The following is a 1,059,046-nucleotide window of genomic DNA, read 5'->3' on the forward strand; positions in this document are numbered from 1 at the left end:
CAAAACTTGGGGAATTATTCCGACGCGTTCGCCTCTGTTAATTTTCGGTTGCACGCGCGTACCTTAGGTAAATTTTTTGGCGCGTCATCGATTATTCGTGCCCTGAATCCGGCCACGGTTCGCACAAAACACGCAATCACCGTGAAAATAGCCTTTAAACGCGGTAAACTCTGATAACGTCTCGTGCCATGGGAATTCAACGAATTGTCACTGTAGCGGGTGTCGTAGACAGTCACAGATATTACTTCGCCAGAAATTGCGATTCGCGTCGTCTCGACATGCCGGCAGGAACGAGAAAATTCTTACGCAGGAAATTTGCGACTTTCGAATACAACAATAAGACTATTCCAGACGCTTGTTGCTCCCGGAGCAATTTTCAACCGTGTACGTGGGAAACGCGTGTTTACGTGGGCGTTCGTTGGTTAAACACCAAAAGCGAATCACGTTTTCGATGTTGGTAAACGACGGATTTCGCTCAGATGTAAATATTAATTGCTTGCAAACTATTACGCGAAAGGAACGCGCCTCTTTTAGTGAAAGTGAAAATGCCACGAAACACGAAAGGTCATTCGACACCAAATTAATCATTTCTTGCGCTCGATGACGAGCGTGCTTCTTAGACACAGGCTAAACGCGTTTTTAAAAAAAATTATTTAAAAAAATTTAAATAATATTTTAATTTGATTTCGTTTTAAACGTTCGACGAAACGAAGCCCCGACATCGCGTGCAGAAGCGATCGATTTGGTGGTAGACGCTTCAAAGTTCAATAAGGCGAAATACTAATTGAAATACGAATAACCGTTTAACGAACTCGGTTAATGGCACGAGTTTCGCTCGATTGCGATGCAAGTGTACTTGTTCCATCTGCGACCTTATCAATTAAGCTGTGCGATCCATCTGACGTCTTGCGATTTCAATTAAAGTAAGTCTTGACTCATTTTTGTTTGGCGTGGATGCAAGAAGAAATTCTATTGTCGAGTAAATATGTTCGTGAAACGCGTTGTATCGCAGGTGTTCGTTTAAACCGAACGGTATTTACTATTTCATTCGATTATATTCAAACTGTTAAGTGCTTTTTAAAAGTCGTCGAGAGAGTTAGATTTCAACGATGGGCCGAAAGAAAAATCGAAAATCATTTGTCAATCAACACGTTCGAGCTTGAGTTCGACATTCTCGATGATTAGGTTCCGAATGTTCATGCACTTGAGACACGCAAAGAATATTTACGAACGTAAAAAAGTATGAAAATATGCTAAATATTCAAGTGATATGTGGAATATACATTTACGTTATCCAAACTATTGTCACAATTTATCAAACGGTGATAAATATTTTATTCGATCTACTTTTGAATTCTAAAGTACTGTAAAATCAAAACAGTCAAGTTTACTCAAGCTTTAAGATATTATCTTATATTATAATCTGTTCTGAATATTGTGTGAAAGTTTGGTTCGTATCCATTAAGTCCATCAGGAGTTTCAAAGCTTTGAATAAAGAAGCTTGAGAAATATGAATACAGAACGAGATGAAACGGCTTAAAATGTACGAATAACATGCTTCCTTTCATTTACATAATTCGCATTTATTACACTATATATGTATATTAAAATTTAATATAAATTTGATTTTCTAATTAAATTTTTAATGAATTTTTTTAATTTAAAAATGGACTTTCTTAATACGAATTGAATGTAATATTCGTATTTCGATAAACAGTGAGTCATTTTTCTAAATTTGATGCGTTTGTTGACATTTATCCGTTAATATTCATTTATACGTTGAATATGAATGTCCTTCCATATTCTCACCGTTCAAACTGCTCGCGATTTCTACATTTTACTGGAGTTAAATATGCGACATATCGATGAAATATGCAACATCTTTGTGCATAAGTTATTTAACTGAAACATGTAAAATGTATGTATTGTGCAAAATATGAAATTAAAAAATAACTTTCCTATTCGTTTTTTAGTTAAATATGTATTTGCATGAACATCCGCAATGCGTTAATAACGAAGATGTGTCGTAAACCTCGATTCATTTAGTATTAAATAATTTCCTATATTTTCATAAGGCTAGTTCGAAATTTATCGTGTGCATGTTAGGGAATTATATGTCATAACCATTACAACCGAAATCTACGCTTTTGGATCGAGATCTGTTAAAAAAATGTTATCTAATTCTCGTTAAGAAATGTTAAATAATTCTTAACACAGCCATACTTTATTGTTTCGTACTTTTAATCGCCAAACTGCTATCGATTTCGAACTTTGCTGCTGGTCGTACCGGTCTCTCATTATACCTATTAAATTGCGATATAATTTCCTGGGCATTTGAATAATCTCCACCTGCTTCGTTAGTAATACGCTGTTTACTTTGCAATTAATATTGTCCGACTGCAAACTGCAAGAACATCCATCAATAAAGTTTGTTCAAGAATTATTAAAATTTTAATATCATTTTTCATGTGAATGGTCAAGTTCCGTTCCATAGTTTTTTAAAAATTTTGTTATCCTCGGGACGAATAGAAATCGACGATTGCCAATTGGCCTATAATGGCACATACTTTGTTTACGTCCTTGATAAAAAGATTTTTACCGTTTCAAAATCTCTGGGAAGACTTTTTCCTTTTTGATTTATCGTTATGCGTAGAATCGATTGTCCACGATTCGCGGGACACCCTGTACATTAGTATAGATTACACAAGTGTTGCTTCGCGTAGCGACGCTAACCGTACCTGAGCTATTTAACCTAACGTGTTACAACCCTCTGACCGCTCCAAAGCCAAAGAGTTTCGACTCAGAATTAGAATCAATCTTCTTAACGCTATTATCGAGGAAAGGTACTCAATCGACGCCATCCTTACCATTTTCATTCTGCCCTGTGTCTATTCGACTTTCGTCGTGCATTTCAGGAAACAGAAAAAACCTGAACGATACGGAAGTATACTTAACGTATATTTATTTTCGCTGCGCCCGCTTATACAGACACAGCCAAATCGTTGCTCGGTAGTAACAGTTTCGATGTCAGCGTCGAGAGTACGCTGGAAATTCTATACAGGAACAATTTCGTTTTATTCGTCGCGCGTCGTTCTACGGTTCATTGAACGCCCCGGACACGTAAAACTTTCAGTTTCTAAACGAATTCTGCGGTACGTTCGATGGTACGAGGACCTTTCGTCGCCACGCAGACCGGATCAGATCAAGTAACGTTCACGCGAGTGGTCTGGTCTGGTCTGGTGATGGTTCTCGTTGGTCGTGGGCTATCTTGTATCGAGCTCGAGCGGACCAACGAGCTCTGGGGATGATTCGTGTTCGCGCAGTGCTCGTGTCGCGTGGCTGTGTCTCCTCCGGTGCAGCCCATTGCCAGGCTGACGGTGTGCCCTCTAGAACTCTTGCAGGCTAAAAGTTCTCTCATTCCCTTCTGAAAGTTACGGGACAGGAAAGCGTAGAGCAAGGGATTCAGGCAGGAATTCGTGTATGAGATTAGGAACGTCGATAAAGTCAGGAGAGTGCTGAAGTCCGACGTCCGATCGTAATTCGAGCCCCAACGACGCCAGACGATTCGTGCTTGTTGCGGTAAATTGCAGACGGCGAACATTGTCACCACGGCGATCAACATTCTGCAAACATTTTGTTCTCCTCTATACAGGGTGTTTGGCCACCTCTGGGAAAAATTTTAATGGGTGATTCCAGAGACCAAAATAAGACAAAAATGAAGAATACAAATTTGGTGATCGAGGCTTTGTTAAAAAGTTATTAACGTTTAAAGTTCCTGTAGAATGATAATCTGTCTGAGTGAGAACCACTATTCTACAGATGGAACTTTAAACGTTAACAACTTTTTAACGAAGCTTCAATCAACAAATTCGTATTCTTGATTTTCGTCTTATTTTGGTCTCTAAAATCTCCCATTAAAATTTTGTATGTCGGATAATTGGACTATATCTACATACGAAGTGATGAAAACGAGGAATATAATCACAAATCTCTGGTCACACATTATATTTTTGGTAAAGAATTTTTTTCTCGAAAGTCCATAGGATTTCGAGGGTACGTGTATTCATAAAAAATGATTGTAATTGACCCCCGCAACCGAAAGTAATATTTCCAGAACATGAAATGTAGACAGCGTTTGTTTTTATTTTTTTCCAGCAGAGAACGCTTTCTAATCTATAGAATAAGTAGTACGTTGTCGTACAATTTATTTCTGATAGAAAGAGTTTATTAAAGTTTTTATCATGTTGGAAATTCATACTAACAATTTTCCCCGAGATCTATTGAACGAGAATAATTAGTTTGGAGATTGTTTCGTGACGGTAGATTCGCGTTGCTCCTACACTGTTTTTCCTCGGTAACGTTTTCGACCAACGTTTTCTTTTTATGGTAGAAAAAGCTATTTTCAGATTAAATACAGTTTATAATAAAAGACTTATGGAAATAGCGTAATGACACATGTACGTACATACCTTATGACGCCCCGTCTGGATCGAAGAACGTTTCTGCTGGTCCCGGCTGTCAGGCCTGGTCCGCCGAGGGTGGTGCCGCTTCTCCATAAACCGATGGCGATCCTCGAGTACAGACAGGACATCAGCACGAGGGGAACGATGTAAAGAAAAATGAGATTCACCAGGTCGAGAACGTTTTTGTTGTGCTTCTTGATATTGGCTAGACAAATAATGTCTACGTCGCCCGTGATTAGGCGGTTTTTCATCGTTTCGACGTAGAGAAACCTCGGCGAGGCGTAAATGGCGGCGATCAACCAAACGAGACCGACGACGAGCCTCAGACGACTTCTCGTCAGCACCGATCTGCACTTGATTGGATGAACAATGGCCAAGTAACGTTCCACGCAAACCACCACCAATATCAGCACGCTGGCCGCGTACGAGAGCGCGTGAACGAACATGTAAACTTTGCAAAGGAAATCACCTAGCTGCCAGCTGTTCGTTAAATAATTCGTAAGCGTTTGGTACACGCAGAATATGCCGACGCAGAAGTCGGCTACCGCCAGATTCGCCAGAAAGAAGTTCGTGATACTGCGCAGACGACGGGAGAAACTCACCACGAAGATCACCAACAGATTCCCTGAAACAACCGAGGGATAAATAACGATGGTTATTACTCGGATACTTTCTGCTCTTCGCAACGTATGGCATCGAAGTTCCTTCGAAACTTTGCGAGTTTCGACCGAAACTTCGCGTAACGCTCGTGTTTCGTACTTTTAATAGGAGGAGTGGGGGGGGGGGGGATCGAGAATGCTAACTGTACACGCTCGAATCGGGAGTTTGAGAGCGATCGAATGAATAGGTTAAGGATGCACGTCCTCTGTTGTTAAAATACATTGTAAACCAAAATGAAGCACACGAGAATGCTAGGATCATTGTTACGAAGCATTGTAAATGTAGAAATACCATAACAAGCGTACGAAATAAAACTTGCACCTAAACAAATATAATAAGTTGAATGGATGGACTTTGCACTGTCCTGCAAAGTCATGACTTCAATCTCCTCTAATTTCGTATGAACTACAAGGTACGTCGGTTTCGTAAAAATCCTTGACCTAAAGTGCAGAAAGTGATCGATTTGGCATGAAATGACCTGTATGCACTACAGGAAACATTTACTGCATTACCCACAAAACCACATAATGCCCATACGTCTCGGAGTTATATAATGAGTAAATTGGCCAATACCCAATTTGTATCAATCTACGTATCAAGTTATATAATTTTAATAAGACATTTTATATTAATTTAATTATTTGTAATCGAATTGGAATTAAGCTTTCACAGAGAAGTATAAAGAAAAGTTTAATTTTATATGAAATTATAAATATGAAATATTCAAATTTTATATAACAAGAATGGGAATCTTCGAACATCTCTCTCTCTCTCTGAGATTAAATTTGGGATTGTCTGAAAAGATTATTACTTGTCCCCTCGTTCATTCGGTCCAGTCAGCATATTCTCAATCCAACCGTAAGCGAAGTTTCTTCATTTTCTTTCTTAAAAGTGATTTTTCCTAGGCCTTCTGGCATTTAGACCCTATTCGAACGAGCTTATTCTCAACGAAACATTATACACACAAAGGTTCTACCAACTTGCGTTTTAACTTCTCTGCAGTTAGGCGTCTACTTCGTAATCAAACTTTACAATTCCTTTTTTCTGATCTATTCGAACTTTTTGTCCCTTCGTTGAGAAAAACACGTTTCAAGAGTTACTGATCACGTTTGGCCATTAAATAAATAAATTTGTTTAATGTGCTCATATACACTGATTGAACTAATTTCAATGAAACATATTTGAGTTCTATAAAAGATCTAATTCGATTTTGAGCGTGCTCTTTGGTTTTTCTTACATATATTCGTCGTTTATTAACATTTTTAAAAGTCTTTAAATAAATATTAGAGAGAATTATACTTTGCGTAGACCATTAAACAAACATTTCTCTTATTTTTTCTAATAATGAAAATATTAAATGAAATAGTACTAGAGTGTCAAAAAATATTATAACGTATTTGTTTTGTTAATGTTTTCTTAACAATCTTGATACAGTTTGATTGATTCAATGTAACCATTGCTGTAATTACACCTGTAGAAAGACTAACTGCAGCCAAGCCAACCATGATGCTTGAATTACATAGCGTTAATTCAATAACGTTGTCTATTTTGTAGTACCTGCCTCTCTAAAGTTTAACTACGGAATTATACGATACTGAATTCAACCGTAAATTTGACGAAGTTGATACAGTAGTACAGCTTTGTTACGTTAAACAGCAACAGTCTGTTGAATACCTAATCAACGATAAAGCAATAATATTTCCCCAATACTAATACGTGGTCGTAAACTAAGTGATAACATATTGAATATTCAAACAAAAAGATAAATATTTCTAATACCGTACGTTGTTATAGACAACATATTCTCCATTTAAAGAATGCGCAAAATAAGATTTGCACGTAAATTACAGTCTACAACTTGATAATTTAATAAAGATATATTCACTTTAAAGTATTTATGGATTCATACATACGTTATTCTACATAATTTTTGCTCAACACCGTATTATGCTTGGGAATCCAGGCAACTGTTAAATAGAATATTTCCCAATCGTTTGATTCTAACGTCATTCAATTATTTCCTTCGCGGAGCACTAAAAAATGAAGTTTATCAGAGGCCATCGACGACGGTCGAAAATATACAAGAGCGTATTATTAGTACACGTGTTGCAATAATTACAGAAACGTATGAAAAAGTTTCTCGTTCGCTTATTATTCGATTATCCAATTAATACATCGATTGTAACGAACAATGCTTCGAATACTGCTCCTATTTCCAGAACCGTTGTCACAGCAATTATTAGAAGCATTTGTAACCGCTAAATTGTCCATAGATTCCTTCAACGAATTAATAAAATCCTGGATGTTGCGTTTTAAAAAAACTACACCGCGTCCCCTCGATGTCACAATACTTTTGTGTACGACGCTGCTTCTTTTTATTAAAATAGAAACGATACTAATGCGGTCTGCTATTTCTAGCGGGACACTTATTACAACGCATGAGCGACACTGTATACCGCCATGTTTACATGGACTTAAAAGAGCCTCAGTGCACATTTAGCATCCTAATTATCGTAGAAGGCAGTCGACTTGATTTACGAGTCGTATAATCCTCCTTGAATTTTTGGTCTCGTTAAACCGTGAAGGACGGTGGAATGGATTTAAGAAATATGGATATGCATCCCCATATACATGTATGTATGTACGTATATCCCAGATTTTTCCATAGAAACTTCACCAGTTTGTTCTACAGGTAAAACTAAAACTAAAATGTATAATGAAAAAATGCTTTATTAAGAAGTTGTTTCGAAAATATGAAACGTAAACAATACAAAGCAAGACGAGATACGTAACGTTTATATTACATATTGATACAGGGTATATTTACTGTCCTTGTGTACTGATACTGCACGCCAGCCATTTTTAATGTTTTTAATAAATGATTTTCCGACGTTGTTGGCAGACTTTGTCGTCTATTAAAATAATTGGTTACAATTAAACGAGCCTGCGAGACGAGTTTGTAATACACAAAAATAAAAAAAAAAAGAAACGAGTTCCAAAGTCGGGATTTAACTTATGGAAAATGTGGAGAAACGTCGCGAAGCAAAAGTTCAAAGAACGTGCCGAAGTATTTCGAAAGAAATGATGCAATCGATGAGATCTTGGATTAAAGGAATTCTTGAGAGATAAAGGTAGACGAGCATTCGAATTCGCTATTGGACATCTTCCAAAAGATCCCAAGTTGCACGATGGACGCGTCGAAGGAACTCAAAAGGTATCTCATAGTTGTCGCAGAAACCGTATGTATACCACGTGCATACCCACGCGATATAGTTATGTCACTTCGTACGATGAATGTTTCGTTACGTTTCTGCTTTCGTCCAACAACAAATGCATTTCCATCGAATATTCTTTCAAACGCAGTCTTCGAAACAAAGATGAAACGTCACGTTTGTCACGACACGACGAAAGCTTGCGACAACTACTTTAAATCGAGAGCTGTGACATAAAGATATTGGAGATATAGCATTAAAAATTGTATACATTTTAGGATTTATACTGTTTTCACTTTACGTATAATTCGAAGCATGAAACTTAGCTTATTGTATGGGGTATTTATAAAATAAATAATACTCCGTTTTCGTTGTTTCTGAAATGAACTATTACCAACTGGTAACCAAATGTACTCTAGATACGACAATCACGTGCAAAAAAGGTTGGCGACTGCATTCAATGAATTATTAAGGAATGCACTTTATATTCTAATCGATATTTGGCAGCACAAGACAATACCTACAAAAATAAATGGGAATCTGTTAGAAAGAAATTTGGCTCCTCACACGAGGGTCGTGTGCACGGGAAGATTAACGAGTCTGGCTTCAAAAAATGGTAAAAAATCTCTGCTTTCGGGTGATATACAGGTTTCCACGGATCACCGTTATTTTACACGATTCGTAGCCATTATTTCAGTTTATCGACCAGACGTAATTCGTATTAATCGTTACAGAAAAATATTTACTCCTCATTAATAAATTATGTATACGAATTATACCTTGCCAAACGCTGTTCCAGTTGCCGTAAATGCATTCGCGAAGTTACATGCGAGGATTTATTAAGCAAGAAACGATGTAAATTGTGCATTTAAATAAAATGGAAACATTAACATTATAATACTGCCTCTTCGAGTGAATTTTTTGCAGTAAATTTTCTTTCGTGGAAAATGATAATTCAACAATTTTGCAAATGTACCAAATAACGTCGTAATTTAGATTTATCACGATTAAAATGTAAATTTGTTTTGGAGTCGTGCTGTGACTTCAGTTTTGATTTTATTACGACTAGACGTTGCATGCATAATAATTAATGTGACAAGTCTTCTGTGCTAATACAAAAGTTAGATTTGCCTCGTTACGCATGGTCGATTATTTACGATATTGCCAGTGACACTTGTTAACTTTCCGTAAATGTATATTTTTTATACAATTATACAAATTTTTTATTCAATAATTTCAAGGTTCTCTTAATTAAGTTCTTCAGATATTTCACGCATGACGTGCGAAACATCTAATTATTTTAATGGGACGATTTGGCTGTTAATTTAGTCGATTGCTCAATTCGCTGTGCTCTTATACCAGTAGTTTCACTCTGCGTCACTGAATAATTTTGCCGTTAATTGAATGAGAACCAGAAACAAAGTATTCGATCGATTCGATTTCCATTCATATTTTTGTCGAGAAATTAGTCGAGTGCGACGTAACAGAAAACGATGCAAAATTGAATTAATTTTTTATTTCATATTGATTGATCGATGGTATTATGAACGAGATTATATGATGTTTTAATGGAAACACATCTATAGAAAATTGAGATACGCATTCTAATACAGATAGATACCGATCTGAATTAATAACATCCTTTCAGGTCATAATAAATATCAATATGCAATGCAATATCGAATAGAGATTGTAGATCCAATAATTACAAAAATTAACCTAATTTTCTTTTCTTATGTTCTGTTCATACCAATAACAGTGTTTCGAAAACAGAATAATTTGTTGAACATTTTAAAGTATTATTGCATTTCATTTAGGAATGTAAAAACTTTCATACGTACTTCGAAACATTTAGAATACTAAATTCTGCTTTGCATATCTATTTTCATCTTAACATAAGATTTTAAGCTTAAAATTCTAACCGATAGGTAGATGAAATTCCATATCGGCAGTGAATTGAGAGAAACTGATGGTCATTTAAGTTAAAATAAACCCGCATTTTCCATATTTGATACGCAGCTGAACGAACAGTTCGTATCAACTTGCTTTGTGTTTTCGATAAAATAATTCGATCTAGAGGTAATGCGGGTTGTGCGGTTACGATGAAAGGACTGGGTACAAAAATGGAAAAATCAAAATAAATTCGATGCGTTTCCCAATGCAAAACAACTATTAGATTTGGAATGCACAAGCACGGAGTATGTCGCAGAGCTAATGGTCGCTCGATAAAAACGAAACTGTTAAACAGCATATTAACGTCTGATTATTCAAAACGTTTATTTCGTTGCACGAAATCTGCCGGACATAATTGAAACAAACTCACGTTGGACGCAATAGGATTCGCAATTAGCGTAATCGAACTCGAAATCCCGAGAGAAGTGGAATTCTTTCTGTTCGATAAAGTCTACAATTTTCAACTGTTTGTTCTTTGTATTTCCATTCTGCCTCCTCGAAAACCAGGCCAATTGTAGTAATACTCAGGTCGATACGAAATATTTTGTTGGAATTTAAACATGATCGGAGAGGAGAATAGGTGGACAGACGGTGGGAATCGATAAAGTTTTTTTAAAACAGTTGTTATGCGTTTAAATTCTATTTACTGTAATAAATTTGTACTGTAATAAATTCGAATCCAACAAAACGATGACTTAACTGAACCTTCCGTAATTTTACGTTGGGCTATATCGTATTTCAATTTCGATAAAATCCCTAACATCTGCAAAAAAGTGATTTATCGCCAAATAGGGTGTGCTCGGTCACATTTATTTCTGGTAAGCACTATCGAGTTGGACGAAGGATGTTCTCTATTTCCAAATGAAAATTAAACTAGTACACACGAAATGCAATCAATATTCACACGTCTTATAAATGTATTTGATAACTGTCGATTATTACGTATGCAAGCGCAAAGTTAAAAATATTCAGATTTTTCTTTCCCAATAAAAAATATCAAAACGAAAGGAAAGTGTCCAATATGTCATGTTTTATAAGTGGATATTTAGACACTCTGTCGTTTAATATTATATAAATTAGTACGATTTAAAGGTCATTATATAAGAAATACTTGAAATGGAATAAAAATTAAAGATTTATATCAACCTTGCGACATTGCGTCGTAAGATCAGGTAAATGTGGAAAAATCTTCTACGACATTTGGTCGACGGGCGCGTGTATATTTTCCATTGAAACCAATCTATCGTTCACGAGAAAATATGAAAACTTAGTCACACTTGAACGATTTACGTTATTTTGACGGTGAATAGCAGTCGTCTAAACAATACAAACAACCTCAGTTCCATTTCCATCTAGTGTAATTACCTCATATTCGAACGCAACCCTATTACATTAAATTAATGACTGTTAATCATGGCTCATCGCTATGAAGTCGACCACGTTACGCTACGAATGTTCGTAGCGGAAACGGATCTAATTTATATTCTGATTCAATCATTTTAACGAGAATATCCCATTGCTTAGAATTATAAAATAGAACGGCTGCTTGGTACGTTGAAAAAGCAATTCTATTAAATTTCTAAAATAGAAATTAAGTGCAGTGAATACTCGATGCATTATTTTTTTTACGAATTACTTTTTGAATGGGAGCATTTCATATTGTAATGTAATATTCAAAAGTTCTTACAAAATCATATTAAAACTTGTATTCCAGCCTTTACATTATCTTCTTCAATTTAACAGATGCGACCTTTACAGTATATAGTTGAAAGCATACCAGAGATAATGAACTCATGTCGTCGCATGGTACACTATGCACAGGTCGTTGAGTAAATTTACGACATTCTATTCGAAGCGATGTTCAAGAATCGACCAAGTTGCAAAGAATCACAGTTACGTAGAAACGCCAGGGTTTAATCGAGGAGGATCCTCCGCGAGAGTTAGGATATTTTGCAGAAAACCAACATCCGCCGCTACGTTTTTCATTTTTTTCGCATTTTGGGGGACAATTTAAAACTTCTCGCGTCTTCGTTTGTTTTTTCAAAGTAACGCGCCGCATCGATTCGCGTAGAAGCTGGTTATACTAATTTCATTTTAAAGCGACTTTCGTTCGGGGAACGCAAACGTTCCGACATTTCAAGTAAACACTTCTACGGTGAAACGAGATTACGAAGTCGGAGAGCACAGCTGGGAAGCTATATGTCACGACACTCGGCGCAGGGAGGAGGGGAAAAAAGTGAGCGAAAGGTAGTGAAATGAATTTGCGTGACAAGGGTGGAACTTTTAAAAAAAGATCGCCGTTGTGAATCGACTACCTTCGACTCTATTGAAACGTATACGAAAAGGGGTGTTTACAAAAAAAAAATATTTTCTTGGACAAATATCAGGGAGGTTACAAACATATGCACCATAAATGTCGTACGCACGCGTGAACGTACAAACTTTTTACGGAGTTGGTTACCAGGGTCTTAATATAGTGGATTAACACCCCTTTTATTGCAAGCTATTGCCCACAACCCCATTAACCCATCAACGGGACTTTATGTTCCGTTCTCTTATTACTGCGTCCGTGGTTTTGAATAATTCTGGTTGGTTCTGCAACCATCATTCACCCTCGACTCCTTCCGTTGAACGTCGGTACTACGTTTCGCTTTCCGTTACACGTGTATCACGTATCATGCTTGTATACTATCCCCTTAATTTAGTAAACATGGGAAATTCGCATGTTTCTACCGAGTATTCGATCACGAGTAACCCCAGATTTTTCTTTTGATAGCAAAGAATTTTTTTCTCAAAAGTGCGTAAGATTTCGGGGGTATGTCTATTCACCAAAAATGATTGTAATTGACCCCCGCAATCGAAAATAATTTTTTCAGAACGATTTGAAAAAATTGTTTTTTGCCGAAAAATTTAGGCACCTACCCCCAGACGATTTTTCTTAAAAATTCATTTTTAATTTTTAGTATTTTTGTTTGATGCCCTACAGAAAAATTGTCTAATACTTTTTAGTAGGTATCTATGAGCTCTACTTTAGAAAAAAGTTTCATTGAAATATATTCGCTATCGTAGGAGTTACGGCTGTTTGAAAATTTGACCATTTTTATGGGGTTTTTCACATTTTTCGGGGTCAAGGAAGAACTTTTCGAGTATTTTTAAAATTTCTACATATTCTACACTAAAATACGCGTCGTTTGCTTTTTTGAAAATTAAAATCGTCCAATCCGTTCAGAAGTTATGACGTTTTAAAGATTCGCATGAAAATTCGGGCAGACATTTCTGGCCTGAAATTAGATTTTCGGTAAGGAATTTTTTTCTCGAAACTGAGTAGGATTTCGGGGGTATGTCTGTTGACCAAAAATGCTTACAATTGACCCCTACAATCGAAAATAATTTTTTTAGAACGATTTGAAAAATTTTTTTTTCCCTCGAAAAATTTAATTTCTTCTCGAATTTTTGTCTCGAAACTGTGTAAGATTTCGGGGGTATGTCTATTCACCAAAAATGATTGTAATTGCCCCCCGCAACCGAAAATAATTTTTTCAGAATTAATTAAAAATTTTTTTTTTCGTCGAAAAATTTAGGCACCTACCCTTGTCGATTTTCCTTAAAAATTCGTTTTTGATTTTTAGTAATTTTATTTGACGCCCTACAGAAAAGTTGTCTAATACTTTTCTGTAGGTACCCATGAGCTCTACTTCAGAAAAAAGTTTCATTGAAATATATTCACAATTGTAGGAGTTATGGCTGTTTGAAAATTAGACCATTTTTATAGGGTTTTTTTCATTTTGCGGGGTCAAGGACCAACTTTTCGAATATTTTTGCAATTTGTACATAGTCTCTACCAAAATACGCGTAGTTTGCTTTTTTAAACATTAAAATCGTCCAATTCGTTCAGAAGTTATGGCGTTTTAAAGATTCGCATGAAAATTCGGGCAGACATTTCTGGCCAGAAATTATATTTTCGTTAAGGAATTTTTTTCTCGAAAATGCGTAGGAATTCGGGGGTATGTGTAATGATAAAAAATGATTGTAATTGACCCCCACAACCGAAAATAATTTTTTTAGAACGATTTGAAAAATTTGTTTTTCGCCGAAAAATTTCAACACCTACCCGAATTTTTTTCTCGAAACTGAGTAGGATTTCGGGGGTATGTCTGTTGACCAAAAATGCTTACAGTTGACCCGTACAATCGAAAATAATTTTTTCAGAATGATTTGAAATTTTTTAATTTCACCGAAATTTTTACTCCTACATCTTTGTGAACAAACTTTATTTTCGCGCTGTGGAAAAGGAGAATCGCTTATACGGAAATACCGATCGATTATTTTCAAAGTAGCCGATGTTATTCTATGGGAAAAAGAAACCCACGTATTATTTCAATTTTGTCCGCCATGCGCGTCACTGAATATATGCATCTACGTGCTGAATTATTCAACTTCGATTGATGGTTTCTGGGCCATTTCTCGAGGTGTAACGGTCCACATAGCGAAGACACAATTTTTCCCCCTCTCGTTGTGCGTCAACGTGTACCGGCTTTTCGTTCGTACTTCTACTTTCCCTTTAAAAAAAAATTCACCGAGAGTAGAACATTTTTGAAAGGAATGGAACAAGACGAGTCCCCGTGGTCTCGAAACTTTCCACGAGTTCGAGGTATCGTTAATAGAATCGCATTTAAAGTATTCCTCTTCCCAATCTGTCTCCCCGGCTGCCGCGTTCCTCAACTTCCAGCGTCGGTATTGCTCCGAACTCGAGTATTGTTATGGGTCGCGGTGGCTTTTTTTTGCCCGAGGTCTAATTGAATTTTTATTCAATTTTTACGCCGTTCCCTCCGAGAAAACGAAATTTAATGTCCAAAGTAATTTCCCGCGGCGTCGGTACTCACCACTCGTCTCTCGTTTTTCCATCGTCGCGAAACGTCCGCCCGATATTCAAAACATCGAATGTTTATCCTTGGCGTCGATCAGAAGCAGGAAATCCGCGGCCTTAAAAGCGACTAGTCGAACGTGGTATTTTGAATATATCGATCTTTCTTCATTTTCCTCGTAGTTTCAGGTCCTTTCGATAAACGTAAAAATAGCGGAGCTCTTTTCTTTCTTTCGAAATTCCAATTTTACGCTTCTAAAACCAGGAGAACTAATTGAACACACGTTTGGTTTGCTTCGACCAGATGTTACGCGAGTCCAGACGCCTTGTGTGCTTACGTCTTACTAAACAAGCTTTGAGGACTATGCGGAATTTCCATGTGGCTGCGACGAGAGGAAACTGCGAACCGTGGTCCGAGTTTCTCATTTATTTTTGCAAAGTTTCGTCGACGGAAAGACACGTTATGCGACGTATTGATCGCGTTTAGATTATTAATCTTTTGATGTTCAATTAACTGAGGAAGTCAATTTGTTGAAAGTCAAATTCAGAGACTTGTTTATTCTGTACCAGTTCTTGGTACGCGGACACGATTAAAAAAATTGAAAAAGCTCTTCACAGAAACGCGGGTAAACTTCGTGTCGAAACGTGGATAACAGAGATTGTTTTTAATAAGACTACCTTTTACCTTTTATAAATTTGGACTTCGTTTCATTTGCCATTTTAACGTTTCCTTCGGAATTTATTTCTCGAAAACGATAGAGCTCTTTCTACTTTTTGAGGTTGCTCTGTGTCCATTGTCCTTCGATTAAAAAAAAAACAAAAAAAAAAAAAAATACATAAAAAACTCGGACTACGGTTCGTGGTTTTCCCTCGTGAGTGTTCCTAACTCATATATCTAACTCGGGGTTTGGCAGACTACAACTCCACAAGCAAGAATGATTCTTTTAACGAATTCCATAGGAGATTCACGAAATTGCCGCTTCTGTAGTCGTAAAGTAGTATGAATGCGACGTAGTCGTGCCCATTTGTTCACGTGAATTGTCGTAAATACATTTACGCGCCTAGATGAGTGGTAATTTACTATAACGAAACACTTGAAAATCTTGTTACTGACCAAGTATATTCATTGAGCGTCGACGATCGATTTTAATAATCGTAAACGTTAACTTTGAACACTGAAAGTAATCTTAATTTAATTTCAGTTAAACTTGAAGAACTCAATTTAAAGAACTGTAATTGTAGAAAAAAATGTAAATAAATCGTGACATTCGAGAAAATTGGCCATTCTACGCCAGCAGTGTATGCAATCCAGAATTTGGAATTTTTTGTAGTCGACAAACAAAGTTACTTTTAAAATCAAAAGTTAGTTATTAACTGCCAATCAATACAATTGCAAGATAAGAAAGTTACTCGTGCGAACATTTTAATTAACAAGTTATTAACTCGCTATGTTTCAGATTACATTTTATATCAAACTCATTTCTTGCTGGTATGATTATTGCGATGCTCTTGTGTAGTTTGCAGTTATTACTCATGGTAAATTAAATTAGTCTGGAATAATAGCAAAACTTGAAAGGAAAAGGGGAGCAGGAAGATAATTATATTATAGTAGAGCTTTTGTTGGACTTGATAAAGAACATTGGGAAATTAAAAATAATGTTAAAAGAATATGTATGAACAGAGTCGTTCACCCGTAATGCAAAATCAGTTTTTCATTATTCCCAATTATTACACGAGGGAAATCGAATGATGATAGCAATGAATTTTCATGAAATTGTTCCATGAAATTATTTTAAGATCACACAACGCAAGCTGCTTTTTTACTTTACCGATGAATTTCTATAAATCGAACGCATTGGTAAAATGGCCGTACTGCCTGTAATTCGTCGGTGCTCTTGTATCGTCAAATAACTGCGGATCAATGATTCGCATTCTTTTAATAGGTCGTGCATATGAAATTGTTGATATTTGACAAATTGAAGATTGACCAGGATTAATAAAGCTATCCATCGTGTTATGTAGTATTCATAACTGTATTCTTCTCTCCAATTTTATTCGTTTATCGAGTCGTTTACTTTTCTTCGCTCAAAAAATTTCATTTATATTACGCTTACTATTAAAATTACATTTATGTTTGCATGTCGCTTTCCAATTAAAAATTCTTAGAACGTGGACTTGATGAGCTAGCTTTCCGGTCTTTATAAATTTAACTTTCGAAATTTTACCCTTATCACTTCCAACCAGAAAATAATTCTACGAATTGCAGGCTAGTGTAAAAGACAAGTCATACAATTCTCTGAGTGACGAAGGTTAATTAAGAGGTAGGATGGAAGTTAACTTTCACAACTTTCAAACAACAATCCACAACTTCGTAATGATTTCACGACGTACGATCATAATAAGGAATATACATATAAGAATTAGACTTAATTTGAAATATAATTTTAATTGTCAAACCTCTTTACGATTGTTTCTATAAACGAGAATTATGTAACTAAATAATATTTGTAAAAAAAGTAACAAAGTATAAAGAAAAAGATTACTAAGCATCTTTAAGGAGTTTCTGAACATTTTCGTTTATTTGTGCATCGAATTGATCGACTTCTTTTTGGTGTCATGTCCAACATCGTTTCCCGGGCTTGGAATAGCCTGTTCCAGCTATTGGGTGGACGAATACTGGCGTTCATTATCGTAAATTCTTCGCGTCATTAGTCCCCACACATTTTCGATCCAGTTAATGTCAGGCGATATCACTCTGGTTGCTCTAATGCTGGGATATCCGCTTCTTCCACCCACGATTTTGTTGACTTGCTTGTTTTAATTGTCGCATTATTTGCGCTCGAACGCTAGATTCGCAGCTTTGAAACGATGGAAATTAGGTTGTAAATGGTTTTCCAAAATGGCTTTGCAATCAACCTTATTCGATCGATGGGATATTACAGTTAGATCGACTTTACCAAAGCCACTGAAAACAGTTCAAATCCTTAGAGAGCCATCTCCGAAGTCAAAGGTAACATTTTACTGTCCAATCAATAAGAAAGAACAGTATTCCAATCCAAAAGAATTTAGAGAACATGGTTTTTTTCAAAAAACATATTTTAACAAAGGAAAGTTTAATTCTTTTTATCGTACATGTAGACTTTCATTTATAAATTCCTCTTTCCACTTCTTATATCGTATTTAATTTCGATCGTGCACGTTTATTTTCGAAGGGAAACTTCGTCGACGACTGTCTAATGATTTGGACTGCATTCAATGGTTTCGATAAAGTCGGTCTTACTGTAATATCTCATCGATTGAGGAAGGTCGATTACGAAGCAGTTCTGGAAAATCACATCCAACCTTATTTCCATCGTTTTAAAGCTGCATATTTGATGCACATGCACGGATAATCTGACAATCGAATGCAGCAGTCAACAAAATTGTGGCTGAAAACACGAATATCTTTACATTAAAGTAGCCAGACGGTATCGTACGATAGCAACACGATCAAAAATGTGTGGAGACTAATGGCGCGAGGAATTTACGACGATGAAAGTCAATATTCCTTCGTCCAAGATCTGGAGGGAGCTATTTAAACGAGGTAAAATGGTGTTAGGCGAGACAGCTTCAAAAATTTGATGAACTCCATACCGAAGCAAATAAAAAATTAATAGTAAATAATTCTTGTTGCCGTGAAAAATCAATTACCGTAAAAGAAGCTAAAAATAAAATTAAAAATAAGATAGAAATGTTTAATCGTATTTTAGCGCGTTTGTAAATGACAACCGAAAAAACCATACATTTTTAGACTAGGTTACTTCACTATATTCGCACCACATTCTAGGTATCTCCTTTAGCAACTAACTGAATCTTCTTTAGCATAAATTACGACCTGTAATGCGCTTAGGCATTGACCAAATTACTAACTAGGTCCTTGTGTTGGCGCGACTGCTCCCAATTTGGTCCCAAGTACCTCTTGTAATACATCTACCGACGATATATTTCTTCTTCTCACTTTCTAATCGAAGAGCTCCTATACTTTCTCCTTAGAGTTCAGATCCAGCTATTCGAACGGATTTATTGGTGTAATTTGTAACATTGTTTGACCCCTTAAAGCTCACACTTCTTTTCGACCTCGTCCGCTAAACGTGATGAGTTTCTTTCCATTGACTTTGTTTCTTCGTCGTTCGTTATTTTAGTCGGTTAAAATATTATTTTTCGAAAATAGAATGTTTTCACGTTGAGCTATGGAAACAGCAATTTCATACGTTACGATTTAACGTTACGTTCTTTAATTTCAAACACAAGTGGCTGATTGTAACACGCCTCGTGCAATCGAATCAATTGCTATGCATTCGAATGACAAAAGAGCAGCTGGCACGTAAGCTTATGTAGTCGGATCAATTGTTAAAATGCCGTGTAATAAATTTCATACTTTCATAAAATGTTTTACGAAATTTATTGTGTAAGGTAAAGACTTATTTCTGCTTTGATAGACTTTGTTCCAATATAAACGAGAAAAGAAAATTTAATTTTCTTCTTCCGGGAAACGTTTACAATTTTAATTACAAAATAACGTTAAAGAGTTTAGTGAAATATCGGTATGAGATTCTAAAAACAAAGTTTTCATTTTTATTCAAATTTAATAGCGTACTTTACGTTTTTTCGATTTCAATTTTGTAATTTGTTAAAATAAAAGTGGTTTGTAACGACACTTTCAATTTTGTACACGTTGTAAGGAATGCTCAGCTACGTGGGCTGCCTACGCGAAGGGACAACTACTTAAAAACGATTCGGTCATGAGCGTATTGAAGTTACGATCGACGACGCTGTTATGCACAGTAACTGGAGTAAACAAATAACATCTACGAAAGTGTCATAAAGTGGTGTGTCGTCTGCATTCATTGCTCTTTCTTCTGTTGTAAGATTTCAAAACAAATAACTGTGTCCGTTAAATTTTCATTTGTTTAATTTCCTCGCGCAAGGGAAAATTTTAATTAAAATCAGTACGTGCTTGGAAAGAAGCATTAAATTCCGTTTTGTATTAAGTTCTCGGGGTACGACCTAATTTGAAGTAGGATCTCGATTAAATACATTTTTACCGACCAATTCCTCGAGTTTACGTTCAACGGATCTTTGTCCGCCTACACTATTTATTTTAAAGCGAATCGACGAACTTTTCGATTTTTTAACGCTTTATTCTACGTTATAAAAAAAAAAAAAAATAAGAGAACATCCAAACGAGATCCAGGTGAAACAATCGAACTGTATTGTCTAAATATCGACTCGTTCGTTCATCAGTGAGAAAATATATGTTACTGTGGTGCAATCGACTCGAAACGTTAAGTCGGCTTTTATTGCGTTCACTTTCTTCTCGCGTCTGTACGTACAAATAACACGTAATTGCGACTGTTTCTATGAAATTTGAAGCTAATATACAAAGCGTTACAACTAAATTAGTAGCAATGTTGTAAAAGTTACGTCCGCCCACCGTATCAATTATTTATATTTTTCTACAGTAAAAATATTCTCCGATATTTCAAAATAAAAACGTGTATCAGTGAACGACAAAATACAGCTTTGGTAATATAGCTAGTCGCGAATAAACCATGACAGATTCCGCGTTTCTGTGGTTTGCTCTTCACGTTATAAGATTCGATATTGTCTTTACAGTCCCGAATGGTAATTCACTCAACATTGTTGAAAAACTATTCCAGCAGGTAAGTTGTCAAATTAAAGTCAAAGGATGAGTACAATTGAATTAAATTGGTGAACTTACCGAAAAAACATGAGACGAAGACGATGGTGTAGAGCGTAATAAAGATCACCTTTACACCGGTCCTGTCGAATATGTACTCCTCGTTCGAGGATATATTGTACAGAAAAGTTTCGTTGTCGACGAAGCTTTTGTTGTCATAGGTCTCGTAAACGATTGCCTCGCGGTCGTCGATCATTCTGTAAAACGGAAATATTATACATCAATTTTAACTTGGAATAAGGATTTAACCGGACAGAAAAGAAGGAAATGGGTCCTAATCGTCGCTAATGACCCGTAGGTTGCAACGACGTAAAACCCGAAAAATTCGTTTCTTTTTTAGACTGTCACCTTCGACAAAGAATCTTCCGATCTTTTTTCTTGTTCAATTCATTTGTCAAATTAATCAGTTTAATTGATCGATTCTTTACTGTTCTAGTTTTATAAAGGTTTCGAGTTGAGATTGGTTGTTAACTGCGTTAAGTGGCACGCTCGATCGCAATTATCGTAGCGAATCGTTGAATAATTTGACATGGTTGCACGCGTACAAGGGTGTACATATGTGCCTTCGAGCGCGGTAAACGTTCACTGGTGTCCAACTTGTCTAAACGGATCGACACCTATTATTTATCACGCATTATTCACGGTGTCTTTAACAAACGCACGTAGAACAACGTTCGTAGTCGCTGAGAGACTACTATCGTTATTAAGATTTCATGGAAAGCACGTATTCAATATCTCGGAGGCTTCAGATTTAGATTCAGATATCAGTTTTAAATTAACATATTTACATGAAAAATTTAAATCCCGTTCTATAATCGATCTTCGATATATCTGTCACGTATGAAAGTTTATCGTTGGTTAAGCCTCGTAAAAACCCCAGAAAAGTACTCGATTTATCGATACTCGTGTCAGTTAGGTTAATCCCTTACGTCAGAACATGTGCTCACACCTAAATACCTCGCGTACTTTAAGTTTCGATCGTTCCTCAAATAACCTGATGATTTCTCCCTGGATATTCTCGATAAAATTAAAGTTCTCAATTTCGAATCTGGGGGGGATTAAGATTTTATCTTGGTCGGTGACAATGGATTTTGATCGTAACTAATTAATTGATTCGATCTTTTATCACGAATAACACTCGAAGAAGCGAAATAAGAAATTTAACGAATCCTGGACTGATTAATTACCGCAATAGTCAAGCGGCATTCGTTTTCGCATCGTAATTATGCTCTTCACGTTGCCGCGCAAAGCAAACCGTAAATTTTATTTAAAATTCAATTAAGCCCACCGTTTTCGAATGTTCATTCCCGTCACGGACGGTTGCTCCGAGTCTGGTATATACATTTATCGAATTAAGTTGCCCATAGTGGAATTTATAGTATAGTGTGTGGAACAAATACAGCAACATAGTTCAGGCATACTCGAACGGATTCGTTAAACGATAACCTTGTTATGTGCAAGTCGCCAAACGTGTCGTTTTCTACTGGAAGGCTTAAGAGGATGTTCACTTGTTTCAAGAAGAAAGAATTTTTGTTTGTTTTTGTCCGGAATATATGTGTAAAATATAATAAAGCACAGAGTGTTTCTTGCATCTTGTTTACCAAGTAAACAGATGCTTGAAGTAGCTTGCACGGAGATAAAAATTTACTTGCCTTTGAATCACATACGAATGAAGTGAAAAGAAAAGAAATAAAATGTATGTTTTACTGAAAAATTCACAAGAACATATGGTAACAATTTTTGTATAATATAGCAGTGCAGTGCAGATGATAACATAAAAAAATTAAAAACTGGAATTCGTCAGATTAATAAGGTATGTCTATTTAAATAATTATACATAAGATCCATTCTGTGCGTAGAGTCGGATATTTAAAAACCATTTTGGAACGAACGAGCGTCCCGTGCGACCATTCGTGCCACAAAAGTTCACGCAGCTGTCGTAGACTTAATGGATATGACATTTAGCTAGATTGAGCTTAACTTTTTTGTCCGGAAACTTCCTTTTTTCGCAATTTTAACCCACTGCTATCTTAGGGAGAACAAATAATCAGTTTCGTATTGAAGCTAATGTGGTACTATGAGCGAGTAGAATGTGGAGTCGAGTTGTTTTTGCTCAGCTGCAAGCCTAGTAAAAGCACACAAACACGTTTGACCTACTAGAACTCTCGATTTCTTTCAGAACTGATCTTTCATAAACATTGAATGTAATATATTAATTCATTTATTTTATTTAATATCTGCGAGGGAATTCCAACTGATACAAACCAATTTTGATAAAACTTTGGAAGAATTAAATCTACTTACGAATTTAGTCTAAAAAAGTTCTTACTAAAGTGATCATTTATTGTAACTCTAGTATTTACATAGTTGGTACTTTATTGTTTTGGAAATGTGTATCTTTCGTAAATAAAATTATTGAAAAATTTACAGCTGCCTTTCGCGTTATTTGTACGATACGAATGTCGAAATTCATGTACGTGACATTTAGGTTTAGCAAGAACGATTTCTCAAAAGATTTAGTCGAATTTCTAGCCAGAAATTGATATCAGAGCTGAATTTATGAATCTCTCCGTAAAAGTTGCATACAACCGTAGCAAGTTTGCAACGTCAGATGTTGACCTAACACAAATACAGTTTCTAGAACAAGTCTTCTGGGAACAGCGGAAAGTGTCTGAAAAATATGCGCGATGTGAGTTGTGTAAAGTAGAAGAGTGAAATCTGACCCACAGTACAGTAGTAGTATATAAATTAAACATTACATTGTTATTTCTGATAACTGTTACGACAAAACTACTGAAATTTTATAGAATATCTCGTCCAATGTGTGATCGATTTATAATTTCCTTCGTCAAGTTTGTTAAATTATTTTTTCCTTTGCATAATTCTTTTTTCTCCATAGACGAAATAAAGTACATTATTTTTTTCTTTCTCTCACATTATACAAACTAGATTTTAGTAATTATGCAGGACAATTGTATAAATTATTAGTAAACTATTAAAAGTTAATATAGGATTTAAGAAAGATCCCGTAATAGCATTCTTATGTTTATTAATATGAAACTATGATGGCGGTAGTCCGACGACGAGAATGAATGCACGGAGTTAATGAAATATTCAATAATTATTTGTTACCGTTTATTAATGAGAATAGAGCTGTAAATTGAGCATTCTGCCAAGATAAAGCTGCTGTTCATACCATTCAAGTAATAATAATAATAGCGCACCTTGACGCGTCAAAATGGCTAGCATGTAACCCGGACCGAAATCTGATTGAAAACATGTGGAGTATTATTGTTCAAATTATCCGCATTCATAACAAATAATATCACAACATAACCAAGTTAAAAACTGCAATTGTAACAATCTGGATCGAGGTACAAAGCATAACATTTTAACAGAAAAGATTGAAAGTATGAAAAATCGAGTAACTGAAATTGTTATAACTTATTGAAATTAAAAGGAGATTCAAGTTTTATTGTTCGATCAAGAATAAAATTGCAATTATAACGATATTGGGCCGTGATTAAAAATAAACAATGGACAATTCAGAATACAAAATTATGAACGAGAACGTTATTGTATCATCAATTCTTGTTATAGAGAGTATTGACATAGATGAAGAAATAGCGAGACCATCTATTATTTTATTCTATTACGAAGATGGAAATGGATGTTGCATTAATCTTAATTGGTGAAATTTCGAAAAGGAAAACCATTCAAATATTTGTATCGAAACTAGAAATTCAGCTTCATCGATGAATGATAAGTCTTTTATAGCACTTCTTTTTATGACATGCATCGGTATGCAATACGTGCTATTATTATTATTTTTATATGTTTATCATATGCTTCTTTACGGAATAAAATTGCATTCTATACAATCGTAAAAAAGCAGAATTTACTCATTTGATAAAACAAAAGAATAACTTCAATCTTTGAAGCAAACTTGGAATCAAATCCAGGTAATTTTAAAGCTTTTTCTGAAAGCTTTAAAATCCTACAAAATACGATTATTACAAGAAAGAAATGTTTTTTTCTTAGTTTTTACAGATACATATATAAATATATACTTTTTTTAGAAAAATTTGGATCACTATGCATTTGGTTAGAGGTTCCGAGAAGTTGTAAGAGTAGTTGATCGGTAAGAGAAAGATATAAATATAGTTTTATTTTCTTGAAGGCTTTCTAAAATATTGGAACGTGTAACGTACTCTGCGTAATGTGTAATCATCCTCTCGAATAATAAATTGGATATTTCCTTCACATTTCATGTTTCTAATATTTCTCAGGCGCATATGAAACGTAATAACTCTTCTGAGACTTTTGAACAGAAGTATACCTGCTCGATTGTCGTTTTACTCCGAGTACGCGCTTCCATAAAGTAGCTACGTCTTCCTTACTTTCTAAATTTTCGCATAAATCTTTCTGCGCAATATTTCTAGGGCTATATGGAATCTAACCTTACGATGACTTCCGTAAAGTTTGACTTCTGGATTCGTTCGAGACTTCTCTCGCATTTAAATTTCATCACGACTGCGTTCTGCGAATTTGTAATATTTATGAAACGGGAATATCACTGCAAAATATATTCTGCACATTTAAATTACTGTATACTAAAAATAATTCTGTGCAAAGAAAATAGAAGTTTTTCTTAAGAACATGGCAGAAACAATGAAATTTATTAAAAATTCATTTTTATGCTAATACTATGTTATTTACTTGAATGACACATTACAATCCGTTTTTTTTAGTCGAAAATTTACTATTAAGATAGTTATAGTAAATGAAAACTATAGACAATCTAATAATGTATGTTATCAGAGCCAGAAATCCTTATAGGGTTAAAAGGCGGCTCACTCCTTGAGTAATAAATTAAAATACGTTTCTTTATTTTTCGAAAATTTACGAACTGTCAAGATAGTTATAGTAAATTTAAACTATAGACAATCTGAAAATGTATGTTATCAGACCCAGGAATTCTCATAGGGTTAAAAGGCGATAAAAGAAATTTTTTTTACTCTTTCACACGAGTACATCCCTTTAAAAGTCCAACTCGAAAATACAAAACTTGTTACGTTCTGCGCTCGAGTACACCTCCTCTTTCTAAAAATTTCACTAGAGCGTTTGTCCCACACACTATACGCCTACACCGAGGAAAATGTTTTGTCGTCTTACCTGGACGATTCTTGGCTAAAGAAGTCTACTGCCGGATGGGGCATCTTCTAACAACGTCTTCTACGTTTCGGCAAGGTTCTCACAGTAAGCTTCGTTTCTTACAACATCGTGCACACAAATCGTCGTTCGTCGCAGCACACCCAAAGAACAATTACGAACATATCGTAGTTTAAAACGTAGAACGGTTACAAAGAGCGAAACGTTAAAGTTTTCTTTCTCGTCGAGTGTTTGTTGGTTAACATTTTTCGACGCTTTAACGCGAAAGAACAAATGTTTCTTCTCTTACCGCGACACACCGTTTATGTAATTAGGTCGCGTTTCATCGGGATTGAATTGTCCGAGACCGCAGTCGTACAATCGACTCCGTGTATGCTTTTCATTTTTAATCGATTAAATCTCTTGATTCGAGCGCGACAGCAATTTTGGCCGCGAAACGCGATTTATAATTCAACCATTTCCGACGTGGCTGGTACAGATATACGCCTACGTAATTACGAATCGACGGATTCGAATACTTGTGTATATTTGCGATTACTAAGCTCTTTCTACATTTTTTACTTTTACGGTTTAACTGTTCGACACTGCTCCACCAATATGCATTATTGAAATATTATTATAAAGTTAAAATTAACTTAAAGAATTTTCTTTATACGTCTCGTAACATTTTTACGGGAGGGGGGATGATACGATCGTAAGTCACCGTGAACGAGAAAGAATATGCGTGAAGTTTGGAAAACGTTAATTGTTTTCGTGGAGATTGTAGGGAAAAGGTCCTGGACATCACAGTCTTTAAAATAGCTTTTGTTTGATATTGTAAAGTAACGTCAATGGACGGAAGTTTGTTTTTTTTTTTTTTTAATTAAAGACTGAATTGCAGTACCGATGGTACAGCGAGATATAACTATCCCGGAATGTGGCAAAGTGTGGTAGCAACGACGCTGTCGCTGTCCCGCGCGATACTGAAAGCTTCGAGGTTCGAGCTTTCATTCATAGTCGCCAGCCCGTGAGCAGTACGAGATATCCGGGTTTCGCGCAGGCGTTACATCCACTTCCGTCGGTTCCTTTTCGTCTTAGAAATGCCAATGAAACAAGGGGAACGTTTTCTTATACAGCACGATCTCGTTTCAATTCGCGAATCGATGCTTCTTGAATTAATAACCGACTGCTGCGTTATCGAAAGTGTAAATTGCTGCGTTCATCTTAACGTATTAACCGCCTCGTCTATTCTGTGAAAATTTATTGGTAAAAGCACCGAAAAGAAAACGTCATATAGTAAAATGAGCGATGTGACTTTTCACTAAGAAGCTAAAAAAATTAACTCCCAAGATTGGATGTTAAAAAAAATAAATCTAGACAAGACTCCTGAAAACAAAGTTTCGTTTTCGTGGACGACTTGTGATAAAATTTCTCTGGCATTCTAGACTGCGTCCTGATTAATGTCGTACATAATTGACACGTACTGTGCAACTATGAACGTTAGTTTGTTACTTGTCTATATGAAGATGTATAATTTCACAGTTATTGATTTTTGAAGAACATAAACGAACTATTGCATGGAATAAGACGCGTGTACACATATGTATATGCGTATACTTGTTTGTTCATGACATAAATTGACTATGTAATTGTTTTCCAAAACTTCTGAAACTTTCGTAATCAGTGCTATTAGTTACTAAGTCACGATCGTAGTATCGAGCAGCTGCAACATATAATAAGCCTGGGACTATCGTACCGTTGCAGGTGATTGTGGGCAACCCAAATTCGTACACGAAACAAGAATCCGATATAGGAATACGTTGAAGCTGTAATTAAGATAATTTACAAGGATATTAGTTCGGATAAATTATCGAAGTGCTGCAAAAATACTAATTAGGAGCCAATACTTTGACTTTATACAATTGTAAACTACATGAACTATAATTTGTCTTAGCATTTACTTTCGTAATCAAACTAAAATTTATGAATCCTATTAAAATCTATCTTCTTGAACATTACAACCTGAGAATTCATTGCTTCGGTTCCATTGTAGCGACGTTCTTTGTGAAATAAACGTTTTTTAATTGTTAGAGTGCTGCTTTTATTGGTATTAAATGCATTTTCTGTTCCGTTGTTTTTTTACAAGAGATTTTATATTGTTCGAACGATACATAACTAGGAAATAAAAGAATAAATGTTAATCGGTACAATAAGACATACATACACACAATTTAGGGTTATACTTACTACCGGATACTGAATCCATTAGGTGAAAGGTCTACTCGTATACCTCGTCTGTGCTTTGACAATGGAATACACGAAGGTAATTGCGTTCTCGATACGTGGAACGAGACTGTTAAGGTTTGACATTATTATATTATTGAATCCACACGATAAAGAGGCGAGTAAGAGGATGTAAATAATGTTTTGCTCCAACTTTGATCTACACGTATCCTCTTGAATAGAACATCAAGATAACACTTTCAATCCCTAAGATAAAAGGTAACGATAATCGAGTGGACAAAAATTCATTCGATACTCGCCCGCGATTAGTACTAATCCTCGAAATTACAAAAAATCAAATTCCGAATTAATAAACAAGCACGGCACTAAATCCACCTTAAATTTCTACAGAAAACTAACACAAACGCAAAAACATTTTGTCGAGTCTAACAATTTGTACGCTCAAATGTTTTACAGTATTCATTCTTTCTGACATACCGTTCTTGTCTCTTAAACGGTCTTCCTTGTCCAAAGCTTAAATAACAACCGAAAAGAACGTTCCAGCGTCTAAGAACGAAACGTTCCCCTCTCAACCGTTAATTTAAATTATTCACTAAATAATCCACGCACAAATTCGACTAAACTTCAATTTTCCCCACAACTGTAAACAATCCCAGAGAAGCAATTCGACCTGAACTTTGTTGATAACTATATTTCCGTTGCCTGACCACTTGATTGTTTTCACAACTGTATTCGTGTGGATAGAGACAAATCTTGTGGTAAAAATGTCCCCAAACAAAGTACCTAGCTTCTTCGTCGTTGATATTTCCAAAGTAGAGTGCCCCCCTTGAGGTCGATGGGTTAAATCTCGGATGAAATCGCGCGAATGCTATTGGCATCCATCGTTACGATTACACTGAGCCGTCGAGGCGGATCGAAGTGGGGCGGCGTTGATAAATACGTACCGGCGAGGCTTCGGTGCTTCAACGATTTATCGAATGTATACGGAGCCACGATCTTCGTTAAACCGGAACGTCGAGAGAATCGAATCCGTGACTGGTGCAGAGCTCGCCTCGTGTCTGTGTCGCGTCAACGGTTTAAAGCGTTTTCGAATTGTTTCGAAACCTGACGCGACGATGCGTGCTCGCGTCGAGTTGCAACGAAAGCGCACAGTGGTCTAAGCGTTTCTCGCGATGTCGATTTCGCTGCTCGTACGAGAGAAAAGATTATCGTTTCGCAAGACGGTCGAAAATATGATACAAACGGCGCGATCCTGTCTGTGAACGTGCGCAACAAATAATTTAAGGTGTTCGAGGAGAAACCGTTCGTTCGTGCTTCGCGTCGGTATAACAACAGTTTTAAGAATGTCTGAAAAAGTGAGGACCATAATCCGAGAGAAAAGTGAGTTCTGTGGTTGTTCAATTATTTGTTAAAGGGTAAATTCGTGCGTGTTGTTATTAAGTTATTGTATCGACGTAGATTTTTAATTTTGTTGTTTCGTTTTTGATTTTTGATTAAATAGAAAAAATTTTTTGGTTTAGAGACATTTACGCCAGTAACTTAAATGATAAATTGGTTTGCTAACTTTTGGAGTTGAAATGTACTCTCGAGTCGTCCAAGTTTGTGAATTTGGAAATGTTTGTTCCAACTTCTCGGTTTCGTCTATCGGATCCAGAAACATTGACTTAACTTGGGTCTGCAAATGTGACATCGTTTACTGTTGCTCCACAGAAACAAACTGTTCGACAAATATTGATATTTCCCAGTGATTTACTTTATTTATGCATGGATTTTTACGAATCACTCTATCATTTCTCAATCACTTTCTTTCAATGGTAAGCGGATTATTGTATAGGGTATCGCAGTCGGGAGAAGCTGTATCTAAAAAGCGATTAAAGATGGATAAAAGTGCCCATAATTTAAATATAATTGAAAGATAATCTGTAAATGATTTCATGCATTCTTCATTCATTCATACACCTGGAAAATGCAGTTGCACCTTTTCTTAAAATAGATCTTTGTAGTTTTTACTCGTGTATTTATTTTAATAGGCGATTTAAAAATAACAGAAAAATAAAATAACTGAAATATACAGTAGTTTTTAGGTCACTCTAATACCGACTGAATTTGTTTTTCCTTTTTCTCGATGAGAACAAGTGGTTGAGTATCATTTTTGGCTTTACTTCTCGTTCTCTCTATTTATACTTTTAATACGAACGTATTTTTTGTGCCATACCTCTTGAAAAAAACAGGCGCATACACGAGCGAAGCTTATATTTACAAACGATAGTGAGCAATTTGGTCGATTTTTTAGGAACGAATAATTAGACATTTAGTAACTAAATATATCTTACGATTTTACCATCCAAAGTAAGTGTTTCAAATCCCAATAAACCATCGAAATAATTGATAATGGTTAATTTCTGCTGTCACGCACAATTTCTTTTTTACATTGTAATTCAATTTTTTTTCAACCCTCGATACGTCAGTCACGCGAAACGATACTCGCGAGTCTCTTTCGAGAATTAACAAAATCGCTTGCGTTGTTGTATTTTAAGTGTCTCGGTGCAACAAAGACACTTGCTATGCGTACGTGAAACAAAAGCTACCGGTTCTCGCGTGGTCGACGGCCTATAAACTCGCATGGCTGCCTCAGGACGCGCTGGCAGGTTTCACGGTCGGCCTGACCGCCATTCCTCAAGGCATTGCTTACGGTATCGTCGCTGGATTAAGTCCAGAGGTAAGTTCGAGAGAAACAACGATTACTCGACAACATGGATTCATGTCATAATCACCCTGCCGTTCAAAAGTTTTAAGACAGTTACTATATTTCATGCAAGTCTCAATAAAATCATGTAAAATATTATACAAAGTTCACCAAGCAATAAATACTTTCATTTTTTCATGTACTAATTCTATAATCTTATAATCTGTAGAACAGTCAATTATTATGGCAGCACTCTCGAGTCGTAAGTCTCAAAAAATTCAGTGATTCATGAAGTGACCATAAAGGAAGCTTAAATGTACTTGTCATCGGGCTAAAGAAAATCTATACATTATTCTTCGATCCAATCATCAATTAAAATTCAATATAAATGTATAGGCACGGACTTTACCAGTTTTATACTTATAACATGCTAGTTTTTAAAAGGAAAAAAAAATAAATCAATTCTATTTACTTTCAAAATCGATGTGTATTATCTCTAAAAATCCTGGAATATTTAAATCAATTTTAACGCCAGGAGAAAATTTGTTCTTCGAATAAAACGCTGATGCATAATAGTTCAAGGGGATAAAATCGAGGTTTGAGAAACACTGTCTTAAAATATTATACCTAGCATTAGTAAGTCTCTACTTGGAACATACACCGACTATTTGGTCCCCCTCCACATCGAAATATATTATACTCTTGGAGAGAGTGCCACATAAGTTTCTGAGGGTAGCAGCTTGCAGATTAGGTCAACATATGTCTATACTTGACCATAATTATGGGCCATTACTCAGCACGCTTAACCTAGTTGATTAATTGTTATATAACTGGCAGTGGTGGCAAGTTTCACCGGTACCAAAAACTAAAAAATTTCGAAGAATTTACTTTTTCAAAGAAATAACGAACATCTATCTAAAAAGAAAACGGAACTTTATTTTAATTCGTAAATAAAAATAAAAACACGATTCACGTATATTTATTGTGTGTACATATGTTCCATTAAAAAAATAATGTTTATACGTTATATACCCCTATGAAACCATTAAACTTCTTGTCTCAAACATTTTTTATCGTCACCGTTTCGAAGATACAATGTGACTAAATCAGATTTGATATAAACGAGATTATTTACCAAGCGCATAGACGATGACAAAGTATTAATAACCTAACAATAATTAATAATAATAATTATTATTCGTAGTAAGTTATACGCTTGTCGTTCACACGAAACTTCTTGTGTTTTGTTGTCAGTATGGGTTGTACGCGTCGTTCATGGCTTCGTTCGTATACATTATCTTCGGTTCGTGCGACAGCATTACCATCGGACCTACAGCTATCATGGCAACAATGGTGCAGCCATTGGTGACGAATTACGGTCCCGATATAGCCGTGTTACTTTCCTTTTTGAAAGGCTGCATCATCGCGGCACTCGGGCTGCTTCACTTGGGTGAGTGGACTCAATCGACAGATTTATTTTGGATGATTTTCTCTTATCGATCGACGAAACGAATAGCGACTCGAACCGTGGATTTCAGGTTTTCTGTTAGATTTCATTTCGTTGCCCGTGATCGTGGGCTTTACGACGGCCGCGGCGATCAACATAGCCGCCTCGCAGATCAACCCGTTATTAGGAATATCCATTAGAAGCGAAGATCTCGTGGACGCCTTATACAAGATGTCTTCGAATCTCGATAAAATCAGATATCAAGACACAGTGCTGAGCATCGGAACGATAGTGGTCTTAGCTTTACTCAAGGTATTGTACTATCTCTTTAATCGAGTAATCGCGATCATAAGATTGACCAAATCGGCCCAAAAATGTTTTACGCTCGATGCAGGTTGAAAGATCTCGGGAAAACACGAAATAAGTAAACTAGGGTAGATAGCTGTAGTGTATAGGGAAGGAATTGAAATTCATTTTTAAATCTGTTGGTAATGTTGCGAGTAAGACGAAAATGGTAATGGGGTTTCGAGAGCCCAGAAAAATAGAAAAATAGTCTGTGACAATACTCTAGAATCTTTGATGAATCAATGAGAATCAAAACTAACCTAACGAAAAAGCTCTATATTTATGATGACCTATGCAAGGCGGATCGCAGCCAATTTGCTAATGTTATTTAGTTTTTAATTAATAATTGCATTACCCAGCTAAGAGTATTACGATTATTAATTAAACGCTAAATAATATTACCCAGGTCTCACCACGTGGAGGTTGCTGCGAATGGAGACCCGCCCTAACCGAATCCCAACCACCCTTCTTCATTAATAAAAATCTTCTGTGACCAACGATCGTTGATCGAAGATGAAACAAATGAAAGTGCAACCAACGAAAGAAGCAACCAACGAAAGGTGCAACCAATGAAAGAGCAGAGTTTTCGAAAAAATTTGCCATGAATAGCAATTGAAGATCGAAACGTTAATCACGATCGACTACTCAATTTTTGGCGAGCAACGTTAACGTTTCTCTTACTTCGTGATACTTCCGGTCGTCTAATGTTTCTATTAAATTTGCCACAAGAATTTACCTGGTCGTCGAAATGGCACGTGGCAGCAAAAGGTTGCATGGGCCCTTATTCTAGCGCGTAACGCTTTAGTGGTTGTCGCAGGAGCTACCATGGCGTATATTTTTCAACTGAACGGACAAGAACCCTTTAAACTAACTGGTGAGATTATATCGACTCAGAAAATTCCGTTCTGCGCCGTCGCTAATCGTTGAGAATTGATGAAAAAGAGTTGTAACAATTTTTAGGAACGATGGGTGAAGGGTTACCACCGTTCGGCCCACCGCCCTTCTCTATCACTGCCAACAATCGTACGTACGATTTCCTAGAAACGGTATCGACAATGGGAACAACGCTTTTCTCCGTTCCAGTGGTATCTACAATCGAGCACATGGCGATAGCGAAAGCTTTTGGTACGCTTTACGTTTGATCTACACAGTTGGCGAAACAAATCTAGCGAACTACTTACGTAAGACATTTCGAGAAACCTGTTAAGCGGTACCCTTGATGCTTATAAACCACTGGATACATTTTCCCTTTACGATTGCAGTCTGTTTGCTACAAGATTCATACTTGTTAATGATGCAAATAAGTTAATAGCTTAACGATCTCGAATGCACTAAATCATTCAACAAAATATATTTTGCTCGTCTCCGACAAACTACATGTACCAACGCTGAAGCTCTTAACCGTTTAGCTTTAAATTTTTTTCACAGAATTTAGTCACAAAATAGTTATGTATTTTTATTTCTTCTGTAGCTTTAATAACAAGAAACAGTTTTGTAAATATTATTTATATTGTTCATGGAAAATATACGAACAAAATCTGGGAAATAAATACCATAAATATTTACCGTAACAAATTACTGAAAAAGTTTCATACGAAAAACGGTTAAATATAATTAGAAATAACCAGAATGTTTCGTTTTATTACTGTTGGATATCGAGTATTTGCTCTGCGCAGATATTACTTTGACTGAGAATAATATTTACAAGTTCGTCATTAAAATAAAAGCTAAAGCAATCTGCTGGATTTGTATAATGTTCAATCACATTATTTTATTCACTGTGAACGTAAAATTAAAGCCAAGTGGATAAATAGTTTTCGAGAAGAGTTAAACACGAGTTTGAAAAATTCGATTTCGTGAAAACTGCGTTTAAAGTTTAACGAGGATCGATCAGTCTGGGACGCAAAATTGACGAGGCTGGAACACGCTCCGGAGGAAACGTTTTATTTTTGTCAAAGTTTCGAATTTCGTCTTGAAATTTTAGGACCGTAATCTCAAAATATGTAATATTGCGACAACGCAAAATTAAAAATATCCTTTGAGCTTTGGCGTTGAAAACAAAATTACTAAATCAGCCCCTGAATTTTTAACGCGCTGCAGTCAGAGATGCTACAGCCTTGGCACCCTGCAGTTCATACAAGATCGCTATATTTGTTTCACCATGAATACGATATCTCAGAACATGCGGGTAGCCAGAAGTGTAAGTCGGAATGAGCTTCGAATGTAAAGCAGGATCCCGATTCTTGCGAGAATCCCGAATGCAAACTGAGAACCCGATTCTTTCGAGAATCTCGAATGTAAACACTGATCTCGCTTCTTTCAAGCCGCTCACCTTTTTCAAGCTGCTCGTGTATAATAGAAATGCGATACTATGGGTTTTTTCCTGACATGCTATTCTATTGAACAGCTTCGGTGCGTTTCGAACGGTTAAAATGTTTCCAACAGCTTTCTGATAAAACGGTGAAGTTAGATTCCTATTGTAAATTACTGTTCTCGTTGCACGCTATTGTTCCCGTTACGTCAGTGTTTTTATCGAATTCGAATTTTGCCAAACAAAAGGATTTGATTGTCACACATTTAAAAAATACACACGAATGGATCGAAGAAAATGGAATCTGGAATGGAGTTTAATTCGTGATTCTCCCAAGAGTCTTAATCATTTGAGACGAGATTTTTCTACCACGTTTTTACCGAAGCTCGAACAACTCAGTTGATTGAATGGTCAAGCGCGGACGTTTGATAAAAAAATAGTTAATCGACGCGATTTGAGTTTAGCGATGGGGAAAACTTTGGACGCTACGCAAGAAATGTTCGCGTTGGGAGTGTGCAACGTCTTTGGATCCTTCGTTCGATCGATGCCAGTTACTGGTTCATTTACCCGAACGGCCGTCAATCATACATCCGGAGTCAAAACAACATTCGGAGGCTTGTTTACGGGTTAGTGAAAATGTAAATTTATGATTACATTCTCTCCTGTTTAATACGTTGGTTATCGAATGGAGAAACAAACCTTGTTTCGCGCCTCGTGGCACTGTGCAAATAATGTAAACACGATAAGCATGATCGTACTAATTGTAAACCACTTTTACGCGATGTTATTTTGTAATTTCTCTATGCAATATTATTGAAGAACGAAGAAATGTTTTCTTTTCTTTTTAATTTCGCTGTTTCTCGTCTCGATCGAATATCCCGAAAATGATGGTTGTTGTTTTCAGGTTGTTTGGTGCTGCTCGCGGCCGGTCTGTTGACCACTACTTTTCGTTTTATTCCGAAAGCCACGTTAGCCGGAATTATTATCAGCGCCATGTACTATTTGATCGATTTTACGACATTCGCTTTGTTGTGGCGTGCCAAGAGTGAGTAAACGTTTAATATTTGACTACTACAATTATTTACGTAATCATAAGTTGCGATTAAAGACTCGTTATAAATGCAATTCTTTGTTTAACTCTCCGCAGATCGATATAGATTGACTATTGTTTTAATTACATTAAAAGAAACTGAATGAACGACTTAAGAAAAGTTAAAATATGTCTTTCAAACATTTTCTAATATTTTTGCGTATATGAATGTTTGAAGATGTTTCCGCGAATGTTAATGCCATTCAGAAACGCGGATATCTTCCAGAGACTGACTTCCTCTTGATGGTTATTACTCTACTATTTTGCGTATTTCTAAAACTGGAATGGGGAATCATTATTGGCATTGGCTTGAATCTACTGCTATTATTGTACTTCTCCACACGACCCTCCGTCGACACCGCGACCGAGCAGGTATTCAATGAGAATCCTCCATTCTGTTTCGTTATTTCCAATACGCCAGAGATGGGCAGAATTCTATTCAAACAATAGAACATGAACAGAAACTCCGTATAACGATTTAATCGCAACAGTTACTCGGATAAAATGTTATTTCGTTCAAAGTGAAACATACGTAATTGTATAATTTGGCTTGTAACTTTTGTTGAACAAACGGAAGATCGAAAGTTGTTAATCTTCTATCTACTATTCGAAATTTGTTACTCAGACGGGAATTTTACCCATCTTTGCGATAAAATTCTTGCCAAAAGTTAAGAAACATGTTATAGAAGCGTTTTAAAATGTTTAATGTCTTTTCACACGCACGGACATCACGCAGAACTTTGTAAATGTTACTAGTTTCATTATTTAAGAACATAGACGGTCCCATGCTATTCGTATCGTGGTAGTGTGATGTCAATGAGCTCTTTGCTTTAATAACAGCTTGGCATTTAGACAGCGTCCCAAGCTGAAGTACTACTGTCCCCTGGAGAATATACTCGACGTCACTTTGCCTCCACTATCACGTGTGTACGTATGACGTTTCAACTCCCAACCGGTAGAATACATGTCACCAATGTCATCCTACCAATTGAAAGCCTCTATGATAGTATGCACAAATTTTGTTTCATCGTGAGTATATCTCTAAGGGACAAATATCTCAGCTCGACACGTGGCATTGAATCGACTAACTTTAGTACAGTGGGCCATACTAGAAACCACATGTTCGTGATTTATCGCGATAATTAATTTTTATTATTCGATGGCCGCGAAATCAAACATTTTTTTATCTTACGATACATTTAAATAACACTTGCATTCCTTTGTAAATACGTGATTTTTAAAATGGAAAATAAACAAAAATAGTTTACAAAAAATAAAAGTTTGTCAAAGTATTCACATAAAAAGAAAGTGTTTTTCTACGATATCGTGTTGAAGTTGAAGATTCGTGAATCTTCATGGTATTTTGCCGTATAATTTGTACAGTTGTTTTCTTCAATGAATTACGCGTAATTGTTCGTTCAACCTTCCCGGCCATGTTAGAAGCGAATTTAAGTTGAGTATATCCTTCGCAAACTATAATTAATTTTCCATTGCATAATGTCTGTCGTCTGAAGCTCAGTAAATTGAATCCTTACAAAGTTTACTCAGGAAATTTGTATTTTATAAATTTTAAAAAGTAAAACCCATATACAGAATTAAAGTTATAAAATTCGTGATTTATTTATCATTGATATAGCGAATATCAATTATAACGAGGAATATTTGTCGCTCCTCTGGTGCTCGTTCCGAGTTTGACTGTAATTTCATTTAGAGAGAATTCCTTACGACAACTCGAGTAAATCTAAAGTTTCTTAACTTTCGTTCGTAAGTGTATGTTTAAAGTGTTGTTATCTTTGGATGTACGTCTGTGAAGAATTGTTCTCTGCACAGGTAGGAGATGAAACCGTGATACGAGTTACGCCTGAAGAGTCTATTGCCTTTCCAGCAGCGGAGACCTTCCGAGCTACCATTATGAAGCTAACGGAAAAGAATCAGTGCAATGTTCTCCTCGACTGTAAGAACTTAAAGAGGATCGACGTTACGGTCGCAAAGGTATTTAAATACCGACATCTCTGCCAACTAAACCAATGCTTCGAACGAAACTGTAAACTTTTAGAAATAGAAGTTGTTCGGTGAATTTTTAGCATTTAAATTGATAATAATTTACTTGTAAGACATCGTCGTAGTAAGTACGTTGTAACGTGAAAAATGTTTTCTACGTCGAAACGATTGTTATCTTCTAGAACCTGAAACTGTTGGGCAACGATTTGCAGCTTCGTGGACGAACCATTGCTTGCGTGAACTGTTCGAAGGACGTCGAAGCTGTCTTGAAGGCCGTCGCCCCAAACCTATGAACCTCACCGAAAACAATGAAAATGCGTACGACTGTCACAAAACTCAAGACAATACGTTACACGTGTCTGTACAGCGTTCAAACGTGGTGTGGATCCAATTCAATTCATCCTTTTATCGAGATTCAATAACATTCCGATATACCTGTCTCGTGCTACTGAACGACTTATTGCTTTCGCGTAGTTCTGGTCCCTCGAGCTGATCGTGAACTTAATATCATTCTTTTCGAATCGATTTTCCATTCGATGTATCATGTTCAAAAATAATAATACATCCCAAGAAAACATTCCAGCTCTTCGACTCCCCTTGTCCATTTTACGTTTACACAGAGATATTAAAATTACACTGTCCAATACAAATTCTGTCTTGTAATACCCACTGGGTGGTTCTGACAATTCCTCGATCCAAACAAGAATCCGAAAACCGAATCGCTCCCTCAGTCTTCGAAAAAACACGATCGTTCTTGGCTTTAAACAATTTCATTGTAGAGTATTTAAGGCACGAGTACGAAATACGTGCTTCACAACGTTGTTGAAGAATAGATAATAAAGAATAAAAATTGATTAAACTAATAAGATGTTTTTCAGACAAAATAAATACGCATATACGAAATATAGAATTTTATTCATAAATTATTCGGATATTTTTACTCGTAACAATTCTATTAAATGTTTTGCGACGTTACCGGCAATGATTAGTTCGTGAAATTTCGTTTGCCCCGATCATCTGTTAGCCTTTATTTAACAAGACCAACGCGATTTCAACTAAGACTGTTAAATGAGCTGTCGAAATTTGGATATACAGTCAACGAGAGCTAATCGGCTTTGCGGATGCGGACTAAGTACAAATTACGATCGATACTTGACCACGATATCCTCACATTTATATCTACATTTTATTAGAATTCCTGTCCTTCTAATATATGTAACTCTCCAACCTATAATTCATGCAAAAGTGCCGCGAAAGTTTTTGTTTCATGATTACTACTGTCTCTAGATTGTCTCCATTTCATTTATTACTTACTTTATAACAGCATTTTTAGTCGAATCTCGTTGCTTACGCATATACATATTTTAATTACATTTTATTTTCATAGATATTTCGGTAGATATTTTCATGAGTACGTAATTAAAATGTTTAATAATAAAAGTATGTTACAGGTATTCAACGTATGTCGTATAGGAGCGCGCAGCATTCACTAGGAAATTAATAACGTATAATCCGTAATCATCCCAGACCATAAACGTACAATTTTTTACCGAGCGTATTAAATTTCAAACGTTATTGCAGTCGTAAATGTTTCGATCGATAATAAGCGACAATTTTGACTCGCGTAAAGCATTAAATTGATCACGCTTGCAAACATTAGAATTTAGAGAAAGAGAAAAGAAAAAATCACCATTGCTTAGCGTTAAATTATTTTCGGGACATTAAACAGGAAATCGGTAGATCGGTACACTGAAATCTTGGCACGGAAGCCAACACACAGGTTAGACGTTCGTTGTAATACCTAAATCGATTGGGTGTACACTTTCGATGTGATCGTCCATCGTTTCGTTCTCCAACAGTATCCAGTAACAGTACTTGCAATATCTTCGACGATGAAACTTGACGTGTGTCGATAGCGATAGCAAAGTGGCAATTTGCTCGTGACAGAAATTGCACTCGAATCCCAATGGCCGCTGCTCTGAAAGCTAACATTCAAACGTTCGCCTATTTAGATTGAACTTGGGAAAATAGCGCGACTGTACAAAAGTATATACGATGTCTTTTTAAACCTATTCCTTATCTATTGTGAGAATATTAAATACTTGTTTCATACATATGGTAGGCAGAAACATTAATATCATACATAATAGAGAAAAAGAATGAATGAAAAGTAACTGACACCTGGACCCTTGGAAATTTACTTACGCATACAATTTTACTCATTAGTAACTGCTGTAATTGCAACAAAATTACTTACGTTCGTGGCGTCGCCGCTACTTCTGTAGTTGTTCTTTTCCGAAATCACGGTGTACTGTGGTATTTTTGAGTCGAGACTTTGTTTACGTCGCAGCTGTAGCGGTAACACGATTGGCAATTTACCTTCTTCCAACTAGAATTACGTTTTTTTATTTATTCTACGTATTTGTAGCAAAACACTGATTCTCATTGTCAGAGGAAAAACAGCTACACTTCGTAGATGCGTGAAAAGACGTACAGTAATGTAACGCATAATGTCTCAGATCGAAACCGTACCGGAACATTTTACAAACATTAGCCGTCGTTATACGGATCGTTTGCTTTTGTACGTATCAGAAACGAGAATGAAAACTGTAAGAGCGAGTGAGACACATTTAAGGACAACCATAGTACAGAATAAAAAGTATCGAAAATTTCTTCTCACATTTTTAAAAAGTTTAATTATGTAAACTTATATTCTTCAAATTTTATTTTGAGATTCAAAAACGTAATGAAATTATAGAATATTTTCGAGACATTTTTCAAAATGATTGTCAAGATTTCTTGAAACGAAACTACTTTAAATTTTGAAAGTATATTCGTAGATATACTGTTTTCTTTAATTTTGTTATTTATTTTTATTTTATGTTATTAAAACTAAAATATGTCTCGTTAAGAGTAGGTCTTTCAATGTTAAATAACTACTGAAGTTTTAATTTATAAAGATTATATGTATATAAATTGATTATTATGTAAGATTGTTTTAACTAAACTGCATAAAATATTATTACTCCGTTAACAATTTCGCGATATTTAAAATTAAAATAAGTTATCGGTTCAAGAATTAAACTACTTTTTATTAGTGAAATATGTAATATTTCAAATAATGTTATTTGAAAACTCCCGCGGTCTTTTATATTTAACGCGGAGTAATACACATGTCACGCAGAAAGTAGTGCGAGTTCCGATAGTTAAAGAAACATAAGATTGTAATGAATTTAAATTAATTATTACATAAAATATTTGTAAAAAATTATATACGAGTAAAAATTACTTCAAATTAATAAATTTTATTTACACAAGTACATTTATTGTCAACTCAAACGATTTTAGCGTGCTACGACAGATATACGAAAAGCGCGAACCGTGTCCTGGCTCGTGATTGGTAGAACGCATATTGCGAAACTCATTCTACCCAATCGTAGGTCTGGTACTTACCGCGCATTCGCAATATGGACAGTTCGTTCAAGCTAGGCATTTCAAGAGCGTCTTTTCGTTTCAAACGTTCCAGTATACGGTTCTTATCTTTCTCATAAAATAGAAATAGAAGTGCAGGCTTAGTCGTTGAACAAGTTAAGATCTCTCGTATCACAAATTTAACGTGATTTACTAAATTTCATGAGATTCGTTTCGCTATTCACCATAAATTTTTCGCGGGTATACGTGACGCCATGTTAATTTCTTGTACCGGTATCGTGAGCTTCGTTTCAAATGTCCCATTCCTATTACTACATACATACGTATTTGTCAGTGCTATTCATTTTGGCTGATCTTTATACAAATTCACGATTAAAACAAGCAAGAGGAAGTGCTTTATACAAACTTCATAAATACGTAAGAAGAAAGGCAACGAGCAAGAATGAAGACTACCACACATACCTTTCTAGAACTTTGAATCGGTGGACGGATGTCGTATACGAAATCTTTCTTCGTCATCTTTTCACTGATGTTTCGATTACATCGCAGATTATACTTCGTCGCATCCCCTGACATCGAATCTGCCAATGAATTTCTGTAGCCCTGGTGAGTGTTCATACTTTACAAATACTACCATTTGTTTTTCAGTCATATTCTGCGTTTAGATGCTCATTTGCTAAACCGCGGATAGAATTGTATTTAAAACTACATGTTCAGATCTTTGTGCACATCTGAACAAAAAATTTTGCAAGTATATTATGAAACGTATTTATTTGCTATAATGATAAATTACAGATAACCCTTAAATTATTATTAATAATAATAATAGTCCTCTTCATAGAATCATGTAGATACAAGATTTTCCTAGCAAAAACTAGGTTCTTATTTATTTTTGTTACGCGTTACTTTGTTTAAAAATCATTAAGGTATGAGTCGTAGTCGCTTAATGCCGATAAAAATCGACAATTATACGAGTTATTGCACAACGAAAGTTGCATATAACAAAGAATAAACACGAGCTAAATCGTTCCTAACTTATGCCTCGTGATAATTCGCAAGTTTTTCGAGTAGAATAAAATTTGCTCTCGAGGTCGCTAGCTGCACCATGTTAATGTGAAGAATATGGAAATTCGCGTATGTACAGACGATTTCTCGCGTGCCTTAACTGTTAACGTCCATCCACCGTGTTTATCGAGTAACTACATTTAACAAATAAATAATCGTTTATGCTATGGCGCGCGATTAATTTCATGTGACTAGAGAATCGTGGCGTTGGAAACTAAAGTTGACATTACCATATATAAAGATTCGTATTTTACAATTAAACGCAAGAATATCCCTTTTCAGTTGTGCCCTAAATAATTTACATAGCTCGTTCACCTTTTGCAACGCATAAATAACGTTTCGAAAGAAAGCAATTTTCCATTGTAAATTTCAGGCAGGAAGGATTAGTTTCGATTTTTACGATAGATGGTTTCCATAGTGCTAATGCTAACGTTATCCAAAACAAATGTTCTGAGAATTTTTTGCTCATAAACGTAGACGTTTCTCGCATAAAATATATTTGTATTTAGGCCGTCGACGTTAGAATAGGCATTCTTCGAAATAGCTGACCTTTCTACGCGAGTCTAGTCAAGCAACATTTCGATATTGTATTTACATCGATAACACAGATTCTTAAACGTTGGAGCTATACCCTTGATAGTAAAATAAATCACGAGGTCGTCATAATTGTAAAGCGGATAAAAACATTTTATTCTCTTAAAGGTGATGATATCACTGCACGAATTATTCAGATGCCATTCAAATGAGCGTTCAAGTAATATTTCGATTATTGACTGTTTCTTATAGAACAGTCTTGATGTAACAGTAACGGAGCTCTTTCTTGTCTGACTTCAGGAAGCGTAGCAAGCTCTTGAACAGGGCTTCGTTGCCATATACTTCTCGTGGCCACTTCTTGATAGCCTCTCTTTTTAATCTGTAATTTTAACAAACGCAACATTTACGAGTCTCTTTGATATCAAGAATAGAAACTGTTTGTTGAAAAAAGTAATGTCAAGCGTCGTACTTGTATGTGATGAAGTTCATGCAGGTACAACGTAGACAAAGATATATCGGTAGCAGTAAATTCCACCGGTACAGACAAATCTGTAGACAATTCGTAGCCTGATCCAAAGACAGAAGCGCCTAGCGATTGATTGGATATTCCTTGTTGCAATCCAAAAAAAACTCCTTTATCATTGTATGCTGGACCCTCTGCTCTGCTTAAATTGCGTCGAACCGCATGCGATAGAAAGTCCGATTTGGTATTTAACGAGTTATGTGTCACAACCGAAGCAGCCGAAGTACCACGTTGATTCACGAATACGTTGTTCGCATTTGGCATGCTTAATTGATTCACCATTGTGCTTCGAATGGTGTTCGATACTATGTCATTATACTGAAATGGCAAAAAAATTAAATTTTATATATCTCATCGAAACTTCTTCTTCGACATGATACTTACACCAGGTCCCAGACCAGACAAGCTACTTAAACTTGTCAAAAGGGGATTTATTACGCTATTTCCGTCTTTCTTAGCTCTTTCTCTTAAAGCGAATATAAAATTTTCAGCGTGACTCGGCAGTTCCCATTCAGGATTTGTTAAAGTAAAATGTATCAGGGATAATTCCGTTTTTCCGTCTTCCGCTTGCGTATACTGATTTGACGTAGGAATATGAAGTGTTTCCGGGTCTACGCCATACCGATTATCATACCCGGTACTGTGATCTTCGACAGGGCTTTGTATCACTGTTTGCCACATTGGATTTCCATGTTTTCGCACGTCCATTTGCGCGAAGCTACAAACGTCGCCTACTCCTGTAACTTCGATCGTAAAATTTCGATAAAAATCGACGATATCTATGGCTCGCTGCCTCATGTGGAAGCATAAAATGAATGGTGTAAGTAGAGGAGAAATTAATTCTTCTAAAAGATGAACTGCACGATACTGAAACAGTTGTGCCACTTGCGCTCTCGTGGTTTGAGTATGAGCATGGCCACGCCAGCTATCCGGCCTATAGTGTGTATGCGCTAGGACAGCGGTTAAAAGAGTCTCTGGACACCAAACTAAATTTTCATCGGGTATAAATGCCCTTGCTCCTGCAACCATTGCACCTAGTATGGTCATGGTAGTCAACACGTGTTCCACTGTTAGCACATCTTCATCATATACAGTCAATATTAATAAAACTGCTAATATACTTCCAGCCACGAAAGTAACGTTCTTTGCAATAACAACCATAATAGGGGATGTAAATATACTCATGTATTTTGAAGCTGGACGGTACGCACGATTTAACCGCGCGTTCAATTCATGATCGAGTTCATTGAAGTGTCGAAGATACAATCTACCATACAAAGACCACGTTCTCGAACCTAGAGTTCCTGGCTCTCGCTTGATGATCTATGATCGAGACAGAGATTATTTCTGATCTGATTATACCTGTGACGATTAATACGTTAACCGTCACGCTATTTACGGTATCGACTGGCACGAATGGAAAGTTAAGTAAAAATAGCGTGACAGTTAACGCGTTAATAATAACGAGTGAGATATTTGTTGGAGAAAGATTGAAGTACTCACCTCTCCGTAATTAAAAAAGGAATAAAGTATCTGCCACAGTAGAATTAATGGACAAAATAGGAAGTTCGCTATTCCAACCCATAAGATATGTTTGGACAGCGTTTTTGCAAGTTCCTGTCTTTTGTTCAGCTTTTTGTAATCTCCTTTGAGGTGCCAATTGTTTTCAAACGGAGACCACGGGCCCCCTATGTGAAAACAGTTGACGGTGAGGAGCGAGAATTATTTTTAATCGATGCGTATCTGAATGTCTAAAAGCTTACAAAATAGAAGTAATTCCATATTGTATTTTAAACCTCTCGTCATGAAAATAACTTCTCCAATAATAGGGACTTTGAGTCGTACAGGTAGCAAGGATTTATTAATCATAGCCACCATGTAATTTTTAAATCTTAATATTCTATGGTATATATCTAATTCGGTAAGCTCTCTTTTGTGAATACACATCTCTTGTTCTTTCTGTACTTCTCTGACACGTTTTTGGACTTCATGCCAGGTCAAATTATCCAAATCGCAATCATCGATTTTGAGAGCGGTATTAAAAAATTGCTTTATATCCCAAAACTGCGTGAGATGGTACAAAACTTTCACCAAACGTAAAATCCAAAATATTGCGGCTACTAAAATACAAGTCCATGTGATCAGATTCATAGACGCTGTACACTCGCCAGTTGATAATATGGCGTCGTTTATCGACGTTTTGTGCGAGGTGCTATTGGTTACTTTATTCCTAAAATATAAACGAATTGCGTTTCAATGAGTAATCGTTCCTAGCACTACTTGTATCACGTTTTCGGCAAAACCTTACTTAAATAGCACGGAGTAATCGATGCAATGAAAGAGAAAAGTTGAAAATGTAACTACGAAAATGAATTGTCCTAATTCCAGCATTTCTTGTAACATCATACAGACGAATCCATGCTTTTGATGATAATGGTACATTCTTGTAAAAAAAGAATCCAAATCTTCTATGTGATTCCATCTAGCTTTGTTCCCTTCTGGTACTACATGAATCATAACACCAGACTCCTGAGGTGTTTCTTCATGATCGTCATCTTCCCCCTCTTCCTCCTCACCTTCATATGGCTCCATGCGTTGATAGCTGCCATCCAATACCGTTGTCATCTACAAACACAGTTTACTTTTAAATTTGTTGATTTCTAAATTTCATAAATATCCAATTGAAACTAATATTTGCCATCGATGACAACAAATTGGAAGTCCAATTAATGCATAGAAAACCTTCTAAAACATAGACTTACTGTTTTTGCTCGTCGGTTTGGCTCTACACAGGTAATGACAGTTTCTCGTTTCATTCTTTCATGTCATTAAGATTAATTAACTACCGGTTGATGGTTGCTCTATAAGCATCTAAAACATAAACAACCACTACATGAATTCACTGATGCAACTTAAGATATAATTGGATATATCTACTAGCCGATCTATTACATCTTAATTACAGTTAGGAAAAACAAAACTTTTGCGAACCCTTCTTTGTCTATGTTTTCCTCGGATCATAAAAAACTCTTTTGACATTCTTATCTGAAGATTAAATAAAGATGTTTCCCAATCGATTACAAATCCATCGATGGGTTATTCTCATCTACTTGTTTTCTCTGTATATGTATGAAATTAATATTTTCGAATATACTTTCTGAACCAATATGTTTTAAAACGCAGTTAGAAATATACATGCATACGAAATTACCATATGAAAATCACTGAAAGATTGTTCGCAACGTCGTATGAATAACGCATTACTCACAATATTAAGTACATCGATAATTTCGAAAAATACGAAACACGACGTACGAATAATATTTATAATAGCTGGATGAAATGGATCAAGAACTAAGTCGGTCAACAAATGACAAAAAATTAAATCGACTTTGATAGGAGGATGTGTTTCACTTTATATATGTATATATATTTTTTTGAAATCTAGTAGACTCATTGGATATATTAAAAATGTCCAGCTTACGACGTATCGTTCGTGCGTCGAGCGTCGAACGTCGCTTTGTCTTTGCTTTAGGCTGACCTTTATTCGCCGAAAATAGAAGCGTCGTAGACGCAGCAGCGAAAGCGATACGAATGTTTGGTAACACAGCTGATCTCCATAAACAAAGCATCCTGCCGTACCTTCGTTTTTCGCGACTTTTGTCCCACTCTTCAAATTGAAGCGCACTTATTCCTAACAGCTGCAAACTTATGAATCCTCACTCACATATTGGTCGCAACGGGGAAGATTACTCACTACAAATTTAGACATTAAATCATTACAAGCGCTTGACTAGTCGTTCGTGTCTCACCATCTTTGCTGAATATTACTTCTATTTGTAGTTCACCTTATTCTGCTTGTCACGAACCGCACGTTGACTGTAGGAAGTACTACCTGTGTCATTTACTTTTGTACAGTTGATAACGAAGGTTTCATTGTTAACATTCATCGATTATTCATTCCATTGCGAGTTTATAAAAATAGTTATAAACATCGCAAGTTATATAAATACACAGACGAGGCATACGAGAAAACCTTGCACCTCTCATAGATGGCGGTGGAATTACGAATTATTCACGTTTCTTTGTCCAGTTGAAATTGTAAATAATTTGCATTAGTAATAATTTATTATATAATAGAAAAAAAATGTTCATAGGCAGTTTGCATATTTTAAAATACATCTGTGTATTTAAATGTGCATTCAAATTTGTAAATGTATTATTCATGCTTCTCCAAAAGTAAAGTTAGTTGCAATCTTCGAAGGAAAACAAAAATTCTTACGTTAAATAAATAACCCAATTTTCTGGGGCTCTAGAGCCCCATTACCATTTTCGTGCCACTCGCAACATTACCAACAGGTTACACAAATGAACACAAGCGGAAGTGAGACAGAAAATAAAATTACAGAAACGTTCCTGGCCACGCATTATATTTTCGGTAAAGAATTTGTCTTTCAAAAGTGCGTAGAATTTCGGGAGTATGTGTACTTACCAAAAATTACTGTAATTGACCTCCGCAACCAAAAATAATTTTTTTTAGAACGATTTGAATTTTTGCTTGCAAGGATCGATTCGTATTCCCGAATTCTCAAGATGTGCGAAGATAATAAATCATTCGTAAATTAAATCGTAACTTAAAATCGTTGATCGTTCGCGTAATGCACTGGAATCTCGAGTTTACGCTTAAGTTTTATTTTGGACGGAGTCTCCTAAAAGATAGTAGGGTGCCACATGCCGAAAAGGCCTGGACAAATAGTCTCGAGAGAGGGTTGCAACAAATGGCTCTCCATCTTCGGATGGGGAGTCATTCCTGTTACTACTTTATCACTGTACTCGCCTGTAGTAGAAGTACTTTGTTCGCTCCTCGGTTGATGTTATGCACCTACAATATGTTGGCCTCTTATCCATTACACGTACCACAACATATTGGCCTCTTATTCAGTTTTATTGGACATATCGCGGTTTGTATTACCATCATAAAATATGAATGCTAATCGCGTTTGCTTCCAAGACAGCGTTGTAAATAATATGATCGCGATTAAATTTAGCGTGACGAAATGTAAATACTACTCGCGTTCGCTGTCCGAGAATAGCGTTGAGAATAATAAGCATTGATCTTGATTGGTTTTAAAATTGCCAATTACGAATATTATTCGTATTTACTCTGAGGGTAGTGTCGAAAATGAGCACCGACAGCAATTGCCTTTATTGTTGTATACAATGAATATTTATCGCGTTGACTTGAATTAATGTTGCGTTATTATGTCTATTTTCATTCACTGTTCCAACATATAAAGCACCAAAAATTTGATTCTTGGTCCAAAATAACAGTTACAAACTATAGTTTTCGTCAGCGTGATGTAGTTACATTGAGTTATTAGGGTTAGTGTCGCGCATTATTTAACATAATTGCGCATAATTTTATTAATTTTGTGAATAATGAAGCGCTCTGTTTGGCTGTACACGAGAGCTTCCTCGTGTCATATTTTATCAATTAATGTTGCGAATAATGACTTACCACTTAGGTAACTTACACGAAGAGAAAACAATACAGTGTTGAATTATGTGCATTAGCCATTACGTTAAAAATGTTACTTATATTTAAATACGTCCGTTCAATTAAGTAGGAATAATTAATATCGAGTTGGTATTTCTACGAAGTCTTTTCACTGATGGATCTTCGAATAACGTTGAGCATTTTGTAAACATATGTTCAAAGAATATGGACGAAAGGTATTAAAATTCTGTATAAAAGGAGGGTGCCCACTATATGGATTTGCGGATCTCTATAGACAATAACTTCCACATAACGAGACCTGGATAATCGATATTATTTACTGTGTAATTAGTAATTATATCACGGGCAACATCATAGTATAATAATTAATAATTACATGGTAAATAATATGACCAAACTGGCTGCAAGCTGGCTCGTATAATATTTTATGCGCGCTCTTCATGAAAATTAAATGAAGGAAGGGATGCACTAAGAAATTTCAAATTGTAGGTTTTATAAAGGATAGTAGCGACAGAAAACAGATACAATTATAGAAATTGTAACGATAGGATTAATGGCAAAAGGCTACTTCTTTTCGGAAAAACCACATATTTCAATCTGACTAAATCCGCGCCGCGTTTTAGCCACGTTGTGAGAATAAATGGACGCTGCCATTAATTTTACATACGTTTAATTGCAATATCATATTTACAGTGTATCGTGGAACATTGTAATTACAAAATTATTATTACGATACGACACATGTCGTACTTGGCTGTATAAGTACGCAACTCGAGGGGATACGTATCGTCGATCGCTTCAGCAATGGCATAGCGCTGTGACTTTCCGTGGTCGTTGTCGCCTAGCTATTAAATAAAGATGACGAATCGTATTGTCGTTTCCAATTGCGGTTGCCGCGCACGTTGTCTTGAAAATTCGAAAACGAAATCGTTGGGTGCGCGCCGACGGTTACGATTTCGACCATCGCGATAATATCCGCGGATCGTTGCAAAAAAATTTACTATGTACATCGACTTTTTAGTTTGCGTTCGCATAATAGGAAATGTGTACATACGCGGTTCTCTCGTGCCTGAATTCGGAAAACATAATAATAATAGCACGTTCCGACCTCCCCCCTCCGTCGTTCAACGTTACGATCGTTCGTTCTCGATGGACTTGCAACGGTACTTTGGAGCGTGATTTAACAAGGTTCGTCAATTATCTGAGAAACGTACATATATCTGTCGCGAAACTTAATTCCACCGAGTTTTATTTTCATCTATCACGCTCCCGTCGATCGGCCGTTACGTTTCCATCTCCGACGAGACTCTCTCGTATCTGTGATTTCTATAACGCCATCATCGACTCGTCAAGCCGTGTACTGAGTCACCCGAGTCGTCTTGGATCTCGTCGCGATGAGGATTCTCGCCAAGTGTCTCGATGGATGGAACTATTTTTTTTCGTTCATCCTCGTGCACCGAGTCCTCGTTCGCGAGAAGCGCGCGTCTCAGGTTTATTCACGGGGCACGATCTGCCCGGGGCGTCGCGGCGCTATCCTGCGCCTGGGCGCCAAAAGTCCCCCGAGTCCTCTGGTCTCCTCGTGTCGCGTGCTCGCGGCTGTGCTGGTCTCCGCGGATGTCGCCTCGGTGGTTTCCGTCTCGCCGGAGGTTTCCGGTTCCTCCGACCCCTCCTCCTGGCTGGTCTGCTGAACCGGCGACTCGGTCACTTTGCGACGCGGCAGCAACGGCGATCTTCTGGAGGCCAACGGCACCGGCGACCTGGTGGTCGTTTTCGGATGGACCTGCAGTCTGTTTCTGTTGCGCAATTTGTTCAGAGGGTTCACCGTGGTCGAACGCGTCGGCGGCGGGCTGGTTTCTGCGGGGGCCTGGACAGAAAAATTACGGTTTATCGCTTAAGGGGGGATTGGCGCCAGAGTATGCCGGACCCCGTGACATTTCGCGAAAGGCCATTCGGTGAAAGCGAGGAGGGAACTTTGACGAACGATCTGCCGCCTCTAATTGTAAGACTCGTCTACCGAGATAATTGAACCGAGGAATTTCCTTTACCACTGCATCGAATATTCGAATCGGTGTATATTGCTCTGGGAAGCTTGTGAAAATATTTCAACTATGTTATTGCCGCTGTTGTGAATGTCGTATTGGTATTATGTTATCACGAGACGATAAAATCTTAATAATTAAGTGAAAATGACTCGAACCATAGAACCGAAAAAATTTTATAATAAAATAGATATATGTATATTATACTTTGTTTTGGTAGATAGTTTAACCCTTAAGTGGATTCACAATCTCGACTGAATTATTTTACTTAATGTTGATTTTCACCAAATTGGTAAATGGGAGTCAACTTTCCTTTAAAGCATTTAAAAAATAAGGAACTAATGGAGGATTACATAAATTTTCAAATAATTACATCGACATATGTTAAATAATTATTAGTTTAAACTTGCAGAGGCCTGTAGCGGCCCCCAATAATTCACTGAAGGGTTAAAGATTGTGGTAGGTAATGTGGTATGTAAAACCAAGTAATATTTTCTAGGAAAGTCCATTAAACATCAAATTTTTCATGAGTCGATATTTCATATAACTGTTTTTAGATACATCAATATCCATCGATTCGTTTTGCTTCACGTTTAATTGTCCAAGTGCTTGTGCGGTTAGATATAAAATCAGTCTCCGGATGATGGGATAAATTCCTTTTATACGAGGTTTCGTTTCCCGAAAAAAAGAATAACTTCAAACGTTGATTGAGTACGCGTGCACATGACTGAAACATGGCGTAACGGATTCCGCTACAGGCTACTCGTACGGTTTCTTTTGTACGCGAGTCAACTGATCGTTTCCTGATAACGAACAAGCTGTTGCGGTGTACCATGTATAGAACACATAACAGCGAAATTCGTTACGTCAAACTTTAATTGAGTGCACGCGTATTCGATGCAATTTTAAGGTCATATTTTTAGAAAACCAAGTGTCCAAGGATCATCCTCAAAAACTTAACGAATAGTCAGTCTGCAATTTGATCGATTAGCTTTACAAGTTTCGTTGCAAACCGTGTAATATTTAGAAATCACCGTTTAACACATTCACTGCCAGATTAAAAACGTACAATATTCTGCAAGACCAAAATTTTAATTTCAGACCATTCTAAACTAAATAACCCAAAATTTGTTCCAGTACTTATTTTTGTAACCTCGCTAAAATCCACAAATCCTATCCAAATTTATTACCCTCGAACGACATCTCAACTCGAGTCAAGTTCATTTCAGAGTGTTAAATATATTATATCGTTGTTCAACAAACGGTTCAAGAGTTAAACAACGCTTCCATCGCTAGTTTAAAGCGGAATCCTCACCTCGTGAGTCTCCTCCTCCGTTCCTTCTCCGGCTGGTTCGTCGATAGACGCCTCGTCCGAGGCATCCGCCGGAAGCGGGATCGTCGTGGTCGTGGTGGTCGTCGATTGACCTGGTTTCGGTCTGAGATTCACTCGAACGCCACCCGGTTTAATGACGGGTCTCGCTCCGGGCGAAGGAAGCCTCGAACGGACGTTCGATTTCGGTGCAGCTGTAACCGGTTCCTGCGAGGTTTCCTTCGCCGTTTCCGAACGCGTGGATTCTTGGCTCTCCTCGCTGGCGTTCGGTGTCGCGGTGGTGGGTCTGACACGACGCCGATTGCCGTTCAGTTTGTTGAACGACGGCCTCGATATACCGGACAATCCGTTGGACGAGGCGGTCGAGCCACCGTTGGACACGGAAGATGGCGTCGTGGAGACGGCCGATCTCGTTGAACCGGTGCCTCTGAACCTGCCACGAGTGGTGCTGGACGGTCGTTCCGCGTGAACGGAACTCGAACTCTCCTTCTGCACCGCGTCCTCTTCGACGGGTTGCTTGTGGCCGGGTCGAGGTCTCTTGAAACCACCGCCGTTCGATCCGTTCCCGCCAAAACGTCCTCGGGTGCGTTGCGTCGGTTCCGCGGAAGCCTCGGTAGTTGTTGTGCTACCACCTCCGTTCGACTTGAATCTAAACGAAACGATTATGAACGTGAAATTCAATGCAGGAAGCATCTCGTGTGCTTTAAAACAGAGTATAAACCGTTATTGTATTTTAAATTTGACCGTTACCAGTCAAAAGTTTTTATAAAAGTTCTGCAAACAAGTGAAACATATTCCATATTGAGGAACTGACCCTACGTGTGTACCAACTATACAGAAAACTCTCTGTTGCAGTTAGTGATCAGAATTTTTCAGAAACGTTACTATCGATGAGAATTTTGTATCGTGTAAACTAATAACAAATATTATTACTGTCACGGAAACACAATTTATAGGCTGAAAGGTTGCCCGAAATTTGGCTCGCGGAAAACGTTATTTAATTTTACCGAAAACGTTGAATATTTCTATGCGTTGGTTACGCGTTACGCACCGAAATACAAATGTTTTTGTTCGACTTTGGAGTAATTCGTGAATTTGTAAAATTCGTTAACGTTCGTTTGGAACTTGCCTATTTCGAGAGCTCGAAGTTCCTCCGATGCCTGGCCTTCGGAACTTTCCTCTTCCAGCGGGTGCCTGGGTCGTTGTCGTGGGTGGTTCCGTGGTTGTAGTCGTGGTGGTGGTCGTAGTGGTGGTCGTAGTTGTGGTGGTTGTCGGCTCCGTGGTAGTGGTCGTGGTAGTGGGTTCGAGGGTCACCGTGGTGGCTGACAATTCCGTCGAGTTTGCGAGATCAGTAGTGGTTTCGTCGTCCGTGGGGGTGGTTCCGTCCGAGGATAAGGTCGATTCGCTGCTGGACGCGTCCACCAAGTTATTTTGACCTTGCTGCACGAAAGCGTATAGATCTAGAGCGACCTTGTCCATCGACGACGGATATTCGGTGGTGGGACTGTCGGTAATAGACGAGGCGGTGCTCGCGGAAATCGAAGAAGAATCCAATTCCTCGGAGTCTTGCTTCGACTCGGAAGACGATTTGTCTTTGACTTTATCTAGGGACAGAGGAGACGTGTCTTCTTTGTCGCTCTCTCCGGAGGATTCGCTGCTAGACGAGTCGGATTCGACCTGAAAGACACGCGTGTGTGATCGTATTGCTCGTAGAAAGGCTCGCAGAAATTATTCTGTGCACCATAAATAGTCCACGAATGAAAGAAATCTAATTGGAATTCTATATGGAAGCTTGCGATAGAACGTTGCTAACAAGAAGTTTTTTTAATGACATCTATTGTGCATTTCATATCTTTCAATTTTTATCCCAAATTTTTTTTCCATATGGCTGTAACACCCAGTATCTATTTTTACTTCGTTAGGTTGAAGATGACTCGAACTTGAGTCGAAACGTATTGAATTTTAATTTTAAATTTGATATCTTTAATTTACGTGTGGCGAATCTAATTGGGTCCACTCGAGGCAGTGTTTTTATTCCAATACTCGACCTTTTTCGCTTATCGATTGAAACCAAGACTGGGACGTATTGTATACAGAAAGAAACATCGGTTGCAGAATGAGTGGAATGTGGTACTACCAGTAAAAGGAATGCGGACAATGTCGAGCAATTTTTGCTTAGTCGCGGGGACCAGTAAACGAAATAGAACAACAGCTACTGAAAATGTAATATTTTTATGGTTTTTGCTATATATAATTACTAAAAGTTTACCTTTAATTTAATCATGTTTTCCCGATGAAAACGAGGCCAAACATGACCTCGTTCCGACTGTAATTAATTATACGCGATTGAAAGTTTGCCAAAACAATTCGAACAACGTGTAATTACAAATATATTAAACGTGGACGAGTTTGGGTTCATTGTCGCCAAACCGTTGATAATACTCTCGCATAGATACAATTACCGATAATAAAAACAGTAAATTTCATTAATGGATGGAATTAAATCTCGTATGCTGCTGTCTGTATGAATTCACGGGTCCCTTACGCCGAATAAACAAATAGGGATGAATTTGTTTCATCGAACCGGAGTTAAATCGTTTCTTCCATTCGGGGAATACCGTATTTCGTGATAAGATCGATCGATTACTTCGGGCGCGGGGGTGCTCAGTGGCCTCCTTCTGGTCGTGGGAGCTGGCGCTTCCTCGACTTCCTCTTCGACGGGAGCTGGTTCCTGAACTCTCTGGGGCCTACCACGCCCTCTGGTCGTTGCTTTATCATCGGTGTCCTCGTTCGGAGTGACTCCTAGAAATCTCAATGGTCCCTTCGGTAAAACCTGAGGGAATTCCGGGCCCTCTTGGTGCGTACGGAAACTGCTGGAGTCGACGAGGTCCAAACTCGGTCTGGGACGATTTCCACGTGTTCGAGACGGTTCTGTAGTTCCCGTGTTGTGGTTCGATCGCGATCTGTCGATATAAAGTTTGTTCATATTTATTTATTTATTTACGGGATTAAATACCCATTAGTACAGAAAGAGATACAAGTATGGAAGATAGATACATAAAAAAGATAAACAGAAAAACAAATTTGAATATTTTAAAGTGTGAGACTGACTGAACAGAATTGAACGGTTAAAAGCATCGATCAAACCATGTGCAGTATTCGCGTGGATGAACAAATGATTATAAGGATTGTAGAAGCCATAAAGTGTTCGATGGTGGTCTATGTGAAATAATTCAGAATGACGTAGTAGTCTGGAAGGAACATTAAATCTAAACATTTCAATGATATTCGAACACGAGATCAGACCATTACCCTGTTAACAAAGAGTAAGTCAGTTACTTTTCTGAGGTGTTCAAACGTGGCCAAATTTAATTTGGTTAGAATCGTAAGTAGTCGTAATTATGAGAATATCTAGGCATAGGATTACCACTATAATAAGCAGCCAAGCGTAAAAATTTCTGTTGCGGTTCTTCAAGATCGTGTATGTAGGTATTATAGTAAGGACATGGATATTCCAAGATTGGTCTAACCATATTTCCATAGAAGCGACAATGGTAGTGTGCAGTATTGTATGGGATAGAACAAAATGGTTCGAGCAAATGTTATTCGGTTCAATGACAAAAAATTAATCTTTCAATTGCTTCTCGAAAAACGTGTTAAGAACTAAAAGGACTTGGACCGATTAATTTAAAAAGAAACGAAGTCGATATTTGGTGTGATATGACTAGCATAGGGATACGATCTGAATCTGGCGAAGATACAATGATGAATGTAAAAAATTCGCATGTGTCTCATTTCTCGCCTAAACAGTGGTGAGGATGATTTCGTTTTAGTTATCCAGAGTGTATTCGATTCGACGGTAAGAGGCGTTAAGGTTGCGAGCCATCGACGATTTCTTCTCTCGAAAATCTCGCGAACGACCCGTAATGGCCGCCGTTTACTGTTAAAAGCGAAGGAAAACGAGTCACGGTCGCGGCCAGGACACTCACCTCGGTGGAAATCTGGTATTCGTCGGGAGTCTCTCCTCAGAGACGTCCTCGGCGTCGACCAATTGCCTGCCTCTGTTCCCGTTTCTATTCGGTATTACTTCGTTGCTGGCAGGCTCCACGGTACTCGACCTTTCCGCGCTACTGTACTTGTTTTTGTTGTTGCTGGACGATCCGCCGCGCCTAGGCGCGGACGTCGTTCTAGAAGGAACGTCGTAAGAATTGGTGACGGCCGAGTCCGTTGAACCCGCCTTATTCTCATCCTCCTCGTCATAGTAATAATATACGTACTCGTATTCGTAGTCCTTCCCGTTTGGCCCTTTCTTTACCTGTCGCAACAGCAGCGAAACATCTCAACGTTAAAATGCCGATTAACCCTTCTCGTAGGTTCTCGCGTTTAATTAAGGTTTGCTCACCTGGATTCGCGAGTTCGTGCCCGCTGGCACTAAACTGACGTCGCTGAAATCGCCGAAGTTTCGATCGCGGAACGACGTCTCCTTGCCATCGTCGCGAATGATGTTGACGGGGACAAAGTCGAAGCCACGAGCTTCGCGCGGTGTCGTCAACACCGGGATCATGGTAGTTGGATATTCGTCGCTGAGGAGCGAGAGACATTGCAAATTTATTCCCGTTTTTCAAGGCCGCGTTCAAAGGTAACGTAACATGCGACACGAGTGGCTAAATCGTTCCTCGACTTAGCTGTTGGATCGCATGTTGAGTCGCATTTATCCGCGGTCTAATCCTCCAACGTTGGGATCTTAGATCCCTGTTGGAGTCGAGACTCGAGCGACACAATCCCTTAATGTTCACTTTAGAGATAACATTGCCTCCGAGAACCGAAACAACGCGTTCTGCGAACGGTATATCAACACCCGCTTAATTGTCACCCGTTTAAACGTAACGAAATCATCTCTACCACTGTTTATGTTTCCTTGGCGTGTGCGACCTGTCGACTCGCACCTGGGATCGAATTTTATCGACTAATAAGTATTGAAATTCTCAGATTCGTCGCCATGCGAGATTAAGAGAGTATCCTAAACGAATCGGCGAGGTTTTTGCGACGAAAATGAGCCTAAACGGGGCACTATTAGAATTCATTTTTATTGGGAAATCCTTGCCAATTTATTGTACTCTCACGACGATAGTTAAAAGTATAAATATTTCAGTTCTCGTGCTTTAAATTACTAATTAGTAATAGATATGCTCGATGTACCAGCAGCGTTGCTTTGAAGTTACAGATCAATCTTTGATTATTATTATATCTCGCTTATTCTCGATGTATCTCTTTTCGTTGGACATTACACGTGGATTTCGACAGTCCAGGATTAGAAAATAAAACGTTCCCCGAATAAATGTGAACAAGTGGACCCGTTTGGTAACAATTAAGCGGAGTTTAAGTTAAGTTTCTATTTTTTGCATTCGATCAGTGAGAGACTAATTACTTTTTAAAATAAACATACTACGTTTCACCTATTGCTTTCTAAGCTTTTCAGGTACTAAGATCTGCAACTTCGAGTCGGGTAATTCGTCCCTTGTCAACAATAGTTTGCTTTACGATTGCATTCGATATCATTGATGTTTCTTTTTCATTTGTTTATTACCTGACGTGGACTCCGGGAATCACGGAGTCCCTCTGATTTTCCGCCCGCGATCTGTACGAATCCGATCTTCGAACTCCTGCCTCCTGGAGGACACCGGTGTCGCTAAAGTTTTCGAGCTCGACGCGAACTTGTCGCTTCGCGGGGTTACCGTCCGTTTTGTCATCGTCGCCGGAATCGAAACGTCTGACGGGGTCGAGATTGGCCGACTTCTTATCGAAACTTTCGAGCCGTTGAATAACTTTCTTCGTGTGCTTTCCGTCCTTCGTGAACGCTTTCCTCTCCACGTCGACAACGTCGTCGTCCTCGTCCTCGTCGTTGTCGTCGTACTCCGACGGTCTCGCGATACTCTCCGGCAATTTGTGTGACGTTACGAATTCTACGAACAACATTCATTGTTATTAAGCGTATTCTTCCGGGATGGGGTTGAAGGAGAGGGTTGACGACCGTAGAAACGTTAAAGGGCAAGACAAATGCCATTCGTTTGAAAATACTGTTGCATTTTCGTTCAATCGTTACAGTAATATTCAAACAATTTAGAGATTTGGTATAACGCGAAGAAAATTGTTATTAATATATATAAATTCAGTAGTTCAGATACTTGAATCATCATGGCATCCCATTACAAGAATGAAAATTACTACAATTAGCTTGTTTTATCAAAATAAATTAAATCATAAATCGTAATAATCGTAACGAACATTTACAACAGTACATTTTTAATTATGGCGTTTTCGACCTTCCATTTTAAGTCATCATTAATACAGAATGAATTTGGCGATCTACAAAATAAATAATGCTTTGTATATATTTTGAAATTAATATTATGCATGTGATATTTACGAAGGGTTCACAATATTAGATGAAAGTATACAAAATTAAAATATTATGTACAATATATGTATACATTATTATTACACTACCCTGGCGTTAAACGAGGCAAATTCCATTTGTGGATTATCGAATTTAAATTGTACCGATGATGACCTAAAATGCAAAGTTGGCAACGTTTTAATTAAAACAATACTGCTTGCGCAGGTTATGATTTACAAGTTATTTTACGTTACGCGAATATGAATAAATTGCAGAACGGTTTAACGAATTAAATTAAATCGAAAAATGCAAAAGAATATTTCTAGATACAGTAGTGCCAATATTGATACAATTTAATCGAAAAACCCTCAAAGAACGTAGATTGATAGCTGACCTTACATTCTTATTTACAGTAATCAACGCTTCGATCAACAGCGCACCCCTTTTAGAATCAATTAAACTTTACGTTCTACCTAGATCGTTCAGGAGTCTCAGTTTTACAATACTAAACTTTTATCTCATTATGGCTTTTGAGATCTAATTAATCGTATCGGTGTATTTGCAACTTCCTACGATAGCGGATTCTTTCTGGATCACTTTTATCATTTATTTGCGTAGGATGACAAACTCCTACGTTAAGTTCAACTATTACGACAAGTATTTAAGTTACTTTAGATGTTAATAATAACAATATATTCAACAACGCTTGTAAACTAAGGTTTTTGATGCCGTACTTTTAAAGATCTTCAGGATCCGGGTACATAGAAACTAATGTACAACACATTAGTAATTCCCAAGTGGAAGAAATTCAACATAAATTTTGCCGCACCCAGCGTTGTATTAATTATGTCAATTCCCATTATGTGCACTCTTAAACAACGCAGAGAAATTGCAAACGGTACCCTTGAGAATTATAAAGTCTAAAACTGGCTGTCTATTTATATTAATTCGCATTTCCTTTAACGTTTCTCCGAGGCATTTACGTCATCTTTGTGTGCGTTTTCTATTGGTATAACCAACTATGCTAACAATTGACTCCTCGGTACGTTACCTATCACAGTAAATAAACCCGACAACGGTGTTTATTTCTTCTTGCACACTCTTTTATGTCTGTCTCAAAAAATATTGCACAATTTTACGGCGTTTCTTGTTACTTTTAAACCGTCTATCGAAACAATGCATTTTAATGCATCAGTGGAAAATATCAAAATATTCATTTCTTTACATTTTTTGCAATTGCATAATCGAAACTATAATTCAGTCAGCGTGTAATCTAGACGTTGCTTCATCGCCTCTTTCGAGCAATGGTTCACTTTTTGAGCAATAGACGAAGTAACAGTAACAGAACAACAACTAAAAACCATAGATTATCATACTTGAATTGTAATTTACTAAATTAACATTTTGAAATGCACAGTATTTTCTGAGACACCCTAACAATACAAACCAAAGAAACACCCTCGTACAAGTCAGATCTTAGCAATCGTATAGACTAAAGTGGACATCTCGTTAAATAAATAAATAAATAAAAAGGACACTGCACCTTCGACGGTTACGGCCTTGCTTCGAGGCGCATCGTCCGCGAGCGTGCACGCGATGATGCAACATATCCTTAAACAGAGAAAAAAAAAGCGAAATTAATCGATTTATCGCGGATGGAACGTGTTCGATTAGCCAAGTCGCGGTTCGTCGCCGATCAGGAGGATATCGACCGACTGTAAAATGCAATTGCAGCAAGATGAAACCGCGTTGCACCGCGAAACGCGTACAAACTGCAGGACAACGCTCGACGCGGTGAAAGTTCGCGGCTGCTCGCTGAGCTGGAAGCTGCAACCGGTCGACTTGACTTGTTCTCTTTGGACCGGTATTCGATCTTTAATACTCGACAAGTTGGCGTTAAAGTTGAACAGCAATGTTGAAAAAGCGTCGTCGTTGACCCGTATATTCGTATTTTTGTCGTGTACGTTCACAGATCGCGAAAACAGTTGGCCATTTTCGTCTTGGTGTTCGAAGCTATCATTGGGGATCAAATAATTTTCTCCATAGTACTGTAAATGAACGATCGTTCGAACCGATTGGTACTTTACAGATCGCAAAAACAGTTGACCATTTTCGTCTTAGCAGCTGAGAATTAGCAATAAAATAATTCTCTATAGATGAACGATAACGAAGAGTGATAGAACGAGTGTAACCAACGAGTAAATCGATAGGTATCTGGGTCGTCTATGGACAAAATCGTTTCCACCGATCGGTGCTCGACTCTAAGCCGCTAATGGTGGACACTCGCGAAACAGAATTTAGAATTGGATTTCCGTATTGGAAACGCGTGGTTCGTCGGCGACGTAGTTTGTTCTCGTTTGCAGGAAGATCGAGTTTCGCGACCACCAAATAATTTAATCGAAAGAAAAAGTGAAGGCCGTCTAGTAGCGTGCCTGGGGATACGAGCGCGACCTCGTCCTCCTTTGACTCAAGGTTGCACGACCAGGTTCGCGAACGGATCCGAAATTTGGAGAAAATCGAAAGCCCGTCGAAACGCGGCAACTTAACGTTCGTGCGTCGCGACGCACGTAGAACGTGGTCGAGAGCATGCACGTTGGCGCGAGAGCGTGCAAATCAGGTTGACCGGAAATCCATAAATCTCCCAGAGACAGAGCAAGGGGGAGGAGTTGCGAGAGACAATCACCGCGTTAGCGAAAAAAGTAAAAGTGCAACCGGCGATAAGATACGCCAGGCCTGTCGATTTCGTTGCGTGCATCCGCAAGGTCGATCGGTTACGATCGATTACCTCTGCGGACGAAGGAGAGCGACTTGCAAAATTATGGAGAATATCAAGGACATCTGGTCCGCTCGCATAATCGTCCCCTTTTTTCGCGACTACGACTTTTTGAATTTCGACGAAACGGAGAAGGTCGAACGGTTTACGGCGCGAAAGACACGCGCGATCTTTTCCTCTCGTTCGCTAGAAAGTAGTCGATGACTTCGTAGAGCCGTGTCGCGACATTTACGAACTCGATCGAAAGGAACGATATACGTATGCACACGTATCCTGTTCGTTGAGCGTAGGAACGCTCGACACCGACGGCATTCGGTTAGGATAAAAAGTTATTTATTCGATTCGAAATTTCTGAAAAGCCGCGAATCTGGTTTCCACGGAGTTTGTCGGCGATAATCGTAATCCCATACTTGGGAGAAACTCGCGTTGCACATCCGGAATCGGAGGTTCGAGGGTGTCGATCGATTAAAAGAGATTTTTGCAAGGAGAATTCGAGACGCGGGTCTAGCTGGAGGAATTCATTGCGATTCCATATGGAGAAAGCTGAGCTCGGTTACAAGCGTATCTACGTAAGCATACAACGTACGTATTTACGTGGGTATCTCCAGTGGCACGAGACACTCCGTGTTACGTAACTCATAACATTACCGCGAAAGCCTGTTGTAAATCCGTAAATATTTTCTCGCGTCGACTGCGAAACGTAATTTCGCGAACGGCGCTAACCAGCTTCGTAAATAATCGAAGATGCAACCGCGAGGAGACTTTCTATTTAACGCGTACTCGCGCGAACGATTCTGTAAACGTGCGCCGGCGTTTCGTATTAACTTAAACAGTTGGATACGGTCGCGCGAAAACGCGAAAGTCGAGCGTGGAGCTTCGATACTCGCGCGTCTTTTTCTGCCGGTACGAATCCGTCGACGATGTTTTCTCGATCAAACCGCAGGAGAGAGTCGAGATTGGCTGCCGGCGAACGGTCGGGTTACGATTTAATAACGGTGGAACCGATTTTCAGCGAGTATTCCGGATCGTGTAAAGATTCCTTTCGAATCCGAGCGTCGAGATCGTCTTCGAGAACAGAGGAAAGCCACTTTCTTTCGCGTCGATTGTCGCTAATATTTACGAGCGTCGACGCACGCGACGTCGATTTGGCCGTCTCGCCAAATCTCTCGGTTTCGTTCAACGTCTCGGGCGATTACGGGAAACGGCGAAAGAAGTTCGGAGGGAAAATTACGACCGAACGTTCCACTCTTTTTTCCTTTCTTTTTTTAGAGCAGCACTCGTACATTAATTAGCATTCCCCCGAGACGTCGTTAACCGGCGAAAACTCGTCCGAAACGAAAACGAGAGCGCGATAACGCGTCTTCGGGCCATTGATCGTTCTCCGGAGCGAAACGAGTTGCGAAGTAATTTTTAATTGGACTCTCGTTGAAACGGTATCGCGGAACAATCCGCTCTCGGCTTATCGAGACGGATCTCTGTAAATCGTGCTGGTCGTTAGGGTACTCGTTACTCACAGGAGCGCCGCTTTCGGCCACATGTCGACTGCTCTCGGTGGTTCCCTCGAGGTTTCCTCCTATTTATCCTGGTCGAGGACGCGTTGGCGGACGTCTCCTCTGTTGGCACCGGGTCGAAACGCGAAATACGCGTACACTGTTGTAAGATAGATCGGTTATACGATCGCTCGCGCGACGCGACAACTCGAGGGTACTGCGAACGAGGACACGTATCGTCACCGGACACTCGCGACCATCGTTGCCCTCTCTTCGAGGCGACGCTCGTCTTCCAGCTGCGCCGAACCGACCGCGGGAAGGACCGCTTTCTGACACCGTGGATACGCCTCGACGAGTTTTCGCGTACCTCTGCCCCCGGGGAACGATAATGTCTGTTTGGCTCACGCCCACGCTCTCTTTCTCCCTCCGTCTCTTTCCAGCGACTCGCGGTTCTCGGCAACGAACGGCACCCGAGATAACAGAGAGGAAAAAGGAGAGAAAAAGAAGCGGAAAAAAGCCGCGCGCGGAGTAAAAGTAAGAGGTAGTCGAAGGACGTGGTGAGGGTATGAGAACGGCGGCGAATGCAGGCCTCTACTTATACGCCACCCACCACGGCCACCTGGAGTACACCCCACCAGCCCATGAAAACTGGACACCACGTAGTCGAACTCGACTCGATATACGCGTGTTGTCGGGACTTGAGAGATCCCAACTGTTTGGTTGGTTGCTCGCTCGCTCGATCGCGCTGACTCCTAGCTCGCCTAGTTCGACGTCCATTCCGACGCGAAACTTCCTACGCTTCGAGACCGATCGCACCCACCGACCCTCCTCTTCTTTTTATTCCTCTTCTTCTTCCGTGTCCTGATCTTGGAACGTTACCCCCCGCCTCGCTTTCGATTACAATTCGCGTTTCTCGCTTGCCCTTTCGCCGACCCATCTTCTCCTCCGATCTCGAGGATCGTCGCGTTACGCGTCCCCGGAATTCCAAGAAGGTTTCGAATCGTTTTGCGTTCGACGCAACCGCTTTCACGAGCCGCGTGGATCACATGGCGCCGTTAATAGACGATTCTTTTTGCCACCGTCGACGTCCAACCATGTTTGAAATTTCGACCGTTTCCGAGCTACGATCGACCGGCGCGTCCCGATCGTCATCGTAGGTGTCAAGGCCCGGTAAAAGCGCGAGTTCCGTAATCATATAAACTATCCAGCCCCCGAAGCACCGCGTCGAGAACCAGAAGGTAGCTGCGGCGTTAAAGGTCTTTACGTCTCGTTGCGCAAGAAGAATGTCGATCCATTAGGACCAGGCCAGGCCAGGCCAGGCCAGGCCAAGCCAGCCCGCGGCATGGTAATCCGCGACCGACTGTCAAGAATATCCAATGCTTGCATTGACACAAATTTCTTCTTTTCTTTTGTTTCCATTTTACCCGAAAAGGTCTCGAAAGGGAGGATCGGGACAGGTGTTCCCGCCATGGGTATAGACCGTAGATTCTCGAGCGATCGAGTCGGGCTGGTCGGTTCGTTAGTATGCGGAGGAAGACGAACGCAACCTTGTTCCTCGCGACGCTCCAGTCTAGACCGCTGTGACGTGGAATTTTGATCAGATCGCGAAGCAAGCCTTTCGTTCGCTATTACTGCTATATTCGAAGACTATAACGGCAATCTTCTGACGATCATGGCATATTATTTCGCGCGAGCATCAAAGGACAAAGTCTGTCGTTAGTTTTAATTCTAGCGATAAAAGCTTAGCATCTACCCCTTTTCATAGTTGATTGTCCTCTTACTATCATCACTTATCCAAAAACAAAAAAGTCCATTTCATTCAAGGTTCTAGAGTAGAATAAGCACTGTGCGTCCGCGAGAAGTTGAGTGACGGAAAGAATGCGGGTCTGATTGGTTCCCCACTCTAAGTGGGAGTAGACGGAGCAAGCAAGAGTCCCCTGTTCCCTTTACCGTCCCGGTAGCCAACTTCTCGCGGACGCACAGTACGTATCGATACACCCACAGAGCCTACACAGATGTATATATGTATCTACGAGACTTTCTCTCGACAAGGAGAGCACTCGTGCGCGCCCCTTTGCCGAGCCAAGCACGCGAAACGACACAGAACAATATCTTCTCTGGCGCGTTATTATAGCACAATGCGCGACTCGGTTGGCATAACTCGAGCAGCTAGGGTTCGCCCGTCGGTCCCGACTCGTTCGAGTCATAAAGTCCGCGCCTCTGTTACGATTACCGTGATCGTATATGGACGATGAATTAGCCTGAGTCGATTACCATTCAGCCTGGCGCTTACTATATCCGTTTGTCCGCGACCCGCTGCACCACGGACCTTCTGCGTGCGAATCGAAGGCTAAATACGGCCGGCCATTGACTGTGCGCGCCCGTGAACACAGGTGCACCGTGTGTCAGAAAATTACGGCTGCGCAACGGCGCGTCTCGAACGGGAACGGCGGTGTCTCTGGTCGGAACCGTACGTCTCCGTCGTTTCAACGAAATTACGTTTCGCTCGAAACTTTTTCTCCGCCTCTGCAGGACGATCGAATCTTTTCGCAACAGCGTTTAAGTTTTTTTCGCGTACGTACCGTACGCAAAACGGTTGCAAAACGCATCGCGAGGAATGCCGCGTGACGCATCTAGAAAACAGCTTCACGTGGGCACGCGTTTCGTCTGTTCGAACGACAGGATAACGGGAGACGTCGGACTGAAAAAGGCCAACGAGAGGAAGAATGTGGAGGTTCGACGCCGGTATCTTCCAATCTTTCGAAACGCGATCGCGTTTGTATTTCAAACCTTGTCTGACCAACCGTGGGTCGAGACTCGCTTACCTTAAAATACCAACACGAACATAACAGTTTTTTTTTTTGGATGCGTGGCGATCGGTTTACGAACAGACCTATAATTAACAACGCGATGTACCGGATCGTTTTGAAAAAGGTTACGGGCGGAAGACATTTTGGTATCGGAAGATTCACAGATGGATATTCTAATTTTATTAACATATGAAGATATGCTTACCTCAGGTATAAATTAATGTTCTGTTGAATGATTTTTTAATTTACATTCTTTATCACGGACGAAGGAACACAAAGGACGACGCGTCATCCGTGGAACAATGGATAAAGCAATGGGAGCGGTTAACTTCTGAATATTGTGCTCTAGTAACGATTTTTTGAGAATGCACGATAATAAAAAGAATATAACAAAATCAAGGGTGAAACGTCATCCGAGGCCGTTTTCGATTGGAAGCCTACGAAGCCAGAGATTTCACTGGCTCACACGTAATATTTCAATCAGTATTTACGTTAGAGAGTTGGAGCGAATAGCTTGGTTCGAAGAAACTCATTTTAAAGTCGTATTCAGTGCGTCGCGTGGAAGAAAAGACGCATATTCATCTAAAACAGCCTTTGCCAAGCTATAGTTTGCAGTCCATCGATGACTAACGTTTGCATTCTCTCAGAATTATTTCTTCTTCGAGAATCTCAGGGACTTAAAAGATGAAATAATTTCAATTACGATCACGAATTCTAAACTTCGATGAAAGATAATTGTGTCCCACGGAAAGAATTGTACAGGGTGTTCGGCCACCCCTGGGAAAAATTTTAATGGGAGATTCTAGAGGCCAAAATAAGACGAAAATCAAGAATACCAATTTGTTGATGGTGGCTTCGTTAAGAAGTTATTAATGTTTAAAGTTCCGCCAATACTGAATTTTTTTCTCGAAAGTGGGTAAGATTTCGGGAGTATGTCTATTCACCGAAAATGATTAGAATTGACCCCCGCAACCGAAAATAATTTTTTCAGAACGATTTGAAACTTTTCAATTTCGCCGAAAAATTTAGGCACCTACCCCCTGTCAATTTTTCTTAAAAATTACTTTTTCATTTTTAGTAATTTTATTTGACGCCCTACAGAAAATTTGTCTAATACTTTTTTGTAGGTACCTATGGGCTCTACTTCAGAAAAAAGTTTCATTGAAATATATTCACAATTGTAGGAGTTATGGCTGTTTGAAAATTGGACCATTTGTATGGGGTTTTTCTCATTTTGCGGGGTCAAGGAACAACTTTTCGAATATTTTTAGAATTTCTGCAGATTCTACATTAAAATACGCGTCGTTTGCTTTTTTAAACTTCAAAATCGTCCAATCCGTTCAGAAGTTATGACATTTTAAAGATTCGCGTGAAATTTTCGGGCAACGTTTCTGGCATCACATCAGATTTTTGGTAAGGAATTTTTTTCTCGAAAATGAGTAGGATTTCGGGGGTATGTCTATTGGCCAAAAATGATTGTAATTGACCCCCGCAACTGAAAATAATTTTTCCAGAACGATTTGAAATTTTTTTTTTCGTCGAAAAATTTAGGCACCCACCCCCTGTCGATTTTCTTTAAAAATTCGTTTTTGATTTTTAGTAATTTTGTTTGACGCCCTACAGAAAAGTTGTCTAATACTTTTTTGTAGGTACCCATGAGCTCTACTTCAGAAAAAAGTTTCATTGAAATATATTCACTATCGTAGGAGTTATGGCTGTGTGAAAATTGGACCATTTTTATGGGGTTTTTATAATTTTTTGGGGTCAAGGAACAACTTTTCGAATATTTTTAGAATTTCTGCAGATTCTACATTAAAATACGCGTCGTTTGCTTTTTTAAACATTGAAATCGTCCAATCCGTTCAGAAGTTATGACATTTTAAAGATTCGCATGAAATTTTCGGGCAACGTTTCTGGCCTCACATCAGATTTTTGGTAAGGAATTTTTCTCTCGAAAATGGTTAGGATTTCGAGGGTATGTCTATTGACCAAAAATGCTTGCAATTGACCCCTGCAACTAAAAATAATTTTTCCAAAACGATTTGAAATTTTTTTTTTCCGTCGAAAAATTTCACACCTTCTCGAATTTTTTTCTAGAAAGTGGGTAGGATTTCGGGGGTATGTCTATTGACCAAAAATTATTATAATTGGTCCCTGCAATCAAAAATAATTTTTTTAGAGCGATTTAAAATTTTTTAATTTTGTTGAAAAATTTCACACCTTCTCGAATTTTTTTCTCCAAACTGGGTAGGATTTCCGATATATATCTATTCATCAAAAATGATTATAATCGACTCTTGCCATCGGAAATAATTTTTCCAAAACGATTTGAAATTTTTTAATTTAATTGTTAATAACTTTTCAACGAAGCCTCCATCAACAAATTGGTATTCTTGATTTTCGTCTTATTTTGGCCTCTAGAATCTCCCATTAAAATTTTTCCCAGGGGTGGCCGAACACCCTGTATATTTTTCACTAGTTTCCCAAAACTCGTATTATAAATGTAAATACAAGAGTTTACAAATTTTGTTATGAAAAATAGCACGACTGAAAGCTATTGAATTTTTTTTCGGTTGCTCTCTCGGTTATTCGCATACATTTTCCCGCGCGTTTCGAACCAGAAAATATGGATGCGCGCGCAACTGGATACCCGCGAAGAGCAGAGAGAACCTTGACTGCACTTTCGCGGGACTCGAGCCGCATTTCAATCGACCTTTATGGTTCACGCGATTTCTCGATACACTTTCGAGGAGCGGCGAACTTTTAAGAAAATCAGCGAGAAAATTTGCGCGATACGATCGATGGAAAGGACGTCGGGAGAACCGGGCGAAATACTTCCGTGTTTCGTGCTCGAAAAACGCGCGAATTCGTCGGACTTTCGGATCGGAATTCCGACCACGGGCGCTGATTTAACGTTAAAAGTCAACACCTTCTCGATGGGTGTTTACGCCGTGGTCGGATTCGAAGTTTGACTTTCTCCGTGTTCGCGTTCTAGGTGGTATGTGTAACTATGCTTGCGAACGCGTTCGTATCGTCGCGTCATGGCTGCGTATTTAACGCGCGCGTCATCGTTCTTCAGGAGCAGCGTTTCCCAAATGCAGGACTTTCCATTTATTTAAAATCTATTATGCACGTTAACCTAAGTTTTCGGCGAGTTAGAGTCGCGAAAAGTTCCTTGTGAACGACGAGCAATCGAGAAATTAGGATTTTCGTATTATATCGTTTTATATTTTGATTAAATATAGAATTAATATTAATTCTTTCTTCATTTTTAATAGCACTCCATTTAACTTATTTATTTAGTACATAATATCGTAAGGAAGACAGATGTCCTGACTTCTGTACCCCAAAATTGTTACATCTATATATTTTAATTTTTGTGATTAAAATTAAAAGTGCACGCGTACAGATTTAAAATTGAAATGGTATTTTACGTAAGACAGATTGTAAAGGAAGTTGGGGTAATATAGGCACTGTTATTTAAATGCCCCGTGAATTGCGGAAGAGAAGTTTTCTATCCCTGTTTTTATGTTTGTCATAACTGTTGACAGCTGATGATGATCACGTAGTTTTCTTACTACTAGCTTCTCGTTGAGCTCGCATTACGGTAAAAATCTATTACTTTCACTGCTCCCAAGGTAGAGTTAGTTTACTCTTACTCGTACACTACTCACGCACAATTATGGTATATTTATGATAATGAGACTACAAATCAGACCTCTTAAGATCAATAGCGGCAATTATTCGCAATCTTTATCGTTATTTTAATATGACAAACAATACAGTGTTTGGTATTACGAAGACTATGTCGAGTACGGTTATCTACACTTAATTCGTTTAAAATACGATAATGTAACATAGTAAATTAAATATATGTAGGTGCGGATAAGTGTACAGGCAGTAAACAAATAATGATAGGCAAATTTATGCCACATTAGGTTTACGTTCAAATATAATTAAATTCATGCTGCCCATGTAATTCCACCACGTGGAACGTACGAGCACTCGTGAGTATACATTGCCATATTTCTTCTCGCTGCAGCTGTGCGTACGAATGAAATTGTATGAAAAGGTACGTAAAATTTTAGCACACGTAAACAAGAGTATTGTACACCTGTTACTTTTCCATTATGGAAAATGAACTTGACTATTTACACTCAAACCCTCGTCTCCCAACCCCTAGTACAAACAATAAGGGAACGTTTTATGAGAAAGAAATGAAGTTAAAGTCTAGAATTTAATTTTGCCCTACGAGGCTTTGTTTTCTAGAAAGTCAATTTTGGGAAAGACCTATAACACTATATAATTGTTATATTTTGTACACAGATACAGTAAAGGGGAAGGGGGCTGATCGAACGTTTACACATTTACGAACAAACAAAAATCATAAAATTTCAGCAAGCAGTCGACCGAGAACGATGAGATTCGTATATTAGCTTTCGTACCCTTCAAGGTTGGCAACCACTGGCTTAGATCCTCGCGTGTAAATCGTAGCTCGATCGCGACGCAAGAAGAACGCGATTGCACCAATCGATTTCAAATTTTCCGTTACTCGACGTTCCCGTTTACGAGACGGAATACGCGCGTGCTCGATTTTTTAACTCGTCGATGAAATTCTCGTGACCTAGCCAGCGTTTCGACCCAACATAACTCTGGTTCCACGATCGGAAAACGATTCGAAACGTGAAAGGTAAACGTACCGTGTGTTTTCGAAAGGCAATTGAAAATTGTTCAAAATTAAAATGTGAATAAAATATAGTTCCAGAATGGGCAGCGATGAGGGTGGTAGAAACGTATCTCGATTAACCAGTTACCACTTTGTAAACAGGCTAAGTTTCGAACTTCCATCGAATAACGTTCTGTACACTTCCGATCCATTAAAATTTACGTAAATTGCGATCGAATAGAGAGGACGCTGATCCACGGAAGGATAACACGATCGGAATAGAAAGCGAGCGTGTTTCGAGAACTACGGAGCATCGCTGCGAACCGTGCAACGCAACGCGATAGGTTACACGAGTAATTGCATACGTTTAGAAAAAGAAAAAAAAAAACAGCGACAGCTCGGCGAGAAGAGTCTGCGAGCGGCGTGAAGATACGGTACGTTCCGTTTCTACTTCAGATTCGCTTTTACGAAGTTCACTTTCTCTGGCACGGGCGTGTTCGATGCTCGGAGCATCGGTAGGACGTGATCGTGATCATTATTGGTGATTCGTACGCGCGAATGTTCCATTTACAGAACACGACGCGCAAAATGGCATTTAAACCGGTAGTCCGACTCGCGCCGTGTCGCACAGTAGTCGAAATCACGAATAAGACAAAATGTCGAGGCACCTTTTGATTGGCGTGAACATTTTCAGATCAGACGTTACGAAAAGCGTGTCTCGTACTTCCGAGATTGTTGAAATTCTTTGATTCCGTTCAATATCTACTGTATAATAGGCGAACGAGATTATGGGACTCAAAAAAATTGAAGACGATCATTGCTAGTTACGAGAAAAAAATGTATGGATAATCGAGTATAGGTTGACGAACAGAAGATTGTTCTAATTGTAAAAATTACCTGCTAGTCTATTAATATCTAATATCCAACTATAGGAGGAATATTTTGTCATTTCCTTTTTTTTAATTCACACCTAATTTCAAGATTGTTTACTTTAATAATAAGTAATTTTACCAAATTTTGTGTTTCTTCTGAAAATTAAATGGATTTCTGTAATTCTAAAAAATTCCATACGTCGACTTTGTCTAGATAAATTTATAAAATTGCCCACAGTGCGACGTTTTGTTTCCCTTTATAGAAATGGCGGAGAAATGGTCCGGTCGGACCAATTCCGAGCGTAGAAAGGACATTACGCGCACGTATACGCTTTCGATATCGATGTTCGTTAACGCGACGGACATGGTTTCAGTGTCCGGCGAGAATGCAGAGTATCGAAGTGAAATCTCAAAGTTGCAAAACATCCTCTCGACGTAAGGTCGAACACGACCAGCCCGTTCAATGTTAAGGACAGCCGAGAACCGGAATCTAAGATACCCGAGTAAATATCACCGATGACTTTCGTTCTCGAAAACAATAGCTTTTTTGGATCCTCGAAGTCGACGAAGATCGTTTCTTTCTTTCTTCGCGACAACGTTCGGGGCAAACGGTTTACCATTTCCATCCCACCGTAATTACAAAATAACATTATTATTATCAGCAGTTGATTGCAAATAGTGTACGTGATTTCTGATAACCTGTCTATCGTCCGATTTAGAATCTTTCTGTTCGATTGAAAATTAAAATACCGTATAAATTTCGCTTGTATGTTCAAATTTTTAATACGCCCCTTTTTATATCTACCTTTGACCGATTTAGATGCTGTCACAGTTCGTTGGTACGAGTTATAATGAATACAATAAAAATTTACATTAGTACGACACAACTTCTGATAAATTTCTAGACCGAAGACGAGAAAAAACGTTCTCATTATGCGTACGAACTTTTCATGCAAATTGTCGCATACATTTGCAATACAATTAATAGAAGAAACGTTTTAAAATATGTAAATGTCATTGGTCGGTTGTTTGTCACATGATATACACACATAGTACGAACAAATATCTTTTTATGGCTTTTAAAAAATTTGAAAACGAAAGGGTGCAATCCGATGACTAATTTTTGGTCGACAAAAAGTGTTTTGTTTATTACCGACGCGATGATGTAGTACAGAGAGGCATGATGTTTTTCGAAAACGACATCGTAAAGATCGCCGTGAAACCATCTAGGGCCGTTATAGATGATTGTTACTCGGAGGAATGCATCGGCTATAATGGTTTTCGATTTCGTTGAAAACCCGCGATGACGAAACCCGTCGAGGCGCCTTAAGGAATTTCATGGAAAGCGCCTCCCATCGTCATCGATTCTGCCTCCCACCGGTCTGTTGGCTAACCGGTCCGGATACTTTTTTCCCCTTTATGTTTGGCCAACCGGGACGGTTAAATTGTCATCAAAAGCTAATTCGGGGGGAAGATGGACATTGAATTCGATAGCTTCGTGATCTCGCTAAATGTAGTGTAACCAAGCAGGAGACAATCTTTTAAAACAGTTTCGAAAAAATCGATTTTGCAAATATACCAAGCATTCGTGCGCTCGACCCCTAGATAATGACTTGGTCTGTACTTTCTGTAGAATGTACTATTTTATTAGAAATATTTTGTAAATAATAATAACAAGTTTTGCGCGGAAAGAAGACACTTCAAGTAAAGGTACGATATTTCAGTACAAAGATACAGTTACACTTTTATTTTATTATCCTAATAATTGTGAACTCTTACTAGGTACAATTTGAAATACAATTACAATCCTTCGCATAAATTCCCAGTGCTCGTTTCAAATAGACAACAGATTTGTAGTTGATACATTTGCAAAATTGATTTTCTCGAAAACGAAACAATTCTGTTCTTTATTTTCGGTTTGCTTCGTCGCGTAGAATTTCACTCCCCTCGTGCTTTGCTGGACATCCTGCGCCAAGGACTCGTTCTTCACGCGATGCTGTTTTATCCTGCTAATAATGGAAACGGTTTTACGAGAAGGGGAATCACTTTTCGATCGTTTGTAGCCACCGTGCGACGCGGCGAACGATTCTGCGGGCAGATAATCCGGTTTCGCAAAACCGGACATCAACTTGACCCACATTGCGTGTCGCCAATCACCGAAGCGCTACTATACAATTTCGTTACGTTCGTGGATGGAACGACCTTAACATTGGCACACGTGTGTCACGCGTTGCTCGAAACGATCGAGTCCGATATCTTGTCGGGCGAAGAAAAATTAGGCGCCATCGCGTCGTCGACGCCTCGCATCGAAAGCAAGAAGGACGTAAGCCTCGCGTGGACGGAGATACGAGAAATACATTTCGATAATTTATACGTCGATATTTTCTCGCGCGAATTTTCAGGTAGTCCTTAACGAATCCTTGGCGACTCGCGCGCCTGAACACATACACGATATCAGGGAAAGCGAATAAGGATTCCTGTTCGAGAGAAAGTCCTTTCCTCTTCCTTCTCCTTCTCCTCTTCGTTTTATTTTCGATCGGTGTTATCGCGTGTTATTCGGAACGTGATCGGTCTGTTCGAAGATTCCGGACAACAAACTCGCGCCGCTTCGTTCCGTCCACTGCCAGATCGTGGAAGCTTGAACTTGTGTTTATAAATGCATATACTTCGTATAAATGCGTAGTCTTCGAAATAATACGTATGGAAAATTGGGGATGTAAATTTTAACGGATTAACCATTTTTTCGAGCTTTACGATTGTAAGAAATTAAGATGTCAAAGAATTGAATGCATCAAACATATTGCCTCAATATATTTATCTCGTGATCGTTAAAGTAGCAGAGAGAAAAAATAATTATTATAAATGATCTTTCGCGCAAAAGTTGCTCGAGACAGCCCACTAATTTTTGTGGATCTGATATTTTCAAATTGCCGTGTTAAAGATTATTATAATGTAATTATTTTATTTATCATGCAGGAATATTCTTTACGATATAACGTCATCGAAGAAATATAAGTAGTAATTACTAGCAGCGTTGAAAATTCGCATAAAGGGGTCACTTTCTTCTCCTTTCGAGACGCATTGCACAAGTATAATAATGAGAATTTGCATAACGATTTCGAGGGTGCGTTTAAATATAACTGGCATAGAACGGGAGGGCAAACAATTTTACCAATGAGACATCGGATATTAATCTTGGATCGCTCAGCGTTGGCATTTCTAGGAGCCATAGGTTCATTATAGTTGTCAAGAGACATCGGCTAGCCCCATTTGTACTCCGCATAACGCAAAAAAATTGGCGCTCTATTCCCTCGAGAAGTTCCTTTTGCTTCAAGTTGATGACCAGATAACAGATCCGTATTCGAGATACGGATTTACGAGCGCAAAGTAGAGCGCTCTAGGACGAAAGGACCGTTAAAATCAATCTTAATTCAGCGTAAAATTCAAAGAAATTTATTAACCTGGCCGAGAATATACGTTATTCGATTCAGTACGAATTTGAAATACCAACTCGTTGAATGCGAATTAAATTGAAAAGCTTGCTCAAAGAGTATCGATACGTTTAAAAATATATTTCCCTCTTTTGCACATTCGAACTCTGGTAAAAACAATTCATCAAATTATCGAGAACCCAGAACGGTTGAATTATTAACAGCGTCGTTCTACGAGAACGTAATCCAAATAAGTTTGAAATCGTCCGCAGGAAAGAGAAATTTATTTTTCCACAACGACGTTCGCGATGCATCATGGCGAGCGGGGGAGGGCTCCGGGCTTCGGTAGGAACAATAAATTCGGTTATCTCTTTCCAGCTCGCGAGCTCCCGAGCACGGGCAAATGAAGTACAATTATGAGTTATTCTCATAAATCCCGGAGACGTATTTCCTTGGGGGACACGCGACGGGGCGAACAACGGAGCACGCCAAAGCACGTTATAGTTTGTGCAATATAATGAGAAGTAATACCATCGCGCGTCGCATTTCTATAATCGTTTCCTCGTTTCGTAATAACTTTCCGTTTGCGACAGCGACCGCGTTGTCTTCGCTGGATGATTCCCGAGAATGGAATTACAAATGCTCTCGTGACTGACTCCCTGTCGTCCGCACGCGTCTTCGAAAACGAGACGACAGCTTTTCGGCGGCGCGCGAAACGAGTTGCTTGGAAACTTTCTAAAATTTTAGACGAGCTTCGATGAACGTTTTACGCAAGTTCTTCCGGCCACGGTAACACTTTCGATCAGTTTGCTTCGTCTCGAGATCGATAAGCGACCGGATCGAGGCCTACCGACCTCAACGTTTCGTAGTTACCTCGATAGATTTCAAACGATCGTTTAAAAACTTAGTAATCTGGTATCTGTCAGTGCATTATACTCTGTTTTAAGTATTTTCATCTTCGAGAGGGTATTTACATTTGAAAAGACATTCTCTGCTTGACAAGCATAAGTAGTTTCGAGGAAAATGTATGTTTCCAGTAGTGTATAACTGCAACTTTTTTTAAATCTTGATATAATGTTTGGGGAATATGTTTTAAAAATTTTAACAACTGCTTGCAAGATCCACGTCCCGTTAATTTACATTTTCAGAAGGTTAAAAATATCCATTCAAAGTAATCAAACGAATTTTCTCGTCGTTCAGCATAATATTTTATATTACAGAACCATTGAAATCACAATACTTGACGGGACATTTCATATTTCATGTTGGGATATTACTTTACCACGGCAGGTTTTCAAGCGTTTCACTGTGAACGTTTTAAACATTTTATTACTCGCTTCCTCACATATTTCGTTACATTCTTAAGTTGTGTAATGGATAGATTCGCGCAATTAGTGTGAATTTTAACTTTCATACCAACGATTTAAATAACACCCGTACAATTTATCTTTCGAACAAATCTACGAGAAATATCGAACGAGTTCGAATTAGGCTAACGAAGCTACCAATGTGTAGCACTTGGAAACGAAGTTATGGAGATGCAATGAAATTTGATAACTGTATGGTTAATATGGACACAGTTAATAAGCAAAATGAAGGCGCCAATCTATCGCGAACCGAATGAAATATGTCCATAAATTGCATTGTTTACCCGACACCTGCAATCACGGTCATCAGCGTTGCGTGATCTAGCGCGATACAATTCCAACGCGAAGATCGAGCTATCGAATGCGAACATAAAACATGAAATATCTCGAAGTATTTTCAACGTGACACTTTTCAATGCACACGAAAAAGCACCGATTCGAGTACGGAAAAATACACGTTTCGATTCAAAAACCAAATGCATATGGCGAACGAATTGTGTATTCAAAACATCCGCACGATGCGACTGTTTGGTTCATGAATTTTTATATCTTCCGTTCGAAAAAAGCTACAGCTTGTCTCAGCTTCTGGAATCATTTTGTGTACCTAGGGCTCAGTAACTTATCTAAGAAGATTTCTTATCGAACTGTAGTATATTTGCGCGGACTGGACGGCTAAGTTTTGCAAATTTCGAATACGTAGAGGCAGAATTCTTTGGAATTCTTTGGATCGCGGACGCTCGAGGAGGAGTAAGCGGGTACGATTGGGCTCGGGAGAAGGCGCCACGTAGACAGAGAGAAAGCATCGTCGTCATTATCGTTGCATCGGCCGTCGACATCGACGACATTATCCAAAAGGTCAGCGTAGGACTTGGCCAGCCGTCTCCAGACGCGAATCACGAATACACATCCACGACGTGGTGCGCTTTTAAAAATCATTATAAGCGGCTCGCGATGCGCTGCTCGGGTCACGTAGATATATCGCGATACAGGGTGTTTCTAAAATGAGCGGCCAAACTGCAGGAACGTACTGTTATCGTTATTACGATAAAAAAGAATATGCAAACAAACACTCGAACCGAAACGTATTTCTACAATCATGTCGAGTCCACGAAATTTTTTATTTTCTCAATCTTTTGTTTCATGTTCGAAATCATGGAATCGATCAATTAATTAATGTATATTGTATATTTGAGGCACGGTTGTGTTCTGGAAATTTTTAACGAGGATTTCGAAGGTGTATTCCCAATACAAATACCGATGATTGTTGGGCAAGAGTTATTTAGCGTAACGAATAAATTTATTCGTGTACAGTAATTATGTAAAAACTGTAATTTTATAAGTTAAACCGGGGCATAATTCAGGCATTCCTCCGGCCAACTATCACTTTTTTTTCCGAGCGACAGTACAGTTTTCAAGTAAGAGGTGAGTCAATAATGCTGACGACATCAAATGTGGTTGAATAAAGTTTTTTTTTTCAATTCTGAGAACCAGCATGATATCGCAAGGTAATAAAATTGATTTCAAAACGATAGCGAGACCATAAATCGTACTTGAAACTATTACTCGCAACAGTTATGATTTAATAAATTTAAGTTTCCGAATGTACAATATTTTGTGACAGTTATTACTGTACAGTAAATACTTTCGTTTTTCAATAAACATTTCTGTTTGCAATTTACGTAAAATAAAATTCTTGTTTAAGAAAAAGGTGATTTACCATAAATATCAGAATTTTTATCGATGATCTTGGCAATACTATGCGGAAAGATAAGAAGTTGAATGGACTGAAATGGAAAAAATAGATTGTTGCGACATAGACAGCAATAAAGAACAAGTCTCTTATAAAACGATTAGTCTTCGACCGTCCACGCTAATCCGACGTCGATGTAAATTATGTGCTGATAGTACGGCTACACTAAAATGCGAAACATGTACTCCCGTTCGTACGCAGAAAACATTGTAAGACAACAATAACACGTTGTCCTTGCTCGGAGACCGCTGAAAAGTAACGTTCGTCGTCACTTACCAATGAACAAACTGTTCTCATACATTTTTTGTTTATATACTTACCATACTTTTTTATTTTGAGTAGTTTCTTTCTCACAAATATTTAAAGACACTACCTGTTTCAGTGTACTCAAACATAAAGTCACCCTTAACTCTGGGGCATAGAAAAATATTGTTTTACACTTCTCGATACATTTCATAATTTATTCCTGGTATATTGGAATAGTTAAAAATCAGAGCACTGGTTAAGCTTCGTCTCCTCGTTCGAAGAGCACACATAAAACTTCCTCTAACTTGCAACTTTAAAATACTTTAGCTAGAAAGGAAACCTTTCTGAGACGTATATACGTGAATATGGCATTCTTGTACCGTTACTATGCGTAGAATATTCAATTGATTTAACTCTCCTTACAATGCAACCTTTCCTCAAGAATCTTGAGCGTAGCGATTGATTTATCTTGATATTTTAACCATCATGTTGCTACGTTCAGCTTTTTCACGTTCACCACTTCTACATCCATCTCGTCATCTATTATCAACACACTGAAAACAGTACCTCAATCTTTGGTAGTTTCCTCGTTTGATTATTACGATGTGCTTTATGGTTCCTGTCTCTCTACTCGATCATCCTCTCGTATTCGATGGATCTAAAATTCCTCTCTTCGTTTCTCTACTACCCTCATACGCTCTGCCATATTATTTCTCTGTTTATTCTTGCCGAATGTGCGTTAAAGATTCCTCATGCTTACTGTCTTCTTTGCAAGATTCTTCCTATTTGCTTGCTTAGTTTACTTCTTGCGCAAGTCGAAATTTCTATCTTGTTTTTGTAAAAGAATCCTTGACATTATAATCACTCGATTAAATTTTCAACGCGCTGACTTTTTTTTCTGTTATAAAGTCGTCGAATATTTATTTATTTCCAAAGTTTGGCCTGGGGTTTCGCGAGCATCCTGTACATCCGATCTCGTAATTGGCCGCGTAATTCGGCGGGCGAACGGCGCCTAATTAATTAGCTTTCGGCGCAACGTCCGTTAATCGTAACCCAACAGGTGCGAGAGGTTGGGCACGAGAACCACGGAGAAGATCTCCTCGCTGTTCGCTTTCTGTTGTAAACCGTTGCGAAACAACCCACATCCCGGCAGTTTGCGAGGAAACCGTGGCATAACCTTTAGCATAATAATAGCAGGAACGTGTGCTCGAGCAGCGTTCGTGGTTAATCCGTGGACCCGAGCTAACAGGATTTCCAGTCGCTGCATCGACCTCTCTGTCGCGATTAATGGATCTACCGTGAAAAATCCTAATAAAAGAGAGCGATCGAAACGGGCGACATTCGTCGAGCAGAGCCGAGTCGCAATCGCGATAGAGGTCGAGAGAAACGGGAAATTCTTGATGGAATGCCGCCTCCGTCAAGGATGACCGGTGAATAGAACACCAATCGTTTCCGATCCGTAATTAAAATCTCATCCAACTAACAAACTAGGACTCCCTTTGGTTCGACGATCCTATCGCGTTCCGTTCTTCTTCGCATTTTCGCTGCAACGAGAGTCAAGGGACTCTGATCGAAAACAAATAACCATCCACGAAGCCGCGTACAGACCGATCAGGGAAGACAAACGCTCGCGAACAAGTAACCCGTGTGCACAAACGACGAGCATCGGTTCTGCCAAATTTGTTCAAGTTTCCACGCGCGTTCATGCGGGTTTTGATCGCAGTCTTGGTCAACGTTTATCACTCGATCGGTCGAAATTACGGATATTTGACGTACAGTGGAAAATGTCAAGCGACAAAGATGTAATTTTACCGTTGATTTTATAATATTTGCGTGCAGTCAGGCGTTCAGGGGTTACGTCATTTTGGTGACGTCATAGTCAACATTTTTATGGCAATACTATACACTAAAAATTTACTTTTTGCTATAAATAATGTTGTTGGAAATCAAAAGATGAGCAACGTTTTTTAAAGTACGGTATCTATTATGATGTAGAGAATTAACATAATTTTTAAATAATAGGAATTACGGTATTTAACGCAAAGTTATTTTGAACAGTTAAATTGAAGAGAAATTAATTTTCATCAACAGTATTTGAGTTACTATTATTACGATTCTTTTAGCGAGACTTATTTTATATTTATAAAAAAATGTCAGTTTTTGTTTCGTCGCAAGTTGTTGGCGTAACCACTTAAGAAAGAAAAAGAGAAAATCACAACGCTGATGGACGACATCGCTATTTCAAAACAGAAGTGTATCTATTAGAAAATGATATATGAAATACATTTTCACAGTGGTTACTTTTGCTAACCATTGTTTTCCTTTTTAAATTTCAAAAATACAAAACAGCATTTTTAACAATATAAATTGTTAAGAAGAATTTCATTACTATAATATTTAAACTTTTATATAGAAACTCTTGATATCATATAAAATATCCCTACCATCGTTAGCTCATATTTTCCGTGCAAAACAAAAGTGACGATTATTGCTTTTGTGCTATTACTGTCACTATGTCGTATTTTCTATTTCGTATCGTCTAATAAGAGCGTAGATACTTTCTATATCTTTGAAGAACATCCTTATCACAGTCCAATTGGTATCTATGTATTTATCGATTCATGAAACCAATAATTTGTACACAGCCACGGTTGGTACAACCTGTTGTATAACCTGTTGTACTAAGGAACCTCGCGTTGGCAGCATAACGTTGCCATACGATCATCGTAACGACTTATCGTACAATAAATCGCCGCGTCTACGTCTCCTTATAGACCGTCGAGGCGAAAAGAATAATCCGTCGTCTTCCTTCTCTTTGTTTTCCTTTCTTGGCTCGCCGAGTTTGCCTCGACGTGTTATCAGGATCGTGACGCGACTCGGATGGTCTTTGCGAGTGAAATGTTCCTTGCGAAGGCTTCAAGGCCGACGAGATACTGCCTCCTCTCACTTTCGTACCTCTCGCGAGCGTACTCGTACCGGTCCACGTCCACCAGTCCGCCTTTCTCCTCCCTCCATTTTGCTTTTTCTTCTTCGTTTCATTCTTTCTTGTCCACTAGCATGCCGCTAGCTCGTGCTCTCCCGACTCGTTCGTTTTCCTCGCCAACGCTCTCGACCAACCAGGGAACACTGCCAACCGTCAGATTTTTACAAAACCTTGCACGAATCTTCGTCGCTACGACCTATGAACTCTGCCCTTTTCCATTCTTGCAATTTCTGGACTATCTCGAGGAAAGCATCCCTTATCTATTTCTACCTTTTAAATTGTGAAAGACTCTGCGCTCCTCTGAACGAGAAATCCAAGTTCTCACGGAAAGGACGGAAATTAAATTTTAGGAAGAAGACATTTTTTCTGATCTAAAAAACGGTACAATTTTCGTTCGAAGCTTAACGCTAATTTAGTTGTTTCGAATCGCAAACTTAGCGTCAGAGAACTCGTGAACGTCTAGTAATTAATATCTTTTATAATTCGAGAGTCACGTAGATACAAATAAACTGAATAACCCCCCAGTAAGAGGTGCTTTCTCCTTCGAAGCAAGAAAGTAGCAACACGATGTAGTTCTCAGGTCGAACCAACGAACGTTTGTGCAAAGTTTCGTAAAACAAGCGGCGTCTGAGGTCTTTTGTAAGCGTTTGCATAGGTTGCTTTCCGATCCGCCTGTCGCCTTTGATAGACGAGGAGAGGCTGTTCGCCAGTTTGTCGCGGTTGGAAATTTGAATGGTCACGTTCGAGCACGGCGGAAAGACGCGAAAAGCATATGCCGTTGCTTGTTCGCCGGGGCGACGAGGCGACAAAGTGGGACGGGGTGAGCGTGGTAGGAACGCTTCAAAAGTTTTTTGGGAGTGGTTGATGCGCGCGCGTTTCTTCGCCGCGAGATGTATAAAAGATGAGAATGCGAGAGTGCAGATGGAGCACGCCCTCGACATTCCAAAGCAGTCTGGAATTTCTCTTGCGTCCTACGATGCTCGTCGCGCGTATGCAAATACGCTTCGAGAAAAGTAATTTACGAGATAACGATCGACGCGCAACGATTCCTAGACTGGTCTAGTCAAGGTTAGCGTATCGAGGACACACACGGGTTGGCGTGGATGCCGGATGAAAACTTCTGTAAAATTTTACGTGGTACGAACGAACGTCTGAACCTTATTTTTCGCAAATTTTATTGTCGTATTAATTTACATTTGTACAGCAAGTACCTCGAGAGTGTTCTGTGAGCGGCAGAGTCTTCTTCTATATACATGTAGTATTTTTCAGAGAGTGCTTTTCGATAAGGCAAACGATGTTGCGATCGACGCGATCCCGATTCAATGCCTTTTCGCGCGAAGACCGAGGGGGGAGAGACGTTTCTAGTAATTACCGCGTTATTCGTGTAAGGGGGGGGGGGGAGGGAAGGAAATTCGTGTCGCTTCGACGGGATATCAACGAATTGGGGCATCGATCGCCGGAGCTGCGTTCGATTTATTTATTCCACGTGGTTTAAAAGAAGCTGGGAAATTCGCGTTTCCCCGCGAACGATCTATCCTCTACGATAGGGCTTGGGTTTCACTTGGACCTCTTCCCGTTGGGTCTCCTCGACCTCCTCCTGCACTGGCTTGCTACCCCTGGTTCCACCGAACCTGCCGCGTCCCGACGACTTCGATTCCGTCGCGGTGCTGCTTTTGCTGCGACCGTTTGTAGTCGATCTAAAAGAAAGCAACGAATCGTTCGTTAAAGTACCTCGTCCTTTCTGTGATCGCGTTCGTGCATGAGACTGTTCGATTACTTGGGTTTGGACGTCGTCGATTCCGGGGCGGATTGGCTGCCTGACGATTCTCGATGATTGTTCCCGACCTGAGCTCTCTTCTTCTTCAACGCGTCCAACAGATCCTGATTCGATCTAGGGCAAAACATTTCTCTTTCACGAGTCCCATCTTTACGGACGTTAAACTATAGGGGCATCGAGGCGCAGTTACCTGAAAGGTCTGACCCCGCCGCGAACTTTCTTGGACGATTCCGTGGTGGTGGTGGGAACGTCTTCTTGCTGGTCCTGGTTTTCATCGAGCTCCTCCTCGCCCTCTTCTTCGTCTAGCGGCTGCTCGACGGGCTTCGCCGTGGTCGATTGCGTCTGCAATTAACGGGACATCGTTTCGATTTCGTTACTTGCTACGTACATACACGGTGAACGCTTAAGTCGATCCATACACGCACTCGTTAGATAATCACTTGTGTATTTGGTACTTTCCGATAAAATATATCTTTGCGTGTATGAATCGTCAGAGAGGGCAATTTAGTCTTTATGTACTTCTAGTTTACCCTACAGGTATCAAGTATGATACAAACGTTTGAAGGTATAATAGAAAGCAGTACTGAAAATGAAACCATATGACGAAGATATCATTGTTAACGCTGTTGTCGCGAACAGATTACACAAAAAGACGATTTACCAAATATGCGATAATTCTTCGTATAGACTGCTTTGCGGGTCATTTATTAAAAATTTAATCGCGTATTTCAGGCAAACCTTTAATGTCATTTACAACGATATTCTAGTCTAGTAATTTTAAAAGATCTTTGATTAAAATTCATAATAATAATAGAGCTATAAGAGTTTTATAGCTCTATTAAAAGGTAGCGCCATTAAATTTTTTCTAAATTTGCTGACGGTGAAACCATATAACAAGGATATCACAATTAAATGACCCATTCATAGTCGAAGTTTATTGGACGCTTATCTACAACTTTGGTCTACTGCCTTCTTTACGACAAACATCAGAAAGAATAGTGCTTAATCTAATCTGCAGGCAAACTCTCGATAATCTTTTAGGGATCATTTATTAAAGACTTAACCGTGTGTTAATTGGCGTGATCAAACCTTTAGTGAACCTCTGCATGCATAGGTTATTTTAAACGATGATATAATCTATCATTTTTGAAAAATAAATTTGTATATTGCATCGTTTGTTATGCAGCTTTAAAAATATGCTTTCGGAAGGTTTGATTAAAATTCGGAAAATTATGGAGTCATAAATACTTTACGTAGGCATCGATTACGTAGATAGCAACAGTAAGACATTCTAAGCTATCTGGAAAGTAAAATTATATGGCGAGGACATCACTGTTAGGCGGTCCATTCATGTTTGAGGTTTACTGGAGCCTTGCTTACAAGTTTAATCCATTATCTCGTTCACGATAGATGGTTGATCGAATCTGCGGATAAATCTTCCAATAATCCTTTGCGTGTATAGGCTGCCTCAAAGGTTATTTATTGAAGGTTTACCCGCATGGCCGAACACCTTGCATAGTTGTAAGGTATATTAACTATGATTTTATATTGTTCAAATGAATTTTTCGAACACTGTGCACGTATAGTTTGATGAAACGATCGACTACATTCACCGTACTTAATGTCTGATAATTTAAATTGGATCTCTACTAACGTAAGCTATAAAATCGATGTCACACGTCCAAAAACAGTTACTACAAAGGCAAGCGTAACGCATAATGATTAAACGTTACTTCTTTATTGCAACGAACAGCGACGATCAAATACTTTCAAACCGTTTCGTACTTAACAAAATAAACATGATTCGTAATTTTAACTTTTTGCATATCATGCTTAAGAATTACATAATTAGTATTATTCGAAGCAGCTCGAATGTGTCTGCTATGTTATCGCTTCCAGATAATAATCTACCGAGACAAATAGAACGGCACAAGTTTATTCTAACAAGTATCAGAGCAGCAGGGTTAAACGGTTTACGCGCGCTGGTCTTTTTCCACGAGTAAGATAGTCGATCAAACGTAGGCAAACTTCCAACAAACTTCGACCGTGTGTGGTCCGTTTAAGCGACCCATGCACGCGGAGATTTACGACTTGTTTGCTACGATTTCGTTCGACCCTCGCGAGTCCTCTTCACGAGAAAGACACTGGATCAAAGCTACGGGCTACTATCTCCATTAAATCTCGACTGTGTTCGAGTTGCTCTAGGACTCACCGTGGCTGCACCCGCACCGCCTGTCGGTTTTCTCCCGACGTTCACTCGTCCTCTCGAAGATGACAATAGCCCACCCAGTCTTCCGGAAGCTGGTCTAGCCGGGGCCGGGGTCACCGGTGCTGCTGGCTCTTCCTCGTAATCGTACTCCTCCTCCGCTGATTTAGCCAGGGCTATCAGGCAACCGGCCGCCACCAATCTGCAACCAGCGAACACATTTTTGTTACGCGAACTAGTTCGTTCCGCGCACGTGTACCCATAGAGTGAAAGAAACATCGGGCTTAACAAGAATCGAAAGTCGTATCGGGCGTTTAAGTCACGTCTTGTGTATGGTCTGTGATTTAGAAATAATTACCGAACGCTGTCCGCGTTCACCTTAATCCGTGATCTTTCTTGCTCTCTACTAAGTGTAAAATAACTAGATAGCATCCAGCACAAGTTCAACGATCCTTGATTCAATTTCAAAAAAAAAGACACCGCGTAAAACTTGGTCCAGTGTAGATCGATAGGTCAATTCGCCTCAACTATTCTACAAACTTATAGTTTATAAATAGAAAATTAAAATTTTATTTATATGTATAGTTATTTCAACATTATCGTCATTTATTGTCGTCAAACTATCGCAAACCAAAGACTGATCAATTACATTTCTTTCGCATTATTTTACCAATATTCTTTCTCTCTAATTAGAAATGAAGACAATAAACAAACAGTTTTATGCATCAATTTAATTTAAAAGTCGGTTTCACACTCCAATACAAGTTTCGTCATTATGCAATAGTCCCGGGGGTTTACAAAGGCTAAGTAGAAATTGTTCGATGCTGGTTGCGTTTTACTTGCTCCCGGTAGACATTTCCCCTAATCCGGCGTCGATCTTTCTTTCGCTGTACAATACACGTATTCTCATTTTCGTTGTACCGTTGCACGCAGAATCAACGAGGTCGAAAAGCGAAGATTTCGAGCGATAGTGAAAGGCAGTCGTGCACGCAAAGGATCGCTGCCAGCTAGGAAACACTTTCCTCCACAATTAATGCCAGCGGACCGAATAATCGACGGCAACAGGAAGTACGCGACAACGTCGGTCGGTTTCTCGGTCGAGGCGCGAACGAGTTTGTTTGGAGAAACGATCGTTGCACGAGAAGCTACGAAAGTATCGTGACTGCAACGCGCGAAGATGCATCCGTTTACATCCGTGTACGTTACGTGGATGGGATCAGACAATAACGCGTATTCGTGGCAATTTTGTTCCACGAATAATAATCTCATATGCACAGGAAGTGAACTTAATTATAAAAAAACGCGGAAATAACTAGAACATGGCTGTAACGATTGCAATTTACGCGACTAGAAACAGCATTAAATGTATATAGAAATTTTTTAATGTGCAAAGAATATATGAATTACTGATTAAACAACTTGTTGCTCGTAAAAACAACTGGAAACACGAACGATTTAAATACCTCGTGAGTGATTTGCTAGACGGAGAAATGTTTCGAACGACTATTGTATAGTTTCCTGAGTGACGTACGATACTGACAGACATTTCGGTTGCTTTGACTTTTTATCGAAATACAAAAGTCGCTTTCAGCTTTTTTTTTTATGCATCACACCAAATAGGGTTTAATCAAAGTGGATTTCTCAAATATCAATTTTAAAATTCGTTAATAAAAATTCTAATTAAAATTATTTTTAACGGATTAGCATTGCTTTGGGCTTAGTACTGCTTTTTATTGAACAGAGATAAATTACATTTTGCATCAAGTGCATTCGTAGGAGAATAAATTCGTTGTCAACAGTTAAAAACGAAGCAAATAGTGATTATGATCGTCTATGATCTGTTATCAAAATTCAAGGAACACGTGTAGCGTAATCGTTATCCATATTTGGAGATGATAAGAAAAGAACTAAACTTAACTTCAGAAAGGAACTGTTAATCTTGGCTTTTTCAAACACTGAAAATATCGAGGGACTGTAAATTTAAATTTAAATTTAAATTAATTAAATTCCCCTTTATTTATTCACATTTATGCATTACTTTTCAGATGATCCACGTAACACCATCTAGCGTTATGGCTGCGCGACCACTAGAAGCTTATTGGGAAAGAGAAAGGAATATGTTTAGCATGCTGTGTTTCTTTCTACGTGATAATATGTAAGTGTAACATTCGTTTAATTGTTAATAGAGTAGCACGACATATTACATACAAAAATAATACTATTTTGTTCGAGGAAGTGTCCGAAACAAACAATTCTAGATACATTGTTCAAACAGTAAATACAAATTTCATAATTGATTTAATGGCGAATACAATCGAGGCACAATATTGAAAGAAGATTCAAAGTGTGATCGTTCGTGATATTTAAGTACCTCAAACTATTTATGATTTCTAATTTCTTCGTGCTACTTTTACTTGCAACCAGTAACAAAACCTCATTTATCGAGGCAATTGCTAAATTCTAACGAAATTTTGAAATTTTAATAGTTTGAAGAACTCCGACGTTAGAACATTCTATTGCCCGATTTATAGTTCTTACACGTAGCTTTACAGAAGCATTTTAAAATTTTCTAGCATAAAATTAATTAGCACGAAACTCCGAATTCTTTATTGGTCTAATTCAGAGTGTAAATATTGGTGGGGGGGAACGAGGCTGGAGAGGGACATTCTAGCTCGGTGTCGTGGAAAGCGTCGAGAGGGCTGATAATTCTGGGTCATGGCCCCTGGTGTGGTGCAGCCAGGGTGTAGATTCCCTGCTTATGCGATCTTTGGAACCTCGTGATTATAGGTCTCTGTGACGTCTACAGTGACGTTGCAATCAGCCTTTACTTGTACCTTTTCCCATAAATCGTGAATGTTCAAGCCCAAACTTTCGAACGGTGGTGTGTATGGTAAAATATACAAGTTGTTTTGTGAAATATTGCAATCGGTTCGAGCGTATGGCGAAACGCGCGTATCGCGCTCGCGTGCTGCCGCGAGGATCAAGATAGAAAACACTTTTCCTAACGGTGGAAGGCAACGAACCGGAGTATCTCGCAGCCGGCAAGAAATCCGTGTAATTCACTCTGCGAAATATTAGCTCGAGCGGAAGGGAGAGAATCGTCCGCAAAAAAAGAAAAAAAAGGATAAGCTTGCGAGTCGATGCGACACGGGACAAGCAAAACTCGTTTCCGATCGAGGGAAGGTCCGCGCGCCATTGCGAGCGACCGAGTTCCCGAAATACTTGTCTCCGAAAGGTACGATTCGAGCTCGATTCCGACGCTTACGAGTGCAGTGTCGATTGCAGGACACTCCAATACACACATATATATAGGATGTAACTGAAAGGCATGATCGAACTTTGGGGAAACATTCCTTGCACTTGCAAGAGCAGCGTTTCTGCAGCGTTAATAAATCGTTTTCACAGTTTAAATATCGAAAGGTGCAACGAATGTTTGATAGGGTACGTATACCAGGAAGAACAATCGATTAATTATCAGGGAATACTTTTGTAATTGGATACACAGGTATGGAAATGTATGCTAAACGTTTTTGGATATGTGCAACTATGCAAAATGAAATATGTATGTTCTGGTATTAATTTATTTAAAAAAAATTCTGCACGTGTTGTACACATGTTTTCCATATTAGCGTTCGCCATGATTGCGCCAAATTCGTAGTCTAATAACCATAATCATTGATTGCCATTAGTGATTATAATATACATTTGTAATTTGCTATTTAAAATCAATACCTTGTGAAATTCAATGAAAAATAATCATTTCGTGATTGTTGATTAATGAATGAGACGTATATGACGATTACGCGATCTTTAATTGTTTGGTTCATTCATTAATTCTGATCACTGATTGCCGAATAATCGTTATCATTAATCATTGGTTCGATTAGACGGTAATTGATATCGTTGAACATTAATCAGATTACATTTTGCTCATCACCCATACACAGATATACAAGTTATTGGATGAGGCAGATGAATTTATCGACTCTCTTTTATACTTAATACTCCTGCCAATAGTTTTGAAAAAATGTAGCCTGAAACAATGAACGTTTGATTTACGATAATAAATCTAAGTCTTAATTTTAATTATTAAGGGCAATTAATAATTTTGTTTCTACTATTCTTGACGAAGACCAGCAACTAGACTCGGTTCATCGAGTAACGTTCTTAAAATCAAATTATTTAACTTGATTAAGTAACATTTAACGAACATCAGGTGATTATAATTAGAAACAATTTATTCGACAAAACGCAAGCGATATCTGCTGTTTATCGAGACTTGTATCAGAGCCGTTACCTTTTATAATTCGTATCAATGACCTTGAATCCATTATACATATAGTTACACATTTACGTCATGCAAATGACTTAAAACTATTTTTACGAGATGAAGGACGTCGTAGAAGTTAATATGCTCCAAACTAATTTCAATAGACTTTCAACGCGGTATGCAAACAGTAGCACGTTCTTAACATTTCCAAGTGCCGACGAGAGCCACTCGTTGCTGTCACATTTACATACACTCTTATCTACTCGATACATGGTTATCGAAAATAATGAGACAAAGCATTTTCGATAAACGCGTTTTCGTAAAATTGATCGACACAGACAAGAATTACGGTTTTCGTTTCTTTTTTTCATTTTCAATAAGTAACAGAAACTGTATAATACTAAGAATTATAACTAAAATAGATACTTGAAGACATTTCGATGATGTTATTTTTCTTCTTTGAGTGAATATCATATGCAGTCATATAAATTGTCTATACTATCAGAATTAATTTATTTGACGTTATTTATTAAAAGATTTTCTCTTTTGTTCCGGAAACCAAATTTCAGAACTAGCCTTTTTTGTACCAATCCTGCTAATAGATTACATAATTTTGCTGATAATCACTCTAATTGTCTTGATTTTCTCTTCGATGTTTCGTCGGCCCGTTAATTTTTGCAAACTCTCTATCTACAAGGCTATCGTTTCTTAACGTATTAATATTCAGATACTACCTATGTTGTCATGGAATTTTCGACACTATATTTTATTATTTAGGAAAATGTAGAATAAAGTTCTTTCAAAATTCCTAAACATCCTACTATATCGAGATAATCAACTTTGTTGGGTGTTGACAGATATAATATCTGTTTGTCGTATACGTGGATTGGATTAATTAGTAAGACCCGATCTAGTGGATTTTTATATGCAGAGTATCTAATTATCATAGTTTCGTAAATAAGAATAAGACAGCTACCTTTTACGATTGATTTTATTCAAGAAATTGATTAATATGCTGCACATGTTGCTACTTACAGGACTGTGCTCGAGACTTACACTTAATGAAATGCACGCATATCGTTTACCGTAACGCAAAATGTTATTTCTCTCGATAATTAAAAGGTTACAGAAACCGATTTTATTGTATATTTTCCATTCATTTTTGTACTCATTTCTAAAATCAAAATTCCAGCTAAAGTAATCTAAGAATTAAATAAAGTTACGTTGCATAGTAGGTATCTGAAATATACATTTATTTAAGCTGCGATAGATCGAATAGAAAGGTGATTTAAATAATTCGATTCGAATTAATAGGCGCAATAATTTGGTTAAAGAGCTACAGGTTGATGTCCACTACCCTATACGTGAAGCTCTAATTTCGTGAACGTTCATAATTAAGTAGTTAAACATACATATATCTTTCGTTCGAAATAATTCAAAGTAATTCAAGCTTTCTTATGACCAGTACAAGAACAAACAAATTAAAAAGGAATGAAATAATACACTTATTTCTAATGAAATCGTACGACAAGGAATAAATGTGTATAATTTCTGAGTTAATTAGCCTTCTAACTTGAAAGTTAAATCGAGACGAATGGTATTTTTGATCGTACCTTCCATTTCTATTAGAAATTTGCTACTTCAATCCCGTCAAGAATTGTTTCATGGTCAAAATATCGCCATCCCCTAGCACAACACGCTTCCAGATACAAATAGCTTGTCATAATGTAGATCGTTCTTATTTACACTACATTCTATAGAATACTCTATGCAATTTTATTTATTTTTTTTCAAATATCCAGTGAACATTGACTCTGGATAATAGAATTTATCTCTTACGTCCCTGTATCTTGTTGCAAGCATAGTGTAGAAAACTATAATCAGAATTCTTTTTTAAATAAAAGATATCGTTACAGTAGCGAAGGTTTAATAATTTTAATTTTGAAATCGATTGAATATGTAAAATTTATTAAATCTGTTGCACGCGAGGGGTTGGATGGCTAGTTTGGCGAGTAACGGTTTAAAATCCTTGGATGAGAAACGTCTTCGCGCATGGAGGAGGCGGGATTCGTATAATCACGGACCGATAATTACGTAGAATCGGCAGGCAAACCGGCATGCACCGGACAGCGAGCGTTACTCGCGCGTTTGCCGTTGTAGATCCGCGTATACCGGCTGGATTTTGACCTGTGACATTCACGTACGAAACTCACTTTCTCTGCTTGGCTCGTGCAACGCTACTCCCGGGATTGGCCGCGGCGATCCGTTACGACGGACGTCGGTCGTATATACGCGAATACGTGACGCGGCTAACAAATGTCACGAAAACTAGCCAGAACCCTCGATCCGTCGTCGCGGAATCGACGAATTCAAATTTTTCGAGCGCCTCGTTGTCGTTGAAACTTGTCGGCCTCGCCCCAACGTTCCCCGGAACAATCGCGTTCGACAAGCGATTTCGAAACTCGGATTTTCCTCGTACGATCGACCAAGCTGAAATCGCTCGACGGATTCCACGGTCAACGGAATTGTTTCTTCTTGCTTTCTCGCGGCTGGCCTTTGCCGGTTTCCTAACGCAATTTCGTCTCGACGCGCGACCGCAATCGCGATTGTGTCATGGCGTCGCCACCATTATTCGTTTTCGTGGTTATCGAGAAAAAAGAAAGAAATCGACGCAAGAACGCGTTTTAACCCTTCAAGACGGAATACTCGAGTCGCGAACTCTGTCGATCGCAACAACAAGTTATAAATGCGATCCTTTTAAAACGACAATTGCTAACTTAAATAATAATTGCAGTAAACGAATGATCAAAGCGAAGAAAGGATTAAAACGGCGTTGCGTAAGTCGATCCTGGCGATTGTTTTCGCGTGTCTTTCGTCGGTTTGGTCCCCGAGTGGTTGCCGCGGCGCGACTCGCGACCGACTCGCGCTAGCATGTTGTCGGAATAATGTCAAGGAAAAGCAACGGTAACGGAGAAGGCGTCGCGACGTAATCAGTATTTTTCATCGGTGTCGATTAATTTCAACGCCGTTCGCGAAGTGGACGGTCGTCCGGTGCTGTTGGCTGCGTTTTCTAATCAATTTCCTGGTTGGGAACCGGGAACGGACGCCTGGCCAACAGCTACCAGGTTTGCATAACGCGCCTTTCTGCATCCTGTTATTACACGGCCCGTTCGCCAGGCGCTCGCTTTTGCTCGCTTTTACGCCCCAGCATCTCTCTTCGAGTTCTTCGTTCGAACGAAATTTCCAACGATCCGGTTATGGAACGGCTTGCGACAGACACCACCGCTTGTAACGTTAGATAGAGTAAATACACCTTTCGATCGCGTACGAGGCCCCGATTGGCCTTGGATAGAGCAAAACGGTCACCGACTGTGCTCACTGGGACTGTGTCCGTCGGTCACTCGCGGATCTATCGGGAAATATGCTACGTTAGATCGAAATCTTGCCCTAGGGGGAACTCGTGCGATCGATAAGGACGATGGCCGATGCGTAATCGAGGGACGAAACGTGTAAGATACTCACGCGAAGAGTGCGAACTTCATGGCGTGCGTTGAATGGCCGTGGACGTGGTGGGTGGTGTCGGTAGGCTTGCGGACGGAAACCTCTCGTCGCGGAAGCTGCCCTTCTGTGGCTGCAACGTGCAGTTGGAAACGGATCGGCGGCCGACTGTTACCACGGGCGCGAACCCGCGAAGAATGAATATCGAGCGGTTGTAGAAGGAACCGAAAGCACACCACTGCAATCGCGGAGGCTGTGTACTTTGGAGTGCCGAGTCGAGTTTCCCCTTCTCTCTATATATATGGCACTCTCACTCTGCCAGCAACCACCCGTGCCTGAGAACCCATCCACCTATCGTACGTGTGTGACTTTGATATATCCTTCGCGATACCCACCGTACGCCACGCGATACCCGGCGCCATTGTTCCCGTTCGCGGAATTCCGACCGAGCGAATCTTCAATTTCTCGTAACCGTTTACTTCGAGACTTCCAATCCCACTTCTATCCAACGGTGGCCTCCGTTTTCGATCCCGAGGGAAAATCCCTTGGTCGAGCAACTTTACCGCGAATTGCGCGCGCGCGCGATCTACGTCCTTCGCGCAAAAAGTTGCGCGATCGCGTGCCAACGGTTCGCTAAAATCGGCGCGTCGGGTTTTAGAAAAGGGAATCGTCGGACGTTCTCTTTTTCCCCCTTTTCTTTTTTATTATCTTTTACGAACGACTCCTCCTTTCCTTTTCGTTTCTCCCTTTTTTTTCTCTCCGTCACTGCTCGTCGTTGATATTTCGCGAAATTTACGACGCCATTAGGACCCGCGAGCCGTCTCCGGGACGTCTCCGTCGCGGCGCCGGTTAAATCATTGACCGAATTACAGGTTTCCCGCGTGTGGGTTTCGACCCGAGACGATCGAACCGATGCAAATTTCATGCTCGCGACTGGGTCGAATTTCGAGGCCGATCGATAACGCGCGCCCGACTGAACGAATCGAATCGAGCGAGCCGTCGATTCGATTCGATACCCCGGTCCCCCGAAACGACGCGAAACGCTCCGCTTTGGACGTGTTTTATAGTTAGATCGAGCGTAAGCGGTGAAAGTAAACGACGCGGATCTGGTACCTGACTGTGGGCAAGAATGCCAAGCACCCTGGCTGGCCAACGTCTTGTCCTATCCTTGCCTCGATCCGTGAGACCGAACGACTAATCCCGAAAAATGGCCAACGTTTCCTCTCCTCGATAGATATATCTTTTTCTATTATTTTACGACACTTACGATTCTCATATTTTACCACGTTCCACGAGCCCAGCAAGACTCGCGTGTGTTAGTATGTAAAATTGATAACTTCACTTATTTGTAAACATCGTCAAAAATTAACAACGATTGGTATCATTTAACGCGTTGACTGCCAGATTAAAACTTTGATTATGAACAATTGTAAACTACATACCTTACAAGACGTGATATTTATGAGTCCTATTCAAATTTATTTTCTTTAAAATTTCAACCTGAGAATTGTTTTAGTTCCATAGCGAAAAGTCTAGTCAAAGTGTTAAATGATAGAACGTCTGGGCTGTGGGGGTCGCGAACGTCTTAACATTGAGTTTGAGTCTAGTATGGTGTTACTTGGGCATCGTCCGGACATAAGTAGTCCTCTCTCCTTGCTTGTAGCGGAACTGGATGGATAGAGTAGTCTAGCCCTCGCAAAGATCGGCAATATGTTTCCTGCGACGTGCAGACGCGAACGAATCAGTTCTTTCTTTCCAGTTTAATGTTGAATATAACAAAAAATACAGCTATTATTATTTCCTGGAATTTGGAAACGCAGAAGAACCCGTTAAAAAATTTCTTAATGTCATTGTATAGACCTATCTGTAAAGTTCTAAGAAACCTGCACTTTGTCTATTTTGCTTTTCTGCAATATGCACTCGGTGGACATCTTGACTCTTACAGTATTTATAAGCCTGTACATCAATTTTAATGTCCACCAGCCATCACGGTGTATAGTAATGAAGTATCGCCATCATCGAAAGTACGTGTCGTAATGTCTGCAGCAATTTCGACGAGTTTTACGCCACTCGAAAGCGTTTTTTCGGCGTTATCTTCCACGCAAGAGAGTTGTAACTTTCATTATTGCTTTGATTATACACATCGATGCTACGCTCAAGTAATTCCTTCCTGGAGAGTTCTTCAAAAACAGGCACGATCGTTGCAGCTACGTTTTTCGCACGAATGTTTTTTCACAATAAATATTCCACGGTCGTTCGTACGTTGCCAAGTGTACCCATGAATCAGAGCTCTGGATTTCATTCCCAGAAATTTTATAAGAAATGCAGCCAAAGTTTTTCATTCTTTATAAAATCACTATTACGACAAATACCAAGATCATAATATGAGATCAGTCGATCGATCGAAGCACCTGTACGTTTGAATCGCCATCCCTGGATGACAAAGTAAGAATCTATGTTCTTCGTAAAATAAAAATTCTCGTTGAGGGTTGGTTTTAGTTTTGAAGTTGTACACAAGAATAGTTTTAATGGTATACGAGCTTATAGGACGAGTATAGCGAAGTTTTATGCTGACATTGAAAACGAAACTATAATTCACTCATTCGATAGTTCAGACTTTTCTCTGACTATCACTTTTTCCGAGTGACAGCATACTCTTCTCGCAAGAGGTGATTCAACAATGATGACGACATCAAACATAGTAATGCGAAGGTTTTTGCGTTCAAGGAACTTTTGGTCTCATTTGTCACGTAGTATATAATTAAAAAATTTATGCACCTTCCTTTAATCACCTTGTACGTTCTGTTTAGATCGCAACATTACTCTTTCCGTTTAAATTCATTAATGGGAAGATGTTCACTTTTATCAAGCCATTTTAGAAGAACTCTAACTTTTCATTATCCAAGTTTAACTTAAAGAAGCGAGTGTGAACCTTGTGATACAAATAAATATATCGTTTCTGCTGACAGTTATTGTAAGAATCGTTCGAATTTCTTGTTCGGTTTTATGCAATCGTTCGGGGGCGAATTACACTCAATTCTCTTTTCGCATGGTTGATACATTAGAATGAACATCGCGTAAAAAACACCGTGTAAAAAGAGACATATTTCTCGTGGCAAAATAGAGGATTTGTTCCGTAACTTTCAGAAACTGGGTAAAAAGTAAGGACCGTTTACAAAAGGACGAGTTCCATTACTAAACAACCTAAAATTTACATTTCAAAGCAACCCTGAACTAAACCACAAACCCGATTTGTCACACTCAGCCTTTCAAGGAAACATATGTAAATGAGACAACTCTCGTTGCAACGTCGAGAAGCCAGAGAATACAAAGTATCGGCAAGTCATCGGTATTTCTTTAGTAAATTGACGTGGGAGGTGGGATTCCAGCTTCGTTGGCTCCCTTGTATCCGTCACTGATATATAAAATTGCCAATCGGTCTCTATAAACGTGTTAATGTTTTCTATTTGGTTATTTTACATGCAATATACTGTTTGTCTATTTACGTAGAAAATAGTGAAACGTCAAATTACGTATTTGAAAGGTTCGGTAGCTGGTTTTCGGTTGTTGCCTTATTATGCTGTCTGTTATACTAACCGATCACAACTTTTGAACGGTCTGCATGGTTGGCTGCACAGTTTCTTAACCGTTTAGCGTATAAATTGTTAAACTAACGTCCTCTATAAATCGATATATCTCATACCTTGTATCTTAATGTAGCGCTATTTTATTTCATTTTTAAGATACCAGAACCAATACCCGAAGAACTCCCAACGTGCGAAAACCTTAATATGCAGGCTATAATACGGCTTTTTGTTCACATTAACACCGTTAATAACGACCATTTTTATATTTTGTTCGCGCGTCTAAGTTAAGATCTATCAAAATGCCCAAAAGTCCATTAGCCCATACAAGATGGCGCGCAATAATTTGTGTTCTTAATACCAAAGTAGGTATACATGTATATTTATACAATTTCTGATAAAGTTTTCTCGGAATCTTCCCCGCGAGCGCCGCGTTAAAAGTCAATAAATTTCCAGAAGGCTAAGAAAAGCGTTTCTCGATGGTTTTGTTCCCTAGTTGGAACGATTATCCTTGAAATTCCGCCGCATCGTCCGGAGAGGTAAAAGCCAACGTCGAGAAAAATTATTAAGGGGAAGGAGAAACCTACGAAGAGATGTTTATTCGGAGCCGCTCGGCCCGTCGCGCGATATAAAGAAACACCGTGTGTCTCTTTGTTCTCGGCGTCGAAACGAACTACGGGAGAATTTATTAGATACCTCGAAGCAGCTTTTTGCCGTCGATTAAGTCGGTGACGGGATAATAATGGCCGGCAAATAAAGCGTTGCGCTCCATTCAGATCCGATAGAAAAAAGAATATCCGCGTGGTCGTCTATGTGATTTGTGCAACAGCCTGTACAACCGTGAACGACCGTTTGACCGAATGCTAATCGACGCACGTCGTACTTGCATTGCTCGCATTGCTCAGAAAAAAATCTGGCCAATCTGGATGCACGGTGCCCGCTATCGAAGGGAATGCAATATTTGAAAATGCAAAATTTTTAGAACTGAGCTTCCTTTGGGGTAAAATTCAACCCTTCTGTTTAGTTCGAGTCTGAACGACATGACAATCTTTCTAAGTTTTTGATATATTTAAAAATTTTCTTAAGCAAATTAATTTTCTACCTGTCGATCAGAAGTTATTGAAATTTCACAAGTCTGGAAATTAGTGGAAAATATCGAAGCACAGCGTTGAAAATCATTCGACTTAGTATGGTTTTCTTACTGAAAATTTCGACAGTACTTTTTGACCAACCTAGTACAGTCGAAATAAAATGTTTCAAATAGAAAACGAAATTTCGACGGATAAAAGAGTTTTAAAAATATAAATATGTTTGATTACATATTTGAATAAAATAGTTTATCCATTTAGATAAATATTATGTGTTGAAATGTTGGGACTTGTCCAAGTATTGGGCATTTTACTTGACATACGTAGGATCGCGCTTGCCTTCCTTCCTTTGGTTCGTGAACGTAAGGACCACTTTGTTTACCGATAAAATCAATTCCAGGCAGGTCGCTCTTCGAGCTCCTCTCCAAGTCGTCGCGCTTGGAATGATATTCAGGATCTTCCGTGTGTAAATGTCAAGAGGTATTGCGGCAAGTACGATTACGCGTTGCACGTTTCAGCGCGCGATCGTCGCCCTGGGGTATCGGTGACTCTGTTGTATTGCGCGAAACAAATAATGCGAGATTCCCACCAGCGTTTAAGGGACACCCACGCTCGAGGGATCTTCTCGATTTTTACAGTGAAAAAATTAAGTTATCTTAGGATTTTATTTTTACAAAAAATTATTCGATATATCATTCTTATCTTCGCAATAAGTAATATTTATTCATGTTCAATCCTTGTGTCAATACCCTTTTTCATGTTTCGCTGAGCAATTTTGATGTTAGTGAAATATTGCGAAATCTCTCGGGATATTCAATTTGCGCTTTAAAAATGGGAACTTTTGACTACAAGGCCTTCAGTATATTTATATGTTACTCAAATAATACAATTTTAATTCTGTCGGATCGAAGATGGTCGTGTTCAACTTGTTCAGATTGATCAAAGTCGCGTGATCTCGTCTCGGAGGATCCACCAAGCGTTACGTACCCATTTCGAAAAATCGGTTGACTTCGCGATTGTTAACGCGATCTAAACGCTGGTAAAACTCGTGCTGTCACCTCTCGGCGATCTACAGCAACGCTCGAAAGGATCTTTCTTGTCACGGATTTACCATCGCCGTAGGATCGATCTTTAGATCGAACCGCCAGCGCTCGCTTCGTTTTTCGTATTCTTTGGGAGTTCGTAAATTGCCTCACATTAAATTCACCTGATTTTGGCATCTTCACTGTCGTGATCGAAAATAACCCCTTGTAAAAATTACTTTACAAATTTCGACCACTCCTACTCTTCTTGAAATATAACATAAAACGAGTCGAGGAGAAAGAATACAATGGTTGTATACAAAGCTTCGTTTTGAAATGATATTCAATCGTGGTCGATCGAGGTTCAATTTGCGTTTGAAATACACGTAACATGTAGGAAATAAGCTATAAAATAAACAGTAAAATTAATAATAGAAAATAGAAGTTTAAAAATAATGGGAGTTATATTATCATATACTAAAGGGAAATAGTTGTTGTGCGACGGATATGTGTAGACAAGTAAATGTAATAGGGATCGAGTGAAATGGGTGTTAGTAGAATGGTACCAGAGCTTAGTACGGATTAAGGTACGCGTATAGGTATAGAGGTAAGTGAGTGAATAGTGTTTTGTATACAAGCCCACAGAGGTGGATTATTCGTTTAGGTTTCATAGATTTAGCAAACAAAAGAGACATACGATCTTATTTTTAAGTAAGAGAAACGATAGAAATAATAGGAGAAAAGGAACATAGGACATCAGATAACAGATTAGGAATGCAACGACAGAGAGTAGAAGTTTTTGATCAGAGGAGAGAAGGTTTCTTTCCGACAGAAAAATACAGCATACTGTGCAGTGTACATTACGAGTCTCAGTTGCTGTTGGCGAATCTTTTAGAGAGGTTGAGTGGATTGCGTTTTTTTAATCTATGGTTATGATTACTCATATCCATCAAGCTTACTGCGTGCGGGTTCTTGTGGTTCGTGAGACGTGTATAATATTGCTTGCTATACTTGGTAATTTCTTCCTTTGCTGTTAGCGTTCCTAGATCGTGGTGACTATATATTTCGAAGTGTACGAAGAAATATCAAAGACGAGTCTAGGTGATTTTTACTGAAAGCTCTGTAGAATTTTAATATTTGAGGTACTGTCTAAGTCATTGGTAATTTATTTCTAATTTTAGTTGAGAATGTTTGTAAAATTTTATGCTCCAGTATAAATTTACATTCCAAGTTGGAGAATAAAATTTTCTAAAGCCATTTGGTAAATTGTTGCTCGATCCTTCGCACGTACAACCACCTGTACATTTTTATGACGAATAAACATATTATCCATTTGTCTCATACACCGACAAATTTTTCTGTTCTTTGAGGTATGAAAATAATAGTGTAATCCATTTAAATTAAAGCGTTTCTCGTCAGAAATTACGATTCTCTTTCTTTTACCGTTTATTTCAGTTTGTTTTGCAAAATCTAATGTCTGAGATTAGTTCTTAACGATAGTTTCTTCAAAAATTGTACTTCTTTTTATATGTTTGAAACTAGACAATACTATTTTGTTTAAATACGGAGCTTTAGTACAAAATAAAGTAGTTGAATATAATTTATAAATAGTAATTTTCACCGTTACTCATGGGCTTGATATAATTACTTAACTTTCTATCTTTTTCATTCTATGAAATTTTTCTTACACATATTTCAAGCTCAATATAAATACCAAGAAGGAAACATAATTCACCATTCTCTCGATTATCCATATTTTCAATACAAAATGTTTCAAAACAAAAGAACGGTAGCTAAAAATTAATATTGAACATAATACTAAACACCCGGACAAGAACAGTTCAATTTTCAATCGATATCTTTTACGTTATTTCATAACCCCAAACTAGGTAACCTAGAAAACATACATTTTATATGTATTCGATTGTTTTCCTTTTAATTCGTTCGAACCGCTAAATTTCAAATCTGGCCCACCGTTTGGCGGGCCGAAGGTTTGTTGTTGGTTTCTGCCGAGCACTAGCGCCGCCCAGCGAGGTAGTCGAGAAGAGAACTAACCTAGCCGAGAAGCTTGTCTGTCACTTGTTGCATCGCCGTCGTCGGCCTGACGTTCCTCGCTCGCTCGTTCGTTCGCTCCGGGCCCGGCGTGCTGTGTTCCTGTCGCCTTGGTCCACACGCTCGCGATTTTTCGCTTTCTTCGTTACGTTTTACTCGCGTCTCGGCCCGGTCTTCGAATCGTTTCGGTCGATCTTGGCGCAGGCTGCTCGGGAGAAAGATTGTGCGCGCTGCAGGACTCGCTGAAATCAGTGTTTTTCGTGTCGTTGGACCGCAAGATCCTTGATCCTCGGAAGTTCCTCGTGATTTCCAGCCGCCCTGGTCCTGCGTCTCGCACAGCTCTTCACGATGGTGAGTACATTATCCAAGATCCTATCGAGTAGAAAGAACATCGAGGAGAATTGAAATTTGATCGGGTACGTCGAATATTATTCCCGACGCTCGTTCGATTCGTCACGGCGTTACGTCTGGCGGGTAATTTTGAATCGCTCGGCGTGTTTTAATTCGCGATGCCACGCTCGAGTTTCCTAGCGACCGTCTCTCGGTCCCATTCGATGCAAGCTCGTTGGTTCGCGCTGAAAGATAAAAGAATGCCGGATGATACGACAGGTTGATCGTATTCGCGGTAAAACCCGTTGCTCTTCTCGCGACGCCGCGTAGTAGAAATACAATGGCTGCGTGCATAAGAGAGGTGCAAGCGCGCGTGCGTGTGTGTGTGTGTGTGTGCGCTCCTGCGAAAGAAATTCGGCTCTCTCGGCGTGCTTATCCTTATCGTTCCTTCTTATCGACGAAAAATTCGTGAGAAGAATACTCGTCGGAGACGATACCAACGGAATTTCGTCGCGTTCTCTCGCGCGAACGAAATTCTCCTCGATACCCCAGCTACTCGCCCAACTCGTGTCTCCTTATCTATCGGCGATTCCGAGTTTCTCTCGACGGTCCTTTGTTTCCTGGTCTCGCTCCGCGAACGCGATGGACGATGCCCGGGCTCCGGACCACGTCCATTTCTCGCTCTCCCTTTCTCTCGCCATTATAGCTTCTTCTCGTTCTGCTCCTTCTCCGTTTCCGTCTCGAGCGTTCTCTCGAAAACCAGTTTCCAGCTGTCAGCGTCCAGTTTCTCGTACGCCGCGATATACGTGCACGTATACAAGCGCACACGTCCGCGAGGATATATGCAATAATTTTTCGCTTCTCTCGTGCGCACGATCGCCGCGGTCCCGGCTGACCCACGGTAACCTCGTGCCACCATTCGCAATTGCATTTGTAATATTCCTCTCCTTTTTCGATATCTTTCGGTATTTTTGCCCGCCGTACGAATTTCGTCGGTCCCAAGGACGATCGATCGTCGCCGCCGGTTCTCCGTGACCGTAAAACTGTCGTTGATCGTACGAAATGAAATAGAACAGGAGCCGTACAGTTTACGCCTGGAGAAAAAAGAAACCCGCCTTCGACCGAAATAATTTTCTCCCCTAACGAAAGCAGAAGGGCGCGCGTCTGGACGAAAATAGTCGGATGCGAGACACGCAGTAAAGCCAAGGCGGTCCCGATGCTTTGCGTTACCGAATTCATTCATAGAACAGAGACGGACGAACCGCCGACAGGAAGAGATTCGTGAGCGAGCGAGAGGGTGGGCCGATTCAAGCGTCGAGGCTTAAATTCGTCGTCGTCGCGGTTCCACTACGAGATTTTCCACGGCTATCTACGATCCTCGTGTTTACTCGTGTCTGTTTGGTTTTCTTCGTTGGAAAGGGATCCTTCACGGGTTCCTCGGAATCGGGAAAATAAATGGATCGACTCGGTACAGTGGCGTACTCGGAAATTTAAGGGACCATTCCATGACCTTAAAATAATTTTTTTTAACAAAGAAAATTTTTATCAAAATTCCAACACGTACATTAAATGCGAAATTGGAAAGTTTCAAATCACTCTGGAAGAATTAGTTTCGATTACTGGGGTCAATTACAATCATTTTTGGTGAATAGACATACAACGACCTTAAAATAATTTTTTTATCAAAACGCCAACACGTATAGTTTGCCTAAATATGATCATGTTTGGAATCATTTTTATCGTAAGAACCACATCTGTCTGTTAATATTATTCCCATGATATTTTTTTTTCTATTTCATTTTTCGTAAACGTTGTTGTTTTTGAACCGAACGATAATCTAACTTATTCAATTGTATAATCGACGTTGTCATAGTAAACGAAACGTTACGAAAAGGTGATTTTTTTTGTAGAATACACTCGATATTCCTGCTTTACGAGATACGAGGATTATGTATTCCGAGAAACTTTTGTTCTCCTTTCTGTTTGACTGTCCGCCGTTCTTTGCTCGATAACACGATTCCGATGAATGACCAAAGGACGGCGACTTCTTTTATCTAAAAATTTCCATGAACGAGCGGGACGAAATTCTTATCGACTGCGCGAAGGAGAAACGCGACGACGTTTTCCTGGCGCGGTCTTTGCCAGCGATAAAAACTAATTTTCCAACTTCGGTGCTCGAAATGCAGCAGGTTATTATGTGTTTCGTTTGAACGACTGAACTTTGCCAGATTTTATTTTCGAAGAGAGCAAAGGAACGACGTAAATTTTTCGGGCGAAAATAAATTTAATACAAAACTTAAACGTATGACCTATTTAAACGCGACGTTATTAATTTATGAAATTAAGTACGATGGGGAAAATGTACGTTTGTCCTGTTACGTGTACAAAAATTTGAATGCTTTAAAATTGTTTGTATTTCCGGGTGGGGGTGGGAGTGGAATTGCTCCTGTGCACCTTTCCCTTTCATTGCTTTGAGAAGACCTCGGTCGAGGGGTGCTCTTTCACCTTTTGCTGCCTCGACCAACAGTTTGCAGACATTCGATGAAAGTAGCGATGGCATCGAAAACGTTGCAACGAATTTTCAAAGTGCTATTTCGACGAAACGAATCTTAGCACGTTAAATTCATTATGCATGGAAGGTCAAGCTTATATAAAAATAAAATATAAATAAATTGTAGTTTCTACTTCAGCTATTGATTTTGAGTAATTAACTCATTCAGGTATTATAGAGCTAGGATAACCGAGTGTATTATTCTGAACTGTTTGTATAAAATGTTCCATAACCGAGAAGTTCACGCATTAATATTGTTATTATTTGCTTTACTCGCACGATTCCTCGGTCAAGTTGTCTACAACGACTTAGTGTAAATATATGCACAGGGATAACTGATGATAATGTAGGCGGACCTGTTTTCTATGATGGGAGATTAACAGGATCAGTGCTATGTTAATTTCTTGAGTAATTAATTGGACGAGTTATTGAGAGAAGTTTTCTTTAGACGTGCAGACTTGCACGAGGATTCAAGGTGTCCAAGCATTTCCCGAGAAGGTGAACAAGTGCACCTTACTTGGGTTCAAAAATGGCTATAACTCCGGAACAAGGTCAAACACAGCACATGTTTATGAGAACATTTTTCATTGCTTGCCCCCAATCCCTGAAGTTTACCCCACGTGTTACGATACAGTCCACGTCATGGATTCTCAAAGTGTAGGTCACGGTCCCACTGATGGATCGCAGGTCACTTTAAATATTAATATTAAACGATATCGTTCCTTCAAACCTTCGTTTAAAGCAAAACTACAATATTAAAATACTCGCGTATACCCTAAACTTAATAGTTTCGATACCTTGCATAGATTTGTAAATAATATATAAGCTGCTAACAATAAATGTTATCGACGAAAAATAGAACGAGGTCTATGACAACGTTATTCGATTGATTTGAAGTTAAGAAACGTTTCGAATACTTCGCTAGAAGCGGTTCAAACGGTAGGTGTTAGGTAGGAAGTGCGGATTATCGTCCCAGAAACTTCTTCCCTTAGCGTTGATTTTAGAAAATCGTCGGCTCGTTACGAGGAACTGCGCTCTTTTGGGAAAAGTATGCGAAGAAGCAGATGGTCGTAGGCGCGTGGGATCAGGTCAAATTCTCGTGGGACCGGGGTTTTGCCCTAAACTGCAGGCACGTCGATTCCCTCGAGGGACATTCCTCCGCAGGTATTGACTGGGAAATATCCGTGTATACCTGCGTGTCTTCTTCGCGTTTGCCCTTCGCAGAATTTACGATGCTTTTACCGTGGATGGTCGTGTTCAAGTTCTGCTCGACGTCGAAAGCTTTCTCGTCACACCGAGTTTCCGTGAAAAATACGAGCTCGTGAAAACTCTCGCGAACATTTACACGGTACCTCCATAATTAACTGGTCGAGCAGTTTCGTGGAAGATTAATAATATAATGAACTTATCTCTGATATCAAACTATTATAATGTTTGGCATTTAAAACACTTGGACGATATTTTCAAAAATATTGAAGAATATTCGAGGCGAACGTTTAGGGGTTACAAGGTCCCTTAGTTTTTCATTGAGGATCGTTTCGAGATCATTTTGTTTTCTAATAGTGTCTTGATGCACTGCAATTTGAAAACGTTGTACTTCAGAGATCTTCGAACGTGTACGTTTGTACGTTTTCTTATAATTACGACGAGCAGGATATATTTCTGAAGTTTGTCCGTTTATTTTAAGAACACTTCTTGTATCTATAAGGGAACACGAAACTCGACATCGAGAAGAAACAGAAGGGGCGAGCGCATACCCGAGCCAGGGACACGCGTTACGACGTGCATTATGCAACGAACGTTTTTTCCCGCGTAATTGCACATTTTAACTCCATAAATATTAATGAAGAGGCGAAGAAACGAAGCTCGTCTAGACAACCGTGCCCCGAACCGTTAATCGGGACACCCGGAGAAACTCGCCAGCGACTTATCCATTTTCGTTTTCCCGCTCGAATCGACAATCAGAGGCTATTGGCCAGGACTATCGCTCGAAAGGAACCGCGGTTAATTAGGGATGATTTATCGATAACGTGCTACCTCATCGACCTCGAGCCTCGCGATCCATCCATATCTACGCAATAGTTCCATTTGGTATTCGTCGAACGATAAATATTTGTCTTTTTGCAATATATTTATCAAACTCGTTAGAAACAAAGCTTGAGTTGTATCAAAATCAATAATATCTGGCGTGGACGTGACAAACATTTATTATTCGTTATCGACGTTTATCGATCATCTTCGAAACTATCGAAAGGGACTGATCCAAATTCACGAAATAAGTTACAATTGACAGAAATATTATAATAATGCATGTTACAAACGAGAAAGTAGAAGTCTATTAAAAGAAGATAACAGTATTGATTAATGACGATTCCGAAAATGACATTGTCCCGCGAACGTAGCATAAATTCATACACGAGTTCTTTATGCGAGCATTATCGCCATTTTCAAACTACACAGAACGTTATTCAAATGTACGTACGTATTGATCAAAGATACTATTCGCTGTTCGTCGAATGTTCGTGCGCTTTGATGTGTAATCGTTTATCGACAGCGTACGGGAAATAATCGTAGTTCGGAGAATGTCGAATATTCGCCATTAATCATTCGTCTGCACTACTAGGTATCTGTATTTGCCAACTGATGAACGTTTGTTATTCGTCATTCGGCCAATATCGAATACGCGGCACCGGATTAAAACGATCGACGATCGGTCGTGAGAAACGTTTTGATTTGTATAAGTTACGGTTCGGAAATGACTACTTTTCAAGTGGACAGACCTCGTGCAAGCTAATATGCTTTCAATTTACTTTAACGAGCTCCTGATACGATGTCTAAACGATAGATAAAATGTTATCGTTTCCAAGTATCGCGTAATAAGTGAATATTGTACAGTTTGATGAAAATAGTAAGAAAATCAATAAGACTTTGTCTTAGCAAATAAAGAACGAATGAATGGTGTTTAACATAAATTCTTCGAATTTACAAGTCATAGAGTGCCTCGTTTTTTATTATGAATATACAGGGTGTTCGGCCACCCCTGGGAAAAATTTTAATGGGAGATTCTAGAGGCCAAAATAAGACGAAAATCAGGAATACCAATTTGTTGATAGACGCTTCGTTAAAAAGTTATTAACAATTAAATTCAAAAATTTCAAATCGTTTTGGAAAAATTATTTTCGGTTACAGGGGTTAATTATAATAATTTTTGGTCATTAGACATACCCTCGAAATCCTATTCACTTTCTAGAAAAAAATTCGAGAAGGTGTGAAATTATTCGACGGAAAAAAAAAATTTCAAATCGTTTTGGAAAAATTATTTTCAGTTGCAGGGGTCGAATACAGTCAGTTTTGGTCAATAGACATACCCTCGAATTCCTAACCGTTTTCGAGAAAAAAATTCCTTACCGAAAACATAATTTCTGGCCAGAAATGTTTGTCCGAATTTTCATACGAATCTTTAAAACGTCATAATTTCTGAACGGATTGGACGATTTTAATGTTTAAAAAAGCAAACTACGCGTATTTTGATGGAGAATATGTACAAATTGCAAAAATATTCGAAAAGTTGGTCCTTGAGCCCGCAAAATGAGAAAAACCCCATACAAATGGTCCAATTTTCAAACAGCCATAACTCCTACAATTGTGAATATATTTCAATGAAACTTTTTTCTGAAGTAGAGCCCATAGGTACCTACAAAAAAGTATTAGACAAATTTTCTGTAGGGCGTCAAATAAAATTACTAAAAATGAAAAAGTAATTTTTAAGAAAAATTGACAGGGGGTAGGTGCCTAAATTTTTCGACGAAAAAAAAAATTTTTAATTAATTCTGAAAAAATTATTTTCGGTTGCGGGGGTCAATTACAATCATTTTTGGTCAACAGACTAACCCCCGAAATCTTACCCACTTTCGAGAAAAAAATTCAGTATTGGCGGAACTGTAAACGTTAATAACTTCTTAACGAAGCCACCATCAACAAATTGGTATTCTTGATTTTCGTTTTATTTTGGCCTCTAGAATCTCCCATTAAAATTTTTCCCAGGGGTGGCCGAACACCCTGTATGTACTCCTCAATTAATTTAACAGCCCTATCTACCATATTGTTGACCACTTTTAATTTCTTTACCATCTGTCTTTATAATTATTATTATCAATAGGTTCACTAATAGAGATACTCATTACCAATGAAAGTATAACAAAAAAATATCTCCAGGCTACTAAACAACTCTATTTCTACCCTAGGGGCCACCCTAGTGTACGTGTATGATGCATGGGGATACGTGTAGATAATTAAAAATTGATGAATTTTCTTATGCATTTTTTTTTCTTTGCGCGAACGAGTGGGTTCCAAACATCTAAACAGCGATCTCCGTGCGTCGATCGATGAATATTTGCAAAGTCCTAGGCGTTGTCGTTGATAACGAGCGTCGGAATTCCAGAGAAGTGGTATTCGAGGAACGTCGCTTTCTTTCGCTTTCGTTTTCTATCGAACGATCGAAATAATGTGCCGGTGGATTACCGCACCGATACTCTCTTACGTTCCCGTCGCGCGTTACACAAGCAGTCGTTTACCTTGCAGCAAAATCTCGCTACGGTTGCTCGATGCTCGATGTATACGTACACGCGTACCGTAATCGTATTGTATTCGGCCATGCGATTCGACTCGGACGAGACAAAAGTCGGTGAACGGAACGATCGAAGGCGGCTGGCGATCTTTTCGCGGGATACATTTTGCTCTCGCGATGTCGAGAAACGATATACATATCCGTGTCGAGGTCGGTAGGGACTCGTTTTAAACGCGAAAGGTTATTTAATCAGAGAATTCGAGACGATCGGGGGGAGGGAATCAGCGGCCCCGTCGATCGCTAGATCTCGAGAGAACGATATCTCTAGGTTGCATCGATATCGTGCAAAGTTTCCTTTCGAAGAGCGCCGAATCGAAAACGTTCGTTTATTAAATTAATAAACACCTTGCTACAACAAAAGCAAACGAACGTGAATGTTTCTAACTTTTGAGTAGATTTTTCTATAGCTCGATGTTAGCTATAATTGTTAAACTTGGACTATCAATGTACTGGTAGAAGGAAATGTTTAGGTTAATCCCTTGTTTCTAGGTGATCTTTTAGATACTATTGTATACAGGGTGTTCGGGAACCCCTGGGAAAAATTTTAATGGGAGATTCTTGAGGCCCAAATAAGACGAAAATCAAGAATATCAATTCCTTGATTGAGGCTTTATTAAAGAGTTATTAAAAAATTTCAAATCATTTTGGAAAAATTATTTTCAGTTGCGGGGGCCACTTATAATCATTTTTGGTGAGGAGACACACCCCCGAAATCTTACGAACTTTCGAGAAAAAAATTCGAGTAGGTGTGAAATTTTACGACGGAAAAAAAAATTTTTCAAATCGTTTTAAAAAAATATTTTTCGTTTGCAAGAGTCGCTCGCAATCATTTTTGGTCATTACACATATCCCCGAAATCCTACTCAGTTTCGAGAAAAAAATTCCTTACCGAAAATCTAATTTCTGGCCAGGAATGTCTGCCCGAATTTTCATGCGAATCTTCAAAACGTCATAACTTCTGAACGGATTGGACGATTTTCATGTTTAAAAAAGCGAACTACGCGTATTTTGGTGGAGAATATGTACAAATCGCAAAAATATTCGAAAAGTTGGTCCTTGATCCCGGAAAATGAGAAAAACCCCATAGAAATGATCCAATTTTCATACAGCCATAACTCTTACAATAGTGAATATATTTCGATGAAACTTTTTTTTGAAGCAGAGTTCATGGGTACCTACAAAAAAGTATTAGACAACTTTTCTGTAGGGCGCCAAACAAAAATACTAAAAATGTAAAAGGAATTTTTAAGAAAAATCGACAGGGGGTAGGTGCTGAAATTTTTCGGTGGAAAAAAAATTTTTCAAATCGTTCTAAAAAAATTATTTTTTGTTGTATGGGTAAATTACAATCATTTTTGGTGAATACACATACCTCCGAAATCCTACCCACTTTTTAGAAAAAAATTCGAGAAGGTGTGAAATTTTACGACGGAAAAAAAAATTTTTCAAATTGTTCTAAAAAAATTATCTTCGGTTGCGGGGATCAGTTACAATCATATTTGGTCATTACACATACCCTTGAAATCCCACGTACTTTCGAGAAAAAAATTCCTTACCGAAAATCTAATTTCTGGCTAAGAAATGTTTGCCCGAATTTTCATGCGAATCTTCAAAACGTCATAACTTCCGAACGGATTGGACGATTTTCATGTTTAAAAAAGCAAACTACGCGTATTTTAATGTAGAATCTGCAGAAATTCTAAAAATATTCGAAAAGTTGTTCCTTGACCCTGGAAAATGAGAAAAACCCCATAAAAATGGTCCAATTTTCAAACAGCCATAACTCTTACAATAGTGAATATATTTCGATGAAACTTTTTTCTGAAGCAGAGCTCATGGGTACCTACAAAAAAGTATTAGACAACTTTTCTGTAGGGCGTCAAACAAAAATACTAAAAATGTAAAAGTAATTTTTAAGAAAAATCGATGGGGGGGGGGTAGGTGCTGAAATTTTTCGGCAAAAAACAATTTTTTCAAATTGTTCTAAAAAAATTATTTTCGGTTGCGGGGATCAGTTACAATCATATTTGGTCATTACACATACCCTTGAAATCCCACGCACTTTCGAGAAAAAAATTCCTTACCGAAAATCTAATTTCTGGCCAGGAATGTCTGCCCGAATTTTCATGGGAATCTTCAAAACGTCATAACTTCTGAACGGATTGGACGATTTTCATGTTTAAAAAAGCAAACTACGCGTATTTTAATGTAGAATCTGCAGAAATTCTAAAAATATTCGAAAAGTTGGTCTTTGACTCCGAAAAATTAGAAAAACCCCATAAAAATGGTCAAATTTTCAAACAGCCATAACTCCTACAATAGTGAATAAATTTCAACGAAACTTTTTTCTGAAGTAGAGCTCATGGGTACCTGCAGAAAAGTATTAGACAACTTTTTCGTAGAACGTCAGACAAAATTATTATAAATGAAAAACGAATTTTTATAGGAAATCGACAAGGGGGTAGGTGCCTAAATTTTTCGGCGAAATTGGAAAGTTTCAAACCACTCTGGAAAAATTATTTTCGGTTGCAGGGGTCAATTGCAATCATTTTTGGTGAATAGACATACCTCCGAAATCCTACTCAGTTTCGAGAAAAAAATTCCTTACCGAAAATATACTGTGTGGCCAGAAATATTTCCTCGAAATTTCATGCGTATGTTGCAAAATCATAACTTCTGGACGGGTTGAAGGATATTAACGATTCAAAATCCAAACAATATTTTGTAACTTAAAATCTGTAATTTCAAACCTGACGAATATGCGACTTTCGTAAATCCAGCGTGATAAAGACCTAAGCCAGACCTAAACTGCGAAGCGGTTGTAAGGATTAAGAACCACTGACCCAAGCGATGTCTACGGGGACGATCGTCGAGACGCGACGTATGCGCGATCAGAGTAGAGAGCCACTGACGAGAGATACGACGATGCGTCATGAGTAAACACACGGTGCGTACCTGTAACTCGTTATCAGCGTTTACTCACGGTCTCGCCTAGGAGCACGAGCGTCGTTCTATTCGCTGAAAAGAGAGAATCGGTTCTGGCCTGTAACTCTCGTTCGCGATCATGCACGTACCCACGAATCCATTCTCTGTTCGTTATTCCCGGCCCGTCTTGCTCTTTCTCGCCTTCTATCCCCCACCTTCTATTTCTCTCGCTCTGCGCGCATTACGCGAACGACTCGCAGTCAGTCAGCACAGAGGCATCGTTGACGCCGTCTCGTCCCTCCTTTTCCCACTCTTTCTTTCCCTTCGCGATTTCCTTTCGTCCTCCCCGCGATTAATACCTCTATCGTTCCGTTGTTCTTCGCGATGTCCCGTAGATCACGGACCGACGATACCCCCGGTCGCGTCGACCCGATCATCGGTTCGTGTTTACGTCCGCGGTGAAGTTTAGTCGATAGTACGCGTCGAAAGATCGAACGACGCGCGATCCTACCAAGTGACCAGTGATATTGTGACTTTGTCGAACGTACACGATGCCGCGCGAAGGACAAAGAAACCACCGAAACCTTCGACAATTAACGTTTCGATCGAACCAACGTATGAGAATTTACTCGTGATATTTATAGATCAAATTGTCATTTGCTCGTTTCGATCGTTAAATTTTTATTCGTATACGAGTTTTACTCATCTTTGCTCGCGCGACGAGACGCGAAGACCTCGAATCCACGACGAACGCCGATGCATTAATCGCCACTATTATCGATGACGTCTCGCGCGCGTTTTATCGCGGAGCTTCTCCTCTCTCGGGCGTTTTAACTGGAAAGGTGACAGTATCGATGGATAGTTGAAACACTTCGGTATGTACACGGACTAACTTTTGTAACGGTTCGTAGCGTTACACGCCGTTGTTAAACTCATCGTTCTGGTGGTTCCAAACTCGTCTCCCCGTTTCGAGGCGCAGTCGAGTGCTCGATACTTATCGCGTCGAGTGCTCCTCGTGGTAGTACACAGCGATAGTAGTACGAGTACCGTGCGCACGCGTAGCACGGGTGAGTACGTCTCTTTGAGTAAACTTGAGTAAAAAAAGAAATGTTCACTTCGTCGTGATGTTAAACGGTCCGTCCTTTTATCGAGGATGCGAGCCTTTGTTATCGAACGTAATCCGTTATTAAGCACTTTTCCAATTAATTTGGCTATTTACAGAAATTTGGCCCCTCTCTATATAGTACTGAAAACAAATAATAATAATATAAAAAATACATATAAGCACAAATGACAAACGATGAGATATAATAACGTTATAAAGATAGACGATTATCAGTTAGATCATTCTTTATCTTTTCCGACACAGTTTCTTGTCGTCAACGATTATATGCCATTTCTTTTGCTCTTTTTTTAATTTACGTATTCGTTCAAATTGGTGGTAATAAACTCTGTTGTAATCGTTGCAATCACACCAAATAGTAACACGCTGTTTGGATGTAGATAATCTTCGTTTAAAATTGTATCATGAAGACCATATATTCGAATTAAATTCCACCAGCGACTGCAACGCGTCAAAGATAGTCGAAAGTCATTCTTCATCTTTGATGCACTGTCACGAGCGTCGCAAATTTTGCCGCATAGATGCAATTGTTGGATTAAAATCCGGGCACGAAAATGAAACAGTTTACAGCGTCGCGTCAGCTCTTTCCACGACACAAACTCAGCCATTTTATCGCTGGGCAATAAAAGTCTGTTTGTTTGGTTCAACGTAATGAATTTACGCTAACTTCCGGAACGAAACACTCGCAAAACACACGTCTTTCTTCGTCTACGGTTAACGTTGGACTACCGGGGGACAAACCAGTTGAAAGTAATTGACGACTTATCGGTACACCCAATATGTAACTTGATGCGGTGACCGTACGGGCGCACGAATAGATTTTAATCTACGACTTCTCGGTCCGTCGATCGTTTCTAGCGAATTATTATCGAACGGTACGCGTCGAGGTTGAAATTAATATTTTATATCGATCTCGTTTTATTTATTTTTTTTTCTCCGACCGTCGAGAGTTTCGTAACGTTTCTGGATGGAATGTCCCTGTCGGTGCTTCTCGCTTACGTAAGTGCTTCGAGTCGCGATTACGCGCGGTCAGAAACGCGCAAACTTTTATGTATTTGAGTAACGGATAACGCGTAAGAACAATGTACGAGAGAGTGGAACGATGCATTGAATTAATGTCAACCGATGTCATAAGCACAGCCCAACGATACACCTCTTTATTGCCTAATCGACAAGACATTAATATTTATTAATAGTACAGCTTAAGCGCTGGAAGTGCAATCAGAAATTAAAAATTTAATTTTGTTGACAATGTAAACAATTATTTTTTTACTTGATGATAGAAATTTAGATAGAAATCTTCAAAACAAAACAAAAATTGATCGTAGACAAGTTTCTGTATTGAAATAAATATAGGTCAGATTTTAAAAACAGCTATTTTAACGATAAAATATTATTTTTATGAAATGAAACATTTTTTATTTCAGACCACTGTGCATCGTTTTTTTTATAATAAAAACACCGGGTTTGTTTCCTCAGCAATGAATCATGTATAGAAAATATGATCCAGCGCGTAAAATGTGGATTACGAGTTCATGAAAGTTGTAGGGGAATACAAGGAAATCATAAAATCTAGTATTGTCCCAACTGTGAATTATAAAATAAAGATTAATAATTTCGAAACATATGTTGGGTTTCTCTTTCGGAATTACAAAACTGGTTAATATTAACATACTCAACCAAACTTAATTATTATTGCATATTGGATATTTTCCATTAATTCATTGATAAAATATTTATTAGTTAAATAGTTCATTTGTTCTTGATAAGAGGTGTCTTATCTCTAAACCTACTGAGGTGGGGATTATGTACCATACTCGAGTAATCCTAGAGTTTATAAGTGAATTTATATAATAATTATTTGTATTTCGATCACATTACAATCGAACGTCCATGATCCTTTCCAGTCTAATACAAACTCTATAAACTCGTCGATCTTAGAATCAAAAATTTGCTGAAATCGAAGCAATTCAATGAAAAGAGAAAGCTAAGAATCATTGCTATGGATATTTTCGAGCGTGTGTACTCGTCTAAATAAATGAAATATTAATAAATTTCGAATTCTGCAAAATAAGTTTACGTTTACGTTTACGTGGCCGCTCCGAACAGACCTTCCGGATACGCCTACGCACGGTTGAAATATCGTTTGTAGTCTCTTGGTCGTTGATCGAAATTAGTTGTCCAGGTAAGAATTTCACCTGACCCTTTGATCGCAGGATGCGTTGGAACGTAGACAGACGCAGGTTGGAAACGCTCCAGGCGCGCCTGGCGTGCCACGAGTCGTTGCAACTCTCGTACTCATCCTGGTGAAAACCGACGGTCGGCAATCGGCAAAGGAGTTCGTTCGACCTCGCGATAGTATCTAACGACGATAATGGGATAACGAGACTCGCGATAATTAACCGAGTACGCTGGTACTCGTTGAACCAACTACCACGCCGGCCCTGTCAATTATTAACTTGACTGGGACGTTCGTTTCGGATTAGACACGCTCTCACTCCTCTTCTATCCCGTTGGCTCTTCTTTGGACAGCTATTACCGGCCGATTCGACGACCTGGTACGTTCGCGCAAATTTACGATGCTCTCCGTACACTCTTTCCGATGAATTTATGCTTCCCTTGGAGCTCGAGACGGACAAATTATATTCCCGCCTAACGGATACGTATTTTAGATTTATTCGTAAATTAGCTTCCGTTTACGTTTCGTTGGTAAACTCGTTCGCGGATTGAAATCCGTTTATGAATTTATTTTCAACGACGTCCGGGCGTATCTAGCATTTTTATTCCCCGTTCGCGAATAAAATCTCGACTCGGTTCAGCGTAGCTTCGAAATATGAATTTATTGGAATTTCTCCCTTTGGAAACAGTTTCTCTTTACCGTACCGATTTTTCACAGCTACGGGAGAAAAATGATCCGTTTTGTCGCGAGTAATTTGCCCTTTAGAGCGTTTCCTGCACGTGAAAAGAGAATTTAGCGTACGGTAATTTCTTTCGACGACGCGAAGTTATCCTCGCCATTTCCTGGAACTGCTGGCTTGGAATGAGACTTGGCGTTATCTTCGACACGCGACCGACGGTGTTCCACACTGTGGTACTAATGAGCTATCGAAGTAAAAAAGTAAAGTCATTGTATCGTTCACTTTATCGTTGCAAAAGTGCTTGATTCGTATCGACGGGGTCCTTGCGACGAAAATGATACCAAACACGATTATATTCGAACAATTTTGAGTTAAGAAGGAGGGGGGGGGGGGTAGGTCATTTGATAAAATAGAGCATTTTTGGGAATGTATTTCTAAGCGACAAAAATATTTCTTTCGATTAAATATACAAAACTTCTCTTTGCAATTTTTCTTTAAAAAATAAATATGGAAACATGTAATGCCGAACAGTGATCTAATTTCTGATGGGGATGACTCCGAAACAAAATTTGAATAAATCTAAATTGTCTATAATTCGAATTCTAGTTTGTATTCAACCCATAACGAGATCAACTGTTTTTATCCCATTCGTTATTTAAGCGATTATTTTACATTTTGTACCATCGTAGAAATTATTTTTTGATATATTAGGGTCATTCCAGAGTGGCTGAGAGATCAAGAAAATTTGTAAAATGATTTGCAAATATTTATATAGCTAACGTTCGTAGTACAGAGTTAGATTACACGCGCACACAAATTCCTTCTTCTTCGTGTCGATCGAATCGACGTCAGATGCAAAGTTGTTACCGGTATTTAATAGCATGTCAATTTCCCGCTGTAGCCGCAACGTCGATGGCCAGCTAGCTGTCTCCAGCGAAAGGTAGATTTTCAGCTTTTACACGGTTTTCGACGTGCGTCGAGAATCTCGCGAATCATTTTACTTTCCCAGCCGTTATTAAATATAATAGAGGGAAAGTATTGCTATTAATAAAAATTTAATCACGATTTCTCGAATTTAAAATCTAGAAAAGAAAATACTCCAAAAATTATTTCTATATCTCGGAAACCCTTGTGCCTGAAAAATTGGGGTATTCGTTTTTCTATCTATCTCTGAAAGGAGAATACTGCCTTGTTCACTTGTAAAAAATCAAATTTATTTGTTTTCTCCTTTGTTCGTCAATCCTCTTCTACGAATGCAATCGTAAAATATGAAATCCCCGCAATAGTAGAGAAGAAAAAATAACACTTTTTATAAAACGTGTCTGAACATTCCAGTAAGCTGCTTAATGGGTAAAGCACTTTAATCTGTTTCGTGCTGTTGAATAACTGCCACGTGGAGACAGTGCAAATATCGTGAATAAAATGCATCGATCGTGTTTAAAACCGAGTCGAAAGAAGAAAAAAAAATTGTTATCCCATTAAAAGCAATAGAATTTTAATTTTAGACAAGAACCAAACATTCAACATACGAAACCTTCAGAAATCCATATTAAATCAGACATTACGTCTCTCATCCCGAAATACAACGTGTATTTGACTTCTTATTCCAATTGCGACCCATGTGTGGGTCACGGGACGTATGGATTAGGTTTATGGTATACTGACCCAAATACAAGTCGGCGGTTTGCGAACGCGTTCAAAGCGAGAACATTCGATACGTTCTAAAACTAATACCGGAAGGGTTCTGTAACAACGCCGCTTTTTTTCTTTTCTTTTCTTTCTTTTTCGTGTTCTTACTCCATCCACGCGTGCGGAAGCATTACACCGCCAAGCTACGATAGGAGCATAGTTTACGTAATCGATGGCGACAGCGTATATTTTTATAATCGTTCGCGTTGTAAGTCAACACCGACGTATTAATTTCAGTAGCCAATATTGCGTTTCTCGCGCGTTTTTCGTTCCACCGATCGCTCGCATCTTTCAACTTTTTCTCGAGCGATCGAGAGACAGTATTCGAACGCGGTGTTTGAGAAGACATTAATTACTGGAAAAGTTTCTCACGTTACCATTAACTGTGATAAAGATAACTATAATGTTTGCTCCTATATTCTTAGCAGTAAATAATGATCTATATAAAACTTGCGGTTATTGATTCGGTTATGATCCTTACTGTACATCCAGTTCAAGATTTAATTCAGTTTCCGTCGCAGGAATGAATTTTAACAAAGCTGTGGAACTTTGAAGTCGAGCTATTTTTCAATATTATTCTTCGAGCGACGAGATATATTTTTCCAGCAGGGCGGATGGGGGATGAAAAATTTTGGCTGAAACGAACTGAATATTCGTAAAAATTCCGAGACGCTCGCAAAAACGTCGTCGATCGTTTCTGGTTTTAAGAAAGAGTCAAACTGTCGAGGAAGGGAAAAATCTTGGTTCGTAACGCGCGAAAAAGGGTTGGCGTTGACCCGACTGTTCTTCGATTCGCGAAAACGTTTGCCGCGCGACTCGCGAGCGAAACGGAAGGTAACGGGACCGGGAAAACCGCGCTAAAAACCGAACGAACCGTCCAGCGTGTTGGGAATCTGTGTTACGGTCGTTGCTCTTGGCAACATTACGCCCGTCGGTTCTCTGACTTAGTTTACACTCTACTCTTTTTTGATACGCGGACTAAAATAATGCGCATTAAGCGTTTAATTCGTCTGCGTTCGCAACGAGCGTATCAAGTTTATAAAAGTAACGAATAAAGTGCACAGATAAAAAATCCGTTACAGTGCTGGAGAAAAATACACGATACTGGTCATATTTTCATACTTTGTACGCTCAAAGAAAGAAATACGTTTTCAATTCGAAGAGAACACGATCCAAAAATTGGAGAAAAAAATGTAAAAATTACAAGACAGTGTATTTCTCATTCTTACGATTTCCATCGAATATTAGCGCATTTCTTTAAAAGGAAATCGAGTGGTCATTATTTTCAAAACTATTTAAATTTAATTTCTGTTTTCATCCGTTGGATCAGGAAATGGACCTTTCGCGAGTGGAAATTTGGCAATTATTACGTTGCGAATTCGCGAGAGGTGTAAAGGCCGTGGAAGAGCCGCCATAAATATCAGCGATGCTTACGGACTCAACTACTAAACGAAAATTGAGGGTTCGTTCAACAGTTAAATTGAAATAAAATGTACGCGTCGGCTAAATTAATTTTCTCGTACGCGTTACTTTCCTACAATCCCCCGACGTTTCGTGCTCGAAAATGGTCGTATGTAGAGGGTTAAACGCTAAACGTGTAAACTAGTTCCCTTTCGTTTCAGTCGTAAAGACAATGACCGGCGCGCCGGCTTGAAAGATCATGGCTCTGTGCCGTTTAGGTTACGAGTTTAGACTGCTTCTCGCGGTTGTTTGGGCATACGTAAACGTAAACGTAAACGTAAACGTAAACGTAAACGTAAATCGCGCGTGCGTTTTCGTGACGAACACGTGGGAGACCTACGGGTCGCTCGACGCAACACAGAGAAATAGGAAACCGAACGAGCGTGACATTCTTTCGGTAATAACGAGGCACGAGTCACGTAATATGGAAGTTGAGATGAACGCACGCACGGCTTAGATCGGTTTCTGGTTATCAAAGTAACGCGATATCGCTTGCAAACCACGTCAGATATTATCCTGGCGCCTGCATAGCGTGTCGTCGACGCGGGCCTTTCGCTTTGGGCCCAAAACCGTTCTGTTCGCGGCTGGTTAACGCGTCGAACGCAGAAACTTTGCTAACCAGTTTCGTACCGAACGAATTAAAGTTAGCTGTCGTTGCGCAAACTTATCTTCTCGCGGGATACAGCAACGATTCTTAAAATGAACCCCGCGCGTGATTCGTAAGTTGAACATTTTTATTTAGAAAGACGACGATTCATATAATAATTATATTGACAAACAGTTTGTTTCGGTTTCTTTTAAAGCGAACGCTGAATTTCTCTCGTAAACTTGGATTGTTCGTCTCTGCGTCCAACGTTTATTTTTAAATGAAAAGTTAAAAAATTTCCTGCAGACCAGGAGTTTGTTTCAATGATAAAAGAGTAAATCCTGGATTTGCGACGTGGTGGACTTACGCAAAGAGAAATTACAAGTATCTTGAGAAGATTAAAGCACGAAAACTGCGCGTGGACTTTTAAAGTTTTCATTTACTGTCGTAAGGATTAATTTAAAGAAAGTTTCGCTAATTGAATTTAATAATTTAATGGGTAGTTCGTCGCGTCGAGTATAACGGAATCGAATTATTTTTTAAACTCTAATTGTATTGTTCCCGTAAAGCAAAATATGATACGTTTCACGTCAAAGGGAAATATTTTGTTATAAAAGTAGTATTTTCCACCGTTAATATCGATTCCAAATACATACGTATATTGTGCACAGTTCCTTTCTGCCATATAAACGTGATTTTTATCATTCGATACACTTTAGCTGCAGCTCGTCTTCTTTGCATATTTTAACTTGTAATTGGTACACCTGGGTCCTGAAGACTCTACTGCAGAGGAATGGGTTATTTTACTGACTTGGCCTATTTGGTATTCCCTTAACTCTCAGTTGGCTTTGAGCCTGTGATGCTATTGTTTGCATAGATCATTTAGCTTTCGATCGATAAGAGTCTTCTGGTCTTATGGATTCGAGTATACCGTTAGTACACAATTTATTTTAATATCATGGCATTTGGTTCTTTTGATTTATTATTTGGAGCTCCTTTACTGTTCTTTTGGCGGTTACGGCATTGCTGCTACTTTTGCAGTTTACATCTCTAGTCATTTTTTTTATAATGAAATAGTGTGATTAATTATTGAACGTCAAATAGGACTATATTCTAATTTCTTATATCATAAAATGTTGAATAAATACATTATTGTTTTCAAATCAATTTGTTTAGTAGTTATAAGCATTTGTACCACCGCAACCATGATGTGCCAATACTTATGTTCAACACTATATATTTCACTATGTATTAATTAAACTGCAGATATACCAAAAGTATAGATACGATCCATTAAATTAATAAAAAATGTATAAAATATAACACGATTGATTGTTTGTATTTTAGGCGCCGTTGAGCGGTGATTCGCTGAACGCCAAAGATGGAGGCGACGAAGGAAGTCGACGGTGAAGATCCTTCGAGGACGAACGTGCAGGCTGGGAAGAAGGAGGTGCCCGAGAGGCTTCGAGTCCTCTCGGTCGATAAGCTTACCGTCGAAAAGATCGTCTTAGAGTCCTCGACTGGATCACGAGAAGTGCTCCTGACGAAAAATGAGAGTTCCAGGAAGCTATCGATAAAATCAGAGCCTGGAAAGACAATTCCGACGCAATCCAAGGACGAACAGAGGGAGTCCACGGACGTCAAGTATCGCGCCTCGCTTTCTGAAGACGCGTTCGTCTACGTACCGAGCAACGACGTTTCCGTTAACGAAGTGGTCTCGAAGACTTCCGGGGCCAACGACGTACCCGCGCCGAACGTCGAGAGGAGGATCAAGCCCATCAAATTGACCAAGAGTCCTTCGATCGGTAGCATTGTAGTTGCCGGCTTGAAGTCCGCGTGTAAAATTCCGCCCAAGGTGCCCGAGAAACCAGCCGCCGCGAGCCTAGCGATCTCGTTACGAAACGGAAGGGAATCCTCGGATACGAACGTTTCGAGATCGGCTAACAAGTTAATCGGTATAATAGAGGAGGGGCAGGACGAAAAGTCGAGTGCTTCGGAGTCTGTCGGAGACGGCAGGAAAATCGAGAAGGAGAAGGAACAAAACGAGAAAGACGAGATCGTGAACGAGGACCAGCAGAAGCTAGAAGGGAATGGCGTCGAGATCGACGCGAAAGATCGTTTAGAGAAGAGTCGGTCGAAGATCGGGGTTCTGCAGCAAAATTTGGGCACTCAGATAGACGCGAACACGGCCGAGAATTACAAGAGAAAGCTGCTGGAATTGCGTACGTGCTACGCGCTGAAGCTGCCCGTTGTCGTCGACTCGAACGCGAACGAGAAGTTCGTCGGCGAGGTCGCGTTTGACAAAGAGTTTCTACGGAAGCACAACCTCGACAAGAGGCTGAAGATCGAGGAGAACAGTGCGCTGGAAACCGATCCGGATCGCGTCTCTAACGGGGAACGAATCGACGAGGAGTCGAACGAAAGGATCGTGACCGAAAGGAGCGCCAGGCCCAGTTACAGCAAGAAGGTGTCCGAGGTGGAGAAGAGGTGGTCCGGGGAGTTCCTGGAGAATCGTTTGGAGCGTCACTCATCCGGGTCGTCCAAGTCCTCGTACGTCGAGGAGTTCGACAGCGTTTCGTCGAGGGAGAGCGTGGGCGAGGAGCATAGATCCGACGCGTTGTTTATCGAGCAGGGTACACGGCAAGTGGACTTGGAAGAGGGCAGTGGACTGTCGATCGACGTCTCCGGAAGGCAAACTTCGGAGGAAGTTCTCGCGGACAGCACCGACGTTAGCACGGTCGACTCAGACTCGTGTCTCGAGGATAGAATCAAGGCGGTCGAGGAGGACATCGACGAAGCAGCGAATAAGACGCGGTTACCTAGCGATGACGGAGCTGATCGACGTCAAGAGGAATTCGAACGAGCCAATCGGTGGATAGAGTCGATCATCCCGACGAATGACAGGTTTCAGGAACGAAGAGACGAATCTCAGAGAGTGTTAAGCTTCTATCCGGACGCTGGACTCGGCTCGACGGATTCCATAGATTCTACGTTCGTCGATCGAAGTCGATCGGGTAGAGACGGATACGCGAAACTCATAAGGGAATTCACCATGGAGACGACTTCTGTGGCGGCTGGCTCGTCTCGAGCGAAGAAAGAGGTTCGTATAATCAAATAGCGCACGGTTTAACCCTTAAGTGGACTCTCAATCTCAACTGAATTATTTTACTTAATGCAAATCAACTTTCCTTTAAAGCATTTAAAAAATAATGAACTAGTGGAGGATTACATAAATTTCCAAATAATCACGTTGACATATTAAACTTGTCGAGGGCCCTAATAATCCACTTAAGGGTTAATTTTATTACATTTCAACAGTAGCGAAATTCTTGCGTGTCTGGTGGATTTTTCCTTTCAGTTTTTCAGAAAATATTTCTCTGTTCTTTCCTTCAACGACTACAGTAATGATTCGTAAAATGAACTCTGTGATTCCGTAAGTCGAACATTATTATCCCTTCCAGCTGGGAGGATGTCCCTTGGAGCCAGCGAAGCGCGAAAGACGATATTTGAAACTCGATACGAGCTGTGTATACATATGTAACCATCTGTTGGTGTCGAATTTCGTCTCCGGTGTACGAAAGATGAACGTGCCAATCCCGGAGCGTTGTTCATTTTGAGAATCATTACTGTAACAATTTCTTGGATTTCAGAATCGTCTACTGGTATTTGCCTCGAAATTTTTACTCCGATTTGCTTGTTTTTATCAGCCTTTCAAAACTGTACCATATCAGTATCGCTTTCTAAATTATAATCGTCCTTGGAAACGTCACTGTTCCAATTCACCAATTCCAATCAGTTCTCGTTCTGCTTCTTGAAATACGTTTCCATCGATAGGCGATCTATTTTTGTCTCTCAGGATATTGCTAAATTTGTCAGATGAACGACGAGTATATTACGAACTCCTGAACTTTGTGTTTGCTATTACGAGAACGTTGTTGAGCAATGAAGATATACTACCAAAGCTTAGAAATCACATCTGTGTACACTTAATTCTATCAGCGCGTGTAACTGATATTTTTATTCAAAAAAAAAATGTAAAATCTATTTTTGCAATGAATACATCACGGAATATGTACGTAAAAAAGTAGATTTAATAGTCCTCGAACGTTGGATCTCGCCCATTACATTGCACATTTATGTTGATTTATACTGCACATCAAAGTTTAACGTAATATTCAAATAAAATAGAAAATACAAATATTAATCTTAAAATATTCAAATATTAATATTCAAATAAAAATAATGCTTTATTGTAACACGTATAGGAGTTACAAAGGGTGAATGTTTGCGAAATATTTCATTAGCAATAAAAAATTAAATTTAAAAATAGCTCCCGCACGATCATACTTGGTGGACCGAGTTGAACGCAACTCGCAGGTCAAATCACTCTCTTTACTTGGTTTCTCAATTCGACTAATGCTCATTTGCAATCAGACCGTTTCATCGACTGAACGACTCTCGATTCTCAATTGGTCTGCACTCTTATCCTCTCTCGCACACTCTCGTGCGATGCGTTGCTAAACACTGAACTACAAAAGTCCACGTGTATTTTAAGAACTCATTCGCTCTTCTCTCGCCAATAACCAATAACCGAGGGTAAACATCCTCCGTTACACCATCTCAAACACTCTTCATTCGCACCTACCAGCTGCTCGATTCATTCACTTAAAAGGTACATTGACCTTTGCTTGATATTTTCTTACTACTCCAACGTTTCAACGAATCAACAAAAAAGTATACATGTATACGTACCAGAGTCGAGTAAATTTTCTTCGTGAATCACAAATTTTTCACTCGTTCCTAACCCAACTTCCAATTTACATTTAACTCATAAATTTTTTAAACATTAGTAAATTAAAATAGTTGAATTTCTAATTAGTATTCCTTATTCGTGGATAAAGTATATCCAACTCTGATACATACAATGTTTTCAACGCTCTATACGCATTTTTTATCGCGATAAACCTATCATTATCCTTATTGTCATTAAGCAGAAGAAGAAGCTCGGGCTTCGTCGACTTCTACCGGGTTTCTTCTCGCCGAAGGACTCTCGGAAGGACTACAAAAAGAAAGAATCGAAAGAGCGTAAGAGACAGGATGACCGACACTTTGCACGCTATCAACAGAACGGAAATTACACCAGGTCCCCGGACACGATGAACCTGAACGAAGACATCAAGAGAAACGTCAAGTTGGACAACAGTTTGAACGGATCCATAATCGAAGAAAGACTGGACGAGATCAAACGCGAACTGTTCCCGGATCAGGGCCCCATAACCAGCACTCCCGATCACTTTACACGAGACGACGATCAGAGTCTTCTGCGCGATCGAGCCGGACCGCCTCGATCCTACACCACCGATTCCAGTCTGAGCTCGATCGCTCCCGACGAGAGATGGATCGAGAGGAACAACGCTCACCTTGGCATATCACCTGACATTAGGAAGTTCGAGCAACGTCAGAAGCGCGAGGAATTCGGCCAGAGATACGGCCAGCTCGAGCGCAAGCACAGCTTGCAAGAACCGAACCACGCGACACGATCTTATTTTTTTCATAGAAATCACGGGCCATCGGGCAGGATCTCGGCCCCGCCTAGCGAGAGATACTTCGTGCGACCCAGGGCGATCCATCCCATCGACAGACCTCTACCAGCGATCCCCCATTCGCGAACGGAGTTGTCCAACTACGAGAACTACCTGGAGGAGCAGGAAGAGATGCCAACGCAAACGACCAGGTATGGGAAGAGCCCGTACGCGTACTCCTTCGCGCCCGACAAGTCCAATTACTCGAACGAGCCGGGTCTCTACGAGAACGACAACGCGTCCGGTCTGATTCTGAAGTCGGTTTCCGCTCAGGTGAAGATCACGCGTCAGCCGATCGTCAATCAGAATCACAGAGCTCCTCTGGTGGGCAGATCGCCCAAGTATCCATCGTCCGGGAGCAGTCAGAAGTCCGGTGATTACGCGGACTCCAGTTGCACGCCGAACTCCAGCCAGAAGAGCGAGTTCTCCCCGTCCAGCTCGAAGAGCGGCGAATATTACCTGCACTCCCCGCGAAACAGCGGCTCGCCAACGGGCAGGGACCTGGACGAGGACTGTCGCAGAGAGGGCATTTACGAGAACGAGAAATCGCCCTCGAGATCGTCTACTCGTTGCATGGACGAGCGCATATACGACGAGAACCCACCTTCCGGTTGCGAGGATCGCTCCTCTACCCCCACTAATTCCAAGCAACTGGACCGCTCGATGGAGGGCTCTCTGGAGAAAAGGGACACGCCGTCGAACCGTAGTCCCACAAAGAGTTTGCAAATCGCCGAAAAGCCGGACGACGATCAAAGGCACGAGCAGTCGACAAGCCAAGCGGTAGGTAGCAGCCCAGCGGGTTCACCGAGTCAAGGGAAGACGGTTTCGTCGCCGACTGCGCGCGCTCCGCCGCCCTCGAGGAGGGCTCAGCCCAACGAGCAGATCCTGATAGCCTCGCCGAAGAGGGAAACGCCGTACGAGACGCGTATACCGCGTCCGTCGAACGAGTCCAGGCGATATGCCGTGGAGTCGCCCGTTCACATAACGAATTCCCCGCGTAGGCTTCAAGCGGGCAACTCTCTCGAGCCACGGTCTCAAGATCACGCGGAGAATCCACGCGAGGATCAGTCGTTTCGCGGCTCGAGGATGGCCAATTTCGCGGGACAGGGCTCGACCGCGAACCTGACCGCGGAACTGCCGCGACCGGAACCTATTTATGGGCACAGAGGTCAACCGATTCCCAGCCAACGTTCATCCTATCGGTCGAACGTGCAGAAGAAGGATTGTGAAGATAGAGTGGCTTGGGTCCAAGGACGAGCCTCCTCGCCCGCCAAGAATTCACAGAAACGCGTCGAGTCCGAAAGGAGCAGCCCGAGAACGGAGAAATGCAGCAGGTCGCTCGAACTACGGTCAACGGAGGGTCAACGTCGAGAGAATCATGCTGTTCAGTCGCAGCATCCTGCATCGCCGCACGTCGAACTTCAGAGGCCCAGGATTCCCTCTCAAGAGAAAACGCAACAGTCTTCGAACGCAGGTCCTCCTCCTCAACAACAACAACAGTTGCTGCAACTACGATCCCTCGAGGAGCCCGTGTATTTGCAGAGAGTCTCGGAACCGGTGTACGGACAAAGAGGCACTAGCGGCGGTGCTCTATCCCCGTCGAAGCAAGAAACTCGACAACAATTGGAGGCGTTCTACTGGCAACAGAAGGCGCTCGAGGCGCGCAGGAAGTCATTCGCGACCCCGGTGACCGCCAGCCCCAGGCAGGCCGGTCGAAAAATTGATCTGCCGGAGGTCAGAGAAGCGGTGTACTGGCAGCAGCTCAAGAAACTGGACGAGGAGCAACAGAGGCGCATCTACGAGCAGAATCTGGCAGAGGAGAGGTCGCGAGGTAGATCGAAGAGTCCTGGAAGACCAACGACCTCCAGGCAAGGGACTCCACGAGGTCCCGTGACGACCGATCTCTCGATATCCACCGCGTACGCGGACCCCTCTGCCTGGACGGACGATCGTCGTCGTACGAAAGGGAACCCCACCGGGAAACCACCGTTGATGCAGAAGGGTCAGAATCAACCTGTGCTGATCGTCAGGCCCCAACAGGCGATTCGGGACCGTCGAGAAGCGCCTAGCAAGCCACTGGACCCGACCAGGCTCGAGATGCAACGATCGAAAAGCGCGTCCCCGCATTTCCATCGAGGCGACACGCAGTCGATCCCGCGGAAAGTCGATACTCGTTCGATTTACGAGGAGGACGTGAACGACGCTGACGGGAAAACCGCGCCTCCGCCGATATTTAAGAGGGGCAGCTTGATCGGCGGCGACCCCGCGGAATACGGGACCGCTGGTGGCGCGAAGAGAGTCAGCTTCTCGAACCAGTCAGCTTTAGGGCCCGATTTGGCCAGCGGAAGTTGGCCGACGAAACACGGAACGGCCCCGGAACCGCCGACTCGTAGACACAGGAGCGAGGACAGCGCTTCGGACAGCGATTCGGTGTTCTCTCATCAAGACCGTCGTGACGTCGGTCACTGTCTGGACGCCGCGGAGTACGACGCCGACAGACCGTTGCCGCCATTGCCCAAAGACTCGCCTGGCAACGCGACGAGGCCCGGAGCCGCGAGGAACAACGTGTACGGGGACCTTGGATGGAATTCGGGCCCCGATCCTAGAAGGACCAGTCCCAACGCCATCGCGGACCAGATGCAGCGCGTGCTACGCCAGAAGGGTGAGTGGTTTTGTATTTATTTATTTATTTTGGTATTTATTACATTTTGATAACGTTTATTAATTGCAATTTTGTCCTTCGTCGAGCATTTTCTTAAAGCCCTGCTCATGTGGGAGACATGTACGGGGTAACGTCGAAATGATTAATTTGGCAGTAAATAATATTATCTTATCTTAAGTATACAGAGTGTTCGACCACCCCTGGTACAAATAAGACGAAAATCAAGAATAATAATTTGTTGATAGAGACTTAGTTAAAAAGTTATTTACGTTTAAGGTTCCGACTGTAGAACGGCAATCTGCGTACAGCTGCGTGTATGTCATAGTGGTTCTCACTCAGAAAACAGTTTTACAGTTTCTCCTGCTGAGTGAGAACCACTCTTTTGTTTTTAATTTGAACTCTTAAATATCCTAATATATGAAGAAATGAACTTGAACCAGTTTCATAAACAGTTGAGAAACAACGAAGAATGTCTTCGGCTCCGAATTTCTCGTGGAACAAGATGAATAATTCGTGGACCCTTTCACCGATCGTCGAAGTTGCTCGCGGGCCCCTTTCTGCTATTTCCTCGCCCCATGCTCCTAGCAGATCGTAATTTTATCCGGACAAGGTGCGAACCGCGCCTTGCCGAGCAGTGTATGACCGTGCATTTCGATGAGACCCTTAAGGCAAACCAAGAGCAGCATCGCATCGCGTCGCGTGCAAGCACGTTCCTTCGCGCGGCAGACAAATCTCGCTCTTACGTCTTAAGCCTCTTTTAGACTCAACGGTACTACGGTTTCACGTACTCGTGTACGCGTCCTGGTCCTTTCTCCAGCAAACGATTTCGCGGAACCACGAAAATCTCCTGCTTGTTCCGTTTGTTCCATCTATCAATGCAATCGTTAAGGTCACAGACGTGAACGTTAATTTCAGAGCATATTATATCGTTGAAACATCCCTATTAGATACATGTATCTATGAAACGTGAAACAAGAAGCACGTACATTCCGGTGACGTGAGAAACACGTAGTGTTGCAAGCTGAGATGTTGCGGACGATCGCGATTGGCTGCAGCGCGGTAGATCTATAGCAATAATTATTCTTTCCAAAGAAGTAATATTTTTAACAAATTTGATATTTAACACGTTCGCTGATGAAACCCGTATAATATTCTGCAAGACCAAAATTTCGATCGTACACCATTGCAAACTACATAACTTGAAATTTGTTTCGGTGCTTATTTTCGTATCCAACTAAATTTATATCCCTCAACATCTCAACTGGAGAATTAATTTTTCTAGTTCTATAGTGGTAAATCCTGTCATCCATATAATAGGGTGGTCAAATTAGATGGGGTACGTTGTACGAGGTAAAATAAATTAAACAATGATTTTTGCAACCCTTTCCTATCATTCACGGATGCATTTGAACTATAGGAGTCGTTTCGGTTGCATTTGAGCGGGGAAACACTGTTTTTGCGTAGAGATTGGCGTTCGAGGTCAAGATTTCCTTAATCCCACGATACGTGGGTAGGGTTGCGTCATCCGATGAGGCGGTTACTTGGCGAGTCGAGACGACGCGACGCGACTCGACGCAGAGTAGGTACGGCGGTCATGATTATACACGGTTGCCCTTCTAGTCAGTCTCGAGGAAGGTCGCTGACCTTGCGACTCGATGAAACTCTCGACACATCGATGCGTGCTTGCACCCACCGTTTCTCAAACGCCCACGCGTCTCGCAATACTACTTCGTCAAGTCACCTGATAATTTCGCGAAATCGATGTTCAAAGCTACGACTTGGCACTGAATATTGTACAACCGGTATCGAAAGACCACCCAATAAGTGGGAACTACGCCAATGCTCCTCAGATTGTCTAACTGCTTAACATTTAGTTCCCAGTCAATTGAGAAGTATATTATTTAGAGAATCCTATCCTTTTCTAAACCATTTCTTTCAATTACTATTCAATATTTCACTTTGCAATATTTTTCCCCGTGGTTTCGTTGTCTTCTAATCGATTGGCAATGGCAGATTAGATGTTCGTTTCAACGCGTAAATTCAACGCCTGACTATGGCACACACGATCTTAAATTAACCCGTAAGTCAGCGTACTGGGGTATAGTAGACCCCCACTGGGATAAATTATGTGCTGTTGCCTGATATAGGTTGTTTATTCCGATGAGGTCATGCGAGGATATATGTACCTTTCTGTATCTGTCGATTTTCTGCCAGTTGACACTGTGTTCTACTATATTAAATTACTGATTTATATTTTTATTTTCCAAGACTGTATAAACAATATACAATTTCCTTTTTAGTGTTAACATTTTGATTGTATTATATTTTAAATTTAAAACAAGAAGCGTTTATTAGTATTATCGTGTGCTCCTAGAAATTAATTTTCCACTTCTTCAAGTTAATTGTTCGTTTTAAAGATTATACAATTTAAGCAAATTCGATCAACATTATAAATATGTACCTAATATAAAAGGTAACGATCAATTAAATTAAACATAAATTAAGTATATTTTTACTTGTATGACAGAGATCGGGAAAATATTGTTTTGTATCGAAAAAATTCTATACTAAAACATAGTAAGGCAAGAGATTAATGAACCTAAATTTGAATCTAAATTTTCTCGAACTGCATTCTATTGTGTTTGAAAGTTACTAACGAAGCCCTCTTCTCTGCACTGTTTTACGTTTTACCATTAGTGGACTTTCCCTGGGGAAGGAACAAATAAACTCACTGTTGTTTCGTTGACAAGTTCGGCGCCACGGTGACGAGTGGAGATTTCTGTTTTCCAGTACGACCACTTCAACCAACCCTAAATATTTAGCCACCATAGATCGAGTGAAGTATGCTGTGACCCGTCTAAAGCTCCCTTTTTGGTCTCGACGACTGGCATGGCGACAGTAGAGTCGCGTGTGGTCCTTTTGTTTAGAAATTTCACCCTCTGCAGTCCCCAAAACTCACAAGGGAAGGATCTATGGCGAATACAAGATGGGGGGGAGGGAGGCTACAAGGACTTGAGACTGACCAAAAAAATCTATTATCTGAATTTTAATAGCTTCAAACGATTTCAGGGGGTAGTGAAATGTCAGGCATAGTTACTTAATAGAAGAACAGAGAAAATGATCTTAACTAAAAACTTGAAATATAAAACAATTAACTAACGATATCCAATTGTTAATATTTTTCAGCTTTTCAATCACATTGAACGTATTGAAATATTTATTTTCTTTAGTTTACTGCACCAGATACTTAACAAATGTGTTATGTTTTTGTCTCGGAATATACATTAAAAATTTTTTAAACTGTCGAATAGCTACGCCATTGAAAATCTGTATATCAAAAAAAAAATTCATTGAAATCGAAGTTGAAGAGTTTTGGTCCTTCCCTGTGTCAGATTCCTGCCTAATCTTCATAGTCGAAGATGCTTCTCGAGCGTCGCGTCGATATTCACGCGTCGCGTTTTTTTAAATCCGCGGGCTCGTTCGACGATGCAGCGAAATTAAAATGAATCGCCACGGTTTCAGTAAAAGCGACGACCGAGAAAAGTGTACGCAGAGGACGGGGTTAGGGTTGCATCGAGTCCCAAAGCGCCTTTCCGGCTCGTTCGTGCAAAGTCAAACGGGCAACCTTCCTGCGCGACATTAAAGTTACATAATTTCGGAAGCTTCTGTTGCGTCCTGCCTTGTGTCTCTTCTATCGTTGACTCCGAACACGATGCTTTGACCAAGTTTATTAGTGTGTTGTGTACGCTGAGTCCAAGTATACGTGGATGAATTTATAGAATACCAAAGTCTGACACGATTTTGGAATCGTGTATTTTTCAGGAGTTCGGTAACGATTCTGTTTTAACGCTAGAAAAACTGAGAGCTGTTTGTCGAGTCCAGCAATCGAGAAATCTTAGCATAATCCTCAAATCTTCAACACGCGTTTCACGTGCCATATATGCACGCGTGCTTTAGTAGACGTCGAAAACCGGGATCTCTGCCATAAACGTTGCTGCAATCAAATTTAGGACACCTCCGGTGTGGAACGACCCATACGCGAAAGTTACGAGGGACACAGAGTCGAAAAGCCTCTTAATCTAACCGATCGAGCGGTTTCTGACGTCGTGAATACAATAAGGGATCGAACAATAAAATTTCGGGACGGAATAATTTCGCACATCCTTCCTCGCGTCGCCAGAACTCAAGACTTTACGCCCTCGCGTGAAACTATTGGTATTTCATTCGGAAAGGATTGAAAGTCTGTCTCCGCGCCTGGAATCGACGCGACGACGTAGGTATTATTGGAATTCTAGAAAGAAACTCGTAGACAGTCGATGGATAACGATATACAATATTTTTCGACGATAGTTTCCAAATATCGGATATTTTGCAACAAGATTTCAAAGTTGAGGAATGATAAGTCGCGTCGTTTGTACGAATTTCTTTCAACAAAGAGCAATAGGTCATGAATCTTTCTTTGTACCCTTTATCACCCACCCAAAGTTAAGACATTTTCACTGGTTCGCTGACTTTAATGTCAACTTAATTGTTGCCCAACGATGGCCATAAGCCAACCATTGTTGACAGTTATTAATGATAGTTGTCAGAAACTAAGTTCTCGAGTCTAAAATCCATATTTAATGATTTTACATCGCATCGTACTTGGAACAAGTTATTTGTAAACAGTGCAATCAATATATATTTTCTTCCAAGTACTCGCGTAGATTGAATCAGGCTTGCCAAGGCACGCGTAGAAACGATGAAACTTCATAGCGATACTACGGGACGTAAACTGAGTACTCGGAGAATTCAAACTGCATTTCTCTCTCTCGCTCTCTGGATACATTTTCTGAGTTCCATGCGTACTAAGGTATTTAATGGAGAGGGGATGACCCTAATCTTTGGAGACTACGCAGAAATCGGACTTTGCGCGAAACCGATTTTAACTGTAGAAAGTGCACTGCGTCGAATAATATGTTTCAAAGATATGGAGATTTCCATCTATTCCGACGGAAGAGCTTAGTAGAACTCGGGATGAATAAAACAGGAAACAGGAGGCTGGCCCGTTCGACGGTATTTTGTCAGTTGTCTTCAACTTCCGCGTACGAGAAGGACAAACAGATACCTGGGGGGGGGGGGGGGCCGATAAAGAAGCGACATGATTCCGTAAAATTTCGGCTGGTCGATGCACCCGTTCAATATGTATGCAAATTAGCGGGCTTCACAGACGAGAATGCAGATACGAATGGCCGATATTTGGAAACGAGAATCGTGCCAACGATTCACGGGGACGGAACGCGACGTGAATAGGGAGGAATGTCTGAGCAATTCGAATCGCGCGTCTTCCGCGCCGTCGGTTTAAATGATTACCGATTACGCGTATCGGTGATCTGGCTCGTTCAAGGTACGACCAGAAATCAACAATCGAGATGCATACAGAATTCCAGTAATTCCTTGATGAAAGAAAACAAATTTTACAGCCCCTATCGTTTACGAACATTTCGATGCAAAATTATTTTATCCAGGTTACCAGTCTCGCAATTTTGACTAAATCGATCCAAGAATTGTCGAAGAAAGTTTTCTTTTTCAAAAATTACTTGGCTATGACATTTCAATTGTAACAAGAATCTCGTTTAAATACGCGTACTAGAACGCATGTATGATTTTATTACAACATAAGTTGCCTTACAATTGAATCGAGTCTAGTTGGACACAAAATGTCTGCCCGTAACTGTCACTGATAAAGGGTTAAATTTAATTAAATTGAATTGATAAACGACATTCTCTCGAAAATAAGTAGAATCAAGGTTTGAAACCGTCATCAAGTAAATGAACTATTTTCAAGTTATTAATATAATAATACGTGGCAATGTATCGAACATGACTACGCTTATACTTTCATGCTATAAATCCATAAAATATGCAAACACATAAAGTGGAGCATGTAATCCCTCGTGATTTTCGCTGGAATTCTCTGGGGTCGTTCGGTGCAGAAGGTTCAAGATATTCTACAGACTGTTACGTTGAATCAGTGTCAACGAACGTCACGGAACAATCGATAGGTCGTACAGCACATAATGAGAAGCGAGGGTGCAATACAAGTAGAATAAGAGACGTTGGAACGGACACAGTGAAACAAAGCTAGAGTCAGGGGAAACGGCGAGAGAGTTATAATTGTTAAACTGCTAATGGGAAGCACAAACTTTAATTCCGTTAAACTAAGCAAGGGATAAATAAACGTAATACGCAATTTGATCGATCACAGTTACTTCGCTTTTTACATAAAACAGATACACGCAATGCATTGAAACGACCAAGAAAAGCAATACATCGTTCGTTAGTCCGTATAAAATTGATGATGAAGTATTATTATACATGGTAACTTCAATGCAAAGCTGGAAGTTATATGCAACTTCTATCTCAACTTCGAAGAACATATTCCACAAAAGGCCCTTAAAACTCTGAGTTTTATTCAAAGAGGAACCGTGGATTTGAAGAAGCCGCAAGTTTTCAGAACTCTCTCTCTCTCTTTGCGTAGTGCCAGCTTCACCTCGCCTCTAGAGTGCATAAATATACGTCCATAGACTGCACGCCTCGATATAGAAATTCTGATTCGCTAGAAAGAGCGCAGCTTTAGTTTTTGCAAGTCCTGCGCGCTCGAAATCGATCAACGGGTGGATTGCAATTTTATAATTTTATCGCGATCGTAAAGAAATTTAAAAATAATCATTTCAAGCATTCAAAGGCGAAATATTATAATTTCCAACCGTTAGTTTCTTCAAAACTAATTGGCCATCTGGATGGCTTCCTTTGTGAGAATCGATACTCCTGGGCACAGAGAAACGTTCTCGAACCTGATCCTCTTACATGAAATTTTGAACAGTTGGATCATTTACTCCGAGTGGCACAAAAGTACATAAACGCATCTGCAAGATTAGTTAGATCCGCTCTTCCGTTCAGGCTACCCATATACAGAAACTAAGCTTTTCATTAACAGGATTTGCGATCTAGCAAACAGCCGTGAGTCAAAGTGTGAACTTTTTCTCTGGACGGATGTGCTCTTTTCAACACTGTATCGACAAGTTTGACGAAAGTCCAGGGAAAATGCATACGTAGTCACTTTTTTTTTATAAAAAGTGTACATCACAACGAATTTGAAATTTATCATTTTAACGATATACTGTTTCAATATTTTATACAAAACAAAACCTTGATAAATGTTACTCCGATCAAAACATCGTGATGCGTTGGAAACAGGCTCTTCAAATAAATCAGAATGGGTTCGTTGACGTCTGACGGTTCGGTCGAAAAAATAGTATCAAACGAGTTATTAAAACACAGTTGAGTTCGGGGGTATGTGTATTCACCAAACATGATTGTAATCAACCCCCGCAACTGAAAATAATTTTTCCCGAATGATTTGAAATTTTTTAATAACTTTTTAATAAAGCCTCAATCAAGAAATTGATATTCTTATTTTGGCTTCTAGCATCTTCCATTAAAATTGTTCCAAGAGGTGGCTGAACACCCTCTATATTGCTAAATATTGACAAAATTGTTTCTCTATTCATATGCTCGCCACTGTATGCTCAAGATAAGATTGTTTCGACGTTTCTTGGATAAAAACGTTCAACTTCTGAATCGCGTTTGACGTCTGTCCGTATAATACGAACAATAATGGCAATTTGTCGATCGTTCGAACGAAAGAATTCGGGCAGGCGAGACCGCTTGTTATCCCCTGAGCGTTGCGAAACGCGGCCACGCAGGCACGCATCCCTCCATGTTCGTGGCGTAGGTGTGGATATATGGAGGTCGTGGGAAACGGAGAGAGGTCGGGAAAGGTCGTGAAACGGTCGAATGTTTTCGGGGCGGCGAGTAGCAGGGGCATTTGGGAGGATGCGTTAGCGAGGTGGGCGTTCAGGGATCGATCCCCGACTCCATTCCCGTGACGTCACGAGAAGGGAAGATAGAGAAGGAGAGCGCTCGTCGAGGTAACTGCGATCGAAAAGGAGGGAGCACAGGCTCGCTAGGGGTAGGAACGAACGACGAAAAGGAGGGGAAGGTGTACGGAGAAGGGTAGCGGTAGAGGGGAGGGTGTCGTAGTGCCGGGACTCGGGCAGATCCCGGCGACGACGTTCCGTTCGGCGGGTTTTCGACGGTGGTGCCGCTGCTGCTGGTGCTACCGGCGTTGGCGCACCCTGTAAAACGACGCGTAGGTAGTGGTCGTCGCGGTAGTGGTGGCGGTGGTCGGTGGTGGTGGAGTGACGCGACGATGGTGGTGGTGGTGCAACGCCGCCTGCGGTGGTGGTGGTCGTAGTTGTGGTTGTATCTTATTTTCGAGGTTCGGCGGATCTTGTAAGACGGTTCGAGGTCTCTTTTCGAGGAGGTTACGATCGATCGCGACCTTCGACGACGCGTGTTTCGCGAGGGAGGAGCACGCACCGGTGCCAGTGCGGTGTATCGCGTTGGAGGAGCGACGCTCCTCGCGGCGGGTCGGCGAAAACGCGGATAAACGAACGGTTGTCGGGTATCCTCGAGGGTGGCGGTGCTGCCGTAGAGCCGGTTGCCCGTGAAACGACGCGTAGTCGGTGCTCGTGTCTTTCTCGCCGCGGTCCACGATATTTTTACCCCCGACGAGGAAACGTCTTGGTCGCTCGACTCCCCCGGGGAATTCCTGAATATCGACAGCGGTGGATAACCTGGCTGCTCCGCGGCTGGATCTCTTCCGTGTACATACGCCGAGGTCGACGCACCTCGGGATAAGATAGCAAGATTTCAATGGAATCTCCGCTCGAATCTCCTCTCCAGGGTTTAGTTTTCGCGGAAAAATAGTTTCGGACGATATCGCGCGGGTAAAGGAAGGAATTTCCGTCGACGGTGTGTGCTCGTTCTCGAAGTACGATGAACCGATGCTGTAATTGGCTCAACCTCGGTCGCGACCTTCGCCGTGCAATCGACTTGGAAGCGAAAAGTTCGTGGGTGCTGCGGCGCGGATCGAGGGGACGTGTTTCGGTTTATTAACTCGGAAAATAGGTCCGGATAAACGGATCCTCTTGTGTTCGGTGTTATTAAAATACATTCACGTCGCGAATAGAAATTTTCGCGGGACTGTGGATTCTTCTTGCTCTCCCTCTCTCTCTCTTTGTCGCGAGGAACGATCGATCGTGACCTTTATTCCTTGGCGTTTGCGTTTTCGTTTCGTTTATCGTTTCTTCGGAATCGGTAAAGTAATTCGAAATCGAGTCGCACGAGCCTCAAGGTACGATGCGACAACCATCATGAGCACGATACACTTGATAATATTCCTTGTATTCTTCTTCTTGATAGTCTTCTTCTCCCTGTTGCTCTTCTCCTTCTTTTTCCGAGTTATACTCTGACTGTTCACGAACGCACGGAATCCGCCCCTTTCTCTTTCAATCTTTAAAAGTTTTCTAGCGTTATCGGTTGTGCGTCGCGAATCCTGTGTGTCGATGTCGAGGAATCCGTGTCGTTGCTCTTCTCGATCGAAACGACTCGGTCGAGTCCTGCGCTCTCAAAAGATGCCTTCGATCGAGCTCGAAATGCAAGACAGAGGTCGCGCTTTTCCCGCGACCGATCAAAAATTTGCTGTTTGGACGTTGACGCACGGCGACCGTACGCGTCCGTAGCTCGTTTCGGTGGTTTCGCACGGAGCAACCCTCGAAAAGGGTTAGCGTTCCTTTGACCCAGTGATCCGATTCGGTCCGCGACACGCTCGGAGTCCGCCCACCCTCTGCGACCGGAAGATGGCGACGTCACAGATGCCGCGATTGTTGCGTTCGTTTCTCTCAACGACGTTCGCGTATCGTCCAGAGCCTTAATAATCGTGGTCCAAGCTTCGACATTGGCGTGTTTTGGTTTCTCGTCGACGGGCTCAGAACGTTTTTTTTGACGGTGTGGCTGATTTTCCACGTTCTTCCGCAGAGTTACGCGACGTGCGCGAGTTGTTAGGTGATCCCGTGGACGAAACGAGACGCGAACGGAGACGACACGCGTCGTCGTCTGTGATGAACGAAGCGAGGAGGCGGCGAGACCGCGCGGACACGCGCCCGACGTTTTTCGATCGCGCGAATCGCTCGTCGCGATCGAGCCCGAACCGCGAGTCTTGAAGGCGCGTGCGCGCGCGATTCTCGCGAATCACGCGAATGACGCGGTCTGGCCTACGTTCAAAACGTTGAAGCGCTTGAGAAGCATGTTGACGCGCTGGAAGAGCAAAGACAAGGGCTCCGGCAAGAACACGTCGGCCGGTACCGGTCTTGGCAAGAAGAAACGAAAATTTGGCAGAGAAGGTAAGAGGCCATAGACCCTACGCTCGATTTTCACCGATTTATTCGTCTACGGGTCGCTTCCGACCCGAACCGCGCGTACTCGAGGGAGTATTCTACTCTGGAACCTTAAACAAAAGGGATTTTTATTTATTTACTTATTTTATGGCCAATAAACCCATTGAATTTCTATTATAATTATAAAAATTGTAGACCATACTGAGAGAGTACAATATAAACAAATAGAAATAACGATTAATGCAGTTGAAACAGTTGTTGGTCATCTGTGATTTTCTTCGTCATCAAACAATTATTTTGAAATTCATTGAGTAAGATTGTCTGTAGCATGAAAAACAAGTCTCAGTCAGGCCACGTAGGGACTTTTCAGCCAGCAAGAAGTGCCCTTGATAACATTTTTCCGAATCAGTGGATAGAACACGGGAGGGGGGGGGGGGGGATCAGTTTGTTCACTGAACTAAATATCGCTCGATTCTTTCCTCAGGGGAAAATTAGGAATTCTGAAACGTGACACGACGGTTGAAAAATTGCAATTTTACACGAATATATTTTTTCGAATATCCACCATTCTCCCGTAACCTTAGACGACGTTGTTTCATAGTTCATCAAAATTGTTTTAGCGAGATATAAGAAAAGTATAAAGAAAAGTCCTTGCACGGTACAACTTTCCGTATACAATTTTTTATACCTGAAAATAATGAGAATATTTCAAGGAAATAGAGTTTTTTTACCCACCTTGTATAGTTTCGGCAGTCATCGTTCGAGTGACCGTTCGAGGCGGGGTCATAGGTGACCCAGGTTCGCCATTCGAAGGTTAAAATTTTACTTGATCGCGCGGTGCTCTTCATTTTGTTCCCGTTGCTCCCTTTTCGTGTTCTCGATCGATTCGGTTATTTGTCAACGTTGAAACGCCAGAGAACTGATCGCGGTAAAACGTTCCCGTGAGAACAGCATCGATTTTCGATAACCGATTCTATGGACGCGATGCGACAAGGTCGTGCCGTCCGCTCGTTTTTTCGGAGGGGTTCAAGTTAATTAAAAACCCGAACGATCGGAGCCTTTTCCATCGTTGCGTTCCTTTCGTTGGTTCTCGGCCTCCTTTCGATCTCTTTTCCTTCCGGATACGATAGGCGTCCAAGGAAAAACGCGATCGCACGAATGTTACTCTTCGGTTGTGCCGATAGGGCCTCGACCCATATACAAGGTGTTTCGTAACATTATGATTGGAATCTAAGTCAAGGTATATTATCTTTTTCTCCTCTGCTTACGATCACGTACGAGAATTTAGCAACTAAGATAATTTCGCAAAATTTCTATTGTAGCGATTTGGTAGATGGCATCGCAATGAAAAATGAATAATTATCGTTTAATGATAACTAACTAGAACCGTGGAATTGTTCGATGCTTTGTTTATTCGTTCAAAATATCAATGCGATACGTACCAAACTAATTAATGAATTGGACGTTACAACACTCGAGAGTATTATTTTATACTTCAGCGGATATATAATTTACGTAATAATTAAAAGTGCAACGTCAAAACAAATTTATTCGTTTGATTATTATATTGGCCCCGCATCTAGATTCTATTTATAACAAATTATATAATATTTGATACACGTATAAGGTAGAATTGTAAAAGCAATAATTGTAATAAAAATAAGGACGAGACGGGTACAGAATTATACGAAAGGTTTTGAGATGAATAACCTAGATTGAGATTATCGGGGAATAATACGTACGTCGAATCATTATAGTATCGTATTAATAGATAAATGAAACTGGACCATACATATTTCAACCTAATTGCACAATTTAAATCACGCGCTTAGTCGCGTCGTTTGATATTACTGCGCATCTCCATAACACCTGTGTTTCAGTTCTTGTTCCGTTGCCACATGTGTCACCCATTTAAGTTTCCACTTTCGACGTAGTTGCCGATCAGTGACTACGAACCTAACGCATAAGGAAGAAAATATTTATATTTTCGCATACACGCTTAAAAAATGTTTAATTACACAGCTAATGGCCACTCTAATCGCTCAACACGAACAAGTGTAAACGAAATGATGGGGTGAATCCGTTGCAAGTATCCGTGACCCAGATTGATGCACGAAGCGAGGCAATACTGTAATATTTTATTTGTATACATTATCATCGGGGAAATTCGATCGATCCATTGATAATGCTTTCATGAATACTATCTCAACAATGTCGCCTGGGATCTTCGTCGATCTCACTAGTCGACCGTTCGATTTTGTTACTTGAAATCGGGGTAAAGATCGTCGCTTGAAAACTATACATTACTGTACACGCGGAATAAAAATGGCTATAACTCGAATGGAACTATTTCAATATCTTTACGTTCACTAATTACTCTCGAAGCGGGGTGTAACATTTTACGAGACGCCTTATATCGTGAAGTAAATACGAATAATTTCAAAACGAAGGTTTTGTACGTAGATGAATAAATTGAAATCGTTAAACGAGGAAATTTTAAGACCACGCGGACGTTTCTCGTTCCGGAGCTTCTCCGATTGGTCGTTTTTTCTCGCAACAATGGAAAACTGGATTTCCGGAGAAATTTTTGCTCGCAAACGTTTCCACGAAATTGATAATCGAGCAAAGTGCGCGACCAACCGAACGAAAGGCGCGCGGATTGATTTTCTTCCGGTGCGTCGTTTCCTTTCATCCTCGATATCCACGACATTTTTCATTTGTACGATCGCATCGGTAGCTCTCTTAATAATCACCGTCGCACGTACCTCCTGTTAAATACGGGAAAATGAACGGGGACCGTTTTCTCTAAGTAATTTCCACTTCGGAAAATATTCACGTAGCAGCAAAGAAATACGACCATCGCAGTTTTCTTTGTATCCGCATGGTACGTGTCCGTTTGCATAGTATTTATCAAAAGGCAATTATTCGTCTTAAATATTTAATATAGAGAGTGTGACATGGAACTGTCAAAAAAATGGTCCCAACAAAACTAAAACAATTTTTCATGAGCTTACGATGCTCTTGTTCTTAGAAATTTCGATTTAATCGGTCGAAATATTAATATGGTGATCTTTAGTAGAGAAATTCGACATTTCAATATCCAGTAATCTATTATTTGTAACAACAATGAAAACGAAAGTGTGCAAACAAGTTACGTTGATGTTTTCTCTTTTGCAGTTCTATATTTGTATATAATATTTTTTCCACTGTTAGTATTTTATGAAAACAAATATACCCGTGGAACATTAAAGGCAATTTCTCTTTCGTATACATAACGAAACACGAGGCGCGTTGCAAATGTTTTGGCGTAGTTAATACGAGAACAATAGAATACAAATTACGATATATAAATAGTAGCGAGGGCACAGTACCTGAGAGAAACAAGAATCGTCAATTCACACCGATTAAACGCTTTGTAATTATGTATCCAATTGTCCCTACTCTTGAATAATGCGAACGTTGTCTATAAAACGAACATAGATCAAATCGATGTAACGGAAACGTGGTAGAACGAACGTGCAAGAGCACATAGTCAAGCTATTTAAACCCACGAACAAATATTTACAGAATGAATGAAAAGGAACAAATTTTTTATACTTAAGTAGTTATCTATATTACTAGGTAGAGGCATTGAAGAAAGTATGCGAAAAAATAGAAAAGAAAATCATGGCTAGTTGAACGAACTTTAAAATACTTTACAGGGTCAACTTTAGTCGTAAAAATTTTCATCAATCATTGTTTCTTTATATATACCATAATAACTAGTTAACTATGTTATAGTAGTTAATTTATTTCCATCCTTATTATTATCCTCATATGCCCCGGAAGTCCGTTTCTCGTATGCTTCCACACATTCCTTTTCGTTAATGATTGTAGTTTCTTTTTACCGGATTGAATTGAAAATAGTCGAGAGTAGGTTTTCAAATCTCCGTCTCTAATGTAATTGATATATTACGAGCACTCGAGGAAGCTCGACCCCTTTTCGCTTATATCATTCGATAACTTCATCACTTTTCAAGATGCAGTCTTAAAATTTTTAATTTGTTCCCTCAATTTGTTGTTATAGATTTAATAGTTTCCCTAGATTTTGTAAGAATTGACAGTAAAAATACTGTCGTAAAATTTTAAAGCAGTCGTCTGAGGTCCAGGATCAGATTACAGTAATGATTCTTAAGATGAGCATTGCTCGTCTTTCGTGCAGCGGAGGTGAAATTCGACACCGGCAGTCGAGCTAGCGAGAAAATGAGTAAAAAAGCTTTGTCTTTTATACAAATCGGCGCCGACTCCCCCGCTCGTATATCGTATTTCAAATATCGTATTTCGCGCTTCGCTGTCTCCAAGAAGAATCCCCTCGAATGGGAGGGATAGAAGTGTTCAACTTACGAATCATCACTGCTAATCCATTTGCTACTAATTCCTACGGGTAAAATAGTTTCGATTTGCGGAACGTTTCTATTTACGACGACCTTCGGGACCCGTGCACGTTTGAAAAGTTGCTCGTAATTAAATCGTACGATCGGGGGATTAGAGCTACGCTGGTCCCGTAAAAGGTTAATGCCGTCGAGGAGGGGGATGGTCCCTACGCGAATTTCATTTCGCGGGAACATCGATAGATGTCTTCCGTTTCGCAGGAGGGTAAAGTGGAACGGGCCAAGCAGCGATTAAAAAGAGTAACGATGACGCGACATCGCGGTGTTCTCGATTGCCTCGGGTTTTCCGATCGTCGCGAGCATGTTCGCCGATAAAGAGATAGCCTAACGCGCGTCGCGAGAGACGAGTAAGAATGGAGGGTGTCGCCGGGTCTTGGAGGACGATAAGATAGGTGTCGTCGGAACGTACGACACCGTCCTGTAAGGATAAAGGCGGCGAAGCCAGGCTTTCTCACCTGTCTCGGGTACGGGAGCGTGCATCTCAGGGAAGCAGGTTGACAGCTAGAGCGCGGCTACACCCTGTGACGGGTTCCTCGACGCTTGCGCGCAGGTTGCACACCCCCGTTCCTCCTTCTTTGCACCTCTGCCACCCCCCGCGGCACCGTTCGCTGCCTCTCCGTAACGGCAGTTCCCTCCTCGCCTCTCCTCGCCACGCCACTCCTCTCTACTTTCGTTCCTCTTCTTCGTCGCTGCATTCTCTCGTCTCCTCTTACTCGGTTGTGTCCCGGGTGTGTGCACGGGCCGCGCGCGCTTCCGCTATCGGCGGTAGTTACGATACCACCGCTGGTGCTATCGGTGCCACCTCCGCCAGCGGCTGCAGTCTCCGATCGGGACGATCACCGCGTCCCACCCTCTCTGGAACCGTCGACAGTATCCCCGCGTCGTTCCGTCGCGCGAGATCTCCGAGAGATGAAACGATCGTGCGCGATGATCGAGGCGAGAACGTTACCTCCGAGGGATCGCTTTCTACCGTTGTGCGCGTAGAAACGATGACGAATACGACCGCCTCCACCGAGCCCTCGAGGCGTCTCGAGCCCCGCGAAACGCTACGGGTGCCCGTGATCCTAGAGATCGAAGACTGAACATCGCGAATCGATAGTTTTGGGATGCCCTCCTGCGACGTGCGGACCATCGAGCGCGAGATCTACGTTTAACGCGAACCAATCGAATAATCGAGATGCGTATTTTCGCCTGGAGACATTGCGTGTCGTTGGACGGTAAGGATCCCGACAGTCTACTTGATAACTGCGAAGTTTTCGCCCAATAATGGCGAGACCCTTTCGTCCTGGGTCCTCGGTCGTTTGGATCGTAGTTTCAAACGATACGGATTCACGAAAACGAGCGTAACGTTCTTCTTAGCCGATCTGTAACGTGGACGTCGCGGAATATACGGAGATATTCGATGAGGGTGCCATTATTGCGCAAAACTCCCGCCCCTCTTTTCACCTGCACCCTCTCGCTTCGCCGACCGAGCTGCTGCTCCCCGTATTACGCCGCCAGCTGTTTTCTTCCGCCTGAAAACGCGAAGAGCTTCGCGATCTAGATCGACGATAGAATTCCTCCGGAGCTTCGACTCGTACTACGCGCGATAATATGCGAGCGAATAGTTGCAAATCATCGTAACGGGTGTATATTTCGAGTACAGGGCGACGCAGCAAAGCGCCGCGTTAACAATTGCACGCAAGCACGTTGTTTCCAGACGCTTTATGTCGCCCGCGACGCAACCGTTTTACATCGTTTGCGAAATCCTCTGCTGGAACTGCGTCGCGCTGTGCCGCGTCATCCTGTAAATGGGCAAACTTCTTACGCGGATGCAAATTTTTCAATGACAGAAGGTAAATAACTGCTTACTCTTTATATCAAAATTAGAATTTAAATTATAAAGTGAAATGTTTTGTAACGAACAAACATTTAAGTCGTGTTTGAACGTTAGGATTAAATTGTTGCACGTTGGCCGAACTTCTCACGTAGATACAAATTTTAATTTAGAGTAGATGGAAATTATGGAGTGAAATATTTTGTAACGAACGAAAATGTAAGCGCTCGATCGTGTTTGAACGTCACGATTACATCGTTGAGTAAGAGAGATCAATAAGAGTTTGCATATTTCAAAAATACAAATATAATGAAAGAAGCGTACAAAAAAGTAACCTAAGACTTTGTTCGTATTTTGATAGTATACTTCGAGAGTAACTAACTTCTTCAATGCCCTATAATCTGGAGACTTCTGAAATCTCATATCCAGTATCTGTATTTTCAAGTATCTGAATTATTCGTTCTAATTAATCGCGTTTTCTTCCCCTTAGACAAGCGAAACGTTTAACTTGATTAAGTTTAACTTTCCAGTTAGCATAACTTGTACATATTCATTACTTCACCGTGATAAGTTGAAAATAACACTCTCACGTATATAAAACATGTTCTCGTGTTTAAGTCGAAAGTAACATTCGTTTTCACTTCGATCGTACTGCAAAGAACTTGAACTTGAAGTCAAAACGTTTATAGAGAAATAAACTGTGCTTGTTAACACATTCACTGCCACATCGAAACCGTACAATATTCTGCAAGACTAAAATTTTGATTTTGAATTTATCCAAATTTATTCCTCTTGGCATCTCAACCATTGCCATCCATCAAACCATTATACAAACTATACATGTAATTGCCATCCATCAAACCATTATACAAACTATACATGGGGAAACCACTTTTATTTCGCGAACAAACGCTATTTTTAAAACTTCGTTTGAAAACTGACTATTGATATATGATTTACCTATATATTTACTTAAATCTCAGGATGTGATTAGCACAGTATGTGATTTTGAGTTACATACAGAAATTTAACAGTTGATTCCACAAATAAATTTTTATAGGAATTACATTTTACCTGACACCCATTACCAAAACTTGCATCTCTTGAATTTGTTCTAACAAGGATCCTAATCGTACAAAAAATGTCCATAAAATGTCGCTCGATCGAAAAGGCGGAGGATTCGCCGAGGAGGCGGTGGTGGTATTAATAAAATAAACGGACGTATTTCTGAAAGAATAATTTTCTCAGCGGTCCAGTGTCCGCTAAAAGGATTATCCGTTTGTGGATCTGTTCGTCTCAGGATCGGGAACGAAAAAGCTCGTTAACCCGCTCGCGGAGTTACTTTATTTTACGCCCGATACGTATGCGCCATTCGCGTCGAAATTACACGACAGCGACAGTTACTTTACGACAACGACCGGAACGGAAGAGGATGCACTTTGCGTTTACTAGGTAAACGGCCATTTGTAGCGTACGTCGCTCCGCATCCTGCTGACCCAGTTACCGTGCGCGAACTTGGACCGTGACTCGACTGGCGTCGAAGATCGAAACGCAGCTCGTTTCTCCTGATCGAACGAGAATTTCTAATATGCGGTTCTTATTTATCTCCTTGCATTCCCTCCTGCATGCAACGCGTCCAAATCTCGAGTCTTCGTTGCTCCAACCGTGTCCGTAAACGCGATCGCGTTCGTCCTATACAGGGTGTCCGGCCACCCCTGGGAAAAATTTTAATAAAGGATTCTAGAGATCAAAATAAGACGAAAATCAAGAATACCAATTTGTCGATGGAGGCTTCGTTAAAAAGTTATTAGCAATTAAATTCAAAAATTTCAACTCATTCTGGAAAAATTATTTTCGATTGCGGGGGTCAATTACAATCATTTTTGGTGAATACACATACTTCCGAAATTCTACCCACTTTCGAGAAAAAAATTCGAGTATGTGCTGAAAGTTTTGGGTGAAAAAAAAGACTTTCGAATCACCTTGGAAAAATTATTTTTAGTTGCAAGGGTCAATTGCAAGCATTTTCGGTCAACAGACATATCCCCGAAATCCTACTCAGTTTCGAGAAAAAAATTCCTTACCGAAAATATAATTTCTGGCCAGAAATGACTGCCCGAATTTTCATGCGAATCTTTAAAACGTCATAACTTCTGAACGGATTGGACGATTTTGAAGTTTAAAAAAGCAAACGACGCGTATTTTAATGTAGAATCTGCAGAAATTCTAAAAATATTCGAAAAGTTGTTCCTTGACCCCGCAAAATGAGAAAAACCCCATAAAAATGGTCAAATTTTCAAACAGCTATAACTCCTACAATTATGAATATATTTCAGTGAAACTTTTTTCTGAAGTAGAGCTCATGGGTACCTACAAAAGAGTATTAGACAACTTTTCTGTAGAGAGTCAAACAAAATTACTAAACATGAAAAAGGAATTTTTAGGAAAAATCGACAGGGGGTAGTGCCTAAATTTTTCGACGGAAAAAAAAAATTTCAAATCGTTCTAGAAAAATTATTTTCGGTTCCGGGGGTCAATTACAACCATTTTTGATGAATACACATACCCACGAAATCCTACCCAGTTTCTAGAAAAAAATTCGTGAAGATGTGAAATTTTTCGACGGAAAAAAAAAAATTTCAAATCGTTTTAGAAAAATTATTTTCGGTTCCGGGGGTCAATTACAACCATTTTTGGTGAATACACATACCCCCGAAATCCTACCTACTTTCTAGAAAAAAATTCGAGAAGATGTGAAATTTTTCGACGAAAAAAAAAATTTCAAATCGTTTTGGAAAAATTATTTTCGGTTCCGGGAGTCAATTACAATCATTTTTGGTCAATAGACATACCCCCGAAATCTTGCGCATTTTCGAGAAAAAAATTTAATACGGTCGGAACTCTAAACGTTAATAACTGTTTAACGAAGCCTTCATCAACAAATTGGTATTCTTGATTTTCGTCTTATTTTGGCCTCTAGAATCCCCAATTAAAATGTTTCCCAGGGGTGGCCGAACACCCTGTATAGAAAAATGTCTTTAAAGTAGAATGGAGTAAAAATTGCAATTGGTGGTTTCTAATTTTTCATTCGTTTCGTAGACTATTTTCAATATTTTGCAAAGCGAAGCGTTTTGTGTACCCCAAGTTGTTACGAGTTTAATTTTAAAAAATTTTTGGTAATTGCTACGAGTCGAGTAAATTAGTAATTCTAATAATAATTCATCGATTTATTTGGGTAAACAGAAATGGCTCGATAGTATGTAAGAAGTGATTAATGTTTCAACACCGCTTCAAAGTGGTATTACGGGTTTCTACGGAGATTATAATTCAGTAGGAGAATTCGTGGCAATGGGCTACACGAGCAGTAGAACCAATGGGAAATACATGGATAGATGGATAGATTATGTACTAAATGTACTGGAATAGTATTCCCTAAAAGCATTAAGCTGCACTATGGAGTGTTACATGCTTAATCAGAGTACACGTTTTGCCAAAGCGAGAGTATAGAAACTTGTTTGGTGGAAAAATATTATGGACGGATAAAATTAAAAATAGTATGGACTATCGTTATTATACGCGGGATAGGACCGAATGGAGCAACGATTACCACTTGAGAGAAATTATTTAAATATCGGTGTCGTTTGAAATTATTTTATTTTTCAATTTGGTACAGTGTAACAAAGCGTTCGTTTTGCATTTATTTTAAAACGAAAAAGAAAGCTATTACGATCAATGACATCCACTTGTACGGGGTCAGGTCAATCAGAGTGCGGGTCACAACGATCAAGGTGGGGTCACGACGATCAGTTCTATTTTATGTGAGCAATCATGGATGTGGGTCATGGCGTTCACTTGCACGTGATTAATTTAAGAACGTGAAATATTTTGTTTATTTATGCTTTTACCAGCGAGGATTTTGCACTGACAATGCTGGTAAAAGTAGTCTCATTGGTAAACAGTATTAAAGAGATGAAACTCGCAGCTGCTTTTGAGCTCGTAAAATCTACCACGATTCGCATAATCCATGCCGTGTAATTTTTGGAGAAGGCTAATATGGCGGGGATATTTGTGATAAGGTAGAATTCGTAATACACTATTTTTGCTGACTCCGGATTCGCGCTCAATTTGACGTAAACTAAGGATTATGACATACCGTAATGAAAGTAGTAGAACGAATATTCAAATGTCTTGGAAACGATAAATTATAGTTAATGGTTATCGAGGTTCGACTGTATAAGATATTCCGATTCGATCAATATTATTTGTTAGCAATTAACATTGAGTTTGATCTCGACTTCATAAAATGAACAACTACGTATTATTATAGCCATCGATGTAACGAGTTAAACCTTAAAACTTCCATTCGTGTAACATTTTCCCTCATCGTTTGAAGTAATCAAGTGGACAGAGGTTCGCTTCTGTGGAACAGCTCGAAACATTTTCGAAACTTCTTCAAACCCTCTGTAAATTACTATGGCCTAGGAACGTCCGACTCGAGCGAACCTATTTCCCGACTACGAACAGCCTCCGGTGAAATTACGTTACGATGTTTCGCCCGCGTCTGTTATCCCAGGATACGGGGGAGATTTATCAGGGCGCTTCCGCTCGGGATAGACGTTCGCGTCGTGACCCGGTTGCGACTGACGGTTCGATCACGACCCCGACGAACCTTACCAAACCAACCGTCGCGTTCGTCGTTACCGGCGAACAGCGTCTCGAACGTTCCACGTTTACGCGCTGACCTAATTATCGCGACAAATCCTCCACATTCCAGGATGCTCTCGACTATCGACCGCTCGTTTCGACGAATGCCTCGACCCCATCGACGATTCGAACTCGTCGACTTAAGATTCGCGTCGGCGTTAATTCGTCCGATTATTTTTATTTTTTTTTTTTATTCACGGAACGGTTGTTCTTTCTTCGGTGTAATCGAGTCACGGCTCCGCGTTCCCCGACGATGGGTCGCACGTCGAGCGAAATAACGAACAATCTCGAAATTAATTTCACCCCCGACGCGAGCGTACGTCGGTCTGACCCAGTTGCGGCAGATCAAGCGAGTTTCGATCTTGCTGGATAAATTGCGTTTATTCTGCGCTACGCACGGCCCTCCCAATTTATGCAACGCAGCTTCGGGGCTTTTGGCCGAGGTCCGTGCCACCACGCTCGTCGCATTCGATTTCTCGTCGATAATAACGACAAGCGGTCGATGATGGTGAAAGGGACCACCGAATCTACGTATTTCAATCAACGATGTTTTAATTATCGTGAAATGAACTTTTCAAATACCATCAGAATGGTGTTATAAACGTGTCTTTTGGGTCGTTTGTTTGCTTATTTAACGAAACGATAGCGAAAACGTAGTGCTTCCTGCAACATAAAACTACAAGTTGTAGATATTGGTTTCATTTTTGTATAAATTAAATGGTCCAGGGAGGGCCTGACTTGACCTTTCATATACAACAAATTCTTTTCGAGCAACTGTTGGGTTTTTTTTTCTTGCGTTATTTGCATACTGGATCACTCCATCTCACGGATCGATTTTGCTCAAAATTTAGAACTTGATATGAGAATATTTATTTATTTATTCATAGAATTAAATACCCATTAATACAGAAAGAGATACAAGTATAGAAGATAGTTACATAACAAAGATAAACAGAAATACAAAATTGAATGTATGAGACTGACTGTGAATAATTACAAGGAGATGCCAAGTAAAGAACGTTTAAAAACATCGATCAAACCATGCGCAGTATAAAAACGGGTTATAAAAGCCATAAAACTTAAGCATAAAATTTGAGACACAATCGCGTTAACAGAGACGTACGTACACTTTTTGTTACAATTCAATTATCGAATAAAAAAATTGTTTCCGTGAAAGAAAAGAAATTTTCAACATTTTCCACGATAACGATACTTCCCCCCCGCGTAGATCGAAAAGTAAAAAGTCGCAAAATACGACGCTCGCATAGTCCATCCGTTCGAATCGAACTGTCACCGAGCTTGAAAAACGTCCTGCTACCCGTGTATGGGTACCCGAAAATGTCAGGACGGATTGGTTCCCTGAAAATATCTCGCGACACATGTAAATGCGTAGGAATACCCGAGCTCTCGAATTCTCGAAGGACGTTTCCGAATGTATTTTGTTTGACACTGTCGGACGTTGAAATTTTTTTCAATTGTTTTCTCTATGGTTAGTTTTGAAACGAGCTTTAAAATTGTCAATACAAAAGTAAAGCCAATTCGGTATCTAAAAAAACAAATAAACAAAAACAAAATTTGTAATGCAAACGAATATAAATGTTTATCAATGCATTAATCATGGAAGCATCTTAACAACCGTAGGATTATATTTTTCTCATATCGTTTTGAACCTTTCAACTTGTGTCAAAAACAAAACTTTTCTTTTACCTCGTGGACTGCCATTTTATTTTTGGACACTTGAAAACTAGTTGATCCAATATCGACCTTATTGAAATTCTCTGCCATCTGTATCGACCTATTAAAGGGTTCAACGAGGGTGGAGTAACTTTTAAAAAGTTGAGAAACCGCTGTCCCAGCGATTTGCTACCGGAAAACGTAACGCGTTTCACGCTATTCGCTTTTAATTCGCCCGTATTGACGGATGACGTGGGCCAAGAAAATATCGAACACTCGAGTATGTATCCTCGCCTCGCAACGTCGAGCTTTCCCAAACAATCCATCGAGGTTAAAAGCGTACTTCCTTGATCCGCGATTTCTTCTTTCTTGCGCAACAATTGTGTGTATCTCTCAACGTGCAACGGAAACTGCATTTTTGCTCAGAAATTGTCGGGGGGATCCATACAATCGTCGAGTTTGCGAACAAACATTCTGTTCCGAGTCGTAGGCGATTACGCAAACCTTTGTTACGCGCTCGTTTACGTTTCGGTTGTTGCTCTTTCCGAGCGGAGGCCTCGAGTTTCTCCTAATCGCAAGAAATCCGAAGCGTGCTCGTCGCTATTCTCTACGAATCTAACGAGGTGTACGCCTCTTATTACAATTAGCTAAATTCACGGCGTAACTCTTGGTTCGAACACAGGTTGCACGATAAATCTGTTCTCATCGATATTATTATTCATTTTCACACCTATATATACGCTCAATTTTAAATCTTCGCTAACTTTAGGGATATATTTGTCTAACGTAGTTTTGAATCTATTACTTATTTCGAGAAATGTTTTCTTTTTTCTTTGAAAAAGCACGCCACGATGGTTTACTGTTTAATTCGGATCGCGACATTTAGTTTGGAAGGAGTCCCAACGGGGAATGCATGGAAGCATAAACGGGAGAGGCTTGTACCACGAAAAAGCAAACGTGGAAGGAGAACAGAAGAGATCGATGCCGCGGAAAGCGCTTAGATCCGTTTTCCTTTCCTCGTATGTTTTCCCTGTCCTTTTCCCCCTCGTATCCTGCCTTTCTTTGAGCGCCGAGTTACGTGCTTAGAAGACACGAACGGCTCGAACGCCTGCAGCTTTCCGTTCCTTCGTTCTGATCCCAAGAGAAGAGGAGGCTTTCCTATTTTCCTGGTTTCCCCTTTCCTTTCCAATGACAAAGGACGTACAACCGGTTTAAGTCCGCGTACAGTAACGAAAATTTTCCGACATCGAAGTATAACTGGCTTTATTATCCCGTGATTCAATTATATTCGAAACGTTTTCGTTTTCGTTCTTTTCTACGAAATTATTCCGCGTGTATAAACTGTTTAAATTAAGTAAGATTTTTATCGACGCCATTAATCGATAACAAAGAATAGCAGTTTTTCACACGAAGCTTCGTTTCCGAGAAAATTTGAAAATGTATACGAAGTACGGAGTTCGACTTGGATATCGGTAAAAGTAGAAACAGTCTGTAATGGACAGACACGCCGGACAAGTCATATTCGATAGAGCACGACGTTGGACATTGATAAAAATAGTCTGTAATGGACAGACGCGCCAAGCAAGTTCTATTTGATCGTCCAAGTTTTGTTTCCAAGAAAATTTGAAAATGTACGTGAAGTACACATGTAATAGAGTTTGACTTGGACATCGGTAGAAGTAGAAACAGTCTGTAATGGGCGGACGCGCCAGGCAACTGGTATTCGATCGTCGAAGCTTCGTATGAAAATATTTTATTCCTTCTTTTGGAGTTAGTTTTTTACGTGGAATTCGTTACAAATATTTAAAATACAGGGTGTTCGGCCACCCCTGGGAAAAATTTTAATGGGCCATTCTAGAGGCCAAAATAAGACGAAAATCAAGAATATCAATTTCATGACTGAGGCTTCGTTAAAAAGTTATTAACGTTTCAAGTTTCACCAGTATTGAATTTTCTTCTCGAAAATGCGCAGGATTTTGGGGATATGTCTATTCACCAAAAATGATTGTAATTGACCCTCACAATCGAACATAATTTTTCCAAAACGATTTGAAATTTTTTTTCCGTCGAAAAATTTCCCTGTCGATTTTCTTTAAAAATTAGTTTTTCATTTTTAATAATTTTGTTTGACATCCTACAGAAAAGTTGTCTAATACTTTTTTATAGGTACTCATGAGCTCTACTTCAGAAAAAAGTTTCATTGAATTATATTCACTATTGTAGGAGTTATGGCTGTTTGAAAATTGGACCATTTTTATGAGGTTTTTCTCATTTTCCGGGGTCAAGGAACAACTTTTCGAATATTTTTAGAATTTCTACATATTCTACACTAAAATACGCGTCGTTTGCTTTTTTAAACATTAAAATCGTCCAATCCGTTCAGAAATTATGGTGTTTTAAAGATTCGCATGAAATTTTAGGGAACTGGCCAGAAATTATATTTTCGGTAAAGAATTTTTTTCTCGAAAGTCGATAGGATTTCGGGGGTATATTTATTGACCAAAAATAATTGTAATTGACCCCCGTAACCGAAAATAATTTTTTTAGAACGACTTGAAAAAATTTTTTTTGGTCGAAAAATTTCAGCACCTACCCCCTGTCGATTTTCTTTAAAAATTAGTTTTTCATTTTTAATAATTTTGTTTGACATCCTACAGAAAAGTTGTCTAATACTTTTTTGTAGGTATCCATGAGCTCTACTTCAGAAAAAACTTTCATTGAATTATATTCACTATTGTAGAAGTTATGGCTGTTTGAAAATTGGACCATTTTTATGAGGTTTTTCTCATTTTCCGGGGTCAAGGAACAACTTTTCGAATATTTTTGCAATTTGTACATAGTCTACACTAAAATACGCGTCGTTTGCTTTTTTAAACATTAAAATCGTCCAATCCGTTCAGAAGTTATGACGTTTTAAAGATTCGCATGAAAATTCGGGCAGACATTTCTGGCCAGAAATTATATTTTCGGTAAGGAATTTTTTTCTCGAATCTGAGTAGGATTTCGGGGGTATGTATAATGACCAAAAATGATTGTAATTACCTACTGTAACTAAATATAATTTTTTTAGTATGATTTGAAATTTTTTAATTTCGTCTAAAAATTTCAATACCTATTCGAATTTTTTTCTCGAAAGTGGGTAGGATTTCGTAGGTATGTGTATTCACCAAAAATGATTGTAATTGACACCCGCAACCGAAAATAATTTTTCCAGAACGATTTGAAATTTTTGAATTTAATTGTTAATAACTTTTTTACGAAGCTTCCATCAACAAATTGGTATTCTTGATTTTTGTCTTATTTTGGCCTCTAGAACCCCCCATTAAAATTTTTCCCAGGGGTGGTCGAACACCCTGTATATCATGTTAATCCTACTCGAAGGGATTTGCCAAAAGTTTTGAGAAATATGGGAGTTGGAAGAAAATCAGTATAATATCTGCATTTATTAGGTTTTGTGAATTTCGATATTATTAAGGTTTCGAGTCCCAGGTCGAGTTGTGTATTTCCGTTAAACTCAAACTAACAAGAAAATGGTCGATTATTCCGGAGAAGGAGGAGAGCAAAAAGGAGGAAGAATTTTTCCTTCCGGTTTGATCCTCGAAGGTTTTTGATATTTCATGGAAACGTTGCGACCTACCTCGGGGGTACCACAAAGCCTAGTTATTCGAGCGAAATAGGTCGAGTGTACCGCGACCTGTGGACCTGCTCGTAACTTTGTTTGGAAATAAATCATCTCGGTTCGCGATATTTACCCACGGCAGCTGTTTTTTCTCATTCGCTTTGACTATGTACTTTGCGATCCACTTTCGTGAAACGACGCGCCTAATAACAATTCGAACGAAGGTTCCTCGTTTCTTTTTTCATTTTTTGAAAAAGCCTCTCCCATCGAAGAATTTTCCCTCCGTTTCGTCGCGATTGGCGTCGCTTCCATCTGTCGTGGGAAAAATTGATTCTCGGCTAACGCGGCGTCGAATTTGTTCGGCGACGAGGCGTCGGACAAACGATCTCGTTCATAATTGACAACGTCGACAGTTGAAATATGGATGGTCGCGGCGAGAGACAAACAAGCATTTTCGTCCTCCTATTCTTTTCGGTGATACGGCTTTTCTCGGCGACCAACCGACTCGTTCCGCGTCGAGTCGAGACCACGGAAAGGTCAACGAGGTTGTGTATTTTTAATATTAAGAATAATTGTACTCGAAAACGGAACCACCGATCGAAACGTTCTATACAAACAAGCAATACATTTTTAGATCTAAATAACATTACCAGTTCAACTCGTCTTATCTATTTGAAAAAATTCTCAAGTTCAAACGGAATTGTTGAAAACTAATTCGATTTTCAATTACGTGATAATAAATTGTGATTTTCTATGTATATCGTTTAAAAACTTAGTCGTTACGTTCTATAATACGTAGTTGAAAAGTAATGTAAATTTAATAATTACAAAAGCAAACCCCAAGCCTGTATGGTGAAGATGTAGATCGATTTTAATTATGGAAACAGTCGACTGTCGAACGTAGAACGTACATCATTTACGCCGTAGATCGGTTCGAGCATACATCGAACGTCCACTGTGTTCTAAGAAAAAATTGTTGCAGTTAGAGAACACACTGTAATTGGTGGATGACACGTAGAACAGTCTTAATTTTCTGATAACGAACACTGATATCCATGACCCAGTTACATTTTCGCGACGAGGTTACAGAGCGCGAACTTTGCATACAGATTCGTTTACGTTCGTCAAAGTTTCCGTTCCGCGGATAACAGCAACGGTCTCTCGGTAAACCGATGCACAGTCGTATCCCCCGGAGGGGTTGTCGTTTGTTTTACAAAGCGCCCCGGACAAATTACGTCGACGAATCGACGAGTCTCGCGAGAGGGGAGACGAGAAAAGGCGAAAAGGTGACGACAAAACGACGGAGGGGGTAGAAAACGGTTTCGTTCTTTATTCTCTACGTGCGAGTTTCTCGATGCAGTCGCGCGCCCGTTCACAACTCGACGACATCCTGCCAATTCCTGCTCTCGTTGTCCTCCTATCTCGAAACTTTCGTAGAAAATTGTTCGCCGGCCGGAGGAGTTACCAAACTTTGACTCTTGTCTTTTCTTTCGCGCGACGTCGCGATTCGAAAAGTTTCGCGCGGCGTACATATTGGAAGTTTAGGGGAGGAAATATATTCACGCGTTACACGTTGAAGGACGATAAAAAATGTGGAACGAACGAAGTTCCGTCGATCGTCCGTCGCGAAGCCTAGAACTCGAGCGACGTGTCTCCCTTGCAGCGAATTTTTATGAAATTTTTCCGAAATATTCATCGATACGATTCAAACTTAGCCATTTTTTTATACCCAGAGTATGTCGAGCGATTCGTCTGACTTATGTACTATGCTTACGCGAAAAGTAGACATGTAGCCTTCTTTTCGCGTACGCACAGTACATTCTTTGGCTAACAAAGATATACCTTCTTGTTACTTCATCCTTTTCGTAAGTGCAGCTATGCATCTGCAAAGTGCAGGTGCGCTTAAAAAAATAACAGCGACGCATATCCTATTATGTAAATCGATTCTTTATAACATTCGGCCTGTAAAAATATAAAGGCTCTTTATAGTAATTATTTTATTGTAGTAAGAAATATTGAAAACATTTTTATTTAGTCATAGGAACACTAATTATTATCGTTCGTACAATGTAAAATCAGACCTGGGCACTTTTAAACTAACAATATTATATGAAATATTATTTCAGATAACATGTTATTTTATTTTCTAATTATTTGAAATAATTATGAAATTCTTATTTGTAAATAAAGGTCTAAAATAAATTATTCCAAATAGAAAAAAATGAATTCTAAAACTCGACGAGATACTGATTCTTCTTTTGGAAGATGAAAAACAGAAAAGAAGCGTAAAACTGTATTTTTCAATAACACGATACAGCAGTCCATGATCCTTGTTTTACAAAAAGAATGGTTTCGTCAAAAGGAAATAACGTTGACGGAGTGGTCCGCGCATTTTCTCGACCTGAATCCGATTGGAAACCTACGGGGAGTTCTAGTCTAGTAAATTTACAGAAATAACAAGCAGTGTAATAACATTCTGGACCTTAAACTCGCAAAAAAACAAAGGATAGAAACTGACATTTTATGCAAATATTAATTTCCTGTACATCAAACGTCTTCGGAGGTTTAAATACTGCGTATTAATATTTCGTTATAATATGAAAAATGTGTATTAGCGAGTTGTAACTGTTAAAAAAAGGAGGCGATACTACAAAAATTCTTGCGAATTTGTTGTTTCTAGAATTGGCACGAGTCCATTTTCTTAAGCATAGTTTAAACAAATTAAAAACTAAAGTAGATGGTCACGTTGAAACGACCTAAAAGCAGTTCAAAAAGCTCTGAAAAAAATATTGCAATCGCTACAATATTTTGGAGCAGGGAATCCAGTAGGTTTATCTCTTAAATAGGAACTGCATCTGACTGATAGGCACAAAAATATAGTGCAATGAAACGGTGTAGATATGTTTGCGTCTGTAAATAAAACTCTTTTTGAATTCTAAATTTTGGTTCTCACTGCTTGAGAAAACATCACGTATTATTAATTTATATATCCTTTCTTCTCTACCGGTTTTTGAATTATGCATTACTTGCCTATTATATAAAAACTATATAAAAAGACTACAAATAGAAGCAACACAGTGTATCACCATTACGAGTGGGAGTAACTCTGTGTATGTTTTAGAAAAACGGCAATTTAATATTCCAGAATTTGTTTACGATAATCGTGACCCATTTTCATCGATGCTTGCCCGAAACCCGACCTAATCTGGCAAATCGCGAACCTTGCGGGAGGGCTGCCTAAAATGTTTGACCCGACACGACTGCGAAATTCTCTTGGAGACATCTTTCTTTCCGGTATCGATAGGATCGGAGAGAAACGCGATGTCCATTCGCGGCGGATGCGTGAAGGCGTTCATCGGTAGGTTATCGCGTCGGAGGCGAGAAGAGGGGGAGGAAAAAGGGGTGGGTCGGTGACTCTGGTGGGGTTGAGGGGTCAAACCGAGGTCGGGGTCGGGGTCGGGGCTTGTGGGGCAGGAGAGATGAGGAAGGACCGCACCCACCCCGGTTTATATCGACCGGGTTACACCCTTTGCCGACGTTCTCGCAAATTCTCCACCCTCTCCTTACATTTTCCTTTCCTTTTTCCTTTCGTTTCCGTTCGTTGCACGCTTTGCCAATGCACGCGTATCCTGGCACACCGATCGTCGAACGCTTTTGTCTTCTCGTTGATCCCTTCGTTTCTCGATGGTTCTTTTCGGGGATCCTTTCCTTGCTTCACTGTGGCTATCGTGACCAAACGCGCGCAACTTCTTCATACACAAAAAATCGGTAACGTATCGTACTGTTTCAAGAAAAGCGATGCCACTCAAAACATAACTTTTCACAAAAGAGAGGAAAAGTAGATCAGAACTTTTCGGTATCTTGTTCGTGTAACGTTTGAACAGTCCGGGAAAAATTTTAAGCTAGGTACTTCGTGGAATCTCAAAGTTGCGTTCTTTGTAACTTTGGTAGGTAACAATTTGTTACTTTGTTTATAAGGCTGGTGCCTGGTGTGTAATATTTTGTATAACAATATACACGCGAAATTCTTGCTAATTAATGGTGCGTGGATATTTTTAATATTCTCGATTATTCGTTCAAGTTAATAATAACGTGGTTTTAATGAGTCTGCGTTAAAGTGTTAGCTATATTAAAAGGAAAGAGAACGTTCCTGGATTAAGCGGAACGTAGTACTACGAGAAAATAGAATGTGAATAGCATCAAGTAATCTTGCCTCGCGAAGACTGACTGTGTAACGGTTTACTCGCGGAATACGTGGGTGTGTAATGAAGGATCTGAAAATTCAGTTTAGCTCGAGGGTCCGTCGGTGTTTGTTTCCTGGTCCTTGTTTTTCTCGCGAGATCGACTCTAATTGGCGGAGGAGTTGCAGGAAAATATTGGGTGTGGTCAGGACAGGATCAGAGGCTGAGATCTGCAGGAGGTTGTGGAAAAAGTGGCGTCGAATGCGGGGTAATGTCCTGGAAAGGACAGTGAAAGTGACAAAGTCGAGAAAAAAAATAAACGAAAAGTGGTTGCTGGGGATTAAATAAGTATTCACGATGTCCGCCGCGTCTCTTGATTTATGGTCGTTCAGAGGTTTCGCGTATAATTTAGGTATTTCGAAAATTTCACCGATAGTTCATACCGAAGTCTGGTTCGGTTGATAACACATTTCCAATGGTTATATAATCCGACGATCGAACATTTTTGAATGGTGTCAGATTAAATTTGGAATAACTTGATACTTGAAACGATATTTTATTTAAATCGAATGAATCGGTGCACGGTGCTTTTTATTCGTCGTCTATCTATTGAAAAAGTTTTTTCCTTTTTTGGTATTCCACGCTGTCCAATGTCAGACAGGGACATAATAGTTTCGTGGAGACGTAATACGAAAACGTTAGCGCTGTATCATCTCTTGATACGATACACATGTAACCCCTCGGGCTGTCAGAATCGTCCGAATTAACACGTCCGCCACCATGCGACGCATATGTGACGCATCAATTTTCGTGAAAGACCAACGTCACCTATATGCGACAGCAATGATATTTCATTTTATAATGCCAGCATAAACAATTGAAAGGTGCGTACGCGTGACACGTTATACGGGATATTCAGTTAGCGTGTTTAATAAATTTTATCCGTACGTATACGTTGAATGTAATTACTAGAAATTTAGCGTGGTTCGCGATGGGCTGTTTTCCAAACTCGATTACGGGCAACGGATGCGTTGAACTTTGTCGAATCGTAAAATACAATCCCATTTTTGACACCATTAGAAGTTTTTGCGATGAAAATAATGACGAACATATTCGCTGTGCGTGGCTTAATTAACCATCCAATTAAATTGGCGGTTCATAGCTCGGCTAATTATATTCGCGACGACCAATGTTGGGTTTTTAGAATCTACAAGATTCGATCAGAAACTTGTATAGTTACTTCACGACAATGCAAGATAATTGAAAAACTTACGACACCGAAGCACATTCTCAAACATTATGATTTATTAATTTAAATACAGAAGTAAGTCCTATGAACGAATTGGGTAACTTATTATTCAAAGAGATTAAATAATTCCTTTCTACCCTCCAGGGAGGACATCATCCTGAGGTTTTACATATCAATTTCTTTCCTAACGTTTTGTAAGAATACTGGAATATCAGAGTGAAATTCAAATTCAATTCGAACGATAATTTTGCAAACGTACAGACCGTGTCTTTTCCACCCGCTTAATCGTTTTATTTCGTAGGATATTTCAGAAATACTCGTTAACATTTAGAAATGAATTCTTAAAAATTATCTTGTTTCTCCTACGATACATCTTCTAAATTTTCATCCATTCCCCACGTAGCTTTGCTTCGGCATCACAGACGTATCGAAAGGTTTTCGAACAATCGAAGTAAAAAAAAGGCTGATACAATGTCTCTGGAACTGGTGCCATACAACAAATATTAATGAATGAAAATTTCACGAAGATATCGATCAGTGCACAAATACTTTCTGCACCCATTGTTTACCTCGAACGCCATAAAATTCCCAAAGGGTTGGAAAGGAATGTTTGTTACGCGGTGGTTCTGGGGCCCGAATTCAGAAGGGCTTGTCTTCGTGAACCGCGACGAACGAAAAGGAAACAAAAGAGGGAGGCTCGAGCGAGTGGCAAACACTCTTGTTTCTGGAAAAATACTATACACACCCCTTGGTACGTTCCTCCGTGGCTCTAAACGATCCACGCTCCGCGACGATCGACGATGAAAACGAACGGGGAAGGACTCGCGACCAAGAACGCAAAGAGTATCGCGGAAAAGGGTAACCCGTTTCGCGCGCAAGGATTCAGCGGAAAGGATGGAAATTTATCGTTGAACACTCCCCCACTCGCGCCACGCCTTTCGGAAGCGTCAATTTCGTGATAATTTACTCCTTTCTGGCGCGACGATTCGTTGGAAGCTGGTACACGTTTCCGCGCCTTGTTTCTGACCCAATTCCTCCGTAAACATTTTGCAAAGCGCTCGACGAGCGTCGACGTTTTTCGTACGCAACGCGTAAAAAATAGCGACACTCGATCACGCTCGACTCGCTGGGACATTAGATCCTACAGGACGCTCCACATTTGTACAAACCTTCGCCACCGCCACGGGAATAGAAAGAGAGAGACCAAAATATTACGTGAAAAATGCAGGGTGTTCGACCACCATTGGGAAAAATTTTAATGGCAGATTCTAGAGACCAAAATAATCAATTTGTCTTTTTACTTTTACTTTTAGAACTTCGTAAAGCTCTTCTATGCATTTGGAGGGTTAAAAGACCATTTGGAATTATTGCAACCAAATAACGACACTACTATATCGCGTATAAACCGTGACCAATTCGAAAAATGACCAGGATTAACGATTAGACACAAGCGATAAAGAGTGCAGAAGAAAAGGAATGGTGTTTTGTTTAATTTGTGAATTTGATTAAACAGTTTACGTCGATAGCGTGCGCGTAGACGTATGGGGTCGTCGGTCGAGGGAAACCAGCAACCATCGAGTCTGGATCTTCCGTGTCGCGCGACCAGCCAGCGGAAGCTGCGCGCTATCGAACCGAATCTTGGATTCTCGCCAACGTTCCTGCTAGCTAGAAGCTGGCTCTTTTCAGTCCTTTGTCCTCGTTCCCCGAGGTCCTTCGAGAATATGATCTCCGACGTGCCTCGCCACGCCACGCCTCGGTCTCGCCAGGAGACCGCGTGGATGGAGAGAGACGCGAAATAAAATACTGGTTGCAGGTTTGGACGCCTGGTGGTCGTGTTGGTTGCCGCAGACTTCCGTGTCGCTCCTATTCTCGCGCGGGGACCACGCGAAGTGTTACGATTTCAATGAAACTTCGTACGCAGACACGAGGAATATAATAATATTAATAATGCGTCACTGTGTTGAACCGACATCGAGAAATTGGAATTGAACGGGAATAAATTTTTTACGATGTTCGGAAAGCAAACTGAAAAATTCAATAGTCTAAGGAGAACTTTCACACTTTAGAAAACAATTTTATTCCAACAGGTGTTCAGTCTATGCATTTCCTTAGAGTTTGCACACGCAGAGATAGTAAAATGTAAAATGTGAAGAATATAGCCTCGGTTCGGCATCGAACCTTTTCTTCTGCTAATTGGAAAAAGTTTCTAAAGCCTCGAAATGTTCGCGTACTCGCTCTGGGGGGGGAAAATTGCAACGGAAAAACAAAATAGTGGGTGCAAAAGAAGCTTACGAGATTTTATTTTCCGCATAAATTTAAGCAGACCGCAGGAACAAAATTCTAACGCGACGAGAGTTGAGCTCGTATCGCATGCTTCAACGAAACTTGCTTTTTTTTTGAAGTTTCGAATAACGCAATTTTTATCGATCGATATCCTATAAACTGGTTAACGTTACGATAAACGACGGAGCATGGGTCGAATAATTGTTAGTTATTTGTCTAGCTATGGAGTTCCATGAAAATCTGCGCGTAAAGACGGCTGAAAAACGATGAGTGACGAATGTTTGTAATTCGGCAAATATGTACCTAGCAGCGCGGACGGATGATTGATGGCGAATGTTCGGTATTCCCAGAACTTCGATTACTTTCCGTTCGTTGTCGGTAAACAACTGCACATCAAACCATATGAGTATTCGATGAATAGCAAATACCACGTTCGATCCATAAACTCGAGCATTTCAACGGCGTGTCTTGTTATTTTAAATGGTGTTAAGGCGTTAAAGATCACGCGTTTATTGTTACGCTATGAAAAGAATAAGAATCTTTTTAAAAATCCCTTATATCGAGGTTTCCGGGATAGCTGATCGCGAATATAATGTCGATAACAAGCCAGTCTTTTAATGAAAAAGTAAGTTTCAACATCGTCGATCACGAACACGTCATTTGAAGGTTTTCAATTTTCTTTTAGTATATTAACATCGTTGAAAAAAGATAAATACAAGGCTATCGATAAGCAAAGATTGAAATGTCATTTGCATTTGTTTACTTCGGTTAAACGTTATCGTCCACCGTTTTCTTTCCATAGGCATCTTCATTTTCGTCCTTAACGCGCGTGCACTAGTCATAATTATAAATCGCTGCAATTTGTGGACTGGGATTATTCACCGTGTCTACATCCTTGTTTGCACGAACCACTAAATTTTCGACGAACAGACGTACACGTGTAGTTACATGGTCGTCATTTCTCAGTTTGACAAATAGTTTACAAAGAGCCGAATATTCGTCGTTCGACAAATATCGAACGTGTGTATTTGCATTTACCATTTCGCGAGATTTCCTTGCAAGCACGATTTCGCTATAACCATTAAACCTCTACGTCCGAATTAACTAAGCTAATCCATACTTTGCAATACAATAAAAAGTAAAATGTTTGAAGGAATACAAAATTTAGAATAGAAATTGTTAAAACAGACTACTTAAAACTTCATATGATTATCCATTTTTCAACGCTATATGTATAATGATACATTTTTTAACACTCTAGACCACAAGTTAAGAATCGTCGGCGAATAAAAATGAGTAAAACTAGGGAACAAGGTGAAACACGCATTTATATCAATTTTTTTATTCTCGAAGTAGGTGTCGTGTGTTAGGAATCGCTCTGTACGCTGTGGAGAAAATGTAAAATGTGAAATGACTCGTGAAATTGCCTTACGCTTTGTTCTCGAGCACACGAAATTCAATGTGCTAATTTCAACACGTCGTTAGAGAAAGGGTTAAGGACGGGGTACGAAGAAGCGAAACGCCGAGGACGACGACGCGTCTGACTGTAATCTCTGAAACGGGAGGAGAGGAAACAAATCCTTGCGGTCGTTTCCGTTCGGTTTTGAATTTCTCGGCCTAGGCGTCGAGGGTGAGACAATAGCGAGAAAGAAAGAGGGGCGCGACAGATAGGCGGATGCATAAATCGAAGGTAAAGCCTCGTCAGCGTTGCTCGCGAGGAACAACGAACGCAACCAACGAGATAAAAGACAAGGAACCGATTATTTCCCTACCCCACGGGTTATGAAACGACCGGCTGAACGAGCTTCCGTTCGCTGGCGAAAGTAAAACGAAGATGATTCAATTGCGACGCAGTTGACGCCAATTGTTGCCGCGTACGAGAATCTACGCACATGCGTGCCTCAAGACTACCAAACTAGCGACGAAAAACGACACGAGGGATTCGAACGGTACCTGATTTTCGAAGTCAAACATTTTTCTTAATAAATACTTTTTTTTTGAAAACTAAAACTTGTGCTAATTAATATACATAGATACGAGGGGAATCGATGAATTTTTTCATGAAATTTACTTAAATAATGAACGATGTAATGTGTAAGCTTTTATTGAATTTGGTAGTATGTGTAAATTTTATTGAGGTTGGTGTGTCAGTCACATAATTTACTGTTATAAATGTTTTTATACTGCGACACCAAAGTGATATGTATATTATTATAATTTTCACTGTTTATTTCAGAAGTCTTTTTTATTATTTACCGTATCTGTTGAAATGATAAGATAGTTCTTAAGGAATGATTCATTTTTACAAAACCTATTGGAGATGCAGTTTTCAACTTGATAATTGCATTCTAGAGTAGAATACTTCCCTAACGCGTTGACTGCCAGCCCCAACCGTCTAAAATTGTCCAAGAAAACGAAACTTCGTTTTTACATACACACACAATTTGTCCGTAGAACGCATTTTTATAGCCCCCTTAAAGTTCAAGAGCCTTCAGATTTATTTTCTTTAGCACGTAATCTTTTTTAGTTCCATAGTGAAAAATCGTGTCGCCCGTATGTGTGGGGGGTGACGCTGGCAGTCACTGCACTAAGCTCGGGAAAGAGAAGCGTCGTTCGAAGCTCGAAGCGACGAGCAAACTGGAGAATGGTAATCCGGTAAAAGAGATTCGACCTGGAGAACGCGAAATAGAGGAAGAGCACGGTCGTGGCGTCGGATGCGGAAAGAGAAGAGACAGAATAAGGGTGATTGGACAGCTACGTGCGCCAGCGGAGGACGCTGGGCGCGCAGCGCGAGTCGGGAGGGAACAGCGAAGCGCGGAACGCCGCGAAGACGGGTGGTGGGGGGAGAAGAGGGTTCGCGGTGCAAGCTTCTAGGGAGCGTCGGTGTCAGTGTGCATGCGGACGCCGAGTCGGTTGGGCTCTGCATCGTCGCGTCGCGGTTCTACGATCGAATAAAAACCAACGAGCATCCACAGCGCGAGTTTCGAACCGGTCCTACGCGTGATCGATCGAACCGATCCGCGGGCCGCGGTTCGCGTTTCGATTCCGAAAGACCCCGAAGTGAGTGCGCCGCGTCGTTTAATACGATGCGAGAAAAGTTTCTTTTCGCAGCGAACGCGCCGGAGTGCCTCGTTCCCGCGCCAAGATATTTCCGGACAGGATTCTTTCGAGACCGATAATCGATAGGAGACGCGTATTTTCGGACGGCTTTCGAGGACGCGCGTCGTAAAACGCTGGAAAATGTAACTAGACGACGGACCGTTATCGCGGTCCAAAACAGGTTCTGCTCTTGCGACTCCGCCTTCCGTCTTCCGCTGGCCTCCCTGCCAACTTTCATCCTCCCCCCGCGGGGTATTCCATTAAATAATAGCGCGTGCAACTCGCCAAGTTTTCTACCCGACCGTCGCTCTACGCTCGCTCTTTGTGCGTTTCTACGACTCTTCTCGTCGTCTCGAGCTGTCGGGGGAGCACGGTCGCCCTCCTCGATCGCGATCGGTGGACCGTTTTCGAATTTGGCGCGCTCGCGTTCGCGTACACGCAGGCGTCGCGCAGTGTGACCACTATATGGAAGTTCGGGACTATATTAATAACGCCTAAACCATTCAATTTTTTATATAAGGCCTCTCATACTTTTTTAAAGAGAATACAAAGATGCAATAGATCGATGAAAATTAAGGTAATCTTAATGTTTTAATGTTTGAAAAAATCGAATTAATCGCTGGAGTACATACAATATAGGCTCAAAGGATACAGAATTAATACTTATTTGAATTTTTTAAATCAATTAGATATCATATTATACCTACATCTGAATCAGAGTCAGTATTCGTATCTGATCGAAGACGCGATTCATCTGTTATTATATATTGTTTAATGTCGTTGCTTTTGACTACTTCCTTCGATTTGAGCAAGTTTATTATGCCACCAATCAGTGTGCAAACAATCACAAAAGTACTTTGATTTTGTGCTCGTGCTGCTACTTAATTGTTCCGCTATCTTGTCGAGTGTTAAACGAGATTCCGCCTCAATTATAACTTTTAATCCTTCAATGGCAAAGGTTTTCATTAGCTGATCGTATCTTAATTTACTGAAAAAATTTCTTTGATCCTCTCTCTCTCTCTCTCGCTTGAAACGTCTTCTCCGTGCTCGTCATAAATATTTTTAGCGGTATCTTTGTACCGTACTGTCTTTCTTTAAATGAATTTCGTCGACTCGTTTCTTCTCCAATGAATTCAATCGAAATAAAATAAGAGTAATATCTATTATTGCATCTAAAGTCTCCCAGTCTCGTTACTGGGTGATTTACCTAATGAAGATATAATCCCGATTCGGAAAGAATTGACTTGGTAATACTTTTCCACTCTTAATCTGTTAGTATAGATCGTTCAAGGGGTAAATTGACTACCTAGGAAGTAGGCTATCCAGAAAATCTGACAAATGATAAAACAAGAAACGTGGTGCGATACGTGCTATTCGCTAATGGGAATAATGACAGCTAATCTGTTTAACCCATTCGCACTCGTAATATATCTCGCGACACATCGCCGATCATCTGATTACGAATTATTTCGAATGGCCCAATTCTACTTTGTCGATGATCAAAATAATCGCAGATATTTAAACTGCCGTATTTTTACATTTCTTTCATAATTTTAAAAATGTAAAATAAACAGACACAGTGAAATTTCCCGGAAATCGTATTCTGTTTCAGATACAAAATCGAGTATGTAAAAATGCAGCAGTTTAATTATCTTCGACAGGAATTATACAAACGGAATCTGTTCCAGAAATATGTGATTATATTTCAGTTTTTACACAAGCAAAAGATATTCCCTATGTTTATGAAATTTAATAATTTAAATTCATGTGTTTCGACCTTTGTTCGGTGAGTTCATTAATTAAAATGAGATAAAGAGCGATTACAATTTATGCAATTAGTGTGTTTTATTCTCATATTCTTTGGATGACGTTATTTCCCAAAGTAATTACTCAGGGAATTGTTCAGAAAGTCTGTGGATGGGGTATTTAGCAAAACAGGGAAATTGTAAGGCTACTGTTACAGGGGAGTAACACTAATACCTGGTTCGCTGAGGTACCACCTGCTCGCAATATTGGAAGATTGCTTTAATTACTTGTTGGAAAAGAAAAATGTTTACATAACGTGCGTCTGTGCGTTCCAAGAAATTAGAATACAATACTCATTTAAACAAAATGTTTTCCAATTTATCGACGCTTCGAAGCAGCAATCCCAGAAATTTCCAAACGAATGATGTTTAGTAGCGAAATAATTATTCAAAAATCAGTGGGAGGTTGATAACAAATACAATAAAAAAGCCCCTATAAACCTATATTTATTTTGTGACATCAAATTCAGATTTACTTTCGTCCAATAATGTATAAAAGAAATATTTCACGGTATTAACTGAACTTTAATAACACTTCTGATGAACATATTTCTTCCTCGACAAGTATCTATAGCAGTAATTCTCATACCTTGGCGAACAGGATACTAATCGTACTTCCTCGTAGCGAAAGTTTTACTATTTCTTGGTTTAACCAGATACACGATCTTCCACGGAGTTTCTGAATAATTACTTCGGGAACAGAACATCAACCAAAGAATAGAACACATTAGTTGAGCTGCCCTCGTTATAAATTCTAATGTTTGCACGTGTTTATTACAACTTTCTCGTAGCGTTTTGATTAATCTTCTGGCAAGCTCTCTATGTGTTTAATGAAAGATAATTAAATACGGACGATAAATAAATTTGCTAAATTTGTAAATAGTTGAACCGAAATGTAAACGAAATTGACGATCCATCCTCTTTATTTTTCGATCAAATTAATTCTGCATCGAAAACGGAAATGATAGATAAAACGTATTATAAATGGCGTAGAAATATTGAAAAATTGAATAAAAATAATACGCCTATTCGATGAAATTTATACGTTAAACCATACCAGTGGCATATAGCGGATTCCACGGTGATTTCATAAACTCATTATTTCAATCCCTGATGCATACCAAAGCGGAAGCGCGGTCCATTCGATTGTTAGCTCCATATACATTTTCCTGGTAGTAGTAGAAACGCAAGCATCACTGTTTACGAACAATATAAACACAAGAGGACAGACTAGGCTTCATTGGACCCCAGATTCAACCCTCATGCATCTCTGATGCGAGACATTCATTATCTACATTGTCAAAGTCCGATTTAATTCTTTCATCGGTATGATATTCGGTTGATATTCAACGAAGAAACTAGTTAAAACATCTATTATATTAATTACCATTTCTGACACTATGATGGATACAGTTAGAAGGTTTCGTTTATCAAACTTTTCCTTCCTATTTATCAGGGGCCTCAGAAAATACTACAACATTTCGAAACTCTCGTTTATTAAATCATAACTGCAACAAAAAGTAACTTGGAGCACGTTGACGTACGGTTTTCTGCCGTCTCAGCAACGCTGATTCTCTGAATGCAAGGCACACGATGTCGCCATCATTATTGAATCAAAAGGTGTACCATTACTCGGTATATACATGCGTATTGTAGTCTCAATTATAGAATTATAGTTTTATCTTGACGACGAAACAGCATCGAAAGTTTGACATTTTTCCAACCTCTTTTAAAAATAAATGTAAACGAATGATATATTTTCTTAACCGACGCGAAAACAAGATTCCAATAATGTATATCGTGTAATAAGTCCGTTCGAGTTTCTTTGTAAAATTATTAAATACCGTCAATTTTGTATGGAACTTGTACGATCAATATGCCGTTTTCTTCTATGATCTTCTGCCATCTTTAACAAAATTTAAATATTTCTTTACGATAAAGCTCGTCGCTTATTCTCCATCGATACGCGATAAATGACGTTTGGAGTAAAACATTCTTTGAACATCTATGGAATTGCATCGCTCCTTTCATACATTTTATTTCGATAAACAGTTCGAAGATAACAGAAATTACCAAAATGGCGCTGTACTTGTTGGAACAACCTATCGTATCTCGTCGCGAATGTCTATCCTATTGTATAATACGTTCAGAAGTAAAATATAATTTAAGTTAGAAACGGTTAAATGCTCTCGTGAAAATGTCGGACGGGATTCGACGAGCGTCCTTGACCCGACGAGCTCATCGGTAAATGCTCGGCGTCTCGTGTCAGTTCTCGTCGAACGAACGCTTCTCTCGCCCGTTGCTCTGGCGCAATTAGCGCGTTAGGGATCCGAAACAAATTCGAACGCGTCAAGTTAATTGCGGAAACCGGGGCAAACAGCTCTCAGCTTTTACTTTTCGACGACTATTAACCATTCGACGCCTAAAGCCAAAGTTTGTTAAACGTTACACGAGGAGGGTCAGCGATAGTAAAAATAAAACTTTCAGAAAAACTGACGAATGAGTTTTCAAAAAATTTAATTTCTTTAAGGAAATAAATATCGTTTGGTAAATCCTGTAACTTGAGCAAACTGATTTACTGAAAAATATAGGACGGTATAACGTTCCTTGTTTATCATATTCCTGCAGATTCGAAGTCTTCCACTCACCTTCTCACAGGTTACGTTTCGTTATCACAGTTACATAAGAGTGCCGTATTCTTTACATATGTAATATAAATCACGTTTTACTTATTCGTGCAGAAAATTTTCGATTGTAAAAGACTCTAGTGTGTGATTCTTAACCGTTCGATCGGCTTTCTAAGAACAGCTGTGCCTCGCCTTTTATTGTTCTATTCTCACGAGATGTATCGGTTTATTTACGTAATATGGACGTTACGGTAACGATAATAATAATAATTTACGTCAGGGAAGAGTTCAGTGGAAAAAGAAGAACGCGGACCAACGGCCGATCGGCGTCTCGAGCGTTGCGTGCCAGTGTAGCATACACATCGAAACTTTTTACCCCTAGAAACTCACACGGACGGGTTATTAGCGTAAAAATAAACTTTTTCTCCGCCTGGTGAGCGATGCGACGCGTTACGATTGTCCTTGACCCGTGGAAAGCGCATTCGGGTGGACGCGAACGGAGCAGACTAGCGCGTTCCTTCACGCTCCAAAAGTTCGCTGTACCCGGCCAGCTCTATTAAAAAAAGAACGCATCGCGTAGGAGAAACAAGACGAGAATAACCGAGACGAATCGCCGATTTCCGAGAAACTCAATATCTTCGATACTTTTGAAGAAAAAGGATAGGATCATTTTTAAAAATTCTAATTCCATCAAAACGTCCCAGTCGGAAAGAAAATGTTAAAGAATCAATAATTAATCTCGACCGAACGAATTTGAAATCTCGTCGACGCGCGAGCAAGTAAGCTCAATGGCTAATAAGGACTACACTCTTACGCCACACCTTCAAACACTGTCAAACGCTTCTGCGACTTCAAGTATCTCGTAAATTATTAACTGGAAGCGCACAAAATTGTATATCGTTCTCTTCGGTATTTCAAGCTCTACCGTTGTACGGAATCTCGTTTAAATAACCCATCGTGGAAGTTCCCTCATGACAGTCAAACACTGTCAAACGCCTCTGCAACTTCAACTTTAAATATCTCGTAAATTATTAAACGGAAGCGCACAAAACCGTATATCGTTCTGCAGTGTTTCAAGCTCTACTGTTGTGCAGAGGCTCGTTTAAATAACCCATTACGAAAGTTCCCTCACAACAGTCAACACTGTCATACGAGGGATACGAGTGGTCTTTACACCTTATGGACTTTCGTGACCCAATGTCACTGCCATACCAAACGAAATTGAAAAATTTCAAATCGTCCTAAAAAAATTATTTTTGGTTGCAGGGATCCATTATAATCATTTTTGGCCAATAGACATACCACCGAAATCCTAACCATATTCGAGAAAAAAATTCAGGAAGATGTACAGATTTTTCGGCGAAATTAAAAAATTTCAAATCATTTTGGAAAAATTATATTTGGTTGCGGGGGTTAACTACAATCATTTTTGGTGAATAGACATACCCTCGAAATCCCACGCACTTTCGAGAAAAAAATTCTGTAGCGAAAATACAACGTCTGACCATGATCGAACGATTCCCCTGAAATTTCATGCGTGTTAATGGGGCATTAACTTTAAATATCTTGTAAATTATTAACAGGAAGCGCACAAAACCGTACATCGTTCTCTTAAACATTCCAAGCTCTATATTGTGCAGAAGCTCGTTTAAATAACCTATCGCGGAAGTTCCTCACGACCGTCAAACACTGTCAAACGCCTCTGCAACTTTAACTTTAGATATCTCGTAAATTATTAACCGGAAGCGCACGTAGCCGTGTATCGTTCTCTTCGGCGTTTCGAGCTCTAGCATTATACAGAAGCTCGTTATATAACGGGTGAACCCATTGGTGAAGTTCCCTTACGGTCCGAATCGACCACGATTGACCCAGAATACGAGATACCATTATCCCCGGCGTCTAGGCGTTCTTCTCCGGAGATGCTCCATCAAAGAGGGAGGGACGCGCGTTCCCCTTTCGCTTCGGAAATTAATTAGGCGGCGCGAGAAGCAGAAGGATTGCTCGTATCATCGTGATAGAAACGAACGGGCGACGAATTGTCGCGCGTTACGGGATGATGTCTATCGCGGGAGCTGGTTTTGAGCGATGTCGAGCGACAGGGTTGTTAATTACCGCCGCAGCCGTCGCCAGCGGCGTGTTTTTCTCGTTGGTTGCGCCTCGATTCGACGAAAGAGTAAACGGCGTAACGCTCTGTCGTGGTTAAAGAGCGTCGCGAGCGTCGATTCGAATTTTATGGAAAGGGACTGGCAACGAGCGTACCCGCGGTAGAGAGTAAATGAATGGCAAAAAAGAGACGACAGAGGAGACGCGCTTTCCACGGAGGCACGGGACGGGTGTATATAAAAAGAGTCGCGGCGGCGACGACGACGCCCGGCGTCGCGCGTCTACCGACGCGATCGACGGGATCGACACGCTTACCAAAGAGAGCGGAAACGAAAGCTTTTCACAACTGAGGCAGAAGGTCCACCGTTTTCGTCCCCGAGATGCAATCATTACCAATATTTATGTAATTGTACACGTTAATCGTATTACCCTTCGGCACGAGATTACAAAATATGTTTGCAAAATTGAAAAATGATTAATTCTGGGGAAATCAATTTTAATGTTTTCGTTAAAATATTGTTCAATTGGAGACTGAATTGTTGTTGGGATTCATAATATATTACAAATTTTTGAGATAAGTGAATTGTATCTGGCGAGTCTGATCATTATTCGCTATTTTCTTGTAGGTATCCATAAGTTCTACTTCCAAACTAAATTTCAACGAAATCCATTAACTATTATAGGAGTTACGGTCGTTTGAAAATTAGACCATTTGTATGGGGGTTTTCTCACTTTATAGGGTCAGGAACAAGTTTTTGAACATTCTTGAAATTTCACCATATTCTTCACCAAAATACGCGTTATTTGCCTTTCGAAACATTAAAGTCTTCCAATCCGTTCAGGAGTTATGATTTTTTAAACATACGCATGAAATTTCAGGGGAATCGGAATGTCAAGATCAGACATTGTATTTTCAGTAAAGAATTTTTTTCTCGAAACTGCGTAGGATTTCGGTGGTATGTCTGTTGACCAAAAATGATTGTCATCGACCCCCGCAACCAAAAATAATTTTTTCAGAACGATTTGATATTTTTTAATTTCGTCGAAAAATTCTATATTTTTATCGAAATCTTTGTACGTGGAATCAATCGTAAGTTTAAATCCGTCGCTGGATACGAGGGTTAACGACGTCTCCGGACAATGCGACACAATTTGACATACTCGACACTGTCGCAAAATCGAAAGTTTTTGGTTGTCAGCGATAGCACGCGACGCTTCTGGTTGTTGGATCTTCCCCGTCGCCTGTCCATGCCCGGTGCTGTTCGTCCGGTGCATTCAGCGGCGTTAACGATCTCTTCTAAACTACTCGTAGAATCCCACGAGTAGCCAAGGCGCGTCGCGAAAGACAAAAAGTATAGCTGCGTCGCGAACGAGAAAGAACGACAGCCGGTAAGCGGGAGTGGTCTCCCGTCTCATTTTGCTCTTACCGCCTCTATCCTTTCCTTCTCTTCCGCTCCTGTCGTTGTCCCTTTTTCCTCTCGTCGTGCCTCGTCTGGCCCTGGCTAGGGCTTTTGTCCCTCGCGTTCCTTCGAGACTCGACTCGAACCCGCGGAACGTCGTTGTCCCTTCCCCGGCTCGGATGTTTTTCCCAAAGAACGGGTTAACGGGTTAACTCATTGGCATCAACGGCCCGTCCGCGAGACGATTGCAGCGGTTAGGTTCATTCATCATCGTCCTCTCAGACGGTCGCGATGTCATTATTATTCCTTAACTATTATATTCCCTCGTCGAGCACGACAGACAGCCACGGTTTGCGTAAGACGTTTTTCTCACAAGGAGAGCTCGAGACCTTCGAGCCACCCATTTAACTGAAACTTTGACGTTGTTAGATTCTTACAACCTCTTTGCGAAAACCATTATGGGTCAGAGACTCAATGTTTCTCCAGTTATTTACGTTTAAAGCTTTTTAATAGGTTTAAGAATATTGTCGATGGAACGAATCGACGATTAATATTGTGGTTTAAGGATAGGACTCTTAAATTCTACGGTGTAGGCGTTCGAGTCTCTCCGTTAACGAATTTATTAATTTGATTATGCCATAAAATAATTAATATTCTCGACGCCTCTGCTTGAAGTCAGAAAAACGTCACAATTTCTGCCTCGTCCTCTTCTACCTCAAAAAATGAACGAGTTATTCGGTTGACCTTAAACACGGTAGTGCATAGAATGTAAGCCATAAGTGAGTTGGCGTGTTCACGGTAGTATGACCCCTCCGGGGTGGGGTCAGTGAATGATGCTCTCATTTGCCTGTGTGAATCACCGGGTAGGTCATTGCTTTGTGTCTATCTGTTGACGCGTGTTACGGGTGGGTCAAGGTAAACGAAACGTTTAGTACAGTGTTCCTCAACCTTTTATGGGTCGCGACTCCCTCTCGCAATAGCCAAATAATCACCAAACAAAACTTCGTTCGGAAGAATATTTCGTAGGATGCAGAAAATGCATTAAAAATATATATTTCAATTAATCAATTTAATGTCATGGTTTAAAGTTATTTTAACTTAGTAGATGCACCGTGTATGCGACAGTGACCTATCCAAATCACATATAACCGACGAAGATCGGGAAATCGAAAGAGACGAAGAAAGAGAAGGACGAAAAGAAATTTTCCTCGGTCGTTTCACGGCGGACGGGTTAATTTCGTGATCTCGTTACATCCGTGGGAAAAGCGAGACGGCCTGTCGGTTGTAAGAACGACTAAAAAGACTCGTGGAAGTGGCACGAGCAGGCGTAAGAGGCGGCAACGAAGTTAAGCTCGAGGAAAGCCTCGTCTCCAATTATCCAAAGTCTCGAGCATCGTATACGTACCGCACGTACGTGTGTACACTCGGCATCGGGTTCGTGGCACCGAAGACGATGCCAATCCCGCCACCTAATTGTCTCCGGAAGAGACTCTTTGATATCAATTTCCAATCTCGTCCAGTTCCCACTTGCCCCGCGCCCTACTTGAAACCTTCGCCATCTTATTCCGAGGCGGGATCTCGCCGCGTAACAACGAAACTCGATTCCACAGTGTTCCGTTGCATAGAAAATTAGTCTTTGTACCGTGGCCCATCGTACGTTCCAACGCACGTTGGTCTCGACAAACATAACCCAGTTTAGATACTCGAGAAAACGGAAAATTATTATTCTTTTCATTAGTGTTTATACACTTCAAATGAATCTAGAATTTCTGCCTTAGACAATGGTCAGTCGAGGATATGTACACATAGACGGTCGAGTGCTTGTGAGAAAGGTGTGGAGCGTAGCCCTCTGCCGGCGAGTGCGGGAAGTGTCGCGACTGCAAATAAATCCAGAATTCTTACTTGTTACTCGTGAACAAGATTCGCCTAACTTCGATGCACTGTACGTGTTAGGGATTCAGAAAATATTAGTAGTATAATTTCAATAGGACAATAAAGGCAATGGAAAGCTTGAGTGCTCGTTCGAAGAGTAAATACATTATACAAACGTTAAATTTTTGTTCCAATGTTTTACATCGAAGCTTGTCTTGTACAAATAAGAATAGTTTCTTCGATGTAGTTTGGTTGTAAACGGTGGTCGTTCGATGCAGCCGCGTTGAATGTACGGCGGTGCCGCGCGATTATGGCTGCGACTCGACGTACGACTCGTCGTAGAATAAATCGTTATGTCTATAGCCTTACGATACGACCGGCGTTGCAATTCTACGTACGACTCGTGGCACGATAAATCGTTACGTGTATGGTCGCTGTTACGGTAGCGTGCGCGGAATTTCAATCGTTCGCCTCGAGGAGCACAGCTGTATCGATTGCTATGGGAAAGAAAAACCGAAGAGAGTAAAACGATACGTCGCAGGATCGGTACAAAGACCGTTTTGTCATTGCTCGGAGGGGAAGTGCTTTCGAGTCGAGTAAAGGAAAAGCGTCTTCTGATGGTCGATAGGCACGCGCGGCTACCGGAAGTGCAGGAGGCTCGCGTCCTGCCTCGCCGGATCTACATGGGAAGCCGACGAATCAGGCTGCATTCACGTCGAGCGTTGCGTCATCGATCATACAATGGCCATAAAAAGCATTCATACAACGACTGACTCGAAACAAACGTTTATGCAATCGCGTTTATCGATACATTTTAATCGAAACGAACGATTCGCACGTATTCATGGACATTCTTGGAATTAATTCTGCGCAAGATGGTTACTCGGAACAGTAACTGTATAATCGTATACACTTTAAATCGATTTCGTTTCGTTAGCCAATTATATCGAAAATAATATATTAAAACAGTAATTCCGACGTATTTACTTTGTTGTACTTTTAATTTTATAAATGTCGTTCAAATTCCGAGCTTCTCGTTTGGCTATTTGAGACGTTATTTGTTTATTTATTCACGGGATTAACTACCCATTAGTAAAGATAAAGATACAAGTATAGAAGATAACATAACAAATGTAGCCTTAAAATACAAAATTTTACATATTCGAATCCGATGACAGTGGTCCACGCGTGCTTATCCATCGATTCAGGAAACGAACTTTCACGAGGCAGTGATCTTATTGCAACCACATTTTTCTTCCAATTCCAAGTGGAACCTTTTTCTCAGTACAAAAATATTTTTTTCCCTCCGTGACATATATTGGTATATCCGAGTATCGATCTACCATTCCGCACCACGCGTACGAAGTAGACCTACGGTACATCTGACATTTTTTATTCAGAATGGCTTGCTGGACACGTGGACGAAGTTTTCTGAATACCTTATTGGACACGAAAATACGCGTGTTACTTTTGCGAGAACGTCGAGTTGAAAATATCGGGTTTCATAAACGCATTGTTCGAAGTTTAGATTCGAATTGACCGAATAAAATACGCGGCAAACGTAACCCGATGTAGGACCACAACTTGGCCCAATTACTAGGATAATTATGTGTATTCGTGCACGCCTACGCGCGGAATGCGCGCGCGGGAGAAATTAATAACATATCCAGTTCGATCGGAATCGGATATTAGCAAGGCTGTTTCGAAATCTCGCGCAACGCCAAACCACCGAATAATATCTCGGATAATTCCAGCCTGACCAGTTAATTACTGTCCCCGTTCGTGTTACGCGTAAGAACGTTTCCAAAGGGTCCGCTATTAGCCTGCAATTAATATTATCGCTGGCAAACAGGGGTTCGCGGTAATTACCGGACTGATGAAACGGTACGGCGTACTATATGACATCGTGTTTCTGTTTCTTGGAATGGTCCGTCGCGAATCGTGTTCGCGATAAAGTCGGTCAGTTTCCGTCGATGGCTCGCGCGACGAAGTTGAGTTTGCTCTCCTCCCGTTTCACCCTTTAGCCTCTTGGTCGATTCGAACGCAGAAAGTCGCTGACTCGAGCAAAGACGTCGGTTGTTCTCTGCTATTGTCGCGAACTCGAGCTTAATCGCCACTTAAGGATCACGTGATCGCGCTTCGTTGCGGAATTTCTTCCCGTTCGTCCTCTTCTCCAGACGTTAACGAACTGCCCTTGTAATTGCGCGAATCTTGTAAATTGGTCGTCCCAAAAGCATTATGATTTTTCACGTCGGAAGGATGGCGTTTCGACGACTTTGACGATTTAGGCTCCTATGAGCCCTCATTCAAATAATATAAGAAATGTTTGTCCATTATTTATTATATAAGAAAAATGTAAACTACAGCATGGAAATATTTTGTAACGTTCAGAGAAAAAGTGTCGGATCTATTATCTTGAAGGGATTTCTTCATTCGTTGGTAAATTTTAAACAGTTAGTAAAACTGTAATATTTCTATTTTTATTTCTAATTTCTGCTGTCAGGATTTTCGAATCCGCAAAATCACGAAATCTTTTGTTAGCCTATGCCTTTGAGCTCTTCCGAATCCGCCCCACTGTGTATGATGTATTGCACGACGCCGCCATATTGGATATCAATACGGTGATCTGACACGACTATCATTAAAGCTCAGCGTACGATTCATAGTACAATTACCGGTTAGATCGATGACAACTTCTTTATGACCCCTATTACGCGTTCGTGGTCTCGAGATGGATTTAGAGTGTATCTGCAGGGACATCCAATTAGTGTGGTCTCGAGAAGTAATCGCAATTAACGTTCTAATAACTAGAGTTTCTATCTACCTCAAAAGACTTGACGGGTCATTTCAACCCACGATTATTTCTTTTTCTTAATTCATCTTATTCGTTACTGTTATTTTTACAATTTTTCATATATTAAACTGAGCGTAACTTTGAGCATAAAATACTTACCTGAATGAGCAAAAACTTATAATAGAGTAAAAGACACATATTAAAATAAAATGTACCTTTGTAAATACGAAAAAGAAATTCTTCTAGAAACGCTATGTACTTTATTTATTTTTGTTTCTTAAAATTTAATTTTAATTCTTCTCGTTTTGGCAAGTTCATATAAGTACTTCCACTGTAGAAATTAAAATACTTCCGTGAATATTTCTCATAGTGCCAAGTCGTTTAATCTTTCTTCGCTAATAGTATTTTTTCAAGTACGTTTTAAATCGCCTCTGAGTAGAAAATGATCGTTTCCGCACTGCAGCCGTTACTAGTAAAGTAATTGCTATCTGTCAAAGAGTGTGTACGGTAGGAAATGTAATTCTATCGCCTGATAAAAATGCCTCTTGACAATTTTCCGGTACAGTGCCAACGTTTTCAATGCATTTGTGGTACAATTTAATTTCTAAAATGCCTCGTGCAGTGCTACAATTAATTAAACGTTCAGAATTATGTATTTTGCGATATTTTCATTATTAAATGTATCTCTTTGTTATAACGACAAAAGGCACACATACTTTCCAAAATAGGTTGACACTGTTTGGTAAAGAATTTCAAAGTGCATCGACTGATGCAACAAAAACATACGATGTACCATTTTAAAAAACGTTAATAACCTTCGTATGTTTTCTACACGTCCACGTCCAGACTTCCACTGTATAAAATATGAACATGCCAAACCCTGAGATATGTTCATTTTAAGAATCGTTAAAATGTGCTCCCCTCGAAACCATTCAACTTCACCTGAAACACTTTTCGCTACGCGTAATAATAACAACGCAAATCTAGATGACGATATGTACCACCCAGTACAGTAATTATTCCTAAAATCAGACGTAATTCGTAAATTGAACATTTCTACCTCTGTCAACTTGACGATGCACTCAACGCCTCTACGATAAGAAAAGTGAACCAACCCTGAAATGACGTTCATTTTAAGAATCATTACTGTATACCAAAGGGCACTCCAACGTTAAACAAATAAATAAATTATTCTCGAACTCGGGAAGCCTCCAGAGGGGGCAGCGTCCAGGGGCCCTTCGGTGGCCGCTGATTTAGAGTACTCTCGAGCGCAACGGTTAAAAGGTTAAAGGTCGAGCGGCCGTTATGGTGGTCGATGGTAGCCACGGACGCGCGCTTAACCCAGTTTCAAGACGAATTTCGGTCTACCGTCTATGGAAATGCCGCGTGGATGCGTAGTCGCGCGAATTCCAGGAACCGAATTACATCGAATTTGAGGTGGCGAGGGGTTGCAAACGTCATCGCCACCCTCCGCCCCTCCCCTCAAAGCCCGAACTCCGGATTGGTCTCCGTCGGTTGTAGGCTGCCAGTCCCGCGAAATGCCAACTCGCGTAATTGCGAAATTGCCATCGTTGCGTTCGCCGATCGATTTCCGTGAGAGACCGAGCGATTCTCGTTGTTCCTACGCCGGGGAGTGGACTGCTAGTTAATTTCACGTTGCCCGCGACGGGATCGTATTACGTGGCCGTAACAACGTTTCTATCCTCGATCCGAGGTTGTCCGATATTTCTGAATTTCGTTTACCCAGATGCGATTAACTCGGATTTTACTTTGCGCCGCGGCCCCCCGTTCGGTTTATTTGCACGACCGTCCAACCCCCTCACCCTCTCGCTGCCTCTTCCCATTTCGGTTTAATTATTTTCCTACGTCGAAAACGAAACCGAGCGACAGCCCTCGACCCCGTTGCCTCGCGGCTTGACTCCAACGCGACCATTGCTCGCTGACTAGCGGGAATTGTGTTTCTCGATATCGAAACAAATCTGGCGGGTTTGCCTTTGGCCTCTTTCGCGGTTAACGGAAACGACAAGGGCCAAAGATACACGCCTTTACACCGACGATCCCCCCCGCGGTTCCGTGTCCCTTTGCTTTCGCAAATTGTTCCTCGGGGTTTCAGATCGTGGCTGAACGTAAACGAGGCCCCCGTAGAGACAATTTAGTTTGCGCATCAGCGAATTTAAGGAGTCCTCGTCGTAATTACTGGCGACGTATGGCTCTTTACGGCTCCATCGGCCCGTTTCGAGAGCCTCTTCGATCGAATCGCTTTCGAAGTCGTAATTTCTACCAATTAGACGGTTTAACGTCGAGCACGTTGCTCGGTACCGATCGAACTTGCTCGAAGGCACGTCGTTCGTTTGTTCATCGTATCTTCTAAATCTTTGAAGCTTGAAAATTGTATCTCGCAACATTTTTTTACGATATTCGAAGATTCAACAAAGTAGTAACTTAAAAATGTTAAGCTACTTTCTCGATCTCTAACGCTGACAAAATTTCGAGGAAAATATGTTTGTTTCTGGTTGGTACTAGATTTGTTTTTTTCTGAAAAGAATTGCCCGACAAATTGTTGTTTGCTTGTTTAGAACGCGAGCACAGAAATGATTACGGTCCAGTTAATACCATTTGTCAAATGTCATATTACACACGAAGCACCGTAATTGTTTGAACTTTTACATTCTATTCTTCAAGAAGGAATTAAAAAAGATTTAAAAGTGGTCAGGATGTGGTAACCCCGAACATTTTAAAACAGGAGGAAATTCTTAATTAATTTAACAGTTCTTTTGTACCTTGTTTATACAGAAAAATTCAAAAGATCTTTCTTGCTTTCTCAACCAGACTAATATAAACTAGACGTTTCAAGCTATTATTTGAGAGAAAGAAGTTGATAAACGTCCAATTTATTCACTAATTTTTGCACGGAAAGTCGTAATTACCATAGGATACCTTCGACTTTCATTCGCATTGAAAATATTGAAAAAGTGTCCGATTCGTTGCTCGGAAACGACAGTTCTGAATTACTATAACGCTCTATCCCCTCTCCTCCCGAAGTGGCCGGCGGCAGGCGAAAGGTTTCACCCGAAATGAGCGGACGGTTCAGTAGTAAGGCGCACTCAGACTATCGACTACCGTTCGAGAGTTCGGTCGAGGACCACCCTTTTACCGAAAAGGCATGCGCGCATAGTTGGTTTATCTCTCCTCGCCGACAGAACGATGCTTTTTACCAGGGAAGGGACGCTCGAAACCTCAAAATCCCTCGAAACTCGAAACTTTGCGCTGCTTTTGTGATTCGAAACTCCCGGTAAACAATAGTGAAATAAACGCTAACGTCAACCCTTCGTTGTTTCATAAAACCGTTTTCTTGTTTACAACTCGTGCATTCAATAATTTAGCATTCTAATGTTACCCGGTTCGTACATTAAGATTTAGACATTTTTGTCGCGATTAAATTTAAATTACATTTATTTTAAAATGTAGATTCTCCGTCAAGATAAACACTCCGAGTTTCGAGAGTTTCGCGAGCATGGAAATCAGGTTTCGTTCAACCTCTGCCGACTCTCGCGCGACGACCAGTCGATGATCGAGCGTGCCGTCGATCGCATCGCGTTGTTTCTATTCCCGAGCGCGGAAACACTTTGATTTTCGTGGCGCGTCTGGCAGGCCGAATTCGCTGGGAAAGTAAACGTCGTTTTCTATCAGTTTGACCGGGTTTCGAAGGTGACGGAGGAAACGGAGGTGCGGTGGTGGCTTCGATCGGCCGTCGAAATCCCTGGTCGCGTCGATGGTCGATCGTTCCGGCCGGTGTGGCGGGCAACGAGCATCCTGACGATCGTCGATAGAGAACAAAGTGGCGAAGACTCGTTTTCGGAAGGTTTGCGTGAATATCGCGAACGGGACAAAATGTGCAGCAAGTGCAGTGAGTGTTGCCAAGGATCTAGACACAGTGTGGACGCTAGCCCCACGTCAGGATCAGATTCCGAGGCCTCAGGTAACCGTAGCGGCTTTTTAACGATCTCTCGCGGCTTAACCGACCATCGTTGCCCGGCTTCTTCGTACGCGCGGCTCCGTTGCTCCCCTTTCGTTCGCTATAAAATAAAAAAGAACTTGTTCCTCGCGAATCGAGCCTTTGTTTTTCAAGCTGGTGCAAGTTTTTCGTACATTCGGGCGTTTAAGTTATAATATCGGGCTATAAAACGGACATTGTCGTCCGATCATCCAAGTGCAACATCATTGGGCGCGGTCAGTACTATGATGGATGACCGCTTATATTATTTATATCTCTATATCGGTCTTGTAATTGGGCATTCATGTTAATATGAAAAAGAAAAGAAAACTACTTTGTAAATAGAAGTAATACAGATGTATAGGGTTATCCAAATTGAGTGTCACATCTTTAAATTTAAATAAATGACAAACTATTTGAGATATTTCTGGTTTCTTTAATATAAAGTTCACTTCGTAATATTAACGCGTTCATTGTCCAGTTTCTCAGCGGAGTATCCAATAGCATAGTGATGTGACCCATATACGAGTTCATGGACAGTGAACGTGTTATAATCGTGGGACACAATGTCATTCAAATGATCGCCTCTACCCAATTTTCTATTACACTATTACATAATTGGGGTTCTATTACATTAATAGTGGCTATAATATTGTCTTTTAACTCCAAGTTGTTACGTACCACGTGTTACATTACGTACTGTTCTCTCAGAAAGTCGATTACTTTCGCGAAGTGCGCCAAAACAAGCTCGAACAGAACTTGAATGTTTCTAATAATTTTCAACAGTTTGTACACGTTGTTGCACAGCATAGCGTTCCATAACAATTTGTTTGTTTAGTGATGGCACGTGTGAAATATAACAAATACAACAATCAAACTGTTTAGCAGTGTCGTCTGTTGAAATTTGGATAACCCTATAATAAACCACAAGTATTCGCAAGAAATAAGTTTCTTTTCATTTTTAGCGAATCACCATTGTAGCGTACGATTACGAGTGGGGAACGAACGATACTTTCATAAGAATTTGTACGCGAATTGTTTCCTCTTCCGGGTAAAGGAACACCTCGTCATCTTCGTATTGCCTGAGAAAAGATTTCTAGACGATCGAGAACAGTCTTCGTTTCGAAAAGCTCGCGAAACGTCATTTATCGACTCACAGTCTCGAAATTGGCGTATTACAGGATTACGGGTGCGCGACAAAGAACATACCGGAGGCTCGTTTTGGTTTTTCGGGTTCTCGTCGACCGGTTACCGTTCCAGCTCGTTTGGAACTTCTCTGGCTTTCGTCGAAGGGAAAAACCCCCGGCTCCGTGAGACGTCTCGAAACGCGAGGATTTGAAAGCGTATCTCGCGCGCCCACTTGATCTCCGTTTAACTCTTTTCATTCGGACGTTCTTCTTCCGGTGTAATCTGTGCCCGGGATCCCCGCGGAGAAGAAACGCGCGTCTCGTTCTTTTCCCGCGGGATTAACTAACGCGATACTTTTTCTCTCTTTCTTTCTCGTTACTCCCGTAACTCCAACAGTCTAGAAATGAACTTTTAATCTCTTGGTTCGAGCTCACCGGCTGCACCGTCTATTTAAGTTAGCCCCTCTGCGAGCCTCGGTTATCTCTATGCGACTTGAAAACACGGTGTATCTATAGCCCTCCTATTATTCTTTCGTAAGAATAGTCCGGGGCTGAAAGTCCACAGGACGAACCGCGGTATTCGTCGAGGAAGTTAACACTTTGACGGTCCGCGTCGTGCATTTGGCGCTTAGCCAGTCACCGTGCAGCTATTATTCTACATCGATACGCCTTTCTTCGAGAAAGGTATACGTTGACCCCTAAAATACAACGCACAAGGCTGAAAAACGTTCAAAAAAATTTTTTTAATTATTCGAACATTTTTGTGATCCTCCATTAGTTCATTGTTTTTTAAATGCTTCGAAGAAAAGTGATTTCCATTTACCAATGTGTTAAAAGTCAACGTTAAGTATTAATTATCATTTGATAATACTTCAAACTATTTTTACTAATTCGAACGATGTATAAGTATAAAGATGATATTTTCGTTTATCTTTACACTTTGAAACATTTTTCCCAAATGTAAATTATAAAATTCACATCTAATTCTCTCGTAATTGGCTCGATATCTACGGCTAAAATTCTAGATACGTTCATCTAGAGCCACGTGTGATGCTCGTACTATTAATCGAACTCGTACACCATCGTTTTGTCGAACGTTGAAAGGGTTAAACGTAGTAGTAATCGGTCGCGCAAGAGCAAACGCGTGAACCGTTTACCGTCGACCGATAAGCGGAACCGGGTTGGTAAAACAGCGACGCGCGACTTCCTCTTCCGGCACCGCCTCGATCCTGCCCGTGACGAGGCTGTTCGTGGCGCGTGTATGTACGCCAGGAACGAAAGAGGCTCGTTGAGGCGTCACGAAAACATCAACGTCGCTGTAAACAAGGTTAGGCAGAGAAGAGACCAGGCTGCCAGGGTTTGGTTGAAAGGAGAGGAGTAAAAAAAATGCTCGAAGCGCTGCGGCACACGCCACGCCTGGCCTCGAGCGTAATTTTCCCGCTTTCCCTTCGCCGATCGCTGTTTGTAAATACACGGACCTTTTGACTTTTAGATGCCGGACTTTGAAGGCAGTTTATCCGGGAGAGTATTTTCGCGCGCGATGTTTGTCATGGAAATGAACCAGGGCGTAAGGCGAGGAGCCCGATGGCCGACCGGACGGTTTTTATTAAATCGTTAGTTGGCGTCGACTCGTCGACGTGTAACATTCGATATCGCGATGGTACAGGTGGAAACGTTGACGAGTTCGAAGGTCTCGAAAGTGGGTCGACAGGGCGTAAATTTAAATTCATACCTCCCGCGTGGCTGAGAATGCGGAAGTACCCGGCCGCGACGCGACACGGTGGATATCCTTATAAATTTACGCGGCGCATAGTCCGCTCTGGCTCGTGCAAGACCAGGAGCGCCCCGTTTGCGCTCGTGAAATATGCAGGATACATGTACGTGCACGTATCGCTACCTACGCTTTGCCAAGGCTCTTTGTGTTCTCGCGGAATCGAGTGCACGTTCTCCCCGGAGTTTTCGGAGGCTTCGTTGCAGCGTCAGTTCGCAAACAACGACTAATTTGCCAAAGGAGCTGGAATTACGAACTTATCGTTACACTGTTGGATTCTCCTCACCGATTTCTATGATTCTCAAGTATGTTATAGAACTCGATATTCCGAACGAATTTTTATTATACGTATAAACTCCATTCCGTGTTACTTTCCGAGATGTTTGCAAAATTGTCCGGCTTCGTACATTGATGAAGTTTGCAAATATCTCGTAAAGTAAAGCCGAGCGGGGCTTATATGTCTAAGAAAAACTTGTTCATATTTGAAAATAATTATTCAAAATTTGTTATAAAAATCACACAAGTTCGATAAATTCCGGAGAATGAACGTAGCAGATTTCTATCGAGTAAATTTTCTCAAAAGCCAAGCTTCTGCGACTTCATAATAAATAAGTAACGACCCAAACGATGGAAACGTTAAGGTAATTATGTGCCACGAGCACAAGTATTCAATAGGTACAGACTGTAATCAAGACATTGATTGTCGATTACAATTAAAACGGTTAATCGTTAGTTGTCACACATTATCGACAAACGATTTAGCGGCCAATCGCCTTCGACTATTGAATGTCACGGACAAATTGATGATCGGGAAACTCATTAATGGTTTAAGTTTAACGTATTTATGGTTTGCACGACACATTAAAATTAAGTAAGTGTCATTTTTAGCATCTTAATGCCAATTCAATAAATAATCTTCATTTCTTATTCAATGTTTTCTCTCTTCGGGATTAAATAACTAGCGTTGAAACGATTGAAAAAAAGAGACCTTCTTTCGCCAGATTTCACGTAACGCTTCGGGTGCCCCATCTCCGGGTCGAAACTTGGAGACACTGGTTCCAGAAGTTTCCAAAACTCGGAAGAAGGAATTACATGTCTCGGAGAAGTTCGTTGACGCGCGCTTAGCAATTTAATTTCGAATTCGGTTCGCATCGCGACGCGGAATTTGCATTTGTGAGCGATCGTGAATGACCTAAATAAATAATTATAAAAAACTTAAGGGGCAAATGGGAGCAGCTGATTCTTGTGTGATCTTTTGCAACTTACATGCACAAAGATTTTCAGCCAGAATTATGGAGAAGTATCGTGGAGTATTTTAAGAAAAGTCTGATCAAAGTTCGGAAAAATGTATAACTTCGAATTGTAAATAGAATTTGAAGGAAACGTAAAGGATTCTTTTATCTTTACCTTATTTATACGATATGTGACAACTAAAATTTCTGTTAGTCAAAAAACTCCTCCTAAAACAATCGACGACTCATTCGTTTTACTAACACATATTCTCATCCTAATACTATCTAACAACGTGTCTATGAATTGCATTATTGCCTTACGTAAGCAAATCGATTCTTTTTATTTTTTGTACCTCTTTGACGCACCGTGGATCGGGGATAATCGGAGTCGGAGTCGGAGTCGTTCGTCTTTTCGTTCGTTTTCGCGCGCAGCAGCTTGTTTCTCGCCCGATGGCTTCGATGATGCTAATGGATGCGTATCTCCTTTTTCTTGTTGCAGAGGAAGAGTGGAATCCGGATGGCAAGGGTCGACAGTCCAACGACACCGGTGAGTTTTCACGTTTCGCGCGATTCCCCTTTGAGAACCGCTCCTCCTCTCGTTCGTCGATTCTTCTCGTTTCCGTTTTCATTTTCGAGATTTATTACGCGCACGGTGACCCTTTGCAGCTCCAATCTCTTCTTCCTCTCGCTGGTCGCTCAAGTAGACGCGTCACAAGCTTAACTTAACCCCTGGAATCGGCGTGGCGTCTGTTGGGTTTCCCCGGTTCGTGTTTCAGCACCGACATATTCTCCCTTTCGGCTGCTCTTCGACGCGTGAAAGCGATACGACAACCGCCCTCCCCCAACCTTGCTTCCTGCTGTCGCGTTAACTTCACCCTCGGCCACGCGTGTGGGATTCCAGCCACCCCCTCGACCTCTCTTTCCTCTTCGCATTTTTCCTCTGACGGTTCGCCTCGCGCCTCTAGGCCGATTTTTGGACGCCAATTCCTGTCCACTTGACAATTTTACGCTCGAGAATCGCCATTCAGAATAATACGGTTTCGATTTCTGGAGCCACTGTCCGAAAGTAACGTTCTCTAATGATAAATTGCAACGCTCTGCTCACGATTCCTCCAATAAATGCGAAAAGTACGTTTTCGATCCTCCCTTTAAATCGTAGAGTCTTACATTCCTTCCTTTTAACCCTTTCTCAAACTTAGTTTTCTCAAACTGAAAGAAAACTAGAAATTTTTTTTCTTTTTATACACGTGTTTAATTTGCTTGCAGAACTTTTATAAAAACTTAAATAGTATGAATTTATAGGAAATTTAACAGTCAAATTTAAAACATAATAACGGTTTAGGAAATGTTTACTTTTTTTACTGAGATCCTCATTTTCCATATTAGGCTCATCTCGTAATATGGAATACTATGCAGGGTGTTCGGCCACTCCTGGGAAAAATTTTAATGGGAGATTCTAGAGGCCAAAATAAAACGAAAATCAAGAATACCAATTTGTTCATTGGTGCTTCGTTAAAAAGTTATTAACGTTTAAAGTTTTAACCGTACTGAATTTTTTTCTCGAAAATGCGCAAGATTTCGGGGATATGTGTATTCACCAAAAATGATTGCAATTGACCCCCGGAACCGAAAATAATTTTTTTAGAATTAATTAAAAATTTTTTTTTTCGTCGAAAAATTTAGGCACTACCCCCCGTCGATATTTCTTAAAAATTCATTTTTTATTTTTAGTAATTTTATTTGACGCCCTACAGAAAAGTTGTCTAATACTTTTTTGTAGGTACCCATGAGCTCTACTTCAGAAAAAAGTTTCATTGAAATATATTCACAATTGTAGGAGTTATGGCTGTTTGAAAATTGGACCATTTTTATGGGGTTTTTCTCATTTTGCGAGGTGAAGGACCAACTTTTCGAATATTTTTGCGATTTGTACATATTCTCCATCAAAATACGCGTAGTTTGCTTTTTTAAACATTAAAATCGTCCAATCCGTTCAGAAGTTATGACGTTTTAAAGATTCGCATGAAATTTCGGGGAACGATTTCTGGCCTGAAATTAGATTTTCGGTAAGGATTTTTTTTCTCGAAACTGAGTAGGATTTCGGGGGTATGTCTGTTGACCAAAAATGCTTGCAATTGACCCCTGCAACTAAAAATAATTTTTCCAAGACGATTCGAAAGTTTTTTTTTTCACCCAAAACTTTCAGCACTTACTCGAATTTTTTTCTCGAAAGTGGGTAAGATTTCAGGGATATGTCTATTCACCAAAAATGCTTATAATTGACCCCTGCAACCAAAAATAATTTTTCCAGAACGATTTGAAATTTTTGAATTTAATTGTTAATAACTTTTTAACTGATCCTCAATCAAGAAATATTCTTGATTTTCGTCTTATTTTGGCCTCTAGAATCCCCCATTAAAATTTTTCCCAGGGGTGGCCGAACTCCCTGTATGTGTCTAATATGGAATTGCATAACATTTAGTAGAACTGGATCATTTTTGGAAGGCTTAACGTGTTCTACAAAATGTTTAAACCAATTAGTAGGAGCACCATTTTTCAATTAATTTTTCATGTTTTTACGAGGAAATATTATTATTGGAGGCACATAAATTCCACTAGCACTCATACAAACTACCGTGGTAACTAGACCTCCCCTTTCTGCTGATATAAGTGAACCAATCTGTTTTTTCCTTTCGTTGCTAGAATTTTTCGATAGTTAGACCTGTTTCATCACAATAGAATAATCTATTGTTAAGTATAGTATAGTCTATTTTATATAAATCAAAAAAAAAAATCTCATCGAATTACCAAATACAGAATAACTGATAAAAAAATATCGAAAACAGTTCACTATCGAAGAAACGAATTACACTGATTTGTTTCGAAAACACTTTGCTCTTCCTCTACCATTTTTGAAAGCAATGTTAGGGGATGAAACTTTGGAGGGTAGTTTGGCACGTGGAACTCGAGATTTCGTAGCTAAACAAGTACACCGTACCCAGTTTTCTTAGCTACTGTACGAATACGAAACGCTATACAGGGTGTCCCGTAGCCTGTATATCGTTATATAGAATATACAATATTCTAGAAAAAAAATTGTATAAATTTTTATGAAAATCGACTACGAGTCTTTCTACGAGTTGCTTGGACGCGATTCGAAATTTCCGAACGGCGCAACGCGACAGCGCGATCGCGTTTCCATTATGCGTGTGTAATTCGAGCGGCACTCCGATCCAATAATCGAATCGGACGCCCTTAATTCCGAAAAGCGGATTTCAAACGGAGGTACGCGATCGCACGATCGTGTCTACGCTCCCGTTGCTAGATCTCCGTCGGAAAATTTCATCGACGGAGCTCCAAGCTTCCGCCTTCTGTCCAAATTCGATGATTCGAACGGTGATTGACGATCACAGACGGTTGACCAAACCATCCGTGTAGCCATTTTGCATTGTACTTGCCTTAAAATGTTGCACGATCGACTATCGAATAATAGAACGACGCGTTAAAATGTTTCTTTTTATGAGTATAGCGTTATCAAGGGGGGAAACCATTGTGACGAATACAAAGGCAATTTTCAAGAATTTTTTGGGCTATGAAGCTTTTTCTGATAAATGTTTAATATTTTCGAAAGTACATTTCTTGAACTACTTGTCAAAATTTCGTATAAAAATATTAGTTATTATAGCCATAATAGGAACCAGCCTGAGAAGCCTCCAAAAATTTGTTAGAAACAAGCGGACGTGTAATTTTTCACTGCAAGTTGTAAAACAAGAAATCATGCGATTTTCTTAAACTATAAGACAGTTGAAAAGATATCAAGAAAAATATTTCGATTTTTTCAATCCGTCACAGTGGTTTTCATCCTTAAATCTAACCCTGATTAACGAAAATGGATTACCAAAATTGATATTATTCTCGATCAGAATTTAAAGTTAAAAAAATATGCTTGGGATATTCAACAACCGTGCACGTAATTGTCGTTCGAAGGAAGTGGAACGATTTAACGCGTGGGCGTCCATTAGAGCTCGACAAGCAATCATTTTACGAAGCAGTCGAAAGTCTCGACGAAACTGCGTGAAAAGTTTCGACCATTGAGACAGCAGGAGTATTTAAACGCGGTCGAATCGTCGAAGATACATTTCTCGAGAACGGGAGCGTATTATCGATGCATTTGTTCACGCGAATTCTGAAGTTACCTTCTGGCGCGGTTCGAAGCGAAATTGGTCTAATCTAATTGCGAGCAGGCGAATACGATTCGATTCGGAATGTAAGATTACTGTTCAAAGTTCTCCGTCGGTTATTACAGTATTTCTCAAACTTTACCTCCCCGCGGAACGCCTCAATAAAGGAAAACTTCTGTCGGGGAATCTCTGAATCTCTGTAAAATTAAATTATCGCGTTTTGATATACTTTAACATAGTTATTTCAGGAAATACGTTTATCCTTTATCGTTTTAACAATTTTGAATGCTGTTTAAACATCCCTCGTTCGTGGCTTACAGTTTTATTATATCGTTGCTTTTATTGTTAACAACAGAAGCAGAATAAAAAGTGACGAAAAATTGTTCACAAATTTGAAACATTTCAATTTCCAGTTTCTTTTTGCACGTTTTTGCTACAGACAACAGAAAACTTTTCAACGGTGTTTTTAATAAGTATAAAATACTACGGGAAGCATTCTTTTTATTCCATTATACGATACTCCTCTTTTTATCTGCCGAGAGCTCGCGGACCTGCGCCAGACTTCGAACCCCCCAGGGATTCTGCGTGCAACAGTTTGAGAAACACTGGGCTATTGTACAGCGAGCGTCTCGTTATTCATGTCAATTCGAGACCCTAACAAGACCATAAACTTTTCTTACCGATTCCTCTTGCCCGGAATAGCCCCTGCGGCTCGGAATTTCTCGTAATTATCAAAGTGAAAAAGTGCACAACTATCTAACAGGCTGTCGCGATGTTTGTCCATCAAATTGTCACGTACAGTTGACGACAAAAAAGATAGCACACACTATGAAATCAATGTGTTCGTCGTTTCTGCGTAATATATTAATTCACGTTTTATTTTTCAAGAGTTTTCAAAATCATCGAAGAAGTCATTTGTTTTCAAAATTACTCAAAAAGCTGTAAACCAGCGAAACGAAGAAATCATAGAACTGTTGTTATAAGTGAACGACAACTATTATACGTTTCGTCGAGATAGAAAATAATTACTCTTCCAAAAAAAAATTAAATTTGTTACGAAACTGAAAAATAACTAGTGACGTTCACATAGATGAAATAAACTGTCGTATAATACGGTTTCGTGTAAAGTGGCGAACAAATTGCTAGAATTCTCGTATAACATGGTGAATTACGTTTGTATAACATGGTAGTCCCCTTTAAGTGCAGCGCCAACACACGACGATTCCGAGTAGTGTAAACACTTTGCCACGGATACGTACGTTTTTACGCAGTGATTTTATGGAATCGAATTTGCTCGGTTGCTTTTAGCACGAATTGATCAAATTGTTGGTTTTTTTATAATGAACACCGTAATTCTTCGATAAAACGGCAATACATGTACTTTTTTTGCTCTCGATATATGTGTAAACAATGTAGAATAATCGTTTTCAAACTTTTTGAAATGTACATTCCTAATTAAAAAAAAGAGAATATTTGCGCTTGAAAATTATCGATAAACAATTATTTCTTTATTTACTTACATTAATTGACAATTTAACTGTTTTTATTTTATTGGTTCATTAAATCGTTGAATATAAATAAATTTTGTTCACAACAAGTTGAAAATGTTAAATACGATTTAGATGACGCGTCTATTCATTACTCACTGTTTCTATTTACTCTACATGCAATCCCATATATTTTCGAACTCGATTTTCTTGAAAACGAAGCTTTCAAATCGTTCTAAAAAAAATTATTTTTGATCGCAGGGAAATTACAATCATTTTTGGTCAATACACATACCCCCGAAATACCCCTTGAGAATAAAATTCTTTACCGACAGTACAATGTCTGACCATGAATGAATGATTCCTCTGAAGCTTCATGCGTCTGTTTAAAAAATGATAATTCCCGAATGGATTGGAGGATTTTAATGTTTCAAAATGCAACAGTGTGCAACTACTATCGCTCGTACGCAGCTGTTTGCAGATTCTCGTTCTACGGGCGGAACCATAAACATTAATAACTTTTTAACGAAGCCTCGATCAAGAAATTGATATTCTTGATTTTCGTCTTATTTTGGTCTCTAGAAACTCCCATTAAAGTTTAAAGTTTAAAGACGTATACATTAAATTCGTTTTTTCAAATCATCATATTTTTATATGAAACGAATAGTCGCAGCTCCATTACAGACTGCATTTGTCGATGACAGGAAAGCAATGAAGAATCTCGTAGGATATCAGGCTCGAATGATAAAGCATACGTAGTTCACTCGGTCGGTGCTAGGAGGTTCGAGTTTCGACGCGCGCGAGGAGTTCGGACGATACACGCCCGTTTCGTGCGAAGGCGTCTCCCGGTCGTCGTCGACAAGATGGCGCGACGGGACGCGTTTAGGACGCGTGCAGGCGACGACGGACGGCGTCGCGATGGTCGCGGGGTCGTCGTTGGCGCCCCCGCCGTCGGTGGACGCCGGTCGAAGCGAATCGCGTGCCAATCTTTTGAAACGTTCTCTCTCGCCACACCCTACCGGCCAGTTTACGAGTAAAAAACGTGCGGCGCGCGCGATCCTGCCACGCGGTGCGTTCTTTCCCTCCCGTGAATCGTCGAATCCGTAATCCCGTCAGTGAGAGCAACGTGCCTTCCCCGAGAATCGAGAACGCCGAAACTACCGCGTCCTTGTCTCGTGGTCGCGTGGTGGTAGTTCGCGTCTGCCGATTTCCGGAGGTTCACGCGCTCGTTGTTTCGTCTTCTTTTGCTTTTCTTTCTTTCCTTTTTTTTATCGTTTCCTTCGCCTTCTGTGCGCGCGGGACGATGCACTTGGACATCGAGTACTCTAACGCGGAACGATGACGCTATTTCGAAGGATGACTCACCGCGATCTATCCGTAACGAAGGAACGAGCTAGGGATGCGGATCGAGGACGACCACCATTCTGGAGGTGCGATCCGACGGTCCTAATAGTAAGAGACAATCGCGGAAATTCGACCGTCCTTAGCCATGTGCCGGTCGGGCATCGTTCGAGTCTCGAGTGAACCGTGTCTTTGACTATTTAGTGTGCATATCTTAGAAATTATCGTCGATCACTCAGGACCATTAAATCGGACAACGTGCATCTCGTAGCGTCTCTCGGTTCCTAGAAACGATCGCTACCGGTGTTTTCGGTCTCCATTCTTCTCTAGGCGTCGAACAGCGACGCTCCGCGGATCCTCGGGCAACTAATATTGATTATAGAAGCGGCGGTGACGGTAGCGACGGTGGTGGCGGCGGCGGCAGTGGCAGCGACGATGATGGTGGCGGTGCTTTCATTCGACGCGGTTATCCTTCCGCCAGCCGGCCCACCGGCAGTAGTGCACGCGCCTCGGAAACAATAGTGCCGTTCGCGAGTTCTCGCGAGTTTACGCCTTTGATACACGGTCGCGTGTCCCCGACGACTATACTGACCGCGCTGACCGACGACGAAATGTAAGTAAGCGGGAATTACTGTCCGGCGACGCTGCTGGAGGTTCGGCGAGTGCAAGCTCGCGATATTTAGTCGTCTTTCGGGGTGAGTTTTCTTGGGCCACTCGGTAAGTAACCGACTCTGAAAGATCGCGAGGGGTCCAGGTCGCTTACCTCTCACACTCCCCCGCATATACGTTCAAAAGACACGGAGTATATTTAAAAATAACGTTTTCTTAAGTAATATTTTACGAGGAACATTAGTACGTCTTGTCTCGGATTAGCTACGCGAACTAATGGGCGATGCTTATCCAGTAGATTCCACCTCAGGCGAGACGCTATTAATCGCTCGAACGATCGCCGGCTTAGGCGGTAGTTTCTCGGTACATAATTAATTTTGACAGATTACTCGAACGACTCGTAACATTCCATCCGAGACAGGATCTATGTGGGAAGCCTTGGGTCGCAGTTGTCCAGCTTGTAGATACGAGACGTTAGAATATTTATAAAAAAATTCTTAAATATTTATTTTACTGTCCCACCCTGCGACAATATTTGGTAACCGATTTCTTTACCGATCGTATTGCCGCGCATCGGTTTCCACGAGAAACCGCTGCACGTAGACTGCAAACAGGTAGTCGCAGCGATAACGTTGTTCGGGACGATATGGTTTATCGTTTAGGAGCCGGGCAACGGTCTCCATGCGATTCGAGCACCGATCGATGATCGGAGGTTCTCTCGTTCTCTCGCAGGCTACCCGATTCGGATTTGTCTCGCGACGGGAAGTAGCGGGTTGGACGATAACGAAATACGTGCGAGACGAGTGTTTGGAGACACGTGGACGTTAGTACTAACGGGGAGCCCCGAGTGCGCCGTGCACGCTAAATAATAACGCGGAGGCGCGTCGTCCTCGCGCACGCACGTGCACGTGCCCGTGGATGTTTCCTCGTCCCCTCTTTCCCCCCCTCTACCCCCCCGGAAGGCATTCTCCGACTTCGAAAGCGATATAGATTTTTTTTCCACCCGGCACGCGCTCGATTCAGAGCCGAGCACGCACGCTCGCTCGGACGCATGCGTACGCGGGTCGTTCGCTATGGTGCACCTACCGTTCTCTTGCAGCTACTTGCATCGAGGTTGGAGGGGGTGAAATTAAGGGAACGGTGAGTGTGTACCACCCCATACCCCCAGACACTCCTCCCTTTTCATTGCTCTTCTCTCGCCTCTGGGTCTCGCTCTCCATCTGTCTCCGGACCTCCTTCGGTCTTTCGTCCTTTTTTCCTCTCCGCGATTAATGCGAGCATTGTTCGCGAAAGAGGGAACCCCGTAATTGCTTGGTCGCGCGCGGTTAATCGCGACTCGCGGGACCGCGTCGCCATTTTTGAATCGGTAATGGGAAATCTGAAAATGTCTTTCGATACTTTTGACTACTCTGTCCACTTGAAAATCTTGATTATCTCGAGCAATATAAGAAAATGTTACGAGTGCAAAGGTTTGAGAACACGACTTGCCTGGCATGTCTGTCCATAACTTGCTGTTTCTACTTGCGCTGGTGTCTAAGTCGTATTCCATTGCACCGCGTATCTCATGGATGTTCAAAGTCGATTTTTTTGAAACCAAAGACTCGTATGAAAAAATATTCTGTATTTTCGATTTATTTTATTGACGTTAGAATCACGCCCTTTTTGGCTGTACCACGATTTTAAATGTATTGCAATCTTAGGAGGAATAATGGATGAAATTTTGTTTTACTATTTGTTTCATTCCAATCTTCTTGTAATATTTTCTATCAGACCTTTGATTTTATACGTCCGTTGTAAAATTTATACTAGAGTGGTAGCTCAAAATGAAATAATAAGATGGTTTTGAAAAAGTTTCGTTCCTAAAGTATATTTCCTCATAAAGAGGCAGTTCCAGCCAGCTTTTTGCTGTTCCCATCTGCTGGTGTGTTATCGCGTCTCCAGTCCCGTTTCAAACCTCGAACAATTACTGTTAATTAACGCGCGTCGTGGCCAGTTCCATCGGTTCGCTGAACTTTCGTCCAAACGAATCGCAACTCTCAAGGATGAGAATTATTGGTTCTCTCCGACGCAATCCGGTTCGCGTCGTTCAGAGATTTTTGGCAGCACGGTACCCTAATGATTCTTAAGATGAACATCTGGGTTGGCACGTTCAACTTTCGTACAGCGGAGGCGAAATTCGACACCAACGTCGAATTTATACGCAGCGATATCGTCGAGCCGCGAAGTAATCTTCAATTTACGAATCACATCTGGGGTTCATTTTAAGAATCGTTACTGTATCTTGGTTATGGTTATAGTTAAACAAAAATATCAGAAGGGAAAATTGTTAGAAGAGATAGAAACGTTCAGTTTACGAATCACGCCTGGGATTCATTTTAAGAATCGTTACTGTATCTTGGTTATGGTTATAGTTAAACAAAAATATCAGGAGGGAAAATTGAATGGTTTCAAAGGAGCCACAGATTAAGAGAGATACAAATGTTCAACTTACGAACGTCTGTGGTTCATTTTAAGAATCATTACTATATTTTGGAAAATTTAATGATTTCGAAAGGTACACAAATTGGGAGAGATAGAAACGTTCAACTTACGAATTACGTTTGGAGTTCATTTTAAGAATCATTACTGTAATCTCTGCGCTTCGATGGCGACGGAAACTGAACGTTTGCTCGGTCGATCGGGGATATTCGAATTCGAGATTCTCGGGTCGAGTAACAAGTACCGAAAGACGAGGGGTCGCGAGGGGCACGGAGAACGGAGAGGAGTCACAGAAGCGCACTTTCGTGCGTATTTTTGGCCAACGATAATCGATAAACGGCCAACAGGCTCTGCGGAGAAATTATTGTCTATAAGACCGAACCAACCGATACATACTGGGTGTCCCGTGATAAGCGGTACCGCGTGGTGATTCTGGACGCAAAAGCAAGTCGAGAACGTGGGAATGAGAATTTTCTCCGCGAGACGTTCGTTTCTGTGAAAATCGACGTTGCTCGGGGTACGCGCGTGTTTTGCCAACATTCGGTTTAATGGATCTCGCTGTAGATGTTTATCATGTTTGTTCAGAATTTGTGGGAGTAATCATTCTTTTTATCAGAGATTTTATTTCGTTCTGCTTAACAGTGCACGCTGCGCGAATAAATACGAGAGAAACACGCCAGAGGGATTTGCGACGTCGAAGGGTACGAGTCGAACGCGCGTAATTTCTAAATCGATTTCCTTTTTATTTCCTGTTTATTCGAATAATTATTTCACGCGTTGACACAGAAACAAGCGTGTCAATTTCTTATGTAAACGATTAATACTGTTACTTAAAAAGTAACTCGATATATCCGTTGTATTAAATAATAAAATAGCTTTGTTACTGTTATTTCTTTTATTCGCTGGAACGAAACACTGGAACTTCGTTTTAAATTAAATTCACGCGGGTTTGGTAATTTGTTATCTAGATGAAAATGTATTGGTATCTGGTATCGTATCGCGCGGACGGTCAAACTGATTTTCTCGTCGTCGAGGCGAACAGATAGAGGCCCCTTATCCTGTCCAGATACGTTCGCTTTACGGTATTTCTTTTATTTTACAACGAAAATTTCATTCTCCCGTCGCGGGTACGTATTAATTCTACACCGGGAACGTTGAACGTGGAAAATTGAATGAATAATCGAGGCGGGTTCGATTTTATCGGGGAAACTCTGCGCGGTGGCGTTTGCTGACATAAACAGTTTCTGAGCTGCTATATGGCTCGAATAGGCGGTCCAGAAAACCCGAGTCAAAACTTTTGCTCGTTTAATCGACGCCGCTCTCGTCGGACAGATTAATACGCGGCGCCAGCTCCTGTTTAGTTATGACACAGCTCATCCTCGTTGCCCCCGGACGCGTGGCCTCTCTCCATCGTAGCAAATTTAGGTCTAACTTACGATCGGGTCGAAGTCAGTCGAGAATTTTTTGCGTTGAACGGCATTTTAAAAGTTTGGAACGCAGTGTAACGACACGTAGAAAAACGCTCGTCAAACGACGTCCAACGTGACCAAATTTGTTCAAACACGACACACAGACTGACCGTATTTTTCTGTTTTATACCATACTCAGAATTCTGAACGAAGTAACTGTATATGTATAAAAATTTATTTTTATCACTCGTGAGTTTGACCATTCGTTTAAAAATCTACGACACTACGGTTGGTTTTGGATCAGTTTCAACTCATCGACGATCGTTTGATTCAGGTTTGCGGAAGGAATGGGTGAATTATGTATTTCACAAACCACCATACAGTCATCAGGAACCTTCGTTAACCGCAGTAATGGTTTCGTTGTATGTTTGGGAGTTTGACCAACGTTCAATCATTGTCCAAATTGCTCTCGACTGGCGTACGGTAATCATTGCTCGTCGCGGGTAACGAATCTCACTGAAAATTTCTGTTTGCTGTTTCGAATTTTAAACCACGAGCATACTTCCGACCGTTTTGTCGATTGTTTGTCGATCGATGTGTCACTTGTTTGTCCAATCTCTTTCGTTGCTGTGGCCAGGTATCGAGAAACTGTCACGTTGGGAACGATAAAGTCTGCTGGAAGACCTTAAGCTGTTGTTCGTGGGTTAAATACCCTCGTAAGTCTTTAGATCTCCTTCCAAACTCATTCCTCGCGTCTCAAATCCCAAAAATGTAATTTACCCAACCACCATAATGCCTTGTCCAAAGGGCTAAATTATTGTTTCTAATATCTCAGGTTAAATTCGTATAAAAAGATTATTTCCGATTCTTCGATCGACACTCTGTAATCTTCTGTTTGGAAAGAAACTAAACACCAAAATATAGCAAAACAAGTGCAGTCTTATTCTTTATTTTGCGTTTGTTTTTATCACATCGAATTTTTACTGTTGTCAATGATGTCGGTTCTAGAACGTTATCAACGCGATTCAACGACTCGTTTCGAAGTGTGCAACAGTTGAATCCGAGGTCAAGGAACGAAAATGACTCGCGTCAGCCGAGCAACTATGTTCCGTCGTGTGTAATTGAAATCGATCGATCCACGTGCACACACGTGGGGGAATCTTAATCGCGCAGGATCGATGGTCCTACGGATCGTGCTCGATCGATCGATCAAAGGCCCCGATGGACGCCTCGACGGTTCGTACGGAATCAACGTCAAAGTCTCCGACAAATTTGTTTCGTCAAAGCGACCGCGTTGCGCAAATGCACGTTCTGCAACGATTCTCTTCCCACGCTCGAGTTTTTCGACGTTTCGTCGTTGCTCTGCATAGTCGTTTCCACGACAGATCATTTTTGCGTTCTCTATAATTAAACCCGGTCACTGTTTTCGCGCGGGCGACCGTCTAGTCGAAAGGGAACGTTGAACTTGTAAATACACAGGCCGAGAATCGCAACGAGCGACGCGGTTATTTTCGTTGGGCTTATCGAGACGAATTTACTCGGTCGTCCCAGTTATTTCGGGTAGGAAAAGCGGCGTGCCCCAATTCTCGGTGCTCGACACGATTAAGAAAAACGTACGCTTTCGATGGGAAACAATGAAGTTTGTCGAGCACTTCGTCTTACAAAGGATCCCGCCGTGAACTGTGACGCTGGGATTTTAACGGGAGCTCGTGGGCGGACAGAAATTTAAAAAAAAATCATCGACCCTCCGTTTCAACTATCGATGACCAATCTCTATCCTACATTTCTCCAATTTACCTCGCGAAAATCTTTGTAGTCGAAGCTGAAAGTAAATGAAAATTCACTGGAAAAGTAATTATAAATTTACAATCGTAAAGCAAATGAATTTGTTTTTTTTCTTTCAAGTTATTTTCTCAATGAAATTATTCGACTATTCAAAACACACATATTCGTACGCAAATTAATCGAGTCGAAGAAATCTTGGATAAATTTCACATTAGTAGAACATTTCGATTTTGATGAGTGTTAGATCCAAAAAAGAATTTTTGATAATGTGAGAATAAATCAATGGTTCGGTAAACTACTGATCGTCGACGCTTCAAGTCGAGTATAGCTTAAATGTTTATTGGAATAAGGATATATGGTATAAAAGATCTGCGTATAAGAATCTAAGCACCCGATAAAGGAATATTGAAACTAAACATGGAAACTGACATACGAAAGTCGATCGATTCAGCCGCGCGAACGAAAGGATATCGTCGTCGGCCGTGGACGACGATACGAGGCGATTCAGATAATCGAAATCTTATCAGCGGTGACAAATTATCGAATATCCGAACGTTAGATTAGATTTCTCGAGCATCGGTGGAACAGAGGGCCAGTCTCTCGTTGCCGGCACGTTGGTCGGCCGGACACTCGTCGCTATTCTGAAAATAAACGCGTTCGAGGATCTCGCGGCGTCGCGGTTGTGCCAGTGCTGTTCGCGTAGTCGCGCGCGACACTTGGAGTTTTATCGAACCGGTCGATTTACGGGGATTTTCGTGTATCGTACAGTGACGAAGACTCGGAAAAATTGCACCTGAATGAAATTCAGATTCTGTGAAATTTTCTCGAAAAAGTTTGCAGTAGGTATTGGTCTCGGAATTCCAGCCCTTTGCGACCCTAATTTCAGGGAAGTGAAACAGCCGAGCTTTGATTTTTCTTGCTTCTATAAAATGTAGTAATTCTTCTATGTACATTTTATTTTTTTAATATCCATCCACATCGATAGAATTTTATGTATTATAATTTAGATTTTATTAAGGAAACGTTTGAGAAGCCAGTTTCTTTTCGATTTTGTTTGCACAGATGTCTGAACGTGTTTACGAACCTTGTAATCGAAACGTCAGGAGTATCGACTGGTACTGTCTGTTTTGTGTTTCGAACTATAGTTTTGGAATTAGTCTCGAACACTGTGAGCACAAATTGTGATTAATCAGAAATTATGCGATGAAATATAGACATCCAATAATTATAGAAATAAAAAAATAAAACAAGTGATGATTTATGTTGGTAAAAACATTTCTAAATGAAGAAATCTATTTTTAATTAAATATTGTAGCCGAAAGTAATCGTACTCAGGTTCTGAAGCATGTTTATATTAAAAATAAAATGAATTTAATAAGCTAAAAAAATAATATTATAGTACAACCACACTCTGGTTGCGTCATCGTAGATTTTACTTCGCGTGTAAATTTATCGAGCAAAGGATAGAAATAAATGATAGATCTCAGTGAACAGTAAAATTTTAGGAAAATATTATCGTAACGGACAGAAGAAAAATTAACATTTCGAAACTGCATATCACATAGCGGTGCATTTCCTCTTGACACTTTGTCCATGAATTTTCTACGCCACGGTCCGATGGATTAATAAAATCAGTATCATTAAAATGCATTTTACGGTCGAAGGGATGAATTTCCGTCGTATCGTATCGCTCGGAGGCAATCTTCATAGCGGTGTACAGGTTTCGTATCGTCGATAGCTTCTCCCCCAATGGCGTGTCGTTGGCTCGATGCTACGCGTGTCTTTTTTCCCGCGGTGTAAACGCTTCCGTTCCGTGATTTCGAGGGAGGACGGGGAAAATCAATTTTCGCTGGTTCGAGAGTCACGGGGTAAGGGGTTAACGGAATTGGATCGGCAAGGCTTGTCGCGAATCGATTTTCTCTCGCGGAACCCGTCTAGTTTAATTTTGAACGGTTGTTTCGAGCGGATCCAGGCATCGGTTATAAAATTTTGCTCGTGACGATAATGGATTTCGTTGAAAAGTCGCGTCTTCGCGAGGCTCGTCCGTGGGAGATAAGTCGACGAACGACGTTTCAATTTTCAAACCGTCGCTGGAAGGGTGTTTCGCTTGTCGATAAACGAGCAAGGAAAAATAATTGATAGGTAAAAACGGTGACGCGTCACCGGAGGATCGATGGACCTCTTCTGGTCGGGAAAAATCATTAAGGAAAGAAAGAGAGGGTTCGTGTTATCTCGAATCATAGATTACTCGCTGTAAATTCGAGCGACAAAAAATTACACTCTTGTGCTGTACCGTTCGTGTATTTATTTATTTATTAGAGCAAGTCTGGGACGACGAGTAAAATTTAATTTTGCTCTAATCAGTGCAAACTGAATATCGTAAACGCGAAGTACGATCATTGATTGCCGTTTAAATAAACGGGAAACAATATTTATTATTATCGTTAAATAATCCGCAATGGAGAATTTACGAATTTGATGGACTCTCGCTCGGATTAAACGATCAGCGAAAAATACTTGTCGATCAAACCCGTGGTTGAATCTCTGATAATCCGCCGCGCGTATAGGCTGCTTTATTCGCATGATTTGGTTTATTTAAAAAATATATTCGACGTGTTACGTCGCGTCTGCTTTGATCGACACGTTGCCCAGTATAGTTTCCATCGACTTTTCTGAAGCTTCTGGTATCGTAGACCGGCAGCCTATTAACAGCCGAACTTAAAATTGGCATAACCGGTGCTTCCCAATCTTGGATCTCGTCCAACCTATCTCATAGAGAACTCAGGTCATGACTCGAGACATCATTTCTTCTTTCGTTTGTTCTGTCTCGTGCAGCGTTCTCTACCTTATGGCCCTTATTGTTCAGTATTTAGATAGCTCAATTACTCTAGGCCATTATTCTTCCTCCCGCGTGCACGCTGATGGTATGCAACTCGTTAACATTTACCATCCGACGCTTCTTCTGCTAAACGCGAAATTGAATATGATCTAAATAATGTTGCAAAGCGGTCTGCGGCGCATAATTTGAACCTCGACTCCGCGAAAACCTCCCTTCATCGTGTCGGATTCACCATTATCCTATCGTAACTAAACTTATTTAGCGTTAATCTAACTTCTGATGCTATTTCTTCGCGGTTCGACCTTAAAACTGATTATTCTCTCGTGAATTTCATATTATAACTAACTTCAGAATCCCTTGCTCCAATTTGAAAATATCTAATCGGGAAACTTGCTCGATTATTTTCGCGTCGCAAACGAAATCATAGGGCGCCTTATCTTCGTCCCGCCGGATGTATTTTGCGCTTTGATGTCGAATTGCTTAAAAAATTAACAGCGTTTCCCTGTCTAACATTCGCTGCATAGGAACGTTATCGAGGGAGATACTACATTCTTGGATCTTCGTTAAATACAGGGTGTTCGGCCACCCCTGGGAAAAATTTTAATGGAAGATTCTAGATACCAAAATAAGACGAAAATCAAGAATACTAATTTCTTGATGGAGGCTTCGTTAAAAAGTTATTAACAATTAAATTCAAAAATTTCAAATCGTTCTGGAAAAATTATTTTCGGTTGCGGGGGTCAATTACAATCATTTTTGGTCATTACACATACCTTCGAAATCCTACCCACTTTCGAGAAAAAAATTCGAGTAAGTGCTGAAAGTTTTAGGTGAAAAAAAAAACTTTCGAATCCTCTTGGAAAAATTATTTTTAGTTGCAGGGGTCAATTGCAAGCATTTTTGGTCAACTGACATACCCCCGAAATCCTACTCAGTTTCGAGAAAAAAATTCCTTACCGAAAATATAATTTCTAGCCAAGAATGTCTGCCCGAATTTTCATGCGAATCTTTAAAACGTCATAACTTCTGAACGGATTGGACGATTTTAATGTTTGAAAAAGCAAACTACGCGTATTTTGGTGGAGAATATGTACAAATCGCAAAAATATTCGAAAAGTTGGTCGTTGACCCCGCAAAATGAGAAAAACCCCATAAAACTGGTCCAATTTTCAAACAGCCATAACTCCTACAATTGTGAATATATTTCAATGAAACTTTTTTCCGAAGTAGAGCTCATGGGTACCTACAAAAAAGTATTAGACAACTTTTCTGTAGGGCGTCAGACAAAATTACTAAAAATGAAAAAGGAATTTTTAAGAAAAATCGACAGGGGGTGCCTAAATTTTTCGACGAAAAAAAAAAATTTCAAATCGTTCTGGAAAAATTATTTTCGCTTGCGAGGGTCAATTACAATCATTTTTGGTCATTATATAAACCCCCGAAATCCTACCCATTTTCTAGAAAAAAATTCGAGAATGTGTGAAATTTTTCGACGGAAAAAAAAATTGCAAATCGTTCTAAAAAAATTATTTTCGGTTTCAGGGATCAATTATAATCATTTTTGGTGAATAGACATACCCCCGAAATCTTGCGCATTTTCGAGAAAAAAATTCAGTACAGTCGGAACTTTAAACGTTAATAACTGTTTAACGAAGCCTTCATCAACAAATTGGTATTCTTGATTTTCGTCTTATTTTGGCCTCTAGAATCCCACATTAAAATTTTTCCCAGGGGTGGCCGAACACCCTGTATATTAAACCTACATGAGTCAATCAGTCGCTCTAGATAATGTAAACAATAAATTGTTGGTATTATTATGAGCCCTTTCTAACGTTCTTTGACTAGGATCGTTATCGAGGGAGGTACTACATTCTTGAAACTGCAAACTGCAAACATTTTTGTTATCTTAAAGTGAAAAACAGCGAGAGTCAGTGAAGTAGAGAGAAACGTTCAACTTATGATTCACATGTAGGTTCATCTTAAGAACCATGTGACCTCCTAATGCCTATTCGAGAGCTAATGAAGCTGCTAAATTATAGTAACTTGATTCTGTGAACTCAAACTAATCCAACAAGGAGAATACAGAACCTCCGTGTCATCAATTTTATTGAGAGTTTGACCACTGATAGATCTTGCTACCTCATTTACCAATATATACCATTATAAGATTAGATACCCAACATTTTTCGAGATATTTACAATTAAAAAGCTTCGATACTCCTTAAAAAGTGCCTGAACGAACGCTAATAAGCCAATAAGAGGCGTGGACCAGGTATTACGTGTCAGACTGCTGATCGGACAAGTCAGAGTTCGATTTCCCATACATACAATGTTTCTTAATTCTTTTCTCTTTCCTTGCTGAGTTTGTATGTAGAAAATTGCAAGTCCAAAGATGTGCAGGTCGAGAAATCGTCGTGGATTCTCGTAAAGCAATGTGTTCTAGATATTTTCGAAGGATTCGTGTTTCTGAAGCGAATGGCGGAGCTTCTCTAATCACGACCCCGCGTCAGAACGCGCAACCCTTCGGGTCCGCTCGTCAGGCTGAAAATCATCGTGTAGGCGCGGCGGGGACGAATGCTTGCGTACGTTTGCTCGCGTACCGGAATTCGAGGCTCGTCATTAATTGGACGTCGACGAGCAGCGACCGTTCGCCGACCCACTTTTGCCTCGCGAGCATCCAACGTCGTCGTTCCGATTAAACGCGCCAGCTTCGTTGTTCAGCTTCCACGGCGGAATTGCGTGCCATCCGAATTGCGGACGCATACGTTACGCGTTGATCGCCGCCACGGAAATGGTTCCTTACTAGATACGCGTACTCCAGGAATACCTACGCTGGTAAATCTCTCGGTCGCGTATTTACAGTCAACGATGGTTTTGCACGCGTCGAGCATCAAAGCGACTGAGAAGCCTCCTCCGCCTTCCGGCGAGGGGGAGGGGACAGGAAGAGATTCGGTTCCGGTAAATAGAATACCTCGGGCCTCGAGGGGCGGTTCCTCCTAACTCATCTGCGGGACGACGAACGCGAAATCCGCGTGGCCACCACTTTCCTGGCGCCTGGGTGATTGCACGTGCTGCTCTCGAAACTATTTCCGGCCACTTCCGCGAACCCCGTTATTTTCAACCGAGTTTACACCCAACTTTATGCCAAATGGGTCGATCTCTGTCAAAACATTATTATTGTTATTGTTATTATTAAACTGTGATGCCTCCTGAAGTTTATTCTCCGGGCGTATGTAGGACTTGAAAGGGTGGATTTGAATTTTTATAAGAAATTTTGAGTAATTGGAATAGAGGGACTCCTTGTGGCGCTGCTTCGCTGCGGGTTGGAACTCGTGAGAATCGCAAAATTCCATCGATGCTACTACGTTGAACTGTAACTGTACATGCACGTTCATGGCGAAACATGTTCCAAAGCTATAAAGAAAAGAGAAACGGTAATAGTGTAATGATAAATAGATTAGACCAATGTAGAAAATACGAATGTATTAAAGAAACTGTGCCGAGATAAAAGCCTCGGTACCGAGGTATAAGTTAATGCCTTTAGCATAGCACGTGACACGTAACACGTAACACGTAACACGTGCCCCTTATCGTAAACTTCGTTTCACGCGAGTCATATTTTATTCAACCTTAGATCCAAGGCTGTATCCGCGTCCGAAAAAAAGTTTACTTATTTTCGTGGTTGTGCCAGATACGAAGGTGAAATGAAAATGCGATTTTTTGTTGTTATTTGTTTCAGGTGGGTCCGGCCGGGGGGAGGGTGAGCCAGGTTCGAACGAAATTCCGATCGGGAGGAGGGGCGGCGGTGGCGGTGGCGGTGGGGGCGTTGGAGGAGGTAGCGTGTTGGGTGTTGGCGGAGGTGGCGGAAGCGGAAGCATCGGGGGAGGCTCGGTGAGCAGAAGCGGGTCCGGGGGTGGCGGCCGATCGAGGGACGAGCCGAGGAGGCACACCCTCGGCGGCGATCACCAGCCGTCCCTACATCATCAGCAGTTCAACGCGGCCCAACAACTGCACCCCCTTCATCCCCATCATCCCCATCATCTGCCGCCGCCACACGGCCAGTACGGTACACCGCCCACGCGTCACACCACCATGGATCTCGAGGTGAATCTTTGCTACCGCAACATGTAAATACACACATATTGACTCTTACTGTTTGCGCTCTGTCTGGTCACACTGTTCTTTCTCGAGCCCTATGTGTCGGTTACCCACTTGGACGTGTCCCCCGAGAATGATTTTAATCGATACACGATTTGGAAATTAACCCTTTCCACTCGGAGACTTTTCTTCCATCTACTAATTCAAGCACACTTTCTTACGAAATAGACAGTAAATGCTCCGAGCAAACACATCTTTTTTTACATTCTTTGCTTATGTATTTTGTCCTATTTAATCACTTTAAAAAAATAATGTCGTCTGGGTCCCGTAGAGGGTACATCCTAATGCTTTGCTGGGATGTCCCTTCGAACAGGACAGCCGAGTGCAAAGGGTTGAATATCTGGCCTCTCCGAACGTAAAAGAAACTCGTATCGGGTAGCCAAGCATTTACTGATCTAGTACATTGTGGCCCTGTTCGGTATAATTTTCTATGAGTTCGCAGGAAAATTAAGTAAAGGGGGAACAATAGGTGATTTTAAATCTTCAACAGATGCTTGCTGACTATCTAATACGGGTTTATTTTACACGATAGGAAAGTCTCGACGATTCCGGTCAGTTAGACTGTTTATAACCATAATACTTGCAATATTTATTAGGAGTCATAATCGTAAGTTGTTATGTATAGTTAGTGGAACAAATATTAGCAATCTACATAAATTGCTTTCTCAAAGCGTCATTAATCCGTTGCATTTATAAATGCAGAAAGATGGACAAAATTATTATATAAATAAAACTTTCGTATAACAAACGAAACGTAAATAATTTTTTATTCGTTACGTATTATTCGAGTAAATTTTTCCTCGACTCTTTCTTTTTTCTCTGACAGAATTAACATTCTTGTCACTTTGTAGCTTTATCATCTTATTCCAGCAAACTTCATGAAATTGCTATATTTATGACACTATGTATAATCAGTATCATCGATACGACTGTTTGAACGATACAGTAATCTACAGATAACTGGCACGATTTTTTCTTGGGTAACTGAAATGAAATTACAGTCCTCCACTATGAAAATCATAATTTTTATATTCGTTGTTATATCCTCATAAAGTCACTGGCAATGTTAATGTTTTCCCTACGAAAATAAGTCGAGAAGGTATAAAAGTGGTCAAAATTTATTTTCGTAATTAATATTGGCTTTGCATTATCGTTATCAACCTATAAATGATGGAGTCGCACAGATCTTTTCGTACGAATCGATAGAGTGTATTACAAGGCTCGCAAAAATGTAATTTAATTTAATAATTTAGTAAAATATTTTTAAATAAATACAAAAAACGTCCCTTCGTGTGAAAATATATTCGATAGCGATCTATCGATACGTGGGGTTCTTTTTTCCTCTTCCAAACTAGTTCTTAACACCATTTTCAAATCACAAAAAGAAATTCGAATATTGTTGGTTGGATTACTATTTATTACTAAAAAGGACAAGAAGTCTGTGCAGAACATTCATTAAAATTATTCGCTCCATGGTTCGAAACATAAATTCGAAAGAGGTTACACAAGGAAAGCGGCGTTTCATCCAGGTTATGCTGGTGGCCTCATTATGCATCTAATTTCTTACTTAATTTTAATACAAGTTTAAGGCAAGGTTTGCCGGGTCAGTCTCACCGACGACTACTTGCTCTGCATAATTACCAGCATAACTTCACCGAAACGCTACTCGTTTCTATAACCATTTTCGAATACATTTGTTTTTTCCCTCCAAGAAACGCGTAAATTTAACGGATACTCTGCAGAGGCTTTCCTTTATATTTTGATGATCCTTATGCCTCTTCACGCAGAAAGATATGTGCGACTCGAACGAAATTTTACCTTCCTTAAATGCCAATAACTTCGAAAAGTCGGTTTCCCCCCCCAGTTATCCATAGATTATTGCATTTCTATTCCTCGTGGAGTCGTACGCGACGGCCATATTGGATAACGACGGTGGCGCCACCGTACAATTCTTCCATTTCTTCGTACTATACGATAAATTCTTACGACTATGACCCCTTTATAACAGAAAATGCTCGGTCCCGAATCGTCGAAACTCTGCCTTCGGAGTTTTTATATCTATACTCCTCTCGTTTTTCTTTTTCTTAACTATATATATATATATACATATATTCTCCCCGTTTCTCGTATTCGTCGAACCGCGGGGGCTGAGAAGCACGTTCGGGACGTTCGACGTCATTCCAAAGAAAATTATTCAACGGAGCCGTGGGAATCGAAAAGGAAGAGTCTCGCGGGATGCAAGAAACTTTCTGTAAATCTCGTTACTCTCTTCCGTGTCTGTAATACAAATTAGCGGATCGCGTGCGACGATTACGTAAGGGACGATCTTCGACGGAGCATCCGGCGACGGTGAATGGCTTTAACGGATATTCCGAGGTCAAGAACCGAGCGTAACGAAGGGAAGAGGTTAATTAAGCCGCATCCACCTACGCCGTCCTCGTTTCTCGATTCTCGTCTCCTGTCGACGCCCCGAGAGCGGGCCGCTCGTTGAACGCGACTATTTCGAGACACGCATCCATCCATATTCGGCGTATGGAGGTTTGGCGATAGCTCGTTATCCATCTCGCCATCGGGAGGTGGTCGAACTCGGGGTTTCGTCGGTGTAAATTCGCGATAGAGTCGGGGGTGTGGGATCCCGCGTCAACGTTCGACGATATTGTTGCTGCCTAAATTAAGTCAGAGGCAGTGACCGCCAACGCGTACCTCGAATCATTTCCAAGTACAGTGAAATATCTCTGAACGGGTCGAAGCTACGAAAAATACGTTTATGCAAAAAAGTAGCATTGACAATTTTTTCATCGATCTAATTGCGAGGGACATTTCAAGATCAAGTTGATCTTTTTAATCAGACCATACATTTTTTTTATTCGTCCTACAACAGCTGGTTTCAATACGAATTCAACGACCTACAGTGTTGTATCATTTCTAAATTTCAGTTTCAGTGAATCGATTGATAATACAGTGTTATTGCTAAATCAAATATTAGAAATTTTAGACTTTTCAGCACACTGTATATAGATTTTACCCTTTTTATATTCAGAACTAAATTTTTACGCACTTGCATATATTCGAATTTATCCCCGAATTATGATCAAAGGTACGCAGAAAAATTACCCTCGTGCGATGAACTATGTAGAGATTTTTGGAAACACTCAAATTTTTAATACTAATTGTGTACACAACTTGGGAGAAACATCTCGATTAAAATGCCACGCAACCAGAGAGACGTTACGAAAACTTTGTTGAGAGTATCGGCAGGACGAGATAAAAATATCGTGAAAATTCAAGTTTTTCCCACTTCGTTAGAACCGCCCGTACACTTCTGTACCTTGCTAGGTTGGCGACCCCTGGTTCCCAAGCTATGGTCCGGATTTCCAAAGTACTCGCAAATATTCGGACCAATCTGGGCGCCATTAATTTGAAGAAGACAACCGATATCGTTGCGGTAACGGGCAGCGAGATTTACGAGGTTGAAAAATCCGTGAAAAATCGCGTTGCGCGGGTGTCGGCGCGGACCATCGTTCCGAGTTTACGCTCCAATTTTTATCCCGCGGCTAACCGCGAAGAAAATCCTCGCAACGAACAAAGCGTACGGTCCCGTCAGCCCCTGCGCGTGCGTACGTTTCTTATTGTGTGCCCAGCTTTATCGCGTACACGTGGCGGCTCTACGACCGTTCTATATATTATCGTTCACCGACACGCCCTTTTGCTCGTTTCTCTCCTTCCACGATTTTTATTCTGCTCGTTTCTCTTCTTCTGGCTTCGCGAGTACGTCGCGACTCGAAAGCGTTACCGAGATCGTTCCAGGCCGTATGCCACGCCTGTTCGCCGATAACGCGATCGTCAACTTTGCAGAGTTTTCGCAACAGCGGCCACGATCGTCGATTCCGCGTAAAAATAACGTGGCAAAGCTGATGATCGCGTGTGGATCAAGGGTGGGGAACGTTTTGGCATTGAAAGACAGCATGTCGCTTCACAGAGTCCTTACAAGTCCACAAGTGTTGCTGAAACTATGAAAGGGACACTGGTGTCTCGATATATGACCAACGATCGTGTCTGCTTATACGAGTCACAGCCAAAATCGTACACCACGTATCAGAAAATTTGGAAAAAAGATTTAATGGATATACATAGTAAATGTATATCTATATGTATTACGTAGTACTCTAAAAACAAATAAACCTTCCTAAGTAGTAAAAAAAACAGAGTTGTTAGGATTCAGCCTGGAAAACGTCTCACATTTGAAATCGTACACTATCAAAATCCCCATTATTTTTCGCGAACAACTCCTGGAAACAAAGAAAAATTATGAAACGCGTTGGCAGGCAATAGAGCTCGTGATACTACAGTTATGACTCATCATTAATCAACTAATTCTAAATCACTTGGTTTCATTTTAAAGAATTATAAACAACGCCCGTAGCGTTGGTAGGGATAGATCGTGGTCATATAAGCGGACGGATCCGTTGTCATATATCCGGACACTACTATACTACGTTTACACGATCCGGATTTACTCCTGAAAGAATTAATGATCCCCGGTACATGTATAATTTTAGAAATTCATAAACGAGTAAAATGATTTTTTAACCAAGGGGTTTTCCCTTCCACGTTTCGTCGACGAATGAAAAGAACAGACCGTTAACTTTTTAGCATTATTAATTGAAATACACCGCGTTTGGGGATGTATAATTTTTTAAGAAAGACACGTAATCGAGAAAATATGCTAAAAGGTCTCGCTGGACAGCTCGAAAGGCCGCAGGTTCCCCATCTCTGGTGTAAAGACTTTTACAGGACTCACCCTCTAATCCGAGCTTGGCCATATGGATCGAAGACGCCGGAATCGATCGATCGCATCGTTTCTCTCTTACCTCACGAAACTACATCTCCATCGAAATCCCTTTTTTTCTGTTCCATGCATATATACATCTAACTGGTTTACTTGTGTGTGTGTGTTTCCGTGTACGTGCCGCCGCTAACAGATGGGGACCAAGTCTCGCCAGAGAAAGGTAATTTTTCGATACTTCACCTTTCCTACGACGCCTTGTACCGTTTCGAATAGCACGAGAGCATGCGACTATTTTTCATCGTCTCTCGTCGTTGCCGTTATTTTACCTCTTAGGCGAGTTTACGATAAGGACGAACGCTTTTCGACGCTTTTTATTTTTAATCGAGTACGACTTTGAACTAGAGATCATGGAGTGGTACAGTAAAAATACACGTGCTTAAATTTCTTAATTTTAAGGCATTCATATCACTTTGGATATCATCGTCGTTTCACAATTTTATTTTCGTGGAAATTTATATTTCGTTTCTGATTTGATAGAAAATTATTGAAATATACACTAATAAATATTGAATTACGAGTTTCATCTATTCTTGAAAAGTTTCTCATTTCTTTGAACCTAGAATATTAATATTAGCGTTCTGATAATTCGTTAGGAAATTAAAGATAAAGAAACAAGAATAACATTTGATCCTTCGAAGCTTCGTTTTCGAGATAATTGAGTTTGAAAATTTTTTGAACACGCGTGCGACTGAAGACGATTTTCGACTTTACACGCATAGCCAATAAATTTTCAAACTCAGTTTTCTCAAAAACGAAAAAATCTACTTTTTCAATTTATTCCCACGTGTAGAACCGTTTCCTGTATTATAAACAAGTTATAGTTTAAACAAATTTTATTTCCAATCATGATAATTTTATGGGGATATAGATCGATTCGAATATTACCCACTTTACTGGCGTCGAGTCTGACACAAAATTTCGCAGCAGAGATAATTACGTGTGAAACATGGGCTCGCACGAACATTCAAGGAATATCAATAGTCGTAAACAATATGGTATTTGTCCAGGGATTTTGTAACTCTGCATTGTTTTGGAGGCTTTATTTACAGTGCTCTGCGCTTGCCACAGTACATATTTACTTTAGCTTGCCGCGAGTTTTCGAAAATGCATCGAAAACGATTAACCTGGGATTGTTTCGCTTCTTCGTAAATTCTAGGCACGGTTGACAGAAAAAGTTAAAAATAACTAAACATTACAGATTTCTAACATTTCTATACTAAGGATACAAATCTTTAAATAACATAAACTCAAGGTACTCCTAAAATATAATATTAAATTTATCTCGACTTCATACTCCGCCCTAAGATTGGTAATTACTAATTAAGTTATTCAGCTAAAAATCTACCAAATCATTCGAGGTGTAACGCAAATCAAAGGAAATCAATACTTTGGTAATTAATTTTCAAATGAATTTTCTGTAAACTCATCACGATTAAGAAATCCCTAAGACTTTATAGTTTGTTCGTATACGTTTTGAAAAGCGTTTCTCCGGATGGTAAAGGCTCCCTGCATTCGATTCGACAATATTCACCGTCGAGGCCACAATGGAGGACGCTGAGGAACGTAAGCTGATCGGAATATTTTGTATTTTCAGTCGCCTCTCCCGCGCGGTTTTCCACCTCCCTCCTCGACGATGTTGTTCGATGACGACCCGGGCATCATGTCCGAGGTGGAGACATCTAGCACCGGATTCCGACGGGGTGGCAAACAAAGAAGCAGCCTCCCCGTCGTACGGACCCCCAGCAAGACTCTGGAGCGATCATTAGGTAACTCACGACCCGCAATAGAATTAGGAGCGTCATGTTGCTGCCTCGCTGCTCCATGCCCTTGTCGGACATACCTGACGAAACGATGCGTTTCTGTGGACGATCCCTTAGGTCTAGTGTTCCTGCAGTATAGGAACGAGACGAAACGGACGCTTCTGCCCAACGAAATCACGAGCATAGACACCGTCAAGGCTCTCTTTGTCAGAAGCTTCCCGAAGCAACTTACCATGGAATATCTAGACAGTCCGCACGTCAAGGTTTACATACACGACAGCAACAAGAACATGTTCTACGAACTCGAGGATCTTAGGTACTAATTTACCACCACCTAACACCGCTCTACGTCTTTATTTAGCCACCTCAGGGACGCGTTACTTCGTTTTTAAATAAATACTAATTTTATCCGATGTTATACAATTCGAATATAAGCAATTTATAAATTAAACTCACGCGTACGTGTGCCTAGAGTATTCCTGAAGGGGTTAAATTTCATTCCATTCGAACTTTTCATTTTTTTTTTTTTTTCTTGAGACGATACGCGATAACTGTACGAAGTATTTAATTAAAAATTTCGAGGACAAAATGAATTTTACGATAGTACTTTTTAAACAAATCTTAGGAGTAATCATTCTTGGTACTCGTCTTCTGTACAAGGTGAAATTAGAATTGCCAGACTCGCTCTATATACATGTAGATACTATCGGGGGACAATAGTTATTTAATTGACACGAGATGACAGGTTTATAATAAACACGTCTAAGTGTCGGAATATCATAGCGGATACTGCTAACCTACTTAATGTGTTTCGTTATCGACTTCGTCGATGGCCTAAATGCGAAGCAGTTGCTCAGTAAAATCTACAGAAATATTTGGAGGGACTAATGAAATGGAGTACTCGATACGCTTAGTATACTAAAATTACTATAAAAAACTTGCTTTAGTTTCTTCGAGACAGGTCTTGAAGAAGAATAAACTAGTTCTATTGTTCTGTCATTTCAATCGTCCAAATTAATTTTCCAATCTTTATCGTTTACGATTACATATATCATTTACTTTAATAACTCAATTTTGCACAACTTTACCCTTCGCATTTATATTGTTTCGAAATATATTCAGAAGCTAGTAAATTATTTAAATGACGTAAATTTATTTAACAGTTTTACGAGTACTCCATTCTCCTAAACTTTAGACGTTCGTATCACTACTCTCCCATCGTCGATTAAATAACTATCGTTCCTCGAGCAATGCCCTTATATCCTAAGAACAAAACTGATCGTACGATCGAATCGTTACACGATGGTAGCCGAGATTTCTTCCCCCTTTTCGCGAACACGTATCGACGAAGGCGCGTCAATTTTGATTTCAGATCTCATTTGAAAGACATTCGAGACCGCAGCGTCTTGAGACTTTTCGAGAGCACCGACGGCGTGACGGGGATGCCAGGACCGTTGGAAATACCCGGAAACGCGCCTCTGGGACTACCCCCGCACTGGGAAGACCAAAGCTACTTCAGCGAGCCAGAGTTCGACAGCGAGTACCAGCATCAGCACATCCACAAGAGCAAGGTGAGTTTCGTAACGTTGTTGGAAAAATTTCTTCGTCGTGGCGTCCTCCCGTTGCTTTATTCCCCTCGATTTTTCGATACATAATACTGTTACTCGTAGCACGTTGCGGATGTTACGTAACGACGGACCTATCCTATGAAAATAAATACGATTCGTACGCGTTTCTAAGCGCGATCCTCTCGGTGTAATCGACACCGATCCCCGGCGAGCGAGCAATCGCGTAATCGAGCTAATGTCCAGGATTCGATGACCACGAGCACGCGAACGCGTAGGAGTGATCCTGTGTAAGCGATAGCCGTCGAGACCCGTCGATGAACGTAAATCGTTGGGGTCGATGACGAGCAAATCCCGGGATTTGGCTGACCGGAAACTGCGATACGCGTCTCCACTTTCAGTCGGTTGCTCGTCGTTAAAACGCCTTGCACGCCTGCTTGGCTGGAAGATGCAGAGCGCCGGAGTACAGTTTCTTAGGCACCGATCTCCAAGCCATGATCAACACCTTAGCGAACGGATCCTCGGCACAACCGTCGCATATGTCCATTATCATCCTGACCTCCGCCTCCGCGGGTTCCCTTTCGTCGTCCTTGTTCTCATATTTTGGTAATTGGAGACCAAAGTTCGTCAATCCCGAGAAATACTCGTTGTCCAGACCCTGGGAGATATATCCGTCGTCCACGATCAGTCCGTCGCCCAGCTGCACCAATCCTCTCTTCTTCTTATCGGAATCTCGTTTCTCCAGTTTCTTATCGCTCTCGGAACTCTCCGAATTCGTCTCCGACACGAACGTCACCTGAAAATGCACGTACGTTAGAAGCGGCAAAGCTTCACCTTTTACCCTTGTCACTCTAAGAACTTTATAAAGTGATTTGTAGCCAATTTAAGGTTGACAGCATTCCTGCCGGTTGGAGTGATGAGGGTTCAAATGGCTTTAGTTTCGTGTCGATCGGATTTTCCGTTTTGGAAATATCGTCGTGTAAAGGAAAGTGTGATTTTTTAAATTCTAGTATCTCTGTCCCCGTTTAACGCGTCGGAACTCTCTCTCGCTCTCACATCTGCCTACTTGAAACACGTAACCAGTCGAATAACGCGTATTAAAATTACTAAAAACTTTAAATGCGTACAGTTCCGAAGATACTCAACTTCGATGCATAATTGAGCCACTGTTAGAAGCGGCAAAGCTTCCCCTTTAAAATGGTTTTTGGTTTTTGACGATCGGACTTTCCGTTTTCGAGATATCGTAATTTATGTAAAAGGTAATTTTCTGAATTCTACTATCTCTGTCTCCGTCTTACGCTCGGACCTCGCTCTCGCTCTCACGTCTCGCTAGTCTACCCCAAGCGCGCGACCAGTCCACGAACGCGTATTGAAATTCCTAAAACTTTACACGCTCGCAGTTCCGGAACTACTCATGTTTTCTACATAATTAAGCCTTTGTTAGAAGCGGCAAAGCTTCCCCTTTAAAATGGTTTTTTGTTTTTGACGATCGGACTTCCCGTTTTCGAGATATCGTCGTGTAAAGGGAAGTGTAATTTTTTAAATTCTATTATCTCTGTCTCCGTCTTACGCTAGGGCCTCTCTCTCGCTCGCGCGTCGTGCTGACCTACCCCAAGATCGTGACCGGGGAACTCGTAGTATTTCCACGAATTTACTATCTACTACGAGTGCGTAACGGTTCTGAGAATTTCGTCGAGCCTAGCGGGGTCAATGAAGAATACGCAAATGCTCCGGAGCCTCGTATCTCCGGAACTAACCGCGCGATCGACTCGAAACAAAAATCGCTATATCTCCGGAACTAATAACGCTATCAACTTGTACAAACGCTCATTTTAAAGGGCATTTCATCCTCTATCCAATGACTATACCAACTACTATATTTTATGCTGTCTTCTATGTTTATTTTGACATTTACTTCGACGTTACATACCCAAAGAAGTTTCAGCAATTCCTATCGATCATACGACCCGAGCGCGATAAGACTGGATTATAAATTGTTTATTTAATTGAAAATTAATTTAAATCTGCATACAGGGTTTTTGCATAATTACTGTACCATTTTTTCGTAAATAATTGTTTTCTCCGGAAATAACTACGGTATCGACTTGATACAAAATTCGTTTCATCCTCTATTCGATGAAAATTAGACAATTTTTACGTAGATTGTAAATTTTCTGCTCGAAGTTAAAGTACTGATCTCTTATACTGTTTTCTATGTTTATTTTTAAATTTACTTCGACGTTATACAGGGTGTTCGGCCAAACCTGGGAAAAATTTTAATGAGAGATTCTAGAGGCCACAATAAGACGAAAGTCAAGAATACCAATTTGTTCATTGAGGCTTCGTTAACAAGTTATTAACGTTTAAAGTTCCAACCGTACTGAATTTTTTTCTCGAAACTGCATAAGATTTCGGGGGTATGTCTATTCACCAAAAATGATTGTAATTCACCCCTGCAATCGAAAATAATTTTTCCAAAACGATTTGAAATTTTTGTTTTCCGTCGAAAAATTTCACACCTCGAATTTTTTTCTAGACAGTGGCTAGGATTTCGGGGGTATGTCTATTCACCAAAAGTTATTGTAATTGACCCCCGCAACTGAAAATAATTTTTTTAGAACGATTTGAAAAAATTTTTTTTCGCCGAAAAAATTCAGCACCTACTTGTCGATTTTTCTTAAAAATTCGTTTTTGATTTTTAGTAATTTCATTTGACGCCCTACAGAAAAGTTGTCTAATACTTTTTTGTAGGTACCCATGAGCTCTACTTCAGAAAAAAGTTTCATTAAAATATGTTCACAATTGTAGGAATTATGGCTGTTTGAAAATTGGACCATTTTTATGGGGTTTTTCTCATTTTCCGGGATTAAGGACCAACTTTTCGAATATTTTTACGATTTGTACATATTCTCCATCAAAATACGCGTAGTTTGCTTTCTTAAACATTAAAATCGTCCAATCTGTTCAGAAGTTATGACGTTTCAAAGATTCGCATGAAAATTTGGGCAGACATTTCTGGCCAGAAATTATACTTTCGGTAAGGAATTTTTTTCTCGAAACTGAGTAGGATTTCGGGGGTATACCTGTTGACCAAAAATGCTTGCAATTGACCCTTGTAACTAAAAATAATTTTTCCAAGACGATTCGAAAGTCTTTTTTTTCACCCAAAACTTTCATCACTTACTCGAATTTTTTTTCTAGAAAATGGGTAGGATTTCGGGGGTATATATAATGATCAAAAATGACTGTAATTGACCCTCGCAACCGAAAATAATTTTTTCAAGAACGATCTGAAATTTTTGAATTTAATTGTTAATAACTTTTTAACGAAGCCTCAGGCAAGAAATTGATATTCTTGATTTTCGTCTTATTTTGGCCTCTAGAATTTCCTATTAAAATTTTTCCCATGGGTGGCCGAGCACCCTGTATACGCAGTGACGTTTCAGAAATTCCTATTAATTATAGTAGAAATTAATTGCTTCGTAGAAAGCAACGTTCTCCTCTATGCAGGACTTTTTAACGATAAATAAATACAAACGAAATTTTTTTAAGATATAAATATGACATCTCGATAACCTTTCGACTCACAAAACAAACATTAATTAATTGCCTCTCTTTTTTTAAAAATATTCGATATATGACGGTGTACAAAGTACATAGTGAACAGAAATTGGCTAGCTTTCAACCTAGCTAGCAACGAGACCTTACAAGTCTACGGCGATTCGACGACAATAAATAAAAATCCGTCTTGGATTTTCCATTTATCGTCGTCTTCGATCGTCTCGGAGGCTCAAATCCGCTTAATTGCGTGGTAATAATGTCTGGAGGATCGTCGAGTCGTTGGAATTGAACGTTCCTGTTGGACGATTCGCTTACCTTGCCGTCCGATCGTTCGCCAACGGTGGCCTCTTGCGTTTCTCTCTTCTTCGTCGGGACCTCGAGGCTCGCGTCCAATTCTCCGCCCGTACTTTCATCTCTCGACGAATCCTTCTCCCTCTTGAAGAGATTGCGGTAGGGACCGTCCGCGAAGCTCGCCCCCGCGTCGGTTAGTCCATTCGTCGAATGCAGGCCCGCGGCGGGCTGCAGGCTGCCAAAGAATTGCGAAGATTGCAAGGGGAACGCGGACGAGATGGATTCGGGATTCACGGGCGGAAGCGGCTGCGGAGGCGGGTTCCGGGGAACCAGGCTAGGATGTCGCAAAGTGACTCCGCCCTGAACGATCTGCAACGGCGTCCCGGGGTTCAGTTTCACCTGAAAATCAACCGACTCTCAGCATTTTCGAGGTCCCTTCGACCAACAGTTCGACAAACGTCTCAATAATAAGAAAAATGTACTCTTTGAGCAGCAGGACGTTCATTCGAAAACTTTAAATCTAAATATCTCAACACATTGGGAAAAATGTTAAAAGTTTCAAATACTTCGTTTCGGAAAGGAAAGACACGAATATTTTACTTTTTTTGTTTAATTTTAATCTCAATTTTTTTTAAATGAGAAGCTAGTTTTATTTACATATTAAATATTTGATAAAATAGAAAATCTGTCGTTCTTCGTCTTCGGTTAATGCTTGATACATTTGCATTTTGTACGGGTGAAACCTATTTAATTTTAGCGTTTTTTATGAATCGATGCATCAGTAGCACCTGACACGATGTATGTTGAATTATTTGGATATCCTGCAAAGCTCAGAATTTCGATTTTAGTTGATTCGTTTAGGCACATGAGATATCAACCCTTTGCCCTACAATGACGAGTCTGACTCGTCACAAGTTCTCGATATCAAGTTTCATACATTGAAATCATCACATTTTTATTCGTATTCGTAAAACAAATCGGTTCCTTTTTGTGGTCATTCCTCGTACGAACAAATTTAAGCAAAATTAAATAGTGTACGTTTGAAAAATTATTTGGAATTAAATCGTACGTCAAGGGGTTAATAAGACGTATTGAAGTATATCTTACCTGTGTATTAATTTGTCCTCCGGTGAGGAAAGGATGGGGTGGAGGCGGCGTCGCGGGTGGACGAGGCATTGGTCTGGGCGTATTATTGCTCGTATCGTGTTCATAATGATGAGCGTGATGATGTTTATGATCTTTATGAGCCTTTCCGGCAGTTAGAGCAACACTGTATAGTTGAAGCATGGTCACTTCTCCTAGATAACCACCGGCTCCTACAAAGCGATATTCATTTCTTTTCTACGCCTTTCGTAGTAAACTTGATAAATTTAATAAACCCGATAAACTTGCGAGAACGTACTAAATATATATAGACCTTTTGCAGTCAAAGTGATAAAATATGAAGAGACGAGTTAAAGGTATCCCATTTTCTTTCGTCTTTTCGATGTAACTTTCTAGCAAGTTATTCATTTATTAATCATTGAATTAAAGGTACAGAAATTCCAGTAGCAAACACGAAGTAATTGTCAAAGTAACGACGGTTATGGAAAAGGTATACTCGTGTAACGATTGTAACAGGGACATTCTGTCGATCCTTTGGAGCTCGTACTTATAAGGCCACCCAAGAAACCTGACACGAACTTTGCAATACTGCGGTTAACGACGTGCAGACAAACGAGTAATTATAGAACAGCTATCTTACCCTTAGGTGCTCCGTCTCCCTCCAAAAAGCCACCGCCCAGTTGTCGTTGTTCTTGTCCAGTGATTGCTATTCCACCGCCTTTGATGACGTGACCGACCAGCTGACACGAAAGTAAACGTGAGCGAAATTAATTGTTCATAGCGGTCGAGCCGCTGGCGCTGTCGGTGCTTACATGCACTCGATATCCAAGAATTTTGATTAGTTTCATGCACAAACATTCGTCTCTACGTCGAGCAAAAAATTAGGTCGGCCTGCTGCTTGTCATTTTCGATGCATTTTTTCAACGCGCGAAATATATTTCTACCAATTTCGTACGGAGAAAGAGAGATCTAATCTGTGGAAGGGACCGCGAAAAAAATTACTTAACGCCTGTCACTCCGCTTATTTAATAATAATTATAACTTTTGGACGATTAAATTAATGAAAGAAGTATCGCGTTTTGTCCGAAATACGTACGGATATAATTCGTAACCGAGCAAATTGAACGTATTAACGCGAGATTGATAATTCTTTCTCGTAACGGTACGTCGACGGATCCATGGACCAAATAATATTTTAATAACGTCGTATCGCGTTCGTTTCGGGAGATATTCCCGTTTTTCGTCGCGTCGAATCGATTTTTTCCTTCGCGAGACGCGGGGAGGAGAACCTATCGAAATAAAATTCCTTTCGCCGTGCATTCTCTCCTTCGATTACGTTTATCCATTTATCGCTCGACGCGAGGCTGCCGATTCCACTCTCGTTTCAACGTTTTTCGATAACCGCTGAAACCAATAACGGAGACGAAATCCTGCCGCGAATGGGTTCCCCTATCGATGCCTCGACGGATTCGGTTTGAAGCAAGTATTCGGTCTGTAGCAGGAAATCCGCGTGGATTTTACAAATCGAGTTCTTTGAAAATCATTATTCGTTTTTATAGATATCTACTTTCTTTTTTAACGAATTTAATAATTATTTAATTCATTTGTATTATACAGTGACTGATGTGTCACTTACAAAAAATCGTGTCGATTACAGGCTCGAATATTACATCTGAAGTTGGTCTTACCCGTGACGCCAATATGGCGGGAAAATGTTGGATTTGAACAAATGTTCCACGCGATTTAATTTGTAGTGCTCGATATACCGTTTTCTTTCTCGTAAATGTCTAATTCCCAGTAACAAATAAACAAATCGTGCCCATGATCACCGTATTCACGGTTTTCCAGCTCTGTGATTGTGCAAAGCCTCGTTGTCGAGTCAGACGCGCGGCCTTGTTGAATGACTTCTGCGCGAAACGGCAGTCGTAAAGTTCCGGAAAGCAATCTAGCCAACAAACAGCCTCAGCGAGAGAATTCCTCGAGTGATTTGCATCGCTCTGGCAAAGACAGGGGATCTTACGCAAGAAACAGGTCGGGTTCGAACGATTGGCGGAGAAATGCGTCGACCGTGTGTACGTGGAATCGGCCTCGAACCGAGCACCGCTTCCGAAGATCGCTTTCTACTCGACCGCGGTCTGACAAGCTGTACGGGGCCGACTTTCGAGAACGCGACGCGAAAACGATAAACGCGATACATATATCTGGGAAACCCTGGCATTGGTTGTTTATCGAGGACAAGCGTGATCCGCAATCGTAACGTAACGTCGAGAAAGCGCGTTCCATGTAAGACGCCGCGCCGGAAATCCTCCGCGGTGAATCCTCTGGCGCGCTACGAAAATTTATCCGGATGCTCGCGATCTTTTTCCCAAGAACGTCATCGCGGAGGAATTTAGAACGCGACGCGCAAAAAGCAAACTTCGTTCCTTTCGCGTTGCTCAACGCGCCTTTTCATTTTCCGCGAACGACGTCGCACTTTCACGGTCACCGTTCCACGAGAACGCAACTCGAAACTGGAACTCGTCTCGTGTAATGAACGGTTCGCGGTAATGATTCTTAAAATGAACATCGCTGTACGCTTTGTACGCAGCGATATCATCGAGCCCCGGAATTGTCTTTATATTCTGGCATCTCAGTAACGTTTTTTAAATCGACTTACAAATCACGTATAGGGTTCATTTTACGAATCATCGATGTATCTTGGAGTTGGAGTTAGAGAAGAATATCAGAGGGGAATATTGAGAGGTTTCGAATGGAGTTATAAGTTGGGAGAGATACAAATGTTTAGCTTACAAATCACGTATAGGGTTCATTTTAAGAATCATCGATGTATCTTGGCTATGGTTGAAGTTAGAAAAGAATATCACAGGGAAATATTGTGTGGTCTCAAATGGAGCTATAAGTTGGGAGAGGTACAAATATTCAACTTACAAATCACGTATAGGATTCATTTTACGAATCATCGATGTATCTTGGAGTTGGAGTTAGAGAAGAATATCAGAGGGGAATATTGAGAGGTTTCGAATGGAGTCACAAGTTGGAAGAGATACGAATGTTTAGCTTACAAATCACGTATAGGGTTCATTTTAAGAATCATCGTTGTATCTTGGCTATGAAGTTAGAAAAAATATCACAGGGAAATATTGTGTGGTCTCAAATGGAGCTATAAATTGGGAGAGGTACAAATATTCAACTTAAAAATCACGTATAGGGTTCATTTTACGAATCATCGATGTATCTTGGAGTGGGAGTTAGAGAAGAATATCAGAGGGGAATATTGAGAGGTTTCGAATGGAGTCACAAGTTGGAAGAGATACGAATGTTTAGCTTACAAATCACGTATAGGGTTCATTTCATGAATCATCGATGTGTCTTGGCTATGGTTGAAGTTAGAAAAGAATATCACAGGGAAATATTGTGTGGTCTCAAATGGAGCTATAAGTTGGGAGAGGTACAAATATTCAACTTAAAAATCACGTATAGGGTTCATTTTACGAATCATCGATGTATCTTGGAGTTGGAGTTAGAAAAGAATATCAGAGGGGAATATTGAGAGGTTTCGAATGGAGTCACAAGTTGGAAGAGATACGAATGTTTAGCTTACAAATCACGTATAGGGTTCATTTTAAGAATCATCGATGTGTCTTGGCTATGGTTGAAGTTAGAAAAGAATATCACAGGGAAATATTGTGTGGTCTCAAATGGAGCTATAAGTTGGGAGAGGTACAAATATTCAACTTAAAAATCACGTATAGGGTTCATTTTACGAATCATCGATGTATCTTGGAGTTGGAGTTAGAAAAGAATATCAGAGGGGAATATTGAGAGGTTTCGAATGGAGTCACAAGTTGGAAGAGATACGAATGTTTAGCTTACAAATCACGTATAGGGTTCATTTTAAGAATCATCGATGTGTCTTGGCTATGGTTGAAGTTAGAAAAGAATATCACAGGGAAATATTGTGTGGTCTCAAATGGAGCTATAAGTTGGGAGAGGTACAAATATTCAACTTAAAAATCACGTATAGGGTTCATTTTACGAATCATCGATGTATCTTGAGTGGGAGTTAGAAAAGAATATCAGAGGGGAATATTGAGAGGTTTCGAATGGAGTCACAAGTTGGAAGAGATACGAATGTTTAGCTTACAAATCACGTATAGGGTTCATTTCATGAATCATCGATGTGTCTTGGCTATGGTTGAAGTTAGAAAAGAATATCACAGGGAAATATTGTGTGGTCTCAAATGGAGCTATAAGTTGGGAGAGGTACAAATATTCAACTTAAAAATCACGTATAGGGTTCATTTTACGAATCATCGATGTATCTTGGAGTTGGAGTTAGAAAAGAATATCAGAGGGGAATATTGAGAGGTTTCGAATGGAGTCAAAAGTTGGAAGAGATACGAATGTTTAGCTTACAAATCACGTATAGGGTTCATTTCATGAATCATCGATGTGTCTTGGCTATGGTTGAAGTTACAAAAGAATATCACAGGGAAATATTGTGTGGTCTCAAATGGAGTTATAAGTTGGGAGAGATACAAATGTTCAACTTACAAATCACGTATGGGGTTCATTTTACGAATCATCGATGTATCTTGGAGTTGGAGTTAGAGAAGAATATCAGAGGGGAATATTGAGAGGTTTCGAATGGAGTCACAAGTTGGAAGAGATACGAATGTTTAGCTTACAATTCACGTATAGGATTCATTTTAAGAATCATCGATGTATCTTGGCTATGGTTGAAGTTAGAAAAGAATATCACAGGGAAATATTGTGTGGTCTCAAATGGAGTTATAAGTTGGGAGAGATACAAATGTTCAACTTACAAATCACGTATAGGGTTCATTTTACGAATCATCGATGTATCTTTGAGTGGGAGTTAGAGAAGAATATCAGAGGGGAATATTGAGAGGTTTCGAATGGAGTCACAAGTTGGAAGAGATACGAATGTTTAGCTTACAAATCACGTATAGGGTTCATTTTAAGAATCATCGATGTGTCTTGGCTATGGTTGAAGTTAGAAAAGAATATCACAGGGAAATATCGTGTGGTTTCGAATAAAGCCATAAATTGGAAGAGATATCGTTACACAATAAGATACCACCGATTGTAATAACCTACCCCCCTCTCCTCCAAAGTTATTTGGTTCAGCCTATACATTTTGCCACGCCTATATGCGTTTAACGTCGCGAGTGTAGTGATCGACGGTGCGTATGTAAGTACCCGCAGCAACCAAACGATTAAGATGAATAGAGACCGGTGGTGCGCGCTTACCCTGTTGTTGAACCCGCGACCTACGCGCTCGTCGTTGACCCAGATCTGCCACTCTCCTGTACGGCCGTTCCAGCTTTGGCAGGAGTGATACCACTTGTTCAATCGCAGCGGATAATTCAATCTGTACAAGTTGTGGCCGTCGATGTTCATCATGTAGTAGGAGCTCCTGGCAGTGTTAGCCACCCATGAGAGTATCCCTCGCGGTTGATCGCCGACTTGTGAAACCGAACGTGAGAAAATTAAGTCGAAATCGGGCGCATATCGTTGAGTCAGAAATCAGAACGCTGGAAGGGAAAGGGGAGATGGCCGTTCGAGGTGAATTAACGCGATTGCGTCGCGATATTCACCGGTTTTCTTCGCGAAACTCGCGTTCCGAGAATATTTATGGAAATTCAACGATAATTAACGGTTACGCGATCACGGGGAATTCCGAATAAATGTTCGAATTAGGAGCAGAGATCGCGAACGCGTTGCAGCGACCAGAGACTGGAACACAGGGATGCACGACATACGATTCACCGAATAATTTAACGCGACCTTTGACCCGATTTGAGAACGTAACACGATCGAGTATTTCTGATTTTGATGGAAATTGGCACGGGAATAAATCGTTTATGATTGGACGGGGTTTTGTTTCCATTGATTTGGAATATTCGTGTTTAAACGATGAAAACTACCCCTGGAACTTGGGGATGAAAAACAGAGTTTGACGGTGGGGGAAAAGAACGTCGAGTATGAAAATATTTGGATTTTCGACGAGCTAATCGAAAGGTCTAAATAACAATTGAGGAATTGGGTGAAAAAAGGGCCTCGTTTCTTTAAATAATTTCGTCGATAACTTGGAGGGTAGTTTTCACCTTTTAAACACGGATATCAGTGGAAAAAAGCACGAAACTTGATAAAATATTATTGAAAATAACAATTGTGTGTGATATGTCTTGTAAGTCTGGGATAAAAAGATAGTCATCAACTTTAAAATAAATATTTCTGTTAACAATGAAGTAACGATTGCCTTTAGAACGTACCTTTGACAAAAGAAAAACAGTATGCTGCCACGTTTAAAGAAAAAAGAAAGCAATCGCGTGTATTTAATCATTTACCTCTTTGTTCCAGTCATGGCGAATATCATGTCTGTTATTAGTCTGTTATTTCGAATATCACGTCTGTTGTTAAACATGGGTAAAAAGAAATGAAAAATTCACTTTAAATACGAACAGTTCAAAAGAGAATGGATGTACAAGTATTGCTCCGTTGAATTTGAAAATAAATTTGTTGTTATGTATGTCGTAACATGATTTGAATGTTATCGTTTTGGTCTTGCTTCGTATAAATATTATTTTTCCTCGGAAAAAAAATCAAGTTTCAAAAGCTATGACCCACTCAATCCTCCATTGCATTATTTTATTTTGTCTCTTGATAGGTATTTTGTCCTTGTTCGTACGTTCAATTGGAATTAACAAACATTTGTTTGGAAAAATAATGAAACTACCAAAAAATGAAGCTATTTTATCAATTCCACTTCGAATGTAGCATCTGTGGCAATCGAGAAGCAGTAGATGATAGTATATACCATCGTGATAAAACTATTAGTCTTTTTCCCCTTTTTAGAAAGATAATAATCTTGATCGTTATCGTTACGATCATCCCATAATCGTTATTCGTTAACATAAAAGACCGTGCGTTCAACGACTTAATCTCACGCTTGGGATACATGGCCAATTGTTTCGAAACACAGTATGTCGGACTTGCACCACTATAGTTCTCTCTTTCGAGCGTCGAACAGAGGTGTTGCTATTTCTCTGCAAAGAGTGAACTTACAATTTACTTTAAAAGATAGAATTAACTTAAATTATGAAAATATTCAGTTCCATTCTCAACTATTTACAACCGTGCCAGTGTAATACTCGAATTAAATGTGGATTTCATTTTTGCTGCCGTCCCACGCGGTGAATCACACTGATCGAAAAATCCGAGCAGCTTTCGCTTCCTCGATTCCCATTCTCACATGCGAGGGGTAAAAAGAAAAATCAACGATAGGTGAAAGGAAAAAGTAACAGTCGCTCGATCCTTACCTGCGTACGAAAATATAGGATGGTCGTTCGTGTGGTTGTTGAATTTGGTCCACGCGCACAGAGTGAACTCCTTCATGCTAGGCAGGTCGATCTTGTACTGAATGTACTGCGGAACAAAAACGACATACGTTACATAACGGTGCTCGAAAGTAAAAAATTAGAACATCGCGCTTCGTCATTAAATACTACGTTGGTACATTGAAACGTCGGATAGTCTGAAGAAAACTTGAAACTACTTTTAAAAAACAAATTTCTATTAATCAAAATAACTTTCAATTATTTTATTTGGTGTGGATTTTATAAAGAAAATTAAAAACTAGTTTTACGTGATTATAGACACATCTGTACACGTCTTGAAACTTTATGTTTGTCCTGTCATTTAGATGTTCTATTACGAAATATAAACGCAAAAAATTAGACCAGGATCTGGTGGAATCCAATTTGCTATTACAGAGTAGTTAATCGCCAACTTTTTAACGAGATAATTGATCGCGACGTCGATTACCGATCTTCCAAACGTGGCTCGTTTAAATTACTCGTCATTTACTTGCACGTGATTCTTTTCGTTGAGCGTGTTCGATCAAAGATGCCCGTGAAAGGCAACCCAACGACTGGCGCCTCGAGTTCCTTTTACATGCGTTAACTTCTTTTACCGTTCCGTCGATGCATTACTCTCCCCTTCTAACGATAGCAAATTATCTATTTCATCGTTGGTTTGACATTTCGATGCAGCGAATATGTCGGTTAATAAAAAAAGATTACGAAGCAACTGGGAGTATTCTGTTTACGGCGGCCACGACATTTGTCGAAACGTTTACGTGTTACTTAATAATACGAGGATCGAACTGCGAGTCTGCTAAATTTTATTGCAACACTTCGATTTGTGTGAAAGTTGAGACTAATCGAGTAGAGGGTTTCCGCCTGGACGAGAAAGTATCTGATCGTCGCGTGATACGAAAAAAAAACAAGGAAGTTTTGTAATCGGCGTTAATGTCATTATCCTGAAAAGTGAGAAACAAAAACCAACATATTCGAAATTAAAAGAAAAAGGTCACTTTTATTTTCTCTGTGGGTTAATTAATAAATAGAAGCATTCAATATTTTTGGTAAACGCTTTCTCCGTAACATATTCAAAATTCAAATTCACGTTGTTCAAGTACGTTTCTTTCAAGACTCGAGTATTTAAGTGACGTTTTACGAACATGGAAAAGGATTTATCACGCTCGTGATAAAATTAATTTCATTCTGCTTTACCGTTTAATGATATTTTTTTTGTTTAATATTCGAAGCATTCTAGTCACAAACCCGTCGTGTTTCGATCGATTGGATGTTTATCGCAGGATGCAATAAACACGAGTCGCGAGATTGCAGTGGTTAAACGTCCCGATAGAAATTAACAGCTTTCCAATTACGCGAAGACAGAGTAGGATCTCCCAGTCTGTCGATCGGATGTTACACAGTCGCGAGCAAAAAACCAGACAGTCTTAATCGATTCCCATTTCAGAAGTGATTTCCGTTTTTCAGACTCGTTGCGCAACCTTCGAGTTTCACGCAACGATCCTGTCCGATCGCGAACGACGTTCGATCTCTCGCGACGTTTACCGATTTCGTTGGAACAAGGTCTTTGCCGTAATTTCCTACTCGATGGTGATTACGCGTTATACAACGTCGATCGAACCGGTGTGACAATATGGCGCGAAAGCAACGGGAAACATCGTCGCTCCATACAGGGATCATTGTCCCCGTAATACGAGAAAAAGCTCGATTTTCATCCAGGAACGATTACACAAACGCACGTGATGCGGTAATTAAGAATACCGATTAAATTTTTCCGTACGAGTTCTCCACTTACGCGATTCGTTAGCATCGGAGCTTTCCTCGTTTTTCCAAATCGACTCAGGAAAGCAACAACTAGAGGAAGTATTCTATTTATTTGGAGAGAATGCAGAAATACGAGTTAAATACATTTTGTTGCATCGATAAGGGTATTTAGATGCAAATGTATTCCATTTTGCAGAGACGAATCGGGAAGGGAAACGAAATCTGTTACAACACTCTACGACATATAAGAACATTTCTGACTCTCGAACGTGATTTCTATATACAGGGTGTTCGGCCACCCTTGGGAAAAATTTTAATAGAGGATTCTAGAGGCCAAAATAAGAGGAAAATCAAGAATACCAATTTGTTGATGAAGGCTTCGTTAAAAAGTTATTAACAATTAAATTCAAAAATTTCAAATCGTTTTGGAAAAATTATTTTCGGTTGCGGGGGTCAATTACAATCATTTTTGGTGAATACACATACTTCCGAAATCCTACCCACTTTCTAGAAAAAAATTCGAATAAGTGCTGAAAGTTTTGGGTGAAAAAAAAAACTTTCGAATCGTTTTGGAAAAATTATTTTTAGTTACAGGGATCAATTGTAAGCATTTTTGGTCAACAGACATACCCCCGAAATCCTACTCAGTTTCGAGAAAAAAATTCCTTACCGAAAATATAATCTGAGGCCTGAAATGACTGCCCGAATTTTCATGTGAATCTTTAAAACGTCATAACTTCTGAACGGATTGGACGATTTGAATGTTTAAAAAAGCAAACTACGCGTATTTTGAAGGAGAATATGTACAAATCGTAAAAATATTCGAAAAGTTGGTCTTTGACCCCGCAAAATGAGAAAAACCCTATAAAAATGGTCCAATTTTCAAACAGCCATAACTCCTACAATAGCGAATATATTTCAATGAAACTTTTTTCTGAAGTAGAGCTCATGGGTACCTACAAAAAAGTATTAGACAACTTTTCTGTAAGGCGTCAAACAAAATTACTAAAAATGAAAAAGGAATTTTTAAGGAAAATCGACAGGGGGTAGGTGCCTAAATTTTTCGACTAAAAAAAAAAATTTCAAATCGTTCTGGAAAAATTATTTTCGTTTGCAGAGGTCAATTACAATCATTTTTGGTCATTACACATACCTCCGAAATCCTACTCAGTTTCGAGAAAAAAATTCAGTACGGTTGGAACTTTAAACGTTAATAACTTTGTAACAAAGCCTCCATCAACAAATTGGTATTCTTGATTTTCGTCTTATTTTGGTCTCTAGAATACCCCATTAAAACTTTTCCCAGGGGTGGCCAAACACCCTGTATAACATTCTATTATAGCGATTGATTTTGCAAAATGAAATGCATTTCACGTCTATACACATCTGTTAATGCAATAGAATGTCTATTTCTATTTGTGCAGTGTTGACAGAATTGTTTGAATCGAATGTATCGTATGGAGAAAGAAAGAGGTCCTGAAAGGAATGCTAGTCGTACTAATCAAACACTACTCGACATTGTGCGAGTTCCTTTTACTCGTAGTAGTGCATTACCCACCGATACGAAACTGATTTTTCTTTCTCTCTGCGTTACACAGATTTCAATGAAACTGTACCACCACGAACGCGTAAGTACGCATCGACTTCCGATTGGTAGGCTGCATTTGAATGCGCAATTTCATTGGCAACGAGTCTACTTCTGGTAGCATGATTTAGATCTTTTCAAATCGATCTGCGTTAGCAGTCACGTCTACTAACGAAAAAACTGCTGAGTTCATTGTATCCTACTTTCAAACACACGATAGTTGTTCACACAAATTAGTCTGTTGGGGGATATGGCAATGACCGCGTTGTGGCTAGGGAATGCCGAAGAAAGGGAAAGTAAAAGGCGAAGATTATGTTTGTTTGTTTGTATGATGATGTCGAAGTTAAGATCCGAAAAGTAACATTCTCTTAATAAAGAAAGAATATCAACAAAAATCGAAACCTAAAATTAACCAGACGAAATCAGGGACACCTTGAAATTAAAAAATGAGTTTATTGGATCAATTATAGTCTCCGCAATTGGAATAATTTCATGTACAACGTCTAGACAAGTATAGAAGTGAAACACAAGTTTTGCTTCAACTCGATAAAAATGAAAAGAGGTTTCACTGTTTTCACCAATTACTATGTGTGACGTAACCTGCACTGTAAATAAATAGTGCAGAGTTATGTTTACATTCCTAGTCGCATGATCGACCAAGACCAGGGTAAAGGAACGAGTCCGTAGCAACAGATAGTTTGATATAAGAATCTTGCTATGCCAAGTGTCCGTGACGGGTACTATAGAGGCCATGGACGTAACGAATTTTCATACTATTTTATACTATTATCTCTGACATAATAGTTTGAACGATAACTGCACAGGTTGTGCATTTATCGTTGCATCTCGACCTATTATTAATCATCCCCAAAAATTTATATTTGGAATTGAATTAATGAAAAATTTGTAAAATTAGATCACCAGATTTTGTGTTGCGCGAAACGGAAAATTATAACGATTGAGCTAACGGCCAGAATTATATTCGCACAGCGTATTTCTCGTAAATATATTTCCCATTTCGAATCAGAAAAATTTGTTTCACATGTTCGTTCGGCATCGAATTGAATTTAAATTATTATTATTGTATTATCACCGCAACGCTAAAATAAATTAACAACGTAGCTTGCGGTGATTGTAATCGATATGAAACTCGTACTTTATCTGTTAATTTAACGAACGTTGTATCAAAATTATTAAATTAAAAATGAAAAATACAATTTTTGGTTAGTCCAGCCATTACTTTGGTCAATGTTTTAAAATGTAAGGCGACTAAAAGATTATTTTCTGTCTGAGATCCGTGCTACGGAAAAAGCTGACGATTCTCGATGACTCGATACTCGTCGAGCGCGAGCATCCCTCGAGCACTTGCGAGAATCAACTATAATGGACCGAACGATCCATCGAAAGAGACACTCAAAGGGTGTCGATTATCGATGGATAATGGTCGATTTTTACTATCGTCCGAGGTACTCGACGCTCACGTTGAACAGAAAAATTATAATACTTTTCTTTCGCGACATTCTCCGGGCGTCGTTGAAGCGTAAGCGCCGCGCAAAGTCCGCTCTTATTTCCATCCAGCGTTTTACAGTGCTTTTTCAGCATTGTGGATTGAATATAATAAAAATAATTCATACTTTCTCCGTTCTTGCAACAATGTCTCGAAATCTGATTGCCTAATTTCTCAAGTCGACTCCAATCTCGTGCGTCTGGTCGTTCGAAAGTATCTAGACACTTGTTTTATGGTCAATTTAACCATTTATATTTAGAGCTTAACCATTTCGATGATGCAAGATACTGTCACTGTCTGATATAAATTTGATTCGTGACAAATATTTTTATTTTCTTTGACAAAACCGAGTAGCAAACACTGTAAGGAACCTTTGTTGAAATGATCGTCCTTGTCGAAAAAGAGTGAACAATATCGAATACATTCTATGGTGAATCATAGAGATAAATTTTTTAATTATTTCGTAACGTGTACAGTCTCCAGTGAGTGTTATGTAGATTGCGAAAGTAAATGGAATAGATACGTAGTCTCCGGGCGAACAATCGTCTCGAACAGTGTCGATGTTCTCGAGGTGGAATCGAGCTTTGATCGCGCCATGAAAATGGATTCGATCCGTAACGGATGGGACGGACGCTCTCCTGGGAGGAATAATCGGCCCACGGTGGTAGAAAGCGATTCCTATCCCGCGATTTCGCGACAGCTCGGTGCACTTGAACGTGGGTTGCATTCCGCCCGATGCGATAAGATCTTGCGGACGCGGTTCGACGCAGCTCCCCCGAGAATGTCTTCATTCGTTTCCGTTAACCTTGATCGATGAGCAAAGTCGGTCGATCCCGTCGTGCGAAACGCCGCGAGAAGTCACTCGCGTGGCGTACTCGCGCGCGACTCGTTCGCGTTTTCTCCTGCTTTCGTTGCGACGCCCGCGATTCGTGTCATTTTACACGCGACGTCTAATCGAGCTCTCTCGACCGTGACGCCGCACAGTGGTTCGAGCGAGGAAAAAAGTCGATTTTTGCAATGTTGTATAACCAAATTCTGTTTATTATAATTGCGAATGAAGATGATTGAAATATTAGAATCAACAAAGATTTCTGTAAATACCCACCTGATTGCAAAGATATTATAACATGGAAGTTAGCAAATAGGGAATCGGCTATTTTGGACTACAAGTGCACCTACAAATAAACGCAGTTACAAGTATTTGAAAAATGTAAGAAAAAATACAATTATGTAATTTGATTGTGTTGACAATAAGTAAGTAAATTACATAAATAAAGTTAATGACAATCTCATTTATTTCAATAGGACATATGTTGAACAAAACCGCATTTTTAAGAATAGAATTGAAGTTTAATTAGACATAACTTTTTTGCGTCAGCTAGCGTCAAAATGAGACTTAATGCTAATTGTGCACTATATTTTAAAGTTTATATCCAAATAGGTTTCAGCTGCGTAAATCTGCGATTTCGATATTGGGAGCATTTTTTCTGTAATGTTGATCAATGTCTGAAATATCTCGCTTTCATTTTGGGTCATTGATATTGTCTTAAATGGAGTCATATATTTTTTAACTTATTATTTCATTGTATTTGTTATTTTCTACAAAAAAGTACTAACATATTTATATTGGGAGATCATTAGTTTTAATTTAATGACTTAATATTAATATTCAAAAGTCTCCGAAAGTAATAGTTTTTTGACATAAATATGTTAATACTTTTTCGTAGAGAATAATACATTTAAATGTATATGATTCCATCTAGTCAGGTCTAGTCACTTGATTGGTAATCTTTGCTGAACCAATCAAGTGACAAGTGCGGAGTAAGCAGTACCAATGGGGGTGGAAGGCAAGACAAAGATGATTTTGCAATGTGATGGAATTTCCGCCAGGCTTGGGCCCCTGGACGTGACCTGGTCAGTGGCCATTAGGTCCAATCTCGGGGCCCTTTGGAAATTCACGTTTATGATACATGCAATTAGCCGTTGAAGACGACAAAATTTTAACAGATACAATTCAGAGGATTAAAAAATAAACAGATTCTCAGAAAGGGCTGTACTGAAAAAATCGGTTGAAATACTCGAGAAAATGTTCTCGGATATGCACCAATGAAGATACGATGCACATGCTTCTAGCTTCTTCCGATCCGTACATAAATAGTTTACGAACAGTGCCTAAGAAAAAGATGTTTGAACTCGACAACGATGTGATGGCTTTACTTGCAGAAGACAATGGTTAGGTAATTACAAGATAATAATTACATAAATATAACTATCCCTGTTTTTCATATTTAATTTATAACGTATTTTTCTTTAGAAATCAGTAAACTATTTGTTACATTTATAAAAATGTGATATACTTTGCAACGAGAAAAACATTTCTCAATTTTTCGTCATTTACCACAAATTATTACTTCATTTTGGATCAGCCATTTCGTTTTTTGCAATTTTGACTTCAGATTTATAATTAGCAACCTCAAAAACATGGGAATTCCAATTTTTACGCAAATTGAATCTGTCACATTGATGCTATTGTATTTTTTCCTAAATATTGGTAGTTCGAACCAATGTGCGCCGCGTGCAAAACAGGAAACGCATCCCGAGCGAGAAGCGTTGTCCTCGAATCCGTACAGTGTAGAAACGAGGAAAATACTTGGACGAAGTACACATTTTTTTTTTTGAAGGACACGAACTGTTCGACTTGGATTTTAATGTGCTTTTGCAGAGTGATAGTAGAGTGGTCCCTTTGGTTGTATGTAAAATGTTAGGCGTAGATACCCAATAATTTTTGAAATATAAATAATTAAATATACCTTGATATGCACTTGAAATGTCGTGATATGAAATTCGTGGTTCAAGATCGTCGTGGTGAAGTAATATAAACGTAGAACTATATAATAAATGCATTTCATCGAACGCATTAAAATGATAATTGATAAAATGATACTATTATAATACACACTACTTATGTAAAGAATTTTTTCCCTCTGGAAAAGGAGATTTTGGTACAATCTTGTGCATCAATTTATATCTTAAAAACTGTTGGGTATCTACCTCAGAAAGGGTCAGTCTACTACCACCCTGCGAAAGCACATTGAAATCGAAGTCGAACAATTCGTCTATCCCTTGGATGTCAAATTGATACTTTTACAAATAATTCAGTATGTATAAATTGTTAATATTTAAGTATTCGACTGTTACTGTTCAAGTAAGAAAGTCTTTATTTAGACTGAGTACCATCTTGTCATCGGTCCATTATCCAGTCACACATGTGGTGCACTATTGCGGCGAGTGAAATCGATGATTCTTAGAAAGTGATCAATAATCTTAAGTTTACATGAACGTGTGTAAATACGTGTACACAACCACATGAAAAGCTGTAGATGATGTTGTATACTGTAGTTTTACATCGCGTAAATCAATCATTAATAGCAGTACTGGTATGAAAGTGCAATTTAGAGATGAATAGCCGAATTTTTAAGGGACTGCACGATACGTTATTCCAGAACATTAACGAGACTTTGTAGATAAATTAACTTTTTAATCGTATATAACAACGCTATTCTTTCATAAGAAAACAGAGAAATCGATCCTAGATCAAGAAGAATATGGTACTACGAATAGATAGAATGTGAAACAACTTGACAGCTTAGTTGCAAGTCTCGCGAATTAGCAAAGAATTCGTCGTAAGTACTTAACGAAGCAACGACGAATTGTATAATCTTAGTTGCACGATATCTCATTAACGTCGTTCCCTCGTTAGAACGTTTCTCTAAGCTGCTTTAGTTTCGATCTCGTCGATCATACCTCGAAGTACAGTTGCTGGTTCATGGAGACCTTGTAGAGGGCGCATCTGTCGCGCTGGCCCAGAAAAGACGAGGCGTCGAGGTCGTACAGAAATTGCCCCGGGCCAGTCGCGTAAATGGGACCGTCGTGATGCGGCCCGCTGCTCGCTGGCGCTGCGTACGCTGGTCGCCAGGCGGTAGAAATCGCCTGCACCCTGGTCCAGGCGAGCAGGACGAACAAATACAACGAAACCATCGTTGTCTCGCTCTCCTCGACCGGTCTGTAACAGCACGAGATCCTCGTAAATCGCGGAGGAACGATCGCGAAACGATAACGTGCCGACGCAGCAGGAAGCTGGCAGGTTGATCGCGTTTCGTTAAACGTTACCATTGTTTGCGCGCCCGTGGTATACGGTATTGCGAAATTTAATTCACGGCGGCGGAACGATATAGCCCGCGGACGTGATAAAAATCAACATTTCCATCGATCGAGCCGGTGAAAATCGCGAGTGTGCCAATCGTACGAAGCAATCGCGGAAGCTCGGGAATTGGCGATCGAATCGAAAGTATATCGATGCTGCCCGTGGAATTCTCGATCTTTGCGATTGTTCTTCAACTTGGGACCTGAATCGTTGGAAAACCAAATATACTTGGAGAATAGGGAATAAATAATAAATCGATCGGATAAACGGGAGAAAAAATTTTTTAGAGCAGAGACAGTATTTTTAGTTATTTGGTAGACAAGACGCATCTTTAACCCTTTGAGTGCTGAATTTTAATGGGAACTCTGTTGATTGATCATACAAGGCCCAACTAAGTTACTTGGAAATTTAGAAAAATATATGAAATACTTAGAGTACATTTAGGGGTTGAGACAACCCTCTACGAGGTTCTTCTATCGATAAAAATACCAATTTGTATAAGGATCCGTCTAGCCATAAACGTAATTCTATCAACGAATTATTTTATTGGAAAATTTGAAACGTGCCCGTCCTTAGAACTCAAAGGGTTGAAACGAGAAGATTATTTCACGTAAATTGATGATCGATCGTGAAAAGACATTCTATGGGAAAGATGGATGAATCTTTCTAGCTCCCTGTGATTGGAAAGCTTACCGCGATCGAGGAAAATCCTTTTCTCAGCGTTCACCGTCCCCTGACCAGTCTCAGCGAAGAATCCCAACGTTGACGAGTAACGTTTCCCAGGTGGATGTCGGGAAGCAACGATTAAAACGTTTGTATTATCTTAACCCTTCGTCACAGTCGACGAAATTTCGAAGGGGTTCGTGAAACGAGTGTGTCGATCACCGATGAATTCCGCGCGTTAGAGGGAAGCAGATCCTCGCTGTCTCGAAACAGAAAGGTAACTGTCCGCTCGTTCTGCTCGACGTAGGCCTCGTAAACTCGTAAGAGGTGTGCACACCTCCTACCCGCTTCGAATCGCCTTCTTCTCTTTCTCTCGTCCACTTGCCTTTCATGCTCGAGACGTCCTACGATCCTCGCGTCCGCAGGATGCACCCGTGAGTTTCTCGATTTAGCGGGTCAGTCTGTCGGCTACCCTCCCAGCTTTTGTTTGTTTGTTTATTCGATGGGAGAACATCCGTTTAATAGATAAAGTTCCAGTAGAAAGTGGAAATGGAATCAGCGGTCGGTATTAATGGCAGAAAGTAAATGTGAGGATCGTTTGGAAAGTTTGCTGCCTCCGATAGGAAAACGCTGTTTATTCGTTTATTTGTTGTCCCATTCTTTTCGACATTATTTCCCTTGACTCTTCGACCGATGCACTAGGTTTTAACGCATTATATTAGTTTCTAGGTTTCTGTAAAATTCAAAGTAAATATTTTGAAATAACGTTCAATAATTGTTTTGTTAACGCTAGGAAGTACCACAGTGAATATGGAACTATATACGGGCTCGTAAACGGAGTTCATATCAAATATTCAACTGCGGGAAACATAACAATGGAGGATTAGTTCACCCAGTGTGGAGATTGCTGTTCGGGCCATCGTTACATTTTCAGAATTAATTTATGGCGCACTTAAAAAGGGAAAGCGACGACGAAGAGTCTTCCTAGGCTTTCCCCTCGAAGTCTGCCATGATCGAAATCGAAAAATAGTAGGGAAACGACGTCCAACTGAAACCCCCCGTTGTCAAAAATGAAACTTCGTATCAAAGGATATTTTTCTTTCTTTTCTACTTACTTTCCCATGACCGGCTGTGCTACTAACGTGACATGAATAATAGGTTCTACGATCAACGTTCGAAACTGCAAACTTTAAAAATGCATCGAGAGTAATTGTTCTTAGGAAAGAACATAAATTCAATCGTTGGTAATTTGAAAATATTGTCGATTAATGTTCGTGCTCATGAAATACATATTATCGAAATGATTTTATACCGGTGTCGTAATAGTGATCGTTCTTGTCCATTGCAGTACCCAATTAAAGGCCGTAAAACGCAGGAAATTTATGTTAAGCTCCGTCGAGTAAGAAATGGTATTTAGCTTGGCGCAATGACCATAACACATTAGCATATTACAAGTGCGAATCAAAGAGCAGTACGAAATACACGGCCTTACAAAATCGACAACGTAACTTTTAATAAGGCCCATGTTTTTAAAAGAGTCGCTAGACATTTAACTATGACAACAGAAACCCTCGCAAAGTTTTTCAAACAAGCTTCAAACACGACCAATATTCGCTAAGTTTCTCTTAAATATCTGCTTTCTATTTTCCTTCGACTCAGGTATTTTCCATATTCTTCGTGCACAGCTCCACGCGTTGTATTTCATATTTTTCAATGATATTTGTTTGAAGAGAAGTTTGTGTGCTATAGTAATTGTGTAACGATTACGTGAATGTATCATTATGTAGCACTAGGAACAGTCGAGATGCTGTGTAATGGAATGTGTTATAGTCACAGCAGGCTACCAATTTGCTCGAATCCACTTGCAACAAGCATGTAAGTGCTTCAATTTTTATTGTGACGAATGGTTACATCGAAATAACCGTAGTTGTTAAGTACAGAAGGAACTATTGTTATCTAAAAAACGTTCTTCGTTGATACTCTGTTCAAGTTTAGTTGACATTTGAGTAAACATTTGAGTTGAAAATTAGCTCAAAGAATATTTTAAATAAATCCAGTTGATCTCGTTGCAAATATTTTATTAAAATTGCTCGCGAGGTACGAAATTTTCTCGAGTCGAACAAAGTGAAAGAATCACCGAGGAAAAGTGTTACAACAACATTCCAGGCGTTCAAATAACAAAAAGAAACATTAAGTTATCTGTGTTTCGTTATCTTTTTAAAGTTTGGTTATTTATACGACGTGTATTGTAAAATACTGATGCAGAAAAGATTGCTTGCCAAGTCGTTCATGAAAATAATGAACAATGTCGTTGCCAGGTGTTAGGGTTGAGGAACTCAAGAGGTAACATTGATTCTGGAACAGAGATAGTTGCGCGCGTTAACTGATCGAGATCTATTGCTTACATAACTCCATAACTAGGATAGAAAGTTACCAGGAAAGCCAAATGGGCATAGTTTTTTGGCACGGATACAGCAGTCAACAGTGTCAAAGGTGTTATTAAAATCCACGGATGTTACATGAACTTGCCGACTCGTTCAACTAGAGCACGTGCAATTCAATTATTAATAAAAATCTAGATTTCTCTTGTATCACTTTTATATCAATTTTCATGGTGGATAATCTTTTCGTACGTTTTAAAGAATACGTTGATAATTAAAATCGGTCTATCTTTAATTCCAACTTGAATTTTATTTATCTTCGATCTCAACAGTGTAACATTAAACTTCTATGCAATCGTAATAATGCAAATTAAGTGAAATCACAGTTATTTTTCAGAAATAATATTTCGTAAACTAACATTCCAAACTTTGCATGTTCAAACATAGTGAATATAATTTTTTTTAAGACACTGTATACTTTTAATCTGCTTTTCGATTCTTCTTTTGTTCTCTGCGAGTGTCGTTCTCCTCGTGCTTCCGTTTAAATTATCCGTTTATGGATATCAAGGATATATGGAGCATTTTGTGATTCACCGTAGTTTGATCGTAATCTGTTTTCTAGAATTCATAGTTGTTCCGTAGTTGTTCGATGTTGCAGCGCGTAGAAAGTTCGCGCAAGTTGGGATAAAACGATTGCGAAATTTCGCTCGGAATGTCCGGCTATAAATCTAGATTGGATGCCCGAAGGTTCGTCCAAGTGGTTCGAGGTCGACGTCTGAAAAGTTCTTTTTCGGAGCTGGCGTTGCCCGATCGAGTCAACCGGTGTCTCGATGTAGCAACACGTTCCTTTTATTTATTCCGCGTCGTTTGCGCCGTTCTTGCAGTTAACGAGGAGAAAATCAGAGCAAACGGTCCGTTTACGGCTTCTCACGAAGGCTGTTTCCTCCGATCGACCCCAATCGAAGGCTGGATCTTGAACTCCGACCCGACGATCAAGGGTCAAAAGCTTCGTTTGCACTTTCACTCGTTCGTCTATCGTTTGCTTCCTCTTTAAAAGCAACGGGGTATCAAGTTTCGCGTAATCCTCGATATTAATATTCGATGTACTCAAACCGTGTCTCGTGCACCCATTTAAATTTGTACGGGAATTCAAGAAAACGAGTCGATTAAACGTTACGAAAAATAGAACTTTTGCTCCTCGATATCGTTCCTTGATGTTAACTATAAATAGAACCTATCCAGGAAATGATTCAGACAAGAATGACGGCGACAAATACGAATGTGCAGAATTTTTTCTCGATGAAACTCGTACTATTGTAGAGGAGCACAATAGCTTTCAGAACAATGATAAATGTCGCATAGATCAACGGATTTGATATTATTTTTCTGTCGTAGTTGCAGTTTAACGAAACAAAAGTATTTAAATGCTATGTTTTCTAGGACACCTCAATAAAAAAAAAAAACATACTTTATTAATTCATTGAGCCACCGTTGAGGGACCGTGGTATTTAATCCGACGCGTTATGCCGATGCACGCTTGTGGATGCTGAATAATGAATTTCTTAAAAACTATTGGAGACCCAAATCCAAAACTCTATTTTTAAAGCAAGATATCCGTGCCATGAGTCAAACTCGTTATTTCGGGTTAAAAGGTCAATGACCAACTTCGAGGTAAAATTTCAATTTTAGTTTTTATTCGTAACATCTGTTTCCATCGATACAAAGTTATCTAAGAAAAAGAGGTAATTTTTCTTTAAAATACACTTTTAAATTTTCCATTTCTATCACCTTAAAAACAGGTTTAGTATCAACGTAAACTTTAAGAGAATTGTTTGCTTTCCAACAAGATTCTACATCAACAATAATAACAATTCTTTATTCAACGTATGTAATCGAAAAAGCCACCAAAATATTCAAATTTAATTCAAGATTATTGTGAACTAAATAACCTAAAATTTGTAACCCACATATGGATGACATGGCAGTCGAAAGTATTAAACAATATTTTTAAATGTGCTATATTAGCTGTGAGGGGTTTCCCAGCTCAAAGGTTCGTTTCTACCTATATGTGTTCGGTGTACCTATATCTAAAAAATTTAAGGTATGATATTAGGGGCCAAAGCGAGACGAAAATTAAAAATAATAATTCGTTAATTGAGACTTCGTTTAAAAGTTACTAACATTTAATGATCCTGTATATATCCATCAAATCATTTTTTTAATTATTCCCAAAGCCTTGCACGAGACGAAACATTTTCTAATTTCTGGCATACGAGAATCCTCCCTTGATACGTTGGGAAAAGTTGCTCGGGGAGGGTTGATAGAAGGCTCCTTTTGATCATTCTTTTCGTCCACGTCGCGTCTTTCGAACGCTGACGAGCGTTATGGCGTCTAAGAGGCGGCACGCGTCGAAGAAGACAATACGCGATGGTATCGGAAGTTTCGAGAGAGATTTGAGAGAAGAAAGTATCGGTCGAGTAAACGGATACGCGTCAACTTGCCAAGCTGCAGACCCCCGTCTTTGTGCGTCGTCCGTACCGAAAAAATGCGCATCTCTTGGTCGCTCAGCGACCACGCGACGAGACGCCTTTCTCTCCCTCCGACTTTCAGGCGCGACTGTCTTCGTCTCGCGCGTCTTTGCGGTCTTTGTTCACCGTCCCGACGTTTCCTTTCTCCGTTCAGGGCAGGAAGGAAGGAAGAAAGGAAGGAAGGAGCGTCGGGACCCGGCGAAGTCGTCCTTTCGCCCTGGAAAATGAAAGTTGATTCGACGCGTAATTGCCGCGACGCTACAGAAATGCAATTGCGTCGCAGCCAAGCGAGGTTCGGGCGTCGAAAAAACAGCGACGTCTCTGAAATTTATGATTAACAAACCCCTGGAAACGCTCCGTTTTCAAGTACAGTCGACGACGCAAGTATTCCAACGACTATTAATAAACGAGACGCCCGCGAATCTCGTTTGTTGACAATTTTGCTAGCGAGCGTTCGAATACTTTCGCGAACGAGCGTACCATTAAAAATATTCTGCGAATCAGCGGACCTCAATGTTATTATTTTTTTTTTTTTTTTATATATATATATCTCCATATACTGTTTGTACTCTTTGTTTGTCCTGGAAAAATATCGACGAATCGTAAAAATAACTCGTGCACGAAAACTTTAATTCGAAATTCGTGTTGTAAAGCATTTTTAACGAAATTGAAAAGTTTCGAGTTTTTTAACTTTCGAGTTTCGTGTTTGTTTGATATAATATCGCGTATCCGTAGAGCAAATGGTAGGAGTTATAAGATACTAATAATCACGATTTGTATCTTTTAAAAATTTTTTATTTATTTCTTTCTGTTTTTTCTACGGTTATAACTTTTGTTGTACACTGTGGCTTGAAGCCATATTTGCAGTTTAGATTTTCATGAAAATTAGCATATAATAAATTTTGAGACTGTTGATTACCTATCTTCTATCAGAATTCCAGAATTCAAAATGGCTGATCGAATATGCATCGCAATACGGTGTGATTCGACGTACGTACTGATCGTGAATTGTATTTTGATTGTGAATGTAATTTCTGTATCGCTGAAGCGACTTTTCCGTGAGTAACTGAAACTAAAGTATCCCCGTCGATGTTCACAATCTGACACGCGAGTGCATACCCACGATATCTTCGCGAAAATTACCGGGGTATGTTTAAAACGTTATTATGCGCTTGTTTAATAATGGGTCCAGTCGCCACCATTAACGATTATGGCATATTATGGCATGGCGACGTCTTGGCATACTTTCTACAAATTTTTCTGCATACAAGCAAGGTAACGACCTCCATACATAACCAATGTGATGCGTTAGTAATTTTCATTATAAAACTTGTTTCCATCGGAGCTGGTTTTTTATGAACGACGATTAGACTTTTGATAAAGTTAGTATCAGGGGATCGATATCGTTCATCCTACGTAACGATGTCGTTTTTCGAGAATTTATCTCAAGTGAATCCATCTATTTTTTTTTTATATTAGTACTTCTTTATAGTACGTCATGTGGTATCGTATTTGTCGTATATTCTTCGTTGTTAATTAGATACACTCTTATTCCCATCTTCTGCCTCGTCTCGTTATACAAAGTATACTATCAAGATAAGTATAAAAAATAAAGTTCTGTAATTTCGTTTCCAAAAACGGGAGGCGTTATGTCACGATCCAGTCGTTATAATATTGTACAGCAACTTACGTCACGACACATGATTCTAATCGTTAAAAAGAAATTTCTTTTAGAATGTATCGACGGTTAAAAAAATAGCAACCTGTGCGCGGATCGATTCGTTAAAGGTTATCGATCACTATACCTGGAGGCAATCTGCGTTCATTTTTAACCCAGATACGCTCCGCGTTGACACGCGTTACTTCTCGATTCGTACCGTCCAGCATCTAGTTCTTTGATCGATACTCTCGAGTTGTTCGCAATTTGCGCGCGCTTTTTAACGAGCGGCTGCCCCGCGTTCGATAATTGTCGCGCGATCTATGGTCGTTGCACAAACCGATGCTCTAGATATTTCATAAAAATTCGCCTTGGGTCACCACTTCCTTAAAAACTCGTATTTCCTGATCGTACTCGATGGACAGAAATTAAACACGGCACTTTCGAGTCTAGAAATCACACACGAAAACCTAAAGCTTTGCTATTTCCTATTACCAGCGAAAATTTCTAAATATCCCAAAGGTTTTCATACTCTCTCCTCGCCCTGTACAACGATATTGAAATTCACAGCATAGGATCAAATTTCTTTTCAACAACTGCACTTGTGCTTTCATCAGACACGAGATACATTTTTTATTCATACCCGCTTTTCTTGTATTCTATCTTGGCCTCGATTTTCTATTACTCCACCCGTATTATGTGCATATAATTAATATTTTTTAAATTTCTGGCCGTCGAATAAAACGTGAATTACGAGCGTGTAATTACGTTTTCCTCTCAATTGTAATTTTTTTCGTCGTTGTTGCGACGCATCGATCGTTTCCGTGTAAATCGGATCCAGTTAACACGGGACAGGAATCCGCGCGAGACAGGAAGTTCCGTATTAAGTCGATTAACCGGTTAACGAATGTCTTTTCTTGCGTCGCTGTAAAACGACACCAGAACCGTAACGTTAAACTCGTTTCAAGCCCTAACGCGAAGTCGTTCGGATCCCTGGGCGAGATTTATCGAGCGCGTTGGGCGTTTCCTGGGGTGAAACAACGCCGTCGCGCCGCTCGTTGCATTATCGCCGGGGTTACGTGACGAAGGCCGTTAAAAGGGCCGAGGTTGTAAAACCTGACCACGCGATTTTCGGTGAAAGTGAAAGCAATTCGACGAACCGACGTCCAGGGGCCAGCGAAACCAAAGTTCTCTTTCGTGGCAGCTCCGAGAGGATCGATTCTCGTAGCTGCCATGAACCTCTTGCAATTTGTCTGCTCTCTCGGGCCTGACGACTCGCTTTTATATTTAAAACCCTCGGTAACAAGGAATATAGTATTCATATTTACAATGTAAGTATTCATTTATTTAGAGGTAATTTGGAGCAGCGATACTGCAACTTTCACTTTAGAAAATTAAGAAAATTGGGCGATAATTAAATTATTTTCTCCTAAGATCTTATCTGAACTTTGGTATTTCAAATATGCTTCCTCTAACGAAGGAAATTTTTTAACAATTTCATTTAACATTACAGATATATTTAATCGATACTAGAAGTATTCTAAGTATTAAAGAAAATTTTAGATTCACGCTTGAAATACTAAAGTTCAAGAAAATGTAATAAAGATATGAATCATTTCACTTTTATTAGATAAAAACGCCTCCCTAAAGGCTGAATTCTATTTCGAGGCTGTAGTGGTACTACTGGAAATCTTTCCAAACTGCCATTCGTCTATCCTGCAGTACGGCAATTTTAGTTGATACCATAGAGGTAACGACTTACGTTACGATGAGTAGCATGCCAAATTGTAATGACAGTTGTGCAACCACAGCGTGCCGCAATATAGGCGCCAGAGACGTATAGATTTATCGCAAGATAAGTTATACAACTACGAACGATACGACTGTTTGGACGATAACTATAAAGTGCGTGGGATTGTAAATGCAACTTGTACCGGCACGGTTCTGTTGGGTCGCAATACCAAAACTACCGTAAATTCTCTCGTATTACCGATTCGACGAGCGACAGGTTGAAAAGCGTATATGGCCATTTAACGACAAGTTGGAAAGATGCTCTGCACGATTGCAGAGCCACGAAAGTAAAATGTAAACTGAAAGCTACATAGTCACCGTTTCATTTTATGCCCTTGTAAATCAAGTTACAGAGCAATTAACGTTAATAGCTGTATCGTAGGCAATCACACTTCATTTATACTATCAATGTCAAGGTACGTAAATATCGTTGAATGCGCCCTGTTTTGACATTTAAAAATAATAATAATGGTCGATGCCGCCATGTTTAAAAATTTGAATTCTCACACGCTTATGGGACGATTTAATAATAATATTTCAAAGAAATGTGGATTATCAGCCACTAGTGTAACAGAGCCCAGGATAAAAGCTTCTCCTGTTCATTCTTCGAGGTACATTACAAGCATGATCGAATTTCACGGTCGACATCGGTATGTTAGACGTCCAAGGGCCTCACGATGCTCCAATACAGTCGACTGGTTGTTCCGATCTTGTAATATCGAGTTGCGAAATATTCTCCGAGCGGTGAAAGTTTCGAATACATCCTGGTCAAACCAGAGGGACACCGACGGATGTAGCCATTTCTTTCGGTTGCGCAACAACGCTCATCCGTTACACGAAACCGTTTGTATCCACTAACATGAGACGCATTACACAGTCCGGCGTTAATAGTTGTGTCACAGCTCTAGGGACGTTTATCGCTCCCGGAATACGCTTCGACGACGTTCGAAATTAATCCCCTGAGTGGCCTACGGGACGCGGGGTCTATTATTAGGAAATCTCCGCCCGGTACCACAGAATTTTCGATCAATAGATTAATCTTGCCGCGTATGATCTACGCGGGAACAGGAGATTACGACGCGATCGTATTATCGGCCCTTTCTAGATTCTACGTATAATACTAGGTATAGAAACTTTTCGGCGAAAAAAAGAATTTCTAATCGTTCTGGAAAAATTATTTTCGATTGCAGAGGTCAATTACAATCATTTTTGGTCAATACACATGCCTCTGAAATCCTACGCACTTTCGAGAAAAAAATTCGAGTAGGTGGACAAATTTTTGGATAAAATTAAAAAATTACAAATCGTTCTGGAAAAATTATTTTTAGTTGCAGGGGTCAATTGCAAGCATTTTTGGTCAAGAGGCATACCCCCGAAATCCTACTCAGTTTCGAGAAAAAAATTCCTTACCGAAAATATAATTTCTGGCTAGAAATGTCTGCCCGAATTTTCATGCGAATCTTTAAAACGTCATAACTTCTGAACGGATTGGACGATTTTAATGTTTAAAAAAGCAAACTACGCGTATTTTGGTGGAGAATCTGTACAAATCGTAAAAATATTCGAAAACTTGTTCCTTGACCCCCTAAAATGAGAAAAACCCCATAAAAATGGTCCAATTTTCAAACAGCAATAACTCCTACAATTGTGAATATATTTTAATGAAACTTTTTTCTGAAGTAGAGGTCATGGGTACCTACAAAAAAGTATTAGACAACTTTTCCGTAGGACGTCAAACAAAATTATTAAAAATGAAAAACGAATTTTTAAGAAAAATCGACCGGGGGTAGGTGCCTAAATTTTTCGACGAAATTGGAAAGTTTCAAATCACCCTGGAAAAATTATTTTCGGTTGCAGGGATCAATTGCAATTATTTTTGGTCAATACACATGCCGCTGAAATCCTACGTATTTTCGAGAAAAAAATTCGCGTAGGTGGACAAATTTTTGGACAAAATTAAAAAATTTCAAATCGTTCTGGAAAAATTAGTTTTAGTTGCAGGGGTCAATTACAATCATTTTTGGTCAATACACATACCCCTGAAATCCTACGCATTTTTGAGAAAAAAATTCATTACCGAAAATATAATTTGTGGCCAGAAATGTCTGCCCGAATTTTCATGCGAATCTTTAAAACGTCGTAACTTCTGAACGGATTGGACGATTTTAATGTTTAAAAAAGCAAACTACGCGTATTTTAATGGAGAATATGTACAAATCATAAAAATATTCGAAAACTTGTTCCTTGACCCCCTAAAATAAGAAAAACCCCATAAAAATGGGTTAATTTTCAAACAGCCATAACTCCTACAATTGTGAATATATTTCAATGAAACTTTTTTCTGAAGTAGAGCTCATGGGTACCTACAAAAAATTATTAGACAACTTTTCTGTAGGGTGTCAAACACAATTACTAAAAATGAAAAAGTAATTTTTAAGAAAAATCGACAGGGGGTAGGTGCCTATATTTTTCGACGAAAAAAAAAATTTTTAATTAATTCTGAAAAAATTATTTTCGGTTGCAGGGGTCAATTGCAATTATTTTTGGTCAATACACATGCCTCTGAAATCCTACGTATTTTCGAGAAAAAAATTCGCGTAGGTGGACAAATTTTTGGACAAAATTAAAAAATTTCAAATCGTTCTGGAAAAATTATTTTCGATTGCGGGAGTCAATTACAATCATTTTTGGTCAATACACATACCCCTGAAATCCTACGCACTTTCGAGAAAAAAAATTCCTTACCGAACATGTAATGTCTGACCACAGAAATATTCTACTGAAATTTAATGCGTACGTTTGAAACATCATAACTTCTAAACGGATTGGACGATTTTAATGTTTCAAAATGCAGACGACGCGTATTTATGCTATTAAGCAACTTTTTATACTCGACGTCAACAGGAAATTACCTTCTTCTGCTCTGACGTTTTTCACATAACATAAAACGCGATTGAAAAATTTATCTCCTTTCCTACAGTGAATGTACCTTCGCGAAGCAGACGGTGATCTTTCGTAGCGTAAAAACAGAAACCGGCGTTGTTTGCGACTTCTCGTGGTATCCTGCAGCTTACGGAGCAGTCGCCAAGTTTCGTAATTTGCGCTCCGAGAAAAAATAGCCTACATAATCCATGCTCGGAACCATGCGTTATCTCGGCGAAGTCGGCGAAATCGCTCCGCGGGAATGTGTCCTGGGTACGGGGCACGCGTACAGCGAAAAGGAAACACACTTGCCCTAGATGGGCGTAGCGGCTCGTTTGCGCTTAATCCGTGAGAATCATTGCAAAACTCTTGTCGCGGATCGACGGCGCGTGGTGTTGTGCCGCGTCGCGGCGCCGACGTAACGACGCGTGGCATTGTGTTCCTTCGCTGCTTTCCGCGTCAACCGGCGAAAGTGCTCGCGAACATTAACCACTTCCCTGGCCAAGTTTCTTTCGGTACGGTCGGTCAAAGAAACGTAACAGTTTTTTTTACACCATTTTCTAAACGCTTGGGAAGTAGTTAAGAAAAGGTAAATAAGCATGCCTCCGCTCGGAACGTGCGACTTCGCCGAATACGACGACCAGAACTCGCCCAGGTCGACTCGGGAACGACGAACGGACGGTTAATTAGTAAGGATTCTCGTCGAGAAAGCGATTACTTAAGTAATCATGGACACTTTTTCAACCAGGGACCTTTAACGAATAAGAATGCAAGCTTTTGTATTTGTAAATTGTACGAATTAACAGGTTCGTAAGTTGCTATTGCTCTAAGCAAGAGTTTGGGTTATTTAAATGTGTAAAAGGATCTGGACCAAAGTAGAGACAATGAGGAGCATGTAGACGCCATGTTATAAAAAAATTGCTTCACCTCTTGCAATTTAAAATAATCGAATTTCCTATTTTGTTGTTTTCTCGCTGATAGATAATACACACAGTGAAAATAGCTTTATCTATTCGAAGCTTTCAACTCGTCAATTTACATTAATTTATAACAATGATAAAATTCTACGTTTTACAAAGAATCAAGGAGTTAATATAGAAACAGACCACGAGTCGTGAAAAAAAACGAAAGATTTGTTTTAAATAACTAAGTTTATTCGCTTCTTAACATTCATTGTACATTTCCAACCTGTTTGAATCCATGTAACATATTGGCGACCCATAACGAACATACTCGTTTCTTCTTTGCTTTCGAACATTATTTTAGTGTCATATTCAAATAAAAAGAGTTTCGTTCAAATATATATGTATATTAATAATATATTTTAGCATTAACGGTCGTCAATATATCAACGATTCGCGGCTCTATTTCCCATTCAACGTGACCACTCGCGCGTACTTAACTTCCCGCGAATACATTTGCGCTGCAAAGAGGGCACTCTCGAGACGTTCTTGTGCTCTCGCGCCTCGATACCGATTTGTCCTCGGTTTTGTCCGAGTTTTTCCAAAGAGATTGCGTCGCGCTGTTGCGCGAACGAATCGGTACACGTAGATTTTTATCGTCAAGGGAACCGAGATTGAACAACGCCTTTTGTCGGCAAATTACGACCGACACGGTTGTCCAATAACCATTCAATTGACGCCGAGATACCCTGGACCTTGTAAGGGACGAATTGTTCGCTGGACCAATAGAGTTTCTTAGCTTTTCCCGTCTAATGGCGGCCATATACCGAAACTCGTCGAACGTTTTCCACGTTTTGGTTTGGCGATCTCGTCGTTCGTCACCGATTCGCGAAGCCTTGGAACGTGCTTCTTTGGCCGTTCCTCAGAAGTTCCCGCAGTCGCTGTTGACGTTCTTCAAAATGGCGCCGCCGAACACGCGAACGGGGGTCCTGGTCCACGAGATCAGCATCAAAGGGCCGCCTAAAAATGGGCTTCCTCTGCCGATCTCGCAGCGGACGTACGACAATTTCACTAATTGCAACCCGAGGGGCGGGACTTCCGGTTTGGGTCTGACTATTCTAGCGGACAGCCGGGAATCGATCGATCTCGAGGTAGTCCTCGATCGTAAGGACGCGTCGTCATCGTCGTTGTCTGCGAGTCGGCGAACCCGTGAACCGTAGATCGGTAAAACCGCATAGATCGTTCGCATTCCGTAATCGCTGCTGCGTTGCGTCACTTTCGTCGGAATTCTGGCAAAAACGGGGATCGTGGCATGACTGGAAGGCTGCGGAATCGTATCGCGGAAGGATTCTCGCGCATAATCCTTGGCCTGGAGATCGAAGGCCGACGCTAGAAGGAGATTGAAGCCCAACACGGAGCCCTCGATGCCGTCCTCGAGCCCTTTGTCGAAGTCCGTGTACTCTTGGCCGACCACGATGTCGCCTCCGCTGGGAATCGAGTGACCTATCGTCTGGAAATAAGAGCAGGTGGATCTGAAATTCTCGCCAGGAACGTTAGAAATGGTAAATTGAAGCGATAGTCGCGCGCGATAAGGAGATAAATCTTTAGAAGAAATTAAAGATTCATAGGGGCCAGCGTTGACGGGATTGTTCTTTCGAGAAAATTTAAACGAAGTATCTTTAATGAGAAAGGATGGTCCCCGTGTAGGAAAAGCTATTTCGTCCTGTTGGTGAATTCATTAGTAAGGCTGATCCAATAGCATATTGCCTCAGACGCAATTACGCGCGTTCGAAAAGAGCTCCTATATAGAAGTCAAATGCCTAATGAACTTGCGAGAACAAAGAGTTGTGGGGTAATAGGCTGTCGGATCAGCCTCGCTGATGAGTCTACCAACAGTCTAGGACAAAACGCCTTTTTCTGTCGGGGAACCTCATTTCCCATTAAAAATACTTCTTTTAAACTTTCTTAAAAGAAGAATCGCGCAATATTTCGTTTATTAATTTAAGTGGTTTGCTCCGAAACTTGGTAGCCATTTTTTAGCCGTAAAGAGCAAACAGTAAAATGACATTTGATAAAGTATTTTTAATAGATAAACGACCGTCGGATACTCTCAAACTCAGTGCAATAGTAGCACAAGTATTTTGCAAATATCTCGAACACTAAAGTCGAGCGGGGGTTGCATGTATAAGTAAAACTTATTCGAAATGTCGAGTTCTGTAACATCGGTGAGGAGACCCCTATTCTAAATAGTTACTGTTTTCACATTCGTTACTTAAAAATAAGCTGCACGTGATTAAATAATAGTAATAAAGCAATAAAGTTCTTAATATTAAATTTGATTAGCTAGAATCACTGAATCACACTGCTCATTAGTAAAGTGCTTAATTCATTATCCGAATCGTGGCGACTGTAATTCGAATCTATTAAGATTTCTGTATATTACGCAAGTTTACGAACCTCTTCCGAGCGACCTTGAACCCACAACTGTCCATTGACCCACAAAGCGTAAAGACCGGCCTGATTCTCCCAGCTCTGACACACGTGGTACCAGCGATTCTCGTGAATGTCCGCTGGTGTCGCGAACACCATCCTTCCACCGATTTCCAGATGAACGCTCCTCCCATGTGACGATATCCACGCTCGAACTAGACGGTCGCGTTCGTTTTCTGTCAGGAGAAATCAACGTTAACACGAGAAGTTCGACTCAAAAAGAAAAACAGTATTTTTCGACAATACTTACTCGAGTAGGAGAATATGGAATGGGGGTGAGTGAGGTCGTTGGACTGCAGCCACAGGCAGAACGTAAACTCTGTCAGTTCTGGCACAGGCAGCTCCCATCTTAGGAACTGCGAACACATTAATTCTCGGTAACGATCCCAGATGCTACTTGTCGATTTTAGTCGCGTGCTTTCAATCGATGCAATACTCGAAAAGGGCTTTCGCTTAACCAAAATATTGATCTAACATTTTCTTGCAACTTATGGAGTGTTAAAAATATTTTTCTTAGCTAATTTCTCTGTACAAGTTTATTAAAAGCATATCAATATTTCACTCTGGAATTAAATCACTTAATTTTTACTTTCACCGTTGAAATATTTATAAAGACTATATAAAAGCGAATGACCCGACGCGATTCAAAGACGATTACTGGAAACGGAAGAATGCATACGATTCGCTGTATACATTATAGGAAAATTACACTCCGGTTCCGTTCGTTTGTTCGTTGAATATAAACGCGTCTCGCGAATTACGTTGAAGAGCCTCTAATAAATAGCTATTACACGCGAACAGAGTCGAACAATTCTGCGCTTTGCATATTCTATGGTCGTCGGAGACGAACGAAAGTATCGAAAGTAGGTAGACGTTCATTGCCAACTCTGTTTCGAGGTCGCGGGCACTGCAATCGCCAACGAGGTGTCGTTTCCTGTTCCGAAGTCGCTTGGCTGGGATTTATTATCGTAAAAACGAAAGCAATTTGGAAAAGATCTCGGCGAAACAATGTTCGAAGAAAAGAGAAAAGTTAAGTAGGACTAGAAGCATTGAAAATAGAGAGATCCTTTTTGCTGAGAAATAATTTCAGTTGGTGAGATTTCGAGAATTTAAGAGAAGAAAGTAACAATGTAGAAATAGTTTTACGGGAAAGAGGCTTGAAAATACAGTATTAAACGTAGCATAGTAAAATTTAGAGTGCATGATTATATGGTACATTAGATTTGATAGGTTTTATAAAGTAAGAAAATTAACATATGTGATTTTAAAGCAGCAGCGTGATTTAAGATCGCTATACAACTATTTTAGAATATTTCATACTAGGATGGTTTCGTTTGAAAATTTGTGTTTATTGAAATTTACCTTTCAATTTATTTCTCGTCGTTAGTGTCTATCAATGGTCGTGTTGTATAATTTTGTTCGTAGGCCAAATATACTTTGTGTTATAAGGAGTTAACTATCTGTGGAAAGACGGCAACGATGGAGAACAGAGATCAGCGGCTAAAGCAAGGCTTAGGAATTTCGAGGAAGAGAACAGATATTGATTGAGCGAGGATAAGAGAGCGTGCAGTATGTGGTCGGATATAGCACGCTGAAACATTTAGTGGAAGAGTGGAATAGAACAGGGTATAGTGGAAGGAGGAATGAAGGGAATAAATAAAGAAAATACAAAGATAAAACCGAGAATATTAAAAAAAAAAATAGAATAAGCTAATGCATACGAGTGGACAATTTTTAAATAAAATTTACTTTGTCACATAAAAAACTTGCGAACGTGATCGACTTGTCAGGATGTGAGAGAGCCAATTGACTCGTCGACAACTTTCGATCTGTGCATAGTAGATTCACTGTCCATAAGTCATCGGACGTTTTACTCGTTTGTCTTGGAAAATGCAAATTAAATTAAAATAAATATGCAATAAGTAAAATTGTTCGACGAAGCAAATTATGAAGATCAAAGGGTTTGAAATCGAAAAAGGACTCGTGGACAGTATTACAAAAAGACTAAAAAACAATTGTCGATAGAATTCTACCACTAATTAGAAGGATCGTTTTCAAACGAGGCTTGATACACTCTCGAAACGAAAATTTCGAATCGTTCTTGATTTTTATCTTATTTTATTGAAACTTCAGAACTTCACACTTCGTGTTTAACCGCAGATGAGCAACGATAACTAATAAAATAGGTTTCTAAGTAATTAAAAGTAGCAATTCAGAAAACTAGACCGTTCGGATATATTTGGAGCGTTCGAATCGCGTGCGCGTTTTGTCGATTTCGCGCGCAGCAAAGCAACAACCGGCTTTCTAAGCTTTCTTCGCCTTGTAGCGCTACGATCTCACCTGTATGTATCCCTTCTGAGTGAGCTGGACCTTGTGCATGGGTGTTCCACGTTGCTTGTACCGATCCTGATCTGTCAAAGTCGAGGATCCCCGACACGGGAATATCGCCAAACCGATGAGAATCAAACTTAGAGGAACGGAGAGACTGCATCGATGAGTAATCGTCGACTTCTCCATCTCGATTTGATCATCCCTTTCCTCCACTTTTGCTTCGACTTCGTTTTGTGATCCTCCTGTTTTGTTCTGAATTTCTATAGTAAGCACATCAACTCGTTGAAAATGGATGAAAGACGATCAATTGAAAAATAACAAATAAAAGGTATTTGATCTCGAATACTTCGTCCCAATTACACGTCGCTAAACATCGATTGGTTTGCTGGTATATGCGAACTGAAAACCTTCGCGAGCATTAATTTTCGGGGTATCAGTTTCCCGAGGCATCCGATAATCGTTTTTTTTTCACTCGAGTAATACCCATGGGTAAATTAACTTTCAATTAACCGATTATCGTATTTTTTTTGTTTTTTTTTCAAATCGTACTGTACTTGTCTGAAAATTATCAACGTTCACTTGGATACAAAATAGTTAAATGGTTTGTTCAACACTACGAAAAAATACAGAGATTATAACGAATGTTTTTCGTGTAAAATAAAAAAAAAGGACGTCTATCGTTCTCATTGAAATCTGCACCTTCAGTTAAGAAATGCTTATTATCGTTTCTGAGCAAAAATAATGCTGTAAAATTACAAAAAATTGATCGATTGCTGTTTTTCTCGGTTACGTGTCTTTCGTCGGTTTTCAACGAATAAAAACCACTTTTCACAGTGCGTTAATTTACTCACCGACGCGATCGTATTTCTTCTTCTGTGTCAGGTGCGCGCGCGCCCTTTCCCTATGTTTGTCAGCTGTCTCTCGATGAATGGGCCATTATTCACCCCCGATCGTTAGTCGATGGACATTCGGTGTTTCAGTTTAAACGAGTCCCTCGAAGAGAAATGGTACCGGTGTGGCGAACCGTTCGCGCGAGTAAACAACACTAAGTAAGTCCCGTGGCGGGAGCGAGCCGAGTTCGGGCCCCGTTACGAGTGGGCACAACCGAATCGCCGATGGAAGGGTTGAGGAGAAAAAGGAGGCGGAGAACCTTGCTTCGAATGTCGCTTGGCAAAGCGCGGTCGTTTAACTCTAAACCTGTAATTTTCTCGATTTCCATGTCACTGCACGCCAGATTCCCGGAAGCTCCGACAAAACGGAAGGAATTGCGGTAGACACGACGCATTCTGCGAGTCTGCTATCAATATCCATGCACGCGACCGCTTTTATAATAACCTTTCGATATCTTAGTCTTTCGTTAAGGAAGTGGCGTAAGTCAATTTTTGTAAAAAAAACCATTCCAAACCGTCCTGAACTCATTCTATACACTGAAAATTTGTTGTATAGAATCTGATATAGTAAACAATCGAGTTTCTGTTTGATGAAAGTACGCCCATAACACGTCGACTGCCAGATCGAAATCGTAAAATTTTTTACGAGACCGAAATTTTAATTTTAAACAATTCGTAAATTACATAACGTGAAATTTGTCTTGGTTATTTTTGTAACCTCGGTAAGATTCACGTACTCGAATTTAGTTTCTTTAACATTTCAATTCGGTATTTATTTTCATAGCGAAAAGTCACCCATGACGTCTAATCAAATTTTTTTGGTAATCGACTCACTTTGTTCAAAGTACTCGAAATTTCCGCCTTCTTGAACTCTGTCGTAGTCTGTTATTATCGTCTAACGTAATAGCGTTCCGCCTCGTTATGCGCTAGTAACAGCGAAGAGGCAGCTCAGCACTAATCGATGAATCGATCATGGTAGATTAACAAATTGGGTATTTAGTGCTCGAGATTTAACGTCGCTATTTTTGATCGTACCATTTATAATTTCACAGAAGGTAAAGAGCATCAAACCGCACCCATTCGCCTAATCGTTTCACATCAGACTACAACAGTGTCTAACAGTTGCTAAATGACGGAAATTTCGACCTAATCCTTCGAATAAAATGAGTAGCAATCAACTTGATTTACACGTTTCAATAATCTCTTCTTTCCTGTAATTTTGTAATGCTTTAGAATTTTCTGGAAGTAATAGTTGTCTTTCGTGTTTAGTATGTATTTTATTTTTCTTTATTAAATGCGTGGATTCCGTGCTGGTTTACGTAAATAAAGACCGATTTTACACAATAGGCGGCTACTATTATACTTTTACCACTGTTATCTAACCGACACTCGTTTTAATTTACATTGCACAGTAAAATGAATTCTCCTTGCTGCAATTAAATTACAAAATTGTTTTGCTCCCGCAGTTCCATCGATAAGTGGAGGCGTTTATCATTGGAATTGCTTCCGCGAAACCAAGCATTCGGTCATTTTATTATCCTGGTGATGCTATCGCGAAAAAAAAGAATTGCTCGGGTGTTGAAAGGGGCAAAAGTGGAATCACGAACGCAATTATGTAATTTCGACGCGGGACACGCGCGTTAGATAATACAGAACATCCGAAATAAAAAGAACAACTATCATTTACGACGAGAATCCACTTTCGAATTTGCGTAATAGGATATAAAATCAACGACTATTTTAATAGGAATTTTTTTTTTTTTAAATTAATGAACCCCAAATAAGTATGAAAATTTTTGATCCTACGATTTTGTACGCGACACTTATATTTTTAATCTGGGGGGGGGTGACTAAACGCGTGTTTTTCACTACAAATATTTGTCTCGTTCGCGAAAGTAACTCGTTTACGAAAATGGGCGTTGCAAGTGATGCGCACCACTGACAAATTAAGTAAATCTTTTATGTAATTTCTGATTCTTAAAGCGAACCTTGCGTCAGCGCGAAACGATGGTGCCTGGTTTATAAATCGTAAAATTACCGTAAAATCCGTAGGCTCCGTTCGCCGGTGACTTCATAGCTTCCGTAAAATTTGGACGAGACGCGAAGATAAAATTAAAATACTACGCCTCGATGTATATCGCTTTCGTTGCCATCCGTCGAAACGACACGGTGCTGCGATCCTCGCCTTTCTCGGTGCGTTTTCACATGTCTGGATTCTTGCAGACGCGTTATTATTCGTTTATTTTATCCAGACACGAACGACGAGTTAATACATGTAGGATTTGAAATAATTATTAACGACAGGAGAAACTGGAGAAACGCAATAAGATTTTTTTAACGGTTTGATGGCGCGAAAGGAACAATTTTCACTTCAACGCATCGAATACTATACAGAGTGTTCAGCTACCCCTGGGAAAAATTTTAATGTGGGATTCTAGAGGCCAAAATAAGACGAAAATCAAGAATACCAATTTGTTGATGGAGGCTTCGTTAGAAAGTTATTAACGTTTAAAGTTCCGACTGTACTGAATTTTTTTCTCGAAAGTGGTTAGGATTTCGAGGGTATGTCTATTCACCAAAAATGCTTGCAATTGACCCCCGCAACCGAAAATAATTTTTTCAGAATTAATTAAAAATTTTTTTTTTCGTCGAAAAATTTAGGCACCTACCCCCTGTCGATTTTCTTTAAAAATTCGTTTTTCATTTTTAGTAATTTTATTTGACACTCTACAGAAAAGTTGTCTAATACTTTTTTGTAGGTGCCCATGAGCTCTACTTCAGAAAAAAGTTTCACTGAAATATATTCACAATTGTAGGAGTTATGGCTGTTTGAAAATTGGACCATTTTTATGGGGTTTTTCTCATTTCCCGGGGTCAAGGACGAACTTTTCGAATATTTTTGCGATTTATACGTATTCTCCACCAAAATACGCGTAGTTTGCTTTTTTAAACATGAAAATCGTCCAATCCGTTCAGAAGTTATGACGTTTTAAAGATTCGCATGAAAATTCGGGCAGACATTTCTAGCCAGAAATTATATTTTCGGTAAGGAATTTTTTTCTCGAAACTGAGTAGGAATTCGGGGGTATGTCTGTTGACAAAAAATGCTTGCAATTAACCCCTGCAACTAAAAATAATTTTTCCAAGACGATTCGAAAGTCTTTTTTTTCACCCTAAACTTTCAGCACTTACTCGAATTTTTTTCTGGAAAGTGGTTAGGATTTCGAGGGTATGTCTATTGACCAAAAATGCTTGCAATTGACCCCCGCAACCGAAAATAATTTTTTTAGAACGATTTGAAAAAATTGTTTTACGCCGAAAAATTTAGGCACCTACCCCCTGTCGATTTTTCTTAAAAATTACTTTTTCATTTTTAGTAATTGTGTTTTTCGCCCTACAGAAAAGTTGTCTAATACTTTTTTGTAGGTACCCATGAGCTCTACTTCAGAAAAAAGTTTCATTGAAATATATTCACAATTGTGGGAATTATGGCTGTTTGAAAATTGGACCATTTTTATGGGGTTTTTCTCATTTTCCGGGGTCAAGAACCAACTTTTCGAATATTTTTGCGATTTGTACATATTCTCCGCCAAAACACGCGTAGTTTGCTTTTTTAAACATGGAAATCGTCCAATCTGTTCAGAAGTTATGACGTTTTAAAGATTCACATGAAAATTCGGACAGACATTTCTGGCCAGAAATTAGATTTTCGGTAAGGAATTTTTTTCTCGAAACTGAGTAGGAATTCGGGGGTATGTCTGTTGACAAAAAATGCTTGCAATTGACCCCTGCAACTAAAAATAATTTTTCCAGAACGATTTGAAATTTTTGAATTTAATTGTTAACAACTTTTTAACGAAGCCTCAGTCAAGAAATTGATATTCTTGATTTTCGTCTTATTTTGGCCTCTAGAATCCTCTATTAAAATTTTTCCCAGGGGTGGCCAAACACCCTGTATAACTTCTCTTTCAGCATTATAAAAGAATTATAAAAATACGAATTCAAAGTATTATTTTGGAGTAATCCAAAAGACAAAAGTCACAGAAATGCAGCAAATTCTCTTACGTTACTTGTAAACATTTTAATTTCAATTATAAAATAAAATGTTCCGCCTAAAGAAGAATGTATAGCACACATAAATCCAGTACAAGTGGATTTTACGTCGTGTATTATTCGACAACGAATAAAATTTTATCCATCTATACGTTGCAAATGACTGCATTTATTTGGCCGTTGACTATTTGCAATTTAGAACCGTAATTAGTGAAAATCCGTCGATTGCTTGAGAAGGAGGAACACCAAGTGTCGCTATTAGCATTAGATCAATCTTGAAAGGAATTAAATACTGAAAGTCGTATTGGGTCAGACGTTTTAGTCAGCGATCGTAAGACCTGGTACTGCAAACATTACTCGACACTGACCATATTCTACTTACTAATTACGCACATACATAGGATTCTACAGAGGGAACAAGACCTTACGGAGTCATACTGGGTCAGACTTCGTAACACAAAATTGCTCAACTATATTCTACTTAATCGGAGTGTCACATTCCCCTTAATCAGGAACTGTTTTTTTCTCTGTCTCCTTTTAATACCACATTCTTCTAAACTCCGGGTCTTTCCCTTTCCTTATAATACCGCGTGACAACTAACCTTTTTACGAGCTGCTTTTATAGCACCATTCGTCACACTGTAGATTCAACAGTTCCGCGTTTATCGATGATATATTAGAGTATTATTAGTATCGTTCGAGTCCTGTAATAACTGTAACTAATTTCACTCACATTTCAATATCTCGTAGAAATTTGTAGCTAACATGTCCCTTCGCGACAAAGAAGCTGTTCTTACGGATCAAATTGTTTTTCCTATCACTTTCTACGAAGCATTCTTGCTGTTTTCGATTACATCAGTTACATATAATTCGATAGAGATTCAATTCCCGTTTTCTTCTCAAGTTTTTGCCCAAATATCCAAGATAATCGACATTCTCTTTTCGTTTATACATCGATGAGTCTTTATCTCTTGTCAAAATTGTACTGTGGTGCCACAGTGTTGAATGGTTCATCGAGGAGTGTATATACAGGGTGTTCGACCACTCCTGGGAAAAATTTTAATTGGGGATTTTAGAGGCCAAAATAAGACGAAAATCAAGAATACCAATTTGTTGATCGAGGCTTCGTTAAAAAATTATTAACATTTAAAGTTCCACCCATAATGAATTTTTTTCTAGAAAATGCGCAAGATTTCGAGGGTATGTGTAATGACCAAAAATTATTGTAATTGACCCCTGCAACTAAAAATATTTTTTTCAAAACGATTTGGAATTTTTTTTTTCCGTCGAAAAATTTCACACATTCTCGAATTTTTTTCTCGAAAGTGGGTAGAATTCCGGAGGTATGTCTAATGACCAAAAATTATTGTAATTGACCCCTGCAACTAAAAATATTTTTTCCAGAACGTTTTGAAATTTTTTTTTTTCGTCGAAAAATTTAAGCGCCAAATTAGATTTTCGGTAAGGAATTTTTTTCTCGATAGTGCGTAGGATTTCGAGGGTACGTATAATGACCAAAAATGATTGTAATTGACCCCCGCAACCGAAAATAATTTTTTTAGAACGATTTGAAAAATTTTTTTTTCGTCGAAAAACTTCAACACCTTCTCGAATTTTTTTCTCGAAAGTGGGTAGGATTTCGGGGGTATATGTAATGACCAAAAATGATTGTAATTGACCCCCGCAGCTGAAAATAATTTTTTCAGAACGATTTGAAATTGTTGAATTTAATTGTTAATAACTTTTTAACGAAGCCTCCATCAACAAATTTGTATTCTTGATTTTCGTCTTATTTTGGCCTCTAGAATCCCTCATTAAAATTTTTCCCAAGGGTGGCCGAACACCCTGTATAGGAATAGGTGGAACACTTGTGAGAAAGGTGTTGAGCGTAGCCCTCTGGCGACGAACGCGAGAAGCGTACGCCTAAGGGGACAACGTATACGGTTGGAAATACTCGAGCTATGTCATTTTGAATAACGATTCGATATGTTTTCTGATTCAGACGGCGAAGAACTCGACATCGGGAAGCAGCGGCTACTACGTCGGGGGCAGCAGCACTCTGCCACGAGGGGGCCAGTTGATGAGGGCGTACAGTCCAGCAGCGTCGTCAGTGGTCGGCGGGCCAACCGCAACTCCCACGCAGCCCAAGCCTCTCGCTACTCCAGGTACACGAAAAGTCACGAACACTCGACGTTCGCTTAAACGAGGGCCAGGGCAGTCGACGCGAAACGGGATTACGAAAGTCGAGCAATTTGGAATTTAGCAAATTCAAAGATTCGGTTGCTACCTGTACATCATCCACCCCCCAATGCTTGTCCATGCTCGCCCCCCCCCCCACACGCTGTCCCCCGTAGATTCAAACCCCGAAACGCATCGACGAGAATCGTTATTTGTCCAGTAACCCTTCGAATGTTGCCTATACGATCGCAAAAACGTAGCGAATTCTAGCATCGCGGCGACCCTTTGCTCCCTACGATCTCGCACGCTAACTGTTTCGTCGAAACGGTATCGAAAGGCTGATCGTCCTGACCTGCTGCACACACGCTTCTCCTCGATTAATCTCCAACCCTCGCTTGCCGTATCGTTCTTTTCCTTCGATCGAACGAGTCACGATTCCTGCAAACATTGTCGAATCCTAAAGCAGGCATTCCCAACTGGACTCTCTGCCAGTACGGTGACTTTGCAAAGCTACGGGGCAATTACGTCATAGCAAGAAATAACGATTGGAGATCAACTGTAGTAGTGGAAGCAAATATGGCGGTCTCGTAGAAACTGCAGGTTGCAAAGATCCCGTAAGTTGCTAGATCTACTGCAATATTACACATACAGGATGTTACACCACCTCGGGGAAAAATTTTGATGGGAGCACATGAAATTTCGGGGAACCATTTCTGGCCATACGTTATATTTTCGATTAGGAATTTTTTTCTCGAAAATGGTTAGGGTTTTGAGGGTATGTCTGTTGACCAAAAATGATTGTAATTGACCCCCACAATCGAAAATATTTTTTTTAGAACGATTTGAAATTTTTATTTTTTCCCCCGAGGTGGTCAACCTGTATACCAGCATTCAGTTTTTATTGACATTGCCTTTGCAATCTTACGAACTTTTTACTTCTGTTAATATTTCGATGTTAACTATCGCAGTAAAGTACAGTACTGGCCAAAAATATAAGGCGCTCATATCACTTATATATTTTGCACGTATAGAGGAAATACATCGTAGATTTTATGCATCCTGTATATTGCATATTAACAGCGGTTGTATAGAGTGGTATTACTTAATTTTTACAACTCTCCCCAACATTTAACGAACAACGTTCGTCCAATTTAAAAACTGATAAGATGATGGCGCGGGGAACGTGTTGGGCATGCCTGACCCTGGAGCGACGCAGTCGTACACGTTCGAACGCTTGATGCAACTAAACAATCCAAAGCTTTCAAGGCCTACGCGAATGCAAGCTCTTCTTGCCCTCCTTACTGCATCATCGGGCCGTACGATCCTCCTCTTAACGCCACATCCGTTCGATCGGCGATCGCGGAGGGTCGTTCTGCTTTTCGAATGCGATCAAGTCGAAAATCGGCGACGGTCCGTGCTCGTGTGTTTGCTAGAACGCGACGGAAGAGTGCATATAGGCGCTCGAGTTGACGGTGCAGTTTCGTTCGCCTTGAATCGGCGACCTAGAATTGTTGTGACTTTCGCCGTCGGGGTTTGTTCTATTACCACTCACCTCTGCGAACGCGCTCGATGAAAGACTACAAACGTGGCCAAATTGATACGTTCACTCGGGGAAATCGAAGAAAATTAATAATATTCGGTATTTTGATAATTATGGATAGTGTCTTATGGCTTCTTGGTGGAGGACTCCTTTTCTGTTGGGTGCGGTATTCGTCTTCGATTGCTTCAATTTGGAACAACGCTTGATGAGAAGTATGGCGTCATCTCCCGTACTCGTCACCAGAGGGCTACGCTCTTAACTCTCTTGCAAGCGTTTGACTGACCCGTCCGTTTCAGGACTAGGATTGCTTTATTAATTTCTTTCTCTACCTTCCTACGATCTTTCTCACTTCCTCCACCTAGCAGAAGCAGCACCACGGAAGTAACGGGTTTGATTAGATTCGTCACCGGCAAACTTCTTTCTGTTACCCCGTCCCAAACGAGCACTCGACGCTTCGATGTATAATTGCAAAATGGCGGGAAAAGCTGAAGATAATTCTCACGGGGCATACTTCGAAGGCTTTTAAATGATTTATAAACAATATAGAGTTTCGAAACTTTACGCGCCTCGTATTTTATAGGTTAGAAACGGGTACTTCCCATTGAAAAAAATGTCGGTGAACCCAATAGTATTAGAATGCCAAAAATTTGGTTCAAGATTTTCAATTATTATCGGTGAAAAAATAGGTAAAAAGAGGGAGTTTTGAGTTAGACCCGCTATAGTCCGAATATAGAGACCAATGGTGAGCGTGTTAATTTGGCCACGTCTGTATGGATCGCTGGTGCACTTTTAACAAGCGAATTAGCAAGGAACAAACTGGGGGAGAAACGCGACGTGCTCCGGAACAGCTGGGTACATTGGTTTTTGTTTGGTTTTTCCGGATGGTTGGATAGGTGGTGGCGGGGTGCCGCCGGCCAAGCCGCTTCGCAGCTACCAGTGCAGTAAGAGTCCCCTTGGAAGCCTCGGGGGCTCGGCTCGCTTCTCTAGAGACAGCTCGGTCTCCCTCTATAGTATAGCAGGTCAGTAGAATCCTTACACATCCCTCGGAAAAGCTCATTCGGTACTCCGTCTCTCCGATTCTTCGACTCTAATCGCGACTCTAAATGCCTGGTTGTCCACTGGAAAGATTAACTCTCGAGAGTCGTCAACGAGCAGAAGAGTCTCCGTGCTACGCTCAGAATTGCCCAAATTTATTCGCGAATGACGAATGAAAATTTTTAAATCGACATCCAGGCGAGCAAAAGCTTGTCTACGAACGAATATAAAATTTTGATTCTTTATTTGCGAATAAAATTTACCCAACTCTGAAACGAATTTTGCTCTTGATGAGCACTGTTTGAGAGCAGAACTCTCGAGTGGGCTCTCAGCACGAGGCTAAGGACACGATCTCTATTTTCCGTAGCACGAGAAAAAGCATGGATCCTACAACGAGTGACAAAATTATTAATCACGCGTGGTGAAAGTATTTTCTGACCGATTCGAAGCTACTGTTTAATGAATTTAGAGTATTCTTAGCGAAGCAAATTTTTACACCATTTAAAAATGCCCGTTTTATCCATTTTTAACGTGTCCGATACGATTACCTAAATTAACTTCAACTGGTGTATTTGTTTAAATTGCCTGTCGACTACGTCTTTATTTCCAAGTTATCAATTCCCATTGGATATCAGAAATAATAATAATTTGGTTGTCCATGCGTTTTGCCATCCCTGGTAGATTGTCGTGCAACGGGAAGTCGATAGTATGTTTCCAGTCTAACCCTTCTCGCATCTTTCGGAGACCCTTGAAAGTTCTCGCTCGAGCTCGAGGAGACTTCGAACGGATGATCCTATGTTTCTCTCTTTCTTACGACCACTTAGGACGGAGAGTAGAGCAAAGTTCTGCGAACACTGGTAACTCGTTCGAAGGCTGAGCCAAAGAAAAGAGATAGGAGATTGCCGACGAGGCATTCAGATCAATTTCGAGACTCTGAAATTAACTGGCGTTTGAGATTAATTCGCCCGACAGAAACGCAAACAGGAGAAATACTTGTTCAAATCCATTCGCAACAATCGCTACGCGCACGTTGAGCCCCGTGGCACTTGAACAACGCCACGAATGTGAAAAGCAAACACTCCGTGGAAACTCATTGACTGACGATATTATCAATTCTCAAATATTGCGTTCAAGTATCAAACAGGTATCAATATAATCAGTTGGTATTAGTAGGATGAATTTCTCGATATATTTCTTGTGATATCGATACAAGTCAAATATCAAATGTTATTGAGATCTCGACGAGGTGTAACTCGCCTGGAATCATAGATGAGGATGTTGGATTAGATCAACACACTTCAAAATTTAATATGTTCAATCACGACACTCATGGGTTACTACAGAAATAAAAGCATTTTGAATTCTCAATATGGCCGCTATTTTTTAATAACACGACACAGTGCCTCGTCCGTTGCGAATGGGTTGAACGATCGAACCGTTCCATCGAGGCGATAGTTGCGTATTCGTCGGGCCAAATATTCGATCGAACGGGCCGTCGCGACACCTTCGAAGACATTAAGTATCTTGCGATGTACACGTAACCTCCCACATGTGGCATTCAGTAATTACAGTAGAGCAGTGGTTTTCAAACTTCTTGGAAGGCGCCCCTCCCCCTGAAGAAAAAATGTTCACGCGCCCGAATACGAGTGGAAAGTTTACAATCGATACGAGAAAAATATACCCGTGGTTATTAAACATCCGTGATTAAAATATTAGTGGAAAGAAACGTTTGAAACTTTCTTACGCGCCTCTTCTGGATCGCGAGACGCCCTCTAGAGGACGCGCCCGCCATTTTGGAAAACACTGCAGTAGAGCATCGCCGTCAACCCTGACGTATCGTGTCCGCTCCCACCGTCGCTGCAAAATTTGTAGAACTGTTTGGTACCCCGTAAAGCACGCTCGAAACATACCTATTGTCTTTTTTCGGCTCTAACAACAGCGACAAACGTGCCCGCGTCGGTTGGTCGTCGTACGCCAGTGGCGCCCTCTGTCCGCCCTTGGGCCAAACAAAATGGAGTGTCCCGTGGGTCAAAAGTTAACGCGCTACAGAACTTATTTTTTACTTTTGGGAACTGTTTTCATAGTGAAATTAAGATCATTTTATCTTATTATATTGTAAGAGACGTCCAGACGAAACATTTAGCTTTTCGTCGAACTTCTCTTTTGGACAGTGACGATTGTAACTATAATCTAAAGCCAAATATATTAAGGGGCACAGTAAGATAAGGAGTGACCTAATACTTTAAACTTGCTATCATTGGCCCGCAGGGCGGACTTTACGCACCCCTGTCGTACGCCAACAGTATAGATAGACTCGAATCCAAAATGAAAGACGATTATGATTCTCAGTGACGATCTTAGGCAGAGATAGATGCTCGGTGGCAAATTGCAGTAACATTTGCAATTCTACAGATCGATTGCACGGGGAAAGTGGTTACATGAGCAGCCCCGAAAGAAGCGGAGGCGTTGGCTCCGGGACCGGAAGATACCCCCCTGGACCGTACAGCGCCGGAAGCAGCTACGAGGACCCGTACTACTCGCAGTACTCGGGAACCGTCACGCCCGTCATCGACGAGGAGGCCAGGTAACCGGTGTTCCACGATAAGCACGTTCATTCGCACGTTTGCGCGCGCGTTTGCCACATAAACACGTAATCTACCCAGATTCGACGGTAATCGACCGATTCGCAGCGAGCGAGTCCCTCTCTCGGCAACGATTTCACGCCTTGACGAATTTCCTCGCGAACAGTCTCTTTCGACGGCCATTCAACGACCCGTGGCTTATCCACGAAAGAGAGGAGTGCTCTATCGAGAAAATCGGGTCACAGAAATTCGATTAAATCGCAATCGCGAGACGATGTTGACGCTCCGTCGATTGAATTCCTTCGACTATACCGCGAATGGCTTGATCCCACGAATACAGGATGCTGCTTCTAACGTGACGCACGATAGATTTGAAAAAATTATACTTAAAAAGTAAGAAAACAGTTCTTATGGTATATTCGTTTCACGAAGATCGGTCAGCGTTTCTTAATTTGCTTAATTCTTCGTTGCGTCGAAGTAAACCGAGAATACGTTTAACCGTTCGAGCGTCCAGGTTGTCAGTTTAGTTTAATACTTGTTGCTGTCGATGTAGAAGCGTGAGAATCGGTTTGCAAAAACGAAGTGAAAGTAAAAGAATTGTATTTTATATTTTTATTTGACTCAACTGTTTCGTTTAGAATATATTCTCGAACTTTTATTTTGAAATTTGTGGAGTAATTAAATATTTTCAAAAATGTTGACGCATTTACTTTTATTGGATCGAAGTAAAGAAATAATTAGCAAAATATGATCTGATATCCTATGATAGTCATCCCCGTGGCGTTTGACGACATAGGTGCGCAAAATCATTATTCCGCCGATTTTTAATGTGTAATGAATCCACGAATTATACTATATCTTCATAACTTCTAAAAATGTACTTTCGGAGGCACACGCTCAACCCTTATGTCTTATTTTGGTAAAATACGACCCTTAAAATATTGCCCACTAATAAATAAACCCATCGATCCATCGGGCGTCCTTACGTCAGACTTTCACGAAAAACAGATGGTGTTTTAAAACTTTTGAGCGTAAGTGTATATTAAATTCGCATCGGACCTCGTGGTCGCACCTGCGTCGAACTCATTAGCAACTTTGTTAAAAACAGCGTTAGAAAGGAGAACAACGAGGCTGAAAACGTGCATACAGTCCAGACATTTTGTTTGTTGCCACTGGAACGTGCCGCTCGAACGTTATGCAACGTAGAACGAAGAAACGCGTCGGTGAGAGCGTCAACCGGGCGAAACTGTCGCGTTTTCGCGCTCGACTCGCTGCCGCGTGTATCCGTGGATGGCTGATATCGCGGATACGTGTATCTCTGTTGTGGGTGGTGCAGCGATACGGAGCTGTTGGAGGAATCGTACAGCCTATACGGCGTGAAACCAGGCCGTCCGCCGTCCGGTCCACCGCGATCTCCGTTTCCTCCAGGGGCGCCACCTTTACCACCCGGTGGTCAGAGCTACGACGCTACTCGGTACCGAGCAAACCTTGTATTCACTTCGATAGAGCCGCGACAACCAACCGTAGTGCTCCGCCAACGATCCGGGCTGCTACAATGCGTTCACCGGGAGGCGTTGAATTTCTGTCGTACGCGAGAAACGCAGCGTGCCAAACTCTTACCATCCTTGATCAACCTCTAACAAAGAGAGGACCCCGAGACCTGAAACTCACATTTTAATGAGCTTTTGTTCAATGATAGATATTGAGCTACAGAATCGAATGGGACCCGGTTTTGGGCGTAGACGACTTACAGTTTTTGAGATATTTAACCCTTTGCACTCGGCTGTCCCCTCTGAAGGGACGAAGAATTTGAATGTACCCTCTAAGGATACACAACGATATTACTGCTTTAAAGTGATTATATAGGACAAAGAATGTAAGAAAAGATATATTTGCTTGGAGTATTTACTATCTACTTCGTAAGAAAATGTGTTTGAGTTAGTAGTATGTTAAATATCTCAAAAACTATAAGTCGTCTACGTCCAAAACCGAGTGCAATTCGATCAAGTAGCTTACTATCTATCATTGAGTGAGATCTGATCAAAAATTGAGAGTCTGATCTCCTTGCAAGTTGTAGCAAACCTCGGTATCGTTTTCACATGTTTGCAACGAAGTCGTCTTTAATGAAATTACAAAGCAGTTTAGCTTCGATTTTAGATAAAGGATTGTTCATCCGTTGCTCTGAATGGAGAGATTCCTAATGAATCAATTGAAAGGCAATACCGAGGTTTCCCTCATAGAATACTGGATGATCTTACTAAAACTATGCAGCGTAGATGTGCAAGAACATTGTGCCGTAAAACATCTAATAGAACGAAGCAAACCTAATTTGGACTAGACCAGCTAGGTAGACTTAACCTCCTTGGGCAATTGCATGCCGAATATAAAAATTCGTTAACAAAAAGATCTTACATTGATACTTAATCCAACACTTAGGCTATTAATATTTATTATACGCACATTCGAATCCTGTCATTCTTGAAATTATAGAAAATTAAAAATGGGAAATGGTTGCGTCAAATTGAACTAGTTTCGCTGAATTTTATTCAATGACGATTCGAATGACATTTCATAGCGATTCATGCAACATTACGCGCATTAAATATTTCGGCGGCATAGTGATCTTTCGCTCCTACATAGCGCAGTAACGCCATCTAGTATGTCAGTGGCGAAGCAAATATGCACTATACACACGTGAGTTGTTGTTCTATCTGCCAACGAGTTGAAACGACACAGAGGAAAGGAGAATCGTTTGGTATTTCCTGGGTTTTCGTTATTTATTTCGTTTCCTTGTTAGACTTCTATACGCGATGGACTCGACGAATAAAGACAATGTGTTTAAATAGGGACGCCGGTGTTATGTTGCAACCACTCGGTCAAGCGCAGCGAGTGTATGGTTCCCCCTTTCCCTGTGCCCTGTCAGCTTGTGGGCAATGTGTCAACATCTCACGAGTCTACAATAGAAGCTTGTGACAGAGAAGGGGATGTGTTTGGCGCGTTATCTTCTCTTCAAACGTCACGAATTAACGCCGCCCGTTGTTCAAGTCACAGGACAGCACGTAAACAAAACCACGTGACTACGACAGGCCTGAAATGGCAGGGCTACCATCTCAAATACGTACAAATACGATAGAAATTATTCAAGTCACCATTTATAATTACACGTAGCAGTGTACAATTTTATTGGTTTTCAGTGGAAAGGTAAACAAGACGGTGTTCAATTTTATTTTGATCATCAAGCTATTTTTGTTACTGCCTACTTTTGTACAGAAAAAAAACAATATAGATAAAAAACATCGACGAATTTGTACCGAGGTATAATATAGCTAGATTTTTTAGAGAATTATTAATTCACAATGTTTAACGCGAATTGTTTAACGAATACGGTCAATTCCTTTTAAAGGTTCCATTTACGATTTGGTAAAGACAGCCACGAATCTTTTAACCTTCGAGGACCAATGAGATTTTCTCGCAGTCAGGGTTTTGTTTACGCAAGGTCCTTCTGTGAGTTGAAAGGACCATAGATCGAATGCGCTTGCGAATGAGTCGTTCATAGAATTCCACGGCTACCGTTCGCGGGGAGTTCCGAGAAGGATGGAACCGATACGGTGGAGAATTCACATCGCGAGGAACGAACGTTTGATCACGAAAGAGAAACGATCGCCTCGTATAATATGTCGACGGAAAGTGAAAAGCGTGTGCCAGCTTCCCTCGGGTCAGTTTACGTTCTTCGAAGCTCCCTTGGATCTGGGTTATTTATATTCGTCCGTGCATCGACACGACTCCGTGCGGCTGTGCGGATAATATCTCGCGTTTCGAGTTCATCGATCGACGTGTTCCCGTCGATTCCATTGACCCGGGGGAAGCTCGTGCTCTCGCCTCGCGACGCGAATACATCGGACCCGTTCGTTCGCGACCGATCGAAAAATCGAACTCTCCCCGGAACGCGAGTCGTCCGTTCAATGCATGCATAGCAAAGATGGGGAAAAATTTTATTCGAATAATAGATAATCAACAAAACCAACCTACATCACAGATTCAATCTGCACACGTTCTATGCTATTATATTTGATCCCGTAATTGGAATTTGTGCATTCGTAAGAATTTTGCCCATCTCTGAAGTATAGTTGAGCGTCGAAGCATGCACAGAGGTTACCGTTTTCGAAACGGAAACGCCAAAATTCCCCGGGGCACGGGCAAGAAATAGTCGAGCTCGTAAAATCGAAGCAATGGTTATCATTTCTCTCTAGAAATCAGAATTATGAATTTCCTTTTAGAGGAAGGTTGAAATTGTGTATTTCCTTATTTTAGTGAATATTTTTGCTATAACATTTTCACTCGTTGTTAATGAATAAATTTTGCTCGACTACTGAACGATCATCGTTGAAATCCACCGTATAAAAACGTAGCGTAGGCCGCCATTACGCCTATGACGATGTCGGAGTCCTCTTGTTTTGCTATACTCGAGCCGCCAGTAACCTTAAATAAGAAATCGGTGGAATGCAGCATGCCGATTAGCGATCGTAAAGTGAATGCATATCGAGCGCTTATTGTGTACAACGTCCTGCCGTACGTAGGTTTAGACTATGATGCCGCGAGTTATGCGAAACCGACCTTTTGCACGCGAATTCCAAACGTTGGCGTTGTCATTGTTAACGTAGTAAGTGCATCGTGCATCCTGTGGAACATCATCCTGCTTCGTCTTGATGATAAATTAGCTACGAATTAGTTGTAGAGCGTAAACGACAGAGATGTCGCGACGTTCGCCATTAACGACTGGTTCTTCCCGTTCGTTGCTTTAGGATAAGGGTAGAGCACATGGAGAGACAGCTGGCCAACCTGACGGGACTGGTGCAGAAGGCTCTGACCCACGCGCCCCACACGAGCCCGTCGCCGCGAGATTATTTGCAAGTTCCCGCGACTCGCGATCCGTACGCGAGAGGGCCAGGTACGTTCTCGCCTCGATTCCTATCACTCTATACTCTATATTTCCACAGTTAGACGCGCTGTCTCCGGTTTCTCTCTTCTCTGCGAAAGGAACTCTGCCCCCTTGGTTTCCGCCGCGCAGTTTTACTTTGCCGCCGTCCTCCGACCCTACCTCCCCACCCACCGCCTCGCCACCCGTTTCTTCTCCAAGTCTGTTGAGTTTCCGTCTTCCGGTTCGTCTCGACGCGGGAAGAACGCGAGCCTGGAACGGCCTGTTATTCCTCCGTTAGCCACAGAACTGACACGATACGTACTGATGATATGATACACTCGAAGGTAGGTTAGACCGTTAAATATCGATCTAACCGTCTCGAATGCGTACACTCGAGGTTAGGTTAGACGTTGAATATCGATCTATCTCGAATGCATACATTTGAGGTTAGGTTAGACGCTAAATATCGATCTAACTGTCTCGAATGCATATATTTGAGGTTAAGCATCGATGCAACCGTCTCGAATGCATACGTTTGAGGTTAGGTTAGACGCTAGATATCGATCTGACTGTATCGAATGCACGTTGTAGACTGCCGCGAGAAGAGCGCTCTATAAGAAGTTTCTATAAACGTACCGCCGAGATTCGATTCAAGTGTCTAAATGTAAAACGATTGACGACATTACTTATATGGGATGACACGAGACATCGATGTTTGTAGGTAAACTACTTGCTCCTATAAATGGACGAAACGGGTTCTTATCGTTTCTAGGAGAAAGTCACCAATTTCAATCACCAATCGTGACAACTTACTTGGTTGGTGCCGGGAGCTGGTGACTTTCTCCTACAAATAACAAGAACCTATTTGGCCCATTCTACTACTTATTCATTGACAGAGACTGGCATTTACAGCATATAACAAAATAAAATTATCGAGTCTGTACCTAATGTTTTACACGCTCCAACGGATACCTGTATTCTACCTTTCTGCAAAAGGATAGAAACGTGTGAACAGATTGGACTCTGCTATTGTTAGTAGTGCGTATCTATCGAAAGGTAACCTGTGTTAATTTTCAAATGATATTTCAAACTTTACATACTGTACAGGGTGTCCCAGAATTGACGGTACAACCGAGAAGGGTGTGGTTCTACGTAAAAATATATTAAGAATAAAGAATTTTATTTGTGCTTCGTTATCAGACATCAGTTGTGTCGTTACAGTGATTGCTCCCGATCGCAACTAGTCGGTCCCGTCGAGACGGACGTGCGCATTTGTTTTTCGATTCGACCTTTCGTCGCACTTAGACGCATTAGAAGCGTTAGCTCGTTTCGTTGAAAAGATTTCTTCTGCGACGCTTTACCGCCTCTCTGTCCCGTCTCTATGCGTGAATGTTCGTCCGTCCACCCTTTGCTTTTCTACTTCGTCGTACGAATCGTCCGTTCGTGGCCCCCCCCAGAAAAAAGAACCCCACGTTTCTCATACACCGCCGCTCTCTTCTGCTCGTCTTTTAGATACTTACGTTTTAGGTGATCGATCGGTTTTGCTCGCGGTCGAAGGGAGCAACAGACAGCCACCGATCGGGCGTCGTTTCTCGTAGACGCTCTTGGCTGCCTAGGTGCGCCATTCTCGAGTCGCGTATCTGCGCCTCGATTAGATGTAATCATACGTTTTATGCCGCGGGCTACGCGGTAGCAGCGGTACGACCGTCCTCTTTCCGTTGAACAGAAACGTGTTGCCCTAATTAAACGATAAACTCGCCCGTCTTGATCCAATTTACGCTGTTTCGCGTACGAAAAACCGCCAATGTAGAGGGCGCTTTTCGACGCGACGCGGCGCTGCGTACCGTTGCTACGTGCCGTAACGCGGTTTGAAATTTCCTGAAAACCCTGCTGTACAACTGCTTTGTTATTCCGACTGATGCGCACACCAGGCGCCGGGGACGAGTTCGACAAACATTCTAGCTCCAGCTCTGCCTCATTGCCAGGTGTGTCTCTTCATCTTCTATCTTCTATATTCTATTTTCCTTCGAATCACTGTGACCAGTCTAAACATATGTTATACATGTTATACGTATACAGGCTGCATCGAAACGCGTGGGCACGTCATGGCGATCTTGATATACGAAATATTGGATGTTCGTACGAATACTTATCTCGTTAGGCTTTGTTCCCGAATCACAGGCATTCTTATATTTCAATATTAATAATTGTTATTAGTATTTGAGATTTTAACTGCGTTTTTATTTTCTATTCGACCATACATGTGGACCAAATAGGCGCACTTTTAATTTTTCGTCTACACTCTACTGTCAATTACATAAACTAAATAAAAACAAATAATATAGGTAAATAATAATTATAATTATCGCTATCGTACGCTTTCTCTTAATCTGCACAGCAAAGACGTTGTGATAATGATAATCATTATCACTGTGATAGTAATTATTATAATGCCTTTGTTATGTATATTAAGAGAAATTATACGTGTCATAACAGACCGAGTGAAGGATTGTGTAATGGCGACACACAGCCAGAAATTACTTTTAAACCTAACCTCGATTCTTGTTATAAACTGAGCTTGCGTAATTGATCCCACTCAACTGTTTACTATCAGCATCTCATGTGGCTTACGAATTTTAAACAGTTTCGTAATATTTTTCTTCCATCTTCGGGCAGTGAATTTCTCAGAGGGACACGTAAGTGGAAGTACATTGTACAATATTTCATCTCTCTTATCTTCAGCCTTCTTCGTTTGTAATATCAAGAAAACAACCAGAAGATTGAATCGAATCTAATATAGTTTGTAACGAGAAAATATTAAAATACAAGAATGCCTATAACTCGAAAAAAAGATCAAATAGGATAATTATTTATACGAGTTCATTGTTTCGTGTATCTAATTCAACATGTTATGCTCGCATGTTTTGATACATCCTGTACAGATAAAGGTGTCCCATTTTAATCTTTCCATGCAATAACGTTCAAAGTACTGATTATTCGAACGTATGTTGTAGATGAAATTTACTTTGTTCCACGATATTAATCATTATTTATGTACGTGTTATTTACATAAGACATAATCTTTCTTCCTTTAATTTGCTGTGAACACTACTTTAATATATACATGAACATAAAAAATAATTATTTACGTTACATGTCGATACATATTTTTTCCATCTGTCCATGTGTTTATTATGTCAATCAATGTGTAGTGGTTAAACGGTTACTGGATGCTAGAAGCATCAGGAAACTTTAAATAAATATATCGTTCTCTACGGATGAAAGAACCTTACAGTTATGTATAAAATTGGTATATAAGAAAGAAAAAAAATCACGTTTAAAAATAGAATATAATCTCGTTAAAAATAAAAAGGGGCGAAGTACCTATAATCCAAATGAAAATCGTCCTGGCCACAAGATGTCTTCAAAATGGAGTAACTTTCATCTTAAACGTTTCATTGAATAAGCAATAGGTTTGGAGATGTACACGCTGTATGATTAAAACAGGACACTCCGTGTATCCAGAGAGTCTCGAGAAATGTAATACTAGCGGCCAACGTGACGATTCTCTATAAACAGAGTAAATGGAAAATGTAATATAAAATTTTGTTGCACGAGATTCCGTATCCGAGGAAATTAATTTTTAATATTCACGAGTACGCCTGCGAATCACTGTTCGTTACTCATTGTTTCTACTTCTTTAAATATTTGTAAACGCGTACGATATTATTTCTATTGATATCACTAAAACCGATTCGACAACAACGCAAGTAGAAACAATAAGTAATGGCCAGACGTGCAATCGAGCATCAAACGAATCGTTCGTATGGCTTTCCTCGGGAACGAAGTCTCGCGGAGAACAATGTTCCGCATTTTCGATTTATTCTCGCGCGAAAGATCACCGTTGACCGCTCAGGAACACTAATTATACTTATATATAGTACATATCATTACTACTTTTATGCATAACATTTTATAATAGTGCCCTACGTTTTACCACTGTGATTAAAACGGCTCTCCTTTGTAAAATTTAAGTGTCTCAACCTGCCGTTACAGATGACTCGTACTTAAGGACTGACGTAAAACCACCAAAATTAGGCAAAGGTGCGGTTCACAAGATATACACGTATTTCCTTTACACGTACACCAGCGTATCGCCGCCGCCTCTTTGCATTAGTTAGACATTATTGTGGCCATTGTTGTCCGCACTGCACGCAGCTCTCCCATTCTTCCTTCGTTTCTCTGTCTCTCGTCTCGCTTATTTTTTCTCTCCTCCCCCCCTCCCCAGCCTCACCCCTTTCTCTCCGTATTCTTTGCCTCTTTCATTTTTGCATCTTACTTGCACACAATACGCGCATCTTCTAACAGCACTTGGCCGGCGTCGACCCCGTTACTTTCGACGCTTTTATCCGTTTCAGCATCGGTCGAACGCTTTCGACGATATTTTTTTTTATCGCTCGACAATCCCCCTCAACCCCCCACCCACACATCCCCGACGACTCAATGCAGTTTAACCAAAAATTGATTCGCCGTTTGTACGGTGAAACATATCTCGTCTTTTCTCTTTCCTTTTCTTTTCTTTTTTTTCACTCACTCTCACTCTCTCTCTTTCTATCTCTGTCTCTATTTTCGTCACCACCTTTACTGCTGGATCTTTCGTTCTGCACACAGCTCGGTGCATCTTCGCGCACCGATCGAGCCTGGACGTTTAGCACCTTCCGTTTTAATTTTTTGGAAACTTTGTCCGCGCGCGCACGCTCTCTATGCTTCACGAAACCCCCTAAGCGGCACCGAATCACAAAAATACGCTGATCAACGTTTATTACAGACAAGTCGGTGTCGTTCGAAAAATCAGTGTCCTTCAGCGACGAGCCGCCGGACATGAACTCTCCTAAACAGCACTCACCGCAGCACACAGGTAACGATCCTCATGCCCATTGACAATCTACGACGATGCTAAGCACGCTCCTTTCGGAGAGAGAATTGAACTACCTAGTGCCATTAGAAATCGTACGAAAGAGAAAAAAGAAAAGAAAATAAAAGAAGAACGATGGAGCGCGTTCGTTGCCTCTCCTAGCTCTCATCAATTCGATCGACCCGTACAATAACGATTCGTAGAATGAACACCAGTGATTTGCAAATTGAACGTTTCTATCCATCCTCCCGTGGAGTCAGTGAAGCGTAAAAGGCAGCATTTAAAAAAGATGAACGTGCCAACCCCGGAGCGGCGTTCATTTTAAGAATCATTACTGTATTGCTTCCGAACGGCAATTTTCAGCGGAAAATTATCATCGAGATTACGCGTCCAGTCGTTCCGGTTAAACGACGTTCTTAATTTTAACCTCCGGTTTGCCTGCCAATCGTGCAACCAAATTACGAGCAATAACTTTGCATCGGTAACTGGAAGTTGATTGGCAACGATCTCGTAAACCGAGACCGTCGGCTCCACCGTTTTTTTCGACGAGACGTATTTGAAGCCTAACGAGCGATAAAAACACCTCGTCGGAATGGTCTTATACTAACGCAATAATCTCTAACGACTTCTCCGTGCAATGCTTTCCACGACCAGCGGACACAAAACCAACGAAACCGGCGATCAAATCCTCCACGTTGCCGAGGATGTCTTCGCAAGGTAAAACTACCTCGTGTTTTTACGCTTCTTTGTACCATTTTGTGTCGCGTCGCCACCCCACCCCCTCGATCCATTATTTGTAATTGCATCGGTTAATCCTGTCTGTCGTCCAACACCCGGTTCCCCTTCATTTGTTTCGTTCGGTTTTTGGTCCGCAATTGCGTTCACGTACAGTTACTGTGTATAACCGTCGTCCGTTTTCTTTCTAATTGTTCGTAACAACACCTTTTAACCATCCCCGAAGCACTCGAATGCGCCAACCTTACACTGTCTTGGGAAAGCGCGATCGCGTCGAGGAACGCGCGAATCGTCGTTACATAAAATTACGTAAAAATGGCGTGTTACACGAACAGAATTCCGAGTAGCTCGTGTCCCCGTTACGAAACCACGTCTGACATTTTTCGACGCTTCCCTCGACACGGTCCTGCTATTTGTATGCGTGTGTACAAGTACCATAAACGAAGATTTCTCTGGGACAAAGGATAATTCGGAGGTAAAAAACAAACCGTTCAAAACCACAGACGCATGATCGTTGTCGTTCAATGACGTTCGCATTCATCTGCCCGTTCATCCGTTTCGTTCATCGTCTTTCTTCCTGCCGCGACCTCATCATCGAGCCAATAAAATGATAAAAACTGACAGCGAAATTATACTTACTCCTCGCCCCTGCGACCTCTCGCGCACATACACCCTCGCCCTTTGATCGTGCGAAAGGCGTCGCATTAAACTACATAGTAACGAGTGGCGTCAGCCACCGGATTCGGCCGGTCGACACCAACCTTTCGAGTCCTTAATAGAGTCGTTGTCCACGGAGTTTGCGTTGTCAACGAACCGCGACGATCTCCTCGAATCGTCCAATTAATAACCTAACCCCCGCCCCTCTGTTCCGGTCACTTTTTGTACACAACGTTAATAAGAATTTGGTAATTATTTACTTTAGGGGGCCTCAAATCTCGGAAACTAAGTCCGTGTGGCGATTATAAGTATAGGAAAAAGTTGTTCAGAATCTTATCTTCTATAACATATTTCGAAATCATCAAAATCGGAGTTGGGGCCCCTAAAGTAAATAGTTACCAAGAATTTTAACGCATAATTTACGAGGTATCGAAGTTGGGGCACGTTAGATGCCTCACTCTGCGTAGCAAGGAGACGAGTATCAGACTGTTTTTACGATAAACGGATCAACGGGCGGAAGTCCCAATGCTTTTTAACCGTACATGTGGGCAAAATGTGTATAAGAGAAATGGACGTTGGTCGTTTGAACTCCCTCGAATATTTTCAGAGAGAGACAGGCACAAGCCGACTCCGCCGCCGAAACCGGCGGCGCTGGTTGCGGGTCAGTACGTCTACAGAGACCTGGCTCTGACGCCAGAGATGTATAATCAGCTGCGATGTCTGCAGAAGAAGGCGAAGGATCTCAGACAGGAAGTTAGAAATCTGAGGCGCATGTCTCAGGCCCAGGCGCACACGGTGCGCGAGACCATCCGGGACACGTTCATCACGATCAGGTGCGCCGGAAATAGCATCTCGAATCTAAAAAGATTTCCCAAACTCTCTTCGAATTGTGACGCCATTAATGGAGTACACTGTAGAACGCAATTTTTTAGCGGTTCTTTGAAATTTTTTAGGGCGAACGGTGAAATATTTTTGTATTCAGTTTCAACGCGTATATTTAGAACTATATCTGAGGAATATCCACAATTTTTTCCGTATAAAAATATTCAATATTTTAGAAGTTACGATAGCCTTAGTAAAGGTCTCTCAAATAAAGGTGCTTCCATGGTTTTGGTTGTCAAAAATAGAAATATCAAAAAGCATGTTATTCAGTGTGGACGTGGTTATTAGAATAAACAAAAAATATTAAAAACCAGACATTGACAACACTTTAAATTGAAAGAGTAGGATAACATATTCGTAAGGTCTCCTACGCGTGACAACGACCGTCAGTGTGTTAAAAAAATTTATTAATATTTATCTTGAATCATTGGCGATGCGTTACAGGGCCATGTTGCTGTCTGGTGGAGACGCAGCCTGGACTGGCGGAGATGCGGAGAAAATTCGACTGAGCCGCGAGGAAGACCTCTACAAGCAAGAGATGTTAAGGCTGGAAAAAGATCTGACGTAGGTTTCATACTTTGACAAATGTTTATACTCAGTAGTTTCCTAAAACTTATTGTCTATGTCTCTAAAGATCAATCAAATCCCTAAAATGATCCTTTTTTCTAGAATTTTCTCAACCTCATACACCTAGCAATGTATTTATTAAAATCCTCATAGAAGTGTATCAGCCTAAACTGAATTAAGTAACCTCGTAATAATCATCTGCTGGTCATTTTCAATTGGCAAACGTGATTCTTCGGGCTGTAGTCATCGCGTCCTTGTATACATTTTCACAGAATCTATTCACGAAATCTTTACATGCGAATTTCAACAATTTCAGCGAGCTAGAGAGCACGGTGGAGGAACTCCGTGGCAACGTCATCAACAGGAAAACGAGAGTCAATATGTCGGATGTGGAGAGTATGGCCTTGATATTGAGCAAATCGAGGTGAGCAAAAGGGGTGCAGATCCTCCTGCGGTCTTCCGAAGGATCGAATGAACCTGTCTTGAACATGGCCGTGCGCCATTTTTTTCTTCTAGCAAAACGGTGGCAGATCTGAAGGTACGGTTTCCGAGTCTCCAGGAGGGCATGAAGGGGTTGCTGAGCTCGGAAATGGAGAAGGTGGTGCGCGAGGAGAAGTTCCTCAAGGAGGAACCCGAACGATTGGAGTCCGCGTTGAGACGTTGCAAAAAGCTTACCGGTACTCTCGTGACGCTCAAACGGTACGTAAAATTTGATCCTTTCTAACACTCAAGATACATATCGCTCAAGCAATCATTACTCATGCTCACAAAACATGCACATTTGCAATTCTATTTGAAAGCTCATCAGTTTCGATCCTCGTTCGATTTCGTCTACGCCAACATTGTACAAGGGTGTCGTAGTAATCATTGTACAACCGTGAAGGTGGTGATTTTACGTGGAAAAACTAAACATTAATATTTATCAGCTATGAACTACTCACACTTTAAATAATCCTACATTATAGCCTTTGAAAAAATACCATGTCTCTTTCCTCATTTTTATGTCTTTGATATATTTTTGATCGTTACAAATGAAATCTAAATATAGATACTTATAAAGGCTAAAGAGTTATTCTTCATCTCTTTTCTATTACGAATTATATACCTTCTAAAAGACTTGGTGACCCAAAAATGACAACAGCACGAACACCAAAATAAAACTGAAAGCTGTACGAAAAGAATGAAATTACCAAGGGAACGCACATAGAACAAAGTTATTGAAATCGAAGTCGAAAATGTTGTACAATGTGTATTTCTAAAATGAAACGCGTAATTCAACATCTAAAATAAAGAGATCGCTAGCAATGAGCTTGTTGGGTGTGGCACGCGAGTGTCACGAGCGTTTACCTTAATTACAGTAATTAGAAAATGGGAAACGCCAGTTCACATGTTGCTTTGATAAATTAATATATTTACGCGAGAAATACATGTTCCCATAGAATGTCTACAAAATAAATGTGTAAAAATTGTATTCGTGAATAGATTAGAAGCAACGAAATTGACAACGTTGCGTATGCTGTTGCTTTAATTGGCTAATAAATTACGAAATATTCCTCGCGACTACTTCACGCAGGATTCGATTCGAACCAAGGTACGGTTGCATTTGATCTCATCGACGTTCTCCATCAAAAAACGACGAATTTCGTGTTTAAAGGAGGAACGTTGCTTGTATGTTTCACAGCTTGGCATCGGTGCAAGAGCAGCGATTACCAAACGCGACGAGCGTAGACGCCGACGAGACACCGCCTATAACACCCACGTCAGCCCAACATTCCAAGGTAACGCTTCATTTGCCCCGCTCGCTCGCTCGCTCACTCGCTCGCTGTCTTCTCTTTTTTTCCTCCCCTTTCAGTTTCTCACTATTTCTCTCGTCTATCCATCTATCTTATCTATCTGTCTGTCTATTTATTTATTTGTCCGTTCTCCTCCTCACTCGACGTCCGATTCAACTGATCCCCCCCTCTCCGAGTACTTCCTAAGCTACTTCCGCTCCAAAAGTACTTGCCCGATGCATGGAACACCTCCAGATCGTAACCCAGAACGATCCCTCTCCCATTTATCGCGCTTTGAAAATCTCTGTCCCTTCCGTGAAGGAAGAAACGAAAAAAAATAATAATAATAATTAAAGGTCGCACCTCGTTTAAAAATTGTCCTTCAACGATAATCGCGTATCTTGGTATTCTTTACGCGGGAACGGTAGATCGTTCGAATCGAAAGTCTACGACGCACAGATGGGTAAAATTCTTAACTAGATAAATAACGATTGATCGCTAACGTTGTATTTTTATTTTAAAAAGTTAAATATACTTTAGTAGTTGCGAAATTCTCCAAGTATAACGATCATTATTAATCGACTTGACGATGAATAATTGCTTGCTCCGCCTTAAGAGTCATCGTTTCCACGTGTTTTGGTTAATCTATTGTTCGAAGAAAATTTAGCCCATCTCTGCCATAGCGCGAACGCGAGTCTCTCGAAACAGTCGCCGTGTCTCCGTCGTTTCGTTTCCCACGCGAATTTCGGGACAGCGAAAGCTCTGCCGTCCCCCGGCGAAGTAGACAACGTCGAAGACACCAATCCACGCTTTGTAGATCTCTCTTGGCCTAACCGAGTAAAACGATGTGTGGTATTTTGCAGTGACGTGTATCAAGTCCGACCACCGCTTACCCCGTATCCTATTATGCTAAAGAGCGCATGCAACGAGTGATATAGAATTTTGTCTACTATATAACATATACTTAACCTTTTTGTATTCGTGTACACGTACTCGTATACTTTGTATGCGTACTGTATATACATACGTGTGTCCGTGCGTGCACTCGTGGTTTTTCGCGCCGAGGTAAACAGATACACGACGTCGAAAATATCAATTTGAGCTAGGAACGTACTGTTCGTTCGCGAGAAGTTGGCTGGCGAAAGGAACGCGGGTCCGATTGGCGCCTGGGATCCACGCATATCGTCGCCATTGGCCGAGACAACGAAAATGGAGGGGAATAGGCGGAGCAAGCGACTCTGCTGCCACCTGTGTCCTCCTGCTAGCCAACTTCTCGCGCACGCACGATACTATTAGAGTTTTCGTCCCTCGACAGTTTGCTCGAGGCGATAAAAAGCATACTCTTCTATAGGCTTGTGCCTTTTACCATCTCGATCAAACTCAGAGCAACGAAAATTCAAACAGTATCTTCCTAGCCTCGTACTAGGCGTCCGCTTGAAAATTTTACTCTCAAGCAGACCCCCCCAGCATTGCGCTGTTAATTTCAAAATTGCTCGTGTTTCGCGCGTAAAGGCTTACCGGGCGCGTCCATAGTAATCGGATCGTTTCTTTCGTCCTTGTAATTGGCACAAACGGCATCCTATATACACCCCGTTATTCAAAGCTTTCAAAATTTCCCAGTCTCGCGGGTCATACACGTTCTCTGCGTTTCGGAAGTTAGCTTCTCTTGGCAGTCGGATCCATATCGATCGACGATACAGCCACGTTCTTGACCCTTGGTCGGCGCTCTCCGAGTTGCGATCCTTATCGTTCCTCGGTACACGAAATCTAATGTAAACCTTTCCTCGACACGAGACGACCAGCTCTCACGGGAGCGCAAGTGCGTGACTCGTTTCGAAAGCGGGCTCTCGTCCCTCGAAATTTGTCGCAATCTTGCTTATTTTGTTGCAAAAAAAAGAAAGGAATTGGGGGGTGGGGACGATACGAGGCCTCGTTCGACTTGCGCGACTCTTTGACTCTCCCTTCTCCGGAACGAAAGAAAGATTATGAAAACGAAATAAAAAAAAAAAGATAGAATAAAGAGATGTAGGAAAAGAAAAGCGACTTGGACGCGTTTCTTAGACGAACCGCGTCCAGCGAAATGGTGTCGGCGTCGCGAAAACTTTCCTCCAACATGTGTCTCTGTGTGACATGGACCCCTCCACCCTGATCAACCCCCACAACCAATATTTTCAGTGTTTGCTGTGTCCCGATAGTATAGATATTTTTTATACATTTAGCGTGTATGGTGTGACAAAACCGGACCAACGGTCGTCGACGCTCGGAAGGGGAGGACGGTGGATCGCGAGTGTCGGCGACCATGTTTTTTGTCATACCATTCTCAGTGTTAGCTGTGACTTAAGGATTAAAAACGACAATCTGCGTCGCGACGAGAGATCGTTGACGAGCCAGTTTTTTTGTTCCCTTTTTATGCTTGTTCGCGAGAGAGAGTCTCTCGCCTCTCTGTCTCTCTTGTTTTCGATGATACGAGCGAAGCGAGAGGTCTTGTTTCCGATTCTAACGATTGCTCCGGAGTCGCTCTCCTCTATCCTGTACGCGGGTTACGCAAAAAAGAAAAAAAAAGCTCTGTCAAATCAATCGTCGAACTTGTCAATTCGAGAAATATATATATATTTATCTCTCTCTCTGTCTCTCTCTATATTTGTCTCTCTAAATTGTTTCCTTTTTATAATGAAATCTATAAACGCAGGTTACAGGCTACAGAGTAGTGAAAATGATATTAATTTTCTAGTATGGCTGGAAGTGGAGTACTAACTTCAAGGAGGCCATACAGACCAGTCACGAGTAATTTTTTAATGATTCATATTTATAAATTATTAATTACTATTATTATTATTAATATTTCTACTTATTATCATTACCATTATTATTATTATTATTATTCTGTACTATTTTATATACTATATATATCTATATATATTCACCCATGCGCCCATCGTATCACACGTTACACATCTACACACATACATATGTTTATATATATATATACATGTACATATATATATATATATATACCTTTTTTTTATCGGTATGATGTCTGCCGCACAAATCGTCATACTGTTTACGTCTGTTTGTCCCTCGCGATCCTCGAAGCATTCCGGCAATTTTCGAAAAAACGAAAAAAGTATGAAATGCATCGCGAAACGTTTGACGGAATTCTTCGAGGGACTCGCAGCGAGGAGTCCTGCTGTCGTTAACAACTTTTGACACACTCTACCTGTATATCACCATACTCTCGACGCGTGCTTGTTTCCCGAGTTCGATTTTCATTTCCGTTGCAAAGTGCAAAAAAGAAAAAAAAAAAGAAAAGACACACCGATCAGAATGATTTCTCTCGACGGCGGGCGAATTGCGTTTCCAATGATCGCCTCGGGACTCGTCGCACGGAAAACAGCCGAACGAAGAAACGCGTTCAACGCGTAACAAGCAACCTACCACAACGAACGAAACTTTTGTGCCGCGTTGTCTTACGTTGTTTTGCATCTTACCGGCCACCTAGAGCTTGATCGTTTGTCCCGCTACTCTCCCAGCGCTTCTGAGATGTATCCGACACACGTTTACGACCAAAAAAAAAAAAAAAAAAAAGACGCACGAAAACTTGTCACGAAAAAAATGGTTTGACGAAAGCGCGCAAAACATCCTCCGCTCTGTGCTACGCGGCTACGCGCTCTCACTTGGCCTTCTCGCAAACTTCCTTACTCACTGTACTTGTACTTTGCAGAGTTTTTATCCTCTTTCTCTATCTCTCTCTAGATGCATACAATTTTTGCGACTTGCGATAGTTTTGTTTGATCCGTCGGCCCCGTTTCGACGACGAACGTCTCGTTCGCGGGCAAAGGATAACGATTCGTTTCCTGTAAACGACGACAGAAATTAGGGCCGCGAGCTGGAGCATCTCGCGGCCTTAATCCGAGACCGCGTAAACGAACGGAAGGAAAGAAAGTAGCTTGCGATCTCGCCTCGTCAGACACGCTCGTTCCAATCCAATTTCTTATAGTAAGGTGCAGCACCCCCCCCCCCCCCCAAAAAAAAAAAAACCCCGTCTGTTCTCGATACACAAGGTTTACATTGGATTTCCCACCCCGAGACTTTAAGATTCACGGCCACGACGACGAAATTGCACGCGATCGTCGTCGATAGCGCAACAGCTCACCACCCCCTGAATCCTAGACCCTCAACCATTGTCGTCACCATACGGAATCTACGGGGAGAGATTAAACCGAGAATCTCCGGATGACACGCGCGATCGATCGATCGAATCACTGTTCGCGTCACGATCTATACTTCGCTCGGCGGAACTTGACGTTCGATCGAATAAAATCCACAATTGTTCGTACACGTACGCTGCAATGGTGATTCGCTATAAGCGAAAAGAAATTTGTTTATCGAGTTCTTTCCATTTTTTTTTTGTCAAACGTTGTTTCGTCACACTGTTCTTACTTCGTTTTATTTACAAAGCAGTTTTTTTTTTTACTTTTTTAGTATCAACAGGCCAGCGATGGTCAATTACAAGCACTACAGAGAGGTATAAAAATCAACAGTGGTGTTTTCAACGTGACACGAGCGTTGGCAAGTTTTCTTTTTAATTTATTCGAATACAAACCTTTAAATATGGATTTATACCAGTTTCGAAAATAACAAAATCGTAAGAAACGAGTTTCTTTTCGTTGCGAATCGCCATTACAGCGGGTGTAACTATATCCATATACAAATATCTGCTTTCGTAGTTGCGCGGTTTCGCCTAATTCCAAGCGTCTCATCTTGTTGAACGAAGTATAGAACTTTGAGTCTGGAAACTGGGACAACGGGCTGCAGCGCTTCTACGAGTAGAGAAAACGGTCCAACGACGAGGATTGTGTCTTTCGCTCAATATGATTTCTCGATTGATCGTACACTGGCTTCGAAGAAACTTCTCCAAATTAATGCGGGCGCACGAACGTTCCTAACGAAGAAGCTACTGTCGAGAGAAAGAAAGAACCTAGGTAGGAAGGAATAGAACAAGTAAAAGTGGACGTCGAGCAATTTTTGCACAGTCCCAAACCTTATAAAACTTTCTTTCTTTCTATAGTAGACGAGCAAAAACATTGCCATCGTCTTGCAACGCATTGTTCTCCACAATAATAAGTTGTTCGAGGCTTTCACTAAGTTTCTGTAAGTTGATGCTGTTCTCCAGGAATCAAATGACACTCTGACCTATGTCGTTCGACTCCTGGAGAAGCTGAATACTTGCTTCAAAGGAGACGATTTACACCCGGAAGCCTCTGCACGTCGCGTGCTTAAAAACAGCAGATTGCTTCTTCGCTAACAACACTCGTGCATCCGTACCATTGTGGACGATTTTTTTCATAAGCCAGTCTCATGGAAACCACAGACGTAACGGTTTTTCCTGCAACAATTTGCACGAACGGTAATTCGAAACTACAGTCTATCAGCTACACGACTATAGTTACAACTCGAAGTTTTATCCGACAACTTTAACCCTTAAGTGGACTCTCAATCTCAACTGAATTATCCTACTTAACGTTGATCTTTACCAAATTGGTAAATCAACTTTTCTTTGAAGCATTTAAAAAATAATAAACTAACGAAGGATTGCATAAATTTTCAAATAATCACATTGGCGTACAATTATTCAGTCCACTTAAGGGTTAATAGATTCCTCGAAGGGGAAACTATCAACCTAGCTATCGTATATCGTCCGAAATTGTTTAAAAGAATCAAATTTATGGAAGAATGACAAAGATCCACGGTTGCAATATTGCAACCCGAACAAACCGTTATGTCTATAGTTCCTATCAAAGAAATCGTGTCGTTTCTCTGTTTTCGGGCAAGAATCATAGTTTCTCTAATTTCTGGAACCGTCCCACGTATACATTTACGTGCACGCGCGACGGAAATCGGTTGCAATGTTTCACACGCAGGACATCTATTTTTCTTTTTCTTTTTTTTTTTTTTAATTCGAACGTTCGGAAGAAACTCCGAATTTGTAGAATTTCGCCAGCCCATACCCGGAATGTCCCCACTGTGCTTGGCACGCGCGTTGCTGTGATCGTCGCCACCCACGTAATTTTTACCCTTTGTTTTTTTTTCTTTTATCCCCCGACATTTCGAGTCGTCGCATTGTTTTCGATCCTTGTGGAATTGGCTCGGAAACTGTTGTTACACCCACCCCTTGCTTCCACGTCAACGTCTTCAAATTTTCGGTTCGCTCATCCGTCCCCCGTCGGGGCGGCCATGGATCGATTCGGCGCGTCCTTCCGGTACTTTGTACGATACACATGTTTGTATACACACGCTCCTTTCTCTGTTTCTCTTCCTTCCTGTCTTTCTGTCTCTCACACTCTGTGTCTATCTTTTCTGTCTGTCTGTACTCTCTGTCTGTATACCGTGTATATACACGCGCGTACGTATTGCTCGACAACTTAGAAAAGATCCCTGCGGTGGGGGAACGCTGGTACCGCCCACGCATCCACGTAGACTCGATTTCTCGTTCTTAACGATAGGATTTCATTGTTTTGTTTTAGTTCGAATTCCACGAATTTCTTCTTTTTTTTTTTAATGCACATAATCTGGAGGTGAATCAATCTTTGTCAATCCTTTGACTGCCCTTCGAAACGATAGTCACGAGTCGCTGAAACGAAACTATAGTATCACTTTATTAAAAATAATATAACATCCAAACATCTCGTCGATATTTATTTTAACAATAGATTGGTTTTAATTAACTTTCATTATTAATAATTGTCATACGCGAACAAAATTTACTAGATGTATATACAGTATGCCGTGCTCTTGTTTGACTGGAGGTAGAAACAAAGTTGGGTGGTACAAGATCTATATTTCTACGCAGTTTTACATTGTTTTAAATTCTTTAATAAAGTATACGTCTCGACGAAAACGTGAAATCTGTCAACTTTGTCTTCTGGAACATTGTTCTATCTCTAGCCAGACGAAGTACACAAATCGGTCGAAAATCAGTTGCGAGTACTTTGGCAGTCAAAGGATCTTCTACTTCAAAGAGTTTTGGATACATTAACGGTTAAAATTTAAGATGGCTAACGTTCAATGTCTTTAAAACTGTTCGAGCTGGAAGAAAAAGTACTTTGTAGAAAAATCACACACAATACTGCGTTATTCGTCCCCACCATTCATCCCATCGCATTCGGTCACTCCCTCGAAAATTTTTTCTAAGTTGTCAAGCTATACACGCGTCTGTCTGACTCTCAAGTCCGTCGTAAATATACTGCCTTACTATAAGGATTGGACCGGAGGTTTTGACTGTGAACCTTTGATTGGCCACTTATCCATATATATGTACCTCTTTTGTTTTCGACGATAATAAGTCGCCTATACTCGAGCATGTTTTTTCTTCCGTGTATATACGTAAAGAAACGTGTGCGTACTATATGTAGCGATGAGACTCACACCGTATAGATACTGTCGATAGCAAATAACCAAGTATTATTTTATACAAAACTCCTTTAACGTATGCACGAAAGTACCGATACGTATCGCCTGACAACAGTATCAATTTCGAATTCTGATCCTTTTATAAGTAATACCGATCGATACCGCGCAAACCAAGTACCCATACTCGTAAAAGTTCTCGAAATAAGAATCAAAGTCTTATGTTATATGGAAAACAGATCGTAACTTCAAGTAATTACATTTATCGATTGGATTTTATAATTATCCGAAGCACGACTTATTTGGTAAAGATTAGAATTCTCGTTTTCAGTTTTGATACATTTCGATCGATATTAAATACAAAAAAATCGGTAACGAAAATTGATACACGTACAATGGCTTCGGGAAAAAAGCTTCTCCATACTACTACAAATCTGCAAGCACGCTTCCGATAGAACATTCCTGGATGCACAAATTGATTGGCAATGTATCCAGTGCAATTGTAGCAGTATGAATAAGTTTTCTTGAAACCAGTATACCTGAAATGATCTGTATATACATGGTCGAGATTTCGGGAAAAACTTTAATGGGCGATTCTGGAGGCCAAAATAAGACGAAAATCAAGAATACCAATATCAAGGCTTCGTTAAAAAGTTATTAACGTTTAAAGTTCCGCCTCCTCGCAAAACTGTAAAACTGTCGATACGTCAGTAAGTAGAGTTCCTCACGCTGAGTGAGAACCATTATAGAGTGCACGCAGCTGTTCACAGATGGCGGTTATACAGGTGGAACTGTAGGGACAGTGGTCTTCCCTCTCACTCTAGCTGCGAGGGTAGGGAAAGCGGCCATGTTGCGCTCGGCGTTAAGCCGCCTGGTGAGCCACCCTTTGTTCAAGTCAGGGCGTGCAGACGTGTCCTCGCGTTCTACTTATTTTCAATAAACAGTTCCTTCGTTACCGTTACGCTGGACGCATTCATTCATTCTCCTGAGTCCCCTTCCTGGAGCCTGGAGATACGTGGATGACAATTTCCCACAGAACTTTAAACGTTAATAACATTTTAACGAAGCCTCAATCAACAAATTGATATTCTTGATTTTCGTCTTATTTTGCCCTCTAGAATCTTCCATTAAAATTGTTCCCAGAGATAGCCGAACATTCTATATACTCAGGCAAACCTCGACCATGTATGAGCTTGAGGTTTCGATACGTTCGAATACTATCTGGTCGAGTACTTTCCTATCGAATTGCTTAAATATCGTGAATATAGTATCATGGTAATGTCAGTCCCATCGTTGATAGTACGTATACGAAGCATGCGGCATGTATATGTATGTACCTACGTAAACACGTATGCTGTACATGCGTATAGGTTATGTAAGTTTGCCGTGCACGTTCGACTTAGCGTTTAGCCATTGCATGCCCGTTTTCAAGCCTTGTTTCTACCGAAAAAAAGACCGGTGTCGATGTTTCGGGTATCGACGAGAATCGGGAACTTAGGACAGCAACGACGACGACGACGACGATGACAATGGCAGCGAACCCCTTATCTCAATGTTTGGTTTCGTTGATGCCTGCGACGCGTGCAATTTTCTTTTCTCGAAATTGAATATGGATGATAGAAAATCGCGTGACGGCCGTAAACGCGACGACGCGACGCCGGGCGTCGTCAACAATCACCAGAGCAGCGTCGTCGTCCGCGTTTCGTCCCCCCGTTTTAGGGCCCGTTCGCGCGAACGCGAACAACCGACACCGGCGATAGCGGTCGAACGGCGCAATCTCTTGATTTTGGATTTTTGATTTTTGGTTTCTCTGTTTCTTTTTTTAAGTTGACTAATACTGGACAACAGTCGATGCCAAACGTAAAAGAGCCCCAAACGAGTACTGACTTGTAACACGCACAACGCACACACAAAACGCTATAACACCCGACCGCAGGTAACTATCTAACGGAAGTAATTACATACGTATATTTAAAAAAAAAAAAAAAAAAAAAAAAAAAACGTCATTGATTCGTCTGTTTCTCCGCGCATCACGACTCACAATTAATCGACTCGCATCGTTCGATCGATTTGCTTCTTCATTCGGCCCTCTTTTCTCGCCTCTTTTTCACGTTTTTTTTTCTCTCACTCTCACGCTCTTGTAACCCCACCACCAACCAAACCCAACCAGCCACCCCCCACCCCCAATCAGCCGCTCACCATGTTGTTTCACTGGCATCTTGCATGCGAACACATCGCGCACATTTTATTATTATCAGCATGACGTAGACGATAAGCGAACGATCGTATTTCGCGACCAACCGTCGCTCGACGACGGTGCGTCCGGGTTCGTAAACGATTCGAAAGCGTAGTCCACTTTTGTAAAAACAGACAAAATAAATGAAAAGAGATTTGCATATGACGCACCGTTCTTGACGACGCGCTCCAAGACTTCGTCAGAAGCGATATCGTTTCAAACGCGTGCAGATGCTTTTGTACTTTTACCACTTCGTTAACGCGATCGAACTTCTGACGAACAGTCGATGCTCCGAGGACGCGACGGCGGGCAAACTCGGGCAGAGACTTGCCCGGCGGCGCGTCCCAGGGGCGAGAGGTAACCACGCGTACCAGGTCGCGTTCGTACGATGGATAAGCTTGGTAACCGGAAACGTAAACGTGTCGAACGCAGGCAGCTGCCTCTGTGCCAGCGGAACGCACTGTCGTGGGGTCAGCGAGCATCATCGGGGGAGGGTCCCACCCTCACGAACCACCCGCCACCCATCAGCAGCGTCCGGAGAACGCACTCGACGCTCTGCTAGACGAGTTGCAGACCTTCTCGAGGCCGAGCTCGCAGCTCGGTCACGTTCCCGGTTCCTCGACGATCCTCTCCGACCTGGGCAGATCGGGAAGCAGAGAGGCCGGCGTAGTACCGCCCGCCACCGGTACGTCGGGTCGAGCTCCGTGCATTTCCGACATAGGAAGGAAAGGCAGCGTGGACTCGTCGAGCGGAATATTGAGCGGCGCTGCGGTCGCGGTAGGAGCACAGAACGCGGGTGGAACGCTCCGCAGGTTGCATTCTTATCCGTCTAGCTCGGATACGGACACCTCGCCACCCATAGCGAGACTGCAGGTATCACTGCAGGAGCAACCGAGCTTGCCGGTGCTACCGCAAGGATTCGTGCCGGGTCAGAAGCCGCCGGTGCCCGAGAGGAACGCGGAATTGTTGCAACTAGCCAGCGCGAGAAGAGTTCCGCCTCCTCCGCCACCCCGCACCAGCTCCAGATCCCCGTTGGCCAGCCCTACGAGCCCCCAGCTGCCACCCAGGAATCACTCTTGCAACTTGCAGAGCGGTAATTCGACGCTACGCAGGCCACCAGCGCGCTCCAACATGCCGGTGAAGGAGGGCAAGCCACCGATGGCCCTTCCGGTGGATGCTACCAATGCGGTGGTACCTGCCTTGGAGCAATCGACGGTGACCACGGTGCTCCATAACTCCTCGTCCTCCCAGTCGTCGATCATCCTGTCCGCTAGCAATTCCAGCTCCTGCGAGAGCGTCAACTCGCAGGAAGGCCTGCAGAGCAAGAAGGGCAGGCAGGAGCAGCTGGAGCAACGGCACCAGGAGCTGTTGCGCAAGCAAAAGGCTCTGCAAGAACAGTACGCGCGGCTCCAGCAGCTGCAACGAAACACGGCGGGTCTGACCACCGTCCCGCCGGCGCCGCCGGACCTTCTGAAGAAAACAGGCTCCGAGAGCAACCTGCTGGCCAAGATGGGCCTCGGGCTGAGCGCCGCCAGCTCCGGATCTCTCACCAGCCTGACCGCGAAGCTAGCTGCCTCGCACGAGACCTCCGTGGACGGTCATCAGCCGCGACAGGAAGAGCCCAATGATCACCAGCAGCAAATCGAGACCACGACCGGCAAGATCGTCGTCAACTCGACGTCCAGCGCGGTGACCACCGCTCAGACTGTGAATCAGACTCCTTCGAGCGAATCAAACGGTCAACCGTCGTCCATCGTGAACGCAGGTTGCCCCAGCTCCACGACCGTTTCAACGGTGGCGCCAATCGCGAACGCGACCACCACGACAACTAGCAAGATCTACGAAACGGATATTCTGTGACCGAGAAGCCGCTCCCTGATTGGCCACAGCGTCAGCGTGGCTGCCGAAGTCGTGCTCGCGAGTTAACGCGCTCAATTTCAAACGGTCCTCGATCTTTCCCTCGAGAAACAGGAGGGATATATAATTTATACTTGATCCAGACCAAAATGCACCGTGTCCAGCGACTGGAGCCGGAAAGTGATGCCGTTGGTGCGTATCACTGACCACTACAAAGCGGCTGGGAGTCTTTGTCGCCGAAACGAGGAACGAATCAACGACCGTGAAACGCGTATCAGTATTAACAGAATCTGTGAGCCAACAATGGACGCGAGAGACGGTTGTTGCTACCGTGGAAGATCGATGGTTCGGATTGACGGCCATCGGTGTTGCCTCGATCGGAAAGTAGAGTTACAGCGTAGAGAACTTAGCGAGTCACACGTAATTTATAATATCGATTATCGTAATTAACGGATATAGTATTAATAATCGTAACGAAAAACTGCGATCCAAACGCGTAATAGAGACGTCTCGGTTGAGAAAAGACGCGCGAGCGTCTCGCACACAGTTTCGATTTTAAGCGGCCCGTACACGCTCGTGATTTACTGGAGATTTTATTCACACAGGTTTGATCAACCGTCTTTCTACAGAAAAGGGCCAGCGTGAAAGGCGATCAACCAAACTCGAATGTAAACCATAAATGTCTGCGTGTATGGGAAATTTACATTACAAATAAGAAAACGAGGCGCGTACATTAGGAGGCAGTAATTTCTGCCGTTTGATGAGAACGCGGCACACTGAAATTGTTTCCTCTTCTCTTCTCAGACAAGCTTCTAATTGTCGCGCGGTTGAAACGCTGGGCGACGTTTATAAAATGACTCTGTCGCCGATCACGCGGATATTTCCATAATTTAAAAAAGGAAAATATTTAGTTCGCTCTCTGATAAATTTCGCGAAGATTGGTTTATTTATTTAGTGTCGAAAAATTAAACACGACCTTAACATGTTACCTTATTCGTCTTACCTTAACCTTTTGACGTATGAGAAACGAATAAACGTAACGCATCTTCCGATGAACGAGAACTCTTGTCGACAATGACCCGATATTACTTTCATAATAAAACAGGGTAAATTTGAAATAGATATACTAATTTAATAAAGTATTATTTTAATACCTCGAAGGGTTGAAGTCGTATCAATGTCATCTAACAATTTCATCCACGCAGCAACTAGAAGTCATTTTGGAAAAGAGAAGGGATTGGTTTGAGATGTTACAGTCCTTTCGAATAACAGAAATTAATGTTTTCCAACGTAGTTTGTGCCGGAGATCGAGTTTCAATCCAAAAGATCGAGACAACTCGAACAATCTTTCGTAACGATTGTGCCAAAAAGAAAATATAAAGAAGATGAGCATAAGTTACAGATTCCACGTCAACGACCACGAATCATCGTGTTTCCTCCGCATTTTCGACTCGTGACTACGGATAAGCCTCGGCCCAATCGCGAACGCGGTCGTCAAAGTATTACACATACATACGAGTACATTTACTATATCTAGGAGGGAGGAGCGAGATATTTCTATATACGAAGCAAGAGTAAGGAGAAGTTTATATTTAAACGAATATTTAAGCGGATAGTTAGGTAGATAGACCGAGCAGACGCACGAAAGTATGCTCTTTATAGTACGCGTTAATCATCGTTAAAGTCGATTACTTACGAAACATTCGCGATCCACGAGGACGAGAAATTTTATCGTGTCTAGAAAGTATCGTCCCTCTTGCGCCTGGTGTATGTAGGTATGTACATACGCACAATGTGCAGCACGGCGAAGGAACGATCGATAACCGGAAGAAGGACGGGAAAAAACCTTGGTCGAAACGCGAGGTATCGATAGTGGATAATGGCGTGAAAATCCCGGTCGCGTTCCTCTCTGTATTTTTCCTGTAACCTAGCGATATGAAAGGTTCGTATGTTTCTAGGTAGCTTTAATTAAAAGTAACAAGAAAAAGAAAAGTGTGTAAAACAAGAATTAAAGCAGTTGATCGACGTAATTGAGAATAAACTCGAGCGAAAATGCGAAGGAAGCGAGCGAAGAAAGGAAGAAGAGGGAGGGTTTAATCGTTGCTTCGAGGAAATCCCGAGAATCAATATCGATTCGTCTCAATTTTTCGACGGACAGAGGCGAAGATTGAAAGGAACATTGCTCAATATTTACTGATTGAAATGCAACAGCGAGGGTCGCGACGCGTACGGTCGCGACGTTCCAAGACCGCTCGTCGATTCGTTCCAAGACGCATGCGCTCTCCGCCTCGACGTCGATGGACGCGCGCGCCACAATCGAGCCCAGTTCCTTGCTTCGCGAATTTACAACCCTTCTCTTTAAGTCGACCATCGGGTATCGAATTACTGCGCGACGCGGCGCCTTGGAACGGATCGACGAACGCCACGGCGCTTCGCGCTATAGAGATTCATTCATTCCTAATTCGCTTAGCCGATTAAATTGATTCGCTTGGATCGCCACATCAGTTCGTTGATAGAATGTTGCGATTATCAGGCGCGAGCAATCCCAAGTTTCTGTCACCCTTCGCGATCCGCGCACCATCACGCGGCGAATGCCACAAACACGACCTGTAGAAAGAGAAAGAAGAAATCGACACCATCGTGTCGAGAATTCTCGCGACGAGACCTCCGTGCACGTCGTCGAGAAAGTTCTGTTCTATCCTAAGAAGGACGCACAAGATCGGCGCAGCAGCGCATCGGTTCGCCGCGATCGGAAAGAAAAGAAGGGTGTCCGTGCTTCCCAACGCTCGACAGAAATCCGAGATATACCTATATAATCTATACACGCATACTTTGCTTCGAGAGGCCTAATAGCCAATAGATCCAAATCCGTGCTTTCCCTACGTTTCCCCTTTCGTTAGTTCGCGTATGAACACGCCCGCGATTTACCTTTCTTTGACCGCCTTCTCGATAGTATAATAGTGGATTAGTAAGGTTTTCGTCCGCCACGCGAATAATCGTGCTCTTATTTGTTTTCTACGTACAGCCACGAAACGCATCTATATGGAAGTAATAATTAAATATTTAACGATAAGAATAATACGAGTAAGAATATGGGTAATACCGAGATGATCATCGATCGCAAATACATATTCAGTTCAGCGAGTGTTTATCAAGCGAGCAATTAACGAGACGAGGACGGTACACGATCCAAACGTACAAGAAACATTTCACGTTCGATCGTTCGTTCGGTCGAACTTGTATATTGTTCCATTCACGACAGTAGGTACTTACACGCGATCTCCAACCGCATTGCTTTTGTACAAAGCTGCTTTTCTCTTATCGATGCACCTTACGTTTCACATCGCTTCGACGCCTCTCTTCGTTCATTCGTTTATTTATTTCAAGGGAGTCCGCGTTGCCACCTTATTTTACACGCGTCCATCCCCCCACAGCCTCCCACCTCCCACCACCCGAGTAACAAGTTTCCTCGAGAGGTGCGAAAAGTACACACCACACCACCAGTCGACCGCGCGACACAAAGCGGGACCCGAATCGATTCAGTTTCATCCGTAACGTTAGCCGACATTGTCGATACGTAATGTTTTCCGACGATCCTGTACGCCAAATCGAATTGACTTGTTACATTTGTAAATGTTTGTAAGTACTATCACGTAATAAAAATAATCTATACAAATAATACTCAATTACGATTCTATGACCTGTTTCGCTCGCGTGAACATTAAACGTGAGGGATTATTAATCATATTTGTAAAACATAAAACATCATAATCGATTTATTCTCCATCCAAATGACAAATTATTTATTTTCGATAATTATATTAGACATTTGCGCATATGTATAGGTATAAAAAAAAAGACGTATGTACGAGCAGAAGATTTAATTTGGTTGTGATTCCGGTTGATTCTTGTCGGTGTTAAAACCATGCGCTGTTTTTATACCCTCCTGCACTTCTTTCTCTGTGTTTCGTAACTTTTCGTACATTAAAATGGCGTGCTCTATATCTCTTCGTTTCGTCGCATCTAATTTGGTATAACATTTTATTAAGTCCATTTCGTCTTCACCCTGTACTTCAACTGCCGATTTGGCATCAGGATGAATTATATGGTAAAGTCGTATTAATGATGCCGCTTCATCTATCCTTTTACTTTTAAGCACGTCTATCAATAAATCATCGATATTCTTGTTCCAAGCGAGGATGAACGCTAACGAACCAAAGTGCCTAGTAGATCGTAAACTATTGAATTTATTCGTTGAATTTACGTAAAAGCACACTTCGTTAACAATCCTTTGATACTCCGAATCGTCTGGTTCAAACTGTATGCAAGCGCGATCCAAAATGAACTCGAACTCTTCTCTATCCAATAGATCCTGTACAAATATAAACGATTCGGATAAACTACGTAACTATAATTCTGTATACAACAATACTGGGATAACTGAAAGAAACACGAGACTGAAGTCTCGCAATTATCTCCGTTTAATTCTGAGAAGTAACCATGTCCACTTGAACGACACTTAAGTGGGCACTACTGTAATAACACTCATCCAAACGAAAATGACTCGCAGTTATCCTAGCATTACTGTACAAAGAACTATTTGAAACAATACCATTTTCTTACTTTGAAGTAAGGATCGTAAAACATCTTTGGTGTATGTATTTCCCTGTGTTCAACAGAATAGTACACCTGAGACATTCGATTCCTTTCATTCGTATTTGCGTGTCTCAATGTACCATCAGGATCACGAACAACTATTAATCTGTCTCTAGTATTAATTCCATAACTTATGTCAGTGAACACAAACTTTGATTGGTCATAGCCTCTTAAAGCAGCATCTGCAGATAGTATTTCAACTGTATCCGAGCGTGCCTTTACCACAGGTGGTATTTGCAAAACAACATCCAGTTTGGACTGAATTTTATCCTGTGCTTCCTGAAGCTCCTTGTCTGTCATAAACACGAACTTTGGAGGTAAAAGAGAACTTCCGTCTTTGCGTTTTCTGAAAGCTTTTTCATAATTGACACGTGTCAATTTTCTCAATAGCTTCTGCACATCTGAATTAAAAAACAATGGCGCCGGATCGTCTAACTCTGTAAAAAAAAATAATAGAAATAGATTTACTAGTCTATTAAATACAAAAAAAATATAGTAAAAATAGATTTATTAGTCTATTATATTACGATTAAAATAATAGTAATAGATTTTGTTCAATTCTCAATAACATTATTGCAAGTGAAATAATACACAATAATGTTATTTCAATGTTATTTCTTTTGTATCTTTTTACAGTAAAAATAACCTATAAACTGAAGAAAAATATTGTAGTATGAAGACGTTCTTAAAGAATCAATTGTACGTACCTGCTTTTTTAGAAACCGAAGAACATAACCGATGACAAGTCATGCGACTGCAAGTCGACCGTTTATAAAGATGTCGCAAAAACAAACTCATTTTATTAGACATCATCATTGGCGTTTACATCAAACACAGCTATAACAACACTGTGTCTGCAGACTGCACCAGAGATGCCAGATTGAGCACCCGGTGCACTACTCACCCTATGCCAGATTGCGCGTATGTGAGCTCCTAGAGTTTCGACCGCCTCGTGGGAGTCCAGAGAGCCGCCCACGTTTGTCGTGTAATAGTTCGCTATTTTCTACGATAGATGGCGCTTATTTTTCGACCTCAAACCCTCTGGTGCTAAAACGTCCAAGTTTGTCGTGGAATAGTTCGTTACCTTCAACGCTAGATGGCGCTTATTTACCGATCTCAAGCCCTCTGGTGCTAAAAGGCCCAAGCTTGTCGAGAAATCCATCTAGCGTGGACGATACAAACTATTCCACGACAAACTTGGGCGTTTTAGCACCAGAGGGTTTGAGGTCGATAAATAAGCGCCATCTATCGTTGAAGGTAACGAACTATTTCACGACAAACTTTGACGTTTTACCATTCGGATTCCCAAAGTGCCCGGAACATTTCCTAGTTGCTGACGGACTTGCGAACAGGTCGCATGGCATAGCTAAGGGAATAATGGGGAGAGAAATTACTTGGGGCAGCTTCAGAGAATCGAGAAAGGGGACATGTGTCAGTTTGCCTTTGTCGACTCTCCGAAACTACGAGCTCGCATACGCGTGATCTGGCATAGTATGAGAAGGTAGAACAAAGTCTGAGATGCCAAACGGAGCCTCGGGTGCACCGTGGACACCTCATTCTATTTTCTCACACATGCCAGATCACGCGTACGTGAGCTCGTAGAATTTTGAAGAGTCGACAAAGGCAAACTGACACATACCCTCCTTCTCGATTGTCCGAAGCTGCCCGAAGTAATTTCGGGCTGTTTCATGGGAGTCAAGAGAGAAAGGCTAACATTTGCCTTCTCGTTCTTGAACAACTGAAATTCAACCTCACGTCAACGGTATACGATTCGATATCTCGACGGCTCAGGCATTTTTACTTTCCGACCTATGTAGGCGCACATAAGCAAAGTACCGTCATCAAAAAAAATTTTGTAAATTTTATTTATTACTCCTATGTATCAGCGTACATATGTATGTACATTATTAATACAATTGAGTATAAATAAATAACTGAATGAATTTAACTGCAGGTCCACTGCATGTGATAGCCTCTGATGACCAGTGGTGACAAAAGTAGAGAACTCCTGACGACTTTGGACACCATACAGCGACTGTTACTGACTGCTCCTGATTACTGCTTGCCTCTGCTGGACTCTGCTGACCATCGCTTATATTTCTGACAACGTATAACGATTACTACTGACTTCTGCCAGCCTCTGTTGGTCTTTGCTAATCTCTGCCAGCGTGTACTTGTCTCTGCTGAACTTTCCTGGCCTCTGCCGAATGCTACTGACCACTGCAGGTATTTCTGATAATGTATAACGATTAATACTTACTACTGCATGCCCTTACAAGTCTCTGCTTGCCTTTGCAGGTTTCTGCTTGCCTGTGCATGCCTTTACTGGCCTCTGCTGAACACTGCTGACCACCCCTGATGCTTCTGGCATCGTATAACAATTACTACATGCTACTGTTCGCCCCTGCTAATCTCTGCTGGCCTCTACTGACCGCCGCTTATATTTCTGACAACGTATAACGATTACTACTGACTTCTGCCTGCCTCCGCTGGCCTCTGCTGGCCTCTACTGACCGCCGCTTATATTTCTGACAACGTATAACAATTACTACTGACTTCTGCCTGCCTCCGCTGGCCTCTGCTGGCCTCTGCTGACCACTCCTGTTACTTCTGACAACGTATAACGATTACGACTGGCTACTGTCAGCCTCGCCCAGCCGCTGCTGACCTCTGTTGACCACCCCTGATGCTTCTGGCAACGTATAACGATTACAACTTGCTACTGCTTGCCCCTGCTAGTCTCTGCATGCCTCTGCATCCCTCTGCTGACCTCTGCTGGCCCCTGCTGACCACGCTGACCTTTGTTAACAACTTCTAACATGATGTACATGTATTAAAACTTTGTATAATGTAAATCTATGACAATAAATGATATAATTTCAAAGAATTCTATGTGTTCTCATCACTTTTACCTTTCTTTTCCTCTCCCCATTATTCCTTTAGTTATAAGAAACCGTTTCTCTACTTAAAACTGGAATTCCAAAGTGCCCGGAGCGTTTTCTAAAATGCCGGTGACCTTGACCCACTTTCGAAACTGGGTCAAGGCCAAATCCTGATTCCCAAAGCGGCCGGAATTTTTCTAAGATTCGATGGCCTTGACCCACTTTCGAAATTGGGTCAAGGCCATCCGGATTTCCAAGTTGGCCCGAAGATTTCTAAAATTTCGAATGGCCTTGACCTACTTTCGAAATTGGGTCAAGGCCATCCGGATTTCCAAGTTGGTCCGAAGATTTCTAAAATTTCGAATGGCCTTGACCTACTTTCGAAATTGGGTCAAGGCCATCCGGATTTCCAAAGCGCCCGGAATTTTTCTAAGATTCGAATGGCCTTGACCCACTTTCGAAATTGGGTCAAGGCCATCCGGATTTCCAAGTTGGCCCGAAGATTTCTAAAATTTCGAATGGCCTTGACCTACTTTCGAAATTGGGCCAAGGCCATCCGGATTTTCGAAGCGCCCGGAATTTTTCTAAGATTCGAATGGCCTTGACCCATTTTCGAAACTGGGTCAAGGTCAAGGTCAAATTCGGATTTCCAAAGTTCCCGGAACATTTCTAAAATGCTGGTGAACTTGCGAAGAAGGTGGTACGCATCTTATAGGTAAGAGAATGATTTGGAGAGGAAAAGGACGGTAAAAAATGATGAGAATATATAGAATTCTTTAAAATTATATCATTTATTGTCATAGATTTACATTATACAAAACTTTAATACATATAAACATATTATATTATATTACATCGTGCCACAAGTTGTCAGCAACGGTCAGCAGTGGTCAGCGATGGTCAGCTGACGTCGGGAGATGTTGGCAGAGGCCAGCTTAGGTCGGGAGATGCTGGCAGAGGTCAGCAGAGGCTGGCAGTAGCCAGTAGTAATCGTTGTACGTTGCCAGAAATATAAGCGGTGGTCAGCAGTGGTCAGCAGCGGTCAGCAGAGGCCAACGGAGGCCAGCAGAGGCATGCAGAGGCAAGTAGAGTCCAGCAGGGGCAAGCAGTAACAAGTAGTAATCGTTATACGTTGTCGGAAGAATCAGGGGTGGTCAGCTGTGGTCAGCAGAGGCTAGCAGTGGCAAGCAGTGGCAAGCAGAGTCCAGCAGGGGCAGGCAGTAGCAAATTGTAATCGTTATACGTTGTCAGAAGTATCAGGAGTGGTCAGTAGCGGTCAGCAGAGTCCAGCGGAGGCAGGCAGAAGTCAGTAGTAATCGTTATACGTTGTCAGAAATATAAGCGGTGGTCAGCAGCGACCAGCAGAGGCTGGGAGAGGCTAACAGTAGCCAGTCGTAATCGTTATACGTTGTCAGAAGTAACAGGAGTGGTCAGTAGCGGTCAGCAGAGTCCAGCGGAGGCAGGCAGAAGTCAGTAGTAATCGTTATACGCTGTCAGAAATTCCAGGAGTGGTCAGCAGCGGTCAGCAGAGGCTGGGAGAGACTAACAGTAGCCAGTCGTAATCGTTATACGTTGTCAGAAATTCCAGGAGTGGTCAGCAGCGGTCAGCAGACGCCAGTCGTACAGCAGACCTGTTGACGGGAGGATATTAGTTGTTGAAGAGCGAGAAGGCAAGTGTTAGCCTTTCTCTCTCGGCTCCCATGAAACAACCCAAAATTACTTTGGGCAGCTTCGGACAATCGTGAAGGAGGGTATGTGTCAGTTTGCCTTTGTCGACTCTCCAAAATTCTACAAGCTCACATACGCGTGATCTGGCATGTGTGAGAAAATAGAATGAGGTGTCCACGGTGCACCCGAGGCTGCGTTTGGCATCTCAGACCTTGTTCCACTTTCTCATACTATGCCAGATCACGCGTATGCGAGCTCGTAGTTTCGGAGAGTCGACAAAGGCAGACTGACACATGTCCCCTTTCTCGATTCTCTGAAGCTGCTCGAAGTAATTTCTCTCCCCATTATTCCCTTAGCTATGCCATGCGATCTCTTCGCGAGTCCGTCAGCAACTAGGAAATGTTCCGGGCACTTTGGGAATCCGAATGGCAAAACGTCAAAGTTTGTCGTGGAATAGTTCGTTATTTTTAACGATAGATGGCGCTTATTTTCGACCTCAAACCCTCTGGTGTTAAAACGCCCAAGTTTGTCGTGGAATAGTTCGTTATTTTCAACGATAGATGGCGGCTTTTTATCGACCTCGTGCCCTCTGGTGCTAAAACGTCCAAGTTTGTCGTGGAATAGTTTGTATCGTCCACGCTAGATGGATTTCTCGACAAGCTTGGGCCTTTTAGCACCAGAGGGCTTGAGGTCGAAAATAAGCGCCATCTATCGTAGAAAATAGCGAACTATTCCACGACAAACGTGGGCGGCTCTCTCGACTCCCACGAGGCGGTTCGAAACTCTACGAGCATGTTACTCTCTGAAACTCTACGAGCTAACGTACGTGTGAACTGGCATAGTGTGAGAGAATGGAATGAGGTGTCCACGGTGCACCCGGGGCTCCGTCTAGCATCTCTCTCATTCAAAAAACATTGTCATTTCATAACACATGCGTCCTATCTTATATAGGTTACACGTATCGAAATTAATACTTTATACTAAATATAAGTAATAAATAACGATTATATCTTTGAATTGATTAGCTGTTTAAAAATTTTTGTATCGCAATGCATTGACAGAATATTATACATATGTTAACATTGGTATATTATAGCAAAATTTATTTTTCTATCCGTGTTACATATATTTAATAATTATTAGTTTCACCCTTAGAGTAACTATTTATTCACCATCAAAATGAGCAATAATTGTTATAGCCACCTAGTGGTTACATATTGAACTGAGATAACCCTTGGAAATAAGTTATTATGGAAGCGATACTACCCTGCATCAGAGCCTGTATCGCGTTATAATATTAAAGATTTAGAAAATATATACGAATTGTAATTAAAAATTGTTCCCATCAGTGTTATTGTGTTTCGTATAACAGTATGCTAAAAAACTATTCGATATAAAGGCGGAGAGGTTCAAATAAAAATCGGAAGGCGTAGTTTTAAGGCGTAAGAATAGGTACCCTTCTTGTATGGCCACTAGGTGGCTATTGCATTTGTCGGTTCATAAAATGAACAATCTTTGACATAGCAAGGATCGAATATTTTTTTACGATGGCCGATAGTTTAGCAAGAGTCTTTACAACTGAGGATTTTAATCCAGAAAAATGTAAGTAAAATTTCTGAAGCAAACGAAACACTTGTGGTTTCAAAAATCTAATCTTTTGGCTATCTTTCAGTTGTGAAGGAACTCAGTGCACAATGCGTCGGTGCAGACGAATTGAGGCAACAACGAGCCAAAATTCAAGAACTTGCAAATAATACGTCTGCACAACTAAAGCGTAATGTTTACCAGAATTATATGCAATTTATAGAAACTGCTAAAGAGATCTCACATTTGGAAAGTGAAATGTACCAGTTGTCTCAGTTACTAAGCGAACAACGTTCATTGTTAAGTACATTAGGATCCACCAGAACTACTGGTGTTATTTTTGAAGATTTATCTGAATCTCAAGTGGAAGATGCTAATGATTCTACCTCCAAAGAAGAGGAACAGAAACAGAAACTGATGCAACTGCTAGAAAATGTGGAAGGTGCTATGGTGAGTCAATGAAACCTTCGGTTCTCTTAGATAGAGACAAAAAATAATAATACAGTCTTGACTTGGTTTCGCAGAGTTTAGCAGAAACACCTGGTCGCATGTGCTTACACGAAGGTTCTTTGCTAGAGTTAGATTCTATAGAGGGAACACCGTTAAAAAGAGTTCATGCATACTTATTTAATGATATTTTACTGATTGCCTCTTGGCTGGCAAATGGCAGCAGAAGAGGACCACCCAAATATAAAATGCAAGCAGTTTATAATCTTGAAAGTTTAGCTGTTGTTAATGTCAGAGACCTTGGAACTGTAAAATTGGCATTCAAACTGTTAGCATTCTCTGATACAAGAGTATTCCAGTGTGCAACTGCAACAAGTAAAGTTAGTGTGTTACAAAATTAATACTTCGAAAATTTGAGAAAGGAAGATCTGAATTATGCTTTACCTTGTAGAAAGAATGGCTAGATAAATGTGAGCAAGCAAAGAAAATGAAATTGGCAGAAGATAATCCAACTGATGGTGCATCAGTTAATAATAAACCACAGAAAGAAGAAAAAACGGCACCTTCTCGATCCATGTCTCTTGACTCTAACACCTTGGGTATGTTTAGTAATCGTAAAATCGTAGTATTGAATGAAATTACGTTAAAATAAATTAAATTAAATTAAATTTTTCAGTCGTTCTTTTGTAGGTATAGACGATGAAGATTCGGAATATCATGAACCTCCGCCGGAGTGGATGCTAGAAGTTGCAGAAGATCTGGATTCTTGTATAGCTCAACGTCACTTTGAGGAAGCTTACAGTCTTTTGGAGAGGGCAAAAGCTTATTTAAAGGATGCTGAGACAACCCCACTTTTACTCGAGACTCAATCGAAAGTAAATGATAGAGGACGGTCGCTCGTTGACGTTTTAACGAAAGAACTTGAATTAAGCGCAGAAGCAAAATCGCTTCAAGGTGGCGGTTTAAGAAGCGCGCGACGTGTGGTAAGACTCTTGATACAATTAAATAGAAGCGCTCAAGCGTGTCAATTGTATTTACGGCTCTGCAGTGCTGTGCTAAAGGCACGTTTGAAAAGAGTCAAAAAAGAAGGACCTATCGCACCCTATGTGAAGCAACTTAGTGCGATTGCCTTTAGCAATATCGTGGAAATCGCAAAAGAATTTTTGAAAATTTTTCCACAATCTACAAATTGCACATCTGGTAATTAAGAAATAACGTAACTGAATACAGTAGTGCCCACTTTAGTGTCCCGCGGTTATCCCCATCGATTCTTGGAAGTCAAGCGGCTTCGAACATTGTATATATGTAGGTATATGGATTCGGGTGCCAGCTATTATATCTCACTCGCACTTGTCCTCTTTCCTTATCTCCGTTGAATTCTGAGAACTAACCATGCCCATTTGAGTGACCGCGACCGGTCCCGAGCGCGGACATTTAAGTGGGCACTACTGTACTATCCGATACTAAAATTCATTTATATTCTATTTTTACTTGCTTTCTTTTTATGTTCATATTCAGGTTTAGTTGTCTGGTGCAGCCAAGAAGTTAAACATTTGACGACGCATTTGACCAAGCAACTTTTTATTCCGCAAGTGTCCTTGAGTACCTTGGTGGAGTGTATAGTCTCTGTTCGAAGTCATTGCGATCAGGTATGGCATTTATGTAATTTCTAACTCTGAAATATCAATTTTGATGAAACATTGTCTAACATATAAGGATTGTTATATTCAAGTGTCGTTTGATTTTCAGTTGACTCAATTAGGAATGGATTTTCGTTATCAGTTAGACGGCCAGCTTAGATCTCCGTTAGCGAAAGCTATACAAGAAGCAGGCGAGAAATACGTCGATACCGTAAAGGTGCATATAGCCGAAGACACTTGGCGGCCAACTAATTTAGAAAGCAGCAAGAATGTTCAAAAATTATTATCCGAACTGGATGACCTCGGGATAACTGTACCATCATCTTACATAACAAACGATCGCTGGATAACGTTGACCGATAATACATTAGCTTTCTCAAAGATTTACGTCAGTCTTCTAGAGGACTGTCTCAGCGTCGCTACACCGGAACTTATGGCTACGATAGATGGAGTTTTAGTATCCGTGATGCGAACTCAAGTACAGCACATAACTTTGTCACTTACAAATCCGAAATTAAAGCAAGAGGTAACAAACTTTTTCTCTTTCTTCTTACATTATGATTTATAAAAGTTTCCTGCGACTACAGTAATGCCCATTTAAGTGACTGCACTTTTACCCACTTAAACGAGCGCGGACACTTAAGTGGGCACTACAGTATTTTCTCGTTATCATTTTTGCATAAATAAAAATGTTCCTTTTTCTTTGCCATGGTTTTAGAAACAGTTGGTTCACGATAATGCAACCTATGTCCGGGACGTTATAATTATGCGAGGACTAGAGCTATATAAATCAGTAACAAATCAAACCTTCAAGAAATTATTAGCGCTGAAAGAGCAGATCGTATTTGACTCATTGTCTCCAGCAAAGCCAAAACCGGCTCCTAGAACTTCGATACCAAAGTATTCGACCACGGAATACATTTAACTGAATCGGAATATATAGACTGTACTGTATATAGAGATGTATACAAGAAATGGAAATGCAAGAAAAAATAGAACGTTTCAATTCGCCTTGTACGACGAATGTATTATATTGTACATATAAGTCGGTTCTACCTTTTTAGTAAATACATGTACTGAATTGGAAAAGTAAAACTTCTTTTCCGTTTCCATCGCAGGTACATAAATAATACTAATGTCGAACAAATGGATAACCGTGCTACAACCAAAAAAATATGAACAGCTTTATGAAAACGCTTGACACAACTTGTACATACATTGTCATACGTGTCTAACACGAAATATTTACAATTTAGAATTAAAAGTAATATTGAATGCTTATTAAATGTTATAACGTGCCTCACTATTTTGTACTTTTATCTTTACAATTCGACGCGTTAGTATCTTCATTTAATTTTCTTTTTTTCGCGCGTATATCCGCCAATGTCTGCTCTATACTTCTCTGGTCCTTTTTATTTTCACTCGGAACTAAAAATTTATTTTTCGATTAATGACAAAAGTATCTTGCCGACAAAAAAGAAAAATTATAGGATTACTTACCACAACCGTAACTACTATTAGCTTCTGTTTTTTTGGCTGCTTCTAGAGCAGCTTCCTTTCCTATTAAATGTTGATACTTATCCTTGTAATAACTATTTGGTACAAAATTATCTTTTCGTTTTTTAGATTTAGCGGTTTCTATTTCTTCTTTGGCTTGTCTTTCCCTTTCTTCGACTAGCCTCTTTGCTATCTCTTCATTCCATTCTTCTCCTCTGCGTAACACATTCAATTGATCTTCCGACGGGGCATATTCTCTCTTAAAAATCATGATGTGCCGATCGATGCCTTCCTCGCCAAAGGAATATGCCCATACATTTGCCACTTCAGCAACGTCGTGTCTACAATACAAAAACGTACTGAATGTTGCGTATCATTTCGTATATAATTTAAATAACAATTTTTTCCTATGTACATTATACTTCTATGGATTTGATCCATCGGAGGGAATTTATATTCCTTTGCAACGTCATCCTGAAGGAATTTATTAATTTTTCCTTCCACCTAATAAAACAACACAACAGCGATGATACGCGTATAACCTATTTTGATGAAAATAAAATGACAGATAAAAAAATATAGACCTTCTCTCGAAAAACTTTTAACATTTCAGCTTCCGCTCTTTGATGCTTCTGATACTCCTCTTTTTGTTCTGCATAGACAAAATTGTTTTCATGAATACTAAAACGAAAACCCGCTTGGAAAATATATGATATAGGTTAACTTGTAACTAACTTTTCATTAACGCTTTTTGCTTATCACTAATTGTAGGAGGCTTGTCCATTGAATTTAAAATAGATCCCAGCAAATCCATAATTTTACTTAATATTACTCCTACAACTGCCACTGAGATATTTTATAGCTCCGAAGGATTTCTATAAGACGCAACTTCAAAATACAACTTATGACAGTTATCGTATTTAGTCATACGGATCAATTGCAAAGCATTAAGGATATCTATCATACATATATCTTACATATCATGATTCATAGATAATTACATAATTGCTGATTACTCAAAATATCTACTGTTAATTAGATTAATACTGCATTAATATAATTGTATGCATATTTATACGAGCACGTATTCCCAAGTACGTTAATATCAGAAATAAACATGAACTAATACCACAGACGAGGTATACGAATAGACCTTTCACCACAGACGAGGTATACGAGTAGACCTATCACCTAATGTATTTTTTCGGCCCGATTCTCTGGGGCTCTAGAGCCCCATTACCATTTCCGTGTCACTCGCAACGTTACCAACAGATTTAGAAATGAACACAAGAGGAAGTGAGAGAGAAAATGAAATTTCAGAAATTTTATTATTTTTTAACGAAATGAAAGCTGTACGGTCCATAATTGGACATTAATCGATTAATTTCATTGGAGTAATCAATCGATTAAGGTTATTTAAAAATTTCAAGAAAATTTGAATTTTTTCTCGAAAGTGGTTAGGATTTCAGAAGTATGTGTATTCACCAAAAATGATTGCAATTGACCCCCGGAACTAAAAATAATTTTTTTAGGAATAATTAAAAATTTTTTTTTTCGTCGAAAAATTTAAGCACCACCCCCCTGTCGATTTTTCTTAAAAATTCCTTTCTCATTTTTAGTAATTTTGTTTGACGCCCTACAGAAAAGTTGTCTAATACTTTTTTATAGTACACACTACAGCTGTCAGTCCATCAATACTAATTCAGTGCATAGTTTGTCATCGGACCACCATCCGTGAGAAGAGGGCGCTAAAATCACCCCTGAATTTTCAGGTCGGTATGGCAGTCAGATTGGGCCACGAAAGTCCATAAGGTGTAAGGTCTATTCGTATACATCGTCTGTGCTTTCACCTTATGGACTTTCGCGGCCGAATCTGACTGCCATACCGACCTGAAAATTCGGAGCTGATTTCAGCGACCTCTTCTCATGGATAGTGGTCAGTTGAGAAACTATTCACTGAAGTAGTATTAATGGGCAGCAAATTCTCATTTCCGTTCATTTTATTACGGTGAAAAATTAGATTTTTCCTCGTTGAAAGAATGTCGAAAAGTCTTACACCGTCATATTTATTTGTTACGATAATCTAATTTTAGTTCTTTCAAATTTTTGCCGAAAATTGTAAATTTTATTAGATAAAAAACAATTGTAAAAGAATATGAATGACCTAAGCAGCTTTTAGTAACGTTATTACAAATAAATATTTGAACAGCAATTTACGATATTTTTTAGAATTCTTTTGTCACTGAACAAAGATACATTGAGAATGAATAATGCGTGCCATTTATTAGTTTGGTTTTTTCGGAATTAAAGAAGACAAGGGGCGAAAAACTTAATAGCAGTTCTGTGAAATAAATGCGACCGCAAAAACAAACGATAAATATTTATTGTAAGGATACTTCCTTAGACGTAAAGTTTTGTGAAAATATCATTACCAATAATCAAACATTATATATGTACATATATATTTAAAAATTCGAGTATATTTTGATTAGTTGAACACTAGCTTCATCACAATATATGTTTTTACGAACGATAAGCAACTTAAATAAGTTGCAGGGTGAACAGAAATTGAAGCAGTGAATCGTAGATGTTATTATACAATAAAAGGAAATTAATTACACGTGTAAAATGAAGCATATACAAAAAGCAGTTTTGTAAAATTGAATTGAACGTAATACGATAATCACAGAAATTCACACTGTCCTAGCGTGAGAATCAAGATGCTGCTTATAGTCAGCAGTAGACAAAGATACCTGCCCGTGATCGGAACTCTGAAAAGCCTGGCGCACATTTTTAATGACGATGTGTACAGAAGTATAGTGTCAAGATCCTCGCCAGGCGTGCATTGATAAACGAATGGTCGAATGCGTACTTCGTGTCCGATATTTTGAATCATGGAACAGGCAGTAGTCAAACGAGCGGCCTATTAGAAAACAAGACAATCAATCTGAACTTGTTTTTTTTTCTCTTCAAAGTTCACTTTACGCTTGTCCCACTGTTTCATGATAAGCGTATTCGCAAAAACATGACTGAGTCAATCTGAGCTTTAATTACATGTTTCGATCGATATACAGGGTGTCCCGCCAGCCCTGGGAAAAATTTTAATGGGAGATTCCGTAGATCAAAATAAGACGAAAATGAAGAATGCCAATTTGTCGATCGAGACTTCGTTAAAAAGTTATCAACGTTTAAAGTTTCGCCTGTAGAACAGCAGTCTGCGAACAGCTGCGTACACGCGATAGTAGTTCTCACTCAGAAAACTGTGAGGCTGTCCATACGTCACTAAGTAGAGTTTCTCATGCTGATTGAGAACCACTACTACAGGCGGATCTTTAAACGTTAATAACTTTTTAACAAAGCCTCAATCAACAAATTGGTATTCTTGATTTTCGTCTTATTTTGGCCTCTAGAAGCTCTCATTAAAATTTTTCCCAGGGGTGGCCAAACATGTTTCTTGACAGAGATTACAGAAAATTTCAAAAAATTTGAGAAATACGACACAAAAGTTAACGTTTATTGCATTCTCATTAACAAACGTACCTGAATAAAAGGAGCTATTGATATTAAAATCCACAGAAGGACGTTTATTATTGCAACCCAAGTAACAGGATTATTTTGCGCGTTGTTATTATCGTATCGAAGTAACCAAATCGTCCCCGCGGTTGCCCACGATAAATTTACAACCGTATAGATACAGACAGCTGGACCCAGTTCATCATTAAAATATTTTAACAATTTTTTGAATTCACAAATTTCCTACAATGCACAAAAATACGTAAATTATGATTTCGGTTTCTTCGGCGATGAAATAAAAAGGAAGAATTTCGTAGCAGTTATTTTACAAACCCTCATCCAATCCATAACAGGTAAAGTATGATGAAGTAATTTTCCGCGAAGAAAGTACAGATGTGCCAATAAAAGTTGCCCTTGTAAGCAATAACTGGTTATTATTGTTCCTTGAACCATATCGTGCCATAATGTGCATACGATTAAAAATACTTTCAATGTTATTTTTATTTGATATGGACTGTGCAGAAAATAAATTTGAAAGGCGTGCAAAGTAACATAACGAGAAATATAAATAGATGAAATATAGTACTAAACATGATAATTCGACGATAAGAACGAACAAAATTAATTACTATGGATAATGAAAAATAAACTTAAAACATATAAATGACATGTGTCAAGAAACTTACCTGTGTTCTAACCATTGAAATACGATATTGCCTCTGGCCATCAAAACATTTACTGTAATCAATGCCATAATTATCCATACGATGCTTAATGCTATAAATAACCACAAAATTTGTACAAGTTTCCTTTGATTTCCGCGATTTGCAGGATTAGAAGAGAGAAGGAATGCTCTCTCCATTAAATTTTGCAGTTGCTCATTTTCTTTAACACGAAATAGATATACTGTATACAAATATGCTACCAAGTGCAATGAACTAGGTATAAAGTAGCTAAATACAATATTTCCAAAGCAAGGCATTTCATGTACATGCTCTTTGCTTGTATTTGATGCAACTTTAAATGCTACCGGTAATATCTCGTAGCAAAATCCTCTGTCTCTTCTGAGGATATAAGTGTACTTAATTGCAGTTAAATTGTAATTAAATAAAAATTGTATTATAAACTTAATATATGGTTCTCTTACCTGAAGCATGCCATATATTGTAAAATATACCCAATGCACATAAATATTGTGACTTGAAAAGTATGAAAATTTACAAAAATGCTGTAACAAGAGTTACGATCAGAATCATCACTGCTTATGGGTCTCAAACCCATTACTCCTAATAATCTCAAATAAGGCCTTAATATTTTATGTTTGCAGTAATGAAGTACTGCAGATGTACTGAGCATCTCAAAATCTGGCATTTCTGTGATTTCACCTACCTGTTTTTAAGAAACTTATATTAACTAACTGTGTAATTAGTTGTATCAAGGAGAAGTTGTAAAAAATTATGTATTCTTACTTCTGTACTTTGCATTTGTAAATCGGATAATCCAGACATTGTAGATGCTTGTGTTGTATCTTCATGATTTGGCTGAAGAGGATCTTTCCCATTTTTTGATTCATTGTTAGAACTGACCTATAAAATATAACACAGACAACGTTGCATAAAATATATTTTACCGAGCTTGTTTTTGAACTTTGTAAAATGATATACGATATACTAAAATTGTTTTGTAACAACTATTTAATGCCGTTACATTATCGTTAATATAAATTTTACGATCCATCAAAAACGAGAAGAAAAAAGAAATCACGAAATATGAATCTGTAAGTTTTGGAATTAATTTCTACATTATTAACAGACCTTTTAAATCAAAATAAACAGTGATTGGTATGATCAAAAGTATCACCTTGGATCTCTGTCCAATTATAACGACCGAATGTTGCTAAGATTTAAATTCAATACTAGCACATTTATACGATAAAAGAAATGGTTTCCCCACAGATCGTAACGTGATTGCGAAAACGAAGATTAAATGAAATAATTAGAAGACTCACCAATGTCATTTTTCTCGTCTGACGAGTACAATGCTTTTGAACTTGAAAAGAAAACATTTGTATCGGCACCTCGTGTGATTCACCCTAACGTATGAATTTAATTATATCAGTCTTTTGAGATGACACTTCACCTCTGTCAAGATATACATATACATCGCGACGAAACAAATTACTTTACTCGTGCCACAGACAACAACTTCTAATATGGGATATTGGGAAAGAGGAGGTCACCGTTCCCTATACTAACGCAACGAAAAGAACGCAGAAAAATATTTACTTTACAAAATAAAATTGTTTACTATTTAAAAAAAAACTAAATACAACAATAAATATTAACGTTTCTTCCTGTACAGGTTTTGTGCTGGTCTCAAAAGATGTTTATATTCTTTTCCGTGCCTTTTTACTTGGAATTTTGCGCGTCCAGTTTGTTTCTTCTGTAAATAAATATACGATGTACCTATATATACGGAATAATCAAATTTTGTTTAACGATTTGGTAGAAAAATACCTTTCCAACAACAAAAGTCATTTCTCTGTTACCACGGAAACCAGAAATTTTAATACCATGAGCTTCTTGATTTTTTAGTCTGTTTTCCAAGCTAGCCCTAAAGAACACGAAAAAAATTTTGTATTAACTTAATTTAATACTGTTATTGTTTCGTACTCTATCGCGTAGTAATTTATACATACTTATTTAGCTTCCTTGCTATCGGTTTTGCATCTCTGAATTCCACGTGCTCCTTGATTTCATAAAGTCGAGAATTATTTCTTAATCTTTGATCGTTATCTTTCTCGCTTTCATCCTCCTCCTCATTTTGTCTTTCATTTTTCTTTATCAATCGATATTGTTTTTTTACTTCCTTCACCCATGGTTTTTCATCTTCTGAACTACTATCGTCATGAATGAAGCTCTCATCCGAACTATTGTCTAAAAATATGAATTTTGTAATTGAAACTATCTAATAACGACATGAAAATATAATGTTTTATGTTGCATCAAAAACCTTGGTTTTCATCGTCCTCACGATCAATCTCCATTTTCTGTTGTGCCTCTTCTTCGGCTATTTTAGCTTTTAACTTCTTTGCTCTGCTTTTGTCAAGCTGAGAAATAACGGGATTTAACAACGAATACTCTTCCGAGTTTTTATCCACTTGGAAGTCTGGATTACTGAACAGTGCTTTAAAACGATCGTCTTTTAGAAGATTAGAAGAGCTCTTCTTCTTTTTCTTTATATTCGTTTCATCTTCCATTAATTTAAATGCAAGCTCTTTATTTACACTCGGTAATTTTTGAACCTACAAATACATGCAAGTGCGAACCAAAAAATATTGCATATTGTATACTGTAAAGTGCTTTACACAATATTAAAATACGATACCTGTACTCTGCTACCGCAGGTTTCTTGTATCTTCTGCTGTATTCTCTTTTTCTTATATTCTTCAAATTCGAAAGGTTTCATCACATCTCTCGCCTTTCTATACAATCGGATATCCATGAAATACCCGTGCATATAAGCTCTAAGAAGTTTAGTGCCCTTTAAATGCGACAAACCTAATTCATCTAACTCCTTTTCAGTAACAAATTTATAATCATCGTAAATCGTTTCGTAATCTAATTCCTCCAATTCTTCTGTCAGATTGTCCAAAAAGCTACACCAATAAGGAGCCGGCCCAAGACTGGGGATATAATAAGTTTGCATTTTCGTATTTTCATTTGCAATTACAAACATTCCAGTATTTGGTATAACACACATATCATTAAAATCATTTCGAGTTTCTACAGATGTATACAATTTACCCTGAAAAATACAATTTTTTATTGCAAAATTTTAATTCGTTTTACAGTAGTGCCCACTTAAATGTCCGCGGTTATCCCCACCAATTCTTGGAAGCCAAGCGGCTTCGAACATCGAGCATATCGATACTTGACGCCGACTGTTATCGATACATTGTATATATGGTTTTGGGTGCCAGCTATTGTATCTCACTCGCATTTATTCTCTTTCCTTATCTCCGTTGAATTTTCAGAAGTAACCATGCCCATCTGAATGACCGCGGACATTTAAATGGGCACTACTATATTTGTTTTAAGATTTTATCTATGCATATAATAATCTAACTTACGTTATTTCTCTCCCATATTTTCACAATAGAACTATCCATAGAATAAACCATATCCATTTTCTGATGGAACTCTATATTTCTGATTGGTAATCCATACATATGATCTTTTACCAAGAAAGGTTTGCTAGAACGAATATCATACAACAATATCTGTCCAGTTGATGTACCCACACCAAATGTCAAACCTCCTTGAAATTTTAAACTAGTAATTGCTGGAACTGCTGCTATCCTATATAGCATCAAAATGGACATTGTATTTATAGGCAAATAAAATGCTTGTTCGAGCATTGCACATTACAACATGTTATCTTACTTATTGTCTTGCCCAACACAGTACAAAGCACAGTCTAAGGTACCCACTTTATTTCTTGTTCGAGGATCCCATGCTTCAATTTTACCTTCTTGTGTACCAATGGCTAGAAGATGATGTACTGGATTTATTTCACATTTATTTATTGATGTTGATTCTGTTATGAAAGACTGCAAAAATTGTCCTCTCTCAAGATTTAATCTATAAATCTCATTACTGTAATACAATATCAGCTATTATAGATAGACTTTAAACATTATTTTAAATGATGCTTAATGCTGAAAGATTATTAAATAACAAACCTATCTCCCACTACAAAAAGATCACAAGATGGATAATGATACTTTATATCTCTTCCAAAACGTGGTATTCTGAGCCTGTAATACTTGCCATGGGCAACATGAAATTCAATGTATCTATCACAATGTAAAAATACCAACTGTAACATAATAGAAAAGTTTGGTAATTATCTTGACTATCAATAGAACAAATGCATATAACACAAATATATATATATATATACATACCTTACTATAATCATCTGATAATATTTCAAAAGTAACAACCTCAGAATCAAAACATCTTTCAAATTTTAAAGACAAATTTTTTACATCAAAACACTTTACACGTGGTTTATATATTCCTGTTGCTAAAATATATTGTCCATCCTTCGAAACTTTAATGGAAGTGCTAATTCCAGGCATATCAAAGTCCTGGATAAGTTCAATACGTCGCCGTATATCTGTCAAAATGTCATAATCGTATATTGCTTTCAAATGATCGTACACTTGGTAAACAACTTCACTTACCGACATTCTTTTTTAATAAGCTTCGTCGTTTGCGTTCCGATAACCACTAACAAAATAAAAATTACAGATCAAAATCATTAAAATTGGAACGATGATAAAATGAGTAATAAACGTAACGAATAATGCTTTACCTCTGGAATAGATTTTCCAGCACTCAAATTGTAAATTTTTACATTGTTTGGACAAGAAACTTGCATCGTGGCAAAATATCTACGCAAACTCTAAAATCTGTCAAACCTGTCGTTCATATCGTCTGAAAAAGTAAAACCTAAACGAGAAAGCACGTGGAGTGTTATTATGGTAAGAGAGTACATATATTCTTTATCTCTATAGAAAGGGTTGCCACAACGTACATCGCAATACGAAAATCACTAAAAAATATAATTGATGAAACTTGATTGACTAATAATTGTGCATATTTTTGTTTCATTGGTAGGAGAGTATCTACTTCAGGATATATAATACACCGTTTCCATGTTAAACATTTACGCAATCTATAAGGAGCAAGATTATTATATTTAGAAGAGTAAAGAGTCATAGAGTTAAATATTTCAGGATTACGTGTACGGTTTAAACGTGAATGAGTTGGTAGCACGAAACGATAACTAAAATGTTTACATTAAATTGAAAGAAGAAAGAAAAATAATATTTGAAATTATCAATCGTTTCTCGACGGATAATAAGAGATAAGATAAATAAGAAGAAAAGAAAGAAAAATAATATTTGAAATTATCGACTGTTTCTCGATAGATAATAACCGACATACTCGATATCTCGAATATTGCGTTCAAGGGTTGGTAGAACTGATCGGTAGTCAATTACCGTCCGGCTATGGGGAGTGGGGTGAACGCGATCCCCTGACAGAGGGGGCTTTGGGGAGTGAGGGGACCTAAGAGGGGCCAAGAGGGGCTGCGAATAACCGCGAAGGGATAAGGAGGGGTAAAAGAGAAGTGTGACCGGCGTTCAGCGCATATAGGTAGTCGTGAGAGGAATCAGTCGGTGACGGGTTGTGTCTCTAGTGCTGTAGTGAACAGTTCGGTCGAGCCGCTTGTGTTAAAAAATGAGCTGGCAGGATTACGTTGACAAGCAGCTGCTCGCGTCTAGGTGTGTTACCAAAGCTGCGATCGCGGGACACGATGGCAACGTTTGGGCGAAGTCTGAAGGCTTCGAAGTGAGTAATCGTTGTATCTCGATCGACTGACGCTTCGGAGGCTTATTATTACTACTACCATTATCATTACCATTATTATTGTTAGCCGACCGACAAGAGGGAAAGTAAGCGCTGGTCGCACGTCAAAAAAATCTAATCGCATCATAGCCTTTCGCGTTTCTCGTCTTCTCTCCGCCTTCTTTCTTTGTTGATCGTTGCGGTCGGTCGACACCATCGAACGTCTTTCTTCGTTTCTTTGCCGCGACTATATATCTAATACATACGTACATACATACATGCATGCATGCATTCATGCATATATATACATGTACATGTACAAATAAAAATTTTGTTCGTTGAACGATCGACCGAGTTCATCGGATCGAAACGGCATCTTCCGATACATTCCTCGATAGTCGAAATTGAAATGAGTTTTATGAGCAACGACGAGTACCGATCTCATCGTCAAAAATATGGTGCCACGTAGCCATTCGCGCGTCTTACTTTCCTCGAGCATAGATAAATCCTCGTATCCGTCGAAATCATTAAAATCCTTCGGAAAGTTCCGCGTGTTGACCCGGCATAATCGTACCTCGTGCTACCTACGCCGCCGATTAGACCGGAAAGCATACGAAAGGCTAAGCCGGCTGAATATATTTTCGATTCATCATCGACCAATCGGTCGCGACCTTCCCTTTGTCGAAAAGTCTCAAGGAATTTTGTCCACCGCCCAAATGTGTCTGCGGAACCGGCCATCGCAGATCCATCGCATAAATTGCTTAGCCGGTTGAAAAGATCATCGCTTGATAAGCAAATTGATTTCATTCTTTCAAGATTTTTCGAGAAATCGATTTCGCTCGATCAGTCCTGCGCGAGATTGGGTGTGGCGATATTCATCGCAGAAAATTTTGCCTGGTCGAACTTGAACCGTTTTCGACTAAGTTTAACATGGCTGCCTGCCGGGCACGTTGTCGCTGTTGCTCATGGAAATGGTGGCTCCTATTCTTTTCGGCAAAACCGGGTGGGTTCGCAAAATTTATGATCACGTTCGGACCGTGGTGCTAGATACTAGATACTAAATACTAGATATTAGATACCAGATACTCGATATTCGATAACAGTTTGATGAAAATTACAAATTTCATCGTGACGAAGGATGACTCATTTCTTCGGAAGCGGTTCTCCGCTATCGAGAGAGACGCGTAAACCCGCCTACGTACGACGTGTACAGTTTCGGAGCGTATAGGTTAAATTTTTTGCATGTGTGACGAAACGTAGATGATAATAGTGAGATAAATCGTACTGCATGCCTACAATTCGGATATCGATGGAGATGCCCGAATACAGGCATTTGGACAATTTAGTGTATTTGAGTAGCGGATGAAATTCATTTTGTTCCTCTGCTTTTGCCAAACGGTCAATGGCAAGATCGTTTAAAATTGCAAAACCGTCAGTTCCAGAAAGGTTGAGCTCGACCGGTGCGCCATCCGCGTTGCATTTAAAAAGCTCTTGCGAATCCTGTCGGTAAATTCTGAGCCTCGACTCGGCGTGTTAGCGAAACGAGTGTAGGAACTATTGGGAAAATCGAATGAGTGGGCGGGTGCAGAATACGAAAGCGAATTTTTCTTTGGTCGATCGTGCTAGGTTTCCTCGATAAAAAGATATGTATATATAAGCCCGATCGTACGTCCAGTATTTTTTTTTTCGAAACGCGTATTTTCTGTGGTTTCTCTCTTGGGAAATGCGATATCGCAACGTACGATATAATTTGTCAACCGTGTACGGTGATGTAAATCCGTTCCAAAATCTAAAAATAGCTGCGAAACGCATTCCTAGCGAATACGATGTTTTTGAGAAAGAACGATGCAAGAGAAACGCGTTCGGTCACGAGGCGGAGCGCCGTTCTTTCTTGGATTCGACGAAAGCTTTTATGCGGACGGTGAAACGCAGAGAGATAAAGGTCGCCAGCTGCAGAGCATGGCCTCGCGCGCACACTTTCCGGTTACGAATGCCAAAATGGCGATGCCGGCCGGCCGGCAACCTCCCACAGTGCCGTGACTTGAATCATAAAGAGGGTGTCTCGATGCCCGGACGAGCTAATAAACTTTTTTTTCCACTTTGTTTCGTGCTTTAATATTCATTGTTCGATACCGCCTTGTTTATATTTCAGTAGTTAATCTTCAATGCCTCGTAGCGTTTCGCAATCCCAAAAAGCAGTATCTCTGCATAAAATTATATTCCCCCCAACGAAGTTACATTGAATGGTCGTGTCGAGTTCTTTGAAAGTTACGCCTTTATAATCGCGACGTTCGAACTTTCCAAAAAGAGTTTTGATTGTCAGGGGCTATCTACGTTGGTTTTTTACGTCATTTTCGGCGCGATAACGTATTCTGTATCGAGAATTATTTAAATGTTTTTTTCGGAAATATGTCGATCTAAATTTGGCACGATGTTTATTTTATCGTTTTATCACACAACCAGTTCATGGATATACGATCAGCTGCATTGTGGCTTAATTCATGGCATATTCAATCACTCAGGGTTGTACGTCCCTCGTAAAACGTTTCAGCTTACTGTTAATGAAAAGTCTCGTCAATTTGCAAGTTCGTACTTGAAATTAGTGAGTCATGATTTCTATGTGACCTTGGTTGCGTTAGCCGTTAATGGCGTTCTTTGCGCTTTCGTCTACGTAAAGATTTGTTGTCAAGTTACATATTCCGAATACTCGATCGATACACGAGGCTGACAACGTACCGTTATCATCGTCGTCCAACGTATCCTTTCTAGCACATTGCAGAGTGTCGGGTAATCTGAACGTAGGTATTTCAATTTGTTAATAAGATAATTGAACGCGATCTTGAACTATGAAAAATATTATCGGTTTATAAGCGCTCAACACGCGCGACTCCTGTCGTCGTTCTTCCTTATCGGTAATACTTTTACGCGCGAGGTTCTAGGGATATTTTGCACGCACGCGTACACACCGTCGTTCGTTATTTACAAACTACATACGTAGATGTTTCTTCTCAATAGAAAGAACTACGAAAGAAAGGCTCGTTGCATATCGTTGGAAAATTTTAATCAAACTGGTCTTGAGTCGGTAGTGATCACCGTCTTGAGAGCAGAGATTCTTGATCTTTTTCTCTTCGTTCTCCGTCTGACCGTTACACTCCGTAGAAAGGAGGTCACGCTGGAGTTGTCTCTGCGAGGACCTGTACGGTTCTCGCAGTCGGCAAGATCGTGATTTTCTATGGCGGACCTATCGTACCGATATTTTAAGGGTCGACGTTCATAAAGGTGCTGTCGATACAAAAATGTTGCGCGAAATAGATGCACTTGTGTACGCCATTTGATAAATGAGCGTGTCAAATACGTGCGACAGATTGCGCTACTAGGGGCTTTTGCGTAACTACACCTCTTCTTATTTGTCCCCACGAGTTCTATAATAAGTAGCAAAACATGCTTAGTTTCGTTAGCCTTTTTCTCACGTGCAACAGTTCTATTAAAAATTTATCTTTTTTCTTACTTCATACATTAAATCTGGAGATATTGGAACTCTTCTTTAATCCCTTAACTGTAATATTCAAATTTATACGAACGAACAAACACACTGCTCAAGCGTAATACTCGCTTGTTTGGCGAAGTTCTCGATTACCTGTTCCCTCCCTAGTTTCAATGATTTTTAAGTAAGTTATAAAGGGTGAACTGAACTCGTTCACCTGCTATTTCAAATACATAGTGTGTAGGGGGCAAATAATCGAGAATTTCACCCATTTTCCTTGTAAATTATTATACTATACTGGGTGTTCGGTCACCCCTGGGAAAAACTTTAATGGAGGATTCTAGAGGCCAAAACAAGACGAAAATCAAGAATACCAATTTGTTGATGGAGGCTTCGTTGAAAAGTTATTAACAATTAAATTCCAAAATTTCAAATCGTTCTGGAAAAATTATTTTCGGTCGCGGAGGTCAATTACAATTATTTTTGGTCATTATACATACCTCCGAAATCCTATCCACTTTCTAGAAAAAAAATTCGGGAAGGTGTGAAATTTTTCGACGGAAAAAAAAATTTCAAATCATTTTGGAAAAATTATTTTTGGTCGCGGGGGTCAATTACAATTATTTTTGGTCATTACACATACCTCCGAAATCCTATCCACTTTCTAGAAAAAAATTCGGGAAGGTGTGAAATTTTTCGACGGAAAAAAAAAATTTCAAATCGTTTTGGAAAAATTATTTTCGGTTGCGGGGGTCAATTACAATCATTTTTGGTGAATAGACATACCCCCGAAATCTTGCGCATTTTCCAGGAAAAAATTCAACAAATTAGTATTCTTGATTTTCGACATATTTTGGCCTCTAGAATCCCCCATTAAAATTTTTCCCAGGGGTGTCCGAACACCCTGTATACAATCCTTGTCTTTCGGCTTAGAACGGTTTCATTTATCTTTTAAACTTTTATTTCACTATTTCTATACAATTTTAAAACCACTTTACGTTCTGTTATTGTAATATACTATGTTAGTTGACTGCAGTTATACTTCTTTTATAATTTAATTACTACTGTTGCATTTACTCTTTCAATGCCTGTGTATGTACCAATTATATCGAAGGGGAGATCTGTTATGCAAAGCAGATTAGGTATTATGTTAAAAATCATTCCTCGTACCTCGCAATAATAATATCAATTATTGCATAATTTCATATCGCAACTAAAGAGTTAATAAGCCTTGGTGCAAATATCGTAAGGAGTATTTTTACTATAACGAGCACCTAGATTTCATTTATATTATCATATCGGAAACGTTTAAAAAAAAAATTTCAGATAGAACATACGGAAGACAGATAAACGCAAAAAGCGTAACGCGATGGAATTAAACGTTTCGAACGCGGAAATGCGTGAATAAAAAACGGATCGTTAACGTACGATTACATTCACGGTTTACACGATGCACGTGTCGCCAGTTTCTTACAAAAGAGCACAGTTAATTGTCAAACGCCAATTTCGATAAAACATTGCATACATAAGTGTTTATTGGTCCACTCAAAGAGCCACGTGTTTTGTTGCCGCCTCTTTTCAATTTTAAAGAAGAAACCTACTTATTATTTCAGAACCACCGGTTTCATTTATGCCTATATAACTTTTTTAATCCTCCTAATACCGGGATTTCGCAGTCTGTGCCGGAGTCATTTCTGACTCACGTCGATATTTCACTAATACAAATATATTTCCTCTTGCTCGAACCTCGAGCTCACGTATATGTATGTATCGACATTGACGCTCGCTCGAGACTCGATTATTCCGAATAGTATGTTTCGCATACGTTTTCCTTCGAACGTTTTAGAGGAGTGGGGCCATTTGGAAACACTTATAAATAAGTAACAGGGGACACTGTTTTCTGTTTTTTTGTTTGTCAAATTAATCAAGGTAGATAACAAGTGAAAAACAAAGGGCTCCGTGAAAAGACTTTGGTCTTAAACACAAGACAGATGTACTATCCAGTGATGATTTGTTGGCTAGGCACCTACAAACTAAACGGTGCAAGGGCAAAGAGAGTAGGGTCTGCATAGTAGTAAGGTCTCCATAACCACGAGAGATACATTTTTCTCTTATTCACGACTAGTATTTTGAGCGTACGGTTACGCCAGTGCCTCTCAGTCTTGTCTTATCCTACTTTGTCCCTATACGTTTCGTTCACGTCCTTCGTCACTCGATGGAATTGCAGCTGCGAGCGGCTCAGCCAATAACGACAATGCGCGTGAGAGCAGGCGTCGCTATTACGCTACGGCCAATCAGCGCGCCTAGCCAACAAGTCATCACTGAATAGTACATACGCACGCAATGATCCCCGTTGCAATAGCGAAACTTACAGAGTCCGTATCTCGAGGAACGCGACGAGTCAAAAATGACTCCCCGGCACAGTGCCCCGGAGTATTTCGATCCAGATCTGAATTCTATTATTTTATATTCCAGCGCGAGATATAATTTCTCCGTTGTCGCATTCGTAAATTCTTCGTTTACGAATATAGTTAATTTTACAAATTCGCTTGGTATTGATGTTACCATTGTTATTTATTAAAAAAAAAAACGTTCGAACACGGTGGACCAACGCAACGACCCAGGGTCAACGGATTGAAACTTTCTCCCGATATCGCAAAAGTGTAATTTCCCACGCTAGAACTTTTAAAACTTCTACGAATTACCGGGCCCCAGTGTTTGCTCCGAGTATTTCAGAGATATTTGTGCGCGAAACTAGTGAGTGACGACTGCCCCGCCTTCCGTCTTCGGTGCAGATTTGTGAAGCTTCGATACACTCGGAACGATAATTAAAAATAAAGAGAAACGTACTATAGTTTTATCGGACTGTTTATAATCGTATTAATGAAATGCATCGAAAGTGTCGATGACTGGGTTAGTGTGGAAATTAAGTGCGCTTACCTTGCGCGATGTTTGCCGGTTCACGGTCTGCTGATTATTTTCCCTTTCCGTTCGTTGTCTTTACGCGAAAGCGAACGCGTGTCACGTGTCGTTTATGTGCGCAGGTAAGTAAAGAGGAGCTGGCGAAATTGGTCCAGGGATTCGAGGAACAGGATATTCTGACGTCGTCGGGCGTCACCTTGGCCGGCAACAGGTACATTTACCTGTCGGGCACGGATCGAGTAATAAGGGCAAAACTCGGCAAGGTCGGCGTCCACTGCATGAAGACGACGCAAGCCGTAGTCGTCTCCCTCTACGAAGACCCCATACAGCCACAGCAAGCCGCGTCGGTCGTTGAAAAACTCGGCGACTACCTCGTGTCCTGCGGCTATTAGGTTGGTATACCGCTAAATATACATAAACGATCTCTCCCGAAAGTTTCCGAACTCGAATTGAATTAACAACGATCTTTCATTGGCGATTACTGGGAAATACAATACAGGGTGTTCGGCCAACCCTGGGAAAAATTTTAATGCGGGATTCTAGAGGCCAAAATAAGACGAAAATCAAGAATACCGATTTGTTGATGGAGGCTTCCTTAAACAGTTATTAACGTTTAAAGTTCCGACTGTTCTGAATTTTTTTCTCGAAAATGCGCAAGATTTCGGGGGTATGTCTATTCACCAAAAAGTATTGTAATTGACCCCCATAGGTAACAATATTTTTTTCAGAACGATTTGAAATATTTTAATTTCGTCGAAAAATTTCACACCTTCTCGAATTTTTATCCAGAAAATGGGTAGGATTTTGGGGGTATGTCTATTCACCAAAAGTGATTATAATTGACCCCCACAGCTAACAATATTTTTTTCAGAATGATTTGAAATATTTTAATTTCGTCGAAAAGTTTCACACCTTCTCGAATTTTTATCCAGAAAATGGGTAGAATTTTGGGGATATGTCTATTCGCCAAAAATGATTGTAATTGACCCCCATAGGTAACAATATTTTTTTCAGAACGATTTGAAATATTTTAATTTCGTTGAAAAATTTCACACCTTCTCGAATTTTTATCCAGAAAATGGGTAGAATTTCGGGGGTATCTATAATCACCAAAAATGATTGCAATTGACCCCCACAGCTAACAATATTTTTTTCAGAACGATTTGAAATATTTTAATTTCGTCGAAAAATTTCACACCTTCTCGAATTTTTATTCAGAAAATGGGTAGGATTTTGGGGGTATGTCTATTCACCAAAAAGTATTGTAATTGACCCCCATAGGTAACAATATTTTTTTCAGAACGATTTGAAATATTTTAATTTCGTCGAAAAATTTCACACGTTCTCGAATTTTTATCCAGAAAATGGGTAGGATTTTGGGGGTATGTCTATTCACCAAAAATGATTGCAATTGACCCCCACAGCTAACAATATTTTTTTCAGAACGATTTGAAATATTTTAATTTCGTCGAAAAATTTCACACCTTCTCGAATTTTTTTCCAGAAAATGGGTAGGATTTTGGGGGTATGTCTATTCACCAAAAATGATTGCAATTGACCCCCACAGGTAACAATATTTTTTTCAGAACGATTTGAAATATTTTAATTTCGTCGAAAAATTTCACACCTTCTCGAATTTTTTTCCAGAAAATGGGTAGAATTTCGGGGGTATCTATAATCACCAAAAATGATTGTAATTGACCCCCACAGCTAACAATATTTTTTTCAGAACGATTTGAAATATTTTAATTTCGTCGAAAAATTTCACACCTTCTCGAATTTTTATCCAGAAAATGGGTAGGATTTTGGGGGTATGTCTATTCACCAAAAATTATTGTAATTGACCCCCACAGGTAACAATATTTTTTTCAGAACGATTTGAAATATTTTAATTTCGTCGAAAAATTTCACACCTTCTCGAATTTTTTTCCAGAAAATGGGTAGAATTTCGGGGGTATCTATAATGACCAAAAATGATTGTAATTGACCCCCACAGCTAACAATATTTTTTTCAGAACGATTTGAAATATTTTAATTTCGTCGAAGAATTTTACACCTTCTCGAATTTTTTTCCAGAAAATGGGTAGGATTTCGGGGGTATGTCTATTCACCAAAAATGCTTGCAATTGACCCCTGCAACTAAAAATAATTTTTTCAGAACGATTTGAAATATTTTAATTTCGTCGAAGAATTTCACACCTTCTCGAATTTTTTTCCAGAAAATGGGTAGAATTTCGGGGGTATCTATAATGACCAAAAATGATTGTAATTGCCCCCTGCAACAGAAAATAATTTTTCCAGAACGATATGAAATTTTTCGTTTTCGTCGAAAAATTTAGGCACCTAGATTTTCGATAAGGAATTTTTTTCTCGAAAGTGCGTAGGAATTCGAGGGTATGTATAATGACCAAAAATGATTGCAATTGACCCCCACAGATAACAATATTTTTTTCAGAACGATTTGAAATATTTTAATTTCGTCGAAAAATTTCACACCTTCTCGAATTTTTTTCCAGAAAATGGATAGAATTTTGGGGGTATGTATAATGACCAAAAATGATTGTAATTGCCCCCTGCAACCGAAAATAATTTTTCCAGAACGATTTGAAATTTTTGAATTTAATTGTTAATATCTTTTTAACGAGGCGTCCATCAACAAATTGGTATTTTTGATTTTCGTCTTATTTTGGCCTCTAGAATCCCCCATTAAAATTTCTCCCAGGGGTGGCCGAACACCCTGTATAGGATGTTAAAAATTTTAAGGGTTTTTAGTAGTCAGAGAGAGTAAAAAAAAAAGTTAATCAATTTAGATTCTAAATGTAACTGTTTCCACATAAAATCCATTCTTTGTATTTATGAACATTCCATATTGTGATAAGTGATCTTTCGCAATACAGTAAAAGTTAACGATGGTAGTGATTTAGATTTTCAAGTACGATAGTTGTAATTTGTCAACACAAGATTAGCTTTGATATCGAAACGATACGGAATCAATAGAAAGTCGATGTAGTAAGAAGTTAAAATTGAAACTGATATACGATATCTTCACTCGTAACAGTTATCACATAATTTCGGTTACCATAATCGATAGTAGATAGATTTTGCTGTTCCTTTGTTTCAGCACTACCACTTATTTCAATTGAAATAGAAAAAATTCCGAACTTTTCGAAACTTAGAAATTATCTATATTCCCGTAAATGATACTACGTATTTTTATCATTATGGCATAACGGTCGATGTCAAGACCAATTTAATAATCCGTGATAGCACGACCTTCGTGTGATTCGGAGTACAAAAAATCTAGGAATCAATTAATGGAAAAGATTAGCGAAGAATATTAATTTTTATCGAACGAATAACGGAGTAAAGCTTGTCTGTATGTTTTTCGTAATTTCGAGTTTCGCTCGTCTCTGCTGGTAAAACGTTTTCTACGAAAAAAAAAACTACTTGCAAAGTACGGTGGTTTTATTCGCAACCATAGTGGTTGCGTGTTTGCTGGGCCGAAACAGCAAATGGGCAGACACAACGGGTCGAGTGAAAAAAACTCGGTCGAGACTCGAACCGCTATACTGTAACGCGGCATGCAATCTAGTAATTTTTTTCAACGTTGAATGATTTCGATATCCCACCGTTTCCTGTAAACTTATGAATGTTCAGTTCACGCTATTAATCCTCGGTTGTTTTTCTCGCGAATAGTAGATCAAACACATAAATTGAAAAGGCAATAGTTTCGCTGCTCGCGTACGATACGAACGATAAATTTTCAGTTTCTAGAACGTGAATAGCTTTTCTACGCTAAGGTACGGTTTTGACGTACCGGTACGTCATCGGTGAAAATTACCAGTGAGGCCATGATGCACCAGTGCATTATCGGTGAAAGTGGTCAGGAAAGTTATGACGCACCAGTAACGTCATCGGTGAAAGTGGCCAGTGAAGCTATGACGCACCAGCCCGTTATAGGTTGCAAGTGGACGAAGGAATTATCTTGCAAGTTTCTTTTGCTATGGAATATAAGAAAAAATATTTTAGTTAAATATTAGAAACGATGGGAGCTGTTCAGAATTAGAAAAGTTTGTATGGTATTCCATTGAAAAAATTGTAGGGGCCCAAACGGTGACATTTGCGAACAGATTTCGGTGTAAAAAGTCACTTTTTACGGCCAATACTTTCTCAAAAAATAGTTTGCAACGTCCTAGAGGGGACACCCTGTATAAGTAGGTCTCTTTTGAAGCATTATGATACAATATTTAGGGGTGGACATTTTGGAGCATGAACACTATACCAGAAGAGGATGGTTTTGAAAAATTACTTTGTCCAGTGTTAAAATTTCATAATGAGACTTTGTAAAATTCAGTAAAATTCATAATGATGAAAAGATTGCAGAGGAATTGGAGAAATAAGAAACGCTCTATAAACGTTTCTGTTTCGATTTTTTTTTTTACGATTATTTTAACGTTAAACCCTCTTTAAAATATATATTTTAATTTATTTTACCCCTGGGATAAATTTTAATGAGGGATTCTAGAGGCCAAACTAAGACGAAAATCAAGAATACCAATTTGTTGATGGAGGCTTCGTTAAAAAGTTATTAACGTTTAAAGTTCCGACCGTACTGAATTTTTTTCTCGAAAATGCGCAGGATATCGGGGGTATGTTTATTCACCAAAAATTATTGTAATTGACCCCCGCAACCGAAAATAATTTTTTTAAAACGATTTGAAATTTTTTTTTTTTCGTCGAAAAATTTAGGCACCTACCCTTGTCGATTTTCCTTAAAAATTCGTTTTTGATTTTTAATAATTTCGCTTGACGTCCTACAGAAAAGTTATTTAATACTTTTTTGTAGGTACCCATGAGCTCTACTTCAGAAAAAAGTTTCATTGAAATATATTCACTATTGTAGGAGTTATGGCTGTTTGAAAATTGGACCATTTTTATGGGGTTTTTCTCATTTTGCGGGGTCAAGGACCAACTTTTCGAATATTTTTGCGATTTGTACATATTCTCCACCAAAATACGCGTAATTTCCTTTTTTGAAAATTAAAATCGTCCAATCCGTTCAGAAGTTATGACGTTTTAAAGATTCGCATGAAAATTCGGGCAGACATTTCTGACCAGAAATTAGATTTTCGGTAAGGAATTTTTTTCTCGAAACTGAGTAGGATTTTGGGGGTATGTCTGTTGACCAAAAATGCTTGCAATTGATCCCTGCAACTAAAAATAATTTTTCCAAAACGATTCGAAAGTCTTTTTTTTCACCCAAAACTTTCAGCACTTACTCGAATTTTTTTCTGGAAAGTGAGTAGGATTTCGGGGGTATGTCTATTCACCAAAAATGATTGTAATTGGCCCCTGCAATGGAAAATAATTTTTTTAGAAAGATTTTAAAATTTTTTTTTTCGTCGAAAAATTTAGGCACCTACCCGATTTTTTTTCTCAAAAGTGGATAGGATTTCGAAGGTATGTCTAATGACCAGAAATAATTGGAATTGACCCCTGTAACCGAAAATAATTTTTCCAGAACGATTTGAAATTTTTGAATTTAATTGTTAATAACTTTTTAACGAAGCCTCCATCAACAAATTGGTATTCTTGATTTTCGTCTTATTTTGGCCTCTAGAATCCTCTATTAAAATTATTCCCGAGGGTGACCGAACACTCTGTATAATTATATCATTACACTGATGTTAGTTTTACTTTCATGGTTCATAGCTTACTTGTTTGAACGAACATAAAATAAAAAAATTAACGTGACGTTTGTTTCTCACAAAAATCAACGCGTCATAGATACATAAATGACACATGGTAACGAACGCGTTGATATATACAATGACACATAGGAAAGTGACTCATATTAAAAGTTATTTGTCCATTTTGTTGATTGTCTTATCCAAAATATGTATAGTTAAAAAACTAACGTTTTCAGCCCCCCTTTTTTAGGGTAAAAAATGATTCAAAACGAAAGGTTGACTAAATTGAATTTTCCATTCGCTAATAATAATTATTCTTTCATATTTTGCCACAGATGACGATATGTGGGCCTGATCTGACCCATAGTAACTTTACTATACTCGTCTTAGAAGAAAACTGTGTTTTTTTTAATAAACTTGGTCAAAGAAACCTGGCGATTATTTATTACTATTACTATCAACCAGAGAATCCTTTAGTACAGAATGCATAATATAAAGAAAAGTATGTACAAAGCAAATGAAATATAATAATAGTAACTTTTGATTTAGACGTGGAGTTCTAAGAAAGATCGATAGTGTTGTTGCACTTATTAGTTAATATACTCAATCGATTAATACTATTACAAATGTAATTGATCGCCAGTAGCGGAGAAGATGGAATATTTGAAAATTGGATATCCACTCAACTGGATACTCGCACACTTTTTTTTTTTATAAAATAATATTCGAATATTTTTAATATACAAATACAATAATTTTATTTGCACCTTTCCTTAACACTTTAATGGCTGCATGTTTCACGTGAAGACCGTTGTCCGTCACCACTAATATTGCAGACCAAAGTGAGATACACGAAAGTGCCAGGAATATTATTATAAGGAATTATAAATCTAACCTCAACAAACGTAGTAAGTTGAATGTACGATGAGATGTGGTGACCGATACAGTAGATCACGCACACGTGACAGCGGCCGTCAAAGTGTTAAGTATCGCGGCCAGGTATTTTTCGACCAGGTATATTAATTTTAGAATCAGCAGTGCGCCCTCTGGGCCCGATAAGACTCGCACGTCACTGGGCAAAGGTTGATCGTCGTCGATTGGTTGCTTCATTGTACTGCATAATCGCAAACGTTTCTTACGACACGAAAAAAGAAACGAAGCAATAAAAAATGAAAGAATCTATCAGTTTTCATTGCGATCATGGGATCATGTCAATGTTTACAACATGTCGAATAAAAATTTTCATACGGCTTACCAATGATTCAGCAGTTCAAAGGTTAACGCGAAAGCGCAAACATTTCATTTAAATAATCGAAATGCAAATTTAGATCTGACCCGTAGGTTGAGGAGCACTGCAATTAAACAAGAAATTCATTTACTCGATTCGAATACCAACCAAAAATTTGTTATTCCCTGTTCTTTTCATAAATCGTTCACGTTTGACGAGATTAATAAAATAATTAAGAAAAATTTCTCTTTCGAAAGACTCTAGAACGCAACAGAGTGTTGAGCAATAAACTTTGGTTTCGTCTCTGGGCTTCGGCTCGGTTACCGCAAAATTACTATCCTCGTGTTTCATTTCACGATCCTCCGCTGCGTTTATTGCACGGTTCGTCACCCGCGGTCGGCGGTCGTTCCTCGCGCGAGTCTCAAAGTCGAGCATCGAGCAATCGAATCATAAAGACGTCGTCTCGCGCCTACGAATCGTCGCGTACAAGTGAATCACTCGACGCATAATTCCAGTCGACCGCATTGGCCCGATACATCGGTTAGCCGCGATGACTAATCGCTAGGCGATACGCTCGCACGCCGCAAATCGCGAATCGGGAACAAATGTTTATCTTCGGTAGCCTTCGTGACAAGAATACAAACGTGCAAACGATCGTTCGTCCTCTGTTTTGCCACTGCTGAACCACCGATACCGTTTTCTGCTTTTCGAAGCAGGTCGTCTCCGTAGGCCAGGCATTCTTAAACTTTAATCTCCGATGGCTTCGATTTCACATTTACGTTCCCAAGGACGCCATTTTGAACATCTTTTTCCGATTTTATAACCCCGAAGATTTTAATTACTCTTAAGAAAAATGAAATATCGTTGAAGTTTTTGTATTTTGTTTATTCGTGACAAGGTCAGGCATTCTTAAACTTTAAAAAACAAACTTTGATAATTATTTAATCGCGAGAACGCTCCGATGGCTTCGATTTCTCATTTACGTTCCCAAGGACGCCATTTTGAACAACTTTTTCCGATTTTATAACCCCAAAGATTTTAATTACCCTTAAGAAAAATAAAATATCGTAGAAGTTTTTGTATTTTGTTTATTCGTGACAAGGCTGGCTATCTTAAACTTCAAAAAACAAACTTTGGTAATTATTTAATCGCGAGAGCGCTCCGATGGCTTCGATTTCATATTTACGTTCCCAAGGACGCCATTTTGAACAACTTTTTCCGATTTTATAACCCCGAAGATTTTAATTATTCGTAATAAAAATAAAATATCGTTGAAGTTTTTGTATTTTGTTTATTCGTGACAAGGCTGACTATCTTAAACTTCAAAAAACAAACTTTGGTAATTATTTAATCGCGAGAGCGCTCCGATGGCTTCGATTTCACATTTACGTTCCCAAGGACGCCATTTTGAACAACTTTTTCCGATTTTATAACCCCGAAGATTTTAATTACTCTTAAGAAAAATAAAATATCGTAAAAGTATTTTGTTTATTAGATGATATAAAATTTTGTAAGTTCCCGTACCTCAATCTGGGGAAAGCATATTATGATTAAGTTAATTTTGTCTATCAAAAAGTGTGTGCCAACGAGGTAAAGTTTTTTTTACGGCCGTGCCGACTGAAATACAGTTGTTAAACGGAATGAGAAAGGCATTCATTATGGACATGGTGTAATTCCATGGACACGAATGTTCTTCTATGTTCTTACAACAGTAACGTTACGCTCTTAAGCCAGTGGTGTACAAAAAACAGGCTCTTTTCGTTATACAAATGAAAAATTTAATTATACTTTGACGCTTTTTCCTATTTAAAGTACATATTTATATTATAATTTTTCAGAATTTGATTGACTATTATACTAAGGGGAAGAGGCATTGAGCAGGGGCACGATCCAAAAAAAATTGAGAAACACCGGTTTAAAGGAATTCAATTTCTATTTAAAGAACGTAGGAAATTGTGCACCTGTTTCTCTGGCCTAAAGGAACCATTAGTGGGAGTACTTTCGAAATTCTGTAATTATGGAAGTTGTGTAAGTCCATTTGTGGTCATCAAAAACATATTGTTTTTAGGCAATGTTTACATTCTTTATATCTGATAAAAATTCTATATATCTGATAAATTTGCTTATCGGCGATCACTAGAAGCCAGCCGATTAGGGATTATCTGTGTTCTTCGGTCGTTTAAAGTGCAATATCTTATATTTCGAAATGAATATAAATTGGCTTTTCAGTGGAATCCATTTTCATAACGAACGGTTTATATTTTATGTTAATTCTGATGCGAGGAAGACACCTTCCAGTAGCGTCGATATTTCTTAATTTCTTTACAGGGAGATAATTTTGCAAACTCTAGAATAAGCAATTATCCAATGAATTTCCAAAAAAATAAATATCGAGCTTTAGTGCGATGGAGAAAGCAGGCTTTTGTTAAGTACATTAGGCTAACATTTTTCTCAATGCTATTTGCAGTCGTTCCAATAACTGATAAACATCGAATGTTTATGCAAGTGCATTTTTTATAATAACATTCTCGATATTATAATAATTTATATTACTGCCTCTCTGTATACAGGGTGTTCGGCCACCCTTGGGAAAAATTTTAATGGGGGATTCTAGAGGCCAAACTAAGACGAAAATCAAGAATACCAATTTGTTGATGGAGGCTTCGTTAAAAAGTTATTAACGTTTAAAGTTCCAACCGTACCGAATTTTTTTCTCGAAAATGTGCAGGATTTCGGGGGTATGTCTATTCACCAAAAATTATTGTAATTGACCCCTGCAACTAAAAATAATTTTTTTAAAACGATTTGAAATTTTTTTTTTTCGTCGAAAAATTTAGGCACCTACCCTTGTCGATTTTCCTTAAAAATTCGTTTTTGATTTTTAGTAATTTTATTTGACGCCCTACAGAAAAGTTGTCTAATACTTTTCTGTAGGTACCCATGAGCTCTACTTCAGAAAAAAGTTTCATTGAAATATATTCACAATTGTAGGAGTTATGGCTGTTTGAAAATTAGACCATTTTTATAGGGTTTTTTTCATTTTGCGGGGTCAAGGACCAACTTTTCGAATATTTTTACGATTTGTACATATTCTACACTAAAATGCGCGTAGTTTGCTTTTTTAAACATTAAAATCGTCCAATCCGTTCAGAAGTTATAACGTTTTAAAGATCTGCATGAAAATTCGAACAGACATTTCTATCCAGAAATTAGATTTTCGGTAAGGAATTTTTTTCTCGAAACTGAGTAGGATTTTGGGGGTATGTCTGTTGACCAAAAATGCTTGCAATTAACCCCTGCAACTAAAAATAATTTTTCCAAAACGATTCGAAAGTCTTTTTTCACCCAAAACTTTCAGCACTTACTCGAATTCTTTTCTAGAAAGTGGGTAGGATTTCAGGGGTATGTCTATTCACCAAAAATGCTTGCAATTGACCCCTGCAACTAAAAATAATTTTTTTAAAACGATTTGAAATTTTTTTTTTTCGTCGAAAAATTTAAGCCTCTACCCCCTGTCGATTTTCCTTAAAAATTCGTTTTTGATTTTTAATAATTTCGCTTGACGTCCTACAGAAAAGTTGTTTAATACTTTTTTGTAGGTACCCATGAGCTCTACTTTAGAAAAAAGTTTCATTGAAATATATTCACTATTGTAGGAGTTATGGCTGTTTGAAAATTGGACCATTTTTATGGGGTTTTTCTAACATTACGGTGCCAAGGAACAACCTTTCCAATATTTTTATAATTGTTACATATTCTACACTAAAATACGCGGCGTTTGGCTTTTTGAAAATTAAAATCGTCCAATCCGTTCAGGAGTTATGACGTTTTAAAGATTCGCATGAAAATTCGGGCAGACATTTCTGGCCAGAAATTATATTTTCGGTAAGGAATTTTTTTCTCGAAACTGAGTAGGATTTCGGGGGTATGTCTGTTGACCAAAAATGCTTGCAATTGACCCCTGCAACTAAAAATAATTTTTCCAAAACGATTTAAAAATTTTTTTTTCCGTCGGAAAATTTCACACCTTCTCGAATTTTTTTCTAGAAAATGGGTAGGATTTCGGGGGTATGTCTGTTCACCAAAAATGATTGTAATTGGCCCCTGCAATGGGAAATAATTTTTTTAGAAAGATTTGAAAATTTTTTTTTTCGTCGAAAAATTTAGGCACCTACCCGATTTTTTTTCTCAAAAGTGGATAGGATTTCGAAGGTATGTGTATTCACCAAAAATGATTGTAATTGACCCCCGCAACCGAAAATAATTTTTCCAGAACGAATTGAAATTTTTGAATTTAATTGTTAATAACTTTTTAACGAAACCTCCATCAACAAATTGGTATTCTTGATTTTCGTCTTATTTTAGCCTCTAGAATCCTCCATTAAAATTTTTCCTAGGGGTCGCCGAACATCCTGTATAAGTCCAAAATGGCAATTAAAATTGTCTTCTATAATATTTTAATTTGCACTGTCTCGACCCATATAGTGTTCTCTCCAAAATGTGATAACTATTATTCTACGTATTTGCATCAAAAACCGTCATGTTGACAGTCGTCGCTAAAATACGATTTCTCATTTAATCTAGATATATTTTTTCTCATTAAATTCGACGTAAATTGCTAGCAAACAATATCTATGATTTCCAAACGTTAAGCTTACGAAAGATGCAATTAAAAAAAAAAAAAACTCTATTTTTCATTGCAAGAAACGAAAACCCTGCCTTAAAGTCGATCGGATCGATCGCACGGACGATACTAACGAGGGACGTGTTCCGGTTTTTCTGTTTCAGTAACCTCTGGGACCCAACACAAATATCTAATATTAATACTAAACGATACGATCGATTATTTTACTGAACAGCGAATGGAATGCGTCATGCCGCACGAGTCGCGCCGGAACTGCCGCAAGCTTGCCGCGCGACACTCGATGAGAAGCAACAACAACCACAACAGCAACAGCTATCATACTCCAGTCGTCGTTCTCTCCTCTTCGATTTGACGCGACATTCGGGAACAAACGCGCGCGCGATCTCTGGAACAGTTGTAATACGCACACAAGCAACACACCGGCACACGTACACACACGCGCGTCACACGCATCGTCGATAGATTCGCGATACACGGCCAAAACGCGAATAAATTGTGCGCGCGTACCACGGATCGATGGACCGGATATAACGTTCGTTTCTTTGTTTCCGCTTCTTCTTCTTCTTTTCCGTTCGCGCGTGTTACCCGCGAGCGAAACGGTATCGGCGACATCATCGATAACAACATTTCGAAGAGGATTTCAATTACGCTCGGCAGTTTCGCAAGCCCACGCGCACACAAATCGCTCGCACGACAGGGATAAAAACGACGGACTCAATTTTTTTTTTTGTTTTTTAACGCGAGCAAGGGAGGACCGAGCGTCGGTTCGTCGATACGATGGGACAACAAACATACACACACGAACACACACGAAGCATGCATTAAACATAAGAAATAACGATAATAAGTAATAGTAAACTATTGCGTTTAGATTTACAGTCTTTTTTTGTAGAGAACGAAAGGATGGGTGAAAGACAGCGAGCGCCAGAAATAGCGAGTAATCGAGAAAAAAAAAAAAAATGGAAGTCAAAGACAGAAAAAAGGGCGTAAAAGTGGAAACGAGTGTGCTCGAGGGAGTGAACCGGCGAGTTTGTGCGGGAGGGAGAGAGAGAAAGAGAGCGAGCGAAAGAGCGAGGGGGAGGCAGAGAGGAGCAGCGAGAAAAAAAAAAGAAACGAAGCGTCGACGAACCGCGTTGGAGGAAGAGAGTCGATTCTAAGGATTTAAACGAGAGGGGATGAAGAAAAGAAGAGATAAGAGGGTTGTCTGGAAGGTGTGCAAGAGTGCGCGGGTAGAGGGATGATGGACGCCGACGACAAAGAGCAAAAGAGGATGGTCGCGAAGGCGGCCGGAACGGCGTTGATAACGACACTACGGACGACGATGACGGATTATAAACGATGCAGGCGAGCGTGCGGCAGCGGGTGAAACGGGACGGATTGGCCGCAGTCCTTTGGCCGCCTCCCCTCCCCCCGAAATCGATACAGTCCTTTTAGCTATTTACTGTCTTTATTATTGCTATGTGTAAGAAGAATAAAAACGACGAACGATGTGTCATAATTGCTGAGACTTTTATCGATAAGAGGGAGAAACAGAAAATGAAAAAAAAAAAAAAACGGGAGGGGCGTGATAAGAGGGATGAGAGGGGTCGCGAAAGGCGTACGTCAGAATGGTATACGCGAGCGCGCGCGACACGCATACAAAGACAACAACACATCTACACGGAATTGCGAAAGTCGAAAGACGAAACGTGTGTGTTTCTGCACGGTGGCACGATTCTCTCTCTCTCTTGGTACGTATATCTGTTCGATTCGGCCCGCGAAAACCCTTTCAAATTCACGCGCAATTGGCCGTTCATTACCGATTCTCATTTTCCTGGTTCGTTAACGAAAGAATTTTGTTGTTTCCGGTAAGCGTATCGCGCGATCGCGAAACGTAAACGCGAAAACGGTTCCGAAACGACACCCGTGCCCGACGGAACGAAGAAACCGAAAATATTTTCGAAGAAGCAACAACAAACGGGGAGAATCGTTCGCGGCCGCGCGGACGTTTCTCGTTCGACTTGCGCAGCCTCGTTACACGTTACAAACCGAGAGACACACACCACGATAGTCGCACACCCATACACACGACACGACACGATACCGCTACCACTTATTATTACTATAATACTACTGCTACTACTATTACTATAATTGGTTGCTTGTCGATTCGTCTGGCGTCAAGCAGCAACCCAAACTACTATGTAACGATTTTTATTGATAACAAAGAAAGGAATAAACATTGAAATAATAATTATAATCAAAGGTAACCCCCCAGGCGTCGTCCAAACTATTCGCATCGGTCTCGCTTTTTTTTAGGTTTTTCTTGGATTCCTTTCCGTGAACGTATTCATATATACATATATATATATATTAATCCCCCCCCATCGTGTTCCGTTCGACGGATCGCAGTTTTCTCGCGGATCGACCACGTAAACCAGACCGGCGAAACACGGGAAAGAATAAACGAGAGTTAGACGCGAACGGGAACGAAAACGAAAACGAAAAGTGGAAGCAAGCAATAGAACGGATACGAGACATGACACAGTTCATATAACGCGCGAGAGAACTACTGCCTCTGAAACGCGAAGAAGGGGGTCAACGGGGAAGCTCCCGGGAAGATGGAAGGCGAAAGGGGGAAATTGAAGGCGTAAGAGAGAACGAGAGAGTGCGAGAGAATGAGGAGAGTACACTTGTGTCGGTTAAAATATTAGATATAACATTGTAAAACCGATATACAACACCTTATTCTCGAGGTTCTTTTGCATACGTCGACAACAAGTTTCGTAACCGTAACAACATTAATGTTTAAGAGAATAATAAATTTGTATAAAGCGGTGCAAATAAGTCGTTTTGTTTTCATTCGAATTAGCGCGCGTAGATAGAGATAGTAGTGAAACTCCTTGCTTTACCACCGGATGTCGCGGTCATGTCGAACTTTCGATAAACGCAATGCTTCTTCCGTTCGCAGGCGCGATTAAACCGTGGTACTCGTTCAACTTTTGCCGCTCGAAAAGCGACCATACAAGTGCAACGCGGGGGATGTTCAAACTCCTTCGAAATGTCGCATTAACGAGCATACTTCAGGTAAGGAGGCCAATTTTCTGTGACCTTTTTTTAATTTCTAGGAAAATGGCTAATGGAAAAAAAAAATATTTGTTAACGCTAGAACCATTAAAGAATCACGCTGAAGATTACACGACGCTTTCCAAGTATAATTTTATTAAATTACTCGAAATATCGTCACGTTCCAACGCGCAAAGCCGTGCCTGTAAAACACGATTAGTCACGCGCGCCACATCCTGCAGATTTTCAAAGTTGTTTCCCTCGATAATGGAAGGTATTACAAAAAAATTTTACTCCGCATTTTCGATTTGTTTTTTGCATGAAAATTCACTTGCTTTCCAGTTGTACCACGATTACTGGGATACTCTTTATAGAGAGCCCTGCGGAACGAAACATTGAGGAATCGCCGCCATCTTGAAAACTAGGTAAAGTTTTACGAGTTTGTTTCCAAATACCTTGCAAACCTATTGATTTTACTATTTAAACATCACGAAAATTTCTGAAAAAAATCCTATTTTGCGAAATTGTTAAGTATCCGTTTATTTAGGTCGATCGAATAATCGTGAAATTCGTGGCAGAATTCGCGCGCAATTTGATTCGTTACTGCAGTATTTAAGTTTCACGTATATCTGTAAGTATAATAAAATTATTCAAAAATGTAAAACAAATACGGAAGACAAAACTTAATACCTGCCCTACGAGATTTTATAGATAAAAAGAAGTAAAAAAAATAATCCTCCAAGATCTCCAATAAATTTATTATAATTTTTCACTTACCTGATACGCGTCGTAAGTTCCTCCCTACACGCGCGAGAAAACATGGACAAACGTTACCGAATCGATGTACATCGTTGTCCAACACACATACAAATATACAGTGCCGTCTACTTTATTTTATAAACTTTTATTTAATTTATTGGTAGATTAAAACGTCAAATAAAACTTTTTACAAAATTACGGAGAAGATTTACATAAAAATCGCTCTCGCTTACTCGCAGATCGATTCCATTCTAAAAAGTGTTATCTCAAAAGGTCGCGAACGAAATGTTCATTTCTCGTATTTTCTATCGATCAACGTATCTTACGTCCGCCATTCGAATCGTTCTCGGTTCGCACGAAACAAACTCATCGATTCTCGAGACCATCCCGCGTTCGACCAGAACCAGAATCGAGCAAATTTTATTCGCGAATAACGAGCACAAATGTTTTATTCGTTCAAACAAAAAATCGCGAAGAAAATAGAAATAAAAATATTAAAGTCTCGATGGTTGAGTTTAGGACTCTGTTGTCCCACTTGCATCAAATTACAATGAGTCGAAATATATTTAAAGTATATCGATCGAATAATTTGCCAAAGTATTTTAAATATTTCCTTTTTGTTTCACGAACGATTCGAAAATTTTTACTCGTTCGGGAATGAAATTTGCCCGACGCCGGGCCGGAAGTCGCGAATCTTCGCGCGGGAAACGAAACACCTCGGACAAAAAGAGGGAACGACACGACACGCGCGTTCCAACGAACCAAATGGCACATATCCAAAACGTTTAACTTTATCGACAGAATTTCGATGTAGCTTTGGATTACGAATCGATCGAAACGCGATACAGTCTTACAAAAGTTGATCGTTTTCTCCCGTTCCCTCTACTTTCAAGCGGTAAAGCTATCAATTTTGTACTAAACCTTTCCCGTTCCTCGAATCGACTCGTCGGTCGCCATTCGCCCCTTCAGGGACGAATCATTACGTCGGAAGTGAGAGAAAAAGTAACTGAAACCAATATTGCACCCGTAACAAACTACACAAATATTGCAACGACGTGTCCGTGTTATATCATTGGGAAAATTTAATTACGAATATTTATTCACAATACTAGATGGTTATTTCCATGTTACAATATTTAAAATAACTTACGAACTAAATGTACACATGTGTGCCGGTATCCCTGAAGAGGTAAGCTTTACCCTCACGCTCTCGATTCTACCCGTAAAATCGTTAAACTATGCGAAGTTTCGATCGAATCTCCGTCTATGACTCCTCTTCTCCGGTTCACTTTCGTCCACGCGTCGTTCTTCTTCTTGCAATCGGTATTAGGCTTAAGACGTCGCATGCAAACTAGCCCTAAGCGAGCAGCAAATCGGTTAAGAGCACGTGCGATAAAAGCTATCGTCTTGATTCTTCCACCCTTAACATAACGCGGTGTTAAAAGTCAACTAAAACGTATCGGTAAAGAGTCTAAAATAAGAAAATCACAATCACGAAGTGTCCAAGGAACAAGAGAAAATGGTGTATACGTTCGAGTCTTGCATTTTAGCTGATATCCTAGCATTCACTGGGATGAAGTCTACGAAAACCACTCCCAAAACACAAGCAGAAGGAGCTACGTTGGAGGAAAATCTTCAACAGGATGTGCAAAGGTGGATCGAGCAACAACTTCGAGGCCTGAGTCAGAAACTTGCCCGAGTTTGGATCTCGATAATTTATGGACTGATGATCCTCGGTATGATCTAAAGCATAGACGATAAAATAACATCTAGCTAGCTTCAAACAAGCCCCAATAGGCGATACATCGCGATCGATGTCCATAAAATAAAAAGAGGGGGGATTTAACATCCTGTTGTAGATGAAACAGTCCCTGCAAAGGATTCCAGGAGTGTACTGGCCTAATTTTGATATTAAAAATAAAATAGAGCAATGTGAAACTTGCACAAATACCGTAATCTGAATCAAAAACAGCCTTTGTTGTCGCATGATATACCGTGGTTACGAACACTGCAAACGAGAGTAGACTACTGTTTAGGGTTCATTGGAATAGCATTAGTAAATAATAAATTCCCTTGGAGCTAGTTTTAGATGGGGATCCACCAAAGAGTTGAGACATAAATCATACTAATCTGTATAATCTGAGAAGCATTTACTTAATGGAAAGAATTGTACAAACTATAAAAAATAAATTGCCTTGCTGGAATATAGAACAACTAAAGAAAATTTAAATCCACCTAGTGCGTGGAAATTATTAGGTAAAATCGACAACATAATTAGAAGGGTAAGCAAAGATGCGACAGAAACGTGAAAACACTTACTAAACTAGAGATAGGAGATGAAAAAGCAACCTTCAGGTATCTATACAAAAGCGTTATTGAGAAGAAAAATCAAGAACCTTGCTCATATACAGGGTGTTCGGCCACACCTGGGAAAAATTTTAATAGAGGATTCTAGAGGTCAAAATAAGACGAAAATCAAGAATACCAATTTGTTGATGGAGGCTTCGTTAAAAAGTTATTAACAATTAAATTCAAAAATTTCAAATCGTTCTGGAAAAATTATTTTCGGTTGCGGGGGTCAATTATAATCATTTTTGATGAATAGATATACTTCCGAAATCCTACCCATTTTCGAGAAAAAAATTCGAGTAAGTGTTGAAAGTTTTGGGTGAAAAAAAAGACTTTCGAATCGTTTTGGAAAAATTATTTTTAGTTGCAGGGGTCAATTGCAAGCATTTTTTGTCGATAGACATACCCCCGAAATCCTGCTCAGTTTCGAGAAAAAAATTCCTTACCGAAAATATAATTTCTGGCCAGAAATGTCTGCCCGAATTTTCATGCGAATCTTTAAAACGTCATAACTCTTGAACGGATTGGACGATTTTAATTTTCAAAAAAGCAAACTACGCGTATTTTGGTGGAGAATATGTAGAAATTCTAAAAATATTCGAGAAGTTGTTCCTTGACCCCGCAAAATGAGAAACACCCCATAAAAATGGTCCAATATTTAAACAGCCATAACTCCTACAATAGTGAATATATTTCAATGAAACTTTTTTCTGAAGTAGAGCTCATGGGTACCTACAAAAAAGTATTAGACAACTTTTCTGTAGGGCGTCAAATAAAATTATCAGAAATGAAAAAGGAATTTTTAAGGAAAATCGACAGGGGGTGCCTAAATTTTTCGATGAAAAAAAAAATTTTAAATCGTTCTGGAAAAATTATTTTAGGTTGCGGGGATCAATTACAATCATTTTTGGTGAATAGATATATCTCCGAAATCTTGCGCATTTTCGAGAAAAAAATTCAGTACAGTCAGATCTTTAAACGTTAATAACTGTTTAACGAAGCCTCCATCAACAAATTGGTATTCTTGATTTTCGTCTTATTTTGGTCTCTAGAATCCCCCATTAAAATTTTTCCCAAGGTTGACCGAACACCCTGTATAGTTAGTGACGGATAGACCATAATAATAACAATAATTCTAAAAGCATGGCTGAAGTACCGGATTCCCAACAGTCAGACTTAAATGAAAGGTAACAAAGAGCTTAAACGAAAATAACAATAGTCAGTCTCTTAACATTAAAAAATCTAATCTAACGGGAGCAGTTAGACAAGTTGGAGTATCGAAAAAAAGAAGGTTAATAATATTAGTTATTGTCAATGTAACCCTTGCAGGTAAATATTGCAAACGATAGATCAAGCAATTCAATTAGTACGTATCCACAACTAGATTTATAGAACGAGTAAGTCACACGTAAAATATCTTTGTAACAAGTTATTCAAAAAAAAAAAAGAAGAGGAAATGTGTTGTAATGGTGCCAGATATTGTAAACTAGCCCTAAGTGAGCAGGAACAGGACGTCGCGGGAGTTTTGGGAGCACGTGCAATAAAATCGCCTCGATCCTTCCACTCTTAACACAACGCTTCTTTTATCTCTTTTTGTCATTTTTTTTTTGTTTAAAAGGAAAAACGTATAAAAGATGCGCCCAACGATCCAACGATCCGGCTTGTTACAACATCGACCTGCAGCGACGCGTACGAATCGTGTCGTTCGAGAGGGGGGGCTTTAATAAAAGATAAAATTAAAAACGTTACATCGTACTCTTTTAAGTAGACTGCTGGTGATAATTCAAGCGCATCAGGAAGATGGAACGCGTCGCGTGAAAATGCCTCCAAACCGTTTTGTGCCACGAACCTGTAACGCGCAGGGAACGACTAGGATTAAAAAAATAAATTACATGGCGACAAATCTGAAACAACAATCGTGCGTTTCGTTTCGACTGTCTCGATCGACGTCGAGACGTTGACGAATCGAGCGTAACTTCATCCGTTGATTGTCGACATTCTTTTCCCGACGGTTGAAACGTTCTCTTCTCTGAAAAAGGCATCTCTCTCTCTCTCTCTTTCTCTTTCTCTCTTTCACTCGATCATTCACTTCACCCCGCTCCGTAGTCGCACTCTCGATCGTGCACTCGTCATTTGGAGTCACCTTCACCGTATTACTTTTTAGAAGACACGTGGTCTGTACGTATATGGATCCCGGTGTATTCTACGAATCCCGCGTTCCGTTTCAATCTTCTCGAAGAAAAGCCTCCTCTCGTGTGTGACGAACGGTCAGCTGGCCGTCCTCAAACCGTGGATTCTTCTTGTATAAGGCATACGGTTTGGCGCTTAGCTTCTACTTATCTACGATCTCCGAACTCGTTACGTATTAATCGCATCGTTAATGTCCTGCTTGTGTCGTCGTCCTTACGAAACGTTTCGACCAACTTCCCATCCCCTCACCGTTCCTCGAGTGCCAACTGTCGGGCGACGAATCCTCTCTATCCGACGTCGAACGAAACGGCTCGTCGTTTCGCTTCCCAAAAACGAGAGACACCGGGAAGAAACACAGTAATGATTCTCGAGACGAGGCATCGTCTTTCGTACAGCTGTGGGTGAAATTCGACACCAGCGGACATTTGCACACAGCGGTGTATCGTCGAGCCTCCGAGTCGCCTTTGTCTTTTGCCGACGCTCCTGGTCGACAACCGAAGAAAAGGACTAGCGAGGAACGAACGGGAAAAAAAAAGTCATTGTCTTTCATACGAATACGTCACCGGTCCTCCAGCTCTTATCGTTTTTTAAATGTCGTCTTTCACGCTTCGCTGGCCTACAAGGGGGGTAGGGGAGGCTATATCCCCCGGAATCATTACTGCACGACGATCCGCGTGTCTGTTTCCCGACGAACTCGACCACGAGAAAGAAAGAAATCGGGAAGACTGTTCGCGATGGGTGCGTGTTTTAGGTGTTGCGCGTAAAAATGAGATACCACCTTCGGCGAATGTTGCTTTACGAACGTTCGTTTAATTGGCATTAAATTTTAGTAGCATTAATGTTTATTAAACTACCTTTAACTAAGAGTCTTATCAGGTAGATGTCGCGTACCAACGGATGTACGACAAAGCGGACCAAATTCTCGTGGCTCCGTAGCTCTCGTTGCGCGGCGTTGGCCGCCATTACCTCTCGAATGCCCATTCTCGCCGTCCCGATGCCATCTTCGATCGAACGATGATCGCGGAACAACTCGTCTATCCTTTTTCGCGTTCTTTTACGTATCACCACGCAATCGTTATTTACAGGACTCACTGTACACACGCTGTAGCAAGACCATAACGCGCGCTACACCATAATAAAATCGCAATTGGAATAAAGCAACGATCGCGTTTACGCGAAACTATCTTCTGCGATCGACCGACGTTCCTCGTTCTTATTTTCATCCGCCTACCGTACAGTTTTCCGTCGACTTCTAAACGCGTAAACTACACCGGTATTCCCAGCTTCTATGCAACAAATTCTGTCCTCGTTTGTGTATTAGGTTGGTCCATACGTTCCGTGCTGTTTTCATTTTATATTCAACGTAACTCATTTATCTATTGACTATATATTATACGCACAAGTTGCTTTTAGACACAGTTTCGTCCGGAAAATATTAAGAGGTAGTAAAAAAATATGTAAATTTTGATTTTCATCGATGGCTGATTTAGTTTGTTATCTCGTATCCTCTATTATTTATTCTTGGTCCAAAACACAAAAGATCGATGCCTGTAAAGCCGTCTCCGACTCCGTGCGTGTAACCGGTACCAATATCGTTGCACTTAAGCGGGGAATACTGTTCCCCGTCGGATGCGAACGGAGAAAGTGAATGGAAAGAATCGAACGAACGAGACCGAAAATCGCTCGTATGCGTTGTCGATCGATTCGCGGTAGAAAAATTGTGAAAAAGGGGGGAGGGGGAAAAAACGAGAAACGTTTGTCCGACTCGTCGCTAAACGTGCACGAGCACGTACTGGTCCGACGGACCGTAGAATATCGCAATTATAGATCGGTCAATCTATCTAACGAACAGCAAGAAACGATAAATATATTTCTGTACAGGTCGAGCTCGACACGCCGCGAGACAGTCTTTGGCATTCAAGCGACTCTCCGTACGATCGACTTTGTCAAAAATCCGAGGAGAACGTGCTACGTCGAATCCAAAATTATTCTAAATATAACTTTGTAGTTTACCGTTATTATCGCCACCATTCGTTATATTATTAGCTATATGATCTCAGTTGTCTATATATATTATTAATAATAATACCGATTACCAATAATAGTAATTAATTCATTCGTTAATTCGTAATAATAGTTGTTATCGTTTCGTAATGATAATTCGTTATCGTGCGCACGTATTGGCGTGTAACTGCGTTTCTGCGTACGTATATAATGCTTCTGGTAGTAGTACCACGGTATCGATAATGATGATAATAATGATCGTAATAACAACAACAACGGTACTGATGATGATGATAATAAATAATAATAAATAATAATAATGATGATGACGACAGTAGAGATAGTGATAATAGCGATAGGGGATGTAAGAAAAATAATATTCTCCGTAATAGCGGTACTGGTACTAGTAACATGCATTAGGTTGTGCAACAAGTCCGTTCATAATCGGCCATACTAAAGAAACGACCATCGGCTCGTGTTCCCCAAAAATGTTGTTTTCCGCCACGATCGTGTCTCGAATAATGCGACAAAAATTATTGCAATTTGGTCGTTTCATTATCTGATCTTCGACTATCCGATTTTTAACTATTTCGTTCATTGTAAAATTTTAAAATAAATAAATTTACATACGTCTGAATTTTTTATTAAGAAGAAACCAAGTTCCATAAAACATTACCAGTAACGAGACTCATGACACAACCTAATAGTTCCGACGATGATGATAATAGTAATAATAATACGAAGAAGTATATTACTATCGGTAATAATAATAGCAATAATAATAATTATAATAGTAACAACAACAATAACAGCGCTGGCGTAATGAAAATAATATGAATACAGTAACGCGTTAACGTTTCCGGGAAATTACAATTCTATCGATAATAATTTTTTTTTTTTTTTTTTTGTTCGTCGCGATTGCATTCGCGCGCGCGCATTTTTTACGTGTTTCCTACGCCCTTCTCCCCGTTGCTGGTGTCGTCACACGCCGCCTAACGCAAGTGTATATGAAATATTCCAATACTTTGAATACAGGATATTTTATATTTTATTACTCACTCTCTAGAACGTATTTCGTCGCGCGTTAAATACAAAAATCAATACGAAAAGGAAACGCTTAGAGCTCGGGTGCTCGCGATCGCGTCGGTCGGTCGGGAATCGATCGATCGATCGACCGGCCGCGACCGCCGTCAAGAAAGCCGATTATTGCATTTTCTATTCATTTTTTTTTTTTCCCCTTCTTCCATGTTTTGGCGTTGCTAAATCGAGTAGCCGCCCGTTCCAATCGACTGATCTAACCTTCCACGTTCCGATGAGATTAGTTACGAGCCTGACCGGTGACTCTCGACAAAGCAAAAGCTCCGTTGAATCGAGACCCGGTCGAGCCTCGGAGCCGAGGGAAAAGAAAAACGTACGAAAGTCTCGATGCTTGGCGCTCGACGCGAACGTTCATCGAGCATTCGCCGAGCAGCGAACACCGTTCGCCGCGAAATCAAGCGGAAACTAGGAGTATGGGTGATTAAAGAAACGTAAACGAAGAGAAAGGTGAAACGAAGTGAAACGTAAAATAGGCAAAAATGATTTACCCCACGGGCTCTGTCGTACTTGTTGCTTGGACTCGGGGTCGCCGCCGTCGTCGTCGTCGTCGTCGTCGTCGTTGTCCCCGTCGTGATTGCCGATCTGGCGGACTAAAAAGGTCGACGAGATTGGACGAAGGAACGCGAGCGAACGCTGTTTGCCCTGCCGTCTGCCGGTTGTTCCTGGTTCCGTCTCGAACCTGACACACCTGGGGCTTTACTGGACGATGCAGCAGTAATTGCTGTTCGCCAGAGCGCTCGTAGCGATGCGTTGCTGCCGACAAGGGTGCTGTTGTCTCGGCGCGTGTCTCTGTCGTTGGTGGCGCATCACCCTACCACACCTGGGCTATTGGTTTTCCAGCGAGTAATGGCGCGACCTCTTCCAGAAACCCTTGAAGAATCCTTTCTTCTTCGGCGCGTCCCCGCATTCGGCCGCTGAAACCGATAAAAGTCACCAAATTCTTTTTAAGGGGGGGAAACCACTTTGACAGATTCAAAGTCGAAATTTCTATCTCTTTTCGATGCTCGGGGTTTTCAAAATGGCCCCTTAAAATATTAAACTAACATTTGCAAAAATTACGAAGTTACGGAAGATTTAGTAGATGTCAAACTATAGAGAAGTTTGCATTTTTATGGGCTTTTGGGGGGCCAAGCATGCAGGGGTAAGACCTCGGTAAAGCCCATACGAGAGCCATCAATTTCGGTTCTTCAATTTCGATGAAACTTTCAGGACACATAGCAGGGTATCCTCCTCTTTATAAATCACACACTGGGGGGTAGATATTCGAAATTTTTCGTGTTATTTGCGTTTGAAAAACTCTGTGACGACGTTATTGTTACTTTACTGTTGCTACTTTGCACTTCTTTTTTTTTACTTTCTCACTTTATTACTGTTACTTTATAGAGTGTTCGAGGAATGTAAATACTTAAGAAGTTGAATCTGTGGACTAAAGTAATGAGAAAGTGCCCTATACGTCTTACTTTTCGAGTTGTGGATGAATAAAGAAAATTGCCTCAACGCCAGGGGTTGAAAATAGCTATAATATCAGTTTCAGTTCTTGAAACTGTTTTTCACTCTTTTGATGTATAATTTTGTCCGTGACAAAGAATAAAGCAATTAATCAACGAGCGTAGTTAATATAAACGTAAAGCTTATTTACTTAATTTACAACGTTTCTCGTAAAATAAATCTCGAACGACGCCGACGTCTAATTTTGTCATTGCTTTAATATTCGGCCACTTGGGTGCACGGCACTTTGCAGGGCTTCTAATATCAATTTTATATGAACGTCACGTATGTTTAGAAACACAGAGCTCGACGTATGCCTCGCGACAATAGCTTTGTTTCAGTACTTTACAAATTGCAAAGATGGCAAAAACCAAAAATACTTGGAAATAAAATATAATAAATTTGGCAACGAATTAGCCAATAGTAAAAATAAAAAAAGAATTAACCCTAGGTTCTCGACCGTGTTTCTGACGGCGTCTGAGGAACGTATTCTCGATACAGCAAGATTTAAGCAAAACGCGAGAAAAAAGATTAATCGATCTTCTCGACTGTCCGAATGCGAATACCCGTTTAAACTACAGTCATCTTAGTCATTAAACCGTCGAAGCTACACCAAGGGCTGTCACGTATTTCAGCCACGTTTTTACTCTCGCTATATGTTAATAGGGGAAGCGTTGGCAATTGTCTGCTGCCTGCATAATAATCGACGGTCTTTCCGGCCACTTCGAATCGACGGACGTCGGTGCCACGATCGACGGCGTCGCGATCCATGCCCGATTCGATGAAATTGCCTTCCGCCCGGTTCGGATCGTTCCTTTGCGTGGCGATGGACTCTTTTACACGTCGAAGACGACCAGCGTAACCCTTCGAGTGCTCCTAGCGCCGTGCATGCGATCAGCGAAAAAAAAACGACCAATCGAGCGATCGAGGCTCGCGTTACAGGAGGTTTATCCGCACGTTTCATCTGCTGTCTTTCACGCGAACGTTTTTCTAAAGAAGTTTTCAAAGATTTGCATCGTTGGCGTCGATCGCAACACGTACAAAACGTTTTGATTTCTTGATCGATTACTGTTGAATATTTATTTGTTAAATAAATACAACAGCAGGTTTAATCTAAGATATATTTTAAGTAGGGTATAACAGTTTTATAAAAACGGAAGTGCTGTTCACAGTTCAAGGGTTTACAGCTGACTGAGGTATACTGACCTTAGCAAGGAAGGGGGCCGCACCACTGATACAAACTTTCCATTAAAAGTATACGAATAAAATGCTTATTCTCAACAATTACGAACAGTATTATCATATTATGCGAAAGGTCCTAAAGTCTTTTGGCTTTAAGAACTGCTGAGACTATTAGAATCAACGAAATTTATACGAAGCGCCAGAACTCGTGTACAAGGACGTCAAAATCACCTCCGAATTTTCAAGTCGGTATGTCAGTCAAATTGGGTCCCGAAAGTCCATAAAGTGTACGATCTATTCGTATACCTCGTCTGTGTTCCTACTATCTTTCTACAACCAGCAAAGCAACGCCACACGATCATCCAGCCTGACCTGGTACAGAGTTGCCTAATGAAGGAGAACCAAGGAAAAAGGAAGATCAAAGAGAGAACGTCCTTGCAATGTATACTTCAAGTGAAGATGCTCGATACTCAAGTAGCTTTCTTAAGTAATGACTCTTAAAATGCACCTCAGACGTGATTCGTAAGTTGAACATTTTTTTCCCTTCCAACCGGAGGGATCCCCCTTCTATCTAGCGAAGCGTGATACTAGCTGCTTATTTCGAGGAATATCGTTAAGATCCAGTCCTTTAACTGCATTACTACCTCGATCATGTACGATTTGAGATCTTTCTCGCGAGGAAAACAGTCAGTTTCCAGTAGAACTCCATGGTGCATGGACTGTACGATCGAAACACGGTCAAGGGATTCTTTCGAAGAACGGTCCACGTTGCTCGACTATTCACGCTAGACGCCGCTTGGCCGTGACTCGGCCCTGACACGGCGACAGTATGCCAAGGCGATCGTGACGATCGTGCATCGCTTCTAACTGTTGCTGAACACGCACACCGTCCACCGGCACCTACACTCGCGCCGATCCAAGACACCGGGTACAGTATTTCACAGAGAAATTGTCGCGAGTTCTCCCCGAGAAGTTGTCACGTAATTTTTTTCACCCTCCCGTGTTAACTGTACCTCGCTGGCTCGCACTGTCCATCGTTATTGACCCCGACTCTTACGCAAGACGAGTCGCCTAACTCCCACACCTCGACACATTGCCAATCAATCGGGAAAATATCCCCCTTTGTGCCATATTGTATTGTATCTTATCGAGTACGAAAATAAATGGACAGGTATTGAAAAAAATGGCGATTAATCAAAGTAATACTATCGTTACGTAGGTACATTTTGTTTGTTAGGTATCTGTATGGCATACAGATTATTTGATAAAGAAGTGAACATATTTTTATTTTTACCGAATTGCTTTTGTATCCCGATAAAAATGCAAGATAGCAAAAAAGTGATTATCACGCTGGCTTCCGCAAAATTTTTTCTTGTGTAAACAGTTGTGTAATTTTTAGGGTGTCGGGATAGGTGACTCACCCTGCACACAAAGGTGGACGGCCGGAAAGATAACTGCGATGAAATTTGACTACCTTCTCTGAAAAAGCGACGAGCCGTGACAGCTTCTCACGGAACGCTGCGCAGGGTGTTCGGCTACTAATTGCAATTCTTTTAGGGGCGTTTCTATTAGTAAAAAGTAAGGCGAAGAAGAAAAATAACGCAACTAAAACTAAGTATATTGCGATCGAAATTTCGAAGAAAATCTTGTGCGAAAACATATGTTTCGAAACTGCTTCGTCAAGTTTTCGTTATTAAAATATATACAGGGTGTTGTGCCACCCCTGGGAAACATTTTAATGGGGGATTCTAGAGGCCAAAATAAGACGAAAATCAAGAATACCAATCTGTCGATGGAGGCTTCGTTAAAAAGTTATTAACGTTTAAAGTAAAAATTTTTCTAAAACGATTTGAAATATTTTTTTTCTGCCAAAAAATTTCAACATCTACCCGATTTTTTTTCTCGAAAGTGGGTAGGATTTCGAGGGTATGTCTAATGACCAAAAATGATTGTAATTGACCCCCACAACCGAAAATAATTTTTTAAGAATGATTTGAAAATTTTTTTTTTATCGAACAATTTCAGCACCTACCCGATTTTTTTTCTCGAAAGTGGGTAGGATTTCGAGGGTATGTCTAATGACCAAAAATGATTGTAATTGACCCCTACAACCGAAAATAATTTTTTAAGAATAATTTGAAAATTTTTTTTTTCATCGAAAAATTTCAGCACCTACCCGATTTTTTTTCTCAAAAGTGGGTAGGATTTCGAGGGTATGTGTAATGATCAAAAACAATTGTAATTGACTCCTGCAGCTGAAAATAATTTTTCCAGAACGATTTGAAATTTTTGAATTTAATTGTTAATAACTTTTTAACGAAGCCTCCATCGACAAGTTAGTATTCTTGATTTTCGTCTTATTTTGGCCTCTAGAATCCCCCATTAAAATTCTTCTCAGGGATGGTCGAACATCCTGTACAAATATTTGTTCAATGTTTAATCGATGTTGCAATATTCTCGTTATTTTACTAAAATGATAAGCGTTCGCTCTCGTACGGACGCGACGTGTCTACCATTCGTACACATAGTCAACTTTCTTTTTCCAACGCCGTCTCTCCAGACGCCATTTTTCCCTAACCTTCCTTACGCGTCTTAAGCTTCATTCTCAACAACGCTATTGCATCTAAAACTCATTCTATACTTAAAAATTAAGTGTCTTAACTCTTTACTCAACGTATATCTGAAAATTAACTAATTCTATTTCAGTTCAACGAATTGTTACCTACGTATAAATTTCGATGGTAAAAATATCTCGTCTGCCCATATATGGCAGGATTTACCATTACGATAGTAGAAAAATGAATTCTAAAGTTACGACGTCGAGGGAAATAAATTTGAATAGAATTTGTGAATGTTAACAAGGTTACGAAAATAACTACTGAAACAAATTTTAGGTTACGTAGCTTGCAATGGTCTAAAATCAAAATTTTACTGTTACAGAATATTATACAATTTTGATTTGGCAGTGAACCCTGTTGAAGAACACCGGCGGTCCCGATTCTTGGTCTTGAAACGAGGAATTACAGTACGTACATCTATTCTATCGTTCGTAGGATCGATTTTGTCTGTTCCCGTGGAATGCAGGAACGTTCGAACCTTGTAGTAACAGAGTTCGTATCGGGGTATTCGCCAAGACTAACGAACGGATGCGGAAGCGACAGATGGACGGACGGACGGAAGGAAGGAAGGAGGGAAGACAGACCCGCGGAGAGATGTAAAGCGAGTGAGAACGAGAGAACGATGCGTACGGATCAATACCAATAGCGTGCGGCTATACAATGTTTAGTAGACGCAGATACTTGGGTGTGTCTGATCTCTGCCGCGCAGCTTCCTATTGGCTATCCCGGAACTTGAACTTTCGATGTTTCCGGTATCGTAAAAACACTACCTTCCAAACGACTGCTAGTTTTCGAGTGCCCGCTTTCAAGTGAATATTTTTGCACAGGATCCGAGCGACGGGGAATCATCCCCCACCACTGTTTACATTTATTGGACGTGAACGACCCCGTGGTCTCGAGCGGTCGATGGACCCAGGCGAGAGTGATAAGATACGTACGATCGAATTTGACAATAACAAGAACAATAGACGTATTTATTTTATCGAATTTGTATCCATCGATCAGGCGACTTTTAATCTTTAATAATAGGATACAACTTTCTACCTAATTTCCAATTACTTTTAGAGGAGTTATATCGAAATTAAACGTTGAAATTTCATTCACAAATATAAAAGAAAACGAATGCAAAAGCATGGGGTAAAGAAATAAAAAACCAGATACAATTGTATATAATCAGTCTGATCTAGAATTTCATTTACTAATGGAAATTAAAATTTTTATATTTTTTACTGCATTTTCGTAACAATGTTACCAATAAATTGGAGAAGTTTTTCCGATAAAAATGAGTCTAAACACAACCTTGTTCGTAATACTTTTAATACTATGTAAAACTACCGGGGGTCGGAAAAGTATGACCGTTCGCGAGGTAAAAATGATTTGTAAACGAATCTTATGGCAAAATCACGAAATTACCGTTTCGGTATTTATAGACTATTATTATTAACGTGACGCAGCCATGCACATTCGTTAATGTATATTACTTTTAATATATGACACTATCTACCTGGATTGAAAGAAAAACTTATCCGACGTGCATTTGTACGTCCAGTGAGGCAAGAATGATTTTTAAACGAACATCATGACAGAATCACAAAATGGCTACTTTGGTATTCATAGAGTACCATTAATACGATACAGGTTCATTCGTTTACGAATTACGTTGAATCCATTTACGTGAAATGATTATAATATTCGGTAGTAGCTAGCGTTTTATCGAGGGAAAGTGTTTCGACGCGATCGACGGAACATGCTCGCGTTGTAAACAGGGTTTGATCTCTGCATCCCTGTCTCGGTAAGCGGTAGTTTCCAAAAATAATTAGGGTATATTAATAGACCCGTTAGATACAAGCACAAGGCGAGGCGGACACTAACTAAACCCTAGCGCCAATGGAGAGGGATCGGGTATTTTCGAACGCTATGACTCTATAGTTATGTTACGCGTAGCGGTGCACGCGCGTCCACTAAATTCGGTCGCGGAGACAGAGAACTTGGCAGAGAGACTGGAAGGTAAAGCGATCGTTCGTAATTAAGAACCGACGACTGACCAGGTAACCCTATAAAGCGCCATTAGACCAACATTTGGTAGCAGTCGATTAATAACAGTAACTACGACAATTATAATGATTAATCATCGATTACACAATTTCTGTTTTACACTCCAAATCCCCTATTTCCGTTTTATACCTTGCACCTTGCTATTCGAACCTCTTAGCAGCTTATGTCCGCTTACAGCTATATTTTCCTTGAAACACATGGATAATATCTTCGTCGTGAATCATCCCTCTCTATCGAAACCTAACTTCCTTTATACAAGTCTGTGCATTTTCAACGCCCACAATACTCATGTACTTTTTCATTCTTGCAATCTTTATATCGTTTTTACTTCTTTTCGTTATTCAATTAAAACAATTATTTAATACAAATTTAAAGCTTAGTTGACCATTCGAAGTCAACAAGAGGAAGGGTACGAATTTTTCTGTGACTGTGTATGAATTGTTAAAATCTGAAGCATTGGAAATGGTCAGGATCGGACTAAATCAGGATACTGAGAAAACCATCGTCGCCAAGGTCGCGCAATATGTTTCCTAGCAGCGTTGTTGCATCGCAACCTAAACCTACCGACCATACGTTCGAAGCGATTCAACTTATTCTGGTCCTTGGTCGTGGGTCGTCGTTGACAATATTTCGACCGTTTCTTAACGCCAGCTTGGCCAACCGAAGTTTATAAATATCCATTAGCTGTGTCTCCCTCCTGGAAACCGAGTCCTTCCAAGCTACCGCGCGACAGTTGGTTCGAACCGAGTACGAAACGAGGCGAGAACTTGCTCAACACCCGGTGTACGTCGGCGATATTCACGCACGACTCGTCGAACCAAATTGTCGTTTACGCTAAATTTTTTACGGAGCTGTTCAAGGTCCTGATAAAACGAGACAATTTACGATGGCCGGCGAAAACATTCGAACGCTCGCTATTCAAATTTTAAACGATAAACGTATGCAAATATATTTTATATTAATATTTAATCGGGCCTCCTTAGATTATGGCTTCGATACGTACGCTGCGTACTAACTTTCGTTTTTGTTCTTTTCATTTCGCTTTCTTTCCCGTTAATTTCTCTCACTGTTTGTCTTCGTCGTTCAGATAAATAAATCGACGAATAAAAATTAACTCACCGGCGTAGGGACCGCACGGCGACGCGTTGTCCTTTCCACTTTTGCTGTCCTTGCTTCCGCTTCCTGAAACACAGCAAAAGGTTCGAATTGTGATCGTTCGTTTCACGAAACAGACGTTTCCACGGTAAAGCCGGCAAGGACGCTTCGAACGAAACAGCCAACAATGTTCTACTGGCGAGCAACGATAACGAACGCTATTAAAGTAAGCAATAAAAATGCGCCCGGTACGATATGCAAAGGTAGAACGATCGAGTCTGCGGGGCACGAACGCAACAGTTAAAAGGTTACGTACGAGTGCGCGCGAGTTCCTTTTGGTACGTTGCCAAACAAAAGATTGAACGTCTGCTGTGAACCAGGTAACTATCACGCGATTCGTCCCAACGAGCATCGTTTCGATGCAAATTACCGTGCATCTCGGTCTGGATGAAGGAAATTCTAATTCAACGAAAAGCAACCGAGAAGTTAGTCAAGTTTTTATTTTTATTTCGACTCGATCGTTCGGCAGACAGCAGTTTGACGAACAAAGCTTTAGTTTCTTTTTTGTTTTTTGTTGTTCTTTTTTCGACGGCGAAACATCAAAGATGAATAGATATAAAAAGAGACTGAACGAGAAAGAAGAGAAAGCGTTAAGTGTCAGTTTGTACAAACGCCGATAAACTGAAACGCGACAAACAGATAGAAAGAAGAATGGGCGGCGCAACGTTGGCACGTGCAATAGCAAAGAACTGGACAATGGCTTTTTCCCTCGTTCAAGATCGGTGGCGACGATAAACTTTGCCAAAGACCTTTATTATATTCCCGGCGAGTTTATTCCGCCACCAGTGACTTCCACGTTCGCGAGCCTATTTCAGGAAAGATATTAATAAACCCCATCCCGTTTCACCGGCTGGCATAGCGTAGTATGGAATGACTAAACTCGCTCCCTTTGCGAACAGAGTTTCGAATCTTCTCTAGGAATCGTACATCTTTCAAGGTTTTTTCATATTTCAGGGTAAAATCGACGTTGTTCGCTTTTAAAATGCTTGGTCGGGGGATGGAAACGAATATATACGTGGCCAGAACAAATACAACGATCCATTTAAGTTAATTTTACTTTCGTTTGTTTTCCATTAGAAATTCTGTATTTTTAAGTTTTCTTTCTTGTCGAAAAATTTTATACATTATAGTAAAATTTTTACAATATTGTACATCAGTATTACGTACAGGGTGTTCGGCCATCACTGGGAAAAATTTTAATGGGGGATTCTAGAGGTCAAAATAAGACGAAAATCAAGAGTACCAATTTATTGATGGAGGCTTCGTGAAAAAGTTATTAACAATTAAATTCAAAAATTTCAAATCGTTCTGAAAAAATTATTTTCGGTTGCAGGGGTCAATTGCAAGCATTTTTGGTCAACAGACATACCCCCGAAATCCTACCCACTTTCCAGAAAAAAATTCGAGTAAGTGCTGAAAGTTTTGGGTGAAAAAAAAAGACTTTCGAATCGTCTTGGAAAAATTATATTTAGTTGCAGGGGTCAACTGTAAGCATTTTTGGTCAACAGACATACCCCCGAAATCCTACTCAGTTTCGAGAAAAAAATTCCTCACCGGAAATATAATTTCTGGCCAGAAATGGCGGCCCAAATTTTCATGCGAATTTTTAACACGTCATAACTTCTGAACGGATTGGGCGATTTTAATGTTTAAAAAAGCAAACTACGCGTATTTTGATGAAGAATATGTAGAAATCGTAAAAATATTCGAAAAGTTGGTCCTTGACCCCGCAAAATGAGAAAAACCCCATAAAAATGGTTCAATTTTCAAACAACCATAACTCCTACAATTGTGAATATATTTCAATGAAACTTTTTTCTGAAATAGAGTTCATTGGTACCTACAAAAAAGTATTAGACAACTTTTCTGTAGGGCGTCAAACAAAATTACTAAAAATGAAAAAGGACTTTTTAAGAAAAATCGACAGGGGGTAGGTGCCTAAATTTTGCGACGACAAAAAAAATTTTTAATTAATTCTGAAAAAATTATTTTCGGTTGCGGGGGCCACATACAATCATTTTTGGTGAACAGACATACCCCCGAAATCCTGCGCACTTTCGAGAAAAAAATTCATTACCGAAAATATAATTTCAGGCTAGAAATGTCTCTCCGAAATTGCATGCGTATCTTTAAAACGTCATAACTTCTGAACGGATTGGGCAATTTTAATGTTTAAAAAAGCAAACTACGCGTATTTTGGTGGAGAATATGTAGAAATCGCAAAAATATTCGAAAAGTTGGTCCTTGACCCCGCAAAATGAGAAAAACCCCATAAAAATGGTCCAATTTTCAAACAGCCATAACTCCTACAATTGTGAATATATTTTAATGAAATTTTTTTCTGAAATAGAGTTCATTGGTACCTACAAAAAAGTATTAGACAACTTTTCTGTAGGGCGTCAAACAAAATTACTAAAAATGAAAAAGGACTTTTTAAGAAAAATCAAAGGGGGTAGGTGCCTAAATTTTTCGACGAAAAAAAAAAATTTCAAATCGTTTTAAAAAAATTATTTTTAGTTGCGGGGGTCAATTGCAAGCATTTTTGGTGAACAGACATACCCCCGAAATCCTACCCACTTTCCAGAAAAAAATTCGAGGTGTGAAATTTTTCGACGGAAAACAAAAATTTCAAATCGTTTTGAAAAAATTATTTTCGGTTGTGGGTGTCGATTACAATAATTTTTGGTGAATAGACATATCCCCGAAATCTTGCGCATTTTCGAGAAAAAAAATTCAATACAGTCGGAACTTTAAACGTTAATAACTGTTTAACGAAGCCTTCATCCACAAATTAGTATTCTTGATTTTCGTCATATTTTGGCCTCTAGAATTCCCCATTAAAATGTTTCCCAGTGGTGGCCGAACATCCTGTATATACTGATATTCATGAAACATGTAGAAAATTTGTATAAAACGAAATATAATAATCGAAGATTTTATATATTTTAGAACGCAGACAACAAAAGTTGTCTCTTGGTTTCTACGATTTCAGCCATTTTACACGTATTGAAATAAAAAGTAAGAATAGGTTCTTAAAAATAGTTTACTGATTTACTTAAAGCTTTGCATATACATATACAAGGTACACGTCCCTCTTGTTCTACTTATCCTTTAAAAAAATCACTATGGCCTACCGTCCAAGCCAAAACAAATAGATTAACTCGAAAAGAGAACAAAAAAAAATGACAGCAAACTTACGAAACAGTTACCATGTGTCTTACATAAAGAATTATATTTATCTCAAAACCAACACGTCGCGTGGGAAGATATTTTCCAGATTGTGTACCAAATTCAACGTTATAATCTTTGGAAGTTGAAGTAAAATAATCTATGATTATCATTTTTATTTTTTACTCAACGAGCAATAGATAAGAATTTTGTCCATGTTTGGTCGACAGGGGTTTTCAGTGCCAAAAAACAGAACCTTTAGTCCGACACTTGGCATCTTGGAGTCAAAGACGCTATCATTTTGGCACACTGCAGTTTTTACGAGATTGGTATAATTGTTTCGCCAAATATACGCATTCGTTTCCCGGTAACAATGGACCATCTAATACGTCATCTTTATCGATGTAGAGATTGGAACGTTGAAAACTCGTACGCGTAAAAGTCATTCTGCTCGCAACGTTTTTTTTTTCTCGCTGAACGGGAAACAATGAACGCACGACGCGCAAATATCGATGGTATTTAAGGGTGAAGAGAAAGGAAAATGAACTCCGCAAGTATTACAGAGACGTCTATGCACGAATATATCGTAATAGAACAGAAAGATTCGTTCAAACATATCCTAAATATTCGTCACATTTTTTATGCATTACTGTAAATAGTTTTTAAAGGACGTACCAGCATTTCGATTTCATTTAAACAAATAATTAAATGAAGAACAAAGGCAAGTAAATCCCGCTTTCAAGTGACAAAATTGGTGATCGGTTGAAAAAGGGATATGTAGCTATTTCAATCTCAAGCGAATGCAAAGCACTACGTGTACTATCTGACGAGGAAAGCGAATGCGAGAGAGCGAGCGAGACATTGCAACAGCGAACGTGTCTTGCATTATGTCTGTTCGACGATCGAAACTTCCAAGCTACATTTCCTTCGAAAATTAAATTTCAATTCCTATAATTTCGTTAATACTTCGAATTTCAATTTTATAACTTGGGAACATACACGGTGATTATTTAGGATAGGGGACACCTCACCGATTTCGATGATTCTTAAATACATTATAGAACTCAACATTCTGAAAAAGGTTTGCAAATAACTCAGAAACAAAAAACGTTGAGTTCTACGACATATTTAAGAATCATCGATATATCGGTGAGGTGCCCCCCATTTCTAAATAATTATCCTAAAAACTTCGAGAAAAAAAGTTGCATAGTGGAAGCTCCCCTTTCAAAAATGTTTAAAAAAAAATCGAACACGTAGTTCAAAAGCTTTCGATTAGTTTGGTGACCCACTGCAGGCTTTCTATTCAGCGCCATTGCACGACGATTGCCCTCCTCGCAGCGATTCACGAAGGGCCCGATCGATGGAATCACCGATGTGTAAAAAAAATGTGTCATCGTTTGGTTAAACGTATCGCGGCGGTGTCGACTCGTTAACGAACGAAACGAATTCGTAGAATCGAACGGAAAACGTGTCAACGACGAAGATCGGTCCGCAATGGACGGGGCATCGTGCACGATTTTGCAAAGCCAGCTCGCGCTGCACTAGGGTTTGAAGATAGCGAGAGCGGTCGAGAACAATGACGCGTGTGCTCCGACGTTCGTTGTTAGGGAGTGATTGTTCACCCTCGAATAAATCAATAAGTTCCTGGAACAACCGGTGCACGGCCTTTACAACGGTAGCCAAACCATCGTCTGAAGTTCATTTTCGAGAATTGATTGGCGATCAATCTCTCCTGGATACATTCAATTTATCGAAACGTGTCTCAATCGTTAAGGATTCCGTGCCACGACTCACAGGCGACGCACAGTGGATTACGTGGCCAAAATCCAATTTTTCAACTTTCTTTTTTTGTAAACTAGCAACACATCAAAGCTTCGAAATCTATACGTATTTATTTTTTCAGATGATCTTGTGATTGTTTTAATTACTTATTATAAAATATCAAAATATAGGTTTTTTATATTTCGATCATCTATATGCGTCATAAGCATGTTTTAAACCATAAACGAAGAGCGCAGAGTTTTTAACGATTTAAACTTTGGGAATGCTTATGAAAAAATTTTTGAAAAGTGTTACACGTCAGACTTTTTTTTTTTAAAAGAAATTATTCATTCTATAAATTACCCAGTCTCCGATGCTTTCTGCCCACTGTGTGACGCGAGGAATCTCTTTCTTCCCGCTTCTCAACGTCTTCGTCCCTTCGTAGATAAGCAACCATTTCCGTCCGCGCGATAAGTCGAGTCCAAATCGAGTTTCTTTTGTTTCGAAGATAGTTACGTTTACTGATACGAAACGATTCTCGGAATAGTACACATCCCTCTGTAACGGTCGCGTCGCGGACCCCGAGCCGGCGACCGTTAGAGAGGGACGCGTGACGCGCACGCCATCCTCGTTTTTCGTGGATCGCGCGAATACTTTTTCCTCCCCTGTGACCGTGAAAGTGAAACTCAAACGCGTCACGGAGCCATCGATTGTTCGAAACGCGAAACTGATTCGTTCGAAACGATGCTCTTTCGCTGTGAGCTGATACATCTTGCTCTAAATCAGGGCTGATGAACTTCTTACGGGCCACACAAATTTCATCCTCGGTTAACCGGATCTCCCACTATCAGCATGTTACCCACCATTCGTTCCACTGATTTTTCTGTGGGAGTCGAGGAGTCAAACGATCGTAGAGTTTGGCTTCTTTATGGCTCTGCTGGCCAAATAAATGTGGCCTGCGGGCCACCAGTTCGTCACCCCCACTCGAAACGAGAACCGTAGCACGTCGGTAAATTAATTAGAAACCCGTTTTCATAAACGAACAAAAATTAATTTCGTTAACGCGTACGTAACCATTTATTAAATTGGAGTAAAATTAATTTAAAATGTCTGAAAATCCAGAATACTTAGGACCTTTGCTCAATTTAAAAAACTCGACCGTAATCGTACTATTTACGATACGCGTACATATTTGGTTGACAAAATTATTTAGACGTTGAACGTTTTATTTGGAAATACGTAACGTTGGGAACAGCGAACGAAGCGCAATGCTGCACCGTCGCTATCGCGCGAGACGAGAGTAGGATTACGTTGTAGCGTTGCGCCAAACGCGTGACGTTGCAAAGCAAACTTCAGACCACGCGCCATTTCTTAACACGACTGCAGGTATACATAGCCATTCACAGTGAAAATCGTACAGCTTGTATCGCGAATAGTGCTGCCTCGACACGGTCGCGAGATAAGAAATTCGGTTGAAAAACAAATTATTCCGCAAACTAATAATTAGTAATTGTTCGCGTAAAAAATAAAAAGTTAAACGTTATTCTTCATCGACGAAAAAAGGAACGATTATCGTATCGTATTTCTTTAAAGAAATACTACACAATGTTTTTTTAGAACACCCGGTAAATACGCGTGTTTCAACGGTGCACGCCTATCGTCATAGTGTAACGCAATCCGGACAAAGTGCAACGACGCAGTTATAATTAGAAATATGTCGCCTAGAATGTTTGTGGCCCACGAAAAATGTTCGTTCGCTGCGTGGGCGTACGAGGCACCGAAACGACGACTTCGACTCGGACCGGATATCGTTATCGATGGACACGTCGCGACGCTAATTATAAGCCGAAACCAGTCGCAATGACGAGACTAATTACAATCCTCCGACCTCCTCGTCTCTACACCTGAATGCAGCGATTACAAACAAAAATATAATCGAAATTGGTCTCACGGATTGGTCAAACGAAGAAATTATGTGATCGAAGATGGCCCCAAACGGGAGATTCAAAACTTTTTCCTATAGGAATTTGCGCTATTCGATAATTAGTAGTAGTATCTATCGTTACACTGTAGTCAGAAATTTATTATTCACATTGTGTGTCAAGGAATTCCTTGCACAATTTCGTAGTTAGAAGTCGTTACAAAATACCATTGTGGCTCGATATTTATGCACGTCATTGTATACAGGATAACGAAGACTGGAATTTAATTGTACGATAATGGGGAGAAGAAAGTTTCCCCACTTTATGCATCGCACTGCTAATAAGGTCTATAATTTATTACATCATACGCAACCACTGACTTAATTACTGATTTTACCAGATAGATTTTCCAACAAGAACCCATAATTATTGTGCAAGAGATACGTTGTGGCACAAGGGACGTACACACGTCTAAATATACCCTAACCAGGTCTGCTATCAAACGACCGACCTTAGCAGTGATTATCATAATGCATCGAAAATGGAAGAACACATGTAGCCTGCTGGGAGTCAACCTAGAATGTTATACAGGGCGAGACGCTTAAAATAGAACACACAAATAACAAATTTACATTTGATTTAATTTTTTTATGAATACGCTACTCTTCGTTACGAAACGGTGTAGTACGGTCAGGTTTCACGGCGGAAAAGTAAACGTGATAGTATTCGTAAGAAACGATGAAACGTGTATTTTACTTGGGAAACTGAAACGTGCTACTTTACGTAACGCGCGTCGATATGAAGGTCAACTCTGTTATTCCAAATACAATATGTTTGTTTATGTATCTTATATTCGAGATTGTCAAAATACGTACAATGACTGTTCGAAGGTATTCAAGGCCGTTAAAGGTCAATTACGACTGGAGATATTAGACCGCGAGGAACAGATCGAACACTTGGGTATTTTATTTAAATACATAATGTTGACACAAGTGCTAAAATGCTGACGTTTAACATGCTCTAAAGTGATCCGATACGGAAAATACTGCACGCTGTTCGTATCCCTAAAAGCATGAACGTACCGTTTGTCTCATATTTAGGCTACATTTACCACGACTAAAAACTCTCCGGGATCATAGATTCCAGTTGTAAGAAAACGCAACCCATCCCAGCGAGACCATCAGGATTTCATAGTCGTGTCGGCGAAAGCAACGACGACGGTCGATATTTCTTTTTATCGTCCAAGACGCACGAAGCGCGAGAGAACCAGTCGAAAGGGAAAGCATGGAAGAGGGAAAATGAGAGAAGGGATACGGGCGTTGGTTCCCGTTGGAGGAAAATGATAAAACCGGGCGGCTGGGATAAGAGAATTCGTAAAGTACGGTAAACGTAGACCGGTATTTTCCAACGGGTCGTGAGACTCTCGCGGTGAACGATCGACCGTGATGCAACCGGCTTTGGTAGGGGCGGCGCGTTCGGTCGGCTGGAGGGTTGCTAGTTTGCTAGACGGACTAGCAGACGGGAGTAACGATTGCCAGGCCACCCCCTCCCGCCCTTGTGTGCGACGAGCTAGTCACCCCTTCCGGCTTCCCACGTCACTGCTCTGCTACCAACCCGCCGCGACCAAACCGACAACTTACTAACCGACCCGAAAACATCCCCTAGCTGGTCAATCGCCTTCGTCTCGTGACACAACGATACATTTCCCCTACGCCCTCGCATTCACGCACGCTCTTCCTCTCTCTCTCTCTTTCTCCAACATCTTAGCCGATTCAGCACCGTCGGTTCCGTCCCTTCGACTCCCCCTCCATCCCTCTCCCTTTCATCGTTCGTCCATTCGATCGATTATTTTTAACATCCACGCTCCGAACGTCGACTTTTCCGTTCGGGCTTTTCCTTTCGACGAGCGGCGCTCGTCCGAACGGAACGCGGGACCCGAATCGAACCGAGTCCGACCGAGTCGCGAAGAGCCATCTCGCGCTTGCGCCCTCGTCGCGTAGCGTGTGTCGCTTTCGAAGGCGTTTCGGTCCACCTTTTCCTATCGTTTATCGTCACCCTATCTTCGCGAGCGATACGACTTTCGCACTGCATTCTCGCTGTTTCGTAGGATCGGAGATCGATGGAAACACGATCAGAAAAAGTCTTAAGGACGTGCGTCGCGCTGTCGCGCGAAAGCTCATTTTTTCGCACCGATGCAGCGCCGTTCTATAAATAACCGACAGCGATAAGGCTCGACGCACAGGGTCGCGCGCGCATTGTCCTCGCGTTTCGTTCGCTCGATCGGTCGGACGAAAGAACAAAAAGAAACGCGAATGCCACGCGATAGCGTTTCTCCGATAGAACGTAGACGTAAATCGACAGCCGATCGATCTGTAAGTTGACAGTCGATCTTTATCGGCGATCAAACGTCGATGCGACGATTTCGCAAATCGAATCGAGTCTCGTCGGCGATTCCGTGAAATCCCAGGAAGCGACGGAGCAGCTAGAGCGAACGACGCTGTCTCTACGCGCGGATAAGTATTGATCCAAGCGCACGGTCGCGCCGCGCCGTCTTCTCCACCGACGCGAATCGTTTGCTCGCATAGCTTCGCGAAATTAACGGTGGTCGTTGCGAACGATCGATAAGCGTTCCTTCGGCTGGCATACGTATAGAATCGGGGAGTAAACTTTTTTTTTTTCTCGCACGACGGCTAATCGATAACGTAAACGTGTTCCTTGCACGAAAAATCGTAACGCATTCCACCGCCTAGTCTAAACGAGGATTCGGTCCTCCAATGTCGCTGGTTTTCTAGCGAACGTTCAACGTTTATCTTTCTCAGTATGTATACCGGTTCTTCGACTGCCCCGACCGCCGCGGCGGTGCGACGTTGCGCTATTCGAAAGGAGAAGAGCACCGCGCGCACATTTCGTCCGCGTTGCAAGACTCGAATAATCGATGGACGAGGGAGGGGGACGCGTTTGTCCTGTAACGACGAAAGAAATAATAGCAACTTTGTTAAAAGTCGAGAACGAAGGACTATATTTTAAGAATGCCTCGAAGGAAACTGAGAGCGACGAGATGCTCGTTCGGAGGAGGAAGCAACGGAAGCGAATGGCGGCGCGTGGAAATGTACGGAACGAGCTGCGGCGTGTAACGCGGAGGAGGTCTTGTTTCTCTATACTTCTTGCGTCGTTCGTTGAGGTTTCAAGGTCGGTTACTTCGGTGGTATGAACAAATACATAGTTGCAATAGTTGCGCCAGGTGGCGACACTGCACAGGCAAGTGGTAACACGTGGCTAGATGGAAACTGACCTTCGTTGTCGCGAGGGACCGCCACCTCTCGTAAAGATAAAACTTTTTCGTTTCTTTCGCATTGATATCTGAAAAAACCGGCCTAAAGATTCTTTCGAATACCTCTTACGCATCGTATGTTCTTTGAACGTTCGTCGCGATACGATACAAGAAAGTTCGTCGATGCATTTTCAAACGGCTCGGTACCCGTGAATCGCGACGCCATCTATTCGCAGCACTACGAACGTCGATATCATCCATTCTTTACGCGTACATGGCGACAACTACTAACGCCATTTTGAGAAATTAATATCATTTAAATTTCATGGCTTCTAGGTCTTTTGCAAGGATACTGTTTGACATTGGATTCTCGACAACTATGGCTCACGATCGCAACTCGCGATTACGGTTGCACGTAAAGAATTCTACCGGGTCCGTCTTTTGAATTTCAAATTGCTCTACAAGCTTGCCAAGCCATTTTAAAATAGCAACAGAAGACACCTCGTATAAACAAAACTAACGAGCGATAAGAGAAAAATAACTTGCGTAAATGTTTGCATAAAGGAACGTCGTAGGAAAGAAACTGATTTTCGTCTCAGGTCGGTAAAAAAATATGTTTGACAGACTGTAGCAGTTTCTTTCTTACGATTTTACGGGAAAACATCGAACAAGTCAATAGAAAACCATACAAATATTCAAACAGATCCGCTACCCAAGGAGTACGATAGCCAGAATTAATTTGGTGGCGCTCAAGTGCCACGAAAGGTCACGCAGGAAACAAGTCGGAGAAATTTTACGTGCGTTACGTTACGAGAGATTACAGGTGGTTATCCGTAAAGGTCGTTGCCGCCCGAAAACTCGATGCGGATGGTTTTTTAAATGACGACACGATAGGGGATCAGCGATTCGATTTCCACGATTGAATGACGTCATCGGCTTTGGCGACCGTTCAACCGCCATAAATGCAACGCGTGTCAGAAACGAAGGGACACGAAGCTCTATTTTGCGCTCGTATAAAATTTTACTGTTCGTTGAGAATCGTGCTTGCGTGGAAAGCGATACCCGACAAACTTAGACGGGATACTTCAGCCTCTATTGCATGAATCTTATTTTATCTTACGTAAAAATAAATTATTTCAAGGTTATTTATGTACTTATGAATTCAATAATGCTAAACGACAAGTGGCTGAATCTGCGGAGAAATTAGACGATTTTATAAGTAAACATCACACGGAAATTCTGCAACGTTTCTTCGATAAATTTCACAGAGGATTATTTTTATGGTGTTTACGATCTACCGTATTATACAATAGAGGGTTAGGGTTGACATCGAATCGGCGAAACAATTTATCGATCGTCATTTTTAAAACCGCTTCGCGGCAATGCTCGGTTCGCGAACGTGTTTGGATTGCGAAATGCCACTTCTTGGTCCACGTTTACTTCGCGTTGTTTGCAATATTTCAGTGCAATATCGTGCTCCGACAGGACCAGAAAATGTCGTTCGCAAAAACAAACATGGCTCGCTCGAAACCGAGCTGGCCTGGCGAGGCACATCGCGTCTTCCAGAGGCCGCGATCGCGATCGCGTTCGCTGTTGCGACCGCGGGCCCTCGTAATAGCGCAAATTCCAGCGCTTACCTTTCTTGATGAGCAAGCTAGTGACCCTCCGTAGCGCCTCGCGAGTGCTGGAGGCGGAGCTGTGCTTACTTTGGCCGAAGTATTTGTTCGGTGTGATGTTCGTGGGCAAAGTCAACGGTTTTCTCTGGTCCCCGGTGCCTGCTAACCGTGCGTCGTACGCGTTGTTCAACCGTTCCAAATGTTCGATCGACGCTGGACGTGGTTGATTCGCTTTCCTCGTGGGGTACCATCCGCGATTCGGGCCACCAGCCAATCTCAGCAACTCCGTACCGATTATCGCCTGCTCCAGTCCAGGATTATTTCTTCGATATCTGCTTGCACGAAATATTTCTCATTAACAAATCTACTGCCACGTCGTTTTTGCTTGACTAACATAGGGGAGCGTCTTTTAACAAAATACCAGTAACATTTTGTAAACCACATCTCTGCGTGTAACTTGCTTTAATAAATTGTATTACTTTTACTTAATAAAGCAAAAAATAACCTATAACCTATACCTATAACCAGTCCACGGTTAACTCTTTTGCTACGGCAGATACTACCAAAAGTTCCATTATATTGTATACACAGTTGAAGAATACAAGTACAAAGGAGCTAACATATCTTTTAAGTTTCCTGTTTTGGAATTTGAAATATTGTTTAAATCTCCTTTAAACGATAGACGATAGTCTTCGTAACGAGGACCCCAGTGTTTGCAGTGATTAAAAGTAAAAACTTAAGAATCTGTATTTATAGCAATGATGGCAAATGAAGAATCTTCAGTGTGCCAAAGCAGAAGGATATCATTTTGAAAAGAGATTTTAAGAATAGTACAACATAGAATATAGTTTGTAATTCTTTCTTAGACGATAAAAAACATTTCACTACATGGACCAAATAAAGCCGATCAACCTCCTATGTGCTGAGGCAGAAAACATGTTACTTATTCTATTTGTTCGATATTTGTTTCTAACTCTAAAACAAAGTGCTTATTCATAAACTTTATATAACGTTTCTTTCTTTTTTTGACATTTCTGAAGTTGCTTTTAGGAAAAGAGCAAAAAAATGTTCAATGAGAAAACAGTGTTAAACATTCTGTGTGTAACTATGGTCCCATTGTCCTTTTCTAGGAATACGTTTATCTCGTATTTAACTATTTTGATATTTCTACTCAACAATTATTATTTTGAAAATCATTCTCTAAATAAAACATTACTTCAAATAAATATATTTCGAAAATAATCGTTTATATTTGCAGATCGTCGTCCTTTGTAGCGAAAGAGTTAACTTTAACATACAGAGAACAGTCGATTGTTTATTATGGTATTTGTTTCTTTTAAGAACGTTTCCGCAGATTAATTATGATTATAATGACGTGTCGATAACGTTATAATTTACCTTTGAGAGATACTGAACCGTAGCGAAGCTAAGTACTAACACGATCACTGTCACGAGATTGAATGAACAGCAGACGCGATCGTGATTAAAGCGGGAACGCATACGACGCGACGCCATGTTCGCGCATGCGCGTGACATCATTTTCAAAGCGCCTCGATTTGAACTTTATTCCGAATGCAGTAACGTCGTTATTTTTTTTTTATTTATATATTCTCTCGTAAAATACGAATCCGTCGATGGCTAATCCATTGCTATCCTCGTTCGGATTATGCGAATTATCATTTCTCTTGCTATTTTCAACGAAATACGATCGTTGCGATCCAAGATGAGAGTCAATACTAGGTGAGGTTTTCAGATTGTTCTCCATTGCAAGTAGCTTTTCTAGGAGTCAAAGGACACGCAATATCAGTGTGTCGTGTCAGTCTCGATCAGTATCAACTGTCAGATCTCGGGTCGTTGGGACTATCAAATATTTGATCCAAGACGAGTCCTTTATGATCTTACCCAGTGGTAGCCGTGGTTGGGGCGTACCAACCAGGTTGGCGACGCGTTTGCGTCGGATTGCTCGCATGCTGCGGTGTCCTGGGGATGTCGCTTCCTCTGGCGAAAACTGGAGTTTCGGGAAGCGAGCAGGAGGTCTGCATTCCGGAACCAGTCGACACGTTACCGGTGGTTCCACTGCCACCGCTACAAGCACCGTTGCTAGTTCCGTTTCCAGCAACGCTGCCACTACAGCCGCTGCCGTTTCCACCGGTGGAGCATGGTTCCGCCGAAGGCGAGTGTCGTTTGGTGAACGGTCGTCGTCGCGATGGTCCAGGTAGATCCGTGGGAAGGGTTCGTCGTTCCACGGGTATTTGCTGCAAACGAACAAACGGTTAGATACAACAACAACGAGACGTCGATAATTATAAACGGAGAATCACAATAGTCGATTGGTAAACGATGGAAAAACGAACCATCGAGATTCGCGAAGTTTGGAACGTTCGTCATTTGTCGACGTCCTGCTGAAATGCTCGTTAAGTAAAATAATTTGGGTTAAATTGTATGACAATTTTATTCGTCGAACCTCGTTCTATCGTCCCGGTCGATACAATTCTTTTAGGTACATTTACTTTTTACTTAGCGAGAAAGTCGTTAAATATTACACAGAGTGTTTCAGAAGTGCATGTAAATGCTCGATGCGTGGCGTTATTGTTTCGAAAACGTTCAAATCGTTCGCGGAATAACTTAACTTTTAATCTTTCGTTCATAACAATAATAAAAGTAAGAATAACTTCAGGATTCTATGATAGAATTCATCTTTCTTCCCGGGAGATTAATTATCGAGCTTCTTCAACGAACGCAAATTGGACGACAAGATAACAATGCGTTACGGTCCGTTTCTCTTTAGTTGGAAGTTCTCGAAACGTCTCTTCTTGGTTACCTTGTAACCATTAATTGGACCCTTACTCTTCGTCCGTTTTATATTTCGTATACCAGACGGTTTCCGATTAAATCGTATCGTCTGTCGAACGTGTTCTTTTACAATAACGTTTATCGAATCGACGGTATTTTTTTCCTGTTTCGCGGTATCGTTCTGTCCCGATGTTGCGAGCTAGGCTGTTAAAATTCTACGAAAAATCGAACCAATCTCTACGGCTTCACGGATACGATTTCAGCTTTCATTTTGCTCTCGAACAACGGCTGACGATCTCAAGAACCGATTGTTGAAACAAAATTGCCAATATTTGCGACACCGATACATACCCATCGATCGAACCTCGCGCGTCCTTTCTCCTACCGTTTTCCGCAATCCCGCCTTTTTCCGTGACTCTACTCTTCGCCGTGAAAAATGCAGACGTCAATAGTTCGGAAATTTTGTTCGTTCCGTCGAACGACCACGTCTGGTTTCGAATACACACCCGGTTCGTTCCGACCGAATCTCGTCTTTTCCGGCGCAAATGATTGAAGTTTATTGAACGGAAAAACGTCATTCGGAGTCACGACTGTCATCAAAGCCATCTCAATTAAAGAATACCGTCAATCGTCGTAACGAATGAGAAATAAACCCGTTCTATTGTCACACGTTTATTCATAAAGTGACTAATTTTGTCATTATTATACACAAGGGATATTTCTGGCACAAAATAACCAGTCAGCAAAGTGTTTAAATATAGTTTTTGGACCATCAGTCTTCCCAGCAGGCCCTGTCTTAGACGCGTATACATACGAATGGAAGAGCACGAGAGGTGTCCCTACAACTTCCTTTCTTTGCAATCCAGAAAGTACAAAGGAGCTATCGAGTCAGTCTGGTAATTTCTGTATCGCGCGGGAATTGGTATTTAGACAGTGACGTGAATGCGTTGGCGTTAACGGTGCAGAAGCAGGCAATGCAAGCGGATGAGTTACCATCGAGCAATTACCACGGCGCGAAAAATCGAATAAACTTCCCGGCGAGTAATGACCAGTAAGAGGAAGAAAGACGAGTGGTAGGAAGGCGGAGGAGGGAGAACAGCCGGCGTTTATCGAGCCAATACGAACCGTCTCGAGACGGTTGTGCCGCGTCGATGAGCGGTCGACCGACACTAACCCGTCAAACCGAATAGGTTTGAAGAATGCTTCGCAGACGTCTCGACGACTAGCTTTAATTGCGCTCCGTCGATAGAACCGGCCCGCCAAATCGAGTCGAATCGCTCGACGCCTTTGCTGCAAAGCACAACTATTTAGGAGAAACCGACACAAGCAAGAGGGATCTCGAACAGTTCTGTTTTTGAAAGGTGGTTCGAAACTTTGCAGAGGCCAGTGGTACGGTAATCTACGGACAAACGGTTCGAAATCGAGCCACTAGCGTTTCACAGACTTAACAGTAAAGCGGATGCTAATTTGCAAAGGTTTCTTTTTACTTTCAACGCGTTTAGCGCCAAACGTAGCGACGGAAAGTGAAACGTTTGGTATTTATTTAGAACAGGCGACTCCTCACCGATTTCGATGACTTTCAAATATGTTGTAGAACTCAATGTTCTGAACAAGTTTTTCTTATTACGTTATTTTATTTCATGAAATAATTTTTCAAGTAATAGTTGTGTAGTCAGAAGAATGAAATATTGGAAAAAATAAAAAAGACACAACTTCAAAATATTATTAACTTTTCCGTTCAAAAGTAATTAACTTTTCATTTGCACACGCGAACATGAGTTTATATTTCAATAAAAGTTTATTCGGATGAAGTTTTATTTAAATGAAACCAATAATGTATACGATTTATTTAATACATTAGCGTTTATACTAATTATATTGAATCTTTTGTTGCCGTATGGAATGTTTGAAATGCAATTTGTACTAAAGAGAAATTACATTCCTGCACTTGTCTCATGTTACGCTGGTTTCCATTTCAAAATTAGTTAATTTGCCCATTCACAAAGCTAATGTAATAAGCATGTATTTATAAGTAACTGTTGAATCTCATTATTAACGTTTCGATTCAATTGTGATAAAAAATGTAACCATTTTGTGATAATTAACGAGTTAATCAGTTATGATAACATTTGTTTTAATTACTCGCGTTAGTCACTGATTAATCAGTAATCATCAGTTCAGACACGTCGCATCGACGAAAAGACAGAAATATCAAATTATTATATTTTGCTAGTTTTCATTATATTTTCATGACAAAATAAACAATGAATATAACAAAAAATACTACGTAATTATTAATTATACGTTAGTCAAATCATTTTTTAAAGACATTAAACTATATTTCTTAATGATACTGTAATAAATATATAATATATAAATAAGTCTCTATATTTACGATATTTTAAAAAAATTCTATTTTAAATACCACCGCTATATAGGGTGAACCAATCAACTAGAGCGTATGACGTAAGAATAATTTGCTATTGTTTAACGTCGAAAGGAAAGCGTAATTAAAATTTCATATTTAATTAACGACACCGAATTGCGAGTGGAAGCACGTGACCTAGAAATCACTGTTACTCGACTGTCTCGTTTTGCAGCATATTTCTAGTGTATAAAGAATGCTGCTTCTAAAGCTCTGCAGCTTTATTATCCGACACTCTGCTGATTTTAATCGCCCTCAGACTTTCAAAACTTTGCATACCTCATTAGTTCTTCCGCATGTTGAATATGCACCCTAGATTCGAAACCCTTTGCAACTATGTCATACTAAGCTGCTTGAAAGTATTCAGAACAAATTTCTAGGGTACATCTAGAGGGTAAAGAAAACCAAACACGCTAAAATCATTTTGGGCAGACTATTTAAAAGACACGCGAAGTTTCTACCGACATCCTAAAGTGCTCAACTACATTTATAACAATTTTAAATTACTTTGAACCTGTTCCACATTTATATCACTTTACTAGGTGCCACTTATCGATGTCTAAAAATAACGTACCAACGTCGTTTTCGTTTTAAAATTATAATAACGTTGTCTTGTTGTTCTCTTTCGATAATTTTAATCGTACAAATGAATGTATCTCTTTCTGTATTTCTATTTACTCAAAGCAAACGTCGAATGTCCACCGTTAGGGGAGCTTCCCCCAACCAGTTCTACAAAGCTAATACACGCGAGAGCGTGTCAATACTTTTCTGGTCCACTGTGCATTGTCGGGGCACCCGACTCGCCATTGACAAAAATGATTTTAAGATTTCAACGAGGGGCTCTGCTTTCAACGACCTGTCCAATCTTCGAGGGTAATTTCTATGCAATGGCGTCGGGCGTCGGCGTCACCGTCGTCGGGGGGGCACGACAGCGCCGACGAGACTGGAAAAATTCCAACAACGAGGGTATTCCAGATTCGTTTGAAGCGTAACCGCTCTTTCGAACGAACCGAATACTTTTGAAACTGAAACTCCGAAAGGGACGCCGTGGATGTGTTCGTGCGTCGCACCGCGAACACTTGAATACCAAACGAGTCTCAACGAACCTAGGATACGTGATACGAGCATACGTACAGGTACGCGGCGCTACCCTAGCTCGAATCCGTTTCCGTTTTTACTTCCCGTTTCGAGTATTCGTCAGTTTTATCTCGGAACGTCGTTTACGCGGATTTATACCGCGTACGCGTATTAACCTCTGGATCAGCGTTTCTCAAACCGGGGTTCTTGGATCCCTGGGGGGTGGCAAGTTGCTGGGGAGGCTGTAACCTCGCTCGGGGAAAAAGCACATCGATACGAGAAAAAAATGTTTATCGCGATATTTTAATCTTATTAAAAGGGTCTTCTGATCATTAATCGAGTTTCAAACGAATAATATTCGCGAGTTCTGTAACGTTAAATGTGAATTTAAGAAACGACGATTTCTAAGTTTTATTTACTTTTCTGCGCCCTTCGCGTGGTCGTTGTAATCGCAAGATTAGAAAATTAATGAAAAATAAGAAACTGCTCGTTTCGAGAGTTACACGCAACGCGATCGGTAGGACGTTACTCTATCGGAGAAAGACCACGAGCAAGTTATATTTTCTTTATCGCGCGAGTTCGCCGTAGTCCTTCGTTCAGGGACGCCCTTTTTGTTCTACTCTTAACCAGTCGTGCGTCCCCTGTATTCCTCCCTTGCGCGGCGACCAGCAGCAGCTCTTCGCGAAGGGGTAGATACGCGATACGAGTACACGTTAGAGGCTGCACGTCACGCGCGACAAAACGATGGGAAGCAATCCTCCCGCTTTCATCCTCTATTCTACTCTTTTCATTTGTTTTCTCCGCATCCCCCGTGCCCGTTCTCTTATTTTTTTTCAACGCTGTTGGCTGAATCCGATACGTCGAGGGATCCTGGCGCGCGCAAACGCGTTCCTCGCGGTAGGATGGAACTATGCGGCGAAACAGAAAAACTCCTATGCAGAGACAGACCCCCAGACCGCATCCGATACCAGACGCGCGAAACGACTTGTTGAAAGCCAACAGATGATACCAGGTTCCCGACTCGTAGGGGGAGTTTCCCTAAAACCGGACCTAGTACCGGACAGTAGCGATGTCTTTAAACCGTGAAACCCTACGCGATCGTTATTTCGCATAAACAATAGCAGGGATAGAATAAATGCGCGTGCACAGCTAAAAAGATCAGTTGACTGTCGCGTCTAATTAGAAGCTAGTGTATCGTACAAATTGATAAACTACTCTCATAAAAGACGCGTGAGTGGTATTGTTATGTATTTTTTGTTTTTATAAAAGAAATTTAAGAAATTCGAATAAATGTTGGTATAAAATACCAAAAATAATATTATTATTATTTCTGTCTACCAATGGTTCTGTTCTACGGCAGTGTTCGCGTGTTTTGATGTACGCTGCACGAAAAGTGAAATTCTTTTCTATACCCGAAGGTGCACCAGCGAACAATGAAAGAAAAGCCGGTTGGAAAACCCACCTCTCGTCTGGAATTGCTGGTGACGGGCGTGCGTCTACCCCGAGAGAATCCAGCGTCCATAGATCTGGTGTTCAGAGACGTTTGATGATCCTTGGAATCCGAGGAAAGACTGGCTGGTCCGCGATGCGGTGGCACCCTGGGTCTGTATTCCATCGTCCGGTTGCTGTTGTGAGCTTTCGGTTTCGTGGTGATCGCGGCGCTCTGACCGACGTCTGAGCTTTCCTCGTCGGCCTCCTCCACGGGGGAAGGTGGTAACGGAGGAAACTCGAGAACCTCCACGCTTACCTGCAACCATTTACCCATCGATCGCCATGGACCATCGTCGTAGGTTCGAACCATCGCGATAACTCAAAAAATATTTGAATCCATTAACACACTGACTGCCATATATGGGTGACATAATTTTTCATTGAAGAGTCAAATAAATTAATCTTCAAGATTACATGTTAGAGAAAGTAAATCTAGATAGGACATAGAATATGCTAGTTTACAATTGTCTAAAGACAACGTTTCGTTTTTGTGAACAATTTGAGGGGTTTGGTCTGGCAATCAACGTGTTGATAGATTCCGTTGGTTATTCTCCTACAGAAAAATATTAAGAAATATCTTAGAAAATATTTCAACTTGCAAGTTATTTCTATCAATCGCTGCTCGAGTTAAACAAACGTTTAAAACAGTTGTTCGGTTTTAAAAATTACTTAGCTATCGAATCGATTACATTTGTCCTCTCCAAATTCCTTCTATATTTTGCTTTCCATTTCCAAACAATGCTTCACTTGTTTGTACTTTTTAAAATGTACATTATTGGCGTGATAGAACACCTCGTTGCTTTATCGCGATGAATCAACAACGCAAGTGGAAGGAAAACGTTTGGTTATTTTCAACGATACCATTATTGGGCCACGCTTTATAAAATGTAATCAAAACAGACCTGTATGTGCAAAATTTCAGTCTGGTACTCTTCCCACACTTTTGAAAGAGTTGACATTGCAAATAATATTGAGGTTCTTGTTGTGAAACTACACGATGCCTGATATTACCAATTCGAGACAAATATTTCACCCAATTGTGATTTTTAAAGCAAATAGAAGCTCAAGCATAGTTCGTCTACAATAACTGCGGTTCGTTCTGAATTTTTGTGTAAAATATAAATCGAGAGATAATTATTATACGGAGATCAGACAATAGAACAGTATTCTAAACGCGAAAGGACTAACTTAAGATGAACTACATTTCTGTGGAGAATAACTGCATAATAAAATATATGTTTCCATTTAAAAAACACACAAAGTTGACTTTTCGACATACTTCATGCGTCGAAACATTTTTTTTCTATTATCAAAAACAACCAAATTATTTCAGGTGCGTGCTGCCAACGAAAAATTTTATCAAGGTATGATTCTATATCTTCTAAAGAATATGAAATATATAATTATTTATCCGGGAAATGATATATTGAGTTCATACGACGCATAGTACTATTATAAACAAAATGTCGTTCGATTTTTTATTCTAGAATTAAGAACCGCAAGCCGATCAACGCTATCGATATATGGAATAACATTTATTATTTTATCCAAAGTCGATAAAACGTAAGGAAAAAAAAAATATTTGTATCCTGAAATGCTAAAGAATATATGCGGAAAGCGGCGAAAAATTTCATCAAACCCCTATGCTGTAAAAAAATTGTCAAATATCGCTTCTCATTTTACCATTTTACATGGGTCTCCCCCCTTAAGCGGATTATTGGGACCCGATGCTGTAATCCTCCATTAGTACATTATTTTTTAAATGCTTTAAAGGAAAATAATAAATATAAAATAAAATAATTCGAGTATACTTATAGACTTTCAATTCCTCACCTGAAATTCCGGATTTTTCGAATCCTCTAGAATAGCGTCGATCACGTTCTCGATCTGTTTCTGATCGTTCTTGTGGCTCTCGACGCCATTCTGCCGCGATCTCCTCCCCGACGAGTAGACGCCGTCGGTCCCGTTTGTTCTTCTGCCGTCAAAGTCCGTCTCCGGGCTGGTTTTCGAGGCGTCGGAGTCGACGTCCGAATCGTGGCGTTTCCTCGGGCGCGAGTCCGCTAGGCCGTCGAGTATCTTTCGTTCGTTCGGTTCGTTCTCGAGGCTGTTCCTCTTACCCATCAGTTTCGCGTCGCCGTTTCTCCAACGTTTGCTCTCCGAGTACGATTCGCTGTTCTTCACGCTCTCGATCTCCTTGATGGCGTCGCTGACTTTCTCGAGTTGTCGACGGTTCTCCTTCAGAGCCTTCTTCACGATCTGGTCCTCGATCAACAAATTTACCGGGATCTTCGACACCAATCGATCGTTCCCAACGCTCGGATTCGAATTCGCATTCGTATTTGGCGACTTCCTCGGAACGCCGCTCGGTTCTTCGACGATCTTCCCGCCGACGCCGGCCACGACGAGGCCGGAGCTGTTCGAGCCGGATTTCGAAAACGAAAGAGAAACCCCGTTACATTCGTTGGCTCTGCCATGGTCGACGTTCGCTCGACGTTGCTCCACGGTGGACGGCGATAACGGCACCGAGAACGACACGGACACCGTGGCCGGGGCTACGGGCGACACTCGAACCAGCTGAACGTCCTCCCGCGTCTTATCCTTGTCCGATACGTCCGACGTCTCTTCCTCCTCCACCGTCACCTCCAACTGTCCGCGATTTCCGGTCTCGTCGTTGATGGCCGGAAGCGACACGACCCTCACCAGGTCGGGCGGAACGGGCGCCGCGAATTCCGCCGGTGGCTCGTTCATCGGTTCCAGTTTCCCTTCTCTGAGCAAGCTTCGGATGTTGTCGAACGTGCTCGAGTATCGTTTCACGTCCGACAATCGATTCTCCTCGCCGTTCTCGAACGACAAACTTCTGGTTTTCGTGGGCGCTTTCGGCAATCCTACCCGCTCCTTCTTCCGGCCGCGTCGTATCACGTAGGTGCCGTTCTTCGTCAAGTCCTGCGGCCGTATTTGATCGAGGTCGTTCGTCGAGGAGTCCGAGTACGGGGACACCAGGTCGTCGTCGGTGGTCGAGAGCCGTTGATCCTGCCAGTCGTCGAAGTCGCGGAGCTTCGACGCGGATCCGACGCCTGGAAACATCGGTACTCACAAGACGGTCACCTTACAATCTTGGGCATTGTTTTCGAAAAGATAGCAGATGCAACTTATAGTGTACAGGGACAAAAACTTAAGGTCACTGTCATATTTTTAAATGAAACTAGGTATTTTTAACTGCATAGTATCGTAGGCGACGTCGAGACGAATTCGACGACCTGCTACTAAATATTCCATTTACTAAAAAAATTCTTTTAATTTTTAATAAATAATTTGTTTCACTTTCAATGAAATTTAGTGTTTTTACATAAACAAACCTGTTACGGCACGTCTTTCTGTTATTCAATCGACTTGATTTTTTGTAGAAAATACTTTCCCCCAAAATGGAATAATTTGGAGGAGTCGAGATTCTGAAAAATATTGTTGACTAAGAGTAACCAAGGTCCACCCTATTGTGCACTAATATAGAACTTCTCTGTACATTACGCGGTATTCAGAAATCGCGAAGGACTGCCAATGTATGTTATTTAGAATCGAAATATAAAATTACTTACTGGAGACGTCGCTGCTCTTGCGTCGCCTCCTGCCGATCACTTTGGTGCTCCCCGGAGCGTACAAGGGATCGTCTTCCAGAGACACCTCCCATGCGATCGAGTGCCTCTTGCTGATCGGCGGCGGTGGAGGCAGAAGCTCCTCCAGCGAGTCGTCGGAGAACCGTTCCTCCTCGGATTGCGTCCTGAAGTCGGTGGAGTTTCGCGTGGAGAAGTCCGAGTTTCGCGTGGAGAACATGTCGGAGTAATGTTCCTCGGAGCATCTGTCCGAGGTAGGCGCAGAGAATCTCTCGCTGGAGTCGGCACGCGCGGGCAACGAGAACGAAACGAAATCGAGATTTCGGATCGAGTACGGGTCGGAGGTCGGCACGGATACGCGGTCGTTCGAGCTGGCGCTGGCTACGGCTATCGAGAAGTCCGAGTGAAACCTTTCGTTCGAGTTCGACGTCGAGTTCGCGCGCGAGAAGTCCGACGAGTCGCATGTGGCTCTCATCGAGAACCTCTCGACGCTGACGGAGCTCGATCGCGGAATGGAGGATCTCTCTGATTCCGAGTTACGGGAGAATCTGCCCTCGCTGGAGTCCGAGTCGTTCCTTCTCCTGGCGTTCTGCTCGGATCGGTCGTGATTCATCAGGAGTCTGTCCTCCACGCTGCTGGACTTCATCATCTCGCTCTGACGTTGCTTCCGCAGATGCGACGTACGATCGTTCTCGAAGCTCTGCCGATGGGTCTTGCTCTCCCGTTCCGGGCCCTCGACGCCCTCCTCGTCCGAGGAACGACGCCGGACCTCGCGATGCCTCTCGATGGCCGTCGGGTTGGTCCTCGGCGGGATCCAACCGAACGACACCTTCCCGTCGTACGGCAGGCTGGCGAACTTGCTCGGAGGACTCGGGGGCTGCGTCATCTTCAGGGGATCGGGGTTGTTGCCGTTCTCCCAACCGTACGGTCTCTGGTGTCGAGTTTTCGGCTGCGCGAAAAATAGTTTTCCACACTATTGAATCGCGATCAAAGTTAAGGAGGGAGATCACTGGGACGGATTGAACAAATCGAAATTATTTTTTATCTCTTACCAATGCCTGGGCTTTTAAGAATTACCCCCTAAAATATTCAAGTAAAAGTCGCGAAAATGACAAAGTTCCATCATCTTATAATAGATAATTATTTTTAAACATCGTTTCGAGGTCGTCGCGTAAGCCTTTTATTGTTATGTGTTTGAGAGTGTTTCGAGCTATTAAATATCCCATTGAGGCCTCACTGCCTCGGGAGAACCTGTTGAAACTTGAGTCTTGGTACTTGATGAACAGTCTGTTAAAAAATATCTATAAATGCAAATTTATCCGATTCCATCCCGGTAAACTTTAAGTAACTTTCGATTATTGTTTCAGCGGTGTTAGATTGACTTTTGTTTCTGGGATACCTGACCTTGGCATATCGGATCCCACTTTTTCCGATCATATTAAAGAGACTGCTTCTACCACCTATAAAACTTTGTATTCGATTCACAGAACGTTCAGATATTTCAGAAACAACCTTGAGATTAGTCTACTATTATGTGAATATTAAACTGGTCTCCATTTTATAATTATCAATGCAATACTATTGAACAAACTTCTACAGTTGATATTTTCCCACTCCAATTCATCTGCCACATCTCTCACTTGCAAATAGTAACAGCAAAAACGAAAAAGTAAGACTGAAATAGCAAAAATCAATATATTGGGTGTACAAAATAGTCCTATTCTAAAATTCAACTCCTATTAGTTAAAATAATCTCTCTTACTTTCGACGACCTTCCTCCATCTATCAGACAATCGACAAAAATATCGTTGTTAAAAAAAGAATTAAACGGTTTCGAATCGATGCAGTCGATGCATTTTTTAATTGTACTAAGAAACGTTGCAACGACAGAAAAAGATGAAAATAATCACACGCTTTATTACTGTATATTAATAAAAAGTTAATAACGGGGGACACGTAGAATGTTGGGCAATTCTTTTTCAGTCGAGCTTTATACGAAAGCCAGGCTAAAGCGTCTCGGCCAATATAACTCGCGATCCCTCTCCGGGCTGATCTTTCTTTCCCCGTGCAATACACGTATGTACTTACGAGCGTCGTTTGAGTGGTAACCGCGCTACCGTTTCCGTGTCGTATGCTGTCTTCCATGGCCATCATCCATTGTTGCCGTCCGCTTCGACGATCCGAGGAATGGCTGCTCCTTTTCGAAGAGTTTCCTGGCGATACCCTGACAACACACGCGCGCACACACACACCGTGATTGTTGCTTCGAGTCATCGTTTGTGTACGCGGGACGGCAAACGTCACGGGATCCGCGGAAACGCGAATCGATCGTCTCCGTGAGCGAACTCGGCTCGTCCGAGCACGAGAACACGTCCGAGGGAGTTCGAGACGCGTAGAAAAAAAAGAAAAATGCACGGGTCGAGGGGATCGAGAACGCTCGAATCGACCGATCGACCGGTTCTCGACTTCCGTTCTATCAGCATTCCATCGACGACGAATCGAACGAACGAGGGGAGCATCGCGCGTCGACTTTTTTTCGCATCGATCGCTACGATGAGATCGATATTTCTGCCGATGGCGGCGGTCACTCGCAAGAAAAGAGGCTGCTTCGTGACGAAACAGAAGCTGTTACCCCCTCGACCTGGCGTCGAGATTCGAACGAGACCGTCGTCCGCGTAGGAATCGGATCGATTGCCGTTTAACCCTCGCTTTTCAAATTCAACTCACGAGGGGAACATTTCGGCGGTTGAAAAGAAAAATAAGACACGTTCACTGTCCATGACCCGTACATGGGTCATATCATCGTGCTATTGGATACGACGCTGAGAAATCGGACAGCGAGCGCGTTAGAAACATTTGCGTATCGCGATTCGAGTATGAATCGAAGTATTACTTTCGCGGAGCTAGACAGGAGAATTTTAATGCACGAAATGCTCCATCCTCTCGTAGGATGATGCGAGTAAACAACAATAGCCAGAATTTTGTATTGTCATCGAAAGTGTGCATCGTCGGAAAATATGTCGATAATTTAATGGCGAGACCGTTTGTGTTGGACGGGTCTGGGCTCCGGAGCGTTCCGTCACAGAGATAAACTTACATCGGCAACAGAGTGGAAATGATCCGCTCCGCTTCTTCCGGCGGCGGTGGAAACTCTTGCGTGGCCATTCCCGCGGGATCCTGCGGCTCTGGACAGTCTGGAACTGGACGCAGCGCTACCAGGGCCATTTTTGCTTTTCGACCATTCATGCTCATGTAACCGTCGTCCTCGGATTGGTGTCCTGTCAACACGTCATACGATTTCACGGTGGTCTCCCATTAATGGGACGCGACGCAAACGCTCGATGAAGAAAAGAAAAACACCAAATTAAATCCATGTACAGGGTGTTCGGTCAACCCTGGGAAAAATTTTAATGGGGGATTCTAGAGGCCAAAATAAGACGAAAATCAAGAATATCAATTTCTTGATTGAGGCTTCGTTAAAAAGTTATTGACAATTAAATTCAAAAATTTCAAATCGTTCTGGAAAAATTATGTTTGGTTGCAGGAGTCAACTATAAGCATTTTTGGTGAATAGACATATCCCTGAAATCCTACCCACTTTCGAGAAAAAAAATCGGTTAGGTATTAAAATTTTTCGACAAAATTAAAATTTTTCAAATCGTTTTAAAAAAATTATTTTCGGTTGCAAGAGTCGATCGCAATCATTTTTGGTCATTACACATACCCCCAAAATCCTACGCATTTTCGAGAAAAAAATTCCTTACCGAAAATCTAATTTCAGGCCAGAAATCGTTCCCCGAAATTTCATGTAAATCTTTAAAACGTCATAACTTCTGAACGGATTGAACGATTTTAATGTTTAAAAAAGCAAACTACGCGTATTTTGATGGAGAATATGCACAAATCGCAAAAATATTCGAAAAGTTGATCCTTGACCCCGCAAAATGAGAAAAACCCCATAAAAATGGTCCAATTTTCAAACAGCCATAATTCCCACAATTGTGAATATATTTCAATGAAACTTTTTTTTGAAGTAGAGCTCATGGGTACCTACAAAAAAGTATTAAACAACTTTTCTGTAGGACGTCAAGCGAAATTATTAAAAATCAAAAACGAATTTTTAAGGAAAATCGAAGGGGGTAGGGTGCTTAAATTTTTCGACGAAAAAAAAAAATTTCAAATCGTTTTAAAAAAATTATTTTTAGTTGCAGGGGTCAATTGCAAGCATTTTTGGTGAATAGACATACCCCCGAAATCCTACCCACTTTCCAGAAAAAAATTCGACTATGTGCTGAAAGTTTTGGGTGAAAAAAAAGATTTTCGAATCGTTTTGGAAAAATTATGTTTGGTTGCGGGGGTCAATTACAAGCATTTTTGGTCAACAGACATACCCCCGAAATCCTATTCAGTTTCGAGAAAAAAAATCGGTTCGGTGCTCAAATTTTTCGGCGAAAAAAAATTTTTCAAATCGTTCTAAAAAAATTATTCTCGGTTGCGGGGGTCAATTACAATCATTTTTGGTCATTACACATACCCCCAAAATTCTACGCGTTTTCGAGAAAAAAATTCCTTACCGAAAATTTAATTAGGTGACTAACAAAAAAAAAAAAAAAAATTTCAAATCGTTCTGAAAAAATTATTTATGGTTGCGGGGGTCAATCACAATCATTTTTGGTCATTACACATACCCTCAAAATCCTACCCATTTTCTAGAAAAAAATTCTTTTCTGAAAATATAATGTAAAAATTAAAGATATCGGAGAAAAGTTAAATACAAAACGTTATAGTTTCTAATGCTCTGAAATAACTATCCCTAATGGGAATTCCCTTTTAATTGTCGTGAAATAGCGACAAACTTTGTTTCTTATTTTCTTCGAGTCAGACCAGAATGCAACCATCTTCGTCCCATACTTTATCTTCCTCTGTTTGAATTTAACAAGCACAATCGTTGCTAAATCCTAATTAGTACGTTTACCGAGCATAATTATCGTTGTAAATATATCTTCTCGCTAAATGGTTGCTAATTTACAACGGGACGCACGGATTCTTACGACCTACGGGCAAGTGGCCAACACTATTCTTTTCCCTTCTCGACACGCATCTCGGTTCTTTTTCTCGATAAAAAGTCGAGACCACAAATTTACATAACAACCAAATTCTGTATAATATTGTAGCAAATTAGTGATATATCGTAGAATAAATAGAATCGTATTTAACTGGTATACGGAACGCGAAAAGAATATTTATGCCACGTTTAGAGATGAATCGATCATCAGAAATTTGTTAGGAAGCCCGTTGGAAAATTCATTTTCACCATTAATATCAGCGCGAATTTTTATTAGTACTCGTGCATATTCCACTCGATAAAAGGATTCCAAGTTCAAAAGGAACTGCGCGATGCAAATAATCGGTTTTCTAGCAACAGATTGTTAAAGTTTCAGCCATTGCGCGCCCTACAAACACAATATCGCGCGGGGACTAGGACAAAGTTGACGAAGGGACCCAACCTGTGGACGACACTAGTCATACATAGTAATGGGAGACAAAGTGAACGAATCGCGTCACGCCCACGGGCAACTCCGCGCACTTTAATTGGCTAAAGCTTTAATTACCTTTAGCGAGAACACCGATCGTACGCGATCCATGGTTCCCTTCGTCGACTGGAACACGCAGACACGGAAGAAAAAATTACCTTGATCCTTAAGACTAATCCTTTGATCGAGTAATTTCAAATTGATCGCAAGAAACTGGTAAAATAAATTTTTTTTCCGTAACCAAAATAATTCTATATCATGCACCGGCAAAGTTCACCAGAAATTACTGTTGCTGCGTAAACGATCTAATCTTGTACGTTCGAATTTTAGAAAAAAACATAAATTTCTTTCGTTTATATTGTTATCATTTCACAGCGTGTCGCTTATATTTTGAATCGTATTTCATCGTTGTCTATGAGTTCCCTGTTGCGACCAACAAATCTTTCGATTGCTATTGTCTCTCTCGATCTCTGCCGGTGAAACGAGTTAACAATAAAAACGTCGGGTGGTTTCGCGTTGAACCGAGCGTGATTCTCGAGCGTGAGCTCTGGCAAAGTGCTCCATTTCGCGAGGTCCTTACCTTGGTACCTCGAGCAAACTGGCCCGCCGCGTTACGAAAAATAGAAGGCCAATTAGCGAAATAATTACGCGCAAATGGGTCAAACACGGTGTCGTTGTTTGCGTTTCGACGGTGAAACGGCAGATAAAAGCAACGTCGGGGAACGATGCTTTTCCGTGGCGCTCTGTGGGCCGGTTCCCTGGAAGAAATACGCCTCGAATGTTCATTTTTAAAGGGATCGCTCGATAGGATCGAGGAACGAATCTTCGTGCACGGTTCGTTCCGAGTTTTTGGCACCTTTCGGGGCGAATCAACAGCCGCGCGGACCGCGAGCGACGATTACGCGGCACGCGCGCCAGAGCGAGACGCTAAAGTGAAAAAGCAAAAGAGCGAACGCCGGGGAAAGGAATAAAGCGGGACTAGGAGAAAAAGAAAGGTGGGAGGAGGGCCAAAAAAATACCTAAGGACGGACTCTCGTCGTCGGGCGTGAGACCAATACTCGGTTCCGTGCTGCTTCCACAATCCCCGACGTCTCCGCCGCCCCTGCCTCCTCCACCGCCGCCGCCGCCACCGCCGCCACCGCCGACGCCGACGCCGACGCCGCCGCCACCGTCGACTTCGCCGACGCCGCCCTCACCCTCTGTTTCGTGCTCGTCGTACTCTGAGAGCACTTTGTCCAGCAGCTCGATCGATCGTTGCACATCGTCACCTCTGGAACAAACGTATCGTTCGATTCTATAGTGATTACGCGTAAAAATCAGGTAACGTCGTTAATCGAACCGCTCGAATCGCGCGATTTTTCCCTACGATTATCTGCATCCTCGATACGCTTTCGCGTGACGCGTGGCTAACGATCTAGAGGCCCCGTGCTGTCGATATATATCGATAATATCGAAATCTTATCGACAAGGGTATTGCACCGCAGGGCAAGGTCGATTAGAAACTCGATGAGAAGAATGGGGAGCGTTAAGGTTTGGGCGCTGCACGACCACATACGGTTTCAAACTGTCGTACATTAAACCCGCAGTGCGACTGGTTTTATGGCAGCATCAACCACTCGACATGACCGCCCTGCACGACAAGTTGCACAACATCGGACACGTCGCATTTATCGCTCTAACCGTGGCAGAAACCATGATAATTACGGGCAACAATTAACGTGCAACTTGTCGTACGCCTGTGGTTCTTTCCGTTTGAAATTGATACTCGTGTATCGAAGCTGAAACAGCGTTAATCAATTACAATTTTAATCGGTCGATCCAGTAGAAAGATGCAATTGACGATAGACTGACGATTCCAATTACATTTTGATTAATATTGTCCTGAAAAATGTCTTTAAATGATTTCACGATTGCACGGTGACTAGTCTGTCGGTATCGATCAATTGTGTTAAGTCTCGCGCCTGTTTAATTACATCTGCAATCCATCGGAAACAAAAGGAGCAATTAACTCGAACGTCGAACGTAACTCGTAACTTTTTAAGAATAGCATTCAACGAATAGTTAATAGTGACGAATCAAAAAAATTACCTTCACGATAATATTAACATTAAATCATGGTATTTTAAATAATTGTATTCGTCACTGTTGAAAAGAGATATTAGTCAAGTGAATAGTAAAGAAAACTATTTATAGAATGAATTTTACGCTTTATCAAGATTTGCAAACCAATGGGAATGGTCAGAACAAAAGAGTTACACCATTTCCAAACAAGTGGTGCAAATCAGGGTTTGAAAAGGTTCAAACTATAACTGCTTCAAATTGAAACAGTTCTAAAATCGATGCATCCATAACAGATATAACATCATCGACACTAGAACTGTTTTCAACCCCTATAACTATCGATACTGTAACTGTTTTCAATCCCCGGTCGAAATATCGGTGTAACGCCGGTATTTAGTGTTTCGGTGGGAGTTTCTGGTCCGATCGGTAGTGGCGGTGGCGATGGCGACGGTGGAGAACGCAACGTGCAAGTCGAGGAAAGGCGAATAGAGGGAGGAAGATTGCCTGCCTCGACTAGAAGGTGCCAGAAGGGGCAGAGAATCGAGAATTCGCAGAGGTCAGGGGAAGCTAGAAGGGGTAGCAGATGGCGGGAGGAGAACGAGTGTGGTGGTGGTGGAGACGGAAAGCAAGGACGAGGGGGGTGTCTCGACGAGGAAAGTTGCGAGGCGGCACCGACAAACCACCCTGCGCGTACTGACGCAATGCGGTCTTTGGTCGGCCGAGACGTAATCGCGATTGTTAATTACCGCGGAAACGCGACCGTCGACTTTCGTCATCGAGACGAGTGGAAAAAAACGCGCGTTTTGTCCCGAATGCCCACCGATTACGGTTCCTTTTCCATCGAGAATCGTATACAGGGTGAGACACGAACTAGTCCCCACGATTTTTCAGCCCCTTTCGACGATCTAACAAAAAAATGTTTCTTATCGAATCGGCGTTTGACTGACAAGAAATTGCAGTTGCTTAAATTTAAAAACATATTCAACTATCTAAAACATTCTTCGCTACGCGTAATAATAGTTTAATGATAAACTTATATTTCTTTAATTTACGTGAGATTTTTTACGAAATTAATTTTTTCCAAGGCATGCTTCTTACTGAGATGAATTTAATCGTTGTCGATGAAACGAGCATCGTTGCCGATATTTGAAATAGAAAATAAAAATAAAAACACGTGCACCGTTAAGATAAAAAATTGCATGTCAATTTCTCGTTTATCGTAAAAAACTGAAAGTGTCTCAGACTGGTTTAAAACTGAAAATAGACGATAAAGCGATTTCTTACTGACATTATAAAGAAATATGAAGAGTCGATAAAGTATCATTTGTCTTGGTTAATCCTCATTGAGGCACAAAGTCTGAAACTTGGAACGCAGCGACGACCCGTCTAGAAATACAGGATGTACCAGAAAATACATTGTTCGCGTCAGAATGAATTGTGATGTCGTTGGTTCGCGAAACAATGCGAACAATCGGTAGAAGAACGGATCGCTTCAGCGAAAGAATAGCTGTTGTGGGTAATCGCTAGGAGCAACGTTTCAGAATCGAGCGCCTAGCTACGTGCAGCGCTCAACCAAGCTATTCAAGACTCATCAAGGCTTTCAAGACCCATCAAGACTTTCAAGACTTTCCAAGACTTTCAAGAACTTCTGCCTTCGAATAATATTCGGAGCGATTCGAAGCTTCATAGTCCCGAATGTTTCGAATCTTTTCGAGACTAAGATTCAAACAGGCTTTTACTCAAATACACCAGAATTACGCATTTTAATTTATGGAAACTTTATACAGAATAATCATGGTAACGTAAAAAAGAATTTCATCGTAACATCTTTCAAGAAATAACAATTTACAGTGTGATGATGTATTAATGAAATATTAAAAAAAAATACTTTATTATTTTTGATTTTATGCATTTAGATAATTAAGTACATTCGGAATAGTACCTCGAAACATTACCAAATGTACGAGTAAACAGAATTTCCTGCAAAATAATTCTGTTACAACACGAGACTTTGTCAGCAATTTTCTGCTCAAAATTATACACGTGTCTCCAACACATAATCAAAATTTATGCGAACACTTTCCATATTTAGAAACGTTATTTTAGGCGATCCGCGCGTATCCCCTAGGACAGTGTTTCTCACGTTGTGAAGCCACAGAGAAAAATAAATATTCCATTTCACCGCCTCTTTTATCAAATTTAAGTTTCTCCAATTTCCAGCACAATTTTATCAAAATTGTTTTATACCAACTGGTAATTTGAATGTTTCGGACAGTTTCACCGGAGAATCGAATAAAGAGGTAAAGTTTGAGAAACACTGGTCCAGGAAACAACGGTACGAAAGTTAGACGCGTCGACTATTTTGTAATTACAGCAGACTGCGGGCACACACGTTTCTCACTCCGTTTCTCTCATTGAACAAGTTCGATCCGACGTACCTGATCGGAACGACGGGAGAACGCGTAAAATGGTAAGAACGACGCGAATGGACGGATACGCGCGTACAAGTAGGAAAACAGGGGTTGTGCAACAACGAAACGTGTGAATAAATAAGCACGATCCCGTCGACGGAGACCGAGAGAGGGAGGGAACGAATTCGAGGACAGACCCTTTCAGGAGTTTGCCCAAAGCAAAATGTTCTAGCCGCGAAACAAAGCACGGAAATCCATCCCCCGTTTCATTCTTTTCCTTCGTTCCCGCTTCGCTCGCTTTCCTCTGTCGCTTCCGTGTTCGGCTTTTCAACGGCGGCACGGAACAGGTCCGTTGTCAGACTCGTTAACGTTTGATTCATTATTCAAGATCGTAATTGGCCGAAAGCTAAGCGAGATAAGGATCGCGGAATATTTTTCTTCTCTTTCCACGTCGGACCATCCTTACTGTCTTCTCGATCCTTTCTTTTCGCGCTTCAAACTCCGTCCTGCACCGGTGCATTCTTCCTGCGACTGGTCTCTTCCTTCCAGACGTTCTCAACAAGTCGTTTTTCATCCTTGGACGGGGCTCGTCGTCGAGCAAACCGAAAGTTTTTTGCTTTGATATAGGAATTTAAAAAAAAAAAGAGTTTTAAAAATCAAGATTATTTAAAAAACGTACAGAAACGAATGCACAAACGGTCAGGACGTAGAAGAATTTCGAAATAAATAGTAGTCATTTGTAAGTGCATCAGCTTTGTGTTAGCTCGCTTATGTCTTCAAATATTAATATAAATATAGTATTCCATATTACGAGCACTATGAGCTTAATATGGAATATGAGAACCTCAGTAAAAAAAAAGTAAATTATAAAATTTCCTAAAAATTTATAATATTTAAGTTTTTATAAAAGTTCTACAAGCAAGTGAAACGTGCGTATAAAAAAAAGTATTCCATATTAGGGCAACTGTCTCTAAATAATAAATGCATTTTGTTTTGACAGTCCAAAAACTGAAGAGCAAATAAAATAAAACGAAAATCGATTTTTTATTTTACTCGTTCCATAACAGTTGTTTTATTTTATTTTTTTACTCATTAATTACGATTTTAGAATCTGGAAAACGTTTTTCTGTAGTTTGTATGATTATGGTTCGTGCGATTTTTTGAACGGTAATTGTATAGCGAATGTGACAATGATTCGTACCGTGTGAGGGGCATATGGCTGTGTTCGTGTTACTCCTTCTTCGCCGGACGCTTTTAAAATCAGACAAACGAAAGAATCGACTCGAAAGACCTCCCACCAGTTGCCTTATTGAGGGAAACTCTTCCACCCCTTACTGCTTCGACCAACAGCTCAGACGCTGAGAGTTTAACAGGATTCAATGAAAGTACTGATAGGATCGAATACGTCGCAACGAATCTTTGTTTTTAAACGTATTATTTTTTTTTTTTTTTTAATTAATCCTGAGAAAACCACCACAGTCCAGACGTGTTATTATTTAAACACGATCGTTAGTTCTTGTATTAAAGTAGTAATAATGAAATAATGAGAATAATACCAACAGTAAGGAATATTTTTAACGAAAAGTTGAATACACTAGGTGACGACGTGGAACAATTAGAAAATTACGAAAACGTGAAATGTTTCGAGCGCTTCGACTGGTCGAATACTTCGCTAAAAGCGATCGAGACGGTAGGAATTAGGTAGTGTGGGAGTTCTCATCCCTCGTGCTTCTTCCCCTAGCCAAGTCGATTCTTTTATTTACCCGACCTTACTTGTCGCGTATCCTACTATACGACTATCGTTGGAACTCGACATGCGACTCATCGTACGATAAATCGTTACGTCAATGGCCCCTATTACTCCTGCCGCCCAGAATATTTTAGCGAAGTGCTCGAAACATTTTGCTTCACGGTTGTCAAACAATCACGTCAGTCATGTCGTTCTTTTAAAAAATTATCGATGTTAAAACAAACGATAACTGCAATTATCTGCATAGAAACTTTACTGGATCAAAACGAATATGTATCGACAATGGAAATAGAAAACTGTTTGTAAGACTACAAAAAGTTCAGTTATTGATTTAAATATTTGACAACAAAAAGAATACAAATTTAGTCGAATAAATTTCTATCTGTTGGTCTTTTTGAGATTTATATCTTATCAATAAATAATTACCGAGTGATCGTTGCATCAATATCGATCATAACAAATGCAAAGTGCAATAAAAAAGTGCTGACACGTTACGAAAATGAGTTCACGTTAAAATACTATATTCTTTAACGAATATAATAAACTCGTTAGAACAAGGATTCGCTGCGATGGACTCGATTCCATCGCTACTTGCATCGAACGCTACCGAACTCTGAGTACCTAAGCCATCGACCAGGGTAGCAAGGAAGGGAGGAAATACCCTTAAGGGAATATTTTGGTCTGGATGGCCATACTCGAGCCAATCTTTTCATTGCACTATTATGCGCATACTTAATTCATTCCATCCAATTTTTTTTTTCGATTGTCATTTTAATGTACGAAACGACGTTCCATCGCCATAACACAGTTTCTGATATTTTCATGTTTTGCATTTCTTTTTATTCAAGAGACTTCAAACATTTCAAGATTAACCCTTTGCTGTACAATGACGAGTCTGATAAGTTCTTGATATCAAGTTTTACAATTAATCAAGTCTTATACAGGGCGTTCGGCCAGCCCTGGGAAAAATTTTAATGGGGGATTCTAGAGGCCAAAATAAGACGAAAATCAAGAATATCAATTTCTTGACTGAGGCTTCGTTAGTAAGTTATTAACAATTAAATTCAAAAATTTCAAATCGTTCTGGAAAAATTATGTTTGGTTGCAGGAGTCAATTATAAGCATTTTTGGTGAATAGACATATCCCCGAAATCCTACCCACTTTCGAGAAAAAAATTCGAGTAAGTGCTGAAAATTTTGGGTGAAAAAAAAGACTTTCGAATCGTCTTGGAAAAATTATTTTTAGTTGCAGGGGTCAATTACAATCATTTTTGGTCAATGCACATACCCTCGAAATCCTACGCATTTTCGAGAAAAAAATTCCTTACCGAAAATCTAATTTCAAGCCAGAAATGACTGCCCGAATTTTCATGCGAATCTTTAAAACGTCATAACTTCTGAACGGATTGGACGATTTCAATGTTTAAAAAAGCAAACTACACGTATTTTGGCGGAGAATATGTACAAATTGCAAAAATATTCGAAAAGTTGGTCCTTGACCCCGAAAAATGAGAAAAACCCCATAGAAATGGTCCAATTTTCAAACAGCCATAACTCCTACAATAGTGAATATATTTCAATGAAACTTTTTTCTGAAGTAGAGCTCATGGGTACCTACAAAAAAGTATTAGACAACTTTTCTGTAGGACGTCAAACAAAGTTATTAAAAATCAAAAACGAATTTTTAAGAAAAATCGACAGGGGGTAGGTGCCTAAATTTTTCGGCGAAAAAAAAAAATTTCAAATCGTCCTAAAAAAATTATTTTCAATTTCAGGGGTCAATTTCAATTATTTTTGGTCAATAGACATACCCCCGAAAGCCACGTATTTTCGAGAAAAAAATTCAGGAAGGCGGACAAATTTTTCAGCGAAATTGAAAATTTTCAAATCGATCTACAAAAATTATTTTTCTAACTAGTTTCGAGAAATAAATTCGAAAAGGTGTGAAATTTTTGTACGAACAGTTTTAAACGATATTAGATAGCGTACGTTGAAAATTTGTTTGCAATTAAATCGCACGTTCAGGGGTTAATTGCAGCACGCCAAAATCGATATTTTCGTTGATTCCTATCGCAGACTCGTTATTGCCAGTCTACTTCGCGTGAACTTTTAACAGTGTCCGTAACTTTTCGAACTTTTCGACCAACTATTCGCGCTCTAATCATTTTTGCGCATTGGTTTCGGTTTCCCATACTCTCGCCTGAAAAGTTGACCGACGAAAGCTGCGCGGAACTATCTAAAATAATTTTCGCGGTTAACCGTCATGCCAACGACGAAACAACGGCCGACACAGTTACTGGTGACCCTGTTCGAAACGAATAGAATATCAAATGTTTGTATTCTAGTTGTATTTATAGAATACAATGAGTGTCACGAATATACCAACCCTCAAAGTTTCAATGTTCCCCGACTTCCTGCAGAGGGCTACAATAAAGTTTTCTATTCATACGTAATTCCAATCTGTTTAAAAAAAATTTACATCATTTTATAATTTTCAGTTACTAACGATTAATTCTTTTCTCACGTGAATTTCAATTCTCTTCGACGTTTATTTAGAAGATTTTGTTTAAATCTCAAGTTTCGTCAAAATTTATTTAGCAATTTGAACGAGATCGTGTCAAAAGACATACGGTCTTCAACAAAATATTTTCGTTTTTGTGGTCGGAGCGTATTGTATGGAAAATTTGAAAATTAGAATTTCAAATGCAGAGTAAAGTTCTATTTCGCGTTGGGCAAGCGAAACCGCGCTCGAACAACGACTCGATCGAGTAAACGTAACCGATAAATTGCTGTGCATTGTTTCACGTTGGTTTCCATTGGTCGAATGAAATTTTACTCGTCTCTGCAGAGGACTCGTAAACGTCATCTACGTTAGTTGGCGTACGCGTGGAAACACGGGACGATAATTGAATGCAGCCAGGTAGGTGGATAGCTAAGTATCTATCTAGTTATATTATACAGGGTGTTCGGCTATTCCTGGGAAAAATTTTAATGGGAGATTCTAGAGGCCAAAATAAGATGAAAATCAAGAATACTAATTTGTTGATGGAGATTTCGTTAAAAAGTTATTAACGTTTAAAGTTCCGACCGTACTGAATTTTTTTCTAGAAAGTGGGTAGAATTTCGAGGGTAGGTCTATTCATAAAAAATTATTGTAATTGACACCCACAACCGAAAATAATTTTTCCAGAACGATTTGAAATTTTTTAATTTTGTCGAAAAATTTCACACCTCGAATTTTTTTCTAGGAAATGAGTAGGATTTCGGGGATATAACTCTTCACCAAAAATGACTGTAATTGACCCCTACAGCCAAAAATATTTTTTTAGAACGATTTAAAATTTTTTAATTTCACTGAAAAATTTCTGCAGCTATTGAATTTTTTTCTCGATACTGCGTAGGGTTTCAAGGGTATGTGTAATGACCAAAAATGATTGTAATTGACCCCCGCAACCGAAAATAATTTTTCCAGAACGATTTGAAACTTTTCAATTTCGCCGAAAAATTTAGGCACCCCCTGTCGATTTTTCTTAAAAATTCGTTTTTGATTTTTAGTAATTTTATTTGACTCCCTACAGAAAAGTTGTGTAATACTTTTTTGTAGGTACTCATGAGCTCTACTTCAGAAAAAAGTTTCATTGAAATATATTCATTATTGCAGGAGTTATGGCTGTTTGAAAATTGGACCACTTTTATGGGGTTTTTCTCATTTTCCGAGGTCAAGGAACAACTTTTCGAATATTTTTGCGATTTGTACATATTCTCCATCAAAATACGCGTAGTTTGCTTTTTTAAACATTAAAATCGTCCAATCCGTTCAGAAGTTATGACGTTTTAAAGATTCGCATGAAATTTCGGGGAACGATTTCTGGCCTGAAATTAGATTTTCGGTAAGGAATTTTTTTCTCGAAAATGCGTAGGATTTTGGGGGTATGTGTAATAACCAAAAATGATTGTGATCGACTCTTGCAACAGAAAATAATTTTTTTAAAACGATTTGAAAAATTTTAATTTTGTCGAAAAATTTCAACACCTACCCGATTTTTTTTTTCGAAAGTGGGTAGGATTTCAGGGATATGTCTATTCACCAGAAATGCTTATAGTTGTCTCCTGCAACCAAACATAATTTTTCCAGAACGATTTGAAATTTTTAAATTTAATTGTTAATAACTTACTAACGAAGCCTCAGTCAAGAAATTGATATTCTTGATTTTCGTCTTATTTTGGCCTATAGAATCCCCCTTTAAAATTTTTCCCAGGGTTGACCGAACACCCTGTATATACAGACTGGCTACGTAGCAACGCGATTGCGTGCTTCGACATTGCCAACTATGATCGCCGCGGATGCTAATAACGTCCCACCTTCTTTCCTCCTGAACGTAATCGCGCATTAGCTTGCCAGAAAAGAATTTCCGTTGCGATCTCCCTTCTCGAATCGAGGAAGTATTCGAGGGGAGGGGATCGAAAAATCAATTTTTTAATTATTGCACAGCGTTAAAGTTGCGTCGATATATATGCACGCCTTCTATAAATAGAATTGAATAGCGGTAGCCGTGGCGAGCAAGTTTAATACGATAATTTCAACCCACGCATTTTTTACGCTATTATTAACATAGATTTTACCTCCCATTGTGTCCGTTTACTAGAAGACAACGTCCAAACTACTTCGAGATATCGAATCAAGTTAATTCCGTTTGTTTTTAAATTTAATTGCAATGCATTTTCTTCGATAAAATTGAACGAAATTACGAATCTACGAAAGTGAGAAACAGAAACTTAAGAAACTTAGAAAAAGCACAGGCAGACAGTACTGTAATATATTTCCAGCGTTTCAGTTCTAGTTTCTCTTTACTTGTTAGTATATAGCGATTGTTTAGCCCGATAACGTGATAATTGTAGCTAATATGGTAAGGAGAGAAAAGGTAAACTCGTGATTACGAGGGCGATAAGCGAGAGCGCTAATTTACATTTGTATTTTATTTTTTCGTTTGCAATCAAATTTTATGCGGATTGCATTGATTTTTGTTTTGCCCCCAAAGTTCGTCTCGATAGCGATCGTCTAGACGAGACTATTCCCTTGAAGCGTATTTCAGCGTGAATTAACCCGAACCGTCGATCGACGTTGATCTCGTAAGTGTGCTCGGCGCGATCAACGATCGAAACGAGATTGCTTTGACACAGCGACACAGCGAGAACCGAACTCTGCTAATCAGAGAACGCGAAAGAGGACGAAGAGGCACATTTTTCAACTAGACCGTTAAATTTCATCAATTATCGAATCATCAATTATCTTTGCAAACGAACCGATCGATTCCGTACGAAATGCAGTTAACAACGCGTCTCGCCACCTCTTCCCTAGTCTGAAATTCATTCTACGGAAAATCATCACGTCCCGGAGAGACGCGCTGTTCCTAGATTGCCTTGCAATTAGGACTGTTTACGAACGGGGCTAGGTGCCGTTTTCGATTAATCAAATCCAACATCCTCGGTGCAAATTCAATCCTACGACCCCCACTGCTTGGTGTCAGCAGCTTTTCTCCACGATCCAATCGGTATTCGTCGTCGACCGTGCGCGAAACCGAATAGGAAATTGTTTGAACATCTGTGTTGAGCGTCGTTCGATCAGCGAACTCTACAAGGGACGAGAAAAATTTCCCAAAAAATAATTATATACAGGATATTGGAAAAAGAGGCTTGTAATTCGAACCCATTTCAAACGGGACCAATATGTACACTTACAAAATAAACATTTTATATCGACCGCTAATATTTTCGTAAATTCTACGACGTACAGGAATTCAAGCAAAATTCAAGAACAGTGGCAACAAATATTTCCAGATTATTGCAGAAAATTAACAGAAGGTATACGGAAGGGAATTAGTGCAATTTTACAAGCAAAGAAGATCTGGACAAAATATCAAAAATAAATAACGTATTAAACACTGCCAAGTATTGGACGTGGCGCAAAGATATTAACTTCTGTGATCAAAATAAGTTATTTCTTAGTATTCTGTCATACCCTTAGTAATAAACAATGATTTATACAAAACTTGTGATTATTAGTCCAGTTATGCACCTTACCCTTACACAATGACAAAGGAAAATACATACTATAGTCGAATGCAATGATTTTTTTCATACCAGAGGAAAACACAAATTTATATTTTTCAGAAGAAAAGACACGAAAAATCTAAAGTCCTACAGATGTAGTGCTCTCTTGCATTTTTTCGTAAACGCATTAATAACAGTTTTATGACCTGAAACAGTTTGCACGGACCATCTTGTACGTTTTTATTCGTTTAATATAAATAAATTCCTCGCTGAAACTGTTCTCTCATAAAACATGGCAATGAAACAATTTTCGACCTGGCCTGCGACTAATTTGCACCGCAACAGATAAATTCTAATTCTTGGTTCGGTGTCTCTTGAACGACGCGATCGACCGTCCCTCAGCTTCTGTCCAACAGCGAAATCAGACTGCGGAAGATTGCGAGATTACGCTCGGTTGCCAGGCCAGAGAAGATTCTCTTGGACAGAGTTAGTTTTCTCCGCGGAGAAGGATGAAGATCGGGAAGTTAGTTTTCACGGCTTATCGACTTGGCTCCGAGTCGAGTTTTCTCCCTTCCCTCGCCCCTCTCCCCCTTCCGGAAAAAGGAGGGGAGACAGAAAGTCTCTCACGCTTATCCCCCGCGATGCGATGACCTCGGAGATGCTTACCTCCGCGTGTACCATCGAGGGATTACTCGAGAGATCAGATCGTGCCGTATCTCCTAACGCGGAATAGACAAAAACGAGTCCAAGTTACAACTATCCTAAGATAATCGAGCAAACGTCGTTTCGTCGGTCAACGAAAGCTGCACTCGAGGGTTTCCGGTTTTTGGGGACGAAGGACACTTTTTATTCTCAAGAAGTTGACGCCTACGCACGTGTTCTGAGAGTGCTTGCAATTTTTTTTCGATAAAAAAAATAGCAATAATTGTCTTAACGAATATGATTGATTTTACTTTAAATTGCATGAAGTATTTGTTGAAATTAAAACTTTTGATAGAAGACGAACGAAAACGCCTAAATATTACCCGTTATTATCGCCACTAAATAGGAAGGGGCTCATCTGCGCTGACGAGTCAACTTCATTGTTCTTGCCACAATAAATATTTAAGTATTCTTTTGTACGCGAGTATAGTACACACCCCTGTTTCAGCGAGTTAACACGAGCCAAAATTGTGTGTATTGTGCTCGAGATTTAAATATACGTCGACCATTTTGGAGACTCCACACTTTAATCCAGTTGTTCTTAATCTTTTCAAGCGCGTGGCACAGTTTAACTTTACGATTTAAAGCGAAGTCTTTTCAAGCTCGGGGTACAATTTAAAGGGAAACAAACCAGACACAGTTCCCCGTCTTCTGCAATTATGCTAACGAAGATTCACTAAATCGTTTATAACGTGCAAAGATTAAAACAAGTATATAACTAAATTATTGTAAAAATAAATTGTCACGACAGTTTAGAATAAACAAGTTTAACATACACAAGTTTTTATATTCGAGTTCTTGGTGGTTCTAAACTCCATTTTGTTTTTAAACATTTTTTCGAGCGATGTTTGAAAAACACGTTGCTTTTGCATACTAAGAAACTGCAGTGTCACCGAAATAAAATTTCTCTTATTTTACTTTTCAAGTTGCATTATCAGAAATGATTCAAACAACGTATCCAAGACTTTTATTATACTTTCGACTGACGTTCGTGAATTTACCCTGTTTAATTTAATCTGAAGCTAATGCAGAAAGTAGGAATTAAGGTTACAGACTTTGTATTGTTTCAAATTCGTGTGCGTTTCCGGGGAACAAGTGCGTGTCTACCTTATTTGGTTTGTCTTTAAAGAACAATGGCGGCCACGAACAAGGGCGCGAGACTCGAGTCAGCGACCGGAAAACCCAGAGACGTTCTTTATCTAAATAAAAATTACAAATAACGAATAAAGATACGAACCATTTGCTCGTCAGTCGTCAAATTAAAATATAAATTTCTAGGACGAAATATTTCGCAACGAGTGAATTAAGATTTTGTTTATTTCATTATTAATTATGGAGCATAACTTCAGCCAATTCCTGTCGTTTGTTTGATAGTTCTCGATTGAATTTACTCTTGTCTCTCTAGTTTCAAAGTATCCCGCTCTTTTCCTCGTCCGGTGGCACGTGCGAAGCTCGACTTCGATAGAAAAAAAGGATTTGAACGATAGAAACGATAGAAACGATACTCTTTCCAGTTATATGAAATCGATCGCACTCGATCGAGTTTCTTCCATCTGGATACTATGCCATATAACATTTTGATACTACAAGGAATCGCTTATAAAGCGGAAACGACATACTGTAGTATCTTCGACAGTTGGAGGGCAGTCTACAGAAAATATTCGTATCTCTGACGAATAAAGCGTGTCATAAAAACCTATGCACGTTACCATTTCTCGTTCGATACTGCTTGATACCGACGGTTTCAACGAAAATCGTAAAGCATATGGCTATTCACACGATTTGTCGTATAACGAAACGAAAGCTGCCATAAATCTTGACAAAGAACGATCGATTGGGAAACCAGGCAGTGTGCAGAGATCGAAAGTTGCCAAGTATACACAAAACCCTTCTTGCACAAAGGCGATGGGGGTTTAAGGTTTCTCACTCTCCATAATTCCCTCTAGAAATCCCTGGGTGTGTTTACATTCTCACGGATCACTTTGACTCGACGTTTCTTCTTTGCGACCTTCGTCACGCGATATACTTGGGACTAGAGGTAGTACGAGGTTAATTTGATTCGTTGGTAACTTACGATGTTTGCATAGTATACATGGGAGGAATGGTAAGCCAGAAAAGAAAGACGCCAGGATATCGAATAGTCGGTCGAGCGCTTGCGAGAGAGACGAGAACGTAGCCCTCTGGTGGCGAGTGCTAAATCTGTCGCCACAGGTACATTTAACGGCTAGTACGAAGAGTTTGTGAAATATTAACGTTAAACTGATACAGTTGATACTATATTTAGAACAATAAATTTCTTTTGATATTACAATTTTGGTTGAGATTCGCTGTAGGTCGTGCAGAAACTTATCAGGACTTTTGTTGCGGCTTCTATTACTTCTCGTAGGAGAAACGGTGACGCGTATGGGCCGTTTCAGTAACGAAGACAGCGTTCGTCCAATCGATGGAGCCAAGTTATCGAAGGGTCATGCTCGCGTGAGCGGGAAAACGTAGAAGGGAGACGGAAAAAGAGGAGAAAAATTTGAAAGATCGATAACGCGCCATCAACGAGGATTACGCTAAGCTTGAATTTCATTTCGACGCCCCCGACGTTGCGGGTACCTTGACAGCGACTCCTGACAACGATATTAGTCTCGACCCGATAATCTGCTCGAGCCACTAATTTCAGCAGCGTCTACAGCGCGAAATTGTTCCTTGCAGGCGCGGCCCAAGTTTACGTGGAGGAGCGTCGGGACGCTTATCGACAACCGCGGCTACTTCGAAGCGTTTAGCAACCCACTTCCCGACGTACGATCGTCGAGATTAAGCAGAAACGCTCGTCCTCGTTTCCAAGCTTCCCGTTTAACTTGTGCATCCGACTATGTAACGCGTTCTACGAAATAATACGTGTTATTCCAACGATTAACAATAATAACGTCTTTAATACACCGTGGAGGCAAGGTGCGCGCGAATAGAGCGACGCTTCGAGCGAAGTTCACCATCGCTGCTATTAAAAGCGACCCAGGGGGCGGAGGGGGGAACCTTTTTACGCTGGGAGGCCACAATTTATTTAAGCGAGGCCCTATTAGGCTGCGCGCTGAGAATTTAACATACAAAGTGATTCTAAAAACTGGGACAAGTCGCGGCTCTGTTCCACGCGAAGATGCGAAAAAATTGATACGGGGCGAAATGTATGCCATAACGAGTCGGAGTGCAACGGCGAAAAGCGCAATATGCACCGTGCACTTTTTCCTTCAAACGATACCACTGATAACGTTAACGGAAGAGATCTTTTTTACGCAAGAACTTTTATCCCGAGGAGAGAATTTAAACATTTTTAAATTTCATGTATCAGTTTGACGTGAAAATGATTAATGGATTAGGTCGTCTCGTAAGTTCGTGATGAGTTTTGTACCCAGAACTGAAACAAACAACCCTCTACTTTGGAAAATTCAATTCGAACTAGAATCTTTATTTCCAAGAATTTTTATCGATTCTCGACGAAACTTGCAACGTAACTTTTTTAAAAGAAAGTTCCATCGAAATTATTTAAGTGAAACTTGTTAGGGAAGTTTCGTAACTGTTTCGAGCCACGCATTAAAGTATCAAAGTATAGCCATTGAAAGTGGAATGCTTTAAGAGGTTTATTATTGCACGTTGTTCTTCTATTTCTTCCAACATTTTAGTTACGTTCGAGCAATTTGTTTCAATTCCACCTTTCACAACTGTAATTGTAAAGCTATTACGATAATACTTTGCGTTTTAGTAAATCGTTGCATCTCCGGTTCCTATAAATTTGTCACACGTCGGTTATGTATGCTAACTTAATGCGACTGGATGTTTACGTTGTCTTTGTTTATGTGAACTGTTTATCGTCCATCCGAAGATGTATCTAGGTATGTACAATTTATGCAACGTTACGTAAGAGATCATGTTTTATTCACAATTGCAGAAGAACGATTCGAAAACATTTCCGTTTCAAATTTTTATCCTTCTTGCAGGAAGAGGTCTCCAAGATGGCTACTTTTTAACGAGTTTCCACGTAGTAGAGTTTCCCTAGTACCGGTTTAAGGTTTAAGGTTTTCTTTAAATCGTTAGAAAAATATAATATTGTACGCTTTCTATACTGTTTTATTTATTTCTTTTTCAGTGCATTGACGTTTCACAGTAGAGTCTCGATTATTGCGTAAGAGCCTCGTGTATCGAGGGTATCGACAAATAGAGGGCGATGGTCGCTAAGCAACAAGTAAGCTTGAAGACGCTACTCACGAGTCATAAGTAGCGTCGTGGGCGGCTGTTTCTCGTGCGATTGGTTACCTTGATTACCACACAAATTTTCAGCCTCGATTTCCTCCAATAATCGAGGTTCTACCGTATATCTAGAGTAAATGTGATTCGCCAACGGGGAGCGTTGGATTACCAGCGTCCGAGGCTCGCAATCCACTGGGATAAAGCACGCACGCGGGATTAGTCTTCCACCATTGAAAATGAAATTTTCGATATTCTCCGTCGTGTCGCCGTGACAGTATTATCGAGCGACAAATGACATTTTTTTAACGATAATCGGTATAAATATTACCAAACTCGGGATATTTTTGAATGGTAACCCATAATTTGCATTACAATTTTTAACCCCTTGACGTACGACTTAATTCGAAATAACATTTCAACGTGTACTATTCAATTTTATTTAAATCCGTCCTCGTCTAAATCGTCCTAAATTTTACCTCTTGAATGTAAAAATGCGTTGATTTTAATATATAAGATTTGATGATGTGTAGCCTCACACGATCGTGAAACTTGACATTAAGTACTTGTAACAAGTCAGACTCGTAATTGCACGGCAAGGGGTTAAGTAATAACACATGATAAATAAATAATAAAGGTCTCGTCGGGAAAGTCCACGGACAAATTGATCAAGGAGCTTTTAGCGTCTTCTACGGAGTAGCACTTAGAAATAAATAATTAAGACACGGGAACGATCCCCCAAAAGCATTTAGCTGACGTGGGTGGAGAAAAGCTGTAGCAAGTGGCATACTTGCGGAGTACCAACATGAACCAGCTTTAGATGCTCGTGTCACAGACGCCATTGTACATGAAAATTTAAATAACGCTGATCCTTGTCGAGAGTTGCTTGGATATCGTCGAAACAATCACAAGGAATCCTCTTGAGAATAGTCAAAATAATATTTCGAAATTCGAAAAATTACAATTTTCTTTATCGTCGCGACCACGAGCAAAAGCACCTGGGAAAAATTTTAATGGGAGATTGTAGAGGCCAAAATAAGACGAAAATCAAGAATACTAATTTGTTGATTGAGGCTTCGTTAAAAAGTTATTAACGTTTAAAGTTTCACCAGTACTGAATTTTTTTCTCGAAAATGCGCAGGATTTCGGGGGTATGTCTATTCACCAAAAATGATTGTAATTGACCACCGCAACCGAAAATAATTTTTCCAAAATGATTTGAAATTTTCTTTTTCCCCCGAAAAATTTCGCACCTTTTCGAATTTTTTTCTCGAAAGTGGGTAAGATTTCGAGGATATGTCTAATGACCAAAAATGATTGTAATTGACTCACGCGACCGAAAATAATTTTTCCAGAACGATTTGAAATTTTTGAATTTAATTGTTAATAACTTTTTAACGAAGCCTCCATCAACGAATTGGTATTCTTGATTTTCGACTCAATTTGGCCTCTAGAATCCCCCATTAAAATTTCCCCCAGGGTTGGCCGAACACCCTGTGTATCTTACGAGACTCAAGAGCGAATACGAACGCGTGAGTGTCGACGATCGTCGAAGGGTTCGAACGACTCTAGAAACTGGAAGGAGACTCGAGATCAAAGACTGGAACGAACAGGCGCAAGTGTACAGAGTCCGAGTACGGAGTGCACAAACAACGACCTTGAGCTTCCCAGACGTCGACTCATCGAGAGGTCGATCGACTCTCCTTCGCTTACCCTTCGAAAAGGAAAACGGAAAGGCCTCTGCGCGCGAAGGGAACGAGCCAAATGCGTGGTTACGTTGCTAGCAACGTAACCAGGATAATAAACCGTACGTACGTTTGATGCGCGCGCGCACGCGCTCGTTGTGCGTGAAAAGCTGAAAGCAAAGGGAGAAAGAGAGAGTGAGAGAGTTATCTCTCTGTGGCGGCGTTGTGTATTATCTAATTCAGCGAATCGGCGAGTATCGAACGGCGCAGTCGTTTCCGTATGTGGGTCAGTGGTCGATACGCGTGTCCAGCGTCGCACGGCACTGTGCGGCGAAGCGAGGCGAGGTGCGCGTATATAGGTTACAGGCGCATAAGTGTATACCCGCGTAGGCGTTACACGTACCACCAGGGGATAGTTTACCACTACGATATTTCACTAATATTCGAACGTTTCAAACGTCACGAACGACGTTCGAGTATCTAGTGGCTGTCAAAAGTATCTGTTAGATTTATGATTTTTAAATCCCCGAACGTGCACGTTAAATCGAAGCGGTTGAAACAATATGGCGTCTGGGACTAGCGGGAAGTTCCAAGATCGTACCACTCTTGATTAAAATTTATTTTGATATTTGACGTGTATTTAAATATTACGAGTGAAATTTGAATATCCATAGTGACTGTCAAAAGTATCTGTTAGATTTATGATTTTTAGATCCTCGAACGTGCACGTTAAATCGAAGCGGTTGAAACAATATGGCGTCTGGGACTAGCGGGAAGTTCCAAGATCGTACTACTCTTGATTAAAATTTATTCTAATATTTGACGCGTATTTAAATATTACGAATGAAATTTGAATATCCATAGTGACTGTCAAAAGTATCTGTTAGATTTATGATTTTTAGATCCCCGAACGTGCACGTTAAATCGAAGCGGTTGAAACAATATGGCGTCTGGGACAAGCGGGAAGTTCCAAGATCGTACTACTCTTGATTAAAATTTATTTTGATATTTGATGCGTATTTAAATATTACGAGTGGAAATTGAATATCCATAGTGGCTGTCAAAAGTATCTGTTAGATTTATGATTTTTAGATCCACGAACGTGCACGTTAAATCGAAGCGGTTGAAACAATATGGCGTCTGGGACTAGCGGGAAGTTCCAAGATCGTACTACTCTTGATTAAAATCTATTTTGATATTTGACGTGGACTTAAATATTACGAGTGAAATTTGAATATCCATAGTGACTCGAAAGTATCTGTTAGATTTATGATTTTTAGATCCTCGAACGTGCACGTTAAATCGAAGCGGTTGAAACAATATGGCGTCTGGGACTAGCGGGAAGTTCCAAGATCGTACTATTCTTGATTAAAATTTATTCTGATATTTGACGCGTATTTAAATATTACGAGTGAAATTTTAATATCCATAGTGACTCAAAAGTATCTGTTAGATTTATGATTTTTAGATCCTCGAACGTGCACGTTAAATCGAAGCGGTTGAAACAATATGGCGTCTGGGACTAGCGGGAAGTTCCAAGATCGTACTACTCTTGATTAAAATTTATTCTGATATTTGACGCGTATTTAAATATTACGAGTGAAAATTGAATATCCATAGTGACTGTCAAAAGTATCTGTTAGATTTATGATTTTTAGATCCTCGAACGTGCACGTTAAATCGAAGCGGTTGAAACAATATGGCGTCTGGGACTAGCGGAAAGTTCCAAGATCGTACTACTCTTGATTAAAATTTATTTTGATATTTGACGTGTATTTAAATATTACGAGTGAAATTTGAATATCCATAGTGACTGTCAAAAGTATCTGTTAGATTTATGATTTTTAGATCCCCGAACGTGCGCGTTAAATCGAAGCGGTTGAAACAATATGGCGTCTAGGACTAGCGGGAAGTTCCAAGATCGTACTACTCTTGATTAAAATTTATTCTGATATTTGACGTGTATTTAAATATTACGAGTGAAATTTGAATATCCATAGTGACTGTCAAAAGTATCTGTTAGATTTATGATTTTTAGATCCTCGAACGTGCATGTTAAATCGAAGCGGTTGAGACAATATGGCGTCTGGGACTAGCGGGAAGTTCCAAGATCGTACCACTCTTGATTAAAATTTATTCTGATATTTGACGTGTATTTAAATATTACGAGTGAAATTTGAATATCCATAGTGACTGTCAAAAGTATCTGTTAGATTTATGATTTTTAGATCCCCGTACGTGCGCGTTAAATCGAAGCGGTTGAAACAATATGGCGTCTGGGACTAGCGGGAAGTTCCAAGATCGTACCACTCTTGATTAAAATTTATTTTGATATTTGACGCGTATTTAAATATTACGAGTGAAATTTGAATATCCATAGTGACTGTCAAAAGTATCTGTTAGATTTATGATTTTTAAATCCTCGAACGTGCACGTTAAATCGAAGCGGTTGAGACAATATGGCGTCTGGGACAAGCGGGAAGTTTCAAGATCGTACTACTCTTGATTAAAATTTATTCTGATATTTGACGTGTATTTAAATATTACGAGTGAAATTTGAATATCCATAGTGACTGTCAAAAGTATCTGTTAGATTTATGATTTTTAGATCCCCGAACGTGCACGTTAAATCGAAGCGGTTGAAACAATATGGCGTCTGGGACAAGCGGAAAGTTTCAAGATCGTACTACTCTTGATTAAAATTTATTTTGATATTTGACGTGTATTTAAATATTACGAATGAAATTTGAATATCCATAGTGACTCAAAAGTATCGCGATGCTTAAAATTATTGGGCGATACATAACACTGACGTAAACAAATGAACGTAAACATTACGAGTGCTTATTTATTCAACTTCAGAACTTAACGCAGAAAATAAAAGGAAAATTTATACGAAATGTGGAGAAATGGACAAAGAAGTCGTCTAATTGAAGCTACACATAAGACTGTATTACAAAGAATAGAACTTTACGTTGCAGAAGGTAGAATGCAGTTCGAACATTTAATTTAATTATTAATTATATCGTAATCGCACTACTCCGATGAAAAAGTTACGAAACCAATGAATCCATGAATCAACGACCAATCGAAATGATTCTGTACAAAATTTCAGTTTTGAAACAGAGTCGTTGAGGATAAGTTTTGATGAGATTTCTCGAACGATTCGGTCGGGTCGTTACATCAGCGGGGAAAAGGGACGAAGCTATCGTATGATAAATCGTTACGTCTTCGCGCTCCTATTACGCATTTCATGCCATGAATATTGGACCATCTCCTACTGCAAAGAGCTATAAAGCATGTCTCTGAGTAATGTTCACGATGTGAGAGAAATCCATCTTTCCGCCCATAAATCGCGTTTTCATGATAGTAATAGTATTATCGGAGAGTATACGCGACACGAAATCCCAGCCAATAGCGAAATAAGCTTTTCATAAAATTCTGATCGTTAAATTCTATCCAGAGACATTCTTACGTACGCTATCGTTGCATAAGTCAATGGCTACAGTGATGTTGAATTATGGCATTATAATGGAGAACCAAGTTCGAGAGATAATTGAAATTACTTAGTCGCTTAAAGCAACGCAGTACTTGCTCATTTAATAATTCACGAGCGTGTAAAGAATCAAAACGTAACTTCTTTTTTCAAAGATGAGATAAAACCGATAAAACAGAGGATTAATAAGTTATCTCGTATTTCACATCGTTTCGTAATATCGCTTCGTCCTTGTCTTCCGTTTATTAAGCGTTTCAGATTATTTAAATAATCGTTGAAAGGATTAAAACTTTTTCAGCTCTTTGAATCGCATTGAAATTTTCTTCCTTTTCTATCGTAACTTTCTATGCGCAGGAACTTTGATACAGATTCGGACAGTCTATTTTACGGGGAATTTATGTAGCAGTTCAACTCGCAGACCTCTTGGTGAACCAATTACGATAAATTCTCTAAAGAATTCCGTGCCGAAACTTAGAGAGGCAATGGTCTCCGTCTGCTATCCAAGATCCTCGTACTCGCGGTCCCTAGCGACCTCGACTTACCTCTTTCTCCGTAAATGGAAACACTGAAAGGAGCCAACTTTTTATTTATTGACCCGAATTTGCTACGTTTTTATTGCCAGGAAAGAAAACGCGACGTTCGAGACTAGCTCGCGAACATTTCGTAACCCGGCGAACTTCGACGCAACCTCCACGATTTACATTTTATTTTCTAAAATCTAAAATGACGGTGGAAAGTTTATTTTTCAATGTCACGATTTCTTAAAAAAAAACAAACAAACAAACTGAATACGAAGAATAAAATTGTTTCATCCGGGAATTCGTTTTTCAAAAAATCGACTTCAACCCTTTGCGTGTCGAGCGTGGCTCGATATCAGTTTTTATCTCAGGAGCTCCTTTGTCGAGTCCCACTCGACATATTTTCAAGTCCAAACCAATAGACAACAAGTGATAAACACGATCGTTTAGATGGAGAGCCTCGTTTCATCTTCGTGCATCCCGAAGGGAAACACAAGGACAGAAAAATACCTGGAGGTAGAAGAGAAACGAATTTTTGTTTGCGAAACGTGCGAAAGGAAACCAGGATTGCATCCTGGAAATTGTTTCGTACGCTTGAAAATTACAAAATACAACAGTAGTGTGGATAAAACAGATATTTGATTGAGTTTGTTTAAATTGCTCTATTTTTTAGTTTACGTAAATTTCAAATAAAACGCTTAAAAGCTGCTGGTAACAAAATTCAAATATAATACGGAATGCAAAGGGTTAAACGTTCATCGCGTATGCATGTGATAGAGTGCAGAGTTGGGACTCCAGCGCAAGTAGAAACAGTCAATAGTGGACAGACACGTAACAGCCACTCGAATCCGACAAGTTTTCAAAACTTCAAATACGGTGTGATTTTATTTAATTCCAATATTTTTGTTAGCTTGCGTCCAAATTAACGTTATACAAATAAATAATAATAGATCAACATCCAAATAACAAACGGATTCGTGTAAAAGTTGGTGCTTCGTTTTGTTGTATACTAATTATTAACGAACGTACGAACGTTATATTTTAGAGCCCTCCATCGTTTTATTTATTTATTTATTTATTCACGGGATTAAATAGCCATTAGTACGGAAAGAAATACAAGTATAGAAGATAGCTACATAACAAAGACAAACAGAATTAAGAGTTACGAAGTATGAAACTGACTGTGAATAATTACAAGGGGATGCCAAGTAAAGAACATTTAAATGATAGAACTGAATGGTTAAAAGCATCGATCAAAACCATCTGCAGTATTCGCGTGAATGAACAAATGATTATAAGGGTTATAGAAGCCATAAAGTGTTCGATGGTGTTCTATGTGAAATAATTCAGAACGAATATTCTGGAAGGAACACTGAATCGAAACATTTCAATGATATTCGGACACGAAATCAGACCATTAAGTACCCTGTTAGCAAAGAGTAAGTAATCACCGACTGTCTTACCCTTTCCATTCGTTCAGACTGTCAAAGTTGGTGCTTCGTTTCGTCGTATATTAATTTTCAACGAACGTGGGAACGTTCGTTTCGAAATATCTCGAGGCACCTCGTCGTTTGATACGTTTTGCGTATATTTTAATCGACGAACGTAAATATTCGGCTCGCCCAAGGTTAACGGGCGCGTAAAAGCGTAAGTCTATTAAGCGATAAGCGATACAACCGTTAAAATAATAGCGCGGTGTAACGAGTCGAGGCGAGGTCGTCGAACCAAATCGCAACGTCGATCGATTAAAAGGATGCGCGATTGATCGAACAGTTCTTCGCGAGTGCATTAGCATGGGCGGGGTATGGGTGTGTCGAGTCATACCGTACCATACCTTCGTCCATTATCGATGACCGCGTTACATCGGTGCTCTCGCGACCACCACACCGCGTTTACTATAACGCAAAACCTGCTGAACGGAGCCCGTGAAACGAAACGATCGCTCGGGACGATACGCGTTAATAAAAAAATTTCGCGTAGCAGCCGGTTGTAACCCAATCGCGGAATATACTCTTCTTCGGGCGTATCGCGATCGAATTACCATTTATCATCGACTCTCTCACGCTCGAGCGAAACGAATCTTACGCCCCGCGTTTCACCATCGAAATAACCTCCGCTTAATCCGTCGTGTAATAAGGTCGCAGCCCTTCCGGCGAACTAAGTAAATCGCGTTAACGAGTCAGCCAATGTCCTAATCGTATCCAGACGCAACTCTGGGAACTCTTCATCGAGTTACCCGGTGACGAGACTCGGTAACAAGGACGCACAGACACCTCGGTTCGACAAACTGAATTATTCAATTTTTACCCATTCGTGTATCCTTGCGTGCGTGTACCACAGAACGCCTCTTGATCGTCACAACGTCTGTTATTCTCGCGTAAAAATATAAAATTTAACTATTGAAAGAGTTCGTTAACTGGGTACTCGAGAAAGTTTATAAAATACAATATAGAGTATTTGCTTCCTTCTGTCGCAGCCAGTAACCAAAACAAATTTTCTGTGTAATATTTCAGTATAAAATTATTAAGAGACTGAAAACTATCTAACAAAGTTAGCAGATGAATATGACGTTGGTAAATCAAGGATTACTAATATCGAAAACAACGTCTGTTTCTAGGACCCATCTTTCGAGATTCGATCTATACATGGATCTTTCGTGTGAAATCGCGCGAAACTAGTCGTTGTTTTGTATTCCCCAGATGAGAGGCAATTATTCGTTCCTTTCGTTCTGTACCACGAAGTCTATAGTAGCCTAGTTCCGAGCCAAGGATCGGGCGTCTCAGTGAAAGCCATCCTACAGGTAAAAATCAATTCTGCCTTACGGTCGTTTTGTACCTCTAGTACTTTCTTTCGATATCGGTGCTCTCCACTGCTCCGGCAACGTGCATCAAAGCGATCGCTTTTTTCCTCAATTTTGATGGCATTCGATGCCTCTCGATATCACGAACTTTAAAAAAGACGCTCTACTTCAGTGATTCGAAAACTCGACGATTTTATCGTCTGGTAGACACCGGGACAAAATTTCTTAAGATTTTCTGTGAAACAGGAAACTCATATCTATGTAATATCGTCTTTCCCGTGGTTCGTAATCGAGGCATTTCGTGAAAATCAATTTCACAGTTTTCTTTAACACATAAATATTATTTGTTAGCAATTTATGTTGAATTGAATTGATGTAACGATATGGATGTATACTCTAATTAAAAGAAAAAATTGCATTTCAATGCAACTGTCAACGTAGCGAATTATAATAAAAATATGCGTGACTGACAACTTTTTCTGATAAATGATTAATGTTTTCGAAAGTAAATTTCTTGAACTACTTGTAAAAATTTCGTATAAAAATATTAATTATAAAATCGATCAGCCACAGCGGTTTCTTACGGCGTTATTTAACGAAAAGTAATTCGACGATGGCACGTGTTGATTTTATAATATTTTTCAGACCTTAAATTGTAGGTGAACGAAAGGAAAAAGCGAACGGAATTTCGTTCTGAGATTGGACAGATTGCAAGACGGAATACGGAATTTCCTGCAATTTTTCGGACGTCTAGAAACTGTAGAAATTAGGCGTGCATAACGAAAACCAGTCGGAAAATTATCTGATACGCTTTCAGGCCCGAGGGTGAACACGTAAACTAATACTGTCGTGGAACACCGCGTGCTGCCGCCATTACGCCCGATGCCAGTTTACCGCGATAGAAAGTTTGTAATCGGTACCGCGGTAGCGTTGACAGAAATACATGGCTTGCTTGTTTCTACGCGTATTTTTATTTACAACCACACCGAACCGTACGTAAAAACCTAAACCACCGACGGGATCGGCTTCAACCGCGATATTTTTCGTCGCGTTTAGCGGTGCTCTGGTACGAGATCGTTTTGCTATGGATATCGTTCCTACTCTCTCCTCCACTCTTTTTTGTTCACGTATTAATTATTGTACAACCTTAACGTTTCACGCGTCGAAACCAGATCCGAGATTGGGCGTACAATTTTCGCGCATTCGAACAATTTTCAATATTCAAACGTCGCGCTCCGTTTCATTTTTACGATAATGCACTAAAAATTATATTTTATTGCGACGTTCGAAAGTAATTTGAAAATAATTGTTCATATATAATTGTTTAACGAAATTGTACATTCGACTTTGATTCGTTTCGTATTTATAATGTACTTACAAAAAGACAATGAAAGCGGAATTTTAATGTTTCCCTATTGTACTTAGCCAGGTAAAAGAATAGTAAAATAAATAACAATTTCCAAATTTCTCGATGGATAATGCTAAAAAATAGACGTCTAGACTTTCGAATTTTGTTTTTCACGATGATAACAGCTCGTGTCATTAAATAGTCGATTTCACCGCGAAAATTACGGAGCTTGTTTTCGTCCAAGAAAAATTATTCGCTAATGTGCATTTATGAGCTCGATAAAATCATAGTCTTGTATAGTTCGTAAAAGTTACTGTAATAATAGATTCTATTGACTTTCACGTGGTTTGCGCGGTTCTAACCCGACTCGTGTATTAAATTTGAAACTTCATCTAATATGCATAGTTTACTGCCGTAGTTGTTACGTACAATGCAGAAGAAAGTGAAACCGACGAAGAAAAATTTTTATTACCGCTTACGAATGTAAATTATGTGTTTTAACAGCGTGAAAAATGAAATATTATTTATTCCTTTAAATTCGTAAGGAAAGCGTCGGTGATTCTAAACGATTTTAATAAAATTTGGCAATTAGCACGAAGAAAGTAAAAGCAAAGAAAAAAAAATATTTATTACTGCTCATAAATGTAAATTATGTGTTTTAACAGCGTGAAAAATGAAATATTATTTATTCCTTTAAATTCGTAAGGAAAGCGTCGGTGATTCTAAACGATTTTAATAAAATTTGGCAATTAGCACGAAGAAAGTAAAAGCAAAGAAAAGAAATATTTATTACTGCTTATAAATGTAAATTATGTGTTTTAACAGCGTGAAAAATGAAATATTATTTATTCCTTTAAATTCGTAAGGAAAGCGTCGGTGATTCTAAACGATTTTAATAAAATTTGGCAATTAGCACGAAGAAAGTAAAAGCAAAGAAAAAAAATATTTATTACTGCTCATAAATGTAAATTATGTGTTTTAACAGCGTGAAAAATGAAATATTATTTATTCCTTTAAATTCGTAAGGAAAGCGTCGGTGATTCTAAACGATTTTAATAAAATTTGGCAATTAGCACGAAGAAAGTAAAAGCAAAGAAAAAAAATATTTATTACTGATTATAAATACGAATTATGTGTTTTAACAGCGTAAAAAATGAAATATTATTTATTCCTTTAAATTCGTAAGGAAAGCGTCGGTGATTCTAAACGATTTTAATAAAATTTGGCAATTAGCACGAAGAAAGTAAAAGCAAAGAAAAAAAATATTTATTACTGCTCATAAATGTAAATTATGTGTTTTAACAGCGTGAAAAATGAAATATTATTTATTCCTTTAAATTCGTAAGGAAAGCGTCGGTGATTCTAAACGATTTTAATAAAATTTGGCAATTAGCACGAAGAAAGTAAAAGCAAAGAAAAAAAATATTTATTACTGCTTATAAATGTAAATTATGTGTTTTAACAGCGTGAAAAATGAAATATTATTTATTCCTTTAAATTCGTAAGGAAAGTGTCGGTGATTCTAAACGATTTTAATAAAATTTGGCAATTAGCACGAAGAAAGTAAAAGCAAAGAAAAAAAATATTTATTACTGCTTATAAATGTAAATTATGTGTTTTAACAGCGTGAAAAATGAAATATTATTTATTCCTTTAAATTCGTAAGGAAAGCGTCGGTGATTCTAAACGATTTTAATAAAATTTGGCAATTAGCACGAAGAAAGTAAAAGCAAAGAAAAAAAATATTTATTACTGCTCATAAATGTAAATTATGTGTTTTAACAGCGTGAAAAATGAAATATTATTTATTCTTTTAAATTCGTAAGGAAAGCGTCGGTGATTCTAAACGATTTTAATAAAATTTGGCAATTAGCACGAAGAAAGTAAAAGCAAAGAAAAAAAATATTTATTACTGCTTATAAATATGAATTATGTGTTTTAACAGCGTGAAAAATGAAATATTATTTATTCCTTTAAATTCGTAAGGAAAACGTCGGTGATTCTAAACGATTTTAATAAAATTTGTCAATTGGCACGAAGAATGTGAATCCGAAAAATATATTTATAACTGAAATATTACAATAAAATAAAAAATATTTATTACAAATATTTAATAGCAAATATTTGTTTAAATTCGTACGGAAGCCTCAGATTTTAACCGATTTTAATGAAATTTGGCAGTGTGATGGATCAATATCTACGATACGAGTAACCGTAATTATAGCCGCGGATAATCAGCCAATTTTCGCTGACAACAGTATATATAATAGTTGGAGGAAACCGCGTAGTCAGACATATTCATGCAATGGAACGAACAGTCGTCCTGGCGTAGCAATTATACGCCCACGAACTTTTTGTCTTGGATTCAAATCCCTGCGCGGGGATTTTATACAATATTTACAGTACGTTAATTATTTTGTTTTAATCATTACAAACAAACCAACCCACGTAGAAATAAATATATATTTTTACATTTTGAAATGCATGCATTGTATCCGACGAATACGTCTGACTGCCTGGTTTTCCCAAACTTATATACACATTGAGTTCGTACGAATGCTCGTTGCGGTTTCCGGTTGGTGACTTTTGATGACGCGTATTTTTTCTAGTCTGGGTGAAACAAAAAAGACACGTTCAGATATTCCGAAATATTATGTTCCAACGTGCTCCTCTTTACAATTAATTATTAAATTTTACTTAATCTAAAATGATATAATAAAATAATCAGAATGGGGATTTATTTACAACCTATTGAGAGGATTTTCTTCTAAAAATTACCCTATAATGGAAGAAACCATGGGCAATCTTTTCAAAATTTGTTGTTATCGGAACGTAAAAATTCTAAGTAAAATTTGATTTTCAATTTCACCCTATTTTTCACCGGAATATTTATAATAATATTTAAGTCTAAAAATTACCCTATAATAGAAGCTTCGAGCAACCTTTTTAAAATTTATTTGTTACTCTCTATCGAGTAAGATTTGATTTTTAATTTTACCCTATTTTCCACGTGATTATACGAAGTGAAGAGTGATTAAATCGCAGAAGGACGAAGTTCAAAATTTGTTGCTCTTAACCTCCCCTCCAATCTCGTCTCTTATTTTTCCAGTTTCGCGAACGCGACGAAATTAGTTGGCGCGAAATCCGGTCGGACGTTTCCTTCTCCGGAGAGTAATGCTCCTTATCTAGTATTCGGATTATGTACAATATAGTTACGAAGGCTAGCGAGCGCCGAGGATGGACGTAATATTAACGGCGAAGCTTTCCGAGATAATGCAATTTCTAGCGTCTGACAAGATTTTCGGTGCTGTCAATTATCGAATAAAGCGACACCGGGGCACTACCTGTCCTAAGTACGCGCACCTCCGGAGGACGTTCAACCTTGCTCGATAGATAGACCACGGTTCACGTGAATTTCGACATCGCGACGGATTTTCGTTCGTCGTTTCCCGCGCGTTGAAATCTGTCACTTGAAATCTATCCGCCGCCGTCGTTCTGTCGCGTATACGACCGACGAACTCGCGAACGTCGAAATTGCAATAATTTCGATTCCGCTTAATTTCCGGTCGATAGTCCAATTTCTAATTAAGCGTATGGATTCCCGAACTCTACGCATTGCGGCCGGTCGATCGATACCCCTCATAATCGGGCAAGTTCAATTTCGATGGGGGATATTGGTCGTTGGTCGTTCGACGGAATTTCTGTCACGGATCGATCGACGAACTAATAACGGTAACGACCCGCGGCGGTCGTTTCGTCCAGAAAAGAAATTCGCCAACTTCGGATCCACCCCTCGCGATATTAGGGCGAAATTGTACGTAATATCGAACGAATTATCGTTCTGAAGCTTCGATGGACGGTTCTGGTACTTCCGGGAGGATTAGGTATCATTTTTACTCACGGTACATCGACTGCCAAAAATGTTTAGTTGGAATGTTTGATGGGGAACACGAGAAAGAAACTCGTAATTTTTGGTATCTCCATATCCGTAAATACAGTAAAGTAAATTGTAAATTATAATTTATGAAGTAATAATATTACCCGCGTATATTTAGAATTACTTGCTCATTTTCATTTTATTTCCAGGTATAGAAGAAGAGATATAGCAATTTGTAATTTATAATTTGCTGTAATAAAATTGTAACTAATATTCGAAAATAAGTATGCTATGGGGGGAACTTTTTTTTACAATCTTTCATCACAGTCATGTAGGACATTAGGGACTGTAACGTTTTGTACTTGACTTTCTCAACGTGTCAACAAATCAGAATACCTTCGAAGGGGTGAAAACACCCCTAGAACTGTTTTTAGGTCAAAATGAAAAATAGCGATGCGATTAGTTTCGTAAGTATTTGATTCGTACAAAATTACAGATCTTTTGAAGCGTATCAATTGCCAAACTTTAATAATAATAAAACAATTGGATATTGATTAAACGTACAGTCTCTTATTCAATATTAAAATACATCCGTATCAATAATTCCTATCTTCACTCATTTGTCTTAGTTTCATTTTCATGAAAGATAATATTAATAACGATATTTCATTTCGTATTTTTGTCTTCATTTAATAAATTTTTTACATTGATAATTATTTACGATAAAAATTATTGGAATATGTATCGTTGTAATTTTCTGCAATTTCTTCTATATTTCTGACACCGTTTCTAAAAGTGAGCACTGCAATGTTAAATATACACTATTGAGGTTAGGTTTCGAAACGAGTAGCTGCATCTTAATATTCACAAATTTATATATAGTATCGTTTAAACTATATTTGTGCAGTTTGCAGTATAATGAAGTTGTTTTAATACATACGTATACAGGGTGTTCGGCCACCCCTGGGAAAAATTTTAATGGGGGATTCTAGAGGTCAAAATAAGACAAAAATCAAGAATACCAATTTGTTGATGGAGGCTTCGTTAAAAAGTTATTAACAATTAAATTCAAAAATTTCAAATCGTTCTGGAAAAATTATTATCGGTTGCGGGGGTCAATTACAATCATTTTTTATCATTAGACATACCCCCGAAATCCTACCCACTTTCTAGAAAAAAATTTGAGAAGGTGTGAAATTTTTCGACGGAAAAAAAAAATTTCAAATCGTTTTGGAAAAATTATTTTCGGTTACGGGGGTCAATTACAATCATTTTTGGTCATTAGACATATCCTAGAAATCCTACCCACTTTCTAGAAAAAAATTCGAGAAGGTGTGAAATTTTTCGACTGAAAAAGAAATTTTCAAATCATTTTGGAAAAATTATTTTCGGTTGCGGGGATCAATTACAATCATTTTTGGTCATTAGACATACCCCCGAAATCCTACCCACTTTCTAGAAAAAAATTCGAGAAGGTGTGAAATTTTTCGACGGAAAAAAAAAATTTCAAATCGTTTTGGAAAAATTATTTTTGGTTACGGGGGTCAATTACAATCATTTTTGGTCATTAGACATATCCTAGAAATCCTACCCACTTTCGAGAAAAAAATTCGAGAAGGTGTGAAATTTTTCGACGGAAAAAGAAATTTTCAAATCGTTTTGGAAAAATTATTTTCGGCTGCGGGGATCAATTACAATCATTTCTGGTGAATAGACATACCCCCGAAATCTTGCGCATTTTCGAGAAAAAAATTCAGTACAGTCGAAACTTTAAACGTTAATGACTTTTTAACGAAGTCTCCATCGACAAATTGGTATTCTTGATTTTCGTTTTAATTTGGCCTCTAGAATCCATTAAAATTTTTCCCACGGGTGGCCGAACATTCTGTATGTGTGATTTGTATTGTTGTCATGAACAAAATTTTAATCTCGAGTTACTCGAAAGAAAACCAGAGTAAAAAGGAAAAGAAACAAAATTATCAAATTATTAACTATGAGACGTGCAATTAATCATCCAGATAAAAGTCTAATTAGAAACGTTTCCATAAAGCTATCTAAAAGTAATACTATTCTATGAATAACAAACGAAGTATCAAGTAGAGAATTTCATTTTTTAATTACGTCTGTTTGCACACCCTTCTTATCACCAAACTCTATGCATTACTAATTTCTTATAACCGTGTCAGTTACGTCGTCCGCTAAATTATCGATGCGATTCTTTCAAAACTGGTAACAAGACCCCCGACGATACGGCAGTAAGGAGGCAGAGTTTATCTGTTCCTGAGCGTTTCCTCGTCTTCCAAAGGAATAAAGACGCCGAAACGAAAAGGCTTTCAGCGATATTTCACAGTCTTTATTCGCCAAGCGATTAAATTGAAATATGCGACCGTTGACGAATAGAACGAACCGGGGAAACGTATCGAACGACGGAACCCGCCTTTTCTGCGAGATTACGTTCCTTCGAGTCGGCAAATGAACAAATCCATTGGGTATCGAAATAAAAAGCCGGTTCTGCGGAGCTCTTCACCCCTGCTGTTCCTCCGTCCGTTTGTCTATTTATCCGTCGCGATGGAACAAGATCTTTTCGCGTCAATAGATGATAGACACGATCCCCGCAAGGACGATCGGCAACTGACCGGGGCCTGAAAAGAATCTAAAGAGCGGATGCAGACCCGCGTATCTACCTGTTTCATAGATTCTACGCACGGTATATCGGTTGGTACGCAGCCACGACTAGAAGAGTTATTCACCCCGAATCGATCCGACTGATTGTCGAGCCGATGAAAGCCGCCCTAAGTAGTTAATTGGTCTGCTGCCCCATACAGGCTACCCTCCGCCACTCTTTTCCGCGTTCCCGTTTCCATTCCCATTCTCGTGCCCGTTTCCTCTCCGTGAAGAGCAATAACTGATAATTAATCCGTACCCGTTGCATCGCGCATTAATCGGATCACGGAAACGGAAGAACCCTATTCTTTTCGTCTGTTCGCTTTCTTCGAGGTCGCGATAGACGAGACGAAACGCGTCGCGATCAAAGCATTTGCCGTTAACGAGACGTTTCAACGCCTGGTGCCTTGCATACAGACGTTGGAACAATGGGTGGAACGACCTTAACACCAAACCTATCGACACTTCGCGTATACCCATTCCTACCATAACCGGTCAAACGACGAGTCCTTCTTTTTCTCTTTCACTAGGCGACGTACTTCTAATTTTTGCATTATGCGCATAGAAAGTTGTGTGTTGACATTTATTCGTAAGAGATCAGTAGTTTAACTTCGTGCAGAAAATTTACAAACTACGTTGAAATTTTTTTAATTTTCGGATAGAGGATAAAATGTCCTTGGGAACGATATCAAGTCGATATCGTAGTTAATTCCGGAGAAAACAATTATTTACGAAAAAAAATAGCATGGTAATTATGCAAACACCCTGTATACGCATTTAAATTAATTTTCAATTAAATAAACAATTTACAATTCAGTTTTATCGCACACCAGTCGTACGATCGATAGGAATTGTTGAAACTTCTTTGGGTATGTAACGTCAAAGTAAATGTCAAAATAAACATAGAAGGCAGCATAAAATGTAGTAGTTGATATAATCATTGGATAGAGGATGAAATGCCCTTTAAAACGAGCGTTTGTACAAGTTGATAGCGTTATTAGTTCCGGAGATATAGCGATTTTTGTTTCGAGTCGATGCGGTGGCTAGTTCCGGAGATACATCGGTTCGAAGCGTTTGTTTACGTTTCATTGACGCGAGGCGAATGAGCGCGCGCGCGTAAAATAGTAAACAGTGCGTAGTACATTCTTGGAAATACTACGACTTCCTGGTCACGACTGTCTCGACTAACGTGCGAGAGGAAGGTCCGACGCGACGCGTCAGACGAAGACAGAGATAGTCGAATTAAAAGAATTACCTTTTACATAAATTACGATATCTCGAGAACGAAAAGTCGGATCGACAAAAACCAAAAACCATTTTAAAAAGGAAGGTTTGCCGCCGCTAACAGTGGCTCGATTATGGTAAAAACACTAGTACTTTCGGAACTGTACGCGTCTAAAGTTTTAGTATCTTTAATACGCATTGTTAGACTGTTTTAAGACAGTGGAAACTGAAAATTCTCTTCTTTCATCTTTAACCAGAATTTGCTAACGATGTTTTCCGACAATAAGAATAGAAGTGAATATTGTAAAATTCATTGTACGTATACTATAAGAGAAGTCAAGTTAAATGGCACTAAAATCATATTGTGTGTTAGAAATTCTAAACGAAATTTTAAAAACGGTCGCGGTAGGTTTAATGTTAAGGGTCGTCTAGACTGGAGAACGAAAATGCTTTTTTTCTAGATTGACCCTTTGCCGTTCGACTCGACGTCGTAAGCTGCTCTGCATATTTGCAAACAATCCTTGGATTTTTCAAGTTTAAGGCGACGCGTGATATCGTAACGAGTAAAGAAGAGTGAAATTTTTCTATTCGATGTATCGAGTTGAAGTGAATACGAATATCAATGATAATCAACATCGAAATTAAATGTTTAAATTTTATTTAGAAATATTTATAAAGTGAAGAGCAACTGTATTTCTTGTCTCAAATGAAACTGTATAATAAATCGATCGATGTATGCAAACAACTAAGAAAACTGAAGTATTATTCGCTTTTCGACTATCTAAGCAATAAGAGAGAAATTGTATACTTCCGATTTAACAATTACATTAACGTAGAAAAATGTCTGAAACTAATAGAAAAGTGCAGTTTATATTACATTTAAATTTTACTGCAAAAATGTTGTTACGTCTGCAATCGTATCGAAGATACAACCCCGCCCACGCGAGTGAAATACTGTACGTCTGAGAAAGCGTATCGTCCTGACTGTATTACGGTTATAGTAAAATATGACGGTGGAAGTTTCACGGTTTGAGGCAGCATCAGAAGTTGTAGGAGCGTTTATACGTGGTAGTCGAATGAATAGGGAATCGTATACAAACATGTTGGAAGAAGTTCCGGAGCCATCGATCCATAACGTGTTTGAATCGGAATATAAGGTCTATATATTTCAACAAGACAATGCTTCGTGCCATACTTCGAAGACTAAGGAGTGGTTGGCTATGAATACACAATATGCATATACATATGTTCGATAATTTTGAACACGTTTCTAGGTAGTAAAATTGTTCTTCGTTCGATCATGGAAGATCTTTTAGAGAACACGAAATCTATACGTCTTGAAATTTTCCGTTCCCAAAAATGATTAATACAATATTTATATCACCTTAAAATCTTTTATTACACAGTTGCAACTTTACCTCTGATTATTGTTCCTGTTGAAAGGTTAAAGATAGCGCGAGCTATTTATTTGTCTGGCAAATAGATCTTGCTCGAGAGGGTGTCAAATATATTGACGAATCAGACTCGTCTAACCCGTGACAAATCTTTCGAGTTCCCGTCTCAGGCTCGCTCTGAGCTCAGGATAAAGAAAAAAAAATGATCAATCCTGAGAGGGGGGGGTAAACGGTACTCTCTCGTATAACGGATCACGAGCGAATCCGATTTGCGATCTCCGCGTACGATAGCATAACGTACCGATTCGTCCTTTCCAACCAACGAAGACACCGACCACGGATGCACGGGGTTCTATCCATTATAGTACAACGCTGCTTACGAGGCAAATTTCCTCAGACACGGGTCCTCGATTATTCATAATCAGAATCACGACAGCGCATCCAATCGAGACCGTCTTTGATCAAAGATGCTTCCGTCTGACAAGACTTCAGTCTTCCGTGTTCGGATCGATCCCGAAAGGTGGGCGCGGACGGTGCTCGATGCCAGCCTATCCATCGATTATCGCGATCGCCGGCAAGAACTCGCCGTTCTGCTGCTCTTTCGTTTTTAACGCGTCTCTAAACGGCTCCCGATCGAACCGACGTCGGCCCCAAGATGGCCGTCGTTTCTTCGACCTCGGTAACCGCGCAAGAAACGATAATCGTTCGGATCGGCCGTGACAGTTAGAAATCGAGAAAACGGACCGCGCGAGAGATGCGTTCTTGCTGGGAATCTACTTACTCTGGAGCAGGATTTCTCCAGCGTTGCGTTCCAAACCACGCCATCAGGCATCGACCGCCCCTGGCCTGAAACATGCGAAGTGCTCTATGAAATTTCGGTTCTTGGCGGTCTTCGGCGGGAATGGTGAAAGCGTATAAGCGGGCACGCGAAAAAGCGAGACACGCGGAAGCGGACAGGACGGTCCCGGCAATTTGGCACGTTTCGTCGCGGGCCAATTCGATCGCGTCCCTCGAGACGGACGTTTACACTTATTATTATGTAAGCAGCGAGATGGCACCGCTAACTCCTGCCTAGATCGTGCATATTTCAGCAAAGTGCTGCCACTCGAGACTCGCTTGCGTTTTTTCCCCAGCTGAATCCCTTCAACTACACTTACCCAATGCTGGAGAGTCGCCGAGCTCATTCCACCCCCGTCCCCCCACCCTCCTCCTCGCCCTGTCGTTACTTGCCTCAACGCAAAACAACGGGTTATATTCTTTACCTTTTTTCCTGTTTATCTGTTTCGACCAATGCGCAGCTGTTTCCTCGCTACTTCAACGCAAAGCTCGACGAACGACGCGATTCGTTGCGAGAACGCTGCACCAGTGCGACGAGCAATGGATAAAAATCAAGAAACTTAAGTCTAAAATTCGTAGCTTGTTGTACCTTGAAATACTAGCAAAGGAACGTAGATTTTAATATCACACACGATTTGTAGTGAATTTTCCAATTTGTTGTCAAAAATAATGCTTGAAATTTATCCCAGTCTTTGGTGCATTTTTTTAAACACGCGCCACTTGCCGTATGTTTATCCGATTAATTTGATTTCTGTAAGCTACGTCTAGTATTAGAAGACCTTTCAAAATTAACAATTTGTAACCAATTTTTTATGTTAAATTTTTATCAACTTTTTTTTTTCTTCGTCAATCGATGCATCCTCTTTAAAAAGGTATTAGAGGCCTTAGGTCGAAAATTGAATAGTTTGGGAGTTATTAATTTTGTCCTGAACTCCCATATACTCGTCACACTGTGCGCCGCGTGGATAAAATACGGATTGGTTCGGTGCACCGATCTATTGCGTAGACGCTGAGATGTTGATACGCGAAGAGTAAAGAGTATTTTCAGGATACTCGACCCCGCCTGTAAATTACGGTACAGCGACCTCCACGTATACCTGGCTTAGTATACTATGTATGCAGTTTCGTATCAAAACCCAACAGGGGAGTACTTCGCTTTACAACGCGCAATAATGCATATTTGCATTAATTCAGTTTTCCGCCAACTTCACATTACGGGTACGTCGAGCCGCGCGCGGACAGTGGTTCCACATTTATCAATTATTCGCAAATTATTTATATATAACATCATCAATCATGCCTCGACAGGTTGGGTTACATTATTTAAAGATTAAATATAAATCTAAATATAGCTTTCTAAATTTTCCATAATGTCATCTCTCAACTTATTCATTTTTAAGATTAACTTACACGACCAATTTGTTTCTAAATCTAGCGTTCACGTTGCTGGTCAGATTAAAATGTGGTGGGAGTATTATCAATGCATTGGCGAGATTCTCCCGATGAAAATGAATCCAAACACGACCTGGTTCGGACTACTTTTAATTTCGACCGACTCAAATTAGCTTTGAAAAGTTGCCAACTATGCATAATTAAAAATTATCCGAAAGGTGTCGTGTTTGGACTCGTTTTCATCGGGAGAATCTCGCCAATACATTGATAATACTCTCACCTCATTTCAGCAATGAATGTTTGAACTCCTCGCCAATCTCATCTATTCTGCTCTTTCGTGTTCCAATTATTGCATAATACTTTTTTCCATATTTATATTTATTTTTCTGCATTTTGTTCGATCTACTTGTTTTACGATCGTTTAACTTATCAATATTATTTTCCACGTACGTTTCAATTAATCATCGAATAAACCATTAAAAATAATACAGCCAGGAGAATGTTGAAATACATAATATAATGAATTTTTTAAATTTCCACGTTGAATTTGTGCTTAAGTCAGCCCATGTAAATGTTTCAAAGGCGACGCCTGTACGGCGCATGATAGTAGCCGAGCTCTCGACTCGCTACATCTAGAACGGTGCGTGCCACGGGTCTTTAATAACTCAATGTCATATAAATTTTGAAATATGCAAGTTGGGATTCATTACCATTCCGGCATAAATTTATTTCTCCTATTGCAAAGCGGAAACTTTCTAGAATCCACATTTTTTAACGATTTTAATAACATTTCAAAAATTTCATCGCGAATTCGAGAATCCAATTCCTACAAATTAATAGAAATAAAAACGTTAAAGATTCGATGATCTATGTTTTATTAATTTTTAGTCGCGATCCCCTTGTTAGACTTTTAAACGCGTTGCTGGTATCTGTATCGATTCGAGGTATACGAGAGACTGTAATTCACGTTCCTTCCAGATATCAACTTCTCGGTTCCACGCAATAGGTCTCGCGTCGTATGGTACAGACGCTGGCTGGTCGCGTATTAATACGCGCATATATGGGTCTCGCGAAAGAAGAGCCACGAAATCACAACGGTAGATCGGTTAGTTATGAAAATTTTTTGCGAACGCAGCAGAGAGAATCGGGAGAGGGACACGCAGCTTCAGCAGTATTACGGGGTGCTGCTCCTCGAAACGCGTGGAGGGTGGTACCAGAAGCTTTTCCTTTTCCTTTTTTCGTCTCATTCTCTCCCCCTCTTTCTCTTTCACCGCCCCCTCCCCCGCCCCACCCCTCTCGACAGTATCTGTCTGTATTCGCGCTTCTGCTTCTACTCCCAACGTCGCTATCATCCCTCCCGCGCCATTCTTTCCCACTTTCCCCTTTCCCTTTTCCACGTTTCACTTCACAACCACGCTCGCCCCCTCCCCCCATCCCCCACCATGCTCGCCTCCGTCTATCTGTCGCTCCCTCTCCTTTGCCCAAACTCTCCTTCTCCCACTCGTTCTCCGTGTTTCTGACCTTTTCTATTCTAGAGACGTGATTGCAGCTTGCATATTTTACGAGACCAACCTCGAGCCGTGCTCTCATCTCTATCCATCCATCCATCCATCCACGATGGATCCGTCTGTCCGTCGTCGGCACAACCTAACCTAGCACTTTCCATTCGACTGCCAAGATTCACTCTCCATCTCTTTCCCGCGACCAAAGTTCTTATCGTTCGTTCCAACGAAATATCAAACGGACATCCACGATGTAAACAAACTTTCTATCGATACCAATTCTTGTTAAAAAATAACACCTGGTGTCGAGGTTACACATTTTACGCTTGTATCGCAAAAATTTTTACTCGAAATTAGAAACAAACGTCGATGAAAACAGAAGAATCAAAGTACTTCCTGAATATTCTCTTACGATCCCTCGTGCAATGGCGACGAACAGAAATATATATCGAGTGACTTCGTTAATTTTCCTGCCATTATCGTACCATTGTTTTGCATACTCAAATTGTTTATATACTTAGTATTATCGTCCCCAGGGCAACGAATGCCCAATCCAGCCATTTGTAAAAATGTTTACTCAAAATTAGAAACAAACGTCGATGAAAACAGAAGAATCAAAGTACTTCCTGAATATTTTCTTACGATCCCTCGTGCAATGGCGACGAACAGAAATATATATCGAGTGACTTCGTTAATTTTCCTGCCATTATCGTACCATTGTTTTTCATACTCAAATTGTTTATATACTTAGTATTATCGTCACCAGGGCAACGAATGCCCAATCCAGCCATTTGCTATCGTTGCTCGCGTTTCTTTGGTCATTTATTATCGTATCGTTGCACATTGCGGTGGCCGCGAAGCGAATTTTACCGCTTCGAGCGTCGCCTTCGGGTTTTGTTCAACGATCGATACCCCGGGCGCTCGTAACAGACGATTCTCCTCGAAACTATAACGAATCGATGCCGCTTTCGCATACCGTTTAGAGCCCGTGGCATCCGGTATTTCCATTTTCACGGAAAAAGAGCTTCCCAAGGACGTTGGCGCTACCGTGCTCGCGCAATATTTAGCGATCGAATCGCCGCCAACCACCCGTTCCCCGAGGGTCGATAGACGAGCGAGCTAGCAAACTCGTTCGAAACATTCCGTCAGGGGAAATCACGTGGTCAAAAATCTAGTTGGCAGTTTACGAAGCGACGTCGATACCTGACAGCTTGCTAGTAGGTCGCTGGCTGCTTCCGTTTCAATCAATTTCCGGTCGACCGTCCGACGCGCGGTGAAATCAATTTGTCGTGCCTCGAGAGAAAAAAAAAAAAAGAAGTGCGAGTCACTGTCAGCGATATAAAATGAAGCACGACAGAGGGAATTTTCATAGTCTCGCATTATAATTTTTTATTCGAAAAATTAGCTTCTCGTCGACCTCAAAATTAAATAAATTCTTCGCCTTGGATATTTTCTCAGCCTCTGGGGCAATAAACTATTGTCCAAACATGTATCTAAATTATTGCAAATATAGTAGTTGAGGGAATTGCATGAATTTCATATTCATTGAACAAAGTAACGAGAAACTTTGTAGAAGAAATTTGAACAATTATATTTATTAATCCTCGTATGCAAAAGTAAATTTAAACTTTCTTCTTTATTTGTGCTAGAAAAGACCGATGAAACTATAGAAATTTCGCTGGCTGTTTGAGCTAAGCAATGTTTTCAAAGCGAAGAATACACCGAGGGTAACTCGTAATGGAGTTTTCTCTGCATTTCCGTGAATACCGTAATCGGGATACGCAGGATTTCCTAGCTTTCCAGCAAGGGGTGGAATTCCTTGCTTTTTCCCTTCGTAAACACTGTATTTGTTCAACCGATAGCTTTCCCTTAAACAGTTAATTTTTCGAAAGCATTGCGCGTTGCTGTTTTCATACTTTCTATCTAAAGGGTATCCCAGCAATCGTGGAAAAGATAAATTAAAAATATATTTTCTTCGCATAATGTTAGTAAGATAGTTGAATCTGAAAATCTGTCGAATACGAGCGCGATTGAATATGATTTTCCTGTCCATTACTCACTATTTCTTGGGGTCCAAGTTGTACTCTGTTGCAATATCGAAGATTTAATACTTGTCAATGTCAAACGACTTTTTTAACAACATAATTTGTTTCTATAGCTTTAATAAATTATATATTATTACTACACTGCAGATGTTTATACCAATAAAACATATATCAAAATACTTTTCTCCATTGCTATTTACAATGGAACTAACCTGGTATTAAAATGGACTTTTGTTCCTGTTACAATTAAACATGTTCTCCATTATAACATACAATGGATATGTAATACTTGTACTGCGGATGTTTATGCATTTATGCAAATATATAAGAAATAAATAAAGTAAGATACGAATAATTATATTTAGGGTTTGAGACGACCCCCTACAAAGCTACCGTTTCATTAATTCTATTAATAACAATACGAATTTGCATAAAGATCCATAGTTTAGCGATAATATATGATTTATTAAAAATATAAAAAAAAATTATAGCATAATCACTCTTTGCGAGTGAAAAGTCTAATTTCTTCTCAAATACGACTTTCGAATGGTATTCTAAACTATGTCAGCATTTTATTATTTTACTTTGATTACGAAACAGGGAACGTACGCTATAAATTATCTATCGATGCTGGGAGTTCAATCAGCCATAAAGTACGACGACGAAGCGGAGAATTTCGAATTACGACGGTGACCAAATGCACTCGTTCGCAACCGGGCGTAAAATTAACGGAACGCTTAATGTTTCCCGCGGGAGGACACGAGCGTGCAAGAGTTAACGGGAATCGACTGCGTCGGGTAGCGTCTGGGAGGATGATAGCGTCGCGGCGCCGTCACGTACGCTTCGTCTGCGAAAGATTCGTCGAGTTAGGCAGGAAAATGAGACGGAAAGCGAAAACGACGGGTCGCGGAGGTAAATCGGATTTCGAACGGCATCTGCAATATCGAAAATTCCACTCCGGCTAATCCGAAGATGGGAAGTCGTTGGTTGCGAAACGCGTTCCCGCGGGGAAATAATCTCCCCGCGATCCGCTCCTACTACGGGGCGGCCATCTTACTCGAACAGTATAAGGTTGCTCCCACAGCACATTTAACCATTTTTCTCCACTTTCAAATACTCTAAATTACATTTATATACATTCAGTGCTCCGAAACGTAAACTTTCGCGTCGCGTTTCGTATTTCAGAAACGACCGCGAAATAACTAAACCATAAAATTGATGAACGAATACACCAAATAATTTACTCTCGAGTTTTTACAAACATTGTTTCTAGGAGTGCGTGAGGTCTCGAAAAGGAGGACTCGAGTTGAGATCGAAAATTCAAAGAGTTTGAATGAATGATAACCGGAATATAGGAAATAAATGTCAGGTATGTAATTAACTATATTTGAGCATATAATGATTCATTTAAAAGATATCAGTCACATAACACGTTTCGATATTTTCGAGATCTTGTAAAGCTTTTAAAAATCGACACTATTTTATTTCGAAGATTCGAATGTGTGCGATATGTCGAAGATTGAGAAACTCGTGTGACAAAGCGTCCGTTGTACCGTATTTGGGCCGAAGGTGGCCTTTTCGAGTACTTCCTGTGAAGGTAAGCAACTACGCATTACCGGGAGCACAAAAAATGACTGTGACTGGAGAACAAGGTCAACTGGGGCACATATTTACGGCGAGCTTCTTTCATTGTTTTTGTGTCCCCGATCGACCGTTGAAGTGGGTCCCACATATTAGGATACACCTGGTACGTGTAGTTGTACCCGTAACAAAACACTGTCAAGTTAGCACTGTGATAACGATGAGAGTTCCGTTGGAAAACAATACAACGTACTGTACCGTCGACAAACTCTTTTCGTCGTCCGTGCTCACAGTACTGCCGTCCAGCGCCTAAATGGCGTATCTCAAGTGCTTGTTTCTTTAGCTTTTTCCTCGGAATTGCCTAGGTTTCCCTTTGATCCTCCATTAAAAAAAAAACGTTCGTAGCAAACAGGCGAGTAAAACTAATGTTTACGTCAATAGCCAAGTACCAGATTTTCGTTTTAAAAATGAAAATTTATGGAAAAACTATCGAGTACGATAAGACAATCTAAGGAAATTCTTATATCTTATAAACGTATTTTGATTACTGACACGAGGATTAACTGCATTAATTGAGTTTATAACGAGAATTACCAAAATAGAAAACTAACTGTTAGCTCGTAAACGGAGCGAATCTTTACGTAAACTTCTCTCGTCACTTTTAAGCACAAAACTGTGCCAGGAACGAAATTTGCAACGACGACCGATTTCCATGCTTCTTAAAGCTCTCGATCGAACAACCGTCTTTCTTGGTTACCGTCTAAAATCTTCGAGGGTAGCGTCGTGTCTTGCACGACCTACTTTCTACCATTTCCACAGCGCCTACGTGCCAGCCTTCGTGGATAACTTTGCTCGTGCATTCGTTCGTTCCTATCGACGATAATTTTAGCGTCCGCAAAAAAATTCATTCCCTGAAAAACCGAGCGCGTTTGATCGATAACGAGCTAGGACGACTGGCTCTCGGTATGATTGATTCGGTACGCGCGACAACGGAAACAGCGAGAGAAAAATGGCAATAGAACAAGTACGGGATAAACAAGGGGAAACCAGGCGACGAGTACAATGACAGAAAAGCAGACAGCTGGGATCAAGAGCTAAATACCGAGAGGGGAAAGGGTGAGATGGATAGTGAGAAAGAGAAAGCCATGGGGAAGCGATGGGAATCTGGATTCCAGGGCGTCACTATGGAGACTTCCAAGTTTGAACGTGCAACCTGGCGTTTGGGTTTCCCTCGCAACGCTCGCGAACTCGTCTATCTCGATTCTCGTTGCCATACCACTCGTCCCAATACTGTAGCCTCTACGGTACAGCAAGATCGTACAATATGCAAAAACGTCCCGCAAAATGTTCAAATTCAATACCAAAGTTTAACCAAAGTTTCAGTTAACTATCATAATAATATTATTTGTTTTGTTGATTTATATTAATTTCTAATATTGTTAAATTATAAATGAAACAGTATAGAAGGTATCAAATGTTATATTTTTTTGATGATTTAAAAAAAGCTTTAAATGTTCGATATTAGGGGAACTCCCCCTAAACATACGATTTGAAATTTGTATTCGTCGATTGTGAATCAAATTCGCCAAATTCTGGCAAGCCTCTTTACTGTACGATACGTACGATGCACCTCGAAAGACACTGGCATTGCGTTGGCATATGCAGAGTGAGTCACTTGCAGGGTACACAGAAGCTTGTGCATCAGGTGCCACGCATTTAGTAGCTATTGTATAAAGCTATATTTGCCGACTGGGGTCTCTGAAACCCCACCAAAGTACTCGAGGGTTAATTGGACTCGTCGCCTTGTCTTCCTGGTCTTAAATTAAATTCCAACATTCCCTTCTTTGTTTTAAATTTTTATCGCCAGATGGCTGCCGTTGAGATTCCTTCTCAGCGCTGTGTCTGAATTCCCTACACCTCTTGAATAAATTAACGTTAAAAAACAATTCTGCTTCGAATTATTCTCAGAAATTAGTTTTCGATAATTGTATTAGCAAATATGAAAATTAAACGAGGATGTACGTAATCTTGGAAGAATACTACTGATATTTTTGTTTGAAATAACATTGGTAGCCACAGTTGAATGGTTAGAGATTGGAAAATACTAATATTTAAAAAACAATTCAATGCTTGTCTTTTTATACGTATCCCATACGATTGATGAATTTATTTACAAATCAACGTAATCAACATGTCGACGAGTCTGACCAACAGATTCACGGCAAAACACCTAAATATAGATGTTTTCACCAGAATATTATTCGCTGTTATTATGAAAGAACTGCATCGATCGGATAAATGAAACAATGATGGAGAAAGTATTGGCCATCGAGGCGTAACGAGAGCAGCACCGATACGACGATCGATGTTCATAGACGAGCAAACGAATAAATTCCCTTCATCGTCGTCCTATATCCGAAGGCACGTTTCGCATGCAAAAACCGACGCGACGGACCGAATAACCGAAAAGAGCGTTTAAAAAACTTCGGGCCATTCTGTCCCTGTCGAGGATCGATATGTGCTTCGAAACGAACTCGAACGAGAAGCGATAGTTTTCGGAGGAACATCGATATGGCCTTCCTCATCCGCGAACCGTGACACAGTATCGCCAGAGAAATTGTCACAGGCTCGGGATCGGAGTCCTGAAGTGAAAATTGATCGTTGTTAACTATTAACGGTCGTCTATAGGTATAGGGTGACTCTACAAACTGGGACGAATTGTAAATCTTTTCTAACCGAACTTGCAACAAATTCATAGAGGAAAACGATGAATGCCTTTTGTACTGCGCAATATAAATTAAATTGAACTCTTCATTCTGATGGCAAAAACGAGATCAGTGATAAATATCCCTGTCATTAAGAAAATGGATTTTCTAACACCTTTTTTAAACAAGGTATGGTACTATTTTTGGTAATCCAACATACTTATTAGGACATGTTTATTCATTGTACTTATAATTAATACTGCAGACTAATGAATGTGAAGCGTACTATCAAAATGCATAATTATCGTTGGCATATTCATAGTTGGCTATATTTATCTTACTATTGTAATATCTATTATTCATTGTCTCTTGTACATAAATGCATGTCACTCGTTGTCGAGACGCGAACCGTTTATAAGTATACAAAGACAGGATATTGAAATTATTATGGTTATCATAAATATTGATATTCTCCCTCAGGGGCATTAAAGACGCTAGGAAGGAAACGAAATTACGAACAATGATCCTAGGGAAACAAATTATCAATTAAATTTCTACGAGGATTACAAGCGTTCAGGAATCTTGTTCCTCGAATATTACGTGCATACTATTATATAAATTAGTTTGGCTGTGTGTTATCTGTATGCGTGTATGTTTGAATACGATGAACTCGAGAACCACTGTACCGATTTAAATATGTAAAACTTTCACTGTTAGATACCTTATTCTTCCACTTTGAGCGTAGGCTATCTAACATCACCTTACCGTAACGACGATCGAATTAATAAATGAAACTGCAAACCAAGTCTGAAACTATAAGAGATACAACTCGACAAAAAAAACGTGATCATGCTTTAAATTTTTATGTTCTTAAAGCGGAAGTGATAAGATACGTATTATAAGAACTATAAAAAAATGTCCCTGAGCGATGTTTATAACCCGAAGGAAGTTCGACTTTTCGCCTATAAATTTTCATGATAGCAATACTACTAAAAATTCTGATCAATAGTAAAATGACCTTCGTCGAAAATTCTAAATGAATCCAAATTCAGAGTCAATCGATTGAAATAATTTTTTCGATAAAAAATCTATCTGACAGCCATCACTTGGACTACAGTTATAATTACCCATTGTTAAACTGTTACGTTCGAACCACCAAAGAATCTGGCGGCAACAGTTACTTCAAAACATATTATTCATCCCTCCACTGAACTTTGGTCGCTCCAACTTCCTCTAGTTGATCTTGTAGAAGCACCTAGCTGGCAAACTACCGAAAAACAGGACCGAATCATCAGACACCTCCATCCCTTACTCAAGGCCTAAGCCGCGACCGACTAGTCTGAGTTCGAAATCTGAAGACAAGATTGTAACTTCTGTCTGACAAGTTGTTTCGTAATACACACGGTACAATTTCCGTCTAAGCTAATTTGTTGGGACCACAATTGAATATTACTTACGTACAACTTAGCGAATAAGGTTATTCGTATCGTAGAAAATGATTTGAATAATCAATTAAAAATAGACTGAGACGCGTGACGTTTGAATTAATTTTCATCGAGAAAATCTCGCAAATTCTCATTATTACATGCCGAGAAACATGAACATTTTAAGTTTCACTATTGGGATGATTCATCTCGCGTATCTTATCACTGTGTATGCACTGTGAACCGTCAGACACCGATACTCTTACTCTTGCTGATAAACTATCTCTATCGCTATCAGTGAATCCCATTCACTCCTCTCATTGGGTGACATATCTAGATAGAAAAGGTCAATGCCAAGAAAAAGTGGCTGCTAGTATGGAAACGAGTGAAACTGTCATCTCTCGTACTCGCCACTAGAGGGCTACGCCTTTGTCTCTCTCGCAAGCGCTCATAAAACCACTCAGTTTTGAGGTTTTCATTTGATACTTGTGATTTGTATATAAAAACTAGAGTAAAGAATAGGAGAAAAGAGGACGATGAGCAAAAATCTTAATTAAGAAAACATATATAATGCAATAAGTCGACGAAGCCAAAGCAAATAAATGATAGAGTTAAAAATAAATTTAGCAGTAAATAGAAACAGGAAATGATTTTATACACAAGTTCATATAAACACTAAAAAATCTGTAATGTTGTACAATGTAAGAAAAAATGTAAACCTGAAAAGTAGTGTGAGAGTTCCGAACGTAAGAAACTATGCACCGAATAAAGAAAAAACTAACTAAACTTGAGGTCTTCGTAAAAAAATGTACTAATTACAAATTTACTGCGTTGTTTTCTCTCGCCATCGTACGTATGATTCCAAATGCTTAATAAAAAAAAAGCAACAACAGTCAGATTCGCGTTCTATTGCCTAGCCTACTTCTCCAAACATACCGAAACATACGTATGTAGGGTACATATCTGAGCGACACGTCGTAACCTCACGAGCTGTCAAAGCTGTTACTCCTCAAATGCCACCAAGATACGTGTCCGATCGAATTCGAATTCCATCCCTTCACCCACATAACCGAGACATATTCTTTGACATGGTCGTGTATCGTATCCATCGATCGATCCTGAAGAAATTGATCAAAAGGGACGCACTGGCTTACCTGAAATTTGTTTCAGCGCGTTCAAATTGCATAAATATTTAACCGTTTGCACGTGTTCGGGCATTATTGGCTGTGTCGATTTACGAATTCAACCGTGATTGGTCACTTTCGCGTCTATTTAACCCTCGTGCATTGTTCGAGCGATTGTAGCACCGAAGCAACTTGGATCTACTTGACCCGAATGGGAAAAGTATTACAATATTTAAATAAACCTGATATCCATTTATAATAAACGATTTAGAGAACAAATAATAGCATACAATTTACATACTACAATTACATAAAGAAGGAAGAATTCTTTTATGTTACGATTTTCCTTTTATAAGCTAATAAGAGACCAGTGATTCTTAACCTTTTTAAGCTTACGACGCGGTACAAAAGATTTCAAGAACTCGCAGAACAAAACCTGCCACAGTCTCTTATCATGAATAATCAGAATAAAAAATACTCCCTTTTGGTGTGGGTTGAATATAGTAAAGAATAAACGTTAATGCAAAAAAAAAGAGGTATTTAACACGACACGAAGTCGTGAGGTTTGAAATCAAATTTATTGCCCAAACATTCGCTGCACCGCAACGTAATGATTAAGAGTTACTGGTGTAGACTGTACACATATCGCATACATAAATCAATCTGATTGATCATGAAACACGCAAGCAATACTGTTTGGAATCCACTGTATTGTAGAAAATGAACATGAATGAAAAAAAGAACCGATTCTAAAAATACACACCGTCGACCATACAAGTGTTAAGCCTCAACCCTTCGAGCACGTTAGGCTGAACACTAAACGGTCCAATGAACCTTTGGCCAGCGGTCGACGTGTGTAATCTACTTATATTCTCGCATCTATGAATGAAACCTCGTCTACTTTGCAACGAAAATAGCAATTTTTTAAAAGATTTTCTTTATACTTTCGAAAGTTAATCCTCAAAAAAAAAAGAACAGGAAATTTGCAATAGGATAATATGGAAGTAGATATTTGTTGTATCGTATAGTTAAAAAAGAACATTTTCCATATTTATTACCCAAAAACTATATCGAATATAAAATATTTGCGTATCGCGAGTGTATTTAAAATACGAGACCCGGCGAGTAAAATTACATTTACATGCGAATATTTTTACGATCAGTATATTCCGAGACACCGTAATATAAATCGCCGTGGCCACGGCGGCTCTTCGAATGCTCGTCGGCGGAACGAAGCGAAAACTTGAGAATCACGCCTGAGACGTTAATGCCGCTCGGTCTCTGACAGTAACAAGCATTCAATTTCCCGATAAGCGCCACTTTTTCCACGCCGACGAACGATCGCTTACGTTTCAATAACGCGAAACGCATTTGTGATCGATCAGCGTCAAACGACTATCGTCGGTACCGACGTGCGTTCGAATCCGTCCCATTTCGCACTCGATGCGCGACTGAAGGAAATTACTGTGCGCAGTAAGGAATTTCGCGGTTCTCGCGCAGACGACGCACGACGCATTTGCGTTCCATTACGATCGAGGACGTGCACGCGTAATCGTTGCACGCTCCACGTCAAAATCGGGGAATCGTACGAAAGCGTAAAACCAATGCATACGTGGACGGTATCTACTAGCGCATTTACGCCGTTGCTCTCGCTTGTTGTCGCTGTCGCCGGTTTACAGTGGTATAAATTTCATTCACTGTTGCTCCGCGAACGCGTTCGTAACAATTCGCCGCTGTCGATTCTGTTGCTCCGCCGACAACGCCCGATACATCAAGTTCCCACGAACATCGAACGAACGGTGCAATAGGAGACAAAATACATGCTCCGTGTTGCCTTTTAAACAAGAATCTCGACTCGAAAGGTTTCCCGCTCGCCGCGAACGAATTTCCACGAGGAATGCCTTCGGTTTCAGGATAGACGACTCCTCTCGCCGACGGGATACGTGAAGCGTAACCGTTACGTAACAACGCCGATAGAGAAAGTACGAAATCAAAGTAGCCACCGACGAGATGAATTCTTTTGCGAATTCCGTATCAAAGGTGTACCGTATCGTCGAAGGGTCTGCGATGCTTTTGCGTTTATCTATGTTTACCTGATGGCGATCGATCTGCGTTTTATAGGAATAGAGGAAACGCGGTGAAATGGCAAAGTTTATTATATACAGGGTGTTCGGTCACCCCTGGAAAAAATTTTAATGGGGGATTCCAGAGGCAAAAATAAGACGAAAATCAAGAATACCAATTTGTTGATGGAGGCTTCATTAATCAGTTATTAATGTTTAAAGTTCCGACCGTCCGGATTTTTTTTCTCGAAAATGCGCAAGATTTCGGGGGTATGTCTATTGACCAAAAATGCTTGCAATTGACCCCTGCAACCGAAAATAATTTTTCCAAAACGATTTGAAATTTTTTTTTTCCGTCGAAAAATTTCAAACCTTCTCGAATTTTTTTCTAGAAAGTGGGTAGGATTTCGAGGGTATGTCTATTGACCAAAAATGATTGTAATTGACTCCCGTAACCGAAAATAATTTTTTCAGAATTAATTAAAAATTTTTTTTTTCGTCGAAGGCACTTACCCCCTGTCGATTTTTCTTAAAAATTCCTTTTTCATTTTTAGTAATTTTGTTTGACGCCCTACAGAAAAGTTGTCTAATACTTTTTTGTAGGTACCCATGAGCTCTACTTCAGAAAAAAGTTTCTTTGAAATATATTCACTATTGTAGGAGTTATGGCTGTTTGAAAATTGAACCATTTTTATGGGGTTTTTCTCATTTTGTGGGGTCAGGGACCAACTTTTCGAATATTTTTGCAATTTGTACATATGCTCCGCCAAAATACGCGTAGTTTGCTTTTTTAAACATTAAAATTGTCCAATTCGTTCAGAAGTTATGACGTTTTAAAGATTCGCATGAAAATTTGGGCAAACATTTCTGGTCTCGCATTGGATTTTCGATAAGGAATTTTTTTCTCGAAAGCGCGTAGGATTTCGGGGGTATGTCCTATGACCAAAAATGATTATAATTGACTCCCGCAACCGAAAATAATTTTTTCATAATTAATTAAAAATTTTTTTTGTCGTCGAAAAATTTAGGCACCTACCCCCTGTCGATTTTTCTTAAAAATTACTTTTTCATTTTTAGTAATTTTGTTTGACGCCCTACAGAAAAGTTGTCTAATACTTTTTTATAGGTACCCATGAGCTCTACTTCAGAAAAAAGTTTCATTGAAATATATTCACTATTGTAGAAGTTATGGACTTTTGAAAATTGGACCATTTTTATTGGGTTTTTCTCATTTTCCGGAGTCAAGGACCAACTTTTCGAATATTTTTGCGATTTGTACATATTCTCCACCAAAATACGCGTAGTTTGCTTTTTTAAACATTAAAATTGTCCAATCCGTTCAGAAGTTATGACGTTTTAAATATTCGCATGAAAATTCGGGCAGACATTTCTGGCCAGAAATTATATTTTCGGCAAGGAATTTTTTTCTCGAAAATGGTTAGGATTTCGAGGGTATGTCTAATGACCAAAAATGCTTGCAATTGACCCCTGCAACCGAAAATAATTTTTTTAGAACGATTTGAAATTTTTTTTTTCGACGAAAAATTTCAGTAGAATATCGTATTTCATATTCGACGTATCGTCAGACAGAGAATATATCATTTCTTTTTTTAAATTCCTAATCTTTAAAAATATTTCAAACCTTCATAAAAGTTAGAAACCTTTTAGAAATTTACAAAAATTATGTACTTATAGATGATTTATAATAAATAATTTATCATTTTCGTGAACATTTCTAAATTTATGGAATCATATAGCATTTCGTTAATTTCTATTTCTAAGTATTTAATGCATACTAAAAGCTCTTTAATCAATGAGATTCACAATTCAACGAATGCATGTATGCAGAATTGATACATTTGCAAATCTCGTACGAAAAAATTAATGAACAACTAAATTTCAAAATTTACAAAATGCATACAAAATAACATATAATCGTCCCGATAAAAATTTATTTGCGGCTTACGTATTCATTATTCATTACCTGGAGAATGTACTGAATAATGAAACCGAATAAAATATTCCCGGCTTACATCTTCAGCTACTGAATATGAATGCTAATATATTCCACATTTACCGAGCAGCAGTTAATTACAATATACCTGTGTACCTCATACTCAGCGACGAAACAAATGAAGAGCTTGCATTCAATTGCATAACTATTGAATACATCGTGCGTATACCTATTATTAAACGTTCGACTACAAAATACAAATTACGTACTAAGATATTCCTCGTTCGAATGCTTATTCAAACACCATCCCTTTGCCCGTCCCAAACTACAATGTATTATGGTCCGTTTTCAATTTCTATTAGTAAATTTTCCAACATTCTATTTGTGTCTTTCGTACAAGATAAACAATTAGTTTCTGCTAATTCGCGTTAATCTCCTGCCACATACTGTAGGAGTCGCGTTTCTTTTTGCCGCAGCTCCGTTGGTCCGTGCCTACGCTAAATTCGAGATTGACGTAAGCGAGGCGAAAAGAATAGCTAACGCAAGAACGGATACGAGGCGAGCGGATATCTCATCGGTTAATATTTTCAACGTTGTGCTTTCTCTTTCTCCGTCGAAATCTACGCACGAACGCGCGTGCGTAAGAAACCACAGTGGCTACGATACACGACCTCCGACGAGGGCGAGGAAAAAGGTTTAACAGAATAAAGTTTCTGTCGGAAGATAGGGGGAGAAAGGTAGAGCGAATCAAACGACTTATCTCGCGAAAAAAAGAAAAACACCGAGCATCGAAAGGCAGACGAGAAATACGGGCCACGGCGTTCCCACATCTAGCATTCGAGCGAGTGTACGCGAGAACGGGGCGGCAACATCCGCATCTCACAGTCTCGTTCGCCATCGATGCCTTCCACTCGCAAGCAGAACCGATCTTCATCGATTTCAATAAAATTTGCCAGGTTTATAGACTTACGTGCACAACAATCGTAACTGGATTTATAGCCGTAGATAGACGACCAGTTATGAGAAAACTAAATGTAAAATTTGGGAGCTCGAGCAGCGAGCGTCCCAAACAATTTTAATTGCGACTCTGAATCTCGTGATTTTTTCAATAAATCTATTCTACTATTCGAATATACCTTATTAAAAAGGTTTCTAAAATTTTACATTTCTTTTATTCGTAATTGACTGGTCGTACGTGGTTCTAATTCCGGTTACGGTTGTTGTACACGCGAACTTGGTCGGCCATCTTCGAGCAATTTTATTCTCAATTTCTTATTTTTACCGCGAACGTACAAATTTTTCTGGGCTACTCGGTCATGTAACTTATTATTTCATAAACTCCGTTTTATATTCTCAGAGAGAATATTTTTATTTGGATATTCTTTTACTCGCACGGTAAGTTTTAAGTGCACTTATAAACAAGATCTGTTTTCGCTGGGTGCCAAACCATTCGTCGTGCATATTTAAAAACTTTACGGAACTTATTCCCGCTTTATTAAAAATGAGATATTCTTCGAAGCTTTTCATAATATATTGCATCCTAGTACGAGTTTTATTCGCCATTTGTGCAATGTATCCTTGACTTTTACAGTTTTTTAAGTGGAAAAGCAAGTTGGGCTCCTCTATTAAAACTTGCTTTTTCCTTGTTTTCACCATAGTTTATTTGAATTAAAAGAGCAGCATGACTTTTGCAATTTCTTTAACGGAGATTCAATAAATAATGTTTCCTTATTAAAGTTTGCTCTTTCCTTGTTTCCATTGTAGACTATTTTAATTACAAATTTTGTCTCGATGTTCATAGGTAATGCGTGGCTAAGTAAAACATTCGAATCAATATTTTCGATCGACGAGTACCCGCGAATAATTTTTTAAATTCCATTTCAGCCGAAACTCTGATAAAAGAAGAATGAACGCGAATTACTTCGCGCGTGTACTGTTCGTCCGCGAGAAGAAGGTTAACGTATTATCGCCATTGGTCGAGGACAGTGACGAAGATCGCCAATTGGTGACCTCTGCCAATAGCGACAATGAGTGTAATGGTAGGGGAGCCAGTAGTTTGCAAATTAAAGTGGGGATATAAACACTCGTTAGCCTTTTCCTCGTGGACAGGCAATACTTGTATAGTTAATCAGTGCAGTTAAGGATTAACGCATGCAAAAATATTGGCGTCTGCTGAGGATATTTCCTCGATCATAATAAAATATCAGTCTCGAATGCGTTAAAACTTGTTATCTCGGTAAAAAAAGAATAATATTTTTCTCGATTACAACAATTAAGAGTAAAAACTCTTGATCAAATATATTTAATGCATACTGTGCTGAGCATATAAAGGAATTTTGAAATGGTCCGTACGTCGAGGAAAAAATTAAATAAATAAAACGTTGGTAAGTTTCCAGGCTCGTCTGCGGAAACACTCGACACTATTCAAGTGTAAACAAAAGTCGGCGGTATCGCGGCTGCGAAAGGTTCCTCCAGGCTCCGTGCTCGCAAACCGCTATTCGATATATGTATGTATAAACGTATGTGCGCTAACCATGCATCGAAAAAGCTTGTTCGTTTCCACTCGCGCGCATTAACTCGACGCAAACGCGACTCTATTCATTAAATGCGTGAGCAGACTGCACCGTATATGTACATACATCCAACAAATGCGCCGCGGTTGCCTTCGTTAAGAGTATTTTGTTTCTTCTTCTTTTCCTCCAATCACCAGCCAATCCCACCCACCACCTCTTCGCGCGACCACTCGTATCCCAAACTCGTGATTCTCCTTGATTCGACGAACCAACGACTCTCTCGCTATCTTCAATACGGACGAAACTCTACCACTAGTGGCAAACAACTTCGAAAACAAAGAAAATACAAACTATTTGTCTAGAAAAAATTCTGATTTTCCTTCGCTCAATCCATTCGATTGCCTCGAACGAACAGAACGATTGCAAGTTGAGCACTCGTGCTCGATGTATCGCGAGGTCGACTATCGATACGTAGAGAGTCAAATAAAATCACCCGACCACGACGAATCAAAACGTAGTTCTAGATCTCACGAACCCGCTATCTCAACTTTTTGCATAATTCCGTACTCTCGTTACGACGCGATAAGAATGTTACTATTATTATTATTACTATTTGTTTAGAAATCTCTGCACTTTAATCGATAAGGAAGTAAAGTATTCAATCTTTTAATAAACATATTTTAAAAAAAAGTGAAACTTTTTTGCACTCGGGGCAAATTATTCCCATATCACGTGTTGTTATATATCTTTTTTTGTCGAATTATGTAAAACTTTCGTTGCCGTTTAGAACGTATCGTCGGAGAAATCGAATCATCAGACGATGGGCTTTAGAACATCATACAAATTACTTGCATTTTATCAGATAATGGTGAATTATGAAAGAGTACTTCCTTAATCTCGACACTCTATCGAAGCCCCAACAGTTTCCAAGTTCGCGCGCCGGAACGTTCATAACCGCCGTTACATCATCAAATTTTTTTTCTTTACATCGACTACAATATGTTACATACATACTCTACAGAAAACAAATCGAACAATACATTAAAAAAACATCGATTTTTTTTTTTTAAGCGTCTATAACAAAGAAATTCCTTAATTTTGCAAACATCTCTCTACAGCGAACCATTCAAAGCTACATCTCTCTTATGCCAGAATCGCGCACGTGAAAACTTTCTCTTTTTATTTTTACGTCACACAGCAATGGTAATTATACTCTAAGCTTGATTTATGAATACAAGTTACCATCCAGTTTATTACTGAATTGCACGTTCGTGGTTCTGGCGTAAGAAAAATTCGGTCCATTTCCTTTGTCCGAATTTTAAGAATGCGTATTAAGCAATGCAAGTGTATTCTGTTGCGTACACCGCAACGTTTCGCAATGGCGTAGCGTTATTACGAGTTGGAAGTTGAAGTATTTAATCGTAGAAACAGAGTAATCTGCATCTTTATCATGCCAGATTACAGCTACCATTCCTCTATTATATAATCTCTTCCGGAATACTGGCACGTACGCGTACGTTTAGTTCTTAAGTTATTTTGCAGTATTCTAACACAGAACGAACGACTAAATTTATTAACAGGACGTCCCAGTAGATATTACATCGTTTTGCATCCTTTTATTTTCAAACCGTCCACCGAAACAAAGCGCACGTAATAAAACATTGTCGGGGATTACTCGTTACGCTAATTACAAAAATTTCCGTTTATTCGTGTTTCCCGTTGATGGAAGCGACTTAATATTGACGACTGTAGAAGTTTTAATATACATTAATGAAACAAACTTTTACTAAGATGCAGAGTTAACGCGACACCGCTATCAAAAGACTGATGGACGCTAGGGGTCAATATCAGTTTGACATTTTATTTGTTTCGAGCAAACTAATTTGTCCGTGAATTAGCAACATGCAACGCGATAATAGACGGTAAGTAAATGAATCGGAAGTATCGACCGTACGTTGGAGCACACGCAAATGAATCACAGTTAACCGTCGCTTGCAAATGGCTCTACGGAGTAGAAAATGGAGCGAGCATCGACTGCATCCCCGTCGTTTCGATTTAATTCTTTCGGAAATGTACCCGCGAATACACGGATACGAAGTGAAAATAAACAGGAGAAGCGGTAGGAGAGAACAATTTCCAGTACGGGAGAACCCGTCCTAATAATAACTCGTGCTCGAAATCTTCTCCATCCATCGTTCCACGTTGCACTAGTTCATCGAGTCGACCTAATGACCCAATGGCAACTGACGATTCTTAATCAACCGTAGCGTACAATAATAACGTAACTCGTTCTCGTTTAAGAGAGTTCATCTACAAATCAATCGGGTAAATTTAATTCGCGTAACCATCGACGAAAACACCGTTCAAACCGTTCATTTATATTAAACTTTTTTCGTTAATTTGATAAATGAACATTAAAAAGATCGATTGATTGACAAAAATTATTGGTTAAATTATGGTCGAAACGATCGTTCGAACGATAGTTGTAAAACGTATGGAGGTTATTGTACAATCTCTCGCACAGCGCCGCCATATTGGATGGCAGTACGACGCTGCCATATCATTATGATTGCAACTCTACGACTCGTCGTGCAATAAATTGTTACCGTCTATGGCCTCTATTATTAGACGCCTCTATACATTGCGATCGATGCACATTTTTATTACACATTGTACTTTTATTTCTTACCTTAACTGATCCACGCAGCTTTGATCGTAGGATCCATCGTCGCTTCGAATAACGTCGTTCTGGAACAGACGAAAGATAGAAGAACTTTGTGAGTAGCTTGCTAAATTTAGCGAAAATCGAAGCACGTGTACGCGCGTACGGTAACACGGAAAGTTATTTTAAAATTATTCTACACGCAGGACCATTAATTCCAACCGTTCGAGGGAAACACGAAACACCAAACGCCATCGCCCTCTTCCTCTTTTCGACAAGCTTACGCGCGACAGGAACGATAAATGGCACGTATCGTTTTGTTATGAAATCTGATACGCGTAACCTAAATGCGAGTCCATGAAATCAGAACTTTATAAACAGTTCGATATTTAAAGATTACAACAATATTTACGCGTATGTAAACGCAAACTTTGCGCAACGAAGACAAATGATGGAATATAAAATGCTATTATCCTCGTTATTGGACGTATCTCTGAATGCAAATTACAGAAATAATTAACATTCCATATTCGAACACGAATGTGCATCGAATACAAGTTAATTTATAGTTATTTGAATAACACGAGCATTATTCGACGTTGCTCGAGGTTGTTTCTTTCTGGTTGCAACTAGACGCTCGCGAGGTAAAATGGCGCGAGATTGCCGCGCGTCATTTCGCTCAAACGGCAAGAATTAATGGGCCCGAGTGCGCGTATAGGAGGGAAAAAAAAAAAATAACTGAGAAAAGAACTGCCGAGCGTTTCACGGATAACGCAACAGAAAAGTTTAACGAGCGTTGCTGCGGGCAACGGGAACAACGTACGTGCAATAACAATTAGGCACCGAGGGGTAACAGATGTTAGACGGACGCACGGGGTGCGTGCTCAAGGACTAGGGTCTGGGGACTTTTTGTTCTCGATGCGCCAAACACTTCGCAGGGGTTCTATTTGTCTCTCGTTAAACGAACACGTCGCAGACAGTATTTACCCGACGTGTCGAGATCAAAACGTCACCGTCCCACCAAGAAATCTCGCCAAATACAAACGATCGAGCGTGCTTAATGCAAAGTCGGACATTGTCGGGGTCGAATTAAGCAAAAGTTTTTCTTTTAAGAATCTAAAACAATGCACAGAGTGTAACCTGACATATGGTTGCGGTTTCAACGGTGAAAATAGTTGGCGTAAACATATGTTTGACTTCGTTCCCGAGTTGCTGTCCCAGATGCTTAATTTCGCAGGAAGTGCACGAAATGGCCAAAGGGCCTTGTTACAACGTTTTTTGTTATTTCACGCTTTCCAGATATTTCATCGAATTCGTTGGAACTGCTGGAAGTTTTCTCACATATACGTGCGTTACCAAAGTATTTCGACGCTGGCAACGGGCGTTGAATAAACAATGTTTTTAAGTGGATCCGAAAATAAAAATCCAGCCGAGTTAAATCTGGGGAACCAGCAGGCCAGGCAATAAGTCCTGCACGACCCATCCATCCGTTAGAAGATCGTTTAAGAACTGGCTACTCGTGTATAAATAACATGCAACATTCGATAGAACGGCTAATTTATCGCTCTAGAAATTATAAATTAATTTTCCATCAAGGGAAATTCTTTAGGCTATTATACTAGCTAAATTATATGGCGAAACCTAGCTACTGATCTAGACAGTTTCTTTATTTGTTTGGTGATCCAGCCGCCTGCAAAATAAGTTCAAAGTTCGTTCGATCGAAAATAAAGCCTCGTAGGAAGTACATACGTACTTCGTATTCTATATTTACGATTTAATTTAATTTGTAAAATAGCTTGGTGTCTGAAATTCGTTGTGTAAAAGAAACGATTTCACGAGGACGCGTTGGAAGAAGTAGAAGCAAAAGGATTTTGCGATAGCACGTGCCTGTCGGCCGACCGAACACGTTTTCCACACGACTAATTTTATCCGCTTTTCTTCGGTCCGCACATAACTCTATTGGCATCTAATTCGTCTTTATGTTCGCGTTACGCTAACGGTATCATCGACGATTTAGCTTTCGGAGCAAATCGTTTGAAAAACAAATTTCGATAGCCCGGAAAATCGGCCGAAGCAAACAAACAAAGCGAATGAAATTTCGTCTTTGCACGAAACTTTATTTATTTAATATAATGCACATAAGCTGTACATTTTATAAAAATAATGGGGGTATAAAAACGGTAAACAAGAATTAACGCAATAGCTTGCGTTCACTGTTTGGTCCGCGTCGATGGTTCACTATCTTTGGTTCACGTTTTCGTTCGCTGTTCTAATCTTGGTCACGCTAGAGTAACAATGCTACATAGCCTACATTCAAACTGAGGGAATACGCTTCCTAGCAGTGAAAGTTTTATCTAAATCGGTCCAGTGACTCTTGAGTTTATCGCGTACGAATACCCACAACATCCAAACCAACTAATTTGTAAGATACTACATAGAATCCATATTACAGACTAACGGAACAGAAGAGGAATTAACGGATCGCGCTAATATTATTTTAATTGAATAATTACATAAAGGAAACTAGGTTTTCATATATTATTAATCGTATAACGACTGTTATCAATGCGATTTGAATATGCGTGGACGAAAATGTGATTAATATCGCCCTTTGTTATAAAAGATATAGGTGCATGTAAATTTTTCATGTATAATTGAATTCTCTTCGTGCTTCAAGGATAAATTTCAAATTCCCGCGATAATTTCAACGTTTCATCCGGTCGTCGAAAAATTTAATCAGATAGAGCGAAAAAGCGAAATTCCGAGACAAAAGACGTCGCCGATTTAAAGAATGGTTACCCCATGGGACAGAGTCTCGTCTTTTTCGCACCTACGATTAGATCAAGTTAATTAAGAAGAAATCCTTTTCTTGTACGACTTTCTCGAGTGTCCGTTCTCGAGACGCGAACCGCAAGATCAAAGCGCGAATTTCCGATTGTTCGCCGGCTTGTATCGAAGCCAGGCAATCTCATAGGGGCAATTGACACAATGATTTATTGTACGATAATTCGTGGATCGAGTTGAAACGATAGCGGCATTAACAGCGACGTCGTGTATCCAACAAACGTTTCACAATTATCATTATATTACTGTACGATTATTATCATTTATTCTACAGATAACACGATAAGCGGCGTTGCTCAAAAAGTTCATTTAAAGAAAACTCAAGCTTCCAGTGTTGCTTAAAAGTTATTTAGAATAACGAATAAATTCGATTTATTAGTAATTTAAGACCTGTGAGTGAATTAATGTAATTCGTTATATTTCTTATTAAAAATTTCCAAGTGAAAAAAGAATTATATATTATACAGGGAAAAATTTTTATGGAAGATTCTAGAGGCCAATTTGTTGATGGAGGCTTCGTTAAAAAGTTATTAACAATTAAATTAAAAAATTTCAAATCGTTTTGGAAAAATTATTTTCGGTTGCGGGAGTCAATTACAATCATTTTTTATGAATAGATATACCCCCGAAATCCTACCCAGTTTCGAGAAAAAAATTCGAGATGTGTAATTTTTCGGCGAAAAAAAAAATTTCAAATCGTTCTAAAAAAATTATTTCCGTTTGCAAGGGTCGATTATAATCATTTTTGATGAATAGATATACCCCCGAAATCCTACCCAGTTTCGAGAAAAAAATTCGAGAAGGTGTGTAATTTTTCGACAAAATTAAAAAATTTCAAATCGTTCTAAAAAAATTATTTTTGATTGCAGGGACCAATTATAATCATTTTTGGTCAATAGACATACCCTCGAAATCCTACGCGCTTTCGAGAAAAAAATTCCTTATCGAAAATCCAATGCGAGACCAGAAATGTTTGCCCAAATTTTCATGCGAATCTTTAAAACGTCATAACTTCTGAACGGATTAGACGATTTTAATGTTTAAAAAAGCAAACTACGCGTATTTTGATAGAGAATATGTACAAATTGCAAAAATATTCGAAAAGTTGGTCCTTGACTCCGCAAAATCAGAAAAACCCTATAAAAATGGTCCAATTTTCAAACAACCATAACTCCTACAATTGTGAATATATTTCAATGAAACTTTTTTCTGAAGTAGAGCTCATGGATACCTACAAAAAAATATTAGACAACTTTTCTGTAGAGCGTCAAACAAAATTACTAAAAATGAAAAAGTAATTTTTAAGAAAAATCGACAGGGGGTAGGTGCCTAAATTTTTCGACGAAAAAAAAAATTTTTAATTAATTATGAAAAAATTATTTTCGTTTGCGGGGGTCAATTACAATCATTTGTGGTGAATAGATATACCCCCGAAATCCTACCCACTTTCTAGAAAAAAATTCAGTACTGTCGGAACTTTAAACGTTAATAACTTTTTAACGAAGCCTCCATCAACAAACTAGTATTCTTGATTTTCGTCTTATTTTGGCCTCTAAAATCCCCCATTAAAATTTTTCCCAGGGGTGGCCGAACACCCTGTATACAACAGTGACCATAGAAAATTCACTACCTTAAGAATATTAAAAATGCAATGAATAAGTGTTATTTACATTGAAGAAAACGTGTACTAATTTTTAATAGAAAATTCTCTCCGTGTACGAGGCAATACAGTCCGAATGAACCGATTTTGCAAAGTGATTCGCGAGTGAAAGATCCATCGAAAGTGCCAGAATGGACCAATCGATCTCTATGTAAAGGTGTATGAAAGATTCATAGATATTCTATCGGCGATCTGCGTAAATTTTTGATATAAAAACTACCCCGGGAGATTAAAAAGTTTGGGAAACGCTAATCCACAGACGCTGTACAGATGCGAATCGTACCGACACCGGATTGGTAGGACGTACGTCGCCAATTACGTTGTACCAATCGGAAACTGCGCCTTTCGTTTGCCCGCTACAGTGTGGGTGAAATCGTTTAGAACGTGTGTACGTATACAGACGGTTTTAAACGCCCGCCCGCGCCCAAGAATAGCCCGAGTGAATCGGGTCACGTTCAATGCTTGCGTGTTCTTTTTTCGCGCGAGTACGGGAGTTATTCGAGACGAAGAAAAACATCCGTGCTAAATTTTACGTTTGCGTTGTTTACGATTTTGTTGTCGTACCGTCGCGAGCACGACGCCTCTCGTCAGAAATTCAGAAAATGGCGGAATCCGCGTGTCGATACAGGCTGCCCTCAGGTTTCAATGACCAAACTTTGTCAGTATATTCTGTGGTTTTAAATAAAGCTTCGTGGAAAAGTTACGACACGAATACCGATACGAATACGAACCTATTTTTACGAGCTGTGTTTATTAGATCTAGAAAAGTAACGCGATGTTTTCAGTGCTTCTACAAATAATAGAAATTCTATTTGAAACCGACAATCCCGATACGCGATCCGTCTTTTCCGTCGGACGATTCATAACTTATTCATACTATCGGTGTTTAGTTGAAAACTCGGACTCTCTATTGCTTTCTCTCGGTCACTCGATTTCATTTACATTAATCGTCGTACGGATAAACGAAATCAAAATTTCTTCCTCGGGCTACGACAACTACGAGGTCTGTTCAAAAAGTAAACGAACTTTATTTTTCTACTTTTTTTGATGAACTATATTGGACCTTTCAAAGTATTCTCCTCCCCCACTGGATACACTTATCCCAGTTGTATTTCCACTTACGGAAACAAGCCTCGTAAGCAGTTTGTGGGATGTCTCTCAGAGTCTGTCGAATTCTTTTTAAGCCCATACGTAAGCCCAAATAAAATAATTATAGTTTAAAATACTTTAAATATTTTATGCACAATAATTATATATTTGTACCGAATATTTTGTACGAGGAAATAGTTTTGAGAAAAGATAGTGTTGTTCTTGGAATCCAATTAACGTTCTCCAGGGAGACCAAACAGACAACGTAAATAGGAAGAGGGCGCAGAGAAAATGGTATTTCGCAACGGATAGCGACAGCAAAAATGAGAAAGCATACTCGTCGAGAAATCGGATGCAACAGGACTTTAAACATACTACAATACGACTCTTTACGTTAGTTGCGAAACAATCGCGACCGGAGCAGACGATCGCGTACATTTCGAACGCGAGAAAGGTGAATCACCACGATTACGATGATGGTGTCACACGACTTGCACGTAATTGGATTACGTAAGTCTGTGCATAGCTCAGAGCTGTATCTACGACTGACAGCTGGTAGAACAATCGTGGCGACAAGACCGATTGTCGAAGATGTTCTTTTTTATTTCGCGTTCTTCGCCAACCCCAACTTCTCCAAACCTCCATCTACTTTCAACCGATCAAACTCACAACTCCCAAGAATCTATGAAGACATTCGAAGAAAGTGATTAAACGTACGATATCGTGCACGGTTTGATCGCATTTGATGACTCTTTTAATCTCTAACTTTTAAACATGCAAAAATCGCCAGTCTTCGACGATCAGATTTATTACAGGATGTTCGGCCAACCCTGGGGAAAATTTTAATGGGGGATTCTAGAGGCCAAAATAAGTCGAAAATCAAGAATACCAATTTGTTGACGGAGTCTTCGTTAAAAAGTTATTAACAATTAAATTCAAAAATTTCAAATCATTCTGGAAAAATTATTTTTGGTTGCGGGGGTCAATTACAATCATTTTTGGTCATTAGATATACCCTAGAAATCCTACCCACTTTCGAGAAAAAAATTCGAAAAGATGTGAAATTTTTCGACGAAATTAAAATATTTCAAATCGTTCTTAAAAAAATATTGTTAGCTGTGAGGGTCAATTACAATCATTTTTGGTCATTAGACATACCCTAGAAATCCTACTCACTTTCGAGAAAAAAATTCGAAAAGGTGTGAAATTTTTCGACGGAAAAAGAAATTTTCAAATCGTTTTGGAAAAATTATTTTCGGTTGTGAGGGTCAATTACAATCATTTTTGGTCATTAGACATACCCTAGAAATCTTACCCACTTTCGAGAAAAAAATTCAGTAAGGGTGAAATTTTAAACGTTAATAACTTTTTAACGAAGCCTCAATCAACAAATTGGTATTCTTGATTTTCATCTTATTTTGGCCTCTAGAATCTCCCATTAAAATTTTTCGCAGGGGTGGCCGAACACCCTGTATGTATAATTTCGTATGCGTTCTGAAAAAAATTTTGAACAAATTACAAAAAATCATTACTCTCGTTATAAAAACAAAGAAAAGATACAAAGGAATTGCAAACAAAGTTAAATAAAACTTGTTTAAGTACAGTTCTACTAAAAAAAGTCACGTGCAACGATTGTCCATTTCGACTCATATTTACGATAGAACGATCGAGTACACATCGTTCACCGCACTCTAATTGGCCGATCAGTAGAGTACCTATTGTTTAAAAATCTGTTCCTCCCGAATTTATTATACCTACGCGTGACCTCGCAAATACTATACCGAAGAACCATATAATTCCAACCATAAAAACGAGTACAAATAAAATTTAAATGGTTGATAACAATAGTTTTCTTAATATGAAATTATTGTCATCTAAATACTGAATTACAAATAAATCCATGGCAAACATAAGTATTAAGGTTGAAATGCACCCTAAAACCATGAGACTTTCACCATGGTGACTCACGGTTGGTTAAATGTTTTTCCTTCAAAGTTTTCAGTCGAGTTTATACCACATCATTTTTCATATCTCAGATCCAAAGACATTCAGTGTACTTTCGCTTACAAATATGGCATCATTCCACCGCGTTTGTTCCTCGGAAACAATATGTTTGCCAAACATTAATCTTTCCTCGCGATTCACTTCATTTATCTACGACTTTTTACGATCCACTCTGCAGTTGTAAACGCTTTCTTTCAACGCTCAGCGAACTGTATCCGGATATAGAAACTTTCTAATTTCCTCGAACGATTTCATAGTTAATTTTTTAGCACTTAATCCGAGACATATTTTTATCATCTTAATAACGTTACGTTTATCGAACGGATACGATCTTTCTTTACGAGAAATTAAATCGTTTCGATTCTCATGGAATATACATTCGTATAATGCCCGCTACTGTACTCTTGTTCCAGTTTAATAAATTGCTGATTTCTTGATATGACTTTCCTTTATACAGATGGTAAATAACAAGTTATCGAGTATCAAAGGCATCATTATCGGTTTCACGACCTATTTCTCCTGTTAATACGCTCGACGACAACGAATTTTCGAACTGTACCATCCGAAATACATATCGACGACTTACAATTCATAAGTTGTATGTTTGTTTACGCTGTATAAATATTATACCTTCGCGTATTATTTATTGTGTGTTTCTGAATTAAATATTTTATCTGCACAAACGTTGTACGTCCATGCCAAGCTACATAAAATAGTTGCATACAAAACTTTTGGCCACATAAACAACACTGCGTGTAAAAAATAACCCCTATAAAATTTCAACTCGATCGGTGTACGAGAAAATGTGCTGCTTAAGTTTTCATGCAAAACTCCAAAGTTCTACGAAGCATGTTTCTTTTTCTTACCCAAACGAGCTAGTATTTCATACGAAGTATTTTCTTATGCATTGTAACCATCTTGGTAAGCGACACCAACGAAAACTCAAAAAAGAAATTTCAATTATCTAGAATTTCGGAGTACTCCAATATTACATAGTCTGTAATCATTCACAGGTGTATAACCGAGTATGTTGCGACTATCTTGGTCACGCAAGTCTCGAACCATTGAAAAAAAAACAAACGTAAGCGACGATTGTTGACATCCTCTCAACGACATCGCTCTAGATCGATCAGGGAAATGAGAAAACCAGCGGCAGATTTTTCTCACCTCCGATCCATTCAATGGAGAATACTCGTAAGAAAGATAACGCCAGCTCGTTATATTTAGTCGCCACTTCCCTCTGGTCGATTCATCGTGGCGTAAAATTATTTAGTAAATACGAGTTCACGAACCTTGACACGAATTAATATTTTATAATCGCACCGAAACGGAATATTCCTCGTTATTCGAATTACGAGGCGCGTTGTCGCGTGAATATTGTATGTAGTTTACAAAGGTAATATCGTACAATTCCGTTACCAATTTGTTTTACGATTCACTCGTACGACCGACCAAGCGAAATAACTAATAGAACACGAGAGCCATTTCTCGACGTGGTCTCAAAATCTTTCGAACGCCAAACGACTGTTATTTTGAAATCGAAACGATACACCAACCGCGATTCACGGTACGTATATGATCCGTCGACGCGTTTGTTCGAGCCGACACAACGTGACAATACTATTACCGCATTCCCCGAAGGTTAACTGTAGATCATAAATCGAGAAAAATCGTAAACACAACATACCTTTTCAACGCGACACTCGCGCCTGTACAACCCTTAAGACACGATGCGATAATCCAATATGGCAGAACACACACATGTCAAAACAAATCACCGAATGGCGCGGAATGACGCGACGCCGCTACACAACTTTACACAGGCACACGTTCGTATTCACTTCACCTAAACGTCGGATCGATAATGTTTCGGAAGGATTTTTGGTATACTCGGGTATGTTGTTATTTGAATTCCCGTACTTGACGCAACACAGTTCTGCGATACTGTTTTCCGGCGTGTCAGAACTACAACTACAATTGCAATAGCAATCGTAAACGTTAAAGGGCGCACGGTTGCGACAGTGAACCGCGTCCAAAAAAGACACTCGTGCAACGAAGCCTTGTCGGTGACTGGCAACGCGAGTCGCGTCTCGTCTCGGCGCGCCACTCGTCGGCAACTTCGTTGCGAAAATAACCGAACGCTTCCGAACCGACATCTAACCAACCCGAAGAGAGGCGCTGCCCTCGCCGACGGCGTTTATCGAAGCCTCAGTGACGCTCAATTCGAAAGGTTGTTTCTTTTCTCATATTTCACAACGATTATATTTCTTTCCTTCCTGCTTATTCCATATATTCTGCTCTTCCTTACTTCGAACAGTAAACTGGTCCTTCCTAGGTTCACTCGATCGCCACAAAACTTTGTCGCTTAACGAAATTTCGAGCACTTTTACCGACACACAATTCGATCGAACAAAGATTTATGTTTTATCGCGAACGCGCCTGAAATGCAGAGTGGTTTTTTACGCTCTTAACTTTTATAAGGAATTAACCTAATTTTTGATAGCATAAAATATATAAATACTATCAGAAATAATCCCAATGGATAGATTGTGTTTCCTTAACTTCCGATTAGAGAAATATAGACTGTTATACGTAAGAAAATATATGAACAATAAAATACGTAAAATGCGAATCGTATTCGACAATGTAATTACAGAAATAGTTTTCAAATAATTTTCTTTCGCTAAAAATACTTGGATATTTGTCGACGAAATAAATCGGTCGATTTAACCCGATTCGATCTTTGTTGCTCCCGCAGAACAAGGCAAGTTGGCTTTCGGAACAAATTGTCGTCACGAAGAATGCAAAAAAGAAGGGAATAAAACGGTAGTGCAGCGTCGAAAATGCGGTAAACTCGACAATTTTGAGTGAAATGGTCGTAAAGCCGCAAAGCCACTAGTGTGCGGGTTACCCGATGAAACGGGTCACTCGAGGTTAGACGGCCTCTTAACCTTCAAAGGAACCATCCCACTATATAGATATACGCGATGAATATTTCGAAAGTATATGTATACCTCCGTAGTTCTCGTACATTAAGGCTCGTTTTTCTTATTTGTACTCGACGATCCGTAAACTGAAATCTCCAACCGACATATCGTGCTTTGAAGAAATTAAAGGAGCACGTAAGTAACCAAACGAAATTTTAATCTGCGCAACCGATATGAATCATCGACGCGCGAGAAGTTTCAGAAGAGAATAAAACCGTCATGGTCACGAATGAGTCAGATACATACTTGTAAATGCGTGGTAAGTTGTACAAAGATGAATTTTGCTCGCACGTTCTCGATACCGATCTCTCTAACAATACTCTTTGACAATGGCATCATCAAGAAGTAAATCATGTAGGGCAGCGTTTCCCAACAAGACGTGTCGTAACAAGACTGTCGGTGTGTCGCAAACAAATTTGATTTTCATTACAAACTAGCTACCATCGCTTCAAGATACTGCACTAAGAAATTAAAAATAGACGGACAACAAAAATTTGTTCTAAATAAATAGCCCGTGTTATAAGAGAACGTTCAAAGATAAAGGAAACATACGGTTCTCCGTAACTCACTTAGGTGAAAATGGGATTAAACCTAAGAAACTGTAGGTGTTACTAACCTTTAATGCTAAGTGCCGCAGTTACGACTTCACCGCGACTCTTCACTTACGACAACGCGTTTTAAACTGAGGCACGTACGCTAACAGCGCTAAAAATGCTCGGAAACGGTGGTCATGTATAGAATTAATAACATTATATTGCCCCATAAAGCTCGCAATAGTCGCCAAATGCACTCTATTCCCGTAGTATCAAGAAAAAATATTACCAAGGGTCTGATTACTGTACAGCAGAGATTTGCATGAAATTTTTAGTACCCACTGGGAAATATTATCCCGAATCGAGTGCGCTCGTGTGTATTGCCTACGTTTCCTTATCCATTTAGCAGCCGGTCCGTTCGTTTCGACTGTTCTTATCGTAAAGGCGCACACGCAAAGCAGAACAAAACAAAACGATGACCGAAAGAAACGGAAACTTTCGCGCGGACTTTCTGCCTACGCGGATGGCTGATGGAACTTTGCTTCTTCGGTTCAAGAACAATTTTTCCGTGAAACTTCCCTCGAGATGCATCTCGTATCATTGCCAATGCGATACAACTGCGTTATCGATTCCTTAATCTTCTTTTCTACGCGATCCGCTTGGGAAACACAATGCAAAAGGAACACCTCTCTGGATTGTATCGAACGTACGTAGTACCGTATTACAGAACGCGTCGAGTGGAATACTTCGAAGCTAAATGATCTTAAAATGTATAACAACGCGTGCCGTATATGGGATCGCTGGAAAAAGATCAGCGTCGTTTCTAACCGAGCAATTAATCATTCGTAGACTATCATCCGGCTGGACACAGCGTTTCCTTCGTCTACCTACGCAACATCCAGTACTCGCCATACTTCCGTATAGTCGAGTGAAACGACTTTCGTTGTCTCTCGCAGGACGATGACTTTTCGCCAATCTCTTTTTATACCGCAAAATGATTATCGTAAGAGATTTCAAACAAGCTGACATCGCGATTCGCGCGAGCACTACCTACGAAATAACTACGATGATCTCAAACGTAAGACTTGCAAATTGGCATTGCACATCGGACAGTGTCGTCTAATCCGCTCGGCGATAAACTTGACGTTTATTACTTAGGTTTCCTTCCGTCTAAAAATAGAAATAAATATTCTCACGGACGCGTGATGATGTGCGCAAAAAACAAGAAAAACACGTCATCATCGTCCATTGTGTCAAAAAAAGATCAGCTTTATGCGTAGAAAAGTGTTTTAAAAATCATCGTTGCGAACTGTATTAGTTTTATGTGGTTGATAAGTTTTAAAGAGTTATTTTATCCATATTTCTAACGCTCCCTATTCAGTATTTACATCTGTTACAAATATATTCACGCTGAGAACAAGTCCGCCTTCGAGAGATACCACGTAGACGGCATCCGATGACAGATTGTCACCTACGAGTCAACCCGTAGGCGGTACGTGTTAACATACACATACGCAAAGTCCCCATAAAAGCCCTGATATTGACAGCACCTCGCCAGTTTAGGTCCTGCAACTTTATATTATTTTATAACCCTCGTGCATATTTCGAATAATTTCTACGCTCGAGTCGTTTAGAAAAATGCGGTAACCTTCGTCGAAACAATTGATTACAGATACGGAACAATTATTTCGATCGTGTATTTTGTTGAAAAATTATTCAACGCCGAAAATTCCAGCAGTGCAACAGGGTTAATCTTGTCTCGTATTATTTTTTAGATACATCTCTAGACAGGAGTTTTCCGTCAGACCGGAAAACTAATCGAATAACATCTATATTTAAGTTAGACGGTGAGTCAGATGTGAGAAATTACACATCTGTTTGCGTTAGTAATGTCGCGTCCAAAGTTCTGGGAAACATTACAACTACGCAAATTAATCTAACACTTTTTGCCATTATATGTATAACGGAGCAATACGATTTCGCATTCTATAGCTTCTAAATTAACAATTTTTTTGTGACTACAAAACTTCCTCCTTAGAGTGTAATTCGCGAGTACGTACCATTCTGACTGATTTTGGGAAACGATTCGATTTTACTGTCTAAATTATTTGCTATAGAACGCGTAGGAAACTTGTTATAGTGATTCGAAGGTTGGCAAATCGTTTACAGAATAAATCATTAGCATTTTTAAACCTTGATCGTCTCCCATCAAAGACTCTTTCGGTGTTCGCCAAGGTTCTCGCCTCGAACCGCTTCTTTCCTGTACATTCATAAATGACCTAACTGATTCTCACACCTACAGAAAGTTTCTTTGCGAACGACCTTAGAATACATATGAATATATTACATCGTAACGATGCATGTAAATTGCAAACCAATTTTTTTATATTTAATGTGCGATGCGCAGAGAATAAAATCAGATCAAATCTTACGAGCACCGAAGGAGTCATTGACTTTGGAGTTCTTGTTGTAAGTGCTACGCTTGTATTAGTATAATTATAACATTATAAAGTGTTATATCGAGCAAGCACAGTGCGTTTGCGCTAAGCGTGTGCTCAAAGTCTTCGATAAACGGGCAGTCGTAATTATAGACACGTGAGCTTTCCCCCACCATTTGATCCCACGAGCGGAGGGTCCCGAATTCGTACAAAAACATATAGGGCCGCGACCCAAAGGAAATTAGAGAATTTGTATAAGTGCTTTGGTAAGTTTAAACTAGTCACCAACTTTTAGCCCTGTTTAACCAGCTCCTTAGTCATCTCTCCAAGGTAACTTTATCAGCTTCTTCCCTAAAAACTACTATATCGCAACTTTATATTATTTTCGCTACCTCGCTTTCGGTTAATTTGCCACCGAGAAGAACAGTCGTGGGGGTGTCTCGGCACGCCGAGGAAGAAAATGACTAATTCCCTCTAAGACCGAAACGCAACGTTGGCCATAATGAAAATAAACACCATAAAGTTTTAATCGCGAAACCATGTACTCGACTGTCTGGTGCTCTTGGCTCGTTCCGTCCTGTCTCGCCGTGTACCTTTTTCCCTTCTTCTCGAGGCTCCTCTTCGAGGACTCATACGTGACTGTAATTTTGATAAGTCAACAAAATGTACCCCATGCGATTTACCCCTTCGTAACGTTCTCCTGTTTCACCGTGAAGGATCCAGCATGGTCGAAACGTCACGTCGCCTCTGTTTCTACCTGTGACGGCGCGTGTCGTTTCGTCGATGTAGAATCGCGTTGCACCGATATTTAAGTACACAAACTTAACGGTTGCAGCGGTGTTTGGCTATCGGTTTATTCGCCGTCGATATTCTCGCAGGCCAAAGAACTCTATCGTCTTCCTCTCGAAATGCACGGACAAAACCGGCGACGGTCGACAAACGTAACGACACGAACGAGTAGCCGGAAAATCAGAAAACAATGTCGGTCTCGAGAGTCTTCCTTGCCAGGCAACCTTCCCAACAACCTGGTGACGTTGCAATATTCCTGCACCACGCACCTTCGACCATACACAAAAGAGTTATTGTCTAACTCTAGACAGCCGTAGGGTTTAACGGTCCTACGACGTATCTACCGAGTTCGTTGCATGGTGTAGGCATGGTTTACACACGAATCCGTTAATTCTTACTGTGCGAGGGAGACACGGCGCGCCAAACTCGCGTCTATCTCCTTTACAACAAGATTCTAGTTACCCCGCGGTCGAAACTAAAAATGATATTTCCAAAATCCATTTCAGTCCATTTATTTAAATACCATGCAAAGAGATCATATTAAGGAACACGAAAGTTAAATTAAAATGCTTAAAACATGGATAGATTCTTTAAAAATCAATTGTAAAATATATTATCTGGACAGTTTTCCAGTGATCCAGCGTCCCAGCCACGCGGCAACTACAATAAAAGTTTACGCGTTTCTCTCTAACAACAAGGATTAATGGACTCCGGTGTGTACGTACAAGGAAAATAATAACGAACCAGCTGTTTGCAGAGAATGTATAGTATCGATGAGAAAAACCAAAAACGGATGGGAATAGCAATCGCGAGCAAACGGTATCAGCGCGCGATGTGGAAATGCCCGCGTAGGGAGTCGATCGATCGAATCGAAGAAGGAGCGAATCTAAGAGTCGATCGAAAATCGAAAAGCAGGATACCGGAGGTGAACGAGCGGCGAACCCTTTAATCAGTTGCCGGTGGTACGTTAGCAGCTCGCCTTGAAGACGCGTAGCCAGGAATATCGACCGAACTGACCCGACCCGACCCGACCCGACCTGACCCGACCCAACACGACTCGAGTCGAATCGACTCGACTCGATTCAACGCGACTCAACCTTTCTCCGTCTGCCGCTTCCCGTGTTCCTACCGACCGTGAGTCTCGACGACCCCGTACCCACCTCCCGTTCTCAGTCTTCAAGTTTTTTGCCACCGTCTGGTTTACCTCCACTCGCTTCTCGCACCCCCAACTCTCTGCTGTCGTTTCGACGTAAATACCGCGCCAGTCAAATCTACAAACTCTACATGTATCGAGTTGATCAACGTCGTCGGCACGCTTAACCTTTCCAACGTCGATGGCTCGATACCAGCTGTCGCGTCGCCATTGACTCTCCGCCATTGTTTCTTCTTGATTGAAAAACCTGGTAATCCGAATCGAGACAGAGATCTAAATCGAGGAAAGCATCCCTCGAACGCGAACTCGGAGAAGACGGAGGATGGACGCAAATTGCCTTTGGTCGGTTGTTTAGTTTTTTAATTAGCCCCGAGCTTACGACGAGAGAATTTGTTTGAAACCCACCAGTTTAACATGGAAGATATAATAAACCTCTACTCTGTATGAACTAAAAATCCGTAGAGTAAGATATTCGTCTGAAAAAATGTAAATTAGGATATAAAAACAATTTTTCAAATTTATGAAACGTTCGATCGATCGTACGAGCGATTACGGTTTAGAAATTTTATTCCGGTAAAAATTCCAGGTGAAATATCAAATGGAGGATACCGGTGAAAAGAAATATAGCGAAGCGTACGGTTAAACGAATGGACAAACGTGTAGATAGCAGTTAGGTAGGTATTATGGAAAGACAGAAATAGAAACGTAGATCGACGATGGAATAAAAGGGAACAGGAGAGGTAGAGAAAACGAACCTGGTTACATCACTGCGACGAGCTTGGCAAGCTTGCGTGCGCCCTACATGAGTCACCATGGAAACAGAAAGGATGCTACAACCCAAGAAATACTCTCAAGGAAAGCTCGGCACGGTTCTGCGCTTACAGGATGTTTCTAAACTCGCTCCGTTACGGCTTTACGCGGATCTTGCGGGAGAATTAAAACAAATTCGACATGGACACGAACACACGGTCATTCCCATTGAAAATTATCTATTACTTTCGCTTTCTATTCATTTTTACAATCGAACAATATAGGATAGACCTCGACAATCTCAACCTCGAATTTTGGGATGATTTATATTTATTAAATAAAATTTTTATTAGTTACTCGCGACTCTGATCCTAACAACTCTATAAATAGTAAAATTAAATCCTTAATTAATGCCTCTGTGAAAAAACCCCTAAACGTAAAAAGGGTTACATCTGAAAGGAGATAAGTGGGTGGTGGTAATTACCTCGGTGGAAATGATGATAAACGAGAAAGTAGGGTGTTTCCGACCACCTGCTAGGATATATACGTCTACTGTCACCAACAAACCAATATTATTGTGAGAATAACCATCTCGTGCTTCAACTGAAATACTGTTTTAATGATAGCAGGTATTCGATGGCCAAGATCATTCTGGCAAATAAAAAGTACACAATATTAATACGAAATTCCTCTACCGCTAATTTTACACACTATTAATTCGTACGATAAATAGAACGATTACATCCGCGGCCACCGCAGAATTAAAACCCGTCGTAAGCGCCGGATGACTACGCCTATGTCGTTGAATCCGTCCCTAGCCCCTGGCTATTGGAAGCACCAAGCCTGACGACGATGTTTTCAAAATCGTATTACGGGACCAGACAACCGGAATCACGCGGATTAACCCCAAAGCGACACGGATTTTCTTCGTTCGTTTGCCTTTTCTAAATCGTTCTCCCGGGTTAGCAGATTTAATCGCCCGGCAGAATTCGAACGCGATTGAAAACAAACGCGAGACGCGCGGTTCTTCGAAGGTTACGATCCACGATCGATCGCAGACATTGCGTAACGAAATCTTTTCGCGCGAGACAGATTTGCTTTTCCGGGTCCCGTCGGAAAATCCCTTCGGCTCTCGGGATCTGAACGAACGGGTCTGCGTCGCGAAAAAATCGCTGACCGAGGATGCGGCGAAAATAACCAAGTTGTTGGATTACGCCTGGCATCGACTCGGCGGAAAACTGTCGACGTTTCGCAAAATACGCGTAACGGCGCGGACGCAGCAAAGGGGTTGGACGTCCGCTCTCGGTCGACCTCGAGCGTCTCGACGGAACCCCGCTGTTCACTTGTCTCGCGGTTCGAATTCCGACGGATCGTTCGCGTTTTCGATTCGTTTCCGCGGGGGAACGATAACAAGAGAGGGCAAATAAAGCACGAGAAGGGTGCGGAATTAGATAATTTAGCGGCAAGGGGAGGACGACGAGGATCAGAAGAGGCACGCTGGATACGCGCGAGAAGGGGGGTAAGGTGGGCGGCAGAACGAGACGCAAAGAACGATTTTTTTCGAGCAAGTATGGAGAGTAGAGGAACGACGGATGACGAGTGCAAGAAAACTCTCCAGTTACAATACAGCCACGTCACACCCTACTCGTGGACGCGGCTCGTGCTTCCCCTTCATGGTTTCGCGACTCTTCAACCCCTTTGCACAGCCTCTTGTTACACGGTTACCCTGCCCTTCCCTCTTTAAGGCTTCGTTTAGGATGGGGTTACCGGTCGTTACGGCCAGTTTCGAGGGTACTCTTCCCACGCGCACGACACGAAACACGGCCCCGTACGCTAAGTAGGCGCATCAAAAGAAGAAAACCCCTTTTCGCTAGTTCTTTGCTTTCTAACCTCGTCTTCCTTGTTCTCTATTCCCCTCTCTCTCTCTCTCTCTCTCTGCCCCTCGCTATTTCTCCCTCTCCTTCTTACCGGCTCCCTTTTCCCTCCTATACAAATCCAAATTGTTAACCCTTTCGCTACGGCAAAACTGGCCGTAAAGCTACCACCTTTGCAAGGACGAACGAGCTCCGAGTCTACGTTCTGCCCTAGACGGGATTTTGTGGCAGACAATATTGTCGAAGACAAAGTTGTGTATTTAAATATTTTTCTTCTGCATTCGTTTGCATTTTAAAAATAAAAATTTATGGAAAAACTATTAAGTACAGGGACTTGAGATATATGCACTTATACGCTTGTTGAATAGTCATCTTGTTTGTTTAAAAATACTAAATTGATCGACTTGATGCATACAATATCGTCGTATTTTACGCAAGCCATATAAGGTACAGTCATACTGCTCATAGACGAATACTGTACAAAATGCAATAGCAAAAGTGCAAAGTTAATAACAAAGTTAAGCAACAATCCCATATTATACGTCGACTGTACTCCGTCCGCCATGGGATCAGATAAATGCACGTGGTTTCGATGTAGTTACGTACTACATGGTAACTTATTCTGGCCACATCGGCGCTTAGGGCGCATATAGACGGGTTAATGCAACGCCTAAAGCCAGGTATACATCGAAAGCAAAGTTTTAACAATCCATCGATATCCCTCCTCCTGCTTTCGACGTAAGCCACGCTCTAGGCGTTACATCACACTTATTAATGGGGCAAATCCAATAACGTACTCGTTAATACTGCATCCATTCTCAAATATTACATCGAGTTCGTAAGTTGTCTTTGGTATCAGTACGGTGTACTCGTTAATTCTGGTGCTATTCAGCGTTTAATCGCAACACATAAATTTGAATAACAGTGAAAAATGTTTCTCAAAATGTCCTCTAAATACACATCTACTAATATGAGTTAAAAGAACCGGAAGTAAAACATGGAAACGAGCAATGGGACGATCTTGAAAAAGGAGTCGCGCGATAGGGAGCGACTATAGGCATTGCATGCATTTTCGACGAGACGAACAGGGAGGACGATGACGATTTTAAACGGCGCTTTTCCGTGAAAAGTCACCGCGTACCTTCAACTCCGCAAAAGCGCTCCATCAAAGAAACTTGGCGAATTTCCAAACTCGAAAAAAGATTCCTGTTGCTTCGGCTTTATCGCTTCCGCAACGACGATTCGCTCAAGTTCAAGGGCGTCCAGCTAATTATTTTATGACGTCCTCCTTCTCGTAAGCAAGGACCATATTTTCAAACTACTTTAAATAAATACACGTTTTCTTACGTAAAAAGAAAGGCAACATATTATTCGATACTACGTACGAACTGAACGTTATGCAATTGGAGGAAGGTTTACATAAATTAAATCATTCAAACTATAGAAATTGCAAAATGCACAGTGCATATTTTTCTTGCATACTTTTGTTAATTAGTATTTGTGAAAACTGTTCACAAAAATAATTATAATGTGTTATTTCACTTTCATTAGTCTTTTCAATCTTATTTTCTTCTTACTATGCTATAGTTTCTAATTTTATTATCATATCCAAATGCAATATGCGTACGTTACTTATAAGAATAAAAATATACCAAAAAATCGATGAAAATCGTCAAATTTGGTCAGCGTGAATCGTTGGAACGCGAATTTGTCAAATTTTCTTTCCGACGGTTCGAACGACGATTCGAAAAACGATCGACGCGCGTAGTTTGGCTCGGTCGATCGGGAACGAGTCTAGAAAAAATACGGACCGCGACGACGGCCGATTTATAATTAACCAAACCTAGTTAGCCGCGCAAAATAGTTTATCCTGACAGTGTTTGCACGCTGTCATTATTTGATGGTCGTCTCGCGACACGGCCGCCCGGATGAATTGACCGGCGCGGCGCATTGCGACAGTTTGCCGTGAACCAGCTGGCAGATATATGTAAATTGTCCTGAAATAACGTCCACGCCTCATTCACCTCGTGTCAGCGTTACTCCTTATCGAAACAATTGTTACAATTCATTTCCCTCGAGAATGGTATTTCAGCAAGAAACGAACGATTTCTTTCGGTCGCACCTGCTAAAAGCTTTGCCTAGTTCGATCAGCAAAATATTCCGCGTTATTTCGTTTTTAGAAAAAAGAAATTCAAAACGAATATTCATTTGTGTATTGCTAAGCCACGAGAATTGAAATGATTTACATAGTAATATAACTTATCGTTTAAACCAAAATGAACGAAAAAGACGTTAAAAATTATTTTGCCAAACAAAATCGTCTGCAAAATTGAATGCACCTACGTAAAAGTAAAAGAATGTTCACCAATTTATATTTCGTAGTTTTAATTTTGTTTCAATTCGCTGTCGTTCTTATTGGAAAATCCTACGTTTAAAATGAGTCTCACTGTTATAGCAAAACTTATATCGTTCGAAACCGTGTCCTGTATTCGTGAAATATTAAATTTTAAGAAAACGTAATAAAAATGGATACTGTTGGACCGTCGAGATGACGACCCCCTCTTAATTGAATGCGTTTGTTTCCCGATTGAATGGAAGGCGTGCACTGCTACGATACAAGCTATACTAAACTTACTCAATGTCAGGATTAACGTTACAGGTCTACAGCTATGTCACTACCGTGATCATTACCGTTTCGTATTCGCTGTCTAACGTATTGTCTGTACCACCTCGACCACGTTGTTAGAACAAACACGAGCCAGACGAGATCTTTGTTACCGTAGTAAATCGCTTGCCTGGCAGTTTCCATCGGTTTACTTCGCATTACTACGATAAATTTTACAATTGTATTCTTATACAATACAATGTATTTTGCTCAGAATTTGAATACTTTGTACTCGTAGATAATTTCAAACGATCTAGTCGAAATGTTGATCGATGAATTGCATTTATTTTGTACGACATGCTTCTCTAATGTACTCGATCGATATCGCCAAATTGCGAGTGGAAAGGTTTGGGTGAAACTTTGTTCTATGAATTGGTCGAACTCAAACTGGACGTTCAGATGAGTTTTTAATTACATAGCTGCCGGCCACTCGAGTCGACGATCGCTCGAGCTGAAGTAACATAAACAGCGGTTTGGGTAATTCCGTCGCAAGCATCCCTAACGCAAAATCGTACGAAAAAGGAGGCGATATCATAAAAGTAATATTTAAATAAAGCGAGACCCATTTACATTAAGCACCATTTCTTTATTTAAACGCGACGATAAAAAATGAAATATCTTTTTAGATCAAGTTTCTTATTTAATTATCCAAAGTATGAGGATTCAGATACGTTTCACGATATTTCGTCAAGAACGTGAAAACTGTTTGAACGGAGTATGGCAGGAGGGTTAATTATTAGACTTTAATTACTCGTGCAAGGTGAGTTCAACACGACGCGAAAAGTAAAAGTTTACGATTCGAACGTAACGCGTGGGCGGCAGGCGAATCGAAATGATTTTTGCGAGAATAGAGAACGGACGCGTTGAAGGCACACCACGCGGGACGTGGCCATAAAAGCGGAAGGTACAAAAGTAGAAATATTCCTCGCCTTCCCGTCAATTTTCGACAGGATGCATGCGAGTGCTGCTCGCAAACCTCGACGAGTCCATTAGCCGCACACGGCTCGGTCTACGAAATACCTGTCGCTGTCTTTTACCGTTTCGATATCTGCATTTTAGGGAAAACCAACTTCCTCGGAACCGGAGACGAGCAAACTGTTATGCGAATAACAGATAACGAAGAGAAACAACCTACATTGTGCGTTTTCATTCGTGAAAATAAAATTTCATTCTGCGATTCAAACTCTAATTTTTATTTAACGTATAACGCACGAGATTTATCTTTTATTCGTTTAAAAAATTTTTAATCAAACAGTAAGAATATTCTTCCATTGCAATAGCAACATGCTCGTCGCTTCTTTCAACGCGTTAGAATACGTCGATCAACAACGGAACTATTAAGGGAGTATTGCTGTCTAGGCTGTCGTTTCTCCGGCCTTTTTTTGTGATTTTTTTTTTAACGACAGGTAGGTTGTTTTGTAGTGACATTTTACGGATATATTTATTTGTCTTATAGGTATGTATAGTATTTTTTTCATAAAAAAATATTAAAAATTGCGAGAGTTATAGCTTCTTGTTTAAAAAAACGCATTTAAACTGGCTTACATGATATTTCAAGATCTAGCAAACCGATTGACTTCAAATTTGGAGAGAATATTCAGCAGAGACGCCTTCATAGCTGGAACTAGAGATTTAAAAAAATATTGAGTTTTACTATTTTTTTTGATACGCTAAAGACAAAAGAACGATTAATAAATAGAAATTCGAAACTTGAAGCGTCGCCATTTCTTTGTTTATCAGGATTTTGACTTCTCCCTGGTTCCTGCTATAACTACAACCTTCCTTATGAAAATACTTTAACCCTCTCCTGGAAGCCATTGGAGCACCTTTTCCAAAAGAGCCATTAAATAGGAAGTTATAATTCCCACGATTTTTAATATTTTTTCGTAAAAAAAATATTGTACATGCTTATAAGATGAATAAATATATCTACAAAGTCTCAGTACAAAACAGCCTATCTATTATTAAACAAAAAAATCACAAAAAGGGCCGTGAAATTGACAGTCTAGACAGCAATACCTCCTTAACTTCGAATTCGTCTCGTAAGTTAAATAAGAAATTTTAATAATTTCCATCCGTCGAGCAACCGCGTATGCCTTTATGCCGACTCGAAGGGCACTATAGAGTATAAGCGTCACTGGAACAAATAACAAATATGGCGGCTATATCGAACGGAGGTTATATCGCTCATATTGGAAAACCCTATATTACCTTATATGTTTGGTCAATTTCTAACCTGTCGAATAATCTTAGGGAAGAAGGATGGAATGGAGAGGGTGCGAAAAACGAAAATGCAAGCAAACGTGAATTCGAGTTGCGTTACCGTCGCGGTGTCGATACTCCCACCCCCCGAAGCCCAGCCGCCCAGCGCGAACGAATACGGCGAAGGTGGGTGTTGACGCTGGTCGCGGTAACTACGGTGGATGTGTCGGTGCACGGAAAAGGATCAATGAGCAGGTTCAATAACCTGAAATCCACTTGACGTCCGACTACCTATTCGTACGAATGACTGCGTCGCTTCAACAACCAAAATAGATATTCATTTTCCAAGAGTGCTATTTTCCCAGCCAGACACAAATCCAATACCGCTGATTTAAGTGCACCGTTCGGGTCTTTGACCCGGGCGCCCGGCACATGCTCGAATTGCTCTACGCGCGTTCTGCCTGAAACCGCGTTACAATGTCCGCGCGAAATGATCCGAACAACCTCGGAACCGATCCGCGCTTTCTCCGTTGCGTTTTCAACTTCGACCGTTTTACGAGACAGGGGATCCAGCTAGGCGAACCGGTAAATGGCCGACTCTGTCGGGAACAACGAACGGTTAGGGAGAAACGAGCATACGAACGAGAAAGATGGAAAAGATAGCGATGCGTACCTCTCTCGCGGACGGGGATGAAAAGGTTAGCGCACTTGGCTCGCGCGTGCGCTGTACACGCTCGGGAAGCGCGCCGATTTATTCGCGGTTAGAATGGAAATAACGATATCGAGAATGTCGTATCGAGAGACAAAGAGATATCGAGAATCGACGATTTTCTAGGCCATCCGATAGAGTTTCGCGCCGTCTAGGACGCAGACGATTCGAATCGCAAACAATCGCGTAGTCGAGACGAGCTTGATGTTACTGATACGATTAGGGACAATGCGGGCACGCGAAAATATGGATCTCGAAGTTCTAGTACCCGTGTTTTTCGGATAAAATTTGGAACACGTAACTCTAAGCGGTGGTTGAAACTTAAGCGCGGTAAGGAATTTTTTTCTCGAAAGTGCGTAGGATTTCGGGGGTATGTCTATTGACCAAAAATGATTGCAATTGACCCTTGCAACCAAAAATAAATTTTTTAGAACGATTTGATATTTGTTAATTTTTTCGACAAAGTCCACATTCCTGAATTTTTTTCTCGAAAATGCGTAGAATTTCGGGTGTGTGTCTATTGACCAAAAATGATTGTAATTGACCCCCGCAACCGAAAATAATTTTTTCATAATTAATTAAAAATTTTTTTTTTCGTCGAAAAATTTAGGCACCTACCCCCTGTCGATTTTTCTTAAAAATTCCTTTTTCATTTTTAGTAATTTTGTTTGCCGCCCTACAGAAAAGTTGTCTAATACTTTTTTGTAGGTACCCATGAGTTCTACTTCAGAAAAAAGTTTCATTGAAATATATTCACTATTGTAGAAGTTATGGACTTTTGAAAATTGGACCATTTTTATTGGGTTTTTCTCATTTTGCGGGGTCAAGGACCAACTTTTCGAATATTTTTGCGGTTTGTACATATTCTCCACCAAAATACGCGTAGTTTGCTTTTTTAAACATTAAAATCGTCCAATCCGTTCAGAAGTTATAACGTTTTAAAGATTCGCATGAAAATTCGGGCAGACATTTCTGGCCAGAAATTATATTTTCGGTAAGGAATTTTTTTCTCGAAACTGAGTAGGATTTCGGGGGTATGTCTATTGACCAAAAATGATTATAATTGACCCCTGCAACTAAAAATAATTTTTCCAGAACGATTTGAAAGTTTTTTTTTTCGCCGAAAATTTATCCCGGCAAGAGCAAAGCCGTGAAAGGGTTAAATGGGCCAAGAGGCAGCTGAAGAGCCAAGAAGAGTCTTAGAGGGACTACGAGGTGTCAAGAAATACCGAAAAGGGGCAAAATGATAAGCGTCGAAGTAAAGGGAATCGAAAATGCACTAAGACGGTGATGAAAGGGAATAGACGACAATTTTACCTGCACGCTCGAACAACGAATTAACGCGGATCATCGATCGTTAGGATGTTCCTTAGTAGAATCTAAGATAAGAGCTCCTATCGTATTCGGAAAGGAAGACGAAGCGGAGTCTGGAAATGCACCGCAGCGAATCGATCGTAAGAAATCGTAATAAATTGTTCTTGTTCAGCGTTACGTTCCAATCGATTCTTCTAATCAACGTTTCGCTATTCATCGAAACGTTTCTGCGCATCGATCTTGCCCTCAACGACTACCGGTGCTTGCACGAAAGAAGCAAGTGCCCATTCGGGTAGCAGGTCCTAACGGTCAATCGCGTTTCTCTGGTGGTACGATTCAAGGAATCAGACGGTTCTTTGGTCGATGTGCACGGCAATTCTGTCGTACGGAAGTTCTCGACTCCAGGATCTCTCTCTTTGTTAACCGTCCCGAGTCGGGTTCATTGGCTCCCAAGAGTATGCTAAATTCCTTCTTTCATAATACCTTATAATCGCTCTAAATGTTGCTCGAATCTAGTTAATTTCTAATCAAATTACTCGACAAATTTTTCTACGCATTTTTCATGTAATTAATCAGTTATAAACAACTATTGGAAACGATAGTTTTCTCATTCGGCGTTTAAAATATCCATATCGTACCATACTACGCCATCTGCAAATTGGGATTCGAACTACTGAAAATTACCAGGAGCGCAGAACAGGAAAAGAGGCGTCGACGAACGAGACTAGAAAGAGAGAATATAAGATCGCCATTTGATTATTCACTAATTACTCTTTTCCTGTGAATAAAATATGAACTTTCAGAGTTTAATATTGCAGTATAAATTGGCAATATTAGAGAAGTTCTTTCTCGTGAATAGCGAATTTTAAATAGTTATTGTACTCTTAAAGTGAGGTTACATAGTACATGCGACGCCCTCGTTTTAATTTGTAAGCAACTACTTCTCTATTCCTCTGTTAGAAACCGATATCTAAAACGCGGCCACGTACGAGATTCAGGGTGAATGGTACATTCAATGAAATTTTCTGTTACATAATTCGAGGGGTTACAAAAATCTCTTTACTATTTTTGTACTAATTTTTCGTATCCATTATTGATTCAGAGTGGAACAAGATCTCAACGCTATTGGCGACACGAATTAAAACTAAGTTACACATTTAAAAACGATTGATATTCAGAATGACTTAAATCTGGTTGCTATGTTGGATCTATATATTAATAAAATATGTTTTTCGATCGTTACGTCCAAAACATTTGACATACTTTACAATCGAGCTTTATAATAAATTACGCGAAGATTGTAACCTATTTGCTGATATCGTGTACCATATAATTAATCATTGTATGAAGCTGCTGCAGGTGATACAATTAGTTGCATACTAAATATTATCGATTCTCGAGGTCTCTTCGCTTCGTGGTCGCTACGTATAGAGACCCGCCCTAACCACATGCTTTCCTTTTACACGGAATTTGAATACCTTCTATCCACATTCTCTTAACATACGTTTGCAAAGCTATCGAGAAAACAGAACAATAAAGGAAATTTTCAAAAGACTCTGCCTGAAACAAAAGTTAACTATAACAAGATTTAATTCTGTTTGAGATATCATATGTTTCTCATAAATTAAATAAGAATCTACGATACAATACGTCCTTAAGTAATAATTACCCCTACTTTCTTAACGAAATGATATTAGATTTTTCCAAAGTGCAAGATTAGAATACCGTCTTAATTTTTCACAAAATCTGTACTTCAGTTTCTGCGACACCAACTCCCAGTAAATATCTACTCTACCTCTATCTCGCGTGTGCCTACACTTCGTCGGTTCGTATACCTCGGCTGTGGTCGCAAACTAAGTGAAGTATCGACCTCGGGAAACATCAATGATATTCCAGGGCACTCTGCGTTTAAGTACGACACCGAGAATCACGATCAACCCAACTAACGAAATAATAAATGCAGAAACTCCAAACCGTCCATCGATCATAACAATCTGAGAATATATTTTACGAATAACGTTTGCGAAAAGGTTAATGGCGTCTGTCCGAGGGAACCTGTCAATATCAAACAAAACAATCGAATTAAAACATAACCTGAACCCCAACGGTACGCGTAATATTTCGTTATCAAATATCAAGAGGAGTATGTTCGAAAGAGAAAGAGAACAGTTGTATTTGCTGTTATAGACGGCGAATCGTATACACGGAGAACAAATTCGTTGAACAATTGTGTCGATTTAAAGTGTAATATGAACGTAAACAGTCCTTGGACGAATACTGGTTAAGCCTGCGAGAGGAACTCGTCCGCATAAAGATTCGCGTCGAAAGAAAAAGCCCTCGAGAACGAAACAAAGATAGAAACCCGAGATGTTTGGAGGCAGAGACGTGAGGGACAGAGACGAAAGAGACAGAGAGGAGAAAGACATAGACGAAGATACCACGTGTTGTCATCTAATGGCGTTCATCCATCCCGCTGTACGAAATATCATCGTAACGACCCCAATTGTAAACAAGTGGGGAATTCATTTGACATGGGCGAATCTGTTCTGGACGGCTACCAGTATAGGATTAGTGGTACTCGGTTGGCTGGTCTTATTTTTAATATTAGGCGACACGATGATCCCGAGAAACGAAGGTTTCGGTTTGTACTTTCTCGCAGTGTTCTCTTACGCGCTCGGTTGGAGCTTGTCGTACATACCTTATTTGAATCTCCCGCCGGTGTTCGGGATGCTGCTCGCCGGTCTGATCGTCCGCAACACCGGACTGTACAATATTCGCGCGGACCTCGGTCTCACCGCGACCGCCAAGATCAGAACGTTTTGCCTGTCCTTTATCATGATACGAGCGGGACTTCAATTGTCGACCACGTCTTTGAAGAAACATCCGATCTTCCTACTGACCTTGGGCCTGATTCCTTGCTCGGTAGAAATGTTCATTGTAACCATGTGCTGCAGAGGCATTCTGCTGTACTCCTGGGACTGGTCCTTCATGACTGGGTGAGTCTGATTGTCGAAAGTACACGGTTCGACGTTCGTTTCTCCTTAAATTATCAACGTTTCTCTGCCACGAGAAAGCACAGCGTGTTTGTATCCTTACTCTTGCTGTAGTTCACTGATTGGCCGTCGCCGATCTTCGCCACCGTTTTCGACCAATCACTGTGAGTCAGCGGACTGCAAGAGGAGTGGGGATGTAAACGCGCAGTGCCTTCTTCTCGTGAAAGAATGGTACTATTTAACGTAAACAATGAACTATGAATATAGATGTCGTTTCTAAGGCACTTGCACAGGACAAATTGTAGAGTGTCTGAATATTAATTTGATTCGCGTATCAGGAGAAATATTTAATCTAGTTCTCACCTTGTCGGTGATCAATTTTCCCTCTAACATAGCATAAGGTTGTTGAAATCGGTGAGGTCGTCGACACCGCATGCATACGTGAAATGTGGTTTCTTCTTCATTTCCTCTCGTTCCTTCTCTGGTTTATCCTTCGTTCTTCCCTATCGAAGGTCGATACTCGCCTGCATGTCTCCGGTGCTAACCCTCAACGGTATCTTAGCTCTGGCTGAACATGGCTACGGCGAAGACAAGGGACTGGCAACTATACTTTGCACCGCTGCCTGTATCGACGACGTCCATATTGTCTCTGTTTTCGCTGTCTGCTTCTCGATCGTTTTCGCGAACGGTAAGCGCGCCGTCGTTGCCAAGCCTTCAACAGAGATTGACACGTTTCATTCGAACAATAGATAACTAAACACGTACGGGTAGTTTTTCAATTTTTTAGCGGCCCTATTAAGATCGATTTATAATATCTGTATATAATCTTTATTTATAAAGTATGTATATATCTTTTTTCTTTTCACCAACAGCATAATATAAATCAAGCATTAAAAGAACGAAAGAAAATTTTTATCTAAATAAGAAACTTGCTCATCTCTGACAATTACGAATAATTAATAAGAAAGTAAAATTCGAGCTTTTCAGAAGAAAACAGAACCGCGTGGTGGTTTTACATACCCGTCGGTCTTCGAGACTTTATACTGGGCATTCTAATGGGATCCATCTTGGGAATTTGGTTCACTTTTTTCCCTCATCGCAGTCACGTAAGTACCCGTCCTTGTTTCAATTTTTTTTCTTTTTTTTTTTTGTCGAATACAGGATGTTTTTACCTCCGCTCCCCCAATCTGTCATTTTCTTCGTTTATTCCGCTACGAACTAGGAATACGCGACCTGTTTCCGTATGATCGGGTTGGTGCTTGGATCCCTGATGTGCACCGCCTTCACGGCGACCATTGCCATATCCGGTGGCGGATTCCTTGCCTGCGTTATCATGTCGTTCGTCGCGATCACCGGTTGGAGAATCTTGTCAACATCTTTCGACGTTAGTATTTCCACGCGACGTTACGTTCGATTCTGTAGGATAAACCAGGGTAATACGCCTCACCTAACATTACCGTAAAATAGCGGATTTGTCTTGAACTGGACTATGACGATATAATGCTATGATATAATGCAAATATGCCTTATTAATTGACTACTAAACCAACGCAAATAAATGAAAAACGATTGTTGCACTTTATGGTATTATTAAGTATCAAATAAATCAATAAAGTAAACGTCAACGAACTTATAAATATTACCACCATCACCATCTTCTTTTAATGTAAATGTTTCATTTAGACACTTTTCCTGTGCCTCTCTGTGCTCATTGATCATTATTCATACAAATTGTCGATAATGCTATACGTGTAACGAGACATATTACTCTGTCTTATCCTATAAACGAGAGACAGGCTAGGAAATCTCTATCTTTATACCTGCACATAATTCTTTCGATAGTCAGCACCTTTCCGACATGTGTCATATGTTCTGTGGCACGTGGTACAACCGATTTTGGCCGGTGTTATCGGCGCCGATATCGACTTCACGAATTGGTGTGTATCCAGACTCTTTCTTCATCTGTTATGTATCTTTATAGGATTGACCGTAAGTTGTTTCCGAATAGGGATTCGATCTGATGCGGTTCCTTCGTTTACAATAAATCTCTTCTCTGTCATACAAAACAGGCACGAAGTATCGCTACCTATTTAACGACTCTCAATACCTCGTTCACGTGGAAGGAACGATTGTTCGTTGTTGGAGCTTGGTTACCAAAAGGCACACTACAGGTATACGTAAATACTTGACTCCTCGATACAGTACTGCCTCTCTTTCTGCAATAAAATCGAACATGTTGTCAAATAAAAATAAAAATAAATGGAATAATATGGAGATAATTGATCGATTCAAACTTCAAGGCAGGCCTGGGACCGTTGGCGTTCGAACGTGTACGCAATGGACCGGATCTCGAGAAAATCGAAATGGCTCTTGACATTATTAGACTATCCGTGGTTACAGTGTTGATCCTGGCACCGCTCGGTGCCTTCCTCATAGCTTACACAGGACCGATTCTGCTCAACAAGATAACCATCGAAGAGCATGAAAGACAACGCGAATTAAGTTACTTGCGCATACTTAGTCTTCAACCTGATCCAATACCTGCAAAAAAAGGAAAGAATCCAGTTTAGTTTACACTCGCATAAACCGTTTCAATGCGTTATTAGAGTACTGTTATTATTTAAGCATTCTATTCGCAATAATGTATTTACAAAGAAATAAATATAATTTAATCTAGTTAAATTTACGCATCTACGCAACGTCTTTAGTTCTTGCGAGTCGTTGAATATTACGATCGCGAATTAAAGTCTGCACGTCGATCCCGATTGAAATTATGTTTAAAATAATTGACGATCGCTAAATTCAATTATAATTCCTCCCGTTTAGCGCTGCGGTCTTATTCTTTTCTGGATTGATAATGTCGCGTATGAGTATTTCCACAGACGAGGTATACGAGTAGGCCTTTCACCACAGACCAGGTACATATATGAGTAGACCTTTCACCACAGACCAGGTATACGAGTAGACCTTTCACCTTATGGACTTTCCTGGCCCAATCTGACTGCCATACCGACCTGAAAATTCGGAGATGATTTTAGCGTCCTCTTCTCATGGATGGCGATCAGTTGAGAGACTATTCACTGAATTAGTATTGATAGGCAAACAGCTGTAGTGTTTGCGTAAATACATGTTAGTTGACTATGGAAGGGATTAAAATTAATTTCTGAATCTGTTAGTAACGTTGCGAATGACACGAAAATAGTAATGGGGTTTCGAGTCCCATAAAATTAAATTGGATGAAAGGTCTACTCGTATACCTCGTCTGTGGTATTTCCAATAAAATCACAAAAATATTGGCGCAAGGTAACGCGCGATTTACTATCCTGTGGTAAACTAGAATAATGCGATAATTCGATCACAGGCAAGAAAATTATTTAATTTGACGAAACAACAGAACAACTATCAAATTCACGCTCGACCATATTCAGAGTGTCTATAAAAGAGGCGTATATAGAGGAATTACGTGCTTAGATACGAGCAAACAGTCTGTTACAATAGCAGTTTAATGTCACTCGCCGACATCGTGCAAACGAAGATGAAAAAAATTTTTATTTCGACGAACCGTTGAATAGAACAAATTATAAATATAAAAACGAATAAAACATGGTCGAGGGAGAAGAAGAAGAAGGAGGAAACGAGCGTAAAGACAATTTGTTGCTCGTGTTGACGTTCTTTAAAATCTACTGGAAAATAGTGTTCGCCATAGTGTGGGCAATTTTTTTGCTAGCGTTCCTTTTGGCTTACAATTTTCCGGTACGTAATTAATTAACAAAAAGAAAAAGAAGAAAAATGTCCAAACATGATGAATGATAAAACATTGACTCGCGATATTCTTAGGAAGTTAGATGCGCGTTCGTAGTACTACTAATGGGTGGATATTGGATCACCGAATGTTTCCCCATGGCAGTCACCTCCCTTATCCCGCTGGTGTTATTTCCGATATTAGGAGTACTGAGCACGGCGGACACATGCAGCTGTTACATGAACGATACCATAATGGTTTTCATAGGGGGCCTGATTCTTGCGGTAGCCATAGAACATAGCAGCCTGCATCTACGAATCGCTCTCGGAGTAATGAAGATGGTTGGCTGTACTCACGCAAAATTACTCGCCGGTTTTTGCGTTGTGACGACTTTCATATCTATGTGGGTTTCGAATACAGCAGCCACCGCCATGATGGTACCAATCATATTTGCTGTTCTCCACGAATTAGAGCAGGTTTAACATTGCAATCATCACGGCGAATTAATTTAAACATATGCATCAAAGCAACTTGTCTAATTGAGTCGTTCTCCACGCCATAGGCTGGACTTTGTAAAATCTTTGACAAAATGCCGGTGGACCCGGAACACCCGCAAGTAGAACCGTGAGTATATAAAAAAAAGACTAATAGAAAGGTATCGATAAACAAGAAAATACGCCGTTCTTACTGTAAATCACAGAGAAATGAAACCGACGAAGGTGACGAAGGCCTACTTAATGGCTGCCGCGTATTGCTCGACCTTTGGCGGAACAGGGACCATCGTGGGAACGGGCACCAACCTTACGTTTAAGGGAATATACGAAAGCACTTTCCCTACCGCCGAGGGCATCAACTTTACGCAGTGGATGGCCGCCAATATCCCCCAAATGGTCATTAATTCGTTTATAACGTGGCTTTATCTTCGTATAACTTTCATGGGATATCTCAGACCGCAAAGCAAAGACGCAAAAGAAGCAACTATCGGTGAGGAAGGAGAGGCAATTACTAACCGGGTAACAAACAGTATAAATACAGTATTACCGGAAGCAATTCTTTAATCTTAATCCTATTTTCCGACCTAACAGACGTCGGTTAATTTTCGTAGCAATTTACTCTAGTTATTTATTCCAGGTGATACAGGAGAGATACAAGGAACTAGGTATTATTTCGTTTCACGAAGCAGCAGTCGCCATCCTTTTCGTGATCTGTATATTTCTTTGGATATTCCGGAAACCCGGCTTTGTGCGCGGATGGTCCGAGGCGATTACGGATATGTGAAATATTTTTTTATCTGTGATTTCAAACTTCCATTTTTTAATTTTTTTTCCTTTCGTCTTGAAATTGTCCTCTCATCGATCGCACGGTATCGTTAAACTGGTGAACGCGAATTTACTTACAGAGACATCCGGGATTCGACGCCAGTTATATTGGTCTCTATCCTGATGTTCTTTATTCCGAAAGACCCAAGTTTTATCTACAGCTTCAGTAAAGATCGTAAGAAACAAGTTGTATCAGTTTTCTTTTCTTTATCGTAAATCAATTTTCGATAAAGAAAAGAATACGACACATTTTTTTCATACGTCTATTCGTGTTCATAGCTGCTAAAAGACCCGAGAAACCTTCAGAGGGATTGATTACGTGGGAGGTGATTCAATCAAAAATGCCTTGGAGTTTGATGTTCCTGTTGGGCGGTGGATTCGCGATATCCAAAGGCAGCATCGCTTCCTGTTTGGCCAAAAGAATCGGAGATGCCTTGGTACCGTTACGGTCCTTGCCCTCTGAACTGATCCTTATTCTCATTTGCATATTTAATGGCACTATCACGGAATTTACTTCGAACGTCGGCATCGCGAACATCACTTTACCTGTTATCGCTCAAATGGTAAGCCATAATTTCCGAAACAATAGCGCGTGACCATCGTTACCCCTTTCACGGGTATTTCACTTTGTTTTTTACAGTGTGTAGCGATGAAGATACATCCGATATACTTAATGATACCGGCAACTATAATGTGCTCGTATTCCTTTCGGTTACCGGTTGGAACACCACCAAACGCGATCATAACGATCGTCGGTCGGATTCCAACTAAATGGCTAATGGCAGCTGGCTGCGGCCCTTCTGTTTACTCTATCATAGTGCAATGTACTTGTTTCATCGTTTGGGGTACTTTCATTTACGATATCAAAGGATTCCCAGCGTGGGCTGAAAATATTCAACAGACTGGCACACAAGGGAAATGCGACTGATTCGTGAAACGAACGACCAAAATATTTTCGTACGCCCATTTCTGTTTCGTACTATTCCATTTGTTGGAAATAAAGAATGTCAACACCAGGACGCTTTACGTTTGTCCATAGTACAAACGCTCGATTTAGTTATCAAAATATTATAGATATTCCATAAAAAAAACCACATTGTTTCATTTTACAAGTGTACGTATGGCCTAGGTACTCTGTATAACATGCAGTATTTTTTTACAATCTATACTCTACAGTTCTGTTTAAAATGATTTTTTCCATTTTGTACTGTTTTAAAACTATTGCTCGATCTAGTTGCATAGGATACCCTGTGTAATAATTATCGCAAACTTTTGGCGGAATCGTATAAATTCGTTCAATGGTACAAAAGTCATTAAAATAATTGGATAAATAGCATAGATGTTAATAAAAAATAGTTAAATCTGTTGTGTCTTGGGTCCAGGCGATTCGGTCTTTTTCGGGCTTGAATTAATCTCCTGTTGCTCCAATCTGCGATGCCGCATCATGGTAGATAGTACGCCATTAAAACTAGCAGTTTTCTTTTTGGCACTTCCCTTTGGAGTACTTTCACCTATTCTGCGAACAGGTAATCTCGGTGACGACATCTCGTCCATAAAGTCGAAGTCCGACTTTTCTTGCGTCCTAGAAATACGAAAATTGTAAACAGATAATAACAGAACACGACAAAAAATTACAATACAACGCGATGTTCTATGTTTACTTGTACTCCTGCGACCCACTATCTTGTTGTCGATTGTTTGAAAGAACGGGAGAAGGACCTCTTCTACCAGGACATTTCCACTCTAGCTCCAAAACCCTGTTGTTAGCTTCGAGAGCCTCGATCAACGTTAATATATCGTCGGGTTTCAAGCTCCATTCGTTCTATATACGAACGGAAGGCAAAGACAGAAAAAGAGAGAAGAACGAGTAAAGCGCGCAGAAAGGCACGGTATGTCGCTTACTTTTCCATCCGTTTCGTACTTCTCTTCGTCGGAACATTCCAACGACCACTCTTCTTCGTTACGTTCCATCCTTTTTCTCCGTGATTGCTAAAACGTTTAGGTTAACATTCGACACAACAAACACACACTGACACTAAAATTCAACGAACATAACCTCGAAGATGTTGCACAGTTGCGTATAATCTCCGCTAGTTGTCACTACAAATCAGTGATTCGTTCGCGCCAAAAAGTAAGGAAGAACATAAACCTTTTCCCTCCGTACCGTTCGCTTCGTCTTTCATTGTCGATAGACTCGTTTCGTCAACTCTAGCAATACCTAACAAACTTTCAACGCGATTTAGATACCTTTCCTTTTTATTGGAACCTCATCCTCTCTGGTCTATAAGCACTTTGATCTTGGAAAAATTGCAAAACAAACGAACAAAGACCAAGGAAAGATGAAACGATGATTCATACACAGAATCAACAAGGAATGGATGGATAAGACGATCGATCGTTAAGTCTCGTAAAAAGGCAGCTACAGACTGTGAACATGAGTGCTCTTTCTCACGTTTCCACGAGTAGCTTGATCGAATATCGTTGCAAACATCGCGATACCGTCGCGATCGACTATCGCGACGTTTCATCGGAAAGGACACGGCGCTGATTGAAAGCAGACCGTCCAGGAGAGAGTGGGAGGAAGGAAAACCTACAAGAGGTCGAATACACATTGTTTACTCTAGATACAACCTTGACTTTTTTCTATGACGTGTTTCATGGTACTTCATTTTGTTAGATCCTCCGTAATTTTTCATTATCGCTACCCAAATGATACCCTTCCCGCCAATTATCCTGGCTGGCAATCATTCGATGCTGCCAGTTGATACGAAGAATTTACTACGTGTATAACGATGAGAAACGTGTTGTTTTTCAAGAGGATAAACATCGCGTCAAGAACGCGACAATCAATGATAATTATCTATCGACGATCTGACAAGGATAAATGCATCTATGTAGTTGTGGCTAAGGTTTAGTGGAGCGAGAATGCAATATCTATAAGGGTAAAAAGAAAGAGAAACTCGTACCCTCATAAATGTCGGTGAAGAAGTAAAATCGTTAAGAACATATCTCCATTGTGCAAACACATTTTCTGGCGTCGAGTACACGTCGAGTATTCGTTAAAGCTGCGTTTCTCGCTTTCCGTCACTCGTTATTTTCGCGTTTATCGTGCTTCGACCGTAAGATGCTCTCTTCGTCACGAATATTCTGAGATTCTACGGAAACGGAACCCGTTTGTAAAAGAGGAAGTTGCGCGCACGCTGCAACCACGATGCACATCCGATGGGACGACGGAGACAGGAGAAACACCACGAGCAAATCGAGTACTGTTTTTTTGTTTTATCCACCATTAGTTAACCCTTCAGTATTCTGACTAAACATTGTTAACAAAATTTGTTTGATGGGGTTTGCCAGACCCCGAACAAGTGATACAAGAGAATGAAATAAAAATAAAAAAAGATTCCTTTCTATCATTTCAATATTTTTTAGAATATTGACAATTGTCGATACTATAGTATTTATATTATTATAATAAATAAAAATGTGAGCAATTAATAAATACGAATAACATGTCTATAAGCATATTTATTAGTATAATATTTACCAGACTACTCTAGGGTTAATTTTGCAACGATCTCGGTGAAATCGTGCCTTGTAAAACCGAATTTGTGGATGTTTGCTCTTTTAAAGCGATCGATCTAAAAGAATTCCTTTTTGATCGATGCGTTGGGAAAAGGGAATTCCTCGAACGCGATCGAGCGAATAATTTGCGAATAAAATGATTCTCGGATGCTTCTAGAAAATCTGCTTAAACGGATGCAAGGTAACGAAGCGAAGATAGAAGGGAAAAAGGATAAACGTATGCCGCGCAGTGGTGTTTATCGAGCAAGTTTCCCAATATATTACTTTGGCAAACTATGCGGCTTGATTCCAGTTAGATTCGTCGCGCATACTATTGGAAGATGTCAGGCTCGCCTAAGTATCATTGATCTTGTCTACAGGTAAACGAAAATGATGAAACTGAGTCGTCGAATTTACGTCGGTATGATTTAATCGATTGATCGTTTCCGTAGTTTCTGCGTACTAATACTGCTACTCGGTTCGGAAATTTGGGGCCTGTGGCGAGATTTGAAAGATGGCTGGGAGTACAGCACCAGACTAAAATCGCGAACAGCAATAATCGCGACGTGCAGCGATGTCCTCGGAGTGATGAGCCTAACCGTGGTTTGCATCGTTGGCTCACCCTTTCGGTGGAAATACCTTCAAGTCGTCATAAATAAATTAATCGAGGTGGGGCAACGACTGGTCCCCATAAGTTTTGTTGTTTTTTTTCTCCCCGTACAAAATCGAAACGATCGCAAACGTTAATTTCAGGTGGATGAAAAACTCGGTGTATCGCCGGCGAAAAAGTCACGGAGATTCACGATCTGTTTAACGGTGTGTAACATCGCGTATCTGTGGTTCAACTCGGGTCTTGATTTTTATGCGTGGGATCGCAAAACGAAAGACAACAGAACGATGGGTAAAGGTCCTATTAACTATGCGCCCCTATACTTCATGTACACCGTAATCATTTCGACGGAAATTCAATACACTGTTTCGACGTACAATGTGGGACAAAGATTCGTCAATCTGAACAACAGCCTCGAAAGTCTGTTTGATAGTGGCAGCACGGCCGATCAATCCGGAAAATTTGTTGTTGGAATAGGTAAATAAAACAGAAACCGAGGCTTTCAATTAAACTTGTTAATCCCGTCTAACCCCTTGAGGCATTAGGATGATATATATTAACCCATTAAGTTTTTTGTAAATATATTCCAAATTCGTGTTATTTTCTCATAAAAAATAATACAAGTCGACTCGACGCATTTTCTTATTTGTGTAAAAAGAAAAATGTTAAGTTTAGTGTCATTTAGTCATTTAATATTCGCCACAAATTTTCTATGCGTTAAGGGGTTAACGTTCGCATATTATATCGATGAAAACGCGTCTATTTGGTTAATAATGCGCCAATCATGCAGCGACAACGGCAGCCAGTGATGTTCGCAAGTTAACATCAAACGTTGTGCCGCACAGATTGGGTAGTTATCGACACTCTCGGAATTTGAACGGTGGGTAAGTCTATTCCAGTAGAATTTGAATACTGTTTCTATAAAATTTCATGCAACCGTCTATTTACAGAAAACGAACCATACGTAAACGGTATATCCGAATTAATAACGATACATTCATCGCTTTGCGATGTAGTTTCTCTTATAAACAGTACGTTCGGCATCGTGATACTGGCCGTTACTGTAACTTGTTTGTTGCACCTAATCATCACGCCATACTTCTTGATCTTACAAGCAAACGAAAAACACGAATGGATATATCTGATAGTACAGTGTATGTGGTGTATCTTTCATGTATCTAGGATGTTGATAATCGTTCAACCCAGCTATTCCACTGTTGCGGAGGTAAGGTGAAAAGCAACGAGACGAAGGGAAAGAATGGGTATCGAACATAGAAATGGACTCAAACTTGTCATGGAATATTCTGTTTCAGGGAAAGAGAACGGCGGTTCTCGTTAGTCAGTTACTTTCCTCTAGCTTCAAAGCGGATGATCGACAGCAACTGGAAATATTTTCGCTTCAACTATTGCATCGACCACTTGAATTTTCAGCGTGCGGACTCTTTTCTTTGGACAGAACGCTGATAACGTCGGTAAGGACGTATGTACAAAGTACTCGTGCGCAGAAAAAATATAGTCGTACAGTGTATCCGCGCAAGAGAACACGTGCATACATCGTTATGTTTTAGATCGCGGGGGTGGTGACAACATACCTCGTCATACTGATACAGTTTCAGAATGCGGACGACACAAAGGGAGAAGTTGATATAATAAAAAACGCGACGCAAATATTAAAGACCGCCTCGTCGTCGCTCCAGAATTTCACAGGATTGAAGACAGGCTTCTGATCGGGAAATTCGTTCTGCGTTTCGATATTTATACTCTGTCTGTGTGCGCGCGAATGTGTAAAACGAGTGAGTAACAGACAGACAGACGATCATATACGATAATGACATTTAATATTCCAATTCTCGTAAACAGCGGCAATATACAAATACAGGTTACTCGTATCGTAATCCAACTACTAATTAACGAGTTGTTCCATCGTTCGATCGACAATTAATTAAGATCGCACCACGTACGGTGTCTAAAACTAGACGTCAGTCACAGCCTATCCAAAACGCTCCTCGGCCTCCGCCTCACTGTACCTCACGAGGATAAAAAGATTTCCTAAAAACGGGGAAACTTGAGTAGTCTCGTTCAAAGAAGCCAGGTGTCTCGTTGGATCGAATTACTCCTAACGTATATACAACACCTCGTATACTGACTCGTTTTCTCTTTGATGCTATACACTTCTTCGTACAAATTATTACACTAGCAATAAATATTAAATCGCTCGTAGAATTTAGCGCGGCGATCGTGCGACACTTGTACCATATTGATTTACGACACAACTTCCGCGTGTAACTTGAAACACCCGATAATCGCGCACGCCGGGACCACTCGTGAATACTCTCCGAGCTCGAACATCGTCCTGTCGAAAGCCAAATCGAAACCCGAATGCTGCGTTGTTGTTCCTTGTCGTTCTTTCTCACGAGCTTTCAATTTACCGTGGCTGCTGTGACCGGTGGTTGCGCTTTCTGATGCGCAATCTGCATCAAATTGTCACAACAGCTGTCTTTTGTCACGTTTAAACCCTTCGGTCTCTGACAAGTCATCAAGCTTTCAGAGTTCGACGTAAGCTCCGTGTCGTTATCGCCTTTGTTTTGATGACGAGCGTTACACTGGCAGGGACTTGTACGTCGATGAATTCGGTTAAAACAATCACTGCAGACCCTCACGGGATTGTACAGTTGTTCGCTGGGTAACGGCGTTGAATTTTCCGAACAATCCGCACAAAATATCTTGCCACAACATCTACGAGAGAAACAGAGACAATGATACGTCGACAGATACAACACCATTATAGGGGCCATAGCCATAATAATTTTCGTAATTCATTTTCAACGTGCGGGGTTGTTGTATACTGGCTGACACGAAACTTGTCACTGTTGTCGGTGCGTTCCGAAGGCACGACGTTAGCAGAACAACATTGATGTATCGTAAAGGTTTGTTTTAACATTACGCTGTAGGTGTACGCGTTAATTCCATGAGACTAAATCAAGCAGCACGCGGGTGTCAATTTCGCAGTAAATGTTCTATTTCACCTGCAATGATGCTTGCGCCTTCCGAGCCAGAATTCTGTATTGCAACCCATGCATCGATTTACCGCATGGTCAGGTACCCAAAGAGTAGGAGCAGGACCCAATTCTTCGACAGCTTCCCAAGACATATCCGATGGTAACGATTCCCCGTGATCGCCAGCACTTCCCACCGAATCAGGTAACGATCTCTGGAACACGAGCAATACCTTCCTTTTTTTCTGGCTATCTCCGATTATTCTTTAACAAGCCGAATCAAAATTATTCTTCTCCCGAGAAACATTCAGCAACGTCTTTAAAAACACTCACGATATCGTCGATGCGATCAGTGTCCGCGTTATGATTGCAAACTTGCTTGATCAGAGCCACCCTTGTCGTATGCAATTCCTTCTTTAACGCTTCTTCCTTTAGCTGAAAAACCGCAAGACACAAAACACCGTAACCGTTCGCAGACTCGTGACTTCGTTCAACAAACGTTTTTTTTTTTTTTTTTTTATTTGTTCTCTTGATTTCCGCTTATCTTATGCAAACCAAAGTGTATTTACGTACCTTATGCTCCACGATAATCTGTTGCACACGCATCTGAACATCGCAATGTACAACGGGAAGACCATCGACGTCGTCTAACCTGTCAAGATTATCTGGCATCATATCCTGACGAGTCGGGGATGCTGGACAAACGCTACTGGGTGTTCTCGATATCAGTGGCACACTGGTGTCGCTAATGTCGCTGCCCTCGTTGAAGTTGTGATTGTAGTTGCGATTACAAGAACAAACGGTTCGACCGCTGGTATTTGTCTCGATCCACGGCAAAACGATGTCCTGCGGCGAGTTTTTTTGCGACCTGCTACTCGACAAAAACTTTTCGTTGTTCAAATCGAATTTGGATTGAATTTTAGATTTGAACTCGCACTCGGACCTGAGCTTCAAGTATGTAGTTTTCAAATTCGAGCTCGGTCCAGTTTCACGGCATGTAATACTTACGCGATATTGGTGCTAGTACCGAGTAAAAAATCGTTGCTATGTATTAGTGTGTCCGTTGAACTCTCTACCGATGGATTCGCTGGCGAGTCATTCGAGACTTCAGTCGTATTATTGCATTGCTTTGATATGTCTTCGTTCTCTGGCGTAATTCTTTTCTCGTTTTCAGTCTTACATTCTACGTCGTCGTTTACATCCTTTTCCACCGTTTCTGCATCGAGCGTCAGAGAATCGAACTTTCTGTAACGACGTTACGAACGACGCGATCACAAGCTACATCACAATTTTTGGGGAGAAAAACATACGTAGTGCACGATAAAGTATTAATTTCGTATAGAGATGTATAATCTAATCTCGAACTTCTCAAATATCGATCCTTTCTTGCGTGTATTTTCTTGGAGTTCTCAAGTGTTGACAAAGTAATTGTCAAAATTTTTAAAAAATGGCGGAGTTATAAGACTTTGAATTAAGCTATCGAGCTTATAACACTGTCAGAGCGAGTCTATCCTGAGATCACAAGCATGTAATCTACTCTCTAGCCACTCCACAACAAGGGATAAAGACTCAAAATTACTAGCCCTCTCAACATTCTCTGTATCATTGATGTTTGACAAAACTTATGAAGTACTGCAACATGCATAATTATACAAAGTACAAATGTACAAAGTTTAAAATCGATAGCTCTAATAGTTTCTTTCAAACAAATCGCAAAGAAAGCCTACGTTTACGCTTTCTAAATCAGATTACCTCACTAATGGTGACACTTTCGCTTTATTCTCTTGTCTTATGTACATTACTACTACTCTATTAATATATATGAAAAACAAAAACGGTGATTACGTTTCCACCGAAATACTTGGGTCGCTGAGTCTACGGTGCAGGTAGGCCGCGTGATCGGGAGTGTGCATAAGATCCCCATACGATCGAGTTTTAGTCATTTGTCCCTGTGGTTCTTCGCTTTCACCACTCTCAATATCTATCATCGTTACTCTCTGTTTATCATCCCTGATATCTAGAGAGGATTCGGTAGAACCTAAATATACCTCGGCCCACAAAACAAGGTCCCGAACGTTACAACTTGGCCATAATACCTAGTAACAAAAAATCGTCAATCACATACGTACATTCAAATATGCGCTACGCGTACGCAAAGTATAAATGTAACAGGATTGTCAAAAGCAAAATAAAATGAATAATCGTATTACGAATTTATTACAACCGCTGATATATATTGTTATATTAGATGAAAAATATCCTACTTCATTCTTTAAAGGCGTGTATAAATGATTTACGAACGAACTGGAATTCAGGAAGCGCCAAACTGAAAATGTACGATCCCGTATTCTCAGTTGTAGCCTCTCTTGTCTCCTATTGCAAAGGAACGTACCAAAAAGCTGCGAATACGTATGCTGTGCTAACTTCACCTGAAATTAATCGAGTATGAGTCAAACGGTGTTAGCGCTGTAGCGTCAGAAATTGAACGACACGTATTTCAAACATTTGCGTATGTACAAACAAATAGATGAAAATAGTAAATATGTATTATGTCAATATACTCACAAGATACGCCGGAGACATCTGAAAACTACACTTAAATTTTAGGGTTAACTGGTGTACACAGTCAAGCCACTGCAAAAATACCGGACATCGTTCATTTAGATCTTCATAACCAACTGTTTGTCCACAACGATCCGCGAATTTATGTCCAAAGTCTAACCATTCTCTCTCGCATAAGATTTGAAATCCCTGACGACGATAAAGCAGAATAACAAAACGACTGTTCTGTAACGAACAAAAAGAGTAAATGGGAGTACCTTCGGCATACCTCCATAGTTCGGTAATACGGATCAAGGAGGATCTGCGCTAAAGTAACTATCTGAGGCGTTCTATCCCAACCGTCGCTACAATGTACTAATACCGGTCGACCATCTCTTTCTATTGCAGATGCAACAGTCACTGCTGCACGTAATAATCCAGACATATGTTGCAACCACCGTGTCCCTTCTAATAGACTAAGCCAGCTGCAAAACAGAAGAAAATTATTCGTCAGAAATGTCTAAAAAAAAAAAAACTCACAGATTATAAGTATGATCTATACGAAATGTATAATGAAATGGAATATTCATTTACTTGGGTTGATCTGTATTTGATGCGCAAAGTTGCCTCAATGCGTGAAAACTCTTCCGTATAGAATGAATGTTTGGTAAATTCATGAACTGTATATCGCAACTGGGATAATATTCGGGACATTCGCACCCACCACCGCGCGCTCTATTCGCCACAGCAGTTGTGTATGATCTGGCGTCCACGATTAAAACTTTCTGCAAGTAACGCATTATTTATTTATTTGCGGGGAAACCCCTTTAGTTTACAAAGACATAAAGACGCCGAAGCAACAAAAAAGTTATTGAACAATGAAAACGCATTATGATTTGAAAGAAACGCTTCAAATTCATTCGTAATATTCGATACCCACTTTGGTATTATTTGTTGTAGTACCATTGACGCCAGCATTGGGATAAGTAATAGGAGAATCCACCATCGTCGATTCACCTTTATCGTAAGAACATGCATGTGAAAGGGCCTTCAGAAGAGCTTCATCTTCTGCACTTCTCCAACCGAGCCAACCGACTTCCGGTTGACTACTTCGTGCTATCACTGCACCATTGTTCACGTGTCTGCAAAGCAAGAGAAGCAACATTAAAGAAAACAATATTTTGAAATAATATGAAAGTTATTTTCCCATAATACCTCCATACAACAGCAGGAATTCGACGAGAACTACGAAACTTGGCCGCCATATCCAGAATAGCATCGGAAATGCAAGCAGGAACCAAGAGCAGTGGTGGATACGATGGACACATTCGATAATCTTTATTAATTTGACTAATACGCCATGTACCATGCAAATTAAATTTCAGTCGTTCCACCTAAGAAACAGCAACAAAATAATCAAATTTAATGAAATTACAATGTACCATATGATTTAATTACCTCTGAGTTAAAGGTAGCAGTATAGGAAGTATTGTCCTTTCCAAGCTTAGAAAAATCATTGCCTTCCTCGATAGACCAAGCATAATATGCAAAAGCAAATATATCCTCTATGCTTTTAGGTGGATAAGTCACTTTATGTAGTCTCTTAAACCATTCTAAACAATGTTCATTCGTGGAAAAGGCACAACTGAAACATTAAAGTGCGAATGATTTGATATTAATGTACAAAGATACAGTTTATATAAATAAAATAACATCGTACCTCAGAGAACGTGCATCTTTGCAACCGATATGTAAGAAGAAAATCTCTTTAACTTCTAGCTGTTCTATTAAACCCAGTGGTATATTGTAGCACGTTTGACTCAATTGTAAATAAAGTCTATAATTAGAAAGAGCCAACACTCCATCCGATGTACGTCCAAGTGCTACAATGGATTCTCCACTCAGAGGAGTAAATGGAATTGCGAGTGTTTCATCTTCGCATTCAAGATTTGTGTGCTTTGGAAACAATTCCGAAACATGTATATGACAGATAGATTGCAAACTTGTTGGCTCTTCTGAATTCTCCATCTCCGTTCTATGACATATCATTCAGAAACTTCATTCTTCTTCTCAAAGGTGAGAAATTTTATTTGTGAATCGTACCTTATTCGCATCATCTATGTATACAACCTGAGGCTAGATTACTTGAACTTCTCAAATTTAATCATATAGATTTACTACTATGCATTAAAGTACACTTATATTAGGCAGATGTTACAATTTATCCCAATGACATAACTACACCATACATATCCATTTTAGGTGTTTTAACGGACTTGTATAATTACTAGTACACGTCATCGCAAATTTACGAATAGTTGGAGTGTCGTTCGCGATCTACCGTTTGACGAGCATATCGTGTAAAAACACTATCGCAGAAATCGCGACTTATGATCATAAATTTGCGATCACCCCGAATGAAGCAATAAAATACACAAGCAGATGTGTCACTGATACGATGTAAAGAAACGGTAATGAATGCCACGATGATTTGTTACCACTTGTCGACTTCTATCATCCTAGAACAATATACCACATACGAAAATGTTTTGGAACGAAAGTAAACGCACAGAATAAAAGTTTCTCTTTTAACACTTAAAGAATCAATGATTACGACAGAAACACCAACACGTATTTCGTGGTAAATTTTCAATGCTACCGAGGCTTTCGAGGTACTTTAAACGGCAGATTTATCAGATATCGCGAGTAAACAAAATACACGAATTAAAATCCCGCAAAACTAGCAAAATCTTTGAAATCTATGTATACTTGTTCACAACTACACGCGGCACTACTAACTCTATACGTTATTCGATTACAGACGATTGCCAAACTAAACGGAATTATACGTAACGTTAGAAGAAACAGAAACGTTAAAAACACACGAAGCACTTTGAAGCAGAGCAACCGTAAAGGCTGTAATTTTTCTGGCAAACGACGATAGACAGCGAGCGACGATACCTTACCTTGGACTGCGAAATTTCTCCGCGATGGACGATATCCAATGACCGTTCTGATACTTCATACACAATCCATAGACAGTCGTTTACAGAAGAAACAGTTTAAGGACATTACTCGACACAGAGGCCATCCATTCCCCCCGTAAAGAGATACGATGCCGTTGATTTCGATTTTGTCGAATACGTAGATCTTTAAAATTCTTTAGTACGTACGCAGATAGCTTACGGGATGAACGACTCCGTAACTAATCTCATGCGAGCTGAATTCAAACACGATTACTTTTCGTTACGACGGCTCGGAAAAATGGCTAGCATCGCGCACACAATGTTCATCAATCAAATCGACTGTTTTTTTTTCTTTAGCTCTAACGAGACAATAATGTCAAGACTTACTCGATTTCCAATTAATTTTTATAAAAGATACTCCTTCAGTCCGATGTGAAAGTTACACTGACAGATTAGTCTATAATACAAATCAAGCCGCTTTTCCATTGCTCAAGCATTTTCTTCTAAACGATTTCCAACAAACGAAACTTTTTCACAGAGAACTTTTAAGTTATCTTGTCATTGGTCGTTATATTACCAATAGTCTATTTCCTTTTAACAATTGCTAATATTTAACATCGAACTTCACAAAGTAGAAAACACCTATTACCATGGGTTATATATAACCATGGTCATGCATTTTGTATGCATATGATGGGTGCACTGATGTATCATGCATATATATATATATATACACACGACACACATACATTCATATGTATATATAGATATAATATCGTCGAGGGAATTTTATTATGCAAGCATGCATCAATGAATTGTAACCTTGTTTTTTCATAAAAATACAGAGCTGTATGGTAAACATTGCTGCTGCACTTGTTGCAGTTTCCACCATAGAGATTTTCGTGACAATTACATCGAAATTCGAATAAAATGAACGCTGACACATACGTTTTCTAAATTACTAATAATGGATTTGTATATTAGTTTTGCGTTATCAAAAATTTAATATTTATATTTTACTTTTACATTATTGCAAGTGCATTTTTCATAAATCGCAGAACATTCGCAACGAAAACCGTACACTAGCTGTGTAGTTGATAATGATAAATTCAAAATTCATAAATACAATTATCTTTTACAATATAAACATAGTCGATATTGCGTAAAAAAGCTTAGAGGTGGCAAACTCTATATATAGTACGCGATAGCATCGTACATATTCTTATTATTATCATACTGATGAAAATATAAAAAATGGTAATTTATGTATGCAATAAACTTTCTTTCGCGAAAGAAAGCGTGTACAATAAAGATTGGCGTGTCGCTTTAATGCAAAATGGAAATGAACTAATGAGAATCGGTTAGTCGCAATTTCCCATCATGCTTTCCAAAAATTTGGATTTTGCTGCAACCTTCTCTCAAAAGTTTCATACCATCCTTGGATAGTAGACAGTGGTACAAAATTTTCAGTTGGATTTGGTGTCATTTGTGCCTGAGTCACTGAAAAACTTGATACATAATTCAAAAAGCTGGTAATCATCTTTTGAACGAATTCCAAGAAAGAGTTTGATATGGCTAGAGACACTGTAGCTGCTTGCTGCTCTATGACCCCAATAGGTTCAATTGAAACTCCTATTTGCGCTACATGGGAAATCTTTCCCACTCCAAAAATTCCTAAATTACTATTCTCAAATTCATGGTTTTTCTTCAATGTTGATATCTTAAATATGGCTGATGGTTTACAATTCGAGATATATCCCAGAAATTGCCAATTTGGTGGAGCTGTTGGATCTGGCCAACTGAAATATACTGAAAAAATTAAATTTTAATTAATTTTACATAAACACCATTATACAGGTGTGCACAATTTTTCAACCATTTACAGCCATTTGATAAAAAGGTTTTGAAAAAGTTTGTTGATATTAATTATACGACAAATGACAATAATAAAAATTTAAAAAATTGTTGTCAAAGCAAAATCAAGGGCACCTTAATGTGTTTTTTCAAACAAGACCACATATTATACAATAATTGTACTAATAGATTACTAGATTTACAGTAGTTTTAAATGGCTATAAAAAATTGTGCATGTTATAGAATACAGCTTGTATACATATAATTGTAACAATATGATACATACCTGCACCACCTGCTCCATCAGGAAATGGTATAACACCTGTAAGGAATACCACAATATGATTTATGTTATCTGCATCAGGTACTGTTATCAAAAACTGATTATCTCCTATTTGTTGGAAATCTGTTTGTACCTGCAAGATATAAAGATGTACGTTAGATTTGTTCACCAAAAATTACAAATTGAGATGCTTGTGACATGTTAATGATGAAAAAAATTGGGTAAACCGAGAGTATTATCAAAGCCTAGTAAGAATAAAACACAAGAATAAACAAATGAGAAATTACAAAAGATTATTCAAACAAATCCTATAGATGTGCATTTATATATTAAACATAAATAGTTTATTTACATGAAACAGTCGATTTGATAACATAAACGAAACACAATTTCGGTATTCATTATCACGAAAAAGATTCACACTTACAAATCGACCAGATACAATTATACCAAGCATTTTTGCGAAGAGTCTAGATCATTCTACTGTCTTCACTTTATCACGCTACACCGGAAAATGCACAGTACGCATGCAACGAACGTGACACCAACCAAACACAAGAACGCGAAACCAATGTTTATCCACGATTTATACGACTATAGATTGGAAACTCGGTACAAGCATCAAGCGTTCAAACTAGAGGCGCATTCACATGTACACGACTGTTCTCTACCACGAATATTTCTATGCAAAACATTTACATCCGGAAATGCGAGTATCCGGCTCGAAGACGTTTCTTATTTTTCTTTTTGTTTCTGACAAATAGTGTACTAGCAAATTACTTCCGAAATTACTTCGGGCAGCTTCGGAATAATCGAGAAAGAGGGCATGTGTCAGTTTGCCTTTGTCGACTTTCCGAAACTTCACGAGCTCACGTACGCGTGATCTTCCATGTTTGAGTAGGGCACCGGGTGCTGAATCTGGCATCTCTGGTATCTATTCGACATAGTACTGTACTGCCACCTGTGTCAAAACCCAATGAATTGAATGACTTAGTCACAGACGAGATATGCAAGCATACCTCGTATACCTCGTCTGTGACTCGATTTTGAGTGCATACTATATCACACTTCTAATATATTCAATTGCTTACACATAAAGCATTATTCGCAATTCGTGTATTTCAAATGATCTGCAAACATCATTTGCGTAGTGTCACATCATCTTATATTACATTTATAGCATATATATGTATTTCATAAACATTTTATAATTAATTGTAACCTTTTTGGTAATCGAAATAATAAATTCGAAAGAACAAAAGAATTCAGTTTCACTTTACTTAATAGTAAATGACTGTGATAAAGTGGTAAGCAGGTGGTAACCTACATGACCAAGATGTCGAAGAGTATAGATGAAAGGACCAAAGAAATGGCGGTAGATGGACGGCGGGTTATTGAAAAGAATAGAAGAATGTCAAACATAGTGCGCATTGGACGTGCACGAGTAGTATAGACTAAAGTGACGTCAGTCAGTTCCTTATGGTTCTCTCATTCTCGTGTTTGACCGCGCCTTTGAAAACAATTTGCTTTTCCTAATAGCGGTTATCTTGCTCTTGCCTCATAATTTGGTCGTTACGTACGACGAAACGTAGGAAAAAGTCGCGTATAGACGATTTCAATAATATATCAAAGGCATATACAGAGACTGCGACGCGCTTCAAACAAAACGAGACTGTCGCTGAATCGAAAATCCCTGGGCGGATAGTGATGGTGACAGTGATGGCGATGACGATGGCGACGGTGAGAGCAACCTCTACGAACTTCAATGTGTGTGACATCACGCTTCATTGTTGGAGGTTTACGTCATTCTCGAGTCTGGTCTTGAGTTGGTGCGCGCGATCTACGGTAGTCTAGAGAGAGACGCGTGTGGACGAGTGGCGGGAAGTGTTAGAGGCGAGAGAGGCGAAAAACACGCGAATCACCGTTGCGACTGCGCGAAACGTATTGAGCACGTCGTTTTTCATCTAAACAAAATTAACGATAAACCGTTTAAGCATCGGTTGAAATTATAAACGCGGGTACTCGTGATCGATGTGTAGAATGAGAATTAAACGTTCGAAGGTATCGACACAAAATTTACAATAAGGAAAGAAAAGGAGAAAGGGTATTGTGTCGACGTCGGGAGGAGAGGGGGTAACCGAGGGGGATAGACAAGACGGCTGAAAGGGGAGGGGTGCGAGAGAGAAAAGGAAGAGCGTATAAAAGATAAACGAGGAGAACGACACGAAGCGCGACGTTCAACGGTGGTAGAGCGCTGATTTGTGATTTCATCGACGGTTACTGATTTCGACGGGACAGCTCGATGCGGATCGAGTGCGTTGCGCTTTCGAACGAAGGGGTACTTTTCGCGCGGATAAGATTGCGCGCGATGTCACTAGTGTTGGGGAGAGTTTTCACGAATATGTAACTTATTTGTGATCCACACCTAGCAGTGGTTCTTCGACGACGCGTTCTTACATTTTAAATATAACGGTGTATAAATAAGTATGAGCAATAGCAGGAGTGCACAAACGGAGCTCTCACCGTTAATTTTTCCAAAGGATTTACGTTCGGTTGACGCGGTTTTTATTTACGCTTGTGATTCTTAGATGAATGCACGTCAAATGCAGTCAGAATCGATGGTTTTCTCCTCGAAGTTTACCACATATGTTTTTCATGCGTGGGCATGCAGCACCGAACTATCGTCAAGGTTAGTGTGTCTGACAGACTCTCCATCGTCCCTCGATCTTATAAGCTCGTTTTCAGTGGGTAGTATCGAGTAGTTGCAATAGGTAATTAAATAGTGCGCTCTAACTTTTATACCTGTCAATAGTAATACTACGTATTAAGTTTTCTTAAATATAAACCTTGTGTATGCGTCGTGATCCTCGTGATCTTTCAACTTTTTAGTATTTTTGACAAATTGCGTTTCACTGTTTACTTGTTTTTACTATTATTTGGAACTCTTCTCTCTCTTTCGAAATTTAACATATCTTGGTACTAGCACTGACAGCGATATTAATAAGACGCGATGTAATAGAATATAATTTGACCCATGCATACAGCATCAATAAAGCACCGTTTTTTTAAATAGGAAAATCCAAAATTCTCCTCTATTGGACGATTAAAGGGTAGATACATTGGATGGGCATAAGCCTTTTTGGTTGTGTGTCATTTTTTAAACAATGAGGTCTTATCATACATTAATAAATGCATATGTCGATAAGTATCGACAAAATCTGTGTAAGTATAGTTATATCAGGAGTATAGTATATATATATCATTCATGTTAATAAATTTTTATTACAAATATATATTATTGTTTCAGGTGAAAGACACATACTACGTAATGCTGTTACTTGTAAACTGGATGCAAATATGCAAAGAGCATCAACTTACTGAAGATTGCTCGATCATCTGTTTAGATACCTATATAATGCTCCAAGAATTTTACATGTTCGTCGTTGAATTGGCACGTTTGTGCAAGAAAGGGTAATACAAATATGTATTTATATCGATAAGTATTAGTCCAAAAAGTATGGATGATTATTACTTATGCCTTCGTTGTAAGCATCAATTTTACTATAGAATTGAATCTGGCAACATTGGTAAATACATATGTTCTAGGCACAAAGCAACAAATTTCTGGTTACAATTAGTTGCGGTAGAAACATTTTATCGACAATGCAGCGTAGCGTGCTTTTCCTTGTTGCAAAAGGATTTGATATTGGGAAGTAGGTTTGTTAAATTAACAATCGGCATAATGATTTTATTACCACACTCCAACAGAGATAGGTTCAACTTGTACATTTGTACTAAATGAGCTGGATATATCGAATCCTCTTGCAAACCACTTAAAGACTGACTTGTATAGTTTGAGTGTGATAATACTGCTTCAGTTCATGAAAAATATCTTTTTCAATTGAGACTAACTCGTGTATGTCTGATTGCAGAACAGCCGTTTCTATGAGCGCCTCTCGTCCGTTACACTGTGATGGAAAGGATACGAACAGCAAAAGCGGTTCAAGTGAGTCTACAGTATTACATAGACGTGTATAAAAATTTTGCATAAACTGAGTCTTATATCACTCGTTTATGGTTGTTTTTTTTTTGTAATTACACGCTTTATAGAGAGAATGGCATATGAGGTATTTCTGGGTGGATCTTGTAATCCCACCACATGGAGGTCAGAAATAGCGATACCGACTCTTCAGAGCCTCGGAATTACTTATTACAATCCCGTATGTGTTTTTCATCATCTTCATTGGTTTCATCCGTGATCTATTAACAGTTTATGTAATTGTACATTGTACGTTCTAGCAAGTGTCGCACTGGGGACCAGAACTGATAGCTCAAGAGTATGAAGCGAAACAGACGGCGAAAGTGTTACTCTTTGTGATTGATAACCAAACGCGCAATAGCGCAGGCATCATTGAAGCAGCTCAGTTAGCAGCTACACGTCGCGAGTCTTTAATTCTAGTTATTTATCCGTATCGTCAGGGTCAAATGATATTCGGCGAGATTGTATCCACTCAGTAAGACTTTCAGTTTCCGTCGGTTAACTCTTCGCAGCATAATGGTTAACTCGAACGATTATTTATGGACTAAACTTTTGTAGCGAGTAGTCATAAATGCAAACTGCTACGATTGAATGAACATTTTCTGGGTGTTCACCTCAGTTAACCATCGTGCTGCCGAGTTAACGCGCCTTCGTTGTCGGCAATACATTCTTGACAAACGCTATACTTTTTGTTTAGGGAATATTACGACTTGATGAATGGACTATTGGTACTTCAGTACCTTATGGAGAGACAGAGGATACCAATATTCGAGAGTGTATCAGTTGCTCTTAATTGTACGTCCAAGGTAATCAATAGACAAAAAGTAAAAGCAAGTAATTGCACAATTATTTTCTCGCGTATCAGATTTCAACGCTGGTTCAAATATGGTTGCGTCGTAGGTTCTGCGCGAAGAGGTTAACGTGCAAGATCTGCATTCCGAAGATGGCATTAGACCAATTAAAATTTCACTCAGTCAAAATGGAATGGACGCGGTGTAAGACTTTTTCGATATCCGTGTATACACGCTTATGCGAGAGTCGCGTCGTACTCAATGTCCAATTCTAAATTACTCTTTTGTAGTACGCTAAGGGAGATTTTCAAGTCCATGGATATTAATGACAGCGGAAGCGTTAAATTAGGAGAAGTGAGTTTATCAAATCTTAATATTATTTCTGTCAAAAGTGCGTTACCTACGATAAAATTGGTACAACATATTACCTACCTTTGTGTCGATTTCTTCGTTTCGTAGGCTTGGGTAGCGTTACAATCAAATGTCAAATGCAACTTGTCGGTTTCGGATCTTCTGAATGTCGTAAATAAATCGGGTAATAAACTCTTATATTTCCTTAATAATAAAACTGATGATGCCACGTGGTCGAGACGGCGAAGAAAGTTTGCCTATATTTTCCACCCCTCGTATTCATGTATGCTTTTAGAAACATATAGGACGTTGATAGACGATGCATTTCCAGCCAAGAGAGATTTAATGGAATTGCGGATAAACTTTGAACAGTTCTACGCCCTAGCTACCGAATCAGCTTGGAGGACGAAGACCAACGGCATTTCTTGTGAAAGTGAGATACCTTCAGTTTGGAGTATATTATGTAGGAAGGCTTCAAAATTTCTTCGCAGAGCTATCGTGCAACCTTTTAACCGTTTCCTAGGTATTTCCTATTCTAAACCATTTCCTATGATCCGTCGCGTGTATCGTTAACGTGTATGAAAGCGAACAGGTCATCGCAAGACGCTCGCGCCTCGATCAGTTTGAAAGTGTTCCCGAGAACAGTTATGTACGATTCGTGCGACCATTCAACTTTTTAGATTGGACCAATTCCTTCGTGCCTGAAACCGAGAAGAGAGACTTGTACATTGGAGTAATCGGCAAAGATCAGTTTTGGTTAGAAACAACTGCAGCATCCTCCATCGAGTGAGCATCCGAGATGTAACGTTCTTTCGATTCTCGATATTGCGACAGTGTCGTTGAGTCTACGTGTAAGTTATTTTTCTTTTTAGATCTAGCGGTTTATCCTTATACCGACCAGGCCTGAATGAGTACAACGTAAAGGTGTTGCCACAAGAATTACAGAAAATGAAAAATTCGCGGTTAATATTGTTGATCGTGCCACAGCACTCTCGTGGCATCACCATAATGGCACTTGCAGCTTATCTGATTGGATTACGCGCAAAACTGGTCCTGTGCGTTCAAACGCTTCCCGAAGATTGCGTAGTTTCTGGCGAGAAGGTAAGCGTTTGTGTAACGTATTTGAATATACGTATATTGTACTTTTATAATTATCGCTACTACCGACGCGTCTATCGTCTCCACCTTTATCCTTTTCATGTTTTCTCCTTTTCCTCCACTTGTTGCTGTGTATATAGAAAAACAACTTTTTCATTTAGCTAACCGAACAAGCCACAAAAGACTACAACCGGGGAAGAATGTACCTGTCGGACTACGCGACGCGCGAAGGTGTACCTGTTTTTCAGAATATCGTAGATGCTCTGCAACACGCGATACAGCTAGTTCAAAGTCTTCGTTGACGTTCTTTTTTTTCTATTTCTTTTTCATACGAGTAAGCTTTTCGATTCACCGATTAATTTATTTTTACTCTTAGTAATGTTCAACTACCGGGCGAGATCCGTTAGACAAAGAAAACGCGACGAACAGTTGTCATTGTTACTCGCTAGACGCGACACCTATAGTAATTAACTACGATTTTGCACTGGTTTTTATCGAGTCATGATCGGTCGACTTTCTCAAATTTTAGTGGAATTTCTCACGATAGTTGAACATATTTTTTTATAGCAATTCAACTTGGTAATTTTGTAACCTTTTAACTGGTTGAGGATTGATACACGTGTATTGTATATATATTATTAGTTGTTTCTAACGATCTAATGATAATTAATTTAAAATTTGGTAGGAAGAATGCATGGGGATGCGTGGAAAACGTTTGGTCGCGTTGAATGCGCGTGGGAGCATGCGAGAGTGCGTGGATGCAAACGTGCGGTTGCGTGCGTGAATTTGTACAGGCAGGACAGACGCGTACCTGTACGACGAACAGGCATCTTATGTAGCGCTATCTTACGGTGTTGTACGCTATGACGAGTGATACGATTGAATGCATTATCCGTGGACAAGAAAAATTGAAGAAAATTATAATTCGGAGTACGTATATGTACGTTTCGATGCACGACAAAGAAAAACGAAGTGTAGTTATATGTAACGTTTTAAAGTCATTCGACAGTCATCGTTGGAACACTGACCGGCTCAATATACTTTTCCTTTCTTTCTTTTAATAATTTCGCAACCATTTTCTTTGTACAATAAAAAATATTATTGTTTTTATTTGTATCGTTTGTTTCGCTGTTCATTGAATATACAACGTCCTTGACTGTGCAAGAGAACACGAAACGAGATTCGGAACATTTGGCATACGAGGAACGGGTGGAACAGATTCCGAAAAATACTTGCGACGTTCGATCTACATTAGAGTCCCTGAATGAGGTTTCGAAACGCTCGTCAGTCGAGTCCCTCGTTTCTACTTTGCTGCTGAACACAGGTAAAATATAGAATCATACATATATTGTAACGCAGACATCGTGCCTTGCCGTTACACGTCGTTGTAATGTTGTCGATTATCATACTTTTTTTTTTCTCGTTCGTTGTGTCTTACAATGACCGGTTTCCTTCACGCGTTGACCTTTCGAAGGGAGTAATGTTTATATATATTCTTTAAAGAAAGTAATACTGGTATCATAGCTGGTAGAAAAAGAGGTATATACACGGCGTATCTGAAAAAATGTACAGAGATGCGGTAGTTTCGCAATAATTCTGCAATCAGAAGAGGAAAGTTCTTATTTCATCTTACTTTTGATCCTCTGGAAAATATAGCAGAGCTAAGAGCGTCGGGTCTGAGAATGCAGCTTCTGCGGCAACGAACGCTTCTTTGCTCAGCAGAAAACCCTGCCTGAGATCGCCGTCGGCTAGTCGTTCAGCTGAATTCTCCACTAAACGTAAGGCAGTTTTTATCCTATCCCCTACGACGTCCGTGATCACAATGTTTCCGATTTCTTTAAGAAGTCGGGCGAGCGACTGTAGAGTCAATTTAGCCGAAGTCAGTTGCTCGATCGTGCGAATGCGCAACAAAGCATCGACCTCCCAATTGTACAATTTAAATTCATTCGGAGGGAGGGTCAAAACGTTGTGCAAGGGTTTCTGAAATAAGAAAAAAATAAATGTAACAAGCCTGGACTAACGTACATTGCTGGTTAGTGATATTGGGCCAGAACAGTCTCTGTGGTTTAACGTGTTATCGGCGAAAACTGGTATAGCAAATCGTTCGATTACCGGCTCAGGAATACCTAGAAGAAGTTTCAGTTGGGCGAGAAATGTGCCAACGACGGTAACCTCTTCTGGAACAATGGTGACCGATTCATTGGATTTTGCGTCAGCACAAGCCTCTAAAGATGGATTGATAAACACCACACCGCCCCACCTATATATGAATTAAAACAACGCGATGTAGACGCAATGAATTACGTAACATCTATTGGCTACAATTTATGCGGGCATTCGTTCTCCATATTAACACTAAATCTACCAAGGAGGTCAAAACGACTTGTTTTGTAAGTTGTAATAATAAATATTCATTTTTAGGTACATCTTATTTTTTGAAATTCTTTGTGACTTTTATTCCCCTCGCAAAATTTAGGTAAATTTTTTATATCTATTGTTGCTTGTCCATAAAAACCCCTCTGATAGAAGTAGGTACACGTAAACCTAGTGTTAAAGCTTAATCGTCGGGTACGCGTTACCTTGGCGACAGAAACGCTTCAACGTTGACGTTGCTTTTCGACCTATGCCCGGAACGCGTGTAAATATGCAGCGGAGCATTGTCGCATGGAACAGCATAGATTACGAAATTTATAGTCGGATGAAGACTGACTTGCGACGCTGAAACGTGGATGTTGCCTTTTATTTTCGCCTTTGTTACTTCGTAAGCGAATGTCGGCGATCCACCTACCTAATTTCTTCTCCAACGGTGTGATCAATTGCGGTAGAACATCCTCCGGCAGTGCAAAGTGTCTACCTAGCAAGCCGCTATCAGGCACGCGTTTCGGGTTCACTTCCAGCGGAAGCAAGTACAACCATTGTGATTTTACGGAGAAATTGCTCGAGATCGAAAGCTCGCTGAGAAAAGGTTCAACGTATTCTGAAAGAAGGCGAACAGAAAATGTGAATGTCAACAGTGACGTGTTCAGGAAAGGAGGTTGACAGTTGTGTCACTAATATTTTAATAGACTCTCGTACAACGCTAATGCTAGAAATATTTAAAGTTAATGACACTGTGCATCAAATAAAATCATGCATCATTAATTTCAGTATTTCAAACACTATACACTGGGCAGACACATCAATATACATATAAGCTTGGACACCTATCTTCGGAAAAAGAAAAAAAGTTAAAGTACTTTTACGCACTCTCGGCCATCTTGCGCAGATCCCAGTCGACCTTCAGTTTTTCTGGGTTGGGATTCACGACCGTGATCAGCACGTCGTAAGCCGGACTAGCTGGAAATCTTCTTCTGTTTTCCACGTCCAGACTGTACAAAGTCGGTTCTGCGAGCGCATTCTTCGTCAGGATCAGCGATTTTTCGCGCAACATCCACTCGGACAATACTTGAGCCAATGTCGATCCATCTGAAATGTAAGTCGATCATAGAGATATATTAAAATCTAGACTAACTAGACTTTACTTTAGACTTGAAAAGAATAGAAAAATTCGAAGGAACTTACTGGTCTGCGGTGAGAAGTATATCCCCCGTTCCCAACCAACGTAAATCAACTCGAATATTGCATTCGTCTCCATAAGTAAAAGTTCACCAATATCGAGATCGAAATTGGACGCCGCTATCTTATCCATATTAGTGTATTTAAAATCGTGTTCCGTTAAGTTAATGGGTATTATACGGGATACGATCTCCACCTTATAGATGTCTGAAAAAACGTGATAATTTCAATTGCAAGGAAAGAAATTATTATTATTCTGACTTCAAGTGATTTCATTGAATGATTCACCAGTATTCCCGAAGGCTTCCTTTAACTCTCGAGTCAACTTCTCGGCTCGACGTTCGGAAAGGACCGCGAGGACGAGTTTTATTTTGATTTTTACGTCCAAATTGGACAATCCATCGATTCCAGCGTAAGGGAGCGAAACACGTTGCACCGCGGTGGTGTGCCACCAAAGAGGCACTCCGATGCCCAGCAGCAGCACAGCGAAAGATATGCTCGCGTAAATTCTGTATTTCTCTGTAAATTTCATCGAAGTATCGTATTAACGTATTTCTATTTCGCAAAATCACTAAAAGGATACGAAAGAGTGCTGAAAGTTTCGCACTCTCTCTGGTAGCATCGTAATTACTATTTAAAGCTTCGACGACCTTTCTGATATGCTCGTACGATTAGCCTCTATGCTCATTCTAACGCCGATAGTCGTCATAATATATAATAATGTAGTCTTACTAGATAGTACGATGATATCATTGAAAGTACATGTGGCAATATCTGCAGCTATTTCTACTATTTTTACGTCACTCGAAAGTGTTTTCGATGCATATCTTTTACAGAAGCATGCCGTAACTTTCCTCGCGGTTTCGATTATAGACACCGACTCATTGTTCGTGTGTTAAATCATCCCATAAGTTCGAACCGTTTGCGTTCCTTGGACTAACAAAGAAAAAATTCGTAACTTCGTATAATGAGAACCGGCAGTTGCTGCAAGTGACTTAAAGCGGAAGTTTGAAGGGACACGTTTGATACGTTTAAATATAAACAGCCACCTAACGAGAGTGATTTATCAGCAATTAAACCAATTTATGGCGATCTTACGTCGGAAGAATTGTTATAAAGATGTTTTGGGTGGAAACGCATACAATAATATATTTATAAACATTGCTACGTGTCTAGCATTTACTAATCTGTTTAGCAAACATTATTAGAGAAAGGAAAGGGATTCGTACACGTAAATAACAAGGTTACATAATTGCTATTGTAAAAACTGCATAAAAAACTTTAAACGTGTTTCCTTGAAATCAGTTACGCCCAACTTGATACTATTTAACTATTATGTATCACGCTCGATAAAGGCCACAATTATATCTACTTTCGGAAAGCCTTTGACTAGCTAAGTAATTCCTAACATTCCATCCTAACACACAATTTAAAGGCCACAGGAATTGAAGGTAATTTACTGTCTTGAGTTTCCAGTTTCCTTATAAATACAGTACAAGTGGTTAAGCTGCAAAACTTCTACTGTAGGCATGTTGATGTTTCATCCGGAGCACCTCGAAGCATCTTATCCTGGTCCGCTTCTATTTAATATCTTACTGAATAATATTTCTGAAAATTTCAAACTTTTTCTTAGAATCGAACATGAAAGTTTTTCTTTCCTTTATTTTTCTAATAAACAGTATTGATTAAAAGAGCATTGTTTACCAAATTTTAGAATTTTTCGTTTACTTCTACACATTTTTATCGTGTTTCGTTGCAGCCAGTTTATGAAACAATATCTCCGAGGAGCTAACATCAATGTTTTACCTCGGCTTTATCACAATGGACGGCAATTTGCGAACATAAAAGACTTGGAAAAAACCATCGGGACAGCTTGGAGCATAGTAAACCTGGAAACTATTAAAATTCACATAAATCGTGTGTTAAATCGCATGTGTCAAGATAGTTATAGTTATGACGATGTAACCAATTGCTGATGATCCTTTATTTCTCACTGTTTAAAAGGTAAAAATTGTAAAAAATTCTTAAATTTGTCGAACAATACCCTTTCATTTTGCGTTAGGCTTCCACGATAACACTTCAATATCTTCTTAAAAGAATGTTTATAGAACACGTATATAAAACTTGAAGTGAATTGGTCAATTACTTCATCAGATATCATGGAAGTCATTTTCTAAAACATAGCTTCAAGAAAAACACGTTTAAAGTTCGTCTCAGGTCATTTTCTACCTACGCGCGACGTATTATACTTCAAACCTCTGTAATTTCGTTCATACTTCTAACTTTGTTACAATATTCAACTTGCACATTTTAGACACTATATTCTTAGAGAGTATATACAAAAAAGGTGATTTATTTGCAGCACAGTATTTAATTGAAAAATTCCTGAACCCAATTAGAAAAAAAAACAAAGAGACTGTACAAATCACTGATAAAAATGAATACAAACAAACGAGGATTGAAAACAACATTCGCTAGAGGGACAAACGAAGATACAATCATTTGCAGTTGCACGCGATCACTGAAACTTTTACGTTCGCAATATTATGTGTATTAAAATAGTCTTTAGTTATAGACTAATTCCAATACAATTCTTAACGTTCAGCATGTAAAACCTACATAGCGTTTATTTATTTTTTTATATCTAGTGGCATGGAAGTGATACTTCGATATCCGTTCGGACTAAAATGGCCGCTCGTATTAGGATATTCCGAAATTGTAGATGGTTCAATTATTAAAACGCATAAAGAATAACTTTTGCAAAATGTCACTTCGGTAGAATAACGAGAAACCATGCCTCAGGTTTACATATAAGACGTCAAGGACTATGACGTACGTTCTTCCGTTATCTGATCCAACTGATATACTAAAATTATTATCTCTTATCTTTCCAAGTAACACGATATAATATCACATACGAAAATAACACGAGACAAACAAAAACCACAGGAAATAAGAAATGTTTAAAAATCTATTATAATTTTTTAGACCCCGGGTGGCCAGCTCAACGCTGATCACGTAAACAATGTATGAATCGTCCAACGATAAAGACAGAACATGGCTCAAGACTGATCCATCTTCGTCGATGGACTGTTAATAAGATAGGAGCAAGTTACAGGAAATGGTAATGGTAACTTTTCGATAACATCTCAGTCAACACCGCATCCGGTGAACTTTCTAACGGCCATTGTCTTTCTCGATCGCGCTTTTCGGGCATGTTAATCGCCGCGTCTCAGAAAGGAACGAGCAATGGCTACCCTTGTTCCGACGGGCGCCAACCCTATTTTTGTCTTCCTCGTCAAAGGACGTTTCGAAATGAATTACATACGTACTCCGCGAAGTGATCTCGAAGTCGGTCACGTTCGTTTGTGCACGATGGACGGTTGTTCGATCGACGAGAAATCGGTTGACTGCGGAATATAGAATACGGTGTCATTGCTCCACTTTGTTTTTCAATGGACGGCGGCCGAGAAAATTGGAACCGGAGGAGGGAAACGCAGGGAAAACGTCGGTCCGCGAATGCGAGTTTATGTTTACGTCCTACACAAGACGCGATGGGTTGCGTTGCGTAATACACACGAGGACAAACGGTAGCGTGAGCGGGTTTAATTACACGATTAAATTGATTTAAACGCTGCGCGTACTCTATTTCGCTTGGTCAGGACGCGTTCCGCGCTTATACCAAGCGTATTGGTGCCGAAAAATTTTAATCGGAAACTTATATGTATTGTCACAACCCTTAAAGATACTTATATGTACGAGTATAAAAAGGTATACAGGGTGTTCGGCCACCCCTGGGAAAAATTTTAATGGAAGATTCCAGAGGCCAAAATAAGATGAAAATCAAGAATACTAATTTGTTGATGGAGATATCGTTAAAAAGTTATTAACGTTTAAAGTTCCGCACGTATGGAATTTTTTTCTGGAAAGAGGGTAGGATTTCGGGGATAGGTCTATTCATAAAAAATTATTGTAATTGACCCACGCAACCGAAAATAATTTTTCCAGAACAATTTGAAATTTTTTTTTTTCGTCGAAAAATTTCACATCTTCCCGAATTTTTTCTCGAAAGTGGGTAGGATTTCGGGGGTATGTTTATTCACCAAACATGATTGTAATTGACCCCTGCAACCGAAAATAATTTTTTTAGAATGATTTGAAACTTTTCTTTTTCATCGAAAAATTTAGGCATCTACCCCCTGCCGATTTTTCTTAAAAATTCGTTTTTCATTTTTAGGAATTTTGTTTGAAACCCTACAGAAAAGTTGTCTAATACTTTTTTGTAGGTACCCATGAACTCTACTTCAGAAAAAAGTTTCATTGAAATATATTCACTATTGTAGGAGTTATGGACGTTTGAAAATTGGACCATTTTTATGGGGTTTTTCTCATTTTTCGGGGTCAAGGACCAGCTTTTCGAATATTTTTGCGATTTCTACATATTCTCCACCAAAATACGCGTAGTTTGCTTTTTTAAACATTAAAATCGTCCAATCCATTCAGAAGTTATGACGTTTTAAAGATTCGCATGAAAATTCGGGCAGTCATTTCTGGCCAGAAATTATATTTTCGGTAAGGAATTTTTTTCTCGAAACTGAGTAGGATTTCGGGGGTATGTGTAATGACCAAAAATGATTGTGATCGACTCTTGCAACCGAAAATAATTTTTTTAAAACGATTTGAAAAATTTTTTTTCTGCCAAAAAATTTCAACACCTACCCGATTTTTTTTCTCGAAAGTGAGTAGGATTTCAGGGATATGTCTATTCACCAAAAATGCTTATAATTGACCCCTGTAACCAAAAATAATTTTTCCAGAACGATTTGAAATTTTTGAATTTAATTGTAATAACTTTTACTAACGGAGCCTCCATCAACAAATTGGTATTCTTGATTTTCGTCTTATTTTGGTCTCTAGAATCCCCCATTAAAATTTTTCCCAGGAGTGGTCGAACATCCTGTATAAAAATACCGGTATTTTGTCTATATTTACCAGTAATTGTTTCGATTTTCTTATTTTACTTAAATTTCAAAAATATTTTAAGGCTAACATAGTTCTAGCTGCTCCTCTGACACAGTTTGATGTCGAGCGATTATTTCTCTTCTTTAAAATATATATTGTCGAATGTACGCTATAATCTAACAGCCGATATTCTGAATAATATTTGATTACTAATAAAATTAAACATTGGTCACCAATTATTTTGCACTATTACTTCATATAATTCGAAGCATCCCCAAAAATATCGTAGAAATATAATTGCACATGTATGTATATCTAAATAAAAATTTAAATTACAGTTTTGTAATATTTGTAGAATAGTTCCAGATCTATGGAATTTACGAAAATATTAACAGAAAATCTTCTAATTAATTTGTCACGTGTTATATCAAAGGGATCGAAAAATGCCGGTATTTATTTCGGTAATGGCCGATTTATGGTGTTTACAAAAACTATCTCTCGTCGCATCCGATTTTTTATTATTTTACCACCGATGTTTTCCGATTGTTTACTCGACGCCAATTGAAATCGTACAGTCAACGATTGAGGACACGCGTTTGACAATACGAAACTTGATGCAGCTTTGATTCGGCCTCGTGGTTTAATTGATGAACTTAATCATTGCCCGCTCTGACACGCTGGACGCGAAACGTTCGAATCGGGTTTCGCGCACCATCTCGAAACGATGCCATGAGTTTCATGTTCGTGTTTAGTGGATCGTGTCGAGACAATGATAAGACGTACAAATTTTAATTGAACATAGCAAAAAGAGGAACAAGTAGAAAACGGTTGAGCAGCTCCGAATTAGTTGAAAATTGGATGGCGCCTATAGTTTGCCGAAAGTCGGGAGACAATGAAAGGGTATGAAAGGATGCAGTATTGTCGATTACTATAGAACACTATTGTGTGTCTAATAACGCGCGAAACGTCGTACGTAAATGATTCCGCATTAGCATGTGGTGGTTTTCACTTTCAATCATGAACAAGCTGGAATGGCCAAGTTTAAATGAAAAACTTGAATTTTTTGTTCTTAAGCGTCGAAATAATAGCAATAAACATATTATTAATTTGGATTTTAAACTACAGGTAATACTAGTGGTCGTTAAACGAATGGAGTCCAAGTTTCAAGTATTTCGAAGTAACCATCGTCGTCATGTTTGATGTTCTGTCGAAAGAAACTTCCAATTTGCATCGTACAGAGAGTGAAGCAACGAAGATGTGTTAGTGAAACGTTAAATGTTTCTCTAAGTTTTGGTAACTTTAGAATTTTTACTTGATCGCGTCTTGTCCTCTACCTGGCGTTCCGTTACGGCCACAAAGAGGTCGAGGGTGCAGATTTATAGTTATACCTGCCTCAAATTACATTTTTACGGCGCTTATAATACATTTGAGCCTCTACGAAAGGGCCTTACAAAGATACGATGGTTTCAAGGCGTAGCCATTTTGTTCAACTTTGGTTTCACTTCCTCCTTTTTATCTTCCTCTCGCTTGCTATTGTTTCTTATTTGAGATCAGGGAGGATTTTCTCATAATTCACTCGATCACAAACACGTACAATCATCAACACACTTAAATAGAAAGTTATTAAAATTTAATTTTGGAACCCTAATGTATACCTCCATATTTGTTTCTAAAGAAAAGTTGGCAAAACAGATTTATTTAGATTTTAATAGTTTTTAAAGTAGTTAACTTAATAATATGTAAACAGTGTCCTTTTAACATGCAACAGTACAATTTTCAATAAAACATTTACGTATATGTAAGAAAACGTTTATTTTATTTGAAGATAGAAGGGTGCCCCAAAACCTTACAATTATTATATCGTTGATAAAATCGTACCAAGGTTTCTTAAATTATTCTAGATTATACATATACCATCAACGCGACTTGCAAAGAAGACTGGTTCTGTTTCATAAAACATGATCCAGTATATAAAATATGTATTAGGGGTTCATGAAAGTTGTGCAGTAACAAAGCCTGAGGTTTAGAAACTCTAAGGCGTAGTCATGAAAGTTATGTAAATTTGTTGTATCGTGAGACAACAAAACTGATATCTTTGTTATGTATCTGACTCCACGTGCGCAAAAACAAAAAATAGATACAACAAGTAGCGACGTTGTTCGACAACGACGCATTTCCCATTTCTTACGATAAAAATAATGATGCATTCCTCGATGATCGTCCAGGAACATAAACACTGGTTTCCTCGACTAACGGTGCACATTCAATACGATCGTTTCGTACGGCCAAAAAATTACCCGTTCGAAACCGAGCGTCTCGCGAGGACCGAGGTCACGCGAGAAGAGCAGGCCCAAAAACGAGGCTGGATCGGATCTTCCGGGTGTTTTCTTCGATACGCGATTTCATATTCCTACGGTTAACACGTCCACTGTCCATGACCCGTATACGGTTCATAGCGTTGCGCTTTTGGATACGCCGCTAAGAGACCGGACAGTGAACGCGTTGAATATTCGAGGTGGGTGATTGGGAGTTCGCAGTCAGGAATATGCCCGGTGTAGAGGATCGTACGACGCATCAAGGTCGTGAGACGGGGACCGAGAACGTTTGCATCGGCGAGGAGCCGGTGTGCTCCATTGGGTTCACTTACCAGTCGTTGGAGAACGAACCAAGTAGACAAGAGACGAACCTCGAGGTAGGGGTAGACAAAAAACAAGGAAAGAAGACGAAGAAGAAGAAGAAGAAGAAAACGCAGAAACGACAAGAGAGAGAGAGAGAGAGAGAGAGAGAGAGTAAGAGAGGGAACTAGATGGAGAGGGGTGATAGCTTAATCGCAAGAGGCCCGACTCTGCGTGCCTTTGAACAGAACGAACAGTGGTGGTGCAGCGTACGTGCAACTACCGAAAGTGGAACTGCTTTTTGACAGAGGACTCGCTCAGGGTCTTCGCGACTCCGGGGCGATACACGCATCGCAGCAACAGTGAAATACGGCGGCCTGCGTACGGAAAATAACACGATTTTCCCGTTCGATCAACGGTAACCGAATTACCCGGCGACGAACGTGTGCAGTTTCGAACGTACTCGTTTATTGATCGACCACACGCGATATCGAATCGATCGGGTTCGATTAGCATTCCGGTCGTGCTGTCGTATGGTGCAACGATCGTGACTTTCTTGAATGACCATCGATACCGTGGATTCCGGTCTCTCAGTTAACGATAACACCGCAAACAAACGTGAACCCAAGTTGAGGCATTTGTCGTTTCAAAAGTCCCTTCGAACGGACTTGATTGTGACGAGCGCGGATATATCGAGAACGCGATTGCAACGAGCAGAATGCCATAACGATACCGATTTACGCGTATCGATCTACGATCGCTGGCGTTCGCGATGTCCGTTCGTATTTTGGTAGCTACGCGAACGTACGAGCATTGAAATCTTTAAAGCAAACGTCGATTCGAAGATTCGTGTATAGAGAACGCTAATGGTAATTGTGATTGTTTTCTATTTTATTAATATGGCTTTTAATTGCGGAGATAAATTGTGCTCGGTAGCAAGTGCATGGTTTATAATATTACGAACGAATTGTGTTTCGATACTAAGTGTATCGTAAAGTACACGAAATTAACGAGATCGCGGCTGCAACGGGGAAAATATCGTAACGATTTTGATTTACGAGTGTACACGTTTTTCATAACTATGCGAACGTACAAACATCGAAGTCTTTAAATCAATCATGAAAAGAGGCTGATCGAAGTCATGTTTATTTAATATTGCTACTTATTGTGGGGGAATAAAATAGCGATCGGTATTAAGTACATGGTTTATAAATTTACCAGTGTATCATGCAAACATATTGATACAAATAGTATGCAAATACGTACATATATAATTTTTCTCCAATATTTGTTTCGTTTCATTAAATCTATATTTTATTCGAACCATTAAGAATTAAAAGTTTATATTAAATTTGTCTCCTTCATAGCGAATTATTGATACGGTATTGTATCAATAGGTACAGTAACGAGTAGAGAATGCAATACAGTCCCTTGGTGCTCGTTGCAATCAAGAAGTTCGACTCCGATGGTACCGCGCGTTATCGGCGCATTTAATCAAAACAGTCACAGTCGTGAATGCATTTACCATGGACATGCTACCCAGTACCGAAACTAAATGAAAACTCGAGTTCGAGACACGTATAATCGTACCATTTCACGATCATGCAACACTCAGTTCCAACAGCGAGAATTAAACGATAAAAAACACGTAGATCGGTATGCAACTTCCGTCGCGTTAGACGCATTTTTCTTCGACGACCTTCGTGCAGCGATAATGAAAGAAAAGGGGAAAAAATCCGTTACATGTGCACGCTATGTCGGGAAAATAAAATTCCGTAAGACGTTTACGAAACGTGACGCGTTTAATTACCCTTCGATGGTTATTCGTCGAGTACTCGACACAGATCGAATTTAATCTCGTTTAGATACCCATCGTGTGTAGTTATCCAACGATAAAGCTGCTGTTCGCAAATGCTGGAACGGGGGAATAAATTTAACGACGGAAACGTAAAACGCGGCGACGGGGTTAGATGACCCACCGTGAGACCACCGAGGTCAATCTCGTTCGGTGCCGCTTAGTAAAATTACTTGGCCCGTAATGCCTGCAAATGCGACAAGGGGGAAGGAGGGGGAGGGGAAAAAGAGAGAGAAAAAGGAAACAGGAGACAGAGAAAACCACGCGACTCTTCGTATCGACGATTTGATCGAGAAACAATGCGTACACCTTCAATTCTGTTAACTTCTAAACGCGTTCGATCATCGTTTCCGTGTTAGGGACGCGCGCGCGCGCGTCGTCGGGCGATCTTGCATTTCCGATTTCCGATTTCCGGATTTCGTATATCTCGATCGAACGTATTCGAATCAACGACGATTTGAATCTTTTCTAACAACGTTTCCTTTTGACTCGGTAGGGAGCAATGGCCACGCAGCCCGACGATCCGTACCCGGAAATCATCAATTCCACGGACAGAAGGTACGTATATACGTTTTGTGAGCAACTAAACGGATTCAAACGGAAATCGAACTCTAACGCCAATCGACAGAATCGAGATCACTGTCCCCTCTTTATCGTAGGATCGAACGACCGCTGCTATGAAAAGTGCAATAATGGGTACGCGTTAGAATTGTTTTCAACTATTATTAGAGGCCAAAGATCTTGATGGAACCTGAGAAATCTTGTACGAGCCTTGTAATATTCTGATAAATCTTGGAGAATCTTGATGAGCCTTGCATGCCTTGATTGAGCGTCACATGTAACCCATACTCAACTTCGAAACGTTGCTTCTACTAATTATACACAATAGCTATTCTTTTGCTGAAACGATCCGTTCTTCTACCGATTATTCGCATTGTTTTGTCAGCTAATGATATCACAATTCATTCTGACGTGAATATGTATATGTTTTCTGTTACACCCTGTATTTTCGAACGTCGCCGTTGTATTTGTCATTTCAGACTTTGTAATTTCGTAAGGATTACCCGAATAACATAATGCTTTATCAGGTACTGTACGTTTTCCTCTATGATTTTATACTGATAAAATCGCATCAATACCCGCTTTCAATTTTACGTTGTAACGAAATACTTTTAGTGTTCTTCTTTTTCTGAAATAATAAATTAGCTGTTCGTAACTTTTATGTATTAATAGTTTATATGTTATTTACATTTTTATAGAGTAAATGTAGAATATCAGCTAGTGAGATGTATTTGTTCTGCAGTAAGTCCGACCAAAATAAACAAATTCATAGTAAAGTTAAAAAGTATCGACTACTATCAACAATACAAGTGCATTCATTGTTTGGTGAACAATATAATATGTGAGAAAGAACAAGAGGGAATATAGAAATGAAATTGAGTAAAATATACGTAGATTTGTTATCTATTCTGACCATTTTAATCAGGGATTTAATGAAACTGTTAACTTTTGTATCACTCTTTCGAAACCGACTGTCTTAATAAACATATCGCCTGAGTAAACGTCATCTCGAACCAGACATCCCTAATCATTCACACTGTACACTATGTAAGGCTTTTTCCGGTTTTGTATGGCGACGATGATTTAATATATTTCTAATACTTTCAAATTTGAAAAGATTTTATAACAACTGAAATAAATATGACCAAAAGCACAGATAAGAGCGATTCTTATTGACATTAGTTCAATATAAAAATCGCTATCTATTTTGTATACTACTCGACTAGCTGTACTCCTATTAAGTCACTTGAAAGCGGGAACTACTGTATATGCTATTTCGTCCCGGATCTGGTAGTTGGACATTGGTAAAGTTTATCCAGCAGATACTGCCTTAAACGTGAAGCTATTATTCGTTTAAAGTCTGTTCAAAGTAATTATGTACTAATAAACAACCTAATAATCGTTCACGTTTAAGGTATGATGTAATAGATACGCCTCACCGATGAATCCAACCAGCAGATTCGAGACGATATGCAATAATATTACTATTTTTATCAAAAATATGACTCATTGCCTAAAAGTAGATTTTTAACTTGGTTGGACGTTCGTTTAGCCCACCCCAATGATGTAATATTGGTCACAGTGCCGTGACTTTCAATGTCAATTGTTTCAGAAAGACTACTAGTTTCGGGACTCTGTTGATACGATTTCTTTCGATTTACTGGAGATCTTTCGTGATAGTATTATGGCCACTAATTCTGTTGCCCATCATCATCGTCGAGACTACTCAGGTTCGTCGATACACCAGATTGATCTTTTCTCTCGTCATTGTTATTGTTATAGTTCTTTCTCACTATTGCGTAGTTTTTTTCAATTGCTTCTAATTATACTGTATTCCGGATAATTGCTACTCCGTAATCAAGAAAACCATCGGTCTCGATATTGCCCTGTATGTTATCGTTGCACAAATCATAAATTCAGTTGCATTTACAGTACGTATGAGAAAATATGCGTGACCATGAACCGCAATGTAACACTCGAACCGTCCTTAGAATAAAACTGGGTCATCGATGACCCAATCGTTAAAAATAGTCCGAATGAGTTCGTATTTGTACTAATTTTCATCAGGTAAACCTTGCCAACCCATTGATGGTAAAGGTATCTCCTGAAGATAAAATGGAAATGTAAACAGTTTAATTTTCATTAGTGAATGATATATGATCCCACTTGTCTTATCGCTCTTCCCGGAAACAACTGATCGCGCAAGTCAACAAATTACTCACGTTGAACAAACAAAAACAGTAGTGGAAACGACTGCGGATTGGCTGTCAGGGGAAAATTTTAAACAATTATCCGGAAGACGGTGTAATCCCTTCTCCTTCTATTTATTCAAATGCACGTCGCTTGCAACTCTATATTGCAAAGCAAAAACAAAGCAAGAAAAACCATCTCTCGATTCGACGCAGGTGATAGCGATGCGATGTCTGTACGTGATCAGTTTGATGGCACTGTTTTGGATGACCGAGGTGGTTCCCTTACCGATCACAGGTTTGATTCCTGTCGTTGCCTATCCACTGATGGGTATAATGAGCACCGGCGATACTTGCGCTTGCTACATGAACGACACCACGATGATGTTCGTCGGTAGCATAGTGATAGCAATCGCCATAGAAAACTCTGGCATACACATGCGGGTGGCTTTGTTGATCATTAAAACGATCGGTTGCAGCCATCGAAGGTAATTTTCGAAAATCTACAACGTTCAACAGCGTTAATTATGTTTTGTATACGTACGTATATACATACACAGGTTGCTCCATCAGAGCCACATTTTTATTTTACCTTCTTTGTATTCGATGACACGGGACAATATTTAAAACACAATTTGAATAGTTTTGAAGGGAGGATACCGGTATTCAAAACATTGTCTGCAAATATTCGTACAACCATAGTTAAGATATAATACTCATTTTTATATCAACTTCATTTTACTACCGAAGATAAATTTAATTTGAAGTAGTCCTTAAGAATAATTACGCAATTTTATTGCTTCCCATCCTCGTCGTAATTTTTAAACAAATTGATATTCCAAATATTCCAAATAATGGTTCACGATTTTTCCTTCTCGGTTACCTTCTTTTTCCAACGTATTTCAAGGGTTCTGAACTCTGCGAAGTTATTAACATAATAAACGATTACTGGAATTTATATTGCACCGTGTTCCTCCCTCAAAATCATTCGAATTATGTGTTAAACATTTACCTGTGTTATCAGAAACGAAGAAGATACTTAGGTAGTTCGGTTGCGATGGAACATTCTGTATAACACGCACGCGTACTTCCGATCACCTACAAACACACGCACACACGTATGCATGCAACTTGTAGATTAACGCTGGGCTTGTTCTGCGTGACCATGTTCCTGTCCATGTGGATTTCGAATACCGCCGCTACCGCCATGATGCTACCCATCATCGAGACTGTTCTTCTCGAACTCGAAACGGTAAGCAACGCGCGTCACGAAAGCGTGAATAAATCGGTAACCGTCCAACCTCATCGAAATTCCATCTTTGCATTTTCAGCAAGGCTTGGGTAATATGTTTGTACGCGAGGAGAACGGATGTGGCGGAGAAGAGGGCACAGAGTCGTACGTAGCCGTAAATCTATAAAATCGCTCGGCTCATCTACCGTTCGTTTATCGACGATCATACCGACGCGTCTCCTGCTTTAAAAAAAAAAAAAAAAGAAGCAAAGGTTCCGCCGTTAATTATTGTCCTTTAGCCATATGCTTTTTCCAGGGTAAAAAGACCAACGCGCACCACCATGGTCTATTATCTTGTGGCGGCGTACGCTTCCAGTCTTGGAGGTGTAGGCACGTTAGTCGGAACAGGCACCAATTTAACGTTGAAAGGTTTCTTCGAAAAGTAAGCGCTCCCATGACTCTATCCGCCATCACTATGACCAACACCGACCCACTCACCCACTTACAGAGCCATCGACGCGTACAAACGAGAACAACCGCACACTTCCATGCCATTCTCTTAAATTCCAGGCGGTTTCCAAACAGTTCGGGCATCAGCCTGACTTCGTGGATGCTTTATTCGGTTCCGCCGATGGTTTTGATGGGCCTACTCACGTGGTTGTGGCTTCAAATAATGTATATGGGAATGTTCAGGCCAGGCAGCAAGGACGCGCGCGCTATTGACATTGGCGCGCAAGGTGAGAAGGTCGCGGAGACCGTGATCAAAAAAAGATACATGGAACTTGGCCCGATTACGTGGCACGAATCCTGCGTCGGTGTCCTTTTCGTCACGGTCGTTCTACTTTGGTTCTTCAGAAATCCCGGATTCGTACGTGGCTGGCCATCTTATATCACCGACTTGTACGTATCGAGTGGCATTTCCCGTATAGTCCGGGAGGCAGTGAACATTTCTTGCAATTATTTACAGTAAAAAAATATTCACTGCAACATGTATCTACAAGACAGAGAGTATGCTGTTTACAGACACGTCAAAGACTCGACAGCGGCGGCTTGCGTCGCCATTTTGTTTTTCGCGTTACCGGCCAAGCTCGATTTTCTTCGATCGTTCGACGCTGATCCTGCTAACCGGCCCACCAAGCCGTCGCCTGGTATGATCACTTGGAAAATGATCCATCAGAAGATGCACTGGAGCCTGATCTTTGTACTGGGCGGTGGATTCGCCATCTCGGCAGGCAGTACCTCTTCCAATCTTTCCTCCATTGTAGGAAACGCTCTGATCGCTTTGCAGTCGATCGATCCATTCGCGATACTGGTTATCGTTTGCCTGTTTGCGGAAACCGTGACGGAACTGACCTCAAATGTTGCGGTTGCGAATATCATCCTACCAGTTTTGGCAGAAATTGTAAGAAATCGTTTTCACCGTGTTTTTCTCTGTTCATAACCCCTTACCTTACGATTCGATTGAAGTTTTAAAAATCAATTCGTTTAAAAAATATCATATATTAAGATTTAATATAAAATACAGTTGGTTTTACTTCCAGCATGACTCGTGTTTGTCATGTTTAATTTATAAGGTCGAAATTACGGACGTTCGTATATATTTCTTTTTTTTTTTAACTGAGAAAAAATGAAAGACATACGAACGTCCATCGTTTCGACACTTGACTGATTCCGACTTAATACAGACCCACGAGTTCGATTCGATGCTACAAGACAAGGGGTTAATGACAAACTTGCTTTAATTTTCAAACATTTTTAATTAGGAATTTATCATTTCAGTGTATCGCTATAAAACTACATCCCTTGTATTTGATGGTGCCCGCCACTATCTGTTGTTCCTTTTCATTTCACTTGCCAGTGGGTACACCGCCGAACGCGATCGCCACTACGGCTGCTCACATGAAAACCAGAGATATCGCGATAGCTGGGATTGGACCTAGCGTTATTACGATCCTCGTCACAACCGTAGCATTTTCGACTTGGGGCACTTACGTTTTTAATTTGTCAGAGTTCCCTGACTGGGCGACCTAAAGCTTTTACGAGTTCAGTCGTGTATGGCACTCGCCTTTACCTGGGACGTAACGCGCATCGATCCGATTCGATCAATGTTACACGAAATGCATCATCGATCGAAGCGTTCAAAACGTTTATTCAACTCCAACGAAGTATTTGTTGAATGTAACGTGATCGAGAGTTTCTTGCGAGTTTCCTTTGTGAATTTCTACTCGTAATCGTTCAGAACGTCGATCGTGTATTTGCAGCATAGAATGTGAATTAGTGTGAAAAACAGAAAGGGAAAGCAAATAAACCAATAAAGTAACTTACCATCTATGGCTGTGTCGTAATCTATAGTAGCGTCGTCCACTTCTTCTCCCATGTTCCTAGTTTATTTAGTTTTTAACTAATCGAATAATCCAGTCTTGAGTACGTTCTCTTTTTTTTATTTCTTCGACACTCGCGTTGGACCGCGATCGTTCGCACGAAATTAAGTTAACGTGTTCTTACAGAATAACTAAAAAAATTGTAATATCGAGCAATACCGCAAAACATAACCTATAAAATGTCACCTCCTAAAACTTTTCTACCGTTAACACATTTCAATTAACTTTGAGAGAAATTTTACCATCGTCTATTAATTACAATCGCATTTACTATAAATCACCCGAAGTATCTGCGTATTTAAGCTAAAATCTATCATACACCGTATTTTCTTCCGTCGTATTATAATCATTGAACAATCATTTTCACGAACATCCACCGCTAGCTTGCCGTTGGCAAATCCCACAAGAGGGCATTACGTGTGTAAAGTTATATGTATACCTGCCTGTATACCTTTTTTATCCAGTGAGAAAAAAAAATGTGAGTAAACAAAATCATGTGAATCTATAAAGTCTCATTGGTCTATTGTATTTCTACCCAAAAGTATATCAAGTATGTCATTATTTTGTGTTTTTTTCATATATTTTTATTTCCATTATTTTATTGGTAATATTTATATAGTTTCTATTATTAATTTTTCCACTGCGATATAATTATTATGCGTACATAGTAACATGTACAAATTTAATTTTAATCTGTATGTATCTACTCAAGACCCAGAGCTTCATTAGCTCCTTGTTGATTGTCACAAATCAGGTGCTTTTGCTTACCCGAAATACTTCTCACTGGACAAAGTGTACATATAGAAGTATTTATGTATAAATTTTTTTATCGTGCGCGAATTAATGAAAAAACGTATTTGTAATTTGATTCATTTTGCTAAATTAATTTCCTTTGATCTCGAATAAATTCTCATGGTAAATGCTGCTTCTTAAGAGTACAATTTTTTATGGTTTGGATTACACGCTTATTTAGATGTAGTCACTGTGACATATGTATAGCGAATGATCGAACAAAAGTAACCCGAAATTCGTCACATGTCTAAGTGTAATGTGAAAAATGCCAAATGAGATATCTATTTTATTTTACCGGAAATACACGTCTTGCTTCCGGTAGTTAGTCATTTGCTGTCCAAACGTATAAATTTTCGGTGGTATTTCTCGATTGATAGTTTGGTTAGAGATTTCGATCATCAATACCCAAAGAGTGTAACGAGTTGAAATCGATTCGTAAGTGAGATTTTATTTTATTCAACTTTAGTAATAAGGTAGTTAGTACAAATCAACATGTATTATCGTCTTTCCAAATGCGCGCTTTCGTTCTTCCCTTCAACCGTATATATAACATGAAGAATTTGACGATACATATTCTTTCAAAATGACTGCGCATAACAAGGGTTAAATGTCGAACGAAGAGAATTCGGAGGGTCAATTAAAATTTGTAATTCCGAAAGAAGCTGCAAAAAATTCGGTCTGTCGTCGGCCTCTGTAGCCCAACAAGAACACATTATTTTGTAAATGTCAGAGGATATATCGTTTGGTTGTTCCAAACGACCATTCTCACACACGATGTAACGTAACAAACGATCGTCGTGCACGCTTGAATAAGGAAAAGAGCCCAATGTGCCGATTTCCCAAAGTACTACCCCAAAGGACCATACATCACTTTTTGAGGAAAATGAAAGGTCGCGAATAGCCTCTGGTGACATCCATCGTATTGGAAGACGATGTCCCTTCCTTTCACTATTTTTGATCACATATATACCATTGCGCGAAAGCCCAAAATCAGAAATCTAATTATCACTGGATTGTATTAAAATTCTAACTTGTATAATATAATTAGACGTTACTATAAAAAATTAAATACCTTAATAGTTAAATTTGCATCAAGGAGAATGTTTCTTGCTGCTAAATCTCTGTGGGTAATTCCTTTGGCCTCTAGATGTCCCATGCCCATGGCAATCTCTGTAGCAAATTTCAAAAATTGAATTCTGTCAATTCTATCGATACAGTTCTTTTCTTTATCTTCTGTTTCCTCTTCCTTAAGAATATTCACATATTTGGGTCCAAGTTGCATGTATTTGTGAGCATATTGTCTGTCTGATACAAAAGAACTTTATTGTTATATAAAGTTGAAAATTAAAATTGCATGGCTTATATCAGAGTAAAATCATAAAATAGAGAAATGCTTACTTCCTAAAACACTTGTATTTTCATAATGTTGAATAATTTTGCTTGCTTGAGTTTTCTTTTTAACATGTAAATAAGTTAATAGATCTCCACCTTGCATGTATTCGAGCAGAATATATATTGGTTTCTTTGGTTGAATACAATAGCCTATGAGGCCCACTAAATGAGGATGATTCCCTGCCATCCTCATCATCTTAATCTCTTCCATAAATTGTTGACGTATCTCCAATTCAGTAGATATATCAACATGTTGGGACATTTTTACAGCAACCAGAGTAGAGTTTATGCCACTTAAATGTCCTAGATACACCTTACCAAAGTGTCCAGTACCTAATTCTTGTATCAATTTTATATTTTTAAATGACACTTGTAGTTTATCTGTTTTTTCTTTATAGTCTTCCTAAAGTAAACAAATTACATTCATTACAAATATAGCTTATTGTAAACATAAAATTAATTTGTTACCTCAGATTTAGGTTGAATGTATAAAATGTTATGCTCTTGGAGAATTGTTTCTGCCCACTGAGCTTTGCTGACTCTGCTGACTCTATAGATAAAAAAAGGGAGTTTTTTTATTTACATTTTAAACTCTTAATCAATCTACAACTGCAATATTTACCGAGAATTATTATTATAATGTAATATACTGGAATAGTTAATATAAAACAAAAGACTTAGAATTCCAAGAAAGATGCAACCACCTACTATTCCAATAAGTATGAACCACTGAAATATAAGATTATGAATATTATGTAAATTTATTTTGTATGCAAAATTGGTTCAAATATTATTCTTGTCAATGTCTTACTAGATTGTAATTGACAGTTTTAGAGGTCTCCCATAATATAGAGTGTATAATAAATGTTCCTTCTATTCCAATGCAATCGCGATTATTTACAGCAGTAACTGCTATTTTGTAACCATTTCTTATTTCTGTATATTGATTCTTGGATTTCATGTCCCACAAAAACATGGTCTTTTCTGCTGGCACTTGTCCTAGTTTTGTAACATTATATACTGGTAGCCCATTTTTGGATGTTAAGATTGGCACACCAATGCTGTAAAATTGTGCACATCATTTTAGTTAAGTTTAAACTTAAAAAATGATTAGGTATACATTTATTTTTCATATATAATTTACAGTATTACCTAATTATATAAGAATGAACATTAGAAGTGTCGGTAGTTGTATTCCAATTTACAATTACTTGATCCTTTTGTAGAGTAATATTCACTTTTGGTATTGGTAGCTTTGACTTAACATTAGAACAACTACATTTGTAACCTATGCATTCTGGAACTGTATAGAGGACCTGTATAATTTAAGCAACCATCTTATTAGATGGATATGTTGCATACTTTTACCATATCACATGTACATATAATGTATAAGCAACTTACTTCAGATGGATTTACCATAGATTTTCTTGGATTTGCAATAACTTGAACTTTGTAAGAACAGTTGGGCCGGATATACAAATCAGGCATATCAATCGGTATACTGTTTTCTGGTAGCAAGACATTATGTTGCTTGTGGTTGTTTGATGTATAAAAAATTGATCCTTCTGGACATTCTGGGATATCTGTTTTCTCTCCTGTTGATACACCTGTGACTATAATGCTGTAATGCACATGTAAATTTCAAAGTAATAGGATATATAGAGTTTGTATAAGATGCTTCTTTATATTCTATTATGAATGTTACCTGTAGGAGGCAGGTTGTCTGTTACTGTTTGGAGGCAACCAAGATATATTAAGTTGCAAGAATTTATATGTATTATTACTTTCTATGTATCTGTTATCTTGTAAAGCTTCTACACTTAAGTTTTGAACAGCACCAACATACCTAACTACACTTTCTACATGATATTTACTGCATAAGTAAAGTGAAATGAATATACCATAAATCAGTGATACTTGAATTCTCGTTAACATTTCATTTTTGAATTACGACATTTTCTAATGGGAAAACTGTATTACGTCGTAAAATTTAACCGATGTACTCAGTTGATATGATATAGTATTTCTATATTATATTTTATCTGATAATCTGTGTTCGAGAGCACGAACGAAACTTCGCTTAACTTCGCGATAAGACGATAAGCTTAACGTTTACAGTTAAGACGACAGTCGCATATATGCACCGAAGGATTAGGAATTATTTCAATCGTTTACAATTTATTTTAAGTAAATAACAAAATTTCGGAATACCGCCATCACGAGGAAGAAAAGAAGAAATATAAATAGAGCAAGTAGTTGAATTTAAATCTTTAGTATATATTATTTAAATTCTGTACTTGGGCGCTATCATTGCATAGGTACATACATAAATTCGTAAGTGTACGTGTGTGTAAAAGCAATGGATTAATTAATACGTATTGGTAACATTAATCAAATTATTTCGCTCGATATCGATAAGTTTTATTAATTCGATAAAATCGAAAAAATTTGAAGGATTAAAAGGAACGGTAGGAACAATTGATAGATCAGTCGCGCGTATTTTTCTCGGGGAAACAAATTGATTTTATTTGAATGTTACAGAAAGGAAATGGCCTCGGCTGCTATATCACCGACCGAAGACGATGAGTTAACCCTACCGCGTGCATCGATCAATAAAATGATTAAGGAGATCTTGCCACACGTTCGTGTGGCAAATGAATCTCGAGAGTTGATATTAAACTGTTGCACGGAATTTATTCATTTACTTTCTTCCGAAGCAAATGACATTTGTAATCAGCAACAAAAGAAAACAATAAATGCTGAACACGTCCTTCAAGCCCTCGAAAAGCTCGGATTTGGGGATTACAGCGCGGAGGCAGAAGCAGTTTTACGAGATTGCAAGGCTGTTGCGGCTAAACGAAGACGTCAAAGTACAAGATTAGAAAACTTGGGTATTCCAGAGGAGGAACTTTTAAGACAACAACAAGAATTATTTGCAAAAGCAAGGGAAGAACAGGCAGTGGCCGAACAACAACAGTGGCAACAATTACAAGCAGTCGCACAAATGGCTTCGATGCAACAGGCTGACAGTGAGCAAGAAGATTATTCGTAAATGTTCGGAGGTCGGGTGTCACCTCGGTGCACCGACTTTGAAAAGGTGCTGATTCAATTGCAGTGGATAAAGAAATATTTTTTTGTTTCAGTAAATCCAGAACAATTGCAATATCTCACTTTATTTCTTTCGATTTCATACACATTATTATTTATGTTTGTACATTATTTCTAAAATAGGAAATTATCGTTTTCCTATCTTTATTCTGTGATGTGTTCTTGCACTATAAATCCAATAAAAATGACGAAATATAATTTTTAATATAAACTGTGTTACTAGTTACCAAAGTGTTTTGTTGTAACTACTATTTCATGTCATACCACTTTAAATATTGCTTTGTGTACGATTTGGTGTTATTGTACATACACGGACTTATACTTGGAACAGAGGTAAAACTGCAGTTTACTGGCTTTGAACAACTAGTTTATTCTCTCCTGCCTATTTAGCAGTACATTTGTATTTTCCTCGCAATTTATTTCCTTTAGTCATTCGTTCACGCCAAACGAAACAAACTACGAAAAAGGAAACATTATACTCGCTCGCACGATTCTGTCCAAAGCTCCGTCCAAAGCTTAAATTTCTCTCATTCTGCCTTCGTTATCGTAGTACATGGATGCTAGCCGATGTCAGTTTATTTCCGCATGTTTAATTGAATTACAATAAAACATGTGAAGAGAAGTAAGGTCATGTAAAGGGTTCCACCCACGAACGGAAGAGATTTATGGCATTAATCGTCCATACTCTGAAGAGAGATGACTTTTTTTAATTGCCTCCATTACTCTTGAAACATAGTGATACCTAAATAGTTCAAACATAGCACCGAATAAAATAATTGTAACAATGTATAACCGAATGGAAACAAATTCATTTATATACTTACCAATTTTTTTCTGTTAAAGTACTTGGAGTCATTTGATTCCTATTGACTCCATGTATCTTTGTTCTCAGTTTCTCTATCAGAGTTTTCTCACTTTGACGCATTGTAGGTTCTAGATCAAGCGATACGAACTTAATTAAATGAAATACCGATACGTTTAGTAATAATTTGTTTAAAATACGTTCAAGGGAAAGTAAGTAATTCACCGATATTCTATGTTTTACCATACCTTCGCTTACGATCTGCGGTATAAAAAATAAATTTAATCCAGCATCCATCGAATGATTACTCATGTCTAAACCACTGTGAGTCTGTAATCTAGAGTTGGAAAATACTTTGCTATAAAATTCCTGCAAACGCATAATCGATTACATTATTCTTATATCTTATATTATACATTTTTACTTGCAGCAACATTATGCATTTTCAATAATTACCTTAATTTTTTCGACAGTATTTGGAGTGAAATCTTGCAGTTCTGCTTTATTATGTAAAAATACAATGTGCGGATAGTATTCAACATAGTCTTGGTCCATATTACTTGTAGAGGATGGTTTCAACATTTCTGCAGTTTGTAAGAACCTGTGATTCAGAAGAATCTGTTATGCTAGTTGATTGAAACTTGTAGTGCAATACACTTATATCATACTTGCCTAACTAAATTTAAATCGACAAACCAGTCTTGCACAAATATAATGACATGACACACTGAAAACATAAATGCTGCAAATTGTAAGGACTGCAATTCCAAGTTTGTTTCCATATTTGCAAAGTCTGTTGTAGGTTTCTTTTGATCATAAGGAGTAGAATAGTCTATGGTTGATCCAGAAAGTATAGGTTGGGTATCTAAATATATTACTCGATTTTTTGTTACAAAAAAATCTATACCGCACGTGCAATTTGCACCACTTTCATGATGCGACATATCTTGAGTTGGAAATATATTGGATCTAGAAAAGCAAACATTGTTTTACAAAAAAATATAAGCATCAATGAGATCTTGAATATTAGGAAAATACTAACGCATAATTTGATGTTAAAAGAGACATGATGGTTGATTTTCCAACACCTTGAGCTCCTAAACATCCTACTACTAAGAAATCTTGTTGGTCGTATAGAAATTCAAGAGGGTTTTCACAAAGTTGCATATTCTCATCCATAAATTTGACACTACTAGTCATTTCAAGGCATGTTGATAATATGGTACGAGTAGCTGAAAAGGTATTTAAAACCATGAAGCTTACGACCATAATCAAAATCATGCAACTGATAAGAACTTCTTAGGAAGAAATAAAAAAGCATACAGTCTGGAATCTTTGATGGAACGTTGGACAACGAATCAGCCTCCTTCCTAGGTTATTGATAGAATATTCGATAATAAGTACAAAATTGAATTATAAATTTACGCGTGCGATATGAAATAAAAACTTGTTTTTACTTGTTACTGCCATTACGTTGGCTTGGCGAGACAGCCCTGCTTTCACCTTCCCTCGTTTTCAATATAAACGTCGGACGATCTATAACTTTGATCGTGCCCCTGCCATCGGTGTCCCTTACTTCGGAATCTTTGGGCGTAATCGGTATCATTTTTTGTACATTCATGATGATTACCTTCTCATTTTCTGTAAAATATTTGCGTGACTAATACATTCATCATTTAAGGTAAAAGGAATATTTGTAATTGAGATTTATATAAAATATACACATTTATTTTATCAGTGCGGTTGGACGAGATTCATTGAACAATGTAGAATGTTTACAAGTTTAAAATTTTTCTGTCACCATTGGAATGCTTTCAGTTCCTATTATTTTCCACGATGTATAAGTTTAACAAACGGAAATAATCTTTCGTGCAAACATTAACCTCTCATTTAACAACAGAGTAGTCAACTTCAAACTTAGTCAAGCTGTGTTTACATGTATGATTAATAAGTGTCGGACTAGCTGTGCATTAGGGCAGTTCCTCATGGTACCGGTTTACTATCTAGTAATACTATTTAGTACCAACACCATACGAGTGTAGCGTTGAAGTAGAAATTCTTCAAATCTTGCATTGCAATCTATGATGTCATTATTCCATCCGGAATATTCTAGAATAGATGGCGGCATGCATATCCGTTGAAGGCAAAAAACGGTTCGTGTAGTTCTGTTGTCGAAGAAATATAATTTTATAAAAATTGACGCTACCTTCCTAGCGTCGCAAGTATAAGGTGCTCGGGTCGAACTGGTAAGCAAAATGAATTTGATACCAGGATCTGTGACCTTTGACGAATACGGCAGGCCGTTTCTTATCTTTCGTGACCAAGAAAAACAAAAACGGCTAACCGGCATTGATGCAATTAAGGTAAAACTCACTTCATTCTCCTTTTCATTAATTTCTATTGATCTCACCGTTTCGAAAATCTATCTATTTATGGTTCTATCGGGCTTATAACTTCGGAATTATGTCTAACGGGTCTGCGGATTGACCACGTGAAGGCCAAGTAATGGCGTCGTTCTGGGCTTGACAATTAATTAGAAAAGCATTACTTAAATATATATTATTTCTATAAAAATTGCGCGAATGATTACTTTAAATTGCTTTAAGGAAGCAATTTGTTCTATTTGGATCAATACTTTTGAAATTTGGGGAAATTTAAAAGTTTTAACGGGTGTGCTTCTTTTTGACCATAAAAGGAAACGTGTCGTCACGAGATACGTACTTCGGCAAAATCTTGAAAATATTTTGTTTTTAATTAAATTGTTATACTTGGCATAAAATATGTATTTCTAACGTAGCAAATAAGTAATTTTTAATTTTCAGTCGCATATTTTAGCGGCTCGCAATGTGGCCAATATTCTTAAAACTTCTTTGGGACCAAAAGGTCTTGATAAGTTAATGGTAAGCTCCGATGGAGATGTAACTGTAACCAATGATGGAGCAACTATTTTGAAGAACATGGACGTGGACCATGAAATTGCAAAATTAATGGTTCAATTATCTCAATCCCAAGATGATGAAATTGGAGATGGTACTACTGGAGTAGTTGTGTTAGCTGGTGCACTTTTGGAACAAGCTGAACAATTGTTAGATAAGGGGATTCATCCAATTAGAATTGCCGATGGTTTTGAAATGGCAGCAAAATGTGCAGTTAAACATCTCAAAAGCATTGTAGAAGACTTTGAAGGAAGTCCAGAGAATCTTGAACCGTACATAAAAATAGCTATGACCAGCCTTGGTTCAAAGATGTAATAAAATAAAATTATACAATTGTGTGCATTCGTACTAATAACAACATGACAATACTTTCTTCGCTTTTTTCCAGCATCAACAAGTGTCATAGGCAAATGGCGGAAATAGCTGTAAAAGCTGTATTTGCAGTTATGGATCCTCTCGTACGCGATGTAAATTTTGAACTTATAAAAGTAGAAGGAAAGGTCGGCGGCAGACTAGAAGATACTGTCCTAGTTTATGGTGTTGTTATTGATAAAGACTTCAGTCACCCTCAAATGCCTAAGGTAAAATGTAGTTAAACCTCGCTACAAAATTATATTACAGTAGTGCCCGCTTAAGGGTTCGAATTCGAGACCCATTCTCTGAAGGAGAGGGGATGAATGCAAGTGAGATACAATATATACAATGTATCGATAATGACTGGCGTCAAGTCACGCTTGGCTTCCAAGAATTGGTGGAGATAACCGCGGACACTTAAGTGGGCACTACTGTATTATTTTGAACAAACGTATTAATTTAACCGATGATGATAAAAAGCAACAGAGAAGGGTAAAGGTTCAGAAAATTTGTTTAGTATACTTTCCGTTCGTGACTGGAAACTATTCCTTTGGTTATCTTGTTAACCATTGGAAAAGTTAAGTTGATGTTGGAGTATCTATGCGACGATCTGACCTTTATAGTGGCTTCAATGATCATAAGATTATGAGAGCTGAGGGAATAATTATTTTTATTTAATGCACGATTCTAATAAAATTATGGAATTAATATTGGAGGAATTTGCATTATTAGAAATTGGAAAATGTGAAATTGGCCATTTTGACCTGTCCGTTCGAGCCGCCAAAACCAAAAACGAAGCATAAGTTAGATATTACATCGGTTGAAGACTATAGAGCTTTACGTGAATATGAACGGGAGAAATTCACAGAGATGGTGAAAAAGGTTAAGGAGGCAGGTACAACACTTGCTATTTGCCAGTGGGGTTTCGACGACGAAGCCAATCATCTCCTCCTACAGAATGAATTGCCAGCAGTTAGATGGGTTGGTGGTCCAGAAATCGAAGTAAGTTGTATTCATCGTAGACACACTTTTGTTCTGCCCGATGATGACAAAGCGCAACGGAAGAGGGTAAAAGTCTAGATAATCGATTAATAATTTTATAAATCAGAATTCTTTCCTCGTATCAGTTTCCTAGTATGAGAAATGAAAAACAAGATTTTTGAAATTCATTATTCGGTAATCTTTCTTTTATAGTAGCTCTAATGACCAATGATTATGAGATCTGAGGGCTTTTGTTTCATTTTTAAAAAATTGTAAAAATAAATGTCGAACGTGGCGAAATGGTAACCAATTTTTTTAGCTAATTGCTATTGCAACGGGTGGTCGTATCGTTCCACGTTTCGAGGAATTGACACCAAAGAAACTTGGTCACGCAGGCGTCGTCAGAGAGCTGACATTTGGTACTACTAAGGACCGAATGCTCGTCATCGAACAATGCAAGAATTCTCGAGCGATTACAATCTTCATTCGTGGTGGAAATAAAATGGTAATTCTTAAAATATTCTCTTTTTAAAGGAAATGATGAGCAAGGAGAATTTCAGCGGTATGTATATATACCTAACTGACCAGACACCTTGCAAGAACAACGCATTGCAATATTTATTCTGTCATTCAATTTCCATGTATTCAATTGAAGACAATTTGCCTAATGCTACAACTATATGTTACAAAGATATTAAAATTTACGAAATCGACTTACCCATTTCAAGTCCATTTTTTTCTCAAGTCTATAAAGGCAGTGCAGGAAGGAACGTGATCGATCTCCATTTTTATTTCAAGATCATCGAAGAAGCAAAGCGGGCTATTCATGATGCGCTTTGTACGGTTCGCAATGTGATCAAGAATAAGAAAATTGTATATGGCGGTGGCGCTGCCGAGATTTCCTGTGCTCTTGCTTGTGCAAATCAGGCCAACAGGATCAGCACTTTGGAACAGTATGCCTTCCGTGCGTTCGCGGAAGCTTTAGAAGCTGTACCGATGGCACTTGCCGAAAATGCTGGTCTTTCTCCTGTCGATACCATAGCTGAAATTAAAGCCCGTCAAATAATTGAGAATAACCCCGCTCTCGGTATTGATTGCTTGCAAGCAGGCACTGCCGGTACGTACTGACCTTACTATTATTTATTACTTGTTACGATGAACAGCAATAAATTATTTGTTACTGCTGTAGATATGAAAGAGCAACACGTTATCGAGACATTGACGAGTAAATCTCAACAAATCTTGTTGGCCACGCAATTGGTGAAAATGATACTTAAAATTGACGATATACGTTCAGTGAGCGATGCCAGCGATGCAGCGTAAAAAGATAACATATTTTCTACTTCGATTATAAATTTATCTACGAAGAGAATTGGATGTATACGTCGCCATTTTACTTCGAGCTTCATTTACGTTTTTAATTGACAACCACGTTTCACTAAACTACTAAATTTCATTAACTCTCACGCTTCTTTTGTCGTCAATTTGCTACACATTGATAATTTATATAATAATGCTGTATTACAATACGAATAAATTTGTTTTACTTTTATCAATATTCACGGCATATTTTCCTAACCTAAACCATATTCGTGCATAAAGACATTTGTATAGAGACTGAATGGGGTGCATCTTTCCATCAACGATCTCTTTATTTTCATTGTAGGAACAAATAAATTTGTCACATCGAGTCAAGGTATAATCGTGTTAACAGATTCTTCTCTCTGTATGTACACTCCGGGAGAAGGGATTTTGTTTACAAAAGGTTAGTTCTATAGAATGTATTCGTAAAGCGTAAACGTAAATGCAGATCAATGTAGGAAACAGAATTTGGTTACGTTCTACTAATAAAATGGCACAAAATACAATCGCTTGTACATATTTATAAATTATATTATAACAACAATATATACCTGTCTTACTCTCTCCCGCTCGTTTCTTTCATATCCTCTTGTCTTTCGGTTTCTGGGAACCGACTTGGTAATTAATCTTTCTCGTATCACAAAATATACAATCTATCCCAACGTAACATTATATCTCTTCCACGCCTTTCCCTTTTTACATATTAAGTACACATCCCCAATGGATTACCAATATTGCGCGCATAAAGTTCTTGCTTGGAGTTGCAATACTTGCCATAACATTTTTCGATAGACTAACAATATCGAACGAACAACGCATTGCTTTAAACTTCATTAATCTCGATAACAATACTTCTCTATTTTTCAATATAGAATTCGGCACTTCGTTTCGTCGTGCATACTTGCATCTTCATATTTCGCTGCTCCTCTTTATAATAATACTAATTCCAAGCTCCAGCAGAGCGTTACACACATTGACACCATTCTCAAGTCTCGACGTATACCGTTATACGCTAAGAACAACGAAAAATATGTTTTTTTTTTTTTTTTTTTTTTTTTTTTATCATCCATGAAACATATTCTATAAACCAACATGTTTCGCGTGGACACGGACAGGAATTATGCATCGTAAAATACAAATTACTGGAGTAAAAAAAAAACATACAAAACATGATATCGATGACCCGCTCGATGCATTATCTAACTCAGAAAGTCAAACAATCAACGACGTTAATTGTTTGACTTTTTTTTCTTTTTTTCTTCTTTTTTTTTTTAATAAATAGGCTATGCAAATTTCATTACTCGTTAGACGGTTACTCAACTAAAAGTTACATGCGCAGCGGGGCCTCTAAATTTGTTGATTACTATGATTACACTTTCTTGAGCATGGGCAAATGAAGTACTTCCGGTATTTCGATATCTTCTAATCGAATATCAGACGGGTTGAACGAGAATCTTACTGGATACGAGTACTTTAGATCCATCAGCAGCTGAAAAGAAATATTCTTCATTTTTGTGAATCGTCTACGTTCTACGGACTCCCAGTTCGAGAAACAATGGTATAAACTTACTTGCTCGTTGTTCTCGCACCGCTCGTCAAGTTTGGCTTGCACTTTCTTAATAAACGAAACAGGCACGCGACTCTCGAAGTCGTCAGCAGGCGTGTACAAATTCAAAATTTTTACTATTTGATTTGCGGTCAATTTGTTGCACATTTCGCAAACGGAATTTACATCCTCGTCCGTTTTACGGGCTTGAAGAAGCTGCGCGGCTTGGATGATCGGTTGAAGCGCCTCCGTGGCCGGTTCTAATTGCCTATCTCTTCCCCATTGCTCCAGATGGCTTAAATTATATCTTATTTGCATACCTTTTGTCCAACGGCAAAGCTCGTTCCTCAAAAGTAGATTATTCAAAGCACTGGCACACATGAAGTAGAAAAGTTGCTTGAAAAGCTGTACGACGATCTCGGGATCGACGCCGTGATACTGCAATGTTTTGTAAACAGTAGAGAGCTCGTCTAGAAGTTTCTCGAGCTTTTGTTGCGTTGACTCTGGTTCTTCCCCCATGGACGAGGATCGGGGTCGACCTGGTTTGTTAGAGTCCAAGCCCGTTATGGCCTCGTGTTCCAAGAGGGCAGGTACGGTCAGAGCCTGAATCCTCTCTTTTAAGTTAGTCACGATGTTATTGAAGATCCACAACGCCACGTTACTCAACACGACCCGGTACTCGCTTAAATCGAAATTCTTTAGACATTGCTCGTTCTGTCGCGGTGTGTTCTCGAGCTGGAACGGTTTGTCTCCAGAGTATTGTTTCATATTGTGCAATAATCTCAGCGTGTTACTGAGCCAAAGCACGCTCGAATCGAAATCCTCACGCTTTTTTACCACGCGTTTCACAGCGTTCAGGTAAGTTGTTAATATTTGTCTAACTTTCTTGTCGTCATTTATGCAATCTGTGTGCCTGATGCACATAAAAAGGATGTACGCTGGCAGGCCAGGAAGCAATGTTACCGCGATCCTGGGTTTCAAGTCTGCAAGAAATTATCGTAGCTTAGAAATATGAGAAAATATGAGAAAAAAATCTCGAGGTGTGAAATTTTTCGATGAAATTAAAAAATTTCAAATTGTTCTAAAAAAATTATTTTCAGTTCCGGGGGTCAATTGCAATCATTTTTGGTCGATAGACACACCCCCGAAATCTTACGCAGTTTCGAGAAAAAAATTCCTTACCGAAAATCTAATGCGAGGCCGGAAATGTTTCCTCGAAATTTCATGCGTATGTAACTAAATAGACTTTGTCGACTGGCTATATATTTTATACTGAATTGTTGACTGAATTTACCTATAACTAGATGACGTATTACTATGTTAATGTCCTCTTTGCTGCACTCAAACATGCCTTGATAGTCCCTCTCTTTCTTTCGAATGGCTGGCATGTTGCTACCGTTATCTCCTGAATTACCAGTGGAAGATATTGCCGGATCACTCGTTGGTTCCGTATTATCTAGCACTACAAGAAAATATTAAATTTTGTGACTTCATCCTCGGATATACAGCTTGTCTCCAAGTTAAACGATCAAATTGTGACAGTGTATTATATAAATTGAAATAAGATGAAAATATTATACAGAGTGTTTGGCCACCCCTGGGAAAAACTTTAATACAGGATTCTAGAGGCCAAAATAAGACGAAAATCAAGAATACCAATTTGTTGATTGAGGCTTCGTTAAAAAGTTATTAAAAAATTAAATTAAAAAATTACAAATCGTTCTGGAAAAATTATTTTCGGTTGCGGGGGTCAATTACAATCATTTTTGGTGAATAGACATACCCCCGAAATCCTACCCACTTTCGAGAAAAAAATTCGAGAAGGTATAAAATTTTTCGTCGGAAAAAAAAAATTTCAAATCGTTCTGGAAAAATTATTTTTAGTTGCAGGGGTCAATTGCAATCATTTTTGGTGAATAGACATACCCCCGAAATTCTACGCATTTTCGAGAAAAAAATTCAGTACTGTCGGAACTTTAAACGTTAATAACTGTTTAACGAAGCCTTCATCAACAAATTGGTATTCTTGATTTTCGCCTTATTTTGGCCTCTAGAATCCCCCATTAGAATTTTTCCCAGGGGTGGCCGAACACCCTGTATAAACGTAAGTTCAAAAGCACATCATTGTCACCATTGGCAGTATGTTTACATATGTGTTCGACACAGTTGAAATATTAATTAATTATTAACCTGTCTTTTATACGATATAGTAATATTTTCATCTTATTTTTGAACTTCGTCGTGAACGATATGGTTGTTGATTTATGAGCTAGGGTGAGTTATGGCCTGCGTGAAGTGCGAATAAAGTGAAACACTGGACCACGCACTCACCGGCGCCCTTTGAAATATAAGGCCGATCCTTATTCTCCTTATCGTCGCCCTCATCTTCGAAAGCATTGAAATATTATACAACTTTAATACCGATTTACAAGTTACGCTGTTCCGTTATATCGTACTCTCGCATAAGTATTCGAAAAAGACGAATGCATATTTATTTTATTCGTAATATTTATTTTTAATAATGTATACTCACAACCTGCATCTCGCAGACGTTTCGCGAGAATTTTGCATTGTCTCTTGAATTTTCTGCATTCTTCTGCTATTTTGTCATATTTCTCTTGCAGTTCCTAAAGTTTGATCGATACAAATTGTTAAAAACTATCACCGACACCATGATGTTTTGAAAGGATTCGTGCGTCTCTTTACCAAATTTTCGGACGTTAATCGGGCAATTTCGTGGTGCATATAGGCCTCGTTCTGAGTCTGCGGCGATTTGCTCAGATTCACGGACAGCAACTTCTGTTGCTTCTCAATTTCTTCCTGCAGCCTGTCGATTTCCGCCCGCCATTCGTTCCTTTGCTCCCGCCAACCTTTTTCTTTCGTCTGTAGCTCGTCCTCTAATTGTCTTTGAAACGAAGAGCGAGAAAAGATCATTTAACGCGCCGCTAAAAATGTTCAACTAATTTCAGAATTGTTCAATCGAAAGAAACGTGGGAACTTAAAATACTTCCGACTATTTTATAATCGAAATATTTCTTTAAACTAACATCGAGCTTTTTACATGTTTCGTATATTCGTAAGTACATATGACAAATAAATTTAGCATGTGCACCGATTTGTCCCGATTGAACAGTATTAAGATCAGTAAACGGGAGCCGCTGACTATTCGCGGGCAAAATATCTTCTCAACTCACTCTCTCGAGGCCTTTCGCTTTGTCTTAAGTTTACTGAAAATTGAAGTGCATGCACAAACGACAAAACGACGATTAGACACGGTGCTCTTCTCCTTCTCGTTAAGAAAAAGGCGGCACACGCCCTGGGAAATCTCGATTTACCTGTTGATCTTTTTCTGCGTTTCGAACGCGAGCACCAGTTCTCCGTCTTCGTTTATAATGTCCACGTCTCGGCCATAATTCGAGCCTAAGCTCTTCATTCTTCGCGTATTATCGGCCAACACGCTGTGCAACTGAATGCATTCTTCTCTTCTTCTCTCGAGCTCTTCCTGAAGCGCGTCGAATTGCCCTAGAATGGAAATTATTTATCGCACCTTGCCCTATCAGTTTCGTCGGATGCCTTCCGACCAAAGGATGATCGTGTGATTCAAAGAAACATAACGCCATTTTGCTGTAATGGTTTTTATTTATTGCAATTATTATGGACAATAATACGAATCGATGCGTAATATTGAAGCATAGTATGTACACAGGGTGGCCCGTATAATATGAAGCCACGTGCGAAAAATAAATCATTAATCGTGAGACAAAAGCAAAAGCCTTCGAATTATTGATTTGCCATGTATTTGTACATGGTGTAAGACCGAACTAACTTCGGTTTTTGTGGATACATTTAGTAAACAGAAAGAAAAGATTAGCAGACATTTATGCACATATGTACAAGCGTACTAAATAGATAGAAAGAAAGGAGAGAAGCAAACTAAAGTTATAGAACGTGATGAAATAAATAATGCAAGAATTCCTGAGCCAGAATTGTTAATAAATTACCCATAAGATTCTGTTGTGCACCTGGTAAACCTGCAGAGGATACGCACTTCCTGAGCGTACCTAAATCTTTCTTCAGTTGAGCGTTTTCCATTTCGAGTTCTTGAAGCTGTAAACACGAAGTCTTGGTATCAGCAGCTATTCGAACCTCTATTAAACAACTACTATCTGACGTAGAAAATTACCCTAAACGTGTCTTGTGTCCTCGAAGTCTCTTCAGGATTGTCGCGTTCCAAATCTTCTACCATCCTAATTAATCTTCCCTTTTCTTTCTCAACGTCTTTCAATTTCTGTTGAAGTTTCAGGACAAGACCGACGTCCACCGGCGCGTGTGCCGGTCCGTTCGTCTCGGGAGGCGATTTATGCGATTGCACCTCCCCATCCAATGGACTATCCGATCGCTGTTGATTCCAATCAATCGTTTCTACCCGCGAATAAGCAGTCGAAGAGGGAGCCGTCGATCGTACCGATCCGTACCCTAGATCCTTCAAAATTACGCGCGAATAAAATTAAAGCGTGTTACGAGCAAGATAAGTCTTCCCTCTGAAGATTTATAAACTATTATCTCGAGAATTATTACGGATAGAATTACAGTAAAGTTTAATTTATCATTCCGTCTACGGATTATTTCTTCTACTAAAAATTTTGTTTGTTATCCATAATACTTTCTAAGAAAATAGACTTTAGACGCTTTAGAGGGAATACCAGATTAAAATCTTACGATATTCAGATCATCAGGCGGAAGTTCCGTGGACATAATTTGCCCGCTACCGCTGGAAGCATTGCTGAGAGAACGAGAGTGTGCTGGAGCGCGCATCGCGAGTTGCTGTTCTAACATTTCCGAGTGTTGCTCCAAATCGTGATACTCTTTCAACAGTCGTTGATAAGCGCCGCGATCCTGATCCTGATCCAGCAGGAGTAGATCCTTCTCTTGCTCCAATCGATGCTTCAAGTTCTCTTCAGCGCCGCGTTGGTTGTTCTTCAGTTTCTCGTTAGCCACCGAAAGCTCTTTTCGTAATTTTTCGATTTGATCTTGGAGCTTTTCGTTCTCGTTCTGCTTCTCGAGACTGCTTTTTTCCTTGTCCTAACAAAAGTATATCGAATTTAGCGCGACAACAGATATCCTGTCAAATTCAAATTCTACGTATCGAGGTACCTGCAAAATGTCCATCTTTTCATCTCTTTCAACCTTTATCAAATCTTGCATCTTATCCAATTCTTTCTCCTTTTCCAACAGGGTAACGTGCAGTTTCTTATTCTCAACATCTACCGCTTTTAGTGCTTCCAGTTTGTGTTTCAGATCCACTATTTCGTTTTGAACGTTCTTTAATCCTTGATTTTCCTTTGTCTAAAAAAAAAAAAAAGGAATAGAGAATCACAAGGTTCGCTTCTATGATCAACCTTATAAAGACTCAGACAACAACGAGAAAGCAAAACATACGAGATCGGTGATCTTTTGCTGCAGCATGATGATCTTCTTCTCTAATCCTTTGTTCAAGGACTTCACGTGCTCCACGCTCCTTGCTTCAGCCTTCAATCTTCGGAACATTTTCTTCGCCAGGTATCTTCTCACGGCAGCTTGGGCGATGACGATATCCTTCAGTTTCTGTTTGCACGCCATTCGCGCTAGGTATCCTCGACAGAATCGCTGAATTACCGTCGCGGCAGCGTTGTCTTTCATCAACCTGTACCTTTCTCGTGCCATTTTGCCCCTGCCGTACGTCTGAATGCCAATAATTGTGCGCTTTATTTGGACGTATCGACGCCTCTTCAGCCAACCTTTCACGCGAGCTTGAATCTTTATCGCGGCTCTTTCTTCCCTCACGGCTCGAGCTTTCTGTCTGGCGATGTAACCCCTTCCGTACCTCTGAAGGCCAAGCACGGCTCGCCGTATCTTTCTGTATCTGTTACGATATATTAGACCGCGTACTGTTTTCTGTATCATGACGCAAGCATCACGTTGCCGCTCGGCCCGAAGCTTTTCCAAATAGGCCACTTGACCAGCCCGAAAGAGGACCTTTGTTTTCCCGAATTTGAATTTGTCTTCATCCTTGATATACCTGAAGCGTTAATTTCAATTTGTCGCAGACTTTGAACAGAATGCAGAGAGTTAAAATGCAAGGGTTCGAGAATTTGAAAGTATACGGTACTGTACATTCAATATTATAGTTACTTTCCAACGCACAAAAGGGAAACGTATTGTAATCACGAGAAATTTCGAACAAATTCTTTTTATGGAGTAGCTCAGTTTAAAACAATCGTCTAATCGCTTCGAAACACAAAAGGATGTTCCAGGAAATATAGAACAGTAATTAATGATTTCCAATACTTGTTTTGCAATACTTTTTTTTTACCTAGACTCCTCCATTTATCCTGAACGAACTGTTTCAAATCTTTGGCAAGGCGTAACAATTCTATATATCGAAACTCGCATGCTTTTCGAAGAAAAGTACTTCTTTACTACTCTTGCACGGCGGAATTATCGTGCTGATAAATACATTTATCTTTGGCAATTCTTGTAACATATCTATCTCTTCGTTTATCATTTCAAGATACTGTTTACAATTCGTTCTGTCTGTTATTAATTTTACTTCCGATTTAACTCTACATCGAATATCGTTGTCGACACCCTGCATAATACTTAGAACAATATTATAGGGAGCAAAAGGTAACCGACCTTGCTAATATGCGTCTGCAGGTCTCTTTGAGATCGTCGCGTCGTATGTCCTTAAATTTGCACAGACATCTGTACCTAAGGAAGAATTCACTGTACGTTCTTTGACTGGGGAATCCGGCCGCGGATATTCTGATTGTTTCCAGTACACCGCAAGCCCGTAATTGTTGGACCGCGCGAACGGGGTTGTACTCGAAAGCTTCCTTTGTTTCGTTTGGTTTGATGCAGCGCACGTAATGTGGAGTGGTCGCGTTTAACGTTGCCATCAGCATATTCAAAGAATCTCGGAACTGCGATCCTACCTACAGATTTCGTTAACCGGGCATAAATTGTATCGTCTGACGTATGACTCGCATAAGAACAAATAACAGCTACGTCCTATCATTCGTAAGGATTACCGTTTTCTTATTTTGCTTGGGCGTATTCAATAATGGTTTCTGAGCGGAAATTTTAACTCTCACGTTCGACGGTACCGCAAGCTTCGGATCCTCCTCGCTGAATAACTTCTTCAACAGTTTATTCTGAAACGATAAAACACGTAAGGTTTTCAACGTACCGACAAAACCATATAAATCTATGTCAAAGTACATAAATAAATAGTCTACGGTGTTTGCTTTACGTTCAAAGTATACAGTCGTACCTCGTAGTCGCTGATTTTTGTCACAGAAAGTGTAGAATGGAATTGAATATTAACGTTGCAACTAAATAAATGAAAGTAATCCTTTCTAGCGAACAGACTTTTTCACAATTTTATAAGTTGCTTTAATATTCTGTATACGATTATTATATTGTGTCGCCTATTAAATGATATTTTCATTTGCTACCTTTCGCTACGAATCTGCTATATGCATCCATCGATAAGGATTATCCAACAGACTCTGCATTAGGCGTGACGCTATTCATCGATCGTTGGACAGATTCCAATTGCTCGATAGTTAATTACTAGACGATTAGTTTAACAGATTGTTCGAGCGATTAATAGCGTCGCGCCTGAGGCGGGATCTACTGGGTAATCGATGAGCCCAATTAATAAATCCGATACGTAACGCAGTACTATTGCTTCTTGGACCAAAACTATTACTATTGCCAAATCGAGAATTGAAAAGTCGATAAACGTGAATCCGTTTTACGCACATCTCCGTTTCGTAGCACGTCGATCTGCTCCTCGATGACGGTGTCCCTGTTCTTTTCCAAAAACCCGACTGTCTCGTACTGGACTAGATCCGCGAAATGATGGATCAGGAAAGCGGAGGTACCGAAACGTGGCTTCTCGAAGTGTTTCGATTTCCCGCACTTCGCGTACAGCTTCTCAGCCCAGGAACTGTCCGAACCTTTCGGCATCTATTGTTAAAACAGCTGGTTAACGATCGCGCGGATCGGTCTTTCTCGTCTGACCAAAACGTCAGAGAAACGCGCGAAGGAATTTTACTGACTCTGCACTCTTCGTCCAACAGGTCCAAGATACCCAGCTTCGTTTCTATCAGGTCGATGCAGGGCTGGTTGTCGTAGAAGTCTATGAACGTCCACTCGATCTCTTCCTTGAGATACTCCTCCTGTTCTAGCTTGAAGACATGCTGATTGAACTGCTGCTGAAGCTTTTCGTTTGCGTAATTTATGCAAAACTGTTCGAACGAATTGATCTCGAACGTCTCGAATCCGTAAATGTCGAGCACGCCGATGAAGCACTGAGGTTTGTTCTTAGATTGCAAGGAATTATTGATACCAGTCACGATCCAACTGAACAGTTCCGCGTAAATGTGCTTGGCCAGCGCGTCTCTTGCGCCGATCGCTTGCTCCACGTTCATCGGTTTCAGAAATACCTCCCTCATCGATACGATTTTTCTATGGCACAGCCATTTTCTCATCGCGTTCACGTCGGTGCCTAACAACTCGCAAATCGTCAACAGATGCTTGTCTGACGGCTGCAAACACACAAAAATTAACATTTCACTTCCGGACAGTAAACCCACTGCCCCTCGATGAAACACGACAAAATACTAAATCGCTAGTTTCAGCATCGTGAATGTCAGAATAACAAATATAAGGTATGCAATACGCAACAGTACGTAATTTCGAAGTGTTTCCCTTGAAACAATAGACTTGCTATTTTTTAGGGACCACAAAAATAAATAAAACAGAGAACAATACGACTAAAAAAAGTTGAAACACGCTATTCTAAATCACCGTGCGACTACTTAACGCTAGAAATACCAAACTAAGTAATTTCTAATAAAAATTGTAAAATATTTAAAAATTGTAAAAGAACGAGTAAACATTTATTTCCATTGCATTATACGCTTCTTCGAGTATCTATCGCTTTAATTTCTTTGGTACAAATAAATACACTATAACTGTCGGTAATTCTAGTGTTAAGGGTAAGTGTTATCGATTATCAAATAGGTAACGTTGCAAAATGCATACGTGAAATATTAGAATGCGTTTCCGTGAAAGACGAAAAATGTATATTTACGGGAATGTAGCTGGCATCGGTATCTTTTTCGTTGTTCGAATTCTGAACCTCGGAGCTCTGTATATCGATGTTCCCTATGTGCATTATAGCCGCTAAAATACGAAGCATATCGTCCTGCTGTTTGGACGTGAATCCGAGCATGGTAAGTGCGTTAATCGTCTCGTCGAAACAGGCCAAATCTTCCACGCCATCTATTACCGGATTGTTTCCTTGGTTCAGGTAGTGAAAATTATCCTGATGGCCTAAATGTAAGTGAGGAAGGCGCGTCGCGGCTGCGCACATTTGGTAAAAGACGTGGTAGTTTCTTTCCTCGTTTGCCTAGAGAAACGTTCGATTTAAACATTTCGTAACCGCACGATCATGCAAATGATTAACGCTTGCATGGCCGTCGACGAAAAATTCACTACGACCTTCGAAGGGTCCTTTCAGACCCACGACGTGTAATTCTGTCGCTACTCCTGGTATAATAAGTACTAATGTGCAAAATTGCAGCATAATAACTTTTTGTATAATGATTCGTATAGGAGATAATTGAAATTGAAAGCTAGTTGAATATGCGTGTGATTAAATACAATTTGCCTGGCGCGTCTGTCCATTATTCAGTATTTCTACTTGTACCGATGCCCAAGTCATACTCTGTTCAATAGAGTCTGTTCATATCTAATTTTTTCAAAAACAAGTATATTTTATTTTTGTAGAAAATCTCACCAGGGAAAACATGAAATGTTATTTATTGAACTTTCGATGATATTACCTTTTACTCGCAGAACGAGAAATATTTTTTTACGAATTGCAAACACATTTTATATTCGATTTCTTTCGTCGCTCTGGAATATAGTTTTCTATTCAGGGAATTAACTTATGCGGAAGAGAAGATGTAAAGTGGATTTGAAGATGAAGGTGTACATAACTGTACGCAAAAACTGTAGTCGCGTAGCCCGTGACCGATATTTTAAAAGTATCGATGGTTCAGTAGCGGACAAATGCTTATGTTCCGATATTTCGAATACTTCTTCGACTGTCACTAAATCAATAATGTGATGTATAAGGGAGGGTATGACGAATAAATTGTCAGATCAATTTGAATAAAATTGTAGACTTGTTAACAATAAATGAAAATGTGATTGAAATGTAGCTGCTTTTCTAGATACGATCCATACGATGCATAAGGAGTACTAGGTACCTGGACATTGAAGAGAAGAAAACCTGATTCCTGGGTATAAATAGACCCATCGACGGCCACGTGAACGTTATAGGAGCCACACACGTAACTATTTATTGTACAATAGTTATGCATTCAATTCCAATGATAATCGTAATAAAATTCTGATTTGATACAAATTTTAAATACCGAATAAAAGACGAATATTTTTCCAATAAAATTCTGCTTATCAAATTGTTCAACAACCCCATACAATTATTGTTCAAATAGTCGTATCAAGAATAGTTGTATATATTATTATACGAAAAATAGTTACGATTACGACTCCTAAGAAGAGTTGCATACCTGGAATACGACCCTCGATTTTTCGAGGAGGTAAGTCCTCATGCTGGCCCCCGTTATGTGGTAATGCTTGTTAAACTGAATTTCAATGAACTTGCCGAACCTCGAGGAATTATCGTTTCTCGTTGTTTTTGCATTACCGATCGCTTCCATGATCGGCAAAGAGGCGAGAACCTTTTTCTCGACCTGCGTTTCCGTCGTCGAGCCACCGACAGTGGCGAAATATCGCATCGTGTATTTCGCAGATACCGTTTTTCCGGCGCCTGACTCACCGGAAACGATGATGGACTGATCGTGACCCTCCCTACGTTCACGTTACAATATTTAAAACTCATCTTTACGGAAACGTCTCACGCTAGAAATATACGCGAAACGTTCCTGCTAAGTTAATGTACGATTTGATACGTATTTTCGTTCAGCTACGGTTATTGAAGTTCAAGGGGCGAGACCACCCTTCAAAGTTTATCCCCCGGTGCTATTTTAGAAACTATTAGGGATACAGGGAAACTTCTAAAATAAGCTCTTTTAAGAGCTTTAAAAATAACCTTATCGAATTCTATGTTATTCTCGAGTAGTTAATAATTTTTAAATTTCAAAATAAAATGTACAACGAATTTAAATTTATTTCATGATATTTATGAGACGTATTCTCAGATCTAAAGTTTCGAAGCTTCCTTTCGTTGGATATTTCGCGAACGCCACGGAAATGGGACGGAAAGCCGTCAAAGCGTCGAGAAGAAAAATTGTTGAATGAAAGACTTGAACCTTTCCAATTTCGTGTAAGCCTCTTCGGCGACGGCGAATATATGGGGCTCCAGGTCGCCCATCGCCTGACCTCTGTACGCCCAAATCGTGTCATTTCCGTAAATGGGCAGCTCATTGTACGGATTGAAGGCAACCAAAACGATGCCGCAGTACGTGTAAATGCAATGTCGTTGGAAGCGTATCTGGAGATTGTAAAGGACGGCTGGCTCGTGAAGGAACGACAACGACGTCAAATTATTCTCCCCTATGAGTATATCGGGATTTCTCAGGGGCGGAAGGTCAGCGTCCGATTTTATTTCCAGAGTCTTCGTTTGGTTCGAGTCGTCCGTGTGGACCTTCAACCTTGGCTGGTTTAACTTGTAATCCTCCAGGAGCACCGCGCCTTCCCAAACCTTTTCCGGATGTGGTACCCATACTCTGCCACCCTGGAGAACACAGGTGTTTCGTTAACGATCGTGTCTTAACGCTAACTATAATCAAAGGGGAATAATTAACCCGTTGCCCTACAGTGACAAGTCTGACTAATCGTCGCAAGTTCTTAATATCAAGTTTAACAATTATGAGGCTACTCGTTATACAGGGCGTTCGGTCACTTCTGGGAAAAATTTTAATGGGAGATTCTAGAGGCCAAAATAAGACGAAAATAAAGAATAGCAATTTGTTCATTGAGGCTTCGTTAAAAAGTTATTAAACGTTAATAACTTTTTAGCGAAGCCTCAATTAACGAATTTTCGTCTTATTTTGGCCTCTAGAATTAAAGTCAACACATTTTTACATTCACGGTTTCAAAAACTATCAGCGATTATCGAAAGTCGCCCAAAACCAGTCTCGAGAGTATAATAAAAATCTTTTACATATTTTTCCTCGTCGCTGTTGCGCAAATTTTGCATGTACGACGTTCAAAACTAAAGCACCGCGCCTGTAATCACGGTACTAGGCGCGAAGCACGTTTTTCAATGACTCGAGCGAGCTCGTACGAGTTAATTACTTAGCATGTAATTCTCCTGCTTCTGAAAAGATGACCCGCTTTTTCCTTTTTTGCGAGTGGTACTACGTATGAAAATGAGGTCGGCAATACAGCCATATCGATTTCTTCGCTGAGTGCGCCAAATCTGGATTGGTTATCGTGTTAACTGTTATTACTCTGTAACCGCAAACAGGAAAACGCGTCTCTCCGCAAGGACAATCACAGCAGGCGGAATTCACGGAACGGAATAAATCGATGATTAGTTTTAAAGTGACTTTCACTTAGTAAAATATTAAAGTATCTATTTAAAAGAACTAAAAATCGGAAAAAATTCCCAATTCAAATTTTATCGTATACCATAGAAACTGCTTATTGAAATGGATACAAGCTAACCGAGGTTTTCCATTGAGGTACAAATGAATCGGTAACGGTAACAGAAACGAGGCACGAAATGACAAAATGTACTGTTACCGAGCACGGTGTTCGGACAGAAGAAGCATTACGTGATCTGAACGAATATCGAGCAACGGTAATTTTCAACATTCTCTCGTATGTTTTTCTTCCCACACTGTTTCCTTCCTCTCAGTCACCTTTTCTTCTGCGGACTGGTTACAAAGACCGCAGAAGATAGAGAAATTTTCGAAGTGTATACTGTCCTTGAGCGGGGCAACGACATGGTCGCAATAGGTGAGTCAACTACGCTTAGAACGATGTGAAAATTAGTTCTGAACTCTGACGATCCAATCTTGTCTGTCAACTATTACACAAGATACTGGTCGAAGGATGTCGAGACCAGAAAATGTCACAACTAGAGATTTAAAAATTTAAGATGATTACTTTTAATTTTTCTTTTTATTAAAATATATTTTAGTATGGATTATTTAATTTTGTCTTTCAATATTTATTTGCATTCTCAAAAGTGATTTTCTGTTTTCTTTTTCCGACGTAATACACTCGGTATCTCAGCATGCAGTATAGCACTGCAATAATCTGGCGGAGTCAAAGATGGAACGAATAGGAAATGAATTTTCCATAACAGAGAGGAATTCAATCTGCAACTGGCATGAAGAAGGAAAGTCCTACTCAGAAATTGTGAATTTAAAATATAGGAGCCAGTCCACGGCACAGTATGCAAATGAAAATACACGATCAAATGGATCCATCATAAATAAATAACGCAACGAGTTGCTAAGAAAGATATTCGCTCGTGAAGAAAGAATTTAGAGAAATTATTAAAAAATTTAATAAAACTTTAAAAACTTAAAAAAGATAAGCGAGTAAAGTAAATTGTATTAAACACGTATATCGTAAAAATATACATTGATAAAGAGATTTATTTTTGATAACGTGTAATATTTTCAGACGAAAGTAAAATTTACTTATATTGAATTGCTATTTTTTAAACCGATTTATGTCAATTATAACTTTCATTAACACAGTGTATTATTTATTCGATAAAAGATAACGACCATGCGATATCAGCAATTGAGAAAATGTGATTACTCGTATGACTCATTGCGTGCGTGATGCTCAATATTGTTGATCGTATAATTATTCGATCACTAATTTACAATACTTCGAAAAGTGATACGTTGCGTAAAAACACGGTGAAAAGTAATTCGAGCGTTCGATATTTACAAAATATAAAAGTACGCTTGTTTCCATTTCAGGCGTTTATGCACCACGAAAACCATTCCACCATCGTTGAGAAATGTTTGCTAATGCCACGTTACGCTCACCGTGGTTATTTTTATTTTTGCGTCTCGAGGTTTGCTGACTGTGCAACATCGAATTGCGCAATTATGAGTATCCCATTAAATTCGTCTCCGCAAAGTGAGGGATTTCGTAACGCGACCTTTTCCTAAATCGTGATTCATAATAACGGGAGCAATTCTATTCGATTGGTGCATACGAGATGTCGTTTTTCTTATGTTCCAATTAACCGGTCTTGTAACGTCCATTTTAGTCCGCTCTATCGTCATTTAAAGTTCGTCTTTCACGATGAACATTCTCGACGTTTGATTTCATCCATTGAAGGAGAGTTCCCATGCTTTCTACGTTACATACCAAATAACGATTATGCTTCTAAGTCTTACACACGGAAAGGCATAGAAAAAGCGGAATCCTGCCGGGTTCCCACGCAGCTTGTTAATTGAAAAGGTGTACAGAATGAGAGAGTGAACTGCTCGCGGTTGAATTTACACGCGACAATCGGCGGACTCTAAAAGATGAGAATGCCTGACTTTCCCTTTTTTTCATGAATTAATTAATGCTTTCAGTTCTCTCACGATTCTAATAGATTAGGTAACCTGTAATTAGCTACGCAAATTTTCAAGTTTCATTCATGAATATTCCGTTCCTTCGCCGATCAACATCCGCGTCGAACTTCTTTACCTTCAAATTCATATCAAGGTAAAGCAAAAAAAAAAGAGCAATCTTGTATTCCACATTTTTTGTACATTTAATTCTTCGAAGTGTCACGGACGCGGATATCGTCAAAGGATTTCCTAAAATTTGTATCATTTTTAAATTTATAATTCCCGGCTAAAGGAGGCTAATAATAATTATTAATCGTCGATCGTCAACAATGAAATACAGGGGGTTCAGCCACCACTGGGAAAAATGTTAATAGGGGATTCTAGAGACCAAAATAAGACGAAAATCAAGAATACCAATTTGTTGATGGAGGCTTCGTTAAAAAGTTATTAACAATTAAATTCAAAAATTTCAAATCGTTCTGGAAAAATTATTTTTGGTTGCGAGGGTCAATTACAATCATTTTTGGTGAATACACATGTCTTCGAAATCCTATCCACTTTCGAGAAAAAAAATTGGATAGGTGCTGAAATTTTTCGGCGAAAAAAAAATTTTTCAAATCATACTAAAAAAATTATTTTCGGTTGCAGAGATCAATTAGAATCATTTTTGGTCATTACACATACCCTCGAATTCCTACGCACTTTCGAAAAAAAAATTCCTTACCGAAAATATAATCTGAGGCTTGAAATGTCTGCCCGAATTTTCATGCGAATCTTTAAAACGTCATAACTTCTGAACGGATTGGACGATTTCAATGTTTAAAAAAGCAAACTACGCGTATTTTGATGGAGAATATGTACAAATCACAAAAATATTCGAAAAGTTGGTCCTTGACCCCGCAAAATAAGAAAAACCCCATAAAAATGGTCCAATTTTCAAACAGCCATAACTCCTACAATTGTGAATATATTTCAATGAAACTTTTTTCTGAAGTAGGGCTCGTGGGTACCTACAAAAAAGTATTAGACAACTTTTCTGTAGGGCGTCAAACAAAATTACTAAAAATGAAAAAGTAGTTTTTAAGAAAAATCGACAAGGGGGTAGGTGCCTAAATTTTTCGACGAAAAAAAAAATTTTCGAATCGTTCTAAAAAAATTATTTTCAGTTGCGGGGGTCAAATACAATCATTTTTTGTGAATAAACATACCCCCGAAATCCTGCGCATTTTCGAGAAAAAAATTCAATACGGGCAGAACTTTAAACGTTAATAACTTTTTGACAAAGCCTCCATCAACAAATTGGTATTCTTGATTTTCGTCTTATTTTGGCCTGTAGAATCCCCCATTAAAATTTTTCCAGGGGATGGCCAAACACCCTGTATATTTTGAAACTTTATCTAATAACGTAACGTGTTAAGCATACAATATGCTTCTGGTTCGATTCCGAACAGCAGGTGTTTTTAAAAAGTAAATATTTGATTTTCTTGTTCTCACGGACAAAAATTACTCAGCGATCTAACATTTATCATGGAATATTCTCTGAACGTGGAAAATGATAGCCCCCAAAGGCACTTTCATCGTAGCTCAGTCGTATTGCAGAAGTATCAGGGAAGCTTTGGCGCCTGTGTAAATGCAGTCCGCTCACATGTTGTCTGAGCTTTGCCAACCGTCCACCGATCTACGGCTTCTGTCGCGTTCCACCCACGACTCGTTTCAATCTTCAAACTACGCAACTTTTTACCACACGCTCCGCGACATTAAAACTTCGGCGCGGTCTATTATAGCGCGAATAAATCAAATTTAACAGCGCACTCGCGAACTTAAAGGGTTTATACCTAGTTTTACCTCGATATCGAATAACGTATAGCCTCGTCGATTAAATAAGTCGCTAACACGAATGAAATCACCGTTGATTTTATAGCATAAGTACGATTCATACACTCGTATCGTCTATAATAAACAAAAAGTAAATTGGAAACACTCGATAGATACGACGATCGGAATTTAACGATGAGTCGATCCGACAAACGTCAAATTAGTCAATGCATTTATGTGAAAGTAGGAAGAGGATGAAACCTGCAATCTTATCAACAGCGACGAGGCCACTCAGGAATGAATCATACCATCACAGATTCCTCCCAACGAAATACAAATTGATACAGTAGTCTCGCGAGCGATACCGATTCGTCGAAATCACCGACGCGAAAATTTTCTATTCCATTTTCAATCGTTTAATTTCGTCGCCAGAATGTAAAATCAACTATCCAACGTACCGAACGATAACGATCTACTTTATTTTATTTACTTATTGATATATAAAGTTAAAAAAGATTTATTCACATTAGCTTATGTGCTTTTTGAAACGATTTAACTTTCGTCTGAAACATTTTTAGTACGATCAACAGTTTCGAAAATATTTTACATATATAAAACAAAATAAAAACAGGTAAATGTACCCGAAATGTACAGTTATCGATTACGTATTGCTGAGATCGCAGAGCGTTCGAACGTAAGAAAAGAGTCGCTTAAAAGGTCAACGATCTGACAAAATACGTTGGCATTTGTAACATAATGCGACCTAAACGGTGGAATTTTTTATAAAGCGTTCGAGAGACGTAATTGAAATTGTATATATTTTACCTTTAAAACGGAACACGGAATAACGCGATGGTCGTTCGTTTACTCGCGACGCTTTATATAACATTTGCATCCATTGTCGTCGAACTTTAAACACGTAACATTCGTCAATATTTGCTTCGACTTCGTCACCGTTTAAAAATTTCACGCGAAAATTACACGCAAATTGAAATTTTCATTCCGAAAAAATTGTTTTTGCAAAATGAAATACATTAAATTTACAATTTGAACGATATCGTTCCTGAAATCTCTAACGATCGACGTAGGAAGACTAACTGTATTCGGAGTTTCGACGATGGTCGTTTGACAATGACATACATACTATCATCCAGTACGGATACAACAGATTGTACAGTCCTACACGCTTTAGCGTTATCGTGAAAACAGTCGTAACAACGATAATTATGCAAATTCTATACACGTAAAGATTTCAAACAATCATTTACGTTTACATTAATTCGCGCAATATTGTAGGAAATTCTAAACGCATTCGTAGCATCGCGTTGCACTCAAGAGACCGCTTTGACGTCGTATACGTCGTCGCGAGATCGATCGTCGCGGTTCGCGTTGCTCCTGAGAAACGTGCCGGGTTCCCCGTTATTGAGAATATAACCAGGTCAAGTTTCCCACGTACGTTTCTTTTCCGCGTGCGTAAGAAATTGGCATCGCCGACATCGGCAGCTGGCCACGCGTCCTACGTTTGCACCCTACGTTCCCGTGAGTTTCCCTTTCGATCAACCATAACAACGAACACGCGGGCACAAAGACCTGCCTTGAGAAACAGCTGGACCAACGTTCCTAACGATCCTTTTAAAATTTCAAAGTGTAAAGGGGAAAAGTTTCAACATACCGTTCGCGCGAACAAATATTGGGCTAATGCATAAGTTCGTCCACTTGTTCTTCCGAAAGGGATTTTCTAAACATGGTACTTTTTAAATGACAACAGTCTGCGAAGAGGAGACTTTGAAGAAGTGAAATATTTCTTTTAATAAAATAGGAGAATTCCTAGATATCATACTGATTGTAGTTACAAGTAGAATGTTTATGCATTTATGAGAAATTTTTATTCTCGAAAAGCTACATAATGCACTTGATGTGCAAAAATATAAGAAAAGCTACCATTTTATACTATTAATACAAATAAAAATTTGAATAAAGATCCACAGTCTAGTTATGAGTTTCTAAAGACACCGGCTTGGAAAAAGTAGATCTCGGGTAAATAGCTTTAAAGTTGACACACGCGGCGATTCCATTCGTGCAAACTATACACAGAGACACCCGGACGAAGTGTTACAAGCTACTTTCCTGGAAACTAATCAAAATATCGACTTTATTTTTTTTTTTTAAATTAAACGGTTCAGGGAGACTAATTTCTTGGTGCGCGATAAACCGAGTAAAATTTATTTCAACCATTTTCTTAAGTTGTGCAAAATCTGTTTTGCAGAAGAAGGGAACGAAAAACCTAGCAAATACCGAGATTGGATATCCATTTCTTTGTAAAATCTAAAATAAATGTATTTTTTTTTTAAGAACACTCATATTTAAAATCTACGGAGAGACAGTTTGTACGTCGAAGTAAACTTTGCCACATATTTATCAGTCGTGCGTGGTATGTTCGTGGTGTACTATCATCGGCATTACTTACTTCAATTATGAATACTGACAACCTACCGCGTAAAAAAAACAGCGAAACGCGATACTGCGAATGCAAATTTCGACGCAGAGTCCTTGTCGAGTAAAATTCGTGACCGTGAGAATGTGAGTTTGTATTTTCAGCGGTGTCCCCGGTTTGTATAAAAGATCACGAAACGGGACGCCTTCGTGGGAGATTGCTGCGAGGAATTCTCTTTTTCCACGGATGCTGCACAAAAGGGCGATCACAACGCTGTGTTTAGACGGTCGACGGTTTTGTTGTGCGCTAAATTGCCGTATCGCGTTGTCATCGCAACTGAGAATCACGATTCATCGAGTTCCACTCGTTCCTTTAAGGATATGCTGAGTCAATCTGTGGAGATTGAAAGTGTCCGATATTACGGAGGTAAACGATGATGAACAGTTCACCGAAATACGTAATAAAGAAATTGATATAACGTGCAATTTACTTATTATTTAAGTTAACCCTTTCGACGTTATCGTGGAAAGCACTTATCGCCCTTTGATTTTAATTTACTTTTGCAAAATCGTCGATTCCAATAACTCGATAATTGAATAGTTATAAGGTATCGATAATTACAGCTGTAATATATGTATACTGCGATTATCAATCTCTGTCATCGAAGTGGCCGTGGCACATATGGTATAAGCAAGATGTTAGAACGAACGTATGTATATGGTTTCCAATCGTAGTTGTACACACATTAAAGCCATAGAAACATTATAGAATAAATCTACTTTTGTATTATTTAATCCATGATTACTAATTTATCCAAGCAATCTATTCCTGTCGAACGTCCAGTTCGCGCGTGCGGAAATACTGTGGTCGCGTTTCTTAAGCATGCTCGTCGAACGCCCATGGGCGTTCGTAGCACGCGACGCGCCGATATCGTTCGCGTTTAGAAACGTCCGCGACGCCCGACGTGGATTAATATTTCAGCTGCCTCTCGGTCGTTACGTTCCGGACAATTTTTCGCCGGTCGCGTTGCGCGAAATCTTGAAAGAAATCTTCGTTGACCTTTCAGATAAAATCTCACGGCAACGCGGAATAGAGTAGCCTCCGCGATGGTACCCTCAGTCTTCCCGCGACGGGGCACGAAGAAGCAAGGAGAACGACCTATTCCAAGACGTTTTGCTTTTCTGTGTTAAGAGAAAGGGAACTAAGAACGAGCGAGCGAAGTCTACCGATCACGTTCCACGAACCGATCGTGCGAGCAACAGTTTCGAACGGGGTTAGCTTACCTTTAAACGTAAAGGCGCGATCGGGACTCGGTTTCACATTTCGATCTGTTGCGGAACATAAATTCAATGCCTCCTTGCATTCTAAACTAATTAAAGTCCCATACTACCGGGCACTTATTTTATCATAATTTTCTAGCACGTAAATCGATTTCTGGTAAACGCGGCGCAAATGAGAAAACTTCCGTGAAAAAACAATATCCTATTTTGTAGTACTTTCGCGTAAAGTGAATAATAAAGTTTACCCAGTTCCAGCCAGCACCATGATTTAAATATGAATGGCGGCAAATTGAGATGAATAGGGCACCGTGTCTAAGATGTCCTGATCAATATGCACGCTCTATATAGGCGATGGTCGTCCCTGACTTTACGCGAGCCCACACACTTGGCGTCAATCACGGATACCATTATACTCGTCCACTCTCTTATCCCTTCAATTATCGCTAACCTTACGCGTACGATTTTCTCACGATTAATACCACGACGCTCGAACGAACAATTACATCGTCCCGGAGCGAATGTAGATCTCGACGATGAACTTGTTACTTCTGTAATCGTTATCGTGCACGGTGATTATATAAACTGGGTTATAGCTTCGTTCTAGGCAAAAATTAAGAAAATATTATTATTACTTATTCTTCAGTTTGAAAGATACGATTTTATTTTATTGTGGTGTTATTTGGTTTACCTGTTCGACGATAATATCAATACGACACTGTTTCGATACAAGCAATATTAAATGTTGAAAGAACGACAAAAATTACAACACGATCTCGGACAACCCTCGCAATTCACCTGACCCGGGCAATAAATCAGCCAAGATGGAGAGCTACTGCACGACCTTAAACGGGGCAGGTTCGAGCTGTATTAAACACCATTCTCGCATAGAGCGTATTTTCTCACATTTCTGGTCCGCTGTCCGCATATAACTTCAACCAGTTATCTAAAACTTTTACCATAAGCAGGAATTACCACAAAATGATCAGTGGATTAGCCACAGAATTATTTAGAATGTTTAACTTCAGTTTTAGCGACGATGTTTATTGCAATTTAACGTCGCTTTCTAAACAAGGTTTCTACATTGACTGTGTTTAATTTAACGTAAACGAAACTCTCGTTTCAGGTGCATTAATTCCACCGATTCTTCGATCCAAGGGGACATTATACGCCAATAAATGATGGTGAACGCCAGGGACCAGCACTATTCTCCAAATCTAGACAAGTTTGAAACAACGTTATTTGAAATACTATTTAAAAAATAATAATTGTCTAAAACTGTTAAAAACTGTCGAGTACCATTATCAACTTGTTGATTCGATCTTTTCGTAATTAATTATTAACGACTATCGAGTATTTTTTATTTAGTAATCGTCCGAGTGGCTTACACGATCATCATAATTTTTATGAACAGATTGCATTGTGCCCAACACCGCCGGGGACTATACCGATACGACCAATGTTTCGCGTTCATAGACGCCAAACTTTTCTACGCGATAGACTTTTGTTGAAAGGCAATACGTTTGCACATAACAAACGTTATCGCGCTTGTCAAGCCAGCTCGAATAGCTATAATCGTGCTATCTGGTTTGAAAACAGAATTTAGGTCTTCAGTCACCTTGTTTTCTAACGACAGTTATTGATTTTTGTTTTAAAGAGGAATCTATTCGTTTCGAACTTCTCCGCCATTTACACTGAACTCGAACGTTTCGAACGTCATCCGTTCTGTTTACGAAACGGAACACCATAAACGTTACTAAAAGCAAACTAATATCGATCAAGGTACGGTAAGTGTACAGATATACCGAAGACCTGAAAACATGGATGGAATTCAAATTTACATAACATCTTAACGAGAAATAAATTTCGAAATTCAACTAGAATGCAACGATCGTTATTATTTAAATTTAACCGTCCTGTCGGCGACTTTCTTTCCCATGAGAGGGAAATCAGGTAAATGTACCTGTACACTTTAATGCTCTTTTAAATAGAGTTATGTATGCCTAAGAATATTGCGAATCACTTGCAGATCAGTTCAAAGAAGCGGGCACCTTTCGTGAAAGTTGTTCCTAGATCTAGTCTGAGAAAGATACCTTCACTCGGAGCCAATGATGTATACATCTTCTACTAATTGAACCAATATATTGTCTATCCCATTATTTTCTCAAACAATTAACTATGCATTCTGCGCTGTACCGCCAGAGAATAAGAAAGTTTTACTCGATTTTGCGTAATTATATACAGGGAGTTCCATAAAACTCGAACGAGCTGAACGTAAAAACATTTTAAAATACAAAGAATAGAATTGAACTGAAATCAAACGATTTTAAATGTTCTGACTTTCCGTCTCTTACGCATTTATTCGTACGCGCGTAACGATGAAGCGCAGTGTCGCTCTTTTTTTAAACGAAACTATAACGATTCTTTCTCGACAAAAAATAAATACTTCGCGAAGAATATCATGTCCAACCGTTACATACAAATTTTCTAAACCGCTTGTTTAGATACGCCATTTGAAATATCTCGTCAATTATTCGTTATCCGACCACTGATACTTTTACACGTGGAACAATAAAAAATATATTGATACATTAAAAAAATATATACAACCCTGTTCGAGTTCAGCGAGACACCGTGCCTCAAATTCGAAATAACTGGAGCATGGTCGCGCATTTTCGCGTGCACGAATTATTCGAAGCTCATAAATTGAAACAGGAACGCGCTATCATGAACAACCTGAAAATCGATAGAGGCTCGTTAAATCTACTTACACCGGACGTTTACTCCGAAACGACCGCCGACTCTGTGCAACATTAACAGAAAGCTCGCGAGAAAACGTAAGAACTTTGTCCCTCGGGACCATTCGTGTTTACATCAAGTGTTTTTCGAGACAGCTGCCCGAGAATCTGTCCTAATCGTCCATCCAATCGTAGAGCGGATACTCTTTCCTTTGAAATTTGAAATGTAGCACAGGATGACATTACGCGACCTAAACCGGGTTACGTGGTCACGATACAACAGATTTTTCACACACGATCGACCAATAGCTTTTCCATGATATCACAAATTCGTTCATCGCTACGAACGCGCACGTTTACTTTACGATGTTTTTTTCGTGGAGACATCACGGTTCTCCAGTCCGTAGCGGAACGAGCCAACAATTCCATGAAACGGCGGTTACAAATGTCAACAGACAAACTCGTCGCGCGGTGCTAAACCAGTTGTCACAGTGGAACTAGATCCGTGCAAAGCGATGCACCTGTCCGCGAGGTGAATCTAGAGTTGCCCATACCTTGCTGTACAACTCCCTCGTAGTCATCGTTGTTGGTCCAGGCGGTCCACCTGGGTCAGGTCAGGTACGAGCGGAGGTGAGCAGCACCCACGGTCACACGCGTGTCTTCGAGCACACTCGCACACACCAGAGCACAGATAACGACTACCTACGACGGTCGTTCGAACGAGAATCGTACGTGCTATGAGCACCGCGGATTTTCTACGGTCTTACAGTACATCTTGGTGTCACTCGAAGTGCGGTCACGGCATGTTTATGTTTTTATTTTTTTTTTTTTCGCCCCCCCTTTTAGTCTTGCTTTTCGCCTCGTTTCGATCGAGAGTCGCCCGTGGATCGATGGTCGACGAATCTTCCTGTTCCTCTCCGCGTACAACCGTCCGTCTCTGTCGTTTTTCGGGACCCGACCGTACGAATCATCGACCGTGTGCCACGGGAAAATGGATTTTCGCGAAGGTCGTACCTCCACGTAAACGTCGCACGACGACAGTGCCACCAGCTGGTTCGTTATCGGGCTTAGATTCGGCGCCCCTCTACGTCGCCTCGCTCGACCACTCGTTCTGGCTCGAGAGAGCCGAAGGCGCTCTTTCTCTTCCTACTCGCGCACGAGCACTGACGCTCGTGTTATCTCCCTCCAATGATCGAACTACGAGTTTCACGCCATCTCACAGAGGAATCGGAAAACGGAGCAGTTTCAGCGATTTTTGCGTGGCATTATTTAAATCGGGAGACAACCACTTTGTATCCCCTATGTATCTACCGAGTGTATCCCTTTTCGCAACAAATACAAGGTTATCGTTATCGGTTTTCGTTTTCTTGTTATCGATTGCAATCGATCGCGTTACCTACGCCCGAGTTCGATATTTTCTCGTAAGAACGAGAAATTGAGATTACTTTATCGGCGTTGTTTCTTGCTTTGAATCTTTCCCTGATCGCTATTAGCGTTAGCATTGCTAAAATATATCGTGCAACGCGTTCGCAAAACGCCAGATAGACATTGTTATCAGCGTTATAAGGCGACTTAAAACTTGAACGTATTTATCGTTTGCTCCTACGATACGTTATCGGCACTATCGATAACGAATTACAAATTATGAATATCTCGAAACGAATAGAGAAATTAACGACGTGCGTATGTTTCGACGATCGAGGGATTCTTTCGAATTCTGTTGTCGAATAGAAAATGTCAAGCTTTGCTTACAGTAGCCTGTTAACCATAGTGTCGACGATGAATTTTTAAACAGGACGCAAAGGGAAACTAATTTCAGTTGTAACTAGCAGTATGATATATTAGCGACGGGCTGGCAGTCGGATCATGGCATTTTTCCAATTAGTCCTGAAAGCCAGGAAGATCGAAAAAGCGAGGTTAAAGTACGAGAATGAAAAATTGACGTCGATCGAGATCGCGGGGGGTGCCAAGCCCCAATACACTTTGAGACAGCGATTTCGCCGAACGAAATTGCGGTGAGATCCGAGAAAATCGCGCTCCTGCCAAGCTACACCGAAAATTTTTATCTCGTTCCTGTTTCAATAATGTTTATACAACTTCTGCAGCTTCAAGAAGAAGGTGAAATCGTTCTGTGGCAAGATCTTTGCCTTCCCAAAAAATCTTTGGCCCTGCAGAAAGATCGTCGCGATCGGTACCGACGGCACTCTGGAGAATTACATCGCGAAAAGTTTCGCTGGATTTATCGGCGGTATAATCCTCACGTACATATTCTTCGCATTTTTCGTTCTTCAATTGAATTTCAAACTTTCGTCGGCAACGTTCCTTTGCACGATAATTGGAGTAACCCTCACGCTTGGACTGGCATTTTCTTATCGAGTACGGTGAGGCACAAATTGATCTGAAAATTTAATCTTATATAAACATACGGTGAATGTAAAAAGTATTTGTATATTTCCTAATTCCAGTTTAATTATATTATCGAAACACTTGATATTTTTTATTCAAAACAATGGTGTTCTTATAGAAAGGGTTGATTGAAAATTTGTAGAATCGTATATTCGTATATTCCATCATTCGACTTTCCTGCCTCGTTCCAAGCGTTTACCTGCATTTCACACTTTTTCTTCCAGTTGCGTGGTGTTCCTGTTATTACCACAATTTTTCTCGAAGCGAGGTAGACGAGCCTTAATGGCGTACGCATTTATTTTAGCCTTAACCGGACCGATCAAGAACACTTTGCACAACACCAGCGTTCTCTCGGAATCACTGGCCTGTGCACAAGTACGGCTATATAATTCTCTGTCGTTAGAATCCGTCATTTACGATCATCGAACGTACCGTCCATAACGAATTTCCTTACTTATTATATGTATATAAAACATATATAAGCTACGTGCTCGGTGATGCGATATCGAAGAAACTGTTTTCTTTTCTAGGAACAGTTAAAGGAAGCGGTAAAGACTATCGTGGACTTGGCGAAGCAACCGTATTACGCTCTGCGGGACGTGATATCAAAAGTCATAAAGTCCGTTAAAGCAATTGTGAAAAGAATTAAGCAGACCCTCGTTGCTATCAAAAGGATTGTTCTCAGTATACGTTAGTGTAAACTCGACACGATACAGTTTGAAGTTTTTCAATTTTTCTAAAGAGATTTCATTGAAAATCGTTGCCTTTCAGTGAGAGTCATTACTTCTGTATTCCAGTGGTTGGGAAGCGTCATAAACATGTGCAATAAGAAATTAGGTACCCCTTTCGATAGATGTCAAAGCGTTTTTGATGGCGCGGTTGCAGACTGCAAGGCGAAATTGGGTCCGATTATGGGAGCAGTTTGCAACGTGACCTACGTAGTCAGTACTCTTTGTTACGTAGTGAAACCATTAGATTTCATATGCATGCTGGTCTCTTACATATCTGACGCTGTGGTTGGCGCCGTACGAAAAAGTAAATCTACGTTTAAAATTTCTAACCGACAATCCCTGTTCAAATTTTCTTTGTTACGACCTGCAGAAATAAAAAGGTTCACGATGCACATGAAGGCGATGTTTTACGTTAAAGTTAAGTTCTCTCATTCTTTCCATTTCGAGACGAACCAAAGCAAAACGTTGGAAGAAGTGTCTACGGGTATTATTACCGAAGTACGCTCGAGGACGGACAAATTTTTCGATTTCTTCGATTGGATAAGCTGCGTTACATCCGTCTTCGTTTTTATTATCCTTCTCAGGTAAACGAACGTGATCATTTGGTAATTGCGACTAACAACCGATAGTAATCGTGATTAACTAAAATAGTCTTTTGTCAAATCATGCGTGATTATTCTGACTAATGGTTAATCATAATTTTGGTCATTACTCAATTTTCTTTAAAAGTGCCCGACGTCCGATCAACACGAACGAAAATAATTTCACTTCGGATACTTGATATAAAATATTTTTAGAGTAATACGTTATCGTTATAAATGGCTGACCAGCGAACGGTTCGACAATCGCTATATTACCAGCGATTTGCGCACCATCGATTTAATAAGAGCACGCCAGGACAAGGAAACGGTTTTACCGCTCAATTCGCGTGAAAAAAATCGTTACGTGCCACTGTCGTCCGTCATGTTAATCAAATCAGAGAAACTTAAATTGGCAAGATCGGCGGTATTCCTGGGCATGGTTACGATCAAGATCATGTCCTACATCGCGATAGATTACAGTTTATACTGGGTACTGAATATCATTCAGATCCACGGACGATTTCAAAGTAAGGTAAATTATGTGTTTGAATTCGGCTTCGTAAGTTTCTTTTCTCTATACAGAAATACGATAACGATCCACAGGTCGAACAGCCAAGCGTAGTGACCATTCACGTTTCCGGGGACGGGTACTTGGCAGATCTCTACAGAAGCATCGTCAGGGCGTTCACACCACGCGGAAAGGAAACGGAACTGGACACGATGCTCTGCCTGCCAGAACCAGTGCCACCCGATCTGGATAGATACACTCAAATCATCGCATTGCTGATCCTCTGCTGGCTAATTGCAGTCTTCGAGCCGTACGGTTTGCGACTGAGACACGTGGTTCTGTGCCAGTATTATCCCGACAGAGCGAAACAAAGAGCAACCTGGCTGTACAATCACATTATCAGGTACTGACGAAGGAAAGGGTGGTCAGCTTTCAAAGGAGCTTGTTGACTATATTGGGTCAAAAAGTTCTGGTCAATTAGTGACGCTACTTCTGCTGGTGGAGGAAGTGAAAAACGACGACGGGATATTGTGCAGTCGATCGAGGAGTGTATACAGGGTGTTCGTCCACTCCTGGGAAAAATTTTAATGGGAGATTCTGAAGGCCAAAAAAGGCTTCGCTATAAAGTTATTAAAAAATTAAATTAAAAAATTTCAAATCATTCTGGAAAAATTATTCTCGATTACGATCATTTTTGGTCAATAGACATACCCCCGAAATCCTACGCACTTTCGAGAAAAAAATTCGACAAGAAAGGGGTGATCCCCGATCAAGGAATTAAACAAACGTTGAAACTTTGGAGATATATTTAAGTTTAATTATACAATTATTTAAACGAGTGAAACTTCTAACGGTTTTTTTTCAAACGCGACTAGGTCGAGGGGAAACTTTTTAAAGTTTGCCAGGCGTCAGCTACGCCGGAAGTTTGGCCTAGGCAAGGGAGAAGCAATCGAGAAAGTCACATTCAAGGAAAGATTGTGGGCGGTGTGTCCGTGGTTGAACGTCTTCTTTCCACAAAAGCAGAATGCGTGTCTATTATGTGGCGAAGTGGAACGTTCCGACGACGATCCACACATAAAATGTCCGACGCCCGGCTGCGTGGGTCTGTTTTGCACGCAGTGTTTCGCGGATTTGCAAAACTTGTGCACGATTTGTCGTTCGCCGATCGAATACGGTGACTTGTCCGACATGAGCGAGGAGAAGTAAGTGAAATCGCTGACGAAGAATTTTATAAAATTCGAAGAAGCTTACTTAATCGTTTGTTTTGCATTTGATTTTGACATTAGAGATTCCTCGGACGATCAGTTCCCAGTGACAAAGGAGAAAGTAGTGGAACCTGAAGTTAAAGTCGAAGAGCCAAAAGTGGACGAAAGGGTAGAAGAAGAAGAAAAAGGAAAAGTGGAACCTGAAGTTAAAGTTGAGAAGCCAAAAATGGTCGAGAAGATAGAGGAAGAAAAGGTAGCGAAGATAGAAAAGGATGTGGCTCAGCAAACGGACGACAAACGCGTCGAAGATTCCGATCAGAGTTCCGGGACTAGTTACAGTTATAGTGAGTACTCGATGTACAAGTTTGAACAACTTCCAAGAGAATAAAATAACGATACTGAAGTTTTATTACTTATTATTATAAACGTTTCAGCGTATCAGTACGAATCTCCGAGGGAAGTGGAGATCGAGAAACGAAAAGAAACGTTCAAAGACGTCGAGGCGCAAAGAATTAGAGACGACGTGACGATTCAAGTAGATTTAAACGAAATTTCGTGCAATTTCATTTTATCCGATTCCACGGGGGCTCATCGATCGCGTGATTTCCGATCCAGATATTTAACGAACCGTTCGCGAAAGGAACATCCTCGAGCAGCGAGTCGCCAACGTCTTGTTTCGTGGTAAGGGCACGTAGAAACGTTCGTGCCAGATTGAAAAAGCGACCGTGGCGTTCGCCACCCGGTGGGAGAAATTCCGATTCATCAACCTCGATCGCCGACACGGAATCCTGGTCGAGCGAGGAAGTCGACGAGGAAGAAGTAATACACGTGGAGGTAGACGACTGCTCGGAAGAATTACTTCCGAAGGATCGAAGGGATAAGGAGAAACGAGGTCGTATAAATAGAATCGTCGATGCAGTCGCGAGGATTCCTTGGCTCCGTAAAGCTGAAGTACGAATCGTTCTGAATCCTCGTAATTCAACGATATCACCGATTCGTTCGTAATTCTTCATCGAAACTCGTCAAAGAGGGGCGTAATATCAACGTTCGTATATAATTATAATCGTTCGATCAACAGGACGATAAGAAAGCGTGCCGGGGATTGCAAACGAGACGGCCTTCTCTTATGAATAAAATCGTCTGCATGCTTCGGAGGAAGCAATCGATACCGGTACAGTCGTATAAAAGATCTAGAAAGATAAAGGATTCTTCGTCGAGCTCGTCTTCGTGCGACGACGAGAACGAGACCTTGCTGAAAATGGAGGATAGATCGTCCGATACCAGACGCCTAACAAGAAGGAAATTCAGGAAGGAAACCGCGGAGGATGATTCGAGCGAAATGGAAAATTTAAATCTGAAACGGCCTCGCGAAAAGAAATTCATCACGAAGCAATTACCGAGGTAGTTTTTATTTCGATTAAAATAAAATTTCATTCTTCGAAAAGTGAAATTCAAAATGTAATTTCAATAAAATGAAAACAAGTAGAAGATTTCCTAGTTCTTAATATCTATTTATTAACGAAACCACGATGAACCAGGTATTTGGACTCGACTGCGAAATGCACGTCTTATTTCGAAGTGGACGAAACACAGGGGCCAAGAATGGCGCAAAAATGCGCCCGGCAAGTGGAAGATGTCAACGAATTATCAGGCGTGAGAGCATCCTCAAGCTCCATAGACAGAAAGACATTGAATATAACGAAGGACGACGAATTTGTGGTAGTACATCGAACGTTTATTTTATTCGATTATAACAGCGGAAATTATGGCGTTTGATCGAGGATTTGCTAGTGACCTATTTGGTAAAAATAATTCTAGTAGATCCTGCTAATTAGGAACAGTAGTGCAGAGCCTTTACGTCAAACAAGAAAGATCTTCGTAACAGCCATCTAGTGGCTAAAAGAGGAAATGTTAAAAGTTAAATTATTCTTCGAAATATTTAATTTGAAAAATTCAGGATGTTCCCTATTTAATCTTGTTTACAAGATTTTAGCAATTTGCGAGCTTTGATAATTCTTAATCGCGAACTCAGCTGGTACAGCTGATATTCTTTACTGCTCGGCTGGTATTGTACCGAACTGTTTGCACGCAACACGCGGTAACTCTGTTTTCCCCAATGGGAGATTAACAAATCGACACTGTGTTAATTTATATTGTCTTTTAGTTTTAATTCCATTAGCCTTTCATTTATGTAGCTACTTAAAAATATTTTGGTAACGTAGAAAACAAAGTCCATTACTGAAACAGATATCACATATTATGAAACATATATCAATCTGTAACGAAAATTAAATACAATTTCTTTAAATCTACGATTTGTGGTAACGAACCTTCATGAAAAATTGTTTGTACCTATAGGGTCCTTGCTCCTGTACCTCTGAGATCACGCACGAAACGACCGACGATAGGAATGTTTATTCGTTGGATATGAGCACTATATCCGAACGCACGGACGACGCGTCGAAAACCGTGAACGAAACAGGAACTGAAAATGTAACGACTGTTTCTGAGAGCAGTACAGAGTACACGGAGGACACTTTGGAGAAACGTGATGCAAATAGATCCGAGTATCGTGAAAAATTTAGCGACTCGTCTGAATACGAGGAGCCAAGCGATTTGGAAGAAACGAAGGACGAGACGACGGAAATAAGCGAAACTGTGCGTAAAGAGACTAGGATGAAAGGTGGCGCGTCTATGAAAGAGAATATCAAAAGATTGATAGCTCGTAGAGGAACAGAGAAAATGACCGAGTTTACGGATGGGGATACGGAGAGATTAATGTCTGAAGAACAAACTGTGGAAATGTCTGCGAAAGAGGACACGAAAAAGTCGACTCAGGAACGAGCTATGGAAGCATCCACTGTTTCGTATGATTCCCCGTTGCACGATCCGCTTGCGGGGTTGGAAATATATGGCGTTCAACATAAATCGAAGAAAAGAACTAGATCTAAGAGACTCGAAACAGTCGTGGAACGAGGCTCTGAAGAGAAGAAGATGAAGGAACCTAAGGTACAGAATCCAGAAGAAAAACCTGTAGAAGCTGGTAAGAAAGCTAAGAAAATATCCGTCGATTCGCAAACTGTTGAATCGAAAATCGACAAGTCTACCGATTTACCTGATAAAAGCAGACACACTCAAACAAAGTTCTATCAACGCGATAGGGAAGCGAAAAGTAAACGTACTGAAAGAGATATTGAAGCCTCGGGTGTAAAGGGTTCTGAAAAAGATTTTAAGGAAAGAAGTAAAGAAAGGAAGGAAACGTCTTTCGAGAGGAAAGAACGCGACCAAAGAAGGTATTGAAATATTACCTTTCGTAGTTATTTTTATAGGAATTGAGGAAGCTTCTCGAGTGCGTGATAATTTTTAATTTTGTTCAGGCTCAAAGAAGGGGATCGCGTCAAATCATCGAAACGAAAGAAACCAAGTTGTTCGGAGAAGTCTACTGTGTCGGACGAGGAGGAATTCTATTCTGGAAAAAGAAGAAAAAGAAAACGCCAGCGAGAATTCAAGTAAAATTAGTTGTAAAAAAGGTATCTTATTCTTGGTTGCTGGTGGTTCAAATCTTGTCCAATAATTATCAACACGTTAACCACGTCAAGAAACAGGACTTGGGAGTCCACCAGCAACCTATAACAAAGCATCTTGAAATCAAGAACATTTTTTCAAATATTTTCAAAGGATAATACGCCTCACGCTCACAGGTTACAATACGAAGAGGAGAAACCATCTCGAAGGGCGCGTCGGAAATATACGAGGGACGAAGAACGCGAGGACTACTATGCGGAAGAAAGATTAGACGAAGTTCCGGAAGTCTTCAGTGAAAGATCGATAAACAAAAGAAAGGCAAAAAAGAAACGAGAGCCGTGCAAAGATAAATATACTCGATATGATCGTCCTACGTATCCTACACAACAATACTCTAGAATGGATGTTTACGGACCTTACGAGGATGTTTCTCCGTTGAACGTTTTACGCGAAAGGTATTAATCTTACTTTAGAAAATAAATCAGCCAGTCGAGCGTTTATCGACTAACGTTAATAAGATACTGTATTTCAGACCTTGTCGCTGTCATCCCCAGCGTGAGGTAAACCTTTGCAGAAGGTCCTCTTCTGGGTCACGCGACGAAGTCTCCGGGCACCCAAGAGATTATCCAGGAATATCGACGCAAAGGTTCGAAATGCCTAGGGTGAAGAAATATTTACCTATGTACCAAAGTCCGGGATTAATTGAAGAATTGAAGCGACACGATCGGGTCAGATTAATTCGCGAGAGGGAAGCTAGAAGACACGAACAGGATACTATTCCGGTTCGTTCGAAAATGGAGCATAAAAAATCCGAATGCATCATAGTGTGCCACCCTCCAACGTCTGTAAGCATTAAAATTGCATTTTCGTTTCAAAACTCTTTTGTTTAACCGTTTTGTTTCAAGATGAGACCGGTTGTCAGAGACGACAAGCTCCCCTATCAAGAGACGCAAGCTTATAAAAACGTGTTGTGTGAATTTCGAAAGAACGTGCGTCAGAGAAGTCGCGAAAATCGTGAAGATAGCATACCCTTGATACGTTTATCTAAAAAAGCGGATAAAAGTAAAAAAGTAAAGCAGTTGTATCCTGCTAAAGGACAGAATCGTAGAAAATCTGACACTGTAAAGAAATTTGCTAACAAAATAATTGGGTCGTTCAAGGTGATTAAAAATGTTAACGATAGATATTGATTATCGGAATCGCGAGTGTTGTTAAGTTATATAATTAATGTTTAGCCAGTCACGTGTAAAAAGCATAAGTGTAAGAGACGTTCTCAAAATTTAACGTTGGAACAAATGGATGATGCATCATATTACGATTATTCCCTGGATCCAGAAGTTTTGAGCGATATGTCCACTTGCAATTGCTTGAAAGATGGTCGTAAATCTGGTGCTTCGACTTCTGCTGATGAAACAACTGATAATAACGATTCGACGCAGTAAAATGGTGAGGATATTTTACACTTTTATGCGAAATTAACTTTTATCAGCTCGTTAAGATAGTGTGCTAATCTGGTTACAGAAAAACTATAACATTTATGACATTTTATAACAGAAAAACATTTCTATCTTAATTTAAAACGTTGTACTGATACATATCTCATTAAGTTAATAAACCTTATGATATAATTTTCGTTAGATAAAAATGACTATTGTCCGAATCAGAATAAATGACAAATTTTTTAAATACAAAAATGACAACATTTTGAAAATGAAGTATAGATTTAATTTTTTCTCATTCAAAATATTGTACATTTTTCAATAAAATTTTACAAATATATTCTATATACTCTATGCTTTCAGAAAATGTATGAGAATTGTTATTTTTTAAAACGTCTAAAGTAAAAATACCTCTTTTATAATTTTAATTGATTCACGGATACCGTCGATTGTTTCAAATCCTCGCTGTTGTCAACATGTATAACCTTTGGAGTAATATGTGATATAAAAATTAACACCTACGTATTCGAAATGAAAGTAAATTAACGCGTCGTGATAAAATAAAGCAATTGGAACAACAAACAAAGATAAGTTAAATAACCAAGAATGATTTTATAACAATTTTTAACCGACATCTAGAATCTACATTGACGTATCGTGAAAAATTCCGCAGTATAAACAACTCTTAATCTCAAACTTTGGCGATGTCGACGAAAACGGAGAACAGCGCAAGTAAAAATATTTTTAAAAATTACACAACTCCCTTTCCAAAAGGAAAGCGCTTGTATTTGAGGGGTAATACGAAATTCACCAAGGACAGAAGAAAAAGAAAAAAATAAAGAAGAAACTCTTGCAGATTTTTCAATTTTCGTTAAATTAAAATGGGACTTGGAAGATTATTCAGTCCCAAAAGACCAAAACCGGCGATTCCTTCCGACCAACGCGCCAAATCTTCAGAGATAAAAGACAATGAGTCAATCCCTACACAAAACTCGAAGCATCCTTCAAACTCGGAACATCTTTCAAACTCAAAGAAACTTTCAAACTCAGAACAGTCACCAAAAATCAGTAACGCGAGCGCAATCTATCCATTGTACGATGTGAAAGCGACAAGTTTTCCTCCTCCCCTCTCGATCGATGCGTCTGTGTTCACCGATGCTCAGAATCTAACTCCACCACCGTCTGAAATCATGAAAGAACCATCTTCTCACAGCCACGATAAAAACGACAAGGTTGATCCAGAGACGGACGAGAAAGAGAAGGATGAAGTAAAAGGCGATGCTTGTGACTCGAAAACCTGCGAAAAGGAAAAATGTGCTCCCGAAACTTGTGGAAGCCCTCCCAAGAAACAAAACGATTTGGATGATACAATCAGCCCTGAAAAATTAACGGCGATGATCAACAGTTCGATCAAGGAAGCGATGCAGATTATCGCGAAACAATGTGCAATGGTATTTATGAAGCAAGTATCCAAAATACTTAAGCCTTTGAAAAAGTGGTCAGCTTTTATTATAGTAGTGATCTTGATACGGGGATAATCAAAAGTATCTTTACAGAGACTGCTATTTTGAACGTTATTAAAACTATTTTATCGTATTAGTGGTACGTTATCTTGTTTCTAGAAACAGGAGGAAACGAATGATCTCGAGAAAAAACCAAAAGAGGACCTCGGCAAGTCGGTTTGCCACACCAAGAAGGAAGAGATACCAACGAAAGCTAAACACGAGAGTCGATCCCGTACGGTTCAGAAATATTCGAGAAATCGTTCGAAATCTACGAAAAAAGATCGAAAATCAAATCGACCTCAAGAAAGATATAATATCGTACGTTCGTGTCCGAAGAAGTTACACGAAGGAAGCGTCAAAGGTAAAAAGGAAAATGTGTACGAGGACGCGAGAAGCAAAAGGCATTCGAAATCAGCTAACAACGTGAAAACTGATAACCGTAGAATGACTGGAAACGTGAACATTTACATTTGTTCCGAAGCTAATGAAAATACTCAAGTAATTTCATTCTTTAAAACTTTAATAAATTGTATAATATTTCAGATGATCGTGACGGATATTTTTTTTTTTATTTTCGAACTTCAAAGGTATTTGATTTTTATGATTATACCACGAGATTCTCACGTGTTAAGTCAGTTTTACTTTCTTTCTGTGAACTAAATAGCACTATCTTAATAACCTTAAATGAAGTTCACGACCTTAGCATCTTGTTTGATTTGTCATCAAATACTGACTATTGCAATTAATTCGCAGTAATGTATAGATAATTTCTACGCTTTATATGTATAAGGATTGTTAATGAAATATAAAAATTTTTTAATTTATATTCGACTATTAACACGTTGACTGTCATGGTGGACAATTTGAAAAAATATTGCGTATACCCTAGACAGGGAGAACTAGAATAGTCAACGTGTTAAGAGTCGTCATCAAGATTCAGATTTAATGGACGCAACATCGAGAGCTATTATTTCTTTCTATTTTTATTATTTTTTCTAATTTCAATTGACTACGAGTCAGCATCGCAAAGACAACGCACGGGCCCTGAACCTTGCAGGTCAGATCATAGCATTAACTTTCCGTTGACGCTTGGACGACAGCCATATCTAGTTTCTGGAATTTTCCACCAAACGGTTCTATACAAAAACGAGCTTCTCTCGAGAATCATTCGGTTACGTTTCAACCACCCTAACCATTCGTATTTATTTATATTCCATAATTCAATCCATACCTACAACAAACAATGATAAACACAGTTCAAGCCTCTGTGTCATACTCAAATCAAAAAATTAGGATCACCCTGGTAGAACGTGCTAAATAATTCGATTTATTTTCGAATAATTTTTTATCGTTTCGAACAGGTCCACGTCTAGAACGTGATAATTTTATTGTATTTTCTTTGGCGATAACATTATCGGAGTTCCATGAGACATTTTGCACTATCGTTCGTAGACATCGAGCAAACAGAAGAAGTCCCAGCCGTGCGCGGAATCGAGTTCGGAAACAACGACCGAGCAATCGAACATTTCGTCTAGCAAGCTCGTTACTTCTATCCGAAACAAACGCAAGAAGACCAAGGAACAAAGTTCGTTAAGTTTCCTACCGGACACGGAGGAAAGCGGCGAGAACAGCAACGCTTGCAGCTGCGTCTCGAAATCGACCGACTCGACTGTCTCGATGAAATTAGAGAGCAGCGACTTCATCGGAGTTTGTGCAAAGGATACATCGTCCACTTTAACCGAATGCCAATGCAAAGACGCGAACATCAGTAACAGCGACGCGACCAACGACGATAAATCGGATCTATCGTTTCAAAACACGAAGTTCGTTGTATGCGAAGAAGTTAAACCTTGCACCTCGATCTATCCTTTGAAAGACTCGTCGAACTCGGACAGCGAAGAATGGTCGTCGAAGTCTGTCGGTAGCAAGGACATGGAAAAACTGTTGCTAGATCAAAATCGCGGGGACGACTGGTCGCTCGAGTTGAAAGCTGTTCACAGTCGTTATCGGGGGAGTAATTTGAGGCGAGATCGCGACATTGACGGGGACGAAAGTTATAGAATGCAATCGAAAAGGGATTTCGAGAATGTTTGCAAATGCCACAAGAAAGATCGGGACGCGCAAAACTATTATAAAAGCAAAAAACGATCCTGTAGGACGATGGAGAAGGAGGACTCGATGCAACCGTGGTCGATGTGTTGCATCGCGGAGGAAGAAGAGGAGAAAGAAATATGCACTAACGTTAAGGCTTCTCGCGAATCTATAGTACGTCGGAGGCCTGTCGAGCACACGCAGGAAGAGGTAACCGTTTGTCAAAGGACTTTGGAAAGTTCGAAAGAGCAACCGGTAAAATCTGAAGCAACCGAGGAAGCGAACGTTTGTCGAAGAACTTCGGAATTTTTGAAGGAAGAATCGATTAAAGTCGACTCGAAAGAAAATGTAGCGGAATCGAAGGAGGAATCTCCTAAGGATACTGTTCTCGCGAAGGCTCCGGAAAACGATGAAGAAAGTGTCGAGAAAGAGCAGAGTAAAACGAAAAGAAAAGGAGCTTCTCTGAGTGGACGCACGATGACATCTTCGTTGATGTATCCAAAGTTGATAAGCCCCGAGGCACGAGTACTTAAATATATTTTGCAGCAACAAGTGAAACCACCTGCGCAAGTTCCAGGTAGGAAGAGCGCGACCGCCGTTTCGAATGAAAAGATCGACGCTCCGAAATCGTCGATCAAAGATACGGATGTGAAAAATGAGATCGACGCAGAGACGCCAGAGATAACGGAACCAGCTTACTTAAAGAAGTTCAATCTTCGCGAACAACATAAATTTATGAAACCGGACGTGGCGAAAGTCAAACAAACGCTTCCTGGAGAGCAAAGTAAACAGGTACTTCCTGCGGTAACGGATGAAAGAAAATCGGAAGATAAGGAGGATCGTGAAGATAAGGCTACGAAGAAAACGTTCCAGGAAAAACTGAAAGATTTGTTTCTGATTAGAATGTTGAAAAAAGTTTCAGGAAAAACGGAACGTTCTGAGAAACGGCCAGAGGAATCTACCGAGAAAGATAAGACCGACAAAGAAAATTCAACCGATGTCGATAAAAAGACTATTCTTGAAGCAGATACCAAGGAGAATGAATTACCAAAATCTGAAACTGTAACGAGAAAAGCACGAAAACACAAGTTAAGTAAAGAAGAGGATAAACTTAACCCTGCTGTTAGTGCTCCTGAAAAGATATTTCCGTTCGAAGAAAATAGAAAATCCAGTGTAAATCTCGATCCTAGAAATAGAGAAAACGTTAAGACAGACGAGAAAGAAACGATTGATGTAACTGAAGTGGCACAACGCAAGTCCAAATCGATAGACGCTAACAAACAAAGTACCGATTTCGAAGCAACGAACCAAGGAAAGCCGCAAGAACTTCGAACAAGATCTGAATCTCGTGCATTTCAAAAAGATCCCGACGTTAAACGGAAATCTGACGATCAAGGGAAGCTGGAATTCGAATCACGAAAATCTTCGGTACGACGTAGAGAATTATCGAAAGAAACGATCGCAGAGGAGCGTCCCGACCTGGGAAAAGAACCAGTGACCGTATGCATGCAATGCGTTCAACGAAAATTGTTGACGAAAGGGTCGAGGCAATCTACAGTTACGCAGCATGCACAGCCCCACGAATTATTAGAGCCTCACGCGATATGCACGAATTTGAAATTTCCACACTGTGCTGGTGTTGGTGACAATTTCAGCGTCGACAGTGGAAGGCTCGAGGAAAGCAAGTGCAATTGCTGTTATCTGCCGACGTCACAGTGCAACAACAGGTTCACGGATTATCCAAAAAGTTGTTTGAAGAAGGAGAGGCAATTCTGTCGTGCCGGTTCTAGGGAAAACAGTTGCTCGATCTGCTATCACGATAACAGAAGTTGGGAGGAGTGTGATTGTAGGAGAGTAATCACTTGCGACAATTGTTGCAGACCGAGAAACGAATGCAGGTAAAATATAATTAAATGATAAACTATGTGACATTACCTCTTGTACTCGCCACCAGAGGGCTACGCTTTTGTCTCTCTCGCAAGCGCTTGACTGACCCCATATATCCAGCATCTAAGGCAGGACCTGCTAGGATTGCCTTATTAATTAATTAATGAGTCCATTTTCCTTCCCTTTTCTGTCTTCCTACGGTCTTTCCTCCACCTAGCAGGAGCGCGCCACAAATATTTGATATCTGAAAATATATGTGAAACCTTATAATCTTTAATTTGACCTATTTACATTATCGTTGCGTAATGCCTCATGTATACACACACATGTATCTTATGTAACATTTATGTAAGTTAATCATCTGTGTAGATTAAATGTTCCCCACTCTTTCGCGTTATTAGACGCTGTAGATCACGTTGCTTCCGATTTTTAACCAACATACAATCAATCTTAATTATCATCTTACAGTTGCAGGCTGACGATAACATGCGTGAATTGCTGCAAACCGAAAAACGAGTGCAGCTGCAAGCCCGTTTGCAATACAAAGAATGCCTGTAGCTGCATGAAGTCGATGTTCTGCCTTTATTGCGATCATCCTCGCGAGAAATGCGCCTGCAGAGCTCCGTTACGAAAATGCTCGTGCTGCGAACTGTCCATAGATCTGTGTATGTGCGAGGATCGTAAAATCTTCGCCGAGGGAAGACCGGTCCTTACCGAGCCCGATAACAAGCGTACCATGTACGTCACTGCCTGGAAACCTAGAGAAGACGTGAGACGTTACTTTTCCAGAAATTTAGAGAATCGTCGCGTCGATTCCATCAACGAGTGCCGCTGCCACGAGAAGTTAAAGTCACGAAAATCGGACGATCTACCTTATCAGCGGTTGAGCGTTTTCTCGGACGTGATGGACGAGTTGCAGCAGAAGATCAGCGAATCGACGTGTTGCACGCAATGTAGAAAGGTTCCCTGTTGTTGCAACAACAAGGCTGAGAGGGACGAAGGAAGGGACGAGAGAAAGATGAAATATTGTGTCAGGTAAAACGCGATTTCCTTCGAGACCGCGTTCCACGGACGTTCTTGGGAGTTTTCACTTATCCCTTTCTCTTCTTTCGTTTATTCGCGTTGCAGTCCGAAAACGAGACGAAAGATCGTGGCTGTGTGCGTGGACAAGCCAAAGAGCAAGTCGCCGATCGTCTGCAAGTGCGACGTCGGTCAAGCGAAAAACGACAGGCACAGAAAGGTGACGGCGCCGCTTTGTTGCGCTTGCAAATCGACGCCGTGCAGATGCAGGAAATCGAAATCGAGCCAGAAGAGACCGAGAGCAAAGTGTTACTATTGCAAAAGCTCGCCGTGCGTGTAAGTAGCGTGCGCGATACGGTTGTAGGTGAAGTTAGAGAAAAGGAAACCGAATGAAAACGATAGAAACCTCGCGTCAACGATAACACACCGCCTCGTCCCGAACCGTAGATCTGGTACTTCCAGTTGCTGATCTTTTATTACATTCCTTGCTATAGCTGCATTACGGGCAGAGAGCGCGGCAAACCGAGGCCGTGCAGGTGCGCTGATTCACCTTGCCGTACGAAAGAAAAGGAAATCGTGCCATGTGGTAAAACATCCACGAAACCGAAGAACAACGAGGAAAAGATAATTTGTGTCCGATGACGCGTCACCTGCGGTTACCTCACTTCGGGGACGACCCGAACGAGTCGCCGATCGGGATTTTCAAACGAAAAACAAAGCACTTCCGACTCCCAATCAAACGATATCTTACAGAAATCGTATCAAACACGAGACTCGAACCATTACATATTGCTATCCGTCGTAACTTTTTATTGTAAGCGCTAATTATAATCTTTCAATGATGAAATCTCTCATTAAGGTTAAAATAATCAAAGTTACGTTTATTTAAAAGAGATTCGAATCGGTGTCAAATAGACGTAAACTTATGCTTATTTATGTGGAAATTATTGTTCTACTTTCAATGTTACGATGATTGACGTTTGTATGACTGGAAAACGCCTATTAAAATATGTTTTGTTATTATAAAATAACTGTACATTTGCAGTGAAGTTAGTATTCGAAAATGATTTTGATAACTTTAAGGATAGAAAAGATATGTTTATCGTGTATCGTTAATTGTCGTCATTTCACCAACAATATTTTCAAACTTATGAAATAGAATAAACAAGAATTCCGTTAGTATTTGAATCATGTTTAGATTTACTCGGAATAACAAGAAACATACGTTGCCGCGCTGATTACAACCGCCACGCGCCAATCCTATCGACCGTACATAGTAAGTAAAACAAATAGTTCGTTTTTAAAACGAGAAGATAGTTCCTCTTTATCGTGTATCGTTTTTGCACCAAGGGGCGACCACTATGCTCGGTACAAAATAAGTTATCGTCGACTACTTAGTCCTATGCAACAATCGCAAAACAAACGAGCGGATAAACGTAACGAAACTTGAAAATTAGCCTATTTGAAAATAAAAAACGAATTGCCGCCCAATACGACGTTCAAAAATATTCGAAACGCGTTGAAATCTACGGTTCAAGAATATTTCTAATTTCTATAAAGTTACCAGAGAATATTATTATTTAATTCTGATTAGTTCAATTTCTTTATTAAGCTTCGAGAGAACTGTTTACGATTGGGTAATAGCAAGCGTCGACCTCTTCATTTTTACCAACCACCAGTTTAAGAAACACCCGATAACACGATCGTCACAACAGCCGTAACATCGAAAAAAGTTAGTTTACGATGGTACACAAAGTATTTGAATCTGTTTAAAAGCCGTCGGGAGAAGGGGGTATCTTACGCCTCGTATAAGACGCTGTCTCCCCTGTTTTACTAGACCGGTACGAGCCGTAGACCGGTAACGTGTTCTTGTTTGGTTAATCGCGCTCTTCGTCCCCTTGCGTTTTCAATCTCATCCACATTCTTTTGCTGGTTTAAAACGAACCCTGAATCCAGTGCAACGACGTCCTTTCTTTCGTCCTTTCACGCGAAATACAATTTCTTTTTCATATTTTCTTGCGAATCGTCGTCGCGCGTGTGTGACAAGATCGTTTCAGAGGAGAAAGTAAGTTCGAACTGAACGGGAAACATAACTGAACAATCGAAGGAAAATGCAAGACTGCAGTGAGGATTCTGGATTATTCTGTGCCTCGCGCGATAAGCTCTACAACGACAAGAACTCCCACGAACAGAAGGTGTCAACCCTTCACGAGCTTATAGATGCTCTGCACGAAGCTTTCGAGACTGACAATGTAAACATCGATCAGGTCCAGGATCTTATGGCCTCCTACAGAAGCAACCCTTTGGAATGGAAGAAATATGCGAAATTTGATAGATACAGGTAACATTTTCCTACTTAATTAGAATATACATCAATATCTCTGATATACTAATCAGTGAATATGAGACATTCCATCAAAATGAACTATACTTTTCTCGAGATAGATACGAACGATACTAGCTAAAACAATACTATGATTTGTTTCAACGACGATTCGCGATTAAATTACTACAGAAGTCTGTTAACAAATATGAGACGGGCATGAACTTTTTTTTTAAAATCACCAAATTGAACTATATAGTTTCATCATTCGATACTTTTCTTTTACCACGAACAAGATTATTTTTTAGTTTTATTTGGCGACTTTGTTTATCAAATAAAAACAACAAAATGAAATCTATAAAAAAACTATACTATACAATCTAACACAATCAGACATACTGCGACCTGTTAATAGTTAAATGTTAAAAATGTGTGAAATTAGCCAACTGATCGAATCGCGGCGAACGCAAACAACGTCTCTCGATCGTTTTTCGCGTCTCACCGTTCACGAACGATCGAACATCTCGGTAAATATATGCTCGGTCGGCGTGCAAGTAGAACACGAACAACTGCGCCGGAATTGTAGAATGAATTTGACGCGACGAAGTTCATGATAGGTTATCGGCCGTCACGGTTTCTCCAATCCCGATCCGTCTCGTAAATTTTCTGTTTCGTCCGTAAAACGAGCAGCCTTGAACAACCGAGGATGCAACGAAGCTTCGCCCCGAGAACGAATCGCGTTACACGAGAAAAGTAAATGACCCCATGAAAAAAAAAAAAAAAGAAAAAAACACGACGTAAATTAAGAATTACTGCGAGTGTGACGTCCTTATCAACCGGGTAACCCCGTATCGATAGAAATATACTGGTTACGCGCAACATTTCGCGAAATCACGTTTTTCAAAACACGAAAGATATATACAGGCCGTAACGCGAGCGTTGAAAGCGATCTGTTTATACACGAACGCGAAACCGATAAGAGAGAGGGTTCCAGAATCGTTCCCGTTTGATACGAATAATGACTGAACCGCTGATCACAAATGTGTTCCGTTAACGCGTATTTTTTTTTTTTTCGTGAGACTATCGGAAACGATTAATCGTCGACAAATAACGGAGGGTTCGTCCCTTGATCGCGTTATAATTAAATTGTCTAAATCAATCGATACGAACGGAATTGTTACGAAAGCTAACGCGTACGCTCTACATTTTATGGTTCAAAGGCCAAATTGCCGAGTGAATTTTAATCGACTTTCCATCTTGTTCGCGCGAAACGGAACGGGTCGATCTGGTATGAAAATTGTTTCGCGAATTATAAAGATAACGACTATGTCGGACGTAATGATATAAGATTATGGCACGTAACAGCTGACACGGTCGGTTTCCACACGACGCGCGAAAGTATGGAAACCCACGTGGACACAATATTTATACAAAGCAGGGTGCACTATTGAGAGCAAATAAGATAACATTTACCAAACACATTTGCAAAATAATCGATCGAAATCTATTAACGTTTGACGTTATTCACTTGTTTCCACAATTTTTAACCAAACCGGTAAAATAACTTTTTTCGGTTGATTTTACGGAGAATACCTCTCTCTTTTCTGTCTTGCTCGAATAATTATATCCACGAAAGAACGGACCCGATCGAAATGGTTCGACATCGTTGCAATCTGAGGCTAAGTATGCGGAACGCTTTAGAGTCTGTGTGTATTGCACATAAATCAGTGGTGTTCGTTCGGTGAACGGCTGGTTACACACACTTTCCACGTATGCCCCCCCCCCTTCTTGCCACTTACAACATTACACTTGAGCCAGAACATCGGTTCCTCGACACGCGACACTCGTCCGATCGAAAGCAATGAATGACGAGAATTTTTCACACAGCCAAGAGAAAGACTGATCAACCAATTTAACAAACGAGAAAATGTTTGAAAAGATTTTCACAGGACTATTGTGATTCTCTTTTAACATCCAACGATAAGTCTTGTGGAACGCTTAGAATCAATTTCTATGATCGAATACAACACAAATCCTTGAGGAACGTTTTCCTGTTTCACACTGCTAATTGATAGTAATTAATTATCCTTCAATGCGACCTAACGTTATCCACTATTACTCGTATCCTTAAATGGAACAAATGTATGCGTCATTCTGTTCAGATATACAAGGAACTTAGTTGACGAAGGAAATGGAAGGTTCAATCTCATGGTTTTGTGTTGGGGAGAAGGTCATGGATCAGCCATACACGATCATGCTAATGCGCATTGTGTGATGAAAATCCTCCAGGGTGAACTTTGCGAGGTATCAAGAAATATTTTGTTCCTCTCGCGTTTCTAGCGAACGTTTGTCTAAAACGCCATCTTTCCATAGACGAGATACGCGTGGCCTGTGAAATACGAAAATAATAAAGAGAATGACGAACCGGAAGAACTGAAGGAATTAGTGAGAAACACCGTTGGTCTCAATGAAATATGTTACATCAATGGTACGGTTTTTGTCTTGAACAAATAGAAACTTTGTACGTTTCCTCGTAACATTAAATAAAAATACTTTTTATAGATTCTTTAGGACTTCATCGAGTTGAAAACCCGAGCGCTGTGAATCCTGCAGTTTCGTTGCATTTATATTCCCCGCCGTTCAGTTCGTGTTCGGTTTTCAATAAACAAACTGGACAAAGGACCTCCAGCAACGTCACTTTCTGGTCCAAATACGGGGAAAAGAGAAACCGAGTAAAATTATTGATATTCTTTTTTCTAATAAATTTATGAAAAAAGAAAAAGTTAAATTGCAACTAACATTAATTTAATCTACAGGAAATTCAAGATGCCAGATGTCCTGAAGACAATTAATACGCTAAACGTGACACTCGCTACGACAACAATTATAGTAGAAATTTTATCCTAAGATGAACGAAATGAATTTTAAAATTTAGTGAAACTAGTATATAAGTATATAAAATATTAAGTACTTAAACATGTATTTATAAGAACTTCTATACCCTTCTGTGTATTTCGCTCAATAATGGTGACGTCCCTTGAATTTTTATACATAACTTGACAATACTATTTTAGATTGTTATATAAACGAAGCATGGAAAAATAGAAGATTAATTTAATCTTTCCTTGTTTTGTCTTAATTAAATTAAAAAATAATGTAAATATACATACATATATTATCTATTTGTTCTAATAAATTAGAAGCTGTTATCATACTCCGTTTGAATTCCGTTAAAATTGATCGTCAAGTATTATGGCGACGGTAGCGCGCCATTTTCGTTCGAATATCAATCGGTCATCTATGACAAAAAAAGACACATTAAACTAGAATTGAGCCTGAAATATTTTGCGAAAGATTATGATTTTTAATTGGTACATGTATATTAATGAAAATCGATTCAATTTTTAATTAAAAGTATATTAATATCGGATGAAAGCATCGAAAGAAAATAAATTTAACCTGTGACAAATATGTAGAAGATATTAACATATAAAGCATACTTTTGTATTTGTAGGAACTGGGAAGATCGATTCTGAGTTAAGGAAAATGTAAACAATGTCGAATAACATTTATTTACCACGTACTTTTAACTCCCTAAACTACCTCATGTTGAAGTTCACAGCACAAATGATAATTATGTACGCGGGATAACTTGTCAGGTGGCGCATTATGTGATTGGTGGGAAAAAGTCGAACTTACGCACTGAAATATGTATTTCTAATAAATTGTTAAATATCACAGAATATTGTATCTTAAATAATATTGAATAATGTAGTCGTGACCGTCGAAAAATAGAAACTAGGAATGAAAAAACGAAGATATCGGACTAAACGTTCGATTCTCCTATGATTCATTGTCAACGTAGTTATTTTAGTATCACATTTCGTGAGGATTAAATTAGTCTAACAACTGGTCTTTAAGAATAAATATAATCGATCTGTGACTATATTTAAATACATACCTATGATGGGGCTACCTACATATGGATACGAAAAATAGATACTGGACGAAACTAATATTTAAATTGTCGATAGTGACCGGTACTACATACATTTATTTTGGAGAATATAGAAAGGAAACAAGTATCAAGAACTGTGCCCTAATAATTAGGTATGGAATACAACACTTCTGATTGGTTTATATCCTAAGGCCGCGTATTCACTTACCATGCAATCGCAAAATACGAACTATAATGCAGTTACTGCATCACACAACTTTGCACATAAATGAGACAAATTAAATAAAATTAAAATTTTACGATGCAAAAGTGCATCAGATCAAATATATAACGATATCAAATAAAGTAATACAACTAAAAATTAATTTATTAACACGCTATGCGTCAAACCTGCGATCTGTCTGGGCAGAAGCACAATGGACCAATGGGAGTCAGTCGTAGTCACAATTTAGTTCGGCATGTTGGAATAGAAGATGGAGGTAGAGGGAGCTACTGTGTTCGAGACTTTGACCTCACACCAATCACAGTTGACAACGAGATTTGTGTTCTTTCGACTTAAGGCCTTCTAGCGCTGTTCACTCTTACAGGCGTCCCAACCGTCACTGTGAGTTACAGGTATAATGCGCTTACAATAGCTGTTTCACTATCTTGTAGGCAGCTTCGGATGAAGGTTAAGACAAAAGGCAACAAGGCAAATAGTTTGTGCGATGAATAATTAATTTTAGGCAGTTATTAACTGCGGTACGCCGTTTATTAATTTTAGTCCTACTTAGTAAACTATACTTGTGCAATTTTCGGTTGCCGACGCTACTTCGTTTTATCTCAATTCTACCGAAGGTAAGTGGGCTAAAGGTAGGAGTAATCTCGTAATCCAAAATTTCATCTGAAAATATTAATTTTCTTTTCGAAAACCATTTAATATTTGTATATAGATTTAATTTCCGAAAAAACAGATGTTTATACTAAATTGGCGTCTTCTTCCATACTGGCCAATTACACAGTGGATATTTTCCCGCCATATTAGCAAAACTTGTTTCGGGTACGAAAGTGTTTTTAGTAAATACCGATTCTAGTATTTCGTATTGAGCAAAATTTATTACCTATAATAGAGTACATTTATATTTTGTTTATACATAACGTTTATTACAATTAAAATTGACACGATAGAATAGTATTCCATGATTTTCACATGTTGAATATCAAAGCTTACATTAAACAGGATTAGATACAAATAAAGTGAGACTTGAATAAGTAAACACAAAAGTTTGTAATTTCTTGATTATCAATGGCTTTTGTTTTCTAATGCGTTGAAAAAAATACATATGTATTGTATATGTATTTATATGTAAATATTGTATATATTATGAAGTGTTCTTGCATATAAGTTTTCTTATGATACTCTATTATAAAAGAAACTGGTTTAATTTTTGTAGGGTACATTGCCAAACTCACATACTACACATGATTCCTTTTTATTTTTATAAGAAGTAGAATATGTTACTAAAATTCATTTGTTTATTTCAGAAATATTGTATAAATAATGATGCATAACTTGACATTGTATAGTAATATTATACAATGTTTATTTGTTTACAGAAAAAGAACATGGTATTTTAAATAGTTTAGTGGCTGAGTTTGGTTCCCTTTTTAAAGATAAACAACCCTGATTTTCCTATATCACTAGCTTGTTAAAAAAAATAAAGGTAATTGATGTAAATGAGTATATACAAAAACATTGTGTTCTTAAATCTTAATATATGTTATTGTTGAACTTGGATATAATTGGACAATTCACATTAAATTTTATGTACAGGATATCTCAGGTTTTAATGTTTAAAATTTGTCAGTATATTTTATGGCACTAAGAAAAAATGTTTATAAACATAGGTCATTTAAAGCTTTATTAAAAAGTTATAACACAAATATGGAATACAAGTGGAATAGTAATCGATTTGCTGCTACTAATGTTTTGTTTTTATTGTTTCATAGTACACATTTATATTTTATAAATTATATTTTATACTGATAAATATTCAATGTGTATAAAGCCAAATTAAAATTTTCTATATGTAAAATTAATTATGATTGTTAATATTGATACTTAAATAAAAGTAATTCTGAATATACGTGTAATATGTTTATTCTCATCTGTTATATTTTAAAGTGTCTGTAACATATTTTTGTTCTGGTAATATAAAATTTAAGTCATTTTCCTGTTTTACAGTTGCATAAAAACTTCAACTTATAACATTATGAATACTACGGTAGAAAATGGAGCTGATAACAATGCATCGAAGAAAAAAACCATTGAGGGGATTTATCAAAAAAAATCTCAATTGGAGCATATTTTATTACGTCCTGACACTTACATAGGTTCTGTTGAACCTGTAACTGAAATGATGTGGATTTATGACAAAGAGAAGGAAATGATGGTGCAAAAGGAAATAAAATATGTTCCTGGATTATACAAAATATTTGATGAGATTTTAGTAAATGCTGCAGATAATAAACAGAGGGATCCAAAAATGGACACAATTAAAATTGACATTAATCAGTATGTGATTACTTATTATACAATATGTAATCTGCAAATTATTAAAATATTCCTAATTAATAATTAAGAAACTAATAAAATATGACTTTAATTTGTAGAGAACAGAATCTTATATCAGTTTGGAATAATGGCAAAGGTATCCCAGTGGTAATTCATAAAGAAGAGAATATGTTTGTTCCTACAATGATATTTGGACATTTGTTAACATCGTCTAATTATGATGACGAAGAGGAAAAAGTAACCGGCGGTAGGAACGGTTATGGTGCCAAATTGTGTAATATTTTTAGTCATCGTTTTACAGTGGAAACTTCGTCTAAGGAATATAGGAAATGTTTAAAACAAGTAATTATTTTATTAAAAGAAGTTTAAGATCGAAGCTTATGTTTCTTATAATAATATGCATTCTACATAACATAATTGTATTTGTAGACATGGAGTAATAATATGGGATTAGCAAGCGAGCCCAGAGTTAAGGCATCTACCGGGGAAGATTTTACAAAGGTCATATTTTCACCAGATTTAGCAAAATTTAAAATGCAATCTCTAGATGATGATATAGTTGCTCTCATGTCTCGACGAGCATTTGATGTAGCAGCTTCTACTAGTGGTGTTAAAGTCTTTCTGAATGGCACTAGGGTTCCTATTAAAAATTTTAAGGAATATATTGATTTGTATATTAAAGACAAAACAGACGATATTGGTAATCCTTTGAAAATTATATATGAACATTGTGGACCTCGCTGGGAAGTGGCTGTTACTTTATCTGATAAGGGCTTCCAGCAAATGTCTTTTGTAAACAGTATTGCGACAACAAAGGTAAAATGTTTAAGAAAGTAGAAAAAGGGAACTATTATTTTATAATAAACTGAAGATCTTAAAAGTATTTTTTTGTAAATAGGGTGGACGACATGTAGATCATGTTTCGGAATTAATAGTAAAGCAGTTGACAGAAACATTAAAGAAGAAAAACAAGGCAGGAATCACAATCAAGCCATTCCAAATAAAGAATCATCTATGGATTTTTGTCAATTGTCTCATTAACAATCCTACATTTGATTCACAAACTAAGGAGCATATGACATTGCAAGCTAAAAGTTTTGGCTCAAAATGCGTATTTCCTGATAAATTCATTGCAAATGTAAATATTAAATTTCAATTTTACTGATACAGTGTTTTTATATATTTATGACGAATTTTTAATTATACATAGGTAACAAAAATGGGCATTGTTGAAGCAGTTTTAACATGGGCGAAATTTAAAGCCGATAGCCAATTACAAAAGTTGGGGCCTAAGTCGAAGCAAAGAAAGTTGCAAGGTAAATTCTCTAAATAAAATATACGTACAAACATGTAGGATTAACTATAATAATCTGATTGTGCAAAATCTACAGAACCGCGTTTTATAAGTGAAATCTTTTTTGTGTAGATTGTACACTATATTTACGTGTTGAGAAGGGAATTGTTACAATTGCAAGAGTTTTATATCGATAGATTCCTGTCATTTTTGCTGTTTGTTTTATACTGATGCGAAGATTCGCTATCACTGCTATTAACACCAAAATTTGTTTGTATTTCATCGTCAACGGTCTAACGGTTCTGTTGTAGCGTCTTGTGGAACTTTTCCCTTTCATATACTCTTAAAAAGGATTCGCTCAATGTTTCTTGTAAATGGCGTGTTAGGAAATATTTTGGCATAACAAATTCTTACGTTGTCCGAGAATAAGGCAGCGTTGACACTCACTTGTTGATGTCATCAGTCTTCATTTGCTCACAGTGTAGTACTAATCTAACTTTTCAAAGTAAGAGATAGTAAGAAGGGGAAGAAAGTCAATATGAATATATCAAAACAAACGAGTAGTACAATATTTGTAAGCCAGAGAAACAAATTTCATGCATACTTTGTAAATACGATACAGCGTATATTATAGTACAGTAATGCCCGCTTAAGCGTTCGCGGCCGGTCCCGAACGCGGACGCTTAAGCGGGTAGGTCACTTCTACGAATTCAACTGAGACAAGGAAAGAGGATGAGTCCTAGTGAGATATAATAGCGAGGTACAATAGAATGTATCGATAACGACTGGCGTCAAGTTACGCTCGACACGCTCGACGCTCGCTTTCAAGATTGGGTGGGGATAACCGCAGACGTTTAAATGGGCATTACTGTATTTGGTGTAATTTTGTATTTTAGGAATACCAAAATTAGAAGATGCTAATGATGCTGGAACTGGTAGATCACTCGAATGCACACTCATATTAACTGAGGGAGATTCAGCTAAGACCATGGCTGTATCTGGTCTTGCCTCAATAGGTAGAGATAAATATGGAATATTTCCTCTAAGAGGTAAGTATATGTAAACATTTAATAAGGCTAATATTGATACCAATTGTATCACTATTATTTATGAAAATCACTAGGTAAGATTTTAAATGTACGAGAAGCGACACACAAACAAATTTTGGAAAATGTCGAAATTAATAATTTGATAAAAATTCTTGGTCTTCAATATAAAAAGAAATATGAAACTCGTGATGATTTAAAAACATTACGTTATGGAAAGATGATGATAATGACGGATCAGGATCAGGTTAATTTTTTAATAGATTCAGTTGTTCAATAACCGTTGTGTATCTGTACAATAATTATGCGACACTTGTATTTATGTAGGATGGTTCTCATATCAAGGGATTGTTAATTAATTTTATTCATCATAATTGGCCTTCATTACTGAAGGTAAATTTTGTGGAGGAATTTATTACACCTATTGTTAAAGCATCAAAGGGAAGCGAAATATTAAGCTTTTTCTCTCTGCCGGAATTTCAAAAATGGAAAACAGAAACAAATAATTATCATACGTATAAAATCAAATACTACAAAGGTTTTTATTTTTCATCTTTTGTAAAACTTTGCATCTTCGTATTTAGTTTGAATTGTACGAAAGTATATTAATTTCCCTCGATATAGGTTTGGGTACCTCTACTGCTAAAGAGGCGAAAGAATATTTTCAAAATATGACTAGACATAGAATTCTATTTAGATATGATGGGGACCAGGATGATCAAAATATCATCATGGCCTTCAGTAAAAAATGTGTCGACCAACGTAAGGATTGGTTAACGAATTATATGGATGAAACAAAAAGAAGAAAAGATATTGGACTTGGAGAGCGTTATCTTTATGAAAAAGATACACGTACCGTATCATTCTCGGATTTCATTAACGTTGAATTAGTTTTATATAGTAACTACGACAATGTGCGATCCATACCTAATGCGATCGATGGTTTTAAGCCGGGACAAAGAAAAGTTTTATACACGTGTTTAAAACGAAACGATAAACGCGAAGTTAAAGTTGCTCAATTAGCTGGTTCAGTTGCTGAACATTCAGCATATCACCACGGCGAAGTTTCTCTAATGTCGACTATTGTCGGTCTAGCACAGAACTTCGTAGGCAGTAATAATATTAATTTACTTCAACCCATTGGTCAGTTTGGTACTAGACTAGCCGGAGGAAAAGATTCGGCAAGTCCTCGATATATCTTCACAATGCTTAGGTATTTAAATTTTTATTTTATGTCACAGTTATAAATAAAAAAAGAACAGTTAACATATTTTCCTTTTTCCTATTACCACAGTCCATTAGCGAGATTTATATTTCACAAATATGACGAACCATTACTAAAATATGAATATGATGATAATCAAAAAATTGAACCTGTCTATTATGTACCAACTATACCAATGGTATTGATAAATGGCGCCGATGGCATTGGTACTGGTTGGATGACAAAAATACCGAATTACAACCCTAGAGAAATCATTGAAAATTTGTACAGAATGATGGATGGCGCTGATCCAAAACCAATGGTAGTTATATTTTTTAAGAACGTGTTTTGTACACATTATTTTGATATATTTTATTAATTTTTTTCGTTTTCTATGTAGATACCCTATTACAAAAACTTCAAAGGAGTAATAGAGAGTTGTGGAGATTATCGGTATGTTCTTAATGGTGAAATTTCAGTAATTGGACCAGATAAAGTTGAAATTACAGAACTTCCAGTGGGAATATGGACACAAGCGTATAAAGAATCAGTTTTAGAGCCAATGTTACACGGAAGCGATAAAACACCGTCTATTATTTCGTAATTATAATAGTATTATTAACTAAATATTGTAAATTAAGCAAACAAGTATGAAATAGTCATTGTTCGTTTTTTCTGAATATTATTATAGAGATTACAAGGAATACAACACGGATACGGCAGTACACTTTGTGGTAACTTTAAATCGCGATAAGTTAGTAGAATTAGAGAGAGATGGTCTTCACAAAACATTTAAATTGCAAACAACAATGGCGATTACATCCATGGTAAATAATTTACACACCTTATTCAAAATAAATAATAAGATATAAAATGTTATTAATCGCATAATAAATTGTATTTATTTTTACGTAGTGTGCATTCGATGGAAATCAATGCCTTCAGAAGTATGAGAGTGTTACTCAAATTTTGAGAAGTTTCTATAAAATCAGACTAGAATTGTACCACAAAAGAAAAGATTATTTAGAGGGTATACTGCAAGCGGAAGCATCGAAACTCTCAAATCAAGCAAGATTTATTTTAGAGAAATGCGATGGCACTATAGTAATAGAAAATAAAAAGAAGAAGGATATGATAGCTGAATTAATTAAACGGGAGTATGTATCCGATCCGGTAATGGCTTGGAAATTATCACAAAATAGAGAAGAAGTTTTGGTAAGTACTGTACCTTTACTTTAAACAATTATCTGCAATGATGCATTTAAGCTTAATTGTTATGCTACGTTAGGAAGCTCAAGTAAGTGGTGGGAAGAAATTGGAGTAAAAAACACGAAATAGAATTTTAATTCTAACTTGTTTTAATCTTAATGCACGCGTATATATACAAATAATTATGTAATATATTGGTAGGAGGAAATAGCCGAAAATGTTGAAGATGAAGAGGCTGCATTACCTACTGTCATAGCAAAAGAAAATTTTGATTATCTACTAGGAATGACGTTGTGGAGTCTTACACAAGAAAAGAAAGATGAATTGTTACGCCAAAGAGACGACAAATTAGCAGAATTGAAAAGATTACAAGCTCGTTCGCCTGTTTCTTTATGGAAGGAGGATTTAGACAATCTACTAAGTGAATTAAATAAGGTGAGTAGATGTTGCCTAACATTTTAGAATGTCGAACAAAGTTTTACTCGTGGTTCATATTTTATTAGTTAGAAGAAAAAGAAAAAAAGGAAGATTTGAAAATGGCTAAACTTATCAAAAAGCCGCCATCAAAAATTTATGCTTCGAATTCTATACGTCGAGTAATTCCTACAATCGACATAGAATTGAAAAAGAAAATCGAAAAAGCTGAAATCGTATCTAAAGATAAAAAGGAAGGCATTAAAAAACAGCCAAAGGTAGTGTAACAAGTTATAAAATTATTATTTAAATATTTTTGCTTTTTATTTATATATAATAATTATCTATATGTAAAACATTTTTTTTACGCATAAAATGTTTTATGTAAGTTGAACATAAAAATTTATGTAAATATTATATGTAGGTAAAGAAAGAACAAATGGAGGAAAAAGATGAATTTGATACCTTGGTGGAATCGAACGCAAAATCTTTGTGTGAAAGGATAAACATTATTTCAGAAAAAGGAGAGAAAAAAGCAGGTAGTAAAAGTATGTATACACAAAATTATAATAAAATAAAGATAGAGGCTTACACAGATCATTATATGCAACATTTTCTGTAATGTTTCAATTAGAATTAAAACAAACAACATTGCCTTTTAAAAGAAACGCTAAAAAAGGTGATAAAAGAAAGATGAACTCTGACGGTGAAAGTTATGATGAGATTGATTTTGGTAGTATTTCTCCTCCTCCAGAACCTCGTGTATCCCGTAGAAATACAGGTATTAATTTTCATGTTTTAATATTAAATAATGCATATACATATAAAATTAATAATTTTTAATTAAATTTTGAACGTGACAGCTAAGAAAAACTACAGTTTCGATTCCGAGTCTTCATTTAGCGACGAATTGATTAATCATCATTCATCGGATTCAGATCAGTGAGTTTATTTCATGATTTTAGTTACGTAAAAATAAAATACATTTTTATTAATAATTTTTCTTTTAGAAAAATGAAATCCGCTACAATAACAAATAGTGATTCTGACGATAGCTTTAACATAAATAAGAAGGCACCACTACCGAAATGTAAGTAAATGAATATAAGCAATTAAAAATTCTCGCAAATTAAATTACTATATTTATTAACACATAATTAACGAAATTGTAATTATTGTTATAAATCCGTTGGTTATATTATTGTGTAATGTTCATGGTACTGTTTTAATAATGTTTTCGTTTCTAATAGTAAGTTCAGAAGAACTTTTTGACTCCCTAGTCAGTGGTTCTTCGGCAGAAAAGCAACAGAAACAACCATTTATTATGTCATCTAGTGAAGAGTTATTCACATCCCCGACAAAAGGTACTAAAGTTTCTTAATAATACTTTAGTAATTGTTAACGTATTTATGTATCATATTGTTTATTTATACTATAATTTGTTGTTCATAATTTAGCGCCTGTTAAAAAGAAGGCTGAAAATGGAGGCAAAAGGGGAAAAATACGATTTAAGACAAAGGTATTTTCTTCTGATTCGGACTCCGAAGAACAAACGTTTTCTGGCAAAGAGGCTCCTGTGAGTAACAATACATTTCATAAATTATTGGTTAAGAATTTATTACTTTAAATATAATTAATAGAAAGTAAAAAGCGTTTATGATATATAGATTTCTAAACATTAATACGTTTGGTATAATTTAATGATACAGGCAAAGAAGAAGAAGAAGAAGACCGAGCCGCAACAGGATAATATTGCCAGGATAGAAGAAACTTCTCCAGTTCTAATGCCGAGAAATAACTCCGGTCGTACTCGTAAACCAGTTTCATATGCTGTAGACTCGGACGACGATTCTACTTAAATGATTTTATCCACGCAAGTTTTCAGTTGAATTATAATTCAGATTGTTAATAACGTTATTTTATATTATCAATAAACCAGATTATTTTATGTTAATAGCGGTACACAATCTGAAATGCAATTCAACTGAATGAATATGCATACATTCAGTACATGTACATACACAGTGTTCCTACATTAAATGTGAAAAAGGACCTTATGTTAACCTAACAATACCAGTAAAGCGATTAATGCGACGTACATGCCTATAATACGGTTTCACATCGTATATAAAGTCAAAACTTTTATTTACATTCTTTTTGTACAAAATTGTAAAGATATTAGAAGAAAAAAAAAATAGATTCTTAACAAACTTTACATTCACTGTATATGCAATGTGATGTAGTGCAATATTATGTTTGGGAATTTATTTATTTTATTAAAGAACAAATCTGACGACAAACTGAAGTACAGATTTAAATAAAGCTAAGTCAAGGATTAACTTAGCTTTATTAATATTATCTTAATATTCTTCAAGAGTTCGAAGTAAATGGTAAAATACGAAAAAAGATTACCCTCTTGCGTTGAGGTTGGGGGCACACGAGCGTTAATGTGATTCTTCGGTCCCGAGTAATACATTTAAGGCGGGAATACTGTATAAAAAAAATGTATGTATGTGTACATGACACACTACCTGTCAATAGTGTGAGAGCCGTCCGTGTAGGGCCGTATGTTTTTCAATCCAAATTGGAAATAACGCAAAATTCTTAACACCACACGCTCTTACAAACGTACCAACTGTCATTCAAAAGCACAGATGTAATACACTCACAATAACTATGCGTAGCAGTTGTCTATACAGCTTAATTTATATTTATCTTCGTAATTCTATAGATGTGATTGCAATGAAGTTCATGCATTTATCATGCCTTGAACGTTGTTCGATATTAAACTGCGTTGTATATATTCTTTAAAGATTTAACTATAATTTTAATTCGCCAAATGTGTTTTACTTATTTTTTCATGTATCAAACTCACATTTTTTAACGAAACATAATTATCGTTTACGTATATATATATACTTGTTAGAGATATTTTTCGTATCCGTAATAAATGACGTATCTTGAATATACGAGGTACTTATTGTAACGTGTGAAAACAATTGTATCAATTAACACGTATAATTCTTTCGTTCAATATTGAAGTAAAATAAAGGAAAAACGAAATAATACCACATAAAAATTCTATTCAATCAAATCCTCTTAACGTTGTATATTAATAATTTACCTTTCTGATCTATTTCAAAGATTTTTTCAAAAAGTTAAATACGTTTGACATTAAACTTAGTATCATTATTAAATTTAGTATCTCGGTTTTGCTTTTAGTTCCTCGTTTCGAAATAATTTGTAAAAACAGTGATTAATTTCAATCAATGATCAATTTCACAAGATTATTCACCTATGCCAGATCACGCGTACGCGAGCTCGTAGAGTTTCAGAAAGTTGACAAAGGCAAACTGACACATGCTCTCTTTCTCGACTCTTCGAAGTTACCCGAAGTAATTTAGGACCGCCTCGTGGGAATCAAGAAAGCTGCCCACTTTGAAAATCCGAATGGCAAAACGCCCAAGTTTGTCGTGGAATAGTTCGTTATTTTTAACGATAGATGGCGCTTATTTTTTACCTCAAACCTCTGGTGTTAAAACGCCCAAGTTTGTCGTGGAATAGTTCGTTATTTTCAACGATAGATGGCGCTTATTTACCGACCTCAGGCCCTCTGGTGCTAAAACGCCCAAGTTTGTCGAGAAATCCATCTAGCATGGACGATGCGAACTATTCCACGACAAACTTGGGCGTTTTAACACCAGAGGGTTTGAGGTAAAAAATAAGCGCCATCTATCGTTAAAAATAACGAACTATTCCACGACAAACTTGGGCGTTTTGCCATTCACATTTTCAAAGTGGGCAGCTTTCTTGACTCCCACGAGACGGTCCTCAATTACAATTACAATTACAGAAATATAAGCGGTGGTCAGCAGAGGCATGCAGTGGCAAGCAGAGATCAGCAGGGACGAACAGTAGCATGAAATAATTGTTATACGATGTCAGAAGCATCAGGGGTGAGCAGAAACCTGCAAAGGCAAGCAGAGACTTGTAGGGGCATGCAGTAGTGAGTATTAATCGTTATACATTATCAGAAATACCTGCACTGGTCAGTAACGTTCGGCTAATATCTCTCATTAAAATTTTTCCCAGGTACGGCTGAACACCCTCCATAGGCAAAGTGCAATAATGCAAAAAATGTTTTGAGCAATTTTTTTTGCGGTAATACTCGTTTTAAGACTCCTAATCATATTTGAACTATTCTGCGATACATGGTGGTACAGTCGACTAGAAAGAGAGGGTGGTAGTGTGCAGCAGAAAAGGAGATATTTCGACTCATGTGAGTCTGTTGTAATTATAAATAATTGTAAAGTAGAGGATGTAAATGGGCGTTAATTACTATTAAAAATGAGAAAAATTATGCTTAGTGTTGCATACATATTAGTTTATTGCAACATGTTTGTATGTAAGATAACATAAAATACTGATGAGAAAATTACTTTATAAGTAATTTTATGATTAATTAATTACGAAAAAATTGAACAAAATTCTTTATATGTTTCATTAGAAACATTATTTTACACAAGACTAGTTAAAACATATCGTTAGAGGATTAAACATTTAGTAAAATAGTTTTCAAATAAATACAATTTAATTAACATTTTTTATTTTATATTCAAACAATAGATAACATGATTGGCATGAATTATCCCATAATAGGAAGGATTTTGAAGATTCGTATTCTTCAATTGTTAAATTCTACTAAAATTCAAGAGCTTAATGCTATGGTTTTCTTTGTCATGTGCTTCTTGTGCGCTTGCTTTATCCAATTTATTGAAAAAAGTAACCAACCGAATAAATAAATTAACATATTTCCATTGCAGTAATTGATAAGTGTAACGTCAAAGCGTGATTACGCTTTCACGATCTGCTCCCACTCCGATCCATTTAACTGAAACAAACAATTTGTGTGAACATTTGCTGAAATTTCTGTGATACCTTCATATTCTAAACCGCGGATAATAGCAACACCCTATATATAATTGTACGCGATTTTTATTGTATGTCGATATTTAATGGTATAGATCCTTCAATGGTAAGTACATTAAAATTAAATTAAAGTGTAAAAAAGAAACTTTTCTAATATCTACATTTTTTAATTTTCTTTTCTTTTCTTTACTATGATAAACCACAGATACGAAGGTGTCACTTATTTTAATTTCATTCTAAAGCATAAGAAAAAATTAGCATTAAAATAAAATATGTATACAATAAGAAATTGAAAACTCGTCCCAACGTTACAGTCACGAAGATTTTTAATACCACAGTATTATCATACTAATAATAACGGAAATTTTTAATCTAGAGTTAGTGTAATAGAATATTACCTGGTACGTTAAGATGCTCTTCTATTAGTTGTATATATTTTTTAGCATTAGCCGGCAGTTTTTCTAAGGAACGTACGTTTTCTGTCTTCGATTGCCATCCATCGATAGTTTCATAAATCACCTCCACTTTCGCTAAATCGGAACTGCTGCTTGGGAAATAATCAATTTCTTTTCCATTCAACCGATATCCCACACCGACTTGAATTTTTGGAAGCGTATCTAGGATATCTAATTTTGTCACGCATATCGATGTATACCTAAATAAATGAAATTAAAACATCGGTATCGGTAACGGTACAATTTATTTATATTCCGCCTCTGCTTTTAGATTTCTGATTTATCAAATATTTCTTACCCGTTCACCATCGCGGTGAACTTCAGAAGATTTAAATCTAGCCAACCGCAACGTCTTTTTCTACTCGTGGTAACTCCAACTTCGTGTCCCCTTTTTTGTAAAAAATCACCTGTCGCGTCTAGAAGTTCGGTAGGAAATGGTCCGTCTCCGACCCTCGTAGTATATGCTTTAACAACCCCAACTACTTCCCCGATATAAGATGGCGGAAGTCCAAGGCCGGTACAAACTCCGCCTATACTGCAATTAGAGCTGGTAACATAGGGATACGTTCCAAAATCTATATCCAACATGGCGGCATTTGCGCCCTCGACTAACACTTTCTTTCCCTCGCGTAACGATTGATGCAAATACTGGACTGTTTCTTTTACCAATGGTCTTATTCTTTCCGCGTATCTGTAAACAGAACAACGATGTTGCATTAATTGAATGACTGCCTCTGATTCAAAACGGACGTTATCTAATTATTTGATCCTTGATCCAGTGGACTCCGAGGCCATTTGGGGCCACGCTAACTATTCCTTTCATTCGTTCAAGGTCCTTAAGATCTAATAAGAATATTATCTTACATGCTAAACTGTTATTGCCGACATTTGAAACACGTACTCTTTATATTGTTGAAGCTCCGCTTTCACATCAACTTCCAGCGCCGGAAACATTCTTTGATACGACTTTACTAACGCGTCGAACTTTTGGGAGAATTTATCAAAGTCTCCAAGAAGATCGCCGATTCTAAGTCCATTTCTGGCGGCTTTGCTCGAGTAAGTAGGCCCAATTCCTTTCTTAGTAGTGCCAAGGGATTGAGTTCCCTTTGCCAATTCCTCGAGGCCATCAACTTGCTGGTGAAAATCAAAAACAATGTGCGCGCGATCGGAAATGATCAATCGTTCCTGCCAATTTTTCATCCCTTTGGCTTCGTTGCTTTCTAATTCTTGGAAGAGGCTCGGTAGATGTATCACGACTCCATTTCCTGGAAAAATTATACAGAATTAAAGCCGTGTTACTCGTTCTAATAATTTCATAGCTTAATTAAGAGCCTTGGGAAAGAGGGCCGGAAGAGGGTCAGCCTGAAGAACTTTAAATTGGTTAAAGCAGTTATCTCACGAACGGTAACCGATTCTTCTTGTTCTACACGAATATACAAATACATTAACGGTTCTAATGAGCATACAGGAGTCGCTGGAAACAAAATATTCGAATATCTTTCTTAAGTTAAAAAAAAAAATAAATATATGGTTCTGGCTCGCATAGAAATTTTAAATATTTATTTTCGCTGCGTACACAGCATGCCTGAAAAATCTCAACTTTTTGTCAATGTCCTGAACTTGACATTATCGTACAGAGAAATATCAAGCTTTCTTGGCTAAGCACGATCACTTTTTTCATTGATACAAATTCTCCGGAAGCTGTAGACCTGCTCTAGGGACAAACTCGATCTTGGAACGAAAACTTTTCTAAAAACTACACGTCTCGAGCGAGAGCTTATCTAAGCAAATCGAGACATTTCCAACATCGATTTGACCAATATTAATATTTAATATTTAACATTCGTTTCGAGGAACGTGAAAAGAATTAAGAGAAAATAAAGATCCAGATTGTTAATAATTCCTACGCGTTACTGAAACGAACAGTAGGCAAATTGCTAGTTACGGCACGCCTGTGCATTTAATTCCGTGATTCCTAACATAAACAGCCATTCTATAATAACGCATTGGTTCGGTGGGTGGACGTCGGATACGAGACTGACGCCACGGACCGGTGGTAACCGATTCGAAACTGACGCCAAAGTCAGTGCAGCCAGTCGAAGTTTGTAGAATGTTCTAGCGACCTCGAGGTCTAAATTTATGGCGCAAAGAACGTAAATGCGGGTGGATGGGTCGTGCTCGTTCCTAGAAAGATATCACGTGCCTAGTCACGATGAAGTTAAAGAACACAAGATGACTGAGGAAACCCAGGCCTCATGCGTAACGAGCGTCCTTGTAATGGAGTTACGGCAACGAACCACGGCCAAATTTCATTCTGCGCATTCATCATCGGCGACTCATGCGATTCACTGGCGATGGGAACGACTATCGAATCGATAGACTATCTATACCGGAGTCTGATTAAAGTATAATTTAGCATCAAAGAAAGATTATCTATTCGATGTTTCTTTTGGAAGACTACTTTTATGCCATACAAGTTTTTAAGTATATTTTTTGACTGAGTTTAGTGGGCTGGGGAGGCACTAAATCCTTTGCACCCCCCAACCCACGCGAAACTCTATTATCCAAATTTTAATCGTTTTTTTTTTTCATAATTTTTTATTAGCCCCCCCCCTTCCCCTCGCCCTCTTGGGCACTTCTAGATCCTCCATTGATCGATTTAAATTTATTTCTACAAAAATATTAGTATCGATACCTTTCAATATCGATTAAATACTTAGGTAACAAATTGCTAAAAGTATTATTAATGCTTAAGCATATCGGTCCCTCCGCTACACAATGGATCAATTGTAACGATAGGACTATAATCCAATGACATACCCATTAATATCGATACGTATCAATTCCCAAGCATTGCTTCGATGCGTCGCGCAGATATAATCATCGATATTAAGTAAGATATATACTTGTCGACATTTCTCGTAATATAGGCGCAACTCGAACCATCAATTATCATTGAGATTACGAGACATCGGTATGTCTACTATTTAGATTCGAATATTTTTATTTGTCTTTCAAGGCAGTTTTTCGGTTTACTTTAATCTTATACGAATTCCTCGACTGAATTAATGCTGGTATAATTATTTATTTAAAAAAACGAGGTCGACCTGATAGTGAAATTAATTTTTCGAATAATTACTGGTGTCTGGTAAATGTCCTCGACATTTTCTCGAACTTTAACGTGGAAAACAGACACGTTCTAGAGCTCTTTAGCGTATTTGCCACTTCATAGCGTCGCTAATAATTATTTCTGATGCAATTATACGATTATTACGATCGAGACGATATTAGAATACAGCGAAGTTTAAACTTTCATATTTCCCTTTCCTTTATAACTTTCGTTTTTTTTTTTTTTTTTTTTGTGTTATTACATTATAATAGTATACAATTTTATTGTAAACCGTCATGATCGAAAAATAATTACCTATCAACGATGCGCATCTAGAATTGATTATTCCGCTGGGCAGAAGATGAAAGTGAAACTCCACACCATCTACTATAACAGTATGCCCGGCATTGCTTCCTCCCTGAAAAATTAAAATTTTTCTTTTTCTCCTGCGTACATAATTATTCTGATCGGTCGTTTAATTCATACGTTTCAATTTCCCAAATTGGATTCAACATTTTCATTTACGTTTATTATAAAAAGACTTTGAACGAAGTGGGTACAATGACAACGAAAAAAAAAAAACATTGAATAAAAAAATTATTATTCTAGGATCGATTGCGTTCGATTACCCGCTGGGTTTGCTTCTCTAGCTTTTTTTACTTCGCTACGCCATTTATAAATAATAATGTGAAATATATACGCCCGGGAGTATATAGAACTTCTTAATACCTTAAATAACAGCTAAACTATTAACTAGGCTTCAGTATTTTAAGCACTATAACTGTGCAAAAGCTGATGACGATGAGTCAACTTTTCTAGACAGATTAGAACACTTCGAATTACTATATTAATGACAATAATACTAGGAAAACATATGCAATTTTACTACGAATAATTGAAACGAATTGATTCCCAATATTGCTGCATTCCTCGATAAAGCGTTCAAGCTTGAGGCTGCTCGTAACGTTTTAACGAGGTAATGGTGAATCTGACTCTCGAAACGTCTTTCATCTTGAGTTTGTTTAACAAAAGAATTCAATTTTTCCCAAAGAAAAGCGTTTCTCGGTGTTCCAACACCAGAGAAAATATCTGGAGAAATAAGATTGGAAGTAACAAGCTTATAAATCGTATAAATCGTTTAACACTTGAATGCCGGGAAAAATCTTGCGGCGATACAGTTCTAGCCTTGAGGTTTCACATTCATGTGACTTTTTACAGTCACCACGCCCTGATTAATTAAAACCGACTACGTAGAACCCTAGATTTTATAAATAACATTTGTAGCTAATGAATATAACATTAGGGGCTGTAATTCTTTGTCTAAAACCATTCAAGACACCAATTATTAATTACTTTTCGCCAGGAATTGTCAAGAATTTGGCAAAAAGCGAGTGTTGTAAACTTTTTGAAAATTTCTAGAATTATTTTAGGAACGTCGATGACTTTAACGAAGTAACTGCTACAAAAGAGATTTTAAGAGTTCGTTTTCGTTGATTGTTCCGATCGTTATGCAGATATACAATTGATTGCAGAGTCGAAAGAATGTCGAGACAACGGTGCCATGCAATTATCGTTTCAGAAATATCAAACTCGGTCTGATTTCGTGACACTGAAATCACGACACTGATTAGAACATCGGTGCAACATGACTTTCGGTTTCCACGACGATAAATGCTGTAATATACATTGTCACGATAATAGAAATCGAGTATTAACGTCACGTTAACATGCACGTTTATTGCCACGACAGTTTAAAACCTCAGACTTTGGCAACATTCGGTACAAGTAGCGATGGGATCGAGTGTATCGCGACGAATGTTATGCTCTTACGAGTAGTATGCTTGGTAATTAAATCCAACAATGCTTTTTTTGTACTAAACACCAAATAGAAGCGTAAAAGTAAATAACGACTTAGATTCGTAAATCTGAATTCAAATCAAAATTTTAAATGAACAAATTTCCATGGTAAACCTTACGTTTAGGGGAGGCAGCTGCGATGACTTTGACCTTGACATATGTTGCCAAGGTCATCAAAAAGTTATTAGTATATGAAAATTACCGGAAACAAAAGACAAGAATAAGGAACTTCGTCGAGGCTACGCCCCCCTAAACACCCCTTACACTAACCCAGACCTAACCCATCTTGTAATAAAATATAATTTAATATAATCGTTTTATTTAATATTATATGATTTTTATATGCTAATAACTGTTTAATAAAAAACGAGCGACGGCTAAAACCTCTTGAGGTGAGATTCTAGAGGCCAAAATAAGACGAAAATCAAGAACACCAATTTCTTGGCTGAGGCTTCATTAAAAAGTTATTAAAAAATTAAATTAAAAAATTTCTAATCATACTAAAAAAATTATATTTAGATACAGGGGTCAATTACAAGCATTTTTGGTGAATAGACATATCCCTGAAATCCTACCCACTTTCGAGAAAAAAAATCGGGTAGGTGTTGAAATTTTTTGGCAGAAAAAAAAATTTTTCAAATCGTTTTAGAAAAATTATTTTTGGTTGCAAGAGTCGATTGCAATCATTTTTGGTCATTACATATACCCCCGAAATCCTACCTACTTTCGAGAAAAAAATTCTTTATCGAAAATTTAATGTGAGGCCAGAAATGCTTCTCTGAAATTTCATGCGAATCTTTAAAATGTCATAACTCCTGAACGGATTGGACGATTGTAATGTTTAAAAAAGCAAACAACGCGTATTTTGATGGAGAATATGTACAAATCGCAAAAATATTCGAAAAGTTGATCCTTGACCCCGTAAACTGAGAAAAACCCAATAAAAATGGTCTAATTTTCAAACAACCATAACTCCTGCAGTAGTGAATATATTTCAATGAAACTTTTTTCTGGAGTAGAGCTCATGAGTACCTACAAAAAAGTATTACACAACTTTTCTGTAGGGTGTCAAATAAAATTACTAGAAATCAAAATCTAATTTTTAAGAGAAAACGACAAAGGGGTAGGTGCCTAAATTTTTCGACGAAAAAAAAAATTTTTAATTAATTCTGAAAAAATTATTTTCGGTTGCAGGGGTCAATTACAATAATTTTTGGTGAATAGACCTACCCCCGAAATCCTACCCAGTGTCTAGAAAAAAATTCAGTACGGGCGGAACCTTAAACGTTAATAACTTTTTAACGAAGCCTCTATTAACAAATTAGTATTCTTGATTTTCGTCTTATTTTGGCCTCTAGAATCTCCCATTAAAATTTTTCCCACGGTTGGCTGAACACCCTGTATGTCAAAGTCAAGGTCATCGGAGCTGCCTCCCCTAAACGTAAGATTTACCATTTCCATTACTTACTAAATAAAATCTGTTTCAAGTCCAGATCAAAAAATAGACTTCTTTGATGAATTTCATATACCCGTTTTCAATCTAAGCTTCATAAAATTGCACAATATCATTGTAAACATTTATAAACATTTTTGTACATTAATGGTGTTTCTACAGAATTAAATTAATAAACAATTACATTAGAATTTTAAAGGGAATCTTTCTTACTGAATAGATGTACGAGAAATTGTGAAATGTGTGTTATTTAAGACTGCGTTATCAGAATGGCTTATCGTAATCTCAAGTGATCAGATTTTCACTTCCTGTGTAGACAAGCTAACGGGAGAAATCAGTTATTTTTCAACATCTTCAACAGTCTCGTTCTTTTTTTTTTCTTTTTTTTTTAATTAATTAATTAATTTATTTATTTATTATTATTAACTATTTTAGTGTCACTGATATTTCACAGAGAAAAATCAATAGATATAAATCAAGTTTTATATTTTGTATGCTTCATATATTATATGATCTGAAAGTTTGAAAACATTGTTATTGCAACTGAAATTGTAAAATGCTTCGAGATCCAGCAAGTAAATATATATATTAAAAGAAACTGAAAACAGATTGCTCTAAAATTTTAAAAGAGAACTTCATAACTTCGCACGATCAAAGTTGCACGCTTTATATCGTATTACGTGGTGTAATAATTGCTAAGAATAATAGAATAATTGCCAAGGACGTCAATGCGTAGGCGCAAAAACACTCTAACGTGTCCAACATGTAAATCAAATAAGATAACAACACGTGGAAGGAAAACTAGTTTCACTGGATCTATCATACGTTTCAAGTTCTATCGATTAAATGATTTATTACACTATTTTCAGTTTTGTGATTAAATCAATACTCGTCTATACCTTCGTTCATTATTTACTCAATATTTTATTACTATCACAATTATTATTCATCTAATCCTTCGTGGTTATTAGTTTATTTTTAATTTAAATTAAAAATCGATATCCAAATTTCTGTGGGGGGATGGGAGTCAGAATAACAAATTTATTTTAAATTAACTCGACGTAGCAACAAGTTCTGCAAAGTACTATAGAATGTCGTAAATTTTCAGAAATTCTGTATCTGTTACTTAATCTTCGTGAAATAATAAAAATTCTTGTAGACCGTGGTAGCGAATTGATAAGATACTGGGACTTCGACAAAACATTAAATAAAAGATTTGCTACATTACGTTGCTATCTAATCGAATCTACAGCAACTGAACTGGACTAATTCCAACCTTTATTTGTTTACTCAACGCGAGCGGAACATATTACAGTCGTATCACGTGACGCACGAACCTTCAAACCCGTGAAATCGCCTATAGGACAAATTATTATTCGTTTGACACAACACATTTATTCAAACGTCACGAATATACATATTTGCACACCTAATTGTTTCATAACATACTCCTAAAGATAAATGACATTTATTTTTTTTTTTTGAAATAACACATTAGTTTGAATTATTTCCCTCGATAACTTATTGCATAAAGAAAGTCTCCTTTGGCCGTTCTTAATATTATACGACATAAAAATAATGCTGAAAAAAAAAATTTCATGGCTAATATAAACTTATTAACCGTACCTGACGATTCTCAGAATAAGTTTACAGTTTCTCGTTAAATTTCAAATTCACAAATTTAAACAGAGTATACTTACGTGATATCCTTATTTTACCTCCGAAGTTACTATTTTTGGATAGGATGAAAAGAAGAAATAAAATGGCAAATTTAATTTGGCTCCAAGAATTATAAAATCAATTTTTTTAGCTTTCAGCCTTTCTGTCTAAACGTATTACAGTTAAGTCGACATTTACCAAGAAGGCTTATTCTAATATCGAGTGGACGATATTCATTTCATTCAACTCGGCATTTTTATCGCGAAGCGTTAGTATGATACGTATTATCTCTGCCTTTGTCATCGTTTATTCAAAAATGTATAACAATACTTTTAAACGTTACCTTCTACTAAAATAGAACACACTCTCCTTATTTGTTTAATTATAATTCTGTATTATGATATTCGCTTTAGTGAAATTAACATTTGTTTTTCCATTTTCTTATATCATCAAATACATCAGATATAATTCAGGTTCTAATGATTAATGACTCACCCTTTATAAGCAACTTTATTTAAAATGATGATCTGTTCATAAAAAATGAACACTTCAATTTGAATGTAACTGATTAAAAATAATTCTACTGTAAAATCACTTTATATAAATATATACAATTGTATATACATACTATTCCAAACTCAGAAAATAAATCCATCCCACATTTTTCAGATATTTACAAATTTTATTTAGGAATTAAATTATACTTTTCCATGGGCCATAATATATTTAATTCTTCTTATTTTAAAACTATTTCAGACTGTGTTTATGAAAATTTCACTAAATTCTTTAATTACATAAATGAAACAAAAATGAGGTATTCATAAAATTAGACGATTTACTACATTGTTATAACAGTTTATGTAATCTAAATCAAACACAGAATTATTATGAATTCTTTAAAAATATATAATGGTTGAAGTAAAAATCATTGTCAAGTTTAACAGTTTACTAGTGCCAGGCTATAAACATAACACATATTATGTCCATGTATATTTGTGTATCAATATTTTGGTAAAACTGGAGTACCAGATAATTTGGAGATAACATTTTCTGCATGTTACATTATCTACAATTACATTTGATTTTTATTAAGACCTTGTGCAGTCTTCGCTAATAGCTTTAGGACTTCCATTGTTATTACACAATAGACTTATTATTCTAAGAAAATATTTATTCTTATTTCTACGAAGAGCTATCCAGAGATGAAATGGACTTTGCCTTGTTTAGATTTCCTTTTGTTTTGAATAGTTCAAAGTCAATTATCGAATGCTTGAACCACAGGTCATATTTCTACTAAATTAATAATAGAAAGTACGATAGATCGGTGAATTGCATTAAACGATGTTCTTTCTATTTCTGTGCATGAACAAAAAAACAAGAGAAAGTGGTAGGATCTTGTCGGATGCGTCAAATTGATCCTTTTGAACATCATAGAAAGATGCAAAAATGTTACTAAAATTGACAGCAATCGGTTTATGACAAATATACAAATATGATTACATGATTTTGGTTAAAAATTGGTCCTTGTTTCCATTCATAAAACATCTAACGTTTCTTTGATATTTAAGATTCTTATAATACAATTTTATTATTAAAACGTAAATCGACATAAAATATATACGAAAGAATAGAAATCTGAAGCGGTTATGCGATATTTTTACAGAAACGTAAGAAAATGATTACCCGGGTACCCGGTTGCCAACATAAGGGTTAAGTTTACATCGAAAATCACAAGAGACCGTCAATTATTTAACTCGTAAAAATTGATCGGTACCCTCTCAACATGTGTCAAGGTCAAGGTCAAGGTCATTGGCGAGGTATCTTCCGATGTAAATAATTACCGAATTAAACTATGAAAATAGAATTAGACATTCGAATAATCACGTGACAAAAGGGAAGGAATGGCGAGAAAAGAGAAAGAGAGGAAATGCTTCGAGAATTTAAAAGAACATGACAGAAAACGAATTGAAATGCGCTGGCGCGTATAGAATAAAGAGATCGTGGTTTCGTGAAATAACTACCCTAACGAACGGAATGAATCGCGATTGAAATGATGTAAGCACATGTAAATTTCTGTTGAAAAAAAGGCGGACAAGAATGAAAAAGATGGAGGACGAGAATGTAAAAGATGGCGAACTCACCTGACACCTGCAGACGACGTCAGCATCCGTCGCAAGCATATCAACGCACTTGCCTTTTCCTTCGTCGCCCCATTGAGCTCCAAGAATGACAGTAACCTTGGCCGTGGCGCTTAATAATCGTTGTTTTTTTCTTGGTGAGGCGAGGACGCCATCGCCGTTTGCTCGTTGGACGGAACGCTGCATCTTCGAATACGAAAGAGTTCGTAAATTTTCGTACGATTGAACAAACTGCGCACGCACTCACGAGTCGGAATTCACCACGCGACTGCTCGAACGACTAAACTATCTTGCTTATATTTCTCGGTCGAATGAAAGGACATCTAGTAGGGAAACGGTAAAGATTATGTAAACGGAAGATTAGATTCATTCAGAATCGCCGTATAGCAGTAGTTCTTAACCTTCTTTTCTTTTTCACGGACCCCTTTTGACAGTTCAACGGAGCTCACGAACTCTTTCTATGTAATATTTGTTAGAATAATATTGTTAATTATTAGTTAAACGTTCTTTAACGAGCAGCTAAAATCCTGATTTGCTTGGAACGGGATGAAAACTTATACGGATCTCTTTACCAAACTCTCTACGAGAATAATTTATATTAGACAGAAAAGGATTATGATTCTTGGAGTCCGCAAACTATAGGTTGAGAACCACGGACATAACGTAAATTTGAATATCGGAATTTTATCTTTTATCTACTAAAATGTGTTTAATATGAAAGTAGTTTTTGTATCAAGTCAATCTCAATTATTGATAGGAAATTATTGACCAAAATACAACAAAATTGTTTAAAGACAATTCTTATTTATACATAGTATATAATATTATATACAAAACAAATATAATGTAATGAATGGGAATGCTATAAGTATTTTAAAAACAGTTATTTCTTCTTAATTATCAGTTTACTAAAATTTCATTAAAATAAAGTTTGAACAAAATAATTTATTCAGATAATTTCGATTACATGACATCGACACATTTTGAGTTATTTAAATCAGTTTCATTTTTCTTATTATGATTTTGCAGTAGAACAATGACTAGAAAATTTGTTTCAAGTCTATAATTACACAAATAGAATTTTGTAACGAACGAATATATTAATTAATTAAAGAAAATATTTGTTGATATGTGATTTGTTAATAGTTATACGATAATTATATTTTTTACTGTAAGTTAGCATGAAACTCACGCCGTTCTCTGGCACGTCGATTTTGAAACCAAATTTTCACCTAAAACAAGAAATTATAATCATTTTTCTATTCCTATTTATACTTTTTGTAATTTTTACCAAATTCAAATTTACTTTCTTTAAGTTCAAGATAGTTTTCGTTTCAGTTTCATTCAATTGTTAGGATTAATAAAAAATGTAAAATCTTTGGCCGCCATTTTATTTCTGTCGGCTGTAATACTTTAGTAATACAATTGTACATAAAACTCTATTTTAGACGAAAAACTTTAAATACTAATTTTATACTTTAATAAAGCTCGTAATAATGAAAATTTTCAAATATGCATAAAACTAAAAATGATATAAAACCTAATGAAATACTGGAAATACCTTTTTGGATGGAAGCTTTAAAGCGATAGAAATATCCAGTACGTCGTTTCTTGAAAGGTAAGCATTGTCACGAAACTTTTGTGCAAGAAAATCGAGTTGAAATGTTGAAAATGGTATTCGAGGCTGAAGGCTCGCCTTTCTTTTATTTTTACCAACTGTTGACTTCCGGCGAATTTTCGGCGGTTTGTATCTCGTAAATTGAAGCCACTCTAATTCTTTCGTACTTTGTGTCGTTTCTAAACATTTTGTTTCGTCTTTGACATATTCAACCAATTTTCTATTTGAATTATCGGGTAACAAATACTGGCTTTTTATCCCTTCTAACTGTCTACTTAAATTATCTTCCAAACATTTTGATTGATTCCCCAATACTCCACCGTTAAGATCTCCGTTAAAATCCTCAATTTGCTTTTTTCTACATCTATCAAATTTTCTTTGGTTTCTCTTCGAATTCCTTTCAGAATGTATTTTCTCTTGATTGTTTATTTTGAAGTTTCTCCAACAATTGCTCTTGTCGATATCTCTGTAATTTACATTAAATTCCTCTTGTAATTTTGTTGAATTCAATTCGCATTCACTTCCAATTCTTTCGACGGTATTTGTCCCGTTGAAATTTAAATTTAATTTCTCTTGCACGAGGAATCCCGAAGTATTCTCACAATTTTTTGTACTTTTTCCATCGCACGCGGTTGTAAAATTTAATTTCTTCTGGCGTTGTCTGGAATTTATACAGATCGCCGTGATCAATGATTCCGTAGAGCTTATTCTGAAACTTGTTTCGCGCTCCTCCGCGGTATGTTCTTTCAAACACGTATCACAGTTAATTTCAAAACGTTTCCTCAAATTTATCGCAGATACGAAATTACTTTCCTCGTTCGTTGCGCGCGTTGTTTCCTCCACGTTAACTTTCAAATCTGTTCCGGATCGTTTCCGACATTTTTCTTTCTCGGTGTCTTTGCAATGTTCATTTTGCTTTAAAACGAACGTATCGGATAAAATACTCTCAATGCTGAAGTCTTTCATCTTTCTTACCGGTTTCATGACTAAACTTAAACTGCGGTCGTTCAATGAACTCCTGTTTATATATATGGCCCTACTATACGACCCCAAATTTTGCCGACTTACGGCTCTTTGAGGCTCAGTTTCGAATTAAACGCATAGTTGAGCATTTGATGCTATCTTGTCGGACCAGTGTTGTAGCGTCCAGCGACTTTCAACCTTATCTTTCTTAAGAAAATAAATTATTACGTACAAACCATTTCTCGATGAAATTTTTTTGAATTTTTAAAAGACAAAGCTGCATTTTTCTATTTTCTTTTATTTCTAATAATTCTAATTTTATTAAAGATTTCTTTTGATAAAATTTTTAATTTACTTCTCTTCACTCGACGTTCTTTGATATTCATGTTTTTATTACATAAATGTTTTATCAAAAATCAATAGAAATATAAATACATTTGAAATAGTTTCTCATTGGACGCGGCATCGAAAAAAGAAGTATGCATAAAATTTGAAAGATCGAGTTGATAAACACTGTTCAACTGGTAGCACTCGAAACTATCGCATAATCCGAAACGCATTATCTATAGGAATATCGATCGGCGTTCTGTAATAACAATGTAATTGATACTGTTGTGGGGAACGAAGAGAATCGAGCGAAGGGTATGCAGCCCTTATACGATCATTTGAATGGAGCAGATGGGATGCGGTGAAGTTTACGTAATTGGAAAACCATAGAGTATGAGGATTATCCGATAAATGGACCAAAGGGTAAATATAAATATTTTGATATTCATAACCTAAATGGTATTCTTAGATTTAGAAAATAATTCAAATTTGAAGGAACAGACCAGCGTTTCCTGTACTGTGATCACTAGTAATTCATTACTTAACGAATAACCAGAGCATCTTTTTATAGTTCATATTTCGGGTGAAAAAAAATAAAGATTGTCAAAAATGGCAAATAATATATTAAAAAATTCATGACACAAAAAGTTATAATATTAATTTCGAAATCACAATGAGTCTTTATATTAGAAAATAAAAAATTTCCATGCATTATGTTAACTACTCCAGGGCAATCTTTATGCCTCTATGCATTGTATTTTGATTATTAAATTCAACTCAATTTCAACTTTCAAATGAATTTTTTTGAGAAACATTTTTTCATGCGAAATAAGGAATTTCGTTAATGAATAAAAAAAAAAAAATTAAAGAGTAATAAGGAGACGAACGCATAACAAAATGGGTAATTGCTAAAAAAATTTGGTCACTTTTTATAAATATCCGTATGTACAACACTAACAATATTACAGTAGTTAATAAGAACACCAGTTCATATATTTATGATACTATAAATTTTATTACTTATATTTACTATATTCTCTAATACATTAACATAAAAGTTTCAATAAAGAAACATTTATGTGAAATGTCTAACGTAAAAACGAGTTTTATAATCCTCAATGTTTGAATGCATTGAAAGTTCACTATATGTAGGGCTGATGAATTTGTCTGCTGGAAATGAAGGATATACTAATTCTCCAAACAAAGTTCCTACCTCCCATTTTGGAACATCCTTCATTAAATCAGCTTCTTCATTTGCAATTTGTCTCATACGTTTCATCAATCTGCAAAAAGAAACAAATGTGAATGTTTGCTACTAGTAATTTCAAGTAAAAAGTGTGGATGAAGTTATGTAAAAGAAAACATTCTTACGCTCTGTCTCTTTCTGCCTCCAACAATGGTTGTAGAGCATGACGAGCGCTTTTCATTTCAATTTCATTTTTTCGACATTCAAGGCTATTGGCATGATACAAAATAGCTCCAACAGTTGTAGTAATATAAAAAGCTGCGAAACCAAACCGACCTAAAATTTATTTTTTGCTCGTTATTGAATATTTTGTAACAAGTGTCATGTAACTGTTCATACTTGAGTAATGAAATTCGGGAATACACAATCTGTATGCGTATCTACATGCATACCTCCAATAATAGTACGTAAATGAATTCGGTCGATTTGATAAGGTGCGTATCCTCCTTTCGGAGGTAAATCCTGCATTTCTTTTCTCATCCTAGTTGTTATACTTAATTAAGACACTGCTTAAACACAGAAAAGAGATAGTAAGTGTTCGCCATAAATGGCTACGTATAGAGTAAGAAATCAGAGATATATAACTGGCAATTCTACACGGAAAAAGTCACTAGTATCCGTTTCAACTAGGGAAAATCCTTAGACTGTTACGTTACCGCGTGAACTAGGTTTAATATATATATAGCGCCGCCTACGGGAATTAATTGGAACTTGATTAACCACCATGGAGTGAGGATCATGTAACTGCCTTCAAATTAGGATGCTATTGTATTCAACGTGGGCGATCTAGCAGGGGAAAGTCAAGAGTCAAGAGAGAAAAGGAGGCATTTTTTATAAATACTTGGTTCATTTTCTAAAGGCCGTGTCGAATCGGAAATTTCCTCCTCATTTCCCTAAACCGCCGAATCGGGACGCAACAGACTCGAAAAACGACACTGACAACGCGCGATATTACCAATTGTCCCTATAAATAATATGTACATATAATAAAACTACTAATAATTTATATATGTAGATCACAAAGGCGTAGACAGAATTTTGTCTAGGAAGTCATAATATGCAATATTTAAATAATAATCAACATGGCATCAAATGCTTGAATCCCATTCTTTTTCGATACTGCAACTGTATCACACTTTTCGGTCATTTATTTTCAAAGAAAATTGAATTCAATTTGAACGCAAGTTGGTGCAATTGCGTCATAAATTACATAAAATGTTAGACGATAGGCATACACATAAGCAACATTAGCGCCATTCGTAGGCCGTCGCACAAGCTCCCAGTGACCCTACTTTTTGATGAAAATGGCTCTAATGGGGATCTGTGCCAAGATAATCCTGGAGGGACACTAAAAATTTGCGACGTTAACGTAGGACTTTGAACTTACTTATTATCTGCGACTCTTGCCAATTACCGGTATGGTATTTTTGACATTCAATCCTATTCTTAGTACAGGTGTATAATTTTTTAATTTAAACGAACAAATTAAAGAATTCCGTCACAAATTGTTTGTGAGTTTATTATTAAGTTTTGATACACTTTGTATGAAATATCAATGTTTATTAGTTAACTATTTTTTTTACAAATTGTCTGAATATATTATATATATTGAAACTTTCAATTCAGTTTGTTAACATACTAGGATTATACGTAAATAGTTATTATAAATATGTATTTAACGTTCATAAACGTATTCAAAGAAAAAATTATTTTGGACGAATAGACTTTTTATGTTTTCTTAATATTTTATAATGAATACTATTTAGAAATACTCTTACACGTTGCAATTTTGTGCACAATTGTTATTTTACAAAAAAAAAAAGAAAAAAAAAGAAAAATAATCGAGCATTAAAAATATTGATTACATCAGCATTGAAATATTGACGTGCATATAGGTCATATAAAAACATAAAATGAAGCTATACTATAATTAATGGATGCTACTGGGATTTGTAATAGGAAGACTAAATATCAATTTTTATAGTATACCATTAGTAATTTTTTTCTATAATTACTACAAAATAAGGGGGAAACTATATAATTAAGCAATTGTAATTACTACTATAAATTGAGAAGAGAATGAAAAATACGATGTATCGTTATTGAAATATCTGTATTAATTAATTTACTTTTGTTCTTGTTGTATATGTTGCAGGAAAGATAACTCCACCATTATTTTATTTCTAAATAATCACATAAATTTATAATACAAAAATCATGAGTTTGCAATGGACATTGATTGCTGGTTTTCTGTATGCTCAAATATGTTTTGTATTACTCTTAGTATTACCAATAATATCACCAACTAAATGGCAAAAGTTATTTAAATCCAGATTCCTGCAATCAATAAGTAATCAAGCATCATATTATTTCTATGTTGTACTTATCATATTAGTTTTATTTTTGTTGGATTCTATTAGAGAAATGCGAAAATATTATGGAATTGAAAGTGCAGGAGAACATACACATTTGGATACTGAGATGCAAGGTACATATAATTTTTGCATTAGATAACATAGTTAACTAATTTTGTGGAAAATTTAATTACAGTGGACCTTCTATAAATAAGTATATTATTATTTTACACAGGAAACATGAAACTGTTCAGAGCTCAAAGAAATTTTTATATAACCGGTTTTTCACTGTTTTTAAGCCTTGTTATACGGCGTCTTATGACCCTTATTTCTTTCCAAGCTACATTATTAGCACAGAATGAAGCAGCCATGCGACAAGCTCAGTCTGCTACAACAACAGCAAAATCTTTGTTGTCAGAAAAAACGCTTGGAGCATCTGCGCAAAATGATTCACAAGAAGTGCATAATAAAGCTGTGTCTGAATTAAAAAATCAACTTAAGGAATTAGAGGTAAAAAATCAAGAAATGGAGTCGCAACTTGAACTAGAAAAGAAGCAGAGAGATGCTATGAAGTCACAAGCTGAATCGCTTGCTAAAGAATATGAACGTTTATGCGATGAACATGCCAAATGTTCTTTATCGAGTGGTGATAAAAAAAGTGATTAAATTACACCTACCCTACCTCATTTTCTCATTTCCTCTTTAACAGTGCTATCAAATCTAATTTAAAAATTTTATGCAAACATCTTTCTTAAGGTTATTGTTTCATATTGCATTATTTTATTAAAAAGATATATATAAGTCTTGTGTTAAACATTAAGGGAATAAAAAATTTGTTGATTGTGTAGGATAGTTCGTCTAACTTCCGTGTCTCAATCTTTGTTTTATTAACAATAAAAATAATACTTTACAGAAAAATTATTTGTTTTTAAGGATTTGAAAAATTATTTCGAGATCGTTCAGTTTCAAAATTAAAAAATCAGCAACATTTATGTACCTACATTTATTTATCATCGTACTTTTATTACTAGCATAAGTACAAATTTATCTACATATAATACATCGACCTTTGGCTGATTTGGGACAAGAAAATACTGTATTCGATTGAAAAAGGGAAATTAATGATGTTTAATCTCTGAATGTCGCAGTTAGGTTCCATGAAAGGGGAATGTGGGGGATTACATCATATTTTGGCCCGTGGGCTAAAGTAAGGAACCGAAAATTTCCTAAAATCATAAAATATATTTGCATATATTGTGTGAAAACCAGTATTCACAATTTATGCTACTAGGCCCAAAATTTTATATCCCTTGATAAAATTATAGAGACTCTGATCACTGCTATAAATAGTCCCAATCATTTATATACGTACGTTGAAATCAAAATTTAGGAAATAATTGAAGAAACATTAGCAAATCGAAAATAAATTGTTTGTTAGGTATTTGTACAAATTTATTTTACTGTTTGAAAAAATGAAGTCCTTTGAAGGTTGGAACCCAAAGCTATAATACCGTTTATCCGCCTTCCTTAAATTCATTCCTATAAACTACGCTTAATGTTTGCCTACTCAAAATAAATATTTCAAATCATACTAAAAAAATTATATTTAGTTACAGGGGCCAATTACAATCATTTTTCGTCAATAAACATACCCCCGAAATCCTACGTATTTTCGAGAAAAAAATTCTAATAGGTGTGTTATCTCGTTCTCCTGATTTTTCCGCAATACCCTAGGCTGGAGCCTTACACTTGCACTTAAAGTGTTTGTTAGTGTCTGTAATGTTTATGTAAATGTGTCATTGTGGTTTTCCTTAGGTTAGAACTCGAAGGAAAAGTTTCAAAAACCTCGTTTACATGCACGATGCGATGAGTGTGGTGCTGTGGATGGTTAGTTGATGATTAGTCTGGGCGTTTGTATTCGTATCTTTAATGGTATATTTTCAGGGTCATAATTCCCTAGTGTCGCTACTAAAGAAGGGGTTTGGATGCTGGGAGTTAGTAATTTGATCTGCAGCGGCCAGCTTCATGAGATGCTCGCGGATATACTCGATTTTTATAGGACTATACATATGTACACCTATAGTCCATAGATTAATCCCAGGAAAAGAATAATTAGTAAATAATATAAAGAAATATGATCTATTTCTCTCTCTCCTTGCCTTACACTATCGCTCTCCTTTTCTAATCTCCTTCGATTGCACCGCCACCTAGTTTAACAACACGTTCGTTTTTGATATAATCATAACATTCAGACTAAGTTTATTAAATAATTAATGTATATTACAAACAACTAATCTCTAATGTTTATTTATATTCCTGCTTGTCGTCACACAGTGCACACATAATTGAACATAATTGTAAACCCTTGTAAAAATAAAAGTTAACGCAGTAATACATACAGAATGGCCCTTGGTAGAACATTTAACTTGTTAATTTTGCGTGAATTAACAAGGTATTTCTATAATTCCTCATTGTATATTCTTCTTTCTTAATTATAAATATATATTATTTATGTAATAATTCATTAAAAATTATTTAAAGAATGTTTGATCACATAACCTCAATTCACAATACGTTAATCAATTTTAATAAACATGTTTAATAGAAGTTAAATTGAAATATTTTATCGATAATACATTATTACTTATAATACCAGATGTGTACTAATAAATAAGAGATATTTTAATATATAATGAATAGTGACTTTAAACAAACAATATTATTTTATAGGTACAATCCAACAAATATCCAATTTTATGCTAGTATTCCACCTTCGTACATCCAGCCAATTTATAAAAAAGATGGACAAGAGGAGTTATATAAAAGTGGAAGTTACAAACAGTTAGCTCATCTACCTATAAAACCAGCCACTACTGCAGAGACATCGTCTGAATTTCATGATCAACTTGTTAGGTAAACAATTTAATTTTTTAATCAAATAAAAGATTATATTGATTAATGAGTTGTAAATAATATATATCAAATTTATGTTTATTAGTAAATTCACAAATTACATTATGCGAAAAGGTAATAAATTATTAGCTAGATCATTATTGGCAAGAACCTTTGAACATATCAAAATGGTACAATTAGAACGTTATAATAAAGCTCGACCTGAAGAGAAAGAGCAAATTGAATTGAATCCAAGATTAATTTTGATCTATGCTATAGAAAATTGTAAACCAATTTTAGGATTGCAAAATGTAAAGAAAGGTGGAATTACTTATCAGGTATGAATAAAATTTAATTTATATTTATTCCAATTTATTTATATTTAATTAATACATTAAATGTATTGACAGACAATGGTATTTGCCATTAATAAACTCCTGATTAATATTAACGTCATTAGGAACATAAAATAATAAATAATATAAAATAGTATTCCGTATTAATAGTACAAGAAGTCTTTTATTATTCGTTAGGTTCCTGTACCATTGAGTGAAAGCAGAGCTAGCTTTTTATCTATGAATTGGTTAATTAAAACTTCGAAAGAAAAGGACAGTACACAATCTTTCCCTGAAGTCTTGGCAAAAGAGCTTATCGATGCTGCTAATAACAAAGTATATTTATGTTATATTCTAGGTTATAGCTCATTTCAAAGCAAAGGGAGAAAATTGGTAGATGCTAAAAATTCATTATTTATAGTAAAAAGATGGTTCTATTCAATTATCAAACTTGTCTCGTATATTTGTTAATTTAAGTATTACGTAAAATAAGATTATTTTATTTTGAAATAATCTGTTGTTAAATATAAAATATATTTCTTATTTAATTGCAGTAATTTTTATTTCAGGGTCGAATTGTGAAAAAGAAACATGATTTACATAAACAGTGTGAAGCTAATCGTGCTTATGCCCATTTTCGGTGGTCATGAATATAGCACTATATAACTGATTGTAAAATAAACTTATATTTAAAATAAAATCATTATCATTATCTGTTTGTTTCTAAATAATGTAACAATATAATTAGAATTACTTTAAATTATCTTCGTCTATACCAAAAATATCTTTGAAACGTGGTTTTTCTTTGATACTTCTAAGTTCTGTAACCAATTTTAATTTGTTCTTGCATGATTTAATATTCAATATTCTATATAACTTATGACTAAAATTTATAGGAGTCTCTGACAATGGTTGGATGTCTGTAAGATTAGTCTTTAGATCTATCCGTTTACCCCAGTAATTTAAATATGATACTATTACTGTTTCATCATCGTCTTTGAAATATACAATGCCAATGAGATTATTGCACATCCATGAAGAAATATGAATTACAAAAGTAATCAGAGAATCTAAAAAAAATAGTAAGATTGTATAAAATTGTACATATAAAATGTTAATTATTGCATCAAACTTACTCATAAATATAATTCCCAAAGCATCAATTGTTGTAACAGAATCAAATATGTGTAAGCCTGTAACTATTGGTATTAATGTTGCATTAAAAATAGTGGCATTGCGCTTCGTTACATTAAAAATGGTAGCAAATTTAATGTTCGAACAAGAATAGATTATTTTGTAACCAGGATATATTTTTGACAGAGTTCCTGTTGAACAGCGATCATTTCCTTTGACTGTACTTTTACTATATTTTCTGCCTGTATTATTAATATTAGTAGATACACGGTATATTATCCTCTTGTAAGCGTGGAGTGATCGTAAAAATACTGGAGATTGTGTCATTGTTAACATAAAATTAAATGTAAGTAGCTACTTCATGTACAAAATCGAAGATAAATAGGCATTAAGGCTAAGAATGTTCATTCGATTTTGGTTTGAATCAGCCTTTCATTCAACAAACGTTCGTTGAAAATGTGAACCGACTTCAACCAGTGTGGCCAGATTTGGCATAACTGAGTGCATCAACGGCGACACTAGTAACGACGAATTTCCATAGCGTTTAACGGAGTGGTGAGGAAAGATCTAATCGCCTGCTCATGATAGATCGATTTCTTGAAATACGTAGAAATCAATCTACGAAGGGCAGTGTCGATTCGATCCGAAGATCTACTGCACGGTTCAGCATCGCGTATCCCATAATTTAGCTTCACTCCTTTTTCAATAAAATAATTAATTGGTACTCTATCTCTTTAGTTTAGTAATCTAGTTTGTAAGAATGTAAAAGGAAGATTGATGGAACTTTGATTCCATCTATCTCCCTTCGGGTCTCCACTCGCAGCAACCTCCTCGTGGTGAGACCTGGGTAATATTATTTATCGTTTAATTAATAATCGTATCACTCTTAGCTGGGTAATGCAATTATTAATTAAAAACTAAATAATATTAGCAAATTGGCTGCGATCCGCTTTGCATAGGTCATAAATACAGGGTGTCCCGTAAATAGTGTAAGAGCCGGAAATGTGGGGTAGCTGAGACGATTCTGAACAACAATTTCCTTTGCAAAAATGTCGGATGGAGCTTCGTTTTTGAATTATTAACGAAAAACACTGACGAATCACGGCGCTTGCCTGCCGCGCGCTCAGGGCCGTCCGAACTAAGAGAGCCACCGTGTCGGGTAGGTAGCAAGATGTGCATCGGAGATACGTCGAGGAACGAATACAAATAATTAAAAATACTACCATTGCAACTGTTACCTCTGCGGATTGGATAAATCAGTCAGCTAAATCGAATTTATTAATTATTTGTATTCGCTGTTTCCAAGGAAGAAGAAATAAAATGTGGGAAGATGCTCTCGGAATTTTTAGGAAATTAATTCTTCGCACCTGAGTGACCCTTCTTGCCAGAGTGTGTTAAAATTAAAATAAGAATTATTTTCAGAAAATTAAAATAAATACGGTAAGAACCATTTGTAATCGTTTGTTATTAAAAACTGTACTGGAAAAGCAGACTGGATTTGTGCGTACCGAAACATTTTTCGCATGCAAGGGGTTAATAGAGAATTAATTGAAATTCGCCTTACCCATTTACTTGCAAGTTGCAATAGGGCCAGTTAGTGCACCCCTGCCGATCATGGAAAGGTCGAAGACCCCAATAAAAATCAGCTGATGGGACGACCCGGTCACTGCACCCGCTTCTTACCCCGAAAATGTAAAAGTGAAAAGTGCTAGTGACCGTGCTGTAAAGTGTTTTCGGGGTAAGAAGCGAGTGCAGTGACCGGGCCGTCCCATCAGCTGATTTTTATTGGGGTCTTCGACCTTTCCATGATCGACAGGGGTGCACTAACTGGCCCTATTGCAACTTGCAAGTAAATGGGTAAGGCGAATTTCAATTAATTCTCTATTAACCCCTTGCATGCGAAAAATGTTTCGGTACGCACAAATCCAGTCTGCTTTTCCAGTACAGTTTTTAATAACAAACGATTACAAATGGTTCTTACCGTATTTATTTTAATTTTCTGAAAATAATTCTTATTTTAATTTTAACACACTCTGGCAAGAAGGGTCACTCAGGTGCGAAGAATTAATTTCCTAAAAATTCCGAGAGCATCTTCCCACATTTTATTTCTTCTTCCTTGGAAACAGCGAATACAAATAATTAATAAATTCGATTTAGCTGACTGATTTATCCAATCCGCAGAGGTAACAGTTGCAGTGGTAGTATTTTTAATTATTTGTATTCGTTCCTCGACGTATCTCCGATGCACATCTTGCTACCTACCCGACACGGTGGCTCTCTTAGTTCGGACGGCCCTGAGCGCGCGGCAGGCAAGCGCCGTGATTCGTCAGTGTTTTTCGTTAATAATTCAAAAACGAAGCTCCATCCGACATTTTTGCAAAGGAAATTGTTGTTCAGAATCGTCTCAGCTACCCCACATTTCCGGCTCTTACACTATTTACGGGACACCCTGTATACAGCTTTCTCGCTAGGTTAGTTTTGATTCTCATTGATTCATCAAAGATTTTAGAGTATTGTCAAAGACGAGGTATACGAGTAGATCTAAGTACGGAAGGTGAAGGATTCTGCTATTTATAGGAATCTAATATTGATTAACAACTAGCGAGGGTTGATAATAATTCGTAGCCCTTTAATAGTAGAATTCGTTTAGAAAGCAGTGTTACCAGATGGCAGATCGGTGCCTAGAGGAAACTGCCCATCCATTTACGAACATTAATGCACAAACATACCTTGATTTCCAAAATAACACAAAGTGGTTGGATACTTCCATACGATATATTAAATTTTTTAAAAGTCCCAAAAGTCTCTTATTACTGCACTAAAGAGTGTGCACGAAGAGGTTGTATCAGTAATGCGACTCTTAACGACAAGAAACAGAATTACCAACAAAAATACTCTAAGAACTTTCCTTCAACAATACAAATTTTACTAAAAGATGAAACTAAAACTCGTTAAATATTAACGGGTCCTCTTTTATTTGGATGTAAAAATGTATCCCAAATAGTCAAATAACCAATAAAATAAACTCCACTAGGCGTTACAATATAATTATATCTTTAAAGCCTTGCTTAAAAATAATGTAAAACCTAGTATCGAAAAATATGGAATTTTACAATTTTTACCAAGTCAACGATTCCAAACAAAAGTCCAATTTGGTCCAACAATGGCTCACCAACGATGTTTACGATTGAACTTGGTGAAAAGTCTGAAATTTTCGAAGGAAAATTAAAATGAATACCGAAGTATGCGGGTACTGACCTAAATCATTTTACATGTACGACATAAATACTTTCTTACGTGCCTCAGCCTTAGAACACCTTTAACGCTAATCGAACTTATTAAATTGGACGATATCAAAAATTCCACGAGAGTGATAAGATTTCATTACGAAATCAAACAAGCACGTACTGAGAGTTGAAGCCAATCACAAAGAAGAACGATACGAGCGACACGGTGCTTAACGAAAAATATATATGCTCTTTCGTGAATATTATTTTCAACAAATTTGAATCGTATTGAAAGAATAATTTTCAAAAATTTTTCAGTAAATAGAAAATACAACAAAGAATGCATAAATACAAATCTTCATGTAGATTCTATGTTTAAATAATATTTGAAAGAGAAGTTACGCAACTCTCATAGTTTATGCTTGCACGTCGCGTGGGATCGTCTCTCTGTGGGGTCGTCGAAAACGCGAGCATTATAGTTGGCTATCAAATTAAATACTGATAAAGTTATTGCTGGCCATGGCGCTAATTTCTGGAAAAGTAATTTTCAGTCCTGGTAAGTAAACACATCATTCATCATTGAGCCATTATTATGATGCCTGGTCAATAGTCGCAATGAAAAACAATCATGGTGTCTCGATTGATTTCGTGTATATGAACTAGAATTTTACGACTACGGCTAGCCGCATAGAGTTTACAAGTTTGAACGATTGATTATTTTCAGTACTGAAACAAACCGTTAGGCAACTGTTTCACATCGAGCATATCGTTAAACACGTAAGGGAATTTTATTATGAATTTACGCCGGTGTGGCGGTTTCACGTTGCTCGCTAATGCGGCTCAAATTTAATTACTTCGTTCTTTACAGCAAGGAAAGTTTTTGCCTGGTCAGTTATGCATTGGATCTTTTTTACCTTGCGTGAATGCACAGAGATTTTATGCAGAAAAGAAAGTATTCTTGAGGGACAAACCACATTGTAATGTTGGAACAATAGGTCATGTTGACCATGGAAAGACAACATTAACCGCAGCAATTACCAAAGGTATTTTGTTTGCATGTTTGATCCGGTATTAGATTCATCCTCCTGCTTTTTCATTAAATGTAATCGTGTTGAATAGTATTTGTTTTTGTTGTTAGTTCTATCAGAAAAGGAATTAGCACAGCTGAAACAGTATTCTGAAATTGATAATGCACCAGAGGAAAGAGCCCGTGGTATTACTATCAATGTGGCTCACGTTGAGTATCAGACAGACAACCGTCATTATGGGCACACAGATTGTCCAGGGCATGCAGATTACATTAAAAACATGATCACTGGTACAGCACAAATGGATGGAGCTATCCTTGTAGTCGCTGCCACGGATGGTACTATGCCGCAAACTAGGGAACATTTGGTTCTTGCTAAACAAATTGGTATTCAGCATGTTATTGTTTTCATCAACAAGGTAATATACATCGAATGGTAACTTTTTAAGCATTGCACCGATTTATGACAATTGTCTTGCTCTTTATCATACGTAAAAATAGTCATTATGATCAGTTTTCGTTGAAAAGGTTGACGCAGCGGACGACGAGATGATAGAGTTAGTAGAAATGGAAATTCGGGAATTGCTTTCTGAAATGGGTTACGACGGAATGAATACACCTATCGTCAAAGGTAGTGCGCTTTGTGCTTTGGAAGGGAACAAACCCGAAATAGGAAAGGAGGCTATATTTAAGTTACTAGAAGCTATAGATACGTATATACCGACTCCAGTCAGAGAGTTGGATAAACCTTTCTTGTTACCGGTAGAAAATGTTTATTCGATTCCCGGTAGAGGAACAGTAGCCACGGGTAGATTGGAGCGCGGTAAAATAGTGAAGGGCAATGACTGTGAAATAATCGGTTACAACAAAGTTTTGAAGAGCACGATAACAGGCATAGAAATGTTCCATCAAATACTGGAAGAGGCACACGCTGGTGACCAGTTGGGTGCTTTACTTCGAGGTTTGAAGAGGGACGAGCTTAGAAGAGGCATGATAATATGCAAGCCGGGTTCGATGAAGGCTTTCGATCATTTCGAATGTCAGATATACATGCTCACTACCGCAGAAGGAGGAAGGAAGAAACCCATCCATGATCGTATTCAAACTCAAATGTTTTGTAAAACATGGGACGTTGCGACGCAAATTAATTTAGTCAACAAAAATTTAGTCATGCCTGGTGAGGATTTCACGTAAGTATAAGTTCCCTTATACGTTATTTAAATGGAAGAATATTAAATTATCTAGAAGATACAGTACATCGGCGCTGTATTATCGTTGAACGAATTCGTTTGGATGTGGTTTCCTTTTTAGAGCTGTAGCGAAAATAATAAGGCCGATGGTTTGCGAAAAGGGTCAACGATTTACATTACGAGACGGGTTTGTAACATTGGCAACTGGGGTGATTACGAAATTATTGAAACCGCTCACCGACGTAGAGCGAGCAGCACTTCTTGAAGGTAAAAAGAAAAATAAGAAAGAAAAGTTGCAAGCTTAATTCGCCTAATTGTTGCATTTGTTGCGTGCAAAAGGCAACACACGATTTATTAATAAGTAGTATATTACTGGAAAAAAAAAGAACGTGAACTTCAATTACAATTCGAAGTTTAGTATTAATTTCATACGCGTATGCATTTTCCTACAAACGTATTGCAGTTTTTCTTTTTCGATCAGTTATCAAGTGATTTTAAACATTACATAATTTTCTATTAAATAACATGTTACTGTAAATATATGTTTATTTCGATACTATGTTTTAAATATATGCAATTAAAAGTCATCCCTTATAAATACCATTTAATAAACTTGTACAAAATGTTTTTCCAATTTATTGCCACCGGAATGATTGATTTTACATGTCTATGACGCAAATTTATGTTTTCCCCTTCGCTTTGTTTAACTGAAGTTTCACCGAAGGATACAAGATAAACGTAACGTTACGCACGTGTGTGTGAACGTTTCAGAAATGTTGTAACTTCGAAAACAGTTCAAGGACGATTTATTGAATCCAATACATCATTGGTACAAACTGCTTCAAGCAGGAACAATGAAACACACAATACGTAGTGCTTCACTCGCGTTTCTGCCATTTGCTTTAATCGATAAAAGTACCTTGGGGTAGTTATGTACACTTTTTCATTGTGCACTCGCGTATTTTCATCAGCAACAAACCGGGGAAAGTAAGGAAAGGGACGTATGTACCGCTCTAGCCTCTTAACGAAACGAATGTTTTTGTATAGAAAAGAAAAACACTGTTTATATAATTTAAGTCGAACAAATCATACATTCACCTTCGCTTATAAAAATAGTAAACAGTCCTCATTATCGTGGACAGGCGCAACTGACTACAAACCGTACATCACTTCAATCGTAACATTTCAAAATACAACACTGTTTGGATGTTGCAGATTACTTGCAAATACGATTTGCTGCATTGTTCAATCAATCGGTACATATGCATCAATGTGTTTTTCTTTATTCGTTCATCATCGCGTAACCGAGATGTGAAATAACAGCAAAGGTTATGTCGTTATTGTTTGGTAAAGATTCAGCTACTTTCAGAGCTTCTCCGAGAGATTTGTTTCTAGTTTGAATGTCTGTCTGTGTCCTGCGTGTATGTGTGTGTAAACAGTGACTTCTAAATGTCAGCATTTCGTGAGTATCGAAAGATTCTTTCTTGCAGAATTAATCTTTTACTTTCGCCATATTCGAAAATAGCGTTTTTCATTCATTCGGAAATTAGCAAGTGACGTACTGCATTTTTATATTGGGTGCGATAAAAAAAACCTAATAAAAATTGAATTACTATAACGGCAGTATGCTCTACAACCGATCGACGTACAATTCACCGGGAAATCATACGTTGATTATACTTGACTGCATCGTGTCGTATATGTTCACGCACGCATACACATTTGCAATACACGAGTAAAAACATGGAACAAGCATGTCGAATATCGATTTTTTTAGCTTCGATGTTTGAAATTTTAAACATTTGTGCATCTATCAAATGGTACGTTCATACCGATAAGAAGTCCGTTAGGCTAGGTTTATCCAATACTTGTACAAAAATTAGAGGTCACGTGTTTCATGGTCACGCACATAAATCCCTATTCGCGCAAAAGCAACGTACAATTCCTGTATCCTTTTGTTAAGACAAAGCTCGTGAAACGTGAAATCACAGAAACATTTTTACCGTTATTATCGTTAGATATCGAACAAAATTTTACGCGAATTTTAATTCCTTCGAAGAAAGAACCTTCGACCTATCAAGAGGCACAAGAACTTAACGCACAAGGTACGCTTGTATACGCTGTGCCTCCGTTCGGATCATACGCGCAACATAACAAACTAAAGGTCTTCGTCGTCCTCTGGTAATGCAGTCTCTTGGGCTTCCTTGAGATCCTTTTCTATCTGTTGCTGCCATTGTGGATCCATGGTGACTTCGGGTGGAAGAAGCGCTGGCATAGCGACGAATTCCAAATTGGGATCACCGATCAACTTACGCGCCAACCACAGGAAAGGTTTTTCGAAATTGTAGTTACTCTTCGCACTGATATCATAGTACTAATAACAGAAAAAATAAATGTTAGTCGTGAAGAAAAATTATAAAATAGTGAAAAAATTCAATTCTTTTTAAGATGGAGCGGAGTATTACCTGTAGATTCTTCTTCCTGTGGAAAACGATGCTCTTGGCTTTTACTTTCCTATCCTTAATGTCGACTTTGTTACCACAAAGTACGATGGGTATGTTTTCACAAACTCGGACCAAATCCCTATGCCAGTTGGGTACATTTTTGTATGTTACTCTTGACGTAACATCGAACATAATGACAGCACATTGTCCTTGAATGTAATAACCATCACGAAGGCCACCAAACTTCTCTTGTCCAGCTGTATCCCACACGTTAAAACGAATTGCCCCCCGATTCGTGTGGAAGATCAAAGGATGTACTTCTACGCCTAAAGTTGCTACGTATTTTTTCTCAAATTCACCAGTTAAATGTCGTTTGACGAATGTTGTTTTTCCAGTACCACCATCGCCCACCAAGACGCACTTGAAAGTAGGCATATCGGCTTCTTGTGCCATTTTGATATCGTTGTTTGACAATTTGTGTAAGTAACGAAGCGATAAATCTGAAAAAAATCAGTGATGCTCAGAAAAGAATCGTTAATTGAGAGGAACAATTTCTACGTCACAGATGCTTCGCGGTAACATATTAATAAAATTTTCGATTAGATCTCGTGGTAGGTGAAACATTTACACCATCGTACTTATGAACAGCATTCACTGTTTCGAAGAAGCTAGGGAAAAATTTGATGATGCTAGATCGTGCTACATCACGCGTTAAAAACGTGATCGGGCTACACGTTTACCGAACGTAACTATAAAAAGTAAAAATGCGTTTGTTTGATCATTAAGCAAATGCACCTACCAAAATAATTAACTGATGATACTTTCCACGTTATCTTAGAAAGCCGGTTGACTAATATCCCGCGCTCTCGGACTACAAGCCGCCGTTGAAAGTCACCACGTTCTCTTAAGAGAATGGCGCCTCCCGTTGTACCACAGGAGACTTTCGTGCTAATCTCGAAATTCGACTACGCGCAATTATAATGAAAATAACAAACGATCAAACAAGTTGTCGGTTAATTTACCCTAAATTTATGAAAATCCGAGGACGTAGGTACAAAATTTCCCGGCAAGTGACGTGTACGTGAAAATGACCGATAAAACTTACCCTGTGACACAGTCGTTATGGCTCACAATGGCGTTCCTTTGTCTAGACGAGTAGGGGTCCGCTTTTTCGTCATTCGCTACATACAACGAAGTGCGAATTAAGATGAGCAACCACTTGGCACGATATAAAAAAATTCAGTTTGAATATTTTTATCATTCGATTGTTAAAATAATGCATGAATATCTTATTCTTTTGGAAAAATTACGATTGTAGCTTGCCACGTTATAGCGACATCTATTCCATGCGCGCCACATTGAGCCGGTACCGAAGAATTTTAGTTTCCAACGGAAAGAATCATGGCTACGTAAGTACGATAAATGAAACGAGGTTTTGGCGCGCGAGGGCGTTGTTAGATTGCAGACGGCGGTAAATATGAAATTCGAACATCGAGGATACTCGATGTTCCATTTTCTTCCCAGATTCTTTAACGAAAATACAAGTTACAAGATGAAATACTCCGACAAACTTCATTTTGTATTACACGTTTGATACTGGAATTGATAATGCGGAATGTCTAAGCGAAATTGCTTTAAACACATTTATTTGCTAACTATTCAGTAGTTGACATTCATTTGGGTCGCTTTCTTAACGGATAAACATATTCATGTTTACATTAAGAAGCGTTGTTTCGTGGAATTGCAAGTACCTAGTAAGGTGGAGCCATTAAAAAACCGAACATCAAATAATTGAGCATAGTAGTTAAATATTATTATTCCATCGATTGAATATGAATTTCCTTCTGTGGATAAGCGAGAAAAATGCTTTTTAAACATTCCTTTTACTTCTTCTGCTGAAAAAATCTACTTTACAATCGAAAATACAGTGACCACAAAAAGAAGCAATTTACAGCAGAATACTATACACGGGTTAATCTCTGTTTAACAAAATAGAAATGTCCACATATTTGATTAGTGGATATAATGTTCGAATTACATTTGCCGAATATTAAAACAACTCAAGTGTTTGGATATTCGGATGCAAAAGAATTCGGTAAGTAGTGTCATCCTTAATATTTACTCGTGGGATCAACAGATTTCGAGGGTACTGAAACGATCATTTCGTTTTTTTTACTTATTATTTATAGGTAGGGGCTACAAGGGGATCAGGGCCGGTCCTGGCTAGAGTTGACGTCACTGGCGCATGCGTACCACACCGGACGGCACTGCAGAAGCAGGCGAGTTCGCGAGTATATCGATTTTACGATCGTGTCTCTCGCCGCTAGTGCGTCCGTTTCCTTTAGTTTTTAGTGGCCGTGCTCGTCGTACATGGATAAAATCGTGAATGGGATTAGTCGCTAGTTTTTCCACTTCGTACACCCGCTGACTCGCAATTCTTCGTCACCCTCGCCATGACCAAGGATAGATTAGCAGCCCTCGTCGCGGTGAGTTTCGAGTGGATACGTATATTTTACTAGAAACCAAGCCGATTCACCGAACAGTCAGTTTGCCTGTTAACTCTCTCTCTCTCTCCTTCTCTCTCTCTCTCCCTCCCTCTGTCATCCTTTCTCTTTCTCCGTCTGCCTGTTTCTTCATCTTCTTAACTCGCGCGCTTTCTCTCTCGTGTGTCTGAATTCGTCTCTCAGATCGTTCGTAATATCTCTCTGCTACTCTATCTCTCGTTTCCCGACACTTCGGTTTATTATCATTTTGAGCGGCATGTAGACACAAAGGTTTTATTGGAGATTTGCCCATAAATTCAGTAGACCGTCTTTCTCGCCGATCTTTTTCGTGAGAAAGACAGTCGATGAAACCTGCGGACAAACCTCTAATAAACCTCAACAGTGTTATGGGCCGCTTTGCACTTGTAACGTTTAAAGAACCAGCTCGTGCCTACCGTATACGTGCAACTCGTTGCTGTTACATTCGGTGCAATCCTATAAATTTTTCCTCGCAAAATGCACGTCTCTGTCATTGATCGAATCGAAGCCCGGACGGATCTCGTTTACGAGGAAAGGCGTTTCCGAGGTGTCAGCCGTTCGTTGACTGTCAACTGTCGAGCACTTGAGCAGAGAGAGAAAAAGAGACAGAGGGAGAGATAAAGAAACAGATAGATGGAAATAAAGACACAAAATGTGAGAGATGTATAAAAATGTATGTTCTCTTTCGAACATCGGTTGAGCATTGTGAACCGATGTTCCGTGATAGTTTCGTAGATTCATTAGGAGGTGACCGATCCAACGCATGAATAGCTAGCTAGTGTCGATGACTCACAGGCATCGACTGACATTTATGAAAAGCGTGTACCGGGGCGTATCTAGGCGCACGACATGTATTCGGCGGCCCTGGTCATTGTACTTTTCTTTTTTTTTCCCCCTCCCTCCCCCCGTTCATTTTGATTATCCCTGTTCCGTGGATCGGTTTGGTAGCGTTAAAATTTTACCGTATAAGCATTTATCTCGAATTCTGACAGACACCTGTCGTTCCGATAACATCACGTCGATCGTGAATGGTCGTCGCGCGATTCCTCGTTTTTCTACGGTATTAACACTGTTAACCATTCGGCATTTACGGAAATTTCATTCGTTCGTGACAGTCGTGCACGCTCGTTGCTCGACGCTGTTTTAGAGCGCGTAAATTACGACTCGACTTCGATCCGTTCCGAAGCTCGGGTACGCGCGACCGAATACAGTTGAAAATTACCGAATAAACAATCCGTATATCGAGTATTTCTTTTTCGATTCTTTTTCCTCGCGATTCTTGTATTTCGTTTCGTCAAGGTTACTATCGGTGTATTTTCTCACTTATTCCCGGATACGCACGATCGGAAAGTTCACGATTCGTAAAAGTAATTTTCTCGTCTAATTGCATTTTCCAGAGTATCGTTCAAACTTAATTCTCTCTCTTTCTCTCTCTCGTTCGTTACTCGTACGAAATGGGTTCGCTGTAGATCGTCGTATCGCCGCGGAGAGACAGTCACAAGGGGCTCGTGATTTATAGCGGCCACGATTCCGTTGTAAGGCAAAACAGCAAAAAGGAAACGCTTGCATCACGCGAGTTTGTTGTCGAAAGGGTGGACGGAGATTTCATCGTTTTTTTTTTTGCCGGCATCGGAACGCGAAAAAGCAATTTCTCCGATGAGTTCGCCGATAGACGAAGAAGATTGGGCCTCCCTTCTCGCGCTGAGGCATTTTCCCTCTAACATTTACATAACGAGTCGCGAGCTAATAGCCTCGATAACGACGACTCTCGAAGCGTCAGGTGTCGAGCGTCGTGCGCATCTTCGGTGCTCGCGAACGAAAACGATTCGACATTCGAGGGTTTGGACGATCGGTTTTCCCGGCGGTCGTCGATGTCTCGCGGCAAATTTTCGCGTGGTCGGCATTTCGCGGACGGGTAGGTAGGTTAAGGAGGCACGAACAAAGACTGTCGATGAGAGATCGATGAAAATGGATTGAGCAGCGTCTCCCATGCTGGGAATAAAAAACTAACCTCAAACTCTTAGCAGATATAATTAAGCATATTATAATAGCGGAAATAAAAGAAAATGCTACCAGTATCTCAGACTCGAGGTCCGCGAGCTTTACGAAGGAAAAAAGAAGTTTAATATATAATGAAAGAAAAGCATTCATTAACTGTCTATTGCGTAATGTACCCGATCGGAAATTCTACTTATAGAGTTCCCGCAAAGTTTCCCGAGGAAATTTTACAGGATTTGCGTATTATGTGTTTTACATGTGTAACAGAAAACATCGCCAATGGAAAAGAATATATAGAAAAGAAATGTTAGAGACCGATTCAGTGTGTTATGGGAATAGTAATTCAATTTTGCTGGTAGGGGCCTCGCGAAACATTTGTTCGTTGAGGTTATGTTCGAGAAACTCTGGGACAGAAGTGACGCTCGCGCGACCGATTAATCTCGCGACTTCGAAAGACACGATCGATCGTTGAGAGTCGACCCAGGGGGTAGATCGGTTGTGGCGAACGATTTTTCGCGGCCGTCACGGTGACACGAAACGAAACGTGAGAAACGTGCGGTCATTGATTGCGCCGGGTCAACGATAGCTGGTTCAAGAGATACAGCGAACTCGGTACGTTGAATAGGGCACGAAGTAGGGGACACGCTTGATCGTAGGAAGATAAGTATTCAAGGTCACGACGGGTTCTAATTTTAGATTACGAAGTTCCGGATACGCGAAGATTTCGTGAAGTGCACGGGCGTCAACAGAGGCAGGGGAGGTAGAGGGGACAAGAATGAAAATTTTTGATATGGAAAAGCGTGGATGGTCTCTGTTAATTTGTCGCTTCAATTATACCGCATATCTTATTTAATTAATTAATTTAATCTGAAGAAAATTATGCAAATACAGTAAAATCTCGTTAATTCAGGCTAATTGGAGGAAGATGTGACCCGGATTAGTGAAATGAGAGATTTAAGAGACGCAAACACGCAGAACACCTACAAGTAGGAAATGTAACAACCTCGTAATTGAGTACTTATCGTATCGATTAATTAAATATTGAAGGGAATAAAAAAAATAAAAAAGTTGCAAATATTTCTATTATTATTCGAATAAAATTCTGCCCATCTTTGTTCCGAATTAACCGATTAACGTATTAACGTACTACTTAGTGCGGTATTAATGTATTACTCCGAGATTCATCCGAAAATCTCACTGTCTCTTTTACGAACTAGTATACGGGAATTTTTCATTACTTCGCTGACAAACAGAACCGTAAGTTCCACAATGCGACGGCCATAAGCGTTTCTTAATCGTACACGAGTACCGAGTATCGATCGAGTGCACTGCGTACTACAACTGCTCTGATCGTTATCCGTCCTCGTTAATTACAGCTTTGATATTCCCTTACTAGCAAAGAATTAGACAACTTCCGTGCCCAGTGGCTCATCAGATTTCTCAGAATCTTGATTTTTGCTACTTCCGAAAGTGGAACTGTGCCAATTTTTTTGAACATACAGTTTTTGATTATTGCATACCAAGTATGAGTCATCGTATTTACGTGCATATTGATAGTTGACATCCTCTTTATACAAGATTGCAAAACGTTTCAAATTCTTTCCCTTGATGATTTCATCGTTCCCCCCTGACTCACATCCGAACCTTGACCACAGCTTTATTTTGCATAATCTTTTCCATTCTTCTAACCCTATCTATACAGGGCCACCTCCGGGAAAAATTTGAATGGGAGCTTCTAGAGCCCAAAATAAGACGAAAATCAAGAATATCAATTTCTTGATTGAGGCTTCGTTAAAAAGTTATTAAAAAATTAAATTAAAAAATTTCAAATCATTCTGAGAAAATTATTTTCGGTTGCGGGGGTCAATTGCAAGCATGTTTGGTCAACAGACATACGCCCGAAATCCTACGCACTTTCGAGAAAAAAATTTAAGTAGGTGGATAAATTTTTTGACAAAATTTAAAAATTTCAAATCATTCTGGAAAAAAATTAGTTTTAGGTGCGGTGGTCGATTACAACCATTTTTGGTCATTACACATACCCTCGAAATCCTAACCATTTCCGAGAAAAAAATTCCTTATCGAAAATATAATTTCTGGCCAGAAATGTCCGCCCGAATTTTCATGCGAATCTTTAAAACGTCATAACTTCTGAACGGATTGGACGATTTTAATGTTTAAAAAAGCAAACTACGCGTATTTTGATGGAGAATATGTAGAAATTTTAAAAATATTCGAAAAGTTATTCCTTGACTCCGCAAACTGAGAAAAACCTCATAAAAATGGTCCAATTTTCAAACAGCCATAACTTCTACAATTGTGAATATATTTCAATGAAACTTTTTTCTGAAGTAGGGCTCATGGGTACCTACAAAAAAGTATTAGACAACTTTTTTGTAGAACGTCAAACAAAATTACTAAAAATGAAAAAGGATTTTTTAAGAAAAATCGACAGGGGGTAGGTGCCTATATTTTTCGGCGAAAAAAAAAAATTGTAAATCGTTCTGAAAAAATTATTTTCAGTTGTGGGGGTCAATTACAATAATTTTTGGTGAACAGACATACCGTTGAAATCCTACGTACTTTCGAGAAAAAAATTCTTTACCGAAAATATACCGTGTGGCCAGAAATATTTCCCCGAAGCAGAAATCTGAAAAGCCAGAATACTCTGGGTCACGTCTTATGATGAGATAATATTTTAGCTTCGTGATTTGCATTTAACATTGAAGCAAGCAAGACAGTATTATGCTTTATCGCACTGTAAACATTCGATATTTACTCTTTTGGTTTGTTTCGTAGTTTCTTCGGTACTGTGTATATTCGACGTATTTGCATAGCGAGAAACGCATCTTTTCGTGCTAATTTCCCAGTGTCGGATTATAAATAAAGTAAATTGATTTCTAAAATAATTAAATTAAAATAATTTTCATTAAAATAATTATAACGACATTGAGAACCACTGGGGTTCACGTTTTCGCACAAAGAAACTTAAACAATCTTGAGCGAAGACCTTCTTTACTTGCATTGGGAACAGAGAGGAAGTCGCAGAAAAGTGGAACTAGTGGCCTCGACATACTATTATTTTTTTTTTTTTTTTGTTCTTTTTTTTGTTATGCGGAAGGATTGCTGAATAAAAACCGGAACGTAGTTCGGAATTTTTAATAATTTTAAAAGCCACAAGAACTAAAAATTCAACGGATCATTACATTCATTATCAAATATTTAGGGCACGGTCGTTGAGAACCACTGGGGGTTGTATCCTCGCTCGAAAAAAGGTAAACAATCTGGTGCAAGGATCTTGCTAATGTTGGAAACGGAAGAAGCCGCATAAAGAGGGACCAGTGACCTCGATATACTATTATCTCTTTTTTTTTTCTTTTTGTGGTGGAATCTCTGCTAGAGTTGGAACTTAACCGAACATTTTAGCGTAAAATGTACATTCAAGTGGATTAAAAATGCTCGAGAAATCAATTGCAAGATTTAACATATCGTATCTATGGAATTTTGCGAGAAAGTGAAAAAGTAACATAACCTAAAAAATTAGAGTTTCTGTTTGCGTGAAAAGGACGTCTAATGCATCGCATGGTAAACTATTCGAACAGTTTCAACGGAAAACGTGAATCACGAATAATTATTAATAATTTTAAAAGGTGTAAGAAATAAAAATTGGAGAAATCATCGGATCTTTGACAGAAACATTACTACGGTTAAGCACCGCTGGGGGTCGCGTCTTCACGCGAAGAAACGTAAACAATCTCGGGGATCTGAAACTCTTTTACTTACGTTGGAAACAGAGGAAGTCGCGCAAAGTGAAACCAGTGACCTCGACACTATTATTATTCTTTTTCCTTTTGGTCCTCGTTTGCACGAGGGAACAAAAATATTCAAAAGCAATCATTATCGTCGTCAACGATTACTTTGGGGAATTAAAATAAAATAAAATACACTTGCCCTTAATTGGTCGTAGTACACGCTTTGTGTACGTTTTATCGATCGATATAAGAGCCAACAAGACACTCGAGGTTTTATTTACCTTCTTTACACTGTGTAAAATGAAATACATTTTCCGTGTTGCTCTAAGATTAAGAATAATGACGTTTTTACGTTATTGCTCGGAGGCAGTATCGATTACGCTAACAGGAAATGGGAATAACTATAGCAAGCAAGACAGACGCCTTTTTCGGTCGACTACTCGTCGTCCCAGAGCGCAGACATACGTTCTGTTCATTGTAATGCGAACGTTCGATCGCTTTCAGAGACCCGCAAAATAGATCTTGAGGTCGTACAGGTTGTCACTCGCAGGCGGACAATTTACACGATCAAAATTACCGTATAACGTGCACGATGTGACCCAGTATAAAACAGAATACGCCTCGTACATTGGAAGAGGAGAATTGAGCTTGAATTATTTCATTCGTCGACAGAGTTATATTTCATATATTATTGCATGGGCGTAGAATACGATTTTTTTAGAAGTATCATAATTATAAAAATACTGTTCGTACCCCAAACTGACATATTTATCTCACATTATCGAAGTAATATTTTTACGTTGTGATAAATAAATTTGAAAAGGAAATTTTGTTATTATTTTAAACAGTTAACGGAAAGAATAGCTGCTAGAGTATTGATGAGTGTTTCCCAGTATTATTCTTCATCCTATTACCAACGCTTGCGTAAGCGTCTGTGATATATTTTAAAATATTTAACTTGTTACTTTAGCCCTCGGTTACTTTTAACCCCAGTCTACCCGACTTAAGTACGCGTGGTTAAATAGAGTCATGTGGGGATTTCTATTACTAAGGCGATTATTTAGGTAGTTATCGAGAGAACAAATGTAAACTTTTTACAGACGTATTTGTTAGTATTTTAGCGAAGTATTTTAGCACGATAAATTTCAAAATCTGATCAAATACAAATAGCGATCTCGCCGTTTCAACTACTTTTTTATTTATACTAGGAAAAATAGAAGTCTCATACGTACCGACTTCAGTCTGCTAGAGGATATAAACGGACATCTACTTTACATGCAGGCGAAATTCCAAATCGATCGTTTCAATAATTCCGAAGATATCGTGTCGACAGTCCTAAGAAACATAGTGTCGAGAAGAACGTGTTGAAAACCTAGAACACGCTATCGAAAATATTCTGTAACTTTGTTATTTTTTCGAATTCGAAAATATTACAACTTCCGTACTCTTTGGTAGAGTATTTTTTATATTATGAAAACTATTCCTAAGAAATAGTCGTAATTGTTTAATTTAAAATTGATCAAACATTAACGGTCTTGTTTATTGATTTTCAGGCCCAGTCGGACGACGATGACGTGGCGGACGATGTGTCCGTCAACGTCGGCGGACAAGATGACTTCATGACAGAGTTTTTCGCGGAGGTGAGTGAGAATATAATATTTTATTTAAAAGATTCAACGCGCGTGGTTGATAAAAATTACTTACGTACGAGAAAGACCATATTATACACCTTTAATTTCAGCGAGAAATTAAAAGAAGGAACATGTTTTTTCACGTCAAGCTAAATTGGCTAATGATTCTTTTAAAGTAGCATTTTATTTTACCTCCGGTTATCTCGACGTGGTGCAAATTAAACGAACCAGCAGTCGGGAGAGTTTATGTCGGACAAGTCAACCGTTTTGCAACTTTGCTTGTTCCTCCTTTGATAGATGAATCCTGTTATAAAATTTATTTTTATTTTTTTTATTAAATTTTATTTATAATATCCTAACGCATAATATTTTCAATGAAACGAATAGTTTCGTGCCGTTACATTTCCCAGTTATATCAATGTCACTAAACGTTGATTTCTTCGAGTTAGGTTATGTTAGTTTATATTGCAATAAATATTTCTTTTATGAGTAGGTATCCTTATAATGTTTAGGGCAGTCAAACAATTTCTATTTGATAATATACAAAACTCTACCCAATTTTGATCCGAAAAAGACCATAGTAGGGAGGGGGGATGTAAATTGCATTAATATCGAAACGAGAACAACGATGTTTGACTTTCTCTAGTTAACATTCATCAAGGATTCCCCCCACCTGTTCGTTCAATTTTTTCCTTTTCTCTTCTTTCGAATTTATTTCGGCGAGTAGGAAATGCCCGACTTTTTCTTGATTTAATCTTCCGTTCGTTGAACTCCAGCGCAATCGAGCTGTCCCGACAGTTTGCCTACGAACGACGACAACGTCAGAGGTTGATGTTCTTTCTACTTACCTTCGACCTTCGAATCTTGACGATATCGATTCGAGTTCGCGTTCGAGAAATCGTTCTGCATCGACTTCGAAAAAAGAAACTCGAATCAGTTTCGAAAATTACTTTTTATTTACACTTCGAGTAATCTTCGAAATAAACGAATTACATAACCTACAAACATGAAATTAATCCTCGATAGCCCACGTTATTCTCGGTTTTTAAAAGAAATTATATAATACTGATAAGCATCGATAACGAGATTCGTGTCGAAAGATAAAATTAAAAAACAAATTTGTCAACTATGTCAGTCACGGTGAGAGAAATTTTAATTAATGTTCGTTTCGAATTATATTTCTTGGCCCGTACAATTCCGTCTTAAGACCATTCGAATGCATTGGAACGCTCGTCTGTCTCGCAGACTGACCTTGGAAATTCGTTCTTGGTGTTTGGAATCGCTTTGTCGAATCCGTTCTAGCAAATTGTCTTCTTTATCTTTTACGTCATCGTTCCGAAGCACGTGTTGTCTCCTTGTAACTCGATATTTTCTTTGAATGCATATACTCGATCGTTCTATCGCGTCACCGTATATTTATACGTTGTATCGTAAGCACGTCGAAACGGAAGGGCAACTCATTGGTTTCCACGTAATAGGGGTCATATACGTAACAATTGATTTCACGATGAATTGTACGTCGCGTGTTACACTGATAGTCATACGGAAGCACTATATCGCTACACTTTATAACAAAACGATAACGTATCTTATACTTTGTTCATATTTTACCACATAAAATTAAAAAATACCGTTTCTCGCAACAGCATCCGGTCGCATATAATTTATTTAACGTATTTAATCAATCTAAAAGTTAGAGTTACCAATTTTAATTTGCCTTAATACGTACTCTTAATTTTATTAATTTTTTTCATTTTTAGGTACATAGGCGAAAGTTGAACGGATTAAAAAATTTTTTTTTAATTTTAATAACGGGGTCGAATTTATGCATGAATTTCAAAATCGAAAAGCGAACTCTCAACATTCCCTTGTGGTCTAAAAATTTTTGATCGGAAGTTTGACAATTTCGTACGTTCTAAATTAATACAGCGAAAGTTCTGCAGCAGAATTGCCAACTTTTTTCATATTCGACACTATGTTCCGTCGCCGTCAACTTTCGAGGAATTTAATTAAATAGACGTTTATTGCGGAGATTTTAGTGGAATGTTTAATTGTCCCGTTCGGGGCGATAATTATACAAAAATAACATAATTATCGGTATCTCCGAAGCATGAATTATAAGTACGTGTTTCGTTCAGAATTTTGAGGTTAGTTCTCGACCCCTGAACGCGAATATTAGATAGAAAGTTAATATTTGGTTTCTTTTAAATATTGTTTGATACTCTGTGTCTAAAGTTCCATCGAAGTGGGCGTGTTTTACTATAAGCTAATGTTGCTTTGGGTAATTTAGAGACAGAAGGTGCTGAATATTCGAGAATCTAGGAGATGCATCGCCAGTGGGATGCACCTACGCGTCCCTACGGAAACTCGAGGCGGAAAGCTGGTGCGCAAATAGCGTCGTCGACATCGTTGACATTTGTATCGGTTGCTATTTGCGTGGGTACGCATTAACTTTGATTGCTCGATTTCCCATCTGACTTTTCTCCGTTTTCGCGCGTAGGAGGTTATGGCTGTAACAAAGGTGAAATGCCGTATCGGTCGTTACCGTGGAAACTAGAGACGATCCTTTTGTTACGCGCCATGTTGGTTCTTTGATGTTTCCCGATCGAATATCGAGCGTTATGATTATTTCCTTTTTCTATTTTCAATGCTTCTAGCTATATTTCATCGATATATCGATCGTAATATTTATTATTTCCTATTAAAAAATGGTCTTGAATTTCGCATACGTTACAATTTGCAACAAACTTGAAAAGGTGAAAGGAATACCCGTTCACTGTCTGGACTCTCAGCGCCCGTATTCGATGGCTTGGCGCTAATGACCCGTATACGGATCACGGACAGTGAATGCATTCGAATATATGAGTTCAAACAAAATAGAAAATATTGTCCATTACGATCCATATAAGTATAATAGAGAGATGACTTGTAGGTTAGGCACAAACTAAACGGGGCAAGGGTAAGGAGAGAAGGTCTTTCCACTAGTGAGATCCGTTCTGGCGTCACGCTGCATAGTAATAGGGTCTCCATAACCACGAGAGGTACACATTTTTGTTCTATTCATAGCTAGTATTTTGAGCGTATGGTTACGCCAATGTCAGCCAGTAACGACAATGCGTGTAAGAGCAGGCATCACCATCGAGTCATCTCTCTATGGTACATAGTCGATCAATGAGCATGAGTAATATAAATTCAAGCGTTTCCGGAGTCACATCAATAACATGCTCTAATGATTTTTCATATCTTCGGGTGTGATTGGCGATAAACTTCGTTTTATAACTTATGATAAACATAAGAAGTCTTTTGTAACGATTAACGCGTTTGGTCTGTGTGTTTGTGATATGCCTGTAACTTCCGCTATGTTTATCCGATTTCGATGAAATTCTGATTGGTTGTTCCTTACGTTTCGATGGGAAGTATAGGCACTTTAATTTATATAATTACAATAAATAATAGAAGAAATAAAGAAAAATATACAAAGAGTCACCCTGGTGGGCGATCAAGTGTAACTTTTCGAGGAAAAGGAACTATTTTAAGGGTGGCTTTCAATTCAATCCTCGTAACACAGTAAATTGCAGAAAATGCTGGACTTAATAGATGGGACTAGAGTTAATACACATTTAACGATTGTTCAACGAATCGTAAAAGAAGCAAACCACTTAAAAAGACGTAAGCTTTTGATGAAACGGACGAACAAGGATTGCAGTGGGAATAAACGTGGATTAAAATCACTGAAAAGATCGTCAACTTCTGTATGATAGAAATCATGTTATACCTACGCTAGAACATGGTAGTATAGGTGTCGTGATAGCGTCAAAGATGATCGAATCAATATGGAAACATACACGAACATGGTAGCATAAAGTTCTGGAGCCATCAATAGTTTTCAAACAAGATAATGCTCCTTGTCACACCTCGAAGAAAACTTCAAAGGAAGCACAGGTCACTGAGATTACGTAACATCTAATATTCTCGAGTCTGTATATTATTTTCCCAGAAGGAATTTTTTATTTTCCTTAATTCAAAACAGGAACAGATCACGAAGTATGTTTTAGGTGTAAAAAATTTCAAAAATGAAATAGTGGTGTTAAAAAAAGTCGCTGGAAGCGATTAAAATTCAGATAAAAGAGTTTTTTAGTTAATGAGGGGCGGACTCGATTCTCTGTAACCCCACTCCTAGTATCCGCCCCCGCGTACTTAAACTTAGTATCTGATCGAAAGTCATATTCCGATGGGATTAAGGTTAAGAATATGCAAAGACGAAAATCGATTATTTTTATCTGAAATTATCAACCTGGTTTGTCTAATATGCCACTCCGGCCATTTTGTTACGATTATAATTTTCTCGGAGCACCAACAATTAAATTTTGACACGACCCAACGAAATGGTAGCAGTATTTGCGTAGCAAAAGAAGCAAATCTATTTTCTTTGTCAGAAGCGTGTATACGTTATTTAACGCCATTTTGTTTTTTTTCCAGGTGGAGGAGATCCGCGAAATGATAGACAGGATCCAGATGAACGTAGAAGATGTCAAGAAAAAGCACAGTGCCATTTTATCGGCGCCACAGACCGACGAAAGTGAGTTTTAATAATTTGTATTAAATAAATAAATCCGTTTGTCTGGAACGGGCTTTGGAAACTGCGTCCGTTTCGAACGATATAATTATGGTCGCCGTTTGCAACGCGACGCGTTCCTCGAGTTATGTTCCAGTGTCGCGATTGCAACAAATTATTTTTCATGTGAAACAATTGTCGAGGACATAGACTGACGCAACCACTGGTCGAGATAAGGGTAGTAGGGAATGAACAGAATTCTAGAAAAGTAATTCCCTCGCTTAATCTAGAATCCAATAATCTCGGTTTCATATAACCTAGAAAAGTCTTTTTCTTATCTTGGTCCGAGCGAAGGCTCGCATGTGACGTTCGACGAGGAGAGCGAATGAAATACAGTAATCTCGGTTAGAAGAAAAATAATCAGACCCGATCAATTTCATTTAATCGTGGAAGATACTGCTTTCTTATCGTGGATTAAGGGCTGAGGCTCGAAAGTAACTAGGGATATAGCAGATGCTGGTTGTACGCGACAGAATCGGATCGGTTCGATTTCGTGTAAAGTGATACTTTCTTATCGAGAATTAAGGACGAATCTGAGCAGTTTGGATGATATATTCCGGACGTATAACTCCTTCGCTTAGTCTTGAATCCCATAATCTCGGTCTCGTATAGCCTGGGACCATTTTTGCATGCGACGTTCGACGAGAAGAGCAAATGGAATACAGTAATCCCCCGTTATATGCAATAAAACCCGCTCGAGTTTGTGCAGTCGTCGAAGCCGCCACGATCGATTTTTACACGAACTTCATTGCTTCGACGCGATCTCACAAATGTTAATTTTCAAAATTTCATTAGTCGAAGAAAATATTTTTTACAATATCGTAACACTTCATCGTTACTTCTGTAATCCACGTACGCTCAAAGACTGACAATGAGATTCGGTTCGTTGAAAAACTGTGTCACGTGTCTCGATATCAATTGGCCGTGAACAAGATTCCCTCTTTCATTCCGTACTCGTTACGAGCTAATTGCGAACAACCAGCTTCCATGCGATTGTCTCTGTTTAGTAATTACAAGAGCAAAATCCGCCCCGAGGGGTCCGTTCCGCGGTGTGTCCGTGCATAGCTCTGGATTAGCTGGCTTCTATGGTTTCCTTTTGTCGAGGGTAAACGTAATCTGGAAACCAGGACCTGGAATCGTTTTCTCCCATCTGGCCCCCGGAGTTGTCCTTCGAGGCTGCGGAAAAGTTCCTTCCTCGGTAGGGGAGATTCGTCGTTTACTTTGGGGTTATCGATCTACGCCCGTCGAGACGACTCTGCGTAGAAAGACGCGCGACTGACGTCGTTTCCATATCTGGCGTCTTTGCAAATCTTATTCAGAGCAGTGAATAATAATTTCAGATTTATTCGTCGATCAACTTTTACGTTTCTTTATCAATTTTATGTACCAACATCGATCGGTAATCTGCAACACATGGCTGCACCACCGGTTGACTGTTTCAAGATGGCCGAAAGTCGTTGAGAAATCGTTTGCCCTTCCGTCTTGCGACACGACCCCCCAACTGATTTGCCCCGTACGATAAAATGAAAAATATACCCCCTATCTAGAAATTTTCTCTTATTAATTTTAAACAAAATCATTTCAAGAAGAATTAGTATATTTCAGAAATTTGTTCTCGACCACCATTATTCAGTTACATTGTAAACGCCTAAATGTTCGTGAGATTCGTTCTTTAACGGTCTTCTTTGTCGTGGCTTGACCGATACTTTCACTGACAAATTGTCGTCGCAGCCCCTACGGGCAGGACAGGTCAAAGATCGTATTGCAGTGCAAAGTAGACGGGTCACAGGCTAAATAAACCGAGAATCCTGACAGCTGTGCACCCTATGGTTCTCGACCCGACCGTAGGTCACTCGAACAGTAGACTGCAGGTGGCTGGGGTTTCTAAGAATTCCAGGAAAATGTGTGCTAACAGGTGAGCCTAACGGGTGAAACTTTCCTCTTTCGTCATCTACCGCAGAACACGTCACATCCTCGAGCGCAAACATGCCAATCGCGCATGTTCTCCTATCAGTATGTAAAACCGTACCGATATAAAAGTCCGTTAACACTTTGGCGTCTGCTGACGTAGTCCTACGTCATTGTGCAGTCTGTAACTGGCCGTCGCTGACGTAGCTCGCCGCCATTTTAACCCTGTTGTTCCCCCTCCCTGTTACAACACACGTTTCTACTCCTTCCACGTGTTTCCTTTGTATCAGGAACGCAAATTCTCTTTAAGGGAACACATTATAATGGGGAAAAGTAACGTCAAAGGTGATATTTATTGAAAGAAGTAAGATCTACAAAAAACAAGCGTCCTTTCGTTCGACTGTTGCGTCTGGCACTGGTCGCGTCACGCCAACCGTCTCCATCTCTATCTCGTTTTCTTTCTTTCTCACGCTTTGCACTCTTCGCACGCATCACAACACGCGCGTATCGTGTGACATCGCGTAACGGGTGTTCCTACAAATATTATATATACGAGAAATTACAAATTTTCTCGTCGCTACGGCTCGTTCCAGCGAACGTTGTCCCAGTTGGAGGCTTTTCTATCGAAGTTAATGTAAATTGCATTTACGTAACGTTTCTTGGACCAGCTCTGGAGATATTAATTTATCGAATTAGCAGCGGCTATGTTCGTTCACGGTCCGTGGCGTGTTGGATCGCGAGACCCGGTCAGCTGTTGCTGATTTGACATCCTTCCCGTCCTATTTGCTCCCGCGATTAAGGCCTCGTAGCAAGTTGTTTCCTCCCCGCGGCGTGGCTATTCTGACCGGTGACTTCTCGCACCTACATATATCTTCGGGTCGAAGCTCCAGGGAAATAACGAGAGAGGTTAACGTTGAACGAAATCGTACGGAGGAAAGGAGTAGGCGTTTGCGTCTAACGTCGCCGAAAGGATCGATCGAGCCCCTTTTCTCCTTGCAAGGCGAGGAATATGTATCCCGAATATCCGAATCGTGCAGCCCCCCGATTGGCTCGACGTTTTCCCCCGGAAGGAAAACTTGGGGAAATTGTTTCGACCGGTGCAACGTATTCTGGAATTCTTCCTCGTCTCCGTACGATCGCTTTCATACTTTATGTATACTATTCTTTCCCGAACATCCGCCCAACTCACCCCTCCGTCTCTTAAAATTGATTTCGACGAAACTTTGCAGATTCGTAGAGTCGAATGTAGGGGATACTTTTTCAGTGGCTGAAGCGACTCGAGTTAAAGGGGGGAACGCCACCCTGGAAAGTTTCATCCCCTAATGGTATCTCGAAAACTTTTGGAGATACAAGACTCCGCGAGACAAGTTCCCATGTATGGTTTTTGACGGAACCAGCCGTTCGCACGTGTCGTTAAAAGATATTAGTGGATTAAAACAAAAAAAAATTGTTTTAATTGAACGAATTTTAATTTTAAATTTAATTTAAATTTAAAGTTAAATTTTTTAAATCAGACAAGTATTTAATATTTGTAAATCTTTTCCACCAATGCAGAATAAACTGCAGGTGGTAGCGAATTTCTGAGAAAATTAAACTGGTCCGCCCAGATTCGATCTGATGCTCGCCAATCCATATGATTCAATAGCCGGGGGTTGCACTTCGAGTATTGCTGGTTTGGCATTTAAACTTCTCCACTTTGACACTGGATCGTATCTACGTAATATAATACGTCTTCCATCTCCTTTTGGGAACTAACACCTTCCTCCCGCGAAACATGTTTTATTTCAATGAAATCCTTTTTCTCGCTCGAATATTGAGAGTATACATTATGAACAAACGTAGTTAGTTTATTCAATATCCGTTTCGACCTTTAACTTATATCTTCTTTAGAAAAAGAAACGTTATTTATAAGTTCAATCGATAGTAAGCCAATAACGATTAGTCAGAGCGATAAAGCGAGTAAAAAAAATGGAAATTTTTAAATAGAGACACCAGGTTATAAAATGTCGGAATCCAAAATTATAGAAAATACTATTTGAATAAATAACGCTTACACCGTAAAGTGGGTCCATTTTGGCCCGTGTATTTTAAAAAATCGTGAAATTTTAGTTTCTACCAAATAATAGCGAGTGCATTGTAAAAATAAATAATACCGAAGAATTTACAAATGTATTAAATTCCGGGTCAAAGTGGACCCAGAGTTTGACGTTCGATCGGGAACGACTCTAAAATTTGTATTCGTCGTTCGTCCATAAAATTTCCCCGACTCTGATTATTACTGTTATTAAAAGTTGCCGTTACGAATGTGCCGCGTCGCGTTATCGTGTCTCCCGATCATTGCAATTACACGATTCCTTCCGCCATATTCGTCCCGAAATAGCTGGTTGTTGAAACCGACGTCGTTTGCAGCGAGTCGGATAATATCGATCAGTGTAGACGAAAGAATGAAATGTACGGACACGAAGCGAATCAGAGATGAGAGAACGTCTCGGGAAGGAGAGAAGATGGCGAGGACGAGGGTGGAAACCAATAGGCGTTCTTGACTTTCATCTTCGAGCAGATTCAATTGACAACGTCTTTATTACACGGCCGAAGAAAGTGTACAATATCGTATATAGAACAGACAATATTGCTCGAAGGTACTGACGCAGGCTGTCTTCGAACGTAACCTAAAATGTATTGCACGAATCTGTAAAAAAAATTCTCCGATTGAAAGAAAAAAAAATTCAAAGAAATTTATTTCGGGAAATTTTTAAATATTTGTAATTTTTGAATATTTTTTTAATACTTTTTTGCATTTATTGTGGGCGATGGTGAATGGTCGGGAGAGGTTAATACGGATCAGATTGGCGAGGTAAGAAGGAGATCAAGCGCGAAGGGTCTGGCGGACGGGGGTTGAAAAATCCATCTCTGCCTCGCGCTGAGTCAACCTGACATTTCGAAAATGGCAGAGACGTGATCATATTCGCGAGATAAATCGGAGCTATTATACACTCGCGAAGGCTTCGCCTTCGGGCGGTTTTTAAATCCGGCGTGGGCGGCGGAGGAACTACAGAAATTCTCGACCCGGAGTGTCAAAGCCATCGACCGACGCGGACTCGCGTGCAGCGCCTTCGTTATCGAATTCGACGAGGAACGAACACCTCCGAACGACCGACTTTACAATAGATATCGATTTTTCGTTGCTCGTTTCCTCCCAGCTCGGCCCGTTCTTCCCAGGGACGAGGTATCGTTCAAAAGCGTTGCGTCGGGATACAATGTATAGATCGGAGCGTGAAAGATCCGACCCCGGTGGGCGGGGCTTTCACGAACCTCTATTCGTTGGAAATGTTTGGCGTCCCTTTTGTCAGATGCCTGTCAGGGAGGTCTATTAGAGTGTCCCAGAGAAATTTAGCGCATTTAAAACGTTAACTTATTAATTATAGCATGTCAAATTAAATGGCAAATGTTAAAAAGACCAGTGTTAAATGGTAGTAAGAGTAGTTCGATAGAAACTATTGTCCTCATCGACCTTGAAAATAATAATTAATTGTATCACAATGATGATACAAAATTAGAAAAAAAAAGTAACAAAAAAATTGTTCTAGAAAATATGCATTACAAAACTTTAATTTATTAAATCGTAAATAGAAAAAAACTAATGATCCATGGTTTCCTGCAACCATTTCGAAAGCAATTGCATTCCTCTGTATCCTCTGTATACTGATGGATGCAAAAAAGTGCATACATCCGTGTTTGACATCATTGTTGAATCACCTTCCGATTAAATAGTGTGCCATTGCTCGGAGGAAGCGATAATCGGATGAGGCAACGTCTAGACTGCACGCTGGTTGATTTATAGTTTTAATTATAGAATTGTAAGTTTGCTTATAGTAACATCTTAAAAGGTTTGAAACTTTGATTTATTCGCAACTTGTTCTAAAAATGAATCAAACGAACAACGAAAACGCAAACGTAAGATTTATTTTCGCAATCAGCGTAGAAAAAGGTTCGCAACAATGTTTTTATTCATAATATTATATATAATGTGTATTGTACCGTGTAATTAATTGGTTATGCGTTGAATAGAGTACAATTATTGGATTTCTAAAACAATGGACAAAAGGTCTTTATTCTATGTATCGAGCTATAGATAAGGTCTTCAGAAAAGTGTAGAAATAATTTGAGGTTATAATCACGTGACGTATTACGTACAATGTTTAGGTTAAGCTATAAGTACAGAGATAAAACATTTTTATATTTTATATGGAAGCTTGTTGTATTAAAACGAAGTTTATTTTTTTATTTGGTGCTCGTTTTTAGTTAATATTTAATTGATTTATTTTAATACGTATTCTATTTCTTGTTTACGCGCGAAACGTACTAGACCAGCGTTGTATCAGACTTCGTAAGGCATAATGACTCGACGCCATTCTACTTACACAAAGTGCCACATTCCCCTTAATCTGAGATTGTTTCTTCCCTGTCCCGGCAATACAGACGAGACATTGACACCACTCGCCGTGGAAGTGCTAGGTTGAGGCGATAAACTTAACCCAGATAAGGCTGAATTTTTTTTTTCTAGCCATTCTTAAAAAATATTACACCGACGCAAACAGCTTAGGTATTGCACGTTTAAGCGAAACGATAATTTCAATCACGTAAGATCATTTGAATTTCAAAAATTATTTATTCCGATTTTTAATTTCTACGATCTTTCAAAGTATTTCAAATCCCCCAAAATAGCATAAAAACTTACTCGTCGAAGACGTACCTTCTCGGTTAATAAAAAATAAAAATCAAATTAACATTGATTCTTTTACCAGTATAAATAATAAGAATCGACGTGAAATTGTTTGGACGAGTAATTTTTACGCGAACTATCTGACAACAGCTGTTGGACAAACGTCTGAATCGTGCCCCTATCATCTGGAATTAGAAACGAGGAGCTATCGTTTATCGAAAGGCAGGTCGGTTACGCGAGAACACGACAGCCTCCGCGTAAATTGTATACAGTTGAGCACTCGAGTTACGCGGTCTCGAATTACACGGATTCGTGGATATGCGGTTGCATCCCTATACAGGATGTTTGTCTACAGGTGGGCGATCTTTTAGGTAATTCTATACGCCAAATAAATCGAGGAATTACGAACGAAAAGTTCGATACTTTATTTTCCGATCCACGAATAAATAATGTAATCAAGATTCAAGTATTTTTTATTATTCCGATTCAGCATAAAAAAAAAAGAAATTTAAACATTTTAATAACCATATACCTGGCTCTAGCATTTATTTTCAAGATATTTTCGTCGAAAGATAATTTAATTTCTCTAAACATTCACGCGGTAAATCGAATATAGCCCAGCGTTCACGCACGAATACGAATCCGTAATTCGATTTGCCGCGTGAATGTTTAGAAAAATTGAATCAACCTGCGACGAAAATAACTGCTAGGGACGGACTACGCTTATGAAGGTGGATGAATTTATTTTCGTACACTCTGTCGGTGTAAGGAATAAAAATATTTTCGTTTAAAAATATACGAGCTTAAAATCTCATAAGAAAAAAGTACATTAACGAAAAATATTTTTGTTTTCTCGATTAAATTTTTTTTAAATAGCTTCGAACTAAGCAAACATTGATCTTTGGCTGTCCATATCCTCTTAACTCGAAATACCCTTTTTACAACCCTGGTACTAATCTTTCATTCTCCCCGCGATACATTCTATTTATACGATTCGCCTTATTCGGAAAGCTTCGGAACGAATTAACCGCCGTAAGTCGAGGAGTTACCGTATCTCGTGTCTCCGCTGCGAGCCGGCTGGCGCGGATCGATTTTCGTTTGCGCGGCTCGTCCGTGTAGCCCGAGACGAGGGCGTGTTGGGATCGAACGGCGGGGCACGTAGAAAAAAAATCGAAACGAAGTCAACGTACTTTCTTTCGCAATGCTTGGATAGGATTTTGCCGCAGTTCGGTTGGCTGGTGTATACTCGCGCTCGCGAACGATAGCTAGACGCCTTCCCCCTTCCACCGTGTCTCACACGCGCCCACCGGTCGGTTGTGTTCCTTAACCGACGACGAAATTTTTCTGGGGCGCAAAACGCGCGCGCGATTCGATCGAATTCGAGCGTCCTGTGTTTCCCGAGCGCGCCGAGGTCTCGAGAGGCCTTAGAAGTAGGTCTGGCACGTTTCCACCCCGTATTAACCCAATTCCATCGAGCACCCTCGACGCAGGGGAATGCGCGGTCCCCGCGTCCTCGCATCCTCGCACCCTCGACCCTCGTCCACGGTCCACCCGGTTATCTGCTGCCCCCGCCCCACGCCTACGCCGCCACCTACGCGCGCACGCGATGCACGCATACGAGCGAACCGCGTGCACGCGCTTACGAAACGGATCGGATTTAACGAGCATTCCAGTGAACTGCGACATTCGAGAAACGATGCTTCAAATCCCCGGGCGATAGGTGACGGGACGTTCGCGGCTCGTTCCCCAGGGCTGATTTATATCAGAGTTAAGCAGCGGGTTAATATCGCCTGGGTGTCACCCGGATAACTGAAATAATTTCCTTCCTGGATCAGCGACGCGAATTTATCGTGCACCGTTCATGTTTACTCGTCGCCTAGACTAGGATGGAATTACATCCAACGATGAGAATGACGAATTTTATATTTGTTAATGAATCGCTATGAAAGTAGCACGAATGGATCGGTGAAGTTCTGCCGAATAAAATGAGTACAGACACGACTATGTTTGAACTATTTGAAATTATCCTAAATTAGAAGATTTTTAATAAAAAATGTCGTCCGAATGACGCCTTATTTGGACTCATTTTCATCGAGAAAGTATTGCCGATCCATTGGTAACACATTGAACACGATTAAACGTCGTCAATAAAGAATTAATATAGCTTCTTTGTTATGTTTGTTTTGTATGCTCGCGCGGACATAAGGAAGGGAGAAAACTCTGTACAATGTAATGAGGAGTATGAAAATGTTTATTTCGCATTAATCGTGTCACATCGATACGCGTGGAGCGTTGCTTTAAAGTTTCAATGACTCGCTCATTGTTGTTTTGTCTCGCTAACTCTCGATGTGTTCTATTCACTCTGCGTGTCGTGCGGTACACGCGCCGCTCAGCCCGATTGAAATAAAGAAAGTCCATTTCTGGATTAAAATCATCCACCATACTCGTCATAAGTCTGTGAGCGAATCCGAGTTTCTGGCTCTCATTGAGGGCTCGCTTTAAAACTACGATGGATGACAAAGACCGACGAGTATTGCGACGAACAGAAATTCTAAGCGGCTCCTTCTTTACAGCGTTTAATTTTTTTAACATACATTTCTTCCAAAAAATTGAGGTTTCAAAAATAACTTTTAGTATTAATTAATTCACGGACGAATGTATGATCGAGAAATAATCCTTTCTAAAGAGTGGAATAAAAATTCATGAAATAGAGGGTTGAACGTATCAGATGCCACCCTTCTTCTCGTCTTTGACGTCCTCAACGTAAATATTTGCGATTGGAATGCCAGCCAACGAGGTGACGTGGGTTCTTTTGCCGTATATTCCAGGATCCCTGTTGCGGGACGGTGCAACAGTACAACAGTCCATGAAACTATCGGATTACGATCAGCTGTCTTGGAACATTGCCGCGTTAACCCTCCATCGCATTATTTTTTATTTTTATTTCCACGAAATGACGCACACTTATCGAGAAATAAAAACTAGAAAACGATTTTTTTCTTTTTAATTTTCTCGTCGGCGTATTAGCTATTATTGCAAAACAAAATTTTTTATAGTTTTCATTACACCTTGTTGAGAGCATTACCAATGGATTGGGAATGTTTCCCTGACGAAAATGAGTCCAAACACGACCATATTTGAAACATTTTTAATTATACGTTTTTGAAAACTGATTGGAAATACGTGTAACTAAAACTATTCCAAATATGGTCGTGTTTGGACTCATTTTTATCGGGGCAATTTCGTCAATCCATTGATACCGCATTTACCGAGATACAATGAGAAAAAAATTTTCAATTTTCATTACTGAGTGAAATTCCTTCTCGTACGTGTATCTTGCTTATGCAAGTATGAACAGTGGTAGGGACGATTTCATTACTCTTAAGACGGGGTCACCGTTTATTTTTGCAACCCCACGTATGGTTAATAAAAATCGAAATTGTCCGTGGAACGGACGATGAAACGTTCCTACCATTCTCAGAGAATCTGTTACGAGGTTGCGACGAGCAGAGAAGAAAGACTTAAGGAGAGTGGGTGGTTGCGATATGACAACGGAGGGGACAAGGAAACAAGACTATGTCGATCACAGGACAGATATCGGTCGACTGGATTCGTGTCCCTTTTCCCGTTCTCCGGTCTCCCTTTCTTCTTATCGTGTTGTGCCAACGAATCACGGATATTGATCCGCGAGACAGCCTCGCCTTCGTTCGGTCAATATGTCTCCTCAACGATTTCTAGGTTCGTCTTTCAGACTTCCGTATCGGCCCAAGGTCGTTCCCTTCGGTCACGTCTTTTTTTAGCCATGCATTCCGTACCGAGTACAGTAGCTCCCGCTTTTAAGAGCTAATTCCGACACCGGATTCGAGCAACGGAATTCAACGCGAGCGACAAGACAAATAGATTCGAAAGCATTTTATTTATTTATGCAACGAATTCGCTGAATAAGAACAAAATATCTCAACGAAAAAGGCTGTTTTACAGTCTAATTCAATTGTACTGGTGGTTGCCAATGAATAGTATACAGGGTGTTCGGCCACATCCGGGAAAAATTTTAATGGGAGATTCTGGAGACCAAAATAAGACGAAAATCAAGAATACCAATTTGTTGATTGAGGCTTCGTTAAAAAGTTATTAACGTTTAAACTTCCGCTCGTTCTGAATTTTTTTCTCGAAAATGCGCAGGATTTCGGGGGTATGTCTATTCACCAAAAATGATTGTAATTGACCCCCGCAACTGAAAGTAATTTTTTTAGGTCGATTGAAAATTTTTGAATTTCGCCGAAAATTTCAGAACCTACTCGAATTTTTTTCTCGAAAGTGTGTGAGATTTCGAGGGTATGTCTATTGACCAAAAATGATTGTAATTGACCCCCGCAACCGAAACTAATTTTTCCAGAGTGATTTCAAATGTTTCACTTTAATTTTTTAATAACTTTTTAACGAAGCCTCAATCAAGAAATTGATATTACATTATATTATACATTAATATTTTCCCGAGGGGTGGCCGAACATTCTGCATAGGATATCGTTACGGTAATGTAGATCTCTGTTTCTTTCTCGCACTCGGTATATCCGGATTCACTTTTCTCGAACGCGCAACGGTCACAGCCTCCCGTCTAAACTCGTTCGCAAATGAATTAGCGGGGTCCTAGATTTTGCTGGTTGACAGCGGGAATTACTGCGCAATGTTTTCGAAAAATTGTCGAAGATAATCTTTGGTGAATACCGTTTGTTCGCCGAAAGAATAATCTCGTTAGGAAGTCTGTCATAGCTACGGCTTCCAGCGGTTCCGCATCTCTTCTGTTTCCAACCCCTTGACGCATAGTCGTAAACTGCGGGGAAATTAATCTTCCAAACATTCGAACGTGACTGTTCCAACATTTTATTAGGTATTCCAGTACTATGAATAGATCCTGTAAAATGCGTTATGCGTGTACGAATCGATCAAACATTGGGGGAGATTCTGGAGAAGGTTGTTTTGTTAACAAACTGATGCTGACACTGGAATTCACTAATATGGGGAATAGGAGGGTGGTAAAAGCTTCGTGTAGATTTATATCACAAACATCAAGCCACTAAATTATTCTAGTGTAGGTCCCCTCTAAGTTGTGATGAATTGTTTGAACGGAATAGGGTTCCTCAATTACTTTAGGTCGTTAGAGTATTTTGGTTTAATAATAGTAACAACTGTCTATACTTTGATGAGGTCTGGAAAATCCGATCTTATATAACCTAAAAATGGTAATATGTAGTCAGCTTGCTATATATAGAGGAATAATAAAGCGAGATAACAGGAGATATGAAAAGGAAAGGAGAGAGCATTTCATTCTGGGCCTGCTGGTGGACACTGCAACATAGGATGGTCGCTCAAGGAGCGTATACTATGTAGGAACAGAAGGGTCTGTCGAACGCTTGCGAGAGAGAAAGGTCGAGCGTAGCCCTCTGGTGACGAGTACGGGAGGTGTCGCCACAGTAAGGATAATATAATCTGTATTTACTCTATAAAAGCCTTACTGGACAATTTTGGTAGCGTTGTATCTTACACTGAAGGGACTCGTGCAAATGTAGGTGGTTTAATTACAAAAAAAAATTGCTACGAAGTAACAGAATGACAGAAAAGTAGCCCTTAAAAAACGTAACAAACCAGAAGCGGTGATTTAAAAAATGTCATTTAACAAAGTTTGATACTGACAATGAATCTTCGATCGCCAGCTAAAGTGTAATGTTCTTTTTTGTTGCAGAGGTCAAAATGGAATTGGAGGACCTGATGTCCGACATCAAGAAAACGGCCAACAAAGTCAGGGCTAAATTAAAGGGTAAGTATCATGATTAATACTTAAAGTCAAATAGAAAGCTATTTCCTGGTATATCCGAAGGGTCAATATTTATCACGTCGAGTGCCTAGAGACCGTTATGCATTTTTATTTACGTCGAACGAGACGTTATAGGGGGTCAGTCTTAACGTTTGTATACAAAACATTGATAGTTTATTATGTAAGTAAACTCGTAAAAATCTATTGGTAGTAGTAAATGCTATATTTAACGTTACTGGCCATCGGTAATATTCTGAGGACGACCACTAAAATGCTGGCTAAAATGGTTCCTGTTAATTAAAACAAAAACAAATTATATTTATAATTCTCCATATACTATATAACGCTCGACGCGCTAAAAATAGTTGTAAACGACGTAGAGCGTAGGTAAAAGAACTCCTTAGGCGTTCTCCTCTCGTTTCTTGATCCTCCGCTCTGTGTACACTCGCTCGTTCAACGGTGACACTGTCTCAACATTGACATTTCGTTTTCTGGTGCGCAGTGATAGAGCAAAATATCGAGCAAGAAGAGCACACGAACAAATCGTCGGCGGATCTCAGGATACGCAAGACACAGCAGTCGACGTTGTCCAGGAAGTTCGTCGAGGTGATGACAGAGTACAATCGAACGCAGACCGATTACAGAGAGCGGTGTAAGGGAAGGATACAACGACAGCTGGAAATCAGTAAGCGTGGCCCTATGCGTTCGGCTATTCCCATTTCGTATGCGTGAGAGCGCGTCAACGCACTCTTAGCTCTCTAAATACCATCTTAACCGATCGATTTCGCCGCTTGCAGCGGGGAGGACGACCACTAACGAGGAACTAGAGGAAATGTTGGAACAGGGAAATCCGGCTGTGTTCACGCAAGGGGTAAGAAACGTTCATTCGTTTCACCGTTCAACAGCCACGGGCCTGGAAAGATCAGTTTTGGGCTAAAAATCAATCTGGTATCCACGACTTTCTGCAATCCAATGCCATCGTCCTGCTCCCTAAAGTCCTACTCTTCTGGCATAACAGTTACACCTAATTAGGACACCTATCAAAGTATCGTAGAATAATTTGTTCAATAAGTTTTAGAATTAGAAAGGAGCTTAGAAAGGTTGTCTATGATCTAGACGAAATCCTGATACTCTTTATTGTCCTGATCATGTCCAACCATTTTTGACATACCAGTCACGTCTAGTTACTAGACCAGGACAGTTATCAAAGTATTCCAGAGGAATTGTTCAATAAGTTTTCCTTAGAGAGATTCTCTATGATCTGGACGAGATCGTGAGACTCTTCATTCTCCTGATCCTATCCTAATAACAGTTACACCTAGTTACCAGACCAGGACATCTATCAACGTCTTCCAAAGGATTTGTTGAATAATTTTTGCTTAGAAAGATTTTCTATGATCTGGACGAGGCTCCAACCAAGCTCAAATCGTTCTTATACAGAGTGTTGAGCTACTCCTTGGGAGAAAATTTAAGGAGTGACTCTAGACACCAAAATAATCAATCTACCGTTTTTCATTTAAGTCCCCTTCTCATGTCTGATACGGTTGGAATTTCTTCTAAGACTGATCTTTCCCTTATGCGTACTGTACTGCGAGAGAAACATGGTGTTTTCAAACTGACTAATCGTTGTCCCCTTCTTGTAGATTATCATGGAAACGCAACAAGCGAAACAGACCCTCGCTGACATCGAGGCCCGCCACGCCGATATTATCAAACTAGAGAACTCGATTAGGGAACTTCATGATATGTTCATGGACATGGCCATGCTGGTAGAAAGTCAGGTAAGGCAGACGACGGGCACGAACGATTATTTAAATTTTATCTCAGGTTTATTCGTCGTGTACAATTAACGAGGCGTTCGAATTCGTTGATATTGATTATTTATTCCGATTTCGTTCGTTCGTATTTCATTAATCAAAGCTCTCTCGCGAAAGGGAGCAAGCTATGGCAATAATGGCAAGCCTTTTCATAGCCGCCATTGTTCTCTTATCTTCGGGCAACTTTTCACGAGAAAACTGATACCTGGCATTACTTGTAACGCTAATACACGTATATTGCGTGGCGTGCAAGGGACTAAATATAGTGATGAACGAAACTGAACACATTGTATGAATGTTTTCAAACATACTCACGTATCCAAGAGCGATACCATTGTATTACAAATTAGGAAATGATACGTGAAAACGTTATATGCTGTTTATACCTCGCCTTTGTATCTAACGTATACCTACGTTTGTAAATTATTAATGTTCAAATGTTTGATACAATAAATACGAAATGTGTTCGTGTTGGTTCATCGTTGTAAGTAGTCAAAATAACGGCAGTATTAATATAAACATGGTATAGAAAACGAACGCGATGGTAAAAGAAAGTAAAATGGAGGGATAACGTCTCGATCGTTATCGTTAACTGTCGCTACTTCAGGAACTGGGAACGTTTTTCAATATTCTCCGATTGCGACGAAAATGGTCGACGAAAAAGCTTACGATCCGACTAACACTTTCTTCTTCCCTGTTACGCTGTGTGAATTTCGCACATGCACCTTAGGGCGAGATGATAGATCGCATAGAGTACCATGTGGAACACGCGGTGGACTACGTGCAGACAGCTACGCAGGACACCAAAAAGGCACTCAAGTATCAAAGCAAAGCCCGACGGGTAAGTCAATTCCAGATCATCGCGCGAATCCGACGACCTTTCGCCTCTAATTGGTCACTTTTTATTTCTCCACTCTGCCCTAATCTCTCTTGACCACGATCTCTCACGACCATCACCTTCTATCCTCGCCCTTCATCCTTGTTTCCGGTTGTCTTGTTTTACTCTCCGTATGTACCTACTTTATTTAACTCTAATACTTCAAAATCTTTAACGCTTTTCGGTTGACTACGCTCTCCTCTATCTATGTGTGTGTTACTCTTTTCCTTACGGCGCGACATCTAACAACGAACGACGCTTTCTTTCGTACTTAACAAACGTGCTTGTCACCTGTACGATCGAATCGCTGCTCGCATATATATGTTTGTATGTATATATACAGGGTGTTCGGCCACCTCTGGGAAAAGTTTTAATGGGGTGATTCTAGAGGCCAAAATAAGACGAAAATCAAGAATACCAACTTGTTGATGAAGGCTTCGTCAAACAGTTATTAACGTTTAAAGTTCCGACTGTACTGAATTTTTTTTCTAGAAAGTGGGTAGGATTTCGAAGGTATGTGTATTCACCAAAAATGATTGTAATTGACCCCCGCAATCGAAAATAATTTTTCCAGAACGATTTGAAATTTTTGAATTTAATTGTTAATAACTTTCTAACGAAGCCTCCATCAACAAATTGGTATTCTTGATTTTCGTCATATTTTGGCCTCTAGAGTACCCCATTAAAATTTTTCCCAGGAGTGGCCGAACACCCTGTATACATATGCATACATATACGTGTATCTATGTATGTATGATGTATGTATTATCTAATATATACATATATATGTGTATATATATATACACACCCACGAACCTATTGTTTATACCTACTTACTCGTTTCGTAATACGTGTTTATCCATATACATGCATCATTGTATACATATACATATGTATATATATATGTCTCTCTGTGCCTCTCTACTTGTGTCGCTTTGTTCCGTTGAACATGAGTGTGCTAACTGTGCCTCCAAACTAAAAAATGTTTGAGATCGTGGACTGTATAAAATTGAGTGCGCCGGTCAGGTGGAAGGTTCGCGAGAAATGAACATGGTGCAAACGTTTAAACAAGAATGAGAAACGTCGGTTATTATGCGTTATTTCAAACACATAATACCTTTGCAACTATATTAACATAATTAATGCGGTGTGTGTGGCTTGATTACACGGTGTATGTTTCATAACCTCTCTCTACGTCTACATGTATACCTATATGTATGTGTACGTATATACATACACGCACAACGAATACACGTTCACACGTAATATTTAACTTTGGGTGCAACATCCTTCGAGCCGATCCACCGGGTAACTGTAAAATACGTAGTGATGGGAATGATACAGAGACAATAGTATCGATAGATTACTCGACTCAGCGTGAAGAGGTTAGGTACGTGCATGCCTAAACCAGCGGGTCCCGTCCTCGTCACTTTCTCTTCTATGTTTGTGCATACGCTGTTACGAGTCCCAGCCAGTGGTTTCGTTCAAACGAGGTTTAATCGATACGAAAGAAGCAGTCGCAGACTGGCTTAATTTCGAGCAATTATCTTTATCGATTTGATTTTATTTCTCAAGCCAAGTATATTTATAGCAGCTTCGACGTCTCCTCGGTATTGTACGGCATCGGTGTGGATCGAGTATTCATTACAAAAGTTTCAGTATCAGAAATTGACGCCTGGTATAGCTCAACAAATTTAATAAGGTCCCTGTGGGAGTGGCCTGAGCAAGGCGGGGCGAACGGTGGGGACGAGGACGAGTAATTCTACTCTCTGTCGAACAAGCGATTCCCTATAGATGCTCCACATCGTTTGAGTTGCGAGAGATCCTCCTAAATATATTCCGCATTGTATCAACTTTAACCCTGTTGTTTCTCCGAGTTACGGCACAACGTTTCTATTCCTTCGGGTTAGATTGACACGATTCGCTTTAGCAGCATATGCCAACGTTTTGTGGTCCGTGGCCTCTTTCTGAGTTGTATTTCTCTTTGTGCGATAAGCAAATATTAACAGTCCATGAAAGTTTAAATTTTAATTTGGGTCTTTATTTTAGGGTATTTATTTTAGGTTAGCTTGTAAAATAGCTTTTTGGGTCATTTCAAGATCGTATCTAATGTCGTCGAACTCACCATAACAATAACAATAATAATTTTAAATTTGTTGAGTTATACATAGATTTTGCTATAAGATCGTTGGAATATTGTCGATACATGATCGTATCAGTCCCATCGCTACATCCGTCCTATTTTCCACTAGTTCCATTTGATCTTCGATTCCATTGGACGTCGGTGTTTAAAACCAGCTATTTCCCCCACTCGTTTCCATCGGCCCTTATCCTTTGGCACGGCAGGGTGAGTTGACGAACCGCCATTGAGCATTTCATCGATCACGTGGGTCAGCGGATACCGCGTGGGCCAGACCCGAGGGGAGGTGATCATGGCTGAAGAATGGCGAAGCAAAGCTCGTCAAGGTAAAACGTTAATCAGACTGAAAAATGTTTGATCGCCGCTGGATCGGTTCTATCTATCAGGTCTTTCCAATCTGCATCGTTTTCGTACCCGCGCCTCGACTATATACGTCCCTGTATCACTTAAAACATCTTAGTATTTGCCCCCTTGAACTTTCCCTTCTAACATTTGCTTTTATCGTCAATTTTAATGGAAATATTTAGGGTGTTCTGTTTCTCCTGATTCGTGTTATACAAAAAAAGTTGTATCTCTTGCACGTGACCGACAGGAAACAGTTACGATCTGCGAAAGAACGGTTTGAAGAAATTCTAACCTAACCCAGCGTTCATTGTCTGAAGATTATATCGCATCAACAGTGGCAGCCTCTTCCTTATTATCCAGCGGCGATCATCGGCGGTTATTAATTTCATAGTCGAAATTAGGGGTTAGAACAAGGAGTTTCGATTAGAAATTGCAACGCAAAAACCATAGGACGATGGGTATCTAGTTTCCTTCGCAACGTATCGTTTTTTCCGTCTGTGACGATGCCTCCTTTCTCCCGTTTCCTCACATCAGACACACTACAATCGTCGAACGAATCGTATCTGTTGTCGTAATCGACCGTTTCGTTTTGCACGCAGTCCTCTTGACCGCTGTCGAGTATATTTTTTCAGTAGTCGGTATAAAAAGCACAACGTTTCTTTATTTCACTTTTTTAGACATTCATGGGGTAGTTAGAAAAATATTTTTAAAAAGTTCTGGTATTTGAGTTTTGTGTTTCTCCTTTTATTTTATTCTTTATTATTTATGTTACCCTCTACTGGATTTGTGTTGTATTTGTCTATATTTGAATTTCGTTCAATTTCTAGATACGTCTCTACCTTTCCTTTTTGCCTTCTTCTTTTGCTTTGCTTTTGTTTAACTTTCTTGAAACGTTTCTCGATGTAGTCTATTAATTTGTAACCTCGTCAGGGAGAAATTATTTTGCTTTGGAATAATTATTTAAAAATTAAACTTAACATTAACCCCATTGATACATTTATTTATAAATATAAGTGCGTTGCGAACATTTACTCAAAATTTCAGTGATGGTTTCCATGTTACAATAGTCGAAATTAATTGAAAAAATAAGCAAATATGTGTCCGCCATTATCCCTGAAGAGGTTAACGTAGATGGCGTTGTCAGCAGCATGCACGATGTCACGTAAAATCGTCGTATGCTTTTGTCATTGCTTGGGAACAGTCAGAAGTCTCGAATTTAAGGGGCCATTCCACTAAAACATTTGGAAACATAAAATATTAACAGGATTTTTTCATTCCTTAACTATGAAGTTGTCACGTAACGACATCTTTAAAATATAACCTCACAACGTGCAATTAAAGATCAATTATAATCGAGAAGAATTTGTTGGTATACTGAACCGAATAATACATTAACGGCATATTTGTGGTAGTGTGTGCAATCTTCATTTTAAAGAAATAACGAACACTTAAGATGTTAACATATGGGATAAAATTACGAACAACAATAAATATAATTATACAGGCCCCTTGAGTTAAAACGTAATCTTTGTACATATTCGCAGAGCATAGTAACTTCTCGTTAAAATGCCTGATTGTTGTCTCGATAAAAGTTCCAGAATCATCACTGCCATTGTTTCTGTTCATTATTTTCGCTTCACTGTCTCTTCACTCTTCTCCCCCGTCGCTTTCTATTTGTCTGTTTGCCACCGATGTTTCTGTTTCCTCTGGTGATTTCCACGCTGTGTACGATTCGACCGTTTCGGTTGTCGTAGATTCGGTGTTTTGTTTCTGCGACCTCTGATGCGAATCGTATATTTCTTTTTCTGTCCACAGAAATTGACCTTCATCCTAATCTGCGTCTTAATATTGGTCCTGATATTAATCTCCGTACTAATAGCATACGTTCCGAAGAGTAGCTAAAGAGTAAGATACAGGGAGGAGCGGGGAACGTTTTTTTCGTTGGACATGTATGGAAACAACGCGCGCGGCCAAATCGACCAGAGGATTTAATATGATAGAAGGAGGGGGAGGATTGGTCGAAATTCGAAAACTTAATCGCGAGAGAAGAAACAGAGGGACGGAACGAAAATCTAGATGCTTAGCGAGGATCGAGTAGAGTAGGGAGAAAGAAAGATCAGTGTCGAATAACAAATGACAAACAGACAATGTTTAACAAAATCAGGAATACGCTTGACTCTTTTCAGAAATAAGTATTTTCAATTTGAATCTTCCGTTGCATTTTATTTTATCCTTAGTCGTTTATATACTCATGTATTAATTAATATTCGAGACAAATAATGACTGATCTTTTTTTCTCTGCGCGACATTTACCAATTCAGCACAGACCTAGGCAATCGGTAGCATCGACTTCGTTATCTTCCTCTCGAGCTCCAGTTGTTCTCGACTCTAACCTCTACTTCCATAACAACTTGTTTGTTAACGCAATAACTCATTAACAGAAGCTACTTTCTTCCACTAACGCGACGATCGTGCATGTTAAAGGCGCCAGGCATACATTGGTTCATTCTTTGTGACTGTCTACCGACTGGTCGTTCCTTCTCTCGGTTCCCCGCCATCTTTTATTCGATCGATCTTGGTCGATGCTTGAAAAGAAACCCTGTACTCGAGACGAGCAAAATTAAAATTAAAATTCTTAATATCTTAGACTCTATCAAATCGCTGTTGAAAGTAAATCAGGTTAACAGCACCGGTTTGAATACAGTTTTGCTCGTCTCTGATTCGTACAACCAAGGTAATCGTTGCTATGAAATCTTCAAAATGGACGAGAGAAGAGAACGAGTTCGTTTACTTTGCCAAGTATGTACCTTGCTGATCACGATCCTCCACTGTTTCGACTTCGCTCCATCTTCTACTAACCGTATTGGCGTCGATAATAAGCGCTGGTGCTGCTATCGATGGGACTCTTACAACAGCAAAGGGGTAGCTTTTTTCGATCCTTGTGAACGAGAAATAATTCCAAAAATTTCGTAGTAAAAAAGCTATCGCGATTGCTTTGCGTCCCGCAACAACTTCTTTACTCTCCATTCTGCTTATAATTAAAGCGACCGCGCACGTTCGTCGAGTGATCGCAATATTGTATTTTGTTCACAGAAATTGATGTTCATCGTAATTTGCCTGATAATAGTGTTCATCATTCTCATAATAATTCTGGTGTATGCATTGTAAGAAGATCAAGCGACGATGCGAGATATTTCAGGGAACAGTGTGCAAGGCAGTCACGAAATATGAGCCAGCTAAAATGACGCACACGGTTTTCCGTTCGCGATAAGCTCAGTGGGATTGTTTTGCGACCGATTCGATGGATCTTAACTGGCGAATAGGAGATAGAACGAGGTTTGTGACAGGGTTGAGAGGGAAACGGAGAAACAGGACGACGGTGCGAGATATTTTCGGATCGAGAACGAAAAAAAGAGTGTCAAGTTTCACGGGTTATACGAGCTCGACGCTGTTTCATCGATCGTTGACCGACACGTGTTCCAGCGATGTTTTTTTTCGCTTTTTTTTCCTTTTTTGTTCCGGTCTTTGTTTCTAGATTCTCGGCTTCGACTACCTCATGATTTTTACTGGTGTACGCGTGTCGTGGTATTAGAGCTGTTCGAGATCTCATCTCGAATATTCGAGACAATATAGAGGACTTATAGAGACGTATATTATAAAATAAACTCCCCCGTAAAAAGTAATACGTTTGGTACGAAGAGAAAGAGTCGAACTCATCGGTGAGGTTTATCTAGCAGTATCTTCTTTAGACGCGACTAATTGTTCGAACAGTCTCTTATTCCTCGATATTTATTAATATATGTGTGTATTAATTTAATAAAAGATTTGTCGAACTGTGGTCCAGCAGCGTGACGAGGTAGGATTTGCTAAGTAATCCTTACCGATCGAGTTGAATTAGCAAATTCGAAACAAAACGCAGTAATATCGTTCTCCGTACCAAGACTATTAGTATCGCCAGATTACGGATCGAATGTGAGGGCATAGAAGTTTTTTACCAATTTTTTTTTTTTATAAATTTGTGGCTCGGAATAAATGATCCGGCTAGCCCAACTTGTAGCAGGGCCTGGACCAGACTCGAATGTAAAGCGAGACTTTTAATATTTTTAATGCCGAGGAAAAGTAGCGTATTCGTAGCCCAGGCTTAACTTGTGAAAGTGTCAAGTAGTGGTAACGTATAATTTATTTCCGTTCAGTGGTAACATTAGATTAAGTACTCGGGCTAGTACTTCAATGTTATCACTGCAGGGTTAATGTCTGACAATAAATCACGCACGGAGGATCGGGTCTAGCCCGAAAAATCCTTTAAATCTCGTATAATATTAGAAAGGAAAGGGATGAGGTGGTATTTTGAATTTTCAAAGAAAATTAATCAACGCTTGCGAAAAACAATATTAAATGAAACAAATTTTCGTATACAATATTTTTGGTAAGACAATTAACGAGACTTCCTCGTAACTTTACCATAACGTTCACTTGTTATTACATAGCTTGTGTTTATGAGAAACACGTATACAGTTAAGAAAAGTGATCAGAAACTCTTGATATTCTATTTGTCGCGAAGTGTTTGGGGCGTTGCACGCTCGTAGTCACGTAACTACAGTGAAGTCTCGTTTTCTCCGAATGTCCCAAGGTTGTCTCACGTTGTCGGTACCATTCGAAATTTCGAGCAGCTCTGTGCGATGTATCCAATGGCGACGGTCAACGAATCGTTGGGGGAACAGCGCCAGCTTACGTGACGCCACGATTTATTTTTCAATCGTCGCGCGTGTAAGTGTCAGTCGCGATGCCCGACGCGGCGAAACGAAACATAGCGTTTGTCGGAAACGATTGTCCCCGTCGCGAGCAGTCGCAATACTCGCTCGCGACGCGTATTATGTACATAATTGCATTTGTATAGAAACAGGTAATAATATTTACGATTAAGAAACGGTCGAGTTTGTGGAACCGTTGATTCCTTGTTGTTGCGCGCGGTTCAGGCGCAAGAGTAACGCTAGATCGAAAGAAAACACGAGTCGCGACGGTTACGATGGCGACGTGTATCGATTTATTTTTATTCCTCGATCGAGAGGTGCGAGATCGATTCGTCGATCCTTCAGGGAAGAGACAGAATCTTCGCTCGAACGGTTGATTACCGTTGCGAATTTTCCGCTAAGGGTGGGATCCGATGATCCAGCGATTCGAAGAGACGGACAGAAATTGACAGGCACACGCAGAGAGGCACATGCTGCGATTCGAGAGGACACGTGACGTGTAGCATAGCGGAAGGGAGGATCGTAGCTGAACACACGTAACGGTAGCGATGAATCCACTCCCGTTGCGCGATACGTTTGTAATCGATAATTGTGTTTTATGCCGATCCGTTGATGCCGAGCGCAGAAGAAGATCATGATCATGATCTGCGTCGCCATACTTGTCGTCGTTCTGGCCACCACCGTCGGTGGATACTTTGGACTGTGAACGCCGAAATCAGGTAACCATTTAGTATTCAGCAATCCGCAATGTCGAGCCCTCTTTACACGGAGTATGTTTTCACGCGTGCCTCCTGGCAGGCCACTTAGCCATGACTTTAATTGGGCCTGTACTCGATGCCTGTGCTACATGCGTAGAAAAATTGACACCTCTGTGCCCACTTATGGCACGCAGGAAATATCGCACGGGACTAATCAGAAAAATCGTGCACGAAAGTGTATAGCGTGAACTGCCTAGCTGAGCGTACAAAGAATAAGGAGATCACGCTCCGTGTAAAGGAGACAGAGTTTAACTAATTAGCACCAACAGCCGTCCAAGGGATGATAGGAGCAGTTGGGACCGTTCGTATATTTCTCAAGGCGGTCTTGATATCATCAGTATTTTTTTTTCTTTTTTACGTGTATTGTAATTGACGACGCTAGCAGAAAATATTAAAACGAGGAAAGACAGATTATACCGTATAATACAAATAAAAATAATTAACGAAGGTGACCTTCGAAACTTGTAAAAGTTACCGGTAAATTAAGTGCCGAGCAGAGACGAGCCAGTTCCGAATGCTTTTGTAATCGAAACGCGTGTAAAACCCTGAATACGTAGATCGATTAACGAATATCCCGACGCTCCGAGAAGAACGAATAATGGAGAGAGTAACGCGCCAGAGGCGCGCAAATGATGCATGCCGTTGTTTCTTTGCAGAACAGTCCAAAGGCGTCGCCGTCGTGTACGCAAATGCGAGCCGTCGGCAGCATCTGTACCCAGGCAAGTCGGCCCGAAACGTAAGAAATCTCGCCGTTTCAAAGTTGAACGTTCGCCGTCGTCGGCGTGGTCGACATCGACTGCATCGACGGTACCGTCGCAGCAGTCATCCACCGGCTCGGCCTCGATCACGGCCGCGGCGTCGTCGACGAACACCACGTCGACGCTCGCCGCTCCTCGTCTCGCATCGATTGTCGCTGAATTCGTCCTCCTGCTCCTCGAATTACGCCTGTCCAGTACCAGGTGAACAACCAGAACAACGAGACCAGCTCGGAGGACGAAGAATTGCCGCTGCTGCCGCTGTCGTTGTTTGCACGATCGTCTTCTGTCGCTGTCGCACTGTGCCGACCTCGACGAAATTGTTGTAATCCCGGTTTCGTTTCGTTTGGCTTTCAACGAGTCCGCCAACAACAGACGGCTTCGTCGCTGAGTCTCGTCCCGTTTCACGAGCACGCGATCTTTTACACCAAAAAGAGACGGTCTCGCTTTCTTTCGCAATTAAATAATTCGTACTTGGCGCGTTCTGCCCTTACTGGACCGCTAGACGGGCATCCCTCTCTTCCCCACTCACGAGAAACACCGCCGGAAGTAACAGAGACGCGGCACGTGCGTCATCGTGCGGGCAAACGAGAGTAACTCGTCGGTGCATCGTAACGGGAGAGAGGCGGTCGCGACCAGCGCGTTCGCTCGTTGAATCGGCTCGCGGCGTTATTCTCACGGGCAAAGGTCACCGTGGGACTAACTGCGACAGTCGTACGAAACGGAGCCGAGTCGCGAACAAGGCGCGCCACGCGTACCAGGGCTGTCCGGCCTACGAGAAGCAAAGAAACAGTATTCGAAGCAACTGCCTGCGTCCATCGCGAATAACGTATTAGCTGGGCCATTTGATAAACGCGAACGTATCGACGTATCTCGTTCCGAGCCAAGCCTAACACCCAATGGAGTTTTTCTGTAACGCGAGACGCGCTGCTGCGAGGCTACCAAGCGATTCTCTCGTTCGTCGCGCCGTTTTTACGCGTCGGATCTAGGCTCTGGTAGTCGCGTGATAAACTCTACCAACTAAACCCACCCAAGTGCAATCTTTTCACTGTGATTTTTCAACGAGCTTGGAAATTAGTTCTTTACAGATCTCGGATTTCGGATTTCAGATTTCGTGCGCGTTCGAAATAAAATGAACGGATATCTTCGATCCGCGCGATGCTTTTCTACCCGGCGTACACGATCACTCGTTACATATCAGGCGATTGCGTATAATTTCTAAGCTAGACCTCTCTGCGCCGTAGCGGGGCAACGATTCTCGAAAGTAGTAATGTTTGATCGTGATTCGATTCGCGAATGTCAAACGCGCGTCTCCTCTCTTAGTAAAAAGTAACGAGCGTTATTCCATGTGTCGGGTTTCGTCGAACCGACTCTCGTAACGCGAATCTCGTTTAACCCTCTATTGCATAGTGTGTCGATTCAAGAATCTAATCCTGTCGATGTCTAACAACATTTGGCGATTCGATCAACTTGCTGTTTAATTTGAGTATCGATTAATTCATGGACGTGCAAGTAATCGAGAGGTTCCTCGTTGAAAGGTGAGAGAAAATTCGCGCAATAGAGAGTTGAAGAAACGGCGGTAGAGTGGTTTAGCGACGCGTCAGGCAAAAACAGTTTCGTTTAGACACGGGAACTGTCGACCGTCGACGGGGTATCGCGTAACCGTGTCACGAGACCGCGTAGGAAGAATTTCCAAGCGCGTCGCAACCTTAGGATAATTTTTGTTTTACTGCATATATGTATACATAAGTAGCTTGATTCTCGCTTTCGACGCTGTGTCTTTGATTGGCCGACGCTGCTTTATCGAATCGAGAGATCGATGGGGCGTCTTTGACTTTGCGTTGCAGGAAACGCCATTAGGTATTGGGTTCGATCGACCGATCGACGTAAACGTTTCGTTCCGCTACGCGGACGATGAATGTTTTTTTTTTCGGAATCGACGAATACCCATTTCGTTCCTCGGTAGTCCCCGAGTATTTTTGACGGACGTAATCGACGCGCGTCGTATCCCGTGCACCGTTGCAGCAACAGATATCGTTTCGAACCTAACCTAGAACGGAACACTTTTGTTCTCACCGTTTATTTTGCTGCCGCGATACGTAAACGATTCGTTCGTACATTTTGTCTCTATGTTTTACGCGACCCTTCCTGTTAGCGGTCGCGGACAAGGACGAGACACGAGCGTTTAATTTATTCCGGTATGGTACGATATATAGTGCAATACTATACAGTATAATGCAGTGCGACACAGTTTGATACGGTGCTTCTCGAGAATTCAAAAGAAATAGATTCGCGTTCGAAACATTTTGTAAAGATTGCTACATTGTTAATTAAGTCTTCGTTATTCATTTACCGATATTGCTCAAAATCTAATTACATCGTGAAACGAGAATAAAGAACTTGCACACAAATTAGTACTTTTCCTTAGAGGTCAGGGAATAAAAGTAATTTTATTAAATCTCTAAATTCAGTTTACATTTTTATCGAGTTCTTTTGCCTGTAGGTGGAGAAGCACTGGTATATTACACTATAGCACGGTGCAGCGTGATATTGTACAGTACTGTGCAGTGCAGATGAATTAAGTTCGCAGCTGTTGCGTCCGTTATCGCGTACTTCCGAATTGATTGGCGAGCAGTTCGACGACAACGACGACGATGACGGCTCGTGTAATTCGCGAATCCGAACAGACTATTCGCCTCCGTTTATTTGAATGTTTCGAATCAGCGTGGCTCTATCGGTCGTCGAAGATTCGTACGAAGTCGGGAAGAGTATTTCGCGAGAAAAATATGTAAAACGTCTTCGAAACGATCGGTCACGGCGCGGAATACAAGATGTTGGAGGAGGAGGGGAGAAGAAATAAGAAGTAATGTGACGCAGAGGCGAAAAACACGCGAGAAGGAGGGAAGAGGGTATCTATAAAGCTGCAGCAATAATATAATATAGGTGTTACGGGGAAATAATTAACGGTAATACAATCGTCGACGATAATATCTGGGTCGTACCGATATACCGTATGTACACGGGATGTATACATATGTAACACTATATATATACAGAGCAACACGCGCGCGAGAACGCGTTCGCGCGCACGTGAACACGTACCACGCGTGCACGCGTCCACACACACACATACATACATACACACAGAGGCAGACACGTATACGTACACGTACATTCACACACGTACAGACGTACATGCGCGTTACATGTATATATACATAGTTAGTCGGCACAGTCGAAAAGAGTAATATATTAACGATAATAATTTATTATTCGCGACGCCTGTTGCTCGTGAACTATCAATTAAATAATCGCTTTTCAAGCAAGGAACGAGCGACGTTCGTGTTAATGTTTTGTTGATTATATTATATGAACGTTGAGGTGCATATATTTAAAAGATTATGGGTTAATGTTTAAAAATGATATAAAGGTAAAAAAAACAGTTACGCTACACAGGCCACGTCGCGTACGTTGCTGTAATAACGATATTAACATAGTGCGATAATTGTGGTGGTGGCAAACGATGAATACCGTGACGATAATGGCGGAGAAACGGAAGGAAAGTACCATTACGATGATGATGACGATGTCGAGGAGGACGATGATAATGATAAGGATAATTAACGATACTTAAAATCACTTTGCATTGTACAGAGGCATAATAATTGTTAGTTTAGATAGTTACGTTGCCACGATCTATTACTTAATCATTCGATACAACTAAAGGTAAAGTTAACGTGTAATCCCTCTGTCGCGAGCTGATCAACCGATCGCCGGGTAAAACCGTTACTCGGTGCGTTTGTTGTGTCTGGCTTTTCGAATCGACAAAGTTCGAGTTCCGTTCCGTCGTCGGAGTAGACGCCTGTCGTTCGTTTCTGAACACCGGTATCGGGGGTCGCGTGAAAATTCGTTACGAATCTGTATTTATCGCGCGACACACGCCTCGATCGGATTGTTCCGCAGCGAGCGACGCTGGCGCCCTCTTCGACTCGCGAGGTCTCGTCACTTCGTACGGCGCGGCGCGCTCCTCTAAGCGGTGCTTCGCGTCTCCAACGGAAATATCGATTCGCGAACCAAGCGTTCGTCGCTCCGACGAAAACAGTTACTCGGATCTCTCTCACTCTCTCTTTCTCGGTGTTTATTAAATATTTAGATTTTGGTGGTTCGCGAGATTCGTTAAATTGCCGCGAGACGCGAAACGCTTTCCTCTTCACAGACTACCACCACCACACTCGAAGCAATCTTTTGTCGCGAATACGTTGCCGGCTCTAATAGTTAGTCGTTCGACTACTCAACCCGCGTACTGTCCGTTCAGCTCAGTACACACCGAGACGAGAAAGTCGCGAACACGATTTAAGACGCGCGTTGTCCCCTGCGCGCATGGATTTTCTATCCGAGCCTCACCGCTCTGAACAACAATCTATCGTCTAGGTTATTTTTTATTCTAGCTTTAAATCTCGTACGTCGTTAGGGTTTTTCTCTTACGGGCGCGTGTACAGTGACTCTCGCGATAGGAATTGAAGAATTGAACCTTCCTTTCTTACCATCGAATCAGTTTTCCGAGGCACGATAGATTTCGTCGGTACACACCGTCTTCGAAAAAGCTTGTCCATACCGCCTGCAGATGCACGGTCGTCGTTTAGTGGGAAAACGATTACTTCCTAAGCACGCGATGCGTAAGGTAGATGTGCGGAAAGTTTATACGTCGTCGACGGAACAACGTGCACGGCTGTTGCTGCTGCGAGCAGAGTTGGACAAAATGTAATCTGATTAATGATTACCATGTAATCAAACCAGTGATTAATAATTATAATTACTGAGTAAACAGTAATCATAGCAAATGAATAATATAAGTAATCGGAACGAATGTAATCATCAGACATTTTTGATTGCGTCAATAAGTTATTAATAATATTTAACATGTTTAAAATAAATATGTCTGTTACGAATTAATTTGATCCAGGTTTGGCCAGATTTTTATCTAGATAACGAATAACAAATAACAGTAACATAAATAAGGAAAGAACATTTGTGGTTTGTATACGGTATTTGTACACAGTCTTATTTCAAGTTTATACGAGTAGAATTTTATTCTCTGCTAACGAGTCGTCGATGCTGCAGTATTCTTCCGCGCATCCATCTTGCGCATCGTATGCTTAGGAAGGGGCAGCTTCTTTACTAATTACGTCGCGCGTATGTGTTAGTATAGACAAATGTCTCGAAGCAAGGATTACGTACGATAATCGACAGTGCGCGCGTTACTCGGTTTGGCCTAAGAACGAACGAGAGGCTTTCTCGGTAGTAGTCAATCTTTAGCTTCGCTGTTTTCCTTGTTGACGAGCAGAGATCGAAGAGCGAATCTCCGATCTTGTCCCGCGTGCGTTCGTGATTTAGTGTCCGCCTGTCTGTTCGTCTCTCTTTCCCTCTCGGTCTCTGCGTCCCATTGTAAACGATTCGCGCGCCATTCCGTGAATAGCAACGGAAGCTCGAAGAGTTGGTCGTTTGTGATGATTGGCAACCAGAGTAGACTGAACTTTCTGGTAAATATCTGACAACAGAATGCTCGAACAAAGATACAACGAACTCAAGTTTCTAGCCAATGAGCATTTTATTCGATATAAATTAACATTTTTTATCTACTTGCCGATCTTGCACAACAAATATTTTATAATTTGACTAATGTTAGTTGCAATTTTGTGTCAACAAAGTCGTTAAAAAGTCGAACTGAAAGAATTCAAGCGAGTAATAGTAAGTCTGCCTTTTTTTCCAAAAGCTGTTTGATCGAATTATTAGAATTATTGCTGTTATATACTAGCTCTAAAATGTATCTTTGTCAAATCATAGAATATATGCCGAATACGACCCAGCGAATAGATCGATAACGTTAATGTAATATTAAATGAATGCTCGTTGATTAGGAAAAGGGTTGGGCAAAATTCTTATTCAGATAATAATTTCGAATAACGAATAGATGAGGCACAAGTGTCGATTCGTTGAATAAAAATAAATATTTCGATTATAAAATGAAATATTTCGCAACAGATAAAAATTTAACTGTTCGATCGAATAAACATCACGAATACATTGTTATAGGTTAATTTTATTAGTTATTCGAATCAAATTTTGCTCGACTCTGGCTAGAAACATGAATTTCATTCTTGACCCTGACGCGTCGATCTCGTCTATCGAGCGTGGTACGGAAACACAGAAGGCAGACGAAGTGGGAATCGAGGGGCAAGAAATAAACGACAGAAAAATGGCGGTGGGGGGAGAGCGAGAGAGAGACGAGAATCGTGACGAAGCAGAGGGAACGCGACAGAACAAAGTGTCGAGAAATGTACATTGGTCGTGTCGCATCGGTGCAATTATTACTTCGAGAGACTATTTCAATAACCTTATGAGTGTCAATTCCACTTTCAAGCGTAAATCGTAAGTTTGCGAGATGTTTTGAGAAAAAAAAAAGAAAAAAAAACAAACGAACAAAAAATAAAGAGCGAATTCGAAGGGAGGTCGGTGTTAAATTGTTTAACGTTTAAGGAAGGTTGCGCTGGCGCACCTCGTGCGGCGCCACGCGACAAAGTGAGATTACTAATAAATTTACATTACTGAGAAACAAAGTAGGGGAATGAGAGAGCGGGAGAGAAAGGGGAAGAAAGTACGAACGATAAAGCGAGAAAGGGTGGGCGGAAAATGAAGAAAGAGAGAGACACGTGCAACGTGCGAATCTGAATGTTTTGACTGGAAAGTAAGAACGCGTGTATGCGTGGGTGCGTGCGCGAGCGTGTGCGACGAGCGAATGCGAGCGTGAGAGAAATATGAAAAACCAACAGAATTTAGCACGTTCAAAGAGAATACGAAATACTTTTTATCGTAGATATTTCATAGGTGAGATTCATAAAAATGAACAAAAGGGGAAAAAAAGACAAAAAAGAAATGAGACCTGTATCAACTAAACGGTTACTTACTCAATAAATCAACGGTGTTTCTTCTGCCTATAAATCGTATTTGCGTCTCGTGTTTTGTGCATCGAGCGAGCACGGATTTTCACTTCTCTCTCTCCCTCTCGAACGAGAAAAGAATGATAGATCGTTATTTCGTTCTCGTCTTTAATACGATGTACAATTTATTGTTATTATTATCATCATCATTATTATTATCATTATTATTATTACCATTATTATTATTATTATTATTATTATTATCATCATTGTTACTATTATTGGTATCGTTATCGATACTGTACAAAGTTGGCAATAATCTTAAGAGATCCTCCGTCGTAATCTTTATTCCTTGAGGCGGGAAGAGAACGCGTGGCGAGGCAAGGCTCGGCTCGTCCGAAGAAGGAAACCAAAGAGAGGAGTGACGATTACCGCAGCAGTAGAAATATAACATGTGATCAACTGAATGTGCCCTTTCACCGTGTAACCATGCACAAAAATTAAAATTCCTCTGTGAGTATACACGTATACATAGCGGTAGACCTCCTGAAACCAAAAACCAAAAAACCGTGGATCCGACTCTGTAGAGAGAGAGAGAACAAGAGACAGAGGTTATGAACAGAGTAGGACGAACGTGAAAATAGAATCGCAGGGAGTCGGATCGGCGGCACAAAGAAACGTTCGGTCAACCAACGAGAGAGCCGAATCGGCGAATCGCTCGAAATCGGTCGAGAGATTCGCCGATTTCCCCTCCCGTTATTGCGAATCATTTTCAAAAACTCCACTGACCTACTACGAGCGAAAAAAAAAAGAAAAAAAAAATATGAAGCCAAGCGTTTTACTGTACAATTATATATTCTTTTACGTTTAACGACTTACCATTGAGTAGACGAGTAGTATATTTTACATTACCGAAATATAGTAGCGTTAATTGTCTTACCCTAATTTTATATATCGTCGAAGATACGTATCCGCAGGAATAACGATTTTAGTCAGCACTACAGTGAAGTTACTATACGTCTGTAGATAACAAAATGGTCCGCAAAGAGATTTTAAAAACCGACACGATGTTCAATGTATTTAACGATCTTCTCTCGAAAAATGAACAATATACAACAATATGTAAACGGGAGTAAAACGTTGCGCGTCCCATTCATTCGTCTCCTTCGCCCTCGTTGCACGCACAGGACAGCGAAAGGAATAAAAAAAAGATGGTCGTGCGTTTCACGACTGTTTCGTTTATTTTTTTTCTCTTTGTTTACTGCGTAGTCAAAATACAAACAAGGGAGAGAACAGAGGGGAAAATCACCGCGAGAAGCGCGACGTATCGATTATTACGTTTAAATAAATAAATGACTTGACAATAATACACACGCACACTGCGATACAGTATGTACACACAGATATATAAGCGGCCCGGGTCTCATGCTCACAGGGGCCATATATTTACGCAGAAATGGTAGTTACGATATTTTCATGCTTTTATAATCAGTTCATTTGGTTATGTCGATAGTTTTTCCTCAAAAGAAAGCAGTATAATTGATTTTTTTTTTCCGAGACGGAAACAGCATAAGACCAATTACACTGCCCCTTTTTGAATGCTACGACTTCAACGGATTCAAAAATATCACTTATTACATAAGAGAGAGAATTCTTTTAATACATTGGGGTTGTCTGAAAGGTAAGTGACACGGGCCCACTTTGGATCTTTGAGAGGTCCTGCATATAAGCGCTAGTCGAAAGCGAAACATTATTCGCGGTCTCAAAAAGCGCTGTGTCAGAGGTACAAACGTTACACGCGAATTGGACAGAGAGTCGAATCTTCGCTGTCGGTCACAGTTTGGGCACGATATAGGAGACCATCCTCGAAATCGCCGTCCCTCGGTATGTCCTCCGGTCCACGAAGAGCATGCTCGCGAATAAACGAAGTCACCAGGTTGGGATTCACGTACGACATTGTTAATCGGCATCCCCAAACTACCAGTGCCAGTGGCTAGAACGTTTATTCGGTCAATGATTTCAATATCGTTTATTGTGAGTCACTTAATTTGGCCACTTCGTATAGTTCGTGGAACAAACGCAGCGACTCATTTAGCCTCGTTTATAAGCCACTTACGCGATCCTGATTCAACAGATTGTAAGGAGTGATCACGTGCCGTCGCAGACAACCAGCAACTAGGCTTTTCAAACGTTGGACCTCCAATGGATTGGCGCATGGATGGTACAGCATCACGATCGCCCCGTGCTGTATTTTTAAAATACGGATAAATGTGTCGAAACGAATAGGACTATCTCTTAGCTCTATCGGCGATTACCTCGAGACTGTGGATCCACCTTTGCTTAGGTAAGAATTTGTACTCTCCGTAGACGGGCCACAGAGGTCTGTGCGGTCCACTGAAAACAGCATAGCCGGTATTAAAAAAAAAGGTTTACTCGATATCGAATATACTTACAAGAGCGGAATGGCGTCCTCGTACTCTATCGTCTCCTGCATGCATTTGTGCGTGGCCTGTAAACATCGAAACGTTACGATCTATGACCTCTACGACGCGCGAACTCGGGTCAATGTCAAGCGCGACACTTACGACATAATACCTCGAAATATGTTCGCAATACTTGATCGGTACCGTTTCTAGGCTCGGTACCAGTTTCTTGTCGTAGCACGTGTATTCGATCGGTGATCCATTCCAGTCCCTCGTCAAGTTAGTCTTGGAAAAATAATAGAAAAAAAAACATGTAAACATCTTTTTTTGACTGATAACTTTGATCTTATCTTTCTGAACAATACCAACACATTGTTGGGATTTTTTCTTGCGAACTCAGTGTTGCCATATTGTTCAGCATGGTTGGTGGTAAAAGTGATTGCGGGTGTATTTACCTTGGCGTCGTCACAGTTCGCCGACGGATGTCCCATGAGCACACCGTGGAGGGGCGGCAAGGGACCAGGTACGAGTTCCTCCTCGATTTTTGGAAATAATTTAGGCGGCGATGTGGGATCGGCCGGTCTGGCGGGCATCCACCGACCTTTCCAATTGTCGAACTCGTCGTCTGTGCCCCGACGATTCTCTCCATTACCGTGCACGAGTTGCCGAAGCAGTCGATCGGAACCCGCATTCCGTAGATCCTCTGTAACGTTTCGATCACAAATTACGCGCTAACTTTGCCTTTAAAGCGACACGGTGAACAAGAATTCGGGGAGCACGGCGCGCGGCGTTGCTTGTAGGTTAGGAAAGTAAACGGAGAAACGCGTCAGAAGTCGTCGCGCGACGATGACTCGAGACGATGGAAACGAGGCTCGGTTAAACTTTCGCGTAATCACCTTCGACGTAGTCGTCGCCAAGAATGTCGTCGTACGCGACACTCCGCGCGAAAAGATTGCACAGGACCAGAACGAGTATAGCGTCTGCTTTCATTTTCTGACGGAGATGACACAGTGTCGAGGAATGACTCCGTCGACGTGTTGCGCTCGCCATCTCGCGGCGACAGCAAATCCCTCTCAAATAAATCAATTGAAAGTGCGGCCATCGCACGATGGCTCGAGAGCGTCGAAACTAGAGATCCCGTCGTAGCAAATGAACACGGGATCTCGATCCGTGCAATCTTTAATATCCGGATAGTCGTGTATTTATTTCATGCACCTATGTACGCCTATAGTTATCGTTGCGATGTAGTTGGTTAATCGAATTGACAGTCTTCGATTACTGGCGACGAAAAAATTGTATACTTCATTCAGAGCCGTACGGTGCCCCCTTCGATTGCCCCGCACAGGTAATAGAAATTACCACTTCTCGTAATAAAATTTAATTGAATAATTTCACTCGGGTAAACATAACCACATATGTAACTTGCGTGGGACTCTGTTTCTGTGTAAAAATATATAAATATTATATGTATTACTATAAATATATTTATCGATCGTCGGTAGATTTATCCAAATACATATTCTGCTAGGATGAGATCATAATTAAGACGAACTTCTTTCGATGAAAGTATTTATTTGTCGAAACGATAAATGTGCATCGAATTGCAAAACATCGAAACACGGTGGTGTGCATACTAGGGGCAGGTCGATGAATTTTCCAGTGTTCGGCGTAATGTGTGCCAGGCAATTATTAACGTTTCTGAACGTTCGCGTAATTTCATTAATTACTGAAGTTCCGTAAGTGGCGAGCATCATGCTAGGCAACTTTACCGCGTGCTACGCAGGAACGACCGATCCTGTTTTCAAGAATCAATCTAAAAGCGATCGCGTTCCCCGATAGCTTTTACCAGAAGACGAGGACGTTTCCTTCGATATTTAGATAGCTGCAGATAGACCGTATCATAGGATCTCAAATTTTAGTGTCTCGTGTCCCAATTTACTCGCTGCAATCCGCATCGAGTGGCAGTGGACGGTGAATAATCGTCTGCGCACTTGCAACGCTCGAGCTTTCTAACCTCTAATCATGATTGTTATAATGTCCTTATTACGCATAAAAAAAAACTGAAAACCTACCCTCTTTTATCCACTTTTGAAGAATAGAATATTATTCATATACATGATGTTCGACCACCCTTGGGAAAAATTTTAATGGGGGATTCTAGAGGCCAAAATAAGACGAAAATCAAGAATACCAATTTGTCGATGAAGGCTTCGTTAAACAGTTATTAACGTTTAAAGTTCCGACTGTACTGAATTTTTTTCTCGAAAGTGGTTAGGATTTCGGGGGTATGTATAATGACCAAAAATGATTGTAATTGACCCCTGCAACCGAAAATAATTTTTTCAGAACGATTTGAAATTTTTTTTTTTCGCCGAAAAATTTAGGCACCTACCCCCGTCGATTTTTCTAAAAAATTTGTTTTTCATTTTTAGTAATTTTGTTTGACGCCCTACAGAAAAGTTGTCTAATACTTTTTTGTAGGTACCCACGAGCCCTACTTCAGAAAAAAGTTCAATTGAAATATATTCACAATTGTAGGAGTTATGGCTGTTTGAAAATTGGACCATTTTTATGGGGTTTTTCTCATTTTTCGGGTTCAAGGAGTAACTTTTCGAATATTTTTGTGATTTGTACATATTGTCCACCAAAATACGCGTAGTTTGCTTTTTTAAACATTAAAATCGTCCAATCCGTTCAGAAGTTATGACGTTTTAAAGATTCGCATGAAAATTCGGACAGATATTTCTGGCCAGAAATTATATTTTTGGTAAACAATTTTTTTCTCGAAAATGCGTAGGATTTCGGGGGTATGTGTAATGACCAAAAATGATTGTAATTGATCCCCGCAACCGAAAATAATTTTTTTAGAACGATTTGAAATTTTTTTTTTCCGTCGAAAAATTACACACCTTCTCGAATTTTTTTTCTAGAGAGTGGGTAGGATTTCGGGGGTATGTCTATTCACCAAAACTGATTGTAATTGACCTCCGCAACCGAAAATAATTTTTTCAGAACAATTTGAAATTTTTGAATTTAATTGTTAATAACTTTTTAACGAAGCCCCCATCAACAATTTGGTATTCTTGATTTTCGTCTTATTTTGGCCTCTAAAATCCACCATTAAAATTTTTCTCAGGGGTGGCCGAACACCCTGTATAAATACACCCATTCAAGCAACAAAATTTCTACTTTCAATTGGCGCAATGTAAGTCCGATTTTTGCCTCCGGGGACTAGTCCATTTACTCTACATGCAGCGCGATTCGTTTGATGGGGAAGTAGTAGAGAAATAAAAGAGGACACTTTAGAATGGTTGCTCTCGAGGGACAAACTCGCGTTCTTTCTCGTTTAAAGGGTGATCGACTGGCAAGCGCGTTTAGTTTGATCCCCTTGGGCTCGTTAATCCGGCGGAATTGTTATTTTTTTTTCTCGAAGATGTCTGCCATGTTGCCAGAGGTCGACGAACCGGCGCGATTCTTTTCTACCGTTTTGACAATACTTACAAGCAGTAACGCGTTTTGTCTTCGTAAAAAGAAGAAGAAAACGAACGGGGAACATTTTCAAATCGAATTTAATTTTATCGTGACTGTAAAACGAACAGGTTACAGAAGTGTTTTGCGTACTTTTGTAGAGCGACGAACGGAAAAGGGGCAGTGTTGCGTTTATCGCGATCGACTTTGTTCAGCTTTTGGAATTCAAAGAAGAGCGATAAGGTGGATTTGTCGGAAGGCAGACTGCATTTAGCAAAGTGCGTACATTGAGTGGTTGTCAATCGCTATCGGAAGAGTCGGGAAGCTGATAGCGAAAGCAGAGTGGTTTCGAGTTGATCATTGGCAACGCGTTCGATCGAAAGGCTAGCAAAGGTAAACGGATGTCCGACTGCAATGTAAACATTGTCCCGAGTGGCCATATCCGCCACCTTGCGTCGTCTATCAATTACGCTTAAAGCGTTCGACCCTCTCTGCTTCCCTATCTTTGTTATTCTTTTCAAACTTTGCCTGTGAACCAGCGATAGAACCTAATCCAACGGCATACTCATTAACCCTTTTACTGTCAACGGTCCGATACGTCGACGCGAAAACTATCACCAGGCTTTGGGTACATTTTATTCAAAAACAAAATAACAAATTGTTTAAAATAATTTCATGGAATAGATCGTGGTTACCTGTTACTATATTCGAACGAATTTGATCACAATAATTTTGATTATGTATATTTTTCTTCACTCCATCGTATCGAATGTTTTGTTACATAATATCGTTTTATTAAATTACGATTAACGAAGTACATCTATTATTCAATTAATCTGATTTATATCGATTATATTAGCATTTTAAAAGCATAATCGTACGGATAATACATGAAAATAATTTAGCTAAGAAGAAACCCATAAAAGAGGGTATTCGCGTCGATTCGAGTATACTGATTCCCGCTTTCATGTGATAAAAGTGATTTTTCAAGTGAAAAAAATTGCTAGTGATTGCTCAATAGTAGTGTGTTTAATATCACATTGATGTTATTACGACTAGAATCGAACTGGAACTTTGTACAATATCAGGAGAGTCGTGCCGCTTTGGTGAATCTAGACGTAAAGTAATCTATTTGACGATGGGTGAAACAACCAATTTTATTAGCTTCCTGTTTCAGGTATACAGGCGACCCCCACTCGAATCGGTTTTAGTTGCCAATTGTAGCGAAGGTGTTCCGGAAGTTTAGTTTCCTGCAACGCGCTGTCGTACGAGTACCGGAACTCGCTTCCTTCGCGTGCCTGTAGCACGTGAACCTATGAACAAGACAATTGTGTGAATAAAATATTCTTCTGATAACTGAAACGTTTCTTCGCCTTATAATAGAATTTAATTCCTCGACGAAATAAAATAGAAAAATTAAATTTTCATATTTGTCATTCTACATCTATGAGAAGCGTGATCAATGAATTGCTGAGGTTCTCCCGATGAAAATGAGTACAAATACGACCACATTCGGACTACTTTTAATTACGAGTAATCGATCGCTGAATCGCGCTCTACCGCCTTGTCTCTCGTTTTCAGACAGGTGTATTCTGTTATTTTATTTTACGAGAATATGAAGATAAAATAAAAAAATTAATTTTTCATATTTGTCATTCAACCTTTATGAAAGTGTAATCAATGAAATGCTCGAGTCCCCCCGATGAAAACGAGTCCAAACACGACCACATTCGGACTATTTTAAATTACAAGTGATTGAAGGTTTTTGAAAAATTTTTGGCACACAGTATAGTTAAAAATAATCCAAAGATGGTCGTGTTTGGACTCATTTTCATCGGGGGAACATTAGCAATTCATTGGTACAACCCTTGTTACTATACAATGAGAACTGTGCAAAGTTTTATTTCGCATTAAAATTACAAAACCTACAATATGTACTATTTTTAAAATTAGTAAAGGTAAAATATTACCGTATAGTTGAGTAGCTTGCAACGATGAAACTTCCTTTGATCAGTTTGCGGTTTACAATAAGACTCGCTTAGAAATCTCGGGTAATGGTCGTCGCCGAGGTCTATTATTCCCCCGTACTGCGTTTCGCAGGAACAAATCGACTGTGGACATTTCTCAAATACGATTAAAAGAAATATTTCGGAATAAAATAGTTTGAGGACAACAACGCCAATAAAATAATTACTCGAGCCCGAGTATCTTCAATAATCGCGAATTCCACCATTTTGATCGTTGTCGCGTCATCGAAACTTGAAGCTAGAAACTGTTAGAGTGTCGTTGGAAGTTCGATAAAAAAAGAAACTTCGATACGAAGAACGAAATATAAAGGTAGAACTGACTGCACACCAATACTGTTAGGTATAAGTTTGTATTTTCATGTTCGTCCCCGTGAGTTCATCAATTTTTCAGTCGAGTTTCTTAACTCGATAGTAGCGATCCAATATTGATCGGACTTAACTGAAAAACTCTCGAGGAACGTAGATTAGTAGTTAACCTTACATTCTTACGTAGAATAATAAATAGCTTGATAAAACGCGCGTCCCTATTGGAATTAAACTTTATGTTCTACTTAGTCCAGTGGTGCACAAAGTCAAGTTCATTCGGGCACCTAAAATAAAATTATTCGCTGAAGTGAAATATATGTTTATTTTGAAGAAAAGAAAACGCAAAAAAGTTGCAAGTAAAATATAAGAAACGTTAAAGATTCTCGGGTTCGAGTAAATATTGGCTCGATACTTAGAATTCTCGTTTGAATATGTTGGGTTTGTCGCGGAAATGGGAAGGTGCAGATTGCGAACTACCACGATTTTTAACACCCAGATACATTTATTCTCTATCTTAACCCTTTTAGTGCCAGGCATTTTGCGGAGTACATGCAAAGAATGCCACGGGCCGATTTGGATAAGGAATAAAATTCCGATTTCCTGGAGGAAAATTTTGCTATGTATTCTTGTGAAACTTAAAGAATATGGAATATAATGTTGTGCAGCAAAATTTTTAGTTATAAAATATGTCAATTTCGTTCCAAAACCATCATCGAGATACAAAAATATAATTTTACTACAAAAATTAAGGTGATTTTAATTTTTTATTGAATAAAAAGATTTTTATAATAAGAGAAATCAGCACCATTTACGAAAGAGATTTTGCGTTTCACTATTGATAGAATGAGAAAGAAATGGTTTTGCCACATAGCCGTGCATAGCAGTGGCACGGCCGGTGGCCAGTCCGCCACAACGCATCGGCCCGTGGCAGTTTTCGCATAAGGACTGCGGGCCGATAGATCGGTCCACTGGCACTAAAAGGGTTAATACACTATGTATTATAAACGCATGCCTCGCGTGGCTCGTAGTACGGCAAAACTGATTATCACCGCCTCGGCGCACGACAAGACCGTTTGCAGCGCCTCCTGGCGATGCTTACTGTACCCAACAGAATTGTATATTAATTATACTAAGAATATCTATTAAATAAACGTTAAAATATTTTTTATAATTTTATATTCTGTCTGAAGGGGTTAATATTACCATAAAAAGGTTTCAACCAGAAAATCAAGTTTTTGACCGAAAACCCAACTCTAACCTCTATATCTATAATTGATAATGATGAAGCATTAACGTGACGTACTCTAGTTAGTAGTCGTTTCATATGGTTCAACGGTTCACCGAACAGTTGTCTGCGGTTCCTAGGTTTGCTACTCTTCCTGAGAGACAATTCGTTATCCAAAGGTTGTTCCTGATGCTGCGGCCAACGAGACAACGTCGTTTCAGCGAGTCGGAGCTGGGAAAGTATTATCTGCACAAGCACACAGAACTGTAACGACAATTCGTACGACGAGGCAAAATTCCCGAAACGTGGTCGAAACAAAAGTACCGTTTGAGAATCACTGAGTTGAACAATTTATGTCAAAGAAGGTCGAAACATTATCATGTTTATAACTCGCGTAGCACGTTACCGATAAAAAGATATAGCCACTATTCGAATTCTGATTCTGACTAATTTTATCATCTACGACAACACCGTAACCCCATGAACGTCCCTCGAAACATTGTTGCAAACTATAAGCGTTGCATGATCAATCACCAAACCACGTTTCGAAAAGTTTACTTCTCGAGATCGACTCTTAATCGCGGACACTAGTTACTCACGCAAAAGATCAAAGTCATCATCATGTTGCTAGTGATACGCAAAGGATCTACTAAATGAGCATTAGACTGTTGGTGACGCTTATATATGAGAAATCGGTAACACGAAGGTGGAAGATGAAAATAGATTTAATAACCACCCATCTCTCCTGTCCGGATCAAAATTCAGTCTTTTTCGTTCACGTGACGAGAGAATCCATTAGCGTTATACGATCTTCGAACAGTGGTGGGTATGCGTCCGTAACGATCCTATTATTTGCCCGTAACGCCTGTCACAAATCCAAGAAAATCTATTGTCCTTGGACCATCGATATTAAAATCGTCCCTCCCTCGAATAACGTATTAAAATCACCGAGCTATTTTTCCACCATACCTGCGTTGTTTTCGTCGTAACTTAGCTATACTTGTTCCGAGTCACGCGATATTTGTATTCGCTAGTGCTTTAAAATTCTTGTTCGACCTATAGTCGACGGAATCGACCAACAATGGGGTCAATTATTGGTCAACGTAGCGCAAGAAACAATGAGAATATCGCAAGATTTCATCCTGAGAACTGTATTCGAATGTGGTCGTAGATATAGGGAAAAGTTGAAAATGTTGACCTTGACAATATATCTCAAGGTCATAGAAATCGGTGCTAAGGTCCTTGTTCCCTAAAATCGCCCTGTAATTACTTTATTTACAACAAAATTCTTGAAGCGTGAAGTTTTCGTAGGAAGTCGGCCATCTTGTATGCATCGATAATAGCAATATGGCGCCGCGGGACTCTTTACAAAAATCCGTGCGGCGTTCGGCACGTTTACGAGCCGCGGGTAATTTAATTCGGCGCTCACGCGTCGCGCGGACGCGCGTGCACGCACGCATGCACATAAACTTCGGCTTTTATGGCCGCCAGAGAATTATTTTCTGCACCAGATACGAACGAGATCGATCGCGCCGCATGCTTACGGCCACTTCTCGCGGTATATTACCTGTAAAACCAACCCCAGCCGACGTTCGTCGTTGTTTTCATATTTGTACGCGCGAATGCATTCGCTCGATCGGTCAACGAGGGTGAAAAACAACAATCGAGAAGGAAAACGCGGGCTACGAATTTTCAATGAAAAACGACCGCGTCGATGAAAAACCAAACGCAAAACGACAAGAGGATAACGCGATAATAAAAAATTGTGATTGTTTTGGTCCTTGCCTGAGCATCGGAAGAATTTATTTTTACAATTTTATTTTTAAATAGTATAATCTTGAAACTTAAAAATTTATTAATACATTAACTATAAAACATACGTTTTCGACATACGTCGGTCGAAACGGCTTCGACGTAATCTAATATCTTATAAATGAATTTGCTCGTCGTAAAATTGGTCTCTGGTAATTTTAGCATCATTAATGGAACTTTCGGAGTTTTCTGACAGCATCTTCCCTCGATGTAATACGATAATATTTTTTCGTTTCTAGTCTCCTTTCCTAGTCGTTTTCGTCTCTTCGCGAGAGTAGGGGATATTGAATATTGTGAATGATTTTATTTTGCCTCCGAACCGTGCAGCGAAAATAAACATTCTTCGTTCATAACCTAAAAATATACATTCTTTTCTTATGTAAACAAATTCTGTTACAACAAAAAGATAAATATTTAATTTCTTCTAAGATCAGTTTCATTATTTCCTCTTGTCTCGAACATATGTATCATTAAGACGATCGGAATTAAGATCCTTCCTGCGCTGTTGAAGTGAAAACAAACAGATCCCGTTACAGGTCTCCGGGGAGTCAGGTTGCGTAGATAATCGTGAGCGTATTTTTTGTGAAACGGCTCCTCTTGTACCGCCGGCGTAAACAAACGGCGAAACTTTCCGAGTCGTTCTATTTGAGCAAAAAGAATTGCTTCCAACTCGGTGGTCTGAACGAAAGTGGATTCGTCGGCGTCGAAGGCGAGATGTGGGATGACTTTTAGGATTTTAACAAACTCTTGTAATACGATAGAACAGGCATTTTATATCCGCGTAGAATATTAGTCATAGATACGCGATAGCTTCGAAAATATTATTAATTAAAGTTGCGTACATAGTGATGTATTATTAATATAGGTGTTTCATAGAAACTGCAATGGCGAACATGCTAGATAGTTTCTAAATGGGAAGTTGAGTCGAATTCGATCGCTGAACTTCCAATCTACAAGCCACGATACATTTCGCGCTGTCGTCGCTACGACCTGATATATTTATACTACTAGATATATAGTTTTAATTTACAATATCTTCAAAACTATCAAGCATCTACTAATATTTCAAGAAATTATATTCCATGACTGAAATGTTTGGCAGCATATTTTGGTTACTGCCTCGTTCTAACATCTGTTATAATAACTATTTACAAAAGCTTTTGGTTCGAGTTGAAATTGTTTTGGAAAACATACCATACGCAAGAAGGAAGAAACACATTTTCCCGGAAATGCGAGATATTACAAACAAAATTTGAATATAAATAGGTCTGTTTTGTGGCCGCCTCGGTCACTAGATTTGACGTCGTTACGTTTCTTTTTACAGGATTACGTGAAATTAGTGCTCCTAGATCGAAGAAAGATACAACGATAAAATATTTGGAAACATCGTTCTCGAAAGGTGTATTAATTCTTTGGAAGTAAACGGGCATTGTTTCGAGCATAACGTTCCTGACGTTCCTTCGTAGTTTTTCCGGAGAAAAAATAATTTTCCAAATTTTTGGTACAGTGGTCCGCTGACTTGAAGTCTCGCGGGACGGCACAGGGGCAAAGGAAGTCGGACCGCCCATTTATCTATCTCGCTCCCTTGCTCTCAGGCAGTCCACACGTGTGCGTAACTGCCGCGACGAATAGCGAGCTAGAGATCAATGTGTGCGTGGGAATACGTGTATCCCTTCTACTTCTCCCGCATTCCTTTCGCGAGACTTCAAGTCAACGGAGGACTGTACGTCTCTCGCTTTGTTTGGCCCGCCTTGTGCATATTAGTCCCTTTGTCAATGATTTGTAGGGATTCATCGTTTCTTGATACATTGATTAGGATTCGAAAGTTGAGTTACCATTTTTACGAAAAAATTGGCAACCCACGCATACGCGACGCGTAACAGCGAACGTGTTAATGGGTTTCTCGGTGGCGCGTTCGTGGACTACTCGGTGTCTTCTGGCGGCGCATGCGCACTAGCGATGTTTCACCCCCTGGCCGTAGGGTCGGTCTCTATATATTTAAAGGAAGCACGCGGAGGGCCGATACACAGTACACATTTTTCGGCGCGCGAACACGCACGCACACACCACGCTTTGAATTTGCATTCAAACGTATCCTTTCCCGATCGACGTCGCGCTACCAGCGTTTTGGACTCACGATGGCTACACGTCGTATCACTGCTTTCCCGATCTTACTGTCGATCGTGGTCGTCTGGGTGGTAGCCGTACCGGTTCAGGTAACTTTTTCGCGTTCAATTTTTCATTCGAACGCTTTCATATTTCTTTCATATTTCATATTTATACGATAAAAAAAAAATGAACGACGATTAAAAAACAAAAATATTTCCGTAAAAAAATAAAACGATCTGAACGTGGAAAAAGATTAAAGAAATTATTTATTCGATATTTTCCAAGGTGTAGCTGGCAATAAAAGAAGCCAATCATTTCTGGCACGCTACGAATAAAGTCTGATTTAATTGCGTGACACATAACTACCCTAATAGGTATACTAAACGAAAACGAAAGATCCGTTTCGGGTGAACCCTTTCGAACCATGCAAAATGCAATTGCATATTATTATCGTAAGGTTATTAACAACTCGATACTCTGTGTGCTTCATTTTATTTTTCTAGAGTGTCTAGAGAGTAAAGATAAATATAGCCACGTTTTTAAGTTAAATAGAGTTATGACAGGATTGGAACTCTCTATAAAGTTCTCATTTCCAATCACGAACTTATAAAGTTCCTTCGCGTATATGGAATACATTTTCCTACTGTTTTATCACCGATTATTACTTCGTTATTTGTCAATAACGATACCAGTTTTAATTTATATAAAAACAATAAAATTATTTAATATTCTTGGAACTAATTGATGTATCACAAAATTATACCATAAGGAAAATCAAAAATCCCTTTGCATTGTTAAGTTAGTTTATTAATATTAATTGGAAATTACAGTAACGAATAAACTTCATTAATATTTTGCATATAAATCGTTCGTTAAATATATTTATAAAAAAATACCCAACGCTGCAACGATTATAAATGTTGTAATTATGATGTTATAATTTACATTATAAAAATTACAAATATACAGAACGTCAAACAGGTTCTTATTCAAACTATGTTACTATATTCCATCCTCTTGACATTTTTCTTTTCCTGAATTTCAATTTCTCTTATTTAACTTTTCTATCTGAATTTTTATTCTCTGCTTCTGCCGTACGTCTAAAGTTAAAATGGTTGAAACTTTACTCGTTTTCCTTTTCCTGTTATTCGTAATCTCTCGGGACCAAAGCAACGATAACTCGACGAATAATAATACATGTTTTTTTCCTATGGTTTCTTAACATTTATCCACAGTCAGACTACAATTAATAGTGTTATTAAATCTGATATTATTTGTATGAAGATACTCGTGTTAACAAGAAAATAATATCATCTCTCAAAAATTATTCGAGACAGCATTTAATTAAAAACAAAATGGAGTCGATGTATTCGTTGGTTTTTGATAAAGCAGCTGTTAACAGTTCATTTGGATTAATATATAGGACATTGGTAACTAATTATTGTTATATAATGTAATCGAAACGATCGAGTAAGGACCAAGGGAACGTCCCGGAGCGGGACGCGAGGTCGCCAAGCGCAACTTGTTGCATCGACGCTATATCGTACCCCCGAACGACGAGTCGACGCTTTCGAGTTAGCACTTTTCGCTCCGTGTTTCGTGTTCCGTGTTCCGTGATCCATGTTCCGTGTAATAGAAAACACGATAACCCCTAGGTTTAACCTAGGCCGTGGCCAAACCTAACCCAAACGTTCTCGTTTTCAATATGGCGTGTCGACCTTTCGACGTTTGGACGTTGCATTTCTTTTTCTTTCGACAGATGGCATACATGGTGTAAGAAACTTTCTAGAGTAATTCTATCAGATTACGTACTAAGTCCATTCGCGTTTCTTTAAAAGAATATTAAATATTATTTCATCGATAATGCTATTACAAAAAAAAAAAATTCCGAAAAAGAAAGATAAGACCTTGTTTTTTTTTAATGAATCGATGCATGTGCAGTACCAAATACAAATGTCACGTGATTCGAGCAAGCGAATAGCAAATATGGCGGCCATGATAATTGAATCGTGGCGTTCAGCGAGCGCCAGTGGAAATCGAGCGTAATAATTTGTCGTGAAAGAAGTCCTTCGCGGTTGGGAATTATGTCGCGGGTGCACTGTTGTATGGATTATTTCGTTATCGTTTATCTGGCCAGCGTGGCGTATCTGATGCAGCACGAAACCTCTCGCGGAAAGTGCTCGCGTTTCGACTTTGTTTGCTTCTTCCTCTGGGGAGCAGTCGTAGAACGAGATAACGGTAATGGAGTAAATTTTTCTCTTCCCGATGACAAGAAACGCGAGTCGAGAACGAAACCGTCGCGTACGATCTCGTCGGTGGACGTTCCACGTACGAGGAGAACTTCGCGGAAAACGAGAACTTTTCCAATGCATACTGATCGAGATTCGAAAGTGCACGCGCACACACGAGTGGTGGACTCTGGAAACTATCAAACGTACGATATTATTGACTTCTACCGTAATTATTTGCCGTATTTTAGCCGATTATATTTTCTTTAAAATGATTGAAATTAATGTTGCACTGTTTTTTGGAGGTTTATAACTCACGTTCGTGGCGTTATCCCGATTGAAATGAGCCCAAACACAACTATATTCGGACCATTTTAGGCGAAATTTGAAAATTGAAAAAATTTTTAAAATTTTAAATCGAGTTCGTGGCGTTATCCCGATTACAATGAGTCCAAACACGACTATATTCGGAATATTTATAATTCGGCAAAATTTGAAAATTCAAAAAATTTTGCCCAATTAAAAATATCCCGAATATAGTCGTGTTTGGACTTATTTTAATCGAGAAGAGTTAACCAAACCGTTTATTACACTTTCGGTGAAGATACAACGACAAATATAAAAATTTCTAATTTCGAACCCATCGCTGCTTTTGTTGAATATCCAAGAGGTGTCCTTAACAGGACGATTTCAAGTCGATTCTTTCGGTTATCTAACCTTCGTAGCACGTAGAGAGTCCATCAAAGAAAGAGCAACCGAAGCGGAAATCAATCTTATTTGGTTTACACGATTTTGCTAGCGAACGAGCAAAAACCAACAACGTGGTTATTTTTTAAAGAATGTACGAAGGTCACGTACGGTGATCGTGTAGAGCTTGTTATCGGTTACGTGCTTGGACGCGGGCGCGTGCGTGCGTCTGACACGAAGTTGATGAAAATTTTGAAATTGAGAGAAACGGGACGAGGCACGTTGTATCCATGAAGCGACGGTTAACCTGACCAAATCCCTCGGACGTACGAAACTTTTCGACTCTGGACAGGTACGAGTATTTGTAATTGGAAAGTGCGGTCACGATTCCCTAGTCGACAGCTAATAGGGTTCGCGGAGCTTTCAGAAACTAGTAGAATTCATCGACGTTACAGATTTAACATTAGAAACCACTGTACACGGAATATTAGAACTGGGTACAGTCGAAACAAATTTAGATATTTAAATATTAACATTGGAATTGCAAAACCCGTCAAAATTACGGCGTTCTGATCTTTTACTTTAAAATATTAAATTTCAATTGGTATCGTTGGGTCACAGGCGACCCACAACTGCCTCAATTGTTTCGTTTATCTGTTATTTATTTGTAAGATTTAATAACTTTTAAGGGGATGATCTAACTGTTTTTAATCTCCGTGTAAATGTTATCGATAGATAGACGAGATTTTCCCGGTGAAAATGAGTACAAACACGGTCCGTTTTTAATTATGCATTTTTCGAATCATTTTTGAAAATGGTCAATTACGTTTAACTTAAAATAGTTCGAATGTAGTCGTGTTTGTACTTGAATTTATCGGGAGAAACTCGCTAATTTATTAATAATACGCTCTTCAGGAAATATAACAATTTTTATTTTTATTACGGTACCACTCGTTAGACGTTTTATCATTTTACCTTAAATCGGACTAAGAATCATCGCTTAGAAACGAAAATTACTGTACTCCTTCCTTTAATAACACGTGTTTTGTATTTCTTATCGTATTGTATACCCATACTCGTTTTGTATACCCTTAAGGATTATTATTATCCCAAGCCAATAATAAGTACGTATTGATCTGTTTATAGACCAGTGCTGGTAGGTTTAGGTGCTTGTGTGCAGTTGCAAAACATTTCTCTCTTTTTATGCACAACCTCATATTCTATCATTGCAGTTTTTTTTTTTATTTGAATTTGTATCTTTGCTGTTTGTACCATTGCATACATACTTCGTTACGTAGACCTTCTACCTGCATCCCCTTTGTAAACATTGGAAATACCAGAAACTGATTTCCAATTATAAACAGGCTTAAAGGTAGACCGTGCGCGTAAGGCAATACGTGCGTTTTGTAATATACAGACTCAAAGATCAAACATCACTCGAACTAACAGGTTTCTGGGAAAATAATAAAATACTTTTTTTTTCATGCCAATTAAAAATATTTCGATTTTAAATGGACGAGTCAGTTTGAAATACTTAGCATTCGAGATAATATTTTAAATAATCGGTTCGATATAATAATAAATAGCAATAACGTTTTCAGTTGCAGGCCGGTGCAAACGCTCTGCGACGCGATATGTACGGACCAGCTACAACAGAATTCCTTGGCGGACAACTCGATGATCACGGTGAGCTTTACGTTACTCTACTATTCGTTTTCTGCTCTTTGTGCATGTTTAAGCGACTTTGTCGTGATCAGATTTAACCACATTTACGATTGTTGACCGACAGCTATTTTGGCGGGAACGCGATCGTTGCTCGACGCTAATCGATAACATTGTTTACGTCCTGCTTTTGTGCATTTTCGTCCAACAAGTGAAATACCGTAAATTTAACACCGATATCTGAATGAGCTTTTGCACAGTGGAAGCATTTATTATATCGAAGCAACTGTTGCCTTTGAAAGAAGTTGCTTGTGTTGTGGTATCGAACCGTACGATACAGTACAACCGTTCGATACAGTGGTACCAACACTTCAGCATTAAATATGTTGTAAACTATTAGCCAGTTGCACCTAAAACCATGCACCGAAAACTTACCGCCAGCTTCGGCGAGAGAAACCCTCTCACTGTACAAAAACTCACTTGTAAATATTTGCATTACGTTATTTTCCTTGTAAGTTAACATATCGTTTATGGAGGATCTATGGTGCCACAATTGGACCACTGATCTCTCCACGCATTCGTGTATGTATACGTATATATATTGAGAAAACTAAATTCTTGCCTTTTGAGGAAAACACGGAATGTCAAAACGCACTTTTAACATTCTCTGGCCAAGCTCCTAGTTGTCCAACTTGTGTCACATTTCATAGAAACAACAACCGATTTCCTACAATTTGTAGTTTCGTAGTTTGTCAAGAAGGTCGCTGTAGCCCTAATGAAACACGCCATCTAGCGTTTCAGTCGCGTAGCAACTACGAGCTTAACCAAAAAGGACACGTTCAATTTTTTCTCAAACGACAGGAATTACTGGTCTCATGCGTGATAATTCGTGATCGTCCCCTGTGTGCGTATTTTGTGATCGTCAAAGTCAGAGTGATGCTATCGATGGCTCGACACGAGTATTCGTCCGTCGCTTCTCGTCGCCAGCCTCGTCTCGGATGCTTCTCGTTTCGTCCTCGAAGAAATCGAAGGAAGGTGGTGACGCGGTTTCCAGTAAACTATTCAGTGAAAACGCTCGATAATTCTAGGTCCGAGCAAACAGAAGATCCTCGAAGATCAGGATTGGGATCGAACGCGATTCAATGGCGACAGGCCGTCAAAAGGTTCGAGTTCAGAGACGAAAGACGTCTCGAAAGATCGAACGCGATACTATCAGTCCATGGAGAAGCTAGGCGACGTGGTTGAGGATCGCCTCGAACGAAATCTCGACCAGATCGGTGGCGGTAATCTGTTGAGGAGAGGACTGCACGAACGAGAGTACGATTATACAAGGTGGTTGGGGCCCCGAGGTAATCTCGATCAGATCGGTGGAGGAAATTTGCTGCGCGAGGTAGACGATCGCGTCGGTCGAAACTTAGATCAGATCGGCGGAGGAAACCTGGTGCGCGGCTTGAACGACGTGGTAACCGCCGCCGACAATCTTCGGAGGAACCTGGATCAGATAGGCGGTGGGAATCTGGTCCGCGAGTTGGCCCAGAAGCTGGTCGTTCGCGACCTAGAGTCGCGTCCACAGGACGCCAACGCGTAGACGCCACGACGCGAGAACGTAGCGTCCGCGAGTGTCGCCGACGGTAGAATTATACAGTGTTCACGTTTGTATCGAGCTTAGGAGCAACGAATAAAATTAGTCCGATCTCGGTATTGTTGGTTCTTTCCTGTACCTTTTGCATGTTATTGACAGATCATTCTCGGATGGTATCATTAGGTAAGGACATGTAAGATTCGATTGTACGAGCAATCGAGATTCCCCTATAACAATCTTGTATCTGATATGTTCAAATTATTTTCATTCCTATTTGTTTTTAATTATTTTAATACAGAGAGGAACGATACTTGACAAACTTTTAACAAATACCCGCTATAAATAAGTAGTTTACAGGAAATGACGGAGTCGCTCAAAAAGAAGTGAGGTTATAGTATCTGAAAGGGCACTAGACGTTTAACACGTACGCTGCCACCATTAAATTAAAATGCTGTCTACCATGTATCACGTTCTATTTGTAGTAATCTTATAGAGTTTAGTGCATACTTTTAATTACGCACAAATATATTACATTCGATAGGTCAACCGAGTATTTTAAATATGGTAACCCCACGTAATGTGACAATGGTCGACGCGTGGCAGCGAACGTGTTAAATTTTTTTGGATTTCGTTCAAGATGCGGCCGATCCGCGGAACTCGCTAGGTGGTCGACGAATCGACTTCGACTTCCCATACGAAACAACGTTCGAGCGCATCCACGGACTTTCGACAGGCAGGTGAGGGACATTTCTCGGCAATTTTATCGACGCCTCTTTCAATCGCGTTGAAAATAAACCACCCTAGGGAATTTAGTAATAAACTCCTAACCCAGTATGTTTGAAGAGGTATCCGAGTGACGTATCTACGTTAACGAACATAATGATGTACTTGAAATTTAATGGTAGAGACGATCTTATCGGAGTCTGTCTAATGGCGAATATACAGGGTGTACGGCTACTCCTGGGAAAAATTTTAATGGGGGATTCTAGAGGCCAAAATAAGACGAAAATCAAGAATACCAATTTGTTGATGAAGGCTTCGTTAAACAGTTATTAACGTTTAAAGTTCCAACCGTACTGAATTTTTTTCTTGAAAATACACAAGATTTCGGGGGTATGTCTATTCACCAAAATTGAGTGTAATTGACCCCCGGAACTAAAAATAATTTTTTTAGAACGATTTGAAATTTTTTAATTTCATCGAAAAATTTATCCACTTATTGAATTTTTTTCTCGAAACTGGTTAGGATTTCGAGGGTATGGCTATTCACCAAAAATGATTGTAATTGACCCCCGCAACCGAAAATAATTTTTTCAGAACAATTTGAAATTTTTGAATTTAATTGTTAATAACTTTTTAACGAAGCCCCCATCAACAATTTGGTATTCTTGATTTTCGTCTTATTTTGGCCTCTAAAATCCCCCATTAAAATTTTTCCCAGGGGTGGCCGAACACCCTGTATAAATACACCCATTCAAGCAACAAAATTTCTACTTTCAATTGGCGCAATGTAAGTCCGATTTTTGCCTCCGGGGACTAGTCCATTTACTCTACATGCAGCGCGATTCGTTTGATGGGGAAGTAGAAACTGAGTAGGATTTTGGACGTATGTCTGTTGACCAAAAATGCTTGCAATTGACTCCTGCAACTAAAAATAATTTTTCCAAGACGATTCGAAAGTCTTTTTTTTCACCCAAAACTTTCAGCCCTTACTCGAATTTTTTTCTCTAAAGTGGATAGGATTTCGGGGGTATGTCTATTCACCAAAAATGATTGTAATTGACCCCCGCAACCGAAAATAATTTTTCCAGAACGATTTGAAATTTTTGAATTTAATTGTTAATATCTTTTTAACGAAGCCTCCATCAATAAATTAGTATTCTTGATTTTGGTCTTATTTTGGCCTCTAGAATATTCTATTAAAATTTTTCCCATGGGTGGCCAAACACCCTGTATGATTATTTTACTGTTTTTCTGGCCTTGATCCAACCACTAATCCCTCACGATCCATGAAAGTTGGTCAGTTTCGTTCTTATTTGATCGCAGCAGACGACTAGGCGGCCCCATGGCGAATGGACGAATGAGAAACGCGAACGAGATCCATCAGGCGGCGCTCGATAGATTCGCCAAACGGAATATAGACGAGATCGATCGGACGCCCTTTGACAATTTCTTCAAACGAAACTTTGACGAAATAGATCGCGACGGATGGATTGGATTCGTAAAGAGGCTGGATGATTATTTGGCAATGAGGAAGTCTGGCCTTGAACGAGCAGGCTAAGATGAAGTCGACCATGCCAGGATTGCGACGGGGAACGACACTGGACACGGACGAGCATTGTTAAGTGTTCCTCTAACTCTGTCTCTCTTTTCCATTCTGTTTCATGATCGACACAGAGATATTCGAGGCACTTAAGACTACTTTCGAAGCTACCACTAACTAGCGATGGGATCGAGTTCGATGCAGTATCTCCCGCTTTCGAGTGACAATTTTTATCCCGGATACAAGTAACGAAATCATCTCTTCCACTGTTTAAGTTTAGCACATTATGCAATGAAATGCACATTATATGATGAAATAATGCTCGCTTTCAAATGTAAATTTTTTTACCTCTGATACAAGCAATGAAAGCGCCTTTCCCATTGTCTATGTGTATATAGCGCTAGCCACCCAGCGATCGTGAGCATAAACTCGTTTGTAGAGTGTCGAAAATAATTGACTGCGTTTAGCGATTAATAGCTGCACATATCAAAAATATCCAAGACCTAATTGTTTTTAATTTCTCTGGATGGTGTATATAACGTACATTGTCGTGTTTCTAAAAAGTGTGTCTTGATAGCAGGTGGCATATTCAAATAAATTTTACAGTTACTTCATTCAAAATAACGAATAAAAATTCACCCCGTTATTTAAGCAGAACATCAAAAAGTGTTTTAAATAAAGTTGCACCTATTTGCATTTTATAAAATTTTTTTCAACATTCCCAATTTTTGTTCTTCAGAAACGAAGATGTCTGTAAACGATATTCATAATTGAAATATCCGTGGCTGTTAATTTATCACCGTGGCGTACAGAAAAATTAAGAAACCGACTTATTGAATATTTTTGTAGATATAGTTATCGTTGAAACGAGTAAATTATTTTAATGTCTCAAAATACGTGTACAAGGTTCGAATATGGTAGACCAAAATTTGAACGCGTTTATAAGACGCTCGATTCCATCACTACCGCCGACATCTTCGTTGTTTCTATTGTTTGTTCTCGTTTCCAGCCAAATCCTCGCCGCAACCTGTGTATCAGCAACATTCCTTGTGTGATAATAAACGATTTGGCAAACCAATTTCGTCCGTGTATATATTCTTGGTTACAATAATTCTCAACTGTACTTAACGCTTGGCCCCAAAAATTCAAAATAAAAAAATTGCCTGAAACAACTGGAATACAAGTAAATTAAGTAGAATGGATTCAAAGCTATCAATTTCACTGGTCCACGATTTTCCAATTCAATTCAATCCCTGACTTTTTCATGGAAATTTTGTTGAGATGTCGCGTTAATGGCAACTACTATTCGCGTTTCGAATTGTCTCTTGCGCTGACTGGTCGATCCAGCTCTCCGAGGAGCCGTACTTCCGGTGTAATCGGAGTTCGAGCTCGATCGTTGAGCGTTTTTTTCGCGACAGAAGCGACTTCCCGTGGACCGTAAGCCGAAAATTTCGACACGGGATTCCGATGAGCAGAGTCTCGAATAGAGCGACGATGAACGTCAATTGCTGCTGGACCAACCCCATCTGTTGGCCGCGCGCGATCCTGTTCCTGGCTTTCATTTTTCTTGCTCTCGACTGCCGCGACAATTTTTCTAATCTCTTCGTTCACGTCCACGGGTGTCTCTATCATGGCGTTCTCGCGATTTCGCTCCATGCGCACCAACTGACCAATAACGAAAACTCGAAATGTCCCTAGGCGCACAGTTTAGGAATTGGGAAACTAAGAAACTATACTTCGATCACGTTTTCCTCGAGCGTCGCAAATCTACCTAGCACCGCGGCCAGCCTCGTGCTCTGCGTCGTCAATCGGTCGGTAACTCGCAGCTCTTCTCCGACGTCTTCCTTGATCTATAACAATATAAATTTCGAAAACAACAAAACGATGACTTAAACCCCTATTATTTACCAGACGTGGAATGGCAATGTCGGACATACCTCTTCCATTCCCTTGGTCACTTGATCGCCGATGTACTGCAAGTTGTCGCGGGCTCGACGAACCTGTTGACACACGGAAAAGATCGTACGACCAAGTGAATCGATCGAGATACCGCGGGTAGTCGATCGCTGATTCGAGTATACGTTACGATCGAGGTAAATTCGGCCATCTCTGCCATGATCTTGCGTCGCAATCTCACAGCTGCTAAAAACTAAACGCCCTAGGTTACTATTTCCCTTCCACTTTACTTTTACGTGAAATGGAAAAAGGACCTTATTCGAAATCGTGGAAAACAGCCCTTCCTCTATTTCGAATAAAATTCTTTTCGCGTATTGGCTTACGCGTTGGCAGACGTAGCAAAAGATGGCTATGTTTCCGAGCATCGGGATCGCGCTGCCTAAAAGTTGATACATTAAATGCATTGTTCGTGTCGGATGGTGCAACGGGGTTCGACGATGGCGATGATTCGACTGTGGGCTGCAGATCGTTCAATCTCCAAACAATTCGAGGATTTTATATTCTCCTGTCATCGTAGCTCGACATTTTTCGAGACCTACCTGAACATTACCGCAGAGATGCCAGACGGAGCACCGGGGACACCTCATTCCACTATCTCACACTATGCCAGATCACGCGTACATGAGCTCGTGGAGTTTCGGAGAATTACCTTAGGTAGGAATCGCGATTGTAAAAGAAATACAATAAACATTCCAAGCTACCGATTTTCTTTTGATGCTATGCGAAACACATACGAGGTATACGAGTAGACCTTTCACCTTATAGACTTTGGTGACCCGATCTGACTGCCATATCGAGTTATTTTTTAAATAAATAAAGATTTTTGGTGTAGTTGTCAATGAGGTACATCCTAACGTATTTTAATAATCTTGAAATCTTTAAATAATCTTAATCAATTGGTTACTCTAATGAAATTAATCGATCGATGTCCAATGATGGACCGTACAGCTTTCATTCCGTTAAAAAATAATAAAATTTCTGTAATTTCATTTTCTGTCTCGCTTCTTCTCGTGTTCATTTCTAAATCTGTTGAAAACGTTGCGAGTGACACGGAAATGGTAATGGGGCTCTAGAGCCCCAGAAAAATGGGCCGAAAAAATACATTAGGTGAAAGATCTACTCGTATACCTCGTCTGTGGTTATACGTTGTCAGAAGTATCAGCAGTGGTCAGCAATAGTCAGCGGAGGCCTGTAGAAAAATTCAAAAGTACATGAGACAAAAGTACAGCTCCGTCTGGCATCTCTACGTTACCGATAAAACATATCGAACTGGGATTCGATATTTTAATTAATTCGATTCTAGTAATTTCGATTTAAAACAAATTCCAAAATCGATATTTCCCCTTGAATCGAACGTCCGTTGAAACAAATGAGAGGTCGAGTCTAATGGAGAAGGGTGGAAAAGATTTAAAAGAAGCGGCAGAAACAAGTCGTCGCGACGCCCCGGCGTCTGTTTTGGCGTGGGTGGCGCCGTACCAGCAGTGATTTCGCGCACGACCGTTTTGAGTGCAGCGCTAACCACTCTGCGACTATTCCGCCCGTAGTATTGGCAAAAATATGCAAAAATATGAGAAACTCGAAAAAATAGGAGAAGGTGAGTGCCTCGAATCTTCCGATCGTCATTTTTCGTCCGAGTTCGAACAGCGTTTTGGCGCGATTTCACGTTCGGAAAACCGACACCGGTGTTCGTACGACGAACGTTCTTTTGACAGCTACGATGGATGTACGTAGTTATCGTCGAAAATAGGAAAATTTATTATAGAATTAACTTTTCAGGCACTTATGGAACCGTTTTCAAAGCCAAGAACCGCGAGACTCACGAAATCGTCGCCTTGAAAAGAGTACGATTGGATGATGACGACGAAGTAAGTTTACATAAGTCCTCGACGTAATGCATGGAGAATGAAATACCTTCCTTCGGACTTCGTAGAACACCATAGCAATCCCAATTACTTAATTCTATGGTATGCAGGGTGTACCGTCCTCCGCTCTTAGAGAGATTTGTCTACTAAAGGAGCTGAAACACAAAAATATAGTCAGGTTGTACGACGTGTTGCACAGTGACAAGAAACTGATATTGGTCTTCGAACACTGTGATCAGGATTTAAAAAAATATTTCGACAGTTTAAACGGGGAAATCGATTTGGACGTCGTAAAAACTTTCTTGTAAGAAGCAGTGCCTGTTACTGGCAATTTCAATACTAGACAATGTAATAATAACTGTACCATTTTTATACGTTTCAGATACCAATTACTGCGTGGATTGGCGTTTTGTCATAGCAGAAATGTGTTGCACAGGGATCTGAAGCCACAGAATTTGTTAATTAACAAGGTACAGGTTTATGCAATCCACCCATTCAGCAAGGAGGTATTACTAGCATTAAAGACCTGTCCCGAACTTACTTCTAGAACAGGGAGTTGAAATTGGCTGACTTTGGACTAGCAAGGGCCTTTGGAATTCCTGTGAAATGTTATTCTGCGGAAGTTGTGACGCTATGGTACCGTCCTCCAGATGTTCTGTTTGGAGCAAAATTATACACAACGTCCATCGACATGTGGAGTGCCGGATGTATATTTGCTGGTAAGTAGTCATAAGAGATTCAAGTTAAGAAAATTTTTATTTCTTCGCTCTTTTAAACATCGTTGAGTTATTAAGATCCAAAACGACTAAGGACTTGTGCCGTAAGACATATTTATAACAACATACGCGTTGACGTCGATTTATGTTATCGACGAGCCGTGCACGAATCGAACAGAATAGCTACACCGTCGAAGCACGTATTTCTAAGGATAACGAAGACGATATCGACAAGTTATGTGAATTAATGAAATTAATATTTGTCTTCGCGTGTAAACATGCGACCATTAATAGAAAAAGAATTATTTCGAAGGCAAACTTTGTTAGGTCAACCTTTTCGACGAGAGTTCAATGGCAATTTATTTTCATAACTACCGATGGCTCTTAATAGCTATTGAAGAGTTTGTGTTCTGAACGTATATCAATACATGCGCTTCGACGTTCACGCGCAGAACTGGCGAACGCCGGCAGACCGCTGTTTCCTGGTTCTGACGTGGACGATCAACTGAAGCAAATATTCAAGATGCTGGGCACACCAACCGAAGCGACATGGCCAGATTTCACGACTCTTCCCGACTACAAGCCCTTCCCAATGTACCCTCCTGGCTTCAGCCAAGGATTGGCTCAAGTTACGCCGAAACTCAATTCCAGAGGCAGAGATTTACTGCAGGTAACGAATCTGCGCATGGATTTAGCCTGAATGCACTGATCTGTATATACTGGACGAGGTGTAAGCCTGGAACTTTCGTGACGTTCCGGGGGCTGCCCTTTTTTAGAGTACAGTTCCCATTCGAACGGTGCATGCGGTTCGTTCTATAAAATGGTAACCTCTGCATCGTCACGGAGTCTCGTTAGACTTAAAAGCCTCGTATAGAGATCAATGACGACCATGAGAATTAAAAGTATTAGTTCACTGGTACTTTCAGAGATTGTTAGTGTGTAATCCGGCGCTACGATTGTCGGCGGACGAAGCAATGGCGCATCCCTACTTCAACGATTTGAACCCTGCCATCAAAAACGATCGTTGTCAGTAGCAAATTCCGGTTAGCTTAGCCCGATGATCGAATACGCGTACAGAGTACGGATGGCGACAGCGACCAAAATCACACCGATGAAGATCGTTTGTTAATATATACATATTACTATTATATACGTGTGTTTCGCATTCAGTGCCGTCGACGACGATGCGAAATAAACACCGACGAGTCCTGTTTTCTAAGAATGTCCAAGAGAAATCAATAAATTGTCAATTTTATCAGTGACGGTAAGTCTGTAACGTACGAAAAGCTATTCTCTCTAAAACATTCGAGAACGAGACAGATCAAGTGCTCGCCGAATAATCGAATATTGTGCGCATATCGCGCACTATCCGTTTGTACATTCACGCGTTCGTTTAATTTCCCCTATTTACTTTCTCGTAAGGCTGTTGTATTTGTTAAGTTATTAATTTACTTAATTTATTTATTTATCGCTTAAGAAATAATTTACACGTCGATATCGATTAAATACATTTCTTAACGGCTAGCAAAGCAAACGGACTCTTATTTCTATCCTTTTTTTTTTTTGTTGCTTTTACATCGCGTCAAAATGAAATCTGTGCGCTTCTTGAAGCTTCTCAATTTTATCTTCCCTTCGCTCCTTCCAATACAAGCCGACAATAATTAACGATATTAAGCCGCAAGTTCCGGTCAAGGCGGCGGCGCTCAACAGAATCAATTTGCTAGGCGTTACGAACAATTGCGCCTTCCACCTCCATGATTCTGCTATCGGATTTGGTATCACTACCATCTGAGAGTTTGGAATGATTTGTGGCCACTCTCGAGATTTCCCACCCACCTGTTCGCAACAAATAAAAACGGGAAATGAAATTATAACAACGACGATGCGACTAAAAATACTGTGTCCGCTGTACCTAGCGATGGGAATGATACAAAATCAATACCACGGACGCCATCCTATTGATACTCGTGCGATAATAGTAAGAAAAATTTATATTTGATCGTTCCTCAAAAATATGGTTATACTTATGTACTCGTATATTTTGAGGTCTAATCGGTACGTCTATGAATATCTAATCGTATCAGTCCCATTGTCAACTCGAACCTTTTGTATTGCGTTCACTTACCCCTATCGTGAGAGCGTCGACGAAGTTGGGTGTTCTACCAAGACCAAACGTCGTGTAAGGTAAGTTCAACGAAAAGTGCGCGCTCTGTGGGAGCTGGGCGGCGATCGCGTTTCGTGGGCTACCATCTTGCGTGGTGGTCCGATAGGCTATCGACGGACCGGGCAGATTGGTCCCATAGGTTCGTTTCTTCTTTCCCAATGATCCAGGAGAGATCGGGTACATGCTGTTGTTGCGACCGGTCAGCACCATAACCTTCACGAAATTCGCGTCGTAGTCCAAGCTGTTCTTGAACGCGGCGGTGCGATAAGTACCGGTGCTTTTGTCGACGTCCACCAAGATGACGTCCAAAATTCCGTCCTGGTAAAAGTCGTAGAACACCGCCATCGCCGTTTCGTTGTAAAACGGGTTTAACGCTTGCCACTTGACCTCGAACTTTCGCCCGAAGCCAGTGCAGGTGTTGCACGCGACGTTCTCTAACAGGAACGATTGCTTCTGCTTGCCGGTGGTCGACTTCAACGTGGCCAACAGATCGGGATAACCGTCCATGTTGAAGTCACCGCCGCGTAAAGTGATCGTATCGGTGTACCGTTGTCCGTCAGGCTTCACGAATCCCCACAACACGTTGTTACTGTCCCTGAAGTTCACCTGGAGATTGTACCACTTGTCGGAGTACATCATGATCGTGCTGTTGGCGCACAACTTGTCGAAACAGAGAGGCAGAAGCAGATCCATCTTGCCTGTCAATTCCACGTCCAAGTAGAGGGTTTGGCCCATCACGGCGTGACAGTTCCTGTCCAGCTTGATGCCGTACGGAAACTCTATATCCTTGTGGAAGAAAAATCCTTCCTCGATGCCGTGCCAAATTTCGAAAGATTTGTTCGTGGTGACGACCAGATCCGCCAAGAAGTCGCTGTTCAAATCCAAATAGGCGTTCGAATGCGGCTGACTGATCAGCGGTACCGGATCGTTGTGCGACCTAACGGGCACGACTTTGGGACGACGCCTGCTCTGGTCGAATACCCAAAATGTCCTCCTGTTCTCCCTGTCCAACCCAAACAGATCTATGATCATGTCTCCGTTATAGTCCATCGCCAACGGCTGACCGTTCATCTTTATAAGTGGTTCGTTCTCATCCGTACAGTTCAGTCGATCGTTTCCGCCCCACAGGACGTAAACGTACGATAGTTTCTCGGAGGTGTCGTACGTGACCACCAACACGTCCATGAACACGTCCCCGTCGAAGTCTCCGGGTACAACGCCAACGACGATACGCTTAAAAGTACAGCTCAGATTCGAGCTGGGCCTCAGGAGCGGTTCCTGTTCCGCGGCGAGGAATATCTCAACGGTGGTTCCATTCTTCCGCAACATGAACACGTCGGTCAACTCGTCCGAATTGAAGTCTCCAAAGGCAGCTGGCATTCCGTCGAGCACGCCTCCGAACACCGCCGGAGTTATGTCGCTGCATTTCACTGTTGCAGCCGCAACAGCGAGCACGTATACCAAGATCCACTCTGTCGACATCCTTTCTTACAATTATCTGGAAAATTTATATATTCGTTAATTTATTTAAATAAACTGAACATCGATTGCAATAGTATACATGATGTAACGAAATAGCCAGCTGACATCTGGAATATGTTACGCTGAAATAATATTACCTTTGTTTACTACGCAAGAATCGAATTTCTTTTTGTTACAGAGACAAACTAAAATGAGACAAAGTCAATAAAATATCATGAGATTCGAATTATGGGACAAATATGACAATGTCATAATAGCAAATTGGTCGTTCATTACCGCGAATAATAAATTTGGTACTTGATCGTGGCACACACTGTCTCTAAATAAAATTGTAAGGTAAAGGAATTAATAATGCCCAATTCTGACAAGGAATACGATAGATTTGAACAAAATCAGTAGCAACGAAGTTCGTGAATTTAAGCGTTGGAACGATCAGGATCCGTGTTACTGTCTCGTTCTTTAACTTGTCGTCCGAAACGGACAATTTTTACAGAAAGCTATTAATCGAATAAAACACCTAACCTACAAACATTCCTATCCCGTAGAACACAACGAACATGACGCATCGTGAGTTTCGAGAACGTGCGATATCGATGCGTCGCTTGCTACGAAATTGTCTACAAATGTAAATATTCGTAATCGCGATCACGATATAGTAATTATTGTTTTAATAGTTACACATACATACCCAACTGTGTCGTGCATGCTGCTCTGACAGTTGACTGGTTGACTCACGATCCTTGGAATCTGTCAAGTGCTGTCAAGCCTATTACTAACGACACAGCGAGACTATAGATGCCAGATTGAGCACCGGGTGCACTACTCACACATGCTAGATCACGTGTACGTGAGCTCGTAGAGTTTCGGGAAGTTGACAAAGGCAAACTGACACATGCTCTCTTTCTCGACACTCCGAAGCTACCCGAAGTAATTTAGGACCATCTCGTGGGAGTCGAGAAAGCTGCCCACTTTGAAAATCCGAATGGCAAAACGCCCAAGTTTGTCGTGGAATAGTTCATTATTTTTAACGATAGATGGCGCTTATTTTCTACCTCAAACCCTCTGGTATTAAAACGCCCAAGTTTGTCGTGGAATAGTTCGTTATTTTCAACTATAGATGGCGCTTATTTTCTACCTCAAACCCTCTGGTGTTAAAACGCCCAAGTTTGTTGTGGAATAGTTCGTTATTCTCAACTATAGATGGCGCTTATTTTCTACCTCAAACCCTCTGGTATTAAAACGCCCAAGTTTGTCGTGGAATAGTTCGTTATTTTCAACTATAGATGGCGCTTATTTTCTACCTCAAACCCTCTGCTGTTAAAACGCCCAAGTTTGTCGTGGAATAGTTCGTATCGTCCAAGCTAGATAGATTTCTCGACAAGCTTGGGCGTTTAGGTCTCTGAGACTCTTGAAGGAGAGAACACTACAAGCTCACGTACATACGCGTGATCTGTCATCTCTGGTATAAACCAGAGATGCCAGACGAAGCGCCGAGTGCACCGTGTTGCCTCTGATGACCACTGATGACCAGTACTGACAAAAGTACAGAACTCCCGACAACTTTTGACACCATACAGCGACTGTTACTGACTGCTCCTGATTACTGTTTGCCTCTGCTGGACTCTGCTGACCATCGCTTATATTTCTGACAACTTATAACGATTACTACTGACTTCTGCTAACCTCTGTTGGTCTTTGCTGATCTCTGTCAGCGTGTGCTTGTCTCTGCTGAACTTTCCTGGCCTCTGCCGAACGCTACTGACCACTGCAGGTATTTCTGATAATGTATAACGATTAATACTTACTACTGCATGCTGCTACAAGTCTCTGCTTGCCTTTGCAGGTTTCTGCTTGCCTGTGCATGCCTTTGCTGCCCTCTGCTGAACACTGCTGACCACCCCTGATGCTTCTGACATCGTATAACAATTACTACATGCTACTGTTCGCCCCTGCTGATCTCTGCTGGCCTCTACTGACCGCCGCTTATATTTCTGACAACGTATAACGATTACTACTGGCTACTGTTAGCCTCTCCCAGCCTCTGCTGGCCTCTGCTGACCACCGCTTATATTTCTGACAACGTATAACGATTACTACTGACTTCTGCCTGCCTCCGCTGGCCTCTGCTGACCGCTGCTGACCACTCCTGTTACTTCTGACAACGTATAACGATTACGACTGGCTACTGTCAGCCTCTCCCAGTCTCTGCTGACCTCTGCTGACCACCCCTGATACTTCTGGCAACGTATAACGATTACAACTTGCTACTGCTTGCCCCTGCTAGTCTCTGCATGCCTCTGCATCCCTCTGCTGACCTTTGCTGGCCCCTGCTGACCACGCTGACCTTTGTTAACAACTTCTAACATGATGTACATGTATTAAAACTTTGTATAATGTAAATCTATAACAATAAATGATATAATTTCAAAGAATTCTATGTGTTCTCATCACTTTTACCTTCCTTTTCCTCTCCCCATTATTCCCTTAGTTATAAGAAACCGTTTCTCTACTTAAAACTGGAATTCCAAAGTGCCCAGAGCGTTTTCTGAAATGCCGGTGACCTTGACCCACTTTCGAAACTGGGTCAAGGCCATCCGGATTTCCAAGTTGGTCCGAAGATTTCTACAAATTTTGAATGGCCTTGACCTACTTTCGAAATTGGGTCAAGGTCAAATCCGGATTTCCAAAGCGCCCGGAATTTTTCTAAGATTCGATGGCCTTGACCTACTTTCGAAATTGGGTCAAGGCCAAATCCGGATTTCCAAAGCGCCCGGAATTTTTCTAAGATTCGATGGCCTTGACCTACTTTCGAAATTGGGTCAAGGCCATCCGGATTTCCAAGTTGGCCCGAAGATTTCTAAAAAATTTGAATGGCCTTGACCTACTTTCGAAATTGGGTCAAGGCCAAATCCGGATTCCCAAAGCGCCCGGAAATTTTCTAAGATTCGATGGCCTTGACCCACTTTCGAAACTGGGCCAAGGTCAAGGTCAAATTCGGATTTCCAAAGTTCCCGGAACATTTCTAAAATGCTGGTGAACTTGCGAAGAAGGTGGTACGCATCTTATAGGTAAGAGAATGATTTGGAGAGGAAAAGGACGGTAAAAAATGATGAGAACACATTGAATACTTTGAAATTATATCATTTATTGTCATAGATTTACATTATACAAAACTTTAATACATATAAACATATTATATTATATTACATCATGTCACAAATTGTCAGCAACGGTCAGCAGTGGTCAGCGATGGTCAGCTGACGTCGGGAGATGTTGGCAGAGGCCAGCTTAAGTCGGGAGATGCTGGCAGAGGTCTGCAGAGGGTGGCAGTAGCCAGTAGTAATCGTTGTACGTTGCCAGAAATATAAGCGGTGGTTAACAGTGGTCAGCAGCGGTCAGCAGAGGCCAACGGAGGCCAGCAGAGGTATGCAGTAACAAGTAGTAATCGTTATACGTTGTCGGAAGCATCAGGGGTGGTCAGCTGTGGTCAGCAGAGGCTAGCAGTGGCAAGCAGTGGCAAGCAGTAGCAAGCAGAGTCCAGCAGGGGCAGGCAATAGCAAGTTGTAATCGTTATACGTTGTCAGAAGTATCAGGAGTGGTCAGTAGCGGTCAGCAGAATCCAGTGGAGGCAGGCAGAAGTCAGTAGTAATCGTTATACGTTGTCAGAAATATAAGCGGTGGTCAGCAGCGGTCAGCAGAGGCTGGGAGAGGCTAACAGTAGCCAGTCGTAATCGTTATACGTTGTCAGAAATAACAGGAGTGGTCAGTAACGGTCAGCAGAGGTCAGCGGAGGCTGGCAGACGTCAGTAGTAATCGTTATACGTTGTCAGAAATATAAGCGGTGGTCAGCAGCGGTCAGCAGAGGCTGGGAGAGACTAGCAGTAGCCAGCCGTAATCGTTATACGTTGTCAGAAATTCCAGGAGTGGTCAGCAGCGGTCAGCAGAGGCCAGTGGCGGAATAACAGGTTTCGGAATAACTCCGGAATAAAACTGAACATCCTATATTTGCCTATATGGGCAAACAATATAATTGACACAAATTTAATTAAATATTAAACAAACATTCCTTGTTATAAAATTAAAGAATTATTATTTTTAATAATAGAATACTTGAAAAATAAATCGTTTGAAAATAGTTTATTAAATAAGACTATGGAATATTATTTCAAATAATAATTCTTTGCTTATATGTATGTGTCTATATGTATAGCTCGAAACGTATTAAATGCCTGGGCCGTCGGAATTCGAAATTGAATGCCGCAAAGACGGACTTCGGCTGTTCAAGAGCAAGAAAGAAAGGCTCCCACTTACGTTCTTTATCGAATTCACGAAGTTGCATGAGGTACTGACCGAGCGTAACATGTGGCTCGTGCGGTAAGATATGTTCGTCGTTACTAATGTCGACGTCGATGCACTGAATTATGCCAGATCAGGCCACACTGCAGAGCACTAGGAACATGGCTTGTGCGGTAAATCGTATCTCCGTTGGACGCTAATGAAGTTCGTCGTTACTAGTGTCGCCATCGATGCACTCAATTATGCCAAATCTGGCCACATTGCATGCAGCGTCTATTCTACACCTCGTCTGTGGTTGAACTAATTAAACGTTGCAATCAATATCTCGGTCGGTAATGAATTCGTACATTTTCAGTTGAAGCACAACACTTGACACTGTCGCTGTTCTTGTAACCTTAAAATAGAAGTATGCATGCGATATAGAAAATATCTAAATTGCACGATGCTTTGCGTTTAATGCAATAAAACGTAGGAATTCCCTAAAGAGCAATAATCTGGGTGCTCTCCAATTCCAATTATAATGCTTCAACACATAATATTCGGATTTCGAACGTTATTGGCAATACAATAGGGCATAGGGTAAGTTGAAGGATACCAACAGTGATAAAGTAATCGATAAAATTAGTAGTTAGCATCATTATGATGAAATTTACATGCCGTATTATCGAGTTTTTTTGCACAAAGTAACATTTTATCGAATATTGTTCTGCGTACATTTCTAGAATTCGTACGATAAATCTGATATTTTGCGTAGAGTGAAGATAAAGGAACGCGGAACGCAGAGTTTTCAAGATGTGACTGTAAACAAATGTCAATTCAGCATATTGCGAAGAAATATAAGTTACAAGCCACGCTAAAATGAATGATACAGTGTGTTTTAATATATGTTTGCTAAACTGAAGCTTTTACGCATTAATATCATAAATAACAATCTACTGGTAGTTAGATGAGGTGGAAACATTAATTTGCGATAATATTCATCGAGTCTGTTGACGAAAGTAAGTATTGTAGCGTGGTTCTGATTAATATTACGTTCTATCGAACGTTGAATGTTTTATTGAGATACAATTTATTTCTAAACATAACCTTTATTATTGGCAGATGCGAATGAAAGATTTACCGTTGCATGATTATAAAAGTTATGTATATTGATTACAGAGTAGCACAATGCCTGGTAAAATAAAAGTTAAGGTACTAGCAGGGCGTAATTTACCAGTAATGGACCGTTCTGGTGATACGACCGATGCGTACGTAGAATTGAAATTTGGCAATATAACGTTTAAAACTGATGTGTGCAGAAAATCACTGAACCCCCAGTGGAATTCGGAATGGTATAGGTTCGAAGTCGATGATTCAGAACTGCAAGATGAACCATTACAGATTAGGTTGATGGACCATGACACGTATTCTGCAAATGATGCCATAGGCAAAGTTTACATAAACTTAAATCCATTATTATTACCTGGAGTCCCTCCTACCGTTAAAAACATTTGGACGCTGGAGGCAGCTATGAATACAAATACTGGTTCACAGACTGGTACGTATGTTACTCACGGATAATGTTCAAATAAGTTTAATGATGTCTCAATTCATTATAGGTTCGGTCATGACCGGATGGATCCCAGTGTATGACACCATGCATGGTATTCGCGGCGAAGTTAATATCATAGTCAAAGTAGAATTGTTTTCTGATTTTAACAAGTTCAGACAATCCTCGTGCGGAGTACAATTTTTTTACTGTAAATACATTTATTTCTAAGCAAAGTATAAGTAATTTTCCATAACAGATACATTGTATAATATTGTTTAGCACCGAATATACCTCATGGGTATCATACTCAGAGCATACACGGTTTTGTAGAAGAACTAGTTGTTAGCGACGATCCCGAATACAAATGGATCGATAAAATAAGAACGCCCAGAGCCTCGAACGAGGCGCGTCAAACGTTATTTTTTAAACTTAGCGGAGAAGTGCAAAGGAAAATTGGGTTGAAAGCATTGGACCTTGGCGGAAACGCCGTTATCGGGTACGTTAGCGCATTATGAAATTGTTCCTGATTAAATTATAAATTTAGAATTTTTTAAACTGTTTCCTTAAATACAGATATTTACAAAATTTTGATCTGGAAGGTGAATCTGGTATCGTGGCTCGAGGTATAGGTACTGCAGTTACTCTTGTAAAGTTACAAGACACGTTAAACTTACCATCCGATAATATTGAAGAGTAAGTAGATTGTAATGCCTTTGATTTTAATGTGCTTGGTCTGTTCTTTTGTGAACAACTTGTAGAATAACTATACTCTAAAATTATAACATCGATTTGAGTGCTTTTTGACATGACAAAATCAGTAACACTTCAGACATTATGCTAGTGTTTTGTGTTGTGAGTTATAATGCTGAATTACTTAATCAAGTATTGAAATTTGTCTGCACATATATTTCTGTAGGAGTATGTGATTCTTTACATTGCTTATTATTAACAAAATGCATGCAACAAAGATTTAAATATTAGTTTCTGATAAAAGTTTTGTAAGTGAAACCACATTTCTTTTCATTTCACAAGGAAGGTTTTGTTCTATTTTGATAGCAATGATATTAAACATGTTTTTATTGTTCTTTTTTTTTCGAGAAATACTAACATCGAATAGATAAATAATGTATTAATATATGCTGAGAATATATCAACGTGTACAGGAGGGTATTAATTATTGAAACTTCATGAAAAAAAAATTGTGCTTCAACTTCTATGTACATGGTGTCCTAAAAATGATGAGATATTACTGTTATATTTCGTAATTTTTGTAATCTTATCTTCCGTGTCTCGCTTACGTATCGTTTATTACTAATTTCGATGGAAAATTTAATTTCTCGAAGCTGCTGCTAATTTAAAATTACAGAGTACAAAAAAATGTCTGTAAAACAGTACAGTAATATTTAATAAATTTCTAATTAGCTTATCATTTTTCTAGGACACCCGGTATATAGAAGCTAGATTGAGGTCTGATGCGCGTGAATAGAAACCAGGACGAAATATATAGAAAACGGAGCACTGCGATATACTGGAAGTAACTATAGGTACGCTACACGCGTATCCAACTTTGATCGTTAATAATTTGATCGATTAATGGTCGATTATATGAATTATCCGAAGATTGTGCATTTCCAGATAATTCTCTTTCGAGTATTCGATACATTTAATTGTTCTAATTCTTAATCATTTCTGTTTAAAAATTTCCAGTATTTTAGCCTATGCCTTGTTTTTTTTAAGAAATCTGGGCAAACAGTACGAAGCTACAGAATTAAATTTAGCCACTTTGGTAAAATTTTTATTTTTACAATTCAAGCATTCGATGAGTAACATTTTTATTATAGAATTTCAATGCGTGAACTAATAGATATTTTTCTATTTATCCGCTTGCATATGTTATATAGGGCATTCTTTTCACAACACAAAGCACAAAAGGAACGTACAGGACTCGATGAGAGTGTGCCGGTATATCCCGTTACTCCCACGCGTATCCCTGATCCTTTTACGACAAATACGAGAGTCATGCACATAAAAGACAATTTCCCACGTCGTTTAAAGTCTTCAAGAAATCCTAAACGTAACGTGAAAACGAACGAACATTCGTGCGACGAATCGGACGGTACGAAAGCCATCGAAATGTTACCGAGGACGAGCAGTTTGAATAAGTCTGCGATCTCTTCCACGAGTTTGTCCGAATCGGTAGTTCAGGACGCGTCTATAAGAATGATGTTGGCGTTGGAGGACGAAAGGGGCGAGGGCAACAAAGGTATATTGGACGTACGTATGAAAAATATAAAAAGGTTGTTCGGTTCGAGCGACATGGAAATAAAAATGACCAGTTCACGCTCGAGTATGTCGACCAAATCGACTAGATCTTCTATCGTGAGTATACGTATTCCAAAGAGGGAGAACGCGTCGAAGAATTATAAAGTTACAGAAGGTATAGCTGCTCTTTTGATCAAATCTTTGCACAGCATACCTTTGGAGAACGTCAATGAAAGTCGCGAGTCTCCAACATCGATTTCGCCGTCTAATAACTTAGACGATGATTTTGAACGTTTGGAACATGAAAATGTTAACGATCAGAACAATCAGGAAAGCCAGTGGAGAGGAAAACAAGTCGATCGCAACGATGAGACTCGTGTTGCAAAAGCGCAACCAAAGAAACAGTACGATTCCTCGTTCGAAGAGAACACACCCAGTTCTAATGGCGTTTCGGACGAGTCTTCGATCAATAGCGCCAATTATGATATCTTGCGCGATTCGAAGTTTCCGAGCGATGTTGCGTTACACGTGAACAGTAAATTTACAAGAATACTTGTCAGGGCTAACAGTTTTCCTCCATTAAAAATGAGGTCGTCGCGAATAAAATTACAAAGGACGGATACGGAAACGCGACCCCTTCACGAGGAGAGCACGCATCTGCTTGTCAAATATTTATCCATGAGTGAAATATCGTCTTATTTTAGGTACACTATGGACTCGCAAATTCATTCTATGAAAAACTCATGCTCCACGATTGACAAAGTTGGAGAAAGGGAAGAGATTATAGAAATGATAACAGAAAATGTTGCTTCCGAGATAGGTGAACCGACGACAGAATTTGGTAAAAACATCGATGGTGGTGTGCAAAGCGAACGAAAATATTCGCAAGATTTCAGTGAACCTCTCGCGACGAGCACACCGGTAGACAATCGTCTTCCTTTTTTCTTGGACGTTCAAGAAGAACCGTCTAAACAACGCAATGAAATTCGTCTGATAGAAGACAATATGGATAACGTAAACGACGATGTATCTTCTGCCGATGGATCTCTATTATCTGTTTCTCCGTACATACTTTTGCAAAGTACAAGCGATACGGAGAGAAAAGATAAAAATGGAATGCTCGAACAGATATGCAATGAAGAAGGGTTTCCTTCCCTGCTGGAAGAGACGAGCGTTCCTCTCACAGATACTTTTAAGAACAAAGAACGCTTCGATAAATTGGAAGAGCATAATGTGCTAAAGTTTTCCGCGTCGACGCATTCGTTGCCGTCGTTGCAGCAATTTCAATTTCACGCGTCCGCGGAATCTAACATACGAGAGGACGTGGACCACAAAGTAACCACAGAGTCGAAAACGTCGTCCAGTATCGAAAGTTTAATACAGTCTTCGTGCAACGACTTACACGACACGACGCATAAAAATAGACAACGACGCATGTTGGATTTGATTAGAATAATCGATACAAAGATGATGGAACATCCGGAAGGTTCTACGGAAGTCAATGGTCGGTTCAGAAGAAAAAAAATGTACAGGAACGTTAACCCTAGGAACTTGCACAAAAATCTACACAATCGGTTTCTAAGGAGACGTCTACAAAATTTCAGACGTACGGAAGTCATAAACGAATCCATGCCTGACACATCCTCCTATAATTCTTCTCTCGAGAGTATAATCACTAGCGATATGTTAATTAAATCACGCTTACGTAGAACAGCCGAGTCATTTCGTTCAAAGCGAAGCTTCCCCATTAAAAGATCCGCGTACGATTCAATGTCCCGTGAAGCCACTGCCAAGGAATTAACTGTAGATAGCCAGAGCAGCGATTCGATTAGAGATAATGTTAGCTTAGAAATGAAGGAACTAAAGCCAATGGATACTAACCCTTCGATATCATCCGTCTCCCTAGATCCTGCAGTGCATAAGAGTCATAGCATTTGTAATATAAGAGAGGTATCGAATAATGATGAATTTACTAATATTACTAACACTGCTAATATTACTTACAACTCGTGTGTGCCCTATCCTTCTCCCGATCACAGGCAACAGGACGAGGCATCTTTAAGTCCATCTTATCCACTTCCGGCTGTTCCTTCCGTGGTCTCAAAAGTATGTCAGTTACCAACGACCAAGGTACAACCCACTGTGTCGTTGCATCGAAGGTCCAGCGATTCTGACTTGAGCATTACTCCGAAAGGTGAGTTGCAACGAGCGCATATAAATCGCAGTGATTAGTAGCAGATTAGTGTACATAAATTAAGCCTGAAACGATGTATTTACACATTTACTTTTAATTCGTTGCCAAAATTTTAATTTGGTCAGGTAAACGACGAATCGGAATCATAATTACATGTTTATCTTGTTCGTTGCGCAAGATTCAAATCACGGATGCCTCATAAAGTGAAATAATACCTGGCAAAGAAGAAATTCACGATGATTCCACGTTGTTATAGGTAATCATTTTTGTTATATTTATTATACTTCTTCGACTGTTCAAGGGTATCAGAGATATTCGTAATCTAAAAACGTACGACTACGGTACGAGTAGTAAAGATATATTTCTCAAACAAGGAATCACTTTATGAGACATTCGTTTTTAGAAAAGATATTTACGATGTATGTTTTTATAAATATGGTTACCTTTCTTCGTTTACTTCTTGGTAATAACAGCAAATAATAATGCACGTTGTAGGTAATTCTCTGGGAACTAACGATAGGTCGATGACTGGATTCTTGAAGACGTCGACCGCTGTGATAAGAACCATGAATCAGGATGCATTTGAAATGTTAGAATATCCGTTTATCACTATGCAACACTATCCGGCAGGATTCATTTTACACATCGGTAAGCACTGATAATCCTCAAACCGTTGATCAACAGTTGGCATTTGAACGTAAATAAGTTTGTTGATAAAAATATTTTGAAAGAAAAAACTGTGGTGCCACTCTGATTTTGACGTTTCACGCGTTTCCATTGCAAAATTTAGTCATAGTGTGTGTATATTGAGACAGGTGGCCTTGTAAGTTCAAGATCGGTCAAGTTGTTAGAAAGAATTAGTAACTTGGAAGAACCTGAGAGTCGCGATGCTTGGTGGAAAGAAGTCAGGATGGAAGTACGATCGCACGCGAGGGCATTGGCGTGTAACGTAGTCATTGGTTATAAAGAAGAAACTAGTATTTGGTAAGAATTACGATACACACTTTCTATTACAGTCGAAACGCCCTGTATATTTCTTTTCCATTTCCTGAAGTATCTTATTTGCCCGTTTGTTTAATCGTAGCGACGATGTCTGCGTGTTGAACGCGTACGGTACAGCGGCGGTGATTAATCTGTACAATCCGAGTCAAGACACGGACAATGTTTTCATCGGCAAAGGACAATCGGGTACGGTCGTGAACCCGGCGGAGATGGAACGCGATAAAACTCAACAAAAACCGATACCCGTGAAAACGGAGAAGAGCGAAACAGATACATCCGTGCCAGCTTCGACGCATCAAACCGGCAAAACGAGGCATATGTCGGAGAGCAAGGATCACGAGGTTCAGTTTCAATGCAAATGTAGTCTTTGTCACTTGCCGTACAACGACGTGAGCGTTCCGTTTCGCGTGAACGTTTCGAAATGCGCTATATGCAAGCGCGCCAGGGTACCGGACGTGATGTTCACCACCATAGAGCTACCGGAGAACGTGTTAATGACGGGACGAGGATGTATCATACAAGCGACCGCGTGCAAGACCAAGAAAGACCTACGCGGGGAACTGAACGCCAAGGAGATATCGGACTGCTTACCATTCCTAGAGTACGAGTTACATAGTTTGCTTTTAAACAAATTGAAGGTCAAAGGGATGAATGCGATATTTGGCTTGAAGCTACAGGTCTCTGTCGGGGAGCGATTGATCATTGGCATGGCCGTGGGCACCGCTGTCTTTTTAACCGCGTTACCCGCCCCCTCGATACCGCAAATCGCGTCCGGGAACTCCTGGCCCAAAGAGGAGCAATTAACGAAGATTCAAAAGACTCTGGTCGAGACTGTCAAAAAGAACAAAGAGTTCTATCGTCTGAAGCCGGTTGGCGTAAGTGTTCTTTTGTTCGTTTACAAGAATCCTTAATCGTTGATAAACGGTTTATTTTTACAGGACGTTGAAAATGGACGAGTCGCAACTTCGGATACCGACGAGTCGGACGAAGATCTGCCAGATTTAGATTTTAACGTTGGTACCAGAGACGCCTGCGTGTTGGAGGTAGATGACATCGAGGACATGGACAGAATATCGTTACTGATGGATGACAGACCTCCGGACGATTTCCACGTAGTAAATACGCAAATTATTCCCGGTCTTGACGAATTGGAAATCGTAAGGAATTTACAGATGTTCACGCAAATATCGAGGACAAAAATACCTGCGGGACAGGTTGCTTCTATGCCCTCGAAATATTTCGCCAAGTTACTTCAGGTATTATATTTTATATGTTCAGTTATTATTCGAAGAAAGAAGGCCCTCTTATTCAAAACTCTGTTAATACGTTGTTTTAGTCGGTGTACTTCAAGCTGAGGAGAATGATACCCTGTGCACTTTGTGATATGCAGTTTAAATTGGCACTTCCTGAACCAGATGAGATACAATTCACGGTAATTGGCATGGCTCTTGGACTCGGAGAACCTGTAAAAATGAATAAATTAAAAAAGAAGGTAATGAGCCATTCCATGAGCAAGGATCAGGTCAAGAAAATAGGTAAACGATTTAATCGTATTGATTTTCATTCCGACTAAAATAATTATCAGAATATTTAACGTTACGATCGTGTCTTTATGCGTGATCGATCGATCGGTGAACACCTCCGAACCGCGAATACTTATCAGAATGTTCTCTTTAGACGATAGTGATATGATATTTAACCTTGACGTGGACCACGGTGAAATTTCGTCGGATAATGCATCCAGTATTATCACGGTAAACTCCTCCGCTCTTATTAACACACCGGGATTGAAAACCAGAACCCGTTCGCCGTTACGGACCAAGATTCATGCAGCGCATAAACACAAACACGTAAATCCCTTAAAAAATAATATTATGAAGCTGTTTAAGATCAAGAATAAGAATACTCGAAGAATACATGTTACATAGTATATAATTAAAGTCGATTTATATTTTATAGGTGCCTTTAAAAGGAAGATACGGTGTGGATATAACGCCTCTATCTTATTTGCCAGGCGGTCGCATCGAGAGGTACTTAGGAAACTTAAATTTCTTCTTCATTCGCGAAAGCACGTCTATCAGAGAGGTTTGTTTAACGCGTCAGAGCAAATATTTATATTATTTATTACATAATAGAAAATAAATGGCAATTGGTAAAAATTTTTGCCCACGACAGAACGGCGGTTTGAGCGGGTTTACGCACAGTTTTGTAATGGAGGTTTTGGCGATCGTTCGTGCGCACATCACGGCCCTGGGTGGCAACGCAATGGTGGCATTTTTCATGACCAAGTGCGTGCTTCTTCACAGTCCCCATAAAAATCAGGTAGGCTGTTGTAATTCGTTAATTTACCAAATCTATCAGCGCACAAAATCTCATTAAAATTTTGTGCTCTTTTCGTTAAGTCCTATCACCCATATATTCAACGCGTTTAATCTAAGTTAACCTAACCTTAACTGTTTAAGCTTCTACTGTTTCTCCTGTGGTACATGTGTCGATGAAATTTCAGGGTCAGTGTCTGATAAATGTCGGCGGGGACGTGGTGTCTGTGTCGTATTTCGCTAACGAGAAGCACTGCGGAACTACAAATTGCTGACCCCAGCCTCCACATTCTGCACCGCCATAGCTGCAATTGCACGCCGAGAATCAACGTCGGAAATTCGATTTCTCGGCAAACGTTGTAAAACGATTTGGACGAACCGTGACTCATTACCCTGTGATAGGATAGGGCTTGTAAATAATCAAAATCTTTTTAGCATAAGTACCGTAACGTCTGATAAAGCTCACGGATGTTGAATACGTAAATTTAGTAAAATGGCTTCGCGTAACGATAATCGATCTATCGTATCGCGTGACGCACATATTTCGAGGAAGCGGTTCTAGGGACACGTTTGGAGCGTTTTAAAACAGCTTTGATGATTAGGTGCCTTCAGAATTGCCCATAACGTTTGCGGACAATTTTTTCCATCCAACGATGTTAGCTGTTGTTGCATGCCATTGTTGTTACAGACGAACCGTGTGATTCAGGCATCCGATTGTAGCTCAATTTTTTTCTTTCACCCGCAATATCGAATGAACATAGTTGCCCTTCCGAAGCGTTACATCGAATTTCGAGAATTTTCTTCAGGATGTTGCAATAAAAGTTTTAAGTTGCGGAAGCGTATGTGTTCAATAATTATTTTCGATATCTCCTCTATCGAGGGACGAAGTTTCGTTGCGAAAAACTTGTTGAAATGTAACAATTGATGTTGATTTCCTTTGAAGCGTGACGAGAATTAGTGTTAATGGCCTGTGAAAAACGTAATTTGTCGGTAAATATCCAAGACTCTAACAGATCGAATCGTTTCTAATTCTGTAGATACTAGGGTAATGAAAAGCTGCAGAGGCAATCTGAAAATAGAGAATAAAATCAAATCTCGCAATCTCTACTTTTTCAGATTCTCGAATATGTTTTTCGAATTGAAATTACACGATGCTGTACATTGTGAGAGTATTGGATAGAGTACAGTTTTCGAGATACATTGTATATTGGATTGTTATGCGTGCATGTTTAATCTTTTACATTCTGTTGTTTGTTGTTATAAACTTAGTAATCGTCATGCGAGAACTAAAACTGTGTCGTGAATGTGCATTGTAAAACGAGTTTGCGTTTTATTTTTACACGATCGTTATTCTTTCTTCGTTGAAATGTGATCCAATAAAATTATCGTCGAAATAAATTGTCAGTTTTTTCTTCGCGAAGATAGTTTTTATTTGACAATCCCCAACCAAAGATACCCGATGCGATTCGAGTCTCGGCGAGAGAACATTCTATTCTGCTCGAGAAGAGGGTGTAGTGTAGTTTATATAGGAAGCTGAAGATTTTTAAACGAGAAAGCAATTGGCATTTAGATTCTTTAATAAGATTTCTGTTCATTAATATTTATTCCATTTATTTTAAACTATATTTATATTAAGTTTGACGAATGATCGAGTGACGTATATAATTTCCCTGTTAAAAATGCAAATTCGATTTAAAGCGATATTAAAGAGCAAGAAAAAAAAGAAACCGAAAAGCATGCCCTGACTAGATACTGACTAGACCTATTGTACTTATCGATCTTCGACTGTTTTCGTTATAAAAATACAACAGACTTCAAGTAAAGGGGGATAACTCGTCGGTCCAACGTTCTTATTACATTGTCTGAACAATTTATTTACGAGAAGAAGGTAATCCTTTCTGTATTATTTAGCCAAGAGACAGTTAGGGGGGAAATACGCGAGAAAATACAGTTTTTTAGCTACATCGAGCTCCGAAATAAATCCGAAAATATACTTTCCTAGCTAGAGAATGGGGCGATCGAGTGATAAAGACTTTAGTTGTTCAATATCTGAGTGTAAAGCATAATTCGTTGTGACGCCTAGCGACGCCTTCCAAAGCGTAGGAAAACATGATCGACGTCCTGTCTTTTCACGCCGCTGTCCAATAAGGGGATGCTTTCATGGAAACCTGTGGACCACAATAACGCTATTGTTAAGATTCACAAGTCACGTGGCTTGACGTCAAATTTGTCAATAGAAGTTTGTTACTTTCTGTTAACGTAATATCATAACTGCTTAAAGTTCTTTAACTCTTTATCTGGCAAGCACTGAAATTTCAAATGAATAAATTTGGGAGTCATCCAAGTATACAAGTTAAGTATATGCCCTTTCTAAGAGTGCAAGAAACACATGTTGCTTGAGGTCAACATTACCAGATAAAGGGTTAAGCTAAATTTACTAACTAAACTAACTTAAATGGTGGTTTTTCTTTAATTAGAATATAGAACAAAGTGCTCAAGGTTTTGTCTGCCAAACTGTGTTAGTACATTTTGCGTGTAAGACTCAGATGCACCTGTTATGCGGCTTTCTTTGTCGTCGATGTAACTCTCCATTTCTGAGCCAAGTTCGTATATCCTGGAAAGGGCGGCGCAGACTTTGCGGATCCTCGGTGGTAGATCGTCGAGGAATCCAGGATTGCACTGTGTCGGCAGACCCGCGGAAACGTTATTATAGACCATGGACATGGTCGTCAGCGAAATCAGGATCACGATCGTTGAACCCATCATTGTTATACCTGGAAAAAGCAACGATATTAGTAATTAAAAAAGCCGTACATACAGAGTGCTCGGCCATCCCTGGGAACAATGTACAGGAGCGATTCTCGAGGCCATAATAAGACGAAAATCAAGAATACCAATTTGTTGATGGAGGCTTCGTTAAGAAGTTATAGAAACATTTCCGGCCACATGGTATATTTTCGGTAAAGAATTTTTTTCTCGAAAGTACGTAGGATTTCGGGGATATGTGTAATGACCAAAAATGATTGTAATTGACCCCCGCAACCGAAAATAATTTTTTCAGAATGATTTGAAATTTTTTAATTTTGTCGAAAAATTTCACACATTCTCGAATTTTTTTCTAGAAAATGGGTAGGATTTCGGGGGTATGTCTATTCACCAAAAATTATTGTAATTGACCTCCGCAACCGAAAATAATTTTTTTAGAATTAATTAAAAATTTTTTTTTCGTCGAAAAATTTAAACACCTACCCCCCGTCGATTTTTCTTAAGAATTCGTTTTTTATTTTTAGTAATTTTGTTTAACGCCCTACAGAAAAGTTCTCTAATACTATTTTGTAGGTACCCATGAGCTCTACTTCAGAAAAAAGTTTCACTGAAATATATTCACTATTGTAGGAGTTATGGGTGTTTGAAAATTGAACCATTTTTATTGGGTTTTTCTCAGTTTACAGGGTCAAGGGACAACTTTTCGAATATTTTTGCGATTTGTACATATTCTCCATCAAAATACGCGTAGTTTGCTTTTTTAAACATTAAAATCGTCCAATCCGTTCAGAAGTTATGACGTTTTAAAGATACACAAGAAATTTTCAAGTAACATTTCTGGCTCGAAATTACATTGTCGGTGAGGAATTTTTTTCTCGAAAATGGTTAGGATTTCGGGGGTATGTCTGTTGACCAAAAATTATTGTAATTGACCTCCGCAACCGAAAATAATTTTTTCAGAACGATTTGAAATTTTTTTTTTTCGTCAAAAAATTTCAGCATCTACTTGAATTTTTTTCTCGGAAGGAAGTAGGATTTAGGGGGTATGTGTATTCATCAAAAATGATTGTAATTAACCTCCGTAACCAAAAATAATTTTTTAATTTAATTTTTCAATAACTTTTTAACGAAGTCTCATTCAAGACATTGATATTCTTCATTTTCGTCTTATTTTGGCTCCCAGAATCTCCCATTAAAATTTTTCCCAGAGGTGGCCGAACACCCTGCATATCGTATCATTACGAATTACCTGCGGGGGGTTGGATCGTCGTGATTTGATCTTCTAATAATTAATGATAACTTAATTATTTCGTAAGAACTTTTAATTAATTTATAATAGTCGACTGTTAACTCTCAAATTGGTTGCTTATTAACATCCACTCGGCTGTTTAAAGTTAATTTTGTAATTTTCTTTTATATCGACGCGTGTATTCTTTTATGTTTTGTTTAGTTTCCTCCGAACGACTCGCTGACAGAGCTCGTGGACAATTTTCGTAAATTAAGTAAGGAGGGCAACGTTACAACGGGATTATACAACGGACGGACGGCCGTGCAGAAGATTAAAAACAAAGCGGACGTACTTCCGGGGACAGGAAAATTAGCTCGTCATTTATGAATATGCGAGAACCTAGAGGGAAATCAATTTTCCAGTAACAGCTTTCCCGTTAAATCGGATGCTGCGATTAGGTCCTTGACGCGTCCTTAACGTGACCATAAAAACTATTAAGAGCCGTGAAAACTTCATTCACGCAAGAGTTTCGTTTAGAAAGTTTTAAAATTAATTTCGAAAATTTTCCAGGGCGCCACGAGGGAACGAACAGTTTCGTTTCTTCCTGTTATCGTGACCTTTCGCGTTTTGCGCGAGTTTGGAGCAAACAATGGACGGGGGACGGCAGTTTGTAGACAAATTTGTTCCAGACAACGAGAGAAGAGGAAGGAGGTGACCGTCCACTGTTAGTCGACGCTATGGAAAACAAAGGAGGATATTGTGTTACGCGAAACGGTCACGGAATATCGAGTAAATAGGTCTCGCTGAACCCGAATGTGATCTCACAAGTGATCTCAAAGTCGGGGAAATCGTATTACCTACGTGACCGGCGTGCCTAATAGTTTTCGCTTTGTACACGCGGAATATTAACGGATATCGTGGGAGTTAAATCCCGTTGTCGCCTAAAGGAAAGAAACAAACGTTTTACTTCAAATGTACATCCATCGAGAGCCTACGAACGTCACGAGGCACGAGGGTGGCTCGAACGAGATTCCTTTTTAATTAATTTATTATGCTAACGTCTCGTCGTCGCGGTAGTTTCTCCTTTTTTATGGCGACGTTATGGAAACTTGTTTCGCGGACCATGTTTCGGTCGTTTTCTAATAAAATGTATTCCTATCGATGCAAACAATAATTCTACAAAATTGGTTTCTATCAACGTGGCCATAAAAGATAATTACGCGTAAATTAATGGGAACTGGAGCAACCATGTCGGTTTGCAGGTTTAAGTAACGTTCCTTAATAAAGGACCAAAACGACGCGGCGCGTAAATAATTCGGCGATGTATTAATACTTAATCACCAGTAGGGAATTGCTATGAATTACTCCAGCGGCGATGCCTAGATAACTACCGTACATTTCGTTGCTTTCAGGGTCTTAATTAAGGCGAAGGTCGTTCGACAGTTTATTTTCGATCGTTTCTATCATTAATTTGCTGCGTTTCGGCAAATCCATCGGTTTTTGATAGCCCATTCTCCATGAAACGAGATATTTCGATGTTACTCGTGCCTCTAGCATGTATGTTTTATAACTTCAGTAGTCAAGAATCCCTACTTTAATAATTCTTGATATTACACAGGGTGTTCGGCCATCTCTGGGAAAAAATTTAATGGGAGATTCTAGAGGGCAAAATAAGACGAAAATCAAAAATACCAATTTCTTGATTGAGGCTTCGTTAAAAAGTTATTGAAATTTAAATTAAAAAATTTCAAATCATTCTGAAAAAATTATTTTTGGTTACGGAGGTTAATTACAATCATTTTTGGTCAATACACATACCCCCGTAATCCTACGCACTTTCGAGGAAAAAATTCGAATAAATACTAAAAGTTTTTGACGAAAAAAAAATTTTTCAAATCGTTCTAAAAAAATTATTTTTGGTTGCAGGGGTCAATTATAATCATTTTTGGTGAATAGACATACCCACGAAATCCTGCGCATTTTCGAGAAAAAAATTCAGTACTTGTGAAACTTTAAACGTTAATATCTTTTTAATGAAGCCTCCATCAAGAAATTGGTATTCTTGATTTTCGTTCTATTTTGACCTCTAGTTTCTCCCATTACAATTTTTCCCAGGGGTGGATGAACACCCTGTATATTTCTTAATACTTTCGCATTTGATAATTGTGTAATTCGTAGTTCCCAATTTCCAAAAACAATTTTTACAGCAATTATAACAATTAGTATAGCAATGTACAGGCATGCTCGGTCTGTTCAGCCATTGCTATTCCGCAAAGTAACCTTTTCATCCGTTCGTGGAATTGATTCTGAACCACTAATGATCGCTGTAAGGCAACTCGAGCCTCTTTACTCGATTATTTCTTCCGTCTCGCTACCGTGCACTTTTCTTTGATTTTCTTTAAACGCGCCAAAGCTATTACATCGTGGACCAATTATTCTTACCAATACCGGGCACTTTCTTAAAGCACGAGAGCCTTCGTCGAATGTACCAGCGGCCCGGAATTATGCAAATCCGATAAGTTTCCAAGCCCGCGGTGCGCATTCTTCGGTTCAACGTGCCCGAAGTGGTCTCGGAATCTTCGAGAATGCAATTTTTTAACGGTAGAAACACACTCCGATACAATGTAACCTTTCATCTATTTTTATTATTAACGTTTTGAAAATTCCAAACGATAATCATTTCTATAAATAAATCGGGTAGAAAAAGCTTAGAAAAAGATGGAATACGCGTGCATTTAAGTACACATGAAACAAGAAATAGTTCGAATCAAACAAATTATGATCGTACGATCGAACGTTGAGATTTCTACTGCGCTAGTAGAAAGCGCCATCTTTGATCAGAGCGACCGTATTCGACTCGGACGATAAGAACAAAACGTGCGAGTTCTGCCGTACGATACATCGCCGTAAAGCATTCCAGAAGATTAATATCCTTAAAAACATGTAACAAAGAGTTAACCTAGCAGGATTCGCACGGTACCAGGACACCAATTTCCGCAAATGTATTTTCGCGCGATATATTTCGCGAATTAAATTAACCGTAAACCAACAGTGCCCACGCCGCGTAATTTTTACGGCGAAAATGGAAGAGTAACGCGATTAACGCGGTCTACCTTTTCCGCTTATTTATGGCGGGGGGAAAAGAATTGTGATACCAGTGCGGGCTGATAGAAATTTATGGAAACTGTAAGAGACACATAACCTCCGTCGAAGAATTGGTAACCTTAATTTCCTAACTGTTTTTAATTCAACAATTAATATTTTCTTTCTTTCGTATATTTCACTCGCAGGTTTAACTCGGTGTTTTGTCCGAATTAACAAAGTGAAATGAAGGAGCAAAATTTTCTTGGAAACACTAGAGGTTTTTAGGTTATTTAAAGTAGGTTATGGTATTTGTTATAGATTGCGTTTTGAGGAGGATTATAAAAGTCTATTATTACTCGAGTTGTGGGAACAGCGGTTGGTATAAGATCTATTTGTATCCTCAAAATATTAACGCAATACAACTGTTAGGAATTTAAAAGATTGTTTTTAAAGGTATTTTATTTTAATGTTATTACACGAGACTCCCCCCCCTTTTATGTTCATGTCTAAATAGCTTCTACGACGACTTCTTACACAAATATCGTCGAACCAAGACACCTGGCGAAAGATACACGACCCCCGCGATAGATCGATCGAGAGTGGAATTGTCGCAGGAAATGAACGTCAGTTCTTAATCGAGTTTGTATCTGAAATATCACCTCTGAATTCACGGTCTGGTATTGTGAACGCATCGATGGAGTGGGAGGATCGAGGGGGAGATCCTGAAACAGAAGTGCCCGGAAAGAAGGGAAGAAGAAGGAAATCCGCGCGGAGAGACTTTACGAGAACTGTATTATCTGCTTGTAATTTTCGAGGGCAGTGCACAGGAATTACCTTATGGATACTGATTTTACGCGAATCAAACTACAAAAATAAAATAATAACTATAAAAATAAAATCTTTCTTGTTGCTTTTAGGTATTTCAAATACGTCGAATCCGAAGCAAACGCCTCCATTTTGAGCGTTAATCCTACATTGTAAATAACTGGAAGATCTGGATTTGGATTTTTTTTTATAATTTAAACTAAATTTTTAAATTCGCAAATCATACTACGATCTATATTCCCAGCATTTAACTTTGGCAAGTTCGGTGCTAGCACATATCCATTTATTTTCTCATTAAGGTAAAATTGATCCCCTTCACTAATTACTAATTACGTAAGAAGTACTTCGTTGTACCAGTAACGGATTAAAAAGCGTGTTTTAAGTATGATCTCGTGCAGGATCGTGCTCGTACACCGCTTAATAAGAAATTAAACTTAAACTGTCCTCGACGGAAGTTTTAATCGTTGCCAAAGTTTGAGTATGGGATTGTAGATTGTAGATACGTTTTCCCTGTCGCGAGGATAGATTAAACATATCAAGTTTCGCACGGAAGTTGACTCTCGCTTTACGATCTATTCCGAGAACACGTCGCGCATCACAAAATTCCATTCCGCGAGAACCCATTGGATTTTCATCTTTTACTGCATCGAAACGAACAAAACGCATTGGGAACGCTATTCGTGCGAAGAATCCGCACAATGGAATTGTAAAAGATTTATCCGTAACTAAACATGGCTGCATTAATGACTCGGAGAAAAATTTATTTCGAATAGTAATTTTTAAACGATCGTTTCAAATAATGTTAATTACTATTTCAACCGAATTCTGTTATTTATTATTTATATAAAACGTCGTTGCTTAAATTTATACTTATTACTTTAATTTCGACACGTTAAAAATCGTAGTCGTTGCCTCCTACGGCTTCGTTAAAACTGTGGTTCGATGTTTCGCGAGCACCAATATGGCGCGCTAATTAAACGTCACGAAGCGTTCCATAAATTCGAAAAGAACAACTTTTTGGATCTAGACGGTAACACGTGCGTTTTGTGATGTTTCAACCATTTCGTTTTTTAATTTTATTAACAAAATACTGCTCGATTGTCTGGTAATATTGATAAATGTTCATTTCAATAGAAAGGCGATCGATTCAAGATGGCCGACCTCTACGTTAGACACTAGCAGTTTTGGAGTTAAAGGAAAGACGATAACAAAGATTTTTGAGACGTTGCATCGCTTCAAGATTGAAACCGAGTTCCCCAGTTCTATTTTAAGAGATAAACGTCGTGAGTTTTTGATTAAATACGTGTCACCGTGTTACGCTGAAAGCTCGTATTCGGAGGACGTCGAGCAACGTGTTTCGATGCGCCCGTTGAATTATCTAACAATAAGTAGACCCAGCTGGGTGACGGTTTGCGTGGCGAGATATATTGGAATTTGTTCGAACCGAGAAACGTCTTGGAAACGTCTTGCACGGTTCTTCGTAGCAAGCTTGCACAAAGAGAGTTCACGGGGCGAACCGTCCCGCGGGACAGAACGCTTCGCGTACGCTGAGACCAGGATTAATGTTTGCGGTCGATGCAACTTCATTTTCTACCTGTCCTGTAAAAATCCACCGACCACCCTCGCACGCATTTTACGCGTCCGCGTGAATCTACAACTTTTGCTTAGGCGTATCAAACCCGGAGAAGTAAAATTCTGAAATTAAGAATCGCAAAAGCAGCCGAATACCTACAGAAAATCCAATTACCAGAGTTGATATGTTCAAGTCGATATTATTGTTGCTTTATGTACAGTTGAAACGTTCAAGTCCATCGAATAATTATAAAAATAGTTCTAAAGACCGTTCGTGCGATATTATTATTATTTCATGTAAAGGATTATTCGACAGTTGACACCGGTTAAGTCTTTCCTACTTTTAGGATTCGGATTCCGACGTATTCGAAAGATCGCAGCTAGCATTTTCAGGGGTTAGACGACTGATAGTGTAATTTGACCTTTGAAGAAGGTAGCTGCAATGCTCGCATAGAGGACGGCTTGCCCCCGTAAGCTTTAAACAGTATCAGCTGTCAGAGATCTTATTAAGCATTCTACGAGCTACAAATTTGTCGGAATATTATCTTCCGTTTATGTAACTGCTATGTAAAAGCTTCGTGTTTTCTTAGCGATTCGACATTTTTGCAAAACGAATTATTTTACTTTTTACTATATTGTTTATCGATCGCGTCGTTTGTCGGCGTAAAAGACCCAATTGCTTTTCAAACATCAAGCTCGTAATCATATTGTTTCCCCTTTGTTGATCCGTCTGTTCGACAATGCACGGAAAATTAATACGACGAAAGCCCGTAAAAAAAAAAGTTGAACAAAGACCTGTATAAAAGGCTGATAAAAACTAAAGTAATATAAAACTTTGCGAAAGTGACTGGAAGACTAATGGAAAGTTCGACAGGAAACTTAATCGAGGTATTTAAATGAATATTAATAACAAACTGCTGGTGAAACTTAAATTAAGAAATTGATTAAAGTGTTTGTTGATATAACTCGACAGCTGTGTAGCGCAACTTGAAATAAGTATTCACTTTTAAGACTACTTTTTCTTGTTCCTTGTATTAGATAGCTTTTCTCTTTTTCCTAATAAAATGGTTCTCGTACTACATTCACCATATAATGTACAATGTGGCGAGATGAATCGATTCATGCGAAAGGAAATGTATTATTCCTTTTAAGAAATATGTCCAATTGCGTATTGCACCTGCAAAAATGCATTATGCTTTCGCGGAGAACATCCTTGCCATAGATCTTCGTTTAGGCCAGAGCAACAGCTTTTCCCAGTTTCTGGAATCATCGTGTACCTATATCCAGACACGCAAAAGCTATTCCGACTATTTACTAAAAATTTCTTCCCTCGGAAAATGTTGTAACGTATTCATCTCTGCCAAATTATACTTGCACGACCGACGGGCGTATCAAGATTTTAGTTCACGGCTGCATCCGTCATTTGTGAGCAAGAGAAATGCAACTCGGCAATTTTACGATCGAGATGAACAACTCGTTACTCGAAATAAACAAAAAAACGTAAAGTGGAACACGACGATAGAGAAACAAGAGATATTAAAACTTTTCTATCTTTACGGTGATTAACTGTTGGAATAAATACAATCCCACTATTCTGTAGATATAAATATAGGACAGTCTCGTTTTTAAAAATTTGGAAACATTGCTCACCGTCGCTTTCGTATTTAAGATTTATACAGGGTGTTCGGCCACACCTGGGAAAAATTTTAATGGGAGATTTTAGAGGCCGAAATAAGACGAAAATAGAGAATACCAATTTGTTGATGGAGGCTTCGTTAAAAAATTATTAACGTTTAAAGTTCTGCCCGTGCAGAATTTTTTTCTAGAAAGTGGGTAGGATTTCATGGGTATGTCTATTCATAAAAAATAATTGTAATTGACCCCTGGAACTAAAAATAATTTTTTTAGAACGATTTGAAATTTTTTAATTTTGTCGAAAAATTTATCCATTCATTGAATTTTTTTCTTAAAAGTGGCTGGGATTTCGAGGGTATGTCTATTGACCAAAAATGATTATAATTGACCCCAGCAACCAAAAATAATTTTCTTAGAACGATTTGAAATTTTTTAATTTTGTCGAACTTTTTCTCACACCTTTTCGAATTTTTTTCTAGAAAGCGGGTAAGATTTCGGGAGTATGTCTGTTAACCAAAAATGATCGTAATTGACCCCTGCGATCGAAAATAATTTTTTCAGAACGATTTGAAATTTTTCAATTTAATTTTTTAATAACTTTTTAACGAAGCCTCAATCGAGAAATTGATATTCTTGATTTTCGTTTTATTTTGGCCTCTAGAATCTCTCATTAAAATTTTTCCCAGGGCTGGCCGAACACCCTGTATACTTGATTTTTATTTAAGTTAAGAAATTTGTATAGTTTTATTATGGACTGTATTTTATGTGATAGTTAAAAATTGTGACTCTTTTAGTATATAAATAATTAAATTGCTCGAAAATAAACCCTACGCATTTTCCGTAACACTGACGGCCGCTGTCACGCGTACGTGACTTTGCTAGCCAGCCTTTACCGTCCACTGTCACGTCTACGTGACTTTTATCCCTTGTCAGTTTAATGGGTAAGATTTCATTCGATGAACAAATAATTCTCTGTTCTTGCACAGAACGTAGTAATCGAGAAAAAAAATTTACTATCAACCACGAACTATCGTTTCAAAGTAATGTCTTGTTGTTATAGACTAAATTGTAACTCGACTAAAAGATATAATTATATTGTATCGTCGAGTGTTAATATAATGGGGATACTAAAAATGGATAGGAAGATTTTCGCGTGTAAATGGACCTTATGGCGCTAACCTGTTGCCCCGTTCAAGTGCTCAGGCGATTCAAGTTCCTCGAAAGTTTCTTCGAACGAGCGTCGTCCAAAGTTTCCTGGCCCGATGGCGGACTCACTGTTGCACGATGAAAGAGAAACACGGGACAAAAGGTTGAGAGTTTTGGTGTCGGTCGCCGATAAGATCCAAAGGTACGATGATAGTGGCGAGATTCGCGAGGGTTCAGCCCTTAAATACGCGCCGTTTACGACGACCATGCGCTCTCCAGTCGGGGTGTTGGGGCGAAATCACACGCACACGACACACACCCTCTCGTGTAAAGGCGGTTGACGTATATTTTCAATTTTTCCCCGTGTCGCGTCCAATGAAAATTTCATACGGTCGCGGACCGTTGCACGATGGGCACCTTTTTACTTCGGGGTCGGCCAAGTTCGGCCATTTTTTCTTGCCTCATCGCCCAGGAAACGAGATTTTTAAACGATGCAACCGATTGCACACACACGCCCGAACGAGACAAGTTACCGGAGACCGGGGAGGACACACACGATCGTTGTCAATTTTTTATCAACCGACACATCCGAGATTAGACACGTTATTTGATCTTCCTTCTTTGTTACTTTATACAGGGAGAATGATAAATTATTGTAAATCAACCCTGAAATTGAAGAGTAGGCTTTTCTTATTGTCTTTTAAATTAAAGAGACCGAATAATAAGTCAGTGGACTCGTCAGTAATAATCGGTTGAGAAACGTATTTAATGATACGGAAAGGTTAGTCGAGCGCTTACGAGAGAGACAATAGCGTAGCCCTCTGGCGGCGAATACTGAAGGTGATGCCACGATGAGAAATAATAAAAATTTGGGCGTGACAGTTATGACTTCCAAAAGATTTTTAAATTATCGAGTTTCTAAATAGAAACGAAAAGAAAAATCTAGGGATAACAATAGTGGCTTTCAAAAGATTTTTAAAGTATTGAATTTATAAATAGAAGTTAAGATTTCGATGTTAGTTAATTTTATCGTCGAATGTTGAGCTTGAAAAGCGTTTCAGAAAATACCAGGTGGAAGAGCACTTCCAGAAAAGTTACGCTTGCCAACCGCGAAACGGGGCTTACAGTTAAGTAAAAAGGTTCGATGTTAAAAGGAGAACGAAATGGTATTTTTGGGATCGTTTTCTGGGAACTTTTACGTTCTCGATGGATTTATCCATTGATAAAACGTAAATTTCAATTTCTCACAAAAGCGCTGGGAAAATAATATAGCCGAGTCTTAGTGGACATTTCGGATATCCGTTACCAATCGGAGGAACAAACAAGAGGGATTCAGAGGATATTAAATATGGCCTGTGATCATTAATGACCAGAAATCGGGACGAAACGCAATAAAATGGCACGACGAAACGAGCAAACACGGAAACCGTTACTTTCGGTTATAGAAATATTTGTAAACGAATAGATTGGACGAGCTTGCTCCGTCGAGACGAAGATAAAAATTAATGTAAAGTAATTATTCTGAAATAAAAAATTTTCCTGTACGATTGTAATAATACTTAATACCGAAAGTATCGAGTGGTCTGCCTTTCAAGTGCTACGTTGTATTAAAGTAAAGATAAATCGCAGTCGATCGAAATATACATAATTAATATTTTTGCATATAATTCGTTTCGAAGTAAAAAGAAATCATTCGCGTTTTGTACAAAGCAGACTAGTTGAAATCCACAGATACTTTCACTACAATTGAAAAAACAAGAGTGCAAAAATCTAAATTACCACCAATAATGAAACATCCTGTAGAATTGGCTAGTAAAAACGACAGTGAACTTCATTTTCTTTTTGCATATATGACGTGGCTCCATTTATTTCACAATCACGCGTTATCCAATGAATACACACGTTTCATCAAAATCAATGTTTATGTGAAAGTTCATGAATGATTTCCATTCAATGTGATGAGTCGGAAGTTATCGAGTAGTCGATAGAACTATTATATTTATGTAAAATTTTTCGTTTCTGATTTTTTACGATCTTTAGAAATAGCGAATAAAAGCAAATTGGCGAAAAAATCGGGATACAAAGAGGTTATGAATTTTATGACAAACCCTGCTGGGCCTAATACTAGAGGTTATGTTCATAGCTTTCACCATATCACGTGCTGGGCCAATCAGAGCCCTTCGAAGATATGCAAGCCTCTGATTGGACAGAAAGTACCGATTTTCTATATTACCGATACTTTGGTCGAACCTTCACGACAGCTATGGCGAAACGTTCATGGAAATCTGAAAATTAATAGAGGGGTATATATTTCGTCATAGGAAGCTTTTCGTACGACCATAAACGACCTAGGTGTTGCACACTGTGTAAACAGAGTACCTTTTTATTCTGCACATCCTAATATCATCTTAATAATGTTTGATACAGAAAATATGTGTCAGGATAAATTTGTTCGGTGCAAAGCTGAGAATATTATTATTCGTGTTTTAAAAAATTTCTTTTACATCGACAGAAACAAATTTCTAGATAAACTTGATTCGCAGAGGAGTTAATTCAAGCGCAAAAGATGGATATAATATTCAAGAAAAGTTAATTTAGACTGCAATCTCCAGTATCAGTGACCTCGAAAACCCGTTTCCCGCCAAGTATCAAAAAGATTCTATGAAAAATCTAGTTTTCGTCTTACTATGCTCAGTTCGTCCTTCGAAACTATCATTTTTCTCTATTGTTATATAATCGAAGAACAAAAGGCACGATAACGTAGGAAAAAAGCAGCGAGGCGGTGACAATATTCCTTTTTTAAATTAAATACGACGACCTACGGATCAAGATTCATTCAGGAAGCAGATCCGTCACGTGACCGTCACCTTTACATATCGACGAACTCGATGCAACGATTTCTCTGTATCGTTCCGATGGGCATTAGAATCACGGACCCTTAAACTTGATCGCGATTTCCACACGGACGTATTTGTTATTCGAGCGCCGTCCGACACACGGCGGCTTCGGAGAGTTTTCCAGTTTAATCGTAATGGATTACCCCCGTAATAGCGGCCAAAAAGTTTGGCAACAGTCCTCCTAAACGTTTTCGTACGAACTGTGCACCACAATAAGTGAGACGAGAGTCCGTACGTCTTCAAGATCGATCGGTGAGCACGATAGCAGTGATCTAGTCTCGCGAAACAAAAACGTCGATCGAGCAATTTCTAAACAAAAAAAAAGAAGAAAAAATTACTCCATCGAAAAATTTTAAATATTTTTCTTAACCAATTTGATTAAACTGCAATGGATAAATATGTCTTTACAACTGAAACGAATTACGGTACGGGGAAAATCAACATCGAAACTGTCGGGCGAACTCGAAACGAAAAGTGAAAAGAGAGATTAGAAAAATAGACGGAAATTTTATAATCGATAGTTATTTTCGTCAAATTATTTATTTACGTAAGTTTGCATACGAATTGAAAATTAGCAGAACCGAATACGTTACGATACCTTCCAAAGGCATTGTTTTAATGGGATTTTAATCAAGAGACGGTAATTATTTAAATTTCGAACCATCGCGTCATTAACATTGGGGTATTTTTTTTTCAGCTCGCCAATTTAAATCGTTTTTTTCTCTAAAAATTGGTGATCGATACTATATCAAAGTGGGGTTAATTTTTATTTACTAGTCCTTCGTGCGTCTTAATTCGTTGAAACGATTGAAAACTGAATGTTGAAAAGTGAAATGTTCGACGTACCACCTCATCGCGACGCCATTTTATTCGAGCTAAAACCGAATACCGAATAAAATAAAATTACTAGAATCGTGGTATGGCCTACGATGGACGTTTTTCCAAACGAATGACGATAGTGAACGCGTTAAAAAAATATACCAATACTCGTTTCTAGCGGGGCATTCTTTATGGGAATTAATATCATCCAAAATGGATGAACTTTGTTCGTCAGAAATCCGCTGTTCATTCGAACAGCTCGTCTCGTTCCAAGGGTAGCAACGACAAAGGACAAGCTTCACAACTGAAAGACGTAGGACAACACGCGGGGGAGACAGGTCCTTAGTTTTTGCTAAGGAGTCGACAAAATTCCATCAAAATCAGGGGCGAAGGATTTCGCGATCGGACAAGGTATTGACCTACTTTTTCTGGACGTTAACTGTAAACATGTTTATCGAAGATTCTTAACGCTACAAAGGTGCCCAAAGGCACCTAAAACTTTTGCTTGGAATTATTTTATTCGCTTTCCATATACTTTTGGACTTTATTGAAAAAAGCTATAATTTTGTTATACTTTGTTTTCAGATTTCGCTGAAAGAAAAGTGTACTTTGAAATTATAACGATTTTAATGACAATTGCACTTGGTAAATTTTACGTTTCTTTAACTCTAGAATATTAATTCTTGTCGCAAGATAACGTTTTTTATCGATTTATAATACAATTTTATTTTTAATTATGGCATTTATTCGCAACGTTACCTTGATTAAATTTAACATATCCTTTCACTTAGTAAAATTTTTTAAATAAACCGTGAATTTATACTTCGTAAATAATTGGTCTTACGTGGATAGAAATCTTCACGAAATTCCAAAAATGATTATTAAATTTTAGTTGCGTGTGTAATTATACGCTGTGTGCAGAATATTATATTTAAAATTATAAACTTTTGTTAAAATTTTAAACGTATTTTTCTCCCAGCTCGCTTTTTGGGATCTGTCTGCACAATGACTATGTCAATTTTCAATGTTTTTGTCGCGAAGTTTAATTAAATAACATATCGTGAAATATAATTATTTAGTAGCTTCTTAGGAAACATATTTACGTGTAGCTATATTCTGCGTTATCGATAAAATGTTTACTGTAAATATTGTTCTGTATTTTGTAAATGCGGGAGCAGATAATTTCGTTGATATTTTCATAATTTGGAACTTTCCTTATTTGACTGTTATCGAAGAGATTTTGCCGACCTCTGGGTCGATTTCGATTTTGGATATAATTCGCCAATCGTTTTATGATGTAAACTCACGTAAAAATATGATGCAAACGTATCTGAGCGTCGTCAAAACAGAGCGCGCTTCGATAATTTTCTCGAATTATCCCTACTATTGAATCACAAGTCCCACTTTCGTCCACAATGCAAGATTCTAATAAATTCGCGTTTCGAAAAATCGTTCAGTTCGTTCCGTGCCTTCACATTTCGTTTCTTCGATCGTATTTTATTTTTCAGGTTTCTCTAGTTTTTACTTTTAAAGGTATACTTTGTGCTTTTTGTAATTCATAAGTGATCATCGTACTCTCGAACATATTTAAATAATCGTTTCTCTATTAAATAATCTATTCGTGGCAGTGCACATCGTTTAAATATTTTATAAATTGTTCGTTGCACACTTCGGCGAAAAGGATTAATTGTGATCGTGAAGTGTTTCTAAACAAAGGAAAAAAGGATAGAGAAATTTTGAAAAATTCCATTCCAATTTTTGAAATTTTGAAAAATTCCAATATTATATATTCCGATGTTTTTTTTCTATAAAATTACTAATTATCATTGGGCATGATGGTGTTTGATTCTCCCCTGTAAGGTTTCAATTTCGTCCCCCTCCCCCCCCCCCCCCTCGTTTGATATTAATTTCATCACCGACGCTACCTTCCATCATTTCGTCCCTAATATTTGCATTCGTATTCGGGTTCGTTTCTTTAAATGAAATTGAATTCGCTCGACGCGTGACTGGGCCCTAATCGCCCTCGAGAGCCTACCCCATTTTTCTAAATCTCAGCCGATCGTTTATTATTCCAAGCTTTGATACGACCGAACGAAACACGTTTTATTTACAGAGTGTAATTCTTTCATCGCGATACCGCGGACCGGAAGTGGCCTGGAAGGACCGTGAATGGACCCTTCTTCCTCGTGGATGTTGACGCGCGATTTGGTCCACCGCATCATCCTTTAACCACCGATTTTCAACCGCCCCGGGGGGGTCCCCGTAAATCCATCGACCACCATGTTGCAATTAAACGGCGATATTTTCAACCCCCAGTCCCAGGACTCGGGAAAGACCACCTTCCAGACACTCGTCGCCGATTCGAAGATCCGTCATCAAATTAACGATGGTTCCGGTGAGTATTCCATGACGCGCTTTTCTGGCGAAGTGTATTGGGCAGTCGGTTAAAGAACGTATACAGGATGTTCGGCCACCCCTGGGAAAAATTTTAATGGGGGATTCTAGAGGCCAAAGTAAGACGAAAATCAAGAATACCAATTTGTTGGTGAAGGCTTCGTTAAAAAGTTATTAACAAGTAAATTCAAAAATTTCAAATCGTTCTGGAAAAATTATTTTCAGTTACCGGGGTCAATTACAATCATTTTTGGTGAATACACATACTTCCGAAATCCTACCCACTTTCGAGAAAAAAAATCGGATAGGTGCTGAAAGTTTTGGATGAAAAAAAAGACTTTCGAATCGTCTTGGAAAAATTATTTTTAGTTGCAGGGGTCAATCGCAAGCATTTTTGGTCAACAGACATACCCCCGAAATCCTACTCTTTCGAGAAAAAAATTCCTTACCGAAAATATAATTTCTGGCCAGAAATGTCTGCCCGAATTTTCATGCGAATCTTTAAAACGTCATAACTTCTGAACGGATTGGACGATTTTAATGTTTAAAAAAGCAAACTACGCGTATTTTGATGGAGAATATGTACAAATCACAAAAATATTCGAAAAGTTAGTCCTTGACCCCGCAAAATGAGAAAAACCCCATAAAAATCGTCCAATTTTCAAACAGCCATAACTCCTACAATTGTGAATATATTTGAATGAAACTTTTTTCTGAAGTAGAGTTCATGGGTACCTACAAAAAAGTATTAGACAACTTTTCTGTAGGGCGTCATACAAAATTACTAAAAATGAAAAAGTAATTTTTAAGAAAAATCAACAGGGGGTAGGTACCTAAATTTTTCGACGAAAAAAAAAATTTCTAATCGTTCTGAAAAAATTATTTTCGGTTGCGGGGATCAATTACAATCATTTTTGGTGAATAGACATACCCCCGAAATCCTACGCACTTTCTAGAAAAAAATTCGGGTAGGTGCCTAAATTTTTCGACGGAAAAAAAAAATTTCAAATCGTTTTGAAAAAATTATTTTCGGTTGCGGGGGTCAATTACAATCATTTTTGGTGAGTAGACATACCCCCGAAATCCTGCGCATTTTCTAGAAAAAAATTCAGAACGAGCGGAACTTTAAACGTTAATGACTTTTTAACGAAGCCTCCATCGACAAATTGGTATGCTTGATTTTCATCTTATTTTGGCCTCGAGAATCCCATATTAAAATTTTTCCCAGAGGTGGCCGAACACCCTGTATATGTAGGAACGAAGAGCCCAATCGAGCACTTGCGAGAGAGTCAAGAGCGTAGCTCTCTGGCTGCGACTACCGGAGGTGACGCCACAATTTCTTCTTTCTCTCCTCTGCAGTCTTTGGTAATCACCAGATGTGTCGACTATTAACAGTATGACGAATCCTGGTTTCAAACAATTAAAAAAAAAATTTACAAAATTAGTGGCACCGAATTAACGGGTAGAAAAAAAAAACAATCAATGTCTTTTTGTTATAAAAAGAATTTCTATGTTTCTACGTTCTCGCTATTTATTTTCAAGCAGCAGACGGTGTTTGCGACACGCCTTACCGATAATGTGGTCCTCGATCGCCGTCGAAATTGCATTCGTTATCTCAACGCGGATAATGTTCGTTATCGAATTGTCTAACGCACCTGCTGTTTTCCAGACGCTCGCGCTAAATGTTGACGCGCTATCGAACGGTTTATACGACGACAGCATCGTAAACAGAATCGCCCTTTGTAACGGAAAACCGATTTCGCAATCCATCGACGACCTCGCGATTTTTTTTTTTTTAAACAAATAAGATTGTCTTTTTGACGAATATCGATATCAACGCGTACCAAAAAATACATAATTCTGGTAACATATTTAATTTAACAGAAAAGAAAATTCGATAATTTACATCGACCCAATACATAGAAATGAAAAGAATTATTTTAATAAACTATGTTTGATCAGTATTAAACATTCTACGCGATATGGAATTTCAAGTTTTGCTTTTGACGTCAAGCAGGATGCGTACTACGCAGAAAGAATCATATTTTTAAATAGAGTATAACGAGTGAAAGTGTATTGCGTCATCGCATATCGTAACTTTCATTCCTTTCCCAGTAAACAATATTCACGTAGTTCCTAGGCCAATTTACATACACTAAAAAATTAATAGCTAACAGTAACACGCACACTGATCGTTAAAAGTATACAAATTTCATCGTCTCACATTTTATTAACACTATTTCTTCAAAAAATATCGAAAGAGTAAAATATTTAATTTACAATTATTTTCTTACTTTTTACACGACAGGGAATTTACAAGTATAAAATTGCAATTGGCATTTTGTGATTCCAATATTGATTTCCACGCGAACAAATTGTCATTGTTAGTTGGATGTGTCTGTTTATTGGTCACCGATTCTACTTATACAAGTCATAATTTGCTAGCGTCGCCGATGAATATTCAAAGTCGATTTTTCATGAAGGACACCCTGTACAGTAGAAAAAATCAAAAACACGTCACCTCGCATAAGTTGAAAATTTAAACATTCGTCGTAGGTCATCGTGTCGCCATTATCTAAGCTATTTTTTCGCCGAATCAGTAATTATTCTAATATTCCAGATTATTCTAACAATACTTGCAATTGTCCTCAAACAATCTATAGGTCTATCGTTTCCCAACACTGTTTAAGCACCCAATTTTTCCGTCGTCAGCCTTCTGTTTTATTCATGTAAAATTGTCTTGAATTACAATTTCTAATTCTTAACAGAAACTATAATAGTATGTATACGTTTATTATTCTAGATCGTTATAATGTTTACAGTAAGAGGGTTACTGCTCGTTCCAATAAATAAATAAATAAATACATAAATGATCCAGGGCTGACCACTCCTGTCGTGAACTGTAGTGGAAGGTAATAGGAACTGACGACGAGGCACCATTTTTTATTACTGCTGTTTAACGTCAAAATTACGCTAGATTACTATTGCAATATCGAACCTCTGAAAATATAACAAGAAACAAAAGTATAGCAGGCCTCTTTACAAAACTAGCGTTACCTGTTCATTTTTACAGCACTCTGTTTAAAAATCAATGTTCATACTATGTCCAATACGTTTGCATTATACAATACATTAAATAAAATACATAATACTGTATCTGAGAGGCAAAGTCCGCTTTAATAACAAAGAAAAGTGATTGTTAACTTGTTGCATACGACAGTTTCAGCGCTAATCAGAAATGTATTCTGCTAATCTTCGAATTTCTAATATTAATCAATTTCATGCAAAAAAAAAATCTATGTTTACTGCGATCTTTTTGCCCCTCTGACAAATTACGATAATTTGGGTTACTCTGAGGTACAGAATAACGTCGATCAACTTCGAGAGTTACCGTACAGATCTGTTCGTATTTAACGTGCGATTCGCAATGCCTATCGCTGTACGTCGAATCGATTCGAGAACAGTGAAAAGCGTGAAATAGACGATCGTGTCACGGTCTATTGTTGTCTCCGGGCAGGCTTATGCGGAACGAAAGTAAAATTCCGATTCACCTTTGCCAGCGTCGTAGGTATCGAGGCTGTTTGGCTGTACACGGAAACACAGACGCGCGAGGGATGTGTTAAAGGGGCGCGGGCAGCATAAGAAATTGCTATGAACTCGGTGGTACCGGCCGGCTCGGAATGAATTATTCATAGGCCGAGGTAAAAGAAGAAAAAAAAAAAAAGTATCGTTAAGACGGCGTTCCCAACGCGGGACCTTTAAATATTCATGGAACGCGACCACATGACGCGGATTACAGAAGTCAACGTTATCTTAAACCACAGGTTGAGATCTTTATTCCGACAAACGTTCCGGAAGAGGAAGCGTTCAGCAGCCCATCGTTCGCGTTGTGTGACGATCTTTAAGCCATTCAATGCTAATACCATCACCAATAATTATTGGTTTTCCTACACTACGTCTAAGATACTGTTTTCCTGCATTCTTCGTACAAGCTTCTTAATTTTTAATTATTTCTTCTCTTTGGAGTGCCAGAGGGTTGGAAATTTCTTCTTTGATTGTTAGGATCTTCGAACTTATACTTTGAGTCTACTTTACAGTATTGGAAAAATAACGTTCTTAGTTTTTGCTTGCAACAGTATTCTTCAAAATTGACTCGTTCGAGTCCCCTTCATCGATGATACTGGGAATGTCGAGAGGGCTGATAAATCTGGGCGTTTACCCCTTGGCGTGGAACAGCCATGGGGTGTAGATTTAATGCTTCCGATCTTCCGGATCACGGTGATGTGGGCGATGAGTCCAAATTACACTGAAACGTCGCAAATCAACATTAAATTCTGGACAGATGAGTGTTCAACCGTGTGGAAATAATTAAGTAATTAATTAAAGATATTTACAACGGTACGTTTGACACGATTATACATATAGTATTTTTCACCTTGTTTGTAAGTAAATGCACATGCTATTAACATATTCTTTAAACGTGGAAGATCGAACAATAAAATAAAAGAGAAATCGACACGTGTCATAGGTATCTGCCACGTCACGCTGCGATGAGTTCAAGAAACTCTTGTCTCGCGTACTTTGGTCTCGACCAAAGAATTTCTCAATGACATCGTAATGATCGCGAAGCGTAGGAAAAGCGAGAACGAATTAATTACTTAGGCTACTAACAGGGAAAGAGTTTTGATAACGAAAATAGATTCCAACGAATAATAAAACTATTATTTTGCTTTGGTAATTGTAGCGGGAGAAAGCAGTTAGCGAATCGTTTTAAAGCTTTGACTGAACTATGTTATGCTAGGCAAAATACTTTTAGCGATCCACTAACAACAGAACAAATTAAGCTGACCGAGTTACGTGGTTCGCCCTGTATGTTCCTGTTGCTCGAAATAACTGTGCATTCGTTTAAACTGCCACGGATTATAATGGAAATGGGATTTAAATAATTTGATTCGAATCAATAGTCGCAATAAATTAACTAAAGAGCCGCATGTGGTCAGGAGCCACAGGTTGCCGACCCCTGGTCTATGGGAATGGAGCGTCCGTTTCGCTCGAGAAAGAATTCTATCGATTATCGCGCGTACCAACACCTGTTGCTATCTATCCCCAGTACCGGGTATCCAATTTTTATACAAATAAGTGGTTCAGAGATTATTACAATCAGGAAAGCTAGGGGTTTCCTGTGAATTCCTTGATATAACCCAAAGTGTAGCCTTGACACGATAAAGTTACTAAACTTTATTACAGACCATTTTACGATTTAATTTATGAATAGTCATTTGAAATTCCGCGACCCTTTTTCTTCTTCTAGATTACATCGTCAACCCCCATTACGCCCGTTGCCCTGCCTACGACGAGGCTTACAAGAACTCCCTAGAGAATCCGGAGAAGTTTTGGGGCGAAGCGGCACAGTGCATCGAATGGAGTAAACCTTGGACTAAGGTCTTTAATAATTCCAGACCACCATTTACCAAATGGTAGGCGTCCAGCTAGTGTTTATAGACAATATATGTATAATACTTTTAATTTCAATCATCCTTGATCTCCCAAATTTTGATGATATTTCCTGCCTCTGAAACGAAACGTTAAAACACGAGATCTTTTACACTTAATACGGTGCAATGAATTCCGCAGGTTCGTCGACGGGGAGCTGAACGCTTGCTACAACGCGGTGGACCGGCACGTAAACGCCGGGAACGGGAACAAAACGGCTCTGATCCACGACAGCCCTCAAATGTCGACGATCAGAAGAGTAACTTACAACGAAATGTTGGAGAAGACGTCCCTGATGGCTGGCGCTCTGTACGACATGGGCGTCCGCAAAGGCGACATAGTGATCATCTACATGCCGTTGATTCCTGAAACCATAATAGCCATTTTAGCGACGACACGTCTTGGCGCCATTCACTCGATAGTATTTGGCGGTAAGAATCTAACGATAAAACTTAGCTTGTGGGGGGTCTGTAAAGAAAGATGGAAGGTAGTCCTGGGCCTGTTAGTGGACTCATTAATAAAACTATCCTGCAGACTCTGCCTTAGACGCAGGAGTACTGGATAGTCGGTCGAGGAGCGTATATGGCAGAGACGGAAGGTCAGTCGATCACTTGTGAGAGAGACAAGAACGTAGCCCTCTGGTGGCGAGTACGAGAAGCGATGAGCCCACGAGTTAATATTGAAAAATCGACAAAGCTCTTAAAGGGGAAGGGGGAAACCTTTTCTACTTGGAGATCAATTATACTTGAACAAGAAAACGTTTCCGTGGCTATAAACGACCCCTCTGTTTGAGTAGCAAAGAATGATTATTAAGTAAACTCACATACGACGAGCGATCAAATATCAAGGCGTAGATTAATGATCTTGATCGGGCAATATTTGCTGCCGTTTAATCAAAAACTATGCAAAGCTTTCTTTTTCCAGGATTCGCCGCAAACGAATTAGCTACCAGGATAAACCACGCGAAACCGAAGGTGATTATCGCGGCTAGCTGCGGCCTGGAACCGTCCAAGATCATTCGGTAAGCTTTTATCTAGTTCCTCTGTGACTGTAACAACATTTGCACGAACATCTGTAACTATATGTGCACTGTAATTCTGAACGCAGGTATACCGCGATGCTCAACAGCGCCCTGAACATCATTTCTGTAAAAAAACCACAGTGCATCATATTTCAGAGGAGGAATATATGGCAGAGTCCTCTCCTAGAGGGTCAATTCGACTGGGACGACGCGATGAAGAGGTCGAAACCCCATCCCTGCCAACCGGTCGATGCAAACGATCCCTTGTACATTTTGTACACGTCGGGAACGACAGGTAATCCTATTCTATTTATAGTTTAACGGGAACATCGTCCAAGGAAACTTCCGCGTAGAACACTATATTGGCAAAGGGGCATTAATCATTAATATCTATACATCGAAACAATCCCTTACATATGAATTGAATGAACAATAATATTTACAAACTTTGAGAGTCCAGTAATTCTACTCTTTCCATAATCTTCTGTACCCTGACTAAAATGAAACCATTGATCGGTTCAGCTAAACTTTTAAACCGAAGGTCAGCCGAAAGGGATCGTTCGAACGATCGGTGGACATTTGGTAACCCTTTGCTGGTCGATGAAAGCAGTTTATGGCATGGAGAAGGATTGCGTTTGGTGGGTGGCATCCGACATGGGGTGGGTGGTCGGCCATTCTTACATTTGTTACGGACCTCTCCTCTACGGAGCGACCAGCGTGTTGTACGAGGGAAAGCCCGATAGAACGCCGGACGCGGCACAATACTTCAGGTTGAATTTTCTCTGAAACTGGCATAAGACGACAGACGAGCAAACTGTAATCCGATTACACACGCTACGATAAAATTACATATAAATCTTCGTGGTGCATAGAAACTATCTAATTGCCCGCGTAATTACATGTACATATAGTCCTTCCACGAGATGGTACAGCGTGTTTACATCCCCACTCTTGCTGCAGTCCGCTGACTGGCTGCCATCGATCTTCCTTCTTCTCGTGGAAGAATGGTATTTTATCGCAGCGAATGTAATCGGATTACATTGTGCCCAACTCCGTCTTCGTATTATTAACAAACTTATTTTCTTTAATTACATGGAAGCGATATTTGGACTAATCGGTGTCCCATTTTTCGCAGAGTGATAGAACAACACAGCGTGAATGCATTGTTCTGCGTGCCCACTGCGCTTCGAGTCATAAAACGTGCCGATGCTGACCTTACGTTAGGTCGGAAATATTCAACGAAATCGTAAGTTTTTACTACAGTCAATTATATCATATCGTGATTAGCCATTTGCAATGTATTATCTTTGTTTTTAAGTGAGTTTTTAAGTTACCTTGCTACTAAAAGATAGTAATGTATATAGTATAATTTATCCTTATTAGCTTCGGCTCGAGATCAAAATCGCTACGTTTCCCGTTTCGCTGTAGAATTACCATTTACTGATATATTTATATATAATATCTTTCCTAATAATTATTAAAGCGCTCGACTTTTTGCAAAGGTTAAAAACTGTATTCGTGGCTGGCGAGTTCTGCGATTACGAGACAAAAGTCTGGGCGGAAAAAGCGTTCAAAGTACCGGTTATAAACAATTGGTGGCAGACGGAAACCGGCCATCCTATTACAGCATTATGTTTAGGATACGGCCATAATACTAGTTTGCCAAAAAACAGCACCGGTGTTCCGATTCCTGGTTATCACAGTAAGTCCTGCGCGACTGATGGTAGAGGTTAGAGGTCAGAGAATAAATACTCGAGAATAACCGATCCGAACCGAATGAAACTCGAGAATAACCGAACCGGGCCAAATAATGCTCGAGGATAACCGAACCGAGCCGAGTAATACTCGATGAGTCCGAAACCTTTAAAAAAAAGTACGGTTCCATTGTTTACTATGTTCGGTAACACAGAAATCAGTTTGAATTCATTCTCGAGTACGTTACGATCGGTTGGCCTGTTTAGCTTCCACCGACTATACTTTTCATTATTAATTCCAATGAACGGTGGATATGGCAAGATCGATGAATGAGCGACACGACCATGAGCGTTCTCGCCGATCCAACTTTCGCAACGCATCGGGTGCAAATTAATTCGGTGCTTTTCTTGATGAAATTCAAAGTTTATGTACACAACCTTACGCGTACGAGTTTGATCTTTGAAATGATTTCCGTTATTTTCTATAACCTTGCTCCATCTATCGGATATTTAATGAATGCACTCATAGAAAAAATGGCGGTTTCGACCGAACGATCCTAATCAAAGAAATTGTAAATAATAATTAGTATTTCGTAAGGTTAAACTGTCTGCTACTTCTTCGTATATAAAGCACGATTGCATCAAAATGAAACAACGAGCACCAAATGTAATCTTTCATAGTTTTTATTTAAATTCAGAATTACTGGAAAACCCGTTACCGACCAAGTTTCGTTTTCATTCGAATCGAATTTTTCGTTACGAAACGTTAAACGTAAAGGCACCAGATTAATACGCACGTTTAATACAGCAATGCGATGAAGGATGTTAGGCGTAATGGAAGGTCTTATTTCCAGTCGATATTTTACAAGACGACGGTAGCAAGACCGACAACCTCGACCTAGGCAGAATCGTTGTAAAGTTACCATTGCCGCCTGGTTGCGTGTCGACTCTGTATCGAGCCGATGATAAATTCGAGGAAATCTACTTCTCGAATCATCCAGTAAGTTGTGCTTCCGAAGCGCAGGAAACGGTATCAAATATCCTTTGATATCGAAAATATGGATCGTCGATCATCGAAATGGTAGTATCCGTGTCGGACGGTACCAAAAATCCTTTGATATCAAAGAACATTTTCCACTATTCCCATTAATTTAATTCGCTGATAAAACGCTTCAGGGTTATTACGATACCATGGACGTTGGTTACAAGGACGAGTACGGATACGTTTACGTGATGGCACGCGACGACGACGTAATCAACGTCGCCGGTCACAGACTGTCCACGGTGGCCTTGGAAGACGTCATTATGGCGCATCCCGACGTCGTAGATGTTGCTGTCGTCGGTGTGCCCGACACAACCAAGGGAGAAGTTCCTTTGTGTCTTTACGTAATGGGACCAGGTAAACCTCCAGTGCAGACACTTGGTCTTTTCATGCACATTTTCATCTACCAAAGCAGACTTTCCTACGGCTGAAAACATAATAAACGTACAAACAACGTAAACACGATACTCTATCTTTATTAAAATATAAGTTTGAATAATTCAATAATAATATTTAGTTTATCGTAGGTTTTAATTTCTTATTTGCTATTTATATCGATCGTAAGTTTCAATATTCGACTACAGGAATATCCTCTTCGGATCCCACTTTTATCCAGGGGCAATCTTTCCTTCCCGCAATACCTGTACTGGTATTATCTTCGGACCTCCAATGAAACTAGCTGTGATACTGCAATGGAAAAAAAGAACAAATAATCTTTGTCGAAACAAACAATGGTGTTTAATAGATTACGTATATAGTTACATGTATTTCTGTGCGTAGAAGCGACAAAGAACGAAGAACAGATCAACGAGGAGCTGGTGTCGCGTGTGAGAGCTTTAATTGGACCCATAGCATCGTTTAGGATGGCAGCCGCTGTAAGGGCATTGCCACGAACACGTTCGGGGAAGATAATCCGCAAATCTATCGCCACATTGGCTCGTTCGAAACTCGTTAAGGTGAATCTACATGAAATCTGCATTGAATAATGTATGAAAAATATCTGCGGTGCGCGCGCGCGCGGGATGAAACTTAACGAGAAATGAAATTTCCATTTCCTTAGCGAGACAAAGATAATATTTATTCGTCGTTCGCCAACGTGAAATATACCGTTCCCTCTTTTTTTTTCTTTTTCCAGATTTCAAGTACGATAGAGGACGCGTCGGTGTATCGCGAGATAAAAGAAGTACTTCAGAAGCTCGGTTACGCTAAATTAGCGCCGGATCCTCAATGATAAGTGTAGTTAAGCTTTTGCCATTTTTATTATAAACTTTTAATAATCGTATATAAAATGTAATACACCTACGTACGATATATGTATAGCTGACACGCATAGGAGTGTACTTGAGAAAGACGCGTCGAAAATTCGAGTTTAATAGTTATCTTTATAAATTGCACCGCAACTATATATATATATATAACGATTTTTCCATAGTACAATAAAGAGAACTTTTAAATGAATTTACGTCATCGTGAACACGAAACGAAGTCGAAATCTGAGCAACTTAATTATAGTTTTTGAACTCACTATCAGTGTTAGGCCTTCGTTCCAGTTATATTTCCGTTCTGAGCGGTAAAGATAACGTGTTTTTAAATCATTGAATAAAAAAAAAAAAAAGAAAGAAAATGATACAATAAGCGCATTGTATATTACACCGATACTTCTGTTCTGTGTAAAGTAAGAAAAAGGGAAATAAAAGTAGAACGTATCAACATTCTGTTTTAATGTTCCAATTGTAATATTATATTAACAATTTAAAAAATATAACAACCCATAAAACGAATGTTGTTGAACGATTTATAGAAATAAAACTGATTCTTCTTGAATGCGTTGTTAGTACGATTGATCTTTTACAAAAAGGTGAAAAAGAAAACGTTAGAATATGATAAATGGTTCAATGTACGGTCAAGAGAAAGAAAAAATGGACGAGCGTCGCGGATGCGTTCCATACATCTGTAGAAAGAAACCAATAGCAAAGACAAAAAACCAGAAATAACGTGTAAAGAAAGCACTCACAAAATGTCTGCTTTAAAAATTTTCTATATTAACTTCCTTTCGGTTAAATCTCGACATTTTTCTTTATCGCATTATAACGCTATAAATCATCGAAACTCTTCTGGAGAAGCACAGTGTAAGAACATCTGGTGTTATAGACACGTAGTACATCGATACAATACACGAACCTTGGCGCCATCAAACACGAATCGTATTAACAGAAACGGTACGTGCAAGAAAAAGCAAATCAACCAACCATACACACGAAACCTCTTTATCAAAATTAGAAAAGCACAATTTTGTTGCAAATTTGTTTTTAATGACAATGTAATAAGAAACAGTATAATAATAATAATAGTAATAATAATAATATTAATTTTTATATTTATAAATTGTTGTGTAACACTATCTGACTGATTTATTCAATAAATTTTCTGCTTTCTTTTTCATTCTCATTTCTTACCACCAATTTAATAATAATTATTCAATAATCATTATAATAATATTAATATTTTCCTTAGTTTTTATCTCGGTAATCGGTATCCTCTTCCTTACGCTCATTAATGTCTCGCACCTCAGAAGAATAAAAATATCGTGTTTTTTAAATATTAAGGAGACACCGTTCATCATTTGATCATTATTCATTTGTAATTAACTCCGCTGCGAGTGCTGTCGTTCGGCTTACCTAATAGAAGGAACACGCGCTCTCGAGTTTTATTTCTTTTTTTTTTTTAGTTGCTTGTCTCCTTTAAATCTATATAATCAAATCTATTTGCTTTTTTCTTTATTTCAGGTTATAAATACCCTCCCTCCCCCCGCCCCCCCCTTTCCCCCAGTAACCCCAAACTCCAACCCAACTGTCTGTGCATACGATGTATGTGCTTTTCTTTGATGTAGAACATTTTTTTTTTTTTTTGCTTCTTGTGTAGATGAGTGTATGTTACAATTAACAGTAGTTTGCGAATAGTTCGTCTTGCCGCCGGTTCCGTTTACTCTTTCTTTTTTTTCTCTCTCTCTCGTGCGTACTGTGTTCGGCTTGCGTCTCTTGCGTATTATTCGTCGTTCTCGAAATTGATTAGTAATCCCAATCTGTGGTCACAGTTGAGCAACTTTACTCCACCACTTTCAGCACCTTACCAATTGCGATAGTCTTATCTGAAAATTTCAGGATAGAACCAGTTAGTTCGATTATTACATACGCCTATAATTAGATACCGCAAGTACACGCTTCGCGTTTTCAAGTATCGCTGGTATAGCCAGAATTCGCGAGCATACACGAATTTTAGAAGAAAATCTAAACAGAAATTGTGTGTGTATATTTACTTTCATCCCTGAGGGTGAAGCGTCCCATTTGTGGAAACAGTTTAAATCTTTCAAGGCATATGACACCCGCGCATTCGATTCTCATTATTGCCACTTGATCTTGCTTGACAAACCTTGGCCTGGTTTTACTCTTGTCACCCGTTTTTTTGTCGACCAAACAAATCAATGCCTTCACTCTAACTTCCTCGGCGGCGCAATGAATGTGCATTACAGCACTGTACCCGGCACAAATAATGCTCTTATGTTCCAAAATAACAACTTGCGCGTCGAATACTTTTCCCGTTTTAATCGGATTATTACTGTCGCATAAAACGAATCCGGGACTCACGTCCTCCTCCTCGATGCCTTTTAACTTAATCTTTACGTTCTCTCCTGGACCGACCGATGTTACTTCTTCGTCGTCCGACCACAACTGATCCACGGTCACCGCCGTCTAACGGAGCAAAAACGGGGTATATGAAACACGAATAATTATTATAATACTTAAAGAAATCTATATCGAAGCCTTACCCTGTTCGGCATAACGAGCAACGACTGTCCTTTCTTTGCTTCTCCTGCTTCGACTTTCCCCATTACCACTGTTCCCATATCCTTATATTTATCAACAATTGGCATGATAAAAGGTCCGTTATTCTTACGATTAAGCGAGGGTAAGGAATCAATGAAAGATATGAACGGTGGACCGGTGTACCATGTACAAAGATGCTCTGGTATTGGATCTTTCAAACCAATGCCAAGTTGACCCGAGACTGGCATGAACGTAAGGTCTTTCGCGGGATTAAATCCTAGTTTGCGAAGGTATGGCAATATTTTATCCCTGAATAACAGAACGATAATCGTTATGCTCGTTCAACGTCGTCGAAAACGTTACTGTATGTTCGGAGCGACTGTTCAATTTGTATGCAAATGCCGTGTATGACGTACCTGCACTCGTTGTACCTTCCCTCGTCCCACTCCACGGTTGGATCATCCATTTTATTTACTAGCACAACCAGATGTTTAACGCCGGCAGTCTTGGCCAGCATAGCGTGTTCTCTTGTTTGGCCGCCTCTGTCGAAGCCTGTTTCGAACTCTCCTTTTCGCGCGGAAATAACTAAAACCGCGAGATCGGCTTGAGCCGCTCCGCCGATCATATTGGGTACAAAACTTTTATGACCGGGCGCGTCTAAAATAGTGAAATGCTTTCGTTCGGTTTCAAAATACGCTCTACCGACTTCCACCGTTTTTCCTTTCTCTCGTTCCTCTTGGTTTGTGTCTAGGGCCCAACTCAAATACCACGTTTCTCTACTTCTTTCCTTCGCTTCCCTTTCATATTTTTCTAAGGTTCTTTTATCAACCATCCCCGTCAATGCCATAATTTGACCACCAATCGTTGATTTCCCTGCATCTGTAATATACGTTACATCATTTCACACATATCTTTTAAAACGCGTAACGATGAAATCGGTCCAACTTCAACTCCATGCTCGTTAATTGCTTCATCTCTAAGTTACTTATAATTGAAATAATTGCTTACCAACGTGTCCTATAAAAACAACATTAACGTGCTCCTTTTTACTCTTAGTGTCTTCCGTTACTTTAACAGACTTTTTTTTAGGTACTTTAACAACCATTTCCTCGTCTTCCTCATTGTCAACCTGCAAATAAATAAACAACACTGTTATATGTTAAATTGCTTCTTCAAAATTGAACCTTAAACTTTCATTTCTAAATTTCAATGATACTTGATAGAAATATTTAAAGATGAAGTCTACTTATTAAAGTTTGCACATACTTCTTCGTTCTCTGAAGGTATGAGAGGATCTCCATCCACCGCCGCTTCTTCCCAGGAATCAGCTGGTTGATGTTCGGGGCTAATATTCATTTGATCGGTGACGTTTGGAGGTGGAGCCCCTCCTCCAGCAGGTGGTTCCTCCACACGACTGCCCACTGGATCTGGTAGGACCGCTGGAGTGGTATTGCCTACAATAAATACAATTGGTATAATACAGAAATTAAATTCTGCAAAACAATTTATTTTCAGAATATATTCGAGACATGTCTCCAAACTGTCTTGTATCATCTTACCTAATCAGCTTTCTACTTTCATTAATATTTATACACAACTTTTCCTAATACAGTAAGATATTTCATACTGGAAAATAAAGAGTACTATGAATAAAAAAAAAATGTGTTGCTCCAGTTTGATGTTACTAAAACACGGGCAGAGTAAATTCTTAATTATTCCTTAATGTGTTGACTGATAATGTTTCATTAAAATGTTTACTCGTGTGCTTTTAAATACTGTTAATGTAATTGAGAATGCTATTGAATAACAAAGAGATCACTCAACTATTTGATGCTTCTAATTCACTCTATAAATGGAATAAGTAATTAGGACATTCTTAGATACAAAAAACTGATACGGAAAGTTAACTTTGTTACAGATACAGTTTCTCTATTAACAAGGTTAAAATTACTTATGTTATTAATTTAACAACTATGTATGCATTGCGCAACATTGAGTCAATATAAAATATACGCATATTACATTGAAATGCTCTTTTTAGTTTTATTCCTCATCAAAGAAACAACTACCAATGTCAATTTGTAACAAGTACACGAACAAACCGCCAAGTATTAAGATAATTTCTTTGCACCCAGCTTCTTATCACCAGCTACCTCAGAGACAAAAATCTATGTGAAAAGCATGCGACAAGGGTTAGTCAGAGCAGTTGTTACAGAGTATTGGCAGTAAAAAGAACATCCATGTTACGTTTCTCGTATTGAAACAACGTAAACTTGTTTGGACAAAGTCGCTGGTAGAACGTTTTTAATTCTGTTTCATGACTAACCATGTATTTCAGGAGGCATAGAGGTGGTTACAGTATTCGTCATGACAGCGACATTGCAGGAACTGTCGGCCGCGTTTCTGTTCTGCGGTGAAGAATGAATGCAGAATGAAGGCACGAATTCCGCAGCGTTCACGTTCAAAGTCGAGAATTTGCTCTCGATGGACTTATCCTGCGACGGAGCGATGTCTCCGTTGTCCGCCTGCTGTTCCCACGAATCTGGTGCTACACTGTTCGCCATATTTAACAGAGTTCAGTAGTCGAGCCGGCCTCGTATATTAATCAAACACGGAAATCACGCTACGCTACGTGCAGGATTTCAATTATAACCGCGATTACAATTGGGACGGGGCTTAAAAAAATAATTATTTACGATATCCGCGCACACCGTAACACGCGTATCGGTACCCCGCGTGCGACCCCCGTGGTCTGTTTCGTTGCTCCACTTCGCCGGAACTACAAACATCAAAACACCAACTTTCAACTCGAGAACGTTCCTCGGGTTCAACCGTGCGAGCTCACCGATTCACTCGTCCATCGCAACTGAGAAAGAAATTACGCGTCGCGAATTACAGCGACATAACAAACGATGTTTCAATTCTTTTTTCCCAACCACGATTTTACCGAAATATCTCTAGCCGCGACCGGTAATGTTGGTACCGCGAATTCCATTCTTAGCGCAACACCAAGAATTATCGTTGATAACGTGGAAGTTCCGCAAAAAACATATGCCAAAGGACGTTTCATTTTCACAATATTGCGCCTTACCCTAAAAGATAATGATCTCTTTTCGTGTAATCATTCATTATTGTTTCGAACGGTACAGTTTCGTTTCACGTATATGTAGTAGGTATGCACGTACACGCGTGTATGCGCACGTACACGGATAGACATAAACCACACGCGCACACTTCAATGTTAATAATTTATCAACTTGTGATTAAAATACGAACGAAAATACACGCTATATGAATATATAACTGCGTAAATATTACAATTAATGATATTATTAAAGCACGTATGTTTTACTCCTTTTTTGGGTACTCCTTTATTTAAAAAATCGAATTCTTCTACAAGTAATCCCATAACTTAAAACTTAAAAATACCGCTTTATTTTCAGCACGACTGATTCATAGGGATAAAACTTTTTATTTCTTATCAATTTAATCGAATTCTAAGAACGAGGAAATTTGTATATTTTATTATTTAGAATAAAGTATACGTAAATTGTAAAATAATTTAATCTTCTTTTTATGTATTTAACACGGCACAATATACAAAATATACTCGAAAATAGATCTCTCAAAAGGAAAATGTATATAACACTTAATGCTTCCTCTTTTTTCGTTTCTTTTTTTTGCCTTCGGTTTTAGTGCTATTGCTCAATGGGGTTTCTGTGTCCGCCTTTCGTTTAGTTTCTTTTGTACTTTCTTCTTGCACGGTGATCGAGGATTCTGCTGCATCTGCCAGAGGCACACTAAAGCCTGGAATCTGTTCGGAAATAATTTTATACACGGTTATTTCATAAAATGAAATTACAAGAAAGTTGTCGTAGTTCAAAGTTTCCACACGAACATTTTCCGGTGCCTAATACTTACGAATGGTTTGACAAGTTTAAATATTATTTTCTCGTGTTGCACGTTGGACCTGTCCAAACTTATTTGCACTATGACAGGATCAAACGTGCGAAATACAATATCACCGCAAGATTGCGAATGATCTTCGCTATTGTACGTGAATGATACGGACGACGATGTTTTCTTGTCGTTTAGATACAACGTTCCTTCCAAACCATATTTTGGAATCAATATTTGCAGTGCATTCTTCCGTACAAAAAGTATATATCCTTCTTCGTCTTGAATTTTCTCTCGGAAGAATAACTGAAAAGTAAGAAAAACTACTATTAGCGGAACTGTGATCGAATTGTAAATATTTAATATTGTAACGTAACAAATACAAACATGTGTGTTGAGTGCAACCGATGCACGATCAGCATACTGGGCCATTCTATTCCGATAATTTAGATTTTGACAAATCTCGTGGTTCTTCTTCTTGTCCAATAAATCAGGATAAGTCGCGTCGGCTCCTATGCAAACTGCCAATAAACGATGAACCATCACATCGGCGTATCTACGTGGCAAAATAATAGGCAAAATTCAAATTATGTGAAACGTATATTATCCAAATTAATAAAGAGACAAATTCGTTCGGATAATCGGGGTTCCGATAAACAACGTTTTACCGTATAAGACTTACCTTCGAATAGGTGATGTGAAATGAGTATAAATAGGACAAGCTAGACCATAATGGAAGTATTCGCTTTGCTGGTGCATGCCACTAACGAAATATACAGCCTGCATCATGCAACGCGTGGCCAGTATTCTCAACATAGTGTTGAAATAAGGATTGCCCTCTTTGTGACACTTGTCTAAAGATTCTGCTAATTCTTTGCCACTATTAACGTTTATAACGAAACCCTGTTAAAAAAAAGATTAATCATTATCAATGTACGCAAAACGGTTATTGTTCTACGAGTAACTTTTCCATACTTGATTCTTTCCAGCTTTTATAAGAGGCTCAAAATTAGCAGGCGGTGGTTCAGGATGTCTTCTTAACACCGCGCATTCTGGAAATTCTTCCACGATCTTTTTAGCGACCGAAATGTTTGCTAACAACATAAATTCTTCGATCATAGAATTGGTGTCTTTTAATTGTTTCGCTTGTACGTCGATGGGATCGTGCGTTTCGTTGTCAACTTGAAAACGGATTTCCGGAGACGCTAACACTAACGCGCTACGATCGAAATAAATTTAATTACACATTTAGCGTTTCTGGCGATTAAAATTTTACATACCCATTCTCCAGACGTTTCCTCTTCAATATTTTTGCTAAAGCATTAAGATTTCTTAATGACTTTGCAATCGAATCTTGCTGAGTGGGATCATCGATCTTCAGTTGAGCCTCGTCGTAAGTCATAGCCGCTCGAGAGCAAATTACAGATTTACAATATCGCGTGTTAATTATATTCGCGTTCTTGTCCATTTCCCATATACAAGAAAACGTTAATCTTTCTTCGTTTCCTCTCAAGGAACAAAGATTTGAACTGAGCAATTCTGCAATCATTACATTCAATGTTATATGATAAAATTGCAAATATGTCGTGAATCGAAAAATTAGAGTCCGTTTCATGCGTACTAAATAATTTTCACCTGGAAGCATATGAATCCTCGTATCAACCAAATATACAGTCGTAGCTCGTAAAGCCGCTTCTTTATCTAATGCTGTCCCGGGTCTAATGAAATGTGTCACGTCCGCGATATGTACACCTACTTCGAGATTCCCGTTTGGCAAATCTTTGCAATGAAGAGCATCGTCGATATCTGTACATCCGGGAGGATCGACTGAACATATATCTAAGTGTCTAAAATCTTCTCTACCCGCCAAATCCTGTATCAATTAAACGATTAAGTCATCGTAAATTTAATAGCTGTTTTACTTGCTTCGTTATACATACAGTCTCTGTAATGCTCCATGGCATTTTCGGCAGTGAGCTAAGAACAGCGTCGGAGAATCGACTATGCGGAACATCATGCTCCAAAAGTATTACTTCGTTTTCAGTCGCTTTATCGCCTATTTCACCTAACGCGCGTACAAAATGACCTAAAGGATACCTAGAGTTACGGGGCCATGAATCGATGGCGACTATGATTCTTTGTTTACTCAATACCTTATATTGCCTGGTCTCGATTCTTATTTTAGGTATTTTTCGTTCGGTTGGGATAAACAAATGTCTTACATTCTAGTTGAAAAGAAAACAAGGTTATATGATGCAGAATATATGTAATATGTATAGGTCGACGTTTAATCTAATTGTGGTTAATTTAAAAATCTTTACCCCTTCGATACTGTTAGGATTTAATATTCCACAATACTGCCTCCAACTTCTTCTAATAATACCAACAACCTTCCCAGTCTGTGTCTTTTGCATTTTGTTTGAAGAAACAAATTTGTCTAACACTTTCTCTGTTTCTAAAACATCATCCGCGTCTGCCTCTTCTTCGTCTTGCAAAATAATGTCACTGGGAGATGACCACTGATCCTCTGGTAACAGTTCTATTGCGACTGTGTCACCATCAACAACTCTATTAAGGTTGCTTCGACCTTGGATTAAAATCTACAACAAAATATATATAATAATTGAAGACATATTTAGTAACGATGACGAGTAATGCGGAAGGTAAATAAGCGCTAACGGATTTTTCCATTCCATCTGTATTCACGTATCCCTCTAAAAAGTTTTCTCTAGATGCTGCAAATTTTCCTTGGAAAAATTTTCCGTTTTTTATACCATCATGTAATTGGGAGGGTGTAAGATGACAAGGAAAATATTCCTTGCCATCATTTCCCGTGCCATAACTCCGTTTACACAATTTATCCATTAAAAAGCCTGAATTTTCCAGCGACATAACATAATCCTCCACTGGAAAACAACAATTGTATATATTAAAATAAAAATTATAAATTTATTTGAGGCTATGATTCAAATAAAAATGAAGTTTACTCGAAATAACGGGTATCCCTTCTTGTAATGCCAGTTCTCTATTTCGTGCATCATCTGTTAATAGGACAGTTGTAATATTACAATTGCTAGAAGTAAAATGCGTGTTGTACCATTTTGTCGCGACACGAATCGCTCTGTCATTTCGATCGTTCATACTTTCACCAGAATTACGTTCAATGTAAGTATCTCTACATAAAAATAATGAAATATATTACTAAAATACAAAATATAAATAATATTCTATAAATAAATATTTAACATACTTGTGATGTTCATTAACAAATACATAAAATTTTCTACGTGTGGTATTAATTATCTCTTTCAACTTTTTATACACGTTAGAACTTCTGTGTTTTACTTCTTCTAACACTGTTTGTAAGATTATTACATTGGAAATAACATCCTCTTCCAAAATATCAATCTAAAATTACAACGTTTCCATGAATTACTAAATTATTAATCCATCAACGGTGTTAGCAAAATTTGGTGCCAGTCATACTCACTTGATCTAAAACAATGTTAGTATCCAACAGAAGATAATAAGGGTGCGATAATTTTGAGCTTTTGGCACTTGTGTCTTCGTCGTCCAGTATAATATTTCGATTTCTGTACAGACATTTATCGCAAGCTTTAGAACCGCAGTTAATGTCATCTCGGAGATAGTGTTCTCGGACAGTCTAAATAAACAAAAGGTAAATAAATTTCAGACACTTTTATTTACAGCAATAGCAAGTAATTATTCGTATTGCGTTCGATCTCTTATAAACAATATTATAAGAAAAACTATATTTGCATCGGTTTCACACATAAGCTAAGCATCGATCGAAGAATGTCAGATCTTATTTACGATACCTTAAACACATTCCCTCCTTTGGTTTTTCTAAAGAAAACCTTCGTCGTTAACATTTTGCTTATTCTTATTACATAGACGGATATTCAAATAATAACATGTACACTTTTTCGTGTACGTAAACCGAAAAGTAATTATATTGTCTCTTAAATTCGAACATGTATACACATATATCAACGAGCGTCACTACACGTGGATTTCGGCCGCCATTATTATATAGTACATCATGGTAGCCAACTGTAAAAAACGCAAATAAGTATATTAGAAATTGCGTGCAAAATCACTTGCATTATTTGTCCCAGTATTAATAAATTATTTTAAAAGTCAACAGTAGAAATAAGAAATTATAAAAGAATGATTTGCTATAATTTTACAACGTATATATTATGTAATATATAGTTTAGAATAAATGACAATAAAAAAATTACACATGCATGATTGTATTTCTTCATTATAGACAATATAATTATTAATAAGTAAATATTTATTTAAGAATTTAAAAAGTATATTATTATGTTAGTGACAACTTCTTTAAGTTCTAGACTTTCACCACATTTCCATAATCATAATATAGTTAACATGTTTATGAATATTACATGATTAGAATAATATATACTTATATAAAACAGGAATCATGGAGGAATCAAGGGTGTATTTACATTTAAATTAACAATTCTGATCGTGAAAAATCAGAAATCATTATGAAAAATCACCGTGATTGAGAACAAATGCGATAGAATCACGAGTGATTCACAAGTAACCGTTCTAGCTATCTCTACTATACATATATGTATATAGTTCCATAATTCAGTGATACGCTTCCATAAAACACTATATATAGGTATATTATGCATATGTAGCTATGCACGAACATAGGTTACTTATAACACATACATGCGTCGCATCTTTATAGTGTAGAGACAGTTTAGCCATAAATATGCAACGTCTCTAGTAAATTGTTTATGCCGTTTAGCCAATCATGTTTGGAGATCGTTTCACACCCAACGGTACGTGAGTCTTCGTCACAAAGAAAAAGAACACCCTTTATATTTTATTACTACCTGTAACAATTCACCCTGTCATAGGAATTTCTAATCGGAGATATCGTTGTTACGATAAAATTGTGACGATTCCGAGTCACCGATCTACGTCATTTAAAAGACAGAGGCCCGTCTATCATCGATATATTTAAGTTTATTCGAACGATTAAATTTTCTTTTTTTTTTAAAAGCGTTCTCGACGAAAAATTGCACATGTTTCCTGAGATAATCGATCGATCGAGAATGCGGCCGTGAATTTCGATTCATCGATAGGAAGAAGTTCGTTCCTGCGCTCACGTAGTAGAATGACAGTTCTGTGGGCAAGTATCGTGCGAACATGCACGATCACTTATTCCGCTGTCAATTAATCCACGTGATGACCGAAGATTCATGATCGTTCCTTCGACCGTTACGTATCGTTTTTCCGGACGTGTGGCTCGAATAAAAATCTTTTCCACCGATGTCACGGCTACGTGTCATGGATAATCGAGGGGAACCGATTCATAAAGACACACGTTACTAATCAAGGATATTTAACGCAAGAAGGATTCGTAACACGGAATGATTTATTCTCCGTAATAGGCTTATCAAATCATTAAAAATGTCCAGTTGCTGATGCGACCAGCCGATTATCGTTCGACGTTCCGTGGCTCGCGACGATATTTGACGTATAGACAAGTGAGCAATTTCAAAATTACGTCGTACATCTCGTTCCAGCAAACACCTTTCATGGAATTGTATTCGCAATTTGTCAAAAGTTGGACAGAAATGTGTTAAATGACCTCGTGATTAGTATAAACAACGTTAACGACGCAATGGAAAAATTTGCCGTCGATTTGGACAAAGTTCTCGACGATTTTGAATTCAACGAAGGTGAGAATTTTTATCTCTCGGGATTCTACAATATTCACGATATATTTTGTTCATTTCGACGACTGTGCTCGTTTCTTTCGATTAGATTCTTATCGAATTGTTTTTCCGTCGTTTAATTTCGCAAAAATAGTTCCACGAAAAATAACATCTTTTTCATACAATTAATGCATCTTTCAGATTGCGCGGAGCAAATAGCATCTGTTAATCCTTCAACGAACAATGCATCATCTTCCACGATTAAGTGTAACTTGGAACCTTCGGTCTTGAAACCTTACAATTATCTTTTGATAGAGTCTAGGAAAGCTAACAAAGAATTCGATGTTATATCATCTTTGGAAAGGCACAAGGATTTACAGCAAACAGCTACGAGAAGTATGTGTGTTGGCGACAAAAACACAATTCCTGATGCTGTTGACTATAGTAAAGACGAAACAACAATAGATAGTATAGACAGTGTAAATCATTTTTATATGCAAGAATGCACGAATGACAGTAAACTAACACAGAAACAGGCTGTCTCACCTTACTCTGAACAGGTTCCTTTGACAATACACAATGACATATCTCAAAAGTTGATCCAAAAGCAACAAAATGGTAGTAGTAGTCCAAAGATTGGCAATAGGTACGATAAGAAACTGAATCAATTTAATACCAAGCCCAGTGTTAGTAACGTTTTCAGTAGTTTGAATGAGTACATAAACGCGCCGCCTGGTAGCTCGGACTGTATTCACTCTGTATTAGATGAACCGGAAGTACAATCTAATGTAGAAACTAAAACGATTTGGCGTGGAAACGAAATACCTCGGTTAATTGAAAGTTCTATTACAGATACCAATGAGAGTATATTGCTTAAACAAACAAATGACACAATTAATACAAGTAAAGAAGCGTCGGTTTCAGGTCATCAAGACATTGCAGTACCCGTAACATTAGAATTGCCTGTTACTTGTGAAAGTAGTATTGAAGAAGAGAGCTCAAAGAATATTCATTTACCAGATATTAAAGAAACAAAAAATGAAACAGAACTCTTTAGAAATTCAATGGGAGTCGAAACGTGTAGTGGATTAAGTATTGAAGCAGAAGTTGTAAACAACAAAGTACATAATAAACATAATTTTGATCATGTACATGGAAATATCGATACAGTAAGCAGAGAAAATAATTCACTATTTGAGTGCCCTTATGCTCAGAAGCCTAGTTGTAAAAAGGAGTCTGTAAAGCAATTAGAGCAAAATAAGAATTTAGATACAACAAATTCCGATTCAGTCGAAAAACACAAGGATAATTCAGACCTGGAACATAAACCGCTTGGATTCGGTAGTATCAATAATTTATCGGAAGAGGAACTGACTCAGTATTTAGCTGAACTTGAAAAAGAAGAGATATTGAAGAACGAAAGTAATAAGCACGAAAACACTACGACGCATAAATTGCATGAAACTGTATTGGGAAATGTAATGCAAAGTACGACGCAAGAACAAAAGGATGAATCATCGATGTTGAAAGATACAGTTGCAGAACCTTCTAAAACGATACAGGAAGAATTAAATGAAAAATTGGAAATCGTTTCGGTTATTGACCATAAGAAAGAAGAAATCGATAAGGAAATAGAGACTGATTTATTAAAGAAACAAAATCAACAACACTACGATGAACGAGGGAAAGAAGATGTGCGTAACGATGTCTTAAATAATATATGCAGTAGAGAATTGAAGTTATCGCATACGGATAAAAACAAGACGGAGAAACGCGAAGACATTCATATAACTTTAGAGAACGAATCTGTACCTAATGCAGAACATATTAATGACGTTCAAGAATATTGTACATACAATATAAATATTAATCACGAATCATCGACTAGCGATAAAATTGAAACGCAACCGAGAGAGCAGAGAGAAAGTCCCGCGCAATATAGTCAAGCTTGCGAATTAAAAATGCAAAGCAACGTCGATAATAACTCCGAAGAAAGTATTTCGATAGCGTCCGAAATAAAAGATTTAAACGACGCGGCGTCACATTGTGACGAATCAATGTCCAAATCTGTGGAAGCTTCCATAAAATCAAATACGAGCGATACGAGCGATGAGTCAGAGAAGCCGGTACGACCTCAGACTTTGGATATTGTTTTGACAAATAATACAGACGACCATCAAATACTTGGCTCTACGAGTGATACGTCGGGTCAAGTGCCGTCCGATGTCGATGGCACGAAAGAAGATCAAGGATCTTCGCCAGATATCTTAGACAATTCCTTACCAGAATCTAATTCAGGTTTGGGGAAGCAGCCTCCGTTCTGGGTACCAGATAGCGATGCACCCAGTTGTATGTTCTGCGATGTAAAATTTACAGTAATCAAAAGGCGGCATCACTGTCGTGCATGCGGAAAGGTATTGTGTAACAAATGCTGTAGTATGAAATATAAATTAGAGTATCAAGGTAACATCGACTCCCGCGTTTGCGTTTCCTGTTATCAGCTACTTACGAAAGGTAATTGTTAGAACTTTTTTTTTTCATAATATAAGAAAAGGGATTATAGTAAACAAACTTTGTTTTTTCAGCCGAAACGGGACAAGGCTTAGGAGAATGGTCTTCTGATTACCCAACGTGCATGAGCAACAACGATATCAATTCGCCCCAGGTACGTCGAATACAAATTATATTGTAAACGATTGCTATGTATTTTTTTTTGTTTTTTTTTTTCTATGTATGAACCCATAAATTCTGCTAGCGCATATTAACATTGTACGACCTCGTGTTGTTACACAGAATACGAATTACTAGTAGTTTGAAGCGTTCGTTTTTTATTAATACAGTATTGAATTAATATTTAATTGTTTTACAATTTTCATTAATTTATTAATTTGATTCAATTGTTTATGACAATAGCAATATAGGATATCGTATTCATAGATGCCTGATTGTATAATTTTATTAGATTTTTATTTAGTGTAAAATATTTGATATTCTTTTTTTTATTTATTCCTAAATTTTTTACGAAAAATAGAAGATTGTAAGGCTTACTGAGTTTTTATAGTCAAAGAATTATTTCATATTATATGGTTATTTTGATCAGATAAACATTTATTTTCCAAAGACTTATAACTTGGCTGTTTATTGCATCAGCTATTTAAAGAAATAAAGTGTATGTATCATAATTATATTTAAGCAAAACATCTTTTTTTTTAATTAATCTAAACATTAGCATAAGTTTAATAATCACCTATAACAACTTGTTGAATACTTCTTTCTCGTTGTTTCCGATTAATTTGTAGGACATAAGGTTTAAGGCAGGAACTTCACAATCTTCTTACAATTATGAGACAGAAACAATGTCTCGTATTTTAGCCAATTTGCAGTATTTAGAATTTATTCTTCTAAATTAAGAGAATGATAAAATTTAGTAGCACGTTCAACATATTTGCATTGTTTTTCTTACGTGTTATAAATATTAGTTCTATATTTTTTTTTCTCGTTTTCTTGTTAGATATTAATTTATATATTACAAATATAAGGCATGTTTTTTTTTTTAACTGTAGCGTAATTTGTGAAGAGTTACTTGGCTGCTTTACATTTTAATTGCAATGAATGTCCAGTAAACACAGAAAATATTTGTGGTCTAATTAAGTTCTGCGGGCATATTAACATTAATAATTTGGAGCTCGATACTTAAGTTTCGTTAAACGTATTTGTTTTATTAAGTTATTTTTTTTCTTAATGTCAGGTTTAGTTGTTTAGTTATTTAATTAAGGAAGCATCGACCGAAGGTAATTTTAATATCGTTCGGTGGACGATATATTCACCGAAACGATCAAAGAAACATTGTACTACTTCGTGTATCCAATCTGTGTTTACTGGATGAAAAAATAAATGTGAATGTTAGGAGTATTCGACAAATGGTTATAGGGGAGACAGCCTAATCCAAATAATCCCATGGAGTACTGTTCAACTATACCACCCTTACAACAGTTAGCTGGCGGACTGCCCCCACCACCTACAGTCATGGTACCTGTTGGAGTTCTTAAAAGAGAAGGTGGTACAAAGACTCGACCCGAAGTTTCAAAGTCTGTTATGTTTAGCGATGGTAGGTAAAAATTACATATAACATTAAATGATTTTAGACTTACATGATGCAAAAAGAATGAAATATGTGCCTGGAAAGTTTATCTGGATTGCGAGTGGATATATTTTTCGGTCGAAAGTTGTTGATATTTCATAAATGTTTGAGTTGTTATACAGTCAGTCTTTGGCTTATGTTGTTAATTCATTCTAAAACTTTTATCCTGTGACAACCTTATATTCTAAATAGCTTTGTACGAGGATATAAGTAAAGGCACAACCCATACTTAAAAATTCGCGTATAACTCAAGGACTTGCTGTATCATACAACTTGCTTAAGCATTTGAACTAAATTTTACTTCGATTTAAAGCTTTCAGAGGATGTTAAATTTTTTATAATTCTAAAGCAATTAATTACTAAACGATTGACACGCAATAACTCTGTAGAGACATAGAGGCGATAACTCTATGTTGTAATCTATACCTAACATACCTTGCATTACGTTTTAGTTATTTGAGTTGAAGTTATATTCCCGTCTCCATGTGCAATATTATTCTTTATTTTCGATCTCCTTAAAACGTTTCACCTTGTCATTGGCCCCGCTCCTTCCTGTTTGTTTTGGTTTTATGCACCTATAACTAAAACACAGGAATAAGGCCTGGCTGTGACCTGACAGAACTAGACATGTCATGGGACTTGAAACGGCCGTACCGGAAATTGGCAAGTATGATTATACCAACGCCTGGATCGTCCGTGCCGAGTACTTCTGTCAAAAGACAGAACTTGCCGCGTCTGGATCCAAATACCGAGAGTTACGTGCCGCAGGATCCCAATGCCCTTCCGCCAACCGTAACGATACACAAAGGACGTAAGTAAACGAATCTATCTGAAATAGGTAGCTATTTTGCTTTAACATTACATTACACGGGTCTATTTGATTTAACAGGAGTATCGTACCACGCTGTAACGGATGAAGAGCTTCTCTACAAAACGATAAAAAACGAATGCGAACCACCAGTGATGTTCGCGATTAATCGGAATCTCTATGCCTATATTAAGATATTAAATTGTGAGTTTAACCGAAAACAAGTATTGCGTGTATTAATTCGAAAAAAAAGCTTCTAACAAATTACTCCTTTGCAGTAAATTGCTGCATAAATAAAACATGTTGGAACGTTACATCGAAAGGACTAGCGTGCGTTGGTCAAGACGAAGTTATATTACTAGTTGAAACATTGCCGGATGAAACCCAGATACCAAAGGATCTCCTTATTTTCATCAACGAGTTATACCTTGAAGCTATCGCAGGTATTGTTTCACGTTTTATTTCAGCGGATTTATAACGTAACTTAATAATCATCGTAATGCAGGGAATACGGTATCCGAGTTGGGATTTTCAATATATCACGGAGGAAATCTTTTGGGTTCGCGGGAACATGCAGGTTTCCTTTTTATACGACAAACGTTGCAGTGTCTACAAAAGATTGTTTTACCTCCTGCCCCATTCCTAGTTGGTCTTCTGGTGCACAGGTTTGTTTCGTTACGGTTGTAATAAAAGTTGTAAAAGACCTTGGAAATGCCTTGGAAATTGGCCGAACATTGTCCCCATCGGTTCTTGGAACTCTGAAAAAGAAAGAGACATTATTTCCAGGAAGATCTACTGTGCTTCCACGAGAAGAAGGCACAGCGTGTGACGAAGATCGGTGACAGCCAATCAGCGAACTGCGGCAAGAGTGGGGATGTAAACACGCTGTGCCTTCTTCTCGTGGAAGGGTGATACCTCCCTTCCAGGTCACTATCAACATCTAAGGCATTACCGTAGTTACTTTCCTTTATTTTTCAGAAACGAAACTTGAAAAAATCTGTGTTAATCAATTAATTTCTTTAGGTGGGAAACGCCGTGGGCCAAAGTGTTTCCATTGCGCCTTGTTTTGCGCCTCGGCGCAGAATATCGTTACTATCCTTGCCCGCTGTTTTCCGTTCGGTTCCGGGACGCTTTGTACTTCGAAATAGGGCACACGGTTATGAAGGTGTTGGCGGATTTCAGAAACTTTGGATACACGTTACCCGGCGTTAGAGGATTGACTATACACTTGAGGAACAGAATGACGGACGTAATGTTTCCGAAGAACCGATACGATCAAGTGATAAAAGGTTTGAACAACTCGAACGATCACGTATTAGCGTACGCATCGAATTTCAGCATAACTGCGGACTCGCATTTGGTCTGCATACAAACCAACACGGGCGACGAGAGCAGTTATCAGACGCAAGCGATAAGTATCAACAATAAACCAAGAACAGGTGCGCTTTTGATTCGTAACAAATGCGACGAAAAGACAGCTACTAATGTTGCGCCGTTGCCTTTCAGTATATTTTAAAATACCAATTAATGTCTGTCGCTTGATTTAGTGACGGGAACGAGTTTCATTGTTATTAACGGCGCGTTAAAGTCGTCGATGGGTCTCTCAGCCAAATCGAGTATAGTGGAGGATGGTTTGATGGTGGAAATAATGCCGGAAAAGATGGAGGCCTTAAAGGCGGCCCTCAGAAATATGCAGGACTTTTCCATCGGCTGCGGTCGACAAGGAGCACCGGAGCCAGACGAGACAGTAAACATAAAATGGGTCGATAACGACGTACAGTTCAATCTGGGGTAAATGTCATTATAGTTGTTTCTTCGAATTATTTCAATTTGCCGTGTTAACTATTGAGATTCGTTATTTGATTTCAGAGTTAAGAGTCCTATCGACGGGCAACCAATGGACGGTATTCCATCTATCAGAGTACGTAATGGTATTCATTGTAAAGGAACAAGCAGATTCATTCGTTGGAGAGAAGTATTTATTATTAAGGTATGTGCAGTAATAAATAGACTTTTACATTTGCGATCATCGCGAATCTTTGATGCTAGAACTACAAAAATGGTAAAAACTGGCTTATTTTGTCTTTTTCGTGACTTCTGTTGTGGTCAGAGTTAGACAAAATGTGACCGATTTGATGTTCTTTCTTAAATAATAGATTATCTTTCAATTACTATAAAATGACATCAAACAAATGTAGTTCGAACTGTTTCTGTTAAAAGTCTGACGACCATCCGAACGGGGTTCACGATCCAGTAGATATAAATAAATTATCTGGAAACATAGCGAAAGCAACGTGTATGGCTTTAGTAAAGCTACTGGATCTTCTGGCTACTGCTGGTTTAATGAAACTTGGCGTGAGAACTACCATTCATCCAGATAACGTAAGTTTCTTAAATTTTTAAAATTAACCCTGCTGTTTCCCTGAGTTAGAGTACACGTGTTTGCTTCTTCCGCGTGTTTCCTTTGCGTTAGAAACACAAATTCTTTCAGGCAATGAAAAGTACCCAACCAATAATGTTAACAAATACCTATAAAAGTTAAAATTTTATTTAGGGTCATGCAGACCCAAGGAAAACAGCAGGGTGAAAAGAAAATTTTATCAGAATACTCTGTCCTTTGAAAAAAAAAAAAACATATAATGAAGAGTTATAATATAACACTAGGTGGGTTATGAAGCTGGTAGTGAAGGCATGAAATTGCCTCCGATCTACATGAACAGTTTGGACAACGAATTAATTCAAGTCCTGCATAAAGCAGCGCAAAGCAGTCAAGATACGCATACGGTGCTTGAATTAATTTTCTACATACTTGACTATTAAAATCTATCCCCGGTCTGCTCTTGTTTTGTTAACAAGTTTATCGAACGAAATATAAATATGCAAAGGGTGGCGCGACATCTGTGCACCCGACATGTATAATTTAAAAATTCGTGAAACTATTGAAATAGATGGTCAGAAACGAGGGGAAAAACATTTTCTATTTGAATACTAACCACCTACATAGACAACACAAAAGCGCTTATATATATATATATATATCATGATATGTACCGAATCATGTCCAGTAAAGATATAAGAATAACTATTAATATGCAAATATAAATAATAATTGCTAAGTGAAAGAGCATTGTGAATTTAAAGGTAGATACTCGAATTTGTTTTAAATTATATTAGCTTTATTCCTTTGGTGTCTGGAAATCGAATTCTTTGTTTCATAATATTTTTTATTCGGAAAACATTGGCAACAAACGTATGTTTTTTCTTTTTTGTATAAAGATTTTTAAGAATTTTTAATTGTTTCCAGTTAAAAATAAAACGAGATACCATCATTTGTTATTTACATTATGTAAATATATTCGTTTTCTTGTTATTCGTGTAATATTTGTACAATGATAGTTAATAGTATTTTTTTGACAAAGGAGTATTAAAAGTGTTAACTTGGTAAATAAAATGGTTTTTGTTAATCTCTACGTGTTTTAAGGAAACGGGATCTTCACTTGAAATAGTTATAAAAATGTTTTTAATTAAATTCGATTAGTATAGTCTAGTAAAAGATTGAAAGGAAGTCATTAGAATGTTGAATTTCAAGAGACTGTATAAGCAAAGGACTATATTTAAAGCTAATCTAAGTATTCCGATTATTATATAAAGAAATGTGCAGTTTTCTTTAACAAAAAATGATAATATTCGTTAGCTTTATCAAACAACTTGTATACAATTGTACATCTAAAGTAGGGAAAGCATTTGAAGAATCTCTCGAAGTTTGTACTTAACATATGTTGAAAAATTCCATGATATTTTATTAATTAAAATTTCTTCCAAAAGGTAAGAAAAGAAAACATACCTATCTTGAAGTAGACATTTTATTTGATATTTTAGCTAATAAGTAATGTGTAACACAAATAGTTTTGTGCAGTTAGTAACGATAATCTGTAAATATGTATAAAAGGTACATATTGTATGAATTCTGTTGCAATCGAACAAATTTCAATTTCGAAAGCAGTTAACAGTGATTAATATAAAAAAAAAAATGTTATCTTAGTCTACTATGTGTATTTTTGTGATAACAATACAATATTGTGATTGTATTAAGTATTTTGTTTTTTATTTTATCGTTTACGCTTTGAGAAGCTATGTGTCGTGACTATTCTACGATCGAAAGTTTAAACAAAAGTGCGATTATGTTTTACGGTGAATATTGCCGCGGATGATTGAGATATGACAGAAATAACTTGAGTATTCTATCAGGTATACGGTAGGTATATACAAATATCTGTAGAAATTTATATATATTAAAATAGCAACAAATTTGCAATAATATTCAGATCTTCGATATTGTAGTAAAAAATTAAAACCCATATTATCGACAATTTAAGTCGTGGTTAAAATTGAATGGTCGTATTTTTCTCGAAGATAATAATACCGGTATTTGTTTCTATGTTATTATTGCTATTTGATAAATTGATTTTAATACCTGTATTACTGCGGTTGTAAACTCATTTTGACGAAAGGAGGCTTCCATCGCACTGTGCGTGTATTACTAACTATACTCTACACCAAATCTTATTCTGAAAGCAATTTCCACTTCGTTAAATGAATGTGTTGGTTTCTTGAACTACCAATTCGTAATGCCAGCTCGTCCGTAAATTCTCGTATTTTTATTTCGTTAATTACAAACGCGGTAAGATTGTGTTAACAAAATACGCAGTTAATTTCCGTTGATCGTACGTGCACGCGCGCGTTTAAATACGTCTCGTGTTTTAACGCGCCAAGAATCATGTGGTAAAAAATGAAAGTAACTACACGCTTTAGTGCGAATTTAAGTCGTTGTATTCTCTGTCGTGTGTAAAGAACGAAAACTGCCGAAGAGCTCGGACCGAATACATTCCAAGAAGGGTACTTTTAAGTAACTCCCTGTATATCGCTTAGAAAGTACTTACATACGATATCTAGAACAAAATGGAGAAACGTTTGTGTCCACTGTTTCGTAGATAAAAATTAATAAGTTGTCCATGTTCGTTTTATCATTGACAGTTGATATGATATGATCATGGCGGAATCCACGAGTACGTTGGAGAATGATAAAGTTAAATGTAAAATTTTAATTGTCGGTGCCGGAATGGCCGGATTATCGGCCGCGAATCATTTATTGAAAAACCACGAAACCGATTTTTTGATTGTCGAAGCACGAAATCGGATAGGCGGTCGTATCGTCGCTATAAAAATCGGTGAGTCTCTACTTAACCTATTTTTCAATTCCCTTAATCGATAAGAGTTCGATTCTTTATTTTGGTTTTTTGATTTTAACCAAAATAATTCTTTCATGCTTCCGGTATGCCTTTCGTACTTCAAGGAATGGTCAAATTCTTATTTTCTTACTTCGTAATTATGAAATTTAATCGTTAGCCTACTAATCGGTACAGTATTTATAACGATTATCTTCTTCATTGAATAAATAAACAGTAATATTGATGAAGGCGTTTACTAGATCGAGGGACTCTAATTTAACTTTCGTTTGTAGTTAAACTCTAATTTAGATCTAAACAAGGTATATATTTCAGGGACTGAAAAATTTCAGAAAGTAACTTTCAAATTGTCGTGTATCGATTGTGATTAAAAGTTAGTCAGTTATTCCATTGTTTCGGTTCCATAACTGTTTCAAAACCCAAAACTGATATTACAACAGTTTTGAAACTCTGATATATTTTAATGTAGGCAATGAAAAAGTCGAGTTAGGTGCGAATTGGATCCATGGAGTCTTAGGAAACCCAATGTTTGAATTAGCTATGGTAAATGGATTAATAAACATAGTACGCATACCAAGGCCTCATAAAGTTGTAGCAGCTATGGAAGATGGCAAGCAACTACCCTTTCCAGTTTTGCAAGAAATCTACGAAGCTTATGTGTGTTTTCTAAGGCGATGCGAAGAATATTTTTTAAGCCCTTATAGTCCCCCCGATGGAATAAACAGTGTAGGCGCTCATGTCGCGTTAGAGGCTGAGATTTACTTATCATCTTTGCCAACCGAAGATAGAAGAGTTAGACAATTGTTATTCGACTGTTTACTTAAAAGAGAAACCTGTATTACTGGCTGTGATAGTATGGAAGATGTTGATCTTTCCGAAATGGGCTCATATGCAGAATTACAAGGTGGCAATATTAGTCTTCCAGACGGATACAGCGCTATATTGGAACCTGTTGCAAAACATATACCAAAGAACAACATTCTTACCAGACACGTTGTTACTAAAATTAGGTAAGAATTTCATATTACGACTTCCGAAAAAAGAACGGATCGATACTTGCCGGTATCGTGCGATGCATGTTCATATACAAGTCTGCTTATTGTAGGTGGCAAAAGAGAAATTGCATAGATGTAAATTCTGAAAATAACTGTTCCAATATGAACACCTTTATAGAAATACAATGTGAAAATGGAAAAACGATATTAGCGGAACATGTGATTTGTACATTGCCATTAGGAGTTCTTAAGGAAAAAGCTAACGATATATTCGATCCGCCTCTACCTAAATACAAACTGGACGCTATAGACAGACTTCTGTTCGGTACCGTGGACAAAATATTTTTAGAATACGAAAGACCGTTTTTGAATCCTGGTGTATCGGAAGTGATGCTCCTCTGGGACGACAGAGGGTTGACGGAAGAGGAAAAGCAAGATATTAGCAAAACATGGTTCAGGAAGATATATTCTTTTACTAAAATTTCAGAAACCTTGTTATTAGGGTGGATTTCGGGGAAGGCTGCCGAATATATGGAGCACTTAAATACAACGGAAGTTGCCGATGTGTGCACGACGATATTGAGAAAATTTCTCAACGATCCGTTCGTACCGGCGCCAAAGAATTGCGTGCATACCTCGTGGTATTCGCAACCGTACACGCACGGTTCCTATACCGCTATGGCGGTCGGTGCGAGTCAATTAGATATCAATTATTTAGCCGAGCCTATAAAACAAGAGGACGATCCATCGAAAATCGTAATAGCGTTTGCTGGCGAGCATACGCATTCTTCCTTTTATAGTACGGTACACGGAGCGTATTTAACCGGTCGAACCGCTGCCCAAACGCTCCTGGAGTCGAAAAAGAACGAGAAGAATTCGTTAAGTCTCATTTGCGAAGACACAAATGACCTTAGCTCGTGGATACAAGGGATCTCCTTGAATTAAACGTTCGGATTTATTAGAAAATGAATCGAAAGTTATTCTGTATGTCGACGTTTTCACACTTATCGAGCACAATTTATTACCGAGGTACGAACGATATTTTACACATTGTCAAGGCGGCGACGAACGTGATCTATAGGTGTCTAGTATTAATGCGAAATTCGTAAACTTCTTTTTTTTCTTTTTTTTTTTTTGTAAATACTGTAGAGGATTGTTTATATTATGTACATAACGATGCCTGTTTAAAAATCTTAAGACTTCGTAAACGTGCATTTTGTTGATTTCACGGCACGGTCTTGCCTTTCTTTGTCGATCAAGAAAGGAACGACGGTTGAAAATCGTATTGCAAGACGATGCTTAATTTTATGGGATCACCTAACGCGTAGTACAGAAGTTTTATATATTCAATGCCGTCGGAAATGCTTTCTATCGTAGGCAAATTATTTCAAAACGTCCGCAATTGTTAGTCATTACTAGGGTTGTCAACTTTTGAACAGCGTCGAATAACTTTTTAATTAATTAGATATGTTTACGATATGTTCTGAATCTTGTCCGTGTTTAAAACACAGAGACGCGTAGCAGTTCTTGAAATTTCTGCAAAAGAAACGAAGCTTTGCAGTTTATTGTCGTTTTGTTTATTTTAAATTTTAATAATTCTGTCATGAAAGATTTTTAATGGTGGAATGTTGTGCACAAAAATACGAAAGGCAGACTGGTGGCAGCCCTAGTTATTATATCAAATAATGAAAATATATTTGTTGTTTGACTTGCGTTTGCAAGGTAAGGGATAATATAATGTTAGTGCAACATTATTTCGAATCCATATGTTATGCAACCAAAAAGATAAAATCAAACACTCATATTTCCATAGAAATTTTAGCGATATTAATCGTCGAATGCATATGCGTGCGTGATTACACACATATGTTTAAGCCACACAGTTTGCAAAACACTTGCAAAAATTCCTAAGTTACAGACTTTTATTTAACGTGAAATTAGTATTCTCTATGTTCCATTTTTAATTATTTATACTTGGAAGTATTATAAGAAAAGTGCATTTTATCTAGTCACATTGTGTTAAGTAATTTAGTTTTAAACGAGTAACGAAATATCCGTGGTTTTTATGGTTTTAATGGCTAGTTTGCAATAAAATCAATCACCAACAGGAATTATTATGTGAATCGATACTCCAGAATTTTTTATAATTAAAACACTAGAATAGACAATTTCGAATGTGTCCTGCTACTTTTAAAACATGATGAAAACCTTTGCAACGTTGTTGTTTTATTACGATATTACTATGAAAAACCTTTTGAAAATATTTTTTCAGTGCATATTTTGTATTACTAAGATCCTAAATAATTTTTCTGCAACTGCCACTCAATATTAAATCATAACAACGCAAATCGAAGAATAACTCGTAAAAGACAAAGAAATGTTATATTATGCACAGATAGTATTATAACTGAAATAAATAATTTTTAGTAATTATCTTAATTGATTATTTCACACTCTGGGTCAACCTGTATGTACCATTTCCAAAACGGATAGAAAACAAAGCAGAATATATTTTTAATTCGATTCAATGAAGTCGATATTTAGAAATAGTTTATTTAGTTTTCTTAATTAAGAAAATTTAATGTTGTTTTCAATTGTGTTGTGCAAGCACAATTTCACTGTGATAAGAGTTATTTCGTTAATACAATGTCGAAGATATGTATATCTTTTATTTAGTCCGAAGTAAGACAGCTGAAAAAAGTGAGGTATTTTTACACATACATGTGTCGTCGTTTAGAAATAAGCAATACCTTTATTGTTACGTCAGTTTGTACATTTATTGTACAAATAAATATTATACATCATATTTTTAAGCAACTATGGCATTACTTAATTATGTACAGGTACATAAATTCTACTCGTAGAATTTGATTACAATTTGTATCTGTACATCAATTCGCGAGATTAATAACGATAATATGAGTATTTTTTTTTTTTATTACATGCCGTGATATTAAACGCATAATTTAATTTGCCAAAGAGCATTATGGTATCAACTAGCTTTCTCGAATGATAATATTTAGCTTTCAACCGAGTGTATTGTTTCAGTCAGTATAAATTAAATAGAAAAAGTGATGAACAGTAAGAAAATTCAATTATTATTACCTTTAAGTCGGTTAATTACGAAAATTAAGTATTAAGAGCCGAATAATATTTTTCGAAGTTTCAAACTGTGTCAGCGACAATGCAATTTGCATAAAAAAGAAAGCTAACCGATACTACATAATTTTTATTTGCAGTTATTCAGTAGACAAAGTTAAATATATAATTTATTTGTGAAGCTGTATCATGTTCGGTGAATACGGAATTTTAAAAATCAAAACAAACGTGGCTTTTAACATGGCCAATTTTTATTCACGTTTAACATTGAATTAAAGCATAGCAACGTGAAAAATGCAATTGGCTGTATAGTTGCCTTTGCTTTTATATCCAAGTTGAAAACTATACATTTGCTACATTTTTAGAGTAATTTACGAACGTACTCGTTTGGGTCAATATTAAAGAATAGATGTCAGAGTTCCTGGAAATAAGTGATTGTAGTACAGTACTTGATCATTTTCCGATTCCGATTAGCTTAACTTACACCTACATAAGGTATAATATGGTGAATAAGTTAAAAATATAAATTGACTATTCGGTTACATTCATTGCATGCACCAATGTAACTGTATACAGGAATATATGTAATAATAAATCTTGGATAATTTTCGTTATAGAATAATAAAATACACTTTACTGTTTAGTCGATAGTTTAACACTTTTCACCTAGTGCAGTAGCGAATACATCGAATACTATAATATAATATTCTCGTTACTGATATTCTACAGACTAATCAGCAAAGTAATGAAATAACTTTGCTTCTACGTTTTTCTGCATCCTTTTATAGGCACGTTTTATCCTATGGAAAAACTGAACACATTTTTAATTGCCTTATATTTTCGTTTTATAAGATTTTAGAAATTAATAACGATCGATTTTATAATCGTTACGCTACGCGGTACTTTTTTACATTTGAAATTTTATGACTATACCATTATAGATCGTATAGCAATGGAAGACAAAGATTAAGGAGGCGCGTATCATAATTGAATATACATAGATAGTAGCTATCGTCGATACTAATACTGCCTCTAAAACAACTGTATACAATTAGATTTTATACATCTCAACTATTTACTACAAAACTTGTATTAATTAAAATAACAGTTACATTCTCTACGGATATAAGAAAAATATCGATTTAAAAAATGCCTTTGGAATTGACTGTTTTTTAAAAGTGTTAATTCTTTCGCGGAGAAAATGTCATGCTCATGATTCTAAATTTTTTGTTTAAATCGAATGTAACAAATTTCTTCTCCTATATCAATCTGTATTTCTCAATCATATACTTGTTTGTGACTTTGTTTCCGGTTAAACCATTTAGACCATTTAAAAAGAACACTCTTAGAATAAATTAGAACACTTATTGTTAGGCAGTAACACGATCACCGTACTGCTAATGTGTTTTAACGATCCTACGTACACGTACATAATGACTATAAATATAATAGATTACGTTTATATCAGGCTGCCGAATTGGACATTGCTCGCAGATTCTTTTATCTAAGCAACGATTCGAAAATTAAAAATAATTTATATGGTGAACAGAAAAGAATTCGGCACGAAAGTAACGTTTTCCAACTAACTGTAAGTTGAAAGTGTATGCTACGTGATTTGTATATATATTAAAATTCATTTTTCTTTGCATATTTCCGTTTGAAAATCGAATCTAAATCCGTCGACACATTCCATCGAAGTTTATATAACCGGTTGATTACACAGCCAACTGGAAACGATCATTAAAACATGATCGGTTGGTTGGATCATATTGTACTTTAATCGAACGAAACTAGGATCGGTATAATTAAATATAAAACACTGCTAGCTCTTCTAAGAACGTTGTGCAAGAATAATCGGATATTCGATTCATGGAAAAATGGAAGATTGATTGTCACGGTATAACAGTAGTTTTTGTAATTTTACAGTGCTAATCATACTTTTACAAGCTATTATATGTTATTGCTGCTTTCAGAGAACTATCATGCTTGCTGTGTTTCGTCCACTTTCTAATTTCGAATTTCACGGGGACGTGCAACGCTTAACGTGCAATAGTGTTGAAGAAAGAAGAGATTTCGATGGTCAATACTGATATTAATTTCATATAGACGTTGTAGTATGATGGTCTGCCCCGTTTTGAGACTGTCCGTTATGGGGCAAAGATGCTAGTTCGTTTCTACTCAAGTAATTCACGATTCCTGCCCCGAGAGAATCTCCCACCACGTTTACTGTTGTCCTACAGCGATCGCTGCAAGTCCAAACGATACAATTTTACGTAAAGTTCACATTAATTCTGTTAACCAGCTATTAATGTACCTCTTTCGATAAATAATAGGCATCATTTTCAAATTTAAATAGTCACAGTACGTTGGAAGGCAATGGAAGAAAGAACTTACAGCAACCAATCGACAGCGATAACCAGGAAAACGTCATCGGCTGGAAGGCGAACCGTATCCAGAACCATTACCATTGTTACCAGACCTGCCTGTGGAATTCCAGCTGCTCCGATACTCGCGGCAGTCGCTGTGATACTGAAAAAGAATACCGATTCGTTTTAAATGGATTATTCGTTGCTATCGATGCTCAGCAACTCGTAGTTGATGGAACCAACGCGACCGTATCGCTGAAAATGCATAAAATTATGAATTCTTACAGAAGTACATAGTAGAAGTTTCAATATTTACTGTACCGTTCTTGAAATGAACAAGACAAATAATTATGTTTCCGAATACTGCGAAATGGATCATTCTGCTCACCTGACCGCTACCAGTTGACCAAAGCTGAGACTAACTTGGCGCACCTGGGCGATGAAAATCGCGGCTACAGCCTCGTACAGAGCAGTGCCGTCCATGTTAATGGTAGCACCTATCGGTAAGACGAACCTGGTGATTCGAGAATCAACGTTATTCCGTTCTTCCAGACAATTTATGGCGATAGGGAGAGTCGCGGAGCTCGAAGATGTGCCGAACGCGGTGACCAACGCCTGCGCCATGTTGGATATGTACACGTACGGATTCTTCTTCGTTATAATAAAGTACAACACGGGCAGAATTAGAAAACCGTGTATGCATAGGCCGATCAAGACGGTTAAGAAGTACATTCCGAGTTGCGCGACAACTTCGTCCAGCGACTGCATCTCGGTGATCTTTGCGGCTACCAGAAAGAGCACGCCCACTGGCGATAGCCTGGAGAAGAAGATTACGTTATCCAGAAACACCTGGGGACACCATAGGATCCGTAGTTTCATAAAACACGAATTTACCAAATCACCCAGTGCGTTATCAACATCATCGCGCCTGACAAAGACTCGAAGAAGTAGAGCAACGGTTTCCCCTGCTCCTCCATTTTTCCCAAAGTGATGCCCAGCGCTGTGGCGAAGACAACCAAACCCATGATGTTAGTTCCGGAGACGCTCTTCTGTACTGGTTCCCAGTTATCCAGATTGCTCGCTTGAAAGAATAATATTGAAGTTAACGCTAGATTTAAGGACCGTTAAGCGCACGTATACGTCGATCTACACCTGCTGTACTGTTTTCTGGCTTTTGCATCTCGGTTCTGTGCTGGGAGATACAGGCTTCCACCAGGTTCGGAGGAAACATGTTCCTGATTAAGTCCATCAACGTGTCGACGGTGGAAACATTCTGAGGGGGTGTCTTCGTTTTAACGTCGGGGTTGTTTCCTACGCCCGGTTGAATGGTTATCACCAGAATAATACCTGAAAGACACCGTGGAAGGAGTATTTAATTAATTAATCAAAGGGGTTAATCTCTAAATGTAAAAAGTCCTAGTTTGGATGAGTTCCGGTTCCTGCTCACCTAGTACAACGGCACTGACGGTGGTGACCATGTAATAAACGATAGCTCGAGCACCGATTTTGCCACTGAGGGACAGATCCAGAGATCCGATAGCTGAGACCAAGCTAGATATAATCAGTGGTAGAATCAAGCTCTTCAGCATTCTTAGAAACAGATCCCCAATATAATTGATGTACATAATCTCGCGTGGCGACCATCCTTGCGTCCTCGTGTTTCTCAGGATGATACCGAGGATAACGCCGCCGACGACACCGCTGACGGTGAGGATAGTCAACGAGTTATGTCGAAGACAAGCACGCACCTTCTCCTGCCTGGTCTTTGGCCTCTTGTTCGGATCCTGGGGGTAATACGAGGTCCGTTCGGCGATTTTGCATTGTGCATCGGACCCAGATAACAGCGACCTGCAATTACAAATCTATTAATTTAGTTTACGGTTAACCATTTTACAATCATTAACTGTATTTTCATTCTGTACCAATTATGTTTATTTTTCCTTGTTTTAGGCATGCAATACTTAATGCAATCTATTCAGACCGGATCGGTGTCGATGGATACCCCGAGGACAGCAATATACCCTTCAATTGACTAGCTGACATTTAATACTCGATAAGAAATACTTAAGAGATGATTGTTGCATTATGCAATATACTATACGTACAATTTATTACTAAGAAATAGAACATCCGAGGTTACGATAATCTCCTAGAAAGGAGAACGGTTATTAAAGTACCGTAAAAACTAAGAAGAATTGCAAATGACCAGGGATTATTAATAATTTTTAGATCATCGTGGAACGTTTTGCATATCGGTTTATTACCCTAGATACGGTGGTTGTGCAATGCACGCAATATCCGCAAGATAAATTCATCGGCCCGAGAGACACGATTCCCGGAAAGGAAACTGTCATACCGAAAGACGACGATTCACTCCGACAAAAGGGTTAATTACGAGAGTTAATCCCTTAACAGTGTTAACGAGACGTGCTTTGTATTGCGGCCGGTTCTGTCGGTTAATAACAAGCTGGAGGACGCGTCTATTAGAAAAAATATAGAATTGCGTCGCGTTCTGTTGGATCGTCAGAAGCTAAGAAAAAAAGATGACCTTAACGTCGGCTCGTCTGCATGACCGTCGAACGTTTTTGCGAAGCTCCGACGCGTGTATTTAATAATTAACACCGTACAGAAATTGCATGGTTTCGTACATTAGTTTCTTTTTTTTTTTTTTTTTTATCTCGATTAGTCATTGTTTATTTATATAAGCTACGCGAGAACAAAAGAGAGCAGCTTCGGTAAATTTTGTATTTCTATTCCATTGGCGAACGATGCAACATCGTACGGAATGTATGCTCTGAGTTGGGAATTTCAATGCGCGATGCAAATGGCCGCAAACTTTTAATCGCGACCATGAATTAGAAGTGTAAGCGCTTTAGAGTATGTAGGGACAATTCAAGTTCCGAGTCTACATACCTTAATTAAAAGTTCTATCGCTTTTATTTAAACACACCTGTATAAGGTACAGGTGCTGAAACAATCGGGAAACAAAATAAGCATTTATCTGAGGCACTTTCAATCGTTATAGCCGCCATATTTTTTATTCGCTGATCGAGTCGCGCGACATTTGCATTCAGTAGCGCTTTACAAGTAATCGTGAAAAGATACACAGCCATTCAACGCGTAGAAATTATTAAAATTTATTATCAAAATTCTTGTTCGATTCGAACAACGCCCAGTGGGGTATTTGGCCGATCTGGTTGGCCAAAATTATTTTCATTATCTAATTGATTTACAAAGTGTCGAGCGACTGATTTACGACACTTTAAGGAATTAAGAACAATTGTTTGAAATAGATCAAAGTATTTCTATAGAGTAAGAAAAAAATCGAGGCAAGCAACAGCTTATCTTTTGTAGTTTTCATTTTATTTCGATTTAACATTCTGTTGTTCGTGTAAGACTTGTTACATCGGTGGATCGTCGAATAAATTTCGATTTTTCATCGTGTCCGATCTTGAACGCGATAAACACTATTTACCAGAAGCGATTAGTAAAACGGTCGTTGGGGTTACGTGTACGTCGTGTGTACAGGAAAGCATGATGATTGACAATGACTTCGCCCAGGTCCGTCATTATATCCCCGCACACGTTCCGCCGCGTCTTGGCCGAGACGTGCGCGAATAACCTCTGAATCCGATCGAATTAATTAATCAGTCGACTCATCCGACACATCGTCGGATTGCATCTTGATTCTATTGGATTTTAACGATTCAACAACATTCCAACGTCTCTCTATCCTTCGTGGATTATCTCCCCGGTAAAATTCTCGAGACGATACGTTAACAAGTGAAATTACAAAGTTGAAATGTTCCCGACCTAACCTACCGATAGGTCGTACTGTTCGAATTTCTTTTACGCGTTTCGAAATATTACTTGTTTTATGAGGTAATTTGTAAGTTTGGTTTCGGTAAGTTGCGTAGTTTCTCGAAGGAATTAATTTTAGAGAAGACAAAGAATCGATCTTTTGGAAGGTTTACAGCAAAACAGCCCCCTTTAACCAAGAATCAAATACTTGTTCGTTGGATTAAGTACACACGAATTACAGAGTAGATGGTAGCAACAGTGTACAGTTTTATACTCTCGTTATCAAAATGTAAATAAAACACTTGATCGCTGTACTACGATTGTTATTTTCTACGAGGCTAATGTAACCTAAAAAGATCATGTTTTATTATGTTTCAAGGTTTACTACAATAATACTTTCCATTTGTATCTCATTATTAGTGTTTGCGCAAGCGTAACTTGGATTATAAAGGGTTGACAATTACTTTCAGGTACTTGCATTTTTACAGAAAGTCCCGACGGTTCCAGCGTTTTAAACGAGTCCCCTTAGCGGGCGCAGAATCGAGTACGAGGCAAAAGGAGACTGTGTTTATCGACGCGTAACTCATCGCTGGCAAGGGTCAGTAGTCTTCGCTACGATTTGATTGAGTCTTTACGAGTGACCTCGCGTTAAGTAGGCCTGAAGAGAGACGATCATCGGTTGAAAGACGCGTTCCCTCGCGGTGACCTTGCCTCACGATACGTCCAAGCCCTCTTGAAATTATTCTCGAGAAACTTCGTCGCGACGATACATTCCAATTTTCTTTCTAAGATTTCCGTGACGCGATACGTGAAACGTTTGCTCTCGAGAAAAAAAAAATAACGCTGACCGAAACGCCGAGCTTTTTATGGCGGCTACGGTGGCGTTAGAATTTGCTCGAAATTTGTAAAGTGTAACGCGCCGCGAACGCAATTTAACGAACATCGGGTAAACCGCACGCACAGTTTCGCGATTGCATCTTTTCGCGCGAATTCATCGGGCAAATGCGACGCAACTGAATTATGCGGCCGCAAATAAGAAACTTCATCTGGTTGTCAATGTCGTCTTAACTGGAGATCGTCTCGCTGTTCCTGCCATTTAATTGTACTGTAACTAAACCCTTCGTAGCACAAATTCTATTGTCGTTCGAAAAGAAAATGATATACTGATTAGTGTGAAATTTAAACGTTTTTTTTTTTTTAAATTTTTGCTAGGTATGATAAATATAATTTATTTAATTACTTTCGTAAATTCTGTATTATTTCTAAGGTTCTAATTAACGATTACTGATATCTCTTTTTTAAAGGTCGATTGCTCGAAGAGAACTAACTTTCATAGCCCATAAACGACGAATAATTAAAGGTGTTATCTATTGCTTATATCAGCGAAGTTATGTAAGTGATATAGGAGGGAGTAATGGTATAATCAAATATATAGAAATAAAGTAAACTTAATTATAAAAATATTGTATAGGATAATGGAGTAAATGAAAATATAATTATTTGTATGTTCGCAAGTATATGTCCGCCACTGTATGGAAAAGAAGACGTTGGTACGTACAGTTCAGTGGCGACTTCCATGATGGCTGGTGTCCCGCGCTGGTCAGCGGTTGCGTGGTGTTGGTATCACGACGAAAGACGGTGGTCACCCGTTCGCATAGAGCGTCACTTCCGGTTAGCCGGAAGCGGCCGGTGCGTGTCGCGCCCCTGATGGGGAAGGGAGGGCCACGCGGAAAGAGAAGGAGAGGTCGAGAGGCTCGAACGGGATCGACAATGCCTGGATCCCGTTGATCTGCTGATCGTCAATGGTGCTGAGCCTCCGCTGTTTGCCGATATTTCAATCCTCCTTCGATGATCGCTATACATCATACAACATAGAAAGTCATCGACGCGCAAAGAAAGTTCAAAATATCAGTCAAGAAATCCGGCGTATATTTAACCCTTTCCGGTCCCACGTCGAGCCCATTTCGACATAGAATTTTTTTTACTACTCCTGTATCTGTCTTCTCGCGATACTATGCTTCGAACATTTTCTATTTGCGTTTAAATTACACAGTATCTTCATCCGGTGAGCAACGACGTTTAGAACAGATGGAAGATCGAGTATAATTATTGGACGTTCGCAAGAAAGAGCAGTATGCTTTGATCATGAATTGCAAGGAAACAGGAGGGAAATATATTAAATGTATAAAGAGTGTTTAAAAAAATATCATACGATGGTAAAAAAGAAAGCTCGAATGATTTGTAGCGATGCTTGTCTCTTTACTCCGTAACAAAAATAACAATGTTTAACGTGATGTGTGCTCTCATGACCCCACAAACAGAAATCTGTAACGAAATCTGGTGATCATAGTTTTAGAAACACCGACAATTCCGACGGGTAAACAATCCTAAATAGAAGCGACGACAGATAAGCTATCGCGGTACTAATGGCCTTGGCATTGTTTACGAATACAAACAGAAGTTGCGTTGGTTAGATTGAGTGAACCAAGCAGATCGTGGCTAGTTAAGTGCACGTGTACTTGATTAATATTCAGACTCGATTTTCAACTAATTTTCTTCTATATTTTCTAGTTATTTCACGGTGTCAAAAACACCCTACATAAGTACCCGGGTACACCAGTCATCAAGCAAGCATGTAAATATGTTTAAAAGTTTCGTATATCTATTTTGTACCAGACAAAAATGGTATAAAAGTAATCCGAATTACCAATAACTTTTTCAGGTCACGTTTCATCAAAATGTTCCAACAATTAACGTGTCAAACCCCCTGAAACTCTCCAAGATTACAGTGGTACTACAGTTATGCTCCCTGTGTATTTCCACCATTGGTTACCGCCAAATAAAAAAAATTCAAAAGGTAACCCCAAGTCGAGAGCATAGTTTACAGTCGAGAGAAACCCTGGACACTAGGAACCGTCCAAGAACGCAGACCGTGAAAGGCTGTTGAGGACCACGATGGAAAGAGGATCGACAAGCCAAGCTGTTTAATAATAATAAAAATCTACGTACATGTGCACCGACTCGACGCTGGTTGGTACTTGCCCGGGCAGGAGAGGATGTGTGCTGATAGAGCTCTCAATCTGTGCCACCTTGGGTGGTACGATTAGCTATGGCGATCCCCCTACGACGATCTCTTCCTGCCGTGCTGGCCTATCATCGTCAGATACATTACAAATACGCGCAACTACGACCCCATCGGGAGCACCGGGTTATGCGTCGTCTATTGTTTGTCGCCTGCCCTGGCCTCTCTCGTCTCTGATCTGCTCGCTCTCCTCTGCCCTCCTCCGATCACCTCTGCCCTTCCTCTGATACTCGACGGGCCGATCCCTTCCTTCCGACTTCCACTAAATTCCTCTTCCTCCGGCTTGGATTCTCTTCTGCACGCCCGGGACACCGCGCGACGCTGATGGATCCACGCGCGCGCGCGCGGTCCTCGATCTCTTTCAACACCCGCCGGAACTTTCCTCGACCTGTCCGAGAAAATCGTTCAATGAATACGTTTTCTACTATTCGACGTATTTTTTTTTTCCAAATCATTCTTATGAAAACCAAAGAACGAAAGAAGGTCGTTTTTCTTTCAGAATGTATTTTTAGTTCATCGATTACTACACAGTTTTGTATAATTTATTCTTGCAAAATATAGGATAACATTGTTTTCCGTCTCGCATTGAGGACAGTGTTTATGCGCGCGAACCGCAGCGTTGGATTATAGTATAATTGTAAATATTTTTTTTTGTTCGTGTCTATGGAAACAATGCGTCATTGTATAAGGACAAGAAAGAATTTAGACATTCTTAAGCGTTACGGATGAGATTTCGGAATCTTTTCACAATTCTCCCCCCCCCCCCTCCTCATCCCCCGTATTTTGAGCTCTCTTAAAATTCACATTTACGGTATAAGGTTTTCCAATTGCGAGTACAAACAAAAACAGAACCAGTAACGAGACTGTTACGCGACTTCCTACAACTTCGTCAAGGCTAAATGTTAAACAATCTAAGACACAAGTCAGTCTTTACTGCGTCTTTGATATCGAGAAATAGATAGACGAGAAGGTACTGAAGGTATCTTAATAAACCTTTCAATATATATAAGTGATTCAGACTCGGATCCCATTGTAAACAGTATTTTTATAATTTGTAATGGATTAACAAAATTATAAAAATTATGAAACGTAACAAATTAAAAAAAGAGAATGTATTTTACTTCAACATATGTATAATCTACTGTACTTAAATTAATTATGGTTTCTATATTTTTGAAATTAGATCCAAATAATTTTTTCTCAAAGTATTGTTTACAATTTGTTAATCGGTATTATTTGAATAATTCGCTGGCCTTGGTCAGAAGTCTGTATTAAAAAGTGTGCGAAAATAGAAGCACGTTGGGTCGACCTTGCGGCTAAAAGGTAGAGGAATCTAAACAGCGCCATAACTACCATTGGTTTTTTTTTACTGTTATTTTACATTACGCAACAGTCGATGGTCGTTTGATTAACATGAGGCTGTAAAAATATGATTTTTACGCACTCGAAGCTTAGATCTTGATTTTTTTTAATTGCTACGTATATTCTCTGTAATCTGACACGAATCATTTCCTTATAGCTCTTTTATTTCTATCTTCACGTTTAGATTACAGAATCTCCAATCGACATAACAATTTATTTTTTAAAAACAGGTTAGGACATAACAGTTATCCTAATTTCTTCTACGGGGATAACCGGGTAGTTAATACGCTCGCTTGAGAGACGCAAAATCGGTTCTTTTTCGGTGGGCGGTTGTTCTAAAGAGAGGAAGGAAGTTGTAATACTTTGAAGCTTCTGGCTGGCAGGAAGGGTCGAGATGGGTCAAGTTTGTAATTGATATCGTTCGGGTAGTCTGCTGAATAAAATAAAGAACGAAGCTTTGACTACGTGTTTGTTGATTTTTTTAATTTAACGACTGTATGAACTTTTAAAACGGTTTCGATATAAGTTTCGATCAACATGGAACGAATCAACCGTGTTATAGGAGGGTCGAGGACAAGAATCGGTCCTTGTTGGATGTTCAAGTACCGCGGTTTCGAAATGTCGCAAATGGGTCGCTTTAGCGACACCGTGTCGAGAGGAAGAAAGCTTCAAAGAATTTTTCGCGCAACAACACTACATCTACCACAGTTTTATGCATCTCTGTTTCGACCAAAAGGTGTCTTGAATGCAAATGAAATACTTGTTAATGCGAATCGCGTCGATGTGAATCGTGTATCCATTCCATTTGATACTGTTCAATGCCAAATTTTAATTTACAAATCGGTATTGTATCGCTCCTACAGTTGGTCATTGCCCTTCTGCAAATTTAAAGACGTAATATTACGTCAGCAACCGGTCTACGAAATATGAAAAGACCTAGGGTTTCATCAACGACCACCATAGCTTACGAAATGTGAGGTTACGTCAACGTAAATGGCAACGAATGTGTTAAAATTTTTTAACGACTTGTCAGTTTTTTCTAAATTGACAAAAACGCGGAGGTTTGGGTTTCCAAGTTATTCTAACACTTAATTTTAACGGATTTTTACTGAACGCGAACGTAGCCGCGGACAAATGCTAGTTGTGAATGAATGCTTGTGATTAATGCGCGGGAATTATGTAACACGACAACATCGTGACAAGATTGCGTGATTTCAATTTCGCGTGTCAAAGTAAATTTGAATCTCTGCTTAATTCGAACAAAATATTTCGTTAAGTTTTCAGCGTCACGACTGTTCTTTTCGCGATAGCTATCGTCCTCGAAATTTGTAAACGTAACCTTTCGTAAGCTGTCGTAAACAGCGTGAAAGAAGAAAGTGCCGATTTCGATAGTTTTACGCGGGAATGAGACTCGAGGGTGCTACATCGATATTGGTAATTATTCGCGACGAATTATAATAATAGTTTTTTTTTTTAATAATCGCAGATGCACTAACCCAGACCTAACCTATGATTTGGTCTCGTCGATTCGCAATTATGGTGATCGTAGTGCGAGTCCGTAAATTGAAAATAACTCGATGACTAATTGTAAGTTAGACGAAGCTCTGAGCGACGCGTTTCATTCTTCAGACGCGTGATCGTATGGTAATTATTCAGACTTTTATAAGCTTTGGCGAGTCGTAATGCAGAGTATGAAATGTCTTCGAGAAGATTAATAAATACGAGATTATTACGGATAAACGGATAACAGGTTTGTTTCGTAAATCGTCGATTTTATTTATGAAATTCTAGTAAGTTCAGACCGGGCGAAACTGTAAAAATTGAATTTTCATAGCAGAATTAAAGTGTTACGTGCTTTTCTAAATTTGGTTAAATTGTGGATCGACTTTACGTATGGGTGGAATTTTCACGACAGCGACGTACAGTTTGCATTGACTGTAATCTGACGTCGCTGAAGACGTTGTACTGTTCTTTCGAGAGGACGATGTACCGTCTGGGTTAATTAATTATCGCAATCGGATCGATCTTCCTTACTTTTTTTCAACGTGACGGTTTGGACAGACAGCGGACATGTAAATTGGCCTTAACGTGGACCTGTTTCGAAGTGTTGCACGATAATGTTCATTCATTTATACTATATAAAATAACCCCACAACTACGAATTACCGGCAATTTAATGAACGATTATAGAACCGGATCGTGACGCAATCAGCTGATGATATACAAGCAGCGATGGGATCGAAACGTGGGCGGAAACTTCGGATCGTCCTTTGGGATCGTTTCTTTGTTTAACGTAAACACGTACACCCAGCTAAAAAATAACTGTCCACGTTGGTACAAAATATGTGGACGCGCTTCGACTTCCGATAGCGAACGAAATTTCTATAATTCCATCGATCATTTCCTCGTACAAACAACGCTAACCTACACGACCGTTTCACAGATTTTTATTGAGACCCGTCACGTTGGTTAATTACGTACTAATAAACTGTCGAGTAATTGGACACTGTTCAACGCATGATTAATAACGTCATATTTAAGGCAGGATCTGCTAAACGAGGCTTATTAACGAATCCAATTAGTAGATCCGGGACGAAACGTAACGATATTGATTTTTTAACCGAAACCCTTATATAAAACAGTCAATTCTCTACATTCCAGATCTTTCTATGCGTGTGAAAAATTTTATCATTTATTGAGAAAGTCTAGTTTTCGGCTTTTGGTACTGTTAAACTATTTGGAACTCTAAACAATGTTGAAAATTCAGGGGAAAAACAATATTACAAAAAATGTCTACCCTTTGAATTGGTCTTTGTGTTGGCAAAATGTTGATCGTAGAAATTTCCTTGTGCAATTCAGGTCGTTAAATAAAACAAATTTAAGACGTTGCCGTCGAACGTTGTGATCTCTGACAATTTGATCTTGCTCGTGCATTTTATTTCGTAGTGATAATATTTTATTTCCATTACTGTGTTGGTCGAGCGATGGCAATGCTTTATCGTAACGGTTAATTAGGTAAATGGGCTAATTTTGTTACTACGGTTAACCAAATGGGAGCATGTTACCCTTCGCTCATTATATGTAATTATATTGCTAAATTGCTTGTCCTACATGATGAACACTTGATATCGAGCTTAAAGGAACTCAAACGGTGAATAAATGGAGGTTCGATGACTTTCCGGAAATAGGGATAAAACTGGTAACTTTGTCACTGGTCAATAGTATGATATTATTTATAGAAACTGAAAATGAAATTAAAATATTGGCTCTGCTCTTTCGAAAATGCAAACCGAAAGGGGAAATTTTTGAACACCTAAAAAAGATCATTTTTGACGACTTTTACATGTTGATACCCGAGTCAAAATTTAAATTTAATAAATTGCTAGTTACATTGTATGTTAGTCTGCTTATTTTTATAGATGTAAATGCATGTGAAAAGTTATTCTAGCAATTTATTGTTAAAGTTGAATGCCTGTCCGATGAAATCAATTCCCGCGCGTCGGAAACTTCAATAGCGGCGTTCTACTGCGCACACGCGGTAAATCTCGCATGAATTTTCGCTCACGTACAATTCGAACATTTTTGTTTTAAAAAATTATTGTTCCCTTGACCAAATACCAGCATTTTTAGAGAAAATTCGAATTAACCAATTGTACCCAATTGTAACGTACTTCTAGTATAGATCGCTATAATTTTCAATTTTACACGGATCTTGTTAACAATTTCACGGTCGTAATCGTAAATTTCGTGAGGCTGTAAAATAAATTAAGAACATTATGGTCTTCTTGCGATTAAGATAGAAAAGAAACGTTTCGTTGTTTCGTGCTTTACTTTCCTAACTAAAGCAAAATTTTCAAAAATGCATAAATTAAGAAAAAAAAAAAATAAGCAACTCTCGAAGTACACTTACTAATATCGAATCAATACAAATGAAATGAATGAAAAATATTTGCATGGTAATGACTTATCTTTGCTATGCGGTAAAATGGGCGCCAAGGGCGTGCACGTTTGAATAAACAGGTGTCTGACAGGTTCAAAGTAATATTCTACGTGTTTCGTGTCTTGCAGTTGCCAACGAATATATTTTAGAACAAGTATCGTGACAAAGCCAGCCTGAAAATTTGATGGGTTGCGATTCTATTTCGAGACTCGATCGCAACAAATACATTCGTTATATAATTATCGCAAAATAACAATCTCGTTTTTATTAATTTTTTTTTTTTGTTGATGTAGAAGAGAACTGGTTGAAAACAAGGGAAAGATTATTTCTCTTTCATTATGCTATTATTGCAAATTATTTAACCATCGATACTCTTCTAACCTTGCTTTAAAGACGCCAATACGCATGAATTTTAAATAACATAAAATTAAAGTATAGTGAGATAAAGTGGAGCATAATGTGTTAAAAAGTATAAACAGAAGAATTTAGTTTTTTCCCCCAAGAGATAATTCTCTTGTAGAATTATTAGAAAAATAATTACCTGTAAACTTTTTACACGTTACGCCTGTAATTTGATCACAATTTCAATGCAGTAATTATTCATTTAATCTCGAAATCCTTTCTGATGACACCTTATTAAGATCAAAGCTAAATTCATCGTTTCTGAGCTTTATCTTTTAAGGTTATGAAACGCTCTAATTCCCTGTACCCCATCCTTTTATCCTGCTTGATACAGTTCTTTTAAGTACATTTTGTTTTTGCTCGATGAATTAAAAAATAATTGAAGTCTCTTACGCAGATACAATTTTTTCAAAATAAATATCAACGTAATTTAATCCACGTTTCGCGCTATCAGCAAAACATTACACCTATGATAATCCAGCTGTTTAGACACACACAATTAAATACAAATTGTGTTTCGAAGCAGCGGAAATCAAATATAGTAGAACTTCCTTTCACACGACAAAACCAACAGACTGTTAAACGGTGCACTTTTCGACCTGAAATGCGTATGCCTAACTCGATTCAATGCAGTACTTTATGATCGATCCAAGAAGACCACTATTGATGGAAGTCAGACTTCAGTTGAAAAACTGTGTTTCAGTGTTGCTACTTAATTTATCATTTGATTGGGCTTTTAGTAACTCCATTGTAATTTAATTAAAAAAATTGTACGAATATAATAATACAAGGAATGCGAAATAATATAAATTAAATTAAAAGATTACATTCGTACATACATATATATATGTATTTTCATTCATAAAATAATCTGTTTGTTCACCGTTATGGACGACGAAATATCTCTATATTCTTTTAACCCTAGTTTATCGATACAAACCAGGGACCAAAAATAACAGTTAACCTAAAAATATCTATGGAAAAGATCATCAATAAAATGTTGTTTTTTAGTCGACTCAAAAGTAATAATCGCAAAATTCTAAATAAAATATAATAAAAATCAATTTCTAAACGTTTTGATCATACAATAATTGCCATTTATGACCGAAACAGTTTTTCAGTCACTCAATACCATTATCGATGAGGGAAATATTTTATCGATCGCATTCGAACAACCAAATTTTTTGTTTCGTGTTACGATTTATGTTTTATTATTGTCAATAATGAAACTTTTGGTTCAAATTACCGATAACATATATCGATAATGTAAAACGAATCATGAGGGTAAAATAAATAACCCTCGTCAATAGTGTTAACCAATTATTGTTAACCTATAAGATTTCTTTATAACATTTCTTTGGTTATAACAGTTAGGATCCCTGGTACAAACAAGTATAGTCATTAAATAACTTAATTAATTCTATATCCTTTTACATATTCTTCATAAGTCTTTCAATAGAACTCTCAAGTCTTCTGGTATTTGTTGAAAATTCGTTTAGAATTAACCCCAGTTTATCAATGCAAACAAAGCGAACAAAATATGTTTAAAATATTGTATCTTACCTCGACCAACTTCGGCCCTCCTCTCTGATCTTTTTTTTTGTTTATGTATGTTTGAAAGAAGACACTCCGCGTGCACAGTAAGTACCCACCGATTCCGCTCGATAGAAAACGCGTACACAAAAACGACTTGCCTCTTAAACTGTAACAGGTTCGTTGTGGATCGAGTTAGAGTAAAATTGATGTGGAAACACGACGATTCACTCGTTGTATCGCGCTTTCGTGTATACCGTGCGATGACAGTCGCGGGACTGTGCCACCTTGAAGTGCTCGTAATTTGAGCTAAGCGTTCGAAAAGCGCGCGGGTGGTGGGGAAGACGAAAGGAGGGGAGAAAGGAACGAGTTCCATGAGCCAAACTACGCGATTGGTGTTCGCGTGACTTGCTCCGTCGCCTCGACCAATCGTGCCCCACTACTCGAGCAGAGGCTCCGCCAATTGCTTGTGCGCATCTCCTGCGCAGAGGCGGTAAATCGTAGACGATTCTATCAAAATTTTAATTGCTTATACAACTCCATCGTTGAGCTCGCTATCGAAATTGGGAAAATAGGAAGAATGTTAACCGTAAATCAACGATCGATCGTCGTTGGATCGCGTTTTACGAAATATTGATCGTGGCTTTCCTTCAACCACTTGTGCCGCTGTATGGACCGTTTATTTCAAAAGCGATGCGAGTCCATTTTCGTACAAAATTATGAAAACGTGAAATTTACATATAATCTTAAAATTCTCGTGGCCGTGTATATTATATTGCAATACATACAAAGACAATATATTTCTGTGCAAGGTAGCTATTTTCAGTTCGTTCGCTGCACGTAATTCTCACTTTTCAAATAAACGATCATCGACGTGCCTAACACGGCATTCCAATACAAAATTTAATAATAATAGTTCAATGTTTTCGTTTAAAAGCTATGGAATATATTTCTTAAAAATACATCTCTTTTTTATTTCATCGCATTGAGATCTGTTTTTAACTATTAAATTACGTCCTACATAGTCAATTTGCAATATTCAGGTAGAAGTTTAAGACCGAGTGCGCTAGAAGCGACAGTACTCAACCAACTCACCAGTTTGTTTTTGCTACAGTGACAAAAAATAATTTGTGAAATATGTAATATGTAAATATATAAACGTACAATAATAACAATACTCCGTTAATCGTTCCTATTTTAGGAAATATTGTACCGACCAATACTTTTATCGATCCACGTACCTTTTACTCGTAATTTGTAAAAGCTCGTACGAGAAACAAGGATGCAAATGCAGGAAGGGAGTACCTAATATGGGATGTATTGCTTGTGATAATTCCGTATAATTTAGCTTCGCATCGCGAGCAAACGATTGGGCCTCTTCCACGGTTACTGGGTTGATGCCAGGAAAATCTATAAATGTCAATAAACAATTAATTATTTATACTCGAGTCTTTAAACGCGTGTAAATTCATTTTACTTTTTCTTTCCTGTTTTGCGTATAAAATTCATATGTATTATACGTACATTTTACAAAATTAAACGTTCTTACGTTCTTAAACAATACTCGTCGTTTCTTCGAATATCACATTACAATAGTAATTCCCGAAGGTGATCGAGATATCGAATATTTCTTCGAATAAAAATTTCAGACTCGCTCGTGTACTAACTTCTGCTTGCGTTACATTCATAAAGTTATTTGTAATAAATTTAGTCCACGAACGATCGAAAATTTTTATTCGCTATTCGCGAATAACGGATAAAAATTGTCCGATTCTGCACGCACTTAGGTCGCTTTCATAATAACCGTCACATGTATTTACGACCAACGGGTAAAAAGAAAGTTCGAACGCATTCATTGTCATAAAACATAGATTTCCTTTGTTTCTCGGGTTTTTCCCCTTCAGTCACTCTTGTTCCCTTTGCTGGCTGCTTAGCCTAGTTTAAGATAGGCTACAATCGAAGGAACAATCAGCATTATGTCGCCTGCCACTTCCAACAGGCGGTACATACCAGATTAAGGTCTAGTGGTGATCAGAGAGCAATTGTAATAGAAGTTTCATATTTTGATGAATAGACGTTGTAAAATTAAGGACTTTCGTGAAATATTGTTAGAAACCGGATCTCGATCGCCCGGAATACGAAACGATGCAAGAATCGTCGTTATTTAGGTCTGTTCAATTTAAAAAAAAAAATAATTTTTCACCTGACTTCCATCCATTAAAATAGAGTACGGGAACAGAGTAACTCATCGACCATAGTATGTGATGTTCCTTCACGAGTACTTTCTCGACCACAGAGGGAGCTTCGAACGGGTCCTGTTGCAACTCGAAATTTAAGTAGTCGTCGATATCTTTATTTTCGGATAACAAACAATAGTGCGAATCGCTATTGGCGGAAATAAAATATTTCTTTTGTCGGGCGACATACGCTTTTCCGGGTATATCCTGTAGATCGCACACACACACACACACATTAATTTCAAATTCTTCGTAAAATTGTTTTTAATATTATCGTGACTATTCGAAAGAAATGAAGTTCGTTCACCTTATAACCTCGAAGTTCCCACCCATCGGACAACTTATTTGACAATTGCAAAAATGCTTCAGCATTTTCGAGAAATTCTTCCCACGTAATCGTCCCTGGAACGTCCATCGATATTTGCAGAACTAAATAAATACGATAAGATACTTTTACATTATTTGGAATATAATCAACCAATTGTTTTCATGTAATTAAAGTATATTCCGTGTCTACAAGCATCAAATTAACTTCAATACCGAAACGATAATAACACGATAAGCAATAGTTCAAACAATTATGTAATGTTATATTATTGATTACGAGAATGGCATTGCAAGTTGAATCGTACATTGAGATTTTATGCGTTATCGAATACACTTTAAAACGTACGGTAAGTATCTGTACTACAGGTCTACGTAGATTGAGAAACTCTGATTATCGATAACTTGAAAAATTAGAGAGCAACGTGTAGAGCTCTACTCGTGTAGAGCAACGACAACCTAATCTTTGGCTCAACAGTTTCTCATTCTCGTGCGTGCTATGCTTTATAATACGTTCAACGTAAATTCTATTTGCGTTCGATCGACCGGACAAAAAATTATAGAAGTGAAATACGAATGTGTAATGATTTTTATCGATCGTCGATAAATTATCTATTATACACAGTCGTGCCCTGAACTTACGTACTGATTGGTTTCAGAATAGCCGACATAAGTCAAGATAAACAAGGTGTTCGTTTGGAAACTTTATATCCAAGTATCTCGGAATGAACACATTTTTGCCAAAAATGTTAATCACGAAAGTATTTCTTAGTTTCGAGGGGGACATGTCTGGTTTATTTATTTGTTATTTGTCGAACGCTTTCAAGGTTATTACTGGATGTTGTGAGGGAGGAAATGTAAGTCAGGGTACGACTGAACAATATTTTACAATCATTCTATTCATTAGTCATAAAACTTGAATTCAATCTATTAGTGCATATAAGTAAACGAACAAAATTGTTTCGATCTTAATTGTTTTCCCCCTTCTCCCACCAAAGATAATATTTTAAAATAATCACTAATTGCTCGTCGGTTTGCAAAATGAGCAGCAACACGCGTTAATTTCATGACAAAATCGAGAAAGGGGAAGCTGTACACCGAAAGGAATGGCTTGTCTCTTTTCTGCCCGACTCCTCGACGCTCAGTCAATTGTCGGCTATTTTGCATCGGCAATGTTCGGTGGTGTTCGGTCGTGTTCGGATATCCCCGCTATTAGTGTTATGCGCCGATAGCTTGTATTAACGTATGCGTGCTTTGTATACATATACAGATACAGTACGCCGTGCAGCGATCGGCATCCAATAGCATGTACAGATGCAATCAGGAACGTAACATCGATAGGCGCATTCGTACAATTCATATCTACTTTTTCCAAAAGCAGCCGATTTCACAATAATTTTCGATCACTCTTTGATGTTGTTAAAATGTTGAAAAAATTGTGACTCGCTTGACAAAACATTACTATCGTCGTGGTGTTTATTGTTTTTGAGGCCTCTAGCTAAGAAGAATCGTATAATAACAAAGTGGATACGTTTTCGTAGAAATTTCCAACTGATAATGCATAGTTAATATTACAAACTTTTGATCCATTAATAATAAATAAATGTACAGAAAAATTTTAATTCCGTGGAAACGAAGAATTCAAAAATTTTTAGTTTTACGTACGATACTTTTGACTGCTCGAGCAAAAATGGTTTCCGCGACAATTAATCGAACGAGCCATCCGGTAAAAACCGCAAAAGCATCCAGGCCAAATAACGAAACGGTACGATAATGACTGACGTACGTACGGTCCTGCCATGGAAAGCCAACGGCTGCGCGAACAGACAAAGGCGAACAGCCGGACAGAGGGAACGAAGGAGATAGTCAGTATTTCTCGTACAACGCGCGCGTGTGTGCGGGCACAGCGCGTATACGCGGCGTACGACGGGCACACTTTCGAGGTTCCGTGCGTGTTTACACGAAAATAAGTTCACTCGTGTCGCGCGCGCACGAGCGTGTGTAAAAGCGACACCGCGCTTCGTCCTCGTTCACTACCGAATAGGTAGCTACGATAGAAAAAACAGAAAGCGGAAAGACACGGAGAGAGCACGAGAAGACGCGTGTCGAACCGGCGGCGTACCCAAGTATCGAGGATTTGGGGATCGGTGAGGTATCGCGTCCGAGTGAACTTTACGACGCGTACGAACAACCGAGGTGAAACGTGAGTGTAGTCTGTCCGTCCGTCCGTCCGTCTGTCTGTACTTTTAATGAAGCGAGACGGGACGGGAGTGTGGTGAGGTGAGGTGAGGTAAGGTGAGCGGCGAGCGAGTCGAAGCTAAAGAGAGCGAAGAGAGTGAAGTGACCGAGCGCAACTTCGGTGAGAGGACGCGTCGTCGTTTACGCACGAATCGAATTAAGACGCGAGAACGGTATCGGCGCGGGCGGGTTTGTGATTAATCAGTGAAAGAACTCCGTGGAAAAGAAAAACGCGGAAAAAAAAAGGAAACGGCGAAGCGAGCTATCGTATACGGGGGAGGGGGAGAGAAAGAAGAGCGCGAAGTCTGCAAACGATGACGACGCGCGTTCGTTCCGCGGTCATGCGTCCGCAATTCGCCGAGCCATGATGCGGAGTACTGTATCTAGTATAGGCTGCTGGCCACGGTTGTGGCACGACGTGTTCGTGACGTGTGTGTGACCGAAAGTTAACGATTCCCGTTTTCGGCTCGTTTCTTTCCTTTATTTTTGTTTTCCGTTCGTAACGGGTGCGCGCACGTTTTTCCGCATCGTTCTATCGCGGACCGAGCAAAAAAAGAAAGAACCGTCGGACGGGCACGTTCGGTTCTTCCTTGTTTCCCCGTTCCCGTGCGGGATCCGCGGTGGTGTCGGACATTGCTGGCTAAGGACGAAACTGGTGGTTCTGTTTACACTGGAAAAATTGACAGTCTTCGAGGATGTACGCGAAGGGGAAGGGGTCCACGGTACCCTCGGACTCTCAAGCGAGAGAAAAGTACGTATCGTTTCGATCGAACGTTGCGACGCTGTGTCAAAAAGTAAAAGAAGTAGAAAAAAAAAATGTTTGCCGATTGATCGACCAGTGACTCCATTTTTTTTTTCTCTCTTTACACCGAGCGTGCGTACAGGTACATATCTGTTGGTCCAAAACCGAGGAATCGGATTCGTCGGATAATTCCGGCTTACTGATTATAATACTCATGAACTTTGTGGGCTGGCTCCGTGTTCGAGAAGCCTGCTCCCGATGATAGGAATTGTAACGAGAACGTCTAATACGTATCGATGCGAAATTTCTTGTTATTTTTTAAGATACCGAGACGACGGTCGGTTCGCTCTTGAACGATTTTCGAGAAACCGGTTTTGAAATAGACGATCTTTTAAGCAAGTTTCCAAGAGACGTTCACGAATCGAGTTGTTTACCTGATAGCCTTTTCTGTAACCTACCTTCTCGTAAATTTTACCGAACTGCATGCTATGACTCACTAGAGTCACTTGTCTCGCGAAGCAGGCCGATTGGACGCCATGTTTTTATCGTTTGCAAACCAAGAAGTGGCATACGCAAAATATTAGTACGATGACACTTCATACGGCAGCACTGTTTTGCTTATGCGACACAACGTACATCGGCCACTCCGATTCATTTTAATAGTAATTCATACAGATATTCATTTTTCCCGTTCAAATATCGTAATTAATACGATCAAACTTTTATAAATTATATGCAGATATTATTTTATTTGACAGACATTAAATATCCTTTTTCGTAATTGTAACGTTTCCGTTTGTAATATTTCAGATTAGCCTTGTACGTGTATGAGTATTTATTACATGTTGGAGCACAAAAAGCCGCACAGACATTTTTATCAGAGGTAAATCGTTTAGATTTAATTCCTATGCTTAAAAATTGCAAAAATAAATGAGTATACGTTACCATAATCTTACATTACTTTGCTATGTAGATACGATGGGAAAAAAATATCACTCTTGGCGAACCACCTGGATTTTTACACTCTTGGTGGTGGTAAGCATCATTTATTATATTAATTATATACTATGCAAGGAATTTATAATTTCTTTTCTCAATTGTAGTATAACAAATTTTTATGCTAAAACATTTTTAAATATTTCAGTGTGTTCTGGGACCTATACTCTGCAGCACCGGAACGACGGGATTCTTGCGAACACAGCAGCGAAGCAAAAGCTTTCCATGACTATGTTAGTGCATATACACGTATCTATGTTATTGTATATACAAAACATATAAAGTTTTTTATAAAAATTCTTTTTGTTACCATTAGGGCTTTGTGAACAGTGGTTATGGAGTCAATGGTATTGCTCATGTAAGTTAAATAATATTAATTAATTAGTCGGATTTAGTACTTTGTCTGATATTGATTTCATAGACTTCCAAAATATATCTTGCAACATAATTAACCCTCCATTGACATAACGGATCGTTTAAGTCCAGGCGAAAATTTCTACAAAAAACCAGGCCTGGACTTAAAAGACCGTTATGTCGTCCGCGTTAGTGAAAATAGGTTATGTCGACGGAGGATTAAATCAGATGTTTACTTAAAATTGCACGTAAAGGCAGAACTAAAATATTGCTTCGATTTATTATTATTAGTTATCGATTTGACTGCTAGATAACAATAAGATTATTGCAGAATGCTGGTCCAGCGCCTTCCCCCATAGGACAAATGCCACCAAACGATGGCATGCCCGGTGGTCCAATGCCTTCTGCATTCTTTCCAGTAAGTTTTTATATATCCTTAGATTAGTAACATTTTTATATCATTTAATTCCTTTCAAATATATAATTTGTACTTAACGGAATTAAATAGTAATTAAACAGCATTAAGTTTCTTATTCAGTATATTGATAAAGTGGATAAACTTTTTTGGGTGGTTTTTAAAGCTGAAAGTACTAATCGATAGGGGTTCGAAAATACCACTTTTAATATTAGTAACAGGAGAGTACACAGGGTGTTCAGTCACCCCTGGGAAAAATTTTAATGGGATATTTTATAGGCCAAAATAAGACGAAAATCAAGAATACCAATTTGTTGATGGAGGCTTCGTTAAAAAGTTATTAACGCTTAAAGTTCCGTCCCCACTGAATTTTTCTCGAAAATGCGTAGGATTTCGAGGGTATGTATATTGACCAAAAATGATGGTAATTAACCCCTGCAAACGAAAATAATTTTTCGAGAGTGATTTGAAACTTTTCAATTTCGCCGAAAAATTTAGGCACCCTACCCCCTGTCGATTTTTCTTAAAAATTTGTTTTTCATTTTTAGTAATTTTATTTGACGCCCTATAGAAAAATTGTCTAATACTTTTTTGTAGGTACCTGTGAGCTCTACTTCAGAAAAAAGTTTCATTGAAATATATTCACAATTGTAGGAGTTATAGCTGTTTGAAAATTGGACCATTTTTATGGGGTTTTTCTTATATTCCGAGGTCAAAGAACAACTTTTCGAATATTTTTAGAATTTCTACATATTCTCCATCAAAATACGCGTAGTTTGCTTTTTTAAACATTAAAATCGTCCAATCCGTTCAGAAGTTATGACGTTTTAAAGATTCGTATGAAAATTCTGGCAGACATTTCTGGCCAGAAATTAGATTTTCGGTAAGGAATTTTTTTCTCGAAAACGCGTAGGAATTCGGGGGTATGTGTATTCACCAAAAATGATTGTAATTGACTTCCGCAGCCGAAAATAATTTTTCCAGAATGATTTGAAATTTTTTAATTTAATTTTTGAATAACTTAACGAAGCCTCAATGAAGAAATTGATATTCTTGACTTTCGTCTTATTTTGGCCTCTAGAACCCTCCATTAATGGGTGGTTAAACACCCTGTATATATAATTTTCTGTTTGCCGAAAACTTCCTCCGAATTCAATCATAATCGTGATACTGCAAACACATGATGTTGGAGGATTAATTAATGTACGCGAACTTTTGAATTTTTTTACCATTCGTACGGATTATAGGGAATGTAATATCAAAGATTTTTAAATATTTATAGTATGTGTGCGTGTGTGTGTATATATATATATATATATACATAAAGAGGAGAACTAGGAAACGAAAGAATGCTTGAAAGAGAAATATAGTTAAATGCTTTAAAAGCGCGATAAATATATTTCAGTTTCGATTATATGTTCGCAGTAGACTACAATAAGGTCTACAATCTGTTTTTTAGGCTGAATTATAATTTTTATAATCATAAAATTGAAAGAAAAAGGAATGAAGGAATCAAACATGTGATTGTATATAGTATACATATATCACTAGTACTTACATGTACATACATAAATATGTATAAATATCTGTTATCATTGTTATGCCTAGTTACAATTCTCATTCATTATTACTATACACTTGATTCAAAGCTGGTAATATTTTCTTCGATGTTTTACGTATATTCTTCGACAGAAATTTTAAATAATTAGAAGTTTATTTACATAATAATTGAGACATTTTCTTTAAATCATTATCGACAATAACTCATAATCCATAAAGTCTGTAAGCTTAGATTTATATTTCTAAATTAGTTACATTTTCCTTACTATTTTCGTGTCAATAAATGTTATTTAATTAATAAAAATCAGTATAGAGCTTTAGTATTGATTCGATAATCTACATTATACTTCATGATGAATGGAATTACATTTTATTTAAGATTTTGATCAAAAACGTAATATAATGTTATATGTATTATCAGATATTCATCATTAATTATTATTAACATTTTTGCGACAATAAAATATAACATACATCGCAGTCCATTACGTTCGTTTGATAAATGTAAAATGTGCAACATGCAATTGAAATATATTGGTTTTGAAACAAGTGTATGTTTAAATAAGATTCTCATGCCATGCTTGTCTACACTGTATCTATGTACTTATTTTCTCTCTGCTACGTATCTAACACTTGTATGTGCGTTCCTGTACCATTTTCACTCTCTGATCTCCTCTCTGCATAAATCGGATCTCAGAAATATACCAAGAAAGATATGTATAGATGTTAGAAAATAGTTTTAGTTTTAATAATTTTGTTCAGTAGGTATCCGAATCGATAGTGTTCTACCTTGTGCTGACTTAATTTTCATGCAAGATCTTTATAATAGTCTTTTGAACCATACTATTTATTCATACATCTTTGCAAAATACGTTTGCTATATTTTTATCTACTTTGATACTTCGATATCTTTGTATTAATTACATATACAATGAATGTTACTATTTTGAGCTATAAGTTTTATACATGCAAGCACGTACTAATATTCAGAATGATATTCTGATTTTTATCTTGAATTATATTTTAGTACCTTACAAATGTGATATTTAGGAACGGATATACTGTTTTTTTTTTTTTTTTTAATAAACATTTAAGGTCACATTTTTCAAAGTATCCAATACGTTTGATAGAAAAGCCTGTCCAGACGGTAGCTTAGCATTCGACACGAAAATTTTAAAGATAACACTTTCATAACCCGACGATATAAAACGATAAAAATACAAAATTCTTATCATAAAAATTTCTAGCGTTACCTTTGATTCTATCGAGAGAAGAATACGTGTATACGTCGAAACCTTTGTAAATTATATTGGTTGTAAACAGTGTCGCTTAAATGAAGTACCGAAAATTTCATTTTATCAAAAAAACTTATTTATTACGTTATATGAATCGTTCTCGTAATTATAACTTTTAGATTTTTAAGGTGCTGACCAACATAGTATTAACACAATCATACCCAAGCCTTCTAGTCTAGCTGTTGCCTGGATCGCAGTGTTGCTACATGTCTGTCGTTTGCGTTGCTTGTTGCAGAACAACTCGACAATGCGACCATCTCCGCCCACACACCCCTCATCACAGCCATCCCCCCAGCACCCCCAGCCACCCCCGCCCCCACACTCGCAGATGATGTCCACTCAGGTAAGCCTCATTCGACACGTACACTATCACTCATGGAGAATCACTCGTTCCACTTTCATTACACCATATCATTGTGTACCTATGACTGTTTGCTCGAAGTTGCTTCCTTCCTATCAAAGTTACGTCTACTCTACAACTTTCAGCTTGTGATTTTTTGTTTTTTTTTTTTTATTTTTTTTTACTTTTTAATTTAATGGAACTTCCAAATAGGATTTGTCACAGGGGGCTTCGATAGACACGATAAATAGTAGTTCTTCAAGCACAGAGTTTATATTTTTGCAATTCCACGGGCACTCTATACACCAGTGACGATTTGAGCGTGAAACAACACGTATCCTACAATGTATTTAGTGTATGTTAACGATTAAAACTATTGCGTATAAAGTAGGTTTAACAAAAGTACCAATATGCGTAGCTTCAAAGTTTCAAGGTAAGGTAAGGATCTTGTGAAATCCTGTAAAAATGACAATTATCGTTTGTATCGTGATGACTTGTTTTAAGGTAAGACTTGCAATAAATGTACATCGTATTTCGATTCACTTTAACCTGTATTATACCAAATACGAATCGTTACCGTTTGCAATCTTATTTGCGTTTTAATATGATATATCACACATGCATAAGGCGCGCTGTGATGATTTTCAGTCGGATGCAAATATCGTATAGTCTAACGTGTGATTAATTGCTTAATGCGATTGCCTGGTGTGCCAGTTTTGTGATGTACAATAGTTGTAAATCGTAATTCTGCATTCTTACTTACACGATAGATCTTCAGCTTATCGTTTACTTAACGTGCGAATTTCTGACTTGTTACAGTTCATGGGCCCACGATACCCTCCTGGACCCAGACCTGGAGTACGTATGCCACAAATGGGAAATGACTTCAATGGGGTATGTATAATTATTCATTTAATAGCCTAATTCAGATATGATAATATTAGTACTGTTCATTCATTCGAAAATGAAACTGCGTACAAAGAAATGCCGCTCTACATTTCTTTACATATTTTTAAGTAAATGTTATAATGTTGGATATGATTTTGGTGCAGTTGTTTACACGCTGTTGTTTCTGTTTAGCCACCGGGACAACCAATGATGCCAAATAGCATGGATCCAACTAGACAAGGTAAGAGCTCACTTATACGCTAGATCTACATTGATTTTTTTTTTTTCTGGCATTGACAATAATTGCGAGAGGAGAATGGCATAGACGCATGCATACCAAAAACCACACAGCAATAAATAAATAAGTAATTATTAAAAGTGGATTGGATTGCTGTGATGTGGAGTGGATTGGTTTTTGAATTGTCTAGTTACATGCAGTGGTGTAGTTTTTCAAATCGAGCAACTATAATATACCATACTTTTACGTAATTCGATACATAAATATTCCTATTACTTTTTCATCGTCAGGAACGAAAACATGTAGACCATAAAATTTCGATGTACACTTGCCCAGGAATTCAACCGAAACGATAAAGAGCATCATTTACTATGAGAAAATACTATTAAATTTTTCGTTAATACTCTGGCGATTAAAGAATGCTTTACTTTCGGAAGTATCATTCAATGTTATTTAAATTGTTTTTATGAAGCATTGAATATAGTACGAGAAATGGAAATATGTAGTATGTACTAGTATTGTTCTAAATTTCCATGGTTTTATTGTATTGCGCACAGATAAGCATGTCAATAGAGAATCTAATGTGAATATGAGAACATAGACGTCAGGTTTGCTGAAACTAGTATTTGTATGTAAGATTTGATATGTCAGTATATACTGTAATGAATATATTTTCACAGTTAAAATGTATTTACAACAATATTCACTATGCGACCGCAAAGTAACTAGACCTTACCGCCATCAACCTGACCTTACCTACCTGCCGTACTAATGTGTGCTCTTGTGTTCCTCAGGCGAAGCTGGAGAATTTGTAGGGTGGCAAGGTAGGAAGCAACCCAGCAACCAAATCACACTCACATGACTTAGTCAAGCCTAACTTTTAATTTTTCTCCTGCTCGTTTAAAAATTTTTGTTCTTCACTTTCACAAATAATCGCACTAGCTTTGTTTCTATGTAAAAATACTTGCTCACCCAATCTTGCATCCAGTATGCCAGTTGCAATTTAATATATCCAAACGTGCGTTCAGCTTCGTTACAAATAATTTACACTTTAACAGTATCAATTTATACTTTCATTTATTTCGCGTGTCAAAGTCGATATAAACGATTAGAACTGCATTTTTAGTAAAAACATAAACATGAAGTATACGTAAATGTTATCTCTAATGCGTATGTTGAAATATTTTTAATTTTCACCGATAGTATGTGGCTCACAAAATTCATCAACCTGAACTAAATGCATTTTCAATCAACTTTACTCTTATATGTTTTTCAGTTATGTCGACCACCGTATAAACATTCGTATCTTATTACGTAAAACAATGTTTGTCGGAATCTAACCGTCCCTTGCCTGAATGGATATTATAAATCAAGTTAATTAGTATATTTTTACAGATATGTATCGTTTCGATCGTTAGAAATGAAAATTCGTTTAAAAGTAATGAATTACCGATAAACACGAACATGAAATACATAAAATAGTATGAATATTTTAATAAAAGCGTTTTGTATAAACATTAAAAGTACAATTACTTTGATCTGCGTAAAGATAATCTTTCGATGTCGTGAATAATATCGATTCGTGGCAATTAAACGCATATATTGCTGTGATAGTGTAATTTGTTTTACTCGAATAAGTACCAGCTGAATGATTGCCTTGTTTGTTACCGTGTTTGGCACACATTGCACCGTTTTCTTTCTATTATCGATTTTGGAGCTCAAAGAGTTGTAAAAGTTACTCGGTAGTGCTGTTTTCATCCTTCGCATGAGCTTTTCTACTCCATTCATTACCGTAGACGCAAATATCGGTTTAGCATGACCATCCACTCGCTTTACTACATACCCGACTCCGGCAAAGCATGAATTACGTGTTCTGTGTTTCAAAATGGGGGAATTTACGATACTTTTTTTTTTTCTATACTAAACAATTTTAAGACTCACATGATTTGCCGTTAGTCCAGAGATTCACGATTAGCATTTAGTATTAACATGAAATTAGAATAGTATTAATATTTGTATGTTTTGAAACGAGTACATCAAAAACTGTTTTTATTACCAGCTCCTCCAGGCATGAATCCCATGAACCCAAGGATGAATCCTCCAAGAGGACCTGGAATGGGCCCAATGGGACCAGGAAGTTACGGGCCTGGAATAAGAGGACCACCTCCTAACAGTAGTTTAGGACCAGGAGGTCCCGGAGGTCCTGGAATGCCACCAATGAGTATGGCTGGACCAGCTGGTAGACAACAGTGGCAACCTAACACATCCACGGTATGCATGCGATTATTAATTTAGAGCTTACTTGTTTTATTTTGTCTTGTTAGAATTTGTATACAGGGCGAGGCACAAATTAGTCAGACAATCGAAAGAGGCTGAAAAATTGTCGGGGCTCATTCGTGTTTCATCCTGTATATTTTCTATTTTCCTAATTTTCAATATATTTCTCTTCATTTTTAGCCAATGAATTATTCATCTTCATCACCGGGTAATTATGGAGGACCACCGGGATCAACAGGTCCTCCAGGCCCAGGTACACCAATTATGCCCAGTCCACAAGATAGTAGTAATAGTGGTGGCGAAAATATGTATACCATGATGAAACCTGTACCTGGAGGAAATATGCCTGGTGTAAGTACGTCTTATCCTTATTACCTTTCAATCGTACTCGTTGCTTTAACCCCCTTGGCATACAACGATGTCTGGGAGACGTCATTTCTTTCGTGTGCCATTGTAGACAATGGCGTTTCCAAGACGCCGAGAACTTCTCCTGCGAACGCTGACAATTAAATTATTAAACCCCGTTCAATCGTGACCCATACTTCGATTCTGTGTTCTTTAAAATATCCAAGACGTCCCCCTTCTCCTCTTACAGTGTCCTACAAGAAACGAAATATCTTAACAAAGTAAAAAATTAGAAAGTAAGAAAGTTTTGCTTTCTAATGTTACTTAATTATTATCTATTGATATATTTTATCTGTATGTGAAGGGGTCAATACGATATATTACGTTAAAAAAAGTTTTAAGTTCCTGTTGTTTAATTTAACGATACACTTTTACAATATTATTTATGTAACGATACATTTGATTGTATCAGGACTTTCCAATGAGTGGCGGGCCAGAGGGTGGTCCAATGGGTCCGATGGGACCGAACACAATGGGTCCTGTTTTGAATGGTGACGGTCTTGATGGAATGAAAAACAGTCCAGCTAACGGTGGCCCCGGAACACCACGGGAAGACAGTGGAAGTGGAATGGGTGACTATAATCTGGGTGGTTTTGGAGGTCCAGGAGAAAATGTAAGTATTAGTAGGTTCTGTAACAATCCCTATAATAGTTACTCGACGTGTTAGTATGGACTTATATGTAATGATTATTTCAATAATACGTCATTTTTATTGTGACTTTGTATGTTTATATTATTTTTAAAAATGTTCGAGTTCCACGGTTCGATTTTAATATTCTTAAGGGGTTACGTCACGTTAACGGCGACAAAACAAGAGGGTATTTGACGAATTCTTTATAATACTATATGCTCGATCGAAATGAATTGTTTACTATGAATAAAACATATAATAAGCTTCAGAATGAAATTTTTTATACGTATATTAGATGCGAGCAAACAAAATGGTGTTGATTCCATCCGCGGTGTGCGTGATGTGTGTAGTTACCCTGGGCGTCACTGATTTCGACTCGAACAAGTGTTTGAAAATTCAAACTCGAGTAATATTATTATTTTTAAATGTAGTCTCTATTGTATGACATACGAAATTCATGAAATTAACATTTTAAAAACGATGACTTTCAAAAGAAAAACAGGTCCCTTTCATCAAACGTGTTTTTGTTATATTTAGGAAATCAATGGGGGAAAAAAATCGTACGTCATACGATAAGCAACGTAATTAAGAATATCGGTGCTAATTGCGTCAGAATCGGGTTAATGGTATTTGAGTTAATACTGACACTAACACGAAAAGCATGATTTTGAGAAAAATGCGTTTGACGTTTAGCCCGATGCATCGATCTTTGCATACCGACTCATTTTAAGTGTTGTTTATGTTATTACTATGATTTTTTTTTTTTTTTTTTCTTTTTTACGTCGCAAAGGTGCCGCAACCCCTTAATTAACAGTCACTGTACTATTTCACGATTCACATTTAATATTTTAATCCTATTCTCAAACAAATTAATTTGCTTAGGTAGTTTAGAGACAAAGCTTCTATATTGTGGCTTGAAATTTCATTAAAAATCGTTGTATCATAAAACGTGAGTCTTAATTTTTCGCAATTTGTAGAAGAATCGGAAAAACATACAAGTCCATTACATACTTAATCTTTCTTCTAATTATTCAGCAATTAACAGATCAGGTGCTTTCGTCAATGCGACAATTACTTATTTATTCCATCAAAAGAATTTGGGTATTATTACATTTAGAGGGCTAATCCTCAGGCTTTCTCAAACAAACCTGGTTAATAATGCTTATTTGAAAGTATCAATATTTTATAAAAATTCGAAATGCCCTATTTAATCATATATAGGCTTCCTGGGAAATTTAATTTAGATTATTTACTTGCATCTAATATCGTTATAACTGTTTGGCTCAAATTGTGTCTAACTATTATCATACTAACAGTATGGCTAATGATCCAGATATAAAGTGGGCATACAAATCGCAAGACATTCAAAACTCTCTATACGAAAATATGCATAATTAATTACTGGTATTTTGTTTAAAGTTGCTGTTTATTGGTTTATGTAGTGTTCTGCTTATTCGTGTGTTAAGCCAATAATAGAAACTGAACAAAAACTAAAACATTAGTACTTTGTAGCTGTTGATGATACGTCTGTAACCATCAAGTTGATATCTCCAGAAACAATAACATTTTTTGTGCAACATTTTCAATCATCTACTCTTAGAAAATGTCTTGAGTCTTTTGTACCCACTTTGTATGTAAAATAAAAAGTATGGAGCAACTTTCATATGATTATATGCAAGAAATTCCATAAGGTGTACCGTATATGACAATGAAGGGATTTTCGGATCAAGGTGAATTTGTATATTACATGAACATTGCTTATAAATTTACTGCATTAGCTTATACACAATCCTCAGCAAAACTAAACTGTTTGAAAAAGGAGTTTGGAATGTCTAAAATATTTGATTCATTGCTCATGGACATTTTTTTTGTCAAAATAGTATCAATTTCAATCTAAGAAATCTAAACAAAAATTTAATAGGGAAACATTAACACGTTCTCTACCACGCGTTACATTTATCCGTGACAGTGGTAATTGTTTACTTTTTATTTGCATAAACAAACGAAGACTGGATTATTGAGTCATGGAATATCGTGCTGAAATTGTTTTGTTGGATTAGTATTGTACGTGAAATTTTAATGGGTAACTGTAAACGTTGTAGTATCTAAAAGATTAGAAACGTTGGTCATTGGTGACCGTCATGGCAGTCACCGTGTTTGTATATAATTAGAAGCATGCCCTAAACTGAATAAGATTACTACAAATATTATTTGAACCAAACTGATGGTAGCGAATGTGTTAAGACTATTTCATCGTTCAATTCTCGGCAGTAAAGATTCCTGAAAACATTAAAGCGTATTGCGTCTCGTGAGGTTATACTACGCATGCGTTGAAGCTGCACGAACTGTATAAAAAGCAGTATGCAACGAAGTTCAAGTTCATTCAATGGTTGAACGAATCGATAACTAACGGTCGTGCCAAATGAACGGATCCCGTCACGTCTTTGACCGATTAATCTCTTCTTTGTCCGACGTACGATATGCTTTAAGGGACGCCCTGTATAATAATAGCATAATAATACATATATAATCGATTTCTTTAACGAGCGCGCACAAACGGTATTCCTTTTTACTTTTACGTTGTTATTTCGGATTGTGAGTAGGATTCTGAATCGAAAGAGTAATCAGTAATCTCGCACGTGCGCCTTCTGTATTCCCGACAGTTTTTTTAAAAAGTCAAGTCGCCTTGGATCCAGCCCCGAGTTCGTAGATGCCGTATTTTTCCCGGTTAATCACGCAATGTGGAAAAGGATCATACGCAAACGCTGAGTTTTATATGCACGTACGATCGACACGTGGTACATGCGCGGTTCGTAACGTTTCGTCAAATGGCTCAAGCACGATTCTCGCTCGTGGCAAGATAAAAAAAAAAAATGAAAAGCAAAACACACACACAAAAAAAAGGAAAAAAATATACAAAAAAAAAAGAACGTTCGGGACAACGTATCCTGACGTGCGTTCGTTAATTAATCGCTCGTAATCGATTAGGTTAGCATTTAAGCGCTCATTACGCTGTTATTACGAAACTATGATACTCGATCATCATTACTACATGCGCGCGCGCAATATACACTATATAAATTTTAAAAGTATATATATATAAATATATATATGTTGTGTATATATATGCTTTGCTAAATACTCACAAGGTTGCAGACTAGGATTTTATTATTCTTCTTTTTTTTTCTTTGTTTTTTTTTTGTTTTTGTTTTTTAATACGATTACTTCTATACACTTTTATTATCGACAGTACGATGTCTTTTTTATCGACTCGTGTCAACGCCAACAACGTTTATTATTTATATTTATTTGATCATTAGCTTGTAAGCAAAGGTGCCTGAAAAACACGAACTACTGTGATTATCAATCGCATAATTGTTAATCGATTTCTAATTCTCTTTCCATTCTCTCGTTTGTCTCTTTATTTTTATCTTTTTTTTTTTCATTCCCGTTTGTTTTACCCTGTTTCATTTTCTTAATTGCACCGCTGGCTTTTTGCCAGCTAGCAACCGTGGCTTATTTTTCATCCCATTATAGAGTTAGGCAGAGCGGTATTAGATTAGAAAAATGGTACGTTATAAGTTCATGGCAGGTAAGACGCGCGAGCGAAGTTTTAATCGCGCGAGGAAAGGAATCCTACGAAGCATTTTGTGTTCAACTGACATTTCTTTTCTCTAAACGTTCCTTTTCATGTCATTCGCGAACACGTCCACTGAGTCTCGTCTAATAGCTCGTATTAAAAATTTCCTTTGTTTTATATATAATTTATAAAACTCTGTAATGAGGTGATTAAATTAGCCGAACTCAGATCGAGTCCCTCCACTGTTTGCTCACAAATTCACTATCGATAGTAGCAAGTTTGTGCACCATCATATTCGCAGCCATTGACATCGCAATATCTCGCGTGCACGTTTGGTTATAATGACCTGTAATTAACACGTGCAACCGTTTCTGCTAGTGCCTTGTTAGAAAAGAAAAAAAAAACGAAATGCAGGTACCGTCATGTATTAATGCAGAATGCTGATATCTTCGCGAATTGAAGCCTACGACACCGTGTAAATCTAGTGACACGATTGTTTCAACGAACACTTCCGAACCTAACCTAAAATACCGACGTTTCCCGATCGAACTCGACTGAATTACATGGGTACACATTCTATTCGGTGAAATAATTCATGATTAAAAATCGTTACCGAGAGATTTTCTAATTTGCAAGAATGTTTTTACAAAACAGATGTACAACAAATGCTAATAATAGTCGCGTATCGGAAATCACGAATACGTTTAAACACGGAAGTACTTATTTCGCAAGCAAGTTCCTATTAAAATTTAGTTTAACTGGGAAAAAAATCTTCATAGTGAAAGTTCCTCTGTTTCTTTAGTTCGTTACCGCCTCGACCGTTTCTCCGTTAAAAGAAGCATATGTTTCTTTAAAACGAACATCGATCATCGATCATCGAACGATACGTTACACCAATGCCGCCGAGTATTGCGAAGCGAATGGTCCTGCGATTAACTTAATAAAAAGTACTTGGAGAAAAATATATATATCTATATATATATAAAGGAAGTGTTATATATATAACGTGCATATGGCAACAGACGCTATATATATAACGGTAATTATTTTTATATGGAATAAGAGTCGTAGACGGTGTAAGTACTGAACCTAAACGAATGAGTGTGACAAAAGCAAAGAGGAAAGAAAATGAATACGGGCCGATAATGGAGAAATATCGTGCGAACCTCCCGGAATCCATCCGTCCGTAATGGTTATAGGTCAGTACCGGACTATACTGTGCTGCTGTTAGTTGTGTTTAAATTAATTACAAATATTAAAACTATCGATCCAATAAACAAATATATATATATATATGTATACGTATTGTGATTACATATACATATATATGTATACATGTGAAACGATATAATAACAGGAAAGAACGAGAGAGCGAGAGAGAGGGAGGGAGAGGGAGCGCCAATCGCGAGTGCATGCTCTGAGAGCACCGGCAAGATCGATGAGATAAGTCTCGAGAACGAACAAAGTCGGACTGTCCAAGTGTTCTTTTGCGTCTTCTCGAGAAGGATTAATTTTGGTACTATGTGCCACCGTCTGATTGCCACGCTCTTTTATCTTTTAGTTTACGTACGTTTCTTTCCCCCCCGCCCCTTTTATAACATATTACAAGTACACTTTTATATTTATGGTAACTATTACTTTGATAAGAGTTTTGTGAAAACGATTAAGGGCAGCGACACGAAATATCTGATAGAGTAATAAATAAGAGAGTTATGTGCGCAATTCGCGATTCTTCGTGCCTACGGTTTAGTCACTTAAAAGCTTTTCGACGGTTCAAGGACACACTTATAATATATATATATGTATATTATACATGAGAATGCGCGGTAAACTAGTCGGACGATATATATTATGTTCTGCCACTTCTTTTGCCGAATTCATTGCGCAAAGAGTATAAACACAGACTTTACCTTTGATGAAGACTGTTAGTTTTCGATTATTTGTAATACACCGTCGTAGAGAAGTGAATGCTTGCCGTTGTTCTGGAGTATTCACCGTGCCAATAAGTGCGTATACTTTTAATTGGGGAAAAGGAAGCATACACACGCACAGATAAATAAACAATACGCATCACACTCACCTACATACACACACGCACACACACGCCCACACACACATTTCACTCAGACACACATACACACATATATATATATATACGAGAGAGAGAGTGAGAGAGACAGTTAAGCCTCCGCTTGTACCAACTTAACGAATCAATAATCGGTGCGAGATGTCGACACGATGTCGTTTCGATGTCGTTTCGAAGTAAAGAAACTACACTATATATATAAACATACATATATATATATATAATGGGATTTATGTAACTTCTCTCAGAGTACGGAGGAGAAACGTTCATCGCGTGGAAAAAGAAAAGAAAAAATGATTTCGCGATATTGCGCGCTATCGGGGTTTGAAGTACGAACGAAGAGAAGGAATTGTTAACAATTATAAGGAGTAGTAGTTTTTTTGTTGTTGCTTGTAACGCGACTCGTCCGTCGTCGCGTCGTGCGCTGCTGTTCACAAGAGAAGTAATTTCGAAGTATTCCGACAGAGCGAGCTTCGATCGAGTATATTGCGTAAAAAGTGCACCATGGGTACTCTTAAAACGCCGATATTTACTTTTAACCACACAAGCCCCACGTTGTAAGCCACACAAGTGAATGGCGATGAACATTTTACATTATTAATATATGCCTAAGCCAGGGGAGATCGAGACAATAAATGTAAACCTGTTACACTGAGAATACTGCGTTTTTCTTTTTTATTTGCTGATCAATCCGCAGGGTGCTGGCTATTAGAACGTTTATATATGACTATCTGTTTCCATGCACTTTGTTTTACGTGATAATTTGTCTTCCATCCGAGACACACTTCTGGTAATCACATGTCACTTGTGTTTCACATTGCGTCGCACTGTCGATCAGTAATGCTGTCCCTATGTTCGCGCCCCAGTCGAATTTTCTTACAATGGGATTTTAATCTCAAAACACAGTCCGTAGCTATCGTTGTTTTCTTTTATTTTTTTTTTTTTTTCTAATCATAAGCATCAGCGTTTTAACACGATACACCGCAAAATCATATCATACTATGCAAATCTTTGTTCTAATATCATAAAAAAAGAAGCATCACTTCGACTGCTTTTAAGAGGTTATTCTATTCTAGAACGCAATTTTTTAGTGGCTCTTTAGAATTTTATACAGGAATATTTAATGTTTTAGAAGTTATGGTAACCTTGGTAAAGGTCCTCCAAGAAAGGTGCCCTGTTCATACTTTAAATTCAAAGAATTTAGTTTTAATTTTTTTTTTAACATCCTAAAAAAAAAGTAAAAAGCATCGAATTTGGTAAATCGTAGATGAAGATTGCCTTCGAATCTGTTAAAGAAAAAAATACATTTTTTTTTTTTTAAGTTTTAGAATAGAATATCCGTTTGAAGTGAATTTTGTGTGTAATTAAAGTATTTGGGTTAACTTTGCTTGAATAGGGTATACATACGAATTGCCATTAACATCGAAGCACTTGCTTAGAAAACAACTAGTTCGAAGGCTAACACCGGGCATGTTACGAGGAAAATTAGGATATCGTATCAATCGATTCCGATCACAGCGTGATATATGAACACCGGTACATGTACGTGGAATACTGTGGAACACAATGTTTGTGATGTACTTAACGGTCGTGAAACAGTGATTATTTTCAATGCTTTGATGGTCACTTTCGGTGTTCGTTCGAAAGATAGTATTTATAGAGACACGAAAGAAAAGAAGCAGTGAAATCTGATAGCTGTATATAGTACTAGCCTGTACTGACCTGTAGCACATGGATGCGTGAGCGCAAAGCGATTGGTGGATTGCGAGATCGTATCGAGACACGATTTAAACGAAAAAGTATTTAAATCTGCAAAGAGGGAAAAAAAATATTTTTAAAAATAATTACCCATGAGGGATGACACGTCGAGTTTCTCTGTTCACAATTTTTTCTTAACTCATAATAATATTTTCTGATTGTCGTTCGCTCGGTGAGGTGTGCGTGAGTGGGGGGCAGGCGGCGCACACGGTATGCGCAAGGAATTTTCGTCTATTATTATTATTATTTATTTATTTATTTATTTCTGTTTTTTTTTTTTTTTAAATTTAATTTTATTTATTCATTTATTTATATTTATTTTTTTCGTATTAATTCTTTTTTTGCTCGATACGGGCTTCACTTTTTTACGTAACGTCCATGTGTTGTGGGTCAGAGCGCCCTGGAAATGTGGAACCACACTTCTCTTTACACGCGGTTCCCAAATCAAACCGTTTCTCTCTTCCTAGTTCTTTCATATCCTCTCTTTAAGTTTTGTGTTTCACGAGCCCAGCCCCTTCACGACGCACCGTCACCGCGCTGCGCTAATTAGTTTACGCCAGCATGCACGGAACAAAATTTGAAAATGAAACATTACCAAAATATCTGAGCATCTTTTTAGATTACCGATTGAAGGTTGAACTAAAATACTGCCGAAAAGTGGTATCCTTTAGTGCCAAAAAATGGTAATGCATTGTTTCGGATAACGTTGAGATGGAAATATTTTCAAAGTCGGATTAATGTGCATCTTATTCGGTCGCGAAGAAAGACCGAGATGTATTATTGTTATTATTGAAGTATTGCGGCGCGGGGACGGTGCCGTTCCCAACTCGACGTTGGGAATCTGGAACGCCCAACGTTGGAATTGTCAAATGCCGTAGTTGCCTCGAAGCTTCTGACTCTTACGTTCCAATTCCGACGGTTCCAAACATTCAAACATATTTACATATTTAGACGACCGTCGTGTGCATACGCAAACGTTTAATTTATTCTTTAATCCTTTGTACTCTGAGCAATGTCCGTAAATCTAGCGTTAATTCAGTTTCTGATATCATAAACAATGTGCAAGGGGTTAAAGTGAATAATTTAATATTTTTCTTTTTTTTACACGATACGTCTGAAATATTTTCTTTTACGAATGATGATTTTCTTGTACAGTCTTCCTGTCGATTACACACCGAGTACTTTTCATTTAGTCTAATTATGTCATGTCGAGGCGGGGTTGTAAGTCAACGAGTAGACGTTTATCGTTTTGTCCAGTAATTAGAATATAATATACAGGGTGTTCGGCCACCCCTGGGAAAAATTTTAATGGGGGATTCTAGAGGCCAAAATAAGATGAAAATCAAGAACACTAATTTGTTGATGGAGGCTCCGTTAAAAAGTTAATAACGTTTAAAGTTCCGCCAGTACTGAATTTTTTTCTCGAAAATGCGCAAGATTTCGGGGGTATGTCTAATCACCAAAAATGATTGTAATTGAGCCCCGCAACCGAAAATAATTTTTCCAAAACGATTTGAAATTTTTTAATTTTATCGAAAAATTTCACACCTTTTCGAATTTTTTTCTAGAAAGTGGATAGAATTTCGGAGGTAGGTCTATTAACCAAAAATTATTGTAATCGACTCCCGCAACCGAAAATAATTTTTCCAGAACGATTTGAAATTTTTGAATTTAATTGTTAATAACTTTTTAACGAAGCCTCCATCGACAAATTGGTATTCTTGATTTTCGTCTTATTTTGGCGTCTAGAATCCCCCATTAAAATTTTTCCCAGGGGTGGCCGAACACCCTGTGTATCTACAATATTCACGGTATTGTAGAGAATTGAAATATAGCTCGACACCTTATTCATGCACTTTAATAAAAAATAAATTAATACTTAGAAATCATCGTGCTTGATACCGAGGGAAGTGGAATTACGGAACCAGATACTTCGACAGCTTCCCACGCTGCGACAATACCAAATTGGGAGTCTCACACTCTCCACGTCGAGTCAGGATGGCGCTGGTCTCGCATTGTAATATGCTTCGAAATATCTCGGTACTGCGAAATGGTCAGATCGATATTTAAATTTGCTTTTTTTCTCGGGATATTTTGGTCTCAACGTTGTTCGAATTCGTGCAGTACCATTTACGGGACATATTCAAACACCGAAATGGTATTAAAATAATGCAGCTTCATTGAAACTTTACGAATACCAAGTATACTGAAAAATCTCTTTTAATGCTAAATTTTTTTCCGTGTGTCAGTGTTTTCTCGCCCGAGTGCCAACTCGGGGCCAGCGAACTGCGATTAAATTTCCTCGGCCACGCGCGAATATCTTTCCCTTTAGCACCATCGTCGGTACTGGGTTCGACTTACGGTCAAAGTTGGACAGCTGCATGAAAATCGAGATTTAAGATGCTTATCCAACGTGGACGTTTATATTTATACCGAGCTTGGACGTTCGTTTTGTATTGTGCCGAACTTAGAAAAGGACAGCACAAGAGAAGGAGAAAAAGGTCCAAGCGATAAGGCGAGGAAAAGAAATATATCGGTGAGACGACACTAATGCATCGACGAAACTTTCTTATTTTTGATTCTTTCTTAATGAAACTTTTGTTATGGTACTCGTGAGATTTTTCTGATTAAAACGAAACCAAACACGCTATAATAACGCGGTAGTTATGTACGGATATATTAGAATGAAATCGTGTTGCAGAAGTGCCGCGTTGTATTAAATATACTCGAGTCAACGAGACGAGTCAGTGAAGAAAAACAAAGTGCTCGATGTGGTCGATGCTGCGGCTGCAGTCGTGGGCTGCCAAAGAACACTCAGGAGTCACATTTAGGGACGTTTGTTTTCGTTTGCTGACACGTTGGTCCGAGTATACCGTTTACATTTTACTTACAATTAATAAAATTCTATCGTATTTGACGTGTATTTTAACCAGGAAAGATTCACAAATACGTTGGTAAAAGTTTCGTTTAAAAAAAAATACCTTAATAAAAAAGTTTCATTGGTGGATAAGTCTTGTTCCACCGATATTTAAAGTCAGATTAGGTTTCATTGCCCGTCACGCGTCAAGGGGAATCCCTCTCCGTGGCGATGACTAACAGACAGTAACGGTTGCGCGAATAAGCTTTTCGGAACTTTGTTTCGTGTTGCAGTAGGTGAAACGATAAAATAAGATGGTATTATCACCGCGGATCTTTTCTTGCAGTTATCCAACTTTTACCGTATTATATTCTCTCGGGGCAGAAAAATATTAGCTGTATAAGCTCGTTTCCCCGATTGTGAATCACCATAAACAGCCCCTCCCCACTTTAACGCCGTCTAGTTTGCTTCTCTGTTTGAGAGACAGAGAGCGCTTGCTTGCGGGTTCGCGCTTTCTGTCCTTCGAGTAACAACGGTAGGACAGAGCGAGGAGACGAAAAATGGAGGAGTGGCGGGATAGCTAAATACGATATTATGGCTCTAACGTCGCGAGGAAATTTTCTCAGCTCGCTGGTGAAACGCTGAAAGCAGAACAAATAAAAAAAAAAAATTTTTTTAAGAAAATGGGCAAGGTATCGCCTGATGGTGGACTTGCCTAACCTTTTACGTGTAACCGGCCTGGTGTTGGTTGATTCGCAGGATCAGACCGAGTCAGCGGCCATACTCAAGATCAAGGAGAGCATGCAAGAAGAGGCGAAGAGGTTTGAAAAGGACTCAGATCACCCCGATTATTTCATACAATAACTCTTCACGAGTCGTTGGGCTTCGAGACCAAACTAACGTTCTAACAAAACGAATCGCAAATCGATCCCCTCTCTTCCTTTTGTCCAGTCTCCTCTCACTGTACTTGTGCTCCACGATTGCATCCCGCCCTTCTCTCCTCTCCCTCTACTTCGAGCCGAGGTGTCGAAAAGAACGTGCGAAAATAAACAAAAAAATAAAAAAGATAAAAATTACAAAAAAAAAAGTATATATATAGAGAGAGAGAGAGTCGAGCTCCGTGAGAAAAGTGTACAAGAGATATAGAGGTCGGAGAAGAGTCTTTTCTTCCTCTGCGAAGTGAGGGGGCCCTCGTCCATGAATTTTCGTCCTCTTTGGATTCGGAAAGGACATACCAATAAAGTAAGAGTTATAAATATTTGAGAGCACTGTTTCATGCAATCTTTTCGCGTTGACGTACATTCTTACAGATGACTGTATATAAATTACAATCATCGGAAATCATCGTCGATCGATGACCTTTGTTCACGAGTGGCGACGGATCGGCCTCGAGACGCTTCGAATCGCTTTCGAACGTTGGTTTCGACGTTCGAACGAGGTCTCAAAAGTGTCCGGGCAGAGCTTGCAGATTTTGAAAGCACGTTCAAGGTCGATTAACGTTCGGAACGGTTCGAAGCCACGTACGATTTAAAGCTGCTTTAAACGAAAACTCGGGCGCCTGTCGTCGCCATTTGTAAGTCACGCGAGCGAACCCGTTTCGACGTCGTTTTTTTTACCATTGAACGGTAATCGTCTCTTAGCTATCCCCACTCCTTCGTCTCCTACTCTCTTAGGGATCCCGATTTTGTTTCCTAAATAAGTAAGTGCTTCCTTATTGGCTCTAAGTTGAAAGAAAACACTATATTTTTTGTACAGTTCGAGGAACGTTGTTTCAGCAGTAACGTGCGTAATGTTTTTATACGAGAGTAGTAGTCGTTCCCCCCTCCTCCCTTCGACTTGGTTTGAATGGTATCGATTCTAATGCACGTTTCGTGGAGTATGGAGCGATTGATCGCGACGTTTCATCGGTTTCCTCGATCGTCGATGCGTACGGCGGAAGGGGGATTTCCAACGTATCGAATTCCAAAACAGACCTAACTGTGATAAGACGAATCTAACGCGGAAGAATCAATGAAAATTTCGCGCGCGGCTTACTTTGTTTTTTTTTTTTTTTCTTCTTGGTACAGCGAACTTAGTTGTGCTTTAGAATATCGACGAACAACATTCAGTCTTGGTAAAGCGTATACTCGGAAGGACACCGTTACCGTTTACATTCTTAGAAGTAAATAAACGTCTTTGTTGCGTAAAAGTATTCAGTGTACGATTTCGGTTGTGGACTCGCTGTAATAATGGACTCCAAACGTCGACGAAACGAGATTTTCGTTTCCGTCGAAACGGTCGAAACGTTTCGCGGAATATTCTCGACGCGAGATCGATCGATACCGGGAACCTAGATACGAGAGCGGCTCGAGCTTCTTCTCGAAGCGGAAACCCGTCATTTTATTAGAACGCGTTCGATTGTCGCGGACGGTTCGCGAATTATAGAAATATTATCGAAGCATTGCGTAACTAATGAAATTTTTAAAAAGTCGATAATTGTATAAATAAAGAAATTAAGCTCCGATGGTCTTTAACTTTCATATATTATCAAGGACAGTCTCCGTAACGCGTTCACTGTCCGGTCTCTCGCGACGTATCTAATTGCATGGTGATGCGACCCACATACGGGTCATAGACAATGAACGTGTTGAAAAAAAAACATTAAAATTTTGTTAACAACTTTTCAAAGACAAACAACCGATAGCTAAAGTTGCTCCAGTGTAACTCGAGTGACTGTCCTCGACGATATGTGTGAAGGTCAAGGTCGTCGGAGTTTAATTCCTTTATATAATTACCACGAACCCCAATAATCTCTGATCGAAACAGAATTCTTTCCAGCATTTCGTAACGTAGAAGCGCTCTTTCCTCGTACGCCGTGCAATCGATCGATTTTGCGCAAAGATTGTACGTCAGCGCAGCGATTCTTCGAGCATCGGTGGTGTGGGTGTAACACCTGAAACGCTCGTGTCGTTATTCGTGGCATCGTTCTACGATCAATCAATGCCGGTTATTCCTTCCGAGAAAAAGCGTCAATATCTTCCACGAAGTTGTAATCCGTTGACCCCAAGAGAGAGAAAGAGAGAGAGAGAGAGAGTGTGCAAACGTTTTCGTCGTGTTTCTTTCCGTTAATACGTATAAATGCAATTTTAAAGGGATCCCGATAGATGCCGGTAGGATCGGTCAACGGAATATCGACATTATCGCGTGCGAGATAAAAACGAGTTCTTAATTTATTTACGAGAGGGAACAAGAAACACACACGGGGCGCGCGTACATGGATAGGCCGCGTGTGCGTGCGTGCACCACGGTGCATGAAAAACCACCAACCGAAACATCCTACCCGACGATGAATAGAAAAGTAATCGAACGATAAAACGCCGTGGCGATAGGATCGATCGACCAAACGTTGTCCACGTCAATACGCAGTCGTGTTTACGGAGGACTTTGAAGGGCATTGTTAACGCGGTCGAAGCGTTGCGATCTCTACCAAATCGTTCCCCATCGAGGATCGATATTTACTTAACCCGAGAAGCGCACAGTATTGAAAGGCTGCGACAACGCGTGTGTTGTCCTCCGAGCAGGGATTGAGAAGGTTTGAAAAATAATTGTTTCACGCTGTTGTAATATCGGTCTCTACCGAAACAATTACGAACAACCGAAATAATGTAATTGCTGTTGGGAAAATATCGGGTACGGTTCTATATTCGGTGCCAACGGGACGAGCCAGCAGACGTAAACAAACCGCCGTCGCTTAATGTGACTCGTAAGTCACACGGATATTGCACGAACACATTGTTTTTCTTCGCTGACTCGTCCCGACGACTCGAGGCACAGTGTATCCGAGAAGAAAGACGAGAAGAAGCGTGAAATTGCCCGAAGATATTCGGAATCGTGTGCTGGCGGAACGAAACTCTATTATGCAATTGGAAACTGCAGTTCAGTAACCGTGATTTGAAACGTAACCTATATAATACGAAAATAGAACCGTTGTCCCAACAACAGTTGTAACACCGTCTCGATTCTTCGTGACTGTTTCGGGAACGAAAATCGATACTGTAACAGTTTTCAATCCCTGTTTTCCAAGTCGGTACGCAGCGACGTCGTTTATATTCGGTTAACTCGCGCGGTTATACGCGAGAATTACTCGGGCCAGCTGTGTCCGAGGAACAAAAGGGAACCAAACGAAACGGTTCCCGTCACGTTGTATCTCTAGGATTTAATCCGGCCAGTGTGCATCGATAGTGTTACACATAGACGAATTTTCTATTCGAGACGATCGTTGGTCGTCGATCGCGGATGGACGAATTTACAACGCGTAACTGCCAGTGTTCGATGGAATTTTTTTTTCTTTTTTTTAGCTTTTTTGTTTTTCTCTCTCTCTTTAACTTAGTGTTACGTGAGTCGTTACGTTCACGTTTATTCGTCGAGTTGCTCGAAACTTCTGTAATCCGAACGAATGTATTCGATATAACCTAACCCGGATTTATAAAACTTCAACGTAAGATATAATATTTAGAAACTTTAACACGGAGATACCTCTTGCATGATATTCTACGGGCGAACGATATTAGTAAATTTACGTTTTAAATCACTGATATTATTGGGCACGTAGAATATCGTGAAAGATCGTCCTTGTAATCCATTTTTTCCAACGGAAGCGTCAGGCTGGCGTCCTGTTGATCGTACGAGCACCAGCTTCAGGGACTTTATACCGGTATTATTATAGCGAAGTTGTACCTAAACCGATATAATACCTTTAAAAGTACAGTTACATATTTTATGTACAAATTATGTACGTATAGACGAAGGCATATATAATTCCCAACGTTTCTTTATTAATTGTCGTGAAAACTGTGCGATTCCCTAACCTAAAATTTTACATTTAGCATCCGTTCCCTCCAAATTTCAATCTTGCAATTAGTGTTATATCGGTTTCGGTACGAGAGACTCCCAGTAAGTATAATAATGAAAATAATACCGGGTTTTGACGTCAACTTGAAAAGAATCTTGAAAATTACAACGTAACCTAGAAACCAGCAAATACGTCGGTATTTCGGAATTTTCGTTTCTATAAAAATTAGGAAGGCACAGCCGAGAGGTACCGGTATTTTCCATTTCGGTATAAATCCCTGGCAATGTTGTATTTTACGCGGGACGAACGTGAACGTAACCAAAGAAGAACAGGGTGAAACAGGATCGTGACCTGTGTCGGTTCGAAATTCGATCCATGGAATTACGTAGCGCGATCCGTGATTCGTTCAAGCTCGTAACGGAAATTCGGCAACCTGTAATTTTTTTTTACGTTCGCTGTTTACTTCCTGGTCGTGCCTCGAATCCGGGAACGGGCAGCGTGTACATGCACACGTGTATACTATTTCGGCGTATTATGTAAATGTGTAAGTTGTACAAACTGTCGAGTGCAATTCTGATTAGGTAACCTATATACGTTGGAATGCGGCGTTCCCGGTTGCTCGCGGGACTTTGAGAGATATCGATCTTCGTTTCAAAAGTGTTTTTGATTTCGGGTGGACGATTAGAATTTCAACGATCGAAAACCAGACAACGTTGTACGTTTCAGTTCTAACGAAATACTTTGCGACTTTGCGGTTATATCTGTTTATTTAATTTACGTTGGACGTACCCGAATTCGAAGGCATTTTTTTTTTCTTTTTTTTTTTTTTTTTTGTTCGGTGCACGTTCGAATCTCGATAGTTTCGGAAACGGTCCGCGCTTACTTTTTAATGTATATTTAACCTTCTGCCAAGCGTAAGGATCCGGGGCGGCGTAGCCCCGCAAGATAATTCGTGCGTTCTTTTCAGTTTTCTGTTTCGTTCGTTTGTTCCGATCGTATTTATTCGGGCGATTGTATTACGCGACGAACGAAACGGGGGAAATATTTTGTACGAGGTACACTCTCGAGAGATAACTGTTTCGATGGAAATTTTAACACGATAGATAAAGGGAACGTTGCGTTTAAGGATAGACCAAAAACTTTCGAAGGAAAGCGGTAATAGTATTTACGCGATTTTAATCGATCGTCGAGATAATGAGAAAAGAAAAAAAAAAAGATATTTGTATATTGTTTGAAACGAGAGTTGCTCGTGGTTACAAAAAAAAAAAAGAATAAAAAAGGAGAAGAAAATTAATACGGTATCTCGGTACCCGATATTGCGCGTTACGATTTCGTAAGATAATTAGGTACTATGAATAAGTAAGGGTGTTAGGTTGGCAGAAACAATATAGTGGTTCGGAAACAAAAAGAGATGAATCGAATTATTCGAAAGAGTAATTTTACTGCGATCGAACGTGTGTAAATTAAGATCGATCGATAGGCAAAAAAATTAGGTACCGAAGGAAATCGATGAGCCGCCATCGCCCTCGCCCCCACCCCTTCAACGAGTGTTTGCATTGAAAAGTAAACGTAATTTCGTTCTGTAATTATTTACTTGTACGATCATTGTAACACTGACACGGGCTGTACATCTTTGCGGCTGACCTCACGTATTCTTTAAATTCACGCATAATTATCGACATAATTATAGATACCTATACGAGTATAGCATTCAAGTAGCAAGTAATAACGATAAAGTAATTAAATAAATGTCATCTATCCTACTAGGCGTCGATACTCTTTTCTGTGTTACACCTTCCGCTCTCATTAGCGAAAATTCCTCGACCGTTTTTCTTACGAAGAAGTTTCACGCCACGGTGCACGTTCCCGAGGACCTAGAAGATACGTACGTAATTCATTGTTGGGTTTTATCGCATTCATGGGTAAGTCGCATGCCTTTTACTCTTATTTTAACCAAACGAATAAAAGAAACACTTCGCCTAGTTCGTTTAAATGTCAAGTTTGTTTTAACTGGGGCAGACGTAATTCGAATCACCTCTGGTTTTATAACCTTCAATGTCGAGTGTCGAAGGAAATACAAAAATTAAGGGCAGAACATTTGAAAAAAACTATCGCGTAAACAATTTTAAATAGAATTTTACTATCGTTTCGAGATTTGTATTCGTATTTCTTTTAACCTTGAGCAAAATAGTTCGTTCTTTGAGAGGTTATGTCTGCAAAGAATTTCCTCGACTACTTAACGCGTAACAACGCTAAAGGAAGTGAAATAACAAAAATTGAAAGCAAAGAACTTGAAACAATTGTTAAATAAATAATTGTTATCGAACGTTAGTGAGTTTCACAACAGTAAAAAGATGATTCGAAAAACTAACTAAATTTTTAGATATTTCCAAAATTACCCAAGCTAGTCTTCGGTCGCATAAATATAAAGTTTATTGAATTTTTTGGAAATTTTTCGTCGTATGTCGTGCAGAGACGAGCAACGTTTTTATCTGAATAAAAAATGAACAATTTGTGTTCATTGCTCATTGAACAAACATATAACTAATCGAATCAAATATTTTCAATCTCCAACGTCGTAAAATAAAAATGAAACATCCGCCCAAAGGGGGATGTATCGAAATTTTCAGGGTTCCGCTGTAACGGTAAATTATAGTAAAGGTTAAGTACACGCAACCACCATGTTAGGAAATACGGGTTTACTAGATTAGTGGTTAACTTTCTAGACCCCGTGCGATATTAGGTCATTCTTACTGTTTCTCGAAACAACGTCGAGGTATACATATATCATCTCTTTTACAAGAGGCTCGACTGCATCGCGAATCAATGACCTGCAGCGCTCCCAAGCGGTGAACCTGATACATTCGTTTATCAATGTCGTAAAGACACGAAGACCAAATTTCTTCGCATCATCCGACGTTCTGTCTTTCCAACGTTTCGCGGTTCTTTCAGGGTAAAAATTTTTACACGAGATGCATTGTGTTTCTTGAATAATTCGAAATTTATCTCTCGTTCTACATTCGATGATTCGTTTAATCGTAGCGGCTGAACGCTGTGTATCTCGTAACGGTCACGAAGCATCTAGATTTGGGAAATAAAAAAATACGGGCTGTTACGCCAATGCGTAGACCGACAGGTTGCCGTTCCACATTCTTCTTTGTACTCGCCCGTGGAAGGATGTTCAATGAGTCGATGGCCTTGACCAACTGCTATAGCGACGTGCATATCCGGAAATGCCACGATCTCGCTTCGCGAGAACCTACGATGCCGAAGGGTCATCTAGCTATCGAATCGCTGCAAAACTATTGAAAATGTTGCATTTGGGAGAAGTTTCGGTACTCTTGTTTAAAATAACTATATTCTAATTAAATTCGTTAAAGGACACCCAGAATTTATAGTGCCATTAAAATTTCGAAAAAGAGTCGGCAGCTCGTGAGCAAACACCGGTCTTCTAACGTCGATCGCGATGTTATTTGGATCGAGAGACGATTGAATTTGTTTTCGACGAATACGATCCTGAAAAAAAGTTCATTCGCGCGTGTAAGTCGAATAACCGTGTACCTTCTCCTTCCAACCCTCGTTGTAGAACAAAACCAGTTCAGAGATTACGTTGTATCTGGAAAGTGACGATTATATTGGAATGCCACGACAGTTACGATCATGACCAACGACTGTTCCGAGAGACGAGGACACAAAGAGCTCGCGTCTTCGTCCGTTACGAGCGTTTCCCGCTATCTTCGCTTCTATCTTCGGCCAGTCATGCGTGCGCATGCGCAACGATCCGTCCGCGCGCAACAGCATAAATACTTTTTTCTTAACCGTGGAAAATCTCGTCTTCGTTTTAATGTTCGTCGAAAAAAGAATAAAACAAATTCACCGATCGCTAAATCTCAACGTAGCACGTAATTCGACGAATAACTTAACCTCAATTTTATCGTTTTTTTTTGTCAGTGTAACCACATATTCTCATTTCGGACTGTAGACAAACGTATAGTAGTGTTTTTCAAAGTGGAAAGGAGGGGGGGGGCTTAGAAGGATGCCTTACGATCTAAAGGAGATACGACGAATATTGTTAATACGACCAAAAGCTAGTTAACGAGGTTGTCTATCGTTTTTATTCGTTGTTCGAGAATAAAATTCGCCCGACTGTGGTTCGTAGCGAATGTTTGAAAGCGCCGAGAGAAACGATGCACACGTATGGGGTTTCTTGGAGTGTGATTCGACGTGGGATGGCTCGCGCGTACCTTTGGTGGTGACGAGCACAGGCAGGTAGCTCCTTATACCATAGCGCGGGTTCAATGTGTTCAGTTTTGCTATGACCGTCGACTGGTCGCGAGACATCCCTGAAACAGGTCTCCAGTTTTGAATCCTGTACGGTTCGTCGTTGCGTCGAAGAAGAAACAGGATACCGCGATGGAGTTTCGAACGTTTATCGTAAGTTGCAAAAGTTATTCGATTCTCTTTTTCTTTATTTTACGACTGTTTTGTTTCTACGTGAATCGCGATTTTTTTTTCAAATTTAATAGAGATACCGAGTAAGTGTGTTCGTTACAGCCACATCAATAATTTTAAATCGCTGCAAAGAATGTAGGTGTAGATCTAGAAGGTACATATTTATTCCTTGATTTTGTATAGGCTCTTGGTGCATACAATCGCACAATAATCCATGCAAATAAGTTTTGTAAAAAATTGGATGTATCTTCAGCGCGTGTAATCTTTTTTAAAACAAATTAATTCCGTGTTGATTTATCCGTAACTTTTCAGTTACACTAGTCGTTAGAATAATCGACGGTTGAATTGGCTGAAGTCTCAATTATGTAATGGACGGTACAATGCTATTAAATTCCGTAATTGAAATACACTGTATAATAATTGGAATAGCACAACCTTGACTTGTAGATAAAAGAACGGGCCTATTAACGTATTATTCGTAGACAGTTGTGGTCGAAACGCACAACTCTTACATGTCTCGATTAAAAATGTCTACTGTTAGCAAACGAACTTTAAATCTTGAATTTGCATAAATCGCAAAATGCGCGGGAATTTTAAATGAAAGGTAAAGGAGAGGGACCCGATAAATTCATTACTCTAATGCTGGAGTTGATGCTTATTATAGAAATGTCCCGTATTCAGTAATCGCTGGGAACCGGTATAAAGTAATACCGTTACGCAAATGCGTAATAAACGTCACGTCGGGAAAAGTAACCTTTTTCGTCTTTTTAAACGCCGAGCGAGACGCGACCCATCGGTCCACGCTCGAGTCAAACGCGCACGCCTTTTCAAAACTCAAAATCGCCAATTTTTTTTATCAAAAAATTAATTAGAAAATTAATCAAAGCTTCGGAAAGTTATTTGGCTCGAGTGTTACAGATTAATTGTAAGATTAATTTTATTTGTGGTGAATAAATCTTGTTGTCGTGCCGTACTTATTTTTATAAACGTATATTATTTTAACCGTAAAAACTGTTATACAGGGTGTTCGGCCATCCCTGGGAAAAATTTTAATGGGAGATTCTAGAGGCCAAAATAAGACGAAAATCAAGAATATCAATTTCTTGACTGAGCCCTCGTTAAAAAGTTATTAACAATTAAATTAAAAAATTTCAAATCGTTCTGGAAAAATTATTTTCGGTTGCGGGGCTCAATTACAATCATTTTTGGTGAATAGACATACCTTCGAAATCCTACCCACTTTCTAGAAAAAAATTCGAGAAGATGTGAAATTTTTCGACGGAAAAAAAAATTTTCAAATCGGTTTAAAAAAATTATTTTCGGTTGCGGAGATCAATTACAATCATTTTTGGTGAATAGACATACCCTCGAAATCCTGCGCATTTTCGAGAAAAAAATTCAATTCGAATGAAACTTTAAACGTTAATAACTTTTTAACGAAGCCGTAATCAACAAATCGGTATTCTTGATTTTCGTCTTATTTTGGCCTCTAGAATCCTCCGTTAAAATTTTTCCCAAGGATGGCTGAACACCCTGTATAATCATGTTTACGATGAAAATAAACAACGCTTGTTAATTCTCGAATCATCGTACTTTTTATTTTTCTCGAGTACGTATTCCAGGTATCGCATATAATGTAGATTCGTTTTGAAATTAATTATAAAATTAATTAAACATTTATGAGGTTACTTAGCAGACGTACGTATTCAAGGCATGCGCTGGTAATTTTACACTTACTTACGGATTAATTATACGGATAATTAATAATTTATTAGGATGTTTTGTTTTATTGCTCCTCTGGATCGAGTAGAAATCTTAATAAAATAAAGATCCTAGAGTTTAGAACTTAGTGAACCTAAAGAGAAAACTCATGGAAATTAATTAATTCGTTCGAGTTATTAGTCTTACATAGACGAATTGATACTAACTTGACATGCAAATAAAAATTATATCACCTATAAACGATGCTTCTGCTAGAACCGTATTTTAATTGTTTAATTCATTGAGCTCGGTTAGCATCGATTTTAGATATTTTCACTATTCAGAACGACTAACGTTCTAAGTTGTTGCAGCATCGAAGCGCCGTGTAACGATGTACAAAATCTCCATGCATTTTTACGTTACCTGCTCGAAGCAAAAACGAAATAACCATTGGTGCTTAGAAAAAGAATTAGTAAAAGCGTTTGATAGACGAAGGTTTCTCAGGTCCAATAATCGTGCTGATTTTTATCCTCGAAATTCCTGAGCGTCAAAGAGCCGAAAGAATGTAACGGCCAGCGAAGCGACGCGTAGTCTTAGTGGGGCAGTCCAACGTGCAAGACTATAGTCTCGAGTATTAATAGTCCACGGAGCGTGGACCGAGTACCGTTAAGGCCGAATACGATACGACGTAACCCTTACTAACGGGGAATGCCTTGTAAGATCGAAACAAGCGTGGAGCTGATGGATCATCGACAAACGCGGTAGACCAAACGATCTACAAGCTTGTCCCTTTCAAGGGAAGGACCCCAACTGTTCGACTTCGATTTTAACGGGTCATTGCACGGTGATAGTATACAGTGTTCGGCCACCCCCGGGAAAAATTTTAATGGGAGATTCTAGAGGTCGAAACTAGACGAAAATCAAGAATATCAATTTCTTGATTGAGGTGTTGTTAAAAAGTTGTTGAAAAATTAAATTAAAAAATTTCAAATCGTTCTGGAAAAATTATTTTCGGTTGCGGGGGTCAATTACAATCATTTTTAGTCAATATATATACCCTCGAAATCCTACGCACTTCCGAGAAAAAAATTTGATTAAGTTGACAAATTTTTCGACAAAATTAAAAAATTTCAAATCATTCTGGAAAAATTATTTTCGGCTGCGGGGGTCAATTACAATCATTTTTAGTCAATATATATACCCTCGAAATCCTACGCACTTCCGAGAAAAAAATTCGAGTAAGTTGACAAATTTTTCGACAAAATTAAAAAATTTCAAATCGTTCTGGAAAAATTATTTTCGGTTGCGGGGGTCAATTACAATCATTTTTAGTCAATATATATACCCTCGAAATCCTACGCGTTTTCGAGAAAAAAATTCGACTATGTGGACAAATTTTTCGACGAAATTAAAAAATTTCAAATCATTCTGGAAAAATTATTTTCGGTTGCGGGGGTCAATTAGAATCATTTTTGGTGATTAGACACATCCCCGAAATTCTATGTACTTTCGAGAAAAAAATTCGAGTAGATGGACAAATTTGTCGACGAAATTAAAGAATTCATAAAGGCTTGGAAGGCCAAGAAAGATACGTAAAAGAGTGCTTTGACAAAAGAAAAGTGACCTTTTAGATGATATTATTGTGCGCGCCGTCTTTCGCCGACGAATTTCACGAAACGAAGCCCACGAAGCTGATCGAAGACGAATCGAACACAGAATCGAACGAGCCACCGGAAGGATATTACGCTTTCATAAAGTCGCCCAATGCCGAACCACCAAAAGTGAGGCCACCGCCTTATATAGACAGCGACAAAGAGTGTTATGGTACGCATTTCAAACTTGTGCCACTTATTTCATCAAGGTCACGTCAAACTCGCGATCCAGACTCCCAATTCTAAATAAAAATACTTCTGCTAGACGTTTGGATCGACGCGTGAATTATGCGAACAATTTCAGATACGGGCAAGCAGGGAAAAGGCTTCGTCTCTGTACACAACATTTGCGGCGACCTGAACAAGGGCTACATCCCACGAAATCCGATGAATCAATACTTCAATGGATCTTCATATCCTTTGTAAGCGTAAAACAATGTCTTTAACGAAACGACCAGAGACAATGCAGAGTCGAGCAAATTTTATTCTCGAATAACGAATAAAATTGTTAGATTCGCGCGTGAACTAACTTCCGAACTGAAATGAGACTAAACGCGATATAATTTTGATAATATTCACCTATTAATATCAATCGTTTATCGTGACTCGTTCAATACTCAAATATAATCCAAATTTTTAATCGGAAGAACCTCACAAATATATTTTGTGAAAAAAAAAATAACAGTTTCACATTCTTCTGTTTGTAGTGCTTTGTTGAAAAATCACACCCTCAAGTTCTTGAGCAAAGCCTTGCCCATACTCAAAACTGACGATTCCTTGCCGAAGGTCGCCACGGTTCAATCATATTCCCAAAATTTGTAAGTACGCATTCATAAACACTTATCACAGTTTTAAGGTTTTCGATAAATGGGAAACTGCAGAATTATTTGTTTTTCGTCGTAATGAAAGCGACGACGTGTTAGAGTTTTAATAGCTTTATTTCAGGACGCCCCGGTATACGTGTATAATTTTATGCGTGAACACGGGTTAAGAAACGTAAGGACAGCGTTTTTTGTGCAATGCAAGCGATAGTGGGGTGGATAGCTGGATGAGTCAGTTGATAAAAATTTCTAGACACGTGCAAAAGTTTTTTTGAGAGAAAAGAGTTTGTTTACTTTGTTTCGTATTACGATATATTTGTAACCTACCTGTTACCTTAAGGTGAAGAAATCCCCCAATTCTCCAACACTCTCGATTATGCGGTCGACCCTCGTCCTTGTCAGAATAATCGAAGGACCTGTTGCATGAAATTTTCTAGAATGTTACCTCAAAGAGGACCACGCAACGATGACAGAAACATTGATATTCATTGCAATATAAACTTGAGAAAACTTTGACGCATCGTTGGCGGTTGTTATAAAAAAATGTTTCTTCGCCACAGCGTCGAGACTGACGAAAAACGTAGCAGAAACAAACGATCCTCCGAGGAGGTCACCCTGGACTCTCTTCGTAACGGACGGAAGTTCTGCGAAAATGGCGAAGGAGTGTAAGTACGAAAACAATGGCGATAATAAAGCGAAATAGAAATTACGGTCGGCAGCTAGTTACGTCAGTTGGAATTTTGTGTTCTCGATCGATTGTATCATCGATCGACCCTGTTCTTTTTATATTCAAGGGTCTGCATGTTGTACAAAGCCATACAAGGCGAACCGCTGGCTACGTCGCCGGTCGAACGACGAGACGAGCCGCCCACCCCCGAATACCGTCAACGAACACCGGCGCAAGAAAAGCCAGAGTACACCGGCCCACCAACTCCTTGCCCAGCCAAAGTGGAGTACGCGACGCCCGTGTTCGCCAAGAACTATCAAGGAGTATGGCGTTACGTGGTCCAGATCCCTTACGAGGGTTACTTCACGCAGACCATCGAAGTCACCAGATGCATGTAAGCCAAATACATTATTGGTTGATTTTTCATAGAAAAAATATGGGTAATTACTTACTTTAGGGGCCAAACCTAACCTAATATAACCTCACTGGATGGTATACAGGCTGTTTGGCCACGCCTGGGAAAAATTTTAATGGGAGATTCTAGAGGCCAAAATAAGACGAAAATCAAGAATACCAATTTGTTGATGGAGGCTTCGTTAAAAAGTTATTAACAATTAAATTCAAAAATTTCCAATCGTTCTGGAAAAATTATTCTCGGTTGCAGAGGTCAATTACAATCATTTTTTGTCATTACACATACCTCCGAAATCCTATCCACTTTCGAGAAAAAAAATCGAGAAGGTGTGAAATTTTACGAAGAAAAAAAAAAATTTCAAATCGTTTTAAAAAAATTATTTTCGGTTGCAGGGGTCAATTACAATCATATTTTGTCATTACACATACCCTCGAAATCTTACGCACTTTCGAGAAAAAAATTCCTTACCGAAAATCTAATTTGGCGCCTAAATTTTTCGACGAAAAAAAAAACTTCGAATCGTTTTGGAAAAATTATTTTCGGTTACGGGGGTCAATTACAATCATATTTTGTCATTACACATACCCTCGAAATCTTACCCACTTTCGAGAAAAAAATTCCTTACCGAAAATCTAATCTGGCGCCTAAATTTTGCGACGAAAAAAAAAAACTTCGAATCGTTTTGGAAAAATTATTTTCGGTTGCAGGGGTCAATTACAATCATATTTTGTTATTACACATATCCTCGAAATCTTACGCACTTTCGAGAAAAAAATTCCTTACCGAAAATCTAATTTGGCGCCTAAATTTTTCGACGAAAAAAAAAACTTCGAATCGTTTTGGAAAAATTATTTTCGGTTACGGGGCTCAATTACAATCATTTTTGGTGAATAGACATACCCCTGAAATCTTGCGCATTTTCGAGAAAAAAATTCAGTACGGCCGGAACATTAAACGTTAATAACTTTTTAACGAAGCCTCCATCAACAAATTGGTATTCTTGATATTCGTCTTAGTTTGGCCTCTAGAATTCTCCATTAAAATTTTTCCCAGCAATGCCGAACACCCTGTATACCATCCAGTGGGATTATATTAGGTTAGGTTTGGCTAGTTAAATATCCCCGTGGCAGTCGGTCATGCGATCGCGTCAAAATCGAAGTCGAGGCCCCTAAAGTAAATAATTACCGAATTTTTTCTAGAAATATGCCGATCGTTTAAATCGTTCGATTCGAATTTATTTTCAGGCAATCGAGGTGTCATTATCTGGACGGTGGTTGTTTGTCGTCGCCGCGGTGGACCAGTCTGCTCGTGGCGGAAATCTTCTACCCGGACACGGTCCTGGAAGAGAACCAGAATTCACGGTTCACCGGGCTCAGAGACACCGCTGGATCGCCCCCGCCCGTTCACGATTTTCAAAACTATCAACAGTACTTGCAGAAACGCGCCGGCGAGAACGAGGCTCGTAACAACGCGGGATCGCAGCAGCATCATTGCGACGGCGTCGATGAGATGGGCTGCTTCCAGGTAATCGACAAACAACTGAAATAACAATAGCTTGTAATCGAAAAGAAAACACGGAATCGAAAAAGGCGCTCTTGAAAGCACGGTTAAAGGCATGCAAATAACGGACAAAACAGAGAAGTCTGGCGGCTGTACGCAAAAAAAATATTTGTTCACGGATATTGTTCCTGGTTCTTTAATTTGAAGAGATTATTTTACTATGCTTTATATATTTGGAGTGTCCTCAACTATACAGGGTGTTCGGCTACCTCTGGGAAAAATTTTAATGGGAGATACTAGAAGCCAAAATAAGACGAAAATCAAGAATATCAATATCTTGACTGAGGCTTCGTTAAAAAGTTATTAAAAAATTTCAAATTATTCTGAAAAAATTATTTTCGGTTACAGGGGTCGATTACAATCACTTTTGGTCATTACACTTACCCCCGAAATCCTACGCATTTTCGAAAAAAAAAATTGAGTATGTGGACAAATTTTTGGACGAAATTAAAAACTTTCACATCATTATAAAAAAATTATTTTTAGCTATAGGGTTAAATTATAATCATTTTTGGTCAATAGACATACCCCCGAAATCGTACCCACTTTCTAAAAAAAAATTCGAGAAGGTGAAATTTTTCGACAAAATTAAAAAATTTCAAATCGTTTTAAAAAAATTATTTTCGGTTGCAGAGGTCAATTGTAATCATTTTTGGTCAATAGACATACCCTCGAAATCCTGCGCATTCTCGAGAAAAAAATTCAGTACGAGCGGAACTTTAAACGTGAATAACTTTTTAACGAAACCTCCATCAACAAATTGGTATTCTTGATTTTTGTCCTATTTTGACCTCTAGAATCTCCCATTACAATTTTTCCCAGGGGTGGCCGAACACCCTGTATATACAATTTTTACTTAAATTACAAGGTTATGCTAAAGGAATCGTCGAAGAGTGCCTGCGATCAGTCGTCTCTCAATTTGGACGAAGTTAGGGCAAACTGTAGATCGTTATCTGTTGGCTGCAGACAGTCTGTCGCAGGTGTTAAGTTTCAATTCTCAGAAACGAACCGAACTATGGATGTTCAACCTTGTACATGCCTGGCCGAATGTAGAAAAGGACAAGAAACGTAGGATAAGAAATAATAACACGATGTGCTTCGTCTTTCCATTGTCTCGTCGATATTTGAGCCAGGATCAGGTTACGCTACGCGTCGTGTTTCATGTTTAAGGGAATCCAGTCTTCGTAGTGGGAATGAATAGCATTTCACTTATCTCAGACTCGACGAACCGTTTTACGTCTGCGTGCCAAAAGCTCACTAATTTTATTTATCGACTTTCCGACGAGTCGGGCAGTTTTTAATAGGATGAACGATTAATAAAAATTTTGCAGTAGGGAAAACCAGGGCTAGTCGACCAAGTTTGTTTACATATTTAATTTCTCTATGGTCGTGTAAGGCCGATCCAGGGTAAAATTAACATAGATATGTTCGTGGTTATGTTTCAGGTAAGATTGTACTACGATTGGTTCTTGGTGCCGGGTAGCTGCAAATGTTGGCGTCCCGACTACTTCAATCGGTATGTTCGCCGAAGTGGGTCTAACGTTGAGTTGTGATCGTAGCGACGGAAAGGTCAGATCACGGAAACCGTGTCGAGGATGAAAGAAAAAGAGACCGACCGGTTTCGAGTAAATTTCGTTCCGATATCCAAGTGAAACGCGAGACGCTTTAAAAGTTTACACGCGATCGCTGAACATCAGACTGTCGTGTTACTTTTAATAACGATAAATCTTTTCCAATTCGTACGTAATGTTCGAAGAAACGGTCGATAAGCCTCACGTAGAAATACGAGTATCGGTTATTTTTTTGAGCTTGACTATTTCTGTTGATTACGATTATAGTTACAGATTGCGGTTGATAAGAATTTATAATAGAAAATTACGGTTAGAATTACAGAATGTAATCGTAATCGTAATCCGTAGCAATTACACATTGTAATTCTATTCGAGTCGCACGATTAACGATTACAAAACATAACCACAAATCGCAATTGCAGCAATCGATCGCGTAACAAATTACAATAATTGTAATTGTTGAATAACCAACTCTGTTTCCGTGTAACATTCGAAAGACTAATTTTCTCACTGCTGACTTATTAGGCGTAATTAATTCGCGATATGCCCGGGAACGGAACGGCCTGGACGCGATTAATATACTAGCTTTAATACGAATATAATACTTAATTGTATTGAATTTGCAACATTGTGCACCTTAAGACTGAAGAAGTACCGTTGTCGTGAGCGCTGTGAAACGCATGCGTATGCATTTTACATCGACGCGCGTTGTTACTAAGTATTTTGTTTTTCTTTTATAATTAATGTTTCCGTGCAAACCGTTTCGCATTTATACAATGCGTTGTTCAATCAATACGATAGAATATACAGGGCGTCCGGCCACCCCTGGGAAAAATTTTAATGGAGGGTTCTAGAGGCCAAAATAAGACGAAAATCAAGAATACCAATTTGTCGATGGAGGTTTCGTCAAAAAGTTATTAATAATTAAATTCAAAAATTGCAAATCGTTCTAAAAAAATTATTTTCGGTTGCGGGGGTCAGTTACAATCATTTTCGGTCATTACACATACCCTCAAATTCCTACGCACTTTCGAGAAAAAAATTCGAATAGCTGGACAAATTTTTCGATAAAATTAAAAAATTTCAAATCATTCTGGAAAAATTATTTTCGGTTGCGGGGGTCAATTACAATCATTTTTGGTGAATAGACATACCCTCAAAATCCTACCCACTTTCTAGAAAAAAATTCGAGAAGATGTAAAATTTCTCGACGGAAAAAAAAAATTTCAAATCGTTCTGGAAAAATTGTTTTCGGTTGCGGGGGTCAATTACAATCATTTTTAGTGAATATACATACCTCCGAAATCTTGCGCATTTTCGAGAAAAAAATTCAATATGGTCGGAACTTTAAGCGTTAATAACTTTTTAACGAAGCCTCCATCGACAAATTGGTATTCTTGATTTTCGTCTTATTTTGGCCTCTAGAATCCCCCATTAAAATTTTTCCCAGCGGTGGCCGAACACCCTGTATAATATTTTATATTTATCGTTGTACTTGTTAATTTCAATATTAATACGAAAATATTGCGGAATTAACTAGAATATGTTATTCGAAAAAGAAGGACGCTCGAAAATAATATTTTCCTGTTACACTGTGTTTGAAATTATTTAATAGCATCGAGGATTCGTAGGTGCGATCTTCTTTGTTCAGAAGTCTTGTTATTTCCAAATGACTTTCTCCACGAACATGTTATTCCTTCCATTTAACAAATAAAGCGGAACGTGTGCAAATTGTTTGCACGAATTGTTTATAAAATATTACATCGAAATATTTTATATATATAGTATTTGTAACTTTAAACGCGAACGTTGGAGGATTGTCCACTGACGCGTATACACAATTGAAACTCGTTTCTCAGGGCAAAGTGTGTTTCGTGTTCGTTCGTAAAATGGCATACGTTAAACTTCGAAACTACCCAATGTAAACAAACGTTCTTTCATGTTTATAACGTTACGGTAAACTAACATACAAACTAGCTACATTTTAAGGATATGTATAAAACTGTATTTCTTTTTCCATTTAATTTATTTATCATGTATATTTATAACGCTGGTACCGCGCGGTAAATTTATAATGTAACGAGGAAATTTTTAGACTACGTTCACGTATCTTGTACTATTTTTCGAGATAATACAAACGATTAAATGGTTAATAAACGCTATAACAATAAAATGCATAAAATAATCGTAAGAAAATAATTATTTTTAATTTTTTTAAATAAATACCTCGAACGAATAAATTAACTTTCTATTTGTTCGTTGTGAAATATTCCGTTCTATAATATTTTTCGTTTTATTTAACAGTCGTTTATTCTCTTTTCGTTGTTGAAAATTTTTACCGAAATAATATTTCCTATCTGTATCTTGTTAAAGTACAAACGAAAAATCGATGAAACTAAGCCCCTCCCGTCTCTCCTAATTTGCATACTGAGGGAATTTACGCGAGCTATACGTTTCAGATCTTAGATAATCAAGCTCGCACGCGAAGACATTCGCTATAGTCGACGTATCTTGATTCAACGACACCAAACGCGAACAGGCTCTATAAAGATAAAAAATTTCTAATTTTCGACTAGGAGTTTCAGACTTCAGATATTTCACTTTTGTCCGTTGCTCGTCGCGCTCAAAATTAGGCAAGTTTTATTCCCAAATAACGAATAAAATTGTTACGGCTTCGCTCGTACGAATATTGATTCACGAAAAATTCATTATCAGAGTCTAATTCTACGCGTGACAGTTGGTCTACGAATAAATCGAAAATATGTATTCGTTATTCGTGACTAAAATTTGCCCGACCCTGGTCACGCTGTGCCCGATTTGGTTTTGAAGGTTATGTTACCACGGTATGCGTTTGGCAGTTGGGACGTGCGAGATTTAAATCCGAAGCCGACCCATTGGAAATCGGGAATAGACGAAGGAATCTGTACGGAAAGAAATTTGAACAAACTATTTCGATTAGATGCACGAGGTTCGAAGAAAGTTGCGTGCTACGGAAGTTAAATTGAAAAACGAAACGAGATTTCGTGCGCTGCCGGGCTGATACGCGTTTCACGCAACGATGCACCGTGTGCAAAAACGTCCATAACGCGAGAAAAATGCAGCCAAATCGAAGTTTTTTAAATAAAAATTACATTATAATATTTCAAACTGTAATAAACAACAGAAGTTAGCGAAAAAAAAACTCGATCAAAATTAACGGATTCTCGGATATTATGACATATCAAAATATGCACACACTACTCGTTTTATATCCATATTTAAAATTAATCACGAATGGTATAAATCGAACACGAGAGTGGTATCGAAACATTACTGTATGAACATCGGTGAGACCACGACGACACACGTCTGTCTCCTACGGCTGTAGAGCTAATTATATCGCATGGAATTCCCATTGTGCATTTTAATTGCAACCAATACACGCAACGGCCGAAAACAAGCGGCCTAAGTTCGGATAGTGTCGTTTACAGTTCCTCGTGCGGGATTCGAAGGCAAAACCGTACCCCGTTTACAGCTGCGCACCGTATGTAGGTGTTGCACAGTCGGGATCAATACTCCGGGCATAGAAAGACGAGGAAAGAGGTTGGTAGCGACAGCGCGAAAGACAAGGACGAACGATCGCATGGTGTCTGTTGGACGTGGTTATCGAGCGGTTCCACTTGTTATGGGAATCCCCAGCCGAAAAAGTTACAAACGATTCAAGCACGGTTTCTTTATTGTTTTCCAGATAACGGTATCTTTTTGCTTTCGAACAATATCAATCCTGTTAAATCACACTTGAATATGTACATATTAATTTCAAAAAATAATCACTGGTTTCACAGAACATAAACTTCATTTAACGAGGATACTTACATTAAGTCACTCATTACATTCATTTGAAGCTGCAAGACGGTATTTAGTTCATTATCAGATTAGTATTATCACAATCTTCGCAATCTTATATATATTAACTATAAATGAAAATAAGTACTGTACGATTATTACCGACAGGCAGGTTTCATACGTAGCGACAATTTGCATTTGTTATACCAACAACTACTGAAAGTTTCGTTCTGCTTTCGTAATATATTAAAGAAAGAAGCATTGAACTGTATTTGAGTCATTTACTATAAATTTTACAATTTGGAAATGAGAATCGACTGAATTGTTAGGTGTACGATTTTAACCAGTCAACTGTGGCGACCTCTTTTCAGAGCGCGCACTTGTTTGTTTTACTTCGTTTCGACCTCGAAAGATTCTAAACATATTGGAATTTTCGAATATATTTTACTTTCCGCTAAAATTACAATTTAAATAGCAAACGGTAACTAATGTTACGCATGACGAATATAGCCGTTATAACACAAAATACTGCCATTTCTCCGTGACGAGTATAGTTGTCAAATACAGCTGACCGGTTAAGCGACGGTCACATTCGTCTACGAATGTTTTGTGACCCGCCGGCGAAGTATATTCCCGACGACGAACGAATTCGTCATCCCCGATCAGGCAAGGTTTAATGCGATCGAGGGATCGCACGCACCTGTTTTCAAAGATCGATAAGAGACGCCTACTCTGCGTCAAATACATTCTCCCACGTGATTCGGTGCAACCGCGTATATCGCGACATCGCGCATATATACGTATATATAAGAGCAGTGACAACGTCGGCTGCTGCGCCAGCTGAAACAGAAATAGTGGGGGGTAGTGCTATGCGAACGTAGACGGATATTGCAAGGGGAACGCGACGGGGAAGCTAGTTCATTGTCGACCGACGTAGGAGACTCGTCGTCGTTCGGTGTTTTTTTTTTTCTCCACGGACGAAAGTTTCCGTCAGGTGCGTGTTGTTTTTCTTTCTTTCTGCTTGTCTCCCGGTCGACGCCGTCGCCGGCACGGACAGGACACACGCGCGACCAGGGAAACGATCGACCAGAGACACGGGCTCCGTCGTTCGAACGTCGCGAGGTTGTTCGTTTGCCCGAACAGAAAGCAGAAACATGTGGCTAATGTTTCGATGCGGTGCGAGACGGCTCGCTAAAAATACGTTTGCCGAACGATCGAAGCGCTGCCAGGAGGTCGGCGAAACCGCGGATCAGTGATGTCGAGTCGCAGAGGAGCGAATCTTCGAGCGACGCCAGTGACAACGTGCGTACGTCGCCGGGCATTTCGGAAACGGTCGTGATATGAAAATTCACGCATTCGGAACTGCACAGGCACGTCGCGAACAACCAGCAGTCTCCCGTCGTTCGGGACACCATCGATGGAGGAAAACCGTACGGAGAGATTATTCGGAACGGACCGTGTCCCGAACTAATGAAACCGAACAGCAAACGAGGGAAGAACGTTCGTCAAGAACGATGAAGTAACGTGAATTTTGCAACGGTGCGCGAACTGTGGCGTTTTTTTATTTTTTCTCCGTCGTGCACGATTTGAAGCTCGACAGAGCGTCGATTCGAGACTCCGTCGCGTTCCGTAAGTCGTCGACGACGCAAAATGATCGCGATACCTTGGCGAACGTAACAGCGTTTCCCGTCATATGTGCAGCACGCGCTATGTTCCAGTCGCGGACCGCGTAAAACCGGGCGGAACGATCACCATTCGTGAACGGAGTATGAACGCCAATTACCAGGTAAGTTTCAATCGCGTTGATCGAAACGGGGAACGTCGAACGTTCGATCGGATCGAAATCGATCGACGGAAGCTCGAGAGCGTACCGCCTTCGAATATCAACGATCGGTTCAAGGCAAACGCGTGTTTTTAAACCGATCGTGCACGCGAGCCGCGTGCTGTTACCTAAGTATTATGGAAAAGATTATTAATTCGTTCCGCGACGGAGAACATTGCGGATAACAATTGTACATAGAAAGAATGCTTATTCTAGAGAGCGTCGATAAGTTTTAAAAGAAATATCAGTCTGTTTGTTTTGCGTTCGCAACGTTATTGTAATTGTAACGAAAACGGTGTTGTGGGAGAATCCAGTCAAAAGGGATGCGAAACTAAAATAGGTTATGATCCACGAACGCGTTCGAGCGAAATCGAACCGGCCAATCTTCGGCGTTGTCGTGCAAGAAAGGTGGGAAAAGCGTCTTAGAGATGATCGAAGCGTTCCTCGGAAGTAGACGGAATTCTTTCAACGGGAACAAAAGGCCGGGGAACTTCGTTGAGCGTAAACGGAAGTTCGCCCGGTGGCCAGTGGCGCCGCTGAATCGAAAGGGTTAACAAAGGGATGGAGAATTGCAGCTTTTCGTGACCCACATATGCAAGGCACAGGTTGATACTGCACCAAGCGATGCCCGTCTGTCGTGACGCTAAATTAAGTCTAATCGATCGTTTACCAGACTATTTCCAATCCTTTGATTCAATTATGCAACAGCGCTGCGTTGAAATTTCACCGTGTTTCTCGTATATATATCTGTGCTTTGACGCACGATTTATTCCGACCGGTCACAAGCATCAGGACACTTGGCCTAAACATTGCCAATGTTTAGACTATCGTAAGGTTTCCATTTATCGTGATCGCGAGAAAAAAATGCAAATCAAACGGTAGGGATGATTGCACGGTGTGTATAATTTTAATTATTCACACAGGATCAAGTATATCTTATCTAACCAACATAAAATACGCAACACGTCAGTCGTACGTTATCGCGCGAGGAACGAAGACTTATTCAAATTTTCAAAAAAAAAAGGTACTTGTTTTTCCTTTTTACGCATAATTATTTATTAACGCTAGATTTACGGGCATTGATAGCACGTATATTTATTGATACCTCTCATGTTGACGATTACCTTAAAATACGATTTTTCTTTTAATTAGAATATGTATTCATGCCATTGCATTAATCAAATTCAACATAAGTTGTTAAAAAATAATATTTACGTGTTCTGCAATTTTAAATATGAAATCTGGCATCCGTCAAATTGACGGCTTCCGTAAATCTAGTGTTAAACAGAGCAGCGATTTTCGTATATTCGTGATTTGTCACAATCGCAGTTACCTTTATTTTATTTGTTTTATTGAAACTAAATACTTTTCTGAGCCACTTCTGATACGCGTTTACAGTAAATGTATTGTAACAATGGTATTTTTTAATTTCATTTGTGCGGTTTTACTTTGTTTCACGTGGAAAAATAAGTGGAAATAAAGGAATAACATATTTTCATTGGAGGTCTCGTTTTCGAGAAAAACGACTTTGAAAATTCATTGTATGCGCGCAATAGAGTTGGAAATCGGCGTAAGTGGTAACAGTGATTAATGGACAGACACGTCAGGAAAATCGTATTCCATCGCAGGCATACCTGACTTTTACAATTATAGTGTTTCGGAAACAAAGCCTCGAACGAAAAAAATATCATTCCTTTTTTTTGACTTATTTTTTACCATTGAATCGCTAACTAATCGTGAACAAAGTATCTTGAAATATCAAATTATGATTAGCTATTAGCAATATTTCATTATTGTCATATCGAATTTATTTTATCGTAATGTACAAGTTTTAAATTCTAAGAAAATATAAAAAAATTATTTTATAATGTACAAAAACTTCCTTTATTTCCTTATCAAGATTCATACTATATTTGACAATAGCTTATACGCGGTATCGGCAATAACACTGGGATTTTGTGGCTTATAAAGGAGATAAAGGAAATAAAGAAAGTACATAAAAACAGTTAACAGGAACAATACAATTTTTACATCATTCTTATACGCTACAAACGTTTATTTAAACATTAAGTGGGTTTACGAAGCGTAGACTGGGGCTGAAATTAACAGGTACAGATTGTAAAATTGCCTGCAGTTTCGACATTGCTTAACAAACATGCTAAGAATAAACATTTAGATTTTCGAAATCTGTGTTTTCACGATGATGATATCTCGCATCGTTAGGCAGTCGATTTCACCACGAAAATTACAGAGTGTGATTTCCTCGACGAAAAGTAATTTGCCAATGTAGGTTTGCGAGTCCGGTAAAAATTGTAGTCTTGTGCATTTCGTCGGACGAACATCATAACAGTCGGATTTATTACTTTTACGTATAGTTCTAGCGATTCTAACTCGTATACCAAATTTGAAATTTCGTCCAACATGCGTGTTTCACTTTTCGAATATTGGTGTTGATTATTGGTTAAGTATAACAATTCGTTATTTAGACAGTTTCTCGTGTCATTAGACATACTATGTTACAGAAAATATATTACGAACGATTGTAAATTACGAACAACGATAACGTCCTTTTATACATTAATACTTTACCGAATATAAGTACAGGGTGTTCAGCCACCCCTGTGAAAAATTTTAATGGGAGATTCTAGTGGCCAAAATAAGTCGAAAATCAAGAATACTAATTTGTTGATGGAGGCTTCGTTAAAAAGTTATTAACGTTTAAAGTTCCGCCCGTACTGAATTTTTTTCTAGAAAGTGAGTAGGATTTCGGGGGTAGGTCTATTAACCAAAAATTATTGTAATCGACCCCTGCAACCGAAAACAATTTTTCCAGAACGATTTGAAATTTTTTAATTTTATCGAAAAATTTTACACCTTCTCGAATTTTTTTCTCGAAACTGCGTAGGATTTCGGGGGTAGGTCTATTAACCAAAAATTATTGTAATCGACCCCTGCAACCGAAAATAATTTTTCCAGAACGATTTGAAATTTTTTAATTTTATCGAAAAATTTTACACCTTCTCGAATTTTTTTCTCGAAACTGCGTAGGATTTCGGGGGTAGGTCTATTAACCAAAAATTATTGTAACCGAGTCCTGCAACTGAAAATAATTTTTTTAAAACGATTTCAAAAAATTTTTTTTCGCCGAAAAATTTAAGCACCTACCCACCACCCCCCACTGTCGATTTTTCTTAAAAATTCCTTTTTCATTTTTAGTAAATTTGTTTGACGTCCTACAGAAAAGTTGTCTAATACTTTTTTGTAGGTACCCATGAGCTCTACTTCAGAAAAAAGTTTGATTGAAATATATTCGCAATTGTAGGAGTTATGGCTGTTTGAAAATTGGACCATTTTTATGGGGTTTTTCTCATTTTGCGGAGTCAAGGACCAACTTTTCGAATATTTTTGCGATTTGTACATATTCTCTGCCAAAATACGCGTAGTTTGCTTTTTTAAACATTAAAATCGTCCAATCCGTTCAGAAGTTATGACGTTTTAAAGATTCGCATGAAAATTCGAGCAGACATTTTTGGCCAGAAATTGCATTTTCGGTAAGGAATTTTTTTCTCGAAACTGAGTAGGATTTCGGGGGTATGTATAATGACCAAAAATGATTGTAATTGGCCCCTGTAACTAAATATAAGTTTTTTAGTATGATTTGAAATTTTTTAATTTCATCTAAAAATTTCAGTATTTACTCGAATTTTTTTCTCGAAAGTGGGTGGGATTTCGGTGGTATGTCTATTCATAAAAAATGATTGTAATTGACTCCCACAACCGAAAATAATTTTTCCAGAATAATTTGAAATTTTTTAATGACTTTTGTAAGGAAACCTCAGTCAAGAAATTGATATTCTTGATTTTTGTCTTATTTTTGCCTCTAGAATCTCCCATTAAAATTTTTCCCACGGGTGACCGAACACCCTGTATATTACTATGAATGACGTGGTCAGATATGAAAATATTAAAATATCGATGAGCTGCTTGAGATCGATAAAAGTATATGCAAGATAAAAGCAACTTGGAAAATCTGTCAGACACGCGCCTATGTAACGGTGAATTTCAAGTTGATGTATGTACTTTTGCTCCTGTTTGTTACTATAAATATAGACAATGTCATTCATTATCTGTTTCCTGTCATTCTTGTTACTTATTCCAAAGATAACGCAAGTGTCGAGGAACTAAAAGCAAACATTGTTTTAACGCGTGTAAAATTACAAGTGCACGTGTAATGCGCTGCACTGCATGAAAATTTAATGGAAGAAGATAAAAGAAACGATTCGGTTAACAAGACTAAATTTGAAATGCGTTACTCTTTTAAATTCTAAGAAGCAAACCTAACTAGACGCACCATGTTTTTGGCAGTATTTTTAACGTTGATTCCACGAATAAGATAAAAATGCTGGCTAGCAGAGACGTTAACGTCCTGTAGACCAGTTGTATTTTTGGAAGGAGAGAACAAAAGGACAATAAAGGCTCCTCGGGTTACGTACGACGCAGTGTTGTGGTTCAACGGAAAGAATAATTTCAGTCAGGCGTCATTCGGGGAGCTTTACGACCGTTGCAAGGTGCGCATTATAAATAAAAGTTATAACCATAAAGTTATTCGATACATAGAGGGCATAAATTAAGTGCTGGTAGCCGTATTAAAAACTAAAATATATTTGAGAAAATAAGTTATAGGAATACAAAGTAAATTACATAAGTACGATACAAAACAGAAAAAATAAATTAAGAAAATAAACCGAAACGAAAATGTGTTTATCGCAATTACATTCGCTAATTCCCGATAACGTTTTTGATAACACATGGTTTAAAGTAGGGACATACACGGTTCTAATATCACACTGAGAATTTCCTACTTGTTCAGCTTCCAATCCTTCACAAGCTGGCGGTATCTAATATTCTTAGAAGAGAATAAGGAAAAATGCATGACATATGTTACGATTCCACATCGGGGAACGACCCGAATCAAGTCATACGCCCCTGTCGTTGCCTCGTCGGGACCGACGCGCGACTGTTTGGCAACGATGAGTTTGCAGTTGTTTCTTCTTCATATAACGACATGTTTTACTTTCCGCGACTACGACATTCATTCGTGATTTGTGTAATTAATAAATCTTGTTTGTAAGTTAACTCCTTTTCATTTCCGAGTCTTCTAACCGGGAGCTGCCCTCCAAACAACATATTTACACAGTGATTAGTTACACGAAAAGGTAGAATCCAAGAAAAGCTTAACTTTCTAATTTTTTTTTTTTTTTTTTTTTTTAAATTCTGTTCAAACCTAAAATTAGTTTTAAGAGGCTCATTTATTTTTTATCTGTTGAACGCTTTGAAGTTGATGGATTTCTATTTATAGATTCTTAATCGACGCGAAAAGGAATAAACTTTTGTACGGTAGATTTTTATATTTTATTTAAAAGTAAAGATATGTAATAAAATAAAGAATTTGTATTATTATACAGGGTGTTCGGCCACCTCTAGGAAAAATTTTAATGGAAGATTCTAGAGGCAAAAATAAGACGAAAATCAAGAATATCAATTTCTTGACTGAGGCTTCATTAAAAAGTTATTAATAATTAAATTAAAAAATTTCAAATTATTCTGGAAAAATTATTTTTGTTTGTGGGAGTCAATTACAATCATTTTTGGTGAATAGACATACCACCGAAATCCCACCCACTTTCCAGAAAAAAATTCGAGTAAATACTGAAATTATTAGACGAAATTAAAAAATTTCAAATCATACTAAAAAAATTATATTTAGTTACAGTGGGTAATTACAATTATTTTTGGTCATTATACATACCCCCGAAATCCTACGCATTTTCGAGAAAAAAATTCCTTACCGAAAATCTAATTTGAGGCAAAAAATGGTTCCCCGAAATTTCATGCAAATCTTTAAAACGTCATAACTCCTGAACGGATTGGATGATTTTAATGTTTAAAAAAGCAAACTACGCGTATTTTGGTGGAGAATATGTACAAATTGCAAAAATATTCGAAAAGTTGGCCCTTGACCTCGAAAAGTGAGAAAAACCCCATAAAAATAGTCCAATTTTCAAACAGCCATAACTCCTACAATTGTGAATATATTTTAATGAAATTTTTTTCTGAAGTAGAGCTCATGGGTACCTACAGAAAAGTATTAGACAACTTTTCTGTAGGGCATCAAACAAAATTACTAAAAATGAAAAAGGAATTTTTAAGAAAAATCGACAGGGGGTAGGTGCCTAAATTTTTCGGCAAGAAAAAATTTTTTAAATCGTTTTAAAAAAATTATTTTCGGTTACGAGGGTCAATTACGATCATTTTTTGTCATTCGACATACCCTCGAAATTCTACGCACTTTCGAGAAAAAAATTCTTTAAACGTTAATAACTTTTTAACGAAGCCTCCATCATCGAATTAGTATTCTTGATTTTCGTCTTATTTTGGCCTCTAGAATCTCACATTAAAATTTTTCCCTAGGGTAGCCGAACACCCTGTATAATTTAATTTGGAATTCAAATTAAACATTCTTAGTAATGAGGAATTAAACTGTGAAAATAGCAATTTTTGTCGATGGAATAGTAGGGGAAAATGAAAGAATAATAGACAGTTATATATAATTTTAGTTATAATATGTTTCTTTCACCACGTTTGGCATGCGAATGCCCCACAAACTCATTACAAAAACAAACAATTTTGTTTACATTTTTTCACGTAGCAGTAGCAATTTTTGCATTTTCGCGACTGTTGAGGTAGCTGAAAATATCACGTTGCCGCATTTAATTAAATAACGTTCACATTTTTTGGTGTGCTATTGTCGTAAAGGAGCGTGCTTATCTCCGGAAACGTTTATCATATCGTTTCCCTTTACAACTTCTGTGCACGCTTTCTAATTTTACACGCTCGTTAATTTTGTCAAATCAAATGGGTATAGCTTGAACTCCCTCGTGCGTAATTAACTCTTTCGCAAATTAAATTCGCCCCTTTGTAAATCAAGCTTCCCGACAAATTTGTTTTCCCAAGCCATTGTAAATGAAAATAAAATCCAATGTAAAAATCATTATCCCGAAATAAAAATTTTATTGCACGTACGTAATAATATTTAAACAAAAAATAACATACATGTGAATAATATCTAATTCAGATATTATTAAATCACAATGTAATTCGTAATTGAAAATATATTAATTATAAATTACGATCTGATTCAGCTATAATATCGAGTTTATAGATAAAAATTTCTAGTAGAAAGCAACTACTGTGATTAACAGTTATAATTACTGTGAAATCGAACCGATGATCGATGATTCCAATTACCACGTAATCAGTGTTTAGCACTTTATCGCCGTATCGAGCAAATTCATCGAACACAATTACACGTAACGCGGTAACGTTAAAAAATAATTTATACAAGGAAAACGCACGATCGATGTTTTGATGACATAAATTACAACTGGTGTGCATCGAAAATAATATGGTGGATCACGAAGGAATTAACAACAATTACCTTTGAGGAACCTTTTAAACATAATCGCGTTTTATTTTCCCAGAAAAACGAACCGAATGTCAGGAATCAAAAGAAACGCTGCATACATAATTCAATAATATTTTTTTTCTGCATGTCTGAAAAGCGTCTGACAATTAAAGGATGTATTATCGCTAAACGAAGGAAACAGTTTTGATAAACGTAGGTTCACAGACCTCCTGTTTCCGATATGCAATCGCTCGATGTTTTATTGGACTATATAAATTTCGTGGGCTGCAAAGGGAAGCAATATTCTTATTTAAATAAAAATTTCGAACAGAATATACAGGATGTTCGGCTACCCTAGGGAAAAATTTTAATGTGAGATTCTAGAGGCCAAAATAAGACGAAAATCAAGAATACTAATTCGATGATGGAGGCTTCGTTAAAAAGTTATTAACGTTTAAAGTTCCATCCGTACAGAATTTTTTTTCTCAAAAATGCGCAAGATTTCGGGGGTATGTCTATTCACCAAAAATTTCACATCATTTCGAATTTTTTCCTCGAAACTGCATAGGATTTCGAGGGTAGGTCTATTAACCAAAAATTATTGTAATCGACCCCCACAACCAAAAATAATTTTTCCAGAACGATTTGAAATTTTTTAATTTTATCGAAAAATTTCACACCTTCTTGAATTTTTTTCTCGAAAACGCATAGGAATTCGGGGGTATGTCTAATGACAAAAAATGATCGTAATTGACCCTCGTAACTGAAAATAATTTTTTTAAAACGATTTGAAAAAATTTTTTTTCGCCGAAAAATTTAGGCACCTACCTTACCCCCTGTCGATTTTTCTTAAAAATTCCTTTTTCATTTTTAGTAATTTTGTTTGATGCCCTACAGAAAAGTTGTCTAATACTTTTTTGTAGGTATCCATAAGACCTACTTAAGAAAAAAGTTTCATTGAAATATATTCATTATTGTAGGAGTTATGGCTGTTTGAAAATTTGACCATTTCTATGGGATTTTTCTCACTTTGCGAGGTCAAGGACCAACTTTTCGAATATCTTTGCGATTTGTACATATTCTCCGCCAAAATACGCGTAATTTGCTTTTTTAAACATTAAAATCGTCCAATCCGTTCAGGAGTTATGACGTTTTAAAGATTTGCATGAAATTTCGGGGAACCATTTTTGGCCTCAAATTAGATTTTCGGTAAGGAATTTTTTTCTCGAAATTGCGTAGGATTTCGAGGGTATGTGTAATGACCAAAAATGATTGTAATTGACCCCCGCAACAGAAAATAATTTTTTTAGAACGATCTGGAAAATTTTTTTTCCATCGAAGAATTTCACGCCTTCTCGAATTTTTTTCTAGAAAGTGCGTAGGATTTCGGGGGTATGTCTATTCACCAAAAATGATTGTAATTGACCCCCGCAACCGAAAATAATTTTTACAGAATGATTTGAAATTTTTTGAATTTAATTGTTAATAACTTTTTAACGAAGCCTCCATCAACAAATTGGCATTCTTGATTTTCGTCTTATTTTGGCCTCTAGAATCCCCCATTAAAATTTTTCCCAGGGGTGGTCGAACACCCTGTATAAAAAAAAAACACAATTATTTCATAATACTGTGAACACCGTATCGAAAATGTTTTTTCAATATACAGGTCTTGATATGATGAAGCCATCCATGAAAATGGGGGTGATAGCCTTGATAGGTGTGTTCGTGGTGTTCTACCAATATCATCTGTCCACCGGCATCCGTTTCGACCAGATATCCGATTTCAACAGCGGCTCCGCCGAGGACAACCCGGTGCTGTCTCAGGAGGAAGTGGAGAATTACGTCAGGTCGTCAAAATTCACCGAAGAAATAGTGAGTCTCCTTAAAAGGGTATTCTACAATGCTCCGCTGACTTGAAGTCTCGCGGGACGACACAGGGGCAAGGGGAGTCGAACCGCCCATTTATCTATCTCGCTCCCTTGCTCTCAGGTTGTCCACGTGTGTGTGTAACTGCCGCGACGAATAGCGAGCTAGAGATCAATGGGTACGTGGGAATACATGTATCCCTTCTACTTCTCCCGCATTCCTTCCGCGAGACTTCAACTCAGCAGAGGACTGTAGATATTTCGAGATATTTAAACGTTCGCGTCTGTTCATATAAAAAAAATATTTTAGAAATTAAATGTTTCGCTAATGTGAAATTTATCTGAGATCGTTAAATTTTATGAACAACTTGCACCGAAGTGCGCCCGTTAGAAAATTACAAATTACAAAAATTACAAATTTTAAAATTTGTCGGATCCGTTCGCGCGCTTATTCGTCGAACAACGTTTCTATTTGTAGATCAGGAACACGGTACGGAAAGTTCAAGAAACGAACGGTCTCAGTCCAGATGTCGCGACGTTGCTAGTCCAGGAACTGATGAATCACCTACACAAAAATGTCTTGGAACTCTCCGTGAACAATTCGAAGGTTCCAGCGACGACGTTGCAAAGCGTGCCTAGATCTGTCGAGACGCCTAAACCGTTGTACATAATCACGCCGACGTACCGCAGGCCCGAACAGATTCCGGAGCTGACCAGGATGTCGCACACGCTGATGCTGGTGAAGAACGTCCATTGGCTCGTTATCGAGGACGCGACCGTAGCCACGAAACAAGTCACCAGGCTGCTGGAGCGTACGGGATTGCAGTTCGACCATATGACTGGTAAATATCCGCCTTCTTACTCGATCGAACGTTATTCGAGCCAGTGCCAAACGATGTTATTTGCCAACTGCCCCTATTTCGACCGAATTAAATCGTTCTATTTGCACAACCGAATATTAAACTAGGCGACGCTGCGAAGACAGTTCGTTAGTCTAATTAAAACATAATATATACTTCGATAGATTTATATAGTTCCGTTAAAATTTTTTTTTACTTTCGATAATTTCTGCAAATTCTTTATTTATTAATGTTAATTTTTAAAACCTTCGCGACACTGAAAGAAATAGTTCGCATGGGTCGAAACGGACCCCGAATTCGTTGGACGATAGTTAAGACTGTGGCGACGCTTCCCGCACTCGCCAACAGAGGGACACGCTCGACCTTCCTCTCTCACAAATACTCCATCGACTGCCTATTCCTATACAGGGTGTTCGGCCACCTCTGGGAAAAATTTTAATGGGAGATTCTAAAAGCCAAAATAAGATGAAAATCAAGAATATCAATTTTTTGAGGCTTCATTAAAAAGTTATTAAAAAATTAAATTAAAAAATTTCAAATTATTTTGAAAAAATTATTTTTGGTTGCGGGGCTCAATTACAATCATTTTTGGTGATTAGACACACCCCCGAAATCCTACGCGTTTTCGAGATAAAAATTCGAATATCTGGACAAATTTTTCGACAAAATTAAAAAATTTCAAATCGTTCTGGAAAAATTATTGCCGGTTGCGGGGGTCAATCACAATCATTTTTGGTGACTAGACCTACCCCTGAAATCCTACCCACTTTCTAGAAAAAAATTCTTTAAACGTTATTAACTTTTTAACGAAGCCTCCATCAACAAATTAGTATTCTTGATTTTCGTCTTATTTTGGCCTCTAGAATCCATTAAAATTTTCCCCAAGGGTGGTCGAACACCCTGTATATCCCGTTTAATCATTGACTGTCCCAGTGTTGAAGACAGAGCTTGCTAGGGTTGCTTTAATCAATGAGTTCACTAAGCAAACAAGTCCAGGACGAAATGGTCTCCCCTCCCCCTGTCCTTTTCTCTCTACCGCCTCGCTATCTCGCCTTTCACAAAGATCAAGTTAGACACGCGTCGATATATATATATATATACATATATGTATATGTATATAACATCTTGTGATCAATTTCGTAAGTTATATCGTAAGTTAACTCGTTGAGAGGTTATGACACGGTTCTGGTTTGGAAGCCTCGAAGCTTGCTGCATATATTTAACGCGTACCAACGGTGCTACAAAATCAATATAACGTTTTTTCATCGAGACCTTTGCGGCCGTCCCAATTAATTTTTCCGACCGAACCGCGGTCGGTCGATGAAATTAACTTTCACGAAACACCACTAGACGCCTCTTCAATTTGCACGCCAGGCGTTGAGAATTTGCCAACATGCAAAAATCCTCTGTTCAACATTTTTCAAATTATTTGTTTTCGCTTTTAACGACATCCACTGTCAGGCCAAATTCGTGATATTGTCTACGAGATCGACGCTCATCAAGATTCATAACCTCTAAATATCTCACGTTAAGGATAAATTCGTTCAGCTTTTTAGTAGAGATTCCTATTACTCAAATACGTAAATGTATTAGTATAGCACGATAGTGGAACGTTTCGATGATTTCTTTAGGGCACATCTATCATTGTGTGTCTTTTTTGCTACGAAGGCTGGTACATACGTTTCCCGCGAAGAAGTAACTGGATTTGCTGTCAGTCACGAGAAATAGTACGTTTCGCTCGTAGCCCGCGGAAAACATCACTTTAATGCTAGATTTACGGACATTGACTGCACATATTTTCATCGAAACCCGTTATGTGGACAGTTACATCGAAATGCGGCTTTTTCAATCAAGATATGGAATTCCTATCGTTACGTTAATTAAATACAACATAAATTGCTAATAAATACTATTTATGAAATCTGAAACTCGTCGAATTGATTCCACAAATCTAATCTTAAGTATACTACTGTTCATAAGTACTAAAGGTACTTGGCCGAAGCGTTGTCAATATTTCGTAAAAATTGATGTACAATTCTTTTTGTTATTTTAGTCCACTTCGAATGAGAGAAGTGTGCCATCGATATTGAAACACTGTTATATGTATACAAATTATTTTCTGATTTCGATTGAAATATATAATCGACTTCTAATTCGTATGCTCCTTATAATCGATTACTTTATATCGAACGGAACGTAGCTCGACGTGCCTCTGACTGTTTTTCTGCCCTTTGTAGCCCCGATGCCCGAGAAGTACAAGCAAAAGAAGGGCGCAAAACCGCGTGGCGTGTCGAACCGGAATCGTGGCTTACAGTGGATCAGGGCGAACGCGACAACAGGCGTTTTTTATTTCGCCGACGACGACAACACCTACGACATAACTCTCTTCGACGAGGTATTACGATTTAAGTATATTATATCTCCCAAGCTTATCGTGTTCGGCTACCACTGGTATTGAGTAGATAATTAGGGACCCTGGGTTGCCGACAGTATGTGTGAGTTGGTGCGAAAAGAGAGCGACAGGGGGTTTGGAAAGTGTGAGAAAAGAGCGTGATTGTGCCAAAGGGCAGAAGATTGTGGAACCACAGACAAGCTATACGAGCAGACCTTACAATTTATGGACTTTCGTGGCCCAATCAGAATGCTATACCAACATGAAATTCAGTGGTGATTGAATACCTACAAAAAAAGTATTAAACAACATTCCCGTAGAGCGTGAAACGAATTTATTCAAAATCAAAAACGAATTTTTAAGGAAACTCTACAGAAATCAGCAGAAATTTTTCGGCGAAATTATAAAACTTCAAATCGTACTAAAAAAATTATTTTTGCCTGCAGTGGTCACTTACAATCATTTTTGGTGATTAGACACACCCCGAAATCCTACGCACTTTCGAGATAAAAATTCGAGTAGGTCGACAAATTTTTCGACAAAATTAAAAAATTTCAAATCGTTCCAGAAAAATTATTTACGGCTGCGGGGGTCACTTACAATCATTTTTGGTGATTAGACACACACCCGAAATCCTACGCGTTTTCGAGAAAAAAATTCGAATAGGTGGACAAATTTTTCGACAAAATTAAAAAATTTCAAATCGTTCTGGAAAAATTATTTTCGGTTGCGGGGGTCAATTACAATCATTTCTGGTGATTAGACACACCCCCGAAATCCTACGCGTTTTCGAGAAAAAAATTCGAATAGGTGGACAAATTTTTCGACAAAATTAAAAAATTTCAAATCGTTTTGGAAAAATTATTTTCGATTGCAGGGCTCAATTACAATCATTTTTGGTGATTAGACACATCCCCGAAATCCTATGCGTTTTCGAGAAAAAAATTCGAATAGGTGGACAAATTTTTCGACAAAATTAAAAAATTTCAAATCGTTCTAGAAAAATTATTTTCGGTTGCGCATCGTTGTTATTCGCATTGACGTCTATTATCAAAATTGTTCCGGCGGAATGGTGACAATGCTACGTGCGTAATAAATATGTTAGCTCCAAGGCTTCGCGTGACGACAATACCACTACAATTAATTGCGGAGATATAGAGATACGATACGCGATACGACTAAATATCATTGATAAAAAACGTTGTTTCACCGGTTAAAATTATAGCGAGGGAAAATTGTAGCGATAATATGGTTGATTATTCACGGTATAATCTTCTTTCTATGGTCGACTTATGTATATGTGAAAAAACATCGATGACCCTGACGAAAAAATTATTTTTGTAATGTATCGGTACTTTGATACCGCATAAATTACATGGAAAATATTTTTTATATCGTTATAAGGTAGATATTTATATGGTTCACCCAGTATTTATAGAACGATTGAACTTTCGACAGTGAATCGTCGTGTTACAGAAATTCCGTCCACTATACGTATGAGGAACGGAACTTCCGACAAGTCAGATTTTCCTAACCTATAAACTACGAATGCCATTCGTAGCGATGCCTGCTATTATTACCGACTCCGTGTAACAGTATGCTAATAATCGTTTGACATTTGAACCGGACGGTAGGATAAATTGCTCCGTGCACGTCTGCATTTCAGATCCGTAGAACGAAAAGGGTATCGATGTTCCCCGTGGGCTTGTGCACCAAGTTCGGTCTGAGCTCGCCGATCATCAAGAACGGGTCGTTCGTCGGTTTCTACGACGGTTGGATCGCCGGCAGGAAGTTCCCCGTCGACATGGCGGGGTTCGCCGTGAGCGTGGAATTCCTGCTTCAAAGGCCGAACGCGACGATGCCGTTCAAAGCTGGATACGAGGAGGACGGTTTCCTCAAGAGCCTAACGCCGCTCGAGCCGAAGGATATCGAGTTTCTCGCCGACAATTGCACCAAGGTGCTCGCGTGGCACACGCAGACGAAGAAGAACGAGCCCAGCGCGCCGCTAAACTTGAAGCTGTACGGTGAAACGAACCTCGTTAAGTTAAAGCAGCAAATAGTATGATGTTCGATCCGCCGTGACGACAGAAGATTACCGAGTTCGATCTAGTTTCGCGTTGCTTGATACGGTGGCCGTGACCGGGAATCGTTCACAAACAAAGTGATTCAGTGCCTGAAGTATTATAATGTACGGTCGGTGTGGCAAGAAATTTTCCTTTTCGTTTTTCTACCCTTTCTATTTTTCTTTTTCCTTTTTTCAAGAGTCATACGAAATTGGCAGAAGATTTTTTTTCTTTCGTTGTCACACGTGAATGGAGCAGAAAATAAGCACCCAAACGTATTACCCAACACGTAGGCTCTGCATTGCGTAGCGTTAATAGTTATTTTGTATATTAATATTTAGGTTTTAGTTACAATGGTTACAGGAGTCCCTGCTTTACTGTCCGCAGCGTAGATCGAATCCGGACGTTTATGCGGTGAGTGTGACTTCCTGGAATTTGAGCAAAGGAACTGGAGAGTCGAATTGGTTCATCTTTTCGACCGACGTTTTTTTTCTTTTCTTGCTAATAAAGGGAGGCTGTGGAAATCGATTTTTGAAGACTTTTCGAAGATGTATAATTTTTCATAGCACAGATTCAAATCTTGTTTTTGCATTTTTAAATCATCATTTTGTAGTATAATACAATTTCTCTTTAAAGTAAAATTTACATATATTTTTGTAATTTATTTAAATAGATTATTCGTATTCTTACAATTGAATTCTGAAGTCAGCGACGTTGAAAAAAGAGAGAATTATACTGTACGAAATCTGAAACCCCCTGTTAGTAAGAAAAGGAAAAATTGTTACTAAAAACTTCGATAATATTTTGAACATTGTATCGTGTTTTATATACGTCGATTTCTTCGACGAGTGAAAGCTCACATCGAGGTCCCATTTCCGGGAATCGGTGGGGCGACGGAACGCCTTAGCGGGGAGAAATGCGAACGCTAAAGCGGGGACTACCGGTAGTACGTTCCCTGTAAGCCAATGACCAATTAGCGCAAAAGAAATAATTCAGTTTGGGAGTTACACGCGATGCAAAGACATTACGATAAAAGAAGCAAGGGAATCGTGTTAGGAAGAATTTACCAATTAGTACAATATCTTTACATTATCTTCCGTTTCGATTTGCAAATCGTTTTGCTTTCTTGTATACCTGTTGGTTAGTCGCGAACCTGATACATGATCGATGGACGTGCACCATCGGTAAACATAACGTGGCTAAGGTTTCTTCAACTTTTTGTAGCGTATAGACGAATGAAAGTTACCTTCTTTGTACTTATCGTTGTAGAAATATTACTTTCCACTATGTATCGTACCAAAAATATTTTACCGTGGCGCAATAATGATTCTGTCATGTGTCGGCTCGTTCGCGACGTAGAGTTTATTTGAATTGTACAGAATCTCGATATTTAAGATTTTTGTTTGCGTCTATTCAGTTTCTTTTTTTTATTCGTTCAAAGTGATTCATTTGCGTTGAACCGAATTTACGCTTCTTCGCTTTGGACCACCATCCACGATGAATACGAGATAGTTATTAGTTTTTAAAATATTGTTGGAAAAAGTAACGAGGTGAAAAATATATTTATGAAAAGCAATGTGTTATGCTTCGAGTGCGTTATGCGACGATTCACTTGTCATTGAACACGTTCGGACTTGTCGTTGCAGTTCATTTTGGATGAAATGCAGATGAAAATAATGTTTGTACTCTTTACTGTGAACGATCCAAAGCGAAGAAGTGTAAATTCGGCGTTACAGTAATCTCCGAATAACTGAAACGAAGTCGAGTCTTCGGCGTTTCGGTTAGCTAGGGCAGTTCCAGATTTCGTTTCGCGAGTCGGCCATTTTTTTTTTTCCTCGGACTGAGGCCGAGCCGCGCACATACCGTCCGACGGGAAGTATGAAATAGCCCAATGGCGAGTCTCGGATTTCCTGCGTTCAACAGCTCGCGACCGAAAGCAATAAAGTATAAATGGTAATCTAAATAAATGAAAATTAAAATTTGTATTTTTCATCAGCAGGCGCGATGTTACAGTCGACCCTCCTACAACACGATTAATTCGTTACGTGTGAAACGAAACCTACAATTTAACAACTCTCATCCTGTTAAATTTAATTAACATCAATTAGATGTTTTATCGCTCGAGTCGAAGGGGCGTTCGCTCGAAGCGACATAGATAATGGTGGAGATAATTTTGTTTCGATTACACGGAGATTACTGTATTTCCTATTTGTTTAAAGAAGAATCGCCTATATACACATATGTATATGATAATATTATGAAATAGCCGATTAAGGGACTCATTGAAATTTCGTAAGAAATAATAGCGATTGTTGCACGGTTCAGGATGACCGAAATTTCGATCGTGGAGTGCAAATATTCATATCGAGTGCATGCGTAGGTAGGTAAAAAAGAAAAATACAATGTAACGAAACATGTTTCGAGAGATCTGCGACGAAGCTGTGCTGAGAAATTGAAATTTTTAATAATTATTCCCTGTCAAAACCAGACGCATGCTAAAAGCATGAACAATGGCAGACGTACACTTACTCTTAATATTAAATTCTCTTATTGGTAATGTTATAAGACGGGCATAAATAAATTTCACTTGCGATTTTTTTTACGGCGTACATATATATTTAACACTATTTCTACTGCGGTTTTATGCGTACCTATTTCGACCAAAAGGTGGTTCTTGACACCTTTGAATTTGGATGCAAACAAATACGTAAAATTTAGAAAATAATTTTAAATTGAAATTTTAAAAAGTGTCTTTTTACACCTTTCGTAGAAATAGTGTTAAGAGATGCAGAGTAACTTTTAGCCGATTTAAATTTCGAAACAAGATTTTTTATAGAATAAATTTTTTCATAGAATAAATTACATCGGTACAGCTCGTTACAGGGTTACAAGCAGATTGCTCGATTCGGTATCTTAATATGCAACATTTATTACCAAAGTAATACGAGTGATATAGGAAGAATCTCTGAATCATAGAGATTTATCGTCAGTTTTTAATTATTAAACGTCGCTCAAAAGTTTAATCTCTCCGCCCCTGTTGCTCGAGAACAATAGTTCGGATGCTACGCGCGTCGCATGTATTATCTTCTAGTCCAGCAACATCAGCAATGTCGATCGTGCAAATTGTGCGCGTTACAAAATTTCTTCGAATCCGTAGAACGGAAGAAACTTTTTAGATATACGACCGAATAGCTGAGCATGCTTATTCTAGCCACAATTTGTCGACATTGCACCCAGTTTCGTTTAAAAAAAAAAGAAAAACGTTTACAAAGAAACTGTGTAAATCGTTCGATCGATTGTGCCTGTTGTTTTCTTGCGATTTTCCCACAATCTGATTAAACGACGATATCGGTGAAAGCAATAAACTCGTTGTTAGGTACGGTTGGCTCCCCCGTGGGTCACATAATTGCGTGAGTGTATGTTAATGACTTTAACAATTGTAAAAGCGGACGATACTGCGTTTAATATTTATCGTAAAAGATGAGAAACGCTGCTTTTCGAAGCTAGCGATATTCACGAGTATTCGAATCGTGTCTAATATTGCCGCGCTTGAACTGCGCGTGTGCACTTTCGGTAGTCCCGCACAGGCCGTCACACGTGCGTGTTCAAACGCGCGATTCGCTTCTATCGTTTTATCCTCATTTCACAGATGCATACGAGTCGTTCAACGACGAAAATAGAGAAAATTAACTGCAAGGCACTAACAGGTAACTTCGACAATAAATGCGACACTATTTTTTTTCTCTTTCTAACTCCCCCCCCTTTTTGAATCCTTGTGCACGATGTAGACAAGAACGATGCCTCTCGTTTATTCGGTGATCTCGTCGATGAGACACATCCTTGTGAATTCAAATGGTCTTGGCACAGTTCAGGTTCACTAAAATCCGCAAAGATGTACCACATCGACGAGTCCGTTTATTCTTTCGATCAAAAGTCCCCGAGTGCGAAAGTGTGATAATAGTTACGCGATAGGCGTTCATTTTTTTTTTTTTTTTTTTTTGTAAACTCGATCGCACGCTGGATCACGCTCGTGTGCCATTAGTATACAAATCGTATTCTTTATATCAATCGTCGAATGTATTACGCTTCCTAATTCTTTTAGTCTCTTCCAAAATTGAAAAATTTTTAACGGACACATTTGAATGAAGTAATCAATTCAGTCTTGCCAAAGCCGCTGCTGGATCCTCCCATCACACTGTCTTCGTTGCGTGGCAACAGAGTTCGGCCGCCCAAGGCCACCGAATAGGCTTACCTCGATCATACAAATTTTCGTACGACGAAGATCACGTCTAATAATGAAGCATAGTAACGATACTCGTAAAAGAGCAAACGATAGAAAAGAGGCGTAGACGCGACGGCGTAAATGCGTGCAATACATTTATAAGACTGAGAACGCGAGAAGGGAGTTTTTTTTTTAAATGAAATTTTCGAAACCTACTCGAAAGCGTGAACGCGAAAGAAAATAGGGTACGAAAGACAAAGTTAGTTACGATCACGGAATTGTAAAGAATTAATGTCGTCTGAGAAGTTTAAATCCATCCAAACATTTCGAAAGTTTTCCATACCGTTTACTACTCGCGTTTTACGAGTATCGTTGTTTCGATCAACACATATCCTAATTACGGCATTACTCGCGAATTTTCAACGAAACAGGAACTGAATAACTGAATGAAGGAATGTTGCGATACACGTAAGGATTTTAATTCACGGTTTCGTTTTCGTACGAACTTTTATACGGTTCGGTAAGTACAAACTACACCGATCGATTTTAGTCGAATCGTTTTGCTAGTCGCGTTATGTTGTGTAAGTTACATAGAAACAATGTGAATAAAAAAGAAAAAAGAAAAAAAGAAACAGAAAAACCTACCGCGTGTAAGCGATATATTCACGCTTAGTTAGTTACTTACTGTTCCTTATAGAGAAATGTAACAAAAGTAATAAATGATGATGTGATATTCTAATTTACACAACGTCTATAAAGATTTTTCATTTTCACCATGCGTTATTGTATTACAACACGGTGGTTATTAACCTTTTTTTTTTCGACAGACCCCTTTATTTTACGAATGGTAAATAAGAGTTTATATTAAGTAGAAAAGAATCGAGGTTCTCTGTAGTATTTTTAAATGTTGATAGATGTTGGTAGAGTAATAAGACTCATTTAATTTATCTTATTTTACCAAGATATCCTTTGAGGATGGGGTTGATCGCTCCAATAAAACACCTTGTTAACGAAAATATAGAATTGTAGAAAATTAACTATTAACGTAGTAATTGATTCCATAATAATTTGCCATTTCTTTGGTTTCTGAATAAGTAAGCGATAAAAAATATAGGGAATGATGAAATAGCGTGGCTCTATAAGCAACTGAGGAATAAGGACAGCCGATACCATGATAAAATAGTTAATCTGTGTTGTGAATCTCAAATGCTTGATTCCATAGTATACTGTATATAGAGTAAACGAGTAAACAGGTATTAACAAATACTTAAATAACTTGTATCTTCCCATAAACTTGCTCCAAAAGTAAAATACGTAATGCCTATTGTCGGCTAATATGTATGGATGAACAAGTGTGTTGAAATGAACTATAACGGTTAAAAATATTAGGAAACAACTTCCAAAGATCCAGTGTTTTTGAACAAAGTTCAAATAGTTTTTCCAACGTACAATTGTGTATGGCCATAGGAAACAAGAAAGAAATGCAGAAAAATATAATAATTGCAGGATATGAATAGTAGGAACATGGGCAGTCCGATCTCCAACTACAATACCTTTGTTCCAAATAACGAATGCAAGAAATAAGAAACAAACAGTTGCATATGGAAGCAACTCTATGCACATTTGAGTAACAAACTTTAGAAACAAAGCCAATCCATGACATTCTTCTATTATCTTTTTGCATAGTAGCTAAAAGTTATATAATATTACACATAAGTGAAAATATTACGGCAAACAAACTCTAAGTAGATAGAATAATTCCAGTTTACCTATAATAACAGTCTACTTACTCGTAAATAAAGTATCGAACTATATTGTTCGTATGAAATTGATTTATGCATCGTACGATCTAATAAGTCAAATGCACATTCCACGGCGATAAATGCAACCCAGATAATATTTGTTTGCCGAATTAATACAGACAAGAAACCTGTGTAACAGTAATTACAATTTCTTTCTCTAATCTGCAACGCATTCAAATCCATGGCTGTTTATACGTACCTAGAAAGGCTGCTGTTTTAAACCGTTCGCGCAAATGTAACAACAACATTAGCAATACTGAGTTAACAGACACGACGTCTGTATAATACAGGAAATGCCAGAAGAACAAGGGTGGAAAAAACATAATGTTATAAGCGATTGCGAGTTTCATCCAACTGTTCCATCTTTGCCTCCGACGAATAAATGAAATTCGTTCGAGTATATTGTACGCGAGATATAAATTTACAAACGTTCCAAGTAAATTTATGGATCTCATGTAAAGAATGTTACAGAGGTTCAAAGGCGATAAGATCGCGGTCGCAAGTAGGTACAAACCAGGTAAAGTGGTAATTTTAGGATCCCACTGAAAATAATATATTCCTCGAATATAATTTATTTTAAAATGTTCGTCCTCGCAACGATTTAGAAGCGTTCGATTATAAACCAAAAATTTAATTATGTTCTCCAAACACATATCCAATAGCGAACGAAAGAAGCATCGACGCTGCCGTGAATGTTTTCGGCGAGAAAATAAATATTATTCGATAAACGAGAACGTACCTGTGTAAAATTGTTGGCGCAATACTGCAATGTCTGAGGTACATGGAAAACCTCGTCAATGAAATGATATGGTTGCACATGGTTCAGATAAATAAATAATACTACGACACTCGAGCAAGACAATAATATCGAAGATTTCTGTACACGCTTAGAATTTATTTCGATCGGAAGAGCCATTGTTTCTTATAACGAAACGAAAAATCGATTGAATACAACGAAACAAATATTACAAACTAAATCATTATAAAATTCATGACACATTCGACGCCCGACGATATCGCTAAAGCTAATTTGCACTCGACCAAAGATAATTTATTACATTTGTTTCGGTCGCTTATCTATCGTTACATGATTGTACGAATATATTCTCGAATAGTCGCACTTAAACGGTTAGTGGTGTTTCGAAATATTACGGTGAAAACACATATTCCATCGTGTCGTACACTTTGTACTTTACGTTTATGACGTTGACGGAATTTCTATAGTTCCCTGAAGTTAACGCAGAAATGCCAGATTCAGCACCCGGTGCCCTACTCACACATGGAAGATCACGCGTACGTGAGCTCGTGGAGTTTCGGAAAGTCGACAAAGGCAAACTGACACATGCCCTCTTTCTCGATTATTCCGAAGCTGCCCGAAGTAATTTCGGACCGCCTCGTGGGAGTCGAGAGAGAAAGGCTCACATTTGCCTTCTCGCTCTTAACACCTGAAATCCGACCTCCCGTCTATAGCATACGATTTGGAATCTCGAGCCGAGATTCTCGACTGCCCAGGCATTTTTACTTTCCGACCTATGTAATATAATAAAAAAAATTTCTTCTTTTTCAATAATTAAAATATGATCAGGGGATCTTAAAACGTGTATTTCCGTAAAATAAATTTTACAAAACTTTTTTTCTATTATGGGTACTTCGCTTATGTGCGCCTACATAGGTCGAAAAGTAAAAATGCCTGGGCAGTCGAGAATCACGACTCGAGATTCCAAATCGTATGCCGTAGACGGTAGGTCGGATTTCAGTTGTTAAGATCGAGAAGGCAAATGTAAGCCTTTCTCTCACGACTCCCACGAGGCGGACCGAAATTACTTTGGGCAGCTTCGGAATAATCAAGAAAGAGGGCATGTGTTAGTTTGCCTTTGTCGACTTTCCGAAACTCCACGACCTTACGTACGCGTGATCTGGTATGTGTGAGTAGGGCACCGGGTGCTGAATCTGACATGTATGCAAAGACCTCGAAGGGTCGACAAAGACAAAATAACATATGCCCTCTTTCTCGATTCACCGAAACTGCCCAAAGTATGTTCGAACTGTCTTGTGGGAGTCGAGAGAGAAAGGCTTACACTTCCCTTCTCGCTCTTAAACAACTAATATCCGACCTCCCGTCAACAGATCTCCACTGGCCTCTGCTGACCGCCGCTGACCACTCCTGGAATTTCTGACAACGTATAACGATTACTACTAACGTCTGCCAGCCTCCGCTGGCCTCTGCTGACCGTTGCTGACCACTCCTGTTACTTCTGACAACGTATAACGATTACTACTGACTTCTGCCTGCCTCTGCTGGACTCTGCTGACCGCTACTGACCACTCCTGATACTTCTGACAACGTATAACGATTACAACTTGCTATTGCCTGCCCCTGCTGGACTCAGCTTGCCACTGCTTGCCACTGCTAGCCTCTGCTGACCACGGCTGACCACCCCTGATGCTTCCGACAACGTATAACGACTACTACTTGTTACTGCTTGCCCCTGCTGGACTCTACTTGCCTCTGCATGCCTCTGCTGGCCTCTGCTGACCGCTGCTGACCACTGCTGACAACCGCTTATATTTCTGGCAACGTACAACGATTACTACTGACTACTGCCAGCCTCTGCTGACCTCTGTCAGCATCTTCCGACCTAAGCAGGTCTCTGCCAACATCCTCCGACGTCAGCTGACCATCGCTGACCACTGCTGACCGTTGCTGACAACTTGTGACATGATGTAATATAATATAATATGTTTATATGTATTAAAGTTTTGTATAATGTAAATCTATGACAATAAATGATATAATTTCAAAGAATTCTATGTATTCTCATCATTTTTTACCGTCCTTTTCCTCTCCAAATCATTCTCTTACCTATAAGATGCGTACCACCTTCTTCGCAAGTTCACTAGCATTTTAGAAATGTTCCGGGAACTTTGGAAATCCGAATTTGACCTTGACCTTGGCCCAGTTTCGAAAGTGGGTCAAGGCCATTCGAATCTTAGAAAAATTCTGGGCGCTTTGGAAATCCGGATGGCCTTGACCCAATTTCGAAAGTAGGTCAAGGCCATCGAATCTCAGAAAAATTTCGGACACTTTGAGAATCCGGATTTGGCCTTGACCCAATTTCGAAAGTAGGTCAAGGCCATCGAATTTCAGAAAAATTTCGGGCACTTTGAGAATCCGGATTTGGCCTTGACCCAATTTCGAAAGTAGGTCAAGGCCATCGAATCTTAGAAAAATTCCGGGCGCTTTGGGAATCAGGATTTGGCCTTGACCCAGTTTCGAAAGTGGGTCAAGGTCACCGGCATTTCAGAAAACGCTCCGGGCACTTTGGAATTCCAGTTTTAAGTAGAGAAACGATTTCTTATAACTAAGGGAATAATGGGGAGAGGAAAAGAAAGGTAAAAGTGATAAGAACACATAGAATTCTTTGAAATTATATCATTTATTGTCATAGATTTACATTATACAAAGTTTTAATACATGTACATCATGTTAGAAGTTGTTAACAAAGGTCAGCGTGGTCAGTAGGGGCCAGCAGAAGTCAGCAGAGGGATGCAGAGGCATGCAAAGACTAGCAGGGGCAAGCAGTAGCAAGTTGTAATCGTTATATGTTGCCAGAAGCATCAGGGGGGGTCAGCAGAGGCCAGCAGAGGCCAGCGGAGGCAGGCAGAAGTCAGTAATAATCGTTATACGTTGTCAGAAATATCAGCGGTGGTCAGCAGAGGCCAGCAGAGGCCAGCGGAGGCAGGCAGAAGTCAGTAGTAGTCGTTATACGTTGTCAGAAATATAAGCGGCGGTCAGTAGAAGCCAGCAGAGATCAGCAGGGGCGAACAGTAGCATGTAGTAATTGTTATACGATGTCTGAAGCATCAGGGGTGGTCAGCAGTGTGCAGCAAAGGTATGCACAGGCAAGCAGTAACCTGCAAAGGCAAGCAAAGACTTGTAGGGGCATGCAGTAGTAAGTATTAATCGTTATACATTATCAGAAATACCTGCAGTGGTCAGTAGCGTTCGGCAGAGGCCAGGAAAGTTCAGCAGAGACAAGCACACGCTGACAGAGATCAGCAATGACCAACAGAGGTTAGCAGAAGTCAGTAGTAATCGTTATAGGTTGTCAGAAATATAAGCGATGGTCAGCAGAGTCCAGCAGAGGCAAGCAGTAATCAGGAGCAGTCAGTAACAGTCGCTGTATGGTGTCAAAAGTTGTCGGTAGTTCTGTACTTTTGTCAGCACTGGTCATCAGAGGTCATCAGAGGCAAATAGAAACCAGGAGTAATTTGCAGAGTTCAGTAATGAACTCTAGGAAAGGCAAGTAAAAATGCCTGGGTAGTCGAGAATCTCGGCTCGAGATTCCAAATCGTATGCCGTAGACGGGAGGTCGGATTTCAGTTGTTAAGAGCGAGAAGGCAAATGTGAGCCTTTCTCTCTCGACTCCCACGAGGAGGTCCGAAATTACTTCGGGCAGCTTCGGAATAATCGAGAAAGAGGGCATGTGTCAGTTTGCCTTTGTCGACTTTCCGAAACTCCACGAGCTCACGTACGCGTGATCTTCCATGTGTGAGTAGAGCACCGGGTGCTGAATCTGGCAACTCTGAGTTAACGTCGAGTCAACCGGCTAAATCAATGACCGAACTCATCGAAGGTTTGATACGAAAAAGCGCGGAAATAAGATTAAATAATACGTATTAGTCAAGATATTATTCCTACCTTATATACGTGCTTAATGATAATTAATATCTGCATCGGTGCTCAGGTATCGGAATATTATTTGTTCTCGCCTGTTATCGGTACATTTACCTTACCTGAAAAAATTTCAATTCTTTTAACACCGTTTAAAAATAGGCGAACCCTTCCCGACAAACTAAGTCTTCTGTAAGATAGGAATTGTTCGTTCAAATCTAACCACAAATTGATACGTACCAATGAATATGGACAATATGGGAGTAGGAATACATTTCGTAATGATCGTTACAAATATGTAAATTGTTTGGAAAATGATTTTCACTATATCGAGATAAATAAGTTTATTATAACTTAATCTCAGATTTGGAGCAAGACAATCTGAATGACCTTGTTTCTGTTTTTTCATGTGTAAAAACGTTGGCAGAATACAAATTTCAATACTTTACAAATTAGTAAATTGCGATCACTAGGCAAACTTGTTCTAAAGTATTACGCTTAATTACTTAGACACTGTGCTCATTCCTTAATCTCGATTAACCAAATCATATGGAAAACATACATGTATAAGAACAAATTTTTAATGTCACTTTACATCTATTACACTTCCATTTTTTTTTTTTTTTTTACGATTACGTAATAAAATAATTAAAAATTCAAATTAATATAGCAATTTTTTTTACAATTAGTTGAAATTGAATTATACGATTTAAAATAAAACTATATATATATAACATTGCAATAAAAGTTCAATTTACCAATTCAATGTAAAATATTCATACAACTTTCTGAAATCATACCAAATGTTTAACTAAAACCAAAACTAAATTTGATTCGTTCTGATATTCAATTTTCCTATTTAATATTAATACAAACTGATCGATGACTCGAATTATGTTAGTTTTGGATTTGGCTTGTTTTGGCTTTTGAATGCTCGTTTACTTTGTGCATCAACGGATTTTCTATTATTCGGGGCTAGGCAACTAACGTTATCGCCCCACGATCTCAATTTCTTCTAACAACACAAAAAAAAATATCTTCGCAGGAAATTCTCTGGTCCAAAGTAACAAATACTACAATTAGAAGATCGTTGTTTTTCAAGTCGTATTTTCTACGATTCGGAAGCCATTGCAGTTTCGTTACACAGTATTTTGTAGATGGCTTCGACGGTTCCGAACACGAAAGTTTTTATCTCGAAAATTGTTAGTACGTCACGGACGCTATAGAGTTGCGTTATTATAGGTATTTAAATTTGTCTCGATATCGATTGGAACCGTATACAGGGTGTTCGGACACCCTTGGGAAAAATTTTAATGGAGGATTCTAGAGGCCAAAATAAGACGAAAATCAAGAATACCAGTTTGTTGATTGAGGCTTCGTTAAAAAGTTATTAATGTTTAGAGTTTCACTCGTACTGAATTTTTTTCTCGAAAATACGCAGGATTTCGGGGGTATGCCTATTCACCAAAACTGATTGTGATTGACCCGTGCAACCGAAAATAATTTTTCCAAAACGATTTGAAATTTTTTTTTTTCGTCGAAAAATTTCTCACCTTTTCGAATTTTTTTCTCGAAAATGGGTAGGATTTCGAAGATATGTGTAATGACCAAAAATGATTGTGATTTACCCCTACAACTGAAAATAATTTTTCCAGAACGATTTGAAATTTTTCAATTTAATTGTTAATAACTTTTTAACGAAGCCTCAATCAAGAAATTGATATTCTCGATTTTTGTCTTATTTTGGCCTCTAGAATCTCCTATTAAAATTTTTCCCAGTGGTAGCCGAACACCCGTTATAAAAATATATGTGTAACACCATTTAAAAATTTGAAAGATACATGACCTTGAAAAAAAATCGACGACCCACTAATATTTGTCTTCCCGAACCAAAACGTTTCCTTCTTCAGACATTTTTCTCAGATCGTAAAAATGAACGAAGATTATTTGGTCGATAACATTAGGCGCCTCGCTCTCTACAATTTGCGTACAATTTCTCCTCGATGTATCATTAGATGGAGCTTATAAATGCTATCGTGTATCGATACAACGCATATCAATGTTTAGTTTGATTCTATTCTAATCTGATCTCTTTCCTAGCGTTCAGGAAAATCAATTCACATCGTAATATCGAACTTTATGGCATTTTCACCTGAGAATAATTGCAGGATAATTGTCGATGTACTAAATGTAAAATAAATCAAGTTTCGTTGAAGTACAATGCACGAATATGTACAAGCAATCTGTTGTAATTGTTGTACGTTTAAAACATGATCTCTTTATACATAGATATAATACATAAAAAAGACATAGGCAAACAGTATATATCACGAGTTAGTAGGCATACATGAATTCACATTTATGTATGCATTATACAAAGCTGAGCATTTCTCTTGTTGGGATCCTAGTGTTGTCTAGCTTCTTAATCAAGTGGTATTCATTTATCTCTTTTTACTTCCCTGTTTGTTTTTAATCAATCTAAAACAAATAAAGAATGATGTGGAATCTTTATCGTGCTTAAAAGACAATTTCTTGAAAATAATTCAACTTTTTGAGCTTATGTACAAGTACTGTTCGCTTTCTCTTAACAAATTACAAGTTCTAGACGTTATGTAAATATGAAAACTTTATTATTTCCAATGAAGAAGAAAGTAATACCTATCACGTAATTTTCTATAACATACGGTTCATTTTTAAATTACGGGTGAATAATCTCATAAGAAAGTAAACTCGATAAAGACAAAATCTATAGGATTGTGGATAAATAGTTATAAGTACAAAGCTCTTATTGTGCGGAATGGATAACAAATGAATATTTTGATTTATTGCAATAAAATCAATAGCTCGCACCGATAATGAAATGAAAACATTTCGATTAATCTCAAAGCTTCTGACACGTAACAAAAAAAAAAAAAAAAAGTAAACAAAAATTGCTAATACATTAGCAACAAGAAGTATCAGAGTACGCGATAGGTTAACCGACTAACGTTACTAAACTGATATTACATTTAATGTCTTTTTAATATACCTATTTTGCGTTCATAAAATTGCAAACAAAATTTAGACGAAACGTATGCTTAGGTCTTAAAATTTTTAATAACCGACAGTAGCTGTACTTCTAGTTGCAAATGTATTAATACTTAATATTCTTTATGTTTCCTGATAACTTTTCACGTAATATTAAACATTGGAAATTACAAATACAGCATCGAAAAAAGACATTATCAAGTAACAATAAAGTGTTCAACACACAAACATTTGACAATTATTATGGGAACTAATATGTATATTTTTATTTCACTGCAAATGTATTTTGTTTCGGTAAAAGCAATACGGTATTTATTAAGTTGAATACTATGAAGAGTATGCACCTTAAATTGGGGGGGGTTGGGGGGGAAAAAACTTAGTTTTATGTATAATCGTAATTTTCAACAAATGGACGTACAAATTAAAAAATGGCGAAAAATGTTGTAAATATCATCCTTCGAACTCACGTGACTACCTGAGATATTTTGTATCTTTCAGTCATTAAAATTCTCTAAAATGAAAGAAAAAAGACGTACACACGGAAGTACGCATGCTGACACTGAAAGCAATATCTAGAAAAATATCAAAATGTATGCTTAGTTTTACTCAATCTTTTGTCTCTCCTATTGAAACTAAAAACGCGGTAACTAATACTTTTATAGGCGTTCGATTCTAAATATTGCTTTTAATGTTCTCATTTTCTTGAAGAGAGGAAAAACGAGACACTGGAAGAAGCATATTCTTGTTACAATAACGAATCGTACAATTGTTATCAGCACTTGTGGAATGCCTGCAGTCAAAGTGATTTCAAACACTAAATACGTACATGTTAAAAAATTATATGCGCCTTTTATAGAACTATAATCACGTCTTAAGCAAAGATCAAAGAACGTTCGACGATTATTTACATTTCTAATCTTACCCCACTGAAAAATAATATTATACAAGTAATGATAAAAGGAAAAAAAAGGAAAAAAAAAAAAAATATGGCAAAACCGACTTTCTGAGAAGATTAAATCAATGAAAACTATTGTTCTAGTAAGAAATATAATACACCCTTGAGTCCTAGAAATTTAAACTGTAATACTACGAGCTATTTTTAAACAAAATGATTTATCTCTCTGCAAAAACAACATATATCTACTGGTTTTCTTAGCTTGAAAATAGTTTTTTTTTTTTTTTTTTTTGTTAAGGTACGCAAGATGGGGCAGCTTATATGAAAGCAAATTTGTGCAGATAACAAATAAAGAGCACTCCTTAGGAACTAACGAGACTTAAGCGTTATACCGAGATCTGAGCATATAACCAACTTTGTAAAGATTAAGCATGTTATATATATGTACAATTATTTTTAATTACAGGTAACCCTCCGATAATAAAGGAGTTTATATCCATAAAAATGTTGTACAAATCAAACTTGTATAAAAATTGGAATTACGCGCAACGAGGGTTTGCCAATTTTTAAAAAATTTTACTTTCATATAAAAGAAAGTAATCATGACCAATCATGATCAGTCTTAAGTTACATGAAAAAGTGAATATTACTATTTTAGAATCGTTCGTCTTCCTTACAAAGTTCTGTCGATTGTAAATTTTTGTTTGGTAATCATTTTCTGTTCCGCAGCTTCGCAGTTTCAGTCTATTTGTAATAAAAAGATTCATGTCGACGCATGAATTACTAACTGTACTTCTACGAATCTTGCAAGGATACTTCATTATCAGGAAATTACCTGTATATTTAATTTAGGAATACATTCATAGTCGTCCGGTAGAATTAAATAAGTCATTAATTATTTCGTGGCTATAAAAAATCTTAATTCTATCTCGTCGTGTAACGAAAATTTTTTTACTATCAAGAAACAAAGTAATTGGATTTTGTTCGGATTGCATAAATCTTCGGCTAAATGATACGAAACAAATAACTTCGTACGTGTCCATTTTGTTATATTTCACTTTTTATTTTATATATATTGATCGTATGCTTTCGCGGTTATTTTGTACATTTCTTTACGATGGATAAATATTTCTTTCAAGCTCGAAACCATAGTAAAATAACAAAATTCATTTCCCTTCGGTCTCGATAGGAAAATTTTGTTACACGACGAACTTGAATGAAATTACTAAGTAGTAAGGGTCATACATAGGCGGTGGAATTCTAATGTAATAGTCGAAGTATATTAAAACTATAGAATTAATCCTATTGACCAAAGGCCGATATGTAATACAAACGTCACAAATTTGAAATTGTGCCTGTACATGCTATTCTAACATCTGTACATTGCAATAATACAATAGTAAACCAGCTAGATACGAATCGTAACTTAATTTATCGTAATTTTATTGGAATATATTTTTTATTTATTTTTAACGTAAATTATATCATTGAATCGATCGATTTGCATAGCAGTTGATTATGTACATCTTTTTCTCCTATAAATCATAAATAATTAACGAAAATATCACTTATTCGAGAATAAGAAATTAAATAAAAATTATGGTGAAACATACTAAATTGTGTATACGTCATTTCATAGAATTTATTACTGTTTTTCGTACGTTTTAGTGGAAAATATGTAGAAAAGATACGTTAAATGTAATTGTTACGAAAAAAATTCAACAGATAAATGACAGGCAATGCCACAGAGTGCTCCATATCGTATCTCTAACGAATTATTGCTTTTTGCACTTTTTTTTCGAAATATTCGGAACGTTATGCATTATTATCCTTACAGTTGTGTAAAAACCGCTCAAGATTGAAAATCAACCAGGCCCAGTTCTACATCGTAGCTTAGCCGACGAACAGTGATCGGTTTATGGAAACTTTTCAAGTATATTGAAACGAAAAGCACAAGAAAAAAAAAAGAAAGAAAGAAAGAAAGAAAAGATTGCAACGTGATTACTCTTCGGTCGTTCTCGTTATTGAGCCTCGATGTATAAACGATATCAGGACCCCGTTAAAATAGTGTCGCGTGGAACGTTACGCACGGTAAAGTGTATTGTCGTTAAAAAATATTATTTTCTCGGGTACATTTGGCAAGCATGCACATCTGAATCGAATCTTCGAGGGAAATCTGGAAGATCGAATCTTCGAGGGGCAATTAAATAAAGGGCGATGTGGTATATGAAAATTAATGACAACTACGAGAGGACGGTTCGCACTCTCCTCCAACGTGCCTCCCATTGTGACTTATTTCTTTTAGCGCTCAATCCAAATCCGAATCCAGAACCAACTATAACTTTGTTAATATAAGCGATGTTGTTGCTATTGTTGTTATTCGTATGGCCGTTATTCGAGTTAAGACTGACCAAGTTGACTGCGTGTAAAATTCGAACAGCTGACGAGAGCCGTAATTTGCTCGTCGGAGAACTGAACACCAACTTGCGGTTCTGTTTAGCGTTGCTGTCGGCGTCCCCGCTATTGTTAGCGCTATGACGATCGGTCAGCTGTTTCGCTGTGTGGGAATACTCGGTGGAAAACGATTTCGCCATCGATCATTGTCGATACGTTTGAGACGATATGCCGTTACCAGGCGTCACGTAATCTCCGATCATCAAGCTGGGATTCACTGGATAATGCGAAGTGTTGCCAAGGACCAGCGATTGCTGGAAAGTAACACCAAGCTGTAGCGCGAAAGACACGCAGGCAGGCGTACACTTTAGTATCCTTTCGCAGATTAATATCGAATTGTTTAGCGAGCTATTGTTTCGTGCAGATGTTTCAACGCACCAAACACTTACGATATATATGCATATATAGGGAAGTAGCTCGCTGAAAATTTTAAATCTGATTCGTTAGTCACTTACCGTTGCTGGGGATGTGAACATGTTTGGAGTGATTCCACCGCCTATTAATTGCGCTGCTTGCGTACTCGTCGCTGTGCCACCGACTCGCCCCCGTCCTGTACTCGAAATCGAACCGGGGTGAATGTTTGGTTGACCTCCTATAGAACACACACATATGCGCCAGTAGCAAATAGGAAAATGATTATCTTAGGGACTGATATATATATATATATGTATATTTATACGGACAAAACACTTGTAAATATGCTAGACAGATATCCAAGTGCGGTAAATCGTATTTAAATTCACATACATTCCTAGAAAAAAAGTTTTCTATTAAAAGAACACGTAATAATGTTAATTACGAATGCGATCGTGCTTGGACGTAAAAATCTTATCTAATTTCTATTCTTACCTATTGCAAGTAAATTGCCGGCGTTTACTGCTGCGGTCGCGTCCATCGAAACCTCTCCCAAACCGTTAACGGACATTCCATTGACCATATTTACTGCCTGCCTGGCACCCTGAGCGTCCAAGGTTGTCCAATAAGATTCGCTGGGCGAGCTATTATTTAAACCCGGAGGTGGCTGCGCAACCGCGCCGCCCGTGTATCTGAAGTACGGATTTTTCAAATCCAAAGCATTACTACTGCTCTCCATATTCGTTCCTTCCAGCTTCAATTCTATTGTCACGTCGTAAGATTGCCTGAAATAGAAACGTTATACGAAATTATGTTTCGTGAATATTTTAAATACGACCGATACATGAATATTTTCAAGTTTCACGAACTAGCACTACAATCGTATAATGTCACCTTTTGTTCGCAATAAGAATGACCTTTCCAGATAACAGCTGACCACTTTTACAGAATAAAGGATTTTCCAAAAGGCAACGAACTTGGTACCAATGCGTAAGAGGTTCTGTGGGGGCCGTACTCAACCAGACCTGTTGCGTCGACCCGATAAATGCAACGTCAAACCAAAATGCAAGCCCGTGGCAGGTGCCGCTTTCCAGTATATGAAAATCAACATCAATTTCTAGAAAATACACGAATTCGGTAACACATATTTCTATGGCCGAAAAGCAGCAACGCAACAACAAATGGACAATGTTTCACCTATTTTATGTAAGTCAGTCTCATTAGCTGTTTGGAAGTCGACTATATGTCTAATGGATTTAGCCATACAAATTCTTATATCAAAGGTATCGACGATTGGTTGCCTAAAGTACTCTTTAATTGCGTTATTTCTCATCGCCGAGAGATCCACTCCATGGAAACACGTTTGATACCAAAAATTAGCTTTATTAAATTGTTCCATATAAAGGTTTTCGTCAGAAAATGGCGCAATATGAAGATCGCCTCGCGAAGGAAACATTCTGCCACCTGTATTAGAATCGTTCGATCGTGTTACAATCGGAGAGTATGAACTAAGCAGCAAAATAATGCGTATGCGTTTACCTGGAACTAACCACTTTTTCGCGTGAAGGTAAGTTTCGAGCATTCGTTCATTGTATAACATATAACCCATTGGTTCGCTCACTACACAGTCTACTAGTTCAGGTAACTCAATTTCTTCTATTTTACCAGCTATGACAACAATCTTATCCGATAAATTATTTGCGGCAACTAACAATTCTGCATGATTTGCCATGTTACTTGCTTCTACCGCATACACTTTCTTTGCGCCCGCTTGAACCGCAAAGAACGACAATATCCCAGAACCCGCGCCTACGTCTAATACGACTTTGTCTTTAAAATCTGATAGATTTCCTAAAATTGCTCGCTGGTATGTACTGGTCCTAATATAATCTTGCATCATGTTTTGTTGCTGAGACAGATAGCCATAAAATTGAAAGTACTGCATCGCTGAAGATTCTTCGGTCCTTTCATTGAATGCAGATATACCCTTGCCATTTTTAAGTTTCAATATTTGCGAATGAAAGTGCCGAAAATCTGTGTAAATTATGTATTGTTCGTTAATAGTATAAAGTAATGTTAAATTGTGTCTTAAGAACGAAATAATTTCTATTACATATAGTATATATGCAGGGTGTTCCAGGAAAAAAAACTGAAAAACTTTAATAGTATATTTGAGGTTAATGAAATTTTAAACAACTTGTATTTATATAACACTGTTTTTCTTATTTAGATCCACAAAATATACCGATGAAGTTTGGCCATTAAAACTTGGTACACCATGTATATCAGATATATGTTCTTTTCTAATATAAGTATAATAATTAATGCAGATTATAATTCTTAATTAGCTTACCTGTTTCGTTGGCGAATGTTACAAGTAAGCTATCCATATCTAATGTAAATACGTAACTTCGTGAAGATACCCTAGAGCATTCTGTACTAGGAGTTACCGGAAATTCCAATAATGTAGTTTTATCTCTCCCAGTTGAATCTCCTATTACATACATGAAAACAAAAGAACGGAATATACACAAGAATACTTTATTAAAAATTTAATTCTTATGCGTTGAACCATTTTTTATAATCTTTATAAAAAACAATCCTGTGCATCGTACTTTAATAAAAATTCTTAATGTAAATGATAACTGACAAGGAACGAACAACATAATTTTCACGACAGTGACAATCAGCATGGTAAACAAATACAGTGATCCTAAAGTATCCATATTGTTGTTTAGAATACAATAAAGAAAACAGTACTAAACGCGTGATTTCTAACGAAAACGAAACCAGAACTTAAAATCTGTTCGTTACAAAATGAAAGAGCAGAGCGACGTAACAGAAAAATCAAGCTGCAAATGTGTAGCACAAGCGTACTAAATTAATTCGTCGTAAACACCCGAAGACGAACGTCTCGTTTTCACTCATGCTTCGTATAAAAACTAACAAATAAAATTAATTTTTAACGTCACCATGGTCGCGGCACGGAACAACAACGCTCGTTAAATTTGTACAAAGGAAACCCGTAAACGCACGTCCCGAGTGTGGTTATGTTGTCCACTCCGGAACGACGCTAACGCGATTCACAAAGGATGATTTATTGACAAATCGGTACCTGCGAAGAACTCAACGCTAAGACCTTGCGGATCATAGTTGATACTGAGCGTGACCGGCTTATTGTATTTAGGTGTTGACTGTCCATTGTTTGACAAAGTCGATACTGTCACCGCGCGAAATACCTTCGCCATTTTTACCATCTTTATACCGCGTGCGTGTCGTACGCTGCAGCTCTCCGATCGGTTTATTTGCGCTTCCTCTTTATCGCGACGTCGTTTCCCGAGCAGTTGCCAGCCAAAAAAAAGAATACGATTTATCGTTCCTCCGGATGCAAATCACGCAATGGATATCGAGAAAAACTTGATCTAATTGCGATTTTTCACGTTCTCACACCGTACCATTGACTAACCACCCCCCGGCGCATATTACACACGCGCACTAGGGTCACTAATGCACTGAATATATATCTAATTGAACTCCCTAGATTCGTGATGGCACACGGACCGTTCGAAGAAGTTATCGGGTTTGTCGTAATCTGTTGACCGTACATCGACGCATACCAAGATCCATGCTAATTCCACGGGTCGAAAGTTTGGATTGCCGTTTATCTTTAACCGAGGGGTCGGTGGAGAATTTTTTTTTTTTTCTCTCGTAACTAGACAAACTCAAATGAACCGCCCAACGTCGAGAATGCACGAGAGAGAACAACGACGAGCGTGCAGCCGAAACTTCAAAGCAACAGCGAACACGTATCGAGTGTACGAACACTAACGTAAATTTAAAATTTTTCATATTTTTTATTACGTCGTTGTGAAACGACGAGACACGATCTCGTTTTAATTATAATTTCTGAAAAACTTTCTTCGACTACGTATGATTAAAAATAGTCCGAATAAAGTCGTGTTCGGGCTTACAAAGGGAAACGTAAACGTTTTGATTTGAATTGGTACTGGACACATCACAAATGCGTGGCATTGCTTTCAAGCTGGGTCAGCAAGATTTTAATTTCACAGCTACCGACCACTCGTATCGACGGATCGTCCGGGCTGAAGAGACCTAAACAGTGGTGGGGATGATTTAATTTCTTCGATCTTGTGCTATAATTCTATCGTTAAACGAGGAATTATCGTATCTACATTTCCGAAATTTTATTTAGTTCTAACGTGACTGATTTTAGATATTACTATATTCGATAACAATTCGGATAACTTGTACACATGTTTCCTTTACTTTTCCACGTACACATTTATTGTATATATTCCTAGAAAGAATGCAGAACATCTAGTAACAAAAGCAGTTATATTGCCAATTTATAAGTTATTCTTCGTATAACGCCAGGAGCTTTATGGTACTCATAAGTATTGTATTTTTTTATAACTTTGATATGAGATAATGTATATTTATGTAATAATTAAGACATCGTTAATAACATCTCAATTATTATCATTTTGATTATCAGGAGCAACGAATAAAAATTACATTCTTTGATACCGTATTTATGTAGTTTTAATGCTTTTATGAAATATTTGACGGCAGTTAAAGCATAAAATAACTGATGATAGGACAACCAATTAAATATGGTTTCCGTGCATGGGTATATTTCGATCTGCAACGCCATTGGTTGCAGTACTGGTGCTTGGAAAGTTTTGTCTACTTTCTGGTCAGTGGCTGACGATACTTCTGATCGATAAATACGAGTTGGACGATAACTCGAAACTCGAAGACTGGCGGCGTGGCTGATTGCTCTCCCCCGTTTTTGACAGTGCATCGGATACATTGCACTTCTACGCAAAAATGACTGCTCACGATCAAATGCGAGCTATGCTTGATCAGTTAATGGGCACAGGACGGAATGGTACGTAGAATTACATTTCGAACAGAGTTTGCGTGTTCTTGACGGTATCACTATTTACAGTCGCTTGAAAGCTCTCACGAAAATACAAGATGGTGGCCTACAATTTGCCATTACGCGAGTACCCCTCTAATTGAGTGGCACTGTTATTAACGTATATTTCATATTTTCAGGTGAGAATAACAAATTTCAAGTGAAGTACTCCGATCCAAAGGTCTGCAAGAGCTTTTTGCTGGCGTGCTGTCCGCATGAAATCCTATCGTCAACAGTGAGTGTACTTTAAAATTACCACATATTGAAATATAAATGACATACCATTGGCACTAATGCGCTATCGTAGAGCATTTTTGTATATTCTTTTGATATTTCTTCATGTTAACATAAAAGCAATCGGACATCAGTACGTTTAATGTTGCATTCAGCTGTTTTTTTCTGTTATTCTTTCGATCTTTCTAGTCTACTCTCTGGTTACACGATTCAATCACTTTAATTTGGTTAGCAAATTTATTCGCTTTTTTCACTTAATCATTTCGTTGGTAATAAAATAATTATGTTTTATCGACGCACACGTAACACAATGAAAGATACGATTATTTTTATATTACGGAGGCAATTTATTTAAATATATATGGCTTATATAGCTTTTTGTACATATTTACAGCTTTGTTAGAATTATATAAATTATGGCGAATATTATAATTAGTTGTGCATAAATTGTAATACTTAAATATTTTTTTTGCAATAATAGTAAACGCATTATTCGATCAGCATTATAGTTTGCTTAATGCATAGCCAACCGAACGAGGAGATCTCTCTGCTTTAAAATATGTCAAGTGGTTGGCTAAGTGTTAAGGTTCGTAAATTGAAAATTGTGTCGTAATTAGAATATTCATCGGGACATGCATAGACGAAAAATCGTATTGCATTTGTTTTGAATAAAAAAGATAATGTAGAATATCCTGAATATTTTATTTTGAAACCAGAAAAACAGCTAGAAAAAAAATATAGTTTGTTGCTTCTGCTGGATAATTAAATAAATGTTTTCATCAAGTATTTTGGGGTACGAATGATGCATACATTCTAAGAACACAAGATTTTATACAATTTATGCAACAAATGTACAAATATTAGTGTATAAATATATATACATAAGGACATGTGTTATGTGCTGTAATGATAGAATATTAAACGTTATAATCATTTGCTGGTATCAAGTATTGTATTCTTGAAGCAGTCTATTATTAAGATGAATAATCATCTTATTGATTTCACTGTTTAGTAACGTTATTTTTTATAAGAAAAATATATATTCCATGCATATAAATCTTCGTTTAATAGACCTTTATAAATTAATGTACGAATACGAAAAAATTGTTATACGTTTGTGTTAGTATCATTGTTACGTATTATCGCGAGCCAATTTATTGTTTATACCCAATATTTTCTTTTACTTTGTTTAATTTTCAAAAATCTTACATTGATAATATTTAAAGATTTTTATAGTCCGACGCGAATATTTGCAACATCAAAATTTATGATTACCATTTATCAACACATTGGATCGTGTAACCATAATTCGTTTACACATAATTAATAACGATAGAAGCAAATTTTCTTGCACAAATTTATTTTCACCAAAAAACATAAAAAATCAGATATATTTCTTTAACTTACAACAATACACACTGAAAGAAACACGACTGCAGATATCCATCGACTGATACACTACTTTCTGGTACATATACAGGGTGTTCGGCCACCCCTGTGAAAAATTTTAATGGGAGATTCTAGAGGACAAAATAAGACGAAAATCAAGAATATCAATTTCTTGACTAAGGCTTCGTTAAAAAGTTATTAAAAAATTAAATTAAAAAATTTCAAATTATTCTGAAAAAATTATTTTTGGTTAGGGGGTTCAATTACAATCATTTTTGGTGAATACACAAACCCTTGAAATCCTACCCAGTTTCGAGAAAAAAATTCGAGTAGGTACTGAAATTTTTAGACAAAATTAAAAAATTTCAAATCATACTGAAAAAATTATATTCAGTTACAGGGGTCAATTACAATCATTTTTTGTCATTACACATACCCCCGAAATCCTACGCATTTTCGAGAAAAAAATTCCTTACCGAAAATCTAATTTGAGGCCAAAAATGGTTCCCCGAAATTTCATGCGAATCTTTAAAACGTCATAACTTTTGAACGGATTGGACGATTTTAATGTTTAAAAAAGCAAACTACGCGTATTTTGGTGGAGAATATGTACAAATCGCAAAAATATTCGAAAAGTTGGCCCTTGACCTCGCAAAATGAGAAAAACCCCATCAAAATGGTCCAATTTTCAAACAGTCATAACTCCTACAATTGTGAATATATTTCAATGAAACTTTTTTCTGAAGTAGAGCTTATGGGTACCTACAAAAAAGTATTAGACAACATTTCTGTAGGGCGTCAAACAAAATTACTAAAAATGAAAAAGGAATTTTCATGAAAAATCGACAGGGGGTAGGTGCCTAAATTTTTCGGCGAAAAAAAAATATTTCAAATCGTTCTGGAAAAATTATTTTCGGTTGCGGGGGTCAATTGCAATCATTTTTAGTAAATAAACATGCCCCCGAAATCCTGCGCATTTTCAAAAAAAAATTCGGAACGGGCGGAACTTTAAATGTTAATAACTTTTTAACGAAGCCTCTATCAACAAATTGGTATTCTTGATTTTCGTCCTATTTTGACCTCAAGAATCTCCCATTACAATTTTTCCCAGGGGTGGCCGAACACCCTGTATATACGATTACAATATACAAGTCCTACATATTTGTATACAGAACTGTTTCGCTATAATTTCATGTATAGTTCTGAATGTCGTGACTTGAATTGTTAATTTGAAGTTACACACGATATACGTTGTGCATAGTGCTTCCTTTCATCAGTGCCAATTGGTCCAATCAATTTTGTAGATTGTACAAGAATTAGGTGATAAGAATCAATTTTGTGACGCGTATACAATAGGATGATATTTTGCGTAATGTACTTCAGGAATTGATTCAGATCAATTCACACCAGATAGGCGTTGAAGTGCAACACGGGGCAGCAAACTACCGATAATAGGGAGCGATCCTTCAGATTCTCATAAAGTAGAGAGAAAGTGGGATTATAACGACGGAATAATTTCTTTCGTTGCTTTGACTAAGTAATTCGTTTTCTACGAGTTTATAGCGTCAAAGTAAATTAAAGTTTCGGTCAAAATATTTCTATGCGCAAAGTTTAATTCGCAATGGACGTGTGCAAAGATATTAACAGTAACGCTTATTAAAAACTCGCCTTAATACTCTGACGGTATCAAGTATAAACTGTAGCTTTAAAAAGTAACGATTAACGAACTTATCCCACTTCTCCTCTACACGATGCTTGGGAATGAACCGAAACTTAAACTACACTTGTGGTAATGGCCCTGTACGATCGCGAAACAATAATACTCGCAAGAAATTCTAGACAATAAAACCATAAAGTTTAAGTAGAAACGACATTCTAAAATCAAAACAATGACGTGATTTTCAAATAAATAGTATATTGTTCACGTTAGTACTGCTTCGCGCATTTCTTTGTCATCTCGTGCGAATTGGTCCGAAGGGTGTTTGTTAAATTAAAAGATTTCTATTAAATTTTCCAACCAATATCGTCTGCTTGTTAGAAAAATCATTTTAACACGTTTCGTGCCGCGCGGGGGCGTGGTGTGCATACGACCCACGCTGAACTTTTCGTTCGAGCCGTTTGAAATTTTCCGCAGAAATTATTACGCGCCCACATTGTCAAAATGAAATCGACATGAAATAAAAAAATGAAAGAGGAAAGGCAACTACGATTTCGGTAAGAATGCGGATTGGTACATAGTATGGATGTTGTATTTGTGACTATAGTTACCGGTAGGATACAGCAGGCGTGCACAATGGGCGACTATAGTCGCTGCTAGTATCGAATAGCGTGGCGCGTATACGACCCACACGGCCTGAACGGAAAGTAACCAAATATCGATCCAGTACAGAACGTGTTAAATACTCTGACGATTATCGATCGTTTCTCGCGGTCGTCCGTTATCGCAGTTAGCAAGCACCCTTCTACATTATTCGTGTAGGTTTTCCCACGATAGAATTGACAACGCCAAAATTCTGAGAAAATGAAACGATGTATTTAAAGATTGATAAAAAAAAAAAATAAAATAAATAAACGTAATACTTCTGGCAAATACTCGCGAGAATGACCGATATACAGGTTCACTAATGTCAATGTACCTACAGTTCTATTTCCAGAGTCTCTGGAAAAAGCAATTCCAATCAGATCCATTGTACAATATTGTTGCGAGTATTGTCCGCTCATATGTCGTGTTGTACTTGTCGCTCTCACACGCGCGTTACTGTAAGTACTGAAAGCGAAGAGGACGTACGTATTACATTCTACAATTTGATTACCTTAACATAATTCAAGTACTAGGTATTAATTCGATTGAGAATAAAGGCGGACGGTTTCCTCAGCCCCTCTACCGGTAACCACGGTGGCGAGGCTGAGTACCGAATATTAATTCCGAGACCCCGAATGGCCTGTTAAGTTGGTGAGTAGCGCCATTGCTGATTCATGAGACGATCTCTTATTGTCGCTTCTTACTAATAATGCCGTTTACGGCAGGTAGAAATGAAGTTTACTTTGAAAGTATGCGTGAAAATGTATTCATCCTCGGGAGATGTAACGGGTACAGGAAATGAAGCAGTGATCTGTAAGTAAGACCATGCGAATTGCCAAGAAATACGTCTGAAAATTCTGATGTTCGAGTCTCGGAATTCTAAACGTTGTCACTTGTTTCTCGATGATCCCTACTCGTTCTTCGGTTCATTGATCCACGGTGAAACTTCGATCGGCCTATTTCAGGGGATATCTCGTTATGATGTTTAGGAGTTTCGAAAGCGTCGATTTACGATATTGTGAGAATATGTTGTGTTCAATGATAGGAACGATCGAGATTTCACTGTCTATCGTCCTCTCGGAAGAAAAGCTCTGGATGTTACGCGGAAATAGTACAGTTACAACACGTTACCGACGGGAAACGAGAATCCTCGTTTTATCGAAATATACGTTACCGACGGGGAAACGAGTATTCTCGTTTTACGACGGGTATGTGTTTTTCTATTAATTTATATAAAATAAAAATATATTAATTACAAAAATACTTATCACATTTTTAGTATACACACGTTGAATTACATTACAATACGAATTACATATTAATCGAATCGTATAATTTTTGAAAGTGTAGGAAATTGGTTTTGCCTTCATAAATATGTAAGTCTTACATTTTACAATTTATCAACAAATTTTTTTTTTTTTACTGAATTTAAGTTCCTTTTTTCCCCTCCACTAATGACTACAGAATTGTAATAAATTGCCACTGTGCCACGATCCACGAGCAACGCAGGTTTTTCATCCGAGTGGACATTACCTCTTTTCATTCTTTCGTTTCAAACGTCGACTATCAGGTAGCTTTTCGAACAAAGTCGAACAATTATCGAGAAATGAACGAGAATTATTGCAAAGCACAGTTTCAACGTGCAGTATATTGTAACGCGCATTGGAGATTTCTTTGAGCTTGTATATAAATTTTGAATCACTGTTTTATTTGAAAAGGGAAAGCGAATCTTTCAAAAACCGGCGTGGAGAACCCGTTAAAATTCAAATTATTTTGGCAATTTGCAAACAAACAAAAAACAAAAAAAAAATATATATACATATATATATATATATATATGAGAAAATGACCACGAGAAAACGTGAGAAGTGGCATGAAGCAGAGAGAGAGAGAAAGCGAAACAGTATTAGGCGGAATTGTACAGCGTGCCAGTTCTGTTAGAAAAATTTCCGTCAACATTGGATGTACGTATTGAACTCGTTTTCTAAATCGTCTAGAATTGATTCACCTAAGGCAAATGCGTGCCCTACGTAAATAGTATAATAAACTATTAGGCTGTAAGTTGTTTCATAGACATTGAACATATGAACTTAAGGTGTGTGCTGATTGTAGCTTCATTGCCATCGCATTGTCGTGTCAGGCGGAGAGGTGTTGCCACTCTGTAAGTGAACATAACAAAATATTTATCTGTAAAATTGTATTTTTACTTTGTCCAAGAACAAAATGATATGCCAGTCAATATATGCATACGTGCATATGTATATAGAAATATATTCATAAGTATATACAGGGTGTACACTGACGTGCTAAATCCGCTTCAATAATGGGGATCGGGAACGCAGAAACGATGAAAAAAGTTCACGCAAATGTACGTCTTGTACGATCTTGTTCCAGAGTTCTGGCTATTTTTTTTTTATTTTAGTAACTTGAAACTGTTTACGTTCGCGGGAACTTGCTGGAGGTGACCGTGACTTTGGCTCAAGTACCTGCATACGTTGTGTCAAAATGTTTTCCAATCTCTTAAATATTTCTTGGTTATTGAACACTGGTCGAGTAGGCAGATGTTTTTAAGTGGCCCTAAAAATAAGAATTCAATGATTTTAAACAATATTGTAAACTCGATTATACCAGATCGATTAGCGATTAAGAATCGTTGTAAGAATGCTTACAACTCGGGAACAAATGTTAGGTGGGACATATATTAGTGTAAACTCGTTCCATTGTTTTCGTGTTCTTCAAATCACCGTTGAAACGGGTTCCGTATGTCAGGATACACCCTGTGTATTTCCATATACATTGTCCCTAGCGCATAACAGAAGAGCAACCGTTTGTAAGTTCTTGTATTAAAAGCATCTTTGGACAATTTAGGGTTTTTAACTTCTGTCGTTGTTGCCGTGCATAGTTTAAATTGTTTATGTAATTGTTGATTATCGATTCAGTTTTCTATTACAAACAGCGAATTAAGAAACGATAAGATTTCATAGAACATGTTGGGAGGGATTACATAAATAAACCCAATGAGGCGTCATACAGTTGAATGGATGTAATCTAATACAAAATGGTTTGTAAATCGCAGCGCATGGACCTGGGAGAATGCCCCCAGATTCACGACTTGGCCCTACGGGCTGACTACGAGGCTGCGCAAAAGAAGAAGGACCACTTTTACGATATCGATGTAAGTACTGTTTTTATGAAATTTATTACCCATAATACTACACTTACAGGCATTGTACGTACTATGGCGACACTTTCTGTACTCGTCGCCGGAGGGTTACTATCTTGCTTACCATTCCCTCCGTACAGTAAGTCGCCATAGTATTTTTACCGAAAGCTGTTATGTTGAGAATTACATACAGTGTTCGGTCACACCTGGGAAAAATTTTAATGAGGGATTCTACAGGCTAAAATAAGATGAAAATCAAGAATACCAATTTGTTGATGGAGGCTTCGTTAAAAAGTTACTAACGTTTAAAGTTCCGCCAGTACTGAATTTTTTTCTCGAAAATGCGCAAGATTTCGGGGGTATGTTTATTCACCGAAAATGATTGCAATTGACCCCTGCAACCGAAAATAATTTTTCCAAAACGATTTGCAATTTTTTAATTTGATTGTTAATAACATTTTAATGGAGCCTCAGTCAAGAAATTGATATTCTTGATTTTCATCTTATTTTGGCCTCTAGAACACCCTGTATAAAATGCGGTTTTTCTTTCAATTAGGATCAGCATATCGTATTATTATCTAGTGTACCGGCTAAATGACGATATATCAAAGCTAACAACGATTTTTGTTTCGTCCACAGGCCATGGAACATTTGCAAAATTTTATCGCCGACTGCGATCGTCGTACGGAACAAGCAAAACAACGACTGGCAGAAACCCAAGAGGAGCTCAGCGCGGAGGTGGCAGCAAAAGCAAACAACGTACACGTTCTCGCCGAGGAGATCGGTAAGAAGCTGGCTAAAGCCGAACAGCTCGGCGAAGAAGGTTTCGTGGAGGAGTCGATGAAACTCATGGGCGAGATAGACGAGCTGCGTAAGAAAAAGAACGAGGCGGAACAGGAATACCGTAACAGCATGCCGGCGTCCAGTTATCAGCAACAAAAGCTGCGCGTTTGCGAAGTGTGCAGCGCGTATCTCGGCATACACGACAACGACAGACGGCTGGCGGATCATTTTGGCGGCAAGCTGCATTTGGGGTTTATCAAGATCCGTGAAAAGTTGGCGGAACTTCAGAAAACCGTCGAGGACAGACGCAAGGAGAAACGGGAGTCGTTGCTCGACAGGCGCAGAGATAGGGACAGGGACGATCGTGACAAAGACCGCGACAGATCGGATAGCAGACGCGGTGGATTGGGTTACAGGGAAAAGGATCGCGATCGTGACCGTGAACGCGATCGTGACCGCGACAGAGACCGCGATCGTGACCGTGATCGCGATCGAGACCGTGAACGCAGAGATAGAGATAGGAGAAAGTCACGATCTCGAAGCCGCAGCCGTGGAAAAAGGTTGGTGGGAAGTTAATCGAGAATTTAACTTGCGCTGATCATGCATGAAGACTGTCGTCACGCTTTCCTGGGCGTCCCTGCATAATCGGGAACATTTGTATCTCTGGAACAGTTGAAGATACAAACAAAAATATCATAATTTAAATAAAATCCACTTGTCAAAGGTGCACCAAAATAATTTAGTAAATTTTTAAACGTTATAACTGTTGAACTAACAGATTTAAAGCATAAATGCACAATTCGGATTGTGCATCATTTAATGCAATTTAAGTTTGCTTTGTAACATTTTTTTTTGTATCTCTAACAGTATCAGAGATATAGCTTTCCCTAATTGAGTGGAACAGCCGGTATTAATGTCTTATTCAATTATACTAACGTTTTGCCGCTTTACTTGTTTCAGATCGAAACGTTCACGCAGCAATAGCCGCAGTCGTCGATCTCGTTCTCGTCGTAGTGGATCCAACGATCGGAAAAGATAAAATTGATTGTCATTAATAATTATGCTCAATCATTTTCTTCGTATGAAATTCACGTGCTTACTTGTGCACATTACATGTAAAAACAGGAATCGCGCTCGCTGACCATCATATATTTTTTTCTTTCGATAGATTATTTCGCAAGTTACACTAAATTTGTACATTATCCGTCACCTTATTACGAGAAAAAAAAAAAAAAAAAAAATAACACCAATATATGAAAATATCTTTGTGTAAAACTAGGCACATTCCTGTTAATGTAAGGACAGGATTGAATTTACTAGATATTAATATACTAATACACTTATTCTATTTGATCTTGATATACCGATATACTTCTAAATGTAGTTACTATTTCGTGTACATAAGAATAGTTCAGGTGTAACTCCATGTATTTGGAGATGTTACATATTTATAATATGATTACTCGATCTTATGTGATTATTAATGAGCATAAAAATGAAGGTATGTCCGAAAATATATACGTTTAAGTAATTATTGTTTAAAACGCTGTAACCTTAATGTTTCTTACAATTTTCATTTTTACACAACATGGCGTTATTAAGTATATATTACAAATAATTGAAAGAAAGTGAAATCAAAGCCGCAAAAGATTGAATCTTTGAACAGAAACATTTTTATTTATAATGTAGCAGGGCATGAAACTATTAATGAAAAATAAATATGAATGACAGCACTAAAATTTCTTACTAATTTATAAAGAAAAAATAAAAAATAAATTTTAAAACGGGTTCGAACGAAAGTATATAATACAAAAATTTTTTTTTTTCACGGATATTACACGATTAAGTTAAACAATTTAATAACACATTGAAAAATAATACATATGAATAATACTGTATAAGAAGGGATATTTATTTCACGTGGTCATTTATGTAATAATCATTGCGGAGCTATTTGTACATACAAAAGTTTGCTTAAATTTATATCAAGGAAGAAGAACAAAACTTTCGTTATATATTTGTATTAAGATTATTTACATTTTATTAATTTTAATAATCCTTGCACTTTATAAGAAGTTAATAATTTCTACACATACTCACGACCGTAATGGTAAACGAACCTCAATCTACATTATCTTGGAAAATGAGTTTCACATATCCTGGTGTTCCTTCGAGGGGGATTGCACAAAACGGACAAATTGCAATATATCCATTTGTACCATGTGGAATCGCGACTTTTTCCCAATATCTGCACCGAGGGAAAGAAGTAATTTAACAAACATTCTTATCTGTACAATAAAAATATTGGTCTTTCTTTTGGGTACTCGAATTAGTGTACCTAACGCGTGAAACAAGAACTTTTACAACAGAAAATCAGTGCTACAAACGTGAATAAATAAAAATATGCTTTTTGAGAGAAGCAGAGAAAAATGAAAAGGTTGCTGATATTTCCGATCGGGATAAAAAGCTCGGAAGATATTTTCCCATAAAAAAGACGTCCTCGCGTAACGGTATTCAGCAGTGAAGAAGCAAATATTATGTAACATTAACGTGCAATACTTTTAATAAACATATTACTTTTAGTTATAAAAATAATAGTATACTTTTGTTAATTTTAGGAATCCAACCCTATGTTTCGTGCCAGTCTTTTGTTCCGTGTTACACATGGGATACCTGTATGTAAAAGCGATACGAAATAAGGAATACTAACTTTACTGTTTTCTCCGTAGCCATATGCCCGCAAGGCCTAAATGCATAAGTAGGTGGGCCACAATCGACGTAAAATGCAGGTTCTATTCCCATAGAAAGTTTAACTACCGAGCCAGCTACTAGACACATCGGGCATCTTCTTGTCGCTTTATCTTTTTCCTGGCCCCAGTCGTGGTGACCCTGCACGTGTCCACACTTCAAATACACGTACGGCTGCTGTTGCGCCGAGTCTGCAGCCGCTTTACGTGGTATGACTAACGTGTTCAGGCCAACCGGGCACTGTGGTCTCCCGGCATTTATAGCGTCAACTAATTCCTCCAAATCGTGTTTTGTCTATACGAAACATCCACGATGAATCACTTCGTCATAAATTGTTAGAAGAATATGAGTTCCAATTGCATTATCTTGAGTCTATAGAAAAGTTCAGAGATTATACATCTCGTATATTTACCGGAGATTTCGCAAGACCTTCAGCGGATCTCCACAGTAACGTAGCACCGCACAGATCGATAAGCGTCCCGTCTTGCAAAATGTTATTCTCATCTTCGACAACGTTTCCTTTCTGTTGGGCGCTTCGGCTTTCCCTTAGCGAGAAAACGCCACCGCCCACGCTGACTTCTCTCCAAAAGCCACACTGCGCCTCACCGCCGCAGAACTGACCCCGCGGATGCATTATTAAAACGCCATTCGTCGTGAGGCCATCGATCTCGCGATTCTCCTGCCACTTGGTTGCTTTTTCCTAAAGACACGTTTTTACCATCCAATAGAATAGAAAGAATAGAATCGAAGAAGCGAATCTATCATTTTTGTTGGTTATACGAGAATAAAATTTGCCAGACTCTGATTACGACGTAACAGAACTCACCCCTAAAAAGATATTTCTCGAACTATCAAAACCTGCGGCATATATTCTTGCGATTCTGGGATCCGACCGATCGGCTAAAATTCGACAAGCAAACCTGCTAATTGTACTTTGAGCAACACGTCCTTCGTTAGATCCGTCGCTGCCGCCTGCACATGTATCCATGACGACGAAATCAATTGGGGATTCGGAGGAACGTCCGACCTACGATACCATTTATAAACAAGGCAAGATAAGTATTACAAGAATAACACGGTGTTCTAAGAACTGAAAAGATACGAATAATACGCTAACCTGAAACATATCGGTTCCTTCATCTTCAGTATATTCCACAATAACGGCTTGTGTTCGGGATAAAGTGTACGAAATTGAATGTTGTTTTGTATTAAGAATAGCTTGTGAACTGTGAGGCGTTTTGACAATATAATGTTTACTACGCTTTACGCCATTTGGTACAGGCCTCTTAAAGAGAATGAACTTACTCCTCCTTCTTCCTCGATCCCCTGGTGGGAGAAATCCATTGTATCTGCACATTAAGTTTCAGTATATTAATATTTATCCCAAAACGTATTTGAATATATTTACAAACTGATCTCTTACCCAAGAATAACTAGCTCTCCGTATTTTACTAGCTGTTTTGGTTTTTCATGACGATAACTATGAGACCTATGAGGATTAGCATGCGAATGACTATGATTATGTTTACTGCGTGGACTATGAGGCGCGCCAACTGTTTCTCCTTCTTCCACAAGTAATGGGCTTTCACTGCTACCACCGTCGGATCTAGAAAGAAACATATTTTAGACAAAATCTTTTATCTTAATTTTAATTGTTATAAAGGAGAGATATAAATATTCTATCTACAGTTAATTGGAAGTTAATTAAGTTTTGTTAAGATTCGTGTCGTGAAAAGTAATGTAGAAAATTTTAGTTGCAATAACTAGCTTTGTAAGATAATAGAAGTAAAGAGGCATTCAAGAATCCTCTTATATGGTGGAAGTATCTAGATTTATGCTTGTTTGATTCTTGATAACTTAAAATGTTAAATAACACCTTATCATACACTTATCTTACATACCATAAAATAAAATTACATTTAAAGTTGTTAGATAAATTGTCCCTTAAACCCCATTACTAAGAAGGTGGATGTCAGTAACAGTTCTTGTAAGCCAGAAAGTACAGTTGTTATACAATAAAGTACAAGAAACAGTAAACTAGATTGTAACTTATTTTGAAAATAAATGGAACAAAAAGCAGTTCACTGTATATTTTAAGAGTGCAGATTGAATTATTGCTATTGTAATAATTTTAGGGAAGTTTTCCAAAAGAAGATCATACAATTAACATAATTTCTTGAACATAATATTTAGATAGACTGTACAAAAATGTATTTTCAATTCAGAACATTTATAATACATAATGCTAAGACATCTATCTATACATTTTTCTGTTTTTGGCCTATAGTACTTAATACGTAAACCACTTACTTACCGCGAGGGGCATGGAATACGTTTAGTTACTGGCATCCTCCTTCGAGCAAAATTTACAGATAACTACTTCCACCGTACTTCAAAAGACACTCATTAGGACAGACAGTCTTATGTATCTCTTCGCGCGGCTGAGCAAATGTGAGCAAGTGCAACGCGGGTAGCTGCGAATTGGTAATTACAATCTGCAATAAGAAACATTCAGTGTAATTTGTTGCCAAAATATTACATATTTTGACGTGTGTTCCTACTCTATCTTTCTAAATGTAAAGAAATAAAGCAAATTAGTCGAATGTTTATAGATAACTAAGAGACATTTATTAATCCTATATTTATAGATAATTTAACAGCGATTATTTTTTAACAATGACACATAAATATAATATTATACATTGATGTTATTTCATAGAAAAAACTGTCTGTTCCTATACACAATGAAAAACATGATTGTGGGTGTGGTCTAAATACCCTTTAAAATAGTTTCTTATTGATAATATTGTTATTGTTCCACATAGTGGTATTCAATGCATAGGAATATACCTTTACAATATTGTCTACATTACAAATTTTTCAATTATTAAAATAAATGTTTGTTAACTTTCTGGACACATTTAAATGAAAATGTGGAAATCCTTCATAATTTAGAAAGAATTCTTTCTGATTTGTAGTAGATGTATAACATCTTCATTTATATTTTAGCATGAAAGAATCTAGTGTTATCAGCATAAAATCAATATTTTTTCTTCTACATTTAGATATTTGAAACCCTGCTTTTGGATAAGAGTAACACAAGATTTTATATAATTTATAAATGCTTAGTAAATAATGTCTTGTTACATTCAGTTGAACAGCTGATTCATTATCTTATCCAAGATTTCATTCTTATCACAATATTGCACCAATTGATCATATCACTATCTACAAGGTAGAGATTATTCTAAAAATGACTATATGTCAAAACAGATGCATGCAAAATCTTTCTATAAACATTTATTTAAATGATACATGCTTTTCATTTAAATAAACAAAATAATTGTATCTTTGTTTCATAGCACATCGAACGATGTTTTCATCAGAAGCAACACAACAATTTCTAAATATTGTCAATCGAGTCTCTATGTCCCAGAAACTCAAATCTAAATACTTCCAACTCATTTTGTTTTACAGGTCTGCACTCATATTATTATCCATTGAAGGTATACACAACAGAATGCAATCAACATGTTTTTTTTAAGGAATACATAAATGAAACATGACTTTGACAAACTGTACATTTATGTTTACACAAATTATACTTAGTCCTGGATTTCACGAATAAGTAGCTTCATAATTCTGTAAATGTTGTAAACAATCATTGCCATAAAACGTTTGTGTTTCTCGGAAAAAATAACAAGACACTTTTCACAAAACATAAAAACATTTATTGCATACTATCGGATTCCAAATAAAATAATACTTTTCATTAAACAAGAGACATATTCATTTATTTATTCCATTAACAGTAAACGTTCTTCTCTTTAATTCTTATAATAAAACTTGTATTCTACATAATCCATTAGGATACACAAATTTACAAATGTATGGAACTTTAATGTTCTCTGTAGGATGTTTGACATTATAAGGGACACTTTCAAGATAACATTATTAGGAATGTTGTTTTGGATAACAATGTACTGGAATGTTTACAATCCACTCTCATTCTCCTAGGCTTGTGTGCAGGCTCTTGTAGTACACTTTCTTGCCACTCAATCCAGTCACCAAAAAATAATTATAATTTCATCTGTCATCATATCAGAAGCATTAAAAAGAAATTGTCTAAATTATTATTTTTTAATCAATTTTTTTTTTTTTAAATTCAAAATAACGATGACGCTAATAAAGGGCGAGCACGTTATTTTAAATATTTATTTTTTATTCTATCAAAGAAAAGTTGCCCAGCTCCCAGCTTCGTCGATCAAGGAGCTTCAGGAGCGATTACTAAACGCTATCGAGAGCATTTACTTTTCAAAGGAATATCAGTTGAGTGGTTATTTAAAAAAAAAAAAATAAAAAATAAATAAATACGCATACGTATTTATCTATATACGTGTGTGTATTTATTGTTGTTCGGTGAGCCGAAAATCACCGAAATGTCGACCGGCTTAGCGAAGAAATTACGGTGATCGATGCGAGCGAAGATCACGGGGGACTCGCGACGGACAAACAACGTTAATTAACCTAGGCATCCAGAAACGATGAACTATTTACCGTATCACCATGCTGAGCTCTGCGTTCAAAAACGGTTTTGCTGCACGTTCGAGACACGCGACAACAGTCACCCGTTTTGATCGTTTTCACGAACTAACGGTGTATAAAAATCATTTGTCCACTCTATGATGCCTTAATTTAATTTTCCATTTCTAAATTACACTGTTACTATGTTCGTATGATATTCCACCAATTTCACGTTTACGATCCTATTATTCATGATTAAAGACACACTCGGCGTACCGTGGACACTACGAAAACAATTGAAAAGATCACCCCGACGCAGAAGGACTGCATCGAAAAATCTCACGGAACAAACGAAGCCGATTTATTTCATCGATAATCGCTCGACGCACTGATTATTTGTGTGTATCTCGCATAAACTATACGTATCGAGACGATCACAGGCGAACAATATCGGATGAGTGGAAGCCTCCGTAGGAGCCAATGTAGAAAAAAAATGTCTTGCAGCGTTGCATCGTCGTCTTACCGCCAGAGGGCTACGAATCGCAGCCAATTTTCGCAAGTGCCATTCGCTTTCTTACTAAGAGCTAACTCTTTGCTCTCGACGATCATTTCGTTAGGGGGAGCCAGCAATTCGAGATTATTTTGCGAATGTTTGACGAATTTCTAACCAAGGATTTACGATCGGTATGATTTTCATGTATTACCGAAAATTGAAATAAATGTTGGTATTATTTCGGTATTCCAATTGTGGAGATTGCCAGTTTGACAACATTTTCGCGGTCTCGTTATCGAACTCGAGAACCAATTTTCATTTATTTATATTTCACATCCCCTTTGTTATCGAGTCTGCTATCTCTAGTATACGATAAAGTAACTGTGGAAACGTTTTAGAGTACAATGTTTTCATAGTTGAACGGTGGTACCAATTGCTGGTAATTATTTTGGTTTTGATATTACAGCAATTTCGGTACTAAAAAAAGTACTGGTAATATTGGTAAACTACAAGTAGTTGTGGCAGTACAACCGATATTTACCGATATAAGTCCCTGTTATTCTTAGGATATATTCCAATTTTTCAAAGCCTAAAGAATCATCCGAAAAACAGTTAGGAATCGACTCTCGTCTGCGTAAAAATTCGAAGAAATTCCAGCATAGGCTGCGATGATTTGGCATGAAATATTCCGGTTCTCCTCGATTCGTTGAGGAAATTGATATAACGATAATTTGGTCGCGATATGTTTCACTAGTACGATGGCAGAGTTTTGTGTGTAACAAGTACTCTTTCAAATAAAAGAAAAGAAATAGTTTATATAGTCGGTTAGTTGATAATTATACAAAATCCCAATAGTTACCGCAACTGCCGTAGTTGTCAGGCTGAAGATTAACGTGAAACTTTGCTGTAAACGTATCATGTAGTTCCTCTGAAAAGGCCATATACCGACTGTGACCAAAAGACGCTTGTTCAACAAGTATTCCGGCTGCTCGAAGAAATCCATGTTGGCCGTCGCTGTATTTTATTTGTTTCTTTTCAATGCGATCGCCAAAGAAAAGAAAAGACGAACTGATACCGGCTACCCGAGTCGACGGTTCGAGCAACGAAAAATCATTAATCATTAATGGATTACACGAACAGGTGCAACCCGTACAGCGAGGTAGATTGGTTTCCCACAATTTTTTACATTCTATTCTGCTCCTATTACGCGTAGAAAATGACCGTTGCTGAAAGAGGATTGTCGTGTCGTTTAATTGCACGATCGTTATTGCCGCGTAATTACAAGCACTGGTCAGAAATTTCTTTTCACGTTTTTCACCGTACCCTCGCGCAAGAATGATTATTCGTTTCAGAAAATAGCACACAGTCCTCTACTATAGTTCGCGCGGTGACTTCAAAGCGAATCCGTCCGACGAAAACCGCGCAAATAAATCGAATTTTCGTCTTTGTCGTAGAAGCTTGAAACCTTTGGGTCATTTTTGAATTACTGAAAAATGTTTTCTTCGGAACGATTTCGCAAACAATTAGCATTGTTCGGGCTATTGGAGCATCCAGGCTCGAAGCGCTACTCTTTCTTAACCCCTTAACGTTCATGCCCGAGTCTGACTGCTTTGAAAAACGATATTTGTTTAATTTAATGGTTTAAGGGATGGTAATATTTGTTTTCCTTCAAATTATACGTTAAATACAACATTGTAATTAACAAAAACTGCATTTTTAGAAACAAATCCAATAAAAACAACTGATCATTCTCGGTTAACCCAAAAAATATGAGCGTTAAGGAGTTAACACTTTGACGGTTGCTGTCACGTATACGTGACTTTACCGGCTAGCCGTTACCGACCGCTGTCACGTATACGTGACTTTACCGGCTAGCGGTCATCGGCCGCTGTCACGTGTACGTGACTTCGTCGTTTGTCGAGATTGAAATTTGACGTGTGATCATTATGGTATCCCAACATTTGTAGTTTCTTATAATATTATTCCTAGTATCTACTAAAATTTAATCGGAAACTTCGATTAAGTAGTTCAGGAATAACTTCGTGAAATTTGAGAAACCACGTTTTAGATTTCGATAATTTGGCATGGAATGACGCTTCTCTATCTTTGCATTCGATTGACGAGATTAATTATTTGATTGTTTACAAGTCTTTGATCTAATTGACCTGTTTTAACATTTTACAGCTGTTCTATCTTCAAAAATTCTTACAGTCTGCATCTTTTTCAGTTTAGTGGATTATGCACCGTGTGGGGAGTCGACTACGATGCTTTAATAGGGTCTCTGTCACCTGTTATTTGCATGTTTCTTTCTTTGTCGATGTACTTAAACGCAATTTTTAGCACCAAGAAGGTAGATCTTTCATGTTTTCCGTCAACGTTCATTCATTATTCAGCACGTTATAGAAGAAATGCAACTCGTATTACATGTTATAGATTTCACCAAGATGTTAGCCAACAATTAAAAATTTTCTTTTTCTGAATCGTTTGAAACGAATTTTCACTAATAAACATATAAATAAATCTTTTTATAGTCCCTGATAAAGCATTAGAGTACAACATTCGTGACATACAAAGCGTCTTCCTTTGTCGATTAAAGTTTTTTTCAACTTTGTAAAATGATTTATTATACGTTTCAGATAAGAAAAATGCTTCTGTTTATTAAGAAAGATTGTATCCGCTACCAGAATCGTCCCGAAAACGTGATTCTACAGTACTATAAAGTCCAAGGAAGTAAAATTACATTTTACTATGCATGTAAGTGTGTTTTCCATAGAATACAACTATTATGATCATTTCTAGTATAAGAATTATTATACATGTGTTATGTTTATTGTCATCTAAGTATACATTTATACGACGCTGGTCCTCTACATACTAATACCAACGGCGAATCTCGTAATTAATATTGTTACGCCATCGAATAATTCCCAACATACAGTGTTTCTTTTTGAACTTAACTATGGCGTCGATACTAAAGAATACTTTTATTATATAATCGTACATTCGTATGTGGGAACTACTATATTGGGCCATTTGATTGTTGTATGTTATACCATGTACGTGTTGTATACTCAACACGCCTATGCTTTATTTGCTATTGTCAGGTGAGAACTAACTGGCTATAAATACTAAATTATTGATCACAGTAAAAAGCAAAATTGATGTACGCTATGCAAAACAATTGAAAGATGTTATATTTAAAATATTTAAAGTATTTCTCCTGAAAGAATAACATTTCGATGAAATTCTTTGCACGATAAAAACGAAATAAACGAGTAAATCAAAAGAATTTTTTTTTCAAATCGTTGAATCGATCATTAAATTTAAATTTGACACAGCAAAAATCGATCTGGTCATTTTTACATAAAATCTTATTTAAATAAATTCCTAAAAATATGACCTTTAAAAAGCTGTTTATTCATCGTAATATTTGCCTCGTTCGAACAATTAATATTTTCCTTTGCATTTTATAATAGTGTTGCACGATTAAATGCTCAGTGTGCTCAGTAGTAGTATTAAATGTTAGTTATATTTTAACATAATAGTTACCAATTGAAGACTATGCATATTTTGGATACAAGCAATTTCATAAATTTGAAAGATGATAATTGGTTTAGAAAGTACGAATTAATAGAATTCACTCCAGAAGAACATAAAAAGGTATACGAGAAATTGTTTCTCTGTATTCAGGAACATCAAAACGCGCTGAAGTTAGTATACTTTATATTCGGTATAATTTTTTGAAAAATATTTTCTCTTGTCGCTGAGGCAAAAATGTATTGACGCAGTTTCTTCCATTAGGTATGCGAAAAATCTCGAATCGTTGTTCATGAAATCCATATTCTTTCAACTGTTCTTTAATTGTTTAACATTAAGTGCCACAAGCGTTTATGTAAGTACTTTCGAGCGAAAATAGATAAAGTTTGTATTCAAAAGATTTACATTAATTAAAACAGAAAATACCTGATTGTTTTTTTAATTACGGGACATTGAACAAAAATTCATAATATGTATTGTATCTGAATTTTTATTTAATTCTTATTTTATATGTTACATACTATTATTATTCTTTTAGACTGTGAAGAAGCTAGGTAACGTAGCCGAAACGATCAGGTACGGTTCGTTCACGATTGCACAAATAACTTACATATTCTCTCTTTGTCTTCCTGGACAAAGGCTAATGAATCATAGCGAAGACGTATACGCTGCCACGTAAGAATACAAATGTTATTGCAATTTGGTATATTTATCTGATTATTTGGCACATTTCGCATTTATGTCCCGCTTCGATATACTTACGTGTAAATGACGATTTTTATATCCGTGTATTGCTGCGTACAGAAGAAGTACGTGTACGAAACAGCTTTTCAATAAAGAGATTAATATTTATGTACGTATTTAGATACGAGACTATGTGGTACAAATTTTCCAAAAAGACTGTAAGTTTATATAAAATACTGCTTATAAGATGTTTGATACCTAGTAAGCTAACAGCGTTCAAACTGGCACCATTGACGATGGAAACATTTCTCACGGTATATAAGTATCTATCATTAAAACCGTGTATTTTATACAGGGCGTTCGGCTAATTTTGGGAAAAAATTTAATGGAAGATTCTAGAGGCCAAAATGAGACGAAAATCAAGAATACTAATTTGTTGATTGAGGCTTCGTTAAAAAGTTATTAATGTTTGAAGTTCCGTCTGCAGAACGGCAATCTGCGAACGGATGCGTGCGCGCAACAGCGGTTCTCACTCAGCATAAGAAACTCTACTTACCGACAGCCTTAGTTTTCTGAGTGAGAACCACTAACAGCTGTTCGCAGATTGCCGTTCTACAGGCGGAACTTTAAACGTTAATAACTTTTTAACATTAATAATTTTGTTAACCTCTAGAATCACCCATTAAATTTTTTCCTAGAGGTAGCTGAACATCCTGTATATTTTTACACCATTATCTCTGAATGTATACTTTTAGGTAATTCGAGCAGTGATGAGTTACTTTACTGTACTATTGTCGGCAAATGAAACTATCGAATGATACAGAAACATTGTATATAGCCTCTCAATTTGGCAATTTTCATAAAAATTTATCTAGACACCTCTACAAAGATTTGGAGAAATTAACGCAATGAAGAATATATTCGGTAACATGCATTATATGTATATGTATGTATAGAATTAGAAGAATTAATAGTACACTGATTCTATAAATAAAGAAAACTAGGAATAGAGTAATAAATCACTTGAATATCCTATAACTTTTTTAAATATAGTAAAGTGAGTAATTTTATACCTACAAAATTTTGGAAACCTGTAACTAGACACGAGTGCGTTCGTGTATAATTCTACAGAAATGAAGGATTGACTAGTGAGTCTGACTCTGTGTTGTATAAGCTCCTTCCTAAAATGTTCGGCATTTACACGAAAACAATTTAATGGGAGATTCTAGAGGTCAAAATAAGACGAAAATTAAGAATACTAATTTGTTAATCGAGGCTTTGTTAAAAAGTTATTAACGTTTAAATTTCTGCCTGTAAGACGGCAACCTGCAAACAGCTGCGAGTATGCAACAGTGGTTCTCACTCAGCATGAGAAACTCCACTTACTGACGTATCGACAGCTTTACAGTTTTGTGAGTGAGAACCACTACAGGCAGAACTTCAAACGTTAATAACTTTTTAACGAAGCCTCAATTAATAAATTACTATTATCAAATTATTTTAAGTTAAGCCAGGAATTTGAAAGTACTGAAAAACAAATAAATAAGTCTATTGAAAAATTAAGAACCAAGTACATTTATATTCTCTCGAACCGCTCTCGAGAAAACCAAAGATCGAAGAACGAACGTCGTTCGTTCAATCATTAATAAGTTGTACGAACATAATACATAGAACAGGTGAAGCAGGGCAAATTGGCCTTCCGCAATTTCTACATTCTATTCTTCTACTATCACGACTGGAAAATGACCGTTAATCAAAGAAGATTGCCCCGTCATTTAATTACACGATCGTTATTACGCCATAATTACAAGCACCGGTCATAGATTTCTTTTCGCGTTTCTTCGCGTACCCTCGTGCAAGAACAATTATTCGTTTCAGAAAATAGCGCATAGTCCTAGACTATACGGTGACTTCAAAGTAGTATCGCCCGCCTTCGTACACGGTCGTTGGTACCACTGTTCAACACTATTTTACAAAAAGTGTTATTTGTGCAAATACTTTTAGTCAAAGAGTAAATTTGGGAAAAATAATTAAACTTTAGAAAATAATTACGAGTTCGAATTTGGAAAAGTGTCGTTCGATACTTTTTGTAGAAACGGAATCGACTTACCATGAGTTAATTATAATAAAATGATTATCTGCTTTAAACGTAAATCCAAATGCAATTGTTACTCTTCGATACAGTACCGATAACATGCCTGTGCTTTGTTCGCATTTGTGAGGTGAGAATTAATCAGCTATGAACACTCAATCACTCATTACAAAAAAAAAAAAATGTATACTGCAAAATAATTAGAAAATGTTGTATTAATTCTTTTGGAAAAAATATTTTAGGGTAATATTTTTAATATCGTTGAACGTCCTGTATAATGTGTTCAAATAGGGCTCAAAATAGAAGAAGACAGGCTGAAGGACGATTCGTAAAATTTATAATTCTTAAATATTTTTTTGTCTTTAAGGAAAGTAGGTTATGTAGATGGTTTGTTGAGACTCGATTCGGTCACAATTGCACAAATAATTTACAGATTTTCTCTTTGTGTTTCTGGACAAAGACTAATGAATCATAGTGAAGACGTATACGCTGCAACCTAAGAATATGAAATGTTATTATAATTTTGTTTATTTGTCTAATTTTGATGGAGACGTTTCTCGCGGTACAAAAAAACAAATATTGGTCGTTAAAATCTGTGTATTTTGCATACTTTTATTATTCTTTCTGAGATTGTATTTTTAGATTATTTAAACAGTGGTGAATAACTTCACTGTATTATTGTCAACAAACGAAATGAACAAATGAAATGATTAACGGCCGCATAGTCTTTTAGTCTGTCTCAAAATACACTGATGATACACAACATGGAATAAATTTCACAAAAATTTGTCCAATCGTCTAAACGAAGGATTGAACAAATTAATACTACATATATACACGGATTGTATAAATACAGAAAACTAAAAACAAAATAAGCTAAACTCTATTTTGAATATCCTGTAATTTTAGCTTGCAAATAAGCATTCACAAAAGAATTATACAATTATTAATAAATAATTTCTCGTTAGAATGTTAATATGGAATATTTTAGACATTAAACGTTTAATAAAAATTATTGGTATAGTCTTGTTGTTCAAACTTTTATTTACATTATATTTTACTATGCACGACTTTCATCATTTATATCACGAAATTCGCAATTTTCTTTAAGAAATGTCTACAAACTTGTTCGAGAACAATTTGTGTAAATGTGGATAAATATATCGATATTTACATCGAAATAAAATAAACGTCAATGGAAAACCGTAAACATTTGCACATAATATTATGCAATATGTCACATAATTATCAATCAATTTTTTCGATCGATCACAAAATATAATGTCATAATATGAAAAATTTTTTTCTCTTAATTTTAACTCAATATAGTTTGTGTCATGAAACACCATGCCTCTATGGTTCATAAATTTCTATCGGCGTTAACTTAGATTCTATAAAATAAAATGGTTACCATACAAAAGACAGATGTTCACGCTCGCAGAGAAACAAATTGATGGAAAACGTCCAAAATATGAGGGTCCAGATCTGGCGTGAAAAGCAAAGTTTCTAACGTTGATGAATACTTTTGAACTTGTTCGTGATGCTGTAAAAAAAAGAAAAAAAAAAGACGTATGAACAAACGCACATAATGCTTTACTTGCGGTTTACTTATAACTCTAGTACTCGATACAAATTAATGTGTAACTTACAGTTAGAAATACTTGTTGTAATCTTCCTATGGTCCACTTGTACCAGTGAGTATTATAATCTATACCATCAGTATCGCAACGTACTAAATGTTCAGACAGAATCATTATAAAACGCTGAAAGAAAATTGAGGTACGCATAATTCAACTTCCTAAAATTTTTTTTTATAACAGCATCAACGAAATAATCATTTCTACCTGAAAAATGATGAGAAACAAATTTTTCTGATCCGCTTGCGCTGCCTCCAGCTTTTCCTCCATTCTTTCCACAACGTCCTCCGATGGTTTCTCTTTATTTCTGTCTTTATTACTATCCTCGTCTTCCGATGACGATCCTGATCTACTTTCCGCCCTTCTCAATTTCTCCCGCGCTTCCGTTAATTCCGTACTCAATTTCGTGACGTGCTTATTCTTCTTTCGAATCGTTAAATGAAGTATTTCCCAAATATATAACCTGAATAGATACAGATACCGTTAAACCGAATTCATTAAACGTCACTGGCCGTAAATCGTCGACGTCAAAGATATCGTAAGTACTTAGTAAATTCCGATGCCATTTCTTTAGAAAATATCCAATTTGCAATGGCACTACATTCGATAATACCAGTCTTTAAAAGCTTATCTGTTAGAACTACCATCATTTGGTAATGATTCTTCCATAATGCATACATATTCCTTAAAATACATATCTGTGCCTCCTCAGTTTCTGCAAGAACCTGCAAAAATGAAAAATCGTTTGCTTAACAAATATCACTTCTTTGTTAAATAAACTGAATTAATCATATTCAATCGATGTCTTACCTTAAATACATAATGGAATTTTCCTATTGCCGCGAAGCTGTGACTAAAACTTTTAGAACCTAGGTTCAATAAAGTTTGTACAAAAACATCGATTTTCAAGGGATTGAAGTTATTGGTTTCTTCGTTTTCTCTAGGGCCTGGTAGCGTGTTCAATACGTTCAGAACTTCTTCTAGCGTACATTTTCGTCTAATAGAGACGACCAACTCGTGAGCTGCTGATGTACCAGGAAGCGAGCCTGGAACGAAGTAGAGCATATTTTAATATTTAAGATGTCTTTGATTTTCGGCACATTAAGATGTTCAACTTTTGATACATTATACTTACTAGCTCCTTCGGAAGTATACTTATAAATAGGCTCCGGAGGTGGTGGAATCAAATCGGCATACGATTCAGGCATCATATCCCGTATTCTTTGGTAATATGATAATCTAAACACAAATTATAGAAAAATTGTAATTTATATAAAGTTATATATCGGTAATATATAGGATGACACAGACATTTCCGTTACTTTTCGTAATTAAATCAACATATATATATATATATATACCGTAAAGCTTTTAGAAGTACTTCTCGAATGAATTTTGGACGTGGATGTTCTGGATCACGTTGCAAGCAAGAATCCCAATCTTCCCACGACCAACGGAACTGGAAATTACTTAAATGGTATGCAAACCACCACACGAAACGATCGAAAGCGGCAGCAGCCATACTATCTATGCGACGGAATAAAATCTCTGTTGCTTGAGCCAAAACCTATAACAAATATAAAGTAAAATTATCCACAATAAATTTAAATAATCTTTCCTTCGTCAATTCCTCAAGATATCTTACTTGCGGCATCGTCGATGGTTGTAACTTGCAAAGCTCGATCAAAATTGACCCATAGCATATTTCTAAATGCTTCGGCGCTGGTAGCCGAAATAATTCACCAAATATCACTTCCACGATACAATAGTCTAAAGGTATTTTTGCTTTGTACGGAAAATTTAATAATTGAGCTGCACTGTAATATATATTAATTATCGAAATTTTATATAGTGCAACAGACTGAATACAATGAAATTATACAACGATACAGGAAACGTACCAATCTTTTCTTTCGTAAAAATAGTTATTAATAATCTGCCTTAAATGTTCTTCTATAAGAAATCGTTCGATAGCGTGGCTACCGGGCAATAATGGTCCTTCGGCTGGACAATCTGTATAATCAAACATACGGAAAACTACCGTAGGTAGCGGATAAGAATAGGATTCATGATGCGGCGGTGCCATTATAGTAGGCAAGTTATGTTGCAATGCTTCGCACAATATTGAGTCAAACGCCAGATAAGGTCTGGGAATATGTTTCTCTGCCCAGTTGTCTTGCCTAAGTTTCCGCACTTGAGCCCATAAACAGTCCAAATACTCTTCTTGAGGATGCGGTGTATCGCTTGACCAAATTCTCAAGGCCGGCTGATGCTTCTTATTCCGTTTATTTAAAAATATCTCTATTGTCACCATCAAATGGTCTAACTCTTGCTCCTTCTTTTCATACAGTTCTCTTCCAACCCATGGCAGTGTTGATAATACAGCGTAAACATACCTGTGGAATAAGGTGATAACATTTTCTTTACTTCTATGTTTTGCCATTTAATATACTATACTTTTACTAAATAATTAGTCCTTTTACATACCAATCGCGTCTTACTTGAGGCACACCATCTTCGTTAGCAGCATCTAACATATTGTCAAACAGTTGCATTAACGATCCACAAGATAAAACATGACAATTCACTAAATCAGCTAAGAATCTTAACGAGTATCTGGCAACATCCCATTTACACGCTTTTAACGAATCTTTGAAATTTTTCACCATATAATCAACAAATTCACCACCAAAATTAAAATTCTTTGCATTTAACAATCCAACGAGCGTAGTGTAAATTGTGCATTTCTCAGGCATTTTAATAGCACAATCGGTCAAAATCCGAAGTATTTTACTGCGAAACATTCCAAGATCAGCTTCCAACACAGAAGCTAATCCTTCAAGATTACTCTCCAACGAGGACGTAGACTTTTCTCCGACCCGTAGAATAAGAGATTCAAGTCGATCCTCGATTTCTTGGTTTTCGGATACCCTCCTGCGTTTCTTGTACGCACGTTCTAAAATAGTTTATAGAGTCAAAATTTGAATAATTTATCAGACAAATAGAATGCAGGAGGCAAAGAAGTATAACACAATAAATAAAAATGTTTTTCTATTAGACTGCATTTGATATATACGATAAATATATGGCAACAAGCGAAATATATAAATTTACCGTATCCATCTTCTTCTTCGTGAACCCTTCTACGACTCATTTTTGAAATATCGAATATATATTGTGTCAACTGGTCACAATTTTTATAAAGTCATTTATACTATCGAAATTATGACCCTAATCCTTCGATCTTCCATAACCGCATAACTAGTTCATAAGTCTTTAGTTGCGAGTGTTGCGAAGCGAAGCGTTCCACGAAACATAACATGAAACATAAAGTAACGTAGATACGTTATGTGACGTATATATACGTTACGCTATCGCACGAATTCGGGTTTAGCACACACAGCGCAGCGACGGGAATTTATTAGTACTAGATTAATCACCATCCGCGATTCAACCGTGCGAGATTCAAACGTAGGGGCCACCGAGGGTTGCTTATGGAAAAATCAGAACTCGCAGCGCAGATCAACTCTCGAGAATGTAGAGCAAACACCTAAAATACGGCCAAGTTATCAATCTACGAAATAAAGTAAATTTGTTTGAGGTTACTACGGAAAATTTCCAAGTGTCTTATTTTGCGCGCCTCACCGAGCAGAGCGAATCAGCACTCCACGGGCACCAACCCACCTCGTTATTCCCCTAGACCGCAGATCGGGACGCAACAATGCAATCGAATGTTCCTACCTTTAAGGCGAAATTTGCTAAATACGTATTTATTAGATGGTAAAAATCTTTTCGATGAATCCGTATCAGCGAAACCAGGATCAAACGCAAATACTGTCTCTTCTTTCTTACCGACTCAAAGTATTTCGAAGTATATCGTACCAATATTATTTGTTATAACAAAAATTGAATCTTCATGAAGGAAACGATATTCAGAGGCTTTAATACAGTCTCCATGAAACGAAAACACAAATTAAAGTAATATGTTACCACGTTACAATACATACTGCTACGTCTATGGTTTATGAGTAGCGGTGACTCGCAAATACTTCGATTGTTCTAACTTAAAATACCAACAGTTTATAAAGGAGGATAAGATTACCTGTTTTGTATTCATTTTGTAAAATAATCGCAGCAAAATGCCGGAAAGCGTAAAAACGGAAACGAAGTCGAGCAAGGAAATAAGAAGTGGAAAAGAGGAAGAGAAAAATGAACTCGTAAGTCTTCGACTCTGACGAACGATGTTGGTTAAGTTGTTAATAAAAAATTTCTTTTCAAATTCAATGTAACGGTTGGATGTTTAAAAATCAATTTTAATTTCTATTTGTTACAAATTTGATTAATTTCGATAGATAATTTGTATTAAGAAAAAAAGTACTTAGTATACTAAGTACCATATCACTCACAGTGTGTAATCGTTATATTTAATATTATACTTTTTAGTCCGAAGAAGATAAGCTATTGCAGGAGGAACTAACTCACCTTGTAGAAAGTTTGCAAGATCCCAATACCAGTTTACATTATCCTGCTTTGGAATCGTTGTGTTCTCAAATTCGTGCATCTACTACTTCTATGACCAGTGTTCCAAAGCCGCTCAAATTTATGCGACCTCATTACGACACTATGAAAACTATTTACGAAAAAATAACAAACCCAAAAGCTAAGGAGCTGTGCTCCGATATCATTTCAGTCCTTGCTATGACTGTCGGAGAAGGTAGAGAATGTTTAAAATACAGGCTAACCGGATCTGCATTAGCTATTGGAGAATGGGGTCACGAATACGTGAGACACTTATCGGGCGAGTTGGCCGGCGAATGGGACGAACTTACGGACGATGCGGAAGCTACGAGCAAAAAATTAATTGCTCTAGTACACGAGATCGTACCCCATAACATGGCTCATAACGCAGAAACCGAAGCTTGCGATCTACTTATGGAAATCGAAAGGCTAGACTTACTAGAACAATACGTGGACGAAAGCGCGTATCAACGGGTTTGTTTGTATCTGACAAGTTGTGTAGCGTACGTAGCAGATCCAGAGAACAGTACTCTGCTTCACACTGCCGCTAAATTATATAGAAAATTCGGCCAGTACCCTCAGGCTGTGAGATTGGCGATGCAGCTGAACGATTTTCCCCTTATCGAAGATATATTCACAAAATGCACGGACCTGTAAGTGAAACGATTTCGAAAGTAATTTTAATCTAAAAAAAAATTGTATCTATATGCGTTTACTGACCTTTCTTTCAGATCTGTGCAGAAACAATTAGCATTTATGTTAGGCAGACAGCAAATTTTCTTAGAACTTCCCGAATCTACTCCGGAGTACGACGATTTGGTAGAAATAATGTCCAACTCTTTGTTGAATTATCATTTCTTGAATTTGGCACGCGAGCTGGACATAATGGAGCCAAAAACACCGGAGGACGTGTATAAATCGCATTTAGAGAACTCCAGACCTCCGTTCGGTAGCGGTCAAGTGGATTCGGCGAGGCAGAATCTTGCGGCGAGCTTCGTTAACGGTTTCGTGAACGCGGCCTTCGGTCAGGACAAGCTGTTGGTCGAGGACGGGAACAAATGGTTGTACAAAAATAAAGAGCATGGAATGCTAAGCGCGACAGCGTCTCTTGGTCTTGTTTTGTTGTGGGACGTTGATGGTGGTTTAACGCCGATAGACAAATATCTTTACTCGTCCGAAGACTACATCAAATCTGGCGCACTGTTGGCTTGCGGTCTCGTTAATTGCCGCGTACGGATCGAATGCGATCCTGCTCTGGCTCTCCTTTCGGATTACGTTTTGCACAGCAACAATACCATGCGTATTGGCGCGATCGTTGGACTTGGATTGGCGTACGCGGGTTCGAATCGACAGGCCGTCTTGAATCTTCTGATACCCGTGCTTAACGATCCTAAATCCAGTTGGGAAGTGATAGGCGTAACGGGTCTTGCATTAGGAATGGTTGCAGTAGGTTCTTGCAATGCTTTCGTTACGACAACTATCATGCACACTCTCATAGACAAGCTGGAGACAAACCTTAAAGACACGTACGCACGATTTTTACCTCTAGGCATCGGTCTGTGTGTCTTGGGGCAGCAAGAAGTAGCCGAGACTATCATAGCGGCTCTGCAAGTGGTACCCGAACCATTTAAATCGATGTCCACGACTCTGGTAGAGGTGTGCGCGTACGCCGGAACCGGAAACGTCCTTAAGATCCAGCACCTGTTGCACATTTGTTCGGAACACTACGAGTCGTCCAACGAGAAAGAGGATAAATCCGATTCCAAGGACAAAGATAAGAAAGAGGAGAAAAAGGAGGACAAGGAGAAGGATCTGAGTTCCAGACAGGCGATCGCCGTTCTTGGTATCGCTTTGATTGCAATGGGAGAGGAGATCGGTACCGAAATGGCATACAGAACGTTCGGTCACTTGTTGCGTTATTGCGAGCCAGTAATACGGCGGTCCGTTCCTCTAGCTCTCGGGCTCATATCCGTCTCTAATCCGAAATTAAATATTCTTGATACGTTATCGAAATTCTCGCATGACAGCGATCCCGAAGTGGCGCATAATGCAATTTTTGCGATGGGTTTAGTTGGAGCGGGTACGAATAACGCGCGACTGGCTGCAATGTTGAGACAACTTGCACAGTTCCACGCGAAAGATCCAAATAATTTGTTCATGGTACGCATTGCGCAAGGTCTGACGCATCTTGGCAAAGGAACGCTGACGCTGTCTCCTTATCACAGCGACAGACAAGTACTAAGTCCTGTAGCGGTAGCCGGTCTTCTAGCCACGCTCATCGGTTTTCTCGATGTAAAGAATAGTGAGTATATCGACGAATATTTACTAATTTTGATGCTTGGTGTACATTAATTGCTGAAAATGTGTAAAATAAATGTTTTCTTTTTAGTAATTCTCGGTCGCTCGCATTACTTATTGTACACGTTAGCTGTTGCGATGCAGCCTAGGATGCTGGTAACGTTCGACGAAAAACTAAATCCTCTTGCTGTACCAGTGAGAGTTGGTCTTGCCGTGGATGTCGTAGGTCAAGCAGGAAAACCGAAAACCATCACTGGGTTCCAGACTCATACGACTCCGGTTCTATTGGCGTACGGTGAAAGAGCAGAACTGGCAACGGAAGAATATGTTCCGCTGACGCCAATTATGGAAGGTTTTGTAATTTTAAGGAAAAATCCAGACTTCATACCTTAATTAGGAAACTAAATGTTTTAAGTGAAAAAAAAAACATAATCCATATTATTATCGGTTCTAACGTAAAATACAATTAAAGTTATTGCGTGTATACAAATAATTTTCTTATATGCATAAATTACACATTAAACAATAAATTCCAAAGGTAATCACAACCACGTAAATTGATATTTTTTATTAGTTGCAGAACCGTTCGAATGAATAAACTACAAGTTTTGGTCATTTCTTGTTATTTTATTTATTACAATAATAAAACCTTAGTTTTCAACGGCAGATATATTTTAATAATTAAAATACTGATACAACATGTAAAATGTTCAAAAAGTAATTACTCTAAATTTATAAGTTAGAAAAATAGTTAAAAATCTTCGTACGCGATAAGTTCGCATTCTGTTTACAAACAAATAGTAAAATATTGGCAAGATACAGTTACAAGTAGTCAGTCAAATGCACGTATACAATATAAACCTAAGAGGCTGCCTCTTAGCTCGTAATATTGTTAACTATAAAATGTTTGTATGTTTAATACATAAACAAAAATGTCACTATATACCTTTTTCAAAAAAGTATTTCAATGTATAAAAGTGTAAATAGCTTCATATTAACGATTACGCAGTTTTATATCGATCAATAAATTCTAATGTAAACTTTAAAAACTATGTAACTTACACAATATATAAATAGTGAACTTATGATGCCTGTTTTTTTTTTGTTCTAAAATTTTCTAAATGCGTACATTATAAAAACAAACTGTGAAACAAAGTACCCTATCCATTTTTCTAAAATGCAAATTCTATTCTCGCTTTTCTCGCTGCCTTGATATCACGTGTAATATTTTATGATAATGCTATAAGTATAGAGTATCTGAAGCGATAACATTAATATAAATTTTTTATAATACAAAATACCTGAATTACACAGTTTGTTTCTAACTTCTGTAAAAAATATATGATTGTTTTACGTTATGATCGAACACATTTACAATGATAGAACAGGGCGAAGGACTTGTGTTCTTAAAATATAGTTAAACTGTTATTAACCACTTCTCGCAGTCTTCGGTATGAAGACAATGGACACAACACGAGACAACATCAAGATTTTTTGCCAATTATAGCCACTTGCTCCAGTTTACATTTTGGCCTTATAATTGCAATGACCCGTGAACTATATTACGCACGTCTTCAAATTTTTGTTGTACAATGCACGTTATCAGGTCAAATGTAGTAGTAAAGCATCCAAATACTAACTTACAGAGTGACCCGATATATCAGGAAAAGTTTGATATCGTTGTACGTTACGAATACTTGCAGCAGAAGCCATCGATCATCTCCGACTGTATTCTTCGATTAAGTAAACTAATTAATAAACTACTATTGTTCAAGTAGTAACTTGAACGATCGATCTAAAGTAACAGACCTTTATGTCTGTATATTGCTACGTCACGTACAAAACTATTTCTTCGTAATGTAAATTTTACTTAAACTTCCATTCTTTCTCGAAAAAATGGGACCTTAACAAAATCTTTTTCTCGTAATAATTGTTTCTTAAGGTCATTAACAATAGTTCGCTTCCATGTTACAATGAACTGTGACGGGCGCTAGAACGTGATGTGGAGATCCTAAATGTGTTGTCGGAGACGAAAGACAAATAGATCGTCTTCTTAGATCGGGCTCGGTACTATTACCGACTACTAATAGTGGTTCGGCAAACGTTTGTTGTTCAGAATCGTCGTGAGGCGTCATTGTACTATACCCGTTATCGCTGTCACCGCCAGGCGGTTTTCTGTAGTTTGTGGATACTCTGTATGGAGATATAGGAGCTATACCGTCTCTTATAAGGGAGTCTAAATTATTTTTCGTTTGATCTGTCTCCATAGGTTCCACATCGCCTTCTAAATGCGTCATACGTAACATATCAGGCGATGTATGAATATGCAAACACTGATGCTCCAAACCTGATTGCACGGAACGAAGCCTGAAACAGAGTAGCATAACTCCCAGTATCAAAAGGAATGCCAATATTCCACCGGCTACTGGCCCAACCGACGGCCAATCTCGTACTGCAATTTCTTCGGTCGACTGAGAATCTAAAGGAAAGAAACGAATGTTTGGTTTACAAAAGAAAAAGTCATATAATATAGGTCACTGCAAGTATCTGATTCTAATACTAAAATTTGCTCACTATATGTTCCGTCGCTGAGGGGCATAGCGGACCCAAGAATGCCCCTAAAACATCGAGACATAGCGCTACAAAATGGAGTCTGCAAAGGCGTTTCTCCGTCATTGTCAACGTGACACCATTGGCATCCAACGATTCCCAAGCATTCGGTTTCCGTTTTAAATACTTTGCACGCGATGGACGGGCATGTTTTTAAATTTACGGACTGCGCGTAAGACATCTGTGAATTACCCCCCTGCTCGTGCGGTACTGGACAAGGCTCTAAATTATGCATATCATGAATATTGTATTCGGCACAGTTCGAAAAATATAAGGCACACTCGCACGGACATTCGCATTCGGTTTGTTCCATCCTTTTGCAATTTAAACACGAACGATCCATCTGTAACATTAATGCATACATTTTGTTAAACCTAGAATATATTAATGTTAACGTAGAACAAGCGTGTTATTACTTACCGTGCTACATGGACAAAATGCTCTTAATAAGTTACAAGTTACGTTAACTACACCCAAAAATACATTTGTTCCCGGTACAGACGCCACCTGATACTTGACACAATGTTCACCGTGAACTATGTTTGTAAGAACTTCGTCGAGCGATGTATTGAATTGGTAGTACCTTTGCACGGTACCGTCTAAATAGTTCGCGCAAGCTTTCTTTTTAACAAAAAACTCATGATTCAATATATCGTTTGCAACTAGTAACTCCTTGTGAGTCAAGTGTTGTTGCTCAATTTTACCAACAGATTTTAACAGTGCAGGGTGCGATACCAAATATCCTTTATCATCCATCAGAAAACATTTTACCGTGGAATCGTTACAAAAAGAAAACAATTCTTTCAATAGCCTCGAAACAAAACCCATCGTCACATCCATCGACAGGACTGCTACAGCATCGTCATACGTAGACGATCGAGAATTACGATGAACCGTGTGACTCAGAGTAACGACGTAGCCTGTACCACCAGCGCCTAGATACGGAGGTGTGAAAATTAATTTTCCAGGATGTTCCAACGCGTTTCCGTACCATATTCGTCTTTTAGGATCAAATCCAGAATCGAGCATAATTCCTGGATATATTTCTAATACTCCACTCGCAGTTCCAACGATATATCTAGAAATGAAAAAAAAAATATTACTTTGCAAATTTCAATGTAATACAGTATATTCTGATGTGATCACGCATACCTTCTTATTATAAACTTATTTAAAACACTTTCTATATATCTGCTTTTAAAGTATCCTAAAATTTGTGTCACTATAGCTACGTCTGGTTTAACGGATTGACGTAAACCAGGATTAGTTAAGAGCCCCGTTAAGTCTTTTAAGTATGCCATATAACTTTGCATGGTTACAACGGATCCAGTGTCTAATAATTTCAGTTGCTCCATTGGAGATTGGAAACACCACGGAGAAAGATAGACTACTCCCGTTGCTGAAAAATAAATAAATTCTTTGTTACGATTTCAATTACATTTTCTTATTACTTTTATATTCAATTGAAAGAAATTGACTTACACAAAGTTAAAAGTTTATTATTGTAAGTACAGAGAATGCCTTTATCAGCTATACTGTGCATCAGAAGATCAAGACGATGATGTAAAATGTTTGTTGACAATGTTGGTACTAGTTTCGCCACGGGTAACGTACTCTCGTTCGTCGTCGATATCAGACATACTATCAACTCATTGTACGTCAAATGTTTCCAACGATACCATTTCTAAAATATAAAATCTGAATCAATATGAATGTATGCAAATTTATAGAAGTTAATGTACCTGTTCTTTCAGCTTAGTTTTTACGTTAACAACACCTTCATGCTGCTCAATCATCATCGTTACAGTTTCGGGACTGATATTTTCTATATGTTGTAATTTAACTTTAAGAGGCTGATCCATCATTGTCTCCATTCGTGGAAAATTTTTGTGCATCCAAACTATACCTTTATCATCGAACAATATCGGATACACGTGCGAGCCAATATTAAAATACGTTATATCATCAAGAAAATTTCGTAATTGAATGTCTAAGGATATCAATGCTTTATCTGTAATTTTCCCAATGGACAAAGTCATTGTTTTACTATACAAGTCAAAGTAAGGATCGGATAAATAGTAATCTCTTTTATGTTCTTCTGAACACTTCAGACCAGAAAATAATTTCGATATTTCGTATCCTAGTATATTTTGCGTCGGAAGAACTATAACACTGTCGTTGTATTTTTTATTGTTTGCATGAGGTTCCTGATCTATGAAAGGAACAATGTATTAACGATACGATATTACAAGAGCAGCATAGTTAATTATGCACAATAAAAGATTTTTACTTACCCGAAAGAATCAGTATCGTTCTTAAGTAACCATTTACTTTCCCAGTGGAAAGTATATCGTTTATTTTTGTTATATGAGGAGTAACCTTAAGCGTATTAGTCAAGTGTACGAATACCACTTGACCCTTTATGTTCTGTATTAATTTATCATAGTTGAATTCAATCGTGTCATTCGTTTCTAACGTTTAAACAAAGATAATTGAATATATAATGAATACATAATATTAAAAATGTATGCAACATTTGAAGTAGATTATACCTGTTCTGATTAAACTGTGAATATAACGAGCTAGCTGAAATTTATTGACATCCGTTGCTTTTAACAAACCATCCTTACAATGTATGGTATTGTTACTAGAAAGACCAATAACGTTAATATGATCTATTTGAGACAACATATCGATTATTGTTTCTGCAGTTATTTGGGCCAAGGTAATATCCCCTTCTGACATAAATACACCGTGTTCGAGTAGCAGAAGTACATTCTTTTTTGGACAATATTGAGATAATAAAAGAGGTCCGATATTATGACCTGAGCTAGGTGGGCCACACATAGTTGCAGGATACATAAAAGGCAGTAGATGTATGTTCTTCCACTCCTGATTCCTTAAATTAATTACCAGTGCTGAAACATAAACAATAATATCATATAAAATATTCCTAAAATGGCTAAACTTTACTAACATATTAGACTAATCGTTCTAGCGAAAATGTACTGCAAACTGCGTATCATATACCTTGCACAACTTGCGAGCAGAAATCGGACAGTCTACTTGATATTACATCTAATCTGCTCGTATAATCAGAATAGGGAAAATGATCTTCGCTTTTCGTCAAAATTGGTTGTATAACATTGTAGCTTTGCTTAAGGAGTTCCGCGTAAGACGATAATTTCTTATTTAATTTATCGACCAACAAGCTGAGCCTGATATTCAAATTGTTCGAGACATTTATGAATTCCATGTCGTCGAGCATCTTTTGAAAGGATGTCAAACCCAGTTCCGTGTCCATCATCGACCGAAACTCGTTTGACAGCCGGACCACAATGTCTCGTAAACATGTCCCATTCAATAGTTCCGCGTTCACTTGTTTTCGCAGGGTTTTACCGAATTGACACTTTGCATCAGCTGTGGAGTTTTCCTCGGCTAAAATCTGGAGATTCACGAACATCGTCACGACAAGTCCTAAATGCAAAATCCTCCTAACAACCATACCGTTTTTGAGTTTATATCTGTTTTATGGTAACCTTAAAAATTCGTTATGGCGCCATAACGACGCAACCACCACAAACAAGGTCGACAAACGCAGAACCGGGCGTACGGTATAATAGGGCAAAGTAGTTCTATTACTTTCTAATTGAAATATAACCAATACGTCCAGACTATTCTATGTATATTTTGCGGTCCAAGGAGCTTATAGTTCTTGATTTACTGTTGTTGTTTCTGTATTCAAACCTTATTACATGAAACCGTAATAAACATAAATGTTATCCAAAGAAGTGCATTATTTATCAAAGAAATTAATAAAACGATCGCTTTAAAGTAGAACAAAGTTTTGAAATTAATTTTATAATCAATAAACTATTTCTTTCCAAGTTTCGTGACGCTAAGTACCAAACTGTTAGCTTCGTTATAAGTATAATTGAGAATTATTTTGATGTTTAACGAAATATCGAATGGGAATATTTTCCGTCAGGAAGATTATTTCTTAATTTAGCCACGCTTTAAGCAATGGAAATATCTAATATATACAAATTTTTAATTTTTTACTTCATATGATTTGAATATTCAAACAATAGAATCATAGACGAAATATAGAGTAGATTAAGCATCGTATGGAAATCATGGTCAGACCCACTGTGGCCAGATTTAGCATAATTGAGTGCATCGACGGCGATACTAGTAACGACAAACTTCCTTAGCGTCTCACGGAGACATGATCTACCAGTCTACCCAGTGTGGCCAGATTTGGCATAATTGAGTGCATCGACGACGACATTAGTAACGACGAACATATCTTACCGCACGAGCCACATGTTACGCTAGGTCAGCACCTCATGCAACTTCGGGAATTCGATAAAGAACGCGAATGGAAGCCTTTCCTTCTTGCTCTTGAACAACCGAAGTCCGTCTTTGCGGCATACAATTTCAAATGCCTGGGCCGTTGAGATTCGAAATTGTATGCTACAAAGACGGACTTCGGCTGTTCAAGAACAAGGACAGGCTCTCATTCACGTTCTTTATCGAATACCTGAAATTGCATGAGGTGCTGACCTAGCGTAACATGTGGCTCGTACGGTAAGATATGTCGACTTTCCCCACCACTCCGTTAAACACTAAGTTCGTCGTTACTAATGTCGACGTCGGTGCGTTCAATTATGCCAGATCTGGCCATACTGCGTTAGACTGTATTATCGTGTTGACGTAACAGATCTATGTGTTCTTAAAGTAATAAATTTGTATTATTAGTTACAAATTAATATACATAGCTCATGCGTTTTTACGTTACGTAAGAAGAAAGATTTTTTAAATAAAATGTATTGGAATTCATTATATTTAGTTTAAAATTAATTGAAATTGGAATGAAAATGATATGCATTTGTCGTTTAGTAATAGTATTTTCTACCGTTGAAAAATTGAACAATTTCTTCAAATTTCGTGTATTAAGTTTTGTTTAACGATGGTAAGTTGAATAGATCTCGAGAAAAATTGTTGAAATACATGAAATTGAAAACGTTATTTGTATGACGTATACATTATACCTCAAATATATAAAAATAAAAACATGTTCGCGAAAAAAAGCATGTCATTAAGCAATTATAAATACGATGAAAATTTAAACTCTGTTAAATTATCGATTGACTGATGGTTAGTATTAAATTGGGGTACTCCATCAATAATTTTGTCTTAGTTTGATACTTTTTGAACGAGTCCATCTTATACTATTATTATCAATGGTGGATTTGGCCAAGGAAACCAGAACAATTTTCAGTGTGGATAAAGTACACTTTGGTACTTCGATGCGTAATTCGATGACAGTTTATTTATAGTTTTGCGTTAGTTTCGCCTCAAAATGCTCGAAAATATACCATTGATGACATCTATTAGATCTGATGTCAGTATTTATTAGAAATGCAGTGGCACTAACTACTGACGGAGTAGCGAGTTGTTGCGTAGGTGACTGTAACTTCGCTTGGACTGTCTCACTGTGCTTAACGTTAACAAAAAATAAGAGTGTCAACATCGGATTGTACGATTCGATAGTGAGTTTGAATAACATTGAAATTATTCTTTTATCCAATTGATTTCATCTTGTTCGTCTCGTACTATACTACGTCCAACCTTATGACAGTGTTTGTAAATATTATTTATTTATGAATTAATTTTGTAGTATGTAGTAATGATATTTTGTGTAATCTAACTTATAATCTGTAGATATTATTGCAATTTTCGTTAATTGATGCTATTACTTGCAGAATATTTACAGACTATAAACAATTTCTAATCTTTATAGTACAAAACAGTGTTAATGAATACTTCTGACACCATAAACAATACAATATATAATCATTATCTATAATACAAGATTGTTTTATTTGTTTTGTTGTTATTTTAGAAGTGTTTAATGTCTATAGATTTTCCTACTATGTGTGTATTATCTTATCTATTGCCTTGTTAATGTATTTAAAATATTTCTCTATTACATTTAAAACTTGTTTATTACGTTTGTTTATTATATTCAATGTTTGTTTATTGTGTTTAATAGATTTTATTTGTGACTGTGTAAAAACAGTCAAATCGACGTATAGCAATCATGGAACAAATGATTGCTTTAAGTGCACAGAATCCATTGTCTTTATTGGTAAAATTTGGGATAATGGCTTGGAATGATACCTGTGGCAATGAAAATTGTTCTGGACATGGAGAATGCCACAATGGTACTTGCTTATGCGAGGTAATATATATATGAATATTATAGTAATACTTTGATCCCTGTTCATGTACTTTTAAAGTATGTACTTTAAAATGTACTTTTTATTTTCATTTTTATAGATTCAGTTCGATGGATTGGAATGTCATGTTCCAAATTTAAGTTATTACATTGCATTTGCAACAATATTCTTTATGTTGGCATTTGTGTGTCTGATACAACTTATTATGTGCATTGTAGCTGAATGGCAAAAGATGAAAGCACCATCTTTTCTCAGAGCCTGTAGAGTTACCACACAGAAAGTTTTGTATTTCATTGTGTTTCTGGCATCAGTAATTCGTGGAGCATATTTTACATCACCAGTAAGTGAATTAATCATGTTTAACACGTTCGTCGCCGCGTCACCCATATCTGGGTGACGAGTATACTTCCGTGGAGCGGTAGCCCAAATACGGGCGACGAACGTGTTGTCTTTTGCTATTTCAAATGTTTGTTAAAGAGGAACAAATTATTGCATAAATGTTTAATATTGTCAATAGACTGCATTCAAGGAAGGATGGTCAAGAAGTTTATTATCAGCATACTATCCACTTGTTTTAAGCGGATCCTCGTTAATCGTTTGTTTCTGGGCTGAAGTATTTCATTTGAGAGACATGTCGTGGGATAAACCGCAGTTTCTATCAAAATCATTTATGGGTTTTGTTGTATTTAATGTGTTAACGTATTCTCTGCTTTTGGCGGAATTCATGACTGCTCAAATATATTCGCAAGAAGATCAGGTAAATTAAACGAAAGCCAAATTATTCATTCATTTAATTACAATTGTTTCTAACTTTTTGAATATAACTGTTCAAGTAAAAATAAATGAATGTATGGCGATACGATTTATAATTTAAAACGTATATTAAAACATATTTTTCCAGAGCTTTTATACACATATTTTTAATGGATGTTATGCAGTGCTTCTGTTCATTGTTGTAGTATTTTTTTTGATCTATGGAGTAGAAGTCTTTTTCAAGGTATGTTAATTTACAAACAAATTAGACATGCAAGTGTTTTATTATTGCATATGATGTACAAACTCTTTAGCATATACTCGTTATATTAAAACAATTTTTTTTTTAGGTTCGAGGTGGATTTTTATATGATTATCAAGGTTCTACAGTTGTGAACAAACGTATGGTTTCTGATATAAAAGTTAATGCAGAGGAACAAGTTACCGCAAAACTATTTGATCCTGTTCCAAGTACATCACAATCGTTGCAAGCGCAACAAGAAATAAATATTTCTCAATTGCACCAGTCTCGCGTTGGATTATTATCGCAAGCTTTCATGCTTTTTATTATCGTCGGATTTTTGTGCAGCGAAACACTTAGTGAATTTTGGAAAACTAAGTAAGTTTGGAGATAATGTACAAAGCGAACCAAATAACGTGACCGATAAATTGATAACGTTTAACGCGCTCAATTTTCATTCGTTTATTTTTATTACAGAGTTCCCTTGTATAGCAGGAATTGGCATGATATTGTTTTCCGTGTCATTGAGGTTGGAGTTGTATTGTGGTTCCCATGTGTGTTGTGGAATTGTTTTAGGTGCGTTTTCTACATATTATCAACATTTACAATATAATTTTGTAAATTTAAATTATTTAAAATAACAAAGCAATGTAATTTTTGTACACTAAATCCACAGTCCAGAACAATTGTGGATTTTAAATCCGAAGCGTATATTGAAAAGACTAGATCAGTCTAAATATATGAAAGAAATTGAATTACAAGACAAAAGCGGAGAACAAGACGCTGCGTTATTCTCAGATGGAACATCGATTAGTAGTAAAGATTGTTGGATTTGTTACGATAGTGACAGGCAAGATGCTGGTCCATTGATACAACCTTGTCAATGTAGAGGCGATGTAAGCGCGGTTCATCATAATTGTTTACGTCGATGGTTAGTCGAGGTAAGATGTTAATATCTTTACTTCTACCATATTTAAATTTCTTTACTGCGTTATTATATATGCTGTATACATTTCAGAGTGCTGTGAATGCTGATAGCCTCACTTGCAAAGTGTGTGGTGCACAGTATAATGTTGAACACGCAGATAGGTTAGATTGGCAAAATAGTATAACTTCACGTCATTGTTTGCAAACTATTGCTATTGTCACTACAATGTGTGGGTCTTCTGCTGCTGCCTGGACACTTATTCAATTAGTAGAGGGGCCTATTATTAGAATGTTTGCAGCCGGTGCTGCATTATTGGTGATGTACGTCTGTATAAGGTAAGTTAAGAATGTCCTTTTGTATTTTAATATTCAGCCCTTTTTATACTAGGTTGTGTTAATTGACAAATTTATTTTTAGATTTTTAAGTTTAAACACAGTAGTTGCATATCAACGTGCCAAAATTTCATCTTTAAATATTATCAGTTCTGACAGTAATGGAAGCGCGCATGTTTCAACTATTAGTCACACAATTTGTGTAGACTTGCCAAAGTCTGAAACAGCGACAATTTAATTAATATTTGCCTATTTTGTTTTTATTAATGAAAATAATCTGCAGGAAAATATAGAACAAAATTCTTAAAACTTTAAATAGATGTAAATAATGTGTGAAGTTGCATATATTTTACACAGAACCTTTCCTATGATTCGTTAGACAACTATAAAAAAAGTTGATTTGAATAGTTAATTTTTCGAATTATGAAAAATGTATTGCGTGATTTATTACTGTGTCGAAGAAAAAAAGCGATTGCCAAATTTCAACTTTTCGTTTGTTTTTTGACTAGTCTGTCAACAAGTTACCGTAAATTTAAGAAATTTTAATTATTTTTGTGTTCTTAGTAGCAAATCGTATATTTATATCAACAATGATACTGGCAACATACTTGCCAGTATAAAAATTTGTGTTACTAAGGGCTGACAAATTTTTTATTTTTTTTTTTTTTTTGTTATCAATATTGATAATGTGATAACTAAAAATGTCATTTCAGGGTGATATGAATTTAATATTTAACATTTAATATTAAAATTATTTTTTTAATTATATATAAAAAAAAGAATAAAATTTTCAGAGAAGTAATTTTGAAAATGTAAGTTGCTTTATATACATTATGCAAATGGGAAAATTGTTTCTGCAGTGGTAAATTTGCAATATCATAATTAGTATTTATAAAATAAACTATAAATATCTGGAAATAGTGGTGATTGCAAATATGAGAATAAATGCAGTGTTAAAGAAGGGATTGTTTTCGATAGAAAACAAGCGCATAGTTTTGTAACTATATTGCGCTAATCATATGTAAGTCTATAATGAGTGCATTATACAGAACAGACGATTATGATGAGAACATTATAACTTATCCTCGTTTCAATCGTCTATGGTTATGTAAATTTTGTATAACATTTTGTTTTACGAAATTGGAAACATTATGAATAATAATACATATGTTATGGATGATCCATTGGCGTGTAATGCTATTTTAATAAGTAGAAAGACTTATGTTGTTTCTGTGTTACATGAATTTTATATTTGAGAATACTCGTATTTCATATGACATCTAGTTTTGTAGAGCGTGTATATAGTATTATAATTATAAAATTATATGTATCTTCTCTTCTTGGAAGGGGGTATATTATGTATGTAATATTGTACTAATAATGAATATTTTCTGTTTCTTTTTTTTTTCTTTCGTAGAAGTACAAAAACATTTTAGTGGTAATAACTGATTATAATAACTGTAAATGTAGAGCAGTTATTTATATGGCGGTTTCATTAACGACTATTAAAAAATACATTTTATAGGTTACAATAATGTAAATGATTAGCCATCCTGTATTAAAGAATACGAACAGAAGTAAAATAATATCTGCTTAATATAAGATGGAAAAATATTAAGGTAAATCTATACAATGCAATAAAAACAATATTGTTTTCATTACAATGTTTATTCTTTTTATTATGAATTGGTTGACACGACCAATTCGTATTCAAAATATGTATTTACTGTTTGTGGATTTACGTACAAGTAACGAAGTATGTAAGGTATAACAAATAATTACAATATCACAAATATGTTTGACATCGATATAATTAACTTTTAAAAACTTGAAATTTCTGATTAGAGAAACTACTATTATTTTCATTATTCTGCGGAAGAAACTTAAAAATATTATTAGCACTTAATCTAATAAAATTAATTTCAATTCATCCTCATAGGAATATTAAGATATATAAATATGTATTAACATCAGCCATATTTATGTTATTGCATGTAAAATGTAGGAAAAGAAGGGAATAGTAGTAAGTTGTGATAATAAAAATTGTATGACATCAAAGTAAGTTGACTATTAAATAAAAGAAGCCAAACTAAAGCATATTACCGATTATTTATTTTATTGTTATGTTTACAAAGACAATACTTAACAATGTTACGAATATATCAAATTAAAATACTGATTATTAAAAGACAAAAGTAAATTTTTGATTGGTGAATTCAGAAGTGCAGATTATGATAAAATGTGATTTCAGGAATGATTCTGATAGGGACTTTATACCGGTATGATGTTGATATTGGCATTATTCCACTCTTTGAAGTGGAGTAAAATAAGGAAACAAGGAAGAAACGATTGCACGGAATCGTGTCTCTTTTACGTTACAACTTACGCTTCAGTCCCGATCCGTGCGTATTAACAAACTTTCGATTGAAATTGATATAGTAGAAATGTCAATACATGTATAATACCAAAACCGATATACTCTTAAAAACCAAAAAAATTACCGGAATTCCTGAATTACGGTTTCTGTAGAAGTTATAACGGTAAAACTGAAAAATATCGCTATAATATCGATATATCGATTTCCATTTCGATATAAATCCCTGAATTCTGAGGTACCTTTTAAATATTTAGATACGCATAAGAAATACATTTTACAAATTAAATTGAATATTTAATAAGTAATATAATTATAGACATACAGATACAACAGAACTTAAAATATCAGTTAATATGAACTACTAATTTGAAGTTTATATTCCTCGACATTAGATTGATCTGCTCTGGCTGTGCAATAATGTTACCTGTTGCCATGTGTAAATGTAAATATTGCAGCAGGTTCCTTTTTGAAGTTGAAGTTGGATATTGAAGGGTAAATTTTAAATGCAGTTTTCTTCTGTTCAGCCTATCCTGGAACATATTTTACATTATAAATCCAATATGCATATATGAAATAAATGCTTTGTATTACCGAATAGATTCATTATATTTTATTGATGTTATAGATCTAAGAATATAATATTGATATTGTAGGAATATACGAGTATTAATGTTTGTGGGCTTGCACAACTCTTATAATAAATAGTTCATATAAGATTTCCAATTTTAAGTAAAATAATATTAAACATTTTACCTGCAATGCCTGCAATTGCTTCTGAAGCAAAGTATTTCACATCGACATCACTATCAGTATTAAGCTTATCAAGTACGGGTTTTACTTGAGCCTGCACTGCGCAAGGTTCGAGATAAGGTCCTATCTTCTGAAGAGTTTTTGCAACATTAAATCGTACATTGGCAACATTATCAGTGGCCATTCCAAGGACAGTTGGAAGCATCACCTTTGTTGTTATTTCTGGACCGCACACTTCAGCCAATACCTATAATAAATAACACCGTGAATAAAAACACGAAGATTGAAATATGGACAAAATATCGTACTATAATATTACTCACATTGATACAAAATAGACAAGTCATTCTATGAAGATAATTTTGATCCCTCGACATTGCTAAAACTTTAGGTATTACTGTATTTTGTGCCCATTCAGGACCAAATTTTTCTACCAACTTTTTCAGATTTAAGGTTGCTGCTTCTCTGATAGCGTATACATGATCTACTAACCAAGTCATACATAAAGAATTTAATTTTTCGTCGAAGAATTCAACACCAAGTTGTCCAGCTAGTAATGGCATATACCTGAAGAGGTGTACATACGTTATAAATCAATTGCCACCTTATATCGATCGGTTTCATATTTTATATTTATATCACGGAATTGTGAAATTATACATCATAGAAAGTACTTACTCTATAATGGCTAATCTCACTCGCCATTTTGTATCCTCAGCTAATTCTACAATAGCTGGTAAAAGAGATTGCGAAAGCTGTTGTATACCAATAACTTCATTGACGCATTCTAAATTACTGATAATATTCAAACGTACGTCGGAATATTCATCTCGGAGTTGTGACAAAAATAATGGTAATAGATGTTCAATTGTACTGTGAATTTGAAGAATATTTCATAAATATTTACTGGTTCCAATTACGTTTTTATATTTAAATATGTAATATTTACTTACTTGTGTTTCCCAAGTATTGGACTAAGGCCCATTATAACGCTTGCTAAAGCTGATTTCACATGCTGATTTGGATCTGATACAAGTTCCTTCACTATTGGTAATATGTTTGTCATTATAATAGATTCTTGATTAAATTTGTCAAGATTTTGACAGAAGTCGCGAACTTTATCAGCTGCAGCAGCTCGCACTTCAGCTTCCATATCTTTTAATAATACTTGAAATGCTGGTACAAGATCTGTTTTTGTAATTTCCGGGCCTACAGCTTTTTGAAGCTGAAACGAATAAGAATTGAAGTTAATAAACAATTAACATACAAAAGTATCTTGCTTTACAACGATGCTTTCTGTTTACCATTACACTTACGAAACGTTCAGTGAGAAATCAAACGACACATATATTATAAATGAATAAAAATAAAAAAAGAAAAATGTGATAACAAAGTCCGGACATTTATTTACTTTTTCATAAAAAAATTCTTTATTTTAAGAATTTCGCCAAGATTTGTTGTATCATCCAAATTGGTGGAGATATTTAAGTGATTCGGTTTAATTGAGATGCCTTGTATATGTACTCTGATTACATACTGAAATATTTTGAGAAACTTACATCTGTGAACTTATCAGCTACCATGTAACGTACACGCCACGACTGATCGTTCGCACACTGTCGAAGTGTAGGCATGACCAATTGTTCTACATCTTCCTGTGGTAATAAAGCTGCGATAGTAACACAGGCTTCAACGGCTAAAAGACGCACCGAATCCTGTGGAATTTAATATTATACATATTAACAATGTTCTATAATTGACTGTTATACTTTTTATAGATCTGAAGTTCCTATATTTTCCTACTTGTTCATCTTGAGCCAAAATAACAAACATTGGTATTAAATCTGCCTTCACGTATTCAATTTCCATAACCTTTGCGAATTCCCCTAAATTTGAAGCTGCAGATCGACGTGCCATCGGCGTGTCGTCTTGACACAAATTACGGAAGTGATTTCGTAAACATGCTGTAAAGACAAAATACACAATTTTATACTTCAAAAAGTAAGTTTTATTGTTCCATAGATAGGATTGAATTATTTTTTTGCTTACTTTTAACCGATGGGCTAACCCGTGGGTAACAAACACTAAATAGGCCACATGCAGATGTTCTTGATGTAAACCAATCTCCTGTAGCTAAACGATGTATCAGAGGAACAAACTGCTCTTCCAGGTCTGTTGGACTATGTTGAGCAGCGATCTTTCTTAAAGACTCCATTGCTTTATCTCGAACTATAGTTTCTTCCACTGTTGCCAAATTCTCTAGAGGTTTCTGATCAAAAATTAATTTTTGATTGAAATCTATTTCTCATTAATAAATTAAATAATATCATATTTTTACTTCTCTATTTAAGATATATGTAAACAACATATTGCTGTATATTAAGATATGAAAGATACAATGTATATTGTTATGCAATTGAGGTATGCATCAGCTGTATAATAATACAAATTGTTGTCTTATAATTATAAAAAGAATTAATTCCAAATATTAATAGCAGTAATTTAATTTCAACTAATAATAATTTATAGATTAAAATGGTATATACATGTAAGAATAATTATATCGAATGATGTTCATTGCTATAAAATACTTGAGATATCTCTTGCATTAGTCATATTTCATCAGGAAACTTATTTCATCATAATGAATAGATAATTAATTTGGCACTTATAAAGTTGTTGTAGTTACACAAAATGTAGCATCTATATATTGCATTACTATTAATTAAACATATGATCTTTTTTTTAATATTTTTTTAGAAGAAAGTTGAAAATTTTATATCTAATGGTATTTCAGAACCTAATAGTATAAGACTATAAATGGTGATGTATACCAATAAGCATGGTGCATGTTCTGGACCTCCTACAAGAAGGGTAAACTGTCCAAGTTGTTCTGCTAGTGCTAATAGAACTTCATCTTCATCGTACATAGACTCTGTCAGAAATGGTATCAATTCGCTACGTGTTCGTTCGATGCCTAAAGCAAGAGCAATCGTGGATAATTTCTTTATTGAATTCAGCCGTAACTGTAACAAAAGAGATTCTGTGAAAGTACAAGAAGATCATCTGCAATTAATTCAACTAAATTCTTAAATGCTTTCTTTTTTCTAATCAGATTTGTTACAATCCGCGTTCGTTCGAATTCAAATTTTCACGATTAAAATTCTTAACGTTGTAACATCGTTGCACAGGTAGTTTATAACGTCAGATATGTTAATATCGGGTGCAGAAAGTTGATGGTAAGCTAACAGCCGATTAATCGAATATTTTATTCAGTAGTACACTACCGCTTTAGCTATCATAACACTCTGTTTCCTTCGGCGACTATGGGTAGTAAAACGAGCTGATTGCTTTGGAATTACAGAATAACGTTATGAACATTATTCGAATTACCTGTACATCTTCGTTTTTTAGTTCGTCGATCAAAACCGCAATTGGATAAAGGCTGTCGTCCGTGATAGTGTCACTCGCTGCCATTTTGCTGCCGACCACACCAGAGCTTGGAAACTCCTGTGCATTCAAGTAGTTGTATTCAAATTACTGCGCCATCTGATGGTTACTACTATTACAGTGTACTAGCGACATATGTAAAATTTACTTCCTTGTACTGTTCGGAGCTGAAAAGATCTGTTCCGTTGGGTACCATGAGGCAAAAGGAAGAATGCTTCTCGAGTCCCGTGTATGGAGTACGAACCAGTGTTACCAGAACGCGCACCGGGTGCACTCGAAATTTCCCCTTCCTCCTTCCTATATTAATGGCCGGGATGGCGTGGACGTAAGCTCGCAGAGTTCGAAGGGTTGAGAAAGAAGGCGTGTATCAGTCTGTCTTTCTCAATCCTTAGGCTGTGTAAGCTCACGTATACGCGATAATTATTGGGGCATGAAAGTGGTAATTTCGAGTCGCGCGGTTCGTGGTATGGTAACACCATAGACGAGGTATACGAGTAGACTTTACACCCTATGGACTTTCGTAGCCCAATTTGACTGCCGTACCGACCTGAAAATTCGTAGGTGATTTTAGCACAAACGAGGTATACGAGTAGATTTTTCACCCAATGTATTTTTTCGGCCTATTTTTCTGAGGCTCTAGAACCTCATTGCCATTTTCGTGTCACTCGCAACATTACTACCAGGTTACACAAACACAAGAGGAAGTGAAACAGAAAATGAAATTACACAAATATTCCTGGCCGCACATTACATTTACGGTAAAGAATTTTTTTCTCGAAAGTACGTAGGATTTCGGAGGTATGTGTATTCACCAAAAATGATTGCAATTGACCCCTGCAAACGAAAATAATTTTTCCAGAGTGATTTGAAACTTTTTAATTTCGCCGAAAAATTTAGGTACCTGCCCTCTGTCAATTTTCCTTAAAAATTAGTTTTTGATTTTTAGTAATTTTGTTTGACGCCCTACAGAAAAGTTGTCTAATACTTTTTTGTAGGTACCCATCAGCTCTACTTCAGAGAAAAATTTCATTGAAACATATTCACTATTATAGGTGTTATGGTCGTTTGAAAATTGCGTTTTTTAATACAGCTGTCTGTTCATCAAAATTAATTCAGTGAATAGTTTCTCAACTGACCGCCATCCATGAGAAGAGGTCGCTAAAATTACCTCCAAATTTTCAAGTTGGATCAGAGATGCCAAAGTGCATCTCGAAGGCACTTTCTCTCTATGCCAAATCACGCGTTCGTGAGCTCGTAAAATTTCGGAAAGTCGACAAAGGCAAACTACATGCTCTTTTTCTCGATTCTCCGAAGCTGCCCGAAGTAATTTCGAACCGCCTCATGGGAGTCAAGAGAGTCGTCTAAGTTTGGCGTGGAATAGTTCGTTATTTTCAACCATAGATGGCACTTATTTATCGACCTCAGGCCCTCTGGTGCTAAAACGCCCAAGTTTGTCGTGGTAAATGCATATGAATTGAGAAGTACGAATTATTCGCAATTCTTTGATTAGTTAAAGTTGTAAGTAATTTGCATGTAATCATCGAAGTGAATAATGTTAGCAAATTCAAGAATCCTGTCATCTGCTATTATAAATCGACAAAAGTGTGAGTTATATTTAATTTGTACGTTATATGTATCGCCATCCATCGATATGATTCTAAAGTCAAGGTATTATACGTTGTTCTGGTAAGTAACCGAGAAATTTTGTCCTTTTTCCTACCAAGTTGTGAATTCTATCCTCGTCCTTCGTTCATTTGTTTGTATTCGTGGTTTCTATCCGAGGCATTCCTCGGATTCGTAATACAAGCTTCGCGAGACATCGGCCCTTCCCTCACCCCGCCCCCCAATTCGCGAGCGTTACCGAGGTGTCGCCATTTGTATTCTGACGGTTAACGTAGTAAGACGCGTCAAGACGTACCGGCGTTTCGCGACCGAGGTACGTAATTCTAACTTATTCATATTTCGTCATTATTACAACTCGCGTTTTAATTACGATCTCTTGTCATACGGTTTCCATTTATTACTTAATTACAATAAACGTTTATGTACTTTAATGGATCTTTATTTCGTTTCTGTTACAGTCTCTTATTGGAATTCGAAATGAAGAAATTCCCTTTCGAAATACAAGATGTGTCGGTGTATCGCGACCAACGAAGTACGTATTTCTAACCTTTTGATATATTGCCTCATTATTATCAATTATTGTTTAATTATGATATGATTTGTATTTTATTTCTGTTGCAGTCTCTGATTGAAATTCGACGCCATGGGAACTTTTATTGGCGCGTAAACGACACCATAACAGATGGCAGGCAAATCGACAAATTTTGGAGGGAATAGTGGTAACGTTTAAACAATTATAACAAACAATAATGGGTATATTAATATTTATATATTTTTATTTCTTCATTAAATCATTCGTTGCAAGCATGATTATAATTTTCTAATCGGTCATTGTTAAGATAAAATACGAAAATCGTTAACAAACTTTTTATCCACTTCGATACATATCGAAGTATATAGAAATGGCGTCGGTAGATATCAACGATAAATTGGAATAATTTATATTTAACTGTATTCTGATCGCGATTGAATATCTCCGAGCGTTATTTATTTAATTGATTGTTTATATTCCTTTCTTTATGAATTGTTGTAATTGCAATTTCCATATATATTTCGATACAAGTTTCAGTAAACGTAGTAACTGTGGAGTTGGAATATGCTATTCAAGCATATATAACCAACGAACTTTAATTGTTGGAAATTTCGGAATATTTATAAAAATTACGGGATATTCTAACATTTGATAAACTAAACATAATCATGCTTACAACTCTAATTATGAAATTTGGTGATATAATATTTATAAATTGTAAATAATATTTTATCGTTGAAATTCTCATTGATTGAGAACATTTCGCCTTCGTGGCATTAACCTTTTATGTGACAAACTGTGTAGACAGCAGTACTAAGTAAAGCAGTATTTCTGTTGTCGAACTCTAGTAAGAAAAAGAAAAGAGAAAAACTGATAGGAAAAGCACACGTGTGCTTGTGTATTTCTTCTCTCCTGTCCCTTTCTTTCCAGGAAATTTGGTTGGCCGCGCGCAATGCGGCCGGTAGATTCAGTGTTTGTGCGTAGCAACAAGTTTGTTTTTCGGGGCAAGTGACCCTGAGTCGTTTTCGTGTTAGGTTACGCGATAATAGAATCAGTGTTTCTTACGCAGTTTTAAATTACTTCCAGAGCATCGTGGCTCTCCTTGTATTCTGAATCGCGAAAATAGAATCATTTGTTCGCCGATTTCAATCTTCGGTCGCGGTACTCTAACTTAATACTTTCTAATCAAATTAATTATTTTTTCAATTTGAAATTTAAACTCCTCGTTACCGGAATTAGAGTCAGTGCATCACCGAAGAGGACTATTGGGCGATGCTTCACGAGCAAACAGTGTAAGTATAAATTTATACTTTCAAATGTTTAATTAAAAATCTCTACAGTTTTAAGAATAGATTCTAATTGTTTTCTTTACAGTTTTCTTACAGTCTCTGGACCTCATTCTGGAAACCAGCAGCAGTATCCGGGGGGTATCGGGCGATGGACCACGAGCGAACAACGTAAGTATAAATTTATACTTTCAAATTTGTTAACTAAAAATCTTTGCAATTTTAACAATAAATTTTAATTTTCTTGCATTTTTCTTACAGTATCTGGACCTGATCCTGCACCTAACCAACAGGACCATGCTGACTGATGGATGATTTCGAGAACTTCTAGTCATCATTAGTGAGTCGCATGTGACTTTTGTTCCTCTGGTCCCCAACCATGTTGTAGGATGATAGATCCGTATCAACACGGGTGACCAGTTGTATACTTGCTATTTTTGACGAGTTAAGCGACCACGGGTATAAAAAATACCCGTGAGTAGTAACATCAACTGTTATATTTTTTAGAGCAGGTTTTAGGGTCTTCTTGCACTCGCGTTTCTTAATGCTACAAATAAATATTACACATCATGATTATTACAAAATTTTTACAAATATATATAACACAATTTGTATAAAATATATGAAATATTTTTATTAACTTTGTACGAATTATATGATTGAATAGAAAATGAATTAATGTGAAAACATTATATTTATCACATGATCCAGTAGAATATGAATGATAATATGACATTGTACAATAATACTTATAACATTAATATAAATTATTAAATATTGATCGTTTACCTAATTAATACATCATATGATGTATTTAACGTGCAAGAAGGCATTTCGCGACAGGTCGATTTTTGAGTCAAAGTAACGTGCATTTTATACGAGTTTCATCTTTTAAAAAATTTACTTTGACGACAGAATCGACCAAGGATAATTGAATATTTTGAATAACAATTTAATGAATTCATTTCAATTCTTAAAGTAAATTATTTTATCATAAAATCTTAATTAAAGTCTTTCATTTCAAATAATTAAATTTCAATCATAACAGTTTTTTTGAATAATAGTATTTTTCAATATGAACGTATTTTATTATTGATATATTACATATAAAAAGTCGAGTCATTTTAACTAAAAATTAAATACGAAATACCGTTTAGCTATTAATCAGTTTTTCTAATTAGGATTTTCAGACTAATTTTTCCGTGTTCGTTGCCTAAGTTCATGCACATGCCCAGGTGCTATTTGCATGAGCGAAGGCAACGGAACACGATGACTTTATTTATAATAATTCAACAACATATTGACGACTGACATTGGTTAGTGAATCGTGCGCGACGTACTGTCCACATGTGTGTGTTGTGGTTAGGTTGTGGAAGTGCGTCGTTTCAAATGTTTTTACAATTGTAATTTACATACAGAATTTTATAACATTAGATTTTTATCAGTAATAATATCAATTTACCATTTATTAGAAAAATTGTTGATCTTAATAGATCTCAATCTTAATATTTTTCAATTCTCTATAATGGTACATACATTTTATTAAAGACTAGATACAAATGTTTATAAGTACGCAAAGATCACTAGCCTTTGTCAGTCGATTTCAGAAAATGGTACGTACATTTAGAGTATGAATGGAGTGTTATGTCCGGGTGTCGGAGGAACCCCGGGGAGTCCTCTCTAGTTTAGGTCGCGCCCGGACATTCAGAATGAGAACCGTGGAGTGCATGTTTGAGAGACTGAGTTTTGCAATTTTTTAAATATAGGGTTAGGTAGGTAGGTAACTTTCTGGTATGTGTGCTTAATCTAAGTAGGTAGGGTCAGGGCAGGACTGTCCACATTAGTAATTCGGGTAGGCGCGTTTCTCGCGTGGCAGTTCTGTTCCTGTAGTTACGATTTCGAGGGTAGAAATCTTGCTGATCCAAACAGTGCATGCTGTTTGTTTTAGCTTTATTTTCGACTCCTCGAATCGCGCGACTCTTAAAGTCGCTCTCTCGCGCTCGTGGTCGCGATTAGGTCCCTTACGAAACGCTCGTCCCCCTCGAGATTCACCACGTATGCTCGACCAACAATTCGTATATTGTTGGAAGACTACGTATTGCACAAAATCTCGAGCCAAGTCTTTAGTAAGTTTCAGGCTTCGGCAGGACCGCCGAAGAAAGAAAAGGCTCTATATGAGCTGAAGAGGCCCTGACAAACTGTTTCAAGAGTGGGCTACAACAAATGGCTTTTCATCTTCATCTTTGGATGAGGATGGAAAGTCATTCCTATTACTACTTTGTCACTTAACTCGTCTGTAATTGTAATTAGTTTATTTTTCTGGCTGGCTCACGTATGCATGTACTTGGTACATGATTGCACCATACATGCCAGCCATCCTTCCTCTGTATTCTGTTGGCTGGTTCACGTATGCATGTATACATGATTGCACCATACATGCCAGCCATCAGGGCAACTCGCGGTTTTAATATCCATAGAGTTGCGAATGTGCAATAATCGCGTTTGCTTTTAGAGTTGCGAACTGTTATTTTTCGCGTTGCCTTTTCAGGGTAGTGTTGCGACTAGAAACGATTCGCGATTGTATTTTTTGCAAACTTAGCTACTAAATGTTTGTTTTAGATATAGCGTTGCGAATTATTGATAAACGCGATTGCTTATAATGTTGCGAATTATCTTTTTTCGCGTTTGTTTTTCAGGGTAGTGTTGCGAACAATCACGACTCGCGTTGCATTTTTACTCTTTTGTACACATAATGGATATCAACCGCGTTTGCAATTTTCATATTATAAATTAGCGTTGCGATCTTGATTAATCGTGCGATTTTTTCTTTAGCGTTGCGATACTTTAAATGCCAAAATTCGACCCCAATTGTAGTATTAGAAGTAGTTAGTTTGTGGCTAGTACATGTGAATTTACATGTACCATCGCACCCTGATTTAAGTTAGAGTTGCGAATAATATACAATGTTCGCGTTTGCTCGTAGAGTTGCGACCAAAAATTTATCGCGTTGATGTGTTAGTGTTGCTTATAAACACGATTCGTGATTATTTTTAATGCAAACTTAGGAACCGGACGTTTGCTTTAAAAATAGCGTTGCGAATTTTTAGTGAACGCGATTGCGAATTAGAGTATGCGAATTACTATTTTTCGCGTTTGCTTTTCAGGGTAGTGTTGCGAATAATTACCATTCGCGGTTGCTTTTCTTGTTACAAGTCGCGTTTGGAATTTTTCTATTATAAATTAGCGTTGTGATTGTTGATTTATCGCGTTGTTGGCCCGTAGTGTTGCGATATTAAAACGTCTAACTTCATCCCCATATGTGCCACTCTGTTGTAGTTCGAAGTAGCTCGAAGTAGTTAGTTTATTTCGTGCATGTATGTTGTAGCTACAACTGAAGACGCCAGCACCTGACCCAGCATTTTTGGGCAACGCGATTTGCATTAGCGTTGCGAAGCATAAATATATTTCCATTAAAAATAGAGTTGCGAATATACAATAATCGCGTTTGCTCGTAGAGTTGCGAATTCCTATTTTTCGCGTTTTCTTTTCAGGTTAGCGTTGCGAATTCCATACGCGATTGCTTTTATTGTTATTTAAGAATAGCATTGCGAATTAACTGATCGGTTTGTTCTTAGCGTTGCGAATTACTATTTTTCGCGTTTACTTTTTAGGGTAGTGTTGCGAATAATTACCATTTGCGGTTGCTTTTATTGTTACAAATCGCGTTTGGAATTTTTATATTATAAATTAGCGTTGCGATCTTGACTTGTCGCGTATTTTATTAATTAGAGTTGCGATCCAATGCCCAAAAGCTGGCCAAAACGCTGCCCACTGCACCAGGATCATCAAGAAGCAAGCTGAGATTCTGCAAAGCCTCGAATGGCTCAACGGCATTATTAAAATTAGTGTTGCGCGTGATTGAATATGGGTGCACGCGATTTAATTAATAAATGAACTCTGTTTGGTTCATTTAACGAATAACAAGCACCACTCGTGTATAGTTTTTTTATTTTATAAATTAGCGTTGCGAAAGAAAGAATTGTCCACTTACGGGTTGTTTGAATTTAAGACGAGTGGACGTTTATTCCAACTATCTGAAATACATATATTTTTCCAAAAGAAATACTGCTTGAAAGTACTGTTGTAAATAGACCAATTGTTTTATTCTTTATAACGTGTTAATATCTGTAATTTATGTGAATGTATTTTTATTACAGATTTGTGATGCATTAAAAAGTGCTATATTATGATTAATTTTATTGTAGATTGAATTTATGATTCCAATATATATACATATATCTATATCACTAATTATTCATTATTAGAGTTGGTAATTTTTACGGGATATAATAACCTTTGCAACCCAATTGTTATTTATAAATAGTGAACTTTTTCTAAATATTCTGTATTCTTTACATAAATCAAAGTTTGTTCGCAATCATTGTTTTAATTGATGGAAAATAGAATGCTTACATCGAAAGGGTATGCAAATTGCAATTCGACATTTCATATTGAGAATCGTAGAAATGTAGAATCGACATTTTCGTTCGTTATTGCTTTTTCTGTACGAACCTAATTTAGTTTTCAATACAGTAAAATATAATTATTGCAATGTATACGTCTTGAAAAATTTTTCATTTCATAAAAGAAACGAAAAATAAAATCTACGGTAATAAATGAATACAATTTTCGATCAATTTCGTATTTATCTTAACACTGAGACGAGTTTAAAATCTCATTCAATTTCATTTACGTAATATTTATGTTTTTAAACTTTTTATTATAAATTTTTACTCGTGGAAGCTTTAGTTCAAATATTAATTTCATAATATCATTTTTAGTATGATCGATTACCATTAGTCTATCTTGACGGTATATAATTATTTTTTTCTGTGTTCATTAATACACTTTCATTTCAGCTATTAATCCTTTGAACAAGTTCTTGTTACAGAATATACATATAATCATTGAAGAATGGAATTGAGAATGGTACACGGATTCCATCTTGATCGTTCTTAGAGAAATATTTCATACAATTCTATTTATTGGATATGAATTTTTGTTTCAGGGAAACATCGTGGGATTGTCGAAGACACCAAGAAGAAAATATCTTGTCATATCTTCGTTTTATATCGGTTATATTTATTGCATATGAGTGTATGTTTCAGGGAAACATCGTGGGATTGACGAAGACACAAAGAAGAAAATATCTTGTCATATCTTCGTTTTATATCGGTTATATTTATTGCATATGAGTGTATGTTTTAGAAAACCATCGTGGGATTTATGAAGACACCAAGAAGAAAATATTTCCTCATATTTCTTCGTTTCCACAGATTGCGTTAGAATATAAGTATAAATGTATATAGATTATAAGGTAAAGAAGCGTTCTCCAGCGTTTTAATAAATACTACCAAAGCGTGTGTGCACATTTAAGTATGAATGATTACTATTAAGGTATATATTGGTATTCTAATATGCAAGGTCCGTATGTGCAGTTGCATATTCCAATTTTGTTTCTAAAAAACATGTGGTGGACTAGCTCACATGTATCAACATGTTGTTAGGTTTTCGATCTCTTCATCAGAGTTCGTACGTGCAGTTGCACATTCCAATTTCGTTTCCAGAAAACATGTGGTGGACTATCTCACATGTATTGACATTTTGTTAGGTTTTTCATCTCTTAATTGAGTAGTTCTTTTAAGAACTCACTCATTTCTAACTGTCCTGTAGCTTCTGTCTTAGATAGGTATTCGAATTCCTCGCCAAAGGTAGGGTGGTTGGGGCGAGGCTAGGGTGGGTCTCCTTACGCAGCAACCTCCTCGCGGTGAGACCTGGGGATTATTATTTACTATGCAATTAATATAATTATTAATTACATAGCAAATAATATGAGCTAATGGCTGCGTTCTTCTTATAGTTTCACATACCTTCTTCGCCCCGGTTTGCGGTCTGATAACACCGATTTCGAGTCGCAAATACATTTTTACCGAGTTATTTTTTAAATAAACGATACATTACAATTCAAAATAAAAAATACAGGATTTGCGGCGTATTTATCAATGAGGTACATTCTTACGTATTTTAATAATCTTGATATCTTTAAATGGTCTTAATCGATTAGTTACTCCAATGAAATTAATCGATTGGTGCTCAATTCTGGACTGTACAGCTTTCATTTCGTTAAAAAATACTAAAATTTCTGTAATTTCGTTTTCTGTCTCACTTCCACTTGTGTTTATTTCTAAATCTGTTGGTAACGTTGCGAGTGACACGAAAATGGTAATGGGGCTCTAGAGCCCCAGAAAAATGGGACGAAAAAAATACATTGGGTGAAAGCTCTACTCGTATACCTCGTCGATGCTTTCACCTTATGGATTTTCGCGGCCCAATCTGATGGCCATACCGACCTGAAAATTCGGAGGTGATTTTAGCGGCCTCTTCTCATGCATGGCGGTCAGTGGAGAAACTATTCACTGAATTAGTATTGATGGGCTGACAGCTGTAGTGTGTGCATAAATACATGTAAGTTGACTATGCAGGGATTGAAATTCATTTCTAAATCTATTGGTAATATTACAAATAGCCCGAAAATGATAATGGGGGTTCGAGACTCCATAGAAAAGGGCCGAAAAAATACATTGAATGAAAGATCTATTTGCATACCTCGTCTGTGACAATACTCTAGAATCTTTGATGAATCAATGAGAATCAAAACTAATCTAGTGAAGAAACTCTATATTTATGATGACTTATGCAAGGCGGATCGCAGCCATTTGCTAATATTATGTAGTTTTTAATTAATAATTGCATTACCCGGCTAAGAGTAATAAGGATTATTAATTAAATGCTAAATAATATTACCCAGGTCTCACCACGTGGAGGTTGCTGCGAGTGGAGACCCAAAGGGAGATAGATGGAATCCAAGTTCCATCGATCTCCCTTTCGCAATTTTACAATCTGAATGACTAAACTAAGAAGATAGAAGGAACCCAAGTCCCTCCGATCTTCTAGTTTAGTTGTGCCAAGTAATTGTTTGGTTTAAAGAGGAGTGAAGCTAAATCGTGGAAGACGCGACGCGACGCGATGCTGAACCGTACAGTGGATCTTTGGACCGAATCTACTGCCCTTGCTAACTCGATCTCTATAGAAAAATGGATGCTGCATCCCTGAATCGAGGTCTCCATTTCTCCAACGCAACCCGCCGGGAGCCCGAAGGACCCGACTTGGGTTGTCTGACAAAGAGAGAGTACCTGAGACAGGAACGACTTCCGCTGGAAGGTGTGCGTTTCCGCAGAATACGGAAACTCCACACCTTCCAGCGAAGAAACATTTCCCTTCAATCGAGCTACCAAGAGAAGGCGGTTAGACCTTTCGGACCAACTGGACGGCCGATCACATGTTTCGTTCGTCGAAACAGCGGTGATCGAAGCGAGAAACGAGAGAACGAATCGAGTGAAGCTACTTGATAAATAATTACTTGACATACGGAGACGCGTACAATGGTCGCCGACGCTTAAGTCTAGTTTAATTATACCAAGTAATTATTTGGTTTAAAGAGGAGTGAAGCTAAGTTGTGAGAGACGCGACGCGACGCGATGCTGAACCGTACAGCGGATCCGAGGACCGAACCTACTGCACTTGCTAACTCGATCTCTATAGAAAAATGAATGCTGCATCCCTGAATCGAGGTCTCCATTTCTCCAACGCAACCCGTCGGGAGCCCGAAGGACCCGACTTGGGTTGTCTGACAAAGAGAGAGTACCTGAGACAGGAACGACTTCCGCTGGAAGGTGTGCGTTTCCGCAGAATACGGAAACTCCACACCTTCCAGCGAAGAAACATTTTCCTTCAATCGAGCTACCAAGAGAAGGCGGTTAGATCTTTCGGACCAACTGGACGGCCGATCACATGTTTCGTTCGTCGAAACAGCGGTGATCGAAGCGAGAAACGAGAGAACGAATCGAGTGAAGCTACTTGTTAAATAATTACTTGACATACGAAGACGCGTACAATGGTCGCCGACGCTTAAGTCTAGTTTAATTATACCAAGTAACTATTTGGTTTAAAGAGGAGTGAAGCTAAGTTGTGAGAGACGCGACGCGACGCGATGCTGAACCGTACAGCGGATCTTTCGGATCGAACCTACTGCACTTGCTAACTCGATCTCTATAGAAAAATGGATGCTGCATCCCTGAATCGAGGTCTCCATTTCTCCAACGCAACCCGCCGGGAGCCCGAAGGACCCGACTTGGGTTGTCTGACAAAGAGAGAGTACCTGAGACAGGAACGACTTCCGCTGGAAGGTGTGCGTTTCCGCAGAATACGGAAACTCCACACCTTCCAGCGAAGAAACATTTTCCTTCAATCGAGCTACCAAGAGAAGGCGGTTAGATCTTTCGGACCAACTGGACGGCCGATCACATGTTTCGTTCGTCGAAACAGCGGTGATCGAAGCGAGAAACGAGAGAACGAATCGAGTGAAGCTACTTGTTAAATAATTACTTGGCATACGGAGACGCGTACAATGGTCGTCGAAGCTTAAGTCTAGTTTAATTGTACCAAGCAATTGTTTTGTTTAAAAAGAGGGGTGAAGCTAAATTCTGGGAGACGCGACGCGACGCGATGCTGAACCGTGCAGCAGATCTTCGGATCGAATCAACACTACCCTTGGTAGATTGATTTCTATTTCTAGAAATCGATCTATCATTGGCAGGCGACTAGATCTTTCGGACAAACTGGACGGCCGATCACATGTTTCGTTCTACGAAACAGTGGTGATCGAAGCGAGAAACGAGGAAACGAATGAACGAGAAGCTAGGTGGTAAACAATTGCGTGGCACATACGCGGATACACTAGAGACTTAAAATTAACGTCGAAATTTGAGCTAGCAGATTCGGAACTAAAATTCTGAAGATAGGAGAAAACGAGACTCCTATTTTCTACATTAGTGGTACCAAGCAATTATCTCTTTTAAGAAGGGATGAAGCTAAATCGTGGGATACGCGACGCGATGCTAAACCGTGCAGCAGATCTTAGGATCGAATCTACTGCCCTTGATATCTCGAGCTACCAAGGGAAGGCGATTATATCTTTTGGACCAACTACACGGCCGATCACTTGCTTTCTACATTAAAGCAGTGGTGATCGAAACGGGAAACGAGAGTACGAGAGAAAGTGAAGCTACTTGGTCAATAATTACTTGGTAGGGCGCGGCAACACGGACAATAGAGAAATCTTCGACGTTAATTTTAATATTCGCGACGAAGCTTAAGACTAATGTACTTGGAATTAAAGGTCCCTCGTCGGATGAATCCCTCTGTGGTTGAATCCCTTGGTAGTTGAATCCCTCGATGATTGAATCCCTTGATGGTTGAATCCCTCGGCGGTTGTAGCGTCCTCCCTCGATGTCCTTGGAATTGATCTACAATAGATCTGACCTGAAACAAAAACTACTACTTGTGTTAGTATCATATTAAGGAAAATTTAATAAATCCTAACCAATCCATCTGTGACTCGACAAATGGAGAAATAATTTGTTCAGCTGATGTATCGAACAAGTTAAGAAATTCTGAAATATTCCTACACAGAATAAATGTTACTCGATGGGTAGACCTACCTAAAGAAATGTACAAAATTAACACCTGATAAGGAAGTGAAAATATTAATAAATTAAACAATGTCAGTCAAAATATATTAAATACGCTCAGTCCAAACGACAGAACAATTTCACAAATAAAGTCAAAATAAAAATTCGGATTAATTGATAGACGATGCTTGTGAACTTAGCTGACCAGTAAAAATATTCTACGAAATTAGGAATATCTTGCCAAGTCAGTTTCAACTAATACCACAAGTAATGAAATCGACAAAGCAATTTCGCAAACAAAATCGAGATAAAAATTCAGATTAATCGACAAAGACAGATACCAGTTCAGGAAAGAATTGGAAACAGAAACAGTAAATGATCGAAGGAAATACCCCATAGAGAATCATTTTCTTTCAGAATCCTATATGGTCAACGTAACGCAATAATTGCCGAAATAATAGAAGAACCAGTTAATAGAATATCTCATTGTATGTTGAAATGGTGGAAATATTCATAGTAACGAAACGAAAACCGATAAATTCAACAAACCCAATTTTTCATCAAACGGTAGTCAAAAATAAACGAGCAAGCTTCAAATCAGAAACATAAGAGAAAGAGAGGGGATATTTAAACAAGACTCACCACTGGTCAACAACTGATCAGTATCGGTCATCGTATGCTCACCACTGGTCAGCTGGTCAGCACTGGTCAGTAGTGGTCAGCTCTGGTCAGCCCTGGTCCCCCTGGTCCCTCCTGGTCGCCACTGGTCAGCCTAGGATGATCCCGGGATACCCACCGAGCCAGGAAGTCCGCCACCCTTGGACCCCCCCGCGAGAGTGAGGCATGTGAGCCTCCACACGAGCCTTTAATGTAGTGACGGAGGAGTGGGGAGAGCACAGCGCGTGTCAGCCATCTCAACCCGTCCGGTGGACAAATAATTACGCGAAAAATTATTATTTACGCATACTGATGGGCCCTTTCATTATTCATATACCACATATTGTTAAGAATTGTTTAAATTATTGCGTTGGAATGTTAAACAATGCTAAGGTTTATTTATAATTGTTTAATTCCCACCATCGTCGAGTACGTACTCTGTATGGAGTTTACATGCAGCGATTGGTATTCTTGTAAAAAATTATTTTAATATTTGTTAAGATTTCGTATCGCACAAATCAATGATTAATACCATTACCATCGCGACATCGCGTTTTACGGGCAAAAAGACAGATTTCTCTTGCATCGCGAACGTCACTTAGGGGCAATCTTTCTAGTTCCTCGAGGTATGTGGACCACCGCAAGATCGAGTTCAACCTATCGGAAGGTAGCATCCTCTCGAACGAAAGTGCATATCGCTTTCAGCATGTATTATGACGTGATGCATGATGAGGGCCACGATAACAATCGAACGTAGGACCACAGACCAGGTATACGAGTATTTGTTGATAGAGGCAAAAATTTCAAATCGTTCTGGAAAAATTATTTGCAGTTGCGGAGGTCAATTACAATCATTTTTGGTGAATACACATACCTCCGAAATCCTACCCAATTTCGAGAAAAAAATTCGAGTAGGTGCTATCATTTTTCGGCGAAATTAAAAAATTTCAAATCGTTCTAAAAAAATTATTTTTGGTTCCAAGGGTCAATTACAATCATTTTTGGTCATTACACATACCCCCAAAATCCTGCTCAGTTTCGAGAAAAAAATTCCTTACCGAAAATCTAATTTCTGGCCAGAAATGTCTGCCCGAATTTTCATGCGGATCTTTAAAACGTCATAACTTCTGAACGGATTGGACGATTTTAATGTTTCAAAAAGCAAACTACGCGTATTTTGGCGGAGAATATGTACAAATCGCAAAAATATTCGAAAAGTTGGTCCTTGACCCCGCAAAATGAGAAAAACCCCATAAAAATGGTCCAATTTTCAAACAGCCATAACTCCTACAATAGTGAATATATTTCAATGAAACTTTTTTCTGAAGTAGAGCTCATGGGTACCTACAAAAAAGTATTAGACAACTTTTCTGTAGGGTGTCAAACAAAATTACTAAAAATGAAAAACGAATTTTTAAGAAAAATCGACAGGGTAGGTGCCTAAATTTTTCGACGAAAAAAAAAAATTTCAAATCGTTCTGAAAAAATTATTGTCGGTTGCGGGGGTCAATTACAATCATTTTTGGTGAATAGACATACCCCCGAAATCCTACCTACTTTCTATCGTTGAAGATAACGAACTATTCCACGACAAACTTGGGCGTTTTAGCACCAGAGGGTTTGAGGTCGAAAAATAAGCGCCATCTATCGTTGAAAATAACGAACTATTCCACCCCAACTTGGACGGCTCTCTCGACTCCTACGAGGCAGTTCGAAATTACTTCGGTTAGCTTCGAAGAATCGAGAAAGAGAGCATGCGTCAGTTTGCCTTTGTCGACTTTCCGAAACTCTACGAGCTCACGTACGCGTGATCTGACATAGTGTGAATAGTGCACCTGGTGCTCAATCTGGCACCTCTGGTTGGTATGGCAGTCAGATTGGGCCACAAAAGTCCATAAGGCGAAAGGTCTGTCCGTACACCTCGTCTGTGCTCGTATATCTCGTCTGCGATTATAATAATTAAAAATATTTGTCGATCGTACATACTTGCGGCACAATAAACTTGGGTAGCCTGTTGTAAATGGCGGTATAATCCACTAAATAGCAATGCAACGTTTTTAATTATAAAGCTAAGCTTGGACAAAATTTATTGCATAGACCAGTATATATAATCTCGAGTTAATGTATAATACGCTTAATGCGATGTAAAATTATGCGTCTGTACAAAGAAAAGCAGAAATTATGGATTTCGTGTTGCTGTGCCGGAGAGCAGAATTTGGCGTTGTCTTGTAACATCAGTAATAGGAATTATTTCTTAACAAACTTGGGCATTTCGCCGTTGAGGGCATAGCTTTTAGAAATAAAATTAATTGATGAATAGAAATACTAGATTTAAATTCTGCTAAATTCGATCTTGCATGTTTCTATTGCAATTATATGTATAAAATAATAAATAGGGAATATAAGTTAATAAACGAACAACTAAGTTGGTACAGTTCGGATACAATATAATTTTTAGCATGTTTAGTTGAAATATTTAAGATTAAATTGATATATTGAACGGGTTTTCTAAACCGTATCGGAAGAAGTAGAATGCGAACGAAGCGCAGACGCAACTAGGATGTTTCGAACGGTGATAGTACAAAGTTTACTGGTAATCAATGGCGTAACGTAATATGCATACGTTAAATTACTGGAAGATTATTAGTGCAACTGTGCCAAATTTACGGAAACAATGAGATTCGAAAGTTAAAGTTGTATTTTGGTTCGACCAAATAGCCTGACAGTTCAAAATGCCCGTTAACACGTAACAACAATCGTATAGTTTGTTTATTTCAAAGAGTGATAGCTGTGCTAACTAATAGCGGGATACAAATGCTACCCTAGCATAATTACCTTAACTACCTGTCCATTGTTAACTACATTATTAGATTCCGTTAATAGGGTAAAGGGTAAATAATCATATGATGTATCTACAATAAAATTTAAGTGACAGTGCATGTATAGAATAAGTAATTTAGTGCATTGTCAATGATGTATACATCGAATTTAAAACGCGACGTGATCTTTGGCGAAAAATATAAAAAAGGTAAGTCAGTGTTGATAGAATAAACTTATCCATAAATTATCAAATATTTACTTAATTCGCATAATATTATTTATGTATTTTGTTATAACGATACACGTAAATGTAACATGGTTTATTGCAATATGAACATAATATACATGTTAAAATTATTATAGTTACGATACAATGTAAAAAGCTTTCAACAAGATATGGCATCGGCTTATTATGCTCAAATTATGATCAATACACAATGGAAGAAAAATTATACGAAAGACAAGTCCTATATCTTCGTTCTACCAATCGCAGTCAATTTTTTCTTATAGAATCTTGTCGAAAACAAAGTATAAGGGTCACAGCCTTTTATTTCAGTCTGCGTACATAAAAGTTAATATCTAAATTAATTGTGCAAATGTAACTGCTATATAATTTTAGAATATAATGAGAAATATAAAAAAGCAAGTAATAGAATGTTTAAATGTTAATGGTAGAATATTTGGGCAAACTCTGGATTAAAATAATATTTTAACGTAAAATGTAAAATATCTCAGACAGTGCAGTGTTTTTAATGGTCATGACTTAACATTTTTATACACAGTGTGATGAGAGAAACCAATTTATATGAAAAAAACCTTTTCTCTTAATAATTTGTTCGATACAGAACTAATTCAAATGTGACCATTAATAAAAGGCTTTCAAATATCAAAAGGCTTTTAGTGTTTTACTGTGCAACGGGTCAGTATGTTAAAAATATCTTGAATTGTTTATTAACAAAAGTTTTAAATGGTTTTGATCAAATTGTGCACATTATAGAAAACATATGATTATAAGTCGAATTAATATTAGAAAATAGATATTGATACTATTCTGAGTAAGAAGTATTTAATGGTCAAGTGGAATAATTTGCTAATGCTTTATATTGATGCATAATTCTTATACATATAGACCCACCAGAAACAAAACACTTAATTATTTCCATTGTTTCTGATGGTACAAGAAAATATTTTAGACATGATTTGACTAGTTATCGTCATTCCAGTATATTCAATTTATTTCAGTTTATTTTCACTTGTTGCACAAACATATAATCCTTCAAACGCGATCACGTATCGCGTGTTTTGTAATCGTGTTTTGCAATTTTTGCTAATTTTCATAGAGCATGTTATTATTGCGTTCATTTCGTTTTTATATTCTTTTTATCAACCTTATACCCTATGTCAATTTTAGATAAAAAATAAAATTTATTCGTTTGAATAGAAAAGTTACAAAATCGTCCGCGATTAGAAGTTTAATAAAAACAAAAAAGGTTATACTACTACTTATGTATATTTCTTTCAAGATTGGATTCTCCCATTGTTACTAGATTTATACGTTCAGCATGATAATATAGTATCGTTCTTCCATGAGAAGAAGGCACAGCGTGTTTTCATCCCCACTCTTGCCTGCAATCCGCTGATTGGCTGTTACCGATCTTCGTCACTGTTTTCGACCAATAGCTGTGAGTCAGCAGACTGCAACAGGAGTGGGGATTGCAAACATGTTGTGCCTTCTTCTCGTGGAAGAACGGTACTAGAGAATCTAGTCTCACTTCTCATACGACTTCGTTGAATTAGTTGGAAATACACATTTTTAGATCATGTTTAACCCCTTCCCGTACTTTAACGAGTCTGACTCGTGACGAGGATTTTGGCCCAAATACGAATGTCACGAGCCAGACTCGCGAACAGAAAGTCGTACCAAACGTGAACATCATGAGCTCTCGATTCTTACAATCTCTGTTACAAAGCAGTTTAGTATTAATCTGGTCTGTTTACCGCGCGTTGACGCCTATCGTTTGGGCCTGGATTTCGTCCAGCTAAATGGGCACGGTAAGGGGTTAACTGTGTTGTCTTATTTTTTGCTGAATCCGCTATAAAGACATTTAAATCGCGCCATGTTTCTTTTTCGAAACCAGACAAACGATGCCATAAGTATTTTTTGGTATCGTTCGAAGTAAATGAAAATAATTAGGTGTTCTAGTCTTGGTAGGGCAGCCTGTATGTTACAAGCTTCTTGCACAATTTACCATAGAGATAAGTTGAAATTTTTTGCGAGTACCTTGACAACAAATATTACATATTTCAAAGAACAAACTTAAGTATGGGTAGCAGAGGAATCCGAGACATTCCCACAATATTTCATCCTCAACAAACTGATGCTTCAACTATTCTTGGTGACAATCAGCAGAACCATGGTTCTCGAAGTAATACCGGCCAAATTACTCATGACAATCCCGGTAAGCATATATCAATATACAATATTTACGAATACGTTATGACAAACTATGTGTAATAATTTACAGTAGAATGTTGATTAACTGTTTTACGCATTTATGACTGCACTTTTTCGTATAAAAACATTTATCTAACGCTGATATTTTTGTGAAAATTAAACTAAGCGCTATAGTTTATAAGAGGCTTGGACTATACATTTAATAAAAGATGTAGTTCGCAATAATGCATGCCGACCGATGGTTAATCTACGACTGCGTGAAACCTGAGTCAACAAATGTTATTTAAACTATAATTAATTGTAAGAATTTAGCCTTTTTTTTTTTGACAAATACAACGTTCTTGCTACAAATACTTGACGGTATTTTAGGAGTAAGAAATGTGATTAAACACTGTTCCTATTTTGGTAGTGCACTTTATTCTAAAGTTGTAGGTGACCCATGGCGTAAGAAGGATAGGGGGACCAACTCTATCCCTACTCCTGCGGTTTTAAGTAAAAACTTCTGACACAGGGTGTTTTACCGTTTGGTGCAAGTTTTAAAATCATGTTTAACTTTGGATATGTCGTAGTCTTTGTCGATACTGAAATATCTCAAAGGATTTTTCAACATTTTGAAAATTGTTGAAGTTACAAACGTGTAAAGTTTAATACTACGTTTGTTCGAAAAATTATATACAAATAAATCTTGAAAATGGTGAAAAACAATTTTTATTTGCTAGTTACATCCTTCGCTAGTTGAGCAGTTATAATTTTTTGAAGAAAGATAGCACTCAACTTTACATGTCCGTAACTACATCATATTCAAAGTTGAACTAAATTTGAAAACTCACTTCAAAAGGTGTTCGATTTCGCGTGAAATAACCTAATATATGTATAGATCTTAGTATTTCCAGTAGACTTCGCGAATGTTTAAGTAGTTATTTATTTTTCAACGCGAACACTGCTATGTAACACATTCACTGCCAAATCGAAAACCCTTATATACCAGTTTTCATTTAGATTGAAAAACGCCTTCGTATTTTGGCTACGTTTTTACGCTTTGGGACTACTGTGCCCCGTCTGGGCGACCTTTACGTCCGTTAGGATGTAGCAGTGGTCACGGATGAGATCTAATCCAAGTGTGATCGACTACGAGCGCCCCCTCGAGCCTACAAACATTGAGGGTGCGGTCAAGACATCGACCTTCCCCAAGGTCCATCTAATCTGGACCTTACCGACTGCTGTGAGGGGACATCTAACACTTACAAAGCACAACGTCATGGTGGAGCGACGGATCTTACTGACCTTTACATTCTTTGCAACACAGCCCAACTGAGCTACAAAGGCATCCTTGGCTTCTATGCTGATAATGAAGTACAGAACTGTGACGTTATCTCCCGTACTCGCCACCAGAGGGATCGCTTTCTCGCAAGCGCTTGACTGACCCCTCCGTTCCTATATATACGCTCTTCGACTAAATACCCACTATCCCGTCGCCTAAGGCAGGGCCTGCTAGGAAACCTTACCGTGATGAGTCCATTAGCAGGCCTGGGACAAAACGCCCCCTCTCCCTTACGATCTTTTTCTCACTTCCTCCATCTGCAGAAGCAGTGCCACAGGGGGTCCCCCCATCTCACCCTCAAATCGATGACCAGGCGGTCTTTGATAATTGGGGCCACCACACCCCATCTTTATGTGACTGTCCTTGGTCAAAACTTCCTACAACTTGTGGCTGTCCAAGCTTTTACCGTAGACTTCCAATTCCGGGGATCTTCAAGATGATTCCAACGCTCTCTTCACATGTACCTTCGCAATTCTAAGTTTAGGTTCGATTCCCTCAAGTTGATTTGCGGTCCTTAAAGGGTGGTGTGCAGTCTCCATCAGTCGGGGGACGGCGAAGGGCGCCATTGGGTGTGCTATTTGCGAATATATGGACGGTGCAATTTGTCCACGACTACTGCAGTTTGTGTGGTCCAATTCACGTTTAAAAGATGACGTCCGCTACTATTTGCAGGTTCTTCTTAAAATGTGGTGGCACCAATTGTTTGCGTTAGCAAGCTTTTTATTTGCATTCAGTCTAATAGACCTGGAGGCAAACTGTCTTCAAACCTTCTCCAACTGGACGTACATTATTGCTGCCAGGGCACTTCATCTCGTGTTCCACGTACTGGAGAATTCTTCCCTCATCCCTTTCTTCTGTGAAAGTTGAATTAGTTCGTCTAATAAGTCCCGTTGGGAGTTGGGAGAACCAGGTGTCAGGATCCCGTATCCTTATTGTTAGTGATACCTACGTGTAGGATCTCATCCAATCTGTAGTTATATTTCATATAAATTGTAGAATGCCGCATCATACAAATAAAATTGGTAATAGAAAATTAATACTTGAATATGTGGTTTTGCTTATTTCACATCAACCCTTTATCCAAATTTAAACTCTTGTATCGAGTTACTTTGACAGCATTCTTTGCATTTGTGAATATTGAACATTAGCTATTTTGATCTTGGTGTTTATTGTAGTACGAAATAATATTTTTATTCCCAGAATAATGATAAGTTTCTTTTTTCAGTTCTAAAAATAAATACTTGATATTGTTTATTTAGGTTGTGAGCAACAGCAAGGGTGCAGCGTCATTGTTGGCTGCGGTGATTCCGCGCCGAGTTGTCGTCCTATAGAGACAAGCGGAAGTGGAGTCGCTGCTGAGGGAACTGGTGGTAATCCAGGGCATAATACGGGCCAAACACAAGTTCAATCTCATATGACCACGCCACCAGTTACTTACCAACGAAGGCCTAATTCTTTATCCGCTTGTTACGCATCGTGTTGTGCTGAATCTGCAAAAAAGGTTCATTAAATCTAAACAATACTTATGTAGCACAGAAATGTGGAATAGACAATAGTAAGGATAAATTATAATTTATTATAAGTTTCTTTTGAAGAATTAGTATTATTTTTTTTTTAGGAAAAAAAACATCTGTTCTATATATTCAGCGTTAAAAGATGACGAGTTGTGTAGTTGGTGGAACAAATATGGCGGTCTATGTAAATTTGTTTTTAGTGCTTTATTTAACGATATTCATGATGCAAACTACCGAACTGCCTTTACAAGATATCAATTGTTACGACATTTTATTCGTCTTCGAACATTCAGATCCTTTAAGTTTCAATGCCCAACAAATATTCTTTCAAGTAGATTCTCAATCTGTAGCATTCTCTAGTCAAAAGTGCCACCGTTTTAGTAACCAAAAATTTTTACGAGACCGTTATATTTATTTCACACGAGTATGCCTAAACAGTGACTTTTATTAATGCTCGCAGATTGTGCTATTCGATGAATTATTGCGCGTTTTCATTGACTGTAACAGTGTTTTTGTATTTATTGTTTTGTAATGTAATAAAGTATTCGTTATAGTTAGTAGAAACATGAATTTTATTTATTTATTGTATACAATTTGTTACATAATAAACGAGAAACCAAATAATGGAAAAATTTTACGTCGCTAAAATGTTTGGACGGTTAACGTAATTGGACAATTAATATTACATATTGATTTAATAAATACATATTATTTTGTATCTCTTTTTGATGATTTCATGGTGCATTTACTGGGTTTGGAGGAGAATGACGTTGTCTGACTACAGTAAATCTTGGATAACTGAGAGAAACACAGGACGGAAGTGTTTCAGTTATAAAAGCACGATTAATTTTCAGTTCCCGGAAGGACACAAGCCGAGTTACGGCACGTCGTTAACTACAAGCTGTTCAATCGCCATCAATTCGAATAATTCCCTCTCTTTTACCTTCTCGATACATACAACAGGGTGCACCAAATGAAGCGTTACAAGCTATTTTATCAGAATTTAATAAAGATATCTACTTCATTTTTTTTTAAATTAAACGATTCAGAGGGACCAATTTTTTAGTTCCTTATATTCTCCTGAGTAAAATGAGACCAAACATAACACGTAACAGATAATAAAAAAACATTGTTTTTCATTATCAGATCCGATCAATTATAAAAATAAGTTATTTATTATTATATAACAATAATATTCTATAAATATTTCTTCATCACTTTATTTTCAAATGTTTTACTAAAATGTATGCATCGAAGCAATTTAAAGGTAAAAATATACTTTTGAATTTTCCGTAGCTGCCCTCTATTTTTCGAAAATCTTGGAAACAATTCACATAGTGCAATGAACATTGATATTTAGTAATTAATACTTAAGAAGAAGAAAAACCAAATCTATTTTTTATTGCTTTACACAATCGAATTGTTTAAACTTTTAATGCGCATACAACGTGTTTGTCTGTGTGTATATGTTGTAGTGTAAACATTCTAATTGGGAGTATAATACGCCTTATTTATTCTCTTTCACGCGGACTTATTATTATTGCAGATATACTTCGGTGTATGTGTTACGATATGTGTCACAGCAAGTTGGGTCGGTGCAACGCATTGTATCAAATATTTATATTTTCACAAACTGGAAGATCCAACCTACCCATCGCCATCGAATTCATCTGTCACAGGATTGCGCCATCAACATGTAAGTTTATTTTATTTTCAGTTTACTTTGAATAAAAGTGCAATCTGAAACGATTTATTAAATATTCGTATTTAATAAATACAAGAGACCCCGCTACATTATATTACGGTTACATTGCTGATTCTATTCGAAACATTTCATTACAAAATTCGGGCGAAAAATTGAAATTATTCGATTTGTCAGTTCATAGATTAAGATTTTTATTTTACATACCATCGATGCTTATTCAATTCTATACATTTATTATGAAACCAGCTTAATTTTTACTTCGGGATTACACATCTTCAAAATTATAGTATTCTTCAACATGGCGTCATCGAAACGTTTCGTAATTTACTATGTGCAAATATTATCCAAATTGTATCGTGTTTGGTCTTATTTTAATTAAAAAATAATGACAGGAATATATTAAAACAAATTTTATTCAAAAAAAGAAACAAAAAAGTGTAACGGTACTTATATTGGGACACCCTGTATATGTAAATATTATAAATTCTTCGTCAGTTTAGTTGATTTTTATATTCAATTATGCCAGATAAGCGATAATATAGTTTTAGATTAACGTTACTTTAATTGTACTATTTTTAAATCTTTTCAGACGGTTCCATACAATGCCCCATTCTTTACAACTTGGTTTTGCACAAATTGGGAAATTCTATACTTTCCAATTTACTTTCTCTGCCAAGCTGCAAGAATTAAATGTAATACCCCATCTGAAATAATCGCAGAGAATTTACGAGGATTTCGCGATAAAGGCTTCACCGGTGGCCGTTTTTTGATCAGATGTAGTCTTTTTTGCGGACTATGGGTGATCACAAACTACATGTATATTTATTCGCTCAGGATATTGCTAGCTACCGATGTAATGGCACTTTTCGCGACAAACGTGTCATGTGTCTATTTGTTATCGTGGGTAATACTTCACGAACAGTTCGTTGGCGTAAGGGTCAGTAGTATTTCACCGTAACAGTTATAATTTTGGCAATTACGTTTATAACAAGATGGACAAATACGTTGCAGATAGTAGCTGTAATTTTATGCAATACTGGAATTGCACTGTTAGCGTACATGGACGGAATAACTGGAAGCCCGACTTTGGGAGGCGTTGTTCTGGCAACATCAGCAGCAGCCGGTTCTGCGGTTTATAAGGTAAAAAATAATCTTGAAATTATTTCATAAAGCGCTGAACACTCTTCACTGGCGATGCATGACAAGCAGGAGCTCGGGCTTGAGCCGTCAAGAAAATTGGGGCATAATTTAGTCGAATGGGAGATTCTAGAGGCCAAAATAAGACGAAAATCAAGAATACCAATTTGTTGATGGAGGCTTCGTTAAAAAGTTATTAACAATTAAATTTAAAAACTACAAATCGTTCTGGAATAATTATTTTCGGTTGCGGGGGTCAATTACAATCATTTTTGGTGAATAGACATACCCTTGAAATCCTACCCACTTTTGAGAAAAAAATTCGAGAAGGCACTGAAATTATTAGACAAAATTAAAAAATTTCAAATCATACTAAAAAAATTATTTTCGGTTGCATGGGTCAATTACAATCATTTTTGGTCATTACACATAACCCCGAAATCCTACGCATTTTCGAGAAAAAAATTGTTTACCGAAAATATAATTTTTGGCTAAAAATGTCTGCCTGAATTTTCATGGGAATTTTTAAAACGTCATAACTTCTGAACGGATTGGACGATTTTAATGTTTAAAAAAGCAAACTACGCGTATTTTGGCGGAGAATATGTACAAATCGCAAAAATATTTGAAAAGTTGGTCCTTGACCCCGCAAAATGAGAAAAACCCCATAAAAATGGTCCAATTTTCAAACAGCCATATTTCCCGCAATTGTGAATATATTTCAATGAAACTTTTTTCTGAAGTAAAGCTCATGGATACCTACAGAAAAGTATTAGACAACTTTTCTGTAGGGCGTCAAACAAAATTACTAAAAATGAAAAACGAATTTTTAAGAACAATCGACAGGGGGTGGTAGATGCCCAAATTTTTCGACGAAAAGAAAAATTTTTAATTAGTTTTGAAAAAATTATTTTCGGTTGCGGGGGTCAATTACAATCATTTTTGGTGAATAGACATACCCCTGAAATCCTATCTACTTTCTAGAAAAAAATTCAGTATTGGCGGAACTTTAAACGTTAATAACTTTTAAACGAAGCCTCAACCAACAAATTACTATTCTTGATTTTCGTTTTAGTTTGCCCTCTAGAATCGCTCCTTAAATTTTTAACATATAAATGCCGTTTTCTTGATGGCCCGAGCCCGAGTTTCGCCGCCTTTTCGTGCCGCTGTACAATTACGACTCTGGCACTTCAGAATAATAGTAATTTCGTAATCTATATTAATAAACATTCAAATGACAACTATAAGCCGGCTTGAATAATAATAAATACTTTTTACTATTGTTCGTGAGAACGAATGGATCGCGACCTTTTCGCGGTTCATTTTCAAGTTTCTTCCTCGAAGCTAGTAGATTATATGCGATCGTTAACCCTTTGCACTACGAATTTTATTTCAATTTTGTTACCAGCAGCTCTCAACGCTTTTAAGTGTTTTGTTTAAAATTCACGTTAATTAAAATGTACCGCAATTTAAACGAACAGAGGAACAAACAAATTCAATTAAATATCTGTTTTATTTACACTATTGTTGTGTCTTGTAATTTTCAAGTGTACGATATCTCTTTGGTTTGGAATTGAATATCGAATCACACTCGACGTAGAAGTGGAAAGGGTTAAAAGAAAATGACCTTGGTAATGTAAATGAAAGTCGATTTTGCCAAGACACGACATTTTTATAGATCCTCTATACGCATACGTCGTAGTACTAGTATTATACGGTTAAACTAGTGTTCCATTGACGTTTTAAATTAAACTGCACAATTTCTAACGACCATTAACCAGTTAACTGTGTCGCTCCGCGTTGAAAGTGCGAATTTCTGTGTGTCACGAAAATCGATCGATGACGAGTATAGTCGTCAAGCACAAAGCGTCGCTGTTAAAATATCGCATGAAAAAGATAGGTTTATTTTATAAAACTCGTCGTGACAAAAAATCCTGGCATTCCTCCATGACGAGTATACTCGTCAAACACAGTTAACTGGTTAAACGATATGAAATAGCTAATGTAATGTTAAACCAGGTGCTGTTTAAGAAAGTTATAGGAGAAACAACATTTGGCCAAATGTCTTTATTCTTTTCTCTAATCGGATTGTGCAATGCGGCGTTATTGTGGCCGATTTGTTTGGCTCTGTACTTTTCGGGTGCGGAGAGCGTACACTGGGGACGGTTACCATGGACAGCATTAATTTTAGCGAGTGTTCTTCATCTAGGTTAGCATCTCTGTCTCCTGATATTAGTTTCTTATATATATATATATCCCGAATAAGAAACCAAATTTCTAGACATTACAATGTTATTTTATTATCTCGCTTGACAGTTGCAAATATGCTTGGTAACTTCAGTATCGCTCTGACATATGACTTGTTCATTACGCTGGGATTAATCACAGCTGTACCCGTGTCCGCTGGTATGGTAAAGATTTAAAGATCTCCCTTACATTACCGTTATCGTCATTCGATGATCGATCGACGTTATTTGCGTTTCAGCATTGGATGTTGTTTTATATGGAGCCCACTTTATGGGCATGAAATTGGCAGGGATGATCTTTATAGCGGTCGGCTTCTTTCTGGTGATGTTCCCGGATAATTGGCCCGACTATATAACCAGACTACTTCGGTATGCAATTTAAAAGTTATTTTCTAAACATAATTTGTGGTATGTTCACTAACTCGAAACTCATCTCTTTCTTAGTCTTTAGTTCTGTAGTAATTTTTGCTAACGTTTTTTCCTATAACTTTTTCACATACACGTAACACCGAAACGTATTTCGTTCATGTGTATACGTATACGCATAAAGTGGGGCACTTACGCAGGCTATCCGAATAACATGTACATTTTTAGAGACGCAAACAAATGTTTCACGTACAAAATGTTTTGATTTCGATACGAACATTAAGCCCTTTTCTCGTTAAAAATCGCACTTTCAGCAACTCCTTAAGATAATTAAGTTTTTTCCCTATGTAGATAGTATATATTTTCTTATGTTGCAACAGAGAGCTTTAAAACGATTGAAGATGCTATTTTACGACAAAGAAAATGTATATACAGGGTGTTCGGCCACCCTTGGGAAAAATTTTAAGTCGAAAATCAAGAATACTAATTTGTTGATGGAAGCTTCGTTAAAAAGTTATTAACGTTTAAAGTTCCGACTGTATTGAATTTTTTTCTAGAAACTGGGTAGGATTTCGGGGGTAGGTCTATTAACCAAAAATTATTATAATTGACCCTAGCAAGCAAAAATAATTTTTTTAGTACGATTTGAAATTTTTTAATTTTGTCGAAAAATTTCACACCTTCTCGAATTTTTTTCTCGACAATGAGTAAGAATTCGAGGGTATGATTAATGACCAAAATTGATTATAATTGTCCCTAGCAGGCAAAAATAATTTTTTTAGAACGATTTGAAATTATTTAATTTTATCGAAAAATTTCACACATTCTCGAATTTTTTTCTCGAAACTGCGTAGGATTTCGGGGGTAGGTCTATTAACCAAAAATTATTGTAATTGATCCCTGCAACTGAAAATAATTTTTCCAGAACGATTTGAAATTTTTTAATTTAATTTTTTAATAACTTTTTAACGAAGCCTCAATCAACAAATAGGTATCCTTGATTTTTGTCTTATTCTGGCTTCTAGAATTTTCCATTAAAATTTTTCCCAGGGGTGGCCGAACACCCTGTATACATATACATATATGTATATCAATTTTCATATGTATATTTGAATACTCATCTTACGAGTCTCTGTTTAATTATAAATAAAGAATAATGTCGATCTACTGGCAAATAGTTACCGACCTTAAAACGATCTAAACAGTTCAGCTTAAAAGAGAAAACGCGACAACAAACAATATTTCCTACGAAGACGAACAACCTGTACTTAAAACATCTTTCTGTATCGATAAAAATACATGTGCTATTCAAGTAGCCAGTTCGAAATGTCTTTCAAATATGCGGGATGTTTGCTTTAACGAGAATATCTAGAATATTATCTACTGCTTTCGAAGATACGTTATGTTTTTTTTTTCGTAAACTATATATCGCTACGTGAATAAAAATTATACTGTTTAAAATCTTGTAAAATATAACCCAAAACAAATTTCTTTACTTACGAGATTATTGCCCTTTTAAAGCGAACGAACAACTTTTGCGATTCTTTTTTAAATCATTCGACAGAAACAGAGGTATTCTAGACGTTCAGGGTAAATCAAATACCCTATGTATAACGTATTTCGTAATGGGTAGTACAACTATGAAAAGTAGTGACTCTATACGAAAAAAGAAATAGAAAGTGTCGGATAAAATTTATGAAATTCGTCTAGTACACGTGCGGTTAATTATAATTCTACTAAATGGACTTTATCGTGGCTTATCTTCTGTCAGCCCAACACAGCTTAACGTAATTTCTTATTTTGTATCGTTATACAGGGTGGTTCGGCCACCCCTGGGAAAAATTTTAATGGGAGATTCTAGAGGCCAAAATAAGACGAAAATCAAGAATATAAATTTGTTGATTAAGGCTTTATTAAAAAGTTATTAACGTTTAAAGTTGCGCCTGTGAGACGGCAACCTGCGTACAGCTATGTGCGCGTGATAGTGGTTCTCACTCAGCATGAGAAACTCTACTTACTGACGTATCGACAGTCTTACAGCTTTGTGAGTGAGAACCACTGTCACGCGTACGCAGCTGTTCGCAGATTGCCGTTCTACAGGCGGAACTTCAAACGCTAATAACTTTTTAATAAAGCCTCAATCAACAAATTGGTATTCTTGATTTTCGTCTTATTTTGGCCTCTAGAATCTCTCATTAAAATTTTTCCCAGGGTTGGCCGAACACTCTGTATACATAGTTGTACCTTGCAGTAATCGAGAGTATACGAATGTAATTATTGCGTTAAGTACATGTCAACATCTGAGATTAAAAAATTTGTTTCAGAACGATATCTTGTACGAACAAATTTTATTTTATATTTTCTACTTACGTACACTCTTTCGTATAAAGTCGTTACTTTATCGATCATTATGTGTGTTACTTATTCCGAACATCGTACGCCTACACGCACAGGATGTTTATATACACATATACAATTTTACATTTATATATTCCTCCTTTTCACTTTTGCAAGATTATTAAAATATCATTTATTTCGTTTTGCACCAAATTAGAGAATAGCATATAGTTCAATAATGTAGCATACGCTTGACACACAAAATTGCTTATAGACCTATTTGTACATTATTTTACCTTTCGTCTTCTCGGTTGCCTCGAAACCCATAAAAGTTCACTCTATAAACAACTGATTGCGAAACAATTTTAACACTTAATCATGTATTTGTTCATGTCCATGGTACGCATAAAGTTATTGACGCTTGCAATGCTCGTCGGTGACACGATAATTTAATTATGAATTTAATCTTGCCGAGTCGATGAGTTTACGAACAATGCGATCGTAACGTCCAAATAAAATTTTTCCTTTTTTTTTTACAATATGTCGTATCAACATACGTCTGTAGGCGATTTATTGTGGGTAAACTAGAAAACTATAGGAATGAGATAATCGATGTATTAATTAGATTCACGTTACAGCTTAATCGAATTTAAAAATGACTATGTGACTAGCGTTGGAACATTTCTGATTTGATAGCGTTCGAATAATTCAGTGCTCTTTCTTTTCTTGGTAAATTCGCGATGGTCGAAGCAACGATCATCAAATAATTTCGAATTAGATGTAACTTCGTAATTATTTTACCGATTAGAAATATTTATGTCCTTTTTTGGATACTTTCGGTTTCCTTTTTAGCGAGTTTCAGCAATTTATCGCGCTAGAGCTCGCCGTTCTCTGATCTCTAGTGTTCGTTACTGTAAAATGTTAGCGACTAGGAGTGCGCTGGTACCCGATTTTGGTAATTAAACGCTGGTAATTTGGACGGTGACCGATCCACAAAGGGTCACGGAAGATTCGAACGATGACATATTTGTAATTAAAATAGACACAAATTTTTACATGTTTCCCGATACACGATACGTACGAGAAATTTCAAAGTATCGACTATTCTGTACGATCTGTGTTCGTTTCAATTATAAACATATCATCGTTCGAATAATTTCGGGATCTGTCTGAGCTCGAGGTTGTTCGATGGCCTAAATCGTGAACCAGCACACCACAAACGACAATACGTCGCAGTTTGTCGACCTTATATTTCATTTTTTCTGCGTAGAAGACGTTCGAAGCAGTTTTGTAGAAATTTTCTTTTGGCATTTACAGGTACTTCGTTTGTGTTCTTTAAATTGACAAAATTAAAAAGCAGCACTGATATTGTTTTACAGGATGCCCGGAATATGCAAGAGGTTTAAAGTGTAGAGATTTAAAATGAATACCATAGATAAGTGACGATAAGAAAGATAATGATTTTATAAAAATGGAACTTAAGTTCGAAAATAACGAATTTGTAAGATGATAAAGTTACACGTTGTCAGACTTACAGTTATTTATACAGTATGTTACAATGTATTTTGTTTGTGTTTATTTTGAAAAATTTATACAGTACTTGCATAACGAACCTGTCGATGGCCTATATTTTTCGACGGCGTTTTAAAATTAAGCGCATATCGTTCAGTTCATCAAAATATTTTCTTCATGCTGTAAAATCTCTGTAATGCTTCCTTTAAACATAACTCGCTGCGAAACAACTAGCTTGAGGTTATTTTGAAATTGTTGACTTTTCGGTACGTGACGGCCCCAATGTATGACGCTGTGAAAAAGAACAAAAAATAATAATAAATGTTTACTTGTTTTTAATAAAAAGTATTTCTGTTACTTTCAGGTTCCAATGTTTAATGTTTTATCATTCTCGAGCTGTTCTATGCAGCGTGAAATAGAAATGCCTAATTCTTCATTGTACATTACATCCACGAAAAAAACCCGTTATTTTACTTTGAAAAGTTTTATATTCAGCAAGCTCGCGTTTGTTCTTTCGAAAATACGGAAAATCTTTTACGTTAATTTTAGGTACAAAGATATTCAACAATTTCAAGTTAAAGGGGACACCTTATATATTGTCAAGTCCTTTGATACAGTTAGTATTGTTCTAGGTTAGAAAATTACTACGATGGGCGAAATCCACGTACTTCCAACTTTTTCGAAGACTTCGATCCTAAGACTTCTAATTTCTGTTCCACTCGATTCTCTACCGAAATAGGGACCTTACGTGAAGGTTGTTGTAATTTAAATACGTTCAGCCATTTTCTCTTCATATGTACGAGGAAGATGTCACCATTAGAGGCAATATAAAATGTAGCAGTTACTTCTGACTTTCCTTTAACGTGGTAGAATCAAATAATTTTAATGGTATTCAAATAATTTACGTTTTATTAAGTAATTCCCAACCTCGATCGATGATTACATTAATCTATTGCTCTAGAATCAACGAACGTAACATCTCCAATAGATTCATCTATTCACATTGTTGATAAAATAATATTTTATTAATTACACGTGGCCACGCTACGGAAGTTAAATTTGTTGTATTATGCTTATTCTTTTGTTTGAAATCTATTATCAATTAACAATAATGCTGAGCTTCAGAATATATCGTGAAACTGTTTACGCAATTGACAGAAGTATTTGTCGTTATTGAAATTTATAATATATTTTAGTAAAGTATATCAATACTCTAAAATGAATTCTTTTGTAAATAACAAACAAGGTCGCATGAATTATCTTTTTGTTGTATCAGTTTTATATCTGTGTGTTTATGCAATAAAACTCGCTTAATTATCAAACGCCTCGATCCCTCTCTATTAATTAACAAGCATGTAATTCCTTATTTTTTATCAGACTTTAATCATTCATTCGCGATTTCATCTTGTATTTCTTTCTGAAATGCGTTCCTTATTAATTACACTTTCGTTTAAAATTATGCAACTGATGTTAATAGATCGAAGATCGATGCAACGTTATAAATGATTGCACAATATGTTGCTAGCGAAACGAGGAGTGAATCGCGAAAGAAAACTTGCTTGTTGATAATAGATTGTGAGATGGCGTCGAACGATGTAGTCGCTCAATGACGAACTACTACTTTAAAATTCATTATTTTCTTTTCAACATTCCATCCCACGCATTTAATTGTCTATTTACTCGACGCAAAATTTTTATGAACTCGAATTATAACGATCATTTGCAATGTCACTGAGTTATATTGTTGAGCACTCGATTAAATGCGATCGAGAGTCTCCTATAATTCGCCGAACATCGAACTAATATGTCCCGTGTTTTTACGAGTGGAATAAATAACATTCTAAACACAGGTCATATTAATTTGATGTTCGGTAAACGTGATTATAGGAAAACCTCCATTGCATTTAATCCAGTGTCGCGGAGTGTATTTTTTTAACATAACAATTTACGTATAACACTACCGAGAGTCTTTAAAATTATGCGATAAAATACATCGTGTAAAATTGATTTCGGTATTTCAAAAACAAAGAAAAAAAAAGAAAAGTAAATATCGCATAAATAAGTATCAAAAGCTACCGGTGCATGTAATTTAAGGTTGAACTTTCACACCGAATTTTGCAATCATCATGTATATATTTTGAAACAGTGATCGTGTAAAGAACAAAACGACATACGAGTAACGGTATAAGAGGCGTTTATACTTCCCCTTAATAACGTGTAACAGTTGAATAAAATAAATCTGAAAAAAAAAAAAAATATGATAAAACAATATACACCAAGACGCCATCGAGAGAAGTCGCACGCAGGTCCTTGTGGAAAGTAACCGAAATACTGATGAAAGCCTGGAATTAATATACGCAGTACCACGGACACCCAACATCGCAGAACAGTTGTTAGAAGCCAATGTTCGTCGCTGCAACAACCGCAATACCGGCTACGAAGTTATGGCGTGTCGTCGGTTCATGGTGATGGACAAATGCTACTGCCAATTAACAGCAATAACAGCAGTCAAAATAACAGTGACGAATCGGCTAGCGGAGTGCCAGCGACTGCTACCTCAAAGCTGACGCATTGGCATAGCGCCTCGTCCCAACAGAACAACACGGATTCTGAAACCCTACCTCGTCGCATCCTTACTTCCATTTCAACCACGATCTCGACCCCGATCTCAACTTCAATCTTGACCTCGACCTCAAACACGACGAAAAATCATCAACGTTCCCATCATCTTGGCCTCCAGCGTCAATAACAAGGTATGACAGTACTAAAGATGCAGATTCGCGGTTCTCGCGTTCTTGCAACCAACAGACCCTAGACTTGGAAACTTCCGTTCTTATTGGAAATGTAATCGCCCATTCATTTCTAACGCATTATTCCTAGAAAATTACGCGATCAGACATGTTTCTTAAAACATATTTACGCGAAGGTAGAATTAACATTAGAGTTAAACTGTTTCACAGGGGACGACGGCACACAAATCGGTCGCAATTCTGATCGAATGACGCTTTCGCATATACGATTGCGGGCAGAGTTAAGTGGACGGATAAAGGAAATGAGTATAAATTAAATTTAACCAAAGTGGTATAATTATTATGGAATTATGTTTCGTATATTATATAGGGTGTTCGGTCACACCTGGGGAACAATTTTAATGGGAGATTCGTGAGGCCAAAATAAGAAGTAAATCAAGAATACTAATATGTTGATTGAGGCTTCGTTGAAGTTATTAAAAAAATTAAATTATAAAATTTCAAATCGTTCTGGAAAAATTATTTTCAGTAGCGGGGGTTAATTACAATCATTTTTCGTGAACAGACATACCCCCGAAATCCTACCCAGTTTCGAGAAAAAAATTCGAATAGGTAGTGAAATTTTTCGACGAAATTAAAAAATTACAAAACGTTTTAAAAAAATTATTTTCAGTTACAGGGGTCAATTACAATCATTTTTGGTGAATAGACATACCCCCGAAATCCTACGCGTTTTCGAGAAAAAAAATTCTTTACCGAAAATCCAATGTGAGGCCAGAAATGCTTCCCTGAAACATGCGAATCTTTAAAATGTCATAACTCCTGAACGGATTGAACGATTTTAATTTTCAAAAACGCAAACGACGCGTATTTAGATGAAGAATATGTAGAAATTGTAAAAATATTGGAAAAGTTGGTCCTTGAACCTGCAAAATGAGAAAAATCCCATAAAAATGGTTCAATTTTCAAATAGCCATAACTCCTACAATTGTGAATATATTTAAATGAAACTTTTTTCTCAAGTAGAGCTCATGGGTACCTACAAAAAAGTATTAGATAACTTTTCTATAGGGCGTCAAACAAAATTACTAGAAATGAAAAACTAATTTTTAAGAACAATCGACAGGGGTAGGTGCCTAAATTTTTCGACGAAAAAAAAAGTTTTTAATTAATTCTAAAAAAATTATATTCGATTGCGGGGGTCAATTACAAGCATTTTTGGTTAACAGACATACCCCCGAAATCCTACGCACTTTCGAGAAAAAAATTCCAATAGGTGGTCTTTGTCGACAAAATTAAAAAATTTCAAATCGTTCTGGAAAAATTATTTTTGATTGTAAGGATCAATAACAATCATTTTTGGTGAATAGACATACTCCCGAAATTCTACGCGTTTTCGAGAAAAAAATTACCGAAAATCAATGTCTGATCATACATCGATATGTTTCACTGAAATTTCACGTTTAAAAAATCATAACTTCTGGACGGATTGAAGGATTTTAATGATTCAAAATTCAAACAATGCGTATTAATGGAGCACTAAAGCCTCAGAAAAATGGGCTTAAAAAATACATTGGATGTAAGGTCTAAACGTTAATAACTTTTTAACGAAGCCTCGATCAACAAATTGGTATTCTTGATTTTCGTCGTATTTTGGCCTCTATAATATATAAAACTTAAGTGCGCAAGATTTGGGGGGTATGTCTATTCATCAAAAATTATTGTAATTGACCCCTGCAACCGAAAATAATTTTTCCAAAACGATTTGAAATTTTTTTTTCCGTCAAAACATTTCACACCTTCTCGAATTTTTTTCTCGAAAGTGGGTAGGATTTCGAGGGTATGTGTAATGACCAAAAATGATTGTAATTGACCCCTGCAACCGAAAATAATTTTTTTAGAACGATTTGATATTTTGGAATTTAATTGTTAAAAACTTTTTAACGAAGCTTCCATCAACAAATTGGTATTCTTGATTTTCGTCTTATTTTGGCCTCTAGAATCTCCCATTAAAATTTTTCCCAGGGGTGGCCGAACACCCTGTATACATATAACGCAACTAGTTTTGTTACTACGTTTTTTTTTACTACTTCTTTACCAAAATATAAAGTTTTGCTTCCGGTTTCTTAAACGAAACACACAATAGTTCACATCGGGAGCGAAAGTATCGAATACGGGGGAAAGAAAAATTAGCTAAAGTTAACTGTTACAAGCGTGAGCATTATTTTAAACGATACATTAAATGGCGACAGGCTCGAATTAAAGATTTTAAATAAGAACAATGTTATCGTTAGCTTGGAAGTAAGTTTAAAAATTAACCAAACAAGTATTGTATGCATTTTTCAGTCTCATTGTCAAATATACGTCTATGTATATGATTTGCCACAGCATCAGGAACCGTATGGTAGACTTTGAGTATCGTGAGTATCGTGTACAGTGCTTCTATACTGTAATAATGTTTGGATTCAACACTTTTGCTGTTTCAGAAATGAAATTCCCAACGTTCCGTTCAAAGAATTCCATTAATAAACACTAAATAACGACAGTATCGAAGAATCGATTATTATTTCACACGTCTCGTTCGAAACAATACGATTTTCGATTCAACGGTCTTTCGTGTACAACAAACAGTTTACAAGTAATTTAAGATCGTCAAGTCATATTAGTAAACATAAAATAATGGACAATTAGAAGTTATTTCATAGAATCTTAACTTTGAATTACTCATTTGTCGGAAGGTTGTATTTATGGCTATTATTTATAAATACTCGTTACATATTTATATTTGTCCTCATTAGTACGTACAATATGCCTGCGTTAAGGAATGACTCTGGAAATTCTGTAACCAATGTATTATAGTATCTATTTACCTGTAGTTGATTGATAAGTTAGTTAGTAATATTTAGTTCCTTAATGCAACGTTGTCCAGTGTATGAAACGCTCAGGTGCCTGCTTCCCCTTCTAACTTTTCTCTCGTGCAGTATACCTTTGTAGTTTAGAAAACCAGCAGACGCCCGCGCCCAACTATAGTACTGCCCCCGCCCCCTCTTCTTGCATTCAAATTTGGGACTAAAAAATTTCATATTAAGAGATTTTAACGAGCGTTAAAATGGAATTTCAATTGCACAGTTGCTGGCCAATGGTCGCTCGAATCGAAGAGACATATTGGCAGGAACGATTCAGACGCATGTATCCCTAATACATATTGATGCAAGAAGCGAAGCAGCCTTTTATTATATCCAACCGCGTCTTTGTACCACGGTAACGGCGGACAATGACGGGGATGACATTTGAGTCCCGGGATTCGACTTTGGACAGCGCTGCTTCAATGTGTCAAATACTTATTTGTCTTATACCTAATTCGTTACATGGAATGAAGCATCGTGACTAATGTCATGTCGCTCATTGTCAGTGTCTCACGCGACAGTTCTTGTTTCTAATTCAGTCCTTTCTCTGAAACGTACCTTGAAATTTGCGGACTATCTATAAATTATCGCGAGATCATCAACAAGCTAAATACAAATGTGTTAATAAGCCCTATCTTGCTTTGGTTTTAAAGTATTAATACTCGCCTGTCTTGTTTGGTAGTTTGTACCTATCCTATAATATGCAGGGTGTTCGGGGGAAATTTTAATGGGAGATTCTAGAGACAAAAATAAGACGAAAATCAAGAATACTTATTTGTTGATTGAGACTTTATTAAAAAGTTATTAACGTTTGAAGTTGCGTCTGTGAGACGGCAACCAGCAACCAGCTGCTGCACAGGCGTAATTTTAAACGTTAATAACTTTTTAACGAAGCCTTGATCAACAAATTGGCATTCTTGATTTTCGTCTTATTTTGGCCTCTAGAATCTTCCATTAAAATTTTTCCCATGGTTGGTCGAACACCCTCTATATTGACATTATCATAATAAACTAATGTGTACTGTAATTAAAAGATAAAGATGTATGTTTACTGTCTACATTGAACACTGTTTAGAGTGTGAACCATCTTCGCTTTCTTACTCATTTTCTCGTATAAAAAGATAGTCAAGGTTTAACTTAAAGATACGAAAATAAAAGATTCACTCTTTAAAATTAGCCGAGGAAGAGTATGTACAATTTCTTTTTGACGAAGCTACCATAGCTTCAAGTAAAATTGTTATGTTTAAGAATGTTATGACACGTATGTAAATTATATTCCAACCAGCTAATTAATGGTTGCGTCTCAAAGGCGAAGCTTCCGGTCACAAAATGGTCGATATTCGCATGAGAAATTTACATGGTCCGGCTTTTCCTCTCGTTTTTAAACATCGTAACATACAATGCTATTTACGGTGTGATACGAAAGTACAAGTACTGCATTTAGACACAGGAACTGTACGCGAGGTTTAAAACAGAAAATACTTGAAGCTATTTTTGTAGAAATTTCCTTTAATTCGTTATCTTTTAGAATCTTGCTCTTTATGGAATACTTCAGGAAATTTCTAAGATTTGGCTAATCGATATTAAAAATGTGAAACGATGTTATTACTTGCATGGATATTTAAAAACAAGTTTTAACATTATATAATTATTTTGAGATCTAATTGCAGATGGAGTAGAAGACATGGACACGGTGTATCAGGGGGAACCCAACGGGACGTGATCGATTATCGCACCGGTTACATAAAATCGCATCTCCGCTCGCCTTCAGGAAGAGTTCGGTGACTAGGCATTCTAACATTCGAATCACAGATCGAGGACGCTTGTCAAAGACATGATGCGTGGACTTTTGAAATGGTTGCATTCCAACATAAAAAGTGTCAAAAAAACATGAGCAAAACGGCATAAAAAGTGAAGAAACATGTCGAACTAAATTTGTAACTATAAACACAATCTTATCACACTTCTATAATTTTTCATTACTATATTTTTTAGATTTGTACGGAATTTGTTTTAATGAGAGAAATCGAAGGTTGCTGAAAAATGATTTAGTTTTTACTATAAAGCATAAGTTAAACATGCATTTACAACTAAACTGAACTAGCATTAGATAATTATTTTATTGCTTTTCACTTGGCAATTACCATTTACAAATATCAACCGATGTCTTTTGTATTTATTGATTATCAGATATCTTTGACACGTTATTTCCATTTTCTTTCAAAGTTTTTATTTGTATAAGATTATAAAAATGATAATACATTGTCCAATAAATATTTTAAGACTATTGTTGGAATAAATCTGAACCAAAGAAACACGTATTCGTATACTGAAATAAATCCTATACTTTTTCTGATAAATGTTAAACATATCTTGAGCTAATTAATTGCTATAAAAATTATGTTCTGTATTCATCAATATAAGTTTACAATAGTATTAGTCTTAATAGTAGTGTATAACATTTTTATTGATTTGTATAGTTATTTGAAATGATGAAAAGTATGTTTTTCCACTTATACATTTTTCATACTAATTTCCGAATATACATTAGAAAATGAAATATGTAAGATGCACCAAGTAAATAAAATTTATGGAAACTTGTATTAGATTTCTGTGACTTTTGTTTTGTTCATATTATAAAAATATGAAGACTTCTTATTGAAGAATGCTACTAGCGTGCACGATACTAGCAAAGAGTGGACTCTCATTTCAATTTATTAATTTTCGATCTTAAAGTATTTTGATTTTGAAAAATCGTATTAATAATGTACATATGTACGCTCATACACAGGAATAATACAAGAAAATTTCTTTTTTTTCAATAGTTAAAATATGATCAAGGGGTCCTGAAACGTGTATGTATTTCTGTATGGTACCATTATGGTATTCATTATGGTACCACAGACGAGGTATACGTGTAGACCTTTCACCTTATGGACTTTCGTGGCCCAATCTGACTGCCATGCCAACCTGAAAATTCGGAGGTGATTTTAACGTCCTCTTCTCACGTATGGCGGTCAGTTGAGAAAACTATTCACTGAATTAGTATTGATAAGCAAACAGCTGTAGTGTTTGCGTAAATACATGTGAGTTGACTATGGAAGGGATTAAAATTCATTTCTGAATCTATTGATAACGTTGCGAATAACACGAAAATGGTAATGGGATTTCGAGACCCCAGAAAAATGGGCCGAAAAAATACATTGGGTGAAAGATCTACTCGTATACCTCGTCTCTGACAATACTCTAGAATTGTTGATGAATCAATGAGAATCGAAACTAATCTAGCAAAGAAGCTCTATATTTATGATGACCTATGCAAAGTGGATCGCAGCCAATTTGCTAATATTATTTAGTTTTTAATTAATAATTGCATTACCCAGCTAAGAATGATACGATTATTAATTAAACGCTAAATAATATTACCCAGGTCTCACCACGTAGTGGTTGCTGCGAATGGAGACCCGCCCTAACCGATTCCCAACCACCTTCCATTAATAAAGATCTTCTGTGACGAACGATCGTTGATCGAAGGAGAAACAAACGAATGTGCAATCAATGAAAGATGCACAACCAACGAAGAGAGTTGAAAGAATTTTCAAAAGAATTTGTCTCCAAATAAAAATAACCTGCCTAAGATAATGATTAACCAAACACCTGCCTAACTATTATTATATCAAGAAACAATTCTAAATTCGCAGCCATTAGCTCGGTGTCACCCACGAAGAATAACTTTTCTATCGTGGGTGACACCGATTACCAGGTCTCACCACGTGGAGGTTGCTGCGAGTGGAGACCCGAAGGGAGATAGATGGAATCCAAGTTCCATCGATCTCCCTTTTACATCCTTACAAGCTAGGTTAGTCATGCCAAGTAATTATTTTGTTTAAAAGAGGGACGAAGCTAAATCGTGGGCGACGCGACGCGATACGACGCGATGCACCATGCAATAGTGCAAGGAACGAGAGACGCGAACCGAATAGCGAGGTCAAAAGGGTCAGCTCGTTGCCTCTTGGCAAGTCCGATCGAAGGGGAAGGGAATCGACGCACCCGACACAGGTTCCCCATTTCCCCCAAGCATCCTGTTGGGAGCCAGATGGACCCAACTCGGGATGTCTAACAGAGAGAGGGATCCTGAGTCGGGGCTACCGTAGACAGGAACAGTCCCTGATCCCCTCTGCGGCCGAAATACCCTTTCCCTTGGATCGTCTCACTAGAGGACGGCAACTGACCCTTCGGACCAGCTAATCGGCCGATCACTTGCTTTCTACATGGAAGCAGTGGTGATCGGAGGGGACGGGAGACGAGTGAAAGAGAAGCTACTTGTTATATAATTACTTGACAGGACACGCGGCTACACTAGGGACTTAAGTCTAAATACCAAGTAATTATTTTGTTTAAAAAGGGATGAAGCTAAATTATGGGAGACGCGACGCGACGCGATGCTGAACCGTGCAGCAGATCTTCGGATCGAATCGACTCTGTCCTTGGTAGATTGATTTCTATTTCTAGAAATCGATCTATCATTGGCAGGCGACTAGATCTTTCGGACAAACTGGACGGCCGATCACATGTTTCGTTCGACGAAACAGTGGTGACCGAAGCAAGAAACGAGAGAACGAGTCGAGAGAAGCTACTTGTTAAATAATTACTTGGTAACATTGGGAGACGCATACGATAGGGACTTAAAATTAACGTCGAAGCTCAAGTCTAGTCAAGTTAAAGCTAAAATTCGGACGATAGAAGGAAACAAAGTTCCTTGATTTAGTTGTACCAAGCAATTATGTGGTTAAAAAGAGGGATGAAGCTAAATCGTGGGATACGCGACGCGACGCGACGCGATGCTGAACCGTGCAGCGGATCCGAGGATCGAACCTACTGCCCTTGCTAACTCGATCTCAACAAGAAAACAGAGAACTGCAACTCCGAATCGAGGTCTCCATTTCTCCAACGCAACCCGCCGGGAGCCCGAAGGACCCGACTTAGGCTGTCTGACAAAGAGAGAGTACCTGAGACAGAGTCGACTTCCGCTGGAAGGTATGCGTTTCCGCAGAATACGGAAACTCCACACCTTCCAGCGAAGTGCCGTTTTCCCTCAACCAAGCTTACCAAGGGAAGGCGATTAGATCTTTCGGACCAGATACACGGCCGATCACATGTTTCAATCGATGAAACAGCGGTGACCGAAGCTAGGAACGAGGGAACGAGAAAACGAGAAGCTACTTATTGAATAATTGCTTGGTACAGACGCGGAGATACATATAATAAAGAAATCTTCGACGTTAATTTTAAGACTCGCGACGAAGCTTAAATCTAATGTACTTGGAATTAAATGTCCCTCGGCGGTTGTGGCGTACTCCCTCGATGTCCTTGCGATTAATCTAAATTTAAACTGAAATCAAAATTAATATTTATATTAGTGAGATAAAAAGGAAATTAAGCAGAATATTAGAAGAATTTAAGCTGAAACATAAAAATAAAAATCTTATATTAATCAGTGTCATCGAAACGAATATGGTATATGCATCGATACAATGTTGTACATAGCAAAACGAACATTCGATACCCTAACCGTAACCCTAACCCCAACCCTAACCGATTCCCAACCACCCTCCATTAATAAAAATCTTATATTAATCAACGTCGTCGAAACAAATATGATATATGCATCGACACAATGTCGTACATATCAAAACGAACATTCGATACCCTAACCCTAACCGATTCCCAACCACCCTCCATTAATAAAGGTCTTCTGTGATCAACGATCGTTGGTCGAAGAAGAAACAAACGAAAGTGCAACCAATGAAAGATGCACAACCCTAACCCTAACCGATTCCCAACCACCCTCCATTAATAAAAATCTTATATTAATCAACATCGTCGAAACAAATATGATATATGCATCGACACAATGTTGTACATATCAAAACGAACATTCGATATCCTGACCGCAACCCTAACCCTAACCGATTCCCAACCACCCTCCATTAATAAAGATCTTCTGTGATCAACGATCGTTGATCGAAGAAGAAACAGACGAAAGTGCAACCAATGAAAGATGCACAACCAACGAAGAGAGTTGAAAGAATTTTCAAAAGAAACTTGGATCGAGACACCAAACAATCAAACGAAATGAAAGAATCAAAGTACCTCCGCAGAATATTACGAGAATTCGAGCACGAACGAAAATATAAAAATCTTATTCTAATCAGTATAATAAAAATTCATGAAATTGTATAGAAACATATATAGTATGTGATTGAACATACATTATTACATCCTGCAATATTATACATATCAAAGCAATAACATAAATTCGACAGACAATGTAAAAGTAGAAACAGAGAAAAGGAACATTTATAATAACCAAATAAAATCAGATAGATAAATAAAATTGAATTCACATCAAACAAACAAATAAAAATAATAAAATACAAATAAGTGGAGTGGACTTACAACTTGTTGTCAGTACATAGGATAGTTACCACTGGGCCAACTGTAAAATAAGAAAATATTCAAATTATAGCAACATCAGTTAGGCAAGTAAAGCAAAATCAGTTCATTGAAACGAAATTGGTATTAAACAGTAGAATAGAAGTGGGGAGAGCAATTTTAAATATTTCTTACCAGTGGTCATCACGGTCCGGCACTGGTCAGTAGTGGTCAGTAGTGGTCAGTAGTCGTATCTGCACTGGTCAGCACTGGTCAGTAGTGGTCAGTTCTGGTCAGTTCTGGTCAGTTCTGGTCAGTCCTGGTCAGTCCTGGTCACTCCTGGTCCCCAGTGGTCAGCGCTCCACGAATGGCCTGACTTAGGCCCGCGAGACCCGATCCCCCTGGATGCTCCAGGGGTACTGAAGAATTTGTCCAGCGGTAGTCTTCGAGTGGGGAAGTCGAAGAGTGGGGAGGCACTGTCAACATGAAGAGTTAAGAACCGTTTGGTCTAGAGAACAAAACCATTTCGATTGGTCCCATCTCTTGACCATTTCTAGATCTTCACTGGACCTCCGCTGACCTTGATGTCAATCTCACTGTTGACCACCAGTGACCATAAGTTAGTCATTGTTGATCATCGACCCATTAAAGCTTTCTTACGAGAATCCCCTACAATTTGATGCATGATCTTTTTAACATTTTGTTCCACTTTGGAAGAGTGTATCTCATGTTGTAAGACACTCGTGGTACAGCGATAGCGTTCATCCCACTAACGATAGGTCTATTCTTCACCTCGTTTATGTGTAATAGGTATACATGGGTTGGAAAATAAAAATGCCTGTTGACACAAATAGGATTTCAGCTGTTTTGAAAGCAAGTAAGAAAGACTCGTATTCTCCTTCTTTCTTGAATTCCCGAAAACGTGGAAAGGTCCTCTTCCCTTACACGATGTCAGGCTACATGGGACGTAGTCACGTAAAAGACCAAATTGCTGTTATCTGAGTATTTAATTCTAGTAAAATTGCGTAATTTTTCAAAGTAATTTGTACAAAATTTGTGTGTCATAAAAATTTAAAATTCCGTACGAAGAGTGAAATTTCTTCGATCGAAGATCGATTCGAAATACATTGGCCTTGGAAATGACGTTTCCATATGAGAGTGGAATAAATAAAAAAGCTTTTGGCTTTTTCACGCGAGATTAATTTCAAACTCGTAGAGTTTGAAGTTGAGCTTAACTCAAGATCTACTTCTGTTAAAAGTGGACAGAGCCTAGATTATGGTTGAATTATAAACGGTCACGAAAGAAATGGGAGGGAAGGAGTGCCGAACAAAAATGACTGGTTCACGCTCGCTGGTATGCCGTTGCATTTCTGTGTCAGTGGTAAAGGTCTAATAGCGGACCCGGTTTCCTATTCCTTTCAGCCTTATTATAGATGGCGGAACACCGACAATTTCTCGAGGTTCGTTCACGAGGAACGAGCGCGACGTTATTTAAGCGTACGGTGGATATTTCAGGAAAGCAAATGCTTGGCCTAGAAACTCGTTAAACGAGGGAACTTCTTTGTACGGAAGAAAAGTATTCGTATTCGTTACGAGGCCCCGTTCGTACAAACCTTCGACGAGATAACGGATGCTCGCACGTTTACTGTAATTACGAAAATTCCTTAAAGTCCTTCCGTCCGAAGAAAGTGTGCTCTTCTTTCTCTTCTCTGCAGAGTAAGAGAATCATGGTTAATACTATAATCGAAGAAACACTCGAGCGTGCGCCATTAGGACTTATTCGCGGACTACGCACGGATGTTGATCGGGATGGGCAACGTTTCGATCATATTTTACAAAGAAACAAGAGTTGCGCCGGGAAATATGTATTCAGATCCGACTGTAAACAACCGGTTTTTAGTATAGAATTGGGGTACAGTGATTCGACTGGCGAAGTGTGTCGTGTGGTCAATGACTGTTGCAAGCGGTTCTGGACTGTCTCGGATATTTCAGCGTAGAGGGTTCGCGAGATTAATTTGCCGTGAAAATTGACAAGAGGCGAGGAATTAGATCGCTAAATACGTTCGTCGACGGTTCGATTTACGTTTCTCTAGCGAGTGCAGGTTGTTCTTGCAATTAGCATGGCCATCCTAATAAGAACAGACGACGCCAGCATCCCGCTACCGAAACAGTTATGATGAATCGTGATCGCCTATGACCGGGACGCGTGCAAGGCGAAAGATGGATCTTTGACAAAAAAAAAAGGAAATCCTCTGGCTATGAGATGGGTTAATGCAGCGTTCTCAACATCAACTCATGCCCATTAGTTAATATAGACCTTTCCAATAAGAATGATAAATAATTTGGAGACTTTTAGATAATTTACGAAAGACAATTTGGTGGTCGTTGTTTTATTTTGATACATATTGAACAAGAAAAAATTGTGATTACGTGGGAGATATAGAACCGTATAAAATTCACGTGTATTCGTGCGAATATTTACCTATTTTATTTCGGAAAGTATTCAAAATGATCTGCGTTAACTTCCTGTCGACTTTCACCCGTCGAGACACTTAAAAAATCGAGTTTGCCATGATGTTCCCACAATACCAGGAGACATCCGAGAAAGGACTCATCGTTTCGAAATTAATCGAAAGTGTGAGACAATCATTCGTTCATCGTTTTCGATTTTTTTTTTTTAGAACTTATCGTTACTGGATAAATGAATATTATTCATAGCGAAACGCAGTCCCGAAAGTGTAGCAATGAATTTATTACACAGGGTGTTCGGTCATCCCTAGGAAAAATTTTAATAGGAGATTCTAGAGGCCAAAATAATTCGAAAATCAAGAATATTAATTTGTTGATGGAGGCTTCGTTAAAAAGTTAACAATTAAATTAAAAAATTTGAAATCGTTCTGGAAAAATTATTTTCGGTTGCGGGGGTCAATTATGATCATTTTTGGTGAATAGACATATCCCCGAAATCTTGCGCATTTTCAAGAAAAAAATTCAGTACGGCTGGAACTTTAAATGTTAATAACTTTTTAACGAAGCCTCGATCAACAAATTGGTATTCTTGATTTTCGTCTTATTTTGGCCTCTGGAACAGCCTGTATATTTTGAAAACTAAATGGGAAGATTCTATCAATTAATTCTATCAATTAGTTCGATAAAATTATACACGAGCATATCTCGAATACTAATGGAGAGGGGTATTTCCCCACTTGCACAAATACGACGGGAATAATTCAACCACTGGATGTTTTTGGATTTCGAATTTGAAAGAATTTTATCAGATATTTTCCCGATACTGTTTTTGCATAATCAGCTATCTATCGTCCCGATATTCTTGGTTTAAGAACGGTTACGTATCTGAAAGGACTAATGAGTTTGAAATAAGAATGTGTGGAATTAACACCGCGGGTAAAAACTTTGAATTGTTGTTTCCTGTTTGGTCGTCGGCCGTTTTGCGCGAGAGAATTCGGTCGAAGCGAACCGTAACCGTAAAATCCCATCGAAGAGCGTTTGAGATATAGACCTTCGGGATCCACGGCGGTCAGCGACGGAAGATTGGTCAGTTCCATTGAAAATAGTGCCAAAGGCGTATGGTCATTGGCCGTGCCGTCTACCCCCCACGTGAGTGCGCAAGCTATATAGTAGGCCCCACGAGGAATTTCATCTTCAGAGCTGAAAGTCAGTGTCAAGGAAGTCCATTCGAAGGTAACCAAGTGAGTAGCACGCGCTGTTATTTCCTGGCAAGTCTCCGAGATCACTCCGAGAGCCCTAGACCACTGTTTCTCAACATTTTCGGGTTAACGACACATCTTAGAATTAGTTAGATTTGCCGCGGCACACAATTCTTAATTTATTAGTCCAGGATAACACGTAAATTTATTTATTATTACTATAATAAGATGTACAGCAAGGAACACTATTTAACCGATGACAAAATCACATGGAATGTTTTTATGTAGATTCGAAGTGTATATTATGAAAATCACGAAAATGTGAATTAACGCTTTATAGTCCAAAGTGTGTTTGGTTTTTTATATGATATTTCAAGAAGTACACATTTTCCTCTGTATTCTATAATCTATTGATTTAATACTACAATTAATACATACTGAGAATAGGATTAATTTAGATTTCAAGAACGTAAATAAGAAAACATCTTCTAGTCATAAAATAAGTAATATTATAATCCCAATTTTATTACTCGGCCCCTTTTTAACTTCGTTTAGGGTGAAGTAAAAATCACGCTGTTACCACACATTAATTTCTAACTGTATTTTCGAAATAACAGCAATCGCAAATGGAAAAGAGTGTGGTAATTGTATCTATATTTCTTGCAATCTGGCTGGTCGTATACCGTGTTATTCTTAATTACGTGGAACGATTTGAGCAACGACTATCCGTAATAAACAACACGTCACTTTAATCCTAGCCTATTTAAGAACGAACATCACAAAAAAAATTCAATTTTTTATTTAATTATTATGCTTTTTATTGCGAGTCCCTATGTATACGTCACATTGTAGGACGAGGATGAGGAATTTCTTTTCTACCTCGAGAAAACAACTTTTTCCAACTTTTTTACGTTTCTTTTTTATCAACGGTATTCGTCGAAGTGAGAACAAACGAAGAAAGATAGAAGGAAGGGAGACATATGAGACGTTCATACGGATAAGAATTCTGCTCGTCCCTGCCTTTCTTTTTCTCATACGATCGGTCAGTGTAGTCGAGGACGACAGAAGATCGCGACCGTGTTTCCCCGTAACGGTACAACCTGGGTTCAACAAACCGACAGCTTCGATCAAGAAGTGGGCTAGATGGTTGCTGCCATGTTGACCTTAACCGTTCTGACACACTTTCTTACCGCTACGGCGTCGTTCGTCTGTCACCCGCGACGCGTTTAGGTTTGCTCGTTCGCGCGTATCGTGTCTGTAATTTACGTCTCGTTCCTTGGCCGTGGTTCAAGGTCAGTCTGAGCTCGTGCAGTAACTCGCTACAGTATTTGAATACTTTTATGAATGCAATACAGTCGTGGGCACAATTTGGTGAACATAACACTAATTTTGAGAAGTCCCCCCTTTCATTACGATGATGTACTTGCATTTTATATTTTCAGTTTAATCCACTTGCGCCGTTTCCTTTTCTGAAATAGTATCGAGAATAAGAGTTTTTCACACGAATAAAGGAAAGGAGTCTTAGAGCTTGGAAGTTGCTTTGTCACTCGTAAGATTGGCTCCCACGTGTTTCTGCGAAGGTACCCTCGCTCTCGATGCTATTGGGGACGTATCGCTTTTGTTTAAAACAGAGTCTTTAATAGGTGGCGTTAATGCTTGAAAAATGGTGGTCGAGTTTAAAGGATACACCCTGAACAAAAGAATTAGAGATTTTTGCAACTTAAAAAGCAGAGCGTATGGAATTTCTGTTTCAGAATGCAGTATAATCAATATGTGTCGTTATGTTTGGCGGCGCTTGTTTTGGGACAAGCAGCGGCGTTGCCCCAACATCCGCAATACCAGCAACAGGTCCAGCAGCAGGCGGTGGAGGACAGAAAATTCGCCGAGAAGCCTAATGCTATGAAGAAGGTCGGTCTCGATGACCTGCACGAAGTTGGTTCCAATCACATTCAGGCAAGTACCGACCATACTCGCACGAGGAGTCCGTCAATTGGATTTTGATGAAACCCTCTAAAAATATGGTGGACTATTGAAACGATATAGTAGCATTTATATTCCTCGATTTCATAAAAATATTATTAATGCACAGTATGCTTCACCGATGAAAATTAGCCCAAATACAAATTATTTTCGAGAAACATTCAATTTCGTATAATTAAAAAATCATCCGAATGCCTCGCTAATCCAGTGGTAATATTCTTATAAAGATATATTAAAATCATGACTCTATTTAACAACTAGAGAGTCGACATATTAGCAGAACGTTTGTTTGGCTGGACATATGATCTAGCGTTCCAATGATCTGTTGCATCAGGATGGTGGCGTCAGCAACGCGTTCTCGTGGTCGAATATGCTGAGCATGATGATGCGGTTGTTGTTGGGTCGAATGGCTGGCGACAACGATGCAAGTAAAAATGAGATCGATGACGGAGTTCCAGCCAGTCCTTGGTCAAATTTGGTCGCAGTTGGATTCAGAGTTATCACCGCTCTGATCGGTGGTCCCCAGCACGCCGATGGCGAGGGCATCGACAAGGTCAACAACGACGCCAGCCCTATGCAAGTACGTACTCTTTCCATTCAGTGACTCTACTCGATAAATGAATAATAGATAACGGTTTTTTTATAGTAGAATGTTTTTTAATTGCACATCCTTCTCGAAACAGTTCATTAGCATTGTGGTGAATCTTTTGGACGCATTAAAGACGTCGTTCTCCCATCGTTCATTGACGGCTCGATCCATGGGAAGACGGGATACCGTTTCGGAGGCTGCTGTCGCGTCTATAACCATGCTGAAGGTAACGCTGAGTCCGCTAGAGACACGGGGGTTCCAACATTCTTTATCAAAGGAGAAACGTTTCTGATTTAGGGTTATATGAGATCGTTGAAAACGTTTGGTAACGTGGGACGTGCCGAGGACGAGGGTCAGCGTGGTTGTGCCGAAAGAGCCCTCTGTGAGGCGAGTGCCGAGTGCGTTATGGATGCCCAGGGCACGTCGTCCATCTTCTGTCAACTCGGATCGTACGTATTCTTTTTATCACGCGCGTTGCTCGAACGATTGGGGAGATTAAAATACTACATCACCGATACATCGTTATTTAGATGGGCAATCTTACGAATATTTCGAATTCGTTGTTTAAACCTTCTATAAACGTTGTTCGTCGAGGATGCTTCTTGATCGGAACGTATGTTTGTTTCTCCAAGGTACGCAACTAGTTACCTGCTTCAGAGGCAGAGTGGAGTAGGTTTCGAGGCACTTTACGAAGCAGGTCGCCGCGGTCGCGCAGGACAGGACTGTAGAACTCTTTTCATGGACTGCAATGCCGTATGAAGGGCTCGGTCTCGTCTCGATCTATTCAGTGCTCGAAGCTCTCGATCGATGAACTCGGTTCACTGATTAGTAGACTGATTTGGTACCCGTCTCTCGGAACGAATCAAAAGAAATTGTGACTTAATCCTGAGAATCGATCGACAGTTTATTAATTTTTTCTAGCGCTGCGGGCGTTTATAAACGTTCGATCAGCGCCCCATGAGCGTTCACCGAATATCATCGACAAATGTGATGAGAGATCTACGCAACAAGCACGAGTTAACCCTCCATACTTTATAACAGAAAAGATTAATTTATGATTTTCACTTTACCTATTACGATACATTAATTGTTGAGAAATGGGAAAATACTGTTCTAAATATTTGAGACTGGGGAACGCGCGAGCTTGTTCGATTAGTTTAATGTTGTGGAAGGTTTTTTTAAAGAACAGTTAGTTCGTGTCGCTATATTTTTATTTATTACATTGACAAGATTCGCCATTTGCGTAAAGAAGAGCAGAAATTGGAATGCATTTCAACAGAATTAATTCTAATCGATGCATTCGATTTATTTGAACGTTGACGCTGATCGAGACAGGACCCAGTGGGTCGGAAGCACGTTCCACGGAAGAACCCGAAGTACTCCGACTACGCACGAGTGGCTCAGACGCCCGAGAGGCTTGAAAGAATTGAGATCCCGCTTAGTATTCAGGTAGTGGGCAGTGACGTATATTCAGCGCTGCCTCGTCTCGTATTTTTCGAACGGTTTTAATTTATTAATAATACATAGATCTATTTAATCTTGCCGGAATTCGCAGTGTCCGTGGGAATTTCGAGGTTCACCCGTAATCACCGACGATTTGTCCCACGAGAGGAAGAGCTCGCTAGGAATAAATAGAGATACGAGATCACGAACAAACGCATACGCAAGTGGAACAGGAAACGCTTGTCGTACAAGTAGACCAGAGACGGGCAAAATTTTAATCGAATAATAGACAATCAACAATACCATCGTACAGAACAATAATTGAATACTATAATGGAAATTTTAATTTTCATTCAATGAACGACGGATCAACAGTTATTCAAGATTTTTATCTGCAGAAGAATTTCGCCCATCTCTGGCAAACCGAACGGGATTCGAGGCTTGAACAAACCGTGAACCGGCGTTCGAGCAAGCCTCGACGATCATGAATATTTATTTACGTTCATCGAACCTAGATTTAACGCGTACTCGAGATTAGATTAACTACGGCGCGAAGGGAGACCAAATTTCTATCCTTAATTAAGATAATTGCAGAGATGGATAAATTTCTTATTTTAATAAAAATGTCTAATGACGAATGAAAGTTTATCTTTATAACTGTTCGATGGTATAGATTTTGATTGTATAAATCATTATACGATTACTCTAATAAAATTTTGTCCGTCTCTGGAAAACTACTGGATGATTTTGATTCTTCCTTCGTTTCGAGTTGGTTATCACGACTCTATTTTATCGCACGCAACATTTTGCTTCGTATAACCGTGTATTATACGATCGTTAATAGGTTCATCAGCACCTACGTCCCTTATTTTAAAACCAGGAGCTCTTTGGAAGGTTAAACCAAGTTTATATTTTCTCGCACATTTAAAACGCAAAGTAGTTGTCGCAACTATGTGATTGTAAATAATTATATGCGATTGTAAATAAATGTAAATGTCTTAAATGACCTCACGGAAATGGCACTCTTTCGAATACATACCTAACCTAATTTTTTCTGCAGCGTTGGAACGGCAAACGGAACAGCGACAGGAAAATTAGAAAAAGAATAGGAAAAGTGAACGTGTTCTTCGTAGTTCTAGATTCATCGGAGTCTTAATTTACTCTGCGATATTATATCCATACGTAACTTCGTAAAAGTCGGTTTCGAATGTTTAAAAAACATCATTCCATTAACATTTTACAGTCTATCGACAATCAAAAAGTAAACACACTTTAAGTCGTACTTCGCTATAGTATTCTGGGGCTAACGACTATTAATAAAGAGAAACGTTAAATGTACACGTAGTACTAATGATTGAATATAGCTATTATAAAATATATCGAAAGTTTCTACGTTTGAGTATATGTACTTCTAAGTTTGCAACTATGTATGTATATAATATATTAACGTTTACAGCTGTTATTCTGAATGCTATAAGAACGACAGAATAATACGATGTTCATTTTCATTAAATAAATTTTTTAATTGTTAATAAAACATTCTACAAAATGTCATTGTTAAAATTGCTGGGGCAGCTGCAAGCTTCCTTCCCAAGATTCGATCACTCGACAAGCATCGTGTTAAGTACGCTTCAAGGACGCTCATGGGCGTTCGTAGCACAAGAATGGCCGCCAATAAACGTTCACGATACCCACAGAGTTAACTAGAAAAGAAAAGGAAAAGCTTCAGAATTCTTGCTTTCCGTTCGTTCACCGACTGCGTTACGCGCGAGAGAATTCGGTCGACATAAAAGATGCTTGGAACGTCGTGACCGAAGAATCTCGACGAAAAGCATTCGAAAAGTAGATCTTCGTGCCCACCGCGTCGAACAGCGATAGGCGATTGGTCCGTTCCATTGAAAATAGTGCCAAAGGTGTCTGGTGATTGGCTGCTCGGCCTAATCCCCTCCCCGCGTGACCGCGCAGGCTATATAGCAGGGCCCGCAAGGAATTTCATCTTCAGAATCGAGAGTCAGTGTCAAGGAAGTCTACCTGGAAGTAACGAAGTGAATAGTACCGTTCGCCTGGTATCGATCAACGTGATTCTTGGATCGCAGGAAGCTAGAGAATAGTCTTCGATAGTCACGTTCCGGGCATCTTCGTGGACGTAAGTAGAATAACGACCTTGACTTCATTTTTCAATGATCGTGATCTCAGTAGTTTGAATCGTGCGTGGAACAATTGCGGTAGTCCATTTCAGATTAATGGTTTCGATACAATTTTTATCAAGTTGGACAAGACGGAACACATAAAAAGAAATCGAACAAGTCCTTTTCCATTTTGCAATCCGAGGCGTTGTTTTCGAGATACGAACAGTTAAAGTTATTGCGCGCGAGAACGTCACGGGCACGTGTTTCTCGTGTGTGATTGCGCGTATGTGGTGCCGCACGATCAGCTGACCGGGACCAAAATGGCGACTACCGAAAATTCCATCAGTAAAATTGCTTGTATGTTGAAAATGAAGCGTCAGATTGCAAAATGGCAAAGGACTTTTCGATTTATTTTCGCTTGTTCCATCGTTTTGAAACAGATTGCAAAGTAAAGATATTTGCAAATTGTGTGACGGGTTCTTTTTGAAAGAAGGTATTGAAATGTACATGTCCCAATAATAAACAAATAAAACGCATATGTATATATACATATGTACTATAGCTAACTATTATAGTTATGTGCATTGAGGGGAAAAACGATTAACAAGGGCATTTGAGAGTAGCGTTCACAAAGACTGGTGTCGTGGAACGTGCCCGGAACAGGTAGAAAATACACCTTCCGCAGATGTCAGGGTACAGTTAGAAATCGTTGCTGATTTTTCCGAGCGCGACGTGTACCGTTTTCGAAAGGCGTGGCGCTCTTCGTGCGAGACATTTAGTTGATTTATTTGCTCTCGCGATGTTCAAATGGGATCCTTCCGTTTCAACGGGAACATCGCGTGCCCCTTGCGCGCAACTGGGAACAGGCGCGTCGAACAAATCGACACACCCGCCATTTACATACGTAAACGTTATTTTCTCGAGCAGACTAGAACCACAAAATGTTTTGCTACACGGTCTTCTTAGAAAAATTTGTAGCCACGGGGCAGATTCTTCGTCTTAAAATTCGATAATTGTGAATATGGACTTGTATCTATTTATAAACTATTGTTTAGTGAACTGTCGAAAGCTTATGCTTACGATGTATACGTGCAATATCTAATTTCGACCAACAGTGAAATGACCTTCTCCAGAAAGATCCGATTACCGAATCTGAATTCCATATAGGGACAGTCTCTCCGGCTGCCCAAGTTGACGCGACGCTCTCGCGTCGGTGAAAGAATTTCCACGATTTCTTCTCGACGGATCGTCTCTTTCTCTTTTTGTTTATTTTTTTTCTTCGGTTGCTCTGCCGGTGCAGTCGACGAGGACGGCTACAGTAGGTCGCGACCGCGTTTACAGGTAACGGTACCTGTCGGGTTCAACAAACCGGTAGCTCCGATCAAGAAGTGGGCTAGCTGGCGCTGCCAGGGTGACCTTAACCGTTCTGACACACTTTCCTGCCGCTCGACGTCGTTCCTCCCATTCAAGCGACGGCGTTCAGCATTATTTGTTCCGTGTACGCGCGATTGTTTAGTTTTTCCCTGCTCCTTCTGGCCCGACGATCAGGGACAGCTCGTAATCGAGGGTCAAGGTCAGCGGATTCGGTTGTTTCTTCTTCCTGGATTAGGTACATTGAGTGCTAGATCAATCTGCATATGGGTATTTGTGTTTTTATGATCACTGGTAATCGACAATTCGAAGTTACAACGTATTGCAATATTGTTTACAATGAACTAAGCATAATACGTACTTGTAAAATTGTAGACAATGCTACTTTAATTAGGAATATGAAATAGAGAATGAACTTTCTCTGGGATTGTCCTTTGTGGAGGTTTCTATTATCAGAATGATAGAGATTAAGTTTTAAGAAACACATTAAAAATTTTAATCTATTTCAAAACGTTTCGATTTCAGTTTCAGTCTTATCCAGCGTAACTGGATAAAAGGAAATATGTATAATGAGAAAAATTGCACAATATAAAAGAATAAAGGTAAATTGAATATTAAACTATTCTAAGAATATTACTAAAAAGATATTAATGTAAGTAATCGTAACGTTTTGAATTTAATTTTTCGTATCTTCGTGTGGAATTATTCAAACGAACACTCTGTATATCGACGATGTATGAAACCATCCGAGCTACTTATCGACGATGAATCGCGTCAATCGTGTGACACATTCGTGCCAGCACAGATTTTCTCCCGGATCAGTTCTTCCGAGTCCTGAATCTGTGCTCTCGCATCTTCCATAAATTCGGTCGTTCACTCTTGTTTTCTCTTCTGAGTCATCGTTGTCGTCATGCATAGAGAGTCACGTTCGGACATATTAGTTAAATGCTTTCATATTTATATTTCAGACACACGATTAACGCTTAATCTACGAACGGTGTTTTCCAAATTCTTGGAAGACTCCTACTAAAAAACAAAATACACAATAAGGAGTACAACTGAACCAATAACCACAAGTTACGTATAAATTATTATTTATTGTTAAGAATACTAAAGAACATGAAAAATCGTATCAAATTTTTGATGTGGCCATTATTTTTGGCCTTTGAAAAATTGTTCGTCTTTAGGTGAAACGATCGAACGCTTGGGTGCACTGCCAATTTAAAAATTGTTTCCTTCTTTCTTTAATTTTTTTGATTTTATAGCACAGTGTTCGTGACTTTTGTTACAGAATGCAGTACAATCAGTGGGTGTCGCTGTGCTTGGTGGTGCTTGTTCTGGGACAAGCATCCACCTTGCCTCAGCATCCGCAGTATCAGCAGCAGGTTCAACAGCAGGTCAGAGAGGACAGAAAATTCGCCGAGAAACCGAACGCCATGAAGAAAGTGGCCCTCGACGATTTGGACGACATCAGCACCAATCAGATTCAGGTGATAACCGGGCGTCCTCGAAATTCGAAATCTTCCGATGCATTAGCGAAATTTCACGTTAGAAATTCTGCTTTATCAGGAAGGCAGCAGCAGCGGGTTCTCCTGGTCGAACTTGTTGAGCATGGTGATGCAAATGTTGCTGGGGCAAACTGGTGGCATCGCTGGTCCGAGCAAGAACGACATAGACGACGGAGCACCGGCCAGCCCTTGGGCGAATTTGCTCTCGGTTGGCCTCAGGTTGCTCACTGCTCTGCTGGGTGGTCCTCAACAGCCTGCTGACGGTATAGACAAGGTCGACAATCAGAGCAGTACGATGCAGGTAGGTCCAAGTACTCTTTGGACGTTTGCTTCACGGTTCCCCCGATGCTCACGGTCATTTCTGCTTTAACGCGACGAAGGAAACCCGTCAACGATATCGCGTACACGTTCAGCTGCCGGACACTGGAACCACGGGAAAATCGATAAACGGGAATTTTCGGTTTCCACGGTAATACTGAATGAACCGGCGTATTCGATGGATTGTTCGAAAAGAAATATTATCGTGTGTCGATGTAAACAAATATCGAAATCGAATGGTGCATACAGGGTGTTCGGCCAACCCTGGGAAAAATTTTAATGGGGGATTCTAGAGGCCAAAATAAGACGAAAATGAAGAATACCAATTTGTTGATGGAGGCTTCATTAAAAAGTTATTAACAATTAAATTCAACAATTTCAAATCGTTCTCGAAAAATTATTTTCGGGTGAGGGGGTCAATCGCAATCATTTTTGGTGAATACACCTGCCTTCGAAATCCTATCCACTTTCGAGAAAAAAATTCGAGTAGGTGGACAAATTTTTCGACAAAATTAAAAAATTTCAAATCGTTCTGGAAAAATTATATTTGGATGTGGGGGTCAGTTCGGATCATTTTTGGTCATTACACATACCTACGAAATCCTACGCACTTTCTAGAAAAAAATTCAAGAAGGTGTGACATTTTTCGACGAAATTAAAATATTTCAAATCGTTCAGAAAAAAATATTGTTAGCTGTGGGGGTCAATTACAATCATTTTTGGTCATTACACATACCCCCGAAATCCTACGCACTTTCGAGAAAAAAATTCCTTATTGAAAATCTAATTAGGTGCCTTTTTCGACGAAAAAAAAGGATTTCTAATCGTTCTGGAAAAATTATTTTCGGTTGCGGGAGTCAATTACAATAACTTTTGGTGAATAGACATACCCCCGAAATCCTATCCACTTTCGAGAAAAAAATTCGAGTAGGTATGACATTTTTCGACGAAATTAAAATATTTCAAATCGTTCAGAAAAAAATATTGTTAGCTGTGGGGGTCAATTACAATCATTTTTGGTCATTACACATATCCCCGAAATCCTACGCACTTTCGAGAAAAAAATTCCTTACTGAAAATCTAATTAGGTGCCTTTTTCGTCGAAAAAAAGGATTTCTAATCGTTCTGGAAAAATTATTTTCGGTTGCGGGGCTCAATTACAATCATTTTTGGTGAATACACCTACCTCCAAAATCCTACCCACTTTCTAGAAAAAAATTCAAGAAGGTGTGACATTTTTCGACGAAATTAAAATATTTCAAATCGTTCAGAAAAAAATATTGTTAGCTGTGGGGGTCAATTACAATCATTTTTGGTCATTACACATACCCCCGAAATCCTACGCACTTTCGAGAAAAAAATTCCTTATTGAAAATCTAATTAGGTGCCTTTTTCGACGAAAAAAAAGGATTTCTAATCGTTCTGGAAAAATTATTTTCGGTTGCGGGAGTCAATTACAATAACTTTTGGTGAATAGACATACCCCCGAAATCCTATCCACTTTCGAGAAAAAAATTCGAGTAGGTATGACATTTTTCGACGAAATTAAAATATTTCAAATCGTTCAGAAAAAAATATTGTTAGCTGTGGGGGTCAATTACAATCATTTTTGGTCATTACACATACCCCCGAAATCCTACGCACTTTCGAGAAAAAAATTCCTTATTGAAAATCTAATTAGGTGCCTTTTTCGACGAAAAAAAAGGATTTCTAATCGTTCTGGAAAAATTATTTTCGGTTGCGGGAGTCAATTACAATAACTTTTGGTGAATAGACATACCCCCGAAATCCTATCCACTTTCGAGAAAAAAATTCGAGTAGGTATGACATTTTTCGACGAAATTAAAATATTTCAAATCGTTCAGAAAAAAATATTGTTAGCTGTGGGGGTCAATTACAATCATTTTTGGTCATTACACATACCTCCGAAATCCTGCGCATTTTCAAGAAAAAAATTCAGTACTGGTGAAACTTTAAACGTTAATAACTTTTTAACGAAGCCTCCATCAACAAATTGATATTCTTGATTTTCGTCTTATTTTGGCCTCTAGAATCCTCTATTAAAATTTTTCATCAAATGCTTGCTCTCTACACATATTCCGAGTTTCGAATATTACCTAAATTTCTAAACTTTCCGAACAAGCCAATATTTCGCGGCGTTGTTTTCCGAGTGATATTGAAGTTATTAAAATTTAATGAAATTTCAAGGCTGTGAAAGCCATGGAGAAAATTTTGTTTTCACGCGCTGTCATAGTCGATGACTTTAAAAATCAGGCTAGTTATAAAAGAAAAAAAGAATTTCCTGCACTTTCTTGATACGCGAATAAAGATGTGGTAAAAGTTGAATTTCCTTGGCCTCGGGCTTCACTTTATTTGAAATTTTAAACACCGCCCGGAGAACTTCGGGACGAGAATATCCCCTTAATCGGATCCAGAAAGTAATCGTGTTCGAAATGGTTCCGCGCGGGAAGAGCAAAGTTTCCGAGAGAGACTTTCATCGCGACGGGATTCAGGTCGCGTAACGAAAGCACAAGCTGAATTGACCGTTACGCCCGATGTGGGTCAACCGCATCGCTGACGCGAATTATTTCATGGTAACCACTCGTGGAAATCGCTCGAAGGACGACGCTTCTTCTGGTGTGAAATCTTGATCGCAGGTTAACATCCTTTCGAGCGTCCGATTTCGATGAAACGTTACGTTTTCCCATCGTAGCAGTGATGGAACCGATCCAACGGTTCTTTTCGGTTATCTCATGCTATAAATAGCATGGCGATCTTGTCGAACGTAGAAAAGGACAGAAATAACAACACAGTACGTTTTTTCTGGACGACATCCGAGCCCGGATCAGGTTACACCGCACCAAACGATTCCCAACCGTTTTGTTAACCCCTTCCCATTCTTTAACGAATCTGACTCGTGACAAAGATTTTAGCCCAAATATAAGTATCACGAGGCAGACTCGCGATTGAGTTTTCGTTCCTATCCTCTGTTACAAAGCAGTTTAGCATCAGTCCGGTCTGTTTACCGCCCGTTGACGCCTGCGTTTGGGCTCGGATTTGGTCGAGCTAAATGGTATAGTCCGGGCCACAATATAGCGAGGTCGTAAACTCGAGTGAGTGTCAAAGTTTACACGTTTCAACTCCCGAAACAAGTGAATTGACAGAAATACAAGTAGCTAAGGACCTTAAACCATAGTCAGGGCCGTACGAAAAAATATTTGATCTAGTGTCGCCATTTTTAAAAAGCCATTTTTAGAGGTATCGTAACAGGTAAAGGTCTTACTCGAGTCTTTAATATCTTAATTTACCTGCTTATAATATATTCATCTAGAAAATGAAAAAAAGGTAGTGCAGTTACGGACACAGAAAAACATTCAGAAAGGCACCCTCAAGCAAGATGTTTTTTACTATGATGTTTACGACCTCGCTATATTTTGGCCCGGACTATACGCGAAAGGGTTAAATCCTATAACTACCAGATTATGCCTCGAGTCCCATCACTGCCTTCGAGTTTACCGTGGGATCGTTCGATTTCTTCGCCCTGTAAATTGTTTAGATTAAACACGGCACGCTGTACAATAAGTAGCTAACTAGAATTAGTAGCGCACCTCTAATGCAGTAGATTGTACGTCGCTGAGCATGAAACAGCCTCAAAGAATTCTTTCCTTCGAAGAGATCACTTTTTTCTTTATTATCCCGTAGAATGTCGCTTCTGTACGTGCTGCGAAATAATAATCGACGCTTTCCTGTTTCCACGTATTATTTAGAGTCGATGACGTTAAAGAAACCACAACGGTGTACAAATCGGGTTTCGATGCGCGCAGTTGCGTATGCTAACGAGGCCCGTTACCCACCTACCCCCCCTTCCAGCAATTAGAACGATCATTATTTTCGTACGGGGTATGGCGGAGGCATCGTTAACGATCTTTACGTTTTCTAAACGATTTAATTTGTCCTCGAACCAGCGTTAAGGTGGGCCCTCGCTAGAACCAAACTGTGCTTAGCCTCAGCTTTTGCAACGCGCATATTAGAAGCGTATGACTTTCTCCGTAAACAATGCATTGAAATTATCTTGGCATTACTAACGGATGGATCGACAAGATCTTTCCAGTGAAATCTGTTCCGAAAACGTTTTAGTAGGTATAAGCGTCTGTTTGCAGAATCGCGCGGTCCGCCATTGTATATTACCGTGCAATTATTATTACTATCGACGCCCGTCGTGTTTGGGGTTCAAGTTGGACGCGACTCCTTGTAAATAATCATCAAAATTTCAACTCAGAGCACATGGCTGGTGTCGGTTGTTTAGGATATTTTGGCTGCGATGCTGGGCGCGTTTCTAGGACGAGACAGAGACCCTAATCAGATTTATTCCATGGCTAAAAACGCTTCCGAGGTTAGTAAAGAAACATCTTAACTGTTCGACGCGTCCGACGTTTCGCCAAGCGAGTCGATTTTAATCGTCGTTTCATTAGGATTCGTAGGGCCTGATCACCACCAATGTTCAAAGAATATATCGAGGTACATGGTCGAGTTACCATAATAATCCGTTTCGAGACTGAATTTTTTCCCCGGCCATGCTGAACGAGCCTCCCAGGTTTGTCGCGAGATTGTTCACGGTCAACTAAGCGTGGCGCGGGCGGAGCGTGTCCTTTACCGCGAATACTCGAGTTTCAAACAATGTTACAATCCCCGATGTTTCGTAAAAAAGTTTTTACGAGTTACTCTTCCACAACCCAGCGTGACTCTCAAGTCACATACTCATTATCTACATTTGTTAAGACTGATTTAATCCTGCCATCACAGGCGAGACATACGAGTAGATCTAACACCTGATGGACAAAATTAAAAAATTTCAAATTGTTCTGGAAAAATTATTTTCGGTTGCAAGGGTCAATTACAACCATTTTTGGTAATTAGACATACCCTTGAAATCCTACCCACTTTCGAGAAAAAAATTCGAATAGGTAGTGAAATTTTTTGACAGAATTAAAAAATTTCAAATCGTTCTGGAAAAATTGTTTTTAGTTGCAGGGGTCAATTACAACCATTTTTGGTCATTAGACATACCCCACAAATCCTACTCAGTTTCAAGAAAAAAATTCGAATAGGTAGTGAAATTTTTCGACAGAATTAAAAAATTTCAAATCGGTCTGGAAAAATTAGTTTCAGTTGTGGGGGTCAGTTATAACCATTTTTGGTCATTAGTCATACCCTCGAAATCCTACCCACTTTCGAGAAAAAAATTCGAATAGGTAGTGAAATTTTTCGAAGAAATTAAAAAATTACAAATCGTTCTGGACAAATTATTTTCGGTTGCAGGGGTCAATTACAATAATTTTTGGTGAATAGACATACTCCCGAAATCCCACGCGTTTTTGAGAAAAAAATTTTTTACCGAAAATCTAATGTGAGGCCAGAAATGCTTCCCTGAAATTTCATGCGAATCTTTAAAACGTCATAACTCCTGAACGGATTAGACGATTTTAATTTTCAAAAACGCAAACGACGCGTATTTAGATGAATAATATGTAGAAATTGTAAAAATATTCGGAAAGTTGATCCTTGACCCCGTAAATTAAGAAAAACCCAATAAAAATGGTCCAATTTTTAAACAGCCATAACTCCTACAATTGTGAATATATTTCAATGAAACTTTTTTCTCAAGTAGAGCTCATGGGTACCTACAAAAAAGTATTAAACAACTTTTCTGTAGGGTGTCAAACAAAAATACCAAGAATGAAAAAGGAATTTTTAAGAAAAATCGACAGGTACGTGCCTGAATTTTTCGGCGAAAAAAAAAATTTCAAATCGTTCTGGAAAAATTAGTTTCAGTTGTGGGGATCAATTACAACCATTTTTGGTCACTAGACATACCCTCGAAATCCTACCCACTTTCGAGAAAAAAATTCGAATAGGTAGTGAAATTTTTCGACAGAATTTAAAAATTTCAAATCGTTCAGGAAAAATTGTTTTTAGTTGTAGGGGTCAATTACAACCATTTTTGGTCACTAGACATACCCTCGAAATCCTACCCACTTTCAAGAAAAAAATTCGAATATGTAGTGAAATTTTTCGACGAAATTAAAAAATTACAAATCGTTTTGAAAAAATTATTTTCGGTTGCAGGGGTCAATTACAATTATTTTTCGTGAATAGACATAACCCCGAAATCCTACCCACTTTCGAGAAAAAAATTCTTAACCGAGAATCAAATCTGAGGCTAGAAATGCTTCCCTGAAATTTCATGCGAATCTTTAAAATGTCATAACTTCTGAACGGATTGGACAATTTTAATGTTTAAAAAAGCAAACTACGCGTATTTTGGTGGAAAATATGTACAAATCGCAAAAATATTCGAAAAGTTGGTTCTTGACCCCGCAAAATGAAAAAAACCCCATAAAAATGGTCCAATTTTCAAACAACCATAACTCCTACAATTGTGAATATATTTCAATGAAACTTTTTTCTCAAGTAGAGCTCATGGGTACCTACAAAAAAGTATTAGACAACTTTTCTGTAGGGTGTCAAACAAAAATACCAAGAATGAAAAAGGAATTTTTAAGAAAAATCGACAGGGTGCCTAAATTTTTCGACGAAAAAAAAAATTTTTAATTAATTCTAAAAAAATTATTTTCGGTTCCGGGGGTCAATTGCAAGCATTTTTGGTCAACAAACATACCCCCGAAATCCTACTCAGTTTCGAGAAAAAAATTCGAATAGGTAGTGAAATTTTTCGACGAAATTAAAAAATTTCAAATCGTTTTAAAAAAATTATTTTCAGTTGCAGGGGTCAATTACAATCATTTTTCGTGAATAGACATACTCCCGAAATCCTACGCGTTTTCGAGAAAAAAAATCTTTACCGAAAATATAACGTGTGGCCAGAAATGGCCCCCAAAATTGGGCCCCAGAAAAATGAGCCAAGAAAATACATTGGATACAAGGTCTACTCGTATACCTCGTCTGTGCTATCATCAATATATACCAATCATATAGTTAGTTAACAATTGATCCTCGTATTGAGAATGGGATCTCGTTTGTAGGCAACTTGGCGAAGCGTCGAGTGTCGAGGTGAAATTCTTATGCTTTCCTTCTGTAGAATGCTTCTATTCTGTCTGTTTTGCACTTACTATTCGTCGCGAGTATCCTTCGATCCTTACAATAAAATTGTAAGGTGATCGATTCAGTTGTAATTGTAAAAAGTGTTCAAGAATCGAAGAGTGGAAGTAGTAAAACTTGGATAAATGCTCGAAAATCGGCAACCCAGGCCCGATTCTAATTATAGAAGCAGCACGAGTCGGCCGTCGAACGTAGAAAAGGATGGCGTGTGAAAGAGAAGCAGATATGAGAGTCGAGACGGGAAAAAGATATCGCTTCTCGGCTCTCGAGCTTCGTGGTGTCTGGCATTTATCCAACTTCTACTGTATTTATTCCGGATGTGTCCAATAATCCGATTCTTTTTAAACAGTTCATTAACATAGTGGTGAATCTTTTGGATGCGCTGAAAACATCGTTCTCCCATCGTTCGTTGGCCGCCAGATCCATGGGAAAACGAGACACAATCTCCGAGGCTGCCGTCACTACGCTCACCATGCTGAAGGTAGACTTTCGTTGTCATCGAAAGATAATCAGGATCTTTCGTTTATCGCTGATAATTTTCACGTAACGTTCGATGGGACTTTTTATCCAGGGTTACGTGAGGTCGTTGAAATCTTTCAATAACGTTGGACGCGCCGAGGACGAAGGTCAACGAGGTTGCGCTGAGCGAGCCCTTTGCGAGGCGAGCGCCGAGTGTGTCGCCAAAGCTCAAGGCACGTCGTCCGTTTTCTGTCAATTTGGATCGTAAGTATTTGCGACTGCTATAAGTTCCATTTAAGTAAATTTAGGGGTGCAAGGACAGTCTGGGCTCGCACATTGGCATAGTGGTATATTAATGTACGATTAATTTTTCGTTATTCACCCCCTCCCGACACCCAACCGTTCCGCTTAGCGTCTCGAGCTCAACGAAACCTGATCCAGCGGAGAAAAAAAAGTTCTTGCTTCTTGCAGCTACGCGACCAGCTATCTGCTCCAGAGGCAGAGCGGCGTAGGCTTCGACGCACTCTACGACGCGAGTCGACGCGGTCGCAGCGGAGAGGACTGCAGGACCGTTTTCATGAATTGCAACGCCGTATGAGGGAGCCACGTTTTAATTCGAGTACGATTCAGGCGTCGCAGGATCTGAACAACTCTGGGATTCGATAGCTCAGTTACTTCAAACATCTCCAAACATTATCTTTCCCCTTCTGTTTAAACAAATCGAGTCGCCCGGGTTGTTCGCGTCCTGCAGCTTGGATCGCGTCTCAGAACGGCGACGTAGCTTTAGACATAGACGTGGAACATGCGTATTAGACGTGTCGGTAACTAGACTTCACCGGGAATCTTGGTAATACTTTTCTTGACAGCTCTCGAATCGACGGACTCGGTCGTCTTCCAGAAACGCAATCGGAATTGGAACCTGATTTCTATGTTAATCGATTAATTTCGTCCGACGACGACCTGAACGTTTGCCGGAATTCTCGGTGCCTTTTTGGGGAGCGTCGGGATTCCCCGCGGTTCGTCCATGAAAACGGAGCTTGCAAGAGAGGGGAGAAAAGTCCAAGAACAAATGTCACACGCAAGGCCTGACGAACCGTGAACCGTTCGGACAGGTCTCGACGACGATCACGATATTTATTTATATTTATTGAATTATACTTAAACGTAGAGTTAGCGTGTACCCGAGACTCGATCGGCTACGTTGTGAAGGGAACGCTCGCTTTAGCGAGACATGGTGATTGTTTATGAACGCGTAGCATTTTAATTGTGGACGATATAACGTCGTTGGACGTTTGCAAATATTTTTATTGAAATTCGAGTTTTCTATACGACCGCGAAATTTCTAAAATGGACTTAAACACGATTGAACGAGTCTTCCCGAATTCTTCGACTCGCGTTTTACCAACGCGAGCGACAAACGTATCGCGACATTCAGAATCGTTCGTTTAACACTAGATTTACGGATATTGATTAAACATATTTTTATTGTAACCCATTACATTGACAGATTTAATTAAAACATATATTCGCGTCATTATATCAAATAATCTTCACGAGTTCTGTAAATCTAGTGTAAATTCTTAGTTGCATTGCGGTCGCGAGATACAAATTGTTCATTAAGGGAGGAAGGCAAGCTTAGTACTGTTGGAATTTCGAGGTTCGTTAATGTCGATTTGCTCTGAGCGTAGATCGTCGAATCTTCTTCAGACTCCTCCATAGTCGAGGGTTATGGTACTGGAAGAGATTCGACGAGACTCGTCCTTGAAAAACCCTCCCTAATATTCGTACAAGTTAACGTCTCAGGATATTGTTGTTCGTTCTGTTACCCGTTTGAAATTATCTACTGTATATAGGTATTATACACTGTATACACACACGACAACGGGTGGAGTTTCTTCGCAAAAGACAGGTTATATTTAGCTCATTTAGCGTATCATCTACAAATAAGTTATTTACACGCGGTACGATTGTATTTTAAATCAAGCTAATAAACGGTCCTCGTTACGACGTTCTCCTGTTCCTTTCAGGCCCTAAAATACTTCATACTTACAAACACGCGATAAGCATGATTATATCAATTGCATGATAACTATTGGGTTGAAATAGCATATATGTACAGGATGTTCGGCCACCCCTGGGAAAAATTTTAATAGAGGATTCTAGAGGCCAAAATAACACGAAAATCAAGAATATCAACTTGTTGATGGAGGCTTCGTTAAAAAGTTATTAACAATTACATTCAAAAATTTCAAATCGTTCAGGAAAAATTATATTCAGTTACAGGGGTCAATTACAATCATTTTTGGTCATTAGACATACCCTCGATATCCTACCCACTTTCGAGAAAAAAATTCGAATAAGTAGTGAAATTTTTCGACGAAATTAAAAAATTTCAAATCGTTGTGGAAAAATTATTTTCAGTTGCAAGGGTCAATTACAATCATTTTTGGTCATTAGACATAACCCCGAAATCCTACCCACTTTCGAGAAAAAAATTCGAATAGGTAGTGAAATTTTTCGACGAAATTAAAAAATTACAAATCGTTTTAAAAAAATTATTTTCAGTTGCAGGGGTCAATTACAATTATTTTTCGTGAATAGACATAACTCCGAAATCCTACCCACTTTCGAGAAAAAAATTCTTAACCGAAAATCAAATGTGAAGCTAGAAATGCTTCCCTGAAATTTCATGCGAACCTAAACGGATTGGACGATTTTAATTTTCAAAAACGCAACCGACGTGTATTTAGATGAAGAATATGTAGAAATTGTAAAAATATTCGAAAAGTTGATCCTTGACCCCGTAAACTGAGAAAAACCCAATAAAAATGGTTCAATTTTCAAACAGCCATAACTCCTACAATTGTGATTATATTTCAATGAAACTTTTCTCTGAAGTAGAGCTCATGGGTACCTACAAAAAAGTATTAGACAACTTTTCTATAGGACGTCAAACAAAATTACTAAAAATGAAAAAGGAATTTTTAAGAAAAATCGACAGGGTGCCTAAATTTTTCGACGAAAAAAAAAATTTTTAATTAATTCTAAAAAAATTATTTTCGGTTCCGGGGGTCAATTGCAAGCATTTTTGGTCAACAAACATACCCCCGAAATCCTACTCAGTTTCGAGAAAAAAATTCGAATAGGTAGTGAAATTGTTCGACGAAATTAAAAAATTACAAATCGTTTTAAAAAAATTGTTTTCAGTTGCAGGGGTCAATTACAATTATTTTTCGTAAGTAGACATAACTCCGAAATCCTACCCACTTTCGAGAAAAAAATTCTTAACCGAGAATCAAATGTGAGGCTAGAAATGTTTCCCTGAAATTTCATGCGAATCTTTAAAATGTCATAACTCCGGAACGGATTGGACGATTTTAATGTTTAAAAAAGCAAACTACGCGTATTTTGGTGGAGAATATGTACAAATCGCAAAAATATTCGAAAAGTTGGTTCTTAACCCCGCAAAATGAGAAAAACCCAATAAAAATGGTTCAATTTTCAAACAGCCATAACTCCTACAATTGCGAATATATTTCAATGAAACTTTTCTCTGAAGTAGAGCTCATGGGTACCTACAAAAAAGTATTAGACAACTTTTCTGTAGGGCGTCAAACAAAAATACTAAAAATGAAAAACTAATTTTTAAGAACAATCGACAAGGGGGGGCCAAACACCCTGTATACACATGTATTACTTATTTAAAAAAAAACTATCCTATTTGATGAAACACACAGAAAATAAACATCGACAAGGTAATAATTATTTCAAACACGTTGCTTTATATTATTTGCATTACACGGGAATTTACTGTACATTTACCTTGGTTCCTTTGCGTTGGTATCGTTAGGTAGTCCGCTTTGAGCAATTAAAGGACGATTAAGTAACTTGTCACAACTTGTCACAGAGCGTCGACGAGCTAAAGTACAATGGAAAATTGCTCTTGGTGGCGACAACGGGGACACCGTGTATTTAATCGGTGCAAGTAGCGAAAAGATGGCCGATGTGTCGTCGAGAAACACGAAGGGATCCACATGGCGTGACAGAAAGTAGACGGAACTGATTTTATTCTGGACGGAAACAGTCCAGCGTGGCGCGTCGTCGTGACTGTTCGTGGAACAGTTGCAAAACACAGGTGTTCTTTCCTCCATCGCGTGTTCGTCAGCGATTCAAGGTGATTTGTGAAACTTGACGCTTCTCTCGCGGCTATCGCTGCATTCCACTCGTCCATACCACCAAAGCCAGCTTCAGGGTGAAGCAACCAGACACCGACTTAAGGAGGTATATGTACAAAAAAGTGTTGGAAATTATTTTGATTAGGTCTACTTAGGTGTGTGTGTGTGTGAGGATGAACCGCTTCTAGAACGTGCTCAGAAACCATGCGTGAAGGATTGACGTTAAAATAAGAGTGTCTAATATATAAGTTTTTCTTTGTTCTATGTATATATATATTAAAATATATATTCATGCAATTTCATACAGCTAAAAGTGCTGCGTTATTTAGAAAAAGCCCAACAAAAAGAAACAAGGACTTTGGATACGCAGCCAATCCAAGCGTTCGCGAAGTAGATGGGTCGATTCTAATTATAGAAACAGCCCAAGTCGATCGGACATTTACACTTTAGATCAGTTTGAGCATATATCCAACGTTTACTCTAGCGTTCTTCACGAAAATAACGCGCAATACCCAGTTGCAATTGAAGCATCAATCGATAGAATATATTTCGTTGGACAGATTTCACAGTATCTCATGATTTGTTTTAGATGACGTTTAAGAATCTGATGAATTTTGGAAACCTCGCGAAAGATTCCTACCGACCTCCCATCGATAGATACCACAGCGGATACCATCACAGTGGCCCTGGTGGTTATCACCACAGTGGTTCCGGTGGTTATCACCACAGCGGCTCCGGCGGTTACCATCACGGTTCACACCACGGGTAAATATTTGGTCCAATTAAACAATTTATGAACGAATCTACGAACGAAACGAAAACGGAAATCGAACCAACAACGAATCTACAATTTTTATTCGTTGCTCGCGAATAAAATTAGCCCAATTCTTGCTGTTACAGGAGTCCCAAGAGCAAGGGTGGTGGAAGCGGGGCAGCTCTCAGCGCGTTGACTTTGCTCGCCTTTCTATTCCTCATAAACGTCATGCAGGTAATTATTTCCGTTTAAATCGCGTTTAAGCATGTGACGTGGCTCCTTTCTTGCCAAGTGTGATGCAAACACCGTCCTTTTCGTCCCCGAAGCAAGTTAGGGGAGAATCTACTTTCCGTTAATTAGTCACGCCTGAAATGAAACGCACGGTTCGTGACAAACTCGAACGCATAGTGAACTGGTTAAATAGGAACAGCTGCAAACTGATAGAAAGATATTTCCTTTGTCGGTTTTTTCTCCGATTGCTTTCTGTCTTCAGCAATCTCTGCAGGACAATAATTCGACGACAACGATGATGACGACCGCGGTGATGTTGCGGGACAGCGATCAACCGGTGGTCTTAGACACGAGGGAGGAGGAGGGCAAGAAGGGGGACGAGACAAAGCACGATGGTTCTTACAGGATACCAGCAAAATCCAAGATCCAAAGGCTTAACAATCAGTATATTAAATAAAACCAATCGGTACATGATGATTGATACACGATAGTAGTCGAAAAAGGGGTAGTGAAATCAACTCGGATCGTTCGGATTGGAAGCTTCTTCGCATCTCGTTAACGATCCTATCCCGAGGGATCGCCGGGCTTTACATTGTATTAAGACATAATATTTATTGAATCATTCAGTAACAATTCCTTAAACGGATGTGCTTCGAAATATCGTATATATAGCATACGTTGTTCTCTTAGTACACTCTCCTTTCGCTTCGTCTTATATACAGAGTCCTCGGCCATCCCTGGGAAAAATTTTAATGGGGGATTCTAGAGGCGAAAATAAGTCGAAAATCAAGAATATCAATTTGTTGATGGAGGCTTCGTTAAAAAGTTATTAACAATTAAATACAAAAATTTCAAATCGTTCTGGAAAAATTATTTTCGGTTGCGGAGGTCAATTACAATCATTTTTGGTCATTAGACATATTCTAGAAATCCTACCCACTTTCGAGAAAAAAATTCGAAAAGGTATGAAATCTTAGACGGAAAAAGAAATTTTCAAATCGATTTCGAAAAATTATTTTCGGTTGAGGGGGTAAATTACAATCATTTTTGGTCATTAGACATACCCCCCAAATCCTACCCACATTCGAGAAAAAAATTCGAATAGATATTGAAATTTTTAGACGAAATTAAAAAATTCCAAATCATACTAAAAAAATTATATTCAGTTACATGGGTCAATTACAATCATTTTTGGTCATTAGACATACCCTAGAAATCCTACCCACTTTCGAGAAAAAAATTCGAATAGATATTGAAATTTTTAGACGAAATTAAAAAATTCCAAATCATACTAAAAAAATTATATTCAGTTACATGGGTCAATTACAATCATTTTTGGTCATTAGACATACCCTAGAAATCCTATCCACTTTCGAGAAAAAAATTCGAATAGATAGTGAAATTTTTCGACGAAATTAAAATATTTCAAATCGTTCTGAAAAAAATATTGTTAGCTGTGGAGGTCAAATACAATCATTTTTAGTCATTACACATACCTCCGAAATCCTACCCAGTTTCGAGAAAAAAATTCGAAAAGGTGTGAAATTTTAAACGTTAATAACTTTTTAACGAAGCCTCAATCAACAAATTGGTATTCTTGATTTTCGTCTTATTTTGGCCTCTAGAATTCCCCATTAAAATTTTTCCCAGGAGTGGCCGAACACCCTGTATATTTATTTATTTTGTTTTCTTTTTTTTTTTAATGTAATTATATAATAGCCGTATAATTTCTTTGAGAATAAACATATATATATATATATATATATATATATACAGCGAAAAATCTTGATCTCTTCGTTTTTTGTTTGTTTTGTTTGTTCTACGTTGAACCCGTCATGCACACGGACGAGCGCGCGGAGATCAAACGTTATTTCCGGTGATCGACGCGGAAACTCAGTCGAAAGATTATTTATAAGAATAGACTCTATAGGAATAATTAATGCTGTTTCTCAGAAAATAACAGGCTTAGAGCCGTCCACGACGAAGCTTCTCGCTTTTCTACGAACTTCATTTTCGCGGTGTTTTTTTTTTTTAATTATGCTTTACGTTTTTCGTTTTTTTTTTTCTTTTTTTTCTTTTCGAGGACGATTCTCCCCTTTTATTCGTCCTCTCGTACCCAAAAAAAAAAACGGCAGACAACGCACAACGAGAATAACTATCAGGCCCGTCGGAAAGTTCTGTCCGCTCAACTTATACGACACCAGTCATAATCCAAAATGGTTGCTAAGATCAGAAATGATCTATTAATCTCTACAATATTTCACCAATCTCATTTCACTCTGTCCGTCACTCATAGCAATTGCTTTCTGTTCGAAGTTCCTATCTAAATAGTTAGTGTAAAAAAAGATCCTTAAAGGTTAAGTTTAATCACTGAGAAAAAAAAATAGTATCCAAAATAAGCTAGTTTCTTTCTTTTTTATTAATATTTCCAGACATACAACGATTTTACCAACACAAAATTGAGCGTGCAGTGTGGGAATCCCCTAAAAATTCACACTATGTGCATTTATTTTCCGATTTTTGATTTTCATTTATTATTTCGCGTCAGGTTTAACAACCTGATTGTCCGGTGGAAGGGAACATTTTCTAATTCCAGGTATCGACGTTTTTAACAGCCATGATGAATCCTGTTCAGTTATCCGGGTATACTGTACCATTCTTCCACGAGAAGGGGGCACAGCGTGTTTACATCCCCACTCCCGTTGCAGTCTGCTGACTCACGATTGGTCGAAAGCAGCGACGAAGATCGGTGACAGCCAATCAGCGGACTGCAGCAAGAGTGGGGTGTAAACATGCGGTTCCTTCTCGCGGAAGCACGGTACTTAATCGCTAAAATTACTCTTGTACACTATAATACTCTATCCGGTTAAAACTCCAGACATCACAGTGCGAACAGAACTTTCCGGTAAAGCTAATACATTCGGGATACTACAAACGGACCGCTTCCCTCTGTTTTGGTTCTTCCTTTCATCTTTTCTCCGATCTTTCTCTCCGTGACCTCGAATCGTCGATTTTACGTCGCTGTTTCTGCAACACGTAACAATAAACAATTGCAATTCGCCGCGGATCGGAACGACGCGCGGAACTTCCGATTTATTTACGAGGATTCGATCGGTATCGAGTCGATAACCATAGTACAGAAGAAAGTGAATGATTTAAATCCGACTACCTCGCCGTAATATTGTAAACGATAAATGAAGAACGATCGGTAACGTTTAATCGCAGTTCTCGACTCGCGAACGAGTCCTCGTGGCTCGTTACAACTTTCCTCGCAGCAAGAGAGCGTTCTAGAATCTACAGGAACACGATTATGAAATGATTGAGCCACTCGTCAAAACACAAACATTTTTATTCTCTTTCCATTTCACTCCCTCCCTCTCATACCACTTCTCACAGCGTTTTCGCGATATGCACTCTCCAATTTTATTTTTATTTACACAACGTTAGAAACACTTAAATATCCTTTAGACTTCTCTTAGCAATCGAGTGTTCTTAAAAATAATCATGAACACTAGAGGGGGCTGGGATGGGGCGGTTGCTGGGAGATATTTTGACAAAGTAGAGGGATTTCCGTCCGAGGAATGCTTTAGCCTCTTTCTCTTTCTTTAATAGTACGGGGAAGCGAGATTTTGCTTTTGTAAATTCAACTATTACGTCAAGGAATTTTAAACGTACCAACACCAACGATTCGTAGACATTTGACAAAAATGGGGGGTCGTGTCAAGACTCGAAGTACGGCTTAAAAAATTTGCTTCTTTTCTCCCGTAGAATAAGAATCGGTAAATAACCTTGGAACCTCTCGACGAATGCGAAATAAATAGGACAGTTGTGCTTCCCCCTTGAAACTAAAAAAGGTTCGTATTTAATACTTTTTCGAAAAGTATATTGCTCTTGAGATGTTTGAGTTCATCCAAATTTCTCTTGTATTAATCTACGGGTCTCTTTGTCCAAGGATGGAACTGATATGGAGAGGTGGAAGCAGAACAATGACTCAATTCCTAAATGCGTATTAGAGATACCGCAAAGAACCCGTATGCACACCGTCGAAAAATCGAACTCTTTTTCATCAAAAGATTGTCGCGTTTGGTGCAACAGGACTAAATAATTCCATTTTGAACACAGAATATAGTTATACATACAGCTGGTGCTGTCACGGAAACTACAACGTCGAGGAAACGCAACGTTCTTGAGCAGAAATTACTACGGCGCGTGCGCGGCGTCGCGAACGACGATCCACTTTGCCGTGAATCACGTTCGATTCGCCCCCTAGCGACTCCAACGTCGATCCCTTTTAAGGAAATTACATTTCCCGAGTTCCGATGAAACTAATCCGATATCTACTTACTCACGATAATCTCGTTAATCCGTGTTTATTGGTAAACTCAATTAGCGCGAATGGAGGTTGAGGTCAGTCGTCGATCAATGACAAAGGATATACGGAATCGTTCACTGCACGCGATAAAGATTGCTCTTGCCATTAAGCAGACCATTACTTATCCACGTGGAGCACGTTCTTAGCAACTATAATTGCTGGGAAGTGCATCCAGCATCGTCGTTCAATTACTCTAAACCAGGCATGCCCAACAGTTCACATAGAGAAGTGACGGTCAATTTTAGTACAGTAATTTTAAGGTTAACTTTCACTGAAATCTGCACAGTTCACTTTCCACGATTCATCCCCTCTCCCTCTCCCCAGTTCCACTCATTGTCAGTGTCTGAAGCTCTACGAAACCTGATCTAGCCGAGAACAAGAATCAGTGAAACAATTCACCTCACTTCCACCTGTTACAACCATTATCTTTCTTTGTCAAGCAATTGGCTGCTCGATACTGACTTTTCAATATGGAAACAAAAAAATTCATTCGCAAGTTGAGATGTTCAAGGAAATAAGTTTAAGTAAAACCCATGGATTTAAGGTTACAAAAATAAGTACCAAGAATTTAGGTTACTTAATTTTGGTCTGACAGTCAACGTGTTAAAAAAAACAACTGTCTACCATTAATTTACCGGGGAACGCGTGTGTCCGTCGTTGCGACGCGTACCCTTCGATAGTCAACGGTATACTGATTTTACGCGCATCTTCTTTGCGCAACACGTACTTCAGAAGGGAACCGGTGCTCTTGCATTTGCAGCAGTATGGTTCGGTTTGTTGCATCAGGAATACCGTTTAACTGATTTTACTGTTTTGCTCGCTGTATCATTATCCGCGTAACTTATATCTCTCGTATGTAGGTTAGGTCTGATATCGTATAATCAGTATTGTGTCTATGTTTATATTTGCCCTTAGAAGAATGCTCCTATCACCTCCGTAGCTCTGTCGTAGTCTACAAAAGTCAATGAGTTTAGGAGTGTCCCGAGCTTAGCACTACATTTTCAGAAACAGTTTTTTAATCCATAGATACAAATTCATACAAGTTCAACACGATTTTCAATTCATACAAATTTACAATTCTAAAATATTCTACAATGAAAATATCTAGGAATAATTAGGAGGTATATGCCGATGTTCTATTTGATATTTACAATGATACCGACGATTTATATGGGCGAATAACATTAAATAAGTAACGATGATCAAAGTATCTAGCGATAGTGTTTGAATATATATAAAATGCTCGATTTAAAAATTTCGTACCCGACAGTTTGGAAGTTTTAATTACAATTAGCTCTCAAAAGCTTTTGTTTCATTGCGTTACGTGTATACGAGATTTCTCTTTCTATAGTGCATAAATTCACGAATGCGTTAGGGCACTATGAATGCGTACGCTGTGTGCCTTTGTAGCATACCTCGCTACGAGATCGTTGTTCGCGAGGGCGTGGTTTCGTGACTGTCAAAAATTATCTGCCCGGATATACTGCGGGCAACGCGTTAGGCATGCCTGTTCTAAACTGTGCGAACCGATCGTCGTGGCTCGCTAGTACATACTGCTAAATTAAGATTCCTAACGATCGCCGAGCATTGGATAACTTTACGATTACTTTTACTACCTTGTACTTTCTTCGATTCGACTTCCACAAAGCGGAATCTTTCTCTTCAAGGGGAGAGGGGTTGAAGGAGAAGAAAGAGGAAACGTTTTGGTAACGAGTCGAAAAGCAAGTTCCTTCGCTTCGCGTTGTACTTTCTTCGCGACTCCCGAGGGTCTGCCACCGTATCACCAAAGTAGAAACAAAATGTCGACGATTTGGGAGCGTCGGGCCAACCGAGGTTCACCTTAACGTTGAAACAGAATTCGAATACTGTACAGTATCCCGTCATTCAACGACGTGTAAAATAACAATGATTTTGGTGATTCGTGGTCGTTTGATTCTTTCTTGTACGCCTAAGCTCACTAACTAACCGATATCTCCGCGTTTCGTTTCTCGTCGCCCTTTATCGTTCGCCGGACGGCGGCTTGTATCCAAGAGGAACCGCGACGGTCCTCGTGAGAGAATTGAGAACGATGATAAACAGTTAGGAAAAAATGTGAATTCCATGGATATGAAAAATGCACCGCAGGGTGCCCGTGTATACACCTCTCCACGCACATACGCACACACAATACTCTTACGTAATACTGATAGAACGATCTATCGATAACGCGCGCATCATACGCGACCAACGAAACGCACAAATAACTATTTTCGCGTTCTTCGTCCTATATACTTTCCGTTCGTTTCCTACCCCGTCGTGTCAATGATAATTCAACGAACACGAAAGAACACCCGGACCGAAATACATGCAGCATTTTCCCTTTCTGTTTTCGTTCTGTTTCGCAACTGGGCATTAAAAATTTCAGTCTGGCCAGCCGCTGGAACAGCCGAGCGATCGCGTGGGCATCGACAATAATCGCTCGGTTTCAACGATTCGATAAATCTCTTTTTTTCTTCGCGTTTATATTCCTCTAAACCTCAGCGGAAACACTTACAGACCTATGTCTATCTACATGATATGAAGCGTCGATCGATGATATCGGACACAAGTCACCGTCCGCGATCCGATGTCCGCGCAATTCGCAAGGTTTACGCTCTCTATCGTAAGGAAGCATTTTGGTCAACGTGCGCATACCGACAGGCATGCTTCTGTTCGTTATAGATAACGCGAGACTCTAAATAACGAGGAATCGAACGAGGATTCTCGTAGGAAGGTACGTTCTTAGACTAAAATCTCGCGAGAATGGCAACATTCGACTATTACAAGGTATGTATATACAAGTGTTTCGATAGACGACTAGCGAAGAGGTAGCGGAGCGCCCGTGCCGTTCGCGTTTTTCGAAGATCGGACTGCGATACTTCTTTTGCCTGGGATCGATCGATTATTCGTTGCGTTGGTGTCAACTGTCGAATCGCCGTGATCTCAGAAAAAGCACGAACGACTGCTTGCCATCGCTGCTAACGACGAGAAAAGTCGAGAAAAACTTGCGACGCTCGAGACACTCGCGTTCCAATATGGCGCGTGTCACGGTGACCAATATGGCGCACGACGTTCGTAACGCGTTCGACGCGAATTATTTTGTACCGTGCGAACTGAACAACAAACAACTCCGTTGTCGCGAATCCTCGAATGTCGGTATACATGTGCTACCGCCTACGTTATTTTTCATTTATTTTTATTCGACGATCTTGTTATACCGTAACGGAATACGAATTCTTGAAAGTGTATATTCCGAAGGAGAGAGAGAGAAAGAGAGAGAAAAAATATAAACATTTGCTACGCCACGGTAAAACGACGTGGTACGGCGACTACTGCTTGACAAATCTAACCCTTAAAGTATGCGATCGAGTTTTGCGTTGTCACCAGTGACGGATCTACGTCTCTGAATAGCCCATCTAAACACATTTGCAAATGCTATAACGAGTATTTATTTATCAACGACATATATTTATTATATTAATAATTATTATTTATAAACGTTGAAAAAATCAATGGAAAAGAGGTTCACGCCGAATATCATGTACCGAAACGATAAAATAATATACGTACGCGTTAGCGGTAGAAACAAATTTCGAAAATTAACATTTCACGGTAAGACACTAGGAAAATTAGTAGAAAAATTAATACTTATTCCTATACGCTTCATAGATTTGAAAGAGGACTAAGATTCAGTGAAGGAGTCCCTAATAATTTTTTGTATTTATTACCAAGTCTCGGGAAGAGTGGTAATGAAAAAATGACGACATCGTTTGAAGATCGAACATCGCAAGTATCACGGTAGACCCGTCACTGATAGTACTGCGTGCTCCCTAAAACCATCGACGCCGAATACTGCTTTGGGGAAAGAAGACACAGAACAGAAAGAAACGAGACTGGAATTTGTTTGTTGTCCAGCAACACCGAACGCCGCTAGCAGGACCAACGAGAATTCGACCGAGTGAGTTCGAACGAGAAGGAGAATCTGGTAAGGAGAATAAGGCGAGGAGGCGTGCCGTGAAACTATTATTGGTGCTGGATCTCGTCGTTCTCGTCCTGCGATACGATGCTGGACCTGTTCGACCTGACGTCGAGGTCCATGCCGAACGGTTTCGACGATGAGTCTGCGAGAAGGGTTTGCGTGCCCTCCTCGATGCTCAGGCTACACTCCAGCGAGCTGTCACTGAAAGTACAGAAACAGACTTCTACTCAACACTAGCGTCTTCGACGGTTGCCCTACGAGACCGGTTCGGCTGTGATCGACGATCGTACCCGGGCGCGTTTACCTGACGATGCTGGCACGATCTACGGACGCCGACGCCGGCACCGTGCAATTGTCTCCGTTGCACGATCGTTCGCCGTTGCTGCTGCAAGAAGACGACGTTCTCGTTGTCGCGGCGGCTTCTCTCATCGACGCCCTTCGCGACTCCTCGTGACATTCGCACCTGTTGATCGCCATAAGAGCATACGTGTATGCAGGATGTTTTTCAAAGGTGGTTCGATACTCTGCAGGCTAGCAGTGCACGTTAGACTGTATAAAAAATGCTTGGGTCAACACACGCTCGGCGAAATTACCATAATTTCCATGCAACGTTCCTCCTTATTACCGGAACGATTACGAACTATCGTTCGTAGAACCGAATCCCAACGTTGTTCGACGAAGAGTGTTCCGCTCGGTCAACTCGGGTTTTTCCGCTTTTTATGGTGCCAGATGCGGAACGGTGACTTAGTCGAAAAAGGTCGTCGAACATTCCGCATCTGGCAAATATCATCATAAAACAATCAAAGAGCTTCGTCGAACGAAGACACTAGACCCGAGTTGGCCAGCGAAGGGCTATATTGTTCCGCGGGTGGTCCGGTCTTCGAGGCCAACGTCGGGCGACCGGCAACGACCATTGTCACCCCGAGGAACAATATAGCCATAACATAACTGCAAAACACGTGCGGCAATTCGGCGCATCCTAATCCGGAGTCCCGTTTTTCCTTTTCTCTCCTCGGCAAAATTAACGCGGCCCTCGACTTGGGGAAGGCACCGCGGTCACCCTCGTCCAGGGTGACCTGGGACTCCTCCTTCACCACGTACGGAGGTGAGGGACGAGTTTTCCGCCCAAACGGGGCGAGAAAATGTATCCTCCTTCCCCAAGTCGATGGCCAATCAATCGAAGTCTAAAATCGACGAAAAGTGCAGTCAACACCCTCAAAATCGCGTGTCGGAGGGGGTTCAAGCCGAGGAGGAAACGGGCTCCGGAAACCAAAGTCATTCTAACAACATTCGTACAGTAACACAGAGCTAACAGATTTCAACTTACCATCTCTAATCGGTAGCACGGTTAGAGACGTACGGTTCCGCGAATTTCAAATTTTAAAGTCGAAGATTTACAACCTTCGGCGACTCAGAGAGATCGGTCGTTCGCGAAACGTGCGAAAACAAAGAGAATGGTTGCAACGGGAGTCTCGATAAAACAAAACATACGAAATTGAGCCAACAGAGTTCGAACCACCTTTCGAGAGTGCCCTATAGGGGTTGCGTTTTTCCGTCTATGGTATTTACTCTCGGATCGTGCCCCAACCATTACGTTGGCGTGTGTAAAATAAAAGATGGTACCCGTACCTGCACTCTTCCGGTTGCACGTAGCTGTAACCGCCGGATTTCGGTTCGTCCTCGACCCGCGGTATCGTCTGAATCTTCTTCGGCGCTTTCCTCTTCTCTGGTATCTCCTCAAAGTTGATCCAGTTGGTCGGTCTGGCCGGCGCTCTCGGTGGCAGTGGAGGTGGGCTCGGCGATTTGCCCGCCGCCTTTCGAGCCCCGTCGGGCACCGTGCCCGCGAACTCCGAGAAAGTATTCGCCGCGTGCTTCCGCGGGCTCTTCAGCTTGCGACTATCCTCCCGCGGCAGGGATATCTTCATCTTTTCGATACGACGCTCGTCGAGGGACGTCTGCATTACAAACTCGTCGAGAAGAGTCGGATTTATAGGCGTCGTGGATCGCGGCCTCTCAATGGGTATCGTTCTATGAATCGCGAAATAAATCACGGTTAATCATTACAAATCCAACTACGCTCGGTGACAAGGATGTCATGTAATTTTTATTTTCGGGGACCGTTTTAATTCCGCAAAATTTGCTCGTGCTACGACACCTAATCCTAGCAAATAAAGACAAAGAATAGATACATCGAGAAGAAGCAAGATAAATATAGCACGTTAAGTAGCGACGGCAGGGATCCGGCACTTGAAATAACAAAAAATAATGACTTGACGAAAATGATTATATCATTTTACTTTACGAAGGACCAATTTCGAGCGTAGAATCTATACCCATTCTCAATTCTATTTCATAATAATTACCTTACTTCGTGAAGTCGTTGTTTCGCAGGCAGGATCGGTATAGCTACGCTCTTCTCTAAAGGCAAAGTCGTTGGTACGTAAGGGAGATCCTCTTCGAAACTTTCCTCGTAGAACAAGCCCTTCCTCTCGTCAGGCAGCTCTTGAGCGAGCTTCTCGACCTTGTTCCTGATGAACTCGATCTCCGAGTCCCTCTCGGACTCCGAGCTGTTGTGATCCAGATCGGAGATCACGCTGGGCGCTTTCGCGAGCCCGTCCTCCGGCCTGAGACCGTCGTCCAGCAGCTCGGACTTCCTAGTTTCGGGATTCTGCGTCGCCTGTTTCTTGGCCTGCCTCTGTCGCTGACCGTCCTCGTCTATTCTTTCCGGCGGCTCTATCTGTTGCACCTCTTTGCTCTTCCTCTTCGGTTTCGTCACCTCCTTCTTCCCGACGGAATCTTTCGACGAGCTGCTGGACACTCGGTGCTCCGGAGGCTTGCCGCCGTCGATCGATGACGAGGACGACGGTCTGACAGCAGCCTCGGATATCTTGCCGGGACCACCGAGTTTAGAATCCTTGGACGAGCTCCTGGATATCTCCGAGTCCTTCGACACGCTACGCGGGATCTGACTGTCCCGGTGGTACGCTCTCGAGGTGGTCTCGATCTGGGCCTCGGTTTTGATCTTCGAGGGCGTTGGATGGTGCTCGATCGAGACTTCCGTCACTATGCTTCCGGTGCAAGGCTCGGACTCGTACTCGTCCAGCAGCTTCGTGGGCGTTTCGAGGGGAATCGAGACGCTCTCCGAGGGCAGAGCCACCTCGTAATTCCTGTCGTCCGCGTGAAGGCTTATGAAGATGGAATCGTCCTTGTGGTTCTCTTTCTCCGTGTTGAACCGAAACTCCACGTTACCGATGCTCTCCAGAGACGGATGATCGCCGGAGTCGGCAAGGTCGGAGGTCCCGCAGGCAGCAGCGATCGCTTCATCGTAGCTCTTCTTTCTCTCCCGTTTCTTAAACAGACTCAACGTCGACGAGAACACGCCCTTGTTCTTCGAGTCTTTTTTCAAGCTGGATGCCCTGCTGCTGTCCGCGGACACTCTCTCGCGCGACTTGGATCTGCTGCGCAGACTCTCGGTAGTGTCCTTTATCTTGGAAGTCAGACTACGTCGTGGTTTCGTGTTGGGCGACGGGGATTCTGGGCTCAACACACTGCTGTCTGTACGGGCCTTAAAAGTCGAACACGCGGACGGTCAGAACATGCAGTGTTTCGCGATATTCTTCTCGATAAAGCTAGCGGATCGTCTACAAATACAAAGCCAGGAGTCCGTGTGTGGACCAAGCGAAGCGGGCAAGCGTAATTAAGACACTTCTAATTGCGTTTAACGCGTCGAAAGCCGAAGTTACGGTGGTAAAACCTCGGCCCGATCTCGAGATCTCTTCTTGTTAGATGTTAAATTCAATCGATCGGTCCTTGTGGAAAAATCATTCGGCATTCGACGCACTAAAGGTCATTGAGCGTAAAATAATGGGGGTTCGTACCTTGAACAGAGACGCGAAGCTGCTTTTACGAGAAACGGAAGACGGACTGGGCGTCCGAGAGCCCTCCAGGTCACGCACTTTCTGATGCCTGGGCAATTTCGGGCTGCCAGTCACGCTGCTGGACGTGGGCGTGGTTTGCACGATCTCTTTGAAATTTTGCGTCTTCTTTCTCTTGTCGTTGAAGTTCAAACTCACCGGCTTCTGAACCTCCTGGGCCAGAGATTTGGCCGATTCCTCCGGCGTCGATGTTGTACATAACGTTTCCGTTGGCTTCTTCACTATCGGCACCTGAAAATCGACGGTTTCGCGATACTAATGAAACTTCTCTCTTCGAGACGAGGCTTGACAAGAGTCCGCGTATTAAACTGACCTCTATGTTCACCTTCTCTAAAAATCTCTTTGTGATCTCCACCTCCCTTTTGAAGATCTCCTTCCTCTCCTCGCGTCCCCGCCTCCGTGGCTTGTCCAGAGGGTCCGGCTTCAGGTTTCCGTCGACCATCGAGACCTTTATACTCTCCGGGATCAACGCCTTGGTGGTGTCCGCTTCCCGCTTCAACAGAATCTTTTCCAGGTCGTCGGTCTCCGGCTTCGAGGGCTCTATCAGGTTGTCAGTCAGCGTAGGCTTGCTCCCGCAGAACGACGTTTCCAGCAGGCATTTGTGCGGACTCGGTGACCTAACGAAGCCGATTGTTGAGTGGATGCGCCCCTAACACGCGAAATAGAAGTCTCTCTCGTACCTGGAGGAAGTGGCCGAAACGACAGAGAGCTTTCCAGAGGCACCGGAACCCTGGCTACCCACGGACGACAATCTCGACGTTCTGCCACTGATGTTCAGCAGGACGATCTCCGAACAATTACTGTCCTTCCGCTCTCTGTCCAACTGTTTCCCGCTATAATCCGACAACGACCCATCCTCCTTTCGTCTCTTGGCCAGCTTTTTCGACTCCCTTCTGAGATCCTGCTCGTGGATGGGATCTTGCAGGTCTAGCTCTTCCGTCGACGATCTCAGATCCTGGGCATCCTCTTTGTAACCCAAAGTCAGCTTGCACCCAGCCGGAGGCTCTCCGCCTGAAATTTTCAACGACCACAATAACCATACGATTCCTCATCGATTTTCGTCCACTGTACTATTTCATAAGGATAATCTTTCTACATAAATCGGGATACTATGTAACTACAATTAAATCTACTTTTTGGTACGGGCTTCTCAAACGACACTCAACGAACATCGAGTCTTTCTACTATAGGATCGTTTTACTTTTTATCATAATTCTACTTAGTTGTTGCTGTCTAAAATCGATACAGAATACTGGGACTAAGATATAGATATAGTAACCACGCTACTCTGTTTAACGTGTCAATGAAAATTATCCTTCGTTTGTGTGATCGTTCCATCTACAAACGGAAACAAATAAGGGTCATTTAAAGCTGGATTGGTTCAACAGACTTATAATAATTAAATATGGATCGGTTGAACGATGCATAGAGGGGTATTTGTATCAGGGATTCCAACTATTCTAACCAAAATGAAAAAAAATCTGTGTATGCTAACTATATAAATTAGGGAAATTAGGTGTAAATGTATTTGTTCCGTTTTTTGAGTGTGAATCCCATTGTACGATACGCGGCATGGTTACGGTCGACGCCGACTGGTCTTTTGCGCATCTACTTAGCGCACCACGCGGCGTTTGGGGGAAGCCCGGTTCTCCGGTAATGGCGTCCCGTGCATCTGCTGTCGTCTTGATACACTTTTAACGGGTCGGTTGTGTGTAACGGTGTGCCGTTTGCGTGTGTCGCTCGACAAAAGCGAGTCCCGCGAATATAGGACAAACTTCCGGAACACCGCGTTTCCCTTGAATTCTCCCGTACACTCGCAGTGCGTGCTAATTCGTGGAACACATACAGAAACGGGAATCGAGCACGCGTTATCTCGGGGGACCGTTTAGTGCCACAGCAGACGTCTCTGTCTCGATCGATCTGAGCCTCCACTCGTGGCGACGCTCTCCTTGCTATCCTGTTACAATTCTACCAAGTGTTTGCGGGATATTGTATTCCAGTGTTCATTGTAGTCTTTTAGGGTGCACGAATGGTAGATATCTCGGTGTTACTTTATCGCAGGGCAGCAGTGCCTAACTCGGATAAGGGTATTCAGCCACATCTGGGAAAAATTTTAATGGGAGATTCTAGAGGCCAAAATAAGACGAAAATCAAAAATACTAATTTGTTGATTGAGGCTTCGTTAAAATGTTATTAACGTTTAAAGTTTCATCTGTAGTGAATTTTTTTCTCGAAAATGCGCAAGATTTCGAGGGTATGTCTAATGACCAAAAATTATTGTAATTGTCCCCCGCAACCGAAAATAATTTTTCCAAAACGATTTCAAATTTTTTTTTCCCGTCGAAAAATTTCACACCTTCTCGAATTTTTTTCTAGAAAATGGGTAGGATTTCGAGGGTATGTCTAATGACCAAAAATGATTGTAATTGACCCCCGCAACCGAAAATAATTTTTCCAAGACGATTTCAAATTTTTTTTTCCCATCGAAAAATTTCACATCTTTTCGAATTTTTTTCTCGAAAGTGGGTAGGATTTCGAGGGTATGTCTATTCACCAAAAATTATTGTAATTGACCCCCGCAACCGAAAATAATTTTTCCAAAACGATTTCAAATTTCTTTTTCCCATCGAAAAATTTCACATCTTCTCGAATTTTTTTCTAGAAAATGGGTAGGATTTCGAGGGTATGTCTAATGACCAAAAATGATTGCAATTGACCCCCGCAAACGGAAATAATTTTTCCAAAACGATTTGAAAATTTCTTTTTCCGTCGAAAAATTTTGCACCTTTTCGAATTTTTTTCTCGAAAGTGGGTAGGATTTCGAGGGTATGTCTATTCACCAAAAATTATTGTAATTGACCCCCGCAACCGAAAATAATTTTTCCAAAACGATTTCAAATTTTTTTTTCCCATCGAAAAATTTCACATCTTTTCGAATTTTTTTCTCGAAAGTGGGTAGGATTTCGAGGATATGTCTATTCACCAAAAATTATTGTAATTGACCCCCGCAACCGAAAATAATTTTTTCAAAACGATTTCAAATTTTTTTTTCCCATCGAAAAATTTCACATCTTCTCGAATTTTTTTCTCGAAAGTGAATAGGATTTCGAGGGAATGTCTAATGACCAAAAATTATTGTAATTGTCCCCCGCAACCGAAAATAATTTTTCCAAAACGATTTGAAAATTTCTTTTTCCGTCGAAAAATTTCACACCTTCTCGAATTTTTTTCTCGAAAGTGAATAGGATTTCGAGGGAATGTCTAATGACCAAAAATTATTGTAATTGTCCCCCGCAACCGAAAATAATTTTTCCAAAACGATTTGAAAATTTCTTTTTCCGTCGAAAAATTTCACACCTTCTCGAATTTTTTTCTCGAAAGTGAATAGGATTTCGAGGGTATGTCTAATGACCAAAAATTATTGTAATTGACCCCCGCAAACGAAAATAATTTTTCCAAAACGATTTGAAAATTTCTTTTTCCGTCGAAAAATTTCACACCTTCTCGAATTTTTTTCTCGAAAGTGAATAGGATTTCGAGGGTATGTCTAATGACCAAAAATTATTGTAATTGACCCCCGCAAACGAAAATAATTTTTCCAAAACGATTTGAAAATTTCTTTTTCCGTCGAAAAATTTCACACCTTTTCGAATTTTTTTCTCGAAAGTGGGTAGGATTTCGAGGGTATGTCTATTCACCAAAAATGATTGTAATTGACCCCCGCAACCGAAAATAATTTTTCCAAAACGATTTGAAATTTTTGAATTTAATTGTTAATAACTTTTTAACGAAGCCTCAATCAACAAATTGGTATTCTTGATTTTCGACTTATTTTGGCCTCTAGAATTCCCCATTAAAATTTTTCCCAGGGGTGGCTGAACACCCTGTATAAACACGAGCCACCGAAATACAGTTTTTGGGGAATCTGTGGACGCTTTTTAATACATTTACTAAAACTGTAAAGTAGTGTATGATAAAGTACATTAGTCGTAGGTAGCAGGAAATTAATTTTTTACTAAAAACTTGACACCTTTTAACAGAAGTTATTTCATCGATATCAGATGTAATCTGTAAAGTTTTAGTCTTTAAAAAGGTAAATATAATTGAACGAAAAACACGAGGAAGATATTATCTCTAACATCGAAGAGGCACGGATTGAATGTATTATTTCTAGAATCTCTGGAGGGAAAGAAGAAAGCAAACCGCACACCAGAGGTAAAACAAATTCTAATCCGGCGATTCCCTTGACTCGCGACGTGAGAAATAAGCTCTCGCCGTTAAAATGTTTGCGCTAAGAAGAGGAACCAGGAAGACGGACGCCTCGTCTGGCGGCGTGTAATTGAATTTCGTCGCATGCTCGCCAGTCTCGGCGTAAAAAAGATTCAATTTTCTCGCGGAAACCGTTCCAATCCGCGCGGAGACTTGTTTTCCCCGAGTACGCCAAACGTTAAATCCTGAAGTGTCGTTTTCGGGAGAAAATATCGTCAACGAATAGGAATCGTAGTTAGGTTGTAAGTAATTAATTACCAAGTTAACGACCTTATGTATTTCAACGATCTTAGAGTACGTTAAAGGGGAGACTTTCGCTCTTAGTTTTTAAGGTGTAAAATAGATACTGCCCCGCTTATTGCACCAATCTGCGTTAGGGATATTTGCAATAGAATCGCCTCCATTACTGTTTACGTCGACGAGATTGCATCCAAACCTCTCTACGAGATCTCGAAACGAAACATTTCAAACTCGTTGCTAAAAACGGGGCCATATTTCATCCGTCGTTGGCGATTCGGTTGCAATAAGCGAGACAATATTGTAGGGGGATAAAGCAAAGGTGTTGGGTACCTGCGAGAAGCTCCCTCTCCGGCGTCGAGTCCCTGGAGTTACTGTCCTCATGGTGGGAGGAACTGCTGGCCCGGCTGATGTCTATTCTCGGTGTACTGGGTGTCTTTAGCGAACTGCCAGGCGTTGCCGGCGTGGTGACCTCGACGATGCCTGGCATTCGCGCAGCCGGTTCCCCCTGCATTCAAATTCGTAAGGCTGGTTTTGTCGCTCGGGTGACAGTCACTGGGGTGTGGTGGTTGGTGGCTGGTGGTTGGTGGTGGGTGGTTGGTAGTTGGTTGTGGTGATGGACACAGGTCAGCCTGCTCCGGGACACGGAGCTTCGATTGTTTCAAGGGGGAAGACGTGCAGGCGAGCACGATCGCCGAGATCTTCGACGACCACTCGAGTGGATCTCGCTCGAACACACAGCCGATTTAGAGAGGACTCAGGGAGGACACAGGGAAGGACTCACGTTTTCCACCTCGTCGGACAGGTCTTCGAAGGATGCTATCGGCGCTGGTCCAAGCTTCCTCTGACGAGCGCTCGGTAATCCTGACGCCATATTTTTCGATAGCTCAGCCCTCGATGGTGCTGCAAAACATCCTCCATTTTATTACTCTTATTATTATTATCATCAATTATTATTAATATCTACGGGTCTGCATCCTTTGCGTAGGTACGATCGATGAGACCGTTGCAACCGTGGACGGGACAGATCACTTTTGCAACAATTAAATTATTATACAGGGTGAACCACGTAACTAAATACGCGTAATTTATCCCGTTGGTAGTGGACCGTTGAAAAAGTTTTTCGTCAAGAATGACCCATGGAGAAATTTCAAACGATTATATAAAATCTTCAGCTGACTGCTTTTTTTCACAGTTTTGCCGACGAACATTGTTTGAACGAGAGTATATCGGTGCATGTAATTTGATTAATTCTAATAAGGGAGGTCACGTGACGTACGCCGAGTAAAGAGACGAGGTCCTGCATAACTCTATTAAATCAAGCGAGTCCGGTAATGGATCGGAGACACAGATTGACCTAACCTCCAAGCAGCTGGCCACAGAATCATCGTATTGCACTCTCCTTGAAAGTGCAATGTACAGGGTGGTCGATACGCAGCGTGACTATTTAGAAACTCTGAGGATTTAGAGGATGCAGAATGACACGCGAAACTGTTAATTACATTCGCGTGAGTTAATGACTCGTTGGTACCTTAGGTATGAATCGAGTCGGTCACCGTCCAAAGGAGCTAATCAGGGTCGATGTTAGAGCGTTTAAGCGAAGGAGAAATCGATTAACTCGCGCTGCACCGACATCGAGGGTCGCTCATCATACATCGCCACTGCTCGAGCACCGTCGCTCTGATAAAAATAAAACACACGTTGAATAAAAATGAAAATTTTCATCGCGGAACGAAATATTTCATATCGAACGAATAAAAGGGTTACAAATAAAATGTTGAAGATTTTATCTTGTCGGTCGGGATAAATTCGAGACTGCTACGGGAGATTAAAGATCGGCTGTGTGGTCTTTAGTTAGCCAAGCGGCTAATTAATCGTATCGAAAACACACGTTGAATAAAAATGAAAATTTTCATCGCGGAACGAAATATTTCATATCGAACGAATAAAAGGGTTACAAATAAAATGTTGAAGATTTTATCTTGTCGGTCGGGATAAATTCGAGACTGCTACGGGAGATTAAAGATCGGCTGTGTAGTCTTTAGTTAGCCAAGCGGCTAATTAATCGTACCGATACAACGATCGATGGCAGTTAAGGAATTCGGTTGAACGGGCTGGCAAAGTGGATCTCGTGTTACCGTCGCAAAAAATCGACGCATTAAGAGAAGTCTGGTAAAAAGGAACCTCGTAAGAAAGGTCGTTGATACGCTGAGCCAATTAGCAACGAAGTCTCGAAGACACGAGGGGCTCAGACTGAATCTCGTGCGGACATGTTAAATACACCGTCTTCGTTCCCTTTCTCAGCAAAACAACGTTCTAACGACCATGGTTCGTCCACGAGGCGACTACTGGTCGAACGTGCGCGACGAGATTGAGGTTAGGTTTCGTAGTGGCGATGGATTGTACGTAGCTTTTACGTCGCTTTTTAATTTAAAAATCGTTGATTACGTCGATTACGATCAACAAGTAGTAAACAATAATAATATTTCTTGTTACCGTCGTTAGTTTTAACAATATTGAACTTTCACGCTATGTGAAAAATTTTAATGGAGGATTCTAGAGGCCAATTTGTTGATGGAGGCTTCGTTAAAAAGTTATTAACAATTAAATTCAAAAATTTCAAATCGTTCTGGAAAAATTATTTTCGGTTGCAGGGGTCAATTACAATCATTTTTGGTCATTAAACATACCCTCGAAATCCTACCCACTATCTAGAAAAAAATTCGAGAAGGTGTGAAATTTTTCGACGGAAAAAAAAGTTTCAAATTGTTTTGGAAAAAATTATTTTCGGTTGCGAAGGTCAATTATAATCATTTTTGGTCATTAGACATACACCCGAAATCCTACCCATTTTCTAGAAAAAAATTCGAAAAGATGTGAAATTTTTCGTAGCAAAAAAAAATTTCAAATCGTTTTGGAAAAATTATTTTCGGTTGCAGGGGTCAATTACAATCATTTTTGGTGAATAGACATACCCTCGAAATCCTACCCACTTTCGAGAAAAAAATTCGAAAAAATGTGAAATTTTTCGACGGAAAAAGAAATTTTCAAATCGTACTGGAAAAATTATTTTCGGTTGCGGGGGTCAATTACAATCATTTTTGGTCATTAGACATACCCTCGAAATCCTACCCACTTTCTAGAAAAAAATTCGAAAAGATGTGAAATTTTTCGACGGAAAAAAAAAATTTCAAATCGTTTTGGAAAAATTATTTTCGGTTGCGAAGGTCAATTACAATCATTTTTGGCCATTACACGTACCCCCGAAATTCTACGCACTTTCGAGAAAAAAATTCCTTATCGAAAATCTAATTAGACGCATAAATTTTTCGACGGAAAAAAAAAATTTCAAATCGTTCTGAAAAAATTATTGTTAGCTGTGGGGGTCAATTACAATCATTTTTGGTGAATAGGCATACACCCGAAATCCTACCCATTTTCTAGAAAAAAATTCGAGAAGGTGTGAAACTTTGAACGTTAATAACGTTTTAACGAAGCCTCAATCAACAAATTAGTATTCTTGATTTTCGTCTTATTTTGACCTCTAGAATCTCCCATTAAAATTTTTGCCCATGGGTGGCCGAACACTCTGTATAATATGGTGCACCAATTACTTATGTGACCCATCCCGACCAACAAACGCTCGGGGCGAAATTACAACGGATATTACGAATCCTCTAAGTCTGTCAATGCCCGGAAGATTGCCACCGTTATTGGTACCAACGAAGGATAAAAAAAAATATTAATACAATAATAAATCTATTTTTTGTAATATTCACATATAACGCACGCGTGTAATAAATTGTTTCGTAACCACCTCTGGCCATCTACGGCTATGGTTGTTGTGCATACGGATCTACGAGCCTGCAAAATATCATTAAAATCGACGAGAGTCTGGTCTGACGTTCTTCTTGTCAGTTCCCGTCGCTAAGGGCGGGAAGACCGAAGAACGGAGTTCGTTCCTCCTTTTTCTTCGCGATTTATTCAGAATTTTTCCACGCCCGAGAGATAACGATCGTGCATAAGAAACGCGAAAGAACACAGTAAACGAGACCGGAGGAGTCGAAAAATAAGTACGAAGCTCGCGGTGGAAAAGTTTCGATGGGAAGAACAGATCCATCTATCGCGTCCGTAATATCGTTCGAGTTTGAGAATTTGGCCCGAAGCCGAGCGAAACTCGTCTAGATTTAGAATAGATTCCCTGGAAGGTGGGACCAAGGTTCGGAAACTTTTCGTCCGTTCTCCCGCGGCGGGCAACAAATCGCGTATAATATATCCTCCCGGTGTTCCCATGATCGAGAAGGAGTGGGGATAGGAGGGTATTGAATTATAAACGACCAAACGGTTCTGCTACGAGGCAGTACACTGATCGACGTTGATTAACCTCGATCGGTGGACTCGTTCCAAATTGAACAAGCGGCTACGTTATCATTACTATTATTACTCGGTCAAAGACCTCTTCGGCGGGAGTGCATAGAACGTGCACGGTGGATAGAATATCGCGGCGGAAGCGAAAGAAGCGCCAATTCGCGCAAACAGCGAGGCGGACAGTAAGTTTTTTAAGAGGATCGATCGTGCTTCGTAATTATTAATGGGAACTGGAATGATTCCGATTCTTGAATCCGAGATACAAATTGGGTCTTGAATATTAAATCTGGAACCGTGACGGGGTTAGACGTTTTTGTCAGTTTTAAAGAGGCATGCAACGACAGAATCATTTCTAGGTTATGTTGTCGTGGAGAATAAGTCGAATGATGAGGTTAGACGTTTTGGTCAGATTTAGAGAGGCTTGCAACGACAGATTCATTTCTAGGTTATGTTGTCGTACAGAGTAAGTCGAATGACGGGGTTAGACGTTTTGGTCAGATTTAGGAAGGCCTGTAACGTCAGAATCATTTTTAGGTTATGTTGTCGTACAGAGTAAGTCAAATGATGAGGTTAGACGTTTTGGTCAGTTTTAGAGAGGCCTGCAACGACAGATTTATTTCTAGGTTATGTTGTCGTACAGAGTAAGTCAAATGATGAGGTTAGACGTTTTGGTCAGTTTTAGAGAAGCATGCAATGACAGAATCATTTCTAGGTTATGTTGTCGTACAGAGTAAATCAAATGATGAGGTTAGACGTTTTGGTCAGTTTTAGGGAGACCAACAACGATAGAATCATTTCGAGGTTATGTTGTCGTAGTGAGTAAGTCGAATGACAGAGTTAGATTTTTTGGTCAAATTTAGGGAGGCATGCAACGACAGAATCATTTCTAGGTTATGTTGTCGTACAGAGTAAGTCAAATGATGAGGTTAGACGTTTTGGTCAGTTTTAAAGAGGCATGCAACGACAGAATCATTTCTAGGTTATGTTGTCGTAGAGAATAAGTCGAATGACGGGATTAGACGTTTTGGTCAGTTTTAGGGAGACCTACAACGATAGAATCATTTCGAGGTTAAGTTGTCGTACAGAGTAAGTCGAATGACGGAGTTAGACGTTTTGGTCAGATTTAGGGAGGCCTGCAACGATAGAATCATTTCGAGGTTATGTTGTCGTAGAGAGTAAGTCGAATGACAGAGTTAGACGTTTTGGTCAGATTTAGGGAGGCCTGCAACGTCAGATTTATTTCTAGGTTATGTTGTCGTACAGAGTAAGTCAAATGATGAGGTTAGACGTTTTGGTCAGTTTTAGAGAAGCATGCAATGACAGAATCATTTCTAGGTTATGTTGTCGTACAGAGTAAATCAAATGATGAGGTTAGACGTTTTGGTCAGTTTTAGGGAGACCAACAACGATAGAATCATTTCGAGGTTATGTTGTCGTAGAGAGTAAGTCGAATGACAGAGTTAGATTTTTTGGTCAAATTTAGGGAGGCATGCAACGACAGATTCATTTCTAGGTTATATTGTCGTACAGAGTAAGTCAAATGATGAGGTTAGACGTTTTGGTCAGTTTTAGAGAAGCATGCAACGACAGAATCATTTCTAGGTTATGTTGTCGGACAGAGTAAGTCGAATGACGGAGTTAGACGTTTTGGTCACATTTAGAGAGGCCTGCAACGACAGAATCATTTCTAAGTTATGTTATCGTAGAGAGTGAGTCAAATCATACAGCTAAAAAGGTAAAGTAGCAAAAAATTAATCGTTGAACTTTGCTTTTCGTTTGGAACGCTTTTTTTATCCAACAAATAATTTACAACTAAATTCAGATGATACGCTTAAATAATTCGCTCTGGATATTCTCTGTATAATGTCGTTTGAAAATCAAGAATGAAGTCGATGACTTTGAAATCCGATAAGCGGCGAGTTTGAGAAAAATATTTTCCTAATTATCCATTTAACCATTTTCCTCTGGCATTTCTTCGTATCGCCAAAAGCGACGAAATATCGAAAGTGCTGGACTAAAGTGGGCTACCCTAGATTTTCCGTATTCAAGGCCACATAAAGGTCAGATTATTATAGATTATCGGATTGGTCGTCACCTCAAGAATCACGTCACAATGATAAAAATATATAGTGTCGTTTAACAATATACCAGCAACCATGAAACCTCGTTACAAAAAAATTACCTTAAGACAACATTTTCTATTCCTTAAAGTAATGCAACTTCGTCCCAGGGAGTTTCTTCGTACGACCGAAAATGGCCGAGATACGTAGATATTTCCTATCTAAATCCGCCATCTTGAACGTTTCGTTTAAAATATACTTGAAAGAAATAAAAGGGGTTTACGAGAAAGAGATTATACTGTAACTAATCAGAACTTTATGTAATCTTGTTGGAGATTATTAATAATAATTACACCCTGTACAAGATAATCAGAGAATGAAATAAAAGAAGAATATTCGCAAAGAGATACCGGGTGAACCAAAGTACGGAATCTCTAAGGTGTATATTAGGTCGCATTAAAAGGAAAAAGAACCGGAACTCGTTGAACGATTCGCATACTCGTGTGTCTAATCAACGACGACTTGACTTCCCGACCAACGGGCTATGATATCTTTTGAACCTTTGGAACGCAATTTCGTGCTCCGTTTGACTTCGAGCCGAGTGCACACATCTCGGGCGCGGGGCATTGCCACCGGGATCGACTTGGTGCGCGTTCAAAAATGTTGGAAACCCGGCCGTGTTTGCAGATTCTGTTTTTCTAGCCGACAAGTTCAAAGAGATTACCTCACGGTCTGCGGCGCCCGTTTTCGGTTACGTTTGTCTAGACGCGTTAGAACGGTCTTTGTGTCGCTCGTGCCGCTCTCAGAGACCCCTGGGTCCTCGCGACTAAACGTTCTGATACGTTAACATTTTTTTCTTCGGGCTGTTATCGTCACGCGTGGCCTTTCTTTCGACAAATATCATTAGAAATTACGATACAAAGTCAAATTGCAGTTTACGCGTTTTGTTACACTTTAATCGAACATCTGTTGATGCAGTCTACAGTGGGCGTGGGCAACTGATTTATATGGGCGGGTACAAAACCACGCCCCCTCCCCCCTCCACGTGCACGAAACCACGCCTACGTTGTTGTTTTAAACTAGTCAAAAACGGTATTCTACAGTAAAAATCATGTTATTTTCAAGTTATTTTATTATAACGAGTATAGTGTATCTCTAAATTGATAAGTACAGCAGAAAACATTGTTTCTTATTCACAGAGACTATGTTAAAGTTTGTTTCAAGCTATGCTTTTTATTGCAAAGGATACTAACGCGGTTCGTCGTTAACGACTGTGGCAATTCATGCGATTTTTCACTGTCCCGACGATGCTACAGTCAGGTTTAACGACTCCGACGAGAGGATGGGCGCCGATTAATGCGTGGGAGTGGCTTCAAAAGTATGGAATAGTGCCAATATCTGAAAAGTGTCTATCCCCGACAGATCAGTTCTCCAGCGACAAATGACTTCCTTGTTTCCTGTTTAGAACTCGCGAAGAATACGCGTGCAGCCAAATTTTCAACGATACACAAAACTTTACGTTCGAGCAAGCCTTATTGCTGTCGTTCAAAGCTACGCTAATCCAACAGTTACAAATATTAAGAAACAAGTTGTTTACACGGAACAGTTAGGTAATTCTTTTTGCGTCGCGAAAATTATCAGAACAACAGTGGCGCCGCCAATAAAGCCAAACCACGATCGAGTCATACGCCATTAACCGTTGCGAACATAACAGAGTGATTCGAGAAACTGGGACAAGCCGTAACTCTTTTCGAAATGAAGATACAAAAAATTCATACGGTAAAACGTTATTTTTCCCCCACGCGCAAAACTCCATGTGCAATCCGCAACTTGTATTTGTCTTCCAAATTGAACGTTTCGAGGAATCGATGCGGGTAAAGAAAACCGATTCCGTTAATAAAATTCCAAGAAAGGTTCCGACAGTGGTGTCGGCCTCTGTACGATTTACTTTGTAACCGGAGCAGGCCGCTCCAGCACGGATTTCGGGACTCACTGTAACTGGTGGGGAATCCCCGAACTTTCGATCGACGTTTCGAAGAATATTCGCGTTTGGCGTGCTGCCGAAGACCCCGAGACGATTCTAGGTTAGGTTCGAGTTGCGTCGCGGTTCCAGCGCCGTCGGGGAAACTCGGTCTACGGAGAAAATCGGAAAACTGCGGGGCTTCGGGGCGCGTTTCTCGAAGCTACGTACGGCAACGATGCGCTATAAATAGAAAAGCCTTGTTAGCGGTTACCACGACGCGCTCGTACGAACGTGCTCGCGTCGGGTAGACACGCCAGATACACAATTTTCTTCTTTTTTTATACTCCACAGGAGCTACGCCCCCTCCCCCTCGGGCCGATAATCGTTCCGCGACCAAAGCAACGGCCGCGCCTGCTGAATAACGAAACGACATTGGCCTCGTGGTTTTCACGATTTATACGCTCGTGTTAACCCCGTGGAGTACGATTTCGTTTCCTTTACATCTGCCTACTCATCGATTCGCCGTCGCCATAGCGAGAATATTCCCTAAAGAAGCCAATTTCGTGATTTTGACACAGTCACGCTTCGACGGCTGAAGTTAGAACTTGCATGGGCCAAAAAAGAGTGTTTTACGAACGCGAAACGTTCAGGACTTCCCGCGTTACGACGCGTTAAGGATGTAGCACGATACGATCTAAGCTACGGTGCGTGTAATTTAAAAATAGGAAAATAATGGCTAGGCAGCGTATACAGGGTGTTCGACCACCCCTGGGAAAAATTTTAATGGGGGATTCTAGAGGCCAAAATAAGACGAAAATCAAGAATACCAATTTGTTGATAGAGGCTTCGTTAAAAGGTTATTAACGTTTAAAATTCCGCCGGTACTGAATTTTTTTGTAGAAAGTGAGTAGGATTTCGGGGGTATGTCTATTCACAAAAAATGATCGTAATTGACCCCTGTAACTGAAAATAATTTTTCCAAAACGATTTGAAATTTTTTAATTTTGTCGAAAATTTGTGTACCTTCTCGAATTTTTTTCTAGAAAGTGGGTAGGATTCCGGGGATATGTCTGTTCACAAAAAATGATCGTAATTGCCCCTCGTAACCGAAAAGAATTTTTCCAAAACGATTTGAATTTTTTTTTTTCGTCGAGAGGCACCTAATTAGATTTTCGGTAAGGAATTTTTTTCTCGAAAATACGTGGGATTTCGGGGGTATGTGTAATGGCCAAAAATGATTGTAATTGACCCCTGTAACCGAAAATAATTTTTCCAAAACGATTTGAAATTTTTTAATTTTGTCGAAAATTTGTGTACCTTCTCGAATTTTTTTCTAGAAAGTGGGTAGGATTTCGGGGGTATGTCTATTCACAAAAAATGATCGTAATTGCCCCTCGTAACCGAAAAGAATTTTTCCAAAACGATTTGAATTTTTTTTTTTCGTCGAGAGGCACCTAATTAGATTTTCGGTAAGGAATTTTTTTCTCGAAAATACGTGGGATTTCGGGGGTATGTGTAATGGCCAAAAATGATTGCAATTGACCCCTGTAACCGAAAATAATTTTTCCAAAACGATTTGAAATTTTTTAATTTTGTCGAAAATTTGTGTACCTTCTCGAATTTTTTTCTAGAAAGTGGGTAGGATTCCGGGGGTATGTCTATTCACAAAAAATGATCGTAATTGCCCCTCGTAACCGAAAAGAATTTTTCCAAAACGATTTGAATTTTTTTTTTTCGTCGAGAGGCACCTAATTAGATTTTCGGTAAGGAATTTTTTTCTCGAAAATACGTGGGATTTCGGGGGTATGTGTAATGGCCAAAAATGATTGCAATTGACCCCTGTAACCGAAAATAATTTTTCCAGAACGATTTGAAAAATTTTTTTTCGCCGAAAAATTTCAACACCTACCCGATTTTTTTTCTCGAAAGTGGGTAGGATTTCAGGGATATGTCTATTCACCAAAAATGCTTATAATTAACCCCTGCAACCGAAAATAATTTTTCCAGAACCATTTGAAATTTTTGAATTCTGTCGAAAAATTTCACTACCTATTCGAATTTTTTTCTCGAAAGTGGGTAGGATTTCGAGGGTATGTCTAGTGACCAAAAATGGTTGTAATTGATCCCCGCAACTGAAACTAATTTTTCCAGAACGATTTGAAATTTTTTTTTTCGCCGAAAAATTCAGGCACCAAATTTTTTAATTTTGTCGAAAATTTGTGTACCTTCTCGAATTTTTTCTAGAAAGTGGGTAGGATTTCCGGGGTATGTCTATTCACCAAAAATTATTGTAACTGACCCCCGCAACCGAAAATAATTTTTCCAAAACGATTTGAAATTTTTTTTTCCCGTCGAAAAATTTCACATCTTTTCGAATTTTTTTCTCGAAAGTGGGTAGGATTGCGAGGGTATGTCTATTCACCAAAAATGATTGCAATTGACCCCCTCACCTGAAAGTAATTTTCCCAAAACGATTTGAAAGTTTTGAATTTAATTGTTAATAACTTTTTAACGAGTCCTCCATCAACAAATTTGTATTCTTGAGTTTTGTCTTATTTTGGCCTCTAGAATCTCCCATTAAAATTTTTCCCAGGGGTGGTCGAACACCCTGTATATGTACGTTTATTTTGTTCCTCCCGTCGTGAATTCATCGCCCGAACCTTCGACACGCGATTACGAAGCACTTTGTATAATCGTTACTCTAATATTCGGTTGAGTCATAACCTCAGAATTGAACTTGCGACGAGTGCTTGCGTCACCATTCGGAAGGTCGCGTGGAAACGTTAACGGGAATCGGGGTTGGGCACGATTTTATCCAGACAGCGAATAACGAACGTTTTATCCACGATGCACAAACAAGTTTTAACTAGATCGCCCGAATTTGAAAAGTTCGTTCGAATAACGTAGACGAATGAATAAGTATAAATATTTCTGTTACACTACTATGTATATTAACACTAGGTTTACGGACACTCGTTGCGCATATTTTTATTATAATTCGCTACGTTGACAGTTGCAGTTTTTTCTTTTAATTAAAGTATACATCCATATTCAGCAATTCAACATAAATTGCTAACAAATAATATTCATGAGTCCTATAACGTCAAGTTTAGAATCTGAATGCGTCAAATTGACGCGTACCGTAAACCTAGTGTTAATACAAGCACATTTCTTTGCAACAGAATTATTCTTTAGCGCCCCCTTTAGATTACAAAGCGCCCCATCTGGTGGTAGCGCCCCCTACTATGGAAAACACGGATCTAGATAGAGATGTATTCATCGTTATTCAAACATTGTTCATTTCTGGCACGGTGTGATACCAACAGAACTGTGCAATGTAAACACGCACGAAATATGCATTCTTCAATGACACTTTGTTTGCCTAATTTCGTGCAAGCCTGCACATTGTAAACTATCTCTTGCGATAGAGAGCAATATTAACCCCGGAACGTCGAACGGATTATTGCATTTCTATAGACCCCACTCAAATATCTTCGAAATCGTTGAGGATACCAAAAAACGTCACAATATTACAATTAAATTATGTTCTAAACTAATGCTTTTACGCCTGTAATCGATGTATGGGTCTTAACGCTAATTGCAGGCTTAATCTTCCATAGAAATGCGAAACCCATATTAATCTCTCGTTATCGTCATTCTCCCAAATGACTCGCTCGTGACTCGAGCCAATGGCTCTTTAGTGAAATCGATCGACTCTTCGACGGCGTGGCGTGCAGGAGAAAAAAACGTTGTGGTGTTTTTATTCGAGGTATTAGAACACGGGAGACAACCGAGACGATTGGATAGGCCAACCCCATCCACCGTGTTCCGTTTATTTATAAACGTTCTTTTCATCTCACGGCTTTTAAAATTTCCATGCAGTCTGGATATATTTTTCCGTGGGTTCGAGAAAATCGATCTCGTTCGATTCCCCGAACCAGTGGTTCTCAACCAGTTTCGTATCGCGGTATTCTGAATTTTATTCATCTCCGTCGACCCCCACGCTCTTGCAATTGTTACTCGTTGATAGAAATGATAAATGTTCGCTTTAAAAAATGTCATACACACATACACACGCCACACGAATACTATTACCTTTTATAATTTCATTACAATTTATTTCCAAGCGACGGTTCTGGAATCAAAACGCTGAAATTTAATTTCAAATAATTGTTCCACATTTGTCTCAAGTAAAATTCGCCCGGCGTTAATAAGTAGAAGCGAGCAACAGCTGTTTAGAACACGATGAATTAATTAAATCCGTAAACGAAACTTTCCAGTACCGCGGACGTTTTCGGTGACTTTGGGCAAGGGCAAAGGTTACTCGAGCAACGAATCGAGAGCACTGTCGCGGTGAAACGCGGCCGACGGACGCCGTTTTACGGATGATGGATGGAGGTTATCGATCGTTCGCAAATTCGTCCTTTCCATCAATCGCGGCACCGGGCACAACCGACTACACGTCGAGTACACGTCGGAACACGGATTTCAACTGGTCACGAGTGACGCGTGTACGTTGGACGCCTTCGACGAATTCCTTTTCGAAGCGTCGATGAATCATACGCGTTGCGAAATTCGAAGTGTAACAGCTGGTTCCGCGGCGGAACGACTGATATTTTCGCGAATATTTATGGATTCTGTAAACGTCGTATTCGGTAGACGCGAAGACTCGCGTAATAGAAAATAATTTTAACCCGCGAATAAATTTACACAGGGTGCTCGGGCAACCCTGGGAAAAATTTTAATGGAAGATTCTAGAAGCCGGAATAAGACGAAAATCAAGAATATCAATTTGTTGATGGAGGCTTCGTTAAAAAGTTATTAACAATTAAATTAAAACATTTCAAATCGTTCTGGAAAAATTATTTCCGGCTGCGAAGGTCAATTATAATCATTTTTGGTGAATACACATATTTCCGAAATCCTATCCACTTTCGAGAACAAAATTCAAGTAAGTGCTGAAAGTTTTGGGTGAAAAAAAAGACTTTCGAATCGTCTTGGGAAAATTATTTTTAGTTGCAGGGGTCAATTGCAAGCATTTTTGGTGAATAGACATACCCCTGAAATCTTACCCATTTTCTTGAAAAAAATTCGCGAAGGTGTGAAATTTTTCGACGAAATTAAAATATTTCAAATCGTTCTGAAAAAAATATTGTTAGCTGTGGGGGTCAATTACAATCATTTTTGGTCATTACACATACCCCCGAAATCCTACGCATTTTCGAGAAAAAAATTCCTTACCGAAAATCTAATCAGATGCCTAAATTTTTCGACGAAATTAAAATATTTCAAATCGTTCTGAAAAAAATATAGTTAGCTGTGGGGGTCAATTACAATCATTTTTGGTCATTACACATACCCCCGAAATCCTACGCACTTTCGAGAAAAAAATTCCTTACCACAAAATCTAATTTCAGGCCAGAAATGACGCTCGAAAGTTTCTTGCGTATCTTTAAAACGTCATAACTTTTGAACGGATTGGACGATTTTAATGTTTAAAAAAGCAAACTATGCGTATTTTGACGGAGAATATGTACAAATCGTAAAAATATTCGAAAAGTTGGTCCTTGACTCCGCAAAATGAAAAAAACCCTATAAAAATGGTCCAATTTTCAAACAGCCATAACTCCTACAATTGTGAATATATTTCAATGAAACTTTTCTCTGAAGTAGAGCTCATGGGTACCTACAAAAATGTATTAGACAACTTTTCTGTAGGGCATCATACAAAATTACTAAAAATGAAAAATGAATTTTTAAGAAAAATCGACAGGGAAGTAAGGTGCTTAAATTTTTCGAGGAAAAAAAAATTTTTAATTAATTCTGAAAAAATTATTTTCGGTTGCGGGGGTCAATTACAATCATTTTTGATGAATAGACATACTCCCGAAATCCTACCCATTTTCTAGAAAAAATTTCGAAAAGGTGTGAAATTTTTCGACGGGAAAAAAAAATTTCAAACCGTTCTGAAAAAATTATTTTCGGTTGCGGGGGTCAATTACAATCATTTTTGATGAATAGACATACTCCCGAAATCCTACCCATTTTCTAGAAAAAAATTCGAAAAGGTGTGAAATTTTTCGACGGAAAAAAAAAATTTCAAATCGTTTTGGAAAAATTATTTTTAGTTGCAGGGGTCAATTGCAAGCATTTTTTGCCATTACACATACCCCCGAAATCCTACGAATTTTCGAGAAAAAAATTCCTTACTGAAAATCTAATTTCAGGCCAGAAATGACACTCGAAAATTTCTTGCGTATCTTTAAAACGTCATAACTTCTGAATAGATTGGACGATTTTAATGTTTAAAAAAGCAAACTACGGGTATTTTGACGAAGAATATGTAGGAATTCTAACAATATTGAAAAAGTTATTCCTTGGTCCTGTAAAATTAGAAAACCCCCATAAAAATGGTCCAATTTTCAAGCAGCCATAATTCCTACAATAGTGAATATATTTTAATGAAACTTTTTTCTAAAACAGAGCCTATGGGTACCTACAAAAAAATATTAGACAACTTTTCTGTAGGGCGTCAAACAAAATTACTAAAATTGAAAAAAGAATTTTTAAGAAAAATCGACAGGGGGTAGGTGTCTAAATTTTTCGACGGGAAAAAAAAATTTCAAATCGTCCTGGGAAAATTATTTCCGGTCACGGGGGTCAATTACAATCATTTTTGGTGAATAGACCTACCCCCGAAATCCTACCCACTTTCTAGAAAAAAATTCAGTATGGGCGGAACTTTAAACGTTAATAACTTTTTAACGAAGCCTCCATCAACAGATTAGTATTCTTAATTTTCGTCTTATTTTGGCCTCTAGAATCCCCCATTAAAATGTTTCCCATGGTTGACTGAATACTCTGTATATTCAAGTATTCGAACAGATTAACGATGCAATCATACCTTAATAGATTCAAGTTTCAACCCCATTTCCAAGTAGAGATATTATAACAGTCCAAGTGAAAGGGACTTAGAGTTCGATCCACGATTCTGATATAATATTCCTACGACAAACTGGACTGAAACTTTGAAATAAAGAGTTGGATGGGAGACTCCACCCTTCGGTCCAACAATTACGAAAAAGATGTACCCATTCTTGCCTTCCGTTCCACCGATATGAAATTTTTACTCGACCATATTAATTTGCTCTCCTACATTTTCTTCCATTTAAGTACCGGCCAAAACTTTTATCCCGTAAGATCATAATGTTACCATCGAAAAACTTTCCAAAACGTTATAACTAGGAAACTTAATATAATACTTCGTGTCAGTTTTTAATTTAGCGTACTTTCGTAACTTTATCACTTCCACTTTAGAGTCTACTTCATAAGTTGGGTATCATTAAGTGTGTAAAAAAGTAACGATCATCTTTTTGGTTGAAAATGTTTATTTATGGGTTTTAAGTCCTACAACGTTAATTAATTTCTCGAGTAAATGTAATTGGTCTGGCGGTCAACGTGTGTAAAAGGAAAATTAAGTCGATATTTTCGTTGATCTCAGCGGAAACAGCTTGTAACAGTTTATTTGGACCATGTGATATAATGGTATGTTCTATTTAAATCGCAACTGCACTCCAATATTAAACGTGCTTAACAGGATGACATTGGCGAATCGCAGAATGGTAATAGATTTAACCTTTCATTTTAAGATCATTAATGGACATATCAGATATTCGTCCTCATTAAGCCTCGTTAACCTTCGCGTGCCACTTAAGACACTTCAGTAGAAATCTAATTCCCCGTTGTGTCTCGTTCGTGAAAGTAAGTACGGGTCACGTGATTCAATTAATCGTATTACTTCCTCTGTCGCTAATTTATGCGAATAATCGAGACTTATTCTTTCATTCTTTGCAATCTCCCCTCTCATTAGGCAATTGTAGTCAGGCCCCTGGGGCACCATTCTACACGACACAATATTTCACATCTTAATATCAAACAAACTTTGTCTCTACCTTATCTAAAAGTTTCGCTAAGTATTACGACGTGTTCGTCTTCGTTTATTTTCAGTTACGTTCCTCTGCTAAATTTCCAGGCGCGCCACGTTGATGAGCCTCCATTGCATTCGCTCGGCGATATACTCGGAAACGAATTATCGCGTGGAAGCTCGACGAAATACTCGACTGTCGTCGGATAAAAATCTGAACATTCCTGGAAGCGTCGTTCCATGAATATTTCAATTTCGACCGTGACGAAGCTCCCCCCTCTCTCCCCCCCCCCCCCCCCGCCCTATCGAGATTTCATTTCACTCGAGCGAAGAATTCTTCTGGGAAAGGGAAAGTATTCCAACGGTGTTCAACGCGAGACAGGGGCGGAATTCTCTCACGAACTGGATCGCGGCTTAATCGACCGCCGCCCCTTTAAAAGATCTCGTGGCACGATCGTGCTTTAAACCCCCTACGCTGTTTCCAACATGCGGCATGCACTCTCTTCTCGATCCATATTCAGCTGCGTCCACGCGTTTCGACTTTGTCGTCGTCACTGGCAGCACACCACCACCGGCCGTTCTACAGTCCACTCGAGCCAGGGGCGAATAATCCAAGACCCCCGACAGGGGGGCATAACACGTAACAGTATATTTTTCGAACGTGTCTCGCACGATTTTAATTTTCTTTTCTGGTTTTTTAAATAACATTAACGGTATACAATAATGCAAAACGCCAAGCGGTCACCCATCTAGATACTAACCGCGCCCAATGTTGCTTAACTTCGCTAATTGGACGAGAATCGGTATTTTCAATGTGGTATAACTGTTGATAATTTGAAATTTTATATTTATTAATATTTTTATCCCGTGCTAGCCTATCAATTTATGTATACTGAAATGGCTGGTAATTTTTGGCAACACTGAAAATAGTGACCTGGAGAAGGTTGAACGAAACTGAAATAATCGATGAAGTACAAGGACTAAATAGACGTTTCGTCGAACTACGGACTTTCCTTGGACCTTTAACCCTCTATGACATTCAAGTCTCCTCTTTAATGCAGAAGATCGCTTACTGCATTCAGAATATTTTACTGTCCAATCGATGCGAAGTGTATCGAAGCGCGGTTGTTCCCCGAAGCGAGAGGTTAGCTTTAAGTTCCTCCTTAACCCATTGGCGCACTTCGATGCTCCGCTATACACTCGATATCCCGTGAAATCCCATCGAATATACGGGGTGTACGTAAAAACTGAATGATTTAAAATTTGTAGAGAAAAGAAAATCCGAATAATTATTTGACACTATGGTATTTTTGTCATGGATTAGAATCCAGACATTTTTCGAACGTGTAATCTTTTCATTTTTGTTTTTCATACCACACATCCTAATATCTTCGACATGCACGTTCAACGTTAGATCGTTGAAACAAATTACCTAATGTTTTCCTAAGACAAATTGTAAATTATTAAGGGAATATAAAAAATGGAATGTTTCGTTAGTTAACGCTTCACTTAGAGTTTCGAGATACCGTGTATAAACGTCGACAATGTCGCACGTTTTGAAGGCACGCGTTGAACGGGCTGAGCTCGTTCTTCCGTGACACGGTGAACGATTTCGGATGGCGTGCAACAACACCAGAGGCGACGAACTGTCGCGTCCGAGGCGAGAAAAAGACTCCCCTGTTAACGAGAAAGCTTCTCGCTTTGTGAAAGCGACGTCGCGAAATGAGAAACGCATCGCGCGAATGCGTTCCAAAAATAGAAAAAAGAATTTAGGAACGTGTGGAACGGTTTACGAACAGAAAACACGACGACACGTCGAGATTAGGGTCGGCGCTATTTGTCCAAATTTTCTGACACCAAATACTTCGACTAACTAAGATCATTCGAATTTTCGACAAATATTTGAATATTTTATAATATTAATATACAGGGTGTTTGGCCACCCGTGGGAAAAATTTTAATGCGGGATTCTAGAGGCCAAAATAAGACGAAAATCTAGAATAACAATTTGTTGATGGAGGCTTCGTTAAAAAGTTATTAACGTTTAAAGTTCCGCCCGTTCTGAATTTTTTTCTCGAAAGGGGGTAGGATTTCGGGGGTATGTGTAATGACAAAAAATGATTGCAATTGATCCCCCCAACCGATAATAATTTTTTCAGAACAATTTGAAATTTTTTTTTTCGTCAAAAAATTTAGGCACCCTGTCGATTTTCCTTAAAAATTCATTTTTCATTTTTAGTAATTTTGTTTGATGCCCTACAGAAAAGATGTCTAATACTTTTTTGTAGGTACCCATGAGCTCTACTTCAGAAAAAAGTTTCATTGAAATATATTCATAATTGTAGGAGTTATGGCTGTTTGAATATTGGACCATTTTTATGGGGTTTTTCTCATTTTGCGGGGTCAAGGACCAACTTTTCGAATATTTTTGCGATTTGTACATATTCTACACTAAAATACGCGGCGTTTGGCTTTTTGAACATTAAAATCGTCCAATCCGTTCAGAAGTTATGGTGTTTTAAAGATTCGCATGAAATTTACGAGAAGCATTTTTGGCCTGAAATTATATTTTCGGTAAGGAATTTTTTTCTCGAAACTGGATAGGATTTCGAGGGTATGTCTGTTGACCAAAAATGATTGTAATTGACCCCTTCAACCGAAAATAATTTTTCCAGAACGATTTGAAAATTTTTTTTTCCGTCGAAAAATTTCACACCTTTTCGAATTTTTTTCTCGATAGTGGGTAGGATTTTGAGGGTATGTCTAATGACTAAAAATGATTGTAATTGACCCCCGCAACCGAAAATAATTTTTCCAGAATGATTTCAAACTTTTTAATTTTGTCAAAAAATTTAGGCACCTACCCCCTGTTGATTTTTCTTAAAAATTCGTTCACGATTTTTAGTAATTTTATTTAACACTCTACAGAAAAGTTGTCTAATACTTTTTTGTAGGTACCCATGGGCTCTGTTTTAGAAAAAAGTTTCATTGAAATACATTCATTATTGTACGAGTTATGGCTGTTTGAAAATTGGACCATTTTTATGGGGTTTTTCTCATTTTGCGGGGTCAAGGACCAACTTTTCGAATAATTTTGCGATTTGTACATATTCTACACTAAAATACGCGGCGTTTGGCTTTTTGAACATTAAAATCGTCCAATCCGTTCAGAAGTTATGGTATTTTAAAGATTCGCATGAAAATTCGGGCAAACATTTTTGTCTGAAATTATATTTTCGGTAAGGAATTTTTTTCTCGAAAATGGTTAGGATTTCGAGGGTATGTCTATTGACCAAAAATTATTATAATTGGTCCCTGCAATCAAAAATAATTTTTTTAGAACGATTTAAAATTTTTTAATTTTGTTGAAAAATGTCACACCTCGAATTTTTTTCTCCAAAGTGGGTAGGATTTCGAGGGTATGTCTAATGACCAAAAATGATTCTAATGGACCCCCACAACCGAAAATAATTTTTCCAAAAGGATTTAAAATTTTTTAATTTTGTCGAAAAATTTCACACCTTCTAGAATTTTTTTCTCGAAAATGCGCAGGATTTCGGGTGTATGCCTATTCACCAAAAATGATTGCAATTGACCTCTGCAACTGATAATAATTTTTCCAGAACGATTTGAAATTGTTGACATTAATTGTTAATAACTTTTTAACGAAGCCTCCATCAACAAATTGATATTCTTGATTTTCGTCTTGTTTTGACCTCTACAATCTCCCATTAAAATTTTTCCCAGTGGTGGCCGGACACCCTGTATAATGGTGTATGAATGACATTTAAATAGTAGTACACATGTTCGATTAATGTTTTTTGAGGTTATGTATCTAAGTATGTCGGTACAATTTTTTTTACGCTCTATAATATTGGGAAATTAGTGGTCTGAGGAATTTAAAAGTACGTTTTTCACGTTGCACGCTCTCCGTAATACGTGTTATTTGCATATTCCAGTCAAACGACATATGCACGAACGTGTTGCATATAATCTTATATGATTTGTGAGTCGGGGCTTGGAATGAAAACGACGCCGTTATAATTAAGACTGCCGCGGAAGTGTTCCAGCAAGGAGAAATTTACTCGAAACTTAATATTCATCGTGTTTCGTTTGCAAACACTTCCAACCACGATAAAGAAATTGCATATCGCAGGCCTGGCCTTGACTGATCCTATAGGGGCTTTTAATACGTGTATTAACCACTTAAGGGATGTACCTGGCGCTTGTTATAGAAAAGAAACTTCAACAAACGTTAATGCATAATATCGACTGAAGTTGATTGCTCTTTAGTAGATGAATATTGAAAAAAAAAAAAAATGGGAAATAATAAAATTACAGAAACACGTAAAAAATTATTTATTCGATCGCCATTACGTTATGCTTTGAAATTGTAATAAATTTATTTATAAAAAGATACTCGTACATTAATTTCTGCTTTCACTCGGAATTCGACACTGTATTATGTTCACTAGGCTCAAAGGGGACTCAAGGGCGATCATCAGACAGATAGCTGCCGTTTCTCGTTCAACGAAGTATAGTGGGGGGAGCTTCCACGACGAGCTATAGCGCTACGAACGAAGGAAATTGAACAAACGCGATAGTCAGGCGTACTCGTCCGAGACTCTCCGTCTACGACATATTTATTCTTGTTATTCGTTGTAATTTATTATAATATATGTACAGAATATAACAAAAGGAAATACAATTAACAATCTCTCATGTAACGATCGTCTAGTTCATCCACCATTTCGGTTGATATTCATTCGATCGTCCTCTGATTGGCGTCGCTCAGATCTGTACTCCCTCACCATTGCCAACACACGTACATAAAATTACCGTTCGACGTCACGAACACTAGATTACTTTCCAGCATTATTTAAGACGACAAAGATATTAAGCGTAATATTGTTTCCAGTGGACGACCCAGTAGGCGAATTAGAGGCGACGAATCGCTGGAAAGAGAAAACGAAGCCCCGAAGAAGTCCCTGGGAGAACTTTCCAACGTGTTCAAGCTTTCCAGACCGGCTTTCCGCGGGCTCGAAAAGTCTAGAGGTCGGTTAGAGCCCTCAGGTAAATAGCCCCTAACAACTTTTTCGCGCCGTGGGGCGCGGGTGGTGCGACTCTATTAACGTTGGAAGCTCTCCAACTAACGTTCGTCGCGAACGATCTCCGCGAATTTGCCCGTCGGTGCATCGAACCCAACAATCGTCCAAGATTCCGCCAACGAACAATCGACCAGACAGTTAAAGAGGCGGCCTCGTCTCTTGGTTTTCGCAGCAACAAAAAGTTCGGAGTTGTTCCTTTTTGCATTACAAGAGCGAATATTCAAAAATGAATATTTATGCGGCGATTAATTAATTTTTCTCAGACACAAAGGCCACGAATTTAAAAAATTAACGACACTTGTGGCTAATCCTCTGTTGCAAGGCCATGTATATTGCCTCTCCTTTTCTCCGAAATCTCACGTTCCAATTCTTCTGGTTTTTAATCAATCGTCTTTTACGTGGCGTCGGAGAGTCTTCTCTCGAATTGTCGTCTCGTTTGTCGCAAACGTCTTGGCACGCGTACCAACTTTGAAACCCATCCGGTCATAATTCTCAAGATCGATGAAAATCCACCGTCGAAAATTCAGATTATTAATCAAACTACGATTTCAATTACTTTTAAAGCCAGCTTACCGTGCTTGAATAGCAAATATCCACGACGGAGAACCGACCTTTTTCCAACATTACCTAACTCGAGTATTTAAGCTATCAGATAAAAATATTAACAAATAAATTATGAACAAATTTGAAATCGTGAGAACGATAGTTCAAAAACTAATATATATAAAAGGCTTTTAGATCCACCCCTGCCGTCGCATATGACAAATTGTACACCCCCTTCTGCCCCACAGTATGCCACTGTGCCCCTCTATAATCATTTCTTTCCTATAGTTCGTACAGTCTCGTTGAGGGGTTTTCAATGAAATCAATTGTACGCTAGCTTCAAAGAAACTTGTCCGCGTTAGCACAAACGCAACGGAGTCATCGCCAATCAGCTTGTGCATCCAACTGCAGACTACCAATCAGAATACGTGTTTCCACGTTTGTGGTAGTGTAATAATAGTAATACACCTTTATTCCAATGGGATTATACAGGGTGTTCGGCAACCCCTGGGAAAAATTTTAATGGGAAATACTGGAGGCCAAAATAAGACGAAAATCAAGAATATCAATTTCTTGATGGAGGCTTTGGTAAAAAGTTATTAACGTTTAAAGTTCCGCCCATACTGAATTTTTTTCTCGAAAGTGGGTAGGATTTCGGGGGTATGTCTATTTACTAAAAATGATTGTAATTAACCCCCACAGCTAACAATATTTTTTTCAGAACAATTTGTAATTTTTTAATTTCGTCGAAAAATTTCACACCTTCTCGAATTTTTTTCTCGAAATTGGGTAGGATTTCGAGGGTATGTCTGATGACCAAAAATGGTTGTAATTGACCCCCGCAACCGAAAATAATTTTTTTAGAATGATTCGAAATTCTTCTTGTTTGTCGAAAAATTTAGGCACCTACCCCCAGTCGATTATTCTTAAAAATTAGTTTTTCATTTCTAGTAATTTTGTTTGACTCCCTACAGAAAAGTTGTCTAATACTTTTTTGTAGGTACCCATGAGCTCTACTTCAGAAAAAAGTTTCAGTGAAATATATTCACAGTTGTAGGAGTTATGGCTGTTTGAAGATTGGACCATTTTTATGGGGTTTTTCTAACTTTACGGGGCCAAGGAACAACTTTTTCAATATTATTAGAATTTCTACATATTCTCCGCCAAAATACGCGTAGTTTGCTTTTTTAAACATTAAAATCGTCTAATCCGTTCAGGAGTTATGACGTTTTAAAGATACGTATGAAAATTCGGGCAGACATTTTGGGCCAGAAATTATATTTTCGGTAAGGAATTTTTTTCTCGAAACTGAGTAGGATTTCGGGGGTATGTGTAATGACCAAAAATGATTGTAATTGGCTCCCGCAACCGAATATAATTTTTCCAAAACGATTTGAAATTTTTTAATTTTGTCGAAAAATTTGTCCTCCTATTTGAATTTTTTTCTCGAAAGTACGTAGGATTTCGAGGGTATGTCTATTCACCAAAAATGATTGTAATTGAACCCCACAACCGAAAATAATTTTCTCAGAACGATTTGAATTTTTCTTTTTTCGTCGAAAAATTTAAACACCTAATTCGGTATTCAGTAAGGAATTTTTTTCTTGAAAATGCGTAGGATTTCGGAGGTATGTGTAATGACCAAAAATGATTGTAATTGACCCCTGTAACTAAATACAATTTTTTTAGTATGATTTGAATTTTTTTAATTTCGTTTAAAAATTTCAGTATCTACTCGAATTTTTTTCTCGATAGGGGGTAGGATTTCGGTGGTATGTCTATTCACCAAAAATGATTGTAATTGACCCCCACAATCGAAAATAATTTTTCCAAAACGATTTGAAATTTTTGAATTTAATTGTTAATTACTTTTTAACGAAGCCTTCATCAAAAAATTGATATTCTTGATTTTCGTCTTATATTGGCCTCTAGAATCCCTCATTAAAATTTTTCCCAGGCGTGGCCGAACATCCTGTATGTAAAAGGAAACGAAGTATTAAGTAAAGAAAAACGAAAGTATCGCAATAAAGATTAATATAAGTATAGGTTATGGTACGAAGTGCGCGATAAACACAATTACGTGAAACTTAATACACATACGTATAACTATAGTAACCACAGATGTGGATTTAGATATAGGCTGAGTAGGTTGCAAGTTTTATTAAAATATTTTCACCAATTTTTCGAATCTCGACGTAACATTTTTGAAAGTTCGAATTCCCAGTAAAACGCGAAAAGAAAAATTCGATTTTCGTTCTAACCGAGAAAGACTACCCTCTAGACTGAAATCTTGCTTTCAGAGCAACGATGACCTCGAGATTCCCCGGGGGGTGGGTCAGAGCGATGGAACTGACAATTGCGGTCTCTACAGCGAAGCTAGTCGACGCCAGCACGGAAAGATACCAGGTCGTCCCGTAAGTAACGTTCCTTTTTTTATCTTGCTTACGTAAATAATCTCATCTCGTTCAATTTCACCTGATGTTCTATGCCGCGGGCGCGCAACAGTTTCGCTGACGAGCCAAATAAAATAAATTTTAAAGCCACGAAATACCTTTTCTAATTAGTATTTTCGCAAATTAAATAGCCTATACGTTCTGTCGGACTATAGAGAGCAACTGAACAAAATTTCATCCAGCTCGAACCAAAATAGTAAGAATTACAGGGAAATCACAAACACACAGACTTTGAACTTTATATTAACGATAGATACGAATTAAAATACATTGTAAGAAAAGTGGCTACTTAGAAAAAATATGCAAGTATAGTCACAACCTAAAATAAATATCACAGAAGTCAAGTTTCGATAATATTGTTTAAATAAAGTATTTCAAAAAATTAAAATTTAACCGTACAATCGAACGAACTGCTATACGTTGGTCTTGCCGGCTACCTATTGTTCGAACAAAATTTTTCCCACCTCTCTGTAGTCTCACCCTCTTCCGCGAGTATGGGAGTCTCCGTTGCAAGAAATCGGGAACACATTCGAACCTGGAGAATGGATTCCAGGCGACTGCGTTCGACGAACACATTAGTCTGTCGAGGCCAGAAAAGGGACAGAGAATTGGAGAGAGACGATTTCATCAACCGTTTCTAAACCGCGCTGTACATGAACCAGAGAGTACGATTCACAAAGATGAAGACAATGGGTGCCCCACTCACTTAGGGACAGCATCCCTATGCTGGAGAACGGGACGTGGTCCGAGGCTTTTTATTAGGGTCGCCGATCGGGGCGGTCGCACAAACGGAAACGAGCAACCCTCGATGAATTCGAAACTACTTCACGAGCATGCTAGACGAAAACAACGGTGAACGAGAATCGAAACGACGCCGATTGAAAGCCAGATTCGTAGACGTTCATTGTCCGAATACGATTTCTCACCGCGCATTCAGTTCCAATTCATTGTTTTCGTTAGGTAGATTAAAAAGAACGATAACACGGATGAAATTGTCTCAGAAGCGATCCTTCGGTCGCTCCTGAGGACGACAAAAATTCAGATCACTGAATTTGAACTCAATTCAGGCTATCTCACTGGTGCAAGACTTCTATTGAGTCGATCTTGAATGAATTTTGAGAAAATATTTACCATTTTAAGCTTATTATACAGGGTGTACGGCCAACCCTGGGAAAAGTTTTAATGGGAAATTCTAGAGGCCAAAATAAGACGAAAGAATGCCAATTCGTTGATAGAGGCTTCGTTAAAAAATTATTAGCAATTAAATTCAAAAATTTCAAATCGTTCTGGAAAAATTATTTTTCGTTTCGAGGGTCAATTACAATCATTTTTGGTCATTACACATACCTCCGAAATCCTCTCCACTTTCTAGAAAAAAATTCGAGAAGGTGTGAAATTTTTCGACGAAATTAAAATATTTCAAATCGTTCTGAAAAAAATATTGTTAGCTGTGGGGGTCAATTACAATCATTTTTGGCGAATAAACATACCCTCGAAATCCTATCCACTTTCGAGAAAAAAAATCGGTTAGGTGCTGAAATTTTTCGGTGGAAAAAAAGACTTTCGAATCGTCATGGAAAAATTATTTATAGTTGCAGAGGTCAATTGCAAGCATTTTTGGTCAACAGACATACCCCCGAAATCCTACACAGTTTCGAGAAAAAATTTCCTTACCGAAAATATAATTTCTAACCGAATTTTCATGCGAATCTTTAAAACGTCATAACTTCTGAACGGATTGGACGATTTTATGTTTAAAAAAGCAAACTACGCGTATTTTGACGGAGAATATGTACAAATCGTAAAAATATTCGAAAAGTTGGTCCTTGACCCCGCAAAATGAGGAAAACCCCATAAAAATGGTCCCATTTTCAAACAGCCATAACTCCTATAATTGTGAATATATTTCAATGAAACTTTTTTCTGAAGTGGAGCTCATGGGTACCTACAAAAAAGTATTAGACAACTTTTCTGTAGGGCATCATACAAAATTACTAAAAATGAAAAATGAATTTTTAAGAAAAATCGACAGGGGGTAGGTGCTTAAATTTTTCGACGAAAAAAAAAGTTTTTATTTAATTCTGAAAAAATTATTTTCGGTTGAGGGGGTCAATTACAATCATTTTTGGTGAATAGACATACCCCTGAAATCCTATCCATTTTCGAGAAAAAAATTCGAGAAGGTGTGAAATTTTTCGACGAAATTAAAATATTTCAAATCGTTCTGAAAAAAATATTGTTAGCTGTGGGGGTCAATTACAATCATTTTTGATAAATAGACATACCCCTGAAATCCTACCCACTTTCTAGAAAAAAATTCGAGAAGGTGTGAAATTTTTCGACGAAATTAAAATATTTCAAATCGTTCTGAAAAAAATATTGTTAGCTGTGGGGGTCAATTACAATCATTTTTGGTGAATAGACATACCCCTGAAATCCTACCCACTTTCTAGAAAAAAAATTCGAGAAGCTATCAAATTTTTCGATGGAAAAAGAAAATTTCAAATCATTTTGGAAAAATTATTTTCGGTTGCGGGGGTCAATTACAATCATTTTTGGTTATTACACATACCCCCGAAATCCTACGCATTTTCGAGAAAAAAAATTCTGTACAGGCAGAACTGTAAACGTTAATAACTTTTTAATGAAGCCTCCATCAACAAATTGGTATTCTTGATTTTTGTCTTATTTTGGCCTCTAGAATGGCCGAACACCCTGTATAAACTTAATCTTTTAATAAGTTATACAATAACACGTTGGATAAACTTGAAATGAGTTTAGTTAACGTATTACTGGAGAAGGAAGGTTCCCACTTCCCAAATCATCGTGATTGATAATAAAATAGCATTTGTGTAGCAGCATAAACTATGCAAAAGGCCCTGTTATTCTACCCAATAATTACTTCGTAACCTGAAGTTTGAAAATTCAGTGTTAATGCATTTGATTCTTATCGGGGGGGGTAAGTGACTCACTGTTAGTTCAGTTCCCCTCCCTCGGTTCAGGGTGGTGAATATAGGGGAGATGGAGAGATTACACCTGTATGAAATTCAAATTCAGTGGTATAAAGCTTTGCTGAAACGATTTTTTTCCGCTACCGATAAAGATTTCATATAAAATAATATACAGTGTATCTTAGCAAAAGACATCAGGCATTAACCGCTGTGTCTAGACACCCAACGATCTGTTGAATTTTTATTTTCCATAGTTTCGATCATCCCACGTATAAGCTGAAAGCACCGATAACAGGCACCTTTAAAGCGTTTTAGAACAAGTAACGTTTCGTTTGCTTCTCATTAGAGTGTCGTATCGAATCACTGGACTAGGCATTGACTAAACGCAATAAAAACATGTTGCCTAATCTTTCCCTGAACCTAAAAGCCGTTTCGACTCGCGACGCGTTCAGAAAACAGAAGTTGCGATAGCTGATACTTTCAGTTTCGATGGTAAATGCTTGGAGAGAAGTCTGAAAATTTCAGTGGTTTCTATATTGAACGGAAACACCATGGAAATGCGAACCCTTCGGAAGGTGGTAGAGCAATTGGTCATCGATGCTATTGGCATTCTAACGGGCATTTTCTAGATGGCCGTCCCAGCTATCCACCCTGTCGCGTACAGTTAATTTCGAGAGTAAATGATCGAACGATGACTGGGGCAGAAAAATAAGCTAGAATTTCCATATCCGTGTTGCACTTTCCGCTGATAGTATCGAGAACTGACTGTCGATGGCAGGACCTGTCCCCGGACTTTGGGCTGTATTTTGTTAGGAGCGCCGATACAGATAATTTATTACGTTTATCTCGAATACTATTCACTATTGACGCACTGTCGACGGTGAAAAACTGTGTCAGGCTATCGTTCCCCGAGCTACGCCACGAACCCCCCTAAAAGCTACCGAGTAAGCTCTTCTATCTAGGCTGTGCCACGGGCTCAAGAAGGTTAAGAATCACTGCACCGGAGAGACGAAGCACAGTCACCAACATTCGATATATTATCGATTAATAACCATGGTGCGTTCCCCTTTTTTTTTTTTCACAGACACGGACACACAAGAACGCAATCGCACACGAGGTGCTGGTCGGGTAGATCTCGCAGGGATCCCCGTGGTAGTCATCGATCGTCGAATCCTGGCGAATAACACGGAACGTGCCCCTTTAAACGGGCCACGGGAACCCCGGTGTCTCACTTACCCCAGTGTTGTGTCCTCCATGCCAACTATCGGGAAGCAATCGATCCCCGCCGTTCCCTGCTACACCATCCTCTACGCTGGATCGGCCCAGTTTGATCTTCCGTACGTTCCCTCGCCAACCTGCTTCGCCGCCGTTCCTCTCTTATCGCGACGTTCTTCTCGACCTGGGCCAGCGGCTAACCGTGGAACGCGTCTTCTGCCCCCGACGGCTTACATCTTGACGGTCCGTGCCAGCTGTGTTCCGCAGGAGACACGCTCTCTCGGCCCTCTGCAGCGACGCACGACGACCCACGTCCTACTCATGCTCGTTATCTTCCGACGGCGCACATGCGCCACCCTAACCCCCCGTTCGTCGAGAACCAGGGCTGCAAAACGCTGGAAACGGGCCACGGGGGCTCCGCCGACCCGCCATTTTTTAAATCTCGTTCCGACGTGTTCGCATCGTGCCACAGCAGTAGTCAACATTTATTTGAAAGACATTATACACGCTCTTGCAGAACGTGAAAAGACGAGTTTTAAAAAGGCGTATCACGCAACATCGATGATTGGTTTTGTATTTATAAACATATTTCGATCAGTTCGTGACAGATTTGCACCTCAAGTGTTGTTGTTTCACGGATTTTGATTATTGACCAAGTTAGATGGAATCAGTTTGAAACTGTCGTAATGAGTTTTACCAACAATGGTTCGGCGTGTTTGTAAAGTGCAAATAGTCAAAATGTCGTGCAACCGCTACGAATGTACTTTTACATCCACTCTGTCAATTTAATCTTTTCGCCATAATTGGCTGTCACGTGACTACTTTATAGACGGTAACCAGAACTGGGTAGAATATTTTATATTAAACCGTATATGTATATTTTACCTAGTAATTCACTAACGTTTAACTTACTAATAATTAGAATGATAATGAAATCATCACAACTTTAAAATAAATTGTAACACTTTTACTTATTCTAAAATGTCTGCTACTCTGTTCCTGGCACTCGAAAGTCTTTATTACATTCGCAACCATTTGTCAAATTGGTAACACGGAAATTAAAATTGAAACTAATTATGAAATTAACCCACTATGGGCCGAATTTTTTTCTTGAATATAAACTTACGAACCACTTTGATATATGATGCTGCCAACCGTCATCAATATTGTTATTAGTAGACTGCGGATCTTTATGTAAATTCGTATTTTTATTAATAGAATTAATGAAATGGGAACTTTATAGAGGGTTGTCTCAACCCCTAAATATAATAATTCGTATTTTACTTGAAACATTTCTTATATTTTAGCATATTAAATACATTCTGTAGTTTTTTGAAAATTTAAATTTCCCATAAATGCATAAATATCCGCAGTCTAGTTATTAGTTATCTCAGAAACATTAAATAATTAATACGTACTCGTCATCTTGTGAGAAAACTAAAATTATTTTGTAAAATGTCGATATATTAACATGTGACCTGAAAGTTACACGGGCCCATAGAGGGTTAACTGTTGCACAATTTAATTTGTGGAATGTTGTAGCAGAACACGTACGATTTGAAATAAAATAGACTATTTGTTATTTACCATCGATCCTCAATTCGTTTAGCCTCTTATGAAATGTGAACCCGTTGTTCGACCATTATTTCACAAACATTTTCATTGAAGCTTCACCGTATCTGCCATTGAACATTCCCTATTAATTATTGGGAAATGCATAAGTCTATTTATCCCTCGTTGAGTGTCGCCATCAGGCAATATTTACCAATTTTCGAGACGTCAAACAACCTGTAATATTTATTATTTTGAGCAATTCTGCAGTTCAATAACTTTTTCCAATTTTAACTGTTTGATTCCAGATTACAAAAAAAGCTTGATTAATTCAATAAAGGAAAAAATGTCTGCGCCCAGTGGCGGATACAGGAGGTGGGCTATGTAGTCCATACCTCATTTGTTCACACCAGACCATACTCATAGCTATGGCGTATATGTGACGCCGATTTCCCGCGGGAATTGGCATGAATATCTGAAGCGTAATAACGAACGTGTTAAAAATAACAAAAATCTTCATAGCAAGCTGTTTCGTGTCGGTCGAAAACAGAATTTGCGACGCGGAATTAATTTTACCCATTAACTTGTCCCATAAGCGATGTCAAATTTTTTTGCATTAATTTCCACCGAATCAAAAGTGCAGAATACATTCATGGCACTCGAAAAGTTCAATGATAAGAGTAAATTTAATTTACTCGCCATGCATGCGTCATTTGCAAGGATAACTTTATATTCTATTTAGAAAAAGTAACATCAGAATCAAATCTCACGATTAGAAAACCTCTTAAAGTAGGCAAGTTTATAATGAAAAACTATCGAATAACGTTATTCTAACGTAAGAGGCAGAGAATCTTGTGACGGGGGCATTGAAATTGACGCTGTCGCCCCTGTCGATTTACTGGCATAGATGGAGCCCCAGGTGCACCGGGAACACCTCACTCCACTTTCTCACACTATGCCAGATCACGCGTACGTGAGCTCGTGGAGTTTCGGAGAGTCGACAAAGGCAAACTGACACGTGTCCTCTTTTTCGATTCTCCGAAGCTGCCCGAAGTAATTTCCGACTGTTTCGTGTCTCTATTATTTTAAATCAGATGATGTAATTGAACAGAATTCTCGTGACGACGTTAATTGTTTACCTTGTCAGACAGTCGTCTCGCGGCGCTTCAATCGATCTCAACGGAAAAACCGTGCTTTTGCACGAAACAATGAAAACGTATAGGTAGAGACTTGAAATTGACTATCTCGGAAACCGTGTGAAACTAAAAACTTTGGAAAACGTTGAACCGACTTCGTTCTCTGGAACTAACGTTCTCGTCGAAATGTCGAAGAATTTGCATCTTTTACTGCCTTTCTACGTCCGTATTTTACGTACTGATTTCGAATGTGCGGGGCACATTGCAAGTATTTAACCTTGAAGGCATTCGAAACTTTACAAAATTTCCAAGACTTTCAATCGCGAAGGTCACGCCAAACATTTGAGATTCCTTTCGTTTCTTTGGATCAAGATGCTTGAGAGGGATTAAATCCCATCGTTAGCGACTTGTTCCAGCCGTAACGAATACTGACGAACCCGTAGGACACGTTTTAGACAAGAAACAACAAAGAAGTCGATATTCTTTAATTTCCAAAATCACACCTGCTCGAAACTTAATTGTTCTTTTCCATACTTCCTCTACCAAATCATCCATTTCTTTTATTTTACGTTTAATTATACGTCCGATTTCTTTAAGGTTAGTTTTAAAGTACTTAGCCTTTATGCAAATATCCTATTCGATACACGACGTATACAATTTTATGTTTGCATAATAAAGACTTTATCGATAAATCAATCGAAATAAACACGATCTGCAATTCTTTGATTTTGAGAACGATAATCGTTCGTTTTACATTCGGGGCTTCTTAATTGCACAAGAAAAGGAAAAAAAAGCATATTGTGTCATGAAAAATTTCATGTCGAAATATAATTATGTTATACAGGGTATAATAACAAGTTATACAGGGTGCTCGAGTTCACGTTTCCAGCTCTGTATGAATGGGTGTCCGATGGAACAGGGCTGCGCGAATCGTCCAGTTGTTCCAGCATGAAAAACTATCAATATCGAAAGTTACTTTAAAATTGTTTCTTTCACTTCAGTTTTATTGTCGTTTTACGACCATCGAGCATCCTCCCGACGATATCGTTCCCATTCTTATTCTGCAAATTCATCGACGACGTTATCCAAAAGCTGTCCAATCAGCACGATGTTGCCCTCAGGGCCGTCGCGTCGCCAGAGCCTTCTACGCAGAGATGCCAGATTCAGCACCCGGTGTCCTACTCACACATGGAAGATCAAGCGTACGTGAGCTCGTGGAGTTTCGGAAAGTCGACAAAGGCAAACTGACACATGCCCTCTTTCTCGATTATTCCGAAGCTGCCCGAAGTAATTTCGGACCGCCTCGTGGGAGTCGAGAGAGAAAGGCTCACATTTGCCTTCTCGCTCTTAACAACTGAAATCCGACCTCCCATCTACGGCATACGATTTAGAATCTCGACTGGCCAGGTATTTTTACTTGCCTTTCCTAGAGTGCATTACTAAACTCTGCAAGTTACTCCTGGTTTCTATTTGCCTCAGATGACCTCTGATGACCAGTGCTGACAAAAGTACAGAACTCCTGACAACTTTTGACACCATACAGCGACTGTTACTGACTGCTCCTGATTACTGCTTGCCTCTGCTGGACTCTGCTGACCACCGCTTATATTTCTGACAACCTATAACGATTACTACTGACTTCTGCTACCCTCTGTTGGTCTTTGCTGATCTCTGTCAGCGTGTGCTTGTCTCTGCTGAACTTTCCTGGCCTCTGCCGAACGCTACTGACCACTGCAGGTATTTCTGATAATGTATAACGATTAATACTTACTACTGCATGCTCCTACAAGTCTCTGCTTGCCTTTGCAGGTTTCTGCTTGCCTGTGCATGCCTTTGCTGCCCTCTGCTGAACACTGCTGACCACCCCTGATGCTTCTGACATCGTATAACAATTACTACATGCTACTGTTCGCCCCTGCTGATCTCTGCTGGCCTCTACTGACCGCCGCTTATATTTCTGACAACGTATAACGACTACTACTGACTTTTGCCTGCCTCCGTTGGCCTCTGCTGGCCTCTGCTGACCACCGCTAATATTTCTGACAACATATAACGATTACTACTGACTTCTGCCTGCCTCTCCCAGCCTCTGCTGACCTCTGCTGACCACCCCTGATGCTTCTGGCAACGTATAACGATTACAACTTGCTACTGCTTGCCCCTGCTAGTCTCTGCATGCCTCTGCATCCCTCTGCTGACCTCTGCTGGCCCCTGCTGACCACGCTGACCTTTGTTAACAACTTCTAACATGATGTACATGTATTAAAACTTTGTATAACGTAAATCTATGACAATAAATGATATAATTTCAAAGAATTCTATGTGTTCTCATCACTTTTACCTTTCTTTTCCTCTCCCCACTATTCCCTTAGTTATAAGAAACCGTTTCTCTACTTAAAACTGGAATTCCAAAGTGCCCGGAGCGTTTTCTGAAATGCCGGTGACCTTGACCCACTTTCGAAACTGGGTCAAGGCCAAATCCTGATTCCCAAAGCGCTCGGAATTTTTCTAAGATTCGATGGCCTTGACTTACTTTCGAAATTGGGTCAAGGCCATCCGGATTTCCAAGTTGGCCCGAAGATTTCTGAAATTTCGAATGGCCTTGACCCACTTTCGAAATTGGGTCAAGGCCATCCGGATTTCCAAGTCGGCCAGAAGATTTCTAAAATTTCGAATGGCCTTGACCCACTTTCGAAATTGGGTCAAGGCCATCCGGATTTTCAAGTCGGCCAGAAGATTTCTAAAATTTCGAATGGCCTTGACCCACTTTCGAAATTGGGTCAAGGCCATCCGGATTTCCAAGTCGGCCGGAAGATTTCTGAAATTTCGAATGGCCTTGACCCACTTTCGAAATTGGGTCAAGGCCATCCGGATTTCCAAGTCGGCCGGAAGATTTCTGAAATTTCGAATGGCCTTGACCCACTTTCGAAATTGGGTCAAGGCCATCCGGATTTTCGAAGCGCCCGGAAATTTTCTAAGATTCGAATGGCCTTGACCCACTTTCGAAATTGGGTCAAGGCCAAATCCGGATTCTCAAACTGCCCGGAATTTTTCTAAGATTCGAATGGCCTTGACCCACTTTCGAAACTGGGCCAAGGTCAAGGCCAAATTCGGATTTCCAAAGTTCCCGAAACATTTCTAAAATGCTAGTGAACTTGCGAAGAAGGTGGTACGCATCTTATAGGTAAGAGAATGATTTGGAGAGGAAAAGGACGGTAAAAAATGATGAGAACACATTGAATACTTTGAAATTATATCATTTATTGTCATAGATTTACATTATACAAAACTTTAATACATATAAACATATTATATTATATTATATCATGTCACAAGTTGTCAGCAACGGTCTGCAGTGGTCAGCGATGGTCAGCTGACGTCGGGAGATGTTGTCAGAGGCCAGCTTAGGTCGGGAGATGCTGGCAGAGGTCAGCAGAGGCTGGCAGTAGCCAGTAGTAATCGTTGTACGTTGCCATAAATATAAGCGGTGGTCAGCAGTGGTCAGCAGCGGTCAGCAGAGGCCAACGGAGGCCAGCAGAGGCATGCAGAGGCAAGTAGAGTCCAGCAGGGGCAGGCAGTAGGAAGTTGTAATCGTTATACGTTGTCAGAAGTATCAGGAGTGGTCAGTAGCGGTCAGCAGAGTCCAGCGGAGGCAGGCAGAAGTCAGTAGTAATCGTTATACGTTGTCAGAAATATAAGCGATGGTCAGCAGAGGCTGGGAGAGGCTAACAGTAGCCAGTCGTAATCGTTGTACGTTGTCAGAAGTAACAGGAGTGGTCAGCAGCGGTCAGCAGAGGCCAGCGGAGGCTGGCAGACGTCAGTAGTAATCGTTATACGTTGTCAGAAATTCCAGGAGTGGTCAGCAGCGGTCAGCAGAGACTGGGAGAGACTAACAGTAGCCAGTCGTAATCGTTATACGTTGTCAGAAATTCCAGGAGTGGTCAGCAGCGGTGAGCAGAGGCCAGTGGAGACCTGTTGACGGGAGGTCGGATATTAGTTGTTCAAGAGCGAGAAGGGAAGTGTGAGCCTTTCTCTCTCGACTCCCACGAGACGGTCCGAACTTACTTTGGGCAACTTCGGAGAATCGAGAAAGAGTGCATGCTTCATTTTGCCTTTGTCGGGTTTCCGAAACTCCACGAGCTCACGTACGCGTGATCTGACATAGTGTGAGAGAGCACCTTCGGTGCCTTTCTGGCATCTCTGCTTCTACGCGATCGATGCTCTCGCGGGCAGAGATGGAAAAAATTCTTATCTGGATAAAACTCTGGAATAAAATTCTTATTACGAACAAATATTACGTGTCGTACTAAACAAGGAAATCCGACAAGAAGTAATCGCATCTGTAGGTGGCGATGGAATCGATATCGAAGATTCGAAACTATTATTGCCAGTCAAATATGCTAAAATCTTTCAGCTGATTTATATTATTCAAAATTAGATAACTTCGTAAATAACAGTGTCTGCTTATTCTTGTTTTGGAATCGTCAATAAAAAGTTTGATCGAATCGAGTGACGCCACAGGTGCGACCTGTACTTGCAAATAATCGTTCAACCGATCGACGTTTGTTCAAATAAAATTTTTTCCCATCTTTGGCTCGCGGTGTTCGCAAAACGTTGTCTCATCAGCGAACCGAGAAACCATCGTACCCTGTGTTACGAATAAGAAATCGGACAACAAAAAACAACATGCGTGTAATCGAGGATAACGAAGCTCTAATGTATAGATACAAGATACAGTACAGTTTTGCGTAAACATTTTCCTCGTCTCGTACAAAGATTTTATTTCGTTAGTACGTACAGGTTTGCGCCAGCACAAAAAAGGATCGTTATTATAGAAAATCAGAATAATGCACAGTTCCTTTTCCGAGACTAGACACGTATAGCTCTTCCACGAGAAGAAGGCACAGTGCGTTTACATCCCCACTCCTGCTGCAGTCCGCTGATTGGCTGTCACCGATCTTCGTCGCTGCTTTCGACCAATCGTGAGTCAGCAGACTGCAACAGGAGTGGGGATGTAGACACGCTGTGCCTTCTTCTCGTGGAAGAATTGTACAGGGCTTAGGAGGACCTCAGGGTCTACATACATACGTGTTTTCGCTCATTTCTCTTGCAATTACAGTGCAAACGTGGTCGCGCGAAGTTAGGTTAACTCTTGAGCCCAAATATTGCCTTTATTCTATCGTTTTTAATTTTGAACAAATGGATGAATACTTTACTTGAAATGTTGCACGACTAAGTTTTCAAGAAATAAACTTACAAGTTCCATGCATTTCCCGAAATTACACTGCTTTCTTGTTTCAATCCCCATTCCACTTATTATACAGGGTATTCCTAAAATAAGCAACTGAACTTTAAGAACGAATTACTAAAAAAGATATGTATGAACACTGGCTTCTAAATGCTCGCTTTGTAAATTGTGGAATTTGCAAGTTGCACATTAATGGAAAGATACCAGCATCAAAATAACCTGTCAATTATGAAAGTATTGTTTGCTATTGTTCAGACAGGATAGTGGAATGTAAACAGTACTGATTAGATAATGAACAATGGTAAGAACAATAGTGTTGGTTAAGTTTAACTCCTCTACTGCATAATGCATTTGATCTGGAACTTACAAAAATAATCCCTATGTAGCTTTCTGAGAAAAGTATACACTTATTGTCCTGTTTGAGTTTTATAAATATACAAGTAATTAAGAATCGATTAATTCTGTATGAAACACAATAAAAACTATAACTTCAGAAGAAAAAGATCTCTGATCATATAATTATACGTGTTTTAATCTTACAAAGGGTAAAATGTATTCTAAAGCTAAGATGCTTAATTAGGAACACTGATATAATTAGATGTCAGAATGTATGACAATATTCAAGTAATTCTCATGGTTTCTAGTTTAATCTGGGATTACATACACAGGGGTCCAGTGTCGACAGTACCCAATAAAAAATAAATATAGTACAACATAGTATAAGTTTAATAATACAAGTAAATATAGTAGTTAGTGATGAAAAATATAAGATATGTTCTCTATTAGATCCCCATGCGTGTATTCTCGACAGTAGACCCTCAGGTAGGTAATCCTGGGTTAACTTGTAAGATAGTTTGCAGTGCTCAATGGAATAGATCACTGACTCGATATTTTCTTTCTCTAAATATAATTATAATAATTCCAAAACGACGTTTAAACTGATTTAAAGTCGTTTCAAAATTCTAATTACATTTGGTTGCTTTCATCGATCGATTCAGATGGACCGATTGATTTTTTAACATATTGTCTGGAACGATTTCAAAGATCGAATATTTCGAGAATATTCGAGAGGAATCAATGAATACGTGTCATGATCGAACCACGAAATTGCTCATAATTTGCTGGAAGTTCCACTCGTGTTCGCACGAATACGCTTGCACCGTGAACATAACCTAACACGGTAGATCGTTTACACGATCAGCAACCCTGAAATCCAACATGAACAATGTTCGCGAAGCACAATCTAATTTTCGATAGCTTTCGCGAACATTGGCGTCCCTCACACTGGAATATCGACAGTGTTCATAGTTCTCGATAATTTCTTTAACATTTTGGTCGAACGGAGCTCATAATCTCTAATAATCTGGTAAGCAGAATTGAACGCGAATGATACGAGTGCAACGAGTAACCGATTTCAACAATTTGCTGTACAACGAGTCTGACTCGCCATGAAATCTCATATGTTCCAATAATATCATCAGACGAATATTCCAATGCTCGGAGTCCGGATACGGTCGACGCGTTACCCGTGAGAGTTGGGCAAATTTTATTCACGAATAACGAATAAAAATTTTTTATTCATTCTCGCATCGATTTCCGTGCATGTTTCGTTAGACATCCAGACAGACGAAGCTGCAGGGAAAAGTTAGGTTATAAAGAAATTTGAAAATTTTTATTCGTTATTCGTGAATAAAATTTGCCCCACTCCGCCGTGAAGAGTCGACGAAGTTGCTCTTGCGCTCGCAAAAACCTAAATCTGTCGGAAGTACGCGCAATCATGGTATTTACAGGGCAGTGTTAGAAATATCCGAGTTAACGCTAGTAAAAGGCAGGCACTAAGTGACTCTTCAAGGTTTTTTACTCCCTCGCAAGCAGAATGCAAACCGAAAATTACGACACGTTTGTGTCATTCTTCTCGGCATTTTCGCGCGCGTTAACAATAAGCGACACACCAGCATACATTGTCGCAGATGATACCAACGTTGGGCAAGTTTAGTCAAAGTAACAATAAATAATGTACCGTTGTTAATTACCCACAATTTACTATTAAATTAATCGTTCGTAAATTATAATCAACGCGTTGACTGTCTGTTTTCCATGTTTAGAAATGTCCTTGATATTTGCTCAAATTTTTGGTTTGCTACGAGATAAGGAGGTTAACTTCACTTTTTATACTTTTCTGTTATACAGGGTGTACGGCCACCCCTGGGACAAATTTTAATGGGAGACTGTAGAGGGCAAAATAAGACGAAAATCAAGAATATTAATTTATTGATGGAGGCTTGGTTAAAAAGTTATTAACGTTTAAAGTTCTGCAGGTTCTGAATTTTTTTCTTGAAAATGCGCAGGATTTCGGGGGTATGTGTAATAACCAAAAATAATTGTAATTGACCCCCACAGCTAGCAATATTTTTTTCAGAACGATTTGGAATATTTTAATTTTGTGGAAAAATTTCACAACTTCTCGAATTTTTTTCTCGAAAGTGGGTAGGATTTCGAGGATATGTCTATTCACCAAAAATTATTGTAATTAACCCCCGCAGCTAACAATATATTTTTCAGAACGATTTGGAATATTTTAATTTTGTCGAAAAATTTCACTTCTCGAATTTTTTTCTAGAAAATGGGTAGGATTTCGAGGGTATGTCTATTCACCAAAAATTATTGAAATTGACTCCCGCAGCTAACAATATTTTTTTCAGAATGATTTGAAATATTTTAATTTTGTGGAAAAATTTCACACCTTTTCGAATTTTTTTCTCGAAAATGGGTAGGATATCGAGGGTATGTCCAATGATCAAAAATGATTATAATTGACCCCCACAACCGAAAATAATTTTTTCAAAACGATTTGAAATTTTTCAATTCCGCCGAAAAATTTAGGCTACCCCCTGTCGATTTTTCTTAAAAATTCGTTCAAAATTTTTAGTAATTTTGTATGACGACCTACAGAAAAGTTGTTTAATACATTTTTGTAGGTGCCCATGAGCTCTACTTCAGAGAAAAGTTTCATTTAAATATATTCACTATTGTAGGAGTTATGGCTGTTTGAAAATTGAACCATTTTTATGGGGTTTTTCTCATTTTGCGGGGTCAAGGACCAACTTTTCGAATATTCTTGCAATTTCTACATATTCTCCATCAAAATACGCGTAGTTTGCTTTTTTAAACATTAAAATCGTCCAATCAATTCAGGAGTTATGACGTTTTAAACATTCGCATGAAAATTCGGTCAGATTTCTGACCAGAAATTATATTTTCGGTAAGGAATTTTTTTCTCGAAACTGAGTAGGATTTCGGGGGTATGTCTGTTGACCAAAAATGCTTGCAATTGATCCCTGCAACCGAAAATAATTTTTCCAGAACGATTTGAAATTTTTTAATTTTGTCGAAAAATTTCACACCTTCTGGAATTTTTTTCTAGAAAGTGGATAGGATTTCGGGGGTATGTCTATTCACCAAAAATAATCGTAATTGACCCCCGCAACTGAAAATAATTTTTCCAGAACGATTTGAAATTTTTAAATTAAATTGTTAATAATTATTTAACGAATCCTCAGTCAAGAGATCGATATTCTTGAACACCCTGTATATCCTATTTTATTAACAAAAATGTGGTCTTTTACTTGATATAAAAAAAACTTAGCTCCAAATAAATATGGCCTTTTTGCATCAGATTAACAAATAATAAAGGAAAATGAAAACACGACGAACGGTTTTGTTACGAATGTCATTTGGCTCAGAAATATATGATTCGACTTAGCTTTACTAGTACAGATAAAAGAAAAAATATTAAATATTAAAAAGGAAGCATGAATTGCAATGGACAATCTTCGGCCAGCTTGCAAAAACTCATTCTCATTAAAAGTTACAAAATATAAAGGCGTATCAGATCTTGCAAGAAACTTCAATAAATCACTTCTGACTGGTGATTAGAGAATTGATATAGATTAGATGAATACCCTACTGTATCATGGTATCATGGCTATTGTTTGAACGCTAGAGTATCTGCACATTTTATGAATCACAGGGGACAAAGGAAGAGAAAACAATATATATATGTGTGTGTGTATACCACGGTGAAAGACGGTTGTAAAATTATCCTCTAAGAATACAAAAACTTGGCAATATATCGTGTTGCTGGTACTTGATTCGCTGCTGTCGCGTGTCGATAATTTCAGAGCTGTAAGTACACACTGAGAATGCACAATTCGCGGTTTTATCGTTCAGGTCCTTGAAAGCATCGAAGTTCATCATCCCCTTATGCTGAATAACAAATGTATAAAACATGAAAAAAATTGCACCGTCGATTTCCATGTTACTTTCTTTTTCGTTTACTTCAACGCCTTACGTAAAAACACGCGTTAATGATCATCCACAAATTGGTTCGGCTACTCCACGACGAGGGTAGGTGAAACCACCATGCCAAAAGCTATGGAAAATATTGATGTATACACGAGGATATCAGAAAGTTTCCGAAATGGCACCGCAGAAAATTAACGAATCGATCCAAGATTTAATTAGCCACCACTCCTCTGAAAGTAATTCTTTTGGGGGTCGAGGAAATGGTCTCAGTCGTTGTTCTTTTTCTTTTTTGGAGCTTAGATTTGCCCACCTATGACCTAACCTAAACGCAAAAATGAAGGACTCTCAAAAAGTGGCCCAACAACGGTAGAACCGTTGGGACTATTTTAGATTCTCGAATTGGTCACTTTCAGGAAACCTTCCGATACTCCTGCGTGCGAAAAAAATAAAGCCGTATACAGTGTACACTTTTATCATTGCCCAGCCATGCGTTCCTCCTTTTTCAGCGTTTTCTTAAATACAATTGGCTGCGTTCTACAAAAATAGTTCATTCTCTTCGGCAGCCTCGACGTTTTTCTTCTGTTTTATCGTCTCGTCGAGACGGTCGCATTGATTCGAAGGTGCGCGACGCGGTCGCGCTTAAAAATTCGCGAGCGACTCCGAACTCGTCGCCGAGTCCACTTTACGCATTACCGAACATCGATTAACAAACTGGAGTTAATATCTCACTATTTAACATCCTCGTAAGAAAGTCCTGGCTACGTCTCGAGTCGCGTTGCTTCGTTTCCGATCGGGACCAACGTGATCTTTTTATACTTAACCCTTCGAAACGTAAATGACGATCGACACACGCGCTACGGGCGTTCCCGTAAGCAACAGGCCATCTTCACTACTTCAGAACAAAAAAAAAAAAAAAAAAACCAATAACAGATTCGCAGATGGAGCGCTACTTCGCCTAAGTACTTAACGGGTTCTGGCTAGGAGTGTGCGGGCTGTCTCGTGTCACGTCGGGTACCCGTACATCCCTATTTACCTCGCGACGCTCGTCTCTAATCTACAAGCTAACGATCGCCAAACGAGGCATCGGAGAACGTCGAAGGGTCGCGAGTTCTCTAACGTACCGTTTCAAGTATCTACCGTGGAAACGTTATGGTACAGAATACATGGAAGAATGCTACGTTCACGATATGTAACACACCGTTCGAATCCTAACGAAAATCCATACCCGGCTACCTCCGTCACGCGACTCGTGCCCCCTCCGTTCGGTTTCCAGCGTCACCTCTCAACTCTGAAGAATCGATGATAAATGTAATCGCTAAAACAATTTTCACCCGGCGCGCGTATATAGAAAAATCCCAAGTCACCCCGTCGTCGATCAACGATACATCGACGCGGCTCTCGACTATCGGAGTCGTAGATCCGTTAATGGAGATCAGATCCCGACAGTTGTCAGGTATGTTTCGCGTCGTCCGACGATTCGCTGGCGAACCTTCTTCAGGAACGAATGGAAGACGTGGTCGAGGACGTCGACACGCAGCGATTCAGCTTGCTGTCGATGATGATTTCGTCGCCGTTTCGAATGTTGTACCGGTAGAGCTGTTTGTTCGGGTACAACATCTCCTCCGGACCGTACTGCGCCTTCATTTCCTGAAATCGTTCATCACAAGATCAAGCGCATGGAGGATGATCGTAACAAATAAACGGGACGCCTAGAAATACACCAACTATTCGGTCGCTGATTCGTCTTTAAAGTCACTTGCGTTTACAAAAGGGTATACGTTAAAATTACAAAAAATAAGAGGCACTTTGTTGGATCGGATGACGGTTCTAGAAACTTATTTACCTCCTATAGTTTATTCAAGGTTTCAGAAATTTAGCAGGACGTAAAGGATCTGGAAAAGTGGATGGGAATTGGGGTGGACGGTGCTATATCGAGATTTCGTGTTTCCCAAGGGGTCTTCCGAGCAACCAGAAGTTCTGAAAACACAAGAACACCCGATAAAGCGTCGCGAAACGAGTTGGCTCACCTGATCGACGTAGAAGAGTCTCATCCTGTTGGCTGGAATTTTCACCATCGTTTCCAGCTTGGTTTTCAGCTCGAAAACCGTTCTGTACACGTCCACGGACCGTACCTACAAACGCCATCAATCTTTACAATATTCGGGCACGTTTTTCTGACGACACTGCGTCCCTAGGGACTTTCCGGGCGCCACAGTGACGCCTGGCGGGATAAGAAGGAAGTTACGGGACGTTACGAGAGCTTTCGCCATAGATCTGTTAGAACATTCTAAAGGGGGAATACTTAAAAATCAAAGCCTGTTATATAGAGATTAAATAAATATTTTATGTTACAAAACGTTTGAAAAAATCCCAGTTCTTTTCTTTCCATGGATTACGAGCCTTCGTTACAAACTATTTCCGTATGACGAATTTACAGGAATTGAAATTTCCGGTTAACTTGCTTGAATCGAACTCGATGAATATTAACTGTTTTTGGAGACGATTTACCTCGACAAGGTCTCCGTAAGTGAACGTAACCTTGACCCTCTTCTCGGGTGTCAGGTCGACGTGTACCAGCGGATCCAGCTTTCCGTGAATAGCCACGAGCTCGGAGTACCTGAAAATGGAGGAACAGGGTCAAGTTGGGGTTCGTCTCGCCACGGCGACAATGATGACCGTGAAACTAGAATAGTTTTATGGGCTTTAGTCCCGACTAGAATAGATGGCGACAAACGCAGAGACCGAGATGGAAACGGGAACAAAACCACGATAACACGAATTCGATTAAAATACGAACGATTACCATTCGTGAACGAGACAAAGGAAAAAAAAAAATATGAAAATGGTAAAACAGGAAGTACTGCAACGAGAGTTTGAATCGAGGTGGAAGTCAAAAATCTCGGGGTTACGACACCTTTCGGGTCTGTCTGCTTCCGGTTTGTCCATATAGTACCGGATGAAGGCCCTCTCGGCGTCCTCGCGCTCCTGCGACGATATCACGCCGCCGCCATTTAATGTCTCAACGTTGGGAAGCCTGGCGATCAACAGTTGCCGCCTTTCGTGCTCGGTGTACTCTCGAGGACTCTGAAGAAACCGTAAACAATTCCTTTAAATTGGCAACCCTGGCGCAAAATGTTCTTTGCATCGTTTTGTTCCCCCTTTTAACTGCCCCCCCCCTCCCGACTACTAACGATAAATGTCTAAATGAATTAAATTTATCATTTCCTGTCGCGTTATTTAGAACATATCGATTTAGGCCATTTTCATAATCATTGGCACACATACATGTACCCTCTTCGCTATTGCGATTCCTTCATCCAAAAATATGTGCTCTTTCGACCTACTCTACATTCAGACGTGTCACCACATCTTTTATCTTTCGTCGCTTCGTACGACCATTTTTGTTTCTTTCGTTCGGCTCGTACGTTTTGGATGAACTCGAACGGACGGATATTCGAAGTTAGAAATCGAAGTTTCAGCCTAATTCGCGACATAATCGAAGACCAATTTGAACGCAATACGTAACGGTAGCCCGAAAGAGTACGTTTTCGAAAGTTACGAATTCAGACCAGTTCAGACCAGTTGATTTCGTGCCAAGATTTTCCTTCAGCGTGGCTAAAACGAACAAATCCGGCGGCGAATACTAGATCAACTTGTCGTAACGGTTTCGTATCTCGGCAGCATTCCTTTTATTGGTCCCGTCGAACGTTCTTACGAACGTGAAACGCTCGGCGGTGCTCATTGCCTGACCACACAATCGTGATTCTAAAAATAGTACGTCTGTTTAGACCAGGTGGCGCACGGAGTGCTAAATCATCACGGGGCACTCGCAAGCGAACGAACGAAAACGACTTTTGGATAGTATTTTTTATTTAATGATTCCGTTGATCGAAACAAAATTAAATAAAGCAAAATATACCTAGACGAAGTATATCGATCAGGGGTAAAAGGGCGAAGCTCACCAAACCGAGATTGTTCCACGAAATATCGAATAACGAATGGGAAAATAATTGTTAGAATTCCAAGATTTAACGAAATATCACTTTGATAATAAATTAATAGAACGATCGTTAATCGGTTAGTCGTTAACGTGTTAACATGTTTACTGGCGCTTCAAACCTACGTGTCTTTAAAACGCTTATAAAAAATGAATTTATTCCATCATAAAATGTTCTTTGAGTTGTAACACATTATTGGAATAAAAGTTTGCTCGTCTTTGCCCGTGGGTAACTATAAATAGCAATAAACGTTTCCGATCTGTCAATTTTTATCTTAACGAGTCATATGGAGTATCTCAGGAAAACGAGGTTAGGTTTCAATAACAGCATTTCAGCTGCACCTTGTTTCTTGCGCAGTTGCATACTCCTCTTGTTTTATTTCTTGTACGTATATTTACGACAGTGACTCACGAATTTATTCACATGACACTATATTACCTGTCTATGATGGAACTGGATAATTTATTCGTTAATAATAAGAATAACCCAACCGATAAAGCAACTGAGACAACATGAAAATATTTAAAATTATAGTAAAAAATTGATTATATGAAAATCTAGTATATAAAAACGTTGAATAATGAATAACAAATGAACAACTGTATACAGGGTGTTCGGCCACCCCTGGGAGAAATTGTAATGGGGGATTCTAGAGGCCAAAATAAGACGAAAATCAAGAATACCAATTTGTTGATAGAGGCTTCGTTAAAAACTTATTAACAATTAAATTCAAAAATTTCAAATCGTTCTGGAAAAATTATTTTCGATTGCGGGGGTCAATTACAATCATTTTTAGTGAATACACATACCCTCGAAATCCTACGTACTTTCGAGAAAAAAATTCAAATAGGAGGACAAATTTTTCGACAAAATTAAAAAATTTCAAATCGTTCTGGAAAAATTATATTCGGTTGCGCGGGCCAATTACAATCATTTTTGGTCATTATACATACCCCCGAAATCCTACTCAGTTTCGAGAAAAAAATTCCTTACCGAAAATATAATTTCTGGCCCAAAATGTCTGCCCAAATTTTCATACGTATCTTTAAAACGTCATAACTCCTGAACGGATTAGACGATTTTAATGTTTAAAAAAGCAAACTACGCGTATTTTGGCGGAGAATATGTAGAAATTCTAATAATATTGAAAAAGTTGTTCCTTGGCCCCGTAAAGTTAGAAAAACCCCATAAAAATGGTCCAATCTTCAAACAGCCATAACTCCTACAATTGTGAATATATTTCACTGAAACTTTTTTCTGAAGTAGAGCTCATGGGTACCTACAAAAAAGTATTAGACAACTTTTCTGTAGGGAGTCAAACAAAATTACTAGAAATGAAAAACTAATTTTTAAGAATAATCGACTGGGGGTAGGTGCCTAAATTTTTCGACAAACAAGAAGAATTTCGAATCATTCTAAAAAAATTATTTTCGGTTGCGGGGGTCAATTACAATCATTTTTGGTCATCAGACATACCCTCGAAATCCTACCTACTTTCGAGAAAATAATTCGAGAAGGTGTGAAATTTTTCGACGAAATTAAAAAATTACAAATCGTTTTAAAAAAATTATTTTTGGTTGCAGGGGTCAATTACAATCATTTTTCGTGAATAGACATACTCCCGAAATCCTACGCGTTTTCGAGAAAAAAATTCCTTAACAAAAATATCATTTCTGGCCAGAAATGTTACTCCGAAATTTCGTGCGAATCTTTAAAACGCCATAACTCCTGAACGGATTGGATGATTTTAATGTTTAAAAAAGCAAACTACGCGCATTTTAGCGTAGAATATGTACAAATCGTAAAAATACTGGAAAAGTTGGTCCTTGACTCCATAAAATGAGAAAAACCCAATAAAAATGGTCCAATTTTCAAACAGCCATAACTCCTACAATTGTGAATATATTTCAATGAAACTTTTTTCTGAAGTAGAGCTCATAGGTACCAACAAAAAAGTATTAGACAACTTTTCTGTAGGGCGTCAAACAAAATTACTAAAAATGAAAAAGTAATTTTTAAGAAAAATCGACGGGGGTAGGTGCCTAAATTTTTCGACGAGGAAAAAAAATTTCCAATCCTTTTGGAAAAATTATTTTCAGTTGCGGGAGTCAATTACAATCATTTTTGGTTATTACACATACCCCCAAAATCCTGCGCATTTTCGGGGAAAAAATTCAGTACTTGCGGAACTTTAAACGTTAATAACTTTTTAACGAAGCTTCAATCAACAAATTAGTATTCTTGATTTTCGTCCTATTTTGGCCTCTAGAATCTCCCATTAAAATTTTTCCCAGGGGTGGTCGTACACCCTGTATAATTTAGTTTCTAAGACTGAATTTAATATAAGTCTTCGTAATTTGTAATAAACTATTATTGGAATTTGTTATCCCAAATAATCAATAAAAAGTATTGCATCATTTCTTAAGTAAAAATGATTAATTAAAATTGTCTTAACTGCGTGGCTCGATTACACAATGCTATCTCTGAGGACCTCACTAAATTCTAGGTATAAGCAAAGCAGATAAATTGCATACGCAGAAAGCCACGCGGGACTGATGGCACGAACATAAATAACTACCTGTGGTCACGTGGAGGTCAACGTGTAACCCTTTCATGGCATGTTAAATTTAACACATTGAATTTCATGGATTTCAGAATAAACTGAAAAAGAATTTCACTTCGTTCTTTCAGGTCTTCGACATTTTCTACATTCTACGTCTCGAATTTATAATGTTATTTATCGTTTGATGATACGAGTTCGGAAAAATGATTTTAGCTATACTGTTGTAGTCTTCCGATAACCTAGGATAAGGGGAATATTTGATAAAACGATTGCTCACCTCGAAAAGAGGGCAGCCCTGAATCCTCAACGACTTGAGCACCGGGAACCTGGCCAGCCTCTCCACGTCGTCCCATGTCGACAGAAGAGTGCCGTTCACGTTGAGGAACCTGAGCTTCCTGAAGGGATCGTGGGAGGACCTGACGTTCGATCCGCTGGACTCGGATTCCGACTCGGACCTGTCGTAGCTGACCTTGCCCTCGGTGTATATCCTGTTCCCTTTCTCGTCGACGTTCTCGTCGGCCTCAAAGTTGTTCATGTTCTCGTTGTCTTGGTCGAGGTTCTCCTGGTCCTTGCTCGTGGTGGTCTCCTCGTCGTTCGAATTCCTGTCGTCGACCAGGGCGAGCGACCTGAGGGGGCACTCGGCCAACACTAGGCTCTCCAGATTCGGGAACACGTAGCCCAGTTTCGAGATCTCGTTCCACACCTCGACGGGGTTCCCCGTGAAGTGGAGCTTCCTCACCGAGTCGTTCCCATTCTCTGACTTCTGATGCTCGAGGTCGACCGTTCTGTACTCGTTCAGGGACAAATGTAGCTCCTCCAGGTTACGAAGCAGACGCACTAGACCCTGGACCGTCGACCAGGAGACCCTGGTGCCGTTCAGCACCAGGTTCTTCAGATGATCGTAGCTGCCGTGCTTGACATCCAGCACCTCCGCCAGACAGTTAAAGCTCAGGTTGAGGAACTTGATCTTCGGCATGTGCTGCAGGATCTCGAACACCTCCGTCCATTGGGAGAGCTTGTTCTGCGCCAGGTCCAGCTCCTCGACGTTCTTGCATTTGTTGCGCAACTTTTCGGCGTCGTTTCCAGCCGACTCGATGTCGCAGTCCTGGAGCACCAGCAGCGCGGGCACCGTGTGACGCGGCGATTTCTTTGGGATGAAAATGCTAACAGAGAGGGCGGCCTTCGGCGAGCTGGACTCCGTCTCCTCGTCGGTGAGGGAGCACTCGGTCGTTGAACTGCCGTACTTCAGCTCCAGCGCTTCCAGCAACGACGGCATGTTTACTGCATTCTGGAACGAAACAACACGGAGGGGTTAGCGATTGTACGTCCAGTTAAATATACTTGAAATCGCGGCGAACAAGGCGTTAATTCTTCCACGCTCGAGAATAGAATCTGATAATCCTGGCGTCTTTTTAATAATAATTACTTGTCAACTGCTAATTACATACTACTTAATACTGGTTATAAATAACTATATAGGGTGTTCGGCCACTTCGGGGAAAAATTTTAATGGGAGATTCTAGAGGGCAAAATAAGACGAAAATCAGGAATACCAATTTGTTGATGGAGGCTCCGTTCAAAAGTTATTAACAATTAAATTCGAAAATTTCAAATCGTTCTGGAAAAATTATTTTCGGCTGCGGGGGTCAATTACAACCATTTTTGGTCATTAGACATACCCTCAAAATCCTACCCACTTTCGAGAAAAAAATTCGAGAAGGTGTGAAATTTTTAGACGAAATTAAAAAATTTCAAATCATACTAAAAAAATTATATTTAGTTACAGGAGTCAATTACAATCATTTTTGGTGAATACACGAACCCCTGAAATCCTATCCACTTTCGAGAAAAAAATTCTTAACCGAGAATTAAACGTGAGGCTAGAAATGCTCCCTATGCTAATCTTTAAAATGTCGTAACTCCTGAACGGATTGGACGATTTTAATTTTCAAAAACGCAAACGACGCGTATTTAGATGAAGAATATGTAGAAATTGCAAAAATATTCGAAACGTTGATCCTTGACCCCGTAAACCGAGAAAAACTCAATAAAAATGGTCCAATTTTCAAACAGCCATAACTCCTACAATAGTGAATATATTTGAATGAAACTTTTTTCTCAAGTAGAGCTCATGGGTACCTACAAAAAAGTATTAGACAACTTTTCTGTAGGGTGTCAAATAAAATTGCTAGAAATCATAAACGAATTTTTATAAAAAATCGACAGGGGGTAGGGTGCCTAAATTTTTCAATAAAAAAAGAATTTCGCAAATCGTTCTAAAAAAATTATTTTCGATTGCGGGTGTCACTTACAATCATTTTTCGTGATTAGACATAACCTCGAAATCCTACCCACTTTCGAGAAAAAAATTCGAAAAGTTGTGAGATTTCTCGACAAAATTAAAATATTTTAAATCGTTCTGGAAAAATTATTTTCGGTTGCGGGGGTCAATTACAATCATTTTTGGTGATTAGACATACCCCTGAAATCCTACCCACTTTCGAGAAAAAAATTCGAGAATTTGTGAGATTTTTCGACAAAATTAAAATATTTTAAATCGTTCTGGAAAAATTATTTTCGGTTGCAGAGGTCAATTACAATCATTTTTGGTGATTAGACATACCCTCGAAATTCTACACACTTTCGAGAAAAAAATTCGTGAAATTGTGAAATTTTACGATAAAATTAAAAAATTTCAAATCCTTCTGGAAAAAATATTGTTAGCTGTGGGTGTCAGTTACAATCATTTTTGGTGATTAGATATACCCTCGAAATCCTACCCACTTTCTAGAAAAAAATTCAGTCCTGGCGGAACTTTAAACGTTAATAACTTTTTAGCGAAGCCTCCAGCAACAAATTAGTATTCTTGATTTTCGTCTTATTTTGGCCTCTAGAATCTCCCATTAAAATTTTTCTCATGAGTGGTCGAACACCCTGCATGATCTCTGAATCACCCAAGGACCAACTGACGATTTGATTTCGTAGCATTGTAAAAAATTCAACAAAGAACGATGGTCCAGCGTGTCTCTGACGGCAGGAGACAAAGGGTAGCATGGCAACGTGGCCGCAAGGTGGCTATCGACGCCACAGAAATAAAGATAGGGGCACGTTCGCAAGGAAAAAACCAGCGAACCGGGCATCCTCGAGGAATACCCGGCCTGACCATATCCGCTAAGGTCGCAAGCATTGTCCTTTTTGCGCGACGGAAAACCGGTATTCGGTTCCCTCGTCGCCATTGGAAAATTATTCCGCGACCGAACGAGCCTCGCCCACGCGATGCGATTCTCCGACGCGCGAACATCACGAGACCCGTTTCGTTTCTTTTGTCCGCGGACAAAGGTCCTCCCGGCGCGTTTCTCGTCGTGTTGCTTTCGATCGGCGCCCGCGTGATTCTGTCAGGATTACGGAGAACGAGGAACGTTCGACTCGACAACCCGTGATTATTCGAAACGGCTGCTACAGATGGGAGAACGAGAGATTAGACTCGAAAGGAATCGAGTCGTATCGCGTTACGAGTTTTAGTTTGCTTTCGCGAGGTTCGCGCGGCCAGAGCATTCGATTTATTCCGAATAGTAAGCTGCTCGAGCAGCCTCGAGGACGTCGGTGCGCGTTAATACGGCGCAACGCTTCTCGTTGGCAGAGTTGGCGCACCGGAGAAAGTTAATTTCGCATGGCCGTTGAACCGATATCGCGATTACGTAGGGGAAGCCCGGGAGTAATGCAACGGCTATTATGCCTTGCCCGTCCTCTCCTAACGGCGTCTCGAGCGGACCGCGGTTACCCTAACTCTCCTCTCATCTCTTCCGTGCGATTTTACAAGGGGATGAAACTCTGTTGCTCGTCCCCCTCCACTGTAAATCGATCTGTTATTTTTTTCTCCGAACTACACCATGAGTTTCTGCACGCGATTCTACCCGCAACGCAAGATAAAAAAATTGTCTAACCTAACGCAGACCTAACCTAACCCACGAGTTAGAAAGCGCGAGACGCTGGCGTGTGCAGGGTGTTCCGAGAGAAACGCGACGCCTTGGCCCCTTAACGATCAGACATTTTGCAAATTTAAATGTTTTCCGTGTGTTTCACGCATTTTTATTTAAGCGTTCGGGTCAGAGTCCCCGAACCCCTTGGTTTGCCAGCCTGTTTGTATCGACGATCGCAACGCCATCTGCGTTCCGTGTTACTAAGTGTTCTAGCTGCTCGTTGCGATAGAAAACTGGACAGACGAGGAATCACGCGAATGGAATGCGGTAGTTTCTAGGTGAAAAATTCGAGAAAGAGAAAGAGAAAGAGAAAGAGAAAGAGAAACGAAAAGAAAAGCGCAACGTGCTACAACGGGACGAACGATTACAGCATATCGCAGGAGCAACGGGGTATCGTTACGTCAGTTTGGCGGTGATCCGAGAAAATGCAGCAGGCGAAGAACGCGTCAACAACTGCTGGAGATGGGCCAACCCCGAGTCGTTTCCGTTTACGCGAAACTTCCAAGCCACGCGCTCTCTGTGACGGCATATGTACAGGCTGTTTTACTAAAAACAGGCCTCCTTGATATATATTTGCTATCTTAACCTATTAAGGACCAAATTAAAACATGTTCTACGAGTTTCCTCTACGTCTTAACTTAGAAATTGTGGCGTCTGTCTTTGATGGAAGAGGGGATTCCCAATACAATTCTTAACGCAATTACTGAAATCTTTTTTTAGGAAAGTTTAACCAACGATGTTGGCAATGCAATTTAACCATTGATCGTTAGAGACGTTCTCGTGTTTCCACTAAAGAGGAATAGCCCACTAGTGAGCCCCCGCCATCTTGGATACTACGAGTAACAGCTATTTATTAATATAAAATTCAAAATCTGTGTGTTTGTGATTTCTCTATATCTTCTACCATTGTTGTTTAATCCAGATGAAATTCTGCGTGGGTACTTTGTATGTTACGACGAATAGTATAGGTTAATTTGCAAAACATTTACCTTATTGGAAGCGTTCTAAAGACGAATCGTGTTATTCGCTAACTCAAAACGGAGACTTCGCAATGGCCATCGTTATCTACGCGTTGAAATCACGACGACAGGTTGACGGGATTAGTCACTGAATAACGGGTGGTGTTGAAATACGGAAGATCCTTCGCGATGATTCCTTTTTGGTTGAGGAGGGGAGGAAGGTAGTGAATCGGGAACAAGGAACAGGTCGAGAGGCTGAAAACTAGAAATTGAACTTTTAGGAAACGGAATTGTTTACGTACGGAAGGTCAGCTGCAATTATTTCGAACAAAGAGACAACAAAATGATGTCCCAATAATGTCTACCTTATAAGTTCGTCGCGTAAAAAAACTCGTCTAAAAAATCGTTCTGCTCATACAGGGTGTTCGGTCATCCATGGGAAAAATTTTAATGCGGGATTCTAGAGGCCAAAATAAGACGAAAATCAAGAATACCAATTTGTTGATAGTGGCTTCGTTAAAAAGTTATTAACAATTAAATTCAAAAATTTCACATCGTTCTGGAAAAATTATTTTCGGTTGCGGGGGTCGATTACAATCATTTTTGGTCATTACACATACCTCCGAAATCCTATGCACTTTCGAGAAAAAAATTCGAGGTGTGAAATTTTTCGGCGAAAAAAAAATTTTTCAAATCGTTCTGGAAAAATTATTTTCAATTGCAGGGGGCAATTACAATCATTTTTGGTCATTATACATACCCCCAAAATCGTACCCATTTTCTAGAAAAAAATTCGAGAAATTGTGAAATTTTTCGACAAAATTAAAATATTTCAAATCGTTCTGAAAAAAATATTGTTAGCTGTGGGGGTCGATTACAATAATTTTTGGTGAATAGGCATACCCCCAAAATCCTACCCACTTTCTAGAAAAAAATTCGAGAAGTGAAATTTTTCGACAAAATTAAAATATTTCAAATCGTTCTGAAAAAAATATTGTTAGCTGTGGGGGTCGATTACAATAATTTTTGGTGAATAGACCTACCCCCGATATCCTACCCAGTTTCTAGAAAAAAATTTAATACAGTCAGAACTTTAAACGTTAAGAACTTTTTAACGAAGCCTCCATCGACAAATTAGTATTCTTGATTTTCGACTTAAAATTTTTCCCAGGGGTGGCCGAACACCCTGTATATTTGTGACGCGGTAACTGCCTGTCGTATTGACTGCAACGACCAACGTACTCTATTATCGACAATGGAACTCAATTACTGTCGGTTACTTTTATCGTTACCCAACTGATTGTAGATAATATAAATTAAATTTCTTCGTTGTTATATAAAGCAAATGCTCGATTCGATATTACGTATTTTTTGTACACAGTTCTTTATATCTTACTTTCCTATAAAGCAAGATAATTGTCATCGAGACACCTAACCTATGCAAAATTATCCTAATAAAATTACACAACGTGTTTCGTTGCATCACGTGCCCTCGCAATGTTTGTTAACTGCTCTACCGTCGAACGAAGTAACAATGCTAAACGCGAGCATGCTACTTTCTCCCGAGGCGGTGATTTTAGGTGGAAAATATTAGCCAGTGTAAATCTAACCGTGCAAATTGAAACGGAGATACGAGCCGGAAACCAGTTCATCGAGAAAACGATTAAAAAGAACACCGATACTTTCTGTTTGAATCTCGTTCGAGACGTTTACTTTAATGTATTCTCTCTATTTTAGAAACCATTTTTGTACTTCTATTTGTTCCTAATAATAAGTTTATAATATTATACAGACAACAGAACAATATATAATTATATTATATTCTCTAATTTGAATTTAGACAGAGAAATGTCGAAACGTTCGTCGGGGAATAAACTGTGTTCGTCTATACCATCATCATTTTACCTATCATCTTTAAATATGCAAATAGAATGTACTTATACAACGTGACAGTTTAGACTGGTTTAAGTTTCGCGCCGCGCGCAGCACTCCTTGTTACATAACGCGTGAACCCCTTTTTAAATTCTTTTGTTCTTACGTGCACGCGCACCACATGTCGAACGTTTCGTTGTTCGGTACTGTTAGGTGTATTTTAATTGATTGGAATGCGAGTTAGGTCCACGATATGTTTACGTAATACCAATCCTCTAACATACATTCATTTGTACATGTGTCTCGAAGCAAGGTTCTACGCATTTTGCGCGTCGCAAGAACTACGATAATGTGCTAATAATGTTTCTTTCCTCAACGTTTTACATCACTTGTACATTATTCATTGCTAGACGCAGGCATAAATTGACAGCGAAATTCGAATCGTTCATAAACATGCAAACATTTTATGCATAGACAGATATTGATATTAAACACGAACGGCAACGTGATAACAGAAGAAACGTTCGAGTTAATATCTTTTAATATTTCTTGTACAGAATGAGGAAAAAGAGCGCATTCTTCGTCGAATAAAATAAACGTTACCTTGAAATAACTGAAAAGAGACTTATCCTAACCCTACAAGATAAATCACAGGATTTACCATTTAATTTTTCCTAATGAAAATGCTTGTCTATCTTCTACTGTTTTAATGCAATGGCCCAGTTTCATAGGACACCCTGTATTATATACGACTAATGACATCTTCTGAATATTCATGCTGGCACACGTTTCGTACCTTCGTGTACTACTTTATAACACACAATTAGTCCCGGACGCGAGAGGCACGTCGCTGCGAAATTCCGCATGTAAACGCGCGAACGTGTCGAATTTGTTTTCTTTATTTAATCTTATTAACGATATTTGCGAATAAAATATGCCTAATTTTAGTACACCTCACGCGAAACGTGCAGTTAACAGGTTGAATTCGAGCAAGTGTGCAAACAGCTTGAACAGCTGACAATACGCCGAGTTCCGGTGGTTCAGCGACGTTGAGGGCGCGTTTACACTACAGCGACAAACCACGCAGAAGATACTCAAAGAGCTCGAGTTTTTTTTTTTTTTACCGCGCGAGAACGCGTCGAAAACAAAACCCATTAAAATGGACTCCCGTTCGAGTCTATTTTTTTTTTTCCAGGAATTTGAAATGCACACTGCAACGGCAGTGTAGAAGCACCGTAAGGACGCGTTCTTCCCACTCGTAGCGACGCGAATCTAAATATACGTTGGCGTTGACGGTTACGAAATGTCAGACAGACACTGCCGCGTACTGGGTCAGTCGGGGAGCCGGAGATTCGAACGGTTGGTCCTGAGAACGTTTCGACTCTAGTTCTCTGTTAGAGACGTCCGATTCCGATTAAATTTGTGAGAAAAAATCGATCCTTTCGGTCGAATACTAAATTTCTGATATTTTCCACTCTCAAAAGTCACTTAGAAACCGCTCGAAAGAAACATAAAATGGATGAAATTATCGAATTCGATGGACGGTGTTTTTAAATTAAAGAATATTTAATTGTGGGATGGGAACGATGGCGGAACATTGTGGAACGGCGAACCGTGAGATTTTTGATTACTCGAATAGAATAACGCTCGCTTCGATCTCTCGTTAGCTCAAGGACTTAGAAAGTTACCGGCAGATACGAAGCAGAAAAGATTGGGCCACTCTCCAGTAACCGGGGGAAACATTTTCTACCGTAATTTTCCCTGTAATGATCTTCGTTCGTCTGCAGACCGAGGGATAACAAAAACTGATAAACGATACTTTCTAACCAGAGGCGAAATAAAGGAAAAAAAGAGCCGCGGAGCCTTTAACGCGCGGTTTCCTTGTTACGAAGGAACGGCGAAAGATCTTTGTTTCACTTCGGAGGCCACGGAGAAAATCGATGGAGATCTATTCTTTTCCTGGTGGCCAGAAACAGCCGAGCCGGTAGAAGGAAATATCGACAAAAGTCCGGTGCCTTGCGTATGCTGCGCAAATGCTCTCCCGTCTCGGAATATTACTCGTTTGCCCAAGGTTGCCGTTCGCTCTGCTCGCGACCCGAGCATTATGCACGTGCGCAGATACAGTGCTGGACACACAGCGGTCGCTAAATTCGATGGTCGTATCGTACAATTTTATTTACGTTAAAATTTTAATAGGGGACTCTAGAGGCCAAAATAAGACGAAAATCAAGAATACATATTTGTTGATGGAGGCTTGGTTAAAAAGTTATTGACAATTAAATTAAAAAATTTCAAATTGTTCTGGAAAAATTATTTTCAGTTGCAGAGGTCAATTACAATTATTTTTGGTGAATAGCCATACACCCGAAATCGTACCTATTTTCGAGAAAAAAATTCGAGAAGGTGTGAAATTTTTCGACAAAATTAAAAAATTTTAAATCCTTTTGGAAAAATTATTTTCGGTTGTGGGGGTCCATTAGAATCATTTTTGGTAAATAGACATACCCCTGAAATCTTACCCATTTTCTAGAAAAAAATTCGAGAAGGTGTGAAATTTTTCGACGAAATTAAAATATTTCAAATCGTTCTGAAAAAAATATTGTTAGCTGTGGGGGTCAATTACAATCATTTTTGGTCATTACACATACCCCCGAAATCCTACGCACTTTCGAGAAAAAAATTCCTTACCACAAAATCTAATTTCAGGCCAGAAATGACACTCGAAAGTTTCTTGCGTATCTTTAAAATGTCATAACTTCTGAACGGATTGAACGATTTTAATGTTTAAAAAAGCAAACTACGCGTATTTTGGTGGAGAATATGTACAAATTCTAAAAATATCTGAAAAGTTGATTTTTGACCCTGAAAAACGAGAAAAACCCCATAAATATGGTCCAATTTTCAAACAGCCATAACTCGTACAATAATGAATGTATTTCAATGAAACTTTTTTCTAAAACAGAGCCCATGGGTACCTACAAAAAAGTATTAGACAACTTTTCTGTAGAGTGTTAAATAAAATTACTAAAAATCAAGAACGAATCTTTAAGAAAAATCGACCGGGGGTAGGTGCCTAAATTTTTCGACGAGGAAAAAAAATTTCAAATCGTTCTGGAAAAATTATTTTCAGTTACGGGGGTCAATTACACTCATTTTTGGTCATTACACATACCCTCGAAATCCTACCCACTTTCGAGAAAAAAATTCGAAAAGGTGTGAAATTTGTCGAAAAAATTAAAAAATTTCAAATCGTTCTAGAAAAATTGTTTTCAGTTGCGGTGGTTAATTGTAATTATTTTTGGTCATTACACGTACCCCCGAAATCCTACGCACTTTCGAGAAAAAAATTCCTTACCAAAAATCTAGGCACCTAAATGAATTATTTAGTTGTATCGAGTAAACAACAAAGAACGTATTACATTATTGAGACAGTCATGACAGTCATACTTGTTTCCTTAATGTTAAAATATTCAAATGCAACAATAATTTATTCACAGATTGACAAAGTGAACGTGTATCGTCAAATATTTAAATTGCTACTGAAACGATTCAGCTATACAAAAACATTATTTATAATACACAGTAATGCCAGTTTAAATATAAATATATGTTATTAGAGAATAAAGAATAATTTTATCCGTTCGTTATACTTTATTGAGAATAAAATTCAACACTAACTCCATCCTGTCCTAACCTTAAAATCGTCGATCTGTTGACACGCCAGCGAAGCGTAAGTTGGTTTCGAAGGGAGAGTGTCAGTTCAGGGGCACGATTTGAAATCTGTAATTTATTTATTTGTTCGTTATACTTTATTGAGAATAAAATTTGATCCTAACTCTATCCTGTCCTAACCTTAAAATCGTCGATCTGTGGACACGTTGGCGAAGCGTAAGTTGGTTTCGAAGGGAGAGTGTCAGTTCAGGGGCACGATTTGAAATCTATTTGTAATTTATTTATTTGTTCGTTATACTTTATTGAAAATAAAATTTGACACTAACTCTATCCTGTCCTAACCTTAAAATCGTCGATCTGTGGACACGCTAGAAAAGCATAAGTTGGTTTCGAAGGGGGATTGTCAGTTCAGAGGCACGATTTGAAATTTGTTTATAATTTATTTATTAACACGATTGTCACGGTGCTCACTGATGACTTATAATAAATGAACCTTTTTTGAGTCCGTCCCTGACTCGTCACCGTGTTGTACAAAGAACGGTGTTCGACGGGTATCTCTTGTCGGCTTTCACACACACGTCGATATAATTGCCGTTCACCGATGCGAGACACGCTCTCAACAGCCGCGAAATGGACAAAGACTATGTGTATTGCGCGCGTAGCGTTTCCTAATCTCATTAAGCAGTTAACAGTGTCACGAAAAAGTATATTAATAAAAGATATATTACATTAATTAGAAGAAAACTAATCAATGAGGTGTTTAGACTTGTTTTAATCGAAAGAATCCTAAAAATGCATCGTAACAATTTTTAAAAAGATAAGATGAAGGATAAAAGTTTTTGGCATCTACATTTGTCGATCTTCTTAACCGATTCTCTTTCATTTTTTGCGTCAGATTTCGTACCTCGAGACGCTGATAAGTGAGTGGAAGGGTTGGGTTAGGTTAGGTTAGGTGATTCGTGAAAAAGTTAACCGTGTATTATTGATACCCGGATATCCAAACATTCCAAGTCCTAACTAATATAAGGACTCCCCGCAACTTCTCAAATCTTTAAAAAGTAAAAGTGACTCTCGAATTGATATTATTCCCCAGTTTCCCCAATCGGTTTAACGGCTTTGAAACAACCTTGGATTGCTCGAAACCATTCAACGGCCACGATGCATTGTGTTCCGGCCGAGCTCTATTAGCTCTGAACTAAAGATGCACATTGCACGGAACTGAACGATTCGACACTGAAGAGCGTGCTTATTGATACGATAACAAATAAACGATGACGAATTATCATTACACTATTTCCTCTCGCTATACTTCCTCCTTCCAAACGCAGTCGCCATTGTTGTAACATTTAATATATTTTATGTAAAATATTGAACGATGTAACGCTTACACAACGTACGCAACGTAAGCACTTTTGTTCCTTTCGATAGTCGTCCATCTTTCTCTTTACCTATTGTCATTAACCTAACTTTCTAAATACCGCTATTTAGTGTACATCCTTCTCTATCTGTTCACTTTCTTTGCCTTTGCGATATACAGGGTGTTCGGCCACTCCTGGGAAAAATTTTAATGGGATATTCTAGAAGCCAAAATAAGACGAAAATTAAGAACACTAATTTGTTGATGGAGGCTTCGTTAAAAAGTTAGTAACGTTTAAAGTTCCGCCCGTACTGAATTTTTTTCTTGAAAGTGGGTAGGATTTCGAGGGCATGTCTAATGACCAAAAATGATTGTAATTGACCCCTGTAACTGAATATAATTTTTTCAGAACGATTCGAAATATTTTAATTTTGTCAAAAAATTTATGCATCTACCCCCTGTCGATTTTTCTTAAAAATTCGTTCTTGATTTTTAGTAATTTTATTTGACGCTCTACAGAAAAGTTGTGTAATACTTTTTTGTAGGTACCCACGAGCTTTACTCCAAAAAAAAGTTTCATTTAAATATATTCACTAATGTAGGAATTATGGCTGTTTGAAAATTGGACCATTTTTATGGGGGTTTTCTAAGTTTACAGGACCAAGGAACAACTTTTTCAATATTGTTAGAATTCCTACATATTCTTCGTCAAAATACGCGTTTTTGCCGCTTGAAACATTAAAATCGTTCGATCCGTTCAGAAGTTATGACGTTTTAAAGATACGCAAGAAATTTTCGAGCGTCATTTCTGGCCTGAAATTAGATTTTCAGTAAGGAATTTTTTTCTCGAAAATTCGTAGGATTTCGGGGGTATGTGCAATGACCAAAAATGATTGTAATCGATCCCTGCAACCAAAAATAATTTTTTTAAAACGATTAGAAAAATTTTTTTTTCGCCGAAAAATGTTAGCACCTACTCGAATTTTTTTCTCGAAAGTGGGTAGGATTTCAAGAGTTTGTATGTTCACCAAAAATGATTGCAATTGAACCCCCTAACTAAAAACAATTTTTTCAGAATGGTTTGAAATTTTTTAATTTAATTTTTTAATAATTTTTTAACGAAGCTTCAATCAACACATTGATATTCTTGATTTTCGTCTTATTTTGGCCTCTAGTATCCCCCATCAAAATTTTTCCCACGAGTGGCCGACCACCCTATATACTTTCTTTACGTCTCATTTGTTATTCGCAGAATAACATTTATATTTTTTTAAAGTAGGTCTCTCGTCAAATGATATCGTTAAATTTTTCTTTTCGACTTCGTATTTCATCCGAACAGCAACTACACGCGTGGAGATTCATTAACGTACATCGAATACAGTATATGAACAATCGTAGCATATAAATAATCGAAGGGCATAAAGTACAATTCTTCGTCGGGTCTATTAGATATTTCGTTAACATTTGTTAGGACGATTATCGGTTCGTAATATTTAAATATAAACCGAACACAGTTGGCACTCGGCCTTTCTAAACAGTTTGCGGGACAATGGACGTCGAAAGCGTCACTTGCTTTCTAATCACTTATTTACACGAATATTTTTGGCGAATCGAAGCGCCCTCGCTAACATCATGGACGTTACAAAAACGTTATTCTCGTCGTCAAAATCGCTCTTCGTTTACGTAATCCACCCGTCTTCCGTAAACGTTCGCTCAGGCTCGGATTAAGGGGGAGGGGCACAGCCCCCGGGGGCCTAATTTTTCAAACAATAAATTCTACTCGAAGATAATGCAATGCAAACGCAATTCGATCTGCCCGACGATGCAACGCCATTGAGAAAAACGATTTTAGATGTTCTTATTACTGACATAGTCTACCAATCAGAAATTTAAATCGCTAGGAGTGTTGAAAATGGACCTCCGAAGTCGTACAAAAATTCCGGGGACCGAACCCCAGTTTTCCGGGCCGAATTTCTCGACGCTAACTCCACGACTGTCATGGCTGCTGAAAGCACGGTACATATACAATTTATTCCGTTACAAAAGCTCAAATTTTTGTTTAAACTATCGATGGTACGGCAAAAATGTATTGGACTTTTGTGTTCCACTCGTCAAAACCTACAACTTAAGAAAAAAAAAACGTCGATCCGACGACTTCGAAATTTTACACTTTAAAGCCATTTTTTAAACAAATGGCTGGCCATACACGTCTAGTATTTTACAGATTGCGTTTGCACACCAGCCCCTACAACTCTGCCAAATTTCGTTCAAATCTCAGGTTGACAGGTCATGACCTCCCCTTGTTAGCTTGTCAGAGTCGATTAGTTTCCCCTGTCTAGAGATATCCTCGATACTTTTTCAAATTACTGTGCAAAAGTAGAGGATTCAACCTTTAAAATAACCCTACGAAGGTTGTTGCACAAGTGTCCTAATACTCACGACCGGTAGTGTACATCTCTAGTAACAAGCTTCATTAATTTAGAAAATTGAACGTTTTCGAATGAAATTCCGATTTTCATATTTTATCGCTTCCTTGTATCCGAAAGAACGTACGAGGTACACAATTCTTTGCAACAGCGTTGGCCTTGGGGTTCGCAGACAAGGAACGACGCAATCTCACGATCTCGAGGCTCTTAGCTCGAGCTTTCGTTCACGGTCCATTATCGTCCAACTTCGATGCCTTGCGAAATATATTTCAAAATCTATCAACGCTATTTCTACCACGGTTTTACGCATACATATTCCTTTTGTAGTAGGTATTTTCACACCTCTGCATTTGGACACGAACAACAGTAGAAACAGTATTAAAGACGGTTTCGCAATCTCATTATTTGCTGTTGTCGTATTTTAGAATTCTTATCTCGTTTTCACAATCTTTATCTGACCATTCGAACCACGACTGAGCGGCACCTATTAATTCGCGGCTAATAAATGATCGTTCCAACCGTCGATAAATCGGAGACGACGGGATTTCTGATCGAGCACCAGGACACAAGGCGCAAGATAAAAGCGATCGCGATAGATAGCACTGGACCGAGGAAACGGCGTCGCAATAGGAATAGGACGCTAGCAGCTGTCAAAGCGCGCCTCCCTACTTATCGTTAGAAGCGTAGATTCTCGTGCGCGCACAGCTGATATCTATTACGTAACGCTCGAACGCACAACGCGCAGTAAGCTGCTGTCAATTTAATCCGTCGTGCCATCGAGGAACTACGAGCATTTTTACGGGGGCAAAAAGCCACGACACGAGCCGCCGTGACGCATTTAACGTACGTCGTGTGAATCGCAGCTCCGACAGGTCACGAGAATTGCGTCTCTCTACGCGCAGGCAGTTCCCGATTAGCGAATTCGGTATATACGATGGTAACGTAGGATACTGGGTTTCGTCAGAGAAAGATAAGAACGAATGTTCTGCGTCTCGGGCCAGGCGGATCGATCGAGCACACGTTCAAAAAGACCGAACGGGAACAGAATTAAGACGCGAGTACGAGAATACCCGCGAGGGAATCGGGTCAAGGATCACAAACGCGTACGAGGCCTGGACGACGGAAATACGAGCCACGGGTTCTACGGGAGAAGATACGTTTCTGTATACTCACTGTTTTCCCGTCTTAATTCGCGGCTCTGTCCTCTCGATACCTCTTCTCGTGTATCCCGTGGTCAGCGATCGTGGAGGCTACGAAGATTATTCCTGGTCAGATGCACTCGCGATTTATTGCCGCGATCATGAAACCGAGATCGGTTTGTTGGCGGTCGAAGGGGGGTTAGGGAAGGTGTGGTGTCGCGTACGGACACACGAACGTGCCGCTCGCCGTCCACCGTTGAACTGATTTCTGGCTCCTTTGTTTAGTAAACAGAAACAGCTGAGCCGCGCTACTGGTTACAGCGGCGGTGGTGGCGGGAGCTTGTTGTCCTCTCTTCCCGCACAACATCAGCGCACGGCGCAAGCACGTTCGTTCACAAGACGATCACGTGGCCACGCCCGTTCGACCAATCGGCGCGTCGCGTCCGCCAGGGACGGCTCACGATGTCTCGACACTGGACAACTGGGACGAGACACAGTGACGAAACAAGAGAGGAGCAATCCTCCCCCACGAGGCTTTTAAAGGGGTTACAGAGGAGAAATGAATGCCAAATATCAAATTTAGGTCCATCGTTCAAGTTCTGCTGGGTTTTTATAACCAATGTAATGGTGTATATTAATATTTGAACAACGAAATTGACTTTCAATTGTTTCAATTGCATGGATATCGATATACAAATATTATAGGAATCCTACCCATTCAGACGAGTTCCTAAATTTTATCTAAACTATCCAACTTCCATTAAAATAAGTACAAATCTATCCTACTTTTGCCTGAAAAAATATAGATTTTCTAATCGAAACTATGTTGAAACTATGTTGTGTGATCAATAAGCGCATTAGACACGTTTTCTTTTTTTAATGAAATTTAAGAACGATAGTAATACTTATATGTAAACGTAATTTTTCTTTCGCATGTTTCATAAATACAAATTTATTCTAAATAGTTTTCTTTACTTCGAGTACGTGAAAGTTTCACTACTGATGACCAAAGAGAAAAGTTTTCATCTTCTATTATACCAATACGTACATATCACACAGGAATCCAAACATGTGAATTTCTTTCTCATATCTACCTTTTTACCTATTCCACAAAAATTTTTTAAATCTTTAATTCTCTTATTAATGTGTATAATTGTGTTATAG

The 1,059,046-nt window shown here is 38.9% G+C and overlaps 76 protein-coding genes and 3 long non-coding RNA genes across 200 annotated transcripts; 37 read left to right on the plus strand and 42 right to left on the minus strand.

The window, feature by feature from the left end:
* Positions 1 to 2,275: 2,275 nt before the first annotated feature.
* On the minus strand, positions 2,276 to 26,130 carry LOC143347512 (trissin receptor-like). 2 transcript variants are annotated; one of them, XM_076776710.1, is made up of 4 exons: positions 26,068 to 26,130; positions 20,914 to 21,089; positions 4,470 to 5,088; positions 2,276 to 3,623 (listed from the first exon to the last, which is right to left on the minus strand). In XM_076776710.1, the coding sequence occupies exons 1-4, from the start codon at positions 26,109 to 26,111 to the stop codon at positions 3,203 to 3,205; spliced, it is 1,260 nt and encodes a 419-aa protein (XP_076632825.1). In that variant the 5' UTR covers positions 26,112 to 26,130; the 3' UTR covers positions 2,276 to 3,202. The 2 variants fall into 2 exon arrangements, with proteins under 2 accessions (XP_076632825.1, XP_076632826.1); XM_076776711.1 differs by having other exon boundaries at positions 3,305 to 3,623; positions 4,466 to 5,088.
* Positions 26,131 to 29,271: 3,141 nt separating this feature from the next.
* Positions 29,272 to 38,783, plus strand: LOC143347518 (sodium-independent sulfate anion transporter). Its single transcript, XM_076776721.1, has 11 exons — positions 29,272 to 29,667; positions 30,825 to 31,006; positions 32,228 to 32,423; positions 32,512 to 32,732; positions 33,495 to 33,639; positions 33,726 to 33,890; positions 35,541 to 35,702; positions 35,981 to 36,121; positions 36,393 to 36,538; positions 37,997 to 38,158; positions 38,350 to 38,783. The coding sequence occupies exons 1-11, from the start codon at positions 29,631 to 29,633 to the stop codon at positions 38,458 to 38,460; spliced, it is 1,668 nt and encodes a 555-aa protein (XP_076632836.1). The 5' UTR covers positions 29,272 to 29,630; the 3' UTR covers positions 38,461 to 38,783.
* A 1,079-nt stretch (positions 38,784 to 39,862) lies between these two features.
* On the minus strand, positions 39,863 to 42,217 carry LOC143347612 (uncharacterized). The gene is made up of 3 exons (XM_076776944.1): positions 42,062 to 42,217; positions 40,425 to 40,556; positions 39,863 to 40,152 (listed from the first exon to the last, which is right to left on the minus strand). The coding sequence occupies exons 1-3, from the start codon at positions 42,215 to 42,217 to the stop codon at positions 39,949 to 39,951; spliced, it is 492 nt and encodes a 163-aa protein (XP_076633059.1). The 3' UTR covers positions 39,863 to 39,948.
* A 136-nt stretch (positions 42,218 to 42,353) lies between these two features.
* Positions 42,354 to 47,737, minus strand: Atg9 (autophagy-related protein 9). Of its 8 annotated transcripts, none has more exons than XM_076777356.1 (9): positions 47,570 to 47,737; positions 47,364 to 47,477; positions 46,484 to 46,592; positions 46,030 to 46,346; positions 45,485 to 45,951; positions 45,225 to 45,409; positions 44,106 to 45,044; positions 43,668 to 44,039; positions 42,354 to 43,577 (listed from the first exon to the last, which is right to left on the minus strand). In XM_076777356.1, exons 3-9 carry the CDS (start codon positions 46,535 to 46,537, stop codon positions 43,431 to 43,433), a joined length of 2,481 nt encoding a protein of 826 aa, XP_076633471.1. In that variant the 5' UTR covers positions 46,538 to 46,592; positions 47,364 to 47,477; positions 47,570 to 47,737; the 3' UTR covers positions 42,354 to 43,430. The 8 variants fall into 8 exon arrangements, with proteins under 8 accessions (XP_076633471.1, XP_076633467.1, XP_076633470.1 ...); XM_076777352.1 differs by having other exon boundaries at positions 47,263 to 47,477; XM_076777355.1 differs by having other exon boundaries at positions 47,534 to 47,608.
* A 2,224-nt stretch (positions 47,738 to 49,961) lies between these two features.
* LOC143347448 (uncharacterized) lies at positions 49,962 to 63,799 on the minus strand. Its single transcript, XM_076776603.1, has 9 exons — positions 63,293 to 63,799; positions 60,549 to 60,616; positions 58,196 to 58,571; positions 57,011 to 57,191; positions 56,598 to 56,923; positions 55,256 to 55,571; positions 53,738 to 54,285; positions 52,594 to 53,257; positions 49,962 to 51,103 (listed from the first exon to the last, which is right to left on the minus strand). Exons 1-9 carry the CDS (start codon positions 63,313 to 63,315, stop codon positions 50,732 to 50,734), a joined length of 2,874 nt encoding a protein of 957 aa, XP_076632718.1. The 5' UTR covers positions 63,316 to 63,799; the 3' UTR covers positions 49,962 to 50,731.
* Positions 63,800 to 82,578: 18,779 nt separating this feature from the next.
* LOC143347610 (uncharacterized) lies at positions 82,579 to 93,634 on the minus strand. Its single transcript, XM_076776942.1, has 5 exons — positions 93,169 to 93,634; positions 85,383 to 85,578; positions 83,361 to 83,512; positions 83,171 to 83,284; positions 82,579 to 83,090 (listed from the first exon to the last, which is right to left on the minus strand). Exons 1-5 carry the CDS (start codon positions 93,186 to 93,188, stop codon positions 82,925 to 82,927), a joined length of 648 nt encoding a protein of 215 aa, XP_076633057.1. The 5' UTR covers positions 93,189 to 93,634; the 3' UTR covers positions 82,579 to 82,924.
* Positions 87,422 to 294,601, plus strand: LOC143347603 (uncharacterized). 21 transcript variants are annotated; one of them, XM_076776932.1, is made up of 25 exons: positions 111,601 to 112,390; positions 120,388 to 122,140; positions 124,035 to 127,284; positions 185,847 to 185,894; positions 205,216 to 205,580; positions 210,617 to 210,643; positions 212,078 to 212,249; positions 212,361 to 212,559; positions 213,616 to 213,814; positions 259,838 to 259,999; positions 262,434 to 262,572; positions 265,001 to 265,172; positions 266,507 to 266,644; positions 269,973 to 270,118; positions 272,020 to 272,073; positions 274,124 to 274,192; positions 274,917 to 275,006; positions 275,658 to 275,720; positions 277,003 to 277,228; positions 277,722 to 277,841; positions 278,161 to 278,268; positions 278,361 to 278,543; positions 279,526 to 279,622; positions 282,348 to 282,400; positions 289,692 to 289,963. In XM_076776932.1, exons 2-25 carry the CDS (start codon positions 120,422 to 120,424, stop codon positions 289,819 to 289,821), a joined length of 7,929 nt encoding a protein of 2,642 aa, XP_076633047.1. In that variant the 5' UTR covers positions 111,601 to 112,390; positions 120,388 to 120,421; the 3' UTR covers positions 289,822 to 289,963. The 21 variants fall into 21 exon arrangements, with proteins under 21 accessions (XP_076633030.1, XP_076633028.1, XP_076633047.1 ...); XM_076776931.1 differs by having other exon boundaries at positions 265,001 to 265,171; positions 266,494 to 266,644; XM_076776933.1 differs by lacking the exon at positions 282,348 to 282,400 and adding an exon at positions 288,851 to 288,959 and having other exon boundaries at positions 265,001 to 265,171; positions 266,494 to 266,644; positions 289,692 to 289,828.
* On the minus strand, positions 213,808 to 235,986 carry B6 (pentraxin-related protein b6). Its single transcript, XM_076776937.1, has 8 exons — positions 235,921 to 235,986; positions 234,828 to 235,086; positions 226,111 to 226,216; positions 224,039 to 224,253; positions 219,405 to 219,504; positions 218,768 to 218,976; positions 217,685 to 218,059; positions 213,808 to 214,604 (listed from the first exon to the last, which is right to left on the minus strand). Exons 2-8 carry the CDS (start codon positions 235,059 to 235,061, stop codon positions 214,224 to 214,226), a joined length of 1,620 nt encoding a protein of 539 aa, XP_076633052.1. The 5' UTR covers positions 235,062 to 235,086; positions 235,921 to 235,986; the 3' UTR covers positions 213,808 to 214,223.
* On the minus strand, positions 248,691 to 253,094 carry LOC143347609 (uncharacterized). The gene is made up of 4 exons (XM_076776941.1): positions 252,902 to 253,094; positions 250,812 to 250,917; positions 250,529 to 250,737; positions 248,691 to 249,581 (listed from the first exon to the last, which is right to left on the minus strand). The coding sequence occupies exons 1-4, from the start codon at positions 253,076 to 253,078 to the stop codon at positions 248,994 to 248,996; spliced, it is 1,080 nt and encodes a 359-aa protein (XP_076633056.1). The 5' UTR covers positions 253,079 to 253,094; the 3' UTR covers positions 248,691 to 248,993.
* Positions 294,602 to 294,874: 273 nt separating the features above from the next.
* On the minus strand, positions 294,875 to 296,680 carry Mrps22 (mitochondrial ribosomal protein S22). The gene is made up of 3 exons (XM_076776940.1): positions 296,480 to 296,680; positions 295,740 to 296,209; positions 294,875 to 295,488 (listed from the first exon to the last, which is right to left on the minus strand). Exons 1-3 carry the CDS (start codon positions 296,586 to 296,588, stop codon positions 294,997 to 294,999), a joined length of 1,071 nt encoding a protein of 356 aa, XP_076633055.1. The 5' UTR covers positions 296,589 to 296,680; the 3' UTR covers positions 294,875 to 294,996.
* Positions 296,681 to 301,583: 4,903 nt separating this feature from the next.
* Exo84 (exocyst complex component Exo84) lies at positions 301,584 to 304,932 on the plus strand. The gene is made up of 8 exons (XM_076777570.1): positions 301,584 to 301,924; positions 301,995 to 302,356; positions 302,431 to 302,733; positions 302,805 to 302,952; positions 303,044 to 303,553; positions 303,872 to 304,002; positions 304,103 to 304,519; positions 304,712 to 304,932. Exons 1-8 carry the CDS (start codon positions 301,870 to 301,872, stop codon positions 304,916 to 304,918), a joined length of 2,133 nt encoding a protein of 710 aa, XP_076633685.1. The 5' UTR covers positions 301,584 to 301,869; the 3' UTR covers positions 304,919 to 304,932.
* A 57-nt stretch (positions 304,933 to 304,989) lies between these two features.
* Positions 304,990 to 306,650, minus strand: LOC143347918 (sperm-associated antigen 7 homolog). Its single transcript, XM_076777571.1, has 6 exons — positions 306,468 to 306,650; positions 306,226 to 306,378; positions 306,075 to 306,142; positions 305,906 to 305,994; positions 305,494 to 305,831; positions 304,990 to 305,421 (listed from the first exon to the last, which is right to left on the minus strand). Exons 2-6 carry the CDS (start codon positions 306,302 to 306,304, stop codon positions 305,297 to 305,299), a joined length of 699 nt encoding a protein of 232 aa, XP_076633686.1. The 5' UTR covers positions 306,305 to 306,378; positions 306,468 to 306,650; the 3' UTR covers positions 304,990 to 305,296.
* A 1,143-nt stretch (positions 306,651 to 307,793) lies between these two features.
* Positions 307,794 to 311,446, minus strand: LOC143347913 (uncharacterized). Of its 4 annotated transcripts, XM_076777563.1 has the most exons (8): positions 311,349 to 311,446; positions 311,012 to 311,095; positions 310,473 to 310,589; positions 310,151 to 310,392; positions 309,690 to 310,067; positions 309,337 to 309,517; positions 309,031 to 309,246; positions 307,794 to 308,413 (listed from the first exon to the last, which is right to left on the minus strand). In XM_076777563.1, the coding sequence occupies exons 2-8, from the start codon at positions 311,066 to 311,068 to the stop codon at positions 308,174 to 308,176; spliced, it is 1,431 nt and encodes a 476-aa protein (XP_076633678.1). In that variant the 5' UTR covers positions 311,069 to 311,095; positions 311,349 to 311,446; the 3' UTR covers positions 307,794 to 308,173. The 4 variants fall into 4 exon arrangements, with proteins under 4 accessions (XP_076633678.1, XP_076633680.1, XP_076633677.1 ...); XM_076777565.1 differs by lacking the exon at positions 311,012 to 311,095 and having other exon boundaries at positions 311,349 to 311,369; XM_076777562.1 differs by lacking the exon at positions 311,349 to 311,446 and having other exon boundaries at positions 311,012 to 311,149.
* LOC143347912 (nucleolar protein 10-like) lies at positions 311,216 to 314,811 on the minus strand. The gene is made up of 11 exons (XM_076777561.1): positions 314,386 to 314,811; positions 314,255 to 314,300; positions 313,973 to 314,187; positions 313,748 to 313,884; positions 313,449 to 313,661; positions 313,136 to 313,364; positions 312,391 to 312,810; positions 312,016 to 312,307; positions 311,702 to 311,939; positions 311,520 to 311,616; positions 311,216 to 311,445 (listed from the first exon to the last, which is right to left on the minus strand). The coding sequence occupies exons 1-11, from the start codon at positions 314,449 to 314,451 to the stop codon at positions 311,344 to 311,346; spliced, it is 2,055 nt and encodes a 684-aa protein (XP_076633676.1). The 5' UTR covers positions 314,452 to 314,811; the 3' UTR covers positions 311,216 to 311,343.
* A 390-nt stretch (positions 314,812 to 315,201) lies between these two features.
* On the plus strand, positions 315,202 to 336,217 carry Chic (profilin chickadee). The gene is made up of 3 exons (XM_076776943.1): positions 315,202 to 315,425; positions 321,951 to 322,220; positions 333,535 to 336,217. Exons 1-2 carry the CDS (start codon positions 315,315 to 315,317, stop codon positions 322,218 to 322,220), a joined length of 381 nt encoding a protein of 126 aa, XP_076633058.1. The 5' UTR covers positions 315,202 to 315,314; the 3' UTR covers positions 333,535 to 336,217.
* On the minus strand, positions 325,284 to 449,664 carry LOC143347605 (uncharacterized). 4 transcript variants are annotated; one of them, XR_013080641.1, is made up of 14 exons: positions 449,295 to 449,664; positions 440,038 to 440,096; positions 418,990 to 419,054; positions 383,020 to 383,270; positions 379,564 to 379,744; positions 378,555 to 378,690; positions 376,452 to 377,415; positions 374,692 to 375,932; positions 372,830 to 373,114; positions 366,975 to 367,327; positions 365,094 to 365,404; positions 353,299 to 353,361; positions 345,325 to 345,750; positions 325,284 to 325,829 (listed from the first exon to the last, which is right to left on the minus strand). XR_013080641.1 is itself a non-coding variant. In XM_076776936.1 (13 exons), exons 3-13 carry the CDS (start codon positions 419,031 to 419,033, stop codon positions 345,662 to 345,664), a joined length of 3,849 nt encoding a protein of 1,282 aa, XP_076633051.1. In that variant the 5' UTR covers positions 419,034 to 419,054; positions 440,038 to 440,096; positions 449,295 to 449,664; the 3' UTR covers positions 343,108 to 345,661. The 4 variants fall into 4 exon arrangements, 2 of the variants coding, with proteins under 2 accessions (XP_076633051.1, XP_076633050.1); XR_013080640.1 differs by lacking the exon at positions 325,284 to 325,829 and adding an exon at positions 337,344 to 342,241; XM_076776936.1 differs by lacking the exon at positions 325,284 to 325,829 and having other exon boundaries at positions 343,108 to 345,750; positions 365,163 to 365,404.
* A 17,724-nt stretch (positions 449,665 to 467,388) lies between these two features.
* LOC143348334 (sodium/hydrogen exchanger 9B2) lies at positions 467,389 to 470,584 on the plus strand. Its single transcript, XM_076778422.1, has 7 exons — positions 467,389 to 468,017; positions 468,527 to 468,702; positions 469,002 to 469,120; positions 469,237 to 469,402; positions 469,861 to 470,003; positions 470,084 to 470,185; positions 470,315 to 470,584. Exons 1-7 carry the CDS (start codon positions 467,389 to 467,391, stop codon positions 470,582 to 470,584), a joined length of 1,605 nt encoding a protein of 534 aa, XP_076634537.1.
* Positions 470,585 to 471,617: 1,033 nt separating this feature from the next.
* Positions 471,618 to 474,024, plus strand: LOC143348339 (protein I'm not dead yet). The gene is made up of 8 exons (XM_076778428.1): positions 471,618 to 471,767; positions 471,852 to 472,232; positions 472,319 to 472,380; positions 472,457 to 472,769; positions 472,888 to 473,030; positions 473,156 to 473,250; positions 473,355 to 473,638; positions 473,716 to 474,024. The coding sequence occupies exons 1-8, from the start codon at positions 471,618 to 471,620 to the stop codon at positions 474,001 to 474,003; spliced, it is 1,716 nt and encodes a 571-aa protein (XP_076634543.1). The 3' UTR covers positions 474,004 to 474,024.
* A 157-nt stretch (positions 474,025 to 474,181) lies between these two features.
* Positions 474,182 to 475,224, minus strand: Pa1 (PTIP binding protein Pa1). Of its 2 annotated transcripts, none has more exons than XM_076776600.1 (3): positions 474,997 to 475,224; positions 474,737 to 474,897; positions 474,182 to 474,657 (listed from the first exon to the last, which is right to left on the minus strand). In XM_076776600.1, the coding sequence occupies exons 1-3, from the start codon at positions 475,012 to 475,014 to the stop codon at positions 474,432 to 474,434; spliced, it is 405 nt and encodes a 134-aa protein (XP_076632715.1). In that variant the 5' UTR covers positions 475,015 to 475,224; the 3' UTR covers positions 474,182 to 474,431. The 2 variants fall into 2 exon arrangements, with proteins under 2 accessions (XP_076632715.1, XP_076632714.1); XM_076776599.1 differs by having other exon boundaries at positions 474,185 to 474,657; positions 474,978 to 475,222.
* Positions 475,225 to 475,473: 249 nt separating this feature from the next.
* On the plus strand, positions 475,474 to 478,975 carry LOC143347472 (gustatory receptor for sugar taste 43a). Its single transcript, XM_076776664.1, is given in 8 exon segments — positions 475,474 to 476,338; positions 476,815 to 477,016; positions 477,089 to 477,305; positions 477,390 to 477,744; positions 478,049 to 478,126; positions 478,197 to 478,471; positions 478,560 to 478,718; positions 478,815 to 478,975. Coding segments are annotated over 8 exon segments (1,497 nt in total). The 5' UTR covers positions 475,474 to 476,286; the 3' UTR covers positions 478,974 to 478,975.
* Positions 478,976 to 479,065: 90 nt separating this feature from the next.
* LOC143347469 (phosphatidylinositol-3,5-bisphosphate 3-phosphatase MTMR4) lies at positions 479,066 to 486,368 on the minus strand. Of its 4 annotated transcripts, XM_076776658.1 has the most exons (16): positions 486,137 to 486,368; positions 485,750 to 486,003; positions 484,504 to 484,818; positions 484,242 to 484,428; positions 483,999 to 484,177; positions 483,724 to 483,925; positions 483,378 to 483,568; positions 483,073 to 483,268; positions 482,808 to 482,993; positions 482,507 to 482,671; positions 482,088 to 482,338; positions 481,251 to 481,487; positions 480,816 to 481,116; positions 480,576 to 480,677; positions 480,273 to 480,457; positions 479,066 to 479,982 (listed from the first exon to the last, which is right to left on the minus strand). In XM_076776658.1, the coding sequence occupies exons 2-16, from the start codon at positions 485,806 to 485,808 to the stop codon at positions 479,667 to 479,669; spliced, it is 3,072 nt and encodes a 1,023-aa protein (XP_076632773.1). In that variant the 5' UTR covers positions 485,809 to 486,003; positions 486,137 to 486,368; the 3' UTR covers positions 479,066 to 479,666. The 4 variants fall into 4 exon arrangements, with proteins under 4 accessions (XP_076632773.1, XP_076632775.1, XP_076632772.1 ...); XM_076776660.1 differs by having other exon boundaries at positions 480,816 to 481,113; positions 485,750 to 486,368; XM_076776657.1 differs by having other exon boundaries at positions 485,750 to 486,368.
* Positions 486,369 to 486,556: 188 nt separating this feature from the next.
* LOC143347470 (protein OPI10 homolog) lies at positions 486,557 to 488,458 on the minus strand. 2 transcript variants are annotated; one of them, XM_076776663.1, is made up of 3 exons: positions 488,314 to 488,458; positions 487,890 to 488,019; positions 486,557 to 487,558 (listed from the first exon to the last, which is right to left on the minus strand). In XM_076776663.1, the coding sequence occupies exons 1-3, from the start codon at positions 488,341 to 488,343 to the stop codon at positions 487,128 to 487,130; spliced, it is 591 nt and encodes a 196-aa protein (XP_076632778.1). In that variant the 5' UTR covers positions 488,344 to 488,458; the 3' UTR covers positions 486,557 to 487,127. The 2 variants fall into 2 exon arrangements, with proteins under 2 accessions (XP_076632778.1, XP_076632777.1); XM_076776662.1 differs by having other exon boundaries at positions 488,239 to 488,458.
* Positions 488,459 to 489,078: 620 nt separating this feature from the next.
* LOC143348405 (uncharacterized) lies at positions 489,079 to 495,275 on the plus strand. 7 transcript variants are annotated; one of them, XM_076778569.1, is made up of 15 exons: positions 489,079 to 490,575; positions 490,960 to 491,108; positions 491,194 to 491,357; positions 491,493 to 491,603; positions 491,819 to 491,892; positions 491,997 to 492,106; positions 492,186 to 492,400; positions 492,623 to 492,731; positions 492,826 to 492,920; positions 493,007 to 493,070; positions 493,176 to 493,251; positions 493,363 to 493,590; positions 493,748 to 493,853; positions 493,940 to 494,168; positions 494,327 to 495,275. In XM_076778569.1, the coding sequence occupies exons 2-15, from the start codon at positions 491,076 to 491,078 to the stop codon at positions 494,465 to 494,467; spliced, it is 1,755 nt and encodes a 584-aa protein (XP_076634684.1). In that variant the 5' UTR covers positions 489,079 to 490,575; positions 490,960 to 491,075; the 3' UTR covers positions 494,468 to 495,275. The 7 variants fall into 7 exon arrangements, with proteins under 7 accessions (XP_076634684.1, XP_076634686.1, XP_076634690.1 ...); XM_076778571.1 differs by having other exon boundaries at positions 489,087 to 490,575; positions 493,363 to 493,500; XM_076778575.1 differs by having other exon boundaries at positions 489,089 to 490,575; positions 491,493 to 491,599.
* On the minus strand, positions 494,470 to 513,879 carry Pig-s (phosphatidylinositol glycan anchor biosynthesis class S). Its single transcript, XM_076778581.1, has 9 exons — positions 513,459 to 513,879; positions 498,009 to 498,239; positions 497,727 to 497,927; positions 497,412 to 497,630; positions 496,954 to 497,142; positions 496,745 to 496,883; positions 496,278 to 496,425; positions 495,799 to 496,145; positions 494,470 to 495,721 (listed from the first exon to the last, which is right to left on the minus strand). Exons 1-9 carry the CDS (start codon positions 513,508 to 513,510, stop codon positions 495,619 to 495,621), a joined length of 1,629 nt encoding a protein of 542 aa, XP_076634696.1. The 5' UTR covers positions 513,511 to 513,879; the 3' UTR covers positions 494,470 to 495,618.
* On the plus strand, positions 500,415 to 504,363 carry LOC143348411 (uncharacterized). Its single transcript, XR_013080763.1, has 3 exons — positions 500,415 to 500,552; positions 500,709 to 500,844; positions 503,808 to 504,363. It is a non-coding gene; the product is annotated as an uncharacterized LOC143348411 (long non-coding RNA).
* On the plus strand, positions 505,353 to 513,450 carry LOC143348406 (protein I'm not dead yet-like). Of its 5 annotated transcripts, none has more exons than XM_076778576.1 (10): positions 505,353 to 506,166; positions 507,649 to 507,710; positions 509,326 to 509,443; positions 510,119 to 510,390; positions 511,040 to 511,154; positions 511,234 to 511,298; positions 511,450 to 511,575; positions 511,704 to 512,033; positions 512,157 to 512,535; positions 512,913 to 513,450. In XM_076778576.1, the coding sequence occupies exons 1-10, from the start codon at positions 506,164 to 506,166 to the stop codon at positions 513,162 to 513,164; spliced, it is 1,722 nt and encodes a 573-aa protein (XP_076634691.1). In that variant the 5' UTR covers positions 505,353 to 506,163; the 3' UTR covers positions 513,165 to 513,450. The 5 variants fall into 5 exon arrangements, with proteins under 5 accessions (XP_076634691.1, XP_076634692.1, XP_076634693.1 ...); XM_076778577.1 differs by having other exon boundaries at positions 505,353 to 505,715; XM_076778578.1 differs by having other exon boundaries at positions 505,353 to 505,678.
* Positions 513,493 to 519,161, plus strand: Nc2beta (negative cofactor 2beta). 4 transcript variants are annotated; one of them, XM_076778586.1, is made up of 2 exons: positions 513,493 to 513,557; positions 518,243 to 519,161. In XM_076778586.1, exon 2 carries the CDS (start codon positions 518,250 to 518,252, stop codon positions 518,751 to 518,753), a length of 504 nt encoding a protein of 167 aa, XP_076634701.1. In that variant the 5' UTR covers positions 513,493 to 513,557; positions 518,243 to 518,249; the 3' UTR covers positions 518,754 to 519,161. The 4 variants fall into 4 exon arrangements, with proteins under 4 accessions (XP_076634701.1, XP_076634699.1, XP_076634698.1 ...); XM_076778584.1 differs by lacking the exon at positions 513,493 to 513,557 and adding an exon at positions 513,971 to 514,064; XM_076778583.1 differs by lacking the exon at positions 513,493 to 513,557 and adding an exon at positions 514,276 to 514,741.
* On the minus strand, positions 514,751 to 517,723 carry LOC143348404 (receptor-type tyrosine-protein kinase FLT3). 2 transcript variants are annotated; one of them, XM_076778567.1, is made up of 9 exons: positions 517,407 to 517,723; positions 517,103 to 517,322; positions 516,851 to 517,014; positions 516,510 to 516,759; positions 516,321 to 516,427; positions 516,167 to 516,248; positions 515,705 to 516,101; positions 515,379 to 515,611; positions 514,751 to 515,304 (listed from the first exon to the last, which is right to left on the minus strand). In XM_076778567.1, the coding sequence occupies exons 1-9, from the start codon at positions 517,634 to 517,636 to the stop codon at positions 514,885 to 514,887; spliced, it is 2,103 nt and encodes a 700-aa protein (XP_076634682.1). In that variant the 5' UTR covers positions 517,637 to 517,723; the 3' UTR covers positions 514,751 to 514,884. The 2 variants fall into 2 exon arrangements, with proteins under 2 accessions (XP_076634682.1, XP_076634683.1); XM_076778568.1 differs by having other exon boundaries at positions 515,174 to 515,254.
* Positions 519,162 to 519,180: 19 nt separating the features above from the next.
* On the minus strand, positions 519,181 to 521,529 carry LOC143348408 (nonsense-mediated mRNA decay factor SMG9). Its single transcript, XM_076778582.1, has 9 exons — positions 521,336 to 521,529; positions 521,069 to 521,252; positions 520,935 to 520,981; positions 520,654 to 520,843; positions 520,284 to 520,580; positions 520,068 to 520,212; positions 519,860 to 519,980; positions 519,634 to 519,742; positions 519,181 to 519,551 (listed from the first exon to the last, which is right to left on the minus strand). Exons 2-9 carry the CDS (start codon positions 521,230 to 521,232, stop codon positions 519,473 to 519,475), a joined length of 1,152 nt encoding a protein of 383 aa, XP_076634697.1. The 5' UTR covers positions 521,233 to 521,252; positions 521,336 to 521,529; the 3' UTR covers positions 519,181 to 519,472.
* Positions 521,530 to 521,723: 194 nt separating this feature from the next.
* Cct5 (chaperonin containing TCP1 subunit 5) lies at positions 521,724 to 525,440 on the plus strand. Its single transcript, XM_076778696.1, has 7 exons — positions 521,724 to 521,974; positions 522,434 to 522,858; positions 522,936 to 523,128; positions 523,634 to 523,903; positions 524,202 to 524,387; positions 524,681 to 524,999; positions 525,072 to 525,440. The coding sequence occupies exons 1-7, from the start codon at positions 521,867 to 521,869 to the stop codon at positions 525,203 to 525,205; spliced, it is 1,635 nt and encodes a 544-aa protein (XP_076634811.1). The 5' UTR covers positions 521,724 to 521,866; the 3' UTR covers positions 525,206 to 525,440.
* A 75-nt stretch (positions 525,441 to 525,515) lies between these two features.
* On the minus strand, positions 525,516 to 551,046 carry Didum (dilute class unconventional myosin). Of its 5 annotated transcripts, none has more exons than XM_076778692.1 (21): positions 550,245 to 551,046; positions 538,202 to 538,626; positions 537,440 to 537,740; positions 535,933 to 536,250; positions 534,896 to 535,384; positions 534,597 to 534,803; positions 533,861 to 533,983; positions 533,466 to 533,764; positions 532,230 to 532,848; positions 531,945 to 532,136; positions 531,510 to 531,872; positions 530,974 to 531,273; positions 530,813 to 530,897; positions 530,126 to 530,312; positions 529,985 to 530,017; positions 529,497 to 529,695; positions 529,324 to 529,417; positions 529,122 to 529,175; positions 528,085 to 528,252; positions 526,815 to 527,773; positions 525,516 to 526,733 (listed from the first exon to the last, which is right to left on the minus strand). In XM_076778692.1, exons 1-21 carry the CDS (start codon positions 550,269 to 550,271, stop codon positions 526,614 to 526,616), a joined length of 5,562 nt encoding a protein of 1,853 aa, XP_076634807.1. In that variant the 5' UTR covers positions 550,272 to 551,046; the 3' UTR covers positions 525,516 to 526,613. The 5 variants fall into 5 exon arrangements, with proteins under 5 accessions (XP_076634807.1, XP_076634806.1, XP_076634808.1 ...); XM_076778691.1 differs by having other exon boundaries at positions 530,792 to 530,897; XM_076778693.1 differs by lacking the exon at positions 529,985 to 530,017 and having other exon boundaries at positions 530,792 to 530,897.
* Positions 551,024 to 563,173, plus strand: LOC143348470 (uncharacterized). The gene is made up of 21 exons (XM_076778698.1): positions 551,024 to 551,705; positions 551,796 to 552,071; positions 552,321 to 552,471; positions 552,627 to 552,786; positions 552,868 to 553,131; positions 553,198 to 553,411; positions 553,625 to 553,940; positions 554,012 to 554,319; positions 554,792 to 555,118; positions 555,203 to 555,465; positions 555,556 to 555,691; positions 555,766 to 556,072; positions 556,200 to 556,522; positions 556,660 to 556,840; positions 557,480 to 558,414; positions 558,499 to 558,630; positions 558,823 to 559,101; positions 559,179 to 559,491; positions 559,552 to 559,806; positions 559,882 to 560,092; positions 563,043 to 563,173. The coding sequence occupies exons 1-20, from the start codon at positions 551,557 to 551,559 to the stop codon at positions 560,086 to 560,088; spliced, it is 5,496 nt and encodes a 1,831-aa protein (XP_076634813.1). The 5' UTR covers positions 551,024 to 551,556; the 3' UTR covers positions 560,089 to 560,092; positions 563,043 to 563,173.
* A 2,649-nt stretch (positions 563,174 to 565,822) lies between these two features.
* Positions 565,823 to 567,729, plus strand: LOC143348469 (uncharacterized). The gene is made up of 4 exons (XM_076778697.1): positions 565,823 to 565,916; positions 566,037 to 566,603; positions 566,697 to 566,924; positions 567,083 to 567,729. Exons 2-4 carry the CDS (start codon positions 566,131 to 566,133, stop codon positions 567,228 to 567,230), a joined length of 849 nt encoding a protein of 282 aa, XP_076634812.1. The 5' UTR covers positions 565,823 to 565,916; positions 566,037 to 566,130; the 3' UTR covers positions 567,231 to 567,729.
* Positions 567,730 to 568,372: 643 nt separating this feature from the next.
* On the plus strand, positions 568,373 to 578,676 carry LOC143347360 (cysteine dioxygenase type 1). 2 transcript variants are annotated; one of them, XM_076776428.1, is made up of 6 exons: positions 568,373 to 568,929; positions 571,074 to 571,215; positions 571,285 to 571,399; positions 571,474 to 571,643; positions 571,728 to 571,780; positions 578,667 to 578,676. In XM_076776428.1, exons 1-5 carry the CDS (start codon positions 568,700 to 568,702, stop codon positions 571,761 to 571,763), a joined length of 693 nt encoding a protein of 230 aa, XP_076632543.1. In that variant the 5' UTR covers positions 568,373 to 568,699; the 3' UTR covers positions 571,764 to 571,780; positions 578,667 to 578,676. The 2 variants fall into 2 exon arrangements, with proteins under 2 accessions (XP_076632543.1, XP_076632542.1); XM_076776427.1 differs by lacking the exon at positions 578,667 to 578,676 and having other exon boundaries at positions 568,374 to 568,929; positions 571,728 to 572,654.
* Positions 573,428 to 583,672, plus strand: Top2 (DNA topoisomerase 2). Of its 2 annotated transcripts, none has more exons than XM_076776424.1 (23): positions 573,428 to 573,706; positions 575,094 to 575,423; positions 575,522 to 575,765; positions 575,853 to 576,239; positions 576,322 to 576,561; positions 576,634 to 576,739; positions 577,614 to 577,766; positions 577,841 to 578,010; positions 578,091 to 578,301; positions 578,388 to 578,976; positions 579,058 to 579,289; positions 579,368 to 579,567; positions 579,659 to 579,794; positions 579,883 to 580,191; positions 580,378 to 580,611; positions 580,680 to 580,868; positions 581,015 to 581,138; positions 581,225 to 581,371; positions 581,454 to 581,532; positions 581,601 to 581,680; positions 581,841 to 581,954; positions 582,048 to 582,166; positions 582,300 to 583,672. In XM_076776424.1, exons 2-23 carry the CDS (start codon positions 575,122 to 575,124, stop codon positions 582,447 to 582,449), a joined length of 4,515 nt encoding a protein of 1,504 aa, XP_076632539.1. In that variant the 5' UTR covers positions 573,428 to 573,706; positions 575,094 to 575,121; the 3' UTR covers positions 582,450 to 583,672. The 2 variants fall into 2 exon arrangements, with proteins under 2 accessions (XP_076632539.1, XP_076632540.1); XM_076776425.1 differs by having other exon boundaries at positions 573,429 to 573,706; positions 579,883 to 580,182; positions 582,300 to 583,671.
* A 1,502-nt stretch (positions 583,673 to 585,174) lies between these two features.
* Positions 585,175 to 596,476, minus strand: Adss (adenylosuccinate synthetase). Its single transcript, XM_076777062.1, has 6 exons — positions 596,194 to 596,476; positions 589,399 to 589,501; positions 586,876 to 587,239; positions 586,273 to 586,665; positions 585,918 to 586,174; positions 585,175 to 585,481 (listed from the first exon to the last, which is right to left on the minus strand). The coding sequence occupies exons 1-6, from the start codon at positions 596,374 to 596,376 to the stop codon at positions 585,432 to 585,434; spliced, it is 1,350 nt and encodes a 449-aa protein (XP_076633177.1). The 5' UTR covers positions 596,377 to 596,476; the 3' UTR covers positions 585,175 to 585,431.
* Positions 596,435 to 598,970, minus strand: LOC143347668 (uncharacterized). The gene is made up of 3 exons (XM_076777063.1): positions 597,752 to 598,970; positions 597,383 to 597,422; positions 596,435 to 596,513 (listed from the first exon to the last, which is right to left on the minus strand). Exons 1-3 carry the CDS (start codon positions 598,790 to 598,792, stop codon positions 596,485 to 596,487), a joined length of 1,110 nt encoding a protein of 369 aa, XP_076633178.1. The 5' UTR covers positions 598,793 to 598,970; the 3' UTR covers positions 596,435 to 596,484.
* Positions 598,971 to 599,376: 406 nt separating this feature from the next.
* Positions 599,377 to 603,550, plus strand: LOC143348018 (B-cell receptor-associated protein 31-like). Of its 3 annotated transcripts, none has more exons than XM_076777765.1 (4): positions 599,377 to 599,521; positions 601,608 to 601,859; positions 602,500 to 602,832; positions 602,934 to 603,550. In XM_076777765.1, the coding sequence occupies exons 3-4, from the start codon at positions 602,562 to 602,564 to the stop codon at positions 603,362 to 603,364; spliced, it is 702 nt and encodes a 233-aa protein (XP_076633880.1). In that variant the 5' UTR covers positions 599,377 to 599,521; positions 601,608 to 601,859; positions 602,500 to 602,561; the 3' UTR covers positions 603,365 to 603,550. The 3 variants fall into 3 exon arrangements, with proteins under 3 accessions (XP_076633880.1, XP_076633879.1, XP_076633882.1); XM_076777764.1 differs by having other exon boundaries at positions 599,378 to 599,521; positions 601,608 to 601,760; XM_076777767.1 differs by lacking the exon at positions 601,608 to 601,859 and having other exon boundaries at positions 599,380 to 599,521.
* Nd-b16.6 (NADH dehydrogenase (ubiquinone) B16.6 subunit) lies at positions 600,090 to 600,925 on the minus strand. Its single transcript, XM_076777771.1, has 3 exons — positions 600,737 to 600,925; positions 600,470 to 600,620; positions 600,090 to 600,381 (listed from the first exon to the last, which is right to left on the minus strand). Exons 1-3 carry the CDS (start codon positions 600,822 to 600,824, stop codon positions 600,174 to 600,176), a joined length of 447 nt encoding a protein of 148 aa, XP_076633886.1. The 5' UTR covers positions 600,825 to 600,925; the 3' UTR covers positions 600,090 to 600,173.
* A 1,343-nt stretch (positions 603,551 to 604,893) lies between the features above and the next one.
* Positions 604,894 to 606,685, plus strand: Mrps7 (mitochondrial ribosomal protein S7). Of its 2 annotated transcripts, XM_076777763.1 has the most exons (5): positions 604,894 to 605,150; positions 605,429 to 605,611; positions 605,697 to 605,928; positions 606,124 to 606,261; positions 606,495 to 606,685. In XM_076777763.1, the coding sequence occupies exons 1-5, from the start codon at positions 605,101 to 605,103 to the stop codon at positions 606,573 to 606,575; spliced, it is 684 nt and encodes a 227-aa protein (XP_076633878.1). In that variant the 5' UTR covers positions 604,894 to 605,100; the 3' UTR covers positions 606,576 to 606,685. The 2 variants fall into 2 exon arrangements, with proteins under 2 accessions (XP_076633878.1, XP_076633877.1); XM_076777762.1 differs by having other exon boundaries at positions 606,124 to 606,685.
* A 3,853-nt stretch (positions 606,686 to 610,538) lies between these two features.
* LOC143348012 (elongation factor Tu) lies at positions 610,539 to 613,090 on the plus strand. The gene is made up of 6 exons (XM_076777751.1): positions 610,539 to 610,842; positions 611,011 to 611,063; positions 611,155 to 611,329; positions 611,425 to 611,732; positions 611,842 to 612,503; positions 612,625 to 613,090. The coding sequence occupies exons 1-6, from the start codon at positions 610,806 to 610,808 to the stop codon at positions 612,806 to 612,808; spliced, it is 1,419 nt and encodes a 472-aa protein (XP_076633866.1). The 5' UTR covers positions 610,539 to 610,805; the 3' UTR covers positions 612,809 to 613,090.
* Positions 613,091 to 613,292: 202 nt separating this feature from the next.
* Positions 613,293 to 616,299, minus strand: Ran (RAN, member RAS oncogene family). Of its 3 annotated transcripts, none has more exons than XM_076777768.1 (3): positions 616,053 to 616,299; positions 614,969 to 615,447; positions 613,293 to 614,877 (listed from the first exon to the last, which is right to left on the minus strand). In XM_076777768.1, exons 2-3 carry the CDS (start codon positions 615,398 to 615,400, stop codon positions 614,662 to 614,664), a joined length of 648 nt encoding a protein of 215 aa, XP_076633883.1. In that variant the 5' UTR covers positions 615,401 to 615,447; positions 616,053 to 616,299; the 3' UTR covers positions 613,293 to 614,661. The 3 variants fall into 3 exon arrangements, with proteins under 3 accessions (XP_076633883.1, XP_076633885.1, XP_076633884.1); XM_076777770.1 differs by lacking the exon at positions 616,053 to 616,299 and adding an exon at positions 615,970 to 616,030; XM_076777769.1 differs by lacking the exon at positions 616,053 to 616,299 and adding an exon at positions 615,747 to 615,930.
* Positions 616,300 to 617,211: 912 nt separating this feature from the next.
* Positions 617,212 to 659,860, plus strand: Syx1a (syntaxin 1A). Of its 3 annotated transcripts, none has more exons than XR_013080684.1 (10): positions 617,213 to 617,433; positions 624,773 to 624,859; positions 629,330 to 629,429; positions 641,838 to 641,912; positions 642,412 to 642,594; positions 642,707 to 642,780; positions 643,553 to 643,690; positions 644,457 to 644,567; positions 650,182 to 652,558; positions 653,254 to 659,860. XR_013080684.1 is itself a non-coding variant. In XM_076777758.1 (10 exons), exons 1-9 carry the CDS (start codon positions 617,401 to 617,403, stop codon positions 652,543 to 652,545), a joined length of 882 nt encoding a protein of 293 aa, XP_076633873.1. In that variant the 5' UTR covers positions 617,214 to 617,400; the 3' UTR covers positions 652,546 to 652,558; positions 653,254 to 659,860. The 3 variants fall into 3 exon arrangements, 2 of the variants coding, with proteins under 2 accessions (XP_076633871.1, XP_076633873.1); XM_076777758.1 differs by having other exon boundaries at positions 617,214 to 617,433; positions 652,465 to 652,558; XM_076777756.1 differs by lacking the exons at positions 650,182 to 652,558; positions 653,254 to 659,860 and adding an exon at positions 648,904 to 650,172 and having other exon boundaries at positions 617,212 to 617,433.
* Positions 659,861 to 661,508: 1,648 nt separating this feature from the next.
* Positions 661,509 to 663,843, minus strand: LOC143348013 (uncharacterized). The gene is made up of 7 exons (XM_076777752.1): positions 663,610 to 663,843; positions 663,169 to 663,416; positions 662,876 to 662,998; positions 662,744 to 662,799; positions 662,606 to 662,684; positions 662,407 to 662,535; positions 661,509 to 662,283 (listed from the first exon to the last, which is right to left on the minus strand). Exons 1-7 carry the CDS (start codon positions 663,761 to 663,763, stop codon positions 662,083 to 662,085), a joined length of 990 nt encoding a protein of 329 aa, XP_076633867.1. The 5' UTR covers positions 663,764 to 663,843; the 3' UTR covers positions 661,509 to 662,082.
* Positions 663,844 to 667,070: 3,227 nt separating this feature from the next.
* On the minus strand, positions 667,071 to 671,347 carry LOC143348340 (prothoracicotropic hormone-like). The gene is made up of 4 exons (XM_076778429.1): positions 671,307 to 671,347; positions 669,818 to 670,076; positions 668,152 to 668,292; positions 667,071 to 667,494 (listed from the first exon to the last, which is right to left on the minus strand). The coding sequence occupies exons 1-4, from the start codon at positions 671,345 to 671,347 to the stop codon at positions 667,342 to 667,344; spliced, it is 594 nt and encodes a 197-aa protein (XP_076634544.1). The 3' UTR covers positions 667,071 to 667,341.
* A 2,151-nt stretch (positions 671,348 to 673,498) lies between these two features.
* Positions 673,499 to 683,120, plus strand: LOC143348016 (uncharacterized). Of its 3 annotated transcripts, XM_076777760.1 has the most exons (4): positions 673,499 to 673,767; positions 678,177 to 678,261; positions 680,457 to 680,556; positions 681,866 to 683,120. In XM_076777760.1, exons 1-4 carry the CDS (start codon positions 673,690 to 673,692, stop codon positions 682,098 to 682,100), a joined length of 498 nt encoding a protein of 165 aa, XP_076633875.1. In that variant the 5' UTR covers positions 673,499 to 673,689; the 3' UTR covers positions 682,101 to 683,120. The 3 variants fall into 3 exon arrangements, with proteins under 3 accessions (XP_076633875.1, XP_076633874.1, XP_076633876.1); XM_076777759.1 differs by lacking the exons at positions 680,457 to 680,556; positions 681,866 to 683,120 and adding an exon at positions 679,326 to 679,934; XM_076777761.1 differs by lacking the exons at positions 673,499 to 673,767; positions 680,457 to 680,556; positions 681,866 to 683,120 and adding exons at positions 676,015 to 676,094; positions 679,326 to 679,934.
* Positions 683,121 to 683,138: 18 nt separating this feature from the next.
* Positions 683,139 to 684,562, minus strand: LOC143348014 (uncharacterized). 3 transcript variants are annotated; one of them, XM_076777754.1, is made up of 5 exons: positions 684,362 to 684,562; positions 684,169 to 684,231; positions 684,020 to 684,082; positions 683,819 to 683,932; positions 683,139 to 683,747 (listed from the first exon to the last, which is right to left on the minus strand). In XM_076777754.1, exons 1-5 carry the CDS (start codon positions 684,440 to 684,442, stop codon positions 683,385 to 683,387), a joined length of 684 nt encoding a protein of 227 aa, XP_076633869.1. In that variant the 5' UTR covers positions 684,443 to 684,562; the 3' UTR covers positions 683,139 to 683,384. The 3 variants fall into 3 exon arrangements, with proteins under 3 accessions (XP_076633869.1, XP_076633870.1, XP_076633868.1); XM_076777755.1 differs by lacking the exon at positions 684,362 to 684,562 and having other exon boundaries at positions 684,169 to 684,328; XM_076777753.1 differs by having other exon boundaries at positions 684,020 to 684,562.
* An 868-nt stretch (positions 684,563 to 685,430) lies between these two features.
* On the plus strand, positions 685,431 to 687,899 carry Cdk5 (cyclin-dependent kinase 5). Of its 2 annotated transcripts, XM_076777096.1 has the most exons (7): positions 685,431 to 685,632; positions 685,815 to 685,903; positions 686,011 to 686,204; positions 686,283 to 686,370; positions 686,448 to 686,619; positions 687,069 to 687,286; positions 687,543 to 687,899. In XM_076777096.1, exons 1-7 carry the CDS (start codon positions 685,596 to 685,598, stop codon positions 687,648 to 687,650), a joined length of 906 nt encoding a protein of 301 aa, XP_076633211.1. In that variant the 5' UTR covers positions 685,431 to 685,595; the 3' UTR covers positions 687,651 to 687,899. The 2 variants fall into 2 exon arrangements, with proteins under 2 accessions (XP_076633211.1, XP_076633212.1); XM_076777097.1 differs by lacking the exon at positions 685,431 to 685,632 and having other exon boundaries at positions 685,817 to 685,903; positions 685,969 to 686,204.
* Positions 687,900 to 688,042: 143 nt separating this feature from the next.
* On the minus strand, positions 688,043 to 691,101 carry LOC143347687 (T-cell immunomodulatory protein). Of its 3 annotated transcripts, none has more exons than XM_076777093.1 (3): positions 690,951 to 691,101; positions 688,742 to 690,278; positions 688,043 to 688,452 (listed from the first exon to the last, which is right to left on the minus strand). In XM_076777093.1, the coding sequence occupies exons 2-3, from the start codon at positions 690,260 to 690,262 to the stop codon at positions 688,189 to 688,191; spliced, it is 1,785 nt and encodes a 594-aa protein (XP_076633208.1). In that variant the 5' UTR covers positions 690,263 to 690,278; positions 690,951 to 691,101; the 3' UTR covers positions 688,043 to 688,188. The 3 variants fall into 3 exon arrangements, with proteins under 3 accessions (XP_076633208.1, XP_076633209.1, XP_076633210.1); XM_076777094.1 differs by lacking the exon at positions 690,951 to 691,101 and adding an exon at positions 690,785 to 690,886; XM_076777095.1 differs by lacking the exon at positions 690,951 to 691,101 and adding an exon at positions 690,400 to 690,761.
* A 3,701-nt stretch (positions 691,102 to 694,802) lies between these two features.
* On the plus strand, positions 694,803 to 705,279 carry LOC143347580 (C2 domain-containing protein 5). Of its 3 annotated transcripts, none has more exons than XM_076776855.1 (16): positions 694,803 to 695,137; positions 695,313 to 695,556; positions 695,717 to 696,095; positions 696,157 to 696,297; positions 696,369 to 696,585; positions 696,663 to 696,782; positions 697,991 to 700,545; positions 701,041 to 701,193; positions 701,361 to 701,529; positions 701,630 to 702,422; positions 702,486 to 702,803; positions 702,884 to 703,082; positions 703,225 to 703,397; positions 703,507 to 703,632; positions 703,723 to 703,869; positions 704,054 to 705,279. In XM_076776855.1, exons 3-16 carry the CDS (start codon positions 695,726 to 695,728, stop codon positions 704,138 to 704,140), a joined length of 5,568 nt encoding a protein of 1,855 aa, XP_076632970.1. In that variant the 5' UTR covers positions 694,803 to 695,137; positions 695,313 to 695,556; positions 695,717 to 695,725; the 3' UTR covers positions 704,141 to 705,279. The 3 variants fall into 3 exon arrangements, with proteins under 3 accessions (XP_076632970.1, XP_076632972.1, XP_076632971.1); XM_076776857.1 differs by having other exon boundaries at positions 694,824 to 695,137; positions 700,391 to 700,545; XM_076776856.1 differs by lacking the exons at positions 694,803 to 695,137; positions 695,313 to 695,556; positions 695,717 to 696,095; ... (1 more) ...; positions 696,369 to 696,585; positions 696,663 to 696,782 and adding an exon at positions 697,528 to 697,633.
* An 82-nt stretch (positions 705,280 to 705,361) lies between these two features.
* Ms (neuropeptide receptor myosuppressin) lies at positions 705,362 to 716,316 on the minus strand. Its single transcript, XM_076776854.1, has 3 exons — positions 716,155 to 716,316; positions 706,418 to 706,639; positions 705,362 to 706,033 (listed from the first exon to the last, which is right to left on the minus strand). The coding sequence occupies exons 2-3, from the start codon at positions 706,629 to 706,631 to the stop codon at positions 705,945 to 705,947; spliced, it is 303 nt and encodes a 100-aa protein (XP_076632969.1). The 5' UTR covers positions 706,632 to 706,639; positions 716,155 to 716,316; the 3' UTR covers positions 705,362 to 705,944.
* Positions 716,317 to 719,040: 2,724 nt separating this feature from the next.
* On the plus strand, positions 719,041 to 733,116 carry LOC143348318 (acyl-CoA synthetase short-chain family member 3, mitochondrial). Of its 3 annotated transcripts, none has more exons than XM_076778400.1 (14): positions 719,041 to 719,270; positions 720,073 to 720,248; positions 721,951 to 722,232; positions 727,543 to 727,708; positions 727,866 to 728,155; positions 728,649 to 728,745; positions 728,832 to 729,040; positions 729,287 to 729,515; positions 729,881 to 729,991; positions 730,248 to 730,447; positions 731,294 to 731,439; positions 731,616 to 731,838; positions 732,262 to 732,437; positions 732,617 to 733,116. In XM_076778400.1, exons 3-14 carry the CDS (start codon positions 722,118 to 722,120, stop codon positions 732,710 to 732,712), a joined length of 2,058 nt encoding a protein of 685 aa, XP_076634515.1. In that variant the 5' UTR covers positions 719,041 to 719,270; positions 720,073 to 720,248; positions 721,951 to 722,117; the 3' UTR covers positions 732,713 to 733,116. The 3 variants fall into 3 exon arrangements, with proteins under 3 accessions (XP_076634515.1, XP_076634516.1, XP_076634517.1); XM_076778401.1 differs by having other exon boundaries at positions 720,096 to 720,248; XM_076778402.1 differs by having other exon boundaries at positions 720,112 to 720,248.
* Positions 733,117 to 733,732: 616 nt separating this feature from the next.
* Positions 733,733 to 738,269, minus strand: Erf3 (eukaryotic translation release factor 3). Its single transcript, XM_076778404.1, has 7 exons — positions 737,632 to 738,269; positions 736,572 to 736,759; positions 736,314 to 736,434; positions 735,722 to 736,184; positions 735,308 to 735,614; positions 734,798 to 735,230; positions 733,733 to 734,629 (listed from the first exon to the last, which is right to left on the minus strand). Exons 1-7 carry the CDS (start codon positions 737,867 to 737,869, stop codon positions 734,586 to 734,588), a joined length of 1,794 nt encoding a protein of 597 aa, XP_076634519.1. The 5' UTR covers positions 737,870 to 738,269; the 3' UTR covers positions 733,733 to 734,585.
* Positions 738,270 to 738,876: 607 nt separating this feature from the next.
* Positions 738,877 to 743,255, minus strand: Dis3 (exosome complex exonuclease RRP44-like protein Dis3). Its single transcript, XM_076778399.1, has 14 exons — positions 743,042 to 743,255; positions 742,693 to 742,866; positions 742,453 to 742,610; positions 742,190 to 742,377; positions 741,882 to 742,108; positions 741,524 to 741,802; positions 741,143 to 741,427; positions 740,838 to 741,075; positions 740,483 to 740,741; positions 740,178 to 740,421; positions 739,885 to 740,105; positions 739,590 to 739,758; positions 739,227 to 739,508; positions 738,877 to 739,119 (listed from the first exon to the last, which is right to left on the minus strand). The coding sequence occupies exons 1-14, from the start codon at positions 743,093 to 743,095 to the stop codon at positions 738,955 to 738,957; spliced, it is 2,943 nt and encodes a 980-aa protein (XP_076634514.1). The 5' UTR covers positions 743,096 to 743,255; the 3' UTR covers positions 738,877 to 738,954.
* An 867-nt stretch (positions 743,256 to 744,122) lies between these two features.
* On the plus strand, positions 744,123 to 753,972 carry Sara (Smad anchor for receptor activation). 4 transcript variants are annotated; one of them, XM_076778396.1, is made up of 13 exons: positions 744,123 to 744,952; positions 745,130 to 747,442; positions 747,514 to 747,593; positions 748,859 to 749,036; positions 749,689 to 749,880; positions 749,959 to 750,081; positions 750,156 to 750,320; positions 750,383 to 750,542; positions 750,901 to 751,316; positions 751,425 to 751,668; positions 751,747 to 751,867; positions 752,098 to 752,259; positions 752,542 to 753,972. In XM_076778396.1, exons 1-13 carry the CDS (start codon positions 744,895 to 744,897, stop codon positions 752,695 to 752,697), a joined length of 4,368 nt encoding a protein of 1,455 aa, XP_076634511.1. In that variant the 5' UTR covers positions 744,123 to 744,894; the 3' UTR covers positions 752,698 to 753,972. The 4 variants fall into 4 exon arrangements, with proteins under 4 accessions (XP_076634511.1, XP_076634510.1, XP_076634512.1 ...); XM_076778395.1 differs by having other exon boundaries at positions 744,124 to 744,952; positions 749,662 to 749,880; XM_076778397.1 differs by having other exon boundaries at positions 744,124 to 744,952; positions 748,922 to 749,036; positions 749,662 to 749,880.
* On the minus strand, positions 749,689 to 754,629 carry LOC143348320 (uncharacterized). Its single transcript, XR_013080752.1, has 3 exons — positions 754,352 to 754,629; positions 750,506 to 750,635; positions 749,689 to 749,898 (listed from the first exon to the last, which is right to left on the minus strand). It is a non-coding gene; the product is annotated as an uncharacterized LOC143348320 (long non-coding RNA).
* Positions 754,630 to 754,709: 80 nt separating this feature from the next.
* On the plus strand, positions 754,710 to 758,854 carry LOC143348635 (peroxisomal N(1)-acetyl-spermine/spermidine oxidase). Its single transcript, XM_076779148.1, has 3 exons — positions 754,710 to 755,105; positions 755,593 to 756,133; positions 756,229 to 758,854. Exons 1-3 carry the CDS (start codon positions 754,922 to 754,924, stop codon positions 757,061 to 757,063), a joined length of 1,560 nt encoding a protein of 519 aa, XP_076635263.1. The 5' UTR covers positions 754,710 to 754,921; the 3' UTR covers positions 757,064 to 758,854.
* Positions 758,855 to 761,126: 2,272 nt separating this feature from the next.
* On the minus strand, positions 761,127 to 775,991 carry LOC143348636 (excitatory amino acid transporter 1). Of its 2 annotated transcripts, none has more exons than XM_076779150.1 (9): positions 775,734 to 775,991; positions 768,394 to 768,816; positions 766,943 to 767,239; positions 763,031 to 763,431; positions 762,736 to 762,930; positions 762,478 to 762,664; positions 761,972 to 762,400; positions 761,612 to 761,746; positions 761,127 to 761,463 (listed from the first exon to the last, which is right to left on the minus strand). In XM_076779150.1, exons 3-9 carry the CDS (start codon positions 766,960 to 766,962, stop codon positions 761,316 to 761,318), a joined length of 1,515 nt encoding a protein of 504 aa, XP_076635265.1. In that variant the 5' UTR covers positions 766,963 to 767,239; positions 768,394 to 768,816; positions 775,734 to 775,991; the 3' UTR covers positions 761,127 to 761,315. The 2 variants fall into 2 exon arrangements, with proteins under 2 accessions (XP_076635265.1, XP_076635264.1); XM_076779149.1 differs by having other exon boundaries at positions 768,394 to 768,854.
* A 685-nt stretch (positions 775,992 to 776,676) lies between these two features.
* Atg10 (Autophagy-related 10) lies at positions 776,677 to 780,188 on the minus strand. 5 transcript variants are annotated; one of them, XM_076778473.1, is made up of 5 exons: positions 780,055 to 780,188; positions 778,248 to 778,369; positions 777,907 to 778,147; positions 776,945 to 777,113; positions 776,677 to 776,811 (listed from the first exon to the last, which is right to left on the minus strand). In XM_076778473.1, exons 2-5 carry the CDS (start codon positions 778,353 to 778,355, stop codon positions 776,721 to 776,723), a joined length of 609 nt encoding a protein of 202 aa, XP_076634588.1. In that variant the 5' UTR covers positions 778,356 to 778,369; positions 780,055 to 780,188; the 3' UTR covers positions 776,677 to 776,720. The 5 variants fall into 5 exon arrangements, with proteins under 5 accessions (XP_076634588.1, XP_076634589.1, XP_076634587.1 ...); XM_076778474.1 differs by having other exon boundaries at positions 780,051 to 780,136; XM_076778472.1 differs by lacking the exon at positions 780,055 to 780,188 and adding an exon at positions 779,930 to 780,046.
* Positions 780,189 to 780,210: 22 nt separating this feature from the next.
* Ssdp (Sequence-specific single-stranded DNA-binding protein) lies at positions 780,211 to 805,379 on the plus strand. Of its 6 annotated transcripts, none has more exons than XM_076778462.1 (14): positions 780,216 to 781,253; positions 782,055 to 782,127; positions 782,218 to 782,279; positions 782,389 to 782,473; positions 782,557 to 782,598; positions 782,926 to 783,012; positions 786,100 to 786,207; positions 787,024 to 787,098; positions 787,285 to 787,333; positions 788,125 to 788,154; positions 789,390 to 789,601; positions 789,788 to 789,958; positions 790,425 to 790,625; positions 799,951 to 801,658. In XM_076778462.1, the coding sequence occupies exons 1-14, from the start codon at positions 781,198 to 781,200 to the stop codon at positions 800,086 to 800,088; spliced, it is 1,389 nt and encodes a 462-aa protein (XP_076634577.1). In that variant the 5' UTR covers positions 780,216 to 781,197; the 3' UTR covers positions 800,089 to 801,658. The 6 variants fall into 6 exon arrangements, with proteins under 6 accessions (XP_076634578.1, XP_076634577.1, XP_076634581.1 ...); XM_076778466.1 differs by lacking the exon at positions 799,951 to 801,658 and adding an exon at positions 793,307 to 793,995 and having other exon boundaries at positions 780,222 to 781,253; XM_076778464.1 differs by lacking the exon at positions 799,951 to 801,658 and adding an exon at positions 801,684 to 805,379 and having other exon boundaries at positions 780,227 to 781,253.
* Positions 805,380 to 807,503: 2,124 nt separating this feature from the next.
* Spz6 (Spaetzle domain-containing protein 6) lies at positions 807,504 to 820,734 on the plus strand. Of its 2 annotated transcripts, none has more exons than XM_076778468.1 (8): positions 807,504 to 807,677; positions 813,540 to 813,732; positions 813,865 to 813,982; positions 814,268 to 814,378; positions 814,942 to 815,046; positions 815,176 to 815,442; positions 816,708 to 816,987; positions 818,469 to 820,734. In XM_076778468.1, exons 1-8 carry the CDS (start codon positions 807,504 to 807,506, stop codon positions 818,574 to 818,576), a joined length of 1,356 nt encoding a protein of 451 aa, XP_076634583.1. In that variant the 3' UTR covers positions 818,577 to 820,734. The 2 variants fall into 2 exon arrangements, with proteins under 2 accessions (XP_076634583.1, XP_076634584.1); XM_076778469.1 differs by lacking the exon at positions 807,504 to 807,677 and adding an exon at positions 809,815 to 810,189.
* Positions 820,735 to 823,263: 2,529 nt separating this feature from the next.
* Glcat-p (Glucuronyltransferase P) lies at positions 823,264 to 843,856 on the plus strand. The gene is made up of 5 exons (XM_076778492.1): positions 823,264 to 824,205; positions 833,373 to 833,578; positions 834,050 to 834,413; positions 836,669 to 836,826; positions 838,490 to 843,856. Exons 2-5 carry the CDS (start codon positions 833,381 to 833,383, stop codon positions 838,886 to 838,888), a joined length of 1,119 nt encoding a protein of 372 aa, XP_076634607.1. The 5' UTR covers positions 823,264 to 824,205; positions 833,373 to 833,380; the 3' UTR covers positions 838,889 to 843,856.
* A 23-nt stretch (positions 843,857 to 843,879) lies between these two features.
* Positions 843,880 to 849,753, minus strand: Alg10 (alpha-1,2-glucosyltransferase Alg10). 2 transcript variants are annotated; one of them, XM_076778490.1, is made up of 5 exons: positions 849,496 to 849,753; positions 845,650 to 846,138; positions 845,110 to 845,452; positions 844,899 to 845,038; positions 843,880 to 844,797 (listed from the first exon to the last, which is right to left on the minus strand). In XM_076778490.1, exons 2-5 carry the CDS (start codon positions 845,824 to 845,826, stop codon positions 844,063 to 844,065), a joined length of 1,395 nt encoding a protein of 464 aa, XP_076634605.1. In that variant the 5' UTR covers positions 845,827 to 846,138; positions 849,496 to 849,753; the 3' UTR covers positions 843,880 to 844,062. The 2 variants fall into 2 exon arrangements, with proteins under 2 accessions (XP_076634605.1, XP_076634606.1); XM_076778491.1 differs by lacking the exon at positions 849,496 to 849,753 and having other exon boundaries at positions 845,650 to 846,282.
* A 237-nt stretch (positions 849,754 to 849,990) lies between these two features.
* Art4 (arginine methyltransferase 4) lies at positions 849,991 to 859,788 on the minus strand. Of its 5 annotated transcripts, none has more exons than XR_013080760.1 (9): positions 859,431 to 859,788; positions 858,669 to 858,809; positions 857,855 to 858,349; positions 857,513 to 857,779; positions 857,210 to 857,432; positions 856,811 to 857,100; positions 856,417 to 856,553; positions 853,031 to 856,233; positions 849,991 to 852,063 (listed from the first exon to the last, which is right to left on the minus strand). XR_013080760.1 is itself a non-coding variant. In XM_076778489.1 (8 exons), exons 1-8 carry the CDS (start codon positions 859,570 to 859,572, stop codon positions 852,055 to 852,057), a joined length of 1,704 nt encoding a protein of 567 aa, XP_076634604.1. In that variant the 5' UTR covers positions 859,573 to 859,788; the 3' UTR covers positions 849,991 to 852,054. The 5 variants fall into 5 exon arrangements, 3 of the variants coding, with proteins under 3 accessions (XP_076634604.1, XP_076634603.1, XP_076634602.1); XR_013080759.1 differs by having other exon boundaries at positions 852,726 to 856,233; XM_076778489.1 differs by lacking the exon at positions 853,031 to 856,233.
* Positions 859,789 to 861,050: 1,262 nt separating this feature from the next.
* LOC143348606 (putative RNA-binding protein Alsin2) lies at positions 861,051 to 870,867 on the plus strand. Of its 9 annotated transcripts, none has more exons than XM_076779080.1 (7): positions 861,182 to 861,227; positions 861,398 to 861,492; positions 865,523 to 867,146; positions 867,295 to 867,343; positions 868,259 to 868,357; positions 868,985 to 869,688; positions 870,089 to 870,867. In XM_076779080.1, exons 5-7 carry the CDS (start codon positions 868,262 to 868,264, stop codon positions 870,165 to 870,167), a joined length of 879 nt encoding a protein of 292 aa, XP_076635195.1. In that variant the 5' UTR covers positions 861,182 to 861,227; positions 861,398 to 861,492; positions 865,523 to 867,146; positions 867,295 to 867,343; positions 868,259 to 868,261; the 3' UTR covers positions 870,168 to 870,867. The 9 variants fall into 9 exon arrangements, with proteins under 9 accessions (XP_076635188.1, XP_076635195.1, XP_076635194.1 ...); XM_076779079.1 differs by having other exon boundaries at positions 865,523 to 865,833; positions 865,912 to 865,995; positions 866,901 to 868,357; XM_076779078.1 differs by having other exon boundaries at positions 867,295 to 868,357.
* Positions 870,868 to 871,019: 152 nt separating this feature from the next.
* On the minus strand, positions 871,020 to 876,881 carry Pli (E3 ubiquitin-protein ligase pellino). 2 transcript variants are annotated; one of them, XM_076779071.1, is made up of 8 exons: positions 876,434 to 876,881; positions 874,191 to 874,371; positions 873,300 to 873,482; positions 872,994 to 873,225; positions 872,703 to 872,903; positions 872,289 to 872,576; positions 871,839 to 872,170; positions 871,020 to 871,376 (listed from the first exon to the last, which is right to left on the minus strand). In XM_076779071.1, the coding sequence occupies exons 2-8, from the start codon at positions 874,223 to 874,225 to the stop codon at positions 871,250 to 871,252; spliced, it is 1,398 nt and encodes a 465-aa protein (XP_076635186.1). In that variant the 5' UTR covers positions 874,226 to 874,371; positions 876,434 to 876,881; the 3' UTR covers positions 871,020 to 871,249. The 2 variants fall into 2 exon arrangements, with proteins under 2 accessions (XP_076635186.1, XP_076635187.1); XM_076779072.1 differs by lacking the exon at positions 874,191 to 874,371 and having other exon boundaries at positions 876,434 to 876,880.
* A 2,293-nt stretch (positions 876,882 to 879,174) lies between these two features.
* Positions 879,175 to 882,032, plus strand: LOC143348136 (uncharacterized). The gene is made up of 8 exons (XM_076778018.1): positions 879,175 to 879,243; positions 879,530 to 879,647; positions 879,736 to 879,997; positions 880,439 to 880,603; positions 880,695 to 880,785; positions 880,969 to 881,105; positions 881,296 to 881,428; positions 881,870 to 882,032. Exons 1-8 carry the CDS (start codon positions 879,193 to 879,195, stop codon positions 881,930 to 881,932), a joined length of 1,020 nt encoding a protein of 339 aa, XP_076634133.1. The 5' UTR covers positions 879,175 to 879,192; the 3' UTR covers positions 881,933 to 882,032.
* A 2,198-nt stretch (positions 882,033 to 884,230) lies between these two features.
* Cbp80 (nuclear cap-binding protein subunit 1) lies at positions 884,231 to 888,152 on the minus strand. Its single transcript, XM_076777645.1, has 11 exons — positions 887,958 to 888,152; positions 887,331 to 887,799; positions 886,745 to 887,239; positions 886,489 to 886,660; positions 886,205 to 886,410; positions 885,979 to 886,082; positions 885,654 to 885,889; positions 885,390 to 885,568; positions 885,051 to 885,306; positions 884,856 to 884,969; positions 884,231 to 884,749 (listed from the first exon to the last, which is right to left on the minus strand). The coding sequence occupies exons 1-11, from the start codon at positions 887,995 to 887,997 to the stop codon at positions 884,636 to 884,638; spliced, it is 2,385 nt and encodes a 794-aa protein (XP_076633760.1). The 5' UTR covers positions 887,998 to 888,152; the 3' UTR covers positions 884,231 to 884,635.
* Positions 888,153 to 888,841: 689 nt separating this feature from the next.
* On the plus strand, positions 888,842 to 892,274 carry Rpn1 (regulatory particle non-ATPase 1). The gene is made up of 4 exons (XM_076778384.1): positions 888,842 to 889,060; positions 889,287 to 890,014; positions 890,093 to 891,663; positions 891,751 to 892,274. The coding sequence occupies exons 1-4, from the start codon at positions 888,983 to 888,985 to the stop codon at positions 892,050 to 892,052; spliced, it is 2,679 nt and encodes an 892-aa protein (XP_076634499.1). The 5' UTR covers positions 888,842 to 888,982; the 3' UTR covers positions 892,053 to 892,274.
* A 450-nt stretch (positions 892,275 to 892,724) lies between these two features.
* LOC143348309 (VWFA and cache domain-containing protein 1) lies at positions 892,725 to 898,059 on the minus strand. Of its 2 annotated transcripts, XM_076778383.1 has the most exons (10): positions 897,777 to 898,059; positions 897,300 to 897,714; positions 896,822 to 897,187; positions 896,564 to 896,740; positions 896,012 to 896,481; positions 895,752 to 895,953; positions 895,422 to 895,668; positions 894,690 to 895,347; positions 894,234 to 894,612; positions 892,725 to 894,138 (listed from the first exon to the last, which is right to left on the minus strand). In XM_076778383.1, the coding sequence occupies exons 2-10, from the start codon at positions 897,574 to 897,576 to the stop codon at positions 893,606 to 893,608; spliced, it is 3,309 nt and encodes a 1,102-aa protein (XP_076634498.1). In that variant the 5' UTR covers positions 897,577 to 897,714; positions 897,777 to 898,059; the 3' UTR covers positions 892,725 to 893,605. The 2 variants fall into 2 exon arrangements, with proteins under 2 accessions (XP_076634498.1, XP_076634497.1); XM_076778382.1 differs by having other exon boundaries at positions 897,300 to 898,059.
* Positions 898,060 to 899,502: 1,443 nt separating this feature from the next.
* LOC143348312 (uncharacterized) lies at positions 899,503 to 904,826 on the plus strand. Of its 4 annotated transcripts, none has more exons than XM_076778389.1 (10): positions 899,503 to 899,824; positions 900,328 to 900,516; positions 900,615 to 900,854; positions 901,032 to 901,271; positions 901,416 to 901,511; positions 901,618 to 901,886; positions 901,986 to 902,084; positions 902,185 to 902,449; positions 902,527 to 902,771; positions 902,853 to 904,826. In XM_076778389.1, exons 2-10 carry the CDS (start codon positions 900,376 to 900,378, stop codon positions 903,004 to 903,006), a joined length of 1,749 nt encoding a protein of 582 aa, XP_076634504.1. In that variant the 5' UTR covers positions 899,503 to 899,824; positions 900,328 to 900,375; the 3' UTR covers positions 903,007 to 904,826. The 4 variants fall into 4 exon arrangements, with proteins under 4 accessions (XP_076634504.1, XP_076634506.1, XP_076634505.1 ...); XM_076778391.1 differs by lacking the exon at positions 899,503 to 899,824 and adding an exon at positions 899,896 to 899,914; XM_076778390.1 differs by lacking the exon at positions 899,503 to 899,824 and adding an exon at positions 899,899 to 899,918.
* Positions 904,827 to 904,867: 41 nt separating this feature from the next.
* Pp2a-29b (Protein phosphatase PP2A regulatory subunit A) lies at positions 904,868 to 909,708 on the minus strand. 3 transcript variants are annotated; one of them, XM_076778387.1, is made up of 11 exons: positions 909,494 to 909,708; positions 909,289 to 909,405; positions 908,730 to 908,921; positions 907,945 to 908,164; positions 907,699 to 907,859; positions 907,455 to 907,610; positions 906,849 to 907,120; positions 906,574 to 906,768; positions 906,219 to 906,462; positions 905,899 to 906,142; positions 904,868 to 905,670 (listed from the first exon to the last, which is right to left on the minus strand). In XM_076778387.1, exons 1-11 carry the CDS (start codon positions 909,539 to 909,541, stop codon positions 905,666 to 905,668), a joined length of 1,854 nt encoding a protein of 617 aa, XP_076634502.1. In that variant the 5' UTR covers positions 909,542 to 909,708; the 3' UTR covers positions 904,868 to 905,665. The 3 variants fall into 3 exon arrangements, with proteins under 3 accessions (XP_076634502.1, XP_076634503.1, XP_076634500.1); XM_076778388.1 differs by having other exon boundaries at positions 904,868 to 905,675; positions 909,289 to 909,402; positions 909,494 to 909,706; XM_076778385.1 differs by having other exon boundaries at positions 904,868 to 905,675; positions 909,494 to 909,706.
* A 15,074-nt stretch (positions 909,709 to 924,782) lies between these two features.
* Positions 924,783 to 948,525, plus strand: LOC143348162 (solute carrier family 35 member F3). Of its 6 annotated transcripts, none has more exons than XM_076778075.1 (11): positions 924,783 to 926,061; positions 928,164 to 928,312; positions 930,889 to 931,130; positions 932,690 to 932,839; positions 933,438 to 933,785; positions 933,860 to 933,988; positions 936,005 to 936,194; positions 936,302 to 936,391; positions 936,471 to 936,600; positions 942,808 to 943,199; positions 943,407 to 948,525. In XM_076778075.1, exons 2-10 carry the CDS (start codon positions 928,177 to 928,179, stop codon positions 943,193 to 943,195), a joined length of 1,803 nt encoding a protein of 600 aa, XP_076634190.1. In that variant the 5' UTR covers positions 924,783 to 926,061; positions 928,164 to 928,176; the 3' UTR covers positions 943,196 to 943,199; positions 943,407 to 948,525. The 6 variants fall into 6 exon arrangements, with proteins under 6 accessions (XP_076634190.1, XP_076634191.1, XP_076634192.1 ...); XM_076778076.1 differs by having other exon boundaries at positions 945,543 to 948,525; XM_076778077.1 differs by having other exon boundaries at positions 947,773 to 947,891.
* Positions 948,526 to 957,960: 9,435 nt separating this feature from the next.
* Positions 957,961 to 960,558, plus strand: LOC143348164 (uncharacterized). Its single transcript, XM_076778082.1, has 5 exons — positions 957,961 to 958,158; positions 958,520 to 958,785; positions 958,832 to 959,000; positions 959,072 to 959,223; positions 959,407 to 960,558. The coding sequence occupies exons 1-5, from the start codon at positions 957,961 to 957,963 to the stop codon at positions 959,531 to 959,533; spliced, it is 912 nt and encodes a 303-aa protein (XP_076634197.1). The 3' UTR covers positions 959,534 to 960,558.
* A 1,157-nt stretch (positions 960,559 to 961,715) lies between these two features.
* LOC143348165 (uncharacterized) lies at positions 961,716 to 977,523 on the minus strand. Of its 2 annotated transcripts, XR_013080722.1 has the most exons (3): positions 976,944 to 977,523; positions 962,078 to 962,248; positions 961,716 to 961,920 (listed from the first exon to the last, which is right to left on the minus strand). It is a non-coding gene; the product is annotated as an uncharacterized LOC143348165 (long non-coding RNA). The 2 variants fall into 2 exon arrangements; XR_013080721.1 differs by lacking the exon at positions 976,944 to 977,523 and having other exon boundaries at positions 962,078 to 962,609.
* Positions 964,999 to 974,151, plus strand: LOC143348163 (uncharacterized). The gene is made up of 6 exons (XM_076778081.1): positions 964,999 to 965,207; positions 965,287 to 965,526; positions 969,850 to 969,936; positions 973,012 to 973,143; positions 973,234 to 973,385; positions 973,593 to 974,151. The coding sequence occupies exons 1-6, from the start codon at positions 965,010 to 965,012 to the stop codon at positions 973,717 to 973,719; spliced, it is 936 nt and encodes a 311-aa protein (XP_076634196.1). The 5' UTR covers positions 964,999 to 965,009; the 3' UTR covers positions 973,720 to 974,151.
* A 362-nt stretch (positions 977,524 to 977,885) lies between the features above and the next one.
* LOC143348341 (uncharacterized) lies at positions 977,886 to 978,738 on the plus strand. The gene is made up of 3 exons (XM_076778430.1): positions 977,886 to 978,061; positions 978,197 to 978,284; positions 978,544 to 978,738. The coding sequence occupies exons 1-3, from the start codon at positions 977,886 to 977,888 to the stop codon at positions 978,736 to 978,738; spliced, it is 459 nt and encodes a 152-aa protein (XP_076634545.1).
* LOC143348161 (uncharacterized) lies at positions 978,711 to 1,023,997 on the minus strand. Of its 4 annotated transcripts, none has more exons than XM_076778070.1 (10): positions 1,023,698 to 1,023,997; positions 995,876 to 995,994; positions 995,425 to 995,599; positions 991,266 to 991,596; positions 990,899 to 991,202; positions 990,529 to 990,816; positions 989,014 to 990,215; positions 988,280 to 988,678; positions 986,955 to 987,113; positions 978,711 to 981,308 (listed from the first exon to the last, which is right to left on the minus strand). In XM_076778070.1, exons 2-10 carry the CDS (start codon positions 995,963 to 995,965, stop codon positions 981,140 to 981,142), a joined length of 3,117 nt encoding a protein of 1,038 aa, XP_076634185.1. In that variant the 5' UTR covers positions 995,966 to 995,994; positions 1,023,698 to 1,023,997; the 3' UTR covers positions 978,711 to 981,139. The 4 variants fall into 4 exon arrangements, with proteins under 4 accessions (XP_076634185.1, XP_076634189.1, XP_076634186.1 ...); XM_076778071.1 differs by having other exon boundaries at positions 981,168 to 986,851; XM_076778072.1 differs by lacking the exon at positions 978,711 to 981,308 and adding an exon at positions 986,708 to 986,873.
* Positions 1,023,998 to 1,031,056: 7,059 nt separating this feature from the next.
* On the minus strand, positions 1,031,057 to 1,058,243 carry Mlt (tubulin folding cofactor E like protein mlt). 2 transcript variants are annotated; one of them, XM_076777875.1, is made up of 8 exons: positions 1,057,913 to 1,058,243; positions 1,047,447 to 1,047,678; positions 1,042,755 to 1,043,765; positions 1,038,831 to 1,039,000; positions 1,038,425 to 1,038,533; positions 1,037,944 to 1,038,048; positions 1,035,195 to 1,037,563; positions 1,031,057 to 1,033,790 (listed from the first exon to the last, which is right to left on the minus strand). In XM_076777875.1, exons 3-7 carry the CDS (start codon positions 1,043,751 to 1,043,753, stop codon positions 1,037,411 to 1,037,413), a joined length of 1,536 nt encoding a protein of 511 aa, XP_076633990.1. In that variant the 5' UTR covers positions 1,043,754 to 1,043,765; positions 1,047,447 to 1,047,678; positions 1,057,913 to 1,058,243; the 3' UTR covers positions 1,031,057 to 1,033,790; positions 1,035,195 to 1,037,410. The 2 variants fall into 2 exon arrangements, with proteins under 2 accessions (XP_076633990.1, XP_076633989.1); XM_076777874.1 differs by lacking the exon at positions 1,047,447 to 1,047,678 and having other exon boundaries at positions 1,057,917 to 1,058,242.
* Between the last annotated feature and the right edge of the window lie 803 nt (positions 1,058,244 to 1,059,046).

The sequence above is a fragment of the Colletes latitarsis genome, chromosome 11 (assembly GCF_051014445.1).
Source record: "Colletes latitarsis isolate SP2378_abdomen chromosome 11, iyColLati1, whole genome shotgun sequence".
Taxonomy (NCBI): Eukaryota; Metazoa; Arthropoda; class Insecta; order Hymenoptera; family Colletidae; genus Colletes; species Colletes latitarsis.

What these genes read in the sequence shown, in the direction of transcription:
- LOC143348404 (XM_076778567.1), bottom strand. Translation starts at nt 517,636, where the DNA reads ATGTTAACGAGAATTCAAGTATCACTGATTTATGGTATATTCATTTCA. An exon ending in GTTCATTCTTATATAATTAG is followed by an intron (nt 516,760 to 516,850) that starts GTAATACTGTAA and finishes ACAATTTTACAG; the next exon opens with CATTGGTGTGCCAATCTTAA. An exon ending in AAACTGTCAATTACAATCTA is followed by an intron (nt 516,428 to 516,509) that starts GTAAGACATTGA and finishes CTTATATTTCAG; the next exon opens with TGGTTCATACTTATTGGAAT.
- Mrps7 (XM_076777762.1), top strand. Translation starts at nt 605,101, where the DNA reads ATGGCCCTTGGTAGAACATTTAACTTGTTAATTTTGCGTGAATTAACA. An exon ending in ATTTTGCGTGAATTAACAAG is followed by an intron (nt 605,151 to 605,428) that starts GTATTTCTATAA and finishes ATTATTTTATAG; the next exon opens with GTACAATCCAACAAATATCC. An exon ending in AAGGTGGAATTACTTATCAG is followed by an intron (nt 605,929 to 606,123) that starts GTATGAATAAAA and finishes ATTATTCGTTAG; the next exon opens with GTTCCTGTACCATTGAGTGA.
- LOC143347610 (XM_076776942.1), bottom strand. Translation starts at nt 93,188, where the DNA reads ATGAAGTTCGCACTCTTCGC. An exon ending in ATGAAGTTCGCACTCTTCGC is followed by an intron (nt 85,579 to 93,168) that starts GTGAGTATCTTA and finishes CGCTGGTTGCAG; the next exon opens with ATTGGTGGCGGCCGGTTGCC. An exon ending in GCGGTGCGGGTGCAGCCACG is followed by an intron (nt 83,513 to 85,382) that starts GTGAGTCCTAGA and finishes CGTTAATTGCAG; the next exon opens with ACGCAATCGACCACGGCGAA.
- LOC143348309 (XM_076778382.1), bottom strand. Translation starts at nt 897,774, where the DNA reads ATGGTTGTTAGGAGGATTTTGCATTTAGGACTTGTCGTGACGATGTTC. An exon ending in CTGCTCGCAAGTTGTGCAAG is followed by an intron (nt 897,188 to 897,299) that starts GTATATGATACG and finishes TTTATGTTTCAG; the next exon opens with CACTGGTAATTAATTTAAGG. An exon ending in TAATAAACTTTTAACTTTGT is followed by an intron (nt 895,669 to 895,751) that starts GTAAGTCAATTT and finishes TTTATTTTTCAG; the next exon opens with CAACGGGAGTAGTCTATCTT.
- LOC143348636 (XM_076779150.1), bottom strand. Translation starts at nt 766,962, where the DNA reads ATGGAAGTCGCCACTGAACT. An exon ending in GCCAGAAAACAGTACAGCAG is followed by an intron (nt 762,665 to 762,735) that starts GTGTAGATCGAC and finishes TATTCTTTCAAG; the next exon opens with CGAGCAATCTGGATAACTGG. An exon ending in ATAACGCACTGGGTGATTTG is followed by an intron (nt 762,401 to 762,477) that starts GTAAATTCGTGT and finishes CTTCTTCTCCAG; the next exon opens with GCTATCGCCAGTGGGCGTGC.
- Ran (XM_076777768.1), bottom strand. Translation starts at nt 615,400, where the DNA reads ATGGCACAAGAAGCCGATATGCCTACTTTCAAGTGCGTCTTGGTGGGC. An exon ending in ACAGGAAGAAGAATCTACAG is followed by an intron (nt 614,878 to 614,968) that starts GTAATACTCCGC and finishes TTCTGTTATTAG; the next exon opens with TACTATGATATCAGTGCGAA.
- Chic (XM_076776943.1), top strand. Translation starts at nt 315,315, where the DNA reads ATGAGCTGGCAGGATTACGTTGACAAGCAGCTGCTCGCGTCTAGGTGT. An exon ending in CGAAGTCTGAAGGCTTCGAA is followed by an intron (nt 315,426 to 321,950) that starts GTGAGTAATCGT and finishes TTATGTGCGCAG; the next exon opens with GTAAGTAAAGAGGAGCTGGC.
- LOC143348469 (XM_076778697.1), top strand. Translation starts at nt 566,131, where the DNA reads ATGAAGTCGATGTTCTGCCTTTATTGCGATCATCCTCGCGAGAAATGC. An exon ending in AAGATGAAATATTGTGTCAG is followed by an intron (nt 566,604 to 566,696) that starts GTAAAACGCGAT and finishes TTCGCGTTGCAG; the next exon opens with TCCGAAAACGAGACGAAAGA. An exon ending in TGCAAAAGCTCGCCGTGCGT is followed by an intron (nt 566,925 to 567,082) that starts GTAAGTAGCGTG and finishes TCCTTGCTATAG; the next exon opens with CTGCATTACGGGCAGAGAGC.
- LOC143347612 (XM_076776944.1), bottom strand. Translation starts at nt 42,217, where the DNA reads ATGAACACTCACCAGGGCTACAGAAATTCATTGGCAGATTCGATGTCA. An exon ending in CGATTCAAAGTTCTAGAAAG is followed by an intron (nt 40,557 to 42,061) that starts GTATGTGTGGTA and finishes ACGTAATTCTAG; the next exon opens with TTGGAAGAAGGTAAATTGCC. An exon ending in GTAGCGGCGACGCCACGAAC is followed by an intron (nt 40,153 to 40,424) that starts GTAAGTAATTTT and finishes TTTGAATGTTAG; the next exon opens with CTTTCAGAGCAGCGGCCATT.
- LOC143348406 (XM_076778576.1), top strand. An exon ending in TTCTTCTCGAACTCGAAACG is followed by an intron (nt 511,155 to 511,233) that starts GTAAGCAACGCG and finishes TTGCATTTTCAG; the next exon opens with CAAGGCTTGGGTAATATGTT. An exon ending in CCATCTTATATCACCGACTT is followed by an intron (nt 512,034 to 512,156) that starts GTACGTATCGAG and finishes TGCTGTTTACAG; the next exon opens with ACACGTCAAAGACTCGACAG.
- LOC143347448 (XM_076776603.1), bottom strand. Translation starts at nt 63,315, where the DNA reads ATGTGGCCGAAAGCGGCGCTCCT. An exon ending in ATTCCCGGAGTCCACGTCAG is followed by an intron (nt 57,192 to 58,195) that starts GTAATAAACAAA and finishes CTCGCTCCTCAG; the next exon opens with CGACGAATATCCAACTACCA. An exon ending in CGGAGGAGGAGACTCACGAG is followed by an intron (nt 51,104 to 52,593) that starts GTGAGGATTCCG and finishes TTTTCTGTCCAG; the next exon opens with GCCCCCGCAGAAACCAGCCC.
- Pig-s (XM_076778581.1), bottom strand. Translation starts at nt 513,510, where the DNA reads ATGGGAGAAGAAGTGGACGACGCTACTATAGATTACGACACAGCCATA. An exon ending in TCTGCGCAAGATGGCCGAGA is followed by an intron (nt 497,143 to 497,411) that starts GTGCGTAAAAGT and finishes GCCTTCTTTCAG; the next exon opens with AATACGTTGAACCTTTTCTC. An exon ending in ACCGTTGGAGAAGAAATTAG is followed by an intron (nt 496,884 to 496,953) that starts GTAGGTGGATCG and finishes TCCACGTTTCAG; the next exon opens with CGTCGCAAGTCAGTCTTCAT.
- LOC143348012 (XM_076777751.1), top strand. Translation starts at nt 610,806, where the DNA reads ATGGCGCTAATTTCTGGAAAAGTAATTTTCAGTCCTG. An exon ending in AACCGCAGCAATTACCAAAG is followed by an intron (nt 611,330 to 611,424) that starts GTATTTTGTTTG and finishes TTTTGTTGTTAG; the next exon opens with TTCTATCAGAAAAGGAATTA. An exon ending in TTATTGTTTTCATCAACAAG is followed by an intron (nt 611,733 to 611,841) that starts GTAATATACATC and finishes TTCGTTGAAAAG; the next exon opens with GTTGACGCAGCGGACGACGA.
- LOC143347913 (XM_076777563.1), bottom strand. Translation starts at nt 311,068, where the DNA reads ATGTTTTCTTTTCAAGTTCAAAAGCATTGTACTCGTCAGACGAGAAAA. An exon ending in TTTCAATGGTTAGAACACAG is followed by an intron (nt 309,518 to 309,689) that starts GTAAGTTTCTTG and finishes TTTTCTGCACAG; the next exon opens with TCCATATCAAATAAAAATAA. An exon ending in CTGTTATGGATTGGATGAGG is followed by an intron (nt 309,247 to 309,336) that starts GTTTGTAAAATA and finishes TGTGCATTGTAG; the next exon opens with GAAATTTGTGAATTCAAAAA.
- Art4 (XM_076778487.1), bottom strand. Translation starts at nt 859,572, where the DNA reads ATGGTAAAAATGGCGAAGGTATTTCGCGCGGTGACAGTATCGACTTTG. An exon ending in ATTCTTATTGCGAACAAAAG is followed by an intron (nt 857,101 to 857,209) that starts GTGACATTATAC and finishes TTTCTATTTCAG; the next exon opens with GCAATCTTACGACGTGACAA. An exon ending in TGTTCACATCCCCAGCAACG is followed by an intron (nt 856,234 to 856,416) that starts GTAAGTGACTAA and finishes TTCGCGCTACAG; the next exon opens with CTTGGTGTTACTTTCCAGCA.
- LOC143348606 (XM_076779073.1), top strand. Translation starts at nt 861,167, where the DNA reads ATGACTGCTCACGATCAAATGCGAGCTATGCTTGATCAGTTAATGGGC. An exon ending in ATGAAATCCTATCGTCAACA is followed by an intron (nt 861,493 to 868,258) that starts GTGAGTGTACTT and finishes TGTAAATCGCAG; the next exon opens with CGCATGGACCTGGGAGAATG. An exon ending in ACCACTTTTACGATATCGAT is followed by an intron (nt 868,358 to 868,984) that starts GTAAGTACTGTT and finishes TTTCGTCCACAG; the next exon opens with GCCATGGAACATTTGCAAAA.
- LOC143348341 (XM_076778430.1), top strand. Translation starts at nt 977,886, where the DNA reads ATGACGTTTAAGAATCTGATGAATTTTGGAAACCTCGCGAAAGATTCC. An exon ending in CATCACGGTTCACACCACGG is followed by an intron (nt 978,062 to 978,196) that starts GTAAATATTTGG and finishes TTGCTGTTACAG; the next exon opens with GAGTCCCAAGAGCAAGGGTG. An exon ending in TCCTCATAAACGTCATGCAG is followed by an intron (nt 978,285 to 978,543) that starts GTAATTATTTCC and finishes TTCTGTCTTCAG; the next exon opens with CAATCTCTGCAGGACAATAA.
- LOC143348470 (XM_076778698.1), top strand. Translation starts at nt 551,557, where the DNA reads ATGGCATTTTTCCAATTAGTCCTGAAAGCCAGGAAGATCGAAAAAGCG. An exon ending in ATCACGAAGCAATTACCGAG is followed by an intron (nt 556,523 to 556,659) that starts GTAGTTTTTATT and finishes ACGATGAACCAG; the next exon opens with GTATTTGGACTCGACTGCGA. An exon ending in AAAGAACGCGACCAAAGAAG is followed by an intron (nt 558,415 to 558,498) that starts GTATTGAAATAT and finishes AATTTTGTTCAG; the next exon opens with GCTCAAAGAAGGGGATCGCG.
- LOC143347580 (XM_076776855.1), top strand. Translation starts at nt 695,726, where the DNA reads ATGCCTGGTAAAATAAAAGTTAAGGTACTAGCAGGGCGTAATTTACCA. An exon ending in ATTTCGCCAAGTTACTTCAG is followed by an intron (nt 702,804 to 702,883) that starts GTATTATATTTT and finishes ACGTTGTTTTAG; the next exon opens with TCGGTGTACTTCAAGCTGAG. An exon ending in CAGCGCATAAACACAAACAC is followed by an intron (nt 703,398 to 703,506) that starts GTAAATCCCTTA and finishes TATATTTTATAG; the next exon opens with GTGCCTTTAAAAGGAAGATA.
- LOC143347469 (XM_076776658.1), bottom strand. Translation starts at nt 485,808, where the DNA reads ATGAAGTATCAGAACGGTCATTGGATATCGTCCATCGCGGAGAAATTT. An exon ending in ATTCCTGCTGTTGTATGGAG is followed by an intron (nt 483,926 to 483,998) that starts GTATTATGGGAA and finishes CTTGCTTTGCAG; the next exon opens with ACACGTGAACAATGGTGCAG. An exon ending in GGTACTAGCACCAATATCGC is followed by an intron (nt 481,117 to 481,250) that starts GTAAGTATTACA and finishes GTTTTTGTCGAG; the next exon opens with TAGCAGGTCGCAAAAAAACT.
- Mlt (XM_076777875.1), bottom strand. Translation starts at nt 1,043,753, where the DNA reads ATGCCGTCGTTGCTGGAAGCGCTGGAGCTGAAGTACGGCAGTTCAACG. An exon ending in AGGGCTGCCCTCTTTTCGAG is followed by an intron (nt 1,039,001 to 1,042,754) that starts GTGAGCAATCGT and finishes CGGTTTCTTCAG; the next exon opens with AGTCCTCGAGAGTACACCGA. An exon ending in GAAGCAGACAGACCCGAAAG is followed by an intron (nt 1,038,534 to 1,038,830) that starts GTGTCGTAACCC and finishes CTCCATTTTCAG; the next exon opens with GTACTCCGAGCTCGTGGCTA.
- Ssdp (XM_076778462.1), top strand. Translation starts at nt 781,198, where the DNA reads ATGTACGCGAAGGGGAAGGGGTCCACGGTACCCTCGGACTCTCAAGCG. An exon ending in CACAGACATTTTTATCAGAG is followed by an intron (nt 782,128 to 782,217) that starts GTAAATCGTTTA and finishes TTTGCTATGTAG; the next exon opens with ATACGATGGGAAAAAAATAT. An exon ending in CGCAGATGATGTCCACTCAG is followed by an intron (nt 786,208 to 787,023) that starts GTAAGCCTCATT and finishes GACTTGTTACAG; the next exon opens with TTCATGGGCCCACGATACCC.
- LOC143348162 (XM_076778075.1), top strand. Translation starts at nt 928,177, where the DNA reads ATGGGTAGCAGAGGAATCCGAGACATTCCCACAATATTTCATCCTCAA. An exon ending in CAGGATTGCGCCATCAACAT is followed by an intron (nt 932,840 to 933,437) that starts GTAAGTTTATTT and finishes AAATCTTTTCAG; the next exon opens with ACGGTTCCATACAATGCCCC. An exon ending in AACAGTTCGTTGGCGTAAGG is followed by an intron (nt 933,786 to 933,859) that starts GTCAGTAGTATT and finishes AATACGTTGCAG; the next exon opens with ATAGTAGCTGTAATTTTATG.
- Rpn1 (XM_076778384.1), top strand. Translation starts at nt 888,983, where the DNA reads ATGCCGGAAAGCGTAAAAACGGAAACGAAGTCGAGCAAGGAAATAAGA. An exon ending in AGGAAGAGAAAAATGAACTC is followed by an intron (nt 889,061 to 889,286) that starts GTAAGTCTTCGA and finishes TATACTTTTTAG; the next exon opens with TCCGAAGAAGATAAGCTATT. An exon ending in TTTTCTCGATGTAAAGAATA is followed by an intron (nt 891,664 to 891,750) that starts GTGAGTATATCG and finishes TTTTCTTTTTAG; the next exon opens with TAATTCTCGGTCGCTCGCAT.
- Adss (XM_076777062.1), bottom strand. Translation starts at nt 596,376, where the DNA reads ATGCAGCGTTCCGTCCAACGAGCAAACGGCGATGGCGTCCTCGCCTCA. An exon ending in GAGCTTCAACAATATAAAGA is followed by an intron (nt 586,666 to 586,875) that starts GTACGTGTTTCA and finishes TTCTGTTTACAG; the next exon opens with ATACGCGGAAAGAATAAGAC. An exon ending in AGAGCATCTTAACGTACCAG is followed by an intron (nt 585,482 to 585,917) that starts GTAATATTCTAT and finishes TGTTTGTTTCAG; the next exon opens with TTAAATGGATCGGAGTGGGA.
- Atg9 (XM_076777356.1), bottom strand. Translation starts at nt 46,537, where the DNA reads ATGAAACGAGAAACTGTCATTACCTGTGTAGAGCCAAACCGACGAGCA. An exon ending in GATTACTCCGTGCTATTTAA is followed by an intron (nt 45,952 to 46,029) that starts GTAAGGTTTTGC and finishes TTTATATTTTAG; the next exon opens with GAATAAAGTAACCAATAGCA. An exon ending in TGTCTGGTCTGGGACCTGGT is followed by an intron (nt 44,040 to 44,105) that starts GTAAGTATCATG and finishes TTGCCATTTCAG; the next exon opens with TATAATGACATAGTATCGAA.
- LOC143348013 (XM_076777752.1), bottom strand. Translation starts at nt 663,763, where the DNA reads ATGGCGAGCGCAACACGTCGACGGAGTCATTCCTCGACACTGTGTCAT. An exon ending in ATATTTCGAGGTATTATGTC is followed by an intron (nt 662,800 to 662,875) that starts GTAAGTGTCGCG and finishes CGATGTTTACAG; the next exon opens with GCCACGCACAAATGCATGCA. An exon ending in GGTGGATCCACAGTCTCGAG is followed by an intron (nt 662,536 to 662,605) that starts GTAATCGCCGAT and finishes TTAAAAATACAG; the next exon opens with CACGGGGCGATCGTGATGCT.
- Didum (XM_076778691.1), bottom strand. Translation starts at nt 550,271, where the DNA reads ATGACTACGAGGGAGTTGTACAGCAAG. An exon ending in ACGTGCTACGAAACGGAGAT is followed by an intron (nt 533,984 to 534,596) that starts GTGCGTAAAACG and finishes TTATCGTTTCAG; the next exon opens with AATAAACTGTTGAAGAAGTT. An exon ending in CGCCTGATGATCTGAATATC is followed by an intron (nt 531,274 to 531,509) that starts GTAAGATTTTAA and finishes GTAATTTTGAAG; the next exon opens with GATCTAGGGTACGGATCGGT.
- LOC143347918 (XM_076777571.1), bottom strand. Translation starts at nt 306,304, where the DNA reads ATGGATTTGCTGGGATCTATTTTAAATTCAATGGACAAGCCTCCTACA. An exon ending in GCAAAAAGCGTTAATGAAAA is followed by an intron (nt 306,143 to 306,225) that starts GTTAGTTACAAG and finishes TTGTCTATGCAG; the next exon opens with AACAAAAAGAGGAGTATCAG. An exon ending in TAATAGTAGTTACGGTTGTG is followed by an intron (nt 305,422 to 305,493) that starts GTAAGTAATCCT and finishes ATAAATTTTTAG; the next exon opens with TTCCGAGTGAAAATAAAAAG.
- Top2 (XM_076776424.1), top strand. Translation starts at nt 575,122, where the DNA reads ATGAATACTACGGTAGAAAATGGAGCTGATAACAATGCATCGAAGAAA. An exon ending in TAAAATCAAATACTACAAAG is followed by an intron (nt 578,302 to 578,387) that starts GTTTTTATTTTT and finishes CCCTCGATATAG; the next exon opens with GTTTGGGTACCTCTACTGCT. An exon ending in ATTCACATCCCCGACAAAAG is followed by an intron (nt 581,955 to 582,047) that starts GTACTAAAGTTT and finishes TTCATAATTTAG; the next exon opens with CGCCTGTTAAAAAGAAGGCT.
- LOC143348014 (XM_076777753.1), bottom strand. Translation starts at nt 684,442, where the DNA reads ATGCATTTAATGTATCAACTTTTAGGCAGCGCGATCCCGATGCTCGGA. An exon ending in TGACCAAGGGAATGGAAGAG is followed by an intron (nt 683,933 to 684,019) that starts GTATGTCCGACA and finishes ATATTGTTATAG; the next exon opens with ATCAAGGAAGACGTCGGAGA. An exon ending in TCGAGGAAAACGTGATCGAA is followed by an intron (nt 683,748 to 683,818) that starts GTATAGTTTCTT and finishes GTTATTGGTCAG; the next exon opens with TTGGTGCGCATGGAGCGAAA.
- LOC143348136 (XM_076778018.1), top strand. Translation starts at nt 879,193, where the DNA reads ATGTTTCTTTCTTTGTCGATGTACTTAAACGCAATTTTTAGCACCAAG. An exon ending in GAAGACGTATACGCTGCCAC is followed by an intron (nt 881,106 to 881,295) that starts GTAAGAATACAA and finishes GTACGTATTTAG; the next exon opens with ATACGAGACTATGTGGTACA. An exon ending in CGATGGAAACATTTCTCACG is followed by an intron (nt 881,429 to 881,869) that starts GTATATAAGTAT and finishes GTATACTTTTAG; the next exon opens with GTAATTCGAGCAGTGATGAG.
- LOC143348405 (XM_076778569.1), top strand. Translation starts at nt 491,076, where the DNA reads ATGCATATGTCGATAAGTATCGACAAAATCTGT. An exon ending in ACCTTTTAACCGTTTCCTAG is followed by an intron (nt 493,591 to 493,747) that starts GTATTTCCTATT and finishes TCAACTTTTTAG; the next exon opens with ATTGGACCAATTCCTTCGTG. An exon ending in ACTGCAGCATCCTCCATCGA is followed by an intron (nt 493,854 to 493,939) that starts GTGAGCATCCGA and finishes TTTTCTTTTTAG; the next exon opens with ATCTAGCGGTTTATCCTTAT.
- LOC143347609 (XM_076776941.1), bottom strand. Translation starts at nt 253,078, where the DNA reads ATGGAGAAGTCGACGATTACTCATCGATGCAGTCTCTCCGTTCCTCTA. An exon ending in CTCAGAAGGGATACATACAG is followed by an intron (nt 250,918 to 252,901) that starts GTGAGATCGTAG and finishes ATGTGTTCGCAG; the next exon opens with TTCCTAAGATGGGAGCTGCC. An exon ending in TTCAAGGTCGCTCGGAAGAG is followed by an intron (nt 249,582 to 250,528) that starts GTTCGTAAACTT and finishes TCTTATTTCCAG; the next exon opens with ACGATAGGTCACTCGATTCC.
- Mrps22 (XM_076776940.1), bottom strand. Translation starts at nt 296,588, where the DNA reads ATGATGATGTCTAATAAAATGAGTTTGTTTTTGCGACATCTTTATAAA. An exon ending in TTCGGTTTCTAAAAAAGCAG is followed by an intron (nt 296,210 to 296,479) that starts GTACGTACAATT and finishes TTTTTTTTACAG; the next exon opens with AGTTAGACGATCCGGCGCCA. An exon ending in TTTACGATCCTTACTTCAAA is followed by an intron (nt 295,489 to 295,739) that starts GTAAGAAAATGG and finishes ATATTTGTACAG; the next exon opens with GATCTATTGGATAGAGAAGA.
- Glcat-p (XM_076778492.1), top strand. Translation starts at nt 833,381, where the DNA reads ATGATGAAGCCATCCATGAAAATGGGGGTGATAGCCTTGATAGGTGTG. An exon ending in CAAAATTCACCGAAGAAATA is followed by an intron (nt 833,579 to 834,049) that starts GTGAGTCTCCTT and finishes TTCTATTTGTAG; the next exon opens with ATCAGGAACACGGTACGGAA. An exon ending in ACATAACTCTCTTCGACGAG is followed by an intron (nt 836,827 to 838,489) that starts GTATTACGATTT and finishes TCTGCATTTCAG; the next exon opens with ATCCGTAGAACGAAAAGGGT.
- LOC143348334 (XM_076778422.1), top strand. Translation starts at nt 467,389, where the DNA reads ATGTTTGGAGGCAGAGACGTGAGGGACAGAGACGAAAGAGACAGAGAG. An exon ending in CTCGATCGTTTTCGCGAACG is followed by an intron (nt 468,703 to 469,001) that starts GTAAGCGCGCCG and finishes CGAGCTTTTCAG; the next exon opens with AAGAAAACAGAACCGCGTGG. An exon ending in TTTTCCCTCATCGCAGTCAC is followed by an intron (nt 469,121 to 469,236) that starts GTAAGTACCCGT and finishes GCTACGAACTAG; the next exon opens with GAATACGCGACCTGTTTCCG.
- Erf3 (XM_076778404.1), bottom strand. Translation starts at nt 737,869, where the DNA reads ATGGCGAACAGTGTAGCACCAGATTCGTGGGAACAGCAGGCGGACAAC. An exon ending in TGTTTTTATAGGACACGTTG is followed by an intron (nt 736,185 to 736,313) that starts GTAAGCAATTAT and finishes CGTATATTACAG; the next exon opens with ATGCAGGGAAATCAACGATT. An exon ending in TGCTCGTTATGCCGAACAGG is followed by an intron (nt 735,231 to 735,307) that starts GTAAGGCTTCGA and finishes TTGCTCCGTTAG; the next exon opens with ACGGCGGTGACCGTGGATCA.
- Ms (XM_076776854.1), bottom strand. Translation starts at nt 706,631, where the DNA reads ATGATGGGTTCAACGATCGTGATCCTGATTTCGCTGACGACCATGTCC. An exon ending in CAAAGAAAGCCGCATAACAG is followed by an intron (nt 706,034 to 706,417) that starts GTGCATCTGAGT and finishes TGTGGTCCACAG; the next exon opens with GTTTCCATGAAAGCATCCCC.
- Cbp80 (XM_076777645.1), bottom strand. Translation starts at nt 887,997, where the DNA reads ATGAGTCGTAGAAGGGTTCACGAAGAAGAAGATGGATACG. An exon ending in GTACTTCTAAAAGCTTTACG is followed by an intron (nt 886,083 to 886,204) that starts GTATATATATAT and finishes ATTTGTGTTTAG; the next exon opens with ATTATCATATTACCAAAGAA. An exon ending in GTATACTTCCGAAGGAGCTA is followed by an intron (nt 885,890 to 885,978) that starts GTAAGTATAATG and finishes ACTTCGTTCCAG; the next exon opens with GCTCGCTTCCTGGTACATCA.
- Pa1 (XM_076776599.1), bottom strand. Translation starts at nt 475,046, where the DNA reads ATGGAACGTAACGAAGAAGAGTGGTCGTTGGAATGTTCCGACGAAGAG. An exon ending in AGTACGAAACGGATGGAAAA is followed by an intron (nt 474,898 to 474,977) that starts GTAAGCGACATA and finishes GTTCGTATATAG; the next exon opens with AACGAATGGAGCTTGAAACC. An exon ending in AGTGGGTCGCAGGAGTACAA is followed by an intron (nt 474,658 to 474,736) that starts GTAAACATAGAA and finishes TCGTATTTCTAG; the next exon opens with GACGCAAGAAAAGTCGGACT.
- LOC143347603 (XM_076776915.1), top strand. Translation starts at nt 120,422, where the DNA reads ATGGAGGCGACGAAGGAAGTCGACGGTGAAGATCCTTCGAGGACGAAC. An exon ending in ACACCACCATGGATCTCGAG is followed by an intron (nt 205,581 to 210,616) that starts GTGAATCTTTGC and finishes CGCCGCTAACAG; the next exon opens with ATGGGGACCAAGTCTCGCCA. An exon ending in TTGATATTGAGCAAATCGAG is followed by an intron (nt 278,269 to 278,360) that starts GTGAGCAAAAGG and finishes TTTTTCTTCTAG; the next exon opens with CAAAACGGTGGCAGATCTGA.
- LOC143347687 (XM_076777093.1), bottom strand. Translation starts at nt 690,262, where the DNA reads ATGTCGACAGAGTGGATCTTGGTATACGTGCTCGCTGTTGCGGCTGCA. An exon ending in TCGACGCTCTCACGATAGGG is followed by an intron (nt 688,453 to 688,741) that starts GTAAGTGAACGC and finishes TGTTGCGAACAG; the next exon opens with GTGGGTGGGAAATCTCGAGA.
- LOC143347518 (XM_076776721.1), top strand. Translation starts at nt 29,631, where the DNA reads ATGTCTGAAAAAGTGAGGACCATAATCCGAGAGAAAA. An exon ending in AGAACCCTTTAAACTAACTG is followed by an intron (nt 33,640 to 33,725) that starts GTGAGATTATAT and finishes AACAATTTTTAG; the next exon opens with GAACGATGGGTGAAGGGTTA. An exon ending in TCGACGTTACGGTCGCAAAG is followed by an intron (nt 38,159 to 38,349) that starts GTATTTAAATAC and finishes GTTATCTTCTAG; the next exon opens with AACCTGAAACTGTTGGGCAA.
- LOC143348635 (XM_076779148.1), top strand. Translation starts at nt 754,922, where the DNA reads ATGATCATGGCGGAATCCACGAGTACGTTGGAGAATGATAAAGTTAAA. An exon ending in TATCGTCGCTATAAAAATCG is followed by an intron (nt 755,106 to 755,592) that starts GTGAGTCTCTAC and finishes ATTTTAATGTAG; the next exon opens with GCAATGAAAAAGTCGAGTTA. An exon ending in CACGTTGTTACTAAAATTAG is followed by an intron (nt 756,134 to 756,228) that starts GTAAGAATTTCA and finishes TGCTTATTGTAG; the next exon opens with GTGGCAAAAGAGAAATTGCA.
- LOC143348318 (XM_076778400.1), top strand. Translation starts at nt 722,118, where the DNA reads ATGTTGCAATTAAACGGCGATATTTTCAACCCCCAGTCCCAGGACTCG. An exon ending in TCACTCGATAGTATTTGGCG is followed by an intron (nt 728,156 to 728,648) that starts GTAAGAATCTAA and finishes TTCTTTTTCCAG; the next exon opens with GATTCGCCGCAAACGAATTA. An exon ending in TCTTTACGTAATGGGACCAG is followed by an intron (nt 731,839 to 732,261) that starts GTAAACCTCCAG and finishes TTCTGTGCGTAG; the next exon opens with AAGCGACAAAGAACGAAGAA.
- Alg10 (XM_076778490.1), bottom strand. Translation starts at nt 845,826, where the DNA reads ATGGCTCTTCCGATCGAAATAAATTCTAAGCGTGTACAGAAATCTTCG. An exon ending in GCGCCAACAATTTTACACAG is followed by an intron (nt 845,453 to 845,649) that starts GTACGTTCTCGT and finishes TATTATTTTCAG; the next exon opens with TGGGATCCTAAAATTACCAC. An exon ending in GTTCGATACTTTATTTACGA is followed by an intron (nt 844,798 to 844,898) that starts GTAAGTAGACTG and finishes TATAACTTTTAG; the next exon opens with CTACTATGCAAAAAGATAAT.
- LOC143348312 (XM_076778389.1), top strand. Translation starts at nt 900,376, where the DNA reads ATGGAACAAATGATTGCTTTAAGTGCACAGAATCCATTGTCTTTATTG. An exon ending in GTGTTGTGGAATTGTTTTAG is followed by an intron (nt 902,085 to 902,184) that starts GTGCGTTTTCTA and finishes CTAAATCCACAG; the next exon opens with TCCAGAACAATTGTGGATTT. An exon ending in TACGTCGATGGTTAGTCGAG is followed by an intron (nt 902,450 to 902,526) that starts GTAAGATGTTAA and finishes TATACATTTCAG; the next exon opens with AGTGCTGTGAATGCTGATAG.
- Cct5 (XM_076778696.1), top strand. Translation starts at nt 521,867, where the DNA reads ATGAATTTGATACCAGGATCTGTGACCTTTGACGAATACGGCAGGCCG. An exon ending in ACCAGCCTTGGTTCAAAGAT is followed by an intron (nt 522,859 to 522,935) that starts GTAATAAAATAA and finishes GCTTTTTTCCAG; the next exon opens with CATCAACAAGTGTCATAGGC. An exon ending in TTCGTGGTGGAAATAAAATG is followed by an intron (nt 524,388 to 524,680) that starts GTAATTCTTAAA and finishes TTTTATTTCAAG; the next exon opens with ATCATCGAAGAAGCAAAGCG.
- B6 (XM_076776937.1), bottom strand. Translation starts at nt 235,061, where the DNA reads ATGGTTTCGTTGTATTTGTTCGTCCTGCTCGCCTGGACCAGGGTGCAG. An exon ending in ACCAGCAACTGTACTTCGAG is followed by an intron (nt 226,217 to 234,827) that starts GTATGATCGACG and finishes TTTGTTCCGCAG; the next exon opens with TACATTCAGTACAAGATCGA. An exon ending in TCCTATATTTTCGTACGCAG is followed by an intron (nt 224,254 to 226,110) that starts GTAAGGATCGAG and finishes CGGTTTCACAAG; the next exon opens with TCGGCGATCAACCGCGAGGG.
- Atg10 (XM_076778470.1), bottom strand. Translation starts at nt 779,431, where the DNA reads ATGCAAAATAGCCGACAATTGACTGAGCGTCGAGGAGTCGGGCAGAAA. An exon ending in GGGAACTTCGAGGTTATAAG is followed by an intron (nt 778,148 to 778,247) that starts GTGAACGAACTT and finishes TGCGATCTACAG; the next exon opens with GATATACCCGGAAAAGCGTA. An exon ending in TTTTAATGGATGGAAGTCAG is followed by an intron (nt 777,114 to 777,906) that starts GTGAAAAATTAT and finishes TGACATTTATAG; the next exon opens with ATTTTCCTGGCATCAACCCA.
- LOC143347605 (XM_076776935.1), bottom strand. Translation starts at nt 419,033, where the DNA reads ATGGCGTGGTTTGGAACGCAACGCTGGAGAAATCCTGCTCCAGA. An exon ending in CGAAAAATCCGGAATTTCAG is followed by an intron (nt 373,115 to 374,691) that starts GTGAGGAATTGA and finishes AAATGGTTGCAG; the next exon opens with GTAAGCGTGGAGGTTCTCGA. An exon ending in CCAGCAATTCCAGACGAGAG is followed by an intron (nt 367,328 to 372,829) that starts GTGGGTTTTCCA and finishes GTTCGTTTGCAG; the next exon opens with CAAATACCCGTGGAACGACG.
- Spz6 (XM_076778468.1), top strand. Translation starts at nt 807,504, where the DNA reads ATGTCATCTATCCTACTAGGCGTCGATACTCTTTTCTGTGTTACACCT. An exon ending in CAGCGACAAAGAGTGTTATG is followed by an intron (nt 813,733 to 813,864) that starts GTACGCATTTCA and finishes GAACAATTTCAG; the next exon opens with ATACGGGCAAGCAGGGAAAA. An exon ending in ATCGAAGTCACCAGATGCAT is followed by an intron (nt 815,443 to 816,707) that starts GTAAGCCAAATA and finishes ATTTATTTTCAG; the next exon opens with GCAATCGAGGTGTCATTATC.
- LOC143347668 (XM_076777063.1), bottom strand. Translation starts at nt 598,792, where the DNA reads ATGAAACCGGTAAGAAAGATGAAAGACTTCAGCATTGAGAGTATTTTA. An exon ending in TAAAGCTTCCATCCAAAAAG is followed by an intron (nt 597,423 to 597,751) that starts GTATTTCCAGTA and finishes TTCTTGTTTTAG; the next exon opens with GTGAAAATTTGGTTTCAAAA. An exon ending in TCGACGTGCCAGAGAACGGC is followed by an intron (nt 596,514 to 597,382) that starts GTGAGTTTCATG and finishes TTTCCCTACTAG; the next exon opens with ATGTCCTTTCATTCGACCGA.
- Syx1a (XM_076777756.1), top strand. Translation starts at nt 617,401, where the DNA reads ATGACCAAGGATAGATTAGCAGCCCTCGTCGCG. An exon ending in TGACAGAGTTTTTCGCGGAG is followed by an intron (nt 624,860 to 629,329) that starts GTGAGTGAGAAT and finishes TTTTTTTTCCAG; the next exon opens with GTGGAGGAGATCCGCGAAAT. An exon ending in ATCAAAGCAAAGCCCGACGG is followed by an intron (nt 644,568 to 648,903) that starts GTAAGTCAATTC and finishes TTCTGTCCACAG; the next exon opens with AAATTGACCTTCATCCTAAT.
- LOC143347360 (XM_076776428.1), top strand. Translation starts at nt 568,700, where the DNA reads ATGCAAGACTGCAGTGAGGATTCTGGATTATTCTGTGCCTCGCGCGAT. An exon ending in GCGAAATTTGATAGATACAG is followed by an intron (nt 568,930 to 571,073) that starts GTAACATTTTCC and finishes CATTCTGTTCAG; the next exon opens with ATATACAAGGAACTTAGTTG. An exon ending in ACGGGGAAAAGAGAAACCGA is followed by an intron (nt 571,644 to 571,727) that starts GTAAAATTATTG and finishes TTTAATCTACAG; the next exon opens with GAAATTCAAGATGCCAGATG.
- Dis3 (XM_076778399.1), bottom strand. Translation starts at nt 743,095, where the DNA reads ATGTTAACGACGAAGGTTTTCTTTAGAAAAACCAAAGGAGGGAATGTG. An exon ending in CTAACATTGTTTTAGATCAA is followed by an intron (nt 742,611 to 742,692) that starts GTGAGTATGACT and finishes TTGTAATTTTAG; the next exon opens with ATTGATATTTTGGAAGAGGA. An exon ending in AGGGATACCCGTTATTTCGA is followed by an intron (nt 742,109 to 742,189) that starts GTAAACTTCATT and finishes GTTGTTTTCCAG; the next exon opens with TGGAGGATTATGTTATGTCG.
- LOC143348161 (XM_076778070.1), bottom strand. Translation starts at nt 995,965, where the DNA reads ATGGCGTCAGGATTACCGAGCGCTCGTCAGAGGAAGCTTGGACCAGCG. An exon ending in TGTCCGACGAGGTGGAAAAC is followed by an intron (nt 995,600 to 995,875) that starts GTGAGTCCTTCC and finishes ATTTGAATGCAG; the next exon opens with GGGGAACCGGCTGCGCGAAT. An exon ending in GTTTCGGCCACTTCCTCCAG is followed by an intron (nt 991,203 to 991,265) that starts GTACGAGAGAGA and finishes CGGCTTCGTTAG; the next exon opens with GTCACCGAGTCCGCACAAAT.
- LOC143348016 (XM_076777759.1), top strand. Translation starts at nt 673,690, where the DNA reads ATGGCTACACGTCGTATCACTGCTTTCCCGATCTTACTGTCGATCGTG. An exon ending in TGGTAGCCGTACCGGTTCAG is followed by an intron (nt 673,768 to 678,176) that starts GTAACTTTTTCG and finishes TAACGTTTTCAG; the next exon opens with TTGCAGGCCGGTGCAAACGC. An exon ending in CGGACAACTCGATGATCACG is followed by an intron (nt 678,262 to 679,325) that starts GTGAGCTTTACG and finishes CGATAATTCTAG; the next exon opens with GTCCGAGCAAACAGAAGATC.
- Pli (XM_076779071.1), bottom strand. Translation starts at nt 874,225, where the DNA reads ATGCCAGTAACTAAACGTATTCCATGCCCCTCGCG. An exon ending in CGTATTCCATGCCCCTCGCG is followed by an intron (nt 873,483 to 874,190) that starts GTAAGTAAGTGG and finishes GTTTCTTTCTAG; the next exon opens with ATCCGACGGTGGTAGCAGTG. An exon ending in AAGGTCTTGCGAAATCTCCG is followed by an intron (nt 872,171 to 872,288) that starts GTAAATATACGA and finishes TGTTTCGTATAG; the next exon opens with ACAAAACACGATTTGGAGGA.
- LOC143347912 (XM_076777561.1), bottom strand. Translation starts at nt 314,451, where the DNA reads ATGCAAGTTTCTTGTCCAAACAATGTAAAAATTTACAATTTGAGTGCT. An exon ending in CTGGAAAATCTATTCCAGAG is followed by an intron (nt 314,301 to 314,385) that starts GTAAAGCATTAT and finishes TTATTTTGTTAG; the next exon opens with TGGTTATCGGAACGCAAACG. An exon ending in TGAGGACGATGAAAACCAAG is followed by an intron (nt 311,940 to 312,015) that starts GTTTTTGATGCA and finishes TCATATTTTTAG; the next exon opens with ACAATAGTTCGGATGAGAGC.
- LOC143348163 (XM_076778081.1), top strand. Translation starts at nt 965,010, where the DNA reads ATGCAGTACAATCAGTGGGTGTCGCTGTGCTTGGTGGTGCTTGTTCTG. An exon ending in TCAGCACCAATCAGATTCAG is followed by an intron (nt 965,208 to 965,286) that starts GTGATAACCGGG and finishes CTGCTTTATCAG; the next exon opens with GAAGGCAGCAGCAGCGGGTT. An exon ending in CTACGCTCACCATGCTGAAG is followed by an intron (nt 973,144 to 973,233) that starts GTAGACTTTCGT and finishes CTTTTTATCCAG; the next exon opens with GGTTACGTGAGGTCGTTGAA.
- LOC143348164 (XM_076778082.1), top strand. Translation starts at nt 957,961, where the DNA reads ATGCAGTATAATCAATATGTGTCGTTATGTTTGGCGGCGCTTGTTTTG. An exon ending in GTACGTACTCTTTCCATTCA is followed by an intron (nt 958,786 to 958,831) that starts GTGACTCTACTC and finishes GTTTTTTTATAG; the next exon opens with TAGAATGTTTTTTAATTGCA. An exon ending in ATCTTCTGTCAACTCGGATC is followed by an intron (nt 959,224 to 959,406) that starts GTACGTATTCTT and finishes TGTTTCTCCAAG; the next exon opens with GTACGCAACTAGTTACCTGC.
- LOC143348408 (XM_076778582.1), bottom strand. Translation starts at nt 521,232, where the DNA reads ATGAATGTACAAAAAATGATACCGATTACGCCCAAAGATTCCGAAGTA. An exon ending in TCCATCAAAGATTCCAGACT is followed by an intron (nt 520,844 to 520,934) that starts GTATGCTTTTTT and finishes ATACCTTTTCAG; the next exon opens with CTACTCGTACCATATTATCA. An exon ending in ACCGCAGATCGTAAGCGAAG is followed by an intron (nt 519,743 to 519,859) that starts GTATGGTAAAAC and finishes CGCTTGATCTAG; the next exon opens with AACCTACAATGCGTCAAAGT.
- Cdk5 (XM_076777096.1), top strand. Translation starts at nt 685,596, where the DNA reads ATGCAAAAATATGAGAAACTCGAAAAAATAGGAGAAG. An exon ending in GACGTCGTAAAAACTTTCTT is followed by an intron (nt 686,205 to 686,282) that starts GTAAGAAGCAGT and finishes TATACGTTTCAG; the next exon opens with ATACCAATTACTGCGTGGAT. An exon ending in AGAATTTGTTAATTAACAAG is followed by an intron (nt 686,371 to 686,447) that starts GTACAGGTTTAT and finishes ACTTACTTCTAG; the next exon opens with AACAGGGAGTTGAAATTGGC.
- Nc2beta (XM_076778586.1), top strand. Translation starts at nt 518,250, where the DNA reads ATGGCCTCGGCTGCTATATCACCGACCGAAGACGATGAGTTAACCCTA.
- LOC143347470 (XM_076776662.1), bottom strand. Translation starts at nt 488,343, where the DNA reads ATGCTTGGTATAATTGTATCTGGTCGATTTGTAAGTGTGAATCTTTTT. An exon ending in TATCAAATCGACTGTTTCAT is followed by an intron (nt 488,020 to 488,238) that starts GTAAATAAACTA and finishes TATATCTTGCAG; the next exon opens with GTACAAACAGATTTCCAACA. An exon ending in TGATGGAGCAGGTGGTGCAG is followed by an intron (nt 487,559 to 487,889) that starts GTATGTATCATA and finishes TAATTTTTTCAG; the next exon opens with TATATTTCAGTTGGCCAGAT.
- Pp2a-29b (XM_076778387.1), bottom strand. Translation starts at nt 909,541, where the DNA reads ATGGTACCCAACGGAACAGATCTTTTCAGCTCCGAACAGTACAAGGAA. An exon ending in GCTCCGAACAGTACAAGGAA is followed by an intron (nt 909,406 to 909,493) that starts GTAAATTTTACA and finishes TTGAATGCACAG; the next exon opens with GAGTTTCCAAGCTCTGGTGT. An exon ending in CTTGTCTATTTTGTATCAAT is followed by an intron (nt 906,143 to 906,218) that starts GTGAGTAATATT and finishes TATTTATTATAG; the next exon opens with GTATTGGCTGAAGTGTGCGG.
- LOC143347512 (XM_076776710.1), bottom strand. Translation starts at nt 26,111, where the DNA reads ATGCCCCATCCGGCAGTAGACTTCTTTAGCCAAGAATCGTCCAG. An exon ending in CTTCGTCTCATGTTTTTTCG is followed by an intron (nt 5,089 to 20,913) that starts GTAAGTTCACCA and finishes CGGTTGTTTCAG; the next exon opens with GGAATCTGTTGGTGATCTTC. An exon ending in TCCAGACGGGGCGTCATAAG is followed by an intron (nt 3,624 to 4,469) that starts GTATGTACGTAC and finishes AAATGTTTGCAG; the next exon opens with AATGTTGATCGCCGTGGTGA.
- LOC143348340 (XM_076778429.1), bottom strand. Translation starts at nt 671,347, where the DNA reads ATGAAAACAACGACGAACGTCGGCTGGGGTTGGTTTTACAG. An exon ending in GGCTGGGGTTGGTTTTACAG is followed by an intron (nt 670,077 to 671,306) that starts GTAATATACCGC and finishes TGTTCAACTCAG; the next exon opens with TGATTCTCAAACGGTACTTT. An exon ending in GCAAGCTACTCAACTATACG is followed by an intron (nt 667,495 to 668,151) that starts GTAATATTTTAC and finishes TCTTGTTCATAG; the next exon opens with GTTCACGTGCTACAGGCACG.
- Exo84 (XM_076777570.1), top strand. Translation starts at nt 301,870, where the DNA reads ATGGCCGATAGTTTAGCAAGAGTCTTTACAACTGAGGATTTTAATCCA. An exon ending in GTGCAACTGCAACAAGTAAA is followed by an intron (nt 302,734 to 302,804) that starts GTTAGTGTGTTA and finishes TTTACCTTGTAG; the next exon opens with AAAGAATGGCTAGATAAATG. An exon ending in ATCTACAAATTGCACATCTG is followed by an intron (nt 303,554 to 303,871) that starts GTAATTAAGAAA and finishes GTTCATATTCAG; the next exon opens with GTTTAGTTGTCTGGTGCAGC.
- LOC143348018 (XM_076777765.1), top strand. Translation starts at nt 602,562, where the DNA reads ATGAGTTTGCAATGGACATTGATTGCTGGTTTTCTGTATGCTCAAATA. An exon ending in TTTGGATACTGAGATGCAAG is followed by an intron (nt 602,833 to 602,933) that starts GTACATATAATT and finishes TATTTTACACAG; the next exon opens with GAAACATGAAACTGTTCAGA.
- Nd-b16.6 (XM_076777771.1), bottom strand. Translation starts at nt 600,824, where the DNA reads ATGAGAAAAGAAATGCAGGATTTACCTCCGAAAGGAGGATACGCACCT. An exon ending in TTTACGTACTATTATTGGAG is followed by an intron (nt 600,621 to 600,736) that starts GTATGCATGTAG and finishes AATAAATTTTAG; the next exon opens with GTCGGTTTGGTTTCGCAGCT. An exon ending in GAGGCAGAAAGAGACAGAGC is followed by an intron (nt 600,382 to 600,469) that starts GTAAGAATGTTT and finishes TTCTTTTTGCAG; the next exon opens with ATTGATGAAACGTATGAGAC.
- Sara (XM_076778395.1), top strand. Translation starts at nt 744,895, where the DNA reads ATGGAAAAATTTGCCGTCGATTTGGACAAAGTTCTCGACGATTTTGAA. An exon ending in CTATATTAAGATATTAAATT is followed by an intron (nt 750,082 to 750,155) that starts GTGAGTTTAACC and finishes ACTCCTTTGCAG; the next exon opens with TAAATTGCTGCATAAATAAA. An exon ending in GACGTACAGTTCAATCTGGG is followed by an intron (nt 751,669 to 751,746) that starts GTAAATGTCATT and finishes ATTTGATTTCAG; the next exon opens with AGTTAAGAGTCCTATCGACG.
- LOC143348339 (XM_076778428.1), top strand. Translation starts at nt 471,618, where the DNA reads ATGGTCGAGGGAGAAGAAGAAGAAGGAGGAAACGAGCGTAAAGACAAT. An exon ending in GAGAGGCAATTACTAACCGG is followed by an intron (nt 472,770 to 472,887) that starts GTAACAAACAGT and finishes TATTTATTCCAG; the next exon opens with GTGATACAGGAGAGATACAA. An exon ending in CTACAGCTTCAGTAAAGATC is followed by an intron (nt 473,251 to 473,354) that starts GTAAGAAACAAG and finishes TCGTGTTCATAG; the next exon opens with CTGCTAAAAGACCCGAGAAA.